General features: G+C 41.4%; 1 protein-coding gene across 4 annotated transcripts; it reads left to right on the top strand.

Moving 5' to 3' along the window:
* Nucleotides 1-43,758: 43,758 nt before the first annotated feature.
* On the top strand, nucleotides 43,759-818,164 carry NTRK3 (neurotrophic receptor tyrosine kinase 3). Of its 4 annotated transcripts, XM_044279460.1 has the most exons (18): nucleotides 43,759-43,821; nucleotides 44,594-45,195; nucleotides 236,054-236,128; nucleotides 244,670-244,741; nucleotides 346,967-347,035; nucleotides 382,859-383,013; nucleotides 390,079-390,221; nucleotides 396,519-396,660; nucleotides 397,758-398,054; nucleotides 399,029-399,052; nucleotides 399,592-399,662; nucleotides 401,972-402,074; nucleotides 543,736-543,924; nucleotides 680,327-680,457; nucleotides 728,920-729,092; nucleotides 766,464-766,707; nucleotides 808,891-809,049; nucleotides 817,979-818,164. In XM_044279460.1, exons 2-18 carry the CDS (start codon nucleotides 44,960-44,962, stop codon nucleotides 818,162-818,164), a joined length of 2,469 nt encoding a protein of 822 aa, XP_044135395.1. In that variant the 5' UTR covers nucleotides 43,759-43,821; nucleotides 44,594-44,959. The 4 variants fall into 4 exon arrangements, with proteins under 4 accessions (XP_044135395.1, XP_044135398.1, XP_044135397.1 ...); XM_044279461.1 differs by lacking the exon at nucleotides 43,759-43,821 and having other exon boundaries at nucleotides 44,957-45,195; nucleotides 766,464-766,713; XM_044279463.1 differs by lacking the exons at nucleotides 680,327-680,457; nucleotides 728,920-729,092; nucleotides 766,464-766,707; nucleotides 808,891-809,049; nucleotides 817,979-818,164 and adding an exon at nucleotides 587,799-588,521 and having other exon boundaries at nucleotides 399,595-399,662.
* The last annotated feature ends 189,818 nt before the right edge of the window (nucleotides 818,165-1,007,982 follow it).

Below are 1,007,982 nucleotides of genomic sequence, written 5' to 3'. Positions count from 1 at the left end.
AAATGTTACAAAGAATAACATCAGTTTTTTGTTGTTTGTTTTATGCAGAAGACAATTATTTTTTATTTTTATTTTTTTATTAGTGAATGCTTTTACAAAACAAACTCTGGAAAATATGCCATTGTAAGACTCTTAACCTTGGTCTTATCTGAATGTCAATAGGAGGCAGTTTATTTATTTATTTTTCTTTATGAAGCACAACAAAGGGTCTTGGTGGATCCATTAAGTGAGTGAACAAAAAGATTATAAAATAGTTATTTTCTATTATTTAATATATTAAAATTCTGATTTCTGGCTAATGGCTCCTTAGTAGTGTTGGGCGAGCATGCTCGGCCGAACACCATAATGAACTCAAGCATTACGATGCTCGTCACATCGCGGTCTCCTCCCGACACATTTGTTGGCTGCTACGCCGCCAATAAACGTGCAGGGAAGTACTGGAACTCACTGTAATGCCGTAGCCATGTTGGTTGCTGACATTACAATGATTGGCTGTCCGAAACGCGTCATTTGGTGCTATATAGCACCCAATGACAAGTGGTTTGGCTCAGTCTTAGTCAGGGCGAGCTGCAGCAGAAGGGACAGATAGTATAGGGACAGAAATAATTTTTTTAGGCAGGGTTTAGTGTTGAAAGGTGTTAGAGACCCAAAAGTCCTTTTAAGTGTACTTTCACAATTGCAGCAGAGGTTTCCAGCATGCAGTTCCGTCGACAAAACTGCCTGCCGGATCCGTCAAAACATATGCAAACTGATGGCATTTGTCAGACGCATAAGGATCCTGATCCATATGATAAATACATTTTTTTCACATCTTTTAGGTCTGAGCATGCGCAGACCGTACAAACGGATCAGTTTTGCCAGAACACTCGGGGCTGGATCCAGCATTAATGCATTTCAATGGAAATCCCATTCCGGCAAGTGTTTGGGAATTTTGGAGGGAGATAAAACCGCAGCATGCTGCGGTATTATCTCCATCCTGAAAAGGCAAAAAGGCTAAACTGAAGACATCCTGATGCATCCTGAACGGATTGCTTTCCATTCAGAATGCATTAGGATAAAACTGATCAGTTCTTTTCCGGTATTGAGCCCCTAGGACGGAATTCAATGCCGGCAAAGAACAACGCTAGTGTGAAAGTACCCTAAGGATTATTGTTTTATCTGGCTGCAATATAAATTATTTGCGCAACCTGCGCTAAATTGCGTGCAATTGTTTGGTCGCTGCTGACAGTGACACAACCTCTGCTACATCTGTTGTGTTACATTTGCACATCCTAAATATCTGACATTCAGCACAATTATTTGGTCGCTGCTGACAGCGAAATTACCTGCGCTACGTCTCCTGTATAAGTTTTGTGCATCCTAAATATCTGTGACATTCAGTGTAATTTTTTCTTAGCCGCTGGTGACAGCGACATTACCTGCGCTACATCTCCTGTATAATGTTTGCACATCCCATATTTGTGACATTTAGTGTAATTTATTTGCGCATACACTTACAAAACCTGTGCTACTGTACGTGTGATATACTTGCAAGCATATATACCATTTAATATGCAGAAATCGAGCAGTAAGAGACAGGGAAGTGGCCGTGCTGCTGATGGTGCATGCAGAGGCCGTGGCCCTGCGCAGTGAAACTGTGCTTGCTGCCAGAGCACAAGAAACACACTCATCCACGATACCTAGCTTCATGTCCCAGTTTGCAGGGCGGCGCAGGACACCACTCTCGAAGTCACTCCAGTGCAACCAGGTGGTCGGTTGGATTGTAGCAGATAATGTGTGGCATTACAAAAGTCAGCTATATACAATCACGCACCTGTTTAGAGAAACCTCTATGCGCACGGAAGTGACTTGTTGAATTTTACTTTCTCAACTTACAGCTTACGCATCAGACACCCAGGAGTTATTTAAGTAGCCTTTTAATCCTGAGATTGTATTACAAGATGTTGCAGGGTAATCCAGATGGTAAAAGAAATATGCCAACGATAACTCCTAGCTCAGAAGATGGATGCTACTACTCAGAGAGCTGAGCACATTATGAGAAAGGCATCACTGGGAAAACAGGGAGTGGCTATGCTAAACTAGCTAGAAGCCTGAAAATGGGGGGGGGGGGGGGAGGGTGGAGAGGAGCATACCAATACACAATGCAAGATACTACACTCACCTAAAGAATTATTAGGAACACCATACTAATACAGTGTTGGACCCCCTTTTACCCTCAGAACTGCCTTAATTCTGCGTGGCATTGATTCAACAAGGTGCTAATAGCATTCTTTACAATTGTTGGCCCATATTGATAGGATAGCATCTTGCAGTTGATGGAGATTTGAGGGATGCACATCCAGGGCACCAAGCTCCCGTTCCACCACATCCCAAAAATGCTCTATTGGGTTGAGATCTGGTGACTGTGGGGGCCATTTTAGTACAGCAAACTCATTGTCATGTTCAAGAAACCAATTTGAAATGATTCAAGCTTTGTGACATGGTGCATTATCCTGCTGGAAGTAGCCATCAGAGGATAGGTACATGGTGGTCATGAAGGGATGGACATGGTTAGAAACAATGCTCAGGTAGCCCGTGGCATTTAAACAATGACCAATTGGCACTAAGGGGCCTAAAGTGTGCCCAGAAAACATCCCCCACACCATTACACCACCACCACCAGCCTGCACAGTGGTAACAAGGCATGATGGATACATGTTCTCATTCTCTACCATTTGAATGTCTCAACAGAAATCGAGACTCATCAGACCAGGCAACATTTTTCCAGTCTTCAACAGTCCAATTTTGGCGAGCTCGTGCAAATTGTAGCCTCTTTTTCCTATTTGTAGTGGAGATGAGTGGTACCCGGTGGGGTCTTCTGCTGTTGTAGCCCATCCGCCTCAAGTTTGTGCATGTTGTGGCTTCACAAATGCTTTGCTGCATACCTCAGTTGTAACGAGTGGTTATTTCAGTCAACGTTGCTCTTCTATCAACTTGAATCAGTCGGCCCATTCTCCTCTGACCTCTAGCATCAACAAGGCATTTTCGCCCACAGGACTGCCGCATACTGGATGTTTTTCCCTTTTCGCACCATTCTTTGTAAACCCTAGAAATGGTTGTGCGTGAAAATCCCAGTAACTGGGCAGATTGTGAAATACTCAGACCGGCCCGTCTGGCACCAACAACCATGCCACACTCAAAATTGCTTAAATCACCTTTCTTTCCCATTCTGACATTCAGTTTGGAGTTCAGGAGATTGTCTTGACCAGGACCACAACCCTAAATGCATTGAAGCAACTGCCATGTGATTGGTTGACTAGATAATCGCATTAATGAGAAATAGAACAGGCGTTCCTAATAATTCTTTAGGTGAGTGTAGAAAAGAACATAATGCTTCCAGTCAGTTAAGCAACACCCTATCTTACACAAAGTCCAGTCTCAGTAGCCAATCATCTGGTCAACAGAATCCTCACCCTGATTCTCCTTCCTCCTACCATGGAGAGTTTTGGAAAACAAGTGATCCCACACTAGGATCTTCCGAGGAGCTCTTTACATCACCATTCCTTGATTTGGGCCTCTTGCCAAGCCCATTTGAAGAGGGACATGAGGAGATCTTGTGCACTGATTCCCAAACTCTTGAGCATCCACAGTCAGAAGAAGATGATGGTGGGGAATGGCAATTTGTGTTTCACGAGGTGGATGATGATTAGAGACAGTTGCCAATAAGCCAACGGCAATTAGTGTCTCAAGAGGTTGATGATGAGGATGAGACACAGTTGTTAATAAGTGAGGTTCTTGTTAGGTCAACAAGTCAGGAGGATGACCAGAGTGAGAAAGTGGAAGATCAGGTAGTGGACGATGAAATCACTGACCCAACCTGGGAAGGTGGCAAGTCGAGCGAGGACAGCAGTACAGAGGGAGAGGGATCCGCAGCACCGCATCAGTAGGGTGGCAAAAAGGAGAAGGCGGGCCACACCAAACAGGCCCGCAACTGTTCCCCGGAGCACCCCCTTGCGGCAATCTCCCTTGCCAAGGGGTAGGTGTTCCACAGTCTAGCGCTTTTTTTAGGAAAGTTCAGACGGTTAAAAAAAAATCATTTGCTATCTGTGCCGTACCAAAATGAGCAGGGGCGTGAACACTAGCAACCTCACCAGCATGATCCGCCACATGGCATCAAAGCACCCTAATAAGTGGGCCGAATGCCTGGGTCCACAATCAGTGTCTGCGGGTCACACCACTGCCTCCTCTTCCCCTGTGTTACGTGCTGGCCAATTCCCTGTCCAAGACACAGGTTCGGATGCCTCTCGCCCTGCACCTGGACCTTCGCAAGCACCATCAGCTAGCACATGGGAGAAGACAGTACACAGGGTGATATCCAGACCACCCTCAGTTTGTCTTTTCAGTGCAAATTGGATGATGATGATGAGGAGGAGGAGGAGGAGAAGGAGCAGGGGACGGTTGCCTCCGCTACAGAGGGTAGTACCCATAGTAGGTTTATTCCATCGGTTCAAAGTGGATGGGCCAAAGAGGATGAGGAGATTGAGAGTCATCCTCCTGATGAGGACAGCAAAGTCTTGTCTGTTGGGTCTCTGGCACACATGGCTGACATTGTGTTATGCTGCCTTTCCCGTGACCCTCACGTTGTGCGCATTTTGGCCAACACCGATTTCTGGTTATTCACCCTTCTTATCTCTCATTCCTTTGGTGAAGAGGACTAGCAAAATGGTGTAATACTAGAAGGTCCTTGTGGAAAAATTGCTCCAAACATTTCCAGCTGACAACGCTGGCGGCAGAGTACATAGTTCCTTGGGCAACCGAGGAATGGAGACGAGGGGAACACACAGTAGTGTATTGTAGTGTATTGTAGCGCCGGTTCCTTGTTATTTTTGGCAGCCCTTTTACTTAGTGCATAGGCTTTATGAGTGTAGGAGTTCCACTACCTGAACAATTGTACTACAATGTGAATGAGGCCCTCCTTTATGTGATATACAGGTTGTATCGGAGTGCATCTTCCTTGTAATTCTTGCCAGCACTTGCACTTTATATACAAGTAAATATACAGGAAAAAATGTTTCCTAACAATTTTTCCTCTAAAATCTATTTTATCTTTGTTTTTTTGCATATTATTGTCAGTCTGTAAAAGTGGCGTACTACTCGGACATCATTGTTTCCAGCAGCGACCTGGGAGTCCAAGATGTATCCAAACATCCTCCCCATGCTGTTCCCGAACCATTTCAGTGGTGTTTCTATCAATTTCTGACCTTTTCCTATGACACCCTCCCCTCTTCAGAGCAGGGGGTGCCTGGTTTAATGCTCTGGGTCTCCCACTGACTTCCATTTTGCTCTGGTGCTTTGTAGAGCACCCCGAGAATCCCAAAGTGTTCTATTCGAGCACCCGAGCACTTTGGTGCTCGATCAACACTACTCCTTAGTGAAACTAAATAAAGGAGTGGAGGCATCTCAAATGAAGTAGTGGAAGAAAAAATGTTTTTTAATGCTGTTGTGGCAGTCCAAACACATGCTTTTTAATACCTTATGTTAGCTGTATATTTACTGTGCTTCAGTATTACAGGCCACTTTTACCGTCAGGTCTAATTTATCACAGTGAACTAACAGTGACAATAGTGGCCCCATGACAGAGTGGGGAGGGTGGCAGAAGTGCCAGTACCTGTGACAGTAGTGGCCTAATAACAAAGTGGGGAGGGTGGCAGTAGCATCAGCAGTTTTACCCATAACAGAGTGGGGATGGGGCCAACATCAGTGGCAGTAACATGGACAATAGTGCCCCCGTGACAGATCAGGGAAGGAGGGAATCAGCAGTGGCAGTAAGGCTGTGTTCACATCACTGTTTATTTTTCTGTCAGAAGAACAGTAAGCTAATAAAAAATTAAGCCTGTATTTTGAACATCTATAAAACCTCTTTCAGACATTCAGTATTTAATCAGTACCATAATTGTAAGCTAAAACCAGGAATATCATAGAAGTATTTGCATCTCTCCTGTGTGTTGGACCCACTCCTGCTTGCGGCTTAAAAATACTGATCAAATCCTGATGCAAAATACTTACTGTGTGAAAGAGGCCTTTTGGTAATTTACGTCTGAAATCAGTTTTTTTTTAACAAGGAAAGAATGACCTCTTTCTCACAGTCAGTATTTGGTCAGTGTTTGACATCAATATTTGATCAGTATTTGTAAGCCAGAAACAGAGATAAAATGTAAGGCCCCTTTCACACGGGCGAGAATTCCACGCGGGTGCAATGCGTGAGGTGAACGCATTGCACTCGCACTGAATTCGGACCCATTCACTCCAATGGGGCTGTGTACAGTACATGAACGATGAATTTTAAGCATCACTTGTGCTTTGCTTGAAAATCGCAGCAAGCTCTATATTCATATTTTTTGTGCAACGCAGGCCCCATAGAAGTGAATGGTGCCGCGTGAAAATCACAAGCATCCGCAAGCAAGTGCGGATGCTGTGCGATTTTCACGCATGGTTGCTAGGAGACGATTGGGATGGGGAACCGATCTTTATTATTTTCCCTTATAACATGGTTATAAGGGAAAATAATTGCATTCTTAATACAGAATGCTAAGTAAATTAGGGATGGAGGGGTAAAAAATAAAAATAAAAAATTAAACTCACCTCATCCACTTGATCGCACAGCCTGGCTTGTCTTATTTCTTCTTCTTTGAGGACCTGGGAGGAAAAGGACTTTTGGTGACGTCACTGCACTCATTACATGGTCCATCAGTAACAAGGGTCTAAAAATTTGGATAGCCAGTAGACTGCTGAGTCATGATGATGCAGCTGTTACTACACAAACATGACAGCATGCATCTGTCCATTTGCATAAGAGACTTGAAGGACCTCCCGGCCTTCATCTAATTGCATACTGTCATAATCTGTCGGAATCATCTGGTTCGTATTCGTCATCGCCCTCCAGATCTTCAAGGTCCGTAGTTCTGCTGACAAATAAAAAGGCCTCCTCAAAGACCCTGAACAAATGGCACGTGTCACCCATGAACTGCCACTGGCTAACGTGAAAGTTATACCAGGGAGTAGGAAGAGGAGGAGAAGGAGCATCAAGAGCAATAGGCAACTTTGAAATCAATGGGAAGAAATAACAGCTTCCTTCAGCTGATGTTGTTAAGCCCTGACTGCTGGAGAGGGGGTGCAGGCCGGTGGGAGATGCAGGCTGTAACACTAAATGAGTGGTACGGTTTTCTCACATCACTTTATGGTGACACTCCATGTGTTGACATTAGAGCCATTGTGCCAACTTAGCACCCTGGCCGCACCTCACCTTCTGCTCACATAGCCTGAATGTGGCCACGCTAATGTCTCCCAGCAACTTGGTGAAAAATTCACACACTGGTGAGTATGGAATTTTCCCTTCACCATTGCATGATGCCTGACTGCTGCTATTTTTATGAACCCGTGCACTGTGTGTTAATCACAAGTAGTCTCCCGAGTAGCAGACGTTGTACCCCTCATGCATTTGGCTGCAAATCTGCCACTGCTTCCACCTTGCTGTCTCATGGGCACACTTCCACCCTGCTGTCTCATGGGCATGCTGCCATCCTCACCCCCTTATGATAATGATACCCCCTATTTACCTGACTCCCACGTTTGATCGGCTACATCAGGCATGTCCAAACTGCGGCCCTCCAGCTGTTCCAGAACTACAACTCCCAGCATGCCTGGATAGCTTACAGCTATTAGAGCATGCTGGGAGTTGTAGTTTTGCAACAGCTGGAGGGCCGCAGTTTGGACATGCCTGGGCTACATCCTCATCTACCTCTGTTTGATTGTCACTTGTGTTACCCTCACCTGTCTTTTAAGCACGTCCCTGACCTCTGCCAACACATGCTCCCACCCGACTGTCATCATCAGTAGTTGCACGCCTAAAGGAATCTGCAGAGGACCTCTACTCCACGTCTGTGCTGGCCTGAAACTGCTGACTGTCCTCACAAGGATACGCACACTGCATCTATTATGCAGTATGTAGTATGCCCAACAGTGTACTGATATGTGAGGTACAAGGTATTATAGATGCAGTGTGTACAGATATACAGTGTATATTATATACAACAGCTTACTGATATATGAGGGTCAAGGTACAATAGATGTAGTCTGTTAAGATATGACATATAGTATATAATACAGCAGGTATGAGGTATAACTAATGCCCATATACTACTCTAAATAGAGATCATGAGGTATTAAGGCAAGATTTTCCCATGACAACCTGTAAGGTCACTGCATTATCTGATTGTGCATGGGGACTTGGTGCCCAGTATGATTGGCTGATGGACACAGCAATCATGAAGTGAGAGACATTATTGGAAAGGCTTTTTCTACATGCTTAGAACCAGACCCCCGAGGAAGCCTTGAGTAGACAAAATATGTTGTGGGGGAAGCTAGAGATGAGTGTTAATTTTGGAAGGTCTCAGATTGCCCTGAGTATGCATACATGGAATCCAGCCATACTATCTGACTCCACTGTAATTACTTAACAAATTTCCATAAATTCAGATATTGTACAAGAAATACTGTATCTATTAGAAGCAGTTATATTCCTTATATATGAGCTTAAGCTGGCCATGCACATTGAATAACTGCAGGTCAAACAATTGTTTGGCCTATACAACAGATATCTTTCTCAACTCCCCATACACATATGTGTTCAATGTAGTCAAGTATGTATGTGTTGTCAATGGGGAGAGGAGAAAGCCACTGTCAGACAGCTCTGAACGTGGCTTATCTCCTCAGGAAACTGGGCAAAAACATTTAGTTCACCCCATTCTTCTCTGTCCTGACATCATCTGTCAGGGGAGGGTATGGAGCTCCCTAAACACATCTGACAGCTGGGGTATAGCAAACAATATACTAATGTGTATAGGGACCTTTACTTACCTAAAGTGGGACATTGTGATTTTATCCTTTTTTATATAAGATTTCAATAGATATAATGTATCGGCATGATTAAAATATAAGTTTTAGGTTATGGGTTGGAGAATACGGCAATTAGTGATGAGCGGCAGGGGCAATATTCAAATTTGCGATATTTCGCTTATATTTCGCCATATATTCATGAATTCGAGAATTTGTGATTTTTTTTCTTGATTGCGAAAATCAGCAATGTAATATACGTGTATCGCACGCACAATACAGGTGTGGGTCGCTTATGCTACATTTTTGAAGCTGCTAGAAGTTTCCTGAGACTGGAGAAAATGGTTGGCACGGCAGAACATTACAATAGCTTTATATGCAGCTAGAGTGCTCCAATATATTAGTGATTGTGCAAATCAGCAATTAATGATGTGCATATTTTTGCGCAATACGTGCAACTTCAAATTTTAGCAGGTCTGTCTACATATTACTGATTTGTGCACTAAGTATTGTCACACTACCTAACACCCTGCACTGGAGCCTATTAACTACACTACAGTCCCTGACAAAAGTCTTGTTGCTTCTCTATTTTGTAGAAACTCCTGCTATTAACCTGACTTTTAATTAATCAATTGGTGTTAGAAATAGCTCATATGAAAAGCTAAAGCCCTCCCAAATGATGTTTAATGCACTGAAATAAATTTGTTTCACTGAAAAAAGATTTATCATTTAATCAAGACAGAAAGATCAAATTTTGGCAAGACAAAAGTTTTGTCGCCTATACAGAAATTGAACAACTTTACTGCAAATCCAAAAATATGTCAGCAAATTAAGTAGTGGTGCTGTGAGATCCAAATTTAATATCTTGTATGACTTCCATGAGCTTGAAGGACAGCATCCATGTGGTTTGGCAAGGATTCGTACAATTTATTGATGAAGTCATCAGGAATAGCAAAGAAAACAGTCTTGCATGCCTCCCAGAGTTCATCAATATTCTTCGGTTTTGTCTTCCATGCTTCCTCTTTCATCCTACACCACATATGCTCAATGATGTTCATGTCTGGTGACTGGGCTGGCCAATCCTGGAGCATCTTAATCTTCTTCGCCTTAAGGAACTTTGATGTGGAGATGGAAGTATGCGATGGAGCACCATCCTGCTGCAGAATTTGGCATTTTTTTTTTATAGTTGGGAATATAAGAGGTAGCTAATATTTCTTGGTATTTTAGACTATTGATGTTGCCTTCCACCCTGCAGATCTCTCGCACACCCCCATACTGGATGTAACCCCAGACCATGATTTTGCCTCCACCAAACTTCACTGTTTTCTGGGTAAATCTCGGCTCCATGCGGGTTCCAGTAGGTCTCCTGCAATATTTGTGGCGACTGTGGTGTAATTCAACAGAAGATTCTTCTGAAAAATCCACCTTCTGCCACTTTTCCAGCGTCCATCCTTTTAGCAGGCAAATGCCACATGGTTTTTCAATTATCTTTTGTTTAGTGCTGGCTTATGGGCACTGATTCGACCATGGAGGCTATTTCGAGACAGAATCCGACAAACTGTTCTGGTTGACACAGGGACTTCAGATGACCAGGTCTCGTGGAGCTCTGCTGCAGTGGAAAATGGGCTGGCCTTGGATTTTCGAGCCAACAAACGGTCCTCTCGAGCAGTTGTCTTGCGGGGTCGGCCTGACCTGGTCTTGTCCAAAACGTCTCAGTCTCTTCAAATCTTTTTTTTTATCCTCTGGACTTGACACTGGGACACATTGAAGGTGTCTGCCACATCAGCAGTGGATCTGGTCTTCAGCCTCTTGATAATCAACACTTTAGTCTCCGGATGAATCTTAGGCATGTTTGCAGAGGTCTAGTTGCAGTTGATGTGAAGGTCTAGTGTCCTGGGGTTCTTTTTATACACACCTGAGACCTAATTGATCCATTATTAGTCATAGGTGAAGCTCATATGACAAGGCGACAACACTTATGTCTTGGCAAAAATTGACTCAATGGGCTTTACCAAGCTGTGAATATTAGAATACTTTATGTCAGTTTCGTTTGGAATGAAACATTATTACAAAAACAGTTGGGATTAAAATGACCCATTTCTTGTAACAAAATCTTTATTAGAAATATATTTTAGCGGCACTTCAGGTCAATTTGTAAACAAGCGACAAGACTTTTGTCAGGGACTGTATAGGTTAGGTTAGATCCTGATATACAGTCCCTGACAAAAGTCTTGTCCTTACAAAACAGTCCCTGACAAAACAGCTATCTCCCACTAACTATCTGTATTATATATAAGCTATCTAACTATTTACCTGATAGGGTATCTAGATTGTGAGCTCTTTTGTCAGGGACTGTATATCAGGATCTAACCTACACTGACTATCTCCCACTAACTATCTGTATTATATATAAGCTATCTAACTATCTATCTAATGTAATGACTCAGCAAAGCACAGAGCACAACAATGACACTTCTGTCTCTCTCAGAAATCCATAAAACTTTCCAACTAGTTGCTAGGGATGTTGCTAAGCTCAGACAAAGACATTGCAGCCTTCTTATTGGCCCACAAGCAAGAAGGGAGGTTACTGATGAAAAAAAATCTAGAATATTCGAGAATACGAATATGTAGCACTATATTTTAAATCTTCGCAAATTCTCAAAGTGCCAATATTCTGGATTAAAATTCTCGATTTGAATTTTCGCGCCCAACACTAACAGCAATTAGTTGCCAGTAGCAAGCTTTAAGTAATAGGCGTAAGTACAAGCCCTTACCACCCACAAGGGTCAACATTTTCCTTTTGTTGTTAGTCAGTATTTTGCCTCATGGTATGTAAGCCATAATTAGGAGTGGGTCCAAAAACATGAAATAGGTGCAAATGATAACTTTAGGGTACATTCACATGACCATAATTCTGGGTCCACATCCGTTCCACATTTTTGCGGGAACGGATGCGGACTCATTTATTTAGTAACATAGTACATAAGGCCGAAAAAAGACATTTGCCCATCCAGTTCGGCCTGTCATCCTGCAAGTTGATCCAGAGGAAGGCAAAAAAAAAACTGTGAGGTAGAAGCCAATTTTCCTCACTTTAGGGGAATAAAAAATTCCTTCCCAACTCCAATCAGGCAATCAGAATAACTCCCTGGATCAACGACCCCTCTCTAGTAGCTATAGCCGGTAATATTATTACGCTCCAGAAATACATCCAGGCCCCTCTTGAATTCCTTTATTGTACTCACCATCACCACCTCCTCAGGCAGAGAGTTCCATAGTCTCACTGCTCTTACCGTAAAGAATCCCCTTCTATGTTTGTGTACAAATCTTCTTTCCTCCAGACGCAGAGGATGTCCCCTCGTCACAGTCACCGTCCTGGGGAAAAATAGATGATGGGATAGATCTCTGTACTGACCCCTGATATATTTATACATATTAATTAGATCTCCCCTCAGTCGTCTTTTTTCTAAAGTGAATATCCCTAATTTTGATAATCTTTCAGGGTACTGTAGTTGCCCCATTCCAGTTATTACTTTAGTTGCCCTCCTCTGGACCCTCTTCAGCTCTGCTATGGGGCTGCAAAAGATGTGGACAGCATACAGTGTGCTGTCCCCAGCCTTAGTTCCATTTTGTAGCCCCGCAAAAAAAAAAAGAGCATGTCTTATTTGGACAAGAATAGGCATTTTCTATATAGAGCCAGTCCTGTGCTATACGCAAAATAGGGGAACTCACACGGCTGGTATCCATGTTTTGCGGATCCAATGTGAATGTATCCTTACTCTAAGGCAAGGATGCCCAACCTGCGGCCCTCCAGCAGTTGTAAAGCTACAACTCCCACCATGGCCTGCTTTAGACTGATAGCTGTAAGCTGTCTGGGCATACTGGGAGTTGTAGTTTTGCAACATCTGGAGGGCCGCAGGTTGGGCATCCCTGCTCTAAGGGATTCCAAAATAATACTATGGGCAGCATGGTGGCTCAGTGGCTAGCATTGCTGCTTTTGGGCACTGGTTCAAATCTGACAAAGACCAACATCTGCATGGAGTTTGTATGTTCTCCCAGTGTTTGTGTGGTTTCCTCCCACACTCCAAAGATATACTGATAGGGTATCTAGGTTGTGAGCTCTTCTTAGGAAAGTGAGTGATGATAATATCTGAAAAAGCACTGGGGAATATGCTGATAAATATAATATACAGGTCACTTAATGATTTTTTGGGTTTGTTTCTCCACTTTGTTGTATTGTGCAATGTTTCATTGTCACATCTGTGCACAGAAATGTCAAAGTATTTTGGCTGAAAGGGAAGTTTAGTCACATTTTAAAGCACAGTACTCATTTGTATTGCCTTTGAAGATGAATTGAGCCCAGATTATTCATAGTTTGTGTACTCAGAGACAGTGAAAATAATATTAAATGACATTCACATTATTACACTCCTTCCATACATCATACCGTGAACTTTCTTACATACTGTGTACAATACAATAAGTAACCCAATCAGTGATCTTAGACTCTGCAATCTGAAACCCTGACATTAAGTTGGCTAAAGAGGACAAAAAGAGGCATAATTCAGACTGACATAAATATATTGCAAATCTGCAACATTCAATACAGCCTATTGATCGTAATACAGGAAATTATCACAGTCATTTGCAGCGCAATGAAAAGCAAAAAGTCAGTGACCGATGACTTGAAGTATTTGCCTTTTCTGCTTTTCATCTTGCGACTTGCTTTAACTATTCATTTATCTTATATTATTCCTTGTGCTACGGTTAAGGTTCTTTTTCCATTGAACTAACACAATCATGGTAACCATGGCTATATGGTATAAAAACAGCATGTTATTTGTCACACTATCTCTTCTGTGGTTTCAAAAAGAAAATAATCAGGTGCTACACATCTCTTTAGCTATCATTAGAGATGAGCGAATTGAATCTCACGAAGTGTTATGCGATCCGAATTGAATTTGCCTAGAAGCCGAATTTCCTCGTTCTTCGTGTCAGCAAATTGATTTAAAGAGGACCTTTCACCGATCCTGACATTGTGAACTAAGTATACAGACATGGAGAGCGGCGCCCGGGGATCTCACTGCACTTACTATGATCCCTGGGCGCCGCTCCGTTCTCCCGCTATGCCCTCTGGTATCGTCAGTCACTAAGTTATGGTAGGCGGATATTTCGGTCACTAAGTTATGGTAGGCGGAGTGTGCCCTTGTTCTGCTGTAGCGCTGGCCAATCGCAGCGCAGAGCTCACAGCCTGGGAGGTTATTTTCTCCCAGGCTGTGAGCTCTGCGATGCGATTGGCCAGCGCTACAGCAGAACAAGGGCAGACTCCACCTACCATAACTTAGTGACCGAAATATCCGCCTACCATAACTTAGTGACTGAAGATACCGGAGGGCATAGCGGGAGAACGGAGCGGCGCCCAGAGATCATAGTAAGTGCAGTGAGATCCCCGGGCGCCGCTCTCCATGTCTGTATACTTAGTTCACAATGTCAGAATCGGTGAAAGGTCCTCTTTAACTTGAAATGACGTCATACGTCACCATGCCAGCTAGCATGATGGCGTAATCTCGTGCTGCACAGGTTTTCGTCTGAGATCTTCAAGCAAGATGGCGGTGGGTGGCCTGTCGCGAGCAAATGGAGGCGGTAAGTTTGATATATTTTTTTTATATAGTTAATATTACACTCAGATGCCGCGATCATGTATGAACGCGGCATCTGAGGGATACGATGACTGGGACGGCGCAATCGCAGCTCCCGCTCATTGCACCCGCTACTTACAAAAAAAGTGCTTTGTGACTGAGTAATTTGTCACGATTCTCACGAAGCAAATTTTTTTGTGAAATTTGGCGAATTAGCTGAATCGAACTTTTAAGAAATTCGCTCATCTCTAGCTATCATTAAAGAGCCAAACATATATTGAAAATACTTTAAAGAAAAGAGGACTGCAGCAGTCATTATGCTGTAAATGTTTCATTGCACATTTTCATTTGCAATCATTATCACATATAACTGAAAATACATGCATGCAGAATCATTTGATAGTTACACAATTAATTAGGATGAAATAAGATACATGAAGCACGTTAACAGTAAGTAATAAGGTGCAGCTAGAAGATTCTTAGAATATAGTAATGATAGGGATCCTGGTGCTGAGACCCGCATTAGTCACAAGTATAAAGGGGCTGTGGAGTCAAGGGGATTAAGCTGGACTTTCCACTTCTGCACAAATCATCCCAAAGAAAAGAAAAAGATGGCACCACACCTTTGTATCAAATATAAATACATCCCTATTAATGCATGATAAAGTGATTTAAAAACCATATCTGCAGCCTCAATAAACATAACTGTTATATGAAAACACTGCTACCCTGAGTCTTGTATGATATTAACATTAAACCACAATGGAAAAACACATTTGAACATAAGAGGAATTTGTAGTGATCAAAAGGTATATGGATAGGAGAAAACCTCCACAAAATTGCCCAATATCACAGTACAGAACCCTCCCCTATATCAATATATACTCCGTCATGCCTGTATCCACATTAAGCAAATATAAATATGAACAATATGTGGGAGACACTCAAATAATACAAACTAGGATGTTGGGAGCAGTAACACCCTGACGTATATTTTTCGCAACTTCTTCTTGGGGTAGAATTTTAGAGCAAATGCTATCTTACTTATAAATCCCACTTCAAGTTACCATATCCAAGAGAAACCATATGTATAGCGTTAGCCAAAATTACAGTATGCTACCTTGTGTAAACACTCCTCCAAAGATGGTGCTGTCCAAGAGACTGCCCTTCTGCTCAAAGTAAAAATGACAACTTGGCGAATTCTGACAATCATACATGGGTTTGTAGTGCATCACTCCAGTCATCCATTTGCCTTGCTTCTGCTGGTTTGCTGCCATGGTCTTCTACACCATGCAGAAGAAATCTTCCGTCAAAATAATATTTTTTTCTTTTTTATTATTAAAACTTTGTAATTTACTTTTGCTGGTGATGATGGGCCCCACACTTATCTTCTTGGGCACATTCCTTGTGGTTTTTTTTTAAACCCACATGCCCCTAAAGTTCTGTCTCTGGAATACAGTATGGATTACAGACTATGACTTGCCAACTTCATTAGAGGAATTAATAATGGGCTTAGTTAAAGATCAGCAAATAAATTTGTACCGAACCAGGTTTGGTCCGAACTTTGCAATTTTTTGGTGGAAGAACCCAAACCTTTTTTAGATTCATTTTGGACAAGTTAACTAAAGCAGCGAGTAGGGACATTTTAGTGCACATATTTGTGGAGAAAAAAAAGTACTAGGGAGGAACAAGTAGGGTTCTCACATGACTCTGAGAGGAATTGGGGGGGCTTACCCTGATTGTCTCCTAGACCAACAGACAGCCTGGGTGAACCAATCAGTGCTGCAGCAGGCAGGGAGGCGCCCTTGCTGAATAAGCAGAACGTCATTCTACCTACACTCTGGCCAGTCTCTGAGGCAGACCCTGTTTCCGGACCCCGTGGATTTATACGCAGGCATATTGGAACAGTGGTTTAAACCAGCACAGCACTCTTTCTTTTACCTTGTCCAGTCTCCAATATCATTTCAGAGAGCCATTTCAGTGCTGCGGGGGGCGTAGTAACATCCAAACTGACCCGGACCAAGTTGTCCTCTGCCATTGTCCAAAACATCACTTTTCTCAAAATTAAACACACAATGCCCCATCTTGACACTGTTACTGCCTGCCTCCCTCATACCACCACAGCCATCATGCCACTTCTCCGACCTGACAATCATTATGTTCTGTACGGCTGCTGTTGCTGCCTCCATCATGCCACCGCCTCCATTATGTCAATGCTGCGATCTGCCAACCATCATGTTCTGTATAGCTGCTATTGATTCTATCATTCCTCCATTACCATCATGCTACTGCTGCAACCTGCTGACATCATCTTCCTTAAGGCTGCTGCTACTAATACTACTACTACTACTACTAACCATAGACAGCTGTTCTACTGCCTTGTATGTTACATGCTATGCTGCCACTACTATTGCAGCTGCATGCCAGTGTATCTGTTCACTTTCCCCATCTACACTACAGTGCTGCTGCACCCATTAAAAATTGATATTTTTGTTTAGGCTTGTTTGCTACAAGCCACTTTTTCTTCTGACAATCAACACTTGAGCGTATCGTATGGGCAGACATTCTGACACTGTCAAGGCATCATTTTTGGACACTTGGTCCCCCAAGTGACTTTATTTATTTATTTTAATCCATAATACAGTGTTTGTTTAAACATCATCTGCCCCCGATAAGGGCCTTGGTATAGGAAAAACATAATGTATGTGTCAGCATGGTATATTAAGGTATTGGAACTCATAGCTGCGTAAGTCAGTGTCACTCAGACATCATTTATTATTGCTGTCATTGCGTTAGAGAGCTTGGGGAGGTGGGAGCCTATGGAGGAGGGGAAAAAAACTTTGTAAAAAAGTAGAGTCCTATTTCAGACTATAGGGTGTTATATATGGATTTTCAGGGCAACTGAAGCAACTTTGGTTCAGCCCAAACCGATTCAGGTCCAAAATGAACTTTTCCAAAAATTTGATGAACCTGAACCAAACTGAATCTAGAATGATTTGCCCATCTATAGTTTCAGTGCCTAAAATCTCACCAAAACTTTCTCCTGAATTGGATCCCTTAATATAGAACTACTTTAACTACAGCAGACACATCTTTAAATGTCATTGTCTAGTCAAATTCTAATAGTGAGCATACAATGTAACATTTCTAAAGTTCTCCAGTCTCCAGCATTAAGACCACTGTTTTACATCTTTATACAGAAATGTGCAAGAAATGAAAGCTTTTTTTTAATTGACCTTTACACAATAAGCCTTAGTAACCAGTTCCTAAGACATTAATTAGACATTGCATACAATGTATTTATTATCTAAAGTCATTAGAAAAATATCTCAAAGGCACACTTGGATTAAGTGGAAGAGATTTTTATAGAAGTTTTTGGAAAACATGAATTTGCATATGCAGTAATATAAGGTTGAAAAATGCCATTGAGCATTGGGGTAGCCCATGGAATTCTGTGAGATACGGATACAACATGGAGATTTTCAAAGATCTTTCTGCAGTGTCAGTCACGGATTTGAAATGGGGTTATGCCAAGTTTAGATGTTATCCTCTATCCATAATATAGGGGATGGAAGTCTGACCACTGTACTCAGCTATCTCCAGCAGTTTCATAAAGAATGAATGGAACAACAGGGCGCATGCATTACCTACACATCCATTCGATCGGGGGAACAGAACCACAATTTTTCGGATCAGTGAGGGTCCCAGTGGTCAGACCCCCAGCTATTATTTAGTTATCCCCTATCCTGTGAATAGGGAATAACTTGTAAACTTAGAACAACCCCTTTAAGAAATATATTTTGCCCTGATGTTCTAACTCAGTGTTTCCCAACCAGTGTGCCTCCAGCTGTTGCAAAACTACAACTCCCAGCATGCCCGCACAGCCAAAGGCTGTCAAGGCATACTGGGAGTTGTAGTTTTGCAACAGCTGGAGGCACACTGGTTGGGAAACACTGTTCTAACTCAAACTAACCAAGTATAAGGCTTAAGTATAGACATAGGGTCCTTTAATTGAAGTCCTGTAATATATTATTCACTGGGAAAAATTTACTAATCATGTCTTATTTGACCAGTGTAACATTTAGGATTAATATAATAAAAACTTAATTCCAGAAAAGTGGGAAAATGTTGGCTGTTTTGAAATTGCATACGCTTTACGACAAATTTAACCACTTCTGGACCACTCATAGATTATAAACATCCTGGGGGTCGGGATTTATCTCTAAATGGACGTTTTTGTGCAGCGCAATTGTGCAGCTTCTGAGCAGGAAGCCCGCTGTCAGTGACTGCAGGGCTTATCATAGAGAAGGCAGGGACCGTTCCTGTATATCCCTGCCTTCTAGATCACTGAATACACAGCGCTGAATGAACACTGTGTAGTTACAGGAGAAATCAGTAGTAAAAAAAAAAAAAAAAAAATGTTAAATGTCAGTCACAAAGGGGGGGGGGGGCACAAAGTGTAAAATAAAAAACAAAAAAATAAAAAGTGTTTTATAAATATAAAAAATAAAAGTTTAAAAGTTTTACATGTAAAAAAGTGCCCTTTTCTCCAATTAAGCAATTAAGTCATTTAAAAATTGTTAAAAATAGAAAAAAAAAATAGACATATTTGGTATTGCTGCATCCAAAGAATATTGCTAAACTGAAACAGTTCTGTAAAGAGGAATGGTCAAGAATTACTCCTGACCGTTGTGCACGTCTGATCTGCAACTACAGGAAACTTTTGGTTGAAGTTATTGCTGCCAAAAGAAGTTCAACCAGTTATTAAATCCAAGGGTTCACATACTTTTTCCACCTGCACTGTGAATGTTTACATGGTGTGTTCAATAAAGACATGGTAACATTTAATTCTTTGTGTGTTATTAGTTTAAGCAGACTGTGATTGTCTATTGTTGTGACTTAGATGAAGATCAGATCACATTTTATGACCAATTTGTGCAGAAATCCATATCATTTTTCGTGAACGGAAAATTTTATGTTCGCGACATCTCTATTAGTCTAGGGGTTCACATACTTTTTACACCTGCACTGTGAATGTTTACATGGTGTGTTCAATAAAAAGATGGTAACATTAAATTCTTTGTGTGCTATTAGTTTAAGCAGACTCTGATTGTCTATTGTTGTGACTTAGGTGAAGATCAGATCACATTTGATGACCAATTTGTGCAGAAATCCATATAATTCCAAAGGGTTCACATACTTTTTCTTGCAACTGTATATATAAACATATTTGGTATCGCCGCGTTCATAATGACCGGCTCTATTAAAATATCATACAAGTGGGGGCGTGGCTTGGCCGCTGAGAGGAATGGCCGCTTGATTTTGCAGCTCCTGCACCACAGCGACTATAACTGAGCTCCCCGGAGTTGTTAATACTTTCATCGCCATATCCCTGCTGGTATTTGCGCTGGACACCCTCCTGGACGACATGGGGAAGTCAAAGAGGCAGCTTCCAAGGCTACAGAGCGGGAATCTAGATGGGTTCTTTGAAAGAGGCCCAGCCAAAGATGGCGCCGGATCCCGCGCCGAAACTCACCTGCTTTCTCCTCAAGATGGCACGCCGCCGCAGTGTAGCTCCAGATCGCCGTCACCTCCGATGGAACATGATAACTTTCTGTTAACGGAGGCAGAATTCCCGTCGCTCCCTCCGACCCCGAATGATGTCAGAGCGCCGGAGAATATGGCTCCACGACACACTGCTGCTAGCCCTGCCGACTCATCACCTACTACCAGCCCCCAGAAGCAGAGGCCGCGGCTGGAGTCATCTAACACGTCTGAGGTTAGTGCCGTGACTTGGGCGCATGAGTCGGAGACCCGCACAACGGTCCCCATTATCGCATACCAGACGTCGGATAAGCCACTATGCGAAGACTCCATTAAAAATATGCTTCTGGCGCTACATCAGTCCCTGCGTACAGATATGATAGGGTTGATTAACCCCTTAGCTGCCAAGGTTAAAGAGACTGAAAGTAAAATCCTGCATGTAGAAAGCAAAATGGCAGAATTTGCAGCCTCACAGAACAATGTAATAGATGCCCACAATGATCTGGCTGACGAACTTGAATCTATTAAGAGTAAGATTTCTGACATGGAGGATCGTTCTAGGAGGAACAATGTGAAGTTCCGAGGTATCCCAGAAGATGTGGCTCCTCGAGATCTGCAGACATACCTTAAAAATCTCATAAAAACACTGTTGCCAAGGATTCCAGTCCCTGACATGATAATTGATAGAGCTCATAGGATACCAAAACCCTCACATCTAGGGGCAGACATCCCTAGGGACACTCTTGCTCGTATTCACTTTTTTCATACTAAGGAGGCTTTAATGCTGGCAGCGAGGAACTGTGATCAACTTCCAGCCCCTTTTCAAACAGTGAGGTTATTTGCGGATCTCTCCATGGCGACTTTAAGACAGAGAAGAGAGCTCCAACCCATCACCCTTGCCCTTAGGGAACATGATATCCAATATAAATGGGGCTATCCACAAAAATTGCTGATCCGGAAGAATGGCAAGACTCATGTAGTAAAATCTGTGGCGGATGGTCAAGATCTCCTGCAATCCTGGGACATTCGTGTTTCACTGGACAAGCGGGGTAGTCGCAGACGGGATGACTCATCCCCCTCAACCAACGTGAGGGATTTCTAATGTCAGCTTTATGATTACTACTGGCCCTGACCGGGGGTGTCCTCTGTACTATTCCACCGCTGAATAAGTGTGGTTCAGGTGATAAAACTAGGTCCTTGTGATAATTGAATGGGGCCAATTGTTTGATCTATTCCATCCTCAGGTGCAGTTAATGTTCTGATTTATTCCGAACGGCTGATTTTCCTCCCAGCTTCACCAGTGGACTTACGTCACCGATATTGCACAGGCGGATTTGTGCCGTCTGGAGTTGTTTTTCCATTGACTTCCCAAACTTTCCCTCTGTCCCGTTCTCACTCACTCACTAATTACTATAGTACGATTGCCTGTTATATTTGCCTGTTATTAGACTGCAGGGTATTGCTTACAAGTTTGATTGTTACAGGACGGTTGATTGTTTTTCTGTCTGAAGCGTTTGGAGTCTCCTTCCACACGTATGGGTCTTAAAATATTATCTTTAAATGCTAAAGGGCTAAATTGCCCTCAAAAAAGATCCTATGTTTGGCGGGAGGCAGCCAAAGCTGGTGCGGACCTCATCTGTATTCAAGAAACTCACTTGTTGCAGGAAGACGCTAAACGTATCCATAATCGCTCCTTTCCTCATATATTGCATTCTCATTTCAGCAAAAAGTCTAGGGGGGTGTTTAGAGCTGTTAAGAACACGGTTGCCTTCAGCATCATTTCGTCCAGACTGGATCCCAATGGCCGATACATCATTCTGGTATGTTCCATTGATAATATTGTCTATACCTTGGTTAACGTCTACGCACCCAATGATCACCAAGTCATATTTCTACGCAAACTACTGAAACATATACATCTTATAAAGCAAGGGAAAGTCGTTCTGTGCGGGGACTTTAACACGGTGATGGATCGGACATTGGATTCCACTTGCCCAACAAGACGCTTGGGAGGGGGAATGGCATCCATGATACATGCAGAGGGCCTAGTGGATGTTTGGAGAGCCCAACATAGCATGGAGAGGGATTATACCTTCTTCTCACCCCCCCATTTATCATACTCTCGTATCGATATGTTTCTGGTGGATCAAGCCACCCTATTACACACAACATCCACAGACATTGGACTTATACAATGGTCGGATCACGCCCCAATAACATTGACTTTAGAAAATCTATACCAGTCCCCAAGAGCTCCTATCTGGCGGAATGATATATCCTTATTTTCTAATCCAGAACTGGTCAGAGAGCTTTCTAATGAACTGCGGGAGTTTTTCACTTTTAACGATGGCTCGGTATCAGACAAGTTTACTCTGTGGCAGACCCATAAAGCTTTTATAAGAGGATCTCTAATTAGAATGAAACACAAATTGAGGAAAGTTAGAGAAAAGGAAATTTCTCGGTTACTTCAAACCATTGCGGATCTTGAGGGCATTAATAAGGTTACCCCAACACCCAGTACTTCTGCCTTGATAAGGCTGGAGAGAGATAAATTGAGAGGTCTTCTGTCCCACAATTACTCCAAATCCCTATTAAGATTGAAGTCGAGATATTATGCTCAAGGAAATAGAGCTGGTAAGCTTTTAGCCAATCAAGTCAAAACGCAGCAAGCGAAATCCAGAATTCCGTTTCTCATTCATCCATTATCTAAGGCTAAACTACTGGATCCTAGGGACATTGCAGAACAGTTTCGCGCCTACTACCACACCCTTTATAATCTTAGGGATACTGTAAATCTACTGAATAATTATGAGGGGCTAGTGGAGGACTTTCTGAAACGCGCCAATCTCCCCACCCTTTCAACTTCACAGTTGCAGTCCTTAAATGCCCCACTCACACCCACAGAACTTCAAAAGATAGTAAGTACACTCCCTATGGGCAAGTCTCCAGGACCTGACGGTCTGTCTAATGAGTATTATAAACACTTGCTCCCAATTCTATCCCCTTATATCTTAGATGTTTTTGCCCAAGCGCTTGCCGGGACCCCGTTTCCCTCTGAAATGCTCACTGCCTTGATTGTTACGCTGCCTAAACCGGGCAAAACCCCGGACGTACCTCAAAATTTCAGACCTATTTCCCTACTTAATTCGGACATAAAACTTTTCGCCAAATTATTAGCTTGTAGGCTAGCTCCCATACTACCCTCCCTGATTAAAGACGATCAGACTGGGTTTGTGAAAGGCCGCGTATCTTCAGATAACACCAGAAGATTGGTGGACTTGTTCAACTATGCAGAAAAGAAGGGCCTTCCTATGTTGGCAGTGACCTTAGACGCCGAGAAGGCGTTCGACCGCCTACACTGGTCGTTCGCATTCTCGGTACTCAATAAGATGGGGTTTATGGGCGATATAGTGAATGCCTTTTCCAGCCTATACACTCTCCCCAGGGCCAGGGTGTGGGTGAATGGGGTGCTATCTGATTCTCTCGAGATCTCCAATGGTTCGCGGCAAGGTTGTCCATTGTCACCACTTTTGTTCATATTGGCTTTGGAACCTCTGGCACAACACATTAGGAATGATCCTCATGTTCATGGTGTGAAAATTGGTGGGAGGGATCACAAGATTTCATTATATGCGGATGACATCATTCTTACACTATCAGACCCTAAATTGTCAGTACGTTCGGCCTTTGAAATCCTAGAACAATTTAGTTCATTATCCTACTATAAAATTAATAACTTAAAATCCCAGGCCTTGCCTCTCAACATCCCTCTAAAGGATGTTATGGAGCTAAAATCCCTTTACCCTTTAGATTGGCAAGATTCTGATCTTCCATATTTGGGAATTAAGCTCGCCTACCCGTGCTCCCTATTGTATAGACGCAACTATGAGCCCCTTCTATCGACTCTATCTTCGGATTTCTCTCAATTCTCCATGAAAGAGATTTCATGGGTGGGACGAGTGGCGGCATTCCAGATGATGACACTACCCAAGTTGATCTATGTTTTCAGAGCCCTACCGATACCAGTCCCAGATATGTTCTTTAAGAAGGCACAGGCAATAATATCTAAATATATATGGAATTCATCCAAACCTAGAATAGCCCAAAAGCAACTTTTCCTAAGGAAAAAAGCAGGAGGAATAGGCCTTCCTTCTATCAGAGACTACCATAGGGCTATTGGGTTGTCCTTAGCTAGGGAATGGTGGAAGAAAGATAGCGCCAAGGCTTGGCATCAAATTGAATCCCACTCGCTGTCTGGTGGATCCTTGAGAGATGTCTTAATAAGGATTATTTGGACTAGGAAGGTCCCTAATCTTTCTCTTATGACTGTAAGGCATGTGGGAAATCTCTGGTTGCAAATCCACTCCACTTTTCCGGATTCCAATGACCTATTATTTTTCCATTCTGATACATATACTTTGGAATCAGCGATCCAAGACATCTCTTTATCTAGGTGGCGGGAGAAAGGGATTGACAAAATCTCTCAGCTTATTTCTGCTGATGAGATCCTTCCGTTTAATGTTATACAACAAAAATATCAAATCCCAATAGGAGAGATATTCAACTACCTAAGGATCAAGCATTTGTTGATGACAATCCTAAAGGCGCCCCATGCCACTCATAAGGGGATCCTACAATTGTATTTCTCCCCAGACTTATTGAAGAAAGGAGCGACGGGACGCATTTATGATTTCATGGGAGATAAAAATAAATTTGCTAAAACTAAACCTCTCACAAAATGGGAGCGGGAATTGGGTGGTTCCTTCCCTGATGATTCCTGGTCTAGGGCTATCAGATTCTTGTCCTCTACATTCAGGTGTGTTACCCATTATGAGGCGGGTGTAAAAACACTCTTGAATTGGTATTTCACCCCCCAACGTCTACACATATTGTACCCCTCTACTTCTCCATTGTGTTGGAGGGGGTGTGGGACGGTAGGTTCATTGCTACACGTCCTTTGGTCTTGCCCGATTATTGCTGATTTCTGGAGACAGGTGTTTGCGTTGTTAAGAGATTTATCTGGATCTGAGATACCCCTGTCCCCTGAACTCGCCCTATTATTTTTGGGCATTCACAATGTTCATTCAACTTATAGACCCATAGTGGGACATGTTTTGCTGAACGCTAAGCTGATTCTAACCAGACACTGGAAAAGTCCGATACCCCCTGATATCTCAGAAGTGGTTTCGAATTTGAACACCACTCATAGTTACGAAAAAATGATCACTCCCTATATAATTTCCCTCGCAAAATACAACGGCACATGGGGCCCCTGGCTGGCTTACTCTCAACCTCCCATTTGATGGGATGGCAGATCCTGGGGTCTCTGCTTGTGGAAAAACTACTGCACACAAGTGAAACTGATGGTACTGTAACATATATGAGGTCCGTAACCCGAGTATTTTCCTTGGCTGGATCCTGTTGACAGACAGGTTGTTTTCTTGTTATTTGTGTTATTGTATTGAACATGCTAAGATATTGGAGTACAAGTCCAATACTTGATATAAGTGGAAAAATGCGGAAAGTCATTAAGAAGCACAATGTAATTCTGCTAGCAGTAGAAATAGAACGGTGAACCAACGCACACTTAATACGGCGATGCCAATGTTCCAGAAATTTTTGATGACTGTCTTAGGTTTTACCTATGTGCTCTATCTTCCACCCTACAATTGTTTGCTCCAACAGTAATCATTATGTTTGATAATGTCTTATTATAATTGTCATTTGTCTTAGGTGGCTGCGTCCATCACAAGATTCTTGTTGTGCTGTACGTTGTCATGCTTTATTTTTATGAAAATAATAAAAATATTGAACTTTAAAATATCATACAAGTAAAAGCATTTTGTAAATTTGTCGCAACAGAAAATTAGCCTCAAGCAGAACCTCCAAAAAAAAAAGAAGAGCCAAAAAATGTTTTGTTGCCTCAATTTTCATCCAGACTTTTAACCCCAAGTTGTATAGCACATTGTTGCATCTTAAAGGGCATCTGTCAGCAGATATGTTTAAATTCACTTTTATTGAGTTTTTTAACACAATTGGCATAAAAGTTCAGACGATAGCATACTTAGAAAGTACATATTTACTTACTAAAGTTTAGGATAACAGTGTTCACAAAGTAATCAACAGAGTGTTACATAAAGAGTACACAAGGTATACAAGCTGTTCAACAGGCAGCTACAATAACAATACACCATTTCAATTTCTCCAACTAACTGGTGTGTAGTTAACTAACAATGGGACATGTCTCTATTAGGTCGCTAGTGGATACGAGAAAACCGCTTTTGCCTCTGGTACTGAAACAAACTTCTCATAACACACAACCCACAGACACAATAGACAAGACAAACAAAATCAAAGGACCAAGGGGAAGATGGGAAAATGGGGGGGGGGGATGTTCCTTTCAGGCTATACCTCTCCAGATCCTCCACTTAATCCAAGTTTTAAGGAAGGACTCGTGATTCCTTTCAGTCCAGCTGATAAGCTCTTCAAAATTGCACACCTGTAATGACCGGCAACACACACAGGGAGGAAAACAGGGAAAGCCCTGCACAAGGGAGAGGGAAAGGTGGTGACCCCTAACTCACCTTGCAGCTGGTACCTGCCTGCCCTGTCGTCCCTAGACGGGTTCCTCACCCGTGCGGCGATCACGTGCCTAAACCCTGGCTTTCCCTGAAATGAGCCCTAGATAATGAACGGGCCGGTGGGATCGCTAGTCCTCACCACTGCACTAAGAGGGAAACACCAGGGAGAGGACAGACAAACACAGACAAACACAAACACCCAGGTGGACGGCAACAATTGTCCACAAAGGTCCAACAGGGATCCGGAGGGTAGCGTTCTAAGGCAACACTCAGAGAACGCAGCAACACAGCTCCAGTGGGTCAGAATAGATGTCCAGGCAGGAAGCTCTATATCTGGCAACCAGAGAAGTGTGAGAGGGGAATATAAGGAGGATTGGGAGTGCTGGACAAGGAACAGCTGAGAGAAGGAGCTACGGATCCCTGAGTGAGCCAAAAGGGTTAGTAAAGCAAACCCAGAAAGCTACAATAAGGAAACAGCCCTATCTTACATAGAGCGCGCAGCCAACCGCTGCGACCTCCTGACCCCGGGTACAACGGAGTCAGGCGTGGCTCTTGACACCCTCGTGACAGTACCCCCCTCTGTACGAGGGGCCTCCGGACACTCAGGACCAGGTCTCTCAGGATGAGAGGCATGAAAAATCCGGACTAGCCTGTCGGCGTTTACCTCAGACGCAGGAACCCACATTCTTTCCTCGGGACCGTAACCTCTCCAGTGCACCAGATATTGGAGAGAGCGGCGGACCCGACGAGAATTAACAATTTTGGATATCTGAAATTCCAAACTACCATCCACGACAACAGGAGGGGGTGGCAGCGGTGACGGTTCTAGAGGTGGAACATATTTTTTGAGTAACGACTTATGAAAGACATTATGGATTTTAAAAGTCTGAGGTAACTCCAGGCGAAAAGCCACGGGGTTGATGATGGCTACAATCTTGTACGGACCAATAAACCTAGGACCCAGTTTCCAAGAGGGAACCTTCAACTTGATATTCCTTGTAGACAGCCACACATAGTCATTCACTCCTAGGTCCGGACCTGGCGACCGTCTCTTATCAGCCATGCATTTGTATTTACCTCCCATATTTTTCAAGTTAGCTTGCACCTTCTGCCATACTGATGAAAGAGATGACGAAAACCGTTCCTCTTCGGGAACCCCAGAAGACCCCCCCTCTTTGAAAGTACAGAATTGGGGATGAAAACCATATGCACCAAGAAAAGGTGACTTGCCAGTGGATTCCTGACGGCGATTATTTATGGCAAACTCAGCTAACGGTAAATATGACGACCACAACTCTTGGTTTTCAGACACAAAACATCTTAGATATGTCTCCAGGTTTTGGTTGGTACGCTCAGTCTGTCCATTCGACTGAGGATGGAAAGCTGAGGAAAAGGACAAGTGAACCCCTAAACGGGAACAAAAAGCTTTCCAAAATTTAGAAATAAACTGGGTTCCCCGATCCGAAACAACATCGGAGGGGACCCCGTGAAGCTTCACAATCTCACTGACGAATACCTGAGCAAGAGTTTTAGCATTAGGTAGTGCGGGTAACGCAATAAAGTGTGCCATTTTGCTAAACCTGTCCACTACTACCAAAATCACTGTTTTACCCGCAGACAAAGGTAAGTCAGTGATAAAATCCATAGACAGATGTGTCCATGGTCTATTGGGAATGACGAGTGGTAATAGAGACCCTGCAGGACGTGTATGTGAAACTTTTGCGCGCGCACAGGTAGAACAAGAAGACACAAAATCCAATACATCCTGACGCAACCTTGGCCACCAAAAACGACGAGACAATAGCTCTAAGGTTGCTTTACTACCCGGGTGCCCAGCAAGTGCCGAATTATGATGTTCCTTTAATAATTCGAGACGTAGGTTCAACGGTACAAACAACTTCTCTGAAGGGCAAGAGACCGGGGCGTCCCCCTGGGCCTCTAACACCTTCCCCTCCAAGGCAGAGTGTACCGCAGAGACAACTACTCCTCTTTGTAGAATGGGTACCGGATCACTCACATTACCCCCTCCAGGGAAACAACGAGATAGTGCATCAGCCTTGGTATTCTTTACCCCAGGACGATAGGTAATCACAAAGTTAAACCTGGTAAAAAATAGCGACCACCTAGCCTGTCTAGGGGTGAGACGCTTAGCTGATTCGAGGTACAGCAGATTTTTGTGGTCCGTAAACACAGTGACGGGGTGGACTGCCCCCTCTAAAAAGTGACGCCACTCCTCAAACGCAAGTTTAATAGCTAACAGTTCCCTATTGCCAATATCGTAGTTCTGTTCCGCTGCAGATAGTTTTTTAGAAAAGAAAGCACAAGGACGCCATTTGCCAGGAGACGGACCCTGAGACAGCACAGCCCCCACTCCCACCTCTGATGCATCGACTTCAACAATAAAAGGCTGAGAGACATCAGGTTGGACTAGTACAGGTGCTGAGGTAAACCTCTCTTTTAGAGAGGAAAAAGCAACTTTAGCGGCGTCAGACCATTTAGAAAAATCAGTCCCCTTCCTAGTCATGTCAGTAAGGGGTTTTACGATCACCGAATAATTTTTAATGAATTTCCTATAGAAATTCGCAAAGCCCAAGAACCGTTGTAGTGCTTTGAGGTTCTCAGGAAGATCCCAATCCAAAATTGCCTGGACCTTCCTAGGATCCATACGGAAACCTGACGCAGATAAATAATAACCTAGGAATTGTATCTCCTGAACGGCAAAAACACATTTTTCAATTTTAGCATATAATTCATTCGTCCGTAGGACCTGTAGTACTTGTCTGACATGCTCCTCATGTGTTTTCAGATCAGACGAATAAATTAAGATATCATCTAGGTATATTACCACAAACCTGCCGATTAGATGACTAAAAATGTCATTAACGAAATGTTGAAAGACGGCAGGAGCATTGGTCAGGCCGAAAGGCATAACTAGATTTTCATAATGCCCCTCAGGGGTGTTAAAAGCTGTCTTCCACTCATCCCCCTCCTTGATACGAATCAGATTGTAGGCCCCCCTAAGATCGAGTTTGGAGAACCACCTAGCACCCGCAATCTGGTTAAACAGGTCAGGAATGAGAGGAAGAGGGTATGGGTCTCGGATGGTTATCCGATTTAATTCACGAAAATCTAGGCAAGGACGCAGGCCCCCATCTTTCTTTTTAACGAAGAAAAACCCTGCAGCCACGGGTGAAGAAGAGGGTCTGATGTGTCCCTTAGCCAAGCTCTCGGAGATATAATCCTTCATGGCTTGTCTCTCTGGACCTGAAAGATTATATAACCTGGTCTTGGGTAATTTTGCGCCGGGAATGAGGTTAACCGGGCAATCATAAGGACGATGAGGTGGTAACTTCTGACAACCCTTTTCAGAAAAAACGTCCTCAAAGTCCGAAACAAATGTAGGTAGGGTAGTTATGGAGGCGACTAAGCAATTGCTATTTAAGCAATTTTCTCTGCACGGCTCACTCCACTCCAATATCTCCCTGGCCTGCCAATCCACCACTGGATTGTGCGCTACCAACCAGGGTAGGCCCAGCACCACCGGAGTGGGAAGCCCCTCCAGAACATAACATGAAAGCATCTCGTTATGGTGGTCCCCTACCCGAAGGTGTAAATTATGAACGATGTGGGTGAGGTTTCTCTGAGACAGAGGAGCAGAATCTATAGCAAATATGGGAATAGGTCTCTGTAACGTACAGAGAGACAAACCCAAAGTGCGGGCAAAATGGGCATCTATCAAATTTACCCCTGCTCCACTGTCTAGAAAGAAAGAAACAGTCTCTGTCTTATCACCAAAAACAATAACCGCTGGCAACAAAAATTGCGATGTACGTATGGAGGAAACGTATACCCCCCGGCTGACATCCTCCACACAGCCTGGGGTTAGTAGTTTTCCGACTGTTTTTTTGTTTCTGAGGAAAGAAGGACAGACGTTAATGAAATGACCCCTCTCCCCACAAAAAAAACAACCCCCACGCCTACGGCGAACCTCAGGAGGACGGACCTGACGAGTAGTTCCTCCTAGCTGCATAGGCTCGTCTATGTCCGTACAGACTAACTGCTGCTTGGGAGGGGTTATCAATGGCTCCGGTTTTTTCAACCTGTCCCTAAGGCGTCTATCTATACGGATAGAAAGGGACATAACTGCATCAAGGGAAAAGGGGGTCTCATACAATGCAAGCGCATCCTTAACCCTTTCGGATAACCCAGAGCAGAACTGACTCCTGAGAGCCGGGTCGTTCCATTGGGTATCCGTAGCCCACCTACGGAAGTCAGAGCAATACTCCTCTACCGGCCGCTCTCCTTGTAGGAGTCTCCGTAATTTTGATTCAGCCAGTGCGACTCGGTCAGGGTCGTCATATATGAGACCCAAGGCCCCGAAAAACTCATCCACTGACCGAAGAGCCTGGGAATCAGTAGGTAAAGAGAACGCCCAGGACTGCGGGTCCCCCTGCAGCAGAGAAATAACAACACCCACCCGCTGTTCTTCATTACCAGAGGAGTAAGGACACAGTTTAAAGTATAGTTTACAGGCCTCACGGAACGTCAAAAACTTGTCCCTTCCCCCAGAAAATCTGTCAGGGAGAGGGAAAGGTGGTGACCCCTAACTCACCTTGCAGCTGGTACCTGCCTGCCCTGTCGTCCCTAGACGGGTTCCTCACCCGTGCGGCGATCACGTGCCTAAACCCTGGCTTTCCCTGAAATGAGCCCTAGATAATGAACGGGCCGGTGGGATCGCTAGTCCTCACCACTGCACTAAGAGGGAAACACCAGGGAGAGGACAGACAAACACAGACAAACACAAACACCCAGGTGGACGGCAACAATTGTCCACAAAGGTCCAACAGGGATCCGGAGGGTAGCGTTCTAAGGCAACACTCAGAGAACGCAGCAACACAGCTCCAGTGGGTCAGAATAGATGTCCAGGCAGGAAGCTCTATATCTGGCAACCAGAGAAGTGTGAGAGGGGAATATAAGGAGGATTGGGAGTGCTGGACAAGGAACAGCTGAGAGAAGGAGCTACGGATCCCTGAGTGAGCCAAAAGGGTTAGTAAAGCAAACCCAGAAAGCTACAATAAGGAAACAGCCCTATCTTACATAGAGCGCGCAGCCAACCGCTGCGACCTCCTGACCCCGGGTACAACGGAGTCAGGCGTGGCTCTTGACACCCTCGTGACAACACCTGATCGACCTTCAAACACCAACTTTCCAATGTAGGGGGCACAGGTTGTAACCAATGCAGCGGAATCAGTGACTTCACCACAGCCAGTAGATGCGTAATAAGATTTGATCTAGAAGGATGATAGGAGTCCTCTGGTTTGGCTAGGAACACCATTGCAGGGGTGATGACAAATGGAGATTTTAGGAGACCTTGAATGGCTACCTCAATTTGTTTCCGGAAAGGAGCAATAGCGTCACATGTCCACCAGACACATCTGACACATCCAACACCTGTCAGATTCAATACCCCTTTGCAAAAAAAGGGATTCAGGGGTTTTGTACCAGCGACTCAATAGCTTAAAATGACTTTCTTGCAGTCTGACACAGCGAGAGAAGCCTTGGGCGTGTGACAGAATAAAGCGTGACTCTGAATCTGTTAGGGTAAGGCCAAGCTCTCTTTCCCAGGAGCCCAGGTATATCGGCTTGAACTGATGTGAATTTATCGCAAACTGTTGGTACATGAATGAGATCTTTCTCATTTTGGGGAGATCAGACACCATCACCCTCTCGAAATCCATGAGATTCCTATCTGCTGTGTTTAAAGCCAAGAATTTGGAGCAAATATGTCTGAAATGAGTGTAAAAAAAAGAACATTGTCATTGCAGGTATATTTGCAGGGAGGAAGGTCCTAAATGTTTCCATAGAAGGAATCAACCCCTCTGAGAAAGCTTCTTGCACCGTCCACCTCTTTAGATTGTGCCATAACCCCTCCTTGGGGAAGAGAGCAGGGCTGGTAGCGAGGACATTAGCATTAGCGGGGAAGGTTTTGGAGCTAAAGTGTTTCCTATTTGTCTCCACGACTTAAAGTATTGTAGGGGAAAGCCATCAGGACCTGGACTTTTCTTTGGGGAGAAGCTATACAGGATGTTTCTGACCTCTTCTTCCGAAACTGGAGCGATTAAATCAGCCGCTACAGAGGCCCGAACGTTAAGGAGATTTAAAGAGGACAAGAAATTATGCATTTCCTTATCAGCTCTCTGTTCATCATCTCTGTCGTTTGGGCCTTTAAGGTTGTACAGTTTCGAAAAGAAGAGGTGGAAGGCCTTAGCTATCTCCTCTGTGGATGAGACCATCTTGCCTGTTTCTGTTTTAATTTTATGAATAAAGGATTTGGCTCTAGCTTTTTTTAGAAGCGCAGACATTAATCGTCCCCCTTTATCCCCATGTGCATATATTAGATGTTTGAAGTAGAGGAATTTTTTTGCCGATTGCATATTCAGGAATAGTTTAAGTTTGGTTCTTAGGGCCACTAGTTCATCTTGAAGTGGCACGCATGTTGTCTGTGCACTGGGGATCGCAAATTGTGGCCCCCAATGCACGGAACGGCTGAACAAGTCGTGTGAATGAGCCCTAAGTAGAATAGGTTGTCATTATATGTCCTTGCAGAGTATGCATGACTTTTGTCGTAAAAAGAAAACAGCAGAAATCTATTGTGTTCATCTATGGAGTACGGCCTCTCTCGATCTTACTGTGAAGTATAATAGAATCTTCATGAATTGTGACTTCTTCTATGTCGTATACACAGTCGTATACATTCATATCAAACAGGTCACGTTAATGTTTCTAAATAATGTGATCTCTTCATATCTTTTTCCATATTCACCCATTTATACATTATCTGTAATAAAACAGCCAGAAGACACGTGCACTCCAAAGATCAATACAGTCTTTGTCACACTGCCCCTAGTGGTGCTAAGCGTAACAACATGCTGGATCATAAATTATTTAACCATACAGGAGAGGAGCCAATTTACACCTCTTTGTTAAATATTGTGTAGGTCGGTTATGTGTACTCTGATTGCTATGTAAATTTAATTGTGAAAATCGCTGTATATATCAGCAAAGACTAAAGAAGCATGGTCATTCAGAAAGGACCATGGATGTTCTAAAGCTTCTGCCCCTCCCTAATACTTTTGCTTTGCTCACCACACACACTTTTGTCTATAGCTTAGTCCATAAAAAGAGCCAGGATCCTGCACTTTACAAAGGTCCTCTTTGAGTAGTGAATAATACAAAAGATCAATAACCTAATTTGTAAAATGGATGCACATGTCACCTAAACAACATCTGTCCCTGAAGTGTAGTTAGAATGCCATTATCAGGTGCTAAATCATTATATATATTCGTTATAGGCATATATATCATTATACATATACAGTATATATATATTCCCTTAGTTTAGTTGTAAGCAGTGTTATCTGTTTACGGGAGAGCTGGATAACTGCTCCGATGGCAGTTTTTACATCTCCCGTAGGGGTTGTCATCTAACAATCTCTGACTCTTGAGCATCAAATCTGCCAAATTATATAAAAGTGGGAGATTCACTGCCTAAGGCTACATTCACACAGCAGTAGTGTTTTGCGGTCAGCAATTTACAGATCCGCCAAACATGGACACCGGCCCGTGTGCATTCCGAAATTTGCGGACCGCACGTGGCCGGCCCAATGATAGAAATGCCTATTCTTGTCCGCAACTGTGGACAAGAGTAGGACCTGCTTTATTTTTTTTGCGGGACCACGGAGCAGAAGTACAGATGCGGACATGGATGCGGTCCCATTCATACGGTCGTGTGAATAAGCCTTAAAGGGCTTCTGTCAGCCCACTAAACCGTTTTTTTTTTTTTTTTTTGGTTTACTAATAATCCCTATACTGCGAGCTCCCTATACATAAGTTAAATAATCATTTTGGTTCAGTAGAATTTAATAAAAAGCTATTTTTAAAATATGTAAATTACCTTGCTACCAGCAAGTAGGGCGACTACTTGCTGGTAGCAGCCGCATCCTTTACATATTTTAAAAATAGCTTTTTATAAAATTCTACTGAACCAAAATGATTATTTAACTTATGTATAGGGAGCTCGCAGTATAGGGATTATTAACAAACCCCCCCCCCCAAAAAAAAAAAAAAGGTTTAGTGGGCTGACAGAAGCCCTTTAATGGTGGTTGTACATGGTGCAGATTTGTGTGCATAAAATCCACATGAAATCAGCACCAAAAATACTCAAAAAACACACACATAAATCAGCATTATTTGTAATTTTTTGGTGCGGTTTTTATGCTTTTCTTTTTGTTTGGATTTGATGCATATTTCCTTCAGAGCTCATGCACACGAACATATTTTCTTTCTATGTTTGTTCCTTATTTTTTGCAGACCATAGGCGGAACCATTAACTTCAAGTTTCCTAGTGTGTATTCTGTTTCCGTATGTCCGTTCCGCAAAATAATAGAACATGTCCTGTTATTGTCCACATTTCACACAAGGATAGGACTGTTCTATTAGGGGCCACCTGTTCTGCAAAATACAGAATGCACACAAACGTCATCCGTATTTTTTGCAGACTGCAAAATACATACGGCCGTGTGCATGAGCCCTTATATTGAAAAGGATGAAATCAGCACAAGAAAAACACAATCGACCTGCTGAAGATTTCAAAACCTGCACGGCTGGTCAATTTTCCCATTTAAGAAATAAGCAAAGTGTACATGAGGTTTCTCTAATCTCATACACTTTGGTAGTATTGTATTGCGTTGTGGTTTTTACACATGAAAATTTGTGTGAAAAAAACCCATATAATCTGCATTGTGTGCAGGCACTGTTAGGTTGGATTTACAGTACATGTAGGCCCACGTTTACTAATGTATCTTGGTGGAAGTCTATAAAAATTAGGGAGAGTTCACACCACTGTTATTTTTCCATTGTTTTAGACTGCAAGCAGTACTCGAACGGATGGCAAGTGGGCCGAACTGATGCACAGGATCCGTTTTTTACAGGATCCGTTTTTTACAGGATCCTGTTTTTTTTTTTCTGTCCTTCTGATGGATCAGAAGAACAGAAAATATAAGGGTGATGTGAACTCTCCCTAATAAAACATATGTAGTGTACGGGAGAGTAATACCCCGTCACTACAGAAGGGTCACTTGGGTATTGTCGTTCCCCCTTTAAGGGGAGGTTGGTAAAAACATCTTGTAATGTCATGCTATGTATTTTCCTGTTACTGTGAAACGTGCTTATGCAGGCCGGCTAGGGTGTCATTCCAGCTCTGAGTCACTAGAGGGAGCTAGGGAACCCTAGGTTATATAAGGCCCAGTCAGGAAGTAGTAGCAGGGTGTAGTGTGTTCAGACAGTGGGAGCAGAGGTCAGAAATGATCCTGTGTCTGAGGGAAAGCCAGGTTATGGGCCTGTGAGAGCATAGCAGGCCTGAAGCCTGTCGGCTAGGAGAGGGTAGTAAAGGCCCTGTAACCGGGTTCCGGATCCAAGGAAAAGGTTCCCCTCCTGAGTCGTCATCCGTTTAGCTGAAGCAGCATAAACAAGCCACAAGCCAAGACACAGATTACCACAGAGGCCGATCAGATAAAGCGAGAGGTACTCAAGATAACAGAGGAGGTACTAGATAAGGACAGCTTCAAGGGTACGCCAGATAAAGGGCATTAGACCTTGGAGAGAAAGTCACATGTAGCAGGACCAGTCAGGAATAGTGAGCAATCCGCCTGTACTGCATCTCCTGAAATCAACACTCTGTATAATTCATCGCTAAGACCGGCCTTTCTGTATTCTCAAGAACCACCTGTATTTTTATGAAAACCAACCGTCTTTTATGGAACTGTGCACTACCAGTGTCCGTGTATTATCCTGACTGATATTCAGTAAAAGTTCCAGTTTTTGTTGGCTATCCTGTGCTTGCTTCATTCTTCCACCATACTTTACACGGCGTGTCACCGTTTAATTGACACTGGCGTCACGAACTTTTAACATCTGCCTGTTCCTGTATTTGCCCCAATTGAAGACGACAGTGGATCCCAGGTTAGTGGTCAATCTGCACTACAAAGCCCAGCATACACTACTGACCCCCTGGGACACTGCACATAGAGTAAACTTTTTTTGTGTTTTTCACTTGCAGGTTAGATTTTCTAATTTTATTTTAAATGCTCTGGGTGAGGCATTTTTTCCTGGTGGTTTTGATTTGGCCTTGCTTGACAAAACACGTGACAACGTGTGGTTAGGTTATCTTTTTTATGGCCCATTTATTAGATGGCCTCTTTATAAAGATATACAGAGGAAATTACATAAGAGGCGGCACATAGCCTTCCTTTAGAAAACACTACAAAATGCATATGCTCAAACATTTTATTCAGTCAAAAATACCAATGAATCACCCCAAAAACATAATAAAAATGCAGCATAAGGCAGATATTTTGGATGCATTTTTATTTTCCCAAAATGTCGCTCCTCTTTCAGAATAATAACGCCAGTCATATTAGTACTCAGATTATTGATGATTTATTTATTTATTGTAAGGAGAAATGTTCTGTAATGAGAATCTCCTTTTTCATTACCTAGCCCCATTTTGTACAACAATATTGTATGATTTTTACTAACTGACAACAATGTAAGTCAAAATCCCAATGGACTTTAGAAGAACTCTCTTTATCCTTGCGTTTTGGTTTGTGGTCTTGAAGCCGTTGTGCTGATACTGCCACCACCGCTCACAGTCCTTCTGGCAGTACATCATTCTGGTGTGCTACACTTTTGGGATGTCTATCTGTGCAGCCCCATGCTGCTTCACAGCTTATTCAGTATTGCTGCTCTCCTTATCTGTTCTGACTCCATGATTTCTCTTAAATCACCTCGCTGTCATACCAGCTTATTACGACTTATTGCAGCTTATTGCGACTTCACTACTGAAATTTAGGCCTGTCATGTAAAGTACTGTGGAGCTTTTTGTTATAATGACCACCAGGTATTAGCTGGTGCACCAACTTGGCAAGCTGGGGTGATGGCTCCATCATAGAAAAACCCAGGATAACATTAACATATACAGTATGATTGGTACAGTAGAAAATAAATATACTGTAGAAAAATAAATATACTGTAGTAATAAATAAATATACTGAAAAAATGAAGGCGTTTTCAAAGATATTCTGTAGTTTCTTCAGTGCAATACCTCCTAATAATCATGTCTAATGTCTGCTGTTGGGCATGTCTAGGTTATCACCCATGCTATGTTTGACATTTTTATGTTTTGTGATATATTTGTTGTACATGTTAACATTTTTCTTTATTTGTGGATACTGTGGATTATCTTTAAGAGAAAGATACTAGTGAGGACTGTTATTGTGTTTTCAGCAAGTGTTTATGTACTACGTTGAAATGTGCTATACCGTTGATGAACACCAGCCTATTTCATGAGCATTGTGGTTTTCACTCATGACACTCGGTGTCCCTGAGTCACTGTTGTAGAATATATAAGGGCTTGCTGCAGGGAGCTAGCAGTGGTGTGTAGCTGAAGCCACATGGTATAAGAGAGGAGACAACATGCATGAACTTGAAGTCAATTAACCAAACAGCATGCAGGTTGCCAAAGAGAGGCTGTAGTGTTGTTGTATGATGTGGGGAAGGGGGTTGCAAAATAGTACCTGCTAGACAACAGGGATTCTGGACTGTTCTATTTCAAGTATGAGTGAGAACCACCATTATGGTATAGTATAGACTGAGACCTGAGTGCTGTGTATCACGATTGTGGTAGTATAAACCCCACCACGGGGAGATGAACATTACCTTGCACCACTGAAGTTAAGTTGTAGAATGTTTTTTATTTAATCAATGTTTCCAAGTTGTCCCAATCTTTCCCGCTGACTCTTTAGAGTTCAGTAACATGTAACCTTCTGGTCTCCTATTACGGTGATTCCTAAGAGTGATTTGCAGAACTACATCAAAACATACTCCTCTATCCTAAGTGCTCAGGGTACTCTTGTCATATACCATACTACATGTCCTGCCTCTGCACGATGTATATGTGATATACTCGTATGGGTATAAGGGGAGCTAATGGCTGGTTAGATTGTTGTTTATTAGCTTTATTGCATTATTATCACTTTGATGTTGAGTTGGAAGATGCCAGCTTATCTCCAGTCTTAACTGGAGGACCAAGAAGCATTTCAATCTTTATAAAGATTTTAACTACTATATATTTGGATCACTTTCACAGATACAATTGGAGATTCCACTACAAAACTGTCCATTATAATATGTTTTATTGCTTACTTACTGGAGTAATGCTGACCATACTCATATAATTGCAAATGTTTGGGGACAGCAGAGCTACACATATCCACTTTATATGGTTAGCCAATGCCACCAACAGTCTGCTACAGTATACTTCATTAATCATCCGTGCCCTGTTTTGTTACTAGTCTTTATAGTTCTCCAAAACTCTGCATACTTTTACATCTCTGTTGACCAACTTACTTTATAGCTATCACCACCACCTCTCACTCCGACTTGCAGAACCTAATGTGCTGCACCAACCTGCTGACATTTCCTGGTTCTGACTCACTCCTAGTATTATGAAAACTTAATTATTCGAGGGAAAAAAGAGACAATGCAGCAGCACCCTGCAAATCAGATAAAGTACAATAATGCCAAAAATCATAGCGCTAATGCTGCGCTTATTTATAAAGTGAGATGCTTGGCCAATGCATTCTGTACAAAACCATCTGAGCCCGTCTGCCATATGTCAAGGCGATCTCTGTTAGACGGGTCATAACACTAAACACTACCTGTTATGCGCCATAATAGCCGCCATAAAGTTCAGGGAGTGTTGGATCCACATGCATGCTGGATTCACTCTGCCTTTTACCATTTTTGGTGCCATAATGGCCTCCATTTCAAGGGATGCAGGTACCAACATGCATGCTGAGCCCACTCTATACCTTTCCTTGTGCCAGACAGCTTCCAATGAATGCAATGAGAGCAGGCTACAGCTTTATACTGAACGTAATTAAAATCAACCTATGGGGCAGAAAGGCTAATCAGGAGTGCACAACTTAATTCTTCATCATGTTATGATGCTTACTACCTCAGTGCACAGCCTACTTGCATTTTTCGAGAAAAACCTTGGGGGGTGCTATCTCTCCTTATGGAAAACACCTTAATCAACGCGAGGAGGCTTATAGGCCATACATGCTCCTCTGTAATTCTGGGAAGAAGCGATGCAAATGAGTTATTAGCAAACACTGCCTCTGATTCCACCAGATATAAGGAAGCTTTTCTATACATCAATGTTTAACCCTTTAAATAGGCCTTGAGACATAACTTGAATAATAAATAAGCCAGCATCACATCTGCAGACATCGGTTTCAGGGTGATTGCCCCTCATTAGTGGAGAGCAGAGAGTACTGGCTTAACTGGGTGAGAGACCTAGGTCATCATTTGAGAGTGCTATCTCTCCTTATAGAGAACACCTAATCGATGTGAGAAGACATAGTCCATACAAAAATAAAATGTACATACTGCTAAAACAATGAACCAGCAAAGGGTTCTTACATTTGCTTACTTATTATGGTGCCACCTGGTATAATGAATGGCAGTATAGCAATGAGTATGCCTGAGAATAAGCTAAGTGCTGTCTGGACACCCATGCTCAGTCACTCTCCCCACAGCCTTTTCTGCATAGTGACCTTTTTTTTTTTCACTACAGAGTCGCCAATAGGAATAGCTTTCTGGCTGGCTTGTCAGGAAAAGAGCAGAGCCTCTGCAGTATGGTTTCAATAGAGCTGAAAAGACTACAGGGGAAGAAAGAAGAGAAGCTTCCAGAGGGGGAAGGAGACTGATTCCATCCAGCACAGTGGCTCAGTGGTTAGCATTTATGCATCGCAGCGCTAAAGTCTTATTTGAATCCAAGCAAGGACAACATCTGCATGGAGTTTGTATATTCTCCTCATGTTTACGTGGGTTTCCTGTGAGTACTCTGGTATCCTTCCCCACTCCAAAGACACTGATAGAGAACTTAGATTGTGATCCCCATTGGGGACAGCGTGATGCCAATGTCTGTAACGTGCTGCTGAGTATAGATTATCAGCACCATAACAAAGCAAAACATGGGTGACACATGGAAGCAAAAAATATAGGAAAGGTGTTTCTACGCTCGAAACACTGTAAATTACTTTAAAGGGAACCTGTCACCTCCAAAACACATATAAAACTGACATCATTACTTTACAGTAGCCCCCAGTGTGTTCCTAATCATGTGTTTCATTCCTCAATCGGTTGCTGCATACTTATAAAAACTATGTTTTAATCTCCATTTGCACAATCTTCAGAGTCAGCTTGAAGTCAAGCGGGCATCGGCCTCCTTGCTTCAAGTCAAGCTAAGTCGGCCCCTTACTCCTTGTTACTGCGCGATCCCGTCTCCGGCTCCCGCAGTCAGCCGGCTGATATAGTCTCACTGCACATGCGCCAGCTATTTCCATTTTGCGCCTGCCTGAAGCCAGTGATCATGGATGGAAATGTCCAGCGCATGCGCAGTGAGATGATAGCAGCCGGCTGACTGCGGGAGCTGGAGACGGGATTGCGCAGTAACAAGGAGCGCAAAGCAAAGTGAAGAGAGGACTGGTAAGGGGCGGGCTTAGCTTGACTTGAAGCAAGGAGGCCGCTGCCCCCTTGACTTCAAGCAGGCTCTGAAGATAGCGCAAATGGAGATTAAAACAGCGTTTTTATAAAGTATGCAGCAACCGATGGAGGAATGAAACACATGATTATGAACACATTGGGGGATACTGTAAGGTAATGATGTTGGTTTTATATGTGTTTTGGAGGGGACAGGTTCCCTTTAAAACAGCTATTAACAGCTTTTCAGGACTTTTAGCATAAAAAGATTCCTTCCAGCATGTATACTTGGTCGTCCATAGAAGTGAATGGAGCATGCTAGGAGCTGTAGTTTAACAGATGGAGTGTCGGAGGTTGCTGACCCCTGGTCTGCTAAATAAAACATTTTTTTACTATAATTTGAACAAGCACATTAAAACTGCGCTCATAGTTCTGTATTGTGTTCTCATGACCAGATAGTATTGTTATTGCATAGCTTGAATAAGCATTATCATGTTTTATTCAATGACATATGTTACTACAATCCAACTCATTATTACGCCTTAATATATGCCATATGGACCATGTACGTTGATACTGGAATATGGGTAACAAATCATCACATCAAATAAGTGCTCCTCATGCCATAATGTACTGTATTGCAAGTTCTCAGCTGAAGTGAGACAGTTCACATTGACCATGCATTAACTGCTGCCACCTAATGGAGATCATATGCAACTGCACCAAAGCATAAAGTGTAGTAATGCAACCATAAAAAAAGGAGTATTTACTAGATAGCATACATTTATACAGTCTGTCTAGACCTGCACCTGATTTATCCCAGGGGCTTTTCTCTGGCTCTATACCAACTATTGTATCTATCAACTTAATTTGAGTCAGAATGTTATGCCTGGATTGTGGCTCAACTTGGCACTAAATGCTGCATATTAGACCACGCCCCCTTAACCGTGAGACCACACCCCTTCAAGCGCTAGGTGCAGATTATTTCTGTAAACATAGAAAAGCCAAATTGTGCAACTTTTTGGCGCAATTTCCACCAGAATCTAGTAGCATTGCCATTAGTATATTTGGGCCACCGTGTTTGATATGTTTAGGTATTCTGCTTTGTTTATTCATTTATCTCTTAACGGGGTTGTCTCACTTAGCATTTATCATGTTATGGCCACCTCTGCAGTGCAGATAAGAGGTGGTCCGGATGGGAGGTGCTACACATACGTACCTTTGTGCACTTCCATGGTCCCGGCCAGTAGAGAGGATGGTGCTTTTTCCTATAGTGTGCAAGCACGACCACCGCTGCTGGATTACAGAGTGGTCATAACCCCCTGGATATGAGCAATGTATAATGTGATTGCAAAATGAATCCAGCCAGCAAAGGAGGCAATATGGACAATCACAATACATTAGTAAGTGCCTTGTATTAAAAGGGGTTTCTGAGATTTATACACTGATGACCTATCCTCTCGACAGAACGTGGGCTAATGTGATCAGCTACGCAACGTGTGTACTTTTTGTTTCTTTACTATTCAGAACAATATTGAAAAATCTTTCATTTCAATAAACATGATGTTAAAAAATGAAAAATCACTGGTATGTTACTTAGGCTACTCCCACACTTACGTTGTTAATTCCGGTATTGAGATCCGACAGAGAATCTCAATACCGGAATGAAATGGATCCATTTTGATTTTGCACATAAGGATGCATCCGTTCCGTTAGGATGCGGTTGTGTGAAATCAAAACGAAAAAAAAAAAAAAAAAAAAAGAACGGATTTGTTACTAAATGCATTGAAAGTCAATGGGTGACAGATCCGTTTTTTTAGAAGCCTAAAGTCACCATTGACTTACATTATTTTCAATACAGGATCCTTTTTTTTTTTTTTTCTGTTTTTATGACCAGACACAAAACCGCATCTTACAGCGGTTTTATGTCCGGTAACTAAACGCAATGCTGACGGAACGGAAGACATCCTGATGCATCCTTAATGCATGAGGACTAAAGGGAATTTTTTTTTTTTTTTTTCAGTATTGAGATCCTCTGCTGGATCTTAAGTGTGAACGTAGTCTTTTAGTCATAACTAATAATCTAGGACCGATTATTTAGCTAAAGGTATACAGATACCGTCAAGGGTACATAACATATATAGCAGAGCCGATGATGCCTTCATTCACGTCCTCCTATTCTGTGTATAACCTGTGGATAAATAAGCAGAATGGTGCAGTATCTGTAGGAGTACAATGCAGGATGTAGAGAGGGAATTCCACAAGTGGGTATGAAGTAGGGGATTAGGATAAAGGGGATTTTTCCCCCGCTGTCCTCTTCTTCATCCTACTGCATAGAGAATTAGTTTTGGTGTGTGAGTGTGTGTGCCTGCCACTCTCCTCCCTCTGCCTCTCTCTCTCGCTCTCTCTCTCCTCATCCTGATCACACAGCTTTGATTCTCTGGCTCTCAGTAAACAGCTGAGACTCCCACCTTTTTTTTTTTTTTTCCCTCTGCTTTTCCTTTGGACGAGAGACAGCAGTTCGTGTTTGGAGCTACAATCTGCAGGGTCTGAGAGTGACGTGCACCTGTATCCCCCATTAGCAGGTTCATCTTGTGTTATCATTGTGTGTATCTTTGTGTGTCTGTCTTTCTGTTCTCGTGTGTGTCTGCATCTAGCAAAAGAATCTGAACATTTGATATAGCAGCGTCTGAGGGAGCATTGATGAAGGGCACAGCAAATTAAGCATTGCTAGGATCTACTTAGGTTGCTTCGCTTGCCAAAAATGCATCATGCATCTTAATTTGCTTCTTCTAGTCCATTGCAACATGCCGTAGGCTCTCACAGCCCCTGTTGCCTTTCCTCCTTCTCTTTTTTTTTTTTGATGATACTTGAATCGTTTTGGACATTTGCTGCAGATCTAGATGTATCGGATTAAGATTACTTGAGCAACATCATGTCCTCTTCTCCGTTCCCACGCAGCTTCATCCAGTGGATGTATTTTTGTAGCCTTTGAATTTGTAGAGCTAGAAATGAGAAATGTCCCCATCTTCCCTGACTATCCCATCTTCATTGCAGAAATGCAAGAGCGGTAATGATATCCAATGATGAAAATAGCATCCTGAACTTTTTTTTGCTGTACAGCCTATGCTCTGCAGAATCCAGGGATGAGGCAGGGAACATCCTGAATGAATGTGTCTCTTGCGGAGAAAACTGTCTTTTTTTTTTTTAGAGGGGAGGTGTAGTGTATTTGTCTTTTTTTTGCATAAATCAGGTTACAAATGGTGCTGTTTGATCTCTGATCTTGTATGTGTATCACTCCCTTTCCCCGATTCCCTCTCCCCACACCCCACCTCCTCTCTTTCTGTTTTTTTGCAGGTGTGACAGTTTCAAATCTGCCCAGTAGGTGGGACTTGGTGACTTTAGCACCCTTTTTTCTGTCTCCCCCATCTTCTATTGCATTCCTCAGAAGTCTTGTAGATCTCCTGGAAAAAAAATTAAAAAAAAATTGAACCAACAACCTGGAATCAACAAGACAACAGCAGCAGCAGCATCAGGCACTATGCATCTCGGTGGGCTGAAGGCAGTGTGCGTCTAAGCCATTTCAGGATGACTTTAGCTGCAGGAGGATTTTGCATCTGATTGCTTATCAAGAGAAAAGGCTGAGATATCTCCTCATCTTGGTTTCCTTCCCCTTTCTACCCCCACCCCTTTTTTTTGGGGGGTTGAAAACCTCTGTTTGAAATGGATATGTCTCCGTACCCTACAAAGTGCAGTTTTTGGAGGATTTTCTTACTATGGAGCATTATGCTGGACTATATGGGTTCGGTGGTGGCTTGCCCTGTTAATTGTGTGTGCAGCAAAATTGAAATTCTCTGCAACAAAGTGGACAATGGGAACATATTCCCCTTCTTGGAAATGCAGGAATCAGCCAATGCAACCACAAACATCACTGAGCTCTACAAGAACATCATTTCAATGTAAGTTTTCATACCAACCTAAAATTGAAATGTGCCATTTGCCCTATGATGGCAGTGATTGTATTGTGCCTTGTACAAAGCAGCAGGTTCATGAGCCTGTCTTCATGATCCATGTTATCAACTTGTATCTACGCTGTTCTCTGTAGATACTATATATATATAAATTATCCTCCACTTCCTTCGATACTACAGTTTTCTTATTGCTTAACTAGAATGGACGTAATCTGGTTTTATTGCACTGAGCCATGGGAATACTGGGCATGATAAGAACTCTTATTAATTATGTTCCATGGGAAAACACAGATATTCTGTTTTTCAGCTCAGTTGTGGAGCTGTGTTTGGCTGCTTTGGAACTGAAATACATTATGTATTATGAAGCCATACCTATTGTTGCTGTAGTGATTTCTATAGTTGGAAATAGCAGCACAAAATGAGTATGCGGCAATTGGTTTACTGGGAGATGAATCAGGTGGTTATCAACTTATATTGCCCATGTTGTGGGACATAAATCAGCCTCAGGTCACATAGCCAGCTTTATGTTGGGTGCACAGAACATCATGTTTTCTTGAATTCTTCTTGGTTTGGGATCACACTGTGCATAAAGTGCATCTTGAGATATGCTTTAATTCATTTAAGTAAAGAGATGGACACGCAAGACAGACAGGACTCGCCTTTGCTTAAGAACCACCCTATCTACAGATAATGATGTTTTTTCATAGCTGAATTGGTGGCAATACACTGTTCAGCAGAAACCCATATTAATGGCTTATTTTGTATCTCACTTATATACCAATCCCAAATGTAACCTCCTGTGGAGGCATAGAAAGTTCCTGTATCGCACCCCCTATCCAGATGCTAATATTTGAGGGGGGGGACTGGCAGATTGATAATGATGCAGATAGTTCTTTCCTTTGTTCCTGTTTATACTGTTGCATATGGTAGAATGGTAAAGAATTGAGTCACATGAAGCTGATTGAAGGCCCTGTGGGCACTAAAGAGTTAACTGGTTTGTGTTTAACCCATGATAAGTCATATCTATAGCAATATTGTACTGAAAATGCATAAAGGCAGATCATTATTTCAAAGAGGGTGAAAAAATCAAGCTCTCGACGTAATATACAATTTACTGTGTAATGGTGGTAAACTTTTTTAAGAAGAACTTGTTCTGTGTGTGAAATAGTGCTGGCCTTCTATGGTGCATGGAAATGCACTAACAATTAATGCTTTGGATACAAATTTGTAGTGCATTTTTCACCCACTGACAGCAACATGGTAAAAAATGTTCCAACTCCCATTTCACGACCCCTGGTTGCTAGACAATTTCTTGCATTAAAGCTTTTTCTGGTTGGAGGAAGGTTTGTCGAATGTCTTGTCGTCAGGATGTCTTTTTTTTCCCCCCTTCACACTATGCATTTGTGAAAGAGCCATGGAGATTTGCTTCCCCACCCTCTCATTTAAAACACAGCACAGTCTTTAAATATTCTGCTCAGCAACTAGATCACACACCACAGATAATCCTTAGGAAGTGATGGTGTACTTGGAAGTGTGTGGACATAGCATGGGAAAAAATAAATGCAAGTTAACCGTGAAATAAAGCAGTATTCATGTTCGCCTTGACTCGTCTTGGCTCTACAGTATATGGCCGCTGGTTGTTCTTTGTGCCATCCAAGTTCATTTGTCAGCTGTTGCTTCATCTGCCTCCAAATTCTAATATACTGCATTATAGTTCTGACGACTGCAGGTTGCTCGATGGCGTGCTAGCAAATGGTTGCACGCCTCTCGACTCTGGGTTTATAAATTTGCCATTCCTTATGAACATCACATTTAGGTCCACTTAGGCTCTGCAAGACTATTTGTTTCATTTGGCACTCAAGATATGGCGAACAAGATTGCAGAGTATGAGATGGGAAATGTGGAATGGGTGACACGGAGCCAGGGATATTATGCTTGTTTCAATGAATTCTAGAATGAGATTGAAAATAAACTTTGAGGTTTTTAGCAGACCACGGTTTTGTCTGCAAAAACACATTTAGTGAATGTGTGAGGAAAAGACAATGGAGTCTGGTTGTATAAGTGTGTATTAGATTGAACTAAAACCACGAGTGACAATAACTAGGCCGGCCAAGAAACCTAAAAATGGCCCAAATGTGAGCGACAAAAGAGTTATATGCTTTGGTCAATGGGAAGCCCCAAATTATCCATTCCTGCTCTTACTAAATACTGCTGTGTGGCCCAAAAATCATAATGATGGTATAATGGTGATTGATGATGCTAATGGGAGTGATGATGAGGGTGATAATTATGATGATTATATAGCACTGTTTTAGCCTTGTGCTTCCAAAATTTGTTGAAGGCCTCAACATTTATGGTATTCTAAAGTGAGGATGCAATTAATTGAAAAATAACTTATTCTTACATATATCATATACAGTTCTCAAATCCATAATTTTGTACAATTGCATTAATGGAATTAATATATTGTACAGCGTGATTGAGTTATTGGTATAAGCCTTTCCTACTAGATCTTCACTCTGCAGTAGATGTAACTCCGCCTATGCGATGAACCAGGTTAATATTTGATCATTGTAGGGCGTTGTCTCTTTGTGCAATTCTTGTCAACCCAACTTTTGCCTTCCATGCGACATGAAGGTAAAACATGTTTAAAAAATATGAAAATGTAGATTACATATATTCTACTTCCATTTTGTAACATTGGAAAAGTACTGTGCCATTGAGTTGTACAATAGTTTTCACTAAAGTAATAACCATTTTTCACCATACACAATATTTTGCATCATTTAGGAATATCCTTCATGAGGTTGAAGGTTTAAAAACTTTTGTTAACATGGAAACTTAAAGTGGTTCTCCGGGAATTAAGCAAATCATAATACTTAAATATTACTTTATTATAAATCTATTCTCAAATGCCTTTCATTATTTATAATGGCTCATTTTGTCTAGGGAGCAATCATCAGGGGAAACAAAATGGCCGCTGACCCATTAGTTCACACAAAACCTGTCCTAATCAAACATGAGGACAAGTTACTTTACAACACTGAGGTAAAGAGTTACCTCATTTTCCTCCTCTCTACTTGTCAGAGATTATGATCCTGAATAGAGATGATAAGTAGTGTTAGGCACGAATATTCGAATAGCGAATATTAATCATGAATATTGGCACTTCGAGAATTAGCGAATATTTAGAATATAGTGATATATATTCGCAATTTCAAATATTCTAGATTTTTTTTCAGCAGTAACCTCCCTTGTCTTTGTCTGAGCTTAGCAACATCCCTAGCAAACAAATAGGAAAGTTGCCTACCCCCTACTATATAAGAACCTCCCCAGCAGCCCTTGTATGCAGTATTTTACAGATCTGAGAGAGACAGCAGTGTTATTGCTGTGATCTTTGCTTTCCTGTGTCATTACATTAGATAGTTAGTTAGCTTTTATATATATATATATATATATATATATATATATATTACAGATAGTTAGTGGGAGATAGTCTGTGTAGGTTAGATAGTGATATAGTGTAGCTGCTGTCCATACAGACATAGTGCTGTGATGTCACAAGTTCACAACAATACTTAGTGCACCAATCAGTAATATGTAGTCTGACCTGCTGAAATGTGAAGTTGCACGTATTGCGACAAAATATTTGCATCATTAGTGACGATTTCGCAATCCCGAATATATTAAAGCACTCTATCTGCATATAAATCTATTGTAATGTTCTGCCGTGCCAACCATTTTTTCCAGTCTCAGGAAACTTCTAGCAGCTGGAAAAATGTAGCTATAGTGACCCACGCCTGTATTTTGCACGCATTACGCAAATATTACATTGCCAATTTTTACGATCAAGAAAATAATCTCGAATTTGCAAATATATGACAAATGTTCTTCCAAATATTTGTGAAATATCGCAAATTTGAATATTAATATGGGGCTGTGGTAATGGAGACTGCTGCTCATTAGCCACACCTCACCCTCCTCTCATGTCTCCTCATCATCTCCAATCCCACAGAGATTCACCTGTATTCAGGATCATGATTCCTGACAAGCAGAGCAGAGAGGAGGATGAGGCAGCACTATGGCTCATTGTGGTGAAGTAACTTGTCCTCCTGTGTGATTAGGACAGGTTCTGTGTGTACTGATAGGGAGGCGGCCATTTTATTTTGCCTAATGTTTGCTAATGTTTGCTCCCTAAACAAAACAAGCCATTATAACTAATGAAAGGTATTTGTGAATATATTTATTATATTTTTTTTATTATTCCTGGAGAACCCCTTTAATGTGTCTTGGAACCAACAGTAGCCAAAGATAATTATTGTCTGTTTTTGGTTGTACTGTATGACTGATTTACGTGGACTGACTAAGAAGGCCTACAGCAAAATGGGAAGTCCATCAATTGTTACATCTATTATCAGATCTGAAGTAGTATTCCAGGTCACACAGAATACTGGGTGGTATGACAACTAGAGATAACTTGAGTTTGGTGGGTTTTTGTAAAATGATCTTCCATTTCGTTAAATGAAAAATGTTGCCCGGTTAATGTGATTTTAGACCATCGTAGGATCTTGATGTAATGCTAAACCCCAATGTGAATCATGTTTTATGGTAACTTGCTAATGAGCTACTGTAACAGTTTATTGGTTCAATGGTAGAATCGAAAAGTTAACAATTTGAAATCCAATCACGATTGCCATTGCTGGATGGAAAGAAAAAAAAAAACAATACCTTGTTGAATGGGAAGATTTATTATTGGCCTCCATCCAATCTTTGCCCAAGAACACCCTGCTGAATTCAGGCTAAAGTGTTGTAGATGTTTGAATTGAATACAATGATCCCTTGTTTTATGTTGAAGGTGGTACTGCTGTAAATTAGGAGTACTCTCATGAATGCTGATTCTATTCTCAAGAGAAGTGGGCTTCATCACTGCACATGGATAGAAGGTCAATAAAGGGAACAAGACTGATGTCTGTTAAGATGTAATCCCGTAGCTTTAACCAGTGTAATTTCTCACAAATGAATACTCCATCACCAGTGAAGAAATGACTACAACATTGCAGATTTTTCGGGAACCAAATCCCAATTGCAGGCAATATATTTCTCCTTATTTCATACTTCGATGAGTTTTCATGTCATTATGGCAATATCATTATCATTTGCGTGAACAATGTGCAATAATTTAAAGAAAACCATTTGAAACTCTGCTGACTCCATGATTCCCAATTACACAGATATCCTTCAATGCCCTAAGCAAGAGTCTGGTTACCTACTCATGGCACACATTGGCATAGGCTTTGCATCAATAACGTCTAGTCCCATCTAGAACTACTATCGTTTTATGAGATCATGTCAAATATGCTGTATTATACATACTTTTGTAGATCATGACCAGCGGCTAATTTTAAGAGATTGTGTTAATAATGGCCTACCTTTATGACAGACCATTAATATGAGATCAGTGAGGGTCCAAGTCAACACTTGGCACTCATGCCTATCAGCCCAAATCAGCTTATTCATTCTTTACATTTCTCCAAACTGTACAACGCTGTAGTTTTAGAAGCAGCTGTGCTTGGAATTGGACTTTGTCCCATTCAAGTGATTAAGACAAGGATGCAAAACCCATCACAGCCACTACTTAAATATACAGCATGAAAGTGGAGGTAGCAGTATGAGCAATGAAGAAGCCACAGTGCTCACCCTAGTGTGCACCCTTTAAACAGCTGATTAGAGAGAGCGTCGAGAGTCAGACTCCCACCCATCTGATATTGAAGCCATAATCTAAGGCTAGGCCATCAATGTTGTAATCCCAGAAATCCCATCTAAGATACAGTCAGAACACTGCTGAAACATGACATAACCAACATTCCTAAAATCATAACACATGTATAAAATCCTCTGCTCATGGAGAGTGTTTAGAAATGTAATTTTACAAAGTCTTCAGTTAATTAGTGTTCTAGTGTCTGGCTCATTGTTTCCTGCATAAGTGCAATGAGAATAAACAGCTATATTAAACTGGATGTGTGATGTCATAGACAGGCAAACTGAATCCAGGGTCACTGTGTGAAAATGCCACAAGAATAATAAACACAAAAAAATTCATGTAGACGTTATACATAGAGAAATAAAATTAGATATACAGCAGTCAAAGCTGGAGATGTTTGGTGCATGTAAGTTGGCACATGGGAAGCACGGTTTGTAAGTGGCAAGCCTTGTAGTACTGGAGTTCTAATCCAAACAAGGGCAACATCTGAATGAAATTTGTATGTTATCTCTAAGTTTGTGGGTTTCTACTGGTTATTTTGAATTCCGCTCACATCCTCAAAAAAACACTGAGTTTGGAATTTAGATTGTGAGCCGCAATGGAGACAGGTTCCATTGTGAGTGATGGCGAACTCTGTGCAGTGCTGCAGAATATGCTGACTTTATATACTGTAAATGAAATAATAATCCTTTCCTTCAAGTGATAGAGATAACCATTGAACTTTGTCTGTTCTAAATAGCTATTTTGTCTGTTATAAATTAGATACCCGTATTTGTTGGGCATCATGGATATGTCATCATTTTAAAGCCTGCTATTTATTTCTGTTGATAATGCAGCATGAACATACTAAATAGCAGTGTACAGAGATTATCATCACTCATATCAGTTCATGTCCCCAGGATCACAGTCTTCAGCCATATTTAGCCCCAAATAGTTCAATTGTAGAGGAAGCCATAGCACTCCAAACTTTCACAGTAAAACTTTGGTGGAACTTTATTCAACAAACCTGCAATGTTTCAACAACCTCTTGGTTTGTGAAAGGCCAGCACTTTGGTTGAAATATTATGTTTGGTGTATAGATTTCCACCTTCAACTTAGTTTACTCTGCTAATAGACTTGTAAATGTATTTTTGAGGGTATGTTCATGTCTGGGGCATTGAATCAAACAGGCTGTTTCGGCAGAGAGCAGTCTATCCAGATCTCCACTGACTATACTGGGATCCGGCAGTGATCTAGCCACTTTCCTACAAAAATGCCAGGTTTTGGCCAGACAAAAACAGTTGCATGCAATGTCCAGCCAACAGCCAACATTTTTGCCACACCAGGCTGCTGGATCAGGCATGCAGGACATGTGAACATAGCCTTCTCAAAAGTCCCTAGTAAAAGGTTTTGTCTGTGATAAATTAATTGTTAGTTGAGATTAACAAATACATTCCTTAAGGATGATTTTGGCGTTACCTCTTCAGCACATTGTTACCATTTAGTCATATTGTTAAACTGTTCATATGCATGTATGGTATCTTTGCTTGGCAATATATACTTTACGACAACAGCAAAAAGAGTTTATGTTCTTACATAATTAGTAGACAAAGTAATTAGAGATTCGGCTGACACATGCTGGGTAATTAATAGCACCCACATGCTGTGCTGTTGAACTTAAAGGGGTTAAGCATGTTTAGGGGTTGAACATGCAAACTGGAGCACACTTAAAGGGAACCGGTCATGTGGATATTTGATTATAATCTAACTAATTATATACAATCATTAACTACTAAAAAGTACCTTAGATGTATTCACTTACTGGTGTGACAGATGGTTATCTCATAATATACACACAAAGATGCCGCATGCTGCATGCTGCATGCTAATGAGCTGATTTGAGTCCAGCGTGGTGTCATTGAGTCCAGCGTATATTTAATTCAGAGCTATAGCCACTCCCCTGCCCACCTGCTGCTGATTCATATGGAAAAAACTGTCATTCAGCAGCAGGTAGGTGGGGAGAGTCAGGAGCTCATGAATATTCATGACTCATCATTATCAGCTGGAGCTTTTCAATACAAGATGTTGGCAGATTGACTCGGTCAATTAAAGAAAGTGACCCAGCATTTTGCTAAGAGAATCAGTCACTTATTTATGTTGCCCTTAGTTAGGACACCATAAAACTGGTGACAGGTTCTCTTTAATTTCTGACCCTGGCTCCTAGCTCTTGAGCTCTCCAGTCTCTGCTCCTTCCACTCCACCAATTGCTGGCCACAGCAGTGACCTGCTTCCCCTTTTATCACATGAGCAGAATTTGTAGAGTGTGGAAGGCATCCAAGTGTTCTGGGAGGGCAATTCACAAAGGTTTTACTATATCACAGTGTAGACAGGTTAAAAGCACTTACATATCAGACTGAAGGGGCAGAGGGTGAATAAAATAGGCTGTAGGGAAAGAGTGGGAAGAGAGGGGAAAAAATACTTCATGGACTGCAGAAGGGTAAATCAGTCCAGGAATGAAGCTGTGCTAGAACATGGAAGCTGAAGGAGAAGGAAGGAAGGAGAAGAAAACAACATCTTGGACACATAGATCCCACTATTACTGGGAGGAACATGCTCACTTGAGAAAACTGTGAAATTATGGACATTGAAGACTGAAGCTTTTTGCACATTTTTAATTCAATGTAATCACTAACTTGTAAAATGTTGCACTATATGTCATTACCTTAAATAGTAACTAAATCTGCTATGACTATTTTTGGCCTTTTTTGGGACACCTGAAAGGAGCTTCCATTTTGCCATAACTATTAAATGAGTACAACTTTACATTCTCCATTTAAATGTGTTCTTTTATAGGAACATCAATAAATATCTGGGAGAAGCAAGAGTACCCATATTGATAAAACCAGAATTAAAGTTGTTGAAAACTTTGATAAATAGATCCTTAAATCTGTTGGAATAGTTGGTCTAGATTAAAGTATTGAGTTGTTTGTAATTAGTATTGATAGACTGTAATTAACTTTTTTTCATGATGTCAATAGAATATTGTAGAGATTATTGTAACTTATTTACGACGGCAGTTTACTGGCATGATCGGAAAACCTTTATGTAGAATCATTCTGTTAAAGCACTATGCTTTAAAGGCCAGGTCACATTTCATTTGAGCAGTTAATTTTGTGTAGAGTTTAAAGGTGGATTTACACTGCCCGATATTCTTCACACTTCTTTAGATCTCATTATCTACAGGTTAGCACGGCCTGTTGATCTGTATAATGAAAGATGGCTTATCTATGTCCTGTCACTTAATTTATGTGTTCAGAAGTCCTAAAATGTGTCACTTTATTGATGTTACCAACCAGTGGAACCCACTCTATTCTGTTGGCTAAAGATCAAAAGCTTATTGATGCTGTGCACCAACTTGGCCCGTGTACTACAAGCCTAGTACAAATCCCTTATTTAGTTCAACTTTTCTGTCTTTATTATTTCATGTAACTAAACCCAATTGCTGTCAAGTTGTTTTTAAGAGCTGCCAAAAACTGACTTGTGATGCCAGCATGATAATGGACCATCTCCAAGTATCACATTTCACTTGCCAATGTCTTTGCCATCAACAATGTTAATATTTTTTGATCCAGTGTTGCTTCTTTCTTTCTTCTTTCTGATGCATTTAAGAGCCATTCTATCACTTTATTAGTCTTTTTTATGGGTCGTGATTTCCAAGATCATCGTTAATCTTTGAGACAGCTCTCATGATCACTTTCATTCACATCTCAGTTTCTGAGTATTAAGCTGGCTCTATTTGCAGCTAGTGCTTCTGTAACATGACTTATTAAGTGACAGGTTTACCATAGCGGATTGATACATGCTACATTTCTTTTGTGGTTCTAAATGTGTTTAACCACTGATATAGTGAACTTAGTGGAGAAGTACAAGTCATGTTGCAGAATTATTCATATGATCTGCAGAATGATACCGTAATGAGTTTCTCTTTGGCTTTCATGTGAATACAATTGAAATTGGACTGATGTTCGAAAACTGTTTTTGCTGCTTTATGGTTAGGACCCCTTCTGTGTTAGGAATCTTACAAGTCTGAGCCTGAGCCCCTATAAACAGTATTCAAGACTTTGTGTATCTACAGATGCAGCCGAGCTAAAATTAACTCTGACACACGTCACAGTGTTACCTTATGCCATCTTGTGACAAAAAAACACTGAAATACATTTAAAAAGTTAATTTTCTTTTATTTGTACCATTTATTTTTATTTTATTTACTTAACGTGTTAATCATCAAGTTTAGCTTGGCCAAATCTATTATATATATATATATATATATATATATACATACATATCTTATGTGATATGTATTTTAAACAAAAATGCAGCATTTCAAGAATTATTGTCATGACATTTATAGAGTATGTGTGTGTGTGTGTGTGTGTGTATATGTGTGTGTGTGTATATATATATATATATATATATATATATATTATAGGATTCACTCTGGTAGGCAGGGTGAGCGGACGCAGAACAGAGGCACCAAAAACAGTTCTTTACCTTAGTTGAAATACCTGGTGTTCATTCACACCATGCTGACAGGTCCACTCCAAAGTTTAAGTCCAAGATTTAGTTGACCTGTCTACCCCAAACAGGTCGCAAGCATTCATACAGGCCTCATACCTTAACACAGAGAGACATATCCCACACTCTAGCTGCCTTTAACGAGGGTTAGGCGTCCGCAAAGCCCGAACCGGCAAGTGAAATCGAGCCCAGTGCTTGATCTCATCTTGCTGCAATTAGTCTTTGCAGCGTATGCTGGGAGGAGGATACCTCCCATCAACCAACAGACCTTTCACTGTGTCACAATATAAATATAAATATATATGTAGTGGATTTAAAAATAATTTATGAACTTTTTCCACCTTTAATGTGACCTATAAACTGTACCTCTCAATTAAAAAACAAACTGAAATCGTTTAGGTGGAGGGAAAAAATAAAAATAAAATAAAATAATGTGGTTGCATAAGTGTGCACACCCTCTTATAACTCGGGATAGAGCTGTGTTCAGAATTAAGCAATCACATTCAAAATCATTTTAAAGAGGATCAGAGGGATCTCATTGTTAAAAGGTACCAGTCAGGAGAAGGGTACAAAAGAATTTCCAAGGCATTAGATATACCATGGAACACAGTGAAGACAGTCGTCATCAAGTGGAGAAAATATGGCACAACAGTGACATTACCAAGAACTGGATGTCCCTCCAAAATTGATAAAAAGACAAGACAAAAACTGGTCTGGGAGGCTACCAAGAGGCCTACAGCAACATTAAAGGAGCTGTAGGAATATCTGGCAAGTACTGGCTGTGTGGTATATGTGACAACCATCTCCTGTATTCTTCATATGTCTGGGCTATCGGGTAGAGTGGCAAGACTAAAAGGTGACTAAAATAATAGATGGTGGAGGTGCAGTAGACATCGCTTATCTAGACTTTAGTAAGGCTTTTGATACTGTCCCACATAGAAGGCTTATCAATAAATTGCAGTCTTTGGGCTTGGACTCCCATATTGTTGAATGGATTAGGCAGTGGCTGAGGGACAGGCAACAGAGGGTTGTAGTCAATGGAGTATATTCAGACCATGGTCTTGTTTCCAGTGGGGTACCTCAGGGATCTGTTCTGAGACCCATATTGTTTAATATCTTTATCAGAGAAATTGCAGAAGGACTCGATAGTAAGGTGTGTCTTTTTGCTGATGACACAAAGATTTGTAACAGGGTTGATGTTCCTAGAGGGATACACCAAATGGAAAAAGGATTTAAGAAAACTAGAAGAATGGTCTAAAATCTGGCAACTAAAATGTAATGTTGATAAGTGCAAGATAATGCACCTGGGACGTAAAAACCCAAGAGCAGAATATAAAATCAGTGATACAGTCCTAACCTCAGTATCTGAGGAAATGGATTTAGGGGTCATTATTTTAGAGGACTTAAATGTAGGCAGACAATGTTTATAGAGCAGCAGGAAATGCTAGCAGAATGCTTGGGTGTATAGGGAGAGGCATTACCAGTAGAAAGAGGGAGGTGCTCATGCCGCTCTACAGAGCACTAGTGAGACCTCATTTGGAGTATTTTGCTCAGTACTGGAGACCATATCTCCAGAAGGATATTGATACTTTGGAGAGAGTTCAGAGAAGAGCTACTAAACTGGTACATGATTGCAGGATAAAACTTACCAGGAAAGATTAAAGGAACTTAACATGTATAGCTTGGAAGAAAGACGAGACAGAGGGGATATGATAGAAACTTTTAAATACATAAAGGGAATCAACAAGGTAAAGGAGGAGAGAATATTTAAAAGAAGAAAAACTGCTACAAGAGGACATAGTTTTAAATTAGAGGGGCAAAGGTTTAAAAGTATTATCAGGAAGTATTACTTTACTGAGAGAGTAGTGGATGCATGGAATAGCCTTCCTACAGAAGTGATTATTACAAGTAGGTTACACAAAACATACACATAAACGGTAATTGAATATACTATGTTAAATAGACCCGGAAAGAGTAAGTAAAAACCCACTCAGTGTACTTCCTACAGAAGTGGTAGCTGCAAATACAGTGAAGGAGTTTAAGCATGCATGGGATAGGCATAAGGCCATCCTTCATATAAGATAGGGCCAAGGGCTATTCATAGTATTCAGTATATTGGGCAGACTAGATGGCCCAAATGATTCTTCTCTTCCGACACATTCTATGTTTCTATGTAAGACGAAAGCCTTTTCTGATGAAAAAAAAAACATCCAAACCACGTGTTATGGCCTGATGAAACCAAGGTTGAACTTTTTAGCCATAATTCCAAAAGATATGTTTGGCACAAAAACAACACTGCACATCACCAAAAGAACACCATACCCACAGTGAAACATGGTGGTGGCAGAATCATGCTTTGGGGCTGTTTTTTTCAGCTGGAACTGGGGCCTTAGATAAGCTACAGGGAATTATGAACAGTTCCAAATACCAGTTAATATTGGCACAAAATCTTCAGGCTTCTGCTAGAAAGCTGAACATGACAACAGCATGACAACAACCCAAAGCATACATCCAAATCAACAAATGAATGTCTTCACCAGAAGAAGATTAAAGTTTGGGAATGGTCCAGCCAGAGCCCAAACCTGAATCCGATTGAAAATCTATGGAGTGATCTGAAGACGGCTGTGCACAGGAGATGCCCTCGCAATTTACAGATTTGAATTGTTTTTGCCAAGAAGAGTGGGCAAATCTTGCCAAGTCAATATGTGCCATGCTGATAGACTTATACCCAGAAAGACTGAGTGCTGTAATAAAATCAAAAGGGGCTTCAACAAAGTATTAGTTTAAGGGTGTGCACACTTATGCAACCGTATAATTTTATTTTTAGATTTTTTCTTCCCTCTATCTAAAAGATTTCAGTTTGTTTTTCAATTGAGTTGTACAGTTTATAGGTCACATTAAAGGTGGAAAAAGTTCTTATATGATTTATCTTTGTCAATTTTTTTGAGATTTTTACATTACAGAAACCTGACATTTTAACAGGGGTGTGTAGACTTTTTATATCCACTGTGTGTGTGTGTGTATATATATATATATATTTTTATTTTTTTTCGATGCAGAAAGCTTTGAATGTTGCCTGCTATAATAAATCAGGTCAGTGAGTCCATCAAGAAGAAAGAAATCATTTATTGTTGATTGATTCCTTGTCTACTAATTAAGCCAATGAAAAGCATGTTCATCTAAGCGTATGGTGCTCATTGCAAATGGAAGGATATCTTTGGCATCATAGTGAAAACCTACGGTATATCCATATAACAAGCTGTATTAGCTAGGGTATGTTATAATATTTTATAGTTTCTTCATTGCAATGACCAATATGAGATCAAATGTAGAAATACTTAAATCTTTGAATGGAGATGGTGAATGCTCCTAATTTTGCTTCATATTACATTTAACCCATTGAATATGGTCACATTCTGCCTTTTATGATGTCTGCTTTAATGTGCCATAGACCATACATATATGAGTTAACTTTTTGTATGGATAGGTAAAAACAGTTTTGTTGAAACTTATGACTGGCACTTTAATTTTGCCGACACTTTCTTTGTTAATGTTACTTCTGCCAGTAGACGTGGCCCTGTTCTGTCTTCATACACGTTCTACACAGTGTGCAGTCTGACATTCAGCATAAACCATTCCTGTCTTCCAAATAAGAGGACTGTTCTTTGCAGTCTAACTTGTTTGTTGGCAAAACAGGATCGTTTGATTGGTAAAACTATAAGAATACAAATAGAAAAATATAAGTATAGATATCAAGTACTATAACATTTTCATTAACACTGAAAGCATATGGTACAAAGGTAGATTTCTCACCAGATATGCTTATACAAGGATGGTGGCGTTCAAGAAGGAGATATTCAAATAGGACAGCTCTGCTGATGTGTCCTAGAGACTGGAGACTTATCTTTCCCAGGATGCTTTTCACTCCCACAATGCAGTGCACCACACACAATGCAGCAGTCTTTGTAACAGAAAAACAAAGTGTAATACAACTTAACACCGCTAGATGGTGCTATAACCACACTAACTACTTAAAGGGATTCTGTCACCTGCTTTTAGCATTTTAAGCTGGCACCATCGCTATATTGACTAAAGTACCTTATTTCCAGCAGTCTTCTTTTTACTTATTTTCGTTTGGTAGTTTCGATATAAAAGCGATTTTTATGTTATGCTAATTAGGGTCCAAGGTGCCCAGAGGGGCGTTTTTTTCACTCTCCGGTGCCCAGTGATGCCCCCCTGCAGTGCCCAAGACAGCCTCCTGATCATCAAAACACCTCCCACAGCCCGGCAAACGGTTCCGCCCCCTCCCCACATCATAATCTACCTTTTAGATATGCCCCGTCCTTCCTCCTGTCTGCAACCAGAAAACTTGCGTGGGCGCAGTACCGCCTGCGGCCTGCGCCTGCGCGATCATCAACCTCCTGAGGGCAACAGCCTCAAAAATCTCACTGGGCATGCGCCGAGCCCAGTGATGTGACCTGAGCGCTGTTGCCCTCAGGACGTTGATGATCGCGCAGGCCGCAGGCGGTACTGCGCCTGCGCAAGTTTTCTGGCCGCAGACAGGAAGGAGGACGGAGCATTTCTATAAGGTAGATTATGACGTGGGGAGGGGGCGGAACCGTTTGCCGGGCTGTGGGAGGTGTTTTGATGATCAAGAGGCTGTCTTTGGCACTGCAGGGGGGCATCACTGGGCACTGGATATTGAAAAAAAAACATCCCTCTGGGCACCTTGGACCCTAATTAACATAAAAATCGCTTTTATATCAAAACTACCAAACGAAAATAAGTAAAAAGAAGACTGCTGGAAATAAGGTACTTTAGTCAAAATAGCGATGGTGCCAGCTTAAAATGCTAAAAGCAGGTGACAGATTCCTTTTAAGAAATACCATGACTCTGGCAGAATGAACTAGAATCATTTTATAACCCTGCTGGGCAGAACAGCCTCTTACTATGCTAACCCACAAGGTATAAGCGCCAATCATAACTGAATGTTCAGCTGTACACCAGGTGCATATGTAGAACCTGATTTTAGATTTAAAGAAATGGGTGATTATATTTAATTAGTGGGTTTTTTAAGTCAGTTGGGGACACTTATTCCAGATCACAAAATGACACAGTGTTTTTCTTTCCTTTTTTTCTTTTTTTATTGTGATGGTTTGTCAACAGTGAGTTTATCCGTGATTGAGAACTAGAAGAATGGAAGTGTAGTATTTCACAAATGCAAATGTAATTAGAATTTTTTGTCATAACCTTGCAAATGAGAATGCGCAAATTGCATTCATTCATTTCTTGTCAAGTCTGGTGGAGGAAGCCATTTTGTCAGTATGCTAGGGCTAACTAATGTCTTGAATGAGAAATCAATAGTGTCCAGATGGTAGTCTGCTGGAGTCTAGAGAAAGCGCCTGCAACACCAATTACTGTAGGTTAAATCAACTTGTTTAATGCTTCTAGTTTCCATTCCTTCTGCTCTTCTTTATCTGGAACATATATCCCTTATAGACAAAATACAGTACCTTACAGCTAGCCATAATCCCTTTAGAATTACACACTTTAAATTTTATATAGCTACAAACCATAGAAAATGCTAGTCTCTTAATAACCAAGTGACGTTTGGATTTGCACCCTTGCATGGTTCTAATTAAGGTTATTTAATTTAAACACCCATTTTAAAATGCCTTTTGGACCCTAGGTAAATAGCTGATTTGAGGAAGGTTACCTGATTTGGGGACAAATCAGTTAACCAGAAAGCTGACATTGGCATCGATCTACATCAATAGACACCCCAAGACGACCATTCGGTGTCACGCAGGGCAAAACACAGCATCATTGCGGTGAAAATGCATTAACTGGTACCCAAAGATTATACAACACAAGCGCGTCTAATTAAAGCCTGTCTTGTGGAGCACATCATGCAAAGCTATGCTCATAAGATAATTAGCCAGTGACAACGCTGTCACTTGCTAATTGTACATAGGAGCCAAATTAGTGCAGTACAATCCCTAGGAATCCATAATGCTGACTGTGTGGATTCTCTGGAAACATGATGCCCACTGTACACAATCAGTCAATAAATTCAGATTTGTAGAAGAAGTTTTCTTCTTCATTATCATTCTTCATCCTCTTGATACATTTTGATAAAAATGTAGCTTATTTCAATGGCAATTTCATTAATGTTATTTAAAAGCCAGATGTACGTGCCCTATATCTAATCTATATTAATGGTAAGTATTTACAAAAATATATTTTTTATTATATACAGTATCTTATTAACCTCAAATGCTATGTCTGAGATTCATGTTACTTACATCTATACATGCCCAGCATAATGTGCGTGAGGCTATGTAAGTAAGAGTAGATGCAATCAATAGGAGCAATCATTTTTATCTGATTGGTGACAGATTAGCATATGAGTGCTTAAGAGTAGACTATAGATCAGAAGTGATCATTAAAGGGGTTGTGTAGTTTAGACAACTCAACTACAGATATTCCATTTAAGTAATTCTGACATTATAGATGAGGACTGGCAGAACGGAGAGCAGCTCCAAAGAGTCTATCTCTCTGGATAACCTATGCATCTCGTGGACATCCCACTGATTTCTGTGCTCTTGTATTGTTGTATTACTTCTATGATGATCCTGTCTCTGAACTCATATAGCTTCCCCAAAAAATTACAAGTGATCACTCCCTGAAGTGGACAAACCCTTTAAAAATAGCCTCATCCTCCCTACTACAACCATTGATTGACTTATTGTTCTGTATACACTCTAACAGGAAGTGCAATACTGTAATTAAAAAATACTCACACATAGCCCAACAGACAACTTATATCAGTTACTATTGTCAATATTTCTGACCAGTGGTCAATGTTTAGCTGTACAATATAGTTCAGTATGTACTAACTTCATGTATAGCTCTAGGAAATTTGACATAATCTAGAGAATAGCATATGTTCTCAGTTGGTACATTATTTATTTTATTTTCTGTGTGGAGGATAACCTTTTCTAGTGCCTGGTGCAGAACTGTGCAGATCAGCAGGTTACAAGATTGTGATTTGCCCTGTAAACATGTCAGTGAAAAAAAAAATCTCTCTCCATTCTAAACTTAAACATATGCAATTGATGTGGAGAAAAAGACATCTGCGATATCAAGGCAAATAGCCGTAAGGAGAATAAAGTAATGGAGTCAATAATCAGAATAATTACAACAGTGACTTAAAATAAGATGATGTGTAGACAAATAGGTGCTATTAGCGGTAAGTATGCCAATTATGATTTGATAGGGGTATTAGAAATGTAGTATGGAAGCAGTAGCATAAAGATATTTACCAGGTACCTATCAATGCAATAGAAGATTCATAGATATGTCCTTAAAGGTGTTGGCCACTTTCTGGCTACTGGTGCTCAATGTTTTTGTAAGTTGAGTATATGCCACTTACTATAGCCACCATTGATATTCTGCACCATTTTCTATATTTCCCATGTGGCTTTGGCAGGACGTGAAGAGCGCGGTTTCCGACTCCTTTCTCCTCGGGTTTCCTGGCAGAGGCAGAGCTGCAAAGTTCTTCTCTCCTCTAGGGGCAGCTGAATGTGCTGTTTTTCAAGCAGCGCTCATCTCTGGCTGGATGCTAGGCGCACAACCTCTTCCTCTCTTCTATGGAGGTTGATGGCAACGGCACCCAGGTGAAAGAGTCCTCTCCTAAGGGAGCAGTCAAGACCTCTATGAAGCTGCTACCAGACACTTCTAGTGGTTGTTTATCTCCCCTGAGTACAAGATTGTGCTTGTTGATACCCCATGACCCTTATTTCCCCCAAGAATTGACATTCTTTGTGTGTTGAGCGACTCCTCACCCCCATACACATTATACCGCTGGTCCCTCTGGAATTAGCAGGCTTGGCTGACATTAATCTACAATGTATGAACACATTTATGATTTACTTTCAAGTGGGTGTCCTGTTTTGGATTAAAGAAATTCATGTAAGTTACTACTTCAGGGTACCTGCTGGATATTATCTTTAGTGTTAGCTACCTGGCTGCATTTTATGTCTGTCCATATGAGTATAACTATGATTATTTTAAATCTAAATTAAAAATCCTAATCCTGTATCATCAATGCTAAGGCTAAAGGTCTGACTTTTCACTCTGTAGCTCTGTCTGTTCAGATTGGCTTCTAAGTTCAAGCACAAGCCCACACCATGCTCACCATGTTGTCAGTGCAGGCAGTGGCACTTTACATTACACCAAGGGCAGAATGGTAGTAAAACTACCCGTGAGAAAAGGGACTATCTTGTCATATCTTTGGTTGTTGTCCAGAGTTCTGCTTTAAACAACTTTTAATATCAAAATGTAAGACAGACTTTGACATTTAGCAGATTACATGAAATATTTTATGACCAATCTTGTTAATTATTCCTGAAAGAGAACATTTTCTACATTGATCATTATGGTTTGTTTCAGATAAATAAATGATTCCTCTAATTCACTGACCTTTACGAACAGTTCAGGAGCAGAAAATGCCTAAGAAATTTTAAATTTCAATAAACTAATTTGCCTATTTCTGCTCAAAACACACGGAGAAACCAAAATGATATTAAGTGACAAAATGGAGCAAATAATGATAAAAGAACTTGAATTGATGACAAAGGGCACATTAGGAATTTTAGCTGGGAAGTGCTTTATGGTGCAAATTCTTACCATCCATGTAAGAAGTTCTTGCTTGACACTCTATAGAGTCATAAGGGAAAGAACATAAATAACCCAGAAATCAATGTCATATACATTTCAAATTATGCATAATAAAGACACTGTAAATAATACACTTAAATGGCTGAATATTTTATAACAATAGCTCATGGATAATGGATTTGATAAAGATGCCTTTCACAATAGATATGCATCTTACATACTGGTTCATATAATTGCCGCTGACATTGTACATATAGCAATCCTATAATACTCAGCCAGTGCTAGAATTTGTAAAACAAACCATCTCAGCATGACCTGTCATTAATGCTGAGATTTAAAAAAAAATATGTACCAATATGTATAGATGTTTTTTTTTTTTGTTGTTACTATTTTAGACAAAATTTTGAATTCTCACTTGCTGAAATAGTTGAAGAGTACTTCTCTTCTCACCTCTCCTGAAACATCTATTTTAGTAACTCATTATATTCCCCATGTAATTCTGGAGCATTGTTTCTTAGAACTCTGCATTGTGTTGTTCCTTTGTTATAACTCCTGGAAATATATGAATACATTGCCAATTTAGTGTTAACATTCCCTTTGTCAATTGGGTTGTGTTCTTACATAGTTTGGAACTGTCAGCACTGATTGGACAGTATCAAAGTGTCTTTAGACAACTTGTAATGCTCAGCTGTACATTTATTTGTGCATTTCTATAGTATAAGTAACAGAATAACAACATAGCTTGTTTTTAAGGGGGGGGGGGAGATCTCTAATTTACAAAACTGGACAATGTCGGAAGATCCTCTTTAATATACATAGGTAAAGTTCCTCTATATCATAAGAAATTGCCATGGTATAGGTACTGTCACACACAACTCGTCGCTGATGCCTGGTTCTTGCCTCATAATAATAGAAGTCTAAAGTCACAGAATTGTATCTGAAGATGGTCAGACAGGTCTGCTCTGGTCCTATCATGTAGGTCTATTAGAGATGTAACTTGAAGCTTGGTATTTCAGTTCAGCTCGATTCGCTTAGGCCTTTTGACTGATGAACGTGACGTCACTGGCCTAGGAAAAGGCTGGGGAGGTCACCCAAGTGCTGCAGCCTCTACATACAGCTTATTGGCAGAGATACCGGGAGGTGGACCTCCACCAATCAGATACTGATGACCTATCCTGAGTAGTATTAACTATTAGCTATACATATTTTAAAACACAGGAATATACTTCAAAACGGTATATACAATAGAATTTTAATGTTGGCTTCTGTTCCGGAATCTAGGAAAAATGAATGAATGGTGAGCAGATGGGAATGGAAGTTTTTTTTTTTTTTTTAACTTGACCACACCAACATAATAGTGTCATTGTTCTGTATGCCACATGCAGTTTTGTGAATTTGTCCTTACACTGTGTGTACAGACCTCTGCACAATAGGTCTTTTCTTTTTCTGAATACAATTCCTTATCCATTCTTACTAAGTATGATGCAATGAGTTATTGGATGTGAATATTTCAAGCATGTGCTTGTGGTCAGAGGGCATATTATGTTTGGTTGTGCGGTGCCATATGTATATATGTGTGACCACAATGCAACAAATGATTTTTATAGCTGTCAAGTCTTATAAGACAAAGTTGTCCTTGAAATGAGATACAAGCACTGGGGGCATCTCTGAAAAAGTATTCTTATAAATCATAGTAGAAGAATTTATCAATACAATTAATTCCTTTCATTTAGAATATGATGGAACAGATCTCCTGCTGATCTTTCTCCAGAAAATTTTGTAAAATGCTGGGAAAGCAAAAAATCGCACAATGGCCTATCACTTTCAGTTACACCCAGAATCTAAATTGTGAGTGATAACTCAATGGAGGTTAAGTATTGCATGCATAAAATAACATGCACAATGCATTCAGAAATTCTTCAGACACTATTACCTTTGTTCATATTTTGTTATGTTGTGGTCTTGTTCTAAAATTAAAATATAATTCAAATTTTCCACCAACAACCTGCACTCAATATCCCATAATGAAAAGGTGAAGGAGAAAAAAATATTAGAAATAGTTGCTAATTTATTAAAAAGGAAAAACTAAAATCTTGCATTGATATAAGTTGAAGTACCTTTGGCCAGTTATTACAGCCTCCAGTCTTCTTGGGTATGTTCTGCTGGGTTTGCATCCTTAGATTTGTGTATTTTGTGCCATTGCTCTCTGCATATCCTCTCAATCTCTGTCAGATTGGACTGTAGGTAGACAGCCTTTTTCAGATCTCGATGAATGTTTGGGTTCAAGTCAAGGCTCTGGAGGGGCCAAGGACATTCACAGAGTTGTCCCTTGGCCACTTCTGTGTTGTCTTGACTGTGTGCTTAGAGTCATTGTTTTGTTGGAAGGTGACCCTTTGGACCAGTCTGAGGTCGAGAGCACACTAGATTACGTTTTCATTAAATATACCTCTATATTTTTCTCCAATCAGATCCCCCTGTGTGCCGGGAATATTGCAGATCTGCAAATTGCGGATCCGCAATACATCCAGCCGGCACCCCCATAGAACTGCCTATTCTTGTCGGCAATTGCGGAAAACATTAGGACATGCTTTTTTTTTTCCGGAGCCGACCAGAAGATCGGGGGCGCACTCTGGAAATGCGGACAGCACACTGTGTTGTCTGCATCCATTCCTGCCCCACAGAGAACGAATGGGTTTGCACCCGTTCCACAGAATTGCGGAACCGGTGCGGACACATTCATGGACGTGTGAATAGATCCTAATTTTAATGGTAACTGTATTAATTCTTATGCACTGAGCTCCCCATGGTGGTGGCTGTAAATAACCAATTCTATTGTGAACTATATAAAGAGAAGCAGAGGATTTAGAATGGGGGGGGGGGGGGATTTACCAGTGAATTATTTTTCTGGTGTAAATACATGGAGACATATGGTATTCAGAATGAGCACTATATTTCTAAAGCACTGTTCCTCCACTTAATTAAACTAATAAATTCAGGAGAAATCTAATGTCAAAAGGGGGACATACTAAGTGACATAATAAGTATTACTCCCACCATATCAAATAGAATTGGAAACAGCCTCTGACACAAGTGTGAACATAACCTAAGCCATGTGCAAACTATTGGGGAGAGTTAGCAAAACCGGCAAAAAGAAAAACTGGCTTAGTTGCCCCTAGCAACCAGTCAGAAACCACCTTTCATTTTTCAGAGCTCCAGTTTTGATGCCCTATATACTTAGCACTACCACCAATCTCCAAGGGGAGCCAAAAAAAGCAATTTATCTAATTTATTCTAATGCCCCAGAACCAGGATCCCAGTCAAGTTTTTTTTTCTATTAAGTTTTATGAGATTTAGTATTAGCCCGTGAATGGCTGCAGTAATCATATGTTGACATGACTTGTCATCACAGGAGCCCCACACATATATACTGTTGGGGGATCAGAGACACATCAGCATAGGAACACTTTACTCCTTTTTGGTTATTTTACAGTATTGACAGATTTTGAAAAATATTTTTAGGCCTGGAAAACTAATTTGACTCATTGCAGTACTGAACATTTACTGATGGTGTATATAAACACATACAGTATATGATCAAAGAGTAATGTGTGCAAATATATGTTTCCAGAATATTTGTGTGATACCACAGTCCTATCACCTCATCAACTCACCAATTAGTGTAACTTGCAGTAAAGTCTAGGAAAGGAACACAGCAGTGATGGGTTTACAAACTGAGCTATTTGCTGCAGTTCTGATCAACGTATATGTGTGGGTGTAAGCGAGGGGTGTTTATCTGAAATGTGCCTTGTCCGTGCTTCCTTATGCCACAACACTTAATGTACGTGTGTGACTGAAAACTACAATATATGAGAAACTGCATCATTTTCTCATAAACCATTTGACTCTGACTCTGAAAGAAGCTAAACTCTCCACTATTAAAGCTGCATGAGGCATATAGCATAATTATATGGCTGCACTGTTTAATGGAATAACCATAGAAAACCATGTTGAAATCCCTACTCTCTTATTTTATTGAATTGTAGACTCAACTGTGTGAATGTGCCCTTCAAAGAAGTTGGCCTCTGTTTTTGAAGATACCGACCATTTATTGTTAAAATCCCCACAAATAGTCAATCAAAGATGACAAGTTGACATTTGCAAAATGTATAGTTGACTTCCTAAAGTGGCTTATTCAATCCATCAGTAAAGACTGGACATAGGACAAATGCCTGTGTTGTAAATAGACACATATCACAGAGCAAAAATAGCAACACAATCGTAATGATATCAAATTGCATCTTTATTATATAGTCAAGCTGAATAGAACATACAATAAAAAATAGATAAAAAGAGGTGCACAGATCCACACCTGCAACACTGGGGTCTAGTAGCACCATATTACCCTCTACATTAAAAAGTTAGCAATGTCTTATAGTAGACACTAGCCTATAGCATAAGTGACATGAATCTACCCTCAGGCACAAAATAACAGTATAGCACTAAGGAAATATACATGAGGCATAGGTTCAAATGACAGCAGAGGTACTGTACCAACAAAGCAAGATGCCCAGGAGACCCAACACTCATTTGATACATGCTTCCTCGGGATGTTCCCTAAAGTGGCATTGTTTCAGCTGGTCAAAAAAAAAAAAATGATATAACTCTAGTGAGATGTAGTTTAATTGGAGACAACCTAGTTCTCAGGACAGTTTTTCCTTCAACTCTGAGCTGCCTGAACACTGAAGCAGGAAGTGTTGTCATAAGGACATAAATAGAGAATGAAGTGCCATAAGGTCCTTTATCGGATACAGATGTTTGTTCCATGTATAGACCCCATCTATCAGTTGACACTCGGCAGCACATCTCCCCATGTAGATAGAACGTGTGAAGTTTACGATAAGCAAACTGTATAGGGAACAAACAATTGCACTAACGATCATTTATTCCTCATATAGTCTCATTAGCCATTGTCAAAGGCCATTTAGAAGAGCTCAGATTGACTTTCTATATCATAAGTCAATATTGTTCCAAACTACTATTGATCCAAGGGTGGATTGGAAACTTAAAGTGGCCCTGGAAAAAAAACTAAAAGTGGTCCCATGTTGTAGGCAGGTCTAAATTGATAGAAGATGGGGTAACTAAAGTAGGCATGGACAACAGAAGTAGGCAGGGCTCGACCAGCAATACCATAGTGCAGCATAAAATACTGCCGCCCTTGCCACAACTTAATTAAATTGTATCACTGAGGATGAGGATGGTAATACAATTGAGTTTAGGAGGGCACCTGTGGCCATTGAGCATCAGATCATTATGTACCTGGCCTACGACCATTAGGAGGGCTTGGAAATTTCCCTGTAGGGTATGTGGCCAAACTGCCCCTGTGTTGGTCTGTGGAAAAGAATTAGGCTTTCCATCACCCAGTACAATGATGCCATGTTTTTGTCCTAGTCCTGTAAGAATCCTATGAGAACAAAAATATCTGGACTGTAGAAATCCAATGCTCTGATCCTTTTGTCTCCAGGGGCTCAAAAGGCAGATTACATGGTCAGCTGTCCTGCTGAAATTGGCAGGTTCATATGACATGAATGTAATGCGTATGGACAGATTTACAAAACTGATTGGAATCTCTACTTTTATCGAGGATTCCTGTATGAGTGCTTAGATCAGATGCTTTGTTAGCACTCACTAATACTAATTAAAAAAAATCCATGAAGATTAATGGGATTAATGGCATGTGCATGCAAGTTTATATCAGCACCCACTAATGACATTGTAGTAGCAGTTATATGGAAATGCTTAAGGGTATGTTTCCTTTAAGTCAAAAATGTTTAGTAATTTTAGTAATCAAATTTTTCCTACGTATTGTAAGATACATAGATATTAGTTAGATAGATAGAGATATTTCTTTTTCTACTTCCTTTCATGTTAACCTCAAGAGGTTGTGTTAACATATACATCTTTGCTGTTTTCAATTGGTATTGTGTGCTTCCTCCCAATCTGTCACTCTTAAATCCTTCTGTCTCCACCATTCTTTGCTAGAGCTACTGATCAGTCTCAATGTCTCAAGAGGGAGCAGAGTTAGGAGCAGGGAAAAAAAAAAAAACTTACTAGGTTTAGGGGAGGGGGATTGATGATAAAAAGAATATCCCCCTCCCTTCTTCCCTCTAAACAAAAAAAAAGTTGAGCAGATTTCTTTTAAAGTGCCGCCTACACAAAAGTTTCAGGAATGGAAGGAGCTTATGTAGAGAACCTGCCGCAGAGCCTGAGACCTTGCATAACTAGGCAATTAAAGAAGTATTTAATTTATGTAGGTATTTCCTAATTACAGCTTGAACAGATGCAAAAGCTCCATGTATGTAATAACAATTGATAGGTTTATCGTGGGTGAGTGCACAGTAATGCATGGTCGAGTCCGATAGGAGAAGTCTCATGGGTGATGGTCACACGGTGAAGTGGGTGCTCCTGTTATAAATGCATATTACAGTAATTGATGCACACCATAATATCACCTGTAAAACAGTCTATAGTTAATGCTCATCTCACATAAATGTCTTGAAAGCCATCCTGAAGATTACACTTAATAGGAAGTATTTAATGAAAACGACTTACAATAACTACATTTCTCATTGGGTAATCTGTGAATAGAAAAAAACCCAGGTATAAAAATCTATTTTTCTTTTATTCATAGTTTCCCATAGCAACCAATCAGATTCCAGTGATTTCAGCAATGAAAAGTACAGATATAAAATATAACAAATATGCAAAATCATGCATGAATACATTAATACATTCTTCTGGCCATTATCCAAATAGTTTCTTTTATATTTCTGTATGTTTAACTTATTCTTTAGACCACTGTTATATCTATGTTCTTTTATAAACTCTACTACTTGTCTTCACCTTCTTTCCTGTTTATGTAGTGAATAAAGTAGATTTTTTTTTTTTACTGTGTGGTGATAGTGGACAATGATACATGGTCAACGCAACAACCAACATTTTAATACATATGTGTAAAAACATTGGATGTGTCATACTGATTTATATTATTGCTTCCATTCTGGATAATGGAAACTCTTTATAACATCTATTAAATGTGATATAAACTAAACAGAAGTCAAATGTAAATATCCTATCAGCATTATTCTTGTGAGAATGGCTTTGTCCGAAAGACAAAGAAGAGCCTTTCACAGGAGTAGCTTGGTCTATTCAATGTTATGGGCTGTCTATGGGTTCATTTATCAGAGACACAATAACCAGACTTGCACGATGTACGCCATGGGTGATCACATTAGAACTTGCTTGGTAAACATAGAGTGAAGGGAAAAATGGGCCATCTGTTGGGATCCATAATAAATCATCAACTCTAAAATGTGCCGGATGTGGTTATGAACAAGTTTAGGCAGCCCCACAAAATGCTCCTAAGTAAACATTAATGGGTGTTACCTAGTGCAGTCAATTAATCAGCTAGTAATAGACAAAAGGCATTAAGTAGGCTTCTACAAACAATGGCTACAAACAATATATTATACATAACTAGAGTTCCAAGGAAGTGGAATTCTATCCAAATTTTAGGATAAATTTGATTTGCCACAAAGCGGAATTTCCTCATGCTTCATGGTAGTGAATCGATTTAACCTTAAAAAAATTAAAAAAAATTCACAGTATGAAAAAATATATATTGTAGGAATATAGAACTGTATATCACTGAATAATTATCCTACTAAAACTTAGCTTTTATATTAATGTCAATTAAAATGAGTCCCACAATGAAGTGTTAGATAACTGCATATATAAGGTAGGCTTATGTACAAAATAGACACTGGGTATACAAACATAAGGAGTACAATTTTGGACTAAGTAGTCTCCACTCACGGTTTGATGAATATTTTGTAGAGATGTATCGTGCCACAACGGATAGACGTATTTGTGGTAGAAGGGTCCACAAAAACCACAGTAGTAGGTCTTCACTGCAGGTGTACTGAAGAGAAAACAGTAATGCAATCACTGGATCTCCTTATGCAGGGAGGGTGGGTAACTGGGAGAACAATATCCCTAGCCAGCTAGTAAGGCCCTGCCTAAAAGCGGAGAGGTCTCCCGCCTATATGCGGGAGAATCACCCCCAAGGGAGCGACCCCACTTATCAGTGGCTATCCCTGTTACTCTGGCCCTGAAAACAATCTCCCAGTGTCAGCATAGCCAAATGTAAAAAATTATTAAATTATTTTCCCGACGCGTTTCCTCCGATAAGATATATCACCGGATTCATCAGGGGATGTCAAAAGAGAAAAATGCAAAAAATAGAAGTATGGCCAATTGCCGTTAGCACAATCGCTCTTTTGGGATGGCCCAACTGAATAATGCAGTCCAGTCTGGTGTCACGCATGAGCTGCCACTGGCTGACATCAAAGTTACACAGTGTAGTACTACTATTCGCTTGCATCATCAAGAAATCGTTGATGCCGTTCTGCCGCTGCAACTCAAGGAGGGTGTGCTTTGCGGTATACGAGTGGCTGAAGTGCATGCAAAGTTTCCTGGCCATTTTTAGGATGTCTTGCAGATGGGTGGAAGACTTCAGGAACCGCTGGACAACCAGATTGAACATGTGTGCCATGCAGGATGCATGGCTCAGTCTTCCTTGACACAGCGCCAACACAATGTTCTTCCCGCTGTCGGTCACCATAGTTCCGATTTTGAGAAAGCCAGGATTCGATTTCTTGATGCATCACACGGAGCAGTTCCTTCCCTGTGTGACTCTGTTCACCAAGGCAAACCAGGTGCAGCACAGAGTGACACAGCCAAGCCCTGCACATGTGGTATGCTGGAGGGGCACTGTGACTTGTCCCTGCAGTGGAGGCTGAGGACATGGTGGAGGATGAGGAGGCAGAGGCAGACATTGTCACAGGACCAACGACATGACAATGTGGAAGAGGAAGCGGAGTGACCTGTCCAAATTGCTGGTGTGGCTGTGCAGGAACCACATTTACCCAGTGGGCTGTAAAGGACATGTATTGTCCCTGACCGTAGTTACAGCTCCACACGTCGGCGGTGCCTTGCACTTTGGCAGACACCGACAGGCTCAAGGACTGGCACACCTTCTGTTCTATATGTGTGTGCAAGGCTGGTACTGCCTTTTTCTCAAAGAAATGACGGCTTGGGACTTTCCACTGCGGCTTGGCACAAGCCATCAGTTCTCTAAAAGGTGCAGAGTCCACCAGTTGGAAAGGGGGGGACTGAAGCACCAGCAACTTGGACAGGAGCATGCTTAGCTTCTGCGCCATTGGATGCATGCACACATACTGTTGTCTCTTGGCAAGCGCTACGGTGATCGATCGTTGACGGAATGACTGATGAGGAGGAGGAGCAGGAGCACCTGGACCAGCAGAAGATGGGATTGACAGACAGCTCCCTTCGGCTGAGGTGGTGGAGCCTTGACTGGCTAAAAATGGGTGTGTGCCACTGGGTGATGTAGCGGTTGCTGTGGCAGGCTGGACCACCACATCAGAGCCACAGTTCTCCCAGGCGATGCTGCATATGTTGATGCAGGACCTTAGTGCCAACATTGGCACCCTGACCACGCTTCACCTTCTGCCCACAGATGCGACATATGGCCACGCTTACCTCCTTTGACGCTTTGAAAAAAAACTGCCACAGAGTAGGTGATTTTCACCCCAACTGCCCACACTGACTGATTGCTACCGCCGCTGCCTCCGTGAACCCCTGCACCACTATAACCCAGGCAGGTAAGCTGCTGTGAAGCAGGTGGTCTACCCCAAGCACGTTTGGCTACTGACCTCCCACTAATGCCACCCTGCTGTTTCTCAGTAATGCTACCACCTTGCTGGTTCTGCCGCTGCCTCACAGGCAAGCTGCCACCCTCTTTTTTTGATGATGATGAAGCCCCTTCTGCACCCAGCTCTCAAGGGCTTCATCATCATTGATTAGTGTCTGCACATCACCTATGTCCTCCTCAACGGCCTCTTTGTCTGACCACTCGTAGAACAAGCTCCCGCGCCACTCTCCTCAATTCACTACTTGCCCGCCTAGCAGAGGAAGCGGCGGATGTCTCCTCCAGATCTTGGCTGGTCAGTAGCTGCTGACTGTCCTCTAGTAGCTGTTTATTGCTTAAAAGTGAATCTGAGCCTACAGCATATACTTCTTCTCACGGTGAGGTAACAGAAAAGGACAGAGGCAGGCTGAGGACAGGTGAGGACACAAGGCCTGCTCCCGGGCCATGCCAACTAAGGGTTGTGTCTGACGAACCCACTGACTGTTGGCTGGGGGTGTCTGATGTCACTTGGGATGACGTGGATGACCGAGTTAACCAATCAAGAACCACTGGGTTGCTGGTCAAGACACGACCGCTAGTTGAGCTCAGGCCTCTCTCTGCGACTACTGCTACCACAACCCCTTACTCTGCTGCGTCCTCTGCTTGCGCCAGAAACATTCATGCCTCTGCCACTCTGGCACTACTCTGCCTGACATACTTGTAGCTGAACTTACCAAATGAAATGGAAATAAAAAAAACCTTAAAAGTATATTCTTCTTTTTGCACTGAAATAGGCAACTAAATTATTTCTGCCCAAGTAACAGCAAACATGAACTGAGTATATATTTCTCGTATTGTACTGAAATAGGCCACTAAATTATTTATGTGCAAATAACACCAAATGTAAACGGTGTGTATTTTTATCTTTTTCTCTAGAAGTATGACAAGAAACGCTTATAGCGCAAATAACACCAAATGTGAACAGCGCCTATTTTTCTCTTTTTCTCTAGAAATATGACAAGAAACTCTTATAGCGGAAATAACACCAAATGTGAACAGCGTGTATTTTTCTTTTTTTCTCTAGAAATATGATAATAAATGGTTTTACCGCAAATAACAGCAAATGTGAACATCGTGTATTTTTCTATTTTTCTCTAGAGATATGACAAGAAACGCTTATAGCGCAAATAACACCAAATGTGAACAGCGTCTATTTTTCTCATATTGTACTTAACTGACAATTAATGGTTTTACCGCAAATAACACCAAATGTGAACAGCGTGTATTTTTCTCATTTTCTCTAGAAATATGACAATAAATGGTTTTAACGCAACTATCCCCAAATGTGAATGGCGTGTATTTTTCTATTTTTCTATGGAAATATGACAAGAAACACTTTTAGCGCAAATAAAACCAAATGTGAACAGCGTCTATTTTTCTCGTAATGTACTGAACTGACAATAAATAGTTTTACCGCGAATAACACCAAATGTGAACGGTGTGTATTTTTCTCAATGAATATGACAAGAAACGCTTATAGCGCAAATAACACCAAATGTGAACAGCTTTTATTTTTCTCTTTTTCTCTAGAAGTATGACAAGAAACACTTTTAGCGCAAATAACACTAAATGTGAACAGTGTCTATTTTTCCTGTATTGTACTAAACTGACAATAGATGTTTTAGAGCAAATAGCAGCAAATGTGAACAGCGTCTATTTTTCTCATACTGTACTATAATAGGGCACTAAACGCTTTCACCATATATAGCTGCAGAAGTGAACAGAGTATATATTTCTCTTTTTACACAGATATAAGTCACTAAAGGCTTTTCAACAAATTCCTGGGATGACAGAGCTGTATAATGGCTATTTGGATCCCCCAAAAATCTTTCCCTGCACTTGTAAACCATATTTCTTTCCCAATGATGTTTTCTGTATGACTCTCCCTAGCCCCTGCAACGTCTGTCCCTGCACTAAGATGCTGTGAAATGATTCCTCCCTATCCTTATCGTGCACTTATAAACCGCTTTGTTTTTCACAATGTTTTCTTTATCACTCTCCCTAGTGCCTGAAATGTCTGTCCCTGCACTTAAATGATTTGAAATGATTCCTCCCTATCCTTATCATGCACTTATAAAACACTTTTTTTTTTCATAATGAGGTTTTCTTTCACTCTCCCTAGTGCCTGCATAAACGTCTGTCCCTGAAAAAAGTATGACGGTAAATGGCAGAATCTAAGATTACCACCATATCTATAGGGCTGTGACCTCACCGGGCTGGCTGGCTGCTGATTGGCTGCATGCATGGCATTATGGGTCATCTTGCCTTCTCAGAGTTCCTTCCCCATGTCCTCACACGTGTAGCCGCCATTTTAGCCGCCATGTTAGGGAAAAATTGCGATTAGTTACAACGAAACAAGAGGAAATTCTCATTAATCCAGAATCAAATTTTTCCTGAAATTCGGAACAAATTTGACTTTGTCAGCTTCAATTCGCTCATCTCTAAACATAAGGCCAGTTCACATTAAGTGTTGCAAACAAGATTCTCCACAGTCAATAACTAAGTCTTGGTGCACGCTGCTCTCCTACTTTTCCTAATTCTCCTAAAATAGTCAAAAATATTTAGAATGGAACATTCTCACTTGCAGGTCCTAGAGAAATCTCCAGATCTTAAGACCATATCATTGTTCCTCATTCAGACTTGGCTGCAGGCATGATTGTAAACTTCTTTTCCCAGGCTTTGTGGCACTAGAAATTCTACATGTGGAAAATGGAACGGCAACCCAAAATTGTTAAGTACCAAAATGGTTCATAAAAACACACACAATTTATTATACTCACAAGAGCAGGATACCGAACAACATATCACAATAAAACCTCCCAAAAAGGGAAGATCGCCCAACTTGAGTTTCCCAGGCATTCCACCTATCTAATGGTTATACCCTATCCTGTGGGTAAAGGGATAACTTGAAATAACTGGAATAAGCCTTTGAAATATCAATCCCTGTTTAGTCTAGGGGCTTTTGCACACAAGCTATTACAGGTTGCATGAAGAAGTAATATGGCATCCATAAAAAGGATGGTTCTTCATCCCTTTGATTTCATACTGTACAAAGGCACACAGCGGTATAAATCTAACACAGAAAACAATACTTTGTGTCATTGGAAGCATTAATTGTAAGGATAATATATAATAACGCTGTGCTGAAAGGAGGTGTAAAGCAGCATCACATGGAGTGCCTAAGGCTCCATGGTGTAGACCGCATTCACAAGGTGTCACCAAATGTGTGACGCCTATGAGTAGTCAATCCTTACTATAAGGGACACTAAATTACACAGGCTGTCATCACTAGCCCCCCCCCCCCCCCCCACACGCCCAGTATGGCAGTATAATTAGAAGCAGATCCTATACAAGGTTCCCTCATCCTTTCCAATCATGTATATTTCTAATCGTTCTTTTTAACTCACTCGGACTTTTGACATGTATTATGTTTGCAGAATTTCATCAAGTTTAATGGCTCTTGTGTTTGTATTTACACCAGGCAGATCTTAATCTTTTGTAATGGGATAGTATTTAGCATGCGTTTGGCTTGTTGAAGTTTTTATTATTTGTGAAACTATTTATGGCGGCAATAAAAAGTGAAGTTCAGTACAGAAGGTCATACATGTTTGTGCTGAAGTCTCCATGAATACAATTTATAATCAGGAAGATGAGCCTAAAATACCATTAGCATCTGTTTGCTTTATTTATTTATTTTTCTTCTGAAACGCAGAAATCTGTATATCCTACAATGTCCACAAGAGGGCAGTGCACTGCACAGGAAAAGCACTTGCTATACTGCGCTGCCTTACCACTTGTATACTTGGTATCAGTTTGCTATTTTTACAAATCGGATGTGTGATAATGCTACTGTATTTTCTGTAATCTAGCAAAGATCAGCTTGAGTGCACAGGGATTAATTAAGCCCATACAGACGCCTCACTCCTGGGTCTCATCTCTGCCGCAAACATGTAATTACAAATGCCAAATAAACTTCACTAATCAACCTTCACTGTACAGACAGGAAAGAGGATGCTGTTACTTTTTTTTTGCAGGCAGATTCAAGCATTGTACTTTTCGGTGGAAGCCAAATCTTTCATTTTTGAAAATCGAAAATTATTACAAATAATAGAATAGTTTTCTACAGTAAGTAATGTTTCATGTAAGTAATTCTTCCTGCAATTTGCTTGAGCTGACTGATATGTCAGGTCAGACAAATTGCACCAAAAGCAGCAGCGGCATCATGAACAGCTTCCAGATAAATACAACATTGCATTTTTTTTTTTGCTTTTGCACCCAGGACAGATTAAGGCAGGTTTCACACGGGCGTTGCGGGAAAAGGTGCGGGTGCGTTGCGGGAACACACGCGATTTTTCAGCGCGAGTGTAAAACATTGTAATGCGTTTTGCACTCGCGTGAGAAAAATTGCGCATGTTTGGTACCCAAACCCGAACTTCTTCACAGAAGTTCGGGCTTGGGATCAGTGTTCTGTAGATTGTATTATTTTCCCTTATAACATGGTTATACAGAATGCATAGTAAAATAGCGCTGGAGGGGTTAAAAAAATTAAAATAAATTTAACTCACCTTAATCCATTGATCGCGCAGCTGGCATTTCTTTCTGTCTTCATCTTAGCTGTGTGCAGTAACAGGACCTGTAGTGACGTCACTCCGGTCATCACATGATCTTTTACCATGGTGATGGATCATGTGGTGGACCATGTGATGACCGGAGTGACGTCACCACAGGTCCTGTTACTGCACACAGCTAAGATGAAGACAGAAGGAGATGCCGGCTGCGCGTTTAAGTGGATTAAGGTGAGTTAATTAAAAAAAAAAAAATATTTAACCCCCTCCAGCGCTATTGTACTATGCATTCTGTATTCAGAATGCTATTATTTTAAGGGAAAATAATAATGATCGGGTCTCCATCCCGATCGCCTCCTAGCAACTGTGCGTGAAATCTGCACCACATCCGCAATTGCTTGCGGATGCTTGCGATTTTCACGCAACCTCATTTATTTCTATGGGGCCTGCGTTACGTGAAAAACGCACAATATAGAGCATGCTGCGATTTTCACACAACGCACAAGTGATGCGTGAAAATCTCCGCTCATGTGAACAGCCCCATAGAAATGAATGGGTCGGGATTCAGTGCGGGTGCAATGCGTTCAACTCACGCATCGCATCCGCGCGGAATACTCGCCTTTGTGAAAGGGGCCTAAGTCCTCTTTGCACACACATATATTTTCTGTGTTTTAATCACTTTTTTTAACACAAGCATTTTTAAGTGCTGTAATATTTAAGACATACCTAGACTATCATCCGACTTGAAAAAAAAATAAAATAATAATAACACTATGAAGGTCAAATTGCCCCAAGCCAATGCGGGCAGATTTTTTAATCATGTAAACCTGCACCAGATGGCTGGATGATAAATGTGATGGTCTTCCTCTATACCTGCTAGTGGTAATATTGTAAGTTTGTAACTAAATTTTACTTTAGCATTGTGGAGCAAAGTTCAGGTAATTCCCCCTTTCCATTAAGCCGTGTCGCCCTAGAGAAATAAAATTGGATGCGGCAAAAAATTTGGTGCAATTTACAACATCATCTAGGGGCACTGTGTGTGAATTCAGCCTAAAAGCAGTCATTCTTGTTTACTAATTCTGTTGTATTTGCTCCTCAGTATAAGGAATTTGGGATGTCAGGGGATGGGGGGAGCAGAATTACTCATTTTGGTCGTATTCATCACCCGTATAGCAGCACATGGAGTCAGTGGTGTAGCTTGGTTTTGTGCTGCCCTAGGCGAAACTAAACTTGGGCACCCCCCTATTATATAAATTTTACCCACCCGTTCTACCCCCTCTAACCACTCAACGGGTCCCAACCCCCTTACCCCATAAAACAACTAAGTAATAGATTTTTTGTGAATTACTGTAATTTAAGTACTTACAGTTTTTGAAGACAGCAGGCTCAGGGATCAGTGCATTGGTGGCCGGGGCCTAGCCTCAGTGTTCACGGTGACCGTGTGCAGGATCCGTTCTGCACTTGGACGGCAACGCGTGGACACAAAAGGCAGGGGAGGTCGGGAGGAAGTCAGGGGGAGGAGGAAGTAAGTCTTTCAACTCTTTCACTATGCGGCGCCGGCGATACCGCTCGCATAGTGAAGGATTGGATCGGACAAGGAGCAATAATAATATTTAGCATATTGTGTAACTATCACTAAGCAAACAAGGCATTTTGCCGCCCCATTGGCAAGTGCCACCCCATTGGCAAGTGCCGCCCTAGGCAAATGACTTGTTTGCCTTGTGATAGATACACCCCTGCATGGAGTCCTTAAAGCTCAGTGGTATGAAGTATCAAGGTGCTACCTTATACTGCCTCCATATGTCACCATTTTATCGAGAAATTCTCCCTTAATAGTAATATAGTCTAAGGCCCCTTTCACATGAGCGAGTTCCACTCATCAGACTCGCAGCGGATGTCAGGGAGAGCACCCGTCCTGACCTCCCAGCACTGACGGGATCACATAGCATTATACTGATTTATGATGGAATGTAACCCTTACAGTTCTGGAATGTATTAGATAACACTGGCAGCATTATGCCTAAGGATGAATAGCTCCATAATATTGCACCCCTGGGACGATTTCATTGGATCACAAATTAAACTAAAGCTTTTGTATGGCTCCTTTTGAAAGCAGTGTTCCATAGACCTCTATGGGTGCTGTACTGCAACATTGTATAGCTTATGCAGAGAAATAATATGGCAGTGTGCCTTCATATATACAGTAAATGTATTCATTTCTTTCCCTTGATCTTTAATAGTTGCTTACATCTTATCTCCTGCAGTGAAAGTATCGATTCCATTTCTTTTCCTAAGCCCACTTTCACATGTTCAGTATTCGGTCAGCATCTGCATTTGTAAAATAATGTATAATGGAAAGATTTGCACCCCTTCCATGTCTTTGACCCACTTCTGATGCCAATACTGACTATATGAATGTGGCCATCGACACAGTTGAGTTACTGATAGCATTTGTACTGGTGCTCTCCTACGTAGATGGGTTCCCACCATTCCGTTTTCCAAATCAATCTGTAATAAAGCTTCCATTACAGAACCATAGTGTTCACTTGATCAAGCAGAGCCCTACATCATATGTGAATCTGCTGAAATCTTGCTTTAGCTTTGACTGATGTGTGTTTTTTCAGCTTTCAACCACTGTCATTGCCTATTAGGAGCGGTGATAATTAATATAGGAAAAACTGCAGGACACATGACAGAGAGCAGCAAGGTGATGAGGTGCTATACACACAGATATAGCGGCACTCAATTTTTCATTCACTGTTAAAGAGCTTCATCATTTGTGCATTATGATAACTAGAGATGAGTGAATCGAAGTTGACAAAGTGGAATTCAATCCGAATTTCAGGAAAAATTTGATTTGCACCGAATCAGAAATTTACTCACTCTTTGTGGTAGCGAATCGTGTTTTTTTTCTAAAATGGCTGCTGCAAGTGTTAGGACATGGAGTAAGGAACTCTGGGAACAAGGGATCACCCACAATGCCATGCATGCAGCCAATCAGCAGCCAGACAGCCCCTGTGATGTCACAGCCTTATAAATAGCCTCAGCCATCTTGGATTCAGCCATTTTCCAGTGTACTTAGTGCAGGGAGAGACATCAGCAGGCACTAGGGACAATGCGTGCTAGAAAATACTTTAAAAACTTTTATTTTGCAGTATAGAAGTTCAGGGAAAGGATAGGGAGGAATCATTCCACAGTATTGAAGCAGAACAGGGTTCAGTAGGGGAGTTTATAGCCTGGGTAATAGGAACAATCCTATTACACTTTGCTGCACTGACTGGGGATCCAAATTTCCATTATACAGCTCTGTAATTCCAGCAAACCGTTCTTGTTATTGGGGTGGAAGTGCTGTTTGATACAGCCATTAACAGGGTTTATCACACGGAAATATTTCTACTTCTTATTTGCCCGTGTGCTGTGCAGTTATATTTTTTAAAGCATTATTTTTTTAAAGCATGTTTTGGCTTGTAGTAGTGGGAAAAAAGGGCTTATTAGCCGTTGTGTAGGTGAAGTGAGAAAATTACAGCCCTTTTTGGCATGTATTAGTGGCAAAAAATATATATTTGCCGTTCAGCGGTGCAGTTATATGTTCTAAAGCCTTTTTTGGTATGTATTAGTGGCAAACAAACATATATTATTTGCCGTTCAGCGGTGCAGTTACAGACGTGGACAAAATTGTTGGTACCCTTTGGTCAATGAAAGAAAAAGTCACAATGGTCACAGAAATAACTTTAATCTGACAAAAGTAATAATAAATTAAAATTCTATAAATGTTAACCAATGAAAGTCAGACATTGTTTTTCAACCATGCTTCAACAGAATTATGTAAAAAAATAAACTCATGAAACAGGCATGGACAAAAATGATGGTACCCCTAACTTAATATTTTGTTGCGCAACCTTTTGAGGCAATCACTGCAATCAAACGCTTCCTGTAACTGTCAATGAGATATCTGCACCTCTCAGCAGGTATTTTGGCCCACTCCTCATGAGCAAACTGCTCCAGTTGTGTCCGGTTTGAAGGGTGCCTTTTCCAGACTGCATGTTTCAGCTCCTTCCAAAGATGCTCAATAGGATTGAGGTCAGGGCTCATAGAAGGCCACTTTAGAATAGTCCAATTTTTTCCTCTTAGCCATTCTTGGGTGTTTTTAGCGGTGTGTTTTGGGTCATTGTCCTGTTGCAAGACCCATGACCTGCGACTGAGACCAAGCTTTCTGACACTGGCTAGTACATTTCTCTCTAGAATTCCTTGATAGTCTTGAGATTTCATTGTACCCTGCACAGATTCAAGACACCCTGTGCCAGACGCAGCAAAGCAGCCCCAGAACATAACAGAGCCTCCTCCATGTTTCACAGTAGGGACAGTGTTCTTTTCTTGATATGCTTCATTTTTTCGTCTGTGAACATACAGCTGATGTGCCTTGGCAAAAACTTCGATTTTTGTCTCATCTGTCCACAGGACATTCTCCCAGAAGCTTTGTGGCTTGTCAACATGTAGTTTGGCATATTCCAGTCTTGCTTTTTTATGATTCGTTTTCAACAATGGTGTCCTCCTTGGTCGTCTCCCATGTAGTCCACTTTGGCTCAAACAACGACGGATGGTGCGATCTGACACTGATGTTCCTTGAGCATGAAGTTCACCTTGAATCTCTTTAGAAGTCTTTCTAGGCTCTTTTGTTACCATTCGGATTATCCGTCTCTTAGATTTGTCATCAATTTTCCTCCTGCGGCCACGTCCAGGGAGGTTGGCTACAGTCCCATGGATCTTAAACTTATGAATAATATGTGCAACTGTACTCACAGGAACATCTAGTTGCTTGGAGATGGTCTTATAGCCTTTACCTTTAACATGCTTGTCTATAATTTTCTTTCTGATCTCTTGAGACAGCTCTTTCCTTTGCTTCCTCTGGTCCATGTCGAGTGTGGTACACACCATATCACCAAACAACACAGTGATTACCTGGAGCCATATATATAGGCCCAATGGCTGATTACAAGGTTGTAGACACCTGTGATGCTAATTAGTGGACACACCTTGAATTAACATGTCCCTTTGGTCACATTATGTTCTGTGTTTTCTAGGGGTACCATCATTTTTGTCCATGCCTGTTTCATGAGTTTATTTTTTTACATAATTCTGTTGAAGCATGGTTGAAAAACAATGTCTGACTTTCATTGGTTAACATTTATAGAATTTTAATTTATTATTACTTTTGTCAGATTAAAGTTATTTCTGTGACCATTGTGACTTTTTCTTTCATTGACCAAAGGGTACCAACAATTTTGTCCACGTCTGTATATGCTCTAAAGCCCTTTTTTGCATGTATTAGTGGCAAAAAATATATATATTTGCCGTTCAGCGGTGCAGTTATATGTTCTAAATCTCTTTTTGGCATGTATTAGTGGAAAAAAAGGGCTTATTGCACATTGTGTGGTGAAATGAGAAAATTGCTGACTTTTTTGTGGTGTTTTAATTTCCTTTTTATTTATTTATTTGATCTAACATTATGTCAGACAGAGAAGTGCCAGGCCCTGCACAGGGAAGTGGCAGAGGCTTAAATGTTTCTGGCGCAGGCACAGGTCACAGCAGAGTAAGGGGGCATGGCAGCAGGAGTCGCAGAGAGAGGCCTGAGCTCCAGGGGTCGTCTAGTGGTCATGTCTTGACCAGCTTCCTAGCAGTTCCTGAATGGTTGACTCGGTCATGCACATCGATCCCAAATTACATCAGACACCCCCAGCCAAGAGTCGGTGGGTTTGTCAGTCACAACCATTAGTTGGCATAGTCCGGGAGCAGGCCCTGTGCCCTCACCTGTTCTCAACCTGCCTGTGTCCTTTTCTGTTCCTTCAGTTAGAGAAGTATTATATACCGTGGGCTCAGCTCCACTATACAGCGAGGACAAGCTACTAGAGGACAGTCAGCAGCTACTGGCAAGCCAAAATGTGGAAGAGACATAAGGCGCTTCCTTCGGTAGGTGGGTAAGGAGTGATGAGGAGTGGCGTAAGAGCTGGTGTTGCGAGCGGTCAGGCTCCTGACCCAGAGACCATTGAGATCATTGACGTGCAGACAGTAGTCGATGGGAGCTGTGTGAATTAGAGATTCTTCATCATCGGGAGAAGAGGGTGGCAGCTTGCAGGGGTTTACGGATGCATTGGCCGTAGCAGTCAGTCAGTGCACCTGCAGGTGTTGGCATACATGGACAACACCGTGCCACCCCACATTGAAGATCTGCTGGACTACTGGGCAGCCAAACTGGATTTGTGGCCGCAACTGGCAGAGTTTGCCCTGGAAAAGCTGTCCTGCCTGGCTAATAGTGTTCTATCAGAGCGGGTGTTCAGTGCGCAGGGGGGGGGGGCAGAGTTACCCAAAGAGAAACTCACCTGTCTACCCAAAATGCCTTGCCCCTCTGAGGTCTCCTGATGCTGCAACCATCTCCACACTATGTTACCTTGCCCCTCTGTGGTCTCCTTATGCTGCTGCCAACTCCACACTATGTCGCCTTGCCACTCTGTGGTCTCCTGATGCTGCTGCTACCTGAACACTGTGTCACTTTGCCACTCTGTGGCCTCCTGATGCAGCTACTGCCACCTCCACACTGTCATTATGCCACCCTGTTGCCTCCTGATGATACTGCTGACACCTTCACACTCTGTAATTGCTACACTCTGTTGCATCCTGATGATGCTGCTGCCACCTCCACACTATGTTATTGTTCCACCCTGTGGCCTCCTGCTAATGCTGCTGCTTCCACCACCTCCACACTCTGTCATTGTGCCACCCTGTTACCTCCTACTGATGCTGCTGCCACCTCCACACTCTGTCATTGTGCCACCCCGTGGCCTCCTTCCAATGCTGCTGCTTCCACCTCCACACTCTGACATTGTGCCACTCTGTGGCTTTCTGATGATGCTGCCGCCACCTCCACACTCTGTCATTGTGCTACCCTGTGGCCTCCTCCTAATGCTGCTGCTGCCACCACCTCCACACTCTGTCATTGTGCCACTCTGTGGCCTCCTGATGCTACTGCCACCTCCACACTCTGTCATAGTGCCATACTGTGGCCTCCTCATGATGCTGCTGTCACCTCCACACTGTCATTGTGCCACCCTGTGACCTTCTCCTGATGCTGCTACCGCCACCTCCACACTCTGTAATTGTGCCACTCTGTGGCCTCCTGATGCTGCTGCTGCCACCTCCGCACTGTCATTGTGCCACTCTGTGGCCTCCTCCTGATGCTGCTGTCACCTCCAGATTCTGACATTGGACCACTCTGTGGTCTCCTCATGCTGCTTACACCACATAAGAGGTTATGTGTGGATTTTATTGCAGAAATCGTGGAGCTCTCATCCAGCTTTCTGCCACTGTAAATGCTTTCTGCCACTGTAAATGCTATAGATTTCCCTGCATGCCAGGATCCACAGCATGTTCCGGACCCGTGGTTGTACCCTTACAATTATAGAGGCACTGTCACTAATTTTTAAATCTCTGGCCAATTAGAAAAGTATATAATGTAAATTGTAGTTAAAGTTATCCGTTTACCAGTGGCTGCAGTTTTGTGTTATCCACTCTCTTCTGGTCCTTAGCTGTGTTATGTGACCAACATGCAGGTGGAAATTTATTAAAATGGGTGCAAAGGAAAAGTTGCTTAGTTGCCAATAGAAACCAATGAGATTGATCCAATAAGTTTCCAAAAGAGCTCTGAAAAATAAAAGATGGAATCTGATTGTCTGCTATGGGCAACTACCGTGAGTCACTTTTCCTTTGCACCATTTTTGAGAAATCTTCACCGAATCCCCAACTGACACAGCATCTTATTTATTCCTATGGGATCCTCAACGTCAATCTTATGGCAGTGAATAGAGAAGTAACTGACTTTATGTCCACACATAAGACGCTGTGTCAATTGTAGAGTCTGAGTTGGTCACATGACACAGCCAAGAAGCAGAAGAGAGGGAATAACTCATAAATATAGTCACTGGTGAGAAGATTACCTTTACTATAGCTTACATCATGGACCTTTTTAAGGGGCAGAGAATAAATATTTGTGTGGGTATGCTTCTTTATTCCTAATTCAGGACCCCCTGAGCTACTACTCAAGTATGGATCACCCTAGTACTCTATGCAGTAGTACCATGTGTGGTCTGTGTAATGCAGCTGCAAAATGGACCCTAATTTGTGATCCCATTATAACATCTGAAATTGTCCCTCTGATAAAGCAAACACTCTACTTGTACTCCTATGTGAGTTGCAATGTGGTCGTAAAATGACTTGTGCCAAATGATAATCTCAGTTCAGCTTCAACCGTATGTGTTTCTAAGCCTTCCTTCACTGTTCTACTTTTAGTCGTCCTGTTAACCCTTTAGTAAAGCAGTACAAATGAAAATAAATCCTTGAAAGATATGCCGTTTCTCAAATTAGATCTCCTAAAAACCAAAGCTCAAGCAAATCAATCATATGGATGAGCACCAAGTAAGACACACTGGCTTGTAAATGAGTTTTCATGTAATTCAGACCCAATTAAGCACTGGAAGATAATTGATCAGTTGCGTAACAGGGAACTATGTGCTAAACTAAGTGTGAAGGTTCCTACGTAATAGGCCACAGACCCTGGGAATTATTGTTAATAGGACTTCCTCAGGTGTCCACATTGTATTACTTAGGCAGTAGCAATTTTCAAGCAGGGTTGAAAGACGTAGACATCTGGACTGGGAGGGTGCAGATACCTCAGGTGATGGACAACATGACCTACTTCCACGGTGATGTGTGTGATTGATTGATTCATGATTAAACCTAACCACAGAAACCTGGGACATCCTGAATGTCATAATAATGATAAAAAATGCTGTGCTCCAAGACTTGTCACCGGCCTCCAGATTTCATGGCTGCAGCTCAAACTACTGACATAAAGACTGCGTGTCTCTTGCTGCAGACAGGATCAAAGGGGAAAAAGAAATTTAAACACTTAGCGGTGACTGGGAATCATCACGGAGAGCAAGGATAAATTATATCACTAAATTGGGAATTTGTCCTTCTTGGATTCATTCAGTGAACTAATCAATGCAAACTGCTATGTGCTTATGCAGAGGAAGGTGATATAGACGTACAGTATGACGGCCATGTCTATTAGGTCGTAATGCCAGGACTGGATTACAGAAAGGAAAAACAAGAAGAGTGACAGTGTGCACTGCAATGGCCATAGTGCAGCTATATTTTATATTGCTCCATGATGGCGAACCAATAGAAGTTTATAGCTCAGACTTACCGCCTATGAGTCATGGACATGAGGCCTTAGAGACACCATCTCCATCTGATGTCTCATAACTTTAAAGGTGTTTTATAGGACATAAAAAGTGACAATTTATAGGGCAGGTAATCAATATGAGGTCTGTAGGGGGTTTAACTTCCACACCTTCACCAACCACCTGAATGGGACTGAGCTTGCAGTACATCTCCTGGCCACCACAAAGTCATGGATCTGTGCTATTTCTATTGTGCTACAACTCATTTTATTAGCTGATGGTGGGGGTGTTGGGAGATAGATCCCACCAATCTGAGATGTATAAGACCTACCCTAAAAATAGGTCTTCACTACAAGAACATTTGTGTCTGTAATCTGTTGTAATTACAGAAAACTTTATATAAGTGCTTCTGCCGTGATCATCTGATCATCATGGGTCAGATTCCCAAGACTGCAGAGACAAAAAGTTTGCCTGCGGGAAGTTGAATCCATGTAGAGAGATAACATGGTATTATATGTGATTATTTGAATAAATGGCCAGCAGTCTAGCAGTCTGCATTGTAAAGGCTCATAGAGGGGTCCCGAACAGTGGATGAACCGTCCTTGATGCCCATATGCCCATTAAATTATGTGAGTCAACATGATACAAAAAGGAAAGAATGATGAATTAAGCCTTACTACATTTCTCGTATTTTCCAGTATATAACTGGTATCATTGGCCAAAAGTTGGCCCATACTCTCTCACACATGGAAAATAGATGGTGGGATAGCTATTTCAGCTTTACAATTATCCTTTTTTTCATTTTTTTTGCAATGAGGTTATATTTCTCTCTAACTTTCCTGAGAAGGAGTATATAATGTGCTTTCCATGTCTCTCCACATCCATAAACGGATATGAGTTTGTAGCTAGTAACACTCATGTGATGCTCTGTTGGGCAAACCTCAGCATTTCTGTAGAAATGGGAGGCATGGTTAAGAGGAAGCCATTGAATGGTTCCACCACACACAGACACATATTCTCATTAACTCCATGTCTTGAGCTTTTATTAAGCCTGTGGGGAGCTAGGTTAAGCTTAATTGTGTCTTGTTTAACTTGGCTTCTTAGAACAACTGAACCTTCTGAAACTTGGCGTCAGTCGTGAAATTCACACGTTTCTTAGCCTTGTATTTTACTTTGTATTTTTTTCTTCTCAGTTAATGGTTTAATCACTTGTATTTTTGCTGCAGTGATTTATTTGTATACTTTTTGGAAGACATAACCTTGAAAGTTCTGTATTTTGTATTGTCTCTGGTGAAGTAATGACAGTCAATTTGTTCATTTTAGTGAGTTACTTTCTGGTGATGGGGGGGGGGGGGGTATTACATTAGCAAGTCATGCCTGCACATATTAAGTCTATTGAAGAAGTGTTGGTTGAAGTTAAATAAAGCAAAGGAAGAACTGCAAAATCTCTTTTCAAACACCTGTCACTTGCCTTTATTCCTTCATACTGCTCTTTTCTTATCTGTCAAGACAATTGCCTGACTATGAAATCAATGATCTGTTTGTGTCTTCCATGATCCATCATTCCTACTATGCTGCTTTCTTCTACCTTCTGTTGCTTTTGTGTCCTGGAAGTTTTATTGTCTGTCTTTAAACTTCGTAGAATTTTTTGTCTTCATTAGGTCTTAGACTTTCTCCCATTTGACTATTATTTTTTTTTCCATTTCTAAGCAGCTATTTTAAAAAGAATTTGTCACCACAATTCTGGACTATTATCTGCAGTAACACATGAGTCTAAATTGCCATGTTTTATTTTCCTACTGTCCCATTCTTTCACTGTCAACACTTAAAGCTACACTGGAAAGCACAGTCCATACTGCTATGCTAATATAATGGAGGGGACTCCTGTGCGCATGCACGGCAGTCCCACTATGCATTTTAGCACAACCTTAAAAGCTTTTTGCTTTCCATTTTTGACATCTGTTCAGGGCTCTCAAAAACAGCCCAAAAACGGATCCGTTTTGCCATAATGCATTCTGAATGGAAACTGATCCGCTCAGAATGCATCAGTTTGCCTCCGATCAGTCACCATTCCGCTCTGGAGGCGGACACCAAAACGCTGCCTGGAGTGTTTTGCTGTCCGCTTGACAAAGCGGAACCAAACGGATCCGTCCTGGCACACAATGTTAGTCAATGGGGATGGATCCATTTTCTCTGACACAATAGACTTTCAATGGTGTTCAAGATAGGTCTGAACAACCGGATCTGTTCTTGACGGGTGGATGTGGTTGTATTATTGTAATGAAATCGTTTTTGCAGATCCATGACATATCTGCAAGAAACACTAGTGTGAAAGTAGCCTTATCTGCAGTACTACTCAAGTATTACTGCAGACAATAGTCCAAAATCATGGTAACAAATTCCCTTTAATGTTGAACTTTTTTTTATTATATTGTGCTTATTTATACATATATTAAGTTATATTCTTTGTCAGAGGACAACTCCTTATTGTTAAAAAGTATCTGGGATCATACACTTATTACAAAGAGTCAAAATGCTACCCCCGCCCACATCAGAAATTATTAGTGGGGGAACCCAGTGGTCGCAATACATTTTTCCTTCTTTTTCTGATGGCAATCACTCTTGTTTTTTGAAGAAATAGAGGATTCTAGCAAGGACCTAATGAGATCAGATTGACTTATTGTATATGGTGTTTTCAGGTCTATCTCATTTTCCTAAATGCAAGCATGTTCAATGACGCACCCCATATTGAGCATCACTCAGCTTTTTCTGGAGCTACATTTGTATTATCATAAAGAAATAACCTAACTGTAACATCTCTATTCTTTTGCCTGGCTTTTGTTCAAAAGTAGTTCTGGCAATTCTACAGGTCTGCCTGGCATTATATTCATGGGACACAACAATAATTTGATAATCCCAGATTTTTTATGTGTCCAACTAATTGAGACCGATTTACTAACCCTATAGAGGGCATAACCGTAGACCAACTGTCAAGACCTGCACCAGATGCATCATGGTAACTCAGGCTAGATGATACTCAGGATAGATGTGGTGGATGGATAGATACCTCTGTCCATTTTTACATCAACTATTAGTTGGCTTACATTGAGAAGGTATTTCATGCCAGAACTGTGGCTCAATTGTGGTGTGAAGTGTTGCATCGTAAGCCATGCCTCTTTCCCATAAAGCCATGGCCCTTTCCAGTAAGTCCCACCAGACAGGTAATTTCTCTAAACCTAGTTATGCCAAATTGCTACAAATTGTGCAACATTTTGTTATAAATTATGCCACAATGCAGGTGCTCTCGCATGTATGTGGGCCAATGTCTTGGGTTCTCACTTTTAAAGGTGACCTGTAACCTATGGTAACCTGACATATCTGTTTTAGCAAAAACTTGCTTCTCCCTTGTATTTCTAACAGTACTAAAATGTGTAAAGTAAGCAACACAAAAGAGGACAGTATACGGCTACAGATGGCTCTGGATAGATTGGGGGTTTGGGCAGAGAAGTGGCAGATGAGGTTTAACACTGACAGGTTATGCACATGGGAAAGAAAAATACATGTCCCCTGTACATACTATATGGTAAAACACTGGGTAGCACTGACATGGAAAAAAAAAACTAGGGATTTTAGTGAACAGCAAACTAAGCTGCTGCCAAGGCCAATAAGATAATGGGTTGCATCAAAAGGGGCATAGATGCCCGTGATGAGAACATAGTCCTACCACTTTACAAATCACTAGTCAGACCACACATGGAGGACTGTGTACAGTTCTGAGCTCCTGTGAACAAGGCAGACATAGCAGAGCTGGAGAGGGTCCAGAGGAGGGCAACTAAAGTAATAACTGGAATGGGGCAACTACAGTACCCTGAAAGATTATCAAAATTAGGGTTATTTAGAAAAAAGATGACTGAGGGGAGATCTAATAACTGTGTATAAATATATTAGGGGTCAGCACAGAGATCTATCCCATCATCTATTTATCCCCAGGACTGTGACGAGGGGACATCCTCTGCGTCTGGAGGAAAGAAGGTTTGTACACAAACATAGAAGAGGATTCTTTACGGTAAGAGCAGTGAGACTATGGAACTCTCTGCCTGAGGAGGTGGTGATGGTGAGTGCAATAAAGGAATTCAAGAGGGGCCTGGATGTATTTCTGGAGCGTAATAATATTACCGGCTATAGCTACTAGAGAGGGGTCGTTGATCCAGGGAGTTATTCTGATTGCCTGATTCGAGTCAGGGTGTATTTTTTTGCCATTAAAATAAGGAAAATTGGATCCCCCCTCATGTGATTTTATATATTTTTTGCCTTCCTCAGGATCAACGTGCAGGATAACAGGCCAAACTAAATGGACAAATATCATTTTTCAACCTTATAAACGATGTTACTAACCTATTCTGGATCATCTATTCCTTTGACTCTATGATGTGCAATTCCTTTATTATTCCTGGAAGAAGCTATGAATTAATTGTTAGCAGTTTACGATGAGGTCCAGCAATGCATTACCAGTTTAGATGGTAGAGGGGGGTAGGTGTCCCTGCACAGTTTGACACTAGTTGTACTGACTGGATAATGTCAGACTATGAAGGGCACCCTCCCAACAACAAATGCTGAACCTTCATTTTGAACTTCTACTAATTCATTCATAGTTTCTACCAGGAATAATAAAGGAATGACAAAACATAAGTGTCATACGACTGGGGAATACAAGTAGGTGCTAAAAGAGACATGTTAGAAGAGGTGGCAGGTCCTCCTTATTAAGTTCCTTATAATATATACAAAGTAATAAAAATAAAAACTGTGGGATACAGGAAATGGGAATTAATCACTTTGTGTAGGGCTCAAGCATATCTAATCTAATACCAGTAGACTGCAGTGGGCATAAACTGTACTTCCATGGACCCATTTTATTTACAGGGAAAAAAGGGAGTTTTGTATGTGAGTTTTAAAAAAATGTGCCAAATGTTCCAAAGGCTGCTATAAAAGCATTGTTCCTAGCTGAAACTACAGCAGCACACTTATTGCTACTGATCTGTGATAAGTAGAGATGGAGTAGAAGACAGAGATTTGGTGTCCCGTCCTGCAGGGTCCTTGCACACAGTATTACTATGTATCCGAGCCCATCCAGCCAGCTTCAGTATTAGAATAATATTTCTAAGACTTCGGGAGGCAGTGACATTAGTCACAGTGACATAAGTGCAGGTGCTGCCGTGATGCATTTGTTTATTCTGCTCTGTTACTTCCTAGGATTTGCTGTGATTTGCAGAAGCCGTTATAGCGGGCGATTACATGTATCATATCATTATATGATGGGGGCAGAATGTTACTTAATGTGTCATTTAGCATCCAGGGTCACAAGTAGCAGGATAATCATTTTTCTAGACCATATGATAATGAAGATAGCATCCAGCTTTCATACTTCTGATATAACATTGTCTAGGCTGGGAGAAATATTATAGCTATTCCTGCTCTTTTTCCATGTTTTATTGTATAAAAGTCCAATTTTTGTCTATTTACATCTGTATTCAACATGAGTCAGCAGTCGGCACAGGTGACCTCCACTTTCCAGAATGCCATTTATTATGCAGTTTTTATCTTAGTGTCTCTGATTTCAGACATGTGTTGTCATCTGTTGTGATTTACCATGTCTTCAGAATCTATGGACAGAGGTCAACTGAAAAACACTGCATGCATTACATGGAAGCTCTGTATAGTACGTTAGCACAGATATAAGCTACTGCAAGGGAAATCATAAAGATTTCCTTGTCCGATTAAAATCAAGCCGGTTGGCAGAGGGCGAAGAATCTTATTATGAGTTTGCTTCTTTTCCCATTGAAAGTAAAACATTATTCCCACCAGGGTATGTAAAAAAATGTCTGATAGATATGGAACCTGTGGCTATCTAAAGAAGAAAGGCAGCCACCTCCCTAGGTTGGCAGGAGTCGTATGGAGAAAATCTGTATGAAAACAGTATAAAAGATGTAAGAAAAAATCCACGCTATCGGTTTTTGTGTATTTTTTATGTGGTTGTTGTACTATTTGGTGCACAGTTTGTGTTTATTTTAGCAATCCCATTGAAAAGTACAGGCAGGGACGGATCGGCCATAGAACATAGAGGGAAAACTTCCCAGTGGGTCATTGTTCAGGGGATCACCTAAGCTCTACTAACGGCTGTTAGCCACAGAAGTATGCGTGACGTGAACGCATAGCACCCGCACTGAATCCTGACCCATTCTTTTCGAAGGGTCTGTGTACATGAGCGTTTTTTTCACGCATCAGTTCTGCGTTGCGTGAAAAAATGCAGCATGTTCTATATTCTGCGTTTTTCACGCAGCCCTGGCCCCATAGAAGTGAATGGGGCTGGTGCGATGCGTTTTTCACTGATGGTTGCTAAGAGATGTTGTTTGTAAACCTTCAGTTTTTTATCACACGCACGTGAAAAACGCATCAATACGCATTGCATCCGTGTGGAAAAAACTGAATGCAATCGCAGACAAAACTGACTGAACTTGCTTGCAAAATGATGTGAGTTTTACTGAATGCATCATGAGCCAATCTGTCCTGCTTGTGTGAAAGAGGCCTAAAGCCCGCACAGTTATTAATGCTGGGGGCATCAAGCACTTATGTTCTTGGTCAGTGGCTGAGGGGGCATCAAGCACTTATGTTCTTGGTCAGTGGCTGAGGGGGCCCTCCTGAATCCTGAATTCAACTTTATTATTAACCAGATTCTAAGAAGGTATTTGCTGCTGGGGCATTATTTTGCTATGCACTGTGGCCTTTGGTTCTGCTGGGGTGGTATTTTGTGCCACTTACTTGTGTTGGTCCTGCCTTCCGTCAATTTGGACCTGCCTACAACATGGGGCCATTTTTTTATTTATTTTTTCCAAGACCACTTTAAGTTCCCAGTTTGCCCTTGTCTACGGGGAAAACCACTATGCATACATAAGGTATAGAAATGCACAAGCAATTGGCATGCTGCAAACTTTAAATCCACATTGGAAGTCAATTTCCATGCTTACAGAATACACAAAGGGAGAGATATACCAAAACTGAAAAACTGTTTTAGTTGCCCATAGCAACCGATCAGATTTCACTTTTTATTTTTCAGAGCACCTTTGCAAAATGAAAGGTGGAATCTGATTGGTTGCTATGTTAAACTAAGCCAGTTCTACTTTACACCGGTTTTGATAAATCATCACAAATTGTACATGAGATTTGGCAAATCACATTCACTTTGCTGGTACTGTAGTACTCTATGGTTTTACTGCATGAAAAACTGCACCTAATCCACAATGCATGCAGCTATTCTAAGGCTGAGTTCACACAGGTGAGATTTCCGTGCGGGTGCAATGCGTGATGTGAACGCATTGCACCCGCACTGAATCTGGACCCATTCATTTCTATGGGGCTGTGCACATGAGCTGTGATTTTCACGCATCACTTATGCGTTGCGTGAAAATTGCAGCATGCTCTATATTGTGCGTTCATCTTAGAAGTGAATGGGGCTGAGTGAAAATCGCAAGCATCCGCAATCAAGTGCGGATGCGGTGCGATTTTCACGCATGGTTGCTAAGATGACAGTCTATTCACTGTATTATTTTCCCTTATAACATGGTTATAAGGGAAAATAATAGCATTCTCTAATACAGAATGCTTAGTAGGTGGTCAATTGAGGGTTAAAAAAATAAATAAAAATGAACTCGCCTTCTCCTCTTGATTGCGTAGTTGCCGGTCTCTTCTTACTTCTTTAATCATGAGCTGCAGGCTAAAGGACCTGTGGTGACGTCATATCACATGGTCCAATCACATGGTCAATCACCGTGATTAAAGAAGTAAGAAAAGACCGGCAGCTACGCGAATCAAGAGGAGAAGGTGAGTTAATAATTTTTTCTTTTTTAACCCTCAATTGGCCACCTACTAAGCATTCTGTATTAAAGAATGCTATTATTTTCCCTTATAACCATGTTATAAGGGAAAATAATAAAATCTACACAACACTGAACCCAAACCCGAACTTCTGTGAAGAAGTTCGGGTCTGGGTACAACAGTCAGTTTTTGTTATCACGCGCGTGCAAAACGCATTGCACCCGCGCGATAAAAACTGAACAACGGAACGCAATCGCAGTCAAAACTGACTGCAATTGGGTACCTACTTGCCCGGGTTTGCCGCAACGCATCCGGACCTTATCCGGACACGCTCGTGTGAACTCAGCCTAAGGCCTCTTTCACATGAGCATGACGAATTAGGTCCGGATGCGTTCAGGATGCGTTCAGTGAAACTCGCACCATTTGGCAAGCAAGTTCATTCAGTTTTGTCTGCAACTGCGTTCAGTTGTTCAGTTTTTTCCGCGCGAAGGTTTACAAACAACATCTGTTAGCAACCATCAGTGAAAAACGCATCGCACCCGCACTTGCTTGCAGATGGGAAGCGTTTTTCACTGAAGATCCATTCACTTCTATGGGGCCAGGGCTGCGTGAAAAACGCTGAATATAGAACATGCTGCATTTTTCACGCAAAGCAGAACTGATGCTTTAAGAAAACAACATTCATGTACACAGACCAATTGAAATGAATAGGTCAGGATTCAGTGCGGGTGCAATGCGTTCACGTCACGCATTGCACCCGCGTGGAAAACTTGCTCGTGTGAAAGGGGCCTAAGAGTCTCAGAGGTGAGATCCACATCAAATATCAGATTTTTATTGCATTTCCTGTAGATAGTCAATAAAATTCCAAGATAGGAATACCCTTTTAATTCTGATAAGCTAAAAGGATTGCAAAAGCCGCTCAAGCTGCAGTTTATCATCCACACCTTGGTAGGGCACATGGACATCATATCGTGGACATTTCTGCTGGCTTTGGTGGATCTACCTTATCCATGCAATCCATGTTTGCTCATTCTTGGATGCCTGGCCAATAAAACTACATATACCCTGCAGTGGACACTGCGGAAAACCTGTTGTGTGGAATGTGGCTTCAACAGCCGACCACGGAGGTTGCTGGGTTACCTCCTATTTGCCTATGTTGAAAAGAAAGAGATTTTTTTGTATGGACTTGGTGTAGTTGAGGGAGTCTTATAAATGTAGCTGTGACTTAATCGATGTAAATTGATGCAGTATTTCTGCAGGATTGCTGATTACATTTCTAGGTAAATACATTTTTGGTAGAAATACACTTTAATCTCTAAAATGCTTAATTTCTTCATCTATTTATAAGAATCATTTAAACTGGATTTCTTCTAATTCTGTCATAGATTATCATAATTCGAGTACCTCAACCCCCACACACAGGATATTTCCTTGTGGGTAATGGAAGTGATTGCTGCTGTCAGCTGCATTTTCTCACTTGGCCTGACACATTTTGCTACCGTTATCTAACAGATCATGTATTAGCGCACTATGACACAGCGTAGGTTTAGTGACCTGGATAGATTGGTATCTTATGACAATTGCAGTAAACGTGGTGACTGGATGACATGGAGAGATCTGCCAGTAGAGAGGAGCGAGGCGAGCCTCACGTTGCAATCTCAGCCGCGCTGTTTCACATCAAAGGGTTGGCCTTGAGCTCTTTAGGTTGGGATGTTAAATGTCAGCTGCCTTCTCAGATTGCAGTGCTGAAGATAAATCATTACTGTTAGAAGCTAAGCGGGACCAAGTGCCCTGGTCTATGGGGTTAGATGTCTTCTGTCTGCATCGTATATGAATTCAGAAATTCTGCTCATAAACTAGGAAATACATTGGGAAAACAGATTTGATCTTTAATATGAACAACAATAAAATGATGGATTTCATGTTAACTCACAAAGAGGAATTTACATGCTTTTTCCCTCATGAGTGGTGGGCCATTCCATTACCATCAATGAACTATTCAACCACATTACTGGTTTTGTATGCTTACCAGAATCTGGGAACAAAAATTGACCAATTCATGAACCTGATGCCCATAGCTGTTGTTCTTTTTAAATGCCTTCACATCATAGTCCATGGAAAAGTGCAGCTCTTTTACAGATATAAGAGGGCCTTTATTAGGACCGGTGTTTTAGATGCCGGTATTAATAAAGCCCTAAGCTGACTATGGTTCCGCCGAAATTATGAAGAGGCGCCAGATCCTATGCCAGTTCTAAATGTAAAACAGTTTCCAAGCGTAGAAAATGATAAATTAGATGGGCCTGCTGGCCCCTCCCCTTCCCCACCTATGTCATGCCCACATTTTTAGACCTGGCATGAGCGGGAAGAAATAGAAGATTGCGGAGCAACGAGCTGTTGTGCTGCAATCTGTGGCTGAAATAGTCCTAACATAGGCGTATTTCAACATAATAAATTACCCCCATAAGGCCTTCCCAAGATTGAGGAAACTTGAGTTCAACACTTTGCTTGAGAAATCAGTAGATTCTATGAAATGTACTGTCCTCTGTCACAATAGGGCAGATTAACTAAGCTAAAAATACCAGAAGTCAGATGCAATTGCAAGAAAAACTAACATGCACATTGTACACCTGATGTATTGTGTGTTGTGGATAGTTTTTGAGCTTCTTTATAGGAAGAGCATGGCATAGATTAATATGAAAAGGACCTGGAAATACAGTGTGTCACATTGCACCAAATCTGGCACAAAACATGGTCTAAAGCAGACGGAGAGGTAGCATACGGTTAGAGAAAAGTGTCTAAAGATGTGTCAGCAACTGTGATCAATTTTGGGTCATCTAGTCTAGTTCTAAGCTGTCTAAAATCAAGACAGTGTTAATAAATCTTCCGTTATGTCATTATCAGAGGAGAAATTGTCTAATGATTGACCTTCATTTGCCTCCTCAAAAGTGAAGAAATCAGTTGGGGTATCTGCCATCATATTCTATATTATGTTCATTTACTAATGTTGATATCATGCTAAGGAGAGCACTCACTAAACAACTTATTACCACATTATTCATAGTCTGTATAAATTCTGCATACAGTGATGACATCACTACATATGACATCATCACCAGGTGGAAGGAGGTATGGGAGTTATAGATGAGCATTACAATCCTAACCAATTCAAATGTGTTATGAACTTCCCCAAAAGTTTGAATTTCAGCAATTTTACTAATGCATACTTCGTGTTAAAGGGTTGTCCATGATTAGACAAACATGGCTGTCTCTTCAGCACCATCCCTGTCCATGGGTTGTGTCTGGTATTGCAGCCATGTTTTTCTCTTCATAGACAACCCCTTTTAATGAGCTTGAAAGGGTTTGGATACAGTCTGTTTAGATAGAGTCATACACAACTTTTCAGGGCAACTGGGGTACTTTTGATTTTCTAGTCAAATTTATTCTTACCCAAATTGAATCTGAGGACTGATTTTTGCAAATTGGACCGGAAACACATTTCAAGATATTCGCTCATCTCATAGGTATCCTTCTCAGACCCAGAAGATCAAATGTAGAGAAGTCAATGCTCATTTTAATTATTGCTACTGCCTCTCCCCCATGGGCATTGCCTGCTTTACTCTCCTGAAATATTATCAGGGGGTTTGTCTCCTAAACCGTCTAAGTTGACAAGATATCACTAGAAATAGCATAGGAATTTAACCATTTGTTTTCTGCTGAAACATAAACCTAGATATGCATTGTTAGGTCACACAAGGGCAAAGTCCCAGTCTGAAGGCATTAACCTCAGTATATTGAAATTCATCTCATGAGGCTGCTCTCACTACTTCATTATGGAATAGGATGCAGTGTACCCTTGCATGCATGATTATACATACAGTACATTGTCGATGAACCAGCTTGCCTGAACATGGCGATATTAAGAAATGGAAAGCAAAGTTTTATTTCGCTGACTGAATGCATTTGGTTAATGCACCGCTGATGACAAGAAAGCCTTCTTCTGTTTGCTATTAGCATTGCTCAGGCATGATGAATGTGCACGACGACATAATTCTGAACTGGGGATTTGGGGCTTAGATTTCTTGGCTGTCTATGCAGATGATAATCCAAGATTTGCTGCTCATGTGTGCTAGCCATGGCAGAGTTTGGCTTTGAATTATTGGAGGCTATCCAGAAGTTTGATTATTGGATTTAAGCTTGCTTACTTTGGAATAGACGCCGGCAAGGTGCAATAGTGTTAATGAGAGCTGTGATTTCTTTCTAAGTTCTTAAATATTTAGCTTTTCCATTTCCACTCTTCCGTCAGACTACACTACATACTTCCAGGCTTTCGAACGTACTCCAATTGCCATGCATACTGTAGCATTATCCTACATATCATTGCCCTACACAATATGGTCCTACATAGCTTGAATCTACACTGTATGCTCCTAATCCAGCCCTATACCGCACAGCGCTGTACAGAACAGCTGTATTCAAATCCATTATATGCAAATGTTATATACATTGCAGATCAGTTACATAGGTGAACATGTGGCACTTCAACTATTTCTATTTACAGTGTATGTGTATATTTGAATAAGGTTACAAAGGGCTGACATATATTACATTTTTTCACATTTTGTTATGTTGCAGCCTTGTATACATTATTTTTTTAAATCAAGCTTTTCTCCATTATTCACTTCAATACCCCATAATGAGAAAGTGAAAACAGAATGTTAGAAACCTTCACTAATTTATTGAAATAGAAAAACAAGGATCTTGCATTGATCTAAGTATTCAGACCCTTTCCCCAGGACTTAGTTGAAGCCCTTTTGTCAGAAATTACAGCCCCCAGTCTTCTTGGGTATGATGCCACAAGGTTTGCTCACCTGGATTTGGAGATGTCAGGGCTCTAACTGGGCCACTGAAGTACATTAACAAAGTCTGGGCTGTGTGCTTAGGGTCCTGGTCTTGTTGGAAGGTGAACCTTCTGCCCAGTCTGAGGCCTAGGTTTTCATTAAAAATATCTCTGTATTTTGCTACATTCAGTTTTCTCTCAACCCTGTCCCATCCGTTTGGGTAAAATCAATTTGTACCCAAATCAAATCTCACAGTCAATTCATATGAATTGAAAGCAAAAATAATTTTAATGGTAATCTGTCATCAGCTACTGTACTAACTGTCTGAATAGAGACATAACTGTGGTTCTCCTGATTAAAATGCGGTTTACCTTTTGTTGATCTAAGGCTCCTTTCCTGAGATATAATGCGTTTTATTGATATGCAAATTAGGCTTTTGGTGCAATGAGGGCATCACTGTTGCTTTTGTTGCACCCAAGCTCCACTCCTTTCTGTGGCCAGACCCTCTCTGGCAGCTCTGAATGCCAGGGCCAGGCACTGGTAAAGCAAATACTTTTGTACCATACTGAACTGTACATAACGTGCAAGATAGAAATTAGGAAAATGATAGACAGCGCTATGCAAATAGGTCAAATATTTAATATAGTGGACCAATAAATAACCATATAAGCAGTAAAATCATACATGCAATAAAACAGTATCTCAGGTGAATCTGGACACTGGATGAAAGTAGTCCCAGTATAACCTCTAATAACAAATAATTGCAAGGGATAATGCTAATGCGTGGATGTTGATCCTAATCTGTGATCCAGCGGTAAGCTCCAATAGAATCGGATCAAAGGACAGACTCTTTCAGCCTCTTGCCGGCAATGCTATTTCAACACTCTATTATGTCTCAACCCCCGTGGATGTGTCCAGCTTCCCCAGCAGGATGGACAGGTAATAATAATAGTGGCAGATATACTTTACCACACTCCTTCAAACGCTGGACACTCTGCTTGCTTCTCGTGCCATTCTTACCCAACGCGGCGTCCCACGAGGTATAGAGTCTCCAACGTGACGTCTCACGTGACTCCTCGGCTTCACAGTGGTATAGTGTCGAGCGCTCAATGCAATACTGTGCAAGGTTTATTCCAAATGTTATACATTGGCTCCATTTTTTCTATGAATTTAGAATTTTATAGCACATTATTTATTTGTCAGAAAGTGCAGTTTGATTACAAATAATTAGGAAATAATTATTTTCATTGAAGATTTTAGGTATAATTGAAGCATAAAATGGCTCAGAGCAGTCTGACATTTCTACTGTTGGTGACCTAATGCCAACGTCTGGATATTAGTGGTCTGGTCACATAATATTTTTACATTATCTTCGTTGCTTTTTGAACCCCTGAAGGGTTTCCAGGATTCGGAAAAGTTAGCTTTTTTTGTCCAGGAACAGTATTATTCTATCTAATACCAGATGCATACAACACACAAGAGTAGTGCTAGTTCTTGAGGAAAAGCACCCCAATAATTCTATTTTAGTTTCTGCAGTGACCATTACTATATGTGGTAAAGGTTAAAGAGATAGAAGAAAAAGTAAGTGAACCCTTTGGAATCACCTGTATTTTTGTGCAGATTATTAATAAAATGTAGTCTAATTGTTTTCTAAACTACAATTAACAAACAGAATCTTTCTAAACAAATAAGATACAAGTAGTTCTACTGCTCATGTCCTATACTCGGCACATTCAGTGTAGGGAAAAAAGTAAATGAACCCTTTAGCAGCAATCATATTCACCAAATGACTCCTGTATGCACAAATCAGATTTGGACAATATTGAGGAGGAATTTTAAACGGATCCTGCTTGCTTAAAAAGAACCCAGTTCGTTCATGTACATAACTCATATTCCTAATGAATCCCTAGCTTGATACATGCTTTAAATGTATTGCCTCCGATGAGGCTTTTCCAAGATGGTGATGGTTAACGTGAGGCTTCAGTAGTCTTGTGCATGCACCGTTACTGTAAGTAGCGGCACATGCATTAATGTATTACATAAAGAATCTGAACCCAGTTCGCTCATCACTACTTGCGTGCACAGCCCTCTTCAGACCATCTCAGTAGGGTAAGGTCAGGAGTCTGACTTGGCCATTACCAAGCACAAATCTTCTCCTTTTTCAACCATTCTTTAGTTGATATACTTGTGTGCTTTGTGTCATTGGGAGAGATTTAACAAAACTCGTGCAAAGGAAAAGTGGCTTAGTTGCACAAATCAATCAATCAGATTCCATCTTTCATTTTTCAGAGCTCCTTTTTTTAAATTAAATTATCAATTTGATTGGTTGCCAAGGACAAATAAGTGAGTTTTTTTCTTTACACTAGTTTTGATAAATCACCCCATTGTCTTGTTTCATTGCCCAGTGTATCTTCAGCTTGCGGTCATGTATACTGCTCTTACATTGCCCTGTAAAATGTTTGATACACATTAGTATTCATAGTTTCTGCCATATCTCAGAGCGTCCAGGCCCCAGTTTTTTAGACCTTAATATACTAGGACATCCTATACCTGCATGACTCTGATTTTGTTTCCCCTAATAAGAATGATAAAACATTTTTTATTACATGATACACAACTATTTTTCTTTCTGACTAAGGGTACTTTCACACTAGCATTTTTCTTTTCCGGCATAGAGTTCCGTCCTAGGGGCTCAATACCGGAAAATAACCGATCAGTTTTTTCCTAATGCATGAATGGAGAGTAATCCGTTCACAATGCATCAGGATGTCTTCAGTATTTTAGACTTTTCAGGACGGAGATAATACATCAGCATGCTACGGTTTTATCTCCAGCTAAAACAACTGAACACTTGCCTGATTGCCAGATCCGGCATTTATCCCCATAGGAATGTATTAGTACCGGATCCGTCATTCAAATTGCCGCATTTACGGATCTGGTATTCTGGTCTGCACATGCGCAGACCTTTAAAAGTGTGAAAAGAATAAATACCGGATCCTGATCAGTCTGAAAAATGCCTGATCAGTCAGAAAAAATGACATGCGTTTGCACACAGTTTGCCTGTTCAGGCAACGGAACTGTCTGTCGGAATCCAACAACTCAAGTGTGAAAATATCTAATGAACTTTAAGAACAATTTAATTTAATGGGAAATATAATGGAAGAACTGAAGTAACACTTGATGTGACTGTCATCAACAGACATTTCAGTGTACTGAAACTCAAAGATTGAGTGAAGGAAGTGAAAAATGGAGCCCAGGGCAATGTTATTAGACTGATAGATTAGATAGTAGGGCAACATACAAGACACCGCCTGATAGTTTGTCAGCCTCCTTCTATTAGGTCCTCTAAAACATAACCTTTATTTTATTGTATTAAATTAAACGAAAACAATAGAATCAGTTTAGTTTATTATGTTTTAGTTTAATTTAACACAATCGAATAAAGGTTACGTTTTAAAGGGCCTAATAGAAGGAGGATAACAAATTATCGATGTCCTGTATGTTTCTCTACTATATATATATATATATATATATATATATATATATAAAAATGTATTTTTCATCATATAAGACGCACTCCACCCCGACCCCCCCCAAAAAAAAAAAATGGAAGCGGTCATTAGTACAGGAGGACCAAAAACCGGTGAATGCATCGATTTCCCGAGCTCTGTACTCATCAATTCCCGGTCTTCCTTGGATGCTCACTATGCTGTGACTGCACATAGCAAGAGGAGGTCAGCGCGCTCTGTGACCTCACGCTGCATGTCAGGAAGAAGAGCTGGATAACAGGAGTGCTGGTATGTTGATTTTTTTTTATTTATCTGATCTAAGCATGGGGTTCATCCACATGGAGGTCTGATCTGAGATCTTATTGGGGTACTTGTTGAGGTATGATCTGAGGTCTGATTGGGGGACTTATTAATATGTAGGTCTGATCTGAGGTCTAATTGGGGGACTTATTAATATGTAGGACTGATCTGAGGTCTGATTAACAGAAATAAAAAAAAATGGCTGGAATTGAATTTGGAGCTTGGTGAAACAGCAAACAGGCACATTTACTATTGCTGCTGCACCAGATTTCTGGCATAACGTGTCATTTTTTTTTGCAAAAAATCATTATAAACATATTTGTTTTCACTAAAAAGATGAAATGGTCGCACCTTGCTAAATACTAAACTTAATTAAACTTAAACAAAATTAATAGATCATTTAATAGATCTACAGTGTATCAGACATAGGAAGGAGTGTTTGCTTGATTTATTTTCCACTTTATGCTTTCTATAGCTACAGGTAGTAGTCAGCTACAAAAAAATAAAAAAATAAAAAATATACTGATTGCTTTTCTGGTTTCCTGATAGCTATATATACAGAGGAGTACATTGCATGGTACAAGTATTCCCAACACTCAGTTTTTAGAGCTGGAATTGAAAGAACTATTAATGCCTCCTGTTGTATCTGGGAAATTTATATTGATACAAGTTACAACACTCATACAGCCGTAGCATATAAATGGAAAGTCTTGTTGGAAAGCTGCAAGTTCATGTTTCGGATTTTACAACATTTCCTCATCATAGTGTTTTACCATACCTATCTGGCCTGCAGTAATAGCCTTCAATGACTAAAGTCCCTTCATCCGAATGCTCATTATGGATTACTGGCCGGTATAAACATGGCAGTGATCAGTCAGCCAACAAGCAAATGCTGGTTTACTGGCGGGTGACATCTTTTATGTGGGTCTAAAAATGGTCGATGTCAGCAACACATCTTTCCATGAAAATAGGAGTGAGAACTGATCAACTTGTTATATTGTTGATAAGTCCTCATTATGGCCAGGCATATCGGGTTTACTAACCCAAAATACTGGAACAGAATGTGGTCCTTTGCTCTGCAATCTGCAACTTTTCCCGCTCACGTCAGATCTAAAAAAGTGGGTGTGACGTGGGTGGGGAAGCGGTCCTTCTCATTTTCTACACCTGTTTTAGGCATATGCTAGAGCTGATTAATATTCTGTGTTTACTGTAAAATAACCTGCAGGAGATTGCAGGCCAGAACAGCAATAATATGTGCATTGTCCTCCCACCTAACCAGCCAAACCCCATACCAGCATCAGCGCCTGTTTAAAAGTGCATTAAAGGTGCTACGCAGCCTATAAACAATGATGAAGGATATACAGTGCTGTCTTCCTTATTAAGTGAAAGGCATCTGCGAGCTAATTGGCCACATGGTACTTCACTGCAGCATGGCCACAACCTGACAGCAGCACAACCGCTCCTGGTGGCCGTACCCGAATGCAAGTGGCCTGGGTATACCTGATTTATAGTGATTAGTGACAAATTAATTCATAACAAATCAAATTTTTGGGCTAACATCAGCAAAATTGGCAAATCAAATTTTTCTGAACTTCGCACATCTCTAATCAACAGAACAGAATGAAGCAGTAAAGACTGTGGTAGCTATTGTTCTTCCCACGCTCAATTTGCATGTGTGTAACAGTTACACTTCAGAATTCATATGTGGTACCACAGTAGAGGGTTGATGTGTGCCCAGATGCAGAATCTCAAATTGTGAATATCCATAAGCATTCTTTCGAGTAATTGCAAGTTTTCTATAGCGATATGGTCTCAAAGTAGAATCGTTTTAACTTAAAATGGTCACCCTGGAACCAATTAATATTGTATCTTGAGGGACCACTGTATTTGAGGGAACATTGTCGCATTTAATATTAAGTTATCAAAATGTTATGAAATTCGCTTACAGTGTTTAGCTAGGTTTATGACCGTCAATTTGTCCTGCACCTGCAGACTAGCAGACGGATTAGACGTGAGATATGGGCAGCTCGCCTTTGTTGAAATATGGAGAGTAGCATAAACTTGGCAGATTTTTTTGCTTTTTGAGTACTATTTGGCTGAATTCTGTTCTACATATTTACTGACTATGCTTCCCCTTTTCTAATGTAATGTACTTAAGGGCAGCAAATGCAAGACAACTGTATCCTGTTTCTTCCTACAGAAAAAAGTACCTGGTATGATCCTCCAATAAGAAGCTGATACTAGCATGATAATAATACAGCTTTATTGCAGCATTGTATTTGTTTTTGTCCTAGAGCGTTGCCAATTTCTGCTGAAATTAATTATGCAGAGTTGGGTCTTTATTCAGTATTTAAATGGATTTCTCTTCCAGTCATTGATTTCCTGCCATATGATGGCCACAACAGAATCCAGAAAACTAAGCCCATTAGGTATGAACTCTGTATTAGATTATATATATTTTTTATGGTTCTCTATCTCTCCATCTGTCTGGCCATCTGTCCCCAGGTTGGAATAAGTATACCGATACTCTGATTGAAAATGGAAAATACAACACTTTATTTTGCACAAATAATTGTTTTAATAATAAAAAAAAATGCTTATGTTTGAAACATTTAAATAAGACAATTTTCCCTGAAGCTTCATGAAATGGTTAAAAATGTGGCCCGGGGGAGTAAAATGTGATAACATTTTTGTTAGATTAATATTTATTAGTTATTTTATCAAATGTCCTCCTTCTGGACAATTTTTTTTACCATCTCAGAAAACTCTGAAGTTTTTTTGGGAGCGCAGCGCAATGCGTGAGCATATTTTTTTCCCCTTTGTGGCTTTAGACTGTTATTTATTAAGTAGTGCTTATCTAGCTTAAGGTTCATAGTGTAATATAACCGAGGAAGCAAGGCAAAAAAAAAATATAATAATAATAAATCTTAGCCGCTGATTGAATATAAGCTCAATTAAGCCAGAATTTCAGCATAAATTAATTTGTAAATTAATTAGTAAATTTGCCAAAAATTCTGTAATGTGCATCATGATTAAGTGCATAAAACTATAGGTTGTTTTCAATTACACTGAATTGAGGCCAAAAATTGCAACATTGTGATTGTACCATACTGCTTGTTGCAACATAATAAAAGTGAATGGGGTTGGGGTTCCACCTGCGAGTTAACGAGACCCAATATGCATTCACAAGTTCTGGTGATCTTTAGCCAAGTAACATGTATCACGGCCAAAGTCGACAAGTAGCCCAGAAAACAAAATGAATAAAGTAAAAGAAAAGAATTACATAATTTGCAAGGTTTTATATATTCACTTTTGCTGACTTGCCAATTTTAATCAAAGGCGGTGCTTCTCATGAACTTGCCTTTTGGAAGTGTAATTATTGACTACGTGAAAATGTTTACACATCTGTTTTGGTAGCTTTTTATAGAGGAAAATCACATATGAAGTGAAGATGACTGATCATCACAGTTACAAAACATTGGCTTGTGCTTCTGTCAAATTCTTGAACATATTCAAATGACTTTGAACCTTAAGAGCTTCTTTGCTGTGTATGATCTCAGGGCTATGTTGAGAAATATTAATGCCTTTGTGCTAGTTTTCCATTGTCTTTTCAGATTTCATTTATATCAAAGTGTCTGCTCCAGTGCTCAGCAAGAATTCTAGCATATTAAATGATAGTGAGGGCCTCTTTTACTTATTGGATGTTTATCAAGTAAATCTCTATTATTGATAAATTACTGCATTGTGGGTTTTATTAGATAGGAGGACCAAATGAATATAACGTAGCAGCATAGTGTTATGTATAGTACAATATTATTTATACAACCAGAAGGACATTGGACAGATAGGAAGATTGTACATGTGAGTGTCACACTTCAGTGTGGGAGGGAAACACCACACCAAGCATAGGAGGGAAGGGGGGAACAGGGAATCAGGCCTGAGAACTAGGACACCTCCTAGTGAAAACCCTAACCAAAATCCTGACTGACTACCAGTATGGACAGCACCCAAAGGTAGCGGAGTTAATACGTAGGAATGCCTATCAAGCTCTAATGGACCCTGGTACTAATGGCAGGGACGAGACCACCTGTTCCTCCAAAAGGATGGACGGACAGGAGTCTCCTTCAGGCCTAATACAAACAATAGGGAAATGCAGCACTCAGAACCCCAACAAAATACATAAGGGAAAGGAAAGACTTAACTTCAAAGGAGCAATGGAAGCACCAGGAACTTAGCCGGGATCCAACCACAATATCATCTGTAACAGATTTTACTAAAATAGGATATGAGAAAGCATATTGTGAATAGCCACTGGCATATTAGAAATGAGAAGGCCCATAACAACACACAGCATTATCATAAGCAAATTAGTGCTTTTCTTAACTAGAATATAGAAGAAGAAAAAATCTGGACATGAACATAATACATTTGTATCCTAACTACTGTGCCTTATTTTATGAATTCAGTTAAAATCAGAAGAAACAAACAAAATAAAACTGTGCAGTTATGATGCAGTTTTTGAGCGAGAGTCAGAGGATTCAGCAAGAAAGGAGATACATTCCCGTAGGATGATCGGCACACAACATATGAAATCACATGGACCAGGGAATATTTATATAAAATCACAGATTTTATTTAGAGACCATAAAATGAGGCATGGATGTAAAAATAAAAAAAAATTACAAAAATGAATCGTAAAAATCAAGATAAAGAATAAAAAATTATAATTTCAATTTCAAGAAATTTGGTCATCTCTAAAATATATTTTCTGATATGTTTTTTTTATTATTGTAAATTTTATTACTCTATTTTCTGTACATGATTATGTGGGCTGCCAGTTGCTAACAATATTTAGATATTCAGATTTAGAGAGATACAGTACTTTACAAGAGTCACAAAGGCCATAGACACAATGGTCAGAAGATTTTCATAGATCTCCTGTCAGCGGCATGGGGAGCTGATGTTCCCCTCCTCCTAAGCAGTGTGACTAAAGCCATACAATATTTCAGATGGCATCACTTCCAATAATTTTCTTAAACTTTCCACTTTTGTCTGTGAATGTCAGTAGCTGCTGTATTCTATATGGCATATTGTATTTTCACTTTAGTGGTCTTATCTTTGATCGAGCTCCTTATCTACATTATTATCAACCCCATTCTAGAACTAACTATTCAGAAGGGATTGTGCCGCTTAATTTTCGTTGCATCAACAATACACAATTATCTACCCACGCTGCAAAATTATAAAAATGTCAACTTTGAGTAGATAATAATAATGTTAACATTTTACTTTTAGTTTTACTTTGAAGAGCCCATTAATCGTTCTTTTGTTTTCTGGAATTATGGATTTAACATTTGCACGGTTTGATTTACACTTCTGTTGTAAGAAATGGCAAAGGCAGACTCCCTAGGTATTTTTCATGGAAAGCTCTCAATCCAAGGCTGAGCTAGTTTCATCCACAGAGAAGACTTGCAAACACGTAAAAGAGAAGAATGTAAAGTCACCTTGATCCCATTAAAAGCTTCTCTTAATCTCTCTTTATATGAGATGCTAACATTATCAGATGATTGCTGCATCTTAAAGTAGAATGGATATTTTATGTTTATTACCCAAGGAGGACACAGGAAAGTAGAGCTATTGATTATAAAACAGCTACAATTTAATTTGCAGCCCAAAATCTGAAACCATTCACTTGAGTAAAATATTCATCAATTTTTTTTATATTGAAAATACAATATTTTTTCCCCCAAGTAAATTGTCCTTGCTGCATTCATTGAAGTCACCACTTCATATGTTCAGTTACCACCCCATCAATCTGTGTTTTAAAGCTTTACTTGCATAGATCAGTTTTATTACAAGACTGAAGTGTCTGGTGATTGGAACTGATCTATAGTGTTTCCTCAAAACACTCAGAAGTTTCCATGAGGACATAAGTATGTTTGGCATCCAGGACTAATGACAGCAGTCTTGTTGACCAATCAGGCTTTGGGATCTTTTTCAAAGAAGGAATTAAAGGAATACTCCAGAAAAAAGATACAACATATTAAACCTACTGCAGGGACACGTATTACACCTACTGTTTACCCGTTGAAGTAAGCGAGCATTTGTTAAGTCTGTGTTGAACGAAATAAAAGACTATTGTTTAAATTACACTTGACCACAACAGTGACCCATGCCTGTATTGCGCGTGCAATGCGTGCATATTACATTGCCGATTTTCACAATCAAGGAAATAATTGCAAATTCTCCAGTATATGACAAATATTTGTCCAAATATTCACAAACTATCACAATTTCAAATATTGCCCCTGCCGCTTATCACTACTTATGATAAGCTACACAGATACGGGGGATTGTCAACAAACATTGGGATATCCTTACAATTTACCCCGATCTGAAAGAAGTCCTGGGAGATTATCCTCACATCACCTACCGCCTTTGTAAGAGCCAAACAGTGGTGTACATGGAGAAAGAAGGGCCTTATAGCAAGATCAATCTAGGCTCCCCTCATAGGACAGAGGGGGTTCTGCCTAAACCCTTGGGCCATTTTTCCACTGTCTCATTTGCTAAAAGTTGTTCCTTTAAGCCTCATTCACACAGTCAGCGTTCGGTCAGTGATTTCCATCAGTGATTTTGAGCCAAAACCATGTGCGGCTCTAAACACAGAACAGGTGCAAATCTTCCCCTTATACCTTATGTCTGTGGAGACTCCAAACCTGGTTTTGGATCGCAATCACTGATGGAAAAACACTGATGTGTGAATGAGGCTTTAGAGGGTAGAGCCCCCAGTAGAAGAGGAGATAATCCCAACTAAGACTGGGTCCCCTCTTGCCCTGGGCCCCAGGCGCATGGTCTGCCTCTATGGTAGTTACGCCCCTGACCCCAAACACCACTGGGCATTTCTAGGCTTCAGATGAGAACCAAGAGTTGTTATAGCTGGGCAGTTGCATTTCATGTAGGCATATTCTCACGGGCAAAACTTTCAAGAGCAACATAACTGGAAGGGAAAATTTTATTCATCATTATATTAACTGCAAGACACGGGAGTAATTTACCGACTCACGTGTGAATGTGGTAAAGAATATATTCTCAAGACCATCCGTGAATTCTACAGAAGAGTGGGTGGACATCTCAATGATATTGCTAACATGAAGGACACACCCATAGCTAAACACGTCCACTGTTTTCACAGTGACAGAGCCCGTGTCTCCTTCATGGGTATTGGCATGGTCAAACCACCTTTGAGGGGAGCTAACTGGGACAGGGATCTACTCCAGAGAGAAGCTGGATGGATATATTATCTCAAAACCACAGACCCATTGGGACTCAATGAACAGCTTATTTTAGTTGTTTCCTTTGACCCCACCAGTACTTATATTAAGGGGCTTCATCTGAGCTTAGCCTTAAGTATGTCCATCCATGATATTTATTATCCATTCTCGCCCGTTTCATATTTGAGAGGTTTCCACCATCCCTGAGGGGGATAGGTGGCCCAGTCGCCAATGGTTATCTATATTTGCCTATTTATTTTTACTGTAGTGTTTACTTATAACTTGTTTTTGTAAAATTGTCCCCTTCTCCTTTGGGGGGGGGGGGGGGGGGTTACTCTCCTAGTTCTTATTTTTACATGTTTCTGATGTTCTATCACCATCCATTTATATGTCTGGATATATCCATTGTATAATATGTTTGCCTCACTGCCCTGTCAGTATGTTACAATGGATTGCATTCTGTGTAACAAGCTCTTAGTTATATCCCTTCTGATTTGAAGGATATTTGATACCAAGGGGTGTATTATTTTCTTTTACGCCTATCTGCAGCAACTGGGACGTCATCCAGTTGTAGTAGCGTCCCGATTGCTAGACACCAGGCACACATTCCTCCACTATCGTAGTTCCGCCTCACATGACCCTGCGCTGAGTCCCATGTGGCATAATGCGGAGATCATGTGATCTGCTCACAGGACCGGATAGGCGGCCTTTGGAAGTAAGTGTGCGTTGCACAGCCTTTTAAATTGCTGCACCGGACGCCAAACCTTGCTGACAGGTGAATCCTCCACATCAGTGGGGACTAATGACATCATATACCCACTAGCTGGCATGCTTGGGATGAGAGGCACACCTTATTTTTTTTACATAAGATCCACTGACCTCAGAGGGGGCCCCTCTACATATCTTTTCTTTATTTTTATTCTATTGGGTCTCAGCCTGACAATGCTTGATTTGGGACCATACATTCTATACACCCTGTATATGTATTTTGTACGATACCCTAATTATCAATGTTTCCCCTGATGAGTTATTAGAGAAATTGTGGCACATTGGGATATGCCTTTAGGGTTTGATAGGGATACCGACCGGGTTAAGGGTTAGGTATCCGGACGGGGTCGCCCCTGTAGGGGCAGGTGTTCTGTATAGATAGGCAGGGCATTCCTAGTCTCCCTCCCTCATTTAAGATTCACTAGGCATAGTGATTTCCGATGCCTATCTAATACAGGAGCTAACCAGCCACCCGAACTGGTTTACTGGTCCCGTTGTGTCACATTCTATGGGTTTGCTGGTCTGGATATGTTTTGCATCCTTTTTTATGTTTGTGATTGTCATAACCTGGTGCAGTGCATCAATTTTATTATTACCAGTAAAAGTTACGTTTCATCCCCCTTTCTCCCCTTTGGGGTTTATTTGGTTTGCATTGATTTATTATTGGGAGCCATAATCGAGAATTTATACATTCCAAATCTTTTTCTATTGTCTTTGTAAAATACTTTGGAAACACAGACTATTTAAATCGGAGCTTCTTGTTATGTTTGGTTCCCTTGTTACTGCTAAGCAGAATAGAATACTTTTGTTCTCTATGTAATATAAGACAATCATTGTGTACTGAAAAGTGATACAACTACTGAATATGGTATGTGTTTCGATAACGCACCATTGTCCTTTAACCCCAGTACCTGGCTCATTCTTGGTTTTACATTTTTGTTCCAGTAGCCATAACTTTTTAAATTTTCCATTCATATATAGCCATATGAGGGCAAATTCTTAGCTGAATAAAGTGTATTTTGTAAGGGCACCATTTCATTTACCATGTCTGTTATTGTATGGGAAAAAAACTGGAAAAAAAATATTTGTGGACTTAAATTGAAAACAAAAACCCCAAATTCTGCTAATGTTTTCGGTATTTTTACATCACAGCATTCACTGTGATCTTAAAATGACATGAAGTCCTTATTCTGCAGCTCAATAAGAATATGGCAATACCAAACTTGTACAGTTTTTTTTTCTACAATTTAAAAAAATTCCCAAAAATTCTTAGCATATGTTTATTTTTTTATTGTTAATTTATTTTTAGATGTAAAATTATATTTTTATTTTATTTTTATAGAAATAACTTTTAACCCCCTTAGGGGGCTAAATCCTGGGGTTTATTGATGCCTTGTACAATTCACGCTAATATAGATCTATTAGGGTGAATAGAATTTTCACATGGTGCCTGCTGAGCTGTGCTTCATGCACATCTTATCAGAGAGTTTACCAAGGCAGGCCTAGTAAGCCTCAGAAGCATCCAGGCTGCCATGGTAACGAATCTGGGACCTGCAATTCCACTGTGAGTGTTCCGATTAGAAGGCGGAGGGAAGATCAAAAGGAAGAGGGAGCCCCATCTCTCTGCCTTGACTCACAGATGCCACGATCTGTGTTGATTGTGGAATCTGAGGGGTTAAATTACGGAGTTCATCAGGATCACCATTACCCATCATTGAGGCTGGGTGTCTTCCCTCAGCATATGGAGCAGGCTCACTGCAGTAGCGCGCTCCATACATTCCCTCAACAACTGTGGCATACTGGTATGTCACATTGGTTAAAGGGGTTAAACGGGTTAGACTTTAAAAAGCCTCAGAGGGTGACCAACCTGCCATAGCGTTTATGCTTACCTGATCCCTGCCACTGGGCTACAGCTCCATTGCTCCCTGGTCACTGGGTCACATGCCACATGGGTGACAGGGCAGTGCTGCAGCCAGTGACTGGCTGCAGTAATATTGTGGCGCCTGTCAACAGGATGTTGATACCAGAGCATCATGGAGCTGCAGAGCAAAAAGTTATTTTATTTTTTCCCTCTATAACGTTTACTATAAAGATTATTTTATAGGTTTCAGTGATATTTGAGCTTTCAGCTGCTTACCCGCTTCTGTATAGAAAAGCTTTGCTATAAAGATGAGCTTTTTTATTCTTAATGGCATAACTAATTTTAAATATCACAAAACAGTATTTGGTATCCCTGCACTCATAATAACCTGTACAATATAGTGAACATATTAAGAGCATATTATTTGTGTTGATTGGTAAACAGCACAAATAAAAATGGGGGGGGGGGGGGGGCATAGTTTGCCTGTAGGGAGCCCTGAAAATCCTGATGGCAGCCCTGGATCAAAGCCTTGCTGGAAAACCCCACTATCAGACACAACATCATTGCTGACATCACAGTAACAAGGGGACCAACACAGCGGAAAATGTCACATGACCACCATGAACAGCAGAAAAGTACAGATAAACAAGCACTATTAGGAAGTGATAACATGTTGTTTCCTATAAATTGATGCTGAAAATTGCAAAATTAGAATACGCCGTTAACCAAGCCCTGTTTAGAGAGATGTTGGGAGACCACAGAAACCTTGCTATACATACTTGCTCTCTTGGGGCTGCTGTTTGGAGTCTTTCCTCTCCCCTGACCAGTGCATGCTTCCATCTGGAATCCCTGAGTACAATAATTATCTGCTTTGGATTATGAAATGGATCATACTAAATCACAGAAGTCTGACAACAGATAAAGGTACAGTGGAACACAGAGGTTAGGTTTATGTAGTAGCACATTTCAAAATTACATGTCTATATCCAGAGATTTGTGCTTTCAGGTTGACTGGAATGTTTCCTTCCTTTCTTTTTCATCCATCCATCCATCTATCTACGGTATGTATCCATCCGAAACAACATATTCGTGATTTCGAAATAACAATGACAAGCAAAATATTTTAGAAGTCTATTCTCCACTGTCCAGCATCAGTTTGGTTGTTTGCTGCTAGAGTAAAATTCTTGTCTGTTTTCCCATTGGAGCATATGGTATCATTGAGGGAGCTGACATGCATGAGTCACCACTATTAACCAGAAGGCCACTAGGAAAGTGGCTTGGCCATTTGTTACATGGTCAAACTTTCAAATGAAATTCATGTTGCACTGGCTGTAACTCAAGAGCTGAATTTGCATTGATCAGCTGTTCACCAGAGTAAATGCGATTTTAAAAGGGTTTTCAGTATGGGAAAATTCTTTCAGTTTGGAGTTTAGAATAATTATATTGGCTTTGATTCTCTGAATGACAATCTGTATTATTAATTATATATAATTGCTGGTGGAAATTGCTTTTTAAATGGTTAGTATGATCAGAAAATGATCTATTGTTTGAATTAAGGGGCGCATGTATTAAGACCACTGTTTTAGACCTCAGTCTTATTAAACCCCTACACTTATTAAACCCCCTATAGGTGTTATGTACAGGTGCCGGCCTCTTCATAACTTTGGCGGATCCTCTGTCAGTTCTAAATGTAAGACAACTTTGGAGCTGTCTTACATTTAGACCCTTTTCTACGCCTAAAACAGGTATAGAAAATGGCAAATGAGACTGGCCTGCCGGCCTATCCCCTTCCTTGCCCATGTCACGCCCATTTGTAAAGACCTGGCGCGAGTGGGGAGAAGTTACAATCTGGGCCTGAAATACACCTAATATAGGCGTATTTCCACATCATAAATGACCCCCTAAGTTTCTAGGTTATATATTTGTAAGAATCTTTCATGACATTCACTTTAATTTTCCATGTTTATATATATATATATATATATATATATATATATATATTTCTAAAATCCTGCAGTTAATACTCAGGCCACTAAGCCTATTAACTTGCTGACACTTTCTGTTTAGATCAGTATTCAGTAATGATCTCATTATCATAACAGGTACAACTACAATGAAAGTTAACACCTTTGTTTAGATAACACAGGATCAATGGGAATGATCATAGCTGATAACATATACTTCCCTCCCTGCCCTGCATAATGACCTCCGCATAGAGCATTCCTAGAAGCTATGCCATAGAAGTCAATGAACATTGTCTGTTCTGTGATCAATGTGACTGCTGCTAACAGCAGTACAGGCAAGATGGCAAGGTGTACAGAAAATAGAATTTAAAAAAACAGCAAAAAAAAAATATATATATATATATCCAGAAAAAGGCTTGAACAAGGCTCATTCTAGAGCCGAAACGTTGCACCGGATGGTTGAATAAAGGAACCACTATTTCATTTTACCGGAGTGCCGTCCCTTTTCTGGATACATTGGTGGGGTAAGAAGTCGATTCCCCAGGAACGTGCACCAATTTTTCCAGACTATAGCCAGTGCCGCCATTTTTTTCTTATATATATATATATATATATATATATATATATATATATATGTCTATATATAGTTAAGGCTGCACGCAGCCTGTAATTGTGGGAGGGGCCAGGTCCCCTTCTTAAACCCCCTGCTCCCTGACCTCAATGCCGCGTCGCTCCTCCGTTGTCTGGTGTCTCGCGTCACTTCCGGTGTCTCGCGTCACTTCCGGTAAGTATTGCCGGCTGGCAAGCGCGCCGGCCGTCTCGCGCCTCGTGTCCCCGATCATCCCGCTCCCCCTCCTCCGCAGGCCCGCTGTCTCAGGGGCGCCCAGCCTCGCTCACCCCCCCGTCCGCTCCGCCCTGCGTGCTCCCGCGGGAGGTCGGGTCCCGCGAGAGGTCTGGTCCTGGCTGTTCCTGCGCCGGCGGCTGGGAGGTGGGGCGGAGGAGGAGCCCCGACCACGGCCGGGTTCACTCGCACTGCGGCCGGCACGCCAGCCGCCCACGCCTCCCCCACGTGCCTGTGCCTCATACCGGACGTCAGGCATGCCCCAGGTCAGACCAGGGCGCCACGAGCCAGGTCCCCTGCGGCATGCCAGTGTAATGGCATCATGTTGGAGGCAATCCTGGCTCTCCCTTGTATGCCACCCTGGGGGTTGCCATCACTGCCTGCATACATGTGGAGACTCCTACATGGACACGTGTACCACTTACACGTTTCCATCTGGTCCTCCGTGTCCGTGCATGCTAGAGCCCTGGACTCCCGGCGTTGGGCATGCTCGCCATCGGCAGAGTCTCAAAACATGGCAGTTGCTGGCACGTGCGGTGGTCAGCTTAATCAGCGGACCCCGGCGGTGCACTACAACCAGCAATACTGCTGGTTGCGGACACCCAAGGGTACTTGATGGATGCAGACCGGCACTCCTACGTGCCGCTGCTCCGCCTGTCCACCCTGCCGTGCCTCCTGCACCTGCCAGCCAAGCTGCGCACACCCACCGCCACGCCTCCCGGGTCCGGCCATGGACCCCCAGGCCTCCTCGCCCCAGCCGGCCTCGCTCCTTCCTTCACAGCCGGGCCTCAAAGGACCCCTCGTCATCACCACCCCCATCCTCACATCTCCGTTTCTTTTTCAGGTGCCAGTAGCGTGCGTGGTTCCCGCCGTGTCTTGTCGCAGAAAGCTTACATCCGGTTTAGGTATTGGGCGGGGGTATTACGGTATTAAAAAAAAAAAAAAAAAAAAAAAAAAGGAAAAGGTATTTGTTTTTCCCACAGGTTGCAGAAGGTTGCTGCCAACCACTCGCGGGATTTCGTTAGTGCAAGGGTTTTTCTGGTAAGTTAATGCCACGTTGCCTCCGTTCGGCATCGCCTACTCAACTTGGAACGTTCAGGTGTCTTCTCTGTCCACCTTAGCCTGAAGCGTTCAGGTGTCTTCTCTGTCCACCTTAGCCTGAAGCGTTCAGGTGTCTTCTCTGTCCACCTTAGCCTGAAGCGTTCAGGTGTCTTCTCTGTCCACCTTAGCCTGAAGCGTTCAGGTGTCTTCTCTGTCCACCTTAGCCTGAAGCGTTCAGGTGTCTTCTCCGTCCACCTTAGCCTGAAGCGTTCAGGTGTCTTCTCTGTCCACCTTGGCCTGAAGCGTTCAGGTGTCTTCTCTGTCCACCTTGGCCTGAAGCGTTCAGGTGTCTTCTCTGTCCACCTTGGCCTGAAGCGTTCAGGTGTCTTCTCTGTCCACCTTAGCCTGAAGCGTTCAGGTGTCTTCTCTGTCCACCTTAGCCTGAGGCGTTCAGGTGGCGTCTCTGTCCACCTTAGCCAAAGCGCGCAGGTGTCTTCTCGGTCCATTAGCCTGGGGCGTTCAGGCGTCTTCTCTGTCCACCTTAGCCTGAAACGTTCAGGTGTCTTCCCTGTCCACCTCAGCCTGAAGCGTTCAGGTGTCTTCTCTGTCCTGTAGCCTGAGGCGTTCAGGTGTCTTCTCTGTCCTGTAGCCTGAGGCGTTCAGGTGTCTTCTCTCTCCAGGTTCCGGCAGCTGCAGGTGTCTTCTCTGTCCACCCACCCTGGAACGATCAGGGGTCACCGTTGGCCAGATACCCCGGGGCCCAAGGGTCCCCCCCCGTTGCCGACAGCATCGGGGTCTCGTCTTGGTTGCTTCTGCCTACGGCTCACAACCCCCGCGGCGGTCGCAACCAAGACGTCAGGTATCCTCCAGGCCCACATTCCTGGCAGCTCCCAGGCAACCCGGCTGGCGCCCCCGTCCCAGAACATCCAGGTCACTCCTCGCCACCAACCCCGGTACCTTCAGCCCGCCTCCTTCCCGCCGTCCTCAACTCCGTCTCCGGGCTCACCAGATATGCCTCCGGTTCTTTCTTACCCCGCTGGGTACATCCTTGAGTTAGTACGGTGGCGGGTCCATCCGCATAGGCATTATTTTCGTGTCCACGCCGCTTTGTCTCACGTCGCTCTTAACCTTTTCAGTCCTCAGGGCCAGCCGGGTCGTTCTCGTCGTCCGTAGACGGTAAGACAAGGGTCTCGTATCCCAAGCTTTCAGGTACGTCATCCATACGTTCACCCACGTCCGCAGCAACCACGGTACACGATCCCCATATCCGTCCCAGCGGCCATATTTTTGTCTCTAATTCCAGGTCTCGCTCGAAGTCTCGTCCGGCGGCGAAACCATGTCCCAAGTCTCAGACGTGGACGACGCGTTGTCCCTCCCGGGTACTTCGGTCTCTGGCCAAGGTGGGCCCGAGTCCCTCCGAAGATGGACCGTACCGAGGCTGGTGGCAGAGTTAAGTAGAAGGGGCATCAGGCACCCAGCCTCAGCCAGAAAGGCGGAGCTGTACAGGTTATTGATGACGGAATCCGGTCCTCCTGAGAGTGAAGATCCGACCCCGTCCATCCAGCAAGCCTTGGGGCAATTGCAGGCCTCAATAGATTCTCTGGTCTCGTCCGTGGCCGACATCAGGTCCAGGGTGGTGGACTTGGAGGCCAGGGCACCGGCTCCATCTCAGGCGGTGGTCCCTCTCAGCGATCCCCCGCTGTACCAGCTACCAGCTCCAGGTACGACCCCTGTCGCTCCCGTGGTGGCTCCGGCACACTTCGTGCCGGACAACATCAGGAAGGACATTTTGGCGGGCAAGGACGTGAACCTCGCGTCCATCCTGATCGCGTCCCACGATGCGGCGGACAACAAGACCTTTGACTGCGGGGAGATCTCGGTGGTCCTCCGGGCTAAAGATGGCCGCCTCAACCGCAAACTCACGGTGCCTGAGTTTGTCCTGGCCTTCAGCCTGTATAGGGATGTGATCTGCTCCGCGTACCCGGCTCGCCGGGAGGAGCTGGACACATACCTATACAGGGTCACCGATCTGGGGCACAAGTACGGCGGCACGGCTTTCTACGATTATCATCGCTCCTTCTCAGCCAAAGCCGCCGCCGCACTGACCCAGTTTCAGTTTACTGTCAGCTGGGCCACCTTGGACATGGAATTGTTCTGCCGGCACTTCGCCGGTCTCCGGGCCCCCGCTTGCTCAACATGCCAGTCAATATTCCATGCCACCGAGTGGTGTCCCCAAACGGTCACGACCCAGCCTGACAGGGCCATCCCAGGCCCCTCCGGGGCTTCCCGCAGCCTCTCCGCCACCGATAAACTGGGCAGACCCATCGCATATCTTGGCAACAGTCATGTATGCAATAACTTCAATTACGGGTCATGTCTGTTCAGCGGGTGCAGGGCCCTGCACATCTGCTCCATTTGCTTCAGGGCTCACCCCAGGTCCACTTGTCCCAAGAAGGCATTCAAGCGCCTATGACTGGCCGACTGCAACGTCGACCTCCTGGCCCTCCTGTTACGGGAGCATCCGGTGCCGGGTTTTGCGGATTTCCTGATCGCGGGCCTCTGCTTTGGTTTTGACACAGGGTTGGTGGCGCTCCCCCATTCCAACTGGGAGTGCGACAATCTGCAGTCGGCCAGAGCAGACCCTGCCTCGGTTCGGGAACTCCTGAACTCAGAGGTAGAGAAGGGGTTCCTCCTGGGCCCTTTCAGCCAAATTCCCTTTCCTCGCTGGCGGATCAGCCCCATAGGCATCGTGTCCAAAAAGGACTCAAATAAAAAGCGTTTAATTTATGACCTCTACGCCCCCCATGGTTCTGTCATCCCCAGCATCAACTCGCTGATTCCTTCTGAGGAGTTTTCAATGTCTTATGCCTCCATTGACGAGGCCATCGCCCTCATCCTCAGCGCTGGGAGGGGCGCCTGGCTGTCCAAAGCTGACATAGCGGACGCTTTCAAACTACTGCCTATCGCCCCGCACCTATGGCAGTTTTATGGTATCCAGTGGGAGGGCAGGTTCTATTTCGCCAACCGGTTGACCTTTGGCTCCAAAAGCAGCCCGTGGCTGTTTGACCGGTTGGCGCAGGCCTTGCACTGGATCCTGCTTCACCACGGCAGCACCCCGGCGGTCATCCACTACCTGGACGACTTCCTCCTCATAGAACCTCCGCTATGTCAGCCAGCCGGGCTACGCTCCCTCCTGGATCTGTTTTCCAGCCTGTGCATTCCCATCTCGCAGGGGAAAACCGCGGGGCCTGTCACATCCATCACCTTCCTGGGCATCGTCCTGGACTCCGACCGGATGGAGGCCAGGCTGCCAGAGGCAAAGCTGTCCCAGATCCGGGAAGTCGTGGCAGGGGCCATCACCTCGTCCCAGGTAACAAAGGTCGAGCTCCAGTCCATCCTGGGCCGGCTGAACTTTGCGTTAAGGGTGATGCCCCAGGGCAGGGCCTTCATCTCCCGCCTGCTCTCTCTTCTTCCGGCGGCCTCCGAACCCAGCAGCATCATCCACCTGGATAGAGCTGCCATGGCTGACTTGCGCATGTGGGACAGCTTTCTCTCCACCTGGAACGGGGTCAGCCTGTTTGTGTCCCCGTGGTCCCAGTCGTCCACCAGGGTGTTCTCCGATGCCGCAGCGTCACGGGGTTTCGCGGCCATCTGCGAATCCCAATGGTTGGCTGGGCCATGGCCGCCTCAGGTCAGTGCTGATCCTCAGTCCCTCAGGTTATCCCCGTTCCTGGAATGTTACCCCATCGTGGCAGCCGCATCGGTTTGGGGTCATCTCTGGGCCAATACCAGCGTAATGTTTGTCACCGACAGTCAGGACTTGGTGGACATCGTTTCCAAAGGCCGAGCCAAATCCGCCAGGGTCATGTCCTTGCTGCGAAAACTAGTCTGGCTGGCCATGGTCAATAATTTCCACTTTACTTGTGCCCATATTCCAGGTGTCAGCAACACGGCGGCCGATGCTTTGTCCAGGTTCAACTTTCTAACCTTCTTTCAGGTATGTCCCGATGCAGACCAGACCGGGGCCCGGATTCCCGGTTTCCACGACCTGATGTTGGATTGAGGTCCCTGCTGGCTACCGCCAGGGTACTCATGCACCGATCCCTCTCGGTCAACACGGCCCGGAATTACAACACGGGTTGGAACCTGTACCAAAAGTTTTCAAGAGATCACCCGCAGCAAGATACCACCTTCGTGGCATATATCATGGCTTTCATGGCCCATTGCCATGTCAATCTCAAACTGGCACCCAGCACCATCCGTTTGTACCTGGCCGGGGCTCAACATTTCTTGGTTCTACGGAATCCGGAAGTTCGCACAGCTTTCACTTCCCAAGCCGTCAAGGCCACTCTCAGGGGTATCGAGAAGAGCAGCAAGGAATCAGGTCCTGCCCGCCGACCGGTCTCAGGTGAACTCTTCAGGCAACTATCCGCTTCCCTAGATGGTAACCCTTTTGGCCCTTCCGTTAGCCTTGTCATCAAGGCTGCGATGTACCTGAGCTTCTACGGATTCCTGCGCCCAGGTGAATTCTCCGTCTCTTCCCAGAAGTCGACCTTCCTGAAGAGAAAACAGCTGTCCTGGAACCAGGACCATCTGGTGTTAACTCTTCCATCCACCAAGACGTCACAAACTGGTCCTCCCACTCGGATCCGCTTCTTCAAATCCGGTAACGCCTGGTGCCCTGTGGTAGTACTCCAGGGTCTCATCGATTCCACGCCTTCTCCAAACCCCGAGGCTCCGTTGCTCCCGTGCCAAGGGAAACCCCTATCCACGCCACAGTTTGTGTCTTACATCCGGTCCCTGGTCGCTGGGTTAGGGGTGGACCCCAAAACCATATCAGGTCATTCCTTCCGCATTGGGGCGGCCTCCGCAGCCTCCAAGCACGGGACACCTCCGCACGTCATTCGCCACATGGGTAGGTGGAGATCTGCCTGTTTTTCCCGGTACATTCCGGATCCGCTGACTGAAACCCGCCAGGTATTCCGTTCCTTGGTTTTGTAATCTGTGTTGCACGCATTAAACAGCACCTTCCCTACCCTGTGTCTTTTGGCCCTCTTTTAGGCTGGCCCACGTCCCGTGGCTCCAGGCACACACCAGCCACCGTTAGGACCCCCTCCTGTCACACCTCTGACCGTGGCCGCGGCCACAAATAGTTAAGGCTGCACGCAGCCTGTAATTGTGGGAGGGGCCAGGTCCCCTTCTTAAACCCCCTGCTCCCTGACCTCAATGCCGCGTCGCTCCTCCGTTGTCCCCCCCCCTTGTTCCCTCCCTTTTCTTCTACTCTCCCTAGGGTTGGCCCTCTTTTAGGCTGGCCCACGTCCCGTGGCTCCAGGCACACACCAGCCACCGTTAGGACCCCCTCCTGTCACACCTCTGACCGTGGCCGCGGCCACAAATATATATATATATATATATATATATATATATATTAACCAGCACAGCAGTTTTTGAGTAAACCCTACTTTGAGACCCATTTTTGCATTCATATAAATAGCTATGTTTCCATGATGTACAATATATACTTGTATGTTTAGACAGGACTAATTATAGCTAAAATGTTACCTCTGCCAACGCTAACTGCAGAGGTGGTACCTTGGTAGAATACATAGAGCCGTTCTAATGAGAATTTCCAGTGCATCGTATTGTCTCGAAAACATGTTGTGCTGAACAGTGATGTCAAAAGATATCGACTGGGCAGAAGGTTGGAACATGAAGCAAGTTGATAGAGCGGTACACAGCCAGAACAGAGATAATTGGTTTCTAATTTTGTCATGGACAAAATGTTCATTACAATCAAAGAGTTTCAGTCCTTGAGAAATGGGGGAAATTAGTACATTAATGTCTCTTTACTAAGTGTCAGAATTTGTGTTCTCTAGTGCTGAAACTAAGTAACAATTAGATTTCATGGTTATTTTAGATTTTTTTTTTGAAATGTTGCTTGTTTTAATGTAAGTGGTAATTGTGTTGTGAAGTTATATCCTTTTATTTAAAAAATATTAAAGGAGTTGTCCAATTTATGAAGTGACATGTCTGCCTGCTGGGAGACTCAGCAGCATGTTATGTGTGTAGGACTACAAGCCCCAGCTGTACAATGACACTGCTGATACACACAGGATCTTCCCCCTACCTGTTCTTGTGCAATGCTCTGCAGAACTCAACTAGTCTGTCAGCTCCTGTGCCCAGCATTTGTCTCCTCACTGCCTGCAGCTACTCAGTAAAGCCTTCAGCCCTGAGTCTGTGCTGCTGAAGGGGTTAAGATTTTTTCTGAAGAATCCAGGGAGAGAGCAGAGAGCAGCAGGCGGCAGTGCAGAGGGCATGGCCAGCACAGTGATAGTAGTGCAGGGGGCGTGGCCAGCACAGTGACCTCTCGTGTACAGACACATATCAGCTCTCTCAGGCTTGTGCGCGAAACATCATCAGAGCAGGGAGAGAAGACGGCATCATTGGTCATGTGACCCTGGTGAAATTTGAGAAAGCAACAACTACACATGCAGTAAGTGCATGATAAAGCCTTTACATTTGATTAGTTAGAAACATACAAAGAACATAAAAAATAACTCGGACAACCCCTTTAATTTCTGTATGTACAAACAATGGTAAGAGAAGGTACAATCTCATTTTAATCAGCAAAGGTTTAGCTAATATTTAGTAATCATTTTATGTCAACTACAATAATGACTGTGGATTCTCTGCACTGTGTATTAGCAGAAGGTGGCTTTGACTCTGCATTCTGCCATACACTCACTAGTTGACTGACCACAAGGCACTCCGGCTCCTTCTATTTATGACCCCACCTATAATTCAACCCTGCAGCGTCTGTGCATCAAACTCTAACCTTAGTCAAGCCAGCTGCCTCCTGCCATAGTCTTCAAGGTACAGTACACCTCAAATACAGTGCCTACAAATATATGTATGTTTGGCATCATATACATTCCCCTGTCCAGCATAGCTTGTATAACATGACATATCCCATCGTTAGGGGCGGACTGGGAAATTAAAGTGACCACAGAAAAAACGCTAAAAGTGACCCCCATGTTGTAGGCAGTTCCAAATTGATAGAAGGTGGAGCAATACAAGTAGACAGTGCCAACGCAAGTAGATGGGGTCAACACATGTAGGCAGGGTCAAGAATACCATTGTGCAGATCAAAATACTGCCCTAGAATCTCTCAGTGGAGGCTATCAATAGCTGCACATTCTGCTCTTCTCAAGATGTCTCTAATTAAGATATGACGCTATCGGCTCCAATGTCCCACTGCAGTATTTAACTGTGTCACCGTCCTAAGGAAAGCCATACAATTGAAATGTTGTTGGTAGCAAGGTACACAAGTACCTCATGCTCCCAACGTTAATTACTGCAAAGAGCATGGGATCATTATGTACTTGACCAGAGGCAGTAAAGAGGGCTTGGGCAGCCCCTGGGCATCGGCTCACGGGGATATTTCCCTTTATAGTCTATGGCCCAACCGCCCCTGAACATTGCACGAAGTATAACATGTCAAAAGATAAGATGTTAGTTACTAGTTACCTAACTGTTGGTTACAGTTCAAGGATAGAGTTTGCTTGTGGGAGTAGTAGTAAGTGCTCCCACAGTCCTCATAGGTGCATATCCCTATAAGTCTTCAGAACACCTTCTACAGTTACGCTTTATTCTTGGTGACTTCTGATCTTTGTATAATGAAGTAGTGTCCTGAAGATTACACTGACACGGTCTACCCATGCTTCTGTTTTATAAATTGTATACATAGCAAAATGCTTAATATACTCACCATTGTAGTGTAACACCCCAGGACTGGATGCACCCCTAACAGAGTTTGTTGCATGGTCCTCCATCAGTGGTGGATTCACTCTTTGCTTACCCACTGTGGGTCCCTAACTTTTGACCAAAGTTTGCCTTCCACATACCAACCCCTTTGGATCTTCGGGGTCCACTTGTCTCAGACTGCATTATGGGTCTCAGGGTGACTCGCTCAAATATTACCACTGCTTGGCTGGTGACCGATTGAGATTCACAATCATCTCCCTCTGTGGTAAATATGCCAGTGGCCCTTTTTCTCTGTCCTTTCCAGTAGTCTCCCTAATTAACTGCAATACACTTCTTGACAGAAATCAAGACCTCTCTGCTACTCAAAGGTATTTGGTGCTTTGTATTTGGCACAAAATACAGTTACTCTTTTCACCTGACTCTGTGCACTGGAGCCTCGGAACATGGTGTTGTTATGCCTCTGCTTTCTCTAGCATCACCATAGGACTCTATAAGTCACCTGCTTAATGCAATATAGAATCCAAGGGTTGAACCCCCCTGTTGCCTGCTGCCCTTACCGAAATACCAAAAGACAGAAAATATCAAACCATTTGCCCAGTAGTTACAAAGTATACAAAATAACTTTACAATTGCATTTACAATATAGGGATATTTATAACATACAATTAAAGTTATAGGCACATCAGCTGAAATATCCTAGAAACCACTTGACATCAACATAACCCAGTACCAAGAACACCAGCCATCTTAAATTCTGGTCCATTATAGGGTTAATCCGCTATTTTCTCCATATAACATCTTGAACCTATTTACAGAAAAATAAACCTTTTTGAGTTGTCAGTGTTAAAGAAAAGTATAATGAAACAGTGATTTCACAGCCATAGGACAAGGCAATCATGGGCATGCAGTATCTTTGTAAGTTAAACAATCTCTTTACCCTGCTAGAGGATATTTACTGCCATTGCACTTGTGTGGTTGTGTTTTTTTTCTTCCTTATGCTTATTCAGGCTCCAACTACCTAAGGAAGATAGCCTACAGTGAGTCTGAAATGGATTTGACATGGCTCATTAACTTATTCAGTAAAGTTAATGTGCTTTTTTTTCTTGCAAGCTTCAAGCTATTATTAGGGGGACAGAGATTTATAAAAGCTGTGCCATTCCTGAGTTTTAGTCAATCTTAATAAAACATTGTACAGACTTTCTATGATGCTTTGGTTGCAGGCAATTTGTACAATGATTGGTAATTTTAATTCACGGCTTGTGAACTGTTTTCACCAATATATCACAAGACTGTTCCATCATGCCTCGGGCTCCCTAAATGCTGCAGTAATAGAAGCGTTATTTTACACGCTAGACTCTCCAAACATCATTACTAATATTTATTGCTACTGATATGTTTCTAGATTTTACGTTACAGTATATACTAATATTCCAGTTTTGTTAAAATAAATGATCACTTGTATGGCATTGAAAAAAATATCCAGCATAAAAACAATGGGTAGATTTATTTATAGCGTTGAATTTTGCAGCAGAATAGTTTGCCGCTGCCATTTTTATTTTGCACTGTATTTATGAATAGTGTGTTCTTTGTTGAATGTGTTTATGTTCTTAAATGCAGGCCCCTTTAGTCTGCCCGTGCTACGGGCAGATAATCGACATCAAGAAAATTCTTATTCCATATGGAGATGGCATCAGATATTTCTCCTCCTCGTATTGTGGAGGAGATTGCTGCATGTCTCCTTCACTGACAGACAATTTGGTGGGAAGGAATACTTCTTACAGTACCTGACAATTGTCTACTCAATACATGTACAGGGGCTCTAAGGCAGTCTGTAAGGAGGATGTGCACAATGCATACAGGATGCCTATTTGTGACCCAATAGCCCAGATTTACTAATCTACACATGGAATAAATGTATCTATACTTGCACTAGATTTATCACAGGGGCTCAGGATTTATGATAAATATGATGCAGGGATAGATACTATTGGTTGGCCTACTTTGATACAGAATTTTACACCAGAACTGTGATGCAATTTTGGTGCACAATGGCACATCTTAAGTCTTTCTTTACTACAGTGCTCCGGCCCTTGTTCAAGCAAGTCGGCCCTTGTTCAAGCAAGTAAACTTCAAGATGGAAATACGTTTAATATCCATCTCTTAATTTTTATATATATATATATATATATATATATACGTATATATATATATATATATATATATATATATACATATATTTATATATGAATAGAAAAAATTGGCAGCACCAACTATAAACAAGGAGAGATGGATGGGTGCTAATTCCTAGGGTATTGGCTAGTAACCCAGGAAAATATAAAAGAAAAAGGGACAGCACTCCAAAGGCTATAAAAATGTAAACAGTTTATTTACCCATGTGGAACATATCAGCAGCGACATTTTGGCTCATCCATAGAGCCTTTCTCAAGTTTTGCTTGAGAAAGACTATGGATGAGCTGAAATATCGCTGCTGATATGTTTCACATGGGTAAATAAACGTTTCACACTTTTATAGCCTTTGGAGAGCTGTCCCTTTTATATATATATATATATATATATATATACAGTACAGACCAAAAGTTTGGACACACCTTCTCATTCAAAGAGTTTTCTTTATTTTCATGACTATGAAAATTGTAGATTCACACTGAAGGCATCAAAACTATGAATTAACACATGTGGAATTATATACATAACAAAAAAAGTGTGAAACAACTGAAAATATGTCATATTCTAGGTTCTTCAAAGTAGCCACCTTTTGCTTTGATTACTGTTTTGCACACTCTTGGCATTCTATTGATGAGCTTCAAGAGGTAGTCACCTGAAATGGTCTTCCAACAGTCTTGAAAGAGTTCCCAGAGATGCTTAGCACTTGTTGGCCCTTTTGCCCTCACTCTGCAGTCCAGCTCACCCCAAACCATCTCGATTGGGTTCAGATCCGGTGACTGTGGAAGCCAGGTCATCTGGCGCAGCATCCCATCACCCTCCTTCATGGTCAAATAGCCCTTACACAGCCTGGAGGTGTGTTTGGGGTCATTGTCCTGTTGAAAAATAAATGATGGTCCAACTAAAAGAAAACCGGATGGAATAGCATGCCGCTGCAAGATGCTGTGGTAGCCATGCTGGTTCAGTATGCCTTCAATTTTGAATCAATCCCCAACAGTGTCACCAGCAAAGCACCCCCACACCATCACACCTCCTCCTCCATGCTTCACGGTGGGAACCAGGCATGTAGAGTCCATCCGTTTACCTTTTCTGCGTCGCACAAAGGCATGGTGGTTGGAACCAAAGATCTCAAATTTGGACTCATCAGACCAAAGCACAGATTTCCACTGGTCTAATGTCCATTCCTTGTGTTCTTTAGCGCAAACAAGTCTCTTCTGCTTGTTGCCTGTCCTTAGCAGTGGTTTCCTAGCAGATATTCTACCATGAAGGCTTGATTAACACAGTCTCCTCTTAACAGTTGTTCTAGAGATGTGTCTGCTGCTAGAACTCTGTGTGGCATTGACCTGGTCTCTAATCTGAGCTGCTGTTAACCTCCGATTTCTGAGGCTGGTGACTCGGATGAACTTATCCTCCGCAGCAGAGGTGACTCTTGGTCTTCCTTTCCTGGGGCGGTCCGCATGTGAGACAGTTTCTTTGTAGCGCTTGATGGTTTTTGTGACTGCACTTGGGGACACTTTCAAAGTTTTCCCAATTTTTCGGACTGACTGACCTTCATTTCCTAAAGTAATGATGGCCACTCGTTTTTCTTTACTTAGCTGCTTTTTTCTTGCCATAATATAAATTCTAACAGTCTATTCAGTAGGACTATCAGCTGTGTATCCACCTGACTTCTCCACAACACAACTGATCGTCCCAACCCCATTTATAAGGCAAGAAATCCCACTTATTAAACCTGACAGGGCACACCTGTGAAGTGAAAACCATTTCAGGTGACTACCTCTTGAAGCTCGTCAAGAGAATGCCAAGAGTGTGCAAAGCAGTAATCAAAGCAAAAGGTGGCTACTTTGAAGAACCTAGAATATGACATATTTTCAGTTGTTTCACACTTTTTCGTTATGTATATAATTCCACATGTGTTAATACATAGTTTTGATGCCTTCAGTGTGAATCTACAATTTTCATAGTCATGAAAATAAGTAAAACTCTTTGAATGAGAAGGTGTGTCCAAACTTTTGATCTGTACTGTATATATATATATATCATGACAGGAAGTCTATAAAGTCTAATGATGCCACCAATAGATCTCAAGGGTAAGCATCATATTCTGAAGGCTACAAATAAGGAAGACATATATTAGAAAGGGACATGAATTCCAATAGAATATCTATTGACCTATACTAAGTACAGAACCCTTTAAGAATGAACCATTGTAGCCCTACAAAATCTTATTTTTTTTCTTGAGTTCACTGAATTGAAGGAGAAGAATCTGGAATTATTTTGAGCGACTTAATAATATCAAATAATTCCATTGTTATTCCATGTTTAGATCTCTTATCTAACACCCTCCTGGCCCAAATTTTCAAAATTTACAATCTGGAGTAAAGTGTACCAAAATATGGCCAAGCCCAACAAAGGTGGCTTAAATTGAAAGTGGTGTGACTTTGAAGGTACGACGGCATGGTATGATGCACAACATTTAGTTCTAAAATTGCACCACAATTCTGGCATAAAATGTAAAGCCGACCAATAGTTGGTACAGAAATAGAGAAGTGTTTAGCCATGCACCATCCAGCCTAAGCCACTGTAATGCTTGATACATCTGTACGTCAATGGGTTAACGCATTATCCTGACAGTGTAATTTGATACTAGCTCAAAGTTTTAGAAGCTTTGCACATTGTAAAAATAAAAAAAAACCACAATGAGCTTCTGTGATAATGTGCCAAGAATTACTTTAACACCTGATAGATATGGATTCTAAAGGGCCCTTTACACTTGCCAAGAATCGCATAGATCATCGCTAATTAGCGTTCATAGTAATGCTCGTTAACAATGATCTGGCAGTGTAACTGTACCGCAGGTTACCGAATGAAAGAGCAATAAATTTGTTCATCAGGCAATTGGATTGTTTATGCGATCACAAAAATTGTTGCTTGCCTGTAGCAGATCCTGCTGTATAAACACAGTCTGCTGCCTGGAAAAAGCGCGTCGTTATACGGAAGGGACCTTTAGGGTAATATTTAAGAGTCTGCTTTTTTAAGCCATTTTTTTCAAAAAGTTTATTACATTTTGCAGGTCATTTGTTAAATGTGTCACACAAATGACCTAGTGATTTTTTTTTTATCTAAAGTCCAATGTTATTTATTATAGAGGTACCATCAGTTTTTTCTCCAGGGGAAGGGAGTAGACTTTTTAATAATATTTTTTTTTTAAGTTGCAAGTGATAAACCTGGCTTAAAATGTAACTTTGCCCACAAAACAATGGCTCCACCAAATGTGGGGGGAGAGAAGAAAGCCATTACCAGACACTTCTTCGGGAGAACAAAGGGATCAGGAGGAAAACATTCATTTCTCATGATCCTTTTCTCCCCTGTGATCATCTGTCAGTGTAGAGTCAGGGGTTCCCCATACACATCATACTGTTGGCTGAACTTGACTGGTTCGGCCAACTGTACACTAATGTTCTTCTAATTTGTTAATCCCTGTGATACCATAATTGTTCCTGCTTATAATAGGAACAATGCATAGAAATGTATCATATATATATATATATATATATATATTTGGTAATTATGCAGTTCCCCAGTATGCAAAGTTTCATGAAAGTAAGGCCACTGTCACACTTGTGCTTTTCCTTTCTGCTATTGATATCCGTCATAGGATCTCAATAGCGGGGGAAAAAAACGCTTCTGTTTTGTCCCCATTCATTGTCAATGGGGACAAAACTGAACTGAATGAAACGGAATGCACCAGAATGCATTCCTTTTTCTTTTGGTTGCGTCCCCATCGCGAACAGAATAACACTGCATGCAGGCAGATGCAGGCGGTTGTATTATTAGGACAGAAGCGTTTTTCCTGATCCATGACGACTCCAGCAAAAACGCTGGTGTGAAGGTATCCTAAGAAATTGTTTTAATATGACAGGTGAATAATTAGTTTTGAAAACTTAAATTGACTATTCTATAACACCTCCATTATCTGTAGATATTATATTAAGGGCTTTGTAATGCAATGCCTTTGCAAGGAGCAAAGGCATAATATAGGCTTATGTGCCTTCAGAGTCAGCCTTTCCTTGCTGGGAGATAAATGTCGGTGGATAAATCTACAAGTTGATTGTGTTGTTGTTGCTATAAATGTACAGCAGCTGGAAGGGGTCATTAGCAGAGGCCTGTACTAGAGATAGACCCATGGATTTATCTTCTTATAAAATGAGCTTTAATGCACACACCAAGTCAGCAGATTTGAACAGAAACACAGATGTACAATTCATATACATAGCATTTTTGGTAGCACATTGCAAGTTATAGGCGGTTAGTGCATATTAATAGAGCTGTCTTCATTTCATGCATTTCAGTATTGCATATTTCTGATTGAGCCCTATCATACATTACTTTTCTATAAATCCCACACTATCCTTTTGAATTCTCTTTTATTTAATTTAACCACTGTCTGAATTCTCGTGATTGAGATTGCTTTATTCTAAAAATCTCCTTTTTACTATTCTAGACTTCCTTTTCATTGTCTGAATGGATTTTGTCTGCTAGATGTTATTATCAAGCTCTTGAGTTCCTTTCTTAATACTCTAGGGGTCTATCACTTGATTTACATACATAGAAGGGCTGGTAATTCTGCTGAAAAAATAAGAAAACCTTTCATTATTTCTTACACCTTAGCCTATTTTACATCCTGCATTAAAACGGGGACATTCAAGATGAATGTTAATACCAATGTGTGACAGACAGAAGTGGCCATGGGTTGAGTCTTTATTAGGCCTACATTTACATCTGCCTCAAAGGTATAAGGGAACTCTCTTGCGGATTCCATTAACAAAATAGTGGACTGAAGCATGTTCCACTATTTCTTTCTGGCAGACAAAATGTGCCATGCTGTATAACAAAAAAAAAACATCTGGCACCTTTTGTGTGACAAGTCCAAAACAAGTGCTATAATATGAATGCAGCCTTACACATAGAAGCTTGTAAGTCCAGACGAAAACTAAATAAAGAAATATGCAGCTCTGTGGGAGTGGATGGGAGCAAACCATGTGTCCACCTAGTAAAAAGCCTCATGGAGCAAAGTTTCATGCATGTTTTCATCTCATTTTCCTGCTGATGATGATTTTTTTAGCCTATTTTAGATCTTTGTTTAGATAATCTTTTGTGTTTTGCTCTATGGTAGTTGTTTAATTCTTGAAAATATTGTTTACACAAAAAACAAGTCAACCTAGTGGGTTCTAAATTTTTGAAGAACCTTCAGTCCTATAATTCAAACTCCAGGGCCAGCCTACTTATTGGAAGTCATGAAGTCACTGAAGGAAGAATCACATGTTGAACTATCATCCTGAGCTTCTTTCTCTATTGACTATATCAGATGTTTATTTTCATCTTCTAATTTGCATATAAAAGTAATCTTTTTTCTTCTTCTTTTTCTCTCAAGAATATAGTAATTGGTATTACAAAGGGATGATGAATGGTCATTGATGTCACTGAGAGTTATATGTATTTATAGAATATAGATACATTAAGGACAGTTGGAGAATGAGGCTTAGAAAGTTCAACTAAATATAGGACAGTATGTGAAATTGTATTGTGGAGTTTGACATGTATTTGTAGTTTATAGTAGACAATCCTTCACATTAGAATTTTGAATCTCTGGGTACATCTTATACATATGCTGTGGACCTTTTTGTTGTTGTTTGCCTTTGGCAGAACACTTTGAGCATTACTGATTCTAGAGCTATATATTAGAAACAATCAGGGGCGTACATAGAAATCATTGGGCCCCATAGCAAGAGTCTGAATTGGTCCCCCTAGCTCCTTGCCACTAACCACCTTTGGCCCACCCCACTAACTGCCCTGGCTTCTCCCACGCCACCTCTCTCCATTTCCTGTGGATAGGGGGTAGCTTCAAACAACCGGAATACCCCTTTAAAGCGGGAATATCCAACCTGTGGCCTTCCAGCTATTGCAACTACAAGGCAGGGCATGCAAAGAAGTTTAGTTTTGCACCAGCTGGAGGTTGGGCATCCCTGACAAAGTGTATCTAAATTTTTTAATAAAGTTTATTAAAACCTATTGTAAGTTATAAATTAACCTGGTGACCACATGGCCAATTAATAGTAAGTTAGCATCGCCTGACCGGTGCCTCAATTTAGGGGCTTGCCCTCTCACCTACATATAATCTCATTGCGTACTGAAGCTATATGACCATAGCCTATACTCCCCCCCCCCTCTCCCCCTCTTCCTCTCTTCTAAACCCCCGCTCTCCTTTCTCTCCTTTTCTTTCTCTCTCTATCTCTGCCTCCTTCTTCTTTCTCTTCTCTCCTTTCTTACTTCTACAATGTACTTTATAACTGTGTATATTTTTCACGCAGCCTTGGCTTCCTTAGGCGCTCCACTAGACTACTTTCTAGTCAGTACTTTACGCCTCTAGGAGCTAAATGGGAGTCTGATCGTGTTCTGATCGTGTTCCGATAAAATGACCTATCACATATGGCTGCATGATGTTACCTCAAGTTATTGCTATCTTTTTTGCCTATATACATGTACCATTGGCTTGATGTAATTCTTTTTTTGGCCAATAGGCCAATGTATGTCTGTTTCTTGACTGAAAAACTCTGAAAATAAAGAATTTACAAAAAAAAAAACTATTGTAAGTACCTTAAAACAACATTTTATAACACTTTTTTCTCTATGAGAAATAGAGGCTGAATTCAGGTGCTTATAACACTTTATAATCCGTACTCTCATAAAACCAATGATATTACACTGGGGTATGAGAGTGAGGATTTCACTGGGGATGCAGTGAGTGATGTACAACACACATTACTGCTCCTGCCTGTCTGCTTCGGCAAAGTTGGGCATACATGGGCTATGTCAGGTTTTAGCAGAGTGGGCACAGGGAGCCATATGTATGCAAGCACAGCTAGGCAAGTGCAGGGCAGGGGCCCGCATACACATCGCTCATCCTGCCTGTGCCCACTGCGCTAAAGCCTGACATAGCCTATCCCCCCATATCTGAAGTCCTTTAGCTGCTGATAATTAGTGTCTATAGGTTTGAATGACTTGTAGTACAATATTAAATAGAAGGGGTAGGTGTTGAATTTTTTATTGTTACCATATAAAATATACAGGGAGTGCAGAATTATTAGGCAAGTTGTATTTTTGAGGATTAATTTTATTATTGAACAACAACCATGTTCTCAATGAACCCAAAAAACTAATTAATATCAAAGCTGAATATTTTTGGAAGTAGTTTTTAGTTTGTTTTTAGTTTTAGCTATTTTAGGGGGATATCTTTGTGTGCAGGTGACTATTACTGTGCATAATTATTAGGCAACTTAACAAAAAACAAATATATACCCATTTCAATTATTTCTTTTTACCAGTGAAACCAATATAACATCTCAACATTCACAAATATACATTTCTGACATTCAAAAACAAAACAAAAACAAATCAGTGACCAATATAGCCACCTTTCTTTGCAAGGACACTCAAAAGCCTGCCATCCATGGATTCTGTCAGTGTTTTGATCTGTTCACCATCAACATTGCGTGCAGCAGCATCCATAGCCTCCCAGACACTGTTCAGAGAGGTGTACTATTTTCCCTCCTTGTAAATCTCATATTTGATGATGGACCACAGTGTCATGGTCTTACCTCCTTGCTGTTCCCTTCGTTTGACATGTGCTGGCGGCCATCTTGGTTTCTGGGTTTTCTTGTAGCCTCCCACCCTGCGGCTCCTCCTTCCCACTGGGAGGAGCTGGATGCCCAGCTCATATATATAGGAGGTCTGTGGCTTCAGTTCCTTGCTTGGTCCTCCTGTGTTCACATGCTTCCAAGACTGCTGCTGCTTTTGGTTCCTGATCCTGGCCTCGTCTGACTACCCCGTTGGTTCCTGATTCCGGCTTCGTCTGACTACCCCGTTGGTTCCTGATTCCGGCTTCGTCTGACTACCCCGTTGGTTCCTGTTCCTGGCTTCGTCTGACTACCCTTCTGGTTCCTGACCTCTGTCTCCGCAAGACCCTGCTTCGGTTTAGCCATCCGTTCGGACTTTGCTTACGGCTTGCTCTTCAATAAAACCTTCTTATTTTCCACTTATCTCTTGTTGTACGTCTGGTTCATGGTTCCATGACATTAGGACCAAGCCATGAATTCTGACGGTACAGGGCCACCCTCGCTACCTACGCTGGTTGCCAGACTTGATCAGCAGGATCACCTGTTGGGTCGGTTCGCTGTGGCGTTGCAAACCCTGCTTGAACGCACGGCTCATTTAGCTTCTGTTGCCGATGGGTCGGTTGTCGCTCCTGGGCCCGCTCCTACTGCCGCTCCGGTTGTTGCGCCAGAGTCTACCCTGACACCTGTTGCTGCGCCTGTGGTGTTTCAGGGTATGACCGGTTCTGCCCCCCTTCCACAGCGCTTTGGGGGAGAGCCAACTCAGTGCCGAGGTTTCCTTAACCAGGTGGGCATTTACTTCGAGTTGCTGCCACATGCCTTTCCTACTGAGAGATCAAGGGTGGGCTTCTTGATCTCGCTGCTCTCGGACAAGGCCTTGGCCTGGGCCAGCCCTTTATGGGAGAACAACAATCCGGTGGTTGCCGAGTTTTCCGGTTTTGTTGCTTCTCTTCGGAAGGTATTCGATGTGCCGGCTCGTGCTGCCTCTGCTGCGAAGCTCCTTATGTCCATCAGACAGGGTTCACGATCCGTAGCTGAATACGCCATTGAGTTTCGTACCCTGGCAGCAGAGGTGGGCTGGAATAATGAGGCTCTGGTCGCTGCTTTCTCTCATGGTCTCTCGGATGCCTTGAAGGATGAGGTTGCAGCTAAGGACCTACCAGTGGAGCTCGAGTCTCTTATTTCTTTCCTGATTTTGATTGACACCAGACTCAGGGAGAGACCTTCCTTTAAGGAGAGCCTGCGGAGGTCTCCTAACAGATTGGCGCCTACGTTTGCTGTCCCACCCGTGCCTCCCTCTCCTCCCACGCCTCCTGGGGATGACTTGTCTGGGGGTGAACCCATGCAGCGGGGGTTTGCTCGCCTGTCTGAGGGGGAGAGGGTACTCCGGAGACGCGAGGGCCGATGCATGTACTGTGGTCTCGGTGGGCATTTTCGGTTGGCATGTCCGAACCGTCCGGGAGAACGCTCGCACCTGAGGTCCTGTCGGGGGCAGATCTTGGGTGGAGTCTCCTCGTCCCCGGTTTCCCGTGTTGACAAACCACTGATCACTGTTGTCCTCTCCTGGGTCGGGGGCTCGGTGACGACCCAGGCGTTGGTGGACTCTGGTGCTGGTGGTTTGTTCATTGATAGAGTGTTCGTTGCCGCCAATTCCATTCCTCTGCAGCCTCGAGGTTCCCCACTGGCTCTTGAGGCGATAGACGGCAGACCCCTTCTGCCGCCACACGTGACTCATGAGACCCTTCCAGTGGGGATAGCCATTGGTGCCGTTCACAGAGAGTCGGTCTGTCTCCAGGTTATTTCGTCTCCACACTACTCGGTGGTCTTGGGGTACCCCTGGCTCCAGAAGCATAATCCGACTTTCGATTGGAGATCGGTCGAGATCCTCTCGTGGTCACCGCAGTGTGGGGCTAGTTGCATCCATGGGCCTGTCAAGTTGCTGTGTACTTCCTCGGACTCTCTGTTGCCTCCTGAATACGAAGAGTACCGGGATGTATTCGAAAAGGTGCGCGCGGTTGCCCTACCTCCGCACCGCCCATACGATTGTGCCATAGAGTTACAATCCGGTGCCGTTCCTCCTCGTGGCAAAGTCTATCCACTGTCGGTAGCGGAGAATGAGGCCATGGAGGAGTACGTGAGGGAGGCGCTTTCACGCGGACACATTCGCAAATCCTCGTCCCCGGCAGGGGCTGGATTTTTCTTTGTGAAAAAGAAGGGCGGCGAGTTGAGGCCTTGCATCGATTACAGGGGTCTCAATCGCATCACGATCAAGAACGCTTACCCGATACCCTTGATTTCCGAGCTGTTCGATCGCCTCAAAGGGGCCACGGTCTTTACCAAACTCGACCTGAGGGCGGCATATAACCTGGTAAGGATCAAGGCGGGCGATGAGTGGAAGACCGCGTTTAACACCAGGACCGGTCATTATGAATCCTTGGTTATGCCCTTTGGGTTGTGCAATGCGCCCGCAGTCTTCCAGGAATTCATCAACGATGTTTTCCGTGACCTGTTGCAGCAGTGTGTGGTGGTCTATTTGGATGACATCTTGGTATATTCTGCATCCATGGAGGCCCACATTCTGGATGTCAGACGAGTGTTGCAACGCTTACGAGAGAACAAGCTGTTCGGTAAGCTTGAGAAATGCGAATTTCACCGATCCCAGGTAACCTTCTTAGGTTACATCATTTCCGCTGAGGGGTTCTCCATGGATCCTGAGAAGGTTTCGGCTGTCTTACAGTGGCCCCAGCCCAGTGGGCTTCGTGCCCTGCAGCGCTTTTTGGGCTTCGCCAATTATTATCGGAAGTTCATCAGGGACTTTTCCATGCTAGCCAAGCCTCTCACGGATCTGACCAGGAAGGGCAGTAATCCTCAGGTCTGGCCGCTCGAGGCCATCCGAGCTTTTGAGGCTCTAAAGTCCGCCTTTGTGTCGGCTCCGATTCTGTCGCATCCCAACCCTGGGTTGCCTTTTGTCCTCGAGGTGGACGCGTCTGAGACGGGAGTAGGCGCCCTCCTGTCTCAGCGTAGAACACCAGAGGGTCCTCTGCTTCCTTGTGGGTTTTACTCCCGGAAACTGTCTTCCGCGGAGTGCAACTATCAGATTGGTGACAGGGAGTTATTGGCCATCGTGCAGGCCCTTAAAGAATGGAGGCACTTGCTCGAGGGCTCGGTGGTTCCGGTTCTCATCCTGACGGACCACAAGAATCTGACCTACCTCTCTGAGGCCAAGAGATTGACACCACGTCAGGCCAGATGGGCTCTGTTCTTGTCACGTTTTAATTACGTGGTCTCCTACCTACCCGGCTCCAAGAACATCAGAGCGGATGCCTTATCACGGCAGTACTCCGAGCTGTCCGGGGAGGAGTCGATTCCGACTACGGTCATACCCCCAAATCAGATCCTGGCCGCTATTCGCACCAGCCTGACTTCTCCTCTGGGTGAGCAGATTTTGGCGGCTCAATCTGGTGCTCCCTCTGGGAGACCCAACGGCAGATGTTTTGTGCCTGAGGAGTTGCGCACTCGGTTGTTGCGAACCTACCATAACTCCAAGGCCGCGGGGCACCCTGGAAAGAATCAGCTGTCCTGGGCGGTTTCACGTCTGTTCTGGTGGCCTTCTCTACGTTCCGACATCGCCGCATATGTAGCGGCATGCTCCGTTTGTGCCCAGAGTAAGTCCCCTCGGCACCTTCCGTTGGGCCTTTTGCAACCCATAGCCACCGGGGAGCGTCCATGGTCACACCTGGGGATGGATTTCATTGTGGACCTCCCTGCATCCCGAGGCCATACGGTCATTCTCATGATTGTGGATCGGTTTTCCAAAATGTGCCACTGTGTTCCTCTCAAGAAGTTACCCTCTGCACAAGAGTTGGCCTCGATTTTTGCCAGGGAGGTCTTCCGGTTGCACGGTTTGCCCAAGGAGATTGTGTCGGATCGGGGGAGTCAGTTTGTGTCCAGGTTCTGGCGCGCCTTTTGCTCCCAGTTGGGGATTCATCTCTCTTTCTCCTCGGCCTACCACCCTCAGTCCAATGGGGCCGCAGAACGATCCAATCAGGCCTTGGAGCAATTCCTTTGTTGCTATGTCTCCGATCACCAAGACAATTGGGTTGACCTCCTGCCTTGGGCTGAGTTTGCCAGGAACACGGCGGTGAACTCTTCCTCTGGGACGTCTCCCTTCATGGCCAATTATGGGTTCCAACCTGCCGTGTTACCGGAGGTATTCTCTCCCCAGGATATTCCGGCTGTGGAGGATCACCTTTCCGTCCTACGTGCTTCTTGGGTACAGATCCAGAGGTCCCTTGAGGTCTCTGCGCAGCGCCAGAAACTCCAGGCTGATCGCAGACGAGCGCCCGCTCCTTCCTACCAGGTCGGAGACCGCGTATGGTTGTCCACCCGCAACCTCAACCTTCGAGTGCCCACTCCCAAGCTGGCGCCTCGCTTTGTTGGTCCCTTCCGAGTGCTTCGCAGGGTAAACCCGGTAGCCTATGCCCTTGCGCTTCCTCCTGGCATGCGGATCTCCAACGTGTTTCATGTCTCCCTGTTGAAGCCACTGGTGTGTAATCGTTTCACTTCCTCGATTCCTCGGCCTCGTCCGGTCCAAGTGGGCAATCGTGAGGAGTATGAGGTGAGCAATATCCTGGACTCACGCCTGGTCCGCGGCCGGGTGCAGTTTTTGGTCCATTGGCGTGGTTATGGTCCAGAGGAGCGTTCCTGGGTTCCCTCCGCAGATGTCCATGCTCCTGCTTTGCTCCGAGCCTTCCACGCACGCTTCCCTCAGAAACCGTTCCTTACTCCGCGGAGGAGGGGCCCTTGAGGGGGAGGTACTGTCATGGTCTTACCTCCTTGCTGTTCCCTTCGTTTGACATGTGCTGGCGGCCATCTTGGTTTCTGGGTTTTCTTGTAGCCTCCCACCCTGCGGCTCCTCCTTCCCACTGGGAGGAGCTGGATGCCCAGCTCATATATATAGGAGGTCTGTGGCTTCAGTTCCTTGCTTGGTCCTCCTGTGTTCACATGCTTCCAAGACTGCTGCTGCTTTTGGTTCCTGATCCTGGCCTCGTCTGACTACCCCGTTGGTTCCTGATTCCGGCTTCGTCTGACTACCCCGTTGGTTCCTGATTCCGGCTTCGTCTGACTACCCCGTTGGTTCCTGTTCCTGGCTTCGTCTGACTACCCTTCTGGTTCCTGACCTCTGTCTCCGCAAGACCCTGCTTCGGTTTAGCCATCCGTTCGGACTTTGCTTACGGCTTGCTCTTCAATAAAACCTTCTTATTTTCCACTTATCTCTTGTTGTACGTCTGGTTCATGGTTCCATGACACACAGGTTCTCAATGGGGTTCAGATCAGGTGAACAAGGAGGCCATGGCATTAGATTTTCTTCTTTTATACCCTTTCTTGCCAACCACGCTGTGTAGTACTTGGACGCGTGTGATGGAGCATTGTCCTGCATGAAAATCATGTTTTTCTTGAAGGATGCAAACTTCTTCCTGTACCACTGCTTGAAGAAGGTGTCTTCCAGAAACTGGCAGTAAGACTGGGAGTTGAGCTTGACTCCATCCTCAACCCGAAAATGCCCCACAAGCTCATCTTTGATGATACCAGCCCAAACCAGTAGTCCACCTCCACCTTGCTGGCGTCTGAGTCGGACTGGAGCTCTCTGCCCTTTACCAATCCAGCCACGGGCCCATCCATCTGGCCCATCAAGACTCACTCTCATTTCATCAGTCCATAAAACCTTAGAAAAATATTTCTTGGCCCAGTCTTGACGTTTCAGCTTGTGTGTCTTGTTCAGTGGTGGTCGTCTTTCAGCCTTTCTTACCTTGGCCATGTCTCTGAGTATTGCACACCTTGTGCTTTTGGGCACTCCAGTGATGTTGCAGCTCTGAAATATGGCCAAACTGGTGGCAAGTGGCATCTTGGCAGCTGCACTCTTGACTTTTCTCAGTTCATGGGCAGTTATTTTGCGCCTTGGTTTTTCCACACGCTTCTTGCGACCCTGTTGACTATTTTGAATGAAACGCTTGATTGTTCGATGATCACGCTTCAGAAGCTTTGCAATTTTAAGAGTGCTGCATCCCTCTGCAAGATATCTCACTATTTTTGACTTTTCTGAGCCTGTCAAGTCCTTCTTTTGACCCATTTTGCCAAAGGAAAGGAAAGTTGCCTAATAATTATGCACACCTGATATAGGGTGTTGATGTCATTAGACCACACCCCTTCTCATTACAGAGATGCACATCACCTAATATGCTTAATTGGTAGTAGGCTTTCGAGCCTATACAGCTTGGAGTAAGACAACATGCATAAAGAGGATGATGTGGTCAAAATACTCATTTGCCTAATAATTCTGCACTCCCTGTATATTCCATTTTGACCCTCTCTCGCAGTATTTATTCTATTTTGCCCCTCTCTCACTGTATATATTTCATTTTGCCTCCTCTCTCACAGTATATATTTCATTTTTTGCCTCCTCTGTCAATGGATATATTTAATTTTGCCCCCTCAGTATATAATGAATGCCAGTGCCCCTGCCCTCATATGGATGGTGTGGGCCTTCCTTTCTGAATCCAGAGTAGTTTAGTGCCAGGTGCCCCCCATTTTGAAGCCGATGTGAACATACATAAAAAAAAAAAAAAAGCTTATAGATGATGATGGGCCACTTACCTGCTGCAGAGCACATGGAAGCCTCAGAGTAATCCCTTATTTGAGGATACACATTATAAGAGCAGTCCCCTTCTCCCTACACAAGTGCATGTGCCAGCGACAGCAGGAAAGGGTGAAGCCCGGGTGCACACAGCACAGCTGAGTGGTGTCAGTGACAGCTCCAGCACTGCTACATGACACAAGGACTAGTACAACCTACTTAACCGTCTATTTAGATGGAAGAATGCGTGACAGCAGTAACAATACCCAAAAAAAAAAAAAAAATTATATATATACACTCACCTAAAGAATTATTAGGAACACCTGTTCTATTTCTCATTAATGCGATTATCTAGTCAACCAATCACATGGCAGTTGCTTAAATGCATGTAGGGTTGTATTCCTGGTCAAGACAATCTCCTGAACTCCAAACTAAATTTCAGAATGGGAAAGAAAGGTGGGCTACAACAGCAGAAGACCCCACCGGGTACCACTCCTCTCCACTACAAATAGGAAAAAGAGGCTACAATTTGCACAAGCTCACCAAAATTGGACTGTTCAAGACTGGAAAAATGTTGCCCGGTCTGATGAGTCTCGATTTCTGTTGAGACATTCAAATGGTAGAGTCTGAATTTGGCGTAAACAGAATGAGAACATGTATCCATCATGCCTTGTTACCACTGTGCAGGCTGGTGGTGGTGGTGTAATGGTGTGGGGGATGTTTTCTGGGCACACTTTAGGCCCCTTAGTGCCAATTGGCCATCGTTTAAATGCCACGGGCTACCTGAGCATGGTTTCTGACCATGTCCATCCCTTCATGACCACCATGTACCCATCCTCTGATGGGCCACTTCCAGCAGGATAATGCACCATGTCACAAAGCTCAAATAATTTCAAATTGGTTTCTTGAACATGACAATGAGTTCACTGTACTAAAATGGCCCCCACAGTAACCAGACCTCAACCCAATAGAGCATCTTTGGGATGTGGTGGAACGGGAGCTTCATGCCCTGGATGTGCATCCCTCAAATCTCCATCAACTGCAAGATGCTATCCTATCAATATGGGTCAACATTTTTAAAGAATGCTATCAGCATCTTGTTGACTCAATGCCACGTAGAATTAAGGCAGTTCTGAAGGTAAAATGGGGTCCAACAGCATATTAGTATGGTGTTCCTAATAATTATTTAGGTGAGTGTGTATATATATATATATATATATAATTATATATATCATCTTTATTGAATGAAAAAAATTATAAATAATTGAATAAAATATAGCAGCAATGCAAGTGAGCACTGCGACAAGCAGCTCACCTGATGAACCAAAGGATACTCGATCCAAACAAACACAATTGCTCAATACGATAGTGAATGAGAGAGCAAAAATAATTGTAGCAAACCAAGGTTACTCCAGCAACCACATGAACTGCCATGTATGTAATACTCCACCATAGGGCTCAACCCCAGGCCTTGGCTGTGGATACACAAATGAGTAAAGGCAAACAATAGAGACGGAATACGTTGGTAATCGGCCAGTGAAGAGATCGGACCGCTGGATAGCAGGGAGCACACCCCAACGCACGTTTCGCTCCGCTTTCTTAAGGGGTGTCCTATTTGCTCAAGTGGCGTGATATGTTTTGGATGCGCACACTTTACACAGGAGATGTGGCGCAGCTAATGTTACTGTCCGCAGCAGACACCGTCTACGGAAAAAGTACACTGGATGTCACAGATATTTTTCCTCCATTTCGTGGCCCCGCCCAAAAAATATAGCATGTCCTATTCTTGTCCGTTTTGCGGACAAGAATAGGCATTTCTACAATGGACCGCCCATTCCGTTCCGCAAATTGCGGAAGGAATACGGGCTGCTTCCGTTTTTTGCGGATCCACGGTTTGCGGACAGCAAAAAAACTGTTGTGTGCATGAGGCCATACAGTGTACTTTTTCAATAGACGGTGTCCGCTTCTGTCAGTAACATTAGCTGCACCACATCCCCTGTGTAAAGTGTGCGCATCCAAAAAATATCTGTTACATACAGTATACTTTTTCAATAGACGGTGTCTGCTTCTGTCAGTGACATTAGCTGCACCACATCTCCTGTGTAAAGTGTGCGCATCCAAAAAATATCTGTTACATACAGTATACTTTTTCAATAGATGGTTTCCGCTTCTGACAGTGAGACTTTTCGTAGACTCTGCGGACAATGACATTACCGGTGGTACCTCTCCTGTATAACGTTTTCTCATCCCCAAATACATACCTGTGACATTCCCTATAATTTTTTTTATTAGCCGCTGGTGACAGCATTGACATTATCTGTGTGATATCTCCTGTGTGATGTTTCCACATCCCAAATACCTTTTCAAATTTGTTTGCATATACACTTCTACAAAAATACTACGCTAAAGTACATGTGACAGATTTTCAAGCATATATAACATTTAATATGAAGAAGACGAGCAGTAAGGGACGGGGCAGTGTCTGTGATGCTGATGGTGCATGCAGAAGCCGTGGCCCTGGGTGCCGTGAAACAGTGCCTGCTGCCAGAGCACAGGAAAAACAATCATCCACAATACCTAGCTTCATGTCCCAGTTTGCAGGGCGGCGCATGACATGACTCTTGAGGTCAGACCAGTGTGACCAGGTGGTCGGTTGGATTGCAACAGATAATGCTTCCAGTCGCTTAAGCACCACCCTGTCTTCCACCAAGTCCAGTCTCAGTAGACAAGAGTCTGCTCAACACAATCTTCACCCTGATCCTCCTTTATCCCACCATGAAGAGTCTGGGCAAACAAATGATCCCACACTCGGATATTCTGAGGAGCTCTTTTCAGCACCATTCCTAAATTTGGCCCTCTCGCCAAGCACTCTTGAAGAGGGACATATCTTGTGCCCTGATTCCTAAACTCTTGAGCATCCACAGTCACAAGAAGATGACGGTGGGGAAGGACAATTAGTGTCTAATGAGGTGGAAGATGATGAGACACAATTGCCAATAAGTCAACGGCAATTACTGTCTCAAGAGGTTGATGAAGAGGATGAATCACAGTTGCCAATCACTGAGGTTGTGGTTAGGTCAGCAAGTCAGGAGGATGAGCAGAGTGATGAAATGGAAGAGGAGGTGGTAGACAATGAAGTCACTGACCCAACCTGTAAAAGTGGAAAGCCGAGCGAGGACAGCAGTACAGAGGGGGAGGGATCTGCTGCACCGCAACAGGCTGGAAGAGGCAGTGGGGTGGCAAAAGGGAGAAGGCGGGCCACACCAAACAGACCCACAACTGTTCCACAGAGCACCCTTTACAAATTACTGGCCCTGGAAATTCAATTTAGGCTTGTGGACACTAATGCCTACCGCAGCATGATGTCGGCGGCCATCCCACATTACGCAGTCCCCCTCCGCCACTATTTTTCAAGGTGTGCCTGCCTTACACCAACATGTGACCCGTAACATCACACTTGCCCTGACCAATGCAGTTACTGGGAAGGTCCACTTAACCACGGACACATGGACAAGTTCATTCAGCCAGGAACGCTACATTTCCCTGATGGCACACTGGGTGAACGTTGTGGAGGTCAGGAGCGAGTCGTACCCTGGGATGGCACAGGTGCTACCAATGCCAAGGATTATGGGCCCTACATCGATCAGGGTTTCCACCAGCACATACGTTAGTGGCTTCAACCCCTACTTCTCCTCCTCCTCCACTTCCACCTCCGAATTATCCGCGTGCAGCACCAGCCAGCCATCAGTCGGTAGCTGGAAGCAGTGTAGCACTGCAGTGGGAAAGCGGCAACAGGCCGTGCTGAAGCTGATATGCTTAGGGGACAAACATCACACTGCCGCAGAGTTGTGGCAGGGATAAGAGACCAGACTCACCTGTGGCTCTCACCACTCAACCTAGAACCAGGCATGGTTGTGTCTGAAAATGACCGTAACTTGGTGGCGGCTTTGGAGCTTGGCAAGCTCACACATATTCCATGCCCAGCTCACATCTTAAACTTAGTGGTTCAGCCGTTTCTCAATACCTACCCCAATTTGCCTGAGCTACGTGTATGCACTTTTCCGCAAGTCATCGACAGCTTCAGCTGGTCTATCAACGCTGCAGCAGCGCTGGAAATTGCCAGCTCACCAGCTGTTGTGCGACATTCCATATGTTGGCAGGGTTTGTAAGCAGCAGAGGGCAGTAGTGGAATACCAGCTGCAACATGGTCGTCACCTTTCCATTCAGCTTCTGCTATTCACAAGCGAGGAGTGGGCATGGATTTCTGACCTCTGAGGTTTTAAGAAACTTTGAGGAATTAACACAGATGGTGAGCGGCGATAACGCTATTATTAGCGTAACCATCCCACTTTTGTGTGTACTCAAACGCTCGCTGCTAACAATTAAGGACAGCGCTTTGCATGTGTAAGAGGTGGAAATGGGGGAAGGCATTACATAGGGTGATAGCCAGACCACCCTCAGTTCGTCTTCTCAGCGAATTGGATGATGAAGAGGAGGAGAAGGAGCAGGAGACGATTGTCTCCGCAACAGAGGGTAGTACCCATGGTAGTTTAATTCCATCTGTTCTGCGTGGGTGGGCAGAAGTGGAGGAAAAGGAAGAGGAGATTGAGAGTCATCCTTCTGATGATGACAGCGAAGTCTTGCCTGTTGGTACTCTGGCACACATGGCTGACTTCATGTTAGGCTGCCTTTCCAGTTACCCGCGCGTTATAAGCATTTTAGACATATTATTAATGGTTGTTAGGATTTTAGACGTATTAATGGTTGTTCACCCTTCTCGACCCCCGCGACAAAGAGAACTTCTCATCTCTCAATCCTCTGGTGGAGAGGACGATAAAAACGGTGCAATACCAGAATGTCCTTGTTGAATAATTGCTCCCAAAATTTCCATCTGACAACGCTGGCGGCAGAGTCAGTAGTTCCTTGGCCAACCGAGGAGGGGAGACAAGGGAAACACACAGCAGTTCCAACAGAGGTAGGGCAACACTCTTCAAATTCTGGGATAGTTTTATGACACCCCGCCAGCACCCTCACCCTCATGCGTGGCCTACTGTGACAAGGATAGAAAAATTTTGGAAGATGGTGAAGGAGTACATAGCGTACCGTGTCAACGTCCTCAATGATCCCTCAGTTCCTTACAACTACTGAGTGTCCAAGCTGGACATATGGCACAACCTGACACTTAACGCTTTGGAGGTTCTGTCCTGCCCTGCCACCAGCCTTTTGTCTGAGCGGGTATTTAGTGCTGCTGGTGGCATTATAACAGATAATCATATCCGCCTGTCAACTGAAAATGCTAACAGGTTGACTCTTATAAAAATGAACAAGGCCTGGATTGACCATGACTTCTCAACTCCACCAGAAGTAAGCTGATGAAAATAAAGGCACTTTAAATGTGTTGTTTATAATGTACTGAATGCACTGTTCTCCCAAGCACACCTTCCACCACAAACAAGGGTATATGGTTAAATCTTCCTTTTCTCATCCTCCTCGTCCTTTTCCATCATATCAACATGCTTATTCATCACATATAATGCCCTCGCATATAATGTTATACAGGGTCAGATCATCTGCAGACCCTCACCTACGATCTTTTACAGGGAAAGCTTACCTGCAAGCCCTCGTATATAATTTTTTAGAGGGTTAGCTCACCTGCAGGCCCTGGCATATAATTTTTAGAGCGTCAGCTCACCAGCAGGCCCTCACCTACAATCTTTTACAGGGTCAGCTCATATGTAGGCCCTTGCATATAATGTTTTACAGGATCAGCTCACCTTTAGTCCCTCACATTTTATTTTCTAGAAGGTCAGCTCACCAGCAGGCCCTCTCCTACAATCTTTTACAGGGTCTTCTCACCTACAGGCCCTCGCATATAATGTTTTACAGGGTCAGCTCACCTGTAGGCCCTCGCATATAATGTTTTAGATGTTCACCTCACCAGCAGGCCCTCACCTACAATATTTTACAGGGTTAACTCACCTTCAGGCCCTCGCATATAATGTTTTACAGGGTCAGCTCATCTGCAGGTCCTCATATATAATGTTTTCATGGGTCAGCTCACCGGTAAGCCATCGCATATAATTTTTTAGAGGGTTAGCTCACCTGCAAGCCCTCGTGTATAATTTTTTAGAGGGTCAGCTCACCAGCAGACCCTCACCTAAATTATTTACAGTGTCAGCTCACCTACAGGCCCTTACCTACAATCTTTTACAGGGTCAGCTCACCTGTGGGCCCTCGCATATAATTTATTAGAGGGTCAGCAACCTGTAGGCCCTCGCATATAATGTTTTACAGGGTCAGCTCATCAGCAGGCCTCACATACAATCTTTTACAGTGTTAGCTCGTCTGTAGGCCTTTGCATATCATATACATTTTTGGAGGGTTAGCTCACTAGCAGGCCATCAATCATAATTTTTAAATGTTGTATGATGCCCTCCTTTATTTGTAATAAAGGTGTATTGGAGTGCTGGTTCCTTGTAATTGTTGGCAGCTCTTTCACTTAGTGCATAGGCTTTATGAGTGTAGGTGTCCCACTACATGAAAAATTGTACCACAATGCGAATGAGGCGCTACTTTATGTGATATACAGGTTGTATGGCAGCATTAAACTTTATATACAAGTAAATATACAGTAAAAAAATGTTTCCTGAATTTTTTTTCTCTAAAATCGATTTTATCTTTGGTTTTGTGTGCATTATTGTCAGTCTGTAAAAGTGGCGTGCTACTCGGACAACATCGTTCCCAGCAGCGACCTGGGAGTCCAAGATGTATCCAGATATCCTCCCCATGCTGTTCCCGAACAATTTTAGTGGTGTTTCCATCAATTTCTGACCTCTTCTTGTGAACCAGACACCCTCTACTTTTCAGAGCAGGGTGTGCCTTCTTTAATGCTCTGGTTCTTTCATTGTTTTCCATTGTGCTTGGGTGTTCGGGAGAACACCAAAGCATCCCGAGGTGTTCGGCCTGAGCACCCGAGCACTTTGGTGCTCGATCAACACTAATTAGCATAGCATATATTGCATTATATAAGCCTCAATTACTACAATCAAACCTACCACCCTACAGAAGAGAGAAATAAAAATATTTATAGTGCAATATTGGCCACACTTTTTTAGTACATAGAAAGTATCTGCAATTGAGATATATAAAATTTACAAAGACCTTTTAAGTAGCAAAGAAAGTGTATTTTGTGAATGATCAGATCTCCTTTACATGACCATGTGAATCTCAGCATTTCAAGACTTTAAGCTTAACATCTCCAGTAAAGATAATTCTGCTCCACAGGATCCAGTTCATCTGTAGCATTGGGCCTGTACTGAATACAAAGTTGAAATATAAAAATGCACAGCAGACAGACTAATGCAATGCAAGCAGATGATCCAGTAAAATAAACAGCTTGAGAAGCATATACTTTTGGCGGTTTTGCTAGACATTTCTCTCCTTTCATGAAGAGTCTTCTAACAGTAAGAGGTGGAATGGGCCTTTTATTAAGCTACCAGAGATCTGATGAGAACACGTATGTTCCAGCCACCTGGGCCTTGTTCTCACTAAAGAAAAAGAACAAAACTGAGCATGAAATGGCTATATATAAGAATAATGTTAACTTGGAAAAAGTAAAAAGAATAAAATAAAATCTTTGTAAACAGCATATTTCTATTTCAGCGGTTGAAGAGTTCAGAATGTCACCGTTTATTACAAACGGATTAAATTGGCAATGGCGTAAAATAGGTATTTATGGACAATTGTTATTTTAATACACATTTTTGGATGAGTGATAATTCATTCATATATTGCTGATCTAGATGTAAAAAAAGTTGTCAAAATGGTCTGTACTCTCAGTTAAAGGTTGGTGCATTATAGGAAAGAAATTATTGACAGTATAAAAATGAATGAAACTAGAGATGAGAGAACCTTTGAAGATTTGGTTCATTTCAGGTTCATTAAATTATTGAAATATCTCAAAAGAAATATATAGGAAATTCAGGGAATCCCTAACTGGTAGAATTAATTTGTTCATCCTTAAATGAACCTTATTAGTTAGAAATAGTTTCAAAATTACTACTTAGTCTCTCATTTGTGTGGCACTTGAGAGTCGAGAGATAGTATATATTGGCTAAAAGGAACATTCCAAGCAAAGCTGCTACATTGAGTGATGTCAAGACCAAGCTCCGAGAGGATGACACCTGACATAAGGCTTCAAAGAAAACCACTGAGAATCCTTAAGAAATATGACGTGGCATTTATCTGTTTAGACCAAGGTTATTTGGTAGAAGATGAAGGTAACACTTTTGCACATTTTGGGTTGTCAGATACACATAAAACAAACATATGTCATATATTATTTTATATTTTTTAAGTGCACCAAATCTTTATGCCATAAAATACTTAATATTATTAGACACATCGATGTTATTTCCTGTGCACTGTAGGAAGTCTTCTCTGCCCAGTAAACTTTGGACTACCGGAACTTCTTTTATTGTTCCAGTTAGATTGAAATGAGAAACAATACTTAAAGTTTTCACGGTCTGCCTCCTAATCCATGCTGTCATAAAAAGCTTTCTGTGAACCTTATCATTTCATTTGACTAGGCTCCTTTTCAAATCCTCTGCCTTGTCCAATTTATCCATCAACTGCTCCAGATGTTGGGCTTCTTAATAGTCTCCAAGTGCATTATTTGACACTTAATTTTTCATACATCCTATGTGAAACACTCCAATCCCTCTTCCTCTCGTTATTCAGCTTCCTGATCACATGCCAGTTCTTAAATGGTTTTGAATCTTGACCAGCTAGAATATTGAATATTTAACAGCAAGTTGACACGTTTCTGAAGGCACCCCACCTCTGTTTAGACAATGATGTGCCAAATACAAGACGTCAGAGATAATATACGATGTTTGAATTATCCTAATGATAGCTCAATGTTTTGTCTAACTCTAATCCTCATTATGGACTCTTAATATTTTAAGCAGAGCCAGTGACCAATAAATATATAACAAGGGGAAATGAAAGAATGAAATTAGTAGCCAAACATGAGATTGGGAAGGATGTGGTCTTATAATATCCCTTTCACAATGTACACATACATGTAATTGTATTCTGGATCAAATTATTATGCTTGTAATGGGAGTTGGTGGAGTTGTTATTTGCATGTACCATTTATTTTTAAATGAAGAAATACCAAAAGACCAATATAAAGTGTATTTTGTACGTTCTCCAACTGTGAAAACACATAATACAATTACCTACTGTGTCTTGAGATGTCATGTTTGAAGATGCAGGGTGGCTATACTACAGAACGGTATCTCTTCTATTGAACCCAGCAATTTTACTGTTAGAACTTTGCTTCCATCAGTCTGCATTTTCCTAGAAAGCATTAGCCTGCTTTTACTAATGTGCTTACAACTCTGTTCTGGCATAATTTGCACCAAAATTTGGTGCAGTTTGGCACATCTCATGTTTATGGATCAACTAAGAAAAAAATAAAAAATAAAATACACCCTACCTTACCAGCAATATCTTAGCAAGAAATTGGTGAGGCTTCAAGAGAAGGGGGCATGGGTTTTCACTAAAATTTTGCCCCAAAATTCTATTGCAAAGTAATCTAACCAATATTTGGTATAGAGTTTTACAAACCGTGTCAAGCCTTGCATTAAATTTATCATCCAGCATGAGCCCCTAGTGCAGTGATGGCTAACCTCCGGCACTCCAGCTTTGGTGAAACTACGACTCTCATTAATTTCTATGAAGTTCTGACAACAGCCAAACAAGTGTATATCTTGGGAGTTGTAGTTTTAACACAACTGGAGTGCCGGAGGTTAGCCATCACAGACCTAGTGCGTCTTTACACTGTGTAAACCACAGGCTCAGTACTAAAAATATATGCAGTGCAAGTGTGAACATAAGTTCAATAACACTGACCAAATGCAATCACACTATGTAAATAGTATCACCATATACATATAGCTTTATTAGTAATTACAAATATAGTTACATTTATACCTTGAGATAGTATTGGGGAGAACAGTGCCTGGCAGCAGTGGGGTCCTAAGTTTGAATCCAATCATGGATAACATCTACATGAAGTGTGTATGTTCTCTCATGTTTGCATGGATTTCCTTCCACACTCCACAAAATTAACCACTTCCCATCTGGGCCATTTGCCCCCTTCCTGACTAGGCCTAATTTTGCAAATTTGACATATCTCACTTTATGTGGTAATAACTTTGGAACGCCTTTACTTATCCAAGTCATTCAGAGATTGTTTTCTCGTGACACATTGTACTTCATTATAGTCATAAATTCAATATATTTCACCTTTATTTATGAAAAAATTCCAAATGTACCCAAAAATGTAGAAAAATTAGCAATTTTCAAAATTTCTATTTCTCTGCTTTAAAAACAGAAAGTAATACCTCATAAAATATTTATTACTTGACATTCCTCATATGTCTACTTTATGTTGGCATCATTTTGGAAATGTAATTTTATTTTTTTAGAAGGCTTAGAAGTTTAGAAGCAATTCTTCCAATTTTTAAGAAAATTGCCAAAACCCACTTTTTAAGGACCAGTTTAGGTCTGAAGTCACTTTGTGGGGCCTACATAGTGGATACCCCCATAAATGACCCCATTGTAGAAATGACACCCCTTAAGTTACTTAAAACCGATTTTACAAACTTTGCTAACCCTTTAGGCATTCCACAGGAATTAAAGGAAAATGGAGATCAAATTTTTAAATTTCACTTTTTGGGCAGATTTTCCTTTTTAATCCAATTTTTTCTTTAGCACATCGATAGTTAACAGCCAAACAAAACTCAATATTTATTACCCAGATTCTGCGGTTTACAGAAACACCCCACATGTGGTCATAAACTGCTGTATGGGCACACGGCAGGGCGCAGAAGAAAAAGAACTCCACATGGTTTTTAGATGCCATGTCTCATTTAAAGCCCCCCTGAAGCACCCTTACAGTAGGAAGCACCCTTACAGTAGAAACTCTCAAAGAGTGATCCCATTTTGGAAACTAGGAAATAAAATGCCAGTTTTATTGGTACTATTTTGGGGTACATATGATTTTTTGATCATTCATTATAACACTTTATGGGACAAGGTGACAAAAAAATTGGTTGTTTTAGCACAGCTTTTATTTATTTATTTTTACAGCATTCGGTCAAGTGACATTTTTATAGAGCAGATTGTTACGGACGTGGCAATACCTAATATGTATACTTTTTCTTATTTATTAAAGTTTTACACATAATAGCATTTTTGAAAAAAAAAAAATATGTTTTAATGTGTATGGACACATTAAAACATATTTTTTTGTTTCAAAAATGCTATTATGTGTAAAACTTTAATAAATAAGAAAAAGAGCTATAGTTTCTTTATTTCTTGAGAGATTTTCTTATGTTGGGGCTCATTTTTTGCGGGATGAAGTGACTGTTTTATTGGTACCATTTTGTGGTGGGACATACGCCTTTTTGATCACTTGAAGTTGCACTTTTTGTGATGTAAGGTGACAAAAATTGCTTGTTTTTACACATTTTCTTTTTTTTTTTTTACGGAGTTCACCCGAGGGGTTAGGTCATGTGATATTTTTATAGAGCTGGCTTTTACGGACTCGGCAATACCTAATATGTATACATTTTATTTATTTCACTTTAACACAATAATAGCATTTTTGAAACAAAAAAAATGATGTTTTAGTGTCTCCATGTTCTGAGAGCTATATTTTTTTTTATTTTTTTGAGAGATTTTCTTATGTAGGGTCTAATTTTTTGCGGGATAAGGTGACAGTTTTATTGGTACCATTTTGTGGGACATACGCCTTTTTGATCACTTGGTGTTGCACTTTTTGTGATGTAAGGTGACAAAAATTGCTTGTTTTTGACAGGTATTTTATTTTTATTTTTTATAGTGTTTATCGGACTGGATCGATTATGTGATATATTTATAGAGCCGACAGTCATGGATGATGCAATACCAAATATGTCTTTTTTATTTTATTTTTTCTATTTTTAACCTTTTTTTTATTCCTTACTTGGGGATTTATTTATTTTTACATGTGAAACCTTTTTTTTTTTTTCACACTTTATTTTTTTTATTTTACACTTTTCGTCCCCCATAAGGTCATACAATACCTCTGGGGGACATTTACTTCACTTTTCCTTTTTTTTTTTTTTTCACTGTTGATTTCTCCTGTAACTGGGGCTGACATAGTAGCCCCAGTTACAGGAGAAATACGCCCCCCCCCCCCCCCCGAGAGGCTGTACAGCGCAATACAGCACTGTACAGCCTCAGAGCAGGGCTGATCGAGGTCTCTGAAAGACCTCACACAGCTCCTGCACTCTCCGTTCTCGGCGATCACATGACCGCCGGGCCGGAACAGGAAGCGCATAGCACTTTTCTGTGTATGCAGCAATCCAGAAGGCAGGGACACCTGGGCACTGTCCCTGCCTTCTCTCTGGGTTGCCCTGCTGTCACTGACGATTAGAGTGCAGCTGCAGTTTCTGAACAGATGTTCTGGAACGTCCATTCAGAAATAGAGAACCACCTCCCGGACGTTTATAGTCAACGTGCGGACGTAAGGTGGTTAAACAAATGGCTTTGTACAAGATTGACCCTTGTGTGCGTTGTGTGTTAGGGTTGAGTGCCTATACAGTAGTCACTCACTTTCCCCCAGGAGAGTCACCCAAGCTACAGAACTATCTCTGCACTTTGAGTCCCCTTGATAAAAACAAATTTCAAATGTTTTTCATTGGCATAGTGATTACATTCGATTGGTTGCATCTTTAGACTACCTAAGTTTACACTGTCTACACTTTTAGACAGGATTAGTACATTTTCTCAAGCATGTGGATGAGCAGGCAGGCATTGATATGGGTGGTGATTTTGTTCCACACAGTGTACCCTATCAGAGTGCTTAGTGGTGGGAGTAGATTTGTTGCTACTAAGACAAGGAGGTTCCTGCATGATTCTTAGAGGGTTATACAAGATCATATAAACATGGCTGTTTTTGTCTAGAAGCAGTACCACATCTGTCTACAGGTTTTGTGAGGAGTTGCAGCTCAGCTTCATTCTTTTTAGTGTAACTATACGACACACTACTTGTGAGCAGTTGAGATGTTCTCCCGAAGAAAATTGCTATGTTTTTTTTAAATCTAGTGCAACCCCTTTAAGAATCTGATTCCCATACGTTAAAACTAAGAAATTATGTATTTGTATAACAGTTTTTATATGATAGAAACAAATACAAAATAACAGCTGCAAGCTGCTTGGTTTATATGGGCAATATTGCTGTTTTTTCTGTAAACGTTTTTATATATTATGATTATATAATTTGCATATATTACATAATGTACAATCTTTAACACCATGCAATACAGCAAACTAACAATAAAAAGTACCATGTATTGATATGACAGGTCACAATATGTAATGTCAACATTGTTGGTTTTCACATAGGTTATGTTGGTATATTATGCAGCATGAACACAAGTCAAAATAAATAGTTGGAAAACAATAGTATATGTATGTGATTGCGTGCATATTTTCTTGGGGTTCTTGGTAGCCATCATGTGATGGAGATATCCCAGATATATCTAAAAAAATTGATTGTCCTTGTAAAAACTCATCTGGGAGGAAAATACTGCTCGAGTTCACCTACATTGCATGATTTCCAGGGCCTGCATAATCTCACTATAACATATTCCTACATACGTACATAAATATGAGACATATTTTATCCGTTCTGAAATGTAGCCAAGAATATATGAATATATTGGCTCTTCCTTTACTTATTTTATTTCCTATATCATTCTTCGTTTAACTAGAAGCACTTCTCAGACACGTTGACTGGCCTTTGGTGATTTTCCAGATAACATATTCCATATGCTAAATCATTTTATTGCATATGTTAAATATTACTCTGCACTTTACATGTGATTTGTTAAATCTGTGCTGATGGCAGAAGCAGTAAAAGTATCATTTTAGACTGACATTTTAATTTATGCATACTGATGTTTTAGATATATATACACTGTAAGATATGTCACTGTTAGCGAAAAATATGTCTACTAATAGAGCAGAACCAAAAAGTGCTTAGAAGACAAGACTTCCTGACATTTGAAACAATGTTTTGTGTAATTTGCAAGGGAAGCATTTTTTTTTTTATTGGCACAATCTTTCATAATTTTAAAGAGCCATGTTTCAAATAAGTTCATAATCAGATATAACAACATTTCCCCAAATTTTATTGGCAAACTGGCCCATAGTATACAAAAACATTAAAGATATATTTCTGTATAAAACCATTTTATGATTTATTACAGACAGTAAAAACAATGTTTAATGCTTGCCCCAGACATTGTATTTTTTTTTAATCCAATCTCAAAAGTGTTGTTAGGGGCCATCAATGGTCTACGAAGCCTTGTAATCTTTCTTGAAAATACCAGTAGTTGTGCAAAGGCATATGGTGTTTGCAAAGGTTTTCACCTGTGCCTGACCTGTATGTTAATGGTTAAAGCAGGACTTTTAGATAAACCATTGTTCAACTCTTAGCAAGCCATTCTAGCCTATAACGTATGCTAAGCCCACATAGATATTAGTGTGCTGTCCGCTGAACCTGCCTGAGAACAGCAGGTTCGGCCGACACTGTAATGTGTATGGAAATCTCCCAACTCTCTCCCAACAGATCATGTCGGGAAAGTTCAGGCAAACCGATTTTTTTTTCACCCAATCCTTTTGTTCTCCCAGGAAACAAGTGATGCCCAGAGGTGCTTGACAGTGGGTTTGCCTTTTCTCCCTCATTGACAAACACACACTTTCAGCTGAACCAAATGTGTATTATATGTGTAGGGAATCAAGAGGGAGTTTGGAGTGATAGCTGTAGACTAACTGATTGTTAAGCTGGCTTTTGAATTATTTAATTTTTGACAGACCCATGCAAAAATAGTGGAAAACTGTACAATATAGCACAATGTACACAAATAAGAACATCCATAACATCACTTTCTCAGCAAAATTTCATAATAACCTAGGCCGGCCATACTAATAAGATACTGTAGCTGTTAGCAACTATCACTCCCAATTCCCTTAGACAAGCAAACATAGGATTTTCAGTAGAAACAGAGGGAGTAAACTAGATTCCAATGGAATCTGCTTACCTCTAGAAAAAAAGGGGCAAAGGGGAGTCTGGAGGCCCTCATACACATTAGATTGCTGGCCTGATGAAATTAGACAGTTTGGTCAACATACATCTAATGCTGAATTCAGTTCAGCATTGGAGGCTTTGTTTGGCGCCTCTGTTCCATCAAAAAGATAGGACAAAAAGACTTTTTTGTCCCTTAAAAAAAACTGGGTTCTGAATGGAAACAGAAAAGATTCCATTGTAGTCAATGGAGTCTGTTGAGCTACAGTCAGGTCTGTTATATGCCCTATCTGGCACTTCAGTTAATTATGATGTTCTGCTCTTATAATGGAGCAAAACAGGGGAAATAATTACTGGCAATGTGAACTGAAAAAGCCTGATGTTTTAAAATGCATGGAAACATTTTAAATATTGACTTTCTTAATATCTGCTAATCAATTTTTACAAAAATAGACGAATAAGAGAAAAAAATTCAGGCAGTTTCTGTCACTCAAGCTATCTATTTCAGTCACTCCATTCAACAGCTGGAATAAACTGTGACTAGTGAGATTACAGTATAACTGGATTGTTTCAGATCTTTCCAGCTGAATGCTCTAATGTGATTATACAGACAGTAAGGTCCACGTACGGCTTGCACCTTGATAACATGTTCTGGCTCTCAGCTGTCTCTTTACTTGTTTTTATTTTTTTGTACACTTACAATCTAGTAGAATAATTCTGAACTGTAGAGATAGAGTAGTCTAGTAGGGATGTGTATAATACAATACACGCATAATAACATTTTTGGGGAATGGTGTGATGTTACTAGGCCTGATGTAAAATATGTGATGTGATCTCACCTGTACGCTATTGTGCCTTTGGCCGCTACAAGCACCAGTTTTCCGTGTGCAACTGAAATCTCTGCACCTCATATACTTACCCACTAAAATGCAGAATGTGACATCACTGCACAGGAATTATTTTAAAGGTGGCCATAGATCTTAGATAGCTAACATGAATGTTTTTCAACTACCCCCATGAACATGCATGTTTGGTTTGGATGAGCATGCATGTGTTCTCAACAAAGAAGAGAATAAGGCCAAATAACTCATCTCCCTTGAGAACAAAACGGTCCAGACATCTATCATGTATAGAAACCTTTACAGTTGTCTGTGGTATCTATAAGTACTATGTAGGTGATTTCCATATTTTCTGTCTTTTCAACTCCAATAGAGAAGGCTAGAGATGGCCTTGCGGTTCGCCCGGCGGTCGTTTCGCTGCAAACTTTGCTCGTTGGCGGTTCGCCGAACGGGTGAATATATGGTGATGTCCGCCGGCGCCATGTTCTTTTACATTGTGAAGTACTTTGACCCATGACACATCCATCAGGTGGTACAGGACAGCCAATTGAGACATTTCAGCACATGGACATACCTCCTACCTTATAAATAAACCTGATCTGGCTGCCATTTTACATTCAGTCTTTTGCCAGTGTAGGAAGAGGTTGTCGTGTGGATCAGGGACAGACTGTTAGGGACACCAAATGCTAGCTAATAGGGCCACAAAAGACCTTTTAAGGACTGGTATAGGTGTGCTATCGATAGGTGTGACTTACTGAGGGGTGTAATATACTTATAATATACTTTCTAACATAGAAAGTATATTATAGTGCAATTGTATTGAGCAGCAGTTGTGTGAGGTTCTGCTGCGAAACTTCAGCTAGATAGAGGGACAAACGCTATTGGAACAAATAATTTCTACTGGTGTGATTAACCAGTTGCCCCCCCCCCCCAAAAAAAAAAACTGATTGAAGCAAGGGTATTATATACCAATTATATACTTTCTATATAGTGCAATTGGGTAGTTCAGAATTTGTTTGCGGATCTGCTGCGATACTACAGCTGCACAGAGTGACAAACGCTATTGGAACAAATAATTCCTACTGGTGTGATATACCAGTTTCCCCCTATAAAAACTGATTGAAGCAGGGGTGTTATATACCAATTATATACTTTCTATATAGTGCATTTGGATGGTGCAGCATTTGTTTGCCTTTTTGCCGTATTACCGTAGCTACACAGAGTGACAAATGTCACTGGAACAAATAATTTCTACTGGTGTGATATACCAGTTGCCCCACCCAAAAAGTGATTGAAGCAGGAGTGTTATATACCAATTATATACTTTCTATATAAGACATTTGAGTGGTGCAGCATTTGTTTGTGGTTTGGCTGCGTTACCTCAGCTATAGATAGTGACATTGGAACAACATACGCCCGTGGCCTAAAATATAATTTTTCTAGGCTCCAACAGGGCACATTTCAGAGAATTTCCCTTTAAGATGCATAAAAATGTCCCTTGATTAAGATAAATATATTTAGTAGGAATTTTTGCCATTGATCCCCCCTCTAGTATGTCACTGTCCATGTTGTGGGACTGTTTGTACACTTCTACTAAGTATTTGGTGGCTGAAAATATGAGCTAAGGCTTTTCAGGTTCGCCTGCCATTAAAGTGAATGGGGCCCACTGCGAACTTGCGGTTTGCGAACATTTGATCGCTTTTGCGCAATCACGTTCGCGTACCGTCCCAGACGATGTTCGTCCATCACTAGAGAAGGCCATGAGTAAAAATCTGCAGTTAAATTGGTATATCTATAGAATGACGTAAAAATACTGAAATGCAACGCTAAGATTTTTATATCTCTAGTACATTTCATAATGCACTGTAATCTTTTAAAGTAACATTTTGACGGATAAAAAACCCTCCAAAAATACAGTAAAATAGAACATAGCAAAAAAAGTGTGTGAAACCACCCTAAACAACATTATTTTTTTCTTCAAAATACAGCATACATTTTTCCCTTAGATATCTGAAAAATTACAGTAAAAATACTTTTTTACATGTTGCAAGTGCAAAAAAAAAAAAAAATGACTCAAAAAGATATGAAAAATGGTAATAGAAACATGTATGCTGTTTTTCACCACTGGAAAAATAAATAAAAGCATAAAAAATGTATCTGTGAAGGAAGCCTCACATGTGACATTTTTTGCTGTAGTGTAGAGGAGAAAAAAAGACTTAAAAGAGAAAAAAACACACAAAAAAGCGAAAGTAGCACATTTAATACCCTGCAGTGTTTAGGTCTTTTATGGACTAGTTATACTGCAGCACAGGTGACAACCAAGCAGACTGATATATAATGTTGCTGAAATTGGGACTTTAGAACACAAACCGGGGATAGAGACTCACTGCAGCATGAAATGTGGAGCAGGTGATCTGGGATTTTGCTCTTGACAAGTTTATGTTCAGGTTTTTCAGCTGAGACTTGCTATGTCATTGGCTTAGTAAATTTTCTTAACCAGCTACCATTTTACAAGCCATGGAACAAAAGAATTTTTAGAACATTAACTGCGGCCAGAGGATATACAGTCATTTAGATTTTTTTTCTTGAAACCAAAGTACTGTAAATGATAAAGTTAAATTGTATGCTTAACGAGGTCACTTTTATGGCTTACCATCATGTTCCTGAATGGCCACAAGGAAACAGCTGCTTTGAGATAAAACTGATGCTAAACTTTGTATATTATTATGACATGGCTGTCTTCATTAGCCTCCAGGAAAGTCTGTTTATTCAATGAAACATATAACCATTGTAGTTGAAATAGATGCATATTCCAAAAATATTCCTTAAATGAAATGGATATTCATAATTGCATTGAATGCAGAGTTCAATCTCACCATTAGGGCTCATGCACGTGGCCGTTGCTCAGCCTTGTCCATATTGCGGCCCACAAACAGTGACATAGTAACATAGTTTATAAGGTTGAAAAAAGGCATGTGTCCATCCAGTTCGGCCTGTTATCCTGCAAGTTAATTCAGAGGAAGGAAAAAAATACCACGTGAGATAGAAGCCAATTTTCCTCACTTTAGGGGGAAAAAATTCCTTCCCGACTCCAATCAGGCAATCAGATTAACTCCCTGGATCAACGACCCATCTCTAGTAACTATAACATATAATTCCGCAATATGTGGGCACTGGCCGCGTGCACCCCTGCATCTTGGATGCAGACCCTTTCACTTCCATGGGTCCACAATCCCGAAGGTTTGGTGCGGAACGGAGGCATGGAACCCCACGGAAGCACTACGGAATGCTTCAGTTAGGTCGCTGTCCGTGCCTCTACACCGTTAATAAGTAGTGCATGCACTACTTTTTTTCGCTGCTGACGGATCCGTCTATGGAATCCGCATGGATGTTGCTCTTGCATTTGGGAGCGCAAAGTACGGTCCTCAATTCACGTAATGGATGAGCAACGGCCGTGTACATGAGCCCCAAATAGGGTGAGATAGGATTAATCACAGATCACCAGGTTGCTAGGAAACAGTGGAGCAGGTTGGCACCCCACTTTTTAAGTTGTTCCCATTGCAGTTCATGGGATCAACAGAAACAGTGTAGCGCAGCAAACCATGCTGTTTTTTTAAGTGCAGAAGACCATGTGTAAGCCGGTGGAGGAGTAGGGTTCCACATGTTTTAAATCAAATATTGAATGCTGTGGGATAACAGAGAAAAATATGTGGTCAACCTAAGTCGGTTTGGAGCTCTGCGAGAAAGAAATGCAATTCAGGTGCCAGGATACAGGCTTTGTCTTCAAGATAATCTGTTTTGGGATTAGAGAATGTAAATGTCTTTGTTGCCATTATTCCCACCACTCCCCTCCCCCACAGCAATTTTTTTTTTCTTATTTTTACTTCTATCTCACCCTGTTATTGAGATCTGACCCCTGTTCCTACTAATCACTCTATATGCAAATAGAGAGTGAAGGGCCAACTGGTTAGAGACCAGCTCTCTGCTTTGTAGGTGGGGTCAAATGCTTGGCTCTGAGGCTGTCCATTCACCTCCCTTTTAAAACTGGAGTCAATTGCGTAAAATTGCAAAATGTTGCCAAACCTAATTTTGGGATTTTTCGTAACCAGAATTCTTGAGGGCAGGGTATGATAAATCACCCTCCACCCCATAATAGAAGAAATCTACATTTTATGGAAAAAAGAAGGAGATGCTGTCCTAGTGTCAATAACTCCAAGCTGCAAGGTGGAATTCCCTGGGAGGCCGATCATTTCAGGTGTGGGAACCCTCACTGAAAAAATCTCAGGTTGGATAGAGGGCATCCTCAAACCATTAGTGAGGAACACAACTAGTTATCTACAGGACACCACTGACTTATTGAGCAAACTGTCAACCATAGGTCCCCTTCTAAAGGCACAATCTTGGCAATCATGGATGTGGAATCCTTGTATTCGAATATCCCGCACAATGATGGATTAACTGCTTGGCGAGTATACTTGGAGGGGAATGGGATCGTCTCAGAGTCTGTACTACAACTGACCAAATTCATCCTCACCCATAACAATTTCTCTTTTGACAAGAAGATATATTTACAGTGTACAGTGCACTGGGACCGCCATGGGCAGTAAAATGGCACTGCAATATGCTTATCTTTTCATGGCAAAACTGGAAAATTACTTTTTGGTATCCTGCCCCAAAAAACCCTTGGCCTACTTCCGTTTCATTGATGACATCTTAATAATCTGGACCGACTCTGAACATGAACTGATAAAATTTCATAAACAATTCAACAAATTCCATCCTACTATGAACCTGACCCTCAACTATTCACACACAGAAGTCAGCTTTCTGGACACCACCATAAAACTTCAAGACGGCTCAATACAGACATCCCTGTATCGAAAACCTATTGATCGGCCTACATACCTCACATTGGACAGCTTCCACCCCAAACATATTAAAAAGTCTATCATCTATAGTCAAGCCATCAGATATAACCAAATCTGTTCCAGCCCATCAGATAGGGATGAGCATTTGCAATATCTGAAAAGGAAATTTTTACACCAGGGCTATCATCCTGCTTCAATTGAAGATCAGATCACCAAGATCCCCAAAAGTCAACTTCTCCAATACAATTAAAAGAAACAGAACCAGCACGTACCTCTGGTTGTGACCTACAACCCACAACTAGAGGTACTGAGGAAAACTGCCAAAAATTACATCATGTCCTACGTAAGGATGAACGACTAAAAACAATCTTCCCAGATCCCCCCCTACCAGCTTACCGACAACCTCCAAATCAGAGGAATATTCTAATCAGATCAAGTTCAAGGCCATGTACCACAGAAAAGGGAACCCATCCCTGTAATATAAGAAGATGCAAAACCTGTTCCCATATAATGACAACATATAAGATCTGGATCACTAACACACAGCATGACTATAAGATCCCTGTGACATTCACATGTTCTACATCTAATGTTGTTTATCTGATTCTCTGCACTAAATGTCCTGTTGGAGTCCTCTACGTTGGAGAAACAGGACAGAAACTCAATGCAAGGATGGTCCTACCGCCACACTTTCTTGTGGCTAAGCATTTCTGTGGCCTAGGACATGAAAGTTCTCATATTAAAAAGTAACTTCAAATCCCAAAGAGCTAGAAGAATTTGGGAATACAAATTTATAACACTTCTTGACACTGAATACTGGACTGAATTTGTCCCCGTGACTTATGACACTACAAGATCTAAAGAGTCTTCTATAGACATAGTCAGGGCACCAAGTCTCTGCGATAACATCAATTTAGAGACCATAAAACTTTCACACCCCTTATCTGTAAGATAATTAAGGACTCATTCTCAAGATTTTTGATATGTTGTTCTGTTATTTTTCAAATGTCCATTCATTCCTCCACGTCTCTGTTCTTCTTGTAAATATATACACTCACCTAAAGAATTATTAGGAACACCATACTTATACGGTGTTGGACCCCCTTTTGCCTTCAGAACTGCCGTAATTCTATATGGCATTGATTCAACAAGCTGCTGATAGCATTCTTTAGAAATGTTGGCCCATATTGATAGGATAGCATCTTGCAGTTGATGGAGATTTGAGGGATGCACATCCAGGGCACGAAGCTCCCGTTCCACCACATCCCAAAGATGCTCTATTGGGTTGAGATCTGGTGACTGTGGGGGCCATTTTAGTACAGTGAACTCATTGTCATGTTCGAGAAACCAATTTGAAATGATTTGAGCTTTGTGACATGGTGCATTATCCTGCTGGAAGTAGCCATCAGAGGATGGGTACATGGTGGTCATGAAGGGATGGACATGGTCAGAAACAATGCTCAGGTAGCCCGTGGCATTTAAACAATGGCCAATTGGCACTAAGGGGCCTAAAGTGTGCCCAGAAAACATCTCCTACACCATTACACCACCACCACCAGCCTGCACAGTGGTAGCAAGGCATGATGGATACATGTTCTCATTTTGTTTACGCCAAATTCAGACTCTACCATTTGAATGTCTAAACAGAAATCGAGACTACATTTTTCCAGTCTTCAACAGTCCAATTTTGGTGAGCTTGTGCAAATTGTAGCCTATTTTCCTATTTGTAGTGGAGACGAGTGGTACCCGGTGGGGTCTTCTGCTGTTGTAGCCCATCCGCCTCAAGGTTGTGTGTGTTGTGGCTTCACAAATGCTTTGCTGCATACCTCGGTTGTAACGAGTACTTATTTCAGTCAACGTTGCTCTTCTATCAGCTTGAATCAGTCGGCACATTCTCCTCTGACCTCTAGCATCAACAAGGCATTTTCGCCCACAGGACTTCCGCATACTGGATGTTTTTCCCTTTTCACACCATTCTTTGCAAACCCTAGAAATGGTTGTGCGTGAAAATCCCAGTAACTGAGCAGATTGTGAAATATTTAGACCGGCCCATCTGGCACCAACAACCATGCCACGCTCAAAATTGCTTAAATCACCTTTCTTTCCCATTCTGACATTCAGTTTGGAGTTCAGGAGATTGTCTTGACCAGGACCACAACCCTACATGCATTGAAGCAACTGCCATGTGATTGGTTGACTAGATAATCGCATTAATGAGAAATAGAACAGGTGTTCCTAATAATTCTTTAGGTTAGTGTATATATATATTGTTGTTTCTTCATATATTCATGTAGTACGCCTGATGAAAAGACTGGTGATGTCTCATTATTTATTATTAAAGCGCAATTCATTCCATAGCGCTGTACATATGAGAAGGGGTGCACATACATAATACAGACAATTGCACTAATCATAAACAAGACGAGTTACACACTGGTACAGAAGGAGAGAGGGCTTACAATCTACATGGTATGGGAGAAGTGCACAGTAGGTGAGGGTGAAGTTGGTCATGGCGGGATAGAGGCAGCAGGGTCAATGGTTGTAGGCTTGTCAAACCTGCAATACTCTTATTTTGTTTCTCTTAATAAGAGCACTAAACCACTGTACTGCACCTGCAAAGCTTTCCAACCTCAAGTCTTAGTGCAATAAAACTGGTGACAGTAAAGCTGTTTTTATAGAGTTTGCATCATTAACATTTAAGGATACAGCTTAAACTTTCAACCGTGCAAATCAATTGCAGATGTGAACAGCTTGACTTTTTCATTTGCCCCTTTCTTATCTGCTGTAGAACCTTTGACCTTATTCCTGATATTGTCCGAGCTTTTACCATTTTGTCACCAATCTGAAACACATGGCTGTCAATGAGATATCAAGGGAGTAGACCAAGTCTCTGCAACGGTCACAAGGTTAACTGAAAAATGTGGTGGGTAAACTTATTGATCTGTGTTTTCTGTTATACAATTGACAGCAGAATTAGTTCAATGTTTATCTAAATAACTAATTCAAAACTGGTGAAAATAGTAAAGAGAGAAAAGAGACTTCAATTGGATAATGTGGCGGCCCATTGGATTACTGTTGTTTGAACAGACAGCATGATGGATGTTTATATTAATATACAGTGGATATTCAGCTTTTCTGATTTCTTCACAGCCTGGGGGCCGAGTGGTGTCTAGAGACCAATGGCACTTCTTATCTTAGAGACAAAAAATAGGATCATGCAGAAAATAGACAATCTTGTCCAATCTATTTTCCCCTGAAATAAGTAATCTGATTGTAGTCCGTCCCAGTAATGTTAGATTGTGACCAGATGCTGAAAAGCCAAAACAGTCATTGTCTCAGATGTTAGCTACCTCCAGATCCCCATTTTCAATATCTGATCATCAGATCATCATGGCTCTTTTCCTGAACAAATTACAGTTTTCTACACCCTACCCTGTAGACCTGCTTCCTATATAAGAACATAAGTGAAAACAAGAGAAATCCATATTGAGAAGTTCTGTATGGCAAGATTTCACTAAGCTGGTGGTGGTTCTGCCAAAGTTATGAAGAGGCGCCAGCAGATACTCCGCAAGTTCTAAATGTAAGACTGCTTCCTAGTTGTCTTACATTTATACCTTTTTCTACACCTGAAACAGCCATAGAAAATGGTAAATGAGACTGGCCTGCCGATTGCAGATTGCGACTCAACCAACTTTTGCGTTGCAATCTGCACCTAAAATACACCTAATATAGGCATATTTCAGCTTAAAGGGAACCTGTCACCAGTATTTTGGTTATAGAGCTGAGGACATGGGTTGCTAGATGACCGCTAGCACATCCGCAATACCCAGTCCCCATAGCTCTGTGTGCTTTTATTGCGTATAAAAACCGATTTGATACATATGCAAATTAACCTGAGATGAGTCACAACTTGAAAATATGACACTTCTCTGGTCACACAAGTAAGATATGACTCTTTTATGTTAATTTGCATATATATCAAATCAGTTTTTTTACACAATAAAAGCACACAGAGCTATGGGGACTGGGTATTGTGGATGTGCTAGCGGCCATCTAGCAACCCATGTCCTCAGCTCTATACCCAAAATCTCGGTGACAGGTTCCCTTTAATAAATGACCCCCTATGTTTATAAAGGTTGGGCCTATAACAAGCTATGATCATGGATTACAGCTCCACACCACACAGCCCATGATACAGCCATGTGTGCCGAACCTTAGTACATAAATGGATCAATGGAGATGAGTGAAATAGGAAACATGCAAATACATTTTAAACTTTTCCTTTGGGTAAGTTTTTTGTTTCAAAGGGTTTCATTTCTTTTACAAAAATCGGATTCTTGTGGCTAGTGGCGTAACTAGAACTGACTGGGCCCCACAGCAACTTGTCCTCCCACGCAACCCCTACTCCTGCGGCTAGTCAAGATAGCTTTCTCAGACCAGGCCAGGCAGCCAGCCACTCTCTCCATTTCCAGTATATACTGTAGGTCATGTCACTGTATATACTGTCACTATGTATAGTGTCATTGCATAATACTTTTGAGGGGACCCTGACAATAAAATCTTTCAGTCCTCCTCCCAGGTAGGCCCCTTCTAAGTTTGGGCCCCATCGCAGCAGCTTCCCCTGCCTTCACTGTAGCTACGTCCCTACCTGCGGCCAAGCAGACATTCAGAGTTTGCCTGATTCTAGACCGAGTTACAAGTAACAGTAGCCATAGTGTATTTATTCAAATTTCACTCAGGAAATGTTGGCAGGTAAATCAGTATTCATGAGCAGTTCTTAACAAACCTTCCTACAGCCCTTGTCAAACTCAAAAAGATCAAAAATTCTATCTATCTCTGTAGGTCACGGACACATGTCCATGCCAGTACTGTAAAGTAGCCAATCTTTCTAAATGGCATTTATGTGAATGCCGCATAAAACGGAGAGGAAATCATGAACTTTTTAGCTGCTGCCTTGAAATGTTCATCTGTATTTGTTCTGACACTAACGTCATCTCTCGATAAAACTAGAAAGGCTCCCTCTACAATGCTGTGAGAGGCTGTCGTAAGTCACCATTAAGGCACACAAGAAGTGAAAAGGTCATCAGCTCAGCTTTATTGAAATGCATAAATGCCTGTGAGGCCGCTGTAGGAATGAGCCACTATCCAAATGAAATTCAGTGAGATAGCTGCCATTGTTATTGTGATCAAAACGATGATAAGCCGACCCTTTCACAAAGCTTTAGAAATTGTAATTCAGTGATGGATGTTGTCAGACACCAGTACAGTAGCTTCTGCCAAGAGGCAAGCTTGTTACCTGTAGGTCCACATGGGATGCAAGAAAGACTATTCACTAGCTGCTTCTCGGTGGGTGTTTCTTTTACGTTGTCTGCTTAAAGCAAGCTGATGGTTAGACCTTAATATAATTACAATATACCAGTAGTGCATTGTGCGAAAAAAATGTAAAAACCACAGTGTATAATTTACTTATTACTTGATGACAGGAGAAGTCATGTTTAATAAGGATAGCTGTGTCACTAGTCATTTCTAATAACCTATTATTCACTACGAATCTTGTCTATGGAGACTAGGGACTGGGGAAAAAAAGAAAGAAGTAATATCGGTGTTTTATCTTCTACTTATCTAATGTGATTCTACTGCCGCTGAACTACCGCATAAGGCGTAGCAGTCATACGAATAGATCACAACTGTACGTTCTTTCTTTATGTTATAACATGCAGGCATGTTGTATGCCCGAGGCAGAGAACATTCTATTTAGAAATTGAAAGCTCTGCCACTGAACATAAAAATAAATTGGATATTCATGGCATAACAGGATGGGCAATTATCAGCTCCGGCTGAGAAGCTTTCATCAGCATATGGTATTTGTGCAGATAAGCATCACTTTCAATGAGTATTGATCTGCCAGATCGTTATGTTCACAAAACCTGTGGCCAGTGGCAGATTACGTGCATCATAGGCCCTTGGGGTGTGTACCCAACTTAGGTCACCTCCTTCAATTTTCCTCTGACATCCCCCCTTCCATGTGCCACCCAATATTTTTATTTTTTCTGTATAAAGAGGCTGCAGTGCTCCGTGAGTGATTATGCCTCTTTGTGTTCATCGCGACATGGACTAGGAACAGCTGAGTCTCCTTCAAGTGAATAGGGCTGAGCTTTAATACCAAGCATAGCCACTATCAGATGGACAGCACTGTGCTTGGTAAGCAGCGAGGAGGACACAGCATTCACTGCAACACCATGGTCTCCTCAAATAGCTGATTGGCAGGGGTGCTGGGAGTCAAACACCCACCATCTAATATTGATGACCTATGCTTAGGATATGTAAATCCCCCCAAAAATCCCTAAAGCTTATGTTATCTGTTTTGTTACATAGGACTGCAGGTGACATCTACTAAATTATCCATACTCAGAGAGCGATCACTGTGTTTTCTGTGTCACAGTGATAACTCTTTGGGTACAGATAATGTAGTAGATATCACCTTCAGTCTTACTTGCATTTCTCAAAGCTGGAACAGCCTCCTCTTTCTTGCAAGAGGGAGGAAGTGGGGACCACAGTGGAGAACAGGCCTGAGCAGGAGCACTACAGAATCTGGGCAGCCACACAGCTTTAATGGGACACTGCAGTGCTGCTGAATGCATTGCGTAATGTTGGCGTTTGGGGCAGTGATGGGACCCATAGAGATGCAAGGCCCAGGTTTGCCCCCCAAACATCCTTATTGTGATTGTTTGTGGCTGACCCTCTAATATTCCATCTTCTGTTCTGCTACCCAGGAAATCCACTAATCCATTAGCTACCGATCACCCAGAACATTTATACTGTCAGTGACGTATGAGGCTCACCATAGTCTGTCCACTTTACTTGTCTGTCTTAGTACCCCAAAATGTTTCTACATGTCATCTCTAGTCTAGTCTGGTCCTCACATCATCATCCTTAAAAGATCTCCTATTCAGCACCCATAACCTGCAACTTACTTTCTTGAACCATCATTCATCTCCTAACACTCAAAATTTCAAAAGTAAACTAAAATAAAAAAAATCTTTCCAGAAAAGCTTACCGCCTTGCAACTGTACAATCTACCCTCATCTACAGGCTTATTTGCCAGTTAAAGTGGATTTGTCCTCAAACTATGCTGCCTCATACTGTATAAAGGCTTTTTAGTATGGGGACAGGTCCACTCTCCTGTTAGCCAAAATTTCACACAAATTATAGTACTCTACAGATTCTGTGAACCTCATAAACACTGATTGGAGTATTAGGGCACATGTAAGACAATGCTCTATTCAAACTTCTGCACGACTTTCAATGAGGAGAAATATCGAGCTCAGGATCTCTGTTCTTGTGATCAGTGGGGTTACCAGCAGTAGGACCCCAGCCCCCATAATTTTATCCTGTAGATTGGTTGTGGCACACCCTCCTTAACCTGTAGGGTAGGTTCACACAGAGGTTTTTGGAGCAGGTTCTGCAGCAGATTTTCCTGCAGGTTTTTCAGCCAAAGCCAGAAGTGTATCCAGCAAGAAGAAGAAGTATGAGTGCCTATAAGTCCCTATATTTTCAATTCCTTTTGAATCCATTTCTTACTCATTTCTGGAAAAATTGCAAACCTTGAAACCTCCCCCAAAAACTCAGTGTGAACCTACAAATTGTTGCAAATATATTCTTTTAAACATATTCAAACTTCTTCTCTGAAAGTTTATGGTAATGGTGGCTAACATATATTGTTGTGCCAGTCAGGATTTAGTATATACCATCATCATTATGCTTGATTGTAATAGTGGAAATATTTAGTTAGTCTGCAGTTAACATCTTCCTCCAGCACATATGGCGATTACTTTAGTAAACAGATACAGTACTTATTTATTTTAGGTTGAATGAAACCACTGTTACTTATAGTTCCGACATCATCTCACATCAGCCCGAGGCCTTTAAAGTTCTCCATAATTAATGGACGTGTTTATCATTCCCCAGTACACTGATTAGTCACATCCCCTTACTCTGCGCAAGCTACGGTACGTTTATACTGCATAAGCTGCACCAGAGGTGGTCTTTATCATATAACATGAATTAGGCACAAGCTATCTCTTAAAGGAGTTTCTGGTTACTGGTGGCCAATGTGCATGTAAGATTACTCTACGGTACTTACTAATATAGCCTTTGTTGATATTCTTATTGTTTGCTATATTTCACAAGATATGGCCCATTGTTAGGCAAATTGTATGTGCTGTCAGCTTACTATGCCCTATGTAAAGTAAGTAAAAGAGTCATATTATAGCTACAAGTCCGAAATCCTAGGAGGCTAATCAATGTGCCAATCGGTTACTAGGAGCACTGAAAAAATACACCAGGCACATAGGGGGTCATTTATTAACCAGAAATATGTCTATTTTAGGCGTATTTCTAGCGCTGATTTTGTAGCAAAGGTTAGTTGCACATCAGTCTGTGACTTTTCCCTGCTCACATCAGGTCTAAAAACTTGGGCGGGAAAGGTGGCCCGTCTCATTCGTCATTTTCTATGCCTGTTTTAGGCATAGAAAATGGTCTAAATGTAAGAAAGATAGGAAACTGCCTTAATTTTAGAACTGGCGCTGGATGCGCTGAAGTTATGTAGAGGCGGCGCCTCTTCATAACCTCGGCGGATCCACGTCCAGGTATAGGGGTTATTAGGACCAGCGTCTAAAACTCCCAAAGTCTTTGAATCCAGTATATTAATGAAAATAGCCCTCAATCCCCCCTCTCCAGTGGCGACTCTAGGAACAATATATAGGGGGGGCACAAAGATACCACAGTCAAAAATGGGGGGGCAAAAACAAAATAAGTATATAGAAATAAGATTACAAAATACTAGAGAGTTGCGGTATGCAGGGATACATTTATAATAAAACAATTTACTTACAAAAGAAGCTATTCAGTCGTCTGCTGTGCCTCCTCTGCTTGCTTCCGCGGATTCTTTCCCCTTCTTTCTGTCTCTCGTCAGTGCACAGGCGCACTGTTATGGTGGATCTGTGGAAGACACACTGTTATGGGGGCATCTGTGGATGACACATTATGCCTCTCATTAGCCCTCATTATGCCTCTCATTAGCCCCCATATCAGCCCTTATGCCTCATTAGCCCCCATTATTCTTCATATTAGCCCCATTATGCCTCATTAGCCCACATTATGCCTCATTAGCCCACATTATGCCTCTAATTAGCCCCCATTATGCCTCTTATTAGCCCCCATATGCCTCCTATTAGCCCCCATATGCCTCCTATTAGCCCCCATATGCCTCCTATTAGCCCCCAATTAGCCCCCATATGCCTCCAATTAACCCCATATGCCTCCAATTAGCCCCATAGACCCCATATGCCTCCAATTAGCCCCCATATGGCTCCAATTAGCCCCCATATGCCTCCAATTAGCCCCCAATTAGCCCCCATATGCCTCCTATTAGCCCCCAATTAGCCCCCATATGCCTCCAATTAGCCCCTATATGCCTCCAATTAGCCCCCATATGCCTCCAATTAGCCCCCATATGCCTCCAATTAGCCCACATATGCCTCCAATTAGCCCCCATATGCCTCCAATTAGCCCCCATATGCCTCCAATTAGCCCCCATATGCCTCCTATTAGCCCCCATATGCCTCATATTAGCCCCCATATGCCTCATATTAGCCCCCATATGCCTCATATTAGCCCCCATATGCCTCCAATTAACCCCCATATGCCTCCAATTAGCCCCATAGACCCCATATGCCTCCAATTAGCCCCCATATGCCTCCAATTAGCCACCAATTAGCCCCCATATGCCTCCTATTAGCCCCCAATTAGCCCCTATATGCCTCCAATTAGCCCCTATATGCCTCCAATTAGCCCCCATATGCCTCCAATTAGCCCCATAGACCCCATATGCCTCCAATTAGCCCCCATATGCCTCCTATTAGCCCCCATATGCCTCCTATTAGCCCCATATGCCTCCTTTTAGCCCCCAAATATGCCTCCTATTAGCCCCCAAATATGCCTCCAATTAGCCCCCAAATATGCCTCCAAATGCCCCCATATGCCTCCAATTAGCCCCCAAATATGCTTCCAATTAGCCCCCAAATATGCCTCCAATTAGCCCCATATGCGTCTAAATGCCCCCATATGCCTCCTATTAGCCCCATATGCCTCCTATTAGCCCCCATAATGCCCCCAGCAGCCACATTTTTTATAAAATAAAATAAAAAAACACTTACCTCTCCTGCTCCTGGACGGACGCCGCCTGCCATTTTCTCCCTCCTCAGTCGACTGTGCTCTAAACTGGCGCGCACAGCGTGAGGTCACAGAGCGACCTCACGCTGTGCGCAGCCCTGCACAGCCGACAGCCGAGGACCAGGAAGTGGTGAGTACAGAGCGTTCACCACTTCCTGGTTCTTCGGTACTAATGAGCGCTTCCATAATGGAAGCGCTCATTAGTATTCACTCAGGGGAATCAGCGGGGGGGGCACCCGGGGGGGCAAGGAACAACATAGGGGGGGCAATTGCCCCCCCTCGCCCCCCTCTAGCGACGCCACTACCCCTCTCCAAGCGCAAGACTGGATACTCCGGATTCCTAACCTATCTGTGCCATTTTAGGGCACATTAAAGAGACAGAATCGCTTTAACTGCGTCCATGAATTTCAATTGGAAATGCTCTTTAATTTCTGAAAAGCTGGCCATACACTAGAGATCTTAGTTGTCTGCAAAAACAGATGTAGACAATTCTGTGCCAGCCATTGGCACCTTCTAACGATGCAAATGAACATGACAGATGCCTAAAGCAGATATCTGTGGTAAAAATCTAAATGTGTGAAGTACATTTTAAGCCCTTAGTGATGTAAATAGTTTTAGTCTTAAAGACCAGTAAAATGTTTCCCCCTCTGTGTATCATTGGTCATTATTTTAATATTTTTTCTCTAATTTAGTTGCATGAGACTTTGAATTTTGAGGGACATAGGGGGTCATTTACGAACAGATAAACACCACTTTTTGGTGTATATATCTGTCGCAGATTGCGGCACATAGGGGAAAACCTTGTTCCACCACTTGTGCCAGGTCTAAAAAAGGAGTCGTGTCATGGGCAAGTAAAAGGGCTGGCCATCAGGCCCATCTCATTTATTATTTTCTATGCCTGTTTTAGGCATAGACAAAGGTCTAAACCTACACCAGCAAAGGATCTGGCGTAGATTTAGACAAGTGTAAAATCCACTTACGTTATGTAGAGGCCAGCACCAGCGCAGGAGGGATGAAGACCGCGTGGCAGTATAAGTGGCCAGTCTTCATAAATGTCCCTCATAGTTTTTTAGGAACTATTTTTGGGTACATATAATGTGTTACATAACGTTCATTTATTTATTTATTTTGTGGGGAGACATAAAAAAAAATACACCTACTTCAGCGCTGTCCCCGAACCGTGCAGCCCTGTGCAGGAGCCCAGTTCGCCTCTATTTGTCATACAGATTTTTTTCAAAACTGATAGAAAACAATCATTTATGTCGACAAGTCAGTGAGAGAAAATATCTTTTGTGACAGATGAAACTCTTTTCAATCTGCACCATGTAACAGGTATCTGTAGAGGAGGGCTCTGCATGTTTTCTGAGAAAGATCTGGCATTGACTGGATAGTGACAATGTAAAATGGGAACTTATTGATGTTTGTGTGTGTGGGGTATAAATGTTTGGCGTGACTAATTTGAATCTGGACGCTGGTAAATTTCTGGGTCATGGCATCAGTGAATGACCTAATTAGATGCAGAAGGGTGATTAGATATACAAGCGCTCATCTTCTAATTCCTTGTCTGGACATAGTGATAATCAGAGATCTAGTACAGTATGCACAAAAGTCCATGTGTCCCTCCTCCTGGGAGGGCCTCTTTTACACCAGCGATATGGAATGCCTCTGGATCTGATGGTTCACTTTCTTCTGCAATTGCATTCAGTGTAAGCATTTTTTCGCCCAGATTGTATCCGGATTGCATGTTTTTTTCACGCGTGTGAAAAAAGCAGAATAATAATAATTTACTAGCAACCATTTGGATAGCATCCGGATGCCTCCTATATTTCACTCAAGCCCCTTCACTTCTAGGGGGCTGAGGCTGCATGAAAAATGTACAATATAGAACATGCTACAATATTTCCTGAAGGCAAAGAGGATGCGTGAAAAATGACACTGATGTACACAAGCCCATTGAAATGAATAGGTCAGGATTCACTCCTATGCTTTTGCTACACGCATCACAACGGAAAACTCGCCTGTGTGAAAGAGTCCTTATCGAGGGAGACAGAATCCTGTAGACTGTCAGCAATTCCCCACTGGCCCAACACTCCAGTCTGTCTGAGATAACAGATGGCTGAAGAGGAAGTCGATTGTCGGGAAGAAAGAGTTCCTTCTCGAAAGTCGGCTGCACGGTCTGCTTCCAGGGAACTATGATTGGGGTGTCTGCGCCTCTGATCATTTCACCTGATAAGCATTTTGATCATTCATCCAGTGATCTGTGGTACCTTTAGATGTGTAAATGTGTAAATCCACCTTAATCTACGTGGAGATGTGAACCATGGTTTTCTCTGAAAGCTGACAATCTAAGATTGCAGTGCTAGCTGAGTGACATTGAGCCCTTAGAAAACAGGTCTCACTGGGACCCATTTCTATGGGTTGTAACTCAAGATGTGTCAGGCCTAGTATTGTGACCTTGTTTTAAAGCTTAGATTATCAGTTTTAAAACAAGATGATAATTGTGGCTGTAGCCCGATCATAACCTAAGAAATAGTCCTCAGAAATGGTCCCCTTTCTGAGGCCACACAGCCCTGAACCATGTTTGTTCAAAACAGTATTCTCCTTTGCTGCCTGAACGAACACTGTTCGGGATGATAATAGGGGGGAATATCATTTTATATTGATGGCCTATCCTTGGAATAGGCCATTAATATCTGATCCGCAGAGGTCCGACACCACCCCCAGCTGATCAGCTGTTCAGAGTAGCTCCGATGCTTTCATAGTTTATTGACAACCCAGACTCCCCCCTTCTGTGCCAACATTCAAGGAAAATGCAAACAGATTTAAAAAAAGTAATACATGTACATTTTAATTATTTTCTACTGCTGGTTGCCTAGCAACACTTTAACAAAGAAACTCAACATCCAGGCTTCGCATGCTACCTTCACCACATGTTACAGGTGTATTCTTATAAACTAAAAAGTGAAGGATTAAAACACACCTATAAAAACTGTAATCACAAGTCACATAGCACAAAACACATATGCATTTTGGGGGTCATTTACTATCAGAAATACGCCCATCTTAGGCGTATTTCTGGTGTAAAAGGTATATCTGACACAATCTGTGACTTTTCCCGCCAGGTCTAAAAAAGTGGGTGCGGTGTGGGTGGGGAAAGGGGACATGCCAGCGTCCCAGTCCCATTCATCATTTTTTTTACGCCTGTTTTAGCCGTACAAATGGTCTAAATGTAAGCCGGCAAGGGAGCTGGCTTGCATTTAGATTGGCAGTGGATGTGCCAAAGTTATATAGGCCTGCGCCTCTACATAACGTCAGCGGATCTACCGCCAAATAAAGGGCTTATTAAGACTGGTGTCTAAAACGCCGGTCTTAATAAATGACCCCCTTTGTATTTGCAAAAATGTGGCTGCTTCTAGATGCTGATTGCCTTCTATGGGTTACTGCACATTGGTTTGTACTTTGCCTGTAAATCACCCTCAGTGTGTGGTATACCGTCGTATTATAGAGTTAAACTATGCCGCATGGTAGTAATGCTTTTATTTGATAACTGATCAGAATGAGAAATTGCAGACAACATACAAGCATGCTTTATATAACCGTGGCTGATTGTTAATAAATGCTCCCATATGTGTACACAGAGCTAGACACACCAGCTAAGAACACAATCTATTATAAGGCGCAATCAGAGGGGGGCCTCACGTGCTCGTCTGAATATTTCCATGCTGATTGGGAATATGACGGACCTCATCATAGGTAAACTGTGGCTGCACAAACAAACAATGCTGGTGTCTAACTGCAAGAAGAATGTGTGCATTTTAGGTAGATAGGCCTGTACCTTGTCATGCCTTACCTGTATATTTGATGTATTAGTATTATATTGTATTTGTAGTTCCCCTCTCCGTTTCATTTTCCCTTCTTCTGAACCGTCAGACGCATAGGAAAAAAAAATCTACAAAAAACGGATTCTGTGCATCAGTTATGCAGTACTATTTTTCCATCTAATATAATGGATCCCAGACAGAAATTACTCAAACGGATGCCAAATGCGCAACAGGATCCGTTTTTTACAGGATCCTGTTCTTTTCTTCTTCTGTTCTTCTGAGATTTGACTGGTGTGTAACGTTTTACAAAGTGTTAACCTAATAGCATTTTTTTTTTCTAATTCTGTATAACCTCTTAAACTACTGGATTGATCATATTCTTGCAAAAATATAAATATTTTGAGAATTCCTCAAGTTAATGCTTTAATACACCCATAAAATGTAAAACTACTAGGGGAAATTTATTAAAACTGGTGTGAAGGAAAACTGGCTTAGTTGCTTGTAGCAACCAATCAGATCTCACCTTTCATTTTCAAAAGGATATCTGAAAAATGAATGGTGGACTCTGATTGGTTGCTATTGGCAACTAAGCCAATTTTCGTTTACACTAGTTTTGATAAATCTCCCCCCATGGTGTCATAAATGCTGAAGCCCCAACAGTAACCCACTGACCCCATTATAAGTCAATGGGATTCATTTTAAAACAGATCCACCATAACAGGCTGTCCAAATGCTCGACTATGTATGATAGTTTCCTCCTTGAAAGTAAAACCATGGGGCACATTTAATTAAGCATTTGAGACTGCAGACTTAATAAAGGCCCATAGCTGGCAGTGCATCCTCTGGAGTTATGAAGAGACATCGGCCTCTCCATAACAGTGGCGCATCCAGCGCCAGTCGAAATGTAAGCCAGCTTCCTTGCTGTCTTACATTTAGACCATTTTCTACACCTAAACCAGGAGTAGAAAATGATGAATGAGACGAGCCTGCCGGCCTGTCCCCTTCCCCGACCATGCCACTCCCACAATTCTAGACCTGGCGTGAGCGGAGGAAAATCATAGATTGCGGCGCAACTAACCTATTAGGCGTATTTCAGAATAGTAAATGACCCCACATACAGTATGTCTGAAACATGACCATATGTGGCATTATGAGGGAGATTTTTCAAACTGGTGTAAAGGAAAACTGACTAAGTTGCTCATAGCAACCAATCAAATTCCACCTTTCATTTTCTAAAGGAGCTATGGAAATTAAAAGGTGGAATCTGATTGGTTGCTATGGGCCACTGAGCTAGTTTTCCTTTAAAGGGAACCTGTCATGTCGATATTTGATCATAATCTAACTAATTATATACAATCATTAACTACTAAAACGTGCCTTAGATGTATTCACTTACTGGTGTGACAGATGGTTACATCATAATATACACACAAAGATGCCGCATGCCGCATGCTAGTGAGCTGATTCGAGTCCGGCGTGAGGTCATCGAGTCCAGCGTATATTTAATTCAGAGCTATAGCCACTCCCCTGCCCACCTGCTGCTGATTCATATGGAAACAAACTGTCATTCAGCAGCAGGAGGGCGGGGAGACTCAGGAGCTCATGAATATTCATGACTCATCATTATCAGCTGGAGCTTTTCAATAGAAGATGTTGGCAGATTGACTGGGTCAATTAAAGAAAGTGACCCAGCATTTTGCTAAGCGAATCAGTCACTTATTTATGTTGCCCTTAGTTAGGACACCATAAAACTAGTGACAGGTTCCCTTTAAACCAGTTTGATAAATCTCCCCTTATGTCCTTGAAGACATGTGACCTTCATTTAAAATCACTATAGAAACACAGAATTCAAACCTCTATTCTGTAAAATGGGAGAAATGAACGTCCTGATATACTGTATAGTGGTGTACATTATGAAGGGCAAACCCATATACTGCTCATTAGAGTTTCCTGATCCGCACTCACGGAGCGGATTTTACTTTTAACAAGACAGGATCACAGAACATTTTACTTACAAGTGTGGAAGGAAGACACGATTCATCTAGGCAGCTGTTGGCTATTTTTACTTTTTCTCGTGTGATTCCAATTAAAGGCGTGAGTTTGAAATTAAAAATGTGAGATTCTCCATGGTAACTATAAGATAAGAGGCCTGCTCCCTCATTCATATTTTGTAGGTGTATTACCAACATGGCATCCCTAAGCCCTATTATATTCATAGTCATGAAGTCTGGATGACAAAAGTTCTTCATCTACAGCTGGAATAATATCTTATGTTGTGGGTGATATTGGATAAAGGTAAGTATTTTGTAGAGCCCTTGCCAGCATTGTAAACCTCTTTCTGGCAAGAGGCAGTAATAAATAACGAGGGAGAACTGGTCGCCAGAAAAGCAGTGAAGTTTCTCGTAAACATTGAAAACGCAAATCACTCCATCTTGGCATAGCAGCTTGGCATCCATGCTTCGTGTACAGTGTTTACTTTATGGGACAAAAAATGCTAATAAGGAACTAAGTGTGGGATAACTATGCTATTTTACAATCCTCGTATTTCAGAGGGAGTAACCAAGGAGAAAGTTAAATCATTTTATGCAGCTGCGCTTCCAAGTGTAGGTTCACCTTTCCAGAACCTAATCTTAGGGAATCTAAAATGCTGTAATTTCCATGTAGATATAAACTACTGCAAAATGAAATAAGAATACCCCCAAAAAAAGGAATGTGATTGACCTGAGATTGACAAAGTAGTGGGCCTTGGTCAATGATCGTACAAAAAGGATGGTGCACCCTTTATTTTGGGTTCTTCTGCAGGGCATATATTGAGGCAGGCTAATAGTGGATGGCATTTCTCCTGGCTGCCACTCTGCCATGGTAACGGTCATACAGATGCTGGATATCCTCCTGTAGTACTTCATTCCAAACATCTTACACCTTGGACCCCTAGTTTAGTCAAACTGATTGTTGGCTGTGGTGCATAAGAGATCCATCCAGCTCCAGACGTTCTTGATGGGGGAAAGATTTGGCAATCAAGCTGGTACCAAGGAGCTACTTGATACCCAGAGAAGCACATTGTGTACTACAGGCAGTGTGTGTGGGGTGCTATCTTGTAACACCATCTCCTAACCAAGTCAAAAACACAGTAGGACTGGTTCCATGATGTCCTGGGCATACTGAAGTGTTTCTTCCAAAAATACCAGATGTAAATAGCTATGGCAGCTAAGGACACCCCACACCATGGCACCTGGCCCTATGTGTCTCTGTTTCAATTTTTGCCTTAGCACTAGTGATGGCAAAATTGCAAATTGCAGTAAAGCGAACTCTACAGATGGGAGAATTTCAATGAGGGCATATTCACATATTCACTTTCACTAAAAGTTTATATGCTCAGTATGCTATGCTGATTCCATGATAAATCTCCAGAAATTCACTGTCTACTAGATGTTTTGCAATTAGCAAATATGTGAGCATAAGTGAGTATATAGCAAGGACCTGCTGTTTATGCAGTATTACAGTATGTTGGTGGTGACCATACACTTGATGTAAGGACAAATAGTATATGTAGATGCTGCAATGAATGGACTATAATTGCTGCTGAGCCAGGAGCATCTCTTTGACCAGAGCTACAACAGTCCATGCAGCTGCTTTGGTGTCTCTGTAGAGAAGGTGAACAGCCCAGGTCTCCTCTTCACAGGCCTCACAATAGGCAAGGGTGTGGATTATTACCATAAATCAGGGATCATGCTAAGGAAATGGGCAGCAAAGAAACCCCTTGTCACAGGTGGTTAGGAGGATAGTAGTGCTAATCACCACCTGAAGGGGCGGGTACAATTCTAATCTTTGTTATGGGGCTATCTCATCCATGTTAGTAGTGGAAAGATAATACATTTGGGAAAATGTACTGTACTAATCCTGGTAAATAGAGATGAGTGAATTTTCTAAAATTTGTTTAGAGTCTGATTAACCCAAATTGATCAAGGAATTTGATTTGGGTACAAATATTTTCTGCCCAAATCATAAGTGCTCTCTCCATCCCTCTCTCTCTCTCTCTCTCTCTCTCTCTCTCTCTATTTCCTCCAGTCTCTGCCTCTCTCTCCCCTCTGAAAAAATTGTGAATCGAATCTCAAGAAATTCTGATGCTAACAAATCAAAATTTTATGAAAAATCCAGGTCAAATTTTGACCCTAAGAAATTGATTTGCTCATCATTACTGTTAACTTAGGACGGGTATTCTAAAGATGTAGCAAAGTTATCACAGTGGGTCACGCTGCATGATGATTTTGGTGCATGTTGGTAGACATATAAAACAGCCACGTGTTCATTTCAAGGGGGCTGCAAGGGGTATGGGCCCCACATTCTCGTGATCAGTGGGGTTCCCAGCAGTAGAACTTCCACTGATGTAATACTTAGGGGATAACTTGAAACAACTAGAATACCCCTTTAAGCCAATACTTTTATCTAAGTTTACTAAATTTTAGCACATTAATCAATGCCCTTCCCCTTAAACCAAGCCCCTCTTGAGTTCCGTTGTGTTTCCGTTTCCTTTCCGTTTTTCCGTTCCGTTTTTCCGTACGCCATGTATAGTATACAGTAATTGCATAGAAAAAAAATTGGGCTGGGCATAACATTTTCAATAGATGGTTCAGAAAAAACAGAACGGATACGGAAGACATACGGATGCATTTCCGTATGTGTTCCGTTTTTTTTGCGGACCCATTGACTTGAATGGAGCCACGGAACGTGATTTGCAGGCATGTTCTATCCTTCAACGGAACGGAAAAATGGAAATACGGAAACGGAATGCATACGGAGTACATTCCATTTTTTTTTGCAGAACCATTGAAATGAATGGTTCCGTATACGGACCGTATACGGAACACAAAAAAACGGCCCGTACACTCGCAAAAAAATGTTCGTGTGAACTAGGCCTAAACCACATTTTTTTGTCTAATGAGGTGTCTTAAATATGTAATAAATGTGGTTCAAGGCATGCAAACTAATTTGTGGTGGATATACAGTAGTGATGGACGAATATCTGCCGGGACGGTTCGCAAACTGTAAGTTCGCGGCCGGTCCCATTCATTTTAATGGCAGGCAAACCTGAAAAACCTTCAGCTCATATTTGCAGCCAATAAATAATTACTAGAAGTGCACAAATAGTCCCACAACATGGGCAGTAACATACCAGATGTATTATTCAAATTTGCAATCTCCATTATTTATTTATTTTTCAATGCAAAATATCGGCAATATAATTTTCACGTACGCCCATGCGCAAATGCACTGTACAGTACCCAAATGCACTATAAAGAAAGTATATTGGTATATAACACCCCGCTTCAATCTGTTTTTTGGGGGGACGACTGGTATATCACACAAGTAGAACTTATTTGTTCCAATAACACTTGTCCCTCTAGATACCTGCAGTATCGCAGCAGAACCGCACACAACTGCCGCACAATATAAATGCACTATAATATACTTTCTAACATAGAAAGTATATTATAACATTGTACAAGGAAGGCAATCCATTAGAATATACATAAAGATAAAACGCAACCTTTAATAATGTTACTATGAGGGTCCATTCACACGTCCACAAAACACGGACACTGGCAATGTGCATTCTGCAATTTGCGGACCGCACATCGCCGGCACTATAATAGAAAATGCCTAATCTTGTCTGCAATTGCGGACAATAATAGGACATGTTCTATTTTTTTTTCGGAAACTGAAGCACAGATGCGGAAGTGCGGATCCGCAAATCCGGATGCGGACAGCACATTCCGGCCCCATTGAAAATGAATGGGTCTGCACCCGTTCTGCAAAATTGCGGAACAGATGCGGACCCATTTTGAGGATGTGTGAATGGAAAAGATATCCCTCAAAATGAAAATAAATTGAATTATTAAAGTTAAGCAAAAAGCATAGATGTGGTAGGCGATAATAAGTGCTCGGCGGCACTAAATCAGGTCCTCGGTGGCACCAAATCAGAAACCATATGCCCTACCACAATCCGGGGGGTTCCAGTGCACATCGATGAATCCCGGAGGGAAAGCAAAAACCATCTATCCCTGGGCTAAATGATGATGTGGTATTGAAGGACAGGGTGGGCAAAGAACTGTCCCTGATATTGCCCTACAGGGGGTGCTATTCTGGCCCTGATAGCCTAACCACAGACCACCTTCCCTGATAAGAGGGACCCCGTCCGGAACCTTACCCTATATAAAAATGGCCCTAGTAAGCCCCTAGCCCCTAGGCCCCTGACTTCCAGGTGATCACTATATAGATCTATGTGTTTTTGACTCATTATAAAAGTATATTATAAGTATATTGCACCCCTCTGTGTATCACACCTGTCGATAGCACACCTATACTAGTCCTTAAAATGACTTTTGTGGCCCTATTAGCTAGCGTTTGGTGTCCCTACCAGTCTGTCCCTGCTCCACACAGCAACCTCTCCCTACACTGACAAAAGCATGAATGTAAAATGGCGGCCAGATCAGGTTTATTTATAAGGTAGGGGGTATGTCCATGTGCTGAAATGTCTCAATTGGCTGTCCTGTACCACCTGATGGATGTGTCATGTGTCAAAGTTCTTCACAATGTAAAAGAATATGGCGGGCGCAAATTCCTTTATATGTTCGCATGTTTGGCGAATCGCGAACATGCAAAGTTTGCCGCAAAATGACCGCTGGGCGAATCGCAAGGCCATCTCTAATATACAGTATCGACACTTCTAGCTTAGTAAATATCCCCCAAAAAGTACCACCTAGCATGCATAAAAATACACATTATAACCACGCGAATTCGCCTGAAGTTAAGTGAATCCTTCATGTAGCAACAATTAAAAAAATCCAACCTAGAAGAATTCCAAAAGTGTTACCATGGAAACTACAATAAGGATTTGATCCATGCAAAATTAATTCAGCAAATCGTGGGCAACTAATAGCAGTATAAATCAATACATATGGGCATGCTACAGTGTAAAAGTCTAAATTGCAGAAATGCCATGGTTAGTGTCTAGGTTATATGCACATAGCCATAAATCACGCACCATAGTTATGATCACAGGGCATCATTTGCCAGTCACTAATAAAAGCTCATGAAGTCCTGAATGTCTGCTCCATTGGTGGAGGTCTATACCATTAGGCTGCTAATTCTATCCATCACTCTTAAATGAAAGGTTGGCGTAGTATAGATCTGATGGCTATAATTAATTATTGGCATGAGATATCCATGGAGTACATATTTATTATACAGTAGTTACCAATGACTTGATTTTGTAGCCCCTCTCCCTGTCTCAGATGTCTACATTCGTTCTGATTAATGAGGAACAGGAACAGGCCGCTGAGATGAATGTGTCTCATCACCATCTGTTGTTTTCTGTGGATAAATGTTGGCAGAACATGTCTCAAAAATCTAACGCGGGTAAGAAACAAAATGTCATCTCAAATCAGCAGGAAATACTAATAGAAATTATCAAAACAATATAGATACCTGGCAACTTGAAAGCCGTGCTAAGATGCAGCTGTTCATTGTGTTTTGTGCGCCAGTTAAAACCCTCTCTTGAATTACAGAGATTTGAGCCCAGCACTTCAGTATTGACAATGTAGTCACTACACCTTCTGACTGTTGCTTTTACCTTGAATTTAAACCACTTGTTCATTCCATTCATTACTTGGCTAAAGTGTCAGACCAATTGGACAGACTTGATACCTGGAGTCTTCAGATAGACATCCGACTGAGCCTTCTAAGTCCAATTCTAACAACTTATGAGAAAAATCTCTTTTTCTCAAACTTCTTGTCAATCCCTGAGCATTCTCCACCTGCTGTGCTATCTTTCGTCTGAAAGCCAGTTTGCATTTATATTCCGTGGTTAGTGTGTCTTGATAGCGCAATATGATATTCTTGATAGATAGATATATATAGATATTCTTCTGCCAGCAAGGCACAGAAACTTAATGTTATCCAGATTTTTCATATACTTCTTAAAGAAGTGAGTCCCTAACCCTATAAAAGTATAATGTTAAAAGTTTTCATTATAAAATATTATTAAAATATAATAAAATCTGGCAAATGAATGACGACACATTTTTACTAAAGTGTAGTCTCCAAAATGTAGAATTGCTTCTATAATTTACATGCTGGAACAGATATAAATGTTTTATTTCTAAAGACACCTGTACAAGGACTGACACAGCAGGATATTTTCGGGGCTGAAGAACCACTCATTTTTGATAATTGCCAGCTTGTTCGCTTGTCAGAGGGGATGAGAGATGCATTTACAGTACATGCAGCAATCATCTTCTCTGTATGGGGACTAGCAATCATTATTGCATTTGTTTGCTACCATAGAGAGTCACTGTTTCTGCTGCTGCCCAGGAAATGATGATTAAGGTGATCAGATCAGTGGTGCTTCGGTCACCCAAGAAATGAGCATTTGCTCCTTCATTGAGTGATTGGTGGCTCCTTATCACAGGGTGATTATAGTGAATGAGCCTTCCTAGGAACACTCCTTCCCAATAATTACCCCCATCATTATCCCATATAAAGGGGCCATTAGGCTAGCCTTACACATTAGAATTCTTTTAGTTTTCTAATGTGTCCGGAATGGGGACAGCTGACAAAGCTTCTGCCAAACATATCTGGCAATGGCTTATCTCCAACTGAGAAAAAAAAGATGAAGCTCTTGAATTACAACTGCCTAATCTTTATATCTCTCAACATCTGCCATTAGGGGGGAGTCAGGCACCCATACACAAATATCCATAACTTGGCCATATTTCCTTGTCAAATTCCAAGGCATGTTAGAAAGTCATATTTTGACTCATGGGGAGCCATTTCCAAGAGGTGACGATGGCAAGATGGTTCTCTTTCTTGGATCATACCTCTTTGCATATTTGTTTCCCATGGAGCATTGCCAATAATTCTCCATACAGGACTGGTCTCTTTAATGAGATTCATCACCCTGCCTAAGCCTGAATCTGACGTTGAATGGGTTATTCTACTATAGCAGTTACAATTTGGTTAAGGAAGATCTTCAAACTCCAACCTTACTTTTGTTCATTTTCCTCAATATATGAGCATATCTAGTAGTCTTCTACAGTTTCCAATTATTCTATTCATGCTCTGATGTTCTTAGAAGCTGGTGGTGGGATGATGCTCATAAACAGATGCCAATCAGAAGAAGCTGGGCTGCACAATTTCTTCTAGGTCATTTAGATTTAAAAAATATTTATTGCAGTTTTTCAGAAGAAAACACATTGTATTATATATGTACGTTGGTGATTTTTTATTTTCTTTCATAGTTCACTTTTATTAGGATGCATTTAAAAGTAGCACAATTTAGAGTAGTGATTTCTATATCACTTTAAGAAGTATGTGCAGGTACTGTATGTGCATATGTCTGTGTTGATATTTTGCTGTGCTTTGTAGACATTTCTCTAGTCACTCCAAACTGATCTGCACTACACTTTGTTTACTTGGTTGGATCCCTATGCAGTAAAATGAAAACAAGAGTCTTCTTCTTGGCACAGTTTTAACTTGGCACTTTCTGGCATCTCTTGTCTAGATGGGAAAACAGATCCACAGAGCCAAAGACCAGTTTCCCTGGAAGTCGCATAAAAAAGATTTATTGCAGAGGTTTACTGTAGGAAACTTGGCTGAATATTTGCATCCTTACCTACCTATCTTAAGACTGTAAAAATGTTTAGATTACTGTGTGGTTCCTAAGTAGTTATCAAGCCAAAAACGGTCATTTGACAACATTTATGCTGTTAGCTCTATTAGAGGCTAACAGTTGTTTTTTTTTGTTTTTTTTTTAAATAAGTTGCACAGGATAAGAAAATCATTGCAGATGCACTTGAATGTTATTGAGCTACATTACCATACACAATCTATGAACAAATGTGGCAGTGTTTCTGAAAGAATGCAACCATGTTGTCTAATCTTTGTGCCATCCCTTTTATTTACTTTATTGTTCTTGTTTTTTCAACTGGTGCCACGTATTTGCATTGCCAAGATTGTGGTCTCTTATAAGACCAGGACTATACAGTTAATGGAACCTAGAAACTTTAAGCTGGACCTCTTCCCCCGACCCCCCCCCCCCCCGCTCCTTTGTTAAAAACTTGGTATTGTAAAGTCATTCTAATTTGGACTACAAACAAGGTGTGTTAAGAAGAGTATTTCCATACATGTTGTTCTCAGATTGTTGAGGTCCCAGCCAATCATTATTTTAGAGCACAACCAGTGCACATTGTTTGCATAGGAGGCTGATATTGCAATATCTTGCAGTAATTTATTCCTCTCTTTTCGTCTGTGATGTTTATAGCCAAGAATAAAGCAAAATACTCCCTTCATGCAAGATATATGGAATATTGCTCGACGCTCTCTAAAAGAGAAACAATATAAAATATTTTAATTTCATACCCTTTAATGGCTAACTAAAATACACGATGTTATAAGGCAAGATTTCGAGACTCTGAGGTCCCTTCTTTAGGCCAGGAATGAAAAAAAATTCATTCAGCACTGCATGGGAGCACTCTTTGCTTCCAGGCACAACAGCTGCAGCACAGCATGGGAACATCTCACCTGGGACGTCAAATAGGTTCTGTGGAGCTTGGGGGGTGCAGCGGAAGAAGCGGTAGCAGTGGAAAAGGAGGAGTCAGCCGAGGAGGAGATGGAAGATGGAGTAGGAGGAGGAGAAAAAGACCTGCATGCAATCCGTGGTGGTAACACCAAATCCACACGGGAGCCAAGGGTTACATGCTTGATGGCCGTCAGAAGGTTCACCCAGTGGGCAGTAAAAGTTATGTACCTTCCCTGCCTGTGTTTGCTAGACCACGTGTCTGTAGTTTTTCCAATACCGTTTGTCCCTCTATATAGCTTTGGTATCGTAGCAGAACTGCACACAATTACTGCACAATACAAAAAAAAAACTCATTGTGAAAAAAAATAAAGCGATTTTCAAGTGCAGGGAAACATTATTTGGGGATCCAAATAGCCAATTCACAGCTCTGGTATTTCAGCAATTAGTTCTTGTTATTGGGGTGCAAGTGCTATGTTGAAAAGCCTTTAGTGGCTTATATCTGTGGAAAAAGAAAAAAATATACGCGTTATATGTGTTGAAAGAGTTTAGTGGCCTATTTCAGTACAAAACAAAAAATATATACGCATTTCAGTTCTGCAGTTATATGTGGTGAAAGCGTTCAGTGTCCTATTTCAGTACAAAAGGGAAAAAAAATATATGCACATTTATTTCAGCTAAAAGTATTTAGTGGCCTATTTCAGTACAAAAATAAAAGATATTATCTGTTCACTTTTGCAGTTATATGTGTTAAAAGCGTTTATTTGCCTAATTCAGTACAGAAAGTAAAATTTATACGCACTTCACTGGTGCACCTATTTGGGCAAAAATTCCCACAAAAAATATGCATTTTAGTCAGGGGCCATTTTATGCATCTTAAAGGGAAACTCTCAAAAATGTGCCCTGCTGCAGCCTAGAAATTTTTTATTTTAGGCCACGGAAGTACAGGCTCCAAAAAATAGGCATTCACCTGACAGAAAAGAACTTGTGATGATGGGGCTTGAGGTACATTAGGCGGTCACTGAATATACATTTTACTGTAGGCCACTGGAGTAGAGGCCACAAACATTAGGCATTCACCTGACAGAAAAGGCCTTTAATGCCACTGTATATACATAAGACAAGGACCATTCTTTGTTCTGGGTAGTGGCGGATATATGTGGGCTGGCATGAGGAAATTCAATTATACGCGGTTGTCACAGGTGTTGAATTACTCCGAGATGCATGCCTCATTCATTTTTAGAAATGTGAAGTAGTCCACACTGTCGTGAGCTAGACGAGTGGACTTATCGGTCACGATCTCCCCTGCTGGGCTGAACGTACTTTCAGACAGGACACTCAACGAGGGGCAAGCCAACAGTTCCATGGCAAATTGTGCCAGCTCTGGCCACAGGTCAAGACTGCACGCCCAGTAGTCCAGGGGTTCCTCGCTTCTCAGAGCATCCACATCTGCCGTTAACGTGATGTAGTCAGGGACCTTTCGGTCTAGGTGTTCCCTGAGACTGGATCCGGAGGGCGGTTGTTGATGGGTTGGCTGCATGGGTTGGTGGATCTCATATCCGAAGTCACCAACACATCTTTAAACCGCCCTCTTCTTGCAGGAGCTATAGGATTGGTACCTGCACTGTTTTGCTGTGGGTGGAAATTCCTCTTCCAGCACCCGCAACAGCAAAATGCAGCATCTCTTGCAGTAAGGCCTGGAAATGCGGCATTCTGACAGCCCTCTGTGATGCTGATAACATATCCGCCATTTTGTGTTTGTATCGGGGGTTTAATTATGTTGCCACACAGTACTGGTCATTGCCCTTTATGCTTTTTATGCGGGTGTCCCTCTTAAAACACTGGAGCATGAAGGCCCCCATTTGCACTAAATTGGATGCGGTGGAACGCACTGGCTCCTGCTCATCGCCCAGGAGAATGTCGTCCTTGGTCTCCTCCTCCAGCCATGGACAACACCAGGGATCCCCAAAAAGTTTAAAGTCCCCCTCAAAGCCTACTCTTCCTGCTCCTCCTCCTCCCCCCAGCCACCATTCTCCTCCTCCTCTTTAGATTCCTGCTGACTTGTCTCAGATGGAGTAGCCCCACTGGGAATTCATTCAGCACTGCATGGGAGCACTCTTTGCTTCCAGGCACAACAGCTGCAGCACAGCATGGGAACATCTCACCTGGGACGTCAAATAGGTTCTGTGGAGCTTGGGGGGTGCAGCGGAAGAAGCGGTAGCAGTGGAAAAGGAGGAGTCAGCCGAGGAGGAGATGGAAGATGGAGTAGGAGGAGGAGAAAAAGACCTGCATGCAATCCGTGGTGGTAACACCAAATCCACACGGGATCCAAGGGTTACATGCTTGATGGCCGTCAGAAGGTTCACCCAGTGGGCAGTAAAAGTTATGTACCTTCCCTGCCTGTGTTGCTAGACCACGTGTCTGTAGTTTTTCCAATACCGTTTGTCCCTCTATATAGCTTTGGTATCGTAGCAGAACTGCACACAATTACTGCACAATACAAATGCACTATAGTATACTTTCTATGTTATAAAGTATATTATAAGTATATCACTCCTATCAATAGCACACCTATACCAATCCTTAAAAGGACTTTTGTGGCCCTATTAGCTTGCATTTGGTGTCCCTAACAGCCTGTCCCTGCTGTGCAAAGCAACCTCTCGCTACACTTGTAAAACACAGAATGCAAAATGGGTGCCAGATCGGGTTCTTTGATATGATGGGGCTGTGTCCATGTGCTAAAACGTCTCAATTGACTGTCCTGTCCCACCTGATGGATGTGTAATGGGTTAAAGTTTGGCGCAATGCAAAAGAATATGCCGCTGGCGGATATCGCCATATGTTTGCATGTTCAGCGAACCGCGAACGTGCAAAGTTCACCACTAATCGACCGCCGGGCGAACAGCAAGGCCATCTCTAGTGGTGAAAGCATTCAATGTCCTATTTCAGTACAAAGAGGAAGAAAAATATCAGCACTTCACTGTTGCATTTATTTGTGTTGAAAGAGTTTAGTGGCCTGTTTCAGTACAAAATGGAAAAATATACACCCATTTCACTTCTGCAGTTATATGTGGTGAAAGTGTTCAGTGTCCTATTTTAGTACAAAATGGATAAAAATATACGCACTTCACTGTTTCATTTATTTGTGGCAAAAGCGTTTATTGGCCTATTTCAGTACAGAAAGAAAAATATATACGCATTTCACCACTGCAGTTATATGTGGTGAAAGAGTTTAATGCCCTATTTCAGTACAAAAAGGAAAAAAAATATATATGCACTTCACTTCTGCAGATATTATTATTATTTCAGTTCAAAAACAATACACATACAGTGTTTCCTTTTGCAGTTATATGTAGTAAAACCTTTAGTAATGTATTTTGGTAGAAAAACTAAATATATTCAGCATTCACTGTTGCAGTTATATGTGGCAAAACCTTTAGTGACATATTTTGGTCGAAAAACAAATTATATTCATCATTTAGCGCTGCAGTTATATGACACCCTATCCACTCTGTCGGGTTGGCTCTACTTGTATAAGCGTTTAATAGAACAGGTTCTATTTACATCTATGTGGAATCAGCTGACAACGGTTTAAAAGAAGTGCACTTCTTCTTGACGCTAATCAACCTATAAGACTGAGTTCATACTTGAGTTATTTTGTTGATTTTGGCCCTGTGACTGCCCAAATAAGTGAAGTGTGCAGTGATTCTAAGATCGACGCCTGCCATCTGCATGTCATACTGACTCACAGTATTATTTCACTACCACAGCAGACTCCCTATGCGTGTTTCTGCAAGACACAGTGTTCTACACCACTATAAAGGCTCTCTGCAGCCCGTAAATAGCAGTTTTTCACGCGATTTGCAGCAAATAAGTTTGGATCAAAGCAAATCTTTTCGGAAAACTCGGCAAACCGGCAGAATCAAATGTTTGAGAACTTCGCTTATCTCTAATTATTGTCTTTGCTGGTAAATATACAGAGATGGTCAGGACAGGTTGAGAGTTTTAGTTTTACAATATATAGGCAATAGGTATCACAGATACAGATAATATCTCTATTAGTAGCTCTCTTTTATGTCTGCTAATGTCTTGCAGATACTTGTTTATCAGCTTCTTGAAAGGTCTGCAGAACATTGCTTTCTTCTGTTTCTTCACTGATGTGCACATTCTGAAATGACACATTTTGCAATTATTAAACTTGCAAACTATGGAGACAAGATATGAATGTAGCTGGAAATGTGAACTCCTGGATGTTTTTTTTTTCTTTTTTTTTTTTTAAGACTCTTTTAGATGTAACTGAATTTTGAAGATTAAGAGATAGTGTTGTACAAGAAATATATCTATCTCATAAAAATGAAGGCAACTCATTTGTCTGGAGCTTACAGAATTTGACTTCCACATTGTAAAGTCAAATCAGAATTTCTCATTAGGTTCTTATTAGTTTTTTCCCCCCAAAAAATTATAAGCAGCATAGAGCTCACTGGTTAGCATTGTTGTCTTGCAACACTGGGCTCCTAGGTTTCATCTGGGGCATTTCTACTTGTGGAGTTTGTGAAGGTTTCCTCTGGGTATTCTGGTTTATATCCAGGCCACCACACTCCAAAAATATACTGATTGAGATGGTTAATTTGGAACTTATATTGTGAACGTCAATCGAGAGAGGGATTGAGGTAAAGTTTGATGACATATATACAGCACTGAGAGAATATGTTTGTGCCAGATAAATGAGCACAATAAATGTTAAAGGATGATCCTCCTGATTCTACTGGCTCCGTAGACACTTGTGACCTTTGCATGAGGATTACCAGCTGTTGATAATTTTGTGCATCAATGTATAAAGAGACATCATTATAGAAACTGGGCACTAATATCGAAAGCATATGACTGGCAGATGACACCAGGCTAAACCATATGGTCATTACTTGGCTCCTAGGTCAGAGTCATACAGCACTATTTGTACCCTGCACTGTATCGCTAACACTTAATTCACACATAGCATTTTTTTCACACTTTTTCTGGCTTTTTTTCAAAATACCCTGCAGATGGATGTCAGCTTCAAGTTAGCAGGAAAACATAAAACATACTATAGTGAATTTTATGTAGCCTTTGTTTTAATTTCTGATGTGTTTTTGCATCCATGTGCCATATTTTTGTCAAAACTAAGCATACTGTAGGTGTCACTTTTATTTCATGTATTTCCCATAGGCTTCCCTTCTGGACTAGAAAGAGGCATGAAAAGAATTGCATGTCCAACTAAATTAAAAAAATATACACCCTAAAAGCATATGTAATAAGCACATAAAGTTTTTACAAGCCAAAAAACAACAACAACACAAAACAACTATTAGGACAATTAATCAAAAGCTGTATACCAGCAGTGAGGCATACAAAGGTTGCAAATATTTACACAAGTGGCATTTTGGGCAAAGAATATTAGCGACTGTTGGATATTTTGCAGTGCTCATGGTACTTAAAAAAAAAAAAAGTTGTGGATCTCAGTTGAAAGGGCAGAACCTCAATGGCCTGGCAGAGTTATTATAGTTTACAGCAGGAAACCACCCATAGATGGCATATATTTCACTTTATGATGCACAGATAGCTCAAGATGCAAAAAATGTAATAGATTTGGTGCATCTTATTACACCAGAAATGTTAATGTATAGATGCCAGTTTTAGTAAATCTGCCCTTTAGTGTCCTTTTCGGTCAGGGTTCTGTTGCACTTTGACAGCCATAGTAGTGTAGCATGCAGCACCACTCTACCCAGTTGAAATAATGTAACTGAATGGGAACCTTTATGACCCCTTCTAAAACGTATCATGTGTCAAAAGATGACACAAGCCAAGGCAGTACACAGACCTCACAGGGCCCATAGAAAAACGTAGCATGCCCTCCCCTACCCCACCCAGTTTCCCAGAATGTGTGCATCCAACACTCCTAGGCAACATTGGATAAAAAGCATAACTCCCAAGATTTCAGAAAATAAAAAATTATGGAAGAAATTATTAATACAAAAAAAGTGTAATAAAAATTAAAGTTATCCTCCGCCACGCCTATTTTATCCTAGCTCTATGTTGTAAAAAGTGGAACAAGCACTTCATAAATGTGACACTCATTCTAAACATTATATTTGTCAGTGTGTTTAATACAGTGACAAGTCTCCTTCAATATAACTCAATTTGCTTCCCTTCACGTAATATATTATTAAACCAGCTGCCTGAAACCACCACTAGAGGGAGCTCACTTTAAAGGAATTTATATATATATATGGGCTCAACCTAATAGTGGCTGCATGAAAATGCAGTGTTTTTGCATGTTGGTAACAGAAGGAGTTCAATGTCGTGGCCCACTCTCCCTAGGCCTTATACCAGTCACATGACAAATGTTAAAAATAATAGTGGAATAACATTTTTTTATAAAAAAAAACATTTCCACACCCAAGAAACATGCAGTTGAAGAAACAAATATAAATGCTGATCAACTGCAAATAGCATAAAGTAATTTGCAATGTTCACGGCCTGTCACTGTGTGCGTCTTTCTATGTTTTATTCAGAGGAAATATTGGAGGGATTTACTTAGAATGGAAAATCAGCCAGCCCCCCTCTACAAAGTGTACATCTTGTAGTTCAATCAAGGAAAACTGTTTTATCATTTTATCATGTTGACTATTGTGTATGAGCGTGGCTGGAAGGAAGGTGGTAATGTAGAAATTTATATTCAGCGGTAGCCTGCTGTGATTGTAATTAAAAGAAGAAACAGCAAAATTCTGAATAAAACTCTTTCTAAAAACAAATGGCTGTGTTCCCAGAAGAGAGATAAGTATGTTGGCTATAGGAAACCATTTTGTTTTTACATTGACCTAGAAAAATACTTTCTGTGAAAGACAATATGAAATAACAGTATGAAAGGAAAGGAAAACAATTAGTATTCCACCAATATGCGCCTGGAGATGACGGGTCTTTCTTTTTTTTTTTTTACTTCTGCCTGAGGGTGACTTGTGGGTGGAGGGATGTAAAGTTTAGAATATTCCAAACTTCTGCTTGAACTTCTGAGATGAAGATTGTGCATGAATCAAGCAGAATGAATCATGAATACCCCCACACAAGTACTCATCTTGTTCAAAGATTAAAAAAACAAACTTAATTGAAAAATAAACTTAATTGAAAATCTCTCCCACACAGACACAATAAAGAAATCGGAATTGAAGTTAGAGCTGTAGTTTCTAATGTAAAAAGCATTCCTTATTATGTATTTCACATTACTGTAAATTATAAAACAGCTGCCAGTGAATTTTACTGCTTAAAGGGGTTTTCCAAATGTTTTAGGCCCATTGCACACGGCCGTGTTTCACAGCCGTGTGCGGGCCGTGGAACCGCGGCCTGGATCCCTCCTGAGAGCAGGAGCGCACGGCGTCACTGGTTGCTATGACGCCGTGCGCTCCCTGCTGTCGGCACAGTACAGTAATACACTGGTATAGATCATACCAGTGTATTACTGTACTGTGCCGACAGCAGGGAGCGCACGGCGTCATAGCAACCAGTGACGCCGTGCGCTCCTGCTCTCAGGAGGGATCCAGGCCGCGGTTCCACGGCCCGCACACGGCTGTGAAACACGGCCGTGTGCATGGGGCCTTATACTGATGACCTATCTTCAGGGATCTGATTGGTGGGGGTCTGATACCTAGGAGTCCTGTCACTCAGCTATTTGAGGCAGTTGTGGTGATCTGGTGAGTGTCGTGGCCTCCGCGCAGTTATACCATGCACAGAACTTACCATTGTATAGCAGCTATGCTTGCTGTTGCAGCTCAGCCCCAATTACTTGAGTGGGACTGAGCTGGGCCTAGGCCACATGACTGATGAAGGTGATGTCACTGGCCTCATTAGAGTGCCTCAAACAGCTAATCGACTTGGGTCCTGGGTTTTGGATATTGATGACCTATCCTGAAGATAGTTCATCAGTATAAACCACTCAGAAAACCTCTTTACTATTGTTTAAAACTAGCTATTAGCATACCTCTACAAGCTAATATATCATGGTCTGTGTCCCTATGCCTAAGGGAAACATTTAGGGGAGAGTTTATCAACTCTTGTGCACCTGTTGTCAAAAAGTCCAAAAAATTGTGCCACGTCTACTTTTTTTTTTCTTTTTGTCCCCACTTTTCCAAGATCTTCTTTAATTGGTCGGGGCTTAGAAGATTGGGTCAGGCCAACTTTTGTCCTACAAATTTATAATTTATTGCAGAAAATTTGTGTAAATTACAGTGAAAACTTAGCCAGCTCATAGGGGTCCATAGATGGATGATTTTTTGGTCAATGGCTATCTCTCCCTACTCCCTCACACCCATACACATTTGATTCGGCAGAGTGTGTATGTGTTGTCAATGAGGAGAGAGGAGACAGTAGCTTATTATTCTTCATCCCGACATCATCTTTAGGCGGAGAGTTGGGAGATCCTCATGCATATTTAATTGTCAGCTGAACCTGCCATTCTTAATGTGTATGGAGACCTTTATAGTGTAATTTCGCTATCACACACACTCAATTTTATAGGAATCTACATATTTGCTACTGAGTGTGAGAGAAGCCTTAGGCTAGTTTCAACCTAGCACTATGTACTGTATCTGGCAGGCTGTTCTGCCAGGCAAGTCATGCAGAGAGATTCCGCCTGCTGTTTCCTGCCAGATAGATAGTCTTAGTGTGAAACTAGTCTTAGATAACTCATGCTAAACCATTGCAAACATAGGGAGGACATCTAAACTCTGTTCACCTGGGTGGACTGATTTTCATACGATCTTCCTAGAATTCCAGAGGAGCATTGCCTGGCCTATAAGTGTCCTCACGCTGATTAGATGCTTTCAATAAGGAGATATATGGTGGTATCCCCCAAATCCTGGTTGGATTCAAACCCATGATCTTAGTAATCTTAGTAATCCATTAACAAGGGCCTCGTGTCCCATACACTGGAATATTACTGCACTTTATATACCACTTATGTAGCAAGAACCTTTTTTTGCTGCTCCTTATTGTAATATATTATAATAAGTTTTCATGTCTTGACAGATCTTAGCATATTTTATATTTAATGTCAGCAATTCCTGTATTTCTGCAGAAAATACAAATTCTGCAGTGCCTTTAAATAGACTCCAGTTGGAATACCATTATAAGACACAGTGGGGGACTAATTCGAGCAATCATGACGTTAGGAGAGGGCAGTTTAGGGAGTAGTTTATTTTAATTATGTTTTCCAGGCTACTTGGGCAGAAGAAGACAATGGAAAGATCTAAGTCACACTGTTTTTTTGTTTTTGTTTGCTTCATAGAATTGTCTGTTTTCATAAAAAGTCAAATTTAGATTGATTTGTCATGTGAAAAGGATACCATAAAAAGAGAGCTGATAAGATATCAAATAGCAGAATTGAACTGGATAGACAAATTGAAACCCAATGATAACTATCTGATAGCATTGTTCAGCAAGGTTGCAGACATAGCAGCTGTTATGGGGCCCAACAACTAAGAGGGCCCATATTAACTCAAACATTTGGTACAGATAGTAGTACATGTAAGGTGGAATGCAAAACCGAATGCAACCCCATGGTTATCACTGTGTGTTGTGACATTGCTACAATATTCTTGTATTGTGCATGCTTTTTATGCTATATTGTGCAGTATACCTACCTGTGACATCATCATGTAGTATGCTTTTTGACTGTACGGTGATGATGGCGTGCTTTATGCTTGCGCTGTGACATCACTGTATAAATCCTGCGCTGTATCATCACTGAGTAGAATATCACTGTATTTTGACATCAATGTGTGTATTTTGCCGCAATGTGACTTCACTGTAAGCTTTATCTCTGTACTGTGACATCACTGTGCACCTCATTCCGGTAATGGTGACATTATTGTATATGTTTTCCCTGTACCGTGACATCACTGTGTGCATTATTCCTATGCTGCAGATGGACCAATTTTGTGAACTTGCTGATGCAGTGATCATGGTAAAGTGGGGCCCTTACCAAGTTTTGCTATGGGGCCCATAGTTACGTGTTACGCCTCTACTATCAAATTTTATGTAAACCACATTGGTACTATGCTGGATCTAAAGCTCGCCACAGAAAGACATTTAGTTTGGAGAATACGTTCTAGAGTAGACAAGTGTTGTTCAGCATTCCATAGCCAGGTGGCCCTAAGCCCTTATTTAAATGTCCATGTCTGTTTTCCATCCATAAAGAATGGTCAGTTTTCTCTGTTGCATCAATTTTTTTTCTGGGCATCTGTTTTTTTGCCCTCAATGTGTTATCTGTTTTTCACAAGTACTGCTAGGCCATCAGCGTGCAGTCCATGGTTTTTGAAGACCCATAGACTTTAATGGGAAATGGGCATGTTCTTTCTGAAAAATGAACCAAAGTAGACCATGCTTATGTTCTTTTTTTGTGAACTGTATGCAGAAAAATATAGCCAGTAATTTTGATAAATCTGTGTCATGTCCATGTGTACATTCTTTTTAACTTGTAATACAAGTTTTTAATATTGGAGGGGAATTTATTTCTAAGACAAGTCTTGATAAAATGTACACTGATATAAGAAGTGGCAAAACTATTAAAAAGTGCATGTAACTTAACCCCACCAGACCGATACTGATGACCTATCCAGACAATAGGTCATCAATTAAAACAAGTTGGAAAACTCCTTTAAAGGGAAACATCACGTATGAGGCTCCTAAATTTATGCTGCGGTATTATACAGGAACATAATAGGTTTGGAAAGAGGTCATTTTCTAAAATGTCACGTTCACTATAAAAGAAAAAATAGTTATGTAGTGTTCTGCCTGTGAATAGTCAGATGAGTGGTCCAAGTCTTTGGAGTGGTCATGTAGTCCTGGCTTACAAGAAAGCTCCAGTGGAATACAACCCTCTGCTCAGTGCATAGAGGACTCTGAGCCCAAAGCACCCGCTTCACTACACATGCACCAAACGCTGGCTTATAAACCATGAACATATGACTTCTCCTGGGACCAGGGCTACTCACAGGAAGCACACTACTTTATGACTTTATTTGCAAATGAATGCTAAAAGTGACATAGTAGAAAATGAAATCTTGGCAAATCGTACTGTATGAAAGGATCCCTTTAAGATATCCATTAGGCTTAATATTCTAATCATGGCAGGGTAGTTCCTTGGACTTTTCTGCTATCTTCTATCAATTCAGTGGTAAATGGCTAACATCTACTATAATAAATATCAATTTGTTACCCACCTACTCTTCCCTTATCAAACTGCATCTACAACAGACTGCCCCCACACACTGTCTGTATAATGTCACGTTATGTTCTTAAAACATTTTATTTTCTAAAGACTTCACATAATTTGTCCTAATTAGAGAGCAGAATGCACACCATATAATAGAACAGCAGTGAAGCAAAATGGGAGCGAGTCAGGGACATTATCCATCTTCTGTTCAATTTGTATAGCATTCTACATGTTTGCAAGGACACACTGTACAGTCACAGAGCTATGTACCTTTATTTTATATGTTCTTACCTGGGGAGAAAAGGAAAATGTTCCATTTAGTTTTGGAGTATGTTTTATGCCCTTGAGAACCTGACTGAGGGCAGCAACAAGCAAATTACAGTTCTGCTTGTAATTCATTATCACCAGACTGACTGTACATTAATTAGCTGATTCTGGATATGACAGATAAGGTGACTGTAAATGCCGGTTATGGTCTTAAACTCGATTTTATATCCTATCACGGGTTGAATTATTAATCAGAGTGAGAGAGCAGGGGAGGACTCCGCTCACTCACACTGTGTCCATTTCAGAAACTGGATGTGTGAAGTAGAAACAAAATGACTGCATGAGATTCGGCAGATTTATAGTAAGTTTAGGGAGGTGTGGGAACAGGTCACTCAAAGTAAAAATTGAAAACATATGGCCGTAATTAGTTCCCCAATCAAACATGTAAGAGAAGACATGTGATCATACTGTGCTCCATCCAATTCCTTTTTTTTTTACAGTGCAGCAACAATAACCTTCACAGTCGAGCAAACAATTAATGATGGCATAAGAAGTTGAGTGCAGGTAATATTGCATTGCAAGTTTGGTCTAGACAGTACCAGAGTTTATGTCTGGTATGTCCCCCTGAATTTAGATGCCTGTCCATGATGAAGACAAATAATGAATGACCCTAGATGAACCTAGATGATGATCAACTGGTCCTTCTCCCCTCTCAAACATTGTGTTCCTATTCATGCCTGGATTACAGCCACAGGTCTTAAAATACAGTTTGTCAAAACATTAAAAGGGAACTCTGCATACCATAATGGACAGAACAACAACATAAAATACCAGGTCCCCTTCTGGATGACGTGTGTGGCCCTTATGATACTGGGCTATTAGTTATGAGGACTGTTTCAGACATTATAGACCTCATTTATCAAAACTATTTTAATACCAATGGAAACCAATCAGCACTCGACTTTTATTTCTTAAAGTGAACCTGTCACCTCCAAAAAACATCCCAAGCCGCCAGCAGTACCAGAGAGTAGCCAGCAGCGTGTTTCCGACGATCGTTTTCTTCCTGAAGGCAGATGAAGCAAAAGCTCAGAAAACGTTCTTTTCTCCCCTGCCTGCGTTATTTTCAAGTTATTCTTGAAGTCAAGGGGGCAGCGGCCTCGTAGCTTCTGGTCAAGATAACCGCGCCCCCTTCCCTGCCCCTTCCCTGCCCCTTCGCCTGTGACTGACAGCCGGCTGTTTGGCAAAGGCAGCCGAACTCTCGTGCATAACCGCTGTCTGTCACAGCGAAGGGGCAGGGAAGGGGGCGCGGTTATCTTGACTTGAAGCAAGGAGGCCGCTGCCCCCTTGACTTCAAGCATGACTAGAAAATCACCCTGGCAGGGGCTAAAATAATGTTTTCTGAGCTTTTGCTTCATCTGCCTTCAGGAAGAAAACGATCGTCGGAAACACGCTGCTGGCTACTCTCAGGTACTGCTGGCAGCTTGGGATGGTTTTTGGAGGTGACAGGTTCACTTTAAAATAACCTAGAAAATTTAAAGCCAAGCTGTGATTGATTGCTAAGAGCAACAAGTTCTATTTTGATAAATGAGGACCTACATCTCCATTAAACAGATCTTGAGCAAGAGCTGTGTTTAGTAAAAGTTAAATTGGTCTTGGCATTCTACCAAGCACATCATCCACTTTGCAGTCTTGATCTTGTGGTTGGACCCACACAGATCCAATTATGATGGCCTATTGTGATAACAGCCCATGAATCAGTATTGTTATGACATCCCTGTAAAGGGAAACTGTCATGTTGTAGATGGTGTCTGATCGGCCACAAACATAGCTGAGCATAGCTTGTATAGCTTTATGGGAATAGATTCAGTATAACTTGTCATATATTGACTCGAATCCCCACTGTTTCTAGGCATATCAATCCAGTGGGTTGTCTAACTTAGTGATTGCAAGCTTTCTCTGTAAACACAGTCACAGTCACTCAATGACACCACCCACTGGACTCCTAAGCCTAGAGAGGGTAGGGATTTCAATCAAGAAGTTATAAGCTACCCTGAATCTTCCCATTAAACTGCATAATAATCTACTTAGCTCCTCCTCCTACTTGGCTCCTAGTACTGGTCAAATAGATTGCATGTTCATAGTGATAGGTTCCCTTTAAAGGGGTTGGACACCTTTTGGAGAGTTTTTTTGCAAATCCCCCTCTTGTCAAAACCTGAAAAAAGGGAAGCATACTTACCTTCTCCCTTCTGCTGGATCCCAACTCCTTCACTTCACACCCTCAACTACAACAGCTCAGGTACCCACATGTCAACAGCCATTTTGACACCTCTGCAGTCAATCCCAAGAGGCAGCTAAGACATGCCCTAACGCCCTGTCGAGTGTCCAAATGATCTGACACCAGGAGATGAGGTCATCACTGCGGACACTAAATGGCTGCCGTGGTGTGAAAGTAGATTTTGACAGCAGGAGACTCAAGTGGAGTAGCTGAGAACAAGCAAACGAGAGAAAGAGCTGGTGCCCAGACGAGGGCTTTAAAAAATACAGGTCTGGCCAGACGAGGGCTTTAAAAAATAAAATAAAATAGCAAAAGGTGGCCAACTCCTTTAAGGCAGAGGTTGTCGAATTCTGTAGTATGCCAGAAGTAGTGAACAGCTGCCAAACTACTGGTGCCCTGTGGGTTAACTCTTTCTGGGCTTCTTATGGGACCCTTTATTTAAAGGTGTCTCAGAATTACAGTTCTTTATATTGCTATGCACCTGATACTGACTTTTTTATGTGCTGAACATGTACGGGATATGTATCCTAAGAAAGAATTACCGCTTCAGATTAGAAGAATTTTGTTAACTCTGGATTGATGTACATCCAAAAAACATCAGAAAACTGACTAGTATGCCTGGATGTGTTCAGTCATCTGACATGAAAAGTTTCTCCAGATGAGATTCGCCTCCTGCACATGACAGTAGCACAGATGAGTGAGTCTTTGTTGTGCTATTTCGGGAGGATTATGGCCTGTTATCTTAAAGAGTTTATGTAAATGTCACTCATTAGATAGCAGCGGAAAGTAAGTTGGATTTGAGGATATCCGCTATTAAATCCTTCTGAAATTATCCCTACTTACCCGGTCATACAATGAGCTCCCACCGAACCGGACTGATCTTTCCATCTCCTGGTCCCCTTGACAGCCAAGAGATTTTTAACAAGCAGAGCTGGAATTTTCTTTGTTAATATAAATGAGGTGATGGAAATTTTCCCTGACTGATTAAACTGAAATCCTTCCAGTGGGGATTCAAGGTTTAATTCCAACTAATGCAAACAAGATAATCAAGATGAGAATGTAAGCATCTTGTTAACGGTGATATGGATTGCTTCAGCATCCGGGACATCTCATCATTGCCGCTGTGGTTTCGTGAATGAGTGACCTGGCCTCTCTAACTCTCAGATAAAGGTTTAATAAAATTGCAATAGAGATCTGGATTGAGACAGGCTAGTGTTAACTCTTTGCAGCTTTTGAGAAATTTGCCACAAGAGCCTGTCCTGCCGTTTGGGTTATCTTTAACTGTCTTAATCCAATTAACCTCCAGGAACTACAGCTTAGCAATATGTTTCCGAGATAGCTATCTGGGTTGATTAGAATCCATCTCTAGAGAATATTTCACTGCAAATGCTTAAAATGTTACAAAACTTTTGCACAATATGAAACAATTATCACTTTTTTCATAAAAGTCAACAATATAATTAAATGGTTTATTTTTCTTTTTTTTTTTTTTGCCATTGTTAAAAGTCTATTTCCCTCCTATTAGCACATGGAGAAACTGTGCCAACAATTTAGTAACTCCCCCCAGCATAAGCATTCCAGTACTTGTGTCAGTTGTGCAGGTCAGGCACTATACTCATGAATAGAGATGAGAGAATCGATTGAGCAAATTGATTAGTCTCGTCAAGCAGAGTTCTATACCTATGAGGGAGTGTCCCTGATGCCAAGGACGCTTCCCCTGGCACTTAATTAACAGGGCTGGACACGGGGTTGGATTGGCCCACCAGAGTACCAAAGGATCCTTTGGTGGGCCTAAGCTTTGACGATAATGCTCCCCTAATAGAACAGGGCCCTTAAGGTCCTATATACACAGATGGTGGGATCTCTGAATTATTTTCTCTAGTAGGCCCAAGAGACTACAGTCTGGCACTAGCCATACAGCTTGGTCAGGCCTGACAATCTCGTCCTTGCACCACTTCTCCTAGTAAATGGTCAAGGGCTGAGGCTCTACTTCCACCTCAAACCTCTGGGTAGCGGCACATGAACAATCGCTGCTCCAGAAGCTGAGTTCCTGTGCTTGCGCCATTACTTGGAGCAGCAGCACAAGTGTGAAATTATCAGGGGTTGTCAATCAAGCAGCAGGGGGAGTATTTTCAGCTTCAGGAACCCCTCTTCACAAGTTTAGTACTCTGCTTGATGAGATAAATCAATTTGTACAATTCGATTCACTCATCTCTACTGATGAACTAGCATTTTATTATTCATTTCTCATTGTAATCACTGGGAGTAAGTGTAACTAGGAATGCTTATCCCATTAAATGCACCAATCGTCACAGTGGCTCGAGTCACATTAGTCACGACATGAAACCGTAAACTTAAATATGTAACCTTAATAAATTAATGACTACAGACACAATGTTAGTTGGAATTATTATGTTTAACATGGATAATTTTTTATCATTAAATTAGTATAGCAAATGATTATGAATAAATTAATTAAAACCATAAAATATTAAATTCATCATGGATTAAACCATCAGGTGCCATATCATCCAGTCCACCCAGCACTGGCTGTGCAACAAAAATCCCACTTACAAACATTGTGACAATTCACTAGAAACACAAAATAGGGAAGGTGGGTGGGGCGCTGGTTTTCATTCTTCTTGAACAGGCTCCAACCCCTGGAAAACACAGCAATATAAGGAGAAATTATTCCTACCTTTGGCATTTTGAACCAATCAAGAGAACAGGGGCAGACTAGTCATAAATTCTACAGGAAAACTCCAGGTGGGCCAATGCCCAAGGGGCCTCCTTACTGCTGCAGGCCTATTACATAATGCTTACAATGGCAGTCTGGGAAGCTTGACAAGCAGTTTAACTGCAGGGGGCTCTGATTGGAAGGCAGACGAAGCTGCATCCATCTGCCTTATCTCACAGATGAGGGGTCAAATAATGAGGTTCAGAGGAGAAGGAGGAGGATACGGCATTCACCTGAACACAGGTGGTGAACGATGCGGCTTCCTCATACAGCTGATCATTGGGGTGCCAGGAGTCAGACTCCTACCAATCTCATACTAAAAACCAAGTCAGAGGATAGGCCATCAATATGAATATCCCAGAGAACCCCTTTAATAATTTTGGCACACCTCAGCTGATCCATGCTCCAAAATCTGAAAAAGGAAATTACATTAAATGTGTTGGACCTCTTAAGCCCCACTCCTTCCATCCACACATCCAGGGCCGTCTTTAATATTGATTGGACCCTGGGCAAGAATTTACTTGGGCCCCTTGGATCCCCCCCCACCTGCACTTTGCTGTACTTGCTATACAGCAGCACTTACCTGTCACATCCAGGGCCTCCAGGTGACGTCTCCTCTCTGTCATCATCTGTAGATCTTCTCTGTCATCATCTTCTCCACTCGGTCTGGACAACTTCTCTCAGCCGCCTCGTCTCTGCAGAGTGTGACACACAGACATCTTAGCTTCCTCACATTCTATCATTATCCCCCAACTGGAGTCCCCACAGTGTTATCCTGCTGCTTGCTGTGCCCCCCCCCCCAGGGGTGTAGCTATAGGGGGTGCAGAGGTAGCAGCCCCCAGTAGTAATAGGACCTGCCTATAATGTCCCCTGGATCTGCAGTGCCCCCTGCAGTTATAATCCTCCCTCCACCATACAGTCCCATGTAAATAACATCACCTCCTCCCCAGCCGCCTCCAACGCACAATCCCATGTAAACATCACGCCCTACGGCTACTTTCACACTTGCGTTCCTGCAGATCTGTCCTGCACTTGTACAGGACGGATCCGCACCGATAATACAAACGAATACATTCGTTCAGGACCGACTTGTATTTGATTTGAATTTCTAAGTCCCAATACGGATCTGTCCTGACTTACATTAAAAGTCAATGGGGGACGGATCTGTTTACAATTGCACCATTTTATGTCAATGCAAAGGGATCCGTCCCCCATTGACTTACATTGTAAGTCAGGACAGATCCGTTTGGCTCCGCAAGGCCATGCAGACACAAAAACGCTGCCTACAGCATTTTGGGGTCCGCCTCCAAAACGGAACGGGGGACCGTACGGAGCCGAATAAATGCATTATGAATGGATCCGCATCCATTCAGAATGCATTGGGGTTAAACTGATGCATTTGGGGCTGCTTGTGAGAGCCTTGAAACGGATCTCACAAGCGGACCCAGAAACGCCAGTGTGAACGTAGCCTAAACATTAAGTCCCATGTACATAAACATCATTCCCCCCCACAATCCACTTTCAACATACAGTCCCATGTAAATAACATCACTCCCTCACCCAGCCACCTCAAGCACACAGTTCCATGTCAATAACATTCCTCCCTTCAGCCCTAACATTCATCCCAGTTAGACATGTGGGCAACTAAATTTAGGGGTATTCCCTGAGAAAAAAAAAGCAAGCCTGTCTTACAAAGGGGAGGCTAGCGAAGTACCGGAGGCCGCTGCGGTTGATAAAAAATATCGAAACTGATTTTTTTATCGCCGCAGTGCGTGTAAAGTGAATGTGCAGTGATCAAAAAAAAAATTTTTTTTTGTCACTGCGGTGGGGCGGGCGTGGGCGAACGCACGTGTGGGCGACTGATCAGGCCTGATCGGGCAAACACTGCGTTTTGGGTGGAGGGCGAACTAAAGTGACACTAGTACTATTATAGATCTGACCGTGATCAGTTTTGATCACTTCCAGATACTATAAAAGTACAAATGCTGATTAGCGATACGCTAATCAGCGAATAACGGACTGCGGTGCGGTGGGCTGGGCGCTAACTGATCGCTAACTACCTAACCAAGGGACCTAAACTATACCTAAAACCTAACGGTCAATAACAGTGAAAAAAAAAAGTGACAGTTTGCACTGATCACTTTTTTCTTTTCACTTGTGATTGACAGGGGTGATCAAAGGGTTAATTGGGGTTCAGGGGGGTGATCTGGGGCTAAAGTGTGATGTTTGGTGTACTCACTGTGAAGCCTGCTCCTCTGCTGGATCCAACCGACGAAAAGAACCAGCAGAGGAGCAGGCAGCCATATAACAGATCATATTTACTAATATGATCTGATATCTGGCACTTTGATTGGATTTTTTAAAAATCAGCAACCTGCCAGCCGCGATCGTTGGCTGGCAGGTTGCTGACGAAATACTGCTGTGCGAAATGCCGGCGCGAACTGCGCATGCGCGCGCGCATAGTCGCGTCATCTCGCGTCTCGCGAGATGACGCGTATATGCGTGACTGTGCGCAGCGCTGCCACCTCCGGACCGCACATCTGCGTTAGGCGGTCCGGAGGTGGTTAAATAACTACAACTCCCAGCATTGCTCTGCCTCTCCCTTCACTTACCTCTCCAGTCCTGCATTAGGCTCCTCCTCTTCACTCTGGTCCAATCCTGCACTGGTCACATGATGGTGACATCATCCAGGTCATCCTATCACAGCCTGTTTTGCTGATCACATGACCTATGATGTCACCGCAGGTCCTTCAGCTCTTCCCAGTGTAAGATTCAATTGTATTGCCGTTCTGTGTACGGCAATACAGTTGTATCTAGCAGGCAGGCAGGACATTCGGGGCCTGGGACAAAACATCCCAGGCCCCGAATGTTTTAACCTAGCAACGCCCCTGGACTAGTGAATAGTAGTCAGGAAACGGAGCTCCCTTGGGCCCCCAGGAGCAACTGGGCCCGGGGCAGCTGCCCCTTTTGCCCTGTGGCAAAGACGGCCCTGCACACATCCTCTACTTAAAAAAATAAAATAGTGCTGGTAAGTGTAGTGAAATGGGGGCTTACGCACCTTTGCTACACAAGAAAACTGATGTAGACCCTTTAACATCACCCCTATAATTTCCATCTGTAATCCATTGCGTGTAATTGTGGGAGGACACCAGAAAATTGTATTTGAAATAAAACATCATTGGAACAATTCTGATATTTTGCTGCAATTAATGGAGATTTTTTCATAATTTTCTAAAATCTCTAGTCTTAAATTTTTAAAAAGAAATTTTGTAACATATTCAGATGTAGGAGAGCTGAATATGGTAGGTGGATGCCACATCTGGACAGATATATCCTTAGAATTTTCAGCTGCAGGGGAAATGAGTAGTATTACATGAAGGCCATTCAGATGGTTCAGGTCTGTTATAGTGGGGCACTCCCCTTTATGATATCTGTATCAGTTATAAGAATGCCATGCCCAAACTCAGATGGATCATTTCAATATTTTTATGAATATAATATATTAAGGGGCTGTTCAGATTTTGTTTTTGCTGTACGTCAAGCGGATATGTTTCTAAACAGAAAAAAAAATAAAAATATAGAAATGAATGTCTTGATAAACTATAATTAGGCAAACATAGTTCAAAAGGGCATACTTCATTGTTTGTCATTTTTTGCAGTACTGGATAGTGTAGCATTCAACGTTTTTTCTGTCCTGCAAAAACAAAAATGATAGAAAAGTATACTTTTTTTTTTCCATTGCAGTGAATGCAGTCTCCATCCGTCAAAAGTTTGTGTTTTTATCCAGACGCTTCCTACTTCCTTTGATATTCAACAAATCTTTATTTTACAAAATTGGATACATTTTTTGTTTAAAAAAACGGACATAAACTAATTGAAACGTATGCACATCCATCAAACGTATACGTAACATAAAGGATAAAATGGCATAGGTTTGTGTCTAAACGTATCGGCTTGTGAATAGGCCCTAACACACACAGGCACAGCATATCAATATGTATGTGTCAAAGCGTGTTTGTCATATACGGATGATATTTAATTACTACGGAACCTGGTTATGTATGGTATAATGAATTATTGCACATGGTTAACGGATTTTCTATGCAAACGAATTCCTCCAGTATGAAGTTAGCATAGGTTTGTACATTGATTTACATCTGCTGGATGATAAATAGTTCTGCAGGCTCCTGCTGCGTGGATTAAAGTGCACACAATTGGATTTTTTATCACTTTCTCCCAAAATGCTAGATGTAATTACAATGTCTTCTTTGTCCTTATAACATTGTCAAATAAGGGGAAGGTTGTCCATACTACTAAGCCCGGTACGCATTTATGTGGAGCAACATGTAATTGGGATGCTTAAAGGGAACCTGTCACCGGGATTTTGTGTATAGAGCTGAGCACATCTGCAATACCCAGTCCCCATAGCTCTGTGTGCTTTTATTGTGTAATAAAACCGATTTGATACATATGCAAATGACCCTGAGATGAGTCCTATACGTGAGATGAGTCAGGGACAGGACTCGTCTCAGGGTAATTTGCATATGTATCAAATCATTTTTTTCCACAATAAAAGCACACAGAGCTATGGGGACTGGATATGCGGATGAGCTAGCGGCCATGTCTTTAGCTCTATACACAAAATCCTGGTGACAGGTTCCCTTTAATGCTTACTTCCAGGAATACAATCAGGGCAATATATTCAGAGCATTTGTCTAAGGCCTCATGCACACGACCGTATGTATTTTGCGGTCTGCAAAAAAGGATCCGCCAAAAATACAGATGACATCCGCATGCATTCCGGATTATGCGGAACAGAACAGCTGGCCTCTAAGGGTTCACTCACACGTCCTCAAAATGGGTCCACATCCGTTCTGCAATTTTGCGGAACGGCTGCAGACCCATTCATTTTCAATGGGGCCGGAATGTGCTGTTCACATCCACATTTGCGCATCAGTGCTTCCGTTTCTGCAACAAAAATAGAACATGTTCTATTCTTGTCCGCAAATTGTGTAATGCACATTGCCGGTGTCCGTGTTTTGCGGATCCGAAATTTGAAGGTCTGCAAAACACTTACAGATGTGTGAATGAACCCTAATAGAACAGAACTTTTTTGGGCGGAATGAACATACGGAAATACGGAATCGGAATGCACACAGAGTACCTTCCGTTTTTTTTTTGCTGACCCATTGAAATGAATTGTTCCGTATACGGTCCGCCAAAAAATGGAGTGGACACGGAATGAAAATACTTTTGTGTGCAAGGGGCCTACGTGTGGCTTTAGGTCATTTTGTACCTGCAAAGAGACAAAAAATATATAAAGATGTTTCTTTGAAGACAGAGTACTAGCAAATCTCCTCGTAAATCATAGCAGCCTTTAAAAGCGCGAGGAGGAAAGGGCTTTGGCGTACTTGACTAATGCTGACCCGAAATGTAAGAGCTTTAACATTTAAGGACAATCAATTTCAGAATCCAGAGTTTTGATTTTCTATGCAGGACATGAATGATCACATAAAAAAACACTAAGGAGATTTGTTAGGACTGGCGTCTCATACTGGAGTAAGATCTGGTGAATGCATTAACCCCTTAGTGACCAGCCTGTGTTGGCCGTATGAGGGCTTGTTTTTGCATGACAAGTTGTAGTTGTTAATGCCACCATTTTGGGGTACATATCACTTACTGATTAACTTTTATTAACTCTTTCTGGGGAGATGGGAAAAATACGGCAGCAATACCGCAAGTTAGTTTTTATGTTATAAATTTAGCAATGTTCATTTTTCAGCATAAGAACATTTTTCTTAGTCGTCGCATCCCAAGACCCATAACTTTTTTTCTTTTTCTTTCTATGGACCTATATGAGGGCTTGATTTTTGCACTTTGAATGAAAACTGGTACTTATCATTGGTATCATTTCGGGGGAACATAAGACTTTCAATAGTTTATTATTTCATTTTTTATTTTGGTGGCGAATAATCAAAAAACAACACGTCTAGCATTATTTTTAAGGCATTCACCATGATTATAGATGTGGTGATACCAAATATGTTGCTAGGATTTTACTTTAACAATTTTTTTCCATTGAAAAGCTTTTTTTCAAAGGAAAAAAGTTATATTTTTTGAAGTTGAGAAAAGAGCAGAGCAACCTGCTAGGAACACACTGAAGGCAGGCCAGGACTCTCATTAGGTCCCAGGCTACTGTGAAGAGATATTAACACCCCATAATATCATTATAGAAAGGGGGGATGGGAGAATCTTCTCCCTCTATAAGCACTTAGATGCTGTGATTTCTATTGACCGCTGCATCTAAGGTGATAAAAGAACCAGATCTGCACGGGAGACCAATGCAGTGCTTAGAACTTAGCATGTTTATGGCAGCCCAGCCTAAGGCCCCTTAGTGACCAATGTAAAAAGGTGTATTGGTGGTCATTAATGTTGAGTGAAGCACAGCATCGCAAATGGAATTTGATCTGAAGTTAAGGAGAACTTTGATTCCTAATGAATCCGAAATTACTCGAGCTTCGTGGTAATGAATCAGTTTTCCTAAAATGGATTTCCTAAAATGGCAGCCTATGATAAATGTGAGACTTAATCCACGTGTTAGAAAGTGAAAGTAAGCATAGAGGAGACAAGCTTGGGAAAGTGAGATATAGGCAGAGCCCCATAAAACATTGATCCCGCACGGTCGGCACAATTTACCTGTGAGCTGAGCATAGGGAGAGATATGAAAAGATGCTCATGCACTAGGGACCATGTTGCTGCAAAGTGCAAACTGTTAGAGGGTGCAGGGAGAGCATAGGAGAATGCTGAACTACAGATTCTGCTACAATCACCTTGTACATAACTGTGCAGTGCATCAAGAGTCATAGCTAATCTATTCTGTTAGCTGTAGAGTTACTGTGCCATCAGTATTACAGGCAGGTCTAATTTATCACCGTGTAGATAAGTGTGCAGTGCACTAATATTCATAGTTACCCCTTCTGTTAGCTGTAGAATTACTGTGTGTCAGTATACCTGGTTTTATAGCCTTGCCCCTCAGAGTTAGCCACACACCTTTTTCAGTGTGGCTAAAATTGTGCACCAAAATGTATATCTTTGACACCGTCCTTCGATGGCGAAACTCTCATATTCTTTTACCTTATTAATTAACTGAACCCATTCTGTAATCTCAGGTTGCCTATTCGCCCCACAGTTCTTAGCTATTATAACTCTGGCTAACATAGTAGATCCCTTTGAGAATCTACAGATGAGGGAAGGAGTCCCAGAGGTAATACTCAGGGTAGGATTATATGGTGTTCTTCTCCTAAGTTCTGCAAATATCTTACTCCAGAAAGACTGAATTACCGAACAGCACCAGATCAGATGCAGGAAATCCGCTTGATCACTATCACATTTCTGACACCTATGCATAGAGGTATTATAATACTTGCTTAGCATAAAGGGTGTATAGTACAATCAATGAAGTATATTAAACTGAATTAACCAGTGATTGCTAGACAGTGAAGATTTTTGTATACCATTCCCCAATTAATAGCATTGTTCATCCCTGTCTCTCGTTCCCATTTTAATTCACTCTTAAATTTAACTATCATGCTTAAATTATCCCTAATTTTTCTGAATATCTGTGCAATAGAAAACTTATTCCTATTGTACTTATAACAAAATTATGTGAAATCATGAGCTTTAACCAAGAAAATGTTTTTATTCCTGTTTAAGCAGACTATATCTAAACCTGATAAGGGGATTGCCCATATTATTCCCTACTAACTCTTCCATCTTTTTATTGTGCCCCGAAGAAACAATATGATCAACTAACGTGATACCTATTTTTTCCCCAAACCTACTATCCACCATTACTTGAAATTCTCTAAGATTAACGTTGTGCCATAGTGTAATGAAGTTTAAAGTATACAATATACCTAATACCAATTGCATTGTCTTACTAATAAGGCAGTGTTTTCCTCTCATCCCCATAAATCCAGTTTCTAAGATTTGAAATATATTCTGTTCAGGGCCTGGGTATTCTCGGGTAAAGAGGCCATAGCTATTGCCAAGACCACTCATTGGGTCTGGGCAGCTAAATAGTAGCCCTGGAGGAAGGGAAGGGATAAACCATCATCCTCAACAGAGAGCCATAAAATGGTCACTCATTTCTAGTCTTAATCTGTAGTGCCAGATCCATGTCTGACGGGCAAAGCTCCACCTACCCCTTCGTTTTGAGTTTAGCCTTGCTATAAATATTTTTTGTTCCAGTTATCATCAGGATAATGCAGATAACCCACAAACTTTTTCTGGTAGATCTATATTTTATAAGTCATCTATGGAAATCTTGGCCTATATTCTATGTGATAACCCACATGGGAATTTTGCAATCCAACCGACATCCAAATATAACTCTGCTTCCCTGTCGCTAGTGGGAAAATATAAACCCAGACAGTTCTGCGGCAAATTACACTTTATTCTTAGATCTCTGTATCAGCAGGTTTAAGGAATTAAGCAGAGTGCCAAATGTGCACTATTGGGATAACTATAGAGTGTATTTTATTGGCATGACATATCTCGCTTATTTACCTCAAGCTGAGAGATGCAGAATTGGAATCTAATGTTCAGCCCAGCCTCTGCATAATATTTTATTGGTTCTACAAAAACTCATAGCAAATCCGATCAGATTGTGCCTGCGAAAAAAAAAAACAATTTTATAAACAGCTATTGTCTTCATAAATGATACATATGCAGAATTCCTTGGAAGTAAGATGAAGCACACTGTAACAAATGTCACGCTTCTGTCACATTCAAAGGTTTATGCATTAATAATATGTGTTACGGGTGCATATTTTCACTTACATTGTTTCTTCACTCCCTATATAAATGTCACAACATGATTGGAAAGCAAACGTAGTGACATTTGCTTTAATATTGTCGGGAAACTAGGTGCTTTATTGTGTTGTATTGTATTTCACAGTACATTATTTAGCCTTCTTTTGTCTGCGACAAAGTTGTCAGTATTTCTCAGAGTTTCTTCTGATGGTTCATATAGAAATAGATCCAGAGAAACATCTGGGGCATGTGCTCTTAGAAGTTTCATACAATGTCTATGGCCTTCTAATACAGAATAGTGTGCCACCAGAGTCCAAACATGTCAGTGTCAGACTGGGGTGCCTAAAGCCCACCAGTAAAATGTATTTGGGGGGAGGGGGCAAAATGTACAGCTACATGCAAATATTATGTGTTCACACAGCAGCAAACAGCGACAAGATGCTCAAGATAATTGATTATGTGAACCCTGTAGCGACTTTGAGGTGGCGGGTCCCTGGGTAAAGAAGATACTAGTAGGCCTGCCTGTGTTCCTAAAAGTATTCTCTGCCACCTGATGCATCTATAATACAAAGTTGTTTTTTTTATATATGGATGCATAGGCTGGTTGAGGTGTTGTAAGCTGCCTGTTCATATGTAATGCAGTCAGTCTACTGTGCCATGTGCCACTCATGCAACGGGTGAGGGACTGGAGACCCATCCTTGCAAAGGGGCCCACCAGAGGATTCACCTATTCCCTTGTGTGATGGCCTGAGCCTACTACAGATGACTTTCCATGAGCCCTAAAACAACAGCAAATTTCTGATGATTATCAATAAGCATGGGAATGATGAAGGCAGAAATTAGTTGCCCTCCTCTGGACCCTCTCCAGCTCTGCTATGTTTGCCTTGTTCACAAGAGCCCAGAACTGTACACAGTACTCCATGTGTGGTCTGACTAGCGATTTGTAAAGTGGTAGGACTATGTCCTTATCACGGGAATCTATGCCCCTTCTGATGCAACCCATTATCTTGTTGGCCTTGGCAGCAGCTGCCTGATACTGGTTTTTGCAGCTTAGTTTGCTGTTTATTAAAATTCCTAGATCCTTTTCCATGTCAGTGTTACCGAGTGTTTTACCATTTAGTATGTACGGGTGACTTGCATTATTCCTTCCCATGTGCATAACTTTACATTGGTCAGTGTTACTTGATTGGGACTGATTGCTCACAATTAATTAATCTATTAACACATTAACTGACTTCTTGAAATGAAAATAACTACATGCAGGTTTTATGTCAAGGCATACAGCAAGGGGGGTAACATGACTGGTAATATGAGTACCAACCTGATCTATCCCTTTTCACCATGTAAGTGTCCTAATGTGTTATGATAAAAGGAAACTATCATGTTTAGCTGTGGGTAATTTTAGAATATTTCATGCCATTACCAAGAACTTCCCTACTATTAAAGGATGAAAAACAGAGCACTGTAAGGCCAAAGAAGAGAAGCACTGCCACAAAGAACAGAGCAATGGCATCCATCATAGAGATTGAATGCCAGTTCAAGTTTTAATATGCTTTTTATTTCAATAGCAATAAACAATAAACAATACTCAACATATGACTGTCCCTTTGTTACATTACCTACTGATCACACAACATGAAGACCATAAAACCTGCTTTGTTCATTCTGAGCAGTCATCCATTGTTTCCGTAATCATTGCTCCCATGTTCTGAAGTGAGACACACCAGACCCAAAGATCCAAAAAAAGGCATAGAAAATCCCCAAGCACTTATACATAAAGGTGGGGGAAAAATTCTCCATCCTGGCCCCACATATGGCAATCACATTTAAACCTGGATCAAATCTATCCTATTGTATATTGCTGTATATGTATTTTGTAATAATAAGTAATAAGTCTTTAGTTGTGTTCTATAGCTGCTCATAAGAGCTAAATTTTGCTCTGCTCCAAACAATCTAAGCTATGAGATGATCTTCTCAAAAAATAGCAACCTAATATGAAGGAATAACAATACTGTATACAATTTTAGTGATCCTAGAGTTGGTAGATTCTTCTTCTTCTGCATCTGCAAGATTTGTGACAGATCTAAGGATGGACAAATCCCAGTCACCATAATATAGACATGAAAAGGGTTGTCTCATGAAGACAACCCAATTCTAAATGAAAGCTGACAAGGCAATCAGCAGGTCACCACTGGTCTGGTTTTAGTTACGTCTGTAGAAAGCTGCAGCCAGCCATTCAATTTAGTATTACGTTCCAGCCATTCAAATGATTGACTGATCATAAAATATTTGACAGTAGGGTTCTCTAAAGCAAGTGCTGCTCCTGTAGGAAGCTTTTTCTGTTATTTAAAATGGAGAGACCTTCAGCCCTTCCCTTTGTGGCATCCAAAAGACCTGATATGGGAAAGAGTTTTTATTTTATTTTCTTGAGGCAACCTCTTTAGGGCCAAGTTCAGACTGTCCATACTGCCCCTAACAACCAATTATTGCACAGCTGGGGTCGGTTGCTATGGAGAACAAAAACTATTTGTCTTAGACATTTTTCATAAATCTAATCACAGAATTTTGTGGTGTTTTTCCCATCATTTTTAACAAAAGGCAGCATCTGAGGAAAAACAAAAACATTTTGTAATAAAAATAAGTGATGGAACTTTGACTACAATCTTTAACTTAAAGAAATGCCTAAATAGTGAAAAAATGTGCTAAACTTTTCAGCTGTTTATCTTGGTGGGATTTGTCCTGATGCAGTTAACGGGACTTGTCCACAGAAATAGGTATTTTTTTAAACTGGTTATTCATAGAGGTTTTTTTTAGAATATTTTTCCTTTTTAATTTTGGAAGTACTATACCATTGAAAATAAATACAAAATATTGTCATTCTGTTACAGTCAGCACAAATGAAAAGACATACCATAAAGGTAATCGATTGTCCGCTTAGTGCTGCTGTGAGGACAAGGTGTTACCTTAAGGGCAATCCAGATGATAGTTGTGTAGATCCGTGGTCACATGATTACTGTATAATTTAGTTGAGAGTCCTAGATAAAGATGTCCACAGAAAAGTATTGCACTTATCACTGTAATGTGTGATTCTCTAATTGAGTTGCCCCTTCCTTCTCTGGTATCAGTGGATAGTCTGACTGAAAAAAGCCAAACAAGTCTGCTTGGCCGTGCTACATGTCCAAACAAAGGAGGAAGTCACAGAGTCAGGACAGGAAGTAAAATACATAGAATGGATAAAAATAATTATATCCAGAAAATCACCCACATTTTTTATTTTAAAAAATACATAGAATATTCCCATATAGGTTGTTTATACAGTAGCTGATCATCGGTGGTGATAGGAGTCAGACCCCCACCGATCAGATACTGAAGACCTGAGGATTTTTCTCCAGTATTAAACGATCGGACAAGCCCCTTAACTAGTATAGGATGTCATAAATCAATAGACTGGAGCACAGTACAATACAGGTGAAATCTGTACAATCATCTTTTCATAGACTAAGTTCCTGGACTTGTAGACAGAGGCTTAGTGCAAGGAAATTATCAAATAATTAGAGAAGTTTTCAGAACATTGGATGTTGCACTGCCAGGGCTCTAGTCTTTATTATCTTCAAAATGTTTACTATTATACCCCCTTTCACAAAATCTGCAGAAAGTCTAGCTTTTCCTGACTTTCAAGCTATCAAATGTGCTCAATATTTAGCCATTGCTATTGTAGATGTAGGCTAATCAATTTGAAGATCTCGAGATTTATTTCATCAATCTTATTTTCAAAGTCTGCCAATACATTTGACAGCAATAGTAAAAGTTATCATTTGATTTGTGAACTTGAGTGGCAAATCTGCTTCTTAAAGTGAAATGTCTTATTTGATATATGACCTATGGGCCTATAGACAAGGAACAATTATACCTACCTGGCTCGGTGGTGCCAGAGACTATTTTTACCCAATGAACTAAAGTGATCTCATGAGGAACACAATGATAATTGTTCCATCCTTCTAAATTTGTTATCATAGGAGTATGGGTCCTATGAGGATGACAGGGATGGCTGCATATGTACAATTCCACCCTTACTAATTGCAATGTGGCATGCAGAGCACTTTGCATTGCCTGGGGACATAATGTATGTATGTGCTTGTGCAGCGCTTTGTGCATGTATTACGACACTGCTATCGTTTCTGATTGATTGGACTTCTTCTCCTTCCAGTTCTTTGTTGTAATAGTTAATTGTACAGCAGAGAGACATCCAGACATTATTACCTCATTATCCTGCACTTGGCAATCCTCACGACCTAAACAACTTCGACATGAACTTTTCATGCAAACTTTTCCTGTAACAGTTCCCAGAGTCGCCTACTTTCTGCACTTGTGTGTGTTCGGAAAACTCACGCGAGCATGCAGTTTCAGTGAGATTTTATACCGGCATTTAATCATTGCTAATGGCTTTGAGCGGTGTTATACAATCAGAGCCTTAGAACATTCTGTATGAATTAAATGGATTAGAGTAATTAGTCTGTTTATTGGCATGGCTTTCCTTTTGCTGGAATACTGTAAGTTAGTTTATTTGATAAAGTTAGATAATTCAAAATAACCGTTATAGTACTCGTTGGGAAATTTACTTCTCATTTTCTAAGCTTTTTAATTCAGATGATATATTAATGCATAAAAAACATTCTAGCAAAGCGATTGCCAAATATAATGTTTGTATATAGGTTTATTTATAACTTTATGTATTTGTGCAATTTTTGTTTCAAGAAACTGTGCCATGTTGCCCACAGGTTGTGGCTGGAATTGCATCTTAGCCCCGTTCAAGTGAATGATATTGAGCTTTAACCCTTTCAGCCCCAGAGGTTTTTTTTGTTTTTTTTTTGCGTTTACGTTTTTCACTTCCTGCATTTCTGGGGCCATAACTTTTTTATTTTTATTTTCACGCAGCCATATGTTTCAAGAAACTGTGCCATGTTGCTCACAGGCCATGTCTGGAATTCAAGTGAATAAGATTGAGCTTTAATTCTTTCAGGCCCAGATGTTTTTTCATTTTTGCATTTATTTTTTTCACTCCCAGCATTTCTGGGGCCATAACTTTTTTATTTATCCGTTCACATAGCCATGTAAAAGCTTTTTTTTTTTTTATTTTTTTTTTGTGGGGCAAGTTACACTTTCTAACTCCACCATTTATTATTGCATACAATATAGTGGGGAGCTAGAGAAAACTCCAAATTGGGTGAAATTGGAAAAACAAATCAATTCCATAACAGTTTTATGGGTTTAGTTTTTTTTGGTGTTCCAAACACAGTAAATCTGACTGGTTACTTTCATTCTTCAGGTCAGTATGATTACGGCAATACCACATATGTAAAAAAAAAAAAATTATTATCATCGCCATATTCTGACCCCCATAACTTTTTTGTAGTTATGTGTACGGAGCTCTGTGAGGGCTCATATTTTGGGGGGCAATCTGTAATTTTAATTTATACCATTTTGCGGTTTGTACAACTTTTTGATCACTTTTTTATTAATTTTTTTCTGGCAGGAGCAGCAACCAGAAAATGTCAAATTGCATGCTGTGATGCCAATGATGTGTTTTTGTTTCTTTGCTTGATAGTTTTTTATTTACATTTGAATGAAAAGGGGGTGATATAAATTTTTTATATACTTTTCTTAAACATTTTTTTTAACTTTTTCCTATAGGAAACTATAACAAGCAATCAATAGATTGCTTCTTTCATAGGCTACAATGCATTAACTACAGGCAGGCGCTCCATAGGCACTAATGTGCAGCAGCCTCCTGCCTCACACTACTTCCAGCTCCTTCAATCCTCGCCGGGGGAGCTGGAGCACACACAGAAATGCGTGCTTCTGGGTTTTAGCATGTCAAGTTGCTGTGGTCACTTCATTTTAAGTTTATTTTTCTCCACCACCTGACCACCAACAGCAAAAGGAAAGGTATTGTTTTGGTCAGCATCATTAACCCTGATACAGTTGATCCGGGTGACAGAGCCTCTTTAAATCTACGCCAACAAGAGGCTTGGCATAGAGTTAAGCCTGTCACACAGCCTACCGATAAAACACCAAAATGATGTAGAGGCCTGCACCTCTGCATAACTTTGCCACTTCCTCAAGAATTTCAGAGGGACTTGAGACTGTTGTGGAAAATGCCATATTGTATTACATTGGCAGCACATGTTGGTGGAGTTTCTAATTATAAGGAGCAGTGAGAATGTGAAGTTTTGTAACGCCAGAGTCTGCTAATTAAGTGCCTAGTGTGGGGCTTCACTGTGAAGTAGCTTCTGCTCTTCTGGTTGGTTGCTACAGCTGCCACTGACATCAGAGGGGAGGGTCTGTGAAGTATAATATATATTGTGATATAAGAAAGAGCCGCAGGCTACACTGTCCTAGTGAATGTAACTGGCATGTACGGGCCCAGCGTATGCAAAAGGCATGGGGGGGTCATTTATCACACTGGTGTAAAGTAGAACTGGCCTTGTTCTCCATAGCAACCAATCAGATTCTTCCTTTCATTTTCCAAAGGAGCTGTCCAAAATTAACAATGTCTGATTGGTTGCTATGGGCAACTAAGCCAGTTCTACTTTACACCAATTTTATAAATCTCCCCCATAGTTTTGGTGTATATGGGAAAATGATATGTCTGGCGCATGCGCTACTTGAAGTTAGAAAATGAAATGTGAACATTATCTGTATTATCCGTTATGGTAGGTTTTTTTCTTATTGTACAATAGCAGTAAGGTTTCTGAATTTGATTTGTTGAAACTATTATTCTTGGCAAGAACCATTGATATCTATTGTGTTTATTGAACCAAAGACACATTATTAAAAAGTTTGTATGTTTTTCTGCACACAGGGAGATCCTTGGCATCTCTTTTATGGATGTACTCTGAAAGACAACTTGAAAAGGAATGGGCTTTATTGCAACTATTGTGCTGCGGTACATTGTGTAACTGCAAACTCACACCTCTGCCCCCTCATGAGAGCTTGGCGTGGTGAGAAGCAGACCACAGTTGCTAAATTGTTAATCACATTGTGCTAACAGCAAGTTTAAAGGTTCTGTAGTTAGAGTCTAAGTATTCTCCAACAGTATGCGAAGGGTTTGCCATAAGCGTACATGTTGCAGCTTTAGCACAGTCCAACTTAATGGAATGCTTCAATTTCAGCAAACAAAAGTTATTCCCTGTATAATGGAAAGTTACACAATTGTTGCAGTTATGCATGGTAATCGAGAACTTGGCTTATTGCCGCTCAGTAGCAACCATTTTTTATTAATTCCAGTGGATAAAAATCTGATTCATCCTCCCTGGTCATGGGAAGGACACAATTACATGACACAATTGTGATAACTGTCCTGCGCCTGTGCATCAAGCACGTGACTGGGACAGATTTTTATTCACTAAGGGCTTGTTCACACGAATGTAAGGGATCCGTGCCCTTGCTGTGGACCGCAAATTGCGGGCACTGACCGTGGGGCAGCCACATGCGGATCGCAGACCCATTCACTTCAATAGGGTCCGCGATCCGTCCGTTCCGCAAAAGATAGAACAAGTTCTTTGCGGAACGGAAGCGAGGAACGGAACACCACAGAAGCACTCCGTACTTCCGTTCCACGCCTCATCTCCGGATTTGCAGACCCATATAAGTGAATGGGTCCGCATCCGTGATGCCAAATGCACGTGGCTGGTGACCCATGTATTGCGGAACCACCTTATGTGGCCCACAGCGCGGGCATGTGAACAAGCCCTAAAAGTAAACCATGATTGAATAACAGAAAGCAGAGACTTTAAAAACCATTATATTAATGTAGTTATAAAAAATAGTCAGGCGTGGCACTTCTCTTGCTCTGCATCGTTTTATCATATAAAAACCGCTAATGGGCAGGCTTTAGCACTGCCCTAGCCTGTACAATGGCTAGTACAGTGCTAAAGCCTGCCCATCAGTGCCGGTGATGTCACCGGAAACATTGCTAGGTGGAAGCCTCCGCCTAGCAGTGTAAAAATATAAACAAAAAAGCCCTTGTGATCCAGCGCAGGGCAAGAGAGAGCATCGTGTCGGGGGGGGGGGGTTGGAGGGGTGAAAATGGCGATATGTCCAGGTTCAGCTCTGAACCCGGACAACCTCTTTTTGAGTAATGAAATAGAAAAAGAAGCCATTTCAGTCTTACACTGCTCTGATCCCCGCTACTCCCCACTTCCTGCTCCCGGCTCTACACATAGTAAATTGAGATGCCTGCTTCGTCAGTCACTGATTATGGTGCTGGGCAATGTATGTTTTATATTTTTAAAGGGGTTATCCAATAAAGTATATTTATGACTTATCCTCAGGATAAGTCATCAGTAGAAGATCTGTGGGGGTGTGACACCTGCAGATCAGCTGTTAGAAGAGGCCTTGACTGCTTCAGCCTCTTCCTAGGCCAGTGACATGAATGTAGAGTGGTCTCATGGCCTAGTTACAGCTCAGCTCCATTCAAGTCAATGGGGCTGAGTTGCAATACTAAGCACAACCACTATACAATGTATGGCGCTGTCCTTGGAAAGCTGGCCAGAGCCTGCATCACTCACTATATATGGCACTATATATAAGACTGACACTATATATAATTCTTTTCCATTGCTTATTCTCTACTGATTGGGTGATCAGTTAAGACTAGAGCATCTTTTTCATCCTGAGAAAGGTGGTGAGCTATCCACGTTAATCAACTTTTATATCACTAACTATAGCTTCAGTGAGCGTAGCGGCTCTCTGAAACAGCTTATCCGCGGGGGTACTGGGACTTGGACCCCTGCTGATGTGACCCTCGCTAGTTTAAGTCATTATTATCTTTTTCAGGATAACCCCTTTAACGGTGGCTGGTTGAAAACCGTATGCCAGTCACTGTAGTACACACAAATATTAATCCAATTCTATAATGTATGTCGACCAATATCCTTGATTAATCTCAATCCATAACAGCACATTAGCTTGATAATGTTGTTTTTTTTCAAAAAGTCAATATACCTTTACCCACAAGACAATAGATACCTGTGGGCATGCACGTTAACTCTGCTCATATCTATGAAATATACATTAACGCAAAGAACTCTGGATCATTGATGTTTTACATTTTTTATGATGCAGAGCTCAGTCTCAGGCCGTTCCCCCAGGAAACATTGATCTCTCATCTTCCTTCGTTTTTTGTTTTGTTTTTTCATTTGGGATGCGATGCAACTGTTTCTGTGCCTGAAATACTAATACAAACAGCTTGAAATCAGAACAAAGGAGATGCAAGCAAACAAGACTACACAGAATCTACTACTTCAGAGCGGGCATCCTCTTCTGGTTTGAAGTTTGCAATCGACAATGCCTCATTTTTTGCATAATAGTAAATGTATATGAAATAGATGTGCAATAGCAAACCTTAGGCTGCATGGCTTTGGCTAGGCAACTTCTGTGCAATTTCAGTTGTACAACCCTCTATTACTCTATTAGTGGTCATGTGACTGCTTTTGGCATCTGAAGATAAGCACCATACAGGAAATATATTGGGATATGACATATCACACAGCAACATATATCTATGAGAACAGGTTGAGAAAGGCTGAAAACCTTTGTTTGCCTCTACAGTATATACATTCATTAGGTGTCCCGACTTTCTCCCAACTCCCCCACATACGTTCTGCCAGAAAAATTTGATGGGGTGAAAATATTAATTTCACCAGATCCTTCTCTCCCCCAACATCACCTGTCACCAGATCCTTCTCTCCCCCAACATCACCTGTTAGGGGAGAACCAGGAGCTCCCCACACTCATTAGACTGTTGATCGAGCCAGCTGTTCTGGGTGGGGTTGGTCAATAATGGATATGAGGACCATTGGCCAGTATTTGCTGCCATTGTATACATTGTAGAATGCAAACAAACATGCTATTGGTTTACATGTGATGTAATGCTGACCAAACCTAGTAGTTGAAATTAAGCTTTTCAACTCCCTGCTTCACAAAACCCTTAAAAAAAGAGGTAAAATGTCACAAATCCTATTTGTACTGTGACCTCATATGGCCTACTGATATGTGCCTTATCTCAAGTTCAAGCCCATAAGACAAACATTAGCATGACAGCGCTTGGCCTGCAGTCTTGGTGTTTTGCCCAGATATTTTTTGAAGTCTTGTGAAATATACTTGGTTTATTTTTTGCAGGCTGAATAAATCTACGATGCAAGCGAGCGAGACCATATATGGCTCTTGATGAAATTCAGTTCACTTAGGTATCACGTGAACCTGAGGCTTGATAAATGGCCTTACTGATTGAGAAAGATATAGGTCCACTGGGGGAAATGCATGAATTTCCAAGAATGTTCACAAACCGCTCGAGAAGTATTTACTAACCACTGGAACACTTCAAGGATCAGCTTATCAGCACTATGAAATGGCTTTGAATCCGAGACCAGAAAGCCAAACCACAAGAGAATTTGCTGCACATGTAGTGCGAATGTTGGGTTATGTTCAGAGATAGTTTTTTTTCATTATTTGTGTTTTATGCATGAAAATAACAAGTCATTAATTCAGCATGTTTATTATGGAATACAGATATGGCAGAGACCCTCTGCACATGTATCAGGCCCCTTAAAATAGCTCACTAGTGGATAGTAAGATTCATACAGCAATGAATCACTGATGTTTATGCAGCTACCTCCAATGTGAGTCCTCCAACAAATTTATTACTTGTTTACTACACTGATTCCCATCAGAAAAAAAAAAGTACTGTAATATGGTACAGTGTTGCCATGGCGATGTGATATGTGGAAAATGACAGGGATTAATGTACAATAACATAGTAGACGTCAAGCATCACCTTCATGCCTTTATCTGTTATGTAAGTATGTGTCTAGATTGAGAATATACATTAGAGCAATCTTCAGGTTTATTACTTAAGTGAAGGACTCTTGCATTTCTGACTAAACCTAGATATCAATAAGCTCCGCTCCTTGCTATGGTAGTGGTCCATGTTACGGCGGTGCTCCTTGCCCAAAGTGATCCCCCTACCCAAGATGGACAATGGAGCTGCATCACTCACCTAGCTCGGCTGCCGGTCCTCACTAGCTCTTCTCTGTCTACTTGTGGTACAGCTTTTAAAGGGCCAGTGTTTAATTGTTTGAAATGTATGCCAGCCAATGACTTGACACCTTTGGCTATATAAGGCAACAAGTGAAGGTATGCTATTATGATAGTCTACATATGTACTGAACTGTACCCGTAAACCCGACTTTGCCCCCCTGCCCTGACCTTTTTCTTCCTCCCATGACCTTGGACTTATGTCATGCCCTGCTCAGGTTATGTGCGGAGGTCTGCCAGGTTAGCAGCACGTGTGTAGCCTTTTGTTTTTGCTTTGGAGTTGAGCTGTATCCACCTCCCTTCAGGTGCACTGGGTGGGCTCGTTGGTATGAGTTTAAATAACGCCCACTCCCAGTGTCCTGTGCGGGTTATAGCTTCTGTCTTGTTCAGTGGAAGGAAGGAAGGAAGGATTTGCTGTTCCTGCTCAGTAACAAGATAAGTTGGTTTTGTTTTTCTTGTGGTTGTCTGTCTAGGATGTTAGGGAGACTCCTGCCCTCTCCAGGTCCTGAGGGAGCAGTCTGCCTCTTTTCCCCTTTCACCATCTTAGAGACGGGGACACATTCATTCCCACCTTCAGAGTCTGAACGTGGGCATAGAAGGCTAGGGAGAGCTGGTAGGGATTTGTCAGGAGGTGACCTTTATCCCCAGATTCTTGCCTAGACACTTGTTTGGTGTTATTCTGTGTATCTTGTATCCTGTCCAGCGTGAGAACTTGTTTCTCAAGATTGCATGCTCTGTCTGCCCTGACCTCTGCTTGTTTACCGACTACAAATATTGCCTGACCCTTTGGTGCTGTGGGTCAGCAGCCAACTACACCAAGGGACTATTCTAAGAGGTAGCGACCTGGTGGGTCCCCTGCAATGGAGGCCAGATTGCTATATAGAGGTTAAAGGATAAACGCCAGGTCATCACCAGGATAATGCCCTTAGGACTAGCCCAAAGTCAAACTGGTTAGTTGGCACAGTGGATCCACATCCACTACTCCTCCTGCTCCATAATACTATATGCTGCATGCAGATTGTTCTGCATTTCATGGTGACAGGTTCTTTTTAAGGACACATATGATCAGGCATGTTGAAATTTACCATGCCTGTTCCTATTTTTCCCCCTTTACATCAGGTGAAGGAATAAGGCACAACATCAATGCACATGAGATAGTTATCCAGTCCTGCTGAAACTGGTGGCTTTGTTTGAACTAATTCTATTGTGTATGGTCAGCATTGGACATGTGTCTGTGGTAGGCTGCAATTTATTAGAACACCTGCAAGTTTGTATCAGAAAACAAAGATAGTTTTCCACTGTTTCTTTAGTATGTTTGCATTCTGTTGGTACATAGAGATGTATTGTCCTCCCCATTTCCCACACTGGTACACATATATAAGTAAATGGACATGTTCAGTTGTAATCCCATTATTATGTTGGCTACCACTAAACATGCAGTGGTTTATATAACAAAGTTCAACATCAACTGTTAAGTTGATCCTATAACGCATTAAAACTACTAGTATTAAATGCTGGACTGTGAAATTGAAAAAATAATGGAACCAGTGAGGACTCTGTTTCTAAAGTTATGTTCACATTTCACCACTAATTTTACAGTCACATTAGAAATATGAAGTTTATTCTTGGACTTCTGCAGTGGAATATGTGAATTATGTGAATATGTACCATTGTAATTCCAGTTGCTTTTCCATGTGAATCCAACATGATGTGGATTTTTAAAATCCATAGCAAGTTAATTTTTATTTGATGATTTTGTATTTATTTTTTATTTAAAGGGGTTTTCCAGCCTCCCGCTTTTGGTGACCTCTCCTCAGGATAGGTTATTGACACCTGATCAGTGAGGGTCTGACACTCCACACACAACCGATCAGCTGTTCCCTGCAGCCTCCAGCTCTAGAACTAGTACTGTGAATGGAACCGGTAGTACAGCTCAGTTCAAAGTATAGTAGCCATGCTGGGGTACTGCAGCTCAGTTCCCATTAAAGTGAACGGTAGCTGAGATGTAGTAACCCGGCACGGCCACTAAACCATAAATGGAGCAGTGCTTCCTGTTCCATTCACAGTACTAATTCTAAAGGCAGAGACTACAGGAAACCGATAATTGGAGGGGGTGCAGAGTGTTGGACCCTCATCAATCAGATATTAATCATCTCTCCTGAGGATAGGTCACTAATAACAGGAGCCAAGAAAACCCTCCTAATAAGATCCCTGATATTTCATGGACATTTTAAAAATTAAGAAGGAATTTAAAAATGAAATAAAGGTAAAACAGCATTTGGATGTGGTATTTAAGAAAGCACAAGGCAAGCCATATACATTTGGGAAATAAAGAAGGCGCAATACAACATATAAAGGTATAAAATAGATAATAAACAAACATAGATCTAGTGCGACCCTTTGTTTTATAGATCATAAGGGTAACATATTCTGGAGTATAATTACAGTATACTTTACCTTGTCTTCACCCTATCTAAAGTTCTCTCTCCATTCTTACTTGATGGCATATGGTATAGCAAGGTGTCGCTGAAGCCATAGCAACTTGATGTATCTGGAGGGTGTCTATTCCTGGCATATCTTACTTTACACCTTTAGTTAGTCTGCAAGATAAATGTGAAAATTGATGCTGTGGTTTACAAAGAGTGAGAATCAGTTTGATGGAAGGCAATATTGATTTCTTTATTTTTCATCTAGTCATGTTGCTCACATACAACTGCCACCATGGAGTGGTCGAAAAAAAAAAGTTAGTTCAGTAGAGCTGAATTTGTCGATGCAGCGGAGTTAAATTTGCTATCTGACAAAATGTATTGTGATATAATGCCTAATGATTTTCCATTGAGTTGCATGTAAACTGATAATTTCAGTTCTGCTACATCAATAAGCTCTGTTTGGAATTTATATAATAACTTAAAATATATGATTGCTAACAGGGATCACAGGGACCCCGGCACTAGAAGGTGCAATGCTAGTTTACGAAACATAGACATGGGATGAATATATGCCCATCTTTCATAAGGGTTTATCCTCCTCCTGTTTCTGGAGGTCCCATATCTCTTTAATATTATCTTAAAGAATTGCAGCTTTCCTGCTAATTACTCAGTAATGTAAGGCTAGTTTCACACTAGCATTTATAGATCCGGTAGGCTGTTATGCTCGGAATAGCCTACCTGATCCGTCACTGCCAGATGCTGCCAGAATTCCGTCAGGTGCCATTCACCATAATGGGGTGTGGCGGTGATCCTTCTGAAACCTGGCAAATATGCCAAGAATCAGTCGGAAAATACCTCTGTGTGCATTGGTTTGTGCCCTGCTGATTCCCAGCATTCTATGCCAGGAGGCTGTGTCGGCAGTGTGAAACTAGCCTAATTTGGCACGGCAGGCTTATATCAGTGTACAAATGAAACCTTATGTAACATCTATCCTATCTATACATCAGGATGGGGATGTATCTCTAGTTAGTTTGCAAGCTTTAACACTGGATTCTACCTATACTTTAGTCACTTAACATTATGTAATACCATACATTCCATGATAATTGTGGATTCTCTGGGCACCATGGATGGAGGTCAGCCTCATTAGTGTAGAATCCATAGGCAATGGCTGACAGAAGTAGAGACCAGTTTGTAGTAGCAAAATCAGGAGATTGAATTTGTAATCAAGAAAAAAGATCAGGACTGGCAAATTTCATGTAATACAATAATCCAAGCAGACAAGTGACCGAATTTCAATGTAGCATTACAAGTCAATTCAAGCAGCACAGAAACCTGCAGCTCAAAGAAGGAGCAGTGTGCGAGAGGGATCCTTAAATATCTCCAAAATTCATCCCTGAAAGAGTTAAGAACTGCTTAGTCGCTGAACTGGGTGTGGTCAAGTAGAATTGACTTTGAATATCATTGATATGAAAGGGATAGTAAAATTATATCATACAGTATATCCTAGTATTGGGAGGAACTGATTAAACATTTCATCAAACGATGGCTATGAAAAGACCCAGAAAAATGTCACACACACACACACCATGATCACTACCTTATTTTTGCCCATGGTATCTCCAATTTTCTGAGCTTTTAGACATATTTACTTACAACAGCTCTTCATGTAAGCTTTATTTGGCCTTATGGTTCAATTAAATGAGTAATATTGAGAAGTGTTTTAGTCTCACTACTTTAAGTAAAGGGAAACAATATATTTTGTAATATTGGCAAGTTCCCTAAATGCCTAAGTCTAGTGCAAGAGCAATTATGACCCCAACATCAATAAATAGTCTCCAATGTCCAATGTAAGCTCTATCAAGAAACGAAACATCATTTTCTAATTATTTTACCTTCGGAAATAATGGGATACCATCTGTGGATAAAAACTCTCTTGTTTACTATAAAGAAGTATTAATGATGCCTGTTTTTTTTCTAGCTAATCATTGAATTGGGTTTTATGTTCTTAATGTTGGATGCATTGAACACTGTGAATTTACTGCAGATAAATAGAAATACAAGCAATAAAAACAACATCGTTGTATAACTACCTACATTAATGTCTAGGTTGCTTTTGATATAGGTATAGAGCTTGTGCAGAAAGTGGACTATGTTAGTAGTGACTGAATGTATCCTTTAGGCCTCTTGAACATGATGGAGACACATGCATAGAGTATGTACAGAGGAACATGGAGCCATTAGCACTTTGTGTTCCATCAGATGGTGCCTCCATGCACATTACGATGATTTTCTTCCACAGTGCATCTACTGTAGCTGTGCTTAAATAATACATCATCCAATGGGGCAAGCCATGATTTTGTATGATTTTGTTGTATTAGATTCTGTATTGAAAACCATGGCATTTCAGGTATGCTATGCAAAAGTACAGATATAGCAGGGTTAACACACATGCTTTATGAGACATGTTATCTAAACTAAATGCAACTAAATGTGTTAAGCAATTGCTTTTCAATGGCTTTTGTTTCAAGATGACGCAATGAGTTAAGAAATTTGAGTTAAGAGTGTGTGTGTTACCCCTGCTACATCTGTACATTAGGCAACTATAGGTGCCGTATTATTGCTCTGTAGAAGGCAGAGGTTGATAAAGTGATATGGTTGCATGCAGACTGGTATAGCAGGGAGGCAGCGAGGCATCCTAAGCTTCTAACCATGTGACTTTCACTGTAGGTATATATATATAGTAAAGTGTAGAAATCCTATATAGAAAATGAATCTGTAAACCCATAGTGATAACACATGCTATATAACTACCATTACAGCTGCAACAAGGGTTTCCTTCCAGCTATCCAAGACCCTTGAATGTCAAATCTGCCTAGATATCAGGAGTGTTATATGACACAGTCATATAGTTACAGTCACAACCAAGGATTCAAGTCTCATTCCACCAAAAGGCCTCTCTGCCACATAAAAGCCACCAGTAGAGGTGAGCAACTTTCCCAAAATTCATCTTGGGTTTGATTCATTTGAATTGTTTCCCAGATTAATTCTGTCTGAATCAAAACTGCCTTTTTAAAATAAAATAGAAAAATCTAAAAATGATCCCTTTTTGGTAGAAAATATCTTAGGGTCTATAAAATAAAAATTGTACAGCACAAATGCCCACAATTCTGGAAACCAAAACCATTATGCATGGTAGGCGGGGACCCTGTTATAGACTTTGTATTGGGATCCAGGAGCTTCAAGTTACATCTTTTTGATCAGGAAATGGAGCTGGGAATAAACAAACTGAATATGACAACTTTGTAGCAGAGATGTGCTATGATTTGGCAGCAACATTTTTGCCATGTGGATCTTGCTGCAGATTGGGCTGTGGTTTCACGGCAGATTTCGCACTTATTGAAGGGGTGAAAACTGCAGTTAATATCCATGAAAAATCCACAGCATGCTAATTCTTTACACAGTTTTTCCCCACTTCATAAGGATGGGGTTTTTAAATGCACATTGCAAATCTGCATATTCTTTTTTATTTTTTTACATCTAGACAGATATAACAACTTTACAGAAGATAGCAACTAAAGGACTTTAGTATATTTATTAGAGATTTTTTATGTCAGTGGAAAACCTTTTTCCCAACAAACACATTCTGGAAAACAAGCTGTCAATCACCCTATCCATCTGTTATAAGATATCTACAATCATAGATAAGAAACCATTTCCATCCAAAGCTTTCATCTATTCTGTAGAGGAGTTCCCATCCTTTTAACCCTTCTCTGCTGATAACTATCTGATATGCTATATCTACACTAAATTGCTGGTTTCATACACCAAGGAGATGATGGGGTTAATGCATATTAATTAAGTGAACATAGCTTTTTACAGACTTCGGAGAGGGGAAAACTCATTAATTTTCCCTGGCACTCAGCAAAAGGCGTGCACGGCAATATTTAACACTTCAGTGGATGGTCCGTTTACAATATGAGATGTGAGTTTCAATGTAGTTATTTTGTCATGACATCTTTCAGCAGATTTATAGATTTGCAGCACATAGTAATTTATCACATCCTTCTAGAGATTTTCTGTCATATCCTATAATTAATGTATGCGCCAAACATCATCATTTTATTCCAGCATGCTTCTGTGGGAAATAGTTAGTGGGAAATGGTTATAATATATAAGTATAAATCTAGGTCATTGGCATTGAATTTGAAGGTCACCTACTCCTGATAAAGCAGACATTTTGTAAGCTGAACCAGCAATCCTACATTTAAATGACAGTACTTAACAGCAAACAAATTCATCCCAGATCCATAGGTCCAGGTCCTTTTGAGAATATGAAATTGTAGAATATTGGACATCTACTTACAAGATATCCACTCATCCAGAGCAGCAAGGATTTTTAGTTTTCATCCAGTCTTTCTACCTACTTTAGGCTAATACTTAAATATCTACTCTTGAACTTGGCTAAAAATAGAGCCTTAGTATAAGAAACAAAGGTGAGGTCAGGGCTACCACCAACAAACTCTTAATATGCTAGCTATCTACCTTCTTTTACCATTTTGGTTAGTAGATCCAAGGTTCCCCCAAGTTCTTCACCAGGACCTGTTGCAAAGCAAGTTGGATTTGGCTGCTAGGAACCTGGTTACCTCTGCAAAGTCAGATGGCAGAAAAAGGTGTGAGCTCCAGATAACAGACCTAACAGATGCCAAGGAGTGGCAGGAGAGAGCTACAAGCCAGAGTCAGGAATATTAGTGAAAGCCAAATCAATAGGCAAGAGGTAAGACCAGAAACAAGTGGTCAACACATAGAAACTGGAATGCAAAGCTGACTTAACACAGAGCACAAACAGTATGCACTAATAAACAAATCATAGGCACTGACAAGCAGCATATGCCTGTCTTAAATCCCCTTCCTAGCTTGGGGATAAGATGTCAAGCAAGGACATTGAATTGGCATCCAGGCTCACTGATAGGTTGACCATCCAGGGCTTGGCATCTCAGCATTGCAACTCTCCTAGAACAGCTGTGCATTGGATCACTGATGGGTAAGTTCCTGACACTTAGCAGTTGCTCATGGCCATTCAGTTTGAGATTGAAAAAAAGCCTATCAATAAATTGCACATGGTGACACGCTTTGCTGGGGTGCCCAGCTTTGCTTAGATTTTCAAGTGATTTTTGGTACAGAAGATGTTTAGATGTCCGAGAAAGCTGGGTGACCACACATGGAAGGCAGTAATCATCTTGTAAACCAGCTTCCTAAGAAACAACTAGAAAATTAGAAATTCAGGCACAACTGATGGAAAAAGAAAATGTAGACATCTTCTATATACAGTATATTGAACGTTTTAAGAAGAAACGTTCTTGAGCAATAGACATCAAGTCCTAAGCCCAGATATTGCACAAATCATCTCAGTAGAAGTAAAACCAATCTGTAATACCAACATTTTCTATAATGCACATATTTACATAAGAGAGGCAGTTATCGCGTGGGTGGTAGCATGAAAAAATAACAAAATGACTAGATGTTAAAAACATCAGCGCTTGTTCACAAGAAGCTCATCAGCATGTGTGAGGAACAGCTTAACCCTCTAGCTAGGCAGCATAAAGTACATAAGGAATTGTTTGGCTATGGAAAGATGTTCATGCAGACGGGTAGGTGATGAGACAAGGACAAACACCTTGGAAATGTATCTGTCTATATATTGTATGTGTAATATATAGTATAATCAGGGTCTCGTGCATAATGTTTCCTTACATGACAAATACTTTCATGTAAAACAAGTAGATCACACAGAAGCACTTTGCAATCAGACAATGCTGTAAAGACACATACTGTATGTCCTTCATTCACAGTGACTTGTGTAAGGTGATCTTATCAAAACTGCCAAGAGTATTTGGTGATTTTGAAAATGGACCATATAGATAACATTTCTTATCAAACTTGGTTGAGCACTTATTTGATAAACTGTAGATAGATAGATAGATAGACAGATAGACGGAACTATGTTCAGTCATGCAAAACTTTTCCAACATTCATATTCTTGGATAGCAAGTAGTGTCTTCCACTGTCAACCATATAAGCTATAATTCAACTTTTTTTTTTTTTGTCATCTATATGATCCCTCACCTTTCTTAGCTGTCCCTGTCAATCAGAGACAATGAAAGAACCCCACCTCTCTTACCACCAATATAATGCGTGGGCAAATCTATATCTCTAGAATGTATGTGAACATTAAGTGATGTCATTAATCACATGTTTATTTGGGGAATTGCCATGAGGGAGGTTCCATTCTTCTGAAGAGTCATGGGTATAGAGCTGAGGACATGGGTTGCTAGATGGCCGCTAGCACATCCGCAATACCCAGTCCCCATAGCTCTGTGTGCTTTTATTGTGTAAAAAAAACCCCGATTTGATACATATTCAAATTAACCTGAGATGAGTCCTGTATGTGAGATGAGTCAGGGACAGGACTCATCTCAGGGTAATTTGCATATGTATCAAATCATTGTTTTTTTTTTCACAATAAAAGCACACAGAGCTTTGAGGACTGGATATTACAGATGTGCTAGCGGCCATCTAGTAACTCTTGTCATCAGGGGCTGACTGGCAACTTTTGGCCCAGGGGGCAAGTAACACGCAGAGGCCCACTGAGCCCCCCTCCTGCTTACCCATTTCACCTGCCTCCTCCTGACCCCCCCCCCTTGACACTTTCGTCAGCCATGTAAATTACAACACAGGAAAACAAAATAAACTAAGGATGCTCCGATATATCAGCCGCCGAAACATATCAGCCGAAAATGGCATTTTTGGTATAATGCCGAAAGTGTCATTTTCTGGCTGATACAGTGTTGCATCCGTGTATTCTCTCCTCCCCCCAATGACACCTGATGACTTTTGCAGAAGAAACTGTATATTGTGGGGCACGGTATATGCTATGTGTGTATAACATAAACATATTTCATATGAAAACTTACAATTACTTGGCTTGGCCCTTGGGGATCTCGGACACCTCCACACTTTGTCCGGGGGCTCGGCGGAGCTGATGTGTTTTATCCTAATGAGAAAAATATCATAATAAGGATTTGGAGAAGGGGCAGAGGGATAGCAGAGCAGGGAGAGGCTGGTGCTGCTACTAGGGGCTCATACCATGGGGGAGTAATAAAGCCCACCATAATGCCCCCTTCCCAGTTGTAATAATTCTCCTTATAATAGACAGTGTCAAAAATACACCCTTGTAATGTCCCCAGTTGAGCTAATGTCCCCATAGTGCCCCCTATAATGTGCCAGTAGCCAATAGGCCCCCCTATAATGTGCCAGTAGCCAATAGGCCCCCCTATAATCTGGAAGTAGCCAATAGGCCGCCCTATAATCTGCCAGTAGCCATAGGCCCCCCTATAATGTGCCAGTAGCCATAGCCCCCCCTATAATGTGCCAGTAGCCATAGCCCCCCCCATATAATGTGCCAGTACCCATAGCCCCCCATATATTGTGCCAGTAGCCATAGGCCCCCCTAATAATGTGCCAGTAGCCATAGGCCCCCCTATAATGTGCCAGTACCCATAGCCCCCCTATATAATGTGCCAGTAGCCATACCCCCCCATAATGTGCCAGTAGCCATAGCCCCCCTATAATGTGCCAGTAGCCAGATAGGGCCCCCCTATAATGTGCCAATAGCCAGATAGGGCCTCCCGATAATGTGCCAGTAGCCAGATAGGGCCCCCCTATAATGTGCCAGTAGCCAGATAGGGCCCCCCTATAATGTGCCAGTAGCCATATTGGGCCCCCCTATAATGTGCCAGTAGTCATAGCCCCCCTATAATGTGCCAGTAGCCATACCCCCCCTATAATGTGCCAGTAGCCATACCCCCCCCCTATAATGTGCCAGTAGCCATACCCCCCCTATAATGTGCCAGTAGCCAGAGAGGGCCCCCCTATAATGTGCCAGTAGCCCATAGGCCCCCTACTATAATGTTCCAGTAGCCAGATAGGGCCCCCTATAATGTGCAAGTATCCAGATAGGGCCCCCCCCCTATAATGTGCCAGTAGCCAGTAGCCAGATAGGCCCCCCTATCAGTGACAGAAATAAGAAGGAAAAAAAGCCAGTCAGACTTATACTTACCTCCTACCTCCAGCCGAGTCCAGCACCTTCACTGAAATACTCCCGTCCCGCCTCCAGCGCTGCTGTCGATGTCCTTACTTTACGGCCGCGCAGCGGCTCAGTCAGGCGGCGCGATGACGTAATCTCGTCGCCTGCGCTGGTCCGGCGGCCTGTCTGATAGGCTGCCGGCCGCACGCCTCCCCAGCTCCCCTTCTCCCTCCGCAGGGCAGGCTGCAGTCACATATAATTCCGGCCCAGCCGGCCGGGACAATGAGCTGACAGAGAGGCCCGGGGGGCAATTGCCCCCCTGCCCCCCGGCCCAGTCCGCCCCTGCTTGTCATCAGTTCTATACACAAAATCCTGGTGACATGTTCCCTTTAAACCTGCCCCTCTTGGTTTGATAGACATTCTATAGACTAGGTTACATTTTTAGAAACTAATACAATGCCATTAGAAGCTGGCTTTTCATGACATATCCCAGCCTGTGAGATGTGTCAACCCAGGAGGAGAGTGTTTGGGGACTGGTCTCCTCAGAAGAGCAGGTACGCTTAGATGACTATTCACAGAGTTAAAATACTTTGCTTGCTATTTGTACCTTCATTTTATACCTTAGACTCAATGGACAGTTAATCTGGGGACAGCTAATAACCTTTGGTAGAACAGCATAGTTGGGAGTGAAAAATATGATGTCAGCTTACCTTTAACCTTCAGAAATGTGTAACAAAGACTAAAAGCAACAGATTTAAGAGAAATGGTGGAAATCATAGTTTAATAATGACATCCTTCAGAAACTAAGCAGCTAGCTTCACCTCCTACTTGAGGTTCAAAACTGGCAGTTGTAATTTTATCAAATAAAACATATGCACTAAATAGTGTTGAAATCTCTGCAAATGTACTAAAGGAAACCTGACAGCTCTAAATCCCCACCTAATTATATTAAGGGGTGTATTTTGTAAGTGATATTCCAATACTTACATTCTGAAATAGTGCTCTTGCTAACGAGCAGTAAAATTCATTGAAAGGACTCCAGGAGGAGTCCTCTCAATGTACTTTACTCCATGTATTTTCTTACTGGTTTACAGGAGCACCTTTTCAGAATGTGAGTATTTCTGTTGGAATGTCATTAAAGGGCTTTTCCGATTTTCCCTTTAAAGATGTCTCCCAGTTGTGGATGTTGCTCGTTGTCCTTCCTGATAACGTTGTGCAGCAGGGTGGTCATGCAGTGATGATGACTAACTGCAATGTTTCTTTTTCATTACAGACACATAGAAAACTGGGTGGAATTACAGATTTTGAATGTACTGGACATGGAACTTTACACTGGAATCCAAAGCCTGTGAGTACTATATTTGTAATCCTAGCAGTATTATTTATGTAGCGCCATCATATTTGAGTGCAGATTGTAGTACATTACAAGTGGCACTTAGAATCTGGAATGAACACACACTGTGAGATGATTAACTCCATAGCCATCTATAAATTCTATATGTTATATTGAAGAAATAACAGTACCATACATATAGTCACCCTATACTAATAGTGCTCTCATAGTCCCATCAACTGTAATCCCTGCCAGAGTGCCCTCATTGCTAATAGTGCCATCTACAGTGATAATGATCCTTGAGAGTGCCCCCATTAGTAGCAGTGAACTCTATATTATGCCCCATAGTGTTCTCAGTATTGATAAAGCTCCCAACGTGTTCCCAGTAGTAATGATGCACTAAAGTCCCCATTAGTCAGAAGGCACCCTAAAGTGCCCCCAGTAGTAATAAAGCCACCTAAAGTGTTCATTGTAGTAATAATGCACATCCAAAATGCTCCTAGTAGTAATTATGTCCCTCTAATAGGCCCCTCTTTACAGCCCCCCATAGTTATAATGCACAATTCTACAGTACCCCCAGTAGTTATAATGCGCCCCACTGTAGTGTCCCTAGTAGTTATAATATGCCTCTAGTTATAATGGTTCCTTATGGAGCCCTGTGTCCTGGAGCAGGTGATCATGATGATTTCATCCATTCACAATCGCCTGCGCAGTGCTACTGCCCCATAGATCTCTGGCTTAGCTGGCTTGTGGCATATGAGCATGATTGTTGTGTACAGGAACTATTGGCTCCTGCATCTAACCCTACTACTTAACTGTATTGCAGTTCTGAGGATGGCAATGCATTTGTATCTACCATGGCCAGTAAGTTCGGGGCCCTGGGCAAAACACTTGGGGTCCAAGACCTGGATGTTTTGGCCTAGTGATGCCCCTGGTCTAGGTACAACTTCTATGATACATAAGAGACTGCCCTGTTTGGTAGCTGTATTGGCTTTTTCATTTTTTTACTATAGAACCGGAACTGTCAGGATTTTAACACATTATTTGCTAATGCTAATTAGGCTGTTTGCAGAGCTCCTTATGCTGTAACATGGAGGGACCTTCACATAAAGCTCTCACTTACAGATACTGACGTTTGCCAAATAGAATGCACTTAAATTACTCAAAGCAGGGAGAGGGTCAGACATGTCCTGCAGCCTAAGCACACTTTTTATTAAAAAGGCACTTCATTTAATGACCAGTTTAGCATTTAGTATGTTGTATACCTTGTGTAGTATACCGTAATCTCCCTTTTAGTGGCAGTTTTTGATGCAGTTATTTGAACCAAAGCCAGAAATTGGTCAACTGTACAAGAAAGGAAACGTAGAAAGGACAAACAGAAATGTCTCCTCTGTTTTGTATCCACCCCTGTGATTGGCTCAAAAAAATAAGTTTAATGATAAAGGAGGTTGTTATACTGCAAATCCTGCTCAGGACCACCTCTTGGTAATGTCAAGACCCTGATATGGCTCTAAAGAGCACCATGACTTTATTTTTAAAGGCAGAAAAATGTATTGAGTGTTCTTTCAACCATCTCAAAGAAATCCATCAATGCCACCTGGAATTTTAACATGGTTTACAGACAATTCTATGCTGATGTGTGCCGTGACAGATCCGTTTGGCTCAGTTTCAACAGACGGACACCAGAATGCTGAAAGCAGCAGTTTGGTGTCCGTCTCCAAAGCGGAATGGAGACTGAACTGATGCAAACTAATGCATTCTGAGCGGATCCTTTTCCATTCAGAATTCATTAGGGCAAAAACTGATCCATTTTAGACCATTTGTGAAAGCCCTGAACGGATCTCACAAAAGGAAAGCCAAAACGCAAGTGTGAAAAATCCCTGCACCTGTTGAAAAACTCATACTCACCTGTTCCTCGCCATTCTCTTCTAGCTTCCTTGCTCCCTTCAGAGTTCTTCTGGTTCCTTTCCTATAAACTTTCGGATGGGTTCACATATTCTGCAATGGACCATGACTGGCCTCAGCAGTGCTGTGTCCACAAGCAGCACATCATTGCTGGGTAAAGCACCACTGAGGGATACATCACTGCTGAAGGGAGCCAGAAAGCTGGAATGGAGCAGCAGGGAACAAGTGAGTCTGAGGTTTTCAACAGGTATAACATGGTGAAGGGGTTTGCTAAAAAGAAAAAAAAAAAAAAGTCCCCAAAGCCAAACATCCCGACATACAAAGCCAACATACATATGTAGCAAGAGCCAACATCAGTAGGTTAACGCATGTTCCTGACAGTATAACTTGATACCAACTCTAAGCTTTAGGTTTGTGCATTGCTAAACAAAGCCAGCGCAATAAGCTTGTGTGATAGTGCACCAGGAATTGCTTTAACGCCTACTAGACCTGTAAAGTGACTGCATAGCTATATTGCTATTATTATTACTAGAGGAGATCAAAGTTATGGAAAATTCGATTCGGCTGCTTCGCCGAATTTCACAAATATTTTTGCCACAAAGCGCTTTTCTTTGTATGTAGCCAACGCAATGATGGGGAACAGTGATCACGCTGCTCATCCTTCCCCCCAATCATTAAAAACCCTCAGATGCCGCGTTCATTGCTGATCGTGGTATCTGAGGCTACCATTTGGGCGTTTCAGGGGTTAATCAGGTAAAATAAAAAGAATACTCTCCTAATCTATTTAATCATGTAAAGGCCGTCGCGGCCATTTCGATTGAAAACATTGCATAAAATCTCGAGATTATGTACTGTATCTTCAAACAAGATGGCTGCGAGAATGGGTGAGGTGAGTATTTTTTTTATGTTTTTTTACAGACATTTCAGAGAAAATTGATTTGTTACCACGAGGCGCAAGGAAATTTAGATTGTAGTCAATTAGTTTGACTTTTATTCGCTCAACGTTAATTATTATTATTATTATTATTATAGGTTTTTATTAACAATAGCATTATGGCTAATTTCAAATCCCCTTTTCACATTAAGCTGAATTCTGACAGATTCCATTAAGTTTGATTACTTTTTCATTAGGGGCGGACAAACAAAAATTGACTATGCTATTAAAAATGATTAGAACCCCCATTGAAAAACTAGCCTTCATTATTTTATTGCTGTTTCCTACGAGAGCAATTAATTGTTAGAATGTAGTTAAAATGATCCATACTTTCAGCGGGCATGCCATTGAATATCCCCATGTAATTTTTTTGGGAAAAAGATGTGTTTCCTTTAATTAGGATATTTGAACACATTATGTAGTTAATGCGTAAATGAATTTACCGCAGCTTCTAATTATCCGAGTCTATGCTTCCTGTCACAGCATGATTAATAAAGGTTCCAATGCATTCATATAATTTTTCTGTTCGTTTGTTCCTCAAATCCATTGCTGGTGAACTCCATAGGAGGTTTCTTTAATTGGCAGAAGAGCGTATGTTTCAAGCATAGCCTCGCCACCATTCTTTATACTGTAAGGACACATGAATATAGAAAATCCTGAGATCCTGAAATGTGTTTATGTTGTAATTATAGAGTCTGCTATAGTCATATATTATTCATAGTCGGTGTTTGAACTTGTGAGAAGCAAAATCAATAGAAATGGAATTGACCACTGAGAAGGTTATGCGCAAAAGGTAGTAGATGGGTCTTCTTAGGAGGGGATAACTTTCATAAATAATGAATGCTTTGTCTGCACTAACATATAATCAAATGTTAATGCTATTTAAACCAAATGAAAGAGCTTTGCTTCCGAAATTGATTGCTTTGATGCCCTATTGATGTGACTAATGGGATCCATTTTGAGGCACACAAATTTATGTTCAAGCATTTGTCATCGCCGACAACTGTCATATATGAGGTTGTTACTTCTAGAGTTTCAGATGACTAAAAAAGTTTACAAATAATATATAATATAAGTTCTTTTAAATTGGTCAATGGCATGACAGCTATAAAAAAGTCAACATGTAGTCACTATGTTAATTTTTAATAATATGGCTGTCATTTTGAGCGATAAAATTATTGAACATTCATACTATATGTCAGTCAGGTTTTTGGGAAATCAAAGTGGATTTATGAGTTGTAATAATGATAGCCTTAGAGCAGGAGGACTCAAAGTCGGCCGGATATATGGGCAGCAAATAGAAAACATTTCCAGTTGATGGGTTATGTTCATTTCATATACAATGCGATCTGAAATGATTGTTAATAGAACATAGCACCACATGCCTCTTACATCCAGTGACGTCTCCTCTGATGTAGATGTGGCTTCCTGTGTTTGGCTAGACACTCCCTGCACTGATACAGTGTATAAATCTACAGGTGAAACTCGAAAAATTAGAATATCGTGCAAAAGTCCATTTATTTCAGTAATGCAAATTAGAAGGAATTGCATTAATGCAGCTTAAAATTAGAATTTTGTGAAAAGGTTCAATATTCTAGGCTCAAAGTGTCACATTCTAGTCAGCTAATTAATCCATACCCCCTGAGCAAAGGGGACCTCAAAATTGTGACTTTGGGGTTTCATAAGCTATAAGCCATAATCATCCAAATTATAACAAATAAAGGCTTGAAATATCTCGCTTTGCATGTAATGAGTCCTATCTCATATGTTAGTTTCACCTTTTACGTTGCATTACTGAAATAAATAAACTTTGCACGATATTCACCTGTATAGTGGTGTGAAAGTAGGACTAGGTCTTCCCACTGCCCGATGTTTAGGCAGATTATCGCTAACAAGCGTTTGTATGACTGCTCGTTAGCGATAATCTGCTGTTGTAAAGGTGCTGCCGATTACCTAATGAATGATTGTTCATCCTGTAATAAGATCATTGGTGTGGTCACCTAATTTATTGTCTGCCAGCAGCAGATCGTGCCGTCTCTGATTCTGTATGGGGAAAAGCAAAGGCATTAGCGATCACTCCTTCCCATACTGTGGAGGGGATTGTTGTATGTAAATATGTCTCCTCCACTGACGAGCAGGCACTTATCAGGAAGAAATGCTTCCTTCCTAACAATCGGGCCATGTAAAGGGGCCATAAAGGCGTTGTGTCACATCAGCAAATGGCATTTATCATATAGACAAAGTTAATATAAGGCACTTACTAATGTATTGTGATTGTCCATATTGCCTCCTTTGCTGGCTTAAATCATATTTTCATCACATTATACATTGCTCGGATACAGGAGTTAAAACGACCCTGCAATCCAACAGTGGTGGCCATGCTTGCACATGTCAGCCTCTTTAGTGATCCGGACTTTGGGAGTGCGCATAGGCCAGCGCTTTTTCCTATAGTGTGCAAGCACGACCACCACTGCTGGATTGCAGGATGATCATAACCCCGGGATACGAGTAGTGTATAGTGTGATGGAAAAATTAATCCATCCAGTGAAGGAGGCAGTATGGACAATCACAATACATTAGTATTAACTTATATTACAGTTCTCTACATGATAAATGCCATTTGCTGAAGTGAGACAACCTCTGGCAGACTATATGGCCATTGGATATCAAAGGTTAGACCCCACTTTAAAGGGAACCTGTCACCGGGATTTTGTGTATAGAGCTGAGGACATGGGTTGCTAGATGGCCGCTAGCACATCCACAATACCCAGTCCCCATAGCTCTGTGTGCTTTTATTGTGTATAAAAACCGATTTGATACATATGCAAATTAACCTGAGATGAGTCCTGTCCCTGACTCACGTACAGGACTCATCTCAGGTTAATTTGCATATGTATCAAATCATTTTTTTTACCCAATAAAAGCACACAGAGCTATGGGAACTGGGTATTGCGGATGTGCTAGCAGCCATCTAGCAACCCATGTCCTCAGCTCTATACACAAAATACCGGTGACAGGTTTCCTTTAAATACTGTATATTTTACTTGGGTAAATAAATCCTTTATAACTATGGGAATATCAGCTTGGTTAATTAGTAACAAGAAATATATCTTTATACGCTTAAAGGAGTTGTGCAGGGGTTTTATATGTATGACCTATATATCTGGGGGGTCCGGCAGTCCCGCTGATCATTATCCTGCCCGTCGTCTCGGCAGTGTAATGATATTTACTTGTTCTCGTCACTTGATTGTGGTGAGTACTTGCAATTAAACTATGCCATCTCTGCCAGGAAAATCACATGTGGCGTAATGAGGAAGAAGCAGTGCTGGCATGGAGCGCTGCCTCCTCTTCAAACAGCTGATCGGCAGGGTTGCCGGGTGTCAGACCCCACAAATCAGATATTGGTAGGTCATCAATATAAAACCCCTGCACAACCCTTTTAAATTCTGGAGAAAAAAAAAATTCAGAAGAGACTAGTAAAGGTATCCATCCGGCATGTCTCCATAGAGGCTTGTGATTTATTGCAGATGAAAGACATTATGCAGTCATACTTTGTCAACGTTCCAAGGAAAATGAGTTACCATAACTCTGCCATAAGCAGCCTGGCGATTGGCGAAAAACATGTTCTTTCTCACCTCAAACACAGAGAAAAAAAATGTACAGTTACGAAAAGTTGAAGATCATTAACAAAAAGATCAAAGGACCCAATCACCACTGATTGCAACTTTAGGCAAAAAAAAGAGCATTTGCAGAAAAGCCAATGTTGTGTAATTTGACATAACTGAGCAGAAATCATGTTTACAATGGCTCATGGCAGAAAATGTGAAGCAGCTTATGACGCACACACCGGAGAGGCCCTAGCAGAACAGGCCAAAGATGCTGTCGGCAAAAATCAACATGTTTTTTTTTTTTTTAAAACAAAGCTACAAAGTACGAAGTGCATCATAGGAATTATTCTATAATTAAAGCTCTCCTTAGGCTGCTTACATTTCTGCCATTTAAGAACAGGGTGATAGTAATAAAGTATAGTATTTTATTCATTTCCTGTAAAGCTAGTTTCAAATATGAACAGGAATCTGCTGGAACAACCTGACAAAGTTCTCTGGATCCGGTAAAGCCATATTGTGCCATGTGCCTGCCAGATCCCACTGAATAGGAACCAACGGAATCCGTCCGTTACCCAGGATAAATGCCAAACATTTATGCTGGGGAGCAGCCTGAATCCACGCCGGTTCCCCTTTATAGTCAATGGGGTCCGGAGGTAGTATCCAGCTATGCCATATCCAGGGAACACCTACCTGATTCTTGTGCTGCATGTGTGAATGGGGTCAGCCTGTACATAGTAAACCAATGAGTGGCATGTTTACTATGTAATGGTTGTGGTATGATGTAGTTCTCATATACATGCATGTATGTCGTGAGCATGTGCCTACGTGTGTGTACATCCCCATCTATAGTAGCATTCATTTGTATGTAGTGAAGTGTATATGCAGGTATAGAATTTGCCAAGCTACTTACTTAAAGGGGTTGTCTGGGCTTTTACTATTGATGACCTATCCTCAGGATTGTTGCAGAAAAGACCGGCACTTCGGTCTTTTTTGCAACATTGTTTCCTGGGACGCCAGCCCGCTGACACATGCACCGCATACTGTGAAGCAGTGCCGACCAGTTATCTATTTGGACTATTGATATCAGATCGGCGGGGTTCCCACCTGGCACCCCTGCGGTTCAACTGTATGAGGAGATGCCGCACACAGTGCTCACTTGCCATCTCCCTTCTCTCTTCCTGTCCGCTGCTGCTGACCTATCCTGATAGTAAACGCCTGGACAACCCCTTTAAAGGGAATCTTTCACCACGAACTTGGACTATTATCTGCAGTAATACATGATTAGCACTGGATATAAGGAGTTCCGATGACTATTTTTATTTTCCTACTGTACCCCCCACTCCCCGTTCACTCGCTGTCAGTGCTCAAAGATGTGCTGAAATACATTGTCAGGACTGCTGTGCCAACATAATGGAGAGGGCTCTTGTGGGCATGCCCTGCAAATAATGTTACCTGCTGGCTGTTAGATTGCAAAATGCTGCATATATGTAAATGCTCATGTAGGACATATATATATATATATATATATATATATATATGCAGTGAGTATGCACCAAATATGCATATATGTACATGTATGTTTTGAGTGTATGTATATGAAACATAAATGTGTGCTTGTATGTAGGAAGAGTTTTCATTTATTTTGTAGTTCTGTGGAATTATATGGCAGTATTACTTAGACTTTCTATTGCTTTATTATGTGTCTACTAGGTGGCAATGTTTTATATAGCAGAGGTTTCCCTGGTCAATAAAAATCATAGAGAGCCGTCTCAAAGGTAGGGTAGTTTCCAGCTATGTCCCTACTGTAGCGTGCGCAGAGATTTAGAGGGCAGTTGAGAGTGGTCTTAGCTCATCAACTAACCTTAGACCATTTGTGTTATGTTGTTTTTAATCTTTTTTTTTCTTATTATTATTAACATTATTTTTATATGTTCTAGTCTGGTGCATTTATTTCAACTATTTTATTGAGACCCTGAAAATGTTTATCACGTCTTTGTGGTTCGATGTTCAGTTTTTCAATAGTTTTTAGTCTCTAACTGCATTTACAGGTTCTTATTTCAATATGTTAAATATCTGATAACGTAATAATGTAATGCATATGTCTTGCAGAACAATCACAAACTGTGGACTGAGAAGCATACAGCCACGGGCGTTTTCCAAGAATCCACATTTGCATTACATGTAAGTTGATATTGTTTATTATATTATATAGTTATTTATATTATTGTTATATTGTTTTACTCCTTAGCTGGTGAAATTATTTATATTATATTTTATCCGTATTTCAGTTTCCTACTTAATGTCAGACATCATCTAGTTACACTTCTTTTCGCACTGCATATAGGGTTTTGGAAAGTCCTGTTTTCTCACACTGCGGAGTGTGTTACCTATTTAAGAAAAAAACATAAAAGCTTCTTTCCACATATATTTAATTTCATGTGAGAAACTTTGTCCTTTGGTCGTTGAGGGAATTGGAATCTTCTCTGCTGCTTCTCTTGTATTCCAGTTGATCTACACTGCTAAATTTCTTAACTGGATTTTTAATTTCCGCTCATGAAGTTTTCCAGTTTTGTCACCTGAATAAATGATCAAAGCTCCAATGATTATCTCATCATCTCAAGGCGCCAAACAGACCATTTACCTATCCCAGTACACATAAAAATTTCATTAAGTTTTCTAGCTCTTTTTTCCCCACAAATGATCGCTCAAAGTTAAATAAAAGAGAAAAAAAATTGTATTCTTCCGCTACCTGCTGAGATACTGAAGGATTTATGTCACTTCAGAGCGTAGTTTCCATTCTGGCTACAGTGAACTTACAATGTAGTTTTGTGATATTGTATGAAGCATTGTTATGTCTACTAAAGTTATAAAATATAATAAATAGACAGATAGATATGGAGATAGATAGATAGACTATTGATATAGCCAGATAGATAGATAGATAGACAGATATAGATAGATAGACAGCTATAGATAGATATGAGATAGATATAGCTAGATATGAGATAGATAGATAGATAGATATAATAAATAGACAGATTGATATTATATATAGATATCATAGATAAATATAATAGATAGATAGACAGGTAGGTAGATAAATTGATAGATCGATAGATAGATGCAAAAATAGACAGCTCTACAAAAAAAAAAAAAGAATAACATATTTCAGCTCAGTATTAGAACTTTACTCAAGCATAGCTAGGTAGGTAGATGTAGTGATATACAATTGATTGATTGATAGACCGATATGAGAATAGAGAGATAGATGAATGGATAGATAGATATGACATAGATAGATAGATAGATAGATAGATAGATAGATAAATATAGATGTACCGCACTAAAATTGACTGTGATAACACATTGCACAGTGTTATCTTGGTTATCTCGTGACAAAAGCCTTTGAAATCCATTGAAAAGTCAGTTATTTTTTTCTTGCCATTCTTTACTCAACGCATTAAGCTTGGCTGCATCTGTAGATATATATATATATATATATATATATATATATATATATAGATAGATTAGATAAGATAGAAAGATAGATAGATACATTTACCTCTATTTTATTAACTACAGGCTTTTTAGAATGCATTTTACCTCTATTAGGCCTCATTTACACATAGCAGTAATGGAGCTGTCCTAGAAACTCTAGTCCTTGGTGGCATATAGTTTCAATGGCCCTTTTTCAACCCCATTTACTGCTATTTAACATCTGGTTATTGTGGTAGAAAGCTGTTATGGCCAGAAGCAAGGTGTTGAATGAGCTTGTATCTCCATTTGCCTCAAATCTCAAGTGTGACACTAATACGTAGAAGATCCTGATTTATTTGGCCTGTACGCAGCTTTCTTAAATGGGGACCTTCATTTCCTTTAACTAAATTATTTTAATCTAAGTGCTCCAAATTGTGCTTTGTGCAGCCACACATTGATTTTTTTTTTCTAAAAAGTCTAAAGACTGAACATTTAGAATTACAACTTAACCATTGTAAACATGTCCTCGTGAGCAGGAACAGCCATTTAATTGAATTTGATATCGAATTTCAGAGGTTCATAAACTTTACTAGCAAAATAAAACTTAGATTTAATTTCTGGTTTTAAATTGCTATTAAATTGTTATTTAGGGCAGATGATGCCGGGTTTGAGGCAATGCAGCATTTTGCAAGTCTTTATAAAGCTGATTACAATTCTGAATGTGATTCCTGAGCATAATACCAAGGGTGAAGCTTGACTGCAGTGACAGTAATGCACAGATGTCTCCTCTTCATTTTGATCAAATTGGTGCTGACATCTTTGAAAAACGTGAAGACTTGCCTTCTTGAAGTGAAGCTAAAAAACTGGACTCAGAGATTGATTAGAAGGAGGGAGCCTCCTTATGAGACAGATGGAATACTATCTAAACTATTGAAGTGATGAAAACATGTTCTTGATGCACTGGTTGACCACAGCTTTCAGACTATGGCTAAATCTAGAAATGTGATCCGTGCAAACACGTTCTGAAACAATGAACCTGTTGTCCCCTCCATTGCTTGCCTTAATTCTGTGTCAGCACTATTTTAGTCAAAGCTATGTGTAGTATGTGTAAATTAGTATGACACCAGTACCATGGTGGTTTATTGTAGGAATAAAAGAAAAAAAGCATGATGTATGAACCATAACGGCAGCTCATGAGTCCCCTGGAGAAGGTCATCCATTTTTAGGTTGCACTTATACCCATTTTAATGGGTCGTGTAGAGATAAATGTATTTCTTAAAATTAGATTCTGGTTCAGTTTGGCCAAATCTGCCATCCGATTTCATTTTGGTCCAAGAAAATTCAACCTAAATCAAAAGTTTCCCAATTACCTGGAAAAGTCTTTCGCTCTCTCTTTCTCTCTCTCTTCCCTTCTTCCCACATCTTCTTTTTCCTCTCCTTCTCTCTCTCTCCCTCTCTTCTTACGATTTTTCCAAATGGAACCACACAATTCACATTTGTTAGAATCAGAACTTTTGGGAAAATGTGGATTGAATTTTCAAGTGTTGGAGTTGATTTGCACATCTCTAGTGATGTGAACTTGTACAAGTATGTGGTCTCTAGAGATGCTGCTGATTAGGAGTGTGGTGGTGTCAAGCAGCACATGAAGGGCTCTTATCTACTGTTATAACCACCCCCCCAGCCTCCCCGTCCTCCCCGTCCTCCCCGTCCTCCCCGTCCTCCCCGTCCTCCCCGTCCTCCCCGTCCTCCCCGTCCTCCCCGTCCTCCATTGATACGTATGTCACAAAATAAACAACTGTTTCCATCACAGTTAAGGCTACTTTCACACTAGCGTTCATGGGTCCGTTCGTGAGCTCCGTTTGAAGGAGCTCACGAGCGGACCCAAACGCCTCCGTCCAGCCCTGATGCAGTCTGAAAGGACGCGGATCCGCTCAGACTGCATCAGTCTGGCGGCGTTCAGCCTTTGCTCCGCTCGCCTCCGCACGGACAGGCGGACAGCTGAACGCTGCTTGCAGCGTTCGGGTGTCCGCCTGGCCGTGCGGAGGCGAGCGGATCCGTTCAGACTTACAATGTAAGTCAATGGGAACGGATCCGCTTGAAGATGTCACCATATGGCTCAATCTTCAAGCGGATCCGTCCCCCATTGACTTTACATTGAAAGTCTGAACGGATCCGCTCAGGCTACGTGCGCACTTGCGCACTTGCAAAATTTTTCTAAGTTATTAATGCAGACGGATCCGTACTGAACGGAGCCTCCGTCTGCATTAATATGATCGAATCCGTTCAGAACGGATCCGATCAAGCGCAAGTGTGAAAGTAGCCTTAGGAGGAAACTGTGGCAGCCCACCTACTTCAATGAAAAATAACTATTTTCACCCATTCAGCTCCTGGACACAACTTTGTTCTCTCTATTTCATTAAAGACACAATCTCTGATAATTTTTTGTGGTTCCCCTTCATTTGTAAGCCACATGGCAGATAGGATTCTGTAATCATGTACCTTACTAGATACTTTATTTTGAAATAACAAGCTCTCACAACCTCAGACTGACTGCTCAAATCCCACTGCATCTGCCGTGTCAGCAAAAGTAAGTCTCTATATTAGAGATGAGCACATTTCTTAAAATTTGACTCTGGTCTGATTCGGGTGAGTCACCATTCCAATTCAATTCAGGTCTGAAAACATTCTACCCAAATCAAAAGTGCTCTAATTGCCTGGAAATGTTTATCTCACTCACTTACTCCTTTATTCTCCTGAATCAAATCACAAAAATGTTAACTATATTACTTTGAATCCTTAGATTAGGAAAAAAATAAGCTTAACACAATTCTGGTACCTACAAAGTTTACCAGACTAAAAAAGTAACAGTCAGCAAACCCTTGAACACATGAGCGCGCTCCCCATCATCATCATCCAGTTCCCAACACGGCCCTTGGATGACTCCCATATGATGAAGAGAGGTGGTGGTAGCAAGACAACTCTTACCCTGATGATATCTTCAATGGATATGCCATCGTTGCTTCATGGTGAGAAGTTTTATAGTCTCCTGGCCTCTCCTAAAGGTCTTCAGTTTGCAGTACACATGTATAGTTACTTCAGAGCTCAGCAATCTGGCCACCGCTAACCAACTACATTACAAGTAATTAAATGGATAAGAACCACTAAAATGATGTTCTCTACTCTCTATGTAACTCTATGAAACACTCAATGTGAGTCACGTTGACTTGCATTGAGAGATTTCCTTTTGACACAGCAGATATTGTAAGACTTAAGTAGTAAGACTTCAGATCACGTGATGTAACGGCGGATCCAAGCTAGTTTGTTATTCTGGAATAATGTGGCTATAATACCTTATCCCCTGTGTAGTTTACAAAACGAGGCTGTAAAAAAAAAAAATTAATAATCTGGAATGTTTTTTTTTTTACTTTGAAAGTCCATCTCAAACATCAAAATGTACCAAAAAGCTACATGCAATGGTTAGCATGTGGAAGGGAAAGCAAAGCAAAGCTGAATGTGGCTGATTATTGCGCTTAGCTGTCACTCAAACTACATGAGCTGATCAGACTTTCTGATTGTTTCTGATCATTCAGTGTGAGTTGGAAAATCACTAATTGCTCTCCAGTCAATTTTATTATTTTGCAACCATAGAGCAGTATTATTGCAGTATACAGCGCTAATTGTCACCATTTGTCTCAATAAGAAGAGGTCCTTTATGTGTATTGTTGTATTTAAATGAAAGCGGTGGAATTCCCTGTTTATTAATGATCTCATCGCTCTCTGCACAAAGCATCATTGGCTTCATCAACACTTTGCATTCCTTATTAATGGGCTGGAATGCAGTCTTTGGTGCTTTCTTCTTCTCAAGTTATTACCATAAGAACAGCAAAAGGTTGTGCTTATATCTGGAAATTCCAGAATATTATTGTCTATGATGAGCATTTTACTGAAAAGGCATTTAATTAGCGGTACTGAAATATAAAAACATTCTTTCAATGCATAAAAAAGATTATGGGGATGATTTATAAAAACTGGTGTAAAGGAAAAATGGCTTACTTGCCGATAGCAACTAATCAGTTTCCATTTCCTTTACACCAGTTTTAATAAATCTTCTCCTACATACAGGTCCTTCTCAAAAAATTAGCATAGTGTGATAAAATTAATTATTTTCTGTAATGTACTGATAAACATTAGACTTTCATATATTTTAGATTCATTACACACCAACTGAAGTAGTTCAAGCCTTTTATTGTTTTAATATTGATGATTTTGGCATACAGCTCATGAAAACCCCAAATTCCTATCTCAAAAAATTAGCATATCACAAAAAGGTTCTCTAAACGAGCTATTAACCTAATCATCTGAATCAACTAATTAACTCTAAACACCTGCAAAATATTCCTGAGGCTTATAAAAACTCCCAGCCTGGTTCATTACTCAAAACCGCAATCATGGGTAAGACTGCCGACCTGACTGCTGTCCAGAAGGCCATCATTGACACCCTCAAGCAAGAGGGTAAGACACAGAAAGAAATTTCTGAACGAATAGGCTGTTCCCAGAGTGCTGTATCAAGGCACCTCAGTGGGAAGTCTGTGGGAAGGAAAAAGTGTGGCAGAAAACGCTGCACAACAAGAAGAGGTGACCGGACCCTGAGGAAGATTGTGGAGAAGGACCGATTCCAGACCTTGGGGGACCTGCGGAAGCAGTGGACTGAGTCTGGAGTAGAAACATCCAGAGCCACCGTGTACAGGCGTGTGCAGGAAATGGGCTACAGGTGCCGCATTCCCCAGGTCAAGCCACTTTTGAACCAGAAACAGCGGCAGAAGCGCCTGACCTGGGCTACAGAGAAGCAGCACTGGACTGTTGCATGTCATTCGGAAATCAAGGTGCCAGAATCTGGAGGAAGACTGGGGAGAGGGAAATGCCAAAATGCCTGAAGTCCAGTGTCAAGTACCCACAGTCAGTGATGGTCTGGGGTGCCATGTTTGCTACTGGTGTTGGTCCACTGTGTTTTATCAAGGGCAGGGTCAATGCAGCTAGCTATCAGGAGATTTTGGAGCACTTCATGCTTCCATCTGCTGAAAAGCTTTATGGAGATGAAGATTTCATTTTTCAGCACGACCTGGCACCTGCTCACAGTGCCAAAACCACTGGTAAATGGTTTACTGACCATGGTATTACTGTGCTCAATTGGCCTGCCAACTCTCCTGACCTGAACCCCATAGAGAATCTGTGGGATATTGGGAAGAGAAAGTTGAGAGACGCAAGACCCAACACTCTGGATGAGCTTAAGGCCGCTATCGAAGCATCCTGGGCCTCCATAACACCTCAGCAGTGCCACAGGCTGATTGCCTCCATGCCAAACCGCATTGAAGCAGTGATTTCTGCAAAAGTATTCCCGACCAAGTATTGAGTGCATAACTGAACATAATTATTTGAAGGTTGACTTTTTTTGTATTAAAAACACTTTTCTTTTATTGGTCGGATGAAATATGCAAATTTTTTGAGATAGGAAATTTGGGTTTTCATGAGCTGTATGCCAAAATCATCAATATTAAAACAATAAAAGGCTTGAACTACTTCAGTTGGTGTGTAATGAATCTAAAATATATGAAAGTCTAATGTTTATCAGTACATTACAGAAAATAATGAACTTTATCACAATATGCTAATTTTTTGAGAAGGACCTGTATATTTCTCAATTGAACACATTTTTGCTAAGCCTTCCGACAATAGCGTCCCTTAATTTCTGCTATAAAATTATCACAAATATGTCCCCTACAATTGTTTAATAATTCAAAGCAGATACCAAAATATTTTTTGTACCTGTTTTTGCTTTCTGATGGTAGTTTTTTTTTCATTCTTAAATTTATATTCTATATATCATTTTGGGGGAGACCATCTTACCTTAACTGCTAATAACATCATTCAGCATTCATGTATATTGCTTTAAAGCAGTCATATGGACCACAGAAAATCATAGTCTGGAGATGATGCATTGTCTTCTATGGAAGAGTCTTGGAAGGATGGGGGGGGGGGGGTCTGTTACCATCACCAATAGTGAATAGTGTAATACTGTGCTGTCTTTACAAAGGTGTTATCTACCAGTGATGATAAGATGACTGCGGAAGATTTTTCATTTTATTTTAAAAAAATCTACTAAAACATCATATAAAATGTTTATCATAAAAACTTGATTTAGACAGTAGTTCATTTTTTGACTACACATCCTCTTTAAAACGCATAACATTTCATTTTGTCCCTAAGGAACACTTTTTATGTTGAAATAACATTATGATTAAAGATGAGCGAAGTTTTAAAAAATTTGATTCGGCAGCTTCGCCAACGTTCCCCATAAAATTTGATTTGTTACAAATTAATTTGCCACAAACTGCTATAAATCAGGAATACTCAGGCCATTCTGGCTTAAGGGTATAGCCACACTGAGCCCTTCTTCTGCCATCTGCTTTTCCTCCTTTTCCACATCATCTAATATCGATGAGAATATGTCATCAGGAACATGTAGCTCTAGCAGCAGTGGGCTAATTGGCCGCACAGTTCTTCACCACAGCATGGCAGAAACCTGCCCACAGCACGGAATCTTTGTGTGGCAGTGTGGCCTAGGTGAATCTGATTTATAACAATACATGATAAATTAATTGGTAACAAATCAAATGTCTTGGGGAAGTTTGGCAAAACTGGCCAATGGGATTTTTTCAAAACTTCACTCATCTCTAGTCATTATTAAGACATGGCCTCCCTAAGGGGTGCAGACTGGATGATATTGTTTGGCATGCTGGCCATTAGAATAATAAAGGCTTCCATCTTATTGGTATTGAATTCTTCCATTAATAGTAGAACGATTCAGCAGAAGCAGCTGCTCTGACGGCTCTACGTGTAGTCCTTGTCTGAAATCCTGACAGCTCATATACTCAGTATAGCTAAACTGAATCCCAAATCATAAGAATATGGCTTAAATGAATGTTTATGAACAGTCAGGAGTTTAGAGATAAGAGCTACACATCCAGACATCTGAACAGCAATATGACAGGACTGTCAGTGTAATACAGAAAATGACAGCCTCACGGAGCGCCTGGCCTCTTTTAACAGCTGAATCAGGCACACTCCGATCATTAACTCCCGGATAACCCCATTTAACCCTGTAAGACAAAAACTGAAATTTTTTAATAAAGACCATTTGAAAAAATTGTTTTTAGACCAAAATAAGAAAATGCAATGGAAAAAATGCCTTTGAGTCTGAAGATATCCAAAGCCTTTAAATTTTATTTAGGAGTTATAATCATCATTAGATGTATTCTTTTTTTGAGTTCAACTTTTTTATTGAAAACATTTTCATAAAATGATCAGCAGAACTGTTATTGCAAAAACAATTCAATTCAAGGTGGACGCAGCCACCAGGGACATTGATATTTCCATAAACAAGGTTTCCATTATCATGGATCACATGTAGCAGTCACTGAGTATAAGTCATCAATAGAACTTACAAAACAGAAACAACAGATATTGAACACAGGTCTGTCTAATCAGGAGGCTCGACTACAGGAGGGACCCTTCCGATAGTATATATATATCTATACGACCACTCCCCTCTCAGGGGCCATATGTTTAAGGGACATCTACCTAGAAAACCTCGGGTGGGCTATCCAGGAGTTCCAGGTATGTCTGTATTTTACAGGAGGGAGCATTGAGGATGGAATCATCTTCTCATAACGGCAGGTGGTGTTTAGCTCAGTTACCACCTCCAAGATATCTGGAAGACTCGCTTTCTTCCAATGGCGGGTTATAACCAGTTTAGCGCTGAGTAAGATGTGCCCCACTATGGGCCTATACGACGGGCACAAGCGCCGAATGCCCAAGAATAAGAGAGCAAGTTCCGGGGAGGGGGGGATGTCCTGACCCGACACTTCCCCCAGCAATGCAAACACCTGCTTCCAGAAATCAGTGATAGCTGGGCATGCCCATAGAACATGGAGCAGAGAGCCTATGTTTCCACAGCCCCTCCAACATAGGGGAGAGGATGTAGGATATATGATATGTAACCTTTGGGGTGTAAAGTACCAATTTAATAAAGTCTTAACACCAGCCTCATAATGAGTGACACATCTAAAGTTAGAGGTTAAGAAGCCCAATGCAGAGAGTCATCCCCAGAAAATGTAGTGCCCAATTCTCGCTCCCATTTCTGGAATGGATTGGATTTGGCAAATTTAGATTTTTCCCCCATGTATTCATATATACGTCCTGTTGCCCCTTTTTTCAGCAAGCCCTGGGAGCAATAGAGTTGTAGGATCCCTGTATGAGTGGGAGGGGGCTTCGTTATAATAGATGCTAGTAAGTGTTTAACCCTGAGATAATTGAAGACCTCTCTAGCCGAAAGTTGGAACATTTGCTGAATAGAGGTGAACGGGAGAACCTTTCCAGAACATAGGAGCTGAGATACCCCCTCAATCCCCTGAGCATGCCAACCGTGGAGACATATACAGACGTGGACAAAATTGTTGGTACCCTTTGGTCAATGAAAGAAAAAGTCACAATGGTCACAGAAATAACTTTAATCTGACAAAAGTAATAATAAATTAAAATTCTATAAATGTTAACCAATGAAAGTCAGACATTGTTTTTCAACCATGCTTCAACAGAATTATGTAAAAAAATAAACTCATGAAACAGGCATGGACAAAAATGATGGTACCCCTAGAAAACACAGAACATAATGTGACCAAAGGGACATGTTAATTCAAGGTGTGTCCACTAATTAGCATCACAGGTGTCTACAACCTTGTAATCAGCCATTGGGCCTATATATATGGCTCCAGGTAATCACTGTGTTGTTTGGTGATATGGTGTGTACCACACTCGACATGGACCAGAGGAAGCAAAGGAAAGAGCTGTCTCAAGAGATCAGAAAGAAAATTATAGACAAGCATGTTAAAGGTAAAGGCTATAAGACCATCTCCAAGCAACTAGATGTTCCTGTGAGTACAGTTGCACATATTATTCATAAGTTTAAGATCCATGGGACTGTAGCCAACCTCCCTGGACGTGGCCGCAGGAGGAAAATTGATGACAAATCTAAGAGACGGATAATCCGAATGGTAACAAAAGAGCCTAGAAAGACTTCTAAAGAGATTCAAGGTGAACTTCATGCTCAAGGAACATCAGTGTCAGATCGCACCATCCGTCGTTGTTTGAGCCAAAGTGGACTACATGGGAGACGACCAAGGAGGACACCATTGTTGAAAACGAATCATAAAAAAGCAAGACTGGAATATGCCAAACTACATGTTGACAAGCCACAAAGCTTCTGGGAGAATGTCCTGTGGACAGATGAGACAAAAATCGAAGTTTTTGCCAAGGCACATCAGCTGTATGTTCACAGACGAAAAAATGAAGCATATCAAGAAAAGAACACTGTCCCTACTGTGAAACATGGAGGAGGCTCTGTTATGTTCTGGGGCTGCTTTGCTGCGTCTGGCACAGGGTGTCTTGAATCTGTGCAGGGTACAATGAAATCTCAAGACTATCAAGGAATTCTAGAGAGAAATGTACTAGCCAGTGTCAGAAAGCTTGGTCTCAGTCGCAGGTCATGGGTCTTGCAACAGGACAATGACCCAAAACACACCGCTAAAAACACCCAAGAATGGCTAAGAGGAAAAAATTGGACTATTCTAAAGTGGCCTTCTATGAGCCCTGACCTCAATCCTATTGAGCATCTTTGGAAGGAGCTGAAACATGCAGTCTGGAAAAGGCACCCTTCAAACCGGACACAACTGGAGCAGTTTGCTCATGAGGAGTGGGCCAAAATACCTGCTGAGAGGTGCAGATGTCTCATTGACAGTTACAGGAAGCGTTTGATTGCAGTGATTGCCTCAAAAGGTTGCGCAACAAAATATTAAGTTAGGGGTACCATCATTTTTGTCCATGCCTGTTTCATGAGTTTATTTTTTTACATAATTCTGTTGAAGCATGGTTGAAAAACAATGTCTGACTTTCATTGGTTAACATTTATAGAATTTTAATTTATTATTACTTTTGTCAGATTAAAGTTATTTCTGTGACCATTGTGACTTTTTCTTTCATTGACCAAAGGGTACCAACAATTTTGTCCACGTCTGTATCCCCCAAAATCCATTCCAAGGAATGAGTGTCCAAGTGAGAGAGAAGGGTATCAGTAGAGTCAGCGTACACATTGTGAAAGCGTAACCAGACCTTCCCTACATGTCGCACTGTCTGCAGAGAGACATCAGGAACCTTCCCATTCCATAATATGCCAATCAGCAAGTCCCGTAGAGAGCCCTTTTTAAGTGAGTGAGACTCAATTTGGTGCCAAGCTTTACTACAATGTTTGTCCCACCATTCCCTAGCAAGTGACAGACTGATAGCGCTATGGTAATCCCTAATGCATGGCAGTCCCAACCCTCCGGCTTTTTTTCGTAAGAAAAGCTGTTTTTGGGCAATCCTGGGTTTAGACGATTTTCAAATGTACTTGGACAATATAGCCTGCGCCTTTCGAAAAAATGTATCAGGGACTGGAATAGGGAGGGCTCTAAATATATAGATCAGTTTAGGCAATGTCATCATCTGAAATGCAGCCACTCTACCGACCCACGATATCTCCTTCATGGAATAGTGAGAGAAATCAGACGACATAGTATCAAGGAGGGGCTCATAGTTCCGCTTATATAAATGAGAGCAGGGGTACGTCAGCTTGATTCCCAAGTACGGGAGTTCCACTTCCTGCCAGTCTAGGGGAAATCGGGACTTTAACACCTCAGCATCACATTGGGGAATATTGAGTAACAGGGCTTGAGATTTGGAATTGTTAATTTTATAATAAGAAAGCGTGCCAAAGTGCGCTAGTATGTCAAAGGCTGAGCTTAGTGACTGAAGAGGACTCGATAGGGTGAGGATAATGTCGTCAGCATATAACGAAATTCTATGATCCCTTCCTCCAACATCTACACCACGAATGAGGGTAGCCTTCCTAATGTGTTGAGCTAAGGGTTCCAAAGCCAAGATGAACAGGAGGGGTGATAAAGGGCAGCCTTGACGCGACCCATTGGTAATCCGGAAAGGAGCAGACAGTACCCCATTAACCCATACCTTAGCCATTGGGGAAGCATATAAACTGTAGAAAGCGTTCAATATGCTACCTTGAAAGCCCATCTTACCAAGAACCGAGAATGCGAACGACCAATGTAACCGGTCGAACGCCTTCTCTGCGTCTAGGGTCACCGCCAACATTGGAAGGTTGTTTTGTTCAGCGTAATCAAACAAGTTAATCAACCTTCTAGTGTTGTCTGAAGATATACGGCCTTTAACGAACCCTGTTTGGTCATCCTTAATCAAGGAAGTGAGTATTGCTGACAATCTGTTGGCTATCAACTTGGCAAAAATTTTGATGTCCGAATTTAGTAGCGAAATTGGTCTGAAGTTTTGAGGGGTATCAGGGGGCTTCCCAGGTTTTGGCAATGTAACTATAAGGGCTGTAAGCATCTCTGGCGGGAATGGGGTTCCCTCCAGAGCACGGTTAAAAATATCGAGGAAGTGGGGGGATAACACGGGGAGGAAATGCTTGTAGTATTCATTCGACAAGCCGTCCGGGCCAGGGGATTTACCTGACGGGAGATTTGCTATAATCTTTTGGAGCTCTATGGACGTGAGAGGGACATTCAATGAATGAAGCTGGTCAGGGGAGAGGGTGGGCAATTCAGACTGAGTTAGGAAGCTCTCCACCAATTCAGGGTAGCTATCAGGCAGGACAACTGTATCTTTGAGATTGTATAGACTATGGTAATAAGAGCGGAACTGTTCCGCGATATCTCTAGGATCAAGTAGTTTTGCTTTAGAACATGGGTGGATAAGAAACGAGATTTTAGATTTAGTTTGCTGAGCCTTAAGTTGATTCGCCAACAATTTGCCAGCTCTGTTTCCCTGGGCATAATACCTCGACTTTAATCTGAGCAGAGACCTAGAATAGTCACGTGACATCAGACTACACAGTTTATCCCTCGCTACCTTTAGTAGGGAAGATGTATGAGCTGTAGGGGACGTCTTGTTCCGACTCTCAAGCTCTGCGACCGATTTAAGCAGCTGAGAAATTTCCCTTTCCCTAATTTTCCGTAGCTTGCATTTCAATCTAATCAAGGAGCCCCTAATGAATGCCTTATGTGTCTGCCAAAGGATGTATTTATCCGTAACAGATCCGTCATTAATGGAGAAAAACTCCCGCAACTCAGCAGATAGCTCTCTAATATTGTCTGGATTAGAGAATAGAAACGTGTCATTACGCCAAATGGGAGCGCTCGGGAATTGGAACAGGTCCTCTAGAGTTAATGTTATTGGGGCATGATCCGACCACCGGATAAGTCCAATATCCGTAGATATTGTATGCATTAAGGTAGCCTGGTCTACAAAAAACATATCAATGCGTGAGTATGAGAGATGAGGAGCGGAAAAGAAGGTGTAATCCCTTTCCACACTATGCTGAGCACTCCATACATCAATGAGGCCCTCCGCGTGCAACAGAGAGGCAACACCGCTACCTGAACGCCGGGTTAAGCTAGTGGAGTCCAACGACCGATCCATCACTGAGTTAAAGTCTCCACATACAATTACCTTCCCTTGTTTCAGGGAGTTTAGTTGTTTCAGCAATTTTCGCAGGAAGGAGGTTTGGTGGTCATTAGGTGCATAAACATTGACTATGGTATAGGTGATGTTATTAATAGAACATACCAGAATGATGTATCGGCCGTTGGAGTCCACTTTCGAGGAAATGGTAGTAAAGGCCACTGAACTCTTGACAGCTATGAACACTCCCCTGGATTTCTTACTAAAATGAGAATGCAATATATATGGGAAACATCGGTTATGAATACGTTCATTAGATGTATTCTTAATGAAAAAAGGGCAGCTTTACATTCCATAAGCATAACGTTTACCATGTGGACATGAAGCCTGGCATTACTTGCCCTAAAAGTAGCTTCCAAGATTTTATGTTACAAACAACCAGAACATATGTAACTCTACGATAGTCCCTGTCTTGGATATTTGGAGAAATCTATATAAATTTGTAAAGCCAGTATAGCCAACAGCATTTAGTTGTACAAGATATTGTGATCAATGTATCATTGTAAAAGTTCTTGCTGTAAAGTCTGTCACCTGAAGATAGAAAATGACTTGTAATAAAAGCTAGTTCAGAAAGTAGAAAACCCCTGGGCACACACTGGCTTTGCCATGTCTTCCCATTAAGGTGGTGACACAGATCTTAAAATGTTCTGTATAAAGTTACCTTTCTGAAGTTCTAACAGTCTCCGCTAGCTTCACTGGAAATGAATGACAAATAAATATCCCCAAATAGGCAGCTGATGAATTCAGGAGAACTGCTACTTTTAAAAGCAAAAAAAGGAGAAAAAGCTAATTTTCCATTCTATGCCTCACCTTATCTCCCAGCAGGAGCGAAGGGAAGTGCTTTGTGTCTCCATTTACAAACCCCCCATTGGTACCTGCTGTGATCTGCTGAATGTTTTTATTTTATTTTATTTTAGTCGCTACAAATAAAACCATTCATTTCATGCAAGTGTATTTGAAAGCAGCCTTAGTTTAGAATTATTTTCTAGCATAATGGTACCTATTAAACTGTGCCTTTGAAAGTTTAACTTGGACTGAACCGAAGTTCATAACCTAACATAAGTTGGATTTTTTTTATCCAGATAACATGTCTGTGTCATTATCTTATTGTTTTTTATGATTCTGTAAAATGACCTCATGGCTCACATTACTTTCACTCTTTTCATACTAAAGAAAGCACATTGATGGCTCAGTTCTACTGCCTGGTTCAAAGTTATAGGACTTTGTGATTAGAAATGTACAGTACTGTCCCATTGACCCAGCATCACTAGAACCAGATCTTGTAGCATACTGTAAGTAGAACATTGCATCTGTATCATCGATGTGACCCTGTATCAACATATGCAGTATGGGCAATAGCAAACATAGAACTGCGGTTAGTATAGTGCACAGTAGCAATTGTGCCAGCATAAACATAGCATTGGGCACTGAATAGCCAAAATAAGACTATGTTTATGTATTATTTTAGATACTTGTCAGTAAGCTGGGAAAGGGATTTTCAGAAACCCTCCAAAAATTAGCTGGTGACCATGAATGTTATAAAATAAAGAACAATGCTCACCTGCTAAAACTCCTGCCATTCCAGCACTGTCTTTCCATGCTTGAATACTCCACATTAGTGCTAAAGCCAATCACTAACCTCAATGGTCACAATTGGTAGTCAGGTAAGATATTTCTGCAGCTAGAATGTCATTGTAGCAATAGCACACCTGACTACCCTACTTGATCACCAAGGCAAGTGATTGGCTGGAGTGGTCATGTGGAGTACATTAACGCTACATTGACCAAATCTAATACCATTGGGAGCACAGTAGCAGTGGTTTGAGTAGGTGAGTATTGCTTCTTGTATATCATTCCTTGCATTCACCTCATTGGGTCTTGGAAAACCCCTTGTTCCATTACAAAGACTGATCCCCTATCCACAGGATAGGGGCTAAGTGTATGATCAGCAGGGGCCAAACTGCTTTGGCTCCACCAATGGAGACCCTGTGTCTGCCCTATTTGAATGGATTAGCATTTACACATGAGTACTGCTGTTCCATTTGACACTATGAGACTAGGTGGCAGTCACATAGAGTTCAATGGACCAGTAGCGTTCATGCGTGACCATCCTATAGGGAGGTAACCTGCTTAGGTTCTGTATTAGAAGCAACTGCTTCTCTGGCACCTCTTGCCTATCAATACAATACATGGATGGCCATGCCTTTGAATAGCAACTATGCAGTCCGTAGTGTTGAGCGCGAATATTCGAATCACAAATTTTAATCGCGAATATCACCACTTTGAGAATTTGAGAATATTTGGAATATGGTGCTATATATTCTTATTTGTGAATAGTGTTGATCGCGAACATTCTAATCGCAAATTTTAGTTGCAAATATATTACATTGCCGATTTTCGCTATCAAGTTAATAGGTCACAAATTCTCGAATTTGCTAATTTATGGCAAATATTCGGCCAAAAATAGCGAATTCGAATATTGCCTATGCAGCTCATCACTAGCAGTCAGTGCTATGCTACTCCTAGTGTGGCCATTGCTGGAGAACCGATTGGTCAGACAATACCTCCCCCATCTGCTGGGATTAAAGAATCAGGACTAGGAGTTATCAACTGATTCCAGTTGCCGGATTTAATTTAAGAAATTCAACTCCTTCAATGAATTTTCTATTAAAATATTTTAAACCGCTTTTATTTATATGCTCCATGAAATACAGAAGCACTTGAATATCCTTGCACCTTTCTCTTTATTTTGATGTTACTGAGAGTAATTCAGTCACATTATAGATGCTTTACGCAAGCTGTAGCCAGTGGCGTACCGCCAATATAGGCAGACCACGCCGTTGCTATGGGGCCCGCAGCGCAGGGGGGCCCGGAGTGCACGGAAGGCCCTGCCCCCTCCATTTATTTTAGCCAGGCAATACTAGTACTAACACACACTGTGGGCGGCGCAGGCACAGTGCGGGCCCGCGGCACTTGCCTTTGATCGGCGCCCGGCCCCCTCCCCCCTTGTATTAACTTGCTCATGCTGCCTCACTGCTTCAACTTGATTCTCCCGCCCGGCCAGCCTGCAGGTGTGTTCTAGTTTCACAGACACTGGCCAATCAGCGCAAGTCAGCAGCACAAAGAGGCAGCTGCTGATTGGCCAGTGTTTGCGGGCAGCAGGGGCGGGCGCCGGACCGCCGGTCATTACACATTCATTCTCTGAGTCTGTCTGACCTGAGCTGAGCCGCGACTCGAGTGAAGTAGGCAGCCTGCACCCTGCATCGATCCCTTCTCAGCCCCAGACTGAAGGACTGCTTGCCAGCTCCTGACCAGACACGGTTGGTGCCGGTGGTTTGTTATATTGGGAAGGGTCCCCAGGGTTAGATAGATAGGTTAATGCAGGCTGCAGCATTGCCAGGCAGCAAGAGAACTTATAGGGAGGGGGGCCCATAGAGGACAGTCTGCTTTCCTCCTACTCTGTCCTGTATGAGCCCCCCCCCCCGAATCCTCTATGAGCCCCCTAATGCCCCCATTACCCCAAAATGTCCAGGGGGGAGGAGTAGGAGGAAAGCACACTGTCCTCTATGAGCCTCCCCCCACCTGAGTCCTCTATGAGCCCCTCAACCCCTAATGCCCCCGAAAATGCCAGGGGGGAGAGGAGTAGAAGGAAAGCACACTGTCCTGAGCATTTTCGGGGGCATTAAGGGTTTCGGGGGCTCATAAAGGACAGTCTGCTTTCCTCCTACTCTGTCCTGTATGAGCCTCCCCCCCTGAATCCTCTATGAGCCCCCCTTATGCCCCCATTACCCCAAAATGCCCAGGGGGGGAAGAGTAGAAGGAAAGCACACTGCCCTGAGCATTTTGGGGGGCATTAAGGGTTTGGGGGGCTCATAGTGGACAGTGTGCTCTCCTACTCCTTGGGGGGCATTAGGGATTCTTTAATGGGGGTGTGGCATGGGAGGAGCCAGGACAGGAGGTGGGACGGGCCAGGGGTGGTTAGTGGGCGGGGTTAGGGGGCCCAATTTAGATGCTTGCTATGGGGCCCAGTGATTTCTATGTACGCCCCTGGCTGTAGCCATAACAACTATCAGCAATTATTGCCGTCTATGTAATACATAGTGAGATCATACGTCTGTGCTCTCCTAGGCAATGTCTCTTTCTAATCCTTCTCAGTCTATTTCCAGATGAGGCAATCATCCTTATTCTTGTTTTAGTAAAAGGGAAATTTCCATGCATGTCACGGAGCATCACGCCTGTGTCCTGTGATGCTGCCACGAACAGAGGTGTCGTAGAATCTTAATCAATGAGCAAGTGACTTATATTGTAGATGGCACATGTCTATTACACGTTTCTACCCTGGAGCTATTTATCAGCTAGCAGGAATGGCACATGCAACACTCCAAATCTGATCATTAGAAAGGGAAAGTGCAGTTGAAAGGAAGAAAGTGAATGTGACTGATATTTTCGGTGCGTGTTGTCGTAGCTCTTCACAACTTCCTGCATGCCTCAGTGGAGCTCAGTCACAATGGTGGATAATATGTCAGATGCTATTGTCTGACAAACACGGCAAGTAAAAGAGAAATACAAGCTGACACTTCCAATTATTGTCCGGTGGCACTTTAGAAACAGCATCCGACTTATATGCATACCTTTTTTTCCCCCTGTTGTATATTTGATAGATGCCCGCTCTACAGTCGTCTATGGGGCGAGCAATATAATTTTGGTTTTATTGTCAAAGCTGTCGCAAAAATTAATCAGTACATATGCAAGTGTACAAGAAGTGAGGAGAAAGCTATGATAGGTGCTTCCCCTGAGAAGGAGACAACTGAGAGATGTTCAGTGTTTCAGTCTTTAGTTGGCTTTCTTCATGTTAAGGCCAAGGGATGAATTTCTAGCAGGCATACAGTATATTAGGCTGTAATAAAGTTATCTAAATGTATATGGAAAGTATCATGTCTCTCATCGAGTGGCAGATATTATGGAGAAAGAAGCATCGGGCATGTTGGGTATTAACTTCTTAGGATAAGACCTTAGCCGCAAAGTACTTTCATTTAGTTTTTTTCATTCTCCCTTTCCAAGAGCCATAACATTTTTTATTTCTCCATCAATCTAGGATGAGTTGTATTTTTAAATGGAACTATCTTAGGGTATATACAGTATCATTTATTAGTTATCTTATATTTAAAGGGGTATTCCCATCTCAGACAAAGGGGGCATGTTGCTAGGTAGGATATGCCCCCATTGTCTGATGGCTGGGGGTCCCACCTCTAGGACCTGCCTTGGCAAAGTGGTGGCCAGCCTGGCGGCGCTCTGTTATTTTTGGCATTCTCATACAAAATGAACAGGAGCACACCATGCTTGCGTGGTGACCGCTCCCATTCATTTCTATGTGGCAATGAAAGAAGGGCAGCCGCGCATGCCCGATGCACCCTCTGGGACCTTTTAAGCTCCTTACTAGCTATAGATGATGGCAGAGATGCACCATGAGTAGGGATGAGCGGACCCGTGGATGTTCATGTTCGCCGGGTTCAGCCGAACTTCGGGTCAAAGTTCGGGATCCAAACTTGACCTGAATGCGAACCTGAACCCAAACCCCATTGAAGTCAATGGGGACCTGAACTTTGGTGCACTAAAATTGCTGTAAAATAGTCGTAGTAAGGGCTAGAAGGCTGCAAAAAGAAGCAAAATGGGGGGTGAGAGCAGGACAATTGCCCTGCAAATAAATGGATAGGGAAATGACTTAAAATAACATAGAATAGAATAGAAAAAAAATTAAAAAAATAATCTTGAACTAGGGGCGAAGGTCAAAGTGGTGTAGAAGGTTGAGGAGACGGTGGAAGTGGTAGTATAGGTGGAAGCGGCGGTGGAGGAGGAGAAGGAGGTTGCCAACACAGTTTCTGTTGTTTTTTTATTCTTATTTATTTCTCCATTATTTTTTTTTAAAATTTGGGAGAACCCCCAAAACATTGGGAAATAGTAAAAATAATGCAAAGAGAAAGTGTGCTGAAGTATTACAATATCTGGGTGCAGCCAGTATACTTGTCTACTCAGCACAATGCACAGACAAGTCCTGTGGGATCCATTCCTGGTTCATTTTAATGAACGTGCACTTGTCCACGTTGGCTGTGGACAGGACGGCTGCGCTTGTCTGTGATTACCCCCCTGCCGTGCTAAACACACGTTCGGACAATACACTTGCTGCAGGGCAGGCCAGCTGTCCTCTGCCTTGTGCTTCCACTGTGCCCCCACTGTCAGGAGTGAATGCTATCAGCAGAGAGTCTACCAGTGTGCGCATGTACTCACACATCTTCCAATCACGCTCCAGTGATGAAATTAAGGACAGCACGATGTCCTTGTAGCAGGGATCCAGCAGGGTGGCCACCCAGTAAGCACTGATTAGAATGTGGGCAACTTGGCGGTCGTTGTGCAGGCACTGCAGCATGTAGTTGCTCATGTGTGTCAGGCTGTCCAGAGGCAACTGCAAGCTGTCCTCTGTGGGAGGTGTATTGTCTGTGTCCTTTGTATCCCTCCAGCCATGCTCCATTGATGCCCATAAGCTGCTTTGGGTGCCACCCTGCTGTGAACACGGTTCCTCCTCATCATCATCATCTTCCTCCTCATCCTGCAGAACTGTGCCCTGGCTGGACAGTTGTGTACCTGGCCTCTGTTGGTGCAGGAACCCACCCTCCGATCCACTTGTGAATGACTGACCTGATAACCGTGGAAATGATCCCTTTTCTCCTCCTCTTCCTCCTGTGCCACATCCTCTTCCATCAACGCCCGAAGTGTCAAAGACACATAGAAGTGGGATAGTAATGCTGAGGACAGTGCCATCGGCAATAGTCATGTTGGTGAAGTACTCGAAACAGCGCAACACGGCACACATGTCCCGTATGTAGGGCCACTCGGTGGTGAAGTGGTGCTGTTCCGCAGAGAGAGTCACCCGTGTGTGCTGCAGCTGAAACTCCACTATCGCCTGCTGCTGCTCACACAGTCTGGCTAGCATGTGCAAGGTTGAGCTCCACTTTATGGGTACGTCACATAAGAGGCATTGAGCCGGAAGGCCGAAGTTATGTTGCATTGCAGACAAGCGAGCAGCAGCAGGGTAAGAATGCCAAAAGCAAACACAGATGGCCTGTACTTTCTGCAGAAGCTCTGACATATCGGGGTAATTTTTCAGGAACCTCTGCACCACCAAATTTCATCCATTATCGCACACCACCAAGTCAGGCTTGAGGCTCAGCGGCACCAACCACTTATCAGTCTGTTGTTCCATGCTTGTCCATAGTTCCTCCTCAGTGTGGGGTTTTTACCCTAACCAGATCAGTTTCAAAACAGCCTGCTGTCGTTTCCCCCTGGATGTGCTGAAGTTGGTAGTGAAGGTGATACGCTGACCGGATGAGAAGGTGGTAAAGGAGGAAGCAGAGTTGGAGGAGGAGGCAACAGGAAGCAATGAGAAATGTCCTGCAATCCTCGGTGGCGGTAGGACATGCGCCAAACTGCTATCCGCCTCAGGCCCAGCCGCCAATGCATTTAGCCAGTGTGCACTTAGGGAGATATAACGTCCCCGCATGTGCTTACTGGTCTACGTATCGTTAGTTATTTGGACTTTGCCACAGATGGTGTTATGCAGTGCAAACCTGATTTTTTTCCTCCACTCGGTTGTGCAGGGCAGGGGTGGCTCGCCTGGAAAAGTAGTGGCGGCTTGGAACCACGTACTGTGGGACAGCCACCGCCATAAGGTTTTTAAAAGTCTCTGTCTCCACCAGAGGGAATGACAGCATTTCAAAGGCCAGGGATTTTGAAATGCTGGCATTCAGGGCCAGGGATCGCAGGTGGGTAGGGGGGTACTTCCTCTTTTTCTCCAGTGTTTGGGGGATGGACAGCTAAACGCTTTCATGGGGCAGTGTGGCCATGCTGAGTGATGGTGGTGGAGGTGTTGTTGCCACATCCTCTGTTTGCGGTGTGGCAGGGGCCACTGTCACTCCAGAGGGGGAGGAAGAGGCCGAGACACAAGCAGAAGAGGTACAAGTAGCAATAGGAGCCTGAGATCGTTTGTGGTTTTTCAGGTGTACTCAACTGCAGCTCGTGCTTTGCATCTAGATGCAAGGTCATGCAGGTGGTGCTCAGGTTTAGAAAATGTATGCCTCGCTTCAAGCTCTGATTGCACAGAGTGTAAGCCACTCGCATCTTGTCATCAGCACATTGTCTGAAGAACTGCCATATCAGGGAACTCCTTGGAGCTGACTTTGGTGTGCTTAGTCCCTGGGTGCAGTGGGCAGTAGCAGGCATAATGGCTAGGGGATGGCCACTCTGCTTTTGCACCCTGCTCCCTCTTTTGCTGTGCGGCTGGTGCTGTGTGACCACCACCTCTTCCTCCGAACTGCACACGTCACTCGCATGACCTTGATTCCATGTGGGGTCTAGGACCTAATCATCCTCTACATCATCTTCCACCCACTCTTCACCACTGCCTTCCTTGCCAGTCTGCACACTGCAGAAATCCGCAGCAGTTGGCACCTGTGTTTCGTCATCATCAGAGATGTGCTGCGTTGGTCCTCCCATGTCTACATCCTGAAACATAAGTGGTTGGGCATCAGTGCACTCAATCTCTTCGACTTCTGGAGTAGGACTATGTGGACAGCCCTTGGAAACCCTGCCAGCAGAGTCATCAAAAAGCATAAGAGACTGCAGCATGACTTGGGGCTCAGACTGCTTGGCTGATATGCAAGGGGGTAAGGTTAAAGACAGATGCCCATAGACTGCAGGTGCCAATTCTACGCTTTCAGCAGGGGACCAGGTGGGAGACAATGCAAAGGAACTGGAGGCACTGTAAGCCACCGAATCTACTACTGGCCTTACCATTGGTAACATTGAGCGTTCTGTCGCCTACGTGCACCTAAGAAAGGTATTTCATTTGGGCGTATAGCTGGCACAGATCGACCACGTCCTTTCCTTGCAACAGGAGCTCCATCAGAACCTGCAACACCACGACCAGGGCCACATTCCTTATTTGATGCTCTCCTCATTCTTTCAGGTCACCCACCGAACTAACAGATAGATTAACTATGTTAATTTCCCTGTCATGTATGCAGTGCAGGTGTACCCCACACCAAAAATGGGAATATGTCACCCACCGAACTAACAGACAGATTAACTATATTAATTTCCCTGTCACGTATAAAGTGCACGTTTATCTCACACCAAAAATGGGTATATGTCACCCACTGAACTAACAGACGGATTAACTATATTAATTTCCCTGTCACATATGCAGTGCACGTGTATCTCACACCAAAAATGGGTATATGTCAACGACCGAACTAACAGTCAGATTAACTATATTAATTTCCCTGTCACGTATAAAGTGCACGTGTATCTTGCACCAAAAATGGGTATATGTCACCCATCGAACTAACAGACAGATTAGTTATTATATTTTTGTGTCAGGGGTTCAACAATGGTGCATTACACCCACAAAAAATCACAATAGGTCACCCTCAGAATTAACAGCCAGATTAATTATTATATTTCTGTGTCAGGGGTACAAAGATGGTGCATTGCACCCACAAATAATTGCTATAGGTCACCCACAGAATTAACAACCAATTTTTTTAAATTATATTTCTCTGCCAGGGGTGCAAAGTTGGTGTATTGCACCGACAAAAAAATCATTATTGGTCACCCACAAAACAAATAGCCAGATTCCTAACACTCTCCCTCGCTTCAGCTGCCTGCTTCCTGTCCATGCACTACTCAGGGCTGATGAGCGGTGCTACACGGGATCCAGCTTGTATAGAGGCTGGGTCACATGATGCACCAGCTATTACTAGGCATGGCTGTGATGGCTTCTAAGTGCCCACAGCTTAAACGCTTGTTGATTGGCTGCCCTGCAGCCTTTCAAAAGCTTTATTGAATGCCTGAACACCAAACTCGAACCCAAACTTTTTCGGCAAAGTTCGGGTTCAGGTCCGGGTATCCGAACTCCCAAAGATCGGTACGGACCAGAACTTTACAGTTCGGGTTCGCTCAACACTAACCATGATGAGAATTTTTAAAGTTAGTATTGCAGGATCTGTATTGTCATATTTTGTACCAAATGTTCAATATTTCATAAATTTAGGGCATCTTTAGGTCTAACACTTGTGTTTGGCGATGTTATTCACTACACCACTCCTCTACTGGACAATTTTTGAAACTTTCTTTAAACTGAATTTCATAAATCTGGCTTTCATCAGCTTGACAGGCTAACTAGACCCACTTTCCACCCACTTTTTTAAACTTAAGTGAAGGGTGTAGAAAAGCAAAGGGGGTCATTTATCAAACTGGTGTAAAGTAGAACTGGCTTAATTTTCCAAAGTTGTCCAAAATGAAAGGGGAAATCTGATTGGTTGCTATGGGCAACTAAGCCAGTTCAACTTTACACCAGTTTGATGAATGGCAACCAAAATGTTGGAAAATTGTTGCAACATTTTGAAGCCAGAGTTCAGGAATGCAGTGCTTGATAAGTCCCCCAACTGAATATGTTCATAGAGACATTTATTTATTAGAATTTGGATAATTATCATCATTCAGCCCACAAAAATCTGTCAATCCAGTGCATATATGATGGGTGATTTAATCTATAACTTTATTTGAAAGCAATAAAAGCAGTTATTTCAGTATACACTTCACACTCAATTTTCCTAATATTAAAATCCTCTTTACTGCACTATAAAACAACACCAATATCTTTGTCTTGTCACTAATCCGTGCAATAGGTATTATTTATCTGCATCTAACTAACATATCCTGTGGGGCCAATGCAGACTGATTGATGCCCATCAGTCATCAATAAGGCCTCAACACATTCCATCTTGTAGCCACCTTAAATAGTATGCTTATGCTTTGCTTAAATAACAACCATTTTATTTATTTTACGCACTTATATAGAGCTGGCATATTCTGCGGTGCTTTTACAGACTTTAGCATCAAGCTGTCCCCAATGGGGCTCATAGTCAAAGGTCCAAGTCTTTGCAGTATTGGCGGAAACCAGAGAACCCAGAGGAAACCCACGCAAATGTTGTCCTTGGTTGGATTTGAACCTAGGACACTAGTGCTAACCACTGAGCCACCGTGCAGCCCAGTTGCATGCTATTCTCAGGTAGACTAGATGGAGAAGCATTTCTAGAATAAAATGCAAACAGAGCATTTCTGATAATACCAGACACCATCTATTTACCCATCTATTTGTGCCTTTTAAATAGATGCAAATGCTTTATGAATATATGCACCATATATACAGATGAGTGTTGCTCAAACTGTAGTTGAAATTCCATCTATAGTCATGCTGTTTTACTTCTTTGGATAGGTGTTATTGCAGCTGCAGTTTTATACGGTGCTGACATTTAGGTGTTTTTTGTAGCAGTTTTTGAAGTGTATCATAAAAGGAGACATTAAGGACAAATTCTATATCTCTTCTTTATTGAATTCACTCTTGGTCTTGGCTTAAAAAAAAATACATCAGAAAACCTTACGTTGACACTTAAGTTGATCATACACATACATGAACGATTGTTCAGCTGACAGCTGTCTCTTCCGTCTCCCACCAACTTCCCTATACACGTTCAGTTCACCCCAACGAGTCTGTGTATGCTTTGGGGAGAACAGAGGAAGCCACTGCCAGACGTTTCTGGTGGCATCCTTTCTCCCCAGAGAACAAAAGGATTGGGTGAAAATCACTTTTCCCGATCCTTTTCTGACATCATCTGTTTGAGGAGTGTCAGAAGCTTCCCACATACATTAGTGTAGTGTATGATACATATGGCCAGCTTTAGTATTTCTGTGAAATAATGTAAGGAGCAGGAGAGAGGCAGCAGGGGAAGACATTTCCTTTGGTCAGAGAAGATAGGACTTATCTTATATCATATCAGAAAAAACTATCTACTAAGCAGGTACCCAACAGAGTAAGAAAACGACCTAACATATTGTGGTTAGACAAACATTTCTGATTGTGCTACATCTATTAGAATTCTGCTGTCCATGGGTGGAATTTTTTATTTATTTTATTTTCTTATGGATACACTTTAGATTCATCCATATTTCCTAATGGTCTTTAGGAAATATGACGTGTCTGTTTTAAAAACTACTTGCGTCCCCCTTGTAATAACAATTCTGGAGCATCTACTGTTATGATTTTATGATGTAGTATTCCTATATTATTACATACCGTATGAATGAATTACTATCAGTTTGCAATTAAGGTCCAGATGGATGTTACCAGTTGGGATTGTGTCCCTGCACAGAATGACGCTACCCAATCAATGCTGCCAGTGTCATATTGCTAGGGCATCACTTTCTAGTGGGTTGGTGTCCAGCTTTCAGGATCCCCAGTGATCATGAGAATGAAGGGAGTGAATTGCTGGTTTGGTGTTCTTATCACAGTTTTTGCATCACAGCTCCATTTGACACCATTGGATCAAGGATACCTCAATCAATATTTCATTTTCTTTATTGTAAGGAGCCCCCTGGGTGGGTAAGGAATTTATATCAAATTATGTATTGTATCATATCATCAGGTTTTTTTTTTTTTCTTCAGAAGCAGGAAACACAAATAACTGCCCTTGTGGCGTAATTAAGCAGCTTTCTAAAAATTCCATAAGGTAATATTGTTGAAGCCCTTGTGGTGATTAATAGCCTGTAATGTCTCCCATGCAATACAGGACAGATCTGAATTCCAAAGTGCAGCTTTTGTTTGCTCAAGGTATTCTAAAGATAAAGAATGACTATTGTTCACATTATCTCAGCTCAACCATCTCAGCTCGCCAGGTCACTGAGGTCCCAGCTTTCATCGTTCATCGATAATTAGATGACATCACTTGGGAAAATGATGTCTTCAGATTTTTTCGATAAGAAAGACAAGGCTGTCAGTCATTTTGAAAATGACCTTGAAATTCGATAACCTTGAGTATTTATGGCTAAGAGCACAATTTAGCTATCTACTACGGAATGAAGAAGGTACTGTTTGACTTTCTTCTGGCACAAATAACAAAGTTTTGAGGAACGAGGATCATCTCAAATCTCATGCATGTTGGTTCATTCCAAGTTGGGGTAGCCTCTACTTTGTGAAGCCTACTTATTTTTTGGACACCATTTTACATTTTAAATTTGTAAATTAGTAATATCTATCATTGCAGATTGTTAACATAAGTTGTACTAATGATGACTTGCATTAGGTATTTTTTATCATTCTCACTCAATACTCAATTCCATTGCTTTCTATTTTCAATCTCACATTTTCCTGTACATAGGTATTGTCATGGTAGGTCATTTATAACAGATTTATAGGGGGCCAAATCTCAACCCTGTCTGACCTACTGGCTGTTTTAGGCAGACGCCGGAGTGACAAAAATGATACAGTGGACAGAAGTCTCTATCTACTGTGTAGTTTCCGGCACTGGCATACTGCAGCTCAGCTTCCATTTGAATGATCCCTCAGTATCCTGGCATAGCCACTACATAGTGGATGGAACCCTATGCTTCCAGCACTGTCCACTGTATAGCTTCTGGTGATATGTTGAGACCCATCTAATATTGATTATATATTCTGAGCATAGCTCATCAATAACTAAGTACCAGAAGACCCCTTTAACTTGAATGGAACTGAGTTGCAATGCCAGACACAATGAACATGAAACATTCAGAATTTTATATGTAGATTTGAGGATGAATGGCTGAGAAATTTCAAGATAAGTAGAAGAAAAGTAAAAAATGTTCTTGTTGTTATTTTACCTTATATTATTTGTGAATGCCAGAAATGTCAAATTCCTTAATGGATACTTTCTTTGCACTCCATGTACAAAGCAGAAAGGCAAACATCTACCTAGAAATCCTTGCTCCAGAGCTGGCCATTTAGTTTTATCTCCTGCAGAGCTTATATCTTGCAGTGAATGAGCTTGACCCATGTAATCGAAACAAAAGTGTTAGCATGTGTGTCACTTTTAGGCCTAGACTGGAATTATTAAAGTGTGGTCTGGATCAAGGTCATTCATAGGACCCTATAGCTGCACCAGTAAAGGTACATTTACACTGAGCAGGCAATTATCAGGAAGGGACCATTTCTTCATAATAATTGCCTGCTCATCTGTGGTCATCGGTGGAGGTGAAGCGCTGTATTTAGATGCAAAAATCCCCTTCACTGTATGTGGAAACACGTTGGCTACTGCTGTCCCTTATCCGCATGCAAATTAATTGTCTCTGGGCAGCAGATTACTTTTTATATAGGATGATCTGCTGCCCAGTAATGATGATTGAAGTATCCACATGAAAGATAATTTCACTAAATAAATAAGTGTTTCACTCATTCATCAGGTGATCTGCACCATCTTTAAATGGGCCGATAACTAAGAATGACCATTCGTAATGGCATTTGTTCCCAAAAATTAGGCCAACAATTGGGCTGTGTAAGTCTGCCATTACTGTGGCCTCATAGCAGGACTATTGGCAAGGCTCCATATAATACCATCCCCTTAGCTCCCAAATAGTGCCAACCATAGTGAATATATTCCTAACCCTAAAGGACAGGGCCAAATACAGGTCCTTCTCAAAAAATTAGCATATTGTGATAAAGTTCATTATTTTCTATAATGTACTGATAAACATTAGACTTTCATATATTTTAGATTCATTACACACCAACTGAAGTAGTTCAAGCCTTTTATTGTTTTAATATTGATGATTTTGGCATACAGCTCATGAAAACCCAAAATTCCTATCTCAAAAAATTAGCATATCATGAAAAGGTTCTCTAAACGAGCTATTAACCTAATCATCTGAATCAACTAATTAACTCTAAACACCTGCAAAAGATTCCTGAGGCTTTTAAAAACTCCCAGCCTGGTTCATTACTCAAAACCGCAATCATGGGTAAGACTGCCGACCTGACTGCTGTCCAGAAGGCCATCATTGACACCCTCAAGCAAGAGGGTAAGACACAGAAAGAAATTTCTGAACGAATAGGCTGTTCCCAGAGTGCTGTATCAAGGCACCTCAGTGGGAAGTCTGTGGGAAGGAAAAAGTGTGGCAGAAAACCGCTGCACAACGAGAAGAGGTGACCGGACCCTGAGGAAGATTGTGGAGAAGGACCGATTCCAGACCTTGGGGGACCTGCGGAAGCAGTGGACTGAGTCTGGAGTAGAAACATCCAGAGCCACCGTGTACAGGCGTGTGCAGGAAATGGGCTACAGGTGCCGCATTCCCCAGGTCAAGCCACTTTTGAACCAGAAACAGCGGCAGAAGCGCCTGACCTGGGCTACAGAGAAGCAGCACTGGACTGTTGCATGTCATTCGAAAATCAAGGTGCCAGAGTCTGGAGGAAGACTGGGGAGAGGGAAATGCCAAAATGCCTGAAGTCCAGTGTCAAGTACCCACAGTCAGTGATGGTCTGGGGTGCCATGTCAGCTGCTGGTGTTGGTCCACTGTGTTTTATCAAGGGCAGGGTCAATGCAGCTAGCTATCAGGAGATTTTGGAGCACTTCATGCTTCCATCTGCTGAAAAGCTTTATGGAGATGAAGATTTCATTTTTCAGCACGACCTGGCACCTGCTCACAGTGCCAAAACCACTGGTAAATGGTTTACTGACCATGGTATTACTGTGTTCAATTGGCCTGCCAACTCTCCTGACCTGAACCCCATAGAGAATCTGTGGGATATTGGGAAGAGAAAGTTGAGAGACGCAAGACCCAACACTCTGGATGAGCTTAAGGCCGCTATCGAAGCATCCTGGGCCTCCATAACACCTCAGCAGTGCCACAGGCCGATTGCCTCCATGCCACGCCGCAATGAAGCAGTCATTTCTGCAAAAGGATTCCCGACCAAGTATTGAGTGCATAACTGAACATAATTATTTGAAGGTTGACTTTTTTTGCATTAAAAACACTTTTCTTTTATTGGTCGGATGAAATATGCTAATTTTTTGAGATAGGAAATTTGGGTTTTCATGAGCTGTATGCCAAAATCATCAATATTAAAACAATAAAAGGCTTGAACTACTTCAGTTGGTGTGTAATGAATCTAAAATATATGAAAGTCTAATGTTTATCAGTACATTACAGAAAATAATGAACTTTATCACAATATGCTAATTTTTTGAGAAGGACCTGTAGCTACTCATGATGAATTCTAGAAGGACTCTGCAATGAAAAATGTGGACTTGCTTTTAGCAACTATATCAACCTTGAATTTGAACTGCCTTTAAATGTTGTGTGGCTAAGCTACATCTCCCATGATGCTTTTCTACATGAAGTCTCCATTAAAGACACACTGGAGAGCAGCCTAGATATGACAACCTTGCCGGTTATGACTTAGGCTGAGCTGGGAGAATGTCACACTTGAAGTCGTTTCTATTTCTGTCAGCTTGTAATGTTCTTCCTTTACAAGTCTCTGGACCCCAGCTGTGCAATCACAATTACTAGATGAGCCCTTCCTGTTCCATACTAATTGTGCAGCCTGCTGTTATCACAGAAAATAATGGCTCCGAAGAGGGTTTTTATTTTTTACATTAGAATATAAAAGTTGACAAGTTTAAGGACAATGTTTAGGAAAGCTCATGATGATGGCATGTGACATTAGTATTTGACATTGAGCTCTTCCCACCTGGCGATTTAAATAGCCCTGTACAATAATGGCATTCGTATCTTGTGCAGTCCCAACTGGTCAGACAATTAAAGGTAAATGGACCTTATGTTATCAAATCCATAGGCAATACACAGGTAACTATATGCACTATATATTATATTGTCATACATAATATATTCTAGTACACAATTTAAAGTAAAGGCAAAATAAATGTTGGGGTTGTTGTTTATAGCGACCAGAACAGTAAGTGCTTTATAACAACTTTTTGCAGGGCATTTTTTTTTTTTGCTCCAAAGATTTGACTATATTTTATGATAATTCTGTTCATCATAATTTTATTGCTAATCTTTGTTATTAAAAATCTTGGACAACCCCTAAAATGCATAGAGCATATGTCACCATTTACCTGACTAATAAGCCAAATTAAATGAATATTTTTACCACCAAAATTTTTCAGAGACCCAAAAGTCCTTTTTAAGGATTATTGTGTGTGGCAGCAGCAATCTATATTTTTAGCACAACCTATGTTAAATTGCTAAAAACTTTACAGACCCAAAAGCTCTTCTAAGGTCTATTGTGTGTGGCAGCAATATCTATTTTTAGGGCATCCTGCGCTAAATAGCGAACAATAGGCCCGCTGCAGACAGTGACATTAGCTGCGCCACATCTCCAGTGTAAAGTGTGCGCATTGAAAAAATATCTGTGACATCCAGTGTCCTTTTTCTGTAGACGGTGTCCGCTGCGGACAGTGACATTAGCTGTGCCACATCTCCAGTGTAAAGTGTGCGTTTCCAAAAAATCTGTGACATCCAGTGTCCTTTTTCTGTAGACGGTGTCCGCTGCGGACAGTGACATTAGCTGCGCCACATCTCCAGTGTAAAGTGTGCGTATCCAAAAATATATGTGACAGCCAGTGTCCTTTTCCCGTAGACGGTGTCTGCTGCGGACAGTGACATTAGCTGCACCACATCTCTAGTGTAAAGTGTGCGCATCCAAAAAATATCTCACAACCAGTGTACTTTTTCCGTAGACCATGTCCCCTGCGGACAGTGACATTAGCTGCGCCACATCTGCAGTGTAAAGTGTGCGCATCCAAAAAATATCTGTGACATCCAATGTACTTTTTCCATAGACAGTGTCCGCTTTTGACAGTGACATAACCAGTGCCACATCTGCAGTGTAATGTGTGCGCTGAAAAAATGTTTCTTTGACATACAGTGTCCTTTTTCTTTAGACGGTGTCCGCTGCGGACAGTGACATTAGCTGCGCCACATCTCCTCCTGATAACGACTGCAAAGTCTTGCCAGTCGGTTTTCTGGCACACATGGCTGACTTCATGTTAGGCTGCCTTTCCCGCGACTAGCGGATTACTGGTTGTTCACCCTTCTCAACCCCCACTGCAAAGAGAACTTCTTATCTCTCATTCCTCAGGTGGACGAGCAAAACAATGCAATACCAGAAGGTCCTTGTTGAAAAATTGCTCAAAAAACAGCAGTAGGGCAACACTCTCCAAAACCTGGGACAGTTTCATGACAGAACTAGGCCGCCAGCACCCCCACCCTGATGTGTGACCTAGTGTCACAAAGAGAGAAACATTTTGGAAGATGGTGGAGTACATAGCAGACTGTGTCAGCATCCTCAATGATTCCTCACTGCCTTACAACTACTTAGTGTCCAAGCTGGACATGTGGCACAAACTGGCGCTCTATGCCTTGGAGGTGCTGGCCTGCCTTGCTGCCAGAGTTTTTTCTGAGCAGATATTTAGTGCTGCTGGTGGCATTATAACAGATAAGCGTATCTGCCTGTCAATTGAAAATGCTGCCAGATTGACCATGACTTCTCGACTCCACCAGAGGAAAGCTGATCAACATAATGGCACTTTGAATGTGTTGTTTATAATGTACTGAATACACTGTATTTCCATGCACCCCTTCCACCACAAACAAGGGTATATGGTTGAATCTTCCTTTTCTCATCCTCCTTCTCTTCCATAATATCAACATGCTTATTCATCGCATATAATGCCCTTCTCATCTAATGTTTTACAGGGTCAGCTCAGCTGTAGGCCCTCGTGTAAAATTTTGTTAAGGGCCAGCTCACCAGCAGGCCCTCACCTACAATGTTTTACAGGGTCAGCTCACCAGCAGGCCCTCACATATAATTTTTAGAGGGTCAGATCACCAGCAGGCCCTCGCATATAATGTTTTACAGGGTCAGCTCACCAGCAGGCCCACACCTAAAATCTTTTACACGGTCAGCTCACCTGCATGCCCTCGCATATAAGGTTTTACAGGGTCAGCTCACCTGCAGGCCCATGCATATAAGGTTTTACAGGGTCATTTCACCTGCAGGCCCTCACATATAATTTTTTAGAGGGTCAGCTCATCAGCAGGCCCTCACCTACAATCTTTTAGAGGTTCATCTCACCAGCAGGCCCTCACCTACAATCTTTTACAGGGTCAGCTCGCCTACAGGATCTCACCTAATTGTACCTAATAGGTAATTTGTGCGCTTGCTGCCTTGCTTAGAAGTGGTAGCCGTAGCTGTTTTTTAGGCTCCCTCTCCGTAATCAAACCCTGATTTCCGGTTAGCCATGGTCACCGTGGTTTGCAATGAAAATAACATTGAAAGTTGATAGGGCAGACATCCAAATGAATCGTCGCCGTCATGGAGATGTGCGATCGGGCCCAGTTTATCTAGATTAACCAAAGCGGCAGCAAGCCCTCGCCCATAATGTTTTAGATGGTCAGATCAGCAGGCCCTTGCTCCAAATGTTTTTTTTGAGAGTCACTAGTAGGCCATCATAATTTTTCAAGGCTGTGTATGATGCCCTCCTTTATGTGTTTCAAAGGGTGTATTGAAGTGCTGGTTCCTTGTAATTTTTGGCAGCCCTTTCATTTAGTACATAGGCTTTATGAGTGTAGGAGTCCCACATTTTACCACAATGTGAATGAGGCCCTCCTTTATGTGATATGCAGGTTGTATCTGAGTGCCTATTTCTTGTAATTTTTGGTAGCACTTGCACTTCATATACAAGTAAATATACAGGAAAGAATGTTTCCTAACAATCTTCCTCTTCCTCAATTTTCCTCTAAAATCGACCTTTTTTTTGGCTTTGTGTGTATTATTGTCAGTCCGTAAAAGTGGCGTACTACTCGGACAACATCGTTCCCAGCAGCCACCTGAGAGTCCAAGATGCATCCGGACATCCTCCCCATGCTGTTCCAGAACCATTTCAGTGGTGTTTCCATCAATTTCTGACCTTTTCCTATGAACCAGACACCCTCCCCTCTTCAGAGCAGGAGGTGCCTGGTTTAATTCTTGGGTTCTCCCATTGACTTCCATTATACTCGGGTGATCGGTAGAGCACCCGAGCATCCTGATGTGTTCGGCCAGAGCACCTGAGCAGTTTGGTGCTCGATCAACACTAGGGATTACTTAATGTAACTAGAATACCCCTTTAAGCTTTTTGAACAATGCAAATTACAGTCATGTGAAAAAATTAGGACACCCTTTGAAAGCATGTGGTTTTTTGTAACATTTTTAATAAAAGGTTATTTAAAGGTTTCAACAATACAGAGAGATTAAAGTAATCCGACTAAACAAAGAAAACTGAAGAAAAGTCTTTTCAAGATCTTCTGTAAATGTCATTCTACAAAAATGCCTATTCTAACTGAGGAAAAAGATAGGACACCCTTGCCCCTAATAGCGAGTGTTACCTCCTTTGGCTGAAATAACTGCAGTGAGACGGTTCTTGTAGCCATCTACCAGTCTTCGACATCGGTCTGAGGAAATTTTACCCCACTCCTCAATGCAGAACTTTTTCAGCTGTGAGATGTTTGAGGGGTTTCTTGCACGTACAGCCCTTTTCAAGTCACCCCACAGCATCTCAATGGGATTCAAATCTGGACTTTGACTTGGCCATTCCAGGACTCTCCATTTCTTCTTTTTCAGCCAATCTTTGGTTGATTTACTAGTATGTTTTGGGTCATTGTCATGTTGCATGGTCCAGTTCCGCTTCAGCTTTAATTTTCTAACTGATGGTCTCACATGTTCTTCAAGCACCTTCTGATACACAGTAGAATTCATCGTGGATTCTATGATGGTGAGCTGACCAGGTCCTGCTGCAGCAAAGCAGCCCCAAACCATGACACTTCCACCTCCATGCTTCACAGTTGGTATGAGGTTCTTTTCTTGGAATGCTGTGTTTGGTTTACGCCAAACATGTCCTCTGCTGTTGTGTCCAAATAATTCAATTTTGGACTCATCTGTCCAAAGAACATTATTCCAGAAGTCCTGGTCAACTTTATCTCTGGCAAATGTCAGTCTGGCCTCGATGTTTCTCTTGGAAAGCAAAGGTTTCCTCCTTGCACACCTCCCATGCAAGTTAAACTTGTACAGTCTCTTTCTGATTGTAGAGGCATGTACTTCTACATCAACAGTAGCCAGAGCCTGCTGTAGTTCTCGAGATGACACTTTAGGGTTTTTGGAGACCTCTTTTAGCATCTTGCGGTCTGCTCTTGGGGTGAACTTGCTGGGGCGACCAGTCCTGGGCATGTTGGCAGTTGTTTTGAAAGCCCTCCACTTGTAGACTATCTTCCGGACAGTGGAATGGCTGATTTCAAAATCTTTAGAGATCTTTTTAAATCCCTTCCCAGACTCATAGGCTGCTACAATCTTTTTTCTGAAGTCCTCTGACAGCTCTTTTGCTCTCACCATGGTGCTCACTCTCACTTCAACAGTCAGGAGCACACCAAACTAAATGTCTGAGGTTTAAATAGGGCAAGCCTCATTCAACATGCAGAGTAACGATCTACTAATTATGTGCACCTGGTGTGATATACCTGTGTGAGATCTGAGCCAATTTAAGAGGGAATACATGTGAGGGTGTCCTATCTTTTTCCTCAGTTAGAATAGGCATTTTTGTAGAATGACATTTACAGAAGATCTTGAAAAGACTTTTCTTCAGTTTTCTTTGTTTAGTTGGATTACTTTAATCTCTCTGTATTGTTGAAACGGAGATGAAATAACCTTTTATTAAAAATGTTACAAAAAACCACATGCTTTCAAAGGGTGTCCTAATTTTTTCACATGACTGTAGCTGTTTGGTGAAAAGAGGGCCTCACAACTGCACCTCATTGCACCAACAGCTCCCTTCCCTATCACTGTTAGCTCCGCCTCTGAGTGACAGGGCCAGGAAGTGGCAGTGCAATCTAGTCTTGCCCTGTGTTCTCGCTCGTGCACCAGCTCTTCTGGAATCGGGACTCATGCAGAACAGCCCTGATGCTTGCCAGGACTGAAATCAGTACCGTGTAGTCCTGGCAAGCATTAGGGCTATACTGCTTGCACACAGGCAGAAAGAAAAAAAAGAAAAAATTCTATACTTACTCGCCTCTTTCTGCAATGTCATTCTCTGTGGTGCTCTTTCAATACTACCACCTCTTTTTTCAAACAGCAGTGGTGAGGGCCTCTACAACTATAGCATTGTTTGTGGGGGGGGGGGGGCAAATTCAGGCATGTCACAGTAATTTTTATTGATATATAGTGTATTGAACATTTTGTGGAGAAAAAACAAAAACAGCTATTTGTTTGCTTACAGCTTTCACCATGTAATATATGATATATGACATTTTAAATTTATAGTTTTTTATGTTCTGTTTTATTTTATTTTACTACATACTGAGCGATACTATAACTTTTATTTAATGGTCAACTGAGCTTTTTGTGGGGTCGATTCCAGTGTTCATTAGTTACATTTTGGGTTGATAGAACCTAGGGAGATAAATAAACAATTTCACAATTTTTTCTCATAGCATTTATTGTGCAGGAGAATTGCATGGTAATATTATAATATAAGATATTACAAATGTGACATTATTAATTACATAAGCTTTTTCATATTTTAATTTTTTTAAAGCATTTTGAAATGGAAAAACATTTGTTGTGTTTTTCCGATTGATTGTGTTAATGTTTCATTTATATTTATTCTTTTGTCCCACCAGGGACTTCACACTATCAATTCTTACTCTAGTTTTGGACGTGTTTCAGAGCTGACAAATTTATTTTAACCATGTGATCACTTGAACACTGATGTAATACACTTCAATCCTTCTGTATGGCAGTGTACTAGGTCTGCCACTGTAAATTTATTTTACTTTTATGATTTGGTAGAGCTTTCTGATGCCTTTGTTTTGCCATTCCTACTCATAGCTGCTTTGGAAATTGTGTAGGTTGCCCTTGGAAACAGACAACCGTTAAACCCCCCTTTCATACATTTACATTTTCCATAAATAATGTAAAAAAAAAAAAAAAACAGATATATAGTACATTGACTGCAAAGACAGAACCAGCCCCGTACCTCACATGGTTCCAGGGATCTCCCCATTTATTGCTCTGATAGATTTATTCAATGATGGCAGCTTAGGGGATATGTCCTATCTCAGGTGTGTGTCTCTTCTGCTTTAGCTGGTGGCAGTTGAAGGAGGAACTGAGCATGTGCTTCCACCTCAGTGAGCAAGACAGAAAAATTTGAAAAATAACAAACAGCAGGGGGAGCTATACTGATAGATTTTGATGCAATTATAAAAGTATTTAGATCCAGGTGCTGGTTTTAAAATTGTAGAAAATGTTTGGTGGGACAACCCCTTTAACCAAGCAGTTTACATTAGCGAATCACTCAAAATTTAATTTGGGTTTGATATTAGCTGAAATTATTGATTCGGTTCAGGGCTGAAAATTGGCGGTGCTACTACTGGTCTTAGAATCTGTGTATGACACATGATATTTTTGATTCTTTGGTTTCTCACTTTTTTTCTATTTCTTTAATTCTCTCTTTCTCTACATATCACCCAAACAAATCAATGTAATACATGGTTCCTATTCGTTGCATCAGTTCTTTCCTCTGGCCTGAAAACTGGTGGTCTGCAGCAAAGGTTTTTTTAAAGGGACAAACCCTTTAACAAATGTTATAAAAGACAGTAGATCATAAAACATTATGCACCTTTGTGTAGAAGGCGCATCTGGTACTAGCAAGTGGTATTTGTTTATACTGAGAAGTACTGATCAGATATTTCATAAAAGTACAGTACACTGGTAAAAGCTTAGTCAGATATGGATGCAATATCAGTTGCTCTTCTACAGTATTGGAATGGAGGTATTTTAGTGGATTTTTCAACCTTCATGATCTTATCTTCTCAGCTCATATTTATTCAACTGAATGCAAAGAGTTTGTGGAAAGCCTTAGGGTGGCAGCGATGGATCTTTATATCTAGTGTCAAATTATCATATGCAAAATAGCATGTCTCTTTAACATATGCCATCAATGTAATTTCACGTGGGCTTATTTTGACACATTGACGTAAATGCTCCCACATTAGGTTCCATATTTAATAGCACTGAATATCTTTTCTAAATTTACATTTCTTGCCAACTTATGTTAGCAATATGTTTTTTAACTTGTATTTAACAAGTTTGGTGATCAGTTTATTGTACTAACTTTGTAGACTGTCCTCACTAAAGTGTACAGGCATACAGAATACTGAATATCAAATAAAGAAATCATTGTAAAATAAAAATTTCACCCTTAAATTGCCTGGAACTAACAATTTATATTTTGTTAAAGGGGTTATCTGCTTTTTACTATTGATGACCTATCTTGAGGATAGACCATCAATATCAGATTGGCGGGGGTCCTACTCCTGGCACCCTGCCGATCAGCTGTATACTTCTAAGGGGCGGCTCTGTCTGTTTAAGTCCATAGGAGGGACCCCTCTTATAGAAGTGAATGGGGACGCCATACTGGTAATTACACCTGCTCACCACTGCAATTTCTGCGGCAAGCGGGTAAACAGAGCAGAGAACGCAGAGCTTGTACGAGTGCTGCCTTCTCTTCAGACAGTTGATCGGCAAGGGTGCCGGGAGTCAGACCTCCGCCGATTTGATATTGATGACCTATCCTGAGTATAGGACATCAATAAGAAAAAGCAGACAAGTCTTTTAATATTCTTTTCAATAGTTTTAGTTATCTTGGTCTTTCACACATATAGTGATAAATACTAGATGACAACCACTAAGAGCTGTCATTATACTATCCTGAAAGTTGCGCGGCAGCTATACACACAACATTTGTCTGAATTAAATCTCCCAAAATTCAAATTTTGATGCAACTTTTTACAACATCCAGTTTGAATCCAATTAGTTTAGAATCAATTCATTTATAGCTAGTTGTTTCAGCAATAGGTAGAAGGCCATCTGTTATCTTCCCAGCTTATAATATTTTGTAATATTTTTATGATATATATATATATATATATATATATATATATCAAATAAAGGAAAAATAGGATAAAGATTAAAGAAATTGCAGTTGCTCATTTTTTAACAATCTGCCATGCGAAGGATAATACCGGGAGTCGGGACTATACAAAATTATAGTAATAATGATAAGATGATGTCATACATCTGATAAAGCCTTATGAGAAGTGTAGGGTAGTTTCTCATCAAATGAGCCAGAGGTTGATATAGTATTCACTATCTAAAGTCCGCTTGATGATCTCCACAAGGATTGGGGGTGATTAATGCCTTTTGCATGGCTCTCATTTATTTAATTACCCAAAGATATCCGCATGTTCAGACATCTTGTCACCAGTGGTAAAAGACATAAAAGCAATTATTTTTCTAGGGCTATAAACATAAGGAATAATTTACACTCTAGACTCGCAAATTATAGGACACATTATATAGCTATTAATGTCCAATAGTCTAGAAATACATTAAGTCTAGGGATCAAAATGTGGTCAATTAAGTGTTCTAGCCTCTTTGAGAATTCAATATGTAAACCACCATGACTATTTGTCTAAGACATAATGCATCTTTATACAAAGTTGGTGGGTTTTTATTGAAGTCTCTACAAGTCCTAATGTTTATTTTACAATCTGTGATCAATAATCGCTTTGTTAATTTTAACTGTGTAGCAGCGCGGCTTATGGCACTTCCATTAGTCATCCACTAGCGTAGTGCACTGGTATGCATATACAGATATGTTAGTGGCAATCATCAAATCTTCCAGGCCCACTTCACATATATCAGTTCTATATGTGTACTTGCACTTCAATGCACAGAGCCAGCATCTGTACACAAATAGCATAGGATGTATGTGCACATAGGAAGAGTTCTGGCTCAGTTCCCCTCCGGTGTTTTCTGCTTCACGCCATGTAACAGTGATGAGCAGGAGGGGCAATATTTTACGAATATTTGGGCGAATATTCGTCATATCTTCACATTTTTGAGAATCTGTGACCTCTAGTCATTATTTTCTTGATTTAGAAAATTGGCAATCGGAAAATGTGCAATAAAAATTTGCAATACGAAAATTCCCTATCACCACTACTCCTAAAGTCAAAGATATTGCAGCCTTCTGATTGGCCCGCAAGCAAGAAGCAATGAGGGATCATGGGTTCAGATTAAAAAAAAAAATTATATTCACAAATACCAACATGTAGCACTATATTCTATATATTCACAAATTCTCAAAGTGCCAATATTTGCAATCAAAATTTGCAATTAGAATAATTGTGATCAACACTAGTATTAAATCTGTAACTTTACTGCAAGCTGCTGACAAGTCATTAAAAAACTAATATCAGCAATAACAAAGTAATGGCACTACATACAGTAAAGTCATAAGAATTGTTATTACATAGGGAATGTAGGTAGTTATTACTACTGGTTTAAGCAAAAATATAGAACATGTCCTATTATTGTCTGCATTACAGACAAGGATAGGACTGTTCTATTAGAGGCCGGCTGTTCTGTTCCGCATAATGTGGAATGCACACACCCGGTATCCATGTTTTGCAGATCCACAATTTGCGGACTGCAAAACATCCAACAATCGTGTTCATGAGCACTTACAGTGATAACAGAAAGGATTGGGCATCTTCAAATCCAACATAACTGATCTCTCTTTCCCCATCTACCATCAGTGAACAGTCAGCACGCCCCCATACACACAAGATCATTGGCTGACATTTCTGTCATGTGTACGGCCAGCATAAAGAGGAGCTGTCAGCTTTCCTTGTCTACTTGATAGGTACTTACACTCCCCATTTAATAACAAATCTGGAGCATCAATTCTTATGACTCTATGCTGTGCTATTCCTTCATTATTCCTTCTAGATGTTATGAATGAATTACTGGCAGTTTGCAATAAAGGTCCAGCCGAGTGTTACCAGTTGGGGATATATCTTTCACACTTGCAGCACAGGTCGGGTCAAAAGATGGTTTCTTTAGTAGTGGGGTTATAATAGAGTGTTTGAAAGAGGGAAAGATACCAGAATAGAGAGAGATGTTAAAAATTGTAGTTAGGTGAGTGAAGACAGCCGGGGGGAGGGACTGAAGGAGGTGTGATGGAATAGGATCACTGCTACAGGTTGTGGGCCAAGAAGAAGGGAGAAGCCTGGAAACTTCTTCCTCTGTTATAGAGAGAAAGCATGTGGAGGAATTGGAGGGAGGAGGATTGAAATTATTTGGGGACTGGGAAATTATTTCCTGCCGGATACTGCCAATTTTGTCTCTGAAGGAAGCCATGCCATCTGCGCAGAGGTCAGTGACAGGTTCTGGAACTTTAGAGCTTAGAAGGGAGTGAAAAGTGTCAAAAAGTCACTTTTGGGTTATTCAAGAGTGAGGAGATGAGAGGTGAAGTACTTTTGTTTTGCAATATTGAGACCCGAATTGTATGTTTTGAGCATAAATTTATAATGGAGGAAGTCTGCTGATATTCGTGATTTTCTTCATAAGCGTTCTGCACATCTGGAGCAACGTTGGAGATAACGTGTTTCAAGTGTATGCCAGGGTTGCTGTGTTCTGTGTCGAGAGGGTTGGATTGATATTGGAGCAACTTCATCTAGGGTGGTTTTGAGGGTCTGGTTGTAATGATTGGCAGCCAAGTCTGGACAGGGGAGGGAAGTGATTGGGGTAAGAGCTAATTATAGGGTGTTAGTAAGTTGCTGGCAGTTAATGGTGTGTAGGTTTCTGTAAGTGTGAAAAGTAGGATTGTCATGAGAAAAGTGAGAGGTCTTTATGGTACATGAAAGAAGATTGTGGTCAGAAAGTGGGAAGGATACGTTACTAAAGTTTGAGACTGAGCAGTGATGGAAGAAGACTAGATCAAGTATACTGCCCTGTTCATGCATGGCAGAGGAATTGAGTTGTGATAGGCCAAGAGAGGAGGTTAAATAAAGAATGTGAGTGGCTGATGGGGAGATAGGATCATCAATGGGTATATTAACATCACCCCTAATAAGGGTTGGTAAGTCAAAGGATAGGAAGTAAGGAAGCCAAGCTGCAAAGTGATCCAGAAATTGGTGGGGGGGAGCCTGGGGGATGATAGACAACATGCAACTCTCAGGGGGAATGGATGGAAAAGTCTAATGGTGTGAACCTCAAAAGAGGGGAATGTGAGAGAGGGTACAGGGGGAATGACCTGAAATGTATGCCTACTCCTCCACCGTGCCCGTCATCGGGTCTGGGGGTATGGGAGAAGTGAAGTCCACCATAGAATAGGGCAGTAGGGGAAGCAGTGTCAGAGGGTTGAAGCCAGGTTTCTGTAAGGGCTAGCAAGTTCAGAGACTGAGAGGATGTGCAGTAAACATTAATAAGATTTTTGGGGTTTCTGTGTGTGGCAGAGAAGTTAGCAAGAGAGGGAGGGCCAGGATTTGGTGAAATATCCCCTGCAGCTAGTAGCAGGAGAACAGAAAGTGACAGCAAGTGGTTGAAAGATTTATATTGGTGTTTTTTATGCTGCACTGTGGAGTAAGATGGGTCAGTGTAAAGTATGAGGCTATAAAGTGTATGGGAACTGGTCAAGGGAGAGGGAAGGCGGGAGGAACTGATGTGGAGGGAAGAGACAGAGGGTGGACATTGTGGTTGAATTTGAAAGTAGACAGCCATAGTGATGAGAAGAGCAGCCAGAGCCCGAGTGAAACAATAGCGTAGCATACCTGTGCTGTGTGTAACTTTGTTTGAGTAGTACACATAGCATCTCCGTCTCCTGCCCTGTCTAACTGCCATGATTAATTGCCAAGCGCTTAGGCAAAATGGCGCTTTGGCAGAGATGGTGCTTAAGGCTTGTGCTAATCCCTGCAAGCACGACCACCACTGATGGATTGCAGGGTGGTCTTAACCATGGAAACGAGCAGTGTATAATGTGATGGAAAAATGAATCCAGACAGCAAAGGAAGCAATATGGATAATAACAATATATCACTAAGTGGGTTGTATTAACTTTCTCTACATATTAAATCCGACTTAATGAAGTGAGACCACCCCTTTAAGATCATGTTCCCTTGATCATGGGGGTCCCAGCAGTTAGACCCCCACCAATCAGACACTTATTACCTGTCGTGTCATAGCTGTTGGACCTTTTCACATTCCCTATCCTTGAAGGTTTTCTTTGGGTGTAAAAAATAAAATAAAAATCTGGCCCAAAATATGTGTCAAACTAAAACAGAAATGCTTGCCTGTTAAATGGCCTATGTCCACTTTTCTAGTTATCCTCTATCCACAGGATCGGGGATAAATAAGTGAACCGTGGGGGTTTGAACACTGGAGCCCCCACTGATCCCCCTTCTTGACTGAGTGTCAGGTCAAGCATATGCCCTGCCTCTCCATACATTCTCTATGGGGTCGCCAGAGATGACGGAGTACAGCACTGGCTAATTCCAGTAGTCCCAAAGAGAATGAATGGAACAGCAGGGCGTATGTGTAGCCTGTCATACCATAAAAAGGGGGAACAGGACCAGTTCCTGGGATCAGTGGGGGTTGCAGAATCGGACCCAACTAATCATATAGTTATATCCTATGGTGTGGAAAGGATAACTTGAAAACCTGCAAAACCCCTTTAAAACTCCACCACTCAACCACCAGTATCCCTTTGCATGGCAGGAGTGATGCCTGTAAATAGGGAATATCATCACTGCCGCCATGTAAATCATACGTGTCAATACTGGAGAATGTGGCGCACTGTGCAGAATTTTTCGGGCATAAGTCCAACCCCCTTTGCAGGTCACAATCTTTAACAAGTCCCAAGCAAAGGTGCTAGAGGAGCAATGTTAGCAAAGGGCACAAACATAGGGTCATAACTGAAGCAGAGGCATTAGGGTCCCTGAGGCCGTGTAATAGTGGGGATCCTGGAACAGCTGCAGGGGTATTAGGGGGAACTGGAGAATATTCAATATTGGAGGTGCTTTTAGAGTGGGGACATTGGGGAGGCATCTGGGGCTGGGGCACTTATGGGGGTGCACCTAACGCAGAGGCATTAGGGTCACCTGAGGCAGGGTAATAGTGGGGATCCTGGAGCAGCTGCAGGGGAATTGGGGGGGAACTGGAGAAGATTCAATATTAGGGGTGCTTTTAGAGTGGGGGCATTGGGGGGGGGGCATCTGAAGCTGGGGCACTTATCAGAGTGCACCTAAAGCAGAGGCATTGGGAGGACCTAGGGCAGAGACCTCCAATGCCACTCTGAACCCTGCAGAGAGCAGCACACATAGACAGATCTGTGTCTGCTATAAACAAATCTCCTATTTTCCTCTTAAAGTCTCCTACAGCTCACTACTGTCACACACCTGAGAAATCAGCCCAGCAGCACAGAGGAGTCCTTCTCTCCATCAGCCATGGTTTCCTTACAGCTTGGAGGGTAAGAGGATGGCCAGACATGTTCTCTCCTCCTTCACAGCCAGCAGACCCAGAAGTCTAAAAGATACTGCGGGACCTCCTGTACATTGTACACCAGTAGGAGGCTGCATCACTGTGCTATACTGCCACCTAATGGTTACAATAATTATCTCTCCTGAGAAAGGAGAAATAATTACTCCTCCATTTCATCTCAGGCGCAGGAGACTGGGGCCCACCGAGGAATCCCCCGCCTCCCCGGTGAGCCAGTTCGAACCAGGGTATCAGCCATGGTATGACATCAGATTTACAGAACACTTTAGGTAAACCTATTATCAAAATGCACAAACAACACAGATACTACAAGTCTGTACCAAGACAATAATGGAACACACAAAACTGTCTTCTTTCCATTAATTTCCAAACCAAATTGTAGTATCTCCATTAGTGCCGTGGTCATTGTGCTTACCTTATAAGCAGTGCTGTGTTGGTGTAACCCGTGGGTCAGACCTATCCTTCATTATTACTCTCATCCAGAATATATCCATATACTGGTACTTCTTGTACAATAATTTCAAGCCGCTTCCTAACCAATATTCTAAACTTGTCAATGTATTTTTTTCATCTTGACTTTACGCTAATTATTCTTTCACCTGTATGATCAATCTTGTCTATTCCCAATCTATTACACCATCCGCCAGGCACCTTAATGGCTTCATTTGAATAATAAAGCTATTTTGCTATAACAAAAAAACAAACACTTCTCTTTATAGATCTTCCCTAAATTTCAGACCTAAACTGATACCTTTCCAGTTAAACTTTTGATTCCTTCACTCTTCTTAGAACTTCCATGCATACAGGATTTGTCTAGAAAATGTTCTCTTCTCTTTTTTTCCTATTAGACTACCCCTGTCTATCATACTTCACCATCATTATCAAGCCATACAGAAGTGATCTTTCTTATTTATCGTCCTAGTATGAGATACCCCAATAAAAGTGGCATGAGATGTCCAGCTTTGTAAAAAAAAAATATATGCACACTTTGTTAGGAGTTGTTTCAGCTGTATGTGTCTACACAAGATTGTTTCAAACTTGTCATCATCTCCCAATTCCCCACTGCCTATTGAATCTTGTGTTCTCCAGACTCTCAGACGCCAAGTACACTTGTGTTTTATTGTTTTTTTACCCCTTGTTTTTTGTAGTGAACAAGTCCCTGGAATATGTTACTGTTTCATTAATAAAGGATAATACTAATATGACTAATTGGATGGAAGTATGTACAGTATGTAAGATTCATGAAACATCACAGCACTCACCCACATTTAAGAAAATCACAGAAATAAGATAATAATGCACTTAGTAAAGTAGATGCAAGCATTATATATGGACAAAGTCCTCACTCTGATATGATAATATCTGAGACACTTAGTTAATATATTTTGATCAAAACACATCTGGTCCTACGCTAAACCTACCTAAGCCATTGGACTTCTATGTTCAGGAGCGCAGATGCCGCACATATGGTGTGCTGTTCCTAGTCACCTCCATGTGCATTAAGCAACCAATGGGAGGAGGAGCAAGCACACCCATATGTACCACCTAATCAAGGCGCTCTATTGGATAGGAAGGGCAAAAGTGCAGAGGAATGCTACTCCCAAGATAAAATAGGTGCATCGTTGGGAGTATCTTGGGAGTAGCATTCCTCTGCACTTTTGCCCTTCCTATCCAATAGAGCACCTTGATTAGGTGGTACATATGGGTGTTCTTGCTCATCCTCCCATTGGTTGCTTGATGCACATGGAGGTGACTAGGAGCAGCACACCATATGTGCGGCATCTGCGCTCCTGAACATAGAAGCCCAATGGCTTAGGTAGGTTTAGCGTAGGACCCGCCTGACCTGAGACCACCTTGGCGTTTGGTAGGCGGGCTCAGATGTGTATTGGCTAAGTGTCTCAGATATTATCATATCAGAGTGAGGACTTTGTCCATATATAATGTTTGCATATCCCACATTTACAATACATATTAGTATTTTCCTCTAAAGATAACGGTGTCACTTTGGTTAGAGAGCAGGAAGATGGTTAATAGTCAGAGCTATTGATACCCATCTATAAGGTTACTTTAAGGAATGGAACATTCTTTATTTTGGCCTTCTGTTCTTGGAAATAACATTACATGCAACATTGTTCCCTGGTCAATATCTTGTATAATATTACATACAAGGGAATTATTTGCCACATTCCTGTGCTTCAGACTAAATGTTGATATGGGGAGATCTAGGAGAAGTGGCGGAGCTTGGGGAGCAAAGGAGCCAGAACCAAGTTGTGGGGAACAGTTAAGTATGATTCCCTCCGAGGACTGATGACTATGCAGGGGTTCTGCACAAAGGTTCCCAAGGAATTACTACCCCCTTTAAATTCTAGTGCTACTGCTATCAAACTGAAATCTCTTTTTCAATATATATGACATAATGTTGGAAGCAGGCATAGGTAATTTGGTGGTATGTTGTAAAAGATTATAGCCAACAAATAATGACTTCACTAGCATTCTAGGGTGGCTTGAGTTGGCTTTATACAAAATGAAATATTTATATGACATCCATGAAAACAAATTTAATTTGCTCTTCTGGGAAAAGAAAAGTTTTATATTAATGTATCACCAAATAAGCATTGATTTGCTTGTTTAGTTAGCCTTTCTATATTAGAATAGACCAAGAACTAAGAGTCCTATTTGCCTCTCTCTATTTATGGATGAAAGTGTAGCCTATCTTCACATCACAGGCCTATTAATAACAAGTCAGAGTAATTATTAGCTGTAAAGGTTCAATACGGGACAGGTTTTTCTTGGAAAGTAATTTTCATTACCGGCAAACCAGGACTAATAATGAGCTTGAAGTAAACAGAATGCAATAAGTGCTCCATGAATTACCAGGATCCAGCTACAGAGTCATAATGACACTGTGACAACAATACCTGGCACTAGCTAAGTATGATGGATGGCATGGGGGCTGTAGAGCTTTCAGGCCAAGGTAGGTGGAGGCACTATACATGAATATCTCCTTCTGCAAATAACACATTCTTCTACTTTCTATTAGTGTTCATTGAGCATGCTCGGCCTAACAAAAGTTCAGCTCGAGCATCTCGATGCTCGGCATATGGCGGTACTCAGCTGAGTACTGCATGTGCTCGAGCGCAATTCTCAAGTCTCCTCTCCGCATGTTTCTTGGCTGCTACACAGCCAATAAACGTGCAGGCAGGTACTGCCATCACTGTAATGCCGTAGCCATGTTGGCTATTGGCATTACAGTGATTGGCTGGCTGGAATGCATCATCGGGTGCCATAAAGCACCCAATGACACGTGTTCGGCTCAGTCTTAGTCAGAGAGAGCTGAGCATAGGAAGGGACAGACAGTGTAGGGAGAGTTATTGGAAGATTTGTAGTACACACAAAAAAATTAGAGACCCAAAAGTCCTTTTAAGGACTATTGTGTGTGACAGAAGCAATATATGTTTGAAGCGCATCCTGCGCTAAATTGATCAGTCTTAGGGAGAGCTGTGCATAGGAAGGGACAGACAGTGTAGGGAGTGTTATTGGAAGATTTTTATTAGAAAAACTTTTCAGAGACCCAAAAGTCCTTTTAAGGACTATTGTGTGTGACAACAGCAGCTAAATAGTGTCTAATAGGCCGCTGCAGACAATTAAATTATCTGCTCCACATCTCCTGTGTAAACTGTGCTCATCCCTGTCAGTGACATCCAGTGCATTTTTTCTGTAGACGGTGTCCGCTGCGGACAGTTAAATTATCCGCGCCACATCTCCTGTGTAAAGAGTGAACATTCCTAAAATATCAGTGACATTCAGTGCACTTTTTCCGTAGACGGTGTCTGCTTCGGACAGTTAAATTATCAGTATCACATCTCCTGTGTAAAGTGTGGGCATCCCAAAAATATCAGTGACATCCAGTGTACTTTTTCCGCAGACGATGTCCGATGAGGACAGTTAAATTATCCGCGCCACATCTCCTGTGTAAAGAGTGCACATTCCAAAAATATCAGTGTCATCCAGTGTACTTTCTCCATAGATGGTGTCCTCTGCGGACAGTTAAATTATCGGTGCCACATCTCCTGTGTAAAAAGTGCACATTCCTAAAATATCAATGGCCTTTATAATATTTGGCTTTTGTGTTGGATTTTGACAGTGACATAACCAGTGCCACATCTGCAGTGTAATGTGTGCGCTTCAAAAATGTATCTGTGACATACAGTGTACTTTTTCCGTAGATGGTGTCCGCTTTTGACAGTGACCTTACAAGGGCCACATCTGCAGTGTAATGTGTGCGCTTCAAAAATGTATCTGTGACATACAGTGTACTTTTTCCGTAGATGGTGTCCGCTTTTGACAGTGACCTTACCAGGGCCACATCTGCAGTGTAAAGTGTGCGCTTCAAACTTTTATCTCTGACATACAGGGTACTTTTTCCGTAGACAGTGTCCGCTTCTGACAGTGACCTTACCAGGTCCACATCTGCAGTGTAACGTGTGTGCTTAAAAAATCTATTTGTGACATACAGTGTACTTTTTTGCGTAGATGCTGTGAACAGTGACATTAGCGGTGGTACTTCTCCTGTATAACATTTCCTCATCCCAAACACCTGTGACAATCCCTGTAATTTTTCATTAGTCGCTGGTGACAGCATTGACATTATCTGCGGGATATCTCCTGTGTGACATTTCCACATCCAAAATACCTTTTTTAATTTGTTTTTGCATACACTTCCAAATCCCACGCTACTGTACGTGTGACAGACTTTCAATCATATATAACATTTAATATAAAAAAGGCAAACAGTAAGGGACGGGGAAGTGGCCGTGATGCTGATGGTGCATGCAGAGGATGTGGCCCTGGGTGCGGTGAAACTGTGCCTGCTGCCAGAGCACAAGAAAAACAATCATCTACGATACCTAGCTTCATGTCCCAGTTTGCAGGGCGGCACAGGACACCACTCTTGAAGTCAGACCAGTGCGACCAGGTGGTCAGTTGGATTGCAGAAGATAATGCTTCCAGTCGCTTAAGCACCACCCTGTCTTCCACCAAGTCCAGTCTCAGTAGCCAAGAGCCTGCTCAACCCAATCCTCACCCTGATCCTCCTTCCCCCACCATGAAGAGTCTGGGCAAACAAGTGATATTCCGAGGAGCTCTTTTCAGCACCATTCCTTGATTTTGCCCTCTTACCAAGCACGCTTGAAGAGGGACAGATCTTGTGCTCTTATTCCCACACCTTAAGCATCCACAATCAGAGGAAGATGACAGTGGGGAATGGCAATTACTGTTTAATAAGGTGGATGATAATGAGACACAGTTGCCAATAACTCAACAGAAATTACTGTCGCAAGAGGTTGATGAAGAGGATGAGACACAGTTGTCAATCACTGAGGTAGTGGTTAGGTCAACAAGTCAGGAGGATGAGCAGAGTGAGGAAGTGGAAGAGGAGGTGGTGGACGACCCAACTGACTGACCCAACCTGGGAAGGTGGAAAGCCGAGCGAGGACAGCAGTACAGAGGGGGGAGGATCTGCTACACCGCAACAGGCTGAAATAGGCAGTGGGTGGCAAAAGGGAGAAGGTGGGCCACACCAAACAGGCCTGCAACTGTTCCACGGAGCACCCCCTTGTGGAAATCTTCCAAGCTAAGGGGTAGGTTTTCCGCAGTCTGGTGCTTTTTTGAGGAAAGTGGGGACGACAAAAGAATAGTAATTTGCAACCTGTGCCATACAAAAATAAGCAGGGGCGTGAACACTAGCAACCTCACCACCACCAGCATGATCCGCCACATGGCATCAAAGAACCGTAATTGGTGGGCTGAACGCCTGGGTCCACAATCTGTGTCTGTGGGTCACACCACTGCCTCCTCTTCCCCTATGTTACGTGCTGGCCAATCCCCTGTCCAAGCTGCAGGCCCGGATGCCTCCCGCCCTGCACCAAGCACCATCAGCGATTACATCCACTTCTGTTTCCCAGCGTTGCGTTCAAATTTCCTTACTCCAGGCATTTAAACGCAAGCGCAAATACCCAGCCACTCACCCACAGGCCATAGCACTAAATGCACAGCTTTCCAAATTACTGCCACTGTAAATGTTGCCATTGAGGCTTGTGGACACTGAGGCCTTCTGCAGCCTGATGTCGGTGGCCGTCCCACATTACGCAGTCCCCAATTGCCACTATTTTTCAAGTTGTGCTGTGCCCGCCTTACACCAACATGTGTCCTGTAACATCGCACGTGCCCTGACCAAAGCAGTTACTGGGAAGGTCCACTTAACCACAGTCACATGGACAAGTGCATTCGGCCAGGGACGGTATATTTCCCTGATGGCACACTGGGTGAATGTTGTGGAGGCCGAGAGCGAGTCGTGCCCTTGGATGGCACAGGTGCTATCAACGCCAAAGAATGCGGGCCCTACCTCGATCAGGTTTTCCGCCAGCATGTACGTTAGTGGCGCCAACCCCCACTTCTCCTCCTTCACTTCCCCCTGTGAATTATCCCCGTGCAGCACCAGTCAGTCAGCAGTCGGTAGCTGAAAGCAGTGTAACTCTGCAGTGGGGAAGTGGCAACAGGCCAAGCTGAAGCTGATATGCTTAGGGGACAAACAGCACACCGCCAAAGAGCTGTGGCAGGGGATAAGAGACCAGACTGAGCTGTAGCTCTCACCACTCAACCAAGAACCAGGTGTGTTTGTGTCTGATAATGGCCGTAACTTGGTAGCATCTTTGGAGCTCGGCAAGCTCACACACATCCTATGCCCATCCCACGTCTTAAACTTAATGGTTCAGCGGTTTCTCAAAACCTACCCCAATTTGCCTGAGCTACTGGTGAAGGTGCGCCGCGTGTCTGCACATTTCCGCAAGTCATCGACAGCTTCAGCTGTTGTCAGCTCTGCAGTAGAGCTTCAAATTGCCAGCTCACCGGCTGTTGTGCGACGTGAGCATGCACTTGAACTTGACATTCCACATGTTGGCCAGGCTTTGTGAGCAGCAGAGAGCAGTAGTGGAATACCAGCTGCAACATGGTCGTCGCCTTTACAGAAAGCTTCCACTATTCACAAGCGAGGAGTGGGCATGGATGTCTCACCTCTGTGAGGTTTTAAGAAACTTTGAGGAATCAACACAGATGGTGGCAGCCCTTGCACTTGCACTTTATATACAAGTACATATATAGAAAAGAATGTTACCTAACAATTTTTCCTCTAAAATCAAATTTATCTTCGGTTTTGTACTTATTATTGTTAGTCTGTAAAAGTGGCGTACTACTCGGACAACATTGTTCCCAGCAGCGACCTGCGAGTATAACATGCATCCAGACATCCTCCCCAAGCTGTTCAGAGCAGGGGGTGCCTGGTTTAATGCTCGGGTTCTCAAATTGACTTCCATTATACTCGGGTGCTCGGTAGTGCACCCGAGCATCCCAATGTGTTCGGCCAGAGCATCCGAGCACTTGGGTGCTCGATCAACACTACTTGCTATTCTTTCAACACACTTTATGAACATGAACATTGCATTTTCCTTTGTTGCTAAGCAATAGGCTCATGGACAGATGCAGAAACCTGATGGTTTTATTTACCTTCGACTGAAGACTATTTGTCACTCCACCAGAATCTTGGAACACTAATTGCAGGCAAGATCAAAATGAATAAGAGATACAAGAGAAACGATTCCTCGGAAAATGTGGTAGCAACTGCCTTGGCTATGGATATATTAGAATAATCATAATCATTTTCTCAGTTTAGTCTGTTATCCTGATATTAATTATTCTTAAAGGTCAACTGCATTCATTAAATTATCCTTCTGTTCAAGCAAGTTATCTGAAAATTAATTGGAAAGTGTTTAGTAGCTGACAGAGAACTCTTTACAATGTGCCAGCTTGCATTGCATTGTTGGTTTTTTCCCACCACCAACTTTTAAAACTTGGCATGGAGAATGCACTTAAACAAAGCTGGTGTCTCAAAACCTCCCTACAGAAATGACTACTTAGACAGACTGAAAGAGGGAGGTGACGTTTCCATGAGAAGAACTTAATGAATGTTTAACACCAGGAAAAGCTCAAGATCCTCATGCACAGATAACTGTGTATTTTTCAATTTCTTAATATAAAAAAATTCTTATAATCCGTTAAATGGCTCTTAACTTGTTAATCCAACTTTTTTTTTTTTTAAAAGCACATACTGTACCTTAAGTGACTAGATTGTTGCCAGTGGAACATTTCATTCTACCTTTCTGTCTTAAATTAAAGATATTTTTATGAGCGTTAAGGTAAGAAGACTAGTTTCTAAAATTATTATATGTATCCTTCCTACTCGTCAAGATTTCCGAAGAGTTGATAAATAAGAAAGATGAGAGCTATACTGGAATCATACATATTGGGTCCATACATATTGATAATGCATTAATAGGCTTATAGCATCTCATAATCATATTTAGTATACAGGGGTCCATCAAGTTACGATTGTCCAAAATTATATTTTCAATCTACAGTACCTTAATCTGTTCTAGAACTCTGTAACTTGAAACCATGTTCAACATACAGTACCATAGGCACTTCCACTTGGCTGAAAAATCCAGCTAATGAGCAGGAGTATTTTCACTAGTAAAAGACCTACCTTAGCAAAGTGCATGAACTGAATGGCTGTCTACTACTGCCTTTCTACAGAGCAATGCAGTACTACATGTCCTGTAGTTCTCTTTACCTGTGCCAGGTTGAGCTGTTTCTCTGGTCACCAGGTGAAGCTCCTGTCCTTGACTTTTATATGTAATGACTTGATCTATCTGGATTCAATATTTTCTCATTTTCTTTCATCTACATTTTTTGGGTTGACAGATTTTTTTTTTTTTTTGTAGGGGGGGGGGGGGGCACAAACAATTGCTAGATTTCCATAGACTTATGGGTCTCAAGTTACTATATTTTCAAATGCAAATGGTCATCCCAGAACCAGTTAATATTTTGCCTCCAAAGAACATTGCACCGCATTTGCCCTTCATATTCTTTTAGCTACAGCTAAAAATGTAAGGTTCTCTCAGCTCTAGATGACCACTACCATTCAGTCAATGGTACTGGTTGTGTGACAGTCATTAACAAATGAATAAAATACTTATTTAGTAGTATACATGGTTCTTCCTTGTAGGGGTTACCCAACCCCTATAATGCCCCATCTAATGCCAGGGACCCTCACACAGGCTGCACTAACCTTGCTCACCCTCACCCTGTGTCCTGATGCCTGCATGTCCACCACTGCATCTCCCCATCGTGCAGATCAGATCAGATGCAGATACCCATGCAGAAAAACTGCAGCGTAGTACAGTACCAGAAAAGTGTATGAGATTACACAAATCTCATGCACTTTGCAGATTTTTTCTGTTCAGAAATTGTTCTGCCGTGAGGATTTCCAAATCTGCAGAATGTCAGCTATGTTAGCAATTTTAACTGCAGATTTCACCCTTTTCCAATGAAGGGTGGGATCTGCAGCAAAAACTTATCAAATCCACACCAAAAAACACTGTTAGAAATTACAGATTTTGGAGCGGATATGGTGCAGAATCGCAGAAATCTGCGCGGAAATTTGTGCAGATCTTATGTGCGTTCATCCGCACTTGTGTACTGTTACCCTAAAGATCCTGAAACTGTCAAAATCTGGAACAGTCTACTTTAATTCATTTTTATCATAAGCAATGTGATATTAAAATAAATAGGTTTCAGAATTTGCTTGACTTTATGATTTTAAATAACATCTGAACGTGTCCCTGAAAATCTAACTCACAGTGCCAAAATATGCATAATGGTGTAACAGGACCTCAGTTTTTCAGTGCAGTGCAGCATGAGGTGTCAGCCATGGTTTTCCAGGTGATATTACACATGTAATTGTGTGCGGATATATCTGTATATAAACGTATGTTACTGTCATTATTGGATGCTCAGTGCACACTCACATTCATTCATGTAAATTCAAAGCCTTTCCACTCTGTTTTTCATTAAGCTATATCAAGCTGACAATAAGGGGGCATCCTAGATCTGCATTGACTTTGTTCCTTGTGTGTGCCTCACTGCAACAGGTCCTCGGTACAGCGGCTGGACGTTGTCATGTGTTAACATGTGCATATTGAAAAGACCACGTTCATACGAATGTTGTTGCTAGGGAACACTACGTTTGCATTGAAAGTAAGGGCAGGGTTTATTAAGCTAGAGATACAAATTGCATGCATTGTGTAGCTTTTAGAGAGGCCAATGGAAATATTCGTAGGGCAAATACATAAAAATGAAAACTGAAAAAATGTAATTAGACAAATTGATAATAGGGAGGTGTAGCATATCTATTCTCTGACACTCTTAAATAGGAATCTGTCAGAGACAAACACCAGTGCAAACATATGTAGAAGCAGCTGACAGATTGTGACATCACACATCTCAGTGGCCCAGGCTGGATGATAAGTTTGGTGCAAGGCTAGCAAGCAAGTTGTGTCTAACACCATACCAACTAGACAGAATTTTACACCATAATTGTTGCACAACCTAGTAATAGGATAATGACCATGACTAGATTATCAGATTTCAGTGTGGGAGTTATCTAGGATGTGGTCATGCTGTGCTGCATAATCATAGAATACATAAATAGACATGCAAAAGAGGACATTATGGTCTATACATGCAGAGTGCGATGAGAATACTGGCAGGACTGCAATTGCTCAAGAAAACCTCTGTTATCAAGTGGCTACTCTGGCTGCATGATTCCATCCACCATCCTTGAGTAAGGAGTCCAGATATAGCACACTACTCTCTTCCAAAAGAAAAATCCTGGGTAATGTCTGACCTTCTTTTATACCTTCAATAATCTAGTGGTGGGGGCCACATCACTCATCAATCGTAAAGCTTTATCCAGGTGCATGTCCCTTTTTGATTCCTTCTCCACTTCAGGATCAATATCTTCAAAATATACAATATTCAGACAGCACTCCAGTTATTGATATCAAAGTGTTTTATTCAGCCAGACAGATTAGTGCACATTAATTGAATGGCCATCATTCATGTGTGCAGCCACATAATCGGCTTGATGAAGGGCCCCAATTGTTATTTGCCCAAAACGTCGCTACACTTATGTGCACTAACCTGTCTGTCTGAATAAATCCTTCAATATAATATCAGAAACAGGAGTGCCCTCTTTTATACCTTCCGCATGATATCCTTCCTTCTGTCCTTCCTCTCCTCTTTCCTCCCTTCCTTCCCTCTTTCCTTCTTTACTGTCTTCCTTCCCTTTTCCCCTCCCTCTTTCCATCAGTCTTTCCTTTCTTTTCTCTCTCTCTCTCTCTCTCTCAATCCTTCCTTCCTCTATTTCTCTTTCCTGTCTTATCTTATTTCCCCTTTTCTTTTCATTTTATTTTGTCCCATAAATGAGACCAAGATAATTGAAAATACTACATGGAACATTAAAAGGCACATCAAGGCTTACCCTTCCCTTTTATGTATTTCAGTTGGAAATATTATTTTATAAAGTTGTATATGAATAACCATTATTTGTGGTAGGCTGGCACTGCCGAGAGACCCATTCAAGATGACCAGATGGCACTGAGGTTGCCATGTCCATCAACAGGAGTGATCTCTGTTTAGAAGCTATATGGATTTGCATGGCTGGGTAGCTAAATTTAATTGGGCTGAATTCAAAATTTAAGAGTCATGGAAAATTTAATTGAGTTTTAAACATGGAAGGTTAAGGCATCCATCTGAAATCATGCCTACTTTGTTGGACTGTTTGGAAGACCGTTCTGCCACCAGGATTTAACACTGTAGATTTTACTTACATATTTTTTAATATTCTAGGACAATTCTCAGCCCCATAGGATAACATAGCAGAAGTCTTTATGCTGTGGTCAGGAAATTGTCCCCTTAAAATATATACATATATATACAGTACAGACCAAAAGTTTGGACACACCTTCTCATTCAAAGAGTTTTCTTTATTTTCATGACTATGAAAATTGTAGATTCACACTGAAGGCATCACAACTATGAATTAACACATGTAGAATTATATACATAACAAAAAAGTGTGAAACAACTGAAAATATGTCATATTCTAGGTTCTTCAAAGTAGACACCTTTTGCTTTGATTACTTGTCACGAGGGTGTCAAGAGCCACGCCTGACTCCATTGTACCCGGGGTCAGGAGGTCGCAGCGGTTGGCTGCACGCTCTATGTAAGATAGGGATGTTTCCTTATTGTAGCTTTCTGGGTTTGCTTTGCAAACCCTTTTGGCTCACTTCTCTCAGCTCCTTCTCTCAGCTGTTCCTTGTCCAGCACTCCCAATCCTCCTTATATTCCCCTCTCACACTTCTCTGGTTGCCAGATATAGAGCTTCCTGCCTGGACATCTATTCTGACCCACTGGAGCTGTGTTGCTGCATTCTCTGGTAGTTGATCCAGAACGCTACCCTCCGGATCCCTGTTGGACCTTTGTGGACAGTTGTTGTCGTCCACCTGGGTGTTTGTGTTTGTCTGTGTTTGTCTGTCCTCTCCCTGGTGTTTCCCTCTTAGTGCAGTGGTGAGGACTAGCGATCCCACCGGCCCGTTCATTATCTAGGGTTCATTTCAGGGAAAGCCAGGGTTTAGGCACGTGATCGCCGCACGGGTGAGGAACCCGTCTAGGGACGTCAGGGCAGTCAGGTGCCAGCCGCAAGGAGAGTTAGGGGTCACCACCTTTCCCTCTCCCTTGGGCAGGACTTTCCCTTTTTCCTCCCTGTGCGTGTTGCCAGTCATTACATTACTGTTTTGCACACTCTTGGCATTCTCTTGATGAGCTTCAAGAGGTAGTCACCTGAAATGGTTTTCACTTCACAGGTGTGCCCTGTCAAGTTTAATAAGTAGGATTTCTTGCCTTATAAATGGGGTTGGGACCATCAGTTGCGTTGTGGAAAAGTCAGGTGGATACACAGCTGATAGTCCTACTGAATAGACTGTTAGAAAAACGAGTGACCATCATTACTTTAAGAAATGAAGGTCAGTCAGTCCGAAAAATTGGGAAAACTTTGAAAGTATCCCCAAGTGCAGTCACAAAAACCATCAAGCGCTACAAAAAGAAGGCAGCACTCCACGGTAAAGGTAAAAAAATATGCAAGACTTTATTCACCCATGTGACAAGGCAACGTTTCAGCTCAGTATGAGCCTTTCTGGATGTTCTGTGGGGCTATTGGGTGTTTCGATGACTGACATGCGCATTGGGAGACCTGTAGCCCTCTTCCAATATGGCCACTGGAATGAAAAATACACTATGGCGCAATCACAGGTACGCCGGGAATGGTGGTTTTGTTTACATGAGGGCGCATCCCATCTGATCAGCAGCTCTATATTGCATCCCTGATCCCTCCCCCTTCCTTGTTTTTATTGATCACATTTGACACTTTATGATACCTAATTATGTTTATTTGCACTGATGCACTTTACACAGCAATGTATACATCTATTGGATATTTATTGTTTTTTATAAGTTGTAAAAAAAAATAAAAAATTACTGCATGTAATACCACTATGTATGTGCATATATGTTTGAGCAAGGTCTGGATTTTTATTTTGGGAGTCATTTATCTCATTTGCATAATTGAACATAGGTTGATCCAGTTGTGTGTCATATGTTTTTCACCCTATATATACTACTCACTTGGTTTTGTAATTTTGCTTGAGAAAGGCTCATATTGAGCTGAAATATTGCCTTGTCACATGGGTGAATAAAGTCTTTTTTCACCTTTTCCTTGGAGTGCTGCCTGGTTTTTGGACTTTTCATATTGAGTAAGCTGTATCCCGTTTGGGCTATGCACCCACTTTTTCCTTTTTTTGTTTTACTTTCCCAGTGCTGCCATCTTTTCATTTATATATATATATATATATATATATATATATATATATATATATATATCCTTATATACGCCTTAAGTAATATCTTTGTCATGGATGATGTTCACATTTCATTCTATTTTTTTGCGATATAATTTTTGTTATCTTCTTTTATCTTCATTTTTCATTTGGTTTTAATAGTTTAAATTGGATTTAGGTTTGTTTTACCACTATGCTATGAGGAATACAGTTGTTTTTCTCATATTTCAATAAAGGATAGTTTTTTTTTTTTATTCTGGACTTGGTTCTGGATTTACCTTCTGGAATATGCACGTATAAATCAAACGGTGTCCCCACACAGACACAGGGACTAGTCAAGAGTAATGGGTGAGCTGCAACTACCCAAAAATTTGTCTCTCCTTAGTCACCAGCAGTTATTTCATGTGTAGGGCTAAAGGCTTGTACTTTTCGAAAAACGTTCTGCAGGGAAAGGCTATACCAGATGTCATATTTCTCCTGGGGTTTCTAAGGTCTCAGGTATAGCATGAAATCAATATATAGTGTAATACAGAACCTCTTGTTTATGGTTTCAAGCCCATATTGTTTTCTCTTGTATTTGAAAAAAATATATAAATATGTAGGCAACCTGCATTAATGTTTATTATTTAAATTATGAATCAGATGCAGCATCTTGGGTAATGAAAAATGTGCTTAGATTTCCGACATTTCAATTAAAGGCAATATTTACAGGGTATGCTACATTTTAAATATGTAAGATTGTTCATCACCTGAGAATTGAATATTAATGTTATTTTAGGAATATGAAGTCTTTTTTTTAATACAGTAAATTTAAATGAAGAACTGAAGTCTGACATAAATAATTATCTTAGAGCTACTTTAATATAAATTATGAATCTTCATTATTTTATCTACTTATAACATTGTGTAGCCAAAGATATTAGTCAATATTTGACCAACTCTCTGCAAAATTTTATTGTTATAAACTTGTATTCATGTGTCCAAGCTACATTGGTAGGGTTCAGAGAAATCACAACCTGTAGAAAGTGTAAACTTAGACAGGAAGTCTAAAAATATGGCAAATTTATCACAGTGGCTCATGCTGGATGATACATTGTTCTAACTGTATAGGATCTATTGGTTGGATTATTTTGCAATATATATTTTTTGCTTTAATGGCGAATTATTGCATTTCAGACCGTGTGCTTTCCCACTAAGCCATACCATTTTCCTAAAAAAGCCTCATCCATGCTAGGTGCAGAGGATTTACTAAAGCTAAATTCACCAAATTTGCCAAAAAATGCTGCAAAGTGCATCAAATTTTAACTATTGTAGATGCGGGTGGGTCTTTGCTTTTTGGAAACCTTTTTTAATGTTGAAAAACTGCAAGCATTTTTAACAGTTCTCCATACATATCAGATTTTTTTTAGATCTCATCAAAGTTGATTGGATCCATCTACAAAGAGTGGAGGCTACAAAGAGTTTCCTGCATAAACCCACTCTCCACCCATGCCCCCAACCCTGAAATACTATCTAGACTCCTTAATCTCTATAAGCAGAAAACAGACAGAACATTCATGAAACACCCTGCCCAATCAGACACAATCCTGAAGCTATTTTGCTACAGTTCCACAGGCATCTTTTCATCTCTTGACACGCACATACTCTATGTGCAGGAAAAGAACAGGAAGTTGAACTATCTGTATTAAACCTCCTGTTACAGTCTGGCCAACAGTTGAAATATGAGTAATCCACTGGACCTCAAGTATGAAGGATTAACTTCTATACTGCCCTAGACCACCAAAATGAATTTAAAATGAATCCCTTTTCTGGTACATATGTTGATTTATGCAAACTGTATCTGATACCAGTGATTCCTACTTTTTAACCCCCTTTCTGCCCTAGACCACCAGAGGTTATGAAATTAACCTCTTATTTCTCAAGATCATCAGAGAAACTGCCATTAAACCTTCTTTCTGCACTAGCCCACCAAGGAAACTGGCATTTTCTACTTTAGACCACCAAGAAAGAACCCCTTTATTAACTGCCCTCTAAAATTATAGCTATTTTTGTTTTTTTTGAAATATTTATTTGTGGCTCTTTTGAATCACCCAATATAGACAGAACAACTAGATCCCTAACACGTTATCCAGAAGAGCAATTGGAGCAGTAAACGTGGAGATCTCTGGATCCATATATGGTACAAGACTGGTTCTTGCTTTGTTAGAAAGGCATTGACATGTGCTATATGATGTCTAATTTTCATTTTTTACATAAAGTATGGCATAAACCCTTTAAGACAATATAGAAATATGTCAATCATTATAGTTTGCAATGTGGAAAGCACAAGAATTGAGAGAAAATGAATATTTGACATTTAGCTAGCAGCTCTGATTGTTCGTATGTAGTAAGTAAACTACAATCTGGATGCACATTGCTTTAGAAAATATTCCTGCCCTCTAGAACCCCCTACAGCAATTGTTCTTTTTACCTTGGCTAAGGTTCTTATGAGTAAATAACCAGGAAACACAGGATGAGTGGAAACAATTTAGGGAAAATGCATCCTGCGCTTATGTTCATTTCATGTGTACATAATGCCCGCTTCATGTGGATAGAACATAAGCACAGCTCAATTTCTGCAAATTAATCTGAAGTGCGATGCAGACTTTATTGTTGTTGATAGAATTACATCTAGAAAAGTCCAGTTTGGGGTGCCAACAATGTAGTCTGGTTATAATTGCTAGGATTGTTTGGTTCATTTGGGAAAAATACAAGCGCTGAGAGGCACATGTTTAAAAAAGCATCAGGTTGCACATTGGGGCCGCTGCCTACCAGGGTAGCATAAAGAACAGGTGGCTGCATTGGCAGTGATTGCATGAATGTGAAATATTTGTAAGTACCAATTTCCCCAAAAAAAGCCTGGCATGGGTAGCTAACCTGAATATCCGATTTGTCAGCATAGCATGAAAGCTGTTTACAGGCATAATCCAACATAAAGTAGAATAAAGCATAACTAAGGTTTAGATTAAAGTGTTTCAATTCCTTGCTATCTGATTAGGGTTCTATGACATAACTTGTGGTTATGCTAAATGTAATTATGGCAGGAAAGCTCTAGACTAGGGATGCTCAACCTGTGGCCCTCCAGCTGTTATAAAACTCCCACCATGCCCTGCTATAGGATGATAGCTGTAGGCTGTCCGGGCATGCTGTAAGTTTTAGTTTCGCAACAGCTGGAGGGCTGCAGGTTGGGCACCCTGCTCTAGACTTAACATTAGTGGCACAAGTTGCTGAGTAATATCTTCAGGTGAACATATCTCTAAAGATCCTTATTGCTCCTGATACAAGTGTAATAAACGTTTGAGACCTCCCCTACCTGCCCCCTATCTTGTCCCTACAGACAGAAGCAGTAGTCTGCACGAGCAACAAGTTACAGTACAGTGGTCCCTAAATTTACAATATTGATTGGTTCTTGAATAATCTGATTGTGAAGCATTGTATGTTGAGTCTAGCTTTAAATTATGATGTCCGAGGAAAGGTCATTGTGTGTTGCAAATATTGTATTCTGAGACCATTGTATCTTAAAGAACCAGTCTATGTGCATATTTTAAAATAACCAAATATGTTCTTCACCCTTTATATCCTCTACTAAGTGATTACAATTGATTTGATGTCAGTGTTCGAGTTTTGGTAGAATAAGGATCCTTATACACGGGTAGATAATTACCTTAATAAATGACCATATTAACAATCAGGTCAATTGTGTAGCCATTTGTTTGTATTATTATTGGCAGCATATCCAGTGTTTTTAAGGACAGATGTGTTTCAGGGGCAAATGTGCGAAATTTCCTCTTTCTGTTATCCAACAGAGGTCAATTGATGAAATAGTATAATAGTTAAGGAAGTATGGTGGACCTTTGAAGTATCTGGCACCTGTTGGCCATAGTCCTAAATGTGACCATTTTACCAATAAAATTGGATTGTCTATAATAGAGTCAAAATATTTCTAGCTAATTTAAACATTCCTCGTGTTTTTCACAAATAGTGAAATTATATATTATATTTTAGGAGCGGAACAATAATTTGATTAGTTGAAATTACAACAAAGTGCAGTACTGTTCGTCGTATAAGATTTTATTAAGAGAAAAAATGAGAATTTTTATTTTCCTAGCATAAGAAAGGCAAGGAGAGGAACATTCTGTAAGAAATTAGAAACCATTTCAATGTTAGAGATTTAATATAAGCTTCAATCCATTGCTTGTGGGCACAGGAATATGTGCTTCTAATTTTAGCACCATTAATAGTTCTTGATAATATAGAACCTAAAAGCACTTTGCCACCTTTTAGAGTTGTTTAGTGCTCTCAGCTTTTCTCCACTTTTTGTTGCTGGGCTATTTTGTAGCAGAAGTGAAATAATAATTGTTTGTTATTTTATCACCATTATAAGAATGACTTATTGCTTTTAGCAACATAAGTACTGCAAGTAGTTTATCTTATTCCAAGGTAACGGTGTGAATAGTGCACAGATATTATTGTTATGACTAACCAGCTAACTGCCTCTGAAAAACAGTGGTTTGCGGAAGTCATAGATATGTTGGAGAAAAACTAATTTTAATGGAGGTTTTATTAAAAAGCAATAGCTGCAAAAAAAAATATGTATGACAAATTAGTCACATGAATCAGCAGAATCTTAGCACACTTGATGTTCATCTTAAAGGAGTTTTCTGACTGGTTTATACTGATGCCCTATCCTCATCAGTATCTGATTGATGGGGGGGAGAAAGCATGATGATCAGCTGTTTGAGGCGCTCACCATCCTCACAGCTTACCCTAGGACAGTGATGTCTAAATCATCAGTCCCATGACCAGAAGAAGCTCAGTCCCATTCAAGTTAATGGGAATAAGCTGTGATACCAAGCACATCCTTTGTACTTGGAAAGCTGAGAGTGTTAGATCTCCACCTATCAGATACTGATAATCGATCCTGAGGTTAGGTGTTCAGTGTAAAACCTCTGGCAGAATTTTTAATGCCTATACATTTTGTCTAGTATTAAAGCTCTTTCACATTTAAGTGATCTACAATACTAGACTCAAGCTATTGGTAAGTGTACCACTGTTCTTTGAACCCAAATCCAAATCACACATGGACTATAAAAACAAGTCACAAAACGTAGAGACAGACAGCGCCAATTTCCTAAGAGATCCAGCACTATCCTATCTTAACTATAGAATAAATAAAGTGACACCACCATCCAATTTCTCCTTCATTTAAAGGGAACCTGTCACCAGGATTTTGCGCATAGAGCTGGGGACATGGGTTGCTAGATGGCCACTAGCACATCTGCAATACCCAGTCCCCATAGCTCTCTGCGCTTTTATTGTGTTAAAAAACTGTTTTGATCCATATGCAAATGACCTGATATGAGTCCTGTATCCGGAGATGAGTCAAGCGGAAAGGAGCCCAGCACCGCCCCGCGTCCTCCGAATCTCCTCCTTGCTGGCTGACATCACAGAGCTGGAGCGCCGAAATCTCGCAATGCGCGAGCTAGCGCATGTGTAGTTCGTTCCCTGTGCTGATGCCAGTACAGGGAATGAACATGATGCCGACACTACACATGCGCTAGCTCGCGCATCGCGAGATTTTGGCGCTCCACCTCTGTGACATCAGCCAGCAAGGAGGAGATTCGGAGGACGCAGGGCGGTGCTGGGCTCCATTCTGCTTGACTCATCTCCGGATACAGGACTCATATCAGGTTATTTGCATATGGATCAAAACTGTTTTTTAACACAATAAAAGCGCAGAGAGCTATGGGGACTGGGTATTGCAGATGTGCTAGTGGCCATCTAGCAGCCCATGTTCCCAGCTCTATGCGCAAAATCCTGGTGACAGGTTCCCTTTAAAGGGGTTCTGCAGTTTGTTTAAACTGATGATCTATCCTCTGGATAAATCATCAGCTTCTGATCGGTGGGGGTCCGATACCCGGGACCCCCGTCGATCAGCAGTTTGAGAAGGCAGCACCGCTCCAGGAGTGCCACTGCCTTCTCACTTTTTTACTGCAGGCCCAGTGATGTCACGACTAGTATCAATGGCCTGGTGGGGATAAGTTCCACCTAGGCCATTGATACTAGTCGTGACGTCACTGGGCCTGTGGTAAACGGTGAGAAGGCCGCGGCACTCCTGGAGTGCCGCTGCCTTCTTAAACAGCTGATCGGCAAGGTTTCCGGTTGTCGGACCCCCGCCGATCAGATGCTGATGATCTATCCAGAGGATAGATCATTAGTTTAAACAAACTGCAGAACCCCTTTAAGCCAAAGATATACACGGATAAAAGCAGCAACGTTTTGACCCATAATAGCAGTCGATCTTTGTCAAACCAAGTCACTCCATGTTTAATATTTAGGTAAGGCTATTTTGATATCTTAACCTCTATGAAATGTTATATGGAAAAAAGAATGTTACTACACTTTCAAAATTATATTTTGTGAGCCAGTTTGAAAGACATTCCTATATTAAATTAATTCTAAAACTTGTATTATTCCTGAAGAGACATTTTAACTATTTAAAACATACTGCAATTTTTTTTATGAAACTTTACACCTTTCCTTGGCCAGACAGCAGCTACAGAAAACAGGACTGTTAACAGCTTATTGATATAAGATTCTTGGATAGTGAGACAGGTACAACACTTTAATTTACTAATAATTAGATGTCCAGGCAAATGTAACTGTTAAATATAACAGGTTGGGCTGTAACCCCACGGGATTATGCAGGCAAAACCCTGCACACATCATGCTCTACTCTAGTTTTCTGTTGGTTCATGTCCATCAGCATCTCTCTCGGGTAGTAGTAATCATCCTGTCCAATCCACACTAGGGCTGTGGTCTTTCTCTTCTTTTGTACATCCAAATCTAACCCAGCCTAAAGCTAGCCTTCTCCAGGGTATTTGAGGCGCCTTCCTTTAGGGGAAGATAACGGAGCAAAAAGTTTTGTTTACCTTGCTAGCCCCTATGAAGGTGTTTGTTGCCACGTAATCTTCCCTACAATATTTCCTACAATTTAGCATACTGTAACATTTCTGCCTGCCCTGATCTCTGCCTATTTATCATACTGACCCTTTGATGCTTTCCTCAACCTTTTTCCTATTTACTGAATTGAATGAACTCTCCCTGTCCTGACCTTGGCTTGTCCACTGACTACATTTATGCCTGTCCACTTTGGTATCACGCACCAGTGTCTCTTGACCCTCCTGTGTCAGCTGTCACTGAACGAAGATTACTCCAAGAGGCAGTGACCTGTATAGGGTTGAAGATAAGGGGGGCAACTTTGATAACACCCTTAGGAAAGTCCTAAGCCAAATTCATTCAGTGACATAGTGGGTCCACACCTGTTGTGTTACATGAGCTCTAACATTTCAGTTATAATATGATGTATAATGTGGTTTCTTGTTTTAAGCTTATCAGCATTTTCAGCATGTAAACTCAATCTGGTGTAGGTTGGCACAATATTTCTACTTGATTGTGATTTGTGTGATATATTACTTTTGTTATTCTTGAACAGACGATCCTTTGCAGCACAAAGAAAATTGTCTAGGGACATAAATGGCCTCAGTGTTTATTCTGCAGTAGACTGTGTTTGTTTGTATTCATGGCTTGAATCTATAATTTGCTCACCACTCAGTCCCCTGATGTATGTTCCTATTCTTTTTAAGGTTTTACATTGTTTTAGACATTTTAATGATGAGGAGTGACTCTGACAAGGTCAGACAACCTTTTATAACAAGCATTCCTATACTGAAAATAGATAGAAACTTGAGAAATCTTAAGAAATATAAACAAAAATAGTGAAATGGTTTAAAAAATTTCATTTGGAAGGCAAAGTCAGACTGTTGGGAAGTGAACTTTTCCGTTATATAGATCGGAACACAGATAAGTCTCTTTTGTTTTCTTAGTAATATTGAAAGACTGAAGTTTCCTTGGCTCACTGGAAATTCAATTTTCTTCTTAAAATTCCCCCCCCAAAAAATCTAACCTTTAACTTTTTTTATGCAAGTGAAAGTCATGTAAACTAATGAGTTTTTTTTAAGGGGTTACCTATTCTCTGTATAGATTATCGATATCAGATTGGTGGGGGCCCGACACCTGAGACCCCCGCCTATCATTTAGAAGCACTCCAGTCTCTTGTTAGGCTGTGTGACATCACTGTACATTGGTCACATGGCCTAGTTGCAGCTTAGCCCTAATGAAGTTAATGTGGTTGAGCTGCAATACCAAACACAGCAGATATACTATGTACGGCGCTGTTCTTGGAAGGCTGCCGGGAGCCTGCATTGCTCACCTGAGATCCGGCCAGGGTGGGAGCTCCCTGAAACAGCTGATTCCTGGATAACCCTTATAAGCTACAAAGTTAGCTTTTTCACCTGTAACTGATTTTGAATGGTAATATTTGTTGGAATTTGCTCTGGTAGGCAGGGTAAGCGGACGCAGTACAGAGGCAAGACCGCGGTTGAAAAAACAAAAGTTCTGCGTTTATTCACACAGAAAAAGCAGAAAAGAAAAACAATGCTTTACAGGGTCCTGGTGTTAGTTCACACAGCAATAGTTCCCACAATAACATAAATCACCTGGCAGACCACAGCAGGCTTTAGGGCGCCTGACTCCCAGCAGGCAGCTCTCATGCAGCTCTCAGCCTTGCAGTATAGCGGATCTCCTCAGCTCCCAAAAACACAGAGCTTCCACATTTCCACTATCACTTGGAGGATCCTACCACACGCAGCTGAGCTGCTGGCTGAGTTTTTAAACACCAGCCCAAAACCTGGCCTTGACGTGGGGAACAGCCACCCACCCTGCTCTTTGGCTGCTCCCAATAAGAATCGGCCCGGATTGGCTTTACAGCCACACTAAGTAAACAGTGTCAGCGAGCACTAACTGCTGCTGACACACAAAATTACCGGTTCTTATCTCACCGAGGCCAGGAACCTCGGTGACAAGTACCTTCCGTCAATGACGGACCCTTGCGCCTTCCTACATATTATATATGTATATTATATAGTCAGAACATATATATATATATATATATATACCTTTTCCTTCCAAAAGTTTCACTTTAAGTCTGTAGCAGATGTGCTGGGTTACGTAGGACAGCTTACAAAATTCTTCTGCTTCACAACCCTATAGGTTATATTTATGTGCTCTGAGACTTGCTGTGTTTCATGCTAATGTACAGAAAAGAGACTCTTATTAACTTTATGTACATTTTCTCTTTCAAAATTTCTGTAGGACTAAACTGAATGCGTCAAAGCATAGTATACACAGACCCTCATCGTGACAAATTTTTCTTTCTTCTTCTATGTGACAATAATTTTTGCAAAGCATTCTTGTTTATTTTGTGTGGTCTTCATTGAGATTGTTTCTTGCAATCCAGAGCCGAGAAAGAAAAACTATGTGTATAGAAATGGTACAGTTCTTATTGCATCGTATAATATTCCTACATATTAATGGAAAGGGCTGTAAGAATGAATTGTGGACGTTATACAAGGTGATCCGAGAAAGAATAAAGTGCTGGCTTATGTATCAGTCACAGTTTTTTCAGTAACAATTTTTTATGGTTCAGTGAATTCCCTCGCCTCGGTCGCTCATTACCATAATAACTTGGCTATGTCTTCTTCAGTCTCCATCATAAAGGATATAAAAAGGTTTGTTATAGAGAGTAATAAGGAGAAGAGTTATGTTCTGAAATGACCATTCAAAACACAGCTTACTAACCCATACACTTTCATTCCCTTCTATTACTCCTTTTGATTATGAACAATTGTTGGATATTAACATAGCAGTTACTATCTCAAATGGGAAAGTATACTTCTGGCATCTTCTGTGAGGTCTAATAATGTGATTTGCCCAAAGGTCACTTTCCGTTCAATTTTAGATGTATCTCTAACCTGGCAGCCAAGAGATGTTTTTATGAAGAATAAAAGTGCACTAAACGGCTGATACTTTGGCTTGTGTTATGAACTTTGCTAACGCAATCATTTTACCAATGTCAACTTTTTACTGTTTGAGTTCACAGAGCTTCTCTTAACTTTAGTCCTTACATGATTTTATATCAAGGAAACCATTATAGGACAGTAGTGTGGGTCTGGCTGGAAAGCTATTGCATAAATAATTTTATGCTAAGTATGTCACATGATTAGTGTTGAGCGAGTATGCTCAGCCAAACAGCAGCTCGGCTAGAGCATTGCTATGGTCAGAACATCACAGTGTTCAGCCAAATACTGTGTATGCTCGAGCACAATTGGACACAATGAAAATCAATGGGAGACCCGAGCATTAACCAGGCACCCCCTGCTCTGAATAAGAAAGGGTGTCTGACTCACACAAAAAAAGTTTGAAATTGATGGAAACCCCATCAAAATGGTTTGGAAACAGCATTAGGAAGACATCTGGATGCATCTTGGACTCCTATTACCAATGACATACAACAGACAACCACACAAAGGCTATATGCCAAAAGCCAGGTATGTGCAAGCCAATAATCTATCCATGAGACAAATATAGTCAGCATACCTTACAATTGTAGCCTTGTGCACCATGAGACATTCAAAACCAGCTCTCATCTGCCTGAGAGCCATTAAGCCTCAAAGTTGCTTAATAAATGGTAGATGGCTTAGGTGGACCTGCACACCTAGATTATTATCATTAGGGTGACAAAAAGTTTTCTAATTGTCCTACCATAATACTGAATAACCTTTCTATACAGTCTTGTCATGTAAACTAATTAGCATAATCGTGGGCATATGCAAATTAGTTAAATCTGCATTTTATTTCAGCTGAAACACCATCTGCATGGAAAATTCTCAATAAAAATGTGCGATTAGAATATTCACGATCAACACTACTAATGAACAGCGCCATCTATTGCTCATGACTCATGAACAGCGCCATCTATTGGATTCATATTCTTATCATAAGACTATAAATGCAATAGATGGGGCTGTTCATGAGTCATGAACAGCACTATCTATTGGTTTCATAGTCTTATGACAAAACTATGAATCTAATAGATGGCGCTGTTCATGAGTAGTGTAGATCGTGAATATTGTAATCAGCAATTTTTTTTACTGAAAAACAAGGCAGATTCTGCTCATTTGCATGTCTTTCCCACATGCCCAATGAGATTACATGACAAAACTGTATAAAAAGGTTATTGAATATTATGTTAGGACAATTAGAAAACTTTTTGTCACCCTAATAATAATGATCTAGGTGTGCAGGTCCACCCAATCCATCCAACAAATATATAGCAACTTTGAGGCTTATTGACTCTCAGTCAGATGAGAGCTGGTTTTGAATGTCTCTTAGTCAGAAGGCTGCTATTGTAAGGTATGACTGTATCTGTCTCATGGATAGATTGTTGGCTTGCACATACCCGGCTTTCAGAAAATAGCCTTTGTCTGGTTGTCTTTTGTATGTCATAGGTAATAGGAGTCCGAAATGTATCTGGATGTCCTCTGCATGTTGTTTTCAAACCATTTTGGTGGTGTTTTCATCAATTTCTAACCTTTTTCTGCAAATCAGACACCCTCTTCTCTTCAGAGCAGGGAGTGCCTGGTTTAATGCTTGGGTTCTCCCATTAACTTCCATTGTGCTCAGTAGAGCACCCGAGCACTTTGGTGCTAGATCAACACTACACATGATCCAATTTGATTAAGTTTAGATCACATGGAATAAAAATATTACAAAATGATGTAACAAACATTGATTTTATCAATCCGTCACTCACAAGCTAAAATTAAGCAGTTGCCAAGAACCAGTATTATAGTCTTCACAGCCCATGCTGGACAAAAAGTCTGGCCTGCCTGTATAGAGTCACAGTTATGCATGAGCTTCTGCTCTCCCTGACAACCTGCTGATTATTGACAGTTATCTCCTAGGGGAAAAAATAAGGAGAAATCTGTCAATGATCAGCAGGTGGGAGAAAAGAGGGGGGACTCATCAATAATCATAAGTCTTTTCAGGCAGCCATGATTCTTCCAGATCTTACAATTAGTGTTAAGCAAATGAAAGCCAAATAAATTGACTTCAATATGAGATTCAGGATAAATATGATTTGCTGTGAAGCCGAATTTTCTTGCACTTAGAAACATAGAATGTGTTGGCAGATATGAACCATTTGGCCCATCTAGTCTGCCCAATATACTGAATACTATGAATAGCTCCTGGCCCTTTCTTATATGAAGGAAGACCTTATGCCTATCCCATGCATGCTTAAACTCCTTCACTGTATTTGCAGCTACCACTTCTGCAGGAAGGCTATTCCATGCATCCACTACTCTCTCAGTAAAGTAATACTTCCTGATATTACTTTTAAACCTTTGCCCCTCTAATTTAAAACTATGTCCTCTTGTAGCAGTTTTTCTTCTTTTAAATATTCTCTCCCCTTTTGTTGATTCCCTTTATGTATTTAAAATTTTCTATCATATCCCCTCTGTCTCGTCTTTCTTCCAAGCTATACATGTTAAGGTCCTTTAATCTTTCCTGGTAAGTTTTATCCTGCAATCCATGTACTAGTTTAGTAGCTCTTCTCTGAACTCTCTCCAAAGTATCAATATCCTTCTAGAGATAAGATATCCAGTACTGCGCACAATACTCCAAATTATGTCTCACTAGTGCTCTTTCTACTGGTAATGTCTCTCCCTATACACCCAAGCATTCTGCTAGCATATTCTGCTGCTCTATGACATTGTCTGCCTACCTTTAAGTCTTCTGAAATAATGCCCCTTAAATCCCTTTCCTCAGAAACTGAGGTTAGGACTGTATCACTGATTTTATTATCTGCTCTTGGGTTTTTACGCCCCAGGTACATTATCTTGCACTTTTCAACATTAAATTTTAGTTGCCAGATTTTTTACCATTCCTCTAGTTTTCCTAAATCTTTTTTCATTTGGTGTATCCCTCCAGGAACATTAACCCTGTTACAAATCTTTGTGTCATCAGCAAAAAGACACACCTTACCATCGAGGCCTTCTGCAATTTCACTGATACAGCTATTAAACAATATGGGTCCCAGAACAGATCCCTGAGGTACCCCATTGGTGACAAGACCATGGTCTGAATATAGTCCATTGACTACAACCCTCTAATCCATTCAACAATATGGGAGTCCACGCACAAACATTGCAATTTATTGATAAGCCTTCTATGTGGGACAGTATCAAAAGCCTTACTAATGTCTAGATAAGCACCTCTGCCATCTATTATTTTAGTCACCCAATCAAAAAAAATCAATAAGATTAGTTTGACATGATCTCCCTGAAGTAAACCCATGCTGTTTTTCATCTTTCAATCCATGGGATTTTAGATGTTCCACAATCCTCTCCTTAAGTATGGTTTCCATTAATTTCCCCACTATTGATGTCAGGCTTACTGGCCTATGTTGCCCGATTCCTCCCTACTACCTTTCTTTAAAATTGACACAACATTTGCTAATTTCCAATCTTCTGGAATGACTCCTGTTGCCAGTGATTGGTTAAATAAATCTGTTATAATAATGATTATATTTTTCTTGAAATGGTAGTAAATAAAAAATAAAAAAAAACATACTCACTTCATTAATTTGCTTGTAAAGAGGCAGTCATGGCCATAGATACCGCTCGACATTTCATTTAGGGTGACATGTGATGTCACCACGTCAGTGCTTTGGTTGCCATACCCGGTAAGCATGATGACACAGGAAATTTCACCCAATGTCTTCAATCAAGAGGGCCATGAAGACCTCTCCGCAGGCAAATGGATCATGTGAGTATGTTTTTTTTACTGAATAATCCCTGAAAGGCCAAAATTGTAGAATCAGATGCCGTGATCAATAATGAACGTGGCATCTAAGGGCTTCAATGGTAGATGACGACCCAATCGAGTTCCCCATCATTTTTCCCGCTACATATAAATGAATGTGTTTCGTAACAAAGTAACTCGTCACAATCAAATTTATTTGTGAAATTTGGCGAAGCAGCCAAATCAAAATTTTCATTGCTTCGCTCATCACTAGTTACAATTTTTATAATAAGTGATAAGTAGGGATGAGCGAACTCGAACTGTATAGTTCGGGTTCGTACCGAATTTTGGGGTGTCCGTGACACGGACCCGAACCCGGACATTTTTCGTAAAAGTCCGGGTTCGGGTTCGGTGTTCGTCGCTTTCTTGGCGCTTTTGTGACGCTTTCTTGGCGCTTTTTGAAAGGCTGCAAAGCAGCCAATCAACAAGCGTCATACTACTTGCCCCAAGAGGCCATCACAGCCATGCCTACTATTGGCATGGCTGTGATTGGCCAGAGCACCATGTGACCCAGCCTCTATTTAAGCTGGAGTCACATAGCGCCGCCCGTCACTCTGCTCTGATTAGCGTAGGGAGAGGTTGCGGCTGCGACAGTAGGGCGAGATTAGGCAGATTAACTCCTCCAAAGGACTTGATTAACTGATCGATCTGCAGCTGTGGATCATTGAGCTGCTGATCCTCAATTGCTCACTGTTTTTAGGCTGCACAGACCGTTTGTCAGTCTCATTTTTCTGGGGTGATCGGCGGCCATTTTGTGTCTTGTGGTGCGCCAGCACAAGCTGCGACCAAGTGCATTTAACCCTCAATGGTGTGGTTGTTTTTTGGCTAAAGCCTACATCAGGGTGAAGCTGTCACACCAAGTGCATTTAACCAGCAATAGTCTGTTCATTTTTTGGCCATATACAAAATCAGGGGCAAGCTGCGCCTGTCACCAAGTGCATTTAACCCTCAATGGTGTGGTTGTTTTTTGGCTAAAGCCTACATCAGGGTGAAGCTGTCACACCAAGTGCATTTAACCAGCAATAGTCTGTTCATTTTTTGGCCATATACAAAATCAGGGGCAAGCTGCGCCTGTCACCAAGTGCATTTAACCCTCAATGGTGTGGTTGTTTTTTGGCTAAAGCCTACATCAGGGTGAAGCTGTCACACCAAGTGCATTTAACCAGCAATAGTCTGTTCATTTTTTGGCCATATACAAAATCAGGGGCAAGCTGCGCCTGTCACCAAGTGCATTTAACCCTCAATGGTGTGGTTGTTTTTTGGCTAAAGCCTACATCAGGGTGAAGCTGTCACACCAAGTGCATTTAACCAGCAATAGTCTGTTCATTTTTTGGCCACATACAAAATCAGGGGCAAGCTGCGCCTGTCACCAAGTGCATTTAACCCTCAATGGTGTGGTTGTTTTTTGGCTAAAGCCTACATCAGGGTGAAGCTGTCACACCAAGTGCATTTAACCAGCAATAGTCTGTTCATTTTTTGGCCATATCCCAGTCTAATTCTGTCACTAAATCCATACCGGTCACCCAGCGCCTAAATACTAGGCCTCAAATTTATATCCAGCTAAATCTGTCCCTAGTGCTGTAGCTGGGCGAGTTATTTAGTGTCCGTTCAAGCACATTTCTTGTTCTGGGTTGAAATACAATTCCCAATTTAGCAATTTCATAATTTAGTGGTTCCTGCTATATCAGAGCTATTTGAAATCTATCCCAAAAAGGGTATATAATATTGAAGGTGCACATTGGGTCATTCAGAATAACTTCACACACACCCGCTACTGTGTATTTCCAAGTCTAATTCTGTCACTAAACCCATACCTGTCACCCAGCGCCTAAATACTAGGCCTCAAATTTAAATCCCTCTAAATCTCTCGTTACCCACCGCTGTACTGTTGTTGCTGGGCAAGATATTTAGTGTCCGTCAAAGCACATTTTTTGTTCTGGGTTGAAGTACAATTCCCAATTTAGCAATTTCATAATTTAGTGGTTTCTGCTATATCAGAGCTATTTGAAATCTATCCCTAAAAGGGTATATAATATTGAAGGTGCACATAGGGTCATTCAGAATAACTTCACACACACGCTTCTGTGCATTTCCAAGTCTAATTCTGTCACTAAATCCATACCGGTGACCCAGCGCCTAAATACTAGGCCTCAAATTTAAATCCCTCTAAATCTCTCGTTACCCACCGCTGTACTGTTGTTGCTGGGCAAGATATTTAGTGTCCGTCAAAGCACATTTTTTGTTCTGGGTTGAAGTACAATTCCCAATTTAGCAATTTCATAATTTAGTGGTTTCTGCTATATCAGAGCTATTTGAAATCTATCCCTAAAAGGGTATATAATATTGAAGGTGCACATAGGGTCATTCAGAATAACTTCACACACACGCTTCTGTGCATTTCCAAGTCTAATTCTGTCACTAAATCCATACCGGTGACCCAGCGCCTAAATACTAGGCCTCAAATTTAAATCCCTCTAAATCTCTCGTTACCCACCACTGTACTGTTGTTGCTGGGCAAGATATTTAGTGTCCGTCAAAGCACATTTTTTGTTCTGGGTTGAAGTACAATTCCCAATTTAGCAATTTCATAATTTAGTGGTTCCTGCTATATCAGAGCTATTTGAAATCTATCCCAAAAAGGGTATATAATATTGAAGGTGCACATTGGGTCATTCAGAATAACTTCACACACACCCGCTACTGTGTATTTCCAAGTCTAATTCTGTCACTAAACCCATACCTGTCACCCAGCGCCTAAATACTAGGCCTCAAATTTAAATCCCTCTAAATCTCTCGTTACCGCTGTCCTGTTGTAGCTGGGAAAGTTATTTAGTGCCCGTCAAAGCACATTTTTTGTTCTGGGTTGAAGTACAATTCCCAATTTAGCAATTTCATAATTTAGTGGTTCCTGCTATATCAGAGCTATTTGAAATCTATCCCAAAAAGGGTATATAATATTCAAGGTGCACATTGGGTCATTCAGAATAACTTCACACACACGCTTCTGTGCATTTCCAAGTCTAATTCTGTCACTAAATCCATACCGGTGACCCAGCGCCTAAATACTAGGCCTCAAATTTAAATCCCTCTAAATCTCTCGTTACCCACCGCTGTACTGTTGTAGCTGGGAAAGTTATTTAGTGCCCGTCAAAGCACATTTTTTGTTCTGGGTTGAAGTACAATTCCCAATTTAGCAATTTCATAATTTAGTGGTTCCTGCTATATCAGAGCTATTTGAAATCTATCCCAAAAAGGGTATATAATATTCAAGGTGCTCTGCCTGGGTGCTGGGCCTAAATATATGCCAATGGACTGTTGCAGTGGTGGCTGACGTGAAGCCTCATTCTCTGCTATGACATGCAGACTGATTCTCTGCTGTCATGAAGCCAGATTGTCTGTTACGGGACCTCTCTGCTCTGCCTGTGTGCTAGGCCTAAATATATGCCAATGGACTGTTGCAGTGGTGGGTGACGTGAAGCCTCATTCTCTGCTATGACATGCAGACTGATTCTCTGCTGTCATGAAGCCAGATTGTCTGTTACGGGACCTCTCTGCTCTGCCTGTGTGCTAGGCCTAAATATATGCCAATGGACTGTTGCAGTGGTGGGTGACGTGAAGCCTCATTCTCTGCTATGACATGCAGACTAATTCTCTGCTGACATGAAGACAGATTCTCTGTTACGGGACCTCTCTCCTCTGCCTGTGTGGGTGCTGGGCCTAAATATATGCCAATGGACTGTTGCAGTGGTGGCTGACGTGAAGCCTCATTCTCTGCTATGACATGCAGACTGATTCTCTGCTGACATGAAGCCAGATTCTCTGTTACGGGACCTCTCTCCTCTGCCTGTGTGCTAGGCCTAAATATATGCCAATGGACTGTTGCAGTGGTGGGTGACGTGAAGCCTCATTCTCTGCTATGACATGCAGACTGATTCTCTGCTGTCATGAAGCCAGATTGTCTGTTACGGGACCTCTCTGCTCTGCCTGTGTGCTAGGCCTAAATATATGCCAATGGACTGTTGCAGTGGTGGGTGACGTGAAGCCTCATTCTCTGCTATGACATGCAGACTAATTCTCTGCTGACATGAAGCCAGATTCTCTGTTACGGGACCTCTCTCCTCTGCCTGTGTGTGTGCTGGGCCTAAATATATGCCAATGGACTGTTGCAGTGGTGGCTGACGTGAAGCCTCATTCTCTGCTATGACATGCAGACTAATTCTCTGCTGACATGAAGACAGATTCTCTGTTACGGGACCTCCCTCCTCTGCCTGGGTGCTGGGCCTAAATATATGCCAATGGACTGTTGCAGTGGTGGCTGACGTGAAGCCTCATTCTCTGCTATGACATGCAGACTGATTCTCTGCTGACATGAAGACAGATTCTCTGTTACGGGACCTCTCTCCTCTGCCTGTGTGCTAGGCCTAAATATATGCCAATGGACTGTTGCAGTGGTGGGTGACGTGAAGCCTCATTCTCTGCTATGACATGCAGACTGATTCTCTGCTGTCATGAAGCCAGATTGTCTGTTACGGGACCTCTCTGCTCTGCCTGTGTGCTAGGCCTAAATATATGCCAATGGACTGTTGCAGTGGTGGGTGACGTGAAGCCTCATTCTCTGCTATGACATGCAGACTAATTCTCTGCTGACATGAAGACAGATTCTCTGTTACGGGACCTCTCTCCTCTGCCTGTGTGTGTGCTGGGCCTAAATATATGCCAATGGACTGTTGCAGTGGTGGCTGACGTGAAGCCTCATTCTCTGCTATGACATGCAGACTGATTCTCTGCTGACATGAAGCCAGATTCTCTGTTACGGGACCTCTCTCCTCTGCCTGTGTGCTAGGCCTAAATATATGCCAATGGACTGTTGCAGTGGTGGCTGACGTGAAGCCTCATTCTCTGCTATGACATGCAGACTAATTCTCTGCTGACATGAAGACAGATTCTCTGTTACGGGACCTCCCTCCTCTGCCTGGGTGCTGGGCCTAAATATATGCCAATGGACTGTTGCAGTGGTGGCTGACGTGAAGCCTCATTCTCTGCTATGACATGCAGACTGATTCTCTGCTGACATGAAGCCAGATTGTCTGTTACGGGACCTCTCTCCTCTGCCTGGGTGCTGGGTAGTGTTGAGCGCGAATATTCGAAAAGCAAATTTTTTTCGCGAATATCGCAACTTCGCGATTTCGCGAATATTTCGAATATAGTGCTATATATTCGTAAAAACGAATATTCGTTTTTTGTTTCCCCCCCCCCCCACAAAATTACAGTACACATATAATTGATTGTTTCCCAAAGGTCCAACAGCTCAGATCTTACTCACATTGCCTAGAAAGTGATTGAGGCGCGAATCTTCGTAAGGCGATTTTATTAGCGCACATGCGAATATCGGCACGTCCCAGAACAGAGGCAAAGGGCTTTGCATTCATACATTAGTGAATTGAGTTGCGAATCTTCGTAAGGCGATTTTATTAGCGCACATGCGAATATCTACACTTGTCCCAGAACAGAGGCAAAGGGCTTTGCATTCATACATTAGTGATTGAATTGAGCTGCGAATCTTCGTAAGGCGATTTTATTAACGCAAATGCAAATATCTACACTTGTCCCCAGAACAGAGAGGCAAAGGCCTGTGCATTCATATAGTATAGCACCATATTCGCGAATACGTAGAACTTCGTAAAATTTGATTTACGAATATTCGTATTTTTTATTTTACTTTCCACCTTACAGATTACATTGATCTGTACTCTGTCAACTACTGTCATCACCCCCCACTGTATCTCGATTGATTCCCAAAAGTCTCACATTCCCTAGAAAGTGATTGAGGTGCGAATCTTCGTAAGGCGATTTTATTAGCGCACATGCGAATATCTACACTTGTCCCAGAACAGAGGCAAAGGGCATTGCATTCATACATTAGTGATTGAATTGAGTTGCGAATCTTCGTAAGGCGATTTCATTAGCGCACATGTGAATTTTGCATAGCATATGTATTATGCGATGCGAAAATTCGAATTATCGCATATGCGAAATAATAACGAATTTGAATAATCGCGAATATTTTACGAATATTCTTTCGAATATTCACAAAATTTCGCGAATTCGAATATGGGACATGCCGCTCAACACTAGTGCTGGGCCTAAATTTATGACAATGGACTGTTGCAGTGGTGGGTGACGTGAAGCCTGATTCTCTGCTATGACATGCAGACTGATTCTCTGCTGACATGAAGCCAGATTGTCTGTTACGGGACCTCTCTCCTCTGCCTGGGTGCTGGGCCTAAATATATGCCAATGGACTGTTGCAGTGGTGGCTGACGTGAAGCCTCATTCTCTGCTATGACATGCAGACTAATTCTCTGCTGACATGAAGACAGATTCTCTGTTACGGGACCTCTCTCCTCTGCCTGGGTGCCGGGGCCTAAATATCTGAGAATGGACTGTTCCAGTGGTGGGTGACGGGAAGCCAGATTCTCTGCTATGGAACCTCTCTCCAATTGATTTTGGTTAATTTTTATTTATTTAATTTTTATTTTAATTAATTTCCCTATCCACATTTGTTTGCAGGGGATTTACCTACATGTTGCTGCCTTTTGCAGCCCTCTAGCCCTTTCCTGGGCTGTTTTACAGCCGTTTTAGTGCCGAAAAGTTCGGGTCCCCATTGACTTCAATGGGGTTCGGGTTCGGGACGAAGTTCGGATCGGGTTCGGATCCCGAACCCGAACATTTCCGGGATGTTCGGCCGAACTTCTCGAACCCGAACATCCAGGTGTTCGCTCAACTCTAGTGATAAGTGAAGTTATGTAAAATTCGATTCAGCTGCTTTGTCAAATTTTGCAAATTTGATTTGTTAAAAATTACTTTGTCGTGTATTGCATTCCTTTGTAAGTAGCGTGCACAATGACGGGAAATGGCGATCACTCCACCCCCTGTCATTGAACTCCTCAGATGCCGCGTTAATCGCTGATTGCTGAATCTGATGTTAAAATGAAGGCGGTTAATCAGGGTTAAAAGGCCATCGTGGCCATCTTGACTGAAGAAACTGTGCAAAATCTTGTGTGGGGACATGATGAAATTATCACGTCATTACGCTGGCCAGTGTGGTGATGGGATAAGGTCACGTGTCACCCCATGCCAGATTTTGCGCGGTTTCTTCAATCAAGATAGATGTGATGGCCTTCACATTAGTGAATGGATGAGGTGAGTTTTTTTTTTTTTGCTGCCATTTCAGGAAAAATAGATTTATTACTACAAAGTGCGAGGAAATTTGGCTTTGCAGCGAATCAAAATTTTCCTGAAATTCAGATTGAAGTCAATCTGTTTGGTTACAATTGGTTCAACACTAATTTAAAATATATAATTTATGATGCTGGTTCTCTTTAACCTGGTATTTTTAGCTCACAAGTGACAGATCACTGAAATCAGCATGTTTGTCACTACTTTATTATGCCCTTAGTGAGAGAGTGTTGTGGACATGCTTTCTAACACATGCAGAGGTCATTGTACAGAGAGGGGTGGAGGGAAGAGGAAGTGAGTTGTCTCCTTCTCCTATTGTCAGTGGCGTGTCTCTGTGCTATATGTTTTTAGCTTTAAAATGGTGGTGGTACTTTTTATTGCTATCCTGTCTATGATAATATTGACATACCCACAAGACAGGTTGAAAAGTGACAGGAAACGCGAGGGCTCAGTGACCAGTGAAAACTGCAGCAAAGATTTTTAAAAACATGAATTTAGATTAAAACATGTTTAGCACAAAACGTGACAAACGATAGGCTTTTTTTGATGATACTTTTCCTTTAATACTCTAAGGCTGAGTTCACACGGGCGTGTCCGGATTAGGTCCGGATGCGTCCCAGTGTATTGCGGCAAACCCGCGCGATTGGGTACGCAATTGCAGTCAGTTTTGACTGCGATTGCGTTCCGATGTTCAGTGTTTATCACGCGGGTGCAATGTGTTTTGCACTCGCGTGATAAAAAACCGACTGTGGTACCCAGACCCGAACTTCTTCACAGAAGTTCAGGTTTGGGTTAGTTGTAGTGTAGATTGTATTATTTTCCCTTATAACATGGTTATAAGGGAAAATAATAGCATTCTGAATACAGAATGCTTAGTACAAGGGCAATTGAGGGTTAAAAAAATAAAAAATAAATTAACTCACCTTGTCCTCTTCATCGCGCAGTTCCCGGTCTCTTCTGATGAGCTGTCGGCTAAAGGACCTTTGGTGACGTCAGATCACATGCTCCAATCACATGGTACATCACCGTGGTGATGTACCATGTGATTGGAGCATGTGATCTGACGTCACCAAAGGTCCTTTAGCCGACAGCTCATCAGAAGAGACCGGGAACTGCGCGATGAAGAGGACAAGGTGAGTTAATTTATTTTTTATTTTTTTAACCCTCAATTGCCCTTGTACTAAGCATTCTGTATTCAGAATGCTATTATTTTCCCTTATAACCATGTTATAAGAGAAAATAATACAGTGAATAGACTGTCACCTAGCAACCATGAGTGAAAATCGCACCGCATCCGCACTTGCTTGCGGATGCTTGCGATTTTCACTCAGCCCCATTCATTTCTATGGGGCCTGTCCTGCGTTACAAACGCAGAATATAGAGCATGCTGCGATTTTAAAGCATTGCAGAAGTGATGCGTGAAAAAAATCGCTCATGTGCACAGCCCCATAGAAATGAATGGTGCCGGATTCAGTGCGGGTGCAATACGTTCACCTACCGCATTGCACCCGCGCGGAAATCTCGCCCGTGTGAACTCAGCCTAAGTCTTTTTTTTCTCCTATGTTGTATATAAAATCTCTTTATCCCAGCAGCTTTCCGTCTGTATATTGCAATGCCCAACAGCTTGTCAGGTTTCCTGACAGTTTTAAATGGCATCTGTTTTTTTGGCATTGCATATACCACAGTTTTACCCAGCCTTGGCTGTTCAATATGCTGACACTGCCAGATATTAACAAACTGAGCCAAAACTTTTTTTTTTTTTTTTTTTTTATATATATAACAACAGCTTTAATTTATTTGAAGACATCACTTTTTTCTATATAAAAAGAAACCTTCAGAAGATCTAGTCAGTATTTTATGGCTGAGCAGTAGAAATGTTGGATGTACTAATCTGCATGGATCATTTATCAGCAGCAACTATTGTATTCTGTGACTTATGGACTTTTCAGTTCTTTATCTCTTGTGTTATTCTGGAATCCATGGATTTACACCTTTTCCTTCCAAAAGTGTTACTTTAAATCTGTAGCAGATGTGCCGAGCTAACTATGACAGCTTACCAAATTCTGTTTTTGCTTCATGTTGCTTTACTTACACTTATTTGCTATTGATATTAATTGCATGTAGATCTAAATCGAACTTAGCTCCTGATACAATGCTGGTAAATGGTGATATTATATCTCATGATGTGAGCCTAGTGAAGTACAAAATATGTAACCAATGATCTGATCAGCTCTTGTTATTTTATAAATTGAAATTTTACCTTTGGGATGTTTCCCTGGAAGAAAGCTATCCCATTACAATATAACCAGTAAAAAAAAAAAAAAAAAAAAAACATAAGAGTCCTAGATGAATGATCCTCCAAAGAAAATGGCAATTATGCATAGTATATGATACATATGAAATCTATCACAGAAAATCTGGTCTAAATAAAGGGGTGATCTTCTCAAAGTGGTAGTCTTTTGTAGAGGTGTCACTTTACATACGTGACTGGTTCCAATTAGAGTGACACATCACCTACCTGGAAAGTTTCTAAGAAGACTTGTATTTACAGCAGAAACAATTACAGGGCTTAGATTTCCAATTAAAAAAAGACTTTAAGCCATATTTGGCAGTACTCCTGTACTGTTTTCAGTCTTTTCTTGTAAGATCAGCTCCAGATTTCATTTTCTAGAACAGGAATCCATATTAATGTTCCAGATGGTTCTTCCTTCTCAATCCCTTGACTCTCTCTAGAAGTCACTCTCTCTTTTTTAAAGATGAGTCTCTTTAGAATTACATAAATTGATTCATTATCAGTGTAAAATCCATTTTTTTTAAATCTCGGTAAATAAATTTAAAGTTTTACAATCAATTGCTACATTTTGATTTGAACTAAAAAAAAAATAGCAAACTAGCAGTCAACATTGATTATTTAACTAAGGTTTCCCTTCCCCTGTGGAAAAGATTCTTTTTTTTTTGTTGCCCAAGCACTACGTCTGGGGTAGTTACATGGTGTGTAGAGGTAGAAGTCACACTATAGTGCTAATGTCTGAGGGGGCCCAGAGACTCCCCTGCAAAACATAAAGGGGAGGTATAACAGATTTTTTTTTTTATTGGCTCCCAAGGGCTTTAAGTTTCACCAACATCTAAATATCCTAAGCATGGTCAAGTATTAATGCCCACTCCATGGCATCGAGGACACAAGCTATGCCTAATGCCTTGATGTATGTGTAATTGAAAGTTCACATTCATAGAGGAGGAGAAATTCATTCTACAGCATTGTTTTCTCGATCAGTTAAGTTAGGCCATTCTTATTTACAATAGACATTGGGGAGAACAATTGTTTCTCACACAACTTCTCTTCTAGGAGTCAGCATGCCTACTGCTATTTCTGAACTATTATAGCCCTAATAGTTTTCATACCTTCTTAGTATGATGTCTGTGTTATGCGTTCAAATGAACTCAGATTACCCTAGACTACAAACACCTCCTGAAGGAGAACCAAGTAGAGCAAGTGTGGCTACATTACCACCAGCCAACTGAGTCTCCATCTTCAAAGTCATGCTGAGTATAATGTTTGAAATAAGAACAGCAGGATATTAAACATATATATCAGCCCTCTTTATGTGGCATAATGATTTCCTTAGTCCTTCGTTTTCTGAAGACGATCTTACATTGTTTGAATCACAGAAAGATGCTCTTTTATTATCCTTGCTCCTTCACGTAAGCAATTCTCTTCATTTTACCATTGTTCTCACCAATGATCTCTCCGTGTGTTTCATTCTTTATCTCTTACCAATCCTAATGTGGCATTTTATATAAGAATTGCATAACAATGACCAAATATAACTTTGGACATGTGACCATTTTAGTGTTGTAGGACACCCAGGCCACACAGAAAGTAATGACACATTTTTTGTATTTTGTTTTTTTCCTTTTAAGTAGCCATTTACTAAAATGGCCCATGGATTAAAAGTTGTTTATGTGAAGGAAGCATGTTCTTTGTTGAATAACTCTTGCTTTCACGGTAATGCACTCCATGAGGCTTTTATTCAAAAGAGACCTACTTTCAAATCCATTCTGCAAATAACCTTTTTGCTTCCATTAATACATTATCAGGTGATAGATGCTTTTGTATTGTGTTTGTGCAGTTCATTTAATTGTATTTTTAATTGAAAGGATCTGCCTTACTTAAAGTCACTTAAAGGACAACAAGCCGATTTCCTTAGACTCAAAAAAGATATACATGTATATACACTGCCTGTCCAAAAAAAAGGTCACACACTCTAATATTTTGTTGAACCGCCTTTAGCTTTGATTACAGCATGCATTTGCTGTGGCATTGTTTTGATAAGCTTCTGCACTGTCGCAAGGTTTATTTCCATCCAGTGTTGCATTCATGTTTCACCAAGATCTTGCATTGATGATGGTAGAGTAGGACTGCTGCATAAAGCCTTCTCCAGCCAACCCAAAGATTCTCAATGGGATTAAGGACTGGACTCTGTGGTGGCCAATCCATGTGTGAAAATTATGTCTCATGCTCCCTGAACCACTCTTTCACAATTTGAGCCAGATGAATCCTGGCATTGTCATCTTGGAATATGCCCGTGCCATCAGAAAAAATCCATTGATGGGATAACCTGGTCATTCAGTATATACAGGTAGTCAGCTGACCTCATTCTTGGAGCACATACTGTTGCTGAACCTAGACCTGACCAACTGCAGCAACCCCAGATCATAGAACTGCCCCCACAGGCTTGTACAGTAGGCACTAGGCATGATTGGTGCATCACTTCATCAGCCTCTCTTCTTACCCTGATGTGCCTATCACTCTGGAACAGGGTAAATCTGGACTTATCAGACCACATGACCTTCTTCCATTGCTCCAGAGTCCAGACTTTATGCTCCCTAGCAAATTGATGCCTTTTTTTCTGGATTGCCTCACTGATTAGTGGTTTTCTTTCGGCTACACAGCTGTTCAGTCCCAATCCATTGAGTTCCCCTTACATTGTGCGTGTGGAAATGCTTTTACTTTCACTATAAAACATAGCCCTGAGTTCTACTGTTGTTTTTCTTCAATTTGATTTCACCAAATGTTTACGTGATCGCCGATCACGATCATTCTGGATTCTTTTCCCGACACATTTCTTCCTCAAATACGATGGGTCCCCACTATCCTTCCAGTTTTTAATAATACGTTGGACAGTTCTTAACCCAATTTTAGTAGTTTCTGCAATCTCCTTAGATGTTTTTTCTGCTTGATGCATGCCAATGATTTGACCCTTCTCAGACTAACATCTTTTCCACGACCAGGAGATGTGTCTTTCGACATGGTTATTTAAGAAATGAGAAGCAACTCATTGTATCAGTTGGGGTTAAATAATTTATTGCCAGCTGAAAGATAATCTCCCATGCAGTAATTATCCAATAGGAGGCTCATAACTATTTGTTTAGTTCAATCCAGGTGGCGACTTTTTTTTTTGGGACAGGCAGTGTATATTTACATGTAAAATGGTAGTAAATAGAAATCCTTAAAAATGAGAAACTAAAAGTAGTTTTAGCTGCCAATATGTTCTTAGTAGTTGTAAAAGAGTCTTGATTAACATCTTTATCTTAAGTATATAATGTACATAACTTAATTGGACAGAGCAGATGCAGGCTATGATCTCTTTAGATGACATTCTTAACACATTTCACCAATATTACAGCATACATTATGAATGTACTAAATTAGCCTATAAGTATGCCAGTAAATGGGTTCTTAAGTCGATTTGTGGGCTTTATAAGTCGAAATGTTGAGCCAGTACCCATGGGTAAAACTTAGATGCGTAAAGGGCCTAACAAATGGTTGCATGCTTGTGTGATTGGGAGACAATGGCTAAAAGTATCCTCCTTCCCCAATAATAAGGCTGATTTGATTCCATGTCTAATTTAAATGAAATCAAGATTCCATGTGGACATTTCTCACTTGGCATTTGGTTGTACACAGCAATCAAACTGAACAAGCAAACCTGCACTACAATGATGAGATTATGGATTTTATGTTACCTCAGACATTGTCTACAATGGAGTTAGTCTGAATTGAAGTTATAACTTTTGCAAGTCACAACCCCACAACCGTGCACAAGATCTGCAAGATTAAAATAATCTGCAGGCATTTAAAACCCAACATAGGGAACCAGGGGTCTTTTTAAGCACATGAGGCAACATAACTGGATCCTATGGGAAAATAGGACTAGAAAGTATTCCGAACTGGTATAAGTCTGTCCTCCTTCTCCCAGTCTCCTTTGTGGCAGCCAGGCTGCATCCCCAGGCAGTACAGTGTCCTTGTCATCATCAGGTGCTTCTTCTCGTGCTCAGACAAATTCTTGTCCTCTGCTCCATGATAAGGTATCTATAACTGAATGTATGGCCATGAGAAAACTTTTCTCAACCAGCAGTTAGCTTGTGTGCAAGCTGTATTCCCACCTGGTCCAGTTGCTGTCGGTACAGTTGGCGCACCTTCCCTAAAATTGAATTCTTCTCTAAAGTGTAATTCTTATCTATGCCATCAGCCACAGTTTTTGACATGTCCCATCTCTTGGACTTTTGGCCAGATGTCTGCAGTGGTGCATTTCAGTAAGTTCATTAAAATCTAATAAAAAAATAATAAATAAATAAAAACGTATCTATCTCATCTGCCACAGATTTTGCCATAGCCCATTAACTGTACTTTTGGCCAGGGGTTTGTATAAGCGCAGTTCTGTGCCTTTCCCAAAATTTCATTATTCTCTAAAATGTACTTATTCTATATGCCATCACATCACTTGGACCTTTTGCCAGACAGGCACCCATACAAATTATATAATCATTCACAAAATTGACTTTTTCTGTATGCCATCAGTTGAAATTTTTGCCAGGCAGGCATCTGTAAATATTTTGTCATTATCCACAAAATTTAATTGTTCTGTATGCCATCAGTTGGAATTTTTTCCAGTCAGGCAGTGTCTCATTATTATGGAAATGTGTCAGTTTTGCACCTTTACCATAATGTCATTCTTTTTTATGATATTCATACTTCTGCACAGCTATCTATTTTTTTTTAATCTATAAATGGTCTCATTTTCAAAAATACTTTCCCATCCACACTGTACTTATCACACTCTAGTCTGGGAGGGAAACCCCTACACCGAACATAGGAAGGAATGGGAAAAGGAAATAAGGCCTCAAAATTAGGGAAGGAAGATGGACACTTCCTAGTGAAAACCTTAATCAAAGCCCTGACTGAATACCAGTATGAACAGACCCAGAGGTAGGTGAGTTCATACACAGGAATACCTAAATTTCTATATAACCCTAAAGGACCCTGGTACTACAGGAATGAGACATTCTGTTCCTCCAAAAAGAAAGGCTTAATACAAAACAACAAAGAAATGCAACACACAGAAAAGCCAAAATACAAAGGGAAAGGGAACACTTAACTTCCAAGAAGCTATGACAGCACCAGGAACTCAGCTGAGATCCAAACACCAGCTATTCACAGTTCCAACTGAAGCTATAAACCACATAGCATTGTGGGAGAGACAACTATAAATAAGGAAAGTTAAATGACCACAATAGCAACACCTGGAGGTTAAGGGTGTGGCCAGTACCAGAAACAACACAGGCGCTTATTGATCCACAAGGTAAACATGTCAAATCAAACCACGTGTTGCCAGTCTCAAAGCTCTCCTGCCAATCACTGTCGCGGGAATGTCCGTATGTCTCAGTATTTCCGTGACAATAACCCCCCTTCTACTAGTGACTTCTGGGCACCCAGGACCGACCTTATCCAGGTGAGATCTGTGAAAAGCTTTCACCAAATGACTGGCATTTAAATCAGATGTCTGTACCCACATACTCTCCTTGGGTCCATAACCCTTCCAGTGAACAAGATACTGAAGAGATCTACAGAGAGCTTAAGACTCAATTGTTTTGGCGATCTGGAATTCCAAACTACCATTCACCATGACAGGAGCCGGTGGCAAGCAAGACGGCTCCAAAGGTTTAACATATTTCTTCAACAAAGATTTATGAAACACATTACATATCTGCAGAACTTGAGGAAATTCAAGACGAAAAGCTACAGGATTAATATTAATTGATCTTATATGGACCAATACACTTTGGACCCAACTTCCAAGAAGTACCTTCTTGTGAACAGCCACACCAAATCACCCACTCTTAGGTCCGAACCCTTCATACCTTTCCAGTCAGCCACACAGTTATATTTGTTGCCCATATTAATTAATTAAGTTATTTAGAATTTTCCGCCATATACAGTCCAGACCAAAAGTTCTGGATGCCTTCAGTGTGAATCTACAATTTTCACACCTCCTCCTCCATGCTTCACGGTGGGAACCAGGCATGTAGAGTCCATCCGTTCACCTTTTCTGCGTCGCACAAAGACACGGTGGTTAGAACTAAAGATCTCAAATTTGGACTCATCAGACCAAAGCACAGATTTCCACTGGTCTAATGTTCATTCCTTGTGTTCTTTAGTCCAAACAAGTCTCTTCTGCGTGTTGCCTGTCCTTAGCAGTGGTTTCCTAGCAGATATTCTACCATGAAGGCCTGATTCACACAGTCTCCTCTTAACAGTTGTTCTATTTTTGGCATAATATGTGCAATAAATTAGCAAATTCTAGAATTCGTGATCTCCAGTCCTTATTATCTTAATTGTGAAACTTGGCAATGTAATATGCGCGTATTGCTCGTGCGATACAGGAGTGGGTCACTTTTGCTACATTTTTAAAGCTGCTAGAAGTTTCGTGAGACTAGAGAAAATGCACAATACAGAAATTTCTATCACACTCACTAACAACCTGCACAGGAACTAGCTACACTATATCACTATGTAACCTACACTGACTATCTCCCACTATCTATATTACATATATGAGCTAACTAACTAATGTAATGGACACAGTAATGTAAATGACTGAACAAAGTACAGAGCACAGCAATGCTGTCTCTCAGAATTGCAAAAAGTCTGCAGAAAATGGCTGCTGGGGAGTTTCTTATATAGTAAGGGGTAGGCAACTTTCCTATTGGTTGCAAGGGATTTTGCTAAGCTCAAAGATATGGCATATTGGCCCACAAGCAAGAATCAGGAGGGTACTGATGAAAAAAATGAGTGATTGAGAAGATATAGAACTTTATTCTAAATCTTCGCAAATTCTTGAAGTGCCGATATTCGCTATAAAATTTGCAATTAGAATATTTGCGATCAACACTCCTTGTAATGCAATTCTGATGGCACAAACAATTTCCCAGAGGGGCAAGAATCTGGTGTGTCTCCCCGGGCCTCTAACACCTTCACCTCTAGGTCAGTGTATAGAGCAGATATCACCACCTCTTACGATAGAATAGGACTCGGATTTTCAAAATCACTACCTGCAGGAAAACTATGTGAGAGTGAAATTGTATCTGGTGAAAAACAAAGACCATCTGGCCTGCCTCGGGTTCAGTCGTTTAACAGACTCCAGGTAATCCAGGTTTTTGTGATCTGTAAACATCATGCTCGGATTAATCGCCCCTTCCAACCAATGACCCCATTCCTTTAAAGCCAACTTAATAGCAAGTAACTCTTTGTTACCTATGTCATAATTTCTCTCTGCGGAAGAGTATTTTAGAGAAAAAGGCACATGGAAGCCATTTACTCCCACCTCAGGACACGTCCACTTCCACAATGAAAGGTTGTGATACCTCCGGCTGCACCATTATAGGGGCAGTAGAGAAGCATTCCTTAACCGCAAACTGAGACATCCGTCCCTTTCTTAGTCATGTCAGTTAAGGGTTTCACCACTGTCAAATAGTTCTGAATACATTTTTGGTAATAATTGGTGAACCCCTAAAAAATGCATAAGAGCCTTCAGATTTTCTGGTAGATCTCAGTCCAATAAGGCATGGACTTTCTCGGGATCCATCCGAAAACAACAGTAGGTACCCCAAAAATTGCACCTCGTGTACAGCAAAAACACACTTCTCTAATTTTGCATACAATTTATTATCCCTTAGGATCTGCAACACCTGTTTAACGTGATCCTGATATATCTGCATGTCTGGAGAATAAATTAGCATGTCATCCAAATACAGGACTACAAACCTCCCCACCAGGTGATGAAAAATGTTATTCACAAAATGCTGGAAAACCACAGGAGCATTGGTCAACCCAAAAGGCATGACCAGGTTCTCACAGTGACCCCCAGGAGTATTGCAAGCCATCTTCCATTCATCCCCTTCCTTGATCATTACCAGATTAAATGCCCCCGTTAAGTCCAGCTTGGAGAACACCTTGGCACCAACAATCTGGTTAAACAATAGTGTTGATGAAGCACCAAAGTGCTTCGGTGCTCGGGTGCTCGATAAAAACACCTCGGGTTGCTCGCGTGCTCGGTGCAATGGAATTCAGTGGGAGAACCTGAGCATTAAACCAGGCACCCCCTGCTCTGAAGAGGGGAGGGTGACTGGTTCACATGAAAAGGTCAGAAATTGATTGAATACCTCCAAAATGGTTCGGGAACAGCATGGGGAGGATGTCTGGATGCATTTTGGACTCCCAGGTCGCTGCTGGGAACAATGTTGTCCGATTAGTGCGCCACTTTTACAGACTGACAATAATACGCACAAAACCAAAGATAAAATTAATTTTAGAGGAAAGATTGTTAGGAAATATTCTTTCCTGTATATTTACTTGTATATAAAGTTTAATGCTGCCAAAAATTACAAGGAAGAGGCACTCCGATCCAACCTGTATATCACATAAAGGAGGGCCTCATTCACATTGTGGTACAATTGTTCAGGTAGTGGGAAACTCATAAAGCCTATGTACTAAGTGAAAGGGCAGTCAAATTTTACAAGGAACCGGCACTCTAGTACCCCCTTTTTTACGCATAAAGGAGGGCATCATACACACCCTTGAAAAATTATGATTGATGGCCTGCTGGTGACCCTCAAATATCAGGAGCAAGAACCTGCTGGGGACCCTCTAAAACATTAGGGGTGAGGGCCTGCTGCTGATCCTACCATTTAAAACTTTAGGGGTGAGGGTCTGCTGCCGAGCTGACCCTCTAAAACATTAGGGGTGAGGGCCTGCTGCTGAACTGACCCTCTAAAACATTAGGGGTGAGTGCCTGCTGCAGAGCTGACCAACTAAAACCTTAGGGGCGAGGGCCTGCTGCTGATCTGACCATGGAAAAAAATTTGAGCGAGACCCTGCTGCTGAGCTGACCATTGATAAAAATTATGATTGAGGACCTGCTGCTGAGCTGACCCTCTAAAACATTATGAGCAAGGGCAGCCTAATAAGCATGTTGATATGATGGAGGAGGAGGACGAGAAAAGGAAGATTGAACCATATACCCTTATTTGTGGTGGAAGGGGTGCATGGGAATACAGTGTATTCAATACACCATAAAAGCTACATTTAAAGTGCCTTTTTGTTCAGCCGCTTTTCTCTGGTGGAGTAGAGAAGTCAGGGGCAATCCAGGCCTTGCTCATTTTAATAAGAGTCAACCTGTCAGCATTTTCAGTTGACAGGCAGATACGCTTATCAGTTATTATGCCCCAAGCAGCACTAAATACCCTCTCTGACAAAACGCTGGCGGCAGGGCAGGCCAGCACCTCCAAGGCGTAGAGCGCTAGTTTTTGCCACGTTTACAGCTTGGACACCCAATAGTTATAAGGCACAGAGGGATCATTGAGGATGCTGACACGGTCTGCTACATACAGTACTACTTCACCATCTTCCCAAAATTTTCTCTCCTTATGACACTAGGCCGCACATCAGAGTTAGGTTGCTGGCAGGGTGTCATGAAACTGTCCCAAGCCTTGAAGAGTGTTGCCTTGCCTCTGTTGGAACTGCTGTGTGTTCCCCTCGTCTCCCGTCCTCGGTTGCCCAAGGAACTGCATACTGTGCCGCCAGCGTTGTCAGCTGGAAATGTTTGGAGCAATTTTTCCACAAGGACCTTCTGGTATTGCAACCATTTTGCTCGTCCTCTCCACCACAGGAATGAGAGATGAGAAGATTTCTTTGTAGCGGGGGTCGATAAGGGTAATCAACCTGTAATCGGGAAAGGCAGCATAACATAATGTCAGGCGTGTGTGCCAAAGTCCAAACAGACAAGACTTCGCTGTCCTCATCAGGAGGATGACTCTCAATCTCCTCATCCTCTTCGGCCCATCCACGCTGAATAGATGCAATAAACCTGCTGTGGGTACTACCCTCTGTACCGGAGGCAACCGTCTCCTACTCCTCCTCCTTATACTCATCATCATCCAATTCGCACTGAGAAGACGAACGGAGGGTGGTCTGGCTATCAGCCTGTGTACTGTCTTCCCTAATTTCCACCTCTTCCACATGCAAAGCGTCCGCCTTCATTGTGAGCAGTGAGCCTTTCAGTAGACACAGAAGTGGGATGGTTACGCTGATAATAGCGGTAACGATGCTCACCATATGTTTTAATTCCACAAAGTTGCTTAAAACCTCACAGAGGTCAGACATCCATGCCCACTCGTCACTTGTGAAGAGCGAAAGCTGAATGGAAAGGTGACGACCATGTTGCAGCTCATATTCCATTACTGTCCTCTGCTGCTCACAAAGCCTGGCCAACATGTGGAATGTGGAGTTCCAGCGCGTGCTCACGTCGCACAACAGTCGGTAAGCTGGCAATTGAAAATGCTGCTGCAGCGTTCACAGACTGGCGGAAGCTGTTGATGACTTGCGGAAATGGGCACACACGCAGCACACCTTCACCAGTAGCTCAGGCAAATTGGGGTAAGTGTTGAGAAACTGCTGAACCACTAGAAGACATGGGTTAGGCATGGGAGGCGTGTGAGCTTGCCGAGCTCCAAAGCCGCCACCAAGTTACGGCCATTATCAGACACACCCATGCCTGGTTCTAGGTTAAGTGGCGAGAGCCACAGCTCAGTCTGGTCTCTTATCCCCTGCCACAGCTCTTCAGCGGTGTGCTGTTTGTCAGCTAAGCAGATCAGCTTAACCACAGCCTGTTTATGCTTCCCCACTGCAGTGCTAAACTGCTTATAGCTACCAGCTGATGGCTGACTGGTGCTGCAAGGGATTAATTCTCAAGTGGAAGTGGAGGAGGAGGCAGAGGAGGAGAAGTGGGGGTTGGAGCCACTAACATAGTTGGTAGCAGAAATCAAGCTGCAGAAGGCCTCACTGTCCACACGCCTAAATAGCAGCATTTCCAGAGCCAGTAATTTGGAAAGTTGCACATTTAGTGCTATGGCCTGTGTGTGGGGGCTGGGTATTTGTGCTTGCGTTCAAATGCCTGGTGTATGGAAATTTGTATGCTGCACTTGGACACAGAAGTGGATGTGCTCGCTGATGGTGCTTGTGAAGGTCCAGGTGCAGGGCGGGAGGCATCCGGGCCTGCACCTTCGACAAGGGATTGGCCAGCACTTAACACAGGGGAAGAGGAGGCAATAGTGTGACCCACAGACATAGATTGTGGACCCAGGCGTTCGGCCCACCTATTAGGGTACTTTAACTCCATGTGGCGGATCATACTGGTGGTGGTGAGGTTGCTAGTGTTCACGCCCCTGCTCATTTTTGTATGACACAGGTTGCAAAATATAATTCTTTCATCGTCCGCACTTCAAAAAAGCGCCAGACTGCGGAACACCTACCCTTTGTCAAGGGATATTGCCACAAGACTTTGCTCTGGGGAAAAGTTGTGGGCCTGTTTAGTGTGGCCCGCCTTCTCCCTTTTGCCACCCCACTGCTTCTTCCAGTCTGTTGCGGTGCGGCAGAACTCTCCCCCTTTGTACTGCTGTTCTCACTCGTCTTGCCACGTTCCCAGGTTGGATCAGTGATTTAATCGTTCATCACCTTTCTTTCACTTCCTCACTTTGGTCATCCTCCTGACTTGTTGACCTAATAACAACCACACCTATTGACAACTGTGTCTCATCATCAACCTCTTGAGACACTAATTGCCGTTAACTTATTGGCAACTGCCTCTCATCATCATCATCCACCTCGTGAAACACTAATTGCTGTTCCCCACCATCATCTTCTTGTAACTGTAGATGCTCAAGAGCTTGGGCATCACTGCACATGATCTCCTCATGTACCTCTTCAATTGGGCTTGACAAGAGGCACAAATCAAGGAATGGCGATAAAAAAGAGCTCCTTGGAATATCCGAGTGTGTGATCACTTGTTTGCCAAGACTCTCCATGGTGGGAGGAAGAAGGATCAGAGTGAGGATTCTGTTGACCGGTCTCTTAACTACTGAGACTGGACTTTGTGGAAGACAGGGTGGTTAACCGACTGGAAACATTATCTGCTGCAATCCAACTGACCACCTGGTCTGGTCTGACTACGAGAGTGGTGTCCTGCGCCGGTATCATGGATGAGTGTGTTTCTTGTGCTCTAGCAGCAGGCACAGTTTCACCACGCCCAGGGCCACCGTCAGCAGCATGGCCACTTCCCCTTCCCTTACTGTTCACCTTCTGCATATTAGATGGTATATATTCTTGCAAGTATGTCACACATACAGTAGTGTAGGTTTTGTAAGTGTATGCACAAATAAGCTAAACTGAATGTCACTGATATTTAGGATGTGCAAACGTTATACTGGAGATGTAGCGCAGGTAATGTTGCTGTCACCGGTGGCTAATAAAAAATTACAGGGAATGTCACAGCTATTTGGGTTGCACAAACATTATACAGGAAATGTAGCGCCTTTAATGTTGCTGCTGTCACCAGCAGCTAACATTATACAGGAGATGTAGCGCAGGTAATGTCACCGATGTCACCAGCGGCTAACGTTATACAGGAGATGTAGCGCCGGTAATGTCGCTGCTGTCACCAGCAGCTGTCATGCAGGAGCTGTAGCACAGGTAATGTCGCTGCTGTCACCAGAGGCTAACGTTATGCAGGAGATGTTGCACAGGTAATGTCACTGATGTCACCAGCAGCTAATGTTATACAGAAGATGTGGTAAAGGTAATGTTGCGGCAGTCACCAGCAGCTAACGTTATACAGGAGATGTAGTGCAGGTTATGTCGCTGCTGTCACCAGTGGCTAACGTTATACAGGTGATGTAGCGCGGGTAATGTCGCTGCAATCACCAGCTGCAAAGAAAAAAATTATAGTCAATATCACTGATATTTGAGATTCGGAAAATACAGGAGAGGTACCACAGCTAATGACGCTGTTGTCACCAGCGGCTAAGAAAAAATTACAGTCAATGTCACAGATATTTGGGATACAGAAATGTTTTACAGGAGATGTAGCACAGGTAATGTCTCTGTCCACAGCCTCTAAGGAAAAAGTACACTGGATGTCAGTTTTTTTTTAGGCTGCGCACACGTTAAACAGGAGATGTTGCACGGATAATGTCGCTGTCCGCAGCGTGTATGGAAAAAGTACACTGGATGTCACTAGTGATGAGTGAGCATGCTCGGCCGAATACTTGTTCGGCTCGAGCATCTCTATGCTCGGCAGATCAGAGTGCTCGGTCAATAATCTGGGTGCTCGCATACAATTTAATATAACGGAAGTCAATGGGAGTACCCCAGGCACTCCCTGATCGGAAGATGGCGCTATTGAGTTATGAATAGCGCCCTCTATTGGTTTTACAGTCTTATGACAAGATAAATATTATTGTCAGAAGATTATGAAACCAATAGAGGGTGCTAGTGAGTTATGAACAGTGCCCTCTATTGGTTTCACAGTCTTGTGACGAGATAAATATTCTTGTCAGAAGACTATGAAACCAATAGAGGGCGCTGTTCATAACTCAATAGCACCCTCTATTGGTTTCGTAGTCTTCTGACAAGAATATTATAACAAGCTTATTAGTGTAGCCTTTTGCATGGAAAATTTAGCGATTTGAATTGTCAACACAATAATCACCATAATCCGGAATCTGTCTAGCTTGCCAATCGATGGCTGGATTGTGCTTACTCAACCATGGCAAATCCAAAACCACCAGAGCAGGGAGACCCTCGAACACAAAACACAAGATAAATTCCTGCTGAAAGTCACCTATTCTAAATTTTGATATCATGCACCACTTGCGATAAGCACTTCTGAGCTAGAGGTGCAGAATCAATAGCAAAAATGGAAATATTTTTCTCTAATGCACTTGGTGACAACTAGTGCATACGGACAAAATAAGCATCAATCAGGTGCACCTCTGCCCCGCTGTTGATAAACACCTCAATCCCCACAGTTTTTACAAACCGGATTCCAAAAAAGTTGGGACACTAAACAAATTGTGAATAAAAACTGAATGCAATGATGTGGAGATGGCAAATGTCAATATTTTATTTGTAATAGAACGTAGATGACAGATCAAACGTTTAATCCGAGTAAATGTATCATTTTAAAGGAAAAATACATTGATTCATATTTTCACGGTGTCAACAAATCCCAAAAAAGTTGGGACAAGTAGCAATAAGAGTCTGGAAAAAGTAAATTTGAGCATAACGAAGAGCTGGAAGACCAATTTACACTAATTAGATCAACTGACAACATGATTGGGTATAAAAAGAGCTTCTCAGAGTGGCAGTGTCTCTCAGAAGCCAAGATGGGTAGAGGATCACCAATTCCCACAATGTTGCGCAGAAAGATAGTGGAGCAATATCAGAAAGGTGTTACCCAGCGAAAAATTGCAAAGACTTTGCATCTATCATCATCAACTGTGCATAACATCATCCGAAGATTCACAGAATCTGGAACAATCTCTGTGCGTAAGGGTCAAGGTTGTAAAACCATACTGGATGCCCGTGATCTCCGGGCCCTTAAACGACACTGCACCACAAACAGGAATGCTACTGTAAAGGAAATCACAGAATGGGCTCAGGAATACTTCCAGAAACCATTGTCAGTGAACACAATCCACCGTGCCATCCGCCGTTGCCAGCTGAAACTCTACAGTGCAAAGAAGAAGCCATTTCTGAGCAAGATCCACAAGCTCAGGCGTTTTCACTGGGCCAGGGATCATTTAAAATGGAGTGTGGCAAAATGGAAGACTGTTCTGTGGTCAGACGAGTCACGATTCGAAGTTCTTTTTGGAAATCTGGGACGCCATGTCATCTGGACCAAAGAGGACAAGGACAACCCAAGCTGTTATCAACGCTCAGTTCAGAAGCCTGCATCTCTGATAGTATGGGGTTGCATGAGTGCGTGTGGCATGGGCAGCTTGCATGTCTGGAAAGGCACCATCAATGCTGAAAAATATATTCAGGTTCTAGAACAACATATGCTCCCATCCAGACGTCATCTCTTTCAGGGAAGACCCTGCATTTTTCAACAAGATAATGCCAGACCACATTCTGCATCAATCACAACATCATGGCTGCGTAGGAGAAGGATCCGGGTACTGAAATGGCCAGTCTGCAGTCCAGATCTTTCACCTATAGCGAACATTTGGCGCATCATAAAGGGGTAGGTGCAACAAAGAAGGCCCAAGACAAGAATGGGAGAGCATTCCTATTTCTTAACTTGAGAAACTGGTCTCCTCGGTCCCCACATGTCTGTTGAGTGTTGTAAGAAGAAGGGGAGATGCCACACAGTGGTGAAAATGGCCTTGTCCCAACTTTTTGGGGATTTGTTGACACCATGAAATTCTGATTCAACATATTTTTCCCTTAAAATGGTACATTTTCTCAGTTTAAACTTTTGTTCTGTGATTTATGTTCTATTCTGAATAAAATATTAGAAGTTGGCACCTCCACATCATTGCATTCAGTTTTTATTCACGATTTGTATAGTGTCCCAACTTTTTGGGAATCCGGTTTGTACTTTAGCGCCACCTCAGCAGTCAGGAGAAATCAGGTACTACCAGTCAAAAACAAATGAACATTTTCTGTCTCACCTCTCACCCCTCCAAGAGTCAGATGGGAATTAGACGTCCTTATTTTTTTTTTCTTACACTGATTGTATGGACATACTCTGATAAAATGTCCCTCCTGTCCGCAGAAAAGACACACTCCCTTCTTATGACCAGTTTGCTTAAAAGTGGATCCAGGAGTAATTCCCCTAACTGCATGAGTTCGTCCCCAAACCTAAACTTAGGAGTAACTTCACCCAAAGTGTCCAAAAATATACTCTGAATGATAAAACAGGTTCTTTTAAATAAAACAATCTAATACAATCATTCAAGCATTCAAATATTGGATGTGAGAAAACCTAATGCAGAAATAGGTCATAATCCCCAGATTTTAAAAAAAAGGATTATCCATGAGACAGATCAAAACTAATTAATCTTTCCTCTTGTGGGTAGCTGACTGCTGATTTTTTTAAAGTGTGGGATTCAAATAACTGGCATCTAAAGTCAGCTCTCTAAGTTGCATTTGCTTCTGAGTACAGTCAGCACCTTACAGGATTTTCATATGATGTTGCTCAGCTGCATTTAACTCATTAAAGGATGTAATGACACTTTATTAACCATCAAAATAATTCAAGGGTTCTTGGACACTTTAATATTGCTGTCTATTCTCAGGATAGACCATAATTTGATCTGTGAATATCCAACGCCACACAACCCCTAGCGATCAACTGTTCTGCAATAGCTGAAATATCTCAGACAGCACTGTAATACCAGCTCCATTCACTACACGAAAGGATGTAGTTTTTACATGGGATTCTGATGCTAGATCTACTGTAGCTACTGCAAAACATCTGATTGACTGTTGTGTAGGGCATTGGATTCCTGCTATTCACATATTGATGTCCTATCCTGAGGATAGAACATTAATATTAAAGAGATTGGAAACTGTCTGGCTACTTGTTACCAATGTGCATGTAAGACAATTATATGGCACTTACTAATATAGGCTTTGTAGGTGTTATGCATCGCTTTCTATATTTCATAAGCCATGTCCCCTTTTTAGTCAAATCTGTTGTTCTGTCTGCATAGAGGATCTGTCCATAAAATGGCCACTAATGCAGGAACACATGGCTCAGCCTCCTCCATTTAAACATACTGCACCTGCACTAAACTCCCAACAGTTCAAGTGCAGATGGCAAGTGAAGTGTATTTGAATGGAGGAGACACCACATGGAGGTGAAATAACCTGGTGACATGAATCTCCATCAGCAGCCATTTTATGGGCAAGATCTCTGTGTGGCCCACACAAAGACTTGGCAAACCAAAGGGCATACCTTATAAAACAGAGAAAATAGCACAAAATGTCAACACTCGCTATATTAGTAAGTGCCATATAATCATCTTACAAACACATTGGTCAAAAGTAACCAGAAAATAGAAAACTCCTTTAAGGAACTGGAAAAACCCTTTAATAATAACTAGTAAAATAGCTAGAAAGGCCATATGTGATTGAATAAATACTATTTAATGAACAGCTTACTATATGATCTCATCCTGGGTAACAGTTTGATTGGTCCTTAAAGGGGTTGTCTGATTTTTACTATTGATTACCTATCCTTAGAATAGGCCATCAGTATCAGAATGGATCGTACGAGCGCTTCTCTGCTCTGTTTACCTGCTTGCCGCAGAAATTGCAGTGGTGAACAAGTGTAATTACAATTATGGCATCCCAATTTACTTCTATGGGATGGCTTTGTGATATTCACTTGAACAGACAAAGGGGAAGTCAGAGCTCCGCTGATCTGATATTTATTGTAAGTCAGCAATGGTAAAAAGAGGATAACCCCTTCAAGAAGAAGATTGTTAATTGAGGGAATGTCCTTAAGCCACCGCAGCCATACACATTATTTTGGCCAGTACAGTCATTTAAATTGGCCATGCCCGCTCAATGATAGCATGCAAGGCGAAGGACAAACCTTGTTTCCAGGAACACTCTTTCAATGGACTAGTAACTAGCAGCCTAAATTTTAAATATGGTCAACTTATTTTGCAAGAAAACCATAGTCTCTCATAAGTTGTAGTGATGAACAACGTTTTCAAAAATTCAATTTACCTGAATTGCCGAACTTTGACAAGAAACTAAAAACTTGAGTTATTTTGTAACGAATCACATTCCATTGTATGGAGCGGGTGCAATGACTGAAAACGGCAATCACCCCACCTCCATCACATTTCATCCCCCCCAGATGCCTCGTTCGATGCTGATTGTGAGTCCCATTCAGCCTAACAGAGAGTTATTTAAAAAAAACATACTCACCTCATCCATTTGATCGCAGAGAGTCCATCACGGCCATCTTGATTGAAGAAAACGCGCCAATTCTAGTGCGCATTGATATGATCGTATCATCACGCTGGACAGGTGCAGTGACATCAGTATATTGACAGTATTTTGACACTTTTTCTTAAATCAAGATGGCCTCTCCACGATCCAATGGAGGAGGTAAGTGTGTATACGGACTCATGGCAAATCTAATTTTTCCTAAAATTCTGATTGAATTCCACTTCATTAACTTTGGTTTGCTTAACACTAATTAGTTTGCTAAAATGATCAGCTATTGTTACATTTCACGATAAACAATTGTTTGGTTGACATTGTCTGTTTTGATTAACTTTAGACTAAATCATTACTGTACTATAACGGAGTCAATTTTTTTTTTTTGGGGGGGGCAGTTTCTCAAATAATGTTGACAATGAGAGCAGCTGTCAAAACTTTTGATCCTTGCATTCCTCTAAACATAAGGTATAATGACCATAGAGCAGCCCTATCATGTTGCTTTGCTGGATATCAGGACCAGGAACATGATACAGTTTGCAATTTAGATATAAATGTACCTTGGGTTGAGGTCATTAGAGTACAGTACATTGAGGGTACATAGTTTGCCAATATTTTTTTGCTGTATTTATTTGCCGAAATGTGGATACATGACTTCAAAACGTTATACATTTTTCCAGAGATGAAATTGTTTTGACTTTCCATTTCTTAAAGGCTATCATTTGAATGGAATGATTGATGCACTTTTGTAGAAATTTGGAATATGTTTTCAACATGACTTGAAGCATGTAATTGGAAGATTTTGCACAGAGAATATTTCACAAAATGTGGCGACACACTATTGTGTTGTACTTGTTAGAAGCTGTAGGTATTCCAACAATGATCTGGGGAATGAAGAAATGCTTTGAAAGATAAATGAGGGAGTAAAGTAAATCACCCATTCAAGAATTGCTTAATTCAAAGTTTTTTGAAGACTTGTTTGGCTTGGCAGTACTTGGATTTCTTCATCTGTATTTAAGTTTTGGAATGCTAAAGTTATCTTTGATCTGATAAAGATGTGTTACATTGCAACTTTCTCCTAAAATTCTGCTCTCAACACCCTTACACTATGGTTTCTTCTTTGTATCTCTGAGCTGCATGCAGGTACATTCATCTGCTAGTAGCTGCTGGCAATGCATCTGTCACTTGCTCGGTGCCAGAATTATGAATGGCGCCTCTGTGCACTGATCTCTTTGCAGTAAAGAGTTTTCATAATTAATAATGGACTATAATGAAATGTGGCTAAGAGAACTGAAAATTTTTGAAAACTGGAAAATTAGTTCTGTAGATACCATCAGCTTCTTACTGCATTCTTGGACAGAGACTGTTGCTCAATACTTGTTTTGTATCAGTTTTCTTCCTTGGATTAAATGGAACGACCTCGGATGAATGAGACTAATTGTTTAGCAGAATAGCTACATGTTTATTAAGATATAGATCTCAATGAAATACATAGAAGCAGAGAATAGTCCCGAGGGAGTTCTCTAGAATTTTAATTTTTATTGGAATATTTTAGGGTAAATCACAAATATGTATGATATTAATAGAGATCTGACATTTAACTTAAAAACTTTAGATAAGTGCTCAAAATTTCAAAGAAATCCAAACTTAAACATTTTAATAAACATGATACATTTATCTAACACTGAGACACTGAAATGTGTTTAAAGTCCTTAGCGAGCAAATTAGCTATATATACAAAGTGCACTGTGTATCATTTTTTAAATAGTCCAGCAAAAGGATCTGCTGAATTCATTAAGTAAGCTGTATATTTGTCAACCCAGAGGATACAACTGGCACATAGATTTGCAGAGTTTTACAAAAGCTCAATGTAGAATGGTAAACACATCACAAATAGATTTGGAAAGTAGAGAAACCCTACAAATAAGATTACTTATTTCTGTTTATAACATCATTATTTCACATACAGTGAAATTTTGTTAAATCAGAGGTCACTGATTGTTTCTGTGATATTAAGATGCTTAATATGCTTAAGATAAAGGGGCTGTTCATCTATGGGGGTCTTTCAGGCAGACCCACCCCTATGGCCAAACATGCTGGGTTCCAGGTATTTTGTTCCCACACCACCACTGCCTCGCTCAGATGTCTGTATGTCAACATCCTGTTTGACGTAAATCATGTGATTGCTGCAGCCAAAGACTGGCTACAGTGTTAATATGTCCTCCAGGTTTCATGTTACTGAGTCACATGGAGCACTCACATCAAACAAGAAGTTGATAAGCAGGCACGAGAGTTTAGCAGTGACAGAGCAGGACTTACATATAGGTAAGTATGTTTTTCCCTGCAGGTCCAGAGACATGGGTGTTTTTGAAGAAAGACCCTCTGGAGATGAACAACACCTTTAAAGGTGTTATTAGAAAACTCAATTTTAACTGCCAGACTAGTTTCCCAGTAGAAAGACTGGTGGCCAGGTATTATTGCTAAAGGAACGAGCCATTAAATGTTTGTTTTTAAAGCACCATCATTAAAGTTGGAAAAAATTATTATAGTTCAGCTACCCATATATTTTATTGGGTATATTGAAAATGATTGTAAATGTAATATTTGCAGTTTATCAAAATTGTCTGCTTATTGCAGATATAGACAATTAGACAACTAGATATCAAGGTGGTCATGAACAATAGTCTAAGGCTCATTAGATAATTTCAACCAATAGGATAGCTTGTCATGTGAAATATAATGTTGTAGAAGACTAATGACACCCTGTCATTAAGAAAGTTGGCTGCGTTTAAAATTTTCTTCTGATATCCCTTAATCCACCAGGACCATTTCAACTGTAAAAAAAAGGGTGACGTTTGCAGGACATCACCCAGGAACATTAGATGTTTTATATTGTTGTAGATGTTTCATTACAAAACATCTTTTTTTTTTCTTTCTAGAAATCTTTCTGGAAACCGATTGACAACACTGTCCTGGCAGCTTTTTCAACACCTGGAGCTTAGTAAATTGTAAGTATAACTGTTTAGTTGTCTTGTAAGTTCTTACTTGTTACTGATTTCTGATGATTCCAAAGATTTTGCTGGTTGAGTCATCATTTAAAGGGGATCGGGGGAGAGAGAGGTTCCGGGACCCAGTTGGTCTTGCAAAGCTACCTGGATGACATAGAACAATATACTTAATGATCATAATTTATATGGATCAGCATCCTGGGAACCTGGTCTTGTGAGACTCCTCTTCTAAAAACCTAGTTTCAGCCAAAGTCACATCCTTTACCAGATTTCCAGTCTGAGTATGCGCAGGGAATCACTTCTGCTGGGGACAGGGCTAGAATCTTGTATTCCTCTCCTGCTGCATGTGCAGATGAGATTGATTGCGCAATTTGTAAAAAAAAAAAAAAAAAAAAGACAATGGCATCAGCTGCTGTTACTTGAAGTATCCAGATATCTCATACTTTAATATTTTACTAACCTGATATTATAATAGTGATAATAATGATTATAATATTAATTAGAGATGAGCAAAGTTATGAAAAATTTGATTTGGCTGCTCAGCCGAACTTCACAGAGAAATTTGATTTGCGACTAATTACTTTGTCAGAAAGTGCATTTTTTTATATGTGGTGGACAAAATGACAGGAAATGGAGATTGGGCGGCCCCACCCTCATTGAACCCTTTAGATGCCGCGTTCATCACTGAGTGCAGCATCTGAGGTTACCATTAAGGCCTTTCAGAGATGAATCAGGTTAATATATATATTAATCAGGGTAAAAAAATTTTTTTTTAAATACTCATGTTATCAATTTGCTCGCGTAGAGTCCATCGTTGCCATCTTCATTGAAGACACTGCTCGAAATCTCACATGGTGACGTGATGATGTTGGGAAACTGGCTTAAATGATAGTGAATCTTGATTTCCCCGCCACACTATGCCCCCACCCCTTACCACTCCTCCCTAGTAGCGAGGGTGGCACTGAAACACTGTGTTCACCTAAATTTGGATGCAAGGGCATTTAAAAAGTTACAAACTGGGAGTCTGTTACTTTTTAAGGTCAGCTTCTGCAATAAGGAGCCTTAATAAATGATTCCCAATTTTTTGTTTTGCTAGAAAAGTCCTTAGATTATAAGCTGATCACTGGGTGTCCTGCTGCTGAGATCCCCAACAGCAATCTGTATGGAATCTGCCTTCAATTGCTCAATTTCTCTGTAGCGCAACAAGGAAAATGTAGCATTACACAGTTTTTATCTAAATCAATAGGCTATATGTGTAATGTGCAGGCATACCAAAGTCCTCCGAAACTAGAGGCACTATTTGTAGCCTCTCTGGCAAATGACAATACTAAATGTAGGACTTTTCTTTGTCAACTCAAAATTACTTTATGAGATATTTGATCATGGGTTTTGTAAATCGGGCAACTCTTTATATTATTCACAAACAATCCAGTAGTAGTGGTGTGTACAATATTTACAGCAAAGTACTTAACAGCTGTTAATAGTGGATTCCAAAATCTTGAACTGAAGAACACTGAGCCTGCAAATGGAGAGAAAATTATATCATAAATGGTAAAAAGACGATAAACATCTGAGAAAAAAAAGTTTTTTTTTCTTCTTCTCGGGAATGGTAATTTTTCTGATATTTCAACTCCTAAAAGCTTTGGCAATGTAGAAGAAAATAATGCTCTCAATACTATTGGCATCAGACTTCATAGTTGGGGGCACGTTCAAAAATAGTTGATGCCATTAACTTTAATAGTCTGTGCTTTGCAGTGCTTTTCCAGCCAATTTGTCACTGAGCTTTTTAAGCACCTGCAATTTTAGAGATCACTTGAGATGCCTCCTATAACCTTTTTAAGATATAAAGATCTCTTTGACAGGAAAATAAAGGTTTCCGAATGAACACTTATTTCAAATAATAATTGGATGTTAAATCAATTCTATATTTCACTAGCAGATATTGAACAAGTTTTGAGATGTTGTTGAATCAACATATGAGATATGAAAGAGTGGTCTGAGTGTCTTCTCGGGATACTGACCCAATCATCATACATCTATCTGTAGATTAAAAATGGTTTCAAAATATGGTTTGTCAGATATTTTCTCAGAGACTAAAAATGTTTTGCTTTAATTAGAAAAGTCTCAAGAAATTATTAATGTAATACAAACCATCTACAGGGTGGGCCATTTATATGGATACACCTTAATAAAATGGGAATGGTTGGTGATATTAACTTCCTGTTTGTGGCACATTAGTATATGTGAGGGGGGAAACTTTTCAAGATGGGTGGTGACCATGGCAGCCATTTTGAAGTCGGCCATTTTGAATCCAACTTTTGTTTTTTCAATAGCAAGAGGGTCATGTGACACTTCAAACTTATTGGGAATTTCACAAGAAAAACAACGGTGTGATTGGTTTTAACGTAACTTTATTCTTTCATGAGTTATTTACAAGTTTCTGACCACTTATAAAATGTGTTCAATGTGCTGCCCATTGTGTTGGATTGTCAATACAACCCTCTTCTTCCACTCTTCACACACTGATGATGTCCCACCACATTATGGGTGTCAGGTCCGAGCATTCCTAGATGAACAGTTTCCTGGAAAGTGGATTGGTCGTCGTGGGCCAGTTGAATGGCCCCCAAGGTCTCACAATCTTACCCCCTTAGACTTTTATCTTTGGGGTCATCTGAAGGCAATTGTCTATGCTTGTGAAGATATGAGATGTGCAGCACCTAAAACTACGGATACTGGAAGCCTGTGCTAGCATTTCTCCTGCGGTGTTGCTATCAGTGTGTGAAGAGTGGGAGAAGAGGGTTGCATTGACAATCCAACACAATGGGCAGCACATTGAACACATTTTATAAGTGGTCAAAAACTTGTAAATAACTCATGAAAGAATAAAGTTATGTTAAAACCAAGCACACCGTTGTTTTTCTTGTGAAATTCCCAATAAGTTTGATGTGTCACATGACCCTCTTCCTATTGAAAAAACAAAAGTTGGATTCAAAATGTCCGACTTCAAAATGGCCACCATGGTCACCACCCATCTTGAAAAGTTTCCCCCCTCACATATACTAATGTGCCACAAACAGGAAGTTAATATCACCAATCATTCCCATTTTATTAAGGTGTATCTATATAATTGGCCCACCCTGTATTTCTGAATGCAGTTGTTTTCTACTGCAATTTTAAGTTATTTAAGTGCTCCTCAAAAGTCTATGAGCCTAAGGACCCTTTTATATGGGCAGATGGACCATCATTGGCTGCTCATTGAGCCTCAGAGTATCAATCATCCCTTTGTTATGGAAATGAACCAGTGCTAGGACGATCATTCATCCCCATACAGATTCATTGTTTGTGAGCAGCAAATCCCTGCTTACATGCGCTGCCTGCAAATGATGATTTAAGATGCTGCAAGAAAGATGCAATAACCTTAAAAGCGAATGTTTGCTTGTTAGTTGGGTGATCAGGAGCATCTTTATATAGGACAATTATTAGGAGCAAGCATTCATGCAAACATTCATCCCCAATAATTTTCCCAATACTTGACTTTTGTAATAGGGCCATTAATCAAGTATATCAAAGTAATTCTGCTAGATAAGGGGCCCATGGCCTATGTCCATGGGCTTATATCACTCTTTGTCTGACCTTGGCAAACTTCTCATAGATTTCCAATAGTCATCCATGTTATTTACTTGGTTAATATTAGCATTTCTCTATTTGGGTATCTTGTAGATGACCTAAAGTAAAGAAGTGCTCTATAGTGATGGATGATGTTTAAAGCAAGAAGCTACAGTAAAACTCAACTCTATTAATTCTGTAAGGCTATTCTAGATAGTCTGCCAACTAAAACAGTACATAGGCATCTTGATGCATAGGATCCTGTATCACTGAGTAATTTCCTACTAATCTGATATTCAAATAAAAAACTAAACTAAAGCCATAATATTCCCTTAAAATGGAATTGTTATTAAATATCCATTATAATAGAATAAAAGACAACAGGATCCACCAATATATCTTACAACCGGATGTTAGGACATTTAATTATTCGCAATTCATAGTAATCCATTAATATACAGTAACTCATATAGCACAATGAATAAATAAGGCAACTATCATATAACAGCAGTAAGGCTACTTTCACACTAGCGTTTTTTCTGGATCCGGCAGGGTTCAGCAAAAACATTTCCGTCACTGATAATACAACCATCTGCATCAGTTATGAACGGATCCGGTTGTATTATCTTCAACATACCCAAGATGGATCCGTTATGAACTCCATTGAAAGTCAACGGGGGACGGATACGTTTTCTATTGTTCCAGATTGTGTCAGAGAAAACCCATCCCAGGACGGAAAGCAAACAGCAGAATGCTGTGGTTTGTTCTCCAGTATTAGAATGTAACAGAATGCATTTTGGAGCATTCCATTCTGTTCAGTTATGTTTTCTCCCCATTGACAATGAATGCAGACAAAATGGAAGCATTTTTTGGGGTATTGAGACCCTATGACGGATCTCAGTGCTGTACGGCGATCCGTTGCCATACAGAATTAAAATGGACAGCCTCTGAGGCGGAATTAGCTATTCGCAAAATCTTGGGAGACTTCATTGAATAACTTTGGTATTTAATTTTTAAAAAGGAGAACCAACCTCAGGACCAAAGCCTAGTTTGGATCCAAGTTTTAAAGAGGACCTTTCACTAGAATAAAAAATCTAAACTAAGCATACAGACATGGAGAGCGGTGCCCAGGGATCTCCCTGCACTTACTATTATCCCTGGGCGCCGCTCCGTTCTCCCAGTATAGGCTCCGGTATCTTCATATGTTTGGCTCAACTGGGTGGAGCCTGCCGGCGTCTCCTTCTCCCAGGCTGTAGTGCTGGCCAATCGCAGCGCTCAGCTCATAGCCTGAGAGTTTTTTTGAAGTATTAATCCAAAGTTTTGAACGAAGAGACTTTAGATGTAGCATAACTGAAGTTGTTCAAAAAAGTCTGGCGAGACTTCGCAAATAACTAACTTCACCTCATCGGAGGCTATACATTTTAATGCTATACGGAGACGGGTCTTCGTACAGCATTAATTCGAAGTTTTGAGCAAAGCAACTTCGGTTCTATTATCCGAAGCTTGCTTTGCTCATCGCTAGTCCTCACGTCTGGTTGCAGGATATATTATAGATTGTTGTTTATTGTATTTTAATGGATATTTAACACAAATTATTGGGGTCATTTCTCAAACTAGTGTAAAGTAGAACTGGCTTAGTTGCCCATAGCAACCAATCAGATTCCACCGTTCATTTTCCAAAGGAGCTGTAAAAAATGAAAGGTGGAATATAATTGGTTGCTATAGGCAACTAAGCCAGTTCTACTTTACACCAGTTTGATAAATGACCCTGTATATTTTATTTTAATTTTTTAACCTATAGTATTTAGGAATCCATTTTATCTGTAAATTTTAAAGTGTAACTGTCATATTATTTTTTTATTTGCTAGTTTATTAGAGCTAGGCATGTATACCTCAGTTAGTCTGTCAATGATTGTCAAAAGATCTGTAATTACCTTATAACAGCTTTCATTAATGTCCTCTGTCCCTTTTCACTGCTCCCTTAAAAGACCATTGCTAGGGCTTGTCTGTCTTCCTTTTAGTATAAACAGAAGACAGAGGGGCGATCCTTCACACTTCATGCCTGCATTAGGCTTCAGAGTGAGGAGGCGTGTCTCTCAGTACTCCAATCTGATTGGCTGGCAGGGAGCTGCTGGCTACAGCAAGTGTGTATGGGAAGTGAGGGAAAGCATTTTTGGCCTCAGAGAAATATGTCCTCATATTGTAAATGTTTAAACAGCCATAACTAAGGGAAAAAAATCAAGGAAAACAGTGGTATGTGAAGAAACTAAAAATTGCTTTATGCATAATGTTGCTGAAGCAGTAACATTTTTGATGAAAACACGACAGTTACCCATAGGAAGAGAAAGTGAAATCTAATATGATATTTAGATTATATTTTTAGTGCTGGAGTAACGGTCATGCCGAGCTGTCAGTCATAAGTATCCTGTATGCTGTGCCATTTGTCTACAGAAGCACAGTGGTGAATTATTATTTGCCGCTAATGCACCAAAATATGACACAAAAGCAGATAAGTAGAACATCACTTTATCACCTAAAATCAATACTAAGTGTTGTTATGCAAAAAAAAACACACATAGAATCAATTGTGCTACAGATCGTCCTCACAGCCATAATCAATATGACCTCTACGGTATGGGAGAAAGATGAGCGAAATCCGGTTCTCAGCTTGAGCAACGCTGATTCTTCATTACATAATGTAAACAGCAGAAACTCTCCTGGTGCTCTCAGCGGGACAAATGCTACCTTTAATGACAGAAGAAAAACACCTAAGGAAGAGACATTACTGCAGCACACATGAGAAGAGACAAGCAAAGCCCAGGAGTAGCAGAGCTGACAGAGCTACTCTTTAGAAGAAACAAGATGTCTCCAACACGCAACTAAGTCTATCACGGTACTGCAGTTTCAAATTAGATGATTTAGGTGACCTTGTAGAGGAAGGCTCGCTGGGTTGTCTATGCAGTAAAGGCACACACTAAAGGCAAAGTCTGAGGAGACGATCTAAACGAAACTGTGCATCACAATCATGGGCCATAGTATAGAACTTATTGCAAACCCCTTCACTATGTGACACATCTTATGCATTGTTCTAGGAAGGTGAACCATAAACTGAAATATACTGAGGAATGTTATTACATTGTAAAGAGAACATGCTTTGTGGTCTTGGCATACTGGGTTCTATATATTTTTTTTAAAGATGTTTTTCTACTGGCAAAATATGAAAAATGCTCCAACCTATGAAGCATATGAGTACAAGGCAAAAATATCAAGTGTATAATATTTTATATTTGTATAATAAAGCTGTTAGTATTCCAAAAAAATTGGTATCAGGAAAGCTTTGCAGAGGAGGCTTCTAGCATTGTATAGTTGAATAGTCAACTGGACTGAGCACTCTCCCACACCTGTATCTCTTTAAAGGAGTTGTCCAAGATTTTTATATCTGGATAGATTATCAATATTGGATTGGCAGGGGTCCAACTCCTTGCACCCCATGCCTATCCACTGTTTGAAGAGGCCGGAGCGCTGTGGCCTCTTCATAGGCCAGAGACGTCATGTTTATCCAACTCTATCCAATGGATGACACTGTGCTTGGTAACTTGCTAGTAGTTACCCGTCATTAAAAAAAAAAAAAAAAAAAATTTAAAGTGGTTTGCTAGAACTATAAAACTGTTGATGTATCCTTAGGATAGGTAATCAATCTGACACCTGATACTGCTACCAGTCAGCTGCTTGAAGAGGCTGCAGCACTCTTGTGCGTAATGCGGCCTCCTCGCAACACATTGAGCCGAACATTGAATAGCTGCTGTACTTAGCATTGCAGACCAGGCCCATTCCACTAATTCATTTATATGCAAGTCCACGGATACTATATCTGCATACTATGCACACGTGACTAGCCCATCAGCAGTAGTCAGACTCCCTGAACTCGTGTGAGAGTGGGATGCAGATAATCATCAGTGGAGGGAGAAACTAGGTATGAAATGGGATGCTGGGAAATGTAGTTTAGGAAGGTGTCATGTGAGCTATAGTAGTAAAAATACACTTTGATCGTGGAAGGGAGGACTACAGTGCAGGAACATTTTGGAATTTTGGGCCAAAAATAAAAAAAAAACAACCTAGAGACTACTCTTAAATTTTTATTTCTCATCAGACAACCCCTTAAAGTTTCAAATTCACTAATAATAATAATAGTAGAAGCCATAATGGAATCCTTCAGCAAGTATCTTCACACAGAGCACAGTGTTCACCTTTTATGTCCAGACTGCATTTAGATTATTATTTTTTTTTATATGATATGAAATATGATATTGTATTGTATTTTACTATAAAAAATAAACCAACAATTTCCTTAGAGCTATTACATTTTACAGTGCATAGCAATAGATCTGATCCAGCCGAAGGCTCTTCTGAGTCTTCACTGTAATATATTCTGTATGTTTGTATGGTGAAAGCTAAATTTTAGAGAGCAAGAAATGTTTGAAGAAAAATCTGTAGGTTGCTATAAAGTTCATAGGAAGGGTAATCACATCTAAAGTGGCAGGTTCTGCACTTATTTGAATGACTGGAGGACAAATTTTATCATGGTCCAGGATAGGATATACAAATGATATTTCATAAGTAGAGATGGCACTTCAAGGAAAGGCAAACCGGGTTAGGATGTATAGGTCTGTGCAGGCTAATGGATTCAATTATTGCCTAAACCTTATTTCCTATTGCCTGCAATGAGTGAAATCAGAGATGACTGTCCTTCCTTATATCAAGGGTTTAGCAAGAGATGTCCTATTGTCTTCCAGCTGAGACCATAATTATTAACTTTGGGATCAAAATTACATGAGCGAAAGTTAATGAGTTGGAGAGGCATCAGTCAGCCATTTTAATTACCATAAATGAAGTAGATAGTGTCTAGTCTGACTTGTTGTCCAGTTTTCATTTGTCCTTCTTTTTTTTTTTCATTTACAGTTTACTGGGAAGGATGGTCTTATATTCTAAAATATGCATGCTCCATTATGCATAAATAGGAAAAAGGCTCCCATGATAAGGTCATAAGGGAAATGAGATGTTAATGATAGCAGTCATAATGGTTTTATTAATTTAGACAAGACGACTTTGCACATTCTTATTTGGCCTTGGTAGATTTAATTAGGTTAAACATAAAAAAACACATCACAATGTATTGTAACCTGATGGTCATTTTGTAGTAAACATGAAATTTCATTCCTAACTTTTAATGTGATTGTTAATGAAAATTGATAGGGTATGCAATCACTTTAAGGTTAGCCTGAATCCACCCTCAATAGAATGGAACCATGCTACAGTTTCCCGGCTGCCGGGGTTGGGAGCAGCACAGTTCAGAGAAACAGGAAAGGACGTATAAAGCAGTGCAATTGCAGTGAGCCCCTGTGGAGCCGGTGCAGATGATGGGAATGGTAGTGGCTTCCTTGGTGTTTTGTGCAGTGAAAAAAAGATGATGAGAAGGAATTAGCAGAGATTATAGAACAAATATAGTGAAAAACATAGCAGCACATGTCTCTTTCTGAATTCCCTACCCTGTGCTTGCACTATGGCATCTGTGTCTATAGCTGTCCACCGTATGATGCAGGTTTCTCACTATGTCCCAAACTCTGGTGATGGTGTCTTAATGTGTTTCCCACCACCTTCACCCTCAATAGAATGTGACCATGCTACAGTTCCCGGCTGCTGGGGTTGGGAGCAGCACAGTTCAGAGAAACAGGAAAGGACGTATATAGCAGTGCAATTGCAGTGAGCCCCTGAGGAGCCGGTGCAGATGATGGCAATGGCAGTGGCTTCCTTGGTGTTTTGTGCAGTGAAAAAAAGATGATGAGAAGGAATTAGCAGAGATTATAGAACAAATATAGTGAAAAACATAGCAGCACATGTCTCTTTCTGAATTCCATACCCTATGCTTGCACTCTGGCATCTGTGTCTATAGCTGTCCACCGTATGATGCAGGTTTCTCACTATGTCCCAAACTCTAGTGATGGTGTCTTAATATGTTTCCCACCACCTTGCAGCAGAGTCTTGATTGATTGCTTGATCACTCTGCTGACACAAATACTTCATAGTTTAAAAGTCTTCTGTAGCCTAGTACAATACAGTCTCTCTGAAGCAATGTTGTTCTCCTAGATGAGCTGCCTCTGTGGTAGTAATGGACTGAAGGAGCGGGAGATGGATTACATGCTCCCTCACTCCTCACTTTCCTTCCTACTCTCCTTCTAACTAGCTCTGCCCCTCCCTTGACAGGAAGTAGGACTAGCCCACTCCTACCAAGAGGAATGGAATGGCATGGTAAGTATTATTCCTGTTGCTGCACACTGCTAACTGTACCCCATCTGCTGATGAACAAAGTGTATAGAATGACATTGCAAACCACTTGCAATGGTAGTACTCCCTGGCCTGGGGTACCACACAGTGATCAGAAAAGTGAGACCCGCACCAATGATAAATTAATGGCATACCTTATATGCATCACTTTATAAGATTGGAATAACCCTTTAAGAAGTTTGCACTGGTGCCAGTCAAGATTTATTGACTTCCTTATTTCTTACATAGTGGTAACAATATTCTGCAGTGCGGTAAGTTCCATGTTATCACTCACAACAGTGCCTGTCCACAGGGCGGTTCACAATCTAATTTCACAATTACATGTATAATCCCATCAGTATGCTTTTAGAGGGTCGCTAAAAATCACCAAGAGAAAACCCACACAAACATATGAACTACATGCAGATGCTACCTCTTTGAATTTAGGATCACAGTGCTACCTAGCTGGCCACTATACTTCATATTTTAATCAGAATTAATTTTTTTATTTTTTTATAATTCAGAAATAGCCATATAAAAGTGAAATGGAGCTGGGTTTGTTATGTGGCATAACTTTCTGTTATCAGAATTTGTCATTTATATTTTTGCATATGTTACCTACTATATATTACCATGTGCCTCTCCCAGTGCTGTATCCATTGTCACAAACCATGTATTGTTATTCAGTAAAAATAAAATATTCTAATAATGTTATGTTGCTAGTCATTTCTAGTCCCTTAGCAACCTGTAGACCGTGTTATAATAAAATATTAGCACACACAATGACTGGTTTATGATCCCTTTATGAAGTTGCTTATTTGGCACTGATTCTTATTTCAGCCTGATTTTTATTTATTTATTTTTTATTTCTTACAGTGGTGCTTGAAAGTTTGTAAAACACTTCCGAATTTTCTATATTCTGCATAAATTTGACCTAAAACTACATCAGATTTACACTGGAAGTCCTAAAAGTGGATAATGATAACCAAACAAATAAGTCTAAAATTTTTGACTTGGCCATTTATTTATTGAGGAAAATGATACAATATCACATGAACGGGAGTAGCAAAATCAGGTGTGAGTGGACAACCAGTTTTATTTGAAGAAAAGTGATCAATTCAAACTATGTCCTATGCAACATGTTTGTGGAAGTGTATTGTGACATGAGCAAAGGAGATTTCTGAGGACCTGAGAAGAAGAGTTGTTGATGCCCATTAGACTGGAAAAATGTTAAAAAAATTATCCCTAAAGAGTTTGGGCTTCATCAATGCGCAGTCTGAAAGATTGTGTACAAATGGAGAAAATTCAATACTTTACTCTCTCCAAGAGTCCTTGGCCAACAAAGATCATGCCAGGATCAGGTTGTGTAATAGTCCACTTTCCATTTTTCACTCACAGACATGTGATTTTAGATTACTTTCTTCAATAAATAAATCATCAAGTCTAATATTTTGTCTCATTTGATGACTTCATGGAATTGCGTTATGGTCTGTGGTAACGGAATCCATAATGCAATTCAGCATATACCCGAACCCGAACTCGAACTTCAAAACTTGAAGTTCGCATATCACTATTCACAAACGTTTAACCACCACTATATATATATATATATATATATATATATATATACATTATTACTCTGAGCTACAGTCCAGGTTGCCTAAAGGGGGTTTCCAGGATTGCCATGTTTTTTTTAACCAGGTATGCTCCTGTAGTTCGTGACCTCATGTACGTCACTCGTCTACCGTTGCCTCTGTTACTGCTTTGACTCGCCTTTTGACAGATCACAGGAAATAAGAAAAGGTGCATGGACATGGTCATGTGACCACAGCCCAGAGTGAAAGATAGGAAAAATAACAGTAAAAGAAAGATGTTACAAAATTATAGCTACTGAAACAATGGCATGAGCCTCAGTAGAGGAACCTCTTCTCTGATGATATATAAACTGCTTAACTTCCTGTAATAAATGATTTCTGCTTTGATACTTGGCATCAGTGGGGTTCTTCCGTGCACAAAGGCAGTCAATAAGACAGCACAGCTTGTGTGCATCAAAATCAGATGGCATGAATTGTGGGGCACCTTTGGCCACAGGGTTAAGCCTGGCTGAATAATATGCCACAGGGTGTTATTGCTCGCCATGCTGTTGGGTTAATACAGCTAAGGCATGGCCATTAATTTCTGTACAATACAATCTAAATATAATAATCTGATAGGCCCAGTGAGCAGGAGCACAAAATTGCCAACTTTAGGGCATAAAAAGCATCTACCACCTCATTTGTAAGGTGGAAGGGACTAAAAGACAAACAATCATAAAGAGGCTGCATCAAACTTGCATATTCAAGGTCTGCAATAAGAAACAAGGCCGAAAAATGTCCTTTGTGCATTCATGTTTCTGGGCAAAGGTATGTCTTCCACAGCCTTCTTACGTTCATGTTTCATCCCAGGAAGGTAACAGTAATGCAGCAAAATAAAAATTTTAATTTTTGTTTTTTTATCACCTTGCAGCCATGATCAGCTAAAAAGGACAGGAGTGACATAGCTGCAATATACACACTGGGCGAGTTTTGGGCCCCTGAGGCAGTACCACCCAGGTATACTGTTTACCCTCATATGTGAAGACAAACAAATACCAACTGTCTGAATGTAGTAGTACTGAAAAGAAAACAATTCCCAAATCAATAACAGTGGAGTGGGTAGAGGTAGCGGGAACCTGAGCCAACAAGGTGTGTTGAATGAGAACCTTGGGGGTGTTAAAAACTGTGGCTTCATTGATAGCACGTAGGTCATGTAGAATCTGGTACTGAGTGGGTTTGCCCTTCTCACTTTTCTTTTTCACAGGGTACAAAAGAGTGTTAAAAGGGTGATAACCCCCTTTTTCAAAAAGTCTCAGACTGTTTAAGATACGACATCTGACTGTGCCATACTCAAAAGATACTGCATCTTCCTGGGCAGTGAGGTGCCAGTTTTCATTTCCACTTTCACAGGAGGGACTGGGAGCTTGCCAACATCTGTGGATCCAGTAGCCCACAGATCGTCTGGCAGTTCCATTTTGAGTTAATACAACGACATCGTAACGGAACAGATGCATCCTGGTGCATTAAATCAAACTGAACCGTTTTGATCTCATTTTGAGATCTGACAAATGTAAAAGCAGCCTTAGCTGAGCTCTTGCAATGCAGGAGTTATCTTTTCGTGTAGATGACCGTACAGTACCTTGTATAAAGGATAGTGCAAACTATCAGAATACAGCTATAATGCCTTCTGACAGATTTTCTGACCAATCATTGGTCAGATGACTGTTTACACACACAGATCTTTTGTTATACACACCAACTATTGGTCTGAGAGGACAGACATTGGTCAGATAATCTGTTGATGTAGTAGAGGCCTAACACAGGAATGATACAAGATCGGTAATGTAAAGTGTTTACAAGATAAAGCTAATTAACTAAGGACCTTCACTCACAACCCACTTTTTATTACCATAACTGTAGTTATAAGTAATACACAGTGGGGATCATTTACTATCCAGCAATACGCCTATAATAGGTGTATTTCTGGCGCAGATTGTTGCACAAAGACCAGGTGGGCGTGGGATGGGCAGGAAGGGCATGGTTCTGCATCAAGGAAGCTGGCTTACATATAGACTGGCGCTGGATATGCCAAAGTTATGTAAAGGCCGGCACCTCTATATAACTTCAGAGGATCCATCGTCAGCTATAGGAGTTAAGACTGATGTCTAAAACGCCGGTCTTAATAAATGACCCCCAGTATTTAAATAGACACAATAAACATTTTCTTCCTCTTTTTCAAATTATAAAAATTGTTTACTTGTTTGTTATAATGTGCAGGATAATAATAAGAGAAGGAAAAGTTTTACATTGGGGGCCCTTTCCCACCACCATCCCTCTCTCCTAGGCAGACATACTCGCCATCTTATTCATTTATTTTCTATACTAGCCCAGTTCCACCACTCTTCCTCTGTTTTCCTTCCAGAGTCTTCAGTCCTTCTGCAGGCTGCTACCCACTCTTTGCCAGCTAGGCCTCTTCCTCCTGTGCTTAGGGCATGTCCATGCGCATTCCCCGTTATTTTAAAAAAAACAGCAGCCGATGGCTGGTCACCTCAGGGTAGTTAAAGGGAACCTGTCATCAATTTTATGATGCCCATACTAACGGCAGCATAAAGTAGAGACAGGTGAGTTGATTTCAGCTATTTGTCATTTATAAGTTAAAAGTAAGTGGTTGCCTAGAACCAACATCACAACCATTGCAGACTGGGCCTGGAAAAGAGTCATAGCCACCTGAGAAGAGTCATGGTTATTCATGAAATCCTGCTCTCCCTGCCCACTTGCTGATGACTGACAGTCTTCTACCTAGTTTACTAACTCTGTCTCTAGAAGAGAACTGCCTCAGCAGATGGGTGGTCAGATAGCCAAGAGAGGAGAGAAGGCGCTCATAGGTGAGGGTAAACAGATAGATGTCCCTTCCCCCTAACCAAGATGAGTGAAGTTGCTCACCTGGTTTGGTTTGCACTGATTGTGGTGCAACCTTGGTGGAGGGAGGTTTGAAGAGTTGAGGTTGTCTGGGTTGGTGCTGCTGGATGGTGTCCGAAATAACCCTGGGCGGGGACCAAACCGCCACTTGGGTGGGTATTGGAATATATAAAAACAGGTCTCGTCTGCACTGGATACATGCGGCGAGCCAATGGACTTAAGGCGCAAATCACAACCCGAGCTTGGATACGAGATTTTTTATTTTGGAAAGACGACTCGTTTCGGGGTACTCAGGACCCCTTTATCAAGTCTGAAAAAAATATGGTTGTTACAGCAGTCTGTAGTGAATCAAAGGTGTAAATAATGTAAAAGTATAAATATACAAAAATTCATATTAATATTAATAGTTGAACAATAGCTGAAACTGTGTGTGTACATACGTGCGTACAAGCACACATACACGCATTTATATCTGTATATAGAAAATTGTGGATGGATCAATGGATGAAGACGAAAACATAAACACAAGCATAAATGTAATATATATCCATAAGTAATAGATTGGTTCAGTGTTTTGGCTGGATGATTGTTTACACAAATGATAAAATGGAGGATAAAAGTGAAAAATAGAAAATAGATAAAAAATGGGTAAAGGATATGGGTAAAATGGGTTATAGATCTAAAAAATAAATTAAAAAGCTGACACAGACCCTGTTTGGGGTATAGATAGCTGTATAGGACTGTTTCCTGGTTGTGTACGGGTCTATATGTACGCGGGAACAGATAGGGAAAAGTACATGGTTTAGAGTGTAGATGAAGGGAGTCCCTTGCAAGGGGGAGAATGATAATATTTTTTCTTTTTTCTAAAGGAACAATTATTTGAGAATTTCAACTCAAAGTAAAATGCTATCGTCTGGATAGGATTGCTAGACTTTGCTATTCTCTTGTTTGAAACTGGAAGTTGTACTGTACATGAGTGTTTTGTAATGAGACGGAATGCCTGCAGTACCTGTATCCTTGGCAACGTGAGCCCGCTGGTGCCCTCTCCTGGAGGTCCCTTTCAGAAGGAATGCTAGTCAGCGTTAATGTGGTCAATGAACGAAGTGGTGGGGATAATAAAATAATAAATAAAATAAAAATAATGTTTGGTGAGGTTTGGTAGGTCAAATGAAATGAACTTTTTTTGGGTAATGTATTTCATTTTGTGTTGGGTTTTTTTGTTTGCTTGTTGATTGGTGTGTTAGGAAATGTGTGTCTATGGTTGTGAGCAATCAGTTGAAAGTATATAGTATATGCATGTGTATACACATATACATGCACATAAATACATATATATATATATATATATATATATATACATACACACATACCCAACAGCACACAACAATATGAACATGTATTATTGGCCTGTTGCCACGTCATATAGTTATAGGTATAGGTAACCTGATAATGGGGCGTCTGGATGCTATTTGTGGCCAGTGTTCTGGTGTTGTAGTGGCTGCTGGCATAGGAGGAGGATCGGTGCTTACCTGATGATAATTGCTGGAGAGTGTCCTGTTGCGGCGCTGTTGTGCTTGCTGCACGTGTAGTGTGCAGTGTGAGGGAGCGCGCGCTATCCAGAGTTATGAGGCGGGGCTGGTGGGCAGGTGCGTGGCAGGGGTGTGTCTGTGAGGGGGGCAGTCATAGATGCCGGAGGCTGGGGAGCCCGGCTGATGTAGATGATGTGTGTTTTGCTAATGCTGCGGCTAGTGTGCAGGGAGGGCGGTGTCACAGGAGTTGTTGATGCTGCGATAAGAAGAGTGTGTTCTTGGCTGGATGTACTGATGTTGGGGCTGTGTGATAGTGGTGACCGAAATTGGGCAGATGCCTGGGGCTAGTGGGATGTTGAGGCGATGGGAGGGGTGTGTATTAAGAACTGATTTGATGGGTATTCTTATGAGAGGGAGTCACAGAAGGTGGGGATGGGAAACGATGGGAATGGTGGTATGTCAGTAAAGAGAGGTGCTGCTTGTATAGAGGTGGTACCAAGTGGCCCATCTGATGAGGGGAAGAAGGAAGAATATATATATATATATATATATATATATATATATATATATACATATATATATACATATACACATGAAAAACATATATGAAAATATATTTTAAGAAAATATATGTGTATACAATTGATAGTGAGGAAAAAAAAGGAAAATAAAAATAAAAACAAAAATATAAATAATAAAAGAAAATAAATGTAAAAAAGAAAATATAAAAAGGAAGAAAATAAAAATGAAATAGAAATAAAAATAAAAATAAATATAGAAATAAAATAAAATAAAAATAAATAAATAAAAATAAAATAAAAATAATAATAATAAAAATAATAATGGAGAATAATAGAGAAAATCTTAAATGAGGGTTGGTGGTGAGGGGTGATAGGTTGATTGGTTCGGGTGGGTAGAGCTGTAAGGGTCGTATATGCACGGGATGGTGATATTAGAAGCACTGGTTTTCTATGCTTTCATTGAGTCCGTTGGGTTCAAGCGTGTTGAGCTTGAAGATCTAGAACATCTCGGGTCTTTGGAGGGTTCTGTATCTGTCCGGGCGATTGGCCTCAATATGTTCCAATGGAGTGATGGACAATTTTGAGGGATCCTGGTTATGGGTGGCTAGGTAATGTCTAGAGACGCTGTGTTTCAGATATCCTTTGGTGATGTTTGACCGATGTTTGACAGATGGGTGAGAGTGCAGGAGATTATGAATAACCATGACTCTTCTCAAGTAGATTTGACTCTTTTCAAGGCCTGTGCTGCAATTAATATGATGCTGGTTCTCGGCAACCACTAACTTTTAGCTCATGAGTGACACATCGCTGACATCAGCATTTCTGTCACTATTTTATGCTGCCTTCAGTGAGGTCAGCATAAAGTTGATGACAGGTTCCCTTTAAGGCACCTCCCCATATGAAAAGGTACTTGAGAAATTGATTACCTACAGTAGCTTGCTAGATTTCTACAAAGGTGTGCTCTTGCCAGTTGTCTGTCTGTATAAAGATTTCTGCCTGATTCCTGGATTCTGACCCTCTGCTGCCTAACTTTTTCCTGACCTCTATATGGACTGTTAACTGGTTGACTGCCTGCCTTAACCTAGGATCATTTACCATATTGCACATACTCAGCTAGCCCTGACCTCGGCCTGTCCCTGTCTACAATTATGTCTGACCCCTAATTGCTCCGCATCAGTATCTCTGACCCCTGTGAGTAAGCTGTAAACCATAGAGACTGCTCAGGAGGTAGCAACCTGGTGGCTCCCTAAAACAAAGTTGAGGTAGAGGCCTGGTGGCTCCACTGCAGCGAAGCAAAGCCCCGGCCCCTGTATGGAAGTAAAAGGGTGAAAACCAGGGGACAGTCGTGATAATGCCACCGGGTTTAGCCAAAAGTCAAATCTGTATACAAAGATATACAAGTCAGGATTATGCACTCACTATATTACTATCCCATTTTCAACTCAGCTATTTCCAATTCCATTATGTTTTTATATCCATAAAAATAATACCAGGCATATTTGCATATCTGATAAACTCTTCATTTGACTACTTGCTAATATAAAACTATAACAGAGTCCTATAAAATCTGAAATTAATATAGCAATGCAGATTAAGAGAATACATCAAACAGTTGATGGCCTCTGTAATATATTAAATGTCTTTCTTTGTTAAAGGGGTTTTAGAAACTACTTTCAAATACCTTCCTAGGACCCTCGGATGAGACTATGTAGTAGACTGCTAAGCACAGAATAAATAATAATTCAAATAAATAAAATGACAATTTATATGAAATATATAATTAGATATTAATGTTCTCAGCTTCTCCTACTATAAAACATGCTGCTCACAGATCATACTGCATATACAACATGATAGGCTCCATTTAACTGAAGCAGAGAGCAGCTACAAATTGTGTTCCTCTCTGTAGAGGACTCAACATGGACAGCCACCGGCCTCCCTTGTGGTGGCGCTGCAGGGAAATTGAAAACTTGCTGCCAAGTTCCCCATTAGATATCAGTTGTTCACTGGGGGAGCTATCAGAAAATCTTTTTTGATCTTATTGTCATTGATCCATCTAACAAAAACTCTTTGTAAATATTCTTTAAGCTATATTATTTAATACACCGTAATTATACACCACAATCAGATTTTTGAAAAGTAATTTATGTAATTTTGCTGTTTGAAATTCTGCATTTTATTCCATAGTTCAGCCAACTCTTTGACTATTTTACACACGTGGCTTTATTAATAAAATTATTTGTAGATGCATATCTCGTACTCAGGTATCCATATTATACAAGATTTAGAATGGTTTCTCCTAATCTTTTTTGATACAAATGTTTTGTTAGCATCTATGCTACTTCAATGGCATTTACTTTTAAAGAGGACTACACATTATCCCTGAAGAGCTGAGACATCTGGTAGCAATAGAATTCCATATTTTTAGCTTGCCTCTGTGTAAATTAGCAACATTAATTTCGTGTAAATTGGCAAGCTCTCTATTTGCAGTAAAGTTTAAATTGTGTCAGTCGAGGCTTCTAGATTAGCAGACCCCATCCTGGGTCTGTGTAATGAAAATAGCAAACAGTTATTTATCAACATTTGCTGAATTTTCAAGGGAAGCAAGACAGGCTTTCTGCCATAAGCCATGTGTTCCTGATGCATGCAGCAGCTGAGAAATGAGCCTAAGAATGTTGAAAAATAGACTGAATTTTTTAAACACCAAAATCTAATGTCTACAATTTCTGGGTAGCCATCATCCACAGTCCCTCCAATCTTCTGCCAAGCTTTGTAATAAAAATAATGCAAACTCAACTTACTTGCTCAATTGTCCTGCCTGAATATTATAGACCAATATTAAACAATTTGTCATTAGATTTGCATAAATAACCTTCTCATCCCCACCCTATGATTTATGTTTGCCAATGATTAGACCCACTCAATAAAGAAAAGTGGAAAGTAAGTTCTAATAACCCATTATATTTTCGTCTTTTACTCCCGGCCTTCCCAGAGACATAACTTTTTTATTTTTTCCATTCACATAGCCGTATGATGGCTTGCTTTTTTGCAGGACAACTTGTACTTTCTAATGGCACAATTTAATATTGTTCCACAGTTTAATGGGTTTCTTTTTATGGTGTTCCCTATGTGGTAAAAATTGACATGTTCGTTCATTAAATATGATTATGGAAATTCCACATTTATATTTTTTTGTGCGTGTTTTAATACTTAATAAAATGAAAACTTTTTTTTCTCCATATAAACTCCTTATTTTAACCCGCCCCAACTTTTTATTTTATTTTATATCTACAGAGAGGATTTATTTATTGTGGGGTCTATCTGTAATTTTTATTGATATTTTGGGGTGTGTATGATTTTTATGGGGGGATGGAAAATTGATATTTGGATGAACTTATCCTCCGCAGCAGAGGCGACTATTGGTCTTCCTTTCCTGGGGCGGTCCGCATGTGAGGCAGTTTCTTTGTAGCGCTTGATGGTTTTTGTCACTGCACTTGGGGACACTTTCAAAGTTTTCCCAATTTTTCGGACTGACTGACCTTCATTTGTTAAAGTAACGATGGCCATTAGTTTTTCTTTACTTAGCTGCTTTTTTCTTGCCATAATACAAATTCTAACAGTCTATTCAGTAGGACTATCAGCTGTGTATCCACCTGACTTCTCCACAATGCAACTGATGGTCCCAACCCCATTTATAAGGCAAGAAATCCCACTTATTAAACCTGACAGGGCACACCTGTGAAGTGAAAACCATTTCAGGTGACTACCTCTTGAAGCTCATCAAGAGAATGCCAAGAGTGTGCCAAGCAGTAATCAAAGCAAAAGGTGGCTACTTTGAAGAACCTAGAATATGACATATTTTCAGTTGTTTCACCCTTTTTTGTTATGTATATAATTCCACATGTGTTAATTCATAGTTTTGATGCCTTCAGTGTGAATCTACAATTTTCATAGTCATGAAAATAAAGAAAACTCTTTGAATGGGAAGGTGTGTCCAAACTTTTGGTCTGTACTGTATGTTTTAATAGTATAATTTTGGGGGGATGAGGAGATACCTATAATTTTATTTTTTTTATTTTTTATTTTTTTGGGTAAATGGGGCTAATTTTAATCTTTATATTTTTCTATTTATTTATTTTTCATTTATAAAAAAAAAACTTGAACATGACCATGCAATCATCAGATCACTTTTATCATACACATAGACATACTGAAGTCTATTAGAATTTTGTTCCTATGGATCACTGCCAAAGGCAGGGTCTCCATAGAAACATAGCTATGGCAGTCTCCGATCATTCACTGGGACAGGAACTGTCACAGGAAATTAATAACTCCCCCAATCACCACTAGGGGAAGCCATTGTAGGCCCAGGATTTTTTTTTAGCTCTCAGAAGATCACGGCATCTGAGTGGTTAATTGTCAATTGCAGAAAAATTGACATTCAAGAGTATCACATGTTTCTCTTTTTTCTGGAAATCAGTAAATTTATCTATATTATGAACCAATATTCATGAATGAATTAAATTCTTTTAAGGTCCCAAATAGTGAATGATTGATAAGCTGTTGACCCCAAAAGAACAGGTCTTTTTTTTTCTGTAAATCCCATCAACTTTAATGGAGAGAAATGAGCAGAGGCGGTTCAGTTTTCATTTAGTTTCTTCTTTTTAAGGCTGCATGCACATGACCATATGTCTATTGCGGTCCGTAAATTGCGGATCCGCAAAAATAAAAAAGGATGACATCTGTATGCTATCTGTTTTTTATTTTTTGCAGATCCATTGTAACAATGCCTAGAACAGACAAGAATAGGACATGTTCTATTTTATTTATGGGGCTACGGAATGGACATACTGACGCAGAAAGCACACGGTGTGCTGTCTGCATTTTTTGCGGACCCATTGAATTGAATGGGTCCGCATCCTATCCACAAAAAACACGGAATGGACACGTAAACTAACAACGTTCGTGTGCATGTAGCCTAAGTGAACCATTAGACATGTATTTTGTATTCTGTTGACAAGTTTTAAACCCTTTCATTAGTGTCCTTTTTAAATAACTTATCTCGACTTCAGTAGGAATCAGCTAAAACACAAAACAGTGTTATCACCCAGTGAAATAGGAGGGCAGTGATCATATTTGGCAACCACTGCCCTTCCGTAATCGTTGGGTAGTAGTAGTTTTCAGAAGAAACTATTGTACAGCACCTTGAGAAAATCAACAAGTAGGAGACATGCAAAAAGAAATGCATTGACTCAAGTTGGGTTTGTCCTGTAAAATGCTGGATTCCACCTGGAGTTTAACCAGTGATCAAGGAAACCTTCTGAGAATCACAACTTTTCTTTAAACCCAATCATGAAAACGTCTGCTCTTTCATTGTAAAATTGCATTTATTCTGTTCATCCATAGCATTTCACAAAGATTGCAGTGTTGCACGCTGCTTGAATTTTCCCAGAATCCTAATTTATAGACAATAGTAAATTATACTGGCTGTGGTAGTAAAATAAAAGTCAATAGGAGCTGTAATTAACAAATGCAGATCACTGTACGCTCCCTAGGAACAGACAATAAAGCTAAGCTTGGACAGACATGACACTGGAACTTCCAAGCAGTTGATGCTTCAGGCAAATGCTTTGCCTTGTCCTACCCAAATGAGTTAGCACAGTAACTGCCGAAGTAGCATAAAACAGTTGCTTCTTTGAGGGAATATGATATGAATAACAAAGAATACATATTTTACTTAAATAGCACATTGATATTAATGTTCTTCCTTTAATTTATGTACCAATCTGTTAAATTTTTTCCGCTTTACTGCTGCACCTGTGTAAAGTAAAAAAAAATAATTCTCTAGGTAAGCATTAGGAAAGTAACAAACCTCTGTGTACAAAATAACCCTCGTAGGGAGGGTAACCGGAAACCATAAAGACGCTCTTCCTTGCACAGGAGGATGCTGGAGTTGTGTGTAGGGAGGTCAATTAATCTGTAGCAATTTTATTAGCTGACTGAAACATAGTCATTAAACATATGGTGCAAAGCTGAGCGCAGTTTATTTAAATAGGACAAGAAATGAGAACACAACAGAAAAAGCTCATTTAAAGAGTTAAGCATCAAGAAGCTTTTTCCAGTCTATTTTTTTCTTTCCTTTCTTTTCATTTAGCAAGTTTTTGCAAGGTTACATCTGCTTTCAGAGTAAGTTCCTGTGCCGTTAATTTTCAAGTTTCACTTCAGAATGAGTAGGGAGATTGATGTTTATACACACTAGGGAGACATGATGGAAATAGGGATTTGGTTTTTCAAATCAAGTGTCACAATATTGAAGATCTGCTTGTAAGGAGAAAGCCTGGTTTACATTTTCTTTAAAGAAATCCAAGAAAATGTATTTTTCCAAAGATGTAGAGTGTCAACCCCCATTGGTTTCTACATGTGATTGGCATGTCCAGGCTCAATGCAATTTTCTTTTTGTTTCAAATACATACACAAAACACATAGCTTTGTGACGGCAATAGGATACATGCTGACAGCTCTGACCCTACCTGACCACAGAAAGCGGTTGGTATGAGAACAATTACCTGCTATTATGTCATGATCACTGCTAATATTACGTTTGATGTCAGTATATATCTTTAACCTATAATTATTCAATCTGGCTACATATAGTATCACAGACAAGTAGAAGGTGCTGTTGCAAAATGGGTATGTTGAGCTCTGGTTTAACAATTCATTTATCAAGAGTGTGGGGTTAATCATAGTGTTCATTATCTCTTTCTATTAATCTTTCCTTCATCTAACAGATTAGAATTAGAGATGAGCAAATCAATTTGTGAGAATCAAAATTCTACCGAAATTCAGTAGAATCAGATTTTTTTCAGATTCATTTGGGTAGAATTTTTCCAGATTTAGTAATGTAATTAATATTACTACACAATTTAACATCAATTAACAACATTTATTTCCTCATTAGAAGCATATTAAATGCTTCAGCATCATTTAGCATAATAGTCCACCTTTCATTTCACCATGAACAAAGCATACACCAATTCATTAGGCATTAGGATCATATGGAGAGTGCACAAATTAATTTAAGTCCCGGTACAGTAGATTAGTAGCTTAACCTTGACTGTTTCTCGTGGTCAAGTTTCCAGTTTCTGCTTGATTAGTCAGCCCAGGAAACTGAAGGCACCCAAAACAACTCTACCCCAGATGAGGACTCCAGTACAATAAATAAACTGTGCAACATAGCAGAATTTATTTTGGGGGCCAGAAGCTTCACGTTATGCCCTTGAGATTAGCAGGTCAACAGTATTAAATATGATGTCCCATAAAAACATAACCTCTTCACGGGATAGGAGATGTGTCTGATTAGAAGGGCTCTGAATGAATGGACCTCCAAGATCACGAGAACAAGTCTCTCTATTACCCTATTTACATGAAACAACAGTCATGTGTGTACACTGCTGTTCCATTCAACTCTATGAGACTGCCATCAATAGCCAAGAGCTATACTCAGCTATCTTTGGCGGTCCCATAGAGTTGAATGGAGAAGCAGCATTGCATGCATTTATACCACTCCATTCAAATGGAGGAAGACAGGACCCCCATTCTTGTGATTGGCGGGTTTCCCAAAAGTTGAAGACCTGTCAATCAGCCGCGCATCTCCTATCCTGTGTATAGGGGATAAGTGTTTAAAATGGGAAACTCCTTTAAATGCAATAGTCATTTCAAGATAAATCCTTAAAATTGTATTAATGTCCTATGCTTATTCAAAATGTTGCCAATATTTTTTACTGAAGTGACATCAAAATATCTGAAAGGTCAAAACTTATTTTTCTTTGTTCATCACCTTTCTTGCTCACGTCGAACCTGTTATAAGAGTCCCTACTGAACACTGCTAAATATTCTACAGTCTGTCTATTTAAGAAGAGATAGTCTTCATAGCATCCAAATGCAAATATCCGCCACATCCTTCCAGAATGTGTTCTGATAATCCATTGTTTCAGTTGTGACAACAGAATCTTCCGGATGATACCTCTTATTTCTCCAGAGCTGTCATCCTATATCACGAGAGACAAGTGCTTTGGTATTGTGCAGGACTTTTAAATAAATCTCTATAGAGACCTACTAGTGACACCCTGGAATTACTTGTCAGTCTTCTGTGAGTTTTATATGGTGGATTCACCGACATACTGTTCTGCCTACTGGTTGGTTAAAATCCTGTTATTTCAGCTGACTGGAGAAAGAAAACAAAGCTCAGGGGCATTCCTCTGGAGACCAAAAAGTGTGCTGTCTGATGACATTTACGTCAGAAAGAATATTCCCCATTAATTCATATTCATCTGTTCTTTGCGATAAATGCACAAACGTGATCTTGATTGAAGCTCTGGGCCAGGATTTTGCTGTAAAATAGTTGTATATGTTAATATTTACTATAGATATGCGCACAAACTGTAAATTTCAGTCATTCATCCAGAGAAGATAATTTCAGGATATTAGATAAATATTCCTTCTTGAAGTAAAGTAGGCCATACACTTTGGACAGCTTTTGGCTCGTTTGGTGGTTAACATCCCTTGAAACAAGATAATTTGGCATGTTGAAATTTAACACGTTCCAACCTTCTTTCTCCTAACATCTGCTATTTGGGAAGAGTCACATTATATGATTATGTGGTGGTCCTGCCAAAATTGGGTGGTTCCAATGACATTCATGTAAGGTGTTTGAGGGTTATTTCTAAAGATTCTTTCTTTAGAATATCAACCTATCCAGTTCCCTGAACAGCATCTGCCATTGCAATGGAAAGGTGACACTGTTCCACCAATTAAGATCTATGGGAGTTGAAACAGGCAAGTATTCACTGATGCTAAAACCATAAACTAGCAGCTATGTGATAAATTTGATTCTAGATGTGAAACATTTTTACTCAGACTTAGAATTGATTTTGCCCTGGGTCAAGATCGCGATAATGAAAATTAGCATTCAGGAGTCATATTTAGGCCATTTTCACATCACTGCTAGTTATTTCCTTTGTTGTGCTCCATTAGGGGAGCAGAATAATGAAAATAACGGAAGTGCTAGATTTGGCACATAACTGAAGCCAAAGGGACCAAACAGATCCCATTGACCATTAAAGAGTCAGTTTGTTTCCATTCCAGTTTTAGATTTTTTGGTGTATTTTGTCAGCTCTTTTTGGTGGAATCTATGACGAAGGCCTCAGACATAGTCTGCAATGCAGATGTGAACATGCCCTTAGCTGAATGTCCACATGAAGGATACTTGCATCTATGCATAAATAACTACCACTTAGCAGCAAAGTAAAACATGATTTTACTTAGAGGTTAGTTTACACCTCTACTTACAAAATTCATTATTCATACTGATATTTTTTCTGCTTGCCATTGGAAATAGCATTTTATCTGCACTATGTTGTCAGACATGTGACCAGACAAACTGTATTTGGAGGTACTATCTCTCCTTACAGAGGGCACCCTAATCGGTGTGAGGAAGCCTAAAGGCCAGACATGCTCCTCTGGAATTCTGGGAAGAAGGGATGCAAATTAGATCTTAAAGCTCTGGTTATTATGCCACCAGATGTAAGGCAGCTATCCTATAAGTCAATGTTCGACCCTTTAAATAGGCCTTGAGACATGACTTGGATAATAGATAAGTCAGCATCTCATCTGCAGACAGCTGTTTCAGGGCGATTTCCCCTCATCAGTGCAGAACAGAACTGGGTGAGAAGCCTAGTCAATTAAAAGCTCTCCGCAATGTGAGATAGTACCCCCAAATCCTGACCTAGGACTCTTACCCAGTTAAGTATGATTACAATTCCTTTATTTAAAAGTGTAGGAATTAATATTGAAGACTTTTCCTTTGGATAGGCCATAACAGTTTATATAGAGGGGTCTGAGCCCTTGGACCACCACCTTTCAGAGGAACATAGATCAGCATTCATTGCTGCAGCCCTCCACTGTTGTACCAGACACTTCTATAGTGTACTTCCATACATGCTATGCTCGTACTATAGCCTGTCCAAAGCTCAGCAATCCCACAAATAACATATACTTATAATAGGACAATTCCAGTTTTAGAGGATATTATCTTTTCTTTCTAAGCAGTAGCTTTGTAAAATCTTTGGGTCATTGTTACCATTGCAAAAAAGTTCAGTTTTACTTTCAGCATGGTCTCATTCTAAATTTAAAGCTTAATAAAAAAAAGCTACTTTGTCACATAAAAGAAACGTTTCACTTTTGCTATTTATACAAGGAGTTATCAAGTACATCTGAATCATTGACGTAGATTGTTATGTGGATCACATCTCACTTTTAAGGTGTTTTTTGGTAGGTTTTGTGCTGTCTTTTAGAGCTTTATTAATTAACCTCTCTAGAGTTTTTATTAGAGTTAAAGCAGTTACAGTACCTGGTCTGTTATGGATGTTGTTGTCATGGTCTTACCTTCTTACTACTCTCCTTCGTTTGACATGTGCTGGCGGCCATCTTGGTTTCTGGGTTTCTTGTAGCCTCCCACCCTGCGGCTTCTCCTTCCCACTGGGAGGAGCTGGATGCCTAGCTCATATATATAGGAGGTCTGTGGCTTCAGTTCCTTGCTTGGTCCTCCTGTGTTCACATGCTTCTAAGACTGCTGCTGCTTCTGGTTCCTGATCCTGGCCTCGTCTGACTACCCCGTTGGTTCCTGATCCTGGCTTCGTCTGACTACCCCGTTGGTTCCTGATCCTGGCTTCGTCTGACTACCCTTCTGGTTCCTGTCCTCTGTCTCCGCAAGACCCTGCTTCGGTTTAGCCATCCGTTTGGACTTTTGCTTACGGCTTGCTTTTCAATAAAACCTTCTTATTTTCCACTTATCTCTTGTTGTACGTCTGGTTCATGGTTCCATGACATTAGGACCAAGCCATGAATTCTGACGGTACAGGGCCATCCTCGCTACCTACGCTGGTTGCCAGACTTGATCAGCAGGATCACCTGTTGGGTCGGTTCGCTGTGGCGTTGCAAACCCTGCTTGAACGCACGGCTCATTTTGCTTCCGTTGCCGATGGGTCGGTTGTCGCTCCTGGGCCCGTTCCTACTGCCGCTCCGGTTGTTGCGCCAGAGTCTACCCCGACACCTGTTGCTGCGCCTGCGGTGTCTCGGGGTATGACCGGTTCTGCCCCCCTTCCACAGCGCTTTGGGGGAGAGCCAACTCAGTGCCGAGGTTTCCTTAACCAGGTGGGCATTTATTTCGAGTTGCTGCCACATGCCTTTCCTACTGAGAGATCAAAGGTGGGCTTCTTGATCTCGCTGCTCTCGGACAAGGCCTTGGCCTGGGCCAGCCCTTTATGGGAGAACAACAATCCGGTGGTTGCAGAGTTTTCCGGTTTTGTTGCTTCTCTTCGGAAGGTATTCGATGTGCCGGCTCGTGCTGCCTCTGCTGCGAAGCTCCTTATGTCCATCCGACAGGGTTCACGATCCGTAGCTGAATACGCCATTGAGTTTCGTACCCTGGCAGCAGAGGTGGGCTGGAATAATGAGGCTCTGGTCACTGCTTTCTCTCATGGTCTTTCGGATGCCTTGAAGGATGAGGTTGCAGCTAAGGACCTACCAGTGGAGCTCGAGTCTCTTATTTCTTTCCTGATTTTGATTGACACCAGACTCAGGGAGAGACCTTCCTTTAAGGAGAGCCTGCGGAGGTCTTCTAACAGATTGGCGCCTACGTTTGCTGTCCCACCCGTGCCTCCCTCTCCTCCCACGCCTCCTGGGGATGACTTGTCTGGGGGTGAACCCATGCAGCTGGGGTTTGCTCGCCTGTCCGAGGGGGAGAGGGTACTCCGGAGACGCGAGGGCCGATGCATGTACTGTGGTCTCGGTGGGCATTTTCGGTTGGCATGTCCGAACCGTCCGGGAAACGCTCGCACCTGAGATCCTGTCGGGGGCAGATCTTGGGTGGAGTCTCCTCGTCCCCGGTTTCCCGTGTTGACAAACCACTGATCACTGTTGTCCTCTCCTGGGTCGGGGGCTCGGTGACGACCCAGGCGTTGGTGGACTCTGGTGCTGGTGGTTTGTTCATTGATAGTGTGTTCGCTGCCGCCAATTCCATTCCTCTGCAGCCTCGAGGTTCCCCACTGGCTCTTGAGGCGATAGACGGCAGACCCCTTCTGCCGCCACACGTGACTCATGAGACCCTTCCAGTGGGGATAGCCATTGGTGCCGTTCACAGAGAGTCGGTCTGTTTCCAGGTGATTTAGTCTCCACACTACTCGGTGGTCTTGGGGTACCCCTGGCTCCAGAAGCATAATCCGACTTTCGATTGGAGATCGGCCGAGATCCTCTCGTGGTCACCGCAGTGTGGGGCTAGTTGCATCCATGGGCCTGTCAAGTTGCTGTGTACTTCCTCGGACTCTCTGTTGCCTCCTGAATACGAAGAGTACCGGGATGTATTCGATAAGGTGCGCGCGGTTGCCCTTACCTCCGCACCGCCCATACGATTGTGCCATAGAGTTACAATCTGGTGCCGTTCCTCCTCGTGGCAAAGTCTATCCACTGTCGGTAGCGGAGAATGAGGCCATGGAGGAGTACGTGAGGGAGGCGCTTTCACGCGGACACATTCGCAAATCCTCGTCCCCGGCAGGGGCTGGATTTTTCTTTGTGAAAAAGAAGGGCGGTGAGTTGAGGCCTTGCATCGATTACAGGGGTCTCAATCGCATCACGATCAAGAACGCTTACCCGATACCCTTGATTTCCGAGCTGTTCGATCGCCTCAAAGGGGCCACGGTCTTTACCAAACTCGACCTCAGGGCGGCATATAACCTGGTAAGGATCAAGGCGGGCGATGAGTGGAAGACCGCGTTTAACACCAGGACCGGTCATTATGAATCCTTGGTTATGCCCTTTGGGTTGTGCAATGCGCCCGCAGTCTTCCAGGAATTCATCAACGATGTTTTCCGTGACCTGTTGCAGCAGTGTGTGGTGGTCTATTTGGATGACATCTTGGTATATTCTGAATCCATGGAGGCCCACATTATGGATGTCAGACGAGTGTTGCAACAGTTACGAGAGAACAGGCTGTTCGGTAAGCTTGAGAAATGCGAATTTCACCGATCCCAGGTAACCTTCTTAGGTTACATCATTTCCGCTGAGGGGTTCTCAATGGATCCTGAGAAGGTTTCGGCTGTCTTACAGTGGCCCCAGCCCAGTGGTCTCCGTGCCCTGCAGCGCTTTTTGGGCTTCGCCAATTATTATCGGAAGTTCATCAGGGACTTTTCTATGCTAGCCAAGCCGCTCACAGATCTGACCAGGAAGGGCAGTAATTTCCAGGTCTGGCCGCTCGAGGCCATCCGAGCGTTTGAGGCTCTAAAGTCCGCCTTTGTGTCGGCTCCGATTCTGTCGCATCCCAACCCTGGGTTGCCCTTTGTCCTCGAGGTGGACGCGTCTGAGACGGGAGTAGGCGCCCTCCTGTCTCAGCGTAGAACACCAGAGGGTCCTCTGCTTCCTTGTGGGTTTTACTCCCGGAAACTGTCTTCCGCGGAGTGCAACTATCAGATTGGTGACAGGGAGTTATTGGCCATCGTGCAGGCCCTTAAAGAATGGAGGCACTTGCTCGAGGGTTCGGTGGTTCCGGTTCTCATCCTGACGGACCACAAGAATCTGACCTACCTTTCTGAGGCCAAGAGATTGACACCACGTCAGGCCAGATGGGCTCTGTTCTTGTCACGTTTTAATTACGTGGTCTCCTACCTACCCGGTTCCAAGAACATCAGAGCGGATGCCTTATCACGGCAGTACTCCGAGCTGTCCGGGGAGGAGTCGATTCCGACTTCGGTCATACCTCCGAATCAGATCCTGGCCGCCATTCGCACCAGCCTGACCTCTCCCCTGGGTGAGCAGATTTTGGCGGCTCAATCTGGTGCTCCCTCTGGGAGACCCAACGGCAGGTGTTTTGTGCCTGAGGAGTTGCGCATTCGGTTGTTGCGAACCTACCATAACTCCAAGGCCGCGGGGCATCCTGGAAAGAATCAGCTGTCCTGGGCTTTTTCACGTCTGTTCTGGTGGCCTTCTCTATGTTCCGACATCGCCGCATATGTAGCGGCATGCTCCGTTTGTGCCCAGAGTAAGTCCCCTCGGCACCTTCCGTTGGGCCTTTTGCAACCCATAGCCACCGGGGAGCGCCCATGGTCACACCTGGGGATGGATTTCATTGTGGACCTCCCTGCATCCCGAGGCCATACGGTCATTCTCATGATTGTGGATCAGTTTTCCAAAATGTGCCACTGTGTTCCTCTCAAGAAGTTACCCTCTGCACAAGAGTTGGCCACGATTTTCGCCAGGGAGGTCTTCCGGTTGCACGGTTTGCCCAAGGAGATTGTGTCGGATCGGGGGAGTCAGTTTGTGTCCAGGTTCTGGCGCGCCTTTTTCTCCCAGTTGGGGATTCATCTCTCTTTCTCCTCGGCCTACCACCCTCAGTCCAATGGGGCCGCAGAACGATCCAATCAGGCCTTGGAGCAATTCCTTTGTTGCTATGTCTCCGATCACCAAGACAATTGGGTTGACCTCCTGCCTTGGGCTGAGTTTGCCAGGAACACGGCAGTGAACTCTTCCTCTGGGACGTCTCCCTTCATGGCCAATTATGGGTTCCAACCTGCCGTGTTACCGGAGGTATTCTCTCCCCAGGATATTCCGGCTGTGGAGGATCACCTTTCCGTCCTACGTCCTTCTTGGGTACAGATCCAGAGGTCCCTTGAGGTCTCTGCGCAGCGCCAGAGACTCCAGGCTGATCGCAGACGAGCGCCCGCTCCTTCCTACCAGGTCGGAGACCGTGTATGGTTGTCCACCCGCAACCTCAACCTTCGAGTGCCCACTCCCAAGCTGGCGCCTCGTTTTGTTGGTCCCTTCCGAGTGCTTCACAGGGTAAACCCGGTAGCCTATGCCCTTGCGCTTCCTCCTGGCATGCGGATCTCCAACGTGTTTCATGTCTCCCTGTTGAAGCCATTGGTGTGTAATCGTTTCACTTCCTCGGTTCCTCGGCCCCGTCCGGTCCAAGTGGGCAATCGTGAGGAATATGAGGTGAGCAATATCCTGGACTCACGCCTGGTCCGCGGTCGGTTGCAGTTTTTGGTCCATTGGCGTGGTTATGGTCCAGAGGAGCGTTCCTGGGTTCCCTCCGCAGATGTCCATGCTCCTGCTTTGCTCCGAGCCTTCCACGCACGCTTCCCTCAGAAACCGTTCCTTACTCCGCGGAGGAGGGGCCCTTGAGGGGAAGGTACTGTCATGGTCTTACCTTCTTACTACTCTCCTTCGTTTGACATGTGCTGGCGGCCATCTTGGTTTCTGGGTTTCTTGTAGCCTCCCACCCTGCGGCTTCTCCTTCCCACTGGGAGGAGCTGGATGCCTAGCTCATATATATAGGAGGTCTGTGGCTTCAGTTCCTTGCTTGGTCCTCCTGTGTTTACATGCTTCTAAGACTGCTGCTGCTTCTGGTTCCTGATCCTGGCCTTGTCTGACTACCCCGTTGGTTCCTGATCCTGGCTTCGTCTGACTACCCCGTTGGTTCCTGATCCTGGCTTCGTCTGACTACCCTTCTGGTTCCTGTCCTCTGTCTCCGCAAGACCCTGCTTCGGTTTAGCCATCCGTTTGGACTTTTGCTTACGGCTTGCTTTTCAATAAAACCTTCTTATTTTCCACTTATCTCTTGTTGTACGTCTGGTTCATGGTTCCATGACAGTTGTATATTGGTTTAATCACTAATTATAAAAAAATAAATATTGAGATAGTTTAAAAGGGTTGCCCCCTGAAAAATATTCTACATTTTTCAAACCAGCACCTAGATCTGAATATGTTTGTAATTGCATAGAATTTAAAAATTTTGTATGGCTACTGAGTTATTAAATGTATCTGTATAGTACCTCCTGCTGTTTGTTCATTTCCTTATTTCTGATAAGGGCAGTGTGAAAAACTGATTCCTTGTGAGTGCATGCCAAAGTAAAATACTGTAGGAGGGGCATGTGCTATGGATACTCAGTGGAGTTTTTAATTCTGGAGACTGCAGACTGCATTGATATATTGATGGTCTGTAATCTTTTCAGAACTATATCCTAAAGCAGTGGTCCCCAACCTTTTTTGCACCAAGGACCGGTTTCATGCAAGACAATTTTCCCAGGGATCAGGTGGGGGGGCGGGGGTTCTTGGGGGGGCCTAGGGGTGGGCGGGGCTGACTGATTCACACGCATAACAAAACACAAGGCGCATGTTAAAATATATAACACTATATAACGACTATATAAACTGACTATGGTCTCTGCTGCACTGTACCATATTTTTCGCTCTATAAGATGCACCTAGTTTTAGAACAATAAGAAAGAAATATTTTTCATTACACCTCAGGTCAGACCAGCAATCAGACCCCCAAGTTAATCAGACCTCAGATCAGACCCCCAAACCTTTAGCCATCTATCAGCCCCCAATGTCAGCCATAACCCCCCCCCCCCAATGTCAGCCATAAACCTCCCCAATGTCAGCCATAAACCCCCCCAATGTCAGCCATAACCCCCAATATCAGCCATAAACCCCCCCATTAGCCCCTCATGTCAGCCATAAGCCCCCATTAGACCCCCATGTCAGCCATAAGCCCCCATTAGCCCCTCATGTCAGCCATAAGCCCCCATTAGCCCCTCATGTCAGCCATAAGCCCCCCATGTCAGCCATAAGCCCCCATTAGCCGCTCATGTCAGCCATAAGCCCCCATTAGCCCCTCCTGTCAGCCATAAGCCCCCCCATTAGCCCCCCATGTCAGCCATAAGCCCCCATTAGCCCCTCATGTCAGCCATAAGCCCCCATTAGCCCCTCATGTCAGCCATAAGCCCCCCCCATGTCAGCCATAAGCCCCCATTAGCCCCTCATGTCAGCCATAAGCCCCCATTAGCCCCTCATGTCAGCCATAAGCCCCCCATTAGCCCCTGATGTCAGCCATAAGCCCCCCATTAGTCCCTCATGTCAGCCATAAGCCCATTAGCCCCTCATGTCAGCCATAAGCTCCCATTAGCCCCTTATGTCAGCCATAAGCCCCCATTAGCCCCTCATCTCTGCCCCATGTCCCCTGTTCAGCCATCAGCACCCAGTGCAAATAAAATAAAATATTAAAAACACTTACCTCTCCTGCTCCTGGTCACCATTGCGATCCTCTTCATTCTTCATTCTGCTGTCGGCTGGCTGTGTATAGCGGTGCACAGTGTGAGATCACAGAGAGACCTCACGCTGTGCGCAGCCCTGCACAGCATTTTATAATCAGCACATAAAACACAATATTCATAAATGGTAGAAAACCTAGAAAATATGACTTTTTTCATCATCATGTTATAGCAAAACCATGTAAAACTTGTATCTCAGCGACATTACGGGAAGGAATGATGATTGCCTTTCTTTTTTTACTATACAGTTTGTACCATTTTTATGTATGATAACATTAGGTGTGCAGCATCAGTTCCCAGTTAAATACTTGACTTCATATTAAAGTTAAAACATCCTTCCAGTTATAAGGAAATAGATGTGCAGTATTAGGAAGCCATGAGCACATTAAGTCAACTAATAACTGTATCCCTTCCCATAAACATTGCCCAAAATAGTTGTGTAAAATTCAGCTTGAATAAATCATGAGGCAAATGTATAAATAATCCATAGGACAAAAGCGTGGCAGGTTTGTGGTGTTAAATGGATCCAGTAAATGGCAAAAGATAATTTGTGCACAGAACTCCCATGTGTCTTTCGATTAAGACAAGTTACATCATTGGCACTAATGCAGGTTGTTAGTAAATTTAGCCCCTGAGCACATTGGTCTTTCATTATTAATGCAGACCTCATTAATTATCAACAGTAATGCGAGACTCTATTTTATCCACTTTATTGGTTACTGTACTTCGTGAGTTAAAGCTCTTGCCTTGTAGCTTTTATCACTGATAAGGCATCAGAATAAAAGCCATTTTCTCAGCCCCTGGGGCACAACATCATAGTGACATGATCATTTGGGTTGCAAAAATAAAATAAAAAATCTGCTACCAGGATAATGACAGGCCTATGCAGATTTTCATTCATTAGTTTAATCTCTGATATATTAGTGCTATGAGCAAAATCACCTAAAGGGCCATCATCATTTTTATCATTAATAATAATAATGTAGAATAATGTAGATCTTTCCGTAGTGTTAAACCGTTTTTTGGCACATATGTTGGTAAATGAGTTGGGTCCTGTATTCGAGAGGCCCCTGTGCAAGAATAGTATGTGGGCCCCTTGCTGTTCAACAAATAATTTATCAAGAGGCTCATCACTGAACTTCTTACAATAATTCTCAAGCCAATCCTTCATCTGGTGGATTAAAATCCAAGGGAATTTTGAGCCCAGAGAACCATGGTGCCTTTTGTATACTTACATTGGGTCCCCATACCTATAGGGGGAACCTTTGAAATTACGCATGCTGCACCTGTGCTATGCCCTTCCCTAGAAATGCGCTGCAATACTGTATGTACAAAGCAAGTAAACATTACAATATCATTAAAAGGGTTGACTTATTAAAACAATGTATCCTCTTAACTGTCTGATCAGCAGGAGTCCAACCGCTGAGGCCCTACCAATCATGAGAACGGGGGCTTCAATCACAAGAATGTAAGCCTGTGCGCCACAATCTGCAACTTCCCCCCTTTTCACGTCAGGTTTAATAAAGCTTTGCGGCATGGGTGGGTTTTCTACGTCTGTTTGAGGAGTAGAAAATGGTCTAAATATAAGACAGCTAGGAAGCTGTCTTACATTTAGAAGTGGCGGATGATCTGCCAAATTTATGTAGAGTCTGGAGCCTACAAGGGGTTATTGAGACCAGCGTCTTAATAAATGCGCCCCTTATAACCAGATTTAATAGAGAAAAAGAATTTTAGTAGCTAGATTGATATTTTATGTCTGGCTTTGTACTATATATTTTAGTATGTAGATAGGACTGTCACTGTAATGGACTCTCTAACTCAGCCATCTGTGTTATTTAAAAACCTGGCCGGTGTCTGGACCCCGCTGAGAACTACTGACACAGCTTACAGGTCATTACACTAAACTTAAACAAAACAAATGCAGAACAAAGTCTTTAACTTAAAATAGAGTGTAATAGATCAAACGTGTCCGCTGTGATTTCGCAGGTAGAACAGATTTATCTTTTTTACTTAGGCATTAAAGGTGACATTTGGCAGTGGCTTTCTGGTCTGTCCTTAAAAATGCTTACCCCCATAAGAATATATGCAGGAGAAGCAGTATTACAGGTCAATGTCACAGTAGTGCCCCAAATGTATAGATTAAATGGATGTGTGAACATTCAAACTTACCACGGTCTTTAATTTCATACAGGATAATAGAGAACAACCAGTTCACCTGCAGCTGCGCCATCCGCTGGATACAGATTGCTTACACGAAAAACGAGGCAAGCTTGAGGGAACAGAGCCTCTTCTGTACAATGAGAGGGCACAACATTTCACTTCACAGAATGAACATCTCACAGTGCGGTAAGTAGCTATATAAATGCAATCATGTCTTTTCCCCAAAATTATGAGATTTCCTATTATGGATATTTCGCCAGATTATTTTAATAAAAGGTAATTCTAATAGCCTCCTTTAAACCGACCGATTGTGTAGGCAATTATCGGGAACAAAATGTTTGTTTTCCAAAGACCAATAATTGCCTGATCATCCATGGAAATGTTAGCTGCATTTAAATGCAGCAATCATCTCCTCCACCATATGGGCACAAGTGACTGGTACTGTGAAGGCTTGTCACTAGAGATGAGCAAATTTATGAAAAGTTCAATTCGGCTGATTCGTCGAATTTTACAAAATAATTTGTTTTGTGATGAATTACTTCATTATGAAGCACATTTTTTTGTAAGTAGCGGGTGCAATGACAGGGAGCTGCGATAGCGTGGCCCCCCGTCATTGTACCCCTCAGATGCAGCAGTCATACATGATTGTGGCAAACAGTGTGAAATTAACATGAAAAAAAAAAAATTATTATCAAACTTACCGCCTCCATTTGCACGCTACATGCCGGCCGCCTCCATCTTGCTTGAAGATCTGGAGCAAAATCTTGCGCAGCTCCAGATTATGTCATTATGCTGGCCGGCGTGGTGACTTCATACGTCACCTCGCACGGGATTTCGGCCGAAATCTTAAATCAAGGGAGGAGGTAAATATGATATATATATATATATATATATATATATATTTTTTTTTTTTTTTTTACACTAGTTCAGGTTAAATTGATTCGCTAACACGAAGCACAAGGAAATTTGGCTTCGAGGCAATCTAATTTATCCTGAAACTTGAATCGCTCGTCTCTACTTGTCACCATACAGATTTGTTGTTTTTGAGCTTCAGATTACTGTTTACCCAGGACAATCTGCTGCCCAGAAAGAATGATTTTTGATGTGCCTTCACCTGACCTTATAGCATTTGAGGCTCCTCTATCTAGACCATTTATAGGGAATGAGCATTTCTAAGCTCCTTTCCTTTAAAAAGGGGTTTTCTGGGAAACACTAGCTTAACTAACAGGGTCAAATTTGAATGTGTTTCTTTTGCCTATCTTGTATCACAAGATCCAAACTCTAACTGATTTGCCTAGGTCAGTAAGTGTTGACAGAATCCACTCCCAGTCTTGGTGCATGGGCAGGTGCATGCACCTCTATGAAGCTTTTGTTAGGTGGTCATATTAGATAAATGTTGGCGATGCATAGTGGTATTATGATTTGCCCAGCCAGCATTTATGGTTGGAAAAAAAGGTTGAGCATGCTGGATGCCAATGTAGTCAATTCTTTGTTCTCAAGGTAGTCAAGCCTCTCTCAGAGGTGACTGGCAGGGGGCTTATTCCATTTTCACCTTTAACAATGCTATCAGCTGAGCATGTATGCACTAGGAAGGAGTGGCATTTCAGGAGAACAGCTCCTTTGTCTGAAAGCTATCTAATATGTATGGCCACCTTAATGACAAGTAATGTAACCAATGCAAGAACCTTTCTCATTGCTACAAGCTACAAATGATGAAGTACCCAGACAACAATCTTTGAATGCACACATCGCAACCTTGGAAGGTCTTTAAAAAAACTTGATGTCAGCACCAGTACTCTCCTTACACAGCTATGATGCAATATAATTGAACAAGTCCAAAAGAATGAGAGTTTTTTTTTTTTATGTGCACTCAGTAGATTTTAGAATTTGCATATATATTCTGCTTAAAGAGTGTATTTAAGTATATGATATAACAGTATATATAGATTGAAAATAAGAAAGGCTGGGAAAATGTCATGTTAGGGGTCAATTCACACAGCATTGCCAGATGCAATGGTATTTAGTGAATGATGCAGCTTTGATGCACCATATCTTACTTTATAAACCTTGGTGAGAATACTTTCATAATATAAATTATATCTGTCTTATGAATTCCATAGTTTCATTAAATATGTTCTTTAGGGAGAAATCAGAGGCGCACATTGATATGAGTTTGTAGGAACTATTAGTACCATATTACAAATCCATGCAAAACATTTTTATGATACAGCTGTCTGTCTACATGTATCATATGATGACTTTCACTTAAGGACTGTAGAGAGTGGAGTGATAGGGAGCCAAATATAATGCACATACAAAATGGTGGAGAAAAATACATATATTTTTTTCCCCCTCTGAAAATAAGTCTTGCATGCAGATAATTTTTTTTACAAATGTGATCTTCATATATGTACGGTATATGTGACAAATCAGAAGATAATGTTGACAGTTACTTTAAAAAGTGATCCTAGAATTTCTGTGTGGAGACAGTCCTCTTTCCTTGAAACCTTCCCTCTCTCTTTCTCTTCCATTACTGGTGTGAGTTAAATAAGATAATTCAAAATTAATGCCAAGAAAAGGCATACCACAGTTGTGGTAAATAGTGTTGATCAAACACCATAGTGCTCAGGGGCTTGGGCCAAACACATCGGGATGCTTGGGTGCTCTAATGAGCACCCGAATATAATGTAAATCAGAGGGAGAACCCGAGCATTAAACCAGGCCCCCCCCTGCTCTTAAGGAGGGTGCCTGGTTCATAGGAAAAGGTCACAAATTGATGGAAACACCACCAAATTTGTTCAGGAACAGCATGGGGAGGATGTCTGGATGCATCTTGGACTCCCAGGTCACTGCTGGGAACGATGTTGTCCGAGTAGTACGCCACTTTTATAGACTGACAATAATACGCACAGAACTGAAGATAAAATTTTTAGAGGAAAAATTGTTTGGAAGCATTCTTTTCTGTATATTTACTTGTATATAAAGTGCAAGTGCTGCCAAAAATGACAAGGAAGAGGCACTCTGATACAACCTGTATATCACATAATGGAGGGCCTCATTCATATTGTGGTACAATTGTTCATGTTGTGTAACTCCTACACTCATAAAGCCTATGCACTAAGTGAAAGGTCTGCCAAAAATTACAAGGAACTGGCACTACAATAAACCCTTAGTTACACATAAAGGAGGGCATCATAGACAGCCTTGAAAAATTATAATTTATGGCCTTCTGGTGACCCTCAAAAACATTTGAAGCAAGGGCCTGCTGATCTGACCATCTAAAACATTATGAGCTAGAGCCTTCTGCTGCTTTGGTAACTCTCAATAACCTGGCCCCGATTGCACATCCCCGTGATGGCGACGATCAACTTTCAATGTTATTTTTAGCGTGAACCACCGTGACGATGGGTAACGGGAAATCAGGGTTTGATTCCAGAGAGGGAGTCTGAGAAACAGCTATTAGGTATAATTAGGTGAGGGCCTGTAGGGGAGCTGACCCTGTAATAGAGTGTAGGTGAGGGCTTACTGGTTAGCTGACACTCTAAAAGATTGTAGGTGAGGGCCTGCAGGTGAGCTGACCCTGTAAAAGATTATAGGTGAGGGCCTGCTGGTGAGCTTACCCTCTAAAAACATTATATGTGAACACCTGCTGGTGAGCTGACCCTGTAAAATATTTTAGGTGCGGACCTGCTGGTGAGCTGACCCTGTAAAACATTATATACGAGGGCATGCTGGTGAGCTGACCCTCTAAAAAATTATATGCGAGGGCCGCAGCTGAGCTGACCCTGTAAAACCTTGTAGGTGAGGGCCTGCTGGTGAGCTGACCCTCTAAAAAGAAATATGTGGGGGCATTCTGGTGAGCTGACCCTGTAAAACATTGTAGATGAGAGCCTGCTGGTAAGCTGAACCTCTAAATAATTATATCCGTGGGCCTGCTGGTGAGATGACCCTGTAAAACATATACCCTTGTTTGTGGTGGAAGGGGTGCATGAAAATACAGTGTATTCAATACACCATAAAAGCCATATTTAAAGTGCCTTTATGTTCAGCCGCTTTCCTCTGGTGGAGTAGATAAGTCATAGTCAAACTAGGCCTTGTTCATTTTTATAAGAGTCAACCTGTCAACATTTTCAGTAGACAGGAGTCTACACTTATCTGTTATAATGCCATCAGCAGCACTAAACACCCTCTCAGACAAAATGCTGGCAGCAGGTCAGGTCAGCACCTCCAAGGCATAGAGTGCTAGTTTGTGCCATGTGTCCAGATTGGACACCCAGTAGTTGTAAGGTACTGAGGGATCATTGAGGACGCTGACACTGTCTGCTATGTACTCCTTCACCATCTTCCAAAATTTTTCCTTTCTTGTGACACTAGGCTGCGCATCAGGGTGAGGGTGCTGGCGGGGTGTCATAAAACTGTCACAGGCTTTGAAGAATGTTGCCCTGCCTCTGTTGGTATTACTATGTGTTCCCCTTGTCTCCCCTCCTCAGTTGGCCAAGGAACTACAGACTCTGCCACCAGCATTGTCAGATGGAAATTTTTGGAGCAATTTTTCAACAAGGATCTTCTGGTAATGCACCGTTTTGCTCGTCCTCTCCACCAGAGGAATGAGAGATGAGAAGTTCTCTTTGTAGTGGGGTTCAAGAAGAGTGAACAACCAGTAATCTGTGTTGTCTAAAATGTGTATAATGCACAGGTCGCTGAAAAGGCAGCCTAACATGAAGTCAGCCAGGTACCAACAGGCAAGACTTTGCTGTTGTCATCAGGAGGATCACTCTCAAATTATCTCCTCATCCTCTTCCTCCTTTTCTGCCTAACCACGATGAACAGATGGAATTCAGTTTCCATGAGTACTACCCTCTGTAGCTAAGGCAACTGTCTCCTGCTCCTCCTCCTCCTTCTCTTCATCGTCCAATTCGTGCTGAGAAGACAAACTGAGTGTGGTCTGGCTATCACCCAGTGTAATGTATTCCCACATTTCCAGCTCTTCCACATGCAAAGCGTCGTCCTTAATAGTGATGAGCAGCCTGGGCAATATTAGAATTTGCGATATATCACAAATATTTATGCGAATATTTGCCAAATATTTGTGATTTTGTAATATAATGCGTGCGCGCACGTACGCACGCCATCACTATTAGCTACACAAGTGATGAAAATTGTTGGCAGCAACTTTCGAGTTAGTGAGGAAAAACTCCTCAATTTTGCATGAGGAAATGTTATACAGGAGAGGTACCACCGGTAAAGTCACTGTCCAAAGCGTCTACGTAAACAGTACGCAGTATGTCACAGATAAAACTTTTAGGCGCACACTTTACACTGGAGATGTGGCACTTTTAATGTCACTGTCCGCAGTGGACACTGTGTATTGAAAAAGTACACTGGATGTCATAGATATCCAGTGTACTTTTTCAGTGTTCGGCCAAGCATGCTCGATCATCACTAGTATTAACTATTATATTCCCATAAAAAAGGGCATTTAAAAAATTCACAGGTTCCCATAGCAAAATGAGGCCCATCAGTAACAGTAATGAAAAGCATGGATAAGAGTGCTATATATCAGCACAATAGTATATAACAGCACAAAAGTTTGTGCACCTGAGTGGGCCCCTCTACTTCAGGGTCCCATAGTTGCTGTTATAGCTACGGTTGCACCCATGGTCAAGGGGAAGAAACAACACAAGAAAACGAAGGAACTAAAAAAAACTAAAAACACAGCGCATAATGTGAGTGAGAATTCATAACTCCCTAGTGTGTTATATACAACTGGCCATAAAATATATGTAAAAATACTAAAATATTGAATCCGTCCTAGGGGATGAGGAAGGCGATAGATCAGCGCCTCTGAGTCCGCTCTGATATACAGTGTGGTTCCCAGCTAACATAACAGTAGAGTAATGTCCTGTCCATATCACAGCAGAGCATATCTTCTAAAATCATTGTAGAAAAATGAGCTCTTACTGTGTCCATGGCTTTGTACTCTCTTATCACTTGTCTCGTTCATTTGAAGTTAGTTCTTTAAGCGACAATAAGTTGCTTTCAGTATGCAGGTGCGATGCTGATTTGAATTATGTTATCAATGTTCCTGGTGGCATTTAGCGACTTAGTATATTCCGGCCTTCTTGTCTTCCTGGAGGATTAGCTGCTGTTATCGAGATAAATAATTCTCTCTTCCACTCAGAGTCCTATTCTGCGCCGCCCGCCAACAGGTTTTGAAGAATATGTGATCAATATAATCAGCTTAGCGCAACAGTTTAAGGTTCTATTTGGTTTACAAAAAAAAATGTAAAACCAGAAGACGATTCCTCATTTTCAAGTGCTTTCATTTGTCGCTGTAGATATAAATTAAATAATGTATTCTTAGTGGCATCCATTGGATTAGGAACCCAGAGCAATTACAGTTGTTGATCACATTGTTGTGAATAGGTTTTGTACTTTCCTGCTCATATCAGCAAAGGTTTCAAATATTCAAAATTGTGCCTATTAGGGGAGTGCAATATAATCACTAAATTGTCCGCCGGGAATCAAGGCAGGGGAATATGCAGCATTTAAAGGGAGTCTGTCACCTCCATATGGCCATATACAGTGCTTACATGGCTCTGCAGCACACCTATACAGGATTGTAACGGTACCTTTGTTATTTTCTTTAGACTTGCACCAGTAGGAAAAACGAAGTTTAATTCATATGCAAATGAGAACTCGCAAGTGCCCAGAGGCGGCGTTCAGTGTGTAGGTGCCAAGGCTGCTCTGCCTTCTTTTCACTTTTCTCCTCCTCAGCCTCCTCCTTTGCCCGCCCTCCAAGTCCGGACCAATCAATGAGGCAAGAGACTTGGAGGGCGGGCAAAGGAAGAGGCTGGGGAGGAGTAAAGTGAAAAGAAGGCAGAGCAGCCTGGGCACCTACACACTGAACGCCGCCCCTGGGCACTTGCGAGTGCTCATTTGCATATGAATTAAACTTTGTTTTTCCTGCTGGTGCAAGTCTAAAGACAAAGACAAAGGTTCCGTTACAATCCTGTATAGTTGTGCTACAGAGCCACGTAAGTGCTGTATATGGCCATATGGAGGTGACAGACTCCCTTTAACTGTTTGGAAGGATGAAATGAACCCATATCTAACAATAATCAGATTTTCAGAGCTCTACTTTACAGTTGTGGACTGATGAACTCCACAGCAAACCCTGGATTTTCAAAAAGCGATAAGAAGCAATGTTGTAATTTACTGTTAATTTTTCTTTCTTTTTTTTGCACACAGACATCCCAGGGGTCAGTGTCAGTCACAGCAGTTTGGAGGTCCATGAAGGGGACAATGCCGTGGTCACCTGTAATGGTTCTGGGTCACCTCTACCGGATGTTGATTGGGCTGTTTCACACCTCCATTCGATTAGCACACATCAGGTGAGAATCCAAATGTACAGATTATAGCTACAGATTATCAGCAAAAAGACTGAGGAATAACCTATAGGGGGATATTTATTAAACCTTTTATGCCACTATTGTGGAGTTAAAAAGTCTGAAACTATGGAGCACGCCATAGTTGCACCATCATTTGAGACTTTATGAGCTTCTCTGCACTTTTTCTGAAGTGGTGAGAAAAGGGAGGTTTAGCAGGGGGGAGGCATCACCCACTGGATTTACTATAACTTGCACTAGAAACTGTGTAAGTTATAGATCATGTCTATGCCAGCTCCTCACTGGCATAGACTTGAGCTTCTATTGCATGGTGAGGCAGGGATGAGACTATTAGGAATCACTTGTCTCCTAATAAATCAGGAGCATCCCACTCCAGCACAGGGGATCACCAGTCTTGATGAATGTCCCCCATTGAGCTCAATCCTAAATCCTGCAAGGTGCCAGTAAGATAGTACAGATATTTGTAATATGTTTACACATATTTACTGACTGGCATTTTACTGAGATTTTGTGTTAATCAAAAGTCAATGGGGGATATTTATCAAGACCGACGTGTGGTAAGATGGTCTTGATATCCCCTGTGCTGTAAGAAGATGCACTCAATTTATGACAGGGTGCAGGCCTTGTCATATATTAGGCTCATCCCTCTGAAGTCCATACGCCTAAACTGAAATCTATGGAAGCTCATACCTGCCGCAGATTTCAGTCTTCATTCATGCCAGAAAACTGGTGCAAAAGAAGAAAAATGTACTGAGAATGATGGCCCCACCCTCACCACACACCGTTTTTAGAAAGTGGCGAAGGCAGCATATAAAGGACTCTTGCAACTAATTTTTGCTGCAATGGAGTTCAAAAATCTTGCTACTTTTTTTGCCCAAAAACTGGATTAGGGCTTATGACCATGAAAGTAAGGCTTCATGCCAATATTGCAGATTGCAAACGGTGGGTCCCCAATATATGGGCACTAGCCATGTGCTGTCCATGTTGTGTATGCTGACCCTTTGACTTGAATGGGTCAGCGATCCGCAAGATATGGCCAAAGATAGGACATGTTGGAAGCCCACAGAAACACTACAAAGCCTTCCATGGTCTTTTGTGTCCCTGCCTTTGCATGACAAAAAATACAAGATGTCTTTTCTTTTGCTGTATCTTGCAGAATGTAACAGTGAGATTCCCTGTGCCTGTGTTGCTGCGTAGGCTGGCTGCTTGTCCTCTTGTGTACTGGCTGCAGGCTGCCCTCCTGTGTAGGCTGGTTACTTGGGGCTGCATGCTGGCTGAGGTTTTCCTTGTTGAACCACCTATATATGCTTTCCCTCCCTGATTGTGTTCTGTGGTTCTGTTCCGATGCCCGGATTGTTGTATGCCCTCGCGTTCTGGCAGTGGTGTTCCATGTATGCTGATTGCCAGGGGCAACATCGGATGCTTCTGCTTGTGTTCTGGTCCTGGCCTGATAGGGATAATCCTCCTGAATTGTGTGTGGGCCTGTTCCTGCAGGTGCACTCGTTTAGCACCTATTTCTCCCAGTGTGTCCTGTTCCTGTGGTCAGTTATGTTTAGTATGTTAGTTTTTTCCGTTCTGCTTTGAGTATGTCAGTCCTGGTCCTGCTTGCTGGGTGTAGTCCATTGTCGCTGACCCAAGGGGCATTCTTGCTACACTACAGTGTGGTATCGCTTAGTTCTGCATTTATGTTTCCTCTCTGATCCGTACCTGTTCTTTGATTATGTTATACCTAGATGTTGCTATACCATGTTTCCTTTAGCTTAGCAGTGCTTATCTGCATCTGTTTCTGTCCATGTCAGTTTCTTTCCTTGTCTGTATCTGCTTGTTTTATGTCTGCCTTCGGAAGAGGGTCCCTGGCTTCCCCGGAGGGGGAATCGACATCCGTGTGGAGCTCTGCCTGGGGCCACCTAGCTTCTACTGTGCTTGGGGTGCAGGCATCTGCTTCTGGTTCTGTTCAGTTCTTTCCTAGGTTCCAGCGTCTGTTGTTCCTGGTTACCTGTGTATTCCTGATAGTTACCTTCATAGGCATCTCGGTGCCCGTCTGTTCCTGCTGGCACTGACTCAGTTTACACTCTGGAGTAGCCCCTAGCATCTACCGTGGCTCGAGTCTATCCTCACCACCAGAGGTGTTAGTGAAGACCTGTTGTTGCTTAGTTACGCCCCTCCAGAGTATTGCCAGTCAGTGGCACAGTGGGTTCGCAACCGCTGATACTTGCAGTAAATTTTGGCTTCCTGGTTTTGTCATTTGCTTTTATTATTTGTGCAATAAAGTCCTATTTTACCTTGGTCTGTTTTGCCTGTCCCTGTATTCCAGACGTCCCGGAGGCTTACCCAGGGTCCTCGGCACGTGACACAGATCACGCACCCATTCAAGTCAATGGGTCTGAATCTGAAGTGCTCACGCATAGTGCCCGTATATTGATGACCCCTTTTTGCGGCCTGCAGCATGGACACAGAGCCCTTACATTTATGGGTATAAACCCTTAGGGTGATAATAAATCTCCCCAGATGAGTTTAAGATGTGCTGAATTTATTAAGTGGTGCAATCTTCTGAATAAATTTGGCACATATTTTGGAGGTAAATGCACCAAAAAATCTAATCTAGGCGTCTTATGAACTGGTGTAGATTTGAGCTATAATGTATGCAGGTTTATTGGACAAAGACCATGAATGGTCGGACAGTGAATCCCTACAGGCTTGTTTTAGACCCTCGGTGTGTCCATGTATAGTGCCTAATTAGTCTTAGAAGCTTGTAGAACACATTAACTCTACAGTATAATACAGCATGCTTATGTGGTGTGTCACAATAGGTTATCACACATTTCCATAAGAGAGAAAAAAAAGTCCTTTAGTAACTCAATGTAAAAAAGGATGCGCTACTTGTATATCCTATGTAGTTAAAACTTTTTCTCATCGTGTCTTAATGCTTTCTGTTCCATTTTTGTTTCATTCCTACTAGAAGCTCTGATTGGATTGTGTCATACTCTGTAGGGAAACCCCATGGTAACATTCAGTTGGACCTTTATTGCAGACTGCATTTATAACATATATAAGTAATAATAGAGGAATGTCACAACGAAGAGTCATAAGAATAGCTGGTCCAGTAATGGCATTACATTGGGAATGGTAGTAGTTGCCTACCTGACATGTCAGGAGAGGTGACAGGTTCTTCTCTTTAAATCGTGGCTTATACTTGTACTTAAACCACTGTGAACATGCTGCACCAATGATCTAAGCCCTTCTCAAGGACATGGTGACACGCACACCCCTTTTATGATTAACTTCAAATGGAGAAGTCAGGTTTTTAATAACTTTTATGTGAAATAAAAAGCTGAGTTTATCAGAAGATTTGATACAAATTTTTTTGCCAACCACATATGCGGCATACAGATAATATGGCCGAGTGCGGTTTAGCTGAGCACTTGTGCAGTGAACTGGATGCTAATCTCCCATTTATATTTTATACGGGTGGAACCTCGTCCATCTCTTTTAGTTAAGTGCAGGTAAGAAGGTCAAGAGGCTTAGTATGGCATTTATTCCGGGCCCGGCACTACAGAAGAACAGTAAATGCAGTCATCTTGACTATTACTTGGAGCATGTCAGATATATCAGGCCAAACCTATCAGTTGTCTCTTTTCATTTCCTTTCTTCTTCCACTGAAAATCATCTTATACTGCTGTCTTTTCTCGGTTGTGTCAAAACACGACCATCATCCACATATTATACTGTGAGGAGAAATGTGCGCTCTCTTTGAACTGAATGTTATAAGATTCACAAATGTATGCACAGCAATTGACAAGTTCCATACAGATGTCATTAAAACAACGTGTTAAATATTTCATCCAGAACTGCTCTATCACAGAGATTTGTATTCATCATCATACAGCAGATCATTCGCTGAAATCCCTTTCTAATGCCAGTGGCCATATCAGATATGGTGGGCAGTCAAATCCATACACAGTATTGAAGTTTGATATTTTAAAGATATATGATCACGGAGATGCTCTGCATTTAGGATGCAATTCAGAATATCCTCATGAGGACAACGTGCATTGCAGACATTTCTAGCGATACAAGGTAAATGGCTGACATGTTACCTTGGCAACTGAAGACATCTGTGTTGGTCCCATGTTCATATGTGCCCGCATTGCTGAGAAAAATGAAGTTTTAATATATGCAAATGAGTCTGTAGGAGCAACGAGGCTAGGCTCTCTCTGCAACAGCCTCAGTCTCTGGTGTTGTCAATCACACTGGAGAGGGAGAGGCAGTTGCAGAGAAAGTGGAGCCTCTAGGTATAACGGCAACGCCCCCATTGTACCAACAGACTCATTTGCATATATCAAAACATCATTTTTCTCAGCAATGCGGGCGCATATGAACATGGGACCAACACAGATGCCTTCAGCTGCTGAGCACTCATGTAACAGGTCAGCCAGTTTCATAGGGACAGATCTTCTGACAGAAGGCCTTTAAAGGGATTGTCCATGATCCAGTGTTGCATGTGATCCTATCCATGAAGAAGTTGACATGCTGGGACCAGAATTCTAGGAAATCAGCCACAATCCAGGGTGGTGCAGCAAGCTAAGCTCAGATATTTTCACAGTTCCTGCTGAGTGTGGGGGGGATTTAAAATAAAATCATGTAAAATCACTTTAGACTAAGAACAAAGTCTTTCCCTGAAATGTATAAGGACCCATTGCTAGAAATTATAATTTAACCTATTCCATTAAAGATTGTTTGATTCTTCTCCTTAATACTGGATTTCAATATTTTGTGGACTCAATGGTGTCTGTGCACTTTAGTGAACCTGTATAATTATAGACAGACAAGACTTGTAAGATGGTCTTTTTATTCTACTAACTTGATAATCCAGTTTTTGCAGCTACAAGACAGCTTCACACAAACTCTTAGGGCAATTGCTACTCATTTCCCAACCATATATTTTCTTGCTATCTTCTATATTGGCTACATTTTAGCATTGCACATACAGTACATACAGTATAGTAAGTATAGTCAACACAATGGTAGTCAGGAACCAAATAAGGAACACTGAAATAGTCTTGTAAAGGGCTTCATGGAAAGAATCATACAGTATATTGTAATTAGATGTGAGCGAATCAATTCTTTAGTTTAGAATCCAAATTTGATCATAATTTGCCAGTAAAATTTGGCCAAATTTTTATTCTAAGGAAAAGGAGAAGGAGAGAGAGAGAAAGAGAGAAGGAAAGAGAAAACATAAAGATAAAGAGATTTTTTTACACATTCAGAGTACAATTCAGGTAGAATTGATTTCTACCCGAATTGTAAAAATAAATTTGTGTCAATTAAGGATAATCCGACCCAAATTTTCTGAAATTCGCTCATCTCTAATCGTGATTTAGTCTAAGTGTCTATAGTTATAATTATTGTTTTACAAAAGGTGCTGGAAAGAGCACATAAGGTAATAACTGATATTTCTACATAATGTTTGCAGACCTTACGCTTCGTGTATAGAAAGAAGAGTAGGCAAAGGTCCGTAGTTGTAATATTTTCATGGGAGGCTAGAAAATGAAGGATCAGGCCGCTCTGCTTTTTCTTTGCAGTAGTTTTTATTCAAGAGACCATTGTTTCTTTGTTCCTGTTGTTCATATGACAAGGACTAATCAGTGCCAAAAGAATAGTCTGTTCATTCCGTTCTGTTCATTAAGGTAAAGTAAGGTAGATGTTTTCTATCACCGATGTTAGTAAGGTGTTCTCGGGTTTCCATTCTTCACTGAACATGCTGTAAGTCTTCATTTTAGAGATAACATCATCCTCCATTTTGTTTGTTTTAGTCTTTCTAGATAAAAAGCTAAATTCTAAAACACTAATTATTATATTTGAGAATATGCTCATTTTCCACAGTTTAAAGAAATTACAGATTTGAATAGCTCTATAATGTCTTCCACAATAGCAAACTTCGTAACCATTACAAAGAAAACACTTTTTTTTTTACTGATTGTATGAATTCTCCTCTATTGTTTATGTGGAAATTGTATTATAATTTGACTTTATTCTGACAATTACAGAGATAAAAATATAGTTAACATTGTAAAGGAAATAACTAGGTACAAAAAAGGCATTTGTAGAATTGAATTCTCGTCTTTCTGCTGAAATCTCCTTTGATGTCATAATGAAAGCAGCTTTTGTTCTTCCGTGCAGATAACTTCACAGCCATCTTTTTGCATTTGCTTTGTTCAATTTTTAACGGTTTTCTTGCATATTTCTTTTAATGCCTCCGTGACATGTTCGTGACGACTGCAGACTAATGTCAACTGGACCAACGTGCATTCCATTAACCTGACCCTAGTCAATGTCTCTGGAGAAGACAACGGCTCTAATGTAACCTGCATTGCAGAAAACATTGTGGGGATGACTAAGACTACTGTGTCACTCACTATCTACTGTAAGTTGAAGTGATAAAATCAATGTGGATATACCCTTTAAACTTTAGCAAGTCTAACATCGCTTTCCTACAGTAGCTTGGTGGATACTTCATTGCTTGTGCCAGTGTTCTGTGTGTGGCATGCACATAAAGATAAAGTACTGCACCTATATCACTCAATTCCTGCTTATTCTTAAAGAGTGCCTACTTTTAAAAAAAGTGGCGTAGAAAGCTATTAGATGTAGATGATCCAGAAGTGCATATTTTAGGATCCAATTCTTCCCTCTGTATCAAATAGGTAAAAGTTGATGTTTCTTTCTATAACCGAGTATAACTTGCTGAGTGGGCAACTTTTAATGGTGTGAAGCTGGAAAAGGTGTTTTCTGCTCTACTTCTCCTCCTCCTCCTCCCCTCTCACAGCATAAGTCTCACATACAGGATGGTGCAGAGATACTGTAGCTGCTCCTCCTTCCTTTGTTTTCTTCTCCCTTTCTTATTTTACTGTAATATTGCAGACAGATTTTTTTTGGTAAGTGGAGGTTTGTGAATAGAGGTGAGCGAACCCGAACTGCAAAGTTTGGGTTCGTACCAAACTTTATGAGTTCGGGTAACCAGACCCGAAACCGGACTTTTTCACTGAAGTTCGGGTTCGGTGTTCGGGTGATTCTATTATTTTCCATTATAACATGGTTATAACAGAAAATAATAGCATTCTTTAAACAGAATGCTAAATGAAATGTCTATTGAGGGGTTAAAAATTAAAAAAAAATCTCACCTCATCCACTTGATTTCGCAGCCAGTATCTTCTTTTCTTTAGGACCTGCGCGATCAAGTGGATGAGGTGAGTTTTTATTTTTAACCCCTCAATAGACATTTTATTTTATTTATGGGCCAATTCCTTTAAAATAGACTTTACTAGGAGTAATGGCAAAGGGTGCAGAATATGTCATATGCTCATTTCCAGTAAGATCATTGACAGCACCGATATACCAAAGTAGAAAAACAGTAACAATGTTATGCAAACTAAAAATATTTAAACACTTTTAAATGCTCTTTTCTACTTGAATCAATGGCACCAAAGCAGGAATGGACCTTAATTTCTCCATCTTCATGTGTAGATCCTCCCCGGATATTGATTTTGAGAGAGCCAGTTGTTCATCTGGAGCACTGCATTGAATTTACTGTTCGTGGGAATCCTTACCCAGTCCTAACCTGGTATCATAACAATCAGCCCCTACGACCAGTGGATTTCATACGTCAAGAGGTTTACAAGCAGGACACATTGATGGAAGGCTGTCTATTGTTTAATAAACCGACCCATTATTACAATGGAAACTATACACTGATTGCTAAAAATAAGTTTGGAATTGCAACCCAAACAGTTTACGCACATTTTTTGGAGCAGCCATATCCTGGTGAGTTTATATTTCTGTTTTATTTGACTCCATGTCTGTCCCTATTCTTTGTATATCCCTTAAAATCTACTACTAAACTAAGCTGCAAATAGGATTCTCTGACATCAAAGAAGTCATGAAATGTATCTTAGTTCATAGTTAGAAAGCTGTTATATGCATGGGACCTGGGTTTAACCTGAGGTATAGTATGCTTTTCTTCTGGTTTTCAGATGTTTTCTTGCTGGCAAAGTATGTACAGATGATGCTGAAGGATTTATATCCATTCCATTGTCATCCTCCAAAATTTTAGGTTTTGCAAGTAGCATTGAACAAAAATACTAGCTAATCCAAATACAATCATGATTACTGAGGCTGAAGGAGAGGTGAGGTCAGGGTTAGCATGAGAAATATGCATTTGTAATATCAGAGAATGCAGGAGGGTAGCCAATGTTAATATAAGAAATCTATTTTCAGGAAAACATTTTTTTCTGTACCTTAAATCAAATACAGTGCAGATAGCACCTTTAACCATGCCACTTCTCTGTGTATTCTTGATTTGCTGGTATAGCATTTGCCGTTTTTTTATTTTTTTAATTATCATACATGTTAGCTCAACCTCAACTAATACTTTCAATTTGCATAAAATTTTACTACAGGTATAATTATCTATCTATCTATCTATCTATCTATCTAATATCAGTCTGCCTAATATCTATCTATCTATCTATCTAATATCAGTCTGTCTAATATCTATCTATCTATCATCTATCTATATCAGTCTGTCTAATACATATCTATTTGTCTATCATCTATCTGTCTGAATCTATCTACTATCAGTATGTTTGATATCTATATAATATCCTATAAAACAAATATGGATAGAGGCTATTGATACAGCTTTCCACGCTTGATGTACATATAAACTAGTGCTCTTAGTCTTGTATTTACAATTAGTTCTGATTTACTAAATCTGCCATTTACTGTCCTTTTTGCAGAGAATACTGACTATTTTGTCTCAGGTACGTATTTGTCCTTACTGCTTTTTCAGTAAACTTCATGGGGCTGCTACGTTAAGCATTAAGTTATTGAATATATTTGATGGGTTCATTCCTTTTTCCCAAATGCCTAATAGATCATGTTGACAGGAATGCCAAATGGGTCTTGCCAGGGAATTCCCTTTACTCACCAACATATATTTGACCAAGAACTCTTAACTTTCTCTTGTTAATAGAACAGTAGTCTCCTGAGCCACAAATGAACGAGTTAAGGTCACGATAGAAAACTAACCAGCAGGATATTTCTCTGTAATAAGTTTGAGGATGTCCATATTTGATTATGCGTGAATTCTATTAGAAAGGTTCTTAAACCTCTCTGGGCATAAGTACATTTATATTCAAAATAAGACGGGTCCCTAGACAGTGAAGTGCACTAGTGTGTCTGCTGGTATCCAATTATCTGAACCCTGAGATAAAAATAGTTGGTGGCCTTTTAAGCAAGCAGTGCATAAAGAGAATAATAATATATTGTTCATAGAATTATTCAACTCCTTTTGTTTCAGTAGCAGATCTTGGAATAAGTCCCACGCCTCCAATCAGCGTGACTCATAAACCAGAAGAGGACACTTTTGGCGTGAGTTACATTTTGATGTCTTAAGAAAACATAGGCTCAGTTTTTTAACATATTTCTCACCGCTACTGCCTTCTGTGCAGATAATAAACTGAATATAAAAGGATCTTTGAACAAATCCTGCTAATGATCATACAAGTTATGGTAATGTGAAATTTGCAAATCAAAAAACCTGTTGGTGTTCATTTTCATTGAGTGTATGCGAATTTGTATAGAAAAGTCCTTCTTAAAGCCTGAATTTACTTATCCATACCCTAATGGCTATGACATGCATTGTAAAGTACTGCAGGGAGCCTTTCCCTCATGTTATGACAGTGTCCTTCTCCCCAACTGTCTGTGGCTTCCTGTATCATTGTATTAGACATGTGGTCACAGAGAACAACCTGTATGTGATGCATTCAAAAAGTAGTAAGCTGGTGCCTGGTCATTGCGTACATTCGATATCAAATATTACTGGTACATGGTGAAAGGTTAGGTTTTGCAATTTGGATTTCTAATGCAGTCTCACATACTATTATTGTAGCTAGAACAGCATGTAACAGACAGAAAATGGACCTGTTAGAATGATTCATTGAAATATCTTATTTTGAAACATATAGTTCTGCAAATGCTTCAAGAAATCAATAGCACTGGACTTTCTTAAAAGGCATCTGTCAGCAGATCTGTACCTATGAATCTGGCTGACCTGTTGCATGTGCGATCGGCAGCTGAAGGCATCTGTGTTGGTCCCATGTTCCTATGGGCCCACATTTCTGAGAAAAATGATGTCTTAATATATGCAAATGGATCTCTGGGACCAACGGGGACGTGGCTGTTACACCTAGAGGCTCAGCTCTCTCTGTAACTTCCACGCCCTTTCCACTTTGACAGGGCTAGGCAGTGAAAATGTCATCACACCTGGCCCTGACTTCTTCTAAAGTCAAAGTACATAGGGTCCAGCAGTTGCAGAGAGAGCAGAGTCTCTAGGTGTAATGGCAAGGACAGAGATCTCCATGCCAGAAAAATAGAAGTTAAGGCATACGCTTGAGGAAGGTTCATGCATTGGTGAATTATGCTAGGTCTACATGGCAATCTTGGGTGCCACAGATATGACCAAGGATCATAGTGTATTAGGACACCCATATAAATTAATGGGGTCACAGTGCAACTGGCATGTTTGCCAGGACTGCAACTCCAGTGAAAACTGCAGGATTCATAATATATATATATATATATATATATATATATATATATATATATTGACATGAAGAACATCACCAATAATTCTTGAAAAATATTGTTAACATAAAAACGTGATTTAAACGATAGGATATTTATTGAGGATTAATTCCTTTTAAATACCCTTTATGTACCAAGGAAGTGGCCGGGGGGAAGGGGTGCCTTGACACATACACACTTGTGATTTTGAACATTATCAGATTCACCAGGTTAGTAATATAAACCAACTATAACTAGCAGCAATTCCTTCTACATACTACTGACAGCATGCAGTGGGTCAGGCTTTTCTTTCCAGCACACAACACATATAATACAGGGAAGACTGTGCATCTGTAATTGGATCATGACCATTAAATAAATTGAATTTAATCAACATTTTGGAGACAAGCGTGGTGTAGATTTCCCATGTAAAGCATTACAATAATAGTAAGTATTAGGATTATTTTATAAGTGTACCTAGTAAACATTATAAACACATCACATCCCGTGATCTAACTACTCTGTATATATAGCCCCATTTATCATCATTTCCGTAACCGGATCCTCCACCAAACTCTCCACCGCACCCATGCACCCAGAAGCACCAGAGATATCGGCTGGTGACTGGCTCATGCAGCTTTATATCTACTCCCCTATTTTCCCAAGATGGCTGGACCATTGTACAAAACAAGCTCTTTTACCCTTTGAGTCACCCCTTATCTCCTCATTCATTGTAAGCTCTTGCGAGCAGGGTCCTCACCCCTCTTGTTCTAATTATTGACTTGTCTGTTGCTGTTATTTATGAACCCTGCATAATATGTTGACACTATATAAATAAAGATTATTATTACTATAAACCAATACACTCATGGAAAGTGCTTGAAGTTAGATACAGTGAAGGCATTAATAGCATAAATTGATACTAACTATGTGTCTCCACCATTCCCATATGACAGGTGCATATGAACAGGGTGGTTTCTTGCATTTATCATTCCTTGTATTAAGAGAAGGATGAGTGGTGAATTATGCTGTAAAGTGTGTGTCTTGAATGTTTTAGTAATTATCAGATTGTGGAGACCTCCAATCCTTGATGTATATGTGCATTTTATTTTCAGGTTTCCATAGCAGTTGGTCTTGCGGCTTTTGCATGTGTCCTCTTAGTGGTCCTGTTTATTGTCATCAACAAATATGGAAGACGCTCAAAATTTGGAATGAAAGGTAAGGAGAGCTGGAATATGTTATTTTCATGTCATTTATTCAACATTCACTTCAGTTACGACTGGCTCCATTGCAGTATTTGTTTTTATTGCTTTCCTCTATATATGACCTGTTTCAATATGAACATTTTGCCTGTGTTTGTTCATACATATGATAAATATATCCCAAATGTATTGGCTTCATCTATCAAATGACCTGCTATGAAGCTCCACTGTAATGAAAATGCAACAATGTGCTAGATTAGGCATCTTGTGTAATATAATGGCAAGGAGGTAGTACTATTGACTACTAATGCTTTTGTAATCAGTTTGTATACTCTCCTTTTCGAATTGTGAATTTTAATCGTGAATATCGGCACTTCGAGAATTCACGAATATTTTGAATATCGCAAAATATATTCGTAATTGCGAATATTCGATTTTTGTGAAAATACCAGTTCATGCAAATTTTTATGAGAATTTTCTCAATCAAGAAAATAATGACGAGATCATGAATTCTCGAATTCTCGAATATATGGCGAATAGTCGCCCAAATATTCGCAAAATATCGCGAATTCGAATATTGCCCCTTCCGCTCATCACTAGTGACCTTATCTTTATGGTACCATGAAATTCTGATCTTAAAGGTTCTCCTAGTTAAACATCCTCTGCAGCATGCCACCCTCATTTACTGCATGAAGGGGTTTAATTAATCCAACAATTATTCCCCAGAAGAGAAGGAGAACCTTGGAAATCTACTGTATGTCAGCCTCCTAAAACTCAAGATGAAGACAATTTTGGTAGGGGAAAGAAGTTATTAAACTAAGAAATGGTTAAATATCATTTACACTGAAAAAAGTTACAATTTGTACAACAAATATTGTAATCAGAACATAAATTATATTAAAGGGGTTGTAAAGCCAGTAATATTGATGACCTATCATCAGGTTCAGCTGTGAGACAAGGAGACTGCATTCCCTGTGAGCATCGCTTCCTGGTCATTACACTGAGCATCGTTCCGTGGAACTGTGGCATAGTGTAATTACAAGTACTCACTCTATTCACTTAAATGGAGCGAGTATTTATATTACACTGCCCTTCCGAGATGAAGTGCAGTGTAATGAAGAGAAATCAGTGCTTGCGTGGAGCACCGCCTCCTCTTCAAACAGCTGATTGGCAGTCATGATGATAGCTCATCAATATTAATGGATGGACAACCTTTTTAAATATCGTTGAGTATGAACCATTATAATAAACCCCCCTAAGGGAATGAATGTGAAATGGTTTACTTTTCACCTTACTCAACCAAATTTTGACTTCATTTAACCTCTATACTCATGCTCAGGACATGTGTCAAGAGCTGGAGCCACCGAGTAGGAAAATAAAAATTACAAATAAGCACATCCTGTGTTCACTCTGGGATTTTGAGGTTTAAAAATTCTGCAGATTTAGCATTTTGCTAACTGGTGACATCTATATTAACTACTAGAGAATTATAGGTTATTTGTGTTATATCGTATGTCACTATATGCTGTATAAACTCCTGGTTGTAGTTATATCGAGGAAATACAATCTTGTGTCTTTTAGTTCTCTGCCCATGTTAGAAGCTCCTACAGTTACGGTGTTATTCTGCACTAGGAATTTAGCACAAACTGTGAAACTTTCCCTCTGCTACAGAGGCTTGTGTTTCACCTCTAGAATCTTCCTAAAAAAATGCAGTTACAAAATATATAATTTTATCAATTATCATTAAATAATACATAATAGGGCTGTAGCTCCTTGTTAAGCTTCAGTGGAGTTTCTTGACTTGGCGGCATGCCACCATCATTGAATTGCTGCTTGGAGTTTCTTGTTAATATGGAGTAACAGATGCAATACTTCCCTTTTAAATCTTCTCCAAATTAGCTCTGAGGCGTCCAGCAGAGAAAAATGTGAGTTGACAGGACTCACTATTATTAGAATAAAGTGAAGGAGCAAAATTGTAAAATCATGTCTGGTAAAACTAAAACAATAGGAATAAAAAAATAAACAAGGAATACATCTGTGCAGTTACTATAGCTCAATGCATCTCCATGGTAACAGACAACAGACAATTCTTGTGTAGTCTGATCATCCAGTCATACTGATGCTCTACTGCTATCCATAAGTCCTTTGGTTCTTGCTAAAATATCTTTACCAAAAAGAAGAGGACAGATGGATGCCAATATAACTAATATAAAGTGATTTCTCTTCTTCTAAGATATTAAGGCTTTAGACCATGTTTGGGTAGAATAAATGGCACCTAACCTTGGAAGGTGATATTTACTCATTGAGCTATATTTTCTTCCCAGTATCTAGCAGGCTGCTCTTTCAAGAAAAAAATTCAGGTTGCTGAATCTTTGGGGTCATATTTTTAAAGGATCTGTCATGGAAAAATGAAACATATTTTCTTTCATCTTTAATCAAAACCTAATATATTATATTGACTTAAGTTTTAGTGTGTGTGCTGTATACATGTCCAGTAGTAGATAGATATTAATGACCATTTCACAAATCTCACCCTCTCTTATAGTCTTATTGCCACTGTTGTCTTGATTATATGCTCATGACAACTGAGCTTTGTGGAGAAAATAGGAACTGTAAGGAGTCTGGCACATATTTGCTGCTACTGTAAACTATTTGGTTCATGTATATCTTTATTATGCTTTTTTTGTAAAGAGGAGAAACCATCACGGAGGAGGAAAGTTGAGCAGACTAGATTGGACAAATGGTTCTTATCTGCCGACACATTCTATGTTTCTATGTAAAGTGATTGTTGCAGGTTTAGACCATAAATACAAATGTTTGCTTGAGCTTCATGGGATGACATTTATGCAGAAGAGGAGACTATGGTCTGGCATTTCTACCTCTAGACATTTTCTATGATCACCTCCACCTGCTTTGCTTATAATGCAGTTCCCAATGAAAGTCCTGCACTGGTTACTAATCATAAAATAATAGAAGAAGCAATGATTGGGCTATCTTTAAGGGCATTATTGTAGCTGCTTGGGCAGTCCTTGGCATCATTAATGGCAACATTATTTTCTTTAATGATGTATCCACTTCCAAAACTCCAAGGGTTTTTAGTAATTTGCAGAAAAATGGAATAAAGCAATATGATTTGATGCAATTTTTTAAAATGCATTATTGATACATAATTGTAATGTTGTAATACACAGAGAACAAATTCTTTAATTGAACAGATGATTTACAATTGTAGTTTTAATTTTGGACTTCAACAGACTTGGCTACTCTATTAGCGAGTTCCTCTAAACTAGTTTGGACTGAGCTAATCCAATATCTAGATAATGAGTTTTACCTGGTCTCGGATGCACTGGACTGATTTAATATGTAGATAGTGAAATTCCCTCTGACTAAACTGGGGTGGACAAATGCAGATAATGAGTTTCTTCTTGACAGGACTGGAGTAACCTAATATGTAGATAAGTTTATCCTTTACTTGACTAAACCTGACTAATCTAATCTTAGAACTTTCTTATTTTAGGATTCTCATTATAAACTAATTATTCAAGCAAAACTATAGAAAATACTTATTTAGTAGTGTTTTTGCTGTACATGAACAATATATGCAACTTTCTGATAGTCTACTTGTTTCTAATATACTGATATACTTGGTATTTCATATTTTCAACATTATAAGATCCCTGCTTGGTATCAGAGAATCAATTTCTGATTTGCCTTGAGAGGTTTAAGATTCTGTGGGAGATTTAAAGGGAATGTGTAATCAGAAAATGGCCTATTGTTTAAATCATTTATTATATTTAACACATTTTAAATAATATTTTATGTTATTTTTAATTCTCCATATCACTATCTATATTTAAACAAAAAAACATAAATTCCTAAAGTTCTCACAGTGACCACTAAGCTTAATAATAGGCATCACTTCTTTGTCTATACCAGGGATGGGCAAACTCTGCCCTCCAGTTGTTTTAAAACTACAAATACCATCATGCCCTGCTGTAGGCTGAAAGCAATAGGCAGACTGGGAATGATGGGATTTGTAGTTTTACAATAACTGAAGGGCCGAGTTTGCCCATCCCTGGTCTATACAGATCACTTTACTGTAGTTATATACCACCTCTGCGTACAGATAAGACAGGATCTACCATTCACAATAGGTGATTGTCAAAGCTTATCTATTCTTTTATTGTACAATGATGTCTGCACAGGTCACAGAGCATGCCCAGAAAACTCTCCCATAAAAGTCAGTGAGGTCTCCTCCTGATGATTGTGTCTATGGCCCAAGGGGCTGCCGTAAAGCAATTTTTTAATGCTTTGAAAATGCTGTTAAGAACAGCTCAGGCAAGATGGATGCCCCCAATAATCATGTTCAGAAAATAAAATCAGATTAGAAAAAAACATTTGTTTCTATTTGGTAGATAAAAAATGTGGCAACACATTTCCTTTAACAAGACACCCAATTTATGATGAGGCCTGGTCTAGTCATAAATTAGGTGTATCTTTAGGCAGTCCAGGCGCCTAAACAGAAATCTACGGCAGCTCTGAGCTGCCATAGATATATGGCTTAATTTGTGTAAGAAAACTGGTGTAAATGCAGATAAACTTTTCTGCCCTTGCCATGCACCCTTTTGGAAAAGTGACTAGAACAGAGTAAAAAGAGGCACTTGTAACTTTGTTTGCAAAAAGTCATATTTAAAAAGTTACAAACACACATGACTTTTTAAAGCCACTTTTCTGGCACAAGGGAAATGATAAATCTCTATGATTCTTTCTTACAAGGAATTATGTAGCTATATAAGCAGCAAAATATCATGACTGTAGACACACACATAGGATAGATGTCTCATGATACAGTATCACAAACTCACAATAAATAAATAAATAAATAAATAAAAAGAGAGTGAAACCTGGTTACCTTACACCACACTTATTTGAATCCATTGAAAAACAAAGGCTCAGATTTACTAATCCTAAAGATGTCAGGAAAATGTCTAGAAACCTTATGCCAAACTGCATTTTATTCATTTTTTACAGATTTTTGTGCAGAACATTAGTAAATCTGGGCCAAAGTATATTAGAAAGTTACATAACATACAATTAAATAACGAAATCTTTGTAAGATTGACACATCCCTTTAAATCATTTTAAATGACCAAATATGTTGATTCGTCACCATGACAGATGATCATTGTTAATGCACACACATGGTGTCAATGCCCTGATTTGAGGGCTCAATTATCCTGGAATTTGAAATCTAAAGAATCATTTAAAGGGGTTGTGTCTTGAAACATATTCAATATTTTTCAAACCTAGGTCTGAATACTTAGTAATTGCATGTAATAAAAAATTTGGTGTAGCCAGTAAGCTATTCAATAAAATGTATCTGTACAGTGCCACCTGCTGTTTGTTCTTTACCTTTTTTTTGTCCGTCTTACTGAGCCTGTCAAGCGTGCTCAGTTTAAATCTTCAACTGCCACCAGCTATATGTTCTGGTTGAAGCTGTGGCAGTCTTAGGGCTTATGCACACGACCATATGTATTTTGCTGTCCGCAAAAAAACAGATCCGCAAAAAGATACCTATGACGTCTGTGTGCATTCTGTATTTTGTGGAACGTAACAGCTGGCACCTAATAGAACAGTACTATCCTTGTCCGTAATGTGGACAATAATAGGACATGTTCTATTTTTTTGCGGAACGGAAAAACGGAAATATGGACATACGAAAGAAAATATGGTCATGTGTATGAGCCCTTAGGGGGAGTTGTGCAGCAGAAAGGACACACATCCTGAGTTGCCAGGCTGAAAATCTAGTAGAGCAGTTGGAGCAATGAATGTGGAGATGTCTGGACCCATGTGTGATACAAGGTTGGTTCTAGTTTTTCTAGATTTGCATTTCCTAGCATAATCCCTTTAAGTGAACTGAAAGCATGTTTCAGAATTTTCAAGAATAGCATCAGCCCTACACACAAGAAAAAGCTTACTGCAATGCACATGTCTGATGCTTACACTAGGATGCATTGATGGATGAGCATCATGGGAATATATTATTAATCTTTATGGCTTAGTCTTTTGGCATTGTTGAGTGAATATATCAATTAAAATGCCAGGGAGTGCAAGGTTTTTGTGGAAGACATTATTATTTCAGTTGAGCAATCAAATGGAAGAAGATAAGTTTTTATTTCCCATGCAGAACATAAAAGCAAAAGAAAATATATTCAGCACAGACTATCAGGAAGCCTTTTAAGAGGCCATCACTATCAATTCATTTGGTATTCATTATAATACTTCTGATCAAAGCACATTCATTTGATATTAATGTGGATGTCAAATGTGCTTCCAACACATCTCCATTAATTTAGCATTAGTTAATAGGTGCTTTAACATAAAGTGGTTCATTATGATTTGGTGGGGGAGGGGTATAATATTTTCTCTGCCTGATAAACAGCTTGTTCTAATAGATATAAATTAAATATGGACATGAACAACTATTCTGATGATGGTACATACTGTACATTAGTTAGCAAATGCTTATTTATAGAGATGAGTACATTTCTTGAAATGTGTTTTATATCCGATTCAGTGAATAAAAAAATAAATTCTACATAAATAAAATATTCTCCAAATAGCCTGAAAATAGAAACCGTATTTTTTTCCCTATAAGACACACCGGCCCATAAGACGCACCTAGGTTTTTGGGGAGGAAAATAAGATTTTTTTTTTTTTTTTAACCAAAAGGTGTGCTTTTGGTGGGTGTGGAACTAATGGTGGTCTGTGGATGGCACTATTACTGGGGATCTGTGGATGGCACTGTTATGGGGGGGATCTGTGAACGACACTGTTATGGGGGATCTGGGGATGGCACTGTTATGGGGGATCTGTGGATGATACACTGTTATGGCGGGATCTGTGGATGACGCACTGCTATGGGGGGATCTGTGGTTGATGCACTGTTATGGGGGATCTGTGGATGACACACTGTTTTGGGGGATCTGTGACGGACACTGTTGTGGGGGGGATCTGTGGCTGACACTGTTACAAGGGGGATCTGTGGCTGACTCTGTTACAGGGGGGATCTGTAGCTGGCACTGTAACAGGGGGGATCTGTGGCTAGCACTGTTACAGGGGGGATCTGTGGATGGCACTGTTACAAGGGGGATCTGTGGCTGACTCTGTTACAGGGGGGATCTGTAGCTGGCATTGTTACAGGGGGGATCTGTGGATGGCACTGTTACAGGGGGATCTGTGGATGGCACTGTTACAGGGGGATCTGTGGATGGCACTGTTACAGGGGGGATTTGTGGGTGGCACTGTTATGGGGATCTGTGGGTGGCACTGTTATATATGTGCCATCCACAGACCCTCCAGCCCATAACAGTGCCATCCACAGACCCCCCACCCCTTAACTGTGCCATCCACAAATGTTCCCCATAAAACTGTCATCCACAGACCCCCCCCCCCCCCGCCGCTCCAGTGCTGCAGTATACAAATATAAAATGTCTCCTTCAATTAAAAGTGATTAAACATGCCCCCAAACTCCTAATATTACTGTACATCCTAACAGCTTCTGTACAATGCAGGCAGGCAGGCCAGATGGCCGGCTGTCACTCACTGACGTCACTTGCCTGCACCGCCTGCTTCATTTATAAAGTAGGCGGCACAGGCACGTGACATCAGGGAGTTACTCTACCGCCCGCCCAGCCTGCCTGAATTAAACAGAAGCTGTTAGGGTGTACGCTAATATTAAAAGTGGGGGGGCATGTTTAATCACTTTTAATTGAATGAGACATTTTATATTTGTATAGTGCAGCACTGGAGCGGCGGGGCCGGACTACAGTGACTGCACCGCCCCACCGCAATTGCCGGCCCCCAGCTCCTCCTCCCAGTCCCTCCCCGCTTGCATATACATCGCAGCCTGCGATGTAAAACTGTCAGCATTCACCCCATAAGACGCAGGGGCATTTTGCTCCCATTTTGAGGGGAGGGAGTGTGTCTTATGGGGCGAAAAAAACGGTATATGACATTCTGAGGTTTCCTAGGACCATATATTTTTAATTATTTTTTATATTTTTTATATTTTGGAATCTTTACACTTTTTCTACTGCTCCCTGCTTTTAAGTTCTTGAACACAATGACAGCAATATCAAATAATGCCAGAGTTGATGGTGTTAGCAAACAGCATGTTTAAAAATACACTGCACCATCACATTTGTCATGCTTTTTCATATTAGGAAGCTTCACAAATGTTCCCTGGCATACGGTTTTAAAAACGCACCGGGGGTCATTTATCAAGCTGGTGTAAAGTAGAACTGGCTTAGTTGCCCATAGCAACCAATCAGATTCCATGTTTAATTTTTTATAGCTCTTTTGGAAAATGAAAGGTGGAATCTGATTGGTTGCTATAAGCAACTAAGCCAGTTCTACTTTATACCAGTTTGATAAATGACCCCCACTGTGTTATGGAAACAAGTGTCCAAAAATTTGGCCATAACGGGGACTGATCGCTCCCTGTTTATATACTCACACATGTTAATGTCAGAAGAAAGAGTGGATAGTTCTGAACAAGTCTTTTTTTCTTTTAATTGGAATCAGCAGAAGGACAGTGTGAATGTGAAAAGGGTAGAGTAGCAATGGCTTGTGCCCACAATAGTAGGGGCAGCAGTAGCAGCACAACATAGAAAAGACAAGGCAGCACATGTGTGTGTGACTGCTTAGGGGTAGTAGTAGTAGTGACAGTGGTGTAGCTGTAGCAGCAGGAGTAATGGAAGTGACAGTAAGGGGATTATAGCAGCAGGGAGTAACAACTGTGGTGGTGGTGGTGGCAGCAGCTGACATACTGTATGGAACATGATAGTAGACAGGCAGACCATGGCAGTAACATGATGGAAGCGGCATCAGCCGTGTGGTATAGAACATGATGTTTGGCAGGCAGACAGCGGAAGTGTCATTATGGGACAAAAGCAAATCTATTCATTGGCCCCAGCTGGAGGTGTGTGAAAATCTTCACAGATCCATGCCTCATTCATTTTGACAAAAATGGTGCTTTATACACTGGCAGAACACAACTTTACCCATTTTGGTGTCATGACGCCATTCTCCTTGAGATAATATTGGAGGCTAGGAAAGACAATGCAAGGAAAGCATACTGGCCCAGTTCTGGCACTGTTCCAATCCAGCAAACCAAAAATATATGGTTTCAGGGAACATGGTATGCCCACTGTCAAGGTAGGACTTTGTTTGCAAATTTGCATCAGCCTAGCGTGGAACATAGAAAAATTTCTCCATCATGTTGATTATAATGAAATGGCTGCTGCTGCAGTTTCTGCTGCTCATGGTAATGGAGGCAATAGGAAGTGGGTGATTCTGCAGGGGTCGGAGTGGTGTCTCCAGGTCAGATATGCAGGCAGCTGGTGGCTGTTCACTGAAAGATGGAGCAATCTGTGTACACCATGTTGCCTGGTAATAAAGTAACCTAGCCTCCCTTTCGGCAACAGGAAAGCATTCTCCCATTTTGCTTTGATAGCAACATTCTAAAAGCATAGCTAGCCAGTAATTATCAAATTGATTGATGGCAAGGATACCACTGCCAATAAGTAAGCAAGCAAACATATAGCTTGTTATCATCACCAGCGTGCCCAATGGCCCGGTTCTTTCTGACACTGTTCCCCACTGAGATGATTGATCATAATGGCCGGTGTCACTGTTGTCTTCATCCTTCTGTAAAAGTAACTCTACCTGCTCCTCCTCCAGATCTAGTTTGTTATCCTCTACTTCCTAATCCATGGGACTTTCTACATGTGAGTCACCAACAGGAACAGGGCTGTCCAGCAAGATGTGTAAGATGTTCTTCTTCTGCCATCCCTTGTTGAGCCTGAGTACCTGCTCTAATAAAAATATTGGGGGGATGACATTGTTGATGCCATAGTTACCTTTACTGATAAATCAGGTGGCCTTTTCAAAGGGCCTGAGTATGCAACAGATATCTCTGATGATCTGCCACTGATAGACCTCAAAACAACACATGCTCCCTGCGCAGGTGGTCTGATGCATGATAAATTCATTCACTACTTTACTCTGCTCATACAGACATTCGAGCATATGCAAAGTAGAAGTCCAGCGAGTTGGAACCCCACAAATCAAGCAATTCAATGGAAGACCATTCTGTCTCTACAAGTCCAAGAGAGCATTACTTGCTAAATAAGAATGGCTGAAGTCCAAGAACACTGTTCTAGACATAGCCAGTACCTACTGCAAGCCACTGTACTTTCAAAAAGTGTTGCATGACTAAATGTAGTATTTTCACCATGCAGAGAGAATGTGTTACTTACTTCCCCCAAATATAGAGCAGACCTGCCATTGTCACAAACCACCTTGCTTAGTTAGAGTTGACAGGGAGACAGACAGATGTTTTCTGCTTTATACACTTTATCAAGTGATTGGCTGTTTGGCTACTATCACCCAGGCCAATTAGCTCTAACATCAACATATGTTGGCGCTTCACTTCACATATCTCATCGGAGGAGGGGGAATAGAAGCAATGCTCTTCCCTGCTGCTGTTAGGGACAAAAGGAGGCGATGGATAAGCACCTAGTGTAGTAACCACACCAACACAAGTTTTGAGGTGTCAATATGACATGGCCTTCTTTCTGCCTCATCAAGAAAAATATTGACCCAGTTGGCTATGAAAGACATGTACTGTCCTTGCTCATAACAGCTGCTCCATGTATCCACGAAAGCGTGCATCTTTCTGCAGGGCAACAGTTGGAAGGAGTGGCCTACATTCTCCATCTAGTGACAGTACAAGGCAAGTATTTCTTTTTTTCTTTCTTTTTTCTATAATGGTGGCTAGTAGCCTTGGGCGAGCATGCTCAGCCGAACACTTTTTTACCCGAGCATCGCAATGCTCAAGTCTCCTCCCGCACGTTTGTTGGTATCTATGCAGCGAAGGTGCTGGCACTCACTGTAATGCCGTAGCCATGTTATAGCACCGGATGACACCTGGTTCGGCTCAGTCTTAGGCAGAGCGGCAGCATAAGGGACAGATAGTGTAGGGACAGGAATAGTATTTTTTTAGGCAGGGTTCACTGGTGAAAGGTGTTAGAGACCCAAAAGTCCTTTTAAGGACTATTGTTTTATCTGGCTGCCATATATATTATTAGCGCAACCTGTGCTAAATTGAGTGTAATTGTTTGGCCGCTGCTGTGAGTGACACAACCTCTGCTGCATCTGTTGCGTTACATTTGCACAATTGTTTGGCCACAGGTGACAGCAACATTACCTGCGCTACATCTCCAGTATAACGTTAGCGCATCCAAAATATCAGTGACATTCAGTGTAATTTTTTCACTGCTGGTGACAGCGACTTTACCTGAGCTAGACCTCCTATATAACGTTAGCGCATCCTAAATATCTGTGACATTCAGTCAAATTTTTTAACCGCTGGTGACAGCGACATTACCTGCGCTACATTATCCTGTATAACATTTGCACATCCTATATCTCAGTGACATTTAGTTTAATTTTTTTCACCGCTGGTGACAGTGACATTACCTGCGCTACATCTCCTGTATAACGTTTGCACATACTAAATATCAGTGACATTCAGTTTAATATTTTAGCCGCTGGTGACAGTGACATTACCTGCGCTACATCTTCTGTATAATGTTTGCACATCCTAAATATCAGTGACATTCAGTTTAATATTTTCGCCGCTGGTGACAGCATTACCTGCCCTACATTTCCTGTATAACATTTGCACATGGGTGTGGTGAAACAGTTTCTGCTGCCAGAGCACAAGAAACACACTCATCCACGATACCTAGCTTCATGTTCCAGTTTGCAGGGCAGCGCAGGACACCACTCTCGAAATCACACCAGTGCGACCACATGGTAGATTGTATTAAAGCAGATAATGTTTCCAGTTGGTTAAGCACCACCCTGTCTTCCACAAAGTCTAGTCTCAGTAGCCAAAAAGTCTGGTCAAAATATCCTCACCCTGATCCTCCTTCCTCCCACCATGGAGAGTTTTGGCAAACAAGTGATCACACACTCGATATTCCGAGGAGCTCTTTTTAGCGGCATTACTTGATTTGGGTCTCTCGCCAAGCCTGCTTGAAGAGGAGCTAAGTGAAAGAAAGGGGTAGTAATGTATTAAAACCTAACTTTTATTAGGATTATTAAAAGTCCCAGTAATGGGAGGAGAACCCCTACCAGACAAACAAAACACACAACAACAGGGAACCTGGGGTAGCAGGTCGTCTGATGGTCAGATACACGTTCACGTCTTCGAGTAAAGCCGGAGGTGGACTGTGCGACCTATAGACATAAACAAAAAAATGGAGACTGTGGCAGGTGTGCCGTGGTCTAAAGACATGCCATGAGGCGAATGTAAGGGTTGGTCTTGAGACCGGGGCACGTCAACAATATAATAATATGACGTGCCCTGGTCTCAATACCTTTTCTCCCCTCTAAACTACGAGGTTCCTCCCCTTTCCATGTGCCAATGGTTCTTAACTAATATCAGCTGTAGTTACCATCCATTATGACTATGCCACGGATTTCATCCTCTCTCTCCGCCTGTAACTGTGTATAATTGAGGTTATTCACTATTATCTCCATTACTCTCCACCAATTGTCCCGTTTTACTCCCCACCCACCAATGTGATACAATGGGTCAATACCCTCCCTCCACCTTGTGTCATCTGTTTTAGTGATGGGTCATCTGAGGTTACCAGATTAGAAAAGGGAGTAGACACTAATATAGGTCTCCTCTCGATTCACAACCCACAGTGGCCATCAGCCGCTATCTCTTCATTATAATGAGTAGCGGACACTGTGAAGAGGTAATATTTCCTGTCTTCACCCGGGATTTAACCTGCCAAGCAAGCCCCCGCACCACCCCTAAGGGACCCCTTGTATTTATTCATTTACCTGCTTGAAGAGGGACATGAGTAGATCTTGTGCACTGATTCCCAAACTCTTGAGCATCCACAGTCAGAAAAAGATGACTGGGGAACGGCAATTAGTGTTTCACCAGGTTGATGATGATGAGACACAGTTGTCAACAACTGAAGTTCTTGTTAGGTCAACAAGTCAGGAGGATGACCAGAGTGAGGAAATGGAAGAGGAGGTGGTGAACGATAAAATCAATGACCCAACCTGAAAAGGTGGCAAGTCAAGCGAATACAGCAGTACAGAGGGGGAGGGATGTGCAGCACCGCAACAGGCTGGAAGAGGCAATTGAGTGGCAAAAGGGAGAAACGGGCCACTCCAAATAGGCCCACAACTGTTCCCCGTAGCACCCCCTTGCGGCAAACTCCCTTGCCAAGGGGTAGGTGTTCCGCAGTATGGCACTTTTTTTAGGAAAGTGCAGATGATAAAAGAATTGTCATTTGCAACCTGTGCCATACCAAAATAAGCAGGGGTGTGAACACTATAAACCTCACCACCACAAGAATGATCCGCCACATGGCATCAAAGCACCCTAATAGATGTGCCGAACGCCTTGGTCTACAGTCAGTGTCTGTGGGTCACACCACTGCATCATTTTCCCTTGTGTTACGTGCTGGACAATCCCCTATCCAATTCGCAGGCCTAGATGCCTCCTACCCTGCACCTGAAACTTCAAAAGCACCATCAGCTAGCACATCCACTTCTGTGCCCAAGACCAGCATACAGATGTCCATAGCCCTGACCTTTGAATGAAAGCGCAAATACTCAGCCACCCACCCACATGCCATAGCACTAAATGTGCAGCTTTCCAAATTACTGGCCCTGGAGATGTTGCCATTTAGGCTTGTGGACACTGAGGCTTTCCGCACTCTGATGGCGGTGGCCGTCCCTCGTTAGTCTCCAGCCACCACTATTTTTCCCGGTGTGCTGTGCCTCCCTTACACCAGCACGTGTTCTGTAACATCATCCATGCCCTGACCAACGCAGTAATTAGGAAGGTCCACTTAACGACTGACACATGGACAAGTGCTTTTGGCCAGGGATGCTACATTTCCCTGACGGCACACTGGGTGAACATTGTGGACGCAGGGAGTGAGTCGTACCCTGGGATGGCACAAGTACTACCGATGCCAAGGAATCTGCCAATATATACACAAAAATGTTGCTGGGTTGCATTTTTGAGAAATTTGTTATAATTCTGATTTCTTTATAATTGATTTGCTCATCTCTGCTTAGTTTATTAGATTTTTTTATATTATTTTCTTTATATAATTTATTAGATTTTTTTCAGTACTTTAATTATAGTCTTATAAATAAAGATACTTTAGCATAGACACCTGTATGTGGTATGTCTTTAATGGGAACAGACATGTAAGGTTGTTCACATTACAACACTGTGACTAACATCAATGACTTCCAATGGAAACATTGACTTATAATGGGGTTTATCGGATTTCCGTTATATTAAATAAACAAATAGTGCTGCACAATTTTTTTTTATGAAATGTGACATCATCTGCAATAGAAGCTCCTAATGAAACTTTCAACGCAGATGTGAACTCAGCCTAAATTGTTTATGGTTAATATTTATTTTATGTAATTAGTGAACACTGTATTGTATTTCATATATTAAAGAATATTATGCAAATGTTACGTTCATTGCTTGGCTTCTCATCCATAAATGCATAAACATGTTTCACAATTTCACATACAGTTTAAAAAGGGATGAAACATTAAAATATTTGTAGCTGGTTCTTTGATCTCTGATCCTAGGGCTTTTGGTTAACGTGAACATTTTTTATTTATTTTTTTCACCTAGGTGCCAAATACTGTGCTGATTAGTCTCCTAAAATATCTTTATAGCAGTTGTAGCTTTACTTTTCAGACATAGAGCTCAAAATCGTGCATAGACATAGATTTAAATGATATTCTCTTGGCCACCTGCATCTATGACTGGCTGAGGGGGGCTAATTGCTTACAAGATACTGTGTTATTATTGAATTTAATGCATTAACAATGTGCAGCCTTACTCCTCAGTTCCCTCTAGTGGTGGCTGCCGGAAGCCAGGAGTTAATTATTTAAGGAAATTCCTGAAGACAACTCTTTTTCAAGAAGAAGCTGGTGATCAGCTTTTATTTCTAGATGTTTATCATGTAACATTATGTGGCAGCCATTCAAATAAATAGTCATCAGTGTTACCTAATTGAGTTGGATCGGCAAGAACAGCTCTTTGTTCTGTCTCATAGAGGCGTTACTAAGCAGGAGAACATTCAATAATGTCCATATGCCCTTACTGTATGCCTTTGCTAAAGATTTGAAGTTCTGTATAAGAAAATAAATTCTGAATGCTTTAAAAATATATTTACAAATTTAATTAGCCTATGATTTTGAACCAAAAATGAAATTATGTTATATTTGTATCATCTGGTTGTGGAATATCAATAGGATGCTCAATCACTGTCAGAGGTGGGACCCTCATCTATATCTAGCAAACTGCACATGTGCAGCGCTCTCTCAATTCTGTTCTATTGAAGTTCTGAAAATCCACGGCTGTGTTTGGAACTCCCATAAAATTGAATGAAGAGTAGCCGGTCTTGTATTTTTCACTCTCGTTCTCTTTGGGCGCCCCATTCTAGAGATAAGTGTGGGTTCAAGATTTGAAATCCACACCTATATGACATTGGTGGCATTCACTTAAAGAGGGTGATGATTTATGTCTTGAACTGGTTAAAGTAAATTCATTTTCCTGAGGATTACCCTGTAGCCTGTAATGGACACTCTGCACAGAGTCGTTTACAGAAACATGTTACTGCAGAAACATCTTAATGAGGAGTAAATAGACTTTATATACAATAAGAAGATAATGTAATGTATAAACATCAAGGGAGTTTTTGAGGGTTTCTCACATGCAGAGCCTGTGGAGATATCTTTTTGAGGGATAAAGATAACAATAAAATACCATCTAAAATCAAATGTAACAACATACAGTTATTCATCAAGAAGGGGTTCTTATATTTCCTAAATATGGCTTTTCAATTTCCTTGTTTTCTGTAGATACTTGATTCTGTATTTCTATTTTAAAAAAAAATTGTTATAGATACAAAATAGAATAAATGACTCAATTGTTAAAAAAAAAGCCACCAACTGACAGTGATCTCCTCCAGAGGTTACACACATATATCCTTATAACAGGAAAGCAAAAGCATCAAGCAATTTTTGGTTGTGGCAAAAAATGACTGATAGACATATGTAAATATATCCCAATGTAGGTAAAAAAATTGTGGGCGTTTGGTGACTTTACATAACAAATATTCCCAGTCAGTATTACCTGCTCTTTACTGTCAGGGCAGTTCAGATAGTGTATATATCTGACTGCTAAGTGTGAAACTGTCTTTTGCCTTGCTACCCCCCCCCCCCCCCCCCATCACCACTGGCACCAATTTTGCATGACATAAATTGCAAAAGAGGAGTTTTTCAGTCTGAATAGGAAGTAATCTGACTATAATATGCAAAATAAATAAAAAAATATCTCTCAAAATTATCTAATCACCTAAAAATCTGATTCTATGGAAACCAATTAATAAAAAAAAAAAATCAGATCATATTCTAATTCTATAGAGTTGATTAGCCCATCTCTAGTTAGTATACTTGTCAGTGGACTAAAGTAGCAGTTGTAGACATAGTAGCAGAAAAAATATGGTTGTGTCATCTTAAAGGTGACTACTTTGGTGCAATTAGAGCAATGCACAATTTTATTGATTAGTCCTAATATTCATATATTACAGCAAAGCACCATTAATCAAAGGCATAGCTTAAATGTCAAGGGTCCAACTAAAAGGTTATATCTAGACCATCCAACTAACTGCCAATGATTCCACTTGCTACTATAGACATTATAATATATATCCCTTTATATAGTGAAATAGCAGGTTCTAGCCTAATTTACCCTCTTCACCTTCCCACTTAGTTCAACTTATCTTGTGAAGTGTAGGGTGATCTGACCAGAAACAACATCATTTTGTTATATTGTGCCATGAGATGTCATTCCTATATGTGTAGCCACCCAGTGCTTTTGTTGTCACCTTCAGGGGTTTGCATTTTGGCATCACATAACCACTTATGTTGGTGGGTAGACTATATCTCTGCAGCCTATATTAACATAGCACTTCCATCAATTCTCACTCAGTAGTACCAGTATCTAATGAAAGTGGATATTTAATCAGTAATGTCCTGGAAAATCAGAGATGCTCTAAAATTTTATGAATTTTCTTTAAACTTACACCTCGTGAGGCAATCACGAACATCAATATTTAGTTAAAATATTGTATAAAATGAATGCAGTATACATAAGGGTGGCATAACCTTGAAAATAAATTATATCCCTTATATTGTACTGCTCTCGATTTACAGTCTGTATTATACAAAAGTCATATTTCCAAATTTACATGATTCAGAGCTAAAATCTCACAAAGAACTGGCTGATATAGTGTGTTTGTAACAAATATGTTGAAGCATTACACAACTTGAACAACTTGGTAAAACTGGTTAGTTTTTTTCCTCTGCATACTGTATCCTTCCAAGCTAAATGCATTACTTAAGGACAACAGTATTAATCAGTCGGACTTTTGTATTGATGTGCATCTAAGAAGTTAAAGTACTGTCATGGAATTAGTCTATTCAGACTTTGGATCTTGGCCAGAAAACCTTGCTGCTTTGCTATAATAGCAAAAACAAAATAATAGCAAACAGCCCCATGGGAGTTTACAGTCTTCTGTTCTGCCTTCATCGAAGGGAGTGTAGACACTCAGACTTGGATTTTAAATAAGTAGACAAGGATTAGAAAAGTGATCCTGTGTGCTAGTGTTTATACATAGGGACGTTAACAGATCTGTAATTACTTCCACTATAAAGATCTCATTGGGCCATTAAAGAGATGTTCTGTAAGTGCCATGTTCCCAGACTGACTCTAAGTGGAATTCAATACTCTGTTGTCTTTGATGAGTCTCTCTTGGTGTATTATTGTCTTCAGTAAGTAGTTTCACCGAGTTCATTCTGTTATACTGTACATAGTAATATAATAATTTTTATATCCCATCTATTAGAATATAATCTTTTTTGGACAGGGCTCTATATCACTATGTCTTGTCTTTGTAAGTGTTATGATATACAGTATGTTATTTTCCTATTTATTATATTTTCTTTTATTATTATTTATTATTTAGTGCTTGAAACACTGCCCCTAATTGGATTACATATTGAATAACAATAATACAGGACTTTTGGAAAGTCTTTAGACCCTTTCACTTCTTTTCACATTTTATGTTTCCACCTTGCACTTGTAAAAAGGTAACATTTTTCCCATCATTCTGTACTCAACACCCCATAATGACAAAGTGAAAACAGAATGTTTAAAATCTTTGATTTAAAAAAATAAAATTGAAAAACTAAAATATAGCATTTACATAAGTATTCAGACTCTTTATTCACACATCAGTGTTAGGTAAATTATTACCATCAGTGATTGTGAGCCAAAACCAGGATTGAAGCCTATACAGAGATAAGGTCTAACATAAATATCTATATCTGGTCTGTGTTTAGAGTTGCACCTGGTTTTGGATCACAATCACTGTTGGAAATCAATAACCAAACAATGTGAATGAGGCATTAGTTGAAGCACCTTTGGCAGTGCTTACTACTTACAATCTTCTTGATGGGATACACCCAAAGCTATTAAAAGAGCTCAGCGGTGAACTAGCAAAACCATTAACAGATTTATTTAACCAATCACTGGCAACATGAGTTGTCCCAGAACATTGGAAATTAGCAAATGTTGTGCCCATTCACAAGAAAGGTAGTAGGGAGGAATTGGGCAACTGTAGTCCAGTAAGCCTGACATCAATAGTGGGGAAATTAATGGAAACCATACTTAAGGAGAGGATTGTGGAACATCTAAAATCCCATGGATTGAAACAAGAAAAACAGCATGGGTTTACTTCAGGAGATCATATCAAACTAATCTTATAGATTTTTTTGATCGGGTGACTAAAATAATAGATGGAGGAGGTGCAGTAGACATCGCTTATTTAGACTTTAGTAAGGCTTTTGATACTGTCCCACATAGAAGGCTTATCAATAAGTTGCAGTCTTTGGGCTTGGAGTCCCATATCGTTGAATGGATTAGGCAGTGCCTGAGGGACAGGCAACAGAGGGTTGTAGTCACTGGAGTATATTCAGACCAAGGTCTTGTTACCAGTGGGGTACCTCAGGGATCTGTTCTGGGACCCATATTGTTTAATATCTTTATCAGCGAAATTGCAGAAGGCCTCGATAGTAAGGTGTGTCTTTTTGCTGTTGACAAAAAGATTTCTAACAGGTTTGATGTTCCTGTAGGCATACACCAAATGGAAAAGGATTTAGGAAAACTAGAAGAATGGTCAAAAATCTGGCGACTAAAATGTAATGTTGATAAGTGCAAGATAATGCACCTGGGGCGTAAAAACCCAGGAGCAGAATATAAAATCAGTGATACAGTCCTAACCTCAGTATCTGAGGAAAGGGATTTAGGGGTTATTATTTCAGAAGACCTAAAGGTAGGCAGACAATGTCATAGAGCAGCAGGAAATGCTAGCAGAATGCTTGGGTGTATAGGGAGAGGCATTACCAGTAGAAAGAGGGAGGTGCTCATGCCGCTCTACAGAGCACTAGTGAGACCTCATTTGGAGTATTGTGCTCAGTACTGGAGACCATATCTCCAGAAGGATATTGATACTTTGGAGAGATTTCAGAGAAGAGCTACTAAACTGGTACATGGATTGCAGGATAAAACTTACCAGGAAAGATTAAAGGACCTTAACATGTATAGCTTGGAAGAAAGACGAGACAGAGGGGATATGATAGAAACTTTTAAATACATAAAGGGAATCAACAAGGTAAAATAGGAGAGAATATTTAAAAGAAGAAAAACTGCTACAAGAGGACATAGTTTAAAAGGTTTAAAAGGAATATCAGGAAGTATTACTTTACTGAGAGAGTAGTGGATGCATGGAATAGCCTTCCTGCAGAAGTGGTAGCTGCCAATACAGTGAAGGAGTTTAAGCATGCATGGGATAGGCATAAGGCCATCCTTCATATAAGATAGGGCCAGAGGCTATCCATAGTATTCAGTATATTGGGCAGACTAGATGGGCCAAATGGTTCTTATCTGCCGACACATTCTATGTTTCTATTTGCATATCTAGATTTGGAGATTTTTTCACATTCTTCTCTGCAGATCCTCTTAAGTCCTATTTTAATTTAGTTAGTGAACAATGGCCTCTCACACATACTTCCATTTCAGCTATTCACCTCCAAAAACTCTTTTACTCCCCCACCACCTTTCCTAAAGTGCTCACTATGAACACATAGACTACTGCTGTCTCACATAGGCTGACTGCTCTTGCTGCTATTGACTCTGACTGTTCTTACTGTTATTCATTCATACACTCTGCACTCGACGCGTTTCTGAGGCTTCTCATACACATCAGCCTCTTCATCAGGAGTGCCTAATTGTGATAACAGATAGATTAACATATAAAGATGCTGCACTCATGATTGCCCCTAATCCTAGTATCACATACAGGAGGGGTCCAAACTTAAAGGGCCAACTGGTGCACATTCACCTAAGTGAGGGCGCAACTGGAAATACAGCAACAAAGGAAAGATACAGAGGTTCGGCACCTTGTGGAGATTGCTCCTTCTGTAGGTATATTCCTGGAATCAAAAATTTGACGAACCCTAGTGACAAAAGAGAATATGAAATTAGACAATTAATCACATGTAAAACAAAAGCGGTGATATACATAGCCTCCTGTCCATGCCCCAAAATATATGCGGGTAAAACCACACAGGAAATGAGACGGCGGATCTCTGGATATCTGAGTGCAATAGAAACTAATAAAGATACATCTATTGCGAGACACATCAAATATGTACATGGAAAGAATGTCTCAATCCTACGCTTTTGGGGCATTGAAAAATATTTATGGGACCCAGAGGGGGTGATTTAAATAAAAGATTGCTACAAAGTGAAGCATGATGGATCCAAAGTCTTAATGCTATGAGCCCACAAGGTTTAAATGAAGGGTTTTCCTTTACGGCATTCATATAAGGAAAAGAGGAAATAGAAAAAATATAATGTATAAAGAAAATTATCTAAAATTATAAATGAATAGAGTATGCTATTGGCAATAAAGATGAAATAACCATGGAATTGGATGCAAAGAAGAGATGAAGGGAGGTCCCAATGGCCTGCAAGTCCATAAAATACCATATTATTCCATTCCTGGGAGACTGAATAATAAATAAGTTAGTATCAACCCACATATATAATACCGCATCTGGGGGCAAACACATGAGTATTTATTGGACATGAATGAGTCTAAGAGAGAAAGCATGCACATCTATGATTAACAGCAAGGGAAATGGAATATAAGTCCTAAGACATGCACAATCCCCCCTCCCCCTTTTTTAGAACCTGGTTAAAACTAAAGTTCTCACGCATGTGCATATGAGGGATTACCTGCGAGGGTAAGTCCAAAGACAAGCGCAGAACTCTTTGCAAATGATAGAACGGTGTCTAAGTCTCAAAGACATGCACATAGCTCCTCAGAGAAGCCAGAACAGTATCTAAGTTCTCGTGCATGACAGCCCACCCAAATGACTCTAAGTGAGCAATCATGCGCAGTTTGGATGAACTGCGAGAGGAATAAAATATAAGTCCCGGGACAGGCGCAGAGCCTCCACAGGTATCTATTAGATAAAACTAAGTCTTAGCGCAGGCGCACACGAGGTTATGTCCCTGAGTGAAAAAGAATCTAAGTCCAAGGACATGCGCAGAGCGTCGTTTTTGCGCTAGAAAAAAACTAACTTTTTGGCGCAGGTGCGGGCATCCCTGAGGGATTGGTCAAATGGAATTTAGTTGGAAATGTGGTATTCTCAGACTATTGGTCCTTTAAATTGTAAATCACACGAGCGGTGATCACACATTGGCATAAGAAATGGACTGACCCGCCTTTAAGATTTAAAAATCCTGTCCTCGTTAGCGCTCGTGTTGACAGTAGCTCCATTTCCCCTGAGGATGCCACAGCAGTGGCGAAACATGTCGGGGGAGCTGCGTGTTAGATTTTAATTTAATATGGCTCAATACTGGCGCATGTAATAGCAAAGTGCACTGCAGGCACCCTGCACATGCACAGGCAGCATAAACTAGTATATAGGAGACAGTCAGTGAGTAACAGCAATTAATCGTGTAGCTTATAGGAGACAGTCAGTGGAAAATGACAATATAATCATCCAGGTTAGTGGTGACAGGGCAATCTAGATATAAGCTATTCTAGGTATTTGGTAATTACAAACCACCTTGGGAAGGTCGATTGCCTGGGATACCACAGTGCTGGATGTATATATACATGGCGGCACAGATTACGTCAGCTTTAGACAATCTGCATACTGACTATGTAGCAAAAGTAATTACAATTATACGGGGATAACTGACTGCCATCTTATGGTAACCAAGAGGATATGCCAATGATATCCTTAAGGTTATCTCTATACTAGCTAAACATTAACTTAGAATTAACAAGAATTTTAGACTGATAGAAGCATTCCCTGCCACAGTAACTAGTCATGTTTTATTTTTTAAGTGTCTTTAGAGCTGTTTGTTACACTTTTAGTATAGCTAATAAGCCTTAGGCTAAATGAACCAAATAATAATATATATTGCAGCCAGAGAAAACAATAGTCCTTAGGAGGACTTTTGGGTCTCTAACACCTTTCAACAGTAAACCCTGCCTGAAAAAAAATAACAATTCCTGGCCCTACACTATCTATCCCTTACTAAGACTGAGCCGAACCACGTGTTATCGGGTGCTATATAGCACCGATGACGCGTTCCGGCCAGCCAATCACTGTAATGCCAGTAACCAGCATGGCTACGGCATTACAGTTAGTGCCAGTACTTTCCCGCATGTTTATTGGCTATGTAACAGCCAACAAACATGCGGGGAGGAGACTCAAAATGGTGTTTGGCCGAGCATGCTCGCCCAACACTAGTAATAACGGAACAGTAATTCATAGTAATCCTGTTTAATATGCATGTCAAAGAAACCGACTTGTCATTTCTTCCTTGTCTTGCCAGCTGACCTACAGCCAATGTGAAGTGTCTGGGGTTTGAGTTACAGAGAGAAAGTGCTGTAAATGGAAACTAATATATCAGACACATTCTATATACCCAGCTTCATTTGCACGCCACATATTAAATGCATCAGTCATCCTCTTTCTAAGCACTGGATTCTATTACTGCACTAAATCTATAATCTTGGCAAAATCTTACTACAATTAAAACCAAAACATAGTTGAGTGTCCTTCGAATATCCAGATATGTCAATATTATTTTTTCTGCACCCTTTATTGGTAAGTACCATACATCAGAATATAAAGGGTTAATTTGAATCTCTATTGCATTTTCCAACTTCAGATTCCAGGGACTCATCTGTGACATTGATAGGAGTTCAGTGGAATCATATGTACTTCATAAGCTGACGCATTTTGAGCCATGACACATGATAATTGTTTTAGTTTTATTAATTTGAGGAGTCAGAGACAATTAACATATGGACAATTACTAGTGGAGGAAGGTAAATGAAAGCATGAAGCTCTGTGTAGAGATCATGAGGATTTTGCATGCATATTGCAGTTACAATGCCTGACATGGGAGCATAGAAGGGGCGTGCTTTGCGTTGCCTGCAGGACAACATGTAGAATTATGGTTCCCCCTTTAGATTCTTAAATTAAATATGAGCACGCTTGGAGAGGAATTAATCTTGAGGGTATTATTGGAAGTCAGTTTTAAGTTGGAGTATTTTGCACCAAATTTAACAATGTCTGTTCTTTGATAACCACATGAATATTCCCTCCACTTTTCAAAACTGTAATGTATTATATAAAAATGCAAAATGCTGCTCAATTTTTGGTCAAGTATCTTCAAAAAGTTGGAAAGCCCTGTAATTGCAAGTTTTCGGAGCTAGAATTCTAGTGTGCAGGACGTGATAAATTTTGCCAACTGTTCTCACCAATATCTACATCACTTAACTAATGGTATAGAATGATTGTCACCATATCGCGGGTCAACACCCAAAAAGCCAAAAGGCCCAGGGAACCGTAATAATGTCCATAAAGTGTAAAATCAATCAAGCAATTTTATTAGACTACATAGACATACAGACATTTAAAAAATTGTATACAATGAACCATGTCAGGCATTATGTGCTGGTAAAAATAAAACCAAACACAAACCCAGTATCCACCACAGTTCACAAATAAGGACACATCATGTATAGTCCGAGACAAAATAAAGTACAATACAATGTTGAATAAAGAATCAACAATGATAAATAAATGATATTGTAGCATCAAATGACATAAAATAATACCTGAAAAAGATAAAGTACTAAAGTATAAAGACCGAACTGTGTAGGTGGACCTAAGTCCATAGAAAAAAGCCCCACACGTAAAGTCCAGCTTCCACTGTGGTGGACGCTGTGTTTGTGTTTGGTTTTATTTTTACACTGAAGAGGACAGTATACTACTACAGAGGGATCTGGATAGATTGGAGGCTTGGGCAGATAAGTGGCAGATGAGGTTTAACACTGACAAATGTAAAGTTATGCACATGGGAAGGAATAATGCAAGTCACCCGTACTTATTAAATGCTAAAACACTCGGTAACACTGACATGGAAAAAGATCTAGGAATTTTAATAAACAGCAAACTAAGCTGCAAAAAACAGTGTCAGGCAGCTGCTGCCAAGGCCAATAAGATAATGGGTTGCATCAAAAGGGGCATAGATGCCCGTGATGAGAACATAGTCCTACCACTTTACAAATCATTAGTCAGACCACACATGGAGTACTGTGTACAGTTCTGGGCTCCAGTGAACAAAGCAGACATAGCAGAGCTGGAGAGGGTCCAGAGGATGGCAACTAAAGTAATAACTGGAATGGGGCAACTACAGTACCCTGAAAGATTAACAAAATTAGGGTTATTCACTTTGGAAAAAAGACGACTGAGAGGAGATCTAATTAATATGTATAAATATATCAGGGGTCAGTACAGAGATCTATCCCGTCATCTATTTATTCCCAGGACGGTGACTGTGACGAGGGGACATACTCTGCGTCTGGAGGAAAGAAGGTTTGTACACAAACATAGAATAGGATTCTTTACGGTAAGAGCAGTGAGACTATGGAACTCTCTGCCTGAGGAGGTGGTGATGGTGAGTACAATAAAGGAATTCAAAAGGGGCCTGGATGTATTTCTGGAGCGTAATAATATTACAGGCTATAGCTACAAGAGAGGGGTCGTTGATCCAGGGATTTATTCTGATTGCCTGATTGGAGTCGGGAAGGAATTTTTATTCCCCTAAAGTGAGGAAAATTGGCTTCTACCTCACAGGGGTTTTTTGCCTTCCTCTGGATCAACTTGCAGGATGACAGGCCGAACTGGATGGACAAATGTCTTTTTTCGGCCTTATGTACTATGTTACTATGTTACTATGTTACATGGTTCATTGTATACAATTTTTAAAATGTCTCTATGTCTATGTAGTCTAATAAAATAGCTTAATTGATTTTACACTTCATGGATGTGCACATTGTTACGGTTCTCTGGGCCTTTAGTTTTTTTTTAAGTGTTAAGTATTATATTTTAACCATCAGTGCTCTCCTTTCCATTAGCAGTGTGCCCCCTATATTTATGGGTATGGTATACCATATCGCAGGTAACACATCTAGAAATAATACATTTTGTAGCTGGTAATGGCTTTTTATCGAGCACAGTCCCTGCCAGAGCTCAGTATTATTTGGAAATGGAAGAAGAATTTAAAGAGCCATCAAAGTAATCAAATCTAATTAAATTAATGAAGGCACGAGTGAGAAGCTTGTAAATATTCTGCACATAAACAGAGTACTGCAGGCTGCCATTTGTTTTGAATTATGGATCTTGAAAGCCACAGTTGATAGGTGCCAAGACCTTGTGCTGAAGGTGAATAATATTATACAGATTAGACTTGTGTTTTTTTTTTTTTTCATCAGTTTTAGCAGTAGTCTATTCCTGTTTTCATACAGAAGCCTGAGGGCCAGTGTTTGAATGGTTGCATTTGCACAGGGTCAAAAACCCTATCGGACCCTCAAGGCTTAAAAGCATAGGTATAAGCTTTATTAAGCTTTGAATGTAATTTTCTAGTATACATCTATTATCCACCTTGCCCCCATATCGAAGCACTGAAGTAATAGACCAGAGCAGTGGTGCAGAAAGAAAAATATCTTACTAGTGACTTGCAAACACTTCAGCAGAACAGAGATTCTATAATAGCAGTCTATGCTATTAGCACAGCAGAATTGCTCCACAAATAACCAGAATGTGGTACTGGTGTGAAAAAGCCTACAATTCATGATAAGTGTTTATTAAGAAGTATGGTGGAACTCGTTAGCAGTGATGGCCAGTTCGCATTGTTCACCCGCGAACATATGCGGCTGCCATCTTTTTTCACAAGTCCAGCGAGGCACAAGCAAGCCCTTACCTGTGCCTGTGCCGCTAGCCGATCTGAAAACTAATGCGGTCAACGGGAGCAGGCCGTTCCAAGAACACCCCGATGAAGGCCCCCAGTGGCTGTTCTCGTAACTGCCTGCTCCCGCTGACCGCACTTGTTTTCAGATCGGCTCGCGCAAAGGCACAGGTAAGGGCTTACCTGTGCCTCACAGGACTTGTGAAAAAAGATGGCAGCCCGCATATGTTCGTAGGCAAACAATGCGAACTGGCCATCACTGCTCGTGAACACAGCCAGGTTCACAAAGAAATAAAAGGGCACAATGCCCTGCTCACGATTTACAACACTATGGTTGCATATGAATCTGTTCCATACATAAGGATTATGCCATGTTTGGACAAATTTTAATATAGATTTTGAGTGTACTTTATTGTAATGTATTTAAAGGAACACTTCCATTAAAAAGGTGTATTTTGCAAACTCAAAATTCAGTGAAAATTGTGGCTGTTTTTCCTAAATCCTAAATCTGTTTATCCTACAAGTCAGTACCCTCCCTCAATAGTGGCATCATATAGGGAAGAATAAGAGACCTAAAAGATCTACTTCAATAATGTCACAAAATGCGTCAGGTTCAGTAACTAGTAATTGTTTCCTATTTATATACTGAGAATTTAAAAGCAATGTGTCAGATTGAACATGGTATTTGACCGGCCAGAAGAATTTTATAGAGGAGATGAGCAGACTGAAATATAGTTTAGTTGGAAAAGATTCAGTATAGCTTGCATTTTATTCATTCAAATCCTTGTTCATTCTAAGAAGTCATAAAATGATACCTATTGATTGAGAGTTGTTTCTGTGCGCACATTAACCCAGGAAAGGCTGTCAATCACTAAGGAGGACCACCCACTGGACTCCTAAACATAGAATAAACAGGGATGTAAATGAATGAAGTACAAGTTTTACTGAACCTTTTCCCACAAAACTACATATTAATCTGCTCAGCTCCTCCTGTTCTATAACATGCTGCCTGCAGATTGCACTGCATTTCATGGCGACAGGTTCCCTTTAAAAGTCTGAATGGACATTAAATAAGACCTTTCAGCTATTCCAAAATGTCAGTTTTAGTAATTTCTATTCTATTTTACTATTTCTAATAAAATAACTGCCTTGGGCTCTTTAAGAGAGCATTTCCAATTAAAGTATTACAATTGTAGATTGCCATTTAAGTAGAGCCATAGGACATGCTGGGTGCAAGGTACTAGCGTACAATAATAGATGTCAGGGTACCAGTTGCTGTATCCATGGCTTTGCTCATATGCTGATACATCTGTACTGATATGATTTATTCACTATTTTGTAAGCCACCGTCTTAGTAACCACAAAGCTTCTAGGAGCTTCCATAAAATATTTAAAGGGTTTTTCACTATGCCAACCCCATAAAAAAATCTTACGCCCAATCCTTCCCCCTGCTATCACTTGTCATGCGACTCACTATTAACTATTATTTATCAAGCAAAGCACTCAATAGCTCTCCTACAGCTCTCGGTTTGCTTACTGCTAATGAGGAAATCAAGAACCAGAGTAGTAAAAACATAAAGAGAATGAGAAATAAAGGCCAAGCACAGGAGAATAATAGAGCGCACACGCAGTGTGTCCTGATTGACCTTGATGAATGTTAATAGCACGGTAAATGACTGAAGCCATAATTGTAAATTGTATTTTTATGAAAAATGCCTATTCCCTCTGTCTTCATTTACTCCTTAGCAACATTAAAGATCAGTGCAGCAGAGCATGGAGACAGCAAGACATGCTCATAGCCGGCAAGGGGAGTCTGGCCTGCTTCTTTCACATCTTACTTGTTAACCCCATGTTCTAATGTACAAGTCAGTCTCCTACACGATGCTATATAGCAAAGTGGACTGTGACTCAATCAATAGCCAATAATTTGTTGTAGGTTTTCAAAACCATAGATTGTATAGATGGGAGCAAAACTAGACTTATGGCCATGGTCAAGCATCAGTCTGCACCATATTAACCCCTTAGTGACTTCCAATAACCCTTTTTATGACTAATTCTTGTCTTTTTTACTGCAGCAAATATTGCTCCAAAGACATACTGACTTAAATTGTGAGCCCCATTGGGGACAGGTTGATTCTAATGCATGTAAAGCATTGCAGAATAGGTCAGTGCTATATAAGTGCATACAAATAAAGAAATAATGTCCAAAAGAGGCTGGCCACTAAGAGTACATATTACACAGTATGTGTAATTGCAGTCATGGTTTTATATGACTATATATAGAGACATGCAGTCTAGAAAACATTTGTGGCTACAGGATATAAACAAATATATACCAGAAAAATATATATTTTTATTTATTTTTGGCCATTAATCTTTGGGCGTGTCTCACTCCTTTACTGGTCTATAAGGGTGCCACTACAAAATGCCTTAACATAAAAACTTCCCCTATGTTAGCCTATGAGGATGAAAAGTGTCAATTTCTGCCTTCTGCTCTGCAGCGTAATATTCATTCTGCAGCTGAACAGAACACAAATGTCTCCATTCATTTCAATGAAGATGTAATCTGCACAGAAATCTGCAAAATAATGCACAAGCAAAATACTCATCCTGTTCCATGGAGTGATTTCCTATTTAGCACAATACTTAATATGTAGTCATTAATGTCACTGTTATATCATTTAAGGTTAAATGGGTTTTCCAAGACTTTAATATGGATGACCTATCCTCTGGATAAAGTATCTGATCGGAGGGGGTCTGACACCTGGGACCCCTGCTGATCAGCTCATTGAGAAGGCACCGGTGCTCGCAGTAGTGCCGCGACGTTCTCAATGCTCATCAAGCACAGTGCCGTGCATTGTATAGCGGGTGTGCTTGGTAGCGTAGCTCAGCCCCATGCAAGCACCGCTGCCTTCTCGAACAGCAGACAGCAGCAAGATGCTACAAGATCATTGATTATAGGGGTTCCTGCACCGACTTTGAGAAGGTGGGTCACTTGGAAAAGAGGATAGTGGCTGACCTGCCTCTGTACCTATTAGACTTATCAGCCACTAGATACTCCTATAATAATAAGCTGGATAGTTTCTTAAATAATCAACCCTGTTTTTTATATGAACATTGGCTGGTTGAGGTGCTGTACACTGCTTATCTATACATAGCGCAGTAAGTCTACTGTGTTATGTGTTACATGTGCAGAGGGTGGTAGACTATGGGCCCACCTTGCCCTGAGCCCACCAGGGGATTCATCTGTACCTCTGTGGGTCATTCCAGGTCTGGACTTTGGAACCAAGTTATAAAATGGTTTTCAAGTTTAAAAATCAAATCCCAAAGTTATTAACAGAAGTCTTGCGTCAACTGAACCCTCACAAGCGAACAACACATGATTAGTGCCCTGGTCATCCCATTTTCAGTCTTTACTTAATATCTAGACCTTTACCCACCTCCAGGTGTCCACCGTCCAGGAGGATATTTGCTCTGGGGGGTGAAGGGGGGATGCAAACAGCCAACAACATAATCTTCTCGGTAGGATTTACTAGAACTACACTAGAACTACACTAGAACTACACCAGAACTACACTAGAACTACACCAGTTGCAAGTGGCAGCAACCAAGGCTGTATACTGGAAGGGCGCAGGATTGGATTATGGAGACTCTCTCCGGGAGAATTGACCTAGTCACCACTGTTCTGCATATTATTTCTGTTGCTACTATAGTGGGTGGAAGATGGCACCCTATAGTGTAAATGTCTCTGTAGACCACATGCTACAGTTGCACGTCTTATGTCAGCTCAAGTATATAGCTTTGGAATGTGTTGGTGCTACATAAATGAATAAGTAATACAATTATGATATGTGCAACCCTCTCCTACACTCTCTAGGCAACCATATAAATCAAACTGGAGAAAACAATCTGAACATATAGTGGCAGAATCATTTTTCATATAATCCACTATGGAGTAGATGAGGCTGCTGCCGGGAATGTTTTAATTAATTGCTGTAGCTTCGGTTATTAATGTTCTTATAGCATGTCAATACTGATCTGTTTGCATGAAGATGTATCTACCACACCAGTCCTTGAATGCATTTTCAGTGTTTTCTTATGTGTTAGTGATAATAACAAAATATATTTTTTCTGCTAGATATGTGCAAAGTGAGGTTTGGGCAGATGTGCTCGGAGTCCCCTCTGAGCACTGTATTTGGAATAGAACAAGCCTCCAGCAGTGAGATGCTTGATTAATTACAAAGCCATATAGGCAAAACCAGAGGGCTCTCAAACTGAAGTTGGAACCAGCTGCTTACTGAATTTCAAACACCTGATATAAGGCATCACCCATAAGTGTACACTGAAAATTAAATTTGCACACATAATTGATTTATGCTGTTAATCACCTCTGAAATCGGAACTTTGGTTTTCATTTCTGCAGCATATTCGATGTTTGTGTATATTTGTCCAAAGTGAGATTTCAGTTTCTTTTTTTTTTCTTTTTTTTCTTTTTTTTTTTTGTACGGAATTTATAGGTTTTGGACAGGACTAGAAAAACATGGCTTAATTCTTCCTAAAAGGTGCCAACACTCTCCAGTTTTTTTTTTTTTTTTTTTTTTTTTTTTGGTATTATAGCTCAGCCTCATTCACATGAATGAGATGGAGCTCGAATATCACACAAAACCTGTGGACAGATGAGGTACTGTCTACTGGAGAAGACCAGTCATATTTTTATACTCTGGTTCCAGTGCATCATTTTTTAATTTAAAGTGAACAGGAATTTCTGGTGAAAACACATTTTTGAGTTGTTTTTAGATGTTTCTGCCCCATTAGCTTCAATAGAGAAAAGTCACATAAAAAATTAATAGACCAGTACCTTTATATGGCATTTTTGGTACAAATGAATGTGTAAATATACAGTTTGTGATGTGGTGAATTATTATCCAACTTGTAGTGATCTGGACTTACACCATACATTTTAGTCCAGCTAAAAATCTGAATTCTAAACTTCTTTACAAAGATTTTTATGGCAATTTGCATTCTGGGATGTTTTGTCTTTTAAAAAAAAGCAATGTGTAGTATTTTGATATAGAAAACCTAACTACCCCATAATGCATTACACTTTAAGAACTCGTCTAACCTGTTGGTTATGTTTCTGTTGGATTGATTCACTTACAACCCACAGAATTGTGAATGCAGCTCTGGGCTATAATTCAGGATGTAACTCAGGATCAGTAAAAGTTTAGTAATATGATATACATATAAAGTTACTCAGCCTTTTTTATGTACTGTAAAGTGTTTTCACTTGATTGTCCCTTCAATTCCCATAAAGTTACTGTATATTGTGCTCTTGTTCACCTACAGCTCCCTATATTAACTTCTTACCATGAGTGAGGACTGGGGTCTAGACTTCAAGTATGGTGTCAGCATTATTGTAATAGCTTAGGTTCTGTGTAGATTCTCCAAAACAGGGAAAGTTCCTCTAGTCTTAGCCTCTTCTTTTTATTGATCTCTTTCTAGAATCAAACTCAGGAACTTTATAGGTCCTTGTAATCAGAGCCCATATCCTTTTAATATGTATTCACTTTCCAATAGATAGTGGGTAAACTTTGGGGTCCTTGTATTTGGAGCCCATATCCTTTTAATATTTATTCACAATCCACAGGATACTGGGCGCACTTTAGTTAAATTTGTATTTTAATATTCTTCAACTTCAACAAATAAATATTATGGTATAATACACAATAATTACTAAGTAATATCATAGCAGATATGGGACCCATGTAAGAAACCTACAACATTCATCCCTCAGAACAAAAGAGAAGTTTCCACTAGGTGTGATACGTGGTTCAAGTATAGCTGGTCCTTCTTCGGAATAAGGATTAACTTCATTGGCTAGAGTAACCTTTAAATCTAGATATAAATTATAAAACGGTCAAATTTTAAGTAATGATGATATCATTCCTTGCTTCCTCTGAAGCAAATTTCCTGTGTATTCCCTATTCCCTATGCATTTGCTATGGTATATCGATCAACCTGACTAGTCTCAGTTTTGATTTTATGAAAATTTTTCCTGACTTTCAAATGCTGCAATAATCATTTTCCAGGACGGTTATTACGGGCACCGCAGAAATGACCAGGAGCAAGTGGTTAATGGGTGCTAATGTAATCCAATGAAAACAACTGCAGTATTTTCACATAATTCAAAAAACGCTTTTCACTTTGTCTGCTTTTATTGGCTTATACATCTCTTTCCAAAATTGTGTTCCTGCCAGTGTATACTATCACCTTGAGCAGCTTGGTATATCATTGCTGAAGAACCAGGGCATTTAAGGACAGGAACACATAAGTGATTATGACACCTTGTCCCACCCATGCCTTTTTCCCTATCTGCCTTGAAATCTTAATGTACAGTTTTATTATTGGTTGTTATATATAGGACACATTAGATTGATATATGTTCTGAACAACTCATGCCTCAGCAGATTTGAAACTAGACCAGGACTATGTCTTATAGCTCTGTCAATGTGTCACACAAAATGTGAAAAATAAAATGCTGACCAACCAAGCAATACTCCAAACATTCCCATAAAACACAACTGACTATATACAGTGCCTGTCAGATCTGCACATTTGGCAATAAAATATGATTTCTTAGTGATAACTAAATTAATTGAGATGTAAGATAATGCTATAAAGTGAAGCTCCAGCTTACAGTCAGGTTGTCTGTTAAATTGGAGACGTATTACAAGCAAGACATATTCTAATAAGAATTTTGCTTCTACCCCACCCTGCCACAGTGCCACAGCAGCCATGGCAGTGGAACATGAGTGCAGAGCCCCCCCCCCCGTTTCAGTTTGTCCTCCCTCTCAGCGGGTGTAAAAAAGGCCCCCACTTTGGACCAGTACCGAGGGTCCAACAAGGTTGAGGGTCAGAAGTCATCCCTCTGCCGAATGGTGATAATTTGGCTGTCGCTACCCAAGCAAGTGAGCGTGCATCGGGCCATTTGCACAAGTGACTCAGAGGGACTCCCTGCCTACATCTGCCTTGTCTTCCTTATCTCGTTCTTGCTCCTCCGGCTGCCCCTGCTCCTCCTCTCCTGTCACCTGTGTAGAAAAACCATGCATTTTGCTACACATTGCTTGTGCTCCAATGTCCTTCTCCTCCTCCAGTTCAGCCCCCACAGGGCTCACGTGGCCGTGAGACCTAGGCGCCACATCTCCAGTTCCCTTACCCAACAGATTTTCCAGCATCTGTTCCAGGATATAAAGCAGTGGAATGATGTTGTTCTTACCGTTGTCCTTGTGACTGACAAATAACGTGGAATCATCAAAGAGCCTAAGCAAACAAAAGGTTGCATGCATGAGCTGCCACTGGCTAACATTGAAGTTACATAGGGAGTACCTCTGTCTGCCTGTATTATCAAGAAATCGTTTATGGCCTTTCTCTGTTTGTATAGTCGGTCCAACATATGGAGGGTGGAATACCAACGGCTGGAAACGTTGCATATCAGCCTATGTTGGGGAATGCCGTCCTGCCACTGCAGCTCAAGGAGTGTGTGCTTGGCAGTGTGCGAGTAGCTGAAGTGCATGCAAAGTTTTCTGGCCTTTTTTAGGATGTCTTGCAGATGGGTGGAAGACTTCAGGAACCGCTTGACAATTCGATTCAACATGTGCACCATGCAGGGGCATAATTCAGACCTTCTTTGATGCAGCACCAACACCATGTTCTTCCCGTTGTTGGTCACCATGGTTCCAATTTTGAGTTGTCGCAGAGAAAGCCAGGAATCGATTTCTTGATTAAGGATGCAGAGAATCTCCTCCCTTGCGTGACTCAGTTCGCCCAGGCAAATGAGGTGTAGAACAGCGTGACACCGCCATGCTCTGCATATGTGGAGGGGCACTATGAATTGTCCCTGCAGTGGAGGCTGAGGACATGGTGGATGAGGAGTTGGAAATTGTCGCAGGACCAATGGCGTGAGAACGTGGAGGTGTAAGCTGCATCAAGTGGCCAAGTTGCTAGTATGGCTGGACAGGAACCACATTTACCCAGTGTGCTGTAAAGGACATGTATTGTCCTTGCCCGTAGTTACAACTCTACATGTCGTCACTGCCATGCACTTTGACAGACACCAACAGGCTCAAGAATGCCTACATATGTGTGCAGGGCTGGTACTGCCTTTTTGGCAAAGAAATTAAGGCTTGGGACTCTCCACCTTGGCTCGGCACAAGCCATCAGTTATCTGAAAGGTGCATAGTCCACCACTTGGAAAAGGAGGGACTACAGCACCACCAACTTGGCCAAGAGCATGTTCAGCTTCTGCGCCATTGGATGAGTGCACGCATTGATTGCTGATGGAATGAGTGATGAGGAGCAGGAAGAGCAGGAGCATCAAGACCAGCTGATGATGGGAAGGACATATAGCTCCCTTTGGCTAAGGTGGTTGAGCCTTGACTGCCTGAAATTGGGTGTGTGCCACTGGGTGATGCAGAGGTTGCTGCAGTAGGCTGGACCACCACATCGGAGTCACGGTTCTCCCAGGCCATTTTATGGTGATGCTGCATATGTTGACGCAGGGCCATGGTGCCAACACTGGCACCCTGGCCACGCTTCACCTTCTACCCATCGATTCTACAAATGGCCATGTTCACCTTAGCTGATGGTTTCACAAAAAACTGCCACACCGCCGATTTTACCCCCAACATTTCACACTGACAGACTGCTACGGCCGCTGCATCCGTGAAACTTTGCACCAGTACTATCCGAGCAGGTAGGCTCCTGCGAAGTGGGTGGTCTACCCCAGGCTCTCGACCCACCACTGCTGCCACCCTGCTGACTCCCGGCCATGCTACCAACTTGCTGGCTCCGCCGCTGCCTCGAGCGCAAGCTGCCACCCTCTTCTTCCAATGATGATGAAGCCCCTTCATCACCTGGCTCCCAATTGCGATTGGCAACATCATCATCGAGTACTGTTGGCACATCACTGTTGTCCTCCTCAATGGTCATTAAGACAGAGGTCTGACCGCTCGCAACACCAGATCCCACGCCAATCTCCTCATCACTACTTGCCCACCTAGGGGAGGAAGTGGCAGATATCTCCTCCTGATCTTGGCTGGGCAGTAGCTGCTGACTGTCCTCTAGTAGCTCGTCTTCGCTGTATAGTGGAGCTGAGCCCATAGCATATAATACTTCTCTGGCTGAGGGAACAGAAGAGGACGGAGACAGGTTGAGGACAGGTGACGGCACAGGGCCTGCTCCTGGGCCATGCCAACTAAGGGTTGTGTCTGCCAAACCCACCGATTGTTGGCTGGCGGTGTCTGATGTCATTTGGGACAAACCCTAAATTAATGGGTCAATAATGATAAGTGTAGGGCATCCATGTAAACAGAATATATAACAACAGAAATGGGTGACCTTGTTAAAGCTTAATATTTAATCAGCAATAAAGTTAAGATAATAGCCCATAAGTACAATAATATTCAAAAATATCTGCTGCACGAGTGTGCCTTGATTACCAGTGCTCAGTAAAAAAAGGAACAGTCTTACCACAGGGTAACAAAGTGGTGCCACCATTAGGGTCTCCAGGAACGAAGTGCTGGGTCTCTGACCATATCTCGCCCTACTTGGCCTGGACTTATACCTATCAAAGGAGCACCACGATCACCCTATCTACCTGAGTATCCCTACCAATTCCCCTACGCAGTCTAGTGACTGCCCAGCTTCATCAGTAGAGCTGGAGGGAGACCCCAATGTCGGACCTGTTTATCCCTACACGTTTCACTGTCTGTCGCCAGATCATCAGGGGACCATCAGTCCCGGCTAAAGTTGTAGTGAAAAAGACATCAGACATTTAGTGCAAAACCTGGAGGCCAGCACAAGCAAAGATTTGTCTGGTGTCACTGGCAGAAGTTAGAAGTGCGTATGGTGTGAAACTGTCATCAGTGAAAGCACCTAAACTATCATTTGTGGACAGCAGATTGTGCTGTCTAAACAGTGATTTGCTTCCCAGGAACAATGCAGCTGTATGAGGATGAACGATAGCAATAGCGACCGCTCATCCTTGTACTGTGGAGGTGATTACTAAATGATCAGCCGACTATTGGGAAGGAATGTTTCCTTCCCAAAAATGTGATGGTCATCTGTGTGTGTAAATGCCTTAAGAGTGAGCCACAGACCAGTACATCTCTTTAGCTTCTATTTGTTTCTATTGGTTGATTTTTGTTTTTATTGGTTCTTATTCCTATATTCCTACTGGCCTTATTAACTACATATTGTGCCTTGCAAAGCTCTCTGTCTAGTACAGCGCATATAATCTTGTTTTCCATGTAATAGCTAAAGTTTCAATTAACCATAGATTTGAAAAAAAGGTGAAAAGAAAAAGTCACAGGCTTTTGGTAAAGTTAAGGTTACCAAAGGATTATAAAGTAGAATAAACATAATTACAATTAACACAAAACACAGCCAAAAACCTTAGCAAAAATGTCACTTGTGCCTTAAATGGTGGGTAGAATACTGGGTGGATAAAAGATGTGGCAAAAAGGAATGTTAAGAATGGTTAATCTCAATGGCCACATACTTTAATGTATATGCCAGAAAGTTGGCATAATTGTATCTCTATGTCTTCCAAAATGCCCTTTTGAACTGATTTTCAACAAAAATGTTGAAGGCATGATATTTTTGTTTCCCAAATTACCCATTGATAGACTAAATATTCAAAAATATATGCAACTGCATGCCATACAATTGTATACATCAGGAATGCTCAACCTGCGGCCCTCTAGCTATTGTAAAACTACAACTACCTTCAGGCTAGAATATAGGCTGATAGCTGTAGGCTTTCTGGGCATGCCGGGAGTTGTAGTCTTGCAACAGCTGGAGGGCCACAGGTTGGATATCTATGGTATACATCTGTCCAGTGACTTATTATAAAAACCTAAAATACACATTTATAACAGAAATAGTTTGGGTGCGAGTATATGGTGCAGACTGGCTGTAACATCCACATGGGGCATACTGTCAACTGGTGCGCTACACCTGCGCTTGCCATTAGTGAGTACAGGTACAGTCTGATAATTAGTGGTAATCCACATACTAATCCCGCAGAGGAACTGCACTGTGTATGGGCACCCTTGAATAGTTAATGTTTTGGGAATGATGGACAGCATAAAGAACTGATTATTATGTTTTTTAGTTTAGGGCCAAATTTCTATTATAACATATTTTCACCTAAATGAAATATCATATAATTTTATTTTAGCACAACGTAGAAAAGTGTTACCACACCTTTAGCAATTTGGGAATTCCTTAATGCATATGCCAGGAATCTGTGCCATGTGTTAATGAAGCACTTTGTTCATTAACACCATTCATGACTCGTTGCTTGTGACACTCGATGTCTCTATTCCAGAGGAAAGTGGGAGAAGAATGACAAATATACAAGGAGAGCAGAGAGAAAATAAAATATTTGTAACTGTCACAAATCTGGGCAAGATTTCCATGGGCCCTGGAGCAGCCCAGCTGCTCCTCGTATTTCTAATGATAATGTTGCTGTCTTTAGTAATAAATGGGAATCAGTGTACGATGGTTAAGACTTGGGTTACATGGTTATAAGTCAATTTTCTTTTCTGTCTAACCTTTGTCAACACCATTATATTCTAGGGGAATATTTACTATATTTCACTATAATGGCTGACTGCTGGCCAAACAGATAATAGGCAGTCCCTCCATGAAATCTAACTAGCTCTATAGACAATGATACCTACCACCTACATCACAAGGAGACATTGGAAGATATTAGTAGTAATTTGAGTACTGTAAAAACAATGCAGCTGTTGATGTCTAGTTTGGTAGGTTGAATTGTAGAAACAGAGACCAGATTACTTGTTGTGGGGCCTTCATTCAATTATTCCATTCAGTCATAGGAGCAGAATTCAAACTGTGATGGATACCTCATGTGAAGGGTAATAATGATGCCCAACAGATATGGGGTCCATCAAGTTCCATAATGTTTTAGGCTTTTTTCATCACTAATCAAATTTCTGATGTGAACAGAGGCTTTTGGTAGCAATTCTCCACGCCAAAGGATACCAGAACATAGGACCCCAAAAATTAATTGACAATTCCTTAATAGTGTATTTGAATATGAATTTTCTAAATCAGATGACCCTCTATATCAGGGCTGGCCAACCTGTGGCTCTCCAGCTGTTGTAAAACTACAACTCCCACCTTGCTTTGCTGTAGGCTGATACCTCTAGGCAGTCTGGGCATGCTGGGAGTTGTAATTTTGCAACAGCTGGGGAGCCTCAGGTTGGCCATCCCTGCTCTATATCATGTCTATATCATCTATCGTTTGGCCTTAGGGCCTTTTCACATATATCTAGAGCTCTGGTTCAAAATGATGTCAGAACTACTCCCATCGTTTTCTATTGTACAATTCAAATCATCTGGTGAATCAATTATGATAATAAAGTAAAATAGCGCCTGACACAAAAATGCTTATTTGGAGATTACAGATGATTTTCCGTTCGCTTGTCTAAAAGAACAATTAAATTAGTTGTTTAGATTTAAAGAAAAATAATCTTCAATTCCTGTCTTTTTATCCATGTGACAGAAGCCACAAGTTCTTATACTGTATCTACTTATTAGCAAGTTTTCTGTAAATGCAAATGATTGTCTGTATGCAAAAGTAAGGGAAGGATTGGATATAATTTGAATTGTACTGCAAATATCCTATGGTCTAATAAGTTGTTGTAAATGTCACATAATAAACATTTCTGACAGTGAACGGCGCTGGTGGCAAACTGGCAAATTGTTCCAGTTGACATCAGCATATTCTCAGCTCTCCGTTACTGTAAAGCTTTCTCCCTTCACTGTGACATTCGGCAGAATATTGCTGAGCTAAACCAGTGGCAGAATCACGGAGTAGTACAGCTCTTAGCTCCACTCATGTGAGACCCCCAAACATTTGCTTCAGCTGTTTTGTAAGTGTGAGGAAGCAGCCATTAATCTTCTGTTGTTGTTTATGTGCTTGTAATTTGTACGATACAGCTGAAAATATGGTGTAACAACATGGATGCTGTGACACCTGCAGCATTTAATGAGCCTGTCCATCTGTCTCTCGTTAGGAGCCCCTTGTCAGCTATTTAGCACCTGTGCTGTCTGGAGGTAGCGTTGTTTATTTAACCCAGAGATTACGGACAGCCCAATGACTCCTGGTGGAGCGCCACTGTCGGCATCTTCATCTTGATTTGTTTTTCAAGCCGTCATTTACTACTAGTCAGTGCTAGAATAAGCAAAGGGATGAGGAGATGTGTATATTGCTAATCATGTGCTATTTAAAGGAGCATTATGCCCAAAACTACTACACAAGCACAAATAAAGAGCTCCTAATTTAAACTGGAGATACTTGCGGTATTGTGATGATTTTGCAAAATACAGTCTAATATATATATGCCTAAGCGTGTCCTATGTCGGTTTGTAACCCAAAAATTCCATTTTGTGGTTGGATGACCATATGACATGCTAAGGTATTTATATATTTGGCCAATAGATAGCGACTAGACACTTAGGGTGGGTAAGTGGGTGTTGAGAGAAAACTAGTTCTCTGAGCTATTCTGATGTGGAGCAATCACCCAAATACAGCTGTCTATAGGTAAGATGCTGGCTTTGTTATTATCCAAGTTATGCTTCATTGCTTGAGCACTAACTTATAGGATAGCTGCCAGAGGCTTTGCTTTTTTCACTTATGGGAGAAAAGGTGATTAGCATTTTTCTCTTGCATTAGTGTGGTGTCTCACATCCTTAATATGGTTATTTTCTGATAAAGGACAACAAAATGTGAGATGAACATCTCCAGAGCCCCCAAATCATGTACACAGTGTAGAATATGATCCCTCGTCCCTATTATTATTTCCTAGTATTAATTGACAGGCATTGCTCCTCTAGGTGTCTAGGGAAAATATATGCAAATTAGCTTTCCTTCTTTTTTTCCTTTTAAAATTAAAGCTGATTTGCCTATTGTTTTCCTAGGAATGGAGAGGAGTGTTGGCCTACAATACCCCACATGTTTACACCTAGTAGGGGCTCTCCATAAGGAGAAATATACCCCTACATCCTCACCAAGGCCACCTAGCTAAGTCTGTGGTCTGCACTCATGAGGGGTCATCTGTGATGCTTCAAGGCCTGTTTAAAAGGCTAAATATAGATTTATTGGATACAGTACCTGACATTTGGTGCCATCTTAGTTTTGGAATGAAAGCTAATTTATGTATCTGGATGAGAATTGTCTTGGCTATAAGATTCCTCACAGATGAATCTTTCTCTCTCTGTCTCTCCATTTGTTTTCCTCTTTTTGTATTCAAACATACATCCCTGTGGTAGGAAATCTTCTGTAGGACATAATCCCTATAATCAGCTTGTTACCGCCTCTTCAGCACCCTGATCTGGCTTCCAGGTCCTGTCCAACACACGATCATCATTACCCTTTATGCCAGTTTTGTTTTCCACTCTTCTATTTTCCAGATATTTTTTTAATTACGCCTATAAATAAAAAGTCATGGGTTTGTCACACAGATTATTAAACATTACTACCAAAATTAGTATTTTTTTCCCTGTAAATTAAAGACAGTGGTATAATTAAATGTCCCTCCTCTTCTACAAAGACACTGCACACTGGTTTTGACAACTTACTTTGGTAATAATGCAGATTTTGCTGTAAAATTTATTTAAACTACATGGTATGATGCACAAATGCGCTCACTAACACAGGTATAACAATGCAATTTTTTTCAGAAAAATGCCTTTGAACTGCAAGGTATGATGTAGTAATGTGCTCACTAACACTGGTATAACAAACCAATTTCTGCAGTAAATGTATTTAAATTGCATGGTATCGTGTATTATTACCACAGATTACTTGCATTAAAAATAAAGGAGCACATTTATTAAGACCGGCATTTTAAATGGTCTTACTAAAGGCCCATAGCTGGCAGTGACTCCCCCAAAGTTATAAAGAGGTGCAGGCCTCTGAAAAACTTCGGTGCATCCAGTGACAGTTCTAAATGTAAAATAGCTTCTGAGCTGTCTCACATTTAGACAATTTTCTACGCCTAAAACAGGGGTGTAAAATGATGAATTAGACAGGCTTACCGGCCTGTCCCCTTTCTGCCCACGCCAAGCCCAAAATTTTAGACTTGACAATGGCGGGGAGCCTGATTTATGCGTATTTCAGAATAGTAAATTACCTCCAAAATGTTTTCAATAACACAGGTATAAAAATGGCATTATTGTAGTATAGGTTTTGTTGTAACTACCCGCTATCATGTAATAGTGTGCAACACATTTAATAACCGGTAAAAGAAAAATAGCATTTTTGCAGTATTGCTTTTGCTGTAACTACTCTTTATCTTGTAGTAATATATAACACATTTAATAATAGTGGCATAACAATTTTGTTATTGCAGTATTGCTTTTGTTGTAACTACATGTTATCTTGCAGTAATAAACATCCAATTCAGTAGCATGGGTGTAATACACTGATGCCCAATTACAGTTTATTTTAATTTTTTAGCTATCTGTTCACATACAGAAAATATGAGTTGTCAACTGTATTAAACATACAACTGGATGACCAGTCCCTCACTCCCTCACTATATGTGTTCCCCAATCAAATTCCCTAAAATATCTCCTTCTTATCATGTCCCTATACTCTGCTTGTAGTTTCCTTGACACACTAAATTAGTGGCTTCTAGGTGTAATCTCACAAGATACCCTCCAGGTCACAAATTGGTAGAATGACAATTTCTCTCTCTCAGCATAAGGACCTGCGTGACAATTACCCCCCTGGTTGGCTGATCAGTCTATCTTTCATCCTCTGAGACAATCAGTCCAAGCCCTCCCTTTCACGTTCCCCCAGTGTCATGTGATCCTTCATCTTTTCCCTCTTGGTTTTCCCTGACAACTTTCAGAGTTTTTTTACGAGATTTGTCCGAAGCGAATCACCAAAAAAACATTGTTTGGAAGACAAATTTTTGCAAAATTGTAACAAATCCAATAAGTTTAGAATTGATTCACTTATCCCTAATCCATATGTTCCAAATCTGTACCATTTATTTTTTAAAACAACACTGACAAGATATTATTTTTTCTTCTTTGACCTCCATGTTTTTCTTAAACACTAAATATATTTTCATTTCATTTCATCTTCTCGTTGACATATTAGGTGAATGCAAATTAATAGAATTCATGTTTATATCTATATGTGACAAATGGTTTGATTCTCAATCTGTGTAGGGGGTGCCTGACAAATAAAATCTAATTCTCTGGAGAAACTTACAGGGTTTAGAAGTAATAATGTGAAAAAGCTTGTTTTAATGAAATGAAAGCCTAGGAATAATTTGAAGTGGAATAAGTGCATTGTCGAAGATATTTTCTAATATACCACAGCATTAGAAGAAATTGAATTCACCTAATAAGTTTTTTGAAATGATGCAAAATAATACCAGCTTTTTTTTTGCCATGCTGGATATCTAGACTGCATAGACTTCATTTAGAGGGACCACTCAAAGAATGTTAGAAGCTACTAAGCATCTTCAAGTGTAATCATTATTGTCAAGTGGGGAAAAAACTTGCATTTCAGGCTCATGGGGAAGGGCTGCATATAAGTAGTGCAATCTTTCTATGAATTCCTCCGTACATAGTCTAATAGTGCTTGCCACAGGTTGTTGTCTACTGGATTCATATGGAATCTGACAGTAGAAGAAAATGAGTATGCCTCAGTATCTAATCGGTAATGTAACATTACGTGCCATATGACAATTCCATTCAAACGGGGAAGGTTTATGATTCCATAACCAAGTTATAAGAATAAATTCATGTAATGCACATATTACAGTTCTGCATACACTTAAGGGCAATAAATACCTTTGGGGGCATTTTTTTTAATTATTGCATTGTACTTATTTTGAGCTAAAATATATTTTTTTTCATTTGGTCTTTATTAACAATATTGATTCCTTTTTGTAAATAGCTGAGATGCTGTACAAGCAGCCTGTGGAATTTTTGTCTTTTTTGTCATCCGAGGTACAGATGGACTCTTTATCTCGGCTCTCTCACATTATAAACACTCATTATAGCTCAGATCTTATCTTACTGATAAGAATGTGGCTTAAATAGTTATTTATGACTCCTTAGTAGTTTAGATATAAAGCTTATTAGATGACCGGCACAAAGTGAAAGTAAAAGTACCAGTCGCATAGTAGCCACCATTACTTTAACAGGCTTAATTTGTTAGTGCAACAAAAACATATTGCAGTAATACATTAGAACAAATTGCGCTAACAACATCATCCTGATGTAGCTGGTGTCAAAATAACCAAGGCTGCATCTGTATATATGTGCAGGCTGGCTGATATTTCTGATGTATACTAGATGCTGGAACTGTTGTTACTGGGCACGGCTGATATATGTAAGTGCCAATGATTGCCATCATAGTAATATGAGCTTTTCTCTGCCGACCCGGCAGGAATTGATTGCATTCCTTTTTTATTTTGATAAAGTGGCGATGAAGCAGCTACTAAAAGCAATGTTCTTTTGTGAAGTGTGAATTCTCTGCACCAAAATAATGCCTGCATGGCTTTATAACCTGTTTTTTCTTGCACATTACTTGACTTTAGAGTATGAAATTCTTTTAGTTGCCCATATATGGGCTAAACATGGAGGAAAAGACATAGCGATCTAGTCACTTGATAGAAATGACATTATATGATTTCACAAATTGATTTAATATCTTTATCACATTTTTATATAAATATGGTTATGGTAGAGAAATGTATTCTACATAGAAGACATATTGCGGACATTGACAACAGCTTTACAGATGGCAAACGTTTTTCCTACTGAGGCATGAAATTGGTCATTTAAAGGAAAATTTAAAGGGCTTGTTCAAGCAAGTGAATCTTTTTCTTCGACAACAGTTAATGTGTAAGCCATTGCAATAATAATAGGATTATATATGATGTTGTCTTAACATGCTAGGCCCTGGCACTTTAGAAAGAAAAATGCTAGTGGAACCTATAGCAACCAATCAGATTATTGCTTTCAGTGGTAGATTAAAAAAAAATAATGATCTGATTGCTATAGGTAATGAAGACACGTTTTCTCAGTGTTAATCTTGACACATTAGGCACTGTAGGTTTCATCCAGTTTTTTTTTTTTTTTTTAACAAAGGGGCCCTTCTTTCCTATTACAACTAATGAAATCCTAAGGCAATAGGATTATATAACCCACACTTGTCAACTTGTGAAAACACCGATATGGCATGCAGTCACTCCTCCTTCACAAATGTCATACACATTAATGGTATACCTCACCTCATTTGATTGATGCCAGTGGAGTGGAGGACTTCTATGAAGATTAAAGGCTATTTACACCTTTGGAGGCAGTTTGTTTATGATTGCATTAAAATGATTTTGGGCTAAAAATCTTATTTTTTATTAGCCTTTATTAAAAATATTGAGCCATTCTGTCACAAAGGGTTGAAGCGGTTATTTGAGTTATATCTACATATGTTACGGTGGCTTATAACATTATTAAAAATACATTTGTAATTTACTCACATTATTTATTCTGCAGTGTTTCTGAACGGCCGATGCGGGTCACATGACCCCTGACGTCATCCACCAGGATCCGGTGGTGACGTCTCGTGTACAGGCTTCTCCCTGCCTTAGGGAGTGGCCCGGCTCTGTACATGAAATGTGCGCCTGTCCCTCACTCTTTCATCTGGCTGCCGCAGCTCCTGTGAGGGATCACGCATGTGCGATCCTTACCAGTGTCGGCAGCCATGTAGAAAGATTCAAGAGTGTGCCCGCTCCCTCCCTGTGATCCTATCTAAGCTATATCACAGCTATATGTATCTAAGCTATATTACAGCTATATGTATCTAAGCTATATGACAGCTATATATATATAGATATATGTATATACATATATCTAAGCTATATGGCACCTACAGTAGGTGTCATATGGCTTAGATACATATAGCTGTCATATATAACTTAAATACATAAAGCTGTCATATAGCTTAGATACATATGGCTGTCATATAGCTTAAATATATATAGCTGTCATATAGCTTATATACATATAGTTGTCATATAGCTTAGATACATATATCTGTCATATAGCTTAGATACATATAGCTGTCATATATCTTATATACATATAGTTGTCATATAGCTTAGATACATATAGCTGTCATATAGCTTATATACATATAGCTGTCATATAGCTTAGATAGATATAGCTTTCATATAGCTTAGATATATATAGCTGTCATATAGCTTAGATATATATAGCTGTCATATAGCTTAGATAGATATAGCTGTCATATAGCTTAGATACATATAGCTGTCATATAGCTTAGATAGATATAGCTGTCATATAGCTTAGATATATATAGCTGTCATATAGCTTATATACATATAGTTGTCATATAGCTTAGATACATATAGCTGTCATATAGCTTAGATACATATAGTTGCCATATAGCTTAGATACATATAGCTGTCATATAGCTTAGATACATATAGCTGTCATATATCTTATATACATATAGTTGTCATATAGCTTAGATACATATAGCTGTCATATAGCTTATATACATATAGTTGCCATATAGCTTAGATACATATAGCTGTCATATAGCTTAGATAGATATAGCTGTCATATAGCTTAGATATATATAGCTGTCATATAGCTTATATACATATAGTTGTCATATAGCTTAGATACATATAGCTGTCATATAGCTTATATACATATAGTTGCCATATAGCTTAGATCAGTGTTTCCCAACCAGTGTGCCTCCAGCTGTTGCAAAACTACAACTCCCAGCATGCCCGCACAGCCAAAGGCTGTCCAGGCATGCTGGGAGTTGTAGTTTTGCAACAGCTGGAGGCACACTGGTTGGGAAACACTGGCTTAGATACATATAGCTGTCATATAGCTTAGATACATATAGCTGTCATATAGCTTATATACATATAGCTGTCATATAGCTTAGATAGATATAGCTGTCATATAGCTTAGATACATATAGCCGTCATATAGCTTAGATACATATAGCTGTCATATAACTTAGATACATATATATCAGTGTATCTGCAATGTGACAGGAAGATCTTCTGCCTCCCACAAATATTCATCAGGCAGAGCTCAGTCATTGTTGTTACACGGCCCCACAGCTTTGCTGCAGCATGTAAACAAAGAGAAAATAACAGAACCATGCAAAGGTGTAAGTGTGGGTTTTTCTCTTAAGAAATCAATCTTCATTAATGTATATATATATGTCCTGGTGAGATTTATTTTTTATTTTTATATAACTCAGATAACCCCTTTAAAGCTCATCTGTCAGCAGATTTGTACCTATGACACTGGCTGACCTGCTACATGTGCACTTGGCAGCTGAAGACATCTGTGTTAGTCCCATGTTCATATGTGCCTGCATTGCTGAGAGCAATGAAGTTTAATTATGCAAATGAGCCGCTAGGAGCAACAGGGGCGTTGGATTTACACCTAATGGATGTTCTTTCTTTGTAACTTCCGTGCCTTCTACACTTTGATTGACAGGGTCAGGCATGATGGCATTTTCGCTGCCTAACCCTTTCAATCAGAATACAGAGGGAGCGGCAGTTGCAAAAAAAACTGAGGATCTAGGTGTAATGGCAACTCGCCGTTGCTCCTAGAGACTAATTAGCATATTTTAAAACATCATTTTTCTCAGCAATGCTTGCAGATATGGATATGGGACCAACATGTATGCCTTCAGATACCAAGCACACATGCTACAGGTCAGCCAGTTTCATAGGCACAAAACTACTGACAGATAAGGGTAACACCTTTATTTTTATATAAGGAACAATGATGATACAAACTCACTACTTAGATGCATTGTAGTTATTTAGAGCCATATAGAATATGTGAACGTCGAAACTCAGAAGTACTGTGCTTCACTAGAATGTCAATAGTATGAGGAAGGGCGGAGATTTTGTCCTAGCGCTGTTTACTCCATCCTACTCTCCAGCTTATGACAGAAGGGTCCAGAGTGAGTTCATGTGGCCTTCACAAGTTAAAGGAGTTTTCCAGGATTACTATGGTTTTTCACAGATTTGCTCATGTAGTCGTTTACCTCATATTTCTTCCCCATGTTTTGTTTTTCAATTTCCTGACTCATTTTCACCATATAAACCAATCCCTCTGTTTTTTTTCATCCTGCATGTATTTCCTGTTGTTGCATCCTTCCAAACCCATGATGCTCCTCTCCTTTCTCTGCCACAGCTCCAGCACCCCCCACTAACAACACCCAGCTTAATAATTCTTCCCACTCGTTAGTTACATAGACACCCCTATCACTGTCCCTGTTGCTGCTTTGACACACCCATGAACATAGCATCAGAGGAAAGAGCTGCATGGTCATGGTCAAGCGACCACAGCCCAGAAGCAATAAAGGTAATGAAACACAATATAAAATTATAGCTACCTTCATTATGATCATTATACAAACTGGAAACCCCTTTAACAGATAGTGGTGACACTATGCTCAGGCTAGACTACACTCTCTGCTCAATAATGATCTTGCAGAGAATTTATCTATCATCTATCTATTCATAATTAGAGATGAGCGAATTTATGAAAAGTTCAATTCGACAGATTTGCTGAATTTTACAAAAAATTTTGCCTCGTGATGAATATCTTCATCACAAAGCACATTTTTTTGTAAGTAGCAGGTGCAATGACAGGGAGCCGCGATAGCGCCACCCCGTCATTGTACCCCTCAGATGCCGCATTTATACATGATCGCAGGATCTAAGTGTAAAAAAGTGTAAAATTAACATAATTTTGTTTTAAATAAAACTTACCACCTTCATTTGCTCTTGACGGGCCTGCCACTGCCATCTTGCTTGAAGATCTGGAGCGAAATCTTGCATGGCGCGAGTTCATGTCATCACGCCAGCTGACGAGATCTTAAATCAAGATGTAGGCTGGCAGCCCATCGCCTGCAAATGGTTCAGATAAGTATGATTTTTTGTTTTTTACACAATTTCAGGTTAAATCGATTTGCTGACATGAAGTACGAGGAAATTCGGCTTTGAGGCTCATCTATACTCATAATATCTTAAATTGGAAGAGTCATATGATTATAGGTTGATCACAAGGTATCAAGCCACTGCCAACACAGCATTCAGCAATAATATGTGGATGACCATGGGTTTAAATGAAGAATTACACAACTCCCATGAAAATCTTCAGGTTACCATGGTTTTGATAAATCGTCCAGCGCAAGAGACCATCTTAGTAGCCAATCTCTGCTCTGTCTAATTAATGAGGGTTCTGAATGGATAACCCTTACTCTATAAAATCAGAATTTCCTTGTGGAGATAGGATGTTCAAATTCCAATATCATTAGTTTGGATATTCTATGACTAAACCAGGACCTGTGAATGAACAGTTGTAGACTACAAACAGATAGCATTGACACTGTCCTGCTTCTACAAATTACTCGTAAAAGATAAACTGAAGTTCACTGCTTATGACAATGGAATTTCCTACAGCTCAAGAAGCTGTCTCTTCAGTCTTAACCAAGCTTTATGCTTAGGATTAGCAATATGAGACAATCTGAAGGTGTAAGTGAAGAATAAAACAGTGAAACCACTGGATAAGACTATTTCTAATACAGCTCCTTAACACAAGCATGGAAGGTGTAAGTGTGAATGAGTTAATGGGACCAGAAACCTAGTCTTAGCACTTTCATCTGATGACTAACGTGATTGTAATCCAGAAAGAGCTGAAGTTGCTGTAAGTATATAGTCCCTGTGCTCCATAAAACATGACATTATGTCATTTCTATATTATGCGTCTATAGCACATGTGTTTATTAGCTGCTAAAATGACACATAGAGGTGAAGCAGACTTGTGTTTCTCTGGTTTGGATTATGAAGTGATAAACCAACCATGGAAAAGAGCTCTACTGGGAACCTCTTTCCTTACACAGTATCATGGAATATTTATCTACTAAGTCCAAAAAGACACAAGAAACTGTGATGAGCACCAATGCAGAGGGTGCTTCTGCCAGGAAATAATTCAACGGTCTTAGAAGTACAGAAAAAAAAACAATAACTTTCGGTTATCCCCATAGACCTAAAAAAAATAAAAAATAAAATCGATAGCTCGACCTAATATCTGTATTAGTTGAAAAGAAAATACCTGTTTATTGCTTTTAAAGGGAACCTGTCACTTGAGTTGAGGCTCATAAAATGCCACCATTGCATTATACAGCTTAGGAATAGCTTTGTAAATATGGACCTATATACTGTTTGAGCGTTAGGTATAAAACTAACATATAATATAATGCAAGTTTTATGCTAATTATAGTTGCCTCTTCCAGGTCTTGTAAATGTGCAGGTGAGGTGCACTCTACCTGGCTTCATTGCTGCACTGAGTATGCCCTGGGAATATACTTTCTGCACTGTCTATGCCAAGGGAGAAGAAGGCATCCATAAGACTTGGTGGAGAATAGGGAGATGTTATTCAAGCCTAGATTAAATGGTGTGAAGATTCTTCAAGATATCATGGTCTCATGACACTGTAGAAATAAGTAGCGTACAGCCCAGGTTACATCATAAGTTTACTTTGAAACGCTGAAATTGACTATTTGTACAGAGACATCTTTATAAACACAATCCTCGGTGATATAGCACCATGGAGGTAGTTTCATGGCATTGAATGGAGAGTCATGTTTCCTTTACAAGCTTGTTAAAAAAAGGTGCTATCAATTTCAGGCATTTTCTTGGTCACTTGCAGTGGTTGTTTTTATTTTGTTATATTTACAATATGCACCTTTTTTGGGGCATTTTCAAGTCCTATATAAAAGCTGTCTGACAAATGTCTGGATAACGTGCCAAATAAAGATGACCAAATGTTATTTGGCCAAATTAGCCAGTCTATTGGTTTCAGGTCCACATAAATTCTCTCTATTTTTCTCATTAGAATCAGAATTTTTTGAAGGCTGGGAATCAAATTTTAGAATTAATTTGCTCATCTCGAATGCTAAATTTAATAAAATGTAAGAAAAACAAATATAAAAACAAATATAAAAAATGGAACATGCATAGCAAAACTCTCTATATGTACTTTAGACTGTAACATCTGGCTGCAGTAGTTTTGGAGAAAGTAAAAACATGCACAAAAGCACTGGATAAAAGTGTTATAAAAACACCCCAAAAAATATAGTCTTTTTCAGAAAAACGCTGCTTGTGAAACCAGTCTAAGAACTAGTTCAGACTATAAGTAGACCCCTGCAATGTCCTTTATTGTTATCATTTTTCTAATACAAGGCAAAAAGTAGCATTTGGGGTATATAATATCTCCTTATGGAGAGCGTCTTAAAGGCAAAACATAGGTAGTTCTTGTATAGAACTAAAAATCTGCCAGGTCTGAATAAGACAGTGGTCTATTGGAGGCATATCACAGTATGTACAAGTTTGTTAATAGATCCACTAGCTTTTAGAGTTAACTTTCATGCAGCAGCTGAATGTCTGCACATCGTGGAAGTAATGATTTTTGCAATGTAGCATAGACATCCGTTTATTCAGTGTATACCCTGTACAGCAATGCGTCACTATGTGCTCTTGTTCGCGTTGGTAACATAAACGTGATAATGTTTATTGCAAAAGTGTGACATGAGAATGAAATAGAAGACCTTCCATACAGAAAGAGCAGCTCCGTCACTTAATATTCCTGGGAACAAAGCATGTGTTCGGTGAGCAATAAGCTACACCAGCCAGCTGAAAGTACAGGCGGATTTATCTTGCGTTCAGTCAGGACATGTTGTCCTTATACCTAGTGCATCTGTCTTAGAAGAGACAACAGAGATGACACTGCAGAAGACATTGTGTTGTTGGTTACGCTACATCTAGCTCCTGGTCTAAATTAATATTTTAGTATTGGCGGGAGGAAGAAGCATCCCTTGTGTTATATACATCAATACTATGACCAGGGGCAAATGCTAGATAAGCTCATGGGGGAGGATAATTTTAATAAAATATAGATAAAAAAAAAATGGAATATAAATTTGTTAAAAGTAAATGTTTAGACCACACTATAGCAACAAGAAGATACGTTTCATATAATTATTTTTCAATGTAATAAAAGCACCACTTTTTTTTCTTTTGCAATTTCCAGTTAATAAATCATATAGCTATCTGGCCTTTTTAATGTAGTAACTGATTAATATTTATGAAGTTAATCACATTTTATTATAGCCCATGCTCATAAAAATGGTTTTCTTGATTATATTTTTTTATACATTTTGGGTGCATTTTTTTTATTGCTCTCAGTACTTTCAGTGCTTTCATCACCACTGTTTACTGGTGATCTTTCATTGTGGTTGTGAGGCTTGCAATTTGCCTCGGGACTTTCTTTGGCTCTATTGTACGAGTTCTTTTTCACTGGGTTCCTGAGAGTATTTATCTATATTGTAAACTATTCAGCTGGGTCCCTAGGTGTTCATTGTTGTGTTATATTTTAAGTTTTGTATAGAATTTAGTGGTGGTGATGATAACTTTTTACAAAGAATATTTGGAGTGGTTTCTCGTAGTTACGGCCTCACACCATCAAACTCCTATTGATTATAATGGGATCCTACAGGTTTCCTGGCATAATTCTGGATATGGTAACCCTGTTAGTCTGGTAGTCACAGGAACAGACCACAAAAGTTCAATAATGGAGATCTGTTGGCATAAGGCTAATTTTTCCCCTACGGATCTCACTGCTTTGAGTATGCAGCAAAATGTGCATGTGTAACGGATTATGTTGTGAATTCAGGTGAAAACCCCTGTAAAAATACAGGATAAGGCCTCATGCACACAGACATTTTTTTTTGCGGTCCGCAAAATCGGTTTCCGTTGTTCCGTGATCCGTGTCTGTTTTTTCTTTCGTGGGTCTTCCTTGATTTTTGGAGGATCCACGGACATGAAAAATGAAAAAAAAATCTGCCTTTGAAATGATAGGAAAAAACGGACACGGATCACGGACGCGGATGACAATCTTGTGGTGTATCAGTGATTTTTCACAGACCCATTGACTTGAATGGGTCCATGAACCGTTGGCCGTGAAAAAAATAGGACAGGTCCTATTTTTTTCACGGACTGGAAACACGGATCAAGGACGCGGATGCCAAATGGTGCATTTTCCGATTTTTCCACGGACCCATTGAAAGTCAATGGGTCCGCAGAAAAAAACTGAAAACGGAACAATGGCCGCGGATGCACACAACGGTCGTGTGCATGAGGCCTAAATCTGTAACATTGGCATGCTACGAACTTAAATTTTTAGTGTTCCCACAGCTTGTATAATCTGCTGCAGATCCTATTGTGGAAATCCACAGGTAAAATCCATAGCCTTTTCATCAACAAGAGCACAATGTTCAGGTGCTTGTGCCTTTTACTTTGCTTTTATCATGTTTCCTTCTCATTATTTTTTCTGTCAGCTGGATTGCCTTAACTGCACTATTAGTGTGAATTCATCTTATGAATTGATCACCTTCACCATTTCTGATGATGGCTAATTTGACTAATAGTTTGTGCTCGTTGTACTGCATTTTAGCTACTATACTTCTATATAAAATCTTGGATTTGTTTTCATATCCTTGTGGCTGATTGAAAAATGTTTTGGCTAGGGATGAGCGAATCGACTTTGGATGAAACATCCAAAGTCAATTTACATAATACTTTGCTTGACTACTGTACGGAGCAAGCACTCCGTACAGTATTAGAATGTATTGGCTCCTATGAGCCGAAGTTATTACTTTGTGAAGTCTCGCAAGACTTTGCATAATAACTTCATAAATCAATTTCTACTGTAAAAAAAAATAAAACATTTCCCGAAGTTGGGTTTGGTTCCAAGATACTACTTGAAACCGAACCCAAGTTCGGGAAATCGTTTTTTACAGTAGAAATGTATTTATGACGTTTTTATGCAAAGTATCTCGAGACTACATAAAGTAATCACTTCGGCTCATAGGAGCCAAAACATTCTTATACTGTACGGCGCGTTCACGCCGTACAGTATTCAAAGTATAATGCGAATTGACTTTGGAAGTTTCATCCAAAGTCGATTCACTCATCCCTAGTTCTGACCAATCATTGGTCAGAAGGCCGTTTACACACCAACTGTTGGTCTGGTTGGACAGAAATTAGTCAGATAATCTGCTGGTGTAATACAGCCCTTAGATGATGCAGTCAGCTAACTAATCTTAACCCAGGTAGAGGCTCATGAGACTCCAAATAATAACGATATGTAGCTTAACACACAAATTAAATCACTACCCGGTGGATTATTGAGTATACGTATGACATTATAATGAGATTTGCAGAGCTATAATGGAAATATGACACATTTTATCCCCTTGACTATAAATGAAAGTGTTCCTTTATCACATTGTTTGCAAATTTTCTATATAGCAAACAATAGAGACAAGAGAGTGGCAATATTATAGTTGATATTTGATCAGCTATGAAAGGTTGTGCCCATACAGATTAACAGAGATGCCTTTACTGGTACCAAATCAGTGTGAGAGTTGTGTAACTGCAGAAAAAATAACTGTACTGTGACCCTCACGTTACAACAGACTCGTATTACAATAAATTTTGCCTATTGTAACTTGAATCTACAGTCAGCATTTAATGCCACAGACAGTCTGGCATATATGATTGCCTGGAACATCAACCATCCAGTTTGGCCATTATTTTAGGTAAAGCCTTTGTTACTGAAGTGCTACATTACTGTGCTAGGGTGAGTGGCTTCTATGGACACCAGATGAGGGTTGCTCCTTATTTGTCACAGACGTGCCGAGACATATGGACGTCCCCGAGACAGTGGGTGACAGAAGATCTGTGAGACTGGCGACACATGCTTTGATCAGACAGGTTTCCTTGTAGATCAATAGGCATCTGTGTTATTTCTGATACTGGCCACACCTCTAACCTTCAGGTGTTGCTATTGTCGTTTAACTTTCCTTCTATATACAGTAGTTGCTTCTCCCACAATGTTGTGTTGTTTATAGCTTTAGTGGCATCTGTGGTCTACAGGTGTTTGGTTCTCGGCTGAGTTCCTGTTGCTGCTGAAGCTACTGGAAAGTTAAGTGTTATCTTTCCCTTTTGCATTTTGTTTTGGTTTATCTGTGTGTTGTTTTTCCCCTGCCCTTTGTTGTAGGCATGAGGGAGACTCCTGTTCGTTCTTCCTTTCTGGAGGAACAGGTAGTCTCAGTCCTGTCACTACCACCAGGGTCTTATAGGGTGAGTTAGAACTCTAGATACTCCTGCGTATAAGCTCACCTACCTTTGGGGTCTCTTCATACTGATAGCCAGTCAGGACTGTGACTAGGGATTTGAATAGGATGTCTCCTTTTTCTTCCCTAGCTTTTAGGTCTTGTTCCTTGTTCCCTCTCCTTCTTCGTCCGGTGTGGTGTCTCCCTCCCACACATGGGTGTGACATTATTGTCCAATTTCTTTCTGACCTCCCATCCTCATGTTAGAAAGGGATTTGCACATACCAGAATCATAACTTTTATATCTAATGACTTGTTTTATATTTACTATCTATTTTCCTATAAACTTTATTTGTTTTCTTTACATTGTTTTTAGACTATGGAACCAATTCCTTATTTTCCATGGTCTCAAGCTAGAATAGTTGCAACTTACAATTATCTTTCAAACTATTATACTTAAAATGTATAACTAGTGCTGAACGTGAATATTCAAATCGTAAATTTTAATCGCGAATATCGGCACTTTGAGAATTTGCGAATATTTAGAATATAGTGCTATATATTCGTATTTGCGAATAGTGTTGAATATTCTAATTGCAAATTTATCACAAATTTATCACAAATTGTATAAACCGTGTCCTATTGATTATTATACCTTTTGATGTGCTCATGTGTGTGGTGAATTTTGTAATATAATGTGATGTTTATGTGTATTATAGTGTTGAGGGAGCACCAAAGTGCTTTGGTGTTCTACTGAGCACCCAAGCACAATGAAAGTCAATGGGAGAACCCCAGGCACCCCCTGCTGCTTGGAAGAGAAAAGGGTGTCTGGTTCATATAAAAAGGTTAGAAATTGATGGAAACCACATCAAAATGGTATGGAAACAGCATTAAAAGGATAGCTGGATGCGTCTTAGACTTATATTATGTACAACATACAATAAACTTCCACACAAAGGCTATATGCCAAAAGCCAGGTATGTGTAATCCATCAATCTATCCAGGAGACAGATAAAAGCCAGCATACCTTACAATAGCAGCCTTGTGCACTATGAGATATTCCAAACCAGCTCTCATCTGACTGAGAACCAGTAAACCTCAAAGTTATTTTGCATCTGTTGGATGACTTGGGTGGACCTGCACACCTAGATCAATATCATTAGAAAAAACTTTTCTGATTGTCCTAACTTAATATTCAATAACCTTTGTATACAGTTTTATCATGTAAAAACTAATTTGCACAAACATGGAAAAGACATGCAAATGAGCACAATCTTCCTTGTTTGAAAACCTTGTATGAAAACCAATAGATATCACTATTGAGTTAGGAACAGTGCTCTCTATTGGTTTCAAAGTCTTATGACAAGACTAATATTCTTGTTAGAAGACTATGAAACCAATAGAGGGCGCTGTTCATAACTCAATAGCGCCATTTAATGGTTTCATAGTCTTCTGACAAGAATATTAGACTGAGTCTTATGACAAGCTTATTAGTGTTGCCTTTTTCATGGAATATTTGCGATTAGAATATTCGCAAGCTACACTAGGATGATATCTGACACTGGGAACGCTTGGTAATAACTCAGTGAAAAAATCTGACACTGGGAAAGCTGGGTAATAACTCGCAATCTACACTGAGTTATTTCCCAGCTTTTCCAGTGTCAGATATTATCACCGACTTACTACATAATTATGACATAATATTCACTATATTGCAATATTTTTTTTTTTGGGAATATTGTTAATATTCTAAAAAACGAATATAGAGCAAAAGAGTGAATATCATCTCAGCGAATAATCTTGTCATAACACTATGCAACTAATAGAGAGTGCTGTTCATGAGTTATGATTCATGACTCATAAATCATGACTCATGAACATCGCCCTCTATTAGTTGCATAGTGTTATGACTATTTGCTGTTGTGAGTGAATAGTCTTGTCATAACACTATGCAACTAATAGAGGGCGCTGTTCATGAGAGATTCTCAGAAATCTTTGTGTTGCCCTAATGATATTGATCTAGGTGTGCAGGTCCACCCAAGCCATCCAACAGATGCAAAATAACTTTGAGGTTTACTGGTTCTCAGTCAGATAAGCGCTGGTTTGGAATATCTCATAGTGCACAAGGCTGACATTGTAAGGTATGCTGGCTGTTATCTGTCTCCTGGATAGATTGATGGCTTGCACATACCTGGCTTTTGACGTATTGCCTTTGTGTGGTTGTCTATTGTATGTTGTACATAATAGGAGTCTAAGACGCATCCAGCTATCCTCTTAATGCTATTGCCAAACTATTTTGATGGTGTTTCCATCAATTTCTAACCTTTTATTATGAACCAAACACCCTTTTCTCTTCTGAGCAGGGGGTGCCTGTGGTTCTTCTATTGTATTCAAGCACCCGAATTATTCGTCCGAGCACTCAGATCTGCCGAGCATGCTCGCTCAACACTAGTGTATTACTGTGCACTTACCATTATTACAGTATATAGTAGTGCAGATATGCACGTTCTAAACCTAATACTGGACCTTCTGCTACTGAAATTGTTTTCCTTAAACATCATTAGAATAGATTTTCTGCCTTTCGCACTGCGAGTAGCTGATTGTAACAACATGGGGGTTTGGTAGCTAACCATTCTGGCCGTGTGTTTTTCTGTCTGCAGATATTCTCAACTGTTTGCTTAGATTTTCTGCAGTTTGTACAAAATTGGAACATGCACACTGCTGTTTTTGGGTTTAAGCCATTTCTTTTGTAGTGGCTTAAAAAAAAAAATGCTAAAAACTGAGAGAGATAAAAGGGTTGTGCTCTTGGTGTATATATATAGTTCAGATATAGTTTATATTATTGGTCCTATAAAGATCTATTTTCAGAAATAAGGAGTACCGTATTTTTCGCCGTATAAGACGCTCCGGCATATAAGACGCACCCAATTTTAAAGGAGGAAAATCTAGAAAAAAAAGATTCTGAACCAAATACGGTAGTAAAATATTTTATACCAACTGTATAAAATTAACAGCAGTTTAAGAAAATTTTATGTCAACCATGTAACATATTACGTATCTTTGCTCTCATTAACAGTCAGAAAAGTCAGTAAACAGTGAAAGTAACAAAAATAAGGCTGTAATGTTTTTATTTGAACCACAAGAATTCCTCTTCTTCGCTGCTATCAGAAATGTGGAAAGACAGATCCACGCAGTTATTGTCATCACTTTCTTCCTCACTGATGTCAAATAAGACGTCGTCTTCTATTCCATCCAAGGCATTACTAATGCCACACTTCTTGAAGGATTTTACAACAATGTCCTCCTTCACGGAGTCCCATGACCTTTTAACCCATTCACACACTTGTGTGATAGTGGGCCTCTTCATCTGCCCAGTAGGCGTCAGATCATGGTTCCCAGCTGACATCCAGGTGTTCCACTCCTCTCGCATCAGAACTTTGAACGGTTTGTTAATGGAAACGTCCAGAGGTTGCAGCTGGCTGGTAAGACCACCAGGAATCACAGCTATTTGGGTCTTAACTTCCTTAAAGTTCTTTTTAGTGGTTTCTGTAATGTGCGCTCTGAACTGGTCAAACACCAACAAGGAAGATTTCTTCATAAGCCCGCCAGGACATTTGGACCACACTTTGTCAATCCACAGCCTCATGCCATTTTCGTCCATCCACCCTTTATCATGAACGTGCACGACGACTCCCCGTGGAATTTATTTTGGTAATATTTTTCTTTTAAAGATCAACATTGGAGGCAGTTTGGTACCATCTGCACAGCAGGACAGCACAACTGTGTAGTGGGTTTTCTTATGCCCAGAGGTTTTTACGGTTATGGTTTTGGCTTCTTTGTTATCTACGGTTCTGTTAGATGGCACATCAAACGTTAGCGGGACTTCATCCATGTTCCCAATCTGGCTAATTTCAAAGTTATTCTTCTTCATCGCATCAATAACAAACTTATGAAAAGACAGAATCTTTGATTCATATTCCTTTGGCATTTTTTGTGCAATCCTGGTTTTGGTGCGCATAGAAAGGCCAGATCTCTTCATAAATCTAAAGCACCACGATGGTGATCCTGTGAAATCCTGAATGCCTTTCTCCACAGCAATGCGTTTGGCCTCATAGATTATCATTTTTGTTGAGACAGAAAGTCTATTTTGCCGGTGATGTGTGATCCACTCCTTTACTTCTACCTCTAATTCTGGCCACTTTGCAGTTGGTCCACGTAAGGTGTGCTTGCTTTTATCCAACTTTTGGAGCTGATCCTCCTGTTTCCTCCACTCTCTTATCATTTATATGCCAGTCTCTTCTGCTTAGACATCTTGAAAAAGATAACGGTACCGTAATTTTCTACAAGAAATCCAGAAATTACCAATATGTTCTTCATTTCCCATCCCCCCTTATATTTCATCTGGTGCTTTCTTATCCAGCCATATTTCATCTGGTGCTCTCTAACCCCCCCATATTTCATCTGGTGCTCTCTTACCCCCCATATTTCATCTGGTGCTCTCGTACCCCCTCATATCTCATCTTCTCCCTGTGACTCGAGGGCGGAGCTTGTGGAGCCATTCTTCTGCCCATCAATCATGGGCATCCAATAGAGTAGTAGGCAAAGTGGGGGCGGAGCAGTAGCAGCAGTATGAGGTAGGGAGGGCGGTGTCTTCTCCCCGGGATTCGGGGGGCGGAGCTTTGGCGGATCAATTCTTCTGCCCATCAATCACGGGCATCAAATCAAGTAGGAGCGGGGCGGAGCAGAGCACGGACAGCACACAGTAAACCTTGGCTGGAGGAGGCGGAATGTATGGAGCAGGAGGGGCAGACGTGCAGAAATTTCAGGACAGCGGGAGATATGCCCAGTGCCCGGGAGATATGCCCAGAAGCAGATTGTGCCCACACTGCCCAGCAAGGAGTGAGACTGCCCGGGGAGACATGAGGAGGCACAGCCAGCATTGATGGAGGGAAAGAAATTGGTAAGCTCAGCAGAGCATTGACATGGTGCCCGGGCAGCACGTGGTTAGACTGTCGGGAGGGGGGGACAAGGCGCGCTATAGGAGGAGGAGGGAAGCCTGAACACACACAGCCTGGCCGTGCAGGGAGGGTCAGAGAAGTCTCCACAGCCCGCAGTACATGCCACAAATCCAGCCTGCAGCACACACAGCATAAAAATAGGACTGCGAGCAAGCACCACACAAAGTTAGGGGCAGTTTTAATGCAGGCAAAATGTGTATTCGTCGTATAAGACGCACCAACTTTCCCCCCCCCCCCCCCAGTTTTGGGGAAGAAAAAGTGCGCCTTTTACGGTGAAAAATACGGTAGTTTTGGGTGCGAATATCGCCACTTTGAGAATTTGACAATAATTGAAATAAAGTGCTATATATATATTCATATTCGTGAATATTCTAGATGTTTTTTTTTTTCCATCAGTAACCTCCTTTCTTGCTTGTGGGCCAATGAGAAGGCTGCAATGTATTTGTATGAGCTTAGCAACATCCCTAGCATCCAATAGGAAAGTTACCTACCCCTTACAATATAAGAACCTCCCCAGCAGCCATTTTCTGTAGTTTTATGGAGTTCTGAGAGAGACAGCAGTGTCATTGCTGTGCTATGTGCTTTACAGGTTAATTACATTAGATAGTTAGTTAGTTAGCATATATATATATATATTACAGATAGTTAGTGGGAGATAGTCAGTATAGGTTAGATCGTGATATAGTGTAGCTGGTTCTGCTGTCCATACATACATTCTACACACATAGTGCTGTGATGTCACAACTTCACAACAATACTTAGTGCACCAATCACTAATAAGTAGTCAGACCTGTTAAAATGTGAAGTTGCACGTATTGCGCCCAAATATTTGCATCATTAGTGCCGATTTTGGAATCACAAATATATTGGGGCACTCTATCTGCATATAAAGCTATTGTAATGTTCTGCCATGCCAACCATTTTCTCCAGTCTCAGGAAACTTCTAGCAGCTTAAAAAATTTACCAACAGTGACCCACGCCTGTATTGCGCGCGCAATACGCACATATTACATTGCCGATTTTCTCAATCAAGAAAGTAATCGCAAATTCTCGAATTCGCAAATATATGACAAATAGTATGAAAAATAAGAACTTATGAGATTACTTTACCAGTCAAAGTCCAGTGATAGCTACAGTCCCAAATATCCGTGGCATAATCTTGTTGATGTCAACTGGCCAGGCTAAAAATCCTGGCAAAAAGAAGAACTGCTATGACATCTCTGGTGTTTTTGGTACACAATAGAATCTGCTGCAACATTTATTAATTGGAATGTTGACAATAAAACAAATTTACTAATCATATAGATGGCATAAATTTTGACATACTGTCTAGACCTGCACCAGATTTATCACTTTGGCTCAGACTGGATAATAAGTGTAGGGCAGCGATAGACACTTGTATTAACTTTATACCAGTTATTGGTTGGCTTAGTTTGAGAAAAAAAATTACGACAGAATTGCAGTACAATTTTGGCTCAGAATGTTACATCTCACCTCACACTTCTTCCCCATTAAGCCACAACACTATACCAGAATAGGTGCAGATAATTTCTCTAAACCTAGGCGCATCAAATTGTGCCACATTTTGGAGTAGCTTTACAACAGGATCTAGGTGCACTCACATTAGTAAATGTGGTAGATATTACAGGGACCATAGTTTTTATGACTGTTCAGGTTACGGCTGTATTGCTTTGGATGATCAGGTAAAAGGCACTTTCTACTAATGGACCTCAATAAAAATAAAAAAAAGTCACTGAAAACAGTACATTTAAGTCCATACATTTTTGGACATTTTCTTTTTAATTAAACAAATAAGATAGCACTAAAAAGCAAAGACAGCATTAGCAATGTGAAAGTGAAAAGGATTGTAGTCCTGGGAGACCTCAGAATATCATATGTGAATTTTTTTGGAAAATTGTTCACTTTCTATTCAAACTAAATTTTTCAGACTAAATCAAACCAATCAAATGAAACACCCTAAAACATGAATTTGGGGAACTTGGGCCAATCACTGCTTCTAGCTCTTGTGTAAAAAATGCCCAAACATGGCATCAAACGTATCTAAAGTAAGACCTAGAATGATATTTAACAATCCAATAAATGTATGGGAGAATCTTCATTTGCTGGAATATGTTGGTCTGAATAGCCAACTTTAGGTTACTTTTACTTTAAAGTTACTTTTACTGTTCATTCACTTTTTAATTTTACTGGAATCATTTTACTACACCGAAACATAATATTATCATTGCATTCAATAAATAGGCTGGGGAAATGCTCTTAAAAAGTTTCAATTCATATATTATGATATGTCAGAGGACAGTGCTACAACACAGCTCATGGAGAGTTTCCCATCAGACCCTGCATGAGAGCATGTTTCATCTATTAAATTGGGCCAACAACCATCACTGTGTCATTACTATTTTCACAAGTGCTTCAGAACATATATTTTCAAGTCAGTTTTCCAGCACCCTGGAAGTACACAACCACAGTGCTTTGTTATTTGATTTACAATCTCTGAACTTCTATTAGATTTCATCTATTTGTAAATTGCAACAGAAACCCTTAAAATAAGTATAACAGCATTGTATTTTATATTTTCAGATGGGCTCATACTTTATTTTTACTATGCTTTTATTGTAATTTGGTGTTCTTATTAGCATATAGTTTCTTAGTTTTACTATTCCTTACCTTAAGCAATATTTCTTTAATTACCAATATGTGACCCTTTTTCATATAGCGTATTCAATCACAATAATGAGATAAAGCCTCTGGCATTAAATGTCCTCCATGATGTCTTTAAGTGATAAGAATGTCCTGCTGAATTCTCACTTGTCTTTATGTGTATGTCCTGTCCTAAATCAAAATCTCTCCTACATGGACTGCTTTTCAAGGAAAGAAAATAAAAGGAAAATTATTAAGGCCTTAAGCCTTGTAGATTCTTGCTAATTTTTTTGACAAACAAAACTTTAACGGGTTATCCAATAAAGCCCCCCAAAATGCCCGGGCACCTCATATAGGTTATACTTAAATCGCTCCTTGACACCCACGTTGCTCCTAATGACCGCACGGCTGCCGCTGCAACTGCCAGTTGAGCGGATCAAAACATCAGGATCAACGCTCAACCAAGACTCTTCCTAAACCAGCCTTCCAACCAAACTAAGTAATCAGCAGAGATGGGCCTTGGTAAGAGAGGTGACCAACAACCCAATGGCTGAGCTCTAAAGAGCCTGTCTGAAAATGGGAAAAACTTCCAGAAGGTCAGCCATCACTGTAATACTCCATCAATCTGGGTTTTGTGGCAGAGTTGCCAGAAAGAGGCATCTTCTCAGTAAAAGACACATTAAAACATTTGATGTTTCGAAAAAACAAATAAACAAACAAAAAAAACACCTAAAGGACTTTCAGAATGTGAGAAACAAGATTCTCTCTTCTGATTAAACCAAAATTGAACAGTTTAGCCTAAATTCTAAGCATTATGTCTGAACAAAACCAGGCCTTGCTCATCACCTGCCCAATACCATACCTACAGTGAAGCATGGTGGTGGCAGCATCATGCTCTGGGGGTATTTTTCAGTGGCTTGGATAAGGAGACTGGTTAGGGTTAAGGGGTAGCTGAATGAAGAAAAGTACAGATATAGTATTAATACAAATCTGATCCATAGTGCACTGGACCTCAGTCTGGGTCGAAGATTTTGCTTCCAACAAGACAATGACCCTAAGCACACAGCCAAGACAGTGACTAGAGATAGCCTTGCAGTTCGCCCGGTGGTCGTTTTGCAATTCGCCGAATATGCGAACATATGGTGATGTCCGTCGGCACCATTTTCTTTTGCATTGCGCCAAACTTTGACCCGTGACACATCCATCAGGTGGGACAGGACAGCCAATTGAGACCTTTCAGCATATGGACACACCCCTACCCTATCACAGAACCCATTCTGGCAGCCATTTTACATTCTGTGTTTTGCCATTGTAGGGAGAGGTTGCTTTGTGGAGCAGGGACAGATTGATAGGGACACCAAACACTAGCTAATAGGGCCACAAAAAGTCCTTTTAAGGACTGGTATAGTTGTACTATCGATAGGTGTGATATACTGAGGGGTGTTATATGCTTATAATATACTTTCTAACAAGGAAAGTATATTATAGTGCATTTGTATTGTGCAGCAGTTGTGTGCGGTTCAGCTGCGATATCGCAGCTATATAGAGGGACAAACACTATTGGAATAACTAATTGCAACTGGTGTTATATAACTGTTGCCCCCAAAAAAACTGATTGAGGGGTGTGATATACCTATAATATACTTTCCAACATAAAAAGTATATTATAGTGCATGTGTATTGTGCAGCAGTTGTGTACAGTTCTGCTGTGATACCGCAGGTATCTAGAGGGACAAGCATTATTGGAACAACTATTTGCAACGGGTGTGATATACCTGTTGCCCCCAAAAAAGCTTATTGAGAAGTGTGATATACCTGCTTCCACAAAATACTGATTAAGGGGTTTGCTATACCTGCTTCCACAAAATACTGATTGAGGGGTGTGATATACCTGCTTCCACCAAATATTGATTCAGGGGTTCTATATACCTGTTTCCACAAAATGCAGATTGAGGGGTGCACAATACCTGCTTTCACCAAATATTTATTGAGGCCTGCGATACACCGGCTTCCACAAAATACTGATTGAGGGGTGCAATATACCTGTGTCCACCAAATATTGATTCAGGGGTTCTATATACCTGTTTCCAAAAAATACTGATTGAGGGGTGCGATATACCTGCTTTTACAAAATACTGATTAAGGAGTTCTATATAGCTGCTTCCACAAAATACTGATTGAGGGGTGCAATATACCTGCTTCTACCAAATAATGATTGAGGCCTGTGATACACAGCCTTCCACAAAAAACTGATTGAGGACTATGATATACCTGCTTCCACCAAATATTGATTCAGGTGTTCTATATACCTGTTTCCACAAAATACTGATTGAGGGGTGAGATATACCAGCTTCTAGAAAATACAGATTAAGGGGTTTTATATACCTGCTTCCACAAAATACTGATTGAGGGATGTGATATACCTGTTTTCACCAAATATTAATTGAGGCCTATGATACATCGGCTTCACCAAATACTGATTAAGGCCTGCAATATACCTGCTTCCACAAATACTGCTCTTCTCTAGGGACTTTCGCACTGGGTAATTTTGAAAATGACAGACAGAGGAAGAGGCAGGCCATTCCGCAGGGGTCGTAGGGGTCGTGCAGGTGCACCAGGCCGGAGCCTAAGTGGGAAGTTGGAGAAGGTGCATGCAATTACGTCAAAGGACGCACCAGAGTTGGTTGAGCCTTCTGCTTCTGCACTTTCCTCAGCCTCTGTATCTGCACCCTCCTCACTCTCGGCTATGTGCACTCCCAAAGTCACCACCACCACCACCACTACCACTATAGTGCCTCCACTCGAGTCAGAGGACTTATTTTCCCATCCATTCCCAGACCTTACCAATGCACAGCCATTCTTGGCATCAGATGAGGAAAGGGTGGTAGCAACATCTGCCACCCAACGGTCTGATGACAGTACCCAGATCAGCCCAAGGAGAGTGGTCCCTGCTGTTGCCTACTCCGAGAGCTTTAATGTCAGTGGTGGTGAAGGTGACGATGATGACGTGTCGATGGACTTCACGTTGGTGCCCACAAGAGAGGAAGAGGAGGGTAGTTCAGAAGGAGAGACGGAGCAGTAGATAGGGAGGAGAAGTAGGCAGAACGGGAGTCTCACTGGCCAAGCAGCAGGGAGAAGGAGAACATGAACAGACCTATGAATATGGCAGGTGAACCAAACAGTTCCACACTAACCTGCCACAGCCTTGCTGACTGTAACCCGTGCTCAAATACGCTGTCCACACAAACATTAAGAAGACAGCACACACATAAGAACACACAGGACAACCCAAAAGCATAGGACATCAACTTAACATCAGGGATTTGGTTTTATGACCGGAAGGGTGGCCCTTACTGGAAGGATGGTAACAGGATATCAGGAGAACGACTCCAGCAACATGCCTGGAGTACCCCTCAAGCTTCTGCCATCCAGCAGGAAGCTAAATAGCCCAAACGGCCACACCCACACACACACTGGGAAAGGAATTAACCCTTCCATCACCAAACCAGGTAAGTGTCACTAAAAGGGGAAGTGTACAATAAACAATTACACTGCAGCTGTTACCGCAGGCAACAACATGCGTGGCAACCGTGTCCTGGGAGTCAGCCATAAGGCCGAGACACTGCCACCACATGTACACAATACAACACGTTGCCACGGGCAGCCACAAGTGAAGGGAAGTGTCACAGTGCACACCTACATAAACCTCGTGCACACCAGACATACACAGTGCATACATACTGTACAAGGAGAGGTTGCCAGGAGTAACCACATGCACTTGACAGCAAGCTGCGCAGCAACAGCTCAGGCTGCTATACTGCCAAGTACAAACATGTTGCCAGCGGCAACCACATGAGAGGCAACATACCAGCAGCCCTCACCATGTGGTTGACAATAACCCAAACCGCAGGCAACTGCATGCGGATCCAGACGTCACGACCATGACCATGGTCGTGACAGCCCAGTGGCAGCCGTCATAACCCACAAAGCCACACTCCCGGTGCTCCACGTACTGCCTCTTCTCCTTCCCCTCTCTCCTCCCATTTGTCCTCCACTCTGCGTTCCACCATGCCGTTGTCATGTTCATCTGGCACAAGGCAGGCTACTGTGGCCCAAATGTTGAAGCATAAAAAGTTGATGACACCGGATAACCCTCTTGCCAAATGGCTGACCGCTGGATTGTCGGAACTGCTAGCCCGCCAACTTCTGCCATATAAACTGGTAGACTTGGAGGCCTTTAGAAAATTTGTGGCCATTGGCACACCGCAATGGAAGGTCCACGGATGGACGTGGTGTAGCAAACACTGGCAGGGAAGGTACATAATTTTTACAGCAACCGCATGCAGACTACCTGTACAAACTCTGCAGCAGGACAGGTTCTGGGTCGCTTGCTTTATTTTCACTGCACCAGCGGCTGCTCATGCGCAACGCATGCAAACTTCTGCGGCCAATTGATGAGATCACCAAACTGGTCAGTCGCAGCCAGGGCACCATCAGTGACATCGTACCATACACATTCTTTCTGGAGCGTGCATAGCATTGTGCCATTGATCAAGCCGTCGAGGAGCAGGAGCTGGAAGATGAGGAAGTCGCAATGCTGAATTAATTACCGGGGGGCTACTACATCTGAGACCAGTCAGCAGGAGTCTGAAGAGGAGTCCGAGGAGGGTGGTGGCTGGGGGGGGGGGGAGGAGGAGGAGAAGCAAGAAGAGCAGGCTTTGAGGGAGACTTTACACTTTTCAGGGATCCATGGTGTTGTCGGTGACTGGGGGGAGGAGACCGAGGATGATATTCTCCTGGGCAATGAGCAGGAGCCAGGGTTCTCCACCGCTTCCAATTTAGTTCAAATGGAGGCTTTCATTCTCCAATGTTTGAAGAGGGACCCCTGTATAAATAGTATAAAGGGCAAGGACCAGTACTGGGTGGCAACGTACTTAGACCCCCAATGCAAACACAAAATGGTGGGCATGTTACCAGCATCACAGAGGACTGTCGGAATGCAGCATTTCCAGGCATTGCTGCGAGAGATGCTGCATTCTGCTGCTGCGGACGCTGGCAGAGGAATTTTTACCCACAGCAAAAAAGGTGCAGGTACCAATCCTACCACGCCTTCAAGAAGAGGAAGGTTTGAAGATGTGTTGGTCACTTCGGATATGAGATCATTCTTGCAGCCAACCCATCGACATCCACCCTCCGGATCCAGCCTCAGGGGTTGCCTAGACTGACAGGTTTCTGCCTACATCGGGTTAATGGCTGATAGGGACGCTCTGAGAAGTGAGGTACCCCTGGACTACTGGGTGTGCAGGCTTTACCTGTGTCCAGAGCTGGCACAATTTACCATGGAACTCTTGGCTTGCCCCTCGTCAAGTGTCCTTTCCGAAAGGACGTTCAGTGCAGCAGGGAGGATCGTGACCGATAAGTGCACTCGCCTAGCTCACGACAGTGTGGACTACCTCAAATTTCAAAATATGAATGAGGCATGGATCTCGGAGGAATTCAACACCTGTGAAGACCACGTGCAATTGAATTTCCTCATGACAGCCCAGACATATCAGCCACTACCCAGAACAAAGAATGGTCCTTGTCTTATGTATATACAGCGGCATAAAAGGCCTTTTCTGTCAGGTGAATGCCTAATTTTTGGGGCCTGTACTCCATTTGCCTACAGTAAAATTGTTATTTAGTGACTGCCTAATATACCTCCAGCCACATAATCACTTGTTCTTTTCTGTCAGGTGAATGCATAATTTTTGGGACCTTTACTGGTCTACAATAAAATTGTTATCCAGTGACCGCCTAATATACCTCCAGCCACATAATCACTTGTTCTTTTCTATCAGGTGAATGCCTAATTTTTGGGGCCTGTTAAGGCCTACAGTAAAATTGTTATCCAGTGACCGCCTAATGTACCTATAGCCACATAATCACTTGTTCTTTTCTGTCTGGTGAATGCCTAACTTTGGGGCCTATACTACACTGGCCTACAGTAAAATTGTTATCCAGTGACTGCCTAATGTACCTCCAGCCACATAATCACTTGTTCTTTTCTGTCAGGTGAATGCTTTATTTTTGGGGTCTGTACTCCACTGGCCTACAGTAAAATTGTTATTCAGTTACCGCCTAATGTACCTCTAGCCACATAATCACTTGTTCTTTTATTGCCAGTGAATGCCTAATTTTTGGGGCCTATACTCCACTGGCTTACAGAAAAATTGTTATTCAGTGACTGTCTAATGTACCTCCAGCCACATAATCACTTGTTTTTTTTGTTTTTTGGGGGGGCCTATACTGGCCTACAGTAAAATTATTATCCACTGACCGTCTAATATACCTCCAGCCACTTAATCACTTGTTCCTTTCTGTCAGGTGAATGCCTAATTTTTGGGGCCTGTACTCCACTGGCCTAAAATACATTTTTCTAGGCTTCAGCAGGGCACATTTTGAGAGTTTCCCTTTTACACGCATAAAAATTGCCCCTGATTAAAATACATATTTTTTGTGGGAATTTTTGCCATTGATCCACCTTTGGTATGTCACTGTCCATGTTGTGGGACTATTTGTGCACTTCTAGTAAGTATTTGGTGGCTGCAGATATGACCTGAAGGTTTTTCAGGTTCGCCTGCCATTAAAGTTAATGGGGTCCGCTGCAAACACGCGGGGTCGCGAACATTTGATTGCAAACACGAGTCCGCAAAACGTCCTGGCCAATGTTCGTCCATCACTAATAGTGACCCAGCCAGCGCCTTGACTTGAACTTAATTGATCATCTCTGGAGAGGACTGAAAAGGGCTTTCTACTAATGGTCTCCTTCCAACCTGATAAAGCTTGGGAGGATCTGCAGAGAAGAACAGTAGAAAACCCAGGTGTGCAAACCTTGTGGCATCATATCCGTGAAGACTGGGGGCTGTAATTGCTGCCAAAGGTGCTTCAACTAGTCACTAAACAGTCTAAAAAGTTATGTCAATGAAATATTTTACTTTTTCTTTTTACTTGTTTTCATTTTGTTGCTATGGGTATCGAGTGCATAATGATGGCATTTTTAGGACAAGGTCACAACATAATAAAATGTAAAAAAAAAAGTGAAAGGATGTGAAGACTTTCAGAATGCATTGTACATTATACAATGTGCATTTAAATCAATGGGCTGTTTATGTAATACCGGGCAGAACAAGTCCTCCAGAGTGAAAGACACTCTTTATCCCTTCTCTCAAAGCAGAGGATGTCTAATCTACTCATTCAGAACAAGGTATGTGAAAATGGGTTTTGAAAACCAGACAACCTCTTTAAGATAAATTTCCATTTATGGTTAAATGTCTGTTTTAATATTTGTTTTGGGGTAAAATACATTTTCTTTTTAGTTATTTCTGTTACTACATTTTTATATTTTTTCCGGATCATCCCACTGGTGTTAGACATTGCATATTTGATAGCCTGACCTGCTTATCAACCATCGTTTACAGATGTTCTTTGAAAACCAGCTTCTGAAAAGTCAGAGAGATTCAAACACTTCCCCTTGGCCCATGGGTATTTCTGTACTGTAGCAGAATTAGATTAAAGGGAGCTCTTAATGCAATGGTGTAACCTAATGCTATGGGTTATGAGGATTACAACAATTTCAGATTACTTTGGAGATAATTTTTGTAAATCAAAGAAGAGAACAAAAGGACAGTTATCTAAACTCCCTGAGAGTGTTAATTATCTTTTCTGCAGTTATTGAGACAGCTGGATTACTGATCTATATCTACAGGTCGTGGGTTATTGAACAGAATAATAATTTCAGATTTTATATGTCATAAAAATATGCAATACAGTACTCCAAACAAATCATAGGAAGGAGACAACATATACACAAGGGCATACATATGATACAGTTGCTGGGCTGCCTACTGTATTCTCTTTGGCATAGGATCATGACATTATGTGCCAGACTCCAGAGAACTTGCATTGTTATCAAATGGCAGGGTTATTGAAAAGTATTGGTGGATCAAATAAATATTAAAGAGGTTCTCAAGGAGTTAAAAAATACCAATACTTAAATATTATTTTGTAATAAATATATTCACAAATGCCTTTCATTACTTAGAATGTTTTGTTTTGTCTAGGGAGCAATCAGGAGAAATAAAATGTCTGCCATCCTATCACTACACACAAAACCTGTCCTAATCACACAGGAGGACAAGTTACTTCCCCACAATGAGCCATAGTGTTGCCTCATCTTCCTCTCTGCTCTGCTTGTCAGGATTCATGTTCCTAAATACAGGTGAATCTCTGTGATAATGGAGATGATGAGGAGACATTAGAAGAGGGTGAGGTGTGGATAATAAGCAGCAGCAATTGTTTACAGTCTCCATTACCACAGCAACACATTAGCCTGTCCTGTCCGTCCTCTCTGTACTTCATGTCTCCTCATGAACTAAATTCCCCAGAGATTCAGCTAAAGTTCTTATCATCTGTATTCAGGATCATAATCCCCAACAAGTAAAGCGGAGGAAGAGGATGAGGCAGCTCTTCACCTCAGTGTTGTAAAGTAACTTTTCCTCATGTGTGATCAGGACAGGTTTTGTGTGAACTAATGGGACAGCGGCCATTTTGTTTCCCCTGATGATTGCTCCCCAGACAAAACGAGCCATTATAAATAATGAAAGGTATTTGAGAATATATTTATAATAAAGTAATATTTAAGTATTTTAATTTTCTTAATTATCGGAGAACCCCTTTAAGGACTTCTGTCCTAGGTGGCACAACTGAGCACCATAATGTGGGGTCAATTTATATATTTGCTATGTGATTACCATGCATAGCACTGCACCTATTTAAGTACATATGAACACTACTAGTTCTCCTTAATAGGAGACAAAGCTTAAAGGGGTTTTCCGGGCTCAACGTTAAACCTGCACATGTCCTCATTTTCACTGCTCCAGCCCCTCTGACATGCTTATTTCTTCTCCCTTGCCCTGCGCTGGATCGTTTTTTTGCATTGTTACACTGCATGGCGAATGCCTCTGCCAGGCAGTGTAGCAGGTGACATCACCGGCTCTGATGTGCAGGCTTTAGTGCTGCCCTAGCTGTTTTACTGGCTAGGGCAGTGTTAAAGCTCACCTATTAGTGCTGGTGACATCACTGGGCTCACTGCTAGGTGGAAGCCTCTGCTTATCTTTCCCTGTGGAGAGCCTGGTACGTGACTGGATCTCCCCCCAAAAAACCTTCGCCTTGCACGATTCAGTGCAGGGCAAAAGAGAACATGAGAGAATGAAATTCTCTGATGCTCATATCAGGGGGGCTGTCTGGATGAAAATGGGGATATGTCCAGGTTCAACTCTGAACCTGGACAACCCCTTTAAGACGTCCTTGCACATTCAATATTTGTGCGCTAAACAATCGTGCGGTTGACAGCTATCCTTCCTGACTCCATCCCAGATTCCTCATACACATACACATTCGACAAGCTGAACGTGTCTGTATTTCCTATGGGGATAATGAAGAAAGCCACTGTAAGACACTTCTGGTAGCATTTTATGTCCTGGGAGAACAAAAGGATCAGGAAAAAGTACTCAGTTCTCTTAATCCTTGTCTCCCCCAAGATCATCTCTCAGGGGAGAATCAGGAGCTTCCTTACACAATAGCCTGTGAGCCGACCCTGCCGAGAACAAAGGGTTTGGCCAATAAAAAACTAATGTGCCAGTTATAGTGAGAGGAGGCATTTACTGCTCATTGTGTACATTGTCAATTTGAGATAAAGCCAGCAGAGGTAAAACTGCAGAAAAATGCAAAATATAAGCCATACAGCGGTTTATTCTGAATAGTCACCTGAAGCACCTTATAAGAACTGCTTGTCTATCGGCATTATCTAAAAATCTAGAAATATTTTTGCGTTCTAAATCTATTGTGGTGCTTGTTGTCCCTCCAAGCTATCTGTTCAGCACTTCATGCCTTAGCGCTGATCTTCTGAGCAGGGTGGTTTTGCAATTCAAGTGGCCAATTATTTTATTTTGTCTTCTTGTCCTCCCATGTCTTTATGTCTCAAAAACCCATTATCAAAATATCTGCATTGCTGGAAATAACCTCAGGCAGGAGCAAAAGAAGAAAAGTTTAACATTATGTAGCAGGCGCTTGGTATAGCAGTGAGCACATGCAGCATGCACTGAATCCCACGGTGGGTATGGAGTGTGCATAACATTTAATTTGCCACTGTGCAGTGGTGCAAATTAAGTCGGCACAGCCAAGCAGTGGGCATTTTACTACAACTAACAAGGCCTTTAATTATAACCATAGCAGATTGACATGTCAAGGTCACATAACCTTGAATTGTGGTATGAATCTACGTAGAAGGGGGGAAGGTCAGAGAAACAAAGCTGAGGATCAGCTTGCTGAATATAAAACTCATATTTTTTTCCTAGCTAGTCTTTTGATGAACTCAGTGTTTTTCCAATGTCGTGCAAGGCAGTTAAGTTGTATGTTTGCTATCTTCGTTCCGGTGCACTAGAACGAGCAAACTGCCAGCAGCATTTTATGTAATAAATTATGGGCAGCAACTTCAAGCCAAATTCTTCAGAGTATGGGTCACTGAGATTTAACAAACAGAGACAGATTTCACCGCTACCTGATTCGGCACAGCCCTTTGGCAAGTGGAAGCTGTTGAATTTTGTAAACATCTATCCAGTCCTTTTGTGAATTTCAGTAACCCATAATAAATGTGTTTTACAAAAAACAGCGTCCAGTGTCACCATGATTCCCATGAATAATAATCAGAAATGGCTGTACTTAGATGCACTCTGCTTTATATACACACAGCAGAACTGAGATTCCTCACTTGGTACAATCCCTTAACTCATGGTGATATCAATTGACAAGTGAAGAACTGAACCCAACCTGGCGAATGATCAGAGTTAATTATGATGATAATATATAATTGACTACTGTATCTGACAGTCTATGATCTGTTAAAATGTATGTGTGCAAGAATGTATTGATCTGTGTCCAATAGACTGTAGCTGTCTTGGATGCATATGAGCTATATGGTTGTTATCCTTGTAGTTAGGGTCAATATAATGTAAGAATGGTCAAATGGCTGCATCATTTATGGTGCCAAAAATTACATAATACTTAGTAGTGATAAGAGGCAGGGGCAATATTTGGTAGAATATTCGTCACATATTTGCAAATTCAAGATTATTTTCTTGATCGCGCCAAAATGACAATGTAATATTTGCGTAATGCGTGCAAAATACAGGCGTGGGTCAATATAGGTATATTTTTCAAGCTACTAGAAGTTTCCTGAGACTGGAGAAAATGGTTGGCACGGCAGAACATTACAATAGCTTTATATGCAGTTAGAGTGTTCCAATATATTTGTGATTGCAAAATCGGCACTAATGATGCAAATATTTTGGCGCAATACGTGCAACTTCACATTTCAACAGATCTGACTACTTATTAGTGATTGGTGCACTAAGTATTGTTGTGAAGTTGTGACATCACAGCACTATGCATGTAGCATGTATGTATGGACAGCAGAACCTATCAGCTACACTATATCAGGATCTAACCTACACTGACTATCTCCCACTAACTATCTATATTATATACACACACACTTACACACATACATTTAGCTTTATATATTAGATTTTCTTTTCTCTGCCCAAAGTACTCCTAACATTGCATATATTTGCCCCATATACATATGTTCACATCAGAGCTTTCATTCCCTCAGCATCACTGCACCCTGGCAGGATGTTTATATGCAACACTTCCTGTTTTCCTCACCTCCCTTATGGTTTTCTAACTATATCCATGCTTTGCTCTATAATGTTTTTAGTGTTTGCACTTCTTGCCAGTCTGTTCTCTCTGTCGTGGTCCATACACCTGACACCTACCCTCTTTGCGTTAGCTATGTGGAGCAAGCTTTGTGAAATATTACAGATCAAAGCATGTTGAGTTGGTTAAGAAAAAACAGCAGGAAGCTGATGAAAACATGTAGTTCTACAAATATACATCTTGCCAGAATGCAGTGATGCTGATAAAAGAACAGGGAAACTGCTGACATTAAAATCAGATATATGGGGCATATGCAGTGTTTGGGTTAATTGGGGCAGAGAAAAAATATCAACCTGGAGAACCACTTTATAGAGTCACAAACTTTTCAAACAAATATTTATATGTCATAGAGACATATCAAAAGTTTAGATCGGTGGGAGTTTGAATACTGAGATGAGACAGTCTCCTTCTCCACAAAATAGGATCTATAGAAGCCTGTGGGCATGTCTCTATTCTGTCCTCAGCAGCGAGGATAGAGAGCGCATAATGCACGCTCTTCTCACCCCTCGTTCTAGGAATCAGTGGTTAACGCATTAAGCATAGCAAGAAAAAGATAACTAACTTTTCAATGGATTTCAATGACTTTTGTCCCTAGATGCCATGTGTTATCATAATAAATTTTAGATTGGCTAATCTTCATAAAAAGTTTTTGGGAAAGTTAGTGACCCTTTAAGCTGTCAAATGGGCATTGGCTCTACCATATGTCTGTATTTGTGGGGCTTGTCATATACACTGGGCAGGTAATAGTAAGATTGTCATTTATTTGAAATTTCACAGGCTATTTAGTTTAGCCCAAAATGATGTGTTTATGTTCAGTGGAAATATGCCAGTTCTAATAGGTTGATAGTATTATTCAAAGAGATCTTTTTGGGAATATAGCTAACCCAGTGTAATTTCTTATATGATAATGTTTTTATAAGATATTGTAGATACAATCTGAACTGATAACAACTGCTTGTCTATTAGCAGTAAACAAGTACTATTTAAGGTCATTGTGTGGGCATCAAAATATGAAAAGAGTTGGAAAGTGCCATAAACATATTATAATGCTATATAGTACTATATAGTGCTTTGCAAAAAGTATTCAACCCCTTGACTTTTTTCGTGTCTTGTTACATTACAGACAAGTTCAATGTTTTGTTCATCTGAATTTAATGTGATGGATCAGAAGTTGGTGAAGTGAAATAAAAAAATATATAAATAAAACTATTGTTTAGAAATAGAAAACCGAAAATTAGCATGTGTGTACGTATTCACCCACTTTGTTAGGAAGCCCCAAAAAAGCTCTGGTGCAACCAATTACCTTCATAAGTCACATAATTAGTGAAAAGATGTCCACCTTTGTGCAATCTAAGTGTCACATGATCTGTCATTACATATACACACCTTTTTTAAAAGGCCCCAGAGGCTGCAACACCTAAGCAAGAGGCATCACTAACCAAACACTGCCATGAAGACCAGGGAACTCTCCAAAAAAGTAAGGGACAATGTTGTTGAGAAGTACAAGTCAGGGTTAGGTTATAAAAAAAAAAAATCCAAATCTTTGATGATCCCCAGGAGCACCATCAAATCTATCATAACCAAATGGAAAGAACATGGCACAACAGCAAACCTGCCAAGAGACGACCGCCCACCAAAACTCAAGGAGGGCATTAATCAGAGAGGCAGCACAGAGACCTAAGGTAACCCTGGAGGAGCTGCAGAGTTCCTTAGCAGAGACTGGAGTATCTGTACATAGGACGACAATAAGCCATACGCTACATAGGGTTGGGCTTTATGGTCATGAGTGGCCAGAAGAAATCCATTACTTTCAGCAAAAAAACAAAAAGGCACATTGTGAGTTTACAAAAAGGAATGTATGGAGTAAGGTGCTCTGGTCTGATGAGACTAAAATTGAACTTTTCGGCCGTCAAAGAAAACGCTATGTCTGGCACAAACACATCACATTGTCCAAAGAACACCATCCCTACAGTGAAACATGGTGGTGGCAGCATAATGCCGTAGGGAGGTTTTTCAGCAGCCGGGACTGGCAAACTGGTCCAATTTGGGGGAAAGATGGGTGGTGCTAAATGCAGGGATATTCTTGAGCAAAACCTGTACCACTCTGTGTTTTGAGGCTAGGACAGAGGTTCACCTTTCAGCAGGACAATGACCCCAAACACACTGCTAAGGCAACACTTGAGTGGCTTAAGGGGAAACATTTAAATGTGTTGGAATGGCCTAGTCAAATCCCAGATCTCAATCAAATAGAAAATCTGTAGTCAGACTTAAAGATTGCTGTTCACAAGCGCAAACTATCCAACTTGAAGGAACTGGAGCAGTTTTGCAAGGAGGAATGGGCAAAAGTCTCATACATCCAAAGCAACTTGGAGCTGTGATTGCCGCAAATGGTGGCTCTACAAAACACTTTAGGGGGGTGAATAGTTATGAACATCGACTTTTTCTGTTATTTTAACCTATTTGTTGCTTGCCTCATAATACAAAATAAAAAAAAATCTTTAAAGTTGTGGGCATGTTCTGTAAATTAAATGATGCAAATAATCAAACAATTTATGTTAATTCCAGGTTGTAAGGCACAAAAACATGAAAAAAGTCAAAGGGGTGAATACTTTTGCAAGGCACTGTATATAGTATATATTATATAGTACCTCCTAATCCCACATACTATTCTGTATGTTGAACATGATTTAATGCATATTTAAGAATTCTTTTCTAGCAGAACACACATGATGGCTGAATGGAAAAATGTCCAGATGAAATTAATTAGTACTATGCAATAGGCTTATGAGGTCAAATCATTTACATTCCAAAAGCAATTAGAGAAAATAAATTCATATTGATCCAATCATAAGTGCATTATTACACACATTTGTGGCTTTTCGTTAATTGCAACCTTGATTTTGTTAGAGGTTAGATTCTAATTTAAAAATTGACATTTCATGTCATTGATTTTGTTCAGGCTGCTTGTTTGCAAAAAAACGAGAGGCATTTTGAAAACCACAGCATGAAAGTGAATTACTATATGTGTGATTTTATTTTTATTTTTTCTATCTGAGGGCAGCACAAAACAGCTGGATGGCATAAAATAATATATTCTACAATTTCACCACAAGCTCTGTCTGCAAGTCTTCTCTATTAGAAATTCACTGCCAGGCTGGCTTAGTTGAAGATATATGACTATTACATTGATGTAGGTCATGATATGTGCAGTAGTTGACCTATGTTTCCTCTTTTAATCAGTACATGTTGTCTCATAATAAATAATTTTAAAAAACATATTAGCAATAACTTTGTAATTTACATGACTCATCCTTAAACATTTGTAATTACAAAGTTCTGATTATGTCTTACATGTACAGTACATTAGAATTATAAATAATAATTAATAATTAATAATGTTTCATTCTGCACTCAATACCCCTTTAATGAGAAACTGATAACAGAATTATAGAAACAATTGTAAATTAATTAAAAAAGGAAAAACTGAAATCTCACTTCAACATAAATATTCATATCCATTTGCTGGAAAATGAAATTTAGCTCTGGGGGCCTACCATTTCAGTTGATCATCTTTCAGATATTTCTACAACTTGATTGATGTATACCTGTAGTAACTTCAGTTGATTTGACATGATTTGGAAAGTCACACCCCTGTCTATAAAAGGTGTCATAGCTGACAATACACATCAGAACAAAAAACAAATCATGAGGAGGAAAGAACTGCCTGTAGAGCTCAGAGACAGGATTGTGTGGAGGCATAGATCTAGAGAAGAGTACAACAAGTTCTGCTGCATTTATAGTTCCCAAGAGCACAGTAGTATCAATAAATTTTAAAAGAAAAAAGTTTAAGCAATTAGAGCTCTTCCTAGAGCTAGTCACCCCTCCCCCTCAACTGAATAATCAGTGGACAAGGGCCTTGGTAAGAGAGGTGGCAAATAACCCAATGGTCATTCTGACTGAGCTCCCAAGATCCTTTGTGCAGATGGGAGAATCTTCCAGAAGGTCAACCATCACTTCAGCACTCCCCTGATCTGATCTTTATGAATGGCCAGAAAGAAGACTCTTCTCATTAAAAGACACATGAATGTTTGCAAAAAAGCACTTAAAGGGGTTGTCTTATCATGGACAATGGTTGCATATCGCTAGGATATGCCCCCATTGTCTTATAGGTGCAAGTCCCACCACTTGGACCTGCACCTATATCGAGAACGAAGACCCGCAAGGTGTTGGCTGGAAGACTCTGGTCCGGCAACCACCAAGCCATCTCCCATAGAAGTGAATGGGAGTGTACAGTGCATGCAGTGCCCCAGCTCCCATTAATTTCTATGGAAATAGACGGAAGTAGACGAGCCAGAGCTCGGCTATGTTCGCAGGCCCCATAGAAAATGAATGGAGGGAGGCTGTGCATGTGCAGTGTGCTCTCCTTCATTTGCAGGGCCCCGTTCTCGATATAGGTGCGGATCTCAGCCGTGGGACCTGCACCCAAAAGACAATAGGGGCATATCCTAGCGATATGCCCCCATTGTCCATGATGAGATAACCCCTTAAAAGTATTTGAAGATTGCGAGGAACAATATCTTCTGTTCTGATGAAACTATGGGGTATTGAGTGCAGAATGACGAGGGCATATTTAATTTTTCATTTTTATTTTAGCACAAGACCGCAACATTACAAAATGTAATCAAGATCAAAGGGTCTAAAAACTTTCCAAATATCCTGTTTAAAATATATAGTCAAGCAATTTTAGCAGATTCAATTCTTCTTTATTTATTAAGTTTGGTGAAAATCAAGTCATGCAATAGTTCACATAATGAATTTCAATGGCATCGCTATGGGATATGCTACATGCTGCGACTACGATGCAACAGTCATAAAAAGTCCATGTCACCTCATAGTTGCAACATGTCGCATGTACCACTGCAAAACCATTGACATACATTATATCAAATGTTGTGTGACTTTCTTGTTGTAAGACACATGTCACCATGTAGCCATACCCATTTGTGTAACACAAATTGACATCCTGATGCAGCCAGTCCATAAAATCCATAAACCAAAAAAGCCCAGCTTCAAGACATTTTGCCACCAATATAATCATCAACCCATATCTGTTTCTTATATACAGTATAATTCATACTGCTTAGGTTACCTGATTTGAAGATGTATATTGGATGTACTGATTCCCAGGGAACTAATAACCCATAGCCTCATGAATATTAGCTTGCCAAGAAGACATCTTCCTAATTGAATGACAGCTAAGTTCATGTTAAAAGAAACTTCAAAGAACTTGTGATCAATCAGCGTTCATAAAAAAGTCATGCTTCAAACTGTGGATAAAACTAGGTGCTTTAAGAGATTTAACGCTCTTGACTGAATTGTTTGCTTCATTCTTGACAGAATTGTTTGCTTTATTTTCTTATTGTTTCTTAAAGTGGCCATACACACTAAGTAATTGTCAAATAAACCTGCTTATTTTGGCAGAAATGTACAAGAATCGAGTGTATATAGATTGTCCCAAAAAATCAAATGTGTATTGGTTATCCCCCAATAATTAAATAGGTAGAATTGTGTTTAGACCCTTTCTAACCACAGATTTTGAGGGAAAGGGATTTCTACATTCCCAATTCTTTTGTTCTCCAAGGAGATAAATCACCTCCAGAGAAGCGGGGCAGAGACCTATTCCCCTCTCCCAAATAAGAAAACATGTACCGTACTCCCAACCAAACCAAACATGTATATGTATGGGGAGATCAAAAGGAATACTGTAACTAACGGCTGATAGTCATTAAAGGTATATTGACATCTTTATGTAAGGAATCCAATTTTGCACACATTTATTTGTAATAACTATCTTTGACTTCACCCAGTAATCATCATTCTTGCTTTTAGGAGGGAAGGACATTTGTTTATTTTGTAATATATTGAGCCTAATGCAAAAAATCACCAATGGTTATAAATTTACATATTGTTAAATTCAAAACTATTATTTATTATGAATGTAATAAAGTGCAGCATGGCTTGTCATGATTTTTGCATTAAGATTTGTCTACCTGTTGCATTTATTTTCCCGGTACTGTTATTGGCGAACCTTGTGGATTGTCGGTACCGGTATTTTTACTGAGCCCTAGATCCAGGTACTCATTTATGCTTTCCTTTGCCCCAGGACATTTTATCCATTCTTGTCTGATTTACATTTTTTTTTTTTTTTTTTATGAAAAAGAGAGCAATTATACCAATTTATGCAACCTCTCATATTTAGTAACTGAAATTTAGATATGTCTAACAATCGTAAAAACAAGACAGTGATTCTCCTTTGGCCGTAACGAGTACGACCTTGCCCAGAAGGATGAGCTCAATGAGTCAACAGCCCTCAGCAGGATGTATATTGTGTTTAATGATGCATGCTGCTAACAGCCTCAGCTTGATTCAGCGGGCAGCCAACAGGAGAGGGCTTTCCAGTGGAATAGAAGTGGAAAATATACATTAGCATTGACTGATATACCACCGATGGAGATGTTTAAGTGTGATGAAGAGATGATTTTTTTGAAGTCTTATGCCTGTAATATAGTGACAGATCAGCGCTCCTTATCTCTGCATCACACACTGTAAATACGATACTTTACTAGAGCGTTGGGAGGAGAGGGCACAGTTATCTCCCGTAGAAATTCAATGGTTTCTGATTACCATTTCAGATGATATAAATATATCTTTCTGAAACTTTCATCTCCATAGAGAACGTAATTGTGTCAGCAATAAATGATGTAGTTTAGAGATAGCCCTGTCAGCTTAATTGATCTTGAGTCATTGCCTCCCTTGTCAGAACTGTCTGTCTACTTACCCATAATCCCCATCACTATGATAGGCTGTCAGGAATATGGGACCTCTTCCAGCCTCGCCTACATCCAATAACATTATGAAATTGAAACTGACACTTCCATTGGCATTAATTTCCATAAGAGATTGGAGCCAGAGGCCAAGTGTTTAGGTTGTGTAGCAGTTGTATTTTTCTAGCAGTTTTGAATGTAATCCCTGCCAAATATTCAGTGGACGAGAATAGAAGGAATACCCTGAATTATACACAATTTTAATATGTACTTTTATAATTAGGTGCAAAAGTGACATAATATTTATGCTGCAGCTATATGAAGAATAAGACATAGCGCAACAAGGAGTATGAAAAAAACACACAATTACAGTAGGTGCTCATCTGATATTATTGTGTAAGCCACATCAACTATAAAGGCATATACTCATAGCCTCAAGGGCTTCCCGAATAGAGGAGCGGGGTCAGAAGCAGGGTAAAGTTGGATGTCTAGAGAAGAGACAGGCAGTGGCGATGCCTTTTTTTGCAGAAACACTAGATGTATGGTATGAACTGTGATATGCATTTTAGGGAAACTGAGTGGTAGTTATGGAGAACTACTGTATAGTATGAGCTCAGACGGCCTAGGATTTTGTTTGTGTTCAAAGTCAGAAATTTCCATTGATTGCTGTGGAGAGCACACTGTGATGCAAGTGCCTGTTTTCTGTGGATCAGGAATAAAGTTGGCTGTGGCCAGTTTGCACCCAAATCTATGGTGTTTGACTGGCTATTTGAGGTGAGCCAACCATCTTAGCCATAAGACTTTGATCCCAGACACATATGTGTGTAAACTCAGCTTTAGTTGGCAGCAAACAGCCAAGCTCCTTGGCAATTATATTTCATTTCAGATCTCCCTCTAGTGGCTAAAAGAGATGAGTTACATTAAAAGGAGCATACACAAGATTATAAAATATTAAAGAGCTTATTTCACTATTACTATTGTGTCTAAAATATGCAGTAGTAACGTTATTAAAGAGGCATTAGCTCTGTACCTGGAAAACTGAGCTCTAAGTGCAATATGGTTACATTTAGAAATAGGGCTCATGCACACGGCTGTATGTTTGGTCTGAATCCGATCCGCATTTTTTGGGATCGGATGGGGCTTCAAAAAATGTGGCCAGCACACCGTTCCACGGAACTGCAAAAAGGATAGAACATGTCCTATTTTGTCCGTTTTGAAAAATAAAATGGCAGCATGCACATGGGACCGCTAGATACATTTGGTGGTGTGCATGAGCCCATAAGGATAGAATTTTAGAACTTAAAGGGCTTGTATCACTTCAGCAATTTGCATTTATTATGTAGAGAAAGTTAATACAAGTCACTTACTAATGTATTGTTATTATCCATATTGCTTTATTTGCTAGCTGGATACATTTTTACATCATATTATACACTGCTCGTTTCCATAGTTATGACCCACCCTGCATTCCAGCAGCGGTGGCCGTGCTTGCACACTACAGTAAAAAGCAGTAGCCCATGTAAGCTCCCATGGTCCTGGCCACCAGAGCGGTTGGTGCTTTTTCCTATAGTATGCAAGCACAACCACCACTGATGAATTGCAGGGTGGTCATAACTAGAGATGAGCGGCTCAAAGTTGATCAAGTGGAATTCAATCCAAATTTCAGGAAAAATTTGATTCGCACTGAATCCAAATTTCCTCACACTTCGTGTTAACAAAACACATTTTTTCCTAAAATGGCTGCTGCACGTGGACATGGAGCAAGGAACTCTGGGAACTCTGCCATGCATGCAGCCAGTCACAGCCCTATAAATAGCCTCAGCCATCATGGATTCCTCCATTTGCAGGCGCTAGGGACAGTGCTAGGACAGACTTCATTGTGCTAAAAAAATTATCTACAAATTTAGGGAAAGATTATTAAAGGTGTAGGGAAAGTATAGGGAGGAATCATTCCACAGCATTTATGTAGAACAGGGTTCAGTAGTCGAGGTTACAGCCTGGGTAACAGCAACAGTCCTATTACACCTTGCTACACTGACTGCAGATCCAAATTGCCATTATACAGCTCTGTAATTCCAGCAAACCATTCATGTTATTGGGGTGCAAGTGCTGCTTGATACAGCCATTAACAGGGTGTATTACAAGGAAATATTTATACGTCTTATTTGCCCTTATGCACCCTTTTTGGCTTGTATTAGTGTGAAAAAAAGAGGCTTATTAGCCGTTGTGTGGTGAAGTATTACAGCCATCTTTGGAGTGTATTAGTGGCACAATTAGTTATCACTTTAAACATATATACATATATATATATATATATATATAGATCCATGAAGAAAATCTGGCAGCACTCCTTTCAATAGTAACGCAGGGTGCCCGCGGTGGTCCCTCGACTCAGGACAGGAAACAATGAAGAAAATCCGCAGCACTCCTTGAAGAATAAAATGTGGTCTTTATTCACACATATCAAAAATCGACAACGTTTCGGTTCTCTCACAGAACCTTTCTCAAGTCAGGTGAAAACATAAAGCGCAATAGTGCTAGTATATATACATCAGATTGTTACCAATTACTTCATCAACCAATCCAAAAAAAGTGCACTCCCTTTATATAGACATGTTACATATCATTTCCTGTTGCTACCTTCATTAAAAACACTTATCACAAGGACACTGGGTCAATTAAAGCAGACATTTTTGACAACAAGACGTACAGGGTCTTTCCCATGTCTGGGGTGCGTGAATTGTAAACTGATGCACAAAGGGTCGGCGTTCACGCACCCAGACACGGGAGAAACGTGCAACATAAGATATTACCTTACATGTGACTCAGCATGGGTGATATATGTATTATGGTGCCCGTGCAAGATGTTATACGTGGGTGAAACCACGTGTGATATGAAAATCCGGTTAAATAACCATAGACAATCAATTAGAAATAAAAGAAAAGATTTGCCGGTGTCGAAACATTTTTGTGAAAAAAATCATAAGGAAAATGATTTGAGATTTATGATCTTGGATCATGTAAAACCATTGGAAAGAGGAGGAGATAGGTTGACTAGTCTTAAAAAAAACTGGCAGCATGCACATGGGACCGCTAGACACATTTGGTGGTGTGCATGAGCCCATAAGCATAGAATTTTAGAACTTAAAGGGCTTGTATCACTTCAGCAATTTGCATTTATTATGTAGAGAAAGTTAATACAAGTCACTTACTAATGTATTGTAATGGATTTTCCGTCTGAACACCTTGAAACCAAAAGGATTAAATGTCGGATTTAGGGTAACAGGGGGGATGGTGAGTTAATTGCCCTACACTATACCCAGTCTTCTGTGTGTCTTGTATGTCCTGTTTGTAATGCAGGGTGAAACCTATGGAATGTTACATGGAAAATGTTAGAAATTGATTTTATTATGGTTGCAGTACTTGCAAGTGAAATTAGGTACCCTTACCTATGCTGGGTGGTTAATTACAGTTAATAGCAAGCGGTAGAATCCGAATGATGTGAGGTTTAAACATTGCCCAAAAGATTTCTCCAATATAAAATGGCCGAGTGAGTGTGTGAAGGGATGATGACGGCTGCGATGATGAGCACATGAGCATGTGATGCGCATGGTGCTCGCTGACGCAATACGCTGGACGTCATGACGCCTGGTTTCCGCCCACTAGTGACGTGGAGAGGTTATGTACAGCCTGGCAGAAGGGGAAAGAGGCTGACACATGCGCACTAGCAAGGAGTAGACGCGGAGAGACGGCGTGTACCGATAGAACCAAAGACGACATCGACATCTCCTTCTACTGTATTAAGACCCAGCAAAGTATTATAGGTTAGGTAGTTTTGTAATGCACAGGCACTTTTAACATATGCACTTTATTTGTTCATTGAAGTTGAGCACAGAGGGGATATTATTATATAATATACGTGTATAACACTTGATGGACCAGTGTCCTTGTGATAAGTGTTTTTAATAAAAGTAGCAACAGGAAATGAAATGTAACATGTCTATATAAAGGGAGTGCACCTTTTTTGGGATTGGTAATTGGTAGCAATCTGATGTATATATACTAGCACTATTGCACTTTATGTTTTCACCTGACTTGAGAAAGGTTCTGTGAGAGAACCGAAACGTTGTTGATTTTTGATATGTGTGAATAAAGACCACATTTTATTCTTCAAGGAGTGCTGCGGATTTTCTTCATTATATATATATATATATATATATATATATATATATATATATACAGTACAGACCAAAAGTTTGGACACACCTTCTCATTCAAAGAGTTTCTTTATTTTCATGACTATGAAAATTGTAGATTCACACTGAAGGCACCAAAACTATGAATTAACACATGTGGAATTATATACATAACAAAAAAGTGTCAAACAATGGAAAATATGTCATATTCTAGGTTCTTCAAAGTAGCCGCCTTTTGCTTTGATTGCTGCTTTGCACACTCTTGGCATTCTCTTGATGAGCTTCAAGAGGTAGTCACCTGAAATGGTTTTCACCTCACAGGTGTGCCCTGTCAGGTTTAATAAGTGGGATTTATTGCCTTATAAATGGGGTTGGGACCATCAGTTGCGTTGTGGAGAAGTCAGGTGGATACACAGCTGATAGTCCTACTGAATAGACTGTTAGAATTTGTATTATGGCAAGAAAAAAGAAGCTAAGTAAAGAAAAACGAGTGGGCATCATTACTTTAAGAAATGAAGGTCAGTCAGTCCGAAAAATTGGGAAAACTTTGAAAGTGTCCCCAAGTGCAGTCACAAAAACCATCAAGCGCTACAAAGAAACTAGCTCACATGCGGACCGCCCCAGGAAAGGAAGACCAAGAGTCACCTCTGCTGCGGAGTCACCAGCCTCAGAAATTGCAGGTTAACAGCAGCTCAGATTAGAGACCAGGTCAATGCCACACAGAGTTCTAGCAGCAGACACATCTCTAGAACAACTGTTGAGAGGAGACTGCGTGAATCAAGCCTTCATGGTAGAATATCTGCTAGGAAACCACTGCTAAGGACGGACAACAAGCAGAAGAGACTTGTTTGGGCTAAAGAACACAAGGAATGGACATTAGCCCAGTGGAAATCTGTGCTTTGGTCTGAAGAGTCCAAATTTGAGATCTTTGGTTCCAACCACCGTGTCTTTGTGCGACGCAGAAAAGGTGAACGGATGGACTCTACATGCCTGGTTCCTACCATGAAGCATGGAGGAGGAGGTGTGATGGTGTGGGGGTGCTTTGCTGGTGACACTGTTGGGGATTTATTCAAAATTGAAGGCATACTGAACCAGCATGGCTACCACAGCATCTTGCAGCGGCATGCTATTCCATCCTGTTTGCGTTTAGTTGGACCATCATTTATTTTTCAACAGGACAATGACCCCAAACACACCTCCAGGCTGTGTAAGGGCTATTTGACCATGAAGGAGAGTGATGGGGTGCTGCGCCAGATGACCTGGCCTCCACAGTCACCGGACCTGAACCCAATTGAAATGGTTTGGGGTGAGCTGGAGCGCAGAGTGAAGGCAAAAGTGCCTACAAGTGCTAAGCATCTCTAGGAATTCCTTCAAGACTGTTGGAAGACCATTTCAGTTGACTACCTCTTGAAGCTCATCAAGAAAAGGCCAAGAGTGTGCAAAGCAGTAATCAAAGCAAAAGGTGGCTACTTTGAAGAACCTATAATATGACATATTTTCAGTTGTTTCACCCTTTTTTGTTATGTATATAATTTATAGTTTTGGTGCCTTCAGTGTGAATCTACAATTTTCATAGTCATGATAATAAAGAAAACTCTTTGAATGAGAAGGTGTGTCCAAACTTTTGGTCTGTACTGTGTATATATATATATATATATATATATATATATTTATATAACGCTGACATTTTCCACATATGCTTTACAGACATTATCACCACTTGCTGTCCCCAACTGAGTGCACAATCTAAGTGCCCTATCAGTAAATCTTTGAGTACCTGGAGGAAATCCACACAGACACAGGGAGAACATAAAAACTCCATGCAGATGCTGTCCTTGGTTGGATTCAAACCTAGGACCTTAGTGCATATATATATACAGTGCCTTGCAAAAGTATTCAGCCCACTTGACTTTTATTGTATTTTGTTACATTACAGCCTTAAGTTCAAAGTTTTGTTAATCTGAATTGTATGTGATGGATCAGAACACAATAGTCTAAGTTGTTGAAGTGAAATTAGAAAAATATATAAATAAAACTATTGTTTAGAAATAGAAAACAGAAAATCGGCATGTGCGTATGCATTCACCTCCTTTGTTAGGAAGCCCCAAAAAAGCTCTGGTGCAACCAATTACCTTTAGAAGTCGCATAATTAGTGAAATGATGTCCGCCTATGTGCAATCTAAGAGTCACATGATCTGTCATTACATATACACACCTCTTTTGAAAGGCACCAGAGGCTGCAACACCTAAGCAAGAGGTATCACTAACCAAACACTGCCATGAAGACCAAAAAACTCTCCAAACAAGTAAGGGACAGTGTTGTTGAGAAGTACAAGTCAGGGTTAAGTTATAAAAAATATCCAAATCTTTGATGATCTCCAGGAGCATCATCAAATCTATCATAACCAAATGGAGAGAACATGGAACAACAGCAAACCTGCCAAGAGACGGCCGCCCACCAAAACTCACAGACCGGGCAAGGTGGGCATTAATCACAGAGGCAGCACAGAGACCTAAGGTAACCCTGGAGGAGCTGCAGAGTTCTACAGCAGGGACAGGAGTATCTGTACATAGGACGACAATAGGCCGTACACTCCATAGAGTTGGGCTTTATGGCAGAGTGTCCAGTAGAAAGCCATAACTTTCAGCTAAAAACAAAAAGGCATGTTGTGAGTTTGCGAAAAATGCATGTGGGAGACTCCTAAAATGTATGGAGGTGCTCTGGTCTGATGAGACTAAAATTGAACTTTTCGGCCATCAAAGAAAACGCTATGTCTGGGACAAACCCAACACATCACATCACCCAAAGAACACCATCCCCACAGTGAAACATGGTGGTGGCAGCATCACGCCGTGGAGATGTTTTTCAGCAGCCGGGACTGGGAAACTGGTCAGAGTTGAGGGACAGATGGATGGTGCTAAATACAGGGATATTCTTTAGCAAAACCTGTACCACTCTGTGCGTGATTTGAGGCTAGGACGGAGGTTCACCTTTCAGCAGGACAATGACCCTAAACACACTGCTAAAGCTACACTTGAGTGGTTTAAGGGGAAATATTAAAATTTGTTGGAATAGCCTAGTCAAAGCCCAGATCTTAATCCAATAGAAAATCTGTGGTCAGACTTAAAGATTGCTGTTCATAAGTGCAAACCATCAAACTTGAAGGAGCTGGAGCAGTTGTGCAAGGAGGAATGGGCAAAAATCCCAGTGGTAAGATGTGGCAAGCTCATAAAGACTTATCTAAAGCGACTTGGAACTGTGATAGCTGCAAAAGGTGGCTCTACAAAAAGTATTGACTTTAGGGGGGTGACTAGTTATGCACATCGACTTTTTCAGTTATTTTGTCCTATTTGTTGTTTGCTTCACAATAAAAAAATAAAAATAAATCTTCAAAGTTGTGGGCATGTTCTGTAAATTAAATGATGCAAATCCTCAAACAATTCCTATAATACTGAAGAGCTGAAATAGACTTTAAAAAGGGGCAGCAGCATGATTCATCACATATCTGGATACTGCATTGGCTGGTACAATAATCTTCCCTGTCTTTATTGTACATGAAACCATTTTTTAAATAAGCTTTATATCTTTGCTTGGTAGAGATCATCAATGCAAATCTTTGCAAATTGCCTTTGCCACTAATATCAAAGCATTTTGAACAAAAGAAAAGTACAGTGACATAGAGGCCACAGTAATACATTTGAGTATAGGATCTTTTGATTGCTTTTATTGAATGTGAAATTTCAAGTCGTTATGCCAGAGGAGCAGTGGCCAGGGTCCAGCTTTACTTTGACCTCTCATGGTCCCTGAAATGATTCTTTGATGAAGTGGTGTTTGATGACCTGAAATATCAAGCTCTTCTAGCCAAATTGGTAAGAAAAGTCTAGTTGCAGCCAGCTGAAAGGACAATGCATTGTACATTCTGTGCTAGTAGAGTTATTGATAAAAATGAAATATTTTTATGACTATAGTTCCCATCAAAATTGCAGAGCAAACAAAATACTATATATTTAATGAATCTAAGCTGCTTTACTGCTGAGAGAGACATTTCCAAACTCTATGTATCGTATTTTTTGCCCTATAAGACACACCGGCCCATAAGACACAAGTTTTTGAGGAGGAAAATAAGAAAAAAAAACTTTTTTAACCAAAAGGTGTACTTTTGGTGGGTTTTGAACTAATGGTGGTCTGTGCATGACACTACTATGGGGGATCTGTGGGTGGCACTGTTATGGGTGGATCTGTGGATGGCACTGTTATGGGGGATCTGTGGATGGCACTGTTATGGGGGGATCTGTGGATGGCACTGTTATGGGGGGATCTGTGGATGGCACTATTATGGGGGGTGATCTGTGGATGGCACTGTTATGGGGAGTTGATCTGTGGATGGCACTGTTATGGGGGGTGATCTGTGGCTGGCACTGTTATGGGGGTGTATCTGTGGATGGCACTACTTTATATGTGTCACCCACAGATCCCCCACCCCATAACAGTGCCATCTACATATCCCCCACCCCATAATAGTGGCATTCACAGATAACCCCCCATAACAGTGCCATTCACAGATCACCCCCCATAACAGTGCCATCCACAGATCTCCCCCCATAACAGTGCCATCCACATATTCCCCACCCCATAATAGTGCCATCCACATATGCCCTAATATTCCTTTGGGAGGGGCCGGTGGCATGCAAATGCGGCGGGGCCGGTGCGGTCACTGTACTCCGGCCCCACCGCTCACTCTCTGCTTTATTGCCTAAACATTTTATAATAATAGCTTTTTTTGAAGTTCCGATCCCCAGCCCCATCTGTACTACTTACTAAATGTCCTGTAGCAGGCAGGGCGGGCGGCTGGCTGTAACTCACTGACGTCATGTGCATGTGCCGCCTACTTTATGAATAAAGTAGGCGGCGCAGGCACGTGACGTCGGTGAGTTATGGCCGGCCGCCCGCCCTGCCTGCTACAGGACATTTAGTAAGTAATACAGATGGGGCTGGGGATCGGAACTTCAATGAAAGCTATTATTCTAAAAGGTTTAGGCATTAAGGAAGTGAGTGAGCGGTGGGGCCAGAGTACAGTGACAGCACCGGCCCGCCGCATTTGCATGACACCGGCCCCTCCTCCCTTACCGTCCAGCTGATACATCACAGTCTGCGATGCTGCAGCATCGCAGACTGCGATGTAAAATGGCAGCATTCGCCCCATAAGACTCAGGGGCATTTTCCCCCCACCTTTGGGGGGCAAAAAGTGCGTCTTATGGGGCAAAAAATACAGTATATTACATATCTGCTAAATAGAATGTATTTGTTAAAGAAGAACTGCAATTTTTTATTTTATTCTCTGACCTGTTGGAAAGGTATATGATGTAATCTGTAGTGAAGGTAAATACGAGTGACTGTATATGTATGTTAAAACCTCTCTTCTGATCCTCAGTTGAGACATGTAATCAGCACTCTTATGTGTGGGCATGAAGCTAAATTCTCTATGTATTCCTATGGGAGCCTAAATCTCAGTTTCATAGGAATGAATAGAGAAGTAACTGAATTTCTGTCCGGTGTCAGTTGTAGATCAGAGAGTTGGTCACATGACACAGCTGAGGATCAGAAGGGATGTTATAACTCACAAGTACAGTCACTGATAACAAAATTACCTTCACTATAGTTTACATTATGTACTTTTCTAAAAGGTCAGAGAATAAAAAAAAAATGCAGTTCTTCTTTAACAAATACATTCTATTTAGCAAATATGTAATATACTGTATTTTTTGCCCCATAAGACACACTTTTTTTTGGGGAGTACGTATTTAAAGAAGGCCTGCAGACATGTCTATTTTAGTGAATACTAGTGAAGCCTCCATTAAATAAAAATTCTGGAGCATCTTTTCTCCCAACTCTGGGTTATGCGGTTCCTGTATTAGTCCTCCTTAATACCTATAAAAAAAACTAATGACTGGTCATTACCCTTCCACTTGCCAAAAAGATGTGACCCTGCACAGTCTGGCACTGTCAGCAGTAACTGGACAATGTCCATGTGATGGGACAATTCCCAACTGTCAACACCTAACATTACAATGTAGAGTTTTTAAAACAAGGTGCTCCAGAATTCTTATTTCTAAAAGAATACCAATATTTTCTAAAACAGACAAATCAGAAGAGCTGACAGGTCATCTTTATGACAGTACAAGTGACAAAACAATATTCTTTTTCAAATATCTAAATTACTGTAGATCTCTATGGAGTCCACTTTGGGTGGATCATACATAGGGAATTGTTTTCAGCACATTATTATCACAAGAACTCAGCTTCTTTATAATGTTGTGTCATGTGTCATGTCCGATTTACAGTAGTTTTGTGTTGAACATAGAAAAGTAATTAGCTTGCTATCACCAGACTCAATGAAAAAGGTATACATGTTGACTACCTGAACAACTACACGAAGAAATGCTTATTTCTAGTGGATGATGGGTACTATTACTGCATCAGGAATATGTCAAAGGGAATCTGTCACCATAAATTTGGACTATTATCTGCGGTGCTACTGTAGATAAGGAGTGCAGACCTTTCTTTTTATCTACTGCTCCCCATTTCACAATTTTGGTTGCAGGCTCCCTTTAAAGGGGTTGGCAAGCCCCCCCAGTTGACTGGACCTGTAAAGTGAAGGCTAGTCACCTGCTTACCAGCACTGGCTCTCCTCCTCCAGGCCGGCCATGCTCCGCTGGGCTCCCTCACTGAAAACATCTGGTTTGATGCCACCTGCAACAAATTATTGTATCATGATGCAAGGGGATCTGATCACCACTGCAGCCAGTGATTAGCTGCAGATGGCATCACACTGGATATCTTCAACGAGGGAGCTCAGCAGGGCAATGCAGGCCTGGGGGAGGAGAAGAGGATCAGTGCCAAGAAGCAGGTAAGTAACCTTCCATTTGTAGGTCCAGCTAAGTGAAGACAGAGTGTTACAACCCCCCAAGTTCTTGCACATCCTATTTACGTCTTTAGACTGAGGCCTTTGACATATCATCATTTATGATGAGGACGTTTGTGTAAAACAACACACGGGGAAATGTATCAATAACGGTGCTTTCTGTGCTGGACTTGATATCCCCTGTGCCGCTAGAGGATGTGCCTCATTTATGAGCACACCTCATCATAAATCAGACACATCTTGCAGCCGTTCGTGTGCCTAAACAGAAACCTACAACAGCTCAGAGCTGCCATAGATTTCTGACTTAATTTGCACTAGAAAACTGGCATAAATAAAGATACATTTTTCTCCACTGAATACCACACCCCTTCCCCATGTAAATTGCAACGTAAAAAGAGGCAATTGTGACCTTTTTTCCCCCCAAAAAAAGTTTCACTCAGTTTGCAACTTTTTAAAGATATTTTGAAGATATTATAAGTTTCTGAAACATAGATGAAAACAATATTTACTTATGAAACTGTATAGACCACCTATAGCTCACTGACATCTAAAGGCTCACCATACACATTAGATTAATGTGTGATCCCACAGATGAATACAGACTCAGGCAACTGTCTGTGTATGAAACATCCTGTCCTCCAAGGTCTACCACTGCAGGTATGCTGGATTTTAAAATATGTCTTGCAAACGCTCTCAGACCATTTTATCTATTGAAGTGAAAGAGCGTCAGGTGAACCCTATTAAAACAGGCGCACTGTCAGGTAGGGTTGATCCTGCTAATTTAAATGATACATGTCTTGTGAAAATCAGTGGTAGCATTCCAAAGAGAAAATACTTTTATTATTTATGCAAATGAGGCTTTCAATGCAAAGGTGGGTGAAACCTAGCCTCTTAATGCAACTTTGGCCATGCACTGAAGCCTCATTTGCATAAAGAATTTTTACAAGAAATATACAATTTTAATCAACAAGATCCAACTTTCCCAACAGTATGTCTTGTTTAATAGGGTTGATCTTGTGGACATATAGAAACATAGAAACATAGAATGTGTCGGCAGATAAGAACCATTTGGCCCATCTAGTCTGCCCAATATACTGAATACTATGAATAGCCTCTGGCCCTATCTTATATGAAGGATGGCCTTATGCCTATCCCATGCATGCTTAAACTCCTTCACTGTATTTGCAGCTACCACTTCTGCAGGAAGGCTATTCCATGCATCCACTACTCTCTCAGTAAAGTAATACTTCCTGATATTACTTTTAAACCTTTTCCCCGCTAGGTTTAAAAGTAAAGGGAACTCTTTAAAGGGAATCTGAGGGCAGCATAAACCAAGACTCCAGCACCGTGCCATATCCAGATTAACCTGTAGTTCTTTTCATAAAATGAATGTTTATTGGCTGCAGCACAAGCCTGGGCTGGGGTCCTCACAATGATGAGTGCTCAGTATTTATGAGCTGCTGGACCCCCTAGTCCAGCTGTGGTGAAACTATGACTCCCAGCATGCTCCATTAATTTCTGTGGAGTTCTGAGAACAGCCAAGCACGTGTGCATCTTGGGAGTTGTAGTTTTGTAGTTTCAGCTCTATCCCATCCATCACTGATTGACAGCATTCTCCCTATGCATAGTATAATGCTGACAATCAACCATGAAAGGGCTTGGGAGCCTGCCAACCATGAATATTAGGACTATAGTGTTGGATTACACTGCTAGTGATAACCAGTGGGTGACACAGTTCAGATAGGGCAAATTAAACCTGGTGACAGATTACCTTTGAAATGCATGCTTGAAGGTGGCATGCCATACCAAAGTATACCATTTGGATTCCATCCCTGTCATATAGCTGATTGGGCGTGCACAGTCACTCTTCATAGAAATGAATAGGTCATATAGAAACTATCAAGCTGTTACAATAAAATCAGCAGAAAACCGCTTTAATATCCGATAAAAAGAAATAGAATTCATGACACGCAGCCTACAGCACTTCATTCAAGAGCAAACATACAGTATATACAATTAGTCAAACCCGCAATTAGTTTCAGACTTCCCCAGCAGAAAATGAGTGAATTAAGAACTTGAGTAGTGTTAATTAACCTTCCCAAGATTCTGATTCTTTATCTTGTGCAAGGAAACCTCCTCGCCTTGTGATAGGCCATTTCTGCCAGATCTGTAGCAATGAAAAGAGTTTATAAAAATTCATCTAACAAACTGCAGAGATTAGACGTCTAAGGTGGTGTTATTCCTATTGATTTGCTGTTGTATTTGTACTGAAAGGTAAAGAGCAGACATGCTGAAAATCAATTGGATGCTGCTTTTCTTCCCACTCCATCCACGATGTGCCTCAGAATGAAATGCTTATATCATTTTTATGATACGTCTATGTCAGGGAAGAGTGAGCCAGGAGATTAAGCATTACATCCGACTTAACTTGGCCACTGACCAGCACCTGCTTCATTGTACCCTTCAGAGTTGCAGGGTTTAAACATTACAATGGCGATTTCCTTGAATCTGTATTGCGGGCATCATTTGAAAAGAAATCTCTCTACTGCAATGTAAAGTACATAGTTAGATTTACCTGATGCTTTTGCAAGTGTGTACTCATCAGATAAGTATTCTTTTGTGGAAGCAGCCAAAGTAGACATCTGATCTTTGAAATCAAAAGATTATCACCTTTGTTGGGAAGTAGACATAAGGGTGTATTAGACACCCTCACACTGAAAGCGATTGTCGCTTCTCTCCCGGCAGTCGCCTGCTCGCTAGTGGGGGGGCTCTGCTGCTATTACATGCAGTGATCTCCTACTCAGCATAGGGAGGTGGGATTACTATGCAATCACTCATCCCTATGCAGTACAGTGGTGTGCTGGCAGCAGAAAGCGATTACACATCACAATCTGCAGTAGACAAATCCAGATCATTCAGCATACAAACTCTCGTTCATCGGGCAATCACAGAAGGCATTAGACTGCCAGATGATAACTAACAAGCATTACTACTAGAGATGAGTGAATCAAAGTTGACAAAGTGGAATTCGATCCAAATTTCTGGAAAAATTTGATTTGCACAGAAATCAAATTTCCTCACGCTTTGTATTAGGACATGGAGCAAAGAACTCTGGGAACAAGGGATCACCCACGATGTATTTCTGAAAAAGTACACTGTATGTTACAGATACATTTTTTGAGCGCACACGTTACACTGCAGATGTGGCGCTGGTAATGTCACTGTCCGCAGCAGACACTGTCTACGGAAAAAGTGGCCTCCTCATGCTGCTGCCAGCTCACCACTCTGTGGTTTCCTCATGTTGCTGTCACATCATCACTCTCTGGTATCCTCATGCTGCTGCCACATCACCATGCTGCTGCAACCTCAACACTATGTCACTGGGCCACTATGTGGTATCCTCATGCTGCTGCCACCTCAACACTATGTCATGGGCCACTCTGTGGTCTCCACATGCTGCTGTCAACTCTGTACTATGTCATTGTGCCACTCTGTGGTCTCCTCATGCTGCTGCCAACTCCAAACTATATCACCTTGCCAGTCTGTAGGCTCCTCATGCTGCTATTGCCACCTCCACACTCTTTCATTGTGCCCCTCTCTGGTCTCCTCGTGCTGCTGCCTCATCACCACTGTATGGTCTTCTTATGCTGCTGCCAAATCACCACTCTGTGGTCTCCTTTTATTGAACACACAGTACACCACAACTTGCTGCATACCGTATGGGGATGCATACTATACAGATTCCTGTCTACTGCCAAAAGCCCCCACAATAGGCATGTGAGTCAGAACTGGACCATGAAGCTATGGAAAAAGATGGACTAGTTTGATCAATCACATTTTCTTTTACATCATCTGGACATATAGTTGCATATTTGTGACTTAACTGGGCACCAGGATGCACTGTAGGAAAAAGGCAAGCCAGTGGAGACAATGTAATGCTTTGAGCAATATTTTGTTAGGTACTTGACAAGTACCATGCTACATGGCAACTGCCACCAATCTAAACATTGTTTCAGACCAAGTCCTTCCTTTTATTGTATTTCATAATGGCAGTAGCCTCTTTGAGCAGGACATATGCCATGTCACACTGGAAAAATTGTTCAGGACCAGTTTAAGGAACAAGACAAATATTTCAAGCTATTGGCTTGGCTTCAAATTTGGCAGCAGTTGCAGAGAGAGCAGAGCTGCTAGGACTAATGGCAATGCCCCAGTTGCTCCTAGAGGATCATTTGCATATATTAAGACTTTGTTTTCTTAGTAATGCTGACCAACACAGATGCCTTCAGCTGCCAAGTGCACATGTAACAGGTCAACTAGTTTCATAGGCACAAATCTGCTGACTGATGCTCTTTAAGAAAAAGAAGAAAAAAAAGTTTTCCTAAAAATACCTTCAGGGTAGGTGAAAGTACTTTGGGACACATTTATTAAAACCAGCGTTTTAGATCAGTGGATCCTCTGAAGTTCTGAAGAGGTGCAATCGCCAGTTCTAAATGTCTTACATTTAGACCTTTTTCTATGCTAAAACAGGCATAGAAAATAGTGAATTAGAAGGGCTCGACCATGCTACACTCAAAATTTTAGATACCTGATGACCATTGAGCCGCTATCTGCGCCTGAAATATAAATGTATATAGTAAATGACACCCCTTGTTTATTAACACTGGTTTCAAAATGCAGTAATTTTGACAATTTTCTTATCATATACAGGTCGTATCTGATATAGTATTCTCCCTTCTGTGATTCCTTCTCTTCTTAGTCTATAGAAAAATGTGCATGCTTATTTCCAGGGAATGTAATTACTACATTGGAGTTTTTAACATTTTTTTCCTTACAGAATGTACAACTTTTTTATATCAACACTACATAGATCCTTTCAGAACTCAGTGTACTTAACAGTATTGAAAGGGATGACTAACAAGCTTTCACACAAATCTAGGCACTTGTTACCAATGTTCACATAAAATGTCCTTGTAAAATGAAAGACAGTTGTAGATTAAGAAATGCTGGCATGGTGCCCATATCCCTTAATAAAAATTAAGAAATTGATTTTCCTTTGTTTGCCTCCCAGGGCTCCCTTTTATGAGACTGTAAATCCAATGCATCCCTAAGCAGAAAAAAATAAATAAAAAAACAATGCTATCTGTTCTGCTTTCACTCACTCGGGTTTATGAAGCTTAATTTACAGTATATGCTAGCATAAAGCACGGCTGGGTGCAAATCACCGTTTCATTGCATTTCCAATAATACACTGTATGTTGATGACAGGCTTAACAGATAAATAGACATCAAGACAAACTGAGGTTCATAGACGAGACTGTTAACTTTTTATTTTTTTTATTTTATGTTTGTGTATGAATGCAATGTTCAAAAATGTACATTTTAGAATGTAGTCACTATCCATTTTTGAAAAAAGTAAATAAAGATATAAAATTTGTCAGAAAAGAAATTGGTGCAAATTTAGACTTGACATTGTAAAATTTTGCCCAATTTATCATAGAGGTTGAAGATGCATGATAAATGTGGTGCACCTGTGGTAGGTCTAGTCTAAATTAGCACTACCACTTAGGTGGCTGTGACAGAATTTGGGTACACACTGGCACATCTAAAATCATAACCCACTGTTAGCTCATACGCCAGATGCTAAACCAAGTTCCCTTGTTGGATAAGGTAAAATGTAGGTACTGTATGGCCTATGAGCATGAATTCTGGAGCTTTTGCAATAGTAGATCTGCCCCATAGTGTATGAAAATAACAGATAAAAAAAAAAAAAAAATCCAAGGCACTCTTGTATGCAAGCAGTGTATCTTGTCTTTATTCAAAGGTACTCCAAAATGTTAATTTTAATTTACATTTTTTGGATCACCTTTAAATAAAGACAGAGACATTGCTTACTTATAAGAGAGTGCCGGCGTGGTATTATTTTGAAATTATTCATGGAGTATTACTACCATTGAGCACCAACTAGTCTGTCCGGGGTGCCGACCAATCTCTTCACTACTGAAAATAACAGATGTATGTGTTATTTCACACCTCTACAAGTTTCTGCCCCTCAATAAAAGGGACTTAAAAGGCTGTGACAGATACCATTTTGAACCTAGTTCCTACCTTTTAACTATCCCTTTATGTCAGAAGTATCCCCTTAAAATAAACCGATCACATTGTATTCCACTCCTGGGGTCACCAGCAATCAGCTGTCATCTGCAAGGAAGCAAGTGAGCAAGTGTTTAGTTCTCCCGCAGTACCACCACAGAGGAAATAATACCCTGCATGATATGGTCATGTCAATGTAGTAGACGGGTGAGACAATTGCTCTTTGCAGAGGTTCTCTCCTCTAGCGATATGATAATGATCTTTAGAGAATGACTCATTTATAGGATGCTGTAATGGGGTATTTTAAAAGAAAACACAACCTTTTTAAGACATACAGGAGATAAAATCGATGGGGCTTTGTGACCTGGCAATAAGGGGTCTTGACTCTCATTTTTGTAACTAGCTTCTCGATTTGAATAATTAATGAGAATGTATATAATTCCCATTCTATGATCTTGTAAAAGAATGGAGTAAACCATTGGATTCTTGATGGGAAATGAGGACTTAGTGCATTAGATAGTCAATGAATTTTAGATGTTGTCCATACTCTTGGAATGACACTTGTATTTTGGCTGACCTACAGAAAACCTTTTGGTGCTAAAGACTGACTGGTTTACTCTAAGATGATATCATTTTTTACTTGAAGTTCTGGCGTATGCATGTTGTTTCCCACTAAGAACATTTTGTGGATTTATAATGTACTTAATGGATTGTGGAGCATACACCTATGGATCACAGGACTCAGGGGTATAACAACAGCCTTCTGAAATGTCTAACACTCTCAACAATTTCCTGTAAACAGGATAGCATATCTCAGGAACCACATTTCAACTTACAGTATAACGACAATGAGAACATTTGCGTTTATGTTGTGGGATCATAGCTACTTGCAATATTAGGAACTTCAATCTAGCAATCCGATTACTGTTGTCGAGTCGAAATGGCCTCTTTCTATGAAAGATATTACATTACTATAGTTATGGGAATATATATATAATTTACTATCTGCTTGAATGCATTATATTCTACAAACTATTGCCAAGCTAGCTCAAGAGCTATTTTTTGGTATTGTATGTCAAGTAAAGTATAATCTTCAATTTAACAACCGTAACATGATTTCACTGATGAAAACTCAAATTACAGTCATCATCTTAAAAACAATATAAAATTATTTTAGAATCCAAGTTTCCATACAGCTTGCTTGAACATCCTTAAACTTTTTTCTCAATGCAGAAGTCATGGAAATTATTAGTGATTTGGCCTAAGAAAGCAAATCAGCATCCATGCTTGTGTGTGAATTAGAAAATAAATCACCTTAATCCACATTAAGGTTTACATGATTTGTTGTTTTCTGATATTAAATTATAAACAAAGCATCATTTTGAATTATAGTAATACATACATTTAAAATAGCAATTAACAATGAGAATATAAAACATTTTACATTTGTCCAAGGAGGTCAGCTATATTAGGCTAGTTTCATATCTGCATTTCTAAATTCGGCAGGGGGTCCGGACAGATTTCGCCCAGACAAAAACCAGTGCACTAAGACATTTGCTTTGAGTCAAATAAACAGACAGCACACAGATGTCATACATGTGTTAATCCGCACCTATCTGTTATGTGTCTGTTCCACAAATTATAGAACATGCCCAACTTTTCTCCATATTGAGTGCAAGAATAGTAATTTCTAGTGATGTGAGTGAGTTCACATGGAAGGTACTGTATCAGAATTTTGTGCATCTGTGATTTGCAGGCCACCACATGGATATAGCCGTGTGCATGAGGGTGAAGGTCAATTATTGATGTTTATTTCAGAGATGCCACTCTAATGTAAGCAAAGAGAACAAAGTATCATGGTGCCATGGCTGTTTTGAGCACTGCAGATTGTGCAATCCAGTGTTTTCTTATGTAATTGACTGTTACTCAACACTCATTTTGATATCATCATAATTAGATTTTAGCTACAATATGTTTTTGTTTAGTTTTTTAATGGTGGGGTGGTGATACACAAGTAGCGGTTGGAACCAGACTCAAATAAAACAACACACAAAATAAGTAATAAAGGCACGTGTTGCAAATTAGCTTCTTAGAGACTCTTCAGAGACCCATCTGTAGGTAGCACTGTTTTTGTGTTCTTGTTGCTCACGTGGAGAGAATCTCAAGTCTTTGAAGCTTTACTAATACTATGTCTGGAGACCTCAGGCCAGTGATGAGCATGGACTGGATGATCTGCACATGCTACTTATCTAGGATTTAGATTTGATAAAAAAAAAAAAAAAAAAAAATTTTTCCATTGCTATGGTGATTGTTTTAACACACTATTATTCTGAATTATAATTCTATCACCATCTGCTCTTCCTTTCTAGTAATCATTAATTGTTAGAGTCCAAAATATATCTCAAAAATAGATCTCTCATTTCTGGGTGTTAATTAACTCACTATAGATAATTTGATTAATTCAAGAAGAAAAATCATTGTATTTTTCAAAATGATCACAGTCCTGGTCTCCTGTTCTCAGATGCTGATGATATTCAAGGCAAGGTAAAGAAGGAATGTTCTGGAAATAGTAAATGTGATTAATGCTACAGATGTGGATGACTGAACACATGACAGGGAAAAAATGACAGTTCATTTTAGTTAACATGTTTGTGAACCATAATTACTTATAATCCTCGCTCACAACTGGGAATGCTTAATTATACTGGGGTGATGTACGTAAAACATAAAAAAGACAAAGATGTGTATCTTGTATTAACAAAGAAGACTGTGCAAACATTCTCCTAATGCTGCTAATTGTGACCTCAGTCCTTGTAGACAATGTTCATAGAAAGAAAGTTATAATAATCATTATTTCAGAAGTTTTGTGATTTTATGAATTTTATCCATAAGTAGTGGAGGCATGGGAAGGGGTCAGGAGAGATAGATGTCAGCCAAACGATTATTCAGCTGACATCTAATCGGTCTCCCTCTCATTAAACTCTCTCCCCTTCAGTCTGTCCTGAATGCTGCCGCCAGGCTCATCTATCCATCCAAACGCTACACTGATGCTACTAGTCTGTGCCAGTCACTTCACTGGTTGCCCATCCACCACAGAATACAGTTCAAGCTTCTCACCCTCACCCACAAAGCTCTCCACAGTGCTGCACCTCCATACATCTCCTCCCTCATCTCTATCTACTACCCTACTCGTGCTCTCCATTCTGTTAGCGACTTAAGATTAATAACCTCCATAATTCGTACCGCTCACTCCCATCTTCAAGACTCTTCTCAAGCTGCACCTACTCTCTGGAATACTCTGCCGCAAAATACTAGGTCAATTCACAACTTCTCCACCTTCACCACGTGCATTAAAAACACATCTTTTCAGGCAGGCTTATCAAGCTACCTAAAATGACTTTTCCCCAACTAAACCTTTCCCCACCAACTCCTCTGGCCAGAACTCAATCTTCTAGTAGTCCCAAACCCGAAGCAGATTGGCTGGCACCACTCTCCTGTCAGTTCAATAATGGCTCAAATCCTACTTATCACAATCAACTACCTTATGTATCACCCCCAATTCCTCATAGATTGTAAGCTCTTGTGAGTAGGGTCCTGAATCCTAGTGTTTCAGTTGTATATTATCCAGTTACTTTTGTTTTGTACATGAACCCTATGAATTTGTAAAGTGCTGCGGAATATGGTGGTGCTATATAAATAAATATTATATATTATTATCTATTGAATGTTTATGTCTTCTGCCGGGCCTCCAGATAGCATGTTGGAATAAATCTTTGCTGCTTGCAACTTAATTGGGAGTCTGAATACTGTCACTACTCATCTGAGTGTTTTGAATTAGTGTGGGTCAATTGGACTAGACACAAAAGGTGATGTGTATCCATTGTATATACATTGAAGGTGCTGCTACTTTTTCTATGATTAATGTCTCAACTGAGACATCACATGGTCATGGTAGCCATTGTGGCCTGAATATTGGAAAACAGGTTGATTTACCACAATAAGTTGAATTGGATTGTATATATTTTATCCTTGAAAACTATTATGTTTGTCCAGAAAGGAGATTTACAACATGCAGCTGCTACCCAAAAAAAAATCATATACCTCTGTTTCCAAACCCCTTTATGATGGAGTTACACAATGAAAATAGTATATTGTTAATTTTCTGATGTGGCTCTCAATATCATCGAAAACAAGCAATCAAAAATGTTATTAGCGTAGAATAGTATGGTATTAAGATGACACTTATTGGTTTGAATCCCCAAGGTTAACATTATGATTGAGGATCAAAATATTGAGAGTATTTCAGATAAGAGTACCCCTTAACCTCTATTTTCCTTTATAAATGAAATGATGTAGTCATTATTTGGGTGACAAATGGGCCATGACAATTCCACAGGTGTTCTTGTTTCCCTTGTCACATTATTGTTAAAGTACAAATAGGCACCTTGGTGATTAGGTTGTGATGCCAGCATCAGCTATCACATTTCTTTAGATGAAGTGTTATTGTCTTGTATGACTTACAGAAGAAACAGGAATGAATTATGGATACAATTATACAGTGATGCTCAGCTATAAGCTATCAGTTCATTACAAATCACACCAGATGTATGTAAATATGAAACTATAGATCTTAACTTATGTAGTCAGCTGAAGCAATCACATTCATCAGCATACAGAAAGAACTCCTACATGGATGTTGCTGTAATGGAGACCTTAAAGTAAATACACAGGAAAATTATGTACATACAGTACAGAACATAAAAACAATATTTCAAAAGAAGAATTCATTAGATCTTTGAAAGTGTTGAAATAAAGGGGTAGTTGATGAACTATATTGGCCCAGATTTTGGGTCCATTCACACGTCCGCAATTCTGTTCCGCATTTTGCGGAACAGAATTGTGGACCTATTCATTTCTATGGGGCCGCACGATTAGGCATTTTCTATTAAGTGCCAGCGATATGCGGTCCGCAAATTTCGGAACACACATTGCCGGTGTCCGTGTTTTGCGGATCTGTGGATCCGCAAAACACACACAGACGTGTGAATAGGCCCTTACTAATGTGCTGCAACTAGAATTTGTCTAAAAAGCTGCACCATTTGGTGCAACTATGGTTTCTATACTTCCTACTCCCTTCCAGCTCCACCAAACACATACATGTTCGGCTCGGCTCATGTGATTTTAAAAGCTGTCACTTCCAGAAAGTGGCGCTTCTGAGATGGGTCTCTTTCCCATGGAGCACTGCCAGTAAGTCTTTATACCATGGAGCACTACTAAAAAGTTTATTTATGGACAGCCAGCACCCTAATCCCAGGAGAACAAAAGGATTGGGTCAAAATAGTTACTTCACCGGATCCTTCAGAGGAAGTTGGGGGAGAGTAGGAAGCTCCACACACATTAGATGGTTGGCTGAATCTTTCACTCTCAGTGAGTTCTGCCAACAACACACTAATGTGCATCGGGACCTAAAAGAGGTTCTCCAGGAATTAAGAAAATTAAAATACATAAATATTATTTTAATTTAAATATATTCCCAAATATATATATATATATATATATATATATATATATATATAAAAATATAAAAAATATAACATTAGTTATAATGGCTTGTTTTGTCTAGGTAGCAATAAGTAGGAGAAGCAAAATGGCTGCTGTCCTATTAGTACACACAAAACCTGTCCTAATCACACAGGAGAATAAGTTACTTCAGAACACTGAGCTAAAGAACTGCCTCATTCGCCCATCCTACTTGTCAGGGATTATGATTAGTGATGAACAAAAATGATGTAATGGAGACCTTAAAGTAAATACACAGGAAAATTCAGTCAGCTATTTTGGGGTGCCTGCCTCTCATCAGCCTTGAAAAAAGTGTCTGCAAGTGGATTTTTATTTTTCCCAATTAAAAACAAAGTTTTGACAAATTTGATTTGGCAGCTTTGCCAAACTTTGTCAAGACATTTGATTCATTACAAATTACTTCATCACAAATCGTTTTTCATTGTATGTAGTGTTGAGCGAGCACCAAAGTGCTAGTGTGCTCGAGTAGAACACTTCACAATGCTTGGATGTTCTACCAAGCACCCGAGCACAACGAAAGTCCTCCTGCTCTGAAGAGGGGAGGGTGTCAGGACTCTAGTTCGGCTTAGGAGTCCCTCCTCTGACTCCATATATAGCTATGTCCATATATGGAGTCAGTGCTTGGGGACACCTCAGCAGTGATGTCCAGTTCGCAGTGTTCGCCAGCGAACACATGCGGGTTGCCATCTTGACTCACAAGTCCGGCAATGCACTTGTAAGCCCTTACATGTGATGGGAGCCGGTCTGAAACAAATGCGGTCACCGGGAGCAGGCAGTTCCGAGAACAGCCCGATGAAGGCCCCCAGCGGCTGTTCTCGGAACTGCCTGCTCCCGGTGACCGCATTTGATTTCAGACCGGCTCACGGCACAGGCAAAGGTAAGGGCTTACCTGTGCATCGCCGGATTTGTGAGTCAAGATGGCAGCCTGCATGTGTTCACTGGCGAACATTGCGAACTGGCCATCACTGCACCTCAGTGTATTTAAATCTATTTTAGCCTGTATTTCAGAAAAGTTTCTGCTGGAATTCAAACTCACAACCTTCTGTATTAGATACAAGGCATTGTATCAAAAAAGTTTGTGACAGGATTTAAACTCATAGCTTCTGCATCACAGCCCAGAACTACACTAGACCTATACAGTAGAAGTCTCATATATTTATTTTTTTCTTAGTGACTGGCTATGCAGCAATATAGTGTAGTGTAGTTCTGGGCTGTGATGCAGAAGCTATGAGTTTAAATCCTGTCACAAACTTTTTCAGAAATAGAGGCTAAACTTAATTTAAACATATACAATGGATATAAAGTCTACACACCACTGTTAAAATGTCAGGTTTCTGTGATGTAAAAAAAATAGACAAAGATCAATCATTTCAGAACCTTTTCCACCTTTAATGTGACCTATAAACTGTACCACTCAATTGAAAAACAAACAAATATTTTAGGTGAAGGGAATAAAACAAAAACAAACTAAAATAATGTGTTTGCATAAGTGTGCACACCCTTGACTTATAACTGGGGATGTAGCTGTGTTCAGAATTAAGCAATCACATTCAAAATCATGTTAAATAGGAGCAGGGCCGGTGTAAGGATTTTTGCCAACACAAGCAAAGCTACATTTTGGCGCCCCCCCACCAGAACTCGGTTGAAGTAACATAGAGGGGGTGATGTGACATGGAGGGTGAGAGAAGTGACATGGAGGGGGAGAAAAGTGACATGGAGGAGGGGAAATGTGACATGGATGGGTTGTATAAAATGGGGTGGGATAAGAAATTTGACACGGAGGGGGTGATGTGACATGGAGGGGGGGAATGTGACATGGAGGGAGAGAAATGTGACATGGAGGGGAAGAAATGTGACATGGGGGGATGATGTGCCATGTAGGGGGGAAGAAATGGGACACAAAGGGGGTGATGTAAAAAGGAGGGGGTGATGTGACATGGAGAGGGAGAAATGTCACATTTCTCCCCTTCCATGTCACATTACACACCCTCCATGTCACATTTCTCCCCATGTCACATTTCTTCTCCTCCATGGCACATTTCCCCCTTCACATGTCACCTCACCCTCTATTAATGTATAAAAAAACATTATGCTCATCTGACCCTGGTCCTGTCGGAAGCAGCTCCTCTTCTCTTCTTTGTGGTCCTGGTATCTTCTCTCTGGGCTCCCGACAAGTTTGAGGACCTTTCCCACTGAGCCAATTAGTGACCGCAGCTGTGTCACGTGTCAGGCAAGTGATTGGCTCAGCAGGAAATCACTGGCCCGACACGTGATGCAGCTGCAGCCACTGATTGGCTGAGTGGGAAAGGTCCTCAAACTTGTTGGGAGCCCAGAGAGAAGAATCCAGGATCGCACAGAGAACAGCCGCAGGCAGGCAGGCAGCGGTGCGCAAGTGATTTATTTTTAAAAAAAAGTTTAATTTTTTCACCCCCCCTTGGCTCAGCGTCTCTGCGGCCTAAGGCAGCTGCTTGGTCTGCCTTATTATAGCATCGGGCCTGACTAGTCAGCATACACCTGCCATCATTTAAAGTGCCTCTGATTTGCCCCAAATAAAGTTCAGCTGCTCTAGTTGGTCTTTCCTGAAATTTTCTTAGTCACATCCCACAGCAAATGCCATGGTCCACAGAGAGCTTCCAAAGCATCAGAGGGATCTCATTGTTAAAAGGTATGAGTCAGAAGAAGAGTACAAAATAATTTCCAAGGCATTAGATATACCATGGAACATAGTCAAGACAGTCATCATCAAGTGGAAAAAATATGGCACAACAGTGACATTACCAAGAACTGGACGTCCCTCCAAAATTGATTAGAAGAAAACTGGTCTGGGAGGCTACCAAGAGACCTACAGCAACATTAAAGGAGTTGTAGGAATATCTGGCAAGTAATGGCTGTGTGGTAAATGTGACAACAATTTCCCATATTCTTCATATGTCTGGACTATGGGGTAGAGTGGCAAGACAAAAACCTTTTCTTACAAAGAAAAACATCCAAGCCAGGCTACATTTTGCAAAAAACACATCTGACGTCTCCCAAAAGCATGTGGGAAAAGGTGTTATGGTCTGATGAAACCAATTTTGAACTTTTTGGCCATAATTCCAAAAGATATGTTTAGCACAACAACAACACTGCACATTACCAAATTAACACCATACCCACAGTGAAGCATGGTGGTGGCAACATTATGCATTCGGGCTGTTTTTCTTCAGCTGGAACTGGGGCCTTAGTAAAGCTAGAGGGAATTATGAACAGTTCCAAATACCAGTCAATATTAGTACAAAACCTTCAGGCTTCTGCTAGAAAGCTGACTATGAAGAACTTCATCTTTCAGCATGACAACAACCCAAAGCATACATCCAAATCAACAAAGGAATGGCTTCACCAGAAGAAGATTAACATCTTGGAATGGCTCAGCCAGAGCCCAGACCTGAATCAGATTGAACATCTGTGGGGTGATCTGAAGAGGGCTGTGCACAGGAGATGCCCTCGCAATTTGACAGATTTGGAGTGTTTTTGCAAAGAAGAGTGGGCAAATCTTGCCAAGTCAAAATGTACCATGCTGATAGACTCTTACCCAAAAAGAATGAGTGCTGTAATAAAATCAAAGGGTGCTTCAACAAAGTATTAGTTTAAGGGTATGAACACTTATGCAACCATATTATTTTATATTTATATTTTTTTCTTCCCTCTACCTAAAAGTTTTCAATTTGTTTTTCAATTGAGTAATACAGCTTTTAGGTCATATTAAAGGTAGAAAAAGTTCTAAAATTATTTATCTTTGTCTCATTTTTTTACATCATTGTGTGCCATATATTTTTTACAATTACGGAAAAATGTAAAATATATAAATCTAATCTAATTAAACCTCTATTTATAAAAAAGTTTGTGACAGGATTTGAACTCACAGCTTCTGCATGATAGCCCGGGACTAAAACCACTACACTATATATACTGCCTATCCAAAAAAAGTTGCCACCTGGATTTAATTAAGCAAATAGTTATGAGCCTCCTTTTGGATGATTACTGCAAGGGCGATTATCTTTCAGCTGGCAACAAGTTATTTAACCCCAACTGATGCAATGAGTTGCTTCTCATTTCTTAAACAACCATGTTGAAAGACACATCTCGTGGTCATGGAAAAGATGTTAGTCTGTTTCAGAAGGGTCAAATCATTTGCATGCATCAAGCAGAGAAAACGTCTAAGGAGATTTCAGAAACTACTAAAATTGGGTTAAGAACTGTCCAATGCATTATTAAAAACTGGAAAGATAGTGGAGACCCATCATATTTGAGGAAGAAATGTGGCAGGAAAAAAATCCTAAATGATCGTGATCGGCGATCACTTAAACGTTTGGTGAAATCAAATCAAAGAAAAATAACAGTAGAACTCAGGGCTATGTTTAATAGTGAAAGTAAGAGCATTTCCACACACACAATATGAAGGGAACTCAAGGGATTGGGACTGAACACCTGTGTAGCTGTAAGAAAACCACTAATCAGTGAGGCAAACCAGAAAAAAAGTGCTTCATTTTGTTATGGAGCAAAAAGATTGGACTCTGGAGCAATGGAAGAAGGTCATGTGGTCTGATGAGTCCATATTTACCCTGTTCCAGAATGATGGGTGCATCAGGGTAAGAAGAGAGGCAGATGATCTGATGCACCCATCATGCCTAGTGCCTCCTGTACAAGCCTGTGGGGGAAGTCCTATGATCTGGGGTTGCTGTAATTGGTCAGATCTAGGTTCAGCAACAGTATGTGCTCCAAGAATGAGGTCAGCTGTTTACCTGAATATATTGAATAACCAGGTTATTCCATTAATGGATTTTTTCTTACCTGATGGCACGGGAATAATCCAAGATGACAATGCCAGGATTCATCGGGCACAAATTGTGAAAGAGTGGTTCAGGGAGCATGAGACATCATTTTCACACATGGATTGGCCACTACAGTCCAGACCTTAACCCCATTGAGAATCTTTTATTTTATTTTATTTTTTTTGGTGGCGACTTTTTTTTTAGACAGGCAGTGTAGCTACATAGCCAGTCAACCAAAAATAAATATATATATGAGACTGCTACTGTAGAGGAATACTACTTTTTTTTTATTTTTATTTTTTTAGCAATTGCACATTTATTTTGTGCCATACATTTTTTACAATTACAAAAAAAAGGGACACCGTATTTTTCGCCCTATAAGACGCACCTGGGTTTTTGGGGAGGAAAATAAAAGGTGTGCTTTTGGTGGGTTTGGAACTAATGGTGGTCTGTGGATGGCACTATTACTGGGTATCTGTGAATGACGGACACTGTTATGGGGGGATCTTTGGATGATGGACACTGTTTTGGGGGATCTGTGGATGACGGACACTGTTATGGGGGGATCTTTGGATGATGGACACTGTTATGGGGGGATCTGTGGATGATGGACACTGTTATGGGGGGATCTGTGGATGAGGGACACTGTTATGGGGGGATCTGTGGATGACGGACACTGTTATGGGGGATCTGTGGATGACGGACACTGTTATGGGGGGATCTGTGGATGACGGACACTGTTATGGGGGATCTGTGGATGACGGACACTGTTACGGTGGGATCTGTGGATGACGGACACTGTTACGGGGGGATCTGTGGATGACGGACCCTCTTACGGGGGGGATCTGTGGATGATGGACACTGTTACGGGGGATCTGTGGATGACGGACACTGTTACGGGGGGATTTGTGGATGACGGACACTGTTACGGGGGGATCTGTGGATGATGGACACTGTTACCGGGGGATCTGTGGATGACGAACACTGCTACAGGGGGATCTGTGGCTGGCACTGTTACAGGGGAGATCTGTGGCTGGCACTGTTACAGGGGGATCTGTGGCTGGCACTGTTACAGGGGGGATCTGTGGATGGCACTGTTATATATGTGCCATCCACAGACCCCCCCACCCCATAACAGTGCCATGCACAGATCCCCCTAGCCCATAACAGTGCCATCCACAGACCCCCACCCCTTAACTGTGCCATCCACGGATGTTATCCACAGATCCCCCCCCCCCCGCCGCTCCAGTGCTGCACAAATATAAAATGTCTTATTCAATTAAAAGTGATTACACATGCCCCCTCACTCCTATTAGTAACGTACATCCTAACAGCTTCAGTAGAATGCCGGCAGGCAGGCCGGACGGCCGGCGGGTCACTTACTGACGTCACTTGCCTGTGCCGCCTGCTCCATTCATAAAGTAGGCGGCGCAGGCACGTGACATCAGGGAGTTACGCTGTCGCCCACCCGGCCTGCCTGCCGGCATTCTCCTGAAGCTGTTAGGATGTACGGTACTAATAGGAGTGAGGGGGCATGTGTAATCACTTTTAATTGAATAAGACATTTTATATTTGTGCAGCACTGGAGCAGCGGGGCGGGGCTATAGTACAGTGACTACACCGCCCCGCCACAATTGCCGGCCCCCAGCTCCTCCTCCCAGTCCCTCCCCCGCTTGCTTGTACATCACAAACTGCAATGTTAAACTGTCAGCATTCGCCCCATAAGATGCAGGGGCATTTTCCCACCATTTTTTTGGGGGGGGGAAGATGCGTCTTATGGGGCGAAAAATCCGGTAAAACTAATTTAACCTTAGATTAAAAGTTTGTGACAGGCTTTGAACTCATAGCTTCTGCATCACAGCCCAGAACTTCAACCCCTAAACTATATAGCTGCACAGCCAGTCACAAAAAAATAAAAAAAATATGAGACTTCTACTGTAGAGGAATACTTACTACTAGTAATAACCATGTTTTAACGGAAAATAATAAAGTGAAGTTTGAGTTCCCATTGACATTAATGTGGTCCTGGTCCAGGGTCAAGTTCTGGTCCCGAACCCAAACTTTGACCTTAAAGTCGGCCGAACCTGGCAAACCTAATCTTGAATAAATCTTTTTTTCATAAGGTGAGTTTACAGAGCCCAATGGCGCAGGCGATTGTCGGGAAGAAAGCGTCACACTACCTGTCAGTGGAAGTAAAGAGCTGCATTTAAATGCATCAATCATTTCTCCTGTCATTGTTTCTGGTAGCAGAGTGCTGTTTAATATGCTGCCAGAAAACAATGATTTAGGTCTGTGCATGAAAGATTATATCAAACCATAAGTAAGCATTTTGATCGTTCATTGGGTGATCTGTGGAACCTTTACACGGCAAGTTATGGGGAACAAGTGTTTATATGAACATTTGTCCTAAATAATCTGCCTGACAATTAGGCAGTGTAAATCCACCTTTACTCCTTCCTTCAATCTGCAGAGGAAGGAGTTCATACAGTACTCAGAGCATTTGTCACTTTGGTCAAAATGGAAATGTTTTCTTCTATTTATATATATATAGAGAGAGAGAGAGAGAGAGAGAGAGAGAGAGAGAGAGAATATGAGCATTTAAAATAAGCAATATGCAAGCTCAGTTGTTAGCAATGCATTCTTACAGGACTGGGGGTAATATTTGTATGGAATGTCCCCTTCTCTGCATCAATTTCCCCTGCACTCCAAAAACATACTAATAGGATAACTGACTTTCTATTGAATTGTTTTTTGTCTGTGTGTTTGTGTGTGTGTGTGCGAGATTACATTGCAGGGGTTCTCCAGGAATTCAAAAATGAAAATATTTTAATATTATCTTATCTAATATATAAAGCTAAGTGTATGTGTGTGTGTATATCCGCTAAATGAATCCGCACCGTCGCATTAACAATCACAAAATTTGGCACAAAGGTACATCAGGTGTTCGGCAAGGTTTTAGACCAGGTCTCAGCTCTGAGATATTCCCAAAAACCGCTTTAGCCAATTGAAGCTTGGTCACATGACCCTTATCAGCCAATAGATGCTTGCAGGCCATTTTTCTTCACTGCTGTAGGTGAGCTTTAAAGGAAATCTGTCACCAGGATAATCGCTATTGAAGTAAAATCATGGTCTAATAGCACTTAGTACCTTATTTCAAGATGTGCCTTTGTTCAAGCAATAGATGTTTTTATCCTCCGAAAATCAAGTTTATTTGGTATGCAAATGAGACATTAAGGTGCCTAGAGGGGCGTCACTCTTGCGGGAAGGGGCACAGACACACTCCCTGCCAGAATGTGTCCACCCTCAAAAGACAAACGTAAAACCCTGCTATCAGGTTCCATTAAGGCACGCCCCTGATCAATTTAGACCACACCCCCTCCCACTCCTCAGGATTGAAAAAATGGGGATTGAAAAAATGAAGTAAAAAATCAACTTCTGTCAGCTGCTGGGTGGGAGAGAAGGTGACTTACTCCCTGCAGCTCACACTCAAACAGCACGGTGCTGCTATCTGACTGTGAGCTATTGAAAAGGACATGCCCTCAATCCAGTTAGGCCACACCCTTTCCCACTCCTCAGCCGACAGGTATTGAAAAAATGAAGTAAAAAATCAACTTCTGTCAGCTGCAGGGTTGGGAGGAAGGGTGACTTTCTCCCTGCAGCTCACACTCAGACAGCACAGTGCTGCTGTCTAAGAGTGAGCTGTTCAAAAGGACATTCTTGTGTCTGTCCAGGCCCTGAGCCAGATGGAGGACAGTGAGTCTGAAAGCCGGACTGGCCTAACACTGGACCTCTGGGCACCCTAGGGGCAGGCTGCTGTGGAGGTCACAGTTAAGGGGATGGTCTGCTATGGTGGTTAGTGTTAAGGAGAAAATTTCTATAAAAGCCACTGTTAAGGGGGTGGGCCCATGAGGAGGTCACTGTCAAGGGGGTGGTGTGCTGTGAAACTCACTTTTAAAGTCAAAGGCGGCTATAAAGGTCTAAGTTAAGGGGGTGGGCTGCTGTGGAGGTCCGATTGTAAGGGACGGGGTACTACGGGGTCACTGTTATGGGGTGGGGGCTGTGGAAGTCACTGTTAAGGGGGCGGGGTGCTGTAGATGTCACTGTTATAGTGGATAGTGTTGATATCTTTTAACGACACACACAAACATTAAATGAAATTGATTAAATATACCCTTAAAAACCTTTCATTACTTAGAATGGCTTGTTTTGTTTAGGGAGCAATCATCATGGGAAATAAAATGGCCACCATCCTATCAATACACACAAAACCAGTCTTAATCACAGAGGAGGACAAGTTATTTCACCACAATAATCTGCCTCATCCTCTACTTGTCAGGAATCATGATCCTGAATACAGTTGAATCTCTGTGGGAGTAGAGATGATGAGGAGACATTAGAAGAGGGTGAGGTGTGGCTAATAAGCAGCAGCTCTTGTTTACAGTCTCCATTACCACAGCCTGTCCTGTCCGTCCTCTCTGTACTTCATGTCTCCTCGTGAACTAAAATCCCCAGAGAATCAGCTAGAGATCTTATCATCTGTATACCAGATCATAATCCCTGACAAGTAGAGAGGAGGAGTATGAGGCAGCTCTTTACCTCAGTGTTGTAAAGTAACTTGTCCTCATTTGTGTAATGGGACGGCAGCCATTTTGTTACCCCTGACCTTTGCTTCCCAGACAAAATAAGCCAATATAAATAATGAAATGTACTAGAGAATATATTTATAATAAAGTAATGATTAAGTATTTTCATTTTCTTAATTCCCAGAGAACCCCTTTAAGAAGAGAAAATGATGAGTGTGATGAAATTTCATACACAGTGCTTGTTATATAATCAACAGTAAATAGATTATAGAATATAATATATTTTTTTTTTCCCTCACATAATCTAACAATACATTTACAAAGTCTTCAAACAGAATAAACAGCTACTTTTGATCTGCACAAACAAACATTTTTCCCAATGACAACAACTTCTATAAATAATGGTTGCTTGCTGGCCTATTTCCTAATGTTCCCCCCAGAAAAGTAACTTGAAGCTTTGGGTTCCAGTAAAAAATCTGCAATATAACCTCCTGTCTACCATGTGCTATTTATAATACTGAGGTTTTCTTATTTGGCAGGGGCGATTTTCATCACAAGTGCAACTTTTACCTTCGCATCCCCTATAAACTATGCTCCTGTTGCCCCCAATACATTCCATTTAAATGATGAATATTTAAGGTAGTTGCATTTCTTTAAAATATGTTTGCCAAACTATCTTCTATGAAATATATACTGTATATTAATATCTAGTGTTAGCTTCCATATGCATGGAAAATGTCTTTAGTAACTTAAGAACAGCTTTATAGCTCTCTGTAAGCCTGTCTCTGTGGGTTTAGCAGAAAAGGATTATATTAGCAAATTAGCCAAAAATAGAACATGAGTTCACTAGAGCCCTGCCCTGAAAAATTAAATCCAGTTATTTAATTCCTTAACATAGCGTGTTTTTTTAGATTGCTTACTTTTCAGAAAGGCTGAAGGAATTGGCACAACCATTTGCTTGCCCTCTCACTGGCTGCTTGCCATTGGCTGTCTCAATGATCCTTGCAGCTTCCCTGGCACGTGGCACTGAGACTACTACACAAAAAGTGCAATGGAACCAACGGAAATCTAATTAGTATATAAAGGATTAGGCAATGTCGAAAAAAAATGATTTCATCTTTATGTCTGCATTTCAGCTCAGTTAAAACTGTAAGTGCCAGAAGGTCCTGGCAAAATTGTTTCAGTATTTTTTTATCCAAAGTTCATGTAAAATTCATTGGAAAAGATTAAATAATGTCACCTAGTGGCCAAAGTTTGAAAGATCTTATTTGTACACTTTTCCAGCAATTTACAGTATTTTTTTGACTAATATACTGTATATGAAATAAAAAATTAGAAAACCTGCCAATATAATCTAAATTAAATATACAATTTTTCAAGATTTAATCCACATATCCATTAGGGGTATTTTCTTAACTTGTTTTTGAAACAGAATATCTGCTTCTATCAGTTGAAAAATGTTACAATTTTCTAGGCCTTTCTTAACCCCAGCTACCATCGTCTTATATCTATGTGAGTGACTCCATATTATCATGTTTCTAATCTGTCCGGAAATAAAGTACAACTCTAAGTCCGGGACTGACAAACCCCCTTCTTTCTCGTGGATATGCAGTATCTCTGCTCTTATTCTCAGTTTAGGGAGGCTATTGATTTAAAGAATCTTTTAGGAATTATTATTGGTGCATTCCATAACATGTAGTTTAAAGAGGGTAAAATAAACATTTTCACCAGTGAAATGCAACCTGCCATCGACATATGATTTTTTTTTCCAGACCTCTATTTTCTTACGTGTCTCTTGTATTTTAGAGAGCACATTCAGCTGCAGATAGTCCCTAGGATTAGATGTTATCTGAATACCCAAATATTTGACTGATTCTTGCCTTTCTTTGATTTTGAGTGGCCCTGGTACAAACCCATTCAAGGGATTAATACTTGAAAGATCTTCCTCAGTGAGCCATGAGATCCCACAAACAACATAATATCATCTGCATGCAATGATATTTTTTCCTCATAGGCCGCAAACCTAAATCCTACAATCTCTTTATCTTGTCTAATCATAGCCGCTAGGGGTTCCATAGCTATGGCGAATAATAAGGGGGACAGGGGGCAACCCTGTCTAACGCCCTAGCAATATGTATTTTCTCTGAATACTCACTGTTCAGTATTAACCTTGCGGAGACTTCAGTGTATAATAATTTAACCCAATATACAAAATAGTCTCCAAATCCCATTGTCTTCAATGTAGCAAATAAAAAGGGCCATTCTATTGTATCAAAGGCTTTTGTGGCATCTATAGTTATAATCATATGTTCTCCACAGTTCAAAGGTTCCAACTGGGTACCCATAAAATATCTGATTATGTTATCACTTGTAGTTCTACCTGGCATAAAACCCGACTGATCCTCATGAATGAATAAGGTAAAAGAACTTTGGTCACATAAGGGAAGACACTCAGACACTTTGTTATGGAGAAACACCAACCTAACGGAATTAAAATCAATTGAACAAAAAGTCTGGTGGAAATATGGAATTTTCAAACTGGGCCAGATATGGAGAGAGGGAGATATAATTACTTATCAAGAACTCAAAAAGGAATATGTAAAATATAATAAAGACCTGAGTTTCTATTATTTTCAGTTGAAACAAGCCTTGTGAGTAGTGATAGGGACGCAAATTGTCCCTCTACCTTTAACCCTAGCTAATATTGTGAATTTAGGTAGGAAATTGATATCTAAAATATATGGATGTCTGTTACATCAGTTGACAAAAAAATAAAGCTATCACATTGTTAAACCATAGATGGCAAGATGTCTTGGGTGCGCAACGACAAGAATTTTGGGAAAAGGTCATACAGGCAAAAAACGAGTGTCAAATAGTTTCGCCTTTAGAATTACCCAGTTTAATATTCTATATCGCCTGTATTATTCCCCCAAGATTTTAATGAAATGTTATAAATCCAAACAATTTAGTTGTAAAAAATGTGAAGAAGAAGGGGTAGACGACGTTCATATACTCTGGACTTATATAAAGATCCAGAAATTTTGGGGGATAGTGACTGAAAAAATAGAGGAATATAATTTTTTTAAAGTCTCACTTTCTCTTAAGAACTGTATTCTGGGTATGACTTATAAAATAGAAAATTCCAACGAACGAGAAGTAGCATCCAAATTACTTTTTTATGCGAGGAAATGTATTGTAGCACATTGGGGAGATAGCGCCATACCTACAGCTAGGGAATGGGAGAACCTGATTAGAGTCTCACTAGTCGAGAGAAATTTTATTTAGTATCACCTAAGAAAAAACACATGTTTGCTAAAAGGTGGCAGAGATGGTTGAATTACTAGACTGGGGCAGGGGTAGAATTTGGGGGACTCTGAGGGGGGGATCGGGGGGGGGGGGCGAGCAGGTGAGCAGTGAGGTTTAATATAGTTAATCTTTTTTTTTTTTTTTTTTTTCGGTCTCTCCTCTGTCTGCCTTCAGGAGTGGACAAAGCAACAGGCAGAGTGGGAAGAATAGGGCAATATAAATTTTAACCAATTGTTTATTGTGCAAAAGAAAAGAGGAAAAATGTATAAAATAATTTGTTTGAATTCATGTGCAAATCTAGACATCTCCATGGTTACAGACTACAAACAAATTATATGTAGTCTGATCCTGTGGTTTTATATTACTCTACTCTTCTAAGTCCTTTTCTATTGTAGGTTAGAAAGAAAGGCAGTCAGATTAAAAAGTGTAACACTTGGTTTATCAGACTGTTCATAGAGTTTGCATGGCATGCCAAAAAGTTTATGTTTCATGTGTTTTTTTATGGGCTAGGATGCGTGTATGTTTGTGAAGGTTTAAAAAAAAGTTCCCCTAAACTTAAGTTATCAAAACATTTACAATAAAAGACAAAAAAAATGGAAGAACTTCTGCCAACTCTCCCTGTCCCATCGTTGTTCTCTGTTCAATGGTTATTTTATTTTACAGGTTAACCCCTAGAACACCAGCACAATACATCTACTATGCTGTGGGACAAGACTGCACCCTGATCTGGTGGGTGCAGAAGCTGCTTCCACTCGATCAGCAGCAGGGATCCAGCTGTTCCTGACAACTGAGCCCCGGCTGTATATGCCACCATCAGTGAATACATGAATGCTGGTGTATTAACCCTTTGTATGCCGCTGGCAGCGCTGACCGCAGCATGCACAAGGTTTTGCAGAGGGTACAGGCACCCACCCCATCTGGCTACTGCGCTGTGGTGACAGGGACCCAATTGCTGGAACAGCAGCATGATGCCTTGTGCAGACATCAGGGTTTGCCTCTTACGGGAGCCTATGAGATCCAGTCCTCAGGCTAGGTCTTATAGGCACTCTGTAAAAGCTGACAGGCAATGCATTGCAATTCACAATGTATGGTAATCCATCGCAGAGGGAATCAAACCCACAAAAGTTATAACCCCAGAGTGGGATAAAAAGTAAAAGTAAAGAAATGTTAAAAAAGTGGTCTTCATAATAAAAAAAAAGTTTCACATAAAAAACTGTCATTTCCCATAATAAATACAGCATCCTTAATAGTAGACAGATCGAAAATGTCAAGTAATAACTAATTCATGAGGTATTACTATTTGCCTTAAAAACAGAGAAATCCAAATGTCGAAAATTGCTAATTTTTCAAAATTTTCTGATGTATCACTGACAATAACATGAAGTGCAATGTGTCAAGAGAAAACAATCACAAAATGGCTTGGATGCATAAAATAATTCCAGAGTTATTACCACATACAGTGACACCTGTCAGATTTGCAAAAGGTGAAGGTGAAAAGATTTAAGGTGAAAAGTGGCTCTATATAGATAAGATAGAACTTACCCCTCAAAATGGATGATATAACAGCTTACCTACTCCCTCCTGAACGCTGCACAGGCCACATCGTGCCTAGAAAATTCTCCTATAGAACTCAATGGGGTCCCCTCCTGACCATTGTGTATATGGATCATGTAGCTACTCAGGAAGTCTTAACATATTTTAGCCCCAGTGTGAAAATTGCAGGATTATATACATTTTTAAATAGCTAGTGACAAAGGAAAAACAAAGAAAAACTCAGTCAATTTTTATTTATTTTTATATATATGTTTAACATGAAATGTGATTTAAACAATAGGTCATTTTCTGATAACCCATCCCCTTTAATTCTTAGGTAGATTAGATGATAAGCATATCATATATATGCTACCTGGGCATCTCACTGAACAATCTGTGATTGTTAGTGCATTCATAGCTACAAGTTATAATACCACAATATGTTATTTATAGTTATATATCACATTCACTTTAAGTGACAAATTCTGTTCTGCTGCTTCTGTTTGAGACCCAGCAGGCTATTTTGTACCGATATGAATGAATATGAATGTTCGAGGAAGATATTAATACTCTACAATCAATGAAATAACGGGCTTTAAGAATTAGTATTCAAGAAGTGATCAGAAAAATAATTCTGTGTCTGTTCAGGTCCAGAATATATAACCCAAGAGTCATTGAGTTATATTCAGTAGCCAACTAACATTGTTGACTCTGGGACATGAAGAACCTCTGTGGCATCAAGAATTCCTGAGGGGTCCTTCAGTGTTTAAATTAAAGCCAAATGCATTAGCACTGCTAACCACTGATTATTAGCCATCTGTTTATATAGATTCAAACGCCAACTCATTAGGATTGGAAAAAAAAATTAGACAGGATATTTAAGGCAGTTAGATAGTCAGGTATTGACCGGCGGAACAGCAGCATGAGCAACAGGGAATAGATTTGACAAGATTTGGTAATTTATGAGCATAAGATGTGAGGCCTTGAGGGATTCACTTACATTGTGAACAGGTAATGTGAAATAAATAGTGTCACCTTGGGCTATGTTCTTTGAAACTAGCAGATGAACCTTTTTTCCATAAGAAACAACATATTAACATATGGTTACTAACATACATAAAATTATACTGAATTTATATCACAGATTAATTAGTAGATATTATTGGTTGATATAAATTCACTAGCTGAAGGACCCGGCTTCGGTCGGGTATATTTCATGTATTTCCTTTAATGTTTGTGTGTATCATTAAAATATATTGACAGTATTCACTATAACACAGACCTCCACAGCAGCCCTGTCACGGCGGGGAGCGGGGGAAATCCCCCACCATGCGGTGTCCAAGGGTAAAGGGGATCAGCCAGGCCAAAAAGGAGTAATAAGGAAGCAGGTCACCTCCTACAACATCCCTAATCCTCTCCCTGACTCCTCACCGTATAAGCGGACCCCGATGGTGGGACGGCTCATACCCTGGATACCTAATATCCTGAGTCGCCCTGAAAATCCTTCACTTGGGAGCAGGGGAGAGACGACCTGTTCATCCACAACACGGAGGAACAGGAGTCTCTAAAAGCCTAGAAGCAGGTAAAGGGGAACACAAACAGAATATGGAGATGGCAGGTAAGCGATACCATAGCTGCAATAACATGAGATGGGGGAATGTCTAGCAAACATGACACCAAACACCACCAGACATGTAACACCAAGCTAGACATACAGACACCCTGAACATAACCCACTCCATACAAATAGGGACAGGAAGGGAAGGAGACACCGGGATGACATAGAACATCTAAGACCACAAGAGTGACCCTCACTGGAAAGATGGTAAAGCCAGAAGCAGTGAACCACCAGCACACACCAAGCCTGGAGGAACACAACAGCTACAGGCTTCCAGCAGAGACTAAAAAGCCCAAGCAGCCACACCCACAAACACATAAACCCAGTGTTCACAAAACACTAGGAAGGGAGTAAACCCTTCCAACACCAGACAGAGGAAGGAAGCCACTTAAAGGGGAAGTGCACACACAAGTAAACTAAGCCACACGTTGCCACCGGCAACAAAATGCGTGGCAACCATGTCACGGCAATCACCCAGAAGGCCGAGACACTGGCACCGCATGCTCTAATAGCAAAACGTTGCCGCAGGCAACCACAAGTGTGGCAACAGTGTCACAGCGTAAACCATTGGCCGTGACCAGCCCACTCCCTTAACTTTGACCTTTATAGCAGCCTGCCCCTGTAACAGTGAGTTCCACAGCACCCCACCCCTTTGACAGTGACATCCACAGGGGCCCATCCCCTTAACAGTGACTTCTACAGCACACGCCTCTTAAACCTGACCATAGGTTACAGTCCCCTTAACTGTCACCTCCACCATGCCCGGCCCCCTTAACAGAGACCTCCACAGCGACTGCACCTTTAAAAATGACCTCACAGTACTCTGCTGCCTTAACAGTGACCTCACAGTACCCCGCTGCCCATTTTAACAGTGGCCTCTATAGTCCCCTTCTTTGTTAACAGTGACCTCTACAGTGCCGTCCCTTTAACAATGACCTCCACAGCAGCAGCCCCTTTATTAGTGACCTCCACAGTACCCCGTCTCCTTAACAGTAATTTACACAATAACCAGCCCCATTAAAAGTGACCTCCACATTGCTCCATTCCCTTAAAATCCCTTAACAGTGACCTCTACAGCACCCTGCCCCTTAACACTGACCTCCATAGCGGACCATCCCCTTAGTTATGAATAATTATCCCCTCCACAGAAGCCTGCCCCTAAGGTGACAACAGGTCAGATTTTAGGCAGAACAGTCCAGCCTTTAGACTCCCTGTCCTCCGTCCGGCGCAGGACCTGGATGGACACAGGTATGTCCTTTTGAACAGCTCACTCTCAGACAGCAGTACTGTGCTGTCTGAGCATGAGCTGCAGGGAGAAAGTCAACCTACCTCCTACCCCTGAAGCTGATAATCCCCGCTCTCTTAACAGTGTCATCCACAGCACCCTGCCACATTAAAGGAAATCTGTCACCAGGATAATCGCTATTGAAGTAAAACAATGGCCCAATAGCGCTTAGTACCTTATTTACAGATGTGCCTTTGTTTTAGCAATACATGTTTTCTATCTTCTGAAAATCCAGTTTATTTGGTATGCAAATGAGCCAGTAAGGTGCCCAGAGGGGCGTCACTCTTGCAGGAAGGAGCCCAGGTACACCTCCTGCTAGTGCCCAAGCCTGCCCTCATGCTGGGAGCAGGGAAAAGGTGGGAAGCTATGGCTTGAATGTGATCTATCAACAGTGCTGTGGGACCGCGATGGGATCGAACTTCGCACCGCCATACACAAATTGCTATATGTCTTATTTTGAGAGTAATTTTATTTACCACAATGACTTATATCAGCAACATTGTGTCTTTTGGCGGCGATTTATCGATTACATTTTTTGCGTCTGGCGCGGCGACGTTCGGTCCCTCACGGCCTTCACTACATATATCAATTCTATATGGGAGGAACTACAATTCACCGTACGTTTTGATGAAAAAAAGGTCTCATTCTTAGATACCTGGGTCTTACTAGGGGATGATGTAAGTATTCACACTGACCTTTTCATCAAAAACACAGATTGCAACAGTCTACTCTCTTTCACCAGTAGTCATCCAGAACCCACAAAAAAATCTATTCCATTCTCACAGTATCAGCGGGTCAAGCGGATTGTAAGCAATCCAGATACCCTAGAAATACATTTAGAAGAAATGACTAAAAAATTTCTTGAGAGGGGTTACCCCAGGTGACTACTGGATGAACAGAGAAATAGACTGGCAGGTCTACAAAAGGTTAAACCTACTAAAACATCATGGATCCCACTGGTGGTCAAATATCACCCTTTGATCCAAAGGGTTAAAAGCATAGTCAATAAACATTGGCAGATAATTTCAAGATCTTTCCCCCAAATTGATGACTTTAAGAGACCTCTGATGATGTGTTTTAAAAGAGCGGATAATCTGCGTGCTAAAATTGTCAGAGCAGATATAGGCAGTAACAAGATTGGCCCTAGACAGATGACATTATCCACCCCGAGACACGGCACATTCCCATGTTTAAATTGTGTGAATTGCTCTAATGTTATTAAAGGTGGTTACCTTTCACATCCGCATACCGGTGAACAAATCCCTATTCAAGGGGTTTTTACCTGTGATAGTCGATTTGTGGTATATATTCTTAAATGTCCCTGTGGTTTATTGTATGTAGGGGAAACCTCCATGAGAAGAAAAGATCGACTTAGTAAACATAAATCGACAATCAGAAAGGAGAACTTGCTACTCCCACTACCATACCACTTTCATCAAAAGGGCCACACTATAGCACAATTGCGCTACCAGGTCATAGAGGGCGTTACTTTACCTCTACGCGGTGGAGACCGAAATAAGTTGCTTTTGAAAAGAGAGGCATATTGGATCCATCGGTTACAAACAATGGATCCAAAAGGCCTCAGTAGAGATTATAATGTAAGTAGCTTCATGTAATACGATTATTTGTATGATAATTTTGCTCTGTTTTTTTGTGATGAAACTAGATGTTTCTGACAATATGTTTTACCTGTTTGATTGAGTTGATTCACATATTCCCCAGACACCTGATTGTGGGAGGAGCCTATAGTAACAATGTGATGTCATTTCCTTTGTATATATATCAGAGCTAGTGGTAAGGTATTTACACATGTCTGATGAAAGCATATGATTTGCTGAAATGCACACGTCACTATGATAGAATATGTGACTGAATAAAGCGAGTGCCGGTCTTTATTTGTGAATTATCTACTGGGATCCCTGCCCGCAGACACGTGCACCGCTACACCTCTTGAGCAGTGCCGACCTTCTTTGGAACACATTGTGGCAGGAGGCGTGCCTGGGCTCCTTCCTGCAAGAATGACTCCCCTCTGGGCACCTTACTGGCTCATTTGCATACCAAATAAACTGGATTTTCAGAAGATAGAAAACATGTATTGTTAAAACAAAGGCACATCTGGAAATAAGGTACTAAGTGCTAATTTGCATACCAAATAAACTTGATTTCTCAGAGAAGAAAAAAACATTTATTGCAGGAACAAAGGCACATCTATTAGGCTAAGGCTTTACTTTAATAGCAATTATCCTTGTGATAGATTTCCTTTAAAGCTGACCTACAGCAGTGAAGAAAAATGGCTGGGTTGTTATGAAAATGTGGTGTAAAACTGTGTGTATGTGGAGACTAAGGGTCTGCAAGCTTCTATTTGCTGATAAGGGTCATGTGACCAGGCTTCTATTGGCTAATGCATTTTTTTGATAAAATCTCAGGAACGGTACATGCTAAAGAGCTGAGACCTGGTCTAAAAGCTTCCCGGACACCTGATGTACCTGTGTGCCAAATTTCGTGATTGTAAATGCAACGGATTCCTTTAGCGGACATTTATACATACAGACACACATACATACACTCAGCTTTATATATTAGATTGCATTTTTTGGTAAGGCAGTTTTTTCTTAGATCAGTTCCTGGTGTCCGAGCACTGTGAGAATGGCCGTGTATTCATAAACAGTCCAGACATGTTGTTAAGACCACCAGCTAATAACCAGAGTAACTGCTATGTAAACCATCGACAGCAGCTAGAGCAGCTGGGGGAGACTTAATAAGGTCCTGGTAGGTTGTCACAGGTATCTGGAGCCATGCTGACTACATTGCATGCCACAGTTGCTGGAAGGTGCATAGGGAGGATCAATAGAGAGAACATAATGATCAAGGATGTCCCACAAATGCTCATTTCAAGTTTCTGGAATTAGGGGCCTAGGTTAGTACTTTAAAGTCTTCGTTGGACATTTTTAGCCATGTGACATGTTGCATTGCTAACTGAAAGATCAAATCCGCCCCAGGGAAGACGATTGGCATATATGAGTGCACATGACCTGCAAAGGATGGATTCATATCCAAATCCATTGAGAGTGTCTTCTACATGGATGAGTGAGACACAAAACATTCTTCAGACCATAACCCTGCCATGATCAGCTTGTGTTCCAGCAATGTTCAAAAGGTATTTGTTCTGTGATGTGTCTCAAGAGACATGCCAACGTCCATTCGCTTGATTAAGTAGAAAACATGACTCATGGGAGAAGGCAACCCTTTGCCAATCAGCAGAGGTCCAATTCCGATACTTACATGAAAATTTTTGTATTTTCTGTTGACGCAACTTTGTTAGAAGAAGAGATGCAGTGACTATACATCTGCTTTGGAGCCTCATACGCAGTAGAAAAATAAATTACACAGAAAAAACTACGATAAAAACATCCTGCAGGATATGATATACAAATGTGCGGATGTCCCTGGCCATATTATTGAAGAAAACCACAGAAATAAGATAATAATGCACTTGGTAAAGTAGATGCAAGCATTATATATGGACAAAGTCCTCACTCTGATATGATAATATCTGAGACACTTAGTCAATATATTTTGATCAAAACACATCTAAGCCCGCCTACCAAACGCCAAGGTGGTCTCAGGTCAGGCGGGTCCTACGCTAAACCTACCTAAGCCGTTGGGCTTCTATGTTCAGGAGCGCAGACGCCGCACATATGGTGTGCTGCTCCTAGTCACCTCCATGTGCATCAAGCAACCAATGGGAGGAGGAGCAAGCACAGCCATATGCACCACCTAATCAAGGCGTCCATATATAATGCTTTCATCTACTTTACTAAGTGCATTATTATCTTATTTCTGTGGTTTTCTTCAATAATATGGCCAGGGATATCCACACATTTGTATATCACATATTGTGCAGGATGTTTTTATCTTAGGTTTTTTTCTGTGGATTTTTTTTTTCTATGTAGTATTTGCTTGAGGGAGTGGCACCTTCAAGTGTGAATGTGCACCTTTTTTATCTTGGGAGTAGCATTCCTCTGCACTTTTGCCCTTCCTATCCAATAGAGCGCCTTGATTAGGTGGTACATATGGCTGTGCTTGCTCCTCCTCCCATTGGTTGCTTGATGCACATGGAGGTGACTAGGAGCAGCACACCATATGTGCGGTGTCTGCGCTCGTGAACATAAAAGCCCAATGGCTTAGGTAGGTTTAGTGTAGGACCCACCTGACCTGAGACCACCTTGGCGTTGGTAGGTGGGCTTAGATGTGTTTTGATCAAAATATATTGACTAAGTGTCTCGCAGTAGTGTTCTCTGAACTGTTGTTTTAGACACACGTTTGGTAGCCCCCTGAGTTAGGGGTAGCAGAGATCTGCTACACTGTAGTGTGTTAGTTTGCCCTCATGTATCTTCATAGCCGTTTACCTCTCATATCGATGGCACTGGTGCTCCACAGTAGTGTTGGGTGTGAATATTCGAATAGTAAATATATATCACGAATAGCAGCACTTCGAGAATTTGTGACTATTTAGAATATAGTGATATATATTAGTAATTTTGAATATTCTAGATTTTTTTTTCATCAGTAACCTTCCTTCTTGCTTGTGGGCCAATAACAAGGCTACAATGTCTTTGTCTGAGCTTAGTAACATCCCTAGCAACCAATAGGAAAATCGCCTACCCCTTACTATAAAAGAACCGTCCCAGCAGCCCTTGTATGAAGTATTTTGCAGTTCTGAGAGAAACCGTAGTGTTATTGCTGTGATCTCTGCTTTCCTGTGTCATCACATTAGATATTGTAATGTTCTGCCAAACCAACCATTTCTCCAGTCTCAGGAAACTTCTAGCAGCTTGAAAAATGTAGCTATAATGCCCCACGCCTATATTTTGCGCGCATCACGCAAATATTACATTGCCACTTTTTCACAATTAAGAAAAAAATCTCGAATTCGCGAATATATTACAAATATTGTACCAAATATTCGTGAAGTATTGCAAATTTGAATATTTCCCCTGCCGCTCATCACTACTCCATAGTTTCCACACCACTAATTCGCTGTGGTGCCTTTTGTTCACTCATGATACACATTCACAACAGCAGCATGCAAACACTTCACAAACTGTGCAGTTTCAGAAATATTGCCACCCTTGACCCAAAAACCAATAATCATCCCTTTTTGCTACTCTGATAAACTGACCCTTTTACTCATGACAGCAGTGAGGTATATCTGTGCAGACAGCCTATTGCACACCGTATATACCCAGCGAGCCAGCTCATGACGTGTGGTTTCCTACTGGAACTGTGGACTGCCACATCAAAGTAGGAAATGGACATAATAATGTGATTTTACTGTGTAAATATTGGTGTTAGCAAACAGCCCTGCATCTATACACGTCTCTGACAACTTGGAACAGGGATCATATTGACATGGCCTATGTAATACATATCCTTCTACGGTTCCGGAGAACCAATTAAAAAAGTTCAAAACTTGTCAGTACAATACAAAGTATTTGGTGGTTTGCTAGCTAAGACCAACACCAGATGTTGAAGCAGAGAGGCAGAAGGGCTCAGCCTAGCAGTTTTCCTCTTTCGGCTGTGATCGTCTTTCTTCATTCTCTGAAGACTGGCGCAGAGACTTCATCCCCAGTTAAAAACAAGAGATGGGTCACAGTGCTAGGCAGAGCCCTTCTTCCCATTAGCTTCAGCAATCCATTGATTCTGAAATGTCAAAAGTGTTTATAAGAATGCAGTTACGCCAAAATATTAAAACTTTCCAGAATATCAAAAAGCGCATCAAGGCCTGGCTCTGTTGTTTCGGATCCTGATCTGGTTGTAAAAGTACTCATGGTTACAGCTGCTCTGTGGAACATAATATACTGCCTGACAAAACATTTACTGTACCTGTCAGTGGGAACATTCCATAGATTCCTGTGACACTTAATATTGCTGGATTCTCAAGGGGTTAAAGAAGTTTTGTGTTTTAGCAGAATAAATAGAAATACGGGGTGCCCAAGGAAATAAGCCATGACTGTGAGAAGAGTGACAGGATCAATAAACCATCTTAGTTTGGAGAAACACGATGGAAAGCAGTGCATTAGAAGCACTACGAAAAAAGAAAATATGAAAAATAGCATCTTATTGTTGGTCTGCATTCAATCTTTGACTTTGGGCAGATGTGTTTGATATGCTTAAGATCAGCTTCTTTGAGGTATAAGGACCACATATTCTTCACTTGCGATCTATAAATAACAGCAAAGACAATCACTATCTTCTGCCAGTATAGGACAATTTTTGGTACCTTTATGACTTGCAAAGAATTTGTTTAAAATTCATAATGTTTCATATTGTACAGTAATATATATTAAGGATTTAAAGGGGTGTTCTAGTTTAAGCACATGAATTATCATTTTTGTATAATCTTATAGTTTTTTTTCCCCCAACATACTTTTTTTTAATCAGTTCTTCAGTTATCATGATTTGTGCTTTATAAAATAGGAATCTTCATTGTGTACTTCCCGTAGCTACAAATCAGTCATGTCATGGGCATACAAGTGCTTGGCCCATTATAAGACACAACTAGGATATCTGTACTGTACCTATAACCAGTCCTGCAACTGTGAGTCCATCTCATCACCCACTTAGAATGTTATCCACTGGATTTAAATGATAAAGGTCCCTATTGAGTAGCAGTAAGTCAATATCTTAAAAACCAGATTTTTTTTTATAAAAAAGTATATTGTATAACTTTGAAAAAGTAATATTTATTTTCTGAAACTGGAATATCCTTTTAGTAGCTTGAAATACATTTGTGTTACACTAGAGGTTTTATCCACCTTGCCCAGTCTTTTTTTGTTAGAAGGGACCCTAGCGATAACTAATGTTGATCACGAATATTCGAATCGCAAATATTAATCGCAAATATTGGCACTTTGAGAATTTGCGAATATTTAGAATATAGTGATATATATATTTGTAATTTTAATGTTCTAGATTTTTTTAAATCAGTAACCTCCCTTCTTGCTTGTGGGCCAATGAGAAGGCTGCAATGTCTTTGCCTGAGCTTAGCAACATCCCTAGCAACCAATAGGAAAGTTGCCTACCCCTTACTATATAAGAACCTCCCAAGCAGCCATTTTCTTCAGTGTCATTGCTGTGCTCTGTGCTTTCCACTCATTACATTAGATAGATAGTTAGATAGCTTATATATATATATATATATATATATATATATAAACGAAGAAAAATGGCGGCACTGGCTCCCAAATGAGAAAACGGGTGCACGTCCCAAAGGGAATGGACTGACTTCCCTGATGAATATTCTAGGAAAAATGAGCGGCACTCCAAAAGTAAAAGTGGTGAACCCTTTATTCACACCAGTGGTGCAACGTTTCGGCTCAGATCGCGAGCCTTCCTCAAGCAAAGAAACAACTCAAATGACAGTGATTATATAGGGGATACAAAACATGTGATCACAACCAGGTGGGTGTGTCCAACAATTCATGAGATACATAAAAATGATTGACAATGAATACACATCATATTAATCAGTACAAAAAAAGGGGGGGAGGGCTGATCATCATTGAAAACAGTGATGAAAGTGAAATATGAAACAATGTACGGATCAGGTACATAAACATGATCAAGTGATGTGCCAACATACAATGTGAACATTATACATAAGTTTCTGGGGGAGGAGCAACGGAGTAATGGCGCAGAACATACCGATCCAGCAAGGAGGCTCATAATGTGCCGTGAAGTCGGCGTTGTAGATGTCTTCCTGCGCAGGCGTGGCTATACACCAATAGCAGGTGCTCAGCTGACCAGATATGCTGTACGTCAGCACGATGCGCCGGCTGCCCCACGTCATTGCGGACGTCATCCTGAAGGCACACGATGTGTAATCCTGTGCGCATGCTCAGTGAAGAATCGAGCTAAACGCGCCATCTTGGTTATTGGAGAGCTGCCCATAAAACCACACTTTGCGTATCACACCCAACCAAAGACAAGAACGGGCATAGGGGGTTGAACAAGGGCACTGGGGATCCCAATTATACAGGATACCCATATACCACCTCCTGGCAGTAAATCCATCGCAACTGCGGTAACCGCAGTATCTGCGGGGATGACGCCAGGTGTCTCTACCCCCCATCCTGCCCGAGAGGGATCTCCTCTGTATGGTTCACAGGTGCTGCAAAGGTGCGTACAGACCAGCTCCCAGTACCAAGAATAAATTGTGAAAAGAAGGATAATAATGGGGTATCAAAAATGCGGTGTCTGCCATGCCTGCCAGTAACAGAACTAAACAAAACATAAACGTAAAATATAAATATCATAAAATGAACCCCTTCCAAGGTATGCTGCGTATACTCCGACCATATGTTCCAAACCCCACAGTGCAGAGTGAAAGTGATCTAGAAAAAAGAAAAAAATGTTAGAATGGGAGAATCTTGAGTTGTATAACTCTCAACGTGTGTACACAATGATGCATGACAATATCAGGCAATGGCAAGAGGGCAAACCAACCTCACAAAACATCCCCAAAATTGTAATCAGCGTTCAGGCCCTTAGGCTTCAAGCTGTCCAGCTTGTGGATCCAACTCAACTCTCTGCGTTTCAGTATCCTGGATCTATCCCCCCCTCGCCGAGGCTGGGGTATATGATCCAGGATCCAACACCTCAGGTCGCCTTCTTTGTGTTTGGCCTCAGTGAAGTGTTTCGCTAAAGGCAAATCCAGCCGTTTTTTGCGTATACTGAGGCGGTGATTATTGAGGCGGGTCTTCAATTCAGTTGTTGTCTCACCCACATACAGCAACTTGCATGGGCAAGACAACACATAGATGACATGATTAGAATCACAGGTTAGATGAAATGAGATGGCATAGGATACACCGGTATTAGGGTGTACAAAATACCTCCCCTTGCGGATGTACATGCAATTGACGCAGTTTAGGCAAGGAAAACAGCCTAAGCCAGACTGGGTCAATTTGGTTTGCTTCAAAGATCCCCTGGGGCCAAGATCAGCCTTGACCAACTGATCACGTAGATTCCGTGATCGGCGGTATGATGACATTGGTGGACATGAGAACTCAGGGATATCTTTGAAGCATGTACCCAACAGTCCCCAATGTTTATTCAATATCCTGTTTATTTTAGGACTGAGTTCAGTATATACTGAAACAAACGGAATCCTGGCCTTTTTCTGGACAGTATCTCGTTTGGTCAGTAATTCAGTCCTGTCGAGCGTGCGCACTCTGTCCATGTGTTCGTTCAGCAGTGGTTTGGGGTAACCCCTATCTTGAAACCTCACCGCCATGGAATTCAGAGTCGCATCAAGCTTGCTCTCATCAGAGACAACCCGTTTGGCGCGGAGAAATTGTGAGAAGGGTAGCGACCGGATCATTTTCCGAGGGTGTGAGCTGTTGTAACACAAGAACGTGTTGGTATCCGTGGGTTTAGTGTACAACTCGGTGTGCAACACACCCTCGTTGAACACTACTCGTGTTGGACACACGAGTAGTGTTCAACGAGGGTGTGTTGCACACCGAGTTGTACACTAAACCCACGGATACCAACACGTTCTTGTGTTACAACAGCTCACACCCTCGGAAAATGATCCGGTCGCTACCCTTCTCACAATTTCTCCGCGCCAAACGGGTTGTCTCTGATGAGAGCAAGCTTGATGCGACTCTGAATTCCATGGCGGTGAGGTTTCAAGATAGGGGTTACCCCAAACCACTGCTGAACGAACACATGGACAGAGTGCGCACGCTCGACAGGACTGAATTACTGACCAAACGAGATACTGTCCAGAAAAAGGCCAGGATTCCGTTTGTTTCAGTATATACCGAACTCAGTCCTAAAATAAACAGGATATTGAATAAACATTGGGGACTGTTGGGTACATGCTTCAAAGATATCCCTGAGTTCTCATGTCCACCAATGTCATCATACCGCCGATCACGGAATCTACGTGATCAGTTGGTCAAGGCTGATCTTGGCCCCAGGGGATCTTTGAAGCAAACCAAATTGACCCAGTCTGGCTTAGGCTGTTTTCCTTGCCTAAACTGCGTCAATTGCAGGTACATCCGCAAGGGGAGGTATTTTGTACACCCTAATACCGGTGTATCCTATGCCATCTCATTTCATCTAACCTGTGATTCTAATCATGTCATCTATGTGTTGTCTTGCCCATGCAAGTTGCTGTATGTGGGTGAGACAACAACTGAATTGAAGACCCGCCTCAATAATCACCGCCTCAGTATACGCAAAAAACGGCTGGATTTGCCTTTAGCGAAACACTTCACTGAGGCCAAACACAAAGAAGGCGACCTGAGGTGTTGGATCCTGGATCATATACCCCAGCCTCGGCGAGGGGGGGATAGATCCAGGATACTGAAACGCAGAGAGTTGAGTTGGATCCACAAGCTGGACAGCTTGAAGCCTAAGGGCCTGAACGCTGATTACAATTTTGGGGATGTTTTGTGAGGTTGGTTTGCCCTCTTGCCATTGCCTGATATTGTCATGCATCATTGTGTACACACGTTGAGAGTTATACAACTCAAGATTCTCCCATTCTAACATTTTTTTCTTTTTTCTAGATCACTTTCACTCTGCACTGTGGGGTTTGGAACATATGGTCGGAGTATACGCAGCATACCTTGGAAGGGGTTCATTTTATGATATTTATATTTTACGTTTATGTTTTGTTTAGTTCTGTTACTGGCAGGCATGGCAGACACCGCATTTTTGATACCCCATTATTATCCTTCTTTTCACAATTTATTCTTGGTACTGGGAGCTGGTCTGTACGCACCTTTGCAGCACCTGTGAACCATACAGAGGAGATCCCTCTCGGGCAGGATGGGGGGTAGAGACACCTGGCGTCATCCCCGCAGATACTGCGGTTACCGCAGTTGCGATGGATTTACTGCCAGGAGGTGGTATATGGGTATCCTGTATAATTGGGATCCCCAGTGCCCTTGTTCAACCCCCTATGCCCGTTCTTGTCTTTGGTTGGGTGTGATACGCAAAGTGTGGTTTTATGGGCAGCTCTCCAATAACCAAGATGGCGCGTTTAGCTCGATTCTTCACTGAGCATGCGCACAGGATTACACATCGTGTGCCTTCAGGATGACGTCCGCAATGACGTGGGGCAGCCGGCGCATCTTGCTGACGTACAGCATATCTGGTCAGCTGAGCACCTGCTATTGGTGTATAGCCACGCCTGCGCAGGAAGACATCTACAACGCCGACTTCACGGCACATTATGAGCCTCCTTGCTGGATCGGTATGTTCTGCGCCATTACTCCGTTGCTCCTCCCCCAGAAACTTATGTATAATGTTCACATTGTATGTTGGCACATCACTTGATCATGTTTATGTACCTGATCCGTACATTGTTTCATATTTCACTTTCATCACTGTTTTCAATGATGATCAGCCCTCCCCCCCTTTTTTTGTACTGATTAATATGATGTGTATTCATTGTCAATCATTTTTATGTATCTCATGAATTGTTGGACACACCCACCTGGTTGTGATCACATGTTTTGTATCCCCTATATAATCACTGTCATTTGAGTTGTTTCTTTGCTTGAGGAAGGCTCGCGATCTGAGCCGAAACGTTGCACCACTGGTGTGAATAAAGGGTTCACCACTTTTACTTTTGGAGTGCCGCTCATTTTTCCTAGAATATATATATATATATATATAATACAGATAGTCAGTGTAGGTTATATGCTGATATAGTGTAGCTGTTGCAGTGCAGGGTGTTTGGTAGTGTGATAAGTTCTGCTGTCCATACATACATGCAGACCTGCTAAAATGTAAAGTTCCATGCATTGTGCCAAAATATTTGCATCGTTAGTGCCGATTTGCGCAATCGCGAATATATTGGAGCACTCTAACTGCATATTTTAATGCTCTGCCCTGCCAACCATTTTCTCCAGTCTCAGGAAACTTCTAGCAGCTTAAAAAAAGGAAGCAAATGTGACCCACGCCTGTTTTTTGCGCACATTACGCGAATATTGCATTGACAATTTATCACGATCAAGATAATAATCTCGAATTCACAAATATATGACGAATATTCACCCAAATAGTCGTGAAATATTGCAAATTCGAATATAGCCCCTTGCCGCTTATCAATAGTGATAACCAGATCACAGGTTGTCTCATTGCTGTTCCCAGTTGCTGATGATCTTTGTAGCTTGTTTATTCAGTGAGGGTCCTGAACAAGGGAACCACTCTATTTACTCAGAATTCCTTAATAGGCTATTTTAATGGGACTCTGTAACTCTGGACCAGTTCTATTAGCTACAGTACTGATGCTGAGATTAGATAAGTCATTTTTATTTCTATGCTCATCCCCTTAGAGAAGAATCCTGAGCATGTGCACACAATGGAGAGGACACCAGGAAGAGTCCTCTAGGGAAACCGAGTAAGCATAGAGATAAAATGACTCATCTAAGCGCAGTATCAGATGTACTGTTCATGCACCACTGTAGGTAAAAGGGCTGGGCCAAGGTGACAGAGTCCCTTTAAAGGGGTATTCTGGTAGTAGCAAGTTATCCTCTATGCACAGGATTAGATTGCTGGGAGTCCTACTGTTGGGAATCCCAATGATCATGAGAATGGGAACCCCATACCCTTCAGGGCCCTGAAACGAACTGAATGGCAGGTCAAGCATGCGTCACTCCATTTATATTTTAGAGAGTTCAAGAGACAGCTGACCACAGAGTTCAGCTATTTCATTGAATTCCCATGGAGATGAATGGAGTGGCAAGCCACATGCCTGTCCATTCATTTAGGAGGGCCCGAGGGAACAAGGTTTTGGTTCTCATGATTAGGGAGGGTCTCAACGATAGCATCCACACTGATCGAATAGTTATCCCCTATCATGAGAATAGCGGTCCGCATCCAATCCATAAAAAATGCAAATTGCAGACCAGAACTACGGTCGTGTGCTTGAGGCCTAACAGTGACAATCAAGGATCAAAACCATAGCGTGCCACAGAATCCATATAACTGTGACGGTGGCAGAAACCTCATAACAGTGACATCAAGAGACCTCTTAAATGTAGTGATAGCCAACTTTACCTCAATTTGAGTGTTGAATGGTTGTCCAACATGACAATACTGATTTAGTGGGTTCACTTCTGGTATAATGGTGGGCAATGATAATCAGAAGGGACTGTATCTGGTATGTCTGAACCTGCACAAGATCAATAATTTATCATATTCCACACTCTTGTGCTGGTGGCCTGCAGTATATACTACTAACAAGAGAATTGTACAGTGATATTGCTTCTATAACAAATGCTATGTGGAAAAGCCATGTGAAATGTCTGACCGTTTGGCTCCAGTTTACCTTTCACTGCTTCAATAAGCATTGGAATGGTTGTTTGCTGAGATCTAAAGAGTTTGGAATGAGTCACTGGAAGAATACGTGAGAGTGGGATTTATCGGCATATGAGTCACTTGCTCTGGTTTTATTCCCTTTTCTTTGTAAAAAAAAAATGCCAAAATCAGTCAGACGCAGGTCAAATGTATAACACTATGACATGGAACTAAAAGCCAGAAAGTAGATCGTCCATGTGGAATAGTCTAATGTAGATACATAAAGTGCAGACTCAACATTGTCTCATTAATAGAAAAATGAATGAATACGGGTAATAGAATAATGACAGAAACATGAAACAAATAAAGCATAGTGACTAAGCACATTAAAAATAGGTGATTACCTGCAGCGCTAACATTTAATAAATCTTTAATATTTATTGCCCTCAAATACTGTATTCATTGGATTATTTACTCTATTCAAATGTGTTTCCACGAGGACACAATCAACAAGCTTTGGTCTATAAATCTAATATTCATTTGCTAGATCTTATGATTGTTAAAGCTGGACCTGTACATAGCAAAAAAAAGTTGCAGGCAGAAGATTGAATACAAATCCATTTACTGCTTGGAATACATTTGTAGCTCAATGGTTACAATCCATTAAAAGTACTACAAAAAGTCTAGTAGGGGAGATTTATCAATACTGGTCCAAAGGAAAACTGTCTTGGTTGCCAATAGCAATCAATCAAATTGATCATCTCATTTTCCAAAGGAGCTCTGATCATCATGCCTAATTGTCTACTATTTTACTATTAATGACCTAACCACATCCCCACAATCAGCTGTTTTGGGGAAGTCAGCACCAGAACTACACAGCTCTATCTATTGTGTAATGAATGGAGTTGGTTATTCAATCCTATTGAAGTGAATGGGAGCAATGCTACAGTTACCACTCCCATCCTCTACACAATGGATGGAGCTGTGTCAGGAGCGTAACTATAGGAGAAGCAGGGGAAGTGGCTGCTTCGGGGCCCTGACCCCGAAGGGGCCGATCCAGGAGGAGGAGGACTAAAAGATTTTGTCAGGGCCCCCTCAACAGTATTACACAATTAAATTATATACAGTGAGAGTATAGACAGCATATAAAACGGATGGAACGGCTTCCGGGCCTGGTCTGAGAGAGAACAATCTTTTCTAGCCACAGAAATGGGGGCAGCATGAAAGGAAGGGGTTGCAAAAAAATTACTGGGGGAGGGGGCCCCATTCAAAAAATATGCTGTGGGGCCCAGTCATTTCTAGCTTCGTCACTGAGCTGTGTAATTGTTGGCGTGCCACTCTGAGACCTCTGCTGATTCTTTATAAAGGATCTGTGTTTGGTCTGTGTGTCCTTTTTTGGTCCTCTGTGCGTCATCCATATGCCACGGACACTGCTCAGCGGAAAAAAAAAAAAAAAAGAGAGCATGTCCTATCAGTGGCCTCTGAAAAATTGACCAAATAGTGGTGCCATGCTTGTTGTGTCAGTGATTTTTTACTGACCCATAGACTATAATGGGTGTGTTTGGTCCACATCACAGACCAAAATAGTGCATGTCTCACAGTCAGTAAAAAACTACCGATGAGGTAACAAATACATTAAATTCAATCGGCGCGTGTGCAGTCCATAGAAAACGTGGATAGCACATGACAGTAAAAAAAAACTGAAATGTGAATGAGGGCTATGGCTGGGGTTACACCATTGTTCTTCAACTTCAGTCCTCAGGGCCACCTACTGATCATGATTTTAGAATATTTCACAGAATGAATACCTGTGGTAAGTCCTGATGCATTGACACTAATTATATCACCTGCTCAATACTAAGGAAATCCTGAAGTCTTGAGGACTGGAGCTGAGGAACACTGAGCTACAGCTAAGTGGAGATTTATTAAGATTGGTGCAAAGTAAAAGTGACTTATTTGCCTCTATCAACCAATCAGATTGATCCTTTCAGTTTCCAAAGGAGCTCTGAAAAATGAAATCTGATTGGTTGCTAGGGGAAACTAAGCCAGTTTTACTTTGCACCAGTCTTTATACCCCCCCCCCCCCACCACCCCAGCCTTTTTGTAGCATGTTTGGTTGATTTTAATAAGTGATAGCTGCAGTGCACAAGTTTGCGTGATACAAGTCCATTTACTGCTTTGGACTACAGACGGAGCAGATTTTCCATTTTAGTTCATATTTTTCTTTTACACAGCTCAAGGGTTAACAGCCAAACAAAACTCAATATTTATTACCCTGATTCTGTGGTTTATAGAAACACTCCACATGTGGTTGTAAACTGATGTAAGAGCACATAGAAGGGCGCAGAAGAAAAGGAGCACCATAATGTTCTTGGAAGGCATATTTTGCTGGACTGGTTTTTAGATGCCATGTCCTATTTCCCCCTGATGCACCCTTACAGTAGAAACTCCCAAAAAGTGACCCCATTTTGGAAACTAGGGGAAAAGGTGCCAGTTTTATTGGTACTATTTTGGGGTACATATGATTTTTTTATTGCTCTATTAAACTTTTTTTGCGAAACAAGGTAACCAAAAAATTGATGTTTTGGCACTTTTTTTTTTTTTTACCTTATTGACCTTAGGGGTTAGATCATGTTACATTTTTATAGAGCAGGTCGTTATGGACATGGCAATACCTAAATGTATAATTTTTCTAATTTATTTAAGTTTTACACAATGATAGCTTTAAAAAAAACAAAAAAAAAACTATGTTTTAGTGTCTCCATAGTCTGATAGCCATAGCTTTTTTATTTTTTAACCGATTGTCTTAGGTAGAATAAAAAAAATTGCGGGATGAAGTGACAGTTTGATTTGTACTATTTTGGGGGGCATACTCCTTTTTGATTGTTTGGTGTTGCACTTTATGTGATGTTAGGTGACAAAATATGGCGTTTTTGGCACTGTTTTTATTTTATTTTTTATGGTGTTCACCTGAGGGGTTAGGTCATATGATATTTTTATAGAGCAGGTTGTTACAGACACGTTAATACCTAATATGTCTCCTTTTTTATTTATTTCACTTTAACACAATAATAGCAGTTTTGAAGCAAAAAAAAAAATCATATTTATTGACTCCATGTTCTGAGAGCTAAAGTTTATTTTTATTTTTTGAGCAATTTTCTTATTCTGGGGCTCATTTTTTGTGGGATGAGGTGATGGCTTTATTGGTACCATTTTGTGGGACCTTTTTTTATCACTTGGTGTTTCACTTTTTTGTAATGCAAAGTGACAAAAATGGCTTTTTTTTTACATAGTTTTTTTTTATGGTGTTTATTGGACAGTGTGGATCATGTGATATATTTATAGAGCCGCTTCTTACGGATGTGGTGATACCTAATATGCGTGTTTTTTCCTTAAAAAAAAAAATATTATAAAATCAGGGAAAAGGGGCATTTTTTCTTTTTTTACTTGAAACTTTATTTTTTATTAAAAACACTTTTTTTTGCTTTTTTAACTTTATTTCTGTCCCACTCTGGGACTTCAACTTTTGAGGGTCTGAACCCCACTGTAATGTATTACAATATATCTGTATTGTAATGTATTGCCTGTTAGTGTATTATGCTGAGTAATGCACTAGCAGTTTGCCTAGGAGACCGGGCCTGGGGCTGGATCTCCTCGGTCACCGAAGAAGGCAGATCCAGATGCCATGCAAGTCAATGGGCAGCCTGTGCATTGAATCGGGCTGCCTTGTCACCCATCGTGTCCCCGCCACAGCAGCGCGGGGACCCAATGGGCTCCTTCACCCGCCGCATGCACCTTCTGTGCCGCGGTCAGCACTGACCTTGGCATAGAAGGGGTTAATTCACTGGTATCGGCTTTTATAGTGATTCCGGCAGATACAGAAGGGGCCCGGCTATAAGGGACTTCCGGACCCCTGCAGTGATCACCATGACGTAATATTACGTTAAAATGAGGCAAGCCACTTGCCACCATGATGTCATATGTCAGGAAGGGGTTAAAGCCCTTATTCCAGGACAATGTAACTATTAAAAGGGTTTACATACATTAAATAAATAAAAGCACAAGTGCAATAAATATGACTGAGTGACAGAACAAAAGAAGACTCTGCCCATGGGAGGTGACAATTTACAAGTGATTTTGTTCGAAGGTGCAGCTTCAGTTTTACTCCTTCATGGTGTTATTGATTTGGACAAGCAGAAGTAGGACCCAGTTCTCTGCAAAAAAAAGTTATATAAGGTTTTTATAAATCTAAAAGAAAAAATGTGCAGTTTTAATGCAGCTACAACAAGAAACAAGAGATACACAGAGCTGGTGCCCTGTAGTGCAGTAAATTCAGTTGGCAAATACGGAATAAAAACATACATGAAATATCAACATTTTTTTCTTGTATAATGATTAGAGTTGAGAGAATCGAATCCAACAAAGTGGATTTCAATCCAAATTTCAGGATAAATTTGATTCGCAGTGAAGCTGAATTTACTATTGCTTCATAGTAGCAAATTGATTTAACCTGTAAAGTGTAAAAAAAATAAAATATATACTTACCTCCTCCATTTGCTCGCGACGGGCCAGCCACCAGCATTTTTAAGATCTCTGCCGAAATCCTGTGCATGTTGACACATGACGTCACCAGGCTGGTCGGCGTGACAATGTTATCTAGGGCCGCACAAGATTTTGCACAAGATCTTCAAGCAAGATCTTCAAGCAAGATGGTGTTGGCCGGCCCATAGCAAGCAAATGGAGGCAGTAAGTTTCATTTTACTTTTTTTCTGTTAATTTTAAACTATATTATTACTCCCAGATGCAGCGATCATGTATGAATGTGGAATCTGAGGGGTACAATGATGGGGAGTGGCACTATCACCACTCCCTGTCATTGCAAATCAAAACAAACACATTTTTTTGTAAAATTGGGCAAAGCATCCAAATCGAATTTTCCAAAAGTTTAATCATCTATAATAATGATCACATCCCAAGTATAGGCAGAAACCAGAGATCAGGGGTTCACTGCTATAAACTATCTAGTCTAAGCTTATACCACCTTTTTGTTAGTTTAGTTCTTTCCACAAAATGCCCTAAAGTTCCTGAGCACTTTTTGGTCCTGGGCGTTACATCTGAATAAATGTGGTACAAAGCATGTATGCCAGTTTTTTGTGCAAATTGCACTAGAATTCCGGCTCACTTTGAATAGTAAATCTCTCCCAATATTCACAATAATGTATACAATTAATCAAAAATGTGTTACTGATGTTTAAATTCACAAAAATATATAAGATCAACCTTGTCAGATTTGCAGATAATTGCATATCGCTTGATGTTTCCAGTCTTGGTGCTGCACATTTTTCTCAATCTGTGAAAAAATTGTCACCAACTTTGCCAGATTAGTCAAGTTTAGGTCTGTGTTAGCACTTCTGATGAGAAGTCCCAGGATTTTATTATAAAATTGTCAATTGCAATTTTAAAACAATCTTTCTGGTGCATAATGTATGTCCTTTCTGTGTTTTTACCTGTACCTGGTTGGGGTTTCTGAGCCGTTGCTTCATTATATACCAAACCTTGGAGTGAGTGATCATATCCATGCACCTCATCCTAATGAACACGCATTTCTTAACAACCCAGAGAAATAATTACAAATTCATGAAGCCCAAAGCATTTGTAAAAATCCAAGATTTTGTTGGGAAAAGGCGACTGATTAAAGCCATCTCATTCCACATCTGACATTTTCCCTTGTGTGTGTGTTTTTTATTAATTTCCAGCACAACTTGTTTATATGAATTATTGATGCTTATTTGCAATTACAGTGCTAAAAGGTTTATTAATACATACAGCATGCATTGAATGGGTTGTAAAATAGGCCAGTGATTTAATATACAAATTAGCTTGGAATTTGCTAAAATCTTTTTTTCTTTTTTTCTTTTTATAAATTAATATTATATTAACTTTTGTAATAAATGAATATGATATTTTTAGCAGCCATATATGTTATATAGCAGTCAGGTTAAAATTGGGTGACAAAAGGATGGAATATACTCTAGATGGCGCTTAAGGCCAACTATAGTATCTTATTATTCCCATTGTTCTGCTCTGCTATAGGAAGTTATTATGGAAGTACCATAATTGATAGTAATATCCCTTTAGGATAAAAAAAAAATTGTATGCAGGACTTTTTGCTCCTCTATTTTTTTTTTTACAAACTCTGTGATGGATGCCCAGAACAGACCCACACCCCCCAAGACACACACATGAAGATGCCTTTATTTCTACAGGCCTTTCAGACTCTCCCCCAATAGATGATGAATTTTCAACATCTGATATTTTTGTTCTTAAGGGGATAAGTCACCACCAGAAGTGTCTGGAAGTGGCTTACTTCCCTCTCTTCATAGACAACACATGTTGACTCAGCTGAACTGACTGAACATGTGTATGGAGAGTTGGGCAGAATAGTGTAGGCTAAGGCCTCTTGCACACAAATGTGTTTCCCCTGTGGCCGTATTGCGGCCCGCATATGGCGGGTCTGCAATACACGGGCACTGACTGTGTGCATTCCGCAACACGGATGTGGACCCATTTACTTGAATGGGTCCACAAATCCAGAGATGTGGTGCGGAATGGAAGCACAGAACATAACTACGGAGTGCTTCCATGGGTTCCATGCCGTACCTCTTCACCACAAAAAGATAAAACTTTCTCTTTCTTTTGGCGGAACGGATGGATTGCAGACCCCATTCAAGTGAATGGAGTTGCGATCCACATGCGGCAGCCCCATGGCCAGTGCCCGTGAATTGTGGACCGCAATTTGCGGACCAAAGCACGGGCACGGTTGGGCAACAGTCGTATGAACAAGCCCTCACCAAACATTTAGCAGACTGCTAAGAAGTAACCAATCTCATGGTCAGTATTAGATTTCTCATTGCTTTTGATCACTTGGATTCTAGATAAATACAACCAAGTACAACATCTGCATAGAGTTTGTATGTTTTATCTATGTTTGCTTGGATTTCCTTGCCTGGTCTATGGGTTGTCTTCCTATGAAATAGTTTTACTGTGTTTGCATTAGGTAAATTAGACTTTAAGCCCTATTGAGGACCAGGGCTGATTATGAGTGATTACAGTCCCAGTAATCACACTGACAACATGTTGGTTCTATGTAAGCACTATTTTGTGTTTTCTCACTATATTACTTTTTCTAGTAAATCAATTGCATCTGTTTTAAGGATTTAAATATTTCAGAATAAATGTATTCATTTTTTTTATTCTAAAGGTCCTGTAGCTGTAATAAGTGGAGAAGAAGATTCTGCTAGTCCCCTCCATCATATTAACCATGGCATCACAACACCAAACTCTTTAGATGCTGGTCCAGACACAGTCGTAATTGGAATGACTCGGATCCCTGTTATTGAAAATCCACAGTATTTCCGTCAAGGTCACAATTGTCACAAGCCAGACACATGTAAGTATGACATTTCTTGTAGTATATAACAGGTGGGAAAGTCAAATTAGGTTAATTTAGTACATAATACTAGTTGTGGTTTAAATTGAGTTTTGTGCTGTATTTCTGGAATTGTTGTGTTCCAGAAATTTCATTTCATAAATCTTAATAATTCATTAGAATCCACGCTGAGCAAAAATGGGAGTTACTTGGGAGGCAGAGAAAAAATCTTAAATTTCCAAATTTGATGACTATCAAAGTGAACCAGCTATTTATCATGTTTAGTAAAAGTTTAGGTTTGTCAATTATTCTAGTATTTGGTTCATAGTTCTATACATTGTATGGTATGTTAAAAGTTGTATGTTTCATTACCATCATAGCCCTAATATGTTCATGGATATTATATTACCTTGTTGCTTTAATTAAGTCCCTTTTTCCATATAGGTCCCTGGCCTCCCTTTTCTAGGCTCAACCACTTGTTAAAATCTCCAAAATGACATCATTGCATTATATCTTTGTTCCTTAAAAATCCAGCAGACTAGTTTTTATATTGTCCATCTCTGGAGCTATAATCAGTACATAGTACTTTATTTTAGTACATTATGTGAGATTATACAGTAATTATATACTGTGAAAAAAGTATTAACATTTTTATAGATTTTACTTGATCAGTGGTCATTTCAGATAGTACAAGTATGATTCTCTTTGACCTACCTTCTCAAGGATGATCAAGTTGCCTGATAACACATTAAACAATTTACAGCTTTATAAATAATTTCTAGACATTTCTTAATCTTTATATAAAACTCATGGTATGAGATTCCGATAACTTGGTCAACTTCATAATACAGTATATCTCTTTTCTGCAAAGCAAGAACATTTCACAATGTTCACACAGTAACCAAGCTCAAGTCAAGCTTTTAGGTTCACTTCGTGTGACTTCTTCCTGCCATTCTCATCCCATGGGGTTGAATTTTTTGAGGCTTGGGGCTCTTTGGAGAAAGAAACTTTACAAGAATTATTTTGGTTCACAGGAGACATTTTTGACATGTTCTCCTTATTAATATCTTGAATTAAGCCATAGACTTTCACTTTCATCTTTGCTTTCTGCATTCATTTATCTTTGCTTACTGCATTTTATCAACATTTTCGTGTTACTTTTATTGTCTGATTTATTTTTAAATTTCTGTAAAAGAGTCATACTGATCACTATAATCTCTGTGGTCTTTTAAAAGGGTATATGTACAGTAGCTTACAATACAAGCAATTAAAAATCTTTAGGCCTGTAGAAGCTTTTGGGATTAGAACATATACATTTGCTATTTACACTTTTTGTGAAACAGATTTTTATTTTCAACAAATTGAACATTGTGGAGTCCTCGCTTCTGGGAAGAGAGCATTATTGTTGTTACTTAACATTATGAGGACCATTACTTTATCTAAAGTAAGCTCCAAGCTCAGTGAGTGACCCAAAATATTCACATTATCCCAGTGTATTTTCACCCTTCTTTTGGTGTCTGTCTTTACTTTGTGAGCTTGGGCCAAATTTATTAAATGGAGCACAGTAATAATGTATTAGGTACAAGTGCAGTGTGGTGTTCTCCTATTCCTATGCCTATAATAGTACACCAGGGGGTTGCCCTAAGTGGAGATGTCACACATTATAAATGAGAATGAAAGGTTTTATAATCTGAAAATCTTACCTACTTTTCAATCCACTTGTAAAAGTGTTGAGGCTCACCAAATGTCACCAAATGTGACCGAATAGAAAAAGAAAAATATGCAGTAATTCCCACATGTGGGCATCTCTTTCAACTTTTTTACACAACAAAATTGGCATAGTAGACATGACACTGTAATTGTGCTTCATATTTCCCTGAATTTAGAAGAAGGGAAAATATCTGAAAGGTATTTGGGCTGATTCACTATGAGATCTCTACGCTGGCACTTAAGGGAAGATGACAGCAGGGAAGCGACTGAGCATGGCTGGCTTACCATCAATTGCAAGAGAAGGTAGACCAGAATTTCAGCCAAAGGAGACACAGCAGGGGGGATATGTAGTGTTCGTAAACTATTTTTTTTGCATGTATATTGCAAATTTACAATAATACTTAATTTAAAATGCACTATTCACTGCATGGTATGAGTAAGACAGGGAAAGCTGCAAATGCATGTTTCCTAGTAACATGTAAATGGTGTCTGAACAAATGACAGTTTCATTACAATTATATAACTGAATATAACTCTTAAAGTTGTTTAAAAATGTTTTTATTTTTTTGGGGCGGGGGGGGGGTAAATTGGGTTAAAAATGAAAAACAACTACTAATCACCCTCCCTCAACCACTTTTATTCCAACACTGCTCCAATTCCCCTTACTCGCCACTTTCTGGTCCTACCCTGACACACAGAAAAGTTGGGTCGTCACTGCTGCCAGTGATTGGTTGAATATGCAGTTCTAGGCATTTCCTGTTTGTTGAGCCAGGGGAGGGTGATTGGAGAGGGTGAGTAATGTCTATTTTTTATTTTTAAACCATTGTGGCCATTCTTTTTTTTACAGAAAATTACCCCTTTTCCCTAGAAAACCTATTTAAGTGTTGCCCCAGACTCTGTTTACTGCTGGTTACACCCATTACACTGAAATAAAAGATGCTAAACAATAGACAGATCCCAATCAATAACACAGTGCTAACATACTTTGAAGCACCGTACAGATAGTATCATTCATGTCAGTTAGTGTCCCCAACTTTGTCTCCACATATAAGACACATTAGTGCAGGCACCAGGCCCAGTTTCATAACCTATCAGCAGTTTTTTATGGAGTATGGAGAAACCCTACACGAACATTGGGAGAGTAAAGCATGTACTTAATGACATTTAGCTAGTTTCTGGCCCTAGAATATACACAGAACACACATGTGGCTTCAATATTTCAAAGTGATTGCAATCAGTACATATCTGCATGACAAGGCTTTGTATTGGACAGGAGCAACCTCACATCGAGTATAAGTTGTAGGTGTCCTACAAAGCAGATTATTTGACTAGTAGAGTTGTAATGCTTAGCACTCTCAATGTTCTTCTCCCTGTTCAAAATGTAATTTTCTAGTCTTTTTTCCCCACACACATCCTATATCTTCTGTTAACCAGCTTCTTTTTCATAAAAGGGCATGTCAATAAATGTTTCTTAGTTACCGCCGGTGGAAAACAACTCCTTGATATACTATTAATAGAACATTGGGGTGATATAGATTTTGTCCGAATACCGCATGTGCTCAAGCGCAATGCTCGAGTCGTCACCCCGAACGTTTCTTGGCTGCTATGCAGACAATAAACGTCCAGGTAAGTACTGCAATCACTGTAATGCCATAGCCATGTTGGCTGATGGCATTACAGTGATAGGCTGGCCGGAACGCTATATAGCAACCGATTAGGCATGTTCGGCTCATTATTAGTCAAGGAGAGCTGTGCTGAGGAAGGGACAGACAGTGTAGGGAGTGATTTAAGAATATTATTTCCACCAAAAGTCCTTTTAAAGACTATTGCAATCTATGTTTGTAGTTCAACCTGAGCTAAATAGCTAATACTTTACAGACCCAAAAGTCCTTCTAAGGACTATTTTGTGTGGCAGCTATATCTATTTTTTTCACATCCTGTGATAAATAGCATACAATAGTTAGGCCGCTGCAGACAGTGAAATTAGCAGCGCCACATCTCCTGTGTAATGTGTAAAGTGTGCACATCCCAAAAATATCTGTGATATACAGTGAACTTTTTCAATAGACGGTGTCCACTGTGGACAGTGACATTACCAGCACCACATCCGCAGTGTAACGTGTGCGCTTCTAAAATTTATCTGTGACATACAGTGTAATTTTTCCGTAGACGGTGTCCGCTGCAGACAGTGACATTAGCTGCGCCACATCTCCTGTGTAAAGTGTGCACATCCAGAATTTTCTGTGACATACAGTGTATGTTTTCAATAGACGGTGTCCGCTTCTGACATTACCAGGGGCACATCTCCAGTGTAACGTGTGCAGTTAAAATATGTATCTGTGACATACAGCGTACTTTGTCTATAGACGGTGTTCGCTTCTGGCATTGACATTGCCAGGGCCACATCTGCAGTGTAATGTGTCCGCTTCAAAAATGACATACAGTTATTTTTTTTGCGTAGATGCTGCATACAGTGACATTACCGGTGGTACCTCTCCTGTATAACGTTTCCTCATCCTAAATACCTGTGACATTCCCTGTATTTTTTCATTAGCTGCTGGTGACAGCATTGACATTATCTGCGGGATATCTCCTGTGTGACGTTTCCACATCCCAAATACCTTTTTAAATTTGTTTGCGCATACACTTCCAAATCCTACGCTACTGTAAGTGTGACAGACTTTCAATCATATATTAAATTTAATATGAAGAAGGCAAGCAGTATGGGATGGGGCAGTGGCTGTGATGCTGATGGTGCATGCAGAGGCCGTGGCCATGGGTGCGGTGAAACTGTGCCTGCTGGTAGAGCACAAGAAAAACCATCTTCCACAATACCTAGCTTCATGTTCCAATTTGCGGCGGCACAGGACACCACTCTCGAAGTCAGACCAGTGCGACCAGGTGGTCGGTTGGATTACAGCAGATAATGCTTCCAGTCGGTTAACCACCACCCTGTCTTCCACAAAGTCCAGTCTCAGTAGCCAAGAGTCTGCTCAACCCAATCCTCACCCTGATTATTCTTCCTCCCACCATGGAAAGTCTGGTGGGAGGACTTTCCATGGTGGAAAAGCTCAGAAGAGTACTTTTCAGCACTATTCCTTGATTTGGCCAACTCGCCAAGCATGCTCATTCCCAAACTCTTGAGCATCCATAATCACAAGAGGATGATGGTGAGGAATGGCAATTACTGTTTAATGAGGTGGATGATGATGAGACACAGTAGTCAATAACTCAACGGCAATTACTGTCTCAAGAGGATGAGACACAGTTGTCAATCACTGAGATAGTGTTTAGGTCTACAAGTCAGGAGGATGAGCCGAGTGAGGAAGTGAAAGAGGAGGTGGTGGATGACCCAACTGACTGACCCAACCTGGGAAGGTGGAAAGCCGAGCGAGGACAGCAGTACAGAGGGGGAGGGATCTGCTGCACCACAACCGGCTGGAAGAGGCAGTGGGGTGGCAAAAGGGAGAAGGCGGGCCACACCAAACTGGCCTGCAACTGTTCCACAGAGCACCCCATTGTGGCAATCTCCCTTGCCAAGTGGTAGGTGTACCGCAGTCTGGCGCATTATTGAGTAAAGTGCAGATGACAAAAGAATTGTATTTTGCAAACTGTGCCATAGAAAAATGAGCACGGATGTGAATACTAACAACCTCACCACTTTCGTGTCCCAGTGCAGCGTCCAAATGTCCTTACCCCCTTTTGCAAAGCGCACATACCCAGCCACCCACCCACAGGCCATAGCACTAAATGTGCAGTTTTCCAAATTACTGGCCCTGGAAATGTTGCCATTTAGGCTTGTGGACACTGAGGGCTTCCGCAGCCTCATGTAGGCAGCCGTCTCGTGTTATGCAGTCTCCAGCCGCCACTATTTTTCAAGGTGTGCTATGCCCGCCTTACACCAACATGTGTCCCGTTACATTACACCTGCCCTGACCAATGCAGTTACTGAGAAGGTCCACTTAACCACAGACACATGGACAAGTGCATTCGGCCAGGGATGTTACATTTCCCTGATGGGGAATATTGTGGAGTCCGGGAGCGAGTCATACCCTGGGATGGCATAGATGTTACCGACACCAAGGATTGCAGGCCCTACGTCGATCAGGGTTTCCGCCAGCACCTACGTTAGTGACTCCAACCCCCATTTCTTCTCCTCCTCCTCCACTTCCACCTCAAAATAATCCTTGTGCAGCACTAGTCAGTCATCACTTGGTAGCCGAAGCAGTGTAGCATTGGGGAAGCGGCAACAGGCCGCGCTGAAGCTGATATGCTTAGAGGAAAAACAGCACAGAGCTGTGGCAGGGGATAGAGACCCAAGTGACTCAACCTAGAACCAGGCATGGTTGTGTCTGAAAATGGCCAAAACTTGGTGGCGGCTTTGGAGCTCAAAAACATCCCATGCCTAGCCCACGTATTCAACTTAGTGGTTCAGCGGTTTCTTAAAACCTACCCCAATTTGCCTGAGCTACTGGTAAAGGTGCTTGGTGTGTGTGCACATTTCGCAAGTCATCAACAGCTTCAGGCGGTCTGTCAATGCTGCAGCAGCGCTTGAAATTGCCAGCTCACCGGCTGTTGTGCAACGTGAGCACACGCTGGAATTCGACGTTCCACATGTTGACCAGGCTTTGTGAGCAGCAGAGGGCAGTAGTGGAATACCAGCTGCAAAATGGTCGTCACTTTTCTAGTCAGCTTCCGCTATTCACAAGCGAGGAGTGGGCATGGATGTCTGACCTCTGTGAGGTTTTAAGAAACTTTGAGGAATCAACACAGATGGTGAGCGGCGATAACGCAATTATCAGCGTAACCATCCCACTTCTGTGTCTACTCAAACACTCGTTGTTCACAATTAACGACAACACTTTGCATGTGGAAGAGGTGGAAATGGGGGAAGACATTACACAGGGTGATAGCCAGACCACCCTCAGTTTGTCTTCTCAGCGTGAATTGGACGATAAAGAGGAGAAAGAGGAGCAGGAAACGATTGCCTCCTCTACAGAGGGTAGTATCAATGGAAGTTTAATTCCATCTGTTCAGCATGGGTGGGCAGAAGAGGAGAAAGAGGATGAAGAGATTGAGAGTGAACCTGCTGATGACGACAGCAAAGTCTTGCCTTTGGTACTCTGGCACACATGGCTGACTTCATGTTAGGCTGCTTTTCCCACGACCCGCGCGCTATACGCATTTTAGACAACATGGATTACTGGTTGTTCACCCTTCTCAACCCCCGCTACAAAGAGAACTTCTAATTTCTTATTCCTCTAGTGAAGAGGATGAGCAAAACAGTGTAATACCAGAAGATCCTTGTTGAAAAATTGATCCAAAAATTTCCATCTGACAACGCTGGCGGAAGGGTCTGTAGTTCCTTGGCCAAACGAGGAGGGGCGACAATGGTATCACACAGCAGTTCCATCAGAGGCAGGGCAACACTCTCCAAAGCCTGGGACAGTTTCATCACGATCAGCCAGCTGATGCGCGGCCTAGTGTCACAAGGAGGGAAAAATTTGGGACAATGATGAATGAGTACATAGCAGACCGTGTCAGCGTGCTCAATGATCCCTCAGTGCCTTACAACTACTGGGTGTCGAAGTTGGACACGTGGTATGAACTGGCGCTCTACGCCTTGGAGGTTCTGGCTTGCCCTTCTGCCAGTGTTTTGCCTGAGCTGGTATTTAGTGCTGCTGGTGGCATTATAACAGATAAGCCTAGCCGCCTGTCAACTGAAAATGCTGACAGATTGACTCTTATAAAAATTAACAAGGCCTGGATTGACCATGACTTCTCGACTCCACCAGAGGAAAGCTGATGAACATAAAGGCACTTTAAATGTGATGTTTACAATGTACTGAATACACTGTATTCCCATGCACCCCTTCTTCCACAAACAAGGGTATATGGTTAAATCTTCATTTTCTCATCCTCCTTCTCCCCTTCCATCATAACAACATGCTTATTCGTCGCAAATAATGCCCTTGCATATATGCCCTTTGCATATAATGTTTTACAGGGTCAGCTCAGCTGCAGGCCCTCGTATATCATATTTTAGAGGGTCAGCTCAGCTGCAGGCCCTCACCTACAATGTTTTACAGGGTCAGCTCACCAGCAGGCCCTCACATATAATTCTTTGGAGGGTCCGCTCACCAGCAGTCCCTTAACCATAATGTTTTACTGGGTCTGCTCACCAGCAGGCCTTCATCTACAATCTTTTACAGGGTCAGCTCACCTGAAGGCCCTCGCTTATAATTTTTTAGAGGGTCAGCTCACCAGCAGGCCCTCACCTAGAATATTTTAGAGGGTCAGCTCACCAGCAGGCCCTCACATATAATGTTTTACTGGGTCAGATCACCTGCAGGCCCTTGCTTATAATTTTTACAGGGTCAGCTCAGCAGCAGGCTCTAACCTACAATCTTTTACAGGGTCAGCTCACCTGAAGGCCCTTGCATATAATTTTCTAGAGGGTCAGCTCACCAGCAGGCCCATACATATAATGTTTTACAGGGTCAGCTCAACAGCAGGCCCTCACATATAATTTTTTACTGGGTCAGCTCACCAGCAGGCCTTCACCTACAATCTTTTACAGGGTCAGCTTACCATGCATTCACAGCCTTTGGTTTGCTCTGTGACACTGTTGCCACACTTGCTGTCTCGGCCTTTTGGGTGATTGCCGTGACTTGGTTGTCACGCATGCGGTTGCCAGTGGTAAGGTGTGGTTTGGTATGCTTGTGTGTGCACTTCCCCTTTAAGTGGGTTCCTCCCTCTGTCTGGTGTTGGAAGGGTTAACTCCATTCCTAGTGTTTTGTGAACACTGGGTTTATGTGGGTGTGGGTGTGGCTGCTTGGGCTATTTAGCCTCTGCTGGATGCCTGAAGCTCAGGGTTCCTCCAGCCTTGGTGTATGCTGGTGGTTCACTGTTCCTGGCTTTTACCATCTGTCCAGTGAGGGCCACCCTTGTGGTCATTGATGTTATTACAGTGTCTCTTTGCCTTCTTATCTTTTGGTTTGCGGGGGTTATGTTCAGGGTGTTGTATGGCTTGTGTTGTGTTACATGGCTGGTGATGTTTGGTGTCCAACATGTTTGCTAGACATTCCTGTGTCTTACGTTTATTGCAACTATGGGTATCCTGGGTTCCTGTGTGGTTGTGGTAAGTTCTGTGTCCTTAATGTTGGTGTGGACAGCAGCACTTGTGCACAGGTTCCAGTCAGTGTGTCTTTGGCAGGTAAGTGTGTTATGGGTTTCGCTTACCTGCCAAATCCATATACTGTATGTGTTCCCCTCTCCTTACAGCCTGGCCTCAGATAGAGACTCCTGTTCCTCCATGACTGGGATGAACAGGTCGTCTCTTCCCGACTCCTTGGTGAGGGATTACCAGGGCGACTCAGGGTCTCTAGGAATCCAGAGTATGAGCCGTCCTACCATCGGGGTCCGCTCATGCAGTGAGTAGTCAGGGAGAGGATTAGGGACACTATAGGAGGTGACCTGCTCCCTTATTACTCCTTTTGGCCAGGCTGATCCCATTTTACCCTTTGACACCGCACGGTGGGGGGTTTCCCCCACTCCTCACCGTGACACATGCACCTCGCACATAATGTTTTAGAGGGTCAGCTCACCAGCAGGCCCTCACCTACAAGTCCAGTCTCGCTATCCAAGAGTCTGGTCAACACAATCCTCACCGCCAGGGGTTGCGTAACTAGTTATCACAGAGGAGTCTCATTTGTTATTGGAATTAACCAGACAAATCGCTCCACCAACTAAGGACGTCCATACACCACCACCCACAGAATCGAGAAAGAGCTATCAATCTGTCAATCCTTTCCGTGTCTTGGCCGGGTGAGTTTTCCCATGTTGAGTCAAATTAAGCTGCAGGCTCCACTCCTGGTGGTGCCCTTCTGTCAATTCCTTTAAGTTTTAGCTTTGCAACCATACTCCCCCCGGAACCCAAAGTCTTTAGTTTCCTGGATGCTGCTGGGTGGGTCATGGGAATAACGCCGCCGGATCGCCGGTCGTCATCATTTATGGTCGGAACCACGCCGGTATCTGATTGTCTTAAAACCTCCGACTTTCGTTTTTGATTAATGAAAACCTTCTTGGCAAATTCTTTTGCTTTGGTTCGTCTTGCGCCGGTCCAAGAATTTCACCTCTAGCGGCGCAATACGGATGCCCCCGGCCATCCTTCTTAATCATGGCCTGAGTTCTGAAAACCAACAAAATAGAACCGGAGTCCTAATCCATTATTCCTAGCTGAATTATTCTGGCGACCCAGCCTGCTTTGAACACTATAAGTTTTTTCAATGGTCAGCTAGGCAGCAGGCACTCTCCCATAATTTTTTAAATGGTCAGCTCAGCAGCAGGCACTCAACCATAATCATTTACAGGGTCAGCTCACCTGCAGGCCCTCACCTTATTATACCTAATAGGTAATTTGTGTGCATGCTGCCTTGTTTGGAAGTAGTAGCCATAGCTGTTTCTCAGGCTCCCTCTCCGGAATCAAACCCTGATTCCCTGTTATCCATGGTCACCGTGGTTCGCACAGAAAATAAAATCGAAAGTTGATAGGCAGACTTATGAATGGATCGTCACCATCACGGGGACGTGCAATCGGGTCCAGGTTAATTAGAGTTGCCATGGAGGCAGCAGGCCCTCGCCCATAATGTTTTAGATTGTCAGATCAGCAGGCCCTTGCTCCAAATGTTTTTGAGGGTCACTATAATCATAATTTTTCAAGGCTGTGTATGATGCCCTTGTTTATGTGCAATAAAGGGTGTATTGTAGTGCCAGTTTCTTTGTAATTTTTGGCAGTGCATAGGCTTTATGAGTGTAGGAGTCCCACTACCTGAACAATTGTACCACAATGTGAATGAGGCCCTTCTTTATGTGATATACAGGTTGTATCAAAATGCCTCTTCCTTGTAATTTTTGGCAGCACTTCCACTTTATACCCAAGTAAACATAAAGGAAAGAATGTTTCCTAACAATTTTTCCTCCAAAATAGATTTTATCTTCGGTTTTGTGTGCATTATTTTCAGTCTGCAAAAGTGGCATACTACTCAGACAACATCATCCCCAGCAGCGACCTGGGAGTTCAAGATGCATCCAGACATCATCCCCATGCTGTTCCCGAACCATTTCAGTGGTGTTTCCATCAATTTCTGACCTTTTTCTATGAACCAGGCACCCTCTCCTCTTCAGAGCAGGGGGTGCCTGGTTTAATGCTCGGGTTCTCCCATTGACTTCCATTGTGCTCTGTAGAGCACCCAAGCATCCTGATGTGTTCGGCCAAAGCCCCCGAGCACTATGGTACTCGATCAACACTACTGTCCACCCTACGCTAACAAAAATTGCTTATGGCATACGATGATTGATTCTTATTGTTCCCACTTAGTTCAACGTAACAGAGTCAGATCTAAAATATTGAAAACAGGTTTATGGATACTGAAGTTGAAATAGAAGCAGCTTGGAACATTTTCCAGTCTCAGTTATTTTTTACTCATAACAGTCATTAGTGTACTGCTAGAGAAAAGGGTCATGAGGACAATTTTCTTGCATTTGCTGTGATCTACTGTACATTCTTAATTAGCTTTACCTTGATCTTCTCTAATTAAGATATTAAAAGTCAAAACGTGATGTCACTTATCCAAGCAGACAGAAAATGAGCAGTGGCTCACCCTTGGTCATTGCCATATCAATTGGTTTTACAGAGGCCACATATGAAACTAGGTCCTTGTGCATGCCAAACACACATACACACCTACCATGTCTGTTTATTATTATGATCATAGTAGTGTTGTGCCTGTGCCAATGTTGTCTTGACTCCAGGTGCCAGGATGGTCATTTTAACACTTTCTGCTGTATTGCTTTAACGTGATTTTGGTGTGGTAATGCACTAAGACAGTCAAGATAATGTTGGCTACATCTGTAGCATAAATAATTAATTCGATTAATTGCAGCATGTACCTCACTTTTGCATCATTAAAACGTCACAAATTATGCTGTGTTTCGTATTTGTTCCATAATTTGTAACTTTTTGTAACTTCAAAATCATCAAGAAAAGCTGTGGGGTTCAATGTGATAGATTTCTGGTCCAGCTGTGGCCCACCATATAGATTGTAATTTAGAAACTGTCATAAATTATAGTTCAAATCTACAGTCGCTGCTGGAAGATGCACCAATTTTTTTTAAAAGACCTACATAGCAATCCCTTTACTAAGGTGTCTGTGAAGGTTCTCATTTATCCAGGTCATGGTATATCTATAAAGAATAAATCAAGGCAACTGGACGTACTGTAGATTTCTTGAAAATGTTTCACTCGTTCTTCCAACGAGCTTTCTCGAGAAAGCTTGTTGGAAGAACGAGTGAAACATTTTCAAGAAATCTACAGTATGTCCAGTTGCCTTGATTTATTCTTTACAGATATAGACCTTTACTAAGGTGGTAATATATTATGAGGGTAATATTTGAAGTCACTTTATTAGATTGTCTGCTTTTTGTAAGCTTTTTTTTTTCAACAAATTTACCAAATTTTGCTATAATATTTGTTAAGTGCCAACAGTCTTTACTCCAGCAAGAGCACATTTTTTGCAAAAAAGTCACAAGTGATAAATCTGGCTAAAAATGTAACTCAATATCTGCGTACCCAGTTAGTAAATACAAAGGGGTCATTTACTAACATATATTTGACTATTTGAGGTGTATTTCTGGTGCAGATTGCGCCTCAATCTGCAACTTTTCCCTAATCACTGCAAGTCTAAAAAGGGGGAGTGGTATGGGTGGGGGAAGGGAAAGGGCCTGTTTCATTTATCATTTTCCACACCTGTCAGGGTACATGGTTATTAAGACTGGCATTTTAGTCTTATAAATAAATTACCCCAAAAATGTCTGCAATGGTGCAAACCATAACAAGAATATCACACTTCATTAATTTGTTGCAAATCCTATCCCACTAACAAAACAACACTCTCCACTTTTCTGGCACAAAGCTTTTATATATTACCCCCTAAGACTAGTGTTTGAAACACCAGTCTTATTAAATCTGCCCCTAAATGTTTATTTGCACTATATTAAAAGCAAATCCATATGTATGATCCCTTTAATCACTGCAGTAGATATACATGATTGTTGTTTGCATACTCACATTGCAATTTGATAAATGACTCTCTGAACATTGGCATAATGACTTATGGAGTGCCTATGTAGAATTAGGTCAATGTAACTAATGTGTTAATCTCACCCTATTAAAATAAAACTCTACAGTGTATGCTGTGGAATAACAAGCAGGGCTTATTCTTCCCAAAAAGTTACAGTTTTTTGTTGTTGAAGATATGAGTTATGGAAAAGCTAGTGAACCCATGCTAACTTTGCTCATAGTTTGTTGTGTTTTGTCAGCTGTGAATAATAGCATTTCGTGATATATGAAATACACAAAGGATTCTGCAGCTGTACACCTTTCATTAATTGTATGCACCACCGTTCAAAACTCCATAATGTCTTACAGGAAATAGGGGTTAAGATGTGCTAAATCTTTGATAAATACAAGTCACTTAGGATCAAGAAACATTTGAAACCACAGTACTCAAGCCAAGAATTTTTGCCAATATTTTTTTTTTTTTTTTTATGCCAATCCCTATAGAATATTTAGACAGAACAGAAAAATAATGGAGGAAAAAAAATTACTATTTAACTCAAAAGCATTTCAAAATATTTAGAGCAGTAAATGCATTAGATAAATCTTCTCTCTTGGAAAGTTTCATGAACTTTGGAAGAGTATTTCTGGGAATTTAGTAATTGCAAGGAACTTTATGAAGGAATAATGGAACTTGTTTTCTCCATCCTCCAGGTTGTGCCAGTATATTATTGTATATCTCACAGAGGGACATTTTCTAATGGCAATAAACCACAAAAAAGTCACAAATTATGGCACACGGCATATGTGAGTTATAATTTGCTTATTTTTAAGCTTCTTGGCAATTTTCAAAAATGTTGGGAAAAGGGGGCAGTGCTCAGTGGGAGGGGATAGGCTTGCGCCACCCTCCAGATTTACTATAACCTTTGCCAGTAAGTGGGGTGAGTTATAGCTGAAACCTGTGCCATCCTGTAGCAGGTGTAGACTTCAGTATCTGGTGCACGGAGCAGCAGAGATGCTCCTCAGGAACCTGCCTTTTAATTAATTAGGTGCATCTCACGCTAGTGCAGGGAGATCAAGATTGGTGTATAGGTAAGCCAGTTTTCGTAAATGTCCTTAACAGTGTTTTTAATTTTTAAATTTATTTTTTCCACCAGGTGTTACTCATCTGAGACATTGGAGGAATATCAGTAGGCTATGCCACCAATGTCACACTTATCGACAGAATGGTCCCATAGAAATAATGGAGACCGCACTGTACCTGGCCTCCACCTCATTCAATTGTATGGGATTGCCAGCTCATTCTGCTTAGGCTACTTTCACACTCGCGTTTGGTGCGGATCCATCATGGATATGCACAAACGCTGCCGTTCAGATAATACAACCGCATGCATCCGTTCAGAACAGATCCGTTTGTATTATCTGTAACATAGCCAAAACGGATTTGTCGTGAACACTATTGAAAGTCAATGGGGGACGGATCCATTTTCTATTGTGCCATATTGTGTCGGATCCGTTTTCCTCCGCATTGTCAGCCAGACACCAAAACAGCTGGTGGTGTCCGCCTCCAGGGCAGAATGGAGGCGGAACGGAGGCAAACTGATGCATTCTGAACGGATCCTTATCCATTCAGAATGCATTGGGCAAAATTGATCTATTTTGGACCGCTTGTGAGAGCCCTGAACGGATCTCACAAGCGGAAAGTCAAAACACCAGTGTGAAAGTAGCCTTACTTTAGGGGTCCCCTTTCAGGACATAGGTGCAGGACCCACACCTATCTGACATTGGTGGCACATTCCATCAATTTCTCAGATGAAACAACCCCTGAAATATATATAATGAAGCTTAATTTGTGACTTTTTGGTCTTTTTTAATCTTTTAATGGCATTTTCCACATATGTTTCACTATAGGACTAGGAAAATGGTAGAATATGCATGTCATGAAGTTTTTTTTTCAGTTCAGCAAGTGACATTTAGGGTCCATTCACATGTCCGTGTTGTGTTGCGGACCCGCAAATTGCGGATCCGCAACACACTCGGCCGGCACCTATAGAACTGCCTATTTTTGTCCGCAGCTGCGGAGCTGCGGACCGGAAGTTCGGGGCCGAAACCCGGAAGTTCGGGGCCGCGCTCTGCAAATGCGGGAGCGGAGAGCACACAGTGTGCTCTCCGCTTCACGTCCTGGCCCATAGAGAATGAATGGGTCTGCACCCGTTCCACAAAATTGCGGAACAGGGGTTGACCCTTTTGCGGACGTGTAAATGGGGCCTTATCATATAGAGAAAGTTAATACAAGGCACTTAATAATGTATTGCAATTGTCCATATTGCTTCCTTTGCTGGCTGGACTTATTTTTCCATCACATTATACACTGCTCGTTTCCATGGTTACAGACCACCCTGCAATCCAGCAGTGGTGGTCGTGCTTGCACACTAGAGGAAAAAGTCCCAGGCCGAGACTGTGGGAGCTCACATAGTCCAGCACTTTGTCTTATAGTATGTAAGCAAGGCCACCGCTGATGAGTTGCGGGGCGCTCGTAACCACGGAAACGAGCAGTGTATAATGTAATGGCAAAACAAATCCAGTCTGCAAATGAAGCAATATGGATAATAACAATATTGTTATTGCTATATTAATAATAACAATGAATTAATAAGTGGCTTGCTTTCATTTTCTTTTCATGATAAATGCAATTTGCGAAGTGAGAAAACCCCCTTTAATGCTGCAAAGTAAAAATGCCACCAAAGAATTAATGGTATAAAATAAGCTTGCAACCTGCTTCCAACAAATCAATTTAAAATGGCTGTTCGCTTGATACTTACATAATATATCCCACCCCTGGATTTTGAAGTCAAGGAAACAGTCCTACAAGAGATTTACAACCTTCCCTCTATGATGGTCTATACACAGATAGCTGTCAATCACTTATAGGACCGGCTCATTAACATAGTCGAGAATGACCAGGTATTGAAATGAATGAAAAACAAGTTTTACTGAATCTTTTCACTCAAAACTATATATGGATCTGCTCAGCTCCCCCTGCTCTATAATCTGCTCCTGGTCCTCCCAGGACTTTTTCTCCCATCTAAAATAACGGATCTGTGACAGAACAGACATAAACCAATGGAAGCTGAACGTACCTGATGCTTAACTTAGCAGAACCATTTTTATTTTATTTTTTGTGTTTTTAAAAGAATGGGAAAGAAAACGGTGGTTTGAATGCACCCAGTTGTCATACTTTGCACCAAATGTGGTTTGTTAACCTTGACACTTCTTTAAACCTAACACTTTTGCACTGTTTGTCTAGAAATGCTACTCCAGATTTCTGCATCACCACATACTGGAGTGGCTTTAGAGCTTTTTTGAAGCTTTTTGAAAAAAAATAAAAAAAAGTGCCATTCATAAATCTGAACCAAACCCACTTTTTCACCTACTTTTCAAAACTGCAGTGAGTGGTGTAAAAAGGCAGAATGCAAGTCTTAAAATTTTTAAGCAAGTGACCTCAAAAGGTCACAAAAGCCGTATTTTACCACTTTTTGAAGACAGATTTTTAGTGCGCAAGGCTTGATAAATTTCCCCCAAAGATATCCAGACAGAATAACTGGTAGTGTCAGGTCAGGAGGCTTGTAACATAAGGAAAGACAGCTGTATCCTAGTGAGGAAAGAGTGAAATTGAAACTTTAAGCATTCATAAATATGCTTTGGCATAATACATTACGACTTGGATGCATTTTTAATGTCTGGGAACACAGCTGATTTATAATGCACACATCTAACGCTTGTAGCACACATAGTTCGAACTAATAAATAAATGACAGGTAACTTGAATTAAAAGTATTTTTCATTTTGCATTGCCAGAATTTAAATGATGTAAAGTAGAAAGGATTGGCTGGAAACATCAAAAAATATTGTCAGGCACTAGTGATGATGAGTTTTTTTTTGCATATATATTTAATCTAAACTTTGGTCACTGTTGTAGATTAAAAACCAAAAAAGACAGATAATTATACTAGAATCAACAATATAGAAACAAAAAGCTCAAAAAACTAAATTTTACATAATTTTTTTTAAATAATGTAAAGTAGAAAGGACTGGCCAGAAAAATTCTAACTATTGTCATTCACTAGTACTGCCTAAGGTAGTAGTTGCATAAATAGTCAGTCTGTGCATTATGGGGCCCTTTTACATGGGATGACAGTAACAAAGGTGACTAGTAGCAGCTTTTTCCCTTAATAATCCACTCAAAATACCTGTATGTCTGCAGAGCCGAGCCTGCATGTGTATAGGGGGTGGAAAGAAGGTATATGGTCAGCTCAACTTTCCCACTGTATTATAGATACTCAACTAAGCTGTAAGAGGTGCATATATGGAAAAAATATATACTGTTCCCAGTGAACTACCTTGTATGTAGACAGACCTCACAATTGCTACCAGGCAAGCAGTGTTATGACATAAATGAATTTCCCGCAGCTCCTATTGTAGCTGTATAAATTCATATATACTGAACTCCCCCTAGTGGTGACTGCAAGAAGCCAATGCTTTATCATTTACAATGGGATATGGAACTTGATGGAGGAGATTAGTCTGTGTTTTTATGACAATTTTATATCTATTACTATGATAACGATTAGCACCGCCATCATGGCAGTTCCACAGTCAGGGGCCCATGCAGTATGGGTGCCCAGCTATTTTTATTTCCACTGTTTACCAATCACTATAAATAATTTATTAACTATATTGTACAGATTATTATGATTACAGGTATGTCAAATACTGTTTTGTGATATTTAATAGTAAGTATGTTACAAAAATATATTTAGTATAATGATTTTTTTTCTGTAACATTATCTTTGCAGAAACGTAACTTCTACCATAAAGGAAATAGTAATACTATTTAGTATAAGAAAATTGCACTTACCCCCTTAACATTGGAGGTCTAGAACCTAGCGGTAACTCTTCTGGCATATATCAGGTCTGAGGGTCAAATCCTGATAGAGGCTTGCAAAATTTGTTTCTGAAGATTATTTTGCTTCCCCTCATTTAATCCATAAGAGAAGTTGATAGACATTAAAATGTTCCTTAGGAGTGTAAGCCCAAAAAAATGGGATGTCGGCCTTTCAACAGTTTGCCCGCATGAGGTTTTGAAATTCCTGATGGTGGTTTAGCACAATGTTTTCTAGAAAAAAAAGGACATATTTTTGCAACCCTTCTTTTCAGCTGAAAATCAGTAAAGTATAAAATACAATACAAAACACTTATGAGGCATTTTTCTTTTCTTTTGGTCCATTTTTTTTTTTTTTATGGGGGGGGTCCGTGGAACATTCTTGATGTGTGTCTAAAAAAAAAAGCACACACATAAAATCTTACAAAAGTCACAGAAAACAATGTCAGGTCTAGCTACACCCCTTTAACTGGCCTAAATTTGGAGGCATTTTAAGTTTTGCCCTGTGATTTCTGTGTACACCTTAGCTGTTTACAACCATAACCAGCAACATCATAATTGTTGCTCTGGACTAGAGTAAAGAATGATGTTACTTTTTTATAAGTTGGAATGCATTTATAAATTACTTATTGTAGCTTTTTATATATTTTGACATATAACCTCTATTTTCTCTCTGGTGGGCACATGCAGAGCAGCCCGAAAACTATAAAAAAAAAAATAATAATTCTCTCGACCTAATACATAGACATCCTCTTTGGAGCAGGGTATTTGATACCAAATTTCACAATGGTCGATTGTCAGAGGTAAAACAGATAAACCAGGCCAGATATAATTTCGAATGCAAATTTCCCAAGGCCGTGAGTGCTGTGCCTGGAAGAAGTAGAATCGATGACAGTTAAAATAAAGCACACACTGGGGTTTTCTACATGGAAATTAAGCAATTAGTGCTGCTAAATGTCAGGTCTTAATGTTATCTTTCTTGACTCCAGAAATATCAGCAGCTTTCACTGTCAGATTGCCTTCTGAGAGGATGTTTTTAAATGCAAGTGAAATGTTGTGTTGTTACTTGCTTGTAAGTCAAAACCGTTAAAGTAGAAAAAAAGAAAACAATTTTGAGTTGTACAACGGCTTTCATCAGCTTCATTAGGGGGGATCGAATATGTGCTTCTCAGATTCCTCTACCCTCTATACTATAATGAGGCAATATCAAGATGTTCTTCTTTTAGATAACTTCAGATTCAGACCAAAGTAACTTATACTTAGAGCAACTTCAATATTACAAAACCTACCCACTCTTAAGCAAACCATAAATGAAATGAAGAGTGATTCTTTTTCATCCACAACACTGTTAGTAATGTTAATCGTGCATCAGTACATGACAAGTAATGTAAATATCAAGTAGATCAATGCAACATCACAAAGAACACATTCAATCCCAGTAGGCAGACAAAAGAGATATTTGCTGAAGGCAGTTAGAGGAGCTATCACTTAAAACACCAACTGTCATTTTCTGGAAATATACTCATGGCAACAACCAAAGTGTTGTCAGGTTTTGAAGCTCTTTGATTTATTTTTAAGTAAATTAATAAAATCTCTTCTCTACCTATATGTTATAGAACAATAGACAAAGGTCATTCGATCAACTTCAGGTCTTCAGAAGTCAATGTCAGTCTTCACATTACCTAAGTACAATATATTGCGCTATATCATAGCTCGTTTTATTGTTGTCCTCCCCAGATAGTGGTTACCTAGGTCAATAGGTCAGATTTTGATGATATCAGGCAATGGCTCCAGCCACTTCGATTTCAAGCCTTTGCTTGAGCCAGAACATTATTAATGCTGGACCCTGAATTGTCCCTTAGGATTACTGAAAAGAAGCCTTTTTAATGTGGCTATAGTAAAAAGAAGAAGACAGGGAAACGGTTAAGTGAATGTCACAGTAAACATGGATGGGCCGACAGCCATGAATCCAATTAGGTTCAGTTGTTAATGCTTGTCATGTTAGCTGTGGGATGAGCTGAATAAGTAATATTGCCAGATGTACTGTGTGCATCCAGTTGTGTTCAGCTCGGGACAATGATATGAAGACTTTAGTCCCATAAGTATTAAGAACACACTGCTCGAGAATTCTGTCAGCATAAGAAAGCAGCTAAGACTATTTTTAGCTGAAACTGAACAGTACAAGGGGATGAGAATACTTAGTATGCAAAAGAACTGCTGCTTCACACTTTTTGCAAAACTGAGCTGTTATAGGTCTTGGTTGGGTCAATTGCAGTTGAGGGTTGGAGCCATTTTAAAAATGACATAGAAAATATTCAGCAATTTCCTAATATTATTGGATTATTGATAAGAGCAATTTAATCTGTTCTCATTGCAGTTGAATATGTTTACAATTACACTATACAACCAAGGTGGGTATATAATTTGTTGTAACCCATTATGAAAATGGTAGCAATTATTATAATGCTTGTAAACCTGCTGGGTTTACGTTACCCTTTCTCACTGAGACATAAAAGTGATTATGGCAGCCTGCAGTTTGTCAATGGACTTTTCAGTTATGATGCCAATAAAAAACATCTTCTTAAGGTCTCTTGCACATGAAGGTTGCGTGCTCATGGCCGTATGAATGGGTCCGCAATCACGGATATGCTGAATGGTAGCATGTAACGGAACCCCACGGAAGAACTATGGAGTGCTTCTGTGGTGTTTCTGTTTGTGCCTCCGCACCGCAAATAAATAGAACTTATTCTATTTTTTTGCAGTGCCGATGGATCACGGACCCATTCAAGTTGAATAGGTCTCTATCCGTTCCGGCCTCCGCACGTTCGTTGTGGTCCCCAATGCACAGAACGGATGCACAATGTTCCTGTGCAAAAGACCTAAGGCACTTCATAGAGAGAAGAAAGGCTGCCATAAAAAGTATCTGTGTTATGTTTTGTGGGGGTAAGGATTACTATTAAAATCACCCAGAATTGCAAATAGCATTACATTAAGAATTAAATAATATATAATCCCTTTATCAATGCATAAAAGAGTATAAGAAGAACTGCTGAAGCAATGCAAAAGTATATAAAGTTGGTGTTAAGTAAACACATTTGTATAGAACAGGAGCGCTGTATTAGTTTCTCTTTTCAGATGAGTGGGAACTACTAACACACAAGTAACAATGTATTCAGAAAGTCTTCAGACCCTTTCACTTTTACAGCATTGTGCTAAAATAAAACAAACAAACAAAAAAAACATGATGGGAAAGTAAAAACAGAAGTTTAGACATTTTTGCAAATGTATGAAAAGGAAAAACTAAAATTTGGCAGGGACATTCAGACTCTTTGCTATGACACTTGAAATTTCGTTCTGGGAGCTTCCCATTTCTCTTGATTATCTTTAGGCCTCTTGCACACTAACGGTGCCCGGTCCGCAATTCACGGGCACCAACTGTGGGCCAGCCACATGCAGATCGCTATCCCATTCACTTGAATCGGGTCCGAGATCAGCCCGTTCCGGAAAAAGATAGGACAAGTTCTATATTTTTGCAGAAAGGAAGCATGGAATAGAACCCCACAAAATCACTCTGTAGTGCTTCCATTCTGTGGTTCCGTTCTGCACCGCATCTCCGTATTTGCGGACCTCTTCAAGTGAATGCACATGCCCGGTGACCCGTGTATTGCAGACCCGCCATACGCAGGCCACAACACGGCCACGGGACACACACAGTCATGTGCAAGAGGCCTTAAAATGTATCTGCAATTGATTGGAGTCCACTTGTGGTAAATTCAGCTGATTTGACATGATTTTTAAATACATATCCCAGTCTAGATAAGGTCTCACAGCTGACAATGAACATCATAGCAAATACCAAGTTATGAGGAGGAAAGAACTGCTTATAGAGCTCAGATACAGGATTATGTGGATGATAGGTGTCAATGGCTGGGACAGGAAGACTTGTAAGAGTTTAGGGAAAGCTGAATGAAGCAAAGTACTGAAATATTCTTAATGAAAACGTGATCCAGGTTGCTCTGCACCTCAGACTAAGACAAAGCAAAACTCTGTAAATGTTCTTGAGTGGCCCAGCCAGAGCCCTAACTTGAATCTAACATTTCTGGGCAGCCCTGAAAATGGCTGACCACCGAGAGTCCCCATCCATCCTGAGAGGATCTGCAGAAAAGAATGGCAGAAAATCCCCAAATTTAGGTGTGCAAACAAAGATGCTTCAAATAAGTACTGTGTAATGGACATGAATACTTATGCAATGCAAGATTTCCATTTTTCCATTTTAATAAATCAGCAAAGATTTCAAACATTTTGCTTGTAGTTTCTCATTATGAGCTACTGTGGAATAATAGGGCAGGGGACTTGATTTTAGTTTTTTTATTTTAGCACAAGGCCGCAACATAACATAATGTGAAAAAAAGTGAAAAGGTCTGAACTCTCCGAATGCATTGTATATCTGTGCTCCATATGAATTTTGCATGGTAAAGGTGCAATATATATACTGACTTGAGATGAAATATTACCATCTGTATAGCACATAATTTAGGTATTGTACTTTCATGCAATAATAAGATCATATTATTAGCCTCTATTGGGTGAACTATACAGTAGGGATACTCCCAAGCTTTTGTCACAGTGTCTCCTCATTGACTAAATACACTATAATATTATTCTAAATAACAAATCCTCAATACAGTTTTTTCAAGGTTTTTTCCAACCAGCATTCCCATAGTTCATATAAAGTGGAGGACTTCAGTGACTTTTTCATTCCTTGGTATATAATGAGTATAATGAAAGGGACTCTCTAGACTTTACCTTAATTCTCTCTGTCAACTAAGGTTTAGAAAAAAGATATACTTACCCTTTGGTCGCACCCGCTGTTCTTGACCTCCACTGTGATCATGCGACTGTTGGACTGGCTGAGTGCTCTTCCATAATGTACATGCAGCTGAACAGGAAGACAGAGGAGCACCTCCAGTTGAGACATCGGCGGAGGTTCAGTGTTTCCATGATCACACAGGAGGTTGAGAACAGCAGGTGCGACTTAAGGTTAAGTACTGATGAAAGTCTCTTCTTTCAACAAGTTATCTGACAGAGAGAATTCAGGTAAATCCCAGAGGAGACCTTTAATTCTACAAAGCTCAGAGACTACCTTTAATGTTTCTAAAGTGAGCAAATCCAAGGACCTACTTTACCTTAATAACACATGTCAACATCAAGAGGATAAAGATAATTATTAACATTAAATAAAGTTACCATGCAGTGGATTTGTAGGCTTCTTCGTACAGTATTTCCACCACTAATGATAGGTCCTTCTATTCAGTCATCTTTTAGTTGTTTTGGTGAAAGCTGGCTGCTAACCATCAGGGCCACCATGCCCAATTTCACTTAAGCTTTATAGATTGCTAAGCCACAAAGTCCATTAGGATATGTTCATAAGGCAATATTTTAATAAAACATTTTGGTGGACATTTTACACCAAAATGTGAATGAGCTACAAAGTTAATCCGAATTAAGATTCAAACTTCCACATATTTTTTTTTTCTGTGTAGATTTGAAATACATATGAACAAGTGACATGTCGCTTCTTGATGTGTTTTTAATGTGCAGGTTAGTGGATGGAGCCAATAACTGGAGCACAGCTCCCATTCACTTCAATAAAAGCAGCAGCCAGCTCCTCGCCAGGGGTTGCAGGGCGTTAGACCCTTGCTGATCAGATGTTGATGACCTATCCTGAGGATAGGTCATCAATAGTAAAAGAGTAGACAAACTGTTTAAAAGGTAAGTGTTTCTGCTACAAATGTAGAGCATACTAACCTACAGATGACCATGAATCTTCAGATAGAATAAAATCGTATTCCTTGTGCCAGCCTTGTTTGTGATCTGACAGACAGGAGGGGGAGAGCTAATCTGATTTTATTACAATTTTCCCACGTTAGCATTGATAGTATAATAATTAATTTTGCTTGAGCTTATGAATAATGCAGTTGATTTAAGTAATTGCTTTGCTTTTTAGTATAACAAATCTCATGTGTGGAATATTTGTAGTTAATGATCAACATAAAAAAAATAAAAAATAAACCAACGCTTTGAGGCTTCAATTTCATTCTGCTCAGAGAAAATAAAATAATGTGGATCTCTGGGGAGAATAAAATGTTTTCAATGGTTAAACTTGAGTATGACATTTAATTTAGGCATCAATAGCACTATCCCTACTAGAGGGATTAATACATGACTGGCAACCATTTTTTCTCAATGTTAATAGCAGGAAAATGATAACATTATCTTTCTCAGGGAAACCGGGATTTCCATAAAATGATATACCTTCAAAACAAATACAATGCTGGATATGGCTTTGATTAACTTTATAATACTGTATGTATAGTTTACAGGATATATCCAGTTATAAATGTACACATAATGAAAATTAAAAAATTATTTACATTAAATACAGATAATAAAAATGGATGCCACTGTATCCAACAAGAGAAAATTCGGTTTGTTACCTGTGATAAATGTATCTATGGTAAGATGCTACTGTATTAGTCTGTTAAACAAAATGACAGGGTAATTGCAAAGTTTGGCCCTGATTTATCAAGGCCTGTGTGTGCTTGATAGGGCTTGTGCTGCTGGAGGAGGCATGTAATTTATTAATGGGTGCAGGCCTCATCACAAATTACCTGCCTCCTCCGACTCTCAGTGTCCAGAAGGAATTCTACAGCACAGCGGAGCTATCATAGATTTCAGTCATTATTTACACCAGTTTCTTACATAAATAATGATGATCCCTTATAGAAAAATGTACTTACTCATAATGACATTGATGACACTTGTCAGATGCAGTCTACTAATTTGTTCCTTTAGTATAAAATCACTTTAACCCATGAACACCTCTTGTCATTATAAAACTGAGCCAGAGATAACACTCTGTGTTCTCTTAACATCATAAACATCATAAGACTCAGTTGTTACTGACAGCCAAGGGTTTGAGAATTGTGCTAGGACTCAACAATAATTGATGAAATATCTGAAGAACTATGGTAGATGGAGTTTTGCCCAAAGGCTTAGCCTGAAGCTCAATAGACCAAAGGTAAAAAATGTAGGTAAGCCCAACATCAATGGTTTCATGTGTCTCCATTGGTGTCGAGCAAATTGAAATTTGGAAATTTAGGAAAACTTTGATTTAAAACAAATTTTCCTGCGCTTTGTGGTAATGAATCAGGTTTTCCTAAAATAGAGGCTGCACATGTTACAAACTGAAACTAAGTGTAGAGGAGACAAGCTCAGGAATGCAAGATTACCCATAATGTTGTGCTGCCAGCCAATCTGCAGATTGGCCATTCCCTGTGATGTCACAGCCCTATAAAACCTTCATGCCGTGCGGTCTCCACCATTGTCCTGTGAGATGAGCATAGGGAAAGATGTGGCAAGCGCTCATGCGCTAAGGACAGTGTTGCTGAAAACAATTAATAGAAGAAGTCAATATTAATACAATGAAAGCCTTTATTAATTCAATGCCCAGTGTGCTAACCAATACCATCCAGTCTTCACCCCTTAGGGATGCCAGGTCTCAATAATGACCTTCCTCATCTTTTGCTGGCTTTACTTCCTAGAAAAGTCAGCAAGATGCAGAGAGAGGAGAAGCTGGATGTTCCTGATGACATGTTCTCATTGATATTAGATCATGTGGAAAAGGGGAACAGCAGATGGCAGAAAAAGGGCTCAAACATGTAGGGCAGTAGAGTGCTGGGGTTAGAGAAATGGGTATGGCGGAGCTGATTAATATTCTGTATTTATTGTAAAATAACCAGCAGGAGATTGCAGGCAAGAACATCAATAATATGCATATTGTGACCCCACCTAACCAGCCAAAGCCCATACCAGCAGCAGCCCCTGTTTAAAAGTGCATTAAAGGTGCTGCGCGGCCATTAACAATGAAGACCAACTATACAGCGCGCTCTTCATTATTAAATAAAAGGCAGCTGCAGGCTAATTGTCAGCGAAGTTATTTACCGCTGCCGTACCCTAAGGCAGAGTGGCTTGGATAAAGTTCTATTTTCAGAACTACAAATTTGTCCAACCTTATGTTTCAAACTTCCATTTCTCATGATGCAATTATTACAACATATTAAAAATGCCTTGATCAGGCCACAACTCACATCACAACTACTGGGTGATCATTTATTGACACCTATAGCATAAACATCTTCTGATATGTATCAGGAAATCATGTATTTCTTTCAAAGCTGGTTCTCTCACACCACTTCAGGATGTGTTGAGCCATGGGTGGAATGATTACGAATAACACATCTGTCTATTATTGTGAGGCCAGGAGAGATTGGACATCTACCCACCACTATTTATAACTACAACATTGGTTTTGCTAACAAAGAAATGACAATTATTACCATATGGATATTAAAAATTGCCATTTGAATCTGATACAGCCAAAGAATTTAATATATATATATATATATATATATATATATATATATATATCTTATTTACTATTATATTTTAACTCCTAAATTAATATTCTGCATTGCAAATAATGCGTACAATACGTCAAGCATCCTCCCTGTAATTGTGAATTTATTGTTGTCATCTAAAGCTCATTACTCCACTTGGTACTTGCATTAATTACATAGATATGGCACAGATATATATTTTTGCTGTTTAATCTCATAAATATGACTTCAATGAATCAGCTATTTGCATTCTGTCTAAATAAATATCTAAATTGCCCCTGAGAATAGAGCAACTGTTATTGTGAGTTTATGTCTAATCCTCAATAGATTTCAATGCTAAGAAGCTCAAACTTGTCTTCCTCCTCATATGATAAAAAACAGATGCTGAGCCCGGCTGTTTCTTCAGCCATTTCCCCCTGCGTATACAACATGGGTTGTAGAAAATGCCATTTCCTGCCTTAAGTAAAAAGAAATCAATTATAATCTTGTTTAAATGATGTTGGTTAAACTGTGGCAAACTACTGTCTGAAACAAATGGAAGAAACAAGGCTTAAAGCAATGATAGCTGCCGCACTGTCCATTACAGGGTTTCGTGGTTGGGTTTGAACTGCTGAATCATTAATGGCAAAAAAAGCTTTTACAGACTACAGAAATTGTTGACTACATATAAGTTTCTCCAACATGGCTTTATATTAGCTTTGTGGTCAAAAACAAGCGTAAATGGGCTTGTGATCAATATTGTTCAAGAGAAATTGTGGTCATAGTTAGAAAGCCTTTATTGGTTACTATGAAGCCTGTATGTGCACTATAGACAAGCATGAGCATAGTTGTCTCTTGATCCTTCGCCTTTTTAGAAGAAATAGCTTATAGCTACATGATTTATTAGCATCAATGTCTATTTAGTCATATATTTGTTTGAATGTTGATCCATCTCATCACCACTTGGTATTTTCCTTTTAAGACCAGGTTGCTTCATGCCTTATTTTTTTTATTTATTTTTTATTTATTTTTTCACTTGATCTATAGTAGAATAAAAATCTGAAAGGGGTTTAACTTTATGGATGTTTCTTATAGACCGTACAGCCTGACCAAACCCATGGTGGTAATCATACTCTGAACCCTGCAACTGTGTTCCCCATCCATCACTGCCTATCAGCTCTGTATTTCCTTGGTCATGTCTCCCATTCAGCATGTGATGTCATATCAACCATGCGACATGTGACAGGAATTATTGGCTGCAGCGGTCACTAGATGTTGATGCGGGAAGACCTAGAACTTACAAAGCTAGTGGGGCAGCAATGGAGTTGGAACCCAGTGGCGTGGATCAGATAAGTATGATTACCAGGCAGGTGTAGCCATGCTGTGGGTTCTGTAGAAAAGTCCACAAAGATAGACACCCGTTTAAGTTTACCCATAATCCTTCCCTTCATCTATATCCTCTTTTATGATTGGCTGGGTTCACACCAGCACTAGTAATTTATTTTGTTCTGCTCCATTAACGGCACCAAGCAGATAAAAATGTCCGGCACGCAGAACTTTTTTGTCCATATTTTTGATGGAAGCTTCTCAAATGGAGACTCCAGCACAGACTTAAACACAAACTTATCTGCTAAAACATCCAGTGTCTCTGACCTATCATTGCAATACATAAGCAAGGATTTAATCATATGGAGCCCCATACTTTTGCAAACATTGTGACATAAGATGATTTCAGAATAATTCTGCACATGTCATCATGTTGTTTCCTGTACCTCAGTAAATGTTATGACAGCACAGGATAATAATGTTACCCTATAGTTATTTGCTTAGATTTCCGATCAAGGGATACATGAATCAGTAGCACTATAACTGAAAATATTTATTAACTTTGTTCACTATTAGCAGTTAAAACAATTCATTTGCAAATAAAATTTAAAAAAAGAAGCCCAGTGATCAATTTTCAACAAAAATATCTAGATAATCATACATTTTTATTGTGTCTAAAATTGACAATGTTAAACTGCTGATAGCACTAGGTATGGGCTACGTAGTGTAGCTTTTATTAATAGCAGTAGTGAGAATATGAAGTTTTATTCTGCCAGATACTACTTCTTAAATGTAATGGAGGTGGAGCTTCACTGTGATTCACATTGATTTGCTTCCCCGATCCTCCTCTCTGCTCTGAGTGGTGGCTATAGTGGTGTCTTGGTTGGTTGCTATTACTGTTAATCAGAGCAGAGAGGAGGGGCCGTGAAGCAACTCAATGCAAATAGCACTTCAAAGTGAAGCTCTACCTCTAATGGACTTAAATCAGTGATGTGCTCCAACTCAGCACATCACTGCCAGGACACATACCACTTTGAGATGCAACACAGCTGAAGCTTGTCATCGCATGTGATTGCATCCATTCAGAGATTTACAAGATGGAGACAGCAAGACCACTGAAGGGAGAAAGGGAGCCAAGAACCTGGAACAGCAATGGGGAACAGATGAGAATGACTTGTTTAACAGTTGCAGCATAATACAGGGGTTTATTTAAAAAAAAAAGCACCCAAAGATAGACAACTCATTTATAGAGCTAAACTTCAAAGGCTCCACAAAAGTAATATTTGTACTGCTCTCCTACTCCTCTATTTAATGCTGTCAGCAGTTTAGTACAAACAAGATTACTGATTGATTTTTCTCCCCATTATTTTAATTATTTTTGATAATTTTTCATATTGCTATAAACATTAAAGGTGATATCTTTGTGCAATAACACTAGAGATGAGTGAATTTAATATTTTGAAATTCGTTCACGCTTCGTTTGGTGGTAAAAGCAGAATTGCATTGTGGATTCTGTTACCACGGAACATAACGCAAATCTATGATGGAATCCCTTCAGATGCATTTCGTTATTCATTCCATCATAATAGAAGTCTATGGGCTGCAAAACAGATCCATCCACTTTCCGTTATGCAGGGAAGTCCTCTCCTGCATAATAAATTGGACAGATCCGTTACTCATGCCATAGACTTCTATTATGACAGAATGAATAACGGAATGCCTCAAAATGCATTCCATCATAGATTTTCATTATGGTTCGTGGTAAAAGGATCCATAATGCAATTCTGATTTTACCACCAAACGAAGCATGAACAAATTTCATAACATGAAATTCGCTCATCTCTAGTGTAGGAAGGAATAAGGGGCCGTCATTGATGGTCGGTATGTGACACCGAGGTTCCTGGCCTCGGTGAGGTAAGAGCCGGTCCTTCTCAAGTGTCAGTATTGCAGATTCCAGTCTGACATTTCAGTTGCTTAGTATGGCTTTAAAGCTGATCCGGAACGGCTTTTACTGGGAGTAGCCAAAGTGCTGGGTGGGTGGCTACTCCCCACGTTCCAGGTCGGGTCTTGGCAGGCTTAAAAAGCAGTCAGCACTATCAGGTGGTGTGGATTTTACCTCCATCTGACAGTGAAGCTGTGGAGCCTCTGTGCTGAAGGGTGAAGACTGCAAACAGGCGTGCAGGCCGCCTAGACGACTGCCAGCAAACTTTTCTCTGGCTGAGCATTAAGCCGGGTGTGAACTGACACCTAGGATTCCAGGTGAACACTGTTTTGTTTTGCTGCGTATGAACAAGCACCAAGACTGCTATGTTTTGCTAAGTGTGAATGAAACACTGAAGTTTGATTTACAACCTGGTTCCTTGCCTCTATACTGCATCCGCTAACCTGTCTACCAGAGCAAAACCCCACACTAGATATAACATAGGGCAGTGACTGCAGTTAGTTTCACAGTGCATATATTTCTTTTCACTGTACAGTCACACTCTGTATTCTGCTCAGCTATTACATATGACATTATGAGGAGTGAAGCCCACTGACTGATAAACACAGCAAAAAAACACATTTTCTGCACCGATAGAGACTTATTGTTTCATATTCTGACAATCATTTATCAGCATGTGAATCATCAGCATGACGTAAGTGCTAATGTGGTGACATTTTCAGTCCTATTTTTACCTATTTATAGATCCCATTTGCTACACTTTTAAATGAGATTGTGGGCTTTCACAGCATTTAGTTATATTGTGACAACATATTATATTTTTCTAGTGCTAGATGCAAGGATTGGCCTTGTAATAAAGAAATATCCTAGCATGATAGGAGGATTTACAAAAAAGAAAAATATATTATGCTCCTTTTCTATCCACCATGTGATGTTCACCATAATGGGAGATTTAGAAAAGCTTATATTGCTAGCCTGAATTCAAGAATTTTTTTAAATGGCATTAGAGCTATTCTTATGTCTAGGATACTGAAATCCTTCCATTAACACTATTCTCTTGATCTAGTCTTTGTAAAACTGGGTATTAATGATATCAACAATTCAGCATTCTTGCCATAGAGGCTACTATGAATACAACAGCGGCGGTCTAGATCCATAAGACTAGTTTTGTTATTTGATGCTAGAGAAAGGGATTTATGAATATTATAGAACATGATAACCTATAGTAAGCCATTAAAAAACAATTCATAGCACAAAATATGTATGTATAATGTATTGATGGTTCAGCTACAGATCCTTTTCTTTCTCCTAAAAAAAGGTTTTATAATTTTCGTTTCTAAGGCTGGCTATGCACATTCAATAGCTGTTGGCTGAACAATCTTCTCACCAAAAGCAATGTCTCCTCAATCTATCCCAACTCTGCATACATATTCACGTTCAGTTCAGCCAAATATATATGTATATTTAATAGGGAGAGACTAAAAAGTTGGTACCAGGCACTTCTGGTGGTGGATGATCTCATGAGAACAAAAGGACCCGGTAAAATAATACATTTCTCCCAATCGCCATTTTCCCCCTCATCATCTGTTGAGGGAGAGTTCCCCCTACACATTATGTTACCAGCTGTTCTATGGGGGTTCGGCCAACAGCACACTAAAATGTATGTTGGCCTTTAGTCTAGGGCTACACAGCAGCATGCGTCACAGCAATGTCAGGCAACATTTTTTGTAATCATAGTCTATGGTGTCGTACTGCAACATGCTGGACTTTTGTACGACTCAGCATGTTGCATGTCACAGTGCGACACCATAGACCAGTGATGGCTAACCTTGGCACTCCAGCTGTGGTGAAACTACGACTCCCAGCATGCTCCATTTATTTCTATACAATTCTGAGAGCAGCAAAGCAAGGGGGGCATCTTGGGAGTTGTAGTTTTACCACAGCTGGAGTGCCAAGGTTAGCCATCACTGCCATAGACTATCAAATGTTGCACAACATTGCTGCGACAAATAGTCACGCAACACATTTCACCGAGTAACCCTACCCTTAATGAGTTTGTAACAAGACTAGCAAAGTCAACTGTGTGAAACAAGAAGGGGGGGGGGGCATTGAAAAAATATATTCATAATGCTTATTAAAAGTAAATCTTAAGTGCACTGTGGAAAATTCTATGGCCATGTTGATATAGGGCGTATTTGTTGCATGTTTCAGCAGTAGATTGAAACTGAAAATTCACATAAATAGTACAGCATGGATGAATAGGGCTTTACAAAAGCAGCATGCTCTGCTTCTTTCAATTTTTCTCTGCAGACTCGACCATAGTGTTACCCCTTGTGTAAAATGAGGCACCAAGTTTGCCTGTGATTTAACCTAAAGATTTAGCTGCCATTTGCACAGCACAGACTTACTGCTGCATGTGACCTTATAACAGTCAGTATAGCACTGTGCAGCACAACAGGGAATAAATATCAATGCAATTATACCCGATTTCTGTGTGTAAATGCATCCTAAAAGATGGGATTCTAGCTGAGCATCATATTTACAAAGCATCTGATATTTTTCCTGTTACTGGCTTGTAATTGTGATGAATGAAATATTTTTCTTTGTATCTGTGGATGGAAACTTGCCCTGATCATTTTGATCACAAGTGAACAGCTTGCGACAAGGGGGAGAGCTTTGATATAGTGGTTGAGCTATGCCGTTGTGTTAGTTGGCCATTGGGATGTTTTTTTTAATCCTTAGGCCGTGTCACTCGTTAGTATTTTGCCTCAGTATTTGTAAGCCAAAACCAGGAGTGGATCTAAAACAGAGCAATGTAAATCTTTCCATTATATTTTTTATTTTTTTGTCCCACTTCTGGTTTTGGCTTACAACTACAGATTCAAAATAAAGAATCTTTCCCTTCACTGACCGCAAAAAGAGAAAATTGTGAGAGAAAAAAAAAAAAAAGATAATAAAATGCCATTCTACAAGAGAGCAGCTGAAGAGAAAAAAGACATGGACTGCACAGCCACATTCTATATGCTGCTAGGTTTATTTTTATAAATATGACCACGAGGCTCTTAGGATATTTGTTGATCAAAATGTGTAAGCCCACTTGCCAACTTCATGGCAACATTTTTGCAAGTGGGTACTTACATTAAATTAGCATAAAACTGTATAGACACTGCTACCACCATAATACTGCACCCAGAGAGGGGACTACTCAGTATCCCAACAGCACCCCTGCTGCTAGCTTATACTCCCTAGGCACTGGGCCATACTATAACACTGGTGCAAAATACAATAAATTAGGATTTTGTAAGCATACTTTGGCTGAATAGTAAAAACGTTGCTTCTCATCAATACACAGAAATCCAATCCTGTATTTGCTTTATTAAGTGCACAACAGATGGATAATAACCTATACTGGACACATTTACTTAACAATGATAGTGATATGATTTATAGGGCTTTTGTTTCTTCTTGCAGCTACAATAAGATGGTGGTTTCTCTAGATATTTTATTATGGATATAACCTTTCTCTCTCATAAGCGGTTATGTGTAAAAGCCAGAAAAGGAAACACTGGAAAGATGAAACTGTCTGAAACTAAAGTCCTTCAAAACACTATTGTAAGCTGCATTACAATATATAGGTGTGAATGAAGATTTATTCTAAATCACTTCACCATCTCTTCCGATAATTATGTGTCAATGATACCCACAAAAACTATTACTCAAGATGTACCATTGTCGGTGCAATTTAAAGCATATTCACATGATAATATATGACATGTGTAAGGTTGTATTCACATCATGTTCCTGTCCCACATTTTACATACAGATGTAGTAGGTGTTAAAGTACTTCCTGATGCATTAACACACAAGCTCATTGTGCTAGCTTTGCTTAAAGGAGTTTTCCAGGAATTAAGAAAATGAAAATGCTTAAATATTCCCAAATACCTTTCATTAATTATAATGTCTTGTTTTGTTCGGGGAGCAATCATCAGGGGGAATAAAATGACTTCCGTCCTACTATTACACACAAAACCTGTCCTAATCACACAGGAAAACAATTTACTTCAGAACATCATCCTCCTCTCTGCTCTATTTGTCAGGGATTATGATGCTAAATGTAGCTAATAAGATCCTCAGTTGAATCTTTGTAGGAATGGCTTCATGAGGAGACATGAAGTATAGAGAGGAGAATAGGGGTCTGGCTAATGAGCAGCAGCCCCACATTACCACAGTAAAGTCCTGTCTGTCCTCTCTGTATTCAGTATTATAATCCTTGACAAGCAGAGCAGAGAGGATGATGAGGCAGCTCTGTAGCTCAGTTTTGTGAAGTAACTTGTCCTGCTGTGTCAATTTAACAAAGGAGTTGTGCTGCCTCACTTTGGCTATATTTCCTGAGTCTTGATAAGGATAGGATAAGTCATCTTTTTTAGTGATGCCAAACAAGATTACACGACCTGGTGGAATTTTAAGTTTGGAATCACTAAAAAGCCTTATCAAGATTCAGGAAATATAGCCAAAGTGAGGCAGCGCGACTCCTTCGTTGAATTGACTGTTTTTAATGTGCATAATCCCGCTTCACACGGTGGTCTGTGACACAAAAATAGGAAAAGAAAATACAGTGGTAAATTTTATTTTGTTTTTTGTTTTCATTTTTATTTTTCATTTTTTCTATTTTATTTCTATTTTTTTTCCGTTTTATTTATTATTTCATTTAAATAGACATTATTGTCCTGTGTGATCAGGACTGTTTTTTTGTGTACTAATAGGACAGCAGACATTTGATTTCTCCCAATAATTGCTTCATACAAAAAATGAGCCATTATAACTAATGAAAGGTGCTTGGGAATATAGTTATAATAAAGTAATATTCAAGTATTTTCATTTTCCTTATTTGGTGCATCCTCATCTGGAATATGCAGTTCAGTTCTGGGCAACAGTCCACAGAAATTATGCCCTGGAGCTGGAGAGAGTACAAAGATCAACTAAACTGATGAGGGGCATGAGGGGTCTTAGTTATGAGGAAATATTAAAATAATTAAATGTATTTAGTCTTGAGAAGAGACGTGTAAGGGGGAGCATAATTATTCTATACAAATGGGCAATACAAAAAATATGGTGAAAAGCAATTTTGTGTAAAATTCCTTCAAAAGACAAGGGGGCACTGCCTCCGACTGGAGAAGAAAAAGTTCAGTCTCCAGAAGAATCAAAGCTTCTTTACTGTAAGAACTGTTAATCTGTGGAATAGACTTCTGGTTACAGCTGGAACAGTGGACAGTTTTAAAAGGAGTTTAGATGAATTCTTAAAAGTAAATGACATTAATGCTTATGAAAATTTGTAGAAATCTGAGTCTCAATTGATTCACGTCCCCACCTATCCCTTGGTTTAAAGAGGACCTTTCATCGGTCCAAACATTGTGAACTAAGTATCATGACATATACAGCGGAGACCAGGGATCTCACTGCACTTACTATTATCCCTGGGCGCCGCTCCATTCTCCCGTTATGTCCTCCGGTATGTTCCGGGACTTGGTTATAGTAGGAGGAGACTGCCCTTGTTCTGCTGGGCGTCTCCTCCTCCTATGCTGTAGCGCTGGCCAATCGCAGCGCACAGGTCACAGCCTGGGAGAAAAAAAAACCTCCCAGGCTGTGAGCTCTGTGCTGCGATTGGCCAGCGCTACAGCCTAGGAGAAGGAGACGCCCAGCAGAACAAGGGCAGACACCGCCTATTATTACCAAGTCCCCTAAGTCTCCGCCTACTATAACCAAGTCCCCGAACATACCAGAGGACATAACGGGAGAACGGAGCGGCGCCCAGGGATAATAGTAAGTGCAGTGAGATCCCTGGGCGCCGCTGTATATGTCATGATACTTAGTTCACAATGTTTGGACCGATGAAAGGTCCTCTTTAACTTGATGGACATATTAATACATATTAACTATGTAACCTATTTAACATTGTTCAAAGCTTGGTATCAAGTTACACTATTGGTATAACACGTTAACCCACTGATCTGGTGCTTGCTACTTCTGTATATGCTAGGAAAATAGAATGTAAAACATGCAATGTCATGCTTTTCCAACCTGCAGAGGCGAGGAAAAAGTTTATATACACAGTATATTGAAAAAACTTTTAAGTGAAACTTGAAGGTTTTATATAGACTACTAAAGCCACTCACATGACTCAGAAGACATGTCTATAACAGTTCACTTTCTTATTCCCAAAGGAACCAGTTAGGGTGCTCTAAAATTACTATCTAATAATGCAAAGAATTTCTGAGTGATCAGAGAGATTGCTTTAATGGCCATAAAAAAATCATGAGCTTCTATTTTTTATCATTACTAATGTTATATTACTAGGATGTTCAAGAAATATGTGATCTGTACATGTCCAACTGTTGATATCCCATTTCAGCCACAACAACCTTGTCCATGCACTCCATGTCCATGTCCCCGTTCAAGTTAATAGCATAATAATAATCTTTATTTATATAGCACCAGCATATTCTGCAGCGCTTTACAAACACTAACAAAATCTAACTAATTAACAATTCAAATAAGAGGAGTGAGGGCCCATACTACCATGTGGAAATAGGGGTAATGCAAAAGGTAATAGTGCTTGTTTTGTACAGTGGTCGAGACATCTTCAGTAAATATGCAAGAACATATAAAGCTGCATGAGCGGGTCACTAGAAAGTATATATAGTACTTTTAAGTGTATGGGGTGTGGTGGATACTGTTATATGAGGGGATTAGGAGCTTAGCGATAATGTTGAAGGGGACAGAGAAGAGTTTGATTAGGGAAAGTTATAGTCAATCCTAAAATATGTGTTTTTAGGGAACTCCTAAAACTGAGGTTGTTGGGAGTCAACCTAATTGGGGTAGCACATTCCAGAAAATGTTGCGTCTTGACATAGGCGACTTGCAGCAATGCAAAGGCTGATTGTACCATAAACTATAGAAGTTTCTAAGATTAGAATCTTCAAATTTCTATCAATGAGCATATTAAAGGTTAATTGCAATCTTTCATATGTTCATTGTTACATTAAACTATTCCTTTCTTCCAGTTTATTCACTTTGCAATTAGAATCTTCTGTAATGTAGCAGAAATAATTGGGTAAGCATCAGAAATAAGATAGAATGACTATTAATTAGTAACAATTAACTACTATCATCCACAAAAGTGCTAATCAGACTTTCTAAGGATTTCCCTCTTGTATATCATCTCACAGTTGGAATGGTAAGATTCTTGTTTTAATTTTACATAAATTAATTAGGAAAACAAAAATTTCATTAGCACAAGTAGGGAACAAAAGATTTTTAAATATAATCAGGTTTCTTCTTTTCCAGCTTTTAGTGATGAGCTGCAGAAAAGTGTAGAGTGCTAACACAGTACTTGGGCTCTTCGCCACAAGAAACCATTTTCTCTTCCTTTCACATTCATTTTTCGCTGTGTTATCAAAGTCCTTACTTTTGTAAACACTTTCAATTTAATGCTCAGCACTTATCATCATCTACTAGGGTTGGGGGAATATTAAAGCGACTGCTGAAGAAAATCTCTGACAAATTCTACATTGTTCTAACAAATCTTATATTGTTTTTCCTAATCTTTAATACATTACATAAAGTGAATATCTATAAATTGTGCAGATTAAAATGCAGAAAAACCAATGTAAAAAAGTGGCCATTCTGCAAAAATAAGCTAGTTTTGGATGGATAGTTCATTTTTATAATAACATATAGGGAGTAACAGACAAGGACACTTCTGTAATACCCAACTCCAGAAGAGGGTACCAGATCCTTGGCCAAGATGGCCAGTGAAAGAGATCTAGCTGGAACAGAAAGTAGAAGGGTATTCTTCTCCAGGGTGTGTACATGGGTGCAGAGACCAGGTGTATAGCTCAGTCTGAGGCAAAGTCTAGGTGCCAGAGTAACCAGAGTGGAGAACTGGGGCTATGAGAGAAGTTACAGCCTTTTGGTCTTGGTGAAGAGTATCAGCAGCAGAGTGTCAGGACCAGTCAGAGACTGCATCAGCTGGCAGAAAGCATAACTTGAAGGATCCCAAGACTATACAAGTAACAGAGATACTGAAGAAGACGGGTAAGTTGCATTCGGCGATAGAAATCCCCCAAAAAGGCACCTGGCATAGGCAAAAAAGTAAGGGCAATGTTGTCCTCAGCTCGGTGTAGAATAAATTATTCACAGCCCAGTTTAAGGCTGTTTGTTTCCCTTCCACCTGTACCTTATAAGGGCAGGGATAGTCAATTTTCTTGTATAATAGACATTTAAAGTGAAATACTATTTTTTGTTTTCTTTAAGAGATCTGGGTATTGTAGCTAGAATATGGACCCTAATGTGCAGACACTCAGAATTGGGCCATAGAAATAATTAGGGGTGTATACATAAATAGGAATTTTGCATAATAATATCACAAAGAAGACTTTTGTCTTTAGCTGGGGACATGTTTCATAATATCCCACTGCTGCCTTAGACTTTCAATTCAACTCCATTTCCCCACTTTAGTTTATTAAGGAAATATATATATATATATATATATATATATATATATATATATATATATATATATTTAGTTACTAGGTCAATCCATACCACATAAATCCTAGAAAATCCCTTTAACCATTTGATATGCAGTGGAGAAACTCATATATATTTGCTCCTAAAAATGAACTTCCACCTTTCTACCTAGAATTTCACAGTTAGTAATTTTGTATTATAATGTTAAAATGTTTTTGTTACAAAACTAATTTTTTGATTATGACTAGCATTGAGCAAAGTGATGCATTTGAAGTGGAATTTGATACGAAGTTTAGGAAAACTTTAAATCACAATTAATCCGAATTTTATCATGTTTCGTGGTAATGAATCAGTGTATTTTTTTTTTAAATGGAGGCTGCATGTGTTACAAAGCGAAACTAAGTGTAGAGGAGAGAAACCCGGAATGCAAGACACTCATAATGCTGTGCAGCCAGCCAATCCGCAGGTAGCCATCCACTGTGATGTCACAGCCCTATAAAACCCTCATTCTTTGTGGTCTCTGAAATTGTCTTGTGAGCTAAGCATAGGGAGAGATGTGGCAAGCTCTTATGCACTAGGGACAGTGTTGCTAAACATGATTAGTAGAAGATTATTGGAGAGGGAGAGTGCAGGGATATGGCAGGGAGACTTATTCTGTGTCGGTTTTACTTAGTTATTCCTACATTTACTTATTCCTACATCAGACATAAGATATGTAATTCAATACCAATATGATAGAAGTCTTTATTATTCCTGTGCCAGTTTACCAACCAATACCATCCAGTCTGCACTCCTTAGAGGGGCCAGGTCGTAAATGACCATCCTCATCTTTTGCTGGTTATACTTTTTTCCAAATTATCTTTCAAAGTCTCCATGTCCTATAAAAATACACAAAATACAGAGAGTGGTGGAGCTGGATGTTCCTGAGACATATTCTCATTAAAATTGATGATGTGGAAAAGGCGGAAAAGCATATGGAAGAAGAAGGGTTCCCACCTGTAGGGCAGGAGACCACTGGGGATGGAGAAATGGGTATAGCTCCTGATTAAAGGTGCCAATGCGGCCATTAGCAATGAAGACTAACTATATAGTTCAGTATTTATTATTAAATGAAAGGCAGCTAGTGGCTAATTGGCCGTGCAGTTTATCACTGCAGCATGGCCTTACTCCTTCCGCAGAAAGGCCACTCTGTGGGGCCATACATTAAGGCATTAATTAATAATAAATGAAAATGTATTTTTTGAACTTAGACAAAGCTGAAGAATCGACTTTTTCAAAATTTTGCTTATCTCTAATTATGCCCCATGGTAAGTAGATAATCTACACGCTGACCTTGAGTCCTCAGGTGAATACAGTATTTATGTAAGACTACGGTCACATAAGCTCTGCTGTGGTAAATGGAACAGACTACCAGAATTATTGTATTTGGCATAGTCGGTTAACACTAGGCACACGGGATCCCCATTGACTACAATAGGTTCTATTGAGAATTTGGCACCTCTCCAACATAATGCTGGCTTGTGCCTCCAGATCCCATTATAGTTAAAGAGGATCCGGCAGGGCCCAGCATTATTGGCTATGCTGGATATGGTAACTGTGGTAGTCTATTCCTCTGCCGGAACTTTCTACCAGTTTACCTTAGCATAGATATGAACCAAATGTATTTTGATTAGTATTTTACATCAGCATTTGTAATCCAAAGCCAGGACCGAGTCCACAAAAAGAAAGAGAAAAAGCACAAATAATTATATTATAGTTTTCTCAGTAGGTTCCACTTCTGCTTATGGTTTATAAATACTATGAAAAAATACCGACCAAATCATGAGTATGTAAGAGTACCTTTAGGACATAATAGCTAATAACATGAATTTTTCTATAGTTCTGGTATTTCCTATAATAAAGTGGTTCAAAAATTATTTTTACCTTTAAGAAACCAGTTATTTGGTAGGTAGGCTACAAAATATTAAGCTGCTCTGACCTATTTTGATCTTACAACTAAAATTTTAGTTTTTGTATTTCGCATGAAAATGTACACATGAAAAGGAACTGTATGCTCAGGTCTTTGTAAGAATCAATGTAAGACACTCTTGGGGACTGAAACTTTTAAGGAAGATTGTATACAGCCTTGTTGTTGTTATTCATTCATCTAGTGCTCTCTGTTCACCTTGGTTCAGGGTGGGTAGAACATCCCTGCAGTTCAATGATGGTATGTGTGGGAAGTTTACAATTGAAATTCAGATTCCACTTTGCCACCTCCCTAGTGATGTTCAGAACATTCAGTCAGTTTAATTACCATTCCTATACAGAACTTTCTTCGTGCAGCCATTTCACACAGCTTTAAGCTGCTTCTTCAATCTTCACATCAAAATACAAGAATAAAATAGAATTAGGCACATAGCAAATAAATTGTGAGAAGAATAGAAGGAAAATTGAAGTGAGCTAGCAGATCGAGTGGCTGTATTTGTGAATAACATACACATGTCCTTTCAAGATTTCAATTTGTTTAACTTCCACAGTTGTAATTATAGAGAAAAAAATGGAAATCTGGAATTGGGAAGGCCCAATGACTGCCCCGTGTGCCTGATATATGACCCCAGGGGAAAATTCTTATGGCACAGTAGCCTTCCCCAGAATTATGATCAGGCATGAGTACTTTGCCCAACCAGAAAGAACAGAAAAGTTCTACTGTGATCACCTCTGTGTGGTATCTTTCCCATCTTCAAACGCTGAGTGTATGCTTTGTATGGGCTTCTTTTATATACTGTAGTGTGCAAAGGTTTAAGTCAGGTGTGGGAAAATGCTGCAAAGTAAAAATGCTTTCAAAAATAAAAGTGTTAATAGGTTTTTAACCAGAAAATACAAAGTGAATGAAAAACATATCTAAATCAAATCTATATTTTGTGTGACCACCCTTTGCCTTCAAAGCAGCATCAGTTCTTCCATGTACACTTGCATGGATGTAGGCTGGATGATGGATCAGTAGCTGCCTTTATTTCGAAGCATTGCGGACACCATTAATACTTAACACATGTGTGTGTGTGTTTAACCTTTGACCATGTTTAATGCGATGTATGACACTTTGATAGAATCAAGAAAATAATTAGAGGCCGCTGTTATGGATTGATAAGTGAAAGGGGGAAAGGAGGAGGGGGCAGCAGGGGCATAGGAGGGTGACAAAAGTCCTTTTTGCCTGGTCCAGAGTATGTAAATACAGCAAACTGAATCTTTGTTTTGGGTAAAGGAAAACCTAGCTAATTCTCTTACAGATTTCGTTTATATTTCAGATCTGAGATTACGGAGTCCTGCTGCTTGTGCCCATTGTAATTATATGCCAGAGGAATATCTGTTTAAGGCCTCTTGCACATGGCCATATGGCTTTTTCAATATTTTGCGGCCCACAAAAAATGGATCCTCAAAAAATACGGATGACGTCCGTGTGCATTCCGTTTTTTGCGGCACGGAACAGCTGGCCCTAGATATAACAGTCCTATCCTTGTCCCTTATGTGGACAATAATAGGACATGTTCTATCTTTGAACGTAAAAACGGAAATACGGAAATGGAAGGCATACGGAGTACTTTTGTTTTTTTTTGAGGATCCATTGAAATGAATGGTTCTGTATACGGGACGTATACGGAACGCAAAAAAAACGGAATGTAAACGGAAAAAAAAATGTTCGTCTGCAAGAGGCCTCAGAATAAATGCACACAGGATAGAAATGTTATGTTTTTAAAATAGCAGGCGATTAAGATTTAGCAAAATCCTGTGCACATACAATGGAAATTTTCAACACAGAAATTGACCTGTAGTTCAGAGGTTTAGATCAATGGCATGCTGTTTTAATACTTGTCGGGGATTTTTTTTGATTGATTTCAATAGGGAATTCAAAATCTGCAATAAAATCCTTAAACAATATAATATTGTTGATTTTGCTGTGGATCAACCAAAGATTCACCAAAAACTTGAGGAAAGAAGATAAAGTGGGTACATGATTGAAACCTTTAATTATGTTAAAGGCATAAATAAGGTTTAGGAGGGAAGAGTTTTTAATAAAAGAAAATCAGCATAACAACAAGGGGGCACAATCTAAAATTAGTCGGGGGAAAGATCAGAACCAATGTCAGAAAATATTGTACACCAAAAGAGTAGTTGAGACTTGGAACAACCTAACAGCAGATGTGTTTGGGAAATCGACAATAAGTGAATTTAAACATGCCTGGCATAAACATGTCTTCACTAAGATAAGTAATAATATAAGGGCAGATTAGATTGACCTTATGGTCTTTTTTCTGCTGTCAATCTTCCCCGTTTCTATGTTAAACTCTGCAACTGTGGGTTTCAAAAACTTTTTTTTTTACTCATTTTTGCATAATCCACCAGAAAATTCACAATGCAAATCTTAACCAAATCAGCGCCATAATTTACATAATTTGGTGATTTGCCTTGTAGATTTCCCTGCAGACTGTTGTATACAAACTACTCGCTCTACTCTGTCAGATCACCGTACAAAACAGCTCAGCGCTGTCATCTCACTGTTCCTGTAATGCCCATATAGTGTTACTATATTAGTAGGATGCTCCTCTGCTACTCTATACAAACTGGAGAAGTGAAATACCAGCATACTCTTTATATTATATATCAAAGGATGATTTTTTTTCATGCACAGAATTTTATCATGTCCAAGTTAATCACATTGTGTCAGAATGTTTTGGTCAATCTCTGACCTTCTTCAGCATATGAGTCTCAGTGAAGGAGCATTCAAGTCTGCAAATCTGGACCGTAATGTTTTTTTTATTTTTTTATTAAGAAAACAGTGGTCAGAAGTTAGCTATATGCCACCAAGAAAATCTAAATCACTAGTGTGTAATAAACACAACAGAGGTATATCAGCTCACCATCTCATTGCTCCTCTGTGCCTGGATCCTGAGTGAAGCAAGTCCACATTGATATTGAAAATCACTTGAGAATCGTACATTTTTTTTATGTACTATTTTTCATACTTTTTTTATGTACTATTTTTCTTCACCTTATTCTTTATAGGAGATACAAATAAACAAACCCTTGTCAAACATTTGGTAATAAAAAAAACACCACTTGAAAGGCCTGAAAAGGCATGGCATTTATGGTGTTTTTACAAGCCAAAAATAAAAATAGCACAAAAAAATGTGAGGGAGCCTGTGATCGAGAAATTATGAGCACGAAATTCCATAATTATTTAATATCATAACTGAATTTTTATTTATATTTCTGTAGCAAAAAATAATAATATTAATAATTACTACCATCCTCTACATCCTCATCGTCATCATCATTCTTATCGTCAATGTAATTGTTGCATCATATCTGCAATTCATTTTAATTATTTTTAGTTATTTTGCAACTTTTGCCCTTAAGTAGCTCAAGCACCATTTTTTAAACAGATGCTAAATTGTTCTGTTTATTTCATCTATTCTCTTTCTACTATCTTTTAAAAAAAAGTGAATAAAGGTTTATATGTGGAGTGTTTTCTTTTATATATTCTCTAGGAATATGTTTCAAAAGTGCAATTATATTATATGAGCTGCTCTAGCACATATGTAATGTGGATACTTTTATTTTTGCTTGCTTTTTTTGCATTTTTGCAATCATTGCCCTACTGTCTGTCTCTTATTTCGTAACACTAAACAAAACTACAAAAGTGTTATAAAAATGATGGCCCTTTCTTATTTTGGCAAACTGCTTAATGTGCACTACAGTTAAAAATCTGATTGACTTTTTCCTGTCCCTTTTATTCCTACTGGACAAAATACAATTTATTACATAATATTTATTTGCTTATTTTTCCTTAAATTACCTTCCTATTTTTGTTTTTCCTTCCTTTATTTTGCCTTTGTTTTTTCTTTTTTTTTTTAGGTTTCAGAGAATATATGTTGAACACACTAAGCCTTCCCGGACACCCCAAACCTCTTAACCAAGGCATTTATGTTCACGACGTCGGTGTTTATTTCAGCAAAGGACGCCACGTCTTTTAAGCCTCTAAAGTTCCTTGTTTATATTGTCAAGTTTAGGCTGCTCTCTCAAAATATGAAGGGAGGCACAGAACTTTTGGATCATGGTTTCACAAGACTGCACTAGTCCTCTGTTGTAAACTTTTAATATGACAGAAACGTATTTCTGTCAAAAGATAAATGTTGCTTTAACTACAGTAGCTACTGCTTTCAAAATTATCCAGACATGCCACAGCAACAGCAGCAGGAGCAGCAACTTATAATAAAACAAAGGAGACAGACTCGAAAGGAGCCATCTTTATAATAAACACTAGTTGTATTTGTTTAAAAAAAAAAAAAATCTTTAGTCGTGTTTTTCCTGTTTGGAATCTGTGTTTGAGTTTTCTGTGATCCTGTGACCTTCACATCACCTTATTAATGATGTCATCACCCTTTGAAATGGCAACCTAAAGATATTTCATAAAGCAGGGTCTTGTATGTCACGGAAGTCTCTAAATAAGGAAGACTGGTAAGAAAAGGGAATCATAGGTTTCTGTGACTGTACAAATCACACAATGAGAAGTTAAATCTTACTTTTTTAACAGGAGAAATTGTAATTATTTTTCAATGAAATGTTTTGCAAATCTTTTGTGCGTCAGAATTTTTATTATTTGTATTATTTTCTTTTTTTAGGTGGTAGGTTGGGGGGGGGGGGGCGGAGGCCAATATGTGAGGTAAAATTATACAGTCACAAAAAGCAATATTTGCTTTGTTTAAATTGGTCTTTTTTAAAGGAAAATATACATGGGATTTTACTTTGCTATATTCATCCTGTATAAATGGGAATAACCGATAAATTAAAATACGTGGTTCATGGATAAAGGGCCCATTTATAAAATGATGAGAGGTATGATATAAAAAAAAGTTCCTTAGAAGACTAAGCAAACATATGTCTGTAATTTGGTTTCCATTAATTACTTCCATGATGGAGCAGGGTGAACATAGCACAGTTATCATGTATATCTACACAAATAAACCTTTATCAAGATCATCTTAAAGCATCATGCACACAACTCTGCCATGTATAGTATGGTGGCACATGGAATCCATGTTGTTCTATAGTTTGGAGCCACAGACATCCCATTTGCCAGTGTATGGTGCCTCTATATGGCACCTTATTATGGAGATACAGTAAGTCCATATGACACCATATTATAGAGGTACCTCCATATGGCACCATATTATGAGGTGATTTCCCATAGAGGCAATGCTTCTATAGGAGAATATTCCTAACAATAAGACATCCAATAGAACATGCCATTGTCTATATATAAAACAACAAACATATGTAGATATCGTATGGGTCCAACTTGAGTCATAATATAGTTGTGTGCATGAGGCCTTACGCTATCATGTCAACTAGGGGACCTAAACAGCAAACTAATGCTGCATGCCTCATTTGTTCTGTCATGCACTTTGTCTACATACATTGTTTCTGCTTCATTGATCAGTATCGGAATCTACAATCCCTGTAACAATATGAAAAGCTCTGCAGATATTATTTGTGTCAACATATCCATAGATTTTAACTTGAATAAGTTGCCATAAAATGTCTGCCAAACTGCGTCTTTCTTGTGTCATAGTGAGTTGGAATATATATAGTATTATTCAGGACCAGACTTACGGCCCTCTAAGTCCGTCAACCTGAAATTACCCAGATACGATAAGAGTAAGAGTGCAAAAATCCCAGCCTGCGTTCCCTTGAACCATTGTGCCTGAAACTGTGTCTGTTTGTATGTACACTTAGAAATATTACTACACATCAGACAGAAGCTATGTTTTGTATGATAATATAACCCAAATATAATTATTCCAGATAATATGAAATATTGGATAGTAGAGAAATATTTTGTTCATATTACACTTAAAATCTCTGCTTAAAATCTGCGGATATTTATAAAAAAAAAATCAAGTTATTCTGTTTAAAATATCAAATTGTGCCAATTTTCACTTTGTTATATTTTATAGGACAGTCATAATATTTAAGAGAGGTAGTGGTTAATTTATATCAATTCTAAGGCAGTTGTTATTGGGTTCCATAAAATGTTTGCTTTGTATAAGGGGGGCAGGGTATTAATATGATTACATATCATATGAACCCATTTAAAAGCAGGACCTTGAGTATACCTGTAATGTGCCCTCAATTTCCTTCGAAAAACTTAGTGTAAGTGATAAATATATGCATATTCCTCTCTTTGTTCACCTGTGAGCGAACAGTGGCTCATAGTTACTTGTGTAATTGCACCTAGAAGTTTGAAGCCTATTTATGAAGCACATTTAGCAAAAAGTATAATACACTCTTTTGCCCTTCATGGGGGTTTCACTTAGCAGAACAGGAGCTAAACTGTGCACCACAATTGCTCCAAAATGTTGCCAAAAATGTTGTCACAAACTAAACTAACAAGTGGTATAAGGTTAGACAAAAAGTGTTTGGCTACACCACGGTTAAAAAATCGGTGTACATTTACACTGATAGGATTAGTAAATCTAAACCAATGTGCTCCAAAATAGCTCTCCTGCTTTCTGTCTGTATATTGGGCATACTGTTCTATATACAAAGCAAATAACATTTAATGAGGGACCCAATGACATCATTGCTTTATTGGAGAACATATCAGTACAATATAATAGCTTATATATTTGATATATTTGGCTATGTTCATTATCATTAACATAAAGATCTATCTTTGTCTATCTTTGGCTATACATAGTCTGCAATTGTAAAATCTAGCATATTTGTAATGCATCTCCATGACACTTGTTGGTGTTTGCACTTTGTGTAGTGTTAAAGAATTCGTTTTCTGTTAGTTATGTGTAAAACTGTCAGCAAGCAGCCCTAACTTAGCAAAGTTATTAAAAGTTTAAGGTATTTATGTCTTAATTAACCTAGGGTGCTGGGTATTCACACATTATTAGAACATATAGCTATTGTAAGATCTGTCTGCAGAAGCTATGCAGCTGTTTGATGTTTTCCAGCCATACATAGTTTTGAATTTCAAGGAATTTTATTTAAAATAAGTATGAGATTTCACAAGCCTATCTAAAAAGGATTGATGCTAGGATCTACCATCAATATTTGATTAGTAGAGTAATGTGACTCCTATTGATGTCTGTAAAAATTTGGTTGGGGTTAGAGATGGGGGAATCGTTCAAAAATCTAATCGGGTCCAATTTCGCCAAATCGGTTGACCAATTCATTTTACTCAAATCAAAAGTGTCCTGAAAATTTGTGTATGACACTCTGAGATCTCCCAGGATTCATCTTTTTTTTTTTCTCTTTTGTTTCATATTTTTTTAATCCTTCATTAATTCTTTATCTCTAAATTTCTACAAAATCCACCCCAATCTAATCACCAAGAGTTTGAGATCCACCTTGAATTTATACAGAAATTGGGTCAAATCTGATTAATTTACTTTCGCTCATCTTTACTTAGGAGCTCATGTCACATTAGTCAGGCCCCCACCAGTAGGACATTGACGGCATATCCTCATGACATGCTATCCGTGTCTGGTTTATTATTATTATTATTATATAGTACAGTATCACCAATATTCCTCACCCTCTAAAGATATGGGAAATAGAGAGGGCAGCATAGCCAAGTTTAATGATATTATGAAGCAACAAGTTCTTTATACACCACACAAAGTGAAAACTGAAAAGCCAAAAGCATATTTTGTACTTTTTATATAGTTGCTTTCTATATAGCCAATATAATCAAAGGGGACCTTCAATTTGAGCATAACCATTCTATTGAACAATTTAGCGATCGCCAATGTATTGTACCATGTTAATAAACTGCAGTGAAACTCAATTTCACATTTTTTTGTTTTATTTTTTGGACCAGTTATCAAATTGAATTGGAATAAAAATGGCTGATATTTTAATTAATATTATTACCTCACATTCAGCCTATTGAAAAAAAAAATGTAATTTTAATACAATGAATATTGTGCCATAATATAGAAACTGGTTACACAAATCTTGTGTATTTGAAATATATTCATTATATACAGTTTCTTAATAAACACTTTATTTTCTATGACATGCATGTGTGTTATTTACCTGCTATGTGCTGTTGAATTGTTCCATAAGAGAAGTATGCTATAAAATGACATATGGACTAACATTTGAAGGGGTTGATTATGTTGACCAAGTTTGCATACTGTAGGACATTTTGGGTGTGTCTGCCATTTTTGATGGTACCAAACTTTATTCTGAGTAACTGTAACAGAAAATGACAAATGGCTCTGTTAAAGGGAAACCACTGTTGAAACCATGGCTGATTTATTTCAAAACAGCGTCACATCTGGACACATTTTGTATATTGTATTTCAGCTCAGCCCCATTCATTTCAACAGGAATGATGCTATTTTTGAGAAGAAAATCCATGTTTTTGTAATCCTAGACCTATTTAATTTCTTTCTGATAAAGAATCACATATTTAGATGCTAATATAACACTGACCTATGTATAAGACGTCATTATTTTGAACTCAATCCTTAAAAATATATTTTTTAAATTGAATGTTGTCTTGTCTGGTTCTAAAACCAAAAACTTTTGCATCTTATGTAAGCATTTTCATTTCATGAAGTCCTCATTTCCACAATTATGTACATTTCACCTCACAATACTTACAATACACAACATCAATGATTTTATGGACTGTATACAGTAGTTCTTTGTAGCATGCCATATTATGCTTTACCTAGAAGCAGTAAAAACACTCGAGAAAATGGTCTCATATGCAACTTCAATAGAGCATGTTGTGATACTTACATGTGCATACATAACAAAAAATATCAAAAATATCAAAAATTTTAGACTATGGTGTATATAGTCCCATTGAAATGAATCTGCATTTTGGCAATAGTTTTCACTGATGCATTGACTTCAATGGGCATGCTTTCTCCATAACAGAGACCAAAGTAGTGAATGTACCCATTGTTCAGAGGAAAAACAGGATAAGTCCATGATTCACTGACGTATGAATGAGGCCTAAGGGTCAATTCAAGCTCCATTTGCAGTATATGTTGGATATATATATATATATATCAGGAACATTCCCTGACATACAGTATACCGCCGTCAGTTGTCTATGATATATAGAACTGTGTTAGCTGTACAGTGGTATACATTGCCGATAGGCTCACAAATAAAGAAAAGCATGTCTCTATGAAATATTGTGATAAAAGACGAGTATAGTGATGTATGCCAGCCTTATGGACCAAAAGGGACATACTTTTGTCCTCCTTCAGTTAAATAGAGGTTGATGGTATCCATTGGGAGCTTCACTAGCACATAAAGTAAATTCATAAAAGGAAATAAAGAATTGTCACCTGAATTTTTTGGTAAAACTGTAAACCTAAGAATATGATTGTTTCATTTTCAATGGGATAACTGTCACATAAATGCTCAGGATTAGTGTTCAGATGCCGGAATCAGCATTGAATGTGGCATCTGTGGGGTTAAATGACGTTGACGACACAATCACCACTCCCTGTCATTGCACCCACTCCATACAATGAAAAGCGATTCATGACAAAGTAATTCGTAATGAACCAAATTTCTTGACAAAATTCGGCAAATATGCCAAATAAAATTTTTCAACTTACTTTAGCTTGTCTGTACCCAGAAAATTACATACTGCAGTTGAAAAATATATCACAGAAGATGCATTGTAGGAGGGAAACTCATAATTCCCTAATGTTTTAAGGGGTTATCCAGTATTTACTAAGTAATGGCCAATACTCAAGATGGAACTTCACTAGCTGATTGGTGCCAACATTCAGCAAAGAAGCTACAACAGAACAGCTTATTGTTGGGATGTGAGGGGTTAGACATGATAGGCCATCACTTAGAAAAGGCTTCATAACCCCTTCAAGGAAGATGTGTCAGCTCGCCTAAGATATACAGTATTCAGTAAATATTTATTTTTTCATTTCTTAAAGGTCTGAGACATATCATTCCTCTGTTATTCTTCCTAGAAATGAATGACTACATTGACAACTTGGTGTCAATAGGGTGTTTTCCTACCCTGCTCAATCAGTGTCAAACTGTCTAAGGACATGCCATGTTAACACATAGGATGGTATGATTAAGGATCACATTTTTTTGAAATTTTCTGGAGAAATAACATAGCACAATGTAAATAACACGGCACAATGTATGTTTCTAAGAAAATGTGCTCTAGAATTTGTTGTAACGGAGAGTGGGTGTGTACCCACTTTAACAACCAACCAGTTTGGCTTTGGATTAACCCTAAAAGTTGCTATCCTGGCAGCCCCTTGGTATCTACCCTTTACCCCCTGTACAGAGATCTGGACTTTACTGCAGGGAAGTTACCAGGCTGCTACCTCTTGAGATATTCCCAGTGTGGTTGGTAGCTAAACACTGAGGGTAAGGCAAAATGCATAGTCTTGAGAGAGGTTAACTTCATGGCAGGCAGTGTACAAGAGTAGCCATGAAACAAGTCGGAGGTCTGGGCAGGGGGCAGGAGGGCAATATGAGAAACAGGATAAGGTAAAGTCTGTCTGTTAGAATTCACAGTTGTCAGGCAGGATTTCTATACACGGGTAGTCAGACAGAATCTAACACCTTCATTGGATTGATAAACATTGCCCACACCATGCCCACAATTTTAGACCTGACATGAGCGGGGCAAAATTGCAGATAGTGGTGCAACTACCCGCCATTTATGCGTAAAATACACCAAATTTAGGTGGATTTCAAGCTTAGTAATTGACCCCCTTATTTTTATTTTTTGTGTATAATCTGAAAAATGTTTGTCTTCAACTTTATTAGTTTAGAAACATGAATGCTGAATTGCAGAAAGTTCATTGATAATGGAAGAATTATTCTGGATAAAATAGCATCACAGTAAGTAATCAGAAACATGAAAGGGTTGAGGATTGTTCATCTCTAATTATCAGTAAATGTGCTTTTCTTTTGGAGCCTGTGACTCAAATGAAAATACCAAGTGGGATTATTACTATGACTAATTTGTATAGTATTTTGCAGTAAATAGCAAATGGCTTTTTATAGTCTGAGGTTGTCATCTTAACATATTTTTTAGTTCTGTGTTTTTTTTTTTAACAGTTGCTTGTTGAAATGCTGTATCAAAACCACTTCTAATTGACACCCAAATGAAATATAAAAAATAAATATAGGTAAAATTAGACTTATCACATCATTACCAGAACAGTAATAAGTAATCTATGCGTCTGTAAATATTTATATGCTAAGGGTGATAACTCTGTATAGCACCAACACTATAAATATGTACTATAATAGATGACCTATGTGAATACTGAAACATAGAGGGACATGGCTGACAGAGTAACATATATATATATATATTAGGATATATAGGATAAAGAAGTGGTATGTCACTATGCAGATTGGCAACTATTCAAACATCTCCAGCACTGTCTATAGCTTTGTCTCCTGTTATAGTTGTGTCCCCAAGTTTCCTGAAGCCACTGATCGTAAACAGGAAAATAAATCAGAATACCCATTTCTGGCTTATCATTTGCTACTGTGTGATCCTTCTAGGTTGCTCTTTTCCCTTCTAACCAACTGTGGAGACATACATAATAAACTTTTAGTAATAACTTTTAAAAGGGGATATCATAGGATTTGGTTATACAATATCATATCATTTTTACTTCCTTTGTAATTGGATTATTGATGCTCAAATAGCCAAGAAAAGGTTGAAAAGTTGAATCTGACATTAATTGTGTCAAAATTTTGTGATGGTATGAATTCAGCAGTCATTTTTTATTTACTTTCACACTATGGCTTTCATCATATGACTTAATCTTTGTGTCTAATGGGTAAAAGGACAGCAAGTAAATGGGAAAAAGTAGAGTAGGCACCACTGAGGTGGGTGCTAAATAAAAAAACCTAGAGAGAAGGCAAGGGGGGCAGTTAAATAGAATGATTATCCATCTTACAACTATCATGCTGACCTTCCGGGACTATTGGAAGGGGATGCACTTTGAAACCACTATATTAACAAATTTTAACTTTTTTATAAATCTTGTTCCAGTATTTAAGGTAAAATATGCATGAGCACTTTACATTTTGAAAAGCATATTGAAACAGATGAAATAAGAAATATACAAACTGGTGAGAAAACACGAATTGGGGGAGTGGGGACAGTTGAAAACAATGGTTGTTCATCAGGCAACTATCATGCTAACCTTCTCAGATTATTATGAGTGAGTGCACTCTGAGACCAATATCTTAAAGTTTTTCATACTTGTTGATAAATCTAGTTAAAGTATATAAGAAAAAATATATGTTGGATCAGTTTACATTTTGCAATAAATTCTACAACAGGTTAAATAAAATAATTAATCAAAAAATGTCAAAAAATTGAATTTTTCTCACCCATAACACTTCTGCTTCATATTTAGTATGTGCATCTGTAGAACTGATGAGTTAAAATTTCAGAAAAAAATACCTTCATATTTTTGAAAGCTTTATTATTAAGTGAATATGTAACACATTGTTTAATGTAACCTTACTGGCACTGGCAGACTACTGCAGTCCTCTGTGCTTGCCTAATAAATCTTGCCAAAGAGTATACATTAATAGTACCAATAACATTCTCAGTGCTGTAAATTATAAATGCTTTGTACAACAGAAAGATGGATCTAGTTGAGGCCTCGTGCATATGGCCGTTGTGCCGTATGCGTCATATTTTTTTGCGGTGCGGAACAACGGAAAAAAACACCACGGAAGCACTCACACGTAGTGCTTCCGGTGTTCCGTGACTCAGTTCCGCATCTCCGGAATTGCGGACCTATTCAAGTGAATGGGTCCGCATTCGTGATGCTGGGTGCACATGGCTTTCAGCCGCCGACCCGCCATTTGCGGCCTAAAGCTCAATTTCTAATCCTAACAAGATATCTTGAAGCAGACACATCTAATGAAAATACTTTAACTGTTTGTAAAAAAAATTCCATGTAGCATGAGAAATTTGCAGAACCTAAACCATTTCAAGTAAATCTCTTTGGATAGAGCATTGATGTCCAACCTACGGCCCTCCAGCTGTTGTAAAACTACAACTCCCACTATGTCCTGCTGTAGGCTGATAACTGTAAGCTGTCCGGGTATGCTGTGAATTGTAGTTTTACAACAGCTGGAGGGCAGCAGGTTGGGCATCCCTGAGATAGAGGATAGAAGCACAAAAATTACAGTTGTCTATGAAATTAAATGCTTTGGCAGGGATCTTTCACCAAGAATGACCCCAATGACTTATCTATAAGAAAACTTATACTAAGAGGACTTAGAACATGTCACATGAGCCTCCTTATTACTCCTAACAGGCTAAAAGGGGGCTAGCTGTGATAAGGGAATCCTATCCTATATACTGATTGCATGTTTTGTGCTATTAGACCAATATTTTGTTGACTTACTCTATTTATACCAACTCTTCTTGGCCATATTTCAGCATTCCTTTGAAATACACAATACCTGGAACCATGATGGATCTATGTGTTTTAGCCACTACAAGGACTCTAAAATAGGATTATATTATGGCCATGCAAAACAGACCTCTTATATACTAAGTGATACTAATTTAGAAGCAAATTGGAGCATCTTTGGCTACCAGTTAACCATAGCAGTCAAAAGCTATATGTAATTATCAATGACCTGAACAGTAAAAGTTAACTTACTGAACTCTTACAGTAAAAAGTGTCTTATTTGCCTATAACAAGAAAACATGGCTAGCATTTCATTTTCCCCAAAACAGCTATATTTTAATTATGTGGCTATAGCAAACAAGGACCCCCTTTTTAATATCAGCTTTGAGTCAATCACCTGATATAAGATTCCCTGAGTTTGTGAGTTTGGAGAATCATTGTTGTACATTTTGTAGGCAACCAAGTCTGATATTTCCAGAGAACCAAATAGGACAACCCTTTTTAATAGATGGTGCGCCACCTTCATGGAAACCCCTTAAGAGGCTTGCTCAGGATTAGAATGATGTGGCTACTTTATTTCAAAACCATACCTGTCCATGGATTGTGTCTGTTAATGAAGTTCAACTCTATTAAAGTGCAAAAAAAAAAAAAAAAAGCAAAAACCAACTATTTTGCACAGCTCACGCTAAATTTGTCCAGACACTCCCGTAATATGAAGACACTCCCGTAATATGAAGTAAAAGGCAGCACGGATGAATACCCCGGATCTGATGTCATGAGAGACTTCAGTAACAAATTTTCAATAGGTCCAGCGCCTTGGAATTTAAAATAAAATGTAACTTTTATTTCCATGAATAAAAAAAAACCCATGGTGCCCCCGAGGAAATAAAAGTTACATTTTATTTTAAATTCCAAGGAGCTGGACCTATTGAAAATTTGTTACTGAAGTTAGACATTCATTTTAATTCTGGGCCTATTTATTTATTTTTTTGCATTTTCATTTTTTCACCCCTTACATAACAATAGCCACAACCTTTAAATTTTCCAATCATATAGACATAAGGGTTTATTTTTAGCGAAATAATAATAATATATATATTTTTTTAATGGCACCATTTAATTTCTCATGTCTTGTATTGGAAAACAGGAACAATTTATTGTGGGTAGAAAAAAATACAAAATTACAAAAATACAATTCAAACAAGACTTTTTAGGTTTTGGTTCACTATGCTCTAAAAATCACATGACATCCTTTTTCTATGGGTCAGCACGCTTACAGCGATTCAAAATTTGTTTAGTTATTATTTTTATTTATTTTTTGCCACTTTTAACCTTTTCCTGACATATGACGCATTAGCATGTCACATATCTGGACCTTAAAGTGGGCACCCGCTCTGGCTTATTATGATAAAGTCAATTGCATACATTTTACCCCTCAGATGCGGTGGTCAAATGTGACCAAGGCATCTGGGAGTGCAAAAACCAGGGAGTGCCTGCTTCTGGGTATGTACTGGCTCCCCCTAGCAAGAAGCAGCGGAGCCAGAATGTGTGGGCGGCAATAGGACAACTATTAAAAAATGTCAAAAATATTACTTTTAAAATATAAAAAAAATTATCCCATGTAGCAAATGGCAAAACAGAAAAAAGTCACCTCTCACAAAAAAATGTAATGTAAAGTGATAAAAACTTCATACACACCACAAAATAGTATCTCAATGAAGGGTACAGTTAAATGACCGGGTTTGTCATGATTGCCAATCCCGGTCATTAAGGCTAGATTATAAAGCCAGCACCCACCATGTATGAACTGGGCTCAGTGCAGCAGCCGCCTCCATATATTACCTCAGTTACAATGATATACAGGTATGTCAGTGTGGCTGAAGGGATTAATATTGCTAAGACATGAGCAATGACCCTAGTCAAGACTAGAGATGCCAATAGAATAGTTGGATGATTTGTGACATTTTTGTGTTAATATTTTTTTAAGCTCCATTAAGTCCAGGACTCTGTATGTATAACTAAGTAGCTTTAACCTAACCACTGATCAGCCCAAACAAGGTCCATTTACTGCTTTGGCTGAATACTATTAAGGTTGTGTGACTGCATAGGGAGCACTAAGAATCTTGGCTTGAAACCAACACCCGAACTGTGGTTGTGGTTATTGTAGTGATCTAGCCTGAATTAGAACAGGTTGAAATAAGAACTGTATTTTTTGTACATCTAGCTGTCACATCAGCCTGTGTAGAGGATGACAAGAGGGCTGGAGAGGAAAGAGCAGGCAGTTGTGGAGGGAAAGGAAGAAGACAACTCGCCTTCTTCCTGTCTGTGTTTGTTTAGACATTAAAAGTGGTTTTCCCTTACGTCCTAACCAGCAGCACAGATGGGGTATTCCAACCCCCGCGAACTAGTAGGACCAATGGAATTTTATTGAATAGTAAATTGAATAAACGTGAAAACCACACCCATCTAACCCCTATAAAGGAGGGGATACTCAGCCCCTTGTGTTTTTTTCTGTCCTCCCAGACAGTAGGACTGATGGTGATTCCCTTCTGGGAATCCCTGCAGATGTGGTTCCTGCGCCCTCATGCTGTGCTCTGGGGAGTTCAGTTTGGGGCGCGGGTCTCTACTTCTTTGAGTTTTAGCGTTCCTTACCTTTATCGGCTCTGCGGCGCTGGTATTGTTGGCGAAAGTGGGGTCTCTAGTGTGACGTCAATTCCGCCTGCGTCCTCCGGTCTGAGAATTCTTTTAGCAGCTGGACCAAGAGGGGATTTTGGTCTCTTAACTTGCTTTGTAGGGGAATTTTCTTAACATCTTGCAAGGCCGGTTTTTGGCTCCTCCCCCTTGGCACAGAGCTCTATTTTAATCTCCCTTGGCTGTTTCTGGGCCTCTGAGTGCAGCAGGTGAATTTCTAGCTTTCTAATACCTGCTACTTGTGCTAGATTATTTGGCTTTAGCCTCTAGTGTTTCCATTTAGAGTATATTTTCATCTATCTCGGGTATAATTGGATCTGGAAAAATCTAAATTTTTATATTAGAAATGTATTTTTCCTAATTTATTTTTTCTCCTCCTAGTATGTCTACTGGCAACGGGTCTGCCAAACGTGAAGTGGCCTCTAGAAAGATCTCGGCCAAAAGAAAGCACTTAATGTGCTATAATTGTGGCACTCCCTTGGAAAATTCATATGAGTTTTCAAGATGCCTGAGCTGTAGGGCAAAACTGCAGCCTCCAACCCAGGAGCCTACTGTACAGGATATGTACATTTGGGTGAGGGATTATCTAGCCTCAAGTATGTCAGCTATGAATGGTACTGTGGAGGATCTCAAGCTGTCCCCTACTCACAAGAGAGCTAGACCCGCGTCCCCTCCAAGGGCCATGGACATGTCAAGGGATCCTGATGCAATCAGAGAGAAATGTACATCCTCTTCATCAGAAGATGACTCGTTTTCTTACTTTGTTCCGCTGGAAAAAACTTTGCTTTTGCTGAAGTCCATCCGGTCAGGGGACCAGGATTAGGACAGGGGGGAAGCCTCAACTTCTGCCTCTAGGGTGCCTAGGACCTTCAAAGCAGATGATACCCTTCTCTCCATGATGAAAACAGAATGGAAGAAGCCTGAGAAGGGTCTGATTTTAACCAAAAGGTTTAAGACAATGTTGACATGGCTATAGCCAAGATGTCTAAAAGAACCATAGCTCCTTCTGAGGACGGGTCAAGCTTGCAGGACCCTATGGATAGGAAGGCTAATTGTGCTTTCAGGCAATCCTATTCAGCAGTTTCAGCCGCAGCTTCAGTGGCGATATCCTCCTCGGAAGTGGCTAGTTTCCTTAAATCCTAGTCTAATCCAAATCCAGACGGACATAGACCAGGGAGTCCCTAGGTCTGATATATTGGCGTCTTTTAAGACGGCCAATTTGGTTATGGAGTTTTTGTGTGTTGCTGCCCCCGGCAGCTCAGACTGGCCTCCAAATCCATGGCCTTAGCCTCCGCTGGCCACTGACCTCTATGGTTGAAACCATGGAAGGCGGATACATCATCTAAACACAGCCTGTGTGCCCTTCCGTTTGATCCCGGCAAAATATTTGGCACAGAGCTTGACTGTATTATGGAGGGACTGTCGGACAAGAAAAGCAAGTCCCTTCCCCAGCAGTCCTTTTGTGGTCGGTGCAGGTGCCTTGGGAGCAGATCTGCTCCCCAGTCAATACCTCGAAAAGTTTGGGATAATCTGCGCCAGGACAAAATGTTGCTCTGACCTGGGCCTCTAGGAAGCTCTGGGATTCCAGCTGATGTGACCCTGCTTTTTGCTCATTCTGCCCCCCTCGTGCCCGTAGGCAGCCGCCTACACCACTTTCTAGACACCTGGTCTCAACATATCTAGGATCCATGGGTTTTGAGAATAATTTTGGATGGTTATTTGATCGATCTTGAATCCATTCTTCCAAACAAATTTATGAAGACAAGAGTACTTCCTCCTATCAAGCAAAGGGCGCTAGAATCTTACATCCTGGAGTATATCCAGAAAGGAACCCATAGAGGAAGTTCCTCTACCAGAACAGGGGGCAGGGATCTACTCCCCAGTATTCCTGGTACCAAAGGTGACAGGAGACTGGAGGATGATTATAGATTTGAGATTTTTCAATCAGTATGTAAAGCGCAAACGTTTTCACATGGAAACCACCCAATCTGTGGTGAACATCTTAGTGCAAGGAGATTACCTGGCTACCCTGGGTTTAAAGACAAATAGTAAAAGGACAGCACTACCTTTCAAGTTGTCTCAAAAAGTTCATTCCGTGGCGGTGCCTGTGGTGTCAGATCCTAGCCTCTGGGGATCCCAAGATGCATAAATACAGGAAAAAAACACGGCACTCTAGCTTCTCAAATCAAATCCGTGTTTATTGTTCACCCAGCATGCAACGTTTTGACTCCACTGAGTGATAAAAACTCAGTGGAGTTAAAACATTGCAGGCTGGGTGAACAATAAACACGGATTTGATTTGAGAAGCTGGACTGCCACAGTTTTTTCCTGTCCCCTGGATTTAAAGGATGCGTATCTCTATATTCCCATCCATCCTGCTTCCAGGAAATATTTAAGGATCCCGGTACAAGTAGGAGGTATTTTAAAATATCTTCAGTTTGCAGCCCTCCTGTTTGGCATTTCTTCGGCCCCACACACATTTACCAAGGTTGTGGTGGCAGTAGTTGCCGCTCTAAGACTTTAGGGGCTAAGCATTGTACCTTATCTGGATGACTGGCTCCTCAGAGCCCCATCTCAAGTGATCCTATCCCAACATCTGCTGCTAGCTGTATCTTTCCTCCATCAGTTGGGATGGATAATCAATTGGAGCAAATCCAATATTCTCCCAGCAACTTCAGTGAAGTTTCTCTGCTTTTTAGTCGATTCAGTCAGAATGACTTTTCATCTCACTCACGAGAGAAAATCTCGGGTCAGAGAATCAGCTCAGTTTCTTTTGGTCTCCTGAAGGGTAACTTTTCGTCGTCTTATGAGGATGTTGGGACTTATGTTCGCTACCGTAGATGCGGTTCCTTGGGCGCTTTGACATCTACGTTCTCTTCAAGCAGAGGTTCTTGCCAATTGGAATCACCGGCCCTCAGACCTCAACAAGTGTCACTCCCTGTCTTGCCCAACCTAATCCTCTCTCCGATAGTGGTCTCACCTAGAGCACAGCCAGTCTCTGATCCAACCCTCTTGGATCATACTTACTACCGACGCATCCCTTGTAGGTTGGGGAGCACATCTTCTTAACCTGACAGTACAGGTTTCTTGGCCTCCTCTGGAGAGATTGTTAACATCCAATCTCCTGGAGATCCATGCTATCAAGCTAGCCCTACTCCATTTTGCTCCCCTAATTCTAGGAAACGCAGTGAAAATTCAAAACGACAGCATGACGGCTGTCCTTTACATCTACAAGCAAGGAGGCACTCGATCACAAAAATCTCCTCGGTGAGATAGGTTTGATCTTGGATTGGGCAGAGAGGAACCTCACCCATCTTATGGCAGTCTATATTCGAGGATCTCTCAATATGATTGCCGATTGCCTGAGCAGAGGACTCCCCACAGGAGAGTGGGCTCTCTACATCTCCACCCGGACATATTCAAAGAAATTCCGCTCAGGTGGAGGGTGCCAGAGATACAGCTCATGGCTACGAGGTTCAACACCAAGTTGGAGAAATTCTGCTCCCTTTACAGGGAGGACAATCCGGTGGCAATATATGCCCTGTCAATCCCGTTGGGGTTCAGGCTGGCCTACTTCTTCCCTCCAATTTCCTTGATTCTAAAGTATTGATGAAGATAAGGCAAGACTAAGCATCTGTCAGCCATAATCCCGTTTTATCCCAAAAGAGCTTGGTTCACCCAACTCATTCAGTTGAGTCGGGGACAAGTCTGGAGGCTTCCCCCAGAGCATGCATTAGTGTCGAGGGACACTCACAGCTGCCCAAAACTTCAAATGTTCACCATGACAGCCTGGAGGTTGACCAGTCCCTTCCTCAGTTAGAAGGGCTCTCTAGTGCGGTCTTGAGAACTATGTCCCACACCAGGGCGGACTCTACTAATCAAGCATACGCGAGAATCTGGAGAATATTCTAAATTTGGTGTGCCAGGAAGCAAGTATCCAGTATGGAGTGGTCGGTTTCCGGCGTTTTAAACTTCTTACAAGATGGGCTGAATAATAAGCTATCCCCTTCCACCCTGAGGGTACAGACGTCAGCTATTTCAATAGGTCCATAGCTCAAGGCCCACTAATCAAAAGATTCTTGAGGGTAGCCTCAAGATTTAGACCTACAACTATCCAACCAGTTCCCATCTGGGATCTCTCAGTTGTGCTCAAGGGACTATCATCTCCCCTTTTAGCTTATGGAGGACAAGGAAATGAAGTATGTTATGACCAAAGTAACTTTTCTTCTGGCAATTACATCAGCGAAAAGGTTTGACAGCTTACGAGCTATCCCTAAGGTACCAACATTCCACAACATTAATCAAGTTATTTTTCTACCGGTTTTACTTCCTCATGCGCCCTCCAAGAAAAATAGAGGCCTGCATTGCCTCAATATTTCGAGATGTCTCTGGATCTACCTAGATAGATCTAAGGAATTCAGGAAGGACGCAAATCTTATTCTCTTGCAGGGGCCCAGAAGGGCCACAAAGCGTCTAAGCCTCCCATAAGTTGATGGGCTAAGGAAGCCATTCAAGAATCTATGGTTTCTCAGAATCTAGAGCCTCCTGAGTTCATAAGAACTCACTCGACCAGGTCTGTGTCTACCTCCTTTGCGGAAAGAAATTTAGTTCCTCTGAAACATATTTGCAGATCTGCTACGTGGAGTTTCCACTCCACTTTCATCACCCACTACAGACTTGACTTCAGAGTGACTGATTACTCTTCCTTTGGGCGTTCAGTGTTTTCTGCTATCAGGCATGAGGGCCCTTCCTTATAGGGTTTCCACTTGCCAAATACCTATTTGTGCTGCTGGTTAGGACGTAAGAAAATCATTAATTTCTAATAATTTGTTTTCCCTTAGTCCTAACAGCAGCACACAAATATCTTTCTTCTTGTACATTACACAACGGGTTGAGGGTGATCCCCTCCTTTACAGGGGTTATGTGAGTGTGGTTTTCACATTTATTCAATTTATTATTCAATAAAATTCTATTGGCCCAACCAGTTCAAGGGGGGTGGAATACCCCATCTGTGCTGCTGTTTGGACTAAGGGGATAACAAATTATTGTTAGAAATTAACGATTCTAAGACTTTAATATTGAAGACCTAGCCTCTGTATCTGATCAATGGGTGCCTCATACCTGGGAGACCTCTCAATCAGCTGTTTGAGAAGGCAGCAACGCTCGCAGTAGTGCTGTAGCTTTCTATCAGCTTTCCCTAGGCCAGTGATGACGCATTCATTGTGACGTGGCTTAGGTTCAGCTCAGCCCCGTAGCAGTGAATGGGGCTGAGCACAATACCAAGCAAAGCCGCTATACAATGTATGGCACTGTGCTTCAGAAGCATGGAGAAGGATGTAGCACTCACAGCAGCAGCACTCAAACAGCTGATGGGCGTGGTCCCAGGTGTTGGACCCACAGCAAACTGATACTGATGACTTATCCTGAGGATAGGTCATCAGTTGTAAAGTCTTGGTAAACCCTTCATGTTTTCTCCCCCCATATTAATCAGTCAATGAATGGTTTTATTATTGAAAAAAAAAATACATGCGCCACATCTGAAACAACCTATACTATAAACTTACTAAGCTGAACTACACCAAAATTGCCTAGGCATATTTCAGGATCAAACTGCGGCGCAACTGTTAGTTTTGGCACAATCTGCCACTTCGCCCTGCTCACACCAGGTCTATAAAAGTGGATGTGGAGTGAGAGGGGGAGGAGACAGGACGGCAAGCCTGTCTCTTTTACCATTTTCTACACCTGTTTTAGGACAGCTAGGAAGCTGTCTTACATTTAGCACTGGCACTGGATGTGCCAAAGTTATAGAGAGGCTGGAGCCTCTTCTTAACTCCTAAGGACGAACCACGAGCTATCGGGCTTTATTAATACTGGCATCTAAAATGCAGATTTTAATAAATGTGCCCCTTACTACATTATTGGTCAAAGGAAACAGTAAAAAAAAAGTATAATAATAATAATAATAATAATAATAATAATAATAATAATAATAATTGCTGTCTTCTATTTATCTTGTTTACCAAGAAAATGATGCAAAGTAAAAACAAGCCCTCATACAGTTTTGCTGACAAAAAAATATATATGTTATAGGTCTTAGAATGCAACAACACAAAAATAAATTATTTTGTAAAAAAAAAAAAGTAGCAAAGCAGAAGAAACACTATAAATATAGCATCTTCACGATTATACTGACCCACAAAATAAAGCTATTTAATACATTATACAGCTATACTGAAGAAAAGAAAAGTCACTAAGGGTGTCTTACTTCAGCAAGTAGCATTTATTATGTATAAATTAATACAATCCTTTGCTGGCTGGATTCATTTTTCTTTTAAATTCTTTTCTTTTAATGGATAATTTTATGTTTAACACAGAAACAGCAATAATAGTCCAGGGTGTAGTGAACAATTTACAGATTATCTATAGTTATTACAGACATTAAGGGTTAGGGAATGGATTCATTTTTCTATCACATTGTACATTGCTCGTTTCCATGGTTACGACTAGTGTTCAGTGAAGTGGGCTTTGGTATCTACTGGTACCTGGGGACTGAAGCTGATTTCAGATCACAGTTTTAAAATGGTTTACAAGTTGAATAATTGCATGCCAAAGTTATTCAACAAAGTCTCATGCGACTTCGGAGATAACAAATTTCACCTCTGTGAATGCTGTACAGAGACAGACTAAAGTCTCCACACTAGCGTTGACCGTCCTGCAATCCATCAGTGGTGGTTGTGCTTGCACACTAGAGGAGAAAGTGTTGGCTTCTCTGGTGGCCGGAACTTTGGGTGTGCACATAGGCTAGTGCTTTTTCCTATAGTGTGCAAGCATGGCCACCGCTGCTGAATTGCTGGGTGGTCATAACCATGGAAGCAGTGTATAATGTGATGGAAAAATGAATCCAGCTTGCAAAGGAGGCAATATGGAAAATCATAGTACATTAGTATGTGCCTTGTATTAACTTTCTCTAAATGATAAATGCTATTTGCTGAAGTGACAGAATCCTTTTAAGTCACCTTTTTCGCCAATTATATATATTTTAGACATCACTTTAATACCTACAATAATAAAGTGACATTTTCAAGAGGGTTTTTCCTGATCTAATGTGTCTGTTAAGGGGTTAAAGGGCTTCTGTTACCCCACTAAACTGTTTTTTTTTTGTGTGTACTTATAATCCCTATACTGCGATGTATCCATACATAATGTAGTTAATCATTTTGGTTCAGTAGATTCTGCTAAAAACATACTTTTGTAATATGCTAATTACCTGTCTACCTCGCTCGGCCGCCCGCTCCATCCTCAATGCGCCTGGGATGCCGGCGTCTTCTCTTCCGGGTGTATTTGATGACGTCATCGGCGCAGGCGCATTGAGGATGGAGCGGCCGAGCGAGCATCCGCCTCTCAGTGCGCCTGCGCCGACTGAATACCATTACGGTGCAGGCGCGAGATCTTGATAGTGGACAGGGCCAGCCAGAGGACAATCGCGTTCGCTGGCCCTGTCAATCAACATGCGGAGGGGGCGTCTTTAGGATAGGAGGATGCGGCTGCTACCAGCAAGTAGCCGCTCTACTTGCTGGTAGACAGGTAATTAGCATATTATAAAAGTACGTTTTTTAGCAGAATCTACTAAACCAAAATGATTAATTAAATTATGTATGGATAAATCGCAGTATAGGGATTATAAGTACACAAAAAAAAAAAAATGTAAAAAAAAACAGTTTAGTGGGGTGACAGAAACCCTTTAAGTTCATACCAAGACAAAAACAAGTAGGGTAATTATAAACTAAATGCGTGACAGACATCTTTCCTTGCTCTTGTTTGTTTCCATTCCAGTGTACTATATCTAATATTATTAGGGTTGAGCAAAACAAGTATCCGAAGCGGACTTTGATCCGAATTTCTTGGAAAATTTGAATCAACGCAAAGCTGAATTTCCTTGTGCTTCGTGGTAACAAATTCATTTTCTGAAATGGCTTAAAAAAAAACACAACATACTGACCTTATCCATTTGAGCATGAAGAGGCTGTTACGGCCATCCTGGTTGGAGATCCTGCGCAAAATCTCCTGTGCGGTGACATATGATGCCACCACACCGGCAAGCATGATGACGTCGACACAGACCATGCAAGATTTTGCGCAGGTTCTGAAATCAAGATGGCCGCAGCGGCCTCTTTGCGCTGAAATGGATAAGGTGAGCATTTTTTTTAACCCCTGAAGGCCTCAATTTTTACATGAGATGCGATCAGCGATGAACTCGGCATCTGAGGGGTTCAATGACGGGGCAGTGCAATCACCGATCCCCATCATTGCAGCCGCTACTTACAAAGAAATGCGTCTGGTGAGGAATTCATTTGTCACGGAGCGAATTTCTTTGTGAAATTCTTAGAAACAACTTCACTCAACACTAAATTTTTATTCATAGGTCAGAAATCAGTCAGGAGGGGGACAAATCCCACTTTCCTGTCCTGCAGTTCTAGATCTCTCATCTAATTTTAATATAAAGTTTTATTTCCTGTAGTGTTGGAGTTGTTCTCTCTTTTCCTGCAATTGAAACTGAACCATGCTGGCACCTAACATTTCCGCCGTGCCAACAGCATGCACACTTGAGACGGTAAATTGTGGTCTTCTGTCAGGTCATGTCCACAGGAACCTTATGAAGTTCATATGTGTCGAAAATTATTCTTGTCATGCTAAGTTGTTATAAAAGGGTATGGTGTGAGGACTTAAATTAATATTTCAGAACTGACAAAGGCTTTGAATGGGCTTCCTTGTACATTGTAAAACTGGAGAACAGCTTTATTATAATAGTGAAGAATAAAGCTAGACCATGGCTGCCATAGATAATTACTGGATCTTTGATATATTGTACAATAATTGGGAAATATAATGTCAAGATATAAAAAAAAAAATCATATTGGTTACTATGGACAACACTGCTCACTATCTTTCTTTGTCCGATTATAATACGTTAATATACCCAGTTATTCTTTTAGAACCAGTAGAAGCTGGGGTTATGCACTCCCTCTGTTTGTGTTTGACTTTTTTTGCAGAATTTTTATATAGATATGCATAATATAAACATGCCCTCCTTACCTTTCCGCTTGATATTCCAAAAGATGTGTATTGCAGCCTGCCAAGGATTTTGCTAACATGCTGAGGTATTTTATTGCTTTTTTTTTTCTTTTCTTCAGAAATTGGAGTCCTTTACCAAAAAAAGGTGGACATATCTCGTATATTGTACAGTTTTGTTTCATAGCTTTGTCATACTTCAGCTTAAAAGCAGTTTGTAGTTCTTTATAAGGTTGGATTTGAGACAATTGCCATCTACTGGATATCAGAGTTCAGGGCAGCAAGGAAATTGTGTAAATTCAATCAAAATTTTTGATAATTTTAACTATGTACTCATTTCCATTGTGAACACTGAATTTGAAGATGTTTCTTCAGTGTTATGTCTACAGTCACTAATATAGTTCTCATATTTTCCAAAAATTGAATTAATTCTACGATATGAAAAAAATTACCTTTCCATAAATATTAAATATTTATGAGGCCAGGAGATCAAAGATAAGAATTACACTTGACCTGTCAGATGACGGGATTCAAAGAAAACACAAACTGACAGCTTGCAAGCAGACTGATTTTTTTTTTTACTGTTGTATCTCAGAAATGGTTGAAAATTATGATATGATAATACAATGCCTCCAAAAGTCTAACACAGACTTTACATTTTAAATTCACTCAACAAATTAGATGTGTATTTAGATGTGTATCCAGATCAGAAAGAAAGAAAGAAAGAAATAAAAAGAAAGAAAGAAAGAAAGAAAGGGAAAAGGAAACTTAAAAAAAAAAAGTGAAAACCAAGAGTAACAAAATATGAGCCCTAGGATAGATCATAGTGGCATGCATTTTCAGGCACCTTTGATTCAGGTATAATCAGTTTGGACCTATTAGTTGATGGATCCAAGCATCTATACTCAGCTGATCCATATCTGCATGTTTGGAGAGATAGCCGTTTCCTAGGTTTGTCCCATCTCAAACTTTTTTCTCCAGTGGCAAGTAGTCCATGTCATACACAATGCTAGAAGTGACTACAGTAGCTACCCATTAGTTCCACAGCATGGTGAACTATAGGAACATGGATTTCCAAAGTGGTGAATGGCTTTCAAAGTATTTACTGCTAGAAAGATGTTACAGAGGTTGTATTGATCTTATTTTTTTTAAGTGAATATGTCCACTTCCACCAGTCTTCACTGATCAAAGGGTACAGTAGATGTGTCAGGTCCATGACTGCCATTGGAGTGTGGCTCTCAGAGCAATACTTCTAAGAGAGAACACTCTTAGAAAATATTTGATTTGAGTCAACATTTGACAAAATCTTTGTGCGAAATATGAGGCTTACAGAGGTTACATGATGGTTCAAGGTTCTATGGAACAATATATGTTTGTGTGCGTTAGGCCTGTTATCAACGCTAACATAGTCTTGTGATGGTAAGGAATTGGTAGATGTGGGCTACTGGCAACAGTTTCTTTATAAAGCTAACTCAAAAGGTCTTATCCACCTGTCAGGTGTGTTATATTAATAATAATAGACTTGATCACTGACTGGCAGAGGTTAATCTCTGTTCCATGATGATCCCCCTTACATACTGTATGTTGAGAACAACACAGTAATACCGTAGATACTCTTTAAACATATGACACTGTCATAGTGTCATACTTTGTGTTCTTTATTACATGAAAATATTTTCACTGGACCTACGGAGTGAGTCATTTCTCTCTTAATTGTATTCAGCGATATCTCATTGAAATCAGTATCTTTGCCTTCGCCATGCGTGTGCTCAATGCCCTCCTTGTAGGACTGAGAGATTACATCGATACAACAGTGAATCGTTCAGGAGTATATTACAAAGTGTTGATGGAAGGGCTGAACTTAGTGCAAGACAATCCTGTGATTAAGCCAACATAAAACAGTAGGGCACAGCTCCTCTCTCCCGGTTTCTTCTGATTCAGCAAAATTAAAGTCCTAATCCCGGAGAGAAGTACAGTAAGTTTGATGAGCTCCTACAGGTAATCACAATGAACTCTAAAGGTGTCTGCTTAATTGTGCATTATTAATCAGCGGAGCCAGATACAGTAGAGTACAAACGCTGCAATATTCAGATGAACAAAAGCTGAGTTAGTAAATTGTAGCCAAGCTCGCATTATCATTTGGCACAACCTATTGTTATATTATGTTATTTTCATGGTTCAACAGAAGAGTTTCTTTATTAGTGATAAGTGGCAGGGGCAATATTCAAATTTGCAATATTTCACAAATATTTGGGCGAATATTCGCCATACATTCGAGAATTCGTGATCTCCAGGCATTACTTTCTCGATTGCGAAAATTTGCATAAAATTTGCATTAAAATTCTCGCATAACAATTAGCATGAACTGGTATTTTTTTTAATAAAAAATCGAATATTCACCATTACGAATATATTTAGCGATATTCTAAATATTAGCAAATTCTCAAAGTGCTGATATTCGCGATTAAAATTCGCAATTCAAATACTCGTTATCAACACTATTCTTTATCTTAAATAAGAATCCTACGATAATCTCCCTACATAAAATCCATAAGCTATAGAGGTTTAATGGGGTTATCCCATAATAAATGTAACAAATCAGGCATCATATAGAACAGGTCAATCTCTTGCTAACAAAGCTAGAACCATCCCTGTACCAGACATGGATCCAGAGATATCCCCATTCATTGCGCCAATTGCTCTTCTAGATTTATATAAAGCTGGCAGCTCAAGGGGATTGTCTTTTTTTGCTGCAGCTTAGGGGTGTGTCCTTTCTGCTGCAGCTCTGTCCCTATCACAGCTCAGGAGCACGTGCAGCCTTCTCAGTGAGCAGGTCAAATAAATAAATAAAAAACAAACAGCAGGTGGCGCTATACAAATACATTTTATTGAAAAACTCGGCGGCTATGCAAAATTTTTAATTCCATGCAATTACAAAAGTATTCAGATCCAGGTCCTGGTTTGAAAACTGTAGAATGTTTTTCATGGGACAACCCCTTTAATAGATAGCAGTCACACCAGGGCCCCGTTGTCTGAAGGGCACATAAGATAACACTGATATTATAAATGAATCATTGTAAATGGTGGGCCATGTTAAAGATTTGCACTATTACCTATGAACTTACAGGGGTTGTGTCACTTCAGCAAGTGGCATTTATCATGTAGAGAAAGTTAATACAAGGCACATACTAATGTATTATGATTGTCCATATTGCTTCCTTTGTTGGCTGGATTCATGTTTCACAGGGGTTATGACCATCCTCTCACTATAGGAAAAAGTGTCATCCTCTCTGGTGGCCTAAACTATGGGAGCACACATAGGCTGTTGCTTTTTCCAATAGTGTACAAGCACAACCAGCAGCAAGCATTATGGATAATCACAATACATTAGTAAATACCTTGTATTAACTTTCTCTAGATAATAAATCACATTTGCTGAGATGAGACAACCCCTTTAAGTTAAGACTTTGAAATGTATATACAATGAAACCATTGAGAAGAATGTCCGTATATAAATAAAAGATTTCCTTAAAAGGGGCGTCTCATCATGGACAATGGGGACATATCGCTGGGATATGCCCCCATTGTCTTATAGGTGCGGGTCCCAATGCTGCGACCCGCACCTATATTGAGACTGGGGCCCTGCAAGTGAAGGAGGGTGCACTGCACAGCTGCCCTCCATTCATTTTCTATAGGGCCCGCGAAAATAGCCGAGCACTGGATCGGCTATTTCCTTCAGCCCCATAGAAGTTAACGGAAGCGGGGGCCGCACATACGCGGTACGCTCCCATTTACTTCTCTGGGGAGCTGCCTTGGTGGTGGACGGACCAGGGTCCTCCAGCCACCACAATGCGGGGTTCTGTTCTCGATATAGGTGCGGGTCCCAGCAGTGCACCATATCCTAGCGATATACCCACATTGTCCATGATGAGACAACCCGTTTAACAGATTTTTAAACTACATTCTGGCATACTGGTCACAACTTTGAGAAGACCACCTCTCTGGGGGACTATTTTACAATACAGTTTTAGGTGGTCATTTTTATATTAGTTTTGCTCTCAATCCTTTTTCAGTAATATAATGAGGGACATTTATCAAGACTGACATTCTCATACTCTAGTCTTGATTTCCCTGCACTGAAGTGAAACATGCCAAATTTATTAAGCCGCAAATGCCCCTTACTAAATTAATCACATCTTTGGCAGTCTGTGCACCAGGAACTGAAGTCTATGCCAGCCAGGGACTGGCACATACTTATGCCAGTTTCTGGTGCAAGTTATAGAAAATTTGTTGTGCTGTTCTAATCCCCTCCCCCTCCCGCTAAACCCTGCCTATTTTTTCATCACTTTAGAAAAGTGGTGAGAAGCATCAAAAGTGGCAAATTATAGCACACATATAGCGTGCTCCATTTTTTGTCACTAACGATAGCAGTAGATGTCCCTCAATCTGTATAAAAATTACAACATACTGTGGAACAAACACAGCACTACGAATAAAAAAGTGCATTCATTTTTGCATTTTAAGCCTATTAGGGACATGTTTATGGGGCTCATTTATTAAGACAGACGTTTTAGGCACTGTTCTTAATAAAGCTCCATAGCACAGGAGGTATAAAGAGATGTCGGCCTCTCCATAACTTCGGTTCATCCAGCGCCAGTTCTAAATGTAAGGCTACTTTCACACTCGCGTTTTGGGCGGATCCGTCATGGATCTGCATAAATGGATTTGTTACAATAATACAACCACATGCATCCGTCATAAACAGATCCGTTTGTTTTATCTGTAACACAGTCAAGACGGATCCGCCATGAACTCCATTGAAAGTTAATAGGAGAGGGATCTGTTTTCTATTGTGCCAGCTTGTGTCAGAGAAAACAGATCCGTCCCCATTGACTTACATTGTGTGCCAGGACGGATCCTTTTGGCTCAGTTACGTCAAGCGGACAGCAAAACGCTGCAGGCAGCGTTTTGGTGTCCACCTCCAGAGTGGAATGGAGACTCATTGGAGGCAAACTGATGCATTCTGAGAGGATCCTTTTCCATTCAGAATACATTAAGGCAAAACTGATCCGTTTTGGACCGCTTGTGAGAGCCCTGAATGGATCTCGCATACAGAAAGCCAAAACGCGAGTGTGAAAGTAGCCTAAGGCTGGTTTCACATGGGCGTTGCGGGAAAAGGTGCTGGTGCGTTGCGGGTACATGCATGATTTTTCCGCGTGAGTGCAAAACATTGTAATGTGTTTTGCATGCGAGTGAGAAAAATCTGCATGTTTGGTACCCAAACCGGAACTTCTTCACAGAAGTTCGGGTTTGGTGTTCTTTAGATTGTATTATTTTCCCTTATAGCATGGTTATAAGGGGAAATAATAGCATTCTGAATACAGAATGCATAGTACAATAGGGCTGGAGGGGTTAAAAAATAAAATAAAAATTTAACGCACCTTAATCCACTTGATCGTGCAGCTGACATCTCTTCTGTCTTCTTCTTTGCTGTGCACAGGAATAGGACCTTTGATAACGTCACTGTTATCATCACATGGTCCAATAACATGGTTCATCACCATGGTGAGGGACCATGTGATTAGATCATGTGATGTGACGTCACCACAGGTCCTTAGCAGCTCAACATTACAGAAGAAGACAGAGATCCGCAACTATGCGATCAAGTGGACTCGGTGAGTTATTATTATTATTTTTTTAACCCCTCCATCACTATTTTACTTTGCATTCTGTATTCAGAATGCTATTTTCCCTTATAACCATGTTATACGGGAAAATAATACAGATCGGGTCCCCAGCCCGATCGACACCTAGCAACCATGCGTGAAAATCGCACCGCATCTGCACTTGCTTGCGGATGCTTTCGATTTTCACGCGGCCCCATTCACTTCTATGGAGCCTTTGTTGCGTGAAAAATGCTGAATATAGAGCATGCTGCAATTTTCACGCAACGCATAAGTGATGCGTGAAAATCACAGCTCATGTGCACAGCCCCATAGAAATGAATGGGTCAGGATTCAGTGAGGGTGCAATGCGTGTGAAAGGGGCCTAGGTCAGAATTTGAGAAGTCTTACATTTAGACCTTTTACTACGCCTAAAACATGCGTAGAAAATTGTAAAAAAGATGGTCCTGCTGGCCCGTCTCCTTCCCCACTAATGCCACACCCACTTATATAAACCAGGCATGAGAGGGCAAAGTCGCAGACTGTGGAGCAACTAGCTGCTACAATCTGCACCTGAAATATGTCAAATTTAGGAGTATTTCAGATTGATAAATGACCCCCTATGTATTTACTCATGTACCAATGCGCATGGTCAGCATGTCAATTTTGGTGAGCTGACATCCCTTTCTTATTCCAATTGCCGTTTGCCTTTCTTATTCATGTTGTTCCCGAGCTCAAGACTAACACTGTGGCCACCATGTTTCATAGATATTTCTCTGGAGATTCCAATGGATAAATGTACAATGGATATAAAAAGTCTACACACCCCTGTTAAACTGTCAAGTTTATGTGATGTAAAAAAATGAGATAAATCATTTCAGAACTTTTTTCACCTTTAGTGTGACATATAAACTGTACCCCTCAATTGAAAAGCAAACTGAAATCTTTTAGGTAGAGGGAAGAAAAAATATAAAAATAAAATAATATGGTTGCATAAGTGTGCACACCCTTAAACTAATATTTTGTTGAAGCACCTTTTGATTTTATAACAGCACTCAGTATTTTGGGATATGAGTCTATCAACATGGCACATTTTGACTTGGCAAGATTTGTCCACTGTTCCATGCAAAAACACTCCAATTTTTTCAGATTGCGAGGGCATCCCATGTGCACAGCCCCCATTTAGATCACCCCAGATTTTCAATTGGATTAAGATCTGGGCTCTGGCTGGGCCATTCCAAAACTTTAATCGTCTTCTGGTGAATCCATTCCTTGGTTGATTTTAATGTATGCTTTGGGTCGTTGTCATGTTGAAAGTGAAGTTCTTCTTCATGTTCATCTTTCTAGCAGAAGCCGGAAGGTTTTGTGCCAATATTGACTGGTATTTGGAACTGTTCATAATTCCCTCTAGCTTAACTAAGACCCCAGTTCCAGCTGAAGAAATACAGCCCCAGAGCATGATGCTGCCACCACCATGCTTCCCTGTGGGTATGGTGCTCTTTTGGTGATGTGCAGTGTTGTTTTTGCACCAAACCTAACTTTTGGAATTATGTCCAAAAAGTTCAACCTTGGTTTCATCAGACCATAACACCTTTTCCCACATGCTTTTGGGAAACTTCATATGTGCTTTTACAAAATGTAGCCTGGCTTGGATGCTTTTCTTCGTAAGAAAGGGCTTTTGTCTTGCCACTCTACCCTATAGCCCAGACATATGAAAAATATGGGAGATTGTTGTCACATGTACCACACAGCCAGTACTTGCCAGATATTCCTGCAGCTCCTTTAATGTTGCTGTAAGCCTCTTGGTAACCTCCCAGATCAGTTTTCTTCTTGTCTTTTCATCAATTTTGGAGGGACGTCCAGTTCTTGGTAATGTTCTCGATATGGTCTTCACTGTGTTCCATGGTATATCTAATGCCTTGGAAAAATTTTTGTACCCTTTTCCTGACTGATACCTTTTAACAATGAGATCCGTCTGATGCTTTGGAAGCTCTCTGTGGACCATGGCTTTTGCTGTGGGATGCAACTAAGAAAATTTTAGGAAAGACTAACTAGAGCAGTTGAACTTTATTTATGAACTCCTATTTAACATGATTTTGAATTTGGTTGCTTAATTCTGAACACAACTATATCCCCAGTTATGAGAGGGTGTGCACACTTATGCAACCACATTATTTTAGTTAGTTTTTTTGTTTTCTTCCCTCCACCTAAAAGATTTCAGTTTGTTTTTCAATTCCGTGGTAAAGTTTATAGGTAACATTAAAGGTGGAAAAAGTTCTGAAATGATTTATCTTTGTCTCAATTTTTTTACAGAACAGAAACCTGACATTTTAATAGGGGTGTGTAGACTTTTTATATCCACTGTATCTCTTTTATGTGTTCCCTTTAGTTTTACACAAAGGACTTCTGTAACCCAGGATTCATATGCATTACAAAATGACAACATTCTAGCAGAAACCTTGCAGTTAATAGCACAACCACTAGATGGCCACACCTAGACAAATACAGCATATACATGTTCTTACAGAATACTTTTGTGCCACATATCTTGGAATATGTTGAGTCAAGAGGAAAGGCAAGGAAGGACACATCGGTATATTATCTCCATGACTTGACACTAGAAATGAGCAAATTAAAATTGACAAAGTACAATTTGATCCGAATTTCAGGAATTATTCGATTCACGCTGAATCCGAATTTCCTCACGCTTCTGTATGTGAGGACATGGAGCAAGAAACTCTGGGAATGAGGGATCACCCACAATGCCTTACATGCAGCCAATCAGCAGCCATCCAGCCCTGGGATGTCACAGCTCTATAAATAGCCTCAGCCATCTTGGATTCAGCCATTTTCCAGTGTACTTAGTGCAGGGAAAGATGCCAGCAGGCGCTAGGGACAGAGCTAGGAAAGACTTGAAAACATATATTTTACTCAATAGAAGTTATGGGAAAGAGCATTATAAGTGTAGGGAAAAGATAGGGAGGAAATATTCCACAGTATTGTAGCATAACAGGGTCCAATATGGGAGTGTACAGCCTGGGTAATAGGAACAATCCTGTTACACCTTGCTGAATTGACTGCAGATCTAAACTGCCATTACACTGCTGCTCATTTCAGGTTTGTAATACCTCTGCAATTCCAGCAAACCATTCTTGTTATTGGGGTCTTATGTGCGGTGCAGTTATATATATGTTCTAAAGCCTTTTTTTTGTCGTGTATTAGTGGGGGGGGGGCTTATTAACCATTGTGTGTTAAAGTGAGAAAATTACATCCTTTTTGGAGTGTATTAGTGGCAAAAAAACTAATATTATTTGCCGTTCACGGCCGCAGTTATATGTTCTAAAGTTTTTTTTTTTGGAGTATATTAGTGGAGAAAAATAAAAAGGGCTTATTAGTAGGGCAAACACCATCGGCGGAACTGGCTGTCGGATCTAGCAATCCGGACGCAAACTGATGCATTTGTTAGACGGATCTGGATGCAGATCCGTCTTACAAATGCATTGCAATACCTGATCCTGATTTCCAGTTGTCATCCGGAAAAACGGATCCGGAATTTTTTTTTCTTCACAGATTTAATGGTATGCGCATGCGCGAACGGAAAGAACGGATCCGTTATGCTGGAACACTTGGGGCTGGATCCGGCATTTATGCATTTCAATGGAAATGAATGCCGAATCCAACATTCCGGCAAGTGTTCAAGATTTTTGGCTGGAGAGAAAACTGCAGCATGATGCAATATTTTCTCCGGCCAAAAAACCTAAGAGGGACTGAACTAATGCATCCTGATGCATCCTGAATGGAATGATCTACATTCAGAATGCATTAGGATAAAACTGATCATTTTTTTCCGGTATTGAGCCCCTTGGACAGAACTCAATGCCGTAAAACAAAAACGCTAGTGTGAAAGTACCCTTAGAACGTTTATGCCTCGCTTCAGGCTCTGATTGCACAACGTGTAAACCACTCATGTTTTGTTGTCAGCACATTTTATGAAGAACTGCCACGCCAGGGAACTCCTTTGAGCTGGCTTTGGTATGCTCAGTCCCTGGGTGCGGTGGGCAGTAGCAGGTGCACTGTCTAGGGGACGGCTACTCTGCTTTTGCACACTGCTCACTCTTTTGCTGTGCTGGTGGCTCTGTGTGACCACCACCTCTTCCTCCAAACTGCACAAGTCACTCGCTTGACCATGATTCCATGTGGGGTTGAGGACCTCGTCATTCTCCACATCATCTTCCACCCAGTCTTCACCCCTGCCCTCCTTGTCGGTCTGCACACTGCAGAAAGGCACAGCAGTTGGCACCTGTGTTTTGTCATTATCAGAGATGTGCTGCGTTGGTCCTCCCATGTCCACATCCTGAAACATAAGTGGTTGGGAATCAGTACACTCAATATTTTCAACTTCTGGAGTAGGACTATGTGGACGGCCTTCGGAAACCCTCCCAGCAGAGTCATTAAAAAGCATAAGAGACTGCTGCATGACTTGGGGCTCAGACTGCTTGGCTGATTTGTAAGAGCGTGAGACAGATGCCCATGGGCTGCAGGTACCAATTCTGCGCTTTCAGCAGGGGACTGGGTGGGAGACAATGTAAAGGAACTGGAGGCACTGTCAGCAACCCAATCTACTATTGCCTGTACTTGTTCTGGTCTCACCATTCATACACCGGTATTTGGGCCTGCAAAATAACATTGAATGTTCTGTTGCCTACGTGCCCCTGAGCTGACCCTGTAAAACATTATATGTGAAGGGCATATATGCGAGGGCATATGCGACAAATAAGCATGTGTTGATATGATGGAAGAGGAGAAGGAGGATGAGAAAAGGCAGATTCAACCATATACCCTTGTTTGTGGTGGAAGGGGTGCATGGGAATACAGTGTATTCAGTACACTACAAACAACACATTTAAAGTGCCTTTATGTTCAGCAGCTTTCCTCTGGTGGAGTTGAGAAGTCATGGTCAATCCAGGCCTTGTTCATTTTTATAACAGTCAACCTGTCAGACAAAACGCTGGCAGCAAGGCAGGTCAGCACCTCAAAGTGCAGAGCGCCAGGTCATGTCACGTGTCCAGCTTGGACAACTAGTAGTTGTAAGGCACTGAGGGATCATTGAGGATGCTGACACGGTCTGCAAAGTACTCCTTTACCATCTGTCAAAACTTTTCCCTCCTTGTGACAGTGTTCCCCTTGTTTCCCCTCCTCGGTTGGCCAAGGAACTACGGACTCTGCTGCCAGCGTTGTCAGATGGAAATTTTTGGAGCAATTTTTCAACAAGGATCTTTTGGTATTACACCATTTTGCTCATCCTCTCCACCAGGAATGAGAGATGAGAAGATCTCTTTGTAGCAGGGGTCAAGAAGGGTGAACAACCAGTAATCTGTGTTGTCTAAAAATGCGTACAACGCGCGGGTCATGGGAAAGGCAGCCTAACATGAAGTCAGCCATGTGTGCAGGGGTCAAGTCCTGGGGAAAAAAGTGTGGGAACTCACCCAAGATCCACTGCAAACCCCCCCCCCCCCCCCCCCCAAAAAAATAATAATTTATAATATATATTTCGCTGAAAATTCAGTGCAACATTTATTGTAAAGTGCCAGTTTACACAAACAACTGCAAAATTAACATGAAATAAACAAATATATATAGGGACCCACACCTATCTGACAATGGGGGCATATCCTAGCGATATGCCCCCATTGTCTGAGATGGGAAAACCCCTTTAAAATACAATACATGTGAATGAAAAAAAAAAAAAAAGCAGTGAAAATCTAGCATGCTGTAATTTGTGTCGCTGCGGACTGAGCCAAATGTACACATTGTGATCAAAACAAAACCTCCCCTTATATATAATTTACTTACAGTTCTGAAGACTCGGGGGTGCTGGCAGGCTTGGCCAAGCAGAAGGAGTGTGGGACTGTGAGGCCTTTTTTCTCCAAGCTGCTCCGGATCAGGGCTCCGGGCTGGAAGTGGGCACAATAAGAAAAAAATATTTTTTATTACACCTCAGGTCAGACCACCAATCAGACCCCCAATGTTAATCAGACCTCAGCTAACAGCCCCAATAAGATCCCCAATGTTAATAAGACCTCAGATCAATCCTCAGCTCAGACCCCAATATGAATGACCCCCAATCAGACCTCAGATAAGAGCCCCAGTGCCTCTCATCAGCCAGTAATACCAGACCCCCCCAATCATGTGCCAGTAATACCAGACCCCCCAATCATGTGCCACTATACCAAACCCCCCCAATCATGTGCCACTATACCAAACCCCCCCAATCATGTGCCACTATACCAGACCCCCCCAATCATGTGCCACTATACCAGACCCCCCCATCATGTGCCACTATACCAGACCCCCCCCATCATGTGCCACTATACCAGACCCCCCCAATCATGTGCCAGTAATACCAGACCCCCCAATCATGTGCCACTATACCAAACCCCCCCCAATCATGTGCCACTATACCAGACCCCCCCATCATGTGCCACTATACCAGACACCCCCCTTCATGTGCCACTATACCAGACCCCCCCAATCATGTGCCACTATACCAGACCCCCCCATCATGTGCCACTATACCAGACCCCCCATCATGTGCCACTATACCAGACCCCCCCCCATCATGTGCCACTATACCAGACCCCCCCATCATGTGCCACTATACCAGACCCCCCCATCATGTGCCACTATACCAGACCCCCCCAATCATGTGCCACTATACCAGACCCCCCCAATCATGTGCCACTATACCAGACCCCCCCAATCATGTGCCACTATACCAGACCCCCCCAATCATGTGCCACTATACCAGACCCCCCCCCCCATCATGTGCCACTATACCAGACCCCCCCCATCATGTGCCACTATACCAGACCCCCCCCAATCATGTGGCAGTAATACCAGACACCCCCCCCCCCAATCTGTGCCAATAATTCCAGGCCCCCCCAAATTCCCCAATCATGTGCCAGCCCAGTATAATACCAGGCCCCCCCAAATTCCCCAATCATGTGCCAGCCCAGTATAATACCAGGGCCCCCCCCAAATCCCCCAATCATGTGCCAGCCCAGCATAATACCAGGGCCCCCCCAAATCCCCCAATCATGTGCCAGCCCAGCATAATACCAGGGCCCCCCCCCCCAAATCCCCCAATCATGTGCCAGTATAATATAGTTAAAAAAATAAAAAAATGAACACTTATACTTACCTGTTTGGAGCGATGCAGGCCTCTTCCAGCCTGTGTCCTGACTCCAGCGCTGTACGGCTCAGGCCGACGGCGCGATGACGTCATCGCGCTGCCTACGCCGGCCTCTGATAGGCTGCCGGCCTAGTAGTGCCGGCAGCCTATCAGAGGAACAGAAAAGGGACACACCTCCCTGCCCTGCTCCTCCGCAGCCTTCTGTTTGTATCGCTGTCCTGAGGACAGCGATATAAACAGAAACAGATCACCATGGAGATGAGCGCTTCACTTCCACAATGGAAGCGCTCATCTCAGTGCCTGCCGCCGCCGCACACTGCCTGCCCCGCCGCACACAGACTATGATGAAAGGGAACGGCGTTCCTGCCATGAAAAAAGTGCAGGAACGCCGTTCCCACGCGTTCCCCCTCGACTCGACCCCTGCATGTGTGCCAGAGTAACAACAGGCAAGAGTTCGCTGTCATCATCAGGAGGATCACTCTCAATCTCCTCATCCTCTTCTTCTGCCCACCCATGTTGAATAGATGGAATTAAACTTCCATGGGTACTACCCTCTGTAGCGAAGGCAACTGTCGCCTGCTATTTCTCCTCCTTCTCTTCATCGTCCAATTTGCGCTGAGAAGACGAACTGAGGGTGGTATGGCTATCATCCAGTCGAATGTCTTCCCCCATTTTCCACCTCTTTCACATGCAAAGTGCCATCCTTAATTGTGAGCAGCAAGAGTTTGAGTAGACACAGAAGTGGGATGGTTATGCTGAATATAGTGTTATTGCCGCTCACATGTGTGTTGATTCCTCAAAGTTTCTTCACAGAGGTCAGACATCCATGCGCACTCCTTGCTTCTGAAAAGCGAAAGCTGACTGGAAAGGTGATGAACATGTTGCTCCTGGTATTCCACTACTGCACTATGGTTCTCACAAAGCCTGGCCAACATGTGGAACGTGGAGTTCCAGCATGTGCTCAAGTCGCAGAACAGCCAGTGAGCTGCAGCGTTTACAGACCGGCTGAAGCTGTCGGTGACTTGCGGAAATGTGCACACACGCAGCGCACCTTCACCAGTAGCTCAGGCAAATTGGTGTAGGTTTTTAGAAACCGCTGAACCACAACGCTTGTCGAGCTCCAAAGCCGCCACCATGTTACGGCCATTATCAGACACAACTATGCCTGGTTGTAGGTTGAGTGGCGAGAGCTACAGCTCAGTCTGGTCTCTTATCCCCTGCCACAGCTTTATGGCGGTGTGCTTTTTGTCCCCTAAGCATATCAGCTTCAGTACGGCCTGTTGCCGCTTCCTTACTGCAGCTACTGCTTCCAGCTACCGAGTGATGACTGACTGGTTCTGCACTAGGATAAATAGAAGGTGGAAGTGGAGGAAGTGGAGGAGAAGAGGGGTTTGGAGCCACTAACTTAAGTGCTGGCGGAAACCCTGATCAACGTAGGGCCCGCAATCCTTGGCGTCGGTACGACTAGCTTCCAGCCTCTACAACATTCACCCAATGTGCCTTCAGGGAAATGTAGCATCCCTGGCTGAATGCACTTGTCCATATGTCCATGGTTAAGTGGACCTTCCCAGTAACTCTGTTGGTCAGGGCATATGTGATGTTACGAGACACATGTTGGTATAAGGCGGGCACGGCGCACCTTATAAAATAGTGGCGGCCGGGGATTGCGTAACGTGGGAAGGCCGCCGACATCAGGCTGTGGAAGGCCTCAGTGTCCACAACCCTAAATGGCAACATTTCCAGGGCCAGTAATTTGGAAAGCTGTGCATTTAGTGCTATGGCCTGTGGTTGGGTGGCAGGGTATATTTTCTATTTCGTTCAAAGGTCTGGGATAAGGACATTTGGAGGCTGCGCTGGCACATGGAAGTGGATGTGGTCACTGATGGTGCTTGCGAAGGTCCAGGTGCAGGGCGGGAGGCATCCGGGCCTGTGCCTTTGACAGGTGATTGGCCAGCACGTAACATAGAGGAAGAGGAGACAGTGGTGTGACCCGCAGATACAGATTGTGGACCCAGGCGTTCGTCCCACTTAATACGGTGCTTGAATGCCATGTGGTGGATCATGCTGGTGGTGGTGAGATTGCTAGTGTTAACGCTTGGCTTATTTTCGTATATGGCACAGGTTGCAAAATACTATTCTTTTGTCGTTCGCATTTTCTTCAAAAAAGCTACAGACTTCAGAATATCTACCCCTTTGGCAAGGGAGATTTCCGCAAGAGGGTGCTTCCATGGAACAGTTGCGGGTCTGTTTGGTGTGGCCCGCCTTCTCCCTTTTGCCACCCCACTGCCTATAACAGCCTGTTGCGGTGCTGTAGATCCCTCCCCCTCTGTACTGCTCTCCTCGCGGCTTGCCACCTTCCAAGGTTGGGTCAGTGACCTTATCGTCCTTCACCTCCTCTTCCACTTCCTCACTCTAATCATCCTCCTGATTTGTTGACCTAACCACTGCCTCAGTGATTGCCAACTGTGTCTCATCTTCTTCATCAACCTCTTGAGACAGTAATTGCAGTTGACTCATTGGAAACTGTGTCTCATCATCATCCACCTCATTAAACTGTAATTTCCATGCACCACCATCATGTTCTTGTGACTGTGGATGCTCAAGAGGTTGGGAATCAGGGCACAAGCTCTCATGTCCCTCTTCAAGCGTGCTTGGTGAGAGGGCCAAATCAAGTAATGGCGATGGAATATCTGAGTGTGGGATCACTTGTTTGGGAAGACTGTACATGGTGGGAGGAAGGAGGATCAGGGCGAGGATTGTGTTGACCAGACTCCTAGCTACTGAGACTGGACTTAGTGGAAGACAAAGTGGTGCTTAACCGACTGAAAGCATTATCTGTAGAGGTGGGACAAATCCAATTTTTTTTTAAATCCAAATCTGAATAGGTTCTCAAAATATATTAAAGCTTTCGAATCTCAAATCCTACGAATCCTGTACATAAGAATTATGGGGATCTGTGGATGACACTGTTATGGAGGGGGATCTGTGGATGACACTGTTATGGAGGCATCTGTGGGTGACACTGTTATGGAGGTGGATCTGTAGATAATGACATGAAGGCGTAAGGTAAAGAGGGATGGGACAACCCGTGTAGCGGGACCGTGAACCCCCACCCTCAGATATACCAAACTAACAAGGGAAAGATGCCATAAAACACTGGGTGTAGAACCGCATATTAATGGGGGAACTGTAAATTCACCCAGAGTGACATATAAGCATATGTATTACGCAAATATACAAGATCAAAAAATCAAAAGGTCACACATATCACCTCCGGTCAGACACTTGGTGCTTCTGCATACCATGGGTAACTTATGTATTGCTTAATATATGTTTAGTGTTTTACCTTAGTTTTATTGCTTACACATACCACTCTTGCTCTACCCGGATCTCAGTTACTGCGTGATCTGGCTGCCTGTTTCATACGGGCTGGCCACAATAGTTACCAGTGGTGGGCAACTCTGATATCTGCGTATCACATATGTTTATATGTCACTCTGGGTGAATTTACAGTTCCTCTATTAATATGTTGTTCTACACCCAGTGTTTTTTGGCATCTTTCCCTTGTTAGTTTGGTATTTGTGAGGGTGGGGGTTCACGGTCCCGCTACACTGGGCGTCCCATCCCCCTTTACCTTGTGCCATCATGTCATTTTATATTTATTCTGTGTCTTAATAAACTACATATATTTTATATAAGTGCTTTCTCATTTTTCTATGGGGTTATTGGTTTTTTGCTCTTGTTGGTTTCAATATATTATAATAGACCCCAGTGTACTGTTTATACCTTATTAGAGTTTTTCTTATAGGTTGGTCTAAAAGGGGGATCTATAGATGACACTTATGGGGAGATCTGTGGATGACATTGTTATGGAGGCATCTGTTGATGACACTGTTATGGAGGGGGATCTGTGGATGACACTGTTATGAAGGGGGATCTGTGGATGACACTGCTATGGGGCGAATCTGTGGATGACACTTCTATGGAGGCATCTGTGGATGACACTGTTATAGGGAGGGGGATCTGTGGATGACACTGTTATGGAGGGGGATCTGTGGATGACACTGTTATGGAGGTGGATCTGTGGATGACACTTATGGGGGGGATCTGTGGATGACACTTATGGGGGGGGATCTGTGGATGACACTGTTATGGAGGGGGGTCTGTGGATGACACTGCTATAGGGGGATCTGTGGATGACAGTGCTATGGGGGATCTGTAGATATAACTGTTATGGAGGGGGATCTGTGGATGACACTGTTATGGAGTGAGCTCTGTGGATGACACATACTGTATATAGCATATTATGCTATATGTGTCATCCACAGATCCACTCTATGACAGTGTCATCCACAGATCCCCCCCACCATAACAGTGTCATCCACAGATCCCCCTCCCTATAATAGTGTCATGCACAGATCCCTCCCCCAACCATAACAGCGTCATCCACAGATCCCCCTCCTTATAACAGTGTCATCCACATATCCCACCCCATAACAGTGTCATCCACAGATCCCCCTCCCCGCCGCTTACAGGAGTGTACATTTGACAGTCACATTTCTAAACTGTAATTCATATCCTGCAGTAACTTTAATTTTAAATAAGGGGCCGCTCTTCTCTACTAGTACCCTACACCACTCCTCAGCTAGCTTCGGTAACAGGGCCAGGCTACAGCCTACAGGCAGTGTATGGATTCAAATTTCATAAATTACGTTGGGATTTGAGTCCACAAATCCAACAAATCCAGCAAAATTCAAGAGATTTGTGGATTCATCGGATTTGTCATCCCACCTCTAATTATCTGCTGCAATCCAACCGACCACATGGTCACACTGGTCTGACTTCAAGAGTTGGTGTCCTGTGCTTCCCTGCAAACTGGGACATGAAGCTAGGTATCTTGGGTTATTGTTTTTCTTGTGCTCTGGCAGCAGGCACTGTTTATCCGCTCCCATGGCCACGGCCTCTGTGTGCACCATCAGCATCACAGCCACTTCCCCGTCCCTTACTGCTCACCTTCTTTATTTTAAATGTGATATATGCCTGAAAGTATGTCACACACACAGTACTGTAGGATTTGGATGTGTATGTGCAGAAAAATTTACAAAGGTATTTGTGATTAGGAAAAGTTATACAGGACAGGTACCACAGATAATGTCACTGTTCACAGTGTCTATGGAAAAATGTATGCTGGATGTCACTGATATTTTAGGGGTTTACACATTTTAAACAGGAGATGTGAAGCGGATAATTTAACAGTCCGCAGTGGACACCGTCTATGGAAAAAGTGCACTGGATGTCACTGATAATCTAGGGATGCACACACTTTACACAGGAGACGTGGCACAGATAATTTAACTCTCCGCAGCGGACACCTTCTAAGGAGAAAGTGCACTGGATGTCACTGATATTTTAGGAATGTGAACACTTTAAACAGGAGATCTGGCGTGGATAATTTAACTGTCCACAGCGGACACCGTCTACGGAAAAAGTGCACTGGATGTCACTGATATTTTAGGGATGCAAACACTTTAAACAGGAGATGTGGCATGGATTATTTAACTGTCCGCAGCGGACACCGTCTACGGAAAAAGTGCACTGGATGTGACTGATATTTTAGGGATGTGCACTCTTTACACAGGAGATGTGGCGCTAATAATTTAACTGTCTGCATCGGCCTATTACAGGATGCACTTAAAATATATATTGCTGCTGTCACACACAATAGTCCTTAAAATGACTTTTGGGTCTCTAAAAAGTTTTTTGCATAAAAATCTTCCTATTACACTCCCTACACCGTCTGTCCCTTCCTATGCTCAGCTCTCCCTGACTACAAATGAGCCAAACATGCGTCATTGGGTGCTAAATTTCACCCTATGACGCGTTCCAGCCAGCCAATCACTGTAATGCCAGTAGCCAAAATGGCTACTGGCATTACAGTGAGGGCAAGAGCTACTATTCTGATGCTGCCTCTTGCCTGATGCCACACATTTGATGCCAAGTGCTCCTTCTTATACCCACCATTGTGAGCGGGTACTGTTATTGCAAACCACCTCCCCAGACCCCAGGATCACTCTGTGGTCTCCTCATGCTGCTGCCACCTCTACACTATGTCACCTTGCCACTCTGTGGTCTCTTTATGCTGCTTCCACCTCCACACTATGTCACCTTGCAACTTTGTGGCCCCATCATGCTACTGTTGCCACCTCCACACTGTCACCTTGCCACTCTTTGACCTTCGCATGCTGCTGCTGCTACCTCAACACTAGGTCACTGGGCCACTCTGTAGCCTCATCATGCTGCTGTTGCTACCTCAACAATATGTCACTGGGCCACTCTGTCCCCTCCTCCTGATGCTGCTGCCACCTCTACACTCTGTCATTGTGCCACTCTGTGGCTTCCTCATGCTGCTGCTACCTCAACACTATGTCACATTGCCACTCTGTGGCCTTCTCATGCTGCTGCTGCCACCTCCACACTCTGTCATTTTGCCACTCTGTGGTCTCCAAATGCTGTTGCTGCTGCCAACTCACCACTATATCACTGGTCCACAAATGCTGCACTACCCAAATGCACTATATAGAAAGTATATTATTGGTATATCACACCCCTGCTTCAATCAGTTTTTTTGGAGGGCAACTGGTATAGCACAACAGCAGAAATTATTTGTTCCAATAGCGTTTGGCACTCTGTGCAGCTGCAGTATCGCAGCAGAACCGCACACAACTGCTGCACAATACAAATGCACTATAATATACTTACTATGTTAAAAAGCATATTATAAGTATATTACACCCCTCAGTAATTCACACCCATCGATAGCACACCTATACCAGTCCTTAAAAGGACTTTTGTGGACCTATTAGCTAGCGTTTGGTGTCCCTAACAGTCTGTCCTTGCTCTACACAGCAACCTCTCCCTACACTGGCAAAAGACTGAATGTAAAATGGCGGCCAGATCAGGTTTATTTATAAGGTAGGGGGTATGTCCATGTGCTGAAACGTCTGTCCTGTACCACTTGATGGTTGTGTCATGGGTCAAAGTTCTTCACAAAGTAAAAGTATATTGCGCCGGCGGACATCACTATATGAACCGTGAAACAGCAAAGTTCGCCGTGAAACGACCGCCGGGTGAACCACAAGACATCTCTATTCAAGAAGAGCTGGGTTGATGTTTAAGACACAACTGTTAGATGACACAGGCCTCTCTCTGCAACTCCTGCTGCCACGCCCCCTTACTCTGCTGCAACCTGTGCCTGAGCTAGAAACATTTAGGCCTCTGCCACTCTGCAGTGCAGGGCCTGGCACTTCTCTGTCTGACATATTGTTAGATCAAATAAATAAATAAAAAAAGAAATTAAAACACCCCAAAAAAGTCTGTAATTTTCTAACTTCACCACACAATGGCTAATAAGCCCTTTCCCCCACTAATACACACAAAAAAGGGCTTTAGAACATATAAATGCACCGCTGAACAGTAAATATATTTTATTTTGCCACTAATACACGCCACAAAAGGCTTTAAAACATATAACTGCACTGCCGACCGGCAAACATATTTTTTCTTTTTCCACTAATACACGCCACAAAAGGCTTTACAACAGATAACTGCACCGCTGGACAGCAAATATATTGTTTCTTTTTCAACTAATACACAATGAAAAGGGATTTAGAACATATAACTGCACCGTTGAATGGTACATATATTTTACTTTTGCCACTAATACACGACAAAAAGGGCTGTAATTCTAACACTTCACCACACAACGGCTAACAAGCCCTTTTTTCCTCTAATAAAAGCCAAAAAATGCTTTAGAACATGTAACTGCACCGCACAAGGGCATATAAGACGTGGAAATATTTATTTGTAATAAACCCTGTTAATGCCTGTTTCAAATAGCACTTGCACCCTAATAAGAATGGTTGCTGGAATTACAGAGCTGTATAATGGCAATTTGGGTCTTCAGTCAGTGCAGCAAAGTGTAGTAGGATTGTTCCTATTACCCAGGCTGTAACCTCCCCTACTGAGCCCTGTTCAACATAAATGCTGTGGAATGATTCCTCCCTATCCTTTCCCTATACCTTAAATAATCTTGCCCTGCACTTGTAAATATTTTTTTTTTAGCACAATTAAGCTTTTACTAACACTGTCCCTAGTGCCTGCTGATGTCTATCCCTGCACTAAGTACACTTGTAAATGGCAGAATCTAAGATGGCTGAGGCTATTTATAGGGCTGTGACATCACAGGGCTGGCTGTTGATTGACTACATGCATGGCATTATGGGTTATCCCACCTTCCCAGAGTTCCTTTCTCCATGTCCTTACACGTGCAGCAGCAGCCATTTTAAGAAAAAATGTAATTTATTAACACGAAGCGCAAGGAAATTTGGCTTCGGTTCAAATCAAATTTTTCCTAAATTCTGATCAAACCCACTTCATCAGACTCAATTCGTTCATCTTTAGTTCTGATGGATCAGTGACGTCAACACAAACTTACTGCTGACACCCTCTCCACTCTGTCAGGGGGGCTATACTTGTATAAGTGTTTATTAGAACAGGTTCTGTAGACATCTATGTGGAATCAGCTGACGACGATGTAAAAGGAGTGAGCTTCTTCTTGATGCTAACATCGACCTGTAAGGCTGAGTTCATACTTGAGTTATTTGGTCAGTTTAGGCCCTGTAACTGCCCAAATAAGTGAAATTGGCAGTGATTCTAAGGCCCCTTTCACACGGGTGAGTATTCCGCGCGGATGCGAAGCGTGAGGTGAACGCATTGCACCCGCACTGAATCAAGACCCATTAATTTCTATAGGGCTGTGCACACGAGCGGTGATGTTCACGCATCACTTGTGCGTTGCGTGAAAATCGCAGCATGCTCTATATTGTGCGTTTTCCATGCAACGCAGGCCCGATAGAAGTGAATGGGGCTGAGTGAAAATCGCAAGCATCCGCAAGCAAGTGTGCATGTGGTGCGATTTTTACGCATGGTTGCTAGGAGACGATCGGGATGGAGACCCGATCATTATTATTTTCCCTTATAGCATGGTTATAAGGGAAAATAATAGCATTCTGAATACAGAATGCATAGTACAACAACACTCCGGTCATCACATGATCCATCACCATGGTAAAAGATCATGTGATGACCGGAGTGACGTCATCACAGGTCCTTTTCCTGCAGATAGCACAGAAGACAGACAGAAGAGATGCCGGCTGCGCGAGCAAGTGGATTAAGGTGAGTTAAATTATTATTTTTTTAACCCTTCCAGCGCTATTGTACTATACATTCTGTATTAAGAATGCCATTATTTTCCCTTATAACCATGTTATAAGGGAAAATAATACAATCTACAGAACACCGATCCCAAGAGGTTTTGGTACCAAACATGCAGATTTTTCTTACGCGCGTGCAAAATGCATTACAATGTTTTGCACTCGCATGGAAAAATTGTGCATGTTCCTGCAACGCACCCGCACCTTTTCCATCTAAAAGAGGCCTAAGAGTGCCACCTGTCATCTGCGATCGAATCAAATAGTTTTGTAAAATTCTGTGAACCGACCAAATCGAATTTTAAAAAATTTGCTTAACTATACTTGACAATATTCACTGATGATACAGCTAAAAGGTAAAATGATATTTTTAGCTCTTCTTTATCAGTGCACCTTTTTTGTTTCACCTTGTGAGCTGTCAGTACATTTTCTTCACAAATACTGCAGCACAAAACGGTCTTAGAAAATGCTTACTACAATGCACTGCATCTAGAGGCCAATTTAGTTGCCAACAGTTTTCAGCTAAATATTGTAGAAAACAATATAGTGGAAGGTCAGGTCACGCTTATAGCGGCGCAGGCACTAATATTAGTTATTACAGTACTTCTCTGCGTCTAGAACCAATGTGAAGCCACCAAACAAATTCTCCTTCAGTATTCTCTCGGAGGCCCTGCCTTATACATTGCAGCTGCTCCTTATTTTATTCCCGATTCATTTAAGTGGAACAAAATCTGTCAGCATTGGAAAACAGCTTTGCCATCATTTAAAATGAAGTCAATGTGATTGCCAGCTTCTGTGACAACCATGCATGGATTTCTAGACAAACTTACAGAAAACAGGTTATGAGGTATTCAAACTAAGGCATATAATAAAATCCTAGGATTATACTTCCCCCCATGCTGCTCTGGTTGACTTTTTCTGTCCGCCAGACCATGTGAGCCCTCTTTAACATCTTGGTTTAGTATTTGAGGTGATCAAAGGCAGCTCTGTCAAGCAGACACTAAGGGAAATCTCTTGGCAGATGTTCTAAAAACCCAACTGCATAAAGAGTAGTGTTAATCGAGCACCGTAGTGAGAAACCGCTGAACCACTAAGTTTAAGACGTGGGCTAGACATGGGATGTGTGTAAGCTTTCTCAGCTTCAAAGCCTCCACCAAGTTACGGCAATTATCAGACACAACCATGCCTGGTTCTAGGTTGAGTGGCGAGAGCCACAGCTCATTCTGGTCTCTTATCCCCTGCCACAGCTCTGCGGCCATGTGCTGTTTGTCCCCTAAGCATATCAGCTTCAGAACGGCCTGTTGCCATTTCCCCACTGCAGTGTATCAGAACCAATGTCTCATATCCACTCCCCCATGCCTCAAATCAGACCCCCATGCCTCAGATCAGCCCCTCATGCCTTAGATCAGCTCCCATGCCAAAGATCTCCCCCTAGTCTCCAGCCCTAGCTTCCAGCTATAGATCAGCCCCCAACCTCCGGGCATAGATAAGCCCCCAGCCTCCAGGCATAGATCAGCCCCAGGCTTCAGTCATAGATTATCCACAAGGCTCCAGCCATAGATCAGTCTCCAGCCATAGGTCAGCCTCCAGTCATAGATCAGCTCCCAGCCTCCAGCCATAGATCAGACCCAAACCTCAGATCACATGAAATAAAAAAATCCACTTGCCTCTCCTGCTCTGGACACCACTGCTCCTCACCTCCAGCACCCTCCTTCTTCTTCCTGCCATCGGCTGTGCTGTGACCCGGCACACATAGCGTGAGGTCACAGAGCGCCCTCAAGCTATGAGTAGGAGCAGCACAGCAGATGGCAGAGAACCAGGAAGTGGTGAGTACAGACCCCAGGAAGAGCTGCAATCACCACTTCCCAGTCCATCGGTACTAGTGAGTGCTTTATTGATGGAAGTAATCATTAGTATTCGCCCTATAAGATGCACTTTGGGGGAAAAGTGTGTTTTATGAGGTGAAAAATATGTAATATCTGCATTTTTTTTGTATGTTGCAACAACATATATAACACTTTATAATTACAGATGAGCCTATCGAATCCCACGAAGTGGAATTCAATCCAAAATTCAGGATAAATTCGATTTGCCTTGCAGCCAAATTTCCTTGTGATTCATGTTAGCGAATCGATTTAACCTGAAATTGTGCAAAAAACTAAAATATTCATACTTACCCCCTCCATTTGTTTGCGACGGGCCGCTAGCCGCCATCTTGATTGAAGATCTCGGCCGAAATCCCGTGCGTGGTGACATATAACCCTTGAGATTTTGCTCCAGATCTTCAAGCAAGTGGAGGCGGTAAGTTGATTTAATAATTTGTTCACTCAGATGTGGCGATCATGTATGAACGTGACATCTGAGGGGTACAATGACGGGGGTGGTGGTATCGCAGCACCCTGTCATTGCACCCGCTGCTTACCAAAAAATGTGATTTGTGACAAAGTAATGCGTCACAAAGCAAATTTTTTTGTAAAATTTGGCGAAACAGCCAAATTGAACTTTTCATAAATTTGCTCATCTCTATTCATAATCAATAAAATGTAATGACATCAGTCACTGTCTTGAATGAGGGTCATATCTCTGTTAGGTCTTTGGTTCATGCTCACTGCCCTCCTGCTGTCCCCTATGGTGGAGATGCCTCACTTCTTACCATCCAGTGTCATGGTCACTAATGTCCTTTCCATGGTGCTGCCTCAATGTTCCTGCCTGATGCTCCCTTAGGGCACACAGACTCACCTTTGCCTGGCTCACACACAGCCAGTGACTGTAGATGACCTGGCTCCACCAATCAGGAGCTGGGGGCATGTCTGAGAACCTCCTGCTCTCGTTTCAGTGCTGGCTTCCTCCTGTCCATGGCAGCATCTTGCTGGTGCACACCTAGTGATGGTGTGGTGAGTACCACCTTGCAGACAGATTTTTTTTTTTCTTTTTAGTACCTTCTTTAAGTAGGTACAGTTTGTATTTTTTTTTCTTTTTTTTTAACAGATTCTCTTGACACGAGGCTGCATAATTTTGCTGCTGTCCTGGTGTCAGGAATATATATGGTGTAGGGAGAGCACAATGCATGCTTCTCATGAATTATACTTTCTCCACAGTTTCTTCTAAGGAGAGATGTTAGTGAAAGGGGTCAGTGAGCCTGAACTTTAATTGATAAGGAGCCGCTCAGGGACATGTCAATGTCCTGGCGTTTCTTCATAGGAGACATGAGTTTGTATCAGGTGTAAATCCTAATCCACAGTGTGCATTGCCCCTTCCTTATCTGCTGCAGACATATAAGTTGTAGTACTATGTCTGGGGGGAGGGGGGGGGGCACAGTTTGATATGTGTTGTGACAATGATGTCATTTACCCCCCCATATCTGTTGTATACTGTATACATTATACTGAGCGGTGTTATAGCATATAATGTATCCTGTGGAGTATTTTACTATATACTGCATACTATGGGGTGTTGTATACTATGCACTATGATAGTACATATTGGTGTTATACTATATACTGTGGGTTGTTATATACTATTGACTGTAGGTGTTATATACTGTAGACTATGTGTTTTATATAATGTGTACTGTGAAGTGTTGTATACTATACACTGTTAGGGGATGGGGGTGTTATTGTCACACGCTCCCACGACAGGTGGCAGGAGATCGATGAGACTGGTAACGCGTGGTTTGATCTGACATGTTTTCCATTTGGATCGGTCTATGTTGTTTCTGGTGCTTGCCACATCTTCTTTTCCCAGGGGTGGCTATTAGGGTCATTTAACCTTCTCTATTTATGGTTGTTTCTCCCACTGTGCTATGTGGTTTATAGCTTCAATGTGAGTTGTGGATAGCTAGTGTGTGGATCTCGGCTGAGTTCCTGGTGTTGCTATAGCAACTTGAAGTTAAGTGTTTCCTTTCCCTTTTGTATTTTGTTTGGGTTATTTTGTGTGTTGCATTTCCCTGTCATTTGTTTTAAGGCCTGTGTGAGACTCCTGTTCATCCTTCCTTTTGGAGGAACAGGTTGTCTCAGTCCTGACATTAGTACCAGTGTCCTATAGGGAGAGTTAGGACACTAGGTATTCCCGTGTATGAACTCACCTACCTCTGGGGTCTGTTCATACTGGTAGTTAGTCAGGACTTTGATTAGGGTTTTACTAGGAGGTGTCCATCTCCTTTCCCTAGTTTCCAAGACTTATTTCCTCACCCCTTTCTCTCCTATGTTCGTGTGGTATTTCCCTCCCACACCAAAACATGACAGTTATACTGTAAATGTGGCATCGTTTTCTTTAATATATTAATAAAATGGTGGTGGTGTAAGGGAAATGTGTTTAATGGAGGGAGGGGCCCAGGATGGGTAAACAGCCTTGGGCCTATGATACATTTAATCCATCCCCTGGTCTCTATTAACTGTGCACGCCAAGGATCTAAATTCCCTAAGATCTCTGTACAGGGATCAAAGGGTGAATACCGGGGAAGGACTATAATAACACCCTTAGGGTTAGCCCTATGCCATATTGGATACTTTGCACAGTGAGTCCACATTCACTGATCCATAACCATCTAATTTCCCTGTAACACACATCCACAACAATAACACAGGAAGTCGTACTGATAAGTATATATTTTATATATACTTTATATTATATATGTATATATATATATATATATATATATATATATATATATATTATTTAGCCATACGTATATATTTATTCATTGTGAATATTCATGGTAATACTCATTTAAATATAAATACTTTGTGCAGATTGTGCTATACTTTCTACAGAGCCACTACAAGAAATAAAAGCAAATCAGAAATGGACATCTAGAATGCTTGTAAAATCACAGACTTTCAAGACGATCACTATTAGAACCTTTGCCCTGCACCATTTTAAGAAAACAGACATTGGAATTTCGTTTTTCGAATCATTCAACCTCCTTCCATTTTGACTTTCACTTTGCATTACCACAGTTGAGCAACACAACAATTCCACCTAATGAGGTTTGACGGGAAGCAGAATTCATGGTGACTTACTATCTGTAATTTGCCATTCAAGTAGTTTCTTTTTAAGACTCTAAAATGTCTTTAATGAATACACAGCGGGCCGAGATTTCCCTTAGAAGCTGATTGCTAAATCCACAAAGTGACAAGTGTTTAGCTGAGAAAACTCTACAGGTTGATGTGAAACAAATAAACAGAAGTCCTGACATACATGGCAAAAGCTAATTTAGCCCCTCACAGTGGGCTAAGAGGACCACCTTCAGCGGTGACACAGTATCTGTAAGGTACTAGGCTCCGCAACTTACTGTAAATCAGAATGTCAGCATTCAGTTCTCAGACCTCAGCTATTGAATTGTGCACATCATGTTGACTTTTCATAACCAGATCATTTTTAAGCCAATAAAAATAGTAAAAAGGAAAGCAAAATAGTTTAGTGCTACGATTAAAGGGCAAACATGAACCAAATAACTCACCGATGACAAAAGTGAAGTTTCCAGAAGAAGGTTTAAAGGGACACCTCTCAGAAAGGGGTAACTTTTTTTAAAACTAAAAATTTAGATTCAATTTCGGCTATACCACGAAAAATAAATATAAAATACTGTCATGGACAGAGAGATACAACTCCTATATAGATAGGGAACCCTCTGCTGTGAGGGGAAGATGTCTGTTAGTATAATAGTAGATACTGGGATGGCAGTTTGATTGTCCTCTTGCAGTTCCCCTGACAGCTGGGTGACCAGCAGTCTACCCCATATATTCTCAGGATTGGTGGGAGTCTCAGAGATTTTAACCAGTTGGTGACTGAAGCTACATTTCAACCAGGATTTAAAAAGATAACATGTTCTATTAGATACTGTATTATGGAAATATTTGACCCTAGGAGCATTGCTTCTTGGGAAGAATAACCTTGTGACGTAGTGACAGCACAACATACAGTCTTTTAGGATGCAGTCCATGTGCTGCCATACAGGCTTCTGTACAGAGCTCTGCCACATACACAAGGCCTTACAATGAAAGCACAGCACTATCCATGCATAAAACATGCCACCATTTAAAACAGTTACTCACATATCTGGAGAACTTTCTTTGCAGGAAGCCGATCATCAAACGCCTAAATCTCCCAAGAGGCATTGCAATTGTGTTACTTGAGCAAGTGCCATTTATTATGTAGGGAAAGTTAATACAAGGCACTTACTAATGTATTGTTATCCGTATTACTTCCTTCACTGGCTGGATTCATTTTTCCACACATCCCATTATACACTGCTCATTTCCAGGGTTATGACCACCCTGCTATGCAACGGGGTGGCCGTGCTTGCACACTATAGGAAAAAGCACTAGCCTATCTGCACTCCTACAGTCCCAGTCACCAGGCCGGCATTTTTTCCTATAGTGTGCAAGCACGGCCACTGCTGATGGATTGCAGGGTGGTCATAACCATGGAAATGAGCAGTGTATAATGTGATGGAAAATCAATCCAGTCAGCAAAAGAAGCAACATGGACAATTACAATACATTAGTAAGTGCCTTGTATTGACTTGCTCTACATGATAAATGCCACATGCTGAAGTGACACAACCCCTTTAACCTCTTCCTCCCTTCATAGAAAATATTTGGCCCCAGAGATACTGTACATATGGTATTTAATATCCACACTATTCCCTTCTCCATAAATATATATATATATACATATATATATATATATATATATATATATATATTTATACCGTATTTTTCTATCTGCAGCATTTTGCTGTCCGCCTGACGAAGCGGAGCCAAACGGATCCGTCCTGACACACAATGTAAGTCAATGGGGACGAATCAGTTTTCTCGGACACAATCCGGCACAGTAGAAAGCGAATCCGTCCCCCATTGACTTTCAATGCTGTTCAAGACGGATCCGTCAAGGCTATAGAAGACATAATAAAATTGGATCCGTTCATGACGGATGCATGCGTTTGCAAAAAAGGCGAGTGTGAAAGTAGCTTTAGATCATTACACCAGAACCGAAGAAAAGGGAAGGGAGCAGGGTGGCTACTGAGCATGTTAGACCACCACTAAATGTGGGAGATCGTGGAACGGAAGAATAAACAGCAGGGGGCGCTACCACAGAGGAAAATGTAATCTACATGAAAAATCTATATATTTTGATTGCAAATATATTAGAATAATGCTTAATTTAAAATACTGTATTCATCCCACAGTAATCCTTTTTGAGGATGACCCCTCGAATATTATATTAAGTAATACATAATTATATTAAGTAATACATAGCATACATAACAAAATTACCTTTGTTTAGATGGAAATAGAGAATACGTAGGTGAAGCTATCAAGAAAAAGCATCTTCTCATAAAATACACTGACTTTGGTTTCCGCTGCCTTTCCCTGCCAGTAAAGGAATCTAGATCCATATCAAACATTACCATGTTATCACTTTCTGCGATTTTAGTTTCATGACTTAGAGCAAAGTCAATGCCAACTTTGCTTATTCCTAATTTTACTTTTGCCAGACCTTGGAAGTCCAATTTAAATAGATCTGAGGGATTTCCTGCTGACTTTCTGTCTGGTTGCGCTCAACCCAAAATCATGAAGAGGTAAATTGCTTTTTCTCAGATCAAGTGCTATTTTAAATGCATTCGAAAGTAATCCACAACCTTTTTTGAAATTTGAATTTGTAATCATTACATATACCGTAGATTTTTTTAAGGGAAATTACATTCAGCACAATAACTGAAAGCACTCACACTGTTTACAAGGCATCTGCCGACATGTTTGATAGGGCGAGAGGGATAATATGGAAAACTATAATTCTCTTGTAGGTTAATAGCTCAATGACAGTTTGTACAGCATCAATTAGTATAGTAATAACTACATACAGTGGGATGCGAAAGTTTGGGCAACCTTGTTAATCGTCATGATTTTCCTGTATAAAACGTTGGTTGTTACGATAAAAAGTGTCAGCTAAATATATCATATAGGAGACACACACAGTGATATTTGAGAAGTGAAATGAAGTTTATTGGATTTACAGAAAAAGTGCTATAATTGTTTAAACAAAATTAGGCAGGTGCATACATTTGGGCACTGCTGTCATTTTATTGATTCCAAAACCTTTAGAACTAATTATTGGCACTCAAATTTGCTTGGTAGGCTCAGTGACCCCTGACCTACATACACAGGTGAATCCAATTATGAGAAAGAGTATTTAAGGGGGTCAATTGTAAGTTTCCCTCCTCTTTAATTTTCTCTGAAGAGTAGCAACATGGGGGTCTCAAAACAACTCTCAAATGACCTAAAGACAAAGATTGTTCACCATCATGGTTTAGGGGAAGGATACAGAAAGCTGTCTCAGAGATTTCAGCTGTTGTTTCCACAGTTAGGAACATATTGAGGAAATGGAAGACCACAGGCTCAGTTCAAGTTAAGGCTCGAAGTGGTAGACCAAGAAAAATCTTGGATAGACAGAAGCGACGAATGGTGAGAACAGTCAGAGTCAACCCACAGACCAGCACCAAAGACCTACAACATCATCTTGCTGCAGATGGAGTCACTGTGCATCGTTCAACCATTTGGCACACTTTACACAAGGAGATGCTGTATGCGAGAGTGATGCAGAGGAAGCCTTTTCTCCGCCCACAGCACAAAAAGTGCCGCTTGAGGTGGGCTAAAGCACATTTGGACAAGCCAGCTTCATTTTGGAATAAGGTGCTGTGGACTGATGAAACTAAAATTTAGTTATTTGGCCAGCACAAGGGGCGTTATGCATGGAGGAAAAAGAACACAGCATTCCAAGAAAAACACCTGCTACCTACAGTAAAATATGTTGGTGGTTCCATCATGCTGTGGGGCTGTGTGGCCAGTGCAGGGACTGGGAATCTTGTCAAAGTTGAGGGGCGCATGGATTCCACTCAGTATAAGCAGATTCCGGAGACCAATGTCCAGGAATCAGTGACAAAGCTGAAGCTGTGTAGGGGCTGGATATTTTAACAAGACAACGACCCTAAACACTGCTCAAAACCCACTAAGGCATTTATGCAGAGGAACAAGTACAACGTTCTGGAATGGCCATCTCAGTCCCCAGACCTGAATATAATTGAAAATCTGTGGTGTGACTTAAAGAGAGTTGTCCATGCTCGGAAGCCATCAAACCTGAATGAACTAAAGATGTTTTGTAAAGAGGAATGGTCCAAAATACCTTCAACCAGAAGCCAGACTCTCATTGGAACCTACAGGAAGCGTTTAGAGGCTGTAATTTCTGCAAAAGGAGGATCTACTAAATATTGATTTAATTTCGTTTTTGTGGTGCCCAAATTTATGCACCTGCCTAATTTTGTTTAAACAATTATAGCACACTATCTGTAAATCCAATAAACTTCAATTCACTTCTCAAGTATCACTGTGTGTGTCTCCTATATGATATATTTAACTGACATTTTTTATCGTAACAACCAACGATTTTTACAGGAAAATCAAGATGATTAAAAAGGTTGCCCAAACTTTTGCATCCCACTGTATATACTGGCTAAAGATATGACAGAAAGAAACTCATTTTGGCATATGTTTGGCTAATCAAATGGGCACTTTAGATGTATACATTGATAGAATGTACATTTGTGTTATCTAAAAGTCTTTTTGAATTTTGCTGGAAGGTTTTGAATGACTGGTCTTAAAGGGTTGTCTCATCTGAAACAAGTCCTTTTAGAAAGCAGTTGAATTGATTTTGCCACAGAAAGCTATGTCTACCCACACATTGCCCTTGATGAAATGCAGTACTGTGCAGCATTCTGGAGAAACTCAAATCCATCAGAACCGGAGGCACTCTTATAGGGACAGCATACACTGTGTTTTGGCTCAGAGGGCAGAAAAAATTGAAGAACCTGTTCTATTATATTCATATGCCCCAATGTGAAATCCATATACCCTTTCTCAGACAACCCCTTTAACCACTTTCCGACCGCCCATTGACTATAAACGTCCTGGGCAGTCGGGTTTATGTCTGAATGGCAGTATTATGCCGTACAGCCTCTCTGGGGGGTGTATTTCCACTGTAACTGGGGCTACTATTTCAGCCCCAGTTACAGGAGAAATCAATAGTGACAAAAAAAGTTAAATGTCCCCCACAGGTTTTGCATGACCTAATGCGGGACGCTAAGTGTAAAATAAAAATAAAAAAAATAATAAAGTTTCACATGTAAAAAACAAAACAAAATCCCCAATGAAATCATAAAAAAAAAAATTAACATATTTGGTATTGCTGTGTCCGTGACAACTGGCTCTATAAAAATATCACATGATCTAACCCATCAGGTGAACGCTATAAAAAATAAATAAATAAATAAACATTACGCCAAAACTACTTTTTTAGCAGGAACCCAGCAGCGAGGAGCAGGTAAGTATGTTTCCTTCAGCTAGGAGCCTGGACAATCTCTTTAAAGGGAGTATTTCACCTAAAATGACCATTATAGAACACTAACATCAGAATCCTCATTACATTCCCCATATTAGAATGCTACCTTCCATATTGCTGTCCATTGTCGATTTTCTTCGAAAAACACCTTTTATTCAATATGTTAATTCGCTTCTATAGGTGCACAGGGGCAGCGTTCATGCGGCCGGTGCCCAAGCCCCTCGGTGCTTTTCATACAAAACCCCTTCCCTTTCACCCCTCTGGCCCGCCCCAGAGGGGTGAATGGGAAGGGTTTTATATGAAAAGCACCGAGGGGCCTAGCTGCCCCTGGGTACCTATAGAAGCTAATTAACATATTAAATAAAAGGTGTTTTTCTGAGAAAATCGGCAATGGACAGCAATATGGAAGGTAACATTCTAATATGGGGAATGTAATGGAGATTCTGATGTTAGTGTTCTATAATGGTCATTTTAGGTGAAATACTCCCTTTAAAGAGATTGTCCAGGCTCCTAGCTGAAGGAAACATACTTACCTGCTCCTCCTACTCTTTTTCAATTTATTTAGATAAAATAGCTTTATATATAGATGGTCACAGGGTTATTAGTCAACATTAATGCCAATAGTTTAATCTTTATCAGAGAGAGAGAGAGAGAGAGAGAGAGAGAGAGCATATTCTAAAAATATGTCATATATACGACTGTGCTAAAACTTTGGAGAATGACAAACAATCATCTCTTATGAAATGTTCCTTGTCATGTAGGGGGCAGCTAATGTTCTAATATGAAAACTTAAATGAGAAATAGTCACAAGATTGTTAAGCATTGTATGAGCACAGCCATCATGTACCAAGGAGTTGTCACACCGAGGCAGATATATTTAGATAGGATTATTTTTTGTACACCATAGTACACCACTTTTTATACCACCTTGCAGTTGGTAGTTTATGCGCGAAAAACTGCTTATGACTGCGGCAAAACATGGCACAAAAAAGGACTACACAAACAGTTAGTTCAAAAGTTGTCTAAAAAAATTGTGTGCCTAACATACCCTCAATGGAACAAAATGATGGAACATACTGTACCTCTAATGTATTCGGTGCGACAAACTTGCACAACACGTTCTGGTGCAAATGAAGATACTTTCCAGGTGCAGTGATATATCTCCTTCATTATATCCATGTAAGGTCATACATTCTGGTACCAGGATGAAGTAAGGGTGATACCCAATTAACATACACTGGTGACACTTGAGTTAGTTGTGATATTTTAGTAATGGCAGTGATTGTATTTCAACTAGCCATGTTTGAACATTGCCAGAAAATTGTGCCTAACTTACATATACCCAAATAATGTGAATATCCAAACAAGCAAGAGACTCAAGAGTTCTACCTCACTTTTTTTTTTGCCTTCCTCTGGATCAACTTGCAGGATGACAGGCCGAACTGGATGGACAAATGTCTTTTTTCGGCCTTTTGTACTATGTTACTATGTTACTAGATCTTTTGGTTCAGAAGATTTAGTCCATATACTGGGTTTTAATGCTTTATTTAAAGTTGTTATATAACATTAATAAACTATGAATGCAGCAATCATTAACTTGGCAATCAATGCCTTAAATAAACAGTTACAGACAACTTAGAATAAAAAAGCTATTGAAAGTCAAGTTAAAGTGGTATTTGTCTATTATTAGGTCATCAATATGAGATCAGCGTGTATACAACTCCTGGCACCCATGCCGATCAGATATTTGAGGGTGCTGAAGTGTACCAGTGAGTACCATGGCCTTCTCACAGGTTACAAAGCACTGCACTGTCCATTGGATAGTTGGTGTACTTGGTATTGCAGCTCAGATCCATTCACTTGAATGGGACGAAACTGCGCCTAAGCCATGTGGCCGATGAATGTGACCTCACATGGCCTAGGAACAGGCCTAAGCACTGCAGCGCATTGGCATCTTCATACAGCTTATTGTCAAAGGTGCCGGCAGCTGGACCTCCACCGATCACATAATGATGGCCTATCCTGGGGATAGGCCATGAATATCAAAATCCTGGGGAACCCATTTAAAGTTTTTTTGCAATTGTCAAGCTAAAAATAGTTGTTTCTATATTCTTAGGGCAGATCAGTAGCTTTGGCTATGCAAATAGTCTTGAAGGCCTTTTGTGAGAATTGCACTTCTGATCAGCAGGAGTAAAGGAGCCGAATGATATTGGGATCTATACTTGTGGGTGAAGACACAGGCTTTCAAAGGTTAAAAAGTCAAAATATACAGGTAGTTTATTTTTGGTCCAAACAACACAAGTTGAGCAATCATTTTTTAACAAGCAACAGGTATTACACATAAAATACTAAATAAACAAAATACAGTACCTTCCAGTCTGAGAGCGAGCTAACCTCACCTATGCACACAGCATTAATACTAGATAAACCTTTACACAGCAAATATGTCTTGCAGCTTCCAGGCTCTGACACTGAATGAGGCTCTTAGATTTAGATTTATTCCCCCAGTGAGAACGCTATTTGCTACAACTGGGTTGCTTCAGGCTAGGGGAGAATGTAGTACTGGAGGGAATGGCAACCCATCATTCCATAAAAAAATCCAGCCCAAAAGCGCTTTAAAGAAAAGTGTCTCAGCAATTACACTTTGCTGAAACAAACCAGCAATTCTGCATTTTTTTTACCTCACCCATCGGAGGATTCTGGGGGAAATACACCCCCCCTTTACCAGCCACCATGTTGCAATATCTTACTGATCAGATCTGAAAGCACTTTAATAATGTATTGTAATAAACTTAAATAAGTTTGTTAATTTCTTGAAAATGTTCCCCCTAACACGCATACACACCCCTGCTGCACCCATACACAAAGTTACATACATTCTCCATTACTGTATCTTTCCGAGGAGCTGCAATACAGTGGGACATATTTAGAAATCCAGAAAACACAATGATAAATGAATGTTGAACGAGTCATGTTATGTTTGAAATCATGCACAATTGGGCTTTTTTATTATTGAAAAGGGTGTACAGTGAGACATAATAGATTTGTCCTCACTTCCATTCAGTACATTATTTAGTGTGAATTATATTTTCTCCTGGAAGTACATTGTTCATAGGCAGCCATCTTTAATGTTGCTTGACATCAATATCATAGTTCACTGGATTGCTTCTAGTGCAAACTATGTGCAGCGATCATCACACTAATAAAACACATTCATTCCATTTTTAAAACACTGAGCTCATCATCCAGAAATCGGTCATCCTTGGTCTGAAGCTTCTTGATAAAGTTAAATAAGAATAGTTTTGTATGCTGTAATCTATCTGTTACTATGAACTGTGGTGAAAGATACATTCCTACAACATACCGTACGGCATATGACATATACAGTAACCACCATGTATGACCATTGTGAGCCTATTGTGGGATTATTAGCACAACTTAAAGAATCTAATAAGGCCTTTCTTTTTTACAGTAACAGTTCCACTCTACTCCATGAGATGGGCCTGGAATAGCCGTTTAGTATCATTTACAGGGGCTGTCTTAGGATAGGTCACCAATTTCAGATTTTTATCTAGACTTCCCACCCACCCAAATGATCAGCTGCAGTAGGGCCACCATCGGAAGTTGGCCCCTGAACTACAAAGCTCCGTCCATTGTGTAGTGGAGCAGGTTACTGCATTGCTGCTCCCATTAAAAAGAATGAGGATAGGCTGTCACTGCGGGTTCACCTGTAAATAATATTATAAGTGATAACCAACATGGGTTTACCAATAGTGTTAAGCGCGAATATTTGAAAAGCGATTTTTTTTATCTCAAATATCACCACTTCGAGAATTTGCAAATATTTAGAATATAGTGCTATATATTTGTTATATCAAATATTTGTCATTTTTTCTATCTGAACACACAATTCCTCCCTGCTTCTTGCTTGTGGGCCAATGAGTCAATGGCCCACAAGCAACTTAAGGCTACTTTCACACTAGCGTGTTTTGCGGATCCATAATGGATCTGCAAAAATGCTTCATTTGCAATAATACAACCGCATGAATGGATCCGGTTGTATCATTTATTTTATAGCTATGATGGATCTGTCTTAAAGGGGTATTCTCATCACAATGATCACAGTTTAATATGTTAATAGGGTGCCAATGATCATTTTTGTAAAAATATTGTATAAGCAAATTCCCACCCTTCTTGATCAAATTCTTTCTCTCCTACCTCACTGTTGTCCTATGGTCTCCCATAGTTACGGCCACAGCTGCCCGACGATTCCATGGGCCGCGCCTGCGCAGATGAACCATATCAATTCAGTGGCCGGCCTCTCAATTCATTCATGAACGAGCACGTCCTCGTACAGAGCCGCGCATGCTCTGTGTGCAGGACAGACCTCAGAGACTCTGTAAGGACCTAGGTCACGTGGGTCGGTAGCCGGAGAGGGGAGAGTGTCTGACAGTGCTGGAGAGGTGGATGTAACTACTGGGGAGGGGCTGAGAATTGTATGTAGTGGGGGGGATTCTGTGTGGGACTGTATGCTGGGGGGAGGGGGCTGTGTGAGATGATATACTGGGGGGGCTGTGTGAGATGATATACTGGGGGGGGCTGCTGTGTGAGATGATATACTGGGGGGGCTGCTGTGTGAGATGATATACTGGGGGGCTGCTGTGTGAGATGATATACTGGGGGGGGCTGCTGTGTGAGATGATATACTGGGGGGGCTGCTGTGTGAGATGATATACTGGGGGGCTGCTGTGTGAGATGATTTACTGGGGGGCTGCTGTGTAAGATGATATACTGGGGGGGCTGCTGTGTGAGATGATATACTGGGGGGGGGGCTGTGTGAGATGATATACTGGGGGGGGGGCTGTGTGAGATGATATACTGGGGGGGCTGCTGTGTGAGATTATATACTGGGGGAGGGAGCTGCTATGTGAGATTATATACTGGGGGGCTGCTGTGTGAGATTATATACTGGGGGGCTGCTGTGTCAGATTATATACTGCGGGGGGCTGCTGTGTCAGATTATATACTGCGAGGGGGCTGCTGTGTGAGATTATATACTGGGGGGCTGCTGTGTCAGATTATATACTGGGGGGGTGGATGTGTGGGATTGTATGCTGGGGGGGCTGCTGTGTGAATGCACCCTTACCCATAGTAAACTAACTACACAGATTGGATGCACAGAAATCCAGCATTTTATTAATATGCAAATAAGGGTCCATTCACACGTCTGCAACGTGTTTTACGGCTCCGTGGATCTGCAAAACGCGGACAGTGGCAATGTGTGTTCCGCATTTTGTGGACCGCACATTGCTGGCACTAATAGAATATGCCTTTTCTTGTCCGCAATTGCGGACAAGAATAGGACATGTTCTATTTTTTTCTGGAACGGAATTGCGTACCCGGAAGTGCGAGTCCGCAATTCCGTGTCCAGGCAGCACATCTTGCCCCATAGAAATGAATGGGTCCGCAATTTTGTTCTGCAAAACACAGAACAAAATTGCGGACGTGTGAATGGAACCTAAGGCCTCATGCACACAACCGTGCCGTTTTTTGCGGTCCGCAAACCGCGGATCTTCAAAAAAATGGAAGCCACCAGTGTTGCCTTTCCCAATTTGCGGAGCGGAACGGAACAGGCACCGGCAATATAAATGCCTATTCTTGTCCTCAAAGCGCGGACAAGAATAGGATATGATATATTTTTTTTAGCGGGGCCGAGGAAGGAAGCAACGGAGTGCTGTACTCATCTTTTGCGGCATCATTGAAGTGAATGAGTCCGCATCCGAGCCGCCAAAACGGCAGCTCGGATGTGGACCAAAACAACGACCGTGTGCATGAGGCCTAAATCTCAGCATACAATCCCTCACACAACTCCCCCCCCTTCAGTATAATTCCATAAGACACCACCCCTTCATACAATCTCACACAGCAGCCCCCCCCCCCCCCCCACAATGCCACACATTTTAGCACCCCAGAAGCAGTTCAGAAAAGACAGATGTAGCAGAGCTGTATTTGAAGTAATTCAAACTCAGTGCTGGTTGTAGAGAGGAAGACAGATGTAGCAGAGCTGTATAAGAAGCGGTTCAGAGAAGACAGATGTAGCAGAGCTGTATTTGAAGTGATTCAAACTCAGTGCTGGTTGTAGAGATAAGACAGATGTAGCAGAGCTGTATAAGAAGCGGTTCAGAGAAGACAGATGTAGCAGAGCTGTATTTGAAGTGATTTAAACTCAGTGCTGGTAGTAGAGAGGAAGACAGATGTAGCAGAGCTGTATAAGAAGCGGTTCAGAGAAGACAGATGTAGCAGAGCTGTATTTGAAGTGATTCAAACTCAGTGCTGGTAGTAGAGAGGAAGACAGATGTAGCAGAGCTGTATTTGAAGTGATTTAAATTCAGTGCTGGTGATAGAGAGGAAGACAGATGTAGCAGAGCTGTATAAGAAGCAGTTCAGAGAAGACAGATGTAGCAGAGCTGTATTTGAAGTGATTCAAACTCAGTGCTGGTAGTAGAGAGGAAGACAATTCCGCAATTTGCAGACCCATTCACTTTCAATGGGGCTGGAATGGATGCAAATCCGCATTTCTGGGATCCAATTCAGTTTTTTCGGGATCCATTTTTTTGGGATCCGCAATTTTGTTCCTGAAAAAAATAGAACATGTCCTATTCTTGTCCGCAATTGCGGACCAGAAAAGGCATTTTCTATTATAGTGTCTGTGATGTGCGGTCCGCAAATTGCGGATCGCACATTGCAGGTGTCCGTGTTTTGCGGATCTGCAATTTACGGATCCACAAAACACTTGCGGACGTGTGAATGGAAACTAATAGAAAATGCCTTTTCTGGTCTGCAATTGTGGACAAGAATAGGACATGTTCTAATTTTTTCAGGAACGGAATAGCGGATCCCGAAAAAACGGATCCCGAAAAAAACAGAAGCGGATCCCGGAAATGCGGATTTGCATCCGTTCCAGCCCCATTGAAAGTGAATGGGTCTGCAAATTGCGTAACGAATGCGGACCCAAATTATGGATGTGTGACTGGACCCTTAGACTGCAGGACAGAACATGTTACTGTACACTGAACTCACTTAACATTGCTCTCTGATGATTCCCCAGCAGGGGGGAGGGGCCTCAGACACTGCAGGCTGCCAGACTGATGATTTATACTTTTCACATGAACTAGCACTCAGGACTGAGTTCCCAGTGTGATGTCATAAGGAGGTGTGGCCGGCCTTCACTCTAGCTGCCTAAGCCCGCCCAGCCTTATCTGCAGAAAACCAGGAAGTGAACAGCAGAGTGACTGCAGGTAAGGATGAATAAGGCCTCTTTTACACTTGCATTGTCCGGATCCAGCGTGTACTCCACTTGCCGGAATTACACGCCGGATCCGGAAAAACGCAAGTGTACTGAAAGCATTTGAAGACGGATCCGTCTTCAAAATGCTTTCAGTGTTACTATGGCACCCAGGACGCTATTAAAGTCCTGGTTACCATAGTAGGAGCAGGGAGCGGGGGAGCGGTATACTTACAGTCCGCGCGGCTCCCGGGGCGCTCCAGAGTGACGTCAGAGCGCCTCATGCGCATGGATGACGTGCCATGCGATCACGTCATCCATGCGCCTGGGGCGCCCTGACGTCACTCTGGAGCACCCCGGGAGCCGCACGGACGGTAAGTATGCTGCTCCCCCGCTCCCCGCTACACTTTACCATGGCTGCCAGGACTTTAGCGTCCCGGCAGCCATGGTAACAACTCTAAAAAAGCTAAACATCGGATCCGGCAATGCGCCGAAACGACATTTAGCTTAAGGCCGGATCCGGATCAATGCCTTTCAATGGGCATTAATTCTGGATCCGGCCTTGTGGCAAGTGTTCAGGATTTTTGGCCGGAGCAAAAAGCGCAGCATGCTGCGGTATTTTCTCCGGCCAAAAAATGTTCCGTTCCGGAACTGAAGACATCCTGATGCATCCTGAATGGATTTCACTCCATTCAGAATGCATTAGGATAAAACTGATCAGGATTCTTCCGGCATTGAGCCGCGACGACGGAACTCTATGCCGGAAGACAATAACGCAGGTGTGAAAGAACCCTAAGCGAGATGAGAATACCCCTTTAAACAACATTGTGCCAGAGAAAACGGATCCGTCCCCATTGACTTACATTGTGTTCCAGGACGGATCCGCTTGGCTCCGCTTCATCACGCAGCGTTTTGGTGTCCTCCTCCAGAGCGGATGCAAACTGATGCATTCTGAGTGGATCCTTTTTCATTCCGAATGCATTAGGGCAAAACTGATCCGTTTTTGACCGCTTGTGAGAGCCCTGAACAGAACTTACAAACGGAAAGCCAAAACGCCAGTGTGAAAGTAGCCTAAGCAGGGAGGAATCATGACTTCAGATGGAAAAAAAAGACTAATATTCAAAAAAGATAATCTATAGCACTATATTCAATATAGTGCTATATGTTCGTTTTTTGCATTATTCGTCAATGAGGCAGCATATAGCATAGTCAGCTACCTCCTCACTACCTCCAAGTGGGAGGAGGTTGGTAAGGGCAATTCTAAAATGACAATACCCATTTAATAATGATATCATACACCATCCCTGGAAATCTGCACTAGGGATAACACCGTCTATTAGTTTGCCAGAATGTCTTTTTACAAGACGTAATACTGAAATGCAATTTCCTAATATATTCATACTGTGTATTTAAAATTAGTGTTGAGCGTGAATATTCGAAAAGCGAATTTTTTTCGCGAATATCGCAACTTCGCGATTTCGCGAATATTTCGAATATAGTGCTATATATTCGTAAAAACGAATATTCTTTTTTTTTTTTTTTTTTTTCCCCCACAAAATTACAGTACACATATAATTGATTGTTTCCCAAAGGTCCAACAGCTCAGATCTTACTCACATTGCCTAGAAAGTGATTGAGGCGCGAATCTTCGTAAGGCGATTTTATTAGCGCACATGCGAATATCTACACTTGTCCCAGAACAGAGGCAAAGGGCTTTGCATTCTTACATTAGTGATTGAATTGAGCTGCGAATCTTCGTGAGGCGATTTTATTAACGCAAATGCGAATATCTACACTTGTCCCCAGAACAGAGAGGCAAAGGCCTGTGCATTCATATAGTATAGCACCATATTCGCGAATACGTAGAACTTCGTAAAATTCGATTTACAAATATTCGTATTTTTTATTTTACTTTCCACCTTACAGATGACATTGATCTGTACTCTGTCAACTACTGTCATCACCCCCCACTGTATCTCGATTGATTCCCAAAAGTCCAAAAGCTCAGATCTTACTCACATTGCCTAGAAAGTGATTGAGGCGCGAATCTTTGTAAGGCGATTTTATTAGCGCACAGGCAAATATCTACACTTGTCCCCAGAACAGAGAGGCAAAGGCCTGTGCAGTCATATAGTATAGCACCATATTCGCGAATACTTCGAACTTTGTAAAATTCGATTTACGAATATTCGTATTTTTTATTTTAGTTTCCACCTTACAGATTACATTGATCTGTACTCTGTCAACTACTGTCATCACCCCCCACTGTATCTCGATTGATTCACAAAAGTCCAAAAGCTCAGATCTTACTCACATTGCCTAGAAAGTGATTGAGGCGCGAATATTCGTAAGGCGATTTTATTAGCGCACAGGCGAATATCTACACTTGTCCCCAGAACAGAGAGGCAAAGGCCTGTGCATTCATATAGTATAGCACCATATTCGCGAATACGTAGAACTTCGTAAAATTCGATTTACAAATATTCGTATTTTTATTTTACTTTCCACCTTACAGATGACATTGATCTGTACTCTGTCAACTACTGTCATCACCCCCCACTGTTTCTCGATTGATTCCCAAAAGTCCAAAAGCTCAGATCTTACTCACATTGCCTAGAAAGTGATTGAGGCGCGAATCTTTGTAAGGCGATTTTATTAGCGCACAGGCGAATATCTACACTTGTCCCCAGAACAGAGAGGCAAAGGCCTGTGCAGTCATATAGTATAGCACCATATTCGCGAATACTTCGAACTTTGTAAAATTCGATTTACGAATATTCGTATTTTTTATTTTAGTTTCCACCTTACAGATTACATTGATCTGTACTCTGTCAACTACTGTCATCACCCCCACTGTATCTAGATTGATTCACAAAAGTCCAAAAGCTCAGATCTTACTCACATTGCCTAGAAAGTGATTGAGGCGCGAATATTCGTAAGGCGATTTTATTAGCGCACAGGCGAATATCTACACTTGTCCCAGAACAGAGGCAAAGGGCTTTGCATTCTTACATTAGTGATTGAATTGAGTTGCGAATCTTCGTAAGGCGATTTCATTAGCGCACATGCGAATTTTGCATCTCATAATATGTATTATGCGATGCGAAAATTCGAATTATTGCATATGCGAAATAATAACGAATTCGAATATTCGCGAATATTTTACGAATATTCTTTCGAATATTCGCGAAATTTCGCGAATTCGAATATGGGACATGCCGCTCAACACTATTTAAAATGAGGTTAATGTCAAAAACTCCAAATTTGGAATAGATTTTCATTGAACCTATTAGTATTCTGTCTTTTTGTGATTCTAATCCACAATATGTTGCAGATGAATGTCTCAGTGCTGTATCAGTATATCAATACACCGACCAACAAAAAACCTGCTTGTCCACTTGTCCAGAAGGCTGCCTTTCTATAGCGGAATCTCACTGCAGATTTGATTTCTCTATTACAGAAGCGTGTTATCTTTCTCCAGTTCAGCTACAGCTTATCGCAGAAAGCAGACATTGCTAACTCTTGTGCTCAGTTCTGGCACACGAACACTGTAAAGGCTGAAATTATCCCTTACAGAATGACTTAATTTTTTTTTTCTTATACACCCACATATTACTTTTATGCTGCTGCCTTTTGTAATTTTTCCAAAAGCGAAAAATGTGTCCATGGGTGGTAGAAAGAAATATTTAAAAGTAATTAATTTCAATAAATTATTTATTTATTATTTCACACCAGTGCATTATGCAAATATCTTAATATATGTATATGTATATGTATATATATATATATATATATATATATATATATATATGTATGTATAGTGGTATTTCACTCTGGTAGATAGGGTTAGTGGGAGCAGTACAGATGCAAATTACAAGTTCTTAACTCAAAATGTCAGTGTTTAGTCACACATGAGGCAATTGCACAAAACAGCATGTAACTTTGCAGTCTTGGTGTTAGTTCACACACAATGGAAAGTTCATATAACACAAGTCACCTTGCTGGCAGTTCTGCCTCCAGTAGTCTACAGCAGGCTTTAGGGGGCCTGTTTCCCCAGCATGCGGCTCTCAGCCCTCCAGCACGGCACAAAGCCTCAGATCCCAAAAACAGAGATATCTCTGCTGAACCCAGCTGCCTATTTAAGGACAGCCAGATAATGCCAAAACCCGGACTGGCACTCTGGTGAGTAATTTGACCTCACCTGCTGGAAACCAGCCCAGCCGCACATGCTGGGAGGAAAATACCTGTCTTGCTAGACACAACCCCTCACTGTGTCACAATATACAGTGGGATGCGAAAGTTTGGGCAACCTTGTTAATCGTCATGATTTTCCTGTATAAATCGTTGGTTGTTACGATAAAACATGTCAGTTAAATATATCATATAGGAGACACACACAGTGATATTTGAGAAGTGAAATGAAGTTTATTGGATTTACAGAATGTGTGCTATAATTGTTAAAACAAAATTAGGCAGGTGCATACATTTGGGCACTGTTGCCATTTTATTGATTCCAAAACCTTTAGAACTAATTATTGGAACTCAAATTGGCTTGGTAAGCTCAGTGACCCCTGACCTACATACACAGGTGAATCCATTTATGAGAAAGAGTATTTAAGGGGGTCAATTGTAAGTTTCCCTCCTCTTTAAATTTTCTCTGAAGAATAGCAACATAGGGGTCTCAAAACAACTCTCAAATGACCTGAAGACAAAGATTGATCACCATCATGGTTTAGGGGAAGGATACAGAAAGCTGCCTCAGAGATTTCCGCTGTCTGTTTCCACAGTTAGGAACATATTGAGGAAATGGAAGACCACAGGCTCAGTTCAAGTTAAGGCCCGAAGTGGCAGACCAAGAAAAATCTTGGATAGACAGAAGCGACGAATGGTGAGAACAGTCAGAGTCAACCCACAGACCAGCACCAAAAACCTACAACATCATCTTGCTGCAGATGGAGTCACTGTGCATCGTTCAACCATTCGGCGCACTTTACACAAGGAAATGCTGTATGCGAGAGTGATGCAGAGGAAGCCTTTTCTCCGCCCACTTGAGGTGGGCTAAAGCACATTTGGACAAGCCAGCTTCATTTTGGAATAAGGTGCTGTGGACTGATGAAACTAAAATTGAGTTATTTGGCCATAACAAGGGGCGTTATGCATGGAGGAAAAAAACACAGCATTCCAAGAAAAACACCTGCTACCTACAGTAAAATATGTTGGTGGTTCCATCATGCTGTGGGGCTGTGTGGCCAGTGCAGGGACTGGGAATCTTGTCAAAGTTGAGGAATGCATGGATTCCACTCAGTATCAGCAGATTCTGGAGACCAATGTCCAGGAATCAGTGACAAAGCTGAAGCTGCGCCGGGGCTGGATCTTTCAACAAGACAACGACCCTAAACACTGCTCAAAATCCAGTAAGGCATTTATGCAGAGGAACAAGTACAACGTTCTGTAATGGCCATCTCAGTCCCCAGACCTGAATATAATTCAAAATCTGTGGTGTGACTTAAAGAGAGCTGTCCATGCTCGGAAGCCATCAAACCTGAATGAACTAAAGATGTTTTGTAAAGAGGAATGGTCCAAAATACCTTCAACCAGAATCTAGACTCTCATTGGAACCTACAGGAAGCGTTTAGAGGCTGTAATTTCTGCAAAAGGAGGATCTACTAAATATTGATTGTGGTGCCCAGATTTATGCACCTGCCTAATTATAACAATTATAGCACACTTTCTGTAAATCCAATAAACTTCATTTCACTTAACAAGGTTGCCCAAACTTTCGCATCCCACTGTATGTATATATATATATATAGAGAGTAAACTTAAATATGGATTATTTGTATATAATCACTCACATAAATCTTTGAAATCGTATTTTAGTGATCTGGATAAATTAAAACTTAGCTTTTATTATAGCTCCTATAAGATAAATGAGATTTTGTTCCTCAAGGTGAAAATAAAGAGGTAGGTAATCGTAGATTGCTCGCAGTATCCCACGATAACGGGATTTGTACTGAGGGCAATACTAAAATGTCCACAAAGGCAAAAATGTGAAATGACTGATGTATTCCCCACGTGATATTACAAGGTCTAGACAGTTAGAGTGGTACACATCAGTATTCAAGCCGCAAGTTGTCGGATTTGGTACACACAGGCACCAATATCTGATACATCAAGGTGGACATATAACAAATATTAAACAACAAAAAACTATATGCACAACGACAAACACAACATAAATAATGACATGGATGTATGTATATATCCGTGTTACATATTGCACACTCATACATCCACAGCATATAGGTGCACGGCGGCACCACTTGAAAAGAAGAAGACACACCACCAGGTGTCCTACCGTACAGGTTTGATGTACTCCAGGCACCTGTGTTCTTTATGTCTTAATCAGGCAGGGTGGTCCTTTTCGGCAGTTGGAGGGTATGTAGAGGGAATAAAACGATGATTTTTCCTTTTTTCCTATCCTTAATTGGCCCTCACAGCCCTACAATAAGCCTCCAAAACTAGCCACGGGGTGTCCCACTAGTTGGGCCCCCGTCCGGAACCTAGCCCTGGAATTGTGGTCCCTAAAAAGGCCCTACAAGGATCCCTACATGCACGTTTCTGGGGTAGGGGGATGAACCCCTCCCCTCATCAGGGGATATAATTTCTAAGGGCCGGAAAATACAAAAAGAGGGTCACCAGAAATGGTGGCTCTCCTATAGAGTAAGGCGCACAGGTGGGTGTGCAACCGGCAACGGGAATGAAGGAGAGGGGACCGGTAAAATAAAGTTTCCTCCCTTCTGTCACTAAGGTGGAGCGCACGGATAGGTGCACAGCCGCAGTGTAAAGTGGAGCGCACAGATAGGTGCACAGCCGCAATGAAGATAGAGAAGGGGGACAGATGAAAGCGCCCCTTGTCCTCTTGTGGTGCACAGGTTGGTGCCGCAGGCATATGTCTTACCTGAGGTAAGACATATGCCTGCGGCACCAACCTGTGCACCACAAGAGGACAAGGGGCGCTTTCATCTGTCCCCCTTCTCTATCTTCATTGCGGCTGTGCACCTATCTGTGCGCTCCACTTTACACTGCGGCTGTGCACCTATCCGTGCGCTCCACCTCAGTGACAGAAGGGAGGAAACTTTATTTTACCGGTCCCCTCTCCTTCATTCCCGTTGCCGGTTGCACACCCACCTGTGCGCCTTACTCTATAGGAGAGCCACCATTTCTGGTGACCCTCTTTTTGTATTTTCCGGCCCTTAGAAATTATATCCCCTGATGAGGGGAGGGGTTCATCCCCCTACCCCAGAAACGTGCATGTAGGGATCCTTGTAGGGCCTTTTTAGGGACCACAATTCCAGGGCTAGGTTCCGGACGGGGGCCCAACTAGTGGGACACCCCGTGGCTAGTTTTGGAGGCTTATTGTAGGGCTGTGAGGGCCAATTAGGGATAGGAAAAAAGGAAAAATCATCGTTTTTATTCCCTCTACATACCCTCCAACTGCCGAAAAGGACCACCCTGCCTGATTAAGACATAAAGAACACAGGTGCCTGGAGTACATCAAACCTGTACGGTAGGACACCTGGTGGTGTGTCTTCTTCTTTTCAAGCGGTGCCGCCGTGCACCTATATGCTGTGGATGTATGAGTGTGCAATATGTAACACGGATATATACATACATCCATGTCATTATTTATGTTGTGTTTGTCGTTGTGCATATAGTTTTTTGTTGTTTAATATTTGTTATATGTCCACCTTGATGTATCAGATATTGGTGCCTGTTAGGGATGAGCGAACTCGAACTGTATAGTTCGGGTTCGTACCGAATTTTGGGGTGTCCGTGACACGGACCCGAACACGGACATTTTCGTAAAAGTCCGGGTTCGGGTTCGGTGTTCGTCGCTTTCTTGGCGCTTTTGTGACGCTTTCTTGGCGCTTTTTGAAAGGCTGCAAAGCAGCCAATCAACAAGCGTCATACTACTTGCCCCAAGAGGCCATCACAGCCATGCCTACTATTGGCATGGCTGTGATTGGCCAGAGCACCATGTGACCCAGCCTCTATTTAAGCTGGAGTCACATAGCGCCGCCCGTCACTCTGCTCTGATTAGCGTAGGGAGAGGTTGCGGCTGCGACAGTAGGGCGAGATTAGGCAGATTAACTCCTCCAAAGGACTTGATTAACTGATCGATCTGCAGCTGTGGATCATTGAGCTGCTGATCCTCAATTGCTCACTGTTTTTAGGCTGCCCAGACCGTTTGTCAGTCACATTTTTCTGGGGTGATCGGCGGCCATTTTGTGTCTTGTGGTGCGCCAGCACAAGCTGCGACCAAGTGCATTTAACCCTCAATGGTGTGGTTGTTTTTTGGCTAAAGCCTACATCAGGGTGAAGCTGTCACACCAAGTGCATTTAACCAGCAATAGTCTGTTCATTTTTTGGCCATATACAAAATCAGGGGCAAGCTGCGCCTGTCACCAAGTGCATTTAACCCTCAATGGTGTGGTTGTTTTCTGGCTAAAGCCTACATCAGGGTGAAGCTGTCACACCAAGTGCATTTAACCAGCAATAGTCTGTTTATTTTTTGGCCATATACTACATCAGGGGCAAGCTGCGCCCGTCACCAAGTGCATTTAACCCTCAGTAGTGTGGTTGGTCAAGCTGTGACACCAAGTGCATTTAACCAGCAATAGTCTGTTCATTTTTTGGCCATATACTACATCAGGGGCAAGCTGCGCCCGTCACCAAGTGCATTTAACCAGCAATAGTGTGGTTATTTTTTGGCCATATCCCAGTCTAATTCTGTCACTAAATCCATACCGGTCACCCAGCGCCTAAATACTAGGCCTCAAATTTATATCCCGCTAAATCTCTCGTTACCGCTGTCCTGTTGTAGCTGGGAAAGTTATTTAGTGTCCGTCAAAGCACATTTTTTGTTCTGGGTTGAAGTACAATTCCCAATTTAGCAATTTCATAATTTAGTGGTTTCTGCTATATCAGAGCTATTTGAAATCTATCCCTAAAAGGGTATATAATATTCAAGGTGCACATTGGGTCATTCAGAATAACTTCACACACACCCGCTACTGTGTATTTTCAAGTCTAATTCTGTCACTAAACCCATACCTGTCACCCAGCGCCTAAATACTAGGCCTCAAATTTATATCCTGCTAAATCTCTCGTTACCGCTGTCCTGTTGTAGCTGGGAAAGTTATTTAGTGTCCGTCAAAGCACATTTTTTGTTCTGGGTTGAAGTACAATTCCCAATTTAGCAATTTCATAATTTAGTGGTTTCTGCTATATCAGAGCTATTTGAAATCTATCCCTAAAAGGGTATATAATATTCAAGGTGCACATTGGGTCATTCAGAATAACTTCACACACACCCGCTACTGTGTATTTCCAAGTCTAATTCTGTCACTAAACCCATACCTGTCACCCAGCGCCTAAATACTAGGCCTCAAATTTATATCCTGCTAAATCTCTCGTTACCGCTGTCCTGTTGTAGCTGGGAAAGTTATTTAGTGTCCGTCAAAGCACATTTTTTGTTCTGGGTTGAAGTACAATTCCCAATTTAGCAATTTCATAATTTAGTGGTTTCTGCTATATCAGAGCTATTTGAAATCTATCCCTAAAAGGGTATATAATATTCAAGGTGCACATTGGGTCATTCAGAATAACTTCACACACACCCGCTACTGTGTATTTCCAAGTCTAATTCTGTCACTAAACCCATACCTGTCACCCAGCGCCTAAATACTAGGCCTCAAATTTATATCCTGCTAAATCTCTCGTTACCGCTGTCCTGTTGTAGCTGGGAAAGTTATTTAGTGTCCGTCAAAGCACATTTTTTGTTCTGGGTTGAAATACAATTCCCAATTTAGCAATTTCATAATTTAGTGGTTTCTGCTATATCAGAGCTATTTGAAATCTATCCCTAAAAGGGTATATAATATTCAAGGTGCACATTGGGTCATTCAGAATAACTTCACACACACCCGCTACTGTGTATTTCCAAGTCTAATTCTGTCACTAAACCCATACCTGTCACCCAGCGCCTAAATACTAGGCCTCAAATTTATATCCTGCTAAATCTCTCGTTACCGCTGTCCTGTTGTAGCTGGGAAAGTTATTTAGTGTCCGTCAAAGCACATTTTTTGTTCTGGGTTGAAATACAATTCCCAATTTAGCAATTTCATAATTTAGTGGTTTCTGCTATATCAGAGCTATTTGAAATCTATCCCTAAAAGGGTATATAATATTCAAGGTGCACATTGGGTCATTCAGAATAACTTCACACACACCCGCTACTGTGTATTTCCAAGTCTAATTCTGTCACTAAACCCATACCTGTCACCCAGCGCCTAAATACTAGGCCTCAAATTTATATCCTGCTAAATCTCTCGTTACCGCTGTCCTGTTGTAGCTGGGAAAGTTATTTAGTGTCCGTCAAAGCACATTTTTTGTTCTGGGTTGAAATACAATTCCCAATTTAGCAATTTCATAATTTAGTGGTTTCTGCTATATCAGAGCTATTTGAAATCTATCCCTAAAAGGGTAGATCATATTGAAGGTGCACATAGGGTCATTCAGAATAACTTCACACACACCCGCTACTGTGTATTTCCAAGTCTAATTCTGTCACTAAACCCATACCTGTCACCCAGCGCCTAAATACTAGGCCTCAAATTTATATCCCGCTAAATCTCTCGTTACCGCTGTCCTGTTGTAGCTGGGAAAGTTATTTAGTGTCCGTCAAAGCACATTTTTTGTTCTGGGTTGAAGTACAATTCCCAATTTAGCAATTTCATAATTTAGTGGTTTCTGCTATATCAGAGCTATTTGAAATCTATCCCTAAAAGGGTATATAATATTCAAGGTGCACATTGGGTCATTCAGAATAACTTCACACACACCCGCTACTGTGTATTTCCAAGTCTAATTCTGTCACTAAACCCATACCTGTCACCCAGCGCCTAAATACTAGGCCTCAAATTTATATCCTGCTAAATCTCTCGTTACCGCTGTCCTGTTGTAGCTGGGAAAGTTATTTAGTGTCCGTCAAAGCACATTTTTTGTTCTGGGTTGAAGTACAATTCCCAATTTAGCAATTTCATAATTTAGTGGTTTCTGCTATATCAGAGCTATTTGAAATCTATCCCTAAAAGGGTATATAATATTCAAGGTGCACATTGGGTCATTCAGAATAACTTCACACACACCCGCTACTGTGTATTTCCAAGTCTAATTCTGTCACTAAACCCATACCTGTCACCCAGCGCCTAAATACTAGGCCTCAAATTTATATCCTGCTAAATCTCTCGTTACCGCTGTCCTGTTGTAGCTGGGAAAGTTATTTAGTGTCCGTCAAAGCACATTTTTTGTTCTGGGTTGAAATACAATTCCCAATTTAGCAATTTCATAATTTAGTGGTTTCTGCTATATCAGAGCTATTTGAAATCTATCCCTAAAAGGGTAGATCATATTGAAGGTGCACATAGGGTCATTCAGAATAACTTCACACACACCCGCTACTGTGTATTTCCAAGTCTAATTCTGTCACTAAACCCATACCTGTCACCCAGCGCCTAAATACTAGGCCTCAAATTTATATCCCGCTAAATCTCTCGTTACCGCTGTCCTGTTGTAGCTGGGAAAGTTATTTAGTGTCCGTCAAAGCACATTTTTTGTTCTGGGTTGAAGTACAATTCCCAATTTAGCAATTTCATAATTTAGTGGTTTCTGCTATATCAGAGCTATTTGAAATCTATCCCTAAAAGGGTATATAATATTCAAGGTGCACATTGGGTCATTCAGAATAACTTCACACACACCCGCTACTGTGTATTTCCAAGTCTAATTCTGTCACTAAACCCATACCTGTCACCCAGCGCCTAAATACTAGGCCTCAAATTTATATCCTGCTAAATCTCTCGTTACCGCTGTCCTGTTGTAGCTGGGAAAGTTATTTAGTGTCCGTCAAAGCACATTTTTTGTTCTGGGTTGAAATACAATTCCCAATTTAGCAATTTCATAATTTAGTGGTTTCTGCTATATCAGAGCTATTTGAAATCTATCCCTAAAAGGGTATATAATATTCAAGGTGCACATTGGGTCATTCAGAATAACTTCACACACACCCGCTACTGTGTATTTCCAAGTCTAATTCTGTCACTAAACCCATACCTGTCACCCAGCGCCTAAATACTAGGCCTCAAATTTATATCCTGCTAAATCTCTCGTTACCGCTGTACTGTTGTTGCTTGGAAAGATATTTAGTGTCCGTCAAAGCACATTTTTTGTTCTGGGTTGAAATACAATTCCCAATTTAGCAATTTCATAATTTAGTGGTTCCTGCTATATCAGAGCTATTTAAAATCTATCCCAAAAAGGGTATATAATATTCAAGGTGCACATAGGGTCATTCAGAATAACTTCACACACACCCTCTACTGTGTATTTCCAAGTCTAATTCTGTCACTAAACCCATACCTGTCACCCAGCGCCTAAATACTAGGCCTCAAATTTATATCCTGCTAAATCTCTCGTTACCGCTGTCCTGTTGTAGCTGGGAAAGTTATTTAGTGTCCGTCAAAGCACATTTTTTGTTCTGGGTTGAAATACAATTCCCAATTTAGCAATTTCATAATTTAGTGGTTTCTGCTATATCAGAGCTATTTGAAATCTATCCCTAAAAGGGTATATAATATTCAAGGTGCACATTGGGTCATTCAGAATAACTTCACACACACCCGCTACTGTGTATTTCCAAGTCTAATTCTGTCACTAAACCCATACCTGTCACCCAGCGCCTAAATACTAGGCCTCAAATTTATATCCTGCTAAATCTCTCGTTACCGCTGTCCTGTTGTAGCTGGGAAAGTTATTTAGTGTCCGTCAAAGCACATTTTTTGTTCTGGGTTGAAATACAATTCCCAATTTAGCAATTTCATAATTTAGTGGTTTCTGCTATATCAGAGCTATTTGAAATCTATCCCTAAAAGGGTATATAATATTCAAGGTGCACATTGGGTCATTCAGAATAACTTCACACACACCCGCTACTGTGTATTTCCAAGTCTAATTCTGTCACTAAACCCATACCTGTCACCCAGCGCCTAAATACTAGGCCTCAAATTTATATCCTGCTAAATCTCTCGTTACCGCTGTCCTGTTGTAGCTGGGAAAGTTATTTAGTGTCCGTCAAAGCACATTTTTTGTTCTGGGTTGAAATACAATTCCCAATTTAGCAATTTCATAATTTAGTGGTTTCTGCTATATCAGAGCTATTTGAAATCTATCCCTAAAAGGGTATATAATATTGAAGGTGCACATAGGGTCATTCAGAATAACTTCACACACACCCGCTACTGTGTATTTCCAAGTCTAATTCTGTCACTAAACCCATACCTGTCACCCAGCGCCTAAATACTAGGCCTCAAATTTATATCCCGCTAAATCTCTCGTTACCGCTGTCCTGTTGTAGCTGGGAAAGTTATTTAGTGTCCGTCAAAGCACATTTTTTGTTCTGGGTTGAAGTACAATTCCCAATTTAGCAATTTCATAATTTAGTGGTTTCTGCTATATCAGAGCTATTTGAAATCTATCCCTAAAAGGGTATATAATATTCAAGGTGCACATTGGGTCATTCAGAATAACTTCACACACACCCGCTACTGTGTATTTCCAAGTCTAATTCTGTCACTAAACCCATACCTGTCACCCAGCGCCTAAATACTAGGCCTCAAATTTATATCCTGCTAAATCTCTCGTTACCGCTGTCCTGTTGTAGCTGGGAAAGTTATTTAGTGTCCGTCAAAGCACATTTTTTGTTCTGGGTTGAAGTACAATTCCCAATTTAGCAATTTCATAATTTAGTGGTTTCTGCTATATCAGAGCTATTTGAAATCTATCCCTAAAAGGGTATATAATATTCAAGGTGCACATTGGGTCATTCAGAATAACTTCACACACACCCGCTACTGTGTATTTCCAAGTCTAATTCTGTCACTAAACCCATACCTGTCACCCAGCGCCTAAATACTAGGCCTCAAATTTATATCCTGCTAAATCTCTCGTTACCGCTGTCCTGTTGTAGCTGGGAAAGTTATTTAGTGTCCGTCAAAGCACATTTTTTGTTCTGGGTTGAAATACAATTCCCAATTTAGCAATTTCATAATTTAGTGGTTTCTGCTATATCAGAGCTATTTGAAATCTATCCCTAAAAGGGTATATCATATTGAAGGTGCACATAGGGTCATTCAGAATAACTTCACACACACCCGCTACTGTGTATTTCCAAGTCTAATTCTGTCACTAAACCCATACCTGTCACCCAGCGCCTAAATACTAGGCCTCAAATTTATATCCCGCTAAATCTCTCGTTACCGCTGTCCTGTTGTAGCTGGGAAAGTTATTTAGTGTCCGTCAAAGCACATTTTTTGTTCTGGGTTGAAGTACAATTCCCAATTTAGCAATTTCATAATTTAGTGGTTTCTGCTATATCAGAGCTATTTGAAATCTATCCCTAAAAGGGTATATAATATTCAAGGTGCACATTGGGTCATTCAGAATAACTTCACACACACCCGCTACTGTGTATTTCCAAGTCTAATTCTGTCACTAAACCCATACCTGTCACCCAGCGCCTAAATACTAGGCCTCAAATTTATATCCTGCTAAATCTCTCGTTACCGCTGTCCTGTTGTAGCTGGGAAAGTTATTTAGTGTCCGTCAAAGCACATTTTTTGTTCTGGGTTGAAATACAATTCCCAATTTAGCAATTTCATAATTTAGTGGTTTCTGCTATATCAGAGCTATTTGAAATCTATCCCTAAAAGGGTATATAATATTCAAGGTGCACATTGGGTCATTCAGAATAACTTCACACACACCCGCTACTGTGTATTTCCAAGTCTAATTCTGTCACTAAACCCATACCTGTCACCCAGCGCCTAAATACTAGGCCTCAAATTTATATCCTGCTAAATCTCTCGTTACCGCTGTACTGTTGTTGCTTGGAAAGATATTTAGTGTCCGTCAAAGCACATTTTTTGTTCTGGGTTGAAATACAATTCCCAATTTAGCAATTTCATAATTTAGTGGTTCCTGCTATATCAGAGCTATTTGAAATCTATCCCTAAAAGGGTATATAATATTCAAGGTGCACATAGGGTCATTCAGAATAACTTCACACACACCCTCTACTGTGTATTTCCAAGTCTAATTCTGTCACTAAACCCATACCTGTCACCCAGCGCCTAAATACTAGGCCTCAAATTTATATCCTGCTAAATCTCTCGTTACCGCTGTACTGTTGTTGCTGGGCAAGATATTTAGTGTCCGTCAAAGCACATTTTTTGTTCTGGGTTGAAATACAATTCCCAATTTAGCAATTTCATAATTTAGTGGTTCCTGCTATATCAGAGCTATTTGAAATCTATCCCAAAAAGGGTATATAATATTCAAGGTGCACATAGGGTCATTCAGAATAACTTCACACACACGCTTCTGTGCATTTCCAAGTCTAATTCTGTCACTAAATCCATACCGGTCACCCAGCGCCTAAATACTAGGCCTCAAATTTATATCCCGCTGAATTTGAATACAATACATTGGGCCAAATAATATATTTGTTGTTGTGGTGAACCATAACAATGAGAAAACATCTAGTAAGGGACGCGGACGTGGACATGGTCGTGGTGGTGTTAGTGGACCCTCTGGTGCTGGGAGAGGACGTGGCCGTTCTGCCACATCCACACGTCCTAGTGTACCAACTACCTCAGGTCCCAGTAGCCGCCAGAATTTACAGCGATATATGGTGGGGCCCAATGCCGTTCTAAGGATGGTAAGGCCTGAGCAGGTACAGGCATTAGTCAATTGGGTGGCCGACAGTGGATCCAGCACGTTCACATTATCTCCCACCCAGTCTTCTGCAGAAAGCGCACAGATGGCGCCTGAAAACCAACCCCATCAGTCTGTCACATCACCCCCATGCATACCAGGGAAACTGTCTCAGCCTCAAGTTATGCAGCAGTCTCTTATGCTGTTTGAAGACTCCGCTGGCAGGGTTTCCCAAGGGCATCCACCTAGCCCTTCCCCAGCGGTGAAAGACATAGAATGCACTGACGCACAACCACTTATGTTTCCTGATGATGAGGACATGGGAATACCACCTCAGCATGTCTCTGATGATGACGAAACACAGGTGCCAACTGCTGCGTCTTTCTGCAGTGTGCAGACTGAACAGGAGGTCAGGGATCAAGACTGGGTGGAAGACGATGCAGGGGACGATGAGGTCCTAGACCCCACATGGAATGAAGGTCGTGCCACTGACTTTCACAGTTCGGAGGAAGAGGCAGTGGTGAGACCGAGCCAACAGCGTAGCAAAAGAGGGAGCAGTGGGCAAAAGCAGAACACCCGCCGCCAAGAGACTCCGCCTGCTACTGACCGCCGCCATCTGGGACCGAGCACCCCAAAGGCAGCTTCAAGGAGTTCCCTGGCATGGCACTTCTTCAAACAATGTGCTGACGACAAGACCCGAGTGGTTTGCACGCTGTGCCATCAGAGCCTGAAGCGAGGCATTAACGTTCTGAACCTGAGCACAACCTGCATGACCAGGCACCTGCATGCAAAGCATGAACTGCAGTGGAGTAAACACCTTAAAACCAAGGAAGTCACTCAGGCTCCCCCTGCTACCTCTTCTGCTGCTGCCGCCTCGGCCTATTCTGCTGCTGCCGCCTCGGCCTCTTCCTCCGCCTCTGGAGGAACGTTGGCACCTGCCGCCCAGCAAACAGGGGATGTACCACCAACACCACCACCACCACCTCCGTCACCAAGCGTCTCAACCATGTCACACGCCAGCGTTCAGCTCTCCATCTCACAAACATTTGATAGAAAGCGTAAATTCCCACCTAGCCACCCTCGATCCCTGGCCCTGAATGCCAGCATTTCTAAACTACTGGCCTATGAAATGCTGTCATTTAGGCTGGTGGACACAGACAGCTTCAAACAGCTCATGTCGCTTGCTGTCCCACAGTATGTTGTTCCCAGCCGGCACTACTTCTCCAAGAGAGCCGTGCCTTCCCTGCACAACCAAGTATCCGATAAAATCAAGTGTGCACTGCGCAACGCCATCTGTAGCAAGGTCCACCTAACCACAGATACGTGGACCAGTAAGCACGGCCAGGGACGCTATATCTCCCTAACTGCACACTGGGTAAATGTAGTGGCAGCTGGGCCCCAGGCGGAGAGCTGTTTGGCGCACGTCCTTCCGCCGCCAAGGATCGCAGGGCAACATTCTTTGCCTCCTGTTGCCACCTCCTCCTTCTCGGCTTCCTCCTCCTCTTCTTCCACCTGCTCATCCAGTCAGCCACACACCTTCACCACCAACTTCAGCACAGCCCGGGGTAAACGTCAGCAGGCCATTCTGAAACTCATATGTTTGGGGGACAGGCCCCACACCGCACAGGAGTTGTGGCGGGGTATTGAACAACAGACCGACGAGTGGTTGCTGCCGGTGAGCCTCAAGCCCGGCCTGGTGGTGTGTGATAATGGGCGAAATCTCGTTGCAGCTCTGGGACTAGCCAATTTGACGCACATCCCTTGCTTGGCGCATGTGCTGAATTTGGTGGTGCAGAAGTTCATTCACAACTACCCCGACATGTCAGAGCTGCTGCATAAAGTGCGGGCCGTCTGTTCGCGCTTCCGGCGTTCACATCCTGCCGCTGCTCGCCTGTCTGCGCTACAGCGTAACTTCGGCCTTCCCGCTCACCGCCTCATATGCGACGTGCCCACCAGGTGGAACTCCACCTTGCACATGCTGGACAGACTGTGCGAGCAGCAGCAGGCCATAGTGGAGTTTCAGCTGCAGCACGCACGGGTCAGTCGCACTACAGAACAGCACCACTTCACCACCAATGACTGGGCCTCCATGCGAGACCTGTGTGCCCTGTTGCGCTGTTTCGAGTACTCCACCAACATGGCCAGTGGCGATGACACCGTTATCAGCGTTACAATACCACTTCTATGTCTCCTTGAGAAAACACTTAGGGCGATGATGGAAGAGGAGGTGGCCCAGGAGGAGGAGGAGGAGGAGGAGGAAGAGGGGTCATTTTTAGCACTTTCAGGCCAGTCTCTTCGAAGTGACTCAGAGGGAGGTTTTTGGCAACAGCAGAGGCCAGGTACAAATGTGGCCAGCCAGGGCCCACTACTGGAGGACGAGGAGGACGAGGATGAGGAGGAGGTGGAGGAGGATGAGGATGAAGCATGGTCACAGCGGGGTGGCACCCAACGCAGCTCGGGTCCATCACTGGTGCGTGGCTGGGGGGAAAGGCAGGACGATGACGATACGCCTCCCACAGAGGACAGCTTGTCCTTACCCCTGGGCAGCCTGGCACACATGAGCGACTACATGCTGCAGTGCCTGCGCAACGACAGCAGAGTTGCCCACATTTTAACCTGTGCGGACTACTGGGTTGCCACCCTGCTGGATCCACGCTACAAAGACAATGTGCCCACCTTACTTCCTGCACTGGAGCGTGATAGGAAGATGCGCGAGTACAAGCGCACGTTGGTAGACGCGCTACTGAGAGCATTCCCAAATGTCACAGGGGAACAAGTGGAAGCCCAAGGCCAAGGCAGAGGAGGAGCAAGAGGTCGCCAAGGCAGCTGTGTCACGGCCAGCTCCTCTGAGGGCAGGGTTAGCATGGCAGAGATGTGGAAAACTTTTGTCAACACGCCACAGCTAACTGCACCACCACCTGATACGCAACGTGTTAGCAGGAGGCAACATTTCACTAACATGGTGGAACAGTACGTGTGCACACCCCTCCACGTACTGACTGATGGTTCGGCCCCATTCAACTTCTGGGTCTCTAAATTGTCCACGTGGCCAGAGCTAGCCTTTTATGCCTTGGAGGTGCTGGCCTGCCCGGCAGCCAGCGTTTTGTCTGAACGTGTATTCAGCACGGCAGGGGGCGTCATTACAGACAAACGCAGCCGCCTGTCTACAGCCAATGTGGACAAGCTGACGTTCATAAAAATGAACCAGGCATGGATCCCACAGGACCTGTCCGTCCCTTGTCCAGATTAGACATTAACTACCTCCCCATAACCATATATTATTGGACTCCAGGGCACTTCCTCATTCAATCCTATTTTTATTTTCATTTTACCATTATATTGCAAGGCTACCCAAAGTTGAATGAACCTCTCCTCTGCCTGTGTGCTAGGCCTAAATATATGCCAATGGATTGTTGCAGTGGTGGCTGACGTGAAGCCTCATTCTCTGCTATGACATGCAGACTGATTCTCTGGTGACATGAAGCCAGATTGTCTGTTACGGGACCTCTCTCCTCTGCCTGGGTGCTGGGCCTGAATTTATGACAATGGACTGTTGCAGTGGTGGCTGACGTGAAGCCTGATTCTCTGCTATGACATGCAGACTGATTCTCTGCTGACATGAAGCCAGATCCTCTGTTACGGGACCTCTCTCCTCTGCCTGGGTGCTGGGCCTAAATTTATGAAAATGGACTGTTGCAGTGGTGGGTGACGTGAAGCCTCATTCTCTGCTATGACATGCAGACTGATTCTCTGCTGACATGAAGCCAGATTGTCTGTTACGGGACCTCTCTCCTCTGCCTGGGTGCTGGGCCTAAATATCTGACAATGGACTGTTGCATTGGTGGCTGACGTGAAGCCTGATTCTCTGCTATGATATGAAGACTGATTCTCTGCTGACATGAAGCCAGATTGTCTGTTACGGGACCTCTCTCCTCTGCCTGTGTGCTAGGCCTAAATATATGCCAATGGATTGTTGCAGTGGTGGCTGACGTGAAGCCTGATTCTCTGCTATGACATGCAGACTGATTCTCTGGTGACATGAAGCCAGATCCTCTGTTACGGGACCTCTCTCCTCTGCCTGGGTGCTGGGCCTAAATTTATGAAAATGGACTGTTGCAGTGGTGGGTGACGTGAAGCCTGATTCTCTGCTATGACATGCAGACTGATTCTCTGGTGACATGAAGCCAGATCCTCTGTTACGGGACCTCTCTCCTCTGCCTGGGTGCTGGGCCTAAATTTATGAAAATGGACTGTTGCAGTGGTGGGTGACGTGAAGCCTCATTCTCTGCTATGACATGCAGACTGATTCTCTGCTGACATGAAGCCAGATCGTCTGTTACGGGACCTCTCTCCTCTGCCTGGGTGCTGGGCCTAAATTTATGAAAATGGACTCTTACAGTGGTGGGTGACGTGAAGCCTGATTCTCTGCTATGACATGAAGACTGATTCTCTGCTGACATGAAGCCAGATCCTCTGTTACGGGACCTCTCTCCTCTGCCTGGGTGCTGGGCCTAAATATCTGACAATGGACTGTTGCATTGGTGGCTGACGTGAAGCCTGATTCTCTGCTATGATATGAAGACTGATTCTCTGCTGACATGAAGCCAGATTGTCTGTTACGGGACCTCTCTCCTCTGCCTGTGTGCTAGGCCTAAATATATGCCAATGGATTGTTGCAGTGGTGGCTGACGTGAAGCCTGATTCTCTGCTATGACATGCAGACTGATTCTCTGGTGACATGAAGCCAGATCCTCTGTTACGGGACCTCTCTCCTCTGCCTGGGTGCTGGGCCTAAATTTATGAAAATGGACTGTTGCAGTGGTGGGTGACGTGAAGCCTGATTCTCTGCTATGACATGCAGACTGATTCTCTGGTGACATGAAGCCAGATCCTCTGTTACGGGACCTCTCTCCTCTGCCTGGGTGCTGGGCCTAAATTTATGAAAATGGACTGTTGCAGTGGTGGGTGACGTGAAGCCTCATTCTCTGCTATGACATGCAGACTGATTCTCTGCTGACATGAAGCCAGATTGTCTGTTACGGGACCTCTCTCCTCTGCCTGGGTGCTGGGCCTGAATTTATGACAATGGACTGTTGCAGTGGTGGCTGACGTGAAGCCTGATTCTCTGCTATGATATGAAGACTGATTCTCTGCTGACATGAAGCCAGATTGTCTGTTACGGGACCTCTCTCCTCTGCCTGGGTGCCGGGGCCTAAATATCTGAGAATGGACTGTTCCAGTGGTGGGTGACGGGAAGCCAGATTCTCTGCTATGGAACCTCTCTCCAATTGATTTTGGTTAATTTTTATTTATTTAATTTTTATTTTAATTAATTTCCCTATCCACATTTGTTTGCAGGGGATTTACCTACATGTTGCTGCCTTTTGCAGCCCTCTAGCCCTTTCCTGGGCTGTTTTACAGCCGTTTTAGTGCCGAAAAGTTCGGGTCCCCATTGACTTCAATGGGGTTCGGGTTCGGGACGAAGTTCGGATCGGGTTCGGATCCCGAACCCGAACATTTCCGGGATGTTCGGCCGAACTTCTCGAACCCGAACATCCAGGTGTTCGCTCAACTCTAGTGCCTGTGTGTACCAAATCCGACAACTTACGGCTTGAATACTGATGTGTACCACTCTAACTGTCTAGACCTTGTAATATCACGTGTGGAATACATCAGTCATTTCACATTTTTGCCTTTGTGGACATTTTAGTATTGCCCTCAGTACAAATCCCGTTATCGTGGGATACTGCGAGCAATCTACGATTACCTACCTCTTCATTTTCACCTTGAGGAACAAAATCTCATTTATCTTATAGGAGCTATAATAAAAGCTAAGTTTTAATTTATCCAGATCACTAAAATATATATATATATATATATATATATATATATATATATATAATCTTCCCTCCTACTGAAATGGAGGGATCATGGTCAATAACTTTAAAGAAGAACTCTCGCCATAAATGTTATTCTCTGACCTGTTAGAAAGGTACATGATGTAATCTGTAGACAATGTATATAATTTTTTCTTTACCAGTGGCTGCATTTGTGAGTTATACCTCCTTTCTGCTTCTCGGCTGTGTCATGTGACCATCAATCAGACTTTCCAAATAACACTGCATCTTATGTGTGGACAGGATGTCAGTTTCCCTATGTATTCATATGGGACACTCAATGTCAGTCTCATAGGAATGAGTAGAGAAGTAACTGACTTCCTGTCTTGTGTCAGTTGGAGATTAGAGAGTTGGTTACATTGGTTACATGACATCACTTTCTAGCAGGTCAGAGAATAAACTTTTTGCCGGGAGTTCTACTTTAATGTCTAGTGTGTGTGTGTGGAGAGGAAGGGGGGGGGGGGGGGTAATAGTTTAGGTCACTTCTAGGTCACTTCTTGTTACCCTTACTGTTTCATCTGCTAATCATTGTAACAAACAGCCATGGAGGATGTGATCATTTCATTAAATGTACCTATCCAAGTAAATGTGTCTCCTGTCATTGCTCTTTTGCATGCCCACCGTGCTTCTTGTTCTGCTAGCTAGACTATTTATTTTTAGGTATTGGTCTGAAACACAAACACACACACACAAACACAGCTCTGTCACACACACAGAGCTCTGCTACACACACACAGCAGTGCTGTACATAGATACAACTTTGCTACACACATACAGCTCCGCTATACAAACACAGAGCTCTGCTATACACACACAGACCTGCTATACACAGATACAACTCTGCTACACACATACAATCCTTTAGAATTATAGCAGTGATACTATTTATAGCAGTGATATATTTTATAGCAGTGGTACATTTTATAGCAGTGATATCGTTTATAGCAGTGATATATTTTATAGCAGTGGTACATTTTATAGCAGTGGTACCTTGGAATGGAATGAGTCTTTGAGAATTTGCTAAACACTGGCCCCCAAGATACATAGTATTGTTCCCTTGTTAGTTTTGTTAAAGGCAATGCTGTCTAAATTCCAGATTTGTAACAACTGAAAACTGTGATGCTAAGAAATTATAACGTTTAGATCCAGAGCCCATGTAAATAGCATTGCTGCATGCCACTATACAGTGGAATATATTCCATACAGCTCCAGGATAGTTTGTCTCTCTATAGGCTACGTTTTTGGTTATGGCTTACAGATATCGATGCAAAATACCAACCAAATACTACTGTGTTTCAAATGAGCATAACCCAGCTCCATCTTTGCGACTGTCTTACGGTTGTACCATTGGAAGCTGCGTGGTCCTTTAGATCTCTTTCACACAGTCAGTATTTGGTCAGTATTTTACATTAGTATTTGGAAGTCAAAATCAGGAGTTGACCTTACAGACAAAAAGTATAATGGAAATATCTGGGTTTCTTATCTGTTTTCGACGCACAACTCGTTTTGGCTTACTAATATTGATGTAAAATATTAATCAAAGTGCTCGCCGTGTGAAAGTGACTTTAGAATCCTAACTAACTTAAAAAATGACTGTACGGTATTTGTACCTTAAACTAGGAGTGGGTGCAAAACAGAGTGCAAATCTTTTCATGTTATACTACTGATTTTGGTTTGCAAATATTGATATGAAAAACTGACCTAATGCACCCATGTTACCTATGGCAATTCACATTTTCTCACCTGTAAGCGCTATCATGGAATATCACACACCCTGGTACAATATAGTAGCTTAGAATGCTTGTACATGATGAGGCTGAGCCATTGTAGCCACATGCGGATTTTCACTAGTTTCATATCAAGCTCAGGTGAAGCAGTGTTCAGTGCTTAATTCTTCTACTTCAGTTCACATAAGTCTGGACTCTGATGTTGTGCCTTATCTTCGTCCGACAATTACTAGTCAAGATTATATAATGCCAGACTGTCTAGCTCTAGCATTGGTCACATGTAAGAACAGCAGTGAAACTAGAGCAACAATTCAGAAAAAGTAACTTTTTGTGCATGCATTTTAATCAAAAGCTTGAAGACAGGGCTCTGCTCAAAGTTAACTTTATAGAGTAGATCAGTGGTTCTCTTCCTTATCAGACCACGTCCCACTAGTAAAAAAAAGTTAGAACTGTGGACCCCCAAGTAATGGAACAGTGATAAATGTTACCAGAATAAGGATATTCTCACTCCGCATTCATAGGCTCCATTCTAAGCCTCTGTCAGTGGTTCCTTTAGATTTGACAGAAAGAGTAGAACATCTTGAAGCCCTAATCTTCTTTTCAAAATGACAATCACCACATTAGGACCCATGATGGATGACTATTATTTTTAAATTACATTCCACATTTCAAATTACATTCTGATATAGATGTTCTCTTTTCTCATCTTTTCCATTCGGACCAGTCTATCATGTTGACTTCTTTCAGTCATGTTTAGTCTTTTCAGAGTTTATCACATAGGCATCTTAGGTTCCCACTTTTCCATAACCCTCTCCGGTTATGTGTACTCACAGCAATAGTGTCCTCAAATGTCCAATTACTGGTAATAATTCTCTCCCAGGGTTTCCCCATAGTAATAATCTCCCCCATAGTGCCTATAGTAGTAATCATGTTTATGGTTGTCCCCCAGTTGTAATAAATTCCACCATAATGTCCCCAGTAGTAATAATAACCGGTATAGTGCCGCCAGTAATAGTAGAGCTAACTGTAATGTCCCCAGTAGTAATAATAACCCCATAATGCCCCAAGTAGTAATAATGTCTGCATATAGTGCCATCTAAGGTGTCCTGCAGTAATAAAGCCCACTATAGTGCCCACAGTAGTAATAATGATCCCATAGCATGTCCCAGAAGTAATAATGCCCACATATCTTGCCCCAGTAGAACTAAGGCCCCCTGATAGTGCATCGTGTAGTAATAAAGGCTCCATAGTGTGTACTAGTAGAAAAAAGTTGTTCAATAGTGATTCCTCAAGGCCAAAAGAAAATGATCTCAAATACTCACCTTAATGCCGCTGCATGGGAAGCATTGCAGGACACATGCCTTCCACCATGAGCTAATTGCAGACAAGGTGAGGAAGTTGTGATGATAATTTCTTGTAGCCTATGAAAGTGAAGAGCAGGGAAGGACAGCAATGCAGTTGAAGGTTGAGAGGCCCTAGTGACCAGCAATGAAACATTTATAGATGCTAGGCAAGTCCCACCTACCACACTCAGCCCTCATGTGTATCATAGGTTTAGAACAACTGGACTAGATCACCAGGTTTAGAATATATTGCTAAAGGATCGTAAGATGGGTTCAAGCTCTAGGAGTGGGCAATCAAAAGTAGAGACAAATTCAATTTGTATAGCTGAAAGTTGGGTCCTGAAAAAATACAAGGTACTCCATTGTGATGCTTGAGTCGTACTGCTGCAATGCACATAATGCTCAGTTAAGCAATGTTACATATTCCAATTTCAATTATCTGCCAGTGTTTCTTCTGAACCATCTCTGACAGCTGCAGCAGAAGCAGACTTTCATTGTGATGGAAAACAGGGGTCATACATATTTTTTAGGAGACTGTATTAGATTTTAAAGATTGTTAGATATTGTTTAATCCTTTGCCCACCTCAGTTGATGTTAAAATCATTATGCTTCACTGGATACAAAAGAACATCAGACAAATAGAAAAGTCCAGACACAAGAGTAGCGAGTAAATACATTATATACAAAAGTTAATAGGAAACTTGCAAGAGAGATGACATCACGCAGCAGTTACGAATAAGCAAAATGTCAGTGCTATAATTGCCCAGATGTATTGTTCCATTATTCTAGCGCAGAAATCTGCTGCTATGTAGTTAGCTGCAAGTCTAGGAATGTTAATAATTCAAGATAAATGAAAGTTGTGTATATCTACTACACCAAGTAAATATTTGCTGCACCGTACATTCTGTTCGGAAGTTACAAAAATTATAGATTTACTGTACATGACTACCGTTGAGCAAATCAATTTTAAAATAATCAGATTTGCTATGAGTTTCCCAAAAATGATATTTCCAAATGAAGCTAAAGTTTTGGCAATTCAATTTGGATCAATAACACTAACCAGGGCTCCCCATTTTACATTCAAATTCTGTACACCAGTGATGAAAACAGATCAGGAAAGATAAAGAAAGAAGACTACATCACAGGTGGGCTTGCCCTGGCAGGTGGGCTTTCCCATAATGCCTTGTAGTCAGCCTCACAGCCAATCAGGAGCTCTAAGATATTATGTAATGTCCAAAGCACAGACGCTATTCTGAGCTCTGCCACTGATGTGAAAAGTGTTAGGGACTAGTGATGAGCGGCAGGGGTCAAATTCGAATTTGTGATATTTTGTGAATATTTTGCAGAATATTAGCAAATTTGAATATTTGTTATATTCTACGATTTTTTTTACTTGAAAAATCGGCAAGTTAATGATCACGTAATAATGTGAATTTTCATTGCAAATTTTTCAATTGCCGAGTAAAAACATGATTCCTCCCTGCTTCTTGCTTGTGGGCCAATGAGTCATAGCACTATATCAAATATATTTGTTTTTTGAATATTCATAATATTCTAAAGCAAGAATTTATAGCAATATAGCGAATATTTAAAAAAAAAAGAATATAGAGCCTATTTAGCTAATATAGTGCTTTAATCTTCTTTGTCTAATAGTTGTAATTTTTTTCTTATCTGAAGTTCAGATTTTCAACTATTAAAAAAAAGATTATAGCACTATATTAGCTAAATTGCTCTATATTTGATATTTTTTTCCGAATATTCGCTATATTGCTATATATTCTTGTTTTAGAATATTAAGAATATTCGAAAAAACAAATATATTCAATATAGTGCTATATTGTTATATATTAGTTTTTTAGAATATTCATCATTTTTCCCATCTAAAGTTATGATTCCTCCCTGCTTCTTGCTTGTAGGCCAATGAGTCATTGGCCCACAAGCAAAAAGCAGAGATGAATCATGTTTTTACTCGGCAATTGAAAAATTTGCAATAAAAATTCACATTACAAAAATTTGCATTACGAAAATTTGCAATCAATACTATTCCTAAAGTCAAAGATACTGCAGCCTTCTCATTGGCCCAAAAGCTAGAAGCAGGGAGGGATCATGTGTACTGATTTAAAAAACAAAATCTTGAATATTCAGAATTACCAATAGATATCACTATATTCTAAATATTCATGAATTTTCAAAGTACCTATATTCACGATAAAAAATTGCAATTTGAATATTTGTGATCAACACTATTAGGGACTACGGTATATGTACATAGAAATACATACAAATTGTGCTGCTCAGCACATGAGCTATTAAAGAAACAGTACTTTTTTAGAGGGTCTTATTTTTTTTTGTAAAAACTGTGTAAAGATTCTGTATCACCAGCAATGTACATTTTGGTTAATAGGTGTACAATTAAGCATTTTTACTGGGTCATCGACAGGGTATATTGTATATTGGACTTGTAAGGTAAACCAGCTCGCCTGCACATGTATTGCAGTCCTTGGGTGCACAGGAAACCATGGTGAGACCTCTTGAGGCAAGGAAAAAAGAGAAAAACAATCCAGCACTCCTGACATTTTTGAGCCGTCTGTTCTTAAAATTTCAGTGATAAAAATTTGTACAGTGGTACAACCTCCATATGTGTCATTCGCAGTCAAGACCAACGGCTCAAAAATTTCAGGAGTGCTGGATCATTTTTCTCTTTTATATTGTATATTGCTTATGTTGTCTTTGGGTTAGAGAGATTGAAGATTGGAGAATAGACATAAAGAAAGAAAATAGTATGAAAAAGAAAAAGAAAAAAGAAAGACAAAAGACAAAAATATGAGTTCTAGGAGAACTTGAGTGTCATACAAGTATTTTCAGGACAATTGGAGCATTTTGGAGCACATACTGAAATAAAATCCTGCAATCAGTTCATAAGACTTAGACCTAAAATTAATTTCAAGACAATTGCCTCCAATCTTGTGATAGATCGCTAGCTAGATAGATAAATATACAGATGATGTTCATCCTTAACTTTCCACAAATGTTGTCAATGACTCCAATTTCTCATAATACAAATTCAATACATTATCTTGACATTTTAGTTAAACCTGACATGCTGCAACTTATACCACAACTACTAGATGGCCACATATCCACACACATAATATTGTTCATTTTGTTGGTCATTTTGGTCATTTTGTACCACTCATCTGGGGATATGTCAAGCCAAAAGGTAGGGAAATTATTAATTTGTATCTATATGTGGCCACCTAAACATTGTAAATCTCATGACAGCATTTGTTGACTAAACAACTAATGTCAGGTCAGCAGCTATTACTATAGCAAGCTTTGGGTCCATAAGAGTAAGGATTCACATGGATTCAGCCACAAGGCCTGGCTCACCATTTCTTATCATTCATCACATAACAGAGTTGCCACTTATACTTTGCCCAATGCCAGCTATTTTCTTCCCTTGTTTATGGTGACCTCAGCTTTCTTTTGAACAGTTGTGGTTCAGATTTTGCATTCAGAAGAGGTTTGGAACTCTATAGATTATTTCATCCAAGGACAAATGAATGTATGTACTGTACGCTTTAGAACTTGGCCAAAATGTTCTGTGAACTTGTACAGCCAAAAATAGATTGTGTCCATCCTTACTTTAAAGGCGTTGTTTGAGTTCAGAGCTGAACCTGGACATGCCCACATTTTCACCAAGGCAGGCCCCCTGATATAAACATCGGAGGATTTCATGCTCTGATGTACTCCTTTGCCCTGAGCTAGATTGTGCAGGGCAAGGGACTCTTTGTTTATGTTTTCACACTGCTAGGAGTTGGCTTCTGCCCACCAGTGTATTCCGGTGGCATCACTGGCTCTGATAGATGGGCTTTAGCGCTGCCCTAGCCGTTTTACAGGCTAGGGCAGGCTAAAGTCCGCCCATTAGTGTTGGTGATGTCACCGGGCTCACTTGTGGTCGGAAGCCTCGGCCTAGCAGTCCCTATGTAGAGCCCAGTATGTCAAAGGATCTCCATAACATGCTTTTGCCCTGTATGATTCATCTCATATTAGTGGGGTTGCCTGACTGAAAATATGGGTATGTCCGGGTTATGCTCTGAACCAGGACAACCCATTTAAGATTGAATCTGGTTAAGAACTCCAGTTTCTCATAAAATCAATTCAATATAATTTTGCAACGTGCTAATAAATTCTTTGACAGGGTGCAATTCACAACACAACCACCAGGAGCCACACAGGCACATGTTATAAAAACACATTGTGACACAATATTGTTAAATCACGTTGATTTGAAAAGCTGGTCATCTCATGACATGCATATTAGGACAAGGGGAATGGTAAGGAAGAACATATTTTACTTACCTTCAGAGCTTTCATCTCTCTTAGACATTGCCCTTCATAATAGCACTTTCTGCTAGTCTCTGTGGGTCAGAGTAAGTCTAGCAGGTTAGAATTGATAACAAAATATATTTTTAAAGGGTGCTGTTTTCTGGGAGTTCCACAAATGTTTGAACTCATATTTTAGTTTGCTCTCATAATTTGTAAATGCATACATAATATTTATGCATATTACAGAGGTGAGTTTGTCCTATCTCAAATTGATATCACAAAGTACTGTAGTTTTCATAAGAATATACTTAAATGTTCACAGGAGCAAGATATACAGTAGCTTATTTCTAGAATATCTAAAAACTTACAGGGCCTGCTAACCTAAGACAGTTTCCCTACATAGTTACACAGCTAAGCCAGCAATGGACATTTAAACTGATCCCTACTGTACAGTTGCAAGAAAAAGTATGTGAACCCATTGGAATGATATGGATTTCTGCACAAATTGGTCATAAAATGTGATCTGATCTTCATCTAAGTCTCAACAATAGACAATCACAGTCTGCTTAAACTAATAACACACCAATAATTTAATGTTACCATGTTTTTATTGAACACATCATGTAAACATTCACAGTGCAGGTGGAAAAAGTATGTGAACCCCTAGACTAATGACATCTCCAAGAGCTAATTGGAGTGAGGTGTCAGCCAACTGGAGTCCAATCAATGAGATGAGATTGGAGGTGTTGGTTACAGCTGCCCTGCCCTATAAAAAACACACACCAGTTCTGGGTTTGCTTTTCACAAGAAGTATTGCCTGATGTGAATGATGCTTCGCAGAAAAGAGCTCTCAGAAGACCTACAATTAAGAATTGCTGACTTGAATAAAGCTGGAAAGTATCTCCAAAAGCCTTGCTGTTCATCAGTCCACGGTAAGACAAATTGTCTATAAATGGAGAAAGTTCAGCACTGCTGCTATTCTACCTAGGAGCGGCCGTCCTGTAAAGATGACTGCAAGAGCACAACGCAGACTGCTCAATGAGGTGAAGAAGAATCCTAGAGTGTCAGCTGAAGACTTACAAAAGTCTCTGGCATATGCTAACATCCCTGTTAGCAAATCTACGATACAGAAAACACTAAACAAGAATGGATTTCATGGGAGGATATCACTGCTGTCCAAAAAAACATTGCTGCACGTTTATAGTTTGCACAAGAGCACCTGGATGTTCCACAGCAGCAAATATTCTGTGGACAGATGAAACCAAAGTTGAGTTGTTTGGAAGAAAGACACAACACTATGTGTGGAGAAAAAGAGGCACAGCACACCAACATCAAAACCGCATCCTAACTGTGAAGTATGGTGGTGGGGGCATCATGGTTTGGGACTGCTTTGCTGCGTCAGGGCCTGGATGGATTGCTATCATTGAAGGAAAAATGAATTCCCAAGTTTATCAAGACATTTTGCAGGAGAACTTAAGGCCATCTGTCCACCAGCTGAAGCTCAACAGAAGATGGGTGTTGCAACAGGACTACAACCCAAAGCATAGAAGTAAATCAACAACAGAATGGCTTAAACAGAAGAAAATACGCCTTCTGGAGTGGCCCAGTCAGAGTCCTGACCTCAACCCGATTGAGAGGCTGTGGCATGAACTCAAGAAAGCGATTCACACCAGACATCCCAAGAATATTGCTGAACTGAAACAGTTCTGTAAAGAGGAATGGTCAAGAATTTCTCCTGACCATTGTGCACGTCTGATCTGCAATTACAGGAAACGTTTGGTTGAAGTTATTGCTGCCAAAAGAGGTTCAACCAGTTATTAAATCCAAGGGTCCACATACTTTTACCACCTGCACTGTGAATCTTTACATGGTGTGTTCAATAAAAACATGGTAACATTTAATTATTTGTGTGTTATTCGCTTAAGCAGACTGTGATTGTCTATTGTTGTGACTTAGATGAAGATCAGATCACATTTTATGACCAATTTGTGCAGAATTCCATATCATTCCAATGGGTTCACATACTTTTTCTTGCAACTGTATATGCTTTCAAATTAAAATGGTGATAGGTGCTTTGTTCTACAAATTGGTTCTCAGGAACCTTGCTACTTTTTTAGGTTATACTGTGCATAGAAATAATCTACGTGTATAGTTCATTAACTATGAATTATTCTGGGCTTTTACTGTGATACACCCCAGAATCTGGTACAGATCTTTATTCAGTTATGCATGACATTTATAATGTATTTTGTTTTTTACATCTAGATGTGCAGTACATTAAAAGAAGGGATATTGTTCTGAAGAGGGAACTTGGAGAAGGAGCTTTTGGGAAAGTGTTTCTTGCTGAGTGCTACAACCTCAGCCCAACCAAAGACAAGATGCTTGTAGCTGTCAAGGTACGAAAACAAGAACTACTTATCTGTAAATGTTATTTTCTTCTTTACAGTATACATTTGCGGAATTAAATAGATTCAGTGTTGGTATTTAAAACTATGACAGAAAATGTCCATGGTCTTTAAAATAAACTAGTCAACTAAATAGTAATACTATAAAGTTATTCATAAGGATGTGGTAGTTTTATGTCTCAGCCTGTTGAGCAGATATTCACAAATTAGTATCTTCCACATTATGGCTGTTAGTGTTGTGCACGAATATTCAAAAAGCAAATTTTTTTCTCGAATATTGCCACTTTCATGAATATTTAGTATATAATGCTATATATTTGTTTTTAGAATATTCATAATTTTTTTCTATCTGAACAAATAATGCCTCACTGCTTCTTGCTTGTGGGCCAATGAGTCATTGGCCCAGAAGCACCTTAAGCAGGGAGGAATCATGACTTCAGATGGAAAAAAAATTATGGATAGTCTAAAAAACGAAATTATAGGACTATATTCGATATAGTGCTATTTATTCATATTTTAAAATATTCATAATTTTTTTCCATCTGAAGTGAACAGTGTATAGTTATATTCTATAGTGCTATTTATTCGTTTTTGACCCACACCATGATCATGTAATATGCTCTTATTAAACAATCATTATCTTTCTGATTTTCGAGTAAAAAAAAATAATGTGCAATGTAACGAATATTCGAATTTGCTAATATTCGACAAATATTCAACAAAATATTTGTGAAATATCACGAATTCGAATATGACCCCAGCTGCTCATCACTAATGGCTGTAAAGGAGACTTTCTCCAGTTGAAGGGTAATCCCTTTTCTCAAAGTGGTTGTCTGGGGTTGTCAGGATATAACCTCTTCTTTACTTATTTACTCAATATGAGTGGAGCATCGGAGCATTTTCTTGAATTACTACCAGTACCTGTCTCTAAAACAGAAGTCTCCACCTAGTATAGTGAGGAGAAGCGGATAAGTCCTTGGCAATAAACAAATAGACATTATGCTGCACGATAAAGCACAATACAAAGGGGAGCATTGGAACATGGAAATGCTCCAATGCTCCACTCATATACAGTAAATGAGTAAAGAATAGGTTATATCTTATTTCAGCTCTGTACCCAGAGAAGCCCTCTAAGGAGCCTGTCCAGGATCAAAAGAACATGGTCACTTTCTTCCAAAATAACACCATATCTATACTGCAGCTCAGTCAAATTCACTTCAAGAAAACTAGGCTACAATTGAAGACTCAACACAATGACAGGAGGAGCGCTGTTTTTGAAAGAAACATGCCATGTTCATCATAAGTTCCTTAAACACCTGCTTGCAAGCACACCTATTGTTTTAGTTGACTTGACAGAATAATCTGTTATGTGTGTCTACTTAAGGGTAAAGCTACACAGCGACATTAGTTGCACAACATGTGTTATGGCCAGGATAGCAGAGTAACAGTGATCCCACAGAATTGAATGGTATCTCTGTAAAAGTCACAAAAAATCCAACACTGCTGGATTTTTTGTGATTCATGTAGTGACCCATAATTTCTATGGGATCACTACTACTCTGTTATCCATGCTGCAACACATGTCGTATAGCCTTACCCTTAGGAATGCAATTATATCTGTCCTTTATATGACTGTAATTCCATATTTTTTTAAAGTTTTTCCTTTAAAAGGCTTTGGGAGTCATTTATCAAACTGATGTGAAGTAGAACTGGCTTAGTTGGCCATAGCAACCAATAAGATTACTCCTTTCACTTTCCAAATGAGCTTTCCAAAATAAAAGGTGGAATCTGATTGGTTGTTATGGGCAACTAAACCATGACCCCCTATTTGTTTTCCCCAATCTGATGGGTGCAGGCAAGCTGCTATAATGTCTCCCATACACAGCACATCCATAAAAGAGGAGATTCTGCTCCCATATTTCTCTGTATCATACCCTTGGAAACAGTAGCAGCATGGAGAACATTATACAGTAGAAGTGAACTGAAATAATAGTGCCCATTTATTTTACAGAATAAATCTAGCTATACATTTATATTTCCCTAAGGGTTCCAAAGTAGACATTTTATTGAGTGCATGGAAGGGACAGAGTGTAAAAAAAAAAAATATATACTTTAAAATAAAGATTTAACTGTAAGGAATATCAGTCAATAACTATACAATACCCTGCATTGATATTGTGCTAGTATTTAATTATAATGCAGTGGAAAATCAGTTGTAATAAGTAGAAATACAATTTCAAATGGAGGTATCTAAAAAATGTATTTACAAAAATATTCCTCATGAGTAACCTCTTAGATGAACCTGATGACCACTATTAGAGTAATTTCTTCACTGTTCTCCGTTACAACATTGTGAGTCAATCATTTAGACCAGCTAATTACAATCACTAAACACCCCCTAATTACTAGTAAGTTATCTAAATCATGTTTTATGACAGGTTTTTATTGAGCCACTTGTCCAACTTATTTGCACAGAAAGAAAAGAAAGAATGGAAAAACAAAAGACATTGGGGGAAATTCATCATTCGATCCATATACATTCCAAAGTCCAAACATGGAGCTTCCACCATTGCCGACAGTGGAAACTCACTTCGCACCACTCTTTAAAAAAAAAAAAAATATTCAGATATTTTTCTACTTTGCTCCACTCTAATAAACTCCCATATACTTGTGAAAGGCAATAATATCCAATTAAGTCAATTAAGTGCATAAGTGTATAGTAAATACAGTCCAACCAATACATAAAGTGCATGCATTCCTTTTTATTGCAATCTTCATATACAAACATGGCTCTGAAGCATATAATCAAGATAAGAAGAGAAGTGCAAAGTTATGGAAAATTCGATTCAGCTGCTTCGCCAAATTTCACAAAGAAACTCGCTTCATGACAAATTATTTTGTCACAAAGCGCATTTGTTTGTATGGAGCGGGTGGAATGACAGGGATTAGCGATTGTGCCATGATTGCGCCGAAATACTCACCTTATCCATTTGATTGTGTAGAGGGCGCTGAAGCCATCTTGATTGAAGACATTGGGGCAAGATTTTGCACAGTATTTTCAATCAAGATGGATGTAGTGGCCTATTCGCGGGCAAATGGATGAGGTGAGTATATTTTTTTTAGTTTTTAACGCCACTGCAGGGAAAATGTATTCGTTATCACAAAGCGCGAGGAAATTTGGCTATGCAGCAAATCAAATTTTTCCAAAAATTTTGATCGGAGTCAGCTTTGGATACTTTTATTCGCTCAACATTAAATATAAGGATGCTGAGCTTTTCTTATCCCATCCCTCACGGGATAATGAAGGAAATTTACTATTCCCCTTGCACTTTTTATGGCATAGAAAAGATGCAAATCCACCAGATTTTCAACTTTTACACCAGAAACTGGTGTAAATAATGACTGAAATCTATGGCAGTTCGGAGCTGGAGGACGCAGGTAATTTATGATGAGGCCTGTGCCTCATCACAAATTACATGCTTCCACAGGCCCCTTCAATGCCAATAAAGCATGTCAGCCTTGATAAATTAGGGCCAATATATTACATTTTAACACAAATAAAGTCTGTGAGCTTGATATCCTGACAGGTACAGATGTGTCCACCCTTACCTTTGCTTATATTTGTTTAAGGATTAAAATTTCTCATGAAACTGATTCAATACGACATTAAGAAATGCAATCAAAACTATTGACAGATTGCAATGCACAACTCAACCACTGGGTGGCTGTACATAGACAAATATAGCATACATTGCTCATCAAAGAATATCTCAAACTGATGTATATATATAGTACAGACCAAAAGTTTGGACACACCTTCTCATTCAAAGAGTTTTCTTTATTTTCATGACTATGAAAATTGTAGATTCACACTGAAGGCATCAAAACTATGAATTAACACATGTGGAATTATATACATAACAAAAAAGTGTGAAACAACTGAAAATATGTCATATTCTAGGTTCTTCAAAGTAGCGACCTTTTGCTTTGATTACTGCTTTGAACACTCTTGGCATTCTCTTGATGAGCTTCAAGAGGTATTCCCCTGAAATGGTTTTCACTTCACAGGTGTGCCCTGTCAGGTTTAATAAGTGGGATTTCTTGCCTTATAAATGGGGTTGGGACCATCAGTTGCGTTGTGGAGAAGTCAGGTGGATACACAGCTGATAGTCCTACTCAATAGATTGTTAAAAATTGGATTATGGCAATAAAAAGGCAGCTAAATAAAGAAAAACTAGTGGCCATCATTACTTTAAGAAATGAAGGTCAGTCAGTCCGAAAAATTGGGAAAACTTTGAAAGTGTCCCCAAGTGAATTCACAAAAACCATCAAGCGCTACAAAGAAACTGGCTCAGATGCGGACCGCCCCAGGAAAGGAAGACCAAGAGTCACTACTGCGGAGGATAAGTTCATCCGAGTCACCAGCCTCAGAAATTAGGTTAACAGCAGCTCAGATTAGAGACCAGGTCAATGCCACACAGAGTTCTAGCAGCAGACACATCTCTAGAACAACTGTTAAGAGGAGACTGTGTGAATCAGGCCTTCATGGTAGAATATCTGCTAGGAAACCACTGCTAAGGACAGGCAACAAGCAGAAGAGACTTGTTTGGGCTAAAGAACACAAGGAATGGACATTAGACCAGTGGAAAACTGTGCTTTGGTATGATGAGTCCAAATATGAGATCTTTGGTTCCAACCACCGTGTCTTTGTGCAACGCAGAAAAGGTGAACAAATGGACTCTACATGCCTGGTTCCCACCGTGAATCATGGAGGAGGAGGTGTGATGGTGTGTGGGTGCTTGGCTGGTGACACTGTTGGGTATTTATTCAAAATTGAAGGCATACTGAACCAGCATGGCTACCACGGCATCTTGCAGCGGCATGCTATTCCATCCGGTTTGCGTTTAGTTGGACCATCATTTATTTTTCAACAGGACAATGACCCCAAACACACCTCCAGGCTGTGTAAGGGATATTTGACCATGAAGGAGAGTGATGGGGTGCTGCGCCAGATGACCTGGCCTCCACAGTCACCGGTCCTGAACCCAATCGAGATGGTTTGGGGTGAGCTGGACCGCAGAGTAAAGGCAAAAGGGCCAAAAAGTGCTAAGCATGTCTGGGAACTCCTTCAAGACTGTTGGAAGACCATTTCAGGTGACTACCTCTTGAAGCTCATCAAGAGAATGCCAAGAGTGTGCAAAGCAGTAATCAAAGCAAAAGGTGGCTACTTTGAAGAACCTAGAATATGACATGACATATTTTTCGTTGTTTCACACGTTTTTGTTATGTATATAATTCCACATGTGTTAATTCATAGTTGTGATGCATTCAGAGTGAATCTATAATTTTCATAGTCATGAAAATAAAGAAAACTCTTTGAATGAGAAGGTGTGTCCAAACTTTTGGTCTGTACTGTATATATATATATATATATATATATATATATATACAGAGTGGGCCATTTATATGGCTACACCTTAATAAACCTTGGTTTTAACGTAACTTCATTCTTTCATGAGTTATTTACAAGTTTCTGACCACTTATAAAATGTGTTCAATGTGCTGCCCATTGTGTTGAATTGTCAATGCAACCCTTTTCTCCCAATCTTCACACACTGATGATGTGTTTCCCTCTTTATGCACTGAAGCTGGCACGTTCCCTGAGTTTTTCCAGCAAGATGGTGCACCACCACATTATAGGTGTCAGGCCGAGCATTCCTAGATGAACAGTTTCCTGGAAAGTGGATTGGTCATCGTGGGCCAGTTGAATGGCCCCCAAGGTCTCCCGATCTTACCCCCTTAGACTTTTATCTTTGGGGTCATCTGAAGGCAATTGTCTATGCTGTGAAGATACGAGATGTGCAGCACCTGAAACTACGGATACTGGAAGCCTGTGCTAGCATTTCTCCTGCGATGTTGCTATCAGTGTGTGAAGAGTGGGAGAAGAGGGTTGCATTGACAATCCAACACAATGGGCAGCACATTGAACACATTTTATCAGTGGTCAGAAACTTGTAAATAACTCATGAAATAATAAAGTTACATTAAACCCAAGCACACAATTGTTTTTCTTGCGAAATTCCCAATAAGTTTGATGTGTCACATGACCCTCTTCCTATTAAAAAAACAAAAGTTGGATTCAAAATGTCTAACTTCAAAATGGCCACCATGGTCACCACCCATCTTGAAAAGTTTCCCCCCTCACATTTACTAATGTGCCACAAACAGGAAGTTAATATCACCAACCATTCCCATTTTATTAAGGTGCATCCACATAAATGGCCCACCCTGTATATATAGTCATACTTTTGATATATGAATGCATAATACGTGGGAAACTACTACTGATGTTTTTAGCCATAATATATTATATATTCTAAATATATAATAATATATAAATATATTATGGTTATAAAATATATATATATATATATATATATATATATATATTAAATTCAGCCTTTATTTCTGAAAGTTTTCTGCCAGGATTTGAGCTCACAACCTTCTACATTTGAGCAAAGAACCTTAACCACTAAGCTATAGAGCTGCATATTAACCTGCAGTTAAATATAAAATTATACTTCTGCTGTATAGGAATACTTACTACTATGATGTTTTTCTGACACAGTTTGTTGTTCAGACTTATAACTGAGTGGTTAAGGTTCTTGCCTCTAATGTAGAAGACTGTGAGTTCAAATCCCAGCAGAAACTTTTCAGAAATAGAGGCTAAATTAGATTTAAATACCCCAAGCACTGACTCCATATATGGCCATAGTTATATATGGACTCAGAGCAGAGACTCCTAAGCACTGGGATTCCCCTACTGTACAGAAATCTTCTGCATAGACCTCAGTGGGACCTGGCAACCTCCTCTCTTCAGATCATGTGGTGCCTGGTTTAATGTTCGGGTTCTCCCATTGACTTTCATTGTGCTTGGGTGCACTGTAGAGCACCCGAGCATCCCAAAGTGTTCTACCCGAGCACTTTGGTGCTCGATGAACACTAGAATACTCCTTTAACACCATTTTGAAAATATTGAAATGTCAAAGTGGCAATGATATACATAGCAAGAGTTCTCAATGCACAAGTAATTTGCCATACAATAAATTTTAAGGAGATCAAATAGTCAAATTGTATAAATAGCATGGAATGAAATAATATTGGTAGTAGTAGTAGTAGTATTATTATACAATGATTTTTGATATTGGAGTCCGTTTGTGTAGAAAACATAAATCATATATATTTTAGAAAGTGAGAACGCAACAAACAACCAAATTTCAGTCTTCTATTAAACATTACATTATTACAAAAAAGAGACGCACAAAACATTTTTGAAAAATATCATGTATAAAAAAAATAAAGATATAAATCGACTAGAACTAATAGACTGGGTAAGACAAGGATGGATGATTTCCCATCTGCAGTACGTAGCTATCATTTGTCTAAATATTCTTGGCCATGCTATTTCTAAAGAAAAGGTAATTATTTTGTTTCTCTTATTCCAGCCAACTAGCATATTGGAAGTAGGTGACTTGGTCCTGCAAAGAAAAAACAGGGTTCAATGACTTCAACAAAAAATCACAATAATACATTTTAGGTGTCTAAAAAGATTGTTAACCTTCTTAACAGGTAAAATAAGGCAATCTGGATATTATATATATAATGATGTATAGAGATGAGCAAATTTTTCTAAAATTCGATTCACCAATTCGCTGAATTTTTGGGAAAAATTTGGTTTGAATCAAATTTATTTGTGGCTAATTATGTAAAAAGATTATTATTTCCTAGCTGCAGAGAGCCTTTATAGTGATGTAGAACACTGTGCCTTGCAGTAACACGCATAGGGGGTCTGCTTTGGTAGTAAAATAATACTGTGAGTCAGTATGACATGCAGATGACAGGCGTCACACTTAGAATCACTCGCTTCACTTATTTGGGCAGTCACGGGGCCAAAACTGACTAAATAACTCAAGTATTAACTCAGCCTTACAGGTCGATGTTAGCGCCAAGAAGAAGCGCACTCCTTTTACATCGTCGTCAGCTGATTCCACATAGATGTCTACAGAACCTGTTCTATTAAACACTTATACAAGTAGAGCCCCCCTGACAGAGTTAAGAGTGTGTCAGCAGTAAGTTTGTGTTGATGTCACTGATTAATTTGCCTCTCTTCTGATCCGTCAGAACAATAACCCACAAAAAATGTATCCTGTCTGTGGAGCATACGCCTTCACTCGGTCAGCATTTGCTCAGTAATCCATCAGTATTGCTAATGCCCCCCCCCCCCCAAAAAAAAGAGAAGGCATGTGAATGGAATATTTGCATTTATTCAGTGTTTTGTACCCACTCCTGCTGTTGGATACCAAATCATAAGCCAGTTTTTATGGGACCATATGGGCCTTACAGCTGCTACACAGACAGGATCCTTTGTGCGTCTCATTTTTCCTTCCTTTTAACAGATCAGAAGAAAGGTCAAATTAATGATGAGGTCAGCCAGGCCAAAAGCCTAAATAGTAGACCATTCATGAAGTGGGGAGGGTAGGAACAGCATGATATGTCCACAGAGTGGACCTATGATATAGTGGTGAGGTGGAAGCAGCATGAAGAGACCACAGAGTAGAACGACGACAAGAGATTGTGGAAGTGGCAGCAGCATGAGGAGGCCACAGAGTGGCATGACGACGAGAGATTGTGGAGGTGTCAGCAGCATGAGAAGGCTACAGAGTAGCACGACGACGAGAGATTGTGGAGCTGGTAGCAGTATGAGGAGGCCACCGAGTAGCACGACAATGAGAGATTGTGGAGGTGGCAGCAGCATGAGGAGGCCACAGAGTGGCACGACGACAAAGTGTTGAGGTGGCAGCAGCACGAGGAGCCACTTTAGCTCTGCACAATTTAATAATAGACGTTCTCAGCCCAAAAACTTAGCAAATTGATTGTCCGAGAATTTCCATTGAAGATTGGGATAAAATATTGGCAAATTTAATTTTAGTTTCTTATAATTTTAATCAATTTTGGTTCCATTTAATAATAAATATTTAATAATGCGAGAAAATGAGAGGTAACGCAGCCGGCACTGCTACATGTGTCTGTATGATCACTTAAATCAGAGTATCGCACTCAGTGGTCTCAAGGTGGTGCTCTGCTGATTTTATAGTTCATATAGGGAAGTAGAAAAGTAGAAAAAAGTACCGCGGCACTCACCATCAATCTTGAACTGCAGTTTTATTTCATTGTAACAAAAAGGTGGTATAACAAAAAGGGAGGCTTGACAAAGCGCGGATTAGCGCAAAACACCTGTTGCACAAGTACTGTCTGCACATCACTGATGTCCTCCTCAATAGTCACTGACAGCTCACAACACCAGCTCCCACATCACTCTCCTCATCACTACTTGACTCTGGACGAAAGGACAGAGGCAGGTTGAGAACAGGTTAGGGCACAGGGCCCTGCTCCTGGGCCATGACAACTAAGGGTTGTGTTTGACGAACACACCGACGGCTGGCTGGGGGTGTCTGATGTCACTTGGGATAAAGTGGATGACTGAGTTAACCAATCAAGAATCGCTGGGTTGCTGGTGAAAACACGACCGCTAGATGACATCGGGAGCGCAGGCCTCTCCCTGCGACTACTGCTGCCACGCCCCCCGTACTCTGCTGCGACCTCTGTGCATGGCCTTGCACTTCTCTGTCTCAAATACTTTTAGCTGAACTAAATAAATTAAAAGCAAATTAACCCCTTCAGGACCCTGTCATTTTTCACCTTAAGCACCAGGCCATTTTTTTGCAAATCTGACATGTGTCACTTTATGTGGTGATAACTTTAAAACACTTTTACTTATCCAGACTATTCTCATCACATATTGTACTTCATGACAGTGGTTAAAAGTGGAAAATTAAGTAGAAGAAAATTTCCAAATTTCAATTTCTCTACTCTTATAATAGATAGTGATACCTCAAAAAATAGGTATTACTTTACAGTCCCCATATGTCATTTTTTGACTATCTTGTGAATGCCATTTTATTTTTTGGGGAAGTTAAAAGGCTTTGAAGTTTAGAAGCAAATCTTGAAATTTTTCAGAACATTTCTAAAACCCAATTTTATCAGGACCAGTTCAGGTCTGAAGTCACTTTGTGAGGCTTACATATTAATGGCCCTGATTCTGTAGTGTACAGAAACACCCCATATGTGGTCGTAAACTGCTGTATGGGCACACGGCATTGCACAGAAGGAAAGGAACGCCATATGTTTTTTTGGAAAGTGGATTTCACTGGGATGATTTTAAGCTGCCATGTCACATTTGAAGACCCCCTGATGCACCCCTAGAGTAGAAACTCTAAAAAAGTGACCCCCATTTCAGAAACTACACCCCTGATTTTACAAACTGTGTTAACTCTTTAGGTTTTCCACAATAATTAACGGAAAATAAAGATGAAATTGAAGAATTTAACTTTTTGGCAGATTTTCCATTTTAATCCATTTTTTCCAGTTACAAAGCAAGGGTTAATAGCCAAACAAAACTCAATATTTATGGCCCTGATTCTGAAGTTTACAGAAAGACTCCATATGTTGCCGTAAACTGCTGTACGGGCACACGGCATTGCACAGAAGGAAAGGAATGCCATGCGGTTTCTGTAAGGCAGGTTTTGCTGGACTGTTTGTTTTACACCATGTCCCATTTTAAGCCCCCCTGATGCACTCCTAGAGTATAAACCCCACAAAAATGACCCCATTTTTGAAACTACACCCTTCAAGGTTTACTAAACTGATTTTTACAAACTTTGTTAACCCTTTAGGTGTTCCACAAGAAATAATGAAAAATAGAGATGAAATTTCAGAATTTCACTTTTTTGGCAGATTTTACATTTTAATCCATTATTTCCAGTTACAAAGCAAGGATTAACAGCCAAACAAAACTCTATATTTATGGCCTTGATTCTGTAGTTTACAGATAAAAAACATATGTGGTCGTAAACTACTGTACGGTGGCACGACATTGCGCAAAACTAAAGGAATGCCATATTTTTTTGGAAAGGAGATTTCACTGGGATAATTTTAAGCTGCCATGTCACATTTGAAGACCCCCTGATGCACCCCTAGAGTAGAAACTCCAAAAAAGTGACCCTATTTTAGAAACAACACCCCTTAAAGTATACAAAACTGATTTTACAAACTTTGTTAACCCTTTAGGTGTTCCACAAGAATTAATGGAAATTGGAAATAGAGATGAAATTTCATAATTTCACTTTTTTGCCAGATTTTCCATTTTAATCAATTTTTTCCAGTTACAAAGCAAGGGTTAAGAGCCCCCAAAAACTTAATATTTATGGCCCTGATTCTGAAGTTTATAGAAACACCCCATATGGTGTTGTAAACTGCGGTACGGGAAAACGGCATTGCACAGAAGGCTAACGTTCAAGTACCTTTCATACTGTAGCTTTTGTGACACTGTAGTTATATCTTCTTATAGAACTCATACCAGATCTATAATTGGAATATTATCAAAATTATATGTGGCAAATATAAGGTTGGTGTTTGGATGGACAACAATAAAGATAATTTCTGCTTCGAGAAACTGCAAAGTCCATTTCACTAAATAAAAAAACGCCTCAGTAGTTTTGCAATGTTGGTTTTCTATTCCAACTACTGAAACATAAGCTAGAGAAAAGGCACTGAAATATTAAGGCTGAAATCTTTAATATTAGCTATGTAGGAAAACCTTTTATACCACGTAAAAAAAAATATATATATAATATATTAATATATTTGACTGCCCAAAAATAGTACCTTTCAACTTAGCCTTAGGCACAGTACTTTGGTAGTTAGATGCCAAAAAGCACCAGATTTTGCTTTGACATGCCCAGTCTTTCCATGTATTATCTGTAAATTGTGGAAAGCTATTCATTTGATGGACAGGTGTGATTTTACTTGTCCCTTTATTGGCCGCTGCATAGGAAATGATTAACTAAGCTAGGGCTACATGGTGACATATATGGTGTGACAAAAAAAAGAGTACAGCTAAATGGCAACCTATGTTGCTGAAAAGTCACACAGCTTTTCTGTAATAATAGCCAATGTGGCAATGCAACATGACAGTCACGCAAAAAGCCAACATGGATGATTATTTTGTGACTATTGCATCACAATCGCAACATGTTAAATTTCACTTTGCGCTACCATAGACTATCAATACAAGAAATGTGCTAATTTGCAGGGACAAGAAGTTGCATAACACATGTTGTTGTGTAGCCCCAACCGTATAAAGATTTCCCCTGCAATATCAACTCTTTACCAGGGGTCTTAGGAGCTGTCATCCTACATGTCTTACTTCAATAAACTAACAAACATAAATAGCACATAACATAACTAACAGAAAAGGTCTAGCTGTTCAATCAGCATCATAATAATGAATGAAAAGTCATTAAAAGTAGAGATAAGTAAATTTCTTGAACTTTGTTTAGGGAACCATTCACACAAAATTCCCCTGAAAAATTGTGTATTACAGTCTGGGGTCTCCTAAGGGACTGTCTAATTTTTTGGGAAATTCATAATGAATTTGATTTGTTTTCAATCGATTCTCTCATCTCTAATTAAGGAGTTAATTAATATTATGTATATGAGTATGCTGTGAAGGTCAGCTTAAGGCTACATGCACACAACCGTATGTGTATTGCTGTCCGCAAATTGCGGATCTGCAAAGAAAAAACGGATGACATTCGTATGCCATCCTTTTTTTTGCGGATCCATTGTAACGATGCCTAAAACAAACAAGAATAGAACGTTATATTTTTTGGGCGGGGCTAGGGAACGGACATACGGATGCGAATAGCACATGGTGTGCTGTCCGCATTTTTTGTGGACCCATTGAAATGAAAAAAAAAAAAACGGAACGGACATGGAAACAGAATGCGTTTGTGTGCATGAGGCCTAATACGGATGCATTTGTGTGCCTTATGTTCATAAGCCATGGTCCAACTGTCATTGCAATGGTCCAAACTGACAGCATCATAGATCCACTGGAAAATCAATAAAACACAAATCAATAAAAGAGAGTCAACATCACAGGAAAATAACCCAAAGGCCCATTTTGAGCTGAATCACTGCATTGAGTCAATCAAAGATAATCACCGAGGTGTTGACTTTATCTCTATTATTAAATACTTCCAGAAATGTGCCAGTATTACGCTAGGAGAACCTCACTTAATAGACATTTTGTGCAACCAATGCCTGTTATTTTTAACAAAATGCAAGAAAAAACTAAATATAATTTAAAAACTAAAATACTAATACTGCATGACACATCTCTTAGCCTTATGCTGCACAAGAAAAAGAACCACAATGCCATCTATTTCCTGTTATAAAAGTAATAACAGCAAATACATGAAGCACAACAAATAGCTATTATTGTTGTAAACTTAGTAATAAGCCTGATGAGCTGGAAAGAGATACATATATATATATATATATATATATATATATATATATATACACACACAGTAGATATGAAAAGTCTACACTCCCCTGTTAAAATGTCAGGTTTCTTTTTCCACCTATAATGTGACCTATAAACTGTACAACTCGATTGAAAAACAAACTGAAATCTTTTAGGTAGAGGGAAGAAAAAATATAAAAATAAAATAATATGGTTGCATAAGTGTGAACACCCTTAAACTAATAATTTTTAAAAGCACCTTTTGATTTTATTACAGCACTCAGTCTTTTTGGGTAGGAGTCTATCAGCATGGCACATTTTGACTTGGCAAGATTTGCACTCTTCTTTGCAAAAACACTCCAAATCTGTCAGATTGCGAGGGCATCTCCTGTGCACAGCCCTCTTCAGATCACCCCACAGATTTTCAATCATATTCAGGTCTGGACTCTGGCTGGGCCTATCCAAAACTTTAATCTTCTTCTGGTGAATAGTGTTGATCACGAATATTCGAATTACAAATTTTTATCATGAATATAGGTACTTCAAAAATTCACGAATATTTAGAATATAGTGATATATATTCGGAATTTCGAATATTCAAGATTTTTTTTATTGCGGATTTTCATAATGCAAATTTTTATCGCAAATGTTTCAATGGCCGAGTAAAAACATGATTCTCCCTGCTTCTTGCTTGTGGGCAAATGACCCATTGGTCCACAAGCAAGAAGCAGGGAGAAATCATGACTTTAAATGGGAAAAATGAATATTCTAAAAAAACGAATATATAGCACTATATTGAATATATATATATTTTTTTTTATATTTGTAATATTCTAAAACAAGAATATATAGCAATATAGCAAATATTCTAAAAAAACTAATATAGAGCAATTTAGCTAATATAGTGCTATAATCGTATTTGTCTAATAATTGTAATTGTTTTTCTCATCTGAAGTTCAGATTGGAAAAAAAATTTCAACTATTGAAAAAAAAGATTATAGCGGTAAATTGCTGTACATTCGTAGTTTTTTTTTATATTCGCTGTATTGCTATATATTCTTGTTTTAGAATATTACAAATATTCAAAAAAAAGAATATATTTGATATAGTGCTATGACTTATTGGCCCACAAGCAAGAAGCAGGGAGGAATCATGACTTTAAATGGGAAAAATGAATATTCTAAAAAAACGAATATATAGCACTATATTGAATATATATATATATATTTTTTTATATTTGTAATATTCTAAAACAAGAATATATAGCAATATAGCAAATATTCTAAAAAAAACTAATATAGAGCAATTTAGCTAATATAGTGCTATAATCGTATTTGTCAAATAATTGAAATTGTTTTTCTCATCTGAAGTTCAGATTGGAAAAAAAAATTCAACTATTGAAAAAAAAGATTATAGCGGTAAATTGCTGTACATTCGTAGTTTTTTTTTTATATTCGCTGTATTGCTATATATTCTTGTTTTAGAATATTACAAATATTCAAAAAAAAGAATATATTTGATATAGTGCTATGACTTATTGGCCCACAAGCAAGAAGCAGGGAGGAATCATGTTATTGCTCGGCAATTTAAAAATTTGCGATAACAATTTGCATTACGGAAATTTGCATATTACGCAATCATTACCTTGCCGATTTTTTTTTGTAAAAAAAATTGTAGAATATAACGAATATTCAAATTCGCTAATATTCGTGAAATATTGCAAATTCAAATATAACCCCTGCCGCTCATCACTACTGGTGAAGCCATTCCTTTGTTGATTTGGATGTATGCTTTGGGTTGTTGTCATGCTGAAATATGAAGTTCCTCTTCATGTTCAGCTTTCTAGCAGAAGCCTGAAGGTTTTGTGCCAATATTGACTGGTATTTGGAACTGTTCATAATTCCCTGTAGCTTAACTAAGGCCCCAGTTCCAGCTGAAGAAAAACAGCCCCAAAGCATGATGCTGCCACCACCATGCTTCACTGTGGGTATGGTGTTCTTTTGGTGATGTGCAATGTTGTTTTTGCACCAAACATATCAATTGGAATTATGGCCAAAAAGTTCAACCTTGCATCCATCAGACCATAACACCTTTTCCCACATGCTTTTGGGAAACTTCAGATGTGTTTTTTAAAAATGTAGCCTGGATTGTATGTTTTTCTTTGAAAGAAAAGGCTTTTGTCTTGCCACTCTACCCCATAGCCCAGACATATGAAGAATATGGGAGATTGTTGTTGAATTTACCACACAGCCAGTACTTGCCAGATATTCCTGCAGCTCCTTTAATGTTGCTGTAGGCCTCTTGGTAGCCTCCCAGACCAGTTTTCTTCTCATCTTTTTATCAATTTTGGAGGGACATCCAGTTCTTGGTAATGTCACTGTTGTGGCATATTTTTTCTACTTGATGATGACTGTCTTCACTGTGTTCAATGGCTTGGAAATTCTTTTGTACCCTTATCCTGACTGATACCTTTTAACAATGAGATCCCTCTGATGCTTTGGAAGCTCTCTGTGGACCATGGCTTTTGCTGTGGGATGCAACTAAGAAAATTTCAGGAAAGACCTACTAGAGCAGCTGAACTTTATTTGGCGTTAATCAGAGGCACTTTAAATGATGGCAGGTGTGACTCCTATTTAACATGATTTTGAATGTGATTGATTAATTTGGAACACAGCTACATCCCCAGTTATAAGAGGGTGTGCACACCACATTATTTGAGTTTTTTTTTTTTTTTTTTCCCCTCCACCTAAAAGATTTCAGTTTGTCTTTCATTTGAGTTGTACAGTTTATAGGTCACATTAAATGTGGAAAAAGTTCTGAAATGGTTTATCTTTGTCACATTTTCTTACATCACAGAAACCTGACATTTTAACAGGGGTGTGTAGACTTTTTATAATCACTGTATATATATATAAACAGATGGCGGAATACCCTATTTTAAAGCCATGAACATTCTTATGGGCACAGTATGACTCTGATCCCTAGTGTATGACCCACTTAGCAGTACTCTAGCCTGTTATAAGGGGCCACATGAGTATCTACAGTTTGACTGATTGACGACAGCAATCTGATTCTCTGAAGTTATTATACATAGCAGAGAACTTTTAGATTAACAATGCTGACTGATGTTTCCATCCTGTGGATGCTCATCGCTGTCTAATCACTATCACACCAGCTCCTCTGTGTAATAAGAAATGTCTTTATTTTACATCTCACTGCCTGTGCCCTTCTAGATATGTATGGCATGCTGCTGTCATTAGGGTTCTCAGTTCCATACAATGATTAATAATTAAAAGATACTGCTTGCCAGTCAGCTTTCATAGATACAGCACAAAATTGTATTGATCTATTGTTTATTGAATTACAAGCTTCACAGAGATGCAATATTGGAAATGACACATTGAGACTCTCTAAACAATAGCAAAAATGAACTCTGCAATTACTCGCTGCCTTCTTGTCATTCTGCTTTATGTGACATGATAAACTAAACACTTCTTCATTTTGGAGTGCCATGTGCCTGAATTGTTTAAATGTGTATTTATGACATGGGCACTAGTACCATATTCACATAATCAGGCCTCTTTCACACATTTTTTTATTTCCGTTTACGGGCCGTTTTTTGCTTTCCATATATGAAACCATTAATTTCAATGGTTCCGCAAAAGAAAAATAATGGAATGTAGTCTGTATGCATTCCATTTCCCTATTTCCGTTGAAAGATAGAACATGTCCTATTATTGCCCGCAAATCACGTTCCGTGGCTCCATTCAAGTCAATGGGTCCGCTAAAAAAACTGAACACATACGGAAATGCATCCGTATGTCTTTCATATCCATTCTGTTTTTGCGGAACCATCTTTTAAAAATTTTATGCCCAGCCCAATTTTTTCTATGTAATTACTGTATACTGTATATGCCATAAGGAAAAACAGAACGGAAAAAAGGAACAGAAACGGAAACACAATGGAACCAAATAAAGGAACAACAGATCCGTGAAAAACGGACCGCAAAACAATCAAAAAGTCATACGGTCGTGTGAAAGAGGCCTTAGCCTTAATCTTTCACATGTCAGTGAACCGCAGACGTGTGCTGTCCATGGTCTACTCTCCACGGACTGCTCAGGTACCCATTAACTTAATTTGTGTATTCACATATCAGTGGATGCCATTTGTGTTTGGTATGTGGTTTTCATTGATCGTTGCTAGGAGATGTTATGCAGATAAATTTTAAGACTAGCAGTGTACGTGGAATATAGATGATACACAGAGGGCAAAAAAATTGACATATGGACCAAACATAGATTCTTCACTGACATCTTCATGGATAAAACACTGATCATCTTGTCACAGATGTCATCACAGACACATATACCGTATGTGAAAAAGTCTGATGTTTCTAAATAATTATAGGACATGATGCAAGGTGTCAGCTAAAAGATACAAGGCCTAGGTTGTACACACAAACAGGTGAAACTTGGGGGTAATTAAAAGGGTGGGGGCCCTAACTCAGAATGGCATTTTTTTTGCTACATGATGGCTTGACCAGGGACTTCTACTTTCAAGAAATAACATAATGTAAGCAAATCAAGACCAACAGTAAGACCATCTATCCCCGATATTGAATGCATACAGCAATAGAGAATGGTATGAACAAGAGGAAATCTTTTATAGACATATCTCCAATAAGAAAGTAAAAATGTGTCCTTCCTTACCTTTCCTGTTGGTACATAAACATTTTAGAGTGTTGGGTCACAATTTTATCCCCCCCCCCCCCCCCCCCCAAAAAAAGGCTTTGCAATGATTTTTTTCTTTTTTTCTATTCAATTTTGTTTTCTTTACTTATTAGAACTTCTTTATGAAGCTGCTTCTCATAATCATGTCACAGGGGAGGTGGCGTTGGGTGGTAGCGATGGGTCTGAAAATAGAGGTTCGTATGACCCTGACCTTTACAGCAAGAGCTCCACTGCCATTAGACAGCTGAGCATGCACTCTATACTACACAAAGCACCTAGTAGTGAGTGATTGAAGCAAAAGACAGCCCAAATTCCTGGATCTCTAATGTGGTGTTAGAGCCTGGAACCATAAGAGGATCCCGTTCATGCTTTAAATAACCTAAAAATTTCCATTATTGTCATTGCAAGAAAATAAAACATTGAACATATCACGCATAGCAGTATACAACAGTTTTTTAGTGGAAAGAATTTTTTTTTTCCTTTGACCGCTACAATTTGCACTTGTATCTTAAGCATAATTTAATAGCATCTTTAACCAGTGGAAGAACCAGTTACCCTATTGCAATGAATCGAATCCAAGGCCCTGAAGCAATAAGTTTGTAAAGAAATCAACTCCCTTTATGTAGTCTTGACAGATTTAAAGCTGGGATTAAAAATGTACTTTCACAGATCATGATCCAAATAAGCATAAAAGTACTTGAAAATATGATACTTAGTGAAGTGTGGGTTTCTGGCGTATTACAGACTTTTATGGAAATAAAAAGCAATTCCAAGAAGAATACAAACTGCCAAATAAGACTCAGAGAGTTGATGGGTTTTAAGATTATGAATACAATAAATCTGGATCGTACTCTTTTGAGAGTCTGTATCTAAGCTGGGACAAAGCTTTTTCCAGGTGTATTTTATATTCTATTATGGTACATGTTTGAGTCTCATCCATCATAATAAGAAATCTTAATGTCTTACAGTAATTATAAAAAAGAAGGATTTTACAATTAAAAAATGATATGAATTGAAAGAATGCTTGAATAAAATCTGTATACAAACCATATATCTTACCTAATTATACCTCTGTGACTAAACTGTAAGTTGTACATCATTTATCAGCTACTAAGCACAGCAGGAACATAGAGAGGAATATTAAAAAATGAATTAGTACATTGTATGTGTAGACATGGTAGCCTGAATGCTGCATTTACACCTCCAAAAAAACAAAATTGACCGTCTAAGAGTACTCTTGAGATCATTTTAAATGGAGACTCTCTAAACATTATGAATTACCAATATTATTCATAATCTACTTCTTACAAAAGTTCCAAACAAGGCTTTCCTGTATAAGCATAAATTTAAAGGGGTTGATCTGATTGGATGGAAAAATGTAAACTTTAAAAGGGGTTTTCCCTGCTTGGGGGTCCTTTTAACACGTTGACGACCTAGGACGAGTAGCTAGGTACTTAATACACTAGGACAAGCATTTTCGCCCTAGTGTTAACCGGCTGCCCCACTTGTGCTGCTTCAATCAGCAATAGGGGCCCGGCTGATAGCGAAAAAAAAGTTTCAAGTAAAAAAAAGTGCCATTTTCCAAAATTAAAGTAAAAAGAAAATTGTACAAAATTGGGAAAAAACAAAAGTAGACATATTAGGTATCGCCCTCTCTATAAAAATAGAACAATATGACTCATTGGCCCACAAGCAAAAAGGAGGGAGGAATCATGACTTTAAATAGAAAAAATTAGGAATATTCGATAAAACAAATATATAGCACTATATCGAATATATTAGTTTTTTTGAATATTCATAATATTCTAAACCAAGAATATATAGCAATATAGTAAATATAGAGCAATTTAGCTAATATAGTGCTATAATCTTCTTTGTCTAATAGTTGTAATTTTTTTCTCATCTGAAGTTCAGATTGGAAAAAAATTTCAACTATTGAAAAAACGATTATAGCACTATATTAACTAAATTGCTTTATATTTGCTTCCCCCCCCCCCCGAATATTCGCTATATTGCTATATATTCTTTCTTTTAGAATATTATGAATATTCGTTATATTCTAAAACAAGAATATAGCAATATAGCGAATATTCCCCAAAAATTAATATAAAGCAATTTAGCAAATATAGTGCTATAATCTCCTTTGTCTAATAGTTGTAATTTTTTTATCATCTGAAGTTCAGATTGGAAAAAAATTTCAACTATTGAAAAAAAATGATTATAGCACTATTGATTGATTATAGGAAAATTGCTCTATATTCTTTTTTTTTTTTTGAATATTCACTATATTGCTATATATTCTTGTTTTAGAATATTACAAACATTCGAAAAAACTAATATATTCAATATAGTGCTATAACTCATTGGCCCACAAGCAAGAAGCAGGGAGGAATCATGTTTTTGCTCAGCAATTGAAAAATTTGCGATAAAAATTTGCATTACGAAATTGATTATAACTAGGGATGAGCGAACTCGAACTGTATAGTTCGGGTTCGTACCGAATTTTGGGGTGTCCGTGACACGGACCCGAACCCGGACATTTTCGTAAAAGTCCGGGTTCGGGTTCGGTGTTCGTCGCTTTCTTGGCGCTTTTGTGACGCTTTCTTGGCGCTTTTTGAAAGGCTGCAAAGCAGCCAATCAACAAGCGTCATACTACTTGCCCCAAGAGGCCGTCACAGCCATGCCTACTATTGGCATGGCTGTGATTGGCCAGAGCACCATGTGACCCAGCCTCTATTTAAGCTGGAGTCACATAGCGCCGCCCGTCACTCTGCTCTGATTAGCGTAGGGAGAGGTTGCGGATGCGACAGTAGGGCGAGATTAGGCAGATTAACTCCTCCAAAGGACTTCACTTGATTAATCGATCGATCTGCAGCTGTGCATCATTGAGCTGCTGAAATTCAAATGCTCACTCACTGTTTTTAGGCTGCCCAGACCGTTTGTCAGTCACTTTTTTCTGGGGTGATCGGCGGCCATTTTGTGTCTTGTGCGGTGCTGCGACCAAGTGCATCCAAGCTGCGACCAAGTGCATTTAACACTCAATGGTGTGGTTGTTTTTTGGCTAAAGCCTACATCAGGGTGAAGCTGTCACACCAAGTGCATTTAACCAGCAATAGTCTGTTCATTTTTTTGGCCATATACTAAATCAGGGGCAAGCTGCGCCTGTCACCAAGTGCATTTAACCCTCAATGGTGTGGTTGTTTTTTGGCTAAAGCCTACATCAGGGTGAAGCTGTCACACCAAGTGCATTTAACCAGCAATAGTCTGTTCATTTTTTGGCCATATACTAAATCAGGGGCAAGCTGCGCCCGTCACCAAGTGCATTTAACCAGCAATAGTGTGGTTATTTTTTGGCCATATCCCAGTCTAATTCTGTCACTAAATCCATACCGGTCACCCAGCGCCTAAATACTAGGCCTCAAATTTATATCCCGCTAAATCTCTCGTTACCGCTGTCCTGTTGTGGCTGGGAAAGTTATTTAGTGTCCGTCAAAGCACATTTTTTGTTCTGGGTTGAAGTACAATTCCCAATTTAGCAATTTCATAATTTAGTGGTTCCTGCTATATCAGAGCTATTTGAAATCTATCCCTAAAAGGGTATATAATATTCAAGGTGCACATTGGGTCATTCAGAATAACTTCACACACACCCGCTACTGTGTATTTCCAAGTCTAATTCTGTCACTAAACCCATACCTGTCACCCAGCGCCTAAATACTAGGCCTCAAATTTATATTCTGCTAAATCTCTCGTTACCGCTGTCCTTTTGTGGCTGGGAAAGTTATTTAGTGTCCGTCAAAGCACATTTTTTGTTCTGGGTTGAAATACAATTCCCAATTTAGCAATTTCATAATTTAGTGGTTTCTGCTATATCAGAGCTATTTGAAATCTATCCCTAAAAGGGTATATAATATTCAAGGTGCACATTGGGTCATTCAGAATAACTTCACACACACCCGCTACTGTGTATTTCCAAGTCTAATTCTGTCACTAAACCCATACCTGTCACCCAGCGCCTAAATACTAGGCCTCAAATTTATATCCTGCTAAATCTCTCGTTAACGCTGTCCTGTTGTGGCTGGGAAAGTTATTTAGTGTCCGTCAAAGCACATTTTTTGTTCTGGGTTTAAATACAATTCCCAATTTAACAATTTCATAATTTAGTGGTTTCTGCTATATCAGAGCTATTTGAAATCTATCCCTAAAAGGGTATATAATATTCAAGGTGCACATTGGGTCATTCAGAATAACTTCACACACACCCGCTACTGTGTATTTCCAAGTCTAATTCTGTCACTAAACCCATACCTGTCACCCAGCGCCTAAATACTAGGCCTCAAATTTATATCCTGCTAAATCTCTCGTTAACGCTGTCCTGTTGTGGCTGGGAAAGTTATTTAGTGTCCGTCAAAGCACATTTTTTGTTCTGGGTTGAAATACAATTCCCAATTTAGCAATTTCATAATTTAGTGGTTTCTGCTATATCAGAGCTATTTGAAATCTATCCCTAAAAGGGTATATAATATTCAAGGTGCACATTGGGTCATTCAGAATAACTTCACACACACCCGCTACTGTGTATTTCTAAGTCTAATTCTGTCACTAAACCCATACCTGTCACCCAGCGCCTAAATACTAGGCCTCAAATTTATATCCTGCTAAATCTCTCGTTAACGCTGTCCTGTTGTGGCTGGGAAAGTTATTTAGTGTCCGTCAAAGCACATTTTTTGTTCTGGGTTTAAATACAATTCCCAATTTAACAATTTCATAATTTAGTGGTTTCTGCTATATCAGAGCTATTTGAAATCTATCCCTAAAAGGGTATATAATATTCAAGGTGCACATTGGGTCATTCAGAATAACTTCACACACACCCGCTACTGTGTATTTCCAAGTCTAATTCTGTCACTAAACCCATACCTGTCACCCAGCGCCTAAATACTAGGCCTCAAATTTATATCCTGCTAAATCTCTCGTTACCGCTGTCCTGTTGTGGCTGGGAAAGTTATTTAGTGTCCGTCAAAGCACATTTTTTGTTCTGGGTTGAAATACAATTCCCAATTTAGCAATTTCATAATTTAGTGGTTTCTGCTATATCAGAGCTATTTGAAATCTATCCCTAAAAGGGTATATAATATTCAAGGTGCACATTGGGTCATTCAGAATAACTTCACACACACCCGCTACTGTGTATTTCTAAGTCTAATTCTGTCACTAAACCCATACCTGTCACCCAGCGCCTAAATACTAGGCCTCAAATTTATATCCTGCTAAATCTCTCGTTAACGCTGTCCTGTTGTGGCTGGGAAAGTTATTTAGTGTCCGTCAAAGCACATTTTTTGTTCTGGGTTTAAATACAATTCCCAATTTAACAATTTCATAATTTAGTGGTTTCTGCTATATCAGAGCTATTTGAAATCTATCCCTAAAAGGGTATATAATATTCAAGGTGCACATTGGGTCATTCAGAATAACTTCACACACACCCGCTACTGTGTATTTCCAAGTCTAATTCTGTCACTAAACCCATACCTGTCACCCAGCGCCTAAATACTAGGCCTCAAATTTATATCCTGCTAAATCTCTCGTTAACGCTGTCCTGTTGTGGCTGGGAAAGTTATTTAGTGTCCGTCAAAGCACATTTTTTGTTCTGGGTTGAAATACAATTCCCGGGGGCGTGGCTTGCAGCCGAACAGAGAGGAAGCGCCTTGCTTGAGCTCCTGCGACCCAGAGCAAATCTTGAGACATCCTGATCTCTGCTAACTCTACAGACCCTGGAGAAGGTCTCAATCGGTCTGACACCGCATTTAGGATCATTTTGAACCCCTTTGGAACTTTTTCCGACTGGCTAAAGCGGCCCTTCTCATCTGCGGCCCAGTCGGACATCAGAAGCCTGACGCCATTGCTTCGGACGGCTGACAGACGATTCGCGCCAAGTCTGCTATAACAAGTCAAAGAAGAAGTTCCTTACAGGAGGGGAGACTACTTGCCGGTAAGGAACCCTGAACTTACCGCTAAGCAGCCCAAGCTATACAGCGCTCCATAGTGCAGCCGGGGGCAGAGGATATTCTCCCTGAGCATACAGCGCGGCAGACAGTCTCTGGCAGACGGCCGTTTTGCCGGCTCTCCCTCTCCCATCCTCGTGATTCAAAGGGTTGAGAGTCTTAGCTGTAACTAGCAGACATCGTGACCAATACCTCCAGACTGGATCGCATCACGGCCCGTGTATTTAAAAGACGCGACACGGCAGTGCTTGGGAGCTAGCGCTTCACGATCTCTCCTGCAGTGCTACATCGCAAAGGACTTCTTGGAGACCCGGTGAGAAATAATCGAGCCTAATTCAGTTATATCTATAACTAGAAGGACACACAAATTCAGATTTAAGTAGCCCGGACCCCTCATCCTCCTTTGCAGCCACTTCCTCCCACTCCCCTGTAGCAAGTCCTTCCCCATTGACATTTTAAAGAAGTAGGTTACCTACAATTTTTACTTGGATCTTCAGCAGAAGACCCACATATACTACAACTTTTGAATTTAAAGGGCCAGTGACCCAATTTTTTCCCTTCATAGCATACGTCTGCAAATTTCAACAGGCAGCAAGATATGTGAAGGAATTGTGCTACAAGAAAGCCAACAGTTCACCACAGCTTGGCTAGACAGAAGAACCTACATATTTGTGCACCACAGCGTGGGAATATAGATATGCCTTGAACAACTGCTTTCGCCAATGACAGACACAGGTGACACCCATCTTTATAGTTGGTCTCTATTCTATTTGCACTTATGGTAAAGATAGGAAAATACAAAGGCGCCAGCCAGGATCACCAAGGTCAAACTAAATCTTCGCACCTGTCCCAAACGGGCATAGATAAATTTGTAATGAAGAAATCACAAGGGAATACAGGAGCTCAGATCTCTACACCAAAAGGTGCATCATCAAAACACACAGCGAGATCACAGGATGGAGACAGTGACAATGAAGAAACACCAGAACTATTGTCAGAGCTTCCACTGTCCAGGTCCTTTATTTCTAGAGCACTATCAGACGCTCTAAATCCAGTTTTAGAGGACTTATCCGAAATTAAAAGAGAAATGAGACAGATTGGCAGCAGAGTTGAAATATTAGAGACCAACCAAACAGCTTTCTCTAACTATACCAGACAAGCTTCAGACACTCTCTCAAAATATCAACAACATATAAATTACCTCCATGACTATATTGAGGATCAAGATAATAGGGGTAGGAGGAATAATATCCGCTTTAGAGGAATACCTGAAACCGTAGCTAATGAAGCTGTCCCAAAAGCTGTTGAAGAGATCTGCAACTCATTATTGGACAATACCACACAAGATCCCATAATTATAGAAAGAGCTCACAGAGCACTTCGCCCAAAACCAAAACCAGGTGAGCCCCCAAGAGATATAATATGCAAATTGCTGAATTTCGCACAGAAAGAAGCGATTATGAAAAAAGCAAGAGAAATGGAACGCATTGAATATGAAGATTCCACAATTTTACTTTTTCAAGATCTGGCTCCCGCCACATTAAACAAGAGACGCATATTAAAACCCCTAACAGATCACCTCAGGCACAAGAAAATTGCCTTTCGCTGGCTTTTCCCTTTTGGTATACTAATAACATGGAGAGAAAGAAAATACATCATCAGAACACAGAAAGACCTGCCAGAGGTCCTCACGGCTCTTGGATTGGAGGACTTGGACATACAAGACTGGTCTATGGCTACGGATGTCCTTATTCCGCCGGAGATCCCCCATCCTTCCACTTGGGAGACCGTGTTGTCCAGCAAAGCAATAAAGAATAAGAAAAGACAAGGGAAGATGACACCGAGGCGTCTTATTACCGAAGATGATTGAAGACTCTCTTCTCCACAAGCCCTTTCTTTTACACAGTTTCCCTCATGCAAGATGTTTATAAGACAGTAACTATTCCCATCTCCTTTTCTGTTGTGAAGATGGACAACTGTAGGCTCCTCCGGCTTGTGGGGTGAGGGTCCCTCCATCCGCTCTAACCCCCCAATTATCTTTACCTAGCACGACAAGTTATTTTCTCGGATGGGTTACCCTCGCTCCGCAATCCGGCTTGATCCTCACAAGTAATTAATAGAGTTTTTGATATATCTAATATCATTGTTACTCTTTAGTTTTGAATTGGTACAGTACCTTTATAACTGTCACCTGTGTCATACGTCACAAGTATGACCAAACTATCTAAACCCACTGGGTTACAGTTTTACATATTACGGCCCTCAATAAGGACCAGTATATTGTTTTTTATTTTGTTTCAGCACCTCCTAATTGCCTTTACTCTTATGGCGATATTGTTAATTTTACTATGTCAAGTTAATCTATGTTATGTCTTCTATCTATTTAGAATGATCATCACCCCCCCCTCCCACCTTTCCTTTCATTTCCAAAAGGTACCTTTAAAGGAAGAAGGACACAATGATATCCTTTCTGGGAACATACACGCAGTGAGTAAATATCCCACACGACACCTCCCCCACAACTCACCCAATGGCAGAACTTAAAATTGCCACCTACAACGTTAGAGGCTTTAAATCCCCAGTTAAAAGGAGCCAAATTCTTAACCAACTTAATAAAGAAAAAGCCAACATAATACTGCTACAAGAAACACACTTTAAACATGAGAGAGCCCCGGATCTAGTCAGGAATAAATATAACCTCTGGTATCACAGCACATCCACTTCTTCCAGTAAGTCAGGCACTAGTATAGGGATACATAAGAATACTGATTTCCAACACATCAACACCTTGTCAGACACAGAAGGGAGATTTATTATGGTCAAAGGAAAAATTGACACCCACCTTTACACCCTTGTGAACATCTACGCCCCTAACACTGCCCATAAAAAATGGTTTGATAGATTCTGGCTAGATTTTGAGTCCTTCAGGGAAGGGTTAGTAATATTAGCAGGCGATTTCAATTTATCCCTAAATCCCCGATTAGACTCCTCAACAGGAAAATCAGCAGTCCCGAATAAAACTCTAACCAGTATAAAAAGATCTCTGAACAAAAGCTCCCTAGTGGACGTTTGGAGAGCCTTCAACCCAAAAGAAAAAGATTACACACACTTTTCCACCCCCCATAATTCTTATCAGAGATTAGATTACATCTGTTTCCCGGCCCACAATCTTCATCTTTGTCAAGACATTAAAATTGGACATATCATACACTCGGATCACGCGCCAGTGTTTCTCTCATTCAAACCTTTCAACACACCTCCCAAGAGTTTCAGTTGGAGATTGAATGAGACGCTGCTCAGTTCAACGGATATAAGAGTGGCCATTAGCAAGAAAATTAAAGAATACTTTGAGCACAACAATCAAGGGGAGACCGCTCCGCAATTTGTGTGGGAAGCCCACAAAGCAGTAATAAGAGGCGAATTTATCTCTCTAGCGGCTAACTTAAGGAAATTGAGACAAAAAAAAACTGACGAAATCCTCTCAAGGATCTCTAACCTAGAATGCGCACACAAGCGACATAAAGACGGAGATACTTTAGAGGAACTTAATACTACTAGAGAAGAACTAAAAACCCACCTAAATGCACAATCAGCGAAAATATATTTGACCTCAAAACAAAAATTCTTTGCTCATGGCAATAGACCTACAAAATTTATGCTAGCCTTGCTACGTCAGCGTAAACGCAAATCCAGAATCCCCTTTATCAAATCGAGTGATAAACAACTGCTCAGAGATGATGAGTCGATTGCTCAAGCTTTCCATGACTTCTATACAGATCTATACAATATCAACCAGTCAGACTCACAGGAAGATAAAACAAGCAAGTCTGTTTTGTCCCGTGAGTTCCTTCAAAATTTAAACCTCCCATCTATTAACACAAGCCAAGCAAATCGTTTGTGTGAACCAATATCTGAAGAAGAAGTCATGGAAACACTCAATGCTATTGCCAAGGGAAAGTCTCCCGGCCCAGATGGGCTCCCCGCTCTATATTACTCAACTTTTAAAGATACACTAGTTCCCCATTTAACCCAATTATATAATTCAGCACTAAAAGGAACTCCCTTTACCACTCAAACCTTAAGTGCTCACATAACTTTGATACCAAAACCGCAAAAAGACCCATCACTCTGCTCTAGTTATAGACCTATCTCCTTATTAAATCTGGATCTTAAAATATACGCCAGAATCCTGTCAGCTAGGATAAAACCCCTACTCCAAGATTTGATTCACCCTGACCAATCAGGTTTTGTGCCAGGCAGGGAAGGGAAGGATGGCTTATACAAAATCATTAACACTTTGGTTTTGGCCAAAAAACGTAACTCTCCTGTTGTGCTGCTCGGGACAGACGCAGAAAAAGCGTTTGATAGAGTGGCCTGGCCTTTCATCACTAACACGTTACGCACCTTTGGCTTTCCAGACACATTTATACAAGCGATTTTTGCTATGTACGCCTCACCTACGGCCTATGTAAAAGCAAACAATGTTCTGTCCCGAGCAGTACACATTAGTAATGGCACAAGGCAAGGTTGCCCGTTATCTCCCATCTTATTTATTTTGTCAATAGAACCCTTACTACAATCCATAAGACAGATTCCTGGAATTAAAGGTCTAAAATGTGGCGACATGGAAATAAAACAAGCGGCTTACGCAGATGATCTCCTGCTAGTCGTCTCAAATCCCAAACAAGCTTTCAGTCACATTATAAACACCTTTGAAAAGTTTAGTAAGATCTCAAATTTTAAAATTAATATCTCCAAATCACAGGCGATGGGCGTAAACTTCTCCACCAAAGCTCTATTGCATTTAGAAAACAATTCGGCCTTCCAGTGGACCAGAAACTCACTGAAATTTTTAGGAGTCAACATCCCACCTGATCTCAATAAACTTTACAAATTAAATTACATACCCCTTCTGAACTCCATTCCAAACCTGTTAGCCTCTTGGTCTCCCACCTTTCTTTCGTGGCTAGGCCGTAAAAATATGTTCAATTCCCTGATTCTACCCAAGCTCACTTATCTCATTCAGGCTATACCAATTAAACTCCCAAAGCACTTTATCGAGTCCTGTCGGAAAACCTGTTCGAAATATATCTGGGATAAAGTAAAACCAAGAATCTCACACAAAATCCTCCAGCTACCTCCTACTAAAGGAGGTATAGGCCTACCATCAATAGATAGATATGTATCAACAGTTCACCTCACCCGTATCATTGACTGGGTGAGACGCCCGGCGCATAAATTCTGGATCAAACTAGAGGAAGAGATAACTGGATACCCCTTAAGGAGCATTGTACTCACTGACCCACTCACAGCACCTTGCATTAATAAAGATAATTTGTTAGTACATGCATCAATGTCTATTTGGAAACTAAAACCCATAAGAGACCTCTGCTCAAAATACCCCTCACACCTGTTAAGTATCGGAGACTATCTTCTGTCAATGGGAGAAGGCTTTAAATCTTTACCATCAAAAATAAGGAATAATAATACTCCACCCTCAGATCTGTTGGACCCTGATGGGTGCATCCCAGACCTAAAGACCTTGGGGAGGAAGCTGGGGACTCCGCAACTTAATGGGATACATTATAACTTTATTGTTAAAGCGCTCAAGAAGGTAATGTCGTTAGACGGTCAAACAAGGGAACCTTCCTGGTTTGAGAAGCTAATTACCTTAACCCAAACCCCTAAGAAACTTATTCATAACATTAACCAAAATATCCTATTGGAAGAAATTCCGAGCTCAATATATTTTTTGAGGGAATGGGAAAGGGACTTAAACGTGAAGTTTACCGAAGATAACATTAGATCGATACTAACGTCACCAAAATGGTCCTCGAGATGCGTTAACATTCAAGAAAATACCTATAAGGTAATCTCCAGATGGTATCTTACCCCGGTCAGGCTGAGTCAGATGTATAGCAACACGACAGACAAATGTTGGAGATGCCTAAAGGATAGAGGCACCTTTCTTCATATTTGGTGGAATTGCCCTTTAATAAAATTGTTCTGGTCACAGATCTTCGACAATATTACCTGTATACTAGAGAAAAAACAGCCTGGAATTCCCATCAAACCAGAAATAGCACTCTTAAACATACTTCCAAATGACCTAACCTCCTATGAAAAAAGCTTACTAAGAATTCTTCTTGCGGCAGCCAGATTGCTTATAGCAGTTAACTGGAAGACACAAGGGAATTTACCCAACGCTCAATGGTTGGAGAAAGTTACCTCGATTGCCAGATTAGAAGAATTATCACACTGGGAACTGAGGACACACAACAAATACACAACAATCTGGTCCCCTTGGATAAAATGGATAGCGTCTAGAAACAGCACACAGTTGATTACCACTGTTTAACACAGAATTAGTAAACCTCCATCACAAAGTCTCCTATCACAGAGTTTTGAACTATTCCCCCTCAACACCTAAAGTAATTAACACTTCCATACAAGCGCTTAATGGTACCTCCTTTCCTCTCCCCCCTCTCCCTACTTTCCCCCCATTTCCCTCTACCACCTTCTTCCATCTCCCCGCATCCTTATTTCCCCCTCCCCCCCCCCCTTTTTTTTGGTCATGTTTATGTTGATCTAGTTTCCTTTTTCTAGTTTCACTTACAGCAGGCACATCCACTTGAGTAACACCCAGCGAAGTGGCTTTCCTAGGACCCATTATGCGGCGCCTCTTATTTTATTTTATTTTATTTTTATTTTATATAAACCTTAAAACAGTGAGCTCATGTGAGAGATGGTGACACAGATCTAGAAACAGAGAGGCGCAGTGTAGGGAGCAAAGGAACTTTTGCTCATTCAGACACAATAAAAACACAACATTAGGACTTTAGCATTCAGAGCTAGACATAGTAATAGGTCTGTGAGATAAGTATCCCTTCTCGCTGTAGTAGTTCCCTGGGCTGACACTATCTTCATGGGCATACAAGCCCTTGGTAAATGTCATTGATAGTGCCTCATGCATCATTAATTGTGTTTCTCACATGTGCGCAGTATCGCGCTGATATTCTTTGCTGAGATGTCCTTTTTCTTTTGTTTTGCGGTTATGTCCTGCGATTTGTTATTTGTTATTTGTAATGTCCCTTCTCTTTGAAAATTAATAAAAAGAATTTGAAAAAGAAAAAGAAAAAAAAAGAAAAAGAAATACAATTCCCAATTTAGCAATTTCATAATTTAGTGGTTTCTGCTATATCAGAGCTATTTGAAATCTATCCCTAAAAGGGTATATAATATTCAAGGTGCACATTGGGTCATTCAGAATAACTTCACACACACCCGCTACTGTGTATTTCTAAGTCTAATTCTGTCACTAAACCCATACCTGTCACCCAGCGCCTAAATACTAGGCCTCAAATTTATATCCTGCTAAATCTCTCGTTAACGCTGTCCTGTTGTGGCTGGGAAAGTTATTTAGTGTCCGTCAAAGCACATTTTTTGTTCTGGGTTTAAATACAATTCCCAATTTAACAATTTCATAATTTAGTGGTTTCTGCTATATCAGAGCTATTTGAAATCTATCCCTAAAAGGGTATATAATATTCAAGGTGCACATTGGGTCATTCAGAATAACTTCACACACACCCGCTACTGTGTATTTCCAAGTCTAATTCTGTCACTAAACCCATACCTGTCACCCAGCGCCTAAATACTAGGCCTCAAATTTATATCCTGCTAAATCTCTCGTTAACGCTGTCCTGTTGTGGCTGGGAAAGTTATTTAGTGTCCATCAAAGCACATTTTTTGTTCTGGGTTGAAATACAATTCCCAATTTAGCAATTTCATAATTTAGTGGTTTCTGCTATATCAGAGCTATTTGAAATCTATCCCTAAAAGGGTATATAATATTCAAGGTGCACATTGGGTCATTCAGAATAACTTCACACACACCCGCTACTGTGTATTTCTAAGTCTAATTCTGTCACTAAACCCATACCTGTCACCCAGCGCCTAAATACTAGGCCTCAAATTTATATCCTGCTAAATCTCTCGTTAACGCTGTCCTGTTGTGGCTGGGAAAGTTATTTAGTGTCCGTCAAAGCACATTTTTTGTTCTGGGTTTAAATACAATTCCCAATTTAACAATTTCATAATTTAGTGGTTTCTGCTATATCAGAGCTATTTGAAATCTATCCCTAAAAGGGTATATAATATTCAAGGTGCACATTGGGTCATTCAGAATAACTTCACACACACCCGCTACTGTGTATTTCCAAGTCTAATTCTGTCACTAAACCCATACCTGTCACCCAGCGCCTAAATACTAGGCCTCAAATTTATATCCTGCTAAATCTCTCGTTACCGCTGTCCTGTTGTGGCTGGGAAAGTTATTTAGTGTCCGTCAAAGCACATTTTTTGTTCTGGGTTGAAATACAATTCCCAATTTAGCAATTTCATAATTTAGTGGTTTCTGCTATATCAGAGCTATTTGAAATCTATCCCTAAAAGGGTATATAATATTCAAGGTGCACATTGGGTCATTCAGAATAACTTCACACACACACGCTTCTGTGCATTTCCAAGTCTAATTCTGTCACTAAATCCATATCGGTCACCCAGCGCCTAAATACTAGGCCTCAAATTTATATCCCGCTGAATTTGAATACAATACATTGGGCCAAATAATATATTTGTTGTTGTGGTGAACCATAACAATGAGAAAAACATCTAGTAAGGGACGCGGACGTGGACATGGTCGTGGTGGTGTTAGTGGACCCTCTGGTGCTGGGAGAGGACGTGGCCGTTCTGCCACATCCACACGTCCTAGTGTACCAACTACCTCAGGTCCCAGTAGCCGCCAGAATTTACAGCGATATATGGTGGGGCCCAATGCCGTTCTAAGGATGGTAAGGCCTGAGCAGGTACAGGCATTAGTCAATTGGGTGGCCGACAGTGGATCCAGCACGTTCACATTATCTCCCACCCAGTCTTCTGCAGAAAGCGCACAGATGGCGCCTGAAAACCAACCCCATCAGTCTGTCACATCACCCCCATGCATACCAGGGAAACTGTCTCAGCCTCAAGTTATGCAGCAGTCTCTTATGCTGTTTGAAGACTCCGCTGGCAGGGTTTCCCAAGGGCATCCACCTAGCCCTTCCCCAGCGGTGAAAGACATAGAATGCACTGACGCACAACCACTTATGTTTCCTGATGATGAGGACATGGGAATACCACCTCAGCATGTCTCTGATGATGACGAAACACAGGTGCCAACTGCTGCGTCTTTCTGCAGTGTGCAGACTGAACAGGAGGTCAGGGATCAAGACTGGGTGGAAGACGATGCAGGGGACGATGAGGTCCTAGACCCCACATGGAATGAAGGTCGTGCCACTGACTTTCACAGTTCGGAGGAAGAGGCAGTGGTGAGACCGAGCCAACAGCGTAGCAAAAGAGGGAGCAGTGGGCAAAAGCAGAACACCCGCCGCCAAGAGACTCCGCCTGCTACTGACCGCCGCCATCTGGGACCGAGCACCCCAAAGGCAGCTTCAAGGAGTTCCCTGGCATGGCACTTCTTCAAACAATGTGCTGACGACAAGACCCGAGTGGTTTGCACGCTGTGCCATCAGAGCCTGAAGCGAGGCATTAACGTTCTGAACCTGAGCACAACCTGCATGACCAGGCACCTGCATGCAAAGCATGAACTGCAGTGGAGTAAACACCTTAAAACCAAGGAAGTCACTCAGGCTCCCCCTGCTACCTCTTCTGCTGCTGCCGCCTCGGCCTATTCTGCTGCTGCCGCCTCGGCCTCTTCCTCCGCCTCTGGAGGAACGTTGGCACCTGCCGCCCAGCAAACAGGGGATGTACCACCAACACCACCACCACCACCTCCGTCACCAAGCGTCTCAACCATGTCACACGCCAGCGTTCAGCTCTCCATCTCACAAACATTTGATAGAAAGCGTAAATTCCCACCTAGCCACCCTCGATCCCTGGCCCTGAATGCCAGCATTTCTAAACTACTGGCCTATGAAATGCTGTCATTTAGGCTGGTGGACACAGACAGCTTCAAACAGCTCATGTCGCTTGCTGTCCCACAGTATGTTGTTCCCAGCCGGCACTACTTCTCCAAGAGAGCCGTGCCTTCCCTGCACAACCAAGTATCCGATAAAATCAAGTGTGCACTGCGCAACGCCATCTGTAGCAAGGTCCACCTAACCACAGATACGTGGACCAGTAAGCACGGCCAGGGACGCTATATCTCCCTAACTGCACACTGGGTAAATGTAGTGGCAGCTGGGCCCCAGGCGGAGAGCTGTTTGGCGCACGTCCTTCCGCCGCCAAGGATCGCAGGGCAACATTCTTTGCCTCCTGTTGCCACCTCCTCCTTCTCGGCTTCCTCCTCCTCTTCTTCCACCTGCTCATCCAGTCAGCCACACACCTTCACCACCAACTTCAGCACAGCCCGGGGTAAACGTCAGCAGGCAATTCTGAAACTCATATGTTTGGGGGACAGGCCCCACACTGCACAGGAGTTGTGGCGGGGTATTGAACAACAGACCGACGAGTGGTTGCTGCCGGTGAGCCTCAAGCCCGGCCTGGTGGTGTGTGATAATGGGCGAAATCTCGTTGCAGCTCTGGGACTAGCCAATTTGACGCACATCCCTTGCTTGGCGCATGTGCTGAATTTGGTGGTGCAGAAGTTCATTCACAACTACCCCGACATGTCAGAGCTGCTGCATAAAGTGCGGGCCGTCTGTTCGCGCTTCCGGCGTTCACATCCTGCTGCTGCTCGCCTATCTGCGCTACAGCGTAACTTCGGCCTTCCCGCTCACCGCCTCATATGCGACGTGCCCACCAGGTGGAACTCCACCTTGCACATGCTGGACAGACTGTGCGAGCAGCAGCAGGCCATAGTGGAGTTTCAGCTGCAGCACGCACGGGTCAGTCGCACTACAGAACAGCACCACTTCACCACCAATGACTGGGCCTCCATGCGAGACCTGTGTGCCCTGTTGCGCTGTTTCGAGTACTCCACCAACATGGCCAGTGGCGATGACACCGTTATCAGCGTTACAATACCACTTCTATGTCTCCTTGAGAAAACACTTAGGGCGATGATGGAAGAGGAGGTGGCCCAGGAGGAGGAGGAGGAGGAGGAGGAAGAGGGGTCATTTTTAGCACTTTCAGGCCAGTCTCTTCGAAGTGACTCAGAGGGAGGTTTTTGGCAACAGCAGAGGCCAGGTACAAATGTGGCCAGCCAGGGCCCACTACTGGAGGACGAGGAGGACGAGGATGAGGAGGAGGTGGAGGAGGATGAGGATGAAGCATGGTCACAGCGGGGTGGCACCCAACGCAGCTCGGGTCCATCACTGGTGCGTGGCTGGGGGGAAAGGCAGGACGATGACGATACGCCTCCCACAGAGGACAGCTTGTCCTTACCCCTGGGCAGCCTGGCACACATGAGCGACTACATGCTGCAGTGCCTGCGCAACGACAGCAGAGTTGCCCACATTTTAACCTGTGCGGACTACTGGGTTGCCACCCTGCTGGATCCACGCTACAAAGACAATGTGCCCACCTTACTTCCTGCACTGGAGCGTGATAGGAAGATGCGCGAGTACAAGCGCACGTTGGTAGACGCGCTACTGAGAGCATTCCCAAATGTCACAGGGGAACAAGTGGAAGCCCAAGGCCAAGGCAGAGGAGGAGCAAGAGGTCGCCAAGGCAGCTGTGTCACGGCCAGCTCCTCTGAGGGCAGGGTTAGCATGGCAGAGATGTGGAAAACTTTTGTCAACACGCCACAGCTAACTGCACCACCACCTGATACACAACGTGTTAGCAGGAGGCAACATTTCACTAACATGGTGGAACAGTACGTGTGCACACCCCTCCACGTACTGACTGATGGTTCGGCCCCATTCAACTTCTGGGTCTCTAAATTGTCCACGTGGCCAGAGCTAGCCTTTTATGCCTTGGAGGTGCTGGCCTGCCCGGCAGCCAGCGTTTTGTCTGAACGTGTATTCAGCACGGCAGGGGGCGTCATTACAGACAAACGCAGCCGCCTGTCTACAGCCAATGTGGACAAGCTGACGTTCATAAAAATGAACCAGGCATGGATCCCACAGGACCTGTCCGTCCCTTGTCCAGATTAGACATTAACTACCTCCCCATAACCATATATTATTGGACTCCAGGGCACTTCCTCATTCAATCCTATTTTTATTTTCATTTTACCATTATATTGCGAGGCTACCCAAAGTTGAATGAACCTCTCCTCTGCCTGTGTGCTAGGCCTAAATATATGCCAATGGACTGTTGCAGTGGTGGCTGACATGAAGCCTGATTCTCTGCTATGACATGCAGACTAATTCTCTGCTGACATGAAGCCAGATTGTCTGTTACGGGACCTCTCTCCTCTGCCTGGGTGCTGGGCCTAAATTTATGACAATGGACTGTTGCAGTGGTGGCTGACGTGAAGCCTGATTCTCTGCTATGACATGCAGACTGATTCTCTGCTGACATGAAGCCAGATTGTCTGTTACGGGACCTCTCTGCTATGCCTGTGTGCTAGGCCTAAATATATGCCAATGGACTGTTGCAGTGGTGGGTGACGTGAAGCCTCATTCTCTGCTATGACATGCAGACTGATTCTCTGCTGACATGAAGCCAGATCGTCTGTTACGGGACCTCTCTGCTCTGCCTGTGTGCTAGGCCTAAATATATGCCAATGGACTGTTGCAGTGGTGGGTGACGTGAAGCCTCATTCTCTGCTATGACATGCAGACTGATTCTCTGCTGACATGAAGCCAGATTGTCTGTTACGGGACCTCTCTGCTCTGCCTGTGTGCTAGGCCTAAATATATGCCAATGGACTGTTGCAGTGGTGGGTGACGTGAAGCCTCATTCTCTGCTATGACATGCAGACTGATTCTCTGCTGTCATGAAGCCAGATTGTCTGTTACGGGACCTCTCTGCTCTGCCTGTGTGCTAGGCCTAAATATATGCCAATGGACTGTTGCAGTGGTGGGTGACGTGAAGCCTCATTCTCTGCTATGACATGCAGACTGATTCTCTGCTGACATGAAGCCAGATCGTCTGTTACGGGACCTCTCTGCTCTGCCTGTGTGCTAGGCCTAAATATATGCCAATGGACTGTTGCAGTGGTGGGTGACGTGAAGCCTCATTCTCTGCTATGACATGCAGACTGATTCTCTGCTGACATGAAGCCAGATTGTCTGTTACGGGACCTCTCTGCTCTGCCTGTGTGCTAGGCCTAAATATATGCCAATGGACTGTTGCAGTGGTGGGTGACGTGAAGCCTCATTCTCTGCTATGACATGCAGACTGATTCTCTGCTGTCATGAAGCCAGATTGTCTGTTACGGGACCTCTCTGCTCTGCCTGTGTGCTAGGCCTAAATATATGCCAATGGACTGTTGCAGTGGTGGGTGACGTGAAGCCTCATTCTCTGCTATGACATGCAGACTGATTCTCTGCTGACATGAAGCCAGATTGTCTGTTACGGGACCTCTCTGCTCTGCCTGTGTGCTAGGCCTAAAAATATTCCAATGGACTGTTGCAGTGGTGGGTGACGTGAAGCCTCATTCTCTGCTATGACATGCAGACTGATTCTCTGCTGTCATGAAGCCAGATTGTCTGTTACGGGACCTCTCTGCTCTGCCTGTGTGCTAGGCCTAAATATATGCCAATGGACTGTTGCAGTGGTGGGTGACGTGAAGCCTCATTCTCTGCTATGACATGCAGACTGATTCTCTGCTGACATGAAGCCAGATCGTCTGTTACGGGACCTCTCTGCTCTGCCTGTGTGCTAGGCCTAAATATATGCCAATGGACTGTTGCAGTGGTGGGTGACGTGAAGCCTCATTCTCTGCTATGACATGCAGACTGATTCTCTGCTGACATGAAGCCAGATTGTCTGTTACGGGACCTCTCTGCTCTGCCTGTGTGCTAGGCCTAAATATATGCCAATGGACTGTTGCAGTGGTGGGTGACGTGAAGCCTCATTCTCTGCTATGACATGCAGACTGATTCTCTGCTGACATGAAGCCAGATCCTCTGTTACGGGACCTCTCTCCTCTGCCTGGGTGCTGGGCCTAAATTTATGACAATGGACTGTTGCAGTGGTGGCTGACGTGAAGCCTGATTCTCTGCTATGACATGCAGACTGATTCTCTGCTGACATGAAGCCAGATCCTCTGTTACGGGACCTCTCTCCTCTGCCTGGGTGCTGGGCCTAAATTTATGAAAATGGACTCTTACAGTGGTGGGTGACGTGAAGCCTGATTCTCTGCTATGACATGAAGACTGATTCTCTGCTGACATGAAGCCAGATTGTCTGTTACGGGACCTCTCTGCTCTGCCTGTGTGCTAGGCCTAAATATATGCCAATGGACTGTTGCAGTGGTGGGTGACGTGAAGCCTCATTCTCTGCTATGACATGCAGACTGATTCTCTGCTGACATGAAGCCAGATTCTCTGTTACGGGACCTCTCTCCTCTGCCTGTGTGTGTGCTGGGCCTAAATATATGCCAATGGACTGTTGCAGTGGTGGCTGACGTGAAGCCTGATTCTCTGCTATGACATGCAGACTGATTCTCTGCTGACATGAAGCCAGATTGTCTGTTACGGGACCTCTCTGCTCTGCCTGTGTGCTAGGCCTAAATATATGCCAATGGACTGTTGCAGTGGTGGGTGACGTGAAGCCTCATTCTCTGCTATGACATGCAGACTGATTCTCTGCTGACATGAAGACAGATTCTCTGTTACGGGACCTCCCTCCTCTGCCTGGGTGCTGGGCCTAAATATATGCCAATGGACTGTTGCAGTGGTGGCTGACATGAAGCCTGATTCTCTGCTATGACATGCAGACTAATTCTCTGCTGACATGAAGCCAGATTGTCTGTTACGGGACCTCCCTCCTCTGCCTGGGTGCTGGGCCTAAATATATGCCAATGGACTGTTGCAGTGGTGGCTGACATGAAGCCTGATTCTCTGCTATGACATGCAGACTAATTCTCTGCTGACATGAAGCCAGATTCTCTGTTACGGGACCTCTCTCCTCTGCCTGTGTGTGTGCTGGGCCTAAATATATGCCAATGGACTGTTGCAGTGGTGGGTGACGTGAAGCCTCATTCTCTGCTATGACATGCAGACTAATTCTCTGCTGACATGAAGCCAGATTGTCTGTTACGGGACCTCTCTCCTCTGCCTGGGTGCTGGGCCTAAATTTATGACAATGGACTGTTGCAGTGGTGGCTGACGTGAAGCCTGATTCTCTGCTATGACATGCAGACTGATTCTCTGCTGACATGAAGCCAGATTGTCTGTTACGGGACCTCTCTGCTCTGCCTGTGTGCTGGGCCTAAATATATGCCAATGGACTGTTGCAGTGGTGGCTGACGTGAAGCCTCATTCTCTGCTATGACATGCAGACTGATTCTCTGCTGACATGAAGCCAGATTGTCTGTTACGGGACCTCTCTGCTCTGCCTGTGTGCTAGGCCTAAATATATGCCAATGGACTGTTGCAGTGGTGGGTGACGTGAAGCCTCATTCTCTGCTATGACATGCAGACTGATTCTCTGCTGACATGAAGCCAGATTCTCTGTTACGGGACCTCTCTCCTCTGCCTGGGTGCTGGGCCTAAATATATGCCAATGGACTGTTGCAGTGGTGGCTGACGTGAAGCCTGATTCTCTGCTATGACATGCAGACTGATTCTCTGCTGACATGAAGCCAGATTGTCTGTTACGGGACCTCTCTCCTCTGCCTGTGTGTGTGCTGGGCCTAAATATATGCCAATGGACTGTTGCAGTGGTGGCTGACGTGAAGCCTCATTCTCTGCTATGACATGCAGACTAATTCTCTGCTGACATGAAGACAGATTCTCTGTTACGGGACCTCTCTCCTCTGCCTGGGTGCCGGGGCCTAAATATCTGAGAATGGACTGTTCCAGTGGTGGGTGACGGGAAGCCAGATTCTCTGCTATGGAACCTCTCTCCAATTGATTTTGGTTCATTTTTATTTATTTAATTTTTATTTTAATTAATTTCCCTATCCACATTTGTTTGCAGGGGATTTACCTACATGTTGCTGCCTTTTGCAGCCCTCTAGCCCTTTCCTGGGCTGTTTTACAGCCGTTTTAGTGCCGAAAAGTTCGGGTCCCCATTGACTTCAATGGGGTTCGGGTTCGGGACGAAGTTCGGATCGGGTTCGGATCCCGAACCCGAACATTTCCGGGATGTTCGGCCGAACTTCTCGAACCCGAACATCCAGGTGTTCGCTCAACTCTAATTATAACGAATATTCGAATTTGCGAATATTCACCAAATATTCTATAAAATATTCGCGAAATATTGCGAATTCGAATATGACCCCTGCCACTCATCACTAATTATGAGTGTCAACTAATAGACCCCTAAATGTATACCCTGATTGAAAAGTTTCCATCGCTATCCAGGATTTGTGAGGCGGTTGCCTAAACCAATCTAAGACCCTCGTCAAAAGGATTGCTCTGTTATATAGTTGGGGAGCTGGAAGGCCTTATTCCCCCTGAAAGACCTAGGTCTCTGAAGGGCTGATATGGCAATCCAAGGTTTTTTCTTGTCCCATATAAAGGATCTAATTTGTTTGGTCAGGGCATCGTAGTAGTTTTTCGGGATAGGAAGGGGCAGCACTTGTTGGAGGTAATTAAGTCTAGGGAGAACTAAAGACATGACCATGTTTTTGCGTCCGAACCATGATAATGTTGGGGAGCTGGAAGTCCATCTGGACCAGGGGCTTTACCCTTAGACAGATTTTTTTATAGCTAAGGACAACTCTTTAGGTGAAAAGGGAAAACTTAGTGTTTCTTTCTGAGATTCATCTAACATAGGAAGATGGATAGGCTGAAGAAACTTTTTTATAGGATGTAGGGTGGGTGGGGAATCTACCTCATATTGTGTCTGGGGAATGTTGTAAAGGGCTTGATAGAACTCATGGAACTGTTGAGCTATTTATTTTGTTGTCAGAACTTGAGTGCCATCAGACTAGTGATGAGCTGCAGGTGCCATATTCGATTTCGACGAAATTCGCAAATATTCAAAAGAATAGTTATCGCGATTAATATGCGTTTTAAATAATCGCGTATTGCAATTTTAACTTAAGGCTACTCTCCTATTGTTTGATATCTAGAATTAGCGAAGATGACAACTATGTCGAATGTATTCATCCTATTCCTCAAATTGAAGATAACAAAGTATTCTCCATCTTCGTTTTTAGCTACCTATTCGTCAACTTCGCTAATTCTAGCAATCAAATAGGAAAGTTGACTATAGAGACCGCTAAGTTTAATTCGCTATGCGATTATATTACTTTGCTTTTTTTTTTATTGAATAGTTAAATACTTGATTATTATAATGATTCTATTTATAAAAAAAAAGAAAAGTAATATAATCGCATAGCGAATTAAACACAGCTGTCTCTATAGTTAACCTTCTTATTTGATTGCTAGAATTAGCGAAGTTGACGAATAGGTAGCTGAAACGAAGATAGAGAATACTTTGTTATCTTCGTTTTGAGGAATATGACGAATGCAATCGTCATATTCGCTAATTCTACCAAGCCAACCATAGTAAACCAGGTCCAAGTTGAAATAGCAATGCGATTAATTCAAGTTATAATAATCAAATTTTGATTTCAACTTAGCACTGCTATATTCCATATTCATTAATTCTAGCCTAATATGGAATATAGCAGCGCTAAGTTTAAATCACAATTCGATTAATTTAAGTTATAATAATTGAATTGCGATTTCAACTTGGAGCTGGTTTACTATGGTTGGCTTGGTAGAATATGGCGAATGTATTCGTCATATTCCTCAAAACGAAGATAACGAAGTATTCTCCATCTTCGTTTTAGCTACCTATTCGTCAACTTCGCTAATTCTAGCAATCATTTCAAATAGGAAAGTTGACTATAGAGACAGGTAAGTTTAATTCGATATGCGATTATATTACTTTGCTTTTTTAAATAAATAGAATAATTATAATACTTGATAATTATTATAATTATTCTATTTATAAGAATAAGAAAAAAATAATAATATCGCATAGCGAATTAAAAACAGCTGTCTCTATAGTCAACTTTCCTATTTGATTGCTAGAATTAGCGAAGTTGACGAATAGGTAGCTAAAACGAAGATGGAGAATACTTCGTTATCTTCGTTTTGAGGAATATGACAAATACATTCGACATATTCGCTAATTCTACTAAGCCAACCATAGTAAACCAGCTCCAAGTTGAAATCGCAATTCGATTATTATAACTTGAATTAATCGAATTGGGATTTCAACTTAATTCTCAAATCCGACAGTACATTCTAGTATGGAGACGTTCCCATGGTGATGGGGACGCTCCATGAGCACGGAAGACGGCAGAAGCGGCAACGGGCACTGACTGGAGCAGCCAGGAAGTCAGGAATCCTAAGGACAGGTAAGAACAACTTTAGGGAAGTGGGAAAGAAAAAAATATAACAATAAAAAAAAAATATTCAAAATATTGAATTTATATCACTATATTCGAAATATTCGCGAATTAGGATGTGCCGATATTCGCTAAAAAAAATTGATATTCGAATATTCGCGCTCAAGACTACATCAGACTTAATAATCTTACTAATATAGTTGTGTGCTCTTCTCTTTTTAATCCTGTTCATCATAAATTTTGAGGCTTTATCTCCGTGAGCAGAAAATTCATATTGTGAGTGTAGAAAGAACTTTTTAAATCCGCACGAAGTTCACTTAAACTGGAAAAATGGTATTTTGGTATGGATTTTTTTTGTGGAGGGTTTACAATCATAGGATACGCCTCCGGCTCTCCCTCACTCCCCCCTCCTTCTTTTCTAAGATCCCGCGCGTGCGCACAGGCCTGTGCCTGATGCGCCCGTGCGGACTTTTCGGTTCAGCCTCATTGAGCGAAGTGCGCATGCGCACTTCGCTCAACCTCCCGATAACGCGAACACTGCCGCACGCGCGGGATCTTAGAAAAGAAGGAGGGGAGAGTGAGGGAGAGCCGGAGGAGTATCTTATGATTTTCAGGCGGCGCTGACGAGAGCAGAGGAGGAGCTGGGCACCAACGGCGGCGGGCGGCATCTTCAGGCCATGAGAAACGCCCTGGGCACCTTAACTACAGGTTAGATAAAACGTTTTTTTATCAAAACGAGCCAGCAGATTTAGCTTATAACAACACCTTAGTAATCACAAGGGCTCCATGGACAGAACAATATTTTTAAAAGTGGGGGTTAGAAACTGGTGACAGAGTCCCTTTAAGGGCCTTGTGTTAGAGGGCAGATTTTTGAAATGTAGAGTCAATCAAGGGGTCAAAGGTCAGAGTAAAATCTCCTCCCACAATAACTATTTCCTCTTTGAAAGTTTCTATAATTGGGAAGAAGTTTTCAAACCAAGTCCGTTTGTTAGTGTTTGAGGCGTAGACATGAATAAATGTGTAAACATGGTTCGAAATGATGCACTTTACTAATATGTATCATCCATCTGGATCTTGAATATGAGAGCAGTATTGGAAAGGTATCTCCTTCCTAAAACCCACGCTCACACCTCTTGAAGCTGAGGAGTTTGAGCCACAGTGAAACCAAAGAGGGTAATTGGAGTGAGAGGTAGTGAATGAATTTAAAATGTGTTTTTTTGCAATAAAAGGATAGAACAGTTGTTATTTTTCAAATATGAGAGAACCTGTCATGTTTTGGATGGGGCGTTAAAGCCTTTGACATTAAAAGAGGCTATGTTTAGGTCAGCCATCGTATCATAATGTGGGTGAGGTTTATAGAGATATTTCTGAACAATGGCATTTTAAATGTTTTAGGCAGAAAGAATACATCAGCACACCAGAAATCATTCTCAGTTATGGTTAGAATTTTCCCAAACTGATGTTTCCTAATGGTGTAACCTGTGAGACATCTACATGAACTATAAACAGTCATGAACAACCTTAACCTGTGATGACAACACCACATTATCATATGCAATAATCTTTGCAATATTAGATTGTGGTAAAGTACAGTAAAAGTGAGAAATTCACTGATTGGTAGGATAGTAAAGTGGTATATAGGTGGGGGGTAGTGAAAACATGTTTCAGTGCCCTTTTTTGAGTTAATGGTCTAACGAGACCACAGGAGGAATAAAGATCAAGAGATGAAAAAGGAGATAACGGGAGGTAGATATCTTAGGAAGAAGAGGAGGCATGTTAGCAATAGGTATGAATGCCTGAAATAAAACATGTGCAAGAATTCACCCAGACAATATTCTCTTATTCTCCTAACGGCAGCCTTCTGGGAGTAGATTTCTGGTTTCCATTTCTGCCTTTTTGTTGTGAAGGAGTAAGCTGTTTGTTCCAAGATTCTACTGGAGGGAGGACTGGCAGTCCAGCGAGATCTTGCACAGGGTCCCAATCCTGAATGTCCAGTGGCCCAATTCTCAGATGATCATACACTTGGTCAAGATCTAGGTATGACGTGATGAACATCCTGCGACCCTCGAATACAAAGGAAAGTCCAAAAGGAAATGTCCACCTGTAGGGATTGTTCTTTCCCCTGAGCCAATCTGTTAACAGCTTTAGAGCTCCTCTTTTCTTCAGGGTAGACTGAGCTAGATCTTGGAAGACAAGGATATCATGTCCATCCCATTTAACAGATTGTAAATCTCTTGCTTTGGTAAGGATGGCTTTGTTTACTGGAAAGCTCAAGAACTTGCAAATAACATCCCTAGGGGGTGCTGTAGGAGCTGGCTTAGGCTTCAGAGTTCTGTGGGCTCTTTCTAATAGAACTTCATGCACAGAATCAGGACCCAGGAGGGAAAGGCAAATCTGCACTACTGTATTAGGGATATCTCTCAGTGCAACCGCTTCAGGTTTTCCTCTAAAGCGCAGGTTATTGCACCTTCCGCGGTTTTCTGGTCCTCTAATGCGTTGTAAAGTGAATGAATATTAATTTGCACTGCTTGTATCTTTTGTACAACGGCCGTTTGGTGCTCTAGCAGTGCTGTTTGCGAGTCCTCCAGCTTTTCGACTCTGCGCCCTATGTGGTGGACATCTTGTTTTATGGCTCCTATATCAGCGCTTAGCGGTTCTAAGGCAGAAGCCAAGGTGGAGGACAGGGCATCTCTAAGGTAGGAGCGGGATATCGGGAGGGTATCGGGTTCTTCCTCACCTCCCTGTGCGCCTTGAGAGGTCTTGCTTGTAACTGGCTGCGTGTGGAGACACCGGCGCCATCTTAGATTCCCTGTTCGCATATGAAGAGGCGGCTTTCTTTATTAATATTTCTATGTAGCCGCTGTTTACAGACGTTTTGGAGTGTCTCGTTTCAGGGCCTCCAATCTTCACCATATTTGGACCAGACAGGCGGAATTAGAAGCTGAAAGGGCACTTTATCAAACGGAGCTCCTGCTTCACACGGCCATTCAGCTCAGGCGCAGGCTCTGCCCCCCACTTTTGCGATTTAATTTTAATGGGTCCACAAATCTAGAGATGCGGAAAGGTTAGGTATGGTGCGGAACGGTGTGGAACGGTGCGGAACGGAAGAACGGAAAACTATAGAAGCACTACGGAGTGTGAACGAGCCCTAACTAAGACAATCGGCCCAATATATATATATATATATATATATATATATATGGCTCTTAGACTATGGAGAGACTAAAAAGTTTTTTTTTGTTTAAAAAAATTATATCATTGTGTAAAACTTAAATAAATAAAAAAACTTATAAATATTAGGCATTGCCACGTCCGTAACAACCTGCTTTATAAACATATAACATGACCTATCCCCTTTGGTGAACACTGTAAAAATAAAAAAATAAAACAATGTCAAAAAAGCAATTTTTTTGTTTCCTTGCATAACAAAAAGTGTAATAGCAAGCAATCAAAAAATCATAAGCACCCCAAATCAAATCGTCATTTTATTCTGCAAAAAATGAAATCCTAACTAAGACTATTGCCCAAAAAAAAATAAAAAATGGCACTCAGAATATTGAACTAAGACATCATTTTTTTTTGTTTCAAAAACGCTGTTATTGTGTAAAACGTAAATAAATAAAAAAAATATACATATTAGGTATCACTGCGTCCATAAGAACCTTCTGAATAAAATATATTGCATCAACTAACCCCTTAGGTGAAGACCGTAACAAAAAATAAATAAATAAAACGGCGCAAAAAAAGCTATTTTTTGTCACCTTACATCACAAAAAGTGTAATACCAAGCAATCAAAAAGTCATATGCAACCCAAAATCATACCAATCAAACCGTAATCTCATCACGCAAAAAAAATAAAAATTAGACCCTACCTAAAACAATCCCCCCCAAAAACAAAAAAACTATGGCTCTCAGAATATGGACACACTAAAACATCACAAAAAGTGTAATAGCAAGCGATCAAAAAGTCATATGCACCCTAAAATAGTACCAATCAAACTGTCATCTCATACCGAAAAAAAATAGCCTCTACATAGGACAGTTCCCCAAAAAAACTATGGCTTTCAGAATATTCAGACAGAAAAAAAAAAAATTGTTGCAAAAATGCTTTATTCTGTAAAACTTAAACAAACAACATTTTTTTTGTCATATTTGGTATCGTCACGTCCGTAACAACCTGCGCTATAAAAATACCACATGACCTAACCTGTCAGATGAGCGTTGTAAATAAAAAATAAAAACATTGCCAAAACAGCTATTTTGTTGTTACCTTGCCTCACAAAAAGTGTAATATAGAGCAACCAAAAATCATATGTACCCTAAAATAGTACCAACAAAACTGCCATCTTATCCCGTAGTTTCCAAAATGGGGTCTATTTTTGGAGTTTCTACTCTAGGGGTGCATCAGGGGGTCTTCAAATGTAACATGGCAGCTTAAAATTATCCCAGTGAAATCTGCCTTCCAAAAACCATATGGCGTTCCTTTCCTTCTGTCGTCTGCCCGTACAGCAGTTTACGACCACATATGGGGTGTTTCTGTAAACTACAAAATTAGGGCAATAAATATTAAGTCTTGTTTTAAAATTTTGGGTAAATTTGGCATTATTTATAAATTTTTTACTTTCATGAAGTACAATATGTGACGAGAAAACAATCTCCGATTGGCCCTTGATAAGTAAAAGTGTTTTTAAGATATCACCACAAATGTATAGTGACACATGTCAGATTTCCTGGTCCTTAAGGTGAAAAATGGCAGGGTCCTTAAGGTATTAATGAGCTGCAAAAGAGCATCAAGTTGTTTTGCTTTGGCAGCTTTAACACATATGGCTGCCCGTTAGTTCTTGGAATGAAACCTAATCTTTAGTGAAGATAACAATTTCACCTACATACATGGTTTCCTGTATATTTTCATAGTTTTTCTTTATTTTGACCAAAACATGGTGTAACAAGACATTAAAGTGGTATTCCCATCACAGACAATGGGGGCATATGCCTAGGATATGCCCCCGTTGTCTGAGAGGTGCGGGTCCCACCTCTGGGACCTACAACTAGAACGGATTAAGGAGAGCTGTAGCTGTAGGACCCCAGATTTGCCAGGGTCCGTCCACCATCAAGGGCTGCTCCCCACTGCTACCATAGAAGTGAATGGGAGTGCACTGGGGACACGCGGCCCCTGCTCCCATTAATTTCTAGGGGCAGACGGAAATAGCCAAGTCAGTGCTCGGCTATTTTTGGCGCCCCATAGAAATGAATAGAGGGCAGCTGCACATTCTCAGTGCACCCTCCATTCATTTCCCCGCTCCATTCTGATTGTAGGTGCGGGTTCCAGAAGTGGGACCCGCACCTATCAGACAATGGGGGCATATCCAAGCGATATGCCCCCATTGTCTGTGATGGGAATACCCCTTTTAAATCTTTTGTTAAACAGTATAAAATCTACATGTACTGCATTTAGCGTTTTTTGTATTTTTTTTCTTGTGTTTTTGTAGCATGGTTGGCTTCAATGGCATTTTTATCAAAACATATACTATACAAAATTTATATACTGTACATTTTAATTCTGAGAGCCACCAATTTAACATTCTTCTTATAACATTGAAAAGTGACATATGCACATTGATGATTTTGGGACTGTTTAAGTGAAAAGTAAAATTTTCATTAAAATAAGAAAACCACATTAATTCATATGTTATATAGTAATTTCATAATATGATATTAGTTGCAGTCTTCGAGCATTGTCTTTGATTGAAATAAATAGCAAGACTGCAACCAACTGCTGGTAGTGGTGGTGGGGGTTAGATTACTGTATAGTACCTGTACCATCCTATGGACAGATTTATTTTATCTTTTGTATTTTTAGGCTTTGAAAGACCCTACAATGTCAGCACGTAAAGACTTTCAAAGAGAAGCAGAACTTCTTACAAACCTACAGCATGACCACATTGTCAAGTTCTATGGTGTGTGTGGTGATGGAGATCCACTTATCATGGTGTTTGAATATATGAAGCATGGGGATCTAAACAAGTTCCTAAGGTATGTTATTTTAAGCTGCAGCATATTGACTCTACAATACAGTTATGCAGCTGTTGACATACATTTTCAATAAGGAGCTGGAAGAACAATGCTGCCAGATAATTTGGCTGTGATTTATCCCCATGGAGAACAGAAGGATTGGCTTTTGAAATTCAAAACACCTGATCATTTTCTTCCCCAACTTCATTTTTAAGGAGACTTAGGAGAGCCCAATACACATAAGATTGTCAGTCGACCCCACAAAAAATGGCAACTTCGACTGACAGTAGCATGATGTGTATGGGGTCCTTTAGAGACCCATATACCTTGTAAGAGCTCATGATCAGAACAAACTGCAGGGAAAAATGTCACTGCATATATCTATCTGATAAACTAGTTGGCTGTTGGAACAGATTTCAGATAGTATTTTATTGTCACTATAGATGCATGGATGCATCCGTCACAGCACCTGTATTTCCCTCTTCTAGCAACATATTCATGTCTCTGGGTGATTTTATCCTTCCATGACTGATAGGTCGAAGGATAGTAAGAAATCTAAGTATTCATGAAGTTTGCAATGGGAATTTTTGTTTTATTGAATTACATTTAGGGTTTGTATCTTTCTGCCTTTATTGAATGAGGCTACTTTCACACTAGCGTTCATAGGTCCGTTCGTGAGCTCCGTTTGAAGGAGCTCACGAGCGGACCCGAACGCCTCCGTCCATCCCTGATGCAGTCTGAATGGAGCGGATCCGCTCAGACTGCATCAGTCTGGCGGCGTTCAGCCTTCGCTCCGCTCGCCTCCGCACGGACAGGCGGACAGCTGAACGCTGCTTGCAGCGTTCGGGTGTCCGCCTGGCCGTGCGGAGGCGTGCGGATCCGTCCAGACTTACAATGTAAGTCAATGGGGACGGATCCGCTTGAAGATGTCACCATATGGCTCAATCTTCAAGCGGATCCGTCCCCCATTGACTTTACATTGAAAGTCTGAACGGATCCGCTCAGGCTACTTTCACACTTAGAATTTTTTCTAAGTTATTAATGCAGACGGATCCGTACTGAACGGAGCCTCAGTCTGCATTAATATGATCGGATCCGTTCAGAACGGATCCGATCGAACGCTAGTGTGAAAGTAGCCTGAGATTGTTTGCAAAGTGCTTCTAAGGCTACCTTCACACTGGCGTTTCTGGGTCTGCTTGTGAGATCCGTTTCAATGTAAGTCAGGACGGATCTGTTTTGACTTAGACCTTTTTTTGAAAGAATAATGCAAACGGATCTGTTCTGAACGGATGCAAGCGTTTGCATTATCGGTGCGGATCCGTCTGTGCAGATACAAGACGGATCTGCAGCGAGCGCAGGTGCGAAAGTAGTCTAACCCATAACATGTCCTAACCATTTTCTGCGAAATTTAAAGGAGTTGTTCGATATTTTACTATTAATGGCCTAGCCTTAGGATAGGCCATGAATTTCTGATCAATGAAGGTCCAGTACCCAGGAGCCCCACAAATCAGAATCAGGGTAGCTCCCTACACTGTTTAGTGGATACAGGGGGATACTGAAGTGCTGCTGCCATTGATTTCACAGTAAATGAAACTGCTACCAGCGCTATAGCTGATTTCTGAGGTTCTGATTCCTGTAAATTAGATATTAATGGCCTATCCTGAGGATGGGCCATTAATAGTAAAACTGTAGACAACTTCTTTACCCATACCTGTAGGTTCTTTTGAAGAGTTTTCATTGGGGCTGAAGAGTCAAATATAACTTGTTAATCAGACTGAATGTATTGTAAAAGTAAGAATGGGACTCCTACTGTTGTCAAACATGAGGGTCCACTAATCTTCATTGAAAAGGAGGATAAGCATATGCTGTCTCTTAACAGATTTGAGGGTGTTTGTTTATTTGACTATTTGCAAAAAACCATTAACAGTCATGCCCCCCCCCCCCAATTGATCTTATGCCCCCACTCTTTTATAATCTGTCTGACAGGTTCTAAAGGTAAAATAAATGTGTCTTGTGGGACTACTCCATTAAAATTACTCCTCTGCAAATTGCATTAAATAGAATGTCTCAAGATTAGGTGATAAGTGTCTGATCACTGAGGTTTCAATGGCAGGGGTCACCATTAATCACTAGAAGGAGGTGCTGAGTTCCCTGTTGCTGGAGTTTGAATGGGGCAGCAGTCAAGTATACAGGTCCTTCTAAAAGAATTAGCATATTGTGATAAAGTTCATTATTTTCTGTAATGTACTGATAAACATTAGACTTTCATATCTTTTAGATTCATTATACACCAACTGAAGTAGTTCAAGCCTTTTATTGTTTTAATATTGATGATTTTGGCACACAGCTCATGAAAACCCAAAATTCCTATCTAAAAAAATTAGCATATCATGAAAATGTTCTCTAAACGAGCTATTAACCTAATCATCTGAATCAACTAATTAACTCTAAACACCTGCAAAAGATTCCTGAGGCTTTTAAAAACTCCCAGCCTGGTTCATTACTCAAAACCGCAATCATGGGTAAGACTGCCGACCTGACTGCTGTCCAGAAGGCCATCATTGACACCCTCAAGCAAGAGGGTAAGACACAGAAAGACATTTCTGAACGAATAGGCTGTTCCCAGAGTGCTGTATCAAGGCACCTCAGTGGGAAGTCTGTGGGAAGGAAAACGTGTGGCAGAAAACGCTGCACAACGAGAAGAGGTGACCGGACCCTGAGGAAGATTGTGGAGAAGGACCGATTCCAGACCTTGGGGGACCTGCGGAAGCAGTGGACTGAGTCTGGAGTAGAAACATCCAGAGCCACCGTGTACAGGCGTGTGCAGGAAATGGGCTACAGGTGCCGCATTCCCCAGGTCAAGCCACTTTTGAACCAGAAACAGCGGCAGAAGCGCCTGACCTTGGCTACAGAGAAGCAGCACTGGACTGTTGCATGTCATTCTGAGATCAAGGTGCCAGAATCTGGAGGAAGACTGGGGAGAGGGAAATGCCAAAATGCCTGAAGTCCAGTGTCAAGTACCCACAGTCAGTGATGGTCTGGGGTGCCATGTCAGCTGCTGGTGTTGGTCCACTGTGTTTTATCAAGGGCAGGGTCAATGCAGCTAGCTATCAGGAGATTTTGGAGCACTTCATGCTTCAATCTGCTGAAAAGCTTTATGGAGATGAAGATTTCATTTTTCAGCATGACCTGGCACCTGCTCACAGTGCCAAAACCACTGGTAAATGGTTTACTGACCATGGTATTACTGTGCTCAATTGGCCTGCCAACTCTCCTGACCTGAACCCCATAGAGAATCTGTGGGATATTGGGAAGAGAAAGTTGAGAGACGCAAGACCCAACACTCTGGATGAGCTTAAGGCCGCTATCGAAGCATCCTGGGCCTCCATAACACCTCAGCAGTGCCACAGGCTGATTGCCTCCATGCCACGCCGCATTGAAGCAGTCATTTCTGCAAAAGGATTCCCGACCAAGTATTGAGTGCATAACTGAACATAATTATTTGAAGGTTAACTTTTTTTGTATTAAAAACACTTTTCTTTTATTGGTCGGATGAAATATGCTAATTTTCTGAGATAGGAAATTTGGGTTTTCATGAGCTGTATGCCAAAATCATCAATATTAAAACAATAGAAGGCTTGAACTACTTCAGTTGGTGTGTAATGAATCTAAAATATATGAAAGTCTAATGTTTATCAGTACATTACAGAAAATAATGAACTTTATCACAATATGCTAATTTTTTGAGAAGGACTTGTATGTGCTGCTGCTCCATTCAAAATAATTGGGACTGACAGAGAGAGCTGAGTTCAGAGCTTGACTGTCCTCATCAGTCCAATATATATTGAATGGAGTGGTAGTGCATATACTTTACACTTGTCCCTGTTCAAGTGGTTTCTCACTTTGGGGAAGGATGCAGAGAGGAGAAGCAAGGGACATTTGACCCCACGTTATTAATGGAAGGGAGTCCAATTGATGAGATCTTCAGCAATCAAATATCTGTCTCCTACTTACCTGTTATTCCTGATGTCTGAACTCTCTTATATCTCTTGCAGTGAAAATTGCTTGTGGCCACCAAGCAACAGATTGTGTATTTGTCAAAATAATACAATTGGCACAGTAATAATGTTGATTTACAACATTATCTTGAATTCTCATGATTGGAATTCACCTTGCAGAATATTAAAACTTCTCTGAACAGATAATTAAAAGGGCTTGAGCATGCTTGCTTTGATGGTATTCTCCTATTACACAGAAATCATGTTTTTAAACTTGTTATGGAGTGGTACTTACCTCTTCAAATAATTACGAGTGTTCCGTGCTGGTATTTAGTAAATTGGACCCTTGATATTTTCCTTGTTTTGAATGATAAGCACTTACATAATTGCACAAGAAGCTGTAACATTATTACACTGCTCTGAGGTTTTTACATAATTTGTAAATACATTTCTATTTAATGAAAACAGTTTCTTTAAAAAATAGTATAACCCCCATTTTCTATTCCAAACATAGTAATTAATTCCTGGCTGTATGCATCATATTCATATAGACAGCAAGGCACATCTTAATTTGTGATAATTCTGCAAATGTGAAGCATTTTTGGAATGTGAATAGTGTTGAGAGAATCGAAATCCACAAAGTGGGAAAATTTGATTAGCCGCAAAGCCAAATTTCCTCGTGCTTTGTGGTTAAAAGCAAAACAAAAAACATATGTCATCTGTTTGAGTGCAAAATGTCACCATCTTGTTAAGGCTACTTTCACACTAGCGTTCGATCGGATCCGTTCTGAACGGATCCGATCATATTAATGCAGACGGAGGCTCCGTTCAGTACGGATCCGTCTGCATTAATAACTTAGAAAAGATTCTAAGTGTGAAAGTAGTCTGAGCGGATCCGTTCAGACTTTCAATGTAAAGTCAATGGGGGACGGATCCGCTTGAAGATTGAGCCATATGGTGACATCTTCAAGCGGATCCGTTCCCATTGACTTACATTGTAAGTCTGAACGGATCCGCTCGCCTCCGCACGGCCAGGCGGACAGCTGAACGCTGCAAGCAGCGTTCAGCTGTCCGCCTGTCCGTGCGGAGGCGAGCGGAGCGGAGGCTGAACGCCGCCAGACTGATGCAGTCTGAGCTGATCCACTCCATTCAGACTGCATCAGGGCTGGATGGAGGCGTTCGGGTCCGCTCGTGAGCTCCTTCAAACGGAGCTCACGAACGGACCTATGAACGCTAGTGTGAAAGTAGCCTAAGATGCCTATGGCCGGCTCTGCATGATCAAATGAAACAGGGAAGTATGATTTTTTTTTTTTTTATTTTTTATTTTAGACTGTACTGTTAATGTCAGATGCCGCGATCAGCTATGAGCATGGCATCTGAGGGGTACAATAACGCCGTTCCCTGTCATTGTAGCCTCTACTTACATATACAAAGTATATTGTCACAAAGCAATTTTTTTAGTAAAAGTCCGCAAAACAATCAAATCGAATTTTCCAATACTTTGCTTATCTCTAAGGCCGAATGCAAGTCCATGGAACCGCGGCCTGGATTCCTGCTGAGTGCAGGAGCGCACAGCGTCATTGGTTGCTATGACACCGTGCGCTCCCTGTTGCCTCCGCAGTACAGTAATACACTGGTATAGATCATACCAGTGTATTACTGTACTGTGGCGGCAGCAGGGAGCGCACGGCGTCATAGCAACCCATGAAGCCGTGCGCCCCTGCAATCAGCAGGAATCCAGGCCGCGGTTCCATGGACCGCTCACGGGCATGAACAACGACCGCGTGCATTCGGCCTAAACGTGACCAATAACTGAATTAATGGGGTTGTTACACTAAGAAAACCCCTTTTTATATGGACATTATTTGTCAACAGATCCAACTCTTAGGCCCCTTTCACACGGGCGTTGCGGGAAAATGTGCGGGTGCGTTGCGGGAACACCCGCGATTTTTCCGCGGGAGTGCAAAACATTGTAATGCGTTTTGTACTCGCGTGAGAAAAATTGCGAGTGTTTGGTACCCAAACCCGAACTTCTTCACAGAAGTTCGGGCTTGGGATCAGTGTTCTTCAGATTGTATTATTTTCCCTTATAACATGGTTATAAGGGAAAATAATAGCATTCTGAATACAGAATGCATAGTAAAATAGCGCAGGAGGGGTTAAAAAAAATAAAAAAATAATTTAACTCACCTTAGTCCACTTGCTCGCGTAGCCTGGCATCTCCTTCTGTCTTCATCTTAGCTTTGTGTAGCAACAAGGACCTGTGGTGACGTCACTCCGATCATCACATGATCCATCACCATGGTAAAAGATCATGTGATGGATCATGTGATGACTGTGACGTCACCAAAGGTCCTTGTTGCTACACACAGCTAAGATAAAGACAGAAGGAGATGCCGGGCAGCGCGAACAAATGGACTAAGGTGAGTTAAATTTTATTTTTTTAACCCCTCCAGCGCTATTTTACTATGAATTCTGTATTCAGAATGCTATTATTTTCTCTTATAACCATGTTATAAGGGAAAATAATAATGATCAGGTCTCCACCCCGATCGTCTCCTAGCAACCGTGCGTGAAAATCGCACCGCATCCGCACTTGCTTGCGGATGCTTGCGATTTTCACGCAACCCCATTCACTTCTATGGGGCCTGCGTTGCGTGGATTATCGCACTGCAACGCACAAAGAGGAGCATGCTGCGATTTTCACGCAACGCATAAGTGATGCGTGAAAATCACCGCTCATGTGCACAGCCCCTTAGAAATGAATGGGTCGGTATTCAGTGCGGGTACACTAAATAATTAATGGGTAACCACTAATTTTAGTGACCATCATGTCAATCCATAATTCTGTAAGTTGATACAGAAACCCTTATTCTTATTATACTAAAATCTATGGTACCTACCTATACTTTCTGAACAATTCAACTTTCAATGTCTGCGACCAACAATAATGATTTAGCTTCTCAGGCCTCATTCACACGATCATTATTGTGGTCCGCATCCGAGCCAAACTGAATCTATCATTGCTGGAGCGCAGGGGAGACGGCAGTCCTGTCATTCACTAACCGCAGCTCCCTGCGCTCCTTCTCTCCTCAGGCCCGCTGAAGCAGTGAGACACACATGACTAGTATTGATCGAGCACCGTAGTGCTTGGGTGTTCGGGCTGAACACATTGTAGCACCCGAGTATAATGGAATTCAATGGGAGAACCTGAGCATTAAACTTGGTACCCCCTGACCTGAAGAGGGGAGGGTGCCTGGTTCATAAGAAAATGTCTGTAACAGAATGGGGAGGATGTATGGATGCATCTTTGACTCGCTGGTCGCTGCTGGGAACTATGTTGTCCGAATAGTATGCCACTTTTGCATAATGACAATAATACGCACAAAACAAAAAAAATTAACAGCAACAAAAAAATATATATATTTTAGAGGAAAAATTGACAGAAAACGTTCTTTCCTGAATATTTACTTATATATGAAGTGCAAGTGCTGCCAAAAATTACAAGGAAGAGGCACTCCGATAAACCCTTAGTTACACATACAGGAGGGCATCATACACACCCTTTAAAAATTATGATTGATGGCCTGCTGGTGACCATCAAAAACATTAGGAGCAAGGGTCTGCTGATCTGACCATCTAAAACATTATGGGCAGTGGCCTGTTGCCGCTTTGGTGACTCTAGATAACCTGCAGGCTGCGGCCGATGGCACGTCCCCGTGACGGCGACGATCCATTCAGATGTCGGGCCTATCAACTTTCGATGCAATTTTCAGCTCAAAACCAATATACACTACGGGTAACGGGGAATCAGTGTTTGATTCCGTAGAGGGAGCCTGAGAAACGGCTACCACATCCAAGGAAGGCAAGCGAGTGGCACGCAAATCAAACACTCCCGACTCGTGGAGGTAGTGACAATAAACAATACAGGTTTTTTAACCGCCTCCGGACCGCCTAACGCAGATGTGCGGTCCGGAGGCGGCAGCCCTGCGCACGACGACGCATATACGCGTCATCTCGCGAGGGCCGGGATTTCCTGTGAACGGAAGGTAAGCGAGTGGATCTCCAGCCTGCCAGCGGCGATCGCTCGCTGGCAGGCTGGAGATCTGATTTTTTTAACCCCTAACAGGTATATTAGACGCTGTTTTGATAACAGCGTCTAATATACCTGCTACCTGGTCCTCTGGTGGTCCCTTTTGTTAGGATCGACCACCAGAGGACACAGGTAGGTCAGTAAAGTCGCACCCAAACACTACACTACACTACACCCCCCCGTCACTTATTGACCCTTTATGAACCCCTGATCACCCATGATCACCCCATATAAACTCCCTGATCACCCCCCTGTCATTGATCACCCCCCTGTCATTGATCACCCCCCTGTCAGGCTCCGTTCAGACGTCCGTATGATTTTTACGGATCCACGGATACATGGATCGGATCCGCAAAACACATGCGGACGTCTGAATGGAGCCTTACAGGGGGGTGATCAATGACAGGCGGGTGATCACCCATATACACTCCCTGATCACCCCCTGTCATTGATCACCCCCCTGTCATTGATCACCCCCCTGTAAGGCTCCATTCAGACGTCCGTATGATTTTTACGGATCTATGGATACATGGATCGGATCCGCAAAACACATGCGGACGTCTGAATGGAGCCTTACAGGGGGGTGATCAATGACAGGCGGGTGATCACCCATATACACTCCCTGATCACCCCCTGTCATTGATCACCCCCCTGTAAGGCTCCATTCAGACGTCCGCATGATTTTTACGGATCCATGGATACATGGATCGGATCCGCAAAACACATGCGGACGTCTGAATGGAGCCTTACAGGGGGGTGATCAATGACAGGTGGGTGATCACCCATATACACTCCCTGATCACCCCCTGTCATTGATCACCCGCCTGTCATTGATCACCCCCCTGTAAGGCTCCATTCAGACGTCCGCATGTGTTTTGCGGATCCGATCCATGTATCCATGGATCCGTAAAAATCATACGGACGTCTGAATGGAGCCTTACAGGGGGGGTGATCAGTGACAGGGGGGTGATCATCCTGATCACCCCCTGTCATTGATAACCCCCCTGTAAGGCTCCATTCAGACGTCCGCATGTGTTTTGCGGATCCGATCCATGTATCCATGGATCCGTAAAAATCATACGGACGTCTGAATGGAGCCTTACAGGGGGGTGATCAATGACAGGGGGGTGATCAGGGAGTCTATATGGGTGATCACCCCCCTGTCATTGATCACCCCCCCTGTCATTGATCACCCCCCTGTAAGGCTCCATTCAGACGTCCGCATGTGTTTTGCGGATCCGATCCATGGATCCGTAAAAATCATACGGACGTCTGAATGGAGACTTACCAGGGGGGTGATCAATGACAGGGGGGTGATCCGGGAGTCTATATGGGTGATCACCCCCCTGTCAATGATCACCCCCCTGTCATTGATCACCCCCCTGTCATTGATCACCCCCCCTGTAAGACTCCATTCAGACATTTTTTTGGCCCAAGTTAGCGGAAATTTTTTGTTTGTTTTTGTTTTTTCTTTCTAAGTCTCATATTCCACTAACTTGTGTCAAAAAATAAAATCTCACATGAACTCGCCATACCCCTCACGGAATCCAAATGCGTAAACATTTTTAGACATTTATATTCCAGACTTCTTCTCACGCTTTAGGGCCCCTAAAAAGCCAGGGCAGTATAAATACCCCACATGTGACCCCATTTCGGAAAGAAGACACCCCAAGGTATTCGCTGAGGGGCATATTGAGTCCATGAAAGATTGAAATTTTTGTCCTAAGTTAGCGGAAAGTGAGACTTTGTGAGAAAAAAACAAAAAAAATCAATATCCGCTAACTTATGTAAAAAAAAAAAAATTCTATGAACTCGCCTTGCCCCTCATTGAATACCTTGGGGTGTCTTCTTTCCAAAGTGGGGTCACATGTGGGGTATTTATACTGCCCTGGCTTTTTAGGGGCCCTAAAGCGTGAGAAGAAGTCTGGGATCCAAATGTCTAAAAATGCCCTCCTAAAAGGAATTTCGCCACCTTTTCGCATCTAGGCTGCAAAAAAGTGTCACACATCTGGTATCGCCGTACTCAGGAGAAGTTGGGGAATGTGTTTTGGGGTGTCATTTTACATATACCCATGCTGGGTGAGAAAAATATCTTGGTCAAATGCCAACTTTGTATAAAAAAATGGGAAAAGTTATCTTTTGCCAAGATATTTCTCTCACGCAGCATGGGTATATGTAAACTGACACCCCAAAACACATTCCCCAACTTCTCCTGAGTACGGCGATACCACATGTGTGACACTTTTTTGCAGCCAAGGTGGGCAAAGGGGCACATATTCCAAAGTGCACCTTTCGGATTTCACCGGTCATTTTTTACACATTTTGATTGCAAAGTTCTTCTCACACATTTGGGCCCCTAAATTGCCAGGGCAGTATAACTACCCCACAAGTGACCCCATTTTGGAAAGAAGACACCCCAAGGTATTCCGTGAGGGGCATGGCGAGTTCCTAATTTTTTTTATTTTTTGTCGCAAGTTAGTGGAATATGAGACTTTGTAAGAAAAAAATAAAAATAAAAAATCATCATCATATTCCGCTAACTTGTGACAAAAAATAAAAAGTTCTATGAACTCACTATGCCCATCAGCGAATACCTTAGGGTGTCTACTTTCCGAAATGGGGTCATTTGTGGGGTGTTTGTACTGTCTGGGCATTGTAGAACCTCAGGAAACATGACAGGTGCTCAGAAAGTCAGAGCTGCTTCAAAAAGCGGAAATTCACATTTTTGTACCATAGTTTGTAAACGCTATAACTTTTACCCAAACCATTTTTTTTTGCCCAAACATTATTGTTTTTTTTATCAAAGACATGTAGAACTATAAATTTAGCGAAAAATTTATATATGGATGTCGTTTTTTTTGCAAAATTTTACAGCTGAAAGTGAAAAATGTCATTTTTTTGCAAAAAAATCGTTACATTTCGATTAATAACAAAAAAAAGTAAAGATGTCAGCAGCAATAAAATACCACCAAATGAAATCTCTATTAGTGAGAAGAAAAGGAGGTAAAATTCATTTGGGTGGTAAGTTGCATGACCGAGCGATAAACGGTGAGAGTAGTGTAGTGCCAAAGTGTAAAAAGTGCTCTGGTCATGAAGGGGGTTTCAGCTAGCGGGGCTGAAGTGGTTAAGATGCCCTCTTATTGGAATGAGTAATACAAAATTACAGGAAATGTCACTACGGTATTTTGGATGAGGAAACGTTATAGAGGAGAGGTCCTGCTGCCGCTTTTGTTGACTCTAGATAACTTCTGCCTGATCGCACGTCCCCGTAACGTCCATGATCCATTTTGATATCTTCCCTATCAAATTCCGATGTTCCTTTATGCGCCTAACATGGTGACTACCGGTAACGGGGAATCATTGTTCAATTTCGGATAGAGAGCCTGATAAACGGCTACTACTTCAAAGCAAGGCAGCGTGAGTTGCGGGCCTGCAGGTGAGCTGACCCTGTAAAAGATTTTAGGTGCGGGCCTGCTGGTGAGCTGACTCTGTAAAACATTATATGCGAGTGCCTGCTGGTGAGCAGACCCTGTAAAACATTATATGCAAGGGCCTGCAGCTGATCTGATCCTCTAAAAAATTGTATGCGAGGGCCTGCATGTGAGCTGACCCTGTAAAATATTTGAGTTGAAGGCCTGAATGTGAGCTGACCCTGTAAAAGATTTGAGTTGCGGGCCTGCTGGTGAGCTGAGGTGGAACCGACAAACCCAACTTGATTTTGATGGCTGCATTAATCTGCAGGTGACCGTCATACAACTCTACAGATTTGTTTCAATCTGCATCTTTTTCAACAATCTATGGCCTCAGTCTTTTATCCAAACTCTGTTATTGTGCCACTATGTGGCCTTCTCATGCTGCTATCCCCACACCATGTCACCTTGCCACTCATTTTTATCACCATGCTGCTGCTGATGCTGCTTAAAAGGCCTTAAACTGATCACCAGGCCCACAATTTAATTAAGGTTTTGGAATCGATAAACCCAACTTGCTTTTGTGGGCTGCATCAGTGGCATAGCTAGAAATGACTGGGCCCCATGGCAGATTTTTGAATGGAGCTCCTTCCCACAGTAATTTCATGCTGCCCCCATTCCTGTGGCTAGTAAAGATCACTCTCTCAGACCAGGGCTGGCAGCTGTTTTATACACTGTCTATACTGTCACTGTATATAATTTAATTGTGTAATACTGTTGAGGGGGGGGCCCTGACCAAATCCTTTAGTCCTCCTCCTGGATGGGCCCGTTCAGGGTCAGGGCCCCAAAGCGGTAGCTTCCCCTGCTTCCCCTATAGCTGGTCTCCATTAATCTGCAGGCGACACTCAAACTGCTCCACTGATTTGTTTCCATCTGCATCTTTCTAAACAATCTGTGGCCTTAGTCTTTTATCCAGACTCAGTCATTGTGCCACTATGTGGCATCCTCATGCTACCATCAACACAGTATGTCACCTTGCCACTTAATTTTATCACTATGCTGCTGCTGATGCTGCTTAAAAAGCTTTAAACTGATCAACAGGCGCACAATTTAATTTAGATTTTACGCACAAAACCAAAGTAAAAAATCGATTTTATAGGAAAAATTTATTGAAAACATTCTTTCCTGTATATTTACTTGTATATAAAGTGCAAGTGCTGCCAAAAATTACAAGGAAGAGACACTCCAATACAACCTGTATATAACATAAAGGAGGGCCTAATTTACATTGAGTTGCGGGCCTGCAGGTGAGCTGACCCTGTAAAAGATTTGATATGGGGGGCTGTAGGTGAGCTGACCCTGTAAAAGATTTGATTTGCGGGACTGCAGGTGAGCTGACCCTGTAAAAGATTTGAGTTGCAGGCCTGCAGGTGAGCTGACCCTGTAAAAGATTTGAGTTGCGGGCCTGCAAGTGAGCTGACCCTTTAAAATATTTGAGTTGTGGGCCTGCAGGTCAGCTGAACCTGTAAAAGATTTTAGGTTTGGGTCTGCAGGTCAGCTGACCCTGTAAAAGATTTGAGTTGTGGGCCTGCAGGTGAGCGGACCCTGTAGAAAATTAGATGTGAGGCCCTGCTGGTGAGCAGACCCTGTAAAAAAAATTATGTGAGGGCCTGCTGGTGCGCGGACGCTGTAAAAAATTTGATGTGAGGGCCTGCTGGCGAGCTGACCGTCCCAAAAATTATATGTGAGAGTCTGCTGATAAGCGGACCCTCTAAAAAATTATTGAAAACGTTCTTTCCTGTATATTTACTTGTATATAAAGTGCAAGTGCTGCCAGAAATTACAAGGAAGAGGCACTCCGATACAACCTGTATATCACATAAAGGAGAGCCTCATTTACATTGAGTTGCGGGCCTGCAGATGAGCTGACCCTGTAAAAGATTTGATATGGGGGGCTGCAGGTGAGCTGACCCTGTAAAAGATTTGATTTGCGGGACTGCAGGTGAGCTGACCCTGTAAAAGATTTGAGTTGCGGGCCTGCAGGTGAGTAGACCCTGTAAAATATTTGAGTTGTGGGCCTGCAGGTCAGCTGAACCTGTAAAAGATTTTAGGTTTGGGTCTGTAGGTCAGCTGACCCTGTAACAAATTTAAGTTGCGGGCCTGCAGGTGAGCGGACCCTGTAGAAAATTTGATGTGATGCCCTGCTGGTGAGCGGACCCTGTAAAAAAATGTATGTGAGGGCCTGCTGGTGCACGGACCCTGTAAAAAAATTGATGTGAGGGCCTGCTGGCGAGCTGACCGTCCCAAAAATTATATGTGAGGGTCTGCTGATAAGCGCACCCTCTAAAAAATTATATTCGAAGGCCATATTTGCAAGGGCATTCTATGTGACGAATAAGCAATACTTGTTAATATGATGAAAGACAAGGAGTAGGATAAGAAAAGGAAGATTCAACCATATACCCTTGTTTGTGGTGGAAGGGGTGCATGGGAATACATTCTATTAATTACATTAAAAACAACACATGTAAAGTGCCTTTATGTTCATCAGCATTCCTCTGGTGGAGTCGAGAAGTTATAGTCAATCCAGGCCTTGTTCATTTTTATATCAGTCAACCTGTCAGCATTTTCAGTTGACAGGCAGATACGCTTATCTGTTATAATGCCACCAGCAGCACTAAATACACGCTCAGACAAAACGCTGGTGGCAGGGCAGGCCAGCACCTCCAAAGCATAAAGCGCAAGTTCGTGTCACGTGTCCAGCTTGGACACCCAGTAGTTGTAAGGCACTGAGGATGCTGATACAGTCTGCTATTTACTCCTTCACCATCTTCCTCCTTGTGGCAGTAGGCCACACATCAGGGTGGGGGTGCTGGCGAGGTGTCATGAAACTGTCCCAGGCTTTGTTGGAACTGCTGTGTGTTCCCCTTGTCTCACCTCCTCGGTTGGCCAAGGAAGTACAGACTCTGCCGCCAGAGTTGTTAGATGGAAAATTTTGGAGCAATTTTTCAACAAGGATCTTCTGGTATTGCACCATTTTGCTTGTCCTCTCCACCAGAGGAATGAGAGACGAGTTCTCTTTGTAGTGGGGGTCGAGAAGGATGAACAACTAGTAATCACTGTTGTCCAAAATGCGTATAACGCACGGGTCATGGGAAAGGCAGCCTAACATGAAGTCAGCCATGTGTGCCAGAGTATCAACAGGCGAGACTTTGCTGTCATCATCAGGAGGATCACCCCCAATCTCCTCATCCTCTTTCTTCTCTTCAGCCCACCCACGCTGAACAGATGGAATTCAACTTCCATGGGTACTGCCCTCTGTAGTGGAGGCAACTGTCTCCTGTTCCTCCTCCTCTTCAGCCTCCAATTTGCACTGAGAAGACGAACTGAGAGTGGTCTGGCCATCATCAACCTGTTTAATGCCTTCAGCCATTTCCACCTCTTCCACATGCAAAGCGTCATTCTTAATTGTGAGCAGCGAGCGTTTGAGAAGACACAAAAATGGGATGGGGACGCTGATAATAGCGTTATCGCCACTCACCATCTGTGTTAATTCCTCACAGAGGTCAGACATCCATGCCCACTCCTCGCTTCTGAACAGTGGAAGCTGACTGGAAAGGCGACAACCATGTTGCAGCTGGTATTCCACAACTGTCCTCTGCTACAAAGCCTGGCAAACATGTGGAATGTGGAGTTCCAGCGCGTGCTCACATCGCACAATACCTGGTGAGCTGGCAATTTCAAGAGCTGCTGTAGCATTGACAGACCGGCTGAAGCTGTTAACTTGATGAAATGTGCACACGCGCAGTGCACCTTCACCAGTAGCTCAGGCAAATTGGGGTAGGTTTTTAGAAACCGCTGAACCACAAGGATGAACACATGGGCAAGGCATGGGATGTATCGAAGGTTGCCCAGCTCCAAAGCGGCCACTAAGTTACGCCATTATCAGACACAACCATGCTTGGTTCTAGGTTAATGGCGAGAGCCACAGCTCAGTCTGGTCTCTTATCCCCTACCACAGCTCTGCGACGGTGTGTTGGTTGTCACCTAGGCAGATCAGCTTTAGCGCGGCCTGTTGCCACTTCCCCACTGCAGTGCTACACTGCTTCCAGCTACCGACTGATGGCTGACTGGTGCTGGAAGAGGATAATTCTGAGGTGGAAGTGGAGGCGGAGAAGGAGAAGTGGGGGTTGGAGCTACTAATGTAGGTGGTGGCAGAAACCCTGATGGAATTGGGGCCCGCAATCCTTGGCGTCGGTGGCAACTGTGCCATCCCAGGGTACGAGTCGCTCCCGGCCTTCACAACATTCACCCAGTGTGCCGTCAGGGAAATGTAGCATCCCTGGCCGAAAGCACTTGTCCATGTGTCCGTAGTTAAGTGGACCTTCCCAGTAACTGTGTTGGTCAGGGCACTTGTGATGTTAAGGGACACATGTTGGTGTAAGGCTGGTACGGCACATCTTGAAAAATAGTGGTGGCTGGGGACTGCATAACAAGGGACGGCCGCTGACATCAGGCTGCGGAAGGCCTCAGTGTCCACAAGCCTAAATGGCAACATTTCCAGGGCCAGTAATTTTGAAAGGTGCACATTTAGTTCTATGGCCTTTGAGTGGGTGGCTGGGTACTTGCGCTTGCATTCAAATGCCTGGGGTAATGACATTTGGACACTGAGCTGGGACAGCAAAGTGGATGTGGTCGCTGATGGTGCTTGAGAAGGTCCAGGTGTAGGGCAGGAGACATCCAGGCCTGCATCTTAGACAGGGGATTGGTCAGTACGTAACATAGGGGAAGAGGAGGCAGTGGTGTAACCCGTAGACACTGATTGTGGACCCAGGCGTTCGGCCCACCTATTAGGGTGCTTTGATGACATGTGGCGGATCATGCTGGTGGTGGTGAGGTTGCTATTATTCACTCTCCGGCTCATTTTGGTGTGGCACAGGTTGCAAACTCCTATTCTTTTGTCGACCGCACTTTCCTCCAAAAAGCACCATGCTGCCTAACACCTACCCATTGGCAAGGGAGATTTACGCAAGGGAATGCTCCATGGAACAGTTGCGGGGCTGTTTGGTGGTGCCTGCCTTCTACCTTTTGCCACCCCACTGCCTCTTCCAGCCTGTTGTAGTGCTGCAGATCCCTCCCCCTCTGTACTGCTCTCCTCACTAGGCTTGTTGCCACCTTCCCAGGTTGGGTCAGTGATCCTCAACATCTAGTACCTCCTCTTACACTTCCTCACTCTGATCATCCTCCTGATTTGTTTACCTAACCACAACCTCAGTGATTGACAACTGTGTGTCATCCTCTTCCTCAACCTCTTGAGACAGTAATTGCGGTTGAGTCATTGGCAAATGTCTCTCATCATCATCTACTTCATTAAACACTATCACCAGCATCATGTTCTTGTGACTGTGGTTGCTCAAGAAGTTGGGAATCAGGGCACAAGATCTTCAAGCGTGCTTGGCTAGAGAGCCAAATCAGTTAATGGTGATGCAAAGAGGTCCTCAGAATATCCGAGTGTGGGATCACTTGTTTGGCCAAACTGTAAATGGTGCGAGGAAGGAGGATCAGGATGAGGATTGTGTGGAAAGCTTGGTGCTTAACCGACTGGAAGCATTATCTGCTGCAATCCAACCGACCACCTGCTTGCACTGGGCTGACTTCAAGAGTGGTCTCCTGCGCCGCCCTGTAAACTGGGACATGAAACTAGGTATCTTGGAAGATTTTTTTTCTTGTGCTCTGGCAGCAGGCACAGTTTCAACATGCCTAGGGCCACGGCCTCTCCATGCACCATCAGCATCACGCCCACTTCCCCGTCCCTTAATGCTCGCCTTCTTCATATCAAATGTTATATGATATAAGGGACCATTTATAGGAAAAATGTGGGTAAATTATGGGAAAAATATATATTTTTTCACTAATATTCTTTCTACCTCTGCCCCTGACACACAGAAAGTATTTCTGAGCAGATGTCACAAGTCACTGCAGACACCCTCTATAGAAAAAGAATCACAAAGTATGGAAAAAAAATTTGAAGACTACTTTGCAGGATTAAATTGCTGCCACCACACACAATAGTCCTTAAATGGCCTTTTGGGTTTTTGAAGTGTTTTCAAATTGAATAAATAGCGATCACAAACTCCCTACACTATTTGTCCCTTCCAAAGCGCAGCTCTCCCTGACTTGCAATGAGCCAAACCCGCGTCATCCGGTGCTATATAGCACCCAATGACGTGTTTTGGCTAGCAAATCACTGTAATGCATGTAGCAAACATGGCTACTTACCTGCACGTTTATTGGCTGCTCAGCAGCTCGCTCAACACTCGTCATGTTGTCACTGCTGGGCGGGCCTGGAGGAGAACATCTTAGTACGCCCCCCGCCCCCCCAGTGGGTTCACATCACGTTTTCCAATCGGTTTGATGTATACAAATATGTAGCAATCCACGTTTTTGTATCCTGCAGAGTCCAGTAAAAAAAAATGCATAAATGCATAGGTTAATGTATATGTTTTTATTTTACAATGGAACTGTATGGTGAATGGACGCCACTGTACGGCATCAGTCTGAGGCATCTGTTAACGTATATATTTTTGGTATGCATTTAATGGATGGCAAAAATTAGATGTGAACCCATTCTTAGTGTCAGAATAAACACCAGTACAAAGCGGAGCAGCGGGGCAGAGAGCGGAGGCCGCTGTGTATTGACAGAGCGCTACCTGGTCCTGGTGGTCAGGGGTGAGGACTGTGTTTCCCAAGGATCATTTATCTACTGGGAAATACAGGGCACAGTATAATACACTAGAATCTATATACTATAAAGATTTTAGCCCTACCCCTGAATAATAATACAATTAGGGGGTCATTTATTATATAGAAATACGTCAATATTAGGCGGATTTCTGACACAGATTGTTGCAGAAAGTTCCTTAGCACCACAATCTGCATCTTTTTCTGCTTATGCCAGGTCAAAAAAGGTGCAGTGGCCGTATAACATCTTTGTACAGTGACCGGATAACACTGCCATACAATGACCGGATAAAAGGGTATAAGAGTGCATAGTACAGGAAATGAGTAGGGGCACTGTACAGGCTTTGGTAATAGGGCCCAATGCAGGGTATAAGGGGGCATAGTACAGATTGAGGGGAACAGTACAGGGTGGCTGGCACAGTACGTGGTGGTGGGCAAATTCAAGTGACCCTGTGATGTTAGAAGGTCCTTATGGTGAATGCAGTTTAGATGCCACAATAATGAGAGGCAGAAGAGTGAGCCAGGGGCCCTGGGCATTGGATGGACAGGAGGGGTGAACACAGTTAGTATGTGGAATCTGAGGGGGATTCATACAAGAGGTAGTGGCAGGAGGTTGGTGCAGGGCAGAAACAGGAGATAAGAGGGTGGAACAGGAGCTCTGGATACATGCAAGAGGAAAGGAGACAGAAGGGGATCCATGAGGATGAGATAAGATATGGGGGGGAGGTGTCATGGAGGCAAACTGATTAATGAAGCAGTAAAACAACTAAATAGCATGAAGCAGAATCCAGCAGCAAATTGAAGTGTCCCCTCCCCTGTCCCACAAAGAAGAAACAGTCACAGTACAGAATCACTGAAAAACTCTGCGTGTCTGAAATTGGTAAGGTAACCTGCTGCAATGCTGAACAAAGTGAAAAGGGGGCATGTCTGAAACTGCAGCAGCTGGCCTCATGTGACTCAGAGGGACCACCAGAGGGGTACTGCTTAAGTGAAATAACTGTAATGAGTCCTTCCATCTGTAATGATGGAAGTGCTCATAGCAGCTCAGTGGGCCCCCTCAAGAGCAGTGAGCCCCGACATTTGCCCGGATTTGCCAGGTGTGATGCGGACCCTAGCTGGAGGTACATTAGATGGTCACTGGATACAATTTTACTGTAGGCTACTGGAGCACAGGCCCCAACAATTAAGCATTCACCTGACAGAAAATAACTTGTTATTATGTGGCTGGAGGTACATTAGGCAGTCACTGGAAATTTTTTTTTACTAAAGGCCACTGGAGTAGAAGCCCCAAAATTTAGGCATTCACCTGACAGAAAAGACCTCTTATGCTGCTATATATACATAAGACAATGACCATTCTTTATTCTGGGAGTGGTGGATATGTGTAGGCTGGCATGAGGAAATTCAATTACAAATGGTCATCACAGGTGTTGAATTCCTCCAAGATCCATGCCTCATTCATTTTTTGAAATTTGAGGTAGTCCACACTATCGTGAGCTAGGAGAGTGGGCTTATCGGTCACGATCCCCCCTGCTGCGCAGAACGTCAGGACACTTAGACGAGGGGCAAGCCAAGAGTCCCATTGCAAACTGTGACAGCTCTGGCAACAGGTCAAGCCTGCACACCCAGTAGTCCAGGGGTTCCTCGCTTCTCAGAGCATCCACATCAGCCGTTAATCTGATGTAGTCATACACCTGTTGGTCTAGGCGTTCCCTGAGGCTGTATCCGGAGGGCAGCTGTCGATGGGTTGGCTGCCATAATGATCTCATAGCCGAAGTAACCAACACATCTTTAACCACCTCAGCCCCCCTAGCTTAAACATCCTTAATAACCAGACCACTTTTTACAATTCTGCACTACACTACTTTCACCATTTATTGCTTGGTCAACTTACCACCCAAATGAATTTTACCTCCTTTTCTTCTCACTAATAGAGCTTTCATTTGGTGGTATTTCATTGCTGCTGACATTTTTTCTTTTTTTGCTATTAATCGAAATTTACCGACATTTTTGCAAAAAAATGTTTCACTCACCCAGCATGGGTATATGTAAAAAGACACCCCAAAACACATTGCCCTACTTCTCCTGAGTACGGCGATACCACATGTGTGACACTTTTTTGCAGCCTAGATGCGCAAAGGGGCCCAAATTCCTTTTAGGAGGGCATTTTTAGACATTTTGATCCCAGACATCTTCTCAAGCTTTAGGGCCCCTAAAATGCCAGGGCAGTATAAATACCCCACATGTGACCCCATTTTGGAAAGAAGACACCCCAAGGTATTCAATGATGGGCATGGCGAGTTCATAGAAGATTTTTTTTTGTGCACAAGTTAGCGGAAATTGATTTTTTTCGTTTTTTTTTCCCGCAAAGTCTTCCTTTCTGCTAAATTGGGTCAAAAAGCTCAATCTTTCATGGACTCAATATGCCCCTCAGCAAATACCTTGGGGTGTCTTGTTTCCGAAATGGGGTCACATGTGGGGTATTTATACTGCCCAGGCATTTTAGGGGCCCTAAAGCGTGAGAAGTCTGGAATATAAATGTCTAAAAAAATTTACCCATTTGGATTCCATGAGGGGTATGGTGAGTTCATGTGAGATTTTATTTTTTGACACAAGTTAGTGGAATATGAGACTTTGTAAGAAAAAAAAGAAAAAAATCAATTTCTGCTAACTTGTGCCAAAAAAAATGTGTAAATGGAGCCTTACAGGGGGGTGATCAATGACAGGTGGGTGATCAATGACCGGGGGGTGATCAGGGAGTCTATATGGGGTGATCACCACCCTGTCATTAATCACCACCCTGTAAGGCTCCATTCAGACGTCTGTATGTGTTTTGCGGATCCGTGGTGTCTGTGTTTTGCGGATCCACGGATCCGTAAAACACATAAGGATGTCTGAATGGAGCCTTACAGGGGGGTGATTGATGACAGGGGGTGATCACCCCATATAGACTCCCTGATCACCCCCTGTCATTGATCACCCACATATAAGGCTCCATTCAGAGGTCCGTATGTGTTTTGCGGATCCACAGATCCATGGATCGGATCCGCAAAACACATACGGACGTCTGAATGGAGCCTTACAGGGGGGTGATCAATGACAGGGGGTTGATCAATGATAGGGGGTGATCAGGGAGTCTATATGGGGTGATCACCCCCCTGTCATTGATCACCCCTCTGTAAGGCTCCATTAAGACGTCCGTATGTGTTTTACGGATCCATGGATCGGATCCGCAAAACACATACGGACGTCTGAATGGAGCCTTACAGGGGGGTGATCATCCCATATAGACTCCCTGACCACCCCCCTGTAAGGCTCCATTCAGACGTCTGTATGTGTTTTGCGGATCCGATCCATGGATCCGTGGATACGTAAAACACATAGGGACGTCTGAATGGAGCCTTACAGGGGGGTGATCATCCCATATAGACTCCCTGATCACCCCCCTGTAAGGCTCCATTCAGATGTCCGTATGTGTTTTAATACCCCTTAATCAGGTATTTTGCAGCCCTCAATCAGTATTTTGTGGAAGCAGGTATAGCAAACCCCTTAATCATTATTTTGTAGAAGCAGGTATATCGCAGGCTTCAATCAATATTTGATGAAAATACGTATATCGAACCCCTTAATCAGTATTTTGTGGAAACAGGTATATCAAACCCCTTAATCAATATTTTGTGGAATCAGGTATGTAAAACCCCTTAATTATTTTTTTGTGAAAGCAGTTATATCATAGGCCTCAATCAATATTTGGTGGAAACAGGTATATTAACCCTTTAATCAGTATTTTGTGGAAGCAGGTATATCGTAGGCCTCAATCAATATTTGGTGGAAGCAGGTATTATCAAACCCCTTAAGCAGTATTTTGTAGAAGCAGGTATATCACAGCCCTTAATCAGTATTTTGTGGTAGCAGATTTATCAAACTCCAGGTATATCGTAGGCCTTAATCAATATTTGGTGGAAACAACTATATTGAACCCATTAATCAGTATTTTGTGGAAGCAGGTATATTTAGGCCTCAACCAATATTTGGTGGAAATAGGCACATCGAACCCCTTAATCAGTATTTTGTGGAAACAGGTAAACTGTAGGCCACAATCAATATTTGGTGGAAACAGGTATATCAAACACCTTAATCAGTATTTTATGAGAGAAGGTATATCATTTCCCTCAATCAGTATTTTGTGGAAGCAGATAAATCAAACTCCTTAATCAGCAATTTGTGGAAGCAGGTATATAGAAGGCCTCAATCAATATGTGATCGAAACAGGCATATCTAACTCCTTATTCAATATTTTGCGGAAGCAGGTACATCATAGGCCTTAATAAATATTTGGTGGAAACAGGTATATTGAACCCCTTAATCAGAATTTTGTGGAGGCAGATATATCGCAGCCCGTAATCAATATGTTATGGAAGCAGGTATATCAAACCCCTTAATAAATATTTTGTGGAAGCAGATATTTTGCAGGCCTCAATCAATATTTGGTGGAAAAGGTATATCAAACCCCTTAATCAATATTTTGTGGAAGTAGGTATATTGCAGCCCTTAATCATTATTTTATGGAAGCAGGTATCTAACCTCTTAATCAATATTTTTTAGAAGCATGTATATCGAACCCCTTAATCAAAATTTTGTGAAGGCAGATATATCGCAGTACTCAATCAGTGTTTTGTAAAAGCAGGTATTACAAACCTCTTATTTAGTATTTTGTGGAATCAGTTATATCGTAGGCCTCAATCAATATTTGGTGGAAACAGGTATATCAAACCTCTTGATCAATATTTTGTGGAAAAAGGTATATTGTAGCCCTCAATCAGTATTTTGTGGAAGCAGGTATATCAAACCCCTTAATCAGTATTTTGTGGGCCTTAATCAATATTTGGGGAAACAGGTATATTGAACCTCTTATTCAGTATTTTTTGTGGAAGCAGGTCTATCGTAGGCCTCAATCAATATTTGGTGGAAACAGGTATATCGAACCCCTTAATTGATATTTTGTGGAAGTAAGTATATCGTATCTCTCAATGAGTATTTTGTGGAAGCAGGCATATCAAACTACTTAATCAGTATTTTGTGGAAGCAGGTATATCGCACCCCTTAATCAGTATTTTGTGGAAGCAATCAATATCAAACCCCTTAATCAATATTAATCGAGGGGTACGATATACCTTGTTCTGAAAAATACTGATTAACCCCTTAGTGACCAAGCCTGTTTGGGCCTTTATGACCAAGAGTTTTTCTTTATTTTTTCATGGTCTTGTTCCAAGAGCTATAGCTTCTTTATTTTTTCATCTATATTGCTTTATGAGGGCTTGTTTTTTTACGGGACAAGTTGCAGTTTTTAATGGCGCCATTTTGGGGTACACATAACTTTCTGATTAACTTTTATTAACTCTTTCTGGGAGGGAGATGGGGAAAAATAGCAATACTGCCACTGCGTTTTTACATTATAAATTTTACAGCGTTCATCTTTATTGTCTGGATCAGTACGATTACAGTGATACTAAATACTTATATTTTTTTTTAAGTTTTACAACTCTTTTTTGCAATAAAACCCCTTTTATTAGCCCAAAAAATGATTTTGCATTGCCGCTTCACAAGACCAATAACTTTTTTATATTTTTTTTCTATGGAGTTGAGTGAGGGCTTAATTTTTGAAGGACGATTTGTATTTTTCATTGGTATCATTTTAGAGTAAATGCCACTTTTTGATCGCTTGTTATTACGTTTTTTTTTCTGTGGAAACTAAGAATAAATGAGAAATTATGTCTTTTTTTTAAATATTTTTACGGCGTTCACCATAGGGGATAATTTATGTAATATTTATGTAGTTGTTACGGACGTGGCAATAACAAACCTATGGCGGATATTTTTTTTTTGCAATTTTTTTAATTGAAAAGCGTATTTTCTATGGAAAAAAAAGCATATTTTTTATTCTATGACATTTTTTTATTTAATAAATGTGTATTTTATAAAAAAATGTTACTACTTAAAAGTCCCTCAAGAGGACTATAATATACAGTATTTTGATTGCTTTTAAAATGTAATGCATTATCTCTATAATGCATTACATTTCATTAGCAATTCTATTCAAACATTGACCAGCAGGGTGCGCCAGAGAGGCACAGCCTGCTGAAGATAACTGAAGACAGGCTCAGGGCCCTGAGCAGAAGCAAGGTAAGCTTCCCAAAACATCAGCACCCCGCGATCGCATTTTCGGGGTGCTGATGGGAAACAGAGGGAGTCCACTCCCTCTGTCACCACTTTACATGCAGTGGGCGCCATTGTGCCCAGCATGTAAAGGGTTAAACAGCCCGGATCTGCACTCCTGCTGGTCCGGGCTGTTAGAGCAAGGCCTCGGGTTTTATGTGAGAGCCGGGTCTATGCTCCCCGCTGCACGGGGGAGCCGTGCAGTGCTTAGACTGGGCCACTGTAAAAACGCAGTGGCCCAGCCTAAGGCCCCTTAGTGACTGCCGTAAAAAGGCGTATGGGTGGTCACTAAGGGGTTAAGGGGTTTGATATACCTTCTTTCACAAAATATAGATGGAGCGGTGCGATATACCTGTATCCACCAAATATTGATTAATGGATTCTATATACCTGCTTCCACAAAATACTGATTGAGGGGTGCGATATTCCTGCTTCACCAAATATTGATTAAGACGTTCTATATACCTGCTTTAACAAAATACTGATTAAGGGGATTGACATCCCTGCTTCCACCAAATATTTATTGAGGACTGCGACACACCTGCTTCCACAATTTACCGATTAAGTGGTTTGATAATCAGGCTTCCACCAAATACTGATTGAGGCCTATGATATGCCTGCTTCCACAAATATAGCTGTTCTCTATGGATTTTTGCAAAGTGTCATTTTGAAAATAACAGGCAGAGGAAGATGCAGGCCATTCCGCAGGTGTGGTAGGGGTGGGGCAGCTACACCAGGCCAGAGCCTAAGTGGGAAATTGGAGAAGGTGCATGCAATTATTAGTGGCTCACTCAGCCTTCCGCTTCTGCACCCTCCTCATCCTCTGTATCTGCACCCTCCTTACTTTCTGTTGTGTGCTCCCCCAACTACACCACCACCATAGCCCCTTAACTCGAGTCATAGGAATTGTCAACGCTTCTGCTATCCGCCCAGGAGAATGTCGTCCTCCGTCTCCTCCCAACAGCCACGGACAACACCAGGGATCCCCGAAAAGTTGCCAACACCAACAAGTGTCTGACTACATTGAGTTAACAGCCAATGTGGACGCTCTGAGAAGAGATGAACCCCTGGACTTCTAGTTGTGCAGACTTGACCTGTGGCCAGAGCTGGCACAACATGGAACTCTTGGCTTTCCCCTTGTCGAGTGTCCTATCTAAAAGGACGTTTAGTGCAGCAGGGGAGATCGTGACCGAACAAAGAATGGTCCTTGTCACAGATCAAAGAATGGCCATTGTCTTATGTATGTACAGCAGCATAAAGGGCCTTTTCTGTCAGGTAAATGCCAAATTTTTGGGGCCTCTACTCCAGTGGCCTACAGTTCAATTTTTATCCAGTGACCGTTTAATGCACCTCCAACCACATCATCACAAGTTATTTTCTGTCAGGTGAATGACACATTTTTGGGGCCTGCACTCACCTACAGTAATATTTTTATCCACTGACTGTCTAATATACCTCCAGACATATAATCACTTGCTCTTTTCTGTGAGGTGAAGGCCTAATTTTTGGGGCCTATACTGGCCTACAGTAAAATTGTTATCCACTGAGCGTCTAATATACCCCCAGCCATATAATCACTTGTTCTTTTCTGTCAGGAGAATGCTTAATTTTTGGGGCCTATACTGCTCTGGCTTACAGTAAAATAGTTTTTCAGTGATTGCCTAATGTACCTCCATCCACATAATCACTTGTTCTTTTCTGTCAGGTGAATGCCTCATTTTTGGGGCCTTTACTCCCATGGCCTAAAATACATTTTTTATAGGCTCCAACAGGGCACTTTTTTGAGAGTTTCCCTTTAAGATGCATAAAAATGGCCCCTGATTAAAATACATATTTTTTGTGGGAATTTTTGCCATTGACCCCCCTCTGCTATGTCATTGTTAATGTTGTGTAAATATTTGTGCACTTCTAGTAAGTATTTGGTGGCTGAAAATATGACCTGAATGTTTTTCAGGTTGCCTGCCATTGACCCACGAACGCGCATTTGCGAAACGTCCTGTCCGATGTTTTCCCATCATTATTTTTAAATCCCGTTATTTCTTCTCACTAATATTTTCACTCACTTCTTTTGTTTCACATTGAACCTTTCCTTCAGCTTTTGACATTTCCTGCTAAAAATGTCTACCTTTCAAATGTTGACACTGACTGGGACCTTGTGAAGCTCTGTCCCGAGACACCTCCAAAGCATTTAATCACCAACATGGTCGACAGTTTAAAATTAAAATGACTTCCCTGCTGCATCGGTCACCTTTATTGTTCAATGTTTTCTCCACAAGGCACAATGAACTGCAATAAAACCTCTGGAACTTTATTTATGATGCTGTTCCAAGAGAAGCTGGTTATAAAGTGAGCTTCTCTCATTTTACTGCTTTTCCAATTTTTATTGAAAGTCACAATTAAACTCGGACAAATTCATTTTATAGTCTTTTAAGAGGCCACCATCTCCTCTCTTGGAAAAGACACTGAGTTGTTAAATGCTATAATAGTCTTTTTGGGCAGAGTAATGGAGCAAAACCATAGAAAATAGTCAGCTTGACCCTTTATGTGGTTGGATTTGCTGTTTATGTTACACGGAAACAGGCTATATCTCTAACACTCATGTAGTGAGTTCATTTGAATTTGCAGGATATGTTGGAAAGCAGCTACAGGGTGAACCTGTGAATGTTACAGTGCCAGTAAAGACATGAGCTCTTCATGTGGACAATACTGAATATTGCAGTATAATGAGAGGGAGCACCCACCACCTATCTAGTGATGCTGTTATTATTAAGTTTTAGAAAATAAATCTGCAATGTAATTTGGTTTGTGTTTTCAAATTTGTTTATTTCAATTGTTTGTCTTTGCATCCTGATGCTTTTATCAGACATCTCCCAATTTGGTCTTTGAATGTATGTTAATGTAATTCACAAATAATTGCCAAATAACTGTTTTATTTTACATAATATAAATATAGAGAGAAAGAGTTAGACTAAGGCAGCATCATGTTATCCATTTATCAAATATAAAATTGTGCTAGTGTTGCAGACTGGTACATGCAAAAACTATTGCCCTTTATCTACTGTATGCAACAGGATAAAGAATACTGCATGTCATGACTGCCCTTAGGTGTAACTGCCATTCTATTTTTACTTTTGTAATGTATAGGAACAGTGATACTGAGCATTTTTATAATATACTTCAATTAATAAAACTATATATTTCTAATAGGAATAAAAGTTCTAGAGTGGCCCATTTTGAGCCTTGGCAACACCCCTCTGTCTTCTGTTTACATAACACAGTCAGTGTTGAGCAAGTCTCCACAATTATGTAAACAGAAGACAGAGGAGTGTTGCTAAGGCTCAAAATGGCTAACTTTAGAGTTATTTTACCAATAGAAATACATGATTTCAGTAATTAAAGTATATTACAAAAATGGTCATTATTACTGCCCCTATAAATTACAAAAATAAAAAGGTAGTTACACTTTAAAGAGATACGTCATTAGTGATATGTGAAGCAAGCAATCGCCTCACTGAAAATTTTGGTTTAATGCTGTAAGTAGATCTGTCTACATACAGCATTAAAATGTACAGTCTCTGAATCCAGCAACGCAAGTGTGAAAGTACCCTTAGCACAATCTTTGCCAGGCTGCAAGTCCCATCACAGTCATTGGGTGGCCACATATAGAAATAACATAACACCTTGTGACGGAGTATTTCAAGTATATTTTTCTACAAAGCTGATAAAGATTAAGATACACCACACAGGTCAGGATATGCCAAGCCAAGAATAAAGGTTATTTTTCACAATGCACACATGAAAGTCCAATGGACTGCACATTGTTATATAGTAAAAGGAAAGGGATACCTAGGTATACTAATGAGGAGGAAACTCTTCTATGAACCAATGGCTCCATAGAATATGGCCTCCAGTAATGGGAACATTTCACATTTGTGACCGTAGACTTAAAATCTTCTGTAAATTGAGTTTACTCTTGCAGTACAGGAGGCCACCCTGTTTAGTTTTTTTTTTTTTTGTTACCTTAGTTAATAGCTACCTGCCCAAAGCTGATTTAAAATATATAAAAAATCATCATGTTTCTTGTGAGTGTGACTTCCTAAAGAAATACACAGATAATATAAAAATCTGAAATATCAGCAATTTATTGTAGCAAAACATAAATAAAATGAAATAAAAAATGAAACCTGCACTAGTAACGTTTGCATCAAAACGCAATTACATCATTCAATGCAAATCCTTTCCTGCCGCTGGATATGAAAATCTTAAAACCTGAAATAAAACATGTATTTTTGAATTTCTTCAAATTATGATTTCCATATGACAGATTAAATCTCCATGTTTATGAAGAGTTTTTTAAAATATTGTCACGCTTCATGTTCACTTTCAAGTACCTGGCAATGATGATGTAGGTTTTCTTTAGGCAAATTTAATGTATGAAGTGTGAATAAGCATAAAAATAATTTCCTCTTGAAAAAGTAGAAAATAAAACTCTGTTGTAGGTCTGGATGTTTTATGATCTACGTTAAGAAGAAATATTGACTTGTATCAATTTTTCTGCTAGCAAAATATGAAGTATTTTATATGGCTGAATTTCACTCGCGTAGAGAATGTGTTTCAAGTACTAAAAATTTTGAAGTAAACTTAAGTTCAATAGTAAATAAATAAAAAGTAAATGTGCCAAATGGATGCATTAGCAATAGAATTAATGTAGGTCATCAAATTATACCTTTTTAGTACCCCCTTCCCCAAGAAAAAAATGTTGTAGCTACTTAGCTTGTCAGTAGACCATAGATTTAGAAGTGTTATTCATTTTCATCCATTTCCACTCCTATCATTGCAGTAAACAACCTAGTCTCTTAGCTTTGTCATACTCAGCACAGAAAAACTTCCATATAAACAGTATGTTCCTTAGTCGTGGCCATTAAGTTGCATTAGGTAAATAATTTGCAAAGTTTAAAATCCTCTTCTCAAAATTTTAAGAGAATAATAGGGAAAATAATTATTTTATATCTAATATTGACTTTTTTTTGTTATTTTATCACATCCATAACTGGTGAGATCCACTGTAGTTGTTGGTCTATAGACAATATATGGTCTGCCACCTTTCTAGGCAAAAGTATTATGTTTAAAGATGCTCAAGCAAATAATTTCCTTTTTAATAAAATTATATTAAGAGTAGGACTCTAACTGCATGTTTGGAGTTATGGTTTCCAAAATAACTATAAAATACTTAGGAAGTACTTCCCACAAATCCTATTCTAATTAATTCAAAATTGGCCAAGATATTCTATTGAAGAATTCATGTTACAAAGTTATAAAGTTGTTATTAAGGCTGGAAAAAGACAAAAGTCCATCAAGTCCAACCTGTAATTCTACTATATTGATCCACGGAACAAACCCCTGGATCAATGTCCATCTTACTTTTAAAAAGGGGTTGGGCCAAAGGGAAAGGGTGTGTAGAACATGGTTTTTACACATTGTCATAAGCCTAAATGTTATTTTGAACTAAAAATGTATCTAAACCCTTTTTAAAGCCATCTACTATATTTACTGTGACCAGCTCCTGTGGCAGGCTGTTCCAGAGATTCACAGACCTTACTGTAAAGAATGCTTGTCGCTTCTTATGACTGAATATTTTTTTATCCAGGTGTAGGGAGTGGCATCTTGTTTTTTTGAAGGGGTTTAACACAGAATAGCTTCACTTGATATATTTTGTAAGGTCTGTTTATATATATGTAAAGGTTAATCATGTCCCCCCCAGAGACATCTATTTTCAAGGCTAAACAAATTCAGTTTGTTTAATCATTGCTCATTACTAAGATCTTCGAGGCCCTTTATGAGTTTAGATGCTCTCATTTGCACTCTCTAACACCAGGGCATCCTTTTTATAGACTGCTGTTCAGAAAGGAAAAGCGTTTTCCAAGTGAGACCGTACCTAAGCTTTGTATAGTGGCAATATTACATCCCTATCCCGCGAGTCCATACCTCTTTTTATACAAGACAAAATTCTATTGGCCTTAGAGACAGTTGACTGGCATTGCATGCTGTTATTTAGTCTGTGATCTACTAATACACCCAGACCCTTCTCAGCAGGTGACTCTCCCAGTTTAGCCCCCAGTTGCATAACTTTACATTTATCTATATTGAATCTCATTTGCCAAGTGGAGGCCCAAACAGTAAGTTTTTCCAAGTCAGCTTGTAACTTAAGTTAAGAAGTATAGTTCAATGGCAATATTGCTTTCAATGGATAGTAACTGGCAGCTTGAATATCTTTTTGAAAAGAAAAAAAGATGTGACTCAAGTTAGAAAAGTCACATGTGTATCACTGAATATTATATCTCCAGATGGAGCAACTCTCCCAACACCAGATATAATCTACCAAGTTATGCTGACTTACTATCATGCTGGAGTTAAAAATAGTGAGAGTTCCAGATTAATCTTGTGAAACACACTAAGATTTCTTCCATCTGTACATTGTCAGAATTTGTTCCAGTTGACATGTCAGATATAGATAAGGAAATGTCCCAAGTATAAGTGAATGGTGATTGGAATATTCTGCTTCTGTTTTACAAAAAGTCATATGGATGTATGTAAGCAGGTTTTCTGGGAACTGGAGAGAAGTTCCCAAAATGTATTTTGGGTTTAGTTCAGTTGAATCAGACATCAATATCTGGGCCTGTTCAAAAGTGCCTAAATTAATCTGAAAAGTCATGTAAGATATTGTGTATTCAACCCTTTTCAAAATCTTTAATATCAAGACAAGTGACAGTAAATACAGTATATGGCTATGGGTAAATGGATGGTGACTGATGGAAATAAACAGCCCATTTAAAAACATATGGCAATGTAGGATTTGTTTTAACTCATTAATGACATGCCAGCTCTGGTACTTAAAGGGTTTCTGTCATGAGAAGTAACGTTATGTAGCTGACTGACATTAGTAGGCGCAGTGAGGAAGCCGGCAACAAGAGTGCATCCTTCACTCACTGCGCCTGCGCCTAATACTAAATGGGACGGCGCGGGGGCAGGATTTACGGGACACTGAGGAGAACTCGAAAGTCAATCAACTGGACCTATGCATGCCAAAGGGTGCATAGACCTAATAGCCCTAGAGGCTCATTAGCATATTTTAAAAGTCGTTAAGAGAACGGCGGCAGGCAAGGAGTTATAAAGCATACTGTTATGTACTGCTGACATTAGCACATTGCTAATGTCAGTCAGCTACATAACGTTATTTTTCATGACAGAAACCCTTTAAGGCTTGGAGATTCTTTTTTTTTTTTTACTGTTTTGATCTTAACATTTTAAAAACCATAACTTTTTTTTATTCTTCCATCAATCTAGCCATTATAGGGTGACACTGTAAAAGAAACAATGGAATTCTGGTACAGGTTTTAGGATGTTGCTTTTAAGTTGTTCACTGTGCATTAATAATTATATTTTAACTTTATTATTATTGAGACACCAAATGTATATGTTTTTTGTAATTTTTTTCTACTTTAAAAAATTTTAAAACAATTTTTTTATTGGGTTTGTCACCATTTAGATTGATTCATGTGGGGCAAATCCGAAAGTTTTTGAATTAGCAGAAATTTTTATCTTTTTGGAAAGTCATAACAAATTTGATTTGTGTAGAGTCAATTTGCTACTGGGAACTACTATTTGCTACTGGGAACTCAAAAAACGTAGTTAAGGGCAGAGCAATACGATAACCCCACCGCCACCATGGGCCACTCTATCCACAATGTTGGTGTCAGCAAACCACTCACCCACACGACGCCACACACACTGTCTGCCATCTGCCCTGAACAGTGAAAACCGGGACTCATCCGTGAAATATACTCCTCTCCATCATGCCAGATGCCATTGAATGTGAGCATTTGCCCACTCAAGTCGATTACGACAACGAACTGCAGTCAGGTCCAGATCCCGATGAGGACAACGAGCATACAGATGAGCTTCCCTGAGATGGTTTCTGACAGTTTATGCAGAAATTCTTTGGGTATGCAAACTGATTGTTACTGCAGCTGTCTGGGTGGCTAGTCTCAGATGATCATGGAGGTGAACATGCTGGATGTGGAGGATCTGGGCTGGTGTGGTTAGACGTGGTCTGCGGTTCTGAGGCCGGTTGTATGTACTGCCAAAGTCTCTGAAACGCCTTTGGAGACAACTTATGGTAGAGTAATGAACATTCATTGCATGGGCAATAGCTCTGGTAGACATTCTCAGCACTTTGATATGCCACACCTGTGAAGTGGGATGGATTATCTCGGCAAAGGAGAAGTCCTCACTAACACAGATTTAGACAGATTTGTGAACAATATTTGAGAGTAATGTGTCTTTTGTGTATATAGAAAATGTTTCAGATCTTTGAGTTCAACTGATGCAAAGTGGGAGCAAAACCGAAAGTATTGCGTTTATATTTTTGTTCAGTATATATATATATATATATATATATATATATGTATATATATATATATAATGAAACAAAAGACATACATAATGTAATGCACATCAGTTTCTAAAAATAAAAGGAAATAAACCAGAAACCTAACACTCACACTGATGATGGCATAGGCTCTGGTGCTGGGGCAGTCTGAAAGCCAGGACAAATCTTCACTACTTTATTAAACCCAAGAAATTACACTCAGCCTTGGTTTTTCATACCTTAATAACATTCTCTTTCTATATCCATCCCCCATCCTCTGTGTATAGCTAGATTCTTGAGTTTTATGACCCAAGTCCAGTATTATCTCTGTTTGCTCAGGAATGAGAAGCTAGAAGACAACTTCAAAGGCTCTAGATGACTAGGCACAGATCTGCACACACAAACATATACACAAGATTTACCAGGGAGGGAGATGAGCTGGGTCCAAATTAATATCAATATTTGCAACACCATTATTCAGCTGTTCATTCCCCCGCTGTTCCAAAACAACTGCTCCAGTTTTGTATTTGATTTTGATGGTGTAGTTATGACCAAAGCAGTCAAATGGGATAGTCTGGTGTGTCACTGCTCCAGCAAGACCATGTACCGGCTGTGGTGAAGGTCACTGAACATGCAGTGCCTGTCCAGGAGCACTCAGCTCATTATGTGGACATGCACATTTATATACACTTTGAACTCTAGGTGGAGCCATATTATGTAAGTACATTTAATAACCCTTCACAGGAATGTAAATAGAAGACATCATAACATTTTTATGGTCAATAAAATGAGTTTCAGATTTAATAGTGGCAAATCCATTTTGATTTGGAATGAATAGAAAAGAATGAACAAATTACTAAGCCTGAGGCTGATTTCAGCAGCTTGAAATTCATCAGTGTAGAGTATGGCTCACTCATCTCAGCCCTAGTGCCCATTTGCACAGTGAAATAACATTAAAGGGTTTCTACCACTTCAGTTTGACCAAATTAGCTTTCAGACACTAGCGCTCTGCTAGTGTCTGATCTCGATAACCATGCAATTCTTTGACCTTTGTGTGGAGCCGTTTCATTAAAAAACTAACTTTTATTCCTATGCAATGAGCCTCTAAGTGCTATGGGGGCGTCTTTTCAGCACCTAGAGGATCGGTCTACTCACACTGTATGCCCGCCCATCTCGTCTTGAATGCCTGCCTCCATCACAGCCATCGGACGAATTCACGCGCCTGCGCCGTTCACTTCTGTCATTGGCGCAGGCGCAGTGAGTAAATGATACGCTCCTGGTGCCGGATTCCTCACTGCGCCTGCGCTGACTACGTCACAGTAAGGAAGCCGGCATCAGGAGAGCGGCCTTCACTCACTGCGCCTGTGCCGAAGACAGAAGTGAACGGTGCAGGCGCGTGAAGGTCTAAGAATTGCATGGTAATAGAGATCAGACACTAGCAGATCGCTAGTGTCTGAAAGCTAATTTGGTCAAACTGAAATGGTAGAAACCCTTTAAATAGCATGATTACAATGATGTAAAATTAGAGTGATAAAACAACACCTGCTTGTGTCCTCTTATGTGGCTTCAAGAACCTAAAGACCACAATAGCCTAGCGACCTGGTTGTGACTGTAACTACGTTGCTGGTTCAACATCATCCCAAAATTAGAAAAAAATGATGTCTTAATATCAAAGGGAAATATATCAGAATAAATCTCTGATTTAAAGATTTATCTCCATACATAGCTCTCTCCCAAAGAAACTTCCAGCCTCACTATTAGGCTGGGTTCACATGGGCGTGTCCGGATTAGGTCTGGATGCGTCCCGGTGTATTGCGGCAAACCCGCACGATTAGGTACGAAATTGCAGTCAGTTTTGACTGCGATTGCGTTCCGATGTTCAGTTTTTATCGCGCGGGTGCAATGTGTTTTGCACTCGCGTGATAAAAAACCAACTGTGGTACCCAGACCCGAACTTCTTCACAGAAGTTCAGGTTTGGGTTAGTTGTAGTGTAGATTGTATTATTTTCCCTTATAACATGGTTATAAGGGAAAATAATAGCATTCTGAATACAGAATGCTTAGTAGGTGATCAATTGAGGGTTAAAAAAATAAATAAAATTAACTCACCTTTTCCTCTTGATCGCGTAGTTCCCGATCTCTTCTTTACTTCTTTAATGATTAACTAACGGCTAGGACCTGTGGTGACGTCAGATCACATGCTCTAATCACATGGTCCATCACCACGGTGATGGACCATGTGATTGGAGCATGTGATCTGACGTCACCAAAGGTCCTTTAGCCGACAGCTCATCAGAAGAGACCGGGAACTACGAGATCAAGAGGAGAAGGTGAGTTAATTTTTTTTATTTTTTTTTTAACCCTCAATTGACCACCTACTAAGCATTCTGTATTCAGAATGCTATTATTTTCCCTTATAACCATGTTATAAGGGAAAATAATACAGTGAATAGACTGTCACCTAGCAACCATGCGTGAAAATCTTGCGGATGCTTGTGATTTTCACTCAGCCCCATTCACTTCTATGGGGCCTGCGTTATAAACGCACAATATAGAGCATGCTGCGATTTTCATGCAACGCATAAGTGATGCGTGAAAATCACAGCTCATGTGCACAGCCTCATATAAATGAATGGGTCCAGATTCAGTGCGGGTGCAATACGTTCACCTACCGCATTGCACCCGCGCGGAAATCTCGCCCGTGTGAACGCAGCCTTATACATGAAGCTTCTTGAATAATTTCAAGTTGAGTCCTCTACCTTTCTTCACCTGATATTAAAACTAAATGAGAAATTTCCTCTCTAACATAGTATATGTGACTCTGACTTAAAAGATCAATAAAACTCTTCAAAGTGCAGAATTTGTTCCTTGAGTTATAAGTCCCCAATGTTGATCCATAACATTTTTTATTTGTAGCTTATTTATTGACTTTTATACTGCAATTTACTGAAAGCTTCTTCTTATCACTTTGAACTCTAGCATAGGATCTTGCTATAGTGTAGCCCACTGAAGCCATTTATTACAGCAAATACATGATAACTGTGTTAGAAACAACATCATTTCCGTGGAAATAGGTGTAAAACATTTTTTTTTCTTTTTTATTATTTATTTAAAAGAGACTAGGGGAAAAAAGGCATGCATCAATGGAATTTATTTTACTTTGTAATTTTTTTTTTACTTTTAGACTGCTAGACTTTCCACGTACCATGTTAGACCTAGAGTCAGGAATAAAACTCTTGGTAAAACATATATATGAATGTGCATTGTCTTAGGCACATGGACTGAGGCAATATGTTTTGTTGCTGCTGACAAAGGGTGTTTGTTTCATGTCTTAAATGCATTGTACTGTATACTCGGTGCAATTTCAATCCACTCTATCTCAGGGAAATGGGTTTATGATGGGTAAAATACATAAAAAAAAGTGCTGACACATAAAGGAATTGTTGTTTGATTTATTAGGCAGTATGTGTTTGGTAATATCTTAGTGCGGTTCATCAGATTTTGTATAGTTTTTTAGAGAGTGCTTGTTTGTATGAAATATTTTTGATGCATCTTGTTAGGAGATTGAGAGGAGCCCTTGGGATATATGGAAGCAAATTGGCAACGAGATACAATGCACTGCTATGGGTTTTGTAGAGTTTTAGAAATGCAGTTGTACAAAGCAATGATTTATTTATTCATCTTAGGATCAGATGAAAGTTTAGATCAGTATAAGACTGTTCAAATACTTACTTGCTATTACATAACTCTTAAAGATAGTCCTTCACCACCATATTCAGTGATAACACAGGCACAATGTATTGTAGTCCTAGCTCAGCTGGATGTAATGATGCCTTTCACTTAATGATCTGCTTTATTATAGAAAAAAGTACTTAAATGCAAATAACCAGAAAAGTGAACAGAGGATATACCCTTACTCCTGTTGCTTCTTTTGCATCCTTTCTTTCTTGATTGACAGAGCTAGGCGAGATAGTATGCATGCTATGACTATACAGTGAATTTCCCAGTGACATATAGAGAGCAAATAAAACGTGAGATCAGTGGTACATACTGTATAAGAAGCAAGCAAATTACAAATAGACCCAAAGACATTACTGTTTGTTTTCCGCATTATGCCTTTTCTGTGACCCTTAGATTCATTTCTAATATTCTGTTTGCCATCATTCAGTTCCTCTTGAGAGGGGGCATGTACACATATTCTCAACACGGATAAAACCATCAGTTTTTATCCCATCCCTTATTTTGAAAGGCCCTACAGCAGCCCTATAGGCAGTCTCAATTGTGCGTATACCCTTGTGAGGGATCATTAAAATGATGACTAGAGCTATGCATTTTGGTGTGTTCTAAAACTAAGTATAAAACAAATTTTTAGCCACAAATCAATTTGTTCTTATTTATATGTGATATGTGCAATATTGGATAATTAGAAATAGCACAATAAGCTTACCATAATTGTCTATTTATGATAAAGCTAGACTATAACTTTTTTTTATTAAATTTTTTCAGAGCCCATGGGCCAGATGCCATGATTCTTGTTGATGGTCAACCTAGACAAACTAAAGGAGACCTGGGACTGTCCCAGATGTTACACATTGCTACACAGATTGCTTCCGGAATGGTCTATCTTGCATCTCAGCATTTTGTTCATCGAGACCTAGCCACTAGAAATTGCTTGGTGGGAGCAAACCTTCTTGTGAAGATTGGTGACTTTGGCATGTCAAGAGATGTGTACAGCACGGACTACTACAGGGTAAGGGTAATTATCAATTTGCATTTATATATTAGAGATAAGTAATCATAAGTGTTCTGTAATATCTATTATCTATCTATCTATCTATCTATCTATCTATCTATCTATCTATCTATCTATCTCATATCTATCTATCTCATATCTATCTATCTCATATCTATCTATCTATCTATCTCATATCTATATCATATCTATCTTATATCTATCTCATATCTATATCATATCTATCATCTATCTATCTATCTATCTATCTATCTATCTAATCTGTCTCATATCTATATCATATCTATCTATCTATCTATCTATCTATCTATCTCATATCTAGTTATCTATCTATCTATCTATCTATGTGTAGGCAATGTTATTTTGACAGCAGTTGTGCCAGGATGATCACTTTAATGCAATTTATTGCATTACTGTAATGTGTATTAGTTTTTTCTGCATTACACCTATTAAAATAACAGTGGCTGCATTTTGTATATCATGTTGAATTGTATACAATATTATGAAATACACTCTGAAAGTTGTTCTATCAGTGCATCACCTTGCAGTTTAAAATTGCTGTCCTTGTAAAACTGTTGAACTGTATGTTGAGAGGGTACTTGGGGACTGATCACATCTGTTTCAACCATCCAGATCATGATCATTAGCAGTATCGTTGATCGTGCAGAGCAGGTAACCTACAGTAGAGGAGTAGGGATGAGCAAACCCAAACTGTAAAGTTCGGGTTTGTACCGAATTTTTGGACCCCGGACCCGAGCCCGAACATTTCAGGGTTTGGATTCGGTGTTCGGCGATTTCTTCACACTTTTTGAAAGGCTGCAGAGTTATTATGTGGTAATAACTTTAGAACGCTTTTACTTATCCAAGCCGTTCAGAGATTGTTTTATCGTGACACATTGTACATCATGTTAATGGTAAATATGAGTCAATATGTTTCACCTTTATTTATAAATAAATCCAAAAGTTAGTTTTCTAAATTCGAATCTCTCTGTTTTTAAGACAGATGGTGATACATCATAAAATACTCATTAATTAACATTCACCATACATCTACTTTATGTTGGCATCATTTTAGTAATGTAAATTCATTTTTTTAGGACGTTAGAGAGTTTAGAATTTTTAATTTTTAAGAAAATTTCCAAAATAAATTTTTTTAAGGACCAGTTCATTTCTGAAGTCATTTTGTGGAGCTCACATAATATAAACCACCCATAAATACATTAATTTAGAAACTACACCCCTCAAACTATTCAAAAACTATTTAAAAATGTTGTTAACCCTTCCAAAGGAATTAAATGTCACAGGGGAAATACACCCCAAAGAGAGTCTGTACAGCATTATACTATGCTGTACAGCCTCAGCACAGGTCTGATCATGGGCTATGGAAGACTCGTCAGCTTCTGCAGTCTCCCTCCCCGGTTGTCACATGACCAGAGCTGGGACAGAAGCAGAATAGCACTTCCTGATATGTATACCCTCGTTGAGTGCTGGGGCACTGTATATACAGTGATCTAGAAGGCAGGGACACACAAGAATGGTCCCTGCCTTCTTTATGGGGTGCCCTGCTGCCACTGAGAGTGAGTCCCAGGGCTCAGCAGCTGCACGATTAGCGTGCAGCTGCCATGTCTGAAAGGACATTCTAGAACGTCCATTCAGACATAGACCTGACCTCCCAGGACGTTTATAGTCAATGGGCAGTTGGGAAGTGGTTAAATTAATTAGGACTGCACTGTTTAGTTGGTCTGTATTGTTATTGGCCACATGGATATTAACAAAACAGAGTGACTAAATAGTATAGTCTTAATTAGTTAAGTTAGAGCCTACTGTGGCTCATATAGCAATATGGTACCCACGTTTTCATTGCCCTGGGTGTCATAGTTCGCAGTGTATACCTACATGATGTATTTCAGTATATATATGTGTGTAGCTATAGGGCATCATCGGCTGAATATATATCAAAAGAGTATGTTTTGGGAATGTTTGGTCAACATACTTCTGTCAGTACTATGCACATGGCAAGTATATGCCTTGAGCTCCATGTGAGCAGAGCTTAACATTCAAGTCTTGATGTAAATGAGTGCTATAAAATATGTTTTTGTGTAGTAGTGTAGACTTTGTAGTTATTTTCACATTTTATTACTGGAGTCGATAGTGTACTATACCGTACATCCAATATGAAATGGAATGAATGCTTCAAAATCCTGTGAAATGTCTGTATCTGTTGTATAGGTTTTCGAAACACTGAGCTGTTATGCAAAATAATGGTAAAAAAAAAAGGGATAATGGATAAAAATACAACATACTGAAAATAGAGAAGATAATGTCCTGTTAGATTTACATGGGAGTATAGAAAAGCTACAAATGTGTGAATGAGCCAATTCTCCTGATATGTCTGTTTCAGTAAATGCTTGCATTCCCTATATAATTTAGAATATTTTTTTAGGATAAATTCAATTTGCCTTGAAGCCAAATTTCCTTGTGCTTCGTGTTAGTGAATCGATTTAACTTAAAATAGTTTAAAAAAAAAAAACATACTTCCCTCCTCCATTTGCTCGGGACGGGCCGTCTTGATTGAAGCGCTTGTCATGAAGCAAATATTTTTGTAAAATTCATTGAATTTATCATGAGGGGGAAATTTGAAGTCAGTTTTACTTGAGACTCCATTGGAGTACAATGTCACATCTACCAAATGTTTCATTTTACTTCATAAATTTGTCTTATACCTTGAACACGTTGTCTAGAAAAGGTCTTCCAGTTTTCTTACTCTACCCCACTACTGTAGTGAGATTATGACTTTTTTGCAAATTTTTTTAAAAAAATAAATGATAAATCTGGAGTAAAACTCATTAACATAGCCACATTCCCACTCACACTTCCACACTGGAATGAGTAGTTTAAAATGCAAAAAGTCAAAAATTTTGCCCATTTTGTAACTTTTTGAAGACAGAATTCTGAAGTAAAGGCGTGATAAATCAGGCCCTTTGGTTTTTCTTTTTTTGTAATTTAGTTACTTATTTATTCCTGTTTAAAACTTTGTATCAAAGAAGAAACTTTATATCAGTGTTCCCCAGACTTTGGTTTTCCAGCTGTTGCAAAGGGGCAGCTTTCAGTATTATAGAAGTTGCAGTTATATAGGGATTTTAGTGCATGTACGTTACGTTTCTTACAGAGGAATAGTCACCATGAAATGCAGTACAATCGGCAGGCATTATGTTGTAGAGGAGGAGGGGCTGAGCAGATTAATATATCATTTTGTAGAAAATATTCAGTAAAACTTGTAATTTATATCTCTTCTCTTTCTGACTTACTTATACACAAGAGGTGTTATCAGTAATTGCTAGTATTCTCTGTTTAATGCCTCTTTCACACGAGCGTGACGGATAAGGTCCGGATGCGTTCAGGGTGCGTTCAGTGAAACTCGCACCATATTATAAGTTCAGTCAGTTTTGTCTGCAATTGCGTTCAGTTCAGTTTTTTCAGCATGAGTGCAATGCTTTTTGATGTGGTGTGATAAACAACTGAAGGTTTACAAACAACTTTTCCTAGCAACCATTATTGAAAAATGCTGATGCAATGCGTTTTCCGGATACAGTGCGTTTTTTTTTTACTGAAGCCCCATACACTTCTATGGGGCTAGGGCTGCATGAAAAATGCAGAATATAGAACATGCTGCATTTTTCATGCAACACAGAACTGATGCGTGGAAAAAAACACAGACACATTGAAATGATGGGTCAGGATTCAGTACGGGTGTTCACGTCACGCATTGCACCCGCACAGAAAACTCGTTTGTGTAAAAGGGCCCTAAGGGCTCATTCAGATGAACGTATGTGTTTTGTGGTCTGCAAATTGCAGATCCGCAAAACAAAGATACCGGCCGTGTGCATTGCGTATTTTGCACTCAGCAGGCCCTATGATAGAAATACTTATTCATGTCCCCAATTAAAGACAAGAATAAGACATGCTCTATCTTTTTAGTAGGGCCTCGAAAAGGAAGTGCTGTCTGCATCTTTTGCAACACCATTAAAATGGAAGGGTTTGCATCCATTCCACAAAATTGCATAATACGGAAACATAAATACGGTCATCTGAATTAACCCTAAATGTATACACAGGGATTGCTATCTGTCACCAATAACACCTCCCCTGTCTACAAGGAAGTTAGAAAACACAGAAATTTAAATTTATAGTTTACAAGTTTTACTGAATCCTTTTGCAAAAAATTATATATCAATCCTCCTGCCCAATATGCTGCCTGCTGATTGTTCTGCATTTCAAGATTTCAGGGTCTCTTTAAAGTGAATTGTTCTAATTACCTAACTTTGTATAACTGTGGTGTTATTGGGTATTTAAATATGCTGTATAAACCAGATGTGTGTTTCGCTCTGGATGTAGTTGTCAGAGTGAAACATGCTTTTTTTCTCTAAAACCTTTTAATGAAAGGTGTTGTTCAAAGTGCTAAGGGATGACAGTATACAGAGAAACATGTACCAAGAAGAGAGTAAAATGCTGGTAATGGATGACCAACAATAACCGTGATAGAAGGTGGTAAGAAGGACTTTGTTGTAAAGGCTACTTGTGTGCCAAGAGCAATGTGAATAGAATTATTGTCCGTTGGCTATTATTTATTCAGCTCTGAAACTTGTTCCGCATTTCCTTGCAATAGATCAGTTATTCTGTAGAAGCTAGTTAAAAGTCACTGTATTCCAGTAGTTTATGAGATTGTGTGTTTTAAAATATCCCCAGATGACTCTGTGACACTAAAAGACATTACATTATACTGGAAGGCATCAAAATGTAAGACGGAAAGAATAAACATAGAGTAAATGACGCCAGCTCCGGCACCTTATAACTGCCTAGCCCCTCAGAGCTTTGTGTGCTATAAGAAGCCATATGGAGCAGACTGAGACCTCTCAGGCCTAATCTGTGTGAAAAGTGCATATGTTAAAAAAAAAATCCCGTATGTTTGAGAAAGTGTAGCAGAACATTAAATGATTTGGTAATTAAAAGAATGACTGTCCTTTCCATCACAGTCCCTACTGGGTGATCCTGAAGGGATATTTGGAAAAGTGGCCTGTGCCGCATCGTTAATGCTTCAGAACTGAAGTAGCTGCATTAGTCCCTCTGGAATAATGAAACTTGACTCAGCCAAATGATTTCACATTGAGCTTCATCCTTCCTTTTGTATATTCCCCCAGAGAAACCTTTATCATTTTCTTCGCACAGTCAACTCACTATTACACTGCAGAAGAGGGACCACACAGAAAACTTTGTTCTATAAAGCACTGTGTCTCCTGGGTGCCACCTGATGTATTTTACTGTGAATAGTGCTAATTGTTTCCAGCAGATTTTTAGATCACATCCAAATGATTTTTTTTTCTCCCTCATTTCACTTTGGAAGTAGAGTAGAATTCACAATGTGAGACTGCTCCATTTCAATACCTCTAGTTAAATTACTTGGGCATCCATTGATTATCTAAAAAAAAAAAAAAAAAAGATTCTTGGTAAAGTAGGATGGTGTACTTTTTCAGAGAGGTGCCTCATTTAATGACATTAGCCCAAAATTGATATAGTTTAAATAGTTCTTGAGACTTTATTTTACAATAGTTGGCTGGCCCACCCTATTTCAGCATTCTTACACTGTAATCTGCCTCACCCTCTTGCAGCAGTCTGGCAGTGTAATCTGGCTCGCCCTCTTGCAGCAGTCTGGCAGTGTAATCTGGCTCGCACTCTTGCATCAGTCTGGCAGTGTAATCTGGCTCACCCTTTAGCAGCAGTCTGACAATGTAATATGGCCTATTTCTTAACAGTGTATAGGACTCCCCTCAACAGAGAGACTATGTTGTCAGCAAACTAAGTGAAATTGTGTATAAGGGGAACAAATACCATACCCTTTTGGATAGGAAAAATGTTGTCATAATAGGCAGCCAGTTTTGATGTTTATCTGTCCTCTGTATATAGAATTGTAGGAAGGTTTGACCAGTAAAGGTCCAGACATTGTCAGCATTCACTTTATTTTTGTATTTTATTTTTAAATTAATATTGGTGTTGTCCGAACACAAAAAGTGCTCGGGTGCTTGAGTAGAACACGTTGGGATGCTTGGCTGCTCTACCGAGCACCTGGAGGGTGTCTGGTTCATAGGAAAAGGTTAGAAATTGATGGAAAAAACACTAAAATGGTTTGGAAACAGCATGGAGAGGATGTCTGGATGCATCTTGGACTCCCAGGTCGCTGCTGGGAATGATGTTGTCCAAGTAGTACACCACTTTTACAGACTGACAATAATACACACAAAACCGAAGATAAAATAGATTTTAGAGGAAAATTTGTTAGGAAACATTCTTTCCTGTATATTTACTTGTATATAAAATGCAAGTGCTGCCAAAAATTGCAAGGAAGAGGCACTCTGATACATCCTGTATATCACATAGGAGGGCCTCATTCACATTGTGGTACAATTGTTCAGGTAGTGGGACTCCTACACTCATAAAGCCTATGCACTAAGGGAAAAGGCTGCCAAAAATTACAAGGTACCAGCACTCCTACATCCTTTATTACACATAAAGGAGGGCATCATACACACCCTTGAAAAATGATGATTGATGGCCTGCTGGTGACCCTCAAAAACATTAGGAGCAAGGGCCTGCTAGTTACCTTCTAAAACATTAGGGGCAAGGGCCTGCTGCTGATCTGACCATCTAAAACATTAGGGGTGAGGGTCTGCTGCTGAGCTGACCATCTAAAACATTAGGATGAGGGCCTGCTGCTGAGCTGATTATCTAAAAAATGTTGTGGGCGAGGACCTGCTGCCAAGCTGACCATATACAAAATATTATGGGTGAGGGCCTGCTGCCGAGCTGACCATCTAAAAATTTAGGTGTGAGGGTCTGCAGCTGAGCTGACCCTTGAAAACATTAAGGTTGAGGTCCTGCTGGTGACCCTCAAAAATATTATAGGTGAGGGCCTGCTGGTGACCCTCTAAAACATTATGGGTGAGGGCCCACTGCTGAACTGACCCTCTAAAACATTAGGAGTGAGGGCAGCCTAATAAGCATGTTGATATGATGAAGGAGGAGGAGGATGACGAGAAAAGGGAGATTGAACCATATATCCTTTTTAGTGGTGGAAGGGGTGCATGGGAATACAGTGTATTTAATACACCATAAAAGCTACATTTAGAGTGCCTTTATGTTCAGCTGCTTTCCTCTGGTGGGGTAGAGAAGTCAGGGGCAATTCAGGCCTTGTTCATTTTTATAAGAGTCAACCGGTCAGCATTTTCAGTTAACAGGCGGATGCGCTTATCAGTTATTATCCCCCCAGCAGCACTAAATACATGTTCTGACAAAACGCTGGCAGCGGGGCAGGCCAGCACCTCCAAGGCGTAGAGCGCCAGTTCATGCCATGTGTCCAGCTTGGACAACCAATAGTTGTAAGGCACACAGGGATCACTGAGGATGCTGACACGGTCTGCTACGTACTTCTTCACCATCTTCCAAAATGTTTCCCTCCTTGTAACACTAGGCCGACCATCAGGTTGAGGGTGCTGGCGGGGTGTCATAAAACTGTCCCAGGCCTTGGAAAGTGTTGCCCTCCATCTGTTGGAACTGCTGTGCGTTCTACTCGTCTCACTTCCTTGATTGGCCAAGGAACTCTGTATTCTGCAGCCAATGTTGTCAGCTGGAAATTTTTGGAGCAATTTTTTCACAAGGACCTTCTGGTATTACACCATTTTGCTCATCCTCTCCACCACAGGAATGACAGATGAGAAGTTTTCTTTGAGCGGGGGTCGAGAAGAGTGAACAACCAGTAATCGGTGTTGGCCAAAATGCGTACAACGCGTGAGTCACGGGCAAGGCAGCCTAACATAAAGTAAGCCATATGGGCCAGAGTCCTAGACAAAACTTTGCTGTCCTCATCAGGAGAATGATTCTCAATTTCCTCATCCTCTTCCTCCTCTTCTACCCATCCACGCTGAACAAATGGAAAAAAACTTCCATGGGTACTACCCTCTGTAGCGGAGGCAACCATCTCCTGCTCCTCCTCCTGCTCATCATCATCCAATTTGTGCTGAGAAGATGTCTTCCCACATTTCCACTTCTTCCACATTCAACGCGTTCACCTTAATTGTGAGCAGCGAGCGTTTAAAAAGACACAGAAGTGGGATGGTTACGCTGATAATAGCGTTATCAACGCTCACCATCTGTGTTGATTCCTCAACGTTGGTTAAAACCTCACAGAGGTCTGACATCAATGCCCACTCATCACTTGTGAAGAGCGGAAGCTAACTGGAAAGGCCACGACCATGTTGCAGCTTGTATTCCACTACTGCCCTCTGTCGGTGAGCTGGCAATTGCAAGCGCTGCTGCAGCATTGCCAGACCAATGGAAGCTGTTGATGACTTGCGGAAATGGGCACATACACGGCACACCTTCACCAGTAGCTCAGGAAAATTGGGGTAGGTATTGAGAAACCGCTAAACCACTAGGTTGCGCACATGGGATAGGCATGGTATGTGTGTGAGCTTGCCGAGCTCCAAAGCCGCCACTAAGTTACGGCCATTATCAGACACAACCATGCCTGGTTCTAGGTTGAGTGGCGAGAACCACATCTTAGTCTAGTCCCTTATCCCCTGCCATAGCTCTGCGGCAGTGTGCTGTTTGTCACCTAAGCAGATCAGTTTAAGCACGGCCTGTTGCCGCTTCCCCACTGCAGTGCTTCTAGCTACTGACTGATGTCTGACTGGTGCTGCAAGATGATTATTCAGAGGTGGAAGTGAAGGAGGAGGCGGAGGAGGAGAAGGGGGAGTTGCAGCCACTAACGTAGGTGGTGGCGGAAACCCTGATGGAAGTAGGGCCCGCAATCTTTGGCGTCGGTAGCACCTGTGCCATCCCAAGGTACGAGTCGCTCTTGACCTCCACAACCTTCACCCAGTCTGCCATCAGGGAAATTTAGCGACCCTGGCCAAAATCACTTGTCCATGTGTCAGTCATTAAGTGGACCTCCCCAATAACTGTATTGGTCAGGGCACAGGTGATGTCACAGGACACATGCTTGTGTAAGGCTGGGACTGCTCACCGTGAAAAATATTGGTGGCTGGGGACAGAGTACCACAGGAAAGCCACAGCCATCAGGCGCCGCCTAAATGGCAACATTTCCAGGGCCAGCAATTTGGAAAGGTGTGCATTTAGTGCTTTGGTCTGTGGGTGGGTGGCTGGGTATTTGCGCTTTCGTTCAAAGGCCTGGGGTATAGACATCTGTACGCTGCGCTGGGGCACAGAAGTGGATGTGCTAGCTGATGGTGCTTGCAAAGGTCCAGGTGCATGGTGGGAGGCATCTGGGCCTGCATCTTGGACAGGGGATTGGCGAGCACGTAACACAGGGAAAGAGGAGGCAATGGTGTGACCCGCAGACACTGGTTGTGGACCCAGGCGTTCGTACCACCTATTAGAATGCTTTGATGCCATGTGGAAGATCATGCTGGTGGTAGTGAGGTTGCTAGTGTTCACATCCCTGCTCATTTTGGTACGGCATAGGTTGAAAATGACAATTCTTTTATCGTCCGCACTTTCCTCAAAAAAGCGCCAGACTGCGGAACACCTACCCCTTGGCAAGGGAGATTGTTGCAAGGGTGTGCTCCAAGGAACAGTTGTGGGCCTGTTTGGTGTGGCCCACCTTCTCCCTTTTGCCACCCCACTGCCTCTTCCAGCCTGTTGCGGTGCTGCAGATCCCTTCCCCTCTGTACTGATTTCCTCGCTCGACTTGCCACCTTCCCAGGTTGGGTCAGTGACTTCATCGTCCAGCACCTCCTCTTCCACTTTCTCACTCTGATCATCCTCCTGACTTGACCTAACAACAACCTCAGTTATTGACAACTGTGCCTCATCCTAATCATGAACCACTTGAGACACTAATTGTGGCTGACTTATTGGCAACCAGAGGTTGCACAACATTTTTTTCCGGAAGAGTAAAAATACTCCTCTGACCATTTCTAAAGAGTATTTTTAGCCGAGGAGGAGTATGAAAATTGTAGTTATTCATATATATATATATATATATATATATATATGAGAATAAACACACCACAGCACATCCGATAGTGAAAAGATTGGTGGGATCCTTTATTCACCCAAGCAGCGACGTTTCGGTCCGCTTACTGGGACCATTTTCAAGCTTGAAAATGGTCCCAGCAAGCAGACCGAAACGTCGCTGCTTGGGTGACTAAAGGATCCCACCAATCTTTTCACTATCGGATGTGCTGTGGTGTGTTTATTCTCTTAGTTATTTGACACTTTGGTCGAGTGTCGACATCGCTGGCACCCACTACTTGCTACAAGGTGTGCTGCCCTGAACTCCCGTCATATATATATATATATATATATATATATATATATGATACGTAGGCTTATATAACATTAAGGGGTTGCTATTCTTACAGGGAAACCATTACCAGTCTTCTCTATAATGTCTTCCATGCAGAATTAGCAAATTTTGACCATTTTAAATTTCTCTCTCAGACTGAATCACTACCTTTCTTTAATCACCAAATCATGTCATGTAGGGATCGAAGCAGTAGACTGTACAAAACTCTATGCAATAAGAATTGAACAGGGACGTCTGGTGGATGTGGCAGGGAGCAGTAGTGGTCTGCTGGCAGTGGGTGGGGTCTGGGACGAATATACAGGAGGCAGTTATAGGACAGTCTTATACACAATATATTGGACTGTTGCACAGTATAATGTACCCTATAGTCTTCTCTGTGATCTCTGGAAAGTGTGCTCCATATGGGAAAATAGACCTCTGGTCTAGAGTACTTACATAGAGAAACTAATAGCCAAGAGGCTAAAGAAAACCCTGCTTCTTATGTTAAACCATAACTTTAATTTGATTGCTCTGATACCTGAACACCAAAAGGAAAAAAAGAATTAAAAAAATCTGCTGTTTCTCTAGATGACTTTATGTTAATAGTAGTGTTAATAGAGTCTCGAGGGTTTATAAAACCAGGTACCCTACTTTTATAAACCTTTGAGACTCTATTAACACTACTATCAACATAACTAATTAACATAACACAACTATTTTAAAAACCTGCTGTTTCTCTAGATGACCTTATGTTGATAGTAGTGTTAATAAAGTCCTAAAAGCTTATACAAGTAGGGTACTTGCTTTTATAGACCCTTGAGACTCTATTAACACTACTATCAACATAAGGTCATCTAGTAGAAAAAACAGCAGGTTTTTAAAATTCATTTTTTCCTTTTGGTGTTTAGGTATCAGAGCAATCAAATGAAAGTTATGATTTAACATAAGAAGCAGGGTTTTCTTTAGCTTCTTGGCTATTAGTTTTCCATTGATAAGCCTCCAAATGGCGCTCTCAGCAGCAGATAGAAGCCTGCAGGGCACTTCTGGTGTGACATCACCTGGGCACAAGCCTGACACTTCCCTCATTGTCTTTGCTCCACAGAAGCTCCATTCCCGCCATGCTTTCCCTTCATCAGGAGCCGGCAATGGCGCAGAATGGTTGCTGCTGTGTGTTGAGCGCGCGGGTGAAGATTGGCCAATGGCACGGCAGCCTGTTAATACTGACAAATCAGCAGCCTCCTCTCTAATAACAAAGTTCTGTACTTTGAGAAGCTTTGTAATTGCATTGCTGTGCTGCCTGTGCCGTTCACAGCGCTTAGTGCTACTCATGAATGGCAGTGAAATCATTGTGCGTATTCATACGCATCAGACTTTTTAGGGAGTAAAACTGCCTGTACAGGCGTCTATGACGCTTGTACAGGCGTTATTGTGACCGCTGTTGGCAACTGTGTCTCATCATCATCATCCACATCGTGAAACACTAATAGCCGTTCCCCATCGTCATCTTCTTCTGACTGTGGATGCTCCAGAGTTTGGGAATCAGGGAACAAGATTTCCTCATGTCCCTCTTCAAGCAGGCTTGGCGAGAGACCCAAATTAAGGAATGGCAATGAAAACAGCTCCTCGGATTATCCTAGTCTGGGATCACTTGTTTGCCAAGACTCTCCATGGTGGGTGGAAGGAGTATCAGGGTGAGGATTCTGTTGACCAGACTCTTGGCTACTGAGACTGGACTTTGTGGAAGACAGGGTGGTGCTTAACCGACTGGAAGCATTATCTGCTGCAATCCAACCGACCACCTGGTCGCACTGGTTTGACTTCGAGAGTGGTGTCCTGCGCAGCCCTGCATGGGACATGAAGCTAGGTATCGTGGATGAGTGTGTTTCTTGTGCTCTGGCAGCAGGCACAGTTCGCCACGGCCTCTGCATGCACCATCAGCAGCACGGCCTCTTCCCCGTCCCTTGCTGCTTGCCTTGCGGATATTAAATAATATATATGTGCTTTCAAGTATGTCACACGTACAGTAGCGCAGGTGTTGTAAGTGTATGCGCAAAAAAAGTACACAGAATGTCACAGATATTTCTAGGACGCTCACATGTTAAACAGAAGGTATAGCGCAAGTAATTTCGCTGTCACCACCGGCTAATGCAAAATTGCACTGAAAGACTGTCACTGATACTTAGGATACACAAACGTTATACAGGAGGTATAGCGCAAGTAATGTCGCTGTCACCACCGGCTAATAAAATATTACACTGAATTAATGTCACTGATATTTAGGATGGGTAAACGTTATATAGGAGATGTAGCGCAGGTAATGTCACTGTCACAAGCAGCAAAATTTAGACTGAATGTTACTGTTATTTTGAATGCGCAAACATTATACAGGAGATGTAGCGCAGGTAATTTAACTGTCCGCAGCGGACACCCTCTACAGAAAAAGTACACTGGATGTAACAGATATTTTTAGGCTGTGCACACGTTAGACAGGAGATGTAGCGCAGATAATGTCGCTGTCTGCAGCTGCCAAACAATTGCAAGCTATTTACCGCAGGTTGCACTAAAAGTATATATTGCTGCCAAATACAAATATAGTCCTTAAAGGGAATTTTGGGTCTCTAACAAGTTGGGTCTCTCTCCCTTCTGCTCTCCAGTTCTCCCTGACTAATATTGAGCCGAACACGTGTCATTGGGTGCTATATATGCTATGCTGCGTAGCATCCAACAAACGTGGGGGGGAGGAGACTCCAGTATCGCGCTTGAACACACGCAGTAATTGGCTGAACACTGCAATGTTTATGTCTATTTTAAGAAATTATATTTATCTTATTTCAAATTATTGCAAAATGATATTAAGCTGTCAAGGACTACCTACTATATATGATGGGCAGTCTAAGTCCTTTTATTAAAACCCATGAATTATATAAACACAACACGAGTTTAAGAAGCCTACCTGAGCAATTGGGCAGTCAGTTGCCCAGCAGCCAGAGGCTACCAAGAACCCCAGAGAGAAGACAAAAGTGTTTTGGTACTAGGGCTGAGTTCACGTCAGCGTTCAGCCTTTCCGTTCCCCTGCTCCGTTATAGGAGCAGGAGAACGGAAAGGACGGATTTGAGCACACGCAGTATTTGGCTGAACACGGCGATGTTAATGTCTATTTTAAGAAATTATATTTATCTTATTTCAAATTATTGCAAAATGATATTAAGCTGTCAAGGACTACCTACTATATATGATGGGAAGTCTAAGTCCTTTTATTAAAACCCATGAATTATATAAACACAACACGAGTAGAGTTGAGCGAACACCTGGATGTTCGGGTTCGAGAAGTTCGGCCGAACATCCCGGAAATGTTCGGGTTCGGGATCCGAACCCGATCCGAACTTCGTCCCGAACCCGAACCCCATTGAAGTCAATGGGGACCCGAAAAAGGCTGTAAAACAGCCCAGGAAAGAGCTAGAGGGCTGCAAAAGGCAGCAACATGTAGGTAAATCCCCTGCAAACAAATGTGGATAGGGAAATGAATTAAAATAAAAATTAAATAAATAAAAATTAACCAAAATCAATTGGAGAGAGGTTCCATAGCAGAGAATCTGGCTTCCCGTCACCCACCACTGGAACAGTCCATTCTCAGATATTTAGGCCCCGGCACCCAGGCAGAGGAGAGAGGTCCCGTAACAGAGAATCTGTCTTCATGTCAGCAGAGAATTAGTCTGCATGTCATAGCAGAGAATGAGGCTTCACGTCAGCCACCACTGCAACAGTCCATTGGCATATATTTAGGCCCAGCACACACACAGGCAGAGGAGAGAGGTCCCGTAACAGACAATCTGGCTTCATGTCAGCAGAGAATCAGTCTGCATGTCATAGCAGAGAATCAGGCTTCACGTCAGCCACCACTGCAACAGTCCATTGGCATATATTTAGGCCCAGCACACACACAGGCAGAGGAGAGAGGTCCCGTAACAGAGAATCTGGCTTCATGTCAGCAGAGAATCAGTCTGCATGTCATAGCAGAGAATGAGGCTTCACGTCACCCACCACTGCAACAGTCCATTGGCATATATTTAGGCCTAGCACACAGGCAGAGCAGAGAGGTCCCGTAACAGACAATCTGGCTTCATGTCAGCAGAGAATCAGTCTGCATGTCATAGCAGAGAATGAGGCTTCACGTCAGCCACCACTGCAACAGTCCATTGGCATATATTTAGGCCTAGCACACAGGCAGAGCAGAGAGGTCCCGTAACAGACAATCTGGCTTCATGTCAGCAGAGAATCAGTCTGCATGTCATAGCAGAGAATCAGGCTTCACGTCAGCCACCACTGCAACAGTCCATTGTCATAAATTTAGGCCCAGCACCCAGGCAGAGGAGAGAGGTCCCGTAACAGACAATCTGGCTTCATGTCAGCAGAGAATTAGTCTGCATGTCATAGCAGAGAATCAGGCTTCATGTCAGCCACCACTGCAACAGTCCATTGGCATATATTTAGGCCCAGCACCCAGGCAGAGGAGGGAGGTCCCGTAACAGAGAATCTGTCTTCATGTCAGCAGAGAATCAGTCTGCATGTCATAGCAGAGAATGAGGCTTCACGTCACCCACCACTGCAACAGTCCATTGGCATATATTTAGGCCTAGCACACAGGCAGAGCAGAGAGGTCCCGTAACAGACAATCTGGCTTCATGTCAGCAGAGAATCAGTCTGCATGTCATAGCAGAGAATCAGGCTTCACGTCAGCCACCACTGCAACAGTCCATTGGCATATATTTAGGCCTAGCACACAGGCAGAGCAGAGAGGTCCCGTAACAGACAATCTGGCTTCATGTCAGCAGAGAATCAGTCTGCATGTCATAGCAGAGAATGAGGCTTCACGTCAGCCACCACTGCAACAGTCCATTGGCATATATTTAGGCCTAGCACACAGGCAGAGCAGAGAGGTCCCGTAACAGACAATCTGGCTTCATGTCAGCAGAGAATCAGTCTGCATGTCATAGCAGAGAATCAGGCTTCACGTCAGCCACCACTGCAACAGTCCATTGTCATAAATTTAGGCCCAGCACCCAGGCAGAGGAGAGAGGTCCCGTAACAGACAATCTGGCTTCATGTCAGCAGAGAATTAGTCTGCATGTCATAGCAGAGAATCAGGCTTCATGTCAGCCACCACTGCAACAGTCCATTGGCATATATTTAGGCCCAGCACCCAGGCAGAGGAGGGAGGTCCCGTAACAGAGAATCTGTCTTCATGTCAGCAGAGAATCAGTCTGCATGTCATAGCAGAGAATGAGGCTTCACGTCAGCCACCACTGCAACAGTCCATTGGCATATATTTAGGCCTAGCACACAGGCAGAGGAGAGGTTCATTCAACTTTGGGTAGCCTCGCAATATAATGGTAAAATGAAAATAAAAATAGGATTGAATGAGGAAGTGCCCTGGAGTCCAATAATATATGGTTATGGGGAGGTAGTTAATGTCTAATCTGGACAAGGGACGGACAGGTCCTGTGGGATCCATGCCTGGTTCATTTTTATGAACGTCAGCTTGTCCACATTGGCTGTAGACAGGCGGCTGCGTTTGTCTGTAATGACGCCCCCTGCCGTGCTGAATACACGTTCAGACAAAACGCTGGCTGCCGGGCAGGCCAGCACCTCCAAGGCATAAAAGGCTAGCTCTGGCCACGTGGACAATTTAGAGACCCAGAAGTTGAATGGGGCCGAACCATCAGTCAGTACGTGGAGGGGTGTGCACACGTACTGTTCCACCATGTTAGTGAAATGTTGCCTCCTGCTAACACGTTGCGTATCAGGTGGTGGTGCAGTTAGCTGTGGCGTGTTGACAAAAGTTTTCCACATCTCTGCCATGCTAACCCTGCCCTCAGAGGAGCTGGCCGTGACACAGCTGCCTTGGCGACCTCTTGCTCCTCCTCTGCCTTGGCCTTGGGCTTCCACTTGTTCCCCTGTGACATTTGGGAATGCTCTCAGTAGCGCGTCTACCAACGTGCGCTTGTACTCGCGCATCTTCCTATCACGCTCCAGTGCAGGAAGTAAGGTGGGCACATTGTCTTTGTAGCGTGGATCCAGCAGGGTGGCAACCCAGTAGTCCGCACAGGTTAAAATGTGGGCAACTCTGCTGTCGTTGCGCAGGCACTGCAGCATGTAGTCGCTCATGTGTGCCAGGCTGCCCAGGGGTAAGGACAAGCTGTCCTCTGTGGGAGGCGTATCGTCATCGTCCTGCCTTTCCCCCCAGCCACGCACCAGTGATGGACCCGAGCTGCGTTGGGTGCCACCCCGCTGTGACCATGCTTCATCCTCATCCTCCTCCACCTCCTCCTCATCCTCGTCCTCCTCGTCCTCCAGTAGTGGGCCCTGGCTGGCCACATTTGTACCTGGCCTCTGCTGTTGCCAAAAACCTCCCTCTGAGTCACTTCGAAGAGACTGGCCTGAAAGTGCTAAAAATGACCCCTCTTCCTCCTCCTCCTCCTCCTCCTCCTGGGCCACCTCCTCTTCCATCATCGCCCTAAGTGTTTTCTCAAGGAGACATAGAAGTGGTATTGTAACGCTGATAACGGTGTCATCGCCACTGGCCATGTTGGTGGAGTACTCGAAACAGCGCAACAGGGCACACAGGTCTCGCATGGAGGCCCAGTCATTGGTGGTGAAGTGGTGCTGTTCTGTAGTGCGACTGACCCGTGCGTGCTGCAGCTGAAACTCCACTATGGCCTGCTGCTGCTCGCACAGTCTGTCCAGCATGTGCAAGGTGGAGTTCCACCTGGTGGGCACGTCGCATATGAGGCGGTGAGCGGGAAGGCCGAAGTTACGCTGTAGCGCAGACAGGCGAGCAGCAGCAGGATGTGAACGCCGGAAGCGCGAACAGACGGCCCGCACTTTATGCAGCAGCTCTGACATGTCGGGGTAGTTGTGAATGAACTTCTGCACCACCAAATTCAGCACATGCGCCAAGCAAGGGATGTGCGTCAAATTGGCTAGTCCCAGAGCTGCAACGAGATTTCGCCCATTATCACACACCACCAGGCCGGGCTTGAGGCTCACCGGCAGCAACCACTCGTCGGTCTGTTGTTCTATACCCCGCCACAACTCCTGTGCGGTGTGGGGCCTGTCCCCCAAACATATGAGTTTCAGAATGGCCTGCTGACGTTTACCCCGGGCTGTGCTGAAGTTGGTGGTGAAGGTGTGTGGCTGACTGGATGAGCAGGTGGAAGAAGAGGAGGAGGAAGCCGAGAAGGAGGAGGTGGCAACAGGAGGCAAAGAATGTTGCCCTACGATCCTTGGCGGCGGAAGGACGTGCGCCAAACAGCTCTCCGCCTGGGGCCCAGCTGCCACTACATTTACCCAGTGTGCAGTTAGGGAGATATAGCGTCCCTGGCCGTGCTTACTGGTCCACGTATCTGTGGTTAGGTGGACCTTGCCACAGATGGCGTTGCGCAGTGCACACTTGATTTTATCGGATACTTGGTTGTGCAGGGAAGGCACGGCTCTCTTGGAGAAGTAGTGCCGGCTGGGAACAACATACTGTGGGACAGCAAGCGACATGAGCTGTTTGAAGCTGTCTGTGTCCACCAGCCTAAATGACAGCATTTCATAGGCCAGTAGTTTAGAAATGCTGGCATTCAGGGCCAGGGATCGAGGGTGGCTAGGTGGGAATTTACGCTTTCTATCAAATGTTTGTGAGATGGAGAGCTGAACGCTGGCGTGTGACATGGTTGAGACGCTTGGTGACGGAGGTGGTGGTGGTGGTGTTGGTGGTACATCCCCTGTTTGCTGGGCGGCAGGTGCCAACGTTCCTCCAGAGGCGGAGGAAGAGGCCGAGGCGGCAGCAGCAGAATAGGCCGAGGCGGCAGCAGCAGAAGAGGTAGCAGGGGGAGCCTGAGTGACTTCCTTGGTTTTAAGGTGTTTACTCCACTGCAGTTCATGCTTTGCATGCAGGTGCCTGGTCATGCAGGTTGTGCTCAGGTTCAGAACGTTAATGCCTCGCTTCAGGCTCTGATGGCACAGCGTGCAAACCACTCGGGTCTTGTCGTCAGCACATTGTTTGAAGAAGTGCCATGCCAGGGAACTCCTTGAAGCTGCCTTTGGGGTGCTCGGTCCCAGATGGCGGCGGTCAGTAGCAGACGGAGTCTCTTGGCGGCGGGTGTTCTGCTTTTGCCCACTGCTCCCTCTTTTGCTACGCTGTTGGCTCGGTCTCACCACTGCCTCTTCCTCCGAACTGTGAAAGTCAGTGGCACGACCTTCATTCCATGTGGGGTCTAGGACCTCATCGTCCCCTGCATCGTCTTCCACCCAGTCTTGATCCCTGACCTCCTGTTCAGTCTGCACACTGCAGAAAGACGCAGCAGTTGGCACCTGTGTTTCGTCATCATCAGAGACATGCTGAGGTGGTATTCCCATGTCCTCATCATCAGGAAACATAAGTGGTTGTGCGTCAGTGCATTCTATGTCTTTCACCGCTGGGGAAGGGCTAGGTGGATGCCCTTGGGAAACCCTGCCAGCGGAGTCTTCAAACAGCATAAGAGACTGCTGCATAACTTGAGGCTGAGACAGTTTCCCTGGTATGCATGGGGGTGATGTGACAGACTGATGGGGTTGGTTTTCAGGCGCCATCTGTGCGCTTTCTGCAGAAGACTGGGTGGGAGATAATGTGAACGTGCTGGATCCACTGTCGGCCACCCAATTGACTAATGCCTGTACCTGCTCAGGCCTTACCATCCTTAGAACGGCATTGGGCCCCACCATATATCGCTGTAAATTCTGGCGGCTACTGGGACCTGAGGTAGTTGGTACACTAGGACGTGTGGATGTGGCAGAACGGCCACGTCCTCTCCCAGCACCAGAGGGTCCACTAACACCACCACGACCATGTCCACGTCCGCGTCCCTTACTAGATGTTTTTCTCATTGTTATGGTTCACCACAACAACAAATATATTATTTGGCCCAATGTATTGTATTCAAATTCAGCGGGATATAAATTTGAGGCCTAGTATTTAGGCGCTGGGTGACCGGTATGGATTTAGTGACAGAATTAGACTTGGAAATGCACAGAAGCGTGTGTGTGAAGTTATTCTGAATGACCCTATGTGCACCTTCAATATGATCTACCCTTTTAGGGATAGATTTCAAATAGCTCTGATATAGCAGAAACGACTAAATTATGAAATTGCTAAATTGGGAATTGTATTTCAACCCAGAACAAAAAATGTGCTTTGACGGACACTAAATAACTTTCCCAGCCACAAAAGGACAGCGGTAACGAGAGATTTAGCGGGATATAAATTTGAGGCCTAGTATTTAGGCGCTGGGTGACAGGTATGGGTTTAGTGACAGAATTAGATTTGGAAATGCACAGTAGCGGGTGTGTGAAGTTATTCTGAATGACCCTATGTGCACCTTGAATATTATATACCCTTTTAGGGATAGATTTCAAATAGCTCTGATATAGCAGAAACCACTAAATTATGAAATTGCTAAATTGGGAATTGTATTTCAACCCAGAACAAGAAATGTGCTTGAACGGACACTAAATAACTCGCCCAGCTACAGCACTAAGGACAGATTTAGCGGGATATAAATTTGAGGCCTAGTATTTAGGCGCTGGGTGACAGGTATGGGTTTAGTGCCAGAATTAGACTTGGAAATACACAGTAGCGGGTGTGTGTGAAGTTATTCTGAATGACCCAATGTGCACCTTGAATATTATATACCCTTTTAGGGATAGATTTCAAATAGCTCTGATATAGCAGAAACCACTAAATTATGAAATTGCTAAATTGGGAATTGTATTTCAACCCAGAACAAGAAATGTGCTTGAACGGACACTAAATAACTCGCCCAGCTACAGCACTAAGGACAGATTTAGCGGGATATAAATTTGAGGCCTAGTATTTAGGCGCTGGGTGACAGGTATGGGTTTAGTGCCAGAATTAGACTTGGAAATACACAGTAGCGGGTGTGTGTGAAGTTATTCTGAATGACCCAATGTGCACCTTGAATATTATATACCCTTTTAGGGATAGATTTCAAATAGCTCTGATATAGCAGAAACCACTAAATTATGAAATTGCTAAATTGGGAATTGTATTTCAACCCAGAACAAGAAATGTGCTTGAACGGACACTAAATAACTCGCCCAGCTACAGCACTAAGGACAGATTTAGCGGGATATAAATTTGAGGCCTAGTATTTAGGCGCTGGGTGACAGGTATGGGTTTAGTGCCAGAATTAGACTTGGAAATACACAGTAGCGGGTGTGTGTGAAGTTATTCTGAATGACCCAATGTGCACCTTGAATATTATATACCCTTTTAGGGATAGATTTCAAATAGCTCTGATATAGCAGAAACCACTAAATTATGAAATTGCTAAATTGGGAATTGTATTTCAACCCAGAACAAGAAATGTGCTTGAACGGACACTAAATAACTCGCCCAGCTACAGCACTAAGGACAGATTTAGCGGGATATAAATTTGAGGCCTAGTATTTAGGCGCTGGGTGACAGGTATGGGTTTAGTGCCAGAATTAGACTTGGAAATACACAGTAGCGGGTGTGTGTGAAGTTATTCTGAATGACCCAATGTGCACCTTGAATATTATATACCCTTTTAGGGATAGATTTCAAATAGCTCTGATATAGCAGAAACCACTAAATTATGAAATTGCTAAATTGGGAATTGTATTTCAACCCAGAACAAGAAATGTGCTTGAACGGACACTAAATAACTCGCCCAGCTACAGCACTAAGGACAGATTTAGCGGGATATAAATTTGAGGCCTAGTATTTAGGCGCTGGGTGACAGGTATGGGTTTAGTGCCAGAATTAGACTTGGAAATACACAGTAGCGGGTGTGTGTGAAGTTATTCTGAATGACCCAATGTGCACCTTGAATATTATATACCCTTTTAGGGATAGATTTCAAATAGCTCTGATATAGCAGAAACCACTAAATTATGAAATTGCTAAATTGGGAATTGTATTTCAACCCAGAACTAGAAATGTGCTTGAACGGACACTAAATAACTCGCCCAGCTACAGCACTAAGGACAGATTTAGCGGGATATAAATTTGAGGCCTAGTATTTAGGCGCTGGGTGACAGGTATGGGTTTAGTGCCAGAATTAGACTTGGAAATACACAGTAGCGGGTGTGTGTGAAGTTATTCTGAATGACCCAATGTGCACCTTGAATATTATATACCCTTTTAGGGATAGATTTCAAATAGCTCTGATATAGCAGAAACCACTAAATTATGAAATTGCTAAATTGGGAATTCTATTTCAACCCAGAACAAGAAATGTGCTTGAACGGACACTAAATAACTCGCCCAGCTACAGCACTAAGGACAGATTTAGCGGGATATAAATTTGAGGCCTAGTATTTAGGCGCTGGGTGACAGGTATGGGTTTAGTGCCAGAATTAGACTTGGAAATACACAGTAGCGGGTGTGTGTGAAGTTATTCTGAATGACCCAATGTGCACCTTGAATATTATATACCCTTTTAGGGATAGATTTCAAATAGCTCTGATATAGCAGAAACCACTAAATTATGAAATTGCTAAATTGGGAATTGTATTTCAACCCAGAACAAGAAATGTGCTTGAACGGACACTAAATAACTCGCCCAGCTACAGCACTAAGGACAGATTTAGCGGGATATAAATTTGAGGCCTAGTATTTAGGCGCTGGGTGACAGGTATGGGTTTAGTGCCAGAATTAGACTTGGAAATACACAGTAGCGGGTGTGTGTGAAGTTATTCTGAATGACCCAATGTGCACCTTGAATATTATATACCCTTTTAGGGATAGATTTCAAATAGCTCTGATATAGCAGAAACCACTAAATTATGAAATTGCTAAATTGGGAATTGTATTTCAACCCAGAACAGGAAATGTGCTTGAACGGACACTAAATAACTCGCCCAGCTACAGCACTAAGGACAGATTTAGCGGGATATAAATTTGAGGCCTAGTATTTAGGCGCTGGGTGACAGGTATGGGTTTAGTGCCAGAATTAGACTTGGAAATACACAGTAGCGGGTGTGTGTGAAGTTATTCTGAATGACCCAATGTGCACCTTGAATATTATATACCCTTTTAGGGATAGATTTCAAATAGCTCTGATATAGCAGAAACCACTAAATTATGAAATTGCTAAATTGGGAATTGTATTTCAACCCAGAACAAGAAATGTGCTTGAACGGACACTAAATAACTCGCCCAGCTACAGCACTAAGGACAGATTTAGCGGGATATAAATTTGAGGCCTAGTATTTAGGCGCTGGGTGACAGGTATGGGTTTAGTGCCAGAATTAGACTTGGAAATACACAGTAGCGGGTGTGTGTGAAGTTATTCTGAATGACCCAATGTGCACCTTGAATATTATATACCCTTTTAGGGATAGATTTCAAATAGCTCTGATATAGCAGAAACCACTAAATTATGAAATTGCTAAATTGGGAATTGTATTTCAACCCAGAACAAGAAATGTGCTTGAACGGACACTAAATAACTCGCCCAGCTACAGCACTAAGGACAGATTTAGCGGGATATAAATTTGAGGCCTAGTATTTAGGCGCTGGGTGACAGGTATGGGTTTAGTGCCAGAATTAGACTTGGAAATACACAGTAGCGGGTGTGTGTGAAGTTATTCTGAATGACCCAATGTGCACCTTGAATATTATATACCCTTTTAGGGATAGATTTCAAATAGCTCTGATATAGCAGAAACCACTAAATTATGAAATTGCTAAATTGGGAATTGTATTTCAACCCAGAACAAGAAATGTGCTTGAACGGACACTAAATAACTCGCCCAGCTACAGCACTAGGGACAGATTTAGCTGGATATAAATTTGAGGCCTAGTATTTAGGCGCTGGGTGACAGGTATGGGTTTAGTGCCAGAATTAGACTTGGAAATACACAGTAGCGGGTGTGTGTGAAGTTATTCTGAATGACCCAATGTGCACCTTGAATATTATATACCCTTTTAGGGATAGATTTCAAATAGCTCTGATATAGCAGAAACCACTAAATTATGAAATTGCTAAATTGGGAATTGTATTTCAACCCAGAACAAGAAATGTGCTTGAACGGACACTAAATAACTCGCCCAGCTACAGCACTAAGGACAGATTTAGCGGGATATAAATTTGAGGCCTAGTATTTAGGCGCTGGGTGACCGGTATGGATTTAGTGACAGAATTAGACTGGGATATGGCCAAAAAATAAACAGACTATTGCTGGTTAAATGCACTTGGTGTGACAGCTTCACCCTGATGTAGGCTTTAGCCAAAAAACAACCACACCATTGAGGGTTAAATGCACTTGGTGACAGGCGCAGCTTGCCCCTGATTTAGTATATGGCCAAAAAATGAACAGACTATTGCTGGTTAAATGCACTTGGTGTGACAGCTTCACCCTGATGTAGGCTTTAGCCAAAAAACAACCACACCATTGAGGGTTAAATGCACTTGGTGACAGGCGCAGCTTGCCCCTGATTTTGTATATGGCCAAAAAATGAACAGACTATTGCTGGTTAAATGCACTTGGTGTGACAGCTTCACCCTGATGTAGGCTTTAGCCAAAAAACAACCACACCATTGAGGGTTAAATGCACTTGGTCGCAGCTTGTGCTGGCGCACCACAAGACACAAAATGGCCGCCGATCACCCCAGAAAAATGTGACTGACAAACGGTCTGGGCAGCCTAAAAACAGTGAGCAATTGAGGATCAGCAGCTCAATGATCCACAGCTGCAGATCGATCAGTTAATCAAGTCCTTTGGAGGAGTTAATCTGCCTAATCTCGCCCTACTGTCGCAGCCGCAACCTCTCCCTACGCTAATCAGAGCAGAGTGACGGGCGGCGCTATGTGACTCCAGCTTAAATAGAGGCTGGGTCACATGGTGCTCTGGCCAATCACAGCCATGCCAATAGTAGGCATGGCTGTGATGGCCTCTTGGGGCAAGTAGTATGACGCTTGTTGATTGGCTGCTTTGCAGCCTTTCAAAAAGCGCCAAGAAAGCGTCACAAAAGCGCGAAGAAAGCGACGAACACCGAACCCGAACCCGGACTTTTACGAAAATGTCCGGGTTCGGGTCCGTGTCACGGACACCCCAAAATTCGGTACGAACCCGAACTATACAGTTCGAGTTCGCTCATCCCTAAACACGAGTTTAAGAAGCCTACCTGAGCAATTGGGCAGTCAGTTGCCCAGCAGCCAGAGGCTACCAAGAACCCCAGAGAGAAGACAAAAGTGTTTTGGTACTAGGGCTGAGTTCACGTCAGCGTTCAGCCTTTCCGTTCCCCTGCTCCGTTATAGGAGCAGGAGAACGGAAAGGACGGATTTGAGCACACGCAGTATTTGGCTGAACACGGCGATGTTAATGTCTATTTTAAGAAATTATATTTATCTTATTTCAAATTATTGCAAAATGATATTACGCTGTCAAGGACCACCTACTATATATGATGGGCAGTCTAAGTCCTTTTATTAAAACCCATGTATTATATAAACACAACACAAGTTTAACCTCTTAAGGACATAGGGCGTACAGGTACGCCCTTGTGCCCTGGTACTTAAGGACACAGGGCGTACATGTACGCCCTGTGTATTTCTGATCACTGCCGTGCGGCTGGCAGTGATCGGAACCCGGTGCCTGCTCAAATCATTGAGCAGGCACCTAGGCTAAATGCGCGGGGGGGTCCCGTGACCCCCCCATGTCGGCGATCGCGGCAAACCGCAGGTCAATTCAGACCTGCGGTTTGCTGCGATTTCTGCAGTTTCTGATCCCCGCGGTCCCTGACCGCGGGGATCAGAAACTTTAGGATTCCAAAAATGTTCCTGCATCCCTCCCCCCTGCACCCCTAAGTTATTTGAGCACGGTGGGAGGTGCAGGGGGAGGGTTGCGGGCGGTGCGGGAGGCGGGCGGTGCGGTAGGCGGGATCGCGATCCCCCGCCCGCCTCCCCTTGAATAATCGTTGGTTTCTAGTGGGTATACCAGGGTGCCAGCACATTGCTGGCACCCTGGTATAAACGGCTGACATCTGTGCTGCGATGTCAGCCGTTTAACCCTTTCCATACCGCGGTCCGTACGGACCGCTGTATGGAAAAGGTTAACAGCGCAGGGAGCTCCCTCCCTCTCCCATCGGGGGGCTGCTGTGCCTTTGCAGCCCCCCGAATGGAGAGGGAGAGAGCTCCCAGGCAGCCCCCCCAGAGCCCCGTCCTTACCCTTCCCCGTCTGCGCAGTTCTGACCATAACTGAGCAGACGGGGAAGGTTCCCATGGCAACAGGACGCCTCTCAGGCGTCCTGCTGTCCATGGTGCTGAACAGATCTGTGCTGAAAGGCATAGATCTGTTCAGACAAAGTGTAAAATACAGTAAAGTACTATATATTGTACTGTACTGTATTATACAGACATCAGACCCACTGGATCTTCAAGAACCAAGTGGGTCTGTGTCAAAAAGAAAGTGAAAAAAAGTGAAAATAAAGTAAAAATCAAAAAACACATTTATCACTGATTAAAAATAAAAAAAATTAAATTCCCTACACATGTTTGGTATCGCCGCGTCCGTAACGACCTGATCTATAAAACGGTCATGTTACTTTACCCAAACGGTGAACGCCATAAAAATAAAAAATTAAAAACTATGATGAAATTGAAATTTTGCCCACCTTACTTCCCAAAAAAGTTAATAAAAGTGATCAAAAAAGTTGTATGTACTCCAAAATTGTAACAATCAAACCGTCATCTCATCCCGCAAAAATCATACCCTACCCAAGATAATCGCCCCAAAACTGAAAAAACTATGGCTCTTAGACTATGGAAACACTAAAACATGATTTTTTTTGTTTCAAAAATGAAATCATTGTGTAAAACTTACATAAATAAAAAAAAGTATACATATTAGGTATCGCCGCGTCCGTATCGACCGGCTCTATAAAAATATCACATGATCTAACCCCTCAGGTGACCACCGTAAAAAAAAAAAACGGTGTAAAAAAAGCAATTTTTTGTCATCTTACTTCACAAAAAGTGTAACAGCAAGCGATCAAAAAGTCATATGCACCCCAAAATAGTGCCAATAAAACCGTAATCTCATCCCGCAAAAAATGAGACCCTACTTGAGATAATCGCCCAAAAACTGAAAAAACTATGGCTCTTAGACTATGGAGACACTAAAACTTTTTTTTGTTTTAAAAATTAATTCATTGTGTAAAACTTACATAAATAAAAAAATTTGTATACATATTAGGTATCGCCGCATGCGTGACAACCTGCTCTATAAAATTACCACATGATCTAACCGGTCAGATGAATGTTGTAAATAACAACAAAAAAAAACGGTGCCAAAAAAGCTATTTCTTGTTACCTTGCCGCACAAAAAGTGTAATATAGAGCAACCAAAAATCATATGTACCCTAAACTAGTACCAACAAAACCGCCACCTTATCCCGTAGTTTCTAAAATGGGGTCACTTTTTTGGAGTTTCTACTCTAGGGGTGCATCAGGGGGGCTTCAAATGGGACATGGTGTCAATAAAACCAGTCCAGCAAAATCTGCCTTCCAAAAAACGTATGGCATTCCTTTCCTTCTGCGCCCTGCCGTGTGCCCGTACAGCAGTTTACGACCACATATGGGGTGTTTCTGTAAACTACAGAATCAGGGCCATAAATAATGAGTTTTGTTTTGCTGTTAACCCTTGCTTTGTAACTGGAAAAAAAATATTAAAATGGAAAATCTGCCAAAAAAGTGAAATTTTGAAATTGTATCTCTATTCTCCATTAAATCTTGTGCAACACCTAAAGGGTTAACAAACTTTGTAAAATCAGTTTTGAATACCTTGAGGGGTGTAGTTTCTTAGATGGGGTCACTTTTATGGAGTTTCTACTCTAGGGTTGCATCAGGGGGCTTCAAATGGGACATGGTGTAAAAAAAACAGTCCAGCAAAATCTGCCTTCCAAAAACCGTATGGCATTCCTTTCCTTCTGCGCCCTGCCGTGTGCCCGTACAGCAGTTTACGACCACATATGGGGTGTTTCTGTAAACTACAGAATCAGGGCCATAAATAATGAGTTTTGTTTTGCTGTTAACCCTTGCTTTGTAACTGGAAAAAAAATATTAAAATGGAAAATCTGCCAAAAAAGTGAAATTTTGAAATTGTATCTCTATTTTCCATTAAATCTTGTGCAACACCTAAAGGGTTAACAAACTTTGTAAAATCAGTTTTGAATACCTTGAGGGGTGTAGTTTCTTAGATGGGGGTCACTTTTATGGAGTTTCTACTCTAGGGTTGCATCAGGGGGGCTTCAAATGGGACATGGTGTCAAAAAAACTGTCCAGCAAAACCTGCCTTCCAAAAACCAAACGGCGCACCTTTCACTCTACGCCCCGCTGTGTGGCCGTACAGTAGTTTACGGCCACATATTGGGTGTTTCTGTAAACGGCAGAGTCAGGGCAATAAAGATACAGTCTTGTTTGGCTGTTAACCCTTGCTTTTTTAGTGGAAAAAAATTGGTTAAAATGGAAAATTAGGCAAAAAAATGAAATTCTCAAATTTCATCCCCATTTGCCAATAACTCTTGTGCAACACCTAAAGGGTTAATGAAGTTTGTAAAATCAGTTTTGAATACCTTGAGGGGTGTAGTTTCTTAGATGGGGTCACTTTTATGGAGTTTCTACTCTAGGGGTGCATCAGGGGGCTTCAAATGGGACATGGTGTCAAAAAAACAGTCCAGCAAAACCTGCCTTCCAAAAACCATATGGCGCACCTTTCACTCTACGCCCCGCTGTGTGGCCGTACAGTAGTTTACGGCCACATATAGGGTGTTTCTGTAAACGGCAGAGTCAGGGCAATAAAGATACAGTCTTGTTTGGCTGTTAACCCTTGCTTTGTTAGTGGAAAAAATGGGTTAAAATGGAAAATTAGCCAAAAAAATGAAATTCTCAAATTTCATCCCCATTTGCCAATAACTCTTGTGCAACACCTAAAGGGTTAACGAAGTTTGTAAAATCAGTTTTGAATACCTTGAGGGGTGTAGTTTATAGAATGGGGGCATTTTTGGGTGGTTTCTATTATGTAAGCCTCGCAAAGTGACTTCAGAGCTGTAGTGGTCCCTAAAAATTTGGTTTTTGTAAATTTCCGAAAAATTTCAAGATTTGCTTCTAAACTTCTAAGCCTTGTAACATCCCCAAAAAATAAAATATCATTCCCAAAATAATTCAAACATGAAGTAGACATATGGGGAATGTAAAGGCATCACAATTTTTAGGGGTATTACTATGTATTACAAAAGTAGAGAAACTGAAACTTTGAAATTTACAAATTTTTCCAAATTTTTGTTAAATTAGGTATTTTTTTGGTGCAAAAAAAATATTTTTTTTTACTTCATTTTACCAGTGTCATGAAGTACAATATGTGACAAAAAAACAATCTCAGAACGGCCTGGATAAGTCAAAGCGTTTTAAAGTTATCAGCACTTAAAGTGACTCTGGTCAGATTTGCAAAAAATGGCCTGGTCCTAAGGTGTAAAAAGGCTGTGTCCTTAAGGGGTTAAGAAGCCTACCTAAGCAATTGGGCAGTCAGTTGCCCAGCAGCCAGAGGCTACCAAGAACCCCAGAGAGAAGACAAAAGTGTTTTGGTACTAGGGCTGAGTTCACGTCAGCTTCAGTCTTTCTGTTCTCCTGCTCCGTTATAGGAGCAGGAGACTGGAAAGGCCGGATTCGGCACATATCTGAGCTGAACGGAGCCTATGGACCCCATAGACTATAATGGGGTCTGTTAGGTTTCTGCTCAGAGGAAGATTTTTGAAGCGGAGACAAAAGTCCTGCGCGCACAACTTTTGTCTCCGCTCCAAAATCATCTTCTGAGCGGAAACCTAACGGACCCCATTATAGTATATGTGGTCCATAGGCTCCGTTCAGCTCAGTTATGTGTTGAATCCGTCCTTTCCATTCTCCTGCTCTTATAACGGAGCAGTAGAATGGAAAGGCTGAACTCTGAAGTGAACTCAGCCAAATTCCGTCTTCTCTGTTCAGAACTTGATGGCAACAAAGCATCTCAAAAAAGTTGTCACAAGAGCAACAAAAGACTGGAAAAGTAAGTGGGACTAATAAAAACAGTTGCAAATTTCTCCTCTAAGTCACATGACTGGGTATAAAAAGAGCATGTTAAAGAGGCTGAACCTGTTAGAAGCAAAGATGTGCACAGGTTCACCAATCTAAGAAACACTAGATGTAAAAATGATGGAACAATTTCAGAAGAATATTCCTCAGAATAAAATTACAAAGACTTTTAATATTCCATCAGTTACAGTACATAACATCATCATAATATTTTAAAAAAATATGGAGAAATCCATGTGCGCATGGGACAAGTGTAATACCCCATAGTGGTATTACCATTACTTCACCCTGCTACTGTCTCTAATGGGCTAAACATAATGTAATCTGTGTTTTTGTATTCCAGGTCCTCTTACACTGTGCACTAATTTCTCTGCTATGTAACTGTTATTTGTTGTATTGCATGCTATATGCCTGGTTTGCAAGCAGGTAGCAGTGGATATATGGCAGAGAGATCTTTAGACTAAATTAAACTTACCATTTCATTCTCCCTCATTTTGGCAGAAGTGGGCTAGTTCTGAATTTCACCAAAGGAGGGATGGCAGGAAGCATTAAGTCAGTTGTTCTAAGCTATCGTTGAAGGAAGCAGACATGTCAAGATATAGCAGTGAGGGGAAGGTCCCCCTCCTAATTGCAAATTTTTATTGCAACTTTTCCATGCAAAAGGCTACACTAATAAGCTTGTCACAAGACTTATAGTCTAATATTCAGAACACTGTGAAACCAATAGATGTCGCTATTGAGTTATAAACAGCACCATCTATTGGTTTCATAGTCTTCTGACAAAACTATTAGTCTACTCTTGTCATAAGACTGTGAAACCAATAGATGGTGCTGATCATAACTCAATAGCTTTTTTTTCATAGTCTTATGACAGCTGAAAAACAAGGCAGATTCAGCTCATTTGCATGTCTTTCCCATATGTATAGAAAGGTTACTGAATATTATGTTAGGACAATAAGATTTTTTTTTGTCGCTCTAATGATATTGATCTAGGTGTGCAGGTCCACCCAAGCCACCCAACAGAGGCAAAATAACTTTGCGGTTTACTGGTTCTTAGTCAGATGAGAGCTGGTTTGGAATATCTCATAGTGCACAAGGCTGCCATTGTAATGTATGATGGCTGTTATCTGTCTCATGGCTAGATTAATGGCTTGCACATACCTGGCTTTTGGCATATAGCCTTTGTGTGGTTGTCTATTGTATGTCGTACATAATAGGAGTCTAAGATGCATCCAGCTATCCTCTTAATGCTGTTTCCAAATCATTTTGATGGGACTTGCATTAATTTCTAACCTTTTTTTGAAACCAGACACCCTCTTTTCTTTAGAGCAGGGGGTGCCTGGTTTGATGCTCGGGTCTCCCATTGATTTTCATTGTATTAAATTGTACTTGAGCACCCAAAGTATTCGGCCAAGCATAGCGATGCTCAAGCCGAACAGCAGTGCTCGCTCAACACTAGTCCTGAACTTTAGACACATCATAAAAAGTAAAATCTTTCAAAGAAGACCCAGGTCTGGTAAGCAGCTAGTGGCCTATATCAGACAAGGATGGACAACATTCTTCTCCCAAAACTCCAGTAATTAGTCTCCTCACTTCATGGATTTTTTTTACAGACTGTTGATAAAAGAAGAGGTGGTGCTACCCAATTGTAGATATGTACCTATCCAAACTTTTTTGAGATGTGTTACTGCTTGGGATGAGCAAATTGAGCTTCAAATCCAAGATCCAAAGTCGATTTGTTACAAAACTTTGTTTTAATGCAGTACGGAGACCTGTCCAAAGTTGCACAAGATTTTGGTGGATAATTTCAGGCTTTGATTCTACAAATGTAAAAACATTGTAATACAGGAGGTACCGAGGTGCCAGTCAGTACCGAAGTCGACTTTGGATTTCTGTTTTAAAATGTTTTTAAAGTCGTTGAATCAAAGCTCAATGTTATTCACCGAAGTCTCACACGACTTTCGATTTAATGAATTTTGCCTCCACAAAGCACAAACATTTCTTTGCTGTATGGAGTAGTATAGTTACTACTATCAAGTTCTAAATGAGCAAGTGTATTATTATTCTTTCATAATATGGTAAAATGTCTCATTTTCAACATGAACTATTGCGGCTATAATATGGGTTTATGAGTTTTGCAAATCATTGCAATCTTTTCTTTATCTACATGTACTTTCATTTTAACCTGTTCCCCAACTTTTTTTTGAATTTTTGTCAGAAAATGTATGGCATTTCCTGATGAACCCTAAATAAAAACTGTATTTAGAAGTATTTAATGATTGCTAGAAAATTAACTATACCTTAAAAAAAATATATATTTTTTAAAACTATAAGCGTAAAAATGGAAAAATAAGGTGAAAAATAAATTAAAAAAACAGGCTCTAACTACTACTGAAAAATGTCTAAACTGTATTCAGTCCTGAAAATTTAAAGTAACTAGAACATAAAATGGTTATTTTAGTAATTATGTTAGTAATTCTTCATTATTAATCACTCATACAGTAAATTAAATACATATATGCAGTACAGTAGGTTACTTATCTAAAGCATAAAGACATACGTAGGACTGCACATAGGAAGTATTTACTTGATTTGATACATGTTGCCCATTCCCAGCTCAGCCTACACCCCAATCAACTATATGTCCTTCAAGTCATACACATATGCTGTCTGAAACTAAACCTGGAAAAATTGATTTGCTTGCCCTTTTGAAAATTAGATTTCTTTCTGAGAAGAGGCAAGAGAGTGTTTGATTTATGCAGCCTTATGATAATTAAAAGAGCACTAACCATTTTCCCTTGATTGAAATTGGAGAAATAATGATCTCTAAAATACTGCCTTCAGAGTGTGAGAGAATTGAGTATCATTAGAACCACTGGTCCAATGGAAGAGCATGTCAGTGTTCAGCCAGTCAGTGGAAAGAAGCAGATGTCTATTATGGTTTACCACACACCATGGGCACTCGGAGCGTTCAGTGTCTTCCCTCCAGAAATAACTTACACAATGGAGTTTTTATCTCTTTGTATTATTTTTTTCTTGTCTATCTCATGTATAATGTAATATTGTATAAAATGGTTTCCATACCTTACCTTTGGTGAAGCTTAAAGGGGTTATCCAAGACCTATAATGCCCCCCATATGCCCCTCACACAGATAGTACTTACCTCGCTCCCCACGTCGTTTCTGATGTCGACACAGCCACTGCTACATCTCCCCGTCGCGCAGATGAAAACATGCTGCGACAGAGGGAGGGGGGTTCAGCCAATAGCAGGCCGTGATGGGAACAAGCCTCTCTAGCATCGTGATGCTAGGGAGGCTCGTTGCCATCAAGGCCTTCTATTGTTTGAACTCCCCTCTCCCTGTTGCCGGATGTTTTCATCCGCACACCAGGGTGATGCAGCGGCGGCCTTGCTGGCATTAGAAGCAATGCGGGTGCCGGGGAGCGAGGTATGTACTATCTGTGTTAGGGGCCTGGACATATGGGGGGGGGGGGGGGGGGCATTATAGGCCTTGGATAACTCCTTTAAAGGGAATATTGCAAGTTATATGAAATTATCCATGTAGGATAACTAATTGATCAGTGTGGATCTGATTGTTGGGACTTTCACTAATCATGAAAATGGTGCATGGGGACCTACAGGGCCCCTAGAAATGAATAAAGTGGCATGTTAATCATGCACTCTTCCATGCTATTCATCTCATTAGGACTGCCGGAAATATCCAATCACTGTATTTAGCTATCTGCAGCACGACCATAGAGAATGAATAGAGCAGCATAGTGATTGACATTCTGCTTTATTCATGGGAAATAAGGTCCCCATTTTCATGATCGGTGGTGGTCTCATCCATTGGACCCTAACCAAACTAATAGCTATCACTAGCGATGAGCAAATTTCTTGAAAAATCAAAAATCGAAATAGAAAGTGCTCCAATTGCCCTGAAATGTTATGGATGACATTCTGGGGATTCCTATGACTGCATGCAACTCTTCTGAAGCTCCTTAATACCAATATATCATTAGTAATCTTAAAGGGACAGCAACACAATGCTATGGTTAAACACATGGCTGTTGTGGCAAGAAACAGTCTCTTCGAAAAATGTTATGTAAAAAAATAAAAATAACATTTTCACTATATAAAGTCAGGTCCATAAATATTGGGACATTAATACAATTCTAACATGTTTGGCTCTATACACCACCACAATGTATTTGAAATTAAACAAACAAGATGTGCTTTAACTGCAGAGTGTCAGCTTTAATTTGAGGGTATTTACAGTCAAATCACATAAACTGTGTAGGAATTACATCAGTTTGCATATGTGCCCCCCTTGTTAAGGGACCAAAAGTAATTGGACAATTGGCTTCTCAGCTGTTCCATGGCCAGGTGTGTTATTCCCTCATTATTCCAATTACAATGAGCATATAAAAGGTCCAGAGTTCATTTCAAGTGTGCTATTTGCATTTGGAGTCTGTTGCTGTCAACTCTCAAGATGAGATCCAAAGAGCTGTCACTATCAGTGAAGCAAGCCATCATTAGGCTGCAAAAAAAAACAAAACAAAAAACATCAGAGAGATAGCAAAAACATTAGGCATGTCCAAAACCACTGTTTGGAACATTCTTAAAAAAAAAAAGGAATGCATCGGTAAGCTCAGCAACACTAAGAGACCCGGAAGACCATGGAAAACAACTGTGGTGGATGATCGAATAATTCTTTCCCTGGTGAAGAAAACACCCTTCACGACAGTTGGCCAGATCAAGAACACTCTCCAGATGGTAGGTGTATGTGTGTCAAAGTCAGCAATCAAGAGAAGACTTCACCAGAGTGAATACAGAGGGTTCACCACAAGATGTAAACCAGTGGTGAGCCTCAAAAACAGGAAGGCCAGATTAGAGTTTGCCAAAGGACATCTAAAAAAGCCCTCACAGTTCTTGAACAACATCCTTTGGACAGATGAAACCAAGATCAACTTGTACCAGAGTGATGGGAAGAAAAGAATATGGAAAAGGAAAGGAACTGCTCATGATCCTAAGCATACCATCTCATCAGGGAAGCATGGTGGTGGTAGTGTCATGACGTGGACATGTATGGCTATCAATGGAACTGGTTCTCTTGTATTTATTGTGACTGCTGACAAAGTAGTTAATCACTAAGCACATTTCTTTGCAAAACTCAGCGAAGCACTCGAAATAGAATTTTTGTAAACTTCGCTCATCACTACTGACATACAATAAGTCTAAGTATAACAGAACAAGTATTAGGTATTAATAGTGCGGCAGGTCCACTAAATAAACATGCCTATGTATTAGACTGCTTGTTGAGACTGAATCTGACGCATAATAACTCTACTGTATGTATAACAGAGCAGATTAAGTATTAATGGAGTAGGTGAACTTAATAAATGCGCCTATATATTAGACCGCCTTTTGACACTGAGTCTGACGCACACTAAGTCTATGTACAATATAACAGAACAGATTATTAATGGCGCAGAATATGAACTAGATAAATGTTTGTATATATTAGCCCGCCAGTTGACAATAAGTCTATGTATAACAGAACAGATTAAGTATGAATGGTGCAGCAAACGTTACTTTTATTTTTGTAACACATTTAGCCGCCATTTTAGGGGATAAAAATTATTAGTTACCACAAAGCGCAAGGAAATTTGATTTCTTTGCAATTCCAGTTCAGATGCTTTCATTTGCTAATTTCATTTGACGTTTGTGTGTGTCAATAAAAGATATCAACAGTATCCCCCATAACAGTGACCTCTATAGCACCCTACCCCTTTAGCAGTAAACTCCACAGTCCCCCACCCCATAACACTGACCCCCCCCCACAGTGCCCCGCCACTTTAAAATGGGACCTCCACAGCAGCCATCCCCTTAACTTTGACCTTTACAGCAGCCAGCCCCTTTAATAATGAGTTTCACAGCACCCCACTCCCTTGACAGTGACCTCCTTAGGGGCCCTCCCCCTTAACAGTGATCTCCACAGTACCCCACTGCTTTAACATTGACCTCACAGTACCCTACTGCCTTAACAGTGACCTCTACAGCAGTTGCCCCTTAAATAGTAGCCCCTGCCCCCTTAACAGTGACCTCCACAGTGTCCGCCCTTTTAACAGGGCCTTCCACAGCGCCCTGCCCCTTTAACAGCAACATCCACAGTGCCCTCCTCTTTAACAGTGACTTCCACAGCGCCCGCCCCTTTTAACAGTGCCCTCCACAGGTTTCATGTTTACCTGCAGTATTCCTTATGTGTGAAAACAGTCTTATTTAAGTTTAATAAGCAATATAAAAAAAAGATATTGGGAAGTGTACAACAGAGTCAGCAAGCAGCCATAGTTTATCATATAAAAGGAGGTGCCCCATTCTGATATTTTAGCAGGAAGTGTTTGGCTCAGGCATACTTTAGGTAGCCCTACTAGTTGCTTAGGTGTAGACCTAAAAGATTTTCTGTTTCATAGAGCTCATTTTGTAATACTTCATTTTACAATGTTCTGAATATATAGAGGGGGTAGGGGGGCTGTTTAGGACCTTTATCTGTTAGCCAGAGTGAAAGCATCTATAAAGTGCATCTTTCACTATGGAGGACAGACTACCCAACATGTCCATACATTGCACTAGCAAACCATTGAATACCATTGATACAGTAACTATGAAAAGCTTTATTTTTCCTATGATGATGTTATAGGGTGACCAATCACTTAAGTTGGATCCCCCCACAGATTATAGCTGATCATTGGGAGTCTCTGTGATTTATCCCCACATAACCCTTATTACCATATGCAAGGTGGACATCCCAGTTAATGCACTCATGTTTTTGATCATAGGACTATGTGATGTTTTTGAGATATATGAATAGTAAGTGGCACTGTGAGTGTGGAGCACCATGGGTGTCTCTCCCAGGCTATGCCGTCCTATATGTTGGAAAACAACATGAAAAGCATCTATTGCATTGCAAACAGCAAGCCCGCAAGTGGTTCCCTAGCAAGTTTCCCTTTTATATCTAACTGTTGTATTCTGGGTCTTTGATTATATTTTTGAATGCAACATAAAAGTGTATTATTTAACTAAATTGGACAAAAACAATGTAATTGATATAGGGAAGATACAGTGATAGCTAAACAAGAACTATAATACATTTTACTCTGCTTTTCTGCCAAGAAACAAATATTAACCTGTGAATGCTTTTAGGCAGGCATATTGTGTGTAGCAATGCATAGCAAATTCGATTTGTGTAGTTGTATCATACAATCTTTCTAGGAGACTTCACAGATGTATGAATATCTTGAAGCACATAATGATATCAGAACAAGACCTCATTGTGTTAATGCTTAATTTTAGAGCAATGAAGACTAATTTTATTATATTCCCTTGTATCTGAGTATTAGCACATCTCAAGTATTTAATTAGCCACACTATGCAAACATCTAACACATTAAATAAACAAGCTCTTGAATCTTTGCCTTTGCTTAAATAGGCAAATAATGTCTGAACATGTGGTGCTTGGCCCATTATTGTTCCCTATTATCAATATACTAGAAAAGAGTGGCTTTTTTTCTTGCACGCCACATAATTAGAACTTCCCTACTACAATACAACTGTTAACAGCGCAGTTATTAGCATTTGATACATGTGTAATCCACACTGCAGACCTACACTACCCATGTAATCACATAATGGGAGATTTATCAAAACTGCTACAATGGGAAACTGGCATAATTGCCCATGGCAACTATATGCCACCTTAAATTTTTCAGGGTGCCTTAGAAAAATTTGATCAATCTGATAGTTTACTAGGGGCAACTAAGTCAGTTTTCCTTTTCAGTAGTTTTGATAAATCCCCCCCCCCACCAAAAACACACACCTAAATCAAATAAAGCTCCTCAAATAGTGGTAACTAATGAAGAAGGGAAAGTGACATCAGAAAATAGCCTACCGTTTAAATTAACTTCTTAGGTTTAATATATTTTGAAAAAAAATGTTGGTGATATGTTTCATTTTTCACCAGTTTACACACTAAACTAATGATTGGTCTCTACAAATTATTTTTCAGCAGTCATCTAATTATCATAACAGGCAGGATAAAAATGACACATACAAGCTATATAGAGAGAACACAGGATCCACCATTCACAATAGGTGATATCACAACGTATCGACTCTCTCCTGACCTCTGCACAGGTCGCAGAGCATGCCTAGAAAACTCTCCAATAGAAATCAATGAGGTCCCCTCCCGACTATAGTGTCTATGGCCCATGATAGCTGCTGTAAAGTATGTCTCTAAATGGCACCAACAACAGCTCTGTCAAGATAGCAAACCCCATAATCATGCTTAGGAATTAGAATAAATTTACAATGAAAATTAAATAAATAAATAAAGGATATGTGTCAATATCTAGTTTGAATTCATAGGAAAAATAATATGACACATTCTCTTTACAAACATAACCTCGGAAGTAATATCATTACATCTTGAAATTACAGCAATGCTTTCTGACATTCATTCTTAAAGTGAAAGATCAACTTCAAATTTTGTTCCTATTATAATGGGCACTTGAAGTGTTAAAAGTGTCACCTACTAGGACCTAGGAACTCCTCCTCAGAGACCCAAGATGAGTATCTGTCTGCTTACATAGCTACTTCCTTGTATACAAGTACAATATCTGGTCAATTAGGCTGATGGTTTCCCTTCCAAAAGGGTTGCCTGATTTAGAAACCCCATGGAGCTCTTAAAGGAGTTCTCCAGGAATTAAGAAAATAAAAATACTTAAATATTACTTTATTATAAATATATTCCCAAATACATTTCATTAGTTATAATGGCTTGTTTTGTCTGGGGAGCAAACATCAGGGGAAACAAAACGGCTGCTGTCCTATTAGTACACACAAAGCCTGTCCTAATAACACAGGAGGACAAGTTACTTCACACCACTGAGCCAAAGAGCTGCTTCATCTTTTCTCTCTGCTTGTCAGGGATTATGATCCTGAATATAACTGATAAGATTTTCAGTGGAATCTCTGTAGGATTGGAGTTCATGAGGAGACATACAGTACTTAGAGGAGGGTGGGGGTGGTAATGAGCAGCATCACATGTATGCAGTCTCCACTATCACAGCCCCATATTACCTGTCCTGTCCTGTACTTCATGTCTCCTCATGAACTCCATCCCTACAGAGATTCAGCTGAAGATGTAGAAAAAAAAGAGTCAGCCTTTGCCAAAAATCTTTGGTGGTAGATTATGTCCTGGGAGAACAAAGCATCAACTTTATAAGACCTGATATTTTTTTTTCCCCATGGGGGAGAAAATCTGAAAACAGCCCCATGCACATTAGCTAGCTACCTGTTCCTGCTAATATCAGTGGGTTAGGCCAACTTTCCTCTTATGTACATGGGGGTCTATACACAGATGCCAATCAATTTCAGTAATTTCTCATTCGGTGCAAAGACGAAGAACTGAACACTTGCTGACCCCACAGAGTACAGATTGCTAGGGATCATAGCACAAGTTCACATTGTGATCAGCTTCCTGGCAGGGGGCCCTTCCAACATAAAGGGATATATACAGACAACCCCTTTGAAGAAAAAAATCAATCTGGCAAATCCTACTGTGTTAAAATACACATGCAGTTCATATTTAACACAAACCCATAGAGAAGCAATGTGAGAAGCATCGCCTCTTTGTAAAGCACATGTATCAGCCTTTATTTCATAGTTTCTTTCTGTATTTTATTGGTCTGTTTCTGTGAAGTTTACTTTATTGTCTAATACTTGCCGTAGGGCTGTTCTATTACAAATGACCTGCATTCCAGTGCAAGAGCATAGGTGGTGGCCGGACTGTTCTTTAATAAGCCAGAAAGTAATCTTCACAATATGATGTCATATCGACAAATAACAAAAGGCAAGGTATATACAGTAAGAAGAAAAGTAACATGTCTTTGAGGAACATAGATATTTTTTTTTCTGTGCCTCTTGAAAGGTTTTGTACAATAGTTTTTGATATTTGTATGTTATAAAATACAGTACTTGAAGAAGGAAATCAAAATTACAAATGCTGTAACATTAGTATATATAAATATGTATATATATATATATATATATATATATATATATATATATTTATTTATATTTGATTCGCCAGAAAGATGGATTTCCTCATGCTTCATGGTAGGGAAATGATTTTCCCTGAATGGCGGTTACAAATTAATAAAAAAAAAATCATACATAGCTGATTAATTTGAGCGCGAAGAGCCAGTCGCCGCCATCTTGATTGAAGATATTAAATGAAATCCCATGTGCAGTGACACCCACTACTTACAAAGAAATATGCTTTATTGACAAAGTAATTTGTTAGAAAGCAAATATTTTTGCTAATTTTGGCGAAACAGCCAAATAGAATTTTCCAATACTTTGTTCATCTCTAATATTTATGTACACAGTCAAGTCAGTTTATTATGACCACTTTCTACTTCCAACGTCGGCAGCACATAGCTCATGAAAAAAGTCACGTGTCATGATCTAGCTTGGAGGGTATATAACGTGTGCAGTAGGCTGTCTGCATACATATACCTCGCTGTTATCATCTGTTTTAAGGGTGATATATCAAAAAGGGACGATTATTGGCGTTTGAGCCAAGGGGTGTAATATGTCTTAAATTGCACAGTTTGTGAACTGTTCGTATGCTGCTGTGGTGAAAGTGTATTGTTAGTGGATAAATGGCACCATTGTAAATAAGCGATGTGAAAACTGCCGAGCACCACTTACCACTGATGTGAGAGGTAAAGATCGGCTATGAAGGTGCACAAGTATGGTCAAGCACACTACAAGACGTCTGGCTAAAACTACAGTTCAGCTAACCCTTCTGTGTATGGAGCTTTGAAGCAGATGAAGTTGCATTGTCAGAAAAGACTTGACTTTTCAAGGCAGTATCAGAATTGGAACTGATTGTCAAAGGGTAACCTTATCTGATGAGACACATTTTCTACTTCATTGAACAGATAGATATTGGTATGTCAGGTGAGAAACATCAGAGAACAAACACTCTGCATCAATCGCTGAAGAATCCAAGCTGGTGGTGGCAGGGTCATGGTCTGGGGGATGTTTTTGTGCCATTTTCTGGGCCTATGCATCAATATGGAAGGCACTCTCAAAAGATTTGGGTATGAATCAATCTTTGTAGATTACGTACACTCATAGGCCTCATGCACACGACCGTTGTTATGGTCTACAGTCGAACATTTTTTGCAGCTTGGGTGCGGACGCATTCACTTCAATGGGGCCGCAAAAGATGCGGACAGCACTCCGTGTGCTGTCCACATCCGTTGTTCGGTTCCATGACCCCGCAAAAAAAAAATTGCATGTCCTATTCTTGTCCGTTTTTTCCTGGGGTGGATGGGATCTTCTAGCAAGACAATGCAACATGTCACATGGCTAGTAGTGTTGAGCGAGCACCAAAGTGCTTGGGTGCTCGAGTAGAACACTTCACAATGCTCGGGTGAGCACCCGAGCACAGTGGAAGTCAATGGGAGAACCCCAGGCACCCCCTGCTCTGAAGAGGGTAGGGTGTAAGGACTCTAGTTCAGCTTAGGAGTCCCTGCTTTGACTCCATATATAGCTATGTCTATATATGGAGTCAGTGCTTGGGGACACCCTAGTGTATTTAAATCAAATTTAGCCTGTATTTCAGAAAAGTTTCTGCTGGAATTCAAACTTACAACCTTCTGTATTAGAGGCAAGGCACTTAACCACTTAGCTATAAAAGCTGCATAGCCATTACAAAAAAAAAAAATGATACTTCTACTGTACTATACTTCTATACAGTAGAAGTCTCATATTTCATTAAAACATTTTTAGTGGTTGGCTATGCAGCTTTACAATGTAGTGGTTAAAGTTCTGGGCTGTGATGCAGAAGATGTGAGTTCAACTCCTGTCCCAAAATTTTTCAGAAACAGAGGTTAAACGTAATTTAAACATATATATATATATATATATATATATATATATATATATACGTTTTTAGCCATAATATATTTACACATTTTATTATATATTTAGAATATATAATATTTTATGGCTAAAACATCAGTAGTATGATTACAACGGGATTTGAACTCTCAGCTCATGCATCACAGCCCAGCACTTTATCCACTAAGTAAAGTAAGAGACTGTAGAGGAATACTAACAACTAACAATAGTAGGAAGAGCATGAACAAGATTTCCAAATACTATTCTGGCCCTCTAATTCCCCAGATGTTAACCCAGTTGAGTATCTGTGGGACCACTTTGATTGTTGTGTTCATTCTATAGATCCTCCCCAACACAACCTCCAGCAGCTGTGGGATGCAGATACCTGTGACAACCTACCATAAGCTTATTGAGTCACTTTCAACCTGTCAGCTGCTGTCCATGCAACACACATATGTTACATTGAATATTAACTGGGGGTCATAATAATGTGACTCAACTGTGTGTGGATAGATAGATAGACTGTATTTAAAGTGAACTGCTGACAATAATAGATTTTAGGCAGTAATGTAGAAAACAACCATGTGAATTTGCATGTACAGCTCCCTGTTTGATGGGATGAATCCCACTGCTCATACGGAGTGCAGACTCCATCTTTAAATATTGCAATTATGAATCTATGGTGTTTGATAATTTTCTACTTTCTTCTGTAGGTGGGAGGTCATACTATGCTGCCAATCCGCTGGATGCCTCCAGAAAGTATAATGTACAGAAAGTTTACTACAGATAGTGATGTGTGGAGCTTTGGAGTTATCCTTTGGGAGATATTTACATATGGAAAGCAGCCATGGTTTCAGCTCTCAAACACAGAGGTATGACAAATGTCACATATTATGCATCATCTGTACAGACTATCCAGGGCAATAATAGACAGCAATGAATCAAGCAGTGTAAAGGCGGGTTTAGACTGCACGATATAACAGCCGATTTATGTTTTTAACCCCTTAAGGACGTTTGTTTTTGCATTTACATTTTTTACTCTCTGCCTTCCTGGAGTGACAACTTTTTTTATTGTTTTATTCACATAGCTGTATAAGGTTTTTTTTGTGGGACAACTTGTACTTTTTAATGGCAGTATGTTGCATACGATGTAGTAGGACACTGGAAAAAAAATAATAATAATAATCCAGTGGGATGGATTTAGAAATTAAATGCAATTCTGCTATTATTTTATATGTTTTATTTTTACAGCATTCCCTATGCGTTAAAACTGACCTGTTATGTTAATTTTCTGTATATGTCTGATTACAGGCATACCACACTTATATCCAGCATTTTCTACATGTTTGCTAAATGTTTTCTACATATTAAAGCCTCCCTGGTGGTTTAATATAGTGGAGGAGTCAATGTCAGTAACCTGTCAATTCTAGCTATGGTACATGCACACTCAAACACATATACCATACAGCCATACAACAAATACAGCTCTGTACATGCACACAACAAATAAAGCACTGCTACGTGCACAAAATAAATACATAACTGACACATACACCAAAAAAACATAGCTCTTTTACATCCACACTCCCCTTTCTGCTATATACACACAAGAACAAACACAATTCTGCCACATGCACTCACACATCCATAGCAGTATAGGGTATGTCTCTAGTAACATAAATAGTGTACATCTTTAATAATAGACATACAGCTTTACTCATTTTCCTGCTCTTCCCATCTGGCCCCGCCCACCAGTGACATCATGGAAGGTCCTCTCAGTATAGAGCTTTCCTCTTGCAGTTTGGGGAGGATGATCAGCCTCCTGTCCTGCCTTCACTGATCTCACACAGATCAGTGATGGGTTGGGAGAGAGCGATGCATATTTCTCTAGCTGATTGGGTATTATTCTATTAGTAATTTGAAAAATAAAAAGGTATCCGCTCACCTATATTTCCCTCAGGATAGGTGCTCCAAACCGAAATTTGAGTCACCCCTCAAAAAGTTTCAGATACATGTGTAAAAAGAATGGATTGGTCACTCTTATATGGAAGTATAGGATGTTTTATTCAATAGGTGTGTTAAAATAGATAAAAGGATAATAAAATAAGCATTAAAAAAAACATATGCAAACTTATTCTATATATTATTCAACATGTATCCTATGTCTATTCTCTATTCAACTGTCATAAATAGATTTGATAGAAAAAACTGCAGCTTTGAGATAAGTTGATTTGACAGAAAAATACTGCAGCTTTAAGATGAGTACTAGTGGTGTCAGATGTCTCCAACTATCTCCACCCAGACTGGTACAGTCTTGGATGTGAAGGATCAGTTTTGTTAGAATGACAAACAGGCACTAGCAGTATCCATCTAATAAATTGACCAGGTATCACATTAGTGGAAATAATATAACATCCAATATGATATAAAAATGCAATTCAACCATACAATAGGCCAGTCTCTGGATGATAGGTCTTTTCTTGTATTTGATGAATATATCCAAGGTCTGTATTTAAACAAAAAGAATTCCAACTCTTTATAAATAAATGGTGGATTGAATCAGCTTTCATCCACTATATTTCCCAGTATTTTAGCGTATGGCTAGATTGCAACGGAAGAAAAAGCTTTCACTAAAGTAACCAGTACAGTTCGTTTGTATCACAGCGTCTGTATCGAGACTAAAGAACTTCAACTGCCAAGGGCTGATACTATATTGCATCCAACTGCTAATTACTATGATGTGTTGGAGTATAGCCGTAATGTGGGATAGTCCTTTAGAGCTCAGAAATAGTCCATTCAGTTGGTATTTAAGAATGTGTTTTTGAATTGTTGTACCCACTATGTGGGCTTACCTTTGCTTGCGCCGTCGGGTGAGTCAGGACTTAATTTCGAGCCCTTTGCTCCGTTGAATCAGCCGGCGTCCCGGCTATGGAGCCGCTCGCGTCCCACGTGTCTCCCGCAGATAGTTCGAATTCAATATGAGGATCGCAGACCTCTCTCTATCGGCGCAGGTAGATGACGTATTGTAGCACTTTAATGCTGAGTTCCAAAGGTTCCTTTTCCTTGCAGTGCACTTGATGAAGAAAGTGGGGTATTCGTCCAAGGGTATGACGCCAGACGCGTTTCGAGGAAACACTTCCCCTTTCTCAGTGACGCGTCTGGCGTCATACCCTTGGACGAATACCCCACTTTCTTCATCAAGTGCACTGCAAGGAAAAGGAACCTTTGGAACTCAGCATTAAAGTGCTACAATACGTCATCTACCTGCGCCGATCCATTTTTTGCGTTACGTATACGAACTGTATATGGAACCATTCATTTCAATGGATCCACAAAAAAGCGGAAGGTACTCCGTATGCCTTCTGTTTCCGTTTTTCCATTTCATTCAAAGATAGAACATGTCCTATTATTTTCCGCATAACGGACAAGGATAGTATTGTTCTATCAGGGGCCAGCTATTCCGAAAAAAAACCGGAATGCACACAGACGTCATCCGTATTTTTTGCAGATCCATTTTTTGCAGACCAAAAAATACTGAAAAAGCCATACAGTCGTGTGCAAGAGGCCTAAGTCAATGGTGCATTTTTTAGTTACCAAAAAAATAAATAAATACAGATCCGGCACTCATTGACTTAGAATGATTTTCATACTGTTCTTTAAATTTTGATTTAATATAATAAGATCTGTCTGAAACAGAGCCATCCGGATGTATTAAATGCATTGGATCAATGATGCATCCCCTACCGGATCTCAAAACCTGAATTAAAAACATAAATGTGAAAATAACCTTACTTATTTAATGTATGCCCACAGAGGTGTGTGAGAACACTTTTGTGGTATGATCTGTATTTTTCATTGATATTATTTTGAGGTGTGTATGATTTTTTGATCACTTCTTATTCAATTTTTGGGAGGTGAAGCGACAATGTTCACTATCCATGGTAAATACATTCATATTTTAATGTTACTCGCATTTTGGGACCTGGTGATGCTGACGAGCTTTATTTTTTATTATTTTTTTATTTATTTTTTATTTTAATATGGGGATAGGGGGTGATTTAATTTTTTATATATTTTTTTCAATATTTAGAAACTTTTTACACACTTAATTCCCCCTAGGGGACTTAAACATGCGATCATCTGATTGCTTTTCCCTTATACAACAATTATTTAACATTGTAGCCTATTACTGCCATAGCAATTGAATGGCTCTCTAAACCTCAGCGTGGGGTAGCCGTTCAGGACCTGAGATCAGAGCACTCCTGGGATTTCAGTGCTCAGATGCCATGGTCCTAAATGACCGCAGCATCTGAGGGGTAAAATGTCAATAATCGGCATTGTCACAGACAATGCCTTCAGGTGTCTGCTCTATAAAACAGCAGACACCCGGCGGCTACGGTGCCTGATCAGCCATGTTGCAGACTTCTGCCATACATGTACGGTGGAGGTCCTTAAGGAGTTACGGACTGTATCATACACCTGAATCTTAGATGATGACATATTAAAACATGTCCCATGAATAATAAATTTCACCATTAGGGTAATTTCAAACTAGCATTTTTGCTGGATCCGGCAGGGTCCAGCAAAAACGCTTCCATTACTGATAATACAACTATCTGCATCCGTTATGAATGTATCCGGTTGTATTATCTTTAACACAGCCAAGACAGATCCGTCATTAACTCCATTGAAAGTCAATGGGGGACGGATCTGTTTTCTATTGTGGCAGAGAAAACTGATCCGTCCCTATTGACTTGCATTGGGGGTTATGCCGGATCCATCTTGATCAGTTTACCAGGATGTAACGCAAAATACAACATGTTGCGGTTTGCTCTCCATTCTGGGAACGTAAATAAATGGAACGTTATGCATTTTGGAGCATTCCGTTCTGTTTAGTTCAGTTTGGTCCCCATTAACAATGAATGCCCCTATGATGGAACTTAATACCAGAAAACTTGAATGATAATGTGAAAGTACCCTTAGTTGTTGTCGCAGTGCAGTTCACTGTGACAGTTGTGGCTGTGTTGGCTGGCTGCCTGCCCTCTCGCATACTGGTTGCAGGCTGACTCATGTGTATTCTTGTTGCTTAGGGCGGCGTGCTGGCTGCGGTGTCTTGTGTTAACTTGTCTATGAATGTGTGTTCTCCCTGTGTATGCATCTCTGTGCAGTTCTTGTCTCTGTTGCCGTGCAGGCTCGCTGCAGGCTCTTTCGCGTACTGGCTGCAGGCTGATACCTGTGTATGTTGGTTTCTTGGGGATGCGTGCTGGCTGCAGTTTTGTGTGTGAACTGTGGCCTTTGGTTGTGGGTTTCTTGTCTGTATCTCTGTGGTTCCTGTCACTGGTGCTGTGCAGGCTTGCTGCATGCACTTTGTGTACTGGCTGTGGGTTTCCCTATGTATGCTGGTTCTGTGACGCGTGCTGGCTGCAGCCTTGTGTGTGAACATGACTTGAGTGTGGATGCATTTTTTGTTTGTGTCACGGGTTGTTTGTTATTTTGTGCTCTGGCGTACTGGCTGTGGGTGACTCTGTGTTTGCTGGTTGCCAGGGGAAACATCCAGTACTGCAGCCTGTGTGTTAACTTCTCTGTTTATGCAGGCTCCCTTTCCTGTTTGGTTCTGGTGGGTTTAACTTCCACTGGTCTGTTCCTGGGTGTGGCTTATCAGGTGCTCTCGTTATGTAGCTAATAGCTATATCTATTTGTGAGCTGTGAGGCTTGGGGTCAGTCTATCCTTTGCCTTGTTGGGTGTAGCCCCTTGCTGATGACTCTGGGGGTCTTGCCATCTACCCTTCTATGTGGTGTCACCCGGTAAAGCATTGGTGTGTTGTTGTTGTTGCCTTATCTGATCTTCTGTACCTGTCCTGTGATGATGTTGATGTTGTTATCCTAGTCCATGCCTTGCCTGTTCTGTGCATGTTTTCTGTCTGGATCCACTCTGTTTCATGTCTAGCTTTGCAGTGCTCTAACAGTATCTGATCATGGCAGTGCTAAACTGCTTCTGATCCATACCTATGTCCAGCCTGGCAGTGCCTACTGCTTCTGAGCTAGTCTTTTCCTTGTCTGTCTTACAGTGCCTTACTGCTTCTGTTGCTCTGCTTGTCTTGCCTTTGTTAGAGGGCTACTGAGTTCTCTGGAGGGAGAATCTCTAGTCTGTGTGGAGCTCTGCTTGTGACTGCCATGCTTCTGTTCTGTAAGGAGTCCAGGTGACTGCCATGCTTCTGTGCTGGTTCCTATTTGTCTTGTTGTCTGATCCATGTCTTGTGTTTGGTTGGGTTCCAGTCCTGTGTCTCTCTGCAGGTAGCAGCCAAGTCTACTGGGAGCTTCCTGTAGGTGCGACCAGTGAGCCCTTGGCCCAGTTCATCCTCACCACCAGGGGCTCTGTGAAGAACATGGCTCACTGGCTTCTTGCCCTCTGGGGTTTTCCTCTGGTCTGCACTTGGTTCTATGGTAGTTCTACCACTATTGCTTAATCTGCTTTACTGTCATGTTCTTTTATTACATGTGTAATAAAGTATTCTGTTGGTCCCTGGTCTGAATCTTGCCTGTGTTCTGTTTGCCAAGACGTCCCGGAGGTCTGCCCTGGGCCCCCAGCACATGACAGTTGTCATTAGGTGAGTGATAGGAAAACATTCATAGTACATAGATTGCAACTTCGCCTCAGTAAACTTACTTTTCTATATCTACACATGGGAAATTAAAGTATTTCAGAACCACCTAAATATTAAATTAGTTTCACCAATACAGTTAGCTGACAGTCTGACTTTACACCATGACAAACAAGAGCGGTGTCTACTTTGATTAAATCTGTAGTATGCTCCATAAACCTCTAAACATCTTCTACTCAATAGGCACTGAAGGTTGATCTTTAACCCCTTAGTGATCATAATTTTTTTCTAATTGTTTTTATTTTTCCATTGACATGGCCATATAAGGGCTTGTTTTTTTTTGAGGAACAAGCTGTAGTTTTTTTCATTGCCCAATTTTAGAATACACACAACTTTTTTATCTTTTTTTCTCGGAGAAAAGAAATAATAGCAATACCGCTATTAAGTTTTTATGTAGTAAATTTTGCAATATTCACTTTGTGGCATATATAACATCATTTTCTTCCCTTTTTTGTGCCGAATAAGCAAAAACCAACAATTCTGAAATAATTTTTGGGAGTTCTTTTTTTTACTGCTGGATAAATCACATGATAATTTTATAGTGAGGGTCGTTAAGCACAAATCAATGCCAAATATGTGGATTTGATTCTATTTTTGCAACTTTTTCCATTGAAAATTAAATAAATCTTTATTTAATTACTTATTTTACATTTGTTAGTCCCACAATGGGACTTTGGCATGCAATCTTTTGATCACTTCTATAATGCACTGTATGACTTCTGTACTCCAGCATATTATACTATCAGTACAATACTAATAGACACTACCAGGCTATAGCTCAGGCAAAGCCTGATAGGCTTACACTGATGGCATGCCTTGGGGCCTTCATTAGGCCTCAAGCTGCCATGTGAAGTCATCGGAAACCTGCAATCATATTTATAGCAGTGCCAATGCTTGACAGAGGGAGCCACCTCTGTCTGAAACCATGTACATGTTGTGGTCACTATTGATCGTGGCATTTAAGGGGTTAAACCTCTGGGATTCGCGCTTCTGCCTATCCTGGCCATTAGAGCAGGAGCCCGGCTATCATGCGAGAACTGAGCTTCTGCTCTTCATTGCATTGGAGACCTATGCATCGCTTACACTAGGCCACCATAAAAAGGTGGTAGTTAGTGACTTCCATAGAAGGTAGTGACTTCCATAGAAAAGCGTATTGTTGTTTTTTAAATGATATATGATTAGTCTTGTTGGTGTAATTTTTTTCTCTTTAGCCACAAAATGTAAGAACTTATGATGCCAGTACTTCAGATTTGAGATGTTAAAATTAAGTGAATGTGGTTGGCTGCAATTATTATGACCACTGAGCTCAAATATGTTCAGCCTTCAAATCCCATGGTTTCCTGTAAGTTTCCTGGACACCAGTGACATCAGCGCTGCTTCTGTCTGACTCCATCAAGTGGACAGGTGTGCATCATCAAATGTGTTCATTTCTTTAATTATTTACTTAATATAATGTCAGGCTATGAAATAGATTAATGTAAGGGAAGATACTCTTATGGACTACAAGAATAAAGTGGAATGAGAAAGCTCCAAGTGAAGAAGTATATTAACATACAAGTTGAAAGACTAATGGAGTTGACCACTTTCTGGCAACTTTTGACCAATGTTTATAAAAGACAACTTTATGACATTTACTAATATAGCCTTTGCTAATTGTCTGTGCTGTTTGCTTTATTTCATAAATCAAGTTCTTGAGCAAATATTTTGTTCTGTCCACAATGGAGACCTGTCGATAAGATGGCCACTAACAGAGGATCATTTGACTAGGCAAAAATACACAACTACAATACACAACATCTTCCATCTGTATTTGCTGTATATGTTGAGAATTTAGTGCAGGTGTGGTGTATTTGAATGGAGGAGACTGAGGGACTACCTTATGAAATATACAAAATGACAGAATTTCAAAAAAGGTATATTAGTTAGTGCCATATAGTCAGCTTAAAAATTAGTCAAGAGTAGCTGGAAAATGACCAACCAATTTAAGTTTTGTTTTTTTACTTGAATAGACAAATGGCATCATCAACCACTACACTGAAGTCTCCATCCTGTGCCAGTCATTGAATTGGTTATCTATAGCGTATAAAATTAATCTTCCATCTCGGTTTACCTTGTCTTCTTCTTTAAAAAAAAAGTTAATATGGAAAAAAGACAAAAACAACAAAATCCCACTTCTCACTGTCACACACATAGCTCTGAACAATGCTACACCTTGCGACAAATCATCTCTTATCTCTATCTACTATCCTATCCTTTCACATGCTCTTGTTAGCCAATGATATAAGATTAACATCCTCCATAATATGAACTATTTCCAAATTCTCTCATGAACTGTGCCAGTTCTCTGGAATTTGCCAACCAAGACAAATAGGTTATCTCATAACAACAACAGTTTTAGGTGTACCCTAAAAACATATCTTGTTAGTGTTGCCTATTATACATTTCTAATATAACTCGTCTCCTTTAGTACCTACCACATTATTCCTTAGAACATCATCCCTTCATCTAAAGTTATTCCCACACTCGATGTACAAAAATACACTTCATATCTGTACTTAAAGAGGAACTGGTTGATGATTGACTAATGTAGCTTTATATGTACTACTCTATTTAGTTCAAGATGCCTAGACCATTCTACAAAACAGGCACTATATACCCTTTGTGTCACCTCTATTTCCTCTTATGAACATAGCCCTCACACCTATTGCTTTGAATTATTTATTGATTTTGTTATTATGTGATACCTGATTTTGTTTGTTCATGTTCCCTCTAATTGTAAAGTGCTGCGGAATAGGTTGGAATAATAACACAATAATAATAAAAATAATACATTTTTTATCTGCCTAACAATATTTTTAGTCACTGAGGGTAAAAATTTCACTTGTTCTGTTATTTGAATAGCTCATCTTCTTAAGGACCCATAAGAATATATAATTTTCTTAAACATATATATATATGGTACATATATGCTAGAACTCTTGCACTAGAAGAAAGCTGCATATCATAGTTACGATGCTGTTAAGGTCCTCCAGACGGAGGGAAAAGAATGCTTTGTTACTAATTATGGTTATGTTGACTTTAGTTATCCCTTTATGTCTATGTAAATAAAGTTTTCAAGTTCCTTCTCACTTTTTTTCAGGTTATTGAGTGCATCACACAAGGACGTGTCCTGGAAAGACCACGAGTGGCTCCAAAAGAAATCTATGACATTATGCTTGGGTGCTGGCAAAGAGAGCCTCAGCTACGATTAAATATCAAAGAAATCTGGAAGATTCTTCAGGCCCTAGGGAAGGCCTCTCCAATTTACTTGGACATTCTGGGCTAGCAAGGCCCTTTCTTAAATTGTTCGACCTTGGTCTACCCTCATCTTTCCTTACCCTGCTTTTCCAAGAAAATGTCTTCATATGGAAAAAAAAATAGACAAAAACAACAAAAAAAATCCAACAAAAAACTTAAGTGCCTGCAACACATTATAACACAGAAGAAAGCCTGTAAAAGCAGATGAATTTATTATATCTTCCACCAATACAACAGAGAAGGAAGTCTCTGCTATTATAGACTATAATTAAAAATTAAAAAAAATAGGAAATTTAGGATGTAAATTAATCCACTGGAGATGTGGTTGTCCTTTTGCTCCTGTTCAACCAGTGTGCACAGCTCAGTACTTAACTAAATGCATAAAGACAATCCTGTTCTGAAACTCCACAGCGGCATCAAGCCTTAAGATGACATAGTCAAAGGAGCATTTTACCTTTGTTGCATACAGCGGTGGATTGCAGCAATCAAATTTGTTGTATCCCTAAAACAGAGAACGGAAATTTCATGATATGTGTGAATATTCAGAAAATAAACAAACTGCAACAGAGATGATGAATTAAGAGCAATTCAGCCATTTTTTGGAAGCTGTACATTTACCTACTGTTCTACAATACTTCTAAATTTATGAACAATTTTTATAATTTGTTAACTCCAAAATGTATAGGATTTCTGATTTCTGGAAAACTAATTGGTACCTACGGGTAAAACAGTATCTTTCTTTGAGTCAATTCAATTCTTTTTTTTTTTTTACATTTTGTGAAAAAAGTGATATTTGACCACTGTAAGGGGAAACAAGCCTTGTGATTTTAGTTTTTAATGTCATTTTGACCAACTTATACATGTAATGGGTACTACAAATGGTATAAAAGTTTCACACAAGTACGCAAATATCAGAATTCTGTAAAGGGAAATGTCTAGTAGGGAATGGATAGTTTTTGTGTTAATGTCCTTCCTACTTTTGCTGTTTTTGCAGTTGTCTTTGTTTTAATGTAGTGTGTCTCAGGTCCGAATTACAGTTCTATGGGGGTCAGTTTTCAGTGATTCCCCCAGTCATGTTAAATTCATAATTATATAAGTATCCTAATAATATGTGGACAGATTTATTTTCATAAATGAAAAGATCTAGAGAAATAAGATGAAATGTCTTTATTATTATTTATGTAAACATAGAGGAGGACATTTTAATGAGGGATATATTCATGTCACCATCCCATTTCCAGTCTTGGTTCCCCATAGAAATGTCTAACAATATACTAATGTAACATTTACATAGCCAAATAACTTCATTTTTCTTGTCATGTTTTTTTTTTCTTAATATACTGTAATACACATGTTATCATATATTTTATCCATTGACTCGATCAGAGGTTATGATGAATACAGACTGGCTTAAGGAAGACTGCTCAAACCATCCCACTACAAACTGAAATCATTCCCATAATTATGTAAAAAGGAGCAACACATCTGCCTATTCAGCCCTGTTAAATCATTGACATGGAAGAACTACACCCAGTCAATGCTGGTTTTAATGGTTGAAACATGGTGTGAAAAAAACAATATTTGGAATTGCAACTTAATTGGTGAAATTAACATTTCTAAATATATGGGCACACAGATAATTGAAGAAACTACAAGCAATGTACTCTGTAGACGCCTAAAGAATCTTGAAAATTACAAATCAGCCAACTGTGGCCAGAGTACCAAAAATGTACCATCTATATTGTCCTTGCACCAAAAGTGTCTGATACTGAAAGGCGGGGAAAAAAAATATTAAGAACTTTCTAACTGACACTGTTCAGATGAGACCTTGTGCTGACATGCTGGATGTAAAAAAGGAATAACTCCTGAAATATAAAAAGCTTTAGTGACAAGGGACTGGAACAGACACCTTCAGCATGTGTATTGTGTATATGCCATGATAAGTTCATGAATCCTTGGAACCCTTTGTTATACTTTCTCCATAAAATTGAGCAGTTATTACAAAAGACAATGGGACCATCATAACTCGCAGTGCTATGGAAGAAGGCTAATACAGAGTGAATGGTCCACAAGAGGGGCAAACTGCCACTCTGTAATCCTTTAGTTAATGCATATTTACACTATCATTCCACAAAAGAACAAGCTAAGCGAACAAATTCAGCATGGATTCAGATTCAGAAGCTGGCACAGTAACATAGGCCTTCAACTACCAAGTACATGTTCGTTACCTTGAATATATTGCTAGAATATTCTTTTCATCCATACGTGTTGTTCTATCTGCAGCTGTTGCTACTTGTACAGTATGATGTTTTCTTTTTTTATTTGAGAGTGTTTTCTTTGACCTTTTATGGCATTTTAAGTCTCTGTTTTAAAGTCAGAGTTGAATGACATACGAAAATCACTGTGCCGCTTATGTAAATATCCAGCTCCTCTCACTTATACATACACTATATATATATATAAGAAAAAAAAAAAAAAAAGAGAGAAGAAAACACAGACAGTTTGATCAGTATCAAATGACAACATGGACTTGCTTGTCTTAGGGAGGATGTCAGCAGCATATTCCTATTTGCTTAACATTTTCGCTTAACTGTGCCTAGTGTAAGAGACACATTCATTGCTTAACCTGCAGAATGTTACATGTATTTTTACCTATGGTCGTCTTAACTGAGTTGTCCTATCTCCACCTACAATGTAACTAATTTTATAAAAACTTGGTTACAGGCTCAGAATGTCATGTGTGTTCTAAGTGCAATGCCTTTCAGCTTTAGAGTCAGTGATGTAATTTGAAGATTTTCTGACCAATGCAATATCTGTAACAGGGCCCCCACCTACTACAGTATGTGACAATTCTTTTCTGGCATAGAGGCACTTGTGCCTCCTTAGGGACCAGGACCTGGTGGTGGCCACTACCCCTGCATCTCTTTTAGCTATGCTCCTGGTTGGATTTATATTTTACAGTAGTTGCTCAACTTTTAGCTTAATGGAGGCCTGGATATCAGGGTACTTCTAGCAGGGAGCAGTGAACATTTTGGGAAGCTTAGCACAACTTAGACTCCATCATCTTTATTATTTACTACTGCATCAATCAAGAAGCACTGGTCTGATCTAACATAGTCCTTTGTTATCTATTCATTTCATACTAAGCTTGGCACAGCATTTCTTCTTTCTTGAGGTCACAGTGCTTTTCATTTATATAAAAGCACTGTACCATACAATGATGAGATGTCATGTATGAGGACTGCCCTATTATTACTCATTGTTAACAACTTAAAAATGATTAATATAGAACATCATTCATTTTCAATTACCGTTACATTACTCTAAGGTTTTATATACTAAATGGATATATTAAAATGGTGATTTATAAGTGATATATTCCATAACTGGTAGGCATATCCTTTTTTTTACAATCCTGGTGCAGGTACTTGTATTGACGCTTGAATCCATTCTTGATTTGCTACTTCACCCTTAGGCACGTAGATTTTAGCAATGAAAATTTAAATTTTGACTCTGATGAGCAAATGTAGGAATCAATTATCTTGAAGAGCACAGACACAACCCAAGTCTTAACTATCTCATCTGCCCGAAACTATAAGTGGCAAATGCAATGTGAATTGTCTAAGTCACCGTAAGCTGCAACATCTCTCTAAGCATCACTCTGCTGCTAAGGAGATGGCAAATGCCCTTAACGTGACTGTTAAGGTATTGAAATAAGATGAATCCTAAGACTGCAAACAGTTTAGGATTTGAAATAGGGGGGGGAAAATTGGCACAAATTCATTCCAAACACAAATCAGAAAAAAATAATGTGTTCATTTCCTGCTGACTGGGTGGAATTGACTCTTGTATTAAGACTTCAGAAGCTCTTTTCAAGCAATTTCTGCACAGATGATACTGGCATCCAAGTTAACCTCTAAGCAGGGAGTTTTACAGAGAGGCTGATTGTAATGCATATGGCAATGTACATCTCTTGGCACAGTAAATCCCAGTTGAAACCCACCATATCTATATCCTGTTCTGTTTATCTTTATTTCCTCTCAAGTTTCTGCATGCGGGAGGAAGAAGATTGTTTTTGTAGAGAGATATGCAGTGCGCTCTTTGTGACCTCGACCTCATGTACGTGTGACCATTCTCAAACAAACACAGCTACAGATCTGGGCAGCATGCCAATCTGATGGTAGATTTGGTCTACTGCTTCTCTTGACGTACACATAAAGGCAACAAGAAATCTAGCAAGCAGTAAACTACTCAGTCGTGATTACAAAACTTGATGGAATGAAGCCATGCAAACACAGTATTTTTTTATTTATTTTTTTGCAAATAAGCATTATTTTTTATTTATTTAAAGTATTCATCTGTACGGTATTGTGAGTGGTGATTATTTGTTAATAGGTGTTGTAAATGCAGACTGTGGACCAAGCAGCATTTTACTGTGAACTCTATTGAGGGACCAGTGTATGTTCATGGATCAGTTAGTCAGGTGCATAATAGTCAAATTGCTGCCATTCATCTATTCCGAGAAAGCTTTGAGGAACATTGCAACCTTGTACTATAGAAATCACTTTGGTTTGCCATAAACATGACTTCACAGTCTTAATAATGATCAGTTTGTCTGTGGTATTAAAATGACTCTGCTCTATGGGTCAGAACACTGGTTCAACACATTTAAGCTGTAAATTATTTTCTTGTTAGCAGGAGAGAACTTCTACAATTGTGTTTTTTACTATTATCTAAGAAAGATATATGCGTGACAATTTAAATTGTCATTACCCATGATTAAAGCAGTTTTCTACTGGAAACACCGCTATTTCTTCATCCAAATACTTTATCTTAAAATGGACATGTCACCTCTCCTGACATTTTTGTTTTAGTATATGTTTGTATTCCTTATACATTAAGAATTCTGAAGCATATTTTCATACAACTAAGCAGTTCTGATCCTCTCCTGCTAGAAGTGAATAAATCTGCACCTGGGTGTTACCAGTAAGGGGCAGTGTCCCTGCACACAATGGCAGCATTGAATGGACCTTCCAAACACTGGTAACACCAAGTTACATATTCATTGATAAACTTCTAATAGCAATAACTGAAGAATAGAAGAACATATAGGTATATGAAAGATCCTCCAGAATTGGTATTGCATGGAAAATAGAATTGTTTAGTAAAATAGACATGTCAGGAGCAGCAACAAGTGTTCTTTAATGTTAATATATTAAGTATTAAGAAACTCATGGTTAGTGATAAGCGTAGTGTTGGAAAACTTGATTCAGCTGCTTTGCCGAATTTTACAAAAAAAATAACTTTTTGACTAATTACTTTGTCACGAAGCACATTTCTTTGTAAGTACTGGGTGCAATGACAGGGAGCAGCGATTGTGTTTCTCCCCATAATTGTACCCCTCAGATGCCACATTCATAGCTGATCGCAGCATCTGACATCAATATTACAGTGTAAAATAAAATAAAAATATATATTAAATCATACTTACCTCACCCATTTTATTGCAAAGAGTGAAGGATTGTAGATGCAGCACAAAATCTCGCTTGGCCAGTGATGACATCATCAAGTCGCCTGGCGTTGTGACGTCATATGTCACTGCGCATGGGATTTTGTGCAGGGGTTCGTGGAGTTTACTCAATACTACTCATAATCTATACGAATATGTTAAATATATATAAAGTAGGGGTATTGAAAATAAGTTTTAAAGCTATTTGCATCAATGGAGGGAGCTTATTTTGAAAGGGTATTCCCTTGATAGAAAATAATATAACAAAGATAGGCCAACAAAGTCATTGTAACATTCTATGATTGGTGAAGGCTCCACCTCCTCCATCCCAGCTGACACCTTAAGAAGCCCCCCATTTCTTTATTTTAATTTTACTGTGTATAGCGTTAGATCTAATAGCTTTATTCAAGTAAATGATACAATAATGATGTTAGTTATATAAAAACTGCATGCAGGGAAAAACCACACTGCACTGAAGGACTGGGAAGAGAGAAAAACTGTGAGGAGGGAAAGACTGAAAGAAGAGAAAACTGGAAGGATGGAAAGACTGGGAGGTGGGAAATACTAGGGGAGGGAAGAACTGGGAGGAAGGAAAGACTGGGAGGATAATAGGTTTGGGAGGAAGGAAAGACTGAGAGGTGGAAATAACTGGAATGAGATTGGAAAGGTTTGGAGGAGGGAAACCCAGGGAGAATATAAAAACTGGGAGGAGAGAAAGACTAAGAGGAAGCACAGTGAGTAACACTGTGACCCCTTCATTTTCAACATTTGTGGAGGATATTAAAACTATTCCGTAAATAGATGAACATATGCAAACACTGAAAAATTATAATTCCCAATAAAACTTACTTCCATAGATAACTGGCTATTGCACTATACATATTGTATTATTAAATAACATATATTGGTATAAATGTTCCATTTAAGTGCAGAATGCACACTATTAAGATGCATTCTCTATTTCCATAGCCAAAAGACTAGTGATACTGATGATTCCTTTCTGTAAGGTGTTGGGTAGCACTAGACCAGGCATTAATGGCAGATTTCACATTAGTGCTCTTTTGCAGTCAGTCAATTAAAGCAAACAGCTGTTAGTAAAACATCGTAGTGTGATAATGCTGAAGCTCATCCACCGGCAAAGCGGTCATTCTCAGCCATTGCCAGATTGCAGATCCGGAAAGCAATGTCCTGTTCATTTTACTATTTGTTTAGTTATTCTAGAATGACATTGCTTTAATGGAATGCATAAATAAAGGATGACATAAGGTAAGAGCAGTCTGGAAATATAAAACAAAGGTACATTGGAGATTTCACTGGTATAGAGTTTATTTGTTCCAGACAATTAACTATCAAATATAAAAAGCTAGAGGCCTCATTTCAGAAGCAATCAGTATTGTATTGATGTTATATTCCGCAAATAAAAATTTTCATCTCTTGTATTATTAATGTCATAAACCAGTCTGTATAAATCTTGGCAAGTTTTTTTTTTTTTTTTTTTTTAATAAATATGCATTTCATTATGTTTATCCATTAAAACACTTGTCAACTAGTCTTTTAGATTATTTGCTGTTTGGATATCACTTTACAAATATGAGAAATGTGGATCAAGTAAAAGGAACCTATCAGCAGATTAATGTTGCCCTAATCATAGGGAGTATGAAATACTAGCAGGTTCCCTCATTACAATAACTATTTTATGTTCTGTTGTATGCAAAATAGATTTTTTAAAAGGAACTCAGCTTGGAGAGAAGTATCTGCTGTTCTCTCTTCAAGATTGTCCTTGTAGAGCTTGACTTAATTTGCAATAGGGATAGACCTGTCAATCAAGCTGAGCTAGGGGTGAGGAATACAGAGGGAAGCCCCCAGCAATCACTCCTCCCGTAACACAGTTCATTAGGGTAAGAGAACAGTTTGGGTAAGAGTCTGTTGGCATTTCTTCCGCATTTAGGGCAGCATGAGTATACTGAAAGGTTACCCTCAACAGAAGTTACTGTATCTTGTGACTATTATCAATTTTCAGTCATTCTACAGAGCACAATAGAAGTCAACCACTCAGCTATAATAGCTACATAGCCAGTTACTTAAATAAAAAAATAAAAAAAAATTGACTTCTACTATACTGTACTTCTACTGAGACCTATACAGTAGAAGTCTCATTTTTTTTTTTTTTTTTTTTTTTTTTTTTTTTAAAGTGACTGGCTATGCAGGCATATATTGTAGTGCTTAAAGTTCTGGGCTATGATGCAAAAGCTATGAGTTCGAATCCCATCACAAACTTTTTCAGAATTAGAGATTAAATTAGATTTAAATATTATATATTTTATTTGTAATTTAAAAAATGTATGACAAATAATAAATGTGTAATTACTAATGTATATATATATATATATATATATATATATATTAAACAATGAAAAATGGCGGCACAGGCCAATGAGCAAATCTGGGTGCACGTTCCTGAAGGAATAGGTTTCTTACCCCAATTATAGTCCAGAAAAATGAGCAGCACTCCAATGTGTAGTGAAAAAATAAGAACTCCTGTAATCACTGCATGGATTTTTGTTTCCTTCCTTTAATGGGGTATTGTTATGGTTCCATAACAATACCAACCAAGTCACAATAATTAGGTAGACTTTTCTGAGAAGTGAAGTCATCTTTTTTCCCGCTTAAAGTATTTATATGCGAGAATGGAATTACATTGAACGGGTATTCTTTCTTTCTGGTTGTTGCTGTTGATATTATTAAGTTAGTTTGTTCGAGTATTTTATGTTCAGCCCTTCATAACTCTCATATTTGTTGTTTAGTAAATCATATTACCTATTTCTATGTATATATTCAGTATTTTATTATACATCACAATAAAATGCAAGATTTACAAGCAGCACATCTTTGTTTAATACACATTTGCTGAAATCTGAAATTTCACAGCAATTTGTTCCCCTAGTAGAAGAAAAGACACCAATTAGAGTTTCAGGTTTCAGAACTATGGACAGCAGACCATCTAGTATATTACTATATCATTGGTGTCAGACTGATATCTCTTTATGGGGTATATTAATAGGTTTTTACAATATCCTTATATCATCCTATATCATCTATTACCCCTATATCACCTTATTTTAACATCAACTGGATACAATGATAGAAACATCAGTGAAAAGAAAGGATATGAGCTAACATGAAAGCACACTCAAAATGTAATTTCTTAATTAAGAAATTTGGTTGCAAACAATAAAAAATTAGGCATATAACAAATTTAGAGTAACATAAAGTTATAAAAAATGCTCACTGTCATGGAAGTAACTGAATAACTTAGTGAACATTTTTTTTTCTCCCTGAATAGTCCAGTTTTTAACAGCTTTTAAAATTCTCACATCCTTCCATTATAGCACTGTGGGTCTGGTTCTCGGGGTTTCTGATCCCTATTGGACCAAATGTGATGATGTCATATCCATCATTTACATTACTGCTCAGCTAATCACTGGCTTTAGCTGTCAAGGCTACAAGGATTATGTCCCTGCCATGTGGTTGAGGCCTTAGGGCTCATGCACACGTTCTTGTGCTGCCCTTGGCCTTATTGCGGCCCGCATACAGTGGGTCTGGAATATATGGGACACCGGCCGTTTGCGTTCCGCATCATGGATGCAGACCCATTCACTTGAATGGGTCCGCAAATCCAGATATATGGTGTTGAATTTAACCATGGTGTTCCATTCCGTGCTTCCTTTACACAAAAAGATAGAACTTGTCCTATCGTTTTGCAGAACGGACAGATCCAGGACCCCATTTAAGTGAATGGGGTTGTGATCTGCATGCGACTTGCTCACATGTTTGTGATCATGAGCCCTAAGAGTTAACAATCTCTGGAGAGTAATTTGATCTATCTATCTATCTATCTATCTATCTATCTATCTATCTATCTATCTAACTATCTATCTATCTATCTATCTATCTATCTATCTATCTATCCATCCTATCAGATATCTATCTAGCTATCTATCTATTCATCCTATCAGATATCTATCTATCAGATATCTATCTATCTATCTATCTATCTATCTATCTATCTATCCATCCTATCAGATATCTATCTATCTATCTATCTATCCATCCTATCAGATATCTATCTATCTATCTATCTATCTATCTATCCATCCTATCAGATATCTATCTATCTGATATCTATCTATTTATTTATTTTTTGTTTCTTTTAAGCAAGTACCTGATTCATTAATGTTTGCAGTTCTCTGTGCATCAAATACAAAATATAAATGCTGGCTTCTATTGTTTCTTGACATACTGCGATCCACAAAGAGGTACATGGCCTAGAAAAGCAGAACCGCACACACTTTACAAATGCAACAATTATGATCACACATCTACACTGAAGGTACAGTGAAGAGGAAATTACAGCTTCATCAAAGGCCATATAAAATTGAGCAATATTAATTAGGCTTCTCAACATATAAATAACATTGTTATTTCCAAAGGATGTGATTTTATAAGTGCTGGATGGTAGAGAAACACCACTGAAAGATTTCTGTCTGGTTGTTTTCACCTGCGCAAAGAACATCTTGTCCTGCCTTTGTGCTAATTGCTAACATTAAAACAATGTATATTTAAAATGATCAGGGTGCCATATAGTTCACGGCTATGTTTCATAAATGACCTGGTTTAGCTGATAGTTGTTATGGAATACATGTTAATTGGATGGCATTGTATTAAGGACTGGTTTTAATGGCTCCTTGTTAGCAAATCATTAATTGCTTGAATCTATGTGTGTTTTTTTATGTTTTGTTGTGATTTATGCTAGTTTTGTATGCATAGACTCTGTCACACATGTTTACGAGTTGTGTCTAGCATTGTAGTGTGGCTCAGTTAAAACAGATGGAGTCAAGCTAAAATACCAAACAACCTATGGTTGGTATAGTGTAAAGTGCTATTTCTGGAAGAAATCTGCCATGATTTACAAAATAAATGATATCAGATTGTACCCTACATCATAGTTAAGTCCTGCAATCTTTTGGAACATTATCATAGGTACTCTACAACTATACTATTTGTATTGCACAAGAATGACAGTGAAAACAATGAAATGCAAGAAAAAAATATATAAAATATAAATTAATTATAGAGTGAGAGGTTCATAACTGCCCATACAGTTGGTATTCAGAAAAAATACTGTCATATTTCTAGCGACCTGTGTATTAATCTAAGTCACATATATGAAGCTTGATGGCAACAGTATTATAATATATTATATACATTGCTAATGAACCTTGTATTGATTTAAGTTACAATCATTATTTTTTTATGAATTTACTGCTATTGCCAGAAAACTGACAGATGTTATAGCAACACAATGATTTTACTTCAATGAAACAAAATAGTTGTAAGAACATCCAGCTGGAATTTCAGATGTGACATTCCTTCCCATCATAAATCATATTACTAAATACATCTGCTTATTGTTGTTATATTCTTTTTCACTTACAGCGTTCTGGTTTACATGATTTTTGATCTATAGAGAATAGTTAACAGTACAGGCTAAACTTTGAACAGGATTATTAAAATCTACCTGAAGTTATAGCATCTATGACTAGGGATGAGTGAATCCATGGAAGTTCAAGTTCACTGGGTTCGGCCAAAGTTCAGGTCAAAGTTCGGGTTCGTGACCTAAACTTGACCCTGAACCCGAACAGCATTGAAGTCAACTGGGACTCGAACACTTTATTTTCCGCTATAACATGGTTATATCGGAAAATTATGGCATTCTTAAGACTAGAAGCAAAAGGGAAACCTTTAGAGGCAATCCATTTTTAATTTTGTCATAATGAAATTCTATGGAAGTATAACGGATCCATTATGGTGCCATAAACTTCTATTACGACAAAATGCAAAACAGAATGCCTCTAAAGGTTTCCCTTTTGCATTCCATCTTACGAATGTCATTATTTTACAATATAACCATGTTATAATTGAAAATATTAAAGTAATTCAAAGAACACCAAACACCGAACTTGATCCCGAACTTCAGTGAAAAAGTCCGGGTTCGGGTACCCAAACTCAAAAAGTTCGGTATGAATCCGAACTTTGGAGTTCGGTTTAGCTCATCCCTATCTTTGACCATATTCTCTGCATTCACAAGTCTGTTGGTTATCCGGCATTAGCTGCTTGTTCAGTGCCTGCATAGAGATGCCACTGTGGACTTCTGTATTCTTGCATAGTCTTTACATAACTGCCTGATGAAGGAAACACTGTGCTTTTCAAGGCATTGCATTATGGAATCTGAGCTAAGTTTTTATGTCTATCAACATGATGCTGACTGTTTCTAGTCTCAGACAACAAGCTTTTGCTTTAAATTCTGTAGGGCTTCAATATAAATACAGATGAGTGAATTGATTCTAATCTAAACTAATTGGATTCAAATGTGAATTTTTGGTGATTCAATTTGGAAGAATTTAGGTGAGAGAGACAATACATTTATAATGTTGTTGCTTTTTTTAAAGTGAGAAATAAGAGAGAAAATGAGTTCTAGGAGACCTCAGAGTGTGATTCACAAATTTTCCAGCCAATCGGAGTACTTTCGATACTGGTAGAGTTGATTTGAACCTGAATCGAGTTGATGAACCATTTAAGTCACTTTGAACCTGAATCTAATTTTTAGTGAATTTCTTTAGATATAAGTAATTAATTGTGTTTTACAAATTACTTACATTTATATCAGTAGTAAAATGTAAGTCAGAGGAAGCTAGACTTGTATTCTCTCTTAAATACATTTTGCTAGTCATCTGACTGGCTCTCTTAATTAGAAGGCCAATGGGATGATTAGCAAAATGTCTTGCAGAGAAAATAATTATAAGTCCAGTTGCTCTAACAGTTGCTCTAAAGAAATTACTACTAATATATATCATGACTTGGGTGAAGACATACTCACCTTTATGGTAATATATTGAAAACATATTCAAATGCACAGTTATGTTCTAAACATTCATTAAGAACTAATAAAATTGGAATCTAAGCATAAACAAAGGGAATACCAAATTACTGCTCTTAACTTTTCTTACTTTAAAACTTTTTCTTTTGTGTGACATTAAATAACTATGCAAACAGCACTATTTTCCTTTATCACCAGATTAGGCCATCTAATCTGTTTCAGTTTTAACCAGATAGAGATACAACGATAACAGTTTTTTACTTCACTGATATTTCAGTATTTATATGACTTTATACATACTTTTTTCCTCACTATCATCCATTTTCTGTTGTTAAAAGGATTAAACATATACAATTAAATACAGAGCAAAAATATGTGCTATTAGTTAAGAGCAAAAGGGCCATCTACATGAGCCAATTATTTCTAGACATGCTCGTTCCTCATAAATGGCCTGTGTAAAGGTTCCAGTGATCACCCAATGATCATGAGGCGATTGTGTATTTCTGCTGCTATCAAAAATCATAATTTATGGATAGCAGATGTTCTGTATAAACAGGGATTTTCTGCTCAGAATCAATGATTTTCTCGGATGATTGTGACTTGTAAGTATAGCTTTTTCCTCCTCAGATGATCAGGCAGTTATTTGAAACATTTGTTTTGTTCCCAATAATTGCTTATAATAACAGTCCATATTAAAGGACCTTTAGGGTCCATTCACATGTCCGCATTTTGTAGACAGCACATCGCCGGTACTCTCATAGAAAATGCCTTTTGTTGCCCACAATTGCGGACAAGAATAGGAGATGTTCTATTTTTTTTTGCAGAACGGAAGTGCAGATCCGCAAATGTGGATGTGGACAGCACATTCTGGCCCCATTGAAAATGAATGGGTCCTCACCTGTTCCGCAAAATTGCAGAACAGATGCAGACCCGTTTTGCGAACGTGTGAATGGACCCTAACTGACAATATGTGGTATGTATAGTGTTAAAATGTATAGGCCAATAACAATTTTCCAGTTATATTGTGTTTACAATGGAGAAAAAATGTATTTCATACATTAAAAATTGTTTATTGTTTGATGTTATTTAGAGAATTATTTTGAGATTGTGTAATAAAATAGTTATGTACAGTATATTGTTAAATAATTTATTTTAGGTTGATTGCCTACAAAACTGAAAACAGCACCCACCATTATTAGTGACCTTTATATTCAGCCAATTATGATCAAAACTAACTTTTTTTTTGTACCTAACAAATTGTTTGAATGTAAAAATGTTCTATATAAATTCTGACTTAAATATTTAATTTCTTAATTTGGCTTATTCATATATATATTATCTAAGCAGCACAAGTTCTCTCTGAATGAAATTTTATGTTTTTTCAATTTTTTTTTTAGCATACTTACAGTATTTAAAGACAAATGTATAAAGAAATAGCCTACATTTTAAATAGTGAAACATTGTCATTGTAACATTATTCTGTGGATTTTGAGTGGCATATCTGTGCCATGTTCTAAAGGTTTTAGCCACTGGTAGATCACATCTTTACTCGCTCTATAAACTCCCACCATTAATAGTCCTCAAGCACAAGCTTTATCTCTATTGCACCCTCTGTCTGTGTGAATTAGTGTTGTATCACTGTGTTGTAAATTGTACTCCATTAACCCACAACAGTTCACAGTTAAGTTACAACATGAATCAAAATTGCCTATGATTTGAAGTGTACCTGTACAGATATTACATTAAGCTTCATGCAAACGTTGTAACCATTTTATGCTGTGCGTCAACAGAACCTGATTTAAATGAGTCCTGTTTTAGCTGCAAATATTAGACAGTTCTATACTACCCTGGTTTCCACATTTAATAATTGAGCAAGTCTCCACGGTACAGAAACTGTCATATCTGTTCAGAAAATTCATATATTCCTTATATAGATTCAAATTTACTTGCAAAGGGAGTAACTTTGTAGAGCCTACACATGTGTCCACTTTTATCTTTGAGCAAACTTGGTTAAGAACATCAATTTCTCATAAAACTAACTCAGTCCAATATAAAGATATTAGCAAAACTCATGACAGGCTGAAATGCACATAACAACCATTGGTTGCCAACACATAGAAACATATAGCATCAATATCTCATGACAAAGTATTACGAAATCTTGTTGTTTTTTTATTCGAATATCTCATGCAATCTTGGATTATGTTGTTTGATAAGCAAAGATAAGGAAGGACACATCTGTACTTGTTGGCTAAAATATATATATATATATATATATATATATATATATATTAAACCCCTTTTACTGTCTATTGCAGTTAATTAATGAGCTGTGACACATATAACATTAAGCTGATTATTTCTTACAGTTTCACAATTTAAAGGGAACCTGTCACCAGGATTTTGTGTATAGAGCTGAGGCCATGGGTTGCTAGATGGCCGCTAGCACATCCACAATACCCAGTCCCCATAGCTCTGTGTGCTTTTATTGTGTAAAAAAAACTATTTGATACATATGCAAATTAACCTGAGATGAGTCCTGTCCCTGACTCATCTCGCATACAGGACTCATCTCAGGTTAATTTGCATATGTATCAAATAGTTTTTTTTACACAATAAAAGCACACAGAACTATAGGGACTGGGTATTGCGGATGTGCTAGCGGCCATCTAGCAACCCATGTCCTCAGCTCTATACACAAAATCCCGGTGACAGGTTCCCTTTAATTGTCTATTATTCTATATCTTAACATATATATAGAATTATAATATATATATTATAATTATATTATATATATATATATATATATATATATATATACATGGAAAAAGGTCAGGCAGCACTCCTCCAAATGCAGATACAGTTGTATGGGTGCCCGCGGCGGTCCTTCGATATATCGACGGAATCAGCAGACAAAGAAAATCCGCAGCACTCCTTCAAGTAAAAAAAGTGTGTATTTTATTCACACATATCGGCAAAGACAACGTTTCGGTCCTCTCACAGGACCTTTATCAAGTCAAGTCTTGATATATATATATATATATATATATACATATATATATATATTATAATTATATAATCACTTAACAGATACATAGTATTCTTTATTTTAGGAGCATTGACTCAATAAAACTGGAGTTTAATATGGCGTCAAAAAGTATTAAAACATACCATGCTTTAATGCACATGCTTGAACACAGATTTCCAGGCAAATGAAATGCATGTGCCAGTAAGTGGTGATAAAGCCTCTCTTTTAAGTAGTAAACATACTAGTATTAAGTGCATATTTTCTGCTCTTCAGCTACCGTTAAAACGGAGATGGATTGGTCTTATAGAGCTTCTAAGTGTAGTACTGCTTATTATTCTTTAATCATTTCAAAGTATGTCTTGTCCATAGTGGTTTTCATTATAGAAACATGAGCGCAGAGTCAAGGAAAATGTTAGGGGCCAAGTACCCTATAAATTAAGTACAATATTTGTGACATTGGCCTAGCATTGTTGATCTGAACAACCATTTTTAAGTTTATCTTGGTCTGACTGGTTCCTGACATTTTTCATTATTTCCTAAATGTATTTGCAACTATTTGGAGCTGGTTTTAAAAGTAACAGTTGACACATGATTATGTTTTATCATTTGTAATTGTGTTTTAATCTCATATGTTATGGTTGATTAAAGAAAATGAATGTGCACTATGATGAAACTGACCTTGGCCTATTCATGGGGTAGTGCATTTACAAAAATCCTTCTGTTGATGCAGGGATTATGGTATGAGGATAGTTAAATGTGCCAGTTTTGCTTAATTGCCTTAGTACACAGACCTGGTGTTTGTTAATTTCTGTTTTTGTAATGAATTTCCTGTTCTTTGCTTTGCACATGTTTTTATGGTACCTGGATATGGTATGTATCGAAGGAATACATACCTTACATTTGTAAATTGTCATGCCTGGCATGCTGTTAATTCAAGAAAAGGTCTAAAAACTAAATGTTTATCAAGCATTAGATAACATGAAGAAAAATTGTTTTATTAAGAACACCAAAGCCATCATTGTGTACAATGTATTTCTTGCATTCCCTCAGCAAAATGATTCTCCTGTATGTTCTAAAATGAGTCCAAAGGTTCTCTATTTCCACCTTAACAACATTAGCTTAGTGCTGCATACAAATGGTGTACACTTTCCTTGAATTTTGTTAAATGAAACTTTTTTACCTATATATAAATATATATAAAAAACATAGACATCTTACATAACTGCTGTAAATATTCATTTACTGTATATGTCTCTGTTGTCTTCTTATCCATGCTGTCATAATCTTCAGTGTTATGTTACTCTTGCCCCATCTACTGATTGATGAACGCGTAGTTAAACATGTATCCTGACATAGTTTATGTAGGTCTCTTCTCAAAATAAAGTATAAAAGATCAGTTCTATGTGTTGTATTTTTATTAATATATAAAAAAAAAAAACAGCATCAAGGTCAAATAGAGTTGTGGGTGCAATCCCTCTGAGGCCTTGGGCTAGGGTCCGCTGAGATATCCAATAAATGAAAAATGAGGCAGTACTCCAATATACGGTGAAGGAGGGTGCTAGAATGGGGAATAAATACCAGCCTTCTTCACCGTATATTGGAGTTCTGCCTTATTTTTCATTATATATTAGTGTTGATATCAAATATTCTAATTGCTCATTTTTATCGTGAATATCGGCACTTTGAGAATTTGTGAAGATGTGGAAGATAGTGCTATATATCTGTTATCGCGAAAATTCTAGATTTTTTTTCATCAGTAACCTCCCTTCTTGCTTGTGGGCCAATGAGAAGACTGCAAAATCTTTGTCTGAGCTTAGCAACATCTCTAGCAACCAATAGGAAAATTGCCTACCCCTTTACTATACAGGTCCTTCTCAAAAAATTTGCATATTGTGATAAAGTTCATTATTTTCTGTAATGTACTGATAAACATTAGACTTTCATATATTTTAGATTCATTACACACCAACTGAAGTAGTTCAAGCCTTTTATTGTTTTAATATTGATGATTTTGGCATACAGCTCATGAAAACCCAAATTTCCTATCTAAAAAAATTAGCATATTTCATCCGACCAATAAAATAAAAGTGTTTTTAATACAAAAAAAGTCAACCTTCAAATAATGATGTTCAGTTATGCACTCAATACTTGGTCGGGAATCCTTTTGCAGAAATGACTGCTTCAATGCGGCGTGGCATGGAGGCAATCAGCCTGTGGCACTGCTGAGGTGTTATGGAGGCCCAGGATGCTTTGATAGCGGCCTTAAGCTCATCCAGAGTGTTGGGTCTTGCGTCTCTCAACTTTCTCTTCCCAATATCCCACAGATTCTCTATGGGGTTCAGGTCAGGAGAGTTGGCAGGCCAATTGAGCACAGTAATACCATGGTCAGTAAACCATTTACCAGTGGTTTTGGCACTGTGAGCAGGTGCCAGGTCGTGCTAAAAAATGAAATCTTCATTTCCATAAAGCTTTTCAGCAGATGGAAGCATGAAGTGCTCCAAAATCTCCTGATAGCTAGCTGCATTGACCCTGCCCTTGATAAAACACAGTGGACCAACACCAGCAGCTGACATGGCACCCCACACCATCACTGACTGTGGGTACTTGACACTGGACTTCAGGCATTTTGGCATTTCCCTCTCCCCAGTCTTCCTCCAGACTCTGGCACCTTGATTTTCCGAATGACATGCAAAATTTGCTTTCATCCGAAAAAAGTACTTTGGACCACTGAGCAACAGTCCAGTGCTGCTTCTCTGTAGCCCAGGTCAGGCGCTTCTGTCGCTGTTTCTGGGGAATGCGGCACCTGTAGCCCATTTCCTGCACACGCCTGTACACGGTGGCTCTGGATGTTTCTACTCCAGAATCAGTCCACTGCTTCCGCAGGTCCCCCAAGGTCTGGAATCGGTCCTTCTCCACAATCTTCCTCAGGGTCCGGTCACCTTTTCTCGTTTTGCAGCATTTTCTGCCACACTTTTTCCTTCCCACAGACTTCCCACTGAGGTGCCTTGATACAGCACTCTGGGAACAGACTATTCGTTCAGAAATTTCTTTCTGTGTCTTACCCTCTTGCTTGAGGGTGTCAATGATGGCTTTCTGGACAGTAGTCAGGTCGGCAGTCTTACCCATGATTGCGGTTTTGAGTAATGAACCAGGCTGGGAGTTTTTAAAAGCCTCAGGAATCTTTTGCAGGTGTTTAGAGTTAATTAGTTGATTCAGATGATTAGGTTAATAGCTTGTTTAGAGAACCTTTTCATGATATGCTAATTTTTTTAGATAGGAATTTTGGGTTTTCATGAGCTGTATGCCAAAATCATCAATATTAAAACAATAAAAGGCTTGAACTACTTCAGTTGGTGTGTAATGAATCTAAAATATATGAAAGTCTAATGTTTATCAGTACATTACAGAAAATAATGAACTTTATCACAATATGCTAATTTTTTTAGAAGGACCTGTATACAAAACTCCCCAGCAGCCATTTTCTGCAGTTTTTTTTTGCAGTTCTGAGAGAGAGAGAGAGAGAGCAGTAGCTGTGCTCCGTGCTTTCATCTGGATCCTATTCCTTATCCAATTACGTTAGTTAGTTAGTTAGTTAGTTAGTTAGTTAGCTCATATATATATATATATATATATATATATATATTACAGATAGGTAGTGGGAGATAGTCAGTGTAGGTTAGATAGTGATATAGTGTAGCTGAGAGATTCCAGTGCAGGGTGTTAGGTAGTGTGATAGGAATTACTGTTTCTCTGCTGTCCATACATACATGCTACAGACATAGTGCTGTGATGTCACAACAATACTTAGTGCACCAATCAGTAATATGGAGTTAGACCTGATAAAATGTGAAGTTGCATGTATTGCGCAAAAAAATATGAACATCATTAGTGCCGATTTGCGCAATCGCAAAAATAATGACTGGAGATCACAAATTCTAGAATTTGCTAATTTCTTGTGGATATTTTGAGAAAATTGATATTGCCTATGCCACTCATCACTAATATATATATATATATAGTACAGTCCAAAAGTTTGGACACACCTTCTCATTCAAAGAGTTTTCTTTATTGTCATGACTATGCAAATTGTAGATTCACACTGAAGGCATCAAAACTATGAATTAACACATGTGGAATTATATACATAACAAAAAAGTGTGAAACAACTGAAAATATGTCATATTCTAGGTTCTAAGTACCCACCTTTTGCTTTTATTACTGCTTTGCACACTCTTGGCATTCTCTTGATGAGCTTCAAGAGGTAGTCACCTGAAATGGTCTTCCAACAGTCTTGAAGGAGTTCCCAGAGATGCATAGCACTTGTTGGCCCTTTTGCCTTCACTCTGCAGTCCAGCTCACCCCAAACCATCTCGATTGGGTTCAGGTCCGGTGACTGTGGAGGCCAGGTCATCTGGCGCAGCACCCCATCACTCTCCTGCATGGTCAAATAGCCCTTAAACAGCCTGGAGGTGTGTTTGGGGTCATTGTCCTGTTGAAAAATAAATGATGGTCCAACTAAACACAAACCGGATTGAATAGCATGCCGCTGCAAGATGCTGTGGTAGCCATGCTGGTTCAGTATGCCTTCAATTTTGAATCAATCCCCAACAGTGTTACCAGCAAAGCACCCCCACACCATCACACCTCCTCCTCCATGCTTCACTGTGGGAACCAGGCATGTAGAGTCCATCCGTTCACCTTTTCTGCGTCGCACAAAGACACGGTGGTTGGAACCAAAGATCTCAAATTTGGACTCATCAGACCAAAGCACAGATTTCCACTGGTCTAATGTCCATTCTTTGTGTTCTTTAGCCCAAACAAGTTTCTTCTGCTTGTTGCCTGTCCTTAGCAGTGGTTTCCTAGCAGATATTCTACCATTAAGGCCTGATTCACACAGTCTGCTCTTAACAGTTGTTCTAGAGATGTGTCTGCTGCTAGAACTCTGTGTGGCATTGACCTGGTCTCTAATCTGAGCTTCTGTTAACCTGCAATTTCTGAGGCTGGTGACTCGGATGAACTTATACTCCGCAGCAGAGGTGACTCTTGGTCTTCCTTTCCTGGAGCGGTCCGCATGTGAGCCAGTTTCTTTGTAGCGCTTGATGGTTTTTGTGACTGCACTTGGGGACACTTTCAAAGTTTTCCCACTTTTTCGGACTGACTGACCTTCATTTCTTAAAGTAATTCAATCGTTTCAATATATATATATATATATATATATATATATATATATATACAAACCAGATTCCAAAAAAGTTGGGACACTAAACAAATTGTGAATAAAAACTGAATGCAATGATGTGGAGATGGCAAATGTCAATATTTTATTTGTAATAGAACGTAGATGACAGATCATACGTTTAATCCGAGTAAATGTATCATTTTAAAGGAAAAATACGTTGATTCAAATTTTCACGGTGTCAACAAATCCCAAAAAAGTTGGGACAAGTAGCAATAAGAGGCTAGGAAAAAGTAAATTTGAGCATAATGAAGAGCTGGAAGACCAATTAACACTAATTAGGTCAATTGGCAACATGATTGGGTATAAAAAGAGCTTCTCATAGTGGCAGTGTCTCTCAGAAGCCAAGATGGGTAGAGGATCACCAATTCCCACAATTTTGCGCAGAAAGATAGTGGCGCAATATCAGAAAGGTGTTACCCAGTGAAAAATTGCAAAGACTTTGCATCTATCATCATCAACAGTGCATAACATCATCCAAAGATTCAGAGAATCTGGAACAATCTCTGCGCGTAAGGGTCAAGGCCGTAAAACCATACTGGATGCCCGTGATCTCTGGGCCCTTAAACGACACTGCACCACAAACAGGAATGCTACTGTAAAGGAAATCACAGAATGGGCTCAGGAATACTTCCAGAAACCATTGTCAGTGAACACAATCCACCGTGCCATCCGCCGTTGCCAGCTGAAACTCTACAGTGCAAAGAAGAAGCCATTTCTAAGCAAGATCCACAAGCTCAGGCGTTTTCACTGGGCCAGGGATCATTTAAAAAGGAGTGTGGCAAAATAAAAAACTGTTCTGTGGTCAGACGAGTCACGATTCGAAGTTCTTTTTGGAAATCTGGGACGCCATGTCATCCGGACCAAAGAGGACAAGGACAACCCATGTTGTTATCAATGCTCAGTTCAGAAGCCTGCATCTCTGATGGTATGGGGTTGCATGAGTGCGTGTGGCATGGGCAGCTTGCATATCTGGAAAGGCACCATCAATGCAGAAAAATATATTCAGGTTCTAGAACAACATATGCTTCCATCCAGACGTCATCTCTTTCAGGGAAGACCCTGCATTTTTCAACAAGATAATGCCAGACCACATTCTGCATCAATTACAACATCATGGCTGCGTAGGAGAAGGATCCGGGTACTGAAATGTCCAGTCTGCAGTCCAGATCTTTCACCTATAGAGAACATTTGGCGCATCATAAAGAGGAAGGTGCAACAAAGAAGGCCCAAGACAATTGAACAGTTAGAGGCCTGTATTAGACAAGAATGGGAGAGCATTCCTATTTCTAAACTTGAGAAACTGGTCTCCTCGGTCCCCAGACGTCTGTTGAGTGTTGTAAGAAGAAGGGGAGATGCCACACAGTGGTGAAAATGGCCTTGTCCCAACTTTTTTGGGATTTGTTGACACCATGAAATTCTGATTCAACATATTTTTCCCTTAAAATGGTAAATTTTCTCAGTTTAAACTTTTGTTCCGTGATTTATGTTCTATTCTGAATAAAATATTAGAAGTTGGCACCTCCACAACATTGCATTCAGTTTTTATTCACGATTTGCATAGTGTCCCAACTTTTTGGGAATCCGGTTTGTACGTTGCCACCCAGTACTGGTCCTTGCACTTTATGCTAATTATACGGGGGTTCCTATTCAAACACTGGAGCATGAAGGCCCTCATTTGCACTAAATTGGAAGCGGTGGAGCACCCTGGCTCCTGCTCATTGCCCAGGAGAATGTCGTCCTCGGTCTCATCCCCCCAGCCACAGACACCTCCAGGGATCCCTGAAAACTAAAGACAAAAGGGGGATGAGAGAGCCGCTGCAGTGCTGAACCCTGCCAGTCCTGCTGCCCTCTGGCTTGGAACAATCAGCACACGGCGCAGCAGGCTGCGTTACCACAGTGTTCTGCTCCAGACTCGATGTGACCGATATGGAAAATGAGAGTAGACCGGTGTGTGCAGTGTGTGCAGCTAAATTTGTGCAAATTTATTGTGGGCTCTACAAAGTGAAAACAAAACTATTTCAATGGAAAATATTGCATTTTGTATGTATGGGAGCACATTCCTACTCTAGACAAAAAACCTGCTTCTCTCAGAGGTGCCTAAGTTTATTTGTGGTGTTTTGCCCCGGTCTGGTCTGGGCCCATTCCTAGAAACACATTCTTGCTGCTAACAAAGAACCGACTGCTATCTGTCCTGATCATGCTGAATAATGTATAGGCCTTATACCTCACCATTACCATTACCCGCTGATGCTGCTGTCTGTCCTGATCGTGTTGAGTTTGCCATGGACTAAAAGGGCCTTACTGCAACCTTATAGTTTAAAATAACATGAAAACATAACAGTATAAAAAAAAGTACACACACACGTTTTAACTGCAAAAACTTTTTATTTAACAGTTGGAGACAAACACAGCTCTTTGGCAACTTTTTAAGTAGCTCATGCAGGTCACACAACTCCTGCATCTGATTTAGTTGCAGCGCAGAAAAATGCTGCACCTTCAGGGCAAGCTTCCGCTGCTGCCCATGGTACTCCTTCACCCTATTTTCCAGCTACCGCTGCTGCATATGGATCTCCTGCATGTTTCTTTTCTTCTCCTGCTTGTTTAGCAGGGTTTTAAATTTAATGAGTACTGTTAAGAAAAAAATAATATGAAAATTACTCCATATTCAGACTAAGAGGCAATTAGTGCATTGTGTGCAGTACTTGCTTAAGCACTTTTGATTTACATATTAATTTGTCTGTTAATGATATTTATGCTAATTATATAGTTGGTTAGTTAGTGATAGTTAAATAGAGTATAATGTTATTTATTTTGTTAGTTAATGGTTTTTATGTTGATTACATAGTTAGTGTCCAATGTAGTTGCTTTCTATTACTGTACTTTGTGTTGTCCCCTCATTGTTGGCCGTTTTAACCCCTTACCGACCTTCGCCATAATAGTACAGGGCAGCGGGAGCTGACTTGCCGCCCAGCGCCATACTATTACGGTACAACGAACACCCCGCCACCAGGCATAATCGTTTGGGAATCGTGGGGGGCAAAGGCTGCTCTGCCGAGCAGGCAGCTATGTTACTATGGGCTGCAGGAGGCTTTTCCGGCCCCCTACAGCCCAGATCGCTGCTATTGGCTGGATTTTTTACACATGTGCATCGCAGCTCTGAAGCGTGGAGGTGACCGATGATGAAAAATAAGTGAAAATTTCATTCCCATTTTCATTTCATTCTCGTGGCCAACCTAAAGGGTTAAAAAAAGTTTGGAGAATCAGTTTTTATTAGCTTGAGGGTTGTAGTTTATAAAATGGGTTGATTTATAGGTGGTTTCAACAATGTAAGCCTCAGAAAGTAACTTCATAACTTAACAGGACCTAAAAAAATTGGAGTTTGGAACAGTTCTTGAAAATTTTAAGATTTTCTTCTAAGCTTCTAAGCCATCTAACGTCCGAAATAAATTAAAAGTCATTTACAAAATGATTCAAACATGAAGTAGGCCTATGGGAAATGTAAAGTAATAACTATTTTTTTTAGGTATTACTATCTATCATAAAAGAAGAGAAAAATAAATTGGAAATTTGCCAATTTTTCCCAATATTTGGCAAATTAGGTATTTTTTTTATGAATTAAGGCCATCTACGTAAAAATGGAGAAGCCAAGCTTGAATAGAGGTGGGGGGGTTAGACATCTATTGTCTGCCACATACAATGCTGTCTTGACACCTTTTTCTGGGAAGTCTTTATCACCTACTCACTCCAATTAGGATAATGGAATCAACACCTTTGACCCTATGCTGGGTATAATCACCAGATGTTGATTCAGTTACATATTTATTCCCAGAGAATTCTTGTACAGTCACTCAAAATTGAGAAAGCTCGTTGGAAGAACGAGTGAAACGTTTTCAAGAAATCTACAGTACGTCCAGTTGCCTTGATTTATTCTTTACAGATATACCATGACCTGAATAAATGAGAACCTTCACAGACTTATGGGTACAGAGTTATTTTGCTGTGTACACATATTTACCCTCCTGGCGGGGGTTGGTGACAACCTCCTCTTCATCATCTTGACCCTGGGTGGGGGAATCTGGCGGCTGGTAGGGTCCGTCCATTTCAGGTGGGACCTTCACTACTTGGCCCACATCAGGTGGAGGAGGGGCATTCTGCTCTCCATCCTCCTCCTTCTTCTCTGACCAACAGGACACAAACTCTGATCTATATACTATGTGTGTGGTATATATAGTGTGTGGCAGGAAAATGGATGTGCAATGTGCATGTGATTGATATTTCTATGCTGTTCATACATTCATGCTACATACATAGTGCTGTGAATCTATGATGTCACAACAATACTTAGTGCTCCACTCAGTAATATCATGTAGTGAGACCCGATAAAATGTAAAGTTGCATGTGTCGCAAGTTCGCAACAATCACTAACAATATATCTGCATATAAGGCAAGCTATTATACTGCCATGCATAGGAAATTTAATCAAAAACAGTGATGTAATGTCAAATTACTTACAGTTATCAGAAGTTTATACTCAAATTTGCTATACTTGCTTCCAACCATTTTCTTTAGTCTAAGCTCAGCAAACAGTTAGCAAAAGTAGGCCACGCCCATTTCGCACAGTACACGCAGTGCGCAATACGCAAACAGCACACGCGAACATCACCATATGTTCGCCCGTTCGACAAATCGTTATTTCGCAAAGGTCACCGCAAAATGACTGCTGGCAATCTCTACACTCTCACAGTGCTTACACTGGCTGGGTTCCTGAGCTTTCTTGCTTGGTTGTATACTGTAAAGAACATAATAAATGATTACAAACTACTAATTGCTATTTAATAGTAACTAAACCTTTGAATAAAATTTTAATAAGATAATTCCCTAATTCTCTAATAGAAATCTTTCTAATAAACTTCATTAATTAATTTTGTATTTTTATTAGACTTTTCCCTTCCTAAAGCACACCATTCTCTGGGTGCTTAAAATTCAGTTCTCTGTACAACGCTGACAGCTCAGCAGTGTACGGAGTACGAACTGTAAAGTTTATGAATGAGCCGCATAAGCAGTGAGTATGGGCAGGAAGGCATATTTATGCTCCTGCCAGACATATGTGTCAGACTGTTTTTCCAGAACACCGATCTCCTCTCGATAATGGGTTCCAACTAGAGTTGAGCGACCACCTGGATGTTCGGGTTCGAGACGTTCGGCCGAACTTCCCGGAAATGTTCGGGTTCGGGATCCGAACTCGACCCGAACTTCGCCCCGAACCCGAACCCCATTGAAGTCAATGGGGACCCAAACTTTTTGGCACTAAAAAGGCTGTAAAACAGCCCAGGAAAGGGCTAGAGGGCTGCAAAAGGCAGCAAAATGTAGGTAAATCATATGGATATGGAAATAAATAAAAATAAAAATAAAATAAATAGAAATTAACCAATATCAATTGGAGAGAGGTCCCATAGCAGAGAATCAGGCTTCATGACAACCACCACTGGAACAGGCCATTGTCACATATTTAGGCCCCGACACCCAGACAGAGGAGAGAGGTCCCATTGCAGAGAATCAGGCTTCATGTCATAGCAGAGAATCAGTCTTCATGTCATAGCAGAGAATCAGGCTTCATGTCACCCACCACTAGAACAGGCCACTGTCAGATATTTTTAGTCCCCGGCACCCAGACAGAGGAGAGAGTTCCCATAGCAGAGAATAAGGCTTCATGTCATAGCAGAGAATCAGGCTTCATGTCACCCAACACTGGAACAGGCCATTGTCAGATATTTTTTGGCCCCGGCACCCAGACAGAGGAGAGAGATGTCATAGCAGTGAATCAGTCTTCATGTCATAGCAGAGAATCAGGCTTCATGTCATTGCAGAGAATCAGGCTTCTTGTCACCCACCACTGGAACAGGCCATTGTCAGATATTTAGGCCCCGGCACCCAGACAGAAGAGAGAGGTCCCATAGCAGAGAATTAGGCTTCATGTCATAGCAGAGAATCAGGCTTCATGTTATAGCAGAGAATCAGGCTTCATGTCACCCACCACTGGAACAGGCCACTGTCAGATATTTTTAGTCCCCGGCACCCAGTCAGAGAAAAGAGGTCCCATAGCAGAGAATAAGGCTTCATGTCATAGCACAGAATCATGCTTCATGTCACCCAACACTGGAACAGGCCATTGTCACATATTTAGGCCCCGACACCCAGACAGAGGAGAGAGGTCCCATTGCAGAGAATCAGTCTTCATGTCATAGCAGAGAATCAGTCTTCATGTCATAGCAGAGAATCAGGCTTCATGTCACCCACCACTAGAACAGGCCACTGTCAGATATTTTTAGTCCCGGCACCCAGACAGAGGAGAGAGGTCCCATAGCAGAGAATCAGGCTTCATGTCATAGCAGAGAATCAGGCTTCATGTCACCCAACACTGGAACAGGCCATTGTCAGATATTTTTTGGCCCCGGCACCCAGACAGAGGAGAGAGATGTCATAGCAGTGAATCAGTCTTCATGTCATAGCAGAGAATCAGGCTTCATGTCATTGCAGAGATTCAGGCTTCTTGTCACCCACCACTGGAACAGGCCATTGTCAGATATTTAGGCCCCGGCACCCAGACAGAAGAGAGAGGTCCCATAGCAGAGAATTAGGCTTCATGTCATAGCAGAGAATCAGGCTTCATGTTATAGCAGAGAATCAGGCTTCATGTCACCCACCACTGGAACAGGCCACTGTCAGATATTTTTAGTCCCCGGCACCCAGACAGAGAAAAGAGGTCCCATAGCAGAGAATAAGGCTTCATGTCATAGCACAGAATCATGCTTCATGTCACCCAACAGTGGAACAGGCCACTGTCAGATATATTTAGGCCCCGGCACCCAGACAGAGGAGAGAGGTCCCATAGCAGAGAATCAGGCTTCATATCATAGCAGAGAATCAGGCTTCATGTCACCAACCACTGGAACAGGCCATTGTCAGATATTTTTAGGCCCTGGCACCCAGACAGAGGAGAGAGGTCCCATAGCAGAGAATCAGGCTTCATGTCATAGCACAGAATCAGGCTTCATGTCACCCAATAGTGGAACAGGCCACTGTCAGATATTTTTAGGCCCCGGCACCCAGACAGAGGAGAGAGGTCCCATAGCAGAGAATGAGCCTTCATGTCATAGCAGAGAATCAAGCTTCATGTCACCAACCACTGGAACAGGCCATTGTCAGATATTTTTAGGTCCCGGCACCCAGACAGAGGAGAGAGGTCCCATAGCAGAGATTCAGGCTTCATGTCATAGCAGAGAATCAGACTTCATGTCACCCAACAGTGGAACAGGCCACTGTCAGATTTTTTTCGGCCCCGGCATCCAGACAGAGAAGAGAGGTCCCATAGCAGAGAATCAGGCTTCATGTCATAACAGAGAATCAGGCTTCATGTCACCCACCACTGGAACAGGCCATTATCAGATATTTTTAGACCCCGGCACTCAGACAGAGGAGAGAGGTCCCATTGCAGAAAATCAGGCTTCATGTCATAGCAGAGAATCATGTTTCATGTCACCCAACACTGGAACAGGCCACTGTCAGATATTTTTAGGCCCCGGCACCCAGACAGAGGAGAGAGGTCCCATAGCAGAGAATCAGGCTTCATGTCATAGCAGAGAATCAGGCTTCATGTCATAGCAGAGAATCAGGCTTCATGTCACCCACCATTGGAACAGGCCATTGTCAGATATTTAGGCCCCGACACCCAGACAGAAGAGAGAGGTGCCATAGCAGAGAATCAGGCTTCATGTCATAGCAGAGAATCAGGCTTCATGTCATAGCAGAGAATCAGGCTTCATGTCACCCACCACTGGAACAGGCCATTATCAGATATTTTTAGGCCCCGGCACCCAGACAGAGGAGAGAGGTCCCATAGCAGAGATTCAGGCTTCATGTCATAGCAGAGAATCAGGCTTCATGTCACCCAACACTAAAACAGGCCACTGTCAGATATGTTTAGGCCCCGGCACCCAGACAGAGAAGAGAGGTTCCATATAAGATAATCAGGCTTCATGTCATAGCAGAGAATCAGGCTTCACGTCACTCACCACTGGAACAGGCCATTGTCAGATATTTAGGCCCCGGCACCCAGGCAGAAGAGAGAGGTCCCATAGCAGAGAATCAAGCTTCATGTCATAGCAGAGAATCAGGCTTTACGTCACCCACCACTGGAACAGGCCATTGTCAGATATTTAGGCCCCGGCACCCAGACAGAAGAGACAGGTCACATAGCAGAGATTCAGGCTTCATGTCATAGCAGAGAATCAGGTTTCATGTCACCCAACACTTGAACAGGCCATTATCAGATATTTTTAGGCCCCGGCACCCAGACAGAGGAGAGAGGTCCCATAGCAGAGATTCAGGCTTCATGTCATAGCAGAGAATCAGGCTTCATGTCACCCAACACTGGAACAGGCCACTGTCAGATATGTTTAGGCCCCGGCACTCAGACAGAGGAGAGAGGTCCCATAGCAGAGAATCAGGCTTCATGTCATAGCAGAGAATCAGGCTTCATGTAACCCACCACTGGAACAGGCCATTATCAGATATTTTTAGGCCCCGGCACCCAGACAGAGGAGAGAGGTCCCATAGCAGAGATTCAGGCTTCATGTCATAGCAGAGAATCAGGCTTCATGTCACCCAACACTGGAACAGGCCACTGTCAGATTTGTTTAGGCCCCGGCACCAAAACAGAGGAGAGAGGTCCTATAGTAGATAATCAGGCTTCATGTCATAGCAGAGAATCAGGCTTCACGTCACCCACCACTGGAACAGGCCATTGTCAGATATTTAGGCCCCGGAACCCAGACAGAAGAGAGAGGTACCATAGCAGGGAATCAAACTTCATGTCATAGCAGAGAATCAGGCTTTACGTCACCCACCACTGGAACAGGACATTGTCAGATATTTAGGCCCCGGAACCCAGACAGAAGAGAGAGGTCCCATAGCAGGGAATCAAACTTTATGTCATAGCAGAGAATCAGGCTTTACGTCACCCACCACTGGAACAGGCCATTGTCAGATATTTAGGCCCCGGCACCCAGACAGAAGAGAGAGGTCACATAGCAGAGATTCAGGCTTCATGTCATAGCAGAGAATCAGGCTTCATGTCACCCAACACTCTAACAGGCCATTATCAGATATTTTTAGGCCCCAGCACCCAGACAGAGGAGAGAGGTCCCATAGCAGAGATTCAGGCTTCATGTCATAGCAGAGAATCAGGCTTCATGTCACCCAACACTGGAACAGGCCACTGTCAGATTTGTTTAGGCCCTGGCACCCAAACAGAGGAGAGAGGTCCTATAGTAGATAATGAGGCTTCATGTCATAGCAGAGAATCAGGCTTCACGTCACCCACCACTGGAACAGGCCATTGTCAGATATTTAGGCCCCGGAACCCAGACAGAAGAGAGAGGTCCCATAGCAGGGAATCAAACTTCATGTCATAGCAGAGAATCAGGCTTTACGTCACCCACCACTGGAACAGGCCAATGTCAGATATTTAGGCCCCGGAACCCAGACAGAAGAGAGAGGTCCCATAGCAGGGAATCAAACTTTATGTCATAGCAGAGAATCAGGCTTTACGTCACCCACCACTGGAACAGGCCATTGTCAGATATTTAGGCCCCGGCACCCAGACAGAAGAGAGAGGTTACATAGCAGAGATTCAGGCTTCATGTCATAGCAGAGAATCAGGCTTCATGTCATATCAGAGAATATGGCTTCATGTCACCCAACTCTGGAACAGGCCACTGTCAGATATTTTTAGGCCTCGGCACCCAGACAGAGGAGAGGGCTCCCATAGCAGAGATTCAGTCATTATCTCACAGCAGAGAATCAGGCTTTATGTCACCCAACACTGGAACAGGCCACTGTCAGATATTTTTAGGCCCCGGCACCAAGACAGAGGAGAGGTTCATACAACTTTGGGTTGCCCCGCAATATAATGGTAAAATGAAAATAAAAAGATGATTGAATGAGGAAGTGCCCTGGAGTACAATAATATATGGTTATGGGGAGGTAGTTTTTAAATGTCTAATCTGCACAAGGGATGGACAGTTCCTGTGGGATCCATGCTTTTTCATTTATATGAACGTCAGCTTGTCCACATTGGCTGTAGACAGGCTAGCTCTGGCCACGTGGACAATTTGGAGACCCAGAAGTTGAATGGTGCCGAACCATCAGTCAGTACGTGGAGGGGTGTGCACACGTACTGTTCCACCATGTTAATGAAATGTTGCTTCCTGCTAACATGTTCCGTATCAGGTGGTGGTGCAGTTAGCTGTGGCGTGTTTACAAAACTTTTCCACATCTCTGCCATGCTAACCCTGCCCTCAGAGGAGCTGCCCGTGACACAGCTGTGTTGGCGACCTCTTGCTCCTCCTCTGCCTTGACCTTGGGCTTCCACTTGTTTCCCTGTGACATTTGGGAATGCTCTCAGTAGCGCGTGTACCATTGTGCGCTTGTACTCGCTCATCTTCCTATCACACTTCAGTGCAGGAAGTCAGGTGGGCACATTGTCTTTGTACCGGGGATCCAGCAGGGTGGCAACCCAGTAGTCCGCACACGTTAAAATGTGGGCAACTCTGCTGTCATTGCGCAGGCACTGCAGCATGTCGTCGCTCATGTGTGCCAGACTGCCCAGAGCTAAGGACAAGCTGTCCTCTGTGGGAAGCGTATCGTCATCGTCCTGCGTTTCCCCCCCCGCCACGCACCAGTGATGGGCCCTAGCTGCGTTGGGTGCCACCCCGCTGTCAACATGCTTCATCCTCATCCTCCTCCACCTCCTCCTCATCCTCGTCCTCCTCGTCCTCCAGTAGTGGGCCCTACCTGGCCTCTGCTGTTGCAAAAAACCTCCCTCTGAGTCACTTCGATGAGACTGACCTGGGAGTTCTAAAAATGACCCCTCTTCCTCCTCCTCCTCCTGGGCCACCTCCTCTTCCATCATCGCCCTAAGTGTTTTCTCAAGGAGACATAGAAGTGGTATTGTAACGGCGTCATCGCCACTGGCCATGTTGGTGGAGTACTCGAAACAGCGCAACAGGGCACACAGGTCTTGCATGGAGGCCCAGTCATTGGTAGTGAAGTGCTCCTGTTCCGCAGTGTGACTGACCCAGGGTAGTTGTGAATGAACTTCTGCACCACCAAATTCAGCACATGCGCCAGGCAAGAGATGTGCGTCAAACCGGGTAGTCGCAGAGCTGCAACAAGATTTCGCCCATTATCGCACACCACCAGGCCAGGCCTGAGGCTCACCGGCAGCAACCACTCGTCGGCCTGTGGTTCTATACCCCGCCACAACTCCTGTGCAGTGTGGGGCCTGTCCCCCAAACATATGAGTTTCAGAATGGCCTGCTGACGTTTACCCCGGGCTGTGCTGTAATTGGTGGTGAAGGTGTGTGGCTGACTGGATGAGCAAGTGGAAGAAGAGGAGGACGAAGCCGAGTAGGAGGCAACAGGAGGCAAAGAATGTTGCCCTGCGATCCTTGGCGGCGGAAGGACGTGCGCCAAACAGCTCTCCGCCTGGGGCCCAGCCGCTACTACATTAACCCAGTGTGCAGTTAGGGAGATAAAGCGTCCCTGGCTGTGCTCACTGGTCCACGTATCTGTGGTTAGGTGGACCTTGCCACAGATGGCGTTGCGCAGTGAACACTTGATTTTATCGGATACTTGGTTGTGCAGGGAAGGCACGGCTCTCTTGGAGATGTAGTGGCGGCTGGGAACAACATACTGTGGGACAGCAAGCGACATGAGCTGTTTGAAGCTGTCTGTGTCCACCAGCCTGAATGACAGCATTTCATAGGCCAGTAGTTTAGAAATGCTGGCATTCAGGGCCAGGGATCGAGGGTGGCTAGGTGGGAATTTATGCTTTCTCTCAAATGTTTGTGAGATGGAGAGCTGAATTCTGCCGTGTGACATGGTTGAGATGCTTGGTGACGGAGGTGGTTGTGTTGGTGGTACATCCTCTGTTTGCTGTGCGCCAGGTGCCAACGTTCCTCCAGAGGCGGAGGAAGAGGCCGAGGTGGCAGCAGCAGAAGAGGCCGAGGCGGCAGCAGCAGAAGAGGTAGCAGGGGGAGCCTGAGTGAGTTCCTTGTTTTTAAGGTGTTTACTCCACTGCAGTTCATGCTTTTCATGCAGGTGCATGGTCATGCAGGTTGTGCTCAGGTTCAGAACGTTAATGCCTCGCTTCAGGCTCTGATGGCACAGCGTGCAAACCACTCGGGTCTTGTCGTCAGCACATTGTTTGAAGAAGTGCCATGCCAGGGAACTCCTTGAAGCTGCCTTTGGGGTGCTCGGTCCCAGATGGCGGCGGTCAGTAGCAGGCGGAGTCTCTTGGCGGCGGGTGTTCTGCTTTTCCCCACTGCTCCCTCTTTTGCTACGCTGTTGGCTCGGTCTCACCACTGCCTCTTCCTCCGAACTCTGAAAGTCAGTGGCACGACCTTCATCCCATGTGGGGTCTAGGACCTCATCGTCCACTGTATCGTCTTCCACCCAGTCTTCCTCCCTGACCTCCTGTTCAGTCTGCACACTGCAGAAAGACGCAGCAGTTGGCACCTGTGTTTTTTCATCATCAGAGACGTGCTGAGGTGGTATTCCCATGTCCTCATCATCAGGAAACATAAGTGGTTGTGCGTCAGTGCATTCTATGTCTTCCACCGCTGGGGAAGGGCTAGGTGGACCATCCTTAGAACGGCATTGGGCCCCACCAAATATCGCTGTAAATTCTGGCGGCTACTGGGACCTGAGGTAGTTGGTTCACTAGGACATGTGGCTGTGGCAGAACGGCCACGTCTCTCCCAGCACCAGAGGGTCCACTAACACCACCACGACCATGTCCACGTCCCTTACTAGATGTTATTCTCATTGTTGCCGTTCACCACAATAAGAAAAAAATTATTCGGCCCAATGTATTGAATTCAAATTCAGGCCTTTTTTTACAGACACCTAACACTATCTGGCTATCTATTTAGGTACCGTATTACACTAATACAGGCACAGCAGTAACGACAGATTTAGCTGAATATAAATTGTAGGCCTAGTATTTAGGCCCTGGATGACAGGTATTCCTTTTACGGACAGAATTTGGCTTGGAAATGCACGGTAGCGTGTGAAGTTATTGATGATGACCCTATCCGCACCTTCAATCTAATATACCCTTTTATGGATAGATTTAAAGTTGGCCTGATACAGTAGAAACCACTGATTTAGGGAATTGCTAAGTTGGGGATTGTATTTCAACCCAGAACAAAAACTGTGCTTTACGGACACTAAATAACTTGACCAGCCACAGCTATAACCACAGATTTAGCTGAATCTAAATTGTAGGCCTATTATTTAGGCACTGGATGACAGGTATACGTTTACGGACAGAATTAGACTTGGAAATGCACGGTAGCGTGTGAAGTTATTGAGGATGACCCTATCCGCACCTTCAATCTAATATACCCTTTTATGGATAGATTTAAAGTTGGCCTGATACAGCAGAAACCACTGATTTAGGGAATTGCTAAGTTGGGAATTGTATTTCTTTTTTTATAAATTAACAATTTTTATTGTTTTTATTAGACGATCACAAATATCCATGAGAAAAAAGTCATAGAATCAGTCTTGAACATACAAGTTACAGACATATGTGTCCAGGCGAGATTGAACCTACATCCACCCCACAAAGGGGATATAGGTTATTAATAAAATACAATTAAAAACGTGGGAATAACTGAGACATGGCTGGATGATAGCTATGACTGGGCAGTTAATGCACAGGGTTACAGTCTATTTAGAAAGGATCGTCAAAACCGGAGAGGGGGAGGGGTCTGTCTTTATGTAAAGTCCGGTCTAAAGACCACACTCCGTGAAGATATAAGTGAGGGACATGAACATGTGGAGTCACTGTGGGTAGAGATACATGGCGCTAAAAACAATAATAAATTACTAATAGGAGTTTACTATAAACCACCTAACATACCAGAGTCCACAGAAAATCTACTACTAAACGAGATAGACGAGGCGGCAAATCATAATGAGGTGTTTATTATGGGGGACTTCAACTACCCAGATATAGACTGGGAAAGTGAAACTTGTATATCTCATAAAGGAAACAGGTTCTTGGCAATAACCAAAGACAATTACCTCTCCCAACTGGTTCAGGACCCGACTAGAGGGATGGCCATACTGGACTTAGTATTTACCAATAGGCCTGACAGAACAACAGACGTGCAGGTTGGGGGACACCTGGGAAATAGTGACCACAAAGTAATAACCTTCCAATTATCATTCAAAAGAGCGTTTCTACAGGGAGGAACAAAAATACCAAACTTCAAAAAAGCTAAATTTAGCCAACTAAGAGAGGCCATAGGCCTAACTAAATGGGATAAAGTCCTCACAAATAAAAATACAGCCACAAAATGGGATATCTTTAAAAGCATCCTAAAATCTCATTGTGAGAGGTACATACCGTATGGTAATAAAAGGTTAAGGAACAAAAAGAAACCAATGTGGATAAACAGAACTGTAAAGAAAGCAATAAATGACAAAAAGAAAGCATATAAAACACTAAAACAGGAAGGTAGCACGGAAGCACTGAAAAACTATAAGGAAAAAAATAGAACATGTAAAAAACAAATAAAAGCGGCCAAACTAGAGACTGAGAGATTAATTGCCAAAGAGAGTAAAACTAACCCTAAAATGTTCTTCAATTATATAAATGTTAAAAAGTATAAATCTGAAGGTGTCGGCCCGTTAAAGAGTAATGAGGGGGGAGTCGCAGAGAGCGACGAGGAGAAAGCAAAGCTGTTAAATATTTTTTTCTCCAATGTATTCACTGAGGAAAATAAACTGTCAGATGACATGCCGAATGTTGAAATAAATTCCCCATTAAAAGTGTCCTGTCTGACCCAGGAAGAAGTGCAACAGTGACTTAAAAAGATTATAATAGACAAATCGCCAGGACCGGATGGCATACACCCTCGTATCCTAAGGGAATTAAGTAATGTCATAGCCAGACCCTTATTTCTGATATTTGCAGATTCTATATTGACAGGGAATGTCCCACAGGATTGGCGCATGGCAAATGTGGTGCCAATATTCAAAAAGGGTCCAAAAACAGAGCCTGGAAACTATAGGCCGGTAAGTTTAACATCTGTTGTGGGTAAACTGTTTGAAGGTTTTCTGAGAGATGCTATGTTAGAGCATCTTAACGGAAATAAGCAAATAACGCCATATCAGCATGGCTTCGTGAGGGATCGATCATGTCAAACAAATTTAATCAGTTTCTATGAGGAGGTAAGTTCTAGACTTGACAGCGGCGAATCAATGGATGTCGTGTATCTGGACTTCTCCAAAGCATTTGACACTGTACCACATAAAAGGCTAGTATATAAAATGAGAATGCTCGGACTGGGAGAAAACGTCTGTAAGTGGGTAAGTAACTGGCTCAATGATAGAAAACAGAGGGTGGTTATTAATGGTAAATACTCAGATTGGGTCACTGTCACTAGTGGAGTACCTCAGGGGTCAGTATTGGGCCCTATTCTCTTCAATATATTTATTAATGATCTTGTAGAAGGCTTTCATAGTAAAATATCAATTTTTGCAGATGACACTAAACTGTGTAAAGTAATTAACACTGAAGAGGACAGTATACTACTACAGAGGGATCTGGATAGATTGGAGGCTTGGGCAGATAAGTGGCAGATGAGGTTTAACACTGACAAATGTAAAGTTATGCACATGGGAAGGAATAATGCAAGTCACCCGTACTTATTAAATGGTAAAACACTCGGTAACACTGACATGGAAAAAGATCTAGGAATTTTAATAAACAGCAAACTAAGCTGCAAAAACCAGTGTCAGGCAGCTGCTGCCAAGGCAAATAAGATAATGGGTTGCATCAAAAGGGGCATAGATGCCCGTGATGAGAACATAGTCCTACCACTTTACAAATCATTAGTCAGACCACACATGGAGTACTGTGTACAGTTCTGGGCTCCAGTGAACAAAGCAGACATAGCAGAGCTGGAGAGGGTCCAGAGGAGGGCAACTAAAGTAATAACTGGAATGGGGCAACTACAGTACCCTGAAAGATTATCAAAATTAGGGTTATTCACTTTAGAAAAAAGACGACTGAGAGGAGATCTAATTAATATGTATAAATATATCAGGGGTCAGTACAGAGATCTATCCCGTCATCTATTTATTCCCAGGACGGTGACTGTGACGAGGGGACATCCTATGCGTCTGGAGGAAAGAAGGTTTGTACACAAACATAGAAGAGGATTCTTTACGGTAAGAGCAGTGAGACTATGGAACTTTCTGCCTGAGGAGGTGGTGAGTACAATAAAGGAATTCAAGAGGGGCCTGGATGTATTTCTGGAGCGTAATAATATTACAGGCTATAGCTACTAGAGAGATATTGTTGATCCAGGGATTTATTCTGATTGCCTGATTGGAGTCGGGAAGGAATTTTTATTCCCTGAAAGTGAGGAAAATTGGCTTCTACCTCACTGTTTTTTTTTGCCTTCCTCTGGATCAACTTGCAGGATGACAGGCCGAACTGGATGGACAAATGTCTTTTTTCGGCCTTATGTACTATGTTACTATGTAACTTTAACAACCAAAAATAGACATGAGGTGGTGCTAATTATTTATCAGTGAAATTAAACTACAAAGCAGTCAACTTGACACTATACCGCAAGCTTAGGCATTCAGTGAAGTGAGGTGAGCTATGAGAATTTCCTGTATTCTCTCCAGGGTGACCATATTTGGAGAAAGGTGTATCTTGTTCTCAATTCCCAGTGGGAAATTTCCTCTAGTCTATATATCTGATCTACTTTGTTAACCCACTGTTGAATCTTTGGAGTTTCTGATGAGAGCCAAAGGAATGGGAGAAGGGTTCTGGCAGCTGCTAGGAGCAGAGAGAAGAGGGATGATTTATGTTTGCTGCTACCCTCTAAGCCCAGAGTAAGTAATATCAGTTCCGGGGTACATGGGAAGGACGTTTTACATATCTGATTACTGATCTTAACTATCTCTGACCACCAGGGACCTATTACTTTGCAGGACCACCAAACGTGAAAGAAAGTGCCCTTCTCCTCCCGGCATCTCCAACATGTATCCGCAGAGTTAGGGTTATACAGGCTTATTTTGTCTGGTGTCTTATACCAGCGTAGCAGTACCTTATAGCTATTTTCCTGTATGCGGATACATCTGGAGATCTTATGGGGGGTACTTAGTATTTTTGCAATTTCTGAAGTTGTCAATGATTGCTTCAAATCCCTCTCCCATAGGCCAATAGCCGCAGGTTTGGTACTGGAAAGGAGGGACTTAAGCGATTTATAAATTGTCGATATTACTATGGGGGGAGGGTGCGAGCTGGCGATCAACTTCTCAAACCAATCTGCGTCTGAGGGGCAAGGGGAATTCCTTGTGAGGCCAAGGGTTTCCCTCTTAATGAAGTGCATCAGCATAAAGTTCTGAGCAGATAAGCCCAATTTTTTGTAAAGCTCTGAGTCAGGGGGAATACACCGCTCGGAATCCAGAATATCAGAGACTGGGAGCTTAGACGTTTTCAGAGTAATGGGACAGCTATCCCTGAGTTCCCTAGGAGCTAGATCTAGAATATCTTTTAATAGTAAAAGGGGAGATGGCACCATCAAAGCTCGACCAATAGTCAAGAACCACCCCCAAACCCTCAGAGTGTTGCGGATCATGGGGTTAGCTATAGAGCTGAGAGGCGGAGGTGGCCTATTGGCCAATAGTAGGGCCCGAGCCGGAGTGGGCAAGAATGAGTTTTTCCAGGGTAATCCATATTTTATGGGGTGGGCCTCTTATCCAGTCCACTGCTCTGGAAAGCTGAATGGCCCTCATATACATTTCGGGGTCAGGTAGACCTATACCCCCTTGTGTTCTGGGCTTAGTGAGCGTGTGAAAAGAAATACGCAAACCTTTTCCTTGCCAAATAAATTTAAGGATTATCCTGTTTAGGGAGGTAAAGAATGTCTTATGGATCTCAATGGGTAACACCTGCATCAGGTAAGTCAACCTTGGGATGACCAAGGACATGAGCATGTTTTTTCGCCCGAACCACGATAAATATGGGAGGTTCAATGAGTCCAGCTGAGTAGTTATGGATTGTAGCAGCGGTTTGTAATTAAGATTGAATAGCTCTGGTAGGGAGGGAGTGAGCCTTACTCCAAGGTAAGTTAATTGTTGGGAGCGCCAGTTGAAAGGGGATTCTTTCTGAAGAGAAGAAAGAGCTAGGGGAGAGAGGCCAACATGCAGAACTTGATACTTGGAGGGGTTCATTTTAAAATTAGACAGGGAGCCAAAGCGGGTTAATAATGATAAAATGATGTTTATGGATTTACATGGGTTGGTCGTGAGGATGAGCAAGTCATCCGCAAAGGCAGCTAGTTTAATTTCTGAATCTTTAACAAGGAGACCCCTGATGTCCCCCTCCTCCCTAAGAGCCTGCAAAAGGGTTTGCATAACTATTACAAATAAGAGGGGGGAGAGGGGACATCCCTGCCTCGTACCATTCCTGATACTGAAAGGAGAAGATAAAGTTCCATTGACAGACACAGATGCCGAGGAGCAGGAGTACATGGAGAACACTGCGTTAATGTAGGGCTCAGGGAACCTGAATTTAGCCAAGGTTAACCTCATGTAGGTCCAGTCCACTGTATCAAATGCCTTCTCTGCATCCGTGCCCATCAGAACTAGGGGGATGGAGTTATGGGAAGCATAAAATAAGGCATCTAATACTTTCGTGGTGTTATCCTTTCCCTCACGTCATTTGACAAATCCCACTTGGTCAGGGTTAATTAAGGAGGGTAAGAATGTCTGTATTCTGGAGGCTAGCATTTTGGCAATTAATTTGAGATCTACGTTAAGCAGGGAGATCAGGCGGTAGTTAGGGCATGCTGAGGGATCTTTCCCTTCTTTGGGGATTACCGTGATAGTGGCTCTTGTCATATCAGCTGAAAGAGGTTGATTGAGCATGGACAGATTACATAGAGGGAGCAGAAAGGGGAGAAGGGATTTCTTAAAAGCTGAATAATAGGTTATGGGGAGGCCATCTGGGTCAGGACATTTACATTTGGGGGTGGAGTTAATAGCTCTCGTCAGCTCTTGGATAGTAAATGGTTTTGTCAAAGATTCACGTTGAGTTGGCGTAAGTTTCGGGAGGCGGAGGGAGTCAAGAAATTTATTGATGTTGGCCTCTCTTCCCAAAGAAGGCTCAGGGAGATCAGAGGGAGGCAGATTATATAGCTCGGCATAGAAGATTTTGAATTGCTCAGCAATATCTTCAGCTTTGAAAACGAACTTTCCACTCGGATCTTTAATAGACTGAACATATCTGGAATTCCTTCTCTGTTTAATTCTCTGCATCATAAACTTGGATGCCTTGTTTCCGTGGGCGTAGAATTTTTGTTGCGCAGACAGAAAATATTTAACTGAGCGCTCATTCAGGAGATTTTTTAGCTCATTTCTGAGAGAAGTGAGCTCATCTAACTGCTGAGCAAGAAGAGATTGCTTGTGAGTAGGGCTGAGCGAACTCAAACTGTATAGTTCGGGTTCGTACCGAATTTTGGGGTGTCCGTGACACGGACCCGAACCCGGACATTTTCGTAAAAGTCTGGGTTCGGGTTCGGTGTTCGTCGTTTTCTTGGCGCTTTTGTGACGCTTTCTTGGCGCTTTTTGAAAGGCTGCAAAGCAGCCAATCAACAAGCTTCATACTACTTGCCCCAAGAGGCCATAACAGCCATGCCGACTATTGGCATGGCTGTGATTGGCCAGAGCACCATGTGACCCAGCCTCTATTTAAGCTGGAGTCACATAGCGCCGCCCGTCACTCTGCTCTGATTAGCGTAGGGAGAGGTTGCGGCTGCGACAGTAGGGCGAGATTAGGCAGATTAACTCCTCCAAAGGACTTGATTATTGATCGATCTGCAGCTGTGGGTCATTGAGCTGCTGATACTCAATTGCTCACTGTTTTTAGGCTGCCCAGGCGGTTTGTCAGTCACATTTTTCTGGGGTGATCGGCGGCCATATTGTGTCTTGTGGTGCGCCAGCACAAGCTGCGACCAAGTGCATTTAACCCTCAATGGTGTGGTTGTTTTTTGGCTAAAGCCTACATCAGGGTGAAGCTGTCACACCAAGTGCATTTTACCAGCAATAGTCTGTTTATTTTTTGGCCATATACTACATCAGGGGCAAGCTGCGCCTGTCACCAAGTGCATTTAACCCTCAATGGTGTGGTTGTTTTTTGGCTAAAGCCTACATCAGGGTGAAGCTGTCACACCAAGTGCATTTAACCAGCAATAGTCTGTTTATTGTTTGGCCATATACTACATCAGGGGCAAGCTGCGCCTGTCACCAAGTGCATTTAACCCTCAATGGTGTGGTTGTTTTTTGGCTAAAGCCTACATCAGGGTGAAGCTGTCACACCAAGTGCATTTAACCAGCAATAGTCTGTTTATTTTTTGGCAATATACTACATCAGGGGCAAGCTGCGCCCATCACCAAGTGCATTTAACCCTCAGTAGTGTGGTTGGTCAAGCTATCACACCAAGTGCATTTAACCAGCAATAGTCTGTTCATTTTTTGGCCATATACTAAATCAGGGGCAAGCTGCGCCCGTCACCAAGTGCATTTAACCAGCAATAGTCTGTTCATTTTTTGGCCATATACTAAATCAGGGGAAAGCTGCGCCCGTCACCAAGTGCATTTAACCAGCAATAGTCTGTTTATTTTTTGGCCATATACTACATCAGGGGCAAGCTGCGCCCGTCACCAAGTGCATTTAACCCTCAGAAGTGTGGTTGGTCAAGCTATCACACCAAGTGCATTTAACCAGCAATAGTCTGTTCATTTTTTGGCCATATACTACATCAGGGGCAAGCTGCGCCTGTCACCAAGTGCATTTAACCAGCAATAGTCTGTTCATTTTTTGGCCATATACTACATCAGGGGCAAGCTGCGCCCGTCACCAAGTGCATTTAACCCTCAGTAGTGTGGTTGGTCAAGCTGTGACACCAAGTGCATTTAACCAGCAATAGTCTGTTCATTTTTTGGCCATATACTACATCAGGGGCAAGCTGCGCCCGTCACCAAGTGCATTTAACCCTCAGTAGTGTGGTTGGTCAAGCTATCACACCAAGTGCATTTAACCAGCAATAGTCTGTTCATTTTTTGGCCATATACTAAATCAGGGGCAAGCTGCGCCCGTGACCAAGTGCAATTAACCAGCAATAGTCTGTTCATTTTTTGGCCATATACTACATCAGGGGCAAGCTGCGCCCGTCACCAAGTGCATTTAACCCTCAGTAGTGTGGTTCGTCAAGCTGTGACACCAAGTGCATTTAACCAGCAATAGTGTGGTTATTTTTTGGCCATATCCCAGTCTATTTCTGTCACTAAATCCATACCGGTCACCCAGCGCCTAAATACTAGGCCTCAAATTTATATCCCGCTAAATCTCTCGTTACCGCTGTCCTGTTGTGGCTGGGAAAGTTATTTAGTGTCCGTCAAAGCACATTTTTTGTTCTGGGTTGAAATACAATTCCCAATTTAGCAATTTCATAATTTAGTGGTTCCTGCTATATCAGAGCTATTTGAAATCTATCCCTAAAAGGGTATATAATATTCAAGGTGCACATAGGGTCATTCAGAATAACTTCACACACACGCTACTGTGCATTTCCAAGTCTAATTCTGTCACTAAATCCATACCGGTCACCCAGCGCCTAAATACTATGCCTCAAATTTATATCCCGCTAAATCTCTCGTTACCGCTGTCCTGTTGTGGCTGGGAAAGTTATTTAGTGTCCGTCAAAGCACATTTTTTGTTCTGGGTTGAAATACAATTCCCAATTTAGCAATTTCATAATTTAGTGGTTCCTGCTATATCAGAGCTATTTGAAATCTATCCCTAAAAGGGTATATAATATTTAAGGTGCACATAGGGTCATTCAGAATAACTTCACACACACGCTACTGTGCATTTCCAAGTCTAATTCTGTTAGTAAATCCATACCGGTCACCCAGCGCCTAAATACTAGGCCTCAAATTTATATCCCGCTAAATCTCTCGTTACCGCTGTCCTGTTGTGGCTGGGAAAGTTATTTAGTGTCCGTCAAAGCACATTTTTTGTTCTGGGTTGAAATACAATTCCCAATTTAGCAATTTCATAATTTAGTGGTTCCTGCTATATCAGAGCTATTTGAAATCTATCCCTAAAAGGGTATATAATATTCAAGGTGCACATAGGGTCATTCAGAATAACTTCACACACACGCTACTGTGCATTTCCAAGTCTAATTCTGTTAGTAAATCCATACCGGTCACCCAGCGCCTAAATACTAGGCCTCAAATTTATATCCCGCTAAATCTCTCGTTACCGCTGTCCTGTTGTAGCTGGGAAAGTTATTTAGTGTCCGTCAAAGCACATTTTTTGTTCTGGGTTGAAATACAATTCCCAATTTAGCAATTTCATAATTTAGTGGTTTCTGCTATATCAGAGCTATTTGAAATCTATCCCTAAAAGGGTATATAATATTCAAGGTGCACATAGGGTCATTCAGAATAACTTCACACACACGCTACTGTGCATTTCCAAGTCCAATTCTGTTAGTAAATCCATACCGGTCACCCAGCGCCTAAATACTAGGCCTCAAATTTATATCCCGCTGAATTTGAATACAATACATTGGGCCAAATAATATTTTTGTTGTTGTGGTGAACCATAACAATGAGGAAAACATCTAGTAAGGGACGCGGACGTGGACATGGTCGTGGTGGTGTTAGTGGACCCTCTGGTGCTGGGAGAGGACGTGGCCGTTCTGCCACATCCACACGTCCTAGTGTACCAACTACCTCAGGTCCCAGTAGCCGCCAGAATTTACAGCGATATATGGTGGGGACCAATGCCGTTCTAAGGATGGTAAGGCCTGAGCAGGTACAGGCATTAGTCAATTGGGTGGCCGACAGTGGATCCAGCACGTTCACATTATCTCCCACCCAGTCTTCTGCAGAAAGCGCACAGATGGCGCCTGAAAACCAACCCCATCAGTCTGTCACATCACCCCCATGCATACCAGGGAAACTGTCTCAGCCTCAAGTTATGCAGCAGTCTCTTATGCTGTTTGAAGACTCCGCTGGCAGGGTTTCCCAAGGGCATCCACCTAGCCCTTCCCCAGCGGTGAAAGACATAGAATGCACTAACGCACAACCACTTATGTTTCCTGATGATGAGGACATGGGAATACCACCTCAGCATGTCTCTGATGATGACGAAACACAGGTGCCAACTGCTGCGTCTTTCTGCAGTGTGCAGACTGAACAGGAGGTCAGGGATCAAGACTGGGTGGAAGACGATGCAGGGGACGATGAGGTCCTAGACCCCACATGGAATGAAGGTCGTGCCACTGACTTTCACAGTTCGGAGGAAGAGGCAGTGGTGAGACCGAGCCAACAGCGTAGCAAAAGAGGGAGCAGTGGGCAAAAGCAGAAAACCCGCCGCCAAGAGACTCCGCCTGCTACTGACCGCCGCCATCTGGGACCGATCACCCCAAAGGCAGCTTCAAGTAAATTCCCTGGCATGGCACTTCTTCAAACAATGTGCTGACGACAAGACCCGAGTGGTTTGCACGCTGTGCCATCAGAGCCTGAAGCGAGGCATTAACGTTCTGAACCTGAGCACAACCTGCATGACCAGGCACCTGCATGCAAAGCATGAACTGCAGTGGAGTAAACACCTTAAAACCAAGGAAGTCACTCAGGCTCCCCCTGCTACCTCTTCTGCTGCTGCCGCCTCGGCCTCTTCTGCTGCTGCCGCCTCGGCCTCTTCCTCCGCCTCTGGAGGAACGTTGGCACCTGCCACCCAGCAAACAGGGGATGTACCACCAACACCACCACCACCTCCGTCACCAAGCATCTCAACCATGTTACACGCCAGCGTTCAGCTCTCCTTCTCACAAACATTTGAGAGAAAGCGTAAATTCCCACCTAGCCACCCTCGATCCCTGGCCCTGAATGCCAGCATTTCTAAACTACTGGCCTATGAAATGCTGTCATTTAGGCTGGTGGACACAGACAGCTTCAAACAGTTCATGTCGCTTGCTGTCCCACAGTATGTTGTTCCCAGCCGCCACTACTTCTCCAAGAGAGCCGTGCCTTCCCTGCACAACCAAGTATCCGATAAAATCAAGTGTGCACTGCGCAACGCCATCTGTAGCAAGGTCCACCTAACCACAGATACGTGGACCAGTAAGCACGGCCAGGGACGCTATATCTCCCTAACTGCACACTGGGTAAATGTAGTGGCAGCTGGGCCCCAGGCGGAGAGCAGTTTGGCGCACGTCCTTCCGCCGCCAAGGATCGCAGGGCAACATTCTTTGCCTCCTGTTGCCACCTCCTCCTTCTCGGCTTCCTCCTCCTCTTCTTCCACCTGCTCATCCAGTCAGCCACACACCTTCACCACCAACTTCAGCACAGCCCGGGGTAAACGTCAGCAGGCCATTCTGAAACTCATATGTTTGGGGGACAGGCCCCACACCGCACAGGAGTTGTGGCGGGGTATAGAACAACAGACCGACGAGTGGTTGCTGCCGGTGAGCCTCAAGCCCGGCCTGGTGGTGTGTGATAATGGGCGAAATCTCGTTGCAGCTCTGGGACTAGCCAATTTGACGCACATCCCTTGCTTGGCGCATGTGCTGAATTTGGTGGTGCAGAAGTTCATTCACAACTACCCCGACATGTCAGAGCTGCTGCATAAAGTGCGGGCCGTCTGTTCGCGCTTCCGGCGTTCACATCCTGCTGCTGCTCGCCTGTCTGCGCTACAGCGTAACTTCGGCCTTCCCGCTCACCGCCTCATATGCGACGTGCCCACCAGGTGGAACTCCACCTTGCACATGCTGGACAGACTGTGCGAGCAGCAGCAGGCCATAGTGGAGTTTCAGCTGCAGCACGCACGGGTCAGTCGCACTACAGAACAGCAGCACCACTTCACCACCAATGACTGGGCCCCCATGCGAGACCTGTGTTCCCTGTTGCGCTGTTTCGAGTACTCCACCAACATGGCCAGTGGCGATGACGCCGTTATCAGCGTTACAATACCACTTCTATGTCTCCTTGAGAAAACACTTAGGGCGATGATGGAAGAGGAGGTGGCCCAGGAGGAGGAGGAGGAGGAAGAGGGGTCATTTTTAGCACTTTCAGGCCAGTCTCTTCGAAGTGACTCAGAGGGAGGTTTTTGGCAACAGCAGAGGCCAGGTACAAATGTGGCCAGCCAGGGCCCACTACTGGAGGACGAGGAGGACGAGGATGAGGAGGAGGTGGAGGAGGATGAGGATGAAGCATGGTCACAGCGGGGTGGCACCCAATGCAGCTCGGGTCCATCACTGGTGCGTGGCTGGGGGGAAAGGCAGGACGATGACGATACGCCTCCCACAGAGGACAGCTTGTCCTTACCCCTGGGCAGCCTGGCACACATGAGCGACTACATGCTGCAGTGCCTGCGCAACAACAGCAGAGTTGCCCACATTTTAACCTGTGCGGACTACTGGGTTGCCACCCTGCTGGATCCACGCTACAAAGACAATGTGCCCACCTTACTTCCTGCACTGGAGCGTGATAGGAAGATGCGCGAGTACAAGCGCACGTTGATAGACGCGCTACTGAGAGCATTCCCAAATGTCACAGGGGAACAAGTGGAAGCCCAAGGCCAAGGCAGAGGAGGAGCAAGAGGTCGCCAAGGCAGCTGTGTCAATGCCAGCTCCTCTGAGGGCAGGGTTAGCATGGCAGAGATGTGGAAAACTTTTGTCAACACGCCACAGCTAACTGCACCACCACCTGATACGCAACGTGTTAGCAGGAGGCAACATTTCACTAACATGGTGGAACAGTACATGTGCACACCCCTCCACGTACTGACTGATGGTTCGGCCCCATTCAACTTCTGGGTCTCTAAATTGTCCACGTGGCCAGAGCTAGCCTTTTATGCCTTGGAGGTGCAGGCCTGCCCGGCGGCCAGCGTTTTGTCTGAACGTGTATTCAGCACGGCAGGGGGCGTCATTACAGACAAACGCAGCCGCCTGTCTACAGCCAATGTGGACAAGCTGACGTTCATAAAAATGAACCAGGCATGGATCCCACAGGATCTGTCCGTCCCTTTTCCAGATTAGACATTAACTACCTCCCCTTAACCATATATTATTGGACTCCAGGGCAATTCCTCATTCAATCCTATTTTTATTTTCATTTTACCATTATATTGCGAGGCTACCCAAAGTTGAATGAACCTCTCCTCTGTCTGGGTGCCGGGGCCTAAATATATGCCAATGGACTGTTCCAATGTTGGGTGACGTGAAGCCTGATTCTCTGCTATGACATGCAGACTGATTCTCTGCTGACATGAAGCCAGATCCTCTGTTACGGGACCTCTCTCCTCTGCCAGGGTGCTGGCCCTAAATTTATGAAAATGGACTCTTACAGTGGTGGGTGACGTGAAGCCTGATTCTCTGCTATGATATGAAGACTGATTCTCTGCTGACATGAAGCCAGATTGTCTGTTACGGGACCTCTCTCCTCTGCCTGGGTGCTGGGCCTAAATATATGCCAATGGACTGTTGCAGTGGTGGCTGACGTGAAGCCTGATTCTCTGCTATGACATGAAGACTGATTCTCTGCTGACATGAAGCCAGATCCTCTGTTACGGGACCTCTCTCCTCTGCCTGGGTGTTGGGCCTAAATATATGCCAATGGACTGTTGCAGTGGTGGCTGACGTGAAGCCTCATTCTCTGCTATGACATGCAGACTAATTCTCTGCTGACATGAAGCCAGATTGTCTGTTACGGGACCTCTCTCCTCTGCCTGGGTGCTGGGCCTAAACTTATGAAAATGGACTCTTACAGTGGTGGCTGACGTGAAGCCTGATTCTCTGCTATGACATGAAGACTGATTCTCTGCTGACATGAAGCCAGATTGTCTGTTACGGGACCTCTCTCCTCTGCCTGGGTGCTGGGCCTAAATATATGACAATGGACTGTTGCAGTGGTGGCTGACGTGAAGCCTCATTCTCTGCTATGACATGCAGACTAATTCTCTGCTGACATGAAGCCAGATTGTCTGTTACGGGACCTCTCTCCTCTGCCTGGGTGCTGGGCCTAAATATATGCCAATGGACTGTTGCAGTGGTGGCTGACGTGAAGCCTCATTCTCTGCTATGACATGCAGACTAATTCTCTGCTGACATGAAGCCAGATTGCCTGTTACGGGACCTCTCTCCTCTGCCTGGGTGCTGGGCCTAAACTTATGAAAATGGACTCTTACAGTGGTGGCTGACGTGAAGCCTGATTCTCTGCTATGACATGAAGACTGATTCTCTGCTGACATGAAGCCAGATTGTCTGTTACGGGACCTCTCTCCTCTGCCTGGGTGCTGGGCCTAAATATATGCCAATGGACTGTTGCAGTGGTGGCTGACGTGAAGCCTGATTCTCTGCTATGACATGAAGACTGATTCTCTGCTGACATGAAGCCAGATTGTCTGTTACGGGACCTCTCTCCTCTGCCTGGGTGCTGGGCCTAAATATATGCCAATGGACTGTTGCAGTGGTGGCTGACGTGAAGCCTCATTCTCTGCTATGACATGCAGACTGATTCTCTGCTGACATGAAGCCAGATTCTCTGTTACGGGACCTCTCTCCTCTGCCTGGGTTCTGGGGCCTAAATATCTGAGAATGGACTGTTCCAGTGGTGGGTGACGGGAAGCCAGATTCTCTGATATATGCCAATGGACTGTTTGCAGTGGTGGCTGACGTGAAGCCTGATTCTCTGCTATGACATGAAGACTGATTCTCTGCTGACATGAAGCCAGCTTTTTCAAGTATGTGAATCTTCGCTAATAAGGATGAGTATTTTATTTCTGATTCCCTTTTCAGGAAGGAGTAGAGTCCGATCAGCCTGCCTCTGATATAGGCCTTATGAGCATCCCACAATGCGTGGGGGGAAACGTCTGGGGTGTTATTATTTAAAAAATATTCATCCAAGTAAGAGGTGATTTGGGATACATATTGTGGGTTACCCAGTAGGGACTCATTGAACCTCCAATTAGCAGTTCTTTTCTTCTCATCAGGGGGATGAATGTCACTAAATATCGGGGAATGGTCTGAGAGGGTGATATCTCCAATTCTTGCTAAAGAGCAGTACTGCAGATGTTCCTTTGAGATAAAGATATAGTCTATTCTACTATAAGAGTTGTTTGGCGCTGAGTAAAAAGAGTAATCAATTGAGTTAGGGTTAATACAACGCCAAATGTCTAATATCCCTAGGTGATGGAGAGTGGAGTGAAGTGCTTTAAGAGCGCTAGAGGAGATAGAAGACTTCTTCTTAGAGGTATCCACGAGAGGATTAAGGGGCAGATTAAAGTCCCCTGCTATTATTAGTATGCCTTCTCTATGGGCCTCTACAAGTTTAAAAAGGGAGGATAACCAGGGAATTTGGTTCGAGTTTTGAGCATATAAGTTTACAAAGGTGTAAAGTGATTGTCCTATAAGTCCTTTAAGGATTAGGAATCTACCCTCTGGATCCTGAGTATGGGCCTTGTATTGGAAGGCCAAGCCCTTGCTAAAGCCAATACTTACTCCCCTCGAAGCAGCGCCCCCAGCTCCACAATGATACCAGTCAGGGAATTTGGAAAAGGAAAGATTAGGGAAGTTGCCCTGTTTAAAGTGGGTTTCCTGTAAGAAAACAATGGAGCATTTTTCTTTGCTTAGTTGGGACAAAATTGGGCTTCTCTTGGGAGAGGATCTCATCCCTTTAACATTATATGAGACAATTCTGAGAGTGTTCATGTTGAATCACAGTGAGAGGGGAAAAGGGGGATAAGGAACCGTCTCACCTTACAGGTATACATAGCTGGTAGGATCGGAGGGGGGACGCTGCTTCGGAGTACAGGAGTGCCCAACAATTTTCCTGGAGTATAGTATAGCTGCCCACTGCTGGACCAGTCATGTCTAGGAACCAGAACGTAATTAAAACAAACATTATAACCCAACAGTAAATGCATTACTTTTAGGGAAGACATCCCTATGAGTAAGAGTAAGTATGAATAAGGTTTGAGTATAGAAAGAGTGAAAAGAAAAATTAAAGTGGAGAGAGAGAAGAGGGGGGAGGTCACGCAGTGAAATGTTGTATCACCCATAGTGAAGGATGGGATCCATGACAGGGTTCAATAGGAGGCATCAGCGAGAGGTGAGGCAAAAAGAGGGGTTGTGGCAGAGGAAAAAGAGCAGATATTTGTAGGAAATAATAGGAAGAGCAGAGGAGACAAAGCCCATGTGGTAAGTTTCACGTTATTCTGGATCTTGTTAGTCTCCCAGGGCTAGTCTTCTTGGGGTCGACTTAGAAGTTCCTCTTCTGCCCCTTTGTGGTTTAGGGGTCCGCTGTTGTTTTTCCCAAAGTTCCAGAGGAGGAAGGGCTGGTAAGTCCGTCAGGTCTTGGACGAAATCCCAGTTTTGTATGTCCAGGGGTTTAATTCCCAGGAGGGCATATGCCTGATTGAGATCCTGGAATGAAGAGATATTGATCCTGCGGCCCTCAAATGCAAACGAAAGTCCAAAAGGGAAAGACCACCTACAGGGAGTGCAGAATTATTAGGCAAATTGTATTTTTGAGGATTAATTTTATTATTGAACAACAACCATGTTCTCAATGAACCCAAAAAACTCATTAATATCAAAGCTGAATATTTTTGGAAGTAGTTTTTAGTTTGTTTTTAGTTTTAGCTATTTTAGGGGGATATCTGTGTGTGCAGGTGACTATTACTGTGCATAATTATTAGGCAACTTAACAAAAAACAAATATATACCCATTTCAATTATTTATTTTTACCAGTGAAACCAATATAACATCTCAACATTCACAAATATACATTTCTGACATTCAAAAACAAAACAAAAACAAATCAGTGACCAATATAGCCAACTTTCTTTGCAAGGACACTCAAAAGCCTGCCATCCATGGATTCTGTCAGTGTTTTGATCTGTTCACCATCAACATTGCGTGCAGCAGCAACCACAGCCTCCCAGACACTGTTCAGAGAGGTGTACTGTTTTCCCTCCTTGTAAATCTCACATTTGATGATGGACCACAGGTTCTCAATGGGGTTCAGATCAGGTGAACAAGGAGGCCGTGTCATTAGATTTTCTTCTTTTATACTCTTTCTTGCCAGCCACGTTGTGGAGTACTTGGACGCGTGTGATGGAGCATTGTCCTGCATGAAAATCATGTATTTCTTACCTTGCAGACTTCTTCCTGTACCACTGCTTGAAGAAGGTGTCTTCCAGAAACTGGCAGTAGGACTGGGAGTTGAGCTTGACTCCATCCTCAACCCAAAAAGGCCCCACAAGCTCATCTTTGATGATACCAGCCCAAACCAGTACTCCACCTCCACCTTGCTGGCATCTGAGTCGGACTGGAGCTCTCTGCCCTTTTACCAATCCAGCCATCTGGCCCATCAAGACTCACTCTCATTTCATCAGTCCATAAAACCTTAGAAAAATCAGTCTTGAGATATTTCTTGGCCCAGTCTTGACGTTTCAGCTTGTGTGTCTTGTTCAGTGGTAGTCGTCTTTCAGCCTTTCTTACCTTGGCCATGTCTCTGAGTATTGCACACTCCAGTGATGTTGCAGCTCTGAAATATGGCCAAACTGGTGGCAAGTGGCATCTTGGCAGCTGCACGCTTGACTTTTCTCAGTTCATGGGCAGTTATTTTGCGCCTTGGTTTTTCCACACGCTTCTTGCGACCCTGTTGACTATTTTGAATTAAACGCTTGATTGTTCGATGATCACGCTTCAGAAGCTTTGCAATTTTAAGAGTGCTGCATCCCTTTTCAAGATATCTCACTATTTTTGACTTTTCTGAGCCTGTCAAGTCCTTCTTTTGACCCATTTTGCCAAAGGAAAGGAAGTTGCCTAATAATTATGCACACCTGATATAGGGTGTTGATGTCATTAGACCACACCCCTTTTCATTACAGAGATGCACATCACCTAATATGCTTAATTGGTAGTAGGCTTTCGAGCCTATACAGCTTGGAGTAAGACAACATGCATAAAGAGGATGATGTGGTCAAAATACTCATTTGCCTAATAATTCTGCACGTAGTGTATATAGAGTATTTATCTGAGCAAATCTGTAAGCGGTTTTAGGGAGCGTCTCTTCTTTAGCGTAGACTGTGCCAAATCTTGAAATATCAGGATGTCATGGCCATCCCATGCGACTGATCTTGCCTCTCTTGCCTTGTTAATAATTGCCTCCTTAACTTGCAAATGGAGGAACTTACATATGATGTCCCTAGGAGGTGCCGTGGGTGCAGGTTTGGGCTTTAAGGCTCTGTGGGCTTTCTCCAGAAGCACTTCATGCGCCGAATCAGGACCCAGGAGGGAGAGGCAGATCTGTACTATGGTGTTAGGAATATCCCCAGGGGCGACAGTTTCTGGTACACCCCTGAAACGCAGATTGTTCCGCCTCCCCCGATTCTCCTGGTCCTCCACAGCATATAAGGAGTTAATATTAGCCTGAATCTTGAGAAGGGAATGCTGCACAGCGCTCTGGTGCTGGATGATCACAGTCTGTGACTCCTCTAGCGATTCAACACGGTGGCCTATGTGTCTGACATCTTGCTTTATAACCAGGAGGTCAGAGCTCAGGGGCTCCAGCGCTGCTGACAGTGAGGAGGTGAGGGCGTCCCTGAGGTACGCTCGGGAGATAGGTAGATAGTCTAAGTCTCCCTCACCTTTATGTGAAGCGCAGGAGGGTTCCGACTGTTTATGATCAGCGGCGTGTGGCGAGGTCTGCGTCATCTTAGTTTCTCTAGCAGCGTATGTAGCGGCTGCTTTCTTGATGTATTTGTCCATCTCTCCTTTACTGGGAGCGTTTTTATGCTGGCTGGAGGAGTCGGCAGCTTTAGAGCCTCCTATTTTGACCATCGTGGATCCGACAAGCTGTTAATCCAGGCTGTAGGGCGATATAGTAGACGGAGCTACTGCTGCATGTGACCGGACGGCTCAGGTGCTAGCTCTGCCTCCCCAGGGTATAGAGTCTTTAATCAGCCTGATGTAGTGCAGCCACTGTATGTATATATTTAAAATCGGTGCCAGGGCAGTGATCTGTGATCTACTTTTAATGCCTGAGATTATGAGAGCTTTATTAATCACACTGGGGCAGCACGCAAGGAAACCCAGCAATCTTCTCTTCGGGTCACCGGAGCAACTAACAGCCCCACACTGGTGCCTTGTGCTTAGTTAGAATCTGTATATAGGGCTCTGTTCTCAGCTCCTTCTTGGTGCCGGGAGTCAGGCCTGGGAATTGTATTTCAACCCAGAACAAAAACTGTGCTTTGGCGGACACTAAATAAATTGACCAGCCACAACAGTAACAACAGATTTAGCTGAATATAAATTGTAGGCCTATTATTTAGGCGCTGGATGACAGGTATACGTTTACGGACAGAATTAGACTTGGAAATGCACGGTAGCGTGTGAAGTTATTGAGGATGACCTTCAATCTAATATACCCTTTTATGGATAGATTTAAAGTTGGCCTGATACAGCAGAAACCACTGATTTAGGGAATTGCTAAGTTGGGAATTGTATTTCAACCCAGAACAAAAATATATCCTTTGCCAGACAGCAGACAGTATTACAATTGGCTAGCCACAGCTGAAACACCAGATTTAGGCTTCTGCTATTTTTACAATTGTATTTCACCCCTCAATAAAAAAGCAAGCACAGCCAAGCACCTGATGTAGGATATAGCAAAAAAAACAAACACACTTTTAATGGTTAAATGTATTTGGTGGCAGCTTGTGCTGGCGCACCACAAGACACAAAATGGCCGCCGATCACCCCAGAAAAAAGTGACAGAAAAACGCTCTGGGCAGCCTAAAAACAGGGAGCAATTAAATAACAGCAGTTGAATGATCCACAGCTGTAGATCGATCACTTCATTAAGTGTTTTTGCTGAGTAAATCCCTGCCCTGCCTAATCTCACCCTAACAGCAGCAGCTGCATCCTCTCCCTACACTGATCAGAGCAGAGTGACGTGCGGCGCTACGTGACTCCAGCTTAAATAGAGGCTGGGTCACATGCTGCACTGGCCAATCACAGCCATGCCAATAGTAGGCATGGCTGTGATGGCCTCTTGGGGCAAGTAGTATGACTCTTGTTGATTGGCTGCTTTGCAGCCTTTCAAAAAGTGCCAAGAAAGCGCCGTACACCGAACCCGAACCCGGACTTTTACGAAAAAGTTCGGGTTCAGGTCCGTGTCACGGACACCCCAAAATTCGGTACGAACCCGAACTATACAGTTCGGGCTCGCTCATCCCTACTCATTATCTGCAATCACCCGCAGACAACGGGTGCAAATATTTTATTATATCTATACATAAAAGCATCAATTACTATATAATCAAAATAGATATAAATGAACAATAAAAAATAAAATAAAAAATATAGGGAATAAAAATTATAAATACAGAATAAAGGTTAAAAATGCATAAATAGGTGTGTATGTATATATATAGATATATCTCTGTATATGTTGCTCTATAATCTAACATCTTTTAAGAGAATATTGTCCCAGATGGTTGTCCAAGGCACAACAATAGTTCATTAATGTTCATCAATGCATAGATCCACATGAATAGTTTGCAATGTATAGATGAATCCACGTTGAAGGAGGTGATTAAATGGTTAAATGGTTAAAAGATGGTTAGCAAATGTTTAAGAAGGTGAAAAGATGTCCACATGGAGTTATTTCCACTTTAGTGAAATATTATATTTGATAGGCAAACTAGGTATGTTGGCATATATTTTCAGGTCCATAAATATTGGGACATTGACACAATTCTAACATTTTTGGCTCTATACACCACCACAATGGATTTGAAATGAAACAAACAAGATGTGATTTAACTGCAGACTGTCAGCTTTAATTTGAGGGTTTTTACATCCAAATCAGGTGAACGGTGTAGAAATTACAACAGTTTGCATATGTGCCTCCCACTTGTTAAGGGACCAAAAGTAATGGGACAATAGGCTTATCAGCTGTTCCATGGCCACGTGTGTGTTATTCCCTCATTATCCCAATTGCAAGGAGCAGATAAAAGGTCCAGAGTTCATTTCAAGTGTGCTATTTGCATTTGGAATCTGTTGCTGTCAACTCTCAAGATGAGATCCAAAGAGCAGTCACTATCAGTGAAGCAAGCCATCATTAGGCTTAAAAAAACAAAACAACCCCACAGAGAGATAGCAAAAACATTAGGTGTGACCAAAACAACTGTTTGGAACATTCTTAAAAAGAAGGAACGCACTGGTGAGCTCAGCAATACCAAAAGACCCGGAAGACAGCGGAAAACAACTGTGGTGCATGACCGAAGAATTCTTTCCATGGTGAAGAAAACACCCTTCACAACAGTTGGCCAGATCAAGAACACTCTCCAGGAGGTAGGTGTATGTGTGTCAAAGTCAAGACTTCACCAGAGTGAATACAGAGGGTTCACCATAAGATGTAAACCATTGGTGAGCCTCAAAAACAGGAAGGCCCTATTAGAAACATAGAAACATAGAATGTGTCAGCAGATAATAACCATTTGGCCCATCTAGTATGCCCAATATACTGAATACTGTGAATAGCCCCTGGCCTTGTCTTATATGAAGGATGGCCGTATGCCTATCCCATGCATTCTTAAACTCCTTCACTGTATTTGCAGGTACCACTTCAGCAGGAAGGCTACTCCATGCATCCACTACTCTCTCTGTAAAGATTAGAGTTTGCCAAACGACATCTAAATAAGCCTTCACAGTTGTGGAACAACATCCTATGGACAGATGGGATCAAGATCAACTTGTACCAGAGTGATGGGAAGAGAGAAGAGTTTGGAGAAGGAAAGGAACTGCTCATGATCCTAAGCATACCACTTCATCAGTGAAGCATAAGGGTGGTAGTGTCATGGCTGCCAATGGAACTGGATCTCTTGTATTTATTGATGATGTGACTGCTGACAAAAGCAGCAGGATGAATTCTGAAGTGTTTCGGGCAATATTATCTGCTCATATTCAGCCAAATGCTTCAGAACTCATTGGACGGCGCTTCACAGTGCAGAGGGACAATGATCAAAAGCAAACTGCAAAAGCAACCAAAGATTTTTTTTTAAGGGAAAGAAGTGGGATGTTATGCAATGGCCAAGTCAATCACCTGACCTGAATCCGATTAAGCATGCATTTCACTTGCTGAAGACAAAACTGAAAAGAAAATGCCCCAAGAACAAGCAGGAACTGAAGACAGTTGCAGTAGAGGCCTGGCAGAGCATCACCAGGGATGAAACCCAGCGTCTGGTGATGTCTATGCATTCCAGACTTCAGGCTGTAATTGACTGCAAAGGATTTGCAACCAAGTATTAAAAAGGGAAAGTTTGATTTATGATTATTATTATGTCCATTACTTTTGGTTCCCTAACAAGTGGGAGGCACATATGCAAACGGTTGTAATTCCTACACCATTCACCTGATTTGGATGCAAATACATCTTGTTTGTTTCATTTCAAATCAATTGTGGTGGTGTATAGAGCCAAAAATGTTAGAATTGTGTCCCAATATTTATAGAGCTGACTGTAATAGATATAGTAGAAAATACTTCCAAGTATTGCTCACCTTCCTCCCGCTGTTAGTCAGGGTTAGTAAGTTTACTGCCCACCGCTACTCCGTGGCGTCCCACGTGTGCAGCTGGGTACATGAAAAAACATTTATTTACCTCTCTCTTGGAGAATCGAGGGTAGCCAGATCCCTGTCTGCCGACTTTGCTGTTCTGTGTTGTTCGTGTTGGACATCTCACGTGGTTCCGTGGTATAAAGTTCAAGAGTGTCAAGTGTGCCTGCACTGCGTCAGAAGTCTTGTGCTTGCGATCCTACCATCAATAAGACATCAGGAGAAGTGTTCCACGGCGGCGTCTGTATACAGATTTTGTTATCAGATTTTGTTAGGGTCATTTCTACTAAATATCCATAATTGTAAAGTGGTGGGAGTAGTCCACAATTACAGGTATAAAACACCAAACGTGTTTCGGAGTATACCTTACTTCTTCCTCAGTGGTTTGTTTAGGAAATTCTTCTCCGTGAGCTGTCGGATTCCCATATGAATTTTATTGCAAGTACAGGGAGGTTATTGTTCCCTGTCTTCTGAAGGTATTGACTGAGTCACTGGAGGAAGGAGTAGTGATCTTGAAAAGAGGATAAGGATCCCCAGGATATAGGGTCCTATAGACCTATCTCTCTTCTCAATACTGATGTTGAGATTCTTTCAAGGATTCTTGCCACAAGGCTTTCTGAGGTTATCTTTTCAATTATACATCCTGATCAAAATGGTTTTATTCCCAATAAGGGTACTAATTATAATTTTCACCGTCTCTTTGCTAATATAAAGTCTCCTGGACGGGTCTCCAGGTCCATCCTTTCTCTAGATGCCTTCAAGGCCTTTGATAGGGTAGACTAGAGATTCCTCTGGAGAGTGCTACATAAGATGGGGTTTGGCACTAGATTTATTAAAATGATTATGCTTCTATATAGATTCCCTAGTGCTAGATTAAATATAAACGGTTTTCTTACAAGGAGCATTTTTTTTTTTTTTTTTAGAAAGAGGTAGGGATATCCTCTTTCTCCACTTTTATTTGATATTTATATTGAGCCTCTTGCAGCTAGGATCAGACAAGATTCTCAGATTAAAGGCTTTGGGGTATTAGGAGTTGATGATCGAATCTCCTTATGTGCCGATAATACTTTATTTTATATACAACATACCAATATTATACTTCCAAAAATTATTCAAACGGTTAATTCTTTTGGGGAGGTTTCGGGACTTGATATAAATTGGTTTAAAACTAGTCTTATGCCTCTAGATAGACTCGAACTTCCTCAAGAATGGCCCTTGAATACTCTTAAGATCTGTATCTAGGCCTAGTAACATTTCAAGGACTCAAGGTGTTGTACAGCTTAATCTTATGCCACTGATAAATAAATTGAGGTCTAAAATAATGATATTGCTCCGGCTTCCATTATCAAGAGCCTATAGAATATCCCTAGCCAAGATGGCGATTGTGCCCTAATTACTTCATATTATTAGGAACTCCCCAGTGTGGATTGAGGATAAGTTCTTTAAATTAATCAAGAGAATTATTAACGACTTAATATCTGGGGGAGAAAAACAGTAAGGTTAAAATTGCAGTATTTCTACAAGCCAATGGAGCAGGGAGGGTTTGATCTTTCTTGTTTTAAGATATATTTTATAGCTGCACAGCTATGGTTTCTTTGTGAATGGAAGAACAGCCCACTTTGTAGAACTCTGGTGAGGGAATCCCAGTATGATAATATGTTTACCCTATTAGAATCCGGCCAACTAATTAAGTATCAAAAGGATTATAAAGCTGCTGTGGAGTTATTTACTAATTCTTGGAGTACCATCAGAGGTTAGCTGGGTATAAAGGGTTCTCTTTGCTGCACCCAACTTTGGTACAATTATCATTTGCAAGTTCTAGATTTATTGTCTATTGAGCAGTATTATATCCTTTATGTTGCACAAGCGGTTGGGAATGATAATATACTTTCATTTTTGGAGTTAGCACAAAGAGAATATATATTGAATTTATCTTGGTTTAGGTATTTTCAGCTATGTTCGGCACTAGCGAGTGTAAAGAAAAAAGATCTTTTGGAGATAGATAGTTCTACATCTTTAAATCACTTCATAGGAAACACAGGTCAGAAGTTTAAAATGTCACAACTTTATAAACTTTTGTTTAAAGCACAATATAGTAAGATAAGCTCCCCAGGACAAAAGGCCTGGCAAATTGATTGTCCAGGATTTTTTCTCGAAAAGTGGAATGATGTATTGGGAAATTTAAATTTAGTTTTGCATAATTTTAATCGTGTTTTGGTTCAATTTAATATTTTACATCAAACTTATATTATAACTTTATGGTTTAATAAATCTGGTCTAAGGGAAACTTCTAACTGCCCACTGTGTGATGCACCGGGGGAGGATCCTTTGCATATGTTCTGGACATATACAAAGTTGAAACAATATTGGGGTGCAATTCATAAATTTATTACCCGAGAATTGAAAGTTGAGATTCCATATAGAGTGGAATGCTGGGTATTAGGTAACCTTCCCAAGGTGGGATGCCCAACATATAAAAATACTCTTTTGATTAGGATAATGTTTTTGCAAGACTTTTGATTACCCAGGAATGGTTTTCCCGAAATACTCTGAAATATTACTACATGGCTAAACCTTGTTAATAAGATTAAGAGATATGAAAATATTCTATATAGACATATATATATATATAGATTTTTAAAAAAGGGGACAAATGGCAAAAAATTTGGGGACAATGGAAGTTTTAATAGTTTTCCTGCTTCTATTGCCACATTATTCACCCCCTTTTTGTTTATTGATTGGGGGCAGGGGGGAAACATATAGCAAGAGGATGGGTTGGTTGGACATAAATTGGGGGGGTAAGGTTTTTTGGGGAAAAATTATATATTTATGTTGCTGTCTTTATATAAATGTATCGTTTGAACTTCTAATAAAGTAGAATAAAAAATCATCTGTTTGGGGGTAATACCCCACACTGCGCAGGAGCTGTGGATGGGCATGGAACAACAAATCGATCAGTGGTTGGTGCTGCTGAGCCTCTAGCCTGGCCTGGTGGTGTGTGATAACGGACAAAATCTCATAGCAGCTCTGAGGTTTGCCGCACATCTCTTGCCTGGCGCATATGCTGAATTTAGTGGTGCAAAGGTTCCTGAAAAATTACCCTGGTATGTCAGAGCTGCTGCAGAAAGTGCGGGCCATCTGTGTTCACTTTTGGAGTTCTCACCATGCTGTTGCTCTCCTGTCTGCGCTGCAGTGTAACTTTGGCTTTCTGGCTTACCGCCTCATATGTGACGTACCCACAAGGTGGAACTCTACCTTGCACATGCTGGAGAGACTGTGAAAGCCGCAGCAGGCGATAGTGGAGTTTCAGCTGCAGCACGCCCTGGGTGAGTCGCTCTGGGCAACAGCACCACTTCACCACCAACGAATGGGCCTCCATGCGGGACGTTTCTAGTACTCTACCAACATGGCCAGTGCCGATGACTCAGCGTTACTATGCCACTTCTATGTCTCCTTGAAAAAACACTTCGGATGATGATCGAAGAGGATGCGGCACAGGAGGAATTGGAGTAGGAAGAGGGATCATTTCCACGGTTATCATGCTAGTCATTCACAAGTAGCTCGGATGGTGGGTTCGTGGATTAACAGAGGCCAGGTACACAACTGTCCAGCCAGGGCACCATTCTGTAGGATGAGGAGGAGGATGATGATGATGATGAGGAACCGTGTTCACAGCAGGGTGGCACCCAAAGCAGCTTATGGGCATCAATGGATCATGGCTGGGGGGATACAGAGGACACAGACAATACACCTCCCACAGAGGACAGCTTGTCTGGCGCACATAAGCAACTAAATGCTGCAGTTCCTGCGCAATGACCGCTGAGTTACCCACATTATAACCAATGCTGATTACTGGTTGGCCACCCTGCTGGATTGCTGCTACAAGGACAACCTGCTGTGCTTAATTCCATCACTGGAGCATGATCAGAAGATGTGCGAGTACAAGCGTACCCTGGTAGACACGCTGCTGATGGCATTCACACCTGACAGCGGGGGCTCAGTGGAAGCACAAGGCAAAGGCAGAGGAGGAAGAAGTAGCCAATGCAGCTGGGGAACCACAAGCACCTCAGAAGGGAGGGTTAGCATGGCCAAAATGTGGAAAAGCTTTGTCAGCACGCAACAACAACCAGCACCACCAGCTGATATGGAATTTCGTAGTAGGAGGCCGCATTTAAGCAACGTGGTGGAGCAGTATGTGTGCACATGCCTACACGTACTGACTGATGGGTCTGCCCCATTCAACTTCATGGTCTCCAAATTGGCCTGAGGTCTCCCTTTACACCTTGGAGGTGCTGGCCTGCCCTGCAGCAAGTGTATTGTCCGAACGTGTGTTTAGCATAGCAGGGGGGGTAATCACAGACAAGCGCAACCGCCTGACCACAGCCAACATTAACAAGCTAAGGTTAATTAAAATGAACCAGGCATGGATCCCACAGGAGTTGTCCTTATCTTGTTCTAAGTAGGCAAGTATACTGGGCACACCCAGCCATTGTTATACTCCAGCGCACTTTCTCTTTGCATTCTCTTTTCTATTTACCAATGTTTTGGGGTCTTCCCAAATTTATTAAAAAAAATAATTAAAGGGAAAAAATAAAAATATATTTCAGGTCCCCATTGACCTCAATGGGGTTCGGGTTCGAGTTTGGGTCAAGTTCGGGTCCCGAACCCGAACTTTGACCCCAAGTTCGGCCGAACCCAGTGAACCCGAACATCCACGAGTCTGCTCATCTCTATCCCTAATATTATGCATGTAGCATTCTTCATGGAAGCAAAAAGCACGGAAAGGCAACTGATCTTCAGTGTTCACAAATAATTAAGACAGGGTGAAATAATGTAGAAGTGATTTACATTCTCCTTGTCATTCTTATGAATGTTTCTGCAATTAGTACTGTGTTTTATCAATTCACAACATGTCTTTGGAGGCACACTTGCAGCTTCTCGTAATAGTCTAGTTGAAGTAAACTTGTTTCTTGTACTGGCCCAAAGGGAGGACACATCAGGCAGTTTTGAATACATCTGAAACTGTTCCAGATCATGTTAGTGTCCCATCTGTTACATTTGACTTCTTTTTTCCATTAGCCTGCAAGTACACCAGGCTATATCTAATTGCACAGCAAATGCAACTGCCATTATACGTAAGTTCTGCATGCTATGAGTGAGGGACATGGAAATGTTATTTGACTAAAAAAATAAAAATCATAAATGTGCATTATAATTTTACTTTAGAGTCCACTAAATTCATAAAAATGCTACACGGCAACCCATAAAATAAGCCATTAATCATTATCAATTACAACAAAAAGATAAATCTATGTGAGATACAACAGATGTTCAGCTTTCTTTACAAATCATACAAGTAAAGACATCTTATTCTCTGCAAAAAATAACAGAAATAACAATGATTAATTGTTTTTAAGAGCTATAAATTGGAAAGCAAACAGAATTAAACAGAATGTGTATTTAAAGTGATGATGCCTTTGTTTTAGGCAGAGGTTTAAAAGTCAATTTACAGGGGACTAGAGATGTGCATATTTTTTTTAGACTATTACCAAGTTCATCTTGGTCATGTCGTTTGCCAACCCAAAAGCATTTCTCACTTACAATATGTACTTCTTGCTATACTTGATCGCCACGATCCAATTAATAGCTGAAATTATAACTCCACGATAAAGCACTAGTTTAACCCTCTAGCTATGTTAAAGTTGGAATTTGGCTTAAAAAACAATTGCTTGTGTGCTTAGTACTGGTTGGCCTGCTTATCGTGCTCTATATTATTCCCCCTTCCTATAACTAGTCCGGTAGCACATGCCTGATTATTTCTCCTGAGCAAAATGCTGAACTGGATAGAGTTCCTGGGGGTGTTTATCAGCTCTCAAATGTGCAATGTCTCTTTTAGTAATGGAGTCCTTGTAGTACAGTAGCAACAGTAGAACTGACACAAAGCAGAGACCCTTACTATCTCGCTACAGGCCTGGTCTAAGTCTCTAGGCGCCAACACTGCAGTGTGATGCGTGCACAATCTTATTGACCCTGGTCTGCTCTTTATCAGCTGATGTCGCTGAAGCAAATAACCAGTCTCTCCAGGAAGCATGAGGTCCCACAGGGTATGCAGCTTGTTCCTTAGCTCTTGTCAGCCTTCCTGGAAACAATTCTCCTTTCCCCGGACAGGATCTTGGTTTTGGACAATGATCAGCTTCAGTTCAGCTAAGTTGCAGCTTTGGTCACAGAAGAGGTCCTCTCACTCCTGGATCCATTAGCTTCTCTGCTCACACACAGCTCCTCAACTCGCTCCTAAGGCTGCATATATTTCTTCATGCTCTCAAGAACCACACATCTCATGAATATAAATATGAGTCAGTGAATATGTGCCTAGGAAATAGCAGCATCTTGTGGACAAACAGTAAAACGTCAGTCCAGAACATTAAATTTAATCCACACACAAACAGTGTTCAAACAATGGGAGCTGCTTCTCAATCTCACAATAGCAGAAGGAGTATACTCTGCATGGGGTACTGGCTTTAAGCAGGCCACATGTGTACAATTCACACCTCACTCATCCTACAGGAAAAACCCTCTATAGCATACACCCAGATCACTAAAATCCATCAGACATCATGGAACCAGGGATTCATAAGGAATTATAAATTGCCTGTCCATCACAGGCATAAACCAGTTACATATCTGCAACACAGGGGCCAAGACAGACACACCACTGCTTGTAATTTGGTGGCAGAATGCCAAGAAGGGGAGATACAGAAATCTCCCAGCAAGAACCTAATAGCCGTGCAATGTTTAGTCTCCACCTTTAGCTGGAACCCAGGCGGATCCGTTGGTCCCAGAACCATCTCCCTGTGACCTTCTGGTCTGGAGCTATGGGCCCTAATGGGTTTTGTGGGTCTTTTGGCTGCCAGGACAAGGAAGGGAGGGTGGACTCCTCCCAGAGGGAGGGAGGGGAGTTACCGACTACAGGTGAAAAGGCCCATGCAGGCCAGAGGCCGTGGTCTTTCTCTGAAGGGGGTCACATCTACTAATGTGTTTGGAGGGACTGTGGATAAACTGCTGACATCACTGCCCCCATGTGACTACATACAAGCATTACAGCATCCCAGAACTCATCGTAACCCAAAGGACTACTCATCCATCTGGTAACTGACTCTTGCTCTGTCTAATTCTGTTGTATCATACCACTTGTATTTGCACCTCTGACCACTATATATATTCTCTGTGTGTATCGTGAATTGACTAGTGCACCCTTAAGGCAATTAAATATATAATTTAATCATGTTCTGTTCTTGTATCTCGGTCCACGAATTCCCACGTCCGTGTTCTAAACCGTATCTCGTGAGCTCGACGTAGTTGACGTCAGGCGGGGCCGCGAGGTACGGTATTCATCACAAGTTGTCTGACTTATTTAACCTCTTAATGATGAGCAGGTTTTGGGCCTTGGGCATTTGATCTACATTTTTTCATAATCGTTTTCTAAGAACTTTTGCCTTTTTTATTTTTTCAGTCTATGTAGACGTATAATGGCTTGCTTCTTGCAGGACAAGTGATAGTTTTTTTAATGGCACCATTTTGAGGTACAAATAACTTACTGATTAACTTTTATTAACACTTTCTGGGAGGAAGAGGAGAAAAAACTGAAATACCACCTACCAATTTTTACGTAATAAATTTAGTGAGGATCATTTTTCAGCATAAATAACATTGCAACTTTATTCTCTGGGTCAGTATGATTACAGTGATACCAAATACATATAGGATTTTTTTGTTTAAAGGGAACCTGTCATGTAGATATTTGATTATAATCTAATTATATATAAAAAGAGGATCCCCCTGCGCTCCTATTAGATTGCTACGTGTCAGTCTGCCTGTATAAGGAGAACCTGCTGCTGGGTGTCTGAGAGGGAGCTACCGTTCTCCCTAATTTAATATATAAGAAGAAATTATATCACCCGTAGGTGATAAAAGACACAAGCGCTGGTGCACAGTAACAATCAGCTAGTCCTTTGAGTTTGCACTATTATATGGTATCCGTCTGAATCACCAGGTAATGTGCTGCTACGATGGTAAAGGTAATAGTGGTAAAGGTGATTAATCAATGGTTAATGCTGCTGTGGTCCCTACCCTCTGTACCTTGCTCGTTCTTTGCTCCAAACTGATCCCGCCGTCGATGCTGAGCTGTGCTGCTTCTTCTAGGTTCCTTTTATGTCGATGTTAGTGTCCTTTTGGGATTGCGGCACTGTTCTTGTTCTCCTGTTCTTGTTCTCCCGTCAAACGACAGCGCGGCCCCGGCCGGAAGCACGCGCGGCGTGAGGGAGCTTGGTCCGTTACCCGGGAAACCTGCCTGCGGTGACGTCACCTAGTACGAGTATAGTGGCCTCTGTAGGACAAAAGACCTTAACCTACGCGTTTCAGAGCCAAAGCGGAATCCTTCGTCAGGGTTCCCCTGACGAAGGAGCCCGCTTTGGCTCTGAAACGCGTAGGTTAAGGTCTTTTGTCCTACGGAGGCCACTATACTCGTACTAGGTGACGTCACCGCAGGCAGGTTTCCCGGGTAACGGACCAAGCGCCCTCACGCCGCGCGTGCTTCCGGCCGGGGCCGCGCTGTCGTTTGACGGGAGAACAAGAACAGGAGAACAAGAACAGTGCCGCAATCCCAAAAGGACACTAACATCGACATAAAAGGAACCTAGAAGAAGCAGCACAGCTCAGCATCGACGGCGGGATCAGTTTGGAGCAAAGAACGAGCAAGGTACAGAGGGTAGGGACCACAGCAGCATTAACCATTGATTAATCACCTTTACCACTATTACCTTTACCATCGTAGCAGCACATTACCTGGTGATTCAGACGGATACCAGATAATAGTGCAAACTCAAAGGACTAGCTGATTGTTACTGTGCACCAGCGCTTGTGTCTTTTATCACCTACGGGTGATATAATTTCTTCTTATTAACTAATTATATACAATCATTAACTACTAAAAAGTACCTTAGATGTATTCACTTACTAGTGTGACAGATGGTTACATCATAATATACATACAAAGATGCCACATGCCGCATGCTAATGAGCTGATTATAGTCCAGCGTGATGTCATTGAGTCCAGCGTTTATTTAATTCAGAGATATAGCCACTCCCCTGCCCACCTGCTGCTGATTCATATGGAAAAAAAAACTGTCAATCTGCAGCCGGTAGGCGGGGAGAGTCAGGAGCTCATAAATATTCATGACTCATCATTATCAGCTGAAGCTTTTCAATACAAGATGTTGGCAGATTGACTGGGCAGTAATGGTGATACAACAATAAGAGCAATATACTTTTCCAGTTAACCCTTTTCAGTTGCAATCCTCCCCACAGGGGTATGTTTGTTTGGCTGCAGAGATGATATAATGAATAAATTATATAATAGAATAAAGTCAAACTAGTCAATTGAGCTTGATCTGGTCTACATGTTTGTGTTTGAATCTATGTGCTACCTGGAGCATACCTACTAGCATACCCTACTTTCTGCCTGGTTCTCAGTTTAATTGAAAGTGTCCTACCTTGATCTGTTTTTATAAAAAGCATATTATTACCATGGTAAATGATTGGTTGAGTAAGTGTCTCCAGGCTACCGGGACCTGCCAGCATTGGAAAGTCAGTGCTGAGGGATTAGTGATGCGAGTAATATATATTTATATATAAATATGTATATATGTATGTATGTATGTATATCTGCATGTATGTTCCGTGATCACTCAAAAACGCAATCATCAATTTTAAACGAAACTTGCTATAAACATCCCTTGCTACCGGGAAAGAAATCTTGTGGGGTCACAGCTCTCTAGGATGTACCGTTCCTGAGATATTCCCAAAATATGACCTGCATTAGCCAATACAAGCCTGCAAGTCTTTCTCTTCATATGCAAACTGCCATACACACGGTCACATGTCACTTATCAGCCAATAGAAGCTTGCAGGCCCTTAGTCCCTACATACACATAGCTTTACTCCAGGTTTCCATAACAACTCAGCCATTTTTCTTCACTGCTGTAGGTCAGCTTTAGGCTAGGGCTGCATGACACATAAGGCACAACTAAACTGCTATATGCATCCATCTTGGATTAATTTTTTATAACTGTTGAGTCGCAGTTGCAGCATGTTGCAGTGCAACACCATAGCCTATCATTATAAAAAAAAATTGTGCAACAATGGTATGGCAAAATGTTGTGCAACACATATCATCATGTAGCCCTAGTCTAAAAGGAGCAGGGCGCTGTTGAGGTCACTGTCAAGGGGGCAGGGGCCACTATTAAAGGGGCAGGGTGCTGTGGAGGACACTGTTAATGGGACAGGGGCCACTATTAAAGGGGCAGGCTGCTGTGGAGGTCACTGTTAAAGAAGCGGGCACTGTGGAGTTCACTGTTAAGGGGGCAGGGGCCATTATTGAAGGGGAAGCTTCTGTGGAGGTCACTGTTAAAGGGGCGGGCACCGTGGAGGTCACTGTGGAGGTCACTGTTAAGGGGGAAGGCTGCTCTGGAGGCAACTTTTAAAGGGGTGGGCACTGTAGAGGTCAATGTTAAAGGGACAGGCACTCTGGAGGTCACTGTTAAAGGGGCGTGTACTTTGGAGGTCACTATTTAGGGGCAGGCACTGTGGAGGTCACTATTAAAGAGGCGAGAACTGTGAAGGTCACTGTTAAAAGGGGGGAACTGTGTAGGTCACTCTTAAAGGGGTGGGCACTGTGGAGGTCACTGTTAAAGGGGCGGGCACTCTGGAGGTCACTGTTAAAGGTGCGGGCACTGTGGAGGTCAGTGTTAAGGAGGCAGACACTGTGGAGGTCACTGTTAAAGGTGCGGGCACTGTGGAGGTCAGTGTTAAGGAGGCAGACACTGTGGAGGTCACTGTTAAAGGAGTGGGAACTGTGGAGCTCACTGTTAAAGGGGCAAACACTGTGGAGGTCACTGTTAAAGGGGAGGGCATTGTGGAGGTCATTGTTAAAGGGGCAAGGTGCTGTAGAGGTCACTGTTATGGGGGATACTGTCGATATCTTTTAACAAAACACAAAAACATTAAGTCAAATAGATTACATATACCCGTGCAAAGCTGGATCTTTATGTTAGTGCGTCTTTAAGCTTAGCAATGAATGTATGCAGCAGCTCCCTTTTTAAACTCCCAGCACTGACCGGTTCACATGGCATTATATTGATTTATGATGCTATGTAATACTTAGAGGTCTGGAATGTATTGTATAAGACTGACAGCACTATGTCAGTGTTATCCAATACATTCCATCATAAATCAATATAATAGTATGTGACAGGTCAGTGCTAGGAGATCAGGACAGGAGATGCCGAATACTCACTCTGTGAGAGGCCATACTCTCATATTGCTATTGGATATTGCTTTCTTTGACTTTGATGTTTGACCATTTTGGGTCTAACCCCAACTAGTACAACTACTCGACCTGTCCTTGCTACAAAGCAAACACATATCAGATTCCATTCCACCTGCAGGGATCGTTCAGGGTTATCTAGTTAGGATTTTCCTGGGCCGCTCATCATGGTGGCTATTCCACTGTAGGCAGTGTCCCTATAGTGATTGGAGTGTTTCAGGGCAAGTTTGACAACTCTTTTTGAGCGGGTACTTGAAAACTATATTACGCTGGCGCTTTTATCCTCTGTGAACCTATAGCTGATACTGCGGTACCGCAGCAGTACCACCACTATTGCAAAAAACAGGAAAACTAATATCAATAATGTGGTTTATCGCGACAATTCCTTCTTGTTGAATGGTGTATCGAGTGTCAAATCTGGCATTGGGTGTAGGTTTGCTGGACATGTTACCTGTACCCAATCAGTTTGCTACAACGATAGATTTACGATCATTGTGAGCTATACTCTACAATCATGAGGAAGACATAAATCATTTTGCCCCTGCTGTGACCTAGTGAATAAAAATATATGTGATATGTCATTTTACTATATGTTTGGACCAGAATATACAGGTGAAACTCGAAAAAAATTTAATACCGTGCAAAAGTGCATTTATTTCAGTAATGCAACTTAGGGCTCTTTCACACCTGCGTTATTATCTTCCGGCAAAGAGTTCCGTCGTTGGGGCTCTATGCCGGAAGAATCCTGATCAGGATTATCCTAATGCATTCTGAATGGAGTGAAATCTGTTCAGGATGCATCACGATGTCTTCAGTTCCGGAACGGAACGTTTTTTGGCCGGAGAAAATACCGCAGCATGCTGCGCTTTTTGCTCCGGCCAAAAAGACTGAAGACTTGCCGCAAGGCCGGATCCGGAATGAATGCCCATTGAAAGGCATTGATCCGGATCCGGCCTTAAGCTAAACGTCATTTCGCCGCATTGCCGGATACGACGTTTAGCTTTTTTAGAGTGTTATCATGGCTGCCGGGACACTAAAGTCCTGGCAGCCATGGTAAAGTGTAGCGGGGAGCGGGGGAGCAGCATACTTACCATCCGTGCGGCTCCCGGGGCGCTCCAGAGTGACGTCAGGGCGCCCCAGGCGCATGGATCACGTGATCGCATGGCACGTCATCCATGCGCATGGGGCGCTCTGACGTCACTCTGGAGCGCCCCGGGAGCCGCGCGGATGGTAAGTATACCGCTCCCCCGCTCCCCGCTCCTACTATGGCAACCAGGACTTTAATATCGTCCTGGGTGCCATAGTAACACTGAAAGCATTTTGAAGACGGATCCATCTTCAAATGCTTTCAGTACACTTGCGTTTTTCCGGATCCGGCGTGTAATTCCGGCAAGTGGAGTACACGCCGGATCCAGACAACGCAAGTGTGAATGAGGCCTTAAAAGAAATTGCATTAATCCAGCTTAAAATTAGAATTTGGTGAAAAGGTTCAATATTCTAGGCTCAAATGATCACACCATAGTCAGCTAATTAATTCATATCCCCTGAGCAAGGGGTATCACAAAATTGAGACTTTGGGGTTTCCATAAGCTGTAAGCCATAATCATCCAAATTATTACAAATAATGGCTTGAAATATCTCGCTTTGCCTGTAATGAGTCTATCTCATATATTAGTTTCACCTTTTAAGTTGCATTACTGAAATAAATTAACTTTGCACGATATTCAGATTTTTCAAGTTTCACCTGTATGTAAACTAATGACTATGAAACCATACAAAGTGAAAAAATGCATTCAACATTTCCTGTTTATCGACTCATTTGTCTGCCACTATCCGTTAAGAGTTAAAGAGTTCTGTATATTTAGCCCTGTAATAGTATAGTATGTCAATACAGAGAAGGCGGTAAAGCCATTTTGGCTGATCAAACTAATTATGTTTCTTGGCACCTTTCTTCCATGGAGGCTATATATTTATCCGGTATATGTGCCACTCTCTAACAGAGATAAATACTCGTTTTCACACACCTTGTTGCTGCACATCTATAAAAAGTTAATGTACAAACTCTCACTACTGACATCAAGTCCAAGGCCAGCCAAGAACACCCTTCATTATATATGTCAGGGTTGGTATATCAGATTAATTTTTGTTGCTTTCTCCTTGCATAATAAAGTGCATTGTCTCCTTTTTGTAAATAAAATGAAAAGGACAGGGCTTGACTAAGTTACGGCACAAGTACATTACTGCATAAGTAATCACACTGAGCATTTCCTCAGAATCATTTATCTTTCAAGAAGATTTTTTTTTTTTTTATCTTTTTACCCAACTAGAAAGTTAAAGTGAAGAACTCATTAAAAGTATAACAACCTAGTGTTCTATAATAACCCGCAGGGTGTCAGACATGTTGACCTTATGAATATGGAGACTGGATCCATGAGGTCTCTCTCCATCATAATTAAAGGTTAATAGGGTTAGATTTTCTATATCACAATCACGAGCGGAGCATGTTCTGCCTGAGTGACTTCCATTATTTTACACTTTAATGTAACATTTTTCTTACTAAATGAAAGTCACTATGAGCAGCGTTCAAAAAGTAATGAGGTACAGTATATTAATACTTTCTACATCCATGGTGTCATGAAGGTGGTCAGATAAGATGTACAGTAATCAGGGTTCAGAAGGAGCAGTTAGCTGTTAATGTTGAGCGAATCGAAGTATCCGATCTGGACTTTGATTCGAATTTCAGGGAAAATTTGATTTGCCGGGAAGCCAAATTTCCTCATGCATCAAGGTAATGAATCGATTTTCCCTGAAATTGGGTAAAAAAAAAAAAAAAATCATACTCACCTCATCTTTTTCAGCGTGAAGAAAATGGCTAAAATGGCGTCTACACATGTGATGATGTGGGACAAGAAACTCTGGGTAGGCTGGATGATCCATAATGCCATGCATGCAGCAAATCAGGAGCCAGCCAGCCTGCCCGGTGATGTCACAGCCCTATAAATAAGGCGGCCATCTTAGAGTCTGCCATTCACTATCGTACTTTGTTCAGGGACAGATGTGTATGCAGGCGCTAAGGAGAGTGAAAGAAAAACTAATTGTAAAAAAAAAAAAAAAAAAAAAGGGAAAGAAGCAATTTACTAGTGCATGGAAAGGATAGTGAGAGGAATCATTTCACAGGCAGGGAGAGACGTGTGCAGATGTTAGGGAGAGTCATAGTAAAATCCTCATTGTGAAAATAAGTGATTTACTAGTGCAGGGAAACATTAATTTTGCTGTTAACTGCGCTGATATCATTTAGTGGCCTATTTCGATACAATAAAATAAATATTTATGTTGTTATTTGCGTTAAAAGCATTAATTGCCATATTTCTAGAGAAAAAGCAAAAAATAGACTAATTTCATATTTGCTGTTATTTGCGCTAAAAGCGTTTCTTGCCATATTTCACTATAATACGAGAAAAATGAACACAGTTCACAATTGGTGTTATTTGCGCTAAAAGCGTTTATTGTCATATTTCACAACAATACGAGAAAAATAAAGCAGTTCACATTTGGTGTTTTTTGTGTTAAAAGTGTTTATTGCCATATTTATAGAGAAAAAGAGAAAAATAGACCTAGTTCATATTTGGTGTTATTTGTGCTAAAAGCATTTCTTGTCATATTTCACAACAATATGAAAAAAAGAGATACAGTTCACATTTGGTGTTATTTGCGCTAAAAGCGTATTTTTTTCCATATTTCTAGAGAAAAAGAGAATTTGCTGTTCACTTTTTCTGTTATTTACTTAGAAATCGTTTAGTGGCCTATTTTAGTTCAATACCAGAAATAAATATGCAGATCACTTTTGCTGTTATGTATGCTGAAATTGTTTTGTTACCAATTTCAAATCTTTAGTTGACTATCTCAGTAAAAAAAAAATATATATATTTGGTGCTTTTAGGGGTGTTTTAATTTCCTTTAATTTATTTATTACAGCTAAAAGTATGTCAGACAGAGAAGTGCCTGGCCCTGCACAGGGGAGTGTCAGAGATGTAAATGATTCTGCATGGCAGCAGGGGTTTCTTCCCGAGGCCTCAGGTCCATATGTCAGCTAGCGGTCGTGTCTTGACCAGCAACTCAGCGGTTTTTAATTGGTTAACTGGATCTTTGACTTCGTTGCAAGTGACAGTAGCACCAGCAGTCTGGGACTAGAGTCGCTGATGAGCAGCTTTCTTCACCCGCCTAGTGAATAAACTACTCACCAGCAGCAGCAGGTAGACCTGGAGCAGGACCTGAACCAGCAGGTGGTGGCATACTTGCCAGCCATCATAGAAGATCCACTGGAATCCTGGGCAGCCAAACTGGATTTGTGGCCACAACTGGCCGAGTTTGCTCTGGTGTGGCATCAGAGTGGGTGTTTAGTGCGGCGGGGGCCATAGTTACCCCAAGAAGAACTCCCTGTCTATGTGTAGAGACTTACTTTTGTCAAGGTGAACCAGTCTTGAATCAGCTAGGATTTCCACCCACCAATGCCTGATACATCAGATTAGATCATCCATCTCCACACTATGTTATCGTGCCACTCTGTGGTATCATGCTGCTGCTGTTGCTGCCATGTCCTCACTATGTCACCATGCCACTCTGTGGCCTCCTGATGCTGCCATCTCCACACTATGTCACTTTGCCACTTTGTGGCCTCCTGATGCTGCCATGTCCACACTGTCACCTTGCCACTCCTTGGTATTATGCTGCTGCTGCTTTGTCCACACTATATCACCATGCTACTCTGTGGCCTCCTGGAGCTGCCATATGCACACTATGTCACCGTGCCACTTAGTGGCCTCTTGATGCTGCCATGTGCACACTATGTCAACTTGCCACTCTGTGGTATCATGCTGCTGCTACTGTTGCTCCCATCTCCACACTATGCCACCTTGCCACTTTGTGGCCTTCTGATGTTGCCATGTCCACACTATGTCACCTTGCCATTCTGTGGTATCATGCTGCTGCTGTTTCTGCCATGTCCACATTATACCACCAATCCACTCTGTGGCCTCCTGATGCTGCCATCTCCACACTATGTTACCGTGCCACTTTGTGGCCTCTTGATTCTGCCATGTCCACACTATGTCACCTTGCCACTCTGTAGTATCATGCTGCTGCTGCTGTTGCTGCCATCTCCACACTATGTCACCTTGCCGCTTTGTGGCCTCCTGATGCTGCCATGTCACCTGGCCACTCTGTGGTATCATGCTGCTGCTGCTGTTGCTGCCATCTCAACACTATGTCACCTTGCCACTCTGTGGCCTCCTGATGCTGCCATGTCCACACTAAGTCACTGTGTCACTCTGTGGCCTAATCATACTGCTGCTGTCACCTCCACACTTTGTAATTCTGCCACTTGGTAGTCTCCTCATGCTGCTTCCACCTCACCACTATGTCATAGGGCCACTTTATGGACTTCTCATGCTGTTCCCTACTCTATGACAGGGTCGCTATTGTCCTTGTTTGGCCTTCTTGAAATCAACATTTATTTGACCTTTTTTCTGATTGGTCAAAAGGAAGGAAAAATTAGATGCACAACGGATCCTCTCTGTGTAGTAGCTGTAAGGCCTGTATGGTCCCATCAGAATTGGGTTATGATTTGGTAGCCAAAAGCAGGAGTGGGTACAAAACATGTAGACATGCAAATATTATCTTTCCATGTCATCTCTGCTTTAGATTCACTCCTGTTTTTTTTTGGGGGCGTTATCAATACTCTTGGATTACTGAGCAAATGCTGACCGAGTGAAGGTGTATGCTCCCCAGACAGGATCAGTTTTTTGTGGGTTATTGTTCTGACGGATCAGAGGAAGGGCAAAATAATTAGTGACGTCAACACAAACTTACTTCTGACACCCTACACTCTGTCGGGGACTCTACTTGTATAAGCGTTTAATAGAACAGGTTCTGTAGACATCTATGTGGAATCAGCTAATGAGGGTGTAAAAGGAGTGCGCTTCTTCTTGATGCTAACATGGACCTGTAAGGCTGAGTTAATACTTGAGTTATGTGGTCAGTTTTGGCCCCGTGACTGCCCGAATAAGTGAAGTGTGCAGTGATTCTAATAGCGACACCTGGCATCTGCATGTCATACTTACTGCCAGTATTATTTCACTACCCCCGCAGACTCCGTATGCGTGTTACTGCAAGGCACAGTTTTCTACACCCATATAAAGGCAGCCTGGAAATAGCCATTTTTTTTTATTGTGATTCATTGCAAATATATTCGGATCAAAACTATTTTTTTTCCGGAAAATTCGGCAAACCGGCCGAATCAGATTTTGGAGAAATTCGCTCATCTCTAGTGCTCACATAGTCTGGTGCGTTTCCCTATAGTGTGCAAGCACAGCCATTGTGCCTGATGGATTGCAGGGTGGTCATAAGCATGGAATGGAACAGTGTAAAATGTGATGGAAAAATGAATCCACCAAGCAAAGGAAGCAATATGGACAATCACAATACATTAAGTGCCTTTTATTAACTTTCTCTACATAATTTGCTGAAGTGACGCAACCCCTTTAATACTAATGTCCTGGGTCTCGATCAGCGATGAATGTGGGATCTGAGAGGTACAATGATGGCAAGCGACGCCGTCCCCTGTCATGGTACCCACTACTTGCAAAGAAATACGCTTTTGACAAAATATTTTGCCACAAAGCAAATTTTTTTATTTTTTTTATTCAGCAAATCAGCTGAATAAAATTTTCAAAAACTTTGCTCAACAGTATTTTGCTGTGTTTCATTGAGCGGCACCAAAAACAAGAACAATATATAATATGACTTGTCAAGTGGAGCTGTCACCACGAGTTAGTTCATGTTTCATAGAGTCAGTACACAAAATATTTCTTCAGCATAACAGAAGAGCTGTTTTTATTTTTGTTAACCATCTATTAGTGATGCCAAATTTACAAGTGAAACCCATTAACAATTAGAAGACCTTGCAATTTTACGTTTTTGCAGTCTCGTTTTTCATTTTTCTGTTCATACAGCCTTATGAGAGCTTACAATTACAATGATACAACACTGATAGATGCGAAGTAGCTTCATTCAAAACTTCCGTCTCCGTACAGCATACATTTGACTCTGACAGGGTGAAATTTGTTATCTCTGAAATTTTGCGAGACTTTGAAGACATTGATGAATGACTTCGAACTTAGATTTTTAAACTTGAAAACCATGGCTTTGGCTTTTAATACAAAAAAAATAAAATTGAAAAAAGTATTTTTTTTCTTTTCATCACCATATTTCATCACCCCTATAACTTTCATGTAGATATGTGTTCCGAGCTTTATGAAGACTCTTTTTTGTGGGGTGATCTGTACTTTTCAGTGATACCATTTTGAACTATGTGTGACTTATGTGATAACTTTAAATTTTTTATGGGGATTTTTAATTGTTTTTCCATTACTCCATTTGTCTTATGAGTAGGGATGAGCGAACTCGAACTGTATAGTTCGGGTTCGTACCGAATTTTGGGGTGTCCGTGACACGGACCCGAACCCGGACATTTTCGTAAAAGTCCGGGTTCGGGTTCGGTGTTCGTCGCTTTCTTCGCGCTTTTGTGACGCTTTCTTGGCGCTTTTTGAAAGGCTGCAAAGCAGCCAATCAACAAGCGTCATACTACTTGCCCCAAGAGGCCATCACAGCCATGCCTACTATTGGCATGGCTGTGATTGGCCAGAGCACCATGTGACCCAGCCTCTATTTAAGCTGGAGTCACATAGCGCCGCCCGTCACTCTGCTCTGATTAGCGTAGGGAGAGGTTGCGGCTGCGACAGTAGGGCGAGATTAGGCAGATTAACTCCTCCAAAGGACTTGATTAACTGATCGATCTGCAGCGGTGGATCATTGAGCTGCTGATCCTCAATTGCTCACTGTTTTTAGGCTGCACAGACCGTTTGTCAGTCACATTTTTCTGGGGTGATCGGCGGCCATTTTGTGTCTTGTGGTGCGCCAGCACAAGCTGCGACCAAGTGCATTTAACCCTCAATGGTGTGGTTGTTTTTTGGCTAAAGCCTACATCAGGGTGAAGCTGTCACACCAAGTGCATTTAACCAGCAATAGTCTGTTCATTTTTTGGCCATATACAAAATCAGGGGCAAGCTGCGCCTGTCACCAAGTGCATTTAACCCTCAATGGTGTGGTTGTTTTTTGGCTAAAGCCTACATCAGGGTGAAGCTGTCACACCAAGTGCATTTAACCAGCAATAGTCTGTTCATTTTTTGGCCATATACAAAATCAGGGGCAAGCTGCGCCTGTCACCAAGTGCATTTAACCCTCAATGGTGTGGTTGTTTTTTGGCTAAAGCCTACATCAGGGTGAAGCTGTCACACCAAGTGCATTTAACCAGCAATAGTCTGTTCATTTTTTGGCCATATACTAAATCAGGGGCAAGCTGCGCCTGTCACCAAGTGCATTTAACCCTCAATGGTGTGGTTGTTTTTTGGCTAAAGCCTACATCAGGGTGAAGCTGTCACACCAAGTGCATTTAACCAGCAATAGTCTGTTTATTTTTTGGCCATATCCCAGTCTAATTCTGTCACTAAATCCATACCGGTCACCCAGCGCCTAAATACTAGGCCTCAAATTTATATCCCGCTAAATCTGTCCCTAGTGCTGTAGCTGGGCGAGTTATTTAGTGTCCGTTCAAACACATTTCTTGTTCTGGGTTGAAATACAATTCCCAATTTAGCAATTTCATAATTTAGTGGTTTCTGCTATATCAGAGCTATTTGAAATCTATCCCTAAAAGGGTATATAATATTCAAGGTGCACATTGGGTCATTCAGAATAACTTCACACACACCCGCTACTGTGTATTTCCAAGTCTAATTCTGGCACTAAACCCATACCTGTCACCCAGCGCCTAAATACTAGGCCTCAAATTTATATCCCGCTAAATCTGTCCTTAGTGCTGTAGCTGGGCGAGTTATTTAGTGTCCGTTCAAGCACATTTCTTGTTCTGGGTTGAAATACAATTCCCAATTTAGCAATTTCATAATTTAGTGGTTTCTGCTATATCAGAGCTATTTGAAATCTATCCCTAAAAGGGTATATAATATTCAAGGTGCACATTGGGTCATTCAGAATAACTTCACACACACCCGCTACTGTGTATTTCCAAGTCTAATTCTGGCACTAAACCCATACCTGTCACCCAGCGCCTAAATACTAGGCCTCAAATTTATATCCCGCTAAATCTGTCCTTAGTGCTGTAGCTGGGCGAGTTATTTAGTGTCCGTTCAAGCACATTTCTTGTTCTGGGTTGAAATACAATTCCCAATTTAGCAATTTCATAATTTAGTGGTTTCTGCTATATCAGAGCTATTTGAAATCTATCCCTAAAAGGGTATATAATATTCAAGGTGCACATTGGGTCATTCAGAATAACTTCACACACACCCGCTACTGTGTATTTCCAAGTCTAATTCTGGCACTAAACCCATACCTGTCACCCAGCGCCTAAATACTAGGCCTCAAATTTATATCCCGCTAAATCTGTCCTTAGTGCTGTAGCTGGGCGAGTTATTTAGTGTACGTTCAAGCACATTTCTTGTTCTGGGTTGAAATACAATTCCCAATTTAGCAATTTCATAATTTAGTGGTTTCTGCTATATCAGAGCTATTTGAAATCTATCCCTAAAAGGGTATATAATATTCAAGGTGCACATTGGGTCATTCAGAATAACTTCACACACACCCGCTACTGTGTATTTCCAAGTCTAATTCTGGCACTAAACCCATACCTGTCACCCAGCGCCTAAATACTAGGCCTCAAATTTATATCCCGCTAAATCTGTCCTTAGTGCTGTAGCTGGGCGAGTTATTTAGTGTCCGTTCAAGCACATTTCTTGTTCTGGGTTGAAATACAATTCCCAATTTAGCAATTTCATAATTTAGTGGTTTCTGCTATATCAGAGCTATTTGAAATCTATCCCTAAAAGGGTATATAATATTCAAGGTGCACATTGGGTCATTCAGAATAACTTCACACAAACCCGCTACTGTGTATTTCCAAGTCTAATTCTGGCACTAAACCCATACCTGTCACCCAGCGCCTAAATACTAGGCCTCAAATTTATATCCCGCTAAATCTGTCCTTAGTGCTGTAGCTGGGCGAGTTATTTAGTGTACGTTCAAGCACATTTCTTGTTCTGGGTTGAAATACAATTCCCAATTTAGCAATTTCATAATTTAGTGGTTTCTGCTATATCAGAGCTATTTGAAATCTATCCCTAAAAGGGTATATAATATTCAAGGTGCACATTGGGTCATTCAGAATAACTTCACACACACCCGCTACTGTGTATTTCCAAGTCTAATTCTGGCACTAAACCCATACCTGTCACCCAGCGCCTAAATACTAGGCCTCAAATTTATATCCCGCTAAATCTGTCCTTAGTGCTGTAGCTGGGCGAGTTATTTAGTGTCCGTTCAAGCACATTTCTTGTTCTGGGTTGAAATACAATTCCCAATTTAGCAATTTCATAATTTAGTGGTTTCTGCTATATCAGAGCTATTTGAAATCTATCCCTAAAAGGGTATATAATATTCAAGGTGCACATTGGGTCATTCAGAATAACTTCACACACACCCGCTACTGTGTATTTCCAAGTCTAATTCTGGCACTAAACCCATACCTGTCACCCAGCGCCTAAATACTAGGCCTCAAATTTATATCCCGCTAAATCTGTCCTTAGTGCTGTAGCTGGGCGAGTTATTTAGTGTCCGTTCAAGCACATTTCTTGTTCTGGGTTGAAATACAATTCCCAATTTAGCAATTTCATAATTTAGTGGTTTCTGCTATATCAGAGCTATTTGAAATCTATCCCTAAAAGGGTATATAATATTCAAGGTGCACATTGGGTCATTCAGAATAACTTCACACACACCCGCTACTGTGTATTTCCAAGTCTAATTCTGGCACTAAACCCATACCTGTCACCCAGCGCCTAAATACTAGGCCTCAAATTTATATCCCGCTAAATCTGTCCTTAGTGCTGTAGCTGGGCGAGTTATTTAGTGTCCGTTCAAGCACATTTCTTGTTCTGGGTTGAAATACAATTCCCAATTTAGCAATTTCATAATTTAGTGGTTTCTGCTATATCAGAGCTATTTGAAATCTATCCCTAAAAGGGTATATAATATTCAAGGTGCACATTGGGTCATTCAGAATAACTTCACACACACCCGCTACTGTGTATTTCCAAGTCTAATTCTGGCACTAAACCCATACCTGTCACCCAGCGCCTAAATACTAGGCCTCAAATTTATATCCCGCTAAATCTGTCCTTAGTGCTGTAGCTGGGCGAGTTATTTAGTGTCCGTTCAAGCACATTTCTTGTTCTGGGTTGAAATACAATTCCCAATTTAGCAATTTCATAATTTAGTGGTTTCTGCTATATCAGAGCTATTTGAAATCTATCCCTAAAAGGGTATATAATATTCAAGGTGCACATTGGGTCATTCAGAATAACTTCACACACACCCGCTACTGTGTATTTCCAAGTCTAATTCTGGCACTAAACCCATACCTGTCACCCAGCGCCTAAATACTAGGTCTCAAATTTATATCCCGCTAAATCTGTCCTTAGTGCTGTAGCTGGGCGAGTTATTTAGTGTCCGTTCAAGCACATTTCTTGTTCTGGGTTGAAATACAATTCCCAATTTAGCAATTTCATAATTTAGTGGTTTCTGCTATATCAGAGCTATTTGAAATCTATCCCTAAAAGGGTATATAATATTCAAGGTGCACATTGGGTCATTCAGAAAAACTTCACACACACCCGCTACTGTGTATTTCTAAGTCTAATTCTGTCACTAAACCCATACCTGTCACCCAGCGCCTAAATACTAGGCCTCAAATTTATATCCTGCTAAATCTCTCGTTAACGCTGTCCTGTTGTGGCTGGGAAAGTTATTTAGTGTCCGTCAAAGCACATTTTTTGTTCTGGGTTTAAATACAATTCCCAATTTAACAATTTCATAATTTAGTGGTTTCTGCTATATCAGAGCTATTTGAAATCTATCCCTAAAAGGGTATATAATATTCAAGGTGCACATTGGGTCATTCAGAATAACTTCACACACACCCGCTACTGTGTATTTCCAAGTCTAATTCTGGCACTAAACCCATACCTGTCACCCAGCGCCTAAATACTAGGCCTCAAATTTATATCCTGCTAAATCTCTCGTTAACGCTGTCCTGTTGTGGCTGGGAAAGTTATTTAGTGTCCGTCAAAGCACATTTTTTGTTCTGGGTTGAAATACAATTCCCAATTTAGCAATTTCATAATTTAGTGGTTTCTGCTATATCAGAGCTATTTGAAATCTATCCCTAAAAGGGTATATAATATTCAAGGTGCACATAGGGTCATTCAGAATAACTTCACACACACGCTTCTGTGCATTTCCAAGTCTAATTCTGTCACTAAATCCATACCGGTCACCCAGCGCCTAAATACTAGGCCTCAAATTTATATCCAGCTAAATCTGTCCCTAGTGCTGTAGCTGGGCGAGTTATTTAGTGTCCGTTCAAGCACATTTCTTGTTCTGGGTTGAAATACAATTCCCAATTTAGCAATTTCATAATTTAGTGGTTTCTGCTATATCAGAGCTATTTGAAATCTATCCCTAAAAGGGTATATAATATTCAAGGTGCACATAGGGTCATTCAGAATAACTTCACACACACGCTTCTGTGCATTTCCAAGTCTAATTCTGTCACTAAATCCATACCGGTCACCCAGCGCCTAAATACTAGGCCTCAAATTTATATCCAGCTAAATCTGTCCCTAGTGCTGTAGCTGGGCGAGTTATTTAGTGTCCGTTCAAGCACATTTCTTGTTCTGGGTTGAAATACAATTCCCAATTTAGCAATTTCATAATTTAGTGGTTTCTGCTATATCAGAGCTATTTGAAATCTATCCCTAAAAGGGTATATAATATTCAAGGTGCACATAGGGTCATTCAGAATAACTTCACACACACACTTCTGTGCATTTCCAAGTCTAATTCTGTCACTAAATCCATACCGGTCACCCAGCGCCTAAATACTAGGCCTCAAATTTATATCCAGCTAAATCTGTCCCTAGTGCTGTAGCTGGGCGAGTTATTTAGTGTCCGTTCAAGCACATTTCTTGTTCTGGGTTGAAATACAATTCCCAATTTAGCAATTTCATAATTTAGTGGTTTCTGCTATATCAGAGCTATTTGAAATCTATCCCTAAAAGGGTATATAATATTCAAGGTGCACATAGGGTCATTCAGAATAACTTCACACACCCGCTACTGTGCATTTCCAAATCTAATTCTGTCACTAAACCCATACCTGTCACCCAGCGCCTAAATACTAGGCCTCAAATTTATATCCCGCTAAATCTCTCGTTACCGCTGTCCTGTTGTGGCTGGGAAAGTTATTTAGTGTCCGTCAAAGCACATTTTTTGTTCTGGGTTGAAATACAATTCCCAATTTAGCAATTTCATAATTTAGTCGTTTCTGCTATATCAGAGCTATTTGAAATCTATCCCTAAAAGGGTAGATCATATTGAAGGTGCACATAGGGTCATTCAGAATAACTTCACACACACGCTTCTGTGCATTTCCAAGTCTAATTCTGTCACTAAATCCATACCGGTCACCCAGCGCCTAAATACTAGGCCTCAAATTTATATCCCGCTGAATTTGAATACAATACATTGGGCCAAATAATATATTTGTTGTTGTGGTGAACCATAACAATGAGAAAAACATCTAGTAAGGGACGCGGACGTGGACATGGTCGTGGTGGTGTTAGTGGACCCTCTGGTGCTGGGAGAGGACGTGGCCGTTCTGCCACATCCACACGTCCTAGTGTACCAACTACCTCAGGTCCCAGTAGCCGCCAGAATTTACAGCGATATATGGTGGGGCCCAATGCCGTTCTAAGGATGGTAAGGCCTGAGCAGGTACAGGGATTAGTCAATTGGGTGGCCGACAGTGGATCCAGCACGTTCACATTATCTCCCACCCAGTCTTCTGCAGAAAGCGCACAGATGGCGCCTGAAAACCAACCCCATCAGTCTGTCACATCACCCCCATGCATACCAGGGAAACTGTCTCAGCCTCAAGTTATGCAGCAGTCTCTTATGCTGTTTGAAGACTCCGCTGGCAGGGTTTCCCAAGGGCATCCACCTAGCCCTTCCCCAGCGGTGAAAGACATAGAATGCACTGACGCACAACCACTTATGTTTCCTGATGATGAGGACATGGGAATACCACCTCAGCATGTCTCTGATGATGACGAAACACAGGTGCCAACTGCTGCGTCTTTCTGCAGTGTGCAGACTGAACAGGAGGTCAGGGATCAAGACTGGGTGGAAGACGATGCAGGGGACGATGAGGTCCTAGACCCCACATGGAATGAAGGTCGTGCCACTGACTTTCACAGTTCGGAGGAAGAGGCAGTGGTGAGACCGAGCCAACAGCGTAGCAAAAGAGGGAGCAGTGGGCAAAAGCAGAACACCCGCCGCCAAGAGACTCCGCCTGCTACTGACCGCCGCCATCTGGGACCGAGCACCCCAAAGGCAGCTTCAAGGAGTTCCCTGGCATGGCACTTCTTCAAACAATGTGCTGACGACAAGACCCGAGTGGTTTGCACGCTGTGCCATCAGAGCCTGAAGCGAGGCATTAACGTTCTGAACCTGAGCACAACCTGCATGACCAGGCACCTGCATGCAAAGCATGAACTGCAGTGGAGTAAACACCTTAAAACCAAGGAAGTCACTCAGGCTCCCCCTGCTACCTCTTCTGCTGCTGCCGCCTCGGCCTATTCTGCTGCTGCCGCCTCGGCCTCTTCCTCCGCCTCTGGAGGAACGTTGGCACCTGCCGCCCAGCAAACAGGGGATGTACCACCAACACCACCACCACCACCTCCGTCACCAAGCGTCTCAACCATGTCACACGCCAGCGTTCAGCTCTCCATCTCACAAACATTTGATAGAAAGCGTAAATTCCCACCTAGCCACCCTCGATCCCTGGCCCTGAATGCCAGCATTTCTAAACTACTGGCCTATGAAATGCTGTCATTTAGGCTGGTGGACACAGACAGCTTCAAACAGCTCATGTCGCTTGCTGTCCCACAGTATGTTGTTCCCAGCCGGCACTACTTCTCCAAGAGAGCCGTGCCTTCCCTGCACAACCAAGTATCCGATAAAATCAAGTGTGCACTGCGCAACGCCATCTGTGGCAAGGTCCACCTAACCACAGATACGTGGACCAGTAAGCACGGCCAGGGACGCTATATCTCCCTAACTGCACACTGGGTAAATGTAGTGGCAGCTGGGCCCCAGGCGGAGAGCTGTTTGGCGCACGTCCTTCCGCCGCCAAGGATCGCAGGGCAACATTCTTTGCCTCCTGTTGCCACCTCCTCCTTCTCGGCTTCCTCCTCCTCTTCTTCCACCTGCTCATCCAGTCAGCCACACACCTTCACCACCAACTTCAGCACAGCCCGGGGTAAACGTCAGCAGGCCATTCTGAAACTCATATGTTTGGGGGACAGGCCCCACACCGCACAGGAGTTGTGGCGGGGTATAGAACAACAGACCGACGAGTGGTTGCTGCCGGTGAGCCTCAAGCCCGGCCTGGTGGTGTGTGATAATGGGCGAAATCTCGTTGCAGCTCTGGGACTAGCCAATTTGACGCACATCCCTTGCTTGGCGCATGTGCTGAATTTGGTGGTGCAGAAGTTCATTCACAACTACCCCGACATGTCAGAGCTGCTGCATAAAGTGCGGGCCGTCTGTTCGCGCTCGCGGCGTTCACATCCTGCTGCTGCTCGCCTGTCTGCGCTACAGCGTAACTTCGGCCTTCCCGCTCACCGCCTCATATGCGACGTGCCCACCAGGTGGAACTCCACCTTGCACATGCTGGACAGACTGTGCGAGCAGCAGCAGGCCATAGTGGAGTTTCAGCTGCAGCACGCACGGGTCAGTCGCACTACAGAACAGCACCACTTCACCACCAATGACTGGGCCTCCATGCGAGACCTGTGTGCCCTGTTGCGCTGTTTCGAGTACTCCACCAACATGGCCAGTGGCGATGACACCGTTATCAGCGTTACAATACCACTTCTATGTCTCCTTGAGAAAACACTTAGGGCGATGATGGAAGAGGAGGTGGCCCAGGAGGAGGAGGAGGAGGAAGAGGGGTCATTTTTAGCACTTTCAGGCCAGTCTCTTCGAAGTGACTCAGAGGGAGGTTTTTGGCAACAGCAGAGGCCAGGTACAAATGTGGCCAGCCAGGGCCCACTACTGGAGGACGAGGAGGACGAGGATGAGGAGGAGGTGGAGGAGGATGAGGATGAAGCATGGTCACAGCGGGGTGGCACCCAACGCAGCTCGGGTCCATCACTGGTGCGTGGCTGGGGGGAAAGGCAGGACGATGACGATACGCCTCCCACAGAGGACAGCTTGTCCTTATCCCTGGGCAGCCTGGCACACATGAGCGACTACATGCTGCAGTGCCTGCGCAACGACAGCAGAGTTGCCCACATTTTAACCTGTGCGGACTACTGGGTTGCCACCCTGCTGGATCCACGCTACAAAGACAATGTGCCCACCTTACTTCCTGCACTGGAGCGTGATAGGAAGATGCGCGAGTACAAGCGCACGTTGGTAGACGCGCTACTGAGAGCATTCCCAAATGTCACAGGGGAACAAGTGGAAGCCCAAGGCCAAGGCAGAGGAGGAGCAAGAGGTCGCCAAGGCAGCTGTGTCACGGCCAGCTCCTCTGAGGGCAGGGTTAGCATGGCAGAGATGTGGAAAACTTTTGTCAACACGCCACAGCTAACTGCACCACCACCTGATACGCAACGTGTTAGCAGGAGGCAACATTTCACTAACATGGTGGAACAGTACGTGTGCACACCCCTCCACGTACTGACTGATGGTTCGGCCCCATTCAACTTCTGGGTCTCTAAATTGTCCACGTGGCCAGAGCTAGCCTTTTATGCCTTGGAGGTGCTGGCCTGCCCGGCAGCCAGCGTTCTGTCTGAACGTGTATTCAGCACGGCAGGGGGCGTCATTACAGACAAACGCAGCCGCCTGTTTACAGCCAATGTGGACAAGCTGACGTTCATAAAAATGAACCAGGCATGGATCCCACAGGACCTGTCCGTCCCTTGTCCAGATTAGACATTAACTACCTCCCCATAACCATATATTATTGGACTCCAGGGCACTTCCTCATTCAATCCTATTTTTATTTTCATTTTACCATTATATTGCGATGCTACCCAAAGTTGAATGAACCTCTCCTCTGCCTGTGTGCTAGGCCTAAATATATGCCAATGGACTGTTGCAGTGGTGGCTGACATGAAGCCTGATTCTCTGCTATGACATGCAGACTAATTCTCTGCTGACATGAAGCCAGATTGTCTGTTACGGGACCTCCCTCCTCTGCCTGGGTGCTGGGCCTAAATTTATGACAATGGACTGTTGCAGTGGTGGCTGACGTGAAGCCTCATTCTCTGCTATGACATGCAGACTGATTCTCTGCTGACATGAAGCCAGATTGTCTGTTACGGGACCTCTCTCCTCTGCCTGTGTGCTAGGCCTAAATATATGCCAATGGACTGTTGCAGTGGTGGCTGACGTGAAGCCTGATTCTCTGCTATGACATGCAGACTGATTCTCTGCTGACATGAAGCCAGATCCTCTGTTACGGGACCTCTCTCCTCTGCCTGTGTGTGTGCTGGGCCTAAATATATGCCAATGGACTGTTGCAGTGGTGGCTGACGTGAAGCCTCATTCTCTGCTATGACATGCAGACTAATTCTCTGCTGACATGAAGACAGATTCTCTGTTACGGGACCTCCCTCCTCTGCCTGGGTGCCGGGCCTAAATATATGCCAATGGACTGTTGCAGTGGTGGGTGACGTGAAGCCTGATTCTCTGCTATGACATGCAGACTAATTCTCTGCTGACATGAAGACAGATTCTCTGTTACGGGACCTCTCTCCTCTGCCTGTGTGTGTGCTGGGCCTAAATATATGCCAATGGACTGTTGCAGTGGTGGCTGACGTGAAGCCTCATTCTCTGCTATGACATGCAGACTAATTCTCTGCTGACATGAAGACAGATTCTCTGTTACGGGACCTCCCTCCTCTGCCTGGGTGCTGGGCCTAAATATATGCCAATGGACTGTTGCAGTGGTGGCTGACGTGAAGCCTCATTCTCTGCTATGACATGCAGACTGATTCTCTGCTGACATGAAGCCAGATCGTCTGTTACGGGACCTCTCTGCTCTGCCTGTGTGCTAGGCCTAAATATATGCCAATGGACTGTTGCAGTGGTGGGTGACGTGAAGCCTCATTCTCTGCTATGACATGCAGACTGATTCTCTGCTGTCATGAAGCCAGATTGTCTGTTACGGGACCTCTCTGCTCTGCCTGTGTGCTAGGCCTAAATATATGCCAATAGACTGTTGCAGTGGTGGGTGACGTGAAGCCTCATTCTCTGCTATGACATGCAGACTGATTCTCTGCTGTCATGAAGCCAGATTGTCTGTTACGGGACCTCTCTGCTCTGCCTGTGTGCTAGGCCTAAATATATGCCAATGGACTGTTGCAGTGGTGGGTGACGTGAAGCCTCATTCTCTGCTATGACATGCAGACTGATTCTCTGCTGACATGAAGCCAGATTGTCTGTTACGGGACCTCTCTCCTCTGCCTGTGTGCTAGGCCTAAATATATGCCAATGGACTGTTGCAGTGGTGGCTGACGTGAAGCCTCATTCTCTGCTATGACATGCAGACTAATTCTCTGCTGACATGAAGCCAGATTGTCTGTTACGGGACCTCTCTCCTCTGCCTGGGTGCTGGGCCTAAATTTATGACAATGGACTGTTGCAGTGGTGGCTGACGTGAAGCCTGATTCTCTGCTATGACATGCAGACTGATTCTCTGCTGACATGAAGCCAGATCCTCTGTTACGGGACCTCTCTCCTCTGCCTGTGTGTGTGCTGGGCCTAAATATATGCCAATGGACTGTTGCAGTGGTGGCTGACGTGAAGCCTCATTCTCTGCTATGACATGCAGACTGATTCTCTGCTGACATGAAGCCAGATTCTCTGTTACGGGACCTCTCTCCTCTGCCTGTGTGTGTGCTGGGCCTAAATATATGCCAATGGACTGTTGCAGTGGTGGCTGACGTGAAGCCTCATTCTCTGCTATGACATGCAGACTAATTCTCTGCTGACATGAAGAACGATTCTCTGTTACGGGACCTCCCTCCTCTGCCTGGGTGCTGGGCCTAAATATATGCCAATGGACTGTTGCAGTGGTGGCTGACGTGAAGCCTCATTCTCTGCTATGACATGCAGACTAATTCTCTGCTGACATGAAGACAGATTCTCTGTTACGGGACCTCTCTCCTCTGCCTGGGTGCCGGGGCCTAAATATCTGAGAATGGACTGTTCCAGTGGTGGGTGACGGGAAGCCAGATTCTCTGCTATGGAACCTCTCTCCAATTGATTTTGGTTAATTTTTATTTATTTAATTTTTAATTTAATTCATTTCCCTATCCACATTTGTTTGCAGGGGATTTACCTACATGTTGCTGCCTTTTGCAGCCCTCTAGCTCTTTCCTGGGCTGTTTTACAGCCTTTTTAGTGCCGAAAAGTTCGGGTCCCCATTGACTTCAATGGGGTTCGGGTTCGGGACGAAGTTCGGATCGGGTTCGGATCCCGAACCCGAACATTTCCGGGATGTTCGGCCGAACTTCTCGAACCCGAACATCCAGGTGTTCGCTCAACTCTACTTATGAGATAAATATTTTTATATTTCAATAGTGCAGGTGTTTTCACACATGGTGATGCCCATTATGTGCATTTTTTTATTAGTAAAGTATTTTTATTTTGAGGAAACTTTCATACACAGTATTTTGTTATTTTTTATATCTAAAAAAAACCTTTTTGTTACTTTTTTAACCTTTTTTCAAACTCACCCTGGGTGACTATAACTGACAATAATTAGATTGCCCATTGCATTCTGTTATGGCAATATAGCCATCATAGAATACTCAATTTACCATATAGAGTGCTGCAACCTGCTGTCCTGTATTGGTATATCTTAGTAATAGCTACTGAAGTCTGCTTGAGGCTTTGGGCTATTACTAAAATGTAACATGTCCCCCAATCTCAGCCGGGGAAAACTGTTACTGAGCGTGGGGTTCCTGCTTCCGGACCACTCAGATGCCGTGGTAACATTTGAGTTCTGGGATGCATATGTTGTTTTTTGTTATCACTTTTTATTCCATTTTCGGGAGGCAAGGAGGCCAACAAGACATAATACTCTCAATGCTTTTTATGTAATTTTTTTATGGAGTTCACTGTGTCACACATTTCACGGAGTCCCCACCTAACCAGTCAGAGCTTGTTACTGGGCCATGCCAACTAAGTATGTTGTCAGAAAAACCCACCGACTCCTGGCTATGTGTGTCTGATGTCAGTTGAGATGATGTTGACTACTGAGTCAACCATTCAAGGACAGTGGGATGGTCAAAACACAAACACTGGAAGACACTGTCAGCTCTGGCCTGTTGCTGTGGCTGCTGCTACAACCCCCCTTTTGCTGCAATTTGTGCTGGCTACAGCAACATTTTTGCCACTGCTCTTCCTTTGGAGCACCCTGGCAACTGTCTGTTAGACATAATGTACAGTAACACTAACTATATATGTAAAATAAGTTATTCAATGTTGATATGGACACCCCAATAACAGTAGAGCAAGACAGGTTATTCACCCCAGTTTGAGAATCAAGGTCTAATAAAATTGTTTATCTATTAAAAAGATGGACACCCCAATAACAGTAAAATTATACAGGTTATTCACCGTAATTTGAAAAAAAAACTGTGGCCTAATAGAATTGTTTATCCATCAAACAAGGTGGACACTCAATAACAATAGAACAAGACAGGTTATTCAGCTCAATTTGACAAGCAAAGCCTAATGGAATTGTTTATTTAATAAGCAATTAGACAGTGTTCAATTAGATAGCTCTGTACCCTACACAGGGATTTATGCAAACTGTGCTGTCATGTATGGATGCCTCAGCTTCAGATTACAGTCCTTGCACTATCCCTGGTATGTCCCTGCAGTCACCCTATCCAATATTCTACAATTAAAGGCTTCTTAAACACTCTCACTAGTGCTTGTCACGTCTCTCCCTATGCTCAGCTCACAGTGAAATGGCGACTGTGGAGACTGTGATGCAAGGTGACCAAAAAAAACCTTTTTTTTTTTTTTTTTTTTTTTTCACCGTGTTCATCTGAGGGGTTAGGTCATGGGGTATTTTTATAGAGCAGATTCTTATGGACGCGGCCATACCTAATATGTCTACTTTTTTAAAATTTATTTACAGTAGGTTTTACACTATATTATCCTTTTATAAAAAAAAAAAAAAAAAACATTTTAGTATCTCCAAAGTGTAAGAGGCATTTTATTTTAGTTTTTAGCCGATTATCTTAGGTAAGCTGCAAAAACCAGTGTCAGGCAGTTGCTGCCAAGGCCAACAAGATAATGGGTTGCATCAGAAGGGGCATAGATTCCTGTGATAAGAACATAGTCCTACCACTTTACAAATCGCTAGTCAGACCACACATGGAGTACTGTGTACAGTTCTGGGCTCCTGTAAACAAGGCAGACATAGCAGAGCTAGAGAGGGTCCAGAGGAGGGCATCTAAAGTAATGACTGGAATGGGGCAACTACAGTACCCTGAAAGATTATCAAAATTAGGGTTATTCACTTTAGAAAAAAGACGACTGAGGGGAGATCTAATTAATATGTATAAATATATCAGGGGTCAGTACAGAGATCTATCCCATCTGCTATTTATCCCCAGGACTGTGACTGTGACGAGGGGACATCCTCTGCGTCTGGAGGAAAGAAGGTTTGTACACAAACATAGAAAAGGATTCTTTACGGTAAGAGCAGTGAGACTATGGAACTCTCTGCCTGAGGAGGTGGTGATGGTGAGTACAATAAAGGAATTCAAGAGGGCCCTGGACGTATTTCTGGAGCTTAATAATATTACAGGCTATAGCTACTAGAGAGGGGTCTTCCTCTGGATCAACTTGCAGGATAACAGGCCGAACTGGATGGACAAATGTCTTTTTTCGGCCTTATGTACTATGTTACTATGTTAGGGGCTCATTTTTTGTGGGATGAGAGGACAGTTTTATTAGCACTAATTTGGGTGGCAATACCTTTTTTTGCACCGTTTTTATTTTATTTTTTTGACCATGTTCATCTGAGGGGTTAGGTCACGGGGTATTTTTATAGAGCAGAATCTTATGAACACAACTTTTTTTTATTTATTTTAGTTTTACAAAATAATATAAAAAAAAAAAAAGTTTTGGTTTAGTGTCTCAAGTCTGAGAACCATAGTTTTTTTTTTTTTACGATTGTCAGTGGCTAAATTGGGAAAGGGGAATATAAATTTAGTACTCCATGGAAGTGTGGTACTCCCTGAATCAACCAATAATGCAGAGGCCTGGATGATCAGGGCACATGTCACATTGAGTGGTGGTGTCCTTCCGTATCGCCCTCCTGTGACACACTCTGCACCCTTTTTTTTTGGGGGGTCCGTCCATCCGTCCGTCCGTCCGTCCGTCCGTCCCTTCTTTCCAGTATGGGGGAACCACACCTGGAAAGTGTTGGCTGTGGAAAAAACCTGGCGCCTCCAGTTCCCGAGGTACTCTGGCCTTGAGATTGCTTCATAGAACTGGAGGAATTTCCCTGTGTTGCCATTGCTCCGGGACAGCACAAAAGAGTTGTACAAGGCAACCTGTACCAAGTAGACTGCAACTTTTTTGTACCATGCCAGGGTTTTGCGCATGGCATTATATGGCTTGAGGACTTGATCAGAGAGATCAACTCCTCCCATATACCGCTTGTAGTCGACGATACAATCAGGCTTGAGGACCGTTGCCGCGGTACCTCACACAGAGACACTAACTGTTACTGTGAATTGTAGACAGTACAAGGACATCCCTATTGTCCTTATATCTGAACAGCAACAGGTTTCCACTGGTAAGGGCATGGGTCTCCCCACTAGGGATAGGTACCTGGAGGGGGAAGGTAGGGAGGCCGTATTGAGTTTTCCGCACGGTCCCACAAGTGGATGTGGATCTGGGGGCAAGGGACTGGAACAAGGGAATACTAGTATAAAAGTTATCCACGTACAGGTGGTAACCCTTATCTAGCAGTGGGTGCATAAGGTCCCACACATTTTTCCCGCTAACACCCAGAGTGGGGGGACATTCTGGGGGTTAAATATGGGAATCTCGCCCCTTATACACACAAAACTTGTAAGTGTACCCTGAGGTACTCTCACAAAGTTTGTACAGCTTCACGCCATACCTCTACCGCTGAGAGGGAACATACTGGCTGAAAAAGAGTCTCCCTTTGAAAGCAATGAGAGACTCATCAACCTCGACCTCCCTTCCAGGTACATAGGCCTCCAAAAATTTGGCCCCAAATTGAGGGGGACACATGCTGCATTATCTGCATAATGCAGGCATTTCCGGATGACCTCATACCGGGAGCATGTCATGGCTGTACTCTAAAGTGGGGTCTGGCATAGGACGCCCCCACTCCAGTAATGCCTGACACTAGGTTTTTTGACTAGGCCCATGTTCAGCACGAGGCCCCAAAACGTCCTCATCTTGGCTGCACTGACCGGAGTTTAGCCACCGGCTTTAGCCAAAAAGGAGCCCGGGTGTTGAGCAATGAACTGTTGGTGGTCCCCTTGCTCCTCCTGGCAGCGTCTCCACCGCCTTGGGGGCTCATCATCATCGCTAGATGATTAGGAGGACGCAGATGACAAAAGGAAAGTGGGGTCATCCTGTTCCTCACTGGGGCTCTCAGAGGCAAGCTGGTCGTATGCCTCCTCGGCCTAGAACATCTGGCGGGCCATAGGGGAGTGTGTGTGTGAATGTGTGTGTGTGTGTGTGCGTGGAAATCTTTATTTGGTGTGCGTGTGTGGGGAGGCACTAAATGAAAAAAATGTGAATAAAAAAATAAATAAAAAATAACTCCCTGATCAGCCGTCTGAAGCTGATCAGCGGTGGGGTGTGCGATGCGCTAACATCCCTGAATATGGAAACCTAACCTTTCCATTACCTTTCCCTAAATACTGCTTAGTGCCAGATGGCACGGTGGAGGGTCAGAAGGGGGTGCTGAGGGTGCTGGGTCAGGAGATCGATGCAGCGCTCCTTGGCTCCCGGACACAAAAAGGGGGAGGAGAGGAGCGCTGCAATAATTTGAACCGCCCGCCACCGCCCCTGCAGCGAATAAGAGCCGATCCTGAGAGATGATGTCACCATCACCTCTCAGAATCGCAGGATGGTGATTGGTGGTGTATTATCACACCACCGCTAACTATCCTGTTCCAGGTTATCGGGTCCCCAGAGATTTGAATAATCCGGAAACGCAGCAAACCGCAGGTCCCCCCCCACGAATTGTCCCAGGGTGGTGATCGGAACTACACATGAAGTACCGGTACGTCATGTGTCCTTAAGTAATGGGACATCATGATGTACCGGTACGTCATGTGCCCCAAAAGGTTAACTAGAACTATCATTATCCAGAAAGCTTTACATAGTACAATATTATTGCAAATGATGGTGTATTACAGATAAAACAACTGTAGCAATTGCTACAAGACACTATTGGTAGGAGCACGGCCCATATGAACTTACACTCTATAAGGAACATGGAAAACTGTAGATGCTAGAGGTCGGGGCAATACAATATTTAGTGTTCATTATAAATGAATTGAATATAGATTTTTGCTTAGCAAAATAAACATGCAAGCAGTTTTTCTAAGGGAATACATTTGTAAATGAAACAGGTCTATGTAGACAAGTAATTATGGCTTGCTATCATTATACTTAGGTAGTTATTCTAGAAAAGCACTTTTCCTGAAGTAAATTATTTTACGCACTGACAAATTAGAAATCCAAAGTTTGATGCTTTGAGCATTAACTTGAAAGTGAAATTACACTAATCAGAAAGTTACATTATAGCTAAAGTGAATCATTATGCACTATTCATTTCGTCTGGGGGATATTTTAACATCTATTGCAAAAAAAAAAAAAAAAAAAATGTGGAGCAGATTCATCAATGTTTTTGCTCCAGTTTTATGGAGTAAATGAAGAATAAAGTTGTAAATGATGGCGCACATCATACTGGGGCTGCAATTTGTGCACTTTTTACACTTATTGCCATTTTTCATTTTCGAAACTGGCATAATCTATACATTGGTTTAACTCTGCTGGAGCAGATTTGATTTGACGCATGGAGGGCCAGCGATAAACCAAATTTTTAAGAAGCCAGCCTGATGTATTATTTTTAGCATGGCTGCCTATGCCTATATAAGGCATATGCAACCTCTGGAACATACTACAGAAGCAGTTTGTTGGAAGCCTTAGTGAATTTGCCCAATCTTCTTGCTCATGAGATCCAGAGTTGCCCATCTAAAAGGTCTTGAATCTGTTTCTTTCATTATCTTAAGGCTATATTAGACAGGCAGATAGTCTGTCAGATCATTGCTAACAAGCTTTCATAGTAACATTCGTTAATGATGATCTGGCAAAGTAATACTGCTGCCAATTACTTAATGAACACAACAGGTTTAAAAATCATTGTTTGCTGGCAGCAAATCGTACTGTGTAGTCACAGTCTGCTGCCAGCAAACAGTGATGTGTGGGGATACACAATGGCATTAGCGATCACTCCTTCCTATACTGGGAAGGACATCACTGCATGTAACAGCAGCAATCTGTTCTGCTGATGAGCAGGTGACTGGGGGGACAGAATGCTTCCCTCCTGACAATCGCCTGCTAATCTGGAGGTTTAATACATCCTTTACAATAAGAATACTTAAGCATTCAGTGATAACTGTAATGTATATTAATACGATGTAGGCTATTTAACCACCTTCTATCCTTGAAGTTTGAGTTTTTGTTAGAAGCTCCCTGCCTTCCCAGAGCCATAATTTTTTTTAATTTTTCCTTTCACATAGCTGAATGAGGGCTTGTTTTTTGCGGGACAAGCTTCCAACACTATCATTTAATATTGCACATGATGTAGTGGGTAGTGTTGAGCACGAATATTCTAATCGTGAATTTTTATCACGGATATCGGCACTTTGAGAATTTGGAAAGATCTAGAATTACATTGCTAAATCTTCGTAATAGCGAATATTCTAGATTTTTTTATCACTAAATAAAATAAAAACTACAATCTTTTCTCACTTATTCTATATAGCTACTCTCAATCTCTATTATGCTATCATCCATATCAATCTTTTTTATAGTAATTATTTTATCTATCATTAATAATTTCTTTTTATAGATGCTATATTTTAAAATAAATCCTTACATATAACTCACAATAAACAACATATAACAGACAATCACACAAAGGCTGTAGGCCAAAAGCCAGGTATGTATGTGCAAGCCAACAACCTAGCCATGATACAGGTACAGTCAGCATACCTTACAATGGCAGCCTTGCATGCAATGAGACATTCAAGACCAGCTCTCATCTGACTGAGAGCCAGTAAGCCTCAAAGTTGCTTGATTTTTTTTATTTATTTTTTTGGATGGCTTGGGGAACTTGCACACCTAGTTCATTATCATTAGGGTGACAAAAATGTAATTATTATTTTTTTGGGATGCCAGCTAACTCTTCCCTCTTAGGAGGGCTGCACAAAAATTTTCAGTTTTCTAATTGCCCTAACATTTATATTCAATAACCTTTCTATACTTTTTTGTCATGTATATTAATTTGCATAAACATGGGCATATAGGAAAGACATGCAATGTTTGTCCATCACTAATTATTTTTATATATTTTTCTTATTTTATACTAATATTAACTTATACAAATTTTTAAAGCATGATGGGTTCCATTAGCAAAACCTGACATTTTACCTATTGTGAGACAGTGACAGGTCTCACACAGGTTAGAGGAAAGCAAGGGATGGATAGTACGGTCCACACCCCTATTCCACCACAGGTGAGACCAGCTGGAGGTACTTAGCTTGGCATAAGGCACCTCCCAGGGTGTCAGCAAGGGGGGAGTATGTTACCTGTGGACAGAGGCCTGGAGACTCTGTCAGTGTGGTCCAAGCCAGGAGGGCTGAGAAACCACGATTCCCCAAGAGACACTGGACTGGAGACAGTGGGCATACTGTGCTCTGTACAGCCAGGAGGCTGTGAGACATTGGCTCAGAAAGCCGCATGTGTTCACAGGGTGTGAACAGGGACATAGGTGAGTCAGGGATCTATTTGTTTAGTTAGAGCCCAGCTGGGCGAGTGTTTATTATTTTGTATTATTGTTTATGTTTATGCGGATGTGCCACAATAAAGCACCGTGTTTGGATCTTAACCTTTTAAGGACTCAGCCCTTTTTCACCTTACGGACTTGGCCATTTTTTGCAAATCTGACCAGTGTCACTTTAAGTGCTGATAACTTTAAAACGCTTTGACTTATCCAGGCCATTCTGAGATTGTTTTTTTTGTCACATATTGTACTTCATGACACTGGTAAAATGAAGTAAAAAAATAATAATTTTTATTTATAAAAAAATACCAAATTTCCAAGTTTCAATTTCTCTACTTCTATAATACATAGTAATACCTGCAAAAATAGTTATTACTTTACATTCCCCATATGTCTACTTCATGTTTGGATCATTTTAGGAATGACAAGGCTTAGAAGTTTAGAAACAAATCTTGAAATTTTTCAGAAATTTTCAAAAACCCAATTTTTAGGGACCAGTTCAGGTCTGAAGTTATTTTGCGAGGCTTACATAATGAAAACCACCCAAAAATGACCCCATTCTATAAACTACACCCCTCTAAGTATTCAAAACTGATTTTACAAACTTTGCTAACCCTCTAGGTGTTTACAAGAATTAATGGAAAATAGAGATACAATTTCAAAATTTAACTTTTTGGGCAGATTTTCCAATTTTTTTATATTTTTTTTTCCAGTTACAAAGCAAGGGATAACAGCCAAACCAAACTCAATATTTATGGCCCTGATTCTGTAGTTTACAGGTTAGATCATGTGATATTTTTATAGACCAGGTTGACACAGATGTGGCAATACCTAATACGTATACTTTTTTATATTATGTAACATATATTATGTAAGTTTTACACAATAATATAATTTTTAAAAACAAAAAGAAATCATGTTTTAGTGTCTCCATATTTTGATAGCCATAGTTTTTTTTTTTAGTTTTTGGGTGATTATCTTAGGTAGGGTCTCATTTTTTGCGGGATGAGATGACTGTTTGATTGGCACTATTTTGGGGGGGAATATGACTTTTTGATCGCTTGCTATTACACTTTTTGTGATGTAAGGTGACAAAAAATGGTTTATTTAGCACAGTTTTTTTTTTTATGGTGTTTATCTGAGGGGTTAGGTCATGTGATATTTTTATAGAGCCGGTTGATATGAACGCGGCGATACAAAATATGTATACCTTTTATTTATTTATGTAAGTTTTACACAATAACAGCTTTTTTAAAACCAAAAAAAATGATGTTTTAGTGTCTCCATATTCAGAGCCATATTTTTTTTTATTTTTTTGGCGATTGTCGCAGGTAGGGGCTAATTTTTTGCGAGATGAGGTGACGGTTAGATTAGTACTATTTAGGTAGGCAAACGCCTTTTTGATCGCTTGCTGTTGTACTTTTTGTGATTTAAGGTGACAAAGAAATGGTTTATTTAGCACAGTTTTTATTTTATTTTTTTACGGTGTTCATCTGAGGGGTTAGGTCATGTGAAATGTTTATAGAGCCGGTCGATACAGACGCTGCGATACCTAATATGTATACTTTTTCTCCCCCTATTTTTTACCAATTTTTTTTTACTTTATTTGGGGGAAATGAAGTTTTTGTTTATTTTTACTTGAAACTTTTACATTTTTTGGGGGGAAAACTTTATTTTTTAAAAATTTTTAAACTTTATTTTTTGGTCCCACTTTGGGACTTCAACTTTTGGGGATCTAATCCTTTATAATGCATTCCAATGCATTCTAAAAATCCTGGGCTTCAATTCAGTTCATCTATACAATGTCATGTTGCTCTCTATTTACCACATTTATTTATTTTTTTCTCTCCAAGATTCACGTATTCCTGTGCTCAGGTCTTGGGACTATTTGCATGTTCTTTTAACTGTATTAAGATTTAAGCCTTGGCACCCTACTAACTCAGCTTCTCATGTATATGCTTTATAGCTAGAATACACTGTTAAGACAAAATCCTTGCCCAAATGGTGCTTTTACGGAGGACAACAGCGCTGGCAGATTTATCCTCATTACTCCAGTTTTCTGGCATTATTAATTACTGAAATGTAAACTACTTCTGAGCTAGTGTTTTTTTTTTTTTTTTTCATTTTAAGTACATCAACTGCCAAAGCATACAATTCATTTATGACAAGGCATATAGTGTTCTTCATAAATCTCCCCCCATTGTCTTTTGTCTTTTACACTTTTTTATCTACACAACTAAGTACAATACTGTAAAAAAATTAAGTTAAATTACTTCTCTGCTTCAGGTCAGATCATATAAGAATGGAAAATAGAATTTTGTCCCTAGAATATATTTTTCTGCTGAGCTGTTAGAGAAGTATAAAATGCTCTTAAACTGTCAAATTCAATGTAATACAGCGGAAGAACAAATTACTCAGCTATCAATGAAAAATGTTACTTTCCTAAAAGACTGTCACACAAGTCATAGTCTACTCCATAATCAGACCTGTGAATATTTAGAAATTACAAGAGGTAGCTAATTTCCTGAAATTCATTTTGGATTTGATTATATTCTATTTGTCCATCAGAGTATATTCGGTCTAAAACTTAAGTGCCCCAATAACCCTAAAAAATCATGTAAGGCAGCATTATAATATGAAAATGACAGCAATATATCTTTCTATGGATTCATGGATGGTACCTGATGGTAACAAACTTCCTGTTTAACCTTCTAACACATTAAAATAAAAAAATAAAAAACTCTGAAACGCAATTGCATTTTTAGCCCCTTAGTGATAATTCATTTTAGCCTTAAAGGGGACCTGTCACCAGGATTTTGTCTATAGAGCAGAGGAAATGGGCTGCTAGATGGCCGCTAGCACATCCACAATACCCAGTCCCCATAGCTCTGTGTGCTTTTATTGTGTAAAAAACCCGATTTGATACATATGCAAATTAACCTGAGATGAGTCCTGTCCCTGACTCATCCCACGTACAGGACTCATCTCAGGTTAATTTGCATATGGATCAAATCATTTTTTTACACAATAAAAGCACACAGAGCTATGGGGACTGGGTATTGTGGATGTGCTAGCGGCCATCTAGCAACCCATGTCCTCTGCTCTATACACAAAATCCCAGTGACAGGTTCCCTTTAAGGATCAATAATAATTTTCTCCTTTGTGTTGCAGCAGTCATAACATTAATTTTTTTTCTTCTAAATTAAGTTTTTATTTGCAGTATCACTGCAGAACCATTTTGGGGTATATATAGTGTAGAAAATAACTTATATTATTTCATTTTTGCTGGAAAGATAAAGATAAACAGCAATGTTACCATTATTTTGAAATCTAACATCCCATGCTTTCAAACAATACCAGAATAAGCATTATCTTCACTACATGGGAAAATATAACTGTTAGAAATAGGGATGCGGTGAATGTAGCAGAAATTTAAAGTTAAAGCAGGTTTTACTGCTATTATTCCTGCTTATCTTAGGCTAATGTTGTCACCAGCTTTCAAACAAGACCAGACCCATGCTTCTAGCTGCTACCAATCAGGAGATATCAGTAGCTAAAGCAAACTCCACACCTTCCCCCTTCTACTTCTGCTTGTGCTGGGCTTGAGCAGAACAGTTAACTACTTTTCCCACAGACAGAGCTGAGCTCCTGCAAAACAGTTAGGTGGTTAATAACACTCTGAACTTTCAGCTTATTTATGCTTTTTAAAATTAAAAAATTGCCCAAACATTAATCCTTTTCAGGGCAGATGCAAGCTGAATTTTATGTATATGGTGGTATCAGAAGAGTTTATATCTTGTTTTTAATAAGCCATCCAAAAGACATCAACTTTCGTGTGGTTTTTAGTGTTGAGCAAAGAGAGCTTTGGATCATCGATCCAAAGTCTCTTTCTTCAAAACTTAATTTGAATGCTGTATGGAGAGCCATCTCCATGCAGCATCAAAAGTATGGGCTTCACGGAGGTGAGAATCGTTATGTCCTAAGTCTTGCGAGACTTCCTTGAATAACTTTGTACTTGAAAACCATTTTAACATTGGGATTCGGAATTAGGCTTTGGTACCCAGGAACCAGGCAGTATCGAAACAGAGTTGAGATGTTTTTTAAATAAAAAAAATGGCCCAAACATTATCCCTTTTGGAGGCAGGTACCTGCTGGTTTTTATACACATGGTGGTATCAGAAGAATTTAGAATTGTTTTTAACAAGCCATCCAAAAAGCATCAACTTTGGTGTGGTTTTCAGTGTTGAGCAAAGCAAGCTTTGGATCATAGATCCAAAGTTGCTTTGTTTAAAACTTCGTTTGAATGCGGTATGGAGACCCATCTCCATACAACATCAAAATGTATGGGCTTTGCGGAGTAGACATTTGTTATGTCCAGTCTTACAAGACTTTGTTGAACAACTTTGTACTTCAATTATACAGCCTTCAAACTCGGTTTTGAATGAAGGGACTTTGGATCTATGATCAAAAGCTTGCTTCGCTCAACACCTGTGGTTTAAAAAAAATGTTAATTTATATATACTATATACATCTAGAGATAGAATATAACAATTGATTCAATATCATATCTGTGATTGGCAGAAGTGTGCAAACCTTTGCAGCACCTGGTGAACTGGCCCTTCCACAACATTACAGTTGGATTAAGGTCAGACTCAAGACTTTTATTTGACCATTCCAAAGACTTTAACTTTAAAATTTACTGGATATACGGTAATTTTTAATTCATTGTTCCATCAATGATGGCAAGCAATCCTGGCCCAAATGCAGAAAAGCAGGTTAAAACCATGATACTACCACCCCCGTGTTTCACAGATAGGATGAGGATTTTATGCTGGAATGAAAAGTAGCCTTGTCATGCCCAGGTGGTCTTTAGCAAACTGTAGAGCAGTAATGTTATTTTTGGAAAGTAGCAGCTTTCTAATTTCAATCCTGCCAAACATACCATTGGGGACTGATGGTGGACTTACAATTATTAACAATAGCTAATGTCAGAAAGACCTTTAGTTGTTTAGCAGTTCCTTTGTGATCTTCCAGACTATTACATGCATTGCTCTTGATGTGATCATCGTTGGTCAGTTACTCATTGGTAGGGTTGAGCAAACTTCAGGTCAAAGTTCGGATTTGGGACCCAAACTTGGCCCGAACTTCACCCCGAACCCAGACCCCATTTAAGTCAATGAGGACCCAAACGTCACTTTATTATTTTCCTTTGTAACGGAAAATAATAGCATTCTTAAAACAGAATGCTAAATAAAATGTCTATTAAGGGGTTAAAAAAAACTCACCTCATCCATTTTGCGCAGCCGGTATCTTCTTTTCTTCAGTACCTGCAAAAGGACCTGCGGTGACATCAACGTGCTCACCACGATCAAGTGGATGAGGTGAGTTTTTTTTTTTTTTTTTTTTTAAACCGCTCAATAGACATTTTATTTAGCATTCTGTTTTAAGAATACTATTTTTTTTTCGTAATAACCATGTAACCATGCTGCATAGTGGCAACTGTAAATTTTAATGCAGGGATAATGATATGATACTGTTTTTCTAAGGTTGGCCCAAGCCCCTCAGTTACAGTGAAGAAAAATCTTAAATATTTTAACATGCCAAGACATGTTGGACAATTGTATGCTTTCAACTGTGTGGAAATAATTTAGGGACAGCTCTTTTGTGTCTCAGCATGACTGTGCCTCAGTGCACAATGGCATGATTTGGTGAATTTGGTGTGGAACAATTTGCCCATACCTCACTTAACTCCATAGTAATACCTTTGGGATGGATAAGAATGGAGATTGTGAACCATTCAGTTTTGTCCAACATCAGTGTCTGGCATCACAAGTGCTCTTCTGAATAAGCAAAAATTCCAACACTGCAAAATCCTATTGATAACCTTCCCAGAAGAGATTAAACATTTTAGCTGCAAAGGGAAGGGGGGGGGGGGGGGCTATTAGAAATAAGAAAATTAACCTCAAAGTACATCAAATTTGTCACAAATTTCCTAAAAACTTTGGTTTCCAGCAAATCCAAAAGTTTTGGTATTTGTTTCAGATAAATTGCTCAAAATGGCATTTAGGAAGATGAAGAAAAAGAATTGTATTACCTCTCAGCACCCAGGGTGCTACCTCTTAGGGGGGAAAGGGGTACAGCACTTGGAGGGATCAGTGAAGACAGAGTGACAGAGTTGATGAAAATGAAATGCTTCTATTGGACCTCAGATTAGTTGTAAAGGAAGAAAAGCAGATATGTGATGAACACTAGTTCAAAGGCACATTGTTAGCCTCAAAGGTAACAGCATCCAATTCACCATCACCCACTGAAGGAAAAGGAACACCATGGCTTTCTACTAAGAGCTGGATGGTGTGTGGCGGCTGTACTGTTGCTATTGGCTTAGAAAAAAAAAAAAAAGATACTTGGACAGAGTACAGTATAACTGTTGTATAACTAAACTAGAACAATATGTAGGCACACTATCAGCGCACACATTATTATATTAAAGTAGAACATTTGTAATTGAGAATGATGTGATAGAGATTGGAGAGTTTCATATTATTAAGAAAATGAATTGTAAAGCATTTGCTGCAGCAATACTAACTCACAGCAATGGTTTCCAGCCTGTTTAAGTAACACAATAAGCCTGACCAACCGAGTCTGACTATCTCTATCTAAAATCTTACTATCTCTCTATTGATCAATGGTAAACTATAAACAAGCTCACTGACACTAATTTAAAATTTGTGATTGCAAATGATGTGATGAATAATATGGTGATTTATAATAATAAGAAATTACATTTTATAGCATTATCTATAATAGCGCTCACAAGGACAGCAATGGCTGCCAGCCTGTCTTTGCCTGCCTATGTAACACGTATTGACTGACTGAGTCTGACTCCTATTTCTCTCAAAAATCGATCAGACAATTAATGGTAAATCTAACAAACTATTGTCTTATTCTCACTATGAAACACATCCACCAGCACTAAACTATCTGTATTGTGTGGTTTAATATTTCTTTCTCTGTCATACATTCTACTTTTTCCTATGTATAATCCCAGAATACAACAGCATTTCCTGGAAGGAATGTTATATAGATTCTATTCTTCATGTAGTGACTGACACTTAGAGTCCCTCATGATTGACTGAGGCTTTGTCATGTGATCCTTCTTCACCTTCTCTGTCTTCTCATATATGAAATGGTCACATAAATTTTGAGTGATTTGATTCCTTTTGAAATTATAGTATTCTGTAACTAATATACTGTTATAACTGTAAAGGTATGTGTGAACTACCTTACCATGTTTAGTTTATATAAAATAAGGTGACTATTTCATCAAGACATGACCCATAAGGTCCTCTTAACAGCCATAAATTTTCCCTGTAGCAGATGTTTCACAAAGCCTTCTTTGCAATGAGTAGACAATCATCATGCCTGGTCATTCCAAGTACTCCAGATAAGGAGTTGTCCTTTCCGGAAACTCCCCATTACAAGCTAATAGAATTCGGTGTAGCAGTAATTTCCATATTAGGTCTATATGACCTAAAAGACTATTGAAAAAAGCTGTATTTAAGGGAAATCTTTATGTTTTATAGTATGTACTCCTTTTTCAGAAAATGCAGCTATGTACATGGATGTTGACCATAGCATAAGATCAGCACAAAAATTGTGGAACAAAATATTCCCAAAGCATTGTGTGAAGCAATTCTGAATCCCTGGCTGTTTATCTCTCAAGTCTGGTCTGCTCTAAGACTTCCACTGTCCACTTCTACCTGGAAATGTTATAGGAATAGCTTATGCCACAGGTAGACTATATTTGGCAGATCTTCCTATATTAACATAATGGTGCTCCTCCTCATTTCCAGTTGGATGTTTGCAGATTCACCAGTGTTGTGCCTCTATGATCACCTGATCTAACACCTAGCATCTTCTTTCTGTGGGGCTGTATCTACCCTGGTCCATGACCAATTTAAATTGACGTTTTATAGATAGATAGTAAGGGATTTTGCGTAATCAGGAGAAATGGGAGTGGAAAAGAAACATAAGATCTTGTCGCTTGAGAAAGCTTTTGTCCTCACAGCCTACAAAAATGTGGCCTCTTATAAATATTGTATGTAAAATATAGATGGGCGTGGATGTTTTCCAGCCAGTGTTTAATTATGTGGTCATCTTGCAGACTGATGGTTTATAAAATGGTTAACACAAGTCCAAGGCACCAACAAAATACCTAGAATACATTCTCCACAAACAACTATCAGGTTTTACTCTCGATATCATTTGAAGTAGAAATATTGTATTTTGCTGAATGAGAACAGATACACTAAGAGTGTCCCCACCTTTTGCCTAGTAAAATAAGGCCTATTATAAATAGAAGTAAAATAAGTTGGGTGAGCTTTTATATACCTTCATCTGAATATTTAGCAAATAGAAATATTTAGTTACCTATGGAAAACAGGTTTGATTCAACCAGGGTTTATAATTATTCTAATGGCAGACTGAGGCTCTGATACTTAATTATGCTTCAGAATGGACACTCTGCTGATGCATCAACCTATAAATGTTGATATCTTTGTGTGTTTAATGAGGCAGAATTTAGGCCAGAATTCTTGGGATATCATACAGTGCCTGTTACAACATGATTTATCTGCTCTATAAAGTAGATAACTTTATCCTGCACAACAACCAACATAAAAATGTCCTGATGTTTCCCATAACAAATGGAATAAGAATATTACACGGATCTTAAAATAGCATATTTGTTTCCATTCGGTTGCTTTCTATCTTTCTCAAATTTTTCATAGTTCTTTTCAGCTCAGCTTGATTCATTGAAAAATGTCAATATCAATTAGATTTTTAGTGTTCTGATTGCTGTTGTCAGATTATAAATTCATTTGGGTGCGTTCACAATATTCTAACTGATTGTAAAATCAATGTTTATGTCATTCCTCTGCACAGTGTAAGTCTGGAAATATTAAACTAATGTCCAGTATCCAGACTGGACTGGACTGTGATTATGGCCCCCATGGGGTATGCTAAGCGCTGGCATTTACCTTTCCTACTCTTCTGAATAGAGTGGCCATGCAGACTCCAGTGAGCAATGTCACCATCTGTGCCTTCCTGCCATATTCAGGACCTATAATTGGTTGAGTGGTAAGGCTACTTTCACACCTGCGTTAGGTACGGATTTGGCTGGTATCTGAACAGACGGATCCGCACCTATAATGCAAACGCTTGTATCCGTTCAGAACGGATCCGTTTGCATTCATGATAATGCAAACGGATCAGTTTTGACTTACAGTGAAAGTCAATGGGAGGCGGATCCGTTTTTAATTGCACCATATTGTGTCAGTGAAAACGGATCCATCCCCATTTACTTACATTGTAAGTCAGGACGGATCCGTTTGGCTCCGCATCGTCAGGTGGACATCAAAACGCTGCAAGCAGCGTTTTGGTGTCTGCCTCCAGAGCGGAATGGAGGCTGAACGTAGGCAAACTGATGCATTCTGAATAGATCCTTTTCTATTCAGAATGCATTGCGGCTAAACTAATCCGTTTTGGGCCGCTTGTGAGAGCCCTGAAACGGATCTCACAAGCAGACCCAGAAACGCCAGTGTGAAAGTAGCCTAAGCTGTGTAAGAATGTCCATCATGCTCTCCCCTATTATTTACCATATAGAAAATAATATCAGCATACAGTACTCCAATAAATGTCCACACAGTTTCCAAAATAACATTGTCCAATCAATAAACATGAGTTAAGCAAGAGACTATAACTTCAGCCAAATTAAGTAAGGGGACGGGGGTAAAAATTCTATAAGCCTTAGCCACCAAGGACAATAGCATGCCCTTAATTCCCTACATGAGGCACACCATCCTCAGGCAAGCCCTGGCTCTGCTAACATACATTTTGCCTATATCTATTAAATATGCCATCTTAGACTGTTGATTTCTCTATATTACCGCTGCAAGGAAGTCAATTTGTTTAAGTTGAAAGGACCTACATGACTATTTTAGTTTAAGAGTGGCTGAAAGTCTCAAGTGTAATAAATAGGATAAAAACATAAATAAATAAGACCCCTAATGTTAAATCTGGATGCCACAACAGACTGTGTCTTTACACCACCTTGTTTTAGACATGCAAGTACAGCTCTGTGCATTTCTTGTCCTATAATTTCAAACACAGAATTGGACCTTACTAAGATGTCAAGCAGAGCTTGGCAGGATTCTTCACAGATTGATGATGAGTTTGGAAAACCTTCGGGCTGTAAAACTTGAGTAGTCAGATCTCTTTCTAAGTATGTGGCAGTGTGAGACAGCAGGGAGCATTGCCTTTCATGAGCTTCACTTTGTATCTCTGTTTTCCTCTTGCATTACCAGTAATATGACATCGCTGGTGTCCTGGAAGCCAGCCATCTTCCCCAAGCATCTGTATTTAGTTTTGAAGACGTTGTTATATCATTTCGGGCCTAATATTAATAATATAAGGTGAAAGTTTTTCCCAGACAATAGTTTAACCAAGACTAGTTTGAAGTACTTATGTCTTTTTTATTCAACTCAAAGCTTTCAGCAAATCTTCCATGCCATATAAAACAATTCCTCTTCTTTTGTAATGACAACTGTCTCCCTTACAGAAAAAGTAATTGGTAATAGTCAAGCATGACAAGCACTCGACACAATTTTACTTTAAGAAAATAAGCAATTAAAATGCTCATTTAGGAAAAAGTCACATCTTGAACTGTTGCTTCTGTTTTAACTTTTGCTTTTATATTTAAAGTTATTTTTAATTATGGAGACATTAAGTATGAATATGCTTACTTGTAATGGTCACATAGCTTTGAGTATATTAAAACACAAGAAAAACAATCTCAATGTGGCATCGCTATAATCTTACAGACACAGAGAATGAATGTAAGAGGCCATTTTTTTTTAAACAGGTTTTATTAAATACCATTAAGTATACATACGGCAACATGTGATTTACAGGTATCATGGTATTATTTTCCATTGTACAGATTACATTAAAATGCAATGGAAATCAAAAGACATAGATAACTGTCTAATAACCTCAGGAAATCGAGATGTTAGTTCTTACTTAAATTGTAGTCTTTGCGAACTAATAGCTTTATATGTTCTATATAAAGGAATAGAAGAGATAAAGCTGGGTCTGGGACAATTTGAAATTTACATATATCGGATAATATAGAAAAATCTGGTGCCAAACTTTCTTTATTAATCCACATTCCCACCACACATACATACAGTATATGAACCAATTCCACTGTCACATCTCCAACACACATCTGATGTGACAGCCAGAACGGTGTGAGGTACCATCTATAGAATACTTTTCGATGAGTTTCCAAGTGAGATATACACTTAGAAAATTTGCAAACAGAGGTAAGAGCAGATTGCCTTTGATTATCATTAAAGCTTTGATTTAAATAATAGTGACAGTGGTCTTTAATTTTCCCCAATTTGTTCCCTTCATCCATTAGCAAATTTCTGTATAATATGCTGTGGGAATTGGAGTTAGGATCAATGATCCATAGCCTTAGGAAAATTTGAGGATTGAGCAATGGGAATCAACCCAGAGCTAAGCATACCCAGAGCTAAGTTGCATGTACTGGAAGTACTCTGAGGATGGATGGTTATGTTTGGCAGCTAAAATGTGGAATTGATGTACAGTAGGAACACCCAGATCTTTCAAGACGTGGAGGCCTTTCTCGGACTAGGGAGATGCTGAGAAGTTAGGAACAAACAACTCAACAATGTCAAAACATCTGGAAGGATGGGTTAGTCCACAGCCGTATTACAGCTGAGATTGGGAATGTTAAGTATGGAAAATTGTTGTGGAACCCAAAATATAAATAGGAACATAAGAAAGTACGAATGCTGTGTCCCCTTAATAGGCCTATCTAAGCCCCAATCTAAACCCATTTTTAGAGACATCTCCAATCCACAATTGTTTTAGTTGGGCCAGTATCACAGATTTATAATATAAAGATGGAGATGGGCAGTTCACCCCACCCTGATGAATATGGGAAAACAGGATGTCCGCCTTGACCCTCAGTCTTTTCCCACCCCACACCAACTGCAAGGTTTGGATATAGGAGATTGAGATAAATATTGGTACATTTCTAAAAATATATAGGATCTTTGGTAGAAGTACCATCTTGGCCACAGCAATCCTCCCCAACCATGAGATGCCAAACAGCCTCAAGGAGGATATTTTATTCTTAACCTCCTCTAATAATGCAAGATAGTTAGTTTCGAACAGTGTGAATGGTGGATAAGAGAGCACTATTACCAAATATGGCAAGTAGGGTTTGACCCATTGAAATAGTGTTTTCAAATTTCAGAGTACTTTATGGTCATCGACAATATTTGTGATTTGTTCAGATTAATTTTGTATGAGGAGGCTTTGCTAAAGCGATTAATAATATAACTAGCTGCAATCAAGAATTGGGAGGGATTGGATAAGACCAAAATAGTGTCATCTCCAAATAGACCAATTTTATTAGTAATGTCTCAGGATTTAATCCCAGTGATCTTGGGTGAGCTTTAAATGCTTTCCGCTAGGAGTTCCATGATCAAAGCGGAAATGAGAGGGGACATGGGACACCCTTGTCGGGCTCCATTTATAATGTCAAACCTAGAGGATAGAAAGCCCGAAGTATACACTATCACATTGGGGAAAGAATAAAGAGCTAGGATGGCTACAAAGAAGTTTCTTTGAAATCCAAATTTTAATAAAGTCGCTTTAAGGAAGCCCCAATGGACCCTGTTGAACTCCTTCTCCTCATCCAAAGATAGGTGCAGAGAAGGTGTTCCATGTCTCCCTATTATATCCAGGAGGTCCATAAATCTTCTAGTACTGTCAGATATCTGTTTATTTTTCACAAATCCAACATGGTCATTATTTATTAAAGTAGGCAAAATATCTACCAATCTATTCGAAAAAATTTAGAAAAGATCTTGAAATCGTAATTGAGTAATGCTATGGGGTGGAAATTTGCTGGAGTGTCGGGAGGTTTGCCTGCTTTGGGAAGTGTGACTATTAGTGCTTAGAGCATTTCCTTGCGAATGAGATTTCCTCCAAAGAATTGCTGGAAACATCTCTTCAGATATGCAGAGTGGATCGGGGAAAATGTCTTGTAGTACTCATTGGTTAACCCGTCTGGCCTTGGTGATTTGTTTAGTTTTAGAGAGGTTATTACTTGAGTTATTTTCTCAATATGGATATCTGCGTTTAATATATCTAATTGTTCTAAAACCTACAAACATATATGTTGTGTATGCCCAGGTTATTGAAAAAAACACAACAACCATGTTAATAATCCATTAAATATTTATTGAGTGCATACCCATAAAAACATACAAAAGGAGTCAACACTGCAAGTGGGAAAGAGATAAATAGGAGAGGGACTACTGGGATGAAGTTATAGGACCACACTGTAACTGGAGGAGCAACATAAAAAAAAAAAACTCCATACAACTACTGGTATGCAATCCATACCATACCATAAAGTGCTGAGTGCTTCATAAACAAATAACAAATTCATCAGCTATCTCTTGGGGCATGGTCGGACCAAGTTATGGTACCAATATCTCTGTCCTTACTGTCCATGGGTGTCTTGTCAATCGTAGGGTCAATAATTTTGTTATAGTCACCGCACAGTATTAAAAACCCCTGTCTTATTGGTGTCAGTTTATTGAAGAAGCGGTGAAGGAAGTAAATATGTGATTTATTAGGTGCATCTATGGATGCTATAGTGTAAAGCTGATTATTGATTAGAAAGACAATGATAATGTAGTGGCCTTGGCTGTCTGTAGTAGTAGATAGAAGTTTAAAAGAGACAGTATCTTTAATAACTAGCATCACCCCTGCTTTTTTCTTTTCAGGGTGGGAGTTAAAGATATGAGGAAAGTGCCTATTTTGAATCTTAAAACTATCTTATTTAGGCAATAAATGAGTTCCCTGGGCACCTATACTGTCATAATGCGAGTTAGATACTTCTTTACAGACGCATGCTCTTTTGAAAGGGCTGTTCAACCCTTTGGCATTTAGGGATGAGATCTTTAATGTCATATCAGGTACCTAAGAACACTCCCATAAACCCCTGTAATCAGGGGCGTAGCTATAGGGGGTGCAGAGGTAGCAGTCGCTACCGGGCCCAGGAGCCTGAAGGGCCCAAAGACCCTTGGGGTGCATAAGAAGACACCAGTATTATAGAAAGTGCATGCTGGTCAAGTTATACCTCTGGATGGAGGGAAGGGGGTTAGGTCAAAAATTTGTTATGGGGAGGGGAGGGGAGGGGGGTAGTGTGCTGTTTCAATTTTTGCCTCAGGCAGCAGAAAGGCTATGTACTTCCCTGCCCCTAGCCACAAGGAACTGAGGGAAGGGGGGCCCAAGGTGAACTCTTGCACCAGGGACCATGAGCCTTTAGCTACACCCCTGCCTGTAATGCCATATAAAATGTACAATGCTACATAGAATGATAGAGTGCAAAGATGTGTCAGTAACTCAGAAGAGGGTAATGACATGTCACCCTAAAAAAACCTTAATAAACAACAAGGAAAGTAAAACTTTTAAGAAACCATACAGTATCTAGTAGATTGCCAAACCCAGTAACAATTGCCATGTGTAGGGTTGGAGAGAGAGGGGGAGATCCAGTTTGCGATGTAAAAACAACGACATCATCTGAGAAAAAAAAAAGAACAAACATAGCAAAAACAAAAAAAAATATGTGTTGAAAAATCAGAATTCTATCTAACAGCAGACATCCAAAAGCCAACACAGCATGACTTATTGGATACTCCAACAGGCAACCAACAGCTCATATATGGAGGAGTCTCCGAATGTCACAGGTTAAGGCGAAGGGAAAACACCAAATACACACCACAGCGAATAGACAACAATCTAGGCCTCAAAAGCTAAGGAATAGAGATGGTGATCTCCTAGTAATCCCTAGGCCTTTCCCTAACTCCTGCCAGTATGTGCAGATTTGGATGGTGGAAATACTCATATACCGTAAACCTTAAGCCCTGCTAAAACTGACGAGCCCTAGCATAGGTAATAGGGGATGAGACAGCTGGTTCCTTCCAGAATGAAGGAACCTAAGTCTCTCTGAGGCCTAGAAACAACACACACACCAGAAAATAAGAAACAATGAAGGCAACAAGTACTTAGCTTAGAGATGTATGGAGAAGCAGGAGATCCAAGACAAACTAGCACTAGCAACTCCAAGCAGAAACTATCAACTGCATGGTCAGCAGTGTTAGGCGGATCTAAATAGAGCCTCATCACTGATACCGAGCGGCACATGAAAAGAGGTGAGATCCTGCCAAACAACAACATACATAGAGGAAAACAGAAGACCTGTCAGATAGCCTTGCATGCAGCAAGTCTATCTGATCTTCTCACCTCTCTTACAGGACTATAACATTTGTGTGTTTTGCAATATATAGATGGATCAAGAGTGGAGGAAAGCAGACCCAATGTAGAATGGTGTAGGCAGGTGAGTTGGCACCTATGGAGGTTATCTCTTTGTGGATTTCACCTCAGTCCATTCTTGGGTCAGCGTGGGTGGCTTCTGTTTCCCTGGAGATCTGGCTCCCTCTTGTGGCTGGAGTAAGGACCACCTCTCCAGAAGGTTTGCAGCTTGACATAAAGAAAAGTAAAATAAAGTTAGTGTCATTTCTACTGACAATAAGTTTCACTGGGAAACCCCAGCAATATGACATTCCATTCTCTCTCATGATTGTGATATATTTAGAAAACTTGTTTAAAATGCTCAGGAATGTCATTTTTTTCTTCCTGCTTCCCTGAAAAGCTTGTTAAAATGGAAGAAGTGAAGGCGAGATAGTATATCCCTTGGCGTGCTGGCTGACTTAGATTTGGGTTTAGGGACTCTTTGTGCCATATCTATAAGTAAATCCCTCTCTGGGGGGTCCAGCAGGATTGATGTAAAGAAAAGAGATCTATCAGATAATAATCCTGGAGAGTCCTCTGTAATGTCTTCATGGATATTTCGGAGTCTAATATTATTTCTAGTGTTGAGCACGAATATTCGTATTACACATTTTTATCGCGAATATCGGCACTTTGAGAATTTGCTAATATTTAGAATACAGTGCTATATATTTGCAATAACGAATATTCTCAGGTGATCATCCCTCCCTTTTTCTAGCTTGTGGGCCAATGAGAAGGCTTTTTCACAGCTTAGCAACATCCCTAGCAACCAATAGAAAAGTTGCCTACCCCTTACTATATAAGAACCTCCCCAGCAGATATTTTCTAAGGTTTTTTGCAGTTATGAAAGAGAGAGCAGTGTCATTGTCTGTGCTCTGTGCTTTGTTGTATTACATTAGACAGTTAACTTATATATACATAATTCAGATAATTAGAGGGAGATAGGTTCCAGTGTAGGGTGTTAGGCAATGTGATAGGTTCTGTAAAAAATACAAAGCAACTACGATACTTCGTTATATATTTCAGCGCTGCAGTCCGCACTGTGACGTTGGTAAGTCTCAAATTTTAAAAGCAAATAAGTCAAACAGACTGCTCTGCTGTACACCAATATGAATCTCCTCATTAATCACAATGGGCTATTTTTCATCGGACATTGAAAACACCATCCAGCTCCCAAGGAAAGCGTTTCTCCTCATCCAGACTCTCCTATAGGGTTCAATGATTCGCCACATTGGTGAAGCATCGCCAAACTCCGTGAATATTAAAAGGGTTTATTCTACTTACAAACACATACTTGTTAAAAGCACATCAAAGTCTTAAAACCGCATGCACATCCATGCCCGACCCGGGTTTCGCTCATGCCAGAGTCGCCCCTGAAGAAGCGCTTGAGCGAAAAAAGACCAGGGACCCGAACTTGACCCCAAGTTTTGTGCACTAAAATGGCTCTAAAAAAGTCAAGGAAAGGGCTAGAGGGTTGCAAATGGCATCAAAATGTGGATAAGAGCATGGCAAGTGCTCTGCAAACAAATGTGGATAGGGAAATGGCTTAAAATAGCATAAAATACATATAAAAATAAATAATAATAATCTTGATCTAGGAGGACAAGGTCTATATAGAGTAGGAGGTTGTAGGTGGAAGCGGCAGTGGAGGAGGAGGAGGTAGCCTACACTGTTGTTTTGTTTTAATTTTATTTTTTTGTTTAAATTAGGGTACACCCCAAAACATTGGGAAATATGACCTGTGATAACCCCCTCCAGTCGTGCTAAACAAATGTTCAGACAATACACTGACTGCAGGGCAGAGCAGCACCTCCAAGGCGTAAAGTGCAAGATCAGGCCATGTGCCCAATTTGGAGACCTAGAAGTTGAAGGGGGAGACCCATCAGTCAGTACGTGTAGGCGTGTTCATACATACTGCTCAACCATGTCGCTCGTCCCATTGATGATCCATTTGGTTAACTGCTCTATCAACTTTCGATGTTCTTTTCTGCGCCTACAGTGTTGATCATGGTTATCGGCGAATCAGGGTTCCACGCCGGAGAGGGAGCCTGAGAAAGGGAGACTACATCCAAGGGATGTCAATGGCTGCAATGTGATAGAGCGGAAATATGGGACAAGTTATTAAAGCAGAAGGATTGATTGAAAGGGCCAATTAAAGACAAAAATTGGTAAAGACAATGTAACAGATGAATTTTCTCTATCAACTTTCAATGTTCTTTTCTGCGCCTACCATGTTGATCACGGTTATCGGCGAATCAGGGTTCCACGCCGGAGAGGGAGCGTGAGAAATGGAGACCACATCCAAGGGAGGTTAATTGTTTCAAATTAATGATGATAAAGCTGAAATGTGGGACAAACTATTGAAGCACAAATGTGGGACAACTTGTTAAAGTTTAAGCATTGAATGAAAGGAGGTGGCGCGCATCAATTAAATATTTTTTTTTTACATTTAATTCCCTGTCACCTATGCAGAGCAGGGCTTTTTAGCCGGCAAAATTGGTAAAATGTTTAAACTTTTAAATTTATGTTCCTGTCACCTATGCAGAGGTGCCCCTGTGACATTCACCATTCATTTGGATATCTTCTCTATCAACTTTCAATGTTCTTTTCTGAGCCTGCTATGTTGATCACGGTTATTGGCGAATAAGAGATCCACGCCGAAGAGAGAGCGTGAGAAAGAGGAACCACATCCAAGGCAGGATAATGGCTGCAATGTGATCGAGCAGAAATTTGGGGGACGCTATTGAAGCAAAAGGATCTAATGAAAGGGCCAATTAAAGACTAATTTTAGAAATTTTAGTCCCTGTCACCTATGCAAAGCAGGGGTTTTTCATCGCCAGAAATGGGTTAATATCACCCACCAATGGACCAGACGATTTTTAAAAATGTTATTCCCTGTTACCTATGCAGAGCAGGGGTTTAGTCACAGCAAAAATTGAAAAATGTCACCCAAGAATGTAACAGAAAAATTTGTGAAATTTATTAACCTGTCTACTAGGTAGAGCAGGGGTCTATCAAAGCCAAAAATTGGTGAATTTCACCCAAATACAGTGTGATGCAAAAGTTTGGGCAACCTTGTCAATCGTCATGATTTTCCTGTATAAATCGTTGGTTGTTAAGATAAAAAATGTCAGTTAAATATATCATATAGGAGACACACACAGTGATATTTGAGAAGTGAAATGAAGTTTATTGGATTTACAGAAAGTGTGCTATAATTGTTTAAACAAAATTAGGCAGGTGCAAAAATTTGGGCACTGTTGTCATTTTATTGATTCCAAAACCTTTAGAACTAATTATTGGAACTCAAATTAGCTTGGTAAGCTCAGTGACCCCTGACCTACATACACAAGTGAATCCAATTATGAGAAAGAGTATTTAAGGGGGTCAATTGTAAGTTTCCCTCCTCTTTAAATTTTCTCTGAAGAGTAGCAACATGGGGGTCTCAAAACAACTCTCAAATGACCTGAAGACAAAGATTGTTCACCATCATGGTTTAGGGAAAGGATACAGAAAGCTGTCTCAGAGATTTCAGCTGTCTGTTTCCACAGTTAGGAACAAATTGAGGAAATGGAAGACCACAAGCTCAGTATAAGTTAAGGCTCGAAGTGGCAGACCAAGAAAAATCTTGGATAGACAGAAGTGACAAATAATGAGAACAGTCAGAGTCAACCCACAGACCAGCACTAAAGACCTACAACATCATCTTGCTGCAGATGGAGTCACTGTGCATCGTTCAAACATTCGGCGTACTTTACACAAGGAGATGCTGTATGCAAGAGTGATGCAGAGGAACCCATTTCTCCGCCCACAGCACAAAAAGTGCTGCTTGAGGTGGACTAAAGCATATTTGGAAAAACCAGCTTCATTTTGGAATAAGGTGCTGTGGACTGATGAAACTAAAATTGAGTTATTTGGCCAGAACAAGGGGCGTTATGCATGGAGGAAAAAGAACACAGCATTCCAAGAAAAACACCTGCTACCTACAGTAAAATATGGTGGTGGTTCCATCATGCTGTGGGGCTGTGTGGCCAGTGCAGGGACTGGGAATCTTATCAAAGTTGATGGATGCATGGATTCCACTCAGTATCAGCAGATTCCGGAGACCAATGTCCAGGAATCAGTGACAAAGCTGAAGCTGCGCCGGGGCTGGATTTTTCAACAAGACAACGACCCTAAACACTGCTCAAAATCCACTAAGGCATTTATGCAGAGGAACAAGTACAACGTTCTGGAATGGCCATCTCAGTCCCCAGACCTGAATATAATTGAAAATCTGTGGTGTGACTTAAAGAGAGCTGTCCATGCTCGGAAGCCATCAAGCCTGAATGAACTAAAGCTGTTTTGTAAAGAGGAATGGTCCAAAATACCTTCAACCAGAATCCAGACTCTCATTGGAACCTACAGGAAGCGTTTAGAGGCTGTAATTTCTGCAAAAATAGGATCTACTAAATATTGATTTCATTTCTTTTTTGTGGTGCCCAAATATGTACCTGCCTAATTTTGTTTAAAGAATTATAGCACATTTTCTGTAAATCCAATAAACTTAATTTCACTTCTCAAATATCACTGTGTGTGTCTCTTATACAATATATTTAACTGACTTTTTTTTATCGTAACAACCAACGATTTATACAGGAAAATCATGACGATTAACAAGGTGGCCCAAACTTTTGCATCCCACTGTATATGCCAAAGCCAGTGTTTATTGCAAACAACTGTAGAAATGCAGTATTTCACTTATTAATTATAAAATAGGTAATATTGCATTGTACAAAAGTGCTCTGGGGCAATAGTACAGTGTTTTTTGGAAACCAACTGTGTAAATCCACAGTTCCACTGGTTATTTCACATGAAGGAAATACAGGGTAGGCCTCAGTTCAGCTATATAGGCCAAAACCAGTGTTTATTGCAAACAACTGTAGAAATGCAGTTTTTTACTGCTTAATTATCTAATAGGTAATACTGCTTAATTATAAAATAGGTATTAATACTGAGGTGTACGCAAAAGTGCGCTGTGGCACTAAAATACTTTTTGGGGCAAACAACTATAGAAATGCAGTATTTCACTGCTTAATTATAAAATAGGTAATACTGCGCTGTACGCAAAAGTGCTATCTAGCACAAAAATTGTGCTTTTTTGCAGCAGCAAGGTAACGGCACTATTTAACGGTTTTATTGGACTGTCAGATATGCAGTGCCTGTGGCAGACAGATAAAAAAAACTTGTTTTAGGTCACAAAAATGTGTGACAGTCTGACAGACTAATGTAATTGAATAATTTCAATGCCAGGTATGCACTGCCAGCTGTAGGGGAACTTGACCTGCCAAAAAAGGAAATTTCACCTCCACTGAGCTACCAGAACAGAAGTCTCTGGCACACAGGCAGATAACATTCAGTTTCAAGGTGACTGCATTTAACAAAATGGCTGCCGACGCCGACTTCACTAACAGATGGATTAAAAATTATTTTGGAGTATCACTGGGCACAATATTGTAGCATAGCACCCTCAATTATTAATGTAGTTTGCAGATTGTACAACACCAGAATTCTGCCCTAATCTGTCTCTCACAGCAGCAGAAGCTTTCCCTACACTGACAAGAGCAGAGTGACGGGCGGTGCTATGTGACTCCAGGTTATATAGAGGCTTGGTCAAATGCTGCACTTGGCCAATCACAGCCATGCCATTAGTAGGCATGGCTGTGATGGCCTCTTAGGGCAAAGTAGTTAAACGCTTGTTGATTGGCTTCCCTGCAGCCTTTCAAAAAGCGGCAAGAGATCGCCGAACCCGAACCCAAACTTTTACGGAAATGTTCAGGTTCGGGTCCGGGTGCCAAAAATTGTAACGTTCGGTACGAACCCGAACTTTACAGTTCGGGTTCGCTCATCTCTATTCACGGAGTCTGGCAATACTTCACCATTGTGGCGAATCCTTGAACCCTATAGGAGAGTCTGGAAGAGGAGAGACTCTTTCCTGGGGAGCTGGATGGTGTTTTCAATGTCCGATGAAAAATAGCCCGTTGTGATTGACGAGGAGATTCATATTGGTGTACAGCAGTTCGGTCTGTTTGACTTTAGTGTGATAGGTTCTGCTGTCCATAAATACATGCTACAGACATAAGTGCTGTGATGTCACAAGTTGCACGTATTGCAAAAAAATATGTGCATCATTAATTGCCCAAAATTTGCAAGCGCAAGCATATTGAAGCACTCTATCTGCATATAAAGCTATTCTAATGTTCTGCCTTGCCAACCATTTTCTCCAGTCTCAGGGAACTTATACCAGCTTGAAAAATATAGCATAAGTGACCCAAGCCTATATTTTGCGCGCATTATGCAAATATTGCATTGCCGATTTTTGCAATCGAGAATATAATCTCAAATTCTCGTATTCGCAAATATTCTACAAAATATTCGCAAAATATTGCAAATTCAAATACTTCCCCTGCTGCTCATCACAATTTATTTCTTCTAGACCTGTCGTCAAGGTCTGCTAATTTCAGTTTCATGGTAGCAACCTCATCCTGTCTCATTAAAGGAATCCACTAGGGAGTTGTGTGCTTCCTTAAATTCCTCCATCTTTTCCTCAAGGTGCGCAGTGTGATTCCCAGTCGCCGTGATGTCTGCCCTTATAGTGTTTAAGGCTGACTGAATATCTGAGTGTATAAAACTTTTTAGGTCTGCCATTAAAGGGATTCTGTCACCAGTTTTTGACCCCCACATTCAAAAATATGGTTCTCTGCATGGAGCTCTTGTGAAGGCTGGCGCCAGTGTTCAGGTCATCGGGAGGTTGAGCGAAGTGCCGGCGCATGCGCACTTCGCTCAATGAAAACGAATGGAGAAGTGCGCACGGGCGCATCAGGCACAGGCCTGTGCGCACGCGTGGGATGTTAGAGAAGAAGGAGGGGGGAGTGAGGGAGAGCCGGAGGAGTAGCAAAGGATTCTGAGGCGGCGCTGATGACAGCAAAGGAGGAGCTGGGCACGAACGGCGGCGGGTGCGGGCGGCATCTGGAAGACATGAGCATCCCCCTGGGCACCTTAGTGAGATGAATGACAGGTTAGATAAAACGTTTTTTACACTAAATGAGCCTACAGATTTAGCTTATAAGACCACATTAGGAATCACAAGAGCTCCATGCACATAACCATATTTTTTAATGTGGGGGTCAAAAACTGGTGACAGAATCCCTTTAAATCTTGCATAGCAGACAGGGTGATCCTATCATGTTGAGAGCCTCTATTAGGGCTCAGGTAAAGTCAGACTTTGCCCCTGCTGGAGAGCTTTTGGCAGCCCCCCCACTCACATGACTAGTTTTACTTGCAGGGGAAATATGTCCTACCATCTCCTCATGATCAGTGTGGGGGGAAATTCCACATTGAACACAGGAGGGAAGGAGAACAGAAATTGGGCCTGGAAAATAGGGAAGAAACACCTCCTAGACAACCCTAATTCGGGCCCTAACTATCTATCAATATAAATAGACCTTGAAGGTAGGAATATTCATATGCAGGATACCTAGACCTATATATCCCTGTAAGAACCTGGAAAAGGTTAGGACCAGAGACAACCCATTCCTCCCCAGATGGACGAATGGAAGTCTCTTTCTCAGGCCCAGATACAAACAACTGGGAACAACACACAAACGTGACACTTAACTTCTATTGAGATGGATGAGCAGGAACACCACAGACAAACTCACACCAGCTCAGCTAAACCCAAATGATGCTATCTACCGCATAGTCAGAAGGGTGAGGTCATACTATAAAGGATAGAAGTGATGACTACAGAGCAACAGCTGAGAAAAGGGAAGTGGTCATTAACCCTATCAGCTCTGAAACAAGAGAAATCAAGTAGGCTGTTAAATTCCTCCACGCTCAGCCAATCTCCTTGATTTCCTGACATCAGTCATCTGAGGGACTGTGACAACTTGTTGCTGGAGTTAAATGGTGTCTGTGGTGCCTCCTGCATGTGCCGCATGAAGTTTTATGGGGAACCGGGTTTTTTCTTTGTCCTCTCATATCCCGTGTCTTCCTGGGGGTGAGTGGGTGGAGAGGGGTCTGCTCCAGCACAGCTTGGGTGCCTCTGGGGCTCTTTATAATGCTGCACTCGGCTGTGGCTGCTGGAGCTCAGCTACGCTGCTTCTGTTTAGCTCTGCATCCGGCTCCGCCCCCCAGATCAGTTTTACCACTAGAGATGGCCTTGCGGTTCACATGGCGGTCATTTTGCAACGAACTTTGCGTGTTCGCGATTCGCCGAACATGCGAACATATGGAGAAATTTGCGCCAGCCATATTCTTTTATATCATGAAGAACTTTGACCCATGACACATCCATCAGGTCGTAAAGGACAGCCAATTGAGACGTTTCAGCACATGGACATACCCCCTACCTTATAAATAAACCTGATATGGCCGCCATTTTACATTCAGTGTTTTACCAGTGTAGGGAGAGGTTGCTGTGTGGAGCAGGGACAGGCTGTTAGGGAAACCAAACGCTAGCTAATAGGGCTACAAAAGTCATTTTAAGGACTAGTATAGGTGTGCTATCGATATGTGTGATACACAAAGGGGTGCAATATACTTATAATATACTTTTATAATGAGTCAAAAACACATAGATCTATATAGTGATCACCTGGAAGTCAGGGGCCTAGGGGCTAGGGGCTTACTAGGGCCATTTTTATATAGGGTAAGGTTCCGAACGGGGTCGCTCTTATCACGGTGGGTGGTCTGTGGTTAGACTATCAGGGCCAGAATAGCACCCCGTGTAGGGCAATATCAGGGACAGTTCTTTGCCCACCCTGTCCTTCAATACTACATCATTATCTGGCCCAGGGATAGATGGTTTTTGCTTTCCCTCCGGGATTCATGGATGTGCACTGGAACCCCCCGGATTGTGGTAGGACATATGGTTTCTGATTTTGTGTCGCTGAGCACCTGATTTAGTGCCACCGAGCACTTGTTATTGCCTATCACATCTATGCTTTTTGCTTAAAGGGGTTCTGCACTTTGTTTTAACTGATGATCTATCCTCTGGATAGATCATCAGCATCTGATCGGCGTGGGTCCGATACCCAGGACCCCCGCCGATCAGCTGCTTGAGAAGGCAGCGGCGCTCCAGCGACCGTGTTTTTTTCTGTCCTTTGGACAGGGTTATGGTTAGGGTGGACTGGCGAGGTGCTCCCCCCTCTTTTTGGGGGAGCAGGAGGCTGTATTTTTTTATGGGGATTTCGTTCTTTTTTCTACCCAATTTATCTCCTTTTTTCTTTGCTGTCTGCGCTTATTGTTGCGCTCTTTTTTTCCTCCCATCAGACCTACCGTTGGTCCTACGGCTTACTTGGGGGTAGCGAGGTACTATTTTTTGGTGCGGCACTCTCCTCCTGTGGCTGGCGGTGCGCGCTCTCTCCCGGCGCTCCGATGCCGGCGGCGACGTCACTTCCGGCAGTGCTTTCTTCTGCTGGCGGCCGGAGCATTTCACAGGGGGGGGGAATTTCTTTTATTATTATTAATAATAAATATAAAGATAATATTAGGTTATTTTGAACCTAAATTATATATCTATACGGTGGGGGTGATGCTTTCAGGGGGATGGATTTCAACAGGAAATCCTACCCCTGGGCGGAGCGTTTCCTTTTTAAGCTCCCTGATCCCATCATTCTGTTTCTGGTTGCACTGCTTTGACAAGCTAGCTCCAGAGTCCTTTTGCGCTTTGACTGACAGTTTCTCTGTCTTTTGACTGTGATTTCTTCAGCCACTGGTTTTTCCAGGGTTGGTGGGCATACCGTTATGTTATTAGTATTTTTTTAACTCCCTGTCGTTGGGCTTTAGGGATGTTTTAATCTTTCCTTTCGTTACAGTGATGGTTTCTCATAGAGAGTCAGATCAGCAGCGGAAGTCGTCGGCCAAGAGGAAACACCTGGCCTGTTATGACTGCAACACGCCCTTGGACAACAGTTGCCCTTACTCCAGGTGTGACAGTTGTCGTTCCCGCACCACCACTGAACCCACTATGCAAGATATGTACCAGTGGGCGAAGATGTATGTGGACGACTCCATCAAGGGGGTAGTGCGTTTACTGAATGAGAGGCTACCTGTTCCCTCCCAGACTCCAATGGAAGTTGCCGCCCCTGCTGACAGACCCACGCCCTTCTCAGTGGGGTCATCTTCCTCTGAGGATGAGGAATCAACTTTGTGCTTTTTCCCACCCGAAAAAACGCAGAAGTTATTGAAGTCCATCAGGTCGGGGGACCATGATGTTGACACGGGAGTCCTCCGATCCCGCCGGTCGGACACAGCGTGTCTTCAAGGTGGATGAGACCCTTCTTTCTGTGATGCGCACAGAATGGAGAAAACCGGAAAAAAGGTCCAGTCCTCACCAGAAAGTTTAAATTGATGTTCCCAATGGCCAAACCCTTGGTAGAATCATGGGGTTCCATTCCCAAGGTGGACATGGCTATAGCCAAATTGTTCAGGCGCACTCTGGTCCCTGCGGACGATGGGTCTAGTCTGCAGGACCCTCTCAATGGGAGGGCAGAGTGCACCCTGAGAAGGAGCTACTCGGCGGCCGCAGCCTCGGCCTCAACGTCTATTGCAGCTACGGAGGTCACTTCCTTTTTGTGTTCCAAGTTGAACCAGATTTAAACGGGAGTCGACCAGTGTCACCCAGGACGATATCCTGGCCGCATTTAAATCAGTTAATTTGGTCCTGGACTTCTTATGTGACACGTCCCAGTTACATCTGAAGTTGGCAGCCAAAACAATGGCCCTAGTGTCGGCTGCCCAAAGACAATTCTAAATAAAAATTTTGTGGGCTCCCCTTCGAGCTGGACCGCCTGTTCGGTTCGGAATTAGACAAGATCATGGAGGGACTCTCCGATAAGAAAGGGAAGAGTCTCCCCCAACAGTCCTTTCGGGGTCATGGCAGGCAAGATTACAGAGGCAGATCCGGACAGCAGGCGAGGGCACGTAGAGATTGGGGGGGCAGTCTCGAAGATCCTCGAGACGCTCCCGCAAACCCACCAAGGAGGCAAAACCATCCTGACTATGGGCCTCTCAGAGGCTCTTGGTTAAACCCTGCTGCCCTTGTCGCTACGCATCTGGATTTTCCCGTACCCCTCCCCCAGCTTCCCATGGGGGGACGTCTTTCCCACTTCAAACATGTATGGGCCCAGCAAATTTCAGACTCCTGGGTTCAAAGCATAATTTCTGCCGGTTATCTAATAGATCTCGTTTCTCTCCCCCCAGAAAGATTCATCGCTACTCAAAGTTTTCTGCCTGCCAAACAGAGGATCCTAGAGTCCTATATTCAGGACTATATTTCCAAGGGAGCCCTGGAGGAGGTACCGGCAGGGGAGAGGGGTCTAGGGATTTATTCTCCAGTATTCCTGGTGCTCAAGAAAACAGGAGATCTCCGGATGATCATAGATTTGAGATTTCTCAATCGATTCGTAAGGAGAACCAGGTTCCGGATGGAAACCATAAGGTCAGTCAGCCACATCCTCAACCCTGGAGACATGATGGCTACTCTGGACCTCAAGGATGCTTACCTCCACATCCTGATCCACCCCTCCTCTCCGAAATTTCTCAGGATCGCGGTCCAGATTTCAGGAGTGCGCAGGCATTTTCAGTTTGCCGCCCTCCCTTTCGGAATCTCATCTGCCCCTCTTATCTTCACCAAGGTGGTAGTGTCGGTGGTGGCAGCTCTGAGACTTCAGGGACTGACCATTGTTCCCTACTTGGACGATTGGTTTCTTCTAGCCTCTTCAGTTCCAATACTTATCCATCATCTTCATGTCGCCCTGGAATGCTACATGAGGCTGGGGTGCCCATTTAGACGGATCCCCGGTTCAGGGATCTTGGTCTCCTCAGGAGCAGCATCTTTCTTTGAATTTCAGCGAGATTCGTGTTATCCGGCTAGCCCTCCTCCAGTTTGCCCCTCAGATCCGGGGCAAGGCAGTGAAAGTCCAGTCAGACAACATGACTGCGGTGCTTTATATAAACAAGCAGGGAGGCACAAGATCCTTACTCCTTATTTCAGAGATCGGGGTAATTCTGCGGTGGGCAGAGCTGAACCTATCCCATCTATCTGCCACTCACATCCGAGGCTCCCCCAACATCATTGCGGATCGCCTAAGTCACGGCTTACCGACCCTGGAGTGGTCACTGCATCCGGAGATCTTCAGGCAGTTAGTCCACAGATGGGGCATGCCAGAGGTGGATCTCATAGCAACCAGGTTCAACGCCAAGGTGCAGAGGTTGTGTTCCCTATACAGGGAGGACAACACCCTGGCAATAGACACTCTGACGATACCGTGGAGGTTCAGGCTGGCTTACATCTTCCCTCCTTTTTCTATGATACCGAGGGTATTGATGAAAATCCGTCAGGATCAGGCCTCGGTAATAGCCATCATACCATTTTGGCCCAGGAGATCCTGGTTTACCCAGCTCATTCAGATGAGTCGGGGACAATATTGGAGACTCCCCCCGGAGCAGACCCTGGTGTCGTGGGACACTCATCTCTGCCCAGATCTGCACAGATTCAACCTGACAGCCTGGAGGTTGATCAGTCCCTTCCCAGAGTGGGAGGGCTCTCTGAGTCGGTCCTGAGAACCCTGTCACATTCCAGAGCAGAGTCTACGAAGAAGGCCTACTCCCGGATTATGAGGATCTTCACTCATGGTGTAGTTCCAAACAGGTGGCATCTGCAGATCCGCCCCTTCCTGCGATATTACAGTTCCTTCAGGATGGACTAGATAAAGGTATCTCCCCATCTACCCTGAAGGTTCAAGTCTTTGCCATCTCGGCCTATCTCAACAGACCATACTCTTGGGACCCACTCATCAAACGCTTCCTTAAGGGAGCTGAAAGATTGAAGCCTACAATACTGAAACCCGTTCCCCATTGGGACCTATCAGTAGTTCTCAAGGGGTTAGCATCTCCCCCCTTTGAACCTTTGGAGGAGGCAAACTTTAAATTCTTAATTCTTAAAGTGGTCTTTCTTCTGCGTATAACCTCAGCCAAGAGAATCTCTGAGCTGCAAGCTTTTTCTGCAATGCATCCATATATCATTTTTTTACAGGACAGAGTCCTTCTGAAATTTCTACCTTATTTTAGACCTAAGGTTCCAACTTTTCAAAATGTTAACCAGGTAATCTCTCTACCTGTGTTATTCTCTGCCTCCATCTCTGATGCTCCGGTTAGACATCCACTGGACATCTCAAGATGCCTCCAGGTCTATGTGGATAGATGAGAACCTCTCCATCCTGTTTGCCAGTAAGTCTAAAGGCCGTAAAGTGTCTAAAGCTACTATTAGTCGCTGGGTCAGGGAAGCCATCAGGGAGGCTTTTATGTCCCAATCTTTAGATCCTCCGGAGTTTGTGAGGGCCCATTCTACTAGGGCCGTTGCAACCTCTGTTGCGGAGAGAAGCCTTCTCCCCTTAGAGTTGATCTGTAAGGCGGCTTCCTGGAGCTCTGAATCAACCTTCATCTCTCATTATAGAATAGATGCTAAGGTAGCAGAGTTTTCGGCCTTCGGGCAGACAGTTCTTACTTCTGCCAGGCATGAGGACGCTCCCTAGGGGATTCTTCTTGCTATCTCCCCATCTGTGCTGCTGGTAGGACGTAAGGGAATCGTTAATTTCTAACGATATTTTTTTTTCCCTTAGTCCTAACAGTACCACACAAATTTTCCCACCCTAAGTACATTCTTGTTATAGACACGGTGGGCTGGGGGGTGATCCCCTCCCTTTATGGGAGCTGGAGTTTGTTCATTGGTTCTTTTGGGCTCATTAAAATTCCGCCGGTGCTACCAGTCCACAGGGGGCAGTTAACCCCATCTGTGCTGCTGTTAGGACTAAGGGAAAACAAATTATCATTAGAAATTAATGATTCTGACCACAAGGCCGATAGCAAAAAAATATAAAAAATAGCAGCCATAGGCTATCTCTAAAAGTGCACTGTATTGTTGCTTGCTGCTGATGTTATTATTGGCTATGTTTGAAGCACAACAATGTGTAACATATAGTATATCTATCTATCTATCTTCAAAGAAATTACACAAAAGTAGTATTCTTTAATCATTAGACCGTAACATTTCAGTCCTCTCACTGGGACTTTTCTCAAGCAGTGAGTATCTATCTATCTACAGTGCTGTGAAAAAGTATTTGCCCCTTCACAGATTTCTTTGGTTTTTGCACATTTGTCACACTTAAATGTTGCAGATTATCAAATTTGAATATCAGACAAAGATAAGCTGAGTAAATACAAAAATGACATTTTGAAATGATGATTTCATTTATTAAGGGGAAAAAAAAGCTATCCAAACCAATCTGGGCATATGTGAAAAAGTATTTGCCCTCTAAACCTAATAACTGGTTCTCCCACCGTCGGCTGCAATAACTGCAATCAAGTGTTTGCGATAACTGGCAATGAGTCTTTCAAATCTCTGTAATTTTGGCCCATTGTTCTTTGCAGAATTGTTTTAATTCAGCCACATGGGAGGGTTTTAAGCATGAACGGCCTGTTTAAGGCCTCTCAATCAGATTTCAGTCTGGACTTTGAGCCATTCAGAGGTGCACTTGCTGGTGTACTTTGGATCATTGTCCTGGTCCTGCTGCAGAACCCAAATACAATAGGTTTATGGTCATGAAATGATTGCCGGACATTCGCCTTCAGGATTTTCTGGTAGAGAGTAGAATTCATGGTCCCATCAATTACAGCAAGCTGTCTAGGTCTAGAGGCAGCAAAGCAGCCCCAGACCATCACACTACCACCACCATATTTGACTGTTGGTATGATGTTCTTTTTCTGAAATGCTGTGATAGTTTTACGCCAGATGTAATGGGGCCCACACCTTCCAAAAAGTTCCACTTTTGCCTCCTCAGTCCACAGAATATTTTCCCAAATATTGAGGATGATCAAGATTCTTTTTGGCAAAAGTGAGACATGCTTTTTTTTTTTTTTGGTCAGCAGTGGTATTCACTTTGGAAACCTCCCATGGATACTATTTTTGCCCAATATCTTTCCTTTTGTTAAATCATTATCTTAACTGAGGCAAGGGAGGCCTTCAGTGTTTTAGATGGGTTATTTTGTTACCTCCAGGATGAGTCGTCAATGCGCTCTTGGTGTCAATTTGGTAGACTGGCCACTGCTTGGAAGGTTCACCATTGTTCCATTTGTGGATAATAGCTCTCACTGTGGTTCCCTGGAGTACCAAAGCCTTAGAAATGTTTTTTAAACCTTTTCCAGAATGATAGATGGGAATTACTTTTTTCTCACCTGTTCTTAAATTTCTTCAGATTGGAGTATGACGTGTTGCTTTTTGAGATCTTTTAGAATACTTCATGTTGTTTATTTAAGTGATTTGTTCATTCTACAGGTCTGGCATTTTTCAGGCCTGGGTGTGTGGCTAGTGAAATTGAACTCAACTTTCCAAAAACTGTGGTTAATCACAATTCATTCATAAGGGGAGAATAATTTTTTCACATAGGACCAGGTTGTTTGGGATAGCTTGTTTCCCTTACAGAATAAAAGCTGTTCGTTTGCGATAAGTTCCACCATTGCGGCTTTAGCAGGATTAATATATTATTGTAGAAGATCTGTGATTGTAAATAAGATTGGGGTAGAAATGAGCAAACCAGACAAGATTTGTTTCGTTTGAAAAAGTTTTTCGAAAAATTCAGTAGAGATCGAGAGAGAATACATGTGCAGAATTGTGCACCTGGTATGCTGAGCATGTGTGCACAGTATTGTAGACCAGGCAATGCCCCTCTGGGTTTCTGGGAAAGATATTTACATTAGCTTTCCTAAACCATTCTGATACCAGCAGATGCTAGACATGATAATTTGCATATATTTTACCTAGAAATCCAGAGGTGCATTGTCTAGCCTAGAATACTCATCACGTATAGCTACTGGTCTCCATAATAGAAATAGTACCCACCCAAAGGTTCCCCCTAAGGCTACTTTACCACTCGCATTTTGGGCGAATCCGTCATGGATCTGCAAAAACTGATCTGTTACAATAATACAATTGCATGCATCCATCACGAACAGATACGTCTGTATTATCTGTAACATAGCCAAGATGGGTCAGTTTTTTATTGTGTTAGAGAAATCGGATCTGTCCCCATTGACTTACATTGTGTGCCAGGACGGATCCGTTTGGCTCAGTTTCGTCAAGCAGACAGCAAAACGCTGCAGGCAGCGTTTTGGTGTCCGCCTCCAGAACGGAATAGGAGACTGATCGGAGGCAAACTGTTGCATTCTGAGTGGATCCTTTTCCATTCAGAATGCATTAGGGCCAAACTGATCAGTTTTGGACCACTTGTGAGAGCCCATGACTGGTCTCACAAATGTAAAGCCAAAATGCGAGTTTGAAAGTAGCCTTAGGCTTTGCAACTAGAAAAGGTATTCTCATCAGTTTTTTTTTTTTTTTCTGATTAAGGGCTTTTGTCCTGATTTATCTTTTTTTTTTGGGCTTTGCAGTGCACATATTGCTGCTGTGCTCTTCTTAGTATTTATCTACTTACTATGGAGCAGCAAGTAGGTATAATTTACAGATGTAGCCAAGCTAACATTGACTCTGAAAATATGTCACAGTGTTATCTTGTGCCATCTTGTGACAAAAGCTAATGAAATACATTGAAACTGTTAGTTAATTTTTAGCTCGGCTGCATCTGTAGCTCTGTGCTTTTCACCTGAGCCTGTTACCTGTTGACCATTAGTGTGTGGGACCCATCTGCAGAAGCCACCTTGACGCCTGGTAGATGGGCCCCACACAGGTTTGATAAAAAAAAATATATATATATTTGTTCATTTTTTTAATCTGATTTTTGGCAACAGGGAATTCATTTGTATCTCTGCATTTTGAGTTCCTGCTGGGAGTCTCAACGATTTCTATGATAGTTCGTCAAACATGTGATATGGCAGCGACTCAGGGAAGCGGTGATGCCAGTGCCCAAGGCTGAGGATTGGATCCGAATTGCTGAGGATTTTTATGGTGATGTGCAGTTTCCAAACTGCATTGGGGCACTGGATGGCAAACACATTCGTGTTAAGAAGCCGCCTCATTCAGGGTCCCTGTACTACAATTTTAAACAGTATTTCTTTTTTTTCAATTAATGGTTTTTATTTTCATAAAAAACACACGTGTATAAAAAACACGTGACATGTAACATGTAACAGTACAGGTACATATGTCTCATTGTACAAAATATTTTTTAAAATGTGCAAAATATTTTCAAAGTGTACATAATATTTTTAAAGAGAACACAGTGAAGTAAGGAAGTGTTTATCAGCATATTCCACCAGAAGTGCTGTTAGACCAGATATTGAGGATACATCTCAATATATATATATGAATCAGGTAGCTTAGTGGACAGGAGGAAGGGGGAGAGGGAAAAAGGGAAGGGGAGGGAGGGAAGGTAAGGAAAGTAGACAGGGGGTCGGGGTAGGTAATTTCCTGTCATGATGTACATATGTTCAAATGGAAGACATCATGAGAAATGCCTGAATTCTTTCCACGGGTTCCAGATTTTTAGAAAAACTGATCTTGTTCTCAGTTCCCAGTGGGAGACTTCCTCCATTCTATATATTTGGTCTATCTTACTATACCAGCACACGAGGCTGGGGGTGTCTCGAGTAAGCCATAACTTCGGGAGAAGTAGTCTAGCTGCGCTTAGCATAAGTAAGAAGAGAGAAGCAGTGTGTTTAGGGATTTTCTGAACTTCTAGGGAGAGGAGGGTTATTTCCGGGGTACAGGAGATATTAGTCTGGCATATTTTGTTGATGGTCTTCAGTATCTCCTCCCACCACCCCCTGATCACACTACAAGTCCACCATACGTGAAAATAAGAACCCTTCTCTGTTTGACATCTCCAACAGAGATCTGAAGCGTCTCTGCTGTACAGGCAGGTTTTGTCTGGGGTTTTATACCAGCGGGATAGGATCTTATAACTATTTTCTTGCACTCGGGTGCATCTAGAGATTTTATGTGGGGAGATCAGTATAGAAGAAATCTCAGCCTCTGATAGGGAGCGTTGTAGATCTTTTTCCCATAAGCCCACCATAGCCGGTTTGGGGTCAGAAACTGAGCTCTTTAGGTTCCTATATGTTGTGGAGATAGTCTTGGAGGGGTATAGCTTAGCGTTTAAGAGCTTTTCAAACCAGGAAAGTTCAGTATGAGTCGGTGTGCTTTTGAGTAAAGAAAGGGCTTCTTTTTTCAGAAAGCTTAATGTGATAGGGTTATCAGGTTTGATTTTAAAAAGGTTGCATAGCTTTTGGTCGGGTATCAAGGTCCCCTCTGTGTCAACCAGTGTCTTTACAGGGGAGTGAGAGGTGTGCAGGGCGGGGGGAAAGCTATCTCTAAGCTCTTTCGGAGCCAGGGAGATTACATCCTTAATTAGTAGCAGAGGGGAGGGGAGGGATATGGAGCCTTTATTAGCCACAAACCAGTTCCAAGTCTTTAAAGTATTCCTAATCACTGTATTAGGAATAGAGCGTAGACTAGGGAGGGGTTTTCCTGATAACAAAAGGGCCCTTAGAGGAGTGTTTAAAAATGAATTTTCCAACATAACCCATGGTTTGGAGGGGGGGGGGGGATCTAATCCAATCTATAATCCTAGACAGGAGAATAGATCTCATGTATATTTCAGGGTCAGGTAATCCTATTCCTCCCGTTTTTTTTTTTTTGTTTAGAAAGAGTGGAGAAGGAGATATGGGGGGCCTTGCCTTGCCATATAAATTTACGTATATGTTTGTTCAAGAGAATAAAGAAAGTCTTGGGTAATTCTATGGGGAGAGTCTGCATTAAATATGTAAGCCTAGGCATAACGAGGGACATAAGGAGGTTTTTTTCTCCCAAACCAGGATAGGAATGGAAAGTCAATTGAGTCTAGTTGGGCAATAATGGATGATAATAAGGGTTTAAAGTTTAAAGCATAAAGGTCGTTTAAAGAGGGGGTAAGTTTGACACCTAAGTATGTTAATTGCTGGGTATCCCAGTTAAAAGGGGTGGAGGCTTTGAGGGAGGAGAGAGTCGCTCGGGACAAACCCATGTGTATCACCTGGGATTTAGTGGGATTGACTTTAAAGTTGGATATAGACCCAAATCTGCTCAGAAGTGAGAGAATTATGGGCATGGACTTCAGGGGGTTAGTTGTAATAATCAGGAGGTCGTCTGCAAAGGCAGCTAACTTAAATTCCAGTCCCCCTACATGAAGGCCTCGGATGTCTCTCTCCTGCCTCAAAGCCTGCAAAAGTGTCTCCATAATAAGGACAAAGATAAGAGGGGAAAGAGGGCATCCCTGTCTAGTCCCGTTACTAATTGGGAAGTTAGATGAAAGGATTCCATTGACGGACACAGACGCCGAGGAGTGAGTGTACATCAAGAAGACTGAATTGATAAAAGAGTCTGGTAGTTGGAATTTTTGCAGTGTGAGACGGATATAAGACCAGTCTACCCTATCAAAAGCCTTCTCGGCGTCTGTGCCGATCAAGATTAAGGGCGAGGATTTGTAAGAGGCATAAAAAAGGGAGTTCAAGACTTTGGCGGTGTTATCCTTTCCTTCTCGGCCCTTAACAAAACCCACCTGGTCCGGGTGGATCAGTGAAGTAAGGAACTTATTCAGCCGAAGGGCAAGCATTTTGGCCACGAGCTTTAAGTCTACATTGAGTAGGGAAATGGGACGGTAGTTGGAACAGGCTGAGGGATCCTTCCCACCTTTAGGGATTATAGTAATGGTGGCCCTAGTCATGTCGGGAGAAAATGGCTTTCCCTCCAAAGAGAGATTGTAGATTGGGAGAAGGTAGGGGGACAGAGTGCTTTTAAAAGCAGAGTAATATGAAATCGGGAGGCCATCCGGACCTGGACACTTCCCACTTGGGGTGGATTTTATGGCTGACTCTAATTCTTGGGTCGAGAAAGGCCTGGTGAGAGATTCTTTCTGGGAGGAGGTCAGTGTTGGGAGAGTGAGGGATTCCAGAAAGAGATTGATATGGGGTATTTTCTCTTCAGGGGAATATTTTAGCTCTTGGGAGGGAAGATTATATAGGGACTCATAGAAGAGTCTAAATTGGGCAGCAATTTCCTCAGATTTAAACAAGGACGAGCCCTGGGGTTTTTTAATGCATTGGACAAATCGGGACTCCCTTCTCTGTTTAATTCTCCTTATCATGAATTTAGAAGCTTTGTCACCGTGAGCATAAAACTTCTGTTGAGAAGATAAAAAGTACTTAGCTGAGCGCTCATTCAGGAGGTTCTTAAGTTCAGTCCTTAGAGAAAGGAGCTCCGACAGGTGCAAGGCTAGGTGAGATTGTTTGTGTTTCTTCTCTATTGCGTGAATCTGTGACAAAAGAAGATTCCGTTTTTTCTCTGCTTCCTTTTTGAGGAATGAGCAGAGACTTATAAGCTTGCCCCGGATAAAGGGCTTATGGGCATCCCATAACGTTTGGGGGGATATATCTGGGGTATTATTAATAGAGAAATACTCCTCAAGGTGAGAGGTTATCTGGTTTTTGTGGGCAGTGTTATTTAGTAGTGATTCATTGAATCGCCAGTTTGGGGTTCTAGGGGGGGAGGATAAAAGGTGCAGTTCGCAGGAGATTGGGGCATGATCTGATAGTGTAATATCGCCGATCTTAGCTAATTTGCATAACTGTATTTTTTCTTTAGGTAAGAAAATATAATCAATCCTGGTATACGTGTCATTTGCTGCAGAATAAAAAGAGAAATCTAACTCGTCTGGGTGTAAACACCTCCAAACGTCTACCAGGCCCAAATTAAATAATTTAACTTGGAGGGATCTGAGATTTTTATGAGATATTGAGGACTTTTTTGAGGAGGAGTCCAGAAGCGGATTTAGGGTGAGATTGAAGTCCCCTCCTAGGATTAGGGAGCCTTCCACGTGGGCCTCTATTAAGTTAAGGAGGGAAAGGAGCCAATCCACTTGACCTGAGTTTGGGGCGTAGACATTCACTAGAGTGAAGGTTTGCTGACCAATCGTGCCCTTCAGAATAAGGTATCTGCCTTCTGGGTCTAAGGTTTGTGAAAGGAGGGTGAAAGGGAAGTTTTTGCCAAATCCTATGCTCACACCCCTTGAGGCGGCACCGCTGGTCCCACAGTGGAACCAAGTGGGATACTTGGCGTAGGAGAGATTGGGATAATGGCCATGTTTAAAATGGGTCTCTTGAAGGAAAACTATAGAGCCCTTAGCTTTTTTCAATAGAGAGAATATTCTACACCTCTTAGCGGGAGATCTTAGCCCCTTAACATTATAGGAAATCAGGTGGACGTCAGTCATCATCTTACATAAGGTATGGTAGAAGAGAGATTAGATGACGCCGACCCGATCCCCCACAATGCTTGTGGTGTCTGCCAGGGCGAGAGATAAAAGACAAGCAAGTAAAACAAAAAGACCTGTTTGTGAAGGGAAAGAGACCGTGAGCATGTAAAAATAACCTGACATCTTGCGTCTATAGAGCAGCAATGGGTTCTCTTGTAGTTGAAGAAGGAGTACCTGTCACAGGAAAAAACAATAAGAACAAATAACAAAAAACGAAACAAGAGCTTGAGATCAAGCTCAAACCTGAGGTTACTGTTAGAGCATGATGAAGCAATATACAGTAATTTAAACAATGACATTGACGTCAGGGGGGGAATTAGACTGAACGTCTTGTAATATTGTAGATAATACCCTTAAGGGGCTAATACTACTGGAGAGCCAGATAAAAGAGAAAAAGCAGGTAATCATTTATCTGGGAGAGAGAGTCTTTTAGGGGTAGAGGCGAGGTAACTTTTCTTGGTCTTCTGCGATTTAGGGGTGCGCAGGGTCTCCCAGGATGATATCAGCAGGTAGGGATGTTAATGGTGGAAGGCTCTGGACCATCTCCCAGTTTTCTATGTCCAGAGGAGGAATTTTCAAGTGGGAGTAGACTTTTTCTAAGTCCCCATAGGAGGAGATGTTGACACGCCGTCTTTCATATGCAAAAGACAGACCGAACGGGAAAGTCCATCTGTACATGATGTTATGCTGACGGAGCCATTCCGTTAGTGGCTTCAGGGATCGACGTTTCTTCAGGGTGGTCTGCGATAGGTCCTGAAAAACTGCTATAGGGTTGTTCTCCCATCTCAGGGGATCTGCGTGCCTGGCACCTGACAAGATAGCTTCCTTGACAGGAAAGTGCAAAAATTTGCATATAACGTCCCGAGGAGGCTCTGAGGCTTGTGGCTTAGGACGCAGGGCTCTGTGAGCTCTTTCTATTATTACTTCATGGACCGAGTCCGGTCCCAGGATTTGCAGGCAAATTTGAATGACAGCTTGAGGAACGTCCACTGGGGACACGGACTCAGGTATTCCACGGAAACGCAGGTTGTTCCTCCTCCCTCTGTTCTCTTGCTCCTCAACAGCCGCATACAAGGAGTTAAGGTGATTTTGGCACATCATGAGGCTATTAGCTGCCTCCGATTGATGGCTGATGATGATCGCTTGATTATCTTCTAGGTTCTCCACTCTCCTGCCTATATGGCGGACATCTTCCTTGATGGATGCTAAATCTAGGCTGATGGGGCCCAGGGCTTCTAGTAAAGCTTCTTTAAGGTAGGAGCGGGATATGGGGAGGTTATCAGGGTCAGGAGAAACATCTCTTACCCCTTCTGAATCGTCCGCTTCTCTAGCTGATCTGCTGGTGCCGCTCCTAGGAGTGCCGGGCGCCATCTTGGGATCTTTGTTCACAGCAGCAGCCGCTGCCTTTCTGATGAATCGATCCATATCGCCGGGCTGGCTGGCTGAACGGGCTTGACCTGCTTGGTCAGAAGGCTTCTGGCCACCTATCTTCACCATTTTGGCGACCAGTGGAGCAGTAAATCCAGGCTTTTAAGGGTGTATCTGCAGGAGAGCAGCGCTTCACATGTCCGCTCTGTCTCGGCGCTAGCTCCGCCCCATTTTAAACAGTATTTCTCTGTCGTGCTAATGGCCTTGGCTGACAGTAATTACAAGTTTATAATTGTGGATATTGGGGCATATGGGAGCACTGCAGATGCGCATTTTCAGTGCTTCCAGAATGTGTGAGAGACTTCTAGCCAACCAGCTTGCCCTACCAGAGCCCAGACTGCTGCCAGGTTCTGTGGGACCACCGGCTCCATTTGTAATTGTGGCTGATGAAGGGTTTGCTTTGGCATGCGACCCTTCCCCAGACGCAATCTGGATAACAGCAGACGTATTTTCAACTATCGGCTGAGTAGAGCCCGTCAGTATGTTGAGTGTGCGTTTGGAATACTCACACAGAAGTGGAAAGTATTCCTGTCATCCTTACAGATGGCACTGGAGAATGCCACCTGGGTTAATCAAGCATGTGTGATCCTGCGTAACTTTGTCAGGATTAATGATGGTCCCTCAGAAGTTGATGAATTGGAATCTGGTACATCTTCTCTATCAGGAGGATTGGACAAGACCCTTCACGGACGACCTGGAACTGCAGCCCTTGCAGTTCAGGCCCTCTATGAAGAATATTTTTCAAGTCCTGAGGGAGCAGTGCCGTGGCAGATGGGCATAGTTCATGGCAGAGTGTAAATTAATCTGGACTCTGGTAATCTTAGTAACTTAATTTCCCAATTATTATTTTTTGGGTGGTGGGGTTATATGTTGATAGTGTAGGTACTCACAAGACAAAGGGGACCCTTGACATGGGCTTGTGGGCTGGGGTTATATTGTATGAATTGTCAAATAACATTAGTGCAGTCAAAATTGGTAAATTTGGCCATTTTCATGACTACAAAAATCTTATATTTGATTGTCTACAACAACCCTCTAATACCTTGTAAAAACCATAAAAAAATCGGACCTATGTTATGATTGCATATGCACCAATATGTTGCAATACTCATTCCAAACTTGCCGTTTTTCCATAGGCATGCAGAAGACTTCAAGATGCTGTCCAAGGTCCTGGATTCAGAGATTATTCAAGCACATACAACATGTTTCAAATAGATGTTAAATATGTTTTTTTTTTTTTGTTAAGCTGGTCTGGCCATCCTGTGTCCCTGCAACTGTATACAAACTACAATTCCCAGTCTGGGTTGATATTCTAGAGCACATAGGGCATGCTTGAAGTTGTAATTTTTATATAGCTGGATGGCGGAGGGTTGAGCAGCAGTTCACTTTACGTATATTGCCAGCCTGAGTTGTAATGATTCACCACAAAAAAAAAATGTGTATGTCGTTTTGAGTGTAGTGATGTAATAATATATGTACAATGTTGTATACCGTAAAAATGTTGATGGTTTGCAAATAAAAGGCTAGAGATTTTTAGATTTTTTTAAATATTTATAATGAACATTTCCCAGGTAAAAAATAAAAGTGCTTAATATTCAGCAATAAAAAACATAATTAGACATAACATACAAATTAAAGTTGGGTTAATTCCCGCATAAAAGGGCCCTGTGTGCTAGGGCTAGCCACATTAGGGGGTGGTGGGTATCTCATCCTTGGTGCAGGACAAGGGGGGCGAGGGCCAAAATCTGGTTCTTGAGAAAATAGGGGCTGGGAATATGTTGGTTGGATGGGCTGCTGGTAAAACATACTGGGCCCAGGTTGGGCTGGTGTGCCACTGCTTAGCGTTAAAGCCCGACAATGGACATTATGGACGGCCCACACTAGCTCCACTGGGCCCATAGGGCTTTTTAAAATATTGCTACAGTAGCCATTACCGAAATAGAAATGTCTTGCTTTTTGGCAGACAATGGTTCTATAAGTGGCGCTAGGCCACTGAGCATTCGCTCTTCTTTGCCCTCAGCCCTTCTCTGCCTTAAATGAACATATAAGCCACATTTCACAAACCACACTGGATTACATGGGTCCAGTAGACTTGTCACATATTATCAGGATAGCTAATCAATATGAAAAGGCGTTCGAAGATCCTTATTATGTAATATGGACCTGCACAGATAGTTGTCCCTTATCGCTATCCTCACCTGTTTATAAATGTCAGCCATTTGTGCAGGTCATACCAGGATAAACAATGGTAGCTGGAATACTTTAGTGATCATTGAGGTGACAAGGCCAGTATATTGCCACAAGATATAACAACATGTACCTGGCTTGTGCACTCCAGCCCTAGTTGTATACTAGGCTATAAAACATTACTAGTATAATGAGAACTATTTTACCCAAAAAAAAGATAACATTAAAAATAATCTATACATTTCATACTCACGACCTAAGTTCCAGCACTGGTTTTAAGGAACCCAACTGCCGGGTATAAATATAGGGCTTCTTTCGGTCGCCTCCATCGCCACTTTTCCCCATGGCCTGGACTCGTTCCTGGCAAAATTTATCCCGGCACGATTGCCAGCGAGTCTTTAAGCGTTGGACTGTAGAAATAAAACATAACAATTATAACTTAAAAAATGTCATCACACTTATAAAATCACATCACCAAATATGTTTAAATATTGAGAGAATCTGAATCGCACATCCTCATTCCTATACTCCTGATATAACAACTGTTTGCAATTTGCAGCATTTCTTTTGATAAAACATGGCTATACAGCACTAGTATCAATCATTTGCTGTGCACTATTAAGAGGCATTAGTATACAGTTTGATCAAAGAGCATAGGCCCACTTACCGCAACAAGGTTGCCTCTTGTTAAGTGGGAACCTACTCTAACCATAGCGCGGCGCCGTGCGGTGACCACCGCTCCTCCACACCGCTCCAGCAGGCAATGGGATCCAGCAGCCACACTGCGGCCCCACCTAAGCCACCTAAGCTTCGGATCCCATCACTCCACCAGCACGGCACAGAAGCAGCGACGGCCACCGTCCAACGCCGCATGTGAACTGGTGCAAAGGGATCACCTTCTCAGGAACTCCAACTGAGATGTGGTAGGAATTATTTGACCCTTTGCAGACTTCTGCTAGTTAAAAGCATGTTTTATCAAAAGAAATGCTGCAAATTGCAAACAGTTGTTAAATCAGGAGCATAGGAATGAGGATGTGTGATTCAGATTCTCTCTACATTTAAACAATTTATATGCTTTATCTTCTTTTTCCCCCCTCTGAATCAGCACTCCTCCCCATGTGGCTCAGGTGCTTTTAACTAGCAGAAGTCTGCAAAGGGTCAAATAATTCCTACCACATCTCAGTTGGAGTTCCTGAGAAGCTGTGAACAGGTGATCCCTTTGCACCAATTCACATGCGGTGCTGGACGGTGGCCGTCGCTGCTTCTGTGCCGTGCTGGTGGAGTGATGGGATCCGAGGCCTAGGTGGCTCTGCCGCAAGGTGAGGCCGCAGTGTGGCTGCTGGATCCCATTGCCTGCTGGAGCGGTGTGGAGGAGCGGTGGTCACCGCACGGCGCCGCGCTATGGTTAGAGTAGGTTCCCACTTAACAAGAGGCAACCTTGTTGCGGTAAGTGGGCCTATGCTCTTTGATCAAACTGTATACTAATGCCTCTTAATAGTGCACAGCAAATGATTGATACTAGTGCTGTATAGCCATGTTTTATCAAAAGAAATGCTGCAAATTGCAAACAGTTGTTATATCAGGAGTATAGGAATGAGGATGTGCGATTCAGATTCTCTCTACATTTAAACAACACATAACCAAATATGGTTACTACTACATTAAAACCAGCAAATACTTAATTTTGTATACCATATACAGGAGATTTTCTATCTTCCTAGGCTGAATAACCTTATGTTCACATCACTTCACAAAATTCTTGTTTCTATTGTTGTAAATACTATCGAATCCATCCACATGGACTGCGCTTGACCAGTACACGAAAAAAAAGATGAACTAACCCAGCTTCAGCGATCCCAGCCAACAGAGAGTGAGGAACATTTTGGAATACCGTATTTTTCGCCCTATAAGACGCACTTTCCCCCCCCCCCCCCCACAAAATGGGGGGGAAAAGTTAGTGCGTCTTATGGGGCGAATATAGGTGAAACCTGGGGTAAAAAAACATGTCCGGATGCTTATAATTGATTATACCGGCAGTGCTCGCAGTTCTTACATGTCCGGCGGGTGGCGGTGCGGTCTGTTGCTTGAAGCGCTCACATGTGCGGCGGGCGGCGGGCGGCGGGCAGCGGGCAGCAGTGCAGGAGTCTGTCTTCCAGCGCTCACATGTCCGGCTGCTGGAGTTTGTTGCTGCGATCCGGCCTCAGTGGTTGTAGGGGCCGGCCGGAGGAGGAAATGGAGCGCAGGAGCAGGAAGACAAGGGGCGGAGCTGGCATGTGCGACAGGGAAGTCTGCTCCGCCCCTCGTCTCAGTCGCTGCGGCCAGTCAGACAACGCTGGAGGTACCATAAAATGTTCATGCAGGCAGTGTTTTGAACTTTATTAGGAGGGGGGGGGGGCACTTTATTAGGAGGGGGGGCTGTCAAGTTTGGTGTAATGCACATTTCCTTCCCCCCACTTTACATTGAAAATGCTGAAAGACATCCCTAAGGAATCCCAGTAATAATAAAGTGCCACCCATAAAATAATAAAGTGGTGTTCCCTGCCAGAAAGACATCCCTAAGGACCCCACTGTTAATAAAGTGCCCACCTCCTAATAAAGTGGGCACTTTATTAAAAGTGGGGTCCTTAGGGATTTCTTTCTGGCAGGGTACACCACTTTATTATTATGGGTGGCACTTTATTATTACTGGGATTTCTTAGGGATTTCTTTCAGCATTTTAAATGTGAAGTGGGGGGAAGTAAATGTGCATAACACCAATCTTGACAGCCCCCCTCCTGATAAAGTGCCCCCCCCTCCTAATAAAGTGCCCCCCCTCCTACGGTAATAAAGTGAGCTCACTCCTACGGTAATAAAGTGAGCTCACTCCTACGGTAATAAAGTGAGCTCACTCCTACGGTAATAAAGTGAGCTCACTCCTAATAAAGTGAGCTCACTCCTAATAGGGCGTCATGCAGACATCCGTGGAGCACTGTCCATGATATCCCAGCCTGCCGTCCTGCTGAGTGCACAAAGCGCATGGCGTCATTGGTTGCTATGACGCCGTGCCGTTCGTGCACTCAGCAGGACGGGATTTTACGGACCATGCTCCATGGATGTCTGCATGACGCCTTAAAGTGTCATTGGATCCCCCCCTTTCCCAATAAGTACGGTACCGTATGTCAGCAGCATATCCCCCATAACATTGTCATCCACTGATGTTCTTACCTACAGTACCCCCATAATTGTAGTGCTAACAGTTCTTCCATTACTGTATTCTATTGCAGAAAATTACCGTAGTCTCCTGCTGCATACTGTACATTTCTGAGCGATGTCAAAGCAGAAAAGGCTTTCTTATAAAATTCCCTTTAAACTAGAGGTGATAAAGTACGCCAAAGAGCATGGAAACAGAGCAGCGGAGAGACATTTTGGGCCGCCTCCAACTGAAAAGATGATTCGTGCATGGAGGAAACAAGAGGATCGGTTGGAGAAAGCGGAGAAAAGTAAACACACTCTTCGTGGGTGTGCTGCAAAGTGGCCACAGCTAGACGTGGACATGAAAGAGTGGATCACATGTCACAGGAATAACGGCTTCTCAGTATCCACAAAAATGATCATCTATGAAGCCAAACGTCTTGCTGCAGAGAAAGGCATTGATGACTTCACTGGATCGGCATCATGGTGCTACAGATTCATGAGGAGATGTGGCCTTGCTATGCCCACCAAAACAAGAGTTGCACAAAAAATGCCCAAAGAATATGAGTCCAAGATTCTTTCTTTTCATAAATTTGTGCTGGATTCAAGAAAAAAACATGGCTATGAAATCGGCCAGATTGGGAACATGGATGAAGTTCTGTTAACCTTCGATGTTTCATCGAATAGGACCGTCGATGTGAGAGGCGCAAAAAACGTAACTGTGAAGACCTCTGGACACGAGAAAACGCATTACACGGTCTTGTCCTGCTGCGCAGATGGCACCAAACTGCCACCAATGCTGATTTTTAAAAGGAAGACCATGCCAAAAGAGGTGATCCCATGAGGAGTGATTGTCCATGTTCACGACAAAGGGTGGATGGACGAAAATGGCATGAAAGTATGGATCGAAAAGGTGTGGTCCAAACGCACTGGAGGACTTCTGAAGAAACCTGCCCTACTAGTGCTTGACCAGTTTAGGGCACATATCACCGAATCCACAAAAACAAGATTTATGGAAGTGAACACCCATCTAGCGGTAATTCCTGGGGGGCTTACTAACCAGCTACAACCTCTGGACGTTTCCATTAATAAGCCATTTAAAGTGTTCATGAGGGAGGAATGGAACAAGTGGATGGCAGCTGGGAACCATGACCTGACTCCCACTGGACGGATGAAGAGGCCCACCATCACCCAAGTCTGTGAGTGGGTGAAAACATAATGGCAGGCAGTCAATTATGAAATCGTCGTCAGATCCTTTAAAAAGTGTGGCATTAGCAATGCCTTGGATGGCACTGAGGACAATATGCTGTACGACGAATCTGAAGGCAGCGATACTAGTGATACTGAGCCACAGAATGTGATTAACCTGGACAGTAGTGATGAGGAGTTTTTGGGGTTCCCTGATGAATAGAGGAGTACTGTACCTGGACATTTAAGTCAATAATGATGGTTATTAATGCTGCTGGTTACTACTGTTAATGTTTACATTGTTAAAATATTGGTCTGCTATTTTATTAAGTTTTGACACACCTTTTGTCAAAAATATATTTTTTTCCTAATTTCACCCTCTAAAACCAGGTGCGTCTTATGGGCAGGTGCGTCTTATAGGGCGAAAAATACGGTAATATGCAAGCATGGTCACCACTGCGAGGTAGCAGGGTTGTTGTAACCCGGTAATCATAACAGGCCTTTAAACATTATTCAGACTTGATATTTTGACATTACAGGGATACACAATATGAAGCTATAAAGCAGTTTAAAATGTATACTGCTAAGCATGTCCACACATATAATATATATCAGACTGCAGCAGCCCATGGTTATAATTGACGTTTTACTACAGCAGGTGAGCCTCCGGTGGCCATTTCTGATGAATAATCAAACAATATATACCGTATTTTTCGCCCTATAAGACGCACCGGCCTATAAGACGCACATAGGTTTTTGAGGAGGAAAATAAGAAAAAAATTGTTTTAACCAAAAGGTGTGCTTTTGGTGGGTCTTGAATTAATGGTGGTCTGTACATGACAATATTATAGGGGATCTGTGAATGACGCACTGTCGTGTGGGGGACCTGTGGATGGCACTGTTATGGGGGACCTGTGGATGGCACTGTTATGGGGGACCTGTGGATGGCACTGTTATAGGGGATCTGTGGATGGCACTGTTATGGGGTATCTGTGGATGGTACTGTTATGGGGGAATCTGTGGATGGTACTGCTATGGGGTGGGAGATCTGTGAATGGCATTGTTATGAGGTGGGGGATCTGTGGATGGAACTGTTATGGGAGGAATCTGTGGATGACACTGCTATATGTCATCCACAGATTCCTCTCATAACAATGTCCCCCAATACACCGGCCCTCTGCTCACCGAAGTATTTATAAACGTGAATCCTTATCCTGTTATTATCTTCAAATGAAGGAAAAAAACTAAACGAGCGGCACTCACCGATTGTAGAAAGGTACACTTTATTCCATCGCAGGAGGGGGGTGCATATAGTGCAAACACAGCATTAAGCAACAGCCGTTTTGCGCGTGTGTGCGCTTCTTCTGGCTTTCCACTATTGGCGGGGTCACGGCACTATTAAATGTGCACAGGAAGCCGCATCATCGCAGTAATTAATTACTTAATCAACACCTGAAATTCCACAACGGAGGGCAGGGATTCTTGATAGATAGCGGGACCCCTTCAATAGTGTAAAGTGCATGTGCAACTACATAAACCAATAAAACAATACAAATACGGAAATACAATACATACAGGAATAATTAATTACAGAAATACGCTCATGTCTATTTTTTCATTTAATCCCAAGGGACCCATTGCATCTGTGCGTAGGATCCACTTAGTTTCTCTTCTCAGAAGTTCCCTCTCTCTGTCTCCACCTCTCTCTGTGCGGTTAACTATTTCAAGGCCAGCAAAGGTTAATACACAGGGATTTCTATTATGTACCCTGTTCACATGATCAATTAACCGCGGGACCCCCTTTCCTGTTTTTAAGGAATTTAGGTGTTCCCGGAATCTTTCAAATAAACAGCGGATGGTTTTACCAATGTAGAAGCTCCGCATCTACATAAAATTATATAAACCACAAATTTGCTGCGACAGGTAATAAGTGGAAAAATCTCTAGCTATCACCCAAATACAGTGAAATAATCGGTGCCATATGGCCAATTTAGAAGACTTGCTCGCATTAATACTACCCCAATGAGCTATGAAAAACAGACGCTGGATTTGCACGATAGGCTGAGACATAGAGGTTATCCCCCAGATTTGTTAAATCACGCCATGCAAAAAGCGTCGAGAGTACACCAGACAGAATTAAGGGAGGGTAAAACCACAATCAAATCTCCCCCACCCTTTGCTTTTTCCTTTAAATATAGTCCTATGGCCAAAAAAATAAAACAGGTCATAGGAAAAAATTGGAGCATCTTAGCGAGGGATGAATCACTACAACAATTAAAACATACGAAACCAGTCATAGCGTTTAGAAGGTGCCATACAATACGTGATCAAGTAGTAACTAGCCATTTCAGAAAAAAACGCTATACATGGCTGTCTGAACAGAGACCAAAAGGGAATAAGAGATGCAGAAGTTGTTCCTTCTGCAACTTTAATTCCCAATTGCAAGTGATCTCTGTTGCAGGGATAGAACATAGAGTTTTTCTACTTATTACCTGTCGCAGCAAATTTGTGGTTTATTTAATTCTACGTAGATGCGGAGCTTCTACATTGGTAAAACCATCCGCTGTTTATTTGAAAGATTCCGGGAACACCTAAATTCCTTAAAAACAGGAAAGGGGGTCCCGCGGTTAATTGATCATGTGAACAGGGTACATAATGGAAATCCCAGTGTATTAACCTTTGCCGGTCTTGAAATAGTTAACCGCACAGAGAGAGGTGGAGACAGAGAGAGGGAACTTCTGAGAAGAGAAACTAAGTGGATCCTACGCACAGATGCAATGGGTCCCTTGGGATTAAATGAAAAAATAGACATGAGCGTATTTCTGTAATGAATTATTCCTGTATGTATTGTATTTTCGTATTTGTATTGTTTTATTGGTTTATGTAGCTGCACATGCACTTTACACTATTGAAGGGGTCCCGCTATCTATCAAGAATCCCTGCCCTCCGTTGTGGAATTTCAGGTGTTGATTAAGTAAGTAATTACTGCGATGATGCGGCTTCTTGTGCACATTTAATATTGCCGTGACCCCGCCAATAGTGGAAAGCCAGAAGAAGCGCACACACGCGCAAAACGGCTGTTGCTTAATGCTGTGTTTGCACCGAATGCACCCCCCTCCTGCCATGGAATAAAGTGTACCTTTCTACAATCGGTGAGTGCCGCTCGTTTTGTATTTTACCTTCATTTGAAGATATTTTGCATACTCACTGCTGCTACAGGCTGAGCACCACCGTGAGGCATCACTCCTCGGTATCGGCATCCAAAATAACTATAGGTTCGGTGTAGTGCCACTGGTTACCTTCTCTACATTTTGATACTTATCCTGTTATTAAGTTTAACTAACGCTGCGCTCTCCCATGTTCCCATGTCCCCTTGTCCCCACAACACTTACGAACAAGCTTCCATAGCAGGCAGAGCGCACGCCAGCAGTAACATCACTCACTGACATTGCGCGCCTGCTCCGCCTGCTTCATTCATGAAGTGGGCGGAGCAGGCGCGCAATGTCAGTGAGTGACGTTACTGCTGCTGTCCGCTCTGCCTGCTATTGAAGCTTGTTCGTAAGTGCTGTGGCGACAGGGGGACATGGGAACATGGGAGAGCGCAGCATTTGTTAAACTTAATAACAGGATAAGGATTCATTTATAAATACTTTGGTGAGCGGCGGGGCCCGATGTAAGAGTACAGTGACTGCACTGGGCCCGCCCCTAGTTCCGGACTCCAGCCCCTCCTCTCTCCCGGGTCATACATTGCAGTCTGCGATGCTGCAGCATCGCAGACTGCTATGTAAAATGGAAGCATTTGCCCCATAAGACGCAGGGGCATTTCCCCCCACTTTTGGGGGAGGGGGAAAGTGCGTCTTATGGGGTGAAAAATGCGGTAGTGCTGAGCACTTTCACATTGAAAAAACAAGTGGTACACAACACCCTCATGGTGCCCATTAAAATAAACAGGTACTGATTTACCTGCTTCTCTAATATACTCCAATATAAACCATTGCTTGACAAGTAACAATTACATTATAGGCATTTTATACATAAAACACATCAACATGGGTTCTCATACCTAATTTTCGGCGTTTCGAGGAACTTGCCTTCTCCCACTCTCTGGGCAACATGTCACGGGTCACCTCGTCCCACGCCCGCTCCTTGCAGATGCGGTCGTGCTATTCCTCTATTCGAGTGTCCCAAAGCAAGGGACGTTCCTGGATCAGCAAGATCAACTTTTCAACATCCATGTTGAGATGCTGGTATCTTGCAAGGCAGACAGGCTGGGGCCGGTTTCAGCACCTGCACATGTGCTCTTGGCAAAGTTTGTAAACAACAACACATGGCTAAAGTAGGCTGGGCCTAGCATTTCTAAATTAGTCATCCGCAAAAAACGGATGACATACGGATGTGTTCCGTATGCATTCTGTTTTTTTTGCGGACCTATTGACTTTAATGGAGCCACGACCCGTGATTAATGGCCAAATATAGGACAAGCTCTATATTTGTACTGAACGGAAAAACGGAAATACAGAAACTGCTTACGGAGCACATTCCGTTTTTAATGCGGAACCATTGAAATGAATGGTTCCGTATACGGAGCACAAAAAACAGCCCGTACACTCGCAAAAAAACGTTTGTGTGAACTAGACCTTAAACTATTTGTATTCTGTGGTTTTCTATCTGTCTCAGTCAGATGACCTATCTCCAATTTATATATAGTATATAGACAAAACAGCAGCATTTTCTGGTAGTGATCTTTTAAAATGGCTATGACTCACAACTAGAGATGAACGTATCAGAGCTGATAAAGTGGAATTCAATTTGAATTTCAGGAAAAATTTGAATCTGAATTTCCTAGCAATTGTTGGTAATGGAACACATTTTTTCCTAAAATGGATACTGCATGTGTGAGGACATGGAGCAAGGAACTCTGGGAGGGTGGGATAACCCATAATGTCATGCATGCAGCCAATCAGCAGCCAGCCCTGTGATGTCACAGCCCTTTAAATAGCCTTAGCCATTTTGGATTCAGCCATTTTAGTGCAGGGAGAGACATCAGCAGGCGCTAGGGATAGTGCTAGAAAAAACTTAATTGTGCTAAAAAAACGATTTACAAGTACAGGGAAAGATTATTCAAGGTGTAGGGAAAGGATAGGGAGAAATCATTCCAGAGCATTTATGTTGAATAGGTTTTAGTAGGGGAGGTTACAGCCTGGGTAACAATCCTATTACACCTTGCTGCACTGACTGGGGATCCAAATTGCCAAGATACAGCTCTGTAATTGCAGCAAACCATTCTTGTTATTGGGGTGCAAATGTTTTTTGATACAGCCATTAACAGGGTTTATTACAAGGCAATATTTCTATGTCTTATTAGCCCTTGTGCAATGCAGTTATATGTTCTAAATAGTGTTGATCAAGCACCAAAGTGCTCGTGTGGAACACTTTGCAATGCTCGGGTGTTCTACTGAGCACCCAAGCACAATGGAAGTCAATAGTAGAACTCCAGGCACTCCCTGCTCTGAAGAGGGGAGGGTGTCGGGACTCTAGTTCGGCTTTGGAGTCCCTGCTCTTGGGGAAACCCCAATGTATTTAAATCTAGTTTAGCCTGTATTTCAGAAAAGTTTCTGCAGGGATTCAAACTCACAACCTTCTGTATTAGAGGAAAGGCACTTAACTACTCAGCTATAATAGCTGCATAGCCAGTGACTTTAAAAAAATAAAATGAAAAATTTGACCTGTACTGTACTGTACTTTTACTGAGACCTATACAGTAGAAGTCTCATTATTTTTATTTATTTTATTTTTTATTTTTTGTGACCGTCTGTGCAGCTATATAATGCAGCTATATAATGCATATAAAGTTCTGGGCTGTGATGCAGAAGATGTGAGTTCAAATCCTGCCACAAAAATTTTAATTTATTTATTTCATTTATATATTTTTCCTATACCTATATATATTTTTTTATTTTTTTTGTAATTACACATTTATTTTGTGCCATACAATAAATAAAAATAAAATATATACCGTATTTTTCCGTACGCCTCCCACAACGGCACTTCAGCAGGAGGGTACCCCGCCCCCAGGGACAGGAAACGACGTAGAAAGCAGAAGTTTAAATGCCTCCTCCCCATTACCTTCTCCAGTCGTTTCCTGTCCCTTGGGATGAGTGGAAAGCAGGCAGGCTCCCTCCTGCCGAAGTTCCATGCGCCCAGCCTGCGGTGAGTATTCCCTGCTTTGCAGGAGGGCTGTGGCAGAGCGGCGGACGCTGGGGGCGAGATACGGCTCCCACCGCTTGCTTCCGGCATAAGTCCTCATGTTAGGCAGCCCCGGACGGTGCACCGGCTCAGGAAGAAGCCGCTTGCAGGGCCAGAAGGCGCGCGGGATCTCTGGGCCGAGATCTCGCGAGATCCGGTCACGTGACCCCGGCTGGGCCATGTGACGCGCCGGCAGGTCAGGTGACCAGGAAATTATTCAAATCGGTGGCGGGAAGCTGGAAAACGCCGCTCAGTGTCTCCAGCAGAACAGCAGTGGATCCCTCGGCATGTCTCTGCAGCAGGAGAAGCCTTCTGATGCCCCTAAAGCCCCCAGTCCGGTAAGCCTCCTCCTCCGGAGTGATTTTATTTTACACTATCACCTGTGGGTTATTCCTGGTGACGGTTGCCCCACTCCTTCCCCTATAACAAAGGAGCCCCTGCTCTTTTCTTTGTTCTTTCAGAATAGAGAATCCGGAAGGAGTGGGGAATCTGCACAGAAAAGAAAATGTGCTATTTGCAAAAATTACTATAGCCCGCTGGATAAGAATGACCATTGCAATGGCCTATACAGTTAAAGGTCTTACTCCTCCGGGGGGTCTTAAAGCCCATTCAACCAGAGCAGTCTCCACCTCCTGGGCAGAATCTGCCTCCGTCTCCTTGTCACAGATCTGCCAGGCCGCTACGTGGGCAAATCCTTCCACCTTTTTTAACCACTATAGGTTGGACGTTCAGTCCAATTCGGATTTGTCGTTCGGACGTAAAGTCCTGTCAGCGGCAGTCCCCCCCTAATGGATTCCTTTGTTATTCCTCCTGCTGAAGTGCCGTTGTGGGAGGCGTACGGAAAAGATGATAATTACTCTTACCGGTAATTGGATTTTCCATATAGCCTCCACAACGGCACTGGGTTTTTTCCCACCCATTAATGTCTTTACTTTTTTTTTTTTTTTGTCTATTATAACTTGATTTATATCTCCCTACAAATAAAAGGTTACTTCTTCAGCATCATCCTAGTTCCTTTGGTATTTACTGGAGAAGGTAATGGGGAGGAGGCATTTAAACTTCTGCTTTCTACGTCGTTTCCTGTCCCTGGGGGCGGGGTACCCTCCTGCTGAAGTGCTGTTGTGGAGGCTATACGGAAAATCCAATTACCGGTAAGAGTAATTATCATCTTTTCATCCTTTAGGATGCACTGGCCTATAAGACACACTTAGGTTTTTGAGGAGGAAAATAAGAAAAAAAAAGATTTTTAACCAAAAGGTGTTCTTTTGGTGGGTTTTGAACTAATGGTGGTCTGTGCATGACACTACTATGGGGATCTGTGGATGTCACTGTTATGGGGGATCTGTGGATGGCACTGTTATGGGGGATCTGTGGATGGCACTGTTATGGGGGATCTGTGGATGGCACTGTTATGGGGGATTGTGGATGGCACTGTTATGGGGGATCTGTGGATGGCACTGTTATGGGGATCTGTGGATGGCACTGTTATGGGGGATCTGTGGATGGCACTGTTATGGGGGATCTGTGGATGGCACTGTTATGGGGGATCTGTGGATGGCACTGTTATGGGGGATCTGTGAATGGCACTGTTATGGGGGAATCTGTGGATGGCACTGTTATGGGGATCTGTGGATGGCACTGTTATGGGGGGATCTGTGGATGGCACTGTTAAGGGGGATCTGTGGATGGCACTGTTAAGGGGGATCTGTGGATGGCACTGTTAAGGGGGATCTGTGGATGGCACTGTTATGGGGGATCTGAGGGCTTTTATAGTGTTCTTTACACTATAAAAGCACACAGAGCTATGGGGACTGGGTATTGCGGATTTGCTAGTGGCCATCTAGCAAACCATGTACTCAGCTCTATACACAAAATACTGGTGATGGGTTCCCTTTAATTGAAACATATATAAAATATATAAATATATATATATATATATATATATATATATATATATATATATATATATGTTTTTAGACATAATATATTTACGCATATTATTATATATTTAGAATATATAACATACCATATTTTCCAGCGTATAAGACGACTTTCTAACACTAGAAATTATTTTCAAAATATGCCCATCTTATACGCCGGGAATAAGGTATAAACTCAGATCCGATTATACTACTGTGAGCAGCTGGTACATCGCTGGGCTGTGAAGCTGTAGCAGCCCTACAGTGAATAAATTAAGAGCGGTGCGGTGCTGGGAGCCAGGATTCTGGGCGCGGCAGCACAGGTGGGAGGGAATGACAGGCAAGCGTCCCCGTCACCATGAGAACGCCTGGGGGTTAGAATATACCATCAGATCTGAGTTTTCACAATCTCAGTGAGATTGTGAAAACTCAGATTCAATGGTATATTCTAACCCCCAGACTTTTGCATGGTGACAGAAACGCTTGCCTGTGGGTTACAATATACAATTGGATCTGAGTTTTCATAATCTCGGTGAGATTGTGAAAACTCAGATCTGATGGTATATTCTAACCCCCAGGCATTCCCATGGTGACGGGGATGCTTGCCTATCCCTCCCTCCTCCCTGTGCTACCATTTATTTCAATGGTTCTGCAAAAAAAAGGAATGTACTCCGTATGAATTTCGTTTTTGTATTTCCATTTTTCTGTTCCGTTAAAAAATAGAACATGTCCTATTATTGCCTGCAAATCATGTTCCGTGGTTCCGTTTAAGTCAATGGGTCAGCAAAAAAAAAAAAAACAGAACACATACTGAAATGCATCCATATTCTTTCGTTTTTGCAGAACCATCTATTGAAAATGTTTTGCCCAGCCCAATTTTTTCGATGTAATTACTGTATATAGTATATGCCATACAGAAAAACGGAATGGAAAACAGAACAGAAACACAACAGAAAAAAAAAACAAAAAAAGGAACAACGGATCCGTGAAAAACGGACCGCAAAACATTGAAAAAGGGATCACACACACGTTTTTTGCGTTCCGTATACGGACCGTATTTTGATTCCGTATACGGTCTGTATACGGAACCATTCATTTCAATGGGTTCGTAAAAGATGTGGACAGCACTCTGTGTGCTGTCCGCATCCGTTCTGTTCCCTCAAAAATTATGAGACATGTCCTATTCTTGTCCGTTTTGCGGACAAGAATAGGCATTTCTATAATGGGCCTCCTGTTCTGTTCCGCAAATTGCGGAAGGCAAATGGGCGGCATCCATTTTTTGTGGATCCGCAATTTGCGGACCGCAAAAAAACGGCATGATCGCGTGTATGAGCCCAAAGCCATACGGTCGTGTGAAAGAGGCCTTAGTGTTGCCTTCATTGGGGAATGCAAGTACAAGTTAAAACACTTTGAGTAATTTCCATAGTGGATGGGGAATAGCTATAGGTACCAATGGTATAAAGTTCTGTACTGAAAGATTATTAAGACTACAGTCCTATACATTGAAATTGTAAATTATTAACTTTTCAGCACCTACGTCAAATCTGTGGCATGTGAAAAGGGCATAAAAGCCAGAGTGAAAGTATTTTTTTTATTTTTTATTATTAGCTACATGAAACCTCAAAAATGTTATTTGTGTGGGATGATTGTGCAATGTCTACTATTCGTTGAGAAGCCAGTCATTGTCACTAGTGATGAGCGGCAGGGCCAATATTTGAATTTGTGATATTTTGTGAATATTTGAGCGAATATTTGTCATATATTTGAAAATTCGACAAATTCACTATTATTTTCTTGATTGCGAAAATTGGCAACGTAATATGCACGTATTACGTGTGCAATACAGGCGTGGGTCTCTGTTGCTACATTTTTCAAGCTGCTAGAAGTTTCCTGAGACTGGAGAAAATGGTTGGCATGGCAGAACATTACAATAGCTTTATATGCAGATAGAGTGCTCCAATATATTTGCTATTGTGCAAAAAGGCAATTAATGATGCAAATATTTTTGTGCAATACGTGTAACTTCACATTTTAGAAGGTCTGACTAAATATTACTGATTGGTGCACTAAGTATTGTTGTGAACTTGTGACATCACAGCACTATGTATGTATATATGTATGTATGGACAGCAGAACCTATCAGCTACACTCTATCAGGATATAACCTACACTGACTATCTCCCACTAACTATCTGTAATATTTAGGCTACAGGCCTAAAAGGCTTTTCTCTGAAGAAGGGTCACATTGTGTAATGTGTTTAGGGGGACCCAGGAACTAGCTGAGATCACTTCACTTCATGTGAGTACAGCAAAGAACACACCACAACCGAAAGGAACTTTCATCTTACCCGGTAACTGACTTTTATAGAAACATAGAATGTGTCGGCAGATAAGAACCATTTGGCCCATCTAGTCTGCCCAATATACTGAATACTATGGATAGCCCCTGGCCCTATCTTATATGAAGGGTGGCCTTATGCCTATCCCATGCATGCTTAAACTCCTTCACTGTATTTGCAGCTACCACTTCTGCAGGAAGGCTATTCCATGCATCCACTACTCTCTCAGTAAAGTAATACTTCCTGATATTGCTTTTAAACCTTTGCCCCTCTAATTTAAAACTATGTCCTCTTGTAGCAGTTTTTCTTCTTTTAAATATTCTCTCCTCTTTTACCTTGTTGATTCCCTTTATGTATTTAAAAGTTTCTATCATATCCCCTCTGTCTCGTCTTTCTTCCAAGCTCGTCTTTTGCTCTGCTTAACCCTGTTGTACCTACATAACCTGTATCTGTCCTCAGACCACTGTATATATTCTCTGTGTATATTGTGTTATATCTAGTGTGCCCTAAAGGCGATTAAATATATAATTTAATCTTGTGCTAGCTTGTATCTCGATCACAAATCCCCACGTCCGTGTTTCGGCCTAGTTATAAGCTACCCCGGGTTGGTTTCTCACCCTATATAATCCCGTTAGCAGACCAGGCTTATATCAAACGAGAAGCTGGTGGAAGATACCCGGGCTGAGACGGCGCTGTTTTCACTGCGGCAGTGAAAAGGCTCTCTCAGCCTGTTGCCTCTCTTTGCCCGCGTGAAGGTGTACAGGTAAAATTAAAAAAAATTTAATATTGTGCAAAGTTCATTTATTTCAGTAATGCAACCTAAAAGGTGAAACTAACATATGAGACTCATTACATGCAAAGCGAGATATTTCAAGCCTTTATCTGTTATAATTTGGATGATTATGGCTTATAGCTTATGAAACCCCAAAGTCACAATTTTGAGATACCCTTTGTTCAGGGGATATGGATTAATTATCTGACTACAGTGTGACACTTTGAGCCTAGAATATTGAAACTTTTCACAAAATGTAAATTTTAAGCTGCGTTAATTCAATTCCTTTTAATTTGCATTATTGAAATAAATGGACTTTTGCACGATATTCAAATTTTTCGAGTTTCACCTGTATGTGTAAATGGTACCAAGCTGACCTTACCTGCTTCTCTGGATGGCGTAGGGTCACGCTTTGGTAACCCGTGACCATACCGCATCTCGTCGACTCGACGTAGGTGACGTCAAGCGGGCACGAGGTGTGGTATTTGTCACACCTTCAATGGAGGCAGACCATGCAACTGCTGGAGTGCCCAGTGAAGAACTCTTTCTTTCTCTTCCAGACAAGAAAACTTAAAATTTGTATGCATTTAGTAGAAGGAGCTCCAAGCTTATTTCACCTTACATTCCAGTATACAGGGAGTGCAGAATTATTAGGCAAGTTGTATTTTTGAGGATTAATTTTATTATTGAACAACAACCATGTTCTCAATGAACCCAAAAAACTCATTAATATCAAAGCTGAATATTTTTGGAAGTAGTTTTTAGTTTGTTTTTAGTTTTAGCTATTTTAGGGGGATATCTGTGTGTGCAGGTGACTATTACTGTGCATAATTATTAGGCAACTTAACAAAAAACAAATATATACCCATTTCAATTATTTATTTTTACCAGTGAAACCAATATAACATCTCAACATTCACAAATATACATTTCTGACATTAAAAAACAAAACAAAAACAAATCAGTGACCAATATAGCCACCTTTCTTTGCAAGGACACTCAAAAGCCTGCCATCCATGGATTCTGTCAGTGTTTTGATCTGTTCAACATCAACATTGCGTGCAGCAGCAACCACAGCCTACCAGACACTGTTCAGACCTCCTTGTAAATCTCACATTTGATGATAGACCACAGGTTCTCAATGGGGTTCAGATCAGGTGAACAAGGAGGCCATGTCATTAGATTTTCTTCTTTTATGCCCTTTCTTGCCAGCTACGCTGTGGAGTACTTGGACGCGTGTGATGGAGCATTGTCCTGCATGAAAATCATGTTTTTCTTGAAGGATGCAGACTTCTTCCTGTACCACTGCTTGAAGAAGGTGTCTTCCAGAAACTGGCAGTAGGACTGGGAGTTGAGCTTGACTCCATCCTCAACCCGAAAAGGCCCCACAAGCTAATCTTTGATGATACCAGCCCAAACCAGTACTCCACCTCCACCTTGCTGGCGTCTGAGTCGGACTGGAGCTCTCTGCCCTTTACCAATCCAGCCACGGGCCCATCCATCTGGCCCATCAAGACTCACTCTCATTTCATCAGTCCATAAAACCTTAGAAAAATCAGTCTTGAGATATTTCTTGGCCCAGTCTTGACGTTTCAGCTTGTGTGTCTTGTTCAGTGGTGGTCGTCTTTCAGCCTTTCTTACCTTGGCCATGTCTCTGAGTATTGCACACCTTGTGCTTTTGGGCACTCCAGTGATGTTGCAGCTCTGACATATGGCCAAACTGGTGGCAAGTGGCATCTTGGCAGCTGCACGCTTGACTTTTCTCAGTTCATGGGCAGTTATTTTGCGCCTTGGTTTTTCCACACGCTTCTTGCGACCCTGTTGACTATTTTGAATGAAACGCTTGATTGTTCGATGATCACGCTTCAGAAGCTTTGCAATTTTAAGAGTGCTGCATCCCTCTGCAAGATATCTTACTATTTTTGACTTTTCTGAGCCTGTCAAGTACTTCTTTTGACCCATTTTGCCATAGGAAAGGAAGTTGCCTAATAATTATGCACACCTGATATAGGGTGTTGATGTCATTAGACCACACCCCTTCTCATTACAGAGATGCACATCACCTAATATGCTTAATTGGTAGTAGGTAGGGATGAGAGAACTCGAACTGTCACATTTTCGTAAAAGTCCGGGTTCGGGTTCGGTGTTCGTCGCTTTCTTGGCGCTTTTGTGACGCTTTCTTGGCGCTTTTTGAAAGGCTGCAAAGCAGCCAATCAACAAGCGTCATACTACTTGCCCCAAGAGGCCGTCACAGCCATGCCTACTATTGGCATGGCTGTGATTGGCCAGAGCACCATGTGACCCAGCCTCTATTTAAGCTGGAGTCACATAGCGCCGCCCGTCACTCTGCTCTGATTAGCGTAGGGAGAGGTTGCGGCTGCGACAGTAGGGCGAGATTAGGCAGATTAACTCCTCCAAAGGACTTGATTAATCGATCGATCTGCAGCTGTGCATCATTGAGCTGCTGAAATTCAATTGCTCACTGTTTTTAGGCTGCCCAGACCGTTTGTCAGTCACTTTTTTCTGGGGTGATCGGCGGCCATTTTGTGTCTTGTAGTGTGCCAGCACAAGCTGCGACCAAGTGCATTTAACCCTCAATGGTGTGGTTGTTTTTTGGCTAAAGCCTACATCAGGGTGAAGCTGTCACACCAAGTGCATTTAACCAGCAATAGTCTGTTTATTTTTTGGCCATATACTACATCAGGGGCAAGCTGCGCCTGTCACCAAGTGCATTTAACCCTCAATGGTGTGGTTGTTTTTTGGCTAAAGCCTACATCAGGGTGAAGCTGTCACACCAAGTGCATTTAACCAGCAATAGTCTGTTTATTTTTTGGCCATATACTACATCAGGGGCAAGCTGCACCTGTCACCAAGTGCATTTAACCCTCAATGGTGTGGTTGTTTTTTGGCTAAAGCCTACATCAGGGTGAAGCTGTCACACCAAGTGCATTTAACCAGCAATAGTCTGTTTATAGTGTGGTTGGTCAAGCTGTCACACCAAGTGCATTTAACCAGCAATAGTCTGTTAATTTTTTGGCCATATACTACATCAGGGGCAAGCTGCGCCCGTCACCAAGTGCATTTAACCCTCAGTAGAGTGGTTGGTCAAGCTGTCACACCTAGTGCATTTAACCAGCAATAGTCTGTTCATTTTTTGGCCATATACTACATCAGGGGCAAGCTGCGCCCGTCACCAAGTGCATTTAACCCTCAGTAGTGTGGTTGGTCAAGCTGTCACACCAAGTGCATTTAACCAGCAATAGTCTGTTCATTTTTTGGCCATATACTACATCAGGGGCAAGCTGCGCCCGTCACCAAGTGCATTTAACCCTCAGTAGTGTGGTTGGTCAAGCTGTCACACCAAGTGCATTTAACCAGCAATAGTCTGTTCATTTTTGGCCATATACTACATCAGGGGCAAGCTGCGCCCGTCACCAAGTGCATTTAACCCTCAGTAGTGTGGTTGGTCAAGCTGTCACACCAAGTGCATTTAACCAGCAATAGTCTGTTCATTTTTTGGCCATATACTACATCAGGGGCAAGCTGCGCCCGTCACCAAGTGCATTTAACCCTCAGTAGTGTGGTTGGTCAAGCTGTCACACCAAGTGCATTTAACCAGCAATAGTCTGTTCATTTTTTGGCCATATACTACATCAGGGGCAAGCTGTGCCTGTCACCAAGGTGCATTTAACCCTCAGTAGTGTGGTTGGTCAAGCTGTCACACCAAGTGCATTTAACCAGCAATAGTGTGGTTATTTTTTGGCCATATCCCAGTCTAATTCTGTCAGTAAATCCATACCGGTCACCCAGCGCCTAAATACTAGGCCTCAAATTTATATCCCGCTAAATCTGTTGTTACCGCTGTACTGTTGTGGCTGGGCAAGTTATTTAGTGTCCGTCAAAGCACATTTTTTGTTCTGGGTTGAAATACAATTCCCAATTTAGCAATTTCATAATTTAGTGGTTTCTGCTGTATTAGTGCTATTTGAAATCTATCCCTAAAAGGGTATATAATATTCAAGGTGCACATAGGGTCATTTAGAATAACTTCACACACACACACGCTACTGTGCATTTCCAAGTCTAATTCTGTCAGTAAATCCATACCGGTCACCCAGCGCCTAAATACTAGGCCTCAAATTTATATCCCGCTAAATCTGTCGTTACCGCTGTACTGTTGTGGCTGGGCAAGTTATTTAGTGTCCGTCAAAGCACATTTTTTGTTCTGGGTTGAAATACAATTCCCAATTTAGCAATTTCATAATTTAGTGGTTTCTGCTATATCAGAGCTATTTGAAATCTATCCCTAAAAGGGTATATAATATTCAAGGTGCACATAGGGTCATTCAGAATAACTTCACACACACGCTACTGTGCATTTCCAAGTCTAATTCTGTCAGTAAATCCATACCGGTCACCCAGCGTCTAAATACTAGGCCTCAAATTTATATTCAGCTGAATTTGAATACAATACATTGGGCCAAATAATATTTTTGTTGTTGTGGTGAACGATAACAATGAGGAAAACATCTAGTAAGGGACGCGGACGTGGACATGGTCGTGGTGGTGTTAGTGGACCCTCTGGTGCTGGGAGAGGACGTGGCCGTTCTGCCACATCCACACGTCCTAGTGTACCAACTACCTCAGGTCCCAGTAGCCGCCAGAATTTACAGCGATATATGGTGGGGCCCAATGCCGTTCTAAGGATGGTAAGGCCTGAGCAGGTACAGGCATTAGTCAATTGGGTGGCCGACAGTGGATCCAGCACGTTCACATTATCTCCCACCCAGTCTTCTGCAGAAAGCGCACAGATGGCGCCTGAAAACCAACCCCATCAGTCTGTCACATCACCCCCATGCATATCAGGGAAACTGTCTGAGCCTCAAGTTATGCAGCAGTCTCTTATGCTGTTTGAAGACTCTGCTGGCAGGGTTTCCCAAGGGCATCCACCTAGCCCTTCCCCAGCGGTGGAAGACATAGACTGCACTGACGCACAACCACTTATGTTTCCTGATGATGAGGACATGGGAATACCACCTCAGCATGTCTCTGATGATGACGAAACACAGGTGCCAACTGCTGCGTCTTTCTGCAGTGTGCAGACTGAACAGGAGGTCAGGGATCAAGACTGGGTGGAAGACGATGCAGGGGACGATGAGGTCCTAGACCCCACATGGAATGAAGGTCGTGCCACTGACTTTCACAGTTCGGAGGAAGAGGCAGTGGTGAGACCGAGCCAACAGCGTAGCAAAAGAGGGAGCAGTGGGCAAAAGCAGAACACCCGCCGCCAAGAGACTCCGCCTGCTACTGACCGCCGCCATCTGGGACCGAGCACCCCAAAGGCAGCTTCAAGGAGTTCCCTGGCATGGCACTTCTTCAAACAATGTGCTGACGACAAGACCCGAGTGGTTTGCACGCTGTGCCATCAGAGCCTGAAGCGAGGCATTAACGTTCTGAACCTGAGCACAACCTGCATGACCAGGCACCTGCATGCAAAGCATGAACTGCAGTGGAGTAAACACCTTAAAACCAAGGAAGTCACTCAGGCTCCCCCTGCTACCTCTTCTGCTGCTGCCGCCTCGGCCTCTTCTGCTGCTGCCGCCTCGGCCTCTTCCTCCGCCTCTGGAGGAACGTTGGCACCTGCCGCCCAGCAAACAGGGGATGTACCACCAACACCACCACCACCACCTCCGTCACCAAGCGTCTCAACCATGTCACACGGCAGCGTTCAGCTCTCCATCTCACAAACATTTGAGAGAAAGCGTAAATTCCCACCTAGCCACCCTCGATCCCTGGCCCTGAATGCCAGCATTTCTAAACTACTGGCCTATGAAATGCTGTCATTTAGGCTGGTGGACACAGACAGCTTCAAACAGCTCATGTCGCTTGCTGTCCCACAGTATGTTGTTCCCAGCCGCCACTACTTCTCCAAGAGAGCCGTGCCTTCCCTGCACAACCAAGTATCCGATAAAATCAAGTGTGCACTGCGCAACGCCATCTGTAGCAAGGTCCACCTAACCACAGATACGTGGACCAGTAAGCACGGCCAGGACGCTATATCTCCCTAACTGCACACTGGGTAAATGTAGTGGCAGCTGGGCCCCAGGCGGAGAGCTGTTTGGCGCACGTCCTTCCGCCGCCAAGGATCGCAGGGCAACATTCTTTGCCTCCTGTTGCCACCTCCTCCTTCTCGGCTTCCTCCTCCTCTTCTTCCACCTGCTCATCCAGTCAGCCACACACCTTCACCACCAACTTCAGCACAGCCCGGGGTAAACGTCAGCAGGCCATTCTGAAACTCATATGTTTGGGGGACAGGCCCCACACCGCACAGGAGTTGTGGCGGGGTATAGAACAACAGACCGACGAGTGGTTGCTGCCGGTGAGCCTCAAGCCCGGCCTGGTGGTGTGTGATAATGGGCGAAATCTCGTTGCAGCTCTGGGACTAGCCGGTTTGACGCACATCCCTTGCCTGGCGCATGTGCTGAATTTGGTGGTGCAGAAGTTCATTCACAACTACCCCGACATGTCAGAGCTGCTGCATAAAGTGCGGGCCGTCTGTTCGCGCTTCCGGCGTTCACATCCTGCCACTGCTCGCCTGTCTGCGCTACAGCGTAACTTCGGCCTTCCCGCTCACCGCCTCATATGCGACGTGCCCACCAGGTGGAACTCCACCTTGCACATGCTGGACAGACTGTGCGAGCAGCAGCAGGCCATAGTGGAGTTTCAGCTGCAGCACGCACGGGTCAGTCGCACTGCCGAACAGCACCACTTCACCACCAATGACTGGGCCTCCATGCGAGACCTGTGTGCCCTGTTGCGCTGTTTCGAGTACTCCACCAACATGGCCAGTGGCGATGACGCCGTTATCAGCGTTACAATACCACTTCTATGTCTCCTTGAGAAAACACTTAGGGCGATGATGGAAGAGGAGGTGGCCCAGGAGGAGGAGGAGGAGGAGGAAGAGGGGTCATTTTTAGCACTTTCAGGCCAGTCTCTTCGAAGTGACTCAGAGGGAGGTTTTTTGCAACAGCAGAGGCCAAGTACAAATGTGGCCAGCCAGGGCCCACTACTGGAGGACGAGGAGGACGAGGATGAGGAGGAGGTGGAGGAGGATGAGGATGAAGCATGGTCACAGCGGGGTGGCACCCAACGCAGCTCGGGCCCATCACTGGTGCGTGGCTGGGGGGAAAGGCAGGACGATGACGATACGCCTCCCACAGAGGACAGCTTGTCCTTACCCCTGGGCAGCCTGGCACACATGAGCGACTACATGCTGCAGTGCCTGCGCAACGACAGCAGAGTTGCCCACATTTTAACCTGTGCGGACTACTGGGTTGCCACCCTGCTGGATCCACGCTACAAAGACAATGTGCCCACCTTACTTCCTGCACTGGAGCGTGATAGGAAGATGCGCGAGTACAAGCGCACGTTGGTAGACGCGCTACTGAGAGCATTCCCAAATGTCACAGGGGAACAAGTGGAAGCCCAAGGCCAAGGCAGAGGAGGAGCAAGAGGTCGCCAAGGCAGCTGTGTCACGGCCAGCTCCTCTGAGGGCAGGGTTAGCATGGCAGAGATGTGGAAAACTTTGTCAACACGCCACAGCTAACTGCACCACCACCTGATACGCAACGTGTTAGCAGGAGGCAACATTTCACTAACATGGTGGAACAGTACTTGTGCACACCCCTCCACGTACTGACTGATGGTTCGGCCCCATTCAACTTCTGGGTCTCTAAATTGTCCACGTGGCCAGAGCTAGCCTTTTATGCCTTGGAGGTGCTGGCCTGCCCGGCGGCCAGCGTTTTGTCTGAACGTGTATTCAGCACGGCAGGGGGCGTCATTACAGACAAACGCAGCCGCCTGTCTACAGCCAATGTGGACAAGCTGACGTTCATAAAAATGAACCAGGCATGGATCCCACAGGACCTGTCCGTCCCTTGTCCAGATTAGACATTAACTACCTCCCCTTAACCATATATTATTGGACTCCAGGGCACTTCCTCATTCAATCCAATTTTTATTTTCATTTTACCATTATATTGCGAGGCTACCCAAAGTTGAATGAACCTCTCCTCTGTCTGGGTGCCGGGGCCTAAATATATGCCAATGGACTGTTCCAATGTTGGGTGACGTAAAGCCTGATTCTCTGCCATGACATGCAGACTGATTCTCTGCTGACATGAAGCCAGATCCTCTGTTACGGGACCTCTCTCCTCTGCCTAGGTGCTGGGCCTAAATATCTGACAATGGACTGTTGCAGTGGTGGCTGACGTGAAGCCTGATTTTCTGCTATTACATGCAGACTGATTCTCTGCTGACATGAAGCCAGATCCTCTGTTACGGGACCTCTCTCCTCTGCCTGTGTGCTGGGCCTAAATATATGCCAATGGACTGTTGCAGTGGTGGCTGACGTGAAGCCTGATTCTCTGCTATGACATGCAGACTAATTCTCTGCTGACATGAAGCCAGATTGTCTGTTACGGGACCTCTCTCCTCTGCCTGGGTGCTGGGCCTAAATTTATGAAAATAGACTGTTGCAGTGGTGGGTGACGTGAAGCCTGATTCTCTGCTATGATATGAAGACTGATTCTCTGCTGACATGAAGCCAGATTGTCTGTTAAGGGACCTCTCTCCTCTGCCTGGGTGCTGGGCCTAAATTTATGACAATGGACTGTTGCAGTGGTGGCTGACGTGAAGCCTGATTCTCTGCTATGACATGAAGACTGATTCTCTGCTGACATGAAGCCAGATTGTCTGTTACGGGACCTCTCTCCTCTGCCTGGGTGCTGGGCCTAAATTTATGAAAATGGACTCTTACAGTGGTGGGTGACGTGAAGCCTGATTCTCTGCTATGATATGAAGACTGATTCTCTGCTGACATGAAGCCAGATTGTCTGTTACGGGAACTCTCTCCTCTGCCTGGGTGCTGGGCCTAAATATATGCCAATGGACTGTTGCAGTGGTGGCTGACGTGAAGCCTGATTCTCTGCTATGACATGCAGACTAATTCTCTGCTGACATGAAGCCAGATTGTCTGTTACGGGACCTCTCTCCTCTGCCTGGGTGCTGGGCCTAAATTTATGAAAATAGACTGTTGCAGTGGTGGGTGACGTGAAGCCTGATTCTCTGCTATGATATGAAGACTGATTCTCTGCTGACATGAAGCCAGATTGTCTGTTAAGGGACCTCTCTCCTCTGCCTGGGTGCTGGGCCTAAATTTATGACAATGGACTGTTGCAGTGGTGGCTGACGTGAAGCCTGATTCTCTGCTATGACATGAAGACTGATTCTCTGCTGACATGAAGCCAGATTGTCTGTTACGGGACCTCTCTCCTCTGCCTGGGTGCTGGGCCTAAATTTATGAAAATGGACTCTTACAGTGGTGGGTGACGTGAAGCCTGATTCTCTGCTATGATATGAAGACTGATTCTCTGCTGACATGAAGCCAGATTGTCTGTTACGGGAACTCTCTCCTCTGCCTGGGTGCTGGGCCTAAATATATGCCAATGGACTGTTGCAGTGGTGGCTGACGTGAAGCCTGATTCTCTGCTATGACATGAAGACTGATTCTCTGCTGACATGAAGCCAGATTGTCTGTTACGGGACCTCTCTCCTCTGCCTGGGTGCTGGGCCTAAATTTATGAAAATGGACTCTTACAGTGGTGGGTGACGTGAAGCCTGATTCTCTGCTATGATATGAAGACTGATTCTCTGCTGACATGAAGCAAGATTGTCTGTTACGGGACCTCTCTCCTCTGCCTGGGTGCTGGGCCTAAATTTATGACAATGGACTGTTGCAGTGGTGGCTGACGTGAAGCCTGATTCTCTGCTATGACATGAAGACTGATTCTCTGCTGACATGAAGCCAGATTGTCTGTTACGGGACCTCTCTCCTCTGCCTGGGTGCTGGGCCTAAATTTATGAAAATGGACTCTTACAGTGGTGGGTGACGTGAAGCCTGATTCTCTGCTATGATATGAAGACTGATTCTCTGCTGACATGAAGCCAGATTGTCTGTTACGGGACCTCTCTCCTCTGCCTGGGTGCTGGGCCTAAATATATGCCAATGGACTGTTGCAGTGGTGGCTGACGTGAAGCCTGATTCTCTGCTATGACATGAAGACTGATTCTCTGCTGACATGAAGCCAGATTGTCTGTTACGGGACCTCTCTCCTCTGCCTGGGTGCTGGGCCTAAATATATGCCAATGGACTGTTGCAGTGGTGGCTGACGTGAAGCCTGATTCTCTGCTATGACATGAAGACTGATTCTCTGCTGACATAAAGCCAGATTGTCTGTTACGGGACCTCTCTCCTCTGCCTGGGTGCTGGGCCTAAATTTATGAAAATGGACTCTTACAGTGGTGGGTGACGTGAAGCCTGATTCTCTGCTATGACATGAAGACTGATTCTCTGCTGACATGAAGCCAGATTGTCTGTTACGGGACCTCTCTCCTCTGCCTGGGTGCAGGGCCTAAATTTATGAAAATGGACTCTTACAGTGGTGGGTGACGTGAAGCCTGATTCTCTGCTATGATATGAAGACTGATTCTCTGCTGACATGAAGCCAGATTGTCTGTTACGGGACCTCTCTCCTCTGCCTGGGTGCTGGGCCTAAATTTATGACAATGGACTGTTGCAGTGGTGGCTGACGTGAAGCCTGATTCTCTGCTATGACATGAAGACTGATTCTCTGCTGACATGAAGCCAGATTGTCTGTTACGGGACCTCTCTCCTCTGCCTGGGTGCTGGGCCTAAATTTATGAAAATGGACTCTTACAGTGGTGGGTGACGTGAAGCCTGATTCTCTGCTATGATATGAATACTGATTCTCTGCTGACATGAAGCCAGATTGTCTGTTACGGGACCTCTCTCCTCTGCCTGGGTGCTGGGCCTAAATATCTGACAATGGACTGTTGCAGTGGTGGCTGACGTGAAGCCTGATTTTCTGCTATGACATGCAGACTGTTCAGTGACGACTTCTACATTCAGAAACGGGGTACAGCAATGGGGGCAAATGTGGCGCCCCCTTATGCAAATGCCTTTATGGCAAAATTCGAGGAGGATAATATATATCCCAATGACCTCTTTCAACGGTTTGCATTAACTTGGCATCGATACATCGATGATATCTTCTGTGTTTGGACCGGTGATTGTGACTCATTTTCTCGTTTCATTGACCATATTAACAAGCAAGATCCAGACCTTTCTTTTACCTCTCATACAGATCCAGATAAAATAAGCTTTCTAGATACACTGGTATTCAAAACTCATAGCGGCTCATTAACCACTGATCTCTTTCGTAAACCGACTGATCGAAACACATTATTACACTACTCTAGTTGTCATCCTCAGAACACCAAACATTCCTTACCAAGATCTCAATTCACTCGAGTAACCAGAATAGTACCAGACCCTTCTCTTCGGGAACAACGCCTTAAAGAGATGGCAAGTAAATTCACTGCTAGGGGCTATCTCACCAAGTTACTTCAAGAAGAGCTTACCTTAGCACAACAGATTCCCCAACGTTCCAATAGAATGTCACCCTCTGTTCGTATTCCGTTTGTTACCACATACCATCCGTTTGTATCAAAAATTCAAAACATTATTAAAAAACACTGGTCCATATTAACAAGATCATATCCCAACGTGCCTGAATTCAGAAATCCGATTCGCATGTGTTATAAACGTCCGACTAATCTCAAAGATCAGCTAGTACGCGCTGACATTGGCCCCTCCACACCACAATTTAGACAAACTACTCTAGCTCCCCGTAAGACAGGTAGTTACCCATGTCTCCATTGCGCCCAGTGTACTAATATTATCAAAGGAAACAGGATTGTACACCCCCACTCGGGCCAAATCTATCAAGCCAGAGACTTCTATACCTGTAACTCATCCTTCATGGTATATCTCATCAAATGCCCCTGCGGTTTGGCCTATGTGGGCGAAACCACACAGTGTGTACGTGATCGTATATCAAAACACAAATCTGACATCCGATGTAACAGAACCGAGCTTCCGGTTCCACATCATTTTCTATCCAATAACCATCAAATCAATCAGTTAAAATTCCAGATTTTAGAACATGTACCGCAAACAAGAAGAGGCGGTAATCGGATTAAACGTCTAAAGGAACGCGAAGCCTTCTGGATTTTTGAGTTAAAAACTCTTTCACCTTACGGAATGAATAGGGACTTTGACTTTCATATTTGATTTCTCATGCCTCTAATAAACTGGGACCGTTCTCTCCGTATTTTTACCTCCGTATTTTTACCTCCATATGTTGAAATCCTTATGTCTATTTTCTGGCTGTTTGTTAATCTTTGTTATCTGTTGACAGTGTTGTAACGCTATATGTAATAGAAGCATATCTAAATGCGTGTACTAATTCCTTTCTTTTTCCTATTTTCACAGACCAAATGACCATTATAGTCGTACCCTACAGGTAGTATACCATCATACATAGAGCCAATACTAGTAGTATTAGTAGTACTAGCGCTTTTTTCTATAGGTTTCCATTATAGAGTTCCATGTAGCATATTAACCATCTAGCTGATAATACTTTACAAAATATATGATTCATCTAGCTTTTGATCTATCTTTACATTGACCCTATATTGCAGCGACTCTAGAACTATGTAAAGCGTCTGCGCATCAGACTCTGATCTCCGTACACTCCATGCCCGATACTAAGCTCCATTGCGCATGCGCGAGTGACGTAGCGGTCCTCGCGAGACTACGACATCCACCGCTTGCGCACATCTATGCGCATGCGCATAATCATCCGGGATCTCCATATAAACCCGGAAGTCGCGCTTTGCCCACGAGTCCTCCCGATGCCTCCAGATCTACTGCACTAAGGTTTGTTTACAGCGCTCCCAATTACCACCGCTATATTCTATGCATAATCTATGCCTGCTCTGATATTTTTTGCGCGCAAATCTTCTATCACTAGTACTCGCTTTTACTACTTATCCTTCTTAACCACTAGACACCACCCCCTATAGGTCTGCTATATTGTAAAACTATCTTACTCTATGTATACCAGGATTATGATTTTTAACCCTACGACTGCCATTTCTAAGAATGACATTTTATGTGAGATGGTGCCGGAATACTATTAAGAGATGGTGCATTATATTATATTACATTGACAGTGCTGATATTTTGATAAATACATATAGCAAACTTGTCCAAATTGATTTAATGACTTGACTATATTACACCATCTCTTTGGTCCGCTGGCATTATCTCCACCCTATACATTATACCTTATACCTCTACGTATATTTACTTCTCATGTTAACCACCATTTACTAATTACCGTTTATATGAATATGGTCTCCCATTTGTTCTAGTCTCAATATGAAGATAATGATCTTGGAATCACGTGTCATCCTCTTTTCTTGCCATGGTCCTCTCATCTGCTCCATATACGACACCTAGACTATATGATTATATGTCAATTGATTTATGTATATATATATGTTCGACATCTCCTTACCGTCTTGTTTATCTACCTTGTCAATTTACTATTTTACCCATCCTTGTTATGCAATATGCCCCTACTTATGATGTATCGAAATACTAAATTATGATGTACTTATCCTAGGCCGTGAACAAGGTCCTGCTGGACCGAAACAATATTGTTGGCCATTTGCACTATAAATGATCCTACCTGGGATGGACAATTAATAAATGAATTAATTTTTGATAACCTTATTTTGAGTGCCGTGGTCTATATATATTCCATGATTCTCTGCTGACATGAAGCCAGATCCTCTGTTACGGGACCTCTCTCCTCTGCCTGGGTGCTGGGCCTAAATTTATGAAAATGGACTCTTACAGTGGTGGGTGACGTGAAGCCTGATTCTCTGCTATGATATGAAGACTGATTCTCTGCTGATATGAAGCCAGATTGTCTGTTACGGGACCTCTCTCCTCTGCCTGGGTGTTGGGCCTAAATATCTGACAATGGACTGTTGCAGTGGTGGCTGACGTGAAGCCTGATTTTCTGCTATGACATGCAGACTGATTCTCTGCTGACATGAAGCCAGATCCTCTGTTACGGGACCTCTCTCCTCTGCCTGGGTGCTGGGCCTAAATTTATGAAAATGGACTCTTACAGTGGTGGGTGACGTGAAGCCTGATTCTCTGCTATGATATGAAGACTGATTCTCTGCTGACATGAAGCCAGATTGTCTGTTACGGGACCTCTCTCCTCTGCCTGGGTGCTGGGCCTAAATATCTGACAATGGACTGTTGCATTGGTGGCTGACGTGAAGCCTGATTCTCTGCTATGACATGCAGACTAATTCTCTGCTGACATGAAGCCAGATTCTCTGTTACGGGACCTCTCTCCTCTGCCTGGGTGCTGGGCCTAAATATATGCCAATGGACTGTTGCACTGGTGGCTGACGTGAAGCCTGATTCTCTGCTATGACATGAAGACTGATTCTCTGCTGACTTGAAGCCAGATTGTCTGTTACGGGACCTCTCTCCTCTGCCTGGGTGCTGGACCTAAATTTATAAAGATGGACTCTTACAGTGGTGGGTGACGTGAAGCCTGATTCTCTGCTATGATATGAAGACTGATTCTCTGCTGACATGAAGCCAGATTGTCTGTTACGGGACCTCTCTCCTCTGCCTGGGTGCTGGGCCTAAATATCTGACAATGGACTGTTGCAGTGGTGGCTGACGTGAAGCCTGATTCTCTGCTATGATATGCAGACTGATTCTCTGCTGACATGAAGACAGATTCTCTGTTACGGGACCTCCCTCCTCTGCCTGGGTGCTGGGCCTAAATATCTGACAATGGACTGTTGCATTGGTGGCTGACGTGAAGCCTGATTCTCTGCTATGACATGCAGACTGATTCTCTGCTGACATGAAGCCAGATCCTCTTTTACGGGACCTCTCTCCTCTGCCTGGGTGCTGGGCCTAAATATCTGACAATGGACTGTTGCATTGGTGGCTGACGTGAAGCCTGATTCTCTGCTATGACATGCAGACTAATTCTCTGCTGACATGAAGCCAGATTCTCTGTTACGGGACCTCTCTCCTCTGCCTGGGTGCTGGGCCTAAATATATGCCAATGGACTGTTGCACTGGTGGCTGACGTGAAGCCTGATTCTCTGCTATGACATGAAGACTGATTCTCTGCTGACATGAAGCCAGATTGTCTGTTACGGGACCTCTCTCCTCTGCCTGGGTGCTGGACCTAAATTTATAAAGATGGACTCTTACAGTGGTGGGTGACGTGAAGCCTGATTCTCTGCTATGATATGAAGACTGATTCTCTGCTGACATGAAGCCAGATTGTCTGTTACGGGACCTCTCTCCTCTGCCTGGGTGCTGGGCCTAATTTTATGACAATGGACTGTTGCAGTGGTGGCTGACGTGAAGCCTGATTCTCTGCTATGACATGCAGACTGATTCTCTGCTGACATGAAGCCAGATCCTCTGTTACGGGACCTCTCTCCTCTGCCTGGGTGCTGGGCCTAAATATCTGACAATGGACTGTTGCATTGGTGGCTGACGTGAAGCCTGATTCTCTGCTATGACATGCAGACTAATTCTCTGCTGACATGAAGCCAGATTGTCTGTTACGGGACCTCTCTCCTCTGCCTGGGTGCTGGGCCTAAATTTATGACAATGGACTGTTGCAGTGGTGGCTGACGTGAAGCCTGATTCTCTGCTATGACATGCAGACTGATTCTCTGCTGACTTGAAGACAGATTCTCTGTTACGGGACCTCTCTCCTCTGCCTGGGTGCCGGGGCCTAAATATCTGAGAATAGACTGTTCCAGTGGTGGGTGACGTGAAGCCAGATTCTCTGCTATGGGACCTCTCTCCAATTGATTTTGGTTAATTTTTATTTATTTAATTTTTATTTTAATTCATTTCCCTATCCACATTTGTTTGCAGGGGATTTACGTACATGTTGCTGCCTTTTGCAGCCCTCTAGCCCTTTCCTGGGCTGTTTTACAGCCTTTTTAGTACCGAAAAGTTCGGGTCCCCATTGACTTCAATGGGGTTCGGGTTCGGGACGAAGTTCGGATCGGGTTCGGATCCCGAACCCGAACATTTCCGGGAAGTTCGGCCGAACTTCTCGAACCCGAACATCCAGGTGTTCGCTCAACTCTAGTAGTAGGCTTTCGAGCCTATACAGCTTGGAGTAAGACAACATGCATAAAGAGGATGATGTGGTCAAAATACTCATTTGCCTAATAATTCTGCACTCCCTGTATGGTAACTTTATAAGATTACTAACCACTAAGCTCCCCCTAGTGGTGGCTGTAGGCAGCTAGTTTTGTCATCAAAGAGAAGCAGATTTATTAGTGCATATTTACGAGATTTCTAGTGTAAATACATTGTTCAGAATGTTGCCGTATTTATGTAACACTTATTGCACTTTTTCTGAAATAGAACTGGATATAGTGGGTGGAGCGGAGGGTTCCTTTTTTATTATAATTTTAAAATGACTTCCTGCTTCACTGATAGGTCGACAGCCACAACTTGACTGGCCAGGAATGGGAACCCTCCCATAACAGCCTTGCAGAGAATTTAGGATGGCTACACTCCTGATACTACCAAAACATCTTTATTCACTTCAGTAAAAACAAAGTACATGATGTGGCCTGACTACTGGCATGAGAGCAAGCTGCAATATATGGATATCTATTAAAAAAGTAAGAGTTGGTTATTACTGGCACAGTTATGCCCGCATAGCTAAAGAGACTGTTTCTCAATAATATAATTTTCATAGAGAATTGATATTCATTTAAAGTTTCCCTGTAGTTTGTGTTTCATGCTTTTTTCACACCAGGAGGTAAAATATCAAAATACGTAATACATACATTACACATACAATAGTAATTTGCTATAGTTTCTTGGTGTGTTTTTTATTTTTAATTTTTTATTTTATTTTGTGCATTTGTCAAGTCTGATCCAGATTAGCTGTGTATTTTAATGAAAATGAGAGATTTTAAAATTAAATCAGTCAGACTGGAGCATTTTGAGTGAAATCATTCATTTTTACAGATACTGGTTGAGGAAAATATGAAAATATAACATTATCTGACAAAATGCGAGAAATGAAATGACTTGTGTTCAGAATTATGTCTGTCAATAAGGCGTTTGTTGTGTAATAAATACTGATGAGCGGCAGGGGTCATATTCGAACTTGTGATATTTCGCAAATATTTTGTAGAATATTCGGAGAATATAAATAAATTTGAATATTCGTTATATTCTACATTCTTTTTTTTTACTCGAAAATCAGCAAGGTAATCATCGTTTAATATGCGAATATTACGCGATCAATACAGGCGTGTGTCAAAAACGAACATATAGCACTATAGAATAAAGTGCTATATATTTGTTTTTAGAATATTCAGCATTTTTTTCCATCTGAACACATGATTCCTCCCTGCTTAAGTTGCTTGTAGGCCAAGGAGTCATTGGCCCACAAGCAAGAAGCAGGGAGGAATCATGTGTTCAGATGCAAAAAATAACAAATATTCAATATAATAAATATAGCACTATATTCTAAATATTTGTGAAATCTCGAAGTGGCGATATTCGAGATAAAAATTTGCTTTTCGAATATTCGTGCTCAACACTAGTAATAAAGATGAATAGAGACTAATGGCAGTAAACTCTTATGTAACATACTTTAGATAAAGAAATACAGTCAAACAGCAAATGATAAATTACTGAGGCTGTTAAGGAAAGCCCTTGTAAGTCAAAGGATCTGTAGAGATTTACATAGGGGAACCATAACCATGCATTTTAGTTTTATTCTTTCTTTGTTGTTGTAAGCAAATGAACATAAGTTATTGAATAAATTGCGACTTCATGAATCTAGTGGCTGTGATCTACAGTCTTCACTGAATGGAAGTGTACAGTATTATTATAAAAGAGTTCAACACGCAATAGGGGAGACTTACAGCAATGTGAATTCAAAGGATGACTCACAATGATTCTTCGGACACTTTGTCAGCCCCTTAAAGGACACTGCAGAGTCTTTAATGATTATCTCACTCTGGGAGGCAAGGATGGCCTGACTCTATACTAGATTGAGGAACACACAAATAAGTAACTTTCCTCTTTCTTAAAACTATGGTGACCTTCACCTACATCATATTTTGGTTCAAGTGACACTGTTAAGTCGAATCACTCCCAAGGGTTACAATAAAACTGAAAATGGTATTTCTAATGAGTTTATGTCATGAATGTCTAGCAAGCTGGGGGTAATGCTGCAGAACCCCAAGCATCCAGGCAAAGATCTGAACAAACGTGGATTTATTGAAAACACAGCAGTAAAGTCCAAGCCACAAATCAGAAAGAAATAACGTAGTCCATATAATAACCTCTGTGGGAAAACATCTGAGAATACCAGACCAGGCTAAAGTTCATACACAAGAGTCCATGAAACCAGGTACCTAAGGATGAGACAGTGAAGTATCCAAGGTCTGATCCAAGGCCACACACAGTGCAACTGTAGGGCAAAGACGAGGTTTCCAGAAGCATTCACTAGATGGAGACACACAGAGTTCATGCATGGAACAAACTTAGTGAATCTGAACCAGCATACTCCCAGGTTGTAGAGACAACAGTGAGCACTGGTCAGCCAGGGAGATCACCTTTTAAACACCTGTTGGCCAATCACAGAGTGCTGCTTGTCAGAACCTCATAGGTCATGCAATGATCCTACTCAATAGCACCTGTGCAGCAAATCCCTAATCAACTTTAAATTTGTGCACAGAGGCTTTACCTGCCAGTGGCCGACGTAGCGCATAAGAAGCACGCACACTCGGCTGCGCATTCCTTTGCAAATCACCCCTTGGGCGTGCACGCGGATGCCCAACAGACTCGGCGCGGGAACGGGATCGAGCCAGAATGGATGCCGGAAAGGAACCCGCAGGAGACACCGGAGGCACGACGTATTGCCATCAGCAACTCTGCCTCTGAGATCCCCGAGGCCCTCCCCTCTGGCGCCCACGCGGACACTTCACCGTCACTGCCCACAAGGGAACCGGAACCACAGACTCCCTTAGGCCTATTGCACACGACCGTATGGCTTTTTCAGTGTTTTGCAATCCGTTTTTCACTTTTTGTTTCCGTTGTGTTTCCGTTTTTCCTTTCCGTTTTTCCTTTCCGTTTTTCCATATGCCATGTACAGTATACAGTAATTGCATAGAAAAAATTGGGCTGGCCATAACATTTTCAATATATGGTTCAGAAAAAACGGAACGGAAACGGAAGACATACGGATGCATTTCCGTATGTGTTCCGGTTTTTTTGCGGATCCATTGACTTGACTTGAATGGAGCCACGACCCGTGATTTACGGCCAAATATAGGACAAGCTATATCTTTCAACGGAACGGAAAAACGGAAATACGGAAACGGAATGCATACGGAACACATTCCGTTTTTTTTGCGGAACCATTGAAATGAATGGTTCCGTATACGGAACGCAAAAAACGGCCAGTAAATGGGGAAAAAAAAACGGTCGTGTGCAGGAGGCCTTACACTGGGATTTAAGTTTTGAGATCTATTGAGAAAATAATAGCCACCTGCTCTCTACTCGGTACTCAAAAAAGCAGAGACATGGTGTCACACATCCAAGGAACAGCCAAGTGTAGAATCCACATAGACTATAATTTTGAGAGTCGCATGAGTGGTCACTTCTCCAACTTATCTCTTCCTCTTGGGAAATAGAGAACAATCCACAAATGTGAAGGTGCCAGACAAGGTTTTTAGTTTATACTGAATAGGCTAAGGGTGATGTACTCGTGATCTACTGACTCTGCATGCGCTGATGGAGCAGTAAGTTATTTAGAGGGGACTGTTCATTAAAATGCAAACAAGCCTATAATCATGTAGTGGGTTGCACCCATTGAAAGCACATTATGTGAAGAGTGCAAGTACTGTACAACTTAGAGATATGACTGTTTCACAGGTTGAGATCATATGAGCTAAAAGATTGGCTCTAGTTTTATTTCCTATAGACACTATGCAGTTGCAATTCTTAGGGTACATCCACATGGCACGGTTGTAATCTGGTCGTTTCGCGGCCAACTGTGGTCAAGAACTGCACAGCCAATTAGACCGCAGCTGCTTGGTATTTAACTAAAGCGGACCATACTATATAGGCAATCTGAATTCTTAATTGCTGTGCAGTACTGAAGGTGCCGTGCAACCATTAAGAATTTAGACTGCCTATACAGTATGGTCTTCATTTGTCAAATATGTGACAGCCGCAGACTAATTCTTTGGAACCACGTGGCTTTTTTCCCACTTTTTGTGGAATGTTTGGGGGCTATGTTCTGCAACACATTTAGATCCATAGAAAAATCTTTACCATACTCATATTGACTTGATTATATTGTATATTTTATATACAGTAGATTTGATCATGGAACATTATCATCCAGCTTTCTGCAGCATATCCATACCATCTACAAGGCATGAATGGGATTTTGAAAACATTGCAATGTTTCCTTTAGTTTTTTACAGACCTGTATTTAGCCAGTAGCAATGTAAGATCTGATAAGTAAGATAATCATTATTATTTTTATGATTATGTAAATGTGTTTTCTATGAGTGCTATAGAAGAATGGAAGAAGGGTGTATTTCTTTGTGCATTGTATACATGTATAAAATATATTTAGGAGAGAGCCGTGCTTATCCCAGGTTGTATTCATAGCATAAAATCACTGCCGAAAATACAGACAAGAAAGAGCAGGGACGATGAATTAGTCTACCTCAAGCATGAAGTCAAAAGCAATTTTAATCTATCTGGAAAGCAGCTTGCTACCATTTTAAAACCTTTGATTGAATAGAACCTGTGCAAATCTGAACTGCTACCTTAGTAAAAATGTAATAAAGATCCGAAACTTATTTTGACATGCTGAGATGTCACAAAGTCTTGTAATTATGTTTAATTCAGCGATGTGGAGGTCCACGGGAAATGTCAATGGACCGTGTCAAAGTTTCTGGACACACATTTATTTGATATGCTTGCTCTTTTTTCAAAATATTAGGAAAAAGGTCAGATATACAAAAGTGAAGGTAAGGGAAATAACAAACAAATACAACATACAGAGTTAACAACCAGTGGAGAAAATAACCCTAATTATCAATATGCCTGCAAAGTAAGGATGAGCAAATCAAGAGAGAACTTAGAAAGTTACGCTGTGCTTCTCAACAATGTATATGCGTTTTCTGGGGAATACTGTTTCTCATTATGGAGAGTGTCTAGTATGCAGAGTAAGTATGCGCAGTATTGTAAGCCAGGCAATGCATGAGAAAAGATTAGATTATTTACTGTTTTGGAAACAAAGCTAATTTTGATATCTTTCCCAGAAACTCAGAGGTATGCAAATTATCTTGCTTAATAAAAACAGAAAGAGGGGATATCCTATCTTAGGCTGCTTTCATATCTGCATTCTCCTTTCCATTCTTCTGCTCCATTATTAGAGAAAAAAAACAGAAAGGACGGATTCTGCACATAGCTGAGCTGAGTGGAGCCCACGGACCCCATAGACTCTAATAGGGTCTGCTAGGTTTCCGTTCAGGGGATCGATTTTGTAGAGGAGACAAAAGTCCTGCATGCACGACTTTTGTCTCTGCTACAAAAAATTTCCCCTGATTAGAAACCTAATAAGTTCAATTATAGTCTATAGGGTCTGTAGGCTCCTTTTGGCTTAGTTATGTGCCGAATCCGTCATGTCCGTATTTCTAGTCCTATAATAGAGCAAAAGAATGAAAAGGAGAACGTAGATGTGAAAGTAGCCTAATGCTAGAAAAATTAAGATATGCAAATTTGCATATATTCTCTGTCTCAATTTTTCTCTCTCTTGTTGGTTTAGATAGAATTGATTCGTAACACAATTTTTTTAAGAAAATTGGCGAACCAGAAAAGAAACAAATGTTTAAAAGTTTGCTCATCTCTACTGCAAAGTACAGTAAATCAGATTAGATGTAGCTACAGGTAGTAGTCACAATCAGATCCTGGTGCTCAGTGTCAGACTGGGGTACCTAGGGCACACCAATAAAATTCATTCTGGGGGCCCACTGTAAAGCTACCTGCATATACTACCTGCTCACACTACCCAGTTTTTTATATAGAAATGGGCAATGTACTGTATAGCATTTCAGCCAACCTATCTATATGTCAGTCTACTGTGCCATGTGCGACTAAACACTAGGGACTAGGGTCCCACCTTGCTCAGGGGGATTCACCTCTTCCCCTGTGGGCCAGTCCGAGCCTGCTGGTGCAAATATGTAGGGACAGCGACAGTGAACATTTTTCTATTATAATGTGGGGGGTTCAGTTAGCACAACCTTGTGTTTTTGCATTGTTCTATTATAATTTGTTTAACCCTTTCTGCCCGGGCCAGTTTTCACCTTCCTGCCCAGGCCATTTTTTTGCAATATGTTACATTATGTGGAAATAACTTTTGAACACTTTTACTTATCCAGGCCATTCTGAGGCCTTTTTCTCATGACACATTGTACATCATGACAGTGCTATATTTAAGTCAATATCATTTTCCTTTATTTATAAAAAATCTAAAATTTACCAAAAATGTTGAAAAATTCACATTCATTTTCTAAATTTGAATTTCTCTACTTTTAACCTCTTCAGGACACATGACATACCGGTATGGCATGTTGTCCTGGTAGTTAAGGACAAATGACGTACCGATACGTCATGTATAGTTCCAATCAACGGCGGGCGGTGATCGGAACCCGGTGCCTGCTCAAATCATTGAGAAGGCACCTTGGCTAGATGCGTCGGGGAGTCCTGTGACCCCCCCCCCCCCATGTCGGCGATCGCAGCAAACCGCAGGTCAATTCAGACCTGCGGTTTTCTGCGTTTCCTGGTTATTCAGGTCTCTGAGGACCCGATAACCCGGAACAGGATGTTGATCGGTGGTGTGATTTTACACCACCAATTACCATCCTGCAATCCTGAGAGGTGATGGTGACATCACCTCTCAGGATCACCTCTGATTGGTAGGTGGGCGGGCGGTGGGAGGTTCAAATCTTGGCAGCGCTCCTCTCCTCCTCCATTTGTGTCCAGGGAGCAGGGGAGAGAGGAGCACTGCCTGCACATGTGGATCTCAACCAGCATCACCCCATCTGTACCCCAGAACCCATCCTTGCCCCAGCACACGATTTGTGCCCCAGCACTGCCCATCTGATCAGCCAGGTAATTAGGGAAATGCTAGGGAAAGTTTGGGCTAGGCAGGGATATAAAAGGGAAAGTTAGTGAAAAAAAAACTACTTTGATTGCATCACCCTAAATAGGGCGTCTGGGGTCCACAGCACAGCTGTGTGACCCTAGACCCCCCAGGAGTGCTGCCGCTTTGGTTTGCTGACTGTGGCCGGCACTCTTAGCGCCTGGCCACTGTTAGCGCATTGCACACCCCACCGCTGATCAACTTCGGACGGTTGATCAGCGGTTTAGAAATTCTTTAAATTTATTTTTTCACATTTTTTGCCTTTTTTTAGTTAGTCTTTTTTTTCCTGTTAGTTTTAGGGATAAGTAAGAGAACACCCGTGCCCCCCCACACACCCACACTGAATAAATATTTACATGCACGCACACACACACGCAGACACACACTCCCCTATGGCCTGCCGGATGTTCTCGGCCGAGGAGGCATACGCCCAGCTTGCCTCCGAGTCCGAGAGTCCCAGTGAGGATGAGGATGACCCCACATTCCTGTTGTAATCCGCTTCCTCCTCATCATCTAGCGATGATGATGAGCCCCCAAGGCAGCGGAGATGTCGCCAGGCGGAGCAAGGGGACCGCCATGATAGGGACACCGTGGCCCACCCTAGTATGAGCAGCTCTGGGGCTCGTACTAGTTTTCCAGCCCACCAGTTAAATCCACTGGAGCATTCTGCCGGTGAACTTGTCTGGTGTACCCCAGAGCGATTTGAGCCCGTGATTCCTGATTTTGTAGGCCAACAGGAATCCAGATTTCCACAGTGGGCTTCACTGAATATGACTTTTTTTGTCATTTTTTCAGTGACCAACTGGTAAATCTAATGGTGGAGCGGACGAACCTGTACGCCCAACAGTTCGTTGCTCAACACCCGGGCTCCATTTTGGCTAGGCCCGGTGGCTGGATGCCGGTCAGTGCAGCCGAGATGAGGACATTTTGGGGCCTCGTGCTGCATATGGGCTTAGTCGAGAAACCTAGTGTCAGGCATTACTGGAGTGGGGACGTCCTCTAGCAGACCCCACTTTACAGTACGACCATGACACGCTCCCTGTTTGAGGCCATCTGGAAATGCCTGCATTATTCAGATAATGCAGCATGTCCCCCCCAAGGTGATCCTGCCTATGACCGCCTGTACAAAATCAGGCCGGTCATCAATAACTTGGGGCCGAATTTGTACAGGCCTATGTATCTGGAAGGGAGGTCGCGGTGAATGAGTCTCTCATTGCGTTCAAGGGGAGACTCATTTTCTGCCAGTATGTTCCCTCAAAGTGGGTGAGGTATGGCGTGAATCTGTACAAACTTTGTGAGAGTACCTCAGGGTACACTTACAAGTTTTGTGTGTATGAGGGGCGATATTCCCGTATTCAACCCCCAGAATGTCCCCCCACTCTGGGTGTTAGCGGGAAACTTGTGTGGGACCTTATGCACCCACTGCTATATAAGGGTTACCACCTGTACGTGGATAACTTTTATACTAGTATCCCCTTGTTCCAGTCCCTCGCCGCCAGATCCACGTCCGCTTGTGGGACTGTGCAAAAACATCAATACAACAGCCCTGCCCACCCCCTCCAGGTACCTATCCCCAGGGGTGATACCCGTGCCCTTACCACTGGAAACCTGTTGCTGGTTAGATATAAGGACAAGAGGGATGTCCTTGTACTGTCCACAATTCATGGTAACGGCATCACCCCTGTCCCTGTGCGAGGTACCGCGGCAACGGTCCTCAAGCCCGATTGTATCATCGACTACAATCAGTATATGGGAGAAGTTGATCTCTCTGATCAACTCCTCAAGCCATATAATGCCATGCGCAAAACCCCGGCATGGTACAAAAAAGTTGCGGTCTACTTGGTACAGGTTGCCTTGTACAACTCTTTTGTGCTGTCCTGGAGCGTTGGCAACACAGGGACATTTCTTCATTTCTATGAGGCAATCCTCAAGGTCCTGATCTTTTCTGACCGGGAAAGAGCAGGCCGAAGTACCTCGGGAACTGGAGGCGCCCAGATCTTCCCTGGCAACACTTTCCAGGTGTGGTCCCCCATACTGGAAAGAAGGGACAGACCCCAAAAAGGTGCAGAGTGTGTCACAGGAGGAGGATACGGAAGGACACCACTACTCAATGTGACACGTGCCCCGATCATCCGGGCCTCTGCATTATTGGTTGCTTTAGGGAGTACCACACATCCATGGAGTACTAAATTTATATCCCAATTTAGTCACTGACAATCTGATTATAAAAAAACTATGGTTCTCAGACTTGAGACACCCAAAAAAAAATTTTTCAAAAAGTTTATAAAACTAAAATAATTTGAAAAAAGTATACAAATTATGTATTGTCACGTCGGTAATAATCTCCTCTATAAAAATACCCCATGACCTAACCCCCCAGATTAACACGGACCCCCCAAAAAAAATTTAAACTGTGCCAAAACAGCTATTTTCGGCACTTTTCCTTTAAAATCATTTTTTTCCGGTAACAAAGCAAGTGTTAACAACCAAACAAAACTTAATATTTATTACCCTTACATAATAAATACAGAAATGCCACATTTGTGGTCGTAAACTGCTGTATCACTAAAAGGCAGGGATGCAAAAGGCAAGGACCGACATGGTTTCTGAAAGGCTGATTTTGATGGCTTTTTTTATTGACACATGTCACTTTTGAAGCCCCCCTGATAAGCCCCTAGAGTAGAAACTCCCTAAAAGTGACCCCATCTAAGAAACTACACCCCTCAAGGTATTTAAATCTGATTTTAAAAACTTTATTAACCCTTTAGGTGTTCCTCAACAGTTAATGGCAAATGGAGATGAAATTTCAGAATTTCAATTGTTGGTAACTTTGCCTCACAAAACTGTAATACAGAGCAACCAAAAATCATATGTACCCTAAAAATCTACCTTTCAAAAACCATATGGCGCACCTTTGCTTCTATGCCCTACTGTGTGCCCTTACAGTAGTTTATGGCCACATATGGGGTGTTTCTGCAAACTACAGAATCAGGGCAATAAATATTGAGTTTTGTTTGGCTGTTAACCCTTGTTTTGTTACTGGAAAAAATGTATTAAAATTGTAAATTTGGCAAACAATTTGCCATTTGCCATTAACTCTTGTGGAACACCTAAAGGGGGTTAACAATGTTTGTAAAATCAGTTTTGAATAGCTTAAGGGGTGTAGTTTCTAGAATGGGGTCATTTTTGGGTGGTTTTTATTATATAAGCGGAGTCAGCAGAGAATGGTGGACGACGCTTAAGCCTTGAGCTCCTCACCACATCATCTGACCTGACAGCTAAAATGGCTTCCATCCCTGCCTGAACATGGGCAAACTCAGCGATGCGAGAAGCAGAGAGATGGAGTACACCCCGAGGTTATTTTCCATTATTATATTACTTTCTCTATCATTAGAAAATAGGCAAGCAAAGAAAGAAGTATATATAACGCTAATGACAATGTATTTATTCTTCTTGTCATTATAATAGCATTTTCAGTAACACCCAGGTGTTCTCTAGCAGACAAGATGCATCTGGCTTCAATAACTGAGGCACACAGTCAAATTCAATGTTTTTCAGACAGGAGTCTGTAAAGCCTTTTGTGTATGGAGAGCTACAGGTTTGAAAAACGTAAACTAAAATGTCCTTGCTGTTCTCGCTGGATTCTCTCTAATTCTGAAAGGGATGCAGTTATTTCCAATGATTTTTTTCAGTTAATCTTATAAATAGCACTCTTGGAGGGGGGGGGGGGTTTCATACTGGTGCAAAGTAGAACTAGCTTCCAATCCGATTGGAATCTGATTGGTTGCTATGGACAACTAGGCCAGTTCTATTTTACTCCAGTTTGCTAAATCCTCCTTGAATGTTCTCGAAATGTGTTCGTACTCCATTCTTTTGAATGTTTAATGTCAACAATTTTTTAAGTTTTGCTTTTTCTCTGATACAATAAATATTCAAGAGTCAACTGTCTGCAATATCTGTTGTGCTGCAATACAAACTAATACTTTTTGCATATAAACCTAGACCATCTTTCTCAGCCTGAAACTCTTTATTATTTATAGTACATTCTTTAAAAGGGCTTTTGGGTGTACAATATTGATGGCCTATCCTCAAGATAGACATCCAGTATAAGTTCAAAGACTCACTACCCTTGTCCTGATTATTCTGTCTCCTTCTTGTCCTCCTTCATACAGGGATCAGGTGATCTGCCACCAGAAAGGGGACATATGTCTTCCTTATATAATATGATGCAATTGTATATATTTATGTAACTGCTTGCATCAATGTAATAGTCCAGGGGTCAGCAACCAGCTGCTGTGAAACTACAATTGCCATCATACAAACTGGCTTGGCTGCTTTTGCAATTCTAATAAAAGTGAATGGAGCATGCCGTGAGTTGTCGTTTCAGAACAGCTGGAGTGTCGGAGGTTGCTGATCCCTATACTCATAATTATGTTTTCCCTATGTGTAAATTTTGTTGTAACTCTTTCTGATGATCATGAATACATTTATTAACTAGTGTTGATCGCAAATATTCTAATCGCAAATTTTTATTGCGAATATTGGCACTTCGAGAATTTGTGAAGATGTAGAATATAGTGCTATATCTTCGTAATCACAAATATTCTATATTTTTTTTTTTTGTCAGTACCACTGCTTCTTGCTTGTGCCCAATGAGAAGGCTGCAATATCTTTGTCAGAGCTTAGCAACATCCCTAGCAACCAATCGGAAAGTTTCCTACCCCTTACTATATAAGAAACCCCCCAGCAGCCATTTTCTGCAGTTTTTTTTTTGCAGTTCTGAGAGAGAGAGAGCAGTGTCATTACTGTGCTCTGTGCTTTCATCTGGATCCTATACCTTATCCAATTACATGAGATAATTAGCTCATATACAGGTCCTTCTAAAAAAATTAGCATATTGTGATAAAGTTCATTATTTTCTGTAATGTACTGATAAACATTAGACTTTCATATATTTTAGATTCATTACACACCAACTGAAGTAGTTCAAGCCTTTTATTGTTTTAATATTGATGATTTTGGCATACAGCTCATGAAAACCCCAAATTCCTATCTAAAAAAAATTAGCATATCATGAAAAGGTTCTCTAAACGAGCTATTAACCTAATCATCTGAATCAACTAATTAACTCTAAACACCTGCAAAAGATTCCTGAGGCTTTTAAAAACTCCCAGCCTGGTTCATTACTCAAAACCGCAATCATGGGTAAGACTGCCGACCTGACTGCTGTCCAGAAGGCCATCATTGACACCCTCAAGCAAGAGGGTAAGACACAGAAAGAAATTTCTGAACGAATAGGCTGTTCCCAGAGTGCTGTATCAAGGCACCTCAGTGGGAAGTCTGTGGGAAGGAAAAAGTGTGGCAGAAAACGCTGCACAACGAGAAGAGGTGACCGGACCCTGAGGAAGATTGTGGAGAAGGATCGATTCCAGACCTTGGGGGACCTGCGGAAGCAGTGGACTGAGTCTGGAGTAGAAACATCCAGAGCCACCGTGTACAGGCGTGTGCAGGAAATGGGCTACAGGTGCCGCATTCCCCAGGTCAAGCCACTTTTGAACCAGAAACAGCGGCAGAAGCGCCTGACCTGGGCTACAGAGAAGCAGCACTGGACTGTTGCATGTCATTCGGAAATCAAGGTGCCAGAGTCTGGAGGAAGACTGGGGAGAGGGAAATGCCAAAATGCCTGAAGTCCAGTGTCAAGTACCCACAGTCAGTGATGGTCTGGGGTGCCATGTCAGCTGCTGGTGTTGGTCCACTGTGTTTTATCAAGTGCAGGGTCAATGCAGCTAGCTATCAGGAGATTTTGGAGCACTTCATGCTTCCATCTGCTGAAAAGCTTTATGGAGATGAAGATTTCATTTTTCAGCACGACCTGGCCCCTGCTCACGGTGCCAAAACCACTGGTAAATGGTTTACTGACCATGGTATTACTGTGCTCAATTGGCCTGCCAACTCTCCTGACCTGAACCCCATAGAGAATCTGTGGGATATTGGGAAGAGAAAGTTGGGAGACCCAAGACCCAACACTCTGGATGAGCTTAAGTCTGCTATCGAAGCATCCTGGGCCTCCATAACACCTCAGCAGTGCCACAGGCTGATTGCCTCCATGCCAGCCCGCATTGAAGCAGTGATTTCTGCAAAAGGATTCCCGACCAAGTATTGAGTGCATAACTGAACATAATTATTTGAAGGTTGACTTTTTTTGTATTAAAAACACTTTTCTTTTATTGGTCGGATGAAATATGCTAATTTTTTGAGATAGGAAATGTGGGTTTTCATGAGCTGTATGCCAAAATCATCAATATTAAAACAATAAAAGGCTTGAACTACTTCAGTTGTGTGTAATGAATCTAAAATATATGAAAGTCTAATGTTTATCAATACATTACAGAAAATAATGAACTTTATCACAATATGCTAATTTTTTTAGAAGGACCTGTATATGATACAGATAGCGGGAGATAGTCAGTGTAGGTTAGATAGTAATATAGTGTAGCTGAGAGGTTCCAGTGCAGGGTGTTAGGTAGTGTGATAGGTTCTGCTGTCCATACATACATGCTACAGACATAGTGCTGTGATGTCACAACAATACTTAGTGCACCAATCAGTAATATCTACTCAGACCTGATAAAATGTGAAGTTGCATGTATTGCGCAAAAAATATGTGCATCATTAGTGACAATTGACGACTGCAAAAATAATGACTGGAGATCCTGAATTATAGAATTCGCAAATTTATTGCAAATATTATGCACAAAATTAATGAAATATCGCTAAAACGAATATGCCGCTCATCACTATTATTAACGACAATTAACTCTATTGCCTTTTCCAGTATCAGATGAAAGCCATAAAGGCCTAAAATAGTCATGTATTGCAGGGAATCTGTTTAATAAACTACGTATCATTTGCAAGTCACCTTCTGGATAGGTCACCATGTCTGACCAGTGGGATAACCTGTCTAGAGAGGCCATGATGCTCTGGAACAGACTGCGGCCTCCTCACAGCATATCATACATTGTATAACAGTATTGCAGCTCAGGGCTTATTAACTTAAATGGCTGTGTGACTGCTTAACATGACGTTACTGGTGTCCCGTCTTCTTCAAACAGCTGATTGTCAGGGACTCCTGGCAGTTTGACCCCCAAGGTTTAGAGATCAATATTGTACTTCCAGAAAACCCCTTTAATTAACCCTTAGAAAAGTTGTCTTATCTCTTGCGATTGTCCATATTGCCTCCTTTGCTGGCTAGATAAATTTTTCCATCAAATGATGCAATGCTTTTTTCCATGGTCACGACCACCCTGCAATGCAGCAAAAGAAAAAAGCGCTGGACTGTATGTACTCCTGCAGTCCCAGACACCCAAGGGGCCTGCGCTTTTTCCCATATTGTGCAATCATGACCGCCGCTGCTGGATTGCAGGGTGGTCTGTAACCATGGAGACAAACAGTGTATAATGTGATGGAAGAATGAATCCAACCAGCAAAGGAAGCAATATGGACAATAACAATGTATTAGTAAGAGCCTTGTATTAACTTTCTCTACATTATAAATGTAATTTGCTGAAGTGAGACAACCCCTTTAAAGAGGACATTTCATGGGTCCAAACATTATAAACTAAGTATCAGGATATGTATGGGATAGTGCAGGGATCTAACTGCACTTGCTATTTTTCCTGGGCGCTGCTCCATTCGACTGCTGTGGCCCCCGTTGTATTCTCCCACCTGGTATGCTAATGAATAGTATTGGAGCAATGAGAAGGAGACTGATTCTTTCTCCGTGGGCGTCCCCTTCTCCCCTGGCTGTAGCGCTGTCCAATTGCAGCAGAGAGTGTCACAGCCAGGGAGGTGAGTTTTTTTTTCTGGCTGTGATGCTCTTCGCTGTGATTGGACAGCGCTACAGCCAGAGGAGAAGGAGACGCCCACAGAGAAAGACTAAGTCTCCTCCTCATTGCTCTGATGCTATTAATTAACATACCAGGCGGGGAAATACAACTGGGGCCACAGCGGGCGAACGAAGCAGCGCCCAGGAAAAATAGTAATTGCAGTTAGATCCATGCACTATCCTCTATGTCAGTGTTTCCCAACCAGCGTGCCTCCAGCTTTTGCAAAACTACAACTCCCAGCATGCCCAGACAGCCTTTAGCTGTACGGGCATGCTGGGAGGTGTAGTTTTGCAACAGCTGGAGGCACGCTGGTTGGGAAACACTGCCCTATGTATCCTGATACTTAGTTTATAATGTTTGGACCCATGAAAGGTCTTCTTTAAGGACTGGGCCAATTCATGAAGTTTCCAATGGCTCCATTTAATTTTGCATGTGATTTAGTGGGACACTAAAATAAAAATTCCAAATGGGTAAAATTGGGAGTAAAACACAATTCCACCATAGTTTTATGGATTTAGTTTATATGGTGTTGGATATGCTATAAAACTGACCATTCTGTCAGTATGATTTCAGCTACACCAATTTTTATAGTTTATAGTGTAAAAACTTAAAAAAAAATATATATATATATATATATTGTAGGAGAGTCCCCGGAATAATAATGGACGGACGATACGTGCCACCAGAGGTCCTGGCCTCGGTGGAGTAAGAACCGGATCATTGCGGTTACAGCGGCGAATGCTGCTGGCGCAGCGTGTCCGGGCCGGTTCTTACTGGGAACAGGTAAAGAGTGGGGGGGTGCCTGTTCCCCACGGCCAGCCCAGGTTTTTGGTGAAGCTGGGCCTTTAAGAACCCAGCCTGTGGATGATGGGGGTGGGGTGTGTCTTGCTGTGCTGGAGATTTCCACAGACAGAGTGAGTGCTGGTGAAGGAGAGTCTGGGCGCAGCACACATTGAAGGATAGCCCTGGGACCTGTGGTGCTACGAGCCGAAGGGGCTCTGGCCTGAGGGAGACAAAGGCAGATAGCCTAGAAGCCTGCAGAACTGCTGTGGTCTGTCCAAAACAAGGTGACTCAAACCTGCTGTTTATTTTCTATGGAAGGACTTTTGTTCTATGCACTATGTGAATATACACCTGTGTGGTCTGCACATTGCCTGTTATGCCGTTGGTGTGAATAAAGTCACAGTGTATCACAAAGACTGTCTATGATTGCCTCAATACTGCCGCCGCTACCGTAGCCTACCACGAGCACATCCCCACAATTGGTGGCTTGGAGCGGGCATTCCTGCAGTGAGGCAGGCCTGAGGCAAAAGTTGTGTTGGACTGCATGTCATATATCAGGCCTGCAAGTTTTATGGTTCCTGACAAGATGGAGGAGGCCATTAAGCACCTGATTCAGAGTAATGTACAGCAGCAACAGGCATTGCAGGCTCAGAGGGAAAGTAATGAGCTACAGCAAAAAAGACATGAGGAGGCTATGTGTGCACAGCAGCAAACAAACACTCTCCTAATGCAGCAGCTGGTAGCCATGCAAGAGTCGGTGCGAACATCCCTGCAAGGAGTTTTAACTGCGACAACCCCGACTGTGTCTACCGCCAGGGACAAAGTCCGATCCGCCCTGAGGAAAATGGGTCCGGGAGATGATATAGAGGCATTCCTGATGGTATTCGAAAGAACCGCGGAGCAAGAGAGGCTGCCGTTGGAGCAGTGGGCCGAGGTGGTGGCGCCTTTTCTGGTGGGGGACGCACAAAAGGCCTATTTTGACCTCAGCTGCGATGAGGCCAAGGACTATGAGAGGCTAAAAGCTGAGGTGTTGGCCAGGTTGGGGGTAAACACCTATGTGCGAGCGCACAGGGTGTATCAGTGGGTGTTTGCCGAGTCCCGACCCGCCCGGTCACAAGCCTATGACTTACTTCACCTAGCAAAAAAATGGCTTCAGCCTGAGATATTGAGCCCTTCTCAGATGGTTGAAAGGGTCGTGGTCGACAGGTTCGTGCGTACCCTCCCGAGAGCCATACAGTGCTGGGTGGGACAAGGCGATCCAGGCAACCTGGAACAACTGGTTAGCCTGGTGGAGAGGTATATGGCCACTCAGGATTTGGGGCGGGACTCAGCGGTACTACCGAAGTCACGTCAGCCCCCGCTGCCGACCCGGGATCCTGAAAAAGGGATCCCACCACATAAGGAGGGGAGTGGATCTCCAGTCCGTGGGAGGAATACCCTGGGGAGGAGGGAGGCTGCGAGGATCAGATGTTGGCATTGTCAGGACTGGGGACATGTCGCATCCAACTGCCCTAGGGCATCCGAACCCATGGACTGCGGGTTTGCTCGCCGGTCCTCTTTTTATGCCCAACCGGTGTATATAGCTGACCCCCTGCTGGCGGCGGACAACCCTCCGGTGTGTGATGTCGTTGTTAATGGACACTCCGTGCAGGCCCTGCTGGACTCTGGGAGCCTGGTAACTCTGGTCCATGAGTCGCTGGTAACGGAAAAACTCCCAGAAAGGCGAACCCTTACCATTGTCTGTATACATGGGGATCGCAGGGAGTATCCCACCACTAAGGTTACCCTGGCAGTGTGTGGAAAGGAGGTACCACATGTCGTCGGGGTGGGGAGACGGCTCCCTTATGCCGCAATATTGGGGAGGGACTTTCCCCTGTTCTGGACTTTGTGGAGGAACGGGTTGCCTACCTATAGGGAAGGAAAATGTCCAGGTCCCGAGCCCGAGGACCCCGAGGCAGGGACCCCAGCTGTAGGGGTCACCGTAGAGGAGGTAGAGTGTAACCCTGACCGGTTTCCCCTAGAAGTATTGGCGGGTGAGACAGTAGAAAGTTCGTCCATCCTGGATCTGGAGGTACCCCGAGAAACCTTCGGGACCGCACAGCTCCAGGATTCGACGTTATTGCGGGCTAGAGAAGGTGTGTTGGTGGTTAATGGTGTTGCCCAGCGTCCCGGCGCCGATACCGTATTTCCTCACCTGGCCTATAACCAGGACCTGTTATATAGGGTAGACAAGGTGAGGCAGGAGGTGGTGGAACAACTGGTGGTGCCCCAGCCTTACCGGCGAATGGTCTTGGATTTAGCGCATGCGCATGTGTTGGGTGGTCATCTGGGGGTTAAGAAAACGCTGGAGCGAATTCTACAACGGTTCTATTGGCCTGGGATATATGAGGAAGTCCGGAGGTTCTGTCAGTCCTGTCCAGTGTGTCAGCTGACTAGCCCCCAACCTCACTATCGCAGTCCACTGGTACCTATGCCCATTATAGAGGTGCCCTTCGAAAGGATCGCCATGGATCTGGTAGGCCCCATTATTAAGTCAGCCCGAGGTCACCAACACATCCTGGTAGTGTTAGACTATGCCACTCGCTATCCGGAGGCGGTCCCATTGCGCCATACGTCGGCCAAGGTAATAGCTAAAGAGCTCATGAGTATGTTTGCCCGGGTGGGGATACCAAAGGAGATTCTGACGGACCAGGGGACACCCTTTATGTCCAAAATAACAAAGGAATTGTGTAAGCTATTAAATATTAAACACCTGCACACGTCCGTCTACCATCCCCAAACCGATGGGTTAGTAGAACGGTTTAATAAGACCCTGAAGTCCATGCTAAAAAGAGTCGTGGCTAAGGACGGGAGGGATTGGGACTTACTGTTGCCCTATGTTTTGTTTGCGGTACGGGAGGTGCCCCAGGCGTCCACGGGGTTCTCGCCCTTTGAGTTGTTATATGGGCGACATCCCCGTGGGCTACTGGATATCGCTAAGGAAGCATGGGAGCAACAGCCTACGCCTCATAAAAGTGTGATAGAGCACATAGGAAAAATGCAGGACCGAATAGGGGTCGTGTTGCCGATCGTCCGTGAGCACATGGAAGCGGCACAACTGGCCCAGAGTCGGGTATATAACCGAACCGCCCGGGTAAGGACATTTCACCCGGGGGACCGAGTTCTTGTACTCGTGCCCACGGTCGAGAGTAAATTCTTGGCCCGGTGGCAAGGACCCTATGAAGTTAAGGAGAAGGTGGGCCCAGTTGATTACAGGATATACCAGCCAGGGAGGCGGAAGCCCGAACAGGTATATCATGTGAATCTACTAAAACCTTGGAGAGACAGAGAGAATTTGTTTGCAGACAGCCCGCCCTCTGTCGGGACTGTCAGGGAGTGACCCGGGGTCACCAGGTGTTCCGGAGAACGCCGCTGGGGTGACGATAGGGGACGGACTGTCGACCAAACAAGCACAAGAGGTGAAAGAATTTGTTAGTCGGAATAGGGACGTATTCTCTGACCTTCCTGGACGTACCACCTTGATCGAGCATGACATTGTCACCGAGCCCCGGGTGAAAGTCCGCCTAAGACCATACCGAGTACCGGAGGCTCGGCGACAGGCCATTTCGCAGGAGGTAAGATCGATGCTACGTCTAGGGGTCATAGAAGAGTCAAAGAGCGAGTGGGCTAGCCCGATTGTCCTTATTCCCAAACCGGATGGTTCATTACGGTTCTGTAATGATTTTAGGAAATTGAATGAGGTATCAAAATTTGACGCCTATCCCATGCCTCGGGTAGACGAGTTGATAGAGCGGCTGGGAAAAGCCCGGTATTTTTCGATCCTAGATCTCACGAAGGGCTACTGGCAGGTACCTCTGACGGAGGCGGCAAAGGAGAAGACGGCCTTTGTCACCCCGGAGGGGCTTTTTCAGTATAGGGTGTTGCCTTTTGGGTTGCATGGCGCTCCGGCTACGTTCCAGCGTCTGATGGATGTCGTCCTCAAGCCCCATCACCAGTATACCTCCGCGTATCTGGATGATATAGTCGTGTTTAGCCCAGACTGGGAGGGTCATTTGTCAAAACTTCAGGCAGTGATAGATTCTCTAAGGAAGGCGGGGTTAACTGCCAACCCAAAAAAATGCTCGGTGGGACTAGAGGAAGCTCGCTATTTGGGGTATGTGATTGGACGCGGAGTCATTAGGCCCCAAGTAAATAAAGTTGAAGCAATCCGGAATTGGCCCAGGCCTCGTACGTCCAAGCAAGTACGGTCATTTTTGGGCCTGATTGGGTACTACATGAGGTTCATTCCCCATTTTGCCACCTTGGCAGCCCCGTTAACCGGCCTCTTGAAGGGTAGAAAGTCGGTGATGGTTCGCTGGGGGGAGAAGGAGGAGGAGGCGTTCTCCCGTTTGAAGTCGGCCCTATGTGAGTCCCCAGTTCTGGTGACGCCCGACTTCAAGCGGGAGTTTGTAGTTCAAACAGATGCCTCGGGAGTAGGACTAGGGGCTGTGCTTTCCCAAGAGCTCAACGGGGAAGAGCACCCCGTGGTTTTTCTAAGCCGCAAGCTTACCCCAGCAGAAACCCGATATAGCATTGTGGAGAGAGAGTGCCTCGCCATCAAGTGGGCACTCGAGTCTCTCAGATATTACCTTCTGGGGAGAAGGTTCCGTCTGGTGACCGACCACTCCCCTCTCCAGTGGATGAGTCGGGCTAAGGAGGGGAGCGCTCGGGTTACCAGGTGGTTCTTGTCCCTCCAGAACTTTAAGTTCACTGTTGAGCACAGGGCCGGCCGCTTACAGGGGAACGCAGATGCCCTGTCCCGGGTACACTGCTGTGCATGTGTTCACCCCCTCAGGCTTGAACAGTATGTTCAAGCCCTCAGGGGTGAACAAAGGGGGGGGATATGTAGGAGAGTCCCCGGAATAATAATGGACGGACGATACGTGCCACCAGAGGTCCTGGCCTCGGTGGAGTAAGAACCGGATCATTGCGGTTACAGCGGCGAATGCTGCTGGCGCAGCGTGTCCGGGCCGGTTCTTACTGGGAACAGGTAAAGAGTGGGGGGGTGCCTGTTCCCCACGGCCAGCCCAGGTTTTTGGTGGAGCTGGGCCTTTAAGAACCCAGCCTGCTGGATGATGGGGGTGGGGTGTGTCTTGCTGTGCTGGAGATTTCCACAGACAGAGTGAGTGCTGGTGAAGGAGAGTCTGGGCGCAGCACACATTGAAGGATAGCCCTGGGACCTGTGGTGCTACGAGCCGAAGGGGCTCTGGCCTGAGGGAGACAAAGGCAGATAGCCTAGAAGCCTGCAGAACTGCTGTGGTCTGTCCAAAACAAGGTGACTCAAACCTGCTGTTTATTTTCTATGGAAGGACTTTTGTTCTATGCACTATGTGAATATGCACCTGTGTGGTCTGCACATTGCCTGTTATGCCGTTGGTGTGAATAAAGTCACAGTGTATCACAAAGACTGTCTATGATTGCCTCAATACTGCCGCCACTACCGTAGCCTACCACGAGCACATCCCCACAATATATATATATATTTTTTTTTTTTTGCAATACCATATTCTGACCCTATCAGAGCCCTTCCACCTCCTGCCACTTCCAACTCAAGAAGATCTCTTAGATCCACACATTCCTCTATCCAGAGTGTACAGAAATGCTTGTGCATGCCTTTATCATCTCCCGTCTAGACTACTATAACATTCTCCTCTATGGCTTCCCCTCTAACACTCTTGCACCCCTCCAATCTATCCTCAACTCTGTTGCCCGACTCCCCCATTACTCTCCTGTCTCTTCTCTCTGCCAGTCCCTTCACTGGCTCCCCATTGTCCAGAGAATCCAATACAAAACATTTACTGTGACAACCTGTCCCCTCCATAAATCTGTGACCTGATCTCCCAATACCTTCCTACATGCAATCTCTGAGCCTCACAAGACCTTCTTCTCTATTCTTCTTTTTTCTCCTCATCCCACAATTACCTCCAAGATACTCTGGAAGTCTCTACTGCAACATATCAGACTCTCATCTACAACGGAAACCTTCAAAAGAAACCTGAAAACTCAACTCTTTAAACAAGCCACAACCTACAGTAACCCCCGCCATGACCAGCTTTACCCTCATTTACTGTATCCTTATCCCATCCCTTGTAGATTGTAAGCCCTTGTGGGCAGGAAATAATTAATATGCAATAAATTACAGTTTCAGTGTCCAACACCACAGACCATTTTTTCTTTTTTTTTCACTCATCTATATCTGGTGCTGGCATGGTACTGACTCCATATAACTGTATGCACTTCTCAATGTTTTGCCTGAAATAGCACAACATGTTCTGGTAAGCACAATTACATTGCCGGCCATCACTGTTATTAACCTTGCTTTACTAGGAAGCTCCCTGGCACTCTGCTTGTTTTGTTTCATGGCTATGGGAGATGGCCCTGAACAGCTAGGGATGGAAATCCTGGTCCAATCTAATAGCAGTTAGAGTTAACAGTGAGCTTCTGTTACACGAAAACAAGATACTGTAAAATTAAGGAGAGAGGATACTTCATTATGGGGAAGTGGCTCAAAAGTCCATCATAAAATGTATGATGAAGCATGTATGGTACAGAGGAAGATGACAGTGCAGCCAGGGAAGGACCCACGGGTGTGTCT

Source organism: Bufo gargarizans, chromosome 2, assembly GCF_014858855.1.
Source record: "Bufo gargarizans isolate SCDJY-AF-19 chromosome 2, ASM1485885v1, whole genome shotgun sequence".
NCBI classification, from domain to species: domain Eukaryota; kingdom Metazoa; phylum Chordata; class Amphibia; order Anura; family Bufonidae; genus Bufo; species Bufo gargarizans.
The sequence above is the reverse complement of the archived record's forward strand: the minus strand, read 5'-3'. Positions and strand labels throughout refer to the sequence as shown.

Bases quoted from the DNA above. Each gene is read 5' to 3' on its own strand.
- NTRK3 (XM_044279461.1), top strand. From the start codon at position 44,960: ATGGATATGTCTCCGTACCCTACAAAGTGCAGTTTTTGGAGGATTTTC. The intron at 236,129-244,669 runs GTGAGTACTATA...TATGTCTTGCAG, and splicing joins TACACTGGAATCCAAAGCCT to AACAATCACAAACTGTGGAC. The intron at 766,714-808,890 runs GTAATTATCAAT...TTTCTTCTGTAG, and splicing joins CGGACTACTACAGGGTAAGG to GTGGGAGGTCATACTATGCT.